General features: G+C 41.9%; 7 protein-coding genes and 6 long non-coding RNA genes across 35 annotated transcripts; 7 read left to right on the top strand and 6 right to left on the bottom strand.

Moving 5' to 3' along the window:
* Positions 1–10,545: 10,545 nt before the first annotated feature.
* On the bottom strand, positions 10,546–17,075 carry LOC114020488. Of its 3 annotated transcripts, none has more exons than XR_005225861.2 (4): positions 16,808–17,075; positions 15,019–15,970; positions 14,366–14,446; positions 10,546–11,440 (listed from the first exon to the last, which is right to left on the bottom strand). It is a non-coding gene; the product is annotated as an uncharacterized LOC114020488 (long non-coding RNA). The 3 variants fall into 3 exon arrangements; XR_005225859.2 differs by having other exon boundaries at positions 10,551–11,440; positions 15,019–15,160; positions 15,569–17,075; XR_005225858.2 differs by having other exon boundaries at positions 10,552–11,440; positions 15,019–17,075.
* DYNLT3 (dynein light chain Tctex-type 3) lies at positions 17,074–35,009 on the top strand. 4 transcript variants are annotated; one of them, XM_037902235.2, is made up of 5 exons: positions 17,074–17,212; positions 21,808–21,849; positions 27,015–27,138; positions 30,777–30,854; positions 32,460–35,009. In XM_037902235.2, exons 1-5 carry the CDS (start codon positions 17,183–17,185, stop codon positions 32,534–32,536), a joined length of 351 nt encoding a protein of 116 aa, XP_037758163.1. In that variant the 5' UTR covers positions 17,074–17,182; the 3' UTR covers positions 32,537–35,009. The 4 variants fall into 4 exon arrangements, with proteins under 4 accessions (XP_037758163.1, XP_027682489.1, XP_027682490.1 ...); XM_027826688.3 differs by lacking the exon at positions 17,074–17,212 and adding an exon at positions 17,242–17,938; XM_027826689.3 differs by lacking the exon at positions 17,074–17,212 and adding an exon at positions 17,248–17,879.
* Positions 35,010–79,360: 44,351 nt separating this feature from the next.
* LOC102945080 (cytochrome b-245 heavy chain) lies at positions 79,361–112,665 on the bottom strand. Its single transcript, XM_043538033.1, has 14 exons — positions 112,512–112,665; positions 109,364–109,459; positions 107,411–107,521; positions 97,425–97,509; positions 96,263–96,408; positions 94,721–94,911; positions 91,275–91,404; positions 88,796–88,888; positions 87,445–87,698; positions 86,589–86,751; positions 84,440–84,586; positions 82,509–82,633; positions 81,601–81,728; positions 79,361–81,376 (listed from the first exon to the last, which is right to left on the bottom strand). The coding sequence occupies exons 1-13, from the start codon at positions 112,554–112,556 to the stop codon at positions 81,602–81,604; spliced, it is 1,713 nt and encodes a 570-aa protein (XP_043393968.1). The 5' UTR covers positions 112,557–112,665; the 3' UTR covers positions 79,361–81,376; position 81,601.
* A 17,451-nt stretch (positions 112,666–130,116) lies between these two features.
* XK (X-linked Kx blood group) lies at positions 130,117–158,931 on the bottom strand. Of its 3 annotated transcripts, XM_037902202.2 has the most exons (4): positions 158,617–158,738; positions 156,746–156,837; positions 149,236–149,498; positions 130,117–137,546 (listed from the first exon to the last, which is right to left on the bottom strand). In XM_037902202.2, exons 2-4 carry the CDS (start codon positions 156,751–156,753, stop codon positions 136,717–136,719), a joined length of 1,101 nt encoding a protein of 366 aa, XP_037758130.1. In that variant the 5' UTR covers positions 156,754–156,837; positions 158,617–158,738; the 3' UTR covers positions 130,117–136,716. The 3 variants fall into 3 exon arrangements, with proteins under 3 accessions (XP_037758130.1, XP_037758122.1, XP_043393967.1); XM_037902194.2 differs by lacking the exon at positions 156,746–156,837 and having other exon boundaries at positions 158,617–158,931; XM_043538032.1 differs by lacking the exon at positions 158,617–158,738 and having other exon boundaries at positions 156,746–156,842.
* Positions 158,932–163,411: 4,480 nt separating this feature from the next.
* LANCL3 (LanC like 3) lies at positions 163,412–217,173 on the bottom strand. 2 transcript variants are annotated; one of them, XM_043538031.1, is made up of 6 exons: positions 216,479–217,173; positions 216,178–216,448; positions 177,738–177,861; positions 176,886–177,083; positions 173,887–174,094; positions 163,412–171,884 (listed from the first exon to the last, which is right to left on the bottom strand). In XM_043538031.1, the coding sequence occupies exons 1-6, from the start codon at positions 216,619–216,621 to the stop codon at positions 171,725–171,727; spliced, it is 1,104 nt and encodes a 367-aa protein (XP_043393966.1). In that variant the 5' UTR covers positions 216,622–217,173; the 3' UTR covers positions 163,412–171,724. The 2 variants fall into 2 exon arrangements, with proteins under 2 accessions (XP_043393966.1, XP_007071280.2); XM_007071218.3 differs by having other exon boundaries at positions 216,070–217,173.
* Positions 217,174–246,752: 29,579 nt separating this feature from the next.
* On the top strand, positions 246,753–255,060 carry LOC102930258 (zona pellucida sperm-binding protein 4). Its single transcript, XM_007055690.4, has 12 exons — positions 246,753–246,974; positions 247,374–247,495; positions 247,578–247,680; positions 248,994–249,149; positions 249,612–249,799; positions 251,403–251,500; positions 251,925–252,055; positions 252,608–252,797; positions 252,880–253,027; positions 253,920–253,998; positions 254,392–254,508; positions 254,900–255,060. The coding sequence occupies exons 1-12, from the start codon at positions 246,782–246,784 to the stop codon at positions 255,043–255,045; spliced, it is 1,671 nt and encodes a 556-aa protein (XP_007055752.4). The 5' UTR covers positions 246,753–246,781; the 3' UTR covers positions 255,046–255,060.
* A 26,644-nt stretch (positions 255,061–281,704) lies between these two features.
* On the bottom strand, positions 281,705–328,016 carry PRRG1 (proline rich and Gla domain 1). 10 transcript variants are annotated; one of them, XM_043538030.1, is made up of 6 exons: positions 327,798–327,942; positions 327,035–327,115; positions 306,314–306,363; positions 294,904–295,064; positions 284,802–284,863; positions 281,705–284,590 (listed from the first exon to the last, which is right to left on the bottom strand). In XM_043538030.1, exons 3-6 carry the CDS (start codon positions 306,321–306,323, stop codon positions 284,452–284,454), a joined length of 372 nt encoding a protein of 123 aa, XP_043393965.1. In that variant the 5' UTR covers positions 306,324–306,363; positions 327,035–327,115; positions 327,798–327,942; the 3' UTR covers positions 281,705–284,451. The 10 variants fall into 10 exon arrangements, with proteins under 10 accessions (XP_043393965.1, XP_037758088.1, XP_043393963.1 ...); XM_037902160.2 differs by lacking the exon at positions 327,035–327,115 and adding exons at positions 308,766–308,892; positions 313,770–313,890 and having other exon boundaries at positions 281,705–284,863; positions 327,798–327,933; XM_043538028.1 differs by lacking the exon at positions 327,798–327,942 and adding exons at positions 308,766–308,892; positions 313,770–313,890 and having other exon boundaries at positions 281,705–284,863; positions 327,035–327,091.
* A 48,844-nt stretch (positions 328,017–376,860) lies between these two features.
* On the top strand, positions 376,861–377,657 carry LOC122464054. The gene is made up of 2 exons (XR_006287901.1): positions 376,861–376,910; positions 377,512–377,657. It is a non-coding gene; the product is annotated as an uncharacterized LOC122464054 (long non-coding RNA).
* Positions 377,658–382,771: 5,114 nt separating this feature from the next.
* On the top strand, positions 382,772–1,025,217 carry CFAP47 (cilia and flagella associated protein 47). 3 transcript variants are annotated; one of them, XM_037902107.2, is made up of 64 exons: positions 382,857–383,015; positions 394,861–395,012; positions 405,768–405,883; positions 410,754–410,892; positions 412,339–412,567; positions 412,998–413,158; positions 414,368–414,501; positions 415,082–415,317; positions 416,059–416,251; positions 420,421–420,634; positions 421,033–421,185; positions 424,888–425,077; positions 425,162–425,258; positions 429,087–429,303; positions 430,846–431,090; positions 432,354–432,484; positions 434,114–434,236; positions 435,077–435,208; positions 440,499–440,576; positions 441,114–441,258; positions 452,599–452,693; positions 461,490–461,658; positions 468,878–468,972; positions 472,297–472,456; positions 484,069–484,264; positions 486,140–486,349; positions 500,680–500,780; positions 512,589–512,723; positions 517,191–517,407; positions 518,296–518,502; positions 530,561–530,654; positions 533,356–533,496; positions 539,325–539,520; positions 575,280–575,377; positions 575,708–575,824; positions 599,400–599,534; positions 600,192–600,304; positions 606,546–606,696; positions 612,624–612,712; positions 623,304–623,390; positions 639,687–639,769; positions 643,671–643,816; positions 655,224–655,332; positions 658,704–658,930; positions 669,268–669,451; positions 717,549–717,745; positions 722,171–722,314; positions 725,495–725,668; positions 764,334–764,445; positions 777,382–777,519; positions 837,257–837,354; positions 860,618–860,793; positions 862,989–863,096; positions 871,622–871,733; positions 894,045–894,149; positions 900,811–900,967; positions 922,262–922,357; positions 957,638–957,797; positions 958,782–958,876; positions 962,594–962,755; positions 995,389–995,560; positions 997,877–998,038; positions 1,007,474–1,007,642; positions 1,023,437–1,025,217. In XM_037902107.2, the coding sequence occupies exons 1-64, from the start codon at positions 382,857–382,859 to the stop codon at positions 1,023,644–1,023,646; spliced, it is 9,546 nt and encodes a 3,181-aa protein (XP_037758035.1). In that variant the 3' UTR covers positions 1,023,647–1,025,217. The 3 variants fall into 3 exon arrangements, with proteins under 3 accessions (XP_043393959.1, XP_043393960.1, XP_037758035.1); XM_043538024.1 differs by lacking the exons at positions 512,589–512,723; positions 517,191–517,407; positions 518,296–518,502; ... (32 more) ...; positions 1,007,474–1,007,642; positions 1,023,437–1,025,217 and adding an exon at positions 502,575–504,014 and having other exon boundaries at positions 382,772–383,015; XM_043538025.1 differs by lacking the exons at positions 452,599–452,693; positions 461,490–461,658; positions 468,878–468,972; ... (39 more) ...; positions 1,007,474–1,007,642; positions 1,023,437–1,025,217 and adding an exon at positions 443,471–444,037 and having other exon boundaries at positions 382,816–383,015.
* On the top strand, positions 849,566–855,829 carry LOC122464053. Its single transcript, XR_006287900.1, has 3 exons — positions 849,566–850,202; positions 851,125–851,184; positions 853,886–855,829. It is a non-coding gene; the product is annotated as an uncharacterized LOC122464053 (long non-coding RNA).
* A 4,864-nt stretch (positions 1,025,218–1,030,081) lies between the features above and the next one.
* Positions 1,030,082–1,042,407, top strand: LOC122462144. Its single transcript, XR_006284521.1, has 4 exons — positions 1,030,082–1,030,209; positions 1,036,528–1,036,534; positions 1,042,098–1,042,104; positions 1,042,398–1,042,407. It is a non-coding gene; the product is annotated as an uncharacterized LOC122462144 (long non-coding RNA).
* A 49,812-nt stretch (positions 1,042,408–1,092,219) lies between these two features.
* Positions 1,092,220–1,116,086, bottom strand: LOC122464052. Of its 2 annotated transcripts, XR_006287899.1 has the most exons (6): positions 1,115,814–1,116,086; positions 1,114,898–1,115,032; positions 1,113,862–1,113,943; positions 1,113,308–1,113,386; positions 1,095,698–1,095,789; positions 1,092,220–1,092,882 (listed from the first exon to the last, which is right to left on the bottom strand). It is a non-coding gene; the product is annotated as an uncharacterized LOC122464052 (long non-coding RNA). The 2 variants fall into 2 exon arrangements; XR_006287898.1 differs by lacking the exon at positions 1,114,898–1,115,032 and having other exon boundaries at positions 1,115,814–1,116,083.
* A 1,511-nt stretch (positions 1,116,087–1,117,597) lies between these two features.
* LOC122464051 lies at positions 1,117,598–1,145,867 on the top strand. 3 transcript variants are annotated; one of them, XR_006287897.1, is made up of 5 exons: positions 1,117,598–1,117,679; positions 1,138,286–1,138,337; positions 1,142,962–1,143,075; positions 1,144,223–1,144,295; positions 1,144,716–1,145,867. It is a non-coding gene; the product is annotated as an uncharacterized LOC122464051 (long non-coding RNA). The 3 variants fall into 3 exon arrangements; XR_006287895.1 differs by lacking the exon at positions 1,117,598–1,117,679 and adding an exon at positions 1,121,908–1,122,060; XR_006287896.1 differs by lacking the exon at positions 1,117,598–1,117,679 and adding an exon at positions 1,121,908–1,122,060 and having other exon boundaries at positions 1,144,713–1,145,867.
* The last annotated feature ends 7,210 nt before the right edge of the window (positions 1,145,868–1,153,077 follow it).

Genomic DNA, 1,153,077 nt, shown 5'->3' with positions numbered 1-1,153,077 from the left:
TCTCCTCACACCCCCTCTGTGAGGTAGAGCAGTGCTGTTATCCCCATTGTAAAGATAGGGCACTGAGGTGAACAGATTAAAGGCCAGATTTTCAAAGGTATTGAGGCACCTAGTGGGATTTTCAAAAGCACCCAGAAGTTTAGGTTCTTTGTAAACCCCACTAGCTGCCTCACTGCATCTTTGGGTGCCTAAAACGTTTGAAACTCTGTCCCTAAGGCAGGGGCCTGAAGTCATACAAGAAGTCCATGCGTGGAGTAGAACCCAGGTCTCACACCCTATTCCATGCACCAGCCTCTCTCTCTGCTGCATGCTGCAAAAAAAGACTCTGATAGATGAGAGCAAAACCAAGGTGGCCAGTTCTCTGAGACTCCAGCAAATGGTTCCAGGCGATTGGGAAGGATGTCACTTGACAGCATGAAAAGCAGGTCAGGAAGGATGAAGAGAGATAATCAGAGTCAGATGAGAGGAGATCACTTAACCCCCAGAGGGTGGCAGGTTCTACCCCATGGTGGACTGTAGAGCAACGGCTGCTGTGAAATGTTATATTTTAACTGAAAACCATTTTGTTCTGTCATTTTTTGTTCTGAGGTTGAGGAAAGGAAGGAATGAGAAAGTGTCGTACAAGTATCACATATGATTATATATCAAATCCTTAGGCTTTCAGCTGCATAGGCACTGACTCTGTGGGTGCTCCAGGCTGGAGCACCCACAGAAGAAAAAAAAACAACTAGCAGGTACTTAGCACCCTCCAGCAACCAATCTCACCCCCTCCCCCAGTGCCTCCTGCCTGGTGGTGGCCCCGCTAATCAATTCCTCCCCCTCCCTTCCACAGCCTTCTGCACACCACAGAATAGCTGTTCCATGGTGTGCAGGAGGCACTGGGTGGGAGGCGGAGGACTGAAGAAGGGTCAGGAAGGGGCAGAGCAGGAGCGGGAAGAAGTGGGGCAGGGGTGGAGTCTTGGGGGAGGGCTCGGGGGGTGTGACTTCCACCGTGCAGAGAGGAAGTCAGCACCTATGTTCAGCTGTATTCAGGCCAATTCCAGAACAAAGAACTGAAATTGCATCCAAAGAGTCCATAAAGTCGATGATTATTGTCATGATTTGTATTATTCATGATATCGTATCTCTAGCCCCTGTTTGCCAGAAGCTGGGAATGGGCGACAGGGGCTAGATCACTTGATGATTACTTGTTCTGTTCATTCCCTCTGAAGCACTGGGCATTGGCCACTGTCGGAAGACAGGACTCTCAGCTGGATGGACAATTGGTCTGATGCCGTAAGGCCATTCTTTTGTTCTTATTCACTGACACCATCGGTGTGCTCAACACTGTTCACAATGTGCCAGAAAATATAGTCCCTGAGCCAGTGCTTACAAAATGTGTAGCCCTGGATAAGATGGCTCAAGATATTTAAGTATTAAGTGTATAAGTATTGAACACATGTTAATATCTGTGAGTGGAGGCACTGACAGCAATAGAAGTTTTACCTGATTAAGGACTGGAATAGTTGACCCAACTTTTTTTTCCCCAAGAGAAATTGGTGCTCAGAGCCCCTGTGCCTGTTTATTTTCCTTTCCTATTTGCAGTGCCCTGATCTACCTCAGAAGACTCCATTTTTTCTCAGCTTTAAAATGTGGAATTTTCTTGGTGTTTGGTTCGGTCCTTTGAGAGCTGTAACTCGATCACTCTAATGTTTTTCTTAAAAGCCTTCCGGAAAGAAACAGTCTTTAAACAGAAGGAAAGCTGAGTTGCCAACTCTCATGATTTTGTCATGAGTCCAATGATAATTATTACTTTCCTTAAAGCCACAACTCTTGGAGTCAAGTGGATATATGATGATTTCAGCCTTCATTCTCAAAGAAAAAGTAAGTGTCTAACCTTTGTGGCTGTGGAGATAGCTTCAAAATGTAATACCAGTGCACCCTAAAGGCTCAAAAAGCAGGTGGCAAATAAAAAGAACACCAAATCTATTACTTTTACATAATCTCATGATTTCTGGACATTTGGGATTGGTAATACTGTGAAATTAACTTGAAAGTATCAGTTTCACTCCTGTTTAAAGTCAGTTTCTAGTCTATTATTTGTAGTATGGTAACACCCCTAGAGTCCCAGGCAGGTGCAGTATAAACTCATGAGATCTTGCCTTAGTAGGATGTTTCCAAAAGTTTAATGTTCTATTCCAAGCTTGATGAACTGCAAAAAGAAAGTAGCCTAAATGATGGAAAGTAATCTAGATTATTCTACAATTATTTCAATTGTTTTAAATTGCCTAAGCAGCCTCTGGAATCACGGTCAAAGTTGCCCTCCTTACCAAAATCTGAAAAGGCACCCCTAATAATGCTCTCATTTAAAAATTGCACAACAAATCTGACAACAGAAGAGTTGAAGAGCCCTGTCCCTCTTTCCTAAGCCACCCTTTGTGCCTCTTACTTTTCTTGTGTTCTCTTTTACCCAGCAACCTTTTTCCTTGTTTATTTTAATATATATGACATGAACAGTGTGCAGTTCAAGAGCTCAAGCATGAGAACTAGAAGTGAGCCCAATCCACAAAGTTCAGCTCCAAATTTCCCCAAAGTCTGGAAAACTCTGGAAACAGAATTTTCATTCACATCACTGATAGCGAGAGTGAAGAGGGTAGGGCCACTGCGACATGATCAAGGTCTATACAAAAGGGGATATGATAGAGGGCTATAAAATCTTGACTGGTGTGGAGAAAGTGAATAAGTAAGTGTTATTTTACTCTCATAACTCAAGAACCAGGGGGTCACCTAATGAAATTAATAGGCAGCAAGTTTAAAACAAACAAAAGGAAGTATTTCTTCACACAACACACCGTCAGCTTGCAGAACTCTTTGCCAGAGAGTGTTGTGAAGGCCAAGACTATAACAGGGTTCAAAAAAGAACTAGACATATATTTTAGTGATAAGATCAAGAAGAAATTGCTGCTGCTTCTTTGAAACAATACTAAAAAAACCTCAAGAGGTGTGTAATTTTACATCAGTAGGCATCTTGATCTCCCAAAGACCACAATTAGCCACTATCACCGGGCAGCTGAGGCAATAGCGAAAATCAACAACAGCCTCATAATTTGAGGCACAGTTTCATCAACCAGTGCCACAAAGGATGGCAGAGTTCCAGAGAGTTAGCAGATGCACCATTCTTTCGCTGTTGCTGGAGAACAGTGACCCCACCTGTCTCTTCCTGTACACTCTGGAATTCTCTAATATTTTAGCATCATGAATCTTGCCAGGCTTACATCCATTAAGGGACTTCTGTGATCCACGACAGGCCGTATGACTTATGGTGGTAGAACTCCATGACCTATTGAGGAGGGGCAAAGAATTGAGATGTGAGTTTCATCAATAGTTCCAGCATGTCTTAGGAAACCTCAAGATTATTCCAAGCCTTCCCTTATTTCAGAGACAGTAGTAACCTTGATTCCATAGGTCAGCAGCACCTGCTTCATTGCTGTCCATTGCTCCAGTAGCGCATCTCCTGCTTCTGTGATCTTTCTCACACCAGAGAGCTCTGTGAGGAGTAACACTCTGCATTCATGGCCACTTTCCAGAGTGCGAGGTGAGGGCAGTGCTCTTGTTCATAGGCTCAGCAGATTTTTTTCCAGGGTAGTTTTCCACTGAAAGGCTGCTGCCAGCTCTACACACCAGGAATCAACTGTAGATTTGGGCATCTACAACTGTAGTCATGGTCAGTCCAGACAGCCACAACATTAACCTGCTAGCAGCTGGAATGTGGCTTGATCCTCAATCCACCCTCCCCACAGTTCCATCCAGTAACATACATGGACACAAACCTCAACACCTGTCTTTGCTTTATTTTTAATTACCACCTCAAAGTGCTCTGTGTGCTCTTTTTTCTCCTTGTCCTGTCCTGCTTCCAGGATATCCAGCACTAAACTTCAGCAAGCTGGAGGATGCAGCAACCTGCAATGCCAGAAAGGGTCTCAGTGAGTAAGAAATCCTTGGCAAAAAGGTGGCATATCTAGAAAATGTCCACAGTCCTTGTCAGTAGGTGCTGCTATGGCTCCATGACCCAGGTTCAGAGCCAGAAGCTGACTCACTACCCTGTCACTCAGATCACCACCAATATAGGTTAATTGGCACCTAAATAGAGGATCAATTGACAAGTGTAGCCACAGCTGAAGGGCTAATTAGAGGCAAAGTAACCCCAGCTGCTGGGGGCTGATAAATAGAGAGGAAGCAAGCCCTGGGGTGAAGATCATAGAGGAAGGTGCTAGCACTGTGCCGTGCCTCCCAGGGTATGTCTATACTGCAGTTAAAATATGCTAGCTGACTTGGGCTCAGTCTAATGGTCTGTTTAATTGTGGTGGCGACATTTGCGCTCAGGCTAGAGCCTGGGCTCTAGGACTCTGCCAGGTGGGAGGGTCCTAGAGCCTGAGCCTGATGTCTCCACTACAGGTAAACAAGCCCCTTCGTCTGAGCCCCATGAGCCAGAGGCCTCTGGTGTAGGCCCACTGAGGGTGTCAAACTGTAGTGTAGACATACCCTCAGAAGAAAGAGGGGGAGCTGGCTGGGACTTGTAAATAGTACTACATGCAATGACCTGTGAGAATAGTATAATAAAGCTTGGTGGGGGTGAAGGTAGCCTGGAGTGAGTGTGGTCTGCACCTAAGGTGAGAGACTCACCTTTCCTGTCCCACAATTCACTCCTAAAAACAAGGTCAGCTGAACCGGCTACAAATTGAATGTTGCAGTTATCTCTTCACAGCCAACTTTTCTGCCCTTGCAACCACTTAGACAGAGTACTACGTGTGGATGCAAAACATGGTTGCAAGGGCAGAAAAGATGGCTGTGAAGAGATAACTGCAACATTCAATTTGTAGCTGGTTCAGCTGACCATTCCCCTAACCAGTTACACAAAGTCACAGTTCTATCAGTAACATGTACAGGGTCTTACATTTCTTAGCCATTTACATCACTATGAGTTTTGAGCTGTTGCCAGGAGGTGTTCTACATAAAAGTAAACATTTAACAGATTTCAAAATTATTGTAGGGATCAGAAAGTTAGGGAAACTTTTTCTAACATTTAATTGAAAAATATTTTGTGGCATTGGCTATTTTTTCCAACGGTTCAAGACCAGTTTGGGTCCACACTTTAAATGTAGGACTTATTGGTATATCTGGAGAATGGGTCCTTGCCCTAATTTATCACAGTTTAGAACAAGTGTTCTTTTCCACTGCTGGTGAAAGAAAATAGCCACACTAATTTACTGGTTTAGAAGAGGTGTAGCAATGCCTGTTGTGATGCACTGAGGAAAAAGGCAAAAATCACACTCTAGGAAAGAATACAGAAATACTCGCAGAACATGCACTGGAGATAGCCCATTCTTTAATCCATTTATTACTGCCTACAGTTCCTTGTGACAGCAAGTTAGTTTATTTGCTCAGTATTATTTTGTTAATTATTTTGTTAATCACTAAATTTTAATAAAGAGCAAAAATAATTTAAAAAATGCGATAGAGACATTATCCATTGACAGCTCCTATTTGTCCAGTGTTTAACATGGCTGGGTACAACTGTTTCTATTATACACCTAATTGCTACCAACTCATGAAGAGTAAGAGTGATGTTCCTGCTAGAATATAGTAATTTGATCTTGATACCTATTAACATAGTCAGACGTCACAGGGTGGATCAGGCCTGTGTTTCTATAATATATGCCGCCTCCCACTGACAAACTGACCCCAGGCTGGAGATCACTGATGCTAGGAACACTACCCCAAAGTTACACTTATTCCAGTGTTCCTTTGCCCCCTTTCTACTTATGCAATATGAAGAGAGGAGCAGGATTGATCTATTGAGATGTCCAGGAAACTTTATAACACATTTTATTTTCATTTTTCTCTCAGAAATGAATCTCTCTTTAGGCACCACTCTCCTGCTTTCCCTCTCTGCTTCCTCAAAAAAGAATGCCTAAAGAAGAGTAGAAGCAGGCATAGGCACCCGCAGAAAAAAAGTGGATGCTTTAGCACCGACCAGCAGCCAAACCCCCTCCCTGCCCCCCCCCCAGTGCCTTGAGTCCACTGGGAGCCCCACCAATCAACTCCTCCCCCTCCCTCCCAGCGCCTCCTGCATGCCATGGAACAGCTGATTGTGGTCGGCAGGAGGCGCTGGGAGGGAGGTGGGGAAGAACAGAGACAGGGCGTGCTTGGGGGAGGGCACAGAACTGGATAGGAAGAGGCGAGGGGGCAAGGGCGGGAAAAGGCGGGGCGGGGGGGGTTGAGGGAAGGGGTTGGGTGGGGACAGGGCCTGGGGCAGAGTGGGGAGAGAACTGAGCACCCCTGGAGCCTGGAGGAAGCAGGCATGGATTAACCAATGTGCACTCAGTGTACTTGCCCAGGGCCCTATGTCAGGGGCCCCCCCAACCTCTGGGGGAAAAAAAAAAACCTTGAGTGGTGCTGTGTACCTGTGCACCCAGTCGCAACTCAGATTTGGCCTGATTGGGTGGTGCTGTGACCTGGCTGGTGATTGGCCCTCCCATTTCTACCATAACCACTGAACCATCAGGTTTTCTGCACTTGCCCCAGAAAGTCCAACATCTCACACTCCAGCTGAGAGCCTCTGTTCTGGTGGTGGCACACTGAAGTTTTGCCTAGGGCAGCAAAATTCTTGCATTTCAAATGCTGTCTAGTTTAAGTAAGGGGGGGGGCGCAATTTCCACACTGTGTGGGGCTCTGCAATTCTTTATTCTGAGCCTGGCTTTGAGTCAGATGAAATCTAAAGTAAGAAGATACAGCCCTGCTCTCTTTTCTGTAACAGATTTGTATTTTTAAAAGTCAAATATCTAGGGTCCTATGTATACAATGTGATTGGGATATTATATGTCAAAACTAGAAATGAAAAGGAAGTTTGATGTGTAATTAATTCTGTCCGTCTGTGGCAAGAGCATTTTTCAGTCAGTGAATAGATTTAGATAACCAGATATTTATAAAAAGCTTTTAAATATCATTAGAATGTATCTTTTCTTTTTTAAGGGAAAGATAAATCTTACACAGGTAGATATTAATCTGAAACAGCAGTAGCACGTGTGTGCTCATCTTTTGTACAATTGACAGCCAGGGATCCACTTACTTTCTACTGGTTTCCATTTAGCCACATTTATAAACCGATTTAGGAAGGATCAAGTGGGCAAAAGGGGAAGAGAGTGGCATTACCTGTTTCTGAGTCACTGGCACCTGAGAAGAAAGTCATCTTGAATGCTTATAGATCAATGTCCTAACAAATAAAACACAAGATGAGGTACTAGCTGGTGTCTGTTACAAACCACCAGATCACACTAGAACAGTATGACCAGCTCCATAAGCACCTATCCATAATGGGGGATAAGGCTGGGGGAGAGCTGCATTATAATGTGGGATTTCAAGCTTAGTGACAGGCTGGAGGTCTCATGCTGCCAGTACTGAAACATCCTCAGGATTTCTAATTATAATAAATGACAATTTCCTAATTCAAAAATTGCTGCATTCAATATAGCAAAATTCTATTTCAGACCTCATCTTGACACAAAAAGAGGAACTGATTACAGAACTGAAAGTTAGTGGTATCTTAAGAACAAGTAATCATGACTCGATCACATTTGTTATATGCAATCAGAATATAGTCTGCACACATTTTTTTATTTTATATTACACACACACACACACTTTCATACTTTGTACAACTGGCACTCAAAACTGAAAACAACTATAAGCTAAGTCATTTTGGAGCAAATGGAAACAGAAAAATGTGAATGATCATTAGGAACTATCTAAGAGCATTTTACTAGATCCCCAAAAAACCACATCCCACAACTGAGGAAGATTCATTGATTCCAAGACCAGAAAGGACCACTGTGATCATCTACTCTAACCTCTTGTATAATAAAGGCCACAGAACTTCCCCAAAATAATTTCTAAAGAGTATTTTAGAAAAAAACATCAAATCTTGATTTAGAAATTGCCAGTGATGGAGAATCCACCCAACCCGCTAAACCAACACTGCTGCATCGATCGCAGCAGTGCCTACTTAGCCGGTAGCATAGACATGGCCATAGCTTCCACCTCTCAAGGAGGTGGATCACCACACCAACCGGAGAAGCCTTCCTGTCAGCATAGGTAGCGTCTTCACTAAAGCGTTACAGTGCCGCAGCTGCAGCAATGCAGACAAGCCCTTAGCATACAGCTCCCAAGCCTCTTTAGCCAACACCAGATGCAAAGTCTCTCTCTCTCTAGCATTTCCAGAGTCACACTGTACTTGCAGGCCCCTGCTTGGCTTTTACTTCTTTTCTTCTCACTCTCCTTGTTCTTGTCTGTGACTTTGTGCCTGTGCGTGTGTATGTGTTCTCTCCTACTCCCACACACCTACCCTAGCCCAAAAGCTCTGGGGTGGATTCTCACACACCTTTTTTCTGAGGTGGGAGTTTGTTTATAGTTGTTAATTGAAAGGTGAGTTAATACCGATCAACTTCAACAGGGTTTTAATCCAACCCATTACAAGGTTTCACCCAGCTCATAAAAGTATTTTTAAAAATCTGGCCCTTAAGCAATTTTGAAAGGTTTACCTGGGTGGGGAGGGGGAGAAAAGGGGGGTAATCAATGACACAGAATATACACACTATTAATGATGTGGACAGAGCAAGGCAGCTTTGGTAAAAGGCTTCATTTTAAAGAGAATTGTATTTAAATAAAGTTATCAAGTAAAAGCTTTTTCTAGAGTAATGTGGGGGTGGGGAGGACTGGGCTGCCTGCCAGCACTGGACCCAAAGAAAAAGCTAAACTACCACACCTGTTATTTGTGCTTGCATTTTCTAGCAAGATCTCTTAGAAAGCTACATTTCTGAAGTTTAGAAGATAAAGAGAAATGATGGAACTTGTGGTTAAGGAACTGGAATTGGACTTAAGAGATCTTATTACAATTTTTGATTTTGCTATATGCTGAGAATTAAGCAAATACAATCTGAGTTGCTTCTTTAAGTAACTAAATGAAAAAATTCTTTCAGTTACTAAATTTCATATGACTTACATTAGCAAGGCTGCCTGGCGAAGTGTCCTATAGGAAGCTGACTGAATTCTTATGGGAGGTTTAATATCTGTTGAAACTGCTCCTAAAGGAAAACAAAAGAAATTACTACTGAACAAACAGTGGAATTCTGGGACTTGGGGTCAAACTCCGCAAATCCCATGATTCTGTTCCCTCCATCCTGTGGTTCCTCTCTTCCAAGGTGGGCTAGAGCCATTTCTGAATTGCCGTGGGCCAGCATGGACACAACAACGCTCCATGCCAGCAATGACGAACATGCAAAGGCTATTTGGGCTTTATTTGAGCTCTCAGTGCTGGGGGGCTTTGGATTTGGATTTCAACCACCAAGCAATGGATGCAGCCACAACAGCAGCAGAGGGAGAAGGAAAGACACTGAGCAACTGCTACTACATGGGCTGTCCTTAGAGTAGCTGCACACAGCACAACACCATTTCTGGGCTTGGAAACCAGCATCGATGGGTTGGAAAGGACGGTTCTGCAGACCTGGGAGGATATGGAGTGGTGACAGGATTTCTGAATGGCAAAGACAGCTCTTTTTGAGATCTGTGCCGAACTCACCTCAAAGCTGCAGTGGCAGCATACTAACATGCTGTTTACCATCGTTAACAAACAGGTCACCATCTATCAGCAGTTCACCCCCAACTGTTACTGGTCTGCAGACAAACAATTCAGCGTTGGAAGATCAACTGTGGGGACATGGTCATGCAAGCATGTGCTGCTATCAGAAGGTACTGGTACACTGGGTTATAAAGCTTGACAGTGCTAATGCTTAGGACTCTATTGATGGCTTTGCACACATGGTTTTCTCAAAATTGTATTGCAGCAACTGATGGGACCCACATACCTATCATTTGCCTTCAACATCAGGCATCAGAGCTGAACTGAAAGGTGCTCCCTATGATGCTCTAAGGCCTGGCTGACGACTATGGCAGGTTCACAAACATACATGCAAGGTAGTCTGGAAAAGTCCACAATACTGGGATCTTTTGGAATTCGTGCCTGTTTATCTTAATGAATGGAGAGTTTGCCTCCAGGAGCACTATGGACATTAAGGGCATGCAGATTTCTCTGGGTACTGTGGAAGACCCAGTTTATCCTCTGTGACACCGGACAGTGAAGTCATTTATGGTGCACTTTGACAGAAGGAATAAACTGCTTAACTATCGTCTCAGCAGTTGCAGAATGGCAGTGGAGTGTGCATTCAGCCGTTTGAAATCAAGACGGCATTATCTTTTCATTAGGTTAGAAGCTGCACAATGATATTTACCTAGGATTATAGCTGCATGTTGTATTTTGCACAATATCTGTGAGAGTAAGAGAGAAAGTCTTAATGTGTGCGAGGCTGTGGTGAAGTCATGCAGAGACATGAGCAGCCCCAGGGCATTGTCAGGGACTGCTTTTGTTCTTACTTTGAGTTTGGTGCCTGAAAGAGTGCAGTTGTACATCCAGCTGTGGGGGTTTTGGGGGGAAAGGGAGAGAATTTTGAGTACTGAAGTTGATTTTATGGATGCTGGAAGTGGCACATTTGGGAACTCTATTTTATACCATCTGTGCTTTTATAAAAACTTACGACACTGCTGTTCAGTTGAAAATTTGTGGGTTGTGTGTACCATCCATTGCAGGTACTTTGGTACTTAATGTTTTTTATTGCACAAATTATTGCAATAAATAAAAACCAAAAATAAAACTTAGAAAATGTTACAATCTTTGATCATAGTGATTAAAACAACATCAAACACAGGTTTAAAGTGAAAAAATGTCTTTCACATACAGTGGGGTGAAGAGGGCAACACACAACAAGTCAGGGGAGGGGACTTCTGTTCACACGCACGTGAACATCTTGTCTTTGCTTCTTCTAGACCCTCTGCCTTCTAGGGTAGCATACTGGGGTCACAGTTGCCACATGCATTGGATAGTGCAGATGTGCTGGGCTCCCATGTGGTGTTCTTACTACTCAGTGCTGAAGCTGGGGAAGTGAATGGCCTCTGGAAGCAAGGCTGCAGGTCTAGAGCGGGGAACATAGGCTGGTGTTCCCAGTACCCTAGACCATACAGGGGCTGCAGAACATGGCTGGTTCTGGTTGAAGATGCTAGACTGTCTGCTGGCCTAATTTCACTATGCAACCCAACATAACGTTCTGCCTGATCATTGCCTCCAGGAGTCCCCATCTTCCTCCGCAGCGTCTTTCGTCATGGCAACACTGTCTCAGGCCAGTTCAATGCCGTCGCTGGATAGCTGCCTGTCTTTTTCTCTTTCAGACATCAAAAACACTTTCCAGTTATCAGTAGTTTTCCAGGGCTTTTTGGAAAGTCTGTAAGGAGGGCTTCAGACATCTCATCCTTAGACCTCTGTTTCTTCCTTTTCATATCAGTCAACTGCTCAGCTCTGGATAAAGGGGAGTACAGAAAACAACAAGTAGTTATTGTCCACATTAGTGCTGTTTCCATAGAAGCAATTACAGCATTCTTTTTGTTTTAGCCTCTATTTCTGAATTCCATTCCTTGAGATTCATTCCAGCCCTGGGAGGCCTCAGAGGTGATAAGTGGTGTGTACACAAGGGCTAGATTAGGATGTTGGGATTTCTGTTCCCGGTTTGGGATTTGCAGTTTATGCTGTGCCTTGGAGGAACTAATATGGTGCGGAAGTGAACTGGAAAGCGATCCACTCTGCATCCCCTTTAAGCAGTCCTGACTCTCGATGTTATACTGAGACAGGGGATTCGGAGGCAGAGAAGGCGCTTATTCAAAAAGGCTAAGGGAAGACCAATGAGATATGCTGCTGTGATGTAATTCACCAAGATGGTCCCCGCAGAAGTGCTGCAGGAGCGGAAGGGTGTCACAAACTATGCCAAGGGCAACAATCATGTTACGGTTCCACTGAATGTCTATACCAAATATCTAGCAATTTCTCAGTCTTAGATTCTGCTTTATCTCCCCTGCTGACATGAAGAAAGCGCAGAGAAAAACAAATAGGGTTCTGGACTGATTGTCAGAAACCTTAACAGTTCCCAGTCTTTTTTCTATGAAATGTGTAAGCCTGTGAAAAGTCATTATGCCACCTTTGTCTGCTTGACTGCTGTAATGGTTAAATGGTATTTGATGTACTTTGGCTAACTGCCTTAAGATCCTTATAGCTATGCTATCCCCAACCTAATCTTCTTTCCTATATGAATTCCTATTTGCAATGCTGTTACAGGGCATATATACCTCAACTGGGAGCATTAGCCTTACTACCTGTATGGGCATACAATACCTCATGAATATACCTAATGCAATACCTATGCCTACATATACCTCATGTAAACTGGTCCACCATATCATTCAACAGGTGTTCTAACATGATGCAATTTTCCAGTATAGATAAGACCCTACACATACAGGACACTCTTTAAAGGGATCATTTACAGCTATGGAGATACCAATACCTAGAATGACTCAACTAAGAACTCTCTTATTTAATATGTATTTAATTATCCAGGGTGTAATTAGCAAGCCACTAGTTTTCTTGCAATATTATTAAAATAGCTCTTGACAATACATATACATGATGGGCCAGATCCTGAACTCCTTATGCAGGCACAATTCTCATTAGACTTCTGGCTGAGTAAGAAGTACAGGATCTGCCCAAACATGGCGAAGAAAGCCAGGACAGACTAATGCCAGAATTTTATTGCTTTTGTCTCTGGCAGTTTAATAAACACTTTTTTTTAAAGTGATATAAAAATTATCCCTTGATACTTTAGCAGCATTAGCATTGACATTACATTGAATCCTCTCAAGCAGCATAGACTCTTCACAGATTACTACCGCTCCCATGTGTAAAATCATCATCCTTCCCCAACAAGTATTTACTTGATATCACCAGAATGATTTAATAGAATCATAGATTCAAGCTGCTCTGTTTATTCTCTGCATTTATATGCTCCTTTTCTGCATTTAAATGAAGAAAGTCTGCAGTGCATGAAAAAATAGTTCAGGGATCTACCTCTGCATCGTCTCTTTCAGCACAGTTCCAGTTCACAGAACTATACTGAACTAGCCATCTTCACTTGCCAGCGTATAGTTCCCTCTAGTGTAATAAAGCAATAAGTAGCATGATCAAGCAATACACCATGGAACAGGGGGTCAAAATATTTCTTTTCAATTTACAAGTGTTTTTGTGACATCAGTAACAGATTTAGTATTTTCCATGACAAGAGGAAGAATTTTGATTGTTGAAATTAGTTTAAAGATGAATCTCTCTGAGATAAATAAAATACGCAATGGAAAGCCAATAGCAATGGCTCAGTAGGTCGGGAAGAGATAAGCACAGATGAACTAGAAGCTATTTTAACTTTATATTTTCCTACATCCTGAAAAGACTCAAAAGTGAAAGAACTCTTCCAACCTTGGGGTAAATCCCCATTCCACACTGCTGATTTCTTCTTCGCAATGCAGCTCACTAGTGTATATTCTACACCTATATCTTACAGAAAACTTCTATTAGTTTACATTCAGCAAGATGGAATGTTACCATTAGCTGCCATAGTAACAATTTATTTAAAAAAAAAATCTAAAATTTTGATTTGCTGGAGATAGCTTCAAAGCATGGAGTCTTGAGAAAGCATTGCATGAAACATTAAGGAGGTACTGCGACACAATAGAAAAATGAAATGTGTTATGCTGAAAAACTATATAACCTTCATATATTTTTTCATTATTCGGTTTCCATTTGTGCTTGCTCATAATGATATCTGTTTTAAACAAGGGATTTCTCCCTCCTGATCAATCTTCTCCTACTCTGTTCTGCAGCACATGCCAAACCTGAAAGCTAGTTCCAGGGCAAGTGACTGAAGTCAAAAATAAAATAATAATTTGGTATGTGATTTTTATATTTTCAAAGTGCTGTGCAAAATTAATCCACAAAATACTCCTGTGAGGTAGGCAGGCATATATCAACCCTCTTAAGGAATCACACAGTCAAAACTAGGATTAGAACTCAGGAGTTCCTGACTCCCAGTCTTGAGTTTAGACCTAAATGTCTTTTTCAAATTAGAGTGAGTTAGGGGAAGAGAAGAATGATGTTACAGTGGCTAAGTCTTTCTATGTTGTGAACAAAATAAATCACAAAAGTTACAACACTGAGAAGTCTCAGTACTTCAGTACTCCAACTTGCAGTATTTTGTGCTGGTTGCCCAACCGGTCTCTCAAACAACAACAGATAGTGGTGACTTCCTATTTATTAGCTATTCATTGTTTTATTATGTGCAAGAATAAAAGCAAATGTCAGTATTAACCTTTTTAATTAAACACAGCAATTAGAGAACATTACCTTGCCATTCACTTTTAATACCAGTCTGTAAAATGGTGACTTTGCATCAGATGCATGACAAAGTCATGCAGAGAAATTAATCTAGAAGGAGAAGAAAAAAAAAGTTATTACTCCCATGAGGAAGTGTCTCATTTACAGAATTCAGGGCTCCCTAGCAGATATAAAAATAATTGGGCTTTGTTGTTTTTAAAGCAAGATTGTAAATGCCTCACTGAAACATCTTGGAAGATATCACCATGCCTCAGCGGGTCCCAGCTGAGAATACTAATTCAGGGCAGACTGCTGAGAAATAGAGCAGACTCACCCCAAACTGGTGGTTATTCTATCATTAGATTATACCCAGCCAGTAACAAAAGTGAACTTCTGTCTCACCACACTGGTTAACAAAGAAGCCAAAAATGCAGTCTCCTTAGGCATTCCAGCCCTCGGCTCACCACACAGACACTGAACTTTATGATGAGTGGTTACTGAAAACCAATTTAATCAAATATAGGGTCCTTCTAATCCCAAGGGACCAGCCACTTAGCCAGGTCAATATATCACTCAGATCTTATCCAATAATTATGTTGATGCCAATCCTTACTAACTAAAAACTAAAGGTTTAATAATAAAAGAAAATAGAGTTATAAATGATTAATAGATCATATACACACAAGTGATTTTTCAGTGTTCATAGATCAGGATCATAGAAATGATGGAATAAACTACTAGCTTGCAAAACTCTCTCCCTGGAATTACCCAAACAGGTTGGGGGTAATCAGTCCTTACTTAGAGCTTCCTTGTTAGAAATCCAGTCTAGAGAAAATGAAGACAAAAATGGAGATATGTCAGGGTCCTTTTATATCCTCCGCCATGTGCATGGAATTTTGCTGTCCCAACTAAACTCACAGCCCAGGTGCATGGAAAATTACTAGTCCAAGATGGAGTCCAGGGTCATGCTTTGATGACTCACAGGAGGTGGCCATTGGCCCCTTGGAAACTGATACATCGGCAAGAAGAGCTATCTGGGCAGGATGAGTTTCTTCTATGGCGCACTGTGAGAGTGAAGTGTCCTTGATGGACCATCACTACATAGCTGTCTGGTACCAGTGTAAATCCTGTCTGGTAGGTGTTACCCAGGACTATAACACATGTATAAAATACAAGTCCATGGCCAATATTCATAACTTCAGATATAAAGATGATACCTGGATTGACACTTACATGACATACTTTGTAAAAGATTTGTTGCAATTGTAGAACAGTGGTAATATCAGTAATGTAAATGGTCATATTCAATCATACAGCAGCACAGAAGAGTTTTTCAGAATTACTGAAACGTGCCAGTTATGGAGTAAAAAGGAAATGCCAATTCCAGGAAAAAAGAAAATCTCAGAGACAATTTCTCATTTACATTCTGCCTACCTACAGACAGCTGCAGTTTCTAAATGGTATTCTTCACTTCATTTATTATATTGTTGTGGAGAACTGCTATGCCCAGCTGAACAACGGATCAGTTTTTCTGCCTTCAAAGTACAGTCACCACCGGGAAAAATTATTCCTCTGGTTATCAGCTGAAATCTGTAAAATGCTCTGAGACCCTTCACGATTAAAGGTGCTCTATAACTGGAATATAAATACAAAAAGGCATTTTATTTAGCACAGGAAACTATCTTTGGGTTTTGTGCAGTATTGTGCACACTGTCAACATTTACTAATAATAAAAGCAAATTCTCTTTTCCAGTTGCAGGGGAGATTCCTGCCCCTACAACAGGGTCACTGCACAGAACACAGGGTGCTATTAGAGGTGAACTACAAAGGGAGAAGGGTTCTATAGACTTGTATGCTGCTTTATGACATATGAAGAAGACATGAAAAAGGATTTTTTTCCCACTTTCTTAAAGGCTAAAAATTCTAGTTTTGTCCACCTGGAAACCCTGTTTATGACTACTGAGGGGATTATGAAGTTACAAGGAAAAAAAACCCTGAAAACTGAGCAACTGAGGGTGAAAGATTTTTCCTGCAGTTTTTTTAAACTGTTTTAACTCCTATTTAACGCCAAGGTTTAACAGGGAAAGACCATCTGTAAAGATCCCACCACCCTAGCCCCTAATGAAGAGGCACAAACGCTCATACTTAGAATTTATACCGCATTTTTCATCCACAAGAGCTCAAGGTGATTTAACAAAGGTGCCTAAGCATCAGCTCCAGTTTTCAGCGGGGAAGATTTAAGCAGGAAGAGTTTAATAATTTGCCCCAAGCCACACAGCGCTGACAACTGCGGAGCCAGGAGAAGAGGCCAGACCTCCTGAGTGCCAGCCTGGTGCCTGAGCCAGGAGGCCACCGCCGGTCCGCAGTGCGGCACCGGAAACCTCAGAGGGCTCTCCAGCAAACCCAGGGGAGCCGGACTCGATATTTCTTGCGGTAAAAGCAGACGAGGAAACAACCCCCCTCCCCACACACCGATTTCACAAGCCCTGTCCAGCCTTTATTACGCCCGGGGGGGGGGCAGCACACAAGCCCATTTCTCCCCCCTTTGGACAGGTCACCCGCCGAGCTCGCAGCACCGGGCAGCCGCGGCCGAGGGGCGTTCGCCACAGGCATCAGCCCCCTGCCCATTGACTCCAGCGCAGCAGCGGGCGGTGCCGCCGCCGGCCTGTCCGACGGTCAGCAGCCTCCTCTCCCGCGCCCCCGCCCCGGCTGAGCCACGGGAGAGGGGGGCCGAGCGGGCGCTCTCCCCGCGGCGCCCGGCAGGGGTCGCTGCCGCCGGAGGCCCGCAGGCCGGGGCCGGGGAGGCGGAGCCGCGCCGGGCTCAGGAGTCGCCGCCGGAGCCGGGCCATGGAGGAGTTTCACCCCCACAGCGACGAGGTGGGGGCCGGGGACTCGGGGCGGGCGTTGAGCGAGCGGCCTCGGGGGGCTCCCAGGGCGGGGCCCAGGCCCGGGAAATCGGGCCGCGGGCGGGAGCCTCCCCGGGGCAGGGGAGCCGGGCCCGGGTCGCTGGCCTGTCCGTGTCCAGCAGCCCGGAGTCCGCCCGGGGCCGGGGCCGGGGCCGGGCGGCAGCGAGTGTTGTATTCCCCGCGGCCTGCCGCCTCCTCGCGGGCGGTCTCGGTGCCCGGGGCAGGCCGGAGCGGGCCCCGTGCGGCGGCCGGGGTCGTGTATTAAGCCGCCCTCCCCTAGGCCCGGAGCAGCGACTGATACGAAACGGCGGCTGTAGAAAACGGAAGGAGCCAGTGTGTGCACCCTCAGCAGCCCAGCCCCACGGGGGAGCCATTTAATCCCTTGCGCTTGGCGCTGCGCGTTGCCGCAGGACCCTGGTCCGGAAAGCCCCTTTCCCCCCCGCGGGCGGCTGCTGCTGCTGGGAAGAGAGTCACCCTGGGACAAGGCGGGGGTCTAGCAGGGGTGGGAGTTGCAGGTAGCCAGAGCTGTACCGGCAGCTGCTTCTTGCAGCTCTCTTGACACAGAGTAGGCAGTGGTTTGAAGCAGAGCGAGATGCATTACTGCACCAGAAGACATAAGCTCAGTTGCTGGGGAGAAGGTAGGAAAAAAATCATCCGCAAGAAGGCTTCAGCATCGCTGTGGAGAAGGGATGTGGAGGTGGGGTGAGCAAACAAGTGTAGAAGTTTGTTTATAAAGCTCACGCTGAATAAATCCACACACGTGGTTTTTTTTCCTTCCTGTCTTCTTGTGTAAAAAGAGAATATATTCTTAGCACAATTCTTGAGCTTTCAAAGAGTGCAGAGAAATTGAGAATAGCAAAATGGCTTTAGAGGGAATGATTTCATTTAGGGCTGGTTCCCGCAAGTGGATCTGCTTGCACAGCCTCCTGCACCATGCACAAAGCCCTATTGATATCACTAGCAGGGGTTCACCTGCACAACTTCAGTTTCAGGATGTGGCCTTTTAAGGATTAAGGGACAATCTTCCTAGAGCACAATGTTTATATTTCAAAAATAACCTTTGGAAACCCTACGGGTTTAGTTATCTATTGATATTTATGACAAGGTGTCAGAGTAACAGCCGTGTTAGTCTGTATTCGCAAAAAGAAAAGGTGTACTTGTGGCACCTTAGAGACTAACTGATTTATTTGAGCATAAGCTTTCGTGAGCTACAGCTCACTTCATCCGATGCATACTGTGGAAAGTGTAGAAGATCTTTTTATACACACATAGCATGAAAAAATGGGTGTTTACCACTACAAAAGGTTTTCTCTCCCCCCACCCCACTCTCCTGCTGGTAATAGCTTATCTAAAGTGATCACTCTCCTTACAATGTGTATGATAATCAAGGTGGGCCATTTCCAACACAAATCCAGGGTTTAACAAGAACGTCGGGGGGGGGGGGGGGGTAGGAAAAAACAAGGGGAAATAGGTTACCTTGCATAATGACTTAGTCACTCCCAGTCTCTATTCAAGCCTAAGTTAATTGTATCCAATCTGCAAATGAATTCCAATTCAACAATTTCTCGCTGGAGTCTGGATTTGAAGTTTTTTTTGTTGTAATATAGCAACTTTCATGTCTGTAATCGTGTGACCAGAGATATTGAAGCGTTCTCCGACTGGTTTATGAATGTTATAATTCTTGACATCTGATTTGTGTCCATTTATTCTTTTACGTAGAGACTGTCCAGTTTGACCAATGTACATGGCAGAGGGGCATTGCTGGCACATGATGGCATATATCACATTGGTGGATGTGCAGGTGAACGAGCCTCTGATAGTGTGGCTGATGTTATTAGGCCCTGTGATGGTGTCCCCTGAATAGATATGTGGGCACAGTTGGCAACGGGCTTTGTTGCAAGGATAGGTTCCTGGGTTAGTGGTTCTGTTGTGTGGTATGTGGTTGCTGGTGAGTATTTGCTTCAGGTTGGGGGGCTGTCTGTAGGCAAGGACTGGCCTGTCTCCCAAGATTTGTGAGAGTGTTGGGTCATCCTTCAGGATAGGTTGTAGATCCTTAATAATGCGTTGGAGAGGTTTTAGTTGGGGGCTGAAGGTGACGGCTAGTGGCGTTCTGTTATTTTCTTTGTTAGGCCTGTCCTGTAGTAGGTGACTTCTGGGAACTCTTCTGGCTCTATCAATCTGTTTCTTCACTTCCGCAGGTGGGTATTGTAGTTGTAAGAATGCTTGATAGAGATCTTGTAGGTGTTTGTCTCTGTCTGAGGGGTTGGAGCAAATGCGGTTGTATCGTAGAGCTTGGCTGTAGACGATGGATCGTGTGGTGTGGTCAGGGTGAAAGCTGGAGGCATGTAGGTAGGAATAGCGGTCAGTAGGTTTCCGGTATAGGGTGGTGTTTATGTGACCATCGTTTATTAGCACTGTAATATCCAGGAAGTGGATCTCTTGTGTGGACTGGACCAGGCTGAGGTTGATGGTGGGACGGAAATTGTTGAAATCATGGTGGAATTCCTCAAGGGCTTCTTTTCCATGGGTCCAGATGATGAAGATGTCATCAATATAGCGCAAGTGGAGTAGGGGCGTTAGGGGACGAGAGCTGAGGAAGCGTTGTTCTAAGTCAGCCATAAAAATGTTGGCATACTGTGGGGCCATGTGGGTACCCATAACAGTGCCGCTGATCTGAAGGTATACATTGTCCCCAAATGTGAAATAGTTATGGGTGAGGACAAAGTCACAAAGTTCAGCCACCAGGTTAGCCGTGACATTATCGGGGATAGTGTTCTTGACTGCTTGTAGTCCATCTTTGTGTGGAATGTTGGTGTAGAGGGCTTCTACATCCATAGTGGCCAGGATGGTGTTATCAGGAAGATCACCGATGGACTGTAGTTTCCTCAGGAAGTCAGTGGTGTCTTGAAGGTAGCTGGGAGTGCTGGTAGCGTAGTGCCTGAGGAGGGAGTCTACATAGCCAGACAATCCTGCTGTCAGGGTGCCAATGCCTGAGATGATGGGGCGCCCAGGATTTCCAGGTTTATGGATCTTGGGTAGTAGATAGAATATCCCAGGTCAGGGTTCCAGGGGTGTGTCTGTGCGGATTTGGTCTTGTGCTTTTTCAGGGAGTTTCTTGAGCAAATGCTGTAGTTTCTTTTGGTAACTCTCAGTGGGATCAGAGGGTAATGGCGTGTAGAAAGTGGTGTTGGAGAGCTGCCGAGCAGCCTCTTGTTCATATTCCGACCTATTCATGATGACAACAGCACCTCCTTTGTCAGCCTTTTTGATTATGATGTCAGAGTTGTTTCTGAGGCTGTGGATGGCATTGTGTTCTGCACGGCTGAGGTTGTGGGGCAAGTGATGCTGCTTTTCCACAATTTCAGCCCATGCACGTCGGCGGAAGCACTTTATGTAGAAGTCCAGTCTGCTGTCTCGACCTTCAGGAGGAGTCCACCTAGAATCCTTCTTTTTGTAGTGTTGGTAGGGAGGTCTCTGTGGATTAGTATGTTGTTCAGAAGTGTGTTGGAAATATTCCTTGAGTCGGAGACGTCGAAAATAGGATTCTAGGTCACCACAGAACTGTATCATGTTCGTGGGGGTGCCCCAAAGCACAAATCGCAGAGTTCTTTGACAAGAAATGCAAAAAAACTTCTGGGCCCACTCTAAGAACAGTAAAGTGAATGACAAGACCTTATTTATTTCATTTTGCCATGTTGTTCCCCAGCCAGAGTAGAAGAATTAAACTAACCAGATTTAGTCTATTCAACCGCACCTCTCCACTTCTAGGAACCACTAGAACAAAGCGAAAATTATGAGAATTAGTACTTTCTCATTGGGTAGACTACTATGCATCTTTCTGTCTGTAAAGACAGCACCCAACACCAAAGTGATATATGTTAGGTAAAGCATGTGGGGGAGTGGAGGAAGAAAGTAACGTGGAATAAACTAATGGAGGGAAGGCAACAGAGAAGAAAAATAACAAAGATGAGAAGGGAAAACCAGGAGACAAATGCAGAGAACACTGATGATTTAAATGGAAAAAAAAAATTTCTGAATAAGTGACTTGGCATTCTAGTGCCTATAAAACAGTCAGCAGTTTTAGTACTAGGATTGCAATCCCCTGTTTTATGGTTTTCTGTTAAAATTAGTCAGTAGGAATCCTCATTTCGGAGGGAGCGGGCTTGGGATCCCTAGGAAGGGAGTTCAGTTCAGTCTTTTGTTCTGGTGGATATTCATGATATGTAAGGCATGCCGAGACGCATGGTATAAGAATCTTTTAGGATAGGGAAAAATGAGCTTGGAGTCTGGTGTCCAGTCTCACCTTTTAAAACTTCTTTTTGAGGGGGTTGTAGGACAGGGATTAATGCCAGATGGCAGCTGTGTTGTGTTGGAGAATGTGGAGGTATTTTTAAAACTACTTTTGATCTAGTTTGGGTTTAAAATACAGTTTACCTGGGTATGGTGCTTGTTCTATGCCTTTTCTAGTTGGGGTAAGGAAAACTAGATCCAAGTATTTCTTTTCTCCCCAGAATAATATGAAATGCTATAAGTAACTGATTATACTTTTAACTTTTTAAATTATAGATGACCTTCAATGCTGAGGAAGCCCACAACATCGTTAAGGAGGTAGGCTATGTTTAACAATTTTAGTGACTTGAATGAAATACAATATCTAGAAAAAGCTGCAGGTCACTTTCAGTGATACTTCCACACTTTTAGCATACATGCATATTTATTTATTAAATATAATTTTGGAATTAGTTTTGAAGACAGATTTTAGTGCCTTTTTATACAAGGGAAAGTAGGCTATGATGAATAGTCTGTAATAGAATTTGTTAAATGTAACACCATGGCAACCAGCAACTGAAAAGTGCAGAGCCTATTGCTTACAGTCCTGTGGAGTTCTGTAGGAGATAGTGTATTAAAATGAGATTCCCTGAAGGAATTTGCAGCCTCTGCATGTCCTGTCAAACTGCACATTTCAAAAAACTGTTCCAGTATGCACAGCAAGCACAAAAACAATGTCAGATAAACCGTTCAGCGCTTTACACAGCCTTTCAAAGTAAGGACAAATACTGTACACTTTTTTGTTGGGGGGTGGGGGGGGATCTAATACAGTGAATTAAGCCAGGTATGCATCCCCCATTTCAAAAGTTATCTAAAGCTACCATACTGTTGTCTAGCATTAATGCAGCTCTAAAAAGACTAGAAATCTTGAGAAGATTTATTTTGAATAAACATTCATAAAACAGTATAAAGTAATAAATGGAAGTCAACAGCCCTGTCTTACTTCCTGTAAGTTGCACAGTATATAAAGGTTGATCAAAACTAGCTAAGGGGTTTGATCCTGCTTGTTCTCAGGGCATAGGCCTCCTAAATAACTTCATTGGGAGTTGAGTGCATGGGGTTTACATCACTGGCTCTAAAAATTGTACACAGTCTCATTTAATTATGTAGACCTTTTTCAGATGTTAATTTCTTTACAATTTAAGATTGGTCAATATTATATTTAGTCTCAACATGTGAATTCACATGACTTGATTCCTTTATGACAGAGGTTGCAATTTAATAAGAATTAGAAGGGATTAAATTTACAGAGAATGCTTTCAGTTTTTCACCATTTTAAGTTTACCCTGTTGGGTTAAACCAATGTGTATTGTTTCCATTGGATATGTTCCTTTACTGAAAGGTGTTTTTTTTACGTTCTAGTAGCATTTAGAAACCCATACTGCACTTCAAAACAAAAGCAGTGACACCTCAGCATTCCAGGCAGCCACAGTCTATCAGTAGGAGTAATGGGAAATTTTAGTTCCCTCACTGTGAAATAAACTCAGATGTTCACTTGACAAAATTGTTAGAACATATTTAATGGCAAAAAACCACGTTAAGGTTGCTGGGTGTATGTGATCCTCTTGTAGAACGCTGAGTTGAGCAAAACTCCAACTGTATTTCCTGGTTTTCAGAAGAGTTAAGGTTGCCCAGGCATTAGACCTTAACACTGCCCTCTTTCAGCAATGCCCCAATATACCCAAATAACTTACCTTTACTCTGCCAACCCCACAGTTGCTGAAATACCCATTCTTTGCCTCCTTTCACAACTCATTCATTCTCACCCACAGAACTCAATCTAACACTATTAAAGGACAAAAAGAAAAAAATGATTGCACACGCCACCTTCCCTACGTTCCCCTGGAGCTGGCAGTAGCCAATGGGAGTTATTTGTATACACTCCAGGTGCAGTCAGTGTGTTATGTGTATCTGTGCTAAATGGTGGAGGCACTCATTGGGCCTGTTTGGTAAAGGTGTGTTCGGGATATGATGATGTTTGGATTATTTTGAAGTGCGTAGTAAAGCTTTGATTGAAATTTGAGGAGATCTTTGTTTTTCAGCCTTTGTGCATGAGCTGCATGTATACTTGCAGAATACGGTATGCATTATTTCAGTGCAGGATTGCACATTATACACTTTACAGGGCACAGGCGTTTTATTACAAAGGGTATTATTGTCAGTAGTGAGCTGGGAGAGCAGTCTAAGCATTTATTATCTACATGCACTCTAGGAAAAGTGAATGTGGTCAGTGTCAGGTGTAGCTGTACTGAATGTTGGCGACCGGAATTAGCTCTGCTTGGTAGAGATGTATTTGGGAGATCTATGGATTACTTTGAGGTATATGACAGAGCTGTGATTGTGATAAGAAGAGATCTATGCTTTCCACTGTCTCATGAATGAGGAAGGGGAAGAGGTGTATGCGCACCTTCGGGATGCAGTATGCATCATTGTGTAGATTATGTTGGTAAAGGACTTTTATCCCAAAGGATATTGTCAGCAGAACATGACATGGTAGAATGAGAGGATTTTAATGCTTTAATGATGGTTAAGTGAAAGTATATTTGAGATGGTATCCTGTGAGTTGTAAAAGCCTGTGAAGTGGTTCTTATATACATGTGGTATTCTTTCTGGGGAATTGGCTAAGTGTATGAGTGTAGACCAGGATCTGGAACCTCCTGAATCTTACAGTGCCAAAGCCCAGTGTGAGTATTAGGGATGTAAAAGTTTAACCGGGTAACCGATAAGCATTATCTGTTTTATTGGTTTCGGTTAATGATTAAACTCACCCTCCCCCCCCCCCGGCCAGGATTCCAGCCCATGGCCGGGCCCTGTGTAAAACGTGGGGGTGCTGCAGCACCCCCTGCACCCCTAGTTCCCCGGTTAAACATTTAACTGTGTAACTGATACAATTTTAATCAGTCACATGATTACTTTTTTAACCGCTTTTACATTCCTAATGAGTATGTTATATGTGCATACTGGGGCATTGCTTGAAGAGGGTAGATGGAAAGTGGTATTGGACAACCTTTGTCCCCCTCCCCCACTTTGTCCTTTCATAATGTTAGCTGGATTCCTGGGGATTAGTCAGTGGATTGTAAAAGCTTGTACATTTCAACAATTCTTAGGGTGGCATAGTAAAAGTTACATGTGTTAATGAGGCATGTTGGATTATTTCTGAAAGAAGGCACAGTTAAGGTTGCATGGTCAACCTTAATTGTATTTCCTAGTTTTCAGATGTTTGAGTTTTGCTCCACTGAGTGTTCTGGAAGGGGACTATCTACCACAAAGTAAACAATACTGATACAGAGTTAAAGTTTTTTACTATTGAATTTCCTAGTCTTTTTAACGGGAAAAGATATGTTGGTGGTAGGGTTAGTAGTCATTTAGGCAGTTGTACACATATCCCACAATTTGCATACCAAGTCAGCCAGCCCACCACTATCCTACCGTTCCCATCCCCGAACACGCACACCCCAACTGGACCCCACTAGACCTGCTGTGGCACGCCTCCCTAGCCATATCCCTGACCTATTCACTACATTTCCCCCCTGTAACCAGGCCCCCTCCCCACTACTGTATCCAGTCTACCCTACTTGTGGTGATGGGAATGTCTCCCTGAAGTCTTCACACCCTGGTATACAAAAGTTTCTATTGTTGTTACTTTCCCCCCCACCCCCTCATAACCCAACTCATTTGCAGTGCCTGGAGTTAAAAACAAACTGTGTTACAGTGGAATGGTGTTTCTGTTCAGGTTTCAGAATGGTTGAAGGGTGGAGTTTGTAGCAGGGCCAGCAAGAGAAATGTTTTTCTATTCCAAAATACAGACAGTTTTATGTTTGGGAGAAAGATCCTCTGACCCCATCCAGTAAAAGTACCCAAGCTTCCAAAACAGTGAGGTTTCAGAGATCGTAATATTTCTGTGCAATACAGTAGACATTTTTTGGTCAGCCATGAACCATCCATTTTCCTGATTAATCTTCTTCCAACACTTATTCATAGCTTTCATCTTATTGCTGTAGCAATTATGCAGACACTCAGACAAATCAGAAAACTATCACAGTCCCTGGACACAAATCTCTGATGTGGTTCAAATCTGCTCTTATACATTGTATGAGATGAAAACCAGGAATAAGAGCCAGATCATTTCCATCCAAGTCAATTGCCACAGTGTCAGGTAAATCACAGCCTCAAATCACTGGTTACACACCACAAAGTGGGCAAAAGACAATGCCAGTGCAGGGCACCTGTCTCAACCCAAATCAGCCTTCTCATGGTGTACACCTTGCTGTCTGGGAAACTTCTGCAACCTTGTGATCCAGGAATTGTCCAGAATCCGCATGTTGATAACTCTGGCAACACGCATTCCTTTTCTCTCAGCAGTCAAGGTACCTGAACTGTTAGTTCCAAATGTCCATGCTGTGTCTTTGGAAACCACATTAACCTGCCCCCAAGATCAGGGAGTTACCTCTTGCTCCTTTGCTGCCCCCTCGGAGCTGCAACCCCTCCCCTGCCCCAAAGTTCTGTCTCCTCCCCACCTGATATAACAAAACTTTGGTTAGATTGCCTGCTGACCTAACAGCAAGCACAATAAAACCTCCCCATAAAATAAAAACACATAAAAGACATTTTGTAGCTAGCAACATGAGTTATTAAATCTTTATTGTATCGGTGTACAAGGGTTCAGACGAGAAACGTCTGGTTCAAAGGAACATGCGGACATAAATGCTCTGGGCAAGCATAAAGTAGCTGCATAATAACCCTCTCACTTTTCCCCCCTTTATTGGTGCATGTTAGCTGTAATCCTTTCAGGCAACACCTCTGCGCAAGGGTCTTGAACATGTTTTTAAATACCCTTTCTCAATTTGGGTTCCCATGCACCCTTTCTCACTTAGAGGGTGCCATGTACTACCTTGATAAAACAGATTGAAACCATTTTGACCCACATCACATCAATAGTTTGGTCCCTAGCTCTGTTTTTTAAAAAAAAAGCTAGAAACAAAAATGGCTATTTTTTCCTCAAATTACTTCAAATTATGGTCTGTGCTCTCCTGAGGCACACCAGCTTTCAAAAGAATCGGACTAAGCATGTCGATTTTAAGAAAGCTTGACTTTTAAACAGAAGTCATGTTGCAGTCTTAACTATTTAAAAGTCTTTTTCTGCAATACATTTCTGCTGACAGCTTCACTTTACCACATCAGTTGTACCTTTGAGCTAGACAGACGAATATATAGTAAATCTCCCAGCATCTATGGATTCTGAGTTGTATTTTATTTCCCAATTCAGCAACTGATATGCAGTGAGCTAAATTGATTTCAAATGGTTATTCTAAGATACTCAGTTGCCCTGCAAGTGTTCTGGGATTGTTTAGTAAATATTTGGAGTTACTCTATTAAACATGGTTTGTTTTGAGGTATTTCATATTGATGTATTACTAGTGCAATTGATTTTTCTCTATTTGTAGTGCATAGAAGGGATTTTGGGCAAGGTAGATTACAATCACAACAAAGTCAATCAGTGGACTGCAACTATAGTGGAGCAATCTTTAACACATCTGGTAAAACTAGGAAAAACATACAAATACATTGGTAAGTACCAGTATCCATACTTTCCCTTATATAATTCAGATGAGTAATTGCTGGGAAGAATTTGTTTTCAAGCTAGGGGGTACTTTGAAGTTTAAAAACATACCCTCTTAGTTTTCTCCTGTACTGTAACCCCCCTTCCCCTCCCCCTGTGATTAGGAACTGAGAAAATGTCCGTATTATTTCATTGTGTTTGCGCTTAATCACTTAGACATTTATGACAGGTTTCAGAGTAACAGCCGTGTTAGTCTGTATTCGCAAAAAGAAAAGGAGTACTTGTGGCACCTTAGAGACTAACCAATTTATTTGAGCATAAGCTTTCGTGAGCTACAGCTCACTTCATCGGATGCATACTGTGGAAAGTGTAGAAGATATTTTTATATACACACAAAGCATGAAAAAATACCTCCTCCCACCCCACTCTCCTGCTGGTAGTAGCTTATCTAAAGTGATCACTCTCCTTACAATGTGTATGATAATCAAGGTGGGCCATTTCCAGCACAAATCCAGGGTTTAACAAGAACGTGGGGGGGGGGGGGGGGGGGGGGGGGGGGAGGAAAAAACAAGGGGAAATAGGTTACCTTGCATAATGACTTAGCCACTCCCAGTCTCTATTCAAGCCTAAGTTAATTGTATCCAATCTGCAAATGAATTCCAATTCAACAGTCTCTCGCTCCAGTCTGGATTTGAAGTTTTTTTGTTGTAATATAGCAACTTTCGTGTCTGTAATCGCGTGACCAGAGATATTGAAGCGTTCTCCGACTGGTTTATGAATGTTATAATTCTTGACATCTGATTTGTGTCCATTTATTCTTTTACGTAGAGACTGTCCAGTTTGACCAATGTACATGGCAGAGGGGCATTGCTGGCACATGATGGCATATATCACATTGGTGGATGTGCAGGTGAATGAGCCTCTGATAGTGTGGCTGATGTTATTAGGCCCTGTGATGGTGTCCCCTGAATAGATATGTGGGCACAGTTGGCAACGGGCTTTGTTGCAAGGATAGGTTCCTGGGTTAGTGGTTCTGTTGTGTGGTATGTGGTTGTTGGTGAGAATTCGCTTCAGGTTGGGGGGCTGTCTGTAGGCAAGGACTGGCCTGTCTCCCAAGATTTGTGAGAGTGCTGGGTCATCCTTCAGGATAGGTTGTAGATCCTTAATAATGCGTTGGAGGGGTTTTAGTTGGGGGCTGAAGGTGACGGCTACTGGCGTTCTGTTATTTTCTTTGTTAGGCCTGTCCTGTAGTAGGTGACTTCTGGGAACTCTTCTGGCTCTATCAATCTGTTTCTTCACTTCCGCAGGTGGGTATTGTAGTTGTAAGAATGCTTGATAGAGATCTTGTAGATGTTTGTCTCTGTCTGAGGGGTTGGAGCAAATGCGGTTGTATCGCAGAGCTTGGCTGTAGACAATGGATCGTGTGGTGTGGTCAGGGTGAAAGCTGGAGGCATGTAGGTAGGAATAGCGGTCAGTAGGTTTCCGGTATAGGGTGGTGTTTATGTGACCATCGCTTATTAGCACTGTAGTGTCCAGGAAGCGGATCTCTTGTGTGGACTGGACCAGGCTGAGGTTGATGGTGGGACGGAAATTGTTGAAATCATGGTGGAATTCCTCAAGGGCTTCTTTTCCATGGGTCCAGATGATGAAGATGTCATCAATATAGCGCAAGTAGAGTAGGGGCGTTAGGGGACGAGAGCTGAGGAAGTGTTGTTCTAAGTCAGCCATAAAAATGTTGGCATACTGTGGGGCCATGCGGGTACCCATAGCAGTGCCGCTGATCTGAAGGTATACGTTGTCCCCAAATGTGAAATAGTTATGGGTGAGGACAAAGTCACAAAGTTCAGCCACCAGGTTAGCCGTGACATTATCGGGGATACTGTTCCTGACAGCTTGTAGTCCATCTTTGTGTGGAATGTTGGTGTAGAGGGCTTCTACATCCATAGTGGCCAGGATGGTTTTATCAGGAAGATCACTGATGGATTGTAGTTTCCTCAGGAAGTCAGTGGTGTCTCGAAGGTAGCTGGGAGTGCTGGTAGCGTAGGGCCTGAGGAGGGAGTCTACATAGCCAGACAATCCTGCTGTCTGGGTGCCAATGCCTGAGATGATGGGGCACCCAGGGATTCCAGGTTTATGGATCTTAAAAAAGATCTACACTTTCCACAGTATGCATCCGATGAAGTGAGCTGTAGCTCACGAAAGCTTATGCTCAAATAAATTGGTTAGTCTCTAAGGTGCCACAAGTACTCCTTTTCTTTAGACATTTATATGCAACAAAACTGTGGCAGTTTTTTCATTTTTACTTGATGCTAAATGCTGATAGTGTGCCTAGCCCTGTACAAGACATACAGTAGAGACGATCCCTTCCCAAAGGAGCTAAATCTGAGAATCGTCTTTCCTGTTTCTCTTTAAAAAAAAAAAAAAAAAAAAAAAAAAACCAAAGATGAGAAAGTAAACAACTCCAAATTTATTACATCTGTCAAAAAATTTCTCACAATTTCAGAAGGTAGGTTCTATTAATCTAAATCCTTACCAAAAGGATTTTAGAAATATTTGTACTTGAGTTTTACTGTACAGTACACACCCTTTTAGAGGATGTTCAATTGATTGAATCCTAAAGAGTAGATTGTGTCCACTGTTTTCAGGGATGCACATGTGGAGAAGTTAAAAGGGGAAAAAAGTACATTCTGTGCCCACTGTGCCCTGTATGTGTGGGCTGGACACAGTGGCAGGGCAGGTCTTCTCTTTGAGGGGGTGCAAGGACTCCTTCCAGCTCGTGCTGATGCTGGCACTTGCTTCTTCAAAGGCAGCTGGACCATGCTAGATGCTGCACCCACTTAAAAGATGGTGTAAGACTACATGCTGCTTCTGCTCAGAGGAGTTCCAAAAAGCACCATCTGTGTCAGGCACAATTCCTCCTGCAGCTCGCAGTGGGACATTGTGCCTTCACACCAGCTTGGTGAATGGCTGTGCCTTCAAGTGCAAATTAATTCTAAATATTTTAAAAGATAATTAGGGAATTTAGTCATACGAATGAGCTTTCTGGGAAAGGAGTTATTTACATACCACTAGGGTTATGTCTACACTGTGAGCTAGGGGTGTGATTCCTCTGCTTGTGTATACGTACTCATGCTAGCTCTCTGAGAGCTAGCATGAGTATAAATAGCAGTGTAGCCACGGTAGCAGCGGCATGGCTGAACCCGAAACCAGTGGCTATGTACTCAGCCATGTCTTCACTGCCACTATCTGTGCTACTGCCTAGCCTAGAAGATATCTAAACAATTGCTCCAAAAATGAGAGATCAGTATTTAGACACTTTCAGTAGACTTCATATTAAAAATCTTAGAATTAAGATTTTTAAAGGGGTGTTGCATAATAGCTTTCCTGGTTTTGAGACCTAGTTAGAAGGTAACTGAAGGCTTGCAGGACAGTAAAATGAGAGCTTGTATACAACAGTGTGATATAACAAATACATAAAGGGAAGAGGCTGCCATTCTTGTTTTGTTACTAAATGAATGTGTCTTGGCTGTGTTTTGAGGCTTCCAATTACAGTATATGTTTCATGATGGTAGTTTCACTTGGTCTGCAGATTCATCAGTCTTGTTTTATTAATGAAAAAAACTGATTTTATTACTCTGTCCTTCAGTAACCTGTGCAGTGATGCAGAAGAGTGGAGCTGGTCTCCACACAGCAAGCTCGTGCTTTTGGGACACCACAACTGATGGTAAGTTTCCCTCATTCAGATTCAAGTCAAATAAGACAGTGAATGTGCTACCTGTTGCTCAGCTGTGTTACAAATAGTATTTTTAGCAGTTTGAAGGGTTGATTACAAAAAGCCACCAAATCCAGAACTGGAAGCCTTGTATGCATTTTCAACAGATACACCCCGGATTGAATGAATAATAGATGGACGGAGAACACTGGGGTATGACAAAATTAGCAATACCAGTGGAGCTATCTTCAGTATGAAAGAAAGATTGTGCAAATTAGTCCCCATAGAAGATCTTCAATTGTAGGGACACTGACTTAATTAGTAGTGTGTGCTCTAAATGTAAATTTGCAATCCTGAATGTCTGCCTACTTATTATAAGTGGACTGCCCTACTCTAAGAGAAGCCGGCACGAATAAAGAATTGGCTTATTTTTTTAAGCTAAAGCAGAAATAGTTTGACTAATGTTATTATAGCTTTTATTTCTTTCTTGCAGTCAGTTGCCATGTTCCTTTATTTTATTAACTTCTGCATTTTTTCCAAGTGCCCCCCATTTCAGTTCACAATGTGGTGTGGTAAGATTATTAGAATGCTTTCAAGCCTGCCAAGACAGTTTCTTCAAGTACTGTAGAAAGGACTTAAAATGAGGCACCAGGATTCTGTTGTAAAAAAAGGTTAAAAGGCTGCATTTAAAACACAAGACTGAGTTGAGTCATTATTTAGAAAATAGGTTCTAATAAATAAGTACATTCAGGTCAGAGTTTGTATTGGGATATGTATATATTGGTGGCTTTAGAAATGTCAGAGAAGCAGCTTCTTTTGCTGATTTCCCATTATGTCCATGTAAATAAAACCACATATTCTTATCTATGTTCTTAATGTCATAAGTGTAGTATGAGTCTATTCTTATTTTGCCATGGAAGATTCTTTTACATACAAAAAAGCCTAAAAGGATTTGAAAGTATTGATTCATTGGCTGAACATGGAGGGAGGTGGAATTCCTTGTTGGCAGGGTGCCAAGGACTTTCTTAAATCAGTGTTTTTAAAAACTCATTCTGAACCAATCTTCTCTCCCTGTGACTGTGCCAGGTAAGCTTTGAGCTTAAGTAACTATCAAACGCTATATGTTGAGTGATAAGAACAAGAAATGATTCTCTGACATCAGGAAAATTATTAGTTCATGAGGACAGGAGGAAATCATTAATCAGAGCTTATCACTCCATTCTTACACCCCATAACTATTTACATTTCTCGGCTCTTTAGCTGCAGAATCAAAAGTTGAAGGAAAAGCTATTTTTCTCCAGGTTTATAGAGAGAACTTAATTTGTTATATTATATTGGAGTTTTTATCCTATGTAAAACTAAGTTTATTAGTAAATAGTAGTGTGTGTAAGTTTGATGCAGTTTTGATGGTATTAGTTTCTGTATTCCAAAGAGAAAAAGGTAAGAGTAAATTCATCTTTATGGAGAGGATTACAAATTCCTATTACATTTCCTCTGAGAAATGAGTGAGAGGTTTTTTTATTCTAAATTTCTGGTCTTTTGCAGTGAAATGTAATGGAATTTAACAGAGACGGTATGGGGAGCAAGTTTATTTTCTGATCTTTTTTTATCTTTTAGGTACCTGCACAGTGAGATGGGAAAACCGGACTATGAACTGCATTGTCAATGTTTTTGCCATTGCTGTTGTCCTGTAGCTGACTGGAGTACAAATATTAAGTTACACCAAAGCCTTTAAGATCAGAAAGTATCAAAATCTCAAAGCATATTGCCATTATATAATACTGTTTGTGCACTAAAGAAAAAGGTATGAACATGCTGTAAAGTCCACTACACAAAGTGTACATTCTGAGCAAATTCTTTCAATTTAACTTGTGACAGCTGGCTTTTCTTTAGCAAATTTTAGCAATTTAAATATTCCAGATTGATGATATGTTAAACTGGAAATGCCAGGATATTAGAGATCAAATGAAAATATGGATATTTGGGTCAAAAGATTACATCTGTAATTCAAGTGAAGGTGTGACTAGCACAGGTAGGCATACCCATGCTTGTCTTAATCTAGGCAGCACAATAGTATAGATGTGACTGCACTGGCTAGCTGCCTAAATACAAACCAATGAGTGAGCCCGGGTATGTGCTCAGGTTGCTAGCCGATACAGAAACCTGTGCCACCATGTCTACACTATTGTTATCCATACTAGCTAGATTAAAAAAAACAACACAGGCATGCCTTCCCACACTACAATCACGCCTTCACCTGCAGTGTAGACGTAGGCAAACTGACACTTTACTCACAGAGAGATGGAGTAATCTAATCAGCAGAAGGGAGATGAAAGGATACAAGTATTAAGAAATAGCAAGATTAAAATGCAGTTGGGAACAGACTAGGAATTTATTACATTTACAACATTCCTTGTGTTGAATGATAAGTATGAGTCCTCATATCTGATTAAACAAGGCGATTTCTATATTATGCATGGATGCTGTATGAACACCACAGTTACCTGATCAAGCGTAAAAAGCCCAAACAACTTATACGTTTATGCTTTTCTGCTTGGGGAACAAAATGACTTCATCATGCCAAAGCATTTATTTCTTCAGTGGACTCTTGTCCTTTTAAAGGGTATGATCTTTTTTCAAATACCATTTGGAACATTGTCATTGAATTAAGTGGAAACATGATTGGGTGCATTGTTCATATTAGCACTCAATGCATATGAATACATATTGCTTAAAAAGAATTCACCAAATTATAAAACTAGTTTAATCTGACCTAACCTGATTGGTTCAGTGACTAGAAGAATGTAGGAGAACTCATCACGTGAGCACCTTGCACATTCCTGATCCAGTTTAAGTAGGTGTCTTTCCTAACAAAGGACCCAATTCTACACCCGTTGACCTCAGTAGAATTAGAGTTGGGCCTTGCTTTAAATAACTTTGAGCAATCAATCCTGTAGAGCTAAATAAATGAGTTTGTGTAGGTACGAGATGCCCACGTTTTTAAAAGAGCCTTATTCTCTCTAAGCACAAATACATGATACAGAACATATCCTTATATTATATTTATAAAGTATTGCCTATACTCCAAGTCTAAAATTGTGTAATAACTATGGAGTAATAAGTATAAAATAGTTAAAAATTAGTGACATAGCTAAGGCCTCCATCTTGCAGACATTCACACACATGCTCAGTTCACTGATCTGAGCAATCCTATTGACTTACATGAGACATTCACAGGATTCATAAAATTATTTGTGAATGTAAGCAATTGCAGGATTGGGGCCTATATTTTAGTCAATGCATAAATTATGTAAATTTTCAAGTATTTGTACTGATTATAAAAAGATCTAAGTTGTTACTGCCACTGAGTGGCAGCCATTTTAAGTTCTGGCATATCTCAAACAACACTTAAAGATTTTTTTTCTTATTTACTACCTATTCTAAAGATATTCAGTAACTAATAGTTGCTGTAAATCTTCTTTGCATTTTAACATGGACTTTGAAAGCACTGCTTCAATTTTATGCAATTCTGATTTATTTATTTTTAATTATTTTTCACAGTCACTCTGATTTGGTCAAATGGCAAATACGTCCTAAAAAAAAAAAAAGTTATAACAACCCTGGTTCTTCAAACTGTATTGGAAATTGCTACAAGGCTCCAAAAGTTAGAACCCACATACATCTAGAATACACAATGCTAATTCAAAATCCAATGCTTGGCAGGCATAAATAAAATAGAATTCAGCCTTTATATGAGCACAAATAGAGTTAAGCGCTAGAATATTGCATTTGTCTAGGAGGCAGGTATAGTGTGAAAACATTTGCATGGTGCACTGAATTTCAGATATATAATAAAGTAAATTAAGAAAGATTATTTGGTTTAGGGCAAGATGTGGATGGGTAAAAATATTGGGATAGCTTCTATCCCATTAATGTTATAAGCTTTAGCTGCCATGACTGGAATAAATATTCCTAATAGCCATTAACTTTGTTAGTCTTTTTTGCTGTATTTGAAGATAAGATACGAAGTGTTATCTTATTCGGTGTAACTAGGTTTGGTGGAGTTCCACTATGGAAAAGCTCACTAAACAATTTTAAAATATTGATTGTTGTAAAGTTACTTCATTTTGTTTCTACCAAAAATAAAGATGGTTTGCCTTGGCTGCATTTACCTTTGGTAGGATGAGATCATCATAGATAGCAGCTTACTACTATACTTCTTCCTCCATCTTGTATTATTTTATAAGTGAAGCATGTTATTACAAGTGCAGAGATATTTTGGAAACTATGGATCTGTCCTGGCAAGTGTCCCAAAATTCAGGGACTAGTGCCGATTTCTCATATCCCTCCCCAACATTACATTCATCCTCTTACTGCCTTCCATACTATTTTACAAGATAACCTGTATTGGATCAAAAAATTACGTTCATTACAGAAACTTCAGGACCAGAGCACTTTATTCTACATTGTTTAATTGTTGACCTATTAGAAGACATTATCTACTTTGTACTTATTTTTCTTCTCAATGACGGCTTTAGCTACAAACTTTTCTTAACATTATAATTTATCCTAAAATACATTACTGCATTTCTTCAATATATAGGTATTTTTAAATGGTAAGTTCTGAATTTTTTAAATACCTTTTATCTCCAGCCATCTGAAAGCACTTCAAAAAACTTACCGTCAGACATGCAGTCTTATTAATGGGATGAAGATGAGTTTGCAGTGGGACCTATTATAAATCCCTAAAAAATATTATTTTAGAACATAAGTAATAACAAACTTAGCATGGTCAAAGATGGATAAGAACCTTGCGGATTCAGATGGAAAAAATACCAAAGCAGTTGGGGGGTGGAACGGGGGGGGGAGTATGGGGCAAAATGTCAATTTCTTTTACTTTTCTTCTAGTAACCGTGCAGATTCCCTTCCAAGGGGTTGGATTGTACCATTTGGCCAGTGCAACCTGCTTTCCCCTTTTCATACTATGGAAACATCTGAGCTGGGATTCTCTGGCAGCTGAAATCATGCAGTAGCAAAGGTGCTAACTGTAGAGAATCAGGGTCTTTGCATAGGTAGCCCTGGCCTTCACAGGTCACATTAGACTCACCCCCTCCTTTTTCAGGAAGCAAACTGAGTCCTCGAACCCTGATAGAGTTAATGGGAAACTGAGTAGAATCTTACAGAATTTCCAGTTTCCATTTGTGGGAGCGACCCATATAGATGGCAGAAGGGCCCAAAATTAGTCTTATGATTTCATACCACGACCAATTCCTGCAAACATAATTTTGTCTTTCCAAAATAAAACCTTAAAAGTGGTTCTCTTCTTATTATGCTTCTGTGATCAGAACAGGTGCAAAGCATGATACAATAGCCACCTCGTGTTTGTATCATAGCATCTTTCAGCAGAAGATCCTAAAGCACTTCACAAAATAAGTGAAGCCTCATTTCCATGTTAGTCTCTGTAAGTGTTAGGTATAATGGCACTGCAGTTTTAAAGAGTAATTAAAAAATATATTATTACTCTGTGAAAATGTATGTTAAACTTTAAACTGCCATATAGAATAAAGAGACAGGGTCAGATATTACCTCACCCACCTTGTCCCTCTAATCCTGGGACCAACATGGCCAGAACAAAACTGCAAACATATAGAATAAAAGCAGGTTTCAGAGTAGCAGCCGTGTTAGTCTGTATTCGCAAAAAGAAAAGGAGTACTTGTGGCACCTTAGAGACTAACAAATGTATTTGAGCAGTACATCTCTCAAATCCATTTTTTTCACAGTGGCCAATATCAGATGCTTCTGAGCCAGGTGCAAAAAAATCCTGTGATAGAAAATTCTGAAATAACATGCCCACAAAAAGTTTTTATTACTCTTGGTCAGTTAGGGCTTGTCTGCACAGTGGAGTAATGCAGATTACAAGGGTGTGATTTGTAAAACATGTAAAACATGTTGGTCCATGTAGACCCTGCTGGTGCACACTAAAGGTTCCCTCGTTCTCTTTACCATAGGACTGTTTGAAATCATACTATATAAACCACATGAGGGAACCTTTAGCATGCACCAGCAGGGTCTACAAAGACCAATTAATGTGCATCATATTCATGCACTTTAGAAATCACTCGCCTATAGTTCCTATTACAGTTCTGTGTAGACAAGCCCTTAGCTTTATGCCCTGAAGCACAAAGGTTTATATACACTGTTAAAAAAAAAAAATCAAAGTTTTAAAGTAATTGGGTCATAATCATGTCTTGTCCTTTTTTGAATCCTACATGACTCTTAACCTTTATCTTATCTTAACCTATCTGTAGGTTTATACATATAGTGTAAGAGGGCAACAAAACTAGGCTAAATAGACATTTTAAAAAACCAAATCCCTATGTCTCCTGTCCCAAAGAGTTTACGTGAACTAACTGTAAAAAAGTAATGATAAAGTGGGGAGGAGGGAGAAGTAATAGGCTTAAACATTTGCTGTGCTTAGTAATACACACAGTTTTAATTTTTATTTCCTTCTACTTACATTGAATGACTCCTCTTACATTATAAATAATAAGAGGATGCGTTACTAACCACAACCACCATAAGCCTGTTACTGTAACCAGTTTCCTCCTATCCTTCTGCCCACTCCCCTCTGTATCATCCCAGATCACATTAGTTCTGTGGGGAAGAGGCCAAGATTTTTGTTTTGTTCATTTATTTTTAACTGCCTGAGAGGCCTAACCAAAAGGAAAGTTTAGACAAAAAACAAAAACAAAAAACTTCAGGCATTTATTTACAGCTAGCATTTGACATTGCTTTGTGTAGTCAGTTTCACTTCCTACCATCACACACAGTCACAGTGAGCTTACACTCATGTTATATTCTGGGAGCACAAGACACTTCCATCCATTCAGTGAGTGTGTAGTACCCCAACATGCCTATCACCACTGGATCCCTCCATCTAGCCAGGAGAAGAAGTGGCCTAGCAAGACAGACCACTTACCCTTGATGGTTCTGGGGGACTCGGCTTGTGGGTCATCACTCCCCAGACTTCTACGGGGCGAGGTGCACTGGAGGCTGGTGGAGGGCTCATCTTGGTTCCTTAGTGGAGTGGGGAAAGCAGCCCTCTGGATTCTGGTCATCTCTTCCTAGGATCATCCACAAGCCCAAAAGCCTGGTAGCAAGTCTCCCGTACTTGTCCATGGCAGCTACTTTTGAATCTGCTTGAAAGCTGCATTTCAGTTTCCAATGCCTTTTGAACTTGTATTTAGGAAGTTTCATGGCTACTTCAGTGTGACATAAAATAGTTTAAAAATTCACAATGAACCCTGAAAGCTAACTGATCAACAGGCAGGGTATTAGCATAAGCTATGAAACAAGCCACAAACCTGCTGCTCTTGGCAAAGGACCATTAAGATGCATGCACGTGTGAGGAGGCAGGAATAATAATAAGAATTCAGACAGCGCAGTCCATTTGAGATGATCTTTTAACCATAGAGCATTAGGGTAGCTTAGAATCCATAGCTACTTGACCTCTTGGTGCAACATCCTACCCCCAGACAAACAAATGAGTCAAAACAATTAAAAAACTCTAACCTTAGTGGAAGCTGGTGAAACAGATCAACTGGTTTGTAGGAGCAAGGTTGCGGAAGATTGGCGAGGAGCTAAGTGGTGGATTGAGTATGTGACTGGATGTAAACGGAGGATGCAGGCAGTTTCAATTAACTTTGTCCGACAGACCCTGCCAAAAGACATTGTAGCATAGCTCAGCATATTTTTGCCTGTAAACGAGTCAGTTTATGTAATAAGCATAAATTATATATATAAGAATGTAACCAGCTGTTGACCCCATGTAACCCCAAGATAAGCGCGGAGAATATAGTGCTGCAGAGGACTCCCCTCCGGCGGAGTCCTGCCTGGTCAGCTGTCCCAAACGGCCAGAGTCCCCTGCAGCTCCTACGTGCGACCTAGGGGCTCCCCGTGCAGATTGGAGCGTAAGTTCTTCCTTCCTTCAATAAAGCATAGTTTACTATTCTTAGGCCTGAGTGTCCTCCTTTCGCTGGTATCTCCCCCCCCCCCCAGCTCTTGCGGGCACAATTGGTGTCACAAACAGGATACCAGCAGAGGGATGCCTCTTTGGGGAAGGAAGGATAAGGGGGAGGTAGAGAGCTGCATTCCCTGGTGGCCCTCCACGGGACGGTGGGCACTGGTGGCGCGCAAGCTGGTGGGGTTGATTGCCCCCGCCGCATGGCCGGAGCTAGAGCAGGAGCTGGGGTTACCCCAGTTAGGCTGGAGGAACTGATATCCAAGCTCCGGCTGGACAAAGTAGGACCCGCGGAGCGAAAAGCGGCGGGAGACCTGGGATGGGTCTTCCTGACCGCGCTCCACGCGGTGGACAAGGCACTGCTGATTCAGCGCCAGAGGATGGGAAGATTAGAGGCTGATTTGCAGCAAGCAAATGAGGCCTGTTCACTAACCCAAGAAGTCATTACTAGTACGGCCAAACGGGCTGATCGGTTAGAGCACCGCTGCGCGGTTATGGCGGCTCGCATTGCTAATCACTGGCGGTGAAAGGGAGGACAGCAAGACGTGCGTCCCCTTGCCGTACGCGTACTGGTACGCAAAAGCGACTGGGATCCAGAGACCTGGGATGGGGACATTTGGGAGACAAGCAAGGACAAGTCCCCCGGGGAGGGGGATGCCGGGAAGGCGGGACTGTACCCACAACTGCGACCCGTTGTCGAGACATGATACGAGGAACCGCATGGGGAGAACAATCAAATGGTAGGAAGGGATTTTATCCGGGAATATATATCCTCTGAGATACAGGATTTCGTGCAGCATTTCAAGCAGTGTCCCAAGCAGTCGCTGCTGGCCTGGCTGCTACGGTTGTGGGACGATGGAACGGATGCGATTACCCTTACCCCCGCTGAGCTAGGCAGGATGGGCTCGCTCACCACAGAACCCCCTCCTTCATTGGAGTCTCAAGATAGGGGCCAACTCGGAGGCGAATTGTCCATATCCCTCTCACATGGCATGGTTAACCATGGCTGTCAAAACCATCTGGAGCTTGCCCGCAGACATGGATGATGGGTTGGAACAGTGGGCCTCCATCCCAGAGGGGGGTAGCCAGCTCTGGCAGCAGGGCATGCTCACCGGCATCTTTGCTGAGCATTTCGAAGGGCCTGACGTTGTGGAACTGACCCGTACCATCCACACCTGGCTTCTGCGGAATGCCCCCCCCAACCTCAAGGCGATGATCCTGTCGATGGTTGGGAGGCCGTAGGGTTGGTGGGGGATGCGGCGCAGCTCATGATGCAATTAACGGAAATTGACAGTATGGCGAAAACCACAAAGTCGCGGCAGGTGAATGTGAAGCAAAAGGAGAGGGTTAGCTGTAATACTATGTTTAAAGACCTACTGAAAGCAGGGATTCCCCTGGGGGAAGTGGCTGGGAAAACCAATGCTGAGCTGTTAAAATGGTGGTTGCAGCTTACGCCAGAACAGTGTACCAAGGAGAGGGTAGGGGCCCCGACGACAGGGGGGGCCCCAAAACAAGGTAGATGGCACCCTGCAGCGGCCTCAACCATCTGCCCTGCCGGAAGACTATATTGAATGGAAGCTGCCTGCCCAGTATTCACGGGGTGGTGGGTCCCCCTCACCCCCTGCCCTAGAGGTAAGGCGCTATGTAGTGGGGGACCACTGCCCTTATGTGCCAGTAGAGATCTACTGGCCTAGCGGGGGGCGACAACGAGTAATGGCCCTTGTGGACACAGGAGCAGAGATGACTATATTGCATGGCACCCTGCCCCGTCGGGGCCAGTCGGTAATGGTGAGCGGCCTTCAAGGGGTGGACGTTCGGGCCACGCTGATGCAGTTACAGCTGGCCATCGGGAAGGCCCCCCCACACGAATCACCGTTTTAATCGCCCCCATTCATGAATATATATTGGGTATAGAACTCCTCCGAGGGCAGACCATAGATACCCAATGGGGATCCTTTTCCTTTGGGCGCCTGCTGTATGTCCGAGCGGTTGTAACCATGCTGCCGGGGTATCCGCAGTGGGACCCCATGGTGCTTCCAACCCCCACCACAGTGGTCAATACCAAACAGTATCGGATACCTGGTGGGCACAAGGAAATAACTGCTACTGTTAAAGGTCTACTCCAGGCGGACATCATTCGCCCTGCCATGAGCACATTTAACAGCCCAGTTTGGCCAGTCCATAAAAAGGACGGAACCTGGCCCATGACAGTAGACTATCGCAACCTGAATAGGGTCACCCCAATCCTGACAGTGGCAGTTCCCGACATGGTCTCCATCATGGAGTGCCTCGCGACGCGGGTAGGGCAGTGGCATGTCGTGGTGGACTTGGCAAATGCCTTCTTCTCCATTGCCATTGCCCCACAGATCCAGAATCAATTTGCCTTTACATGGGAGAATCAGCAGTACACATTCACTGTGCTGCCTCAGGGCTACAAGCATAGCCCTACCATCTGCCACCAGTTGGTTAGTCGAGACCTGGAGCAGGTGACTCTTCCAGAGGGAGTGGTACTAGAGCACTACATTGATGATGTCCTGCTGAGTGGGCCCCATGAGGTGGCACTCTCCGAGGCCAAGAACAATGTGTTGCAGGCTCTGGCAGCCAGGGGATGGGCTGTCAACCCTAGTAAAATCCAGAGGCCCAGCCAGGAGGTGAACTTCTTGGGAATACTTTGGTCGGGAGCTCAACGTAAGATCCCACAAAAAGCCATCGAAACAATTACCCATTTCCCAGAGCCCACTAGCGTAAGCCAAGCCCAAACTTTCCTGGGCCTCCTTGGGTATTGGCGCACATTTATTTCCCATCTAGGGTACATCTTGCAGCCCATACAAGCAGTAGTCCGGAAGAAAGCCACTTTTAGTTGGGGGGCCAAGCAGCATGCCGCAATCCAGCAGGCTAAAGAGGTGCTCAGCCAACACCCAGTGCTGAGCCAAGGCAGACGAGGCACCCCCTTCGAACTCGAGGTAACGACGGTTGACCACGTGGCCTCGTGGGGGCTGTGGCAGCAAGCTTCATCTTGAAAGGAGCCCAAAGGGTATTGGTCGCGATCCCTGCGAGGCTCGGCTGAGCGTTATACACCCCTTGAACAGCAGCTGCTTGCAGTAGTGTGGGCCCTGCAGCAAACTGAGCCCATAACGGGTGCAGAGCCTGTAAAAGTGTGTACCCCGCTTCCGATTATGGGTTGGGTCCGGGACGAAAGCCTGCTCACACGGACTGGGGTAGCCCAGACTCAGACCCTATGGAAGTGGAAACACTACTTGCAGCTGCGTATGCAGATGACCCAGGCAAGCATTACCGATGCGCACGCGCGGCTTTTGGGTGCTGTCACCTCCGAGGAACTGCCCTCCGGGGGCCAGCACACTTATGCCCCGCTGGTCGAAGTGCCTCAACACCCCTGTACGGAGGCCCCTCCCCATGCCTCCTTAACCAAACAACAATGAGAGGTTGCGTGGTTTACTGATGGATCGGCCTTGTACAGGGGGGGCAGAATGATGGTGGTGAGCGGCCGCATATAATCCCTGCCTTGAGAAAATACTGTTCGAAACCGGCCCTGGCCTGTCTAGCCAGTGGGCTGAGCTACGGGCAGCATTCATGACCATCACAGAGAACAAAGGGCCCCTTTATCTGCATACGGATAGCTGGGCAGTCTACAAAGGCATGACACAGTGGATGGCCGTCTGGAATGCGGCTGGCTGGAAGGTGCATGACAAACCCCTTTGGGGTTACGACATGTGGCCTGCCATTTGGGATGCCTGTAGCCAGAGGCCCATTGCTCTTCATCATGTAGAGGCCCACCTGACAGGGGAATCAGAGGAGTCCCGGTTCAACAGATAGGTAGATGACATAGTCACAGTATATGTAGTAGCTGCCCCCGGCCTGGCTGGGTGGAGCTGTAATCTCCGCCAGGCCATGGCTGCGCTCAATGACCTCCCTCTGTACAGCTCAACCCCGTACGCTAGATTCAAGGGGGAGGTCACTGAGCAGCCCCGTGTGTTGCGAGTGCAGCACCTGCACCCGCAAGCCCACTTCCCCATTCGGGCCACCCCGAGAAGTGCTGGTCTCGATCTGCGGGTCCCTCAAGAGGGCCTCACTCTACAGCCCAATAGCCGGAACCTTGTAAGTACTGGCTTAGCCATAGGGCTCCCGCAAGGCTATTATGGGCGCATTGCCCCACACAGCAGTCTGGCCCTTAAGGGAGTCCCTTTTCAAGGGAGCTTACTATACCAGGGAGGTTAAGGTGCTGCTGGTTCACAATGGCCCACGGGCAGTAACCCTCCCCCAAGGTGAACGTATTGCACAGTTGATTTGCGAGTGTATTGGGTTGCCTGATGTCCAGGAGGTGGATGCGCTTGCACCCACCACTTGAGTGGGAGGGTTCGGCTCGACTGGACGTGCAGTTTGGGTCCACAACCCCACCAAACATAACCCACTCGAAGGGGAAATCCTAGCTGATGGTCCTGGGGACACTCACCTCGTACTGCTAAAAGGGGAAGACGCCCCAATTTATGTGCCCTCTAAGCGTCTTTCTTCCAGGCAACCATAACCGCCGCACTACAGTTTGGGCGGGTCCGTGGAGCATCCTGGTTGCGCCACCCGAAGGCCGACACCAGCGATGGCCCTACGGCGTGTTCACTACGGAATAATCCTCGAACTGATTTTAGCTGCATAGGTGCCCAAGCCACACGGCACCACAGCTCGGCCATCCAGTGGATGCAGTTGGTGGCACTAGCAGGTAACAAGTCGGACTGTTGGTACTGCGCACATATCCCACAAATGGCAAGCGCTGACATTCCATGGGCCACAGTGCCGTGGAATGAATCCTGGGCCCTTAATGACACAACTTCTCTCAGTAAGTATAATGAAACGCCCCCTTACCGGCGCCAAGGGACGCCGGTAGTGATACTGGGGGACGTGTATTGGCGTGTTCAGTGGCCTTCAACGACAGGCACCGCTCGTCCCGCTTGTCCCCCCCATTCCTCGTGCGCGGTGATAGCAGAATACCTGCCAGACACTGGGCAGTTTAACATTACTCCTGGCCCACCGGAAATGCACAGCGAGTGGATGGCCGGAGAGGCGTGGGTCTCGAGTGACAATTGCTCTGGTTCCTCCAAAACCAATTTGACTTATACCAATGGCACCACCCTCTGCCATCGGTGGTGGCGTTGGGGCGAGTGGGGACTACATACCCGTGGTTTTCTGTAGTCCTACAATGCCAGTGCCCCCGTATGGAGAACGCCCCTCAGCACAATTAGGCACGGGCAAACCCCACGTGCACATTACTGGTCTCAGTGTGATCAAAGCTCCGATAGTTGGTGTCGCAATGCCTCAGCTAGCACATGGCTCCCCACGGCAGGATTGCCGGGGCTGTACTGGCTATGTGGCCACTGGGCATATAAAACCCTACCCAACCAATTCCAGCAGGCTAAAGAGGCGCTGTGCACACTGGGACAGCTCATCCCCTATACGTATGAAATGCAAACCATGCATGCTCAAGCAGTGCATAATTACATATAGGTGGCACGTCCACGACGGAGCCCAAATCCCACTGTGCAGAGACCCACGGGCTTCCATCAGTTTGTCCGCTCTTTCCTCCCCTGGCTTGGGGTGGCCGAACTGGAGTGGGCTATTGTAAATATTTCAGCCACATTAGAGATTATAGAGAATAATACCATGGATGCAATCCAGGCTCTGCAATTAGAAGTAGCTTCTTTGTCACAAGTTGTATTACAGAATTGTATGGCGCTGGACTACTTATTAGCTGCTCAAGGCAGCATTTGTGCCTTGATTAATAAAAGTTGTTGTTTTTACTCAAATCAGGATAAGCGCATCGAGACTGATGTTCATAATATGATGGTACACTTGAAGGTGTTACATGACATGGGCTCTGAGGCTTCTGTATGGGGTGACTCTTGGCAGTGGCTAACCTCCTGGCTTCCAGATCTCGGCGCCTGGGGGAGATGCATCAGGCTCCTGCTATTGATTGGACTACTGGGCTTTGTATGTGTGTTTGTCATTCTTCAATGCTGCGTGAATTGCTCCTCTGCCCTCCTGGCCCGACTGGCAACCCCCAAACCAGCGCGCACGCTCGCCGTGCGCTGGTGGCAGTAACTAATACACCTCAGTCTGCCAAGGGGTGGAATGTAGGGGTAAGGTTGCGGAAGATTGGCGAGGAGCTAAGTGGTGGACTGAGTATGTGACTGGATGTAAGCGGAGGATGCAGGCAGTTTCAATGAACCTTGTCCAACAGACCTTGCCAAAAGATATTGTAGCAAAGCTCAGCATATTTTTGCCTGTAAACGAGTCAGTTTATGTAATAAGCATAAATTATATGTGTAAGAATGTAACCAGCTGTTGACCCCATGTAACCCCGAGATAAGCGTGGAGAATATAGAGCCGCAGAGGACTGCCCCACCCTGCCGGTGAAGTCCTGCCTGGTCAGCTGTCCTGAACGGCCAGAGTCCCCTGCAGCCCCTCGGCGTGACGCAGGGGCTCCCCGCGCAGATTGGAGCGTAAGTTCTTCCTTCCTTCAATAAAGCATAGTTTACTATTCTTAGGCCTGAGTGTCCTCCTTTCGCTGGTATCTTCCCCCCACTCCCCTCAACCCCAGCCCTTGCGAGCACATGGTTCAATGACAGGAAACTCAGTCTTCCAATCAGCAAGTCTTCCTCTTCAAAGTTTTACACCGGGTACAGTAAGAATGATTTCTGCATGACTTTACATCACTAAAAAAGAAAAAGCACCCCATTAAAAATACCTATAGTATAAGCCAGCCCCTAGAATAACTTCATGTGAAATGCACCCTTCCTAAGGACCTACTTTCACCCAAGTAGCTGTTCTTATGGAGTTTGCTGAATTCCCCCAGTGGCCTGATTGGACTTTGTGTCTCCAGCCTTGCTTCATTACTTGCCCATGACTACCTGTGTGAGGGGCAGGCAGGAATTAACTCTTTGTTTGCTGGAAATCAGGGAGGCTCTGTGCACCCTGTCACACACAAAAGATTTTAAATGAATGGTATAGGAATCAGACAGGTTTCATTTTTCACTCTTTATATTCCCTACCCAATGCTATAGTTTTAAGTCAGACGTAAATAATATGTTTTCACTTACTATTTATCAATATTTATTTCTCTTGTAGTGGTGTCTAGAGACCCCAAACAGGTCCCCAGGGGCCCCATTTACAAGGTGTTCTGCAAACAAATGCCCTGTCCCGGGGGGGGGGAGTCTTAAAATGTAGGATATAGATTCACTATAAAACAAACGGCTGAAAGGACAAGGTAACATCAGAGATAGGTTTGATTACCTTTGCCAAAAGTCATGATGGCCTCAGTAGTCACTAGCCTAACCAAACCAATGCCAGACAGTAAATTTCGGGGCTTGTTTTATGTATCTTTTTTTTATTATTATTTCTTCTTTGTTGTTCCGTAACTTTAGAAAATAGACTGGCCAAAACACAGGAATCCACCCTAGGGTTTTTTGTGATTTCATTTGTTAATTTGCATTTGATGTCCATATTAAGGCCCCTGCAGATCAATGTTGTGGCATCTGCATAGGGTATGTGTTTGAACACATTCTTATAATATTCTTTAAACGGTGTGGATCTAAGGCAACGTGCTTGAGTTTTATTTATATGACAACTGTTGTTTCTAGAATGGTCTGTTAATGCTATGAACAAAAATAGAGTAGAATATTTGATGAATGTTAATGATGGTTAATTTGAACGATAGTTTACATGATTACTTATAATAAACTGTGATTTAGAAACATCAATACAACATTAAGAACAGTCTTGAAGTAGATAGAAATGGAGGAAGACAAAGTGGAGAGTTTTAATTTAGAGATAAATCATTTGTTCTGATCAAGGGCAGTTAGGGATTGGGGATAGCTCAGATTCAGTGGTGCTGAAATCTCCCAAGACCATCTTTTCACACAATAGTTATGCCATCTTTGGCAAACTCTTTTGAATTTGCCTTGTTTGTGTAGTATTTTGGGTTCATCTGAATTGGAACTGGAAAATACAAACTTTCCAGTTTGGGCTCCATCCTGGTATTTCTGGATCACCCAACAGGGCCAGATTTGGATCCCCTGAGTTGAATCCAAACCCGTCTGAAGTTTAGTTGTGAGATTCTGGGTTTGGGCCTTCTCTCATTAATCACCTGATAGGTCTTTTCAATCTCTAATGTCTGTGGTTTTGCAAAGTACTTTGGTGTGTGACTTCCGGGTAATATGAACAACTGCATATTTTAGTGTGCATACTGCAATATATTCACTCTGCCCATTGTATTTTCTGGGATACAGCTGCTAGAGATATCACTTAATAGCCCACTAGTGTGCTAAATATAGACCCTTTCTAAAGAGGAATATTCTGACTTCATTTTTAGATGTTTTTTGAATTTGACAATGAAGAGAACGTATTTATGGATGTTTTCCTTTAGCGGTCTTCTGACAAACCTTCATAATTGTATTCTGCCTTATTATGTGATAATATTATGTCATTTTCCTGGTCTCATCTCAGCAGCATGCAACTAAAGATACTTAGAATAATATAAAATATGATCATTTGAAAAGTTTAGCTCATATAATTTTGTGTACATGTTCAATTTCAATTAATGCAATGCAAATAAAACACATATAGGACTGCTCACTATAGAGTTGTACTACTACCTACATTCTCTGAGTTTTCTTTAGGTAATTTATTGTGAAAGACATTATTTGAAATTAGGTGTAAAAGTCTCCTGTCTGATTTCCAGACAACCATACAGTGGGTTGTACGGGGAAAAATTTGTCCTCATATTCTAATCTAGAAAGCCTCCTGGGCTATTTCTTTTCTCAACCAGCAGATGGAGTCATATCTTTGGCTAATAGAAATTATGCTTTTATAGTATACCTAATCCCTAGAAGATTTTAGCTAGTATCTGTATCTAGATTAATGTTCACCTGAAGCTTAATGAGAAATTCAGGGTTGAAATCACATTTATGTTTCTCTTCTGGTAAGAGAACGCATGGAGCCCCTACATGAAAAAAAAAATCTCTAAAAAAAATCTAAATTTCCCTAGTTTGCTCCAATTGTACTGTTTTGTTTGATCACTTCTCTTAGGACCCAATCTTGCCCGCACTGAAGTCAATAGAAAAACTCCCATTGTCTTCAGGGGGTCTAGGATCTGGCTCTTATGGCAGTGAGTAGAGAGAACCAAACAACAACAATAACTATTTGCATGTACTTTCCACAAATAGGGCCTCGCACAACACCAGCTGAAGTCAACCGTGGGTGTCGGATTTGATCCATAGTGAGAAACAATGGGTGTCCAGTCCACCAAATTCACTTTGCGCTGTTTCCTATGTCACTACATGTCAACTGTGGCGTAAGGGAGAGGAGTGGGCATGTCAGGGGAGGGCTGGGAGCTTATGGGGCAGAGTGTGGTGGAGCAGAGCTCTACTATACTGGAGCCGCACTGGTGGAAATTACAAAGCACCCCCATCTGCTCTAATTTCCACCAGGGCCTACTGATCAAGGATCCAAGGAGCTGCAGGTGGCTCCCGGCAGCCACCATTCTCCCCTCAGCCAAGTGCATCTCACACACAGTGGAAACATGGGGCATAAAATCATACCATAAACCAGGAGATACAGGCTGACTAGTCTGGATTATGTATGAAGAGCATATTGTTGTCATAGGAAAAACATTGATCCAGCATACAAATATCATCCCAGAGTTTATGCTTATCATACAGCCTTTCCCTTTAAAAGAGCCCCAGGTTTTTCTTTATTTCTTCAGTGTCATTCTTCCTGCATTTGAGCACTGCTGGACTTTAATGAGTAGCAGAAAGAAGGGGATCATTCTTTCAGCTAATCATAGTGACTTTCCTGAGAATGCAGCTTGACTCTTGTGTGCTGCTTCTAGAATACAGCTTCACAATTCTTCATACGACTTGTACTGTGCCTACTAACCACTTGATATAACCCATAAGATACTTCACTGAACGCTGGAGTCTTTTTTAGGGCCTACTCAGAGCCCTGGTGATTGCTGGAAGGGAATTAAACGCAGCCCATGTTTAGTCACTAATTGGATTCCCAATCGTCCTGCCCATGCCCACTTTTGGAGGACAGCCAAACTGGGTGTGTCTAGAACATAGTTAAGAAAAACACATAGGGTTAGAGCCACCAAGGGGACTTACGCTCAGCATTGCACTGCCCAACTTTAGGTAGCCTGCTGCCTAGTGGCATCCACAGCCCCCCGCCGTTTTGTGCCCAGGCTCCATATACAATGCAGTAGAGAATTAGGTGTCTCCGAATGATATCCACAAAATCCAGTAAGCTGAGTGGGGAGCCACTGACACTAGCCAATAGGGGAGATGATTTAAAGGAGAAGCAAATTCTACAATGTTGGCTCCACTACCAAAAAAACACAAAACCAGTCGCTCTGGAAGCCCATCTCAAGCACTGCACCAACTGCAGCAGCTGGAAAGCACTGGTCCAGTTCTCCAGTGCTTTGCATTTTGTGCGGTCACTTACACCTGTGCAAAGTGAGTGTAAAATGCTGCCCCCTCAGCACAGTAGCCTTTGACACCCACCTTGCATGGGAGTAAATGCCCACCCAGGTTGTAAGGCAGTTGGCAGGCAGGCCTGGGAGTTCAAACCAAATATGCTTTCTCTGCAGCCAGTATCCTTATGTAGCTTTCCTGTTGGGTTGCACAACACACAGCCCATATCATTGACAGTGGGAGAAGTGAAAGCCCAGTCTGATGGATTGTATCTTGAAACTAATGAAATAAGTGTGGATTTAGTCTGAGCAGCTAAACATGGAAACATCTGTTACTTCTGAAGGGGAAGCGGTTATCTCATTGGATTACATTTTACTCTTTGCATATGTTGATAAAATCAGGACAGCTTTAATCATTTTCTTGGTTTCGGCGTTAGTTTCTGCTCTTTAGATGGTCAGCCATTATAAATGGTCCCCTTCTTTTTTCTCTCTTGCTTTAGCCTAAGACATTACCCAGGGAAAGGGTTAAAGCATACAGGATGAAATTCATTCTTGTGGAGAGGGTCAGCATGCAGAAGGCTTATGTGGGACTGTCACCGGCTCCTGATGTAGTCTTATGAGGAGTCTCTGCTACCCCAGATTGGGCCTCTGTTAGTCCCTGGTCAGGCATTTCTTGAACCCTCACCTCTAAGACTAGAAGCATGTTTCAGTCTCTTGGCTGTGTTCAGGCAGCCTGCTGCAGCCTGCCCGGTGCAGGGGTGTTGCCCCTTTGCTATCACAGACCTTTCTGACTCTCTTTCCTTCTCTGTACTCTCCCCTTTATAGCAGGCCTTGTTTTTTCTATTGGCTGCAGCTGTGGGAGCCTGTCTCCATGACTGGCAGCTGTGTGCTAGTATGGTCAAGCTGCTTGCCTGCAAAGAAGAGAAGCTCTGTCTCCTCCCACTCTGTCTACTCTCAGCATTGGGTTTGTAGACCCCATTACATATCCTCCCCCACAAAGCTGAGGCCTAGCCTTGGCAGGTGTAGGCTGCTTCCCTGGACAGAAAATTTGCATTACAATGCAAACTTCCTACTTGGTGTTGTATCCAAAAGGCGTAGGGTTGTAGTGACAGGTACCGTCTCATGATCCTTGGGTTTGTCTCTTTCATCACATGTAGCCAGCGCAGGGACACGTGATCAGGAAGTACTGCAGGTTCTCTATTGCCCATTTGGCAGCCAAACACTCTTTTTCTATCTCTGAATATACTTTCTCAAGAGTTTCTGACTGATCAATACTCTCGGGTGTTCTTCTCCATGTACTTCTTGAGAAAGGACCGTCTAGTCCTACCTCCAATGCATTTGTTTGTAATAGGAATTCCTTTTCAAAGTTCAGGCTAAACTGCACTGGGTATCCTCAGAGTATGGTCTTGAGTTTTTGGAAGGCCCTTTGGTAGCTGGGAGTGCAGCATCCATCTTGGGGCAGCATCCTTAGTCAAGTCAGTTAGTGGGGGCCCTACGGTCGCAAAATGAGGTATTCTCGTCGACTGGCATTTCTGGCAGTCCCTCTAGGTCCTCGTTGCTGCAGAGGTAGGGTGACCAATGGTAGTAGCCAACTGAGCCTAGGAAAGCACGCACTTGCCTTTTGGTCGTGGAGGTCTTGTAGGCCTGCAAGGCATGAACCTTGTCCAGCAAGTGTCGGACTTGTCCTCCACCAACGCTATGTCCCAGGTAACAGGCTTCTTCCTTTTCTATTGCACATTTAGTGGGGTTTGCTATTAATCCAGCTTCTCTTAGTGACAGGAGAACAGCAGTTACTTTGTTGAGATAGGAGCCCCAATCCTCATTACAGATAACTATGTATTCCAAGTACGCTGCCGCATATTGACTGTGCTATTGGAGTTCTCAGTCCATCAGATGTTGAAAAGTGGCTGCTGCCGTGTGTAACCTGAAGGGCATGGTCTTAAAATGAAACAGGCTGAGCAACATAGAAAAAGCTGTCTTCTGGGAATCTGGTGTGAAGGGGATCTGCCAATACCCCTTTGTTAAATCCAAAGTGGTGATATATTGTGCTACTCCCAGTTGGTCTAAGAGTTCATCCACTCGCAGCAAGGAGTAGGTGTCAAATTTAGAAATTGTGTTCACTTTCCTGAAATCTATGCAAAAATATAGTGTGCCCACGGCTTTGGGACCAGCACGATAGGGCTCCTCCAGTCACTCTGGGACTTTTCTATCATCCCGAGTTCCAATATTGTCCTGATCTCTCTCTTGACAACCCCCCTCAACTTGTTGGAGATTGGTTGGAGCCCTTCCTGTATTACTTTACCAGGTTCTGTGTTAATGCAATGTTGTGCTAGGAACGTTTTCCCAGCCAAGAATACCCAGGGGAAAGCGGCCACTAGCTGGAGAACCTGTTTCTTTTGGTTATGATTTAAGTTCTTTCTGAGGGTTACTGAGCCTTTTGTTAGGCTCTCATTACCTTGGAGTCCTAGTTCTGGTTCCTCAGGATATGGAGTGATGAAAAGGTTTTTCTTGGCTTTCCCTGGCTTCAATAAATTTACGTGGTAAACCTACTGTTCTTTTCTCTTCCCTGGTTATCTGATCAAGTAATCTACAGTCACAACTTTCTTTATCACCTCGTAAGAGCCTTACCACTTGGCCATTAACTTTGACTACAAGCTTGGAACATGCAACAGGACTCGATTACACGGTTGAAAGATGTGTACAACCCTTCTGCCGGGTCAAGTCAGCAGCAACAAGGGCTGGTTTCACTATCTAGGAGTTCCTTCTAACATGACAAAACAGAACTGGCTCAAGCCACCCTCCCCACCCCCAAGTAATCTGGGAAAATGTAACACCGCCCTGAGCTCCTCTAAGAGGCAATACTTCCCCTTTCACAAGCACTGAATCTGTGTATATAAAGAACTTTTATTAAAAGGGAAAGGGAACCAAGCATTAATTTGGGAAAACATAACGATATTTGAAAAAACATGCGACCATAAGCAAAACACCCACCTCAGAGTATGCTGGGCAGTGTCCTTCGCCTCAAGTTCTCATGTTGCAGTGTGAAAGGTCGACAAACAAATGTTCCTTTAACACACCACTCCCCTCTCCCTCCACTGCACTCCACTCACAGTTGCTGTTCTTGGTCAGCGAAGACCCAGAGTTCAGAGGTGTGTTCACATGAGTTCATCTCCCCTCAGCCAAGAATTTGTCATCCCGGCAAATCACACTCCTTATTATACCAACTCCACTAGTTCTCCCCAAAGGATCTCAGGATTCCTGCTATGGCTGCCACAGGTCTGTGAGCTAAGTGTATCAGTTCTTCACTAATCACCCCAGGTGCATCATAAGTTAACCTGCTTACTGGTCTTATATAACCCTGTTGTGCCTATTGGAGACTAGACATTGCAGGGCGTGGGGGGACGGACTTCTTCTTGGGCTAGGGATGGTCAGGGTTCCCTTGAGGGTCCCTCAGCTACTGGTACAGGCCCCTGAACCTTTTGTTCTGGCACAGGAAGGTCCAGGGCACCAGAGACACCTTCCAGCTGTATGTGCTCACTGTTCAACAACCTAGTGTGTCATTACAGGCCTGTTTTTCTTCAAGGAGGTCTAGAAATTCTGGGGGGGCAGACTCATCATCTGAGGCTGGTCTCATGGGTGTCATGGGTATGCCAGCAATGGGCCTAAATGCTTCCACCATTATGTTTAGGGCCAAAGAAGTGCAGCTCTCACTGGAGTCAGCCAATCAAGGTCAGAATCTGGTCTCCATTCTAGGATATGCCATGGTAGTATCCTCCTTTTCAGACTCACCTTCAGATGTGCTGAGCAAGGGTGGGTTAGCCCCAGGAAACCCACTGTATGTGTTGAGCAGTGGCTTTGGTCCAGCACACTTTTGCCACTTTTTACATGTCATGGTACATTTCATACCAGTCACCTACCAATTCTCCCACAAGTAGTAAGAGGTTTCTATGTACTGTGTTTATTTGCCATGGCCCCATTTGAAGTTTAATCTTGTAAACCAGTAGATCTCCCAGTTTTTCCATCACCAGGTAAGGTATTGCCTTCCATCTGTTGGCTAGCCTGTGTTTGCCATCAACACCCAAATTTCACAACAGAACTCTGTTCCTTGGCTTGAGCTATTGCAAACGCACCCTTGCATCATACCAGTGCTTGTTACTGTCAGTTCTTGTGGGTTGGAGCTATAGCTATGCGATAAGTATCCCGCAACATTTCTCTTGCTCAGGAGACATACTGCTGGTGTGTCTCATAGTTATCCCCATCCTCTGGTATGCCGAAGCACAAGTCTATGGGTAATCTTGGTTCTTGCCCAAACCTCAAGAGATATGGGGTGATTCCTGTAGCATCATTCTTTGTGGCATTGTAGGCATGCACCAAAATGCAACATGCTGTCTTCAGGTTGCCTTCTGCTCTAGACATAAAGTCCCCAGTATATTCAACAGATTTAGATTAAGCTGATCTGGCTGTGGGTCACCTTGTGGGTGATAAGGTGTTGTCCTGGACTTCTTAATTCCTGCAATCCTCACCACCTCCCTCAGAAGGTGACTCCCTGATTGGTCTGGATCCATGCTGGGAATCCATACACTGAAAAATATTTCTCCTATAACAGTTGAGTGATGGTGGTGGCCTTCTGGCCATATGTGGGGTATGCCTACATATACCATGTAAAATGGCCAGACACTACTCAAATATTCCCAACATTCTTTCTGTCCACTTCTAAAGACAGTAAGTCAATACATACCAGCTCCAAGGGTTTGCTGCTGGTGATATTCTTCAGATATGCCACTCTAGGGGGCGGTTTTCCTTTGAACACACTGAGCAAATGTATCACATTTTCTGTGAATGTCCTCAGACATCCAGGGCCAATAGAACCTACTACAAATAAGTTCTAGGGTTCTCTCCATTCCCAAATGTCCAAAGTCATCATGCAGGGTCCTTATGTCCAGGACATGTATGTATGTATGTATGTATGTACGTACTCTGTACTCTTTTGGTAGCAGTAGTTATCTTAGTTGATTTTGTAAAGGATCTGTGGTGATTTGGTGCAGCACTCCTTGTATCTATTTTATCCAGATCGGTACTCACACCCTCTTGGGACACAAAATGTGACCCTTGCACTTCATCAGTATTCTGTAGAGCTGGCATTTATCAGTTGAAAGATTAAGTCCATAGGCTTGCAACTGGTCTAGAACTTTGGAAGAACATGAAGAAAGACTTCCTAATGTTCTTCCAAACACAGTCAGGTCATCCAAATAACTAAGACTTGCAGTAAATTCATGTCTCCGACAGCTTTCTCCATAAGACATTGAAACATGTCAGGTGTTCCAAAAATTCCTTGGGGCATGCGTTCAAACTGATGAAAGCCTAGCAGACAGATGAAGGCAATCTTCTGCTCCCAGAGCGATCTGATAGTATTCACTTCAAAGATCCAATACTGAGAACAGCAAACAGTGCAAGGCATCTTGTACTCGAGGCATGGTGTGCTGATTAATTACAGGGCACCTATTTAGGGTGTGGTAGTTGTTACAGATCTGGATTTTCCCATTCTTCTTATGGACCACCACAATGGGGCAGGTACACAGGCTGTGGGACACTGTAATGATGCCATTTGCAATCAGCTTCTGAAGATGATGCTGCCCATCTTCCATTTCTGAGAGAACAATCTTCCTAGATAGCTCCCTGAAGGGATGTGAGCCTTTTAGTCTGATGCTGTGTTTCACTCCTTTTACTCATCCCACTCTTGCAGTGAGAATACCTTGGATCTTCCATAAAGTGTCTTTGTAGCGAGGCGGGACTCACCGGCGCGGCGCCTCCCGCTGGTCGTCCTGGGAATTAGCTCTCCAGCCTCTGTCTCACCTATCACTGGCCCCCATGTCCCTCCTGGACTCCCGTGCCCCTTTATCTTGGTGCTGCCCCCTGGCAGTACACCCTCTCTCTGGGTCTCCCCACTCAGGGGATCCCCCAACCCTCTATCCCCACCTTGCCTCAGTCTATGGCTACTGCCAGTCACTATCTAGCCCCCACTCACTGGGGCAGACTGTAGTGTGCAAGCCATTCATCATTGGCAAAGCGGGGGTTTGGACCTGCTGCCTTTGCCTACCCTGGGCTGCACCTCTGCAACCCCAGTACCCTTCCCAGCCTTTAACAAGGCCTGCAGCCTGGGGGGTTTCCAGGCTGGAGCTCCCCCAGCTCCTCTAGCTTTCCCCCAGCCCTGCTCCACTCTGGGTACCTTACTCAGCTCCTGTCAAGGTTCCTTCCCCACTCTGAACGCTAGGGTACAGATGTGGGGACCTGCATGAAAACCTCCTAAGCTTATCTTTACCAGCTTAGGTCAAAAACTTCCCCAAGGTACAAAATATTCCACCCTTTGTCCTTGGATTGGCCGCTACCACCACCAAACAAATACTGGTTACTGGGGAAGAGCTGTTTGGAAACATCTTTCCCCCCAAAATACTTTCCAAAACTTTGTACCCCACTTCCTGGACAAGGTTTGGTAAAAAGCCTCACCAATTTGCATAGGTGACCACAGACCCAAACCCTTGGATCTGAGAACAATGAAAAAGCATTCAGTTTTCTTACAAGAAGACTTTTAATAGAAATAGAAGTAAATAGAAGTAAAGAAATCCCCTCTGTAAAATCAGGCTAGTAGATACCTTACAGGGTAATTAGATTCAAAACATAGAGAATCCCTCTAGGCAAAACCTTAAGTTACAAAAAAGATACACAGACAGAAATAGTTATTCTATTCAGCACAATTCTTTTCTCGGCCATTTAAAGAAATCATAATCTAACACATACCTAGCTAGATTACTTACAAAAAGTTCTAAGACTCCATTCCTGTTCTATCCCCGACAAAAGCAGCATATAGACAGACAGAGACCCTTTGTTTCTCTCCCTCCTCCCAGCTTTTGAAAGTATTTTGTCTCCTCATTGGTCATTTTGGCCAGGTGCCAGCGAGGTTACCTTTAGCTTCTTAACCCTTTACAGGTGAGAGGATTTTTCCTCTGGCCAGGAGGGATTTTAAAGGGGTTTACCCTTCCCTTTATATTTATGACAGCTCCCAAGCAGCCAGACCCGTCTCTCTCCACAGCTAGAGAGAGACCATCTGAGGTTCTGGCCCATAGACTTTTATAGGGCCAGCTGTGGCCCAATTGGGGTGTGGCCCCAGCTGAGGCTGCCTTCCCCATCAGCCTAGCCTTTTACTCACTGCCCCAGCCCTCTCCCAGGGCTGGCTGTAACCCTATCAGGCCCGGAGCAGGTGACCACCCCGCTACAGTCTTCCTCGGACAATTCTTCCACTCCTCAGGTGTGGCGGTTCAATGATGAGACAGAACACAGATTTATCCAAGCAAGCAAGCTGGTCAGCTGAAATGGGCTGCTGCCTGTCAGCTTTCCACCTTCCCTTTTATTATATTTCTCCCCCCTGTGCATTACCTACTTCCACCGCAAAGAGACACAACAAAGGAATACATGACTTTGATTAATATTCTTATTTTCCAGCCTCTATCTACTACAATCCTAATTCTCAGGCCTTGAGGCCAGGCCAAGGAAGCTTCCCACGATTACTGTCCTTTAATTAACTTCCCAGGGTTCATATCTGGTCCTCGTCCTTGGACGGAGCAATGTGTTGCTCCTACACAACGGTCAGGGTGTGCCCTGACTGTTTCCAGGTGGATGGACTAAACATGAACCCTTCATCCCCCCATTTTTTGTTTAATTATACTCGGCCATCTCATGGTAGCCGTCAATTTGCTTTTGCAAGCAATTTAACTCCCAGACAGACAAGGACATAACTCGGGGAGCTTGCCAGGGCGAATCTCTACAAAGCCTTAGCAAAGAGGGAATACATTGTACACAGCAGCAGCAAAAAATAAGCCCAATGATCACAAACACAGCATAACCGAAAAGTTGTCGCAGCCATCCTAGAGAGGGCAGCCAATCTGTAAGCCAATTCCAAAAGCCCTCAAACCCCACATCTTGACGTATGTGTGCCGTAAGATTGGCCAGTTCGGCCAGTCTAGTTTCTATGGAACGACTATTATCAGTTAAATTAAAACAACACATATGCCGAAACGTGGAACAGCCTAGGTGATGTTTCAAGAGCAGAAAATCAATGGCTGCTCTGTTATCTAAAATTGCATCCCTTAATTCGTGTTGCTCTGCATTAAGTAGGGCAATTGCCTTGGATGTTGTATTAATTGCCTTCGCTGCAAAGCACGCCAGGGCATTCAGGGTTCTGGCTGTGTAAGTGGCAAGCCCGGGGACCCCAACAATAGAGGCCGCTAAGGCGGTATACTCAGAGCGGCTGAGAAGATTGACATCTGCGACACAATCTTCTGAAAGGGGTGTATTTCTTTTACTGCGTTTTTGGCCGGCAAAAGGCAAAATAAGTGTCATTCTACTAAGACAGCAAAGGGTACCATCGCTTAAATTTGCAGGAATATAACTAAAGGTGCGTGAGCCGCAGGTAAAAAACCACCCTGATGGTAGAATGATATGGCCATAATTGTATGAAACATTCACAGCGTGGGAACAATTTAAAAGGGGTTGAGGAATTTGCCGACAGCCCAAGGGCACCTTTGTACTAGTGCAGTTAACCACACGCGCACAGGTGACATTGTTGGCCCCGGCCGGGTACGGTGTGTGGAGGGATATAGCCGTGTGAGGCAAGGTATAGTTGGTCGGGCCCCAATTAGCCATGCCAGAGTACTGGGAAGAGAGATTCACGTAAGCAGCGAGCATCGTCTCATTCCCTATCTCCTCAGGGTGATGACATACTGGAATAAGGCATGTACCTAACAATTCTCCGGCTGCTACAGAATCAGACAAACAAAAGTGGGTAACATTTGCTATTGAAGCCAATCTTTCCCATAGGTTATATGTCATTCGGGCCCGTAACGGGGGAAGCGCTCCCGAGCCAACCCCTACAGGAAATAGCAGGCACAAAAGGCATACAATCAGTACAGAATTAGCAGTGATTTGGGCGAGAATCGCCACAAACAAAGTCTCAGGAGTCTCTGGCTGTTGATTTGCTGCCAGTCTTCGTTGAGCCGCTGCGACCAATGCTTTTACTGCTCCCCATGTCACGGGCCGGCTTGGGACGCTACGCCTCTTCCGTTTCCGTCCCGCCGTTGTCGACCCGGGAGGCACCGCGTTCTCCTCCAAGGTCAGCTGAAACTCCGGTATGGGGTTCGACAGCCCCTGGCGCCATGCCATGCTGTTTCAGTGCCGGTCGCACACACCGGGCTGGAACCCACAACGGTCCTGTAGGGAGAGACACAGCAGCATATCCCCGACCCCAAGTGATTAGAGGTACTGGGCCCAGCCACTGCGGATCAGGCAGCTGACGGTAAAAGACACGCGGTCTTTCCAGTACCTCAGATTTGTGAAAATGGCGATCCGCGGGGGTCTGCTGATCTGCGTTCAGCGTTAAATTATTTAAAGTAAACAAAAGGATATGCATTTGTTGTTGAATGTCTCCTAAGGTTCAGAGACGCAGCTCCCCTTGTTTTAATTGTTTATCGAGCAAGGTTTTGAGCGTGCGATTGGCACGTTCAACAATGGCTTGGCCCGTGGAATTATAAGGGATCCCGTGTTTAAGACGGACGTCCCATTGGGCACAAAAGGTGGAGAGGGCTGTGGAGCAGTAGGCTGGGGCGTTATCCGTTTTAATCTGGCTTGGGCGACCCATAACAGCAAAACAGGCTAGCAAATGGTGAATTACTTTGGCAGTGGCTTCCCCACGCTGTGGGGTTGCCCAAAGGAGTCCCGAATAAGTATCAACGGAAACATGTAAAAACGAGTAGGGGCGGAATTGTGGCACGTGAGTGACATCCATTTGCCACAGCTGATTTGCAGCGGTACCTCTGGGGTTAACGGCATAAGAGAAAGTAGGAGCAGCAGCGGCACAGTGGGGGCAGGAACGAACAATGGAACGTGCATGATCAGCAGGAATGTGAAACTGCCGGGCCAAAACAGAGGCAGACTGATGAAAAAAGGCATGGCTTTCAATGGGGTCAGAAAAGAGGGAATTTACCTGACCACGTAATGCGCGATCGGAGCGCGCATTGCCCTCAGTGACTGACCGAGGCAAAGGGGTATGACTGCGAATATGAGCAACAAAATAAGGAAAATTACAAGTGGAGATAAGATATTGCAAAGACAAAAATAGGCGAAGGAGGTCCGCATCGACCTGAGGGGTAATGAGGGCAAGGGGTAAATGATCAATCACTTGATAAACATAATGGGCGTCCACAATTAAATTAAAGGGACAATCAGCAAAAAGTTGGAAGGCCAAAATAACAGCAGCCAGTTCTGAACGCTGTGCAGAACGCTGAGGCAGTGTAAAACGAGAATGCCAACGAGGGGGGTCACCAGATTGATAGGTGACTACACCTCGATGTGAAGACCATCAGTAAAAAGAGTAACAGCAGAAACAATGGGTTGAGAGTGGCTAAGACGATGAACAATTAGAGGCACCTTTTGGGTAATTACCAACCGAGGATCTTTTGGGGGATTATAAGAAATTTCTCCCACATAATCACAAAGAGCAACCTGCCAAGCCAAAGAGGTGTGACACAAGGAATCAAATTCACTACGGGACAAGGGGAACACAATATCAACTAAATCAGTGCCAGTGAGTTGCACTGCACGGTGGCGGGCTTTACGAACAAGATCAGACAGGGCATCTAGATATGGGTAAATATTCCGAGGAGGAGTGGAGGAGAGGTACAGCCACTCTATGATAGAGACGGCTGTATTCGTACGGGGTACAAACAGAGCCGCAGTGGGCGTATGAGGGGTGGCAAGAAGAATCAATCGTAGGGGACGGACCTCAGGGGGTCTGTCCACAAACTGCTGACTCAATGCTGCATTAATTTGTCGAATGCAGGCAATGTGCTCTTCAGTGATGGCAATAACTGCACCCGGTGCTCGGGCTCCACGTAGGAGCTCGAACAACGGCTGCAGCATTGAGGTGGGGAGACGAAAATAGGGCCGAATCCAATTTAAATGACCCAAAATCTGTTGTAATTTAACAAGGGTTAGGGGTTGAGGTAGAGTTAGTGCCGGACGAACCGGAGCAGCAAAGGTTTGTAAAACCTTATGGCCGAGGTAGTGGTAGGGATAAGAGCGTTGGATTTTTTCTGGTGCCATCAACAGGCCATTTTGGCCGAGAATTTGAGACAAAGATTCAATCTGTTGTTCTGTGACCTGGGGACCACTAAGCAAAATGTCATCCATATAATGGTAGACCTTTAGCGTAGGGTACCGGGCATGAAAAGGGGTGAGGGCCCGATCCACAAAAAGCTGACACAAGGTAGGACTATTTTGCATTCCCTGGGGTAAGACCTTCCACTGATACCTTTGAGAGGGTTGCTGATTATTATATTGTGGCACCGTAAACGCGAATTTTTCGCGATCTTGTGGGCAAAGGGGGATGGTGAAAAAACAATCTTTTAAATCTAACACACAGAGCTGATTGGTTTGAGGAATTAAATTTGGATTTGGTAATCCATATTGCAAGGGGCCCATAGGTTGGATGCGTTTGTTTATTTCCCTTAAATCATGTAACAGCCGCCAAGCACCAGATTTTTTCTTAATAACGAACACCGGGGTGTTCCAGGGACTAGTAGAGCTCTCCAAGCGCTGTGCCTGCAAATGCTGCTGCACAAGCGAATGAAGCGCTTTCAGCTTTTCTAGAGGGAGGGGCCACTGGTCAATCCAGACGGGCTCTAAGGATTGCCATACCAAGGGCAATGCGGAGGGCAATGTGGGTGAGGGAGGGTTTTGAGCCATCAGATATTAATATCGAGGGTGGTGTCCAGCTTTGTAAGTAAATCACGGCCCCAAATATTAAGGTGGACAGGGAGCACAAAAGGGCGAATAGTAGCAAGGGTACGGCCTCCCGGTTTAGAGACTGTGACCCAAGACAAACTCTGTCGCCCGGGTTTACTACCCCCGATCCCCCACAACTCTGTAGAAGGAACCCGTAGGCCAACTAACCGGCCACTCTGGATCACGAATCACCGTAACGTCAGCTCCAGTGTCCACCAGCCCTGTGAAAGGAACATCATTTAAGAGAAGTGTTAACTGAGGTTTTGAGGGGCGGACTGACATTGTCAGAGCAACAAGTGGAGAAGACGTGCTGTGAGACGGTGAGTGAGACAACGTTGATCCAAAGCCGCCTCTGCCCTGGGTTCGATCCTCTGCGGCTGGCACCTGATAGGGGACTAAAATCAATTGTGCAATTGATCGTCCACGCGGGAGCGACTGTGGAAGATGAGTCCACACCTGAACCTTAATAATGCCGGTGTAATCGGCATCAATGACCCCGGGGATGACAAAAAAGCCCTGTTTCCCAGCATGAGAGCGAGGGAGAACGAGACCCACAAAGCCAGCAGGGAGAGGTCCCGTCACCTGGGTAGGTATGGCGCAGACCTCCCCTGGCAGCCGAAAATCAGTGTCCTCCTGCATGATCAAATCAAGCCCTGCACTTCCAGCAGTCGCCGCCCTCATAGAGTCTATGGATTTTAAGGCAGAGGAACGGTTGTCTGAGTGGGAAACACCCCCGTTTGGCCGCTACGACACTGATTAGCCCAGTGATAGCCCTTCTGACACTTGGGGCACTTCTTTGAGGGTCGAGCGGGTGCCTTTGATGAGCGGCACTCCCGCTGAAAGTGACCCTCCTTACCACAGCGGTAACAACGCTTCCCCTCCCTCCCGGTTTTTCTCAGGGCGGCAGCCAGAACTCCAGCCTTATGGGCTTGTGTGCCGATGTTCTGGCACGCCCGTAGCATGTCCGAGAGCTCTAAAATGCCAGAGGCTTGCGCCGTCTGGAGAGCACGGCGGCAATCCTCGTTCGCATTCTCAACCGCCATTTTTAACAGAATCTCCTGAGCTGCCGCAGCGTTATCCACCTGTCGGAGAATAGCCTCCTGCAATCTGTTGGTAAAATCCAGAAAGGACTCTGATGCACCCTGACGGATACTGACAAAGCTTTTAGTAGGCTTGCCTGAATCCGGGACCTTCCGGAAAGCATGCTGGGCACAGGTGGAAATAAGGGGGAAGAGGGCCTGAGGGAGTTGAGTCTGCATCTCAACGGTAGCAAACTGTCCCTCCCCTGCCAAGTGCTCAAAAATAATACCTTCCGCTCTATGAATCTGGGCCTGGCATTCCGCCTCCTGCCGATACTCACTAATCCAAATAACATACTGACTGGGTGACAGCATCATGCGCAACAGCGCCTTCCAATCTTCAGGGATCAGGGAGTACCCCCTACCTAGCCCTTCAATGAGACCACGCACAAACGTGCTAGTCAGGCCGAACTCACGAATTGCCTTCTTTACCTCTCTAATCACCGAGTAAGGCAAACTGACACAGGTTCCAACCGGGTTGCCCTGGTCATCATTCTGCCAGGTCACCGGACAAACCGAGACCAGCTCAGCCAGCTCCTCTGCTGTAAGATCTGAGCGAGCCTTCGCTGCGTGAACCATTTGTTGCACCAGCGAAAGCCTCTGAGCAGATGCAGATGACCCCCCGGGGGGCCCCAAAGCATGGGGTCCCAGGGGGGGATGGTAATCACACACCGGCTCCGGTGGGGAAGGTAAGGGAGGCGGTGGTAATAAAGGCACTGGGGGCGAAGCAGGGAGAGGGATGGCTGCAGGAGCCGACGGCGGTGGCGAAATCGGCAGCCCCTCTGTTGGTGTGGGAGAGGGTTCTTCCGAGGTGACACACTGTGTTGCATCGGTAGGAGGGGGGGTCGCTGCAGGAGCCGACGGGCGTGGTGAGATCACCAGCCTCGTGAGGGAGGGCCTATCCGAGGCGACACGCTGTATCGCATCGCGGCAGAGGTGCCAGGCATGTAAAGCCTGCACGGGCGCCCGAGGCTCTTCATGCAATGTCTGGCCCAACTGCTCCCAGTCCGCTAGCTTAAGGGTTCCGGCTTCAGGGTACCACGGGCACTGGGCACTCACCTCCTGTAACAGGAGAGTGAGTTCTCGAGCGGGGCAGTCATGCTGAGCCTTACGCAGCAAATACTGTAGCTCATTGCGGTGTTGCACTTGCAAAGCAGAGAGGGAGCTTCCCATACTTACCACAACGAAAAATACTCACCGGGATCCACGAAGCGGATGAGTGACGCGTCTGAAACCCTTGCTGGGCGAGGTGAGTGCTGAAGGCCCCACGTTTGGGCGCCAGTTGTGGCGGTTCAATGATGAGACAGAACACAGATTTATCCAAGCAAGCAAGCTGGTCAGCTGAAATGGGCTGCTGCCTGTCAGCTTTCCACCTTCCCTTTTATTATATTTCTCCCCCCTGCACATTACCTACTTCCACCGCAAAGAGACACAACAAAGGAATACATGACTTTGATTAATATTCTTATTTTCCAGCCTCTATCTACTACAATCCTAATTCTCAGGCCTTGAGGCCAGGCCAAGGAAGCTTCCCACGATTACTGTCCTTTAATTAACTTCCCAGGGTTCATATCTGGTCCTCGTCCTTGGACGGAGCAATGTGTTGCTCCTACACAACGGTCAGGGTGTGCCCTGACTGTTTCCAGGTGGATGGACTAAACATGAACCCTTCACTCAGGCAATGGTGAATCTCCAAAGTCAACAGCTTCACACTGGGGGTCTCACAATGGTTTTGGGCTCAAAGCAGTCTGCTATCTTCTGCCCATGTTTCACAACAATGTCATGGCTTGTTTCATTTCCAGTCAATAAAATTATCTTTTCCTGGGCTTAGGCAGGTAAAGTTATGACTCTACTGGGGACCAGCACTCAGGGAGCTCTCCTTCAGCCAGCTGCTCTGCCATTGCTAATTCTCCTTTACTGCATTTTAGGCAGGGACTCATGACAAGCACATCTCTCTCAGTCATTGCAGGCACTACTAAAGGGGTCGCACCTGCATACCTCAGTGCTCCCATTGGTAGCTCAGACATCTCCTTTTTAGTGTTCTCGTTTTTTCCATAGGCTTCAGCGCGAAGCATATGGATCATTGGGGTGTTTCAGTATTGCTTCCCTGCTCGCTATCAGCAGTAATCAGCAAGTACAGTGACAATATGTATCACGCGCATATCCATAGTCCTTAGTGAAAGACCTCACTAGCTGGTTAAGATTGCTCTTATTCTAGTCCCTACCCACCTGTTGCTAGACACAACAGTGGTCGCACATTCAAATAATTAAAATAACCACAGCAGTGGCTTTATTTTCATGAGTGATCATTACACTTGCACGTTCAATTCAAATTTTGCTGTATGCCTCAAAGAGTGTGAAATTGGAAATAGACGGGGTGGGAGAACCCACAGAGTAAGAATGGTGTCAGCAATTATATGTTTAATGGGTTTCTAGGTTTGGCAAAGAAAATATGGGCCAACTGGTAGTCTGGTGAATATTGGTCCTACAACAAAAAGACTCCACATTGTTGTAATTTATAGATTAGCTCTATCATTTGCCTTGTGATTCAGTTCTTTACTATTGGAGGAATTCAGCTTCCCAGACATAACACAGGGAACAACTGTGGAAAATCATCTACATATTTACTTAATCATTTGCAGTACAAATACCGTGCAATCTGGATAGTATCTTATTTATTATTAACACATAACAGTAATAATCATAATTTTGGGACACAAAGACAGCCAACAAAAGCACAATGAAAGTTACTTGTGGCCCAAAGGGCTCTTGTTCTCCTTGGGGGATTGGCTATAGAAATTCCATTTCTCAAGGCTGGCTTGGACTAGGCATCTTAATTATTTCCTTGCCACTGGCTAGGAAGGATTCAGACCTTAGAAGGTTCATTTGGACTAATCAAGTGAAGACAGGTTGGTCTTTTCAGGTCCGGTCTATCACTGGTTACCAGGAGTGGAAGGGGGATAAATAGGTAGAAGGATAAGGGTGACAGTAGTGGGACAACAGTAACAATTGTCATTATCTGCCCATTAGAACTTTCACACCTGCTGGCGAGGGCCTCTGGCTCACTCCACGGAGTTGTGGGCACAGGGAGCTCACGCTCTCTCCCCACACACCAGGGGCGAGTCTTAGCATCATCCACTCCACTAGGCAATCGAAAGGGGGCATGGTACTGTCCCTGCCCCACTTCTGTACCTAGGGATTTTCAGAAGACTAGCAGGGATGGTGGAGCAGGGAAGCAGTGGGCGAGAAAAGGGCAGTCACTGGAGGAAGATGCATGGGGCTGACAAGGAGATATGGGCAACAGCCAAGTGGGAAGAGATCAGAGCTTGAGAGGGAGAGGCAGAAGAATACAAGCAGGAGCCACAGTAAAGTGGGAGGTGGGGATGAGGGGAACAGGACCTGAAAGTGCTTGCTAAAGAAAGATGCAGTCCAATCTGCACTAGAGCTGAGCCAGAGCACCTTCACCCCTGTTCTGTACAACCCCTGCTAGTCCAGGCCTGGACTATTTGTGACAAATCTCATGGTGGCTTTGTCATGTGGATATTAATCAAATATCTAAGCTCCTACTTCCCTCAATGCCAGGAATTATTTATGCTTTGAGGGAGAGAGGGGAATCACAAAGGGGAATTTTTAACTTCTCTTTCTTGCACTCAGGCCCACCAACAGCAATCCTGAGCCCCAGAGCAGAACAGTCAATGGGAGCTCTTCCGGCACGGCCAGGGCTTCCACATGCCCGCTTGGCTGCCTTTGCTGCCGGCAGTATCACCCCATGTGCGCCTAGGAGTCCTGCAGCCCGCCTGGGCGATTTAAAAGGGTCTGGGACTCCGGGGCTCTTTTAAATCGCCTGGGCCCATGGGCAATTGCCTCCTTTGCCCACCCTCACCCCCATTGACGGGCTTGCTTGCACTAGATTATGTTTTAATTTTTTTTTCAGTCTCTTAATTCTACTTCAGTCCCCACCATCTTTTTTTTTTTTTTTTTTTTTTTAAGTATGGGGAAAATAAAACTACCTTCTAAACATCCCTGTATTAGCTAGCCCAGAAGTATGGGGGTCAGATACCAGGGAAGAGGTTGAAAGAATGAAAGTGAGTTGTTCCTTTAAATGTTATTCTTTTTATGGGTCCTACAGCAATCAAATAGAACAAACAATAGTCTTGCTGCATTAGGTTCACACCTACTTTCTATCTGGTTGCTGTGAATATTTCCACTGTTATACAATAAGAACAGAGATTACTGCCATTGCGTAACGACCAATGGAAAGCAAAACAAAGTTTCTATTTATACAGACAACTGCCTCTTGAATGTTAGCAAACCGCACTCTACCCTAGCAACTAGTAGAAATTTGAATATTCATAATATCAGGTTATGCATTTCAGTGGGACTACCCACATGCTTACGTGTTTTGTTGACTAGACATGGGATTATTAGCATTCTTAAATCTAAGTACATGCATAATTGAATCAGGGCCTTAACTATGTGGATGTAAACATTTCACACAGGACTGAAGAGCTATGCAGCCTTAACGTACCCCTGTAGATGCAGCCTTAACTATACCCCTATAGATAACCTATATTCTGCCTTTCCCTATCCAAGCTCATTGAAATCAATGGGATTGTACAAAGTGTAAATAAGCACAGAACTTGTTTTACAACACAGCAAGAACTAAGAGAACTGAATATTTTACCCATCTAAATCTTCTGGAGTTTATCAAAAAAATGTTCATGAAAATTAACTCAGTGATCACTTGATTCTTTTTAGGGCTTCTACAGCCTAAATTAGCCATAACAAAACCTCTTGCCTCTTACCTACAGGGGTGGGATTATCACACCACCAGTCTTTTGACACTGTGGACCAGACTATGAGCCTGATCATTCACCACTGCATTGTAACAGGTTTAGACTGATGTAATTCCACTGAATTCAGTGGTGTGACATCAACCTAAATCTGGAGAAACACAGTGGTCAGTCAGGCCCTACAGCCTAAGTAACACTAGTGTAAAGCTGGAGTAACTCTGTCAATATAAAAAAATAAATAAAAAAAAAGGAATGCATCGGATGAAGTGAGCTGTAGCTCACGAAAGCTTATGCTCAAATAGATTGGTTAGTCTCTAAGGTGCCACAAGTCCTCCTTTTCTTTTTGCGAATATCAATGGAGTTAGTCCCAATTTACACTCACTGTAATTTAGGGCCAAATGTATGCCTGTTATTGCACCAGCAGACTTAGGCTATGTCTAAAATGCTCTAGCTGCAGAGCAGCAGCGGTGCTCCTGTAGCACCGTCAGTGCAGACTCTTGCTACCGTGATGGGAGGGATCTCCTGTCTCTGTAATAAATCCACTTTCCCAAGAGGCAGTAGCTAGGCTGACAGAAGAATCCTTTCATCAACCTAGCACTGTTTATATGGGGATTTAGGTTGGCTTAACTACATCGTTCAGGGAGATGGATTTTTTCACACCCCTGAGCGATGCAGATGGGTTGATATAATTTTCTAGTGTAGACCAGCCCTTAGATGAATGGTACCTTATGCAAATTTCAACAAATACAAAATAGGCCAATTGCGTAGCCATTCTGAAAGGACTATATGAAACAAAAGGCAAAAATAATGTATGGCATTTTAAAGCCAAACAATACTCCTCATACTCTATTGTATTTCCTAAGGGAGCTGAAAGATATTAAAGTCATCAAACAGGGAAAGATTAAGAATGAGCTCTCAAAACTGGATACTCTCATAAAAAAACAATCTTCCACACAAACTTCCTCATGGCTGGACTTGACAAAAACTAGACAAGCCATTTACAACACACACTTTACTTCTCTACAAAAGAAAAAGGACTCTAAACTGTCTAATCTACTACATGCCACAAGGGGCCACAACAGTGGTTCCCTTAACCCACCCAGCAATATTATTAATCTATCCAACTATACTCTTAGCCCAGCAGAAGAAGCTGTCCTATCTCGGGGCCTCTCCTTCTGCCCCTTCACCCCCACGAACATGGTACAGTTCTGTGGTGACCTAGAATCCTATTTTCGACGTCTCCGACTCAAGGAATATTTCCAACACAACTCTGAACAACATACTAACCCACAGAGACCTTCCTACCAACACTACAAAAAGAAGGATTCTGGGTGGTCTCCTCCTGAAGGTCGAAACAACAGACTGGACTTCTACACAGAGTGCTTCCGCCGATGTGCACGGGCTGAAATTGTGGAAAAGCAGCATCACTTGCCCCATAACCTCAGCCGTGCAGAACACAATCCCATCCACAGCCTCAGAAACAACTCTGACATCATAATCAAAAAGGCTGACAAAGAGGTGCTGTCGTCATCATGAATAGGTCGGCATATGAACAAGAGGCTGCTAGGCAGCTGTCCAACACCACTTTCTACGAGCCATTACCCTCTGATCCCACTGAGGGTTACCAAAAGAAACTACACCATTTACTCAAGAAACTCCCTGAAAAAGCACAGGAACAAATCCACACAGACACATCCCTGGAACCCCAACCTGGGGTATTCTATCTGCTACCCAAGATCCATAAACCTGGAAATCCAGGACACCCCATCATCTCAGGCATTGGCACCCTGACAGCAGGATTGTCTGGCTATGTAGACTCCCTCTTCAGGCCCTACGCTACCAGCACTCCCAGCTATCTTTGAGGCACCACTGACTTCCTGAGGAAACTACAATCCATCGGTGATCTTCCTGAAAACACCATCCTGGCCACCATGGATGTAGAAGCCCTCTACACCAACATTCCACACAAAGATGGACTACAAGCCGTCAGGAACAGTATCCCCGATAATGTCACGGCAAACCTGGTGGCTGAACTTTGTGACTTTGTCCTCACCCGTAACTATTTCACATTTGGGAACAATGTATACCTTCAAATCAGCGGCACTGCTATGGGTACCCAAATGGCCCCACAGTATGCCAACATTTTTATGGCTGATTTAGAACAACGCTTCCTCAGCTCTCGTCCCCTAATGCCCCTACTCTACTTGCGCTACATTGATGACATCTTCATTATCTGGACCCATGAAAAAGAAGCCCTTGAGGAATTCCACCATGATTTCAACAATTTCCATCCCACCATCAACCTCAGCCTGGACCAGTCCACACAAGAGATCCAATTCCTGGACACTATGGTGCTAATAAGCGATGGTCACATAAACACCACCCTATACCGGAAACCTACTGACCGCTATACTTACCTACATGCATCCAGCTTTCATCCAGACCACACCACACGATCCACTGTCTACAGCCAAGCTCTACAATACAACCACATTTGCTCCAACCCCTCAGAGAGAGGCAAACACCTACAAGATCTCTATCAAGCATTCTTACAACTACAATACCCGCCTGCTGAAGTGAAGAAACAGTTTGACAGAGCCAGAAGAGTACCCAGATGTCACCTACTACAGGACATGCCTAACAAAGAAAATAACAGAACGCCACTAGCCGTCACCTTCAGCTCCCAACTAAAACCTCTCCAACGCTTCATCAAGGATCTACAACCTATCCTGAAGGATGACCCATCACTCTCACAGATCTTGGGAGACAGACCAGTTCTTGCTTACAGACAGCCCCCTAACCTGAAGCAAATACTCACTAGCAACCACACACCACACAACAGACCCACTAACCCAGGAACCTATCCTTGCAACAAAGCCCGTTGCCAACTTTGTCCACATATCTATTCAGGGGACACCATCATAGGGCCTAATCACATCAGCCACAGTATCAGAGGCTCGTTCACCTGCACATCTACCAATGTGATATTCGCCATCATGTGCCAGCAATGCCCCTCTCCCATGTACATTGGCCAAACTGGACAGTCTCTACGTAAAAGAATAAATGGACACAAATCAGATGTCAAGAATTATAACATTCAAAAACCAGTCGGAGAACACTTCAATCTCTTTGGTCACTCGATTACAGACCTAAAAGTTGCAATTCTTCAACAAAAAAACTTCAAAAACAGACTCCAACAAGAGACTGCTGAATTGGAATTAATTTGCAACCTGGATACAATTAACTTAGGCTTCAATAGAGACTGGGAGTGGATGGGTCATTACACAAAGTAAAACTATTTCCCCTTGTTTATTCCCCCCACCCACCGCCCACTGTTCCTCAGACTTTCTTGTCAACTGCTGGAAATGGCCCACCTTGATTATCACTACAAAAGGTTCCCTCTTCCCCCCCCCCCCCCCGCTCTCCCGCTGTTAATAGCTCACCTTACCTGATCACTCTCATTACAGTGTGTATGGTAACACCCATTGTTTCATGTTCTCTATGTATATAAATCTCCCCACTGTATTTTCCACTGAATGCATCCGATGAAGTGAGCTGTAGCTCACGAAAGTTTATGCTCAAATAAATTGGTTAGTCTCTAAGGTGCCACAAGTACTCCTTTTCTTTTTGCGAATACAGACTAACACGGCTGCTAATCTGAAACCTGTCATAAAATCTTTGCAAGCTTTAGAGCAATTTCTGCTCTCAGACATGTAGCTAACAACTTCTTCAAATATGGCATTGGATTGACTCTATTCATAAAAACTAAATACACTAGCAGCTCAGGGGTTCTCAAACTTCATTGCACCGCAAACCCCCCTTCTGACAACAAAAATTATTACATGACCCCAGAAGGGGGGGACTGAGGCGTGAACCCGCCCAAGCCCTACTGCCCTTGGCGGGGGGGCCAAAGCCCAGGCTCCTCCACCCTGGGTGTGGGAAGATGTTGACTTCAGTCCCGGAAAATGGAGCTCGAGTGTTAGCTTCAGCCCCTGGCCCCAGCAAGTCTAACACCAGCCCCGACAACCCCATTAAAATGAGGTTGTGACCCACTTTGGGGTCCTGACCCACAGTTTGAGATCATTGCTAGCTTTTACCAGTGGAATTGAGTCCATTATGAACAGTCCAACATATCTCATTAAGGCCTAGTGCTGCAAACACTTAGGTCCATGAGCAACTCTAGGCACACGAGTAGTCCTTTTGAACATATGTGTGTAAGTGTTTGAGGGATCAGGGCTCGCATCTGTCACTCAGACTTACAAGGAAATAACAGTTGAAACCGATTTTTAAAAAAAATCACATCTTCTGAAAATACTGGGAATTAATATTTAAGAATATTCATTACAGAAGAAGAATCCTCTGAGGCAGTGTGAAGATGAGGCCATGACACTCTTTGTTATGTGATCAAAAAGACTCTTCATGTTATAGAAGAGAACCTTTGTGCTCTTAGTAAAGTAATTTAGTTTAACCATGTGGCAGTGGGCAGTCACATACAGTAAGTCTCTACCCGATTGGGAAAGAGTACCATGACTGAAAAGAGGAACAGATATTCTGCAACAAGTGTGGTTTCCTCTGTGCAATGGCAAACATTGCATGGCTAAGCCTGTTTCAGAGTTTATAAAAACCTTGCTGGCTCTTTGGTCTTGTATGATAATATAGGTACGTGGTCTTTTAGTCCTCTTTCGGTGCATGTGTGTATGCCACCATTATTTGGAACTATTAAGCCAGGCACTAACATAGCAGAAGTTTCTGGAGTTGTGTGGGGAAGATTCCAAATCTAGGCCCTTACTTTCATTAGCACTAAAATATACCAACAAATGTAAAAACCTGCTTCAAAGGTTAACACCATAATCTCTCGCTTTGCCTCACATGCTGATCCTGTAGATATTTGACAGCTGCATGAATTACAGAAGCAGTACAAGGATTTCTAAAAATAGGTTCTCCAGGCCATAAAGGATCCCAGAGACTAAAGGGATGTGCTTTCCTCTGAGATGCGCTGAATGCTCTTAACTCCCATTGAGGTCAATGATGAGTTGTAATCGCTCAGTATGTCTCAGGATCGTGCTCTCCAACGGTAAGACTAACTATAACGATATGGATTGAATTTGCACCAACTAGTTCAGAGTCATTATAAACCATTGTCACAAGGTCCTGCCCATGTTGTGCCATCTGGGGCTTTCACTATAGTCTGGGCCATGAAAGTGAACATCAGGGTTCCGGTTAGATTTCTTTTGGCAGCTGTGTAGCCGCTGAGCCTACCCTTCCATGCCCTTGGCGCCTAGAAGAGTGACTGCAGCCCAGGGACTGCTCCACAGCCTCATGCCTTGGAACTCAGAAGTACTGCAGGGTGGGCAGTGGGGAGCTCGCTAGCTTCCAGGCAGTCCGGTAACTCTCACCCAAAGAGCCGGTTAGCATTGTTTGGGGTTCCAGGAAACGCTTATTCGTCCTCCTGTTGCAGAGCCAGTTCTGTGCTTTCTTTGGTGGTTATGACTAAGAAAGTTGTGGCTATTTTCATCTTACACTTCTTAAATCAATGAGAACTCTGAACGCCAATGGTTAAAAATAGCCTGGCAGCTGCTCAGCCCAGACTTACTAGATGCATGCCCAGATGCACACAGAAAGCGGGGATATTATATACGGGGGGAGGGAAGTTGAGTTCAGTAGCTACATTCAGATTAAGCTGCTGGCAGGATAAAGAAGTCTTTAAAATAGTGGGACAATGCTCCTATTAATTAAAGTGTTTATCTTGTTAACATAGCATTAATTGATTTGATTCCCTGTAATCTTTTGCAAAGCATTTTCAAGTGAATTGTTTAGCCCTGTGGAACATATATGAGTAGCACCCTTGACGTCTGAAGCCGTCTTCTATAGCCTCCAAACAGGGATGGCACAGTTTTGATTTTAACATTGCATGTAACAAAAACATCCCCTATTTCTATTGACATTATTAAAGGTACTGAAAGCATTACTGAAGCTTTCAGCTATCTCCACCATAAGGATGAGACCTAGAACCAATACTGTATGTTACTGTAAAAGGCTTTCTTTACTGCGGTCATGAGAGCCTTAAAATCAACTTGCTTAAGGGCAAGAACCTGCCAGATGCTGCGTACCATAAAGCATTGAGGGCATTCAGCAGTCAGTAGGATCAGGCTGAAGTGTGGGAACCCTGCATTACTATCCATTTAGCACACAGCAAGTTTACGGGTGCTTAACAGTAGCCTGCAAAGCATTGCACTGTGCATATCTACTGAACGCAATTTATGACTTTTCTTAAAGAAGGGGTGTTTTGTAACTGTGGCAGGATGCTGCAGAAGATTTTTGGAATCAGCAATTTGCAAGTGAAAAGTTCTTTATCATGAAAATTTAAAAAACATTTAGGGGTAAATTATCCCTAGTAGGCACAGACTGTAGTAAGTAGGGGTGCAGAGTCACGCCACCACTGGGGGAACATCGAGTGGCAGTCTGCCTCAGAGAGGCACAATGCTGCCCAGATTTCCCAGAGCGTAGGACATAACTTGTGACACCCCCTTAAAGGGTTCAGGATATCCCTGCTGCATGGCCTGTCTGCTCTGCTGTCCAGAGTGTGTGTGGAGAATGTGGAGCCATGGCTTTGTCTATTTCCATCATTTCTCATGAGATAGTCTAGTGAGGAGCACCTTGAGACAAGCCAGCGTGCAGAGGCTGTGATTAGGATCCCTTACATGGGCCAGGCAAGTGAGGAGAGGGTGCCTTGCTTCTTCCCTGTCCCATAAGACAGGCCAACTCACAATAAACAGGTTTCAGAGTAGCAGCCGTGTTAATCTGTATCCGCAAAAAGAAAAGGAGTACTTGTGGCACCTTAGAGACTAACCAATTTATTTGAGCATAAGCTTTTGTGAGCTACAGCTCACTTCATCGGCTGCATTCAGTGGAAAATACAGTGGGGAGACTTATATACATAGAGAACATGAAACAATGGGTGTTCCCATACACACTGTAATGAGAGTGATCACTTAAGGTGAGCTATTACCAGCAGAAGAGTGGGGGGAGGAACCTTTTGTAGTGATAATCAAGGTGGGCCATTTCCAGCAGTTGACAAGAACGTCTGAGGAACAGCGGAGGGGGGGAGAGGGCGAGGACAAACATGGGGAAATAGTTTTACTTTGTGTAATGACCCATCCACTCCCAGTCTTTATTCAAGCCTAAGTTAATTGTATCCAGGTTGCAAATTAATTCCAATTCAGCAGTCTCTCATTGGAGTCTGTTTTTGAAGTTTTTTTGTTGAAGAATTGCGACTTTTCGGTCTGTAATCGAGTGACCAAAGAGATTGAAGTGTTCTCCGACTGATTTTTGAATGTTATAATTCTTGACATCTGATCTGTGTCCATTTATTCTTTTACGTAGAGACAGTCCAGTTTGGCCAATGTACATGGCAGAGGGGCATTGCTGGCATATGATGGCATATATCACATTGGTAGATGTGCAGATGAACGAGCCTCTGATACTGTGGCTGATGTGATTAGGCCCTATGATGATGTCCCCTGAATAGATATGTGGACACAACTGGCAACGGGCTTTGTTGCAAGGATAGGTTCCTGGGTTAGTGGGTCTGTTGTATGGTGTGTGGTTGCTGGTGAGTATTTGCTTCAGGTTGGGGGGTTGTCTGTAGGTAAGGACTGGCCTGTCTCCCAAGATCTGTGAGAGTGATGGGTCATCCTTCAGGATAGGTTGTAGATCCTTGATGAAGCGTTGGAGAGGTTTTAGTTGGGGGCTGAAGGTGATGGCTAGTGGCGTTCTGTTATTTTCTTTGTTAGGCCTGTCCTGTAGTAGGTGACATCTGGGTACTCTTCTGGCTCTGTCAAACTGTTTCTTCACTTCAGCAGGCGGGTATTGTAGTTGTAAGAATGCTTGATAGAGATCTTGTAGGTGTCTGTCTCTGTCTGAGGGGTTGGAGTCAATGCGGTTGTATCGTAGAGCTTGGCTGTAGACAATGGATCTTGTGGTGTGGTCTGGATGAAAGCTGGAGGCATGTAGGTAGGCATAGTGGTCAGTAGGTTTCCGGTATAGGGTAGTGTTTATGTGACCATCGCTTATTAGCTCTGTAGTGTCCAGGAAGTGGATCTCTTGTGTGGACTGGTCCAGGCTGAGGTTGATGGTGGGATGAAAATTGTTGAAATCATGGTGGAATTCCTCAAGGGCTTCTTTTCCATGGGTCCAGATGATGAAGATGTCATCAATGTAGCACAAGTAGAGTAGGGGCATTAGGGGACGAGAGCTGAGGAAGCGTTGTTCTAAGTCAGCCATAAAAATGTTGGCATACTGTGGGGCCATGTGGGTACCCATAGCAGTGCCGTTGATTTGAAGGTATACATTGTTCCCAAATGTGAAATAGTTATGGGTGAGGACAAAGTCACAAAGTTCAGCCACCAGGTGTGCTGTGACATTATCGGGGATACTGTTCCTGATGGCTTGTAGTCCATCTTTGTGTGGAATGTTGGTGTAGAGGGCTTCTACATCCATAGTGGCTAGGACAAGAATTATGACATTCAAAAACCAGTCGGAGAACACTTCAATCTCTTTGGTCACTCGATTACAGACTTAAAAGTGGCAGTTCTTCAACAAAAAAACTTCAGAAACAGACTCCAATGAGAGACTGCTGAATTGGAATTAATTTTAACCTGGATACAATTAACTTAGGCTTGAATAAAGACTGGGAGTGGATGGGTCATTACACAAAGTAAAACTATTTCCCCATATTTATCTCACCCCCCCCCGCCCCTCGCTGTTCCTCAGACATTCTTGTCTACTGCTGGAAATGGCCCACCTTGGTTATCACTACAAAATGTCCCCCTTCCCCCCCCCCCACTCTCCTGCTGGTAATGGCTCACCTTAAGTGATCACTCTCATTACAGTGTGTATGGTAACACCCATTGTTTCATGTTCTCTGTGTATATAAATCTCCCCACTGTATTTTCTACTGAATGCATCCGATGCAGTGAGCTGTAGCTCATGAAAGCTTATGCTCAAATAAATTTGTTAGTCTCTCAGGTGCCACAAGTCCTCCTTTTCTTTTCCCTTTAAACAGTACATCAGGCTTCCCTGCTCTGAGCTTGACTGACGAATGGGAGGAGAAGAGTGGGTTTGTTTCTTCTGGCTGTGTTTCAAGGTTGCCCATTTCAGTATCCCATACATAAATCTTTATACTCAGACCATGATTGATAAATGATGTCTAGTTATTTTATCCATGTTTGATGCATCAAACCTTTGAAAGAAACTGAAGGAAACATATCATTACGTGTACTATAAATCCCCCACCTCACTTTGGTTAAGATTTGCTAATTCTTCTATATGATTTTGGAAGGTGAGGTTTAGCAAGCAGTTTGGGAGGTTTTCTTCTGAATTAAAGATGACAAAGACCTTCTCATGCTACAGGTATGAAAAACAACAACAGGGAAACTTACTAAAACAGGAGGAAACAGAAAAGATTGTTGAAGCCTTGATAAAGAACAAATATAATGGCAACCTCTAGAAAAGTAACAGATGAAATCAAAACTACTGAATAAAAAAATCATGAAAAGGCAAGATTCTTAACGTACTAAAAACAACCTGCATTCATGAGTTGTCTTTCCTTTCACTACTCTTCTCATACACTTAAAGTCTGATCTTGCTCCCACTGAAATCAAAGACAAAACTCCACCCTTACTCTGTTTCAGTAAGATATTGTGACAAAGTTCCTGCTCTACCTTGGTGGGTCTTGCGTTTATTGGTGGATTTGCTCGCCTTGGTGCTTCACAGCAGCCCTCAGCTTGGCCATTTTTCTGAACCCATAGTCCAGGTCGACTCCTCCTGTGTCTGATCAGGAGTTGGGAGGATTTGGGGGGAACCCGAGCCCGCCCTCTATTCGGGGTTCCAGCCCAGGACCCTGTGGAATGCAGCTGTCTAGAGTGCCTCCTGGAACAGCTGTGCGACAGCTACAACTCCATGGGCTACTTCCCCATGGCCTCCTCCCAACACCTTCTTTATCCTCACCACAGGTCCTTCCTCCTGGTGTCTGATAACGTTTGTACACCTCAGTCCTCCAACAGTTTGCGTTCTCACCCTCAGCTCCTAGTGCCTCTTGCTCCCAGCTTCTCACATGCACAACACAAACTGAAGTGAGCTCCTTTTTAAAACCCAGGTGCCCTGATTAGCCTGCCTTAATTGATTCTAGCAGCTTCTTGATTGGATTCAGGTGTTCTAATCAGCCTGTCTTAATTGTCTCCAGAAGGTTCCTGATTGTTCTGGAATCTTCCCTGTTACCTTATCCAGGGAAAAGGGACCTACTTAGCCTGGGGCTAATATATCTGCCTTCTATTACTCTCCTATAGCCATCTGGCCCGACCCCATCACAATATTTACATTCCAGTAAAAGAAAACTCTTCTTTCATTCTAGCTAAACTTTATTCTGACCTCCAATCAGAACTGTGCAGACTTAAAATTTGTTCTTTGCAGTGTTGTTGTAGCTGTGTTTGCTTCTAGGATATTGGAGAGACAAGGTGGGAGAGGTAATCTCTCTTTTTGGACCAAATTTTGTTGGTAAAAGAGACACGCTTTCAAGCTACAAAGAGACCTGAAGAAGAGCTCTGTGTAGCTGGAAAGCTTGTCTCTCCCACCATCAGAAGTTTGTCCAGTGAAAGATATTATCTCACTCACCTTGTCTCTCAGACTTAAAAATGTCCTTGCAGAGAAGGAGCTTGAAAAATTTCCCACAAAAGCTGGGATTAACAAGCTCCATGCAAAATGGGACTTTTCCCCCCGCAATGTTGATATAATTTAAAACAACATTTAACAGCGCTGGGGAGGTGACATTAATAAATGAAAAACTGGGAAGCTTTGTTTCTGAAGTACCGACATATAGGGCTGGTTGCATGAAATAAAGCAGTGCGATGGGGCGATTGGTACCCCACCCTGCATCTGGCAAGGAGGGGTTTGAAAAACGCACTTTGTACAATCCGATGTCTCTACAAACGTGGCTGGAATTGAAGAAGTAGGTGGTCACTTGATAACATCACTACAAGAATCTGGCAGAAAGGTCTAATTAGTATGAAGGAGCTCCAGAGGACTGCTAATGAGCTGAAAAGTCAGCAAACAGGCAGGGCACGGGGGGAGTACAAACAAGAGCCAGGAAAAAGAACAGGAGGACTTGTGGCACCTTAGAGACTAACAAATTTATTTGAGCATAAGCTTTCGTGAGTTACGGCTCACTTCATCGGATGCATGCAGTGGAAAATACAGTGGGGAGATTTTATATACACAGAGAACATAAAACAATGGGTGTTACCATACACACTGTAACGAGAGTGATCACTTAAGGTGAGCTATTACCAGCAGGAGAGTGGGGGGGGGGAGAAGGGGAACCCTTTTGTAGTAATAATCAAGGTGGGCCCTTTCCAGCACTTTACAAGAACAGTAGGAGGGGAAATAAACAAGGGGAAGTAGTTTTACTTTGTGTAATGACACATCCACTCCCAGTCTTTATTCAAGCCTAAGTTAATTGTATCCAGTTTGCACTGAGGGAATCCATAGGACACTACGTTTGGGTGCTGGAAGCCTTTTTCCTTGTGTGGTTGCTTAGTGAATGCATGTGTCTCTCTACCATGCCTGCACTGAAAATCCATTTGTGTAAGGTCCTTTTTCTTGTTTTTGCCTCTGCAGGTGGCCCATAACAGTTACTTTAAAGTACTGTACCATGTGTGAGTGTATAGAGAGAACTTTATGCACACAAATCACAAACACAGCCCCCAGGACCTCCTCTTTCCAATACCTGTCTCTCTGTTGTCAAAGAGAAATAGCTCAGCAGTAGGATCAAAAAAGCATTATATGTATTTAAAAATTCCTAAGAATGGACCCATTTAATCATTTGGTGAGCACTTTCGTCATTTCAGAGCTATCCTTGAAAGAGGAGACTGAAAACATGAACTCTATTTTTGTTTATATTTCTGTGCCATGAATATAAAAGCATCAAGCTTTCAAAGATCTGTGAGTTGGGGAGGGGTGTTTTGTCTGAAGTTTGAAAGCTATCAGCTTCAGGCAAATTGTGACCTGATCACAGTGACCTGAGTTGAAATATACCAGAGAAACACCCAGAAAAATGTAGCACTTTACCAAGGAATTCCTTGGAATAAACTGGATATCAACAAATCTGAGGAATGAAGGGAGCAGACTAAACCACCTAATTTCTGCCCTAGATGTGTTTTATTCCTACTTGTTTTTAGTAATATTTCAGTAGTGCCAATAGAACCCATTAAAAATAAGGATCCCATTATGCTGGGAGCTGTATGAATAAACAGGTAGACAAGGTCTCTGCTTCAAAGAGCTTACAATTTAATTCAGTTCCTTTAAAACACAAGAAATATGTAGCGACAGCATAATCATCTGTACATTCCTTTTGCCTACTTGAGCAACAGAGAGTTGTTTTTCCGAGAATCTCTCTTTTGGGTAAGGCTATGTCTACACTACAGCTCTGATGCAGCTATGCCGCTGTAGTGCTTCTAGTGAAGATGCTCTAAGCTGATGGGAGAGAGTTTTCCCGTTGGCTTAGTAACTCCGACCTCCAGGAGAGGCAGTAGCTTTGTTGGCAGGAGGGAGAAGCTCTCCCACTGACATAGCGCTGTCCACACTTGCACTTACGTCAGTGTAACTTATGTCGCTTAGGCAATGTTTTTCAAACTGTGGGTCGCGACCCATTACTGGGTTGTGACATGTAAGGTGCTGGGTTGCCTTGCTCTGGTCAGCACCGCCGACCGGGACGTTAAAAGTCCCGTCATCAGTGCTGCCCAGCTAAGGCAAGCTAGTGCCTACCTTTTCTGACACTGCACTGTGCCCCAGAAGTGGCCAGCAGCGGTCTGGCTTCTAGGCAGGAAGACCATGGGGCTCCATGTGCTGCCCTAACCCCAAGCACTGACTCCGCACTCCCATTGGCTGGGAACTGGCCAATGGGAACGGCGGGGGCGGGGGCAGTGACCGCAGGCGAGAGTCGTGCAAAACCGCTTGTGTGCTTCCGCCTAGGAACCAGACCTGCTGCTGGCCGCTTCTGGGGCGCAGCGCAGTCCATGATGCCAGGAAGTCTGTCTCTGCACCCTAGCTGCGCTGCTGAGCCGCCGGAGGTAAGTTCACACCCCAACCCTGCCCTCCAATTCCCTGCCCCGGCCCTGAGCCCCCCCCAAACCTGGAACCTGTTCCTGCACCCCAAACCCCTCATCCCCATCCCCAGCCCCACCCTAGAGCCTGCACCCTCAGGCCAGAGCCCTGACCCCCTCCCGCATCCCAACCCCCTGCCCCAGCCCTGAGTCCCCTCCCACATCCTGAACCCATCATTCCCAGCCCCAATCCACAGCCCTCCCCCCAACACTGCAACCCTCTGCCCTAGCCCTGAGCCCCTCCCACACCCCAAACCCTTCATTCCCAGCTCTGTTGGGTTGTGGGCATCAACAATTTTCTTCAACTGGGTCCCCAGAAAAAAAGTTTGGAAACCACTGGTTTAGGGGTGTGAATAATCCACCATGAGCGATGTAAGTTATACCAAAGTAATTTGTAGTGTAGACATAGCCTAAGTCCCATTCATCCCTCCCCAAATTTGACTTTCTTCCAGAAAATTCCTGCAGCCAAAATAAACTGCATGTTAAGTAGCAAGCATTATGCTAAAACTCTTTTTTGTTTCATAGGATTAAGCTATCATCAGTGTAAACTGGCTCCCCAGGATGCAACCTCTATCGATACCCTGAGGAAGTCATTACAAATGACAGGAAGCTAAAGACAGTAATTGAGACAAACCCCACAAAGAACAGATTTCTGCTAAATTGCTCAGAATGTGGAGGCCCATGCAAACAGACCCAAGGTCAAACAGATTCTTAGGGCTTGTCTACACTGTGCAGCTTTTAGCGACAAGGCTGTGTTGACACAGCCTTGTCGCTAAAAGTCAGCGTGTGTGAACGCTCTTTTGCCGTATTTTGTCGGCACTTTTGCCGACAAAATAATTCCAGCCCCACAAGCGGCATAAGCTTTGTAGGCAGGAGAGCGCTCCTGCCAACAAAGCCATGCTCACACAGCCACTTGCGTCAGCAAAACTTTTGTCTTTCTTTGGGGGTGGGCTTTTTAAAGGACCCAAGAAAGACAAAAGTTTTGGCGACAACGGTGCAGTGTAGACATATCCATAGTTACACCAGTGTAAATCCAGGGCAATTCCACTGACGCAAAGGGCTTAACATTGGTGTAACTGAGATCAGAATCCGATCCATAATCTCCAAATTCCAACAGAAAAAGAAACAAGTTCTTAGTTTTTGGATTTAGCTATTCCTGTATCCTGTCAGAGCCAGTGAATTAAAAGGTTTCAGAGTAGCAGCCGCGTTAGCCTGTATTCGCAAAAAGAACAGGAGGACTTGTGGCACCTTAGAGACTAACAAATGTATTTGAGCATAAACTTTCGTGAGCTACATGATGAATATGATGCCTCTGATGAAGTGAGCTGTAGCTCATGAAAGCTTATGCTCAAATACATTTGTTAGTCTCTAAGGTGCCACAAGTCCTCCTTTTCTTTTAGTGAGTTAAAAGTTTTCCTTGTTAAAAATGAAGTGTACTCCTCGTGGATCAGCATCTGAGTTGTTGATACACTGCTTATTGAGTGTTTCAGCCAGGGCTTCCGGACCACAGAGGAAGACGCCTACTCTGGAACTGTTAAGAAAGAACATCACAGTGTGGTAAGTAACCAAGCAGGTATTCAATCCACAACAACATGAGTAGGGTGGGTGAGCAAATGGATCATTTGATCTGCAGCTGACAGCCATTAAAGGCACTAAAATAGAACCTTGTATTACAATATGAGCTACTTAATATTAATACATTTAACATCTCTTTAAATCTTCACAGTGCTCTTGAAACAGGAACTAATTTATCCTCCTAAAACCCGTGAGGTAGACAGGCAAGATTTATAACTGCTTTTAAAACAGATGACGGGCTAAATCCTGGTCGTCCAGAAGTCAATGGCAAAATTTCCACTGATTTCAATGGAGTCAGAATTTGGTCTAGGGAAATTGAGACAGAGAGGTTAAGGCTCAGATTCTCATAAACAGCCTCTAATTTTGCTGCTTCCAGTTTTGGGTTCCCAAATGCAGCCCATCCATCTTAAGGCCTGGTTTTCAGAAGCATTAATCATTGACTTCAATTGGAGTTACAGATGTTTCTAAAACCAGGCCATCCATGCATGAAGTTTAACACCCAAAATTAATGGACATTTTTCAAAATGTAGGTCTAAAGTGGTTTGGCCAAGGCTATCCAACATTTCAGTGGCAGAGCTGAGATTAGAATTTGGGAGTTCCTGGCTCTGAAGTCCATATTCAGTCTCTTGGATCACTTTGCCTCTCAAATATTACCAACATAAGGAGTAAGACAATTTTTTTATGGCAGCTAGTTTGAGGTAGTCCACAGAAACTATAGATCTGAACTCTGATTTACCTTGGGTGCTGACTTGCAATGGTTTTGAACTCATTTTCCCAGTTGGGTCTGCCATACAAGGTTTTCTGTTTCAGACCCGTAATCACATCTTTCTCTTCATCATGGTGTACTGTAAAATGAGTGGCCTATGGGAAAGGAGACAAAGACTTTAAGGAACAGTGTAAGGAGAAATTTAGAGATGGATACTTTAGCACAAGTTTAGAAAGTTAGCCCTATTAGCATGCAGTGGAATTATCTGCAGGCCAGAAGAGCTCCTCTTGGATGTAGAATTTATGTTTGATCTCAGGGCTTGAAAATATTAATCCTTAAAGCAAGTAATTAGCTTTCTGTTGTAGTGAACTGCCTGATTTAGGTTCTTTGATCGTACTGTAAGGACAAGATTTTCCCCCCCTTTATACTGGTGGGGTCCCATTCAGGTTGCACTGGTATGTCTGAAGGGAACGTGTGTCCCTGTGAAATCTTTTCTCTTCTCCCTATGTCATTTCCATCTACATCAACAGAGTTAAGTGCATGATTCAAAGTTCACAGAAGTCAATAGAAAGACTTATGTTTACTTCAGTAGGATATGGATTAGGCCCTAACAGAATTACTAGTTATATTCGGGGAAAGAATTAGAGAAGTGACTTATTCGGAACCAAGAGGTATACAACCTTACTTCTTCTCTTCCCCACGTCTAAAAGCGTGACAATTTCCCGCCCCCTCCACTCACAGAATTTTGTGTGGGTGGAATATAAGTAGAGTGAAATATAATCAAAAGAATTAAAATAAGCCTCTTTCCTGACTGACTCACCCATTTCTCAAGTATCCAATGGAAGGTTTGGGACCTTGGTCTCTCAAAACCAGTCTATATTGTCCTATCCCATAGGGAGATGCAAAAGAGCCAGGAAACTTCTGAAGGAAACGTGTTGCCACTGACTGAGTCCCGTTACTGTGCATTAGCTGGAGTTACTGCTCAGTTGCAGAGAGACAAGCTCTCTTAAGGGAGACCACAGATCCCAAGGAGGAGGGCTAAACAATCCCCGAGCCCAAGGAGAGAGACTTTATTTCAAGTGTATTTGTATTGAATAAATTAGAACCTGAGGAGGGGAATTTTATCTCACATTCTTTTAGACTGGGTGGAGTTCTTAAGCAACCCTGAGAGAAGGAGACAGGGAGAGCCTGCAGCACTACACTAGGTCAAGGGGGGGGGGGGCAGAGGGCAGGCAGGCCCTATGACAAGGCAGTGTTGGGTTTTAAGCACTATTACCAAGGCTAAGACTTTAGTCATGAGTATTTTTAGTTAAAGTCATGGACAGGTCACAGGCAGTAAACAAAAATTCATGCCTCGTGACGTGTCCATGACTTGTACTATATACCTCTGTCTAAATCTTGGATGCCCTGGATGGGGGAGATCCAGGGGCACCATGGGTGCTCTGGAGGGAGGGCTCCAGGGGCACATTGTGTACTCTGGGGCAGGGGACTCCGCGGGTGCTCTGGGGCAGAGGGTGGCCCGGGACTACCACTGGTGTTCCGGGGGCGGGGTGGTGGCACGCAGCCCGGCACCGCCACTGGTGCTGGGGGGGGGAAGGGGGCACAGCCCATGTCCCTGCAGTCAGTCGCATCAGCTGCTGCAGAAGTCATGGAGGTCCCGGAAAGTCACAGAATCTGTGACTTCAATGAGAGACTCACAGCTTTAACTATAACCAATAGAAATTCTATTTTTAGCATATGGAAACTTCTCAGTTGGCCATAGGTTTGTGCAACTTTTCTTTCTGACAATATCCTTCTAAAAATAAAATCCCTGACAGCCATACAAGGGCCAGGAGAATGGTACAGCTCCTTTTTGAATGTTTTTACCTTCACAGGAACAAACCAACCACCCCCAAATGATGTTAAAATAATAAAAAAAATCCATGACACTTAAGGGACTGACATTTCCCCTGAGTGGTTACCTGAGATTCATCCCAGCCTGTTAGGTAGATGTTGTAACTGAGAAATCCTGCATTGTCCCTCTCCTGCATTTGATTCTCCAGAGACTGCAAGAGGTCAGCAAACCATTCAAAGGCATGAGTGTCTCTGCAGAGCCAGTAAAAATAGATCTGAAAGAGACAGAATTAAACTCTTATCTTCTGTATGCACTTACGCATTTCCACATCCATCATGTTTGCTGATTCAAATGGGGATTTTTAGAGCACGGTTTACTGGTGGTTTAGGAATTCCCCTTGTGACTAGAGTTGATGGGAAGTTCATCTGGCATCATAACTGTTTGGAGGCTGGAAGAGCTGTGGGGCAGAGTTAATGATTATGTGAGAAGGGAAACAGTTCCCCCTTTTCCCTGCACCAGTGACCTATTTACAGTATCATGCTGCCTCTCCATCCCTGCTCCCTCAGAGTAGCAATTTGTTAAGCCATTCAAAAATGACTTGGAAGAAAACCTGTCTCCAACTGTGCAGCCAATGAGGGACCAGTAGGCAGCAGAACTGGTCCAGTTCCTCTACCCAAGGGGAGGGGGCAGAGGGGATGTGACCTCAGGTGCACAGAGGAACTGTGGGGGCTCCCTCTGCCCCAACACATAGGGCAATTTCAAGACCAAAGGCATGGCTGGTGGACCAGTGATTACTTAGTTCCATTGACCTAAAATCTCACCCTGCCCTGAGAGAGGAGTGCAGCACATGCCAACGCTATTGCAACCCGAAGCTGGCAACAGTTTAATAGAGGTGGTGAAGTGGCTTTATCCTTCCTCAGTTCAGTGGAAAGCTACTGGGTGTAGCCCACCTTCCCTGTGCTGAATTTGGCCCATAGGCTTGTCACTGCTTCTTCTGTCATCTCTTGAGCTGCGAACAGAGGAGAAGCAAACAGAGGAAGTTCGGCTGGGGGGGAGTTCCCACAGAATTTTTTTCCCTTCAGGCTTCTGGGAGCAAGAAATACAACATCTGAAGAGGCTCTTAGAAGGAAGACAATATGGATGGTGAGTGATCAGCTGTTGTGATCTGCAGAGGATATGCCATGTTTGTCTTTCTCCCAGAAGATAGAAGTGACTTTGTCTGTATGAAGTGCAAGCTAGTCTACATATTGGAAGAGAAGGGTAAAGGACTAGAGACCCAAATATCAACCGTACATTGCATCAGAGAAAATGAAGACTTTCTGGATAGAAGTCAGTGCATGAGCATGCTGAAGAATCATAGAGGGTAGTGCAGAATGGGGAAGAAAATTGGCAGCATGTGACCTCCAGAAGAAGAAAGAAGAGAACTCATGTACCCCGAATGCAGATAGAGGTAAGAATCCATTTTCAGGCTCTCTGCACAGGTACTATGGTGGAGAATGGTTTCGAAGAGTCATCTGAGGGAAGGGAGCAGAGGGAGACCCCATCGGCCGGAAGGCATGGAATGCATTGTCCTAGGGAAGGGGTTTCCACGACTACCACTCCCAAGAGGCGGGTTGTGGTGGTTGGGGACTCCCTCCTCACGGGAATGGAGTCATCTATTTGCCGTCCAGACCGGGAAATTCAAGAAGCGTGCTGCTTGCCCGGAGCTAGAATTCGGGATGTGATGGAGTGTCTGCCGAGACTGATCAAGTCCTCGGATCGCTACCCCTTTCTACTTCCCCACATGGACACCAATGATATTGCCAGGAAGGACCTTGAGCAGGTCACTGCAGACTATGTGGCTCTGGGAAGAAGGATAAAGGAGTTTGAGGCACAAGTCATGTTCTCGTCTGTCCTCCCTGTTGAAGGAAAAGGCCCAGGTAGGGAACATCGAATTGTGGAAGTAAATGTGTGGTTACGCAGGTGGTGTCGGAGAGAGGGCTTAGGATTCTTCAACCATGGGATGTTGTTCCAGGAAGAAGGATTGCTAGGAAGAGATGGGATCCACCTATCAAAGAGAGGGAAAAGCATCTTTGCAGGCAGGCTTTCTAACCTAGTGAGGAGGGCTTTAAACTAAGTTTGCTGTGGGATGGAGACCTAAGCCCTGAGATAAGTGAGGAAGTGGGATACCAGGAGGAAACACAAGGAGGAGGGTGCAACGGGGAGGCCTCCTGATTCATACTGAGAAAGCAGGGCAATCATTCATTGGGAAGGTTTTGAACACCCAGGGGACATACCTTTTTGAGTCTTAGATTGGTTGCATCATTGCAGTATTTGTACCAGACAGACTTGAGTACAGATGCAAATGGAGTGACCCCTATTCCAGCTCCAACAAGCAACACAGTTTCATAACTGAATACATCTTCACTAGCTGTGCCAAAGGGGCCATCCACAAGTATCCTAAAAGAAAGAGTACAATAAATAATATAAAAATATCATCTATATATCTATCACCACACACACAAAGTGTGGGCTCGAGTCTTCCCTATATCCAAGCACCACTTGGTAAAGTGTAGGGTGGGGCACTGTAAAACTAGTTACAGCTCCCTGATTCTGTGACACCCAGCCCCAGTCTGACATAGAGCAGTCTAGAGGCTGCTCTAATTTACACCAGTTAAGGGTTGGTATAATGGAGCTCTCCCCAGTTAAACCCTCTTGCTGGTGGTGGGAAAGACCAATGGCACAGAAGCTGTTTCTACTGATTTTATGTCAGTGGGGAGTTTTCCTCCACTAGTGGAATTCTGCACTGGTCACTTATAGCCAGAACCAGAGCCTGAGAATCTGGCCCATAAATTTAAGGTTAAGGTTGCTCAAGTGCATTTTCCATTGACAGAATGACTCCAAAATCTAGGCAATCACCAGATTCACCTCCTCAAAAACACTTGTCCCAGTTCAGCAAAATGTGCATTTTAAGAAAACTGATTTTTATGAGCAGGCATGGAATGAAAATTTAGAGGGTAGCCATCAGCCAGGATGGAGGGAGTCAAGGAATGTGTGACACATGCCTGCAAAGAGGGTAGGTCTAATTTTAGGCCTAGCAAACTTGATATAACGTTGTCCCTTTTCAGAGATTATCATGGAGCTTGCACATACTTTGGCAATTTCCATGCTTCTTGAAATTCTTTTTTGTCACATCCACAGGCACTGGACAAGCCCTCTGTCCAGTCTCCTACAATACGGATGTGAATGCTGAAGTAATCCTCTTCAGGAGCAGAAGTCAGTGTGAAAGGGTGCCACTCCAGATGAGACACTGTGGGACACTGGACAAAAATGTACTGCCCAACTTCCATCTTGAAGCCCTTTTTCATCATCTGGAGCTCAAATGTTTTGAAGGGATGATTGACCACCTAAGGGCACAAAATACAAAAGGCTGTCAACAGCTGCACTGTTAGCCCCATCCATTATCATCACATCCATCACCATCACACATCATATTTCACTGTGAGAGCAAATTAAACTGGTCAAACTGTCTTTCAAAGAACACAGGATAGTCTGAGGAACAGCATCTGACAGCCGGACAGGAGGCTGTAGAACGGTCTAAATTGTTGATAGAAACATTTTCATACCATTCTTGTGGCTATTATTTATCATTTAACACAAACTGTTATATGGCAGACAGATACATCTAGTACATTGCCAGGGTTGTGTATGTGTGTGATTAATTCCAGGTGCAGCGTGTCAGTACCACAGAATGGATCACATGTTCATGAAGGTGAGGGGTGGAGGTTAGCACACTGGCAGGACATTGGATTGACAGCACTGGAAACTGAAGCCTTCTGCGTATATCCACATGGGAGTTATGGCATGGGCATTTGCCTTGCCCCTATGGTTTTTTAAGCCTAGCCGGAAATGACCATCTTGAGGTGCAAGACAGTAATTCAGTCTCTATGACTATTTAACATTGACCTCTGCGCTGAGTCTGCCAGCAATTTTCAGGAGAGGTTTGGAGAAGGAGATCTAGTCTATTGGCTAACTTCAGAACTGGCTAGCTTTGTAATTATTTGTATTACTGTAACATCTAGAGGTCCAACTGAGAGAGGACCTCATTGTGCTTGGCACTGTACAGACACATAGCGAAAGACATTTCTTGCCCAGGAGAACCCACAGCATAAGCAGACAAGACAGATAAAGGATTGGAGAAAGGAAGTATCATTATTCCCATTTTGCAGGTGGGCAACTGAGGCACACAGAGATTCAGAGTAACATTTCTAAAAGCACTTAAATAAATAGAAGTGCAGCTGTGCTGCTGAAGGGACCCATTTTGGTTAACAGCATCCAGAACACTTCCCAAGGGTACTTTCTCTAATAAACGCATCCTGGTGTGGGGAAGTCCATGCCTTTTCCTGCAGACACTCACAATACTGTATTCTCGACTACTGATAGCAAGTAATGGGAAGACTGAGGAACATTTTGCCCAAGATAAACACATAACATTGATACACACCTTTGTGATTACCACCTTCTGCTGTGATCGCCAAAATCGCACCAACCTCTCAAAGAAGTACAAAATCATAGGAACCACTACCCACTTCCATGTCTGTTAGCAGAACAAAGATAAGAAGAAAATGAGAAGGGGAAGCAACATATATGTTGATAAGATACTTTACATAAAATACTGGAGGCTTTATACACACAGACATTCATTTCAGTGCATTAATGCTCTTCATCACTCAGTCTGGGGAACCTGATACATCACATCAAACCTTCAAAACAACTTCCTCCTTTGAGAGTAGATTTTCCCTCTCCTGTATGGATTTACAATCTGCTACCATACAGCTGGCTAGTTATAGAACAGGATTCTCCTGTGGGTGGTCCTTCCCCTTTGGCTAAAGTTCAGAGTGACTTTGAGCACAATATGGGTTAATAGGTATATATTTTTTTCTTTCAAAGTAGAGTCAGGGTGCAGGATAGAGATTCTTAAATCCCAACGTGAGGATCAGAAGACTGGACGAACAAGAGGCCTACATTTGGTGGATAGGATTTTCTGAAGCGAAGAGTTTAGAGTCATCAGGTGTACATTCCCTGGAAACTTCTGAGGTTAGTTTGAATTGGTCAATTCTAGTTTCAAAGCAGAGGGCTTGGATTTTTCAGGCTTTATATGAAGGAATAAGTATAAATAGTCTCAGGACTCAATCACTTTCTTAGTTCAGCATTTATTTTCTCTTGACTTTTGACTCTTCATGCACATACTGTATGTAAGACTAAGAGTACATTATACATTAAAAAGGTTAGTAAAAAAATCATAGAATAAATTAATCCCTGGTATAACCACACTGATTGAAATGGAGCTACACATGCAATCAGTTTGGCACATTTAAACTATGTGGGTTTGTAAACTGGTGGTTATGTGACCTCTGATGGGATCTGGGTGATGAGTTCCTTTCAAAAATATTTTCAAAGAAATGGGACTGTCAGGTCGAGTAGCAAGCCCTGGAATATTATGACATTTAAAAAAAATCCATTATGATCTAACTAGTTTGAAAAGCAATCAAGAACAAGCTGAGTTTAGATTTGCCCCTCATGAACATAATGGAGCATTTACACACATGCAACTCCATAGCTTTTACTCAGAAAATGAGTCTGCTTTTGTCACAAAAGTACTTTTAATAGTGACCCAAAACACTAGGAAATAAGAGTCACTCAGCACATTAGAACTATAATGCTGACCCTCTCCTGGTGATTATACTCTCAGTTGATTATGCTGAACAGTGCCTGGCAATTCTCTTCACATCTGGATCTAAATCTGTGGTAGTCTTCCTTCATCTTCACAAGACAGTGGTTCCTACTGATAGATTTGGATGGAACCTGAGATCTAGTCAAGGAATGCCACTGCACGGTTGGCGATCACGTGGGTGCCAGAAGCTTTGGTAGCACAATAAGATCGCCAATGACAGACATGAACTGAATACCCAACTGAACAGACAGACTACTTTAAGGATCTAGCCAGTAATCAGACCAGATGATGCTGGGTCTCTCTGGGGTTTGCCATCATGATGAGGTCTCAGTTGAAAACGCCCTTAAAATGAACATATTATTCTCAATGTTCCTTAAGCCATTGTTTTACATTAATGCACGGTACCTACCTTAATGATACGAAATATTCCCTCTCAATATTATTTCTTATTTGTATTTCACTAGCACCTAGAGACTCCAATCGTAGGCCAGGAACCCCATTGTGCTACACATTGTACAAACATAACAAAAAGACTATCCTTGCCCTAAGGAGTTTGCAATTTTCCCTTTCCTGAGCATGCTAATATATAATTTTGAATAAACCTTGCAAGGTCATGATAATATTCTAGTGAATGGTTCTCATATTTTTTTGGTATGTATATTTTTCCCTTTCCTTTTGCCCATCCTGTTAAATATGAACATTTTAGTTTAGAGATGGTCAGGACCAATACAGGAAACTTAAATGGTCTCTGAAGAAGAGGTATTTGGAGATCCACAGATGGGACCAATATCAGAATTACTGCAGATGGTAGTTCAACCAGCTTGGGAGGCTGGGTTGGTGTTATCATCTTGGATGTGGTCACTCAGTGCTGACTGGCCAGTGTTCTTACGTCAGATGTTTTCCCCGGAAGCTCTTCTTTCCCTGGGTAGCCCACCCAACAATGATATACAACTTGGTGATCTCCAATACCTGGGCCTCCAAGTATCAGCTCAAAAGAAAGACATTTAGGTGATACCCTCCACATGCAGTGGAGTTGGGGAGTCCTTCTTTAATCCTTCTTTACTTTGATTACAATCTGCCATTTCAAAATGTTAAAAAACAAGTGATTTCCCACTGAAGCTCGTGGTTTACTGCATATTTAGATTCAGATGAATCTTTCTATAGTATCTAAACATGTTGTTTCACACAAAAAGTGAAAGATTTTGAAGACTTTCATTACTGTATTTATACTTAAGACAATAGAACATACCATAGGAGGATTTCCAGCAAACTGGGGGATAGGACATGACGGTATTTTTCCCCACTGAGTGAAGTTCTTTTCACATATTTTTGGATCATGCTCTTTCAAGCTCTCAGCTGTCTGTCCGCGTACAATACGGCTTGAAGATAATACAAAATGTTAATGTAAATTAAATTATATCTAATACTTACAGTTATTATATTCAACAATTTATTTCTGCACTGTTAATATCCTTTTTTTCTGGTAAGATTCTACTACACTGCTCAATCTGCAGATTTGCTACTAAAATAAGGAGAAAGGGGAGGCAAATCTGTATTGATTTCCTAGGGGAAACCTCCCCACATAAAACATCAAGTGAAGAATTGAGAAATACTACAGTTACAATTTGTAATAACGTGGTTACAAAGGGAATATTTTATTTGTTTAAAAGAAAGCCTGAATTTTCCTTCTGCCTGTTCTATTTCTATCCCTTTGAAATAAAAAAGAGGTGGAAAGATCAGGATCCTCAGTTTATCAGTGACCATAACTAGAATTACTGCAAACAAACTTCAGCTGTACAAGTCATGTTTGACTTCTCCTGTCTCTTGGAAGCTGTGGACTAGATCTTCAGCTAGTCAGTCTCTCACATCCTAGCTGGTGCAAAAAAGTCAATCACTATAATGACTGACACCAGTTGAGGATCTCCCCCTGACTTCTAGCATCACTTTGGTTATTGCTTTTCCATACACAGATGACATGCAGCTATAAGTTATATATTTTCCATCACTCAGACTATACTGAGTCTGCCAGTACCTGGTTACTTGTGACATCTATCCATCACACATTAAAGACTAATCTTCCTTCTAGGTGAAAAGTCTTCTGTCCAATATTTCTGATTACCTTTTCATTCTCCTTATACTCAAAAACTTCAACTTTGCTCCTAAGGCCAAATACACTGGAATTATTTTAGTCTCAAGCTGATCCTTTCTTCTAACATCTCTCCTCTCTGTACAACTGCCTACTACCTTGAGATCATAGCTAGAACTTATCCTTTCCTCTACAGAAATCTTGTTCCTGCCTTCATCTCCTCCCATTTAGACTACTGAAGTTCTCTCTTGGCAATGGTTCTAATCATTGCTCTCAAAACTTCAAGGTTTTCATTATTGCAAGTTTAATCTATCAAGGTTGTAAGTAAAAAGACAACTTTGACTAATAGTTATTGCTCATTTACCTCCTATTGTAAATAGAGACAAAAAGATACCACTGTGTTGTAACTACTGACAAGTGTTGACTTTTTAATGACAGGTGTTACTTTTGCTCCAGGAAACATGAACCATTCTTATCTTCTCTTGCTTCATTAGCTTTCTATTCATCCCAGATATTAAAAAAGCAAAAATTTCCATCCTAGTTTTCAAAACACGTCCTGGACTTACATCTAACATGTTAACTTCATAGTCACCTTCTCATCTGTTTGCTATTTCTGCTCCTCCAGTTGTAATCTCTGTGACAGAGTGTACCAACCCACACTGGGCAAGCAGAGGTTAACCAGTCACTTTGGGCCCAAGAGGCCATGCCCCTGTGTCTCTGCTGTGCATGTCTCAGGTGGCGGGAGCAGATAAAAGGAAGCTGGCCAGCTCAGTCAGGGCTGACTGAGGAGGAGGATGACGACGTGTGCTGCTTGTTCCAGTAAGCCCTCCAGACTCCTGAGGCAGGTATCCCGGACTACGCTACGGAGAGCACACTGGCTGTGGAGACCAACTTGGATGCTGAACGTGGAAGACAGGCCCACAAATGGACTTAAGGGTACGAAGTGACCCAGGGAACATATTGGAGCCGATACTGGAGCCCTAAATAGGGAGGTTACCGGTTTCACAGGGCCCTGGGTCAGAACCCGGTGGAATAGGGTGGGCCTGGGTTCCCCTGCCATGGTGGCAGGTGGGCATTATTGCTGGAGACCCCAGCCACAGACTGTTCTTTTGTTCTGCCTCAGCCAGGGGGATGAAGCCCTGATTGCGATTGTTTGCCCCCAGCAGGAGGCCCAGAGCCTACAGACCGTTCATTTTTTCTGCCCCGCCTAGGGGCCCAAAACCTCTTTGTGGTTATTAACCCCAGCTAGGAGGCTGAAAAGCTACAGACTGTTCATTTGCTCTGCCCTGCCCAAAGGGCCGGAGTCCCTGACTGTGTTTATCTGGCCCAGCTGAGAGTTGTGACGACTTTGACAGGGTGTATCAACCCTGCACTGGGCAAGCGGAAGCACCCCTCCCTCCGATGGATGCACAGAGCCCCTGTAACAATCCCTTTTCTGACTTCTCCCTGGGGCCATTCACAGTTGAGGGAGGAAGTGTTTTTGCACAGTCATCGTTACTGACCATTTTAAAAGAACTCTTTCCCATCTTCTGGACCACTCAATCTCTCTTTTAAAAGATCACATCAAGAACTTCCTCTTAATTGTAGTTTAAGAGCATGAACTAAGAAATGCTGCTTGTGACTAAATGCTATTTAGCTTTCTGTCCTGCTTTATACATCTGTTCTATAATTTTAAACAGTAACTGGAGTTCATTTTTCCTAGTACTAAAGTTGCCTCACTTTCTCTTTATAACTTCTAAAGCTATTTTGCAAGGGGAAAAAAAGAGGAATGAAATGAACGATTCACAGGGAAAGAATACGCCTGTTTGGAATTTAGGAGCTGTCTCTAAGCCACAACAATTAATGTTTGTCTACAAATAAACCTGCAACCACTGAAATCCAATTTTGAAACATTAATGGACTGCTAATATTAACGATGTTTCGAAAGATAATTCCTTGTTAGATTTAGCACTAAGGCAATAAAAATGTGTTTGTTGTTGTGTTATTTCCTTTGGACAATTTCACGTGGTGTATTATGTAATTCCTTCTAGGAAATCAGGCTGAGCTAAGTTATAGGAAGAGAAACCCTACACAGGAAAGAACTTTCTAATTAGAAAATCAAAAAGTGAGTATCGGTGAATCTAAATATGACCAGCTTTTGTAAAGATTTATGCATGTGACAACTTGTCTCTGATATGCATAAGTGTTTGTAGGATTGGGCCAATAATCACTATCAAGATAACAGCATCCTAAATCACTAATCAGATACATTACATGTCTCTGTTTGTTGGGCTTCAATTTATAGTACATGAACTACCATTGACAGAATAAGGAGTAATGGTCTCAAGTTGCAGTGGGGGAGGTCTAGGTTGGATATTAGGAAACACTATTTCACTAGGAGGGTGTTGGAGCACTGAAATGGGTTACCTAGGGAGGTGGTGGAATCTCGTTCCTTAGAGGTTTTTAAGGTCAGGCTTGACAAAGCCCTGGCTGGGATGATTTAGTTAGGGATTGCTCCTGCTTTGAGCAGGGGGTTGGACTAGATGACCTCCGGAGGTCCCTTCCAACCCTCATATTCTATGATTCTGTGTATCTTGTAGTATATGCAGTGAATGTTTACAAATACTTACCCAGCTCCATGAATGACAAGTCCAATAAAGAAGATGACAAAGAGATGGTGGGTGTACCAAAATACTTCAAAATAGGACCTTCGAATGGTTTTAGTGGATGATGTGATGATTAATATAAGGGCCAATGTAATGATGACACCACTGAGACCTGCCAAATACGTGAAAGCTACATATAGGCCACCTTCGGGGTTCTGTGAAATAAAACACACATAGGGGTTTCAATGAAGACAATTTATCAAAATTGAATTGGGCACCATCAGTCTTTTTCATTTCAGAATCTTTAAGGAGATGGCATTCTGTAAGAAACAGCATGGGAATAGTTAAAGTGTCAGCAGTGATCAGAAGTTGATAGGAAAAAAGGGAGGGGGATAGAGGAAGTCATCTGGGGTCTTTGAGGACGAGAGTAATGCAATCACACTTATTTATACTATATTTGAAGTTTTTGGTGAGGGATACATCCAAACCCCATCCATGTCACCACAGCTGTAGGCATGTCTAGAAGGCTACTAGAATTGGGCTGGGTTACAAGATGATGTTCTGGGACACCGTGGTTACAGCATGTTAAAAAACAGTCAAAGTAGTAGAGTTGACTGACAATTGGAAGAAGCCTTTTGAGCATCAGAAGCTTCAACCTGAACCCACCATTCATCCACACCTGGGGTGAAATCCTGGTCCAACTGAATCAATGGGAATTTTGCCATTGACTTCAGTGGAGTCAGGACTTCACCTCGCAGGTGGGATTTTCAAATGCACCTAAGTAATTTAGGAGCACAAGTCCAATTGATTTTCAAAGGACTTGTGCTCCTAAGTCACTCCAGTGTTTATGCACACCCTATGTCTGCTACAGTGCACTTGTACTGAATCTGAGTAAACTAAATGGAAGAGGGAAAGAAAGTATTTTCTACTCATTGGCACATGGAAGTGGGAGTCAGAAATTCTGCGTTCTGTTTCTAGCTCTGCCACTGGCTAGTTGTGTGGGGAAAAATGTCACTGAAGTCCATTTTCACAGCTGTGTGTCCAAAGTTAGGAGCCTACATCCATATGTAGGTACCAATATGAACATTCTGCTTTTCAGTGGTGCTGAGCACCTGCAGCTATCAATAAAATCAATAGGAATTGTGGGTGCTCAGCAGATGTGTGTGTTTGTGTGTGTGAGAGAGGTGGGCGGGGGAGGCAACAAAAAACAGACCTTAATTGTAGGAATTCAAGTTTGAAGATTTTAATCTTCATATCTCTGTGACTTTCTTAGCCCATCTGTAAAATGGGGGTAATAGTGATGCTTATCTAGCTACCTCGCACAGGCGCAGTTTAATGAATTAATGTTTCTAAAGGACTCAGACCGTTAGAGGACAAATGTGAACTATTACTGAAGTTCAGCATCACTATTATTAATTATTGCCAAATATAGAGGAATACATTGTGCAGGGTTTGTTCCTGTAATGTGGTTTAAACACAGATTCAGCCTACTAACCATACCGAATAACAAAATGTCCTTGACATAGTTGCATAGGTGAACATTCCCCATGGCACAGGGTCACTTACCGGAATTTTTTTTCGGACAAAATTCAGATAGGTTTCTTCTGACTTGTCACCAAGATCAGAGAGAGCAGCTTGAATAGTTCCTTTCGCTTCAACACGTGCATCCACACACCTCTCTACGTTAAATAAGTGTGCAACGGTGTGTATGGCTGTGAGGGACAGAGAAAACAACATGACTTGTGTTAGGTAAGTGTTATACCATTTCCTGTACAGGTACCTCAGAAAAAGTTTCTGGCTTTTGACCACTAGGGCATTGTCCAAACTACAGAAGAGAACCTTTGCTTTCTGTCACCATGTATCTGGGAGACTCTCAATCATTAGTGGATTTTATCCCCACAACTACCCTGTCAGGAAGGAGAGTGTTATGCCCATTTTACAGATGGGGAACTGAGGCACAAGACAGACTGGGTGATTTGAGCAACACAGAAAGTCAAGTGGGGGTGCACGCTCAGCACTTTCTGAAATTCAGGCCCCTTTGAGATGTCTTTAGTCACATTTGAAAATTTGGGCTGAGGGGTCTGATCCTGTAATTGTACAAAACTCAGGTGGTCTGAGCTGTGTTCCCAGCTCTGGCACAGACTTCCTGCTTGACCTTGAGCAAGTCACTTAATCAGTTTGTGCCTCAGTTCCCTTTCTGTAAAATGCCAATAATAATACAACAGCCATACCTCAGGAAGGGACCACAGCGGTAGTGAGAAGCTCAATGTATTCTTGTTTGTGAGATGCTCAGATACTGTGATGATCAGCACCATAGAAAAGTCTATGGCGAGTCTACATAACAAGAAGGGGAGAAAGCCCATTTACCCAATCCTTCATATGCAGCTTGTCTTTCTTCACTCTCCTTATTTACTACAATTTACTACAGTTTGGAAACAAGCCTCAGAAAGCATTAAATGCTGGGTATCAATTTTTCTGAGGGCATGGCTGAATACCCTTTATTAAAGAGTAGCCTGCACTGGAATAACAGAGAGTTGTCTTTTGCCACTTCGCTTTCTGCTAGTTTCAGACTAGCATTTGGAAATGGATTTAACCCATGCCATGTGTCATTCTCTTAGTTTAGTGAAATGAGGTACCTGGTCATAAACTCCAAAGACACTGTTTCCATTTGGATTCTGTGCAAGGTGAAATGATAAAGCAATGATCAAGAAAACTCTTAAATACCTACCAGTATGAAGGGCAATCATCCAAGCCACCATTTTGTGAAACGTGAGGTTCCTGTCTAACTGTCTCCTGATACGGGTTGAGCAGCACTTTGGGTTAAAAAAAAATGAAAAGTCTTTGCAGATTATTTGTGGTGTGAAGGATATAGTTTGGTAACAGTTGTGACACTGGTTTGCATACGTGAGGACTGATCCAGAGCATATTGAAATCAGTGGAAGTCTTTGGATCAATTGGAGACTATACTTATCTGTGTTCTCCTTCTCTTCCTTGTATTCTTAAACATTCATTACATTGTCCTCTCTTTGCCAGCCATGAAAAGCAATCACCAGGAAACATGATACAAACAGTCTAAGATTAACAGTTAGACATGGAAACAGGACACACCAAATTATTTTTAAGACGTCTGGAGAAAATACAAGCATATTTTTGCAAGAAAGCACTGAAGTCCTGAGTGTTCATGTGTCAAGCACTTTTAGCATTCTGTGTTTTCAGTTTTTATTGATTTTCACTGATAAATTACCAGTTTTTTTTATTAAAGGAGTTCAGTTTTTACTGATTTATACCCGTTTATCAATCCACTCAGTATTTTTGGGGTACTTATTTTTGTTAAACACTAAAGCTTTACACAGTTGTTGTGTCCTGCAACTATGAGATTGAAGCAGTTCCACAATGTAAAACACAGAGCACACACGGTGGGTGTCGGAAAAACCAAACATCACTAATATTGCGCTATGATGTTTGATGTATGATGCGCTGTGCAAACTTAGTCATGTAGGAAGCAGACTCTGTGTTAGTTGTGGCCACATTTTCCCAAATTAGTTGGTACATCTGAAATAAGAAAAGGAGGACTTGTGGCACCTTAGAGACTAACCAATTTATTTGAGCATAAGCTTTCGTGAGCTACAATCACTGATACCTAGGTCTAATAAGCATTAAACCTACTTTGGGCTAGTGGTGCATCAGCACTGAGGCTCTTCTACTACCAGCTAAAAATCACTGAGTGCTGAAATCACTAAAGAGCTGAAGTTGCTGAGAGCTGTGTTAAGTGGGGGGGGGCTGAAGACAAGTTGGTGGGCGGCTGGCAAAGTGGAGCGGACAGCTGGAGTGGAGTGGAGCAGATAGCTGGGTGGTTGGTGGAGAGGTGCGGCTGGCGGTGAAGACTGCAGCAGAACCCCATGGAGAGGCATGGCACTCGGCTGTCGACCCAAGCAACAGAGCATATAAGATGCCCCCCATACCTCCCTTCACTTCCACCCAGGCTGGGAGGTAAACTCTGCAGATGAACTTCTGAACTCTGGGGGGGCTGCACTGACCAAGGACAGAAGCTGGGGGGGGGGGGGGAGTGACTATTGGGTTGCTGGACTTAAGACCCTGAGGGGAAAAGGACACTGCCAAACTTACTTGGGGGTGGATCTTTTGCTCATGGTTGGTGTTATGAATCCTGTTTTTGGTGTTTCCCCAACATAATGGTGCATTGTTTCCCTCCTTTATTAAAAGGCTTTTACTACACTCAGACTCTGTCCTTGCGAGAGGGGAAGTATTGCCTCTTAGAGGCGCCCAGGGGGGTGGGTATGTAATTGTCCCAGATCATTAGGTGGGGGCTCGAGCCGGTTTTGCATTGTGTTATCGAAATGGTACCCCTAGATACTGAACCCGGCCCTTGTTGCTGCCAACTCTGACAGGCAGAAGGGTTACACAAATAAGCCCACATTGTTTTGTGTTGCTGTGACATTCATCCCCTCTGCTGATAGCTGTTTTGCCGATCCACCAATAACTGACAGAAGAGTTCCCAGAAGTCACCTACTACAGGACAGGCCTAACAAAGAAAATAACAGAACGCCACTAGCCATCACCTTCAGCCCCCAACTAAAACCCCTCCAACGCATTATTAAGGATCTACAACCTATCCTGAAGGATGACCCAACACTCTCACAAATCTTGGGAGACAGGCCAGTCCTTGCCTACAGACAGCCCCCCAACCTGAAGCAAATACTCACCACCAACCACATACCACACAACAGAACCACTAACCCAGGAACCTATCCTTGCAACAAAGCCCGTTGCCAACTGTGCCCACATATCTATTCAGGGGACACCATCACAGGGCCTAATAACATCAGCCACACTATCAGAGGCTCGTTCACCTGCACATCCACCAATATGATATATGCCATCATGTGCCAGCAATGCCCCTCTGCCATGTACATTGGTCAAACTGGACAGTCTCTACGTAAAAGAATAAAGAATTATAACATTCATAAACCAGTCGGAGAACACTTCAGTCTCTCTGGTCACGTGATTACAGACATGAAAGTTGTGATATTACAAACAGAAAAACTTCAAAACCAGACTCCAGCGAGAGATTGTTGAATTGGAATTCATTTGCAAATTGGATACAATTAACTTAGGCTTGAATAGAGACTGGGAGTGGCTAAGTCATTATGCAAGGTAACCTATTTCCCCTTGTTTTTTCCTACCCCCCGCCAGACGTTCTTGTTAAACCCTGGATTTGTGCTGGCAATGGCCCACCTTGATTATCATATACATTGTAAGGAGAGTGATCACTTTAGATAAGCTATTACCAGCAGGAGAGTGGGTGTGTGGGGAGAGAAAACCTTTTGTAGTGGTAAACACCCATTTTTTCATTGTTTGTGTGTATAAAAAGATCTGCTGTACTTTCCACAGTATGCATCCGATGAAGTGAGCTGTAGCTCACGAAAGCTTATGCTCAAATAAATTGGTTAGTCTCTAAGGTGCCACAAGTCCTCCTTTTCTTATTTCAGATGTACCAACTAATTTGGGAAAATGTGGCCACAACTAACACAGAGTCTGCTTCCTACATGACTAAGTTTGCACAGGAGATTAAACTCAATCAGAAAGTGGAGCTGCTACGTATTACCTGTCCTGTTCATCTGATTAATGTTGCACTGTCAGTAGCTACTGCTACAGGAGAAATGGAAGATGTGACATCTTGCATCATTGGATTCGGGGCCATTTTCAAGCATGCAAACACGTTGAAGGCTTTGTTTGACACAGTGCGAGACGAGTGCAGTGTCGGGAGCTGATTACTACGCCTGTTGTGCCACATCAGTAGATGAGCTTGTATTTCACTGCCGGCCATGTGAATAACCGTGTGCACTGTGCTACTGCGTCTCCTAGATCAGCTTGAGTTTTGTTGGTTCTAAAGCAGAAACTCTGAAGCGACTGGCAAATAACCAAAATGATCACCAGATTCTGTGCACCAAGTTAACATTCATGGTTGAAAACTTGGAATCACTGTGCGACACACAGAAAACACTGGAATTTTCCTCGGACTACTGCCAACATGTTTGCCAGTACAGACAGACATTTACTGGATCCTGACAACTAAAATCTCAGCTGGAGCGAGCACAAAAGCTGCAGGAGAAATATACGATGACAAAAACCCAGCTGTTTCTAGAAATCCTTCACTCCCAGAATATGAGAACCAAACAAGCATTCAAAACCTTCCACACAATGCTCAGCCGGAAATGGGAGATGACTGTGTCCCATAATCTGAACCCCGAAGTGTTTGGTGCTGAAGATTCTTTTTGGAATGTCATCCTGTTGTTGCACCCCTTCCTCAAGGTAAATTTTGCAGCAGACTATGACCATTTTGCCAGAGTGTTTCAACCATTTGCCACTAAACATGAAATTTCAAAGTTGAAAGGGTAATTTGCTACTTTCATGTACTTGCCTAACCCTGACAATGTGAAACTCGATGTGCTGGTGTTTTGGAACAGTCATCAAGATGCCGTGTCACTTTGCTAAAGTTGGGAACTGTAAGCTTTGAGTGTACCCACTGGATCTGTTGATGCAGAGAGCTTATTTTCAAAGTTGGACTACCTCCAAGACAGCAAGAGGCTCAACATGAGTGAGGATACTTTGAAGAAAATTATACAAGCATATGCAAACAAGGATTTCTGGAAAAACTACTAGCTCTGAGAGAGACAAAATAAACCTTTGTACATAAAAACAAACCAAAAAATTATAACATTTTGCTACGGTATAATCAAAAAATTTTCTTCTTTTTTCCCCTGATTTTTAATTTTTTTTATTTTTAACCCGATTTCATTTCAGTTCCAATGTGTGGAAAATAAACACTGAAAAATTCTTGGATTTTTTTTTTAAACAAATAAAACTGAAAACGTGGACGAGGTACATTACAGCTAATTGGGAAGACACCTTACAATTCTGTACCAATAAAGCAGGGTTGATCTCATATACCTTCCAGGAATAAAACAAAGAGGGGTTGGGGACAGAAGGGATGTGGGAAAGGGAGAGGAAAAAAAATATCAGGGTAGGTTAATTTCTGATGCAACATCATTGACTTCAATGGAATTACACCAGTAATGAATTTGGCCCTCCACACCAGTCCATTTCTCGATCTATCATGGACATCCACTATACTAATAAAGGTAGTTTCAGACTAGCATCTGGAAAATGATTTAACCACAGTTCTCTTGTCTGACTATTTTCTAGCTGTTACAGTAACCTACATTAGGGGACGAATCCTCCTCACACACTATTGCTACCCTGCTGACTTCACCAGTCACACGGTGATAAACTGACGGGAGAGACTGGCCTTCCAATACTTTATTTTAAATACGTAATTGGAAACGTTGTTAAAAAAAAAACAGTGTAATAGAAAATTGTTGCTCCTGGATGCCTGTCTCTAGACTGTACAAAGAGGAACTTTGAACTCTTTAACTTCCTGTTTTAAAATACCAATCTGTGAAGCACAGCGATGGCTGTACAGTGTTTCCCTGTTTGATGGAATACATGTTGATTCAATAAAAGAAGCAGAATTCCTGCCACTTGATGTACATAGAGAACTCAATTATTCTTTCAATTATACATTAACATTTCTTTTGTGGGTTTAGGGAAAGGCTTCCGTCGCAGTGTCATTGAACTATCACCTTTTAAAAAAAACAAACAAATAAAACCACTCCTCCACCCCAAACCCATGTGAAGCTTTGGGTGGCAAGAAGCCCACTCTTTAGGAAATTTTTCAGTCACAAAATAGGATATAGTCATGCTTTCTGTAGTAATCGTTATGCTGCTGACATCTCCTGAATGCAATTAATTTAAAAAAAGACTGACAGCAGGTAAGCTGCGGGATTCCCCAGCCTGCTCCAACCTAGGACTGCACAAAATTTGCATAAGATAAAAAAACCCTTCTTCCTGTCATAACTTTCTTATGAATAAGTATCTCAAATTAAATAAATTCCAACTGCCCTAGGAGTCCTACTGTACAATCTCCCTCTGTAGGGCCCTAGCTCCCTCCTCAAGGCATCTAATCCAACCCAGTCATGGGGAAAATTCACAAGTCCCACATGCCTCACTGAGAAATGAATCTGCAGCTCTCTGCAGGGTCCCATCACTTGTTAACTGGGTGTGGCAGCAAGAAACTCCCACCACCTAGCTACAGATAGCCAGCAGACCAGCAGGATTTGCCCCAACCATTGAACAACAGAGGAGAGACAGCTTTACAGGGACACAAGACAAGATGAGCTGCACATCTCAAGGAGTGAGCAGTTTAGTGGTCAAAGCAGAAGGTCCAATTTACAACTAAACCCTTGTCTTATTGGTATTAATTTCATGACTTCTTTAACACCAGGAGTTGGCTTTTAATCTTGATTGATACTAGCTAATCTGTCACAGTTCAGGGAAAGAACTACCACAGGAAAATAATTTTACATTAGGACAATAATACTTACTGTTCAGTTTTTACATAAGTGATGGGGATGTAACCAGTCTCCACTCCATTTACACCATTCCAGTGATGGAAGGGTAAACCTGAATCATAGAATATCAGGGTTGGAAGGGACCTCAGGAGGTCATCTAGTCCAACCCCCTGCTCAAAGCAGGACAAATCCCCAATTAAATCATCCCAGCCAGGGCTTTGTCAAGCCTGACCTTAAAAACTTCTAAGGAAGGAGATTCCAATAGCGCAAACCAGAGAATCTGGCCCCATGAATTCAAATTCCACCTCTTTCACAGGCTGATTTTAATATTTCTATGTGCTTTGCAACAACTATTAAACAGAAGGGCACCTCTGGGAGAATTGGCAATAGAACCTAGAGCTCTAACATAGCAAACCAAAGTCCAGCCACTTAGCCACACTTTCTTTCAGGTAGAAATACTTGGTTATGGTACCTTTAACCACTTTATCACTAGACTACACTCTTCTCTGAGAGCCTGGAACAGTACCCAGGAATCCTGAAGTTCAAAATTTTACTCCTGGGGGAATTCTGCACCACTGCACCCATGCAGAAACATGTCCCCCCTGCAGATTCTCTTTGCTTCCCCACAGAAAAATGGTTTCTGCGGGGAAGCAAAGAAAAGCTGCACCAGTGCTCACTCTCCCCTTCCTGGCAGCATGGGCACATCTGTTCGGGCACCCGGAGCAGCCAGGAGAGAGGTAAGTCATTGTTGTGGGTGGGGTGGGAAGGTCTGGGGATGCCCCAGCCACCCAGAGACATTAGTCCCAGCTGGGCTGGAGGGGACAGGGGGAGGAGAATGACAGAGATAGTGTTCCCCCTCCCCCTCCTCCTTCCCTGCGTGGAGCAGCCAGGGCTGGGTCAGATCAACCCCCCAGAAACCTCCCCCAGCTGCAGGAAGCTCTGCATTGTGGGGAGGCTGTTAGTCGGGGAGTCTGGGTGCAGGGAGTGAGGCTCACTGGGGTGTGGGTTCTGGGTGTGGGAGGGGTGAGGCTCGGCTGGGGGGGGGTCCAGATGCATAGGGATTGGGCAGACAGGGGAACAGCTCCTTGTACAGTGACCTGTCCCCCCCACTTCCTGGCCCCTTTGCTTCTCAGCCATGGGGGGAGGAGTCATTGTCTGGGGAGCTGCTACCCCTGTCCGCCTGAATCCTATGCATCTGAACCCCCTGCCAATCCACATGCCCCCCCCCGTCAATCCCCCAAGAACCTCCACCTCACTGAGCTTCATCCCCTGCATCAGGAAACCCCTGCACCCAGACCTCCCTGCACCCAGAACCTCTCCACTGAGCCCCCTGCAGCCAACCCCCACCCCACCAAGCCTCACCCCCTGCATCGGGAGCCACCTATACCCAGAACCCCACTGAGCTCCAACCAGCTACACCCTAACCTCCACACCACCAAGTCCCACTCCCCCAGCACCCAGACCCCCACTGAGGCCCTCACACTCAGAACCCCATCCCCACTGAGCCCTAACCACCTTCACCTAGACTCCCCTGCAGAGTCCCATCCCCCCCTGCACCCAGAACCCCACAATGAACCCCTGTGCATCCAGATCCACCGTGCACCCGCCCCCCCCACACCAAGCTGCCACACCCAGATTGCACCACACAGCACCACCCTGGTACTCTTGAGGGAATTCTGCACCAAAAATAAAATATTCTGCACTAAAAACTTAAATATTTTTAAATTCTGAATAGTTTATTTGCCAAAATAACACAACAAATATAAAAATCACATCATTTTCAATTCTTTTGGTAATTTATTTCACAATGCTGGTCAGCAAATAATTGAAAATGAAAGGTATGATTATATTGTGTTATTTTGACAAATAAAACGTGCAGAATTTTGAGAATTTTAAAATATTGTGCATGGAATTTTTAATTTTTTGGTGCTGAATTCTCTCAGGAGTAATATTTTACTGCTGTCTAACAACCCATTGCCAAGGTGTGTATTATGGCCTTCTCTAGGGGTTATTCCACATAAAGGATAACCTGCTTCCACTCCTACCAGTTACTCCGTGAGCACAAGTGGTAGAAGTCTGTCCTGTGAATGTGAAAGTCTTGGGTTCATACCCTGCTGACAACACGTGGAGTATAACTAAGTTTCTGTGGGTAGATTTTTTTTTCCATTTCTCTTTTTTTAAAAGTCTAGGAAATGTAATAAAAAAAAAAAAAGAACATTCAGGTTGCAAAGTCAAGCAGTCTTAAGGTTTCCTGTGAATCCTTAAGTCACCTCCTAGTGCACATGCTTTATGATACAGTTTTAAATTACATGATTGCATAGTATTTTTCCACATGTTCCTAATGAAATCAGTGGAATTTTGGAATATGTAAATAATGCATCAGGTGCTATGTAGTTATAAAAGTCTATATAATGCTGGAATAAAATAGTATCTGACATAAGACCAGATAACCTTAGATGCTGTTAAATGACACTTCATCTGATAACCCGTAACAACTGTGCTGTTCAGTTTTTGGAAAAAGTATAGGAAAGAGATTGTGCAATCTTTTTAATTTTCTCAACTCTGAGCTCTTTTCCCCTTTTCTCAGTAAATAAGTGTTACTCGCCATTAGGAAAGAACAAATTATCTGAAAAATGAGAAGTGAAACTCGTAGCACATTGCTTATGAAGCAATGGCAGAGACATGGAGGCTGGACATTTACTCCAATTTTAACTCCTATAAGTTAAAAGCATTTTTTGTATTAAAGTTAGATTTTTAGCCTGGAAGACCCCGTCTTGTAGTTTCTAGATTTGCCCATAAACTGATGGGACTAACAGCAATAGCCTGAGCCAAGCATAATGTAACAGATGCCGAGGAAGTATTTGCCCACACAGCTCTGCCAAGTCAACGGAAGAATGACCAGCAAGCAGCACCTCTGCTATTTGAGTCCTGGGTCTCTCTCGACATGAAAACTAAAAGCTGTGCTGAAGTGTCCGACCTTTAGTAGTGACTTGGTGATGTGGGAAAATGTTCCATGTTCCAGGGCAGGATGAGGCCAAACTCCTCATTTATTTTTCGTTTTATTCACAAGACCTGTTGTAGCTGCATTTATTATAAATATCACTAAAACAAACAAATCCTTCAACTATAAAAGAACCCCTTCTAGCCTACAAACAACACTCAGCCCACCAGCCTCATGCAAAGGCCTGGATAAACCTTGCAACGCAGTCTTTAGGCTAACAGCCTTGGGCTGAGGGCCGCCTACCGAGAAAATCCTTGTAGGAGACCTGGAGAAACCTGGTGAGAAAGTCCCAGCTGATCTCAACCCTTGGGATGACCCCTAAGCAGGGAAGGCATCTCTAAGACATGAAATCTTACGAGGCTTTTACAGAGCTAAATCAAATCCTTGAACTGGAGCCACTGGGTATGTACGTGTTTGTGCTGAGGAGTACAGGAAGAAAGAAGAGGGATGATAAGATGTTTTGCGTGAAACAATGCTGTGAGATTCTCTTTCATTGGCCCATGATAGAGTAGCATCTTTAGTTTCCCAGTGCCTGCTGGTAGCTTTGGATGAGAACAAGGTGACCAAGTGCAATTCAGATAAATCTGAGGTGATAGGATAGGGTTGGGAGGGGAAGTAACTAGATGAGATGGTATCTCCTTTCTCATTTGAACATTTTGTGTTAGTAAGGTTTGCAAGCCCGGACTGTAGTAGCCAAGGGTAGGTTTGTGCTTGGATAGAATATTTTCCTCTCAGTTATCCATGTCTTGATTGCTAGATTGCTGCAGTGTGCATTGGTTAGGGCTACCATGGAAGACCACTCACAATTTCAGTTAGCATGGAACACCACTTAGTGGTGCTTCTCATGTGCAGCCTATTGCACCTGTGCTCCATACGCCGGAGAAGGTCAGAAGGCTGTTAAGCAATTTTAGGCTGAGTCTGGCATAAACCATGCAGAGCAGAGAAAGGAGAATATAATAGAAGGATCAAGTGTGAAAATCCAGCTCTAACAGCTTTTGAAAATATCTGTCTTTCTTTCAAAATTGCAGGCACAAAGTTAGAAGCCAGGGGCCAAATTCATCTCTGGCATAAATGGGTGAAACTCCATGGATGACATTTGAAAGTGAGGCCTTTGTGGTTTAGTTGTTCTCAATGTATAACCCTCACTTCTCTTCCACGGCAAAACTCTGGACTTCATTACTTCTGAAAAGGGGCACATAAAAAGGAAGATACTTTTGGGAAACTCAGGCTCAGTAATGTGGGCTTCTCGCTCTCAAGTATTCTGAAAGTCTTTCTTCATCTTACCGCACTGGATCCTCTGAGGAAGGAGAGCAGGTTTCGACAGACTGGCAGCAGAATCAGCAAGCAGTTGAAATTCAAACAGGCTGCAGGTGCTCGTGCCCAAGCCAAAGCAGACTGTAATGCAATGTAACATAGGGCAAAATCAGTACAGCACATGGAATAAAAAAACTAAGGGTATGTCTACACAGCAGCTGGGAAGGAGGGTACCTCCCAGCCTGGGCAGGCGGACACATGCTAGCTCTGCTTGAGTTAGCATGCTAAAAATAGCAGTACAGCCATCATGGCATGGATAGCAGCACAGGCTAGCTGCCAAGTACAAGCCTGCCTGACTGCCCCTGCCCAAAGTCCAACCTAGCCAATGCTGCAACAGCCACACTGCTATTTTTAGCACACTACTTCAAGCAGAGCTAGCACGTCTGTGTACCCAGGATGGGAGGCACACTCCCAGCGGCACTGTAGATGTACCCTTAGTCCTGATGCTCACCCACCCTAGAGCTTCTTTACACTTAGTCCGAGTACAAATGAGAATTAAGGATGTCTTTTAAATTTCACCCGAGCACTGGTCTGTACAGATCAGCTGAACACACATATAGCAGCACAGAGATGCCTTGCTTCTCTTTTCAGTGTTTAAATTATCTCATTATTTTAAAGGTTCACTGTTAGGTCTGACAGCTGAGGCCAAACACAGAGCAGATGTAACCAGTTAGCAGTCCCCAACCTGATGGCTTTTAGAATCTGGTCTTATTGAAGACTGGTAGGGAGTTAGATGAAGACGGGTACAGCATACTAGGAAACTGTATCTTATAATATGTATATTCAAGAAAGAAACCAGGACTAGATTTAGTCCAATGATTTTCTGTAAATACAGGTTTCTTTCTTTTTATGACCGGTGCCATTTTAAAAGAAAACTTTGTATTGATCATCATATTCCTCATGGTTTCAGATTTACAACTTCAGCTAAGAGCATTAAAAAAAAAAAAGATGAAGAAGCTTGCTTCTTTTTTTTTTTTTTATTAAGGATGGAGGAACAATTTGTAAATCTCCATTCAGACTGAAAAGGAGTACTTGTGGCACCTTAGAGACTAACAAATGAGCAATTTTGGAAAAATTCTCCTTTCAGTTACAGAAGCACCTTCAAAGGGCATTGTACCCTTATAAATAAGAGCAGAATTTGACCAATACGTTTGAGCAAGATTCCCAGCTTTGTTGAACTAAATCAGTAACTCTGTGGAAAATATCATATTGTTTTATGACTCAGAGCCAACAGTAATTTTTGCAATAATGAGGTTCTACCGTGATCACTTTTTTAAAAATATGAGCAATCCCCATCACTGACTTCTCTGTAGAATATAAAAATACTAATAGAAATCAGCTTGGTTTGAATCTCTTGCAGCATCTCACAAATTGGCTTTAGCAACAGTCTGTTTCATCGTGCCTAATGCGGTAATATGATCGGAAACCTTTGGAAACTAGTTTAATAGGTCACATGACCTATCTCAGCCAATTGATTACATTTGGTACTCCAGGGTCTTATATACAGCTATATTTTGATATAATCATAAATGACAACTAGTCTTGCAGGCAAACAGCTGTGTAAACTATTCATTTCAAGATAGAAAAATGATTCTATGAAAAAAATGATTAAGATAACTTTTTTTTTTAATATTCCAGGGCAATACTTTGCACCGCTTCTGCTTAATAAAGCAGTCACGATCTGTGTTCTATTTTTTAATTAAAAGGAGTGTGAATCTTCCTGGAAGACATCTCTAGAATGGGATTTGTCTGCTCTGCATTCCATTTTTCTGTTTGAAAGCACCATGTGTGTTCAATTATCTGTTTGTATGAGTTTTGAACTGCTACTCTCTCTGCCAAATAGAATTGAGGGCAAAAGAGGAAGGCTTAGTTAAAATTGTATCTGTTCACTATATGCCATGGTAACGCACGTGCTGTACTTACCCCAAGAAGCACTCTGCTATAGTGGTATTTGACTGGAACATCATATACTCTGTAGTACCACCAAAAGAGGAAGGCATTTAACCCCAGCCACACAAGCTGAATGAGAAAAATACGTGATTGGATGCAATCAAAAGATACGTTTTGGTCAGACACAAATTGGGCTCAATACAGGAGTTACTGGATGAAATTCTATGGCTTATGGTATTCAGGAGGTCACACTAGATGATCTAATAACTCTTTCTGGTCTTAAAATCTTCACCCCTATTTACCTCTTTGATAGAATGGAGGCTGCCATTTCCTCAGGGGTAGTGATTAAGGTGTTTTTTTATTATGATTATTTTGTGCTAAGTCCAGGCAGGAGTTCTTGTTAACTACCCCTTCATTCTATATTATAATTTCCCCACACTCCACCCCGGCTCCCATCCCCATTAAATCCCATTTCCTCTCCAGGCATATACACGAGTGAAATATCCCTAGAGCTTACTGTGCTACAAGTATCTTCCCTAAGACTACACGTACTGACTAACATATATTTATACCATTGCCCTGAATTGGATACAACATCAGATCTTCTTAAGTGTATGTGATTAGACCACCCTCTCAAAGGTTGTAGCCTATGGAGGCAATAAGCCACAGTACTACAGCAGCTTACTGAGTGTCCCCTTTAGCTCAGGTGGTTTTGTGAGGTAGTACATGTGACCCTGAGGCCATGTGTGCATGGTTGAGCTGATGACTATTATTAATGGCAGGTCTTCAGTCAGACTTCCCCTTGTAGGAGCCAGGGGTTGAAGCTGCATCAGGCCTGCCCTACCCAGTTTTAGAGATAGTTGTTTGGCTTCAAGTCCCACAGAGCAATAGCTGGGGGCTATGGGCAGCTTGCACCCCTGTGCCCTGCCCCAGGTGGATTTACCAGGTGGGAAAGAAACACATGAGAGGGATGGGGAGGAGGGAGCAGAGAGTTGGGGGTGAATCAAACCTTCTGTTGGGGGTTAGGGGTGGTAGAAATTATAGTGCCACACTCCCACCCTAAGGATTCAGGTGTTGCTTCTGCAATGGGCCCTGGCCCTCACTAGCATTGTGATAAAGCCTGGGGCCAACCTAGACCCTGAAGGCCTGTTTCTCCTCCCGCTTACATTAGGGTAAATCAGGAGTGACACCACTGAAGGGAATGGAATTCCACCAGTGTAAAACTGGAATGTGGGAGAGGAGAATCCGACCCCAGATCTCGATTATAGAGGAAGTGCAAAGCAGGAAGAAAAGTTCAGAAGAACTCCTAAGGCTGCATTACAAGTCTAGCCAGGGGAACAACACCCAAGTAGCATATAATACTGTAACAGTGAACAGTGCTGAACGCTGTTCCAATCAGACCCTCTAAAGAAGCTTTGCTTTGGCTTGTTTCTGTCTCTACAACTTCCCTTATTTTTCTTTCAATCTGTTTCAAATAACTCCTCGTTTTTCTTACTCTAGTGAAAATACACTTTTGTTTTAATTCAGCTAATATTCAGCTCTTGTGAGGGAGAGATGCCAGAGCTCAGCTCCTGTGAGCTTTTGCTTACTTGAAGCACTGACCATGACAGCACAATACATTGATTTGTCAAGCCATCGGGATGTTCAAACTGCATTTTTAAATGTGTCTTAGCTACTGATATCTTTACGAACAGTAAATGGCAGGCACAATCCATTTCTGACTACACAGGTTCACATTTCAGCAAGCACAAATGTTACATTTCTAAGTCTACTTTTTTCCTATTGGTATATAGGATATTAGCTTTAATAGCATCTGGCAACAAATTCCGTGACTAGTTATGGGTAACTTATTACAGAATTGAATATCTATATCTTTTGTATCACTAATATTTTCTTAAGACAAGCTCTTTAATGTGAAAAAAAAAAAGAGCAGCTGAGCTTTTAAATATGAAAGTATCATTTCTTTTGCCACAGGTAGATTAAAGCCCTGATCCTGCAAACACTTGCTCACATTCTTAATTTTAGGCACCTGAGCATTGATTTCAGTGGGACTGTTCAGGTCTATAAAATTAAGCATATTCAAAAGTATTTGCAAGATCAGGACCTATGATTTTCCAGACTAGTTTATCGCTATTCATTTAATAAACCTATTACACATCCTGAGGTCCCTTCCAATCCTGATATTCTATGATTCTATGATCATCAGTATTATTACGTTATTTTTAGATGTTTGGAAAGCAAATCTAAAAAATCAGTTCTAGTAACTCTTTTGAAGAAATAGAATCAATTAGCTATTTCTCATAATTGCGCTGTATATCAAGCCAGATTTTAAGGTATCTTTGGCTAGCAATCAACTGTTTAAAAGAAAAATACAGGAACACAACAGGAATCAAGGTTGAATTCACATCCTGCTTCTAGTACGTGTGTTGCTGCTTATATATACACCATGCTAACATACAGGCTCTGTAGTCTGAATCTAGTCTTTTGGGGGCATTTGGCTTTATTAATACATCAAATAAAACACTCACTTATTAAACCCCCATCTAAGTTTTCCTCTCCAAGGTTGGCTTTTCCAGGATGATCTCTCTGTCCCAGACCCTAGCTCCCCTACACATGAGAGGGATTCCAACCACTTTTATATCCTGGCTGGAGCTAATTGAACTCACTGGTAGAATGATATAGCATTGTTTTCACTGCATATTCATGCGAGAGTCAAGCACAGCAAATCTTAAAGGATCCCCACATGCAGAATCCCAGAATCTGCCACTCTGATATAAATAGCCTACACTGAGCACTGTACATTATATAAATTCAGTTTCATTAGCACTTATTTCTAGCTAGTCTGATAAAGTATTTCTTTACTTTCATTCAGAGTTTACATTGTAATGTAATGCTATTAGCTCTCTCTCATGCCATGATCACTCTCCCATCCAAACACTTACATACAGATAACTAATCCAATGAGACTTAAAATACAAAATGAAAACCTGGCCCCATTGAAGTCAATGGCACTTTATTACTAAGGACCTCTGGGATTTCACCCAGTAATTCTCTTCAGGTCCTATTGCTTACCCATAGCCACAATATCAGATACGTTAAAACTGACTCAAAGTGATCAGCATATTTCAACTCTCACAACACGTGTGGCCAAATGTGAATCACAATAAGGTGTTGTACTTACAATAACAAGGATGGAGAGTCCCTCGTTCACCACCCAGTTGCCCATCTTTGCTGGGACAGAGTGCACACTGGCTTTGTTCTTTTTCAGGCAATGTGTGTATCTCCCCACAGAAGGAAGTGAGAGCAGCAGCCTTGATGCAACCTGTTTCCTTTGTCATTCATCTAGAAATTAGCTAACCATCAGCCCATGCAATGGTTTAAATTTGCTGTATCTTTCCTGACATCTCTACAAACACAACATCTTAAAACCCCAGCCTTAAATAAGGAGAGCTTGAAATTGACATTTTTCTCTTGTGTATGAACTACTTTGGGTTAAACAAATGTCACTGGAGGGTGTTTCTGCCCGAAATCATGGTGTCACTTTGCACTAAAAGGTTTCAGTGTTGTAAAGTAATGAGAAACTACACATGATCAGACTCCTCCTCAGTTCGTCCTCCCCCCCCAGCACTACACCCTGTCCCTCCCACACCTGCTCCCTCACCTTCCTCTCCTCCACAATGTATTACTCTCCTGCAGCTCAGAATCCCACAAAGCTTCCAAAGTTGATTTACCATCCCCCTCCCTGATAGACATGCACTAGCAACTCTGGCCCGGATAGTCAGAAGTATCTATGCTCCTAGCTTCTATTGATTTCAATGGAGGTTAGGGAACCTACATATGTCTGAAGATCTGGGCCTCTTTGCCTCCCAGCTGCTTACTGCCTGGCTCTTCAGATCAGTGCTGTGGTGTGGACATGCCTTCCCAGCTAGCCCGGAAGCGTTGCCAACTCTCCGGAGACTTGCTGCTTTTTATAAACTCCCAGCTCCTGGAAGCATGTGATTATGAAAGAATCTCAACTTGAGTTTTTGTTAAAAAAATAGCAGGGTGTGTGTGTGTTGGTGGAAGACTCTAGCCTTTGTGCTTGCAGAGCGAAGAGTAGAAATGTGATCCAAACATATCCTAAAGGCTCAGACACCAGACAACCCCCACATGTGTTCCCTTTTGGAAGGCTTGTGGTTTAAGCCAAACCCCTGGACTTGACAATGATGTGACTCCCAGATGCTGTCCAAGGCTGGCAGTACATAGTAGCAAAAAGGTAGATTGGGGCAGTACTGGGGATCAGGGAAGAGGGTCTTGGGGCAAGGTCATGACTCTTGCCTGTGGTAACTTCCCACTTCCAAAAATGCCCCCACCTCTCGACTAGCATTTCCTGTGTGATCCACCTCCCATGCCCTTAGAAACAGAGAGTGCCCAAGTGTCTGTCAATTGACTTTGACAGAACTACACCAACTGATACCAGCTGAGGATCTGGCCTTGCATTTCTGGCTCTTGTGTCTGTGAAAAGAACATTCTGAAGGCAAAAAATTTGCAGTACTTAGGTGCTGACTTTGGTCTGCTCTCCAGCCCCTGTACACAATAAGAACCAATCAAATCTCCCCACCAGGGAAAACCAGTCCCCCAGTTTAAAGGGGGATTTGCTGGTGCCATAGAATGGCCCCAAGGGAGAAGGGAAGGTGTGTGGCCAGACTGCCCTAAATTCCAGCTGTTCTGGGCTGCCAGACATTCTCTTAAATATAACTTATGCCTTGGCTGCAGTGGTATGGATCAGGAATAGTTCCTGGCTCCCCAGGAATCCAAGAAGCACTGAGCACAGCACAGTCACGGCCCAGAACTGACGATTGCACTGGGGGGGAGGGGATGTTTGATCCATGGCATTTCCAATAATAAATCAGACATTTTGTTGTGGTTTTGAAATGTCCCGTTATCAAATGCATATGGACTGAAGAGAAATTTCTCCCCTGCCCCATAGTATGGTGCTGTGTAATTAGCTTCAGAATAAAAAAGGGTGGTACTGAGTGCAAGAAAAAAATGCCACTTAGACTATCTGATGTTTTTTCTTCTCTAACCAGAAGCTCCCTTAGGGTATGTCTACACTACGGAATAAGGTCGAATTTATAGAAGTCGGTTTTTTAGAAATCGGTTTTATATATTCGAGTGTGTGTGTCCCCACAGAAAATGCTCTAAGTGCATTAAGTGCATTAACTCGGCGGAGTGCTTCCACAGTACCGAGGCTAGAGTCGACTTCCGGAGCGTTGCACTGTGGGTAGCTATCCCACAGTTCCCGCAGTCTCCGCTGCCCATTGGAATTCTGGGTTGAGATCCCAATGCCTGATGGGGCTAAAACATTGTCGCGGGTGGTTCTGGGTACATATCGTCAGTCCCCCCTTCCCTCCCTCCCTCCGTGAAAGCAAGGGCAGACAATCGTTTCGCGCCTTTTTTCCTGAGTTACCTGTGCGGACGCCATACCACCGCAAGCATGGAGCCCGCTCAGGTAACCGTCACCCTATGTCTCCTGGGTGCTGGCAGACGCGGTACGGCATTGCTACACAGTAGCAGCAACCCATTGCCTTCTGGCAGCAGACGGTACAATACGACTGGTAGCCATCATTGTCATGTCCAAGGTGCTCCTGGCTGCGTCGGCTGGGAGCGCTTGGGCAGACATGGGCGCAGGGACTAAATTTTTAGTGACTTGACCAGGTCATTCTCTTTAGTCCTGCAGTCAGTCCTATTGAACCGTCTTATGGTGAGCAGGCAGGCAATATGGATTGCTAGCCGTCCTATTGTACCGTCTTCTGCCGAGCAGCCATGAGATGTGGATGGCATGCAGTCCTTCTGCACCGTCTGCTGCCAGCCAAAGATGTAAAAGATAGATGGAGTGGATCAAAACAAGAAATAGACCAGATTTGTTTTGTACTCATTTGCCTCCTCCCCCGTCTAGGGAACTCATTCCTCTAGGTCACACTGCAGTCACTCACAGAGAAGGTGCAGCGAGGTAAATCTAGCCATGTATCAATCAGAGGCCAGGCTAACCTGCTTGTTCCAATAAGAACAATAACTTAGGTGCACCATTTCTTATTGGAACCCTCCGTGAAGTCCTGCCTGAAATACTCCTTGATGTAAAGCCACCCCCTTTGTTGATTTTAGCTCCCTGAAGCCAACCCTGTAAGCCGTGTCGTCAGTCGCCCCTCCCTCCGTCAGAGCAACGGCAGACAAACCTTCCGCGCCTTTTTTCTGTGCGGACGCCATACCAAGGCAAGCATGGAGGCCGCTCAGCTCACTTTGGCAATTAGGAGCACATTAAACACCACACGCATTATCCAGCAGTATATGCAGCACCAGAACCTGGCAAAGCGATACCGGGCGAGGAGGCGACGTCAGCGCGGTCACGTGAGTGATCAGGACATGGACACAGATTTCTCTGAAAGCATGGGCCCTGCCAATGTAGGCATCATGGTGCTAATGGGGCAGGTTCATGCTGTGGAACGCCGATTCTGGGCTCGGGAAACAACCACAGACTGGTGGGACCGCATAGTGTTGCAGGTCTGGGACGATTCCCAGTGGCTGCAAAACTTTCGCATGCGTAAGGGCACTTTCATGGAACTTTGTGACTTGCTTTCCCCTGCCCTGAAGCGCATGAATACCAAGATGAGAGCAGCCCTCACAGTTGAGAAGCGAGTGGCGATAGCCCTGTGGAAGCTTGCAACGCCAGACAGCTACCGGTCAGTTGGGAATCAATTTGGAGTGGGCAAATCTACTGTTGGGGCTGCTGTGATGCAAGTAGCCCACGCAATCAAAGATCTGCTGATATCAAGGGTAGTGACCCTGGGAAATGTGCAGGTCATAGTGGATGGCTTTGCTGCAATGGGATTCCCTAACTGTGGTGGGGCCATAGACGGAACCCATATCCCTATCTTGGCACCGGAGCACCAAGCCGGCGAGTACATAAGCCACAAGGGGTACTTTTCAATCGTGCTGCAAGCTCTGGTGGATCACAAGGGACGTTTCACCAACATCAACGTGGGATGGCCGGGAAAGGTACATGACGCTCGCATCTTCAGGAACTCTGGTCTGTTTCAAAAGCTGCAAGAAGGGACTTTATTCCCAGACCAGAAAATAACTGTTGGGGATGTTGAAATGCCTATATGTATCCTTGGGGACCCAGCCTACCCCTTAATGCCATGGCTCATGAAGCCGTACACAGGCAGCCTGGACAGTAGTCAGGAGCTGTTCAACTACAGGCTGAGCAAGTGCAGAATGGTGGTAGAATGTGCATTTGGATGTTTAAAGGCGCGCTGGCGCAGTTTACTGACTCGCTTAGACCTCAGCGAAACCAATATTCCCACTGTTATTACTGCTTGCTGTGTGCTCCACAATATCTGTGAGAGTAAGGGGAAGACGTTTATGGCAGGGTGGGAGGTTGAGGCAAATCGCCTGGCTGCTGGTTACGTGCAGCCAGACACCAGGGTGGTTAGAAGAGCACAGGAGGGCACGGTACGCATCAGAGAAGCTTTGAAAACCAGTTTCATGATTGGCCAGGCTACGGTGTGAAAGTTCTGTTTGTTTCTCCTTGATGAAACCCCCCGCCCCTTGGTTCACTCTACTTCCCTGTAAGCTAACCACCCTCTCCTCCTCCCTTCGATCACCGCTTGCAGAGGCAATAAAGTCATTGTTGCTTCACATTCATGCATTCTTTATTCATTCATCACACAAATAGGGGGATGACTACCAAGGTAGCCCAGGAGGGGTGGTGGAGGAGGGAAGGAAAATGCCACACAGCACTTTTAAAGTTTACAACTTTAAAATTTATTGAATGACAGCCTTCTTTTTTTGGGCAATCCTCTGTGGCGGAGTGGCTGGTTGGCCGGTGGCCCCCCCACCGCGTTCTTGGGCGTCTGGGTGTGGAGGCTATGGAACTTGGGGATGAGGGCGGTTGGTTACACAGGGGCTGTAGTGGCAGTCTGTGCTCCAGCTGCCTTTGCTGCAGCTCAACCATACACTGGAGCATACTGGTTTGGTCCTCCAGCAGCCTCAGCATTGAATCCTGCCTCCTCTCATCACGCTGCCGCCACATTCGAGCTTCAGCCCTCTCTTCAGCCCGCCACTCACTCTCTTCAGCCCGCCACCTCTCCTCCCGGTCATTTTGTGCTTTCCTGCACTCTGACATTATTTGCCTCCACGCATTCGTCTGTGCTCTGCCAGTGTGGGAGGACAGCATGAGCTCGGAGAACATTTCATCTCGAGTGCGTTTTTTTTTCCTTTCTAATCTTCACTAGCCTCTGGGAAGGAGAAGATCCTGTGATCATTGAAACACATGCAGCTGGTGGAGAAAAAAAAAAAAGGGACAGCAGTATTTAAAAAGACACATTTTATAAAACACTGGCTACACTCTTTCAGGGTAAACCTTGCTGTTAACATTACATACATAGCACATGTGCTTTTGTTACAAGGTCGCATTTTGCCTCCCCCCACCGCGTGGCTACCCGCTCAACCCTCCCCCCTCCCTGTGGCTAACAGCGGGGAACATTTCTGTTCAGCCGCAGGCAAACAGCCCAGCAGGAATGGGCTCCTCTGAGTGTCCCCTGAAGAAAAGCACCCTATTTCAACCAGGTGACCATGGATTATATCTCACTCTCCTGAGGATAACACAGAGAGATAAAGAACGGGTGTTGTTTGAACGCCAGCAAACATACACTGCAATGCTTTGTTGTACAATGATTCCCGAGTACGTGTTACTGGCCTGGAGTGGTAAAGTGTCCTACCATGAAGGACGCAATAAGTCTGCCCTCCCCAGAAACCTTTTGCAAAGGCTTTGGGAGTATATCCAGGAGAGCCGCGAATGCCAGGGCAAAGTAATCCTTCACATGCTTGCTTTTAAACCATGTATAGTATTTTAAAAGGTACACTCACCGGAGGTCCCTTCTCCGCCTGCTGGGTCCAGGAGGCAGCCTTGGGTGGGTTCGGGGGGTACTGGCTCCAGGTCCAGGGTGAGAAACAGTTCCTGGCTGTCGGGAAAACCGGTTTCTCCGCTTGCTGTGAGCTATCTTCTTCGTCCCCAAAACCTGCTTCCGTATTGCCTCCATCTCCACTGAAGGAGTCAAACAACACGGCTGGGGTAGTGGTGGCTGAACCCCCTAAAATGGCATGCAGCTCATCATAGAAGCGGCATGTTTGGGGCTCTGACCCGGAGCGGCCGTTCGCCTCTCTGGTTTTCTGGTAGGCTTGCCTCAGCTCCTTCAGTTTCACGCAGCACTGCTTCGGGTCCCTGTTAGGGCCTCTGTCCTTCATGCCCTGGGAGATTTTGACAAAGGTTTTGGCATTTCGAAAACTGGAACGGAGTTCTGATAGCACGGATTCCTCTCCCCATACAGCGATCAGATCCCGTACCTCCCGTTCGGTCCATGCTGGAGCTCTTTTGCGATTCTGGAACTCCATCATGGTCACCTCTGCTGATGAGCTCTGCATGGTCACCTGCAGCTTGCCACGCTGGCCAAACAGGAAATGAGATTCAAAAGTTCGCGGTTCTTTTCCTGTCTACCTGGCCAGTGCATCTGAGTTGAGAGTGCTGTCCAGAGCGGTCAAAATGGAGCACTCTGGGATAGCTCCCGGAGGCCAATACCGTCGAATTGTGTCCACAGTATCCCAAATTCGACCCGGCAAGGCCGATTTAAGCGCTAATCCACTTGTCAGGGGTGGAGTAAGGAAATCAATTTTAAGAGCCCTTTAAGTCGAAATAAAGGGCTTCATCATGTGGACGGGTGCAGGTTTACATTGATTTAATGCTGCTAAATTCGACTTAAAGTCCTAGTGTAGACCAGGGCTTAGAAGAATAATATCAAATGTCTCATAGGAAGAGAAACGTAACCACTGAAAATATTATTCACTTCGATAAGCCAGTGAAACATACTTCTCTCCAGCAACCTGTAACCGCCACACCAGTGATTACCCAGCAGAATATGCTTTAACTGGCCACCTGATGTACAATACCTCCCTTGAACTGGGATAGCTGCTTGGAAACAGACTGGAGCATTACACTCAGTAAGTCGAAACAAAAGATGGATGTCAGCTACTCTCACAGCTGATGTGACCTGTGGGAGAAATCCTGGCCCCACTGAAGTCAATGACAGTTTTGCCATTGGCTTCAATGGGACTAGGATTTCACCATGGGTGACTAACTCACAGAAGGCACCTGTGCCCTATGTGGCCCTTGGTTCTCTTCATGGCACTTCCATGTTCTATTATAGTTGATGAACAAGTGAAACTTCCCTTCATCTGGTGTTTGTAAGTCTTTGAAAGCTTTATATTTACCGAACTCCATGAAGCACAAGACAAGGAAATATTGCCAGCAGACTGCATTGATAAAAATAGTTATTCTATAAGAGTGTGAGATTGTAGAACAAAGACATTCCCCTTGTTTTCATGCTCCAAAATTTCCTGTTTGTATAAGATGTTGCAAAATGGCCAGTTGGGATAGGGAAAGATTTCTGTACATGTGAAAGTTTTCACTGCAAAGATGTGCAATTTTCACTAGAAAAAAGGTCCTATTTTAGCACAAATGTTTTGCAAAAAATGTTCAAGGCTCAAGGATTTGGAATATCTTGTGACTATTTCACACACACACCTCTAATACAAATTCACCAAGTCCATCTCCCTGCCAGCACAGTGTTATTCCCTGTTACTATACATATGTCAAATTCTGTCCCCATGTAAAAGCCATGCAGTTGCACGAGACCCATGTGTTTAGCACCTGCCTGCATTAAAGAGTTGATCCTAAACAGTGCACAGCTGTGAAGTGTTGCAGGTATCAAACCAAGGAGAGCAAGCACAAAGGAACCTGACCCTGCCTTACTGAGCACATTGCTGAGCAGCTGCTATGTTGCCCCTACTTAGTAGTAGGGGTAAAGTCAAGTCGGGAGCCCATCACTATGCACCTCTTTTCCAAGCTGAGGTTACCCTGAACTACATGTCTCCGCTGATATACTCCTTTCTGCTAACTCCCTGCCCCTTTGTTACCTTGCACACTGAAGGGAAGAAAGTGGGCAGGCAAAGGGCTTGAGAATTATTTTTGCTCAGTACAGATGACTAAAGCTTCATGTTTCATCATACTAGCATTCACGGATAGCATCTGCTCACACTTGCACTGGAGTGCAACAGTTGTATGGTGCCTGCTGTGCCTCGCAGAGAAAAGGTCTGTGCTTATGCACTGGTGGAAATGGTCGGTGATCACTGATCCCGCAGAAATGACATATTCCGAGACTCCTTGGGTCCTGTTAGCAAAATTACTAAACAACCTCGTGACAGTGCCAGCGAGTGAAAAAGGGCACAATCGCATTTCATAATGAAATAATAATAAAAACAGCTCTCCAAAGCCTCATCATGCTGAGTGGACATGAATGGCAGAAGAATAGAGTGGACACAATGGATTCCACCTGAGACTGCTTATGACAGGCCAAAACTGCAACAGACCCCACCATTATCCCTTCAGCACTACAGCCTCATTAGAGAGAGATTCTAGTGGGCTTAGCAGGTCTGTCTAGGTCTCTTGGACTTTAAATTGTCCTTTTTCAATTCTCAGGGCAGGTGGCTCCTGATCATCTTCTTAATCATGACATTTCACAACATCTTATTCCAAGCAGGCAGGAGAGCCATGTGCAGGGCTCCAACAAGCTGCTGGCTCAGTATCACTGACGTTTATCAGAAAATATCCGTTGGTGATTTCAGCATCTCACAGCGGTTTAAATGGTACAGCAGGCCTATGCTATACAGAGAAATAGCACCCTCAAGTGGTGTATCCTGCATAAGTACTCTTGGAAATACAGTCCTGCATATATTCTCATGTAAAGTGGACTGGTTTCCAGGCAGATGTTCATTCAGACATTATTCTCATAATAGATGTAGAGCTGTAGATAACGCCTTAAAGGATACATTCACACACACCTCCTCCTCCTCCGCACAAAGTCAGAGGCCAAAGTAAACTGGGTTTGGGTAGGACTGGGGAATCCACCTCCATCAGCAAGCAGGACACAAGGCAGCTTCACAGCCCCTCTGCAGCTGGTATGCTGGCTCTTGGGCTAGAGTAGAAGCCACAACTCACCCGTTTCTCCTCATGGGAGAAATTGTGGTCACTGGATCCAGTTAATCTCAGATTCATTGGTTTGCCTTTACCCCTGTGTTAGGCTTTACAGGGCTGGTGTAAGGTCACCTTGCATCCCTATTCAGCCATTCTGCCCTGGTGCGGGGGAATGTCAGCCAAACCTGCTATGATGGACACATTTCTTGCCAAAAAAATATCCAAAGGTGAAAGGCAAGGTGTCCTTCCCCTTCAATCTCAGACCAATCTACCCACTTTTGAATGGAAGGTCTGCTAAATTGGCCGTAGGTATATTATTAAATATGTTTATAAAGTATGATTCCAGCTAATGTAAGCCACTTCCCATGCAGTAGGAACTGCCGAGAGGAATATCTGCTTTAGAGCAGGTTACCTAGGAAAGTTTCATCAACAAAAAGTCAACACACTGAAATTTCACTAAATGGAGTGAAATCAATGGTCACACATGGAAGATGAAGCAACATTTGAATGGATGAAGAAGGGCAGGAGAGGCAGGATTTTAGTAGAGTGAGAGTAGGTAGTGTAGCAACCTCCCTAGAACTTGGGAGGAGCAGATGTTGAAGGAGGGAAGAGTTTGGAGGAAGCATATCTGTGTGCACATGGCTAGAACGCTAGCTGCAGTTGTAGCATCTCTGTAAATGGTTCTCTTAATAAAGAGCCAGTTTAAAATTTTGCAAGCATGGAATCCTTTCATTTTACTACGCAGCCCAGGGTAGAAAAAACAGACTAGGTTGCTAGATTAGAGGTTACAGGAGTTAAAAGTTAGGAAGGACAACACAATCTGGAAAAAATGTCAGAGCCACCAATATGCAGTGTCATTGTTGCCATGTCAGTCCAAACATATTAGCGAGGTGGATGGTCCCTTTACAGTATGTGCTAAGTACTTATGCTAAACAATCTGTTCCACCTTGCACTTATCTGTGATGCTGGGAGTATTTTTCCCAGACCTGAAGAAGAACTCTGTGTGGCTTGAAAGCATGTCTGTCTCGCCAGCACAAGTTGGTCCAATAAATGATATCACCTCCTCTCTAAGATCCTACCAATGTATTCATACAAGGCAAATTAGACATACATAGTTTAGTCAGTTACCTCTACCCCTCCTTCCCTCCACCCACCAAGACACTAGCTCATTCACCTTCCTTTTCCACTTACTGTCCTTACTTTGTTTCTTCAATTTCCATGGTACCTTGCTGCCTCTATAGACGAGCCAAGTAAACACTGCACTATTGAGGCCTTCATTTTTAACCTGGCCAACAGGAAAAGAAGGTCAGAACAAAAAGCTGTGAGGGAAGTTCTGTTTCAAGAGAGAGATTTAAAAGTGTACAGGAGAGAAAGCAAGAGCAACAGAAGGTTGCCTGCAGGCTGCAGCCAGGGCCAAGCATGAGGAAGCAGGCAGCTAACATCCTGAGTGATTAGACAGTGCCATCTGGTGGACACCAGGCACTTACACAGGTAGCGCATTTGGGTGCTGTGCAGTCAGATATCTTAGTCTTTCAAATATGGCTCAGGGATGCTGGAGGAGATTTGCTTTTATCTACCCAGTAATTCCTACCCTGTTACAATTCCATGTTACAATACAATACAGCATGGTCCAAATAGAGTTCCTTCTTGTTGTGTAAACAGGAACAGACCATGGACTTCAGTGGGGCTGTTGTGCTGTTCGGGAATATTTGAAATGTGGTTTAGTCCCATCTATGCAGCAAAACCAAGCCATATCAGGAGGTTACCATATTGACTCTGGTCTTTCAACACAGCAGAATTTCAAGGTGCACCAGCCCTAACAGATGGGGTTCTGGAGTTCTCCAAAGCTGGCGAATGGTGGAAGGAGGATTTCTGGGATGAGGGGTTGGACATTGTCCATGTGAGGGTGCATAGCAAGGCAAGGCAGCCAATAGCCTGTCGATACAATACCATTTATGGGAATAAAGAATGATAATATACTAAATAATTTACTATCAGTGGCCCAAGTTCTCCTGTCTTCCTCCACAGGCAGATATGGATGAAAACCCATCAGAGCTATGCAAGGGGAGGGTATGGAAGAAGAGAGTCGTCCTCTGCCTCTGTACCCTTATTCTTCCTCTTCCATTAAACAGCGGTGTAACTCTCTGTTAGAAGAGTTGCAGAAACAGGGCCAGGAGTGAGAAAGCATTGGTGCTCCTGGCACTCAGACAGGTACCTAAACGGGGCAGTAACGTGTGCCTGAGTAATGGGAAACCAGGTATCCCTCATTCCCCCCTCCTCCACAACAATTACACCCCTAAGCCCCTTGGAGGGCATTAGAGCCTAGTCAGCATTAACTCAGGCACTTTCTCTTTGTGATTAGAGCCAAGGAGGCAAAGGGGCAATGGCCATAGAAGGAAACTCAGCAGCACAGCTCCACTGCTGTGTCAGGGGAGGGTCAGGATGCAGCGGAGTGCCACAGCGGCTCCAATGGGGAGGGTCCCTGCTTGCAGCGCTGCCTCCGAGATTCCAGCCAGACTGGAGTCACAAACACTGGCGTGGACGATCTGGTGATGATCCACTGACACCGGAGCTCTTCCGCACAAATGGAAAGGGTCAGGCAAGCATGTGTGCATCCATGCAGTGGTCTCCTGAATCCAAGGCCTGGTCTACACTTAAAAGTTGCATTGGTAAAACTATGTTGGGGGAATGTGTGTGTGTGTGTGTGGCGGGGTGTCTTTTTAACTGATACAGTTATATTGATAAAAGCCCTAGCATGGATGCAGTTATACTGATATAAAAGGTGCCTTATACTGTAGCATAAAGCTATATCTACACTAGAAGGCGGTTGTCGGCATAGCTTTGTTGGTTGGCAGCGTGAAGCACTGCGATTTTTTTTACCAACATAGCTGGACTAGCAAAAGCAAAAGCTATGCCAGCAAAACTGCACTCTTAACCATACAGTTTATGTCGCACAATGGAGATGGCAGTTTTGCCGGTATAGCTGTATCCACACAAGGAGTGCTTTGCCAGTAAAGCTATACCAATCTAACTATCCTGGCAAAGCCTTCTAGTGTACATATGGCCTTATTCCCCTTCTGCTATGGGAGTAGCTATATTGGCATAAATGCGTCCATGCTGGAGGGGTTGTACTGCTTTAACTATATCAGTATAATTTCACCTATCCTTATAAAGTAACTGCTCGATGGCATCTCACTTATTATCCCTTTGACAAATACCTCTGTGGGGCAGTGACCAGAAGACATAACTTACCCATCATGTACCTCTGGAAAGGCACTGTCAGTTCCACGTCTTGTAGATATGACTTCTGACTCATTCCTATTTGGAAGACAGTAATTTAGTTTGAATAATATCAATAGGGGAACCACTGTGGGATAATGTCCCATTTAATGGAGATGTCCAAGCAAGATACTGTAATATAATGAACCCTGCTGCCAGGGAGTAGGCTACGTAGCTTTCAACTGAAAATCATAATCTAGCTAGAATGCCAATACATGGCTGGTGAAATTTACCCGTGTACCAAGGAACAGCCCAAGGCCTATGTGCCATTTAAGTCCCACTTAAGCCCTCTCCTGATGTAGTATTTTACATCTCTTGCCACCAAATTTGCTAGTTTTACGTTTTTCCCTTTGGTCAGTTTCATTAGAAAGACACTAGCTAAAACTTCTCTTCCTCTGGGTTCCCCCCCCCCACATCAAGTCAAGAGACTTGTCTGAATTAGCATGCAAAGTCCTCAATGGCTTAAATGAGACACGGGGTGAATTTCAGCTGGCTGCAGTGGGCATGTGATAAATAAAGTGGGGGAATAGCTCCCTTTGATGGGCACCCACCCAGCCAGTTAGCTGTAAAATCCCTCTTGGTAGTGGTTCTTTACTTGCTTTACCTGAAAAGGGTTAAAAAGTCCCACAGGTAAAAGAAAAGGAGTGGGCATCTGACCAAAAGAGCCAATGGGAAGGTAGAACTTTTTAAAATTAGGAAAGAAACTTTCCCTTTGTCCCTTGTTCTCTGGGCTGCAGAGACAGAGCAACAATGCTATAAGCAACTTAAGCCAGGTATGATCCTAAATCATCAGATCATGCCTAGAACTACTTATCTGAACTCCAAATGTGTAAGTAGATCAGAATGTTTAGCTAGACGCGATTAGGATTATTTCTTTTATTTCTATTGTCTTGTGAACTCCTCTGTGCTAACCCCAGATGCTTTTGTTTGCTTGTTACCTTTAAGCTGAACCCCCAAGAAAGCTATTTTGGGTGCTTGATTTTTGGAATTGCTCTTTTAAAAATCTAGCAAAAGCCTAAGTTCCAGTTGTATTTTCTTTCTTTTTGTTTTTAATAAAATTTACCATTTTTAAGAACAGGATTGGATTTTTGGTGTCCTAATTGGTTTGTGCATGTTGTTTGATTTACTGGTAGCCACAGCTAATTTCCTTTGTTTTCTTTCTCAGATCTTCCCGCGGAGGGGGTGTGTGTGTGTGAAAGGGTTTGAGAGTACCCCATAGGGAATAATTCCCAAATGCTCCTTCCTGGGTTCAAAGGGTTTTTTTTGCATTTGGGTGGTGGTAGCATTTACCAAGCCAAGGTCAGAGAAAAGCTTTAACCTTGGGAGTTTAATACAAGCCTGGAGTAACAAGTATTAACTTTTAAAATCCTTGCGGGCCCCACTTCTGCACTTGGAGTGACAGAGTTGGGGTTCAGTCTTGACAGGGCATAATAAAGTTTCCAGGAAAAGCTCTGAGATTGCTCTCCCTATTTGCTTGAGTGTGTCTTCTGTGCTCAATAGGCCTTGCACTCGCCGTCTGCACAGAGGTTAATTTAATCCAGATAGAATTTCTATTGGGCTTTTAATATTGAACACTTACAGAAGCTTGCATCATTGTTTACAGAAGTTTATATCTAAAGCCTTGAAAAACAGATCTACCTTTTTCAGTGGAACTCTTGTCTAAAAATGATATTAAAAGGAGCAGGATGTGAAGGTCACATAGGTATTCTAAAGAGGTTACATCAAAGGAAGAAAAAAAAGAAAGGTTACTCTTTATTTGTTTTTAAATAAAAGCAGATTGATTTTGCAAACCTATTTCCAGGCTGCTTGAGATACTTGGGAGCAAAATTTCAAACCAGTCCTACTAAATCACACTCCAGAAATCTGCAGAAGTCCCCCATGTATGTGTAACAGCATATATCACACATGGAAGGTCTGCACAAAGAATTTAGCCAGAGAATTAGCACAGGAGAAGTTCTGATGAATAAGTGATGTGTCTAAGTCCACAGCAAAGTTATGTTTTGATTTAGATTTAGATGTCCCCTTAGTCAGATTTTTTCCCTTTCCTTGCAATGAACCTTTTGGACTTGAAGTTTCTCCTTTCTTTGTTGTTTCAGAGTACTGAGAAAAGAAAGGTTATTTCTGCTTTGCTTAGTTAAGACAACAGCTCAAAACACAGACCATGGCTTCATTTTGGGATGATTATAGGAAGAGTGATTTATAGGTGTTAGCTAATGGATTCTTGTTCAGGTCTCTGGGATTTTCCATTTCACTTTGTACCAAATGGCACGTCAAGCTGAACAGTTAAACGTACCTGGCAGGTGGGTCATTTGGTTAGTTAACCCTACAGAATGGCTTCCAACCTTCACTGGATTTGCCTTATATGCACAATAAGTCATTAAGACACAGTAATCCAACATCCCCAATAATCTGCTTCTCTATCCCCTTTCAGAATGTTTTTGCCTTCCTCTGACTCCAGATGGCTTTGGTCCATTTCTGGTTTTACACAAGCATGTAACTATGAAGCAGGGCTTGTCATTTGCAATGCCCTGGCCATTCCCACTCTAGCATCTGTCATCTGTACATGTAGAACACATTTCCTAATAGAGGACTCAAATGCTGACCTTTTGGGGAATCACTTTGTTAGTTTGGTAAAAGATTCCAGCAAGACAGTGACACTGATCCTTGATCACATTGTCCAGAGGGGCCCAAGATCTTTCCACACCCAATGGATGCAACAATCCCTATGACCTATCTTTGCTTTGTGGTTAGTTTTCTCTCTGCTCATTGCCTCTTTATACCATTAGCATATGCCTGAACACCACCCTGGGTAGAGGGAGTGGTAGAATTAAGTTCCTGTGTGTACTGCAACAAAACATAATTAAAGAAAACTGTAATCTTGAAATCTAGTCTACTATTAAAACAAAAACTAAGAGAAGAGGTATTAACAGTAGCTATGCATACTACATCTGCCACTATGTCACCCTCCTCGTTATTATGGTTTTACAATCAGTTTCCATTTTCTAAGGTGTTTCTCTCTCCTCTATTGCTGTGGGGGGGAAACTGATTGGCTATTTAGGAGGAAATAGTGAAATGGACTATATAAAATAAACTGAAAAAAAAAATCACTTTTTCCCCTCTGTAGTGGCCTGTGGCCATCCCTTCCCGTCAGGCTTGGAGGGAAGCCATGCTCCTCACTATGTTGTGCCTATAAATGCAATGCTCAACAGAGGAATTAGCAGTTTACAGGCTCTGGCCAGGGCAGAGCAACAAGCAAATGCAGGCCATCTGGCCTAAAGTGGGTAGGCTGCCATCCCAGGGGTGGGGCTGGCAGCAGGGGGTAGAGGGACCCAGGCCCACCCAACTCCACCAGGTCCCAGCCCCAGGGCCCTACCAGTGCTGGAGAATTCTGCTACTGGGTAAGCGGGGATCCCGCTCAAACATGCTGACCTAGACTCTGGCAACACAACTGGACTAATGTCTGTTGTCCCTGGGCTACTTCCTACTACCCCTTCTGAGCGTACCTCTGTCTCCTGGGGTACATGGCCAGCAAAAGTCCCAGTAGCTCCTCTAGGTACTGGTCAGTCGGCAGTCCCAGCACCTTCTCAGGGTCTGTGGTGCTGTAGAGCACAGTCTCTGATGCAGGGCTCAGCCATGGGCAAGGAACATCTGCTCCCTTCCCTGGCTCTTGCAAAACTGAGCTGTAGGGCCCACCTTTTAAACTTCCTGTCCTGCCCCGTTGCTTCTAGCATGGGGGTGTGTGGCTTGCCTGGCTCCACCCACCAAGGGGCGGAGAGTGGTACCTCCCTGTCAGGCTCAGAGGGAGGCCACACCACCTCACTACACCCTCTAATAATTTTCAGTGACAAATTAGAATAATAGGAAAAAACATTTCAGCTAGAAGGGTGATTCTTCACTTGACATTAACCCTTTAAATCAATCCTTTGCTTTTGTTATTAATACAGCCTGGGGTAGTGAGGCAGAGAGCAAAATAATGTGTACACACATTATAGTATATGTGTGATTAGTATTATCTGACAGTGCTTATTGTCTCTCTGTAGAGGGACTTACCTGTCTTGGTACTAGGTAAGGCCTCCCCCCATTACCACAGTATCTGAGCACCTCACCACCTTCAGTGTATTAGCTTCACTACACCCCAGTGAGGTAGGGAAGTGCTGTTATGCCCATTGTACAGATGGGGAACGGAGTTACAGAGAGATGAGGTGACCCATACTGGAAGTCTGTGGCAGAGTAGGGAATTGAGTGCAGGTCTCCCAGGCTAGCACCCTGCCCACTGGATCATCATTCATAGTGAGATATAAAATGATCTTAGGGGCTGGTCCTGCAAACATTATCCCAGACTATGGTGTTTACTGAAGTCACTGGGACTGCTCACAGTAGTGAGTACTACAGCTAAAACATTTTAAAGTGACTAGCACTTCTAACTTTTTTTAGTTCTGGAGTGCTTATCTTGAGACTCCTTAAAGGACCCTATCTGAAATCAGCCCCTCTGAAAATCAGGTCCCTCTGAAGAGTCTCAGGATGGGTGCTCAGGCACTCCAAATCACTAGTTGCTTTGGAAAATCTTGGCTGTATTTGGTAGTAAGGATTTGCAGGACTGGCACTTTAGTTGGCAATACTGTGTATCTGCTTTCAAAACACCATCAAATGTGATCAAAAGGTGTCTTAAAATTCCCAAGCATTAGAGTTGAAATGACTCAGCCATATAGCTTAGCATAAAGATGTAATGTATATACTTTTAACCCCTGGAATAGCATTATGTAGCTACACAGTTTAGGGCTGGTTTGGTTTTAACAGAGCACCATTATAAACATAGAATCATAGAAGATTAGGGTTGGAAGAGACCTCAGGAGGTCATCTAGTCCAATCCCCTGCTCAAAGAAGGACGAACACCAACTAAATCATCCCAGCCAGGGCTTTAGCCAAACAAAAATGCTTTGTTTGAACACTGAAGCACACTGTAGGTCTAGGTCTCCAATGGGGTTAACGTAATGTAAAGTCAGATTGTTCTAAATAGCTCTTTGGTGCTAGCATTGGTTTGTTAGATCAAAATTAGAGGAAATAGCATTACTACAGATGAAAGCAAGGCTGTATCCATTTGTAGTTCTAATAATTGTATTCTCTAAATGTAGTTCTGGTGTCTACTTTTCTTTTCCAGGAAAATCTCTTTTCCAGTCCCTTTGTAATGCCTTTTTTCAGCAGGTTCTGAACGCATCTGAGCGGAATCTTGCTAGCAGTCTGCATATAGTATCAACCATTTTCAAGGACATGGAAGCATCTGTACACTCCCATTTTCACAACAGTGACCCTTAAAAAAAGCAACCCTAGAAAAAATGATGTGAATGTTTTGTTGTTCCTTTCTATAATAACACCTATATTCCAATATTGCCTTCATAATGCAATAGACAACAAGGGGAAAAAAACAGGAAGAAATACAGCCTAAAGAACATAAACAAAATTTATTAGGGTCACCGACTGCAGAGCAGCAGATGCAAGCATATAGCTTTGTATTTGTTACAGTTACTGTATTTGGCACAACTCAGGATACAAAACGGACAGTCTGTTTACAAGCACAGCAATGCATACATAACCACGACATAAATATAGTTCAAGTGTCTTTCAGTGAGATGCTATAGTCCTCATTTAATGCTTAGAAGTTCAGAAGGCTGTAGAAGTCAAAGTGAATTAATCTGAAACCTGACTACCTCTGACTCTGTTTTCTGCTTATCAAAATATACCATGCATCATTTTGTTGGACACATCATTTATGGATGATTAAAGTTGTAGACTGACAGGAGAGGTTAGCCAGATGAAAAGATATTTGAAGAAAATTTTCAAAAGCTAATCTTTGAAACATATATTATGTATGGCTATTTTCTGCTAAAATGTGTATGTGGATATTAATTCTCATGAAAGTGAGGACCTAATAGCAGAGGTTTAAGGTAGATGTAGTGTGAGCATGCACTGTGCACTGTTTCCCCACAGAGGTCTTGAATACCCCTAAGGCGAATTCTATTCTTCAGTGAGCTAATCAGCTCTGTACCTGGTCTCAGGTCAAATGTCCTATTTTTGTCCTGAATGTCCTATTTGGAGAAAGTAAAGGCATTTTGCTCTTGGCCAAGATTTTCAAAAGTCACTAGTGATTTTAATTGCCTCAATTTTTGGATGCCCAACTCGGGACACCTTAGAGGAGCCTGTTTTTCAGAGGGTAGCTGCTAGCACTTTATGAAATTCAGGCCTGTCTGAAGGGTTTCAAGTTGGACACCCAAACAGTGGATTTACTTGTTACTTTTGAAAATCTTGGGATACTAAATACAGGCTACCTTGAGAATCGGGAATCTGTGCAGACACCTAGTGCACACCCATACATTAATATGTTTAGACATTATTTTCTATTTATATCTCAAATACATGCTATGCCTGTCTCCGTTTTTTCTGAGTTCACTTTAACCAGAAAGGCACAAAACTGCAATCGTAACTGTTGCTGTATTGCTTAGCTTGTTCATGCAACCATGTGTCCTTTCTAAAATCTCACCAGGCAACAATTGGCATCCTGCAATTGGCTCCCACTTCTAAATGTACTTAATCCTGGCCTGCAGTTAGAGCTCTGCAAGTATGCACTGCATTCATTTATAAATTGAAAATTTCACAAGACCTTGCTACTCAGTTAAGGGGAAATGATTGCCATTTCTGTCAGCAATAATGGGTTCCCACTATGGCCTGGGTCAAATTTTAGCAAAGAATAGAATTGACAATTTTTTCTCTGGTAAAATTTTGCTGTTTTTATAAGATTGGATCTCTCTCCCCCACCTCCACCCCCAGCAATATAGTAGGTTGTCTGGCTGAACAAACTGGAGGGTCCCGCTTCCCATAGTGGCCCGAGATCCCTGGGCAGCTCTTACCACAGCCCAGCTCCGGCTTCTGGCCTGGCCAGGGGGCAGGGCCTTGTGGGAAGAGGAGGAGCTTTTTTGCCTTTTGAAAATGTGGTCACCCTAACTTAGAATAGCACAGGGAATGAAAGAAAATTTCTGCTTTACGTGTTTGGATATTAGCAACTCTTGCAGAGAAAAGCTAGGAGCTGGTATGCTCATAAAAAACTGGTTTTCAGCTATTTTGTTTTAAAATATATATCAGTCTTGCCAACTCCAAGCATTCAGATATGTAGTGCTGGAAAGGACCTTGAGAAGCTACCAAGTTCAGCTCCCTGCACTGACTTTTTATGAGTCAGGTCCCCAAAATCATGAGATTGGCTAAAAACTATGAGATTTAAAATGTGAGTGAGAGAAAGTTATTTTCATTTGCCTTCTGGTTCTTGAGATTTTAGAGGGTCTCATTTTCAATCTTTTCTCTGCAACGATGAGGGCTAGGGTCTTACTTTAAAAAAAAAGGAAAAGCTGAGATTCTCACCCAATCACGTAATTCCATGATCTGGGGCTTGAAGGAAAACATCATGAGATTCGTGATAAAAATCAGAAGAACTGGCAACCCTACAGTCATTTGCCATATAATGTTAGGGTTTCCTTTCCTTATTTGAGTCAAGTCTCTTTATACTGGTAGCTCACTTACAAAGCAACTTTTCTGATTAATTAATATCTTTAGTAGTACATGCTGCCCACTAAGAACACTGATTCCTTTTTCCTTCCCAAGTATACTACCTAGATAACACAAACCCATGTTACATTCTGTCCACATGGACCTGGTGTGACATGAAACATGCCCATGTGGTGTAACCTTAAACTTGGGTTTCTAAAAAGTGAAGTTCTAAGAATTGGGACTGACACAAATATGTTTCATCATTTTAATCAACATTTCTTTGTTTTACAAATATGTGAGAATAGACAAGAACCAGGTCCTGCAAGCCTTCATCTGAAAAATCACACACACACACACACACACACACACAGACAATCATCGCTACCACTGTCCCTTTCTCAATATGAATAGCTAGGTAAAAGCTTTAATTCATGCTCCACACTGACCCACTAGAGTACAGATCTGACACCAGTGTTTCTGATCAGTGACAGTCAATGTTGAAGCAAGGTTTTTTGTGTGGACTCCTAGTCACTACATGCATAGGATCAATGTAACCATTAGTACCCCAGGACAGTCGTGCATCAGAGCCTGACCCATAGTACAATTAGGATGACGGGGAAAATGTGGCTCAACAGCTATCCTTTAAAATACAGAGTCCAACACTGCACAGGGCTTTTGCCTCCAGCCTTCCTTCATATACTCTTCCCACCAGCAGTAAGACAGCTTGATCAAAAATTTATATGGCAGCCGTGTTATCTGATGGGTTTATTTAACCTCCTCTCTTAGATGTAGTGACTGAATATTTGGAGCATGGCAGCCTTAAACAATAACACTTACATGGAAAAAGTATTTGACCTATTATCTCAGATATAATTGGCTACCTCTGCATAGCTAAGGCAAAGGCATCAGAACTGCAACAAAACCCATATATAGTCATCATTATAATTATTTAATATATTCAGTAGCCTCTACATGCATTTCAATAGACCAGTATAAAAATAGTAAACACAGAACATTCTCTAAAAATATGTATATACACAGAACTTCATTATTTGTATGTAAAAGAAAACACTACTCACTATGGCTATGTGTATACTAGACTCTCAGATGTCAACTTCTGCTATTTATTTTAGTGTGGTATAAGTATCTTATTGGCCTGAATTTGGGAAGATCACAGTTTCCCAAATGGCAAAATCACACCACCATTATTTATCCCACATAAACCATATGAATTACAGGGGAAAATGCTTTAGAAATATCTCAGAGAACTGCATTGGTATTATTCTTAATATCCTATTTGTGGGGGAATTCTGCACCACTGCACAATGCAGAATTTGCACAGAAATTCATGTTTTTGCGCAATTTCCTTCCCCCCACCCCAGAAATGGGCTGTAGAGTTGCTAGCTGCTACTAGGGAGCACTGGACCCAGCAGAGCCAGGGGGAGAGGGAGGAAGCTAGAGGGTGCCAGACAGCTGCAGTTCCCCGGACACCCTGAAGGAAGGAGGCACCATGCATGAAACTCTATACAAGCCCTGGAGCCAGCATCAGGCTGCTTCTCCCTCTGGATCCCTGCTCTCTGTGGCGGAGGGGTGCAAGTTTCCGGGCTGGAGGTGCAGCTGGGCTCTGGGGGCGCGTAGGGGATGCGGGTGTCTGGGCTGGGGGCAGGCCCGCAGCTCGGCTCTGGTGGGGAGGGGGTGCGTGTGAGTGTCTGGGCTGGAGGGGGGGGCCTGCAACTGGGCTCTGGAGAGGGAGGGGATGTGGATGTCTGGCCCCCCTGCTGGGCTCTGGCAGGAAGGGGCAGAGGAACTGGGTTGTTGTAGGGGCTTCCTTAACTCTACTCCCGCAGGAATTTTTGTGTGTCTGTATTGTTACAGACATTGGGCTGGTCTACATTGTATAGCTGCTGATAGGTATTTTGAAATGAAATACTAAAATAATTGAAATTGGTGTGATTGTATAGTGTTATTTTGACAAATAAAATATACAGATTTTTCAGAATTTTAAAATATTGTGCACAGAATTTTAACTTTTTTGGCACAGAATTTCCCCAGGAGTAATATCTTTTCTTCAAGGTGAGCTAAACTGCCTTAATTGCCAAGGGGCGAAATGTCAGACCTAGGTGCTAAATTAGCACCTACTTAGGTATTCAGGAACCTACTGATGATTTTCATAATCAATTGGGTGTTTAAATATGAAGTTAGACACCCAACTTCATCAAAGTACAGCAGAACCTCAGAGTTACGAACACCTTGGGAATGGAGGTGGTTTGTAACTCTGAAATGTTCGTAACTCTGAACAAAAACGTTACGGTTCTTTCAAAAGTTTACAACTGAACATTGACTTAATACAGTTTTGAAACTTTACTATGAGAAGAAAAATGCTGCTTTCCCTTAATTTTTTAGTAGTTTACGTTTAACCCAGTACTGTACTGTATTTATTTATTTTTTTTTGGTCTCTGCTGCCGCCTGATTGCTTACTTCCAGTTCCAAAGGAGGAGTGTGTTTAACTGATTACTTCTGGTGTTTGCAACTCTGAGGTTCTACTGTAAGTTGGAAAATACACCCCTGTGTGTCCAACTGTACAGGCTTGAACCGAGAAAAAAAATTCTGCACTATATTCTTAGCTGGTGTAAATCAGTGTAGCTCCATTGAAGACAATTACAGCTTCCACCATCTGTTCCTCTAACTCATTGTTTAAGAAACTTCTGCAAATGATCTAGAATGTTTCTTCTTTACACAGAAATATTGCAGTCTCCCCAAGAACTTATTCCAAACCTACCTGGGGAAGTGGACTAATTGACAGAGTAGGTGTCGACCCCACATGTGAGTCACATGCCCATGCCAAACTCATGCCAAGAAAGCCTTTACACTATCCCACCTCATAAAGTAATGAGGTATTCAATATATATATGCCACATGCACACACACAGACCAAAGTAAAAAAATAATAGCTACACTGTACAAGCGCAGCATGAAAACATTCATTTAGACTCCAGTAATAAAAAGAGCTCAGACTCTTGCAGCATTCTAGGAGCGAGTGCAACTTTCCATGTCTCTGTCCCTACTCCCATCTCATGCCAATTCTGATACAGGTGCATTGATATCATGGTTTCTTTCAAGGACGTCACGTTCTACTTTAAAGCAGAATAGAGACTTAGCCAATGAATGGTAAAGGGGATTCCAGCTAATGAATTCCTATCATTTATTTCCAGTAGCTCCCACAGAGTGTTAGGCTCAGGACAAACACAAGGCGCTGAATCAAACATGAAAGGCTGAATAAGTGAATACATTCTTCAGACTTGCAGTCAATATATTGCATTTTAAAACAAAACAAACCTCTTTTTAAAACGCTCCTAATAAATTGTCTTTCTGGGGTGCCCAGCTGCCAAAGCGTTCTCAGCACCTTATGAAGCACACAAATCATTTTGATTAATCAAGGTGATGTTGTGCCAAAAAGTCTTTAAGCTCCTCTTTTAAAAGGACTCAAATCTGTGGCACTTCTGAAGTCAACAGGGCAAGGTAGTCCAAAATACTGATGCTGTGATAACCAAAACATAACATTAAATGAAAAAGATGGGCTGAATTTCTTTTGCTGCTATACGACCCATTGATATGGAAGCCCCACTCTGCCTCTAGTTAGAGATGGTTCCAGACACACTGTGTCAGGCGTTTGGTAATGTACATGACACCCCGTCCATTCAAGGCTTTAAACATTACAATGTATACTTTAAACTCGATCTGCAAACTAAGAAGTGGCAAATGCAGACAGTGAAAGAGTGCATCAGCCTAATGCCCTCTGGCCATTCTCAGAAATAATCACACTCCAATGCTAGCAGTAGGGAACTGGCCTGCGTCTTAGGCAGCCTAGTACAGAATGCCTTGAAGCAGTCCAGTCCTGATGTCACAAAGGACTGTGGTATGGTATTGCACCAGTCAGGATGTAAAAGCTGGCAAAGAGTCCTGTGGCACCTTATAGACTAACTGACGTATTGGAGCACGAGCTTTCGTGGGTGAATACCCACTTCGTCGGATGCATGTGACGTAAGAGCTGATTATCTTAAAAGCAGAAAACCAGCTAGACCACAGCTAATCATCTACAATTACTAGGTAGTCCAGGACTATGCTCAGCTTCCATGCTGAAGTGGCCTGCTCTCATGATACTCTCTACAAATTGCATTTCCTAGGTCTTCTCATTCTCCTCAGACCTCCTGAAGGAACCAGACCAGGGTCAGGTCCATTTTGTTACTATTTAAAGACATCTCCTGTAGGGATTTCAGACTAAGCAGATGATAAACCTCTGTGTGGAATCACCATGTAATATAAATCCACAGACAGTGGTTGCTGTATGTGTACACACGTCAAGTGTGCCGTATGCGTGTGCATGTCAGAGTACCCATGCAGTACAGCTGGACTGGCAGAAAAATTAACAAGGCTCAGAGTCCAAGGTACACAACGCTTTGGGTAACTGCAGTAGCTTTCCGGTTCTGCCTGCTTGCCACTAGCCACTTTACGCATTGGAAGAAACACTCTGATGCGGATTCCCATTCTGAGACTCATTTGTCTTGTCACTGGCCTGTGAATCGTCACCAGTACCATCCGGTGATTTCAAGCTCGCCTTATCCACAGGCACGGTGGCCTTAGGCGGTTTGCAAGCAAAGCAGAGGTACTTGAAACATGACAGCAAACCTTCTGCAATAGTGGATGAGAAGAGCTTTTTGCAAGGGTGGCAGAACTGGTAGAACACCAGCATGAACAGGATGGCCATGCAATAGCCAATCAGCAGCTGCACGACTAATAAAGGGGCACACACGTACAGGTAGACGTCTGTTTTATAGACATACCACAGCAAGAGGAGGAAGGCATTCTCAGTGAACCGTAGCATATAATATACAGCCAGTCGGTACCAATTTTGGGATTTGTTAATTAAGTCAGGATCATTTAGCTTCAGCTGCACTGCTGACCAGCAGAACACGTTAATGCCAGCATACAAGAAGGTGAGGAGGCACAGTACAATGGTCGTGCCCACCCTGGTCAAAGCCTTCTCTATATTTTCAGGGAAAGGGGACTTGCTTTGCCAAAAGAGAATCCAGGGGTAAAAGAAAAAGCCAAAGAAATTCAGGAGCACCACAGGCAGGACCCAGATTTGAAGCACAGAACTGAAAAGGACCAAGACTACAACCCGGGTGGCAATCTCAAAGCTTCTCCAGAGGAATATGCAGAGGTAGGCTGCAGCTTTCACGCTGATGTCATAATCATCATACTTAATCTTAATAGCCAGGATATTGCAGCGTAATGCACCATATACAATCGACAGCAGAGAAAGGACCATGAAGATGCCTGGGAAAAGAAAAGATTGTCAGAACTTTCTGTTTTAGCAAATGTTAAATGCAACACATTCAGGTAGTACAAAGCAACTGGAAAGCTACTTTAACAGGCCAGCCGGGAACTTCCCTTCTCTAGTGCAGTGGTCCCCAAACTGTGGGGCATACCCCTTATAGGGCGTGGAGGAATGTTTGGGGAGGGGGCGTTCAGTGCGGCCCAGGCCAGCCCTCCCAAGGCGTGGGGAGCACCACCCAGCCCTGCTCTGCCCTCAGCCCAGCTACCCCCCCAGCCACAGCTCCACTCCATCCCCAGCCGCAGCTCCGGCCCCAGCCGCAGCTCCACTCTCCCTTCACTGTGTCTAGGGCTGCCAACTTTCTGACGGTAGAAAACCAAACACCCTTGCCCTGCCCCTGCCATTTTCACCTGGCTGGGGCAGGGGGTTGGGGTGTGGGAGGGGGCTCTGGGCTGGAAGGTAGAGCTGAGGGGTTTGGAATGTGGGAGGGGGATCGGGGCTGGGGCAGGGTGTTAGGGTGCAGGAAGGTGTTTGGGGTCTTGCTTACCTCAGGCGGCTCCCGGAAGCAGCTGGCATGTCCCTCTGGCTTCTAGGCACAGGGGCAGCCAAGGAATTCTATGCGCTGCCCCCATCTGCAGGTGACACCCCCACAGCTTCCACTGGCCACAGTTCCCAGCCAATGGGATCTGCGGAGCCAGCGCTCGGGGTGGGGTCAACACGCGGAGCCCCCTGGCCGTCCCTGCACCTAGGAGCCGGAAGACATGCTGGCTGCTTCTGGGAGCCTCATGGAGCCGGCAATGGCTGCGGCCAACCGGGCTTTTAGTGGCCTGGTCAGCTGTGCTGACCAGAGCCACCAGGGTCCTTTTTCGACTGGGCATTCCAGTTGAAAACCAGACACCTGGCAACACTAGCTCTGGCCCCAGCCCAGCTCCGCCCTCACTCCCTCTTCACCCCCAGCCCAGATCCGCCTCTAGCCACAGCTCCTCCCCTCTCCCCAGTTCTGCCCCCGGCTCCACCTTCAGCCTACGTTCCTCTGCTGAGCCAACTAGGGGGTGTGGACAGATGCCATTACTGGTAAGGGGGGGAGGGGGGCGACAAGAAAAGTTTGGGCACCACTGTTCTAGGGGAATCCCTAGGTAGTATGCAGCCATTCTACACCACCCACGTCCTTTCACTGATGTAGGAAGTGTGGTCACAGTGGGTGGGAGCATCACCAGACTGCACTGTGCTCCGGCAATCCAGGGCTGACAAAATGGCCCCTATGGAGTTGTTTATAGCCAGCACAAGTTAGAGCCTCTGAGGTTATTCTAGCTTCTGCCAAGGGCTAAACCAGCTCCTGGACGGCCCCAGGATTGCAGGATAAGGGGAGCAGAAAAGTAGGAGAAAGCAATGTCTGTCCCATTCTCTGCAAAAGGAAACAGTCTAGCAATTGTGATCAAAACATACTACCTCACTCTTACAGAGGGAGCCCTTCTCCCTACCAAACCTGCACACTAAAAACAAGGGTGAATTTGGTGGCAGCTAATACCTAGTTCATTTTTCCATGAATGGAAAAGATCTAATTAACTACACTGTGTGAATAGGAACAAGAGGCTGCTAGACAACTCTGACACCACATTCTACAGGCCATTACCCTCTGACCCCACTGAGGATTACCAAAAGAAACTACACCATCTGCTCAAGAAGCTCCCTAATGCAGCACAGGAACAAATCTATACTGACACACCCTTAGAGCCCCAACCAGGGGTATTCTATGTGCTATCCAAAATCTATAAACCTGGGAATCCTGGATGCCCCATCATCTCAGGCATTGGCACCCTGACAGCAGGATTATTTGGCTATGTAGACTCTCTCCTCAGGCCCTACGCTACCAGCACTCCCAGCTATCTTCGAGACACCACTGACTTCCTGAGGAAACTACAATCCTTTGGTGATCTTCCAGAAAAAAACATTTTAGCTACTCTGGATGTAGAAGCCCTCTACACCAACATTCCACACAAAGATGGACTACAAGCCATCGGGAATAGCATCCCCGATACCATCACGGCAAACCTGGTGGCTGAACTTTGTCCTCACTCACAACTATTTCAGATTTGGAGACAATTTATACCTTCAAGTCAGCGGGACTGCTATGGGTACAATCATAGAATATCACAGGGTTGGAAGGGACCTCAGGAGGTCATCTAGTCCAACCCCCTACTCAAAGCAGGACCAATCCCCAATATTTGCCCCAGATCCCTAAATGGCCCCCTCAAGGATTGAACTCACAAGCCTGGGTTTAGCAGGCCAATGCTCAAACCACTGAGCTATCCCTCCCCTGCATGGCCCCACAGTATGCCAACATTTTTATGGCTGACTTAGAACAACGCTTCCTCAGCTCTCGTCCCCTTATGCCCCTACTCTATTTGTGCTACACTGATGACATCTTCATCATCTGGACTCATGGGAAGGAGGCCCTTGAGGAATTCCACCAAGATTTCAACAATTTTCACCCAACCATCAGCCTCAGCCTGGACCAGTCCACACAAGAGGTCCACTTCCTAGACACTACAGTGCAAATAAGCGATGGTTACATAAACACCACCCTATACCGGAAACCTGCTGACCGCTATACTTACCTACATGCCTCCAGCTTTCATCCAGACCACATCACATGATCCATTGTCTACAGCCAAGCTCTAAGATACAACCGCATTTGCTCCGATCCCTCAGACAGAGACAAACACCTACAGCATCTCTATCAAGCGGGTGAAGTGAAGAAACAGATTGACAGAGCCAGAAGGGTACCCGGAAGTCACCTACTACAAGACAGGCCCAACAAAGAAAGTAACAGAACGCCACTAGCCGTCACCTTCAGCCCCCAACTAAAACCTCTCCAGCACATCATCAAAGATCTACAACCTATCCTGAAGGACAATCCCTCACTCTCACAGACCTTGGGGGACAGGACAGTCCTTGCTTACAGACAGCCCTCCAACCTGAAGCAAATACTCACCAGCAACTACACACCACACAACAGAACCACTAACCCAGGAACCAAACCCTGCAACAAACCCTGGTGCCAACTCTGTCTACATATCTATTCAAGGGGCACCATCGTAGGACCTAATCACATCAGCCACACCATCAGGGGCTCGTTCACCTGCACATCTACCAATGTGATATATGCTATCATGTGCGGGCAGTGCCCCTCTGCCAAGTTCATTGGCCAAACTGGACAGTCTCCACACAAAAGAATAAATGGACATAAATCTGACATCAGGAATCATAACATTCAAAAACCAGTAGGAAAACACTTCAGTCTCCCTGGTCACTAAATAACAGACCTAAAAGTTGCAATTCTTCAACAAAAAAACTTTAAAAACAGACTCCAGCGTGAAACTGCAGAACTGGAATTAATTTGTAAATTGGACACCATCAGATTAGGCCTGAATAAAGACTGGGAGTGGATGGGTCATTACAAAACCTAAACTTAATTTCCCCAATACTAATTTCCCCCTATTGTTACTCACACCTTCTTGTCAACTGTGTGAAATGGGCCACTCCCATTACCACTTCAAAAGTTATTTTTCCTCCCTTGGTATCCTGCTGTCAATTGAATTGCCTCGTTAGACTGACCTCACATTTGGTGAGGGAACTCCCATCTTTTCATGTATTTATACCTGCTCCTGTATTTTCCACTCCATGCATCTGATGAAGTAGGTTCTAGTGCACGAAAGCTTATGCCCAAATAAATCTGTTAGTCTCTAAGGTGCCACAAGGACTCCTCGTTGTTTTTACTGTGTGGTCAGTTGATCAGACACAGATCAGAGGCTGTCACTGGCACCCTATCCAGTGTGATCATAAAGGTTACTTGGGGGAGTTACCTTTGGGCATGGGATTTTGGCAATGATGCTCTACAGCTATGGAATCAACCACCCATCCATTAGTGGCTAGTGGTAGGCCAAGTTAGTTTTTTAAATCACAGCTCACAGTGCTTTATGTCTGATGCTACTTTTATCTGGCTGTAAATTAGGAAACACCTTGAGACATTTGTAAAAAAAAACAACAAAAAACAAAACCCCACAAACACAATATAAATGCTTCAATAAAATAATACTTTGCAATAGCATAGTGCTTTTCAACCTAGGATTTCAAAACGATTTACAAAGGTATTATTATCCCTATTTTCTAGATGGGGAATGCTGAGGAAACCAAAAGATTTAAAGTGTTTTTTCCAAACTCTGTTGTCTGTGCAATATCTGTCTGAGGTACTTATATCCTTCCCTTTCTCCCCCCACCCACACTGCAGTATCTGAGTGCCTCATAATGTCTAATGTATTTATCCCTCATAACACCCCTGTGAGGTAGGGAAGTTTTACCGAAGGGGAACTGAGGCACAGAGACTTGCTGAAGGTCACAGAGGAAGTGTGTGGTGGAGCTGAGAATTGAACCCACGTGTTCCAGGCCAGCACCCTAGCCAAAGAACCTCCTTTGTCTCCTTGTGGAAAAGATATACGTGGCATCAACTGAACATTTATTCACCTGACTACATTTTATGTTCTTTATTTTTCCGGCTCCCCCAAAATTATAGAACCTTCCAGACTGAATTTAGAGATGCTGACTTGTAGCTATGGAAATCCATCCTTCTGTATTTCCCCCACACCTACTTATGGTTCCCCAAGTGAAGGGGCTTCATTGTTATTTAAACGCAGCAAAGAGTGTTTGGTGTCTGGCACCTAGAGTGACAGCAGCTGGCACTACAGCAAGGCTTTGTGCTGCCAGGATGGGCATCTCCCAGGCACTTAAAGCAGCAAAGTGCGGCCTCTCGCCATGACAAGAAATGGAGACGGGAGTTCGGAACTGTCACGCAGCATCTGAACTCAGTGTCATGTGAAACCGTGACAGCAGCATTTTGATACTCCATAATATCAGCTGCTAAAGTGCTTTTTTAGCTGACTACTGGGATTTGAGCTGTGAATTAAGATACTGAAAAAATGCATCAGCAAACTCAAATAAATGAGAACAGAGTTCTCAGACCTGATGCCTAAAGTTAAGGCTCCTCAATCTATAATTAGACACCTAAAAATAGGTGGCTTGATTTTTCAGAAATGCTGAGCAGCCACAAAGCTGTTGGGCACTGCATACGTTCGGCCCCCATGAAAATCAGGCCACTTTTATTTTAGGTGTTGAATTATAGATTTAGGACTCAAGTTTTAGGCATCCATGTTTGAAATTTTTAGACTTCACCTTTGCATTTTCATACAAGGGAGTGTTTTAAATGCAAACAATTAAAGTAAAACCAATAAATTATACAGTCATTTCTTTTAGGGTTTAGGGGAAAATATTTGCTGAATATTAAACTAACTGGTGATGCTACAGCATATTCTATTTTATTAGATAAAATAAGATAAACAGATCAGGTAGATCTCAATTGCTATGCCAATTATTTTAATTTAGTACTTAGCAACCAATGCTGTCTGCAACCTTCAATTAGTTTATGCTTCGTTATCCTACAAAAGGACCAGATTCACTTCTTTATTACAGCTATTTAACCATGCTCATGAGGTTCTTCTATTTAAAGGAATTAATCTCTGAACATGACTCTGTAAGAAATGGAGCTATTTTAGGATCTTGGAGTAACTAGTGGGATTTTCCTTGTACATTTTTAACTACCAGTGTGTCCTGAAACATCTCTCAATTCATTCGGAATAGAACATCCGACAAGGAATTACCCATGAATCTAGACACCCAATATCAGTTTGTAAGGCTGAATAGCAACTACAATGGCAATATGCATGTTCCATTATGGGGAAGGATTTCTCCAGTAAAATGTATTTTGTTTTTGCTTGTTTCTCACTTGATTTTTCTGCAGTTTTTCCTTAAAAACAAATTCTTATGTTTTGTACATGGTATGAGGATTTTTTAAAACATTATCTCCTACAGAATACAGTACTGGCCAAAAGTAGAACAGCAAGTGAACACAGTTATGAATACCAATGAGAGCCTGTCCTTTCAGCACTCTTAGAAATCTTTTCTCAAGTTCAGAACTGGCTCTTATTTTTAAGAGCTAATTAAGCAAAAAATCATTTTTGCAATTTTTTTTTATAGAGTGAATGCTCTCACTAAAACTTTTTCCTGGCTCAGAAAGATTGTACTGAAAAGCTGCCTGCCACCTGTTTGATAAGCTGGCAAGCGTTCAGAACACTACCTGGTCCCCCTTTAGTGATTCAAAAAAAAAAAAAATCTCTTTAGCCCATTTGCCCTCACAGCTCCTGGAAGCTACTTCCTATTCTGAATGGGTATTTTCCCATTGGTAGCAATCATGTACAGCATCAGGTTGTAGCCCAAGCTTGCTCTATACCCGAAGACCCATGCTTGTAACAGCCTACCTGTCATCAATTCAAATGCCACAATCAAGCCAGTGGGAATGATACTGTGGGGCAGCCAGGGAGGAAAATGTAAAGGAGTAACATTGCCTGCAGTGGACATGTCCCTGGCTCAGCACCCACTATGAAGATCAGTGAGGAAATGAGGGGATGATGGAGTCAAAGATTTTTCCCCTGAAGCTGTCCTAAGTCCCTCGACTGCAGTGCTGTGTGATAAAGGATTCCACTCTCCTTGGAAGATTGGGGCAATATTCTTTTTAAGAACCAGTAGTTTGAGTGACATTCTACTTCTAGCACTCCTAAGTTTTTGATTTTTTAATGACTTATGGCTGACAAAACCTGTCCGTCCTCACCTCTTAGTAACATGAGGGTGACTGCTGCCTTACGTGAATCGTACCATGGTATGCTAATAATACTGACACCTGGTAGAACCTAGCCACTAAATCCAGAATTTTCCATCTTTGGTCTCTACAGTTAGTTACTTAAACCTGTGCTCAGGCCACTCTACAATTAAGGCCACTTATTTTGGTACCTAAGGTTTGGGACCGAGATGTGAAAATATGGTCTAAATCCATAATTTCCCTCTTTAAAAACACTTAATACTGAAACATATCCCACACCTCTTAAAAATGCTGTCCTAAATACTGACAAGGAAGAGTTCTGTGGTTGACAGCTTGCTGGGATAGCAGAATCTGCAGCAGCATCTTAATATATCTGGCATTGGCAAGGATGCCTAGAAATCACATAATGCTTCTCCGTCCTTGCCAAAAATCCCAGTTTATATTCACTAGGATTGTCATGTTGCAGAAACAAATGTGTTTCAAAGGCCACGTAAGCAGATACTGCATCTTTTCATAAGAGTTATAGTCACTACTGCCACCTTCTTTAACACAATCTTTTTCAAAAGAAGCTGCTATAACGGTAGGAAATCCATCCATTTCCTAGGGTAAGCGAGTTAAGAGATGATCCTGTCAAAATAAACAGTAATTGAAGGTTATTTTAACTCCGCTGATGACAGTCTAAGCAAGGAGACGAAGGATTGGCGCATGAAGAATTAGTGGAGTGATGTGGTGTGGAGAACCTTGATGCGCTACAGCCTGAGCAATGAGCTTTTCCGTGACTAATTCATGAAGCTTTGAGTTCCCAAAGCACTTTATACATTTGGATAAGTATTGTACAAGTGAGGAAGAAACTGAGATGCGAGACGTTCCATGATTTGCCCAAGGACACACAGCAAATCAGCAGCAGAGTGAAGCACAGAACTGAAGCCTCCGGATTCCTAACCCCCCTGTTCTAACCACTAGACCATGCTACCCCCATGTTCACACCATGGCCCAAGTCACTGTGATACCTTTCACAAGTACTACATTCATCCAAACAATCTCAACACAAATAAGCTGTGAGCAGATAAATAGCACCATGTTTAACTCTCAGTATAAGAAAGTCCTTCTGGTCCTTGATTTAGGTCCTCCTCAGTATTACAGCTTATGAGAAGAGGCACCCATGGCAACATGCATTAATTCACACATTAAACAAATGCACTCTCGCCAACTTTCAGCCTCCTGTTTAAAACAGGTTTAAGTCCAGTTTTCAAAGTTACAAAGACATTTTAATAAGACCCAAATGTCTGAAGGAAGGATCACTGTCTGTGAAGAAGCAGGTGCAATGCTTTCCAAATAATCAGTCGATCCCTTTCATTCAGTATTACATAGTGACACTTATCTGCTCTAGGCTGCTCCAAAGCCAGGAGTGTGGGGGAGAATGCGGCATGCATGGTAGTTGCTGTCTTTGCCTGAGTGGAGGAATTTGCTTATGAATTTGTGATTCAGAACTCTGTGAAGTTTTTTGACCATTCTAGTTTTGGTGAATGTACCAATTGCCATTGTATTTGTTATTCTGTATCAATCCTAATGACCCGAGACAGAGCCTTTCTTCTTGGTGACAGCGACTAGCAGCCAACAGTACTAGTGGGGGAAAAACAACCCAGATGACCTTTCTGAAGCAAATGCCATCTGCAGATCAGCACTTGGAGACCAAGTGCTAATTACGTTGCTCAATGCAGGATACTTCCATTCTGTTCTCATCCCCATGCCATGGTTCACCCTGAGCATGACTAATTCATCTTAGCTGTCAGGCACAATAAAGTAGCCAGAGCAATGCTTTGTCTTTCAATAATCTACAGCTATGTGCCTAAATAAGCACTTTGGGTGCCTTTAAAAAATAAAGCTGGCAGCTGCTTAAGCTGACATAATATCACTGTATGCTGATTAATTCCTTGGTGCCAGCTGCTTTAGATGCATTCATGCTGGTAATGGACATTGCACTGTGAAAATCCAGTTCCCTGTACAAGTAGATCCATTGCTTTTGAGAGGTCTGGAAAAGGAAACTTCGTTTTGGCTGTTTAAAAAGTACCATTGCCAAAGGCTAATTGACTAGCTTTGAATAAGTAATTTGTTCAGTGATCTTAGTCCAGTCTCTTGTGACCATTTCACTATGTCATAATGTCAAAAAAATTCAGTGTGTACTCCCAACATGGAAAAGAAGGCTGCTGCCAGTCAGCAGTGAGGTACTTTGACAGATGTGTGTGGAAAGCCTGTATGTGTGTGCTTGCACTACACGTGGGCATAAATTGATCAGTCTAAATTTCACTCTTTCAATCTCATAGATACTAAGGTCAGAAGGGACCATTATGATCATCTAGTCTGACCTCCTGCACAACGCAGGCCACAGAATCTCACCCACCCACTCCTGCAAAAAACCTCACCTACGTCTGAGCTATTGAAGTCCTCAAATCGTGATTTAAAGACTTCAAGGTGCAGAGAATCCTCCAGCAAGTGACCCATGCCTCATGCTACAGAAGAAGGCGAAAAACCTCCAGGGCCTCTTCCAATCTGCCCTGGAGGAAAATTCCTTCCCGACCCCAAATATGGCAATCAGCTAAGCCCTGAACATATGGGCAAGATTCAGTAGCCAGATACCGAGGAAAGAATGTTCTGTAGTAACTCAAATCCCACCCCATCTAACATCCCATCACAGGCCACTGGGTCTATTTACCATGAATATTTAAAGATCAATTAATTACCAAAATCATGTTATCCCATCATACCATCTCCTCGATAAAGTTATCGAGTTTAATCTTAAAGCCAGATAGCAATTTTGCCCCCACTGCTTCCCTTGGAAGGCTATTCCAAAACTTCACTCCTCTGATGGTTAGAAACCTTCATCTAATTTCAAGTCTAAACTTCCCAAAGACCAGTTTATATCCATTTGTTCTGGTGTCCACATTGGTACTGAGCTCAAATAATTCCTCTCCCTCTCTGGTATTTATCCCTCTGATATATTTATAGAGAGCAATCGTATCTCCCCTCAAGCTTCTTTTGGTTAGGCTAAACAAGCCAAGCTCCTTGAGTCTCCTTTCATAAGACAGGTTTTCCATTCCTCGGATCATCCTAGTAGCCCTTCTTTGTACCTGTTCCAGTTTGAATTCATCCTTCTTAAACATGGGAGACCAGAACTGCACACAGTATTCCAGGTGAGGTATCACCAGTGCCTTGTATAAAGGTACTAAAACCTCCTTATCTCTACTGGAAATACCCCGCCTGATGCATCCCAAGACTGCATTAACTTTTTTCACAGCCATATCACATTGGCAGCTCATAGTCATCCTATGATCAACCAATACTCCAAGATCCTTCTCCTCCTCCGTTACTCTTTGCATGCTGACCTGCACCTTGTAACTAGGGTGCATCACCTCTAAATCAGCACTGTTGTATTGCTATACAATGCAAAGGTATGTCCATGGGGTGGTAGAAACACAGCTTTGCTGGATACACAGACCATGAATTGTGGCACCTTAGAGACTAATACGTTTATTTGGGCATAAGCTTTCATGGGCTAAAACCCACTTCATTGGATGCATGCAGTGGAAAATACAGTAGAAAGATATATATAAATAAATAAAGAGAACATGAAAAGATGGGGGTTGCCATACCAACTCTAATGAGACAAATCAATTAAGATGAGCTATTATTAGCAGGAGAAAAACTTTTGTAGCGATAATCAGGATGGCCCATTTCAAACAGTTGACAAGAAGGTGTGAGTAACAGTAGGGGGAAAATTAGCATGGGGAAATAGTTTTTAGTTTGAAACCTGAGACCGTGACTTGATTTTTTTTAAAGCATCTTTTGTCAGCAGCAGCAGCACACCTGCCACATGGGAGGCCCTGGTCTACAGTCAGCTCTGCATACTTGTTTTCTGTGCAAGGTGATACAAAGAGCATACAGTGTGATGGGGGAAGTGCCCACTACATCCGCAATGAATACTTCACCTCTGTCGACATTTGTTGCATGCTGTCATGCTGCACAGCTGAGAAGTGTAATAAAAGCGACAAGGGGTCAGCTGATGGCCAGTGGGGCAAAATCACCTGCCTCTGTGACCATCATCTTAGACCTACGTTCATACTTCATGAGTCAGTGAGATGACAACTGCCACCATCACACGGTCCTCACTAGTGAGCCAGAACCTGCATGTGCCTACCTGCCCTATCCCCAACTTGCAGCTAACGTACAACATTTAGATAAGTTGTTACATGGGGCCCCTCTTGAGGCTTCCCCAGCTGCGAAACCAACAAAGGTGCATAGCCTGCCTGGCTTCCCAGCCAAAGGAGCCATGCAGTAATCTGGCAGGGAAGCACCTTTGCTGAGGCAGCCACCTAAAGCTCACCCAGCTGCCCAAATCCTTCCTCTTCTTACCTGATTGGTAATTGGGCCTTAGAGAATGTTAGCTGGGGAAGCACAGGCCCATGTCCTTCTGGTGCCATAGCAGAAGCAGAATCTACTTTGGCAACAGCTAAGGAAGAAGAAAGCCTTTCAGGTGTCTCTGTATGTATTTTATTTTATTTCTTAAAGTAGTAGTTCTTTGTTCCAGCATGGGGAAAATATGCTCTACCATATACCCAGGCCAAGTGTTTAATGGGGAACACAGGGCAATTTTTTTCTCCTTAAATATAGCTCAGTTCCTCTGTCTCCAAATAATTTGTCTCCTTATCATGCCATGAATGTGATCTACAATATTGCTTTTTATGCAGCACCCAGACGACGCCACAATAAGTGCTTTAATCCAAAATTTGATGGTGTAGAGGAGAACCTGGGTGCAGTACAAAGTAACAGCTCGCTGAAACCCACTGGAATGTGCCCAGCAAATGAAGTTGTTTCAAGCCCGTTCCTCCAGCTGAGGCAACGGCAGGCAGTTCAGCAGAGAGTAACCTCTGACCCTCCAACTCTCACTCCCACCAATATATGGATAGAACACAAACTGTACATACTTCTAGCTGCCATGATCTCCTGCTGCAGGACACATATATACAACTGAAGTGTCAGCTGAGGCGCAGAGCCAAGGAAAGCCTGGATCACAGATGCCCTGCTGAATGCAGATCTATGTGTAAACAGTTTGCCTTCAGCCTGGCCCACTTCCTTCTCAACTTCTTCTGAATGTCCATCTTTAGGCATCTGCCTCTTCTTGGTGATGCTGACATAAGGCTCTTCAAATCTCCCCGCATGAAAGTAAATGTAAAAAACTTCCACACACCTGGAAGTAAATCAACAGATAAAGAGTGATAGAAAAAAAATCAAGGGTTTTCCAATAGCCTTATTAACATTCTAAGCCCATTTTCACAATTGCTAATACTGTGCCCTGCTCTCTGATAATCAATTTATTTCCCAACTTTACTGTGCTATGATTAGGGCTCTACCAAATTCACAGCCATGAAAAATGCATCACAAATCGTGAAATCTGGTCTTGTGTGTGCTTTTACCCTATACTATACAGATTCAGAATCATAGAATATTAGGGCTGGAAGGAACCTCAGGATGTCATCTAGTCCAACCCCCTTGTCAAGGTTCCTCCCCCACTCTGAACTCTAGGGTACAGATGTAGGGACCTGCATGAAAAACCTCCTAAGCTTATCTTTACCAGCTTAGGTCAAAACTTCCCCAAGGTACAAAATATTCCACCCTTTGTCCTTGGATTGGCCCCTACCACCACCAAACAAATACTGGTTACTGGGGAAGAGCTGTTTGGACACGTCTTTCCCCCCAAAATACTTCCCAAAACCTTGCACCCCACTTTCTGGACAAGGTTTGGTAAAAAGCCTCACCAATCTGCCTAGGTGACTACAGACCCAGACCCTTGGCTCTTAAGAACAATGAACAATCCTCCCAACACTTGCACCCCCCCTTTCCAGGGAAATGTTGGATAAAAAGCCTCACCAATTTGCATAGGTGACCACAGACCCAAACCCTTGGATCTGAGAACAATGAAAAAAGCATTCAGTTTTCTTACAAGAAGACTTTTAATAGAAATAGAAGTAAAGAAATCCCCTCTGTAAAATCAGGATGGTAGATACCTTACAGGGTAATTAGATTCAAAACATAGAGAACCCCTCTAGGCAAAACCTTAAGTTACAAAAAAGATACACAGACAGAAATAGTTATTCTATTCAGCACAATTCTTTTTTCAGCCATTTAAAGAAATCATTATCTAACATGTACCTAGCTAGATTACTTACTAAAAGTTCTAAGACTCCATTCCTGGTCTATCCCCGGTAAAGACAGCATATAGACAGACACACACCCTTTGTTTCTCTCCCTCCTCCCAGCTTTTGAAAGTATCTTGTCTCCTCATTGGTCATTTTGGTCAGGTGCCAGCGAGGTTACCTTTAGCTTCTTAACCCTTTACAGGTGAGAGGATTTTTTTCTCTGGCCAGGAGGGATTTTAAAGGGGTTTACCCTTCCCTTTATATTTATGACACCCCTGCTCAAAGCAGGACCAATCCCCAATTTTTGCCCCAGATCCCCTAAATGGCCCCCTCAAGGATTGAACTCACAACCCTGGGTTTAGCAGGCCAATGCTCAAACCACTGAGCTATCCCTCTTCACGGGGGAGACCAGCATTTCTCCAATTGGAGGTCCTGACCCAAAAGGGAGTTGCAGGGGGTCGCAAGGTTATCTTAGGGGGCCACAGTATTGCTACCCTTACTTCTGTGCTACCTTCAGAACTGGGTTGCCAGAGAGTGGCTGCTGTTGGCCGGGCGTCCAGCTCTGAAGGCAGCGCCCCACCACCAGCAGTGCAGAAGTAAGGGTGGCAATACCATACCATGCCACCCTTACTTCTGTGCTGTTGCTGGCAGCAGCTCCACCTTCGGAGTTGGGCACCTGGCCAGCAGCCACCGCTCTCCAGCTGCCCAGCCATGAAGGCAGCACCCTGCCAGCAGCAGCTCAGAAGGGTGGCAGTACCATCCCATCGCATGCTTACTTGTGCCCTGCTGCTGGCAGTGGCTCTGCCTTCAGAGCTGGGCTCCTGGCCAGCAGCCGCTGCTCTCCAGCTGCCCAGCTCTGAAGGCAGTAAAAGTAGCAATACTGAAACCCACCCATACAATAACCTTGCAACACCCCGCTCCACAACTCCTTTTTGGATCAGGACCCTACAATTACAACTCTGTGAAATTTCAGATTTAAATAGCTGAAATCATGAAATTGATGATCTTTAAAGTCCTGTGACCATGAAATTGACCAAAATGGACCGTGAATTTGGTAGGGCCCCACTCATAATGGTGAGTTGTCCTCTTGATGTGACATTAATATCCATGAGTCTACTCACTGGGGTAAGCATTTTCAGGATTGAGCCTTTGATTTGTATTAATGACCCAAATTATAAGTAGCTGTCATCTGAGTTCTAGATTTGTGATGGGGAATTATATATCCCAACCTGAAAGCAAGGAGTCATAACAGCCAGCCAGGTGCATTATCTGACCAGTACATCCCACAGCCAATGGAGATTACTACTATTACAATTCAGTATCTATAATTAAGATTAAGATTTTGTCATGGTTATTTTTAGTAAAAGTCATGGGCAGGTCAAGGGCAATAAACAAAAATTCACGGAAGCCATGAACTGTCTGTGACTTTTGCTGCTGCGGCTCTATGGTTTCCCCCACAACCATGGTGGCTGGGAGCTGCAGGATTCCCCCTCTGCCCACGGTGGCTGGGAGCTGCAGTGTGACCATATTTCCCAAAGAGAAAATGGGACACTCCAGCCACTCGCCCAACCGGTCCCTCTCTTCCCGCGTGAGGCTGTTGCCTGTCACTGGAACCCTGAGCAGGGCCCCCTCAGGAGTCTGTCACCTATTGCTGGAACTTTGCAGGGGGTCGCTCGTTGCTGCGGTTGCCTGTCGCTGGAATCCTGCCAGGGCCTCACTGGCTGCCAGCTCCAGAGTCCCGCAGCCCCTAGGGCTGAAGCAGAGAATGTTATGAAGGTCTCTGGAAATCATGGATTCTGTGACTTCCATGACCTCCATGACGTAAATGTAGCCTTATCTATAATAAAATTCCAGGGTTGTCACTCTCTCTGCTTGTTACTCAGGCCTAGAATATCTGAGAGTCACTGTGAAGCAATAGAAACAGCTACATGCATAGTGGAGACCTCTTTTTGTTAAGAATATCACCAGCCTGAATCATCACTAGGGTTTGTGGTCTGTTAACATCTATTTTTTAAAGGTCTCAGCCATTTTGACTTAATGAATTATACCTATGCAACAGCATGGGTTTTCAGCTACAATAAGGCCTGTATCTATACCATTCCAAGAATCCTACACCATTGTGCAATCTCAGGTAACTCAACCAATCACCATCCTTACTCTACAGCTAATTTGCATGCAACAATTTCATTGGTTGTGTGAGGGAGACTGCATAGATAGTGGAATACCTGGCTCAACTGCCACCATTCTTCAAAATCACCCACATAACAACACAACCAGGACCCACAAAAACCCCCAAACACATATAGCCCCTCATTGCAGCATATACCCCACATTTGCCAAGCGCACAATGTAACACTACTTTCCCAGCACCACACACTCATTTGCCCACCCTCACTTATACTTCCCATAGAACTGTAGCCATGGGTCATCAACAGGTTGAATCATCACTGAATTTGTAGGCTGTTACCATCCAGTTTTTAAGTTCTCAGCCATTTTTAGCTTTTTTTAGACAAATGATTTTAAATGACCAATTAGAAAATACACTGAAGAGCTCAAATTATCCCAGTGATGAGGCCTCTCCTCCCTTGAGCCCTGTCAGCAGCAAGATAGGAAGGGGCTTCTGTTGGTAAGCAAACTATGACTATATTAATATTAATATTCCAGTGGACTACTCCAGAGAGTAATCTCTGTTAGAGCTAGAAGCTGACTGGAAAGTCTGTATGTTTTAAAAAAGCAACCCATGACTTAGAATGCACCATTGTCCCAAATAAAACATTTTAACAATAAACTGTAGAAAAGCTTAGGCTTTTGAAGAGTGCCTGCTGGTCAGGTAGACCAGGAATATTCAAAGAAGCAACATAAAACTGCTGCTATCTGGGTTGTGCTGGAATTCTCTCTAATTTGCAGGGACAGGGGTGGGGTTAGGAGTCTTGTTTTTAAATAAACTGATATGCTGTTTCCCTATCAGAACCACAACTAAGGCAACACATGACAGCAAATGCTCTGAACCCGACTGCCCATACCTGTGGAAGGGTGTGCTTCTGTGTACCACCACTAAAGCATTAATTGTACCTTTTCTCTAGTAAAATGCAATTAACCTCTAGCCCTCACCCCTGAGAGAACATTATTGCAATCCTTCCACTTGGAGACTGAGTCCCAGATTCTCAGACATATTTACGTGCTTAACTCCCATTGATTTCAATGGGAGATAGGTGTCTCAATACCTTTGAGGATCTGGGCCTGAGTTACTTTCTTCCTCCACACAGAACTAGCTCCTGTCCCAATCACAAGCAACCCATGAGGCAGAAAGTAAGCAGCATTTCTTCATTCCCCTTGCACAACTTCTAGTCTACCGACCCCAGTGTTAGTAGCAGGGGGCAGCAAATGCAGAAAAAAGTCACACACGAATGCTAAGTACACTATAAGCACAGTTAGACTAATCACTACAAAAAGCACAGCTAACTCTGCACTAAGCTTAGCTTTGGGTAATATTTTTAAAAGCACCCATTTGTAACTTAGGAGCCTAAATTCCAACACTTAATAAACGATTCAGGCTTATATTTTCAAAATCATCTGTGGGATATGGACACTCAGTTCCCATGAATTTTAGTGGGTATTGGGCTTCCAAATTGTCAGGAGCCTTTGGAAATTTCAGCCTATCTTTTGTTCTTGCAGTTCACCACATTTAAGTTTGGGTATAGCAGGCATTTCTCTGGTTGTAGTATGTGAATTTTACAGCCAAAGGGGAATTTTTCAGCAAAAAAATTTTTTGTTGGAAAATGCTGATTTGTTGATACCAAGACTATTTGCAGAAAAGGGTAGCTTTTGAACAATTTCCTCTTTGTTCGTTTTTTTAAGTTTCTAAATTGTTGAAATGGGATTAAAAAGGTTTCATTTTCGGTTCAAAATGACTTTTCGTTTTGAAATGAAAGTTAATTTAAGGTAAATATATATATATATAAACTAAAACGTCAAAATTGAAATGAAACGTTTCAGAATTATTGAAACAAAACATTCTGACTGACCTAATCCAAAAAATTTTTGGATTTTCAATAATGAAAATTAGACATTTTCACTTTTCATCTCAGCTCAGGAGCAGAAAAATTTTCAATATCTCGAAAATTCTCATGGAATGGGAAAACCACCCAACTGTAGTGAATTCCTTGTTTCTTTTCTGTCAGTGTTTATGTAGATACAGTTTTGCACATAACAAAATGTTTAATTTCTTTCTATTGTGTTCAGTACCAAAAACTTTGTACCCCTGACTTCAATGGACCAGGATTTGATCACCAGTGTTTTGCATAAAAGCCCTTTGTATTATCCTTTTTTGCCTCTTGCAAGAGCATAGTTTATTACTGTGTAAGTAGAGGCAGTCCCTGCTGCAGACAATTTGTAACCAAGCACCCACTTTAGAAGAGGTGTGGTAGCTGACTGGTTAAGATGCTCAGGTACACTCCTGAAAGTTGTGGGTTTGCTACTTGCTTGATCTCATGCTGAAAGGCCACCTTCCATTCACCTAGCTGCTCCATGGGGTTAGAGAAGCCAAAGGTGGTTGGATGTGATGCTGGCCCCATCACACCATTGTGAACTGTTGGCTAGGGAACTGATGTGCCTTAACCATGCCAACCTGATGAGCCAGTGACTTGTAAGAACTCTGACCCCCTTCTAGGCCCATGTTAGAACTTAATGAACAGTAGGGGTGGAGTGTACACTATATTGGCTTAATTTTACTCCCACTGAAGCTTGTAGTACTCTAATTGATTTCAATGGGAACACAGTTAAGCCATGCTGAGTGCTTTTGAAAATCCCATCCTACATATTGTACTTGCTGTAACAGATACAGTTCATATCAGACAGAAAGGAGCCAACTGTCACAGGACAATGACACACACAGACACTCAGATGGGAGACCTAAGTTCCAGTCCCTGAGCCAATGAATATTGAATTATTTATACAAAGTGGAACAGCTTTAAGAGGCAACCCTGAGAAAGCTCCATAACCCAGTGGTTCAGGCTGTCACCTAACATGTGGTAAACCCAGGCTCAAGTCTCTGTTCCCTATGAGGTAGATGGGAGACTTGAACCTATATCTCCCACAGACTGAGTAAATATTCTAACCACTGGGCTAAAAGTTATAAGGGAGGGGAGGAACTCCTTCCCACCCTCCAGGAGAAAAGGCTTAGGCACCTAACTTTAGGAAAATTGGCTGTGAATCCCTAGCAGACGGAGACACCTCCCTCCAGCCCAGACTTATGTGTCTAAGTCCCTTAAGGGGTGTGGCCTTAACACACACCACTCTCCTCTGCATTTCCTATTGGCTAGCTTAGGCAGCTTCCTGCTCAGCTTGCTAGCTTTTGTAGATCTCATTCTTAGGTGCTTAACACTCTTCTGATTGTCTTATATATAGAGAGCCTGAGCTCCTTACTTGGGGCTGTTGATTCCAGTAGGCAGTGTGCTGCCTAACATTTAGACATTGCAATGCTTGTGACCCCTTTGTGGATCTAGTCCCTTTTTTCTTGGGTGCCACCTGTGGCAATGTTTGGGAGAGCTGATCACTATGGTACAAATAATAAAGGGAGAATTTCATGAATCCCAGAGTGATAGCTCCGATTACTAATTATCTGTATTGCAATAGTACATAGGAGCCCTAGTCATGTACCATTATGCTGTGGTCTGTACAAACACAGAACAAAGAGACAATTGGATAATGGGATGAGATTTTACTTGGCCAAAGTGTAATTTGAGGTTTTCTCCAGAAAAGAACATTAAACCTTCCACTGAAATGCTTTTAAGTCACTTTGCTTTTATAGTCTCCTTCAGTTTAGGTGTTAAAGTGTCTCCATTTCAAAAAAGAAAATTCTAAATAAGTGTAACTACCCTTTCCAAGCCTTCAAAGGAATAACTGCATTCACAAAGCATGGCATCAACCTGAAGTGCCACAGAAATCCCAGACAGGGTCCTGCCGTCACTTCGTCCCAGCCAATTACATTGAAATGTCTCCTTTCTCAGACTTGCCTATATCTCAAAGACTGGAGTCAGGTCACTGTGTGATATTGGCAATATTACTCTACAAATCACTTTGAGTACTTATAGAGAAACTGTTCCTATTACAGAGGGGAAAAATAAAATTGGCAAAAGGCAAGTATATGCTCTTTCATAACACAAACATTCTCTCCCTGAACGGGAAGGCTACTAGCTGTATGATGTCCCTGTTGTAATTACTTTTGTGATAGCAAATGTCCAGCTATATAGGTGGTACTGAGGATGAGACAAGAAGCAGGTATATAAAGTATACTTACTCTGTCATGTTCAGGAACCAAACAAGGCTAGATCATTGTAGCTGGGCAAGGCAGTATTTTTTCCAGGTGGCTGCCATCTTGTGCTCCAGCATCTGAGCTTTCATTTAGAAATAAATAAATAAATAAATAAAAGGAGGAAAGTAAATCTCTAGCCTTTATGATTACAAAGAAAACCTTCAAAATGTGAACTGGGCAACAGCCAGTGAGCCAAACTGAAAGTGCCCAGCAGAGCACACATCATATGCTGTACGTCACCGTGAACTAGTGAGAGTGGCGTCTCATTCTGACTTCTCAAATGGGCAGAGCTTGGTACTGTAGCAGAACTTGGGGCAGGTCTCCACTACGAGGTTAAGTCGACCTAAGTTATGCAACTCCAGCTACGTGAATAATGTAGCTGGCGTCAACATACTTTAGGTTGACTTATTGCGGTGTCTAAACCGCCCTGGGTCGATGGGAGAAACTCAAATCTAAATATTCTTCTTTCTAATATTGTTTCAAAGGGCACTTTCAACTCAATATCTCAAGTGGAATTTTGGGCTCTCTTGTCAAACAGAACACCTTCTGGAAGAAGTGAAACCCTTGAGAATTATAAATACTACAATATGAATGGAATCATTACCATAAAACATTTAAATTAAGCCACACTAGGAGTTTCCCTTTCTTCCTGTGAAGTCAATCTGATCTATGTTACTATGTTGCAGAAATTTGCAGTAAGATATAACTTACCCAGTCACTATAACTATCAAACTGCTTATCTTCACAAAGAATCAAGCAACTTTAGAGAAATGGGCCTTGTCTATACAAAGAGAAAACAGCTTCTAGATTCCATCTAAACAAATAGCCTCAGTAAGGATCTCACTGTATAGGAGAGAAAACTGTTTGCTTGCCACCTGGCCTTCCTTTTTTATTTCCAGCCTCTGTGGGGGGACCTCACAACCTATTTTCTTCAGTGTTAAGTCTTAAGATTTGTGGATTCTGCAGGTTAGCAAATACCACACCCTTTCCCTGTGTTTGCTTTCAGGACAGCAACATGACTGTTCCTGAGAGACTGACAAAATAACTATTAAAGCATATTCTACAGCATTAGTGTTACTTTGATTAATGCAGGTGCATAAGCACAAAGGAGCCTCAGTCAGCTTCATACCAATAGAATACAGGGGGGATGGAATAATTTTTTATAGTGGGGGTGCCCAGAGCCATTGAACCAAACTGTAAACCCTGTATATAATGGAAACCTCCTGCAACTCCAGTTCGAGCACCTATGATAGAATAGCTATAGAAATACAACAGACTAACGTTTTGGCTGTTTTGGGGAGGGGGAGATTGTGCAAAGAAACACACAACAGGCACAGAGCTAGTTCATATGGATAAACATGGCTGTACCACACACACGCAGAATACAAAAATTCTATACACACACACACACGCATCTCTATATCCACACAACAGAGACGTGTAAAGAGAGCGAATGTTTCTAAATTGGTGTCTCTTATACACAAAGGCAACTGTGCTTCCATCTCAGGAACCTCAGCTGTATCTCAACCACCAAGCTGAAGACTACGCAAATGTAACACATGCCAATGTGTGCTGTACGTTGCAAACGTTCACACAGCTGGACACGAGTATACTATGCACAAACGCCGAGGGCTCGCTAAGAAAAGAAAAAGCTGCCGCAAACAAGATGCGCTCTCCAGAGCGCCAGAGGGACAGCTCCGCTCCAGCCACCCGCGCACTCGTCCGCTCTGCGAGCCCCAGGGGGAGCCGCTGGCGCGCAGCAGGGGAGGTGGCTGGAAGGGAGCGGCGATGCTTTTAAATGAAGTAAATCGGGAGGGCAGGACGCTGCCCACCCGGGCCAGCAGCCCGCCACCCACCTGACAAGGGGTCCCAGCTGCAGGATGTGCAGCAGCAGCACCAGGGGTCTGTCCCGGCTCAGCTCCCGGTGGATGAAGACCAGGTTGAACTGCACCAGCACGCAGGGCAGGAGGGCGAAGAGCAGGGTCAGCGCCTGCCAGATGCGGTCCCCCGCCGCGCGGTAGGTGCTGCTCAGGTACAGGGCGGTGCCCGTCTCGGCCACGAAGAGGAGCAGGGAGACGAGGACGGAGCCCGGGAATTTCATCTCCGCCCGTGCCGGCAGCCGGCGCGCCGGGCGCCTTATCTGTCTGCGGCAGCCGGCTGGGCAGGGCCCCCCGCTCCGCCCATCGGCCTCTCCCGCGGGGCTCGGGCCGGGTTCGCCGCGGGGGCAGCGCTGCCCGCTAGGGGGAGTCCCGCTTGCTGCGGCGGCCCGGCCACCTGCCCCCAGCCCCTGCGCACGCCGGGGCCTGCCTGGGGAGCGCCGCCGCCGCCGCCCCGGACGCGGGAGCGGGCTCGGGGCCCTGGCGCAGGCACCCGCGTGGGCAGCAGCCGCCGCCCGGTAGCGGCAGGGGCGCAGAGCGGAGACAGCTGCAGCGCTGGCAAAGGGGCTTGGGTCAGCCCCAGCGGAGAGGAAACCACCTCTTCCTCTGCGGCGCTGCTTGGGGGGGGGGGCGCTGGGGAATGAGGGGCAGGGGCAGCCCCCCCGCCTCCTAGGAGCTTTATTGTAGGTCCCTCCACAGCCCCCTACACCGCGTGCTGGGACAACCTGTGTCGTGGGGAGTGCTGAGAGCCACTGAACCCCGCTGTAAACCCGCTCAGGGGTTCTCAAATTCATTGCAGCGCCACCCCCTCCTGACAACAACGGGAGGGGGGGGACCGAAGCCTGCGCCTGCCCCAGGCAGCGGGGCCAAAGCCGAAGCCCAAGGGTTTCAGCCCTGGGCAGGGGGTCTGTAACCTGAGCCCCGCCACTCAGGGCTGAACCCTTGAGCTTTGTCCCCTGGCCCTGGGACTCAGACTTAGGCCCCGGGGCCCTAGCAAATCTAATGCCAGCCCTGGCGACCCCAGTGAAATGGGGTTGTGACCCACTTCGGGGTCCTGACCCACAGTTTGAGAACTGCTGCTGTATATGATGGAAACCACTTCAAGCCAGAGGGTGCAGCAGCATCCCCCACACAGCTAGTTCCAGCACCAGTGCCCTTATAGAGTTGGTTAAAGATCATTGGGTGATAGGGTTGTCAATTTTGGTTGGACTTTTCTTGGAGGTTTCATCACGACAATCTTTAATGAAAGATCAGTCTTTAATTTCTAGGGCTTGTTTACACTACTGCACGGGGTCAGTCTAAGATACGCAACTTCAGCTATGTGAATAGCGTAACTGAAGTGGACGTACTTAGATCTACTTACCGTGGTGTCTTTACTGCGGTAGGTCAACAGCTGGCGCTCTCCTGTCAACTCCGCTTGCACTTCTCGTTCTGGTAGAGTACCAGAGTCGAGAGGAGAGCACTCAGCAGTCGCATCTATGCTACGACCCCCGCTGGATCGATTGCTGCCCGCCGATCTGGCGCCTAGTGCAGACAAGCCCCTAGAGACTCCAGGACAATCCTGGAGGGTTGGGAACCCTAACTGTGTGAGAGTTTCTGAAGTTCAAAGCTGATCCTCATTCTGCATTTCCCACTGCACCATTTCCCATGTGGTTTGTCAGAGTGTAAGTAGGCAGGGACAAGGACAGGCTTCAGCTGGTGTCTCTCTGTGAACTTAACATAACGGTAACGCATTCCCCTGGGGGAAATGTGTTAGCTTTGACCACCCACTTCAGTCCTCACCGGCCTTCAGAGGGAAGGGGATTGGAGCCAGTTCCAAGAATCAATCTGCAAGGATTGCCTGGGTGAGATAAATCAGAGGTGGCAGGTTCATTTATGCTGACCTGGGCTGAACTGCTAGCAAACACCAGGAAATCAGTTTGATAGCCTAAGTGCAAGAACAAAAGCAGCCTCTGATTTTGTATGACAATTTTCAGGTGCCCAACTTGAGACACTTGAATTCAGTAGGTGGCGTGGGCACTCTGCTCTTCTGAAAAATCAGGCTCAAGGTATTTTAAATTGGCACTTGAAAGCTGTAGTCACTTTTGAAAGTTTTAACCAAGGTTTCCCTAGTTTAACCTCTCTCATAATGTAACACTGATCTCCCCATTCAGCCACTTTTCACTAGCTTGCCATGTGCATACAAGTTCCTGCAGTGCTTAATTTGTGGCAGGGCTGAGCACTGGCATCTCTAGGCTTGGCAGTTCATAGCCCTGGTACCTCGTTTGCTGCATCAGTTATGTCAAAAAATTGTTTGAGCCCTGGCACCTCTTTCATTACAAATTAAGCACTGAATTCCTGAATCCCTTACGGCGTGTCCATAGGGCTTCAAAAAAACACTGCAGAAATCTTAGCTATGGTTTATGGGTACTTGGGAACCTGGAGACCAGTTGCTGAGGAAATCTATTTTAGAAAAAGGTTAAGATGGAACGGGAGTAGATTTCTGACCTTTTGTCCTGCTTTTTACGCCTTTGTGGGCCACAACCTAGGCATCATCTCCTTTTGGAAAAATAAACAGACCAATAATTTATAGTTCAGCAATACTAGTGGTAGAAATGGTGAAAGTTGTAGACTGGACTGGGCTCAGGACTTTGCTGCTAAACCCTAAGATGGTGGATTACAGTTCTGAGTTTTCAGAGCAAGAAACACCAGCAGATGGGTAGAGAAGTGTAGCTTCCCAGTGTCAGAGCCTATGCCTCCTCAAATGACTATTTTTCCAACTGTAGGGACTCTGTCTGACGTGTTTGTACAGCACCTCGCATAATGGATCTCTGATCCTGACTGGAGCACTATTGGAAATTAACATAATAGCGGTCATCACTGATCATGTTCTCAGCAGGGATGGGCAAACTGCTTCAGAAAAGACCTCATCCATTTTCTCAAACCAAATGCCACCTTTCACAGATTATTAGATATATGTCTCATCACAACCCTCCTTTGCAGAAACCCCAGTAGGCCTGACACTTTGTTTGCTTTCATATGGTTAAAAAACCCCTCATCCTGAGAAGACTCCACAGATGTCTCCACCATCAAGGGAGCTGATGTCATTTAAATTAGTCCATAGCAATTATAAACTGTTATCTATGCTAGCAGAGACAATCATTAACAAAGTTCATGCTGAGAACGAAAAAGGGTATTTGTGGCTTTCGTTGTGCTCGCTGCCAACCTAATAATGTAACAGTTTAATGAACCCATCTAGTAATTCAAGTATTTCAAATGCCCAAAGTGAAATGCTGCTTCAAAAGTTAAGACCATTAATTCTTAGTTGGCCTCCTACGTGGCGGCGACACCCACTGCTATTGGATGGTGGCACACACTTTCTAACAGATGAATGAAGTTTGAAGGTTATAAAGGCAATGTGGACACCTCCTTATCAATATGGCAGCTTTAAAGAATATTAGCTAACAAACAGCGAGAGCAATTGGAATTGTCTCAGTTACTGGGCAAACTGCACCTCTGACTCTTCCTGGTCTGTCCACGCTCATCCCCTCTAGCTCTCAGACCTCGAGGCATCACCAGTCTTTCAGGGTGGCATCATGTGATTGTTGCACTCTCAGGCCCTGGGCTGCAACCATGATTTACCTCAGCAGGTCTGACTTATGTCCAAACCCTGCAATTCTTTCCTCTCCAGGGTGATGATGATAGAAATCAGTGACAAAACGACCTTCTTAAAGCAAAGTTTCATTTATTTAGAACCCAAGCACTTCAGAGAAAACATATCTTAAAAGCTCTAAAACACACTACACACGTCTAGCTTACCAGGTGTTTAACTGTCCTCTACACGGGGATCCTGGAAGGACTAGCTCCCTATAGACTCTTCCACAGAGCCTGTCTCTCAAAGCTCACAACACGCTCCGGACAGCCCCAAAGACTCATCACCCTTCACAGGGATCAAGACACTTTTTCATTGTTTAACACCCTTTGATCTCTCATCTCCTGCCACAAAACAGTGGTGTCACTTCAGTTTACACTCTCGAAGGATACCACTCTTTCAAGTGGGTGCTGGGGTGCTCTTATAGGAAAAGCTGTTGTCTCACCTGCCTGTACAGAGCCACTGAACTTGAGCCTTATTAGTGTATAATAAACATTCCAGTAACCCCAATGTCCAATAACTTACATTTCCTGACCGGTCACAGTGTTCTTAAAATTATTATATAGCAGTATTCATAACATTATTATGTATCAGCTCCAGATCTGCAACAAGTATTAGGTGAAAAAAGCGCTAGCTGCCTTTTGTTTGGGACCTTTCTAGATCTGCATCTGCAATGGCAAATCGTGAGCCCACAATTCACCACAGCTCCATAATCTATTACTCCATCGGTGGTAGCACAGATGGAAGCTATAGTGAAGAGAGGGCTCAGGTGTATTTTACTACTGTGCCATCTAAATGTTCTTCAGAGGCGAACTGAAGGTGCTCTGGAGATTGGGCCCTTCAAATGGGGAAGGGAGGACGTGTGTGTGTGAAATTTAGGTAGGCTGAAGATACTTGCCTGAATTGGAAACTGACCAACACACCAAGGGTAACATATCTCTACTATTATGAAAACTGCCATGGGATCTTTAATGATCACAGGTGGTCCAGACCTTAGTTTTACTTCTCACCCAAAAGACCTCTCCTCCAGCAGGACAGTGCCACCAAGAATAGTACTGGGACGTTGAGTCAGTACTGATTCGGAGGGAAAAGTGGTACCTAAAGCAAGTGTTCTCAAGAATAATCAATTAATACAAATATCCATAACATTTAAGATGAGGCTTTTATTGTAAGGCAAAAGATAATCATAGCTTTTATATTAACAATGTGGGTATACACAGATTTTCTCTATCACTGCTAAGCCAATATTATTAACACTGCTTTAAAATGCTATAACTCTAGCTTCTATTAGTGTATGTATCAATTACAATGCAAAACTAATATAATAAACACATCTTGAAAGATCACAGTGTTTCCAACATTATAACATCCGGGCATTTTAAACCAATAAGGTGCACGTCTACAAGGGTAAAATCAATCTGAGTTCTAAAGGAACTACACCACGCTATGGCTGTGTGCGGGTGTCACAGACAAAAAATGAAGCTAGGATACAGCACTTATTATACTAGAAATGAATACCGTGTATCATATGCTGGAATATAGCAAATGATCAGCGTATGGAATACAGTGTATGGAATATAGCAAACGATCACTCAATATGAAATAATATCTATGTTAGCAATGCAATCTACTTTCCCTGGTACACTTGCTGGTACTCATGTACATATGTTTTTATATAAATTGGGCCAAAGCAGGTGTAAAATGCTATCAAACTGGGCCTTGATCATGCAAACATGCATGTGCTTAATTGTTCTTACGTGAATGTTCTTGACTTCGGTGAGTCTTGATGTCAATGTTCAACTCATGTGAATAAACTTAAAATGCATGCATAAGGGTTTGCAGGCTTGGGGCCCAGAATGGTAGTATCACAGCTACTTCACATAGATGTAATGACCTTATCCTGCACCACTGACGTCAACAGGAGTTTTATCATTGATTTCAGTGAGTTGGATGAGGCCCTAAATGGCTACACAAAGTTGAACACTGTAGAAAAATCAGGCCCATTGTTAGTGCAAACCTTTCCCTCCCTCTAACAGACATATTTAAATGGTAATGAAGACTACATCACAACTTAATTTTAGTTCATATAGTACTCTTGCCTGATATGAAAAAGAAATATTTAAGATTTCCCATCTCCCTATATATAGTATACAATTGACCCCAGGATTTCTGTATAAAATGTTTTTTGGTACATGTTATGCAACATTGTTTAGGAATATCATTGTATTATAAAATATCTTTTATACAACTATCAACACATTGCTATGCAAAATATGTTTTAATTAAAAGTAGTTTTCTGCCATATTATTTGTATTGCTGTATTTGAACCTAATTGCCTTAGCTTTCTCTTTGAATCATCACATGAAAAACATCAGTGGGCTCTATATATTTGTTAGTAAGAGACTACAGCATTTCATCCGTTATGACAAATCCGTCTCTTATTGATGTATTGATTTCTCAGATCATGACTGGCAATGTTACAAAGAGAATACAGAACCAGTAATGACTATAACCATTGGATATAAATTAGGCAGGAATTTTATTAGTTCAAAAAGTTTGTGTACTTCAACCCTTTTTTTGGAATACTCACACATATTGAGCATTTCTTCACAATTCCATTTATTAATCTATATGAATGGATAGCAGTAGATACAATTACAGACAATTCCTATATGGACAGAATTTTTTCAGTGAGTATGCCTATGATGACTTTGCTATAATTGGCATTGATTCAAGGCAGCAGAAATCTGTTAAGTACAGCACATACTGTACAATATTTGTGCAATGAAGCAAACTCTGTGCTATTTTCTTGGAAAATGCCTATTCACATCCCAGAAATGCAGTATTGTTTTGTGGGCCCTGAGTTTTTCTGGCTTATGGCTTTGCAGTAGGTTGTTCCCTCGTAATGTGTTTTTTTGGACATTTGCTCATTTCTTTTCAGGTTAGCCTTAATGCTACTTACTACTCAATCCAGAACATTTAAATACAGACTCAAATTTCTTCTCACAGCAATGTAAACCAGTGGTGTTAGCCAATGGTTGTTCATCCATGTGGTTCTTGACAGCAAGATTCATCTCTTAAATCTGTATAGCAATTCTCATCTCCTCCTATACGAAGATCACAATATCAGAGAACACCCATTGATATTATGTCAACAGATGTTCAGGACAGGTAGGTGGAGTTGACCATCAGAGTTGAGATCTGCTCTATAGATCTCAGAGAGACGTTTTGTCCATAAACGTTTCTGATCTAATTTTAAAAAATGGGCAACTAAGATGTACCCTCAGTGATGCACGCATGGGTCAAAACAGATAACTACATGCATGAAACATGCAATGTTGTTTGCAAACCCTGTATCTACATGTGCAAATGGGTCTTTGCCTGAAGAATTATCCCATTTGCACCTGCAACTCTATATTTTGCACACACCTACAGTGGTCACACTTAAAACTTAACAATGTGACCTTTAAAAATAATCAATGTTCTCATGTTATCCATGGCGTTTCTATATATTTAGTATCAGTAATACGAAAGTGACATTACTTATTTACAAAGGTAACTGAAAAGTCTTTAAGGGTAACCAGTATCTTTGTTCATATTTCCAAGGATAATTTAGGTGTATATTTCAGAACATTAGTTCATTTTACCCACCTTCTTGTGACTGTCTTAGTAGAAATGAGTTACGGTAGAACTGGAAATATTATCTACAAATTCATTTTTTGTTATATTCATGGATTTGAAAAGTCAGTGACAATCAATATACAGTCCAATGATTATATTTAGCATCAGGGAAGTGGCAGAGCCAATGAGCAGAGGCCAGCAGGGAGTGAGAAAGTAACGTAATACTAATATGTGGACAACCTCCTTTCCCATTAAAATAGACAGTCCTACAGAAGTGTGCTTTGTTTTCAAAAACAAAGCAGTTGGGCTGCAATCTAGCCTTCTGAAGTGATTCATAACATAGGTGGAGGGGGAAAAAGAAAAGAAAAAAACCCACGTAGACAAAGCTGAGATTTAAAACAATGGCATAAAATAAGTATATTCCTGATGCTGAAAGCTTGAGTGCTAGGAAAAAAAACAATAAGTATCTGTTAGAACTCACATTTCTGTTGCTGAAAATTACACATTGTACCTGACTCTATGAATCCTAAAAATCACTAAATCTCAATATTTCAGATCTAGTTCTATCACCAAATAAAATAAATTATTCAACAGTAACAATTTGCAGATGATTTGCCAACAATCATAAATAGTATATAGCGCCGTAGGCTGATATCTGTTTTACCACTTTACACAACAACAGGATACACACACACCATAAATAAGCAACAATACACACAATGTATGGCAAAGCGTAATCCCTTTGCTTTAAAAAAGCATAACCAGAAACACTTTTATACCTCTTAAATTCCTATGGCTTATACTTCAGCAACCAAACACATGAAGAGATTTTACTTTAGTGTGTAAAAGATATTCTGCCATTTTGTGTTCTACTTTTGGTAAGTGGGTGAGGTTCTCCTAACATATACTATTATCACAGCAGGATGGCAGAATCTGTACAGGATTATGAGGTTTCAAATTGTGAGATTCTGGTTCTGGAGCAGGAAAAGGTAACTTCTGCTAGACCTTTTGTCTCAGCCTGGGGGTGACACAATTAGTCTCTGAAGGCAGTAAGGATGGAACATAGAAAAGCTTATCACTTTGTGGTATCTCATTCACAGAAGCACTGACATCTGCAGACAAGTTGTTTACTTGCCTACCTTTTAAAAGCTACAATAAAAAGTTTGCAACAGGGTAAGTATGAGGGGAATTTACAAGTGGATGTGAGTTAAGAGAAAGAAAGAGCTGAAAATCCAGATTTACATTATGGCTGGCATTTTCAGAAGTGCCTAAGTGAGTTAGGTACCCAACTCCTAGAGGAAACGAGGTGTCTAACTCCTTTATACAGTTTTGAAATTCCACCCTACATATCTAACTATACATTATTACTACCAATTCATGAATTGTTTTTCTACTAAAGAAACATTGAAAATATGTGCTAAGTTTTTTCAATCCTTGAGGCAGAGTCAAGTCTAAATTAAAGCAACTGCACCACAGGCATTTTATTAAGAACAAAATTGAATTGTTTTCCAGTATTTTTTTTTTTTGAAGCAGCAGCATGAGGACTTCACTGTTAAGGCAGCATAAAGCGGTTTTCTTAAAAGGTATTGCAGGATTAAAATGATAAAAAATTAAGGTCCAAGAGACTGCAATATATTTTTTATTTGTACTTTATAAATGCTGCAATAAACGAGAGTTCTCACCCTGCTCATACTGAAGTCAACAGCAAAACTCCTTTTGACTTCAAGAGAACAGGTTGGGCCTGAGGCTTTTGAAAACAGAGAGTGGTTAAATCTGTTTTCTTATAGCAGAATATTAAACACAGTGCAACCCTTACACAAGTAATTGCTACTCTCACAATTAGTCCCAGATGGCTAAAGATTACCTTCACTAGCAAGGGTTACAAGAAAAGACTATAAACTTGTTTTCGGTTGCTTTTAGAATATATGGTAAATTACAAGAGATTCCTTACTGAATGTAAATAAGAAAGAAGGAACTCTGTAAAAGGATAGAGACAGAAAGTCATCAGAGAACAGATGATGAATACTTAACACTTCCTATTCCTGCCATTTATAAGGAACAAGTTAAAAAGATCAATAAAACTATACCTATTGGAAATTAAACATAATAGAATAGCAAAATAAGAGTTATTTAATCCATTGCCTTTATAGAATATTTTTACTTTTTTCCAAATATTTGAAACTGTCACTGTGTTCCTATTTGAAAACTTAGAGTCTTGTATGTAACAATATCAACATACTTTTTGTTTAGGATCTGAATTTTTGCATTTATTCCCATATTCTAGATTTGTTTGGGGTTTTGACACAGAACTCCATCTGCAGTGAAAACTCCTGAGACATAGCTAGTTGGTTATAATTAGGTTTTGTGGTGCCAGAGATAATGAAGAAAAAAGTAAAATGTGATGATTACTGTGCTGCTGTATAAATAGATTTTAAGTTCTAGGTCTTTTGCTTTTGACTGAATTGGGTGCATTGTGCTTCTTAGGTTGTATATACCAAAAACATTGTTTTTTCAGTCTGCATCTGTAAATAAGGATGCAGGTAATAACTGCAGGATTAAAACAGCCCTGAGCCCAGATGGCAGAATCCAGTTCTCTGTTTTAATTTAAGAAACAAATATTTCCAAGATTGTTTTTTTCACAATAGAATAAAAAGCAATTAGAGCAGCTTTCTAAATACTGCAACATGGATATTGTTACTTTTATATTTTAACTGCGTGAATACTTTGTACAATATAAGTTTAGAATTAAATATCATCAGTAGGGCCCTACCAAATTCAAGGTAATGAAAAACGCATCACGGAACATGAAATCTGGTCTCCTGCAATGAAATCTGGTCTTTTGTGTGCTTTTACCCTGTATTATACAGATTTCCATTGGGGGGGGGGTGTTGGGGGAGGGGAGACCAGCGTTTCTCAAATTGGGGATACCGACCCAAAAGGGAGTCATTGGGGGGGGGGGGGAGGATCGCAAGTTTATTTTAGTGGGGCTGTGGTATTGCCACCCTTACTTCTGTGCTTCCTTCAGAGCTGGGCGGCTGGAGAGTGCTGGCTGCTGATTGAGGGCCCAGCTCTGCAGGCAGCAGCGCAGCAGTAAGGGGGGCAGTACCATGCCATGCCATCCTCACTTCTGCGCTGCTGCTGGTGGCGGCTCTGCCTTCAGAGCTGGGCTCCCGGCCAGCAGCCACCGCTCTCCAGCTGCCCAGCTCTGAAGGCAGCACTGCCACCACCAGCAGCAGAGCAGAAGTAAGGGCAGCAGTACCACAACCCCCCTACAATAACCTTATGACCCCCCCCAACTCCTTTTGGGGTCAGGACCCTACAATTACAACACAGTGGAATTTCAGATTTAAATAGCTGAAATAATGAAATTTATGATTTTTAAAATCCTATGACCATGACATTGACCAAAATGGACCGTGAATTGGGTAGGGCCCTAAATATCAGGTTACAAGGATAAAACTGACAGGTCAAAAATGTCACCTGTCCTAAACACGTTTAAAAAGGTCCAAATTCTGAAAAATCTGTTAGCCATCCAAAACACAGGGTGCAACCTAGGAAAAGATCCCAACTTCTCAGATGGGCGATTGACCAGCAACAGATCTGGGATGCTGGGGTGACCTCTAATCTTGGGCACACATCTGAACACCCTGGGACAAATCCCACTCATATTACTTATCCTTATTCTCCGACTGACTTCAGGTTTCAGCACGATAGGTACACATACATGTGAGATATATTGCCTCTGCACACAAGAATGAAGCAACTAATGACACACTTTGCATTTTGACAGTGCTGTGCATTCTGACATTCCCTTTCCTCCAAGGATCCCAACGCGCTTGACAAACTGATAAAAAAAAATAGATTGCTTTATCCACCACTGAAATGCATTACTCAAAATGCAGCTACTTCTGGGGTGAAATAACTACGTAACACTGTACCAAACCACCATACAGCAGGGGTCTGATTCTTCAGCCCTTACTCATCCAAGTCCTCCCATTAAATCAATTCATGTGAAAGGCCTTGTGGCAGTGAGTAAGGATTAACAACATATATAAGGGCTGCAGGGTCTGACTCCATTCTATCGCCTGATCCAAAGCCATAGAAGTCAATGGGAATCCTTAAAGGATCAGGCCCTAAGAAAAGCTGAATCTTTTCCAGCTAAAAACACAAGGGGAATGGCAGATCAGCAGGGTACTGGGATAGGGTTATGCATGTGTCAGCTTGTTCACGTGAAGCCATTGGGTGTAATTTTTGACCTATCAGCCTTCCTACTCTCCCCTTAAATTCAACCGTATTACTGTATTCCAGTATAAAGAAATATATTAGTCTGATATATTGTAAATACAGGAATTTGCTGCTACAGTATTTTAACAAATCTACATTTGCATTTTGTTTAGGTTTCAAATCTACCTACTTATCTATGCTAGTGCGGTGTTACTGGACTGACCATAGATCTCAACAGCCACAAATCACTTGGGCATGTACAATACCTTGCGTGGTACATTAGCAACATTACTTGGTTAACCAGAGAAATAAGTGGTTTTAGTTTTAAACTTTTTATCAGCCTTCTCCTAAGCCCAATACTCAGGGTTCCATCAAAGGTCTGCATACAATTTGTATCTCTAAAGTGTATCACCGCATTTCATCAGGAAATTATTTTGTCAGTCACTTTTTCAATCTCCATATATATGCTACAGTTCAAATAATGGACTAAAGGCAGTTTCTTCTATGACTGGCAATAAGCAATATTACCTAGTATCTGATACTGTGAGACTAGCACTTGACTTCTATACCCTGCCTATCTGCAGTTTTGTTGTAGCCATGTTGGCCCCAGGATGTTAGAGTGATGAGGTGGTTGAGGTAATATCTTGTATTGGACCAACTTCTGTTGGTGAGAGAGACACGCTTTTGAGCTTACACAGAGCTCTTCTTCAGGTCTGACTTGAAGTTGGTCCAATAAAAAACATTACCTCACCCACCTTGTCTATCTAAGACCTTTGCTACAGAATTTAGTGATCCAAGTCTTCTACATGGCTTCCGTTGATCTACTTCATGGAAGAGAAGATATTGATAAAAAGATGGAGTACTACTACCACCGTAAGGTGGTGATAGGGATTACCACACACCGTTTTGAAATGCATGGTCAGATTCAGCTGTCATTTACATATATGAAACCCCACTGATTGCAATAGTAATGTGGTACATGTGCAATTAAAGACAGAATGTAGCTGTACAACTGCTATTATATGCACATGACAATGAAAGGATTCCAACATATAGGTACTTCTAGGAAAGGTGGTATTAGTCCTAGGAAATGTTTATTAAGAAATCCCAGATATTGCCTTTTCACTCTTTAGTGACCTGTCTGATTCACCTACAAGAGCATAGCTGTGTAATGTCCTATTTTATGGGTCTCTTTTTAAACCCATTGGATTAATCATTTTATTTCCCTTGCATGTCCCTACTGTTCAGATTTCCATTTTGTTTTTCTGCATAACGATCACGTTAAAGATTGTTAATGCCTCTTTCATTCTCATTTGAATAATCAGAAGACGTTACTTCCCTTAGTACAGCTGAATTTCTATCCCTTCAATTGTGAAAAACCACTTCATTCTCCCCTTTTATTTTTAAACTTATTTTTTTTAAACCACATACTTCCCTCCCCAAACCCCAATATATTTAGGCTTCTTCCTGACCCCCCAGCACAATTAAGGCTAGCATTAGTGGTATCACTGAATGTGGCTTATTTTGTAAATAGCCTCCCTTTACAGATAAGTGAAACAACAGGTGCCCTGTACATGGCTGTTCCAGTGTGGCACTGGAGAACATCCTTCTCTAGACAAAGACACTGAAGAGAGGGAACTCGGCTTGGTTGGGCTGCAGCAAGTCAATCAGGAAACACACAGTCCCCGAGAAGCCTTCGTACAGACTATATATGTTTTCTAATGCCCGGGAACCAGCCTTAAATTCTTCTGTAAATAAGAACTCTGCAAACCTAAGAAACAGTAAAGACAAAAAATGAAGTCTTTATTACATCTCTCTTCATGCAACTGGCTTTGGTGCCATCCCTGTGTATCTGTTCATTTGTCATTAGAAAGCTTCACGTCAACACATTCAATAGGAAGAATATTAATAGTTTCACGTCTGCTAGTTATTGGACGTTATCTGCAAATCTGTTTACACCTTTTTCTCCCTCACCAAACTGAGGTCCATTTGATCACGAAGGACAGAAATGTTCCAATCTGTATTTATATATTTGACATGCTTGGTGCCCGTCTGAGATCTAAAAGATTTTTTGTGTCTCTGTATAACATTTATAAGTGTATAAATGGAAGGGTTTTTTTAAAAAGTGTTTTTATATTGGTCTTTGTTGCATCAGGACCCAGCAGGACACAGAACAGCAATGTTTTCTGGATGGATGTGAAAAGCCCTGTATTACAGACGTGATTAAGCAGATGAAATACTCTGAAAATACTATAAAATGAGCAGCACTGAAAATAAGTTATCGTGATTCCAGAACCATTTCCTGCTTGCTAAGGAAAATGGAAACAAACATATTATCATTTAAAAGAGCTACAATATGTCAGAAAAAAATCTGAACTAAAAATAACTGCTCCCTGCTATAATTCTACATAGGCCTCATCCCATTTAAACCAGTGTAAACAGGAAGTCGATGGAGTTACACTGATGTAAAACTGGTGTAAGAGAGAGCGGAATGAGGCCTGTGTGTGTGTAAAATATGTGAAGAAGCAAGATCCTGGCTTAGTTGCACTTCTGTGTACTTAGAGACAGTGTCACATATTGTGAAAACCAGAGAGAGAATCAATATAATGAAACCAGCGGTTCATTTCACTCAGCTGTGGAGCAAGAGCTAAAATTCTCTGGTATTTGTTCATAGGCTATGGAGGTCTTCACTGCTGTATTTCTGGACAAGCCCAACCAATGCTGGTAATGGCTAAAAGTCAATAACGTAACACCTACTCGATAGTCTATGTTAGATGAGTTATGATCTCAGTCCCATATGTATCCAAACCATATTTGGGCACTCTGAGTATTCAGAGCTTCAGTGCCATCTAGAGCCATTCCTCTAGCCCTCACCACCATGGCAACCATAGGGGGAGGTACAAAAAGTCAATAAGTAGCATGGACCCTTTTGAGTTTAATCCCAGTAAAGGATCGCAGAGTCCCACTAGAAGCACCTCATCAGTTAATATAATCAGTTGCTCATGACCCTATTTGGATGCAGACCCTAAAAAGAGGCTGGACTAGTCTGAGGAAGAAATAGGTTGTTAGAATGTAAAATCTGTTAGCATGTTCTGCTCTAGAGACAGAATTTCCATGTTTAAATTTGCTGGCTTTGGGCATTTTTAGTTCTTTTTTGAATGTTTAAAGATTTAAGCTACTTGAAGGAATTGTGGCCATAGACCAGGGGTCTCAAACACGCGGCCCGCAGAGTTATTTGCTGTGGCCCGCCAAGCTCCTCGTGCCCCTCACCCCAAGTTATTTCCTTTGGCCACCAAGCTCCCCTCACCCGCCGCGCCCCCCTTCCCTCCAGCGTGCTGCATCCCTGCTCCTCTGCCTACCTCCAGGCACTTCCTGCCGCCAAACAGCTGTTTGGTGGAACTTAGTGCTTTCCAGTAGGGAAGGGGGAGGTGCGGGGAGCCACGTGCTCAGGGGAGGAGGCGGAGAAGAGGCAGGGCGGGGATTTGGGGAAGGGGTTGGAATGGGGGCGGGGAAGGGGTGGGAAGAGGTGGGGCAGGGCCTCATGGAAGGGGTGGAGTGGGGGCAGGGCCGGGGGCAGCTGGGGGTGGGGTGTCAGTGATGCGGCCCTTGGGCCAATGTACTAGTCCTCATGTGGCCCTCGTGGTGATTTGAGTTTGAGATCCCTGCCATAGACTATGCAAGGTTCTGAGAGAGTGTTCTTTGTATTTCACCAAACTCTATAATAATAAACCCCAAAGCTAAGTGAGGTGTTGCTGAATGGTGAGAATACTAACCTTTGTGCTCTATAGATGTATTTAGAGTTTCCAGTAAGCCTATATAGGAGTAGGAACACATAGGCACTACCAGCCACTCCATGGCAAATTCCAGGTCCCTTCTTCAACAGGCCCTTCTGCCATGTCAGTTCCCCACAGCGGATACAAGTGTCAAGATACTGGGGCTTCTTGGAAATCAGATAAGCTTTAGCAAACAGGTATGCGATACCTAGGGAAACAGCAGAGAAATCAGTTTTCTTTTTATAAGTACAGTCAAGCTGGTAAAATGTTATATGATCAATACATAAGAATATGGAAATTCTCATCTATGATATATATTCACCCGAATGTACACGCCACATAGGTGAGGGTGGTAGCAGTCTGATAAATTGAGAGCCATGTGATACACTGCATTTATCATGCACCTTTAAAAGCCTCACATGCAGTCACCCCACTAGCTCACCTCATTCCAGGACTAACATTCCAAACCCCTGGGCAGCTTAAAACAGCAGCCACATGTTTGTGTTTAAATCAGCCAGCCACAAGACAAGACATTTCCTTCTCTCCCAAAAATGTGGAGTTCTCGCACTATATCACATTGACCCAAGATTGAGGATGGACAATAATTAGTCTTGCAACAGTGACAGGTTTAAGACCCAGTAGTTCTCATTTCAACAGAGCTAGAAATAGTAACTAACCCTCTTTCCAATGGGACTTATTGCACTTTATTCTAGCCCTGGCAGATCCTGAGATGCTGGCTGTCAGTCATGTCCTTTTTATGTATGAAAAAGCCATTTAAAGTAATTTTTAGAGGTGATTTGGTTTTATTAGTTATAATCTCCATGTGATCACTGTGCAGTTGGATTCACAGTAACTAAAAGACAGATGCTACATGAGAAGGGATACTAATGCAGCCTGAATTTTAAAAATTCAGGTTCTCAAAAAAACTGTTTAAAATAGCTCTCAGTGACGTATACAAAATATATAGTGGTGTGGCATTGAAATGGCTGCATTACTCATGATTGATGAAGGGCACAATATAGAGGACTCCCAGGGAAAGGAAAATCAGAACATTTAGAAGGCTCTAAAAATTACCTCAAATAATTTTCCATTAAACATCCCAATTTTAACCACTTGATATCTTGGTGCTCCAAGAGCTAAGAGTAAGTGCTGTATCCCACTGGAAAGCCCCTGTTTTCTAATGGTATAAATCATCCAGCTCTAGCCCTGCTGTGTTGTGAGGTAGCAGACTATCAATCAGTCCCTGGGACAGGACTAAATACTGCCCATCCTGCACCACAAACTCATATAATGTTGTGGGGAATATTCGCCTTTGAGGAGGAGGCAAGAAACTTTCATCCAGTCGGCTGTTCCATAATGAGAGACTGTGGCCGTTTGAAATTTCTTCAAGGTATGTAGTGTTAGAAGTACTGGCCGGGAGATGGATTAGTGGGCAGAGGGCAGATGAGACTGCCAAAGGGGCCTCTGCCACATGGATATCACCAGCACTCACACAGTGGACCAAACTCCAATTGGAGTCTAAATTTCTTTCTTTCCAAGAGAGAAATTAACTGAACAAAGCTGGTTTCACTTCTCTTCACCCACAGGGAAGGATCAGGAAAGAGGGACCTTCACTCCCTACATGTCAGGAAAAGATAAAGCTCCAGCAGAATTAAGGGCTCTAATTATGTTGCACTGTTTACAGTTTAGAAAGAACACATTTAAAATACATGGGTCTCTGCTCCTGAACTTTGTTTAACAAAGTGAATGGTCCTGGAGCACGGTGTCAATTTTTGCTGTTATCTCCCAGATTTAGGTTACAAAGCCAGTAAGAACAGTTAGCTGCTATATCCTGGTGGGAAGTAATTTCAATATGCAATAGCACAAGCAAACACTGCTAAAGCAAGAGTGAGAGCCTCAGCTGGGGTCAGCATGGAACTCAGACAGAAGCTTCTCCTCTTCCCCAGAGCTCTTAAATTTGGGGAAATTCCACAATTAACATTTTGCTAGTGCATACTCATAGATCATAGACTTTAAGGCCAGAAGGGACCATCATGATCATCTAATCTGTTCTCCTACCCATTGCAGGCCATAGAATCTCACCCACCTACTCCTGTAATAGACCCCTAACCTCTGGCTGAGTTAATGAAGTCCTAAAATCATGGTTCAAAGACTTCAAGTTACAGCAAATCCACCATTTACACTAGTTTAAACTGGCAAGTGACCCATGCTGCAGAGGAAGGCAAAACCCCACCTTTCCCCCCCTCACCCTCCGGTCTCTGCCAATTCTTTCCCAACCCCAAATATGGAGATCAGTTAGACCCTGAGCATGTGGGCAAGACCCACTAGGTAGATACCTGGGAAAGAATTCTCTAGAGCAACTCAGAGCCCTCCCCATCTAGGTGTTCCATCTCCAGCCATTGGACATATTTGTTACTTTCCTTCCCATAAAAAAATCCTTAGGTCAGATCTGTGCATAAGTGTACAATAGCAATACACAGAAATTGGCTATGTTTGAGGGGAAGAGGCAAAAACTTTTCCAGACCCACCCATAAATAGTAAGTCTGGCATTGGCTATGTCTCTTTCAGTACACTAAGGCCATCTTCACCCTCTAGTCAACCAGGACTTGCCTTGTAACTCATATATATCATGCACTGAAGTCCTTGCCACTCATGGGAGCAAGGGCTTGGAATACAGAGATCATACGTGGGCTTCTTAGAGTACAGGGCATTACAGCTAGGTCATTAGGTGACATATTGTACTATTGGATTTTAATGGCTTTTATAACAACATATTTGAAAGTATCTCAGAGTTTTCCTTCATTGCCTGATCTTCCACCCACTACAGTAATAAACAAAAAAACTAAACTGAAAAAAGCACGAACAATTTTCCTGCTTGACATAAACGGTAAAATCAGTAAAATTTGACCTGACGTTATTTTCTCAATGGAATCATTTAGTGTGAAAAGCATTGTAATTGGTAACATCTGGCTACTTCACAGCATCAATTTGAAAAGGACCTGGAGCTCCATGACACCAGTGCACAAGCTCATTCTCCCGCTCAATTGTCTCTCCCAGTTCAGGCGGCCAGTTGCTGTTTTGTTCTTGGTCCATAAGAAAGTCAATGCTCTGCCATACAAGCTCCTGATCTGCAGGCTGAAGGTATTCATAATAGGACAGCAACATCTGAAGGATGGATGAAAGGCCATGGGCTGCACCTGTAAAGAATAGAAATAGCTAAAAGAAGAATTATTTTTGCTCACAGATCCACCACACTGCATCTTTCTACGGGAAATAATTTCTGTGTGGTGCAGATGGGTGTTCTGTCTTGTTTTGACTGTTATAATATTGTGTTGAGCAAAGGTCTTATACATACAACTTAAAGATTTGTTACCACTTACATCTTTCAGATTCCTAAATTTAAAGAAAAACTCAGTATGAATTCACCCATTCTCTCTATAGAGTGGCAACATTTGAGAATAATGAAAATTAAAGTGCAGATAAAAGATTTCTCTACTGCATTTCACAAATACATAATAGCTGCAAACGCCTCGCTTCAGAGAGGCAAAGGCCCCCAACTCAGTGAGGAGTCTCACAAAGTTTATGGATTTTTCCCTTATTACAAGTTTTTCTGCAGAAGGGAAATATTGGAGCCTACTGGGAATATGCAGTGTGTAACTAGCACTAATCACTGCATTCATTTTAGGTGGTCCACATACAATATTTGTCCATTTACCGGTATGACCATTTGTTAGTTAGGAAAAGCAGACTGCACATATTGTTTGCCTGCCAATGTCTTATTTCTAAGTGTTCTATTACCTTGGTGTCAAAGCAATGCCTTGGTTTCTAAGTGGTTGGTGTGTTCTACTCACCAAGGTATTCTGTTCCATAATAAGAGTACATGAGTGGGCATGGTTTCCTCTTCTTCATGGCATACTGCTTCCCAGATTCTAATATAGCTTGGCAAATTGATCTGATCTGCACTGGGGTCAACATCTAAGCAGAAAACACCAAGAGAGACAGACTATTATAACAATTTTCCCTTTTAAAAGTTATACAGCTCCCTCTTTTTCATCCTGGCACATATATTAGATCATTGCCTCTGTGGGCATGTTATAATGTATATTGTAATGTTATTGACAATAATAATAATTTATATAGTATGGTAGGATTACACAACATGTCTCACACAGTGGCCTAAAATCCTGCTTCAACTAAGTCAGTGACAAAATTCCCATTGATTTCAATGGGATCAGAGTAAGGCCAATTTAAGAGACACGCTCTCTCTTCCAAAGATTTTACAGTCTAAGTGAGACGTGATAAACAAGCAGAAGATGAGATACAAGACAACAGCTCAGGGAATGGAGAGTGTTCAGTTACCTAATGACAAGGAGAAAGGAGAGATTCTTAGAAGAAGTGGATTGTAAGGAGAAGCAAGGGAGTTTGGTGGATGAACGCTGACAGGCTGTTCCGGACATAAGGAACAACATGTAAGGAGCTTTTTAAGCAACATAACACAAGAGGAAAGGGAGAAGGTATTAAATTGGAAGAAGGAACATTAAATGTTCTTGTTTGTTTCATTTGTAGTTGAGGATTAAGTATTGGTATAGGAGACACTTGGGTTAAGGAACATCCTATCACACTACATGTCTGAATGCATACCTCTTATCTCAAGGAAACATTACTGAAAATAAAGTGAAAAACAGCCTTGTACAGCTGGTTAGAGGGTAGCTGTTTGCAATGCTTTATCACCACAAACAGGTCAAAGCTGCCTTTGTGTTCATTGATTGGTAATAACTGGATGATGGCCAACCTTACAGGATTAGAAGGAAAAGGTGGCTACCTATTAATTTGTTTCATAGGATGTACTTTTTCAAGTAACAGACTTTGTATCTCAGTAGTCAATTAGGAATCTGTTTTACATTTTCTTAATTAGAGCTCTAATGATATGCACTTTCCTGTGTTCATTAGCAATTTCCTCTCTGCCATTCACATCTGTTACTGGCTGACCTTCACAAAGGAAGATGAGAGAGGTTCATTTCTAGGCATTTTAATTGCCTGAATCATTAATTCAGGCATACTCTGTAGGAAAAAAGCATTTCACTGATAATCCTTTTTCCCTTTTGTGAAGAAAGAAATAGAAGAGAAAAGTGACACCAATAAAAAAGGAATACAATGAATCCTGAGAGGACTAGTAACAGAAATAAAAAACTAACAATAACCTTACCACTGCTCCTTTCAAACAGTCCCAGATAAACTACTTGTGCTATAGGGCTTCTAATGAGCTCTTCATTTTAAAGAATGCTTTTTGAACTGTCAAGTGTGCAGGCAATGTTCTTGAAAAGCCATGCACCCTTATCGGATGAGCAAAATGAGGTGAATGTAGTTCGTATTATTTAGGTCTTGACAGGAAGAAAACGGTTGGAAAAAATCTTTTTCTGTTACCTCACTTGTACTGAAATAAAGTATTCTCTGCTACAAACTGCTCAAAGTGACTGTGATATTTATATACCCCCTTGCACAACAGAACCCTGATCAGAGTTTTTGAGTGTTACTGCAATACAAATGAATAAGGTTATTAATAATCATAGACTTCACTCATTTTTTGTTAGTGTTTAGAACTAGTCACCTTAGGTTCGCTGCATTTGCACCAATGGCTCTGAATTCTTTTCAGTTTTGTGATTATCATACAATCATAGAAATGTAGAGCTGGAAGAGACCTCAAGAGGTCATCTAGTCCAGCCCCCTGAAATGAGGCAGTACCAGATATACATAGACCATCCCTCACAAGTGTTTGTCTAACCTGTTCTTAAAAACCTTCAATGACAGCGATTCCACAAACTCCCTTGGAAGACCATTCCAGAGCTTAACTATGCTTATCGTTAGAAAGCTTTTTCTAATATCTCTAACCTAAATCACTCTTACTATAGATTAAGCAGATTTCCTCTTGTCCTACCTTCAGTAGACACAGAGTACTCTTTGTAACAGCCATTAACATATTTGAAGATTATCAGGTCCCCCTCTCAGTCTTTTCTCAAGACTAAATATGCCCAGTTTTTTTAAACTTTTCCTCAGAGGTCAGGTTTTCTAAACCTCTTATCATTTTTGTTGCTCTCCTCGGGACTCTCTCCAATTTGTCCACATCTTTCTTAAACTGTCGTGCCCAGAACTGTATACAATATTCCAGCTGAAGCCTCACCAGTGCTGGGCAGAGCAAGATAATTACCTCCCTGGTCTAATATATGACACCCTGGTTAAAACACCCCAAAAGTATATGAGTCTTTTCCACAACTGCATCACATTGTTGACTCATGTTCAATTTGTAATCCACTATAAGCCCCAGATGAGTAGTCAATAGGTGGACCGCAGGCCAAATCTGGACTGCCAGACTCTTTTGAATGGACCCCAAAATCTTTTAATTTACTTAGTATTATTGTTGCGTTGTTTTTTTAATTATTTTCTCTGGAGTCTGGGCCTTCACCAAGAAATCTGGACTTTGACAAAAACTAATTGGTTACTCCTGCCCCAGATCCTTTTCAGCAGTATTACTGCCTACCCATGTATTCCCCATTTTGTAGCTGCTCATTTGATTTTTTTTCTTCCTAAGTGAAGTACTTTGCACTTGGCTTCACTGAATTTCATCTTGTTTATTTCAGACCAATTCTCCAATTTGTCAAGGTTGTTTTGAATTCTAATCCTGTCCTCCAAAGTGTTTACAACCCCTCCCAGCTTGGCATCTGTAGGGGTAAGGTTGCGGAAGACTGGCAAGGAGCTAAGTGGTGGACTGAGTATGTGACTGGATGTAAGTGGAGGATGCAGGCAGTTTCAATTAACTTTGTCCAACAGACCCTGCCAAAAGACATTGTAGCAAAGCTCAGCATATTTTTGCCTGTAAATGAGTCAGTTTATGTAATAAGCATAAATCGTACATATAAATATGTAGCCAGCTGTGACCCCATGTAACCCCGAGATAAGCGTGGAGAATATAGTGCCGCAGAGGACTCCCCCCACCCCCCCGGCGGAGTCCTGCCTGGTCAGCTGTCCCGAATGGCCAGAGTCCCCTGCAGCCCCTCCGCACGTCTTAGGGGCTCCCCACGCAGATTGGAGCGTAAGTTCTTCCTTCCTTCAATAAAGCATAGTTTACTATTCTTAGGCCTGAGTGTCCTCCTTTCGCTGGTATCTCCCCCGCAGTCCTTGCGGGCACAGCATCCTCTGCAAATTTCATAAGCAACCATATGATCATTGTATGGTGTTATTACAGGACAAAATTAAGCATGCTTGGGTTACTTAATGTGCATTTCCATACCTTAACACACTTGGATTTCTTTTAAATTTAATCTCAGCTCACAATTGCCTGGGGGAAATGACAACATCTCTGTAATGTTTTTATCCTAAATCATTGATATATGCTCTCAACCTTAACTCCATCTTAATATAATTTTTTTCTGGGAATTATTATAGTATTGCATTTTATTTATGATTTTCCTTTGAGCCAGCAAAAAAATAGCCAGAAGCACCAACTGCAAATTGTTAGGAAGGATGAACTGTGTACCAACTCCAAACCATCTGTGAGATGCTTTGATGGTGAAAAAAATAAGGCCAGTAGGAAAACGCTCTCGTAATCCATACAAATCCTTGTCTTTGAGGTAGTTGTAATTCTGGTAAACTGTTTTTCCAAGGCCACTTCAAAGGTTGTCACATTTAATACCAGTTGGTCATTCAGTAGGTGGCATTATTCCCTTTAAGGCAATAGCTGAATGGCAGTAAGAGGCATTGCACTTCTCCACGTATTATTTTTCAGATTAAACTTATGTGGATATAAAAAGTTCTACTGGCCCTCTAATAACAGTAGAAGTGTAAATCTTAATATCCTCACTACATTTCAACGCAGATCATTACAAGCTGCCTGCCTAAGTTTTCCCTGCAATTACAGTTGAATAGGAAAGGCTTTTTTTCCTCTTCTGAAATGTTGAGTAACGTTGCTGTGTGCTGTTAAACTGTTTTTTGGTGAAGGATGAAGTGATCTCCTATAGCTCTTACTTTCTCAATCACCCTTAAATACACCATTTAAGGACTTAACTAGGCTCTGTCCACAGTCTCTCCATTTGTCTATTTTGTCAGTCCAGAGTACCTGTCTCATAGAATCATAGAATATCAGGGTTGGAAGGGACCTCAGGAGGTCATCTAGTCCAACCCCCTGCTCAAAGCAGGACCAATCCCCAACTAAATCATCCCAGCCAGGGCTTTGTCAAGCCTGACCTTAAAAACTTCTAAGGAAGGAGATTCCACCACCTCCCTAGGTAATGCATTCCAGTGTTTCACCACCCTCCTAGTGAAAAAGTTTTTCCTAATATCCAACCTAAACCTCCCCCACTGCAATTTGAGACCATTACTCCTTGTTCTGTCATCAGCTACCACTGAGAACAGTCTAGATCCATCCTCTTTGGAACCCCCTTTCAGGTAGTTGAAAGCAGCTATCAAATCCCCCCTCATTCTTCTCTTCCGCAGACTAAACAATCCCAGTTCCCTCAGCCTCTCCTCATAAGTCATGTATTCCAGTCCCCTAATCATTTTTGTTGCCCTCCACTGGACTCTTTCCAATTTTTCCACATCCTTCTTGTAGTGTGGGGCCCAAAACTGGACACAGTACTCCAGATGTAGCCTCACCAATGTCGAATAGAAGGGATCGATCACGTCCCTCGATCTGTTGGCAATGCCCCTACATATACATCCCAAAATGCCATTGGCCTTCTTGGCAACAAGGGCATACTGTTGACTCATATCCAGCTTCTCGTCCACTGTCACCCCTAGGTCCTTTTCTGCAGAACTGCTGCCGAGCCATTCGGTCCCTAGTCTGTAGCGGGTGCATGGGATTCTTCCGTCCTAAATGCAGGACTCTGCAGTTTGTCCTTGTTGAACCTCATCAGATTTCTTTTGGCCCAATCCTCTAATTTGTCTACGGCCCTCTGTATCCTACCCCTACCCTCCAGCGTATTTACCTCTCCTCCCAGTTTAGTGTCATCTGCAAACTTGCTGAGTGTGCAATCCACACCATCCTCCAGATCATTAATGACGATATTGAACAAAACCGGCCCGAGGACCAACCCTTGGGGCACTCCACTTGATACCGGCTGCCAACTAGACATGGAGCCATTGATCACTACCCATTGAGCCCGACAATCTAGCCAACTCTCTATCCACCTTATAGTCCGTTCATCCAGCCCATACTTCTTTAACTTGCTGGCAAGAATACTGTGGGAGACCGTGTCAAAAGCTTTGCTAAAGTCAAGGAACAACACGTCCACCGCTTTCCCCTCATCCACAGAGCCAGTTATCTCATCATAGAAGGCAATTAGATTAGTCAGGCATGACTTGCCCTTGGTGAATCCATGCTGACCGTTCCTGATCACTTTCCTCTCCTCTAAGTGCTTCAGAATTGATTCCTTGAGGACCTGCTCCATAATTTTTCCAGGAAGACACCCCCTGTGTTTAGCAACAGGTTCCCAACTAATTTAAGCCAAGCACCTCATTCAGTAAATAAATAAAACCCTACTAAAAAAACTCACCAGGAAGTTTTTGGTCTATAATGACCATTCAAACCTTCTGTCTGTTTGTTACCATATAGTAGAATTTCTCACCCTTTTCAGGTTGGACACTCTTTATTCAAAGTCAAACATTTTCATGATTCCCTTATAAATTTACCATAAGAGTAAAAAAAATAAAAATAAAAAATAAATGTATCAGTGAGGATAATGTTAACACTATCTCATTTGTGGGGGTGTGTGCGCGCATGCGCATAGAGGTTGACAGCGAACACTTACCTTGAAGGGTAGGGGTGTGTGGGGAGTGGGGGAGAGAGATTTGCTTTGCTTAAGATTGTAATAAACTTTTCAACAACTCATGACCTTTCTGATTGCATTTGGGGGTTATGCCTCCCCGCTTGAGAAACATTACTATATAGTATTGTGTACCATACCTGCTGCCTTTACATTGTAAGTACCTAGGAATGAGAACCTTATTTGTTTTGTTACAACTCTATTGTTGTACTGCATTGTGTACATCTATGACACAAAGCACTATGTAAGTGCCAAGTATTATTATTTAATAATTTGTGTGATCATAGTTCTAGAACAGTCATTTTCAACCTGTGGTTTGCAGGTCACTAGGTGTTTGCAGACTATATCTAAGATTTCCATAGGGGTTCGCACCTCATTCAAAATTTTTTAGGGGTCTGCAAATGAAAAAAGGTTAAAAACCACTGTTCTAGAATGTAACATTTGCATTTATCGCATTATACCGGAAGCCTTGTTTTATGCATGTAAAAGTTACTGGCTACAGACTTAACAGATTAAATCTCTCACTGATGTTACTCTAATAAAGGAATCTAAATGACTTCAACCATATATTTCTTGAAATATTTTATAACAATGTCAAAAATAGCAATTGAAATTTGTGCCGTACTATCAAAAGGCTTTGTTTTGAAATCTCATAATGAAGTATTCCGAACATCCAGCAGAGGGAGCTTTTGAAGCAGCTATTGTATGCACAATACCTGTAAAATGAAGAACATTTTTGTGTTAAGGAGGACAGCGGACTCCAGCATAAAGATGGGCTGGCAGTAGTTGAATGACAGTGTGCTGCATTGCAGAACACCAAAATTCAGTTCTCAACCCTCGTAAGCCCTGCCTCTTACCGCCAGGCCAGCAGGAGCTGTGAATGTTTCATGAACCTTTTCATGAAATGTACTGCTCACTCTTTTGTCTTGCAGGTGATCCCAAAACAGGAGCCATAACTGAATGGGTGTGAGATGTGGGCTCTCCAAGGAAACCAGAGGCCTCCTGTCTGGATTGGAAGGCTTCACAGTTATAAAGATGGCAAGGGCCTAATTCTCCACAATGTTACTTCTGGTTGATTGGTATACAACTGTTATAGTGCAGGAGAAGTATTTTGCTACCTGCATCCCTTCCAAAAAGTGGCGGGCACATCACGTTTTTGACACCATTCCAAAAAGTAGTGATTCTCAAGTGATACCGTTGAGAATGGCACTGCACGGTTGCTAACACAGATTGGCTGATGCTGTAACATCACTAAGAAGAGAAAGGCAGAACACTCAAACTGATAACAGACAAAGATAGAGAGAGGGAGAGGAAAAAAACAAGAAAGCCAAGTAATACCTGTGAGTACAGTAAGATCCTGGAAAAAGCTAGAGAGAGAGTTTCTGGGTCTGCTGGTTACAGAGGCTGAACGCTAAGATACTGCTCCTTCTGTTCTTGATTTCTCCTGTATTCAGAGAAGCAGAACTGTGTGCATTTCTTGTAAATAAACAAGACTGCATCAAAGAGAGTAACAGACTATCAATTTCTATTTCCAGCTGGAAATCCCCAGAGCCCCACTGTTTGACTAGCTGCTTAGGTTGAAAAGAGGCAACATTTAAAAAAAAAAAAGTCAGATCCCTTTTTTCTTTTCTTCTGACTCATGTCCCTTGCCTTGGCAACAATACAGTAACAAGCGGGCCACTCTCTTTTATGAGACACTAATCCTGATTCCAACCTGAAACCACAGGCTGCACTTTATCCCTGGCGAGGGAACCAGATAATTGGTGAGGAAGACAGTGCAACACTCTAACTGCTAGCGTGTTATAATAGCACATCTCACTTGCCTGGGGCAAAGAGCACCAAAGTCATCAACTTCGGCACTCAAACTTTCCTTTTAAAGAAAAACAAAAAGTAAACTTCTAGGACCTAGGGCTGCAAACAAAGCCTTAAAAACACAAAAGGAGCATAACTAATGCCATGGCTACCAGGCAGTGTGAGAGGAGTGAGTTGGGACAATAGGGATGGCCTCCATCCATCCACTCTGCCTCAGAGTCCAACACTTGAGCGAGTAAAGGAAAATTACAATCATCTTGCTACAAACTCCCCTTATCCTGGGTCATCCTAAGGGAGAAAGGACAAACATCAGTGGCTCCTCCAGCCTCCCCTCTTCTAGGCCATTTCCTGTTCCTCACACAGTCCTCCACTTAGACAAAGGCCAGACCCAGAGTACTCTTGTTCTACTGCCCCGCAACTTCTTCCTATGGCTGCCTGTAGCCACCCAGCTCTAACAGTGCACTCCCTAGGCCTAAAGAAGGGAACGGAAGGTCCCAGCAGCACCAGCTTCCCTTCCTAACCAAGGGAAGTGGCAAACCATAGCTCCTAGTTCTTCCACTGGGACTGGGAAACCATGCTGCAAATGGAGCAGCCCGGAGGAGGTATGAGGTGCCTCTGGGCTGTGGAGTTGGCTTCTATCCCTCTGTCACTCCCCATGCTATAGGTTTTAATTAATGGAGCTGTGTAGTCTCAGACTAACCATCTCCAAATACCATCCCACTTAGTGTTTTTCCCGCACTATCTCTGCTATCACAGAGCACTGATCAGCAATATAATCCAGAGCTTAATTTTAACTACATATGGTTGAGAATGCTCCCAAATTAAAATATTTTGGGATGAATGAAAGAGCATGTCTAAAAAAAGCATGTAAAATTTTCAAATTAACAGAGACACAGCTATAGCCTTGCTTAGCCTGATCAATCGTCTTGCAAAATTCTACCCATCCACACGGCAAAGCCAATTTTGCCTGGTGAGTTAAATATCTTTAGTTCTTTCATTATTACCCTAACAAAGGATGGTGGCTGATTTGGGGACGGATCATGGGATCTGGTCAAAATGCACATAGCAAGAGTCAGCTTTGTGCTCTCCCACTCTTGGAGTTGCTTTGTGTAGCACAAGCCCTCCCACATAAATTGGAACAATTCATGACATCTGCAAATGGTCCAGCAATTGATGCTATTTAGTGGTGTCCTGGCAATCCTGCTTTGGCTGCACTTATGTCCCCTCTACAAGAGCAGGGAGGGAAAAGGTGCAGGAGCCTCTTTACCATTGGAGGATCCCTCTGTACTGGGGTGATCCTTCAGGGTACCTCAGTGCTGCCAGCACTGCAGCACAAAATGGCCATATCACACAAGAGGATCTGGCCTTCTGTGTTTGGACTTGTAAATTTTCCAGGACAGTTTGGCAAGGCTGGATCACAAATATAAATATTTTTAAGGGTGGCACCGTGCAATTTTCTTTGAGTAATGGGCCATAGTTATGCTGCGCCAGGAGCACCCTATCCTATCCTTGTTTCCCCCATTACACCAGAAAGGGGAGGGGAATGTATGCTGTACCCGCTCTTTTTCTGCTTACTTCCTCCTCACAAGCAGATCGGGTGCATTTTCTGGTACATTTGGGGGTTGCAATCAAGTCTTCAGCCACTCCCTACCCACCTGCAGAGGAGAGGGAATAGCTGCCCTGTGTTGGCTCCTGCTCATTCCCTTCTCTGCATATGGACTGGTAATGCAAGTAGCCTGCACAGAAGTAAGGAGATGTCTTACTTCCTCACCCCTCTCCAGGGGAGCATAAGGTACCTCACTGCTGAGTCCCATCTTTGCACAAAATTAAAACGTGTAGCAGATTATTGAACCTGCCCAAAAAGTGCAGTAGCGGTGGCACTGCTTTTCATTTCTACTTCAACATGACCATGAGCCGAAATCATTAAAACACTATTGGTTGCTACAGCAACCTAGACAAACCTCTTCTCACTACCTCAGAAGAGATTAGCTTTTCAGCACTTGTATTCATTTGCATGTCACAGAAGAAAGTCAAGAGAAACTGGTCCTCAGTGAAGTGACACTTTATATACACACACATGTGGGCATTTAAACTCATAACATTATAAATAAAATTTTCAATAATACCTTGAAACCAGCGAAAGACACTTTACCTTGAGAAACACTGTCTCCTGGAAAGCACTGCGCTCCCACAGTTCTCCTTTAATTTACTTCTGCTGGAGTTAAGGGTACTCAGCATCTCACAGGACAAGGTCCAGTGAGATATAAATATATGGTGTTTGGTTCTGTAGAGTATAAATGTTTTCAGAGAAATGTTCATAGGAAGAAGAGTATAAGCTTCTGTAAAGGAACTGCCTTAGACTGCTGACTATTTCACAAACACACACTTAAATTCAAAAGGTACCACTAAATAAAGTATAAAAGTAAAATTAGGCACTGGAAAATTCTCTTGTCAAGGAAAAGAGGAAGTAGGATATATTTTATCATGTGTACATATATTTGATCTCTAAGGGATTTAACATGGAATTCTAGCCATCTATTAGACAAATGATAATGCTCTGAACATTCTTCCAAAAAGACATTTGGCTGGGAAAAGCAATGGGGCAAAATATTGTGCATCTTTTCACATGCCTGATTTGTAGCATATTTTTAATCTTTTCTGGACTCTGTCTTTTATTTCCCTGGAGACACAACGAGAAGAAAATGAGTGAACATATTAAACCAGGGGTGACCACATGGAGCCACATGCGGCTCTTCAGAAGTTAATATGCAGCTCCTTGGATAGGCACCGACTCCGGGGCTGGAGCTACAGGCGCCAACTTTCCAATGTGCCGGGGGTACTCACTGCTCAACCCCTGGCTCTGCCACGGGCCCTGTCCCCACTCCACCCCTTCCTGCCCCCTCCCCTAAGCCTACTGTGCCCTCGCTCCTCCTCCCTATTCCCCCAGAGCCTCCTGCAGGTCATGAAACAGCTGATTGGGAGGTGTGGGGAGGGCGCGGGAGGTGCTGATTGGCGGGGTTGCCGGTGAGTGGGAAGTGCTCGGAGCGGGGTAGGGGAGCTGATGGTGGGCTGCTGACGTATTACTGTGGCTCTCTGACAATGTTTACTGGTAAATTCTGGCTCCTTCTCAGGTTCAGGTTGGCCACCCCTGTATTAAACCTATAAGATAAGCAGCTCTTTAATTTTTTTGTCACACTCAAATACATAGGTGCTGGAACTAGGGATGCTGGGGGTGCTTCTTCACCCCCTGGCTTGAAGCGGTTTCTATTATATACAGGGTTTACAGTGTGGTTCAATGGCTTTCAGCACCCCCACTATAAAAATTGTTCCAGCACCTCTGCTAAAGTACACCTACATTTTCCAATAACAAACAGGATGCTATTGTTAACTGCAAATGTAAAGAAAACAGCAACAGACCAGATGCTAGCAGATGGTAAATTACTATGGTATAGTAAATGGCCAACTTAATGCAGAATAGGGGACGATGGCGGGGTTGTTTTATGATGTTATACAATGTGGTAGTCTTTTGTGCTCCAAGGAGTTACACTTAAGCAGGAAATTTTAAAAATTGCCACACATTTGGCAGGACTTCACCTTCAGCGTTTGTCAGCTTGTGAACTAAAGAGAACGCTTTATACAGACAACAGTAGGGTTGCGTTATAACTACTAAACAAAACCAAAGAAAAAGATAGTGTCTGAAGATAAAGCTCAGAAATAAAGAGCAGTAATAACACTCCATAAAGATAAAATTCCCAATATGGATCATTTTTAAATCAATGTAACTTTTAGGATTATTTGTTGTTAACAGATTAAATACTTGCTTTTTCAAATGTAATTGATGGAATCTGATTTACTCCATCTGCAGAGAAATATAGGGAAGAACTATTAAAGTCCTAGGAGTTTCACTATTTACCCAACAAAAAGTTTAATTTATACACAGACAATAATAATTCAAACATCTGTATTTCTCAGAGCATATATGTATATATGAATGTGTTTTTGTGCAGTACTGCATGAATCACTGTGGTATCTAAGTGCCTGGTGAAATACTATATAAAAATTATACCGTAATCCAATTTACTGAATATAGTTCCAACTTATTGTACCTATCAACTTTATACAGCAATTGTGTATGTCATGAAGCTTTGCCCATCATTTTTCCTCATAACAGCTATGGTAGTTAAAGGGACAAACAGAGGCACAATTTTAGAAAGTATTAAATTGGAAGAAAATAAAGTGACATAATGAATACGATACGCCGGGGTGAGGAGTGCGAAAGAATTTGTTCCTACTTCTTTGGGAATATCTCCTTAATACACTCATGGCTTAACTAATAGCATTATTTGGGGGAAGATATTGCACCCCATACAATCTCTATTCATAGGTTAATTTAGACTGCTAATACTGACCAAAATTAGGGATTTGGAGCCAACACCTGATTTCATTAGAGTCAATGTCAAAACACCCAGTGACTTTAATGGGATCAGGATTTGGTCGCTTAGTGCTGGCAAAAACTATGTAACCTACTTCAGCATTTATGTTAAAACATTCACATTGCAACTCTTCAGAGGAACACCTGCCACAAAAATATTTGAACTCCATAGGCCAGATTCTGACCTCGCAAACATGGATGTAAATCTGGACTAACTCCACTGGCTCCTATGAGTTGATTTAAATAATTTGCTTGGTGATCTCTAAAGTGAAACTTCTTTTACCAAATTAACAAGCTAGAGTTACTATTCAATTCAATCATTTGATCCTTCTAAATCTCTGCAGTTCTATGTCTTGCCATTGGGAATTTAGCCAAACAACTCTCCTTAATCTCAATGGAAGTTGTGGAGTTAAATCTCCCAATCAGCTCTGAAAGATCTCAACCCGAGGTTTTGGAATGAATGTAAACTCTTGTGCCTCAGGGCACAGAACAGTCTAAGTAATGGGCGTTAGGAAGAAGCTTTCCCTATGGGCAATGCATTCCAGGACAGCCTTCTGCAGTTTCTTGCACCTTCCTCTGAAGCATCTGGCCACACTATCAGAGACAGGATACTGGACTAGATGAACCAATGGTCTAATCTATTATGGCAATGTCATTGTTCCTATGCATCATATACAGTGTGATCATTATCTCTGTACTGCATGACATATCTATATATGTAGCCCAAAGTAGCATTGGCCTTCTTGATGCCATATTGCACTGCAAACCCATGCCTATTGGCCTGATTCTCCACAACTTTGCACCTACTATAATTATTCACTCCTACCCCGACTGAGTGCAAAGCACCTGTGAAACATCAGCACTGGTATAAGAGACCGTAGATTTCTGCAGACACATTTTTATACCTACTTTGCACAGGTGCAAGTGACTACACAAGGTATAAGGCACTGGCAAATGAGGTTCCAATATGTACTCAGACGGGCTTTTCCAGCATTACTTGGACATAGGTTTTGCCCTTAATCTGAACATAGATATTGTGTATTTTCCCCAGATATAATCAGCATGCACTTTTCAAAACTGAATCTTATTTTATCCCTTTTTCCACATGGAAAATTGCCATATAATGCTAAATGATCTGTTTTTGGTAAAATTCTTCTCTTGTTGACAAAACAAAAACTGTCAATTGAAAAATTTTGGTAAAAAACTAAAAAAATCCCACACACATACCCCAGAACATTTTCCACAAAGTTGCAAACCACATGAAATTATTTCTTTCAGTGTTTCTCAGAGAGAATATTTACCATTTTCTGATCAGTTGTGATGCTCAGCAATGTGGCCCCAGTCCAGCAAAGCATTTGAGCACAGCTGAACTTTTTTCAGAGTAGCAGCCGTGTTAGTCTGTATCCGTAAAAAGAAGAGGACTTGTGGCACCTTAGAGACTAACAAATTTATTAGAGCATAAGCTTTCGTGAGCTATAGCTCACTTCATCAGATGCATACAGTGGAAAATATAATGGGGAAATTTTATATACACAGAGAACATGAAACAATGGGTGTTACCATACAGACTGTAACAAGAGTGATCAGGAGAGGCGAGCTATTACCAACGGGAGAGCGGATTGGGAGGGGGGGGAAACCTTTTGTAGTGATAATCAAGGTGGGCCATTTCCAGCAGTTTACAAGGACAGTAGGAGGGGAAATAAACAAGGGGAAATAGTTTTACTTTGTGTAAAAAGAAAAGGAGTACTTGTGGCACCTTATAGACTAACCAATTTATTTGAGCATAAGCTTTCGTGAGCTACAGCTCACTTCATCGGATGCATTCCTTTGTGTAATGACACATCCACTCCCAGTCTTTATTGTATCCAGTTTGCAAACTAATTCCTATTCAGCAGTCTCTTGTTGGAGTCTGTTTTTGAAGTTTTTTTTGTTGAAGAATTGCCACTTTTAGGTCTGTAATCGAGTGACCAGGGAGATTGAAGTGTTCTCCGACTGGTTTTTAAATGTTATAATTCTTGATGTCTGATTTGCGTCCATTTATTCTTTTATGTAGAGACTGTCCAATCTGGCCAATGTACATGGCAGAGGGGCATTGCTGGCACATGATGGCATATATCACATTGGTAGATGTGCAGGTGAACGAGCCTCTGATAGTGTGGCTGATGTGATTAGGCCCTATGATGGTGTCCCCTGAATAGATATGTGGACACAGTTGGCAATGGGCTTTGTTGCAAGGATAGGTTCCTGGGTTAGTGGTTCTGTTGTGTGGTGTGTGGTTGATGGTGAGTATTTGCTTCAGGTTGGGGGGCTGTCTGTAAGCAAGGACTGGCCTGTCTCCCAAGATCTGTGAGAGTGATGGGTCATCCTTCAGGATAGGTTGTAGATCCTTGATGATGCGTTGGAGAGGTTTTAGTTGGGGATTGAAGGTGATGGCTAGTGGCATTCTGTTATTTTCTTTGTTGGGCCTGTCCTGTAGTAGGTGACTTCTGGGTACTCTTCTAAATCTCCCCACTATATTTTCCACTGTATGCGTCCGATGAAGTGAGCTGTAGTTCACGAAAGCTTATGCTCTAATAAATTTGTTAGTCTCTAAGGTACCACAAGTCCTCCTTTTCTCTTTATAGTTGAACTAGTGAGCAGTCCCATTTCTGTACCCCTGGCCTGCCATGTGAAATGTATAAAGCTCTTAGGTTTTCACTTTGCAGCACATGGTGCGCACACAGCACAAAGGGAAAGAAGCAAACCATCGCAAGCACTAGCATGGCTGCTCAGCAACACTGTTTTTTGCACACTGCCCTTTGCCAAGTGAAACTTACCGAAAAGTCTGGTCAATTTCAATTTGCAGGTCAGCACAGTGGACTGGAGCAATGCAAAGGAAAACCTTGACCAGGGAATGAGAAAGATTATCACAAATGGGAAGGAAGCAGAGGCTAGAGATTGATGAAGGGCAAAAACAGAGATACAGAAAAAAACAAATGAAAAATGCATGAGGCACCAGGCCAGGCATGGTGAGGAAATGCAGACAAGAGGAAAATGGATCAATCAGAACCAGGATGGAAATGCTGCTCCAGCCATACAAGAAAGATAGAAAGACTAACAAATCACACAGAGACAAAGAAAAATGTGTTCTTTTTTCCCCAGGACCACAAAGGAGAGGAAGAACAAGCAATTTATAAATAAATTAGAAAGAAGAGTATGTGTGTGTAAATATATGTCAGTGTGTCTTGGCAGCACCTGGTCTCCAGTTACTGTCACTGTTTCCCCCTTCCCTGCATTTGTCCTATGCAGTTGGAATGTTAGATAGTCATACAGTCTCCATAACCCTAGTTGTCCCTTTCTATCAATCATATGCAAGACTTAGAGCTCAGAAAGAAAAGAAAGAAAAAAAAAAAAAAGAGTCTCCTCACCTTGTTTATTTACAACTTAAAGTCCAACCCAAACACAAGTCTTGCAGCCCCCCACCCCCCAAGACTCCACAGTTCTAGTCCCTTTGGCCCTTCCAAGTGCACGGAGGGGGAAACCCTGGGATTTTCCTCTCCTCTCTTATATCAGAGGCTACAGCCCTGAAGCAGGGCCTGGGTCTGTTGTCCTTGTAGTTTTCTCTTCTTAGTTTCTCAGGTAAAGCCCTTCACAGACTCCATTCCCACCAGGCTGCTACCTAAGCTACTGTGGCAAGCTACCACTCAGGTCTCATCTCTCCCAAAGTGAGCAACAGCCTACCTCTTCGATATATATCCCCTGGCCCCCGGCTTGAATGTGGTTCACATGGTCAGTCACTTGGTCCTTCCCAGTCAAATCCCAAAGGACAAAACCCTGCACCTGCACTCCTCTTAAAGGCCCATCTCACCCTGTGACAATGCCCTTTTTATTGCAAATAATTCATGTGCTCATTTCTTATGTACTACAACTAATAAACAAAGAGGAGAAGATTTGAGGGAGGGAGGGAATAGACTGGGAGATTTGGAGAAAGGAGGATAAGGCTGCGATGCTGTAGTGCTTCAGTGTAGACAGCACCTATGTCAACGGGAGGGGTTCTCCCATTGGTGTAGTTAATCCACCTCCTCGAGAGGCGGTAGCTAGGAAGTCGACAAAAGAATTCTTCCATTGACCTAGCGCTGTCTACACTGGGAGTTAGGTCAGTACAGCTACATCTCTCAGGGGAGTGGATTTTTCACACCCCTAGGGGCAGGTCTACACTACAGCTTGGATCAATGCTCTGAGAGTGATCCACCAGCGATTGATTTAGCAAGTCTAGTGAAGACCTGCCAAATCGGACAGTAGATCGCTCTCCAGTCGATCCCTGTACTCTACCCCCAACGAGAAGAGTAAAGTAAGTCAATGGGAGAGTTTCTCCCGTTGACCCCCCACGGTGTAGACCCCGTGGTAACTCAACCTAGGGTATGTCGACTCCAGCAATGTTATTCACATAGCTGGAGTTGCGCAGCGTAGGTCGACTTACCACGGTAGTGTAGACATAGCCTAAGAGACGTAGCTATACAGATGTAAGTCCTTAGTGTAGACCAGGCCTAAGAGAATAAGATGTGTTTGGGAAGCTGGAGGAGGGGAAATTTGAGGCGAGAGAAAACGAACACTAGTGGCAGGAAAGGATTCTGGAAGGAGATATGAGAGACAGGGTTTGGGGAGAGGGAGAAAAGAAAAAAGCAAAGTACTATATGTTTGAAAAAGGAGAAGAGATTGGAGGAATTTTGAACGGGGCACCAGGAAAAGTGAGGAGAGAATGAAGAGCTCAGAGGTAAAAAGGAAAGAGTGAGATGGGTTTGGAGAAAGGGTTTGTAGACATGGGGAAGGGTGTGAGTGGGTCTTACAGAGTCTAATTTAGTGTAATCTACCCCTTCTTTTGGCCCACCTTGGAATTCAAGTCACACTAACTTAGAATCCCTTAGACTATGGGGAAGAAATTCAGAGGTCACATGTACTGGGTGTATGTCAAGAGTATAAATTGATCAGCCAAAAGGTGCAAGTTTCAGTATTTTAGATTCCCTTAGATTTAAATCTGAATTTGAACTTAACTATTTGGCTGTGTGTTTTTATTTTTTTTAACTCTACCACTAAATAGTAAATTTAAAAAAATAAATGACCACTTTTGTAACATTTATAGATCAAAAATACTACAAAGTCATCCCTATTATAACTCCATTTAGGTTGTGTCTTCTGGTTCTGTAGCAGTTAAACAAATATTATTCACAGAGATCTTTGATGACATCATCACCGTCACTGCTGTACAAACAGCTCTAGCTCAAAATTGCTATTGATTCAGCTCTCTAAGAACAGGGGAAAACAAAATCAATACCTACTTCACGAGGCAGAGGAAAGTCTTTTTTTTTTTTTTTTTTTTTTTGCTATTTTATCAGTTAAGAATTTTTCAGATGCTTTTGTACTTGAAGATTTTGCATCTGATTTGAATTTGCCATATGCGTATTAGGCCTCCATCAACACTACAAATGCAACTATACCAGTGATTAGCTCCTGAGACAAGAAAACAGTATAATCCCCATTTTATAGATAGGAAGCGTAAGCATACAAAGATTAAGGACTAGCCTCTCAAAGGTGCTGGGCACTGATGCTCCCATTAATTAAAACTGAAGCATAGAGGACTTGCTCAAGGTCACATGAGCCTGTAGCAAAGTCAATAATTAAACCCACATCTCCTGAGTCCCAGTCCAGTGCCTTTACTACAAGATCATCCTTGCTTCTATGAGACCACAGGTTTAATGACCCTAATGCTACTTCTGATTCTGCTGGACTATGCTGCTAGAAACTTTCAAAAAGATACAGAATTATTTCTGCTGACTCATGCTGGCAGGTGGGTCCTACTAGTTTACCCAGGATATACAGGGCATCCCTCTTTGCATCCCTAGAGGCAGGAATAGAAGGGTCCTCCAGAACAAACCATATGAACAACAGTTTAGGGGAGTGCTTACATTGAGGTTTACATGGTGGTGGTATTGTATTTTAAGTAAACAATAAAGGAAAACCACAGAAAAACAGTGAGTCTGGCCCATAAGCAGAGTGTATATACTTTGGTTAGAGCCTGGGAGGAACTCCACTTGTTTACCTCCCCTTTTAGTTTATAGTGGGGACAGGATGACATATCATGACTTAAACTCTTGTGATACATTACTCCAAACAAGTTTGATAAAATATGTTGTCCCATCTTGCTACAAAGAAAGTAAAACGTGTTACAACACAGATGCCCTGAATTGCGCCAGACAAACTTGGATTGGCACAGTTAGCGCTGTACCATAGACAGGCTCTTGTGGAAGTATAACATTGTATAAGTATAACGTTGTATAAGGGGACATGCTGGATACATTGTATATGAGAGGGCATGCCAAAATATGTTACAAAGTATCTGAGGGAGCACACGTAGGGACAGTTAGCTTTTGAATGGAGAAGCAATTAAGATAGAGCTAGCACGTCTAAGAAGCAGGCATCAGAATGGAAGGTGTGAAGGGCAATTAGTTAAGTTAACTGGAAGCTGTTAAAGGAGATTGTTAAGGGTGGCAGGTAATTGAAGATACGTGACTGGTCTCAGGGATCTCGAAGGGTGGTGACTAAAATCTTTTTCTTCTTTTGTCTGTAACTCCTCTGTAACTTGTTCTCCAAAAAACTGTATAAATTAAGAGACACAAGCCCCACTCGGGCGGCTCACTTCTAAATGTATTAGCAGAGCAGCTTTGCTAATAAAACAGAGTAGTCTGATAAATTGTGAGTCTGAGTCAAACTTTGACAATTTGGAGGTTCCACCAAGATGGCAAGCGGCTTCACTGAGGCTGTGTGATCCCTGACTGCCTTGCAGGACAATCGTGGCAGCCGGCGCCTGGACGCTTAGTCCAAGCGATCCTCCACAAGACAGAAAGGTACACAGCAGCAGCGCAGTCTACGCCATTGAACTTGTTGGTTCCCATTCTGTTCGGGTAGGGGTCTTTGGATCCAGCTTCTGGAATCAGACGTCTCAGGTAATTATTATTTTTGTGCTTTAACCGGTTTGAGGACTGTCTTGTCTTTGTGTCTATCCGTCTTCCCCGTGGTGTGTGTGTGAATCTGGGAGCCATCTCTGTCCGGAGACTGGCTGACCAAGGGGTCCCCATCCCCACGGTCTGAATAAGTGGAATCTGCACAGCTGCAGCCGCACCACGCCTTGGGTATAACCCCTGGTGTGAAAGCAAGGGCAGTTGAGGCAGTAGCTTGTGGGCTCCTTTCTGTGTGTTGCACCGGGTACCGCTCTGCTGAGCCCGAATTTCCTTCTTGTGTGAGTTCTGTGTGAAGTCCTCCTGGATGGGTAATCAGAAGTCTAAGGTAGAACAGTTCCCTAAGGGAACTCCAGCTTATTTTATGTATTTTAGGAGGGGTCCGGACTCTTGTAGGTTTCTTGAAAAATGGTCCAAATTAGCTCTAGAGAACCCCAAATTACAGTGGCCACTGTTAGGTTCTTGGGACAAGGATCGAGTGGACGCTTTAAAAAGCAAACTTGTCCTCCCAAAAACCAAATTGGAGAGAGGAGAAGTAGACTGCTTCATGCAGTGGTGGGAAGAGGCAAATCGTAGATGGACTGAGTCAAAACTCACCTCTCTTAAAAATTCTATCAAAAAACTAACAATTCAATTGGATGCAGTCTCTCCCACCACTAGTCCGAGCGCTCCCCTTTGCCCAGTCCTGTGCAATGATCTGGATCAAACCCGACCCCCACCATACTCCTGCGCAAATAAGAAATCAGAAAAGGAAAAATCTTCAGTGACTACAGATAATGAAAGTGAAGAAGACACCCTCATTGGCCTCGCAGCTCTGCAAAATATTATGAAGAAGAAATCCAAAGCAGACTGCAAAGATTCTCTTGACATCTCTTCTTGGAAAAGAGAACCTGATGGGAGGTTAATGAGAGACTCTGATCAAACTGTTGTGGCACCCTTACGAGTCCTTAAGATGGCAGAAAGTGAGTCCATATGGGATTATAAGCCCTGGACTCGTACGGAACTTTTATCTATAGTTAAAAGTTTTCCCAAACCACAGGAAAACTCTGTCAAATTTGCTGAGGAGTTTCTGTTAATCTGTGAAACCTATGAACCCTCTGAGACAGATCTCCTCCAACTGTGTAAATTGTTAGCTCCTGCCGGTTATTATGAAAAATGGTTGGCTGCTGCAGACTGGCCAGCTGAGGCATGCCACTCAACCATAAAAAGTACTGGCCCAGATTCGGCATACAGAGACTGGTGTATGGCTCTTTGGAAGCGCCTGCATCAAGCCATTCCCAAAGTGTGGTCTCCTAAAACAAACTGGACAGCAATACGTTGCTGTAAGCAAGGGCAAGGAGAAAGCCCAGGCGACTATAGGTCCCGGCTAACTGATATTTCCCTACAACATTCAGGAATACAAGAGCCCGATGTAAATGGGCAGGGGGCCTTAGCATATGCATTTGTTGATGGTCTTCTCCCTGCCACAGGCAGCATGTTAAAACGAATAAGTGTGGGATGGGAGACTGAAACCATGGACAAATTGCTGGCAGTAGCAGAGCATTACCACCACACTTTAAAAGGAAAGGAGGAACAGTCCTCCCAAAAGTTAATGGCTCTGCAGATACAGCATTATTCAGGACTAAGCAGACCACACCGGGGACAGGGACGGGGTTGCGGAAGGGGGCGGGGGGCTGGATTAACTGGGGTTTGTAACTACTGTAAACAGCCTGGACACTGGAAAAAAGAGTGTCCAAGACGACCTAATAATTGTATGGGAAATCAAGTGAACCCCCCGCTGGTTCCTCCAGCTGATCCCCAACCCTATTTTTCACCCCAAGAATGACGGGATGCTGGGGGACCTCACAAAGTTTTAGCTCCCTTATTACCTCTGTCCCCTACTGGAGAATGTGTCCTGACTGTAAATGATCTCTCTCTCCCTTTCCTTGTTGATACTGGAGCTTCTCTTTCTACAATCCGCACCACTGACTTGCCTGAGGTTCCCCAATCTGGAAAATCTGTGTCTGCTGTTGGCATTACAGGGATCTCTACCTCTTTTCCCCTCTCAAAACCTTTGTCTGTTCAGGTCGGTCTCCTCTCTGAGGAGCATGCATTCCTCCTCTCTGATTCCACCCCTGCAAACCTTCTGGGACGGGACTTGCTATGCAAACTTGGCTGTTCTATTTACTGCTCCCCAGATGGTGTCTATCTGCAAATCCCTCAGTCTTCCTTATGTGATTCTGTAGCCTCCCTGCTGTCTGAAACTTCCCTCTCCACTCCGGTCCCTTGCTGTCCCTTAACTCCGTCCCTAGAGCACCTAATCTCTCAGGTTCCTTCCTCCCTATGGCCATTTCACCCATCTGAAGTGGGCCGATTAAATACTGACCCAGTTCGGATTACTGTAGACAATTCCAAACCTCTGCCTCGCCTGTCTCAGTATCCTTTGAATCCTGAGGCAGAGGCTGGGATTGCTCCAGTTATATCTGCATTAAAAGAACAAGGAATTATTGTCCCTTGTTCCAGCCCCTGTAACACCCCTATCCTCCCAGTTCAAAAGGCTGATGGCAAATCGTGGCGATTTGTTCAAGACCTTCAAGCTATTAACCGTATTGTCATATCTTCTTTTCCAGTGGTTCCTAACCCTGCTACAATACTAGCGTCTATTCCTCCAAATGCAACCCACTTTACTGTTGTAGATTTGTGCTCCGCTTTCTTCTCTGTCCCAGTTCACTCTGAATCCCGGTATCTCTTTGCCTTCTCCTACAAGGGTCAGCAATATACATGGACTACCCTTCCCCAGGGGTATACAGAGAGTCCATCCTATTTTTCCTCAAGCCCTAGCCAGGGATCTCGCTGATCTGGTTTTCCCATCAGGATCCACACTGATCCAATATGTGGACGACTTACTCCTGTGCTCCCCCTCTCTGTCTGCCTCAGAAACTGATTCACTAACACTTCTCACAGCTTTAGCGAACAAGGGCCATAAGGCTTCTCGCACAAAATTGCAGCTCTGCCAAACCTCTGTCACATACCTAGGCTTCCCTCTCTCCCAGGGCTCCCGTACACTCTCTCCAGCCCGGGTACAAGCCATCCTTAGCTTTCCCCAGCCTTGCTCTCCAAGCCAGGTCAGAAAATTCTTAGGCATGACAGGGTTCTGTAGGCAATGGATTCCCCAATATGCTTCTCTGGCTAAACCACTCCAAGAACTCACTCGATCCTCTGTACCTAACCCCATGCCATGGCCACTTGAAGCAAATGCTGCTTTCATCTCCCTTAAGCAGAATTTAGCCTCTGCCCCTGCCTTAGGGTTACCTAACTATGATAAGCCTTTTACCCTTTTCTGTCACGAACAATCTGCTTGTGCCCTCGGGGTTCTTACTCAGGAGCACAGTGACAGAAATCGCCCGGTGGCTTATTTTTCTGCAACCTTGGACCCTGTAGCCCAGGGTTTACCCCCTTGCCTACGCGCTGTAGCTGCTGCAGCGCGCCTGGTCGAGATGTCTGAGTCCCTTGTCCTCCGCTCTCCTCTCACTCTCATGGTTCCCCATTCTGTGGAAACTCTCCTGCAACGCAACACTGCTCACCTCTCCTCTGCTCGCCTCACTATGTATGAACTTTTGCTGCTTTCAGCCTCACATATCACTATTAAGCGCTGCTCCCGGTTAAACCCTGCTACCCTCCTTCCCTTACCTAGTGATGGTGAACCCCATGACTGCCTTGCAACTGTCTCCGCTATCACTGTCCCGCGCCCCGACCTTTCAGATGTACCTCTCCCCATTTCAGCTCCTTTGCAACCCGCCACTGTGCTGCTTGTGTTACTTGTCAAAGCCACAATGTAGGCAAATCTGTAAAAGTAACACAAGGGTTCCGGGGTTTGCCTCAAGCACCTTTCCTACACTGGCAACTTGATTTTGTACAAATGCCAAAGTGTCAGAAATATGAATTCATTTTAGTTATAATATGTCTGTTTTCGGGTTGGATTGAAGCCTTTCCCTGTAGCAAAGCTGATTCACTGTCCGTTGCAGAATGTCTGTTAAACCACATTATCCCTACCAAGGGAATTCCTGCCACTTTGTCTAGTGACCGGGGAACACATTTTACTGGAAAAATTGTTCAACATCTAAACCAGGTATTACATGTCACCCACCTGTTGCACTGCCCTTACCATCCACAGAGTGCAGGGGCAGTTGAAAGGCGAAATGGTGTGCTTAAAAATAAGCTGGCAAAAATCTGTAGTTCCACAGGGTTAAACTGGCCAGCTGCTTTACCACTGGCCCTTATGGAAATTCGGTCTTCCCCATCCCAGAGACACAAATTGAGTCCATTTGAAATCATCATGGGACGCCCTATGCGAACAATGGCTACTATTACCCCAGCCCCAGACCTAAACCTAACTCACAGCACGCTCCTCCAGTACTGCAAAGGGTTAATGCAAGCTGTGAGCTCCTTCCATTCGCACGTGCGAGCAGCTTGGCCGACGGAGCCCACCTCTGCTGCCTGTCACACTCTTGAGCCTGGTGATTGGGTCTACCTGTGGCACCACCTTCGGAAGCACGCCTTGGAACCCCGGTGGAAGGGTCCATACCAGGTACTGCTCACCACCCAGACAGCAGTGAAATTATCCGGCATCGCTGCATGGAGCCACGCCTCACAGTGTAAGCCAGCGCCACCTCAAGGGTACCAAGCACCTCTGCAAGACCATGCAGAACCAGCTTCAACCCCAGAAGACAAAGAGGAACAGCCTGCAATACCTTACAATCTGCGCTCTCGTAAGGGTTGCCAGAAGCAGAGGGTAAGCAGACAGCAGGACCCAACAAACAAGAAGCAGTAGTGAGCCTAGCGCCTGCTGCCTGGTGGACGTAAAACCGTGACTGCGGTTCCCTCGAAAGGGGTTGTTGGAACCAGAAAGGGTCCTGCTTCCAACATGTGTCCTTTGAGACGCTTAATCCTCAGCTACTGTGTCCTGAGGGTCTGGGGAATCCAGAGTGACAGTGACAATTCTTTCATCCAACAACAGGTGCAGATAGCTCAGATCCTGAATATTTCTAATTGCTGCGTCTGCAGCCACATCCCAGTTCACTCACAAGCTAGTATCCCCACCATGGCAATCCCTTTGAATTCCTCAGAGCTTGCTGGAGAACGCTATCCACTTAAAAGGACATGGAAGGAAAATGACACTTGGGGGCTGGGAAAAACATATGTTCCTAAACTTATAAGTGTGGTGAAACGAAAGGGCCACTGGTGCTGGGTGTGTAATGGGACAGGGCTGAATCTAGGGAGGAGCAGCTGTCTCCAATATATCGTGTCCCATGGTGTATGGGACTATTCAAACAAGGTTGGAGAATGGCGAACTGGGTATGGAAAGATAAACTTCCTCTCAACCTGGGATCAAACCAAAGATTCAATCTCTTGCTCCCCCTACAGCCTCCCTGAGAAAAACAGCACCATCTACAAACGTCATGTGAATGCTACCTCTTCTCCCAGTGAAAATCATCCTGTGCCCTTTGGGGGATACTATTCCTCCTTCGTAAATTCTTACATGTCAAAGGGTTGCAGTCAACCCTTCCCAGCTTTAATGGGACATCATTGGGTTTGTGGGGAAAATGCTTACACTGTGTTACCAGCAAATTGGTCAGGTATCTGTTATCCTGCTCAGCTTTTCCCACAATTCCAGATGCTTCAATCCCTCCCACGAAATCACCTCCGTAATTTCAGGCGAAAAAGGAGGGACTTGCCAGATGCTAAATGGTATGTGGATAACATAAGCCCCCTAACTTGAGAAGAAGCTGTTGGCATTTCTTTAGTCCCAGTATGGGGGGTAATCCACCATGCAAAAAGGCTTTTAAGGTTACAAGCGGTGGTTGAGATCATGGCCAATGAAACAGGAGAGAGCTTAAAAGCTCTAGCCAAAGAAGCAGGAGTGGTCCGACAAGTGGCCCTCCAAAACCGTCGGGCATTGGATATAATACTGGCAGCCAAAGGAGGGACCTGTGCTCTAATTGGAACAGAATGCTGTGTATACATACCTGATAATACTAATGAGGTAATAAATCGTGCTAGCCATCTGGAGCAAATTGCATACCTTCCCCATGAAGAACCAAGTTCCTTGTGGAAATGGATAAGTAACTTATTCAATTTCTCTAGTCTGGGAAACTGGTTGTTTCAAGGAATCCTGACTATCCTATTTGGAATTCTAATAATCTTTGTGTGTTTTCAATTGATTTCTTGTTGTATCCAAAACTGCACAAGACACACCATCCATCAGGTTACCCCTAACCAGAGTGCTAATCTAATGTTGTTAAATGTCACCAGTGAAAGTAATGAAAAAGAACGATTGATGTATGGAATCCAGTAAGTCATTGGTCATGGGCGTAGCCTTGACCAAAAGGGGGGATTGTGGAAGTATAACATTGTATAAGTATAACGTTGTATAAGGGGACATGCTGGATACATTGTATATGAGAGGGCATGCCAAAACATGTTACAAAGTATCTGAGGGAGCACACGTAGGGACAGTTAGCTTTTGAATGGAGAAGCAATTAAGACAGAGCCAGCACGTCTAAGAAGCAGGCATCAGAATGGAAGGTGTGAAGGGCAATTAGTTAACTGGAAGCTGTTAAAGGAGATTGTTAAGGGTGGCAGGTAATTGAAGATACGTGACTGGTCTCAGGGATCTCGAAGGGTGGTGACTAAAATCTTTTTCTTCTTCTTCTCTGTAACTTGTTCTCCAAAAAACTGTATAAATTAAGAGACACAAGCCCCACTCGGGCGGCTCACTTCTAAATGTATTAGCAGAGCAGCTTTGCTAATAAAACAGAGTGGTCTGATAAATTGTGAGTCTGAGTCAAACTGACACTCTTAATCAATCAGTTTTGCCAAGTCAAGAAATAAAGATGCTTACATGAGCATTCAGGAAACAAAAGTAAGGAGACTGATTATTTGGCCTATTTGAAAAGAAGCTTCTTGAGTTGTAGAAGTTTGTAATTGTAATTTTGCATACCAGTCCATAAATCTTATGGTTATGATTCCCTTGTTATACTTCATATATTTGCCCAGCATCACTTACTTGTAAGCAAGGTACTTAGATGACACAATTTTAACTACTAGTATTAGGTAACTAAACTGCAGAATACCACCAGTGCAGAACACCCACAAGTTGCCACTAAATGATGCACTGACTAAATAGTGGAAGTCTGCTCAAATAAACTCCCTATTCTTTTTCTATCCCCAGGCCCAAATATTCTTAAGAATGGCTTCTACCTCCTGTGCATCAAAATCTAAGCATGACCATGCTTACATTTCCTGCAGTGCACCAGGGACTGAATCACTACCCTCAAGTGTACTAGTTACAATTAACCCCCTGACATGTAAAGCCACTGAGTTAGCGAGGGAAGAAGTGAAGAGATAAATCAGCCATAACAGATGGCTAAATGCCTTGAACAGCTAGAGGGTGTATTTAAAATTCACTGTCATGATTAAAATAACGTTATTTTTGTTGGCCAGCAATGCTATCTGACAGTCAGTTAATCTTGTTCAAAATGCATGGCTCTTCAGCAAGAGCTACTAAGCCATTAATATCAGGGATGATGAGTAACTGCAAGAAGAATGAATTTATAATTCTTCTCTCATACACCAGAGTATTCTGAACTGAGAAACAGCAAATGACCAAATAGCAACAGCTTGTATTGCTATTAAGATACTTTATATTTGTCTACACTGAAACAGCTATTCCAATTCTTTTGCCACTGCTACTCAGACAAAAAATAATCAGTTTAGTAATTACTACCTGAAAATAATCTTACACTACAGATATGAAATAACAGCCTTTGGGAGAATATTTTAGTTGTATTCCATCTTGCTGGACTGGACTTGAAGTTATGTCACACCACATAATGTTACATCCCATTCCCATCAACATTCGAAGTATCTCATGACAGATGCAGATGAAAAGGTAATTTGACATACAGCCTCATCAGAAATTGTCACCTGATTAAATACACCATTATTCTGATACAAAAAGTTATATGCAAATCAACTGGAAAACAAGCTCCCAGTTTTTGGTGAATGCCTTAAACAGTGTGTCTACATACCTCATCTGTTGCAATAACCCCACAACAGCAATGTAGGCCTATGGAATCAGGAGACTTAACTATTTTAAATCCCTCCCAGTTGCTTCCAGCACACCTCCTCCTCAACTTGCAGACAGTGCTAAACGCAGCAGCATCCCTATTGGATTGAGGAGCCGTGAGCACATTGCACCTGCTCTTACTTCTGGGGGAATTCTGGCCAAAAAATTAAAAATTCTACACACAGTATTTTAAAATTCTGCATATTTGGTCAGAATAACACAATATAATCACACCCGTTTCAATTATTTTGGTAATTTACTTCCAAATACCTGTCAGCAAGTACGTCTAACAATACAGACAACAAAAAAGATTTGGGAAATGTTTTTTTTAACAAATAGACTCCTTACTAGGTGTATTAATATAGAACTTTGAGTAATAATTTATTTAAACTACAATACAGAACCGTATTTCCCACGAAGGCTTGGTAGAATCCGGGTTAATGGAGGAGCTGAGGGACAGGGAAGTAATTGCTGGGAAGGAGCCTGGGAGTGAACCTGGAGGGTTGTTGGATGTGGGTGGGAGACGTATGGAACAGGGCTTTTTGGGGAAAGATGAGGGGAAGGGATTGTTAGGGAGTTGGGGAGCCTCCCCCATGTAGACCCTGTCCCCATATGTCCCTTCACCCCCTCTCCTCATCCCCATGTGTCCCTGTACTCCTACTCAGCCACCTCTCCTACCCCCTGTGGCCTTGCACCTCCCCACTCCCATATGGCCCTGCACCCCAATTCCCATTCAGTTCCTGCCCCTGTCTAACCCCCTACTAGCCCTTTTGACCCCCAGTCTATGTGACCCTCCAGCAGCCCATATGCCCCGCTCTATCTGTTTCCCCCATATCCTGTGCCTCCTCACCATGCCCTGAGGGCAGGGTGTTGTGAGGAACACAGCCTCTCCTCCTCCCTATCAGCAGTTGGCAGTTCCAGCCTGTGAGATGGCTGCCCTCTGTTTGGGTGCCACAGCATCCCCTGGTGGCCAAAAGGCATAACTGCAGTGCCTCTCTGGTAGAATGTATTTTCTACAGAGAAAACAAATCTGCTGGGAACATGAATTCTGCACATGTGCAGTGGCACAGAATTCCCCCAGAAGTAAATCTGCATTCTTTATACTAGCTGCCTATACAGTGGTGGATTGATTTTAAGCCGGCCCTGTTGAATTAAGAGAGAGGAGGCTGGCCCTGTTGGTTTAATAGGGAGGAATCTCTATATCTGAACCTCCTAGTCATGGTTAAGGCTACGATTTAGTCATGGGTATTGTTAGTACAAGTCATGGACAGGTCACGGGCAATAAACAAAAAGGTCACAGGCCATGAATTTTTGTTTATTGCCCGTGACCTGTCCATGACTTGTACTAAAAATACCTGTGATTAAATCTTGGCGGGGGGGGGGGGGGGGGAAGGTGGATGTCCTGGGAGCCACCTGAGCAGCTGGCCCTGGAGCCAGCTCCTTGGGCAGCTGTGGAATCAGCCACCCTGGCTCCTGCAGAAGTCATGGAAGTGACTTCCGTGACCTCCAAGACAGATACGGAACCCTAGTCATGGTGAATATCTGTGCTCAGATCTACCCACAGTTCAAGGGTTCTAACGTTGAATCTTAGATTCCTATAACAACTCTTAGTGTATAGCACTCAGTCCCCTGAAATACCTGCCTCAACTCATCTCTTCTTACTTTTAAAACATCTGAAAGTGTTACTTTAAGAAATTTTTTTCATTTGTATTCACTGTAGGCCCCTATGGTAGACCAGTCCCTTCCTGCTCCCTTTTTTACTGGCAGCACATCCTTTGGCTTTTTAACCCTCTTTTATATGGTTTGGTTTGTGATGGTTTTTAACTGCATTGTACTTTAAATTATTCATGCAACACCTTGAGTTCCTCGAGAGAGGTTAGTATATTATATATAGTGTAGCAGATATATAAAGTGAAAAATGTCAATGTTAGAAGGAGTATAGTGATCACCATTAAAAAGTCAGTATTTGCCAACTGACACCATGGTTATCAGTTATTTCCTGGAAGCAGAATCTGTGGCTGCTTAGATACCACTGTGTATAAATGCTGACAATAACAGTGACTTCTCCATGTATATCTGTGTACTTGTGTGAAGAGAAAATGGTGACAAGAGGGAAAACAAGGAAAGAGAAAAAAAGAACCATTGGAGACAATTGAAGAGGCAGTAAAACATAGACTGTAAATTGCCCTGGGGATCCACACGAACATTGTGTGTAAGGCAACCACTGAGGTTTTGGACCTGTGAGCTAGTAATTAGACCAAAAGATGAAGTTCAGCAACAATGACCTAGGGTGATCAGATTTGCAAAGTGAGAAAACAGGACACCTATTGCTGTGGGGGGCAGAAAAAAAAAAAAGAGAGAGAGAGAGCTTTGGTGGAGGTGGGTTCAGTGGAGGGATAGAAGGGTTTGGAGCTGGGGGGGAGGTGGGGGTGGGGAAAAAGAGAGAAAGACGTCTACTCCTTCTCCTCTTCTTCAAACAAGCAACCCTCCTTCCTACCCAACCATCGCCTCTTTCACAATAAAATCCTGGACAGATAAAGTTAAAACAAATGGTAGAGTTGGAGAAAACAGTGTTTGCTAGAGCTGACTGAAAATTGGGACATTTTTCATTAACATTTTCATTTAAAATGTGACCCTGTTTTTGTCAAAAAAAAATATTTTTCAAGCAGCTCTAGGATTTACCTCTCTAACTGTACCTCTGGGGTGGGAGGGGGTCTCACAGTCCCAGCCCTCATACTATTTTTCTACCCTCTGGGCTAGATTTTTAACTGGTGTGAATTAGCATAGCCCCTAACTGCCACCAATGCACCTATGCCAACTCACACCAGCTAAGAATCTTGCAAGAGGACCTGCTTTCATTTTTTTAAACTGTACCCTGCTCCAAGTTCTATTTTATTTCTTTCTCTTATTCTCTCTCTCTCTGAATTCTACTCCTTGTGGGATGTTGGTTCTTAAATATTTATCCTGTTTTGCGCTCTGTCTTTCTTTCTCACTTTTTCTCTGCTCTTTTCTTCTCCCCGCTCTATCCTTCCATCAACCCTCCCCTTCTTCTCACCTCCCAGTTCTCCCTCCCATCTCTCTCTCACACTCTCTCACTCACACACACACACTCTGCCATACTCATTTGCACTGTTTAATTTCCTAACCTTGGACCCGATTCTGTCCCCTGCAAGACAGGATGAAACTTCATGTAGTGAGGAAAATCAGGCCAAAACACTGCATTTACATAAGTATTTCAAAAGGAGGGGTACATAGGGGTACCAAATATAGCTATATAAAAAAGTATTATAATGGCAAAGGACTTTCTTACATTCTTACAAAAATTTGTCATAAGAATTTGGGAAATTGGAGACAGTTACTTTGTATGTTGCTCCCTGAGAAACTGCTTAAATTCCAGCAAACAGATCATAAGTTTCCAATAATCTGAACAACAATAGTATGCGCACCTCAGGCTAGCCTGAATCAAAGTTCCTTGGATTCAAATGTTTTCCTGGCTCTGGATGCATACAGGGACCACTTACCACTCAGGCACACATGTAACAGTCTCCAGTGCATGGGTTCAGACCCATCTTGACAAACACACCTGAGCCCTGACCCCACATGCCTGCAATGCATCTAAGTGTTTGCATAGTGGCTTACATGTCATCTTTGATGGCAATACTACAGGTAAAGCTTATTTAAAATGGACTTTTTAGCCTTGTCCACTGATTATTCCAGGACTAAGGTTTGCCTTTGTATCACATGTAACAATACAGCACATCTTCCTCCAACACTTTCGGATGCATTCTGTCAGATGGATCTCTGATCCGTCTGCACTGTTTCCCATGTGAGGGGGAGGGAGGCAGGAAAACTCACAGCCATTGTTGTTCCACTCCATCGCCTAGGCTGGGAACATAACACCCAACTATGCAGAGGAGAGGAATACTTCACATGCAACAGCCGCTCCTCTAGCACTTTAAGGTGTGACACTGGCTGATTTTGAAGAGAGACTGAACAGTTCTCCGTGATGATGTATTTGTTGAGTGACAGTGTGCTAGACTCAGAGGAATTGTATCCATAGCATAGGCCTCCAAGATGTGGAGTTAAAAGAAGAGGGATGGAAATGTAGGGCTCCACTCTGGACACAGGAGATGTCTTTTGGGGAAAAACGGTAAATATCTGTTAAATATAACTTTGTAATTTGGATTATTCATAAACTCAGTTGGTTCCTCAGCTAAGATAGTGAAGTACAGACACATTTTTTTCAACAGCATAAAGAAATGTATAGACACCTGACATCACTTTTGTGTGAGATTCTCCTTTTATAATACAAGAATGTATGCCCCAGGATATCAGACAGACAAGGTGGATAAGGTAATATTGGACCAACAGAAGTTGGTCCAATGAAAAACACTACCTCACCCACCTTGTCTCTGTAACAAACAAATGTCAGATTACTATCATTCTTCAGATATCAGCTATCAAAATCCTTATTACTACTGGATGTGACAAGTTTCAGAGTGGCAGCCGTGTATGTGATGTGATGTGATGTGATGTACTGGATGTGAGATTGTCTGTGTGCCTTACAACCTTGTGTGTCAATCAAATATCCAATCCTGAATGACTCTGCTGTGAGATCTGTGTATGACAAAGCATTTCACTGGTAGCAATAGATTTGAAGATCAACATTATCAGAACAAAATTCTGCCTTTTATATTTAAAGCAGATAATGAAGCTTTCACACATGCTGAGTTGCACCTGTGATACCACCATTTTTGAAGTTTATCTAATATTAGACATGTATCCCAACCTCAGAATTTGCATCCTGATTTTGAAGAAACGTGGCTTTGTTTTGGTCCATTATAGAGATAGGGATCAGTTCTGACATTCAGATCTGAACTGCATTCTGAGTCTGAACACCCACAATATTGATTTGTTTAGGCCTATTTGTAGGTTAGACCTCCCACTTTAAACTCTCAATTTAACTTCACTAATAAAAAACATTTAAATTTAAAATCTAGTCTAAATAGGTGCACTGGAAAATCGGGGGGGGGGGGGGGGGAGGGAACATATGTTTAAGGGGACTAGTGTGGGAGGGAAAGCCCTTCTCCTCTGTTGGTTCCTGCTTTAAAACCAGTTCTAGTCCATGTGACCAAAAATCTACAACAAAGGTGTGTAGTAGCCTGTCCGAAATAAACGATGATTGAAATATTGTTCCAACAGGTGTCCAGAAAACCACCACAATATTTTACAGTACTTGGCAGTCTAAGCAAAGAGTAAATATTGAATGAGCATGGAAACTGAATCAATCCTGACCTCAAAATTAGTTGGATCAGAATTGAGTTACATTAGAAGAGCAGTGTGGGGAAGTCTGCACAACAGGGGCCCATTCTGTATCTCTTATGAAGACAAATGGATGACGACAGACTCCAGAGTGAACCATCCAAGATCTTTCAAAATCCTTACATTCACTATAAACACATTTGTATTTAATGTTTAACAGTCATAGACCAGCCAGGAATGTTTAAGAGCAGAGCAAAAAGAGTGGGTGGCGGGGGGAGCGGGAGGGAAAGAATGAAAGATGTGAACAAAAGAGTGCAAACAGATTCTCTTAAATTCTGGGTACAGAAAGAGTACGTGGAAGGAGACAGACCAGCAAGAGATGTCTGGGGAATTGGAGAAGAGCAGCAAAAACAGCTTTTTCACTACACTGACCTCCTTTGTAAACCACTTCAAGGTCCACTGATGAAAAGTCCTATAGAAGAGTGAAGTATTATTATTTCAGATCATATAACATGCAGTTTGATTCATCCATGGAGTATACTGGCCTCTGCCCCAGCAGCAGAAAGTTCACCCCGATATGGGTTTGAGGAAGCAAAAAACTTCTGCAACCTCTGCACCACTGGCCAACCAAACCAGCCCCAGAAATGGATGGTTCAGACCAGGGAAGTGGTGTGGCCGTGATGCCCAGAGAAAATGCTGATTAAGTCTCTTCTCACGGGATTCCCGCGGTGCCTCAAAAGCAATTTAAAGCCACCATCCTCTTGTGGAAACCTCAGGGGAGGGCAGCAGCACAAACCCTGCTTGTTCTCTCTCATAACATACTGGTATGGGTCACTACGGTCACTTTTGGTACCCCCCACCACCAATGCAGGTTAATCAAGCCAGTAGATGTTACAAGTGTACAGGTTATTGAGAGAAAACCTCAACCCTATTTTAAAAGGCTGCAAAAATCTCAAGGGGTTGGTAACACAACAATTTTAATTTCTTTATCCTTGCCTCCATCTTCAGATAGTGACAATGACACCACTAAAAGAAGGTATAGGGGAATAAGCCAGATCAGCTAATGGCACGCTTCCTAAATGGACAGAAGCACCACCACAATAAAAGGAAAGGGAAGGGCGAAAACGTTATATCATTAATTGAAGGAATACAAACAGTTTAATTGACTTTTTATCATTGTGGAACATATGCATATCCATCCATGGGTATCTGTGGGGACATATGCATTCTGTGGGATATCTAACTACTGAAGAAGCATAAAAAATGTGCAGACTTGGGAAAACGGATGTATTTTTAGGAGAAAACATGTGACTCATTACCCCTTCTCACCTGGTATGTTACCTGCCAGATGGGAAGGGATTATTTTTTTCTTGAAACAAGACAAGCAATGCAATGACTAAGGGGAAGTCACTGATGATAAACTATCTAAAACTAACATCATTAATGGGAAATTAAAGTAAATCCCTAGACAGGCAAACAAGTCTGTAAAAGTACCACCCCAAGGGGGAAATTGCATATCCTGGTTTTCACCAGGTTCAAAAGGCCCAACAAACACAGAACTAAGACTTGTATAAAATGGGCAGCCTGCTACAGACACGGGGTCATTCTCACTCTACGCAAGTACTGATTTGACTCTGGAACCAAGAAAGACTGACCCTGCAAAAGGGGTTTGAAGGACTTTGAAACCTACCAGGGTTTTCATGTGGAAAATGACACCTGGAAAGGCACTTACATATAAGTTGTTTATTGTTTTCAAGATAGGTTTTCTTTGGAGTGCTTTTGTTCTAAATAAATACTTTGCTTTATGAAGGCTGGTTGGCTAACCCTGGCGTATTCCCTGGGAAAGAACAGGACAGCGAGTGCTGAACTAAACACAGTGAATGGCAGGAGCAATTGCAGCCTATATTCTATCTGGAGGGAGGGGACCGCTAGTTTCCATACCGAGAACAGTGATGGCTAAAGGCCTGAGACCTAAGTGGAGTGTCCTCAGGCAAGCCTTGAAGGGGCAATGCTTAATTTGTGCCAGGGCTTGCCAGGGCTGAGCCTCAGCACGTCTAGGCTTGGCAGTTCATAGCCCCAGCACCTCTGGCCTCGCTGCATCAGTTATGAATGTAAAAAAATTGCTTGATCCCTGGCAACTCTTTCATTACAAATTAAGTGCTGTGAAGGGGTCAGAGGCGCTGTTACCTTAGGAACTGTGACAGAAAGCATTACAAAAAGATGTATTCAAAAGAAGATATAACTGAAAAAAACTCCCTAGGTACACTGAAAATACTTGGATAAAGGACCATGTAGCATCTATATTTTATAAAAATGTAATGAGCACAAATGACACATTCTCTATCAGGACAATATTTCACCTTCCTCTATGTGTGAAGCTTCAGTTGCAATTTAATGGAACCTAATAAAGATCCAACAGAATATGTATCTTATTATTCCTAATGAACAGTATCATCACACAAAGGGCCAGATCCTGCAAAATCTCACTAACGTAAGCTATCTCTACTTGTGCAAGTAGTTCCACTGAAGTCACTGGGACAACTTGTGTACAGTCGTAAATCCCTCCTAACCAGCAGCAAGGAAGTGTCTCTTCTTTTCATGAGCTCAAGGGTAGCCAAGTGAATTCACCTCGTTGAGCAGGCAGTAAGCCCTCTGGAGGCCAATAGGAATTTTAAGGCTCCAGGACAGTAAGTGAGGCTGAGCAGAATTAGGGCTCAATATCTAAGCTAAATTTGTACCCACTAAAATAAAGGGGAAAAAACTTGATACACTGAAAAATGTAACCATAAAGCATTTCTTCAAGGGTGATCAATTTCTCAGAACCTAGATGATAGTTTAATTTAATCGGGGGAAGAGCAACAGCATAGCATCAAGAGCAATGGCCCTGATTCAATGTAAGGGACAAATTTCTCTTTGTGCTATCAATGTTTACTTGGCAGCCTCAGGAAAATAAACTTGGGAAATAAAAAACCTTCTGCAACAAGTCAACAGTGAGACTGTGCATAATCAAATTATGGGAGGTAGTGTTTTGTAGTGTTTAGAGCGAGTACATATTGTTTCTATTTCTGAACTCCACTGACACTGTGACCTTGGGTAACAAATGACACGTAACCGCTCTGTGCCTCAGTTTCCTCATTTGTAAAAGACTATAGGATGTGGCCCTAGGATGTGCTTGCTAAAATATTCCATAGCAGGATGGGAACTTTGATTAGCAGACAAATTATATCAGCATAGGTATATACACTGCAGGCTAAGGTTACTTTTCTTATTTTGAAGGGTGGCTTTAGTTATTTTACTTCTTTTTTTCCCCCCCTTTCAACATTAGTGAAAGGGATAAGTAAAATTAAATGTGGGAGGAAGCACAGTTTAGTGGTAAAAACACAGACAAGGAGTCATGAGATTTGGATTCTATTGCCAGTTCTGTCACACACTTGCTCCATGACCTTTGGCGTGTGACCTTCTCTGCGTCACCGTTAAACGGAGACCACAACATATACATACTTCACTGGGCTCTTGGGAGGCTTCACTCCTTAGGGCCAGGCAGACTGAGCTTGGACTTTCAGCAAGTGCTGTTGAGTAGGCAGTGCAAGGACCTTTCGTCTCCTTGCATTGCCCCATACAAGAGCCCAGCACAACTGCAGTCTGCAAACTCAAGAGAGGGTAGAGACTGCTCCATGCTTGCACTCTAAGAGCACAAGTCAGATCAAAGGGAACAATAACTGCAGGAGCCCCGTTCATTGCTCCACACCGTACAGAACAGCTGACCCATCGCAAAGATAGAAGCAACCCTATACCATCATAAGCATGTGTATCAGCAGCATGCACATTCCCATTGAGCACCCTGAAGATCCAGAATGGCCTGTACCTTTCTGAGGCACAATCCCTCCTGGGTTCCCCCAGAGTGGTACTGCCCTGTGCTGCACCCAATATTGTGCTGTGCCTACAAACCACCTTTTGGCTCTGTATATGACATCCTCAGATGGAAGGTGCTATCACTGTTCCCTCTAAGCTGTGCGCGTGTGCGCACGCACACAGATCCTAAACCCCGTGCACACAGCAAAACACCACACGCACAAAAATTTGCACAGAAGAAATTTTTGTGCACATGGCCTGTCAAAAATTAGAGGGAACATTGGGTGCTATAGAAGTGCACAATATTATTGTTAAATATCTTTGGTTAATAAGCTGAACAAGGACAAAAAATAACATTTAAACATGTACAGTAAGTGTCTCTTATTTAATTGGCTTAACATTCTTGTTGTCTTTAATGGCTGCTTAATTATGCTGATGTCCCCTAAATCCTCCATTGTATGAATTTCCTTGGACTGCCACTGCAGTGATTGGTATAGGATAAGGCAGAATTCCTCCCGTTTACATTTTATTTTGCAGTAGTTGTTTCATCTCCCAGGAGAAAAAAGCCAGAAGCATAAGAACTTGCAAATGAGTGATTCATAGAAAAAAACAAAAAAACAAAAATCAGACCTCACAAGAGGACCAGAAAAAGAATTTAACAAATATCTGTTTAGATACAACACTGACTACTCTCTGACAAACTTGACTGCAAATGAGAATTATTATTATTTATTCAGTGGCAGCTGTGAGTGGTCCAAGGCCCACCAAATTGTCATGACATTTTACACCAGCAGAGGATCTGCCCCAAGGTAAAATGCTATTTCTATTCAAGTCAATGGCAAAGACAACCACAATTTAACCCTAGATTTTCAAAAAAACTCACCTCCCATTTTGGCACCAAAATAAGTTGCCAGCAATTTGCAGAGCTGTTTTGAAAATGGATTCTGGGCTCTTTGGAAAATTCTCACAATTGGAGCGACTGAGCATTTCAAATTCTGAGTGTTTTTGAAAATCTTGCCCAGCCAATCCCCAGCATATCATTGCTAATTATCATAACTATTATTATTCCATATCAATCAACATACTGTTTTAATATCGGCTTCATAATACTTTCCCTGAGAAGCCCAAAGTAAGCCCTGCAGTTCATTCAACACCCAGGAATTGCCCTCCCCACCAAATGACCAGGACCTGCACTGTGAAGGCTGGTTTCAGAGTAACAGCCGTATTAGTCTGTATTCGCAAAAAGCAAAGGAGGACTTGTGGCACCTTAGAGACTTACCAATTTATTTGAGCATAAGCTTTCGTGAGCTACAGCTCACTTCATCGGATGCATACTGTGGAAAAAATATACTATACAAATACTCAAATAAATTGGTTAGTCTCTAAGGTGCCACAAGTACTCCTTTTCTTTTTACTGTGAAGGCTGTGAGGTTTATTTGTATCAGACTGCCTTATAAGGAGAAAGACCATATTCTACCTGCTTTTGGTCCTCAGCGGTCTCTCTTTCCATTCAGTTTTCCAGAACGCTGCATCCTTATTCTAGGCTGCCTTTCAACCAGGGACACAAAGGGCAAAGGCTGCGGAGATACAGCCCAAGCCCTCCCCCGCCCCACACACTTGGGAAAAGATTGGGATTCTTGGGTGACAGTCCAACAGCCATTCAGTAAAAACCAATTGACTCCGGCACCCTCGACAGCTACAGCCCCAGCCCTGGTGGGAGAGGGACCTGTCGGTAGCTACAGACCCTGCCTGTAAGGGACGCTGATTGACGTGGCTGCGGAGCAGGCTGACAGGCACCTTCTCCCGGGGACGGAGCAAGCCTGACGCCGGGGGGTCCCTGACTAGGAGGCCCCGGGCTAAGCCCAGCCCGCCGGGGAAGGCGACAGCGACGCGCGGCCCGGCTGCCTTTACCTCCATGCCCAGCTTCTGCTTGAGCACCAGGGCGGCGCACAGGTAGCCGGCCCGGCCCACGAAGAGCTCGTCGGAGCCGCACTCCAGGAAGGTGACGGGGGCGCAGACCTGGCTCAGCTCCCGGAACCGGCCCAGCAGCCGGCCGAAGTCGGGCAGCCCCAGGGCTTGGTAGACGAGCGCGGCCACGGCGTAGACCCCGGCCCCGCCGAGCAGGAAGGCGGCCCGCGTGTCGGCGTCCGGCTCGCCCCGCTCCTCCTCGTAGCGCACGCAGGCGTCGACCAGGCGCCGGGCCGCCCGCAGGTAGGTGTCCCGGGCCGGGGCCAGGAGCGGGCAGCGCGCGGCGTGGTGCAGCATGTAGGCCACCCCGGCCAGCCCGCCGTACAGCCCGCCGCCCCCCGCCGCCGCCCTGCCGCCCTCCAGCGGCGGCACCTGCTGCAGGATGCGCTCGATGGTGGAGGCGACCCAGGGCACCACCGCCTCGTGGCGCTGCCCGGCCGGCAGGCTGCCCGCGTAGTCACCGAAGCGGTTGGCGAAGCAGCGCTTGCTCTCCATGCCCCCCGCCGAGCCGGGCTGCAAAGCCTGACACCTGGGGAGGGGTCCCTGCTGTAGCGGGGGAGCTGGGCGAGCAGCCCGCGGCGGCTGCACCGAAATCGGAGCGGTGGGGCCCGGGAGGGAGGGAGGGGTTGATTCAGATTAAAAATCCGTCCCCGCAGCGTTGCTCCCTTCGCGAGCCGATTGCCAGGACTGGCTCCAGCCTTGGTTTCAATGGCTCGGAGAAACCCCCCAGCCGCCGCCTCCTGCGGCTGCTCCCACACAGAGACTCTGCGCCAGCAGGAGGCCGCCTCGCCCCGGCCCCGCCAACTCGCGGTCGTCCTCGGCTGCAGATGCGGCTGTCAAGCGGGGGGGGCGCATCACCTGCCCGAGCCGCTCCCCGGCCCCCCCGCACCCTTAGCGGAGGGCGGGCGAGGAGACAGGAGGGAAGCCAGTGGACCGCGGCAGCCCCTAGCTGGCCCCGATCGGCGCTTCCTCGCGACAGGCAGAGAAAGGGGAGCGTGGCTTGGATTGATCCAGCCCGACAGCCTGGCTAACACAAATCCAGGAGGATGGCGACCCCGACAGGCGTTCGGGTAATCCTGGCGGTTTTCCCTCGTGTCTCTGTCCGCAGAGACTAGGGTTGCCAACTCTGGTTTGGCCCTATTCCTGGAGGTTTCGTTAGATGACATGATCAGTAATTAAAGGTTAATCTTTAATTCCTGGAGACTCTAGGACAATCCTGGAGGGTTGGCAACGCTATCAGAGGCATGGTGGATCTCCCTCATGGTGGTACTGCAAGGGCAAGCAGGTTCCTGGGCCAGGCTCTGTTCTTTGTCCACTGCAGCTGCCTAAAGGGGCTGTAAACCAACAGAAACAGCTCCCAGGAAATTCCCCTAAGGGGGTTCCCTGCGCTCTCCCTTACCCCTCCTTATAACCTCTAGCCTTGGGGTGTGTGCCAAGGAAGAGGTGAGTGGTCAGAGTGCAACTGAGCTGCAGCTGTTCTTGGCTGTGGAATAGCCCTTAAGGGGCCATTGCAGCCAAACATAAATTAGAGCATATTGGAAGCCAAACAGGCATCCAGCAGAACAGAAGGTAGAGAGGAGATGCAAATGTGGCAAAAGTCCCCATTGACTCGCATTTCCTCATTCCTGTGCCATGCAGAGTTTGGGAGGAACAGAGATGTTGGCCTATTTTCAATGGAGTAACTCATCCTGATTTACACCAATACTGTGGAGATTCCGAGTTTTAAAAATATAGCTCTCAACAGCTGCAGTACCAAATACTTTATATGCTCAGGGCCATATCTTTCCCTTCCTATGTGAAGGTACACAACATGAATGCACTTACCTTCAGTGATGTGTGACTTCTGTCCTCCTGTTGATCTCCCATGCAGAAGGTGGGGCGAGTGATGGCATGGAATGGCCGTAGTTCATGGTCTCTGTTCCACACAGAAAGCTGAGCCTTTGTCTACAGTATGGGTGCCTCTACAGCAGCATAGTTATGTTGCTATAACCCTGTAGCATAGACACGGACTACAGCTGCAGAAGGGGTTTTTCCGTTGCTGTAGGAACTCCACCTACCCAAGCAATGATAGCTAGACATAGCTGTGGCACTCAGGGCTGGGGGGGGGGGTATGGATTTTTCACACCCCTGAGTGCTGTAGCTATATTGACTGAGGTTTTATGTGTAGACCAGGCCTGAGATAAGAGCAGCTGTAGAAGCAGCCAAAGGAAAGACTGTTGCATTAGGAAGACAGTATAAAATGGGACCTAGCTGAGGCCACCCCAGCCGTCCCTACTCTTGGACCCAGAACTGTGCAGGGGAAACTACAGCCTGGATGGCATCTCCCTTCCCTTCTACCATGGAGCCTGCCGAAGCAGGGACTTTCGCACATTCAGAGAACTTCCTACCGTTTTTATGGGAATTTCTCTACCCTGTGCTGACTGGCCATTTCCTACAACCCTCCCCATACTCCTCCCTCACAGTCTCCTCATCTGAGTTTCACTCCATATCTGCCCCTCTTCTCCCCTGCCCTGTCCCTCTTACCCTTCTCCTCTTACATGCCCCTCTTTCTTTCCCTTTTATTTCCATTTAGCTGATCTCCTACTAGCTAAAACAACCACCACCACCCCAAATCGTGGAATTAACATGTTGTTTGTTGCCATCACATTGTTGCAGTGGTGCCAGTTAGGGTGAAGGGCTGGCTGGGGAGGGACATTTGCCCCCCTCCCCACCTAGGTTTTTGCACTTGCTCAAAGCTCCATAAGCCAGTGAGGCTAGGGGGTGGGTCCTATACGAAATCAGTGTTGTGATTTGGCATCCCAGGTACAAAGCAGGGGAGTCTGCTGAGAATTCAACTCCTTCACTTTGTGGGTAAGAGAGAGACAGGAGATTCACCAGCTGAGGAAGATCTGGGGTTCCCGGGGGAGGAATGGGTTGGATGAGTGGGGACCAGAACAGGGTCTCTGCCCTGGGGGAGAATTTCCTCCCCCTGCCAAGAAAGTGGGGTTGATTAAGATTAAGTGGTTGATTAAGTGAATTGGCACCACTGCTCTAAGGGTTTCATTCCTGGCACTGGTAGCATGGCTGCCTCAGATGCTATCAGGTTGTCATTTGCTGAGTTCTGCAAAGTCCTTTTATGGAGTTGTCATAAAAATAAAGGGAAGGGTAACCACCTTTCTGTATAGAGTGCTATAAAATCCCTCCTGGCCAGAGGCAAAACCTTTTCACCTGTAAAGGGTTAAGAAGCTAAGATAACCTCGCTGGCACCTGACCAAAATGACGAATGAGGAGACAAGATACTTTCAAAGCTGGAGGGGGGGAAACAAAGGGTCTCTCTGTCTGTGATGCTTTTGCCGGGAACAGATCAGGGATGCAGTCTCAGAAACTCTGTTAAGTTAGTAAGTAATCTAGCTAGAAATGCGTTCGATTTCCTTTTGTTTAATGGCTGGTAAAATAGGCTGTGCTGAATGGAATGTATATTCCTGTTTTTGTGTCTTTTTGTAACTTAAGGTTTTGCCTAGAGGGATTCTCTATGTTTTGAATCTGATTACCCTGTAAGGTATTTTCCATCCTGATGTTACAGAGGTGATTATTTTATCTTTTCTTTCATTAAAATTCTTCTTTTAAGAATCTGATTGATTTTTCATTGTTCTTAAGATCCAAGGGTTTGGGTCTGTGTTCACCTGTACAAATTGGTGAGGATTTTTATCAAGCCTTCCCCAGGAAACGGGGTGTAGGGCTGGGGGGGGTATTTTGGGGGAAGACATCTCCAAGTTGGCTCTTTCCCTGTTCTTTGTTTAACACGCTTGGTGGTGGCAGCATATGGTTCAAGGACAAGGCAAAGTTTGTACCTTGAGGAAGTTTTTAACCTAAGCTGGTAAGAATAAGCTTAGGGGGTCTTTCATGCAGGTCCCCACATCTGTACCCTAGAGTTCAGGGTGGGGAAGGAACCTTGACAGGGGTTTATAGTATGTAACCTAAGTTATTAGTGATCAAAGCTATGTTAAACAATGCAGATTTTTCTAACATAATTTCCGCTGGCTGAAGAAGGGAACGTACAAGGTATGGTGAAGCAGAATCAGGCCCAGTGTCTTTTTTCCTTTTTTTAAAATATCCTATCAGGAAAGGACAATGCCAAGGTTATTTTACTTCAAACATTTATCAACAAGATTTTCTTTTAAATCTCACTAAGCTTTTTAAGATTTATTCATTCTCCAAAGTTCATGGACTTTTTCATAATTTAGATATCAACCAATAACATAAAATCAGAGTACATTTTGTAGTGGGTCATCTCTTTTAGATTCATTTTTGGTAAGTATGATGACAACAAAAGGTGACATCAATCACATACTAATATAAGCTAATAAAGACACTTGTTCTGAATGTCATTTCTGAAAACAGAACTCCTTATATTGTTCTGATAGTACATGGTTCATGCTGCTTTTAGCTTTACTAGACTTTTGTTTATATGTACTTACTGCAATTCATAAGTGTAAATATTAAATAGTCCCATTATTACCAACCTCAAGTATTAAAAAATCATGAGAGTGGCTTAAATATCATGAGTTCTTTTTTAAAAATAAAATGTGTAGGATTTTTTTTTTAATTTGTCTGAGACTTTCGGGTGTACTTGCTTCACGTTTTCAAGCTTTGTCCCCACAATTATGAGAGCTATAAACTTTTTCGACAGGAAGCTGAGATTCTCATGCAATGTCTTGGTTCCAGCAGCTGGGGCTTTAAGAAAAACACTAAATATTATGAGAAAAATCACAAGAGTTTGCAACACTGTAGTTTAAAGTACTTATTTAATTACTGTGACATTTTTATTGTCAGTCTAAAGCAGTGGTTCCCAAACTGGGGTTCGTGAAATGTATCAGGGGGTTCTCAGAAAAATATTCTGTAATGGCGGACAGAGCTGTCCGTAGGGACCCCAACCCCCGTGGGGGCTGGCAGCCTAAGCCCAGTGACCATGACTTCCTGGCAGAACAAGTTTAAGCTTTGTTGTAGTCATGCATTTTTTACCTGAACTGCTCAAGACCCGAATGCTTGTAGGAGGAACCCTTTATTTGAGTTGGCGTCTTCAATACCTTCATGCTGTTTCACGTCTGGTACTTCTTGATGAAACATGTAGGAGGCTTAATCGAAGTGATATGAGCTACAGAAGTGAAATCTTGGAAGAGTGTTGCCATTTTCATAATGTAATAAAATTAATAATGTAATGATAAATAATAATGTAATAATGAATAGTGTGTAATAAGCGTGTCATTAAAAAAAACAGATTATTTCCAAGATCACTGCTTCTATCATTTATGCTCAGGTAAGGGAGAAAATCCCTGGAAATATTCATTTTTAGAAGGGGGTTCACGAGATTTGATATTTTCATGAAAGGGATTTGCGGGTTGTTAAAGTTTGGGAACCAGTGGTCTGAAGCAGTCGTTTCCAAACTTGTTCCGCCACTTGTGCAGGGAAAGCCCCTGGTGGGCCGCGCCAGTTTGTTTACCTGCCACATCCGCAGGTTCGGCCGATCGCGGCTCCCAGTGGCCGCGGTTCGCTGTTCCAGTGCAAGGGCCTGCTGTCCAGCCATGTTGTCTCGGTAAACAAACTGGCCCGGCCCACCAGGGGCTTTCCCTGCTCAAGCGGCGGAACAAGTTTGGGAACCACTGGTCTAAAGAAACAGTTATTATGCACAGAAGAGGAGCTTGTTTAATGTAATGCTTTTGAAGGGTCTTCTATTCATAATGTAAGGAGGGCTTAAGAATAAGACTTCTAGTTAATAGATGGGAAATAGTAATGAAGATCTCTTGAATTGAGAAACCTTGCAGCAACAACAATTTTTCTTTTGTCATTTCTGCAAGGGCATTACAAAAAAGAGGAGAATTTTAAAAACATGCTTTGGAATGGTATAATTTAAAAACTAAATCAAATCTAAAGCTATATGTATATATTAATTTTAAACACTTTAACACTTTTAAATATATTTTCTTTATTCTCACTCTAACATCTATACTGGAGAAATGTTTAGACTGTATATTGAGGAGAATATGTGTTTCTTCATTTTGTTTTCAGACTTATTTGGGAAACTTCATTCAGATATTGTATACTGGAGCACTTCCATTCTTCCTCAGTTGTGGTACTGGAGGACTGGAAAAACTATTAACCGCATATATTCCCCCCATGTTTATTCTTGCACAACCTCACTAACCTGATAGTTTAGCATGTCTTCCAGATTTGCGGATTCATGCAGGACTGCCAGTATTGCTCCATGTTCATTGAGAATCCAAATGTCTCCAGAGATGTGGATGAAGAATCAGTCTTACACATATAGGCTGAGCTGCAGTAGCAGGTGAGCAGTTAGTGGTGTGAACTGCCTTGTGGGCATCAGGTTAGGCACAGGAGAAAAACTAATCACAAGCTGTTCCATAGCTGCAATGCAGCTACCGGTGTTGTGCCAAATCCACTGTATGTGCATTCCTGAAGAAATAAAAACAACTAACATTCTGAGCTTTGAAAGTCAAATGATGTGGCTGGCAGCCATAAGGCAGAGCTGTACAAAAGGTCTGGCCAGAAATTGTACAACCACGAGAGCTCCCAAGGGAAGATACAACCCTCCCCTCACCTGTTTGCAGCAGAAGGTTCACTGGCCCCAAGGATTTCTTAGAGTCTGGGCAGACTATATCTGCATCCTCCTCTTCCCAGACCATGCATTCACGTCTGGTTGGTTGGTGCATGCTGGTTTCTCGCTACTGGTGATTTTTTCAGTTCTCTCTCATTGGAATGCCCTGTATTATATGGACTTGATTTACAAACTGGGCTTTACGTTGGAGACTTTTTTTTATGCCAGTCAGTTGACAATGATGCAAGGGCCTGCTGTCCAGCCGTGTTGTCTCGGTCAACGCTTCATACTGGAATCTCTTTGTTCCCATGTTAACATTCTTTGTTACTTGTGCATAGTTATTAATGTAGATAATACAGTTTCAAAGATGTTAATGTTCAAAAGAACATTCTGCAAGGGGCAGGCAGACAACAGGACAGCGTGCTGTCTTCTCAGAGCACAGATACAAGAGGTCTTTCTAAGACTGGGATAGTTTTCTGAAGTTGATGGGCCAGGATCCATTGATGATGGTTCATATTGGTACTAATGACACTGCATCACGGGATAGTTCACAGATGGATTACCTCAGGAAACTCAGAAGCATGCTGAAGAAGAATCGAAGCAATTGCCTGAGATCCTTCCTGTCCCATGAACAAAGGAAGACAGAAGATTCTGGAAGTGATTGAGCTGGCTAGTAAGTGGTGTTGGTGTAGCATTTTGGTTTTGTGGAGCATTGGTCTACCTTCTATGGGGAGAGGAGGCTGTAGGGTTTGAATGGCCTCCCTCAGTGGCGAAGGGCAACCAGTCGCCTTGGGGGACAGGCTGGAGTAGACAGGGGGGAATTAAACTAATAAACAGAGGGGAGGGTAAGAAGAGGGAAGATATGAGCATTCATTTAACACAAAATCAAAATGTTGAGGAGAAAAAAAATCAAGGTACCAAAGGACATGAAGAGAAGAAAATCTGTAATTGTCTACACTCTAAATCTGAGTAACAAACAAGATTAATTGGAACTGCTCATTTATGAGCATAAATATGATCTAGTTGATATTAATGAAACCTGATGGGATGATGTAATTAATAAAGGGAAGGATAACCACCTTTCTGTATACAGTGCTATAAAATCCCTCCTGGCCAGAGGCAACATCCTGTTACCTGTAAAGGGTTAAGAAGCTCAGCTAACCTGGCTGGCACCTGACCCAAAGGACCAATAAGGGAACAAGATACTTTCAAATCTTGGGGGTGGGGAGGGGAAGGCTTTTGTTTGTGCTCTTTGTTTACGTGTTGTTCTCACTTGGGACTGAGAGAGGACAGACAGAAATCCATCTTCTCCAACCCATCCTAATCCAAGTCTCCAATATTGCAACCAGTATAGATAAGCCAGGCAAGGCGGATTAGTTTATCTTTTGTTTTATGTGAATTTTCCCTGTCTTAAGAGGGAGGTTTATTCCTGTTTTCTGTAACTTTAAGGTTTTCCCAGAGAGGGATCCTCTGTGTTTTGAATCTGAATACCCTGTAAAGTATTTTCCATCCTGATTTTACAGAGGTGATTCTTTTACCTTTTCTTTAATTAAAATTCTTCTTTCAAGAACCTGATTGCTTTTTCATTGTTCTTAAGATCCAAGGGTTTGGGTCTGTGTTCACCTGTACAAATTAGTGAGGGTTATTCTCAAGCCTTCCCCAGGAAAGGAGGTGTAGGGCTTGGGGGGATATTTTGGGGAAAGACGTCTCCAAATGGGCTCTTTCTCTGTTCTTTGTTTAACATGCTTGGTGGTGGCAGCATACTGTTCAAGGTCAAGGCAAAGTTTGTACCTTGGGGAAGTTTTTAACCTAAGCTGGTAAGAATAAGCTTAGGGGGTCTTTCATGCAGGTCCCCACATCTGTACTCTAGAGTTCAGAGTGGGGAAGGAATCCTGACAGATTATTTGCTTGACTGGGAAAAAAATCAGTGGTTATAACCTATTTAGGAAGGATTAAGAGGGCAAAAGTGGTGTGGCACTCTGTCAAAACTGGCATTACCTGTTTCTGAGTCACTGGTAACTCAAAATAAAATTATCTTGAATGCTTATGGATCACTGTCCTAACAGAGTACAGTAACTCCTCACTTAACATTGTCCCAGTTAACGATGTTACGTGGCTGATCTATTAGGGAACATGCTTGTTTAAAGTTGGGCAATGCTCCCTTATAATGTTGTTTGGCAGCCACCTGCTTTGTCCACTGCTTGCAGGAAGGCAGCCCGTTGGAGCTAGCTGGTGGGGGCATGGAACCAGGGTGGGCTGGCAGCCCCACTATCAGCTTCCCACTCCCCTAAGTTCCCTGTGCAGCAGCCACCCAGAAGGCTATCAATTGCTGGGCAGTTCAGCTGTCCCTCCCGCCACTGCCATGTGCTGCTCCTGCCTGTTAGAGAGCTTATTCCTTCACTCTCCCACTTCCCTGGTCCTTCTCGCATGAACAGAGAGCAACAATACCCGAAGTCCGAAGGTGCAAACAATTCGATGTTTATTGGGGTGAACTTCCAGCAAGCTTAAATACAAGTTCCTTTTTCCTTATTTTCGAATCCCAACTTACTTCCTGTTTGCCCCTAATTTATATAGTAATATTCTTAGCTATACCTTAACCAATCATTCTACTGAAATTTAACTAACCAATCCTAACATATTGTAACATGATTAGCTAACCAATTATATCCCACCACCTTAATTAGTTTACACCCAGCAAAATTAATTATACAGCAGACAGAAACAATCACAGAACCAGACAGAGACCATGCCAATAAACAATAGCAAAGTGGGAACTATAATGACAAAACAATACAGAAGTGAGGATTTCACAACTGCATCTATAAAGACATAAGAGTTTCCCCCTGTGTCTATTGATAAGTGAGTTCTTACCAGACAGGTTTCAGAGTAACAGCCGTGTTAGTCTGTATTTGCAAAAAGAAAAGGAGTACTTGTGGCACCTTAGAGACTAACCAATTTATTTGAGCATAAGCTTTCGTGAGCTACAGCTCACTTCATCGGATGCATGCTGTGGAAAGTACAGAAGATCTTTTTATACACACAAACCATGAAAAAATGGGTGTTTACCACTACAAAAGGTTTTCTCTCCCCCCACCCCACTCTCCTGCTGGTAATAGCTTATCTAAAGTGATCACTCTCCTTACAATGTGTATGTTAATCAAGTTGGTCCATTTCCAGCACAAATCCAGGGTTTAACAAGAACGTCGGGGGGGGACGACGACAAGGGGAAATAGGTTACCTTGCATAATGACTTAGCCACTCCCAGTCTCTATTCAAGCCTAAGTTAATTGTATCCAGTTTGCAAATGAATTCCAATTCAACAGTCTCTCACTGGAGTCTGGATTTGAAGTTTTTCTGTTGTAATATCGCAACTTTCATGTCTGTAATCGCGTGACCAGAGAGATTGAAGTGTTCTCCAACTGGTTTATGAATGTTATAATTCTTGACATCTGATTTGTGTCCATTTATTCTTTTACGTAGAAAACTATCAACCTAAATTTCCTTTTACATCTTTTAGGCACTTCCCTTTCTCTGGAGGTCATAGGCACTATCAGGACAGGATTGTATTCCTAACAGCCCAATAGCACCTTCTTTCAATGTGACTAGTTTGGAATGTGAGGATGTGACCGGTCGCTTCCCAGCTTATGGCTGCCTCTGTCGCTTAGCCAAAGGTCTTAGCCTAAGAACAGGGCCTCAGAGTGTCACAGTAAGAGAAGGCCCTTACGCTGGCAGACAGTGATTTTGATTCTTTCTTTTATACCTCTATAACTAGCCAAGTGATAAGAATACACCTAAATTCTTAGAGTACAGGCCTTTACCGACAGGCCTGAATATCTATATCCTAACACTGCCCTCTGCCTTGGAGCTGCTCCCGGGAGCCTCCTGCTTGCTGTGCAGGGAGTGGGGGCAAAGAGGGGTGCTGATGTCAGGGTGCCCCCCTCTCTCCGCTCCTTCTCCCCTCTCCTGTACCCCATCTCCACAGAGTGTGGGGGACACAACAGGGCTCAGGACCCTGGCAGCAGCTGCCGTCTCAACTTGCTGATATACTTAAAAAGGCCGTGTACTTACAGTGGGGTCAGCGTACTTAAAGGAGCAATGTGCATCTCTCTCATACACACACGGCGTGTGTGTGTGTCTCTCTCTTTCTCACTCACATGTGTACGCACACACACACACACACGGTGTGTGTCTCTGTCTCACACACACATGCACCCCCAAGCACTTTGGAAAGTGGAGGGAGTGGTGCGCTCCAGTGGGATAGCATGGGTTCATCATCACTTTCAGTTTCTGCAGGGAATGTTTGCAGCCACTGCCATGCGTCTATTGTGTCTCCTCCCTCCATTCGTGTTGCCTTGTAGAGTGTGAGGCTACATTAACAACAATGTGTTAACCCTTGAGGGCTCAGCCGAGTGGTAGTTCATCATTTAGCAGCAAGGCATTCCCTGGGAAATATCCCACCCTCTGACTCCACCAGCTCAACCAAGTTCACAATTATCATTACTATGTGCAGTATTAAATTGTTTGTTTAAAACAATACACACACACATATATATATATAAAATGTCATTTCTCTGGCAAAAAAAATTTCCCTGGAACCTAACCCCTCCCCCCATTTACATTAATTTTTATGGGGAAATTGGATTCAGTTAACATCATTTCGCTTAAAGTAGCATTTTTCAGGAACATAACTGTAACGTTAAAAGCGAGGAGTTACTGTAAGTCATGGAACACTGGGAAAGCTCCAGAAGTCTGGAAGAAAGTTATGTTGCACCAATATTTTAAAAGGATAAATGAGGTGAGCCGGCTAATTATAGGCCTGTCAGTCTGCCACTGATCCAGGCAAGATAATGGAGTGGATGATACAGAACTTAATTAATCATGAATTAAAAGGTAATGTAATTAATGCCAATCACCATGGGTTTGTGGAAACTAGATCCTGTCAAACTAACTCGATATGATTTTTTGAAGAGATTACAAGTTTGATTGATAAAAGTAATAGTGTTGCTGTAATATTCTTAGACTTTTGTAAGGCGTTCGACTTAGTGCAGCATGACATTTTGATTAAAACACTAGAATGGTAAAATTAACATGGGGCACATTAAATGGATTAAAAGCTGGCTCACTGACAGGTCTCAAAATGCAGTTGTAAATGGGGAATCATCACCGAGTGGGTGTGTTGCTAAGGGCATCCCACAGGGTTTGGTTCTTGGCCCTGTGCTATTTAACATTTTTATCAATGATGAGGAAGAAAATATGAATGCATCACTGAAAGTTGCAGACGACACAAAATTGGGGGAGTGACAAATAATAAAAAGTCTAGGTTCTTGATTTAGTCGTAGGTAGCCCACAGGATCTTGTCCAATAGGTGACTAGAACTGAACCGCTCGGTAATAGTGACCATAATGTAATTAAATTTGGTGTGAGGGAATAAGTGGTCAGTTTTCACAGTGGAGAGCGTTAATAGCAGGGTCCCCCAAAAATCTGTACTGGAACCAGTGCTGTTCAACATATTCATAAACGATTTGGAAAAAGGGGTGAGCAGTGAGGTGGCAATGATTGCAGGTGATTCAAGATAGTTAAATCCAAAGGTGACTGCAACAAGTTATAAAGGGATTTTACTAAACTGGATGACTGGGCAACAAAATGAAAGATCAAATTCAATGTTGATAAATGCAAGGAAATGCACATTGGAAGCATATTCCCAACTATACATACAAAATGATGGGGTCTAAATTAGCTGTTACAACTCAAGAAAGATCTTGGTGTCATCGTGAATAGTTCTCTAAAAACACCTGAATGTGCAGCAGCACGCAAAAAAACAAACAAACAAAAAAACCCCTAACAGAATGTTAGGAACCATTAGGAAACGATAGATAAGAAGACAGAAAATACCATAATGCCACTGTATAATCCATGGTACACCCACACCTTGAATACTATGTGTAGTTCTGGTCTCCCCATCAGAAAAAGATATATTAGAATTGGAAAAAGTACAGAGAAGGACAACAACAGTGATGAGGGGTATGGAACAGCTTCCCTATGAGGAGAGATTAAAAAGACTGGGAGTGTTCATCTTAGAAAAGAAATGACTACGGGGGGATATGACAGAGGTCTATAAAATCATGGACTGGTGTGGAGAAAGTGACTAAGGAAGTGTTATTTACCCCTACACATAACATAAGAACCAGGGATAACCCAATGAAATTAATAGGCAGCAGGTTTAAGACAAAGATAAGGAAGTACTTCTTCACACACCACATAGTCAACCTGTGGAACTCATGGACAGGGGATGTTGCAGGCCAAATGTATAACTGGCTTCAAAAAAGAATTAGATAAGTTCATGGAGGATAGGTCCATCAATGGCTATTAGCCAAGATGGTCCGGGATGCAACCCCATGCTCTGAATGTCCCTAAACTTCTGACTGCTAGAAGATGGACTGGACAACAGAGGATGGATCACTCAATAATTGCCCTGTTCTCTTCATTCCCTCTGAAGTATCTGGCACTAGCCACTGTCAGAGGACAGGATTCTGGGGTAGCTGGACCATTGGTCTGATCCAGTATGGCCAGTCGCATGTTCTTATAGAATCCCAGAAACCTGATCTGCATGTAGGAAAATCTTTTCTGGCCCATTGCTTTTCCTTCCTTAAAGGATGTTCTTGTTTCTTCTTAGTCTGCTGCAGTGAGTGATTTTTTTATATTAGATGCACCCCATGATCTTAAATTCTGTCTGCTTCAACACGCCATTTGAAGCACCACTACAGCCAGTGCAAAGGGCTCTGGAGTATATCTGCGAACTATAGATGCCCAAAGAAGATGTTTAAGTAGAAATACATGGAGCACTTGGTGGGTTGATGGAAAGAAGGGAATAGGCAGCAACAGGAGGAAGAACCTATTTTTGCATAAGGTAGCGGTGCACCTAGGACTATTCATAGAGCAACATTTGTCCTGTAACTCTTTTAAAAACAGTGCACTTACCCCTGAAATGCAACCACTTCTGCTGTAAAATGTGCCATCCATACAACAAAAGGTTGAAATGGGTATTGAAGAATATGCTGTTGAAGTACAGAGGCTTTAGATACAGAAGATATAATTACTCAAAGTGGGATTTGGTCATAACGCTGAGAGCAGTCTACTCTTAAGCTCCCATGGTACTTTAAGAACTACAACTAATCGTCAGCTTGGGTTTACATCTCAGCTGAAAGATGGCACCTCCAGCAGCACAGAGTGTCCTTTAATGATGTACTAGGAAACAATCTGTACTGATTTGGAGGAAAGAATGGCAAGTACTGAATCACCAGAACCAGAACAGTACTTGGGCTTTTCTTGGAGAACACCTAGGGACCAGGCCAAACCTTGGTTAGCTTGCAACATTTGACAAGATCACAGCACCAGGTGATATGGCTGTGAACAGGCAGAGTGCACTACAAAACACACACATATAGAAATAGGGTATTATCCAAAAATCAGACCCTCTTTCAGGTGTATATTTTCTCAAGTAACAAAAAACTTACAGCAAGGCTATACTTATAAAAATAGAAACCTTAGCTTGAGCTTGTTCCTGAACTGACTCTTCCTAGAGCTTTTTTCAGCAGGACTTTCTCTCACTCTCTCTCTAGTTAGTATTTTCTTCCTTAAAAGACACAAAAATTCATATCCTTGGGGCTAATGAGAGCCACTTGGTCTGGATGCTGGCCTGAGTCAGCAGAGTATTGTGGCTCCTCCCTACAGGGTCCTAAATTCTTTTATAACTGCAGACAACTCTAAGGGGAAATATAAATTGACTTGCTGTAGCACGTGTCACGGTTTCCTTTCAAATAATGATTCCTGTAGCCACAGTCTGGATGATCTTTAAAAAATAGTCTGTCGTGATCTAGCTATAGTGGGATGGGGCTTTGGAATCTTTGAGAATCGCTTCAGAAGTGTTACCAACTGCCACTTTTTCAAAGAGGATAATTCTAAGCGTTCTCTAGTTCCACTAAGTGTAAACAGATCTTAAAAGTTTTTAATTAGTGTCTGAAGGTGAATTGAAACTGGGTCTCAGAAGATAAAGTAATGCCACATCCACTAAGAAACTCGGGTTTCATGGCTGTTACACATTCACAAACAAAGAATGGAGCAAATTTCTCTTAGGTAAGCAGGATTGGTCTCTGGGTAGGTGCCAGAGCACTTCAAAATCAAATTTTGTTCACATTTGTTTACTGTTCTTGCACTTAACCCACTGTCTTCCTTTCATTGCTGCAGCTCACTCTGATGTGGAGCGCAGAAACTGTGGGAGTCGTCATCCATACCTATTGTATTCCATGCATTTTACTTGTTCAGCACAGAAGTGGTGTAACTACAGTGCCTGCACTGCATTTTGTATTTTTTAAAGAAAGATAGTAGTTTGAAATTTTAAAGCAAGAGAACATGAGATAGTGTTTTTTGGTGTTTTAGCAAATGGGTGTCATTTTATTTTTCTTTCTAATGCTTAAGGTAAGATCCAGCAAATACATATGCATGGCAATAACTGACCAAACAGGAAATGAAATTCAAAAGTTCCCGGGGCTTTTCCTATGTACCTGGCTAGTGCATCGGAGTTCAAAGTGCTGTCCAGAGCAGTCACATTGGAGCACTCTGGGATAGCTCCTGGAGCCTAATACTGTCGATTTGCATCCGCACTACCCCAAATTCGACCCAGCAAGGTCAATTTTAGCACTACTCCCCTCGCGGGGGAGGAGTACAGAAGTCAATTTTAAAGAGCCCTTTAAGTCAGCGGAACAGGGTTCATTGTGTGGACGCATCCATTTTAAAATCAACCTAACGCGGCTAAATTCGACTGAACCCATAGTGTCAACCAGGCCTAACACCCCTTCCTACAGCTTATCCATGCACCCTGCTGCCTCTTTCTCTCTGCAACTCAGGTGCTCTCTCTTCATGACTTCGTGGCTCCCTTTTTGTGGCTTGGCCCTCCAGCCATGTCACTGTAGTTTTCCCCTTCTGGGGGTCCTAAAGTCCGACTGGACAACCATTCTAGGCAGTCTTCTGTTCCACTGCCTGGTCTGTACTGTACCACTTCCCCAGTGGCTGGTAGGGGAACCCAAGCCCACCCTCTACTCCAGACTCCAGCCCAGAGACCCTACAACCAGCAGCCAAGGTCTGCTCTGACCCAACCTTGTTACCATTTCCCTGAATGCCTCCTACTTGCCTCTATCAGGCTCTTCCTCTACCCTCCCCTCAGGGCCAGGACTTGAGAGCTTCTATTTTCCTCCTCCTTTCCTTCTCTACAACTAGAGGGTAACTACAGGCCTCTACGCTACAACCTCTTTCTGCTTCCAACTTCCTGACTTTATCATAGCACCACCTGTTCCTTCTCAGCTGGGCTCTATTCCCAGTCAGGGGTTGCTTATCCAGCCTAATTCCCCTCAGGTGTAGCCTGTCAAGATAATGCCCCCGCCCCCCACCTCATTAACCCTTTCAAGTCTGGTATGGGACGAATACCCCATTATAGTCACTGCTGCCCATTTAAATTTGTTACAGTACTTGGATCCTAGAATATTTTAAAATATCAAACTTTTTACCAATTCAGAAATGTCAGATCGGCAAATTGCTCGTGTCATTAGGGCTGATGAGCTCTCAGGTAATCATCAGCAGGCTACCAACTTCCCTGGTTCCCAGAGTGTTATCTGCTCTCATTTTCATTAATGGCTACATACAAAGCACAGTAATGCTTCTATCTTCTGTAACTCTTCACTGCAGGCCCCAGCCTGCCCTCCCCTATATGGATCACTGAATGCAGATTCTCTGTCTCCTCAAGTTGTTACAGTTTCAGTTTCTACTGTTGTAGAGTTTGGTTTACTCCGAAATTACCGTCAACAACAAAATAAACATACACACACACCCAGCACTATCTAAATACCACTAATAATTAATAATATCCCCTCTCAACCTAGAGCCTGTTTCCTCACACACAATATGTTGCAGTCTTGTCCCCTGCTCCATATGCTCTGCACTGCTCTGGGAACTCCAAAAAGCTGGAAACCTCATACACTCATTCCACTGAAAATTCCACAGTGGTGCAAAGCTCTAGAGACCCCTCCACCACCACCCTCCCAGCTGCTGGCATAAAGGGAATGGCTGAGAGAAAAGGGGTATGTGCAGGACATCTCTATGGCCCAGTGATCACCTGCTCCCAAAACAGCCCTCTTGGGACCCTTGACAGCTGGCACAAAGAATGCTCTGCCCTGCCCAAACTCCCCACAAGGTTCTGTGTGAGGGTGGGTACCCTCATCTGACTGATAGAGAGCAAGTGGAAACATCAAAGGGGGTGATGTGGCCCTTAAATCACATTTTCTGCCAACAGTTATTAACCACCCTTCCTAACCTCGCTCAAATGTATTAATTCCACCCTCTTCTCTCCCCCACTTTCCCTCCAAATCCCAGCTGGTTCTGGATCCCACTCTTGTTCTCTGAAAAGGATTAGAGCAAGGATTTTTGCAGGGCTGCAGTAACCTCCTTATCTCCAGCAGGTGGCACAGGCAGAGCAACAAGATCCACAGAGAGCTCCTTGTTGGGATAGGGATTCTATCCCCTTCCCCAAAACAGTGCCACATCACCCTCCTATGGACTAGATGCCTTTCCCCTCTACCCTGTTTCTATCCACACCCTTCCACAGTTTCATTTAGCCCTGGTGCATGAAGAAGTTATGTGGGTGTGTCTGGGGCCAGTGCAGCCCTTGCCACTGCATAAGGTAGGCGGAAGACTTGGCTGTAATTCTGAAGATGCTTCCCTTCCTCTTGTAGGTTGAAGGTTTGTAGCATTAGGAATTAGGAAGAGTAGTATCCCTTAACTGAGATTCCATAAGAATTCATAAATGCATTTGGAGCAAATACCATATTACTGAAAATGAGATCAGGAATATGATTAAAATGAAGGCAATCCATGTTTTGCAGCTAAACAAACTGATATATCTAGTTATAGAAAATAATATTTCTTCTAAGGAATATATTATAATTTGAAATGGAAAGGTTGCTTTAAGAGCAGCTTCTCCAGTCATTGAATGATTGCGCAGCAACATTTAAAGAATCACGTACAAAATCTTTAAAATGGAAGCCCAGAGGAAGAATGACTTACTGTTTTTGCTCATTTAGTGAAATAAACTTTTCATTTAAGGATGTGATATTTCCCTAAGAAATACAAGGGAGACCTCTGGTGACAAGCTATGGTATTGCTACCCATCTGCACAATCAAATTTACACCGCTTGAAGCTGGAGTTTAGCTAGTTTGTTTTAAGTAAAGGTTTCCTGACATACACATATTAGGCACATGAACACACAAATCTGAACCCTGGCACCCCCCCCCCTCCCCCCGCGACTTGATTTATGTCTTTATTCTAAAATTTCCATGAAACTTCTATTGCATCAGACAGTCACTGGGGAGTTATGATACAGCAGTATGCTACTTCTCATAGCAGATGATACAGTAGATGTGCAGTTAGCTTTGAGGAAATGAAGATGAAATTGCAATACAAGTACAAAAACATCACATTGTAAATCCTGCACCAAAAAGAGGGGGAAAACAACAACTCTGGGGAATTTTTATGTGGTCCCTTCCATTCCCTCCTTTGAGATATTTTAATTAAAACAACAAAACTTATTATAGTGACGCATTAGCTCTCCTATAGTCAAGGTTGAACATTGCTTTCTGTTTAAAAGTCAACTCTTCTAAGTGCTCTAAAACCTATGTGCTTACTCAGATTAGCTTATCATTTGCTGTGCCTTGTGGGGAATGATACAATGATTGTGCACTGGTGTTTATCACATGTTACTGTGCAATGCACACAGTGTGGAAATGACAGTTTCAGCTTATGGAGCAAGGGTTCAGGTTGGAGCCTATTCATACCCTGCACCCTTCTCCAGATGCGTCATAGGGAGGTTTTCCACGCTTGGAGGCAATCTCACACTTCCAGGCACTGAGGAGTGTGACAATTGTGGCGAATTCTGTGATTCAGAATGGACAGAATTAACCAAACCCCAGAGTCTCTGCTCAGCTGAAGCCATCCGGGGGGAGGCGAGGGTGGGATACAATATACTCCCGGTTATCCCAAACCCTATTATCTGAATCCCTTCCTTGTCCCCCGCCTATCTCATGCTGGGGGAGGAGGAAGGGAGTAGGATAATACAGAAGTTCAGATAATAGAGCAGAGAGTCCCCCCCAGGAGGAGGAGCTGACCCTGGCCATGGGGGAGGCCTCCCTGCTATTGTATGGTTCCTGTGGCAGTGCAGGGAGCCCCAGTATCCCCACTGTCAGGAGACCAAATGGGTACGGTCATGACAGCAGAGCTGCAGAGGGCAACCTGTGCTGCAGCAGGGCAGGTAACACCATAGGTGCTGACTCCGTGGGTGCTCCGGGGCTGGATGCTGAGCACCCACTGGCAGCCCCCGATCAGCTCCCTACCTTCCACCCGCTGGCGGGCCCTGCGGATCAGAGCCTCCTCCTCCCTCCCGCCGCGATCAGCTGTTTCACGTCATGCAGGAGGCTCGGGGGCGGGGGGGAGGATCAAAGACGTGGCACGCTTGGGCGAGGAGGGTGGGAAGAGGCAGGGCGGGGGTGCTGCCTTGGGGGAAGGGGTGGAGTGAGTGTAGGGCCTGGGCGGAGCTGGGGGTCGAGCCCCCCTTCCCCCAGCACATTGGAGAGTTGGTGCCTGCGGGTGACGCCCAATTCCTGCAGGCGCAAGGCATGGGGAAGGCTGCAGTCCTGGCCTGGTGGGACAGTGCTGGCTGGGGGTCTCTGCTCTGCCTCACACCTTGCACCTGCAGGAATCGGGTGTCACTGGCCCGGCAGCAGTGCAGGGAGCCCTCTGCAGCCGAACTGTCATGGGAGGAGTGAGCAGGTCAGAGCAGAGACCCCTGGCCAAGACTGCAAGGAGGAGTATGAGACCCCAGCCATGGGGCAGGCCATTCTGCTGCTGAATGGCTGCTGCCCTCTCGAATATCCCGACTAAATCTGTGTCCCCCATGCAATATGGGCAATTGGGAGCATATTGTGTACTGCTTCTGGGAAAGGTGATTCTGCTGGTTAAAACCGGAATTCAGGAGATCTTGGTTCTGTTCCTAGCCCTTCTTCTCACTTGGGCAAGTCACTTCACTTCTCTGGGCCACAGTTTCCCGACCTGTAAAATGGGGATGATGGTAATTACCTACTTGTCAGGAGTGACATTCATTGATGTTTCTAAACCATTTTGAGGTGCACTGAGAAAAGGCAGTATATGCAAATACAAAAATATGAATAAAGAGAGGAAGAACTAATGCTTGAATATACATGGCGCTGTTTGTTTTGAATAAGCATTCATCTGGAATAGGAAGCCATATTTTTATGGCCTGTGTGTAACAAAGCTCACTCCCTGCTAGGCTCCCCCACATGGCCAGGCGTGGCATTACAGCTCTTTCTTATGGCTAGCACCCCTGCTGATAGTCATGCCGGTGTTGTGGAGATTTCTCAGCATGGTAACTTGGCTCTCCCTTCCAGGGGCCCAATTGTCCCTAAGAGCCCCAAAATGTCTTTAACAGAAACAAAAATCATAAGAACATAAGAACAGCCATACTGGCTCAAATCAATGGTGCATCTAGCCCAGTATCCTGTCTTCCAACAGTAGCCAATGCCAGGTGCCCCAGAGGGAATGAACAGAACAAGTAATCATCAAGTGATCCATCCCCTGTCGTCCATTCACAGCTTCTGCCCATCCTAGTTAATAGCCACTGATGGACCTATCCTCCATGAATTTATCTAGCTCTTTTTTGAACCCTGTTATAATCTTGGCCTTCACAACATCTTCTGGCACAGAGTTCCACAGGTTGATGGTGGGTTGGGTGAAGAAATACTTCCTTTTGTTTGTTTTAAACCTGCTGTTCATTAATTTCATTTGGTGACCCCTAGGACTTGTGTTCTGAGAAGGAGTATATAACACTATTATTTACCTTTTCCACACAGTCATGATTTTGTAGGCTTCTATCATATCCCCCCTTAGTCATCTCTTTTCCAAGCTGAAAAGTCCCAGTCTTATTAATCTCTTCTCATATGGAAGCTGTTCCATATCCCTAATACTTTTTGTTGCCCTTTTGTCATAAATATAAAGGGAAGGGTAAACACTTTTAAATCCCTCCTGGCCAGAGGAAAAACCCTTTCACCAGTAAAGGGTCAAGAAGCTAAGATAACCTCGCTGGCACCTGACCAAAATGACCAATGAGGAGACTAGATACTTTCAAAGCTGGGGGGGGGGGCGGGAACAAAGGGTTCTCGCTGTCTGTGTGTTGCTTTTGCCGGTCAGAACTCCTGTAAAGAGTTAATAAGCAATCTAGTTAGATATGTGTTAGATTCTGTTTTGTTTAAATGGCTGATAAAATAAGTTGTGCTGAATGGGATGTATATTCCTGTTTTTGTGTCTTTTTGTAACTTAAGGTTTTGCCTAGAGGGATTCTCTATGTTTTGAATCTGATTACCCTGTAAGGTATTTACCATCCTGATTTTACAGAGGTGATTCTTTTACTTTAATTAAAATTCTTCTTTTAAGAACCTGATTGCTTTTTCATTGTTCTTAAGATTCAAGGGTTTGGGTCTGTGTTCACCTACGCAAATTGGTGAGGATTTTTAGCAAGCCTTCCCCAGGAAAGGAGGTGTAGGGCTTGGGGGGATTTTGGAGGGGAAAGACATTTCCAAGTGGGCCCTTTCCCTGTTATTTTTGTTAGACGCTTGGTGGTGGCAGCAATAAGGTCCAGGGACAAAAGGTAAAATAGTTTGTACCTTGGGGAAGTTTTAACCTAAGCTGGTAAAAATAAGCTTAGGGGGTTTTTCATGCAGGTCCCCACATCTGTACCCTAGAGTTCAGAGTGGGGAAGGAACCTTGACACCTTTTCTGAACCTTTTCCAATTCCAATATATATTTTTTGAGATGGGGTGCCCAGATCTGCATGCAATATTCAAGATGTGGGCGTACAATGGATTCATATAGAGGCAATAGGACATTTTCTGTCTTATCATCTATCCCTTTTCTAATGATTCCCAACATTCTGTTCACTTTTTTGACTGCCGCTGCATACTGAGTGGATGTTAGCAGAGAACTATCCACAATGATTCCAAGATCTCTTTCTTGAGTGGTAACAGTTAATACTTCTATCTTAAGCTTAGCTTGCTGCCCCCTTGCATGGTTCAACAACCCCTACAATGAGCTACAATCCCCTACAATCCAGTCCCACCCTGTACTCTGGGTTCCAGCCCCGGACCCTGGACTCAACGTCTGTATCTGCTCTTTTACCTTTGCTGCAGTGTTCCCTTAGTCATGTCATGTCATAATAACTGGCATTTTAAAAGGATAAAAGGGTCTCAAATAATTTCCAAAATCCATGAACCATTGTCAGGGCACAATATGACTCTAGTAAAGTGCAATACAGGTTACGTTTTTTTGTCTTTCTCCTACCTTGTAGGAAGAAAATTTATGTAAAGATGATTCCTTCTATGGTTTTCACAGGCATTTATTCCTGATGCTATCAGCACAGAATGCAAAAATAATGCGATCCTTCCCTTGGCTGAAAAGAAAAGCCTCTATTTAGGCTATTCCACTAATCATAAATAGGGGCAGTTCCTTGAATTGGTGTAATAAGTGATATCTTTCAGCTGTAAGCTTTAATGTCATAACCTTAGGACCTGCCCCCCCCCACCTAAAACAAGATCCTGAAAGAGTTATGATAAGTGGTTTGAAATAAAGATAAGTCATTTTAATCATAAGGTGCTCAGCTTCTGTTACCAATAACAGAGTCACATTGTTACTATTGCAACTTCTTCCAAAATTGCCCATGCTACAATTCCTGATGGGCGGCATCTGTGCACAATGAGGTTTCTGTTAAAAAGTTTTGATAATGATAATAGAGCCTTCAGTACATTCTGAATAAAGGAACATAGAAAGTTTAAGAAATTCAACTGCCTGTTCATGATTATTGTATCTTTGCTCTATGCCACATTTTACATGTATATATTAACTATCCAAGTCTGTGAAATATGTGTCTTTGTTTTATTCGTTTAACTAAGAAATGTATTTGTATTTTAAATTGTTGCACTTAAGAGACCAGCCTTAAAACACAGGCATGGATCTAACTAATAACTTGTTGTCTCTTGTCTTATACGTAGATTGTAAGCTCATTAGAGGCAAGGACCTTTTTGTTCTGTGTTTGTATGGCACCTCGCACAATGCCTGGTCCGTGTCTAGACTCCTAGGTACTACTACAATACAAATAATAATGAGTATCTGCTTCTGGAACAGGAGGTTACAATAGGGTTGTCAGAGTTCCCTCCCCAATCTGAACTCTAGGGTACAGATGTGGGGACCCGCATGAAAGACCCCCTAAGCTTATTCTTACCAGCTTAGGTTAAAAACTCCCCAGGCACAAATTCTCCCTTGTACCTTGGGTTTAAGTAACACTGCCACCACTAAGTGATTTAACAAAGAACCAGGGAAAAGGACCACTTGGAGTTCCTCTTCCCCCAGCAATCCCCCCAAGCCCTTACACCCCCTTTCCTGGAGAGGCTTGAGAATAATATCCTAACCAATTGGTTACGAAATGATCAAAGACCCAAACCCCTGGGTCTTGGAACAATGGAAAAATTAGTCAGGTTCTTAAAAGAAGGATTTTATTTAAAAGAAAGAAAGAAAGAAAGAAAGAAAGAAAGAAAGAAAGAAAGAAAGAAAGAAAGAAAGAAAGAAAGAAAGAAAGAAAGAAAGAAAGAAAGAAAGAAAGAAAGAAGAAAGAAAGAAAGAAAGAAAGAAAGAAAGAAAGAAAGAAAGAAAGAAAGAAAGAAAGAAAGAAAGAAAGAAAGAAAGAAAGAAAGAAAGAAAGAAAGAAAGAAAGAAAGAAAGAAAGAAAGAAAGAAAGAAAGAAAGAAAGAAAGAAAGAAAGAAAGAAAGAAAGAAAGAAAGAAAGAAAGAAAGAAAGAAAGAAAGAAAGAAAGAAAGAAAGAAAGAAAGAAAGAAAGAAAGGTAAAAATCACCTCTGTAAAATCAGGATGGAAAATACTTTACAGGGTATTCAGATTCAAAACACAGAGGATTCCCCTCTGGACAAAACCTTGAAATTACAGAAAACAGGAATAAACCCCCCTCTTAGCACAGGGAAAATTCACAAACAAACCAAAAGATAAACTAATCCGCCTTGCCTGGCTTACCTATACTGGTTGCAATATTGGAGACTTGGATTTGGGATGGGTTGGAGAAGATGGATTTCTGTCTGGCCCCTCTCAGTCCCAAGAGAGAACCCCCACACAAAACAAAGAGCACAAACAAAACCTTTCCCCCTCCCAAGATTTGAAAATATCTTCTTTCCCCATTGGTTCTGTTGGTCAGGTGCCAACCAGGCTATTTGAGCTTCTTAACCCCTTACAAGTAAGGAGCAATTCTACGCTACCCTTAGCTGTATGTTTATGACAAGGGCACTAAACTAGGAATCAGAAGAATGAGATTCTGTTCTCAGCTCAGCCAGTGATTCATTGTGTGCTTCAGGTAAGTCGCTTTACCTCTCTTTGAAACAGTTTCCCACCTGTTAAATGGGGATGAGAGTATTTATCTTCCTCCGTAAAGAGAAGAGCTGGTCAGAATCATGCTGTGAAAATTTTTGAAAATGTTTGCAAAAGATCTTACCATTTTTCAACCAGCTATGGTAAAGAGCTTTGTGATCTAGACATGAAAAGTGTTTTATAAGAGTGAAATATTACTATTACATATGACAATCTAAGATAAAGACTTGTTCGAGAGTCACTGAATTTTCCCTTTGAACTTCCCCTATCCTTGAGTGAGTAATGAAATAAACACTATGGTCAGTGATGTACTATAGTTATAAGGACATCAAAAATAAAAAAAACACGTTTATTTTAAAAGATGCCTAGGTAACACTATAAATAAATAAAATTATATTTATGGCTGTTATATACATGTATGTATAATACATATGGGTGTAATTTTATATCTATATTACATATAGATGTAATTTTGGAGAGAGAGATCTTTTCAGTTTCTGGTATTCTGAACGATGACAAACAACAAATAGCAGTTTGGGACCTTAGCAAAAGATAAACATGAGAAATGAGGCCAATAAAAATTGTCATATTTTCTATTGCTATTTAGACCACTCTAGTGTAATTCCTCTAGACAGTGTGCTCATCACATCTGGGGAGAACAACACAGGAGTTTTTCTGCTTGTAGGCATAAAACCAGTCATCACTGTTTTTTTATTATGTACAAGGAGACAAGTTAATATTTCTTCCAGATGGAGACTTCTGCATCATATGGGGAAAACTGTCAAAATGATCAAATCAAACAGCTTTATAAGATGCAAAACATAAAATGCAAAGCTGAATCTTGAGTATACTGTATTTCTGTTTTCTCTTCATTAGAAACTCATTGGGAAACTATGGCCACTCTGAGGAATTTAAAATGTAAATGTTTGTTTAAAATGTTGATAGTACATCCCTTGTATTACATTATATATATGTAATACAAGGGATGTACTATATATATACATATATATATCTATTCTAGGTTTATCAATCCATCTATACACTTACATACAGATGGTGCTGATAGCCATGTTATAAATTGCATTTAGTGTACACATTTTGACTACCTCACCTGCATTCTGCCCAGTAATCCATCTCTGCTGGACTACTTCTAACATTCCAAACCTATGATCGACTTAAACAGCTGCCATATAAAAAAATCAACCTGCCATAAATTTTTTTCTGTCTACCTCAACCCTCCTCAAATGTGGAATTTCTATTTCATAACATTACCCAGTCCTAAAATACAGTATGCAGTCCTGGAACAGTGCCTGGTGTGAGGTTCAATACAGTACACTGCAGGGGTAAAGGATAAGATAAACTGTACTTGCTTCTAGCCCTGGTAGGTGCTGAGATATTGGACTTTAAACATAAGAAATCTTAATGTGTGTGTTCTGATGGATAGAAAAGGTATTTTAGGACACTTTAGAGGTATTTGATATGTATTAGCTTTCATTTTCCTCCCGCTCTGAACCTTATATAGTTGGACTTACAGTAAATAAGTTACCAGGCTTGCAAGTGGAAAGATTAAAAAAAAAAAAAAAAAAGATTGTCTCCAAGCACATTTTAATAAACACTCTAAAACTTTTGTGAAATAGTTTTTCAGTAAAATATGTGATATACAGAATACATAATGGTGTGATACTGTATAGTGGTTTATGGACAAGAATTGGGGAGGGGGCATATTAAAATAATGCAGGCCATCCCAACCTAGTATCAATATAATCCTTACACCACACTGTAATAAGGATGTGACACATAGGAGACTTGGTAAGAGATTATTTCCTGGCCCCAGTTCCATTATGTGGGCAAGGGTTACAAAATTGTACTCCCCTGTGATCTTATCAGAACTATGTTTCAGTTTTCAAAAGGAATGAACAATGTAAATGTTTTGCTGCACTATCTTTTTTGTATTGTCTTTGTTCACAAACTAATGTGAAAAATTAGGTTGTTTGTAATGGGTCTCCTATTCACTAGGGCAAATTAGTGAGGTTCTACAGGATGGTGATACCCGTGTGCTAATTTATTGTATTTAGTTTACACTTGGGCCATCTCACCTGCACACTACCTGCTTATCCATCTCTACTTTGACTGTGGGTGTGTCTACACTTCAAGTTGGGGGTGTTATTCCCAGCTCAAGGAGACATTCCTGCATTAGATCTGATCAACTTAGTGCACTAAAATTAAATGTAGCTGTGGCAGCATGAGTGGAAGACGTACATAGCTGTCTGAGACTCTACATACCTACTCAGGTGGCTAGCCCCTCCCAACGCTTGCACTGCTGCAGCTACACTTCTGTTTTTAGTGCATTAGTTCTATCAGAGCTAGCACGGGTATGTCTCCTGGAGCTAAAAATGACACTTCCAGCTCGACATGTAGACGTACCCTAAGAGAAACATTCAAAAGCGCTGAGCAGCTTTCAGCACTTGAAAATCCATGCAAAGGGACTCTGCTGCAGGGACTCTACACAGAAACTTAATCTGCCTTAATACTGCCAGTCTCCTAGACAAAGTATGCATCATTAGGTCCACATAGTTTTCATATCGGAAACAATAGGTCATGGCTTCACTCAAAGGTGGTGGTGTACATCACAAGCCCAATTCAACAAAACAGTTAACTTTGAAATCTGATTTCAAGAGGATTGAAGAATATGCTTAAGTGCCTTGCTGTATGGGATTAGATTTAAACATTTGTTTAAAGATAAGCATGTGCTAAGTGCCTGATCCCATTGAAGTCAGGGAGAGTCTTTCTACTGGCTTCAATGCATTGTGGATCAGGTCCTAAATGCTTTGCTGAATCAGGGTCCCAAAGAAGCTCTCTGTACATTACCCTGTGAACAAGATGAATCTGTAACTGATTGTGAAATCCTCTTTCAACTCTAAAGTGGAATGACAGCTACATATAAGGAAGTATAAATAGGCAAATACTTTAGTGGTATTCCCCATTATGTTTTTTCATTACATGTAAAATCTTTCAGAAAAAAAGAACATCTAAAGTGGATGGACAAGCTGTAAAGCTGAAAACTTCTGCAACTGAAATCATTAAGAACAAAAATTCTCTTTATTCCATTTGTGAAACTAACAGCACTTTGTATATAGTCAATTTTACTGTTTTCCCTAGATAGGCACTTCCCCCCTGTTGGATGGGTCTTTCACACAGAAAGGAGGAGAGAAAAGCCTGTTATAAAATATGGCTTAGATGTAATGATACTAGCCTGGAACGCAGAATACCAATTTCAATTCCCTGCTCTGCCAGAGACTTCCTGAGTGACTTTGGGCAAATTACTTAGTCTCTCTGCGCTTCAATTCCCCATCTGAGAAAGGGGGATAATAGTACTTTCCTATCTCACAGGGGAGCTGTGAAGCTAACTGCATAAGAGATGGTGAAGTGCTCAGAAACTTTGGTTACATGGGCCAAATAAGTATCATAGGTAGATAAGAAAATGCAATTGTAAACCCCCCAGATTTGGCAGGGGGTTCTCAAAAACAGATGTAATGCCTGAAAGTACTGGTTCTTAAATGTCAGGTTGACAGTGTCCCTTTAATAGTTCATAGTATTCACCATGTAACTATTTAATCCCTGTGTAATTTAACACACTTAGGAACTAATACTAATTACTGGATGTTAACAGAAAATTTTAGAAAGCCGGCTATTGTATTGAACTGTTTCAGAACAGTATGTGTGAGAACAGTGCAGAATGGAGATGACAAACAGCAGAAGGAGAGGCAATTGCAGCACCCTGTGATAGGTGACATCATTCGCAGTACAGTGAAAGGCATGAGTGACACAGTCTTCTCATTCATGGCATGCCATCTTTGGTTGTGGCATGCACTTCACCTGCATGCTACATGCCACAATATAATGTAAATCATACTGCTTCCTTTTGGAACTTTCTTTGCTGAGTATAATCATAACTGAATGGAGAGTCCAGGACAGGAGTTACATGATATTTGGTCTCTTTGTTATTTTGACATTTGGGGATGTTGTGTAGTCTAATCTATTGAAGAATAATATTTCAGATTAAGCATTGGTTTGTCAATTCCATTACACAAAGTAAAGGAGTACTTGTGGCACCTTAGAGACTAACCAGTTTATTTGAGCATGAGCTTTCGTGAGCTACAGCTCACTTCATCGGATGCATAGTGTTATGCCTTGAACCACTATTCCTAGCTAGCCAGATCACTGAGATTCCACGCCATGAACTGGCTTGAAAGCTGTTCTGTATTGGAAAGGTAGAAGTAAGAAGATTGCAAGAAAAAAATGATGCGGTCTGGGCCTAGATCTGGATAGTTATTTGCCTGAATATTCATCATGTGTTTCAAATCTGCAGAACTGTAAACTCTTACCACACCCAGATCTGAATTGAGAAATGTTGATTACTTAAAGGGCAATATCTAGTATAAATTAATCAAATGTAGGTAGGTCTGATATACTACAATTATTTTCTCCTACTCACTTTCTTCTTCAAAAGGGAAACATTTTGACTCTTAGTGTCCCAGCTCATGTCTGTATAAAATGTCAGATATTGGCTGAAGAAAGATCTTGTCAATCAGGAATCTGTAACTGTTTCCTAAAGGCTTTCACCACTAGAGGGCAATATGGTAGCACACGATTACATTACCCTTTTTAAAGAAATAAAATAAAATAACGGAGACTATTGAAATGAAAATTTAATTTTACAATGTATTACATGCACACACACACACACACACAAATTACATTAACAGAACATTATTGAGGCTGTAAAATCAAGCACTCAAGTTGGGATATGCCTGAATTAAGGTTGCCTGTGCAACCTTCATTTGCCCATCTTATACATGTGAATTATGACGTAGTCCTTAATTACACAATCACATACTATTTTGTTCCACAGAACTCCTGCCTCATTGAGTGCACCGGATGGACCTGCTGTAGGGATGAACATGGCTGAGTACTGAAAGAGACTGTTGTATGTAGGAAGCCTGCTTCATTTATTGCAGAAGTTAGAAGGTGTGTAGAGAAAAAGGCAGGGGACAGCAGAAACAGAAAGGTTCAGAGAGTGGAATGCTCTGCTGGAGAATTAGCATCTATCAACACCTCTGCCACAGAGTTCCTGTGTGATCCTGGGCAAGTCACTGAAACCAGACTTTTCACAGGTAGTCACTAACTGTGTGTTTCTCATTTTACTGGGTGCCTGATTTGAGACACTAGGGTCTGATTTGCTGCACTGCTGAGCACTCACAGTTGCTAATGGAGTCAATGGGAACTGGGCTTGAATATCTTAAGTGCTATAGAATGCTAAGTACTCTGAAAAATCATCTCAACATGGGCACTAATAATCAGCGGATACTTTTGACCTGAATCTATCTGGGCTAGATCCACAAAGGGATTTAGGCACCTAAATGCCACTTAGAGATTTCAGTTGCTCCAGTGGTAGAGGACTGTGCTGTGGATCTAAAGGTCCCATACTGCTAGTGACCCAAGATGGGGGTCAGTATGGTCTCACATGATGACATTTCTGTTTTTAAATATTTTTAAATAAACATTAGAAACACAAGAGTCCTAGACACATCACATATTCCATATGACCCCTCCCTCCCACCACGTGGCCACAGGGAGTTCAAGGGCTCCACGTTTGCTTAAAGGAGATAGAAGTGAGCTTAATGTCACCATAAACCTAATAGACTCTAGTAGACTAAGGGTTCCCCCCGGGGTGGAAGGTGACAAGGCAAAGAGTAACTAAAGCCAGTTCCCACTGGAACTGGGTTCTCTGGGCCTCATTCTCCATTGTCCTGTAGCCATGTACCCTAGTGGGTGTAACACACTTCTGTTATGATTTAGTAACTAGGGCAATGACAGATCAGACCCTCACTGTTCCAGCTGCACATACGTGATGCAGGTAACCTGGTCATGTTCTAGGAGCTGTTAGCCCACTGTGTGAACCAAGCAGTGACTAATTGTATCTGTCCCACAGGAGACTTCATGCTCTGTGGCGAACTTAGTGCTCATGACAGCCCTGGAGAATGAAGTCTAGTGTTGGCCTGGCAGATGGCCTAGCAGTGTGGGATGCTCCAATCACAGAGCAGGGGTAGGCTGATTCCACAGCAAGCAAGGCTCAGCAACACAGTTTGGAGCAGGAAGAAACAAACTCCAAGAAGGGAGAATGGTTCGCAGCCTCCCTGGGGCTCTAATAGCAAATAATAAAATAAGCTCATAAGTAAAGGGACATGAACACAGCTACAACACCTGCTTTCTTCTGAGAGGTGCCAGTCAGCTCAGTCCCGCCACCAAAGTTACAGCTTCAGAAGGAAAAGATTGTGATAAGTCTGAACACCCCCAGGTGCTGGCTCTGGGAGGGTGTTAATAGAACTTGGGGAGGGGTTAGGCTAGTTTCACCTGTTACTGCAGGTATTATCACTTGGGCTCTGCCCAATCATAGCTGCCTCTGGGATATAAATGTGCCAGGCTAAGAGTAAGTGCTTTATGGGTTGCTGCTAGGAAATCAGCATGGCTGGTGTAGGGCAGACTAGCTATCCTTTGGGAGCTGTGTTCTTGTGTATGTTGTATTGTTCCTTGGTATTGGGAACTTGGGATGTTTTTTTAGAGAACTCTAGCTTCTTAGTCTGTGGTGGGAAAAGCCTGCAGCTCACTCTACCTCCAAGCAAGGAGGGAAGGATGTCCTATGAACTGACTGCTTGGGGTAAGTGAGAGTAAGGCTGTAAGAACCTGGCAGTGTCTTCCCATACCAGCATGTGGTTACACTGAGAAGGAACAGAAGCTCTTTGGCTCCTCTGTGGCCTGATATCCAAGTCTTGTCTAATAGCTAGCTCATCCTTTAACGTAACTGCTTACATGAGTCAAGAGTTTCTGCTTATAACAGTGCTATTCAGAGGTATAGCCTCTGAGGGTTAGGTGCCTGTATGCTACTCTTTTACTAGTCTTTTTGTAGACCCTAAGACTAGCCCCAAACTCTATCCCCTATAGGAAGTTAGAGGGGAGTGGATGCAGAGCTATTAATAGCTAGTTAAATAACTCCTTCACCAACTTTCCTCTGTACTGTATACTGACCTCCTTGTTCTTGCCTCTTGGGGTTCCCTAGATACTGTTGGTCGGTCTCACACTCTGCAGAATGACTCCACCTGTGGGGTTTGGGTGTCTCAGACTCCAGATGGCTCCAGGAAAGTTGATGCTTCCTATGATGGTTGTTACATCTACAAATGGGTGAGTGAACTTGTGGTGCCTGCATAGGGTTCTTGTAATGCTGCTCTAACAGTCCTGACTCCTGTGGATTTCTCTTCTACAGAATGGCAATTACCTGATGGTGGTTAGGATTGAAGGGACAGATGCAGGTGGGCACAGGGCTCTCCATGAAGAGAAGGTGCTCAGATGCCCCACTACCCAGCCAGGTAAGAGTCTAGTGTCTTCTGTGAAACACACTTGGCTGTTTGACTACTGGTGAGTGAATGCTTTCTCTAAAGATGGCTGTTTTGCTCCAGTTACACTAAGGGAGGCCTACACAGAGAAGGCCCATCTGTTTTCCTTGTCTCTGCCTTGTGGCAAGGTAACCATTATGGGACCAGTGACACACACAATCATCATAGTTCCTGCTCATCCTCCTTTGCCAGTGTGTATCCCCACCATGCCTCTGGTTGGCGGCACTTCTCAGAGCCTGGATTTAATTGTATTTGTATTGCATTGGCACCTGGAGACCCAAGTCATGCACTGGGGAGTTCTAGGCCAGTTATACTCACTCCTCAGTGGTTCAGAAGCCAAATTAGCAATCCACATTACCCAAAAGATCCCTAGTAGTGTAAATTCATTTACTTACCTACCTTAAAGTCTTAGTATTTCCTGGAGCTGCTTTTCTTTCTTCTCCGCCACCCCCATGGTATAAACTCCAGGGGGGCTGAAAGTATTTACCAGAGCTCTGCTCTAGATGAATTTAAGGGTATGTGTATGTCCATCCAAATATTTTACTAACTACAATTGTTTAATAACATAGTACCAGCATCCTGATGATTAAATCAGCCTTTTAATACCATGCACTGCGAAGTCACAGGAGACTCATTAAAGAGCCATTTGCAGCTCTTGAGCATCAATCTGAGTATCACTGTTCTAGGCTGTAGTAGAACCTACAGCACCTGTCTCATTTTCCCCCTCTCCCCCAAACTCTCAGATCTATCAGGATGTCCTAGTTATAAAGAACTCAACCTTTTGTTAACACGCATGAATGTAGTCTGAGTCTAGAATTATGCAGACTGGGTCTTGGACTCAAGCCTCTCAGAGTATTTTTGAGCTGGATGCATCTGTCTTGCATAATAGCTACCCACACCACTGCATTTTAACTAGTCTGAAGTGCTGTGTAAACTGAATCCTCAAACATCCCTCTGAGGTAGACCATTTTAAGCATTGCCACTCCACAGATGGAGAAGACTGTGGCAGGGAGATAGAAAATCTATGCCAAAGCTAGGATTAGAATTTGGGGATAGGAGGGAGGCAGGCAGCCCCTCACCTGGTACTCAAGACCCTGGACCATGCTCCTCAGAGCAACTCAACTGAGCCTCTGTAAACTTGCATGGGTCCAGAGTGCAACCCTCAAGCCCCCAGCCCCAGCAGGAGGGCATATGCTCAGGGGCTCATCTTGCCCCACCTGTTTTTTTTGGTTTTTTCTTTCCCTCTTGCTCTGATCTCCTTATGAATTTCCAGCTGTCTCTTTCAGCCCTGGATGCTCCAAGCCCCAGTGTCTGTGCTGCCATCCAGAGCCAGGATAGACTGTCCTGCGTGCCTCCACCTATCACACAGGGAGACTGCGAAGAACGAGGCTGTTGCTACAATCCCACTGATAGGTTGAAGCCTTGTTACTATGGCAATACAGGTGAGTTTTTAGGCACATGAATAGCCAATACAGCTGACTGTAATCATTGTGGGAAGGGGGCATGGAATGGCTGGCCAGCCTAGCATGGAAGGCTAAATAGGGCTTGCAACATACCTTGTGCTGTGCTAGTTACTTTTAACCCTGATATTAGACTAACATTCCACACATCACAAGACTGTCTGTTTTTTGCCATGTATAGTAATAAACCCAGGCTCATGGCCCAGAATCCACCCCACATTCCCTGTTGGAGCTACAGTGGCCAATATGGAGTCCATTGTCAATGTACCTTTGAGCACCTAGTACTTGCCCCTTTGGGTCCCCTGGAGGGGTATAGTGGACCTTGGTGGGGTTCTGGCCTAGATCTAGGCCAAGCTATTGCCTTCCAATCCACTGTTTAAGACTCTCCCTGAGATGGGAGAGACTTCCCCAGCCTTGTCTTACCTGTCACTTGCTCACTTCCAGTGACAGCACAGTGCACTCCAGATGGCCAGTTCTCCATTGTGATTTCTCGGGATGTGACTCTGCCACCCCTGATCCTGGACTCTGTGCATCTGGCCAGTGGGAGCAGTGCTGGCTGTGTCCCCGTGGTGAAGAACAATGCCTTTGTCCTGTTCCAGTTTCCACTCTCTGCCTGTGGCACTACTTTCCAGGTAAAGGTTTGGGAGGCGAAGATGGGGTAACTAGACTGGAACAGCGGGGTTGTGTGCCTCAAGAACGAGGTGCACTGGCAGGTCCCTTCCTAAAACTGATCCATGCCAAACCCTACTGGAAAATTATCTGGCTTCTAATCTGTCCCCAACCTGGCTATATGAAAGGGGCAGAGCTGAGGGGTCATTGACTGATTTCCCAGACAACTGGAAAAAGGCTAATGTAGTGCCAATCTTTAAAGAAGGGTCCTGGGAACTACAGGCCAATCAGCCTCACCTCAGTCCCTGGAAAAATCATGGAGCAGGTCCTCAAGGAATCAATTCTGAAGCACTTAAAGGAGAGGCAAGTGATCGGAACAGTCAGCATGGATTCACCAAGGGCAAGTCATGCCTGACTAATCTAATTGCCTTCTATGACGAGAAATCCCTCTGTGGATAAGGGGAAAGCAGTGGATGTGGTGTTGACTTTAGCAAAGCTTTTGACAGTCTCCCACAGTATTCTTGCTCGTAAGTTAAAGTAGTATGAGCTGGATGAATGGATAAGGTGGATAGAAAGTTGGCTAGATTGTTAAGCCCAACAATTAGTGATCAATGGCTCCATGTCTAGTTGGCAGCTGGTAACAAGTAGAGTGCCCCAAGGGTCGGTCCTCAGGCCGGTTTTGTTCAAATCTTCATTCATGATCTGGAGGATGGTGTAGATTGCACCCTCAGCAAGTTCCCAGATGACCCCGAACTGGGAGGAGACGTAGATACACTGGAGGGTAGGGATAGGATACAGAGAGACCTAGACAAATTAGAGGATTGGGCCAAAAGAAATCTGATGGGGTTCAACGACAAGTGCAGAGTCCTGCACTTAGGAAGGAGGAAGAATCAATGCACTGCTACAGACTAGGGACCAAATAGCTAGGCAGCAGTTCGGCAGAAAAGGACCTAGGGTTTACAGTGGATGAGTCAACAGTGTGCCATTGTTGCCAAGAAGGCCAATGGCATTTTGGGATGAATAAGTAGGGGCATTGCCAGCAGATCAAGGGACGTGATCGTTCCCCCTCTATTTGACATTGGTGGGGCCTCATCTGGAGTACTGTGTCCAGTTTTGGGCCCCACACTACAAGAAGGATGTGGAAAAATTGGAAAGCATCCAGCAGAGGGCAACAAAAATGATTAGGGGACTATAACACATGACTTATGAAGAGAGGCTGAGGGAACTGGGATTGTTTAGTCTGCAGAAGAGAAGACTGAGGGGGGATTTGATAGCTGCTTTCAACTACCTGAAAGGGGGTTCCAAAGAGGATGGCTCTAGACTGTTCTCAGTGGTAGCTGACAGAACAAGGAGTAATGGTCTCAAGTTGCAGTGGGGGAGGCTTAGGTTGGATATTAGGAAAAGCTTTTTCACTAGGAGGGTGGTGAAACACTGGGATGCGTTACCTAGGGAGGTGGTGGAATCTCCTTCCTTAGAAGTTTTTAAGGTCAGGCTTGACAAAGCCCTGGCTGGGATGATTTAGTTGGGGATTGGTTCTGCTTTGAGCAGGGGGTTGGACTAGATGACCTCCTGAGGTCCTTTCCAACCCTGATATTCTATGATTCTGTGACTGATCTTCCATTCCAGATGGATGGGGCCATGGGTGTGTATGAAAATGAACTGGTGGCAGATCAGGATGTGAGAACCTGGAGTCTGGGATCCATCACCCGGGACAGCACCTTCAGGTAACCACATGAGGCTCACTCTAATCCCCTCTGCATTTGTAGAGCTGCTTCTCAAGTGAGCCCTGTTCAGATCATTTTACTAGTGTCAGAAGTTTAGGACCAGATATTCCTCCAGCCAACCCTTACATGGCAGTTACCAGGAGCTGCAGAGTGACTCCCCCACTATCCTGGATTCTCTTAACTCACTTCATGGCCTGTCTCCTCCAAGGCTCAAGGATGTGGGAGGATACTTATTCAGAATGGCTGGGTTTTTAAGGGGGCATTGGGCTGCAGCCTTTCCCTTCTGGGTGGGAGGGGTTCCTGAGAGCTTTCATGACCTCCCTCCTGGCTGGTGCCCATCTACACCCCCCCCAAACTAAATGTCCCCAGTGGCTGGCTAGTCCTGACTAGTTGTCACACTTGATGGCTTCTCTCACTCCCCCAGGTTGCATGTCCGCTGTAGTTACTCTGCCAGTGGTAACTTCCTCCCTGTGAGCATCCAAGTATTCACCCTGCCACCACCCCCTGCTGTGTCCCAGCCTGGCCCCTTCACACTGGAGCTGCGCATTGCCACAGGTAGTTAACTCTTCTTCAGCCCCTGGGCAGGTCTCATTCTTACTACTTGGTGCAGGATTGTGGTCTATGCCTGAGCTCTTGCCTTAATGGGAGGGGAGGCTAAATGTAGTATGGAGTGGGTCTGGGGAGGTGAGGGTGGGAGAGAAGACCGAGTACCCTTGGCATGGGGTTATGGCATCACACTGATGTATTTAGGGTTAAATGAACTTCCTGCTGTCTATAGGAGAAGTTCTTCTCTTGCCTCTGTCTAGTAAGAAAAGGCAGCTCTGCTAATGTACTCTGGGTAGGGTTGTCAATTTTGATTGGCTGTCATGTGATGAAACATCCAGAAATACAATCAAGATTAATCTTTAATTCCTGGAGACTACAGGACCACCCTAGAGGGTTGTCCTCTCTCATTCTGGGTTATAATTAAAGTAGTAGAAACACTTTTCTCCCTTCTACCCCTGCCACTGAGAAGTTGGGCCTCTTCTGTGTGGATGCAGGCCATACATGTTGGACTAAGCGTCTCTAATTCCATGGAGTGACTCCTGTCCATCTGGCTTATTCTAGAGCAGGGTTATGGATCCTACTATGCAGACAGAGACTACCCTGTGGTGAAGGTCCTGCGTGACCCCATCTATGTGGAGGTCCAGATGCTGCAGAGAACTGACCCAAACCTGGTTCTAGTTCTCCACCAGTGCTGGGCCACTCCCAGTGCCAATCCTCAGCAGCAGCCACAGTGGCCGATCTTGGTGGATGGGTGAGTGACTCCCTGGGAGTGTAGGGTCACAGGGGGCTGGGGAGTGTAGGACCCTTCTAAGTACTGCTTTCCTCATTCCTAGGTGCCCATATACAGGAGACAACTACCAAACCCAGCTGGTGCCTGTGGGTGCTGCCACAGGGCTGCAGTTCCCATCTCACTACCAGCGCTTCATCATCAGCACCTTCACCTTCATGGACTCTGCTTCCCAGCAGACAGTTACAGGCCCAGTATGACTTCTAATCAATAAGTGACCCTTCCATATCATGGTGTTGGCTGCCCCTCCCTGATGCAGGAGCCAGGAGGGGAAGCCAAGGGCTCTAAAACCATTACTACATGTATGGGAGACTGGTTCTTCTCTAGTTGCTGACAGTTAAACTAGGCTATCTGACCTTCCTAGGAAAGAGGGAAAACCACTCTCAATGCACAGGGCTGTATCTCTGCTCTAAGAGCTCAGGCACAGTGTTCCAAGTGAGTCCCATGTTATACCAAGCCATGGCCTCAGGGTAGGTGCTACACAAACATGGAGCTGAGCCCAGTCCAGGGGGAGGGCATCAGGCATCTGAACTACAACTCCCATGAGGCAATCCATTCCCATAGGAAAATGGAGTTTATTGTTGAACTGATGCATGACTACAGATTAAGGCTAACTTGAAGTGTTGGGTAAAATCTCCTGAGGGGGAGGAGGGCCTCCTAACCAGGTCTACTTGTGACATTCCTTGTCTAACCTGCTGTTCTATAGCTTACAACTCCCAGTGTTGGTCTCATCCAGACTCTCCCTTCCATTGAATGGGTTTAGGTAGAACATATCCATGCAGGATGAGACTTCTCAAGGTGTGCTTGAGCAAGCCTTGCAAAGGTGGGGGAGCAACTCCAGAGCCTCAGGATGTTGCCATCTTCCCCTGAATGGGAGGGTTGACCCTGAAATGCATTGACTATCACCAAGGCACTCAGTTGTAAAGAGGGCTCCCTCAATTTAAACATGTCCTCACACCCTTAAAAGCAGGGCATCATGACAAAGCATGCAAAGGCCGCCACTAAACCTATATGGAGCTTGCTGCCCCAGTACCCCTTCTGAACTGCAAGAGCAGCAGGGCCCTAACCACCTCACTTCTCTCCTAGGTGTACCTGCACTGCAGTGCCTCAGTGTGCCAGCCCTCCCTGCTAGCATCCTGCACCACCTCCTGCCCAGCTTCAGCCCGTGAGTATCCTCGCTTTTCTGCCTCCTTCTCCCTGTAGGATGGGATAACAGTGCCTGGCAGGCACAGGTTTCTCTAAACCTGTTCTGAGGAACTAGGCATGTCCTCCTCTTCACCTGCTCCTGTCATGAACTCTCCCTTCTGGGTACAAACCCCCTGTGATACAGAGGAGTAATTACATTTTCACTTCCCGTGGCAGTGGATGACAGGAGCTGATCTAAGAAAATCTGGCTCCCAAATGGGAAAGGATGTTGTACTCAATCCCTGAGCAATGACTTACCCTACTATGATATGAAGACCAGAGTAGGCAACTCTGGATTCCCTCCAGACACAGGATAACTCTGTGGTGTGGGAGTATGGTGGGTTTCACAGCTAACCTCTTGCTTGCCTTACAGGGGGCAGAAGGAGCTCTGAGCAGCACCTTCAGGATGGCCTTTCCCACATCACCAGCAGGGGACCTGTGATTCTCCTCCAGGACAGGCCAAAGAGAGAAGCTACTATGAACAAATTGGGTAAGTGTCCGAGTCATGGTATAGGTCTAGGTCTAAAACCTCTGGACTTAAGGGTAGGTGCTCCATAAGATGACCTGTCCAGTAGTACAAAGGTCAATTCAAGGGGACCTTCACCACAACTGGTGGCCCTGAACATAGGCACTGAGCCAGGGCAGAAACTCTGGCACTGTGACTCACCCTTATTGGCTGTATCCTATGGGTGTTCTGGCCAGATCTGAAATGGCATCTGACTCAGAGGCAACATTTATCCTTGTAGCTGAGGGTTGTGGTCTGTCCTGAGCAGTAAGAGGCTGGGGGCAAGAGGCCGGGGGCAAGAGGCCATGTCTGATCACATGAGTCCTGCCCAGAGCAGGCTGGGAGCATATCTAGTAACAAGTTTCTCTTCTGGCAGGCTTGCCTCTGAACACTAAAGCATCCTGGACTTTAGCCTGGGCCAGTGGAGCACTTCTTCTGGGGACTCTGTCCATGTCACTCCTGGCTGCTGCATGGTGGAGATGGAGGACAAATTCAGCTAGTAAAACTAGTATATCTCAATAAAAAAAGCATTCAAGACCTATGCTCTCGTTCTTCATTGACCACCCCAGCACCTCCTAAGGTGTGGAACGCGAACTTGATAAGTGGTGGAAAGGATAAGCAGTTTTTTTAATGGAAACTTTCACCCACTCCCCCTATTTTCTGCTAACATAAACATAGACTGCCTTGGTTTGATCATAGCTGGTATCTTGTGGCAATCAACTAATGCAGTTCAGCTTCAGTTTGAACTGATGCCTTATGGCTCTTGATGTCAAAAGCATGTGCCTATAATGCTTCTGTCTTTCTGAAAGCACTTAGCATGTGCATTGGTGGGGATGGCTTAATAGAAGGGAGCACTGAACACTCTCTCCAGGGAAGGAACTCGTTACCTGTCCTACCTGCCTTGGGCTAGGGGGACACAATCCTGACCACTGTGGTGCAAAAAATGGTATGAAAGGTCACTCTGCTATGACTACCCAACAAGTAGCAACATTGTCGAACTTAATGTTTGAGTTTTGGCTCTTGGAGCATTAAACATATTTCCATCTCTTACAGTGAACTCCAATGCAGTAGTGAGGTCATTCTGGTCATGCTCATTCAGGCCCCTCTTGTGAGAGGGCTTGAACAGGGTCAGTCAGACCATCTTGTCCTAGTACAAATTCCACTGAGTTGTCAGCTTATTCCTCATCTGGTTTTGCCCTTTGTTTGGCAGAACAGGCCAAGCATTCTACTAGTAGACCTCTCCTCTGGTATGAGGACACTACAAAGTTTAAATGCAGGAAGAAACTATACAAAAACCTACTGCCTGGGGATAAGTTAGTTTCCTCACCAAACGCGTTTCTCATTTGTCACTGGATCATAGTTGACTTGGGGGAAGATGGTGACATGACAAATAGGTGAGCATGGGCCAGGGGCGAGGCTGGGAAGAGAATGTATCCAATTTAAGTCATATAATATACCCAACAGGGCGCTAAAGTTGCACAGACAACTTTAATTGTAGGTTGGCAATTTTGTTTTTTAACATACCAACCTCCCCCCCACCCATGTCAGTCATCACTCTTGATTAGATTTAAATTTGGGGGGAGGGGAGGAGGAGAATTACCTGTGTGCATATTCTTAGTTTCAATAACTAGTGGTGGGGGGTGGAGTGGAAATGTGGTGCTGCTACTATCACTCAGTACAGCCCTTTATACTGAACAGAATAATGGTTCAGGTGTATGGCCCTCAGTCCATGCTGCATAACACACAAGGGCCAAGCGAGCACTTGCCCCATTTACATGCTGCAATGAGGCCTAAGATAGGTGACAAAAACCAAATGAAAAGGAGGAGTACATGTGGCACCTTAGCCTAGCACATTTATTTGAGCATAAGCTTTTGTGGGCTAAAACCCACTTCATGGGATGCATGCAGTAGAAAATACAGTAGGAAGATAGATATAGACACACAGAGAACATGAAAAAATGGGTGTTGCCATACACACTATAATGAGAGTGATCAGTTAAGGTGAGCTATTATCAGCAGGAGGGGAAAAAAACCTTTTTTGCACAGTTTGCAAATTAATTCCAATTCAGCAGTCTCTCGTTGGAGTCTGTTTTTGAAGTTTTTTGTCGTAGCATTGCTACTTTTAGCTCTGTAATTGAGTGACCAGGGAGATTGACGTGTTCTCCAACTGGTTTTTGAATGTTATAATTCTTGATGTCTGATTTGTGTCCATTTATTCTTTTACATAGAGACTGTCCAGTTTGGTCAATGTACCTGGCAGAGGGGCATTGCTGGCACATGATGGCATATATCACATTGGTGGATGTGCAGGTGAACGAGCCTCTAATAGTGTGGCTGATGTGATTAGGCCCCATGATGTCCTCTGAATAGATATGTGGACACAGTTGGCAACAGGCTTTGTTACAAGGATAGGTTCCTGTTGTGTGGTTGCTGGTGAGTATTTGCTTCAGGTTGGGGGGCTGTCTGTAAGCAAGGACTGGCCTGTCTCCCAAGATCTGTGAGAGTGATGGGTCATCCTTCAGGATAGGTTGTAGATCCTTGATGATGCACTGGAGAGGTTTTAGTTGGGGGCTGAAGATGACGGCTAGTGGCGTTCTGTTATTTTCTTTGTTGGGCCTGTCCTGTAGTAGGTGACATCTGGGTACTCTTCTAGCTCTGTCAATCTGTTTCTTCACTTCAGCAGGTGGGTGTTGTAGTTGTAAGAATGCTTGATAGAGATCTTGTAGGTGTTTGTCTCTGTCTGAGGGGTTGGAGCAAATGCGGTTGCAATACTACAACAAAAGAATGTCAAAAACAGACTCCAAGGAGAGACTGCTGAATTGGAATTAATCTGCAAACGACACCATTAAATTAGGCTTGAATAAAGACTGGGAGTGGGTGGGTCATTACACAAAGTAAAACTATTTCCCCATGCTTATTTTCCTGCCTTACTGTTACTCACACCTTCTTGTCTACTGTTGGAAATGGGTCATCCTGATTATCACTACAAAAAATTTTTTTTCTCCTGCTGATAATAGCTCACCTTAACTGATCACTCTCATTATAGTGGGTATGGCAACACTCATTTTTTCATGTTCTCTGTGTATCTATATCTATCTTCCTACTGTATTTTCCACTGCATGCATCCCATGAAGTGGGTTTTAGCCCACAAAAGCTTATGCTCAAATAACTTTGTTCGTCTCTAAGGTGCCACACGTACTCCTCGTTCTTTTTTTTGATAAAGACTAACACAGCTACCACTCTGAAACCAAAAACCAAATGGTGTATTACATCACAAAGGGTGCCACTCATGGCAGACAGACACTCTAGTGAAGAAAGCAATCTTACGCTATGGAAATTGTCAGCAAGTGAGAAGCAAACACCTTAGCGCTGATGAAGCCCAGAGCCTCATGAGATAGTGACTGTGCAGCCCATGTGTCACCCCCGCCCCCCAAAAAAACCTAGTTCATTTTGCTCTGCTCTGAGTTAGTAGTTGCATTACAATAATGAAGAATTAACCCACTGCCTTGTGCCCAAGAAGAGTTTCCACTGCTTCCAGATTTTCCCCCTGACACCCTGGCTGTTCAGAACATTGATGGAGAAAACTGTTTTTTGTTTATTTGGTCACAAAGTATATATGAAAGCTCAGCAGGATTGTTAATTATCTGGCAAACAGCTCCTTCCTGTGTCCTCCAGATGAGAATGTTGTTTATTTGGAGACCATTAGTAATTATAGCCTTTCAAAGCCTAATTCAGTTTTACTCCAGTGCACACATCAGCAAATTCTCTTAGATTCTACATTACTGAATATTTAACCTATGTAGCAGAAGTACAACAGGATGGTTAGAAAACACCCTGCCCCAACACTATTATTCATAAAGCACCATAAATGCATATAGAAAAGGAGTACTTGTGGCACCTTAGAGACTAACAAATTTAGTCTCTAAGGTGCCACAAGTCCTCCTTTTCTTTTTGCGAATACAGATTAACAGGGCTGCTACTCTGAAACAAATGCATATGAAGGTTTGAGCAGAAATAGTGTCACTCTGCCTGTAAAAGAGTCTGCAAGCAGAAACAGACTAAAACACAACAATGACAACATATTTACAAAAAAAAGGAGTACTTGTGGCACCTTAGAGACTAACAAATTTATTTGAGCATAAGCTTTCGTGAGCTACAGCTCCCTTCATCGGATGCTGAAGTGAGCTGTAGCTCACGAAAGCTTATGCTCAAATAAATTTGTTAGTCTCTAAGGTGCCACAAGTACTCCTTTTCTTTTTGTGGATACAGACTAACACGGCTGCTACTCTGAAACATATTTACAGGCTATCAGGAAGGAGGAGGAAGATAAGTGACACTACAAAGGGACTCCCACTGAGCAATGCAATGAAGTCAAGGCCTGTAGACAAATTAAATCCTGTTCAGATTGGTTTCTTCCCTTAGACTAGTGTCCTTGCTCAGCCTACTTTACCAACTTTTCACTTTATTCTAGCAACTGAAAACTGCTATCCTGAAGATTTTGCTTTACCTCAGTATGTTGCTTAATGGAAATGGATATAATTTGGGAAAGCTATTTTTCCAACTCAGAGGGTAGTATCAGCGAGCAACACACAAACAAATTGAATAGATATGAAAGTCTATGGTGTCTTAAAGTGAAGTTAATTTATCATGTATTTAACATTAAATCATAAACTTTTAAACAAAAATAAACTTCAGGGGAGGCTTGAAGAAAGGTTTTATTTATAAAAGACCTGTAAACAACCAAACAACTTTTGTGGTTTTTTTAAAGCACGACAAACAAGACAATACAAATTTGGTACAAGATTCAGTACATTACCAAATCAATTTTTAACTCTGCAAACTGTCACGGATGCATGTATAATGGTTTATGTCTGGGCAATTCTTTTTATTTAAACAAAGGAAATAGTTGGTCATAATAACTTTGTCAGATCAGTTACAATCAGTAGCTCATGTGGTTATTTGGGGCATCTGTCTATGGATGATTTACTAATTCTAGTTGATGTTAGAAACTGCTATATCATGGAATGCCCCAGTGGATGTGGAGTCAGCCATGTTCTGTCAGGGCTGTGTCACGTGTCCCCCAGACCTGGGACAACGGAGAGGCATTAACCTTCATGACTGGTCTGACTGAACAAGGAGTATACCAAAGAGGGTTGCCTGAGCAGGAAAACCAGGTCACCCAAGTTTGTTTGCCAAGCTAGGGTTTGATGAGAGGAAAAATCCCCCAAACATGAGAACAAAGAACCTAACACTGGATCTTAAAGCCATAGAGCCTGAGACGTTGAGGGGGAACACACAGGAAGCTTGCGCAGGAGAGAAGAGCATGCTTTTGTAGCAGGGGGATCCTATTTAACTGTGGTATCAGCTAAAGTCAAAGGAAGCTGAGCATTGTGGCGGGAGGAGAGGGGATTCCATGATTTGGAGGTGAAGCATGAGCTGCAGGAGAAGGATCCTAGACACCCCAGAGGATTCTGACCAAAACCCCAAAGAATGCTCCAGAGTGGAGAGGAAACACAGGTTCTGGATCTGTATATCTCTTGTACAGTCTAAGTAAAGAATAACTGTGTTTAGAAACCTTTGCAAAGCCTAATTGTGTCCGTTTGCTTCACTGGTCATATGGCCCTGAGGATTTAAACTGTGAACCAAGACACTCTGCGAGGTTTGAAGGGCACCCTTGCCCAGAGTTCCGTTACTGGGGAGTCAGCACCAGAGCCTAGGACAGCTGTGTGGTAGGGCCCCATTTCCATGAAGGGATAACAGAATCCATGCCTCAGAAATGTGCCAGAGAGGCCAAGGGAAAAGACAGTGCTGCAGCCTCCTGGGAACAAGGGAACATTAAGAGCACATGAACCCAGCATGGTTATTAGACAAGGCTGCTTGCTCTGTGTAAAAGAAAGCTACTGCTGAGACCAGACATGACTTCCTTAAGAATCAGAGATTTGATATAAGTCCATAACTGATAATCTTGCCTGTGTCATGTGCTTGTTTCTGGCCCACACCTGTCATCCCGTTAGGGCAGTGGTTCCTAAACTTTAACAACCTGTGAACCCCTTTCACTAAAATGTCAAGTCTCTCGAACCCCCTCCTAAAAAGGAATATTTCCAGGGATTTTCTCCTTTACCTGAGTATAAATTAGAAAAGCAGTGATCTTGGAAATACAAAATTTGTTTTATATCATGCTTACTACACACTATTTATTATTAATTATTATTTATTATTATAGTATTTTTATTACATTATTAAAACAGCAACACTGTTCCAAGATCTCACTTTCATAGCTTGTATCACTTTAAATAAGCCTGTTATAAGACAAGACTCCTATGTTTCATCAAGGAGTATCAGAGGTGAAACAGCGTGAAGGTATTTAAGAAGCTCAAAGAGTTCCTCCTACACAAGCATTCAGGTCTTGAGCAGTCCAGGCACACAACGCACGTTCCAACAAAGCTTAAACTTGTTCTTCCTAATAATTTTAGAAACAATACTAGCTGCCTATTTAATTTTTAAAACAGCAAAAAGATCCACCTCCCTTTCCATTTCTTATAAGGAGTCTTGAAGTTTAAATCTCCTCAGTGTAATAGATATCTTGCTTTGATCTGCTTAGATCTTGGAAGTCCAGGGGCTCTGGGCTGCTGGCCCCGTGCTGCCCGGGGTCCCTAGGGACAGCTCTGTCCGCCATTAGGGAATTTTTTCCCCCGAGAACCGTCAGTAACATTTTGCGAACCCCCCAAGGGTTAACAAACCCCAGTTTGGGAACCATTGTGTTAGTGGAATCAATGGCTCCTTGCTGGAGTTTGTTGGTAGGTATTCTCTCAAGCTTTTCTTTTTTGCATTCTGTTTGCTTGAGCTAAAGCCCCAGAATAGAAGCTAACTCTTTAATCATGGCTCATAGAACTCAGGAGGAAAAATGTTCTGGAGGTTCCCTCATCTGATTCCTTCAACTCTAATGCTTGCCATGACAAAAAGTCAAAATAGAAGACTCCGTTGAAATGTTCATTTCAACTTTGTACTGTTTCACCTGTGCTTCTCTTTTTCTGGAGGCACTTCAAGGAGCAGAAGGGAAAGGGAAGGATGACAAGGAGACTGGAATAAGCTTTGTATATGGTTAGGATAGCCCAAATCCTTCCAATGGCAGAAGTGGCTGAAGATATTAGGTATACTGCTGCGAAAAATTCTGAGACGAAGGTCCTGAAGTCAGTAAGGCAAGGAAACTGATGTCTATACCATCTGTCCCTCCTCTGTGCATCTGAGGTGGAAGAGTCAAAGGTCTGCTTTGAATGATTTGAATTTCACTAACTGAATCTGTTTATCTAGGCACTTACCAGGTGATGCTAATCATTATCTAGGTGCTGGTACAGAAAATTAAAAAGACAAGAAAATATCAAAGACCATCAAGGAAGGAGTTCTACACTCTAACAGAGTCTCTCGATTTTGTCTTTGAGGCAAGCACTTGGTAAAAAGATAGAACTTGTATTTCGACCTGAACACAGAGTAGGGCTCAGTCAGATCTCATCTGGTAGGATGTTCCACAGCATAGACACCTATAACCAGAACTCGCGGACTAGAGTTTTTCATAGTTTCACCCTGAGTCTTTATAGTTTCTTTGTTCTAGAAAGAGGCCTATCTAGCTAGGTACAGTATTTATATGTTGGGATACCCTTCAAGACTTTTTTGACTTGGCTTATCCAGAACACCTTGTTCTGTTCTCTGAGAATGCTCCATCCTGTTCTTTGGGATCCAAAAAATACTCAGTTCAACTCCAGAGTTAATCACTCAAGTTCCTTTATTTGGCATACACCCACAGTTACATAGAAAACCTCTTCCTTTATATACATTTACACAGTACATTGCATCACAGGTTTTGGGATTGGCTTGGTTATATTTCAGGAACCAATCCCTGTGCAGCATGCGCTGTCCAAGTATTGGCACACTCACCCTACTCTATCTCATCTCTACATTTCTGGTTTTTCTTGTCCATTGTTAGTAAATGGTTCCCTGGCTGTTCTCCCTCTTATCTTAGCTGGCTCAAACGTGTTTTTTTAGCCTATTAACCTATTTACTTACCTCATTTAGCACATTCTGTTTTCAGCTTAACGATCTGCTTACCTCACTAATTCTATCCTCCAAGTAATGAGGCCTCCCTCCACAGGTTAGTTATTCATTTCAGGCCAGGCCTCAGCTACGTCATACTGTGATCATCACAAAAGTATCTGAGGGCCTAGTACAGCTTCCAGCCTCAGAACAACTAGCACAGAGGTCACCCTGCTCTTATAGAAACTTAGCTTTACCTTTAATCTGTCTGGTTTATCTGCCATCTTGACTCTTAGAGCTGGTGAGGTATAGAAAACTGCTACCACACAGCTCTCTCTCTCAAAAAAAAATAGAATGGTTGGGGGGAAGTGGGGAGTAATGCTGACAAGAAAGGTGAAACACCCACTCTCAATTCAGGAGGATATTCATCATACCAAAGGGTTAAATTTTCAGCCCATAGCCCCCACTTCTGCAAATTTTTGCCTGCACTTGATAGGCACAAACTGCACAAGTGCCTGAATAAATGAGAGAAAGGGATGTTGTGGGAGTTAACTCTAACATGAGGGCAAGTATTAGAATGATTACAGTGTGTACACAGGTGCTTGGGCATCTATTTATTTGGGCAATTTTTCTCAGGCCTATAAGGACATTTGGACATAAGCCCAGCTGAAAAAAGCCCCTTAAACTTCCCCACTTTGCCTGGATGTTTATCTGTGCTCCTGCAGTTTCAGAACATCTGGTGGGGTGGGGGAGACACTAAATGATATTGGTACTTACCCTGCTTAAAATCCATAGACTGCTTCTAAGCTCTGAGTACACAGTCACCCATAGGTGTTGGAAGTAGGAGTGCTGGGGGTGCTGCTGCACCCCATGACTTGAAGTGGTTTCCATTATATAAAGGTCTACAGGTTGGTTCAATGGCTCTCAGCACCCCCACTATACAAATTGTTCCAGCATCACTGTAGTCACCCTGAGGGAGGGCTATGCCCAGGAACTTGTCTCCTGCTCTCCATTAGGTTTTCAAAAACTCCATCAGTTTGTTTTTTTTAATACGAAGGTATCATCAACAAAACAATTAAGGGTGTTTTTTTAAAATACATGAACTTTAGCATACCTGTCCCTTTAGACTTGCACTTTAAAAATAATTATTGTAAACACACTTGATCTAGAAACAAATAACATTGCAGACTGTCTATGAAAAACTCAAGAGTTTAACGTATACTTGAAGTGATAAACACAGGAATAGTAAGAAAACAGATTAGCAGAGATGCGCTTTTGTTGCAATCAGTTAGAAAAGGACATTGTGAACTTAAATAAAATTTCTGTTTAATTTTTTTTTACAACTAACATTACTATAACAGATATTAGAGGAAAAAGATCTTTTTTCAGTTTGTTTACTTTGATTCTTTGTGTATGGTCAGTCCGTTTTCCCTGTGCTCTGTCATCACAACAGAAACAAAAACCACATTTTAATAAACAGGAAAGGGGTAGGGCTCTAGTACCTCAAAGTATTTTTTACTCTTTCATAAAGTGACTTGATTTCAAGATGGTGTCTCTTTAAATAGCAGTGTCTGTCCTATAATTTGGGTACTTGGGTTAATATTCTTATTAGCCAAATATACATTCTGGTACCTGTGTCTTTTCTGTCCCCAACTCTGATATTTGTAAATATCCAATAGGGGTCTGCATGCAGAATTGGGGCCTCTGTCTGTACTAAGTGAAAGTAACTCAATCTTTTACATTTGGTCCTATTAAAACCACTTCATTACTTTAATATTAGTGGAGTTTGCATACCACTACAGCAGCTTTAAAATTATTTGTCATTTTCTTATTTTTGTTCTCCCCATTCCGAGCTGACTAGTTCCCAAGTTTCTTTATATGGTTTCTATCAGCCATTCAGTCACAATATTTTGCATAGAATGTTTACCTATCACACTGCAAAGACTGGTAATTTCTAGGAACTGAAGTTATGACAACAGATCAACAGTTAATCTCAATGGGAGCCTGACGTCAGGTCCCATAACCAATAGATTAGATAATGGAAATTTCTTTCTTTTCAGAAAGAATGAGGAAATTACGCATTAACAGACAGATTGACCTTCTTATAGGGTCAGTGTTCATCAGAGTTCCAACTGCTTTTGCAGTCTGAACCACTGCAGTCATTATTGGGTGAGTTAGCTCCAGTCTTTTAACACAAGGTAACAAAGAAACATTCTTCATGTTAATAGAGTGGATTTCTATTCCCATGGGTTACAGCACGGACGTACGGATTACTGATAAAGTCACTCATTTCTCAAGCTTCTCATCTTAACTTTAATAAGCATTATATAAACGATAACCATGGATTTCCATTGCTTACACACACACAAAAGCAGAACAAGTTGCTTTCATCCTTTTCTTTTTAAATGCCACTGGCATCAATTGCTGCCCAGCTGGCGGTTGCTGTAGTTAGGGCCCACACAGGGTGAAATCCTGCCCCCATGGAAGTCAACGGCAAAACTCTGATTGATTTCAACAAGGTCAAGGCTTCACCCATGATTTCTACAAGGAAATTTGCCAAGGTATCCAAATGCGTGAAGCAGCATTGATAGGGTTCCGAAGGAGCCCGTGCAGCCTTTTTTGGGTCAGTTAGGTGCAGGCCAGAGGATGGTAGTAGCAGAAAGAGAACAAGCAGGAAATAGTAACAGAGTCTCAGAGAAACACCCTCCCCTCCCCCACAAAGACCTCCTCTTTGCCTCCTCCCCACAAAGAGAATCTTCTGCTTTATTTTTTTAAGACATATCACAAAATGGTTCCATCTTATCAACATCTTATTGTCCGATATCAAAATCTCCTTCCTGACACAGATTCTATGGCTCCTCCCCTTGCTTCTATTTTTCTTTACTGGAAGGTTTTCTCTTAAGTTTCTGCCCTAGGGGTAGGCCACTCTTTTCTTATACGCTTCCTAAGAAAAAGAATAAGATTTGATGAAAAAGGGAGATGCCGTCACTGGGTTACATGCCTATATCTACAAAGACAGACGTCTATGGGCCTCATTAAGGAAGGACACGGGAGTTTTAGAACAACTAGGCCTACAATTTAGTACATTAGTACATATGAGAAGACAATCTTTCCTGGATTAGTTTGCAGCACAACTTTACTACGAAAAACACCAGTCTTGCCCCAGCACACACTGCCTGTTTTGTATCAATGTGATTGCTTCATTTTTGCAAAATCAGGTCTACTCTATTGTACATATTTTGAGAGAGGTCTCATCAAAAGAAAGCTTACGCCCCTAATGCTCAGGCATTGCCATTATGTTGCAATTTTTTTAAAAAGTCCTTTATTCCAGATCTGCAACTGAGAGAAGCAAATATCTCCAATGGCTGGTGATGGGGCACTAGATGGGGAGGGCTCTGATTTGCTACAGACAGTTCTTTCCCAGGTGTCTGGCTGGAGGGTCTTGCCAACATGCTCAGTGATTGCCATATTTGGGATCAGGAAGGAATTTTTCCCCGGTCAGACTGGCAGAGACTCTTGGGAGTTTTCGCCTTCCTCTGCAGCATGGGGGCCCGGGTCGCTTGCAGGTTTAAACTAGTGTAAATGGTGGATTCCTCTGTAACTTGAAGTCTTTAAATCATGATTTGAGGACTTCAGTAACTCAGCCAGGGGCTAGGGGTCTGTTACAGCAGTGGGTGGGTGAGGTTCTGTGGCCTGCAATGTGCATGCGGTCAAACCATCAGGGGTTCTCAGAACAAAATTTTTGGTGGCCTCAGAGTGCAGCCACCAACTCTTGAGGGTGACTGCTCTGACAAATATTCCTAAAATACCTAATTAACTCTAGGAAAAATAAGTAAATATGCACATATACATGTCCAGATCATTGTAATTCATTTATGTAAGGGTTTGGGATTTTTTTGCAGACTCAATAATAAAAACAATGTTCAGTTGTATTTTGATGCACCTGTCCCCTGCTGCCTCCCCCAGTCCGTCCCCCACCTCCGTCGCCTCTAGTCCTCGCTGCCTCCCACGGCCCCCACCATCTTGCCAGCTTCCCCATTGCCCCTCCAGGCCCTGCTGCTCCCTCTCCACTGCCCTGAGCTCCCTTCCACGATCTCACACCCCAGGCTCACCCCGCTCCTTGCCTCTTGACCATGGTGCCCAGTAAGGCCAGTCCTGCTGAAGCCCCACCACCCTGGGCTGAAGTCCAGAGCCCCATGGCTGGAATGGAGGGGGGGTGATTTTTGAAGCCCGAACCCCACAGATGAAGTTGGGAGAGTGGGGGCTGAAGCACAGAGCCCGCCGCCAGAGCCCCACAGCTAAAGCCAGGAAGAGGGGCTGCCTTGCCCCCTCCCCCATCTCCGCCCAGGATGCTATTGTGGTTGCAGGACAACCCCTGGTGGCTGCATGTAGCCCCCTCCAAAAACAGACAAGATAAAATGGAGCCATAGTCATCTAGTGAGTCCCTGATCCACAACTTAAAAGATATTCTCTATCGCAGTGGTTCTCAACCAGGGGTACATGTACCCCTGGGGATACACAGAGGTCTTTTAAGGGGTACAGCAACTCATCTAGATATTTGCCTAGTTTTATAACAGGCTACATAAAAAGCACTAGCAAACTAAACAAAACAGTACAAACTAAAATTTCATACAGAAAATGACTTGTTTATACTGTTCTACATACCATATACTGACGTAAGTACAATATTTATATTTCAATTGATGTATTTTATAATTATATGGTAAAAATGAGAACGAGCAATTTGTCAGTAGCAGTGCGCTGTGACACTTTTGTGTTTTTATGTCTGATTTTGTAAGCAAGTAGTTTTAAGTGAGGTGAAACTTGGGGGTACGCAAGACAAATCAGCCTCCTGAAAGGGTTACAGTAGTCTGGAAATATTGAGAGACGCAGCTCTATAGCCCTGATTCAGTAGATTTTAACAGCTAGGGATGTCTAAACCAAACAGATACTGGGGAGAACTTGGAGGACAGGGAAGGGTGGAGGGAAAGAAAGGCAAGCAACTTTCCCTTTTCTAACATTAATAATTCACTACAATTTAAAAAAATCCTCTAGATTTATTGTTTAGAACTATCATTGGCAAGTTCTTTGCCTTTGCATTATAAGACAGATGGCATAAATGTGCACTGCAAATTTATAGCTATAGAGATGTGGTAAAATTTCAACATCCCTTGCTCAAACTGATGGGCTTATTTACACCACAATAAAACCCTCCATTCGGCAGAGCTTGCAATGGATGAACTGAATATAACAACTTAAGAAGGTAAAAGTTGCTAAATCAATATTCCATTATTTGTCTCTTATTAGTTTTAGTAGTCATAAAAGTGAAGCTCAGGAAAGATAAAAGCTTATATGAGTTACTCAAAAGGATATAATGAGAATGAATTCATTGTATGCAACTACTATGTTTTTAATATTTCACTATGTTTCTTAATAGAAATATAATACATTTCTTCAAATGTGATTGGACAAAGTTGTTCAACTCTGTTCTTTGTGGGATTAGTCAACTATCAGCTGAAAGGATCTTTTTCAAGGTTAAGCATGAATAAAAGAATACTTCAATTCTAAATTCACCTTGACATAGGCTAGAATGAAAAAGTACTATTTCTGTGAACAACTATTCCTGGTATTTTAGTTCAAGAGGTAAGTGAATTGAACTACAGGGAAAAAACTTGAAATAAAGAAATGAATAAATTGTATCTTTCTTTATCAGTCATCTGCCAGTTTAGATTCATGCCAATGCTTTTTAACCAGAGCAAAAGTCATGGCGTTCAACACCTTCAATTTCTCAAGGCCAGAAGCAGACACAGGGGGAAGACTTCACTACTCTACACTCAGAGGTATTTACAGACCCAGTGCTGATTACAGATGATTCTTGAATATTCAAATGTCTGTACAAACATAAGTTCAGTCCCACTTGATTTCACAGGTTGAAAGCGTGTGATCGATTAAGCCAAACTCTTTCAATGTCACAACCCTAGTCTGTGAAAAGAAAGCAACAAGAGGGGGTATTAATAACAGGAGTTCCCTCTTCTACAAAGGATATTGTAAATCCCCTGGTTTTAGGCTAAGGTATCCAGGAACATTATTAAAATTAAAATGAATCAACCAGAACATATGTATTGACTAGGGCTGTCAAGAGATTAAAGAAATTAATTGCGATTAAAAAAATTAATTTAGATCCCACTGCACCATGACCTACAGAACCCACCAAAAACGAGATTAAAATCCCGCAACCCTCTATGGAACCATATCAAGATCCTTACACCCAACTTTGATGCTGAGGCTCAATGGAGAGTCACATGGAGCACTTCAACCACTCGAAAGAAACAGCTCGTCATTGATCCTGTTGCGGAACCACCAGGTTCTGATTTATTTTAGAAAGACTGGTGCAGATTGAATCACATCAGGACATCTCATGGGAGATGTGGACAAACCCTCTTTAAATGGAAAATGAGGCAAACACCTGTATGCAACTGTGGTCACCAGGCACAAATGATAGAGCACATCATATCTGAATGTCCCCTTCGTTCTTTTGGCGGGCGTCTGAAGGACATTCGCCAGCTCACTGCTGCGGCAATGTGCTGGGCTATCAAACTTAGATATAAATTTGTAGTTGTTGCTACCTACCCAAGCCATACAAAAGAAGAAGAAGAATCTCGATTAATCGCACTGTTAAACAATAGAATACCATTTATTTAAATATTTTTGGGTGTCTTCTATATTTTTAAATACATTGATTTCAATTACAACACAATACAAAGTGTACAGTTTTCACTTTATATTTATTTTTTATTACAAATATTTGCACTGTAAAAACAAAATAAATAGTATTTTTCAAATCACCTCATACAAGTACTGTAATGCAATTTCTTTATCATGAAAGTTGAACTTACAAATGTAGAATTATGTAAAAAAAACTGCATTAAAAAATAAAACAATGTGAAACTTTAGAGCCTACAAGTCCACTCAGTCCTACTTCTTGTTCAGCCAATCGCTCAGAGAAACAAGTTTGTTTACATTTGTAGGAAATAATGCTGCCTGCTTCGTGTTTATAATGTAACCTGAAAGTGAGAACAGGCGTTCACATGACACTGTTGTAGCCAGCGTTGCAAGATATTTACATGCCAGATGTGCTAAAGATTCATATATCCCTTCATGCTTCAAACACCATTCCAGAGGACATGTGTCCATGCTGATGATGGGTTCGGCTCAATAACCATCCAAAGCAGTGCAGACCGTCACATGTTCATATTCATCATCTGAGTCAGACTCCACCATCAGAAGGCTGATATTCTTTTTTGGTGGTTCGGATTCTGTAGTTTCCTCATTGGAATGTTGCTCTTTTAAGACTTCTGAAAGCATGCTCCATGCCTGAGCCCTCTCAGATTTTGGAAGGCAATTCAGATTCTTAAAACTTTGAGAGTTTGGGAGGTTGAGTGCTGTACCTATCTTTAGAAATCTCAAATTGGTACCTTCTTTGCGTTTTGTCAAATCTGCAGTGAAACTGTTCTTAAAACGAACAACATGTGCTGAGTCATCATTTTTAACATGCTATATATGGCATGCTATAATATGAAATATATGGCAAAATGCAGGTAAAATGGAGCAGGAGACATACAATTCTCCCCCAACGATTTCAGTCACAAATTTAATTAATGCATTATTTTTTTAATGAGTGTCATCAGCATGGAAGCATGTCCTCTGAAATGGTGGCTGAAGCATGAAGGAACACGTGAATGTTTAGCGTATCTGGCACATAAATACCTTGCAATGCCCGCTACAAAAGTGCCATACGAAAGCTTGTTCTGTTTCAGGTGACATTGTAAATAAGAAGTGGGCAGCATTATCTCTCATAAACTTGTTTGTCTTAGGCCTGATCTACACTACGAAATTAGGTCGATTTTATAGAAGTTGATTTTTAGAAATCGATTTTATACAGTCGATTGCATATGTCCACACTAAGCGCATTAGGTCGGCGGAGTGCGTCCTCACTACTGTGGCTAGCATCAACTTACAGAGAGGTGCACTGTGAGTAGCTATCCCACAGTTCCCGCAGTCTCCGCTGCCCATTGGAATTCTGGGTTCAGCTCCCAATGCCTGATGAGGCAAAAACATTGTCGTGGGTGGTTTTGGATACATGTTGTCAGCCCCCCCCCGTGAAAGCAATGGCAGACAATCATTTTGTGCCTTTTTTCCTGGGTTACCCGTGCAGACGCCATAACATGGCAAGCATGGAGCCCGCTCAGCTCACCATCACCGTACGTCTCCTGGGTGCTGCTGGCAGACGCAGTACTGCATTGCAACACAACAGCAGCTCCTTGCCTTCGCGGCGGATGGTGCAGTAGGACTGATAGCCGTCATACGTCTCCTGTGTGCTTCTGGCAGACCTTGGTGAGGTCAATCAGGGGCGCCTGGACAGACATGGCTGTTCTCCTTTCAGAGCACCGTATGGGAGCCGGAGACTCCAGGTCATTCTCTTCTTTAAAGTTTCATCTCAGGGAGATTCAGTCCTGCCTGGAATATCATGTGAGCTGGAGGCTTCTGCCTCAGGCTGCTCCCCCAGCTGGCAGCACTGCGCGGTCGCACCTACCCCAGCCTACCCCTTGCTCCCATGGCTCATGAAGCCTGGACAGTAGTAAGGAGAAGTTCAACTATAGGCTGAGCAAGTGGAGAATCGTGGTAAAATGTGTCTTTGGATATTTAAAAGCTCGCTGGTGCTGTTTGCTGACTAGGTCAGACCTCAGTGCAACCAACATTCCCACTGCTATTGCTGCTTGCTGTGTGCTCCATAATATCTGTGAGAGTAAGGGGGAGATGTTTATGGCGGAGTGGGAGGTTGAGGCAAATCGCCTGGTGTCTGATTTTGAGCAGCCAGACACCAGGGCAATTAGAAGAGCACAGCAAGGCGTGCTGCGCATCAGAGAGGCTTTGAAAACCATTTTCATGACTGGCCAGGCTTTGGTGTGACAGTTGTGTGTGTTTCTCCTTGATGCAAACCCACCCCCTTTGTTGATTTTAATTCCCTGTAAGCCAACCACCCTCCCCCCTTTGAAATAAAGTAACTATTGTTTTGAAAACATGCATTCTTTCTTTATTAATTAAAAAAAAAAAATGAGATAACGGACAAGGTAGCCCGGGTGGGGTGGGGGAGGAGGGAAGGACAAGGCCACATTGCTTATTGTAGCCACACTGAAAAGCAAACTGTTTGAATGATAGCTTTCTGTTGCTTGGGCCATCCTCTGAAGTGGAATGGCTGGGTGCCCGGAACCTTCCCCCCCCCGTGCCTGCGTTCTTGGGTGTCTGGGTGAGGAGGATATGGAACACAGGGAGGAGGCTAGGTGGTTATACAGTGGATGCAGCGGGGATCTGTGCTCTTGTTGGCTTTCCTGCAGCTCCAACAGATGCTTCATCATGTCCATTTGCTCCCCCAACAGACGCTTCATCATGTCTGTTTGCTCCCCCATTAGCCTCAGCATCGCGTCCTACCTCTGCTCTTCGCGTTCACTCAATTCTTTCCTGGCCTCTGCCACTGAATGCCTCCATGCATTAAGCTGTGCCCTATCAGGACAGAAGGACTGCATGAGCTCAGAAAACATGTCATCACAAGTGCACTTTTTTTGCTTTCTAATCTGCAATAACCTCAGGGACAGAGATGATAGAGGGAGTGTAGAAACATTCTTCGCTGTACGATTCTGGGGGGACTGCATGGTCACCTGTTCTGCTGAGTTCGCCCCGCTGACCAATCAGGAAATGAAATTCAAAAGTTCCCAGGGCTTTTTCTGGGTACCTGGCTAGTGCATCGGATTTCAAAGTGCTGTCCAGAGCGGTCACAATGGAGCACTCTGGGATAGCTCTTGGAGGCCAATACTGTTGATTTGCATCTGCACTACCCCAAATTCAACCCAGCAAGGTCGATTTTAGTGCTACTCCCCTTGTCGGGGAGGAGTACAGAAGTCGATTTTAAGAGCCCTTTAGGTCAACAGAAAGGGCTTGGTTGTTTGGATGCAGTCATTTTTAAATCGACATAACGCGTCTAAATTCGATCTATCCCTGTAGTGTAGACCAGGCCTCAGTGATTGGCTGAACAAGAAGTAGGACTGAGTGGACTTGTAAGCTCTAAAGTTTTACACTGTTTTGTTTTTGAGTGCAGTTATGTAACAAAAAATGATCTATATTTGTAAATTGCACTTTCATGATAAAGAGATTGCACTACAGTACTTGCATGAGGTGAATTGAAAAATACTATTTCTTTTGTTTATCATTTTAGAGTGCAAATATTTATAATAAAAAATAATAAAATAAAGTAAGCACAGTACACTTTGTATTCTGTATTGTAATTGAAATCAATATATTTGAAAATGTAGAAAAACATCCAAAAATATTTAATAAATTTCATTTGGTATTCTATTGTTTATCAGCGTGATTAATCATGGATTAATTTTTTTAATCGTGATTAACTTTTTTGAGTTAATCGTGCGAGTTAACTGCACTTAAATCGACAGCCCTAGTATTGACCAGTTTAAAAAGCCATCAACTTGAAAATCACATTTGTCTGAAAATTGTGTACTTTACTGTAGTAACAAACTGCTAAGATTTGTTAAACCTGAGAGTTAGCATGAAAAACGTGTATATTTTCTAGTTCTATTTGCTCTGTGCATTTGACAGTAATTGGTGTGTAATCAGTTTAGTTATTTCTCCTGCCAGTTAGCTTGTTTCTGACTGAAAAGATCCTTATACACATTAGCAAAGGAGCAGAAAATCATTTATTAAAAATGAAGGAATATCAAAATTAATCAGGATACAATATTTCAAGGGTGTACTATCTGAATATGAATTTTTAAAAAAATAACCAATTTTAAAAACTCAAGTTGATAGTGTCTTTTTAATTGGACACATCTACATAAACATAAGATCATTAACATTATGGGGGTAATCAATTAAGCTGCACTGCACAGTTTCAATTGCCTGAGTACCAAACTTCATGCCAAAAGAACATTACTTACCTGTCAAAATTCTTCTGAGGATAATAGCTGTGATAGAAGCTTAGTCCCTGTGATTCCAATATGAAGTGAATTGGGAACTCCCAAAGCTAAAACGTTTTGGGGGCTGCTGGTTTCATTGGCCAGCACAGTAGGGAAGGTCTGTTTAGTTATCTTAGCAGACCTCCAATAGCCAGTTGCTTTGGCCTTTTGCTCAAAAAGGATCACATTTTTTCTTCCTTCAGATTTCACATTTAAAATTATGTGGGGGGGAGAGGAATAGGGGGAGAAGGGCAAGGGAAACACCTGAGAGCCCTTCCAATACTTAGATTTAGAATAACAGCCCTGTAGCATTATATATAAATAAATTAACTCCACTCGCCAACAGCCTTAAATAATTAAATGAAGATAACAACTTACCTCAGGCAGCAGACAAAAATAGAAATGTACCAGAAAAGCCACTCACCTTCAAATCATACCCAGGAACCGACTCTACCCCTTCCCTCAAAACCTTGTCAAACATGTGGCTTTTGCCGCACGTCCAGGAGGTCATCAGATTTGGGAGGGGGATCGGGTTCTGGAGGCAACACAGAGAATGACTTGCCAACAGCTCTCTCTTTTATAATCCAGTTTGAATGCCCCTGACTGCAGCTGTGACAGTATGGCACAGGGAGAGACAGGATAACCCTCAGGTTGGCTGGCCCTTTATAGATCATAACCTTAAACTCTATTTGGAGACTAAAGGGGCAGCCCGTACAGAACTTGGAGCATGAGGGTCATGTGCTCCTAAAGAGAGGCCCTTTCTCAATAAATGCGCCACTGCATTCTGCGCCAGTCCTAGTCTCTGAGTGGTTTTAAAGTGTAGCCCCGTGTAGAGCGCATTGTAATAGTGTAATCTTGAGGTGAAAAAGGCCTGGATAACAGTGGCAAAATCCACATCTGAAAGGAAAGGGCACGGCCTCCTGGCCACAGTAAAAAGCTGACAGCGTTACTGCTGTAATAGGCTAATACAACCACAGCTAGGCATCTAGAATCATACCAAGCAGCAAACTCCGACGGCAGATGCACTCCCTCAGGAAGAGGCACTGACATCATCTCTGCCAGCTGGTTCTCCCAAACCATCGTTAGGTCAGTCTTGTTTGTGCTGAGCTTTAGCCAGCTCACTCTCATCCATGCCCCAAGCTGAATTAGACACTTCTTGAGGCACTGACCCACAGTATTGTTACAGGCGGATGAGATAGAGCCACACTGTTGGGTGTCATCAGTATATTGGAAACACTGCACCCCATGCTACCTTCCAAAGCCTCCCTAGCTGGCCCATATATGTACTGAAGAGGAAGGATGACAGGAGGGCACCCTGCAGCATCTCACACTTGGAGGCTCTTTGGGAAGAGGAGCAATTGCACTCTAAGAGAAAATAGTGAAGCCATTGAAAGGCAGCCCCATCCAGTACTATCAAGTGAGTCACCACCACCTCATGATCCACTGTACTGAACGCGGATGAAAGATCTACTCATGCCAGCATGGACAACGGGCATCAGAGCTACACCTTTCAGAGTAGCAGCTGCGTTAGTCTGTATCCACAAAAAGAACAGGAGTACTTGTGGCACCTAAGAGACTAACAAATTTATTTGAGCATAAGCTTTCGTGGGCTACAGCCCACTTCATCGGATGCATTCAGTGGAAAATACAGTAGGGAGATTTTATATACACAAGAGAACATGAAAAAATGGGTGTTACCATACACACTGTAACGACAGTGATGAGGTAAGGTGAGCTATTACCAGCAGGAGAGGAAAAAAAAACACCTTTTCTAGTGATAATCAAGATGGGCCGTTTCCAGCAGTTGACAAGAAGGTGTGAGGAACAGTAGGGGGAAAAAATAAACATGGGGAAATAGTTTTACTTTGTGTAATGACACATCCACTACTATTTCCCCATGTTTATTTCCCCCTCCCCCCCACCCACACACTGTTCCTCACATATTCTTGTCAACTGCTGGAAATGGCCCATCTTGATTATCACTACAAAAGGCGTATTTTTTCTCTCCGGCTGGTAATAGCTCATCTTACCTGATCACTCTCGTTACAGTGTGTATGGTAACACCCATTGTTTCATGTTCTCTGTGTATATAAATCTCCCCACTGTATTTTCCACTGAATGCATCCGATGAAGTGAGCTGTAGCTCACGAAAGCTTATGCTCAAATAAATTTGTTAGTCTCTAAGGTGCCACAAGGACTCCTGTTCTTAGAGCTACACCTATTGCTCTGGCCCCTATAGGCCAAACAAAAGGGCAAAAGTGGCATAAAAGAGCCATACAACCCTAGGTCCAGCTGTGGAAGGATCCCCCCTTGCAAGCCCTAGGGTAGGTAGCATGTGGGGAGCAGGGCTCATGGCAGAAGGGGCTTCTCAGAGCTGGGGCCATAGCACTGCGGAGTTTCTGGGCAGCACTGCAGCCCCAAGAGCAGCCTGAGGAGGCTGTCAGAGCTTAGATAGGCCCCCAAGGCTGCCTACAGAAGGGGGGTGCTCCACGGGCTGAATCAACCCAGCAGCAAGAGTGCAAAAGTAGCTTCAACCCACCTTAAACAGCCTGGGGGTCCAAGAGTTCTGTGCCGGTGCAGCACAAAATCCTACCTCTGGTATCCACTCCTCACCAGAAGGAGGTCAGTGCAGTTTCTGTGCAAAGGCAGGTCCATTCCCAGATTGATACAGGTGAAGTAGATCAAAGGCATCTAGGTTCCTGTAAAAGTTGTCTTGCTGCAGCCTTTTCTACCATCTTGCTCACTTAGCAGGATGAAAGGTACTACGCACGAGCCTGGGGCGAGCCAACAGCCATCAAAACTCTTTAGTGTTGGGAGTATCCTGGCCTGTCTTGTACTAGAACTGCACTGCCTAGGTGTGGGATTATGACACTTGATGCCTTTGGAGAAACATTTTTCCTCTTTAGTTTTGATTGTGTGATACTAACTTCCTGTGAGTTATACCCTAGCCTAGGGGAGAACCCTGGTGAAGTAAAACTGAACACAAGTGGTTTAATTATTCTCGTCAACATTCATGTATCTTCGTACAGCGAGATGGAGATCTATGTAGACGGGAGCAATGTGTGAATGGTTGTCGGTAGGTGTCCTAGTCAATCACGCACCTACAGCCAGATTTAGGCAACACTGCAGCATGTTGTTTGCTCTGGCAGGATTTTTAACTCAATGGTTAAAGCATGAATGGGGGGGGGGGGAGAAGAGAATGGATCCCTACAACACCACTTTTAAGCAAGAAAACAAAAAATAAATCAAGACACCTTCAAAATGTTGAAAAGAAGAGAAGGGAGGAGGTGGAAGTAAATGAGAGCTAAAATAGTATTTCTAAGTGCTTTTTTGGGGGGGGTGCAGGGTGTTGTATCCAAGCAACAGATAACAGCTATTATGCACATTTCTCTAAAAGCCTCCACAAGAGTTTAGGGAGCAACTGAACAAAAATGGATCATTTTTCAGTTATATTTTTATTTTCAAAAAGCATTGGAGAAGTTAGGAGAAAGGAGTAAAAGGAACACACAGTAGAGCAATGAAGTCAGTAGGCTTTTTGCTATTGAGTATGGGTTGTTCGTTAAGTATGTTAGAGATCTTTTCATTTTGTTTAGGAAAATTATTTAAAAATTGTTGGAAAGTAAATGGAGCTTGGGATGTCACTGAAACACAAAAATTCCCACCGCCATGTCATCAGGGCCAGACTCCCAGCACTACCACCAGCTGTTTCATGCTGCTCAGGGAGTACAAAGCAACCAAAAAGCTTCCCCAAAGGGGCACCTGGGGGCTCTTGGTAGAGCTGGCTTTATACTCCTCTCAACAGCATAGCTGGTGCATCAGGGTGGGTGAGAGAATTGGGGAATGGGGCCACAGCATACTGCAATGAATCTGGTCTTCCCTGGGGTAATGGCCCATCAGGGATATTAGAAAGGTGCATTGGCTGGAACAGTCAATTCATTCCCCAGCTGGCCCCAGGCTCACCCCACCTTCACCTCCTGCTCCACACACACCCACGTCATGGAGACCACAACTGAGGACTGAACCATAAACACTAAATCCTTCATATTGCATAAAACCCACTGAAGCATTAATATACATTTGTTTTTGTTTTTAAATTGGCCAGGTAGCATTGTTTGCCAGGGCTAACCTGTTTGCTGCCTCTCTCCGTCCTTGATAAACTCATTCACTGAAGTTCCAGTCATGCAAACAGATTTGCTCTCAGGAATTTCTGCACCTGTGCACAAACCTATTGATTTCAGTGGAGCTTTGCACAGAAACACGGGCCTACAGTAGCAGATCCAGTCAAAGGTTTGGGGCCAAAGTTGAGTTTCTAAGTTTAAATGTCTTTGCTTGCTGGAAACAGGAGTTCTTTGATCAACTCTAACCCTCTCATAAAACAAGCCATGAAGAGGCATTTCATTTCATCACATAACTTGTTGATTCAATAAACAGCAAGCTCAGCTAATCAATAAGAAGTGTTTTCTTGCACAGATCACAGCTGTTTTTACTGTGTAAGTAAATGTGAACAACTTTAATCTTCCCCACTTGTCAACTGGCTTCCAAAGAGGAATTAGGTTACTTCTTGTCTAATCCACCAGTATCTGAACATATACTTTGTCCAACCTTCATTTTATTTTTGTCAGTACTTGGCTAGCTTTAGAGACCCACCGTAGGATCACTATCACATTTACATTTTATTTCATTTGGAGCAACTGAATTCTGAAGTCACAGGAACATTCAGTGAAAGTAGGCATTTATGTACAGTGCCTTAACATTCACATGAAAAGACCTACAGTCTATGCCAGCAAGACGGTGGCTGAAGAGGCGATATATCTGAGGATACATTCTGGAAGAGGGTATGGATGGAAGAGCAGTTGTTCTTTGGTTTGTTTAATCTTCCCATGAGGCTAATTGAAATACTGCTCAGGACAGAGCTCAAGGTTAGGATAACCAAGATGTGTTTTGGGGAGAATGGGGGGAGGAGAGGGGGGATTATTTTGTTTTTTAAAACCCACGCGAAAGGACTCATAGCCACAACAAACACTGGAGAGAGCATTCCACAGGGGGAAAAGATGGCAGAATGAGTGTTTAAATATCGTCTACAAGTTAAATGTTGACAAAGTGGAAGGAATTCCTAAAAAAGTTTAATAGTGGGGGGAGGAAAACAGCTTTGATAAAACTGTTAAAGGGTGCTGGCTGATGGCAGCTTTTGTGTTAGAGCCCATATCTTTTTGCTGTTGGCCAAAAGTGTGGGGTGGGGTGGGGAAGGAGTCGTAGAGAATTCTGTCAGGGAACACTGCTGTCCTTTAATATTGGCAAGGATCAGGGTGGGAGGTGTCTACTTCAGCATTACAAGTGAAAGCCACAGATAGATTTTTGCATTAAGGATTGCAGTCTAACAGACAATCATCAGTCAACCACCCGCCTCTTCCCCCACTGCCCTCCCATAGGAAGGGACCCTTCCAGGGCATGATCCATTGTGCCTCCAAACCCAGTAAATAAGAAGGGCACTTTCTGGATACAACATGTGTGCAGAGAGGGGAGGTGGTGGTGACCAAGCAGGCAAGGCAAAGGGATATAGGGAATAGGTGACCGACCACACAATGCCTCATTTAGCCTAATGCTATATTATCTTTTTAATGGCACTTGTAGCTCCCCTTGACCCTAGAGCAGCTGTAACGAGTGGAAGGCTGTAGTAGCAGACTAACCCTGAAGAAATGATACCAGGAACAGGGGCACCAGGGGTGAAAGCGAGCCGGTACGGGCCAGTACTGCGTACCGGTAAGAACCCGCACCGGCCCACACCCAGCCCACATTAAAGCGTTGCCGTGGTAGCGCTTTAATGTCCCTGCCCCTTTTGCCTGCCCTGGCGGTGACCGTGCTGGTAGGGTCCGTACCGGCTGGGCCACCGACGGGGAGGGGGCAGCAACGTTAAAGCACTGCCGCGGCAAAGGACCCTGCAGCGCTTTAACGTTCCTGCCCCTTTTGGCCCCCCCCGGCTGCCGACGGGCGGGAGGGGCGCAAAGGGAGCAGCTGCCCTAGGGCCGGCGATTTGAAAGGGCCTGGGGCTCTGGACACCGCTGCGGCAGCAATGGCATCCGGAGCCCCCGGCCCTTTAAATCAACACAAGAGCCCTGAACAGCGCAGGCCAGCCAGACTGAAAGGGCTGGCTGGGGGATGCTGACCCCCCCCAGCCCCTCCCTTTCCACCCAAGGCCCCGCCCCTTCCAAGGGCCAGAGCCGTCCCGCCCCGGTAAGTGGCCTCAGTTACTTTGACCCCGGAGGGGTACCATGGATCAGAGCTGGTGCAGAGGCAAAAGGCCTCCATGCAAATGGCCCAGGAATCTGCTTATCCTGCAGGGGGCACATCGCAGTTCACAGAAATGGTCAGGGAGGTTTCATCGTACTTAGCTCACTGCCACAGATTCCCCCTCCCACAATGGGAAAGGATAATCCAGCCCAAGGTGATGGTGATGGTGCACAGTCCTTAGAGTTTTGTTTCCATCTGGCTATAAGAGATTTTTCTCACACCCAACTCAGATAAACTAACAAAAACTTATGAAGCTTCCAAAACATCTGTGATCAAGCAAAGGCCATTTTTACAAGGGATTTTGGGGGACGGACGGACAGCAGGTTATATAAAGGATAACTTAATTTTAATACACAATGTACCAAGACAGTATAGGGAGGGAAAATATCAAAAGTGTTCTGACATTAAAACAGACTTTTCCAGCTAATTGAAAGTTTCTTAAGCAGAGTTGAGACTCTATATAGATTACTTTAAGCAGGAAGACAAGATGTTTTTGGAGGGACTATCTTAAGCTCAAAATTGTTTCGTTAATTGTTACTCACCACTCCGTCAGCAACTTATCTCCACAGAAAAACAGGATCACTGAAGGTCAGAGCATTTGATTTCAGCACAGGAGGAAACAGATTTACATCTTTTGGCAAAGCTCAGTGCTCAGCTACACTAAGGCAAGTCAATCAAGTGGGCATGCAGCAGTGATAAGCAAGTAGTGAAATAGGATAGATGCTTCTGGATAAATCTGATTTTTTTAAAAAAATCAGAAAGCAGCACTTGAATATGTACAAGGTTCACATTATACATAAGAGTACAAAAAAATCATCCACCTTGACTTAGAACTGCAGAGAACAATGTTTGAACCAGAATGCATCAGTATAAGTAACTCAGTATGACTAGATGATTTTTTTTTATAGGCACTGAATTCATACTAGTTAAATCAGGTAACGTACAGTCTTAGGGTCTCAATTCCTACAAGTCAGTTGTGCAAACATAGCCAAATGTTTAACTGGTCATGTGCATGCACCATAGCTGAAGCTGATTTGTGTACATTAGTTATAAAACTGTTCAAATTGTAGGCCTATTAAAAAAACCAAAACACTCCCCCCCCCGGCAAAAAAAAACACCCACTGAATGTCCACAGGATCAAGACTAATTAGATATTATTTGCTTTAAATATAGGAAGGACTGGAGAACACAGTAACATTTCCTCCACTCAAATGGGTACAGAAACATGACAGAAAAATTCTGCTCCCATCTAGAACATGAGTCACCAAATACTCAGGGGCGGAATTTTGACATGCATACCTCCAACAATTCCATCATATCCAAACTTTTCCATCCTTTCCTCTCCGGTTTCAAAGATTTGACACAGCTCAAAGCAATGTTCATGCGGGGGGGAAGTGTTAAAATAAGTAACTGGCCCACATCCATGCAGTCACTTACACATTCTTTGTAGTTTCATGATTTACTGGTTTTCACCTTTGTCATGACCATTTATTGCAGGTCTGTATTGTGTTTTGATGTAGTTCTCAGATTTTGATAGATCTGCTCGGGCCTCCAAATAGTTTCCTTGCTTGTAAAATATGCCAGAGAGAAAAGTCTCCATTCTCTCTCTGATAATTGCTCCAGCTGGCCACTGTTATAAGATACTGTATGTTTTTACATTTCATATATATATATATATTAATTTAAAAATTCTAGTTCTTCTGTTTTAAAATTAATCATCTTAAAATTTGATATAAAACAATTTTCATCAAGACGAGAGACAATGGAAGTTAATACAGCACCTCTGTTATAGAAATCAATGTTATTTTATTCCAACTGCACAGAATTGATAGAGGCATTAAAAGAATTTAAGAATACCTTTATTTAGCATGCCAAAAACCATTAACAAAAATTCTATAAACATAAGCAAAATGTTTAAATACCATAATTTAATGTAAACCAGATCTTTAAAAAATATTTAATACTGTAATCAAATAGGTTATTTACACGCAGTGAAGATGGAACTACTCCCCACAGGTGTCCAAAATTAAACAATCTCTAAATCATCTGATTTCCATAATTTCTTAAAGAAGTCACCCATCTCCATGTTGGTCATTAGTAAACAAATCATTTTAGTTCTGTACAAGATTCACCTCTCAGTGTTACAGTCAAAGCAGGGAGTGCAATAACCTGAATTTTCTGGCAGTCAATCAAGACAGTACTGCATGTTCTTACTTGTAAAACATTCAGAGAGGTAAGGCTGTAAATCTTACCATCACATTTATTGCGGGACAATGTAATTACAATGGAAGAAAAAAGTAGAAGCTATATTTTGAAAAAATAAGCTTTATAAGAACCACTACAAGACAAACTGTCATTTTAATCAGATCAGAAAGGCCAAGCATAAAATAAAAGTTATATAACTTGTTACATTTAATCGAACCCTTAACTTCCAAAGCTAAAAAAATAATTTTTGTAATTTGGAATCATTCCAGTAAACGAGAAAAAGCACTTATTGTCTTAGTAGAGGAAAGAACATTTTAAATGACTGCTTTATGCAAAGTTTTTTTTGTTTAGCCATGTAAATTGCATTCACTGAGATTTTTGGCCAGTGAATTTAAAATTGTGCTTGTGTGGAGTCTTCAATCAAAGGCATAGTTCTCAAAGTTGTCATCATGGATCACTGCGAACATTTGATCTCTCTATTTCAAAGGACAAGCATTATTTCTTTATTGCAAATAATATCTGCATGATGTTGCAACATATTTTAGTTCAGGAACATTAGATAGTTAAAATAGGGGTTTGGCTGGCTCAAGAGACTGGTAGTGGAATACTGAACATTACAACTTTCAGTCACTGGCATAAATCCAGAGCAGACTGGAAATGACCAGAGGTTATCTGACAACTGCTTAATGGCCTATGTGAAATGAGTGATCACCATGCATTTCGTAGGGGAAAGAAAGCCACATAAAAGACACTATTGCAACTGGCAGCCTGTTGGCAGGCTCAGAAGAGACTTATTTCTGTTGGCATGAAGAGTAACTATGATCATCCCCTTCTAGGCGGTTTCTGCATGTCAGTGATGAGGCACATTGGTTTGGTACTGTGTGCCCAGAGGCAGTGCATTAATTGTTCTGCAGGGCAGAGGGAACTTTAATTTCTGGAGCTGACAATCTAGTACTTTTCACAAGAACTAAATTCACTTAAAGGAAAAAAAATGGATGTTCCGGAAACAAGATATCATCATAAACAGGACTAGCTGTTCCCCTCTATTCGACATTGGTGAGGCCTCATCTGGAGTTGTGTGTTCAGTTTTGGGCCCCACACTACAAGAAGGATGTGGAAAAACTGGAAAATGTCCAGCAGAGGGCAACAAAAATGATTATGGGACTGGAACACATGACTTATGAGGAGAGGCTGAGGGAACTGGGATTGTTTAGTCTGCGGAAGAGAAGACTGAGGGGGGATTTGATAGCTGCTTTCAACTACCTGAAAGGGGGTTCCAAAGAGGATGGATCTAGACTATTCTCAGTGGTAGCAGATGACAGAACAAGGAGTAATGGTCTCAAGTTGCAGTGGGGGAGGTTTAGGTTGGATATTAGGAAAAACTTTTTCACTAGGAGGAGGGTGATGAAACACTGGAATGCGTTACCCAGGGAGGTGGTGGAATCTCCTTCCTTAGAAGTTTTTAAGATCAGGCTTGACAAAGCCCTGGCTGGGATGATTTAGTTGGGGGTTGGTCCTGTTTTGAGCAAGGGGTTGGACTAGATGACCTCCTCCTGAGGTCCCTTCCATCCCTGATATTCTATGATTCTATGACTAGTTGGAGGGAAGGATGGAGAACAGAGGGGATAAGAACATTAGGCTATCGTTCTTCCAACTGCAAAATTCACTTAATTACTGCCCTCTGTACAAGTACAGCTGATGTGTTCCAAAATATCTTAGTCTCATTTACTGCAATCCCTTAAGTATCGTATTTAAACTGGGTGAATATGCTATGTTGATGTTTGTTCACACATAGAAATACTTTTCACAGCCTTCCAAGGCCCAAGTATAGGATACAATGTGTGACAAAGACCCAAAATGAAAGAAAATATTCATGCAAGAAACTTAAAATGCTGTAGGACATGGCCCTTTGGTTTAAATAACTTTCTCACTAGTGTTAGTTTCTGATGTAAATAATTTTCAACACTAAAAGCAAGGTGACATCAAATTTGTGTGGAACGTAGGCAACATTCAGACTAAAATAAATGACAACCCTCAAAACGGAGGGACATTTGAGAGGTATGCACAGAAGACCACATTTGTACCTGCTTCATGCTCTCAGTATGGATTCCCCATCTTTAAAACTGGCATGGGAACACATGCAGAGGGAACAAAACAGGGCAGAGGTACACAGTGAGAGTCCATTAAATTATATAAACGGTAGTAAGCTGCAATAAAGTGCTACAAAATTCTCTTATTAGTAATTTTTAAAAGTTGCTCATATTTTTCCTGCTTTACTTAATACTGGTGACAACAGGAGGTATTGCAAAAGCATTCGCTGAGCTGGAGTTTACAATCTCTTCATACTGTGGGGGTGGATCTAATTGAGGCTCCATTTCATTTCTTATGCTGGTTTCGGCAGTGGCTTCCTCGTATGAAGGAGGAGGGTCACCGTTTGACAGCCTTGTTGATATTGAGTCTGAACGTCCATCTGGAGAGCCCAAATATCCTGGAGACAGCCCACTGCCTTCATACATTTCTTCCTGTGGGGAATGAACAATGCTGAGCGGCTGGGGAAGAGGACTTCTACCATCAGCCACAGCATTATCACCAATGGCTTCACGGGCTCCCCTATGCATGTATACAGACTGTCTACGGATTTTCTTTTTAAACAGGCATCTCCATGTGAGAAATATGACAAGGAGGATAACAAAAAGGCCAATGATTAATGGAAATGCGAGGTAAAATGAATACCAATTATGTCCTGTGTTACTTTCTCCCTGGAGTCCATTTGGGTAGCCTTTCCAGAACTCCCTCTAAAACAGCAAGACAGAATAAATCAGAAGCTATTAAAAATAAAATATTTTAACTGGTCTATTTTCAACAACAAAATTGAAGCGAAGTGTTTTGGCTTTCAATAAATGACCACCTAGATCTTTCATTGGTGCAGATATTGTATAAAAAGTTTCCTGACTTCTTTCTGGAGTCATCTCTGAGTTTGAGTTTTTTTAAGCCACCTAACTCCTCACAACATTTCTGTATCAGCACTTAATAGTCACAAACCTAAATTAGAGATAGGAATGGATTAGAAAAATAATCTGAATTGATTTTAGATAATTTGTGAATGCAAAAACTCAAAGTCAGATCTATTTTTGGAATTAAAGATTATTATAATATTATAAAATTACTTTGACAGAGAAACATTGTCAGAATGATTGACTATTTTGACCCAGCATAACTATGCTGTACGATCATCCTAAAACTCAGACTTCTCCACCCTCTGGATTATAAAATAATAGCTGTCAGCTATTTATAGCTAAACACAGCTTTTGCAATATATGGATAACCATACGACATATACTCAAAATAGTCCAGAAAACTTGTTCTCAGGTAAAGATAGATGAATCAACACAGTCATGGAAATATGAATGAGGGGGAGAAATTAAAAATGAAATGACATCAGTACTTTAAGATAATTTTAAAATATTAACAACAACAAATTACAATAGCTATTGCAAAAGCATCAAGAAGCCCCGGTCGGGATCAGGGTCTCATTGTTTTAGGTGCTAAACAAGGATAATATAGGAAAATATGCCTCCTGTCCTAGAGAGCTTTTCCACTCCCTCTATCTTATGAAGTAGCACAGGTATTATGCTTAGTTAATATAGACCAAATGTAAAATACAGATAAAGTTATGTAAACCTCATCCCTTTGTTTCAGACAAATAAGGTTAGTAAACATCAATTATATTCTGTGCTTGGAGAAAACAAAATCCTCTAATAATAATAATAATAAAGGTATCTACATGTTACATAAAAAAGTCCTGGGCTCAGTATAAAATATGAAGTGATATTTTTAATATACATAACACTTCACATAAATTACATCACTCTATACATTCTTAAACCTAGCACTAAAAAAACCAAACACACAAGCAAGAGACTTAGGGTTTTATTTAGGCAAAGTATTAAAAGTGCAAAAAAAGCCATCTTAACTGATCTTTTCAAAGGTAAACTCTACACTTGGACATTTATCTTATTAGCACAATACAATTCCACCATTCTCACAAGGGAATAGTTTTATGACCACATGCATCAGTAACTAACAATGCAACAATCATTTCTGTCCTCAGGAAAAAGTCTATCATTCACATACATAAAACAAGCTAGGGTTCCCTCTAAATATAATCTCTGAAAATCTAGTTAAGACTAGATTACAAAATAAAGAGATTCTTGGACAGTTGTGGGGAGGGTGTTAAAAAAACCACAGATGTATCAAAGAGGCAACTACTAGCTTAGTCCACATTTTTAAGCAATAGGGTTATACACACCTCTTCCCCCAATATTTAATATGATCCAGAAGTGGGTTTTTTTTTAAATCATGTTCATTCCTTTGCCTTTTCAACACTGCAGAATTTGACACGTTCCCACAATTCCAAGATTTCAACATCTTAATTAGGTCTGTAAAGCATCTATATTTCATAAGATGTGGTCCAATATCATCTAAGTAAAGCCATATAGCATGGATTTCAAATGAGGGAAATAAATCTTAACATACCAAATGCATTTTTTAAAATTAAAGTTACTTGAAAAAAATCACATCTATACCACAGTAAAATGCAGACCCCATACAAAACAACTCTGTTGAAATCTCTGGAGATTCTGGAAGGCATTGTCAGTGGGACACTTGGGAAAGCGGAAGAGCATTACTGTAGGAAAGGGATAGGTTAGCTGGGTGGGATCATATCTGGAACAAAGCTGATGAGGAAGTAGACAGGGACTGCAAAGGGATAGCTGAACAAAGAGCCTCATTCTTGGCACACAATACCTTTTCTGACAAAAGTGCTGGTTTCAGAAAAGGTTTCTCCTCCTCCAACTCCTTCTCTTTGTTTTGTGTTCCTTAATCAGAAAGCCATTATCTTTAAAAAGCAAGTTAATAAGCATGAATACTTAAAGTACTATGCTGAAAGCAGATTATGAAAATGGCAAGGTAGAGCTCCATGTTTACTGCAATCCAGTGACTCCCACTTCATGCATGCTCAGTTTACAAAATTCTTCTAACTTCACTAGCGAAATCAACCTGTGCTCTGAAAGTCAAGCTGGGTTCTTTCCTTTCTTACACAGCACCACTAGGAATAAAATTTCTGCTGGCCAAATAACAATAACGCCGTTGTGTACTTCCCCCGTGCCCTCAATCTGTTTCAGGGGGGCATGGATCAGCATTCACATCACATTCCCAGTCAGTACCTGGCGCAGGCCGAAGAAGCTAATGATCCAACCAGCACGTTATGCATATGCTAAGAAGAATCTGGTTCAGATACAACTGACTAGAACTTTAGCTGGAACTAAGTCAATCATTCACTAGGAAGACCATCGTTGTTATTATTTATTTGTATTAGAACCCAGCTTTGTCTCTGATCATTCTGCTGCCTAAGTGGTAAAAGCCTATTTTGGCACTAGAGACAGGAAGTCTGACTCTGAAACCACAGAGCAGATGTGTTGAGTAAGAAGCTGCCATTTTTAGGTAACCACTTTGCAGAACACAGCAGCACTTTAGGTGAATATAAATTAGGTTTTTTGGAGTTATTTATTTTAAAATGTTAGATGCTGTAGAAACAGATGCTTTCCAGTATAAGGATATAGCGTTAATAGATCTTATTGCCACTTATAAGCATGTTAATAGTTTTCAAGTATTTTTTCACCTCTAAGATGTGCCTGCTACAGGAGCTGTTTTTGTGGCGCTCCAGAATGCTGGGAAGCCAATATATCTCCTGTTTATTCCCTCAAATGGAGAAGCAGCAGCAAAGCTAGTTCCTCTTCATCCTCCCCAGAGAGGCAGGCAGTTGGCTTGGGGTGCAAGAGGATGAGGATATCTATGGGGTTTCTGTCCAACTGGAGAGGTGTGTGGAGAGCTTCAGCTAACTTAAGAGTTTAAGCTGCTTTAAGGACATATGGTGATTTATCATCTGTTTTAGCCTATGGACACTCTAAATTATCTTAAAGCTTAAAAAGAGTCTGTCAAGGTTCCTTCCCCACTCTGAACTCTAGAGTACAGATGTGGGGACCCGCATGAAAGGCCCCCTAAGCTTATTCTTACCAGTTTAGGTTAAAAACTTCCCCAAAGTACAAACTTTGCCTTGTCCTTGAACCATATGCTGCCACCACCAAACAAAGAACGTTTTAAACAAAGAACAGGGGAAGAGCCCACTTGGAGACGCCTTCCCTCAAAATATCCCCCCAAGCCCTACACCCCCTTTCCTGGGGAAGGCTTGATAAGAATCCTCACCAATTTGTACAGGTGAACAAAAATCCAAACCCTTGGATCTTAAGAGCAATGAAAAAAATCAATCCGGTTCTTAAAAAGAAGAATTTTAATTAAAGAAAAGGTAAAAGAATCACCTCTGTAAAATCAGGATGGTAAATACCTTACAGGGTAATCAGATTCAAAACATAGAGAATCCCTCTAGGCAAAACCTTAAGTTACAAAAGACACAAAAACAGGAATATACATTCCCTCCAGCACAGCTTATTTTACCAGCCATTAAACAAAAGAAGATCTAACGCATTTTCTAGCTAGATTACTTATAGATTACTTACTAACTTTACAGAAGTTGTAAGGCTGCATTCCTGATCTGTTCCTGGCAAAAGCATCACACAGACAGACCAAACCCTTTGTTCCCCCCCCTCCAGATTTGAAAGAATCTTGTCCCCTTATTGGCCATTTTGGGTCAGGTGCCAGCGGGGTTACCTTAGCTTCTTAACTCTTTAAAGGTGAAAGGGTTTTGCCTCTGGCCAGGAGAGATTTTATAGCACTGTATACAGAAAGGTGGCTACCCTTCCCTTTATATTTATGACAGAGTCCCTCAAAGCTAAAGCTCTTCAGCTCTGTGAAACCGAAATTCTGTGCATAAATGAAATATTTCAAAACTCAAGAATACTTAAAATTTCCAATTTGTAAAAAAATTTCCTTAAGTAAATTATTTGTACCTTTCTTCCCTGGTATTGCCAATTCAATTGCTTGCCAGCAAAATTTTTTTTAGGTAGCCTACATCTCAGAGGGAAACGTCCATGTTTTTCCTTGGAGGTTTCCTTTCCAAAAACCATAGTGAGCAGGCTTGAACATCCTTAGTGCTAAGCTCCAAGAAGATTTCATCTCAACAAGATACAAGTTTAAGATTATGGGCTTCACACAGGGTGAAGTTATTTGGGCTTGTTAGATAAGAGGTCTGACTAGATCATCATAATAGTCCTTTCTGGCCTTAAATCTATTAATTGAGGTTTGTTATAGGGAGGATTTTACCAAAAATTTTAGAAACATCTGACTCCATTGCTGATGAGTTTCTTGCTATTCACCTCTTGAATAGCGATACAGAAGGATTGTACGTTACAGAAATTGAAGTCTTTAGATCTGCTTTTGTTTCACAAGACAGCAATGCTTTAACATACAAGTGGAGACAAGGATCACTAATCAAGAAGAAAAAAAAATTAAAAATACCACTAACTAGTTCTCATGCAGCACTTTTCATCTCTAGATCTCAAAGCAAAAAGAAGGTAAGTATCATTGTCCCCATTTTACTGATAGGGAAATGGTGGCACAGAGGGGTGGAATGACTTGCTCAAGTCAGAAGATCACTTCAATTGGAGGAAAATGCGAAAAGCCAAAAACAGGGAGGCATCTAAGTGATATTTTTAGAGCCCACGGGTTATCGTGAATTGCTAGAAAAGCAGGAGAAATAAAAACAAAATATTTGTAGACTTGGCACAGCTAAGAAAAAAGTTAAAAGAATAGTTTAAAAGCTGGAAAACATTAGTAATTGCTACTTGCAACACAAGCCCATCTTAAGAAATTTTCTTTTAATACACGTAATAATTTAATTGGTGTGATTTAGAAAGGATACATTCAGCAACCATTTGTTCTCAATCACTGCAGCATTCATGGCTCTGAAACACTAGGATTACTTTCACACTCCTAAAAGGATAGCAAATGTTATGCTAGTTAGGCCACAGAATCAGATAACTGTGATGGAAAAGACCAATTTTGGATACTTCTGCCAACGCAAGCTTGTTCTGTGCAATTCCTATTGCCTAGAAAAGTCTAATTTTAAGTGTCTCAAGGGATGGGAACTGCATAATTCATAGATAAAGTTGTGTCTAAGATTGGACGTTTGACTAGTCCAAAAATAATTGGTCAATTCACCAGTCAAATATTGTCAAAGATAGTCAAATATTTTAAAGCACTAATTTATTCACACAATAACAATGCTAACAAAAAAGAGTAAGACTTCATGGTCTCCAATAGGCTTAGTCTTAGACAGACACTTACGCCTAATTACAAAAATCAGGTTACTTAGCAATTATTTTAACTCAGAAAAATGGAAACACCAATGAAATGAAGTTCTAAAAATGAAAGAATTATCTTTTTTAGTAGTGTTAGGTTAGCATTGAAATGTGAATGTTAAAGTTACAAAAGAAAAAAAAAACAAAACAGAAATAAAACAAGCCCATAGCAACTATAAAAGAAAAAAATAAGTCATTTCTAAATGTACTTATGCTAGGCAGGCAGCAAGCCAACTCATCAACCAGCTTAATGGCTGTGCATCTTGTCTCTTTGTTTTGGGGGAGGAGGTTCAATGACTGTGAAGCTTCCTCCCCCTCCCCAACTCTCCTCTGAGTTAATTTCTGAATGTTTGTCTAGTCAGTGTAGACTGTAAACTCTTCAGGACAGGGACCATGTCTTAAACTTGTTTAGTGTCTTATGAAAACTGCCAAGTATATTGATGGCCTGGTATACAAAGACAGTTTATTCTAGAAGATTCCAGCCAACCAAGATGCTCAGCTTTCAATTAGTTCAATTTTTTTCCCCCAACAGGTTGCATTAGCATGCAGTAAAATGAGCGATCAAGACATTTAAGTAGGCTTGCTAACAGATGGCACCATAATGCATCAAAAATGAGGCTGGGGTCAAACAGGCAATCAACTGACATTATTTGACTGGTCAACCAACTGGCTTGTCCAGCCTACTTGTGACCAATTGGTAGATTTAAATTAGAAGTATCTGAAAGAATGAGGTTTTAATACTTCACTATCAATAAAACTGTCACTCACAGAGCAGGCCCTCTGTACATTAAATGGACGCTGACACAATGAGCTGTTGACTCTCCATGTCAATGTTAAAACCATTAATAAAGTAGTGCTGAGAACTTCCATCTTAAGGCGCTACTGCATTTTGGCAGCATACCAGCCACAAATCACTGCCAGTCAATGCTTTGATTTTTATAAAGGCAAAATCAGAAGATCCCAATCAGAAAAGCATTCTGTATTCAATACCTGGAGCACGTGAACAAAATGATAGCGTGAGTAAGCACTTCAGTCATTTGGTTTTTTTAAAAATTTTCCTCAATCTGCGATTATAGAAGAACTATATATTGAAGTTCAACATACTGTATTATACATAGATCTTTGTTGTCTTAGATATTTACACAGTGTTAATGATTAGTCTGAAAGCTAATATGAAAGGCCACATTTGATACTGAGAAATACTATTTTGGGTAGATGCTTTCAATCACTGATTATATAGAACTCAGCCATGCAGCTAACATTGCTTTCTGCAAAACTTAAAGAATTTAAATGTTCAAAGTTTTCCACAATTAAAGATTTTAAATCCTCGGGAATGTAGCAATTCAGCTGCATGCGACAAAATTTCAATCAAAATACCTGAAATTAATGGAAATAAAATGAATTACAATGCTGCAATCATGCCATGACATTGTGCATTATTCTGTAATTATGTCTCAAAATGTCCTTGAGCCTAAGAATTTTTAAGCCACACAAAGCTTTGATGTTTCTACAGGCCAGAGGTGTTGATAATCGATTATGCCTAAAATGGCCTGAGCAGTCTCATTCATAGATCAACTTTAAGTTTTGTCTGTACTTGCTTTTTCCTCCTAGTTACCAGAAAACATTTTCAGCATATCATAATGTAAACAGTCTCTTCTGTTCATTTATAACCCCATTAAAAGACTGAGGTACATCAATGTTAAAGCCCTCTCCGGCTATACATGTTTAAGATAAACGATAAAGCTGCTATTGTAAGATAGTGCAGATCAGCCTTTTAAATGCACCAGAAGTAGATCAAGGCACCACAACACTTGCATTATAGAACTCCACTGTGCACACAAGACCACAGCAGAAGGAACTCTAACAAGCCTATGCTGCGACTATAGTAGCCAAGAGATCCTACTTCTTCCCATCAAAGTAGGGACTGTAAATTGCTTTATCAGTATGGATTGCCACCACTCAACTCCAGGACAAAGTAACCATTCGCTGCATGGAACAGGCTTTCTTCAATTCAATAAGACAGGCTCAATCAGTTTATTAAGTCAAAAGGCAAGACAGAACACGAAAAGAAATCATACATTACTCTCTCTAGGAAGCAGTCTCACAGCGTTACACATCGCACCATAGAGCTGCTTCAATATATGCTTTCAAGCCCACTTATATTTACGCCAGACTTGTTTATGATTGATAGAAACACTCCACAAATTCCACTTTATCACCACAGACTTTACACTTCTTCTCTTATCTAGCTCCATAAGTTTTACAAGACATAAAGGAGTCTGTACAAACCAGACTCAGCACAGATAATCCATACCTAGTAGACTGTATATTTTGCAAGTCTCAGCAGGACATACACCTTGTTTTTCCTGACATACAAAGAATAGGGATTGCAACAGTTTAACTACAAATGAATTTCCACAATAAAGCTTAGTATGAGTAGAAACCATTTTGGGGAATACAGTTCATAGTTTTTCAACCTCTGAAGACAAAGCATTTGAGAATATAGGATATACCCTACTTGTTTACTACTAACTACTTGTCCACACTACTGCTTAAGTTGATGTAACTTACATCACTCAAGGGTAAGAAAAAGCCTGAGTGATGCAGGTTACATTGACCTAAGCACTGTCTACACCAGCAGTAAGTTGGCAGGAGATGCTCTCCTGCTGACATAGCTTCTGCCTCTAGTTGAAGTGGAGTAATTATGCTGATGGAGAGTGCTCTCTCGTCGGCATAGCACGTCTTCATCAGATGCGCTACAGCAGCGCCAATGAAGCGTGGTAGTGTAGACTAGCCCTTAGTTGCACACCATACCTTACCCACTCAAACACGTTGTTAGAGGAAAAAGTAATTTACATTTCTGGTTAATAAATCTGTTTGCAAGAGCCAATTTCACAATCCTTATTACAATTTCACCCCTTTACGGGAAAACTGCAGCATCAGCATTATATATAACTAGAGCTTCACAAGCATTAGTTTTCCACTTCATCTTTGGTACAGCCATAAAGCATTATGGGACTTGGGATCAGTTTGCTCAATACTGAGAAGATAACCTGACATTCCTCCCTCTCAAAATCTGGCCCAGACACAAGAGGTCCCGGAAGCACTGAAGGAAATTCCTACCTGTTTTGCCAAAAAGATTCTATGAGAGATTGAAAATACCACTAAAATGAAACCAGAGCAACTAGGAGGCAAAGTGCTTTTAATCAGACTGTATAAAACTGAATTATAAAGGTGTTTTTAAACACACACACACACACACACAAAAAAGAGAGTTAGAAAGAATTATTTTTGTTAAAGACGCAACCTCCTGCCCCTTCATTTAGTGGCTAAATAAGAAAATTCCCATTCCAGTCCTGCATTTTTCCAAGGAGACCACCAAGAATGGTATGTTTAAGATAAAATAAGTAGCTAGAAAAATGTGCAGAAAAAACTAAAACACAGTTAGGATTCCTTTATAAACTGCACAGACAAAAGGTGATCAGAAAAGGTGATGAGGAATTAAGGCCTTTAATACCGGGCTGTATGATTTCCTACAAATGCATATGACAGAAGGATAACGTTTTAAAATATGGGCCAGAAAACTAAATAGTGGTTGTTATCCACTCCACTATAAAATGTCAACTTCCCTGTTAACCTTATATTCTATCCCAAAAAATTCTTCCCACTTTCATCCATTTCTATAGGGAACTCAAGGGCTGTATCTTTCCTACCTTGATGTATTCCGAAAATACTGTACTTCAAACATTACAGTAGCCAACATACCATGGTCAGAGACTGCGCACACTGTTTTTGTTGCATGCATCTTATATTAAGATTCTGGGCCAACTGCTTTGTAAGTGACAGCTGCAAGTCATACTCCCTTCTAACAGGTTTTAATCAAAGATGTCATCTAATCATAGAAATGTAGGCTGGAAGGGACCTCCAGGTGGGTGTCTGTATGCCCTGAACAGTAACAGTCATTCTGGCATATACCAGACCTCTATTTACAGACTTTCACCCTGATCCTGCAAAGAATTATGCATGAGCAGCTCCTGCTCCAGCACAGAACCTCATTCAAATTAATGGGGCTCTGCCCATGTGCAAGGCACTGCAGGATCAGGGCCTTATTCTTTCAAGGTTTTACATAGGTGGTGCTTAACAAGTACTCTGTTGGTGTGCAGCTGCTAGTTTCAGGAAAGCTACTTCAATTCTGCTTGTTTTTAGAATAAGTTTGTCTTTACTGGGTACTCTGCATTTCAACTGCTCTCTCTCATGGCTTTAAATGCATGATTTAAATAAGATGTTTGTGGCATGCACACTCATTCTCTTCCCCTCCATAGGAGGATGTTCAATACCCTAAAGAGTGTGGAGCAGCTTACTAGTTTTGTCACAATGCATTTAGTAAAAATGAATAAGCTAAGAAATTTAGTGCAATGTAGGAAAGCTGGAGGCCACTAAGCACACACTTAAGCTTGCATTAAGTAATTCAATTTAAAAAAAAAAAAAAAAAAAAAAAAAAAAAAAGACACCCAACTTACTGTCTTCTCATCGTTTTCAAAAGCTTCTCTTGCTTCCTCATAGGTACAGATTTCTTCGCTGCACTCGCGCTCTATGTTCCCTTGCTTTATCTCTTCCAAAAATCCATTGGCTCTTGGGTATCTTTTTAACACAGAGTTGGCTTTGTTTTCTGTAAGGAACACTGAAAAGATGAAGAGAACACAAAGACCACCTCTAAAAATATTGTATGGATATATTCCCAAAAGTTCAGAATAAAACTGCCCAAAAGAAAATAATTTGTTGTCTGGAGAGAGATTTTTCAAAGCATTCTCTTTACTTAAAAATATATATATATATAGGCTTCTCCAAGTGTTACTGGCTATTAAAAATACTTTTGCATAGACTTCTGAGCATTATACGTATTATGCCAAAAGATTGTTTAAGTGCAACCACAGGCCCTCACTCAGCACAGCATCCCTATTCAGAACACTTAAGCTCATGTTTAACTTAAACTCTGAAGTCAGTGGGACTTAAGCACATGTATAAGCACCATCCTGATTAAAGATGAATTTAAGAACCCACTTAAATGCTTCCTTTCAGGGCTACAGGGAGAAAATGGTACATGGCTGTGAACTCCCCCTCCAAAAAGTACTTATGACTACGTGGGGGCATCATATCTGAAATTCTCACAGGCATTATAAATAATATGTTTCTGCATAATACCTAGTGAGAATCACACTCCAGAATGGCTGATCAAATTGAAGGTCTACACATTCTCTTATGCAACATTGAACTTCGCAAGCTACCATGGCATTAAAGAAACTCCAACCGTACCTATAACATTTAAGTTACATTTTAGTTTGTTCAACTTGAGCACTGTACTTCTTTCCTAGTAAATCTTTAGGTTCTGGGGTAGCAAAAAATGTGTGTAATTTCCTTTTAAAATAATTCAATATGTGAATATTAAACCCCAAGATACCAAAAAGACAGAATGAAATCGCACATGAATCAAATATTTACACACAAAAATAAACCAGTTAGATGCAAGATAGGAATTTACATGTGCAAATGCACAATTAGCAAGCAATCTCAGTAACCGTGTGCACAAGTTAAAATAAATTGGACATGAGATCCTGATTGATTTTAAGCACAAATACAAGATCCAGCTTTTTCTGCTGACTTTCCCTACTGTTCTACACCACATGCTAACAGCAAAATAGAGTTTACAAAAACCATTATCCAGCTGAAGTGTGTGACACTGCAAGTTTCACTTTTCTATCACTCCAAAAAAACAATAGTGTGGAAAACCAGAGAACAGGAAAGAAAAGACAACAATCATTCATTAGGAATTTGCCAAATGAAAATAAATGTTGCTTCCCTAAATTCCAGAAGGATCAAGATTTCTTAAAAGTTCAACTTACAGTCATTGGAAAAAGTTTACAGGGTCTTTATTGGAGGTCAAAATCCTTAAACATTTCTATCATGATTTTTTATCTTTCAGCTAGGGCTGTTGATTAATCACAATTAACTCATGATTAAAAAAAATTAATCACGATTAATCGCAGTTTTAATCACACTGTTAAACAATAGAATACCAATTGAAACGTATTGAGTATTTTTGGATGTTTTTCTACATTTTCAAATATATTGATTTCAATTACAACACAATACAAAGGGTACAGTGTTCACTTTATATTATTTTTTATTACCAATATGTGCACTGTAAAAATGAAAAGAAATAGTATTTTTCAATTCACCTTATACAAGTACTGTAGTGCAATCTCTTTATCGTGAAAATGCAACTTACAAATGTAGGGTTGTTTTTTTTGGTATATAACTGCACTCAAACACAAAATAATGTAAAACTTTAGAACAACAAGACCATTCATGTCTATGCTGATGACACTCATTAAAAAAAAAAATGCATTAATTAAATCTATGACTGAACTCCTTGGGAGAGAATTGTATGTCTCCTGCTCTGTGTTTTACCAGCATTCTGCCATATATTTTGTGTTATGGCTCTCTCGGATGACAACGCAGCACATGTTCATTTTAAGAACACTTTCACTGCAGATTTGACAAAATGCAAAGAAGGTACCAATGTGAGATTTCAAAAGATAGCTACAGCACTCGACCCAAGATTTAAGATTCTGAAATGCCTTCCAAAATCAGAGGGACGAGGTATGGAGCATTCTTTCAGAAGTCTTAAAAGAGCAACACTCTGATGTGGAAACTACAGAACCCGAACCACCAAAAAAGAAAATCAACCTTCTGTTGGTGGTATATGACTCAGATGATGAAAATGAAGGTGCACCAGTCCGCACTGCTTTGGATTGTTATCAAGCAGAAAAATCATCATCAGCATGGACTAGGGTGACCAGACAGCAAGTGTGAAAAATTGGGATGGGGGTGGGAGGTAATAGGAGCCTATATAAGAAAAAGACCCAAAAATAGGGACATCTGGTCACCCTAACATGGACGCAGGTCCTCTGGAATGGTGGGCGAAGCATGAAGAGACATATGAATCTTTACTGCAGCTGGCATGGAAATATCTTGCAATGCCGACTACAACAGTGCCATGTGAACGCCTGTTATCACTTTCAGGTGACATTGTAAACAGAAGCAGGCAGCATTATCTCCTGCAAATGTAAACAAAGTTGTTTGTTTGAGTGATTGGCTGAAAAGAAGTAGGACTGAATGGACTTGTTGGCTTTCTAAAGTTTTACATTTTATTTTTGAGTGCAGTTTTTTTTTAAACACAATTCTACATTTGTAAGTTTAATTTTCATGATAAAGAGATCGCACTACAGTACTTGTATTAGGTGAATTGAAAAATACTATTTATTTTGTTTTTTACAGTGCAAATATTTGTAATAAAAAATATAAACTGAACACTGTACCCTTTGTATTGTGTTGTAATTGAAATCAATATATTTGAAAATGTAGAAAACATCCAAAAATATTTAAATAAATGGTATTTTATTATTGTTTAATAGTGCAATTAGTTGCGATACATTTGCACGTTAATCGCAATTAATTATTTTAATCACTTGACAGCCTTGAAAGGCATTGTGCTTAAATAGTTTACCTATTTTAGCCATTCTTTTGGGTGCCCAATTCAAGATATCTTAAAAGACCATTTTGTAGAGTCTGAGTGCTCTGCGTATCAAGTCCATTTACAGAAGTCCAACACCCCAAACTGTTGCACTTAAAAATCAGTCTCTTGAAAATTTTGGGTCCATCAGAATGGTTACAGTATTAAACCAAGACTATGGAAAAAACAAACTGTTTTCTTCATTTGTATTGTTTGCTCCCCATTTTCGTATTCCATAAAAAAACGTTAGCTGTAGAAGATAACGAAGAAAAACAAACAAGAGGTAAATGGACACAGCCAACTAGTTTTCAACTTGTTTTTGGGTTCATAATAGAACAAGAGTCTAGGGGTTGGGAAGAGAGGAGTTAATGCTAGAAATCACTAAAACAAATATTTAAGTAAACAAACTCAGTCTGGAATGTATTATACCAAAAGTGTGTATTACCATCCAATAGGTCAACTACACTTAGTATAGTGAGCACATATTTAACTTTAATGGAACTTTCCAAATCCAGATTCCTAGGTAGAAGAACAACTTGCTTATTCAACTTTGGAGAAGGAAGGGGACAAAATAGGTGTCCCATACCCCCAGCTATCTCTCACTTATGTAGCCCAGTTCCTGGCTGAAGTCCCATGATGTGGAAGCTTGATCCGGTCTGTCAGAAAATGGGCACTGCCAGCTCTGAAGGGGATCAGCACCAGCTAGAGCGAATCTGCCATCCCTTGCCTGCTCCTCCAAAACGGAAATCCAGACCCTAGTAAAGCTGGAGTGTTGTTGGAGAAAGAGTGGGAAAGAAATCAGGGGCTACATAATTCAGTAAGGAAGGAACAGGAGCCAGCTGTCCCCTATTTATAAAGGAGGACAGGACAGAAGAGAGAAAGGACTGGAAGTGAAGCTGCTAAGTGGGTGCTAAGCAAGACACAGGAAAGGTAACTACTCAAAAGGGAGATGAAGCATGAAGACAATTTATTTGAAGGGACAGATTCCTGTTCCCTTCCTCCCTCATCTCCCTGAAGCGGTGCTATATTTAACCATTTAAAAAAAAATTTCACAGAATACAGGTGGAGTAAATATAACCTACACTACGTGAGCATGAATCTGTCTCATCTTCTAAGTGGCTAGTCCACGTAAGAGTTTAATAGCACACTACTTCTATCTGCTAATGGAGACACTATTTTCGATCCAGTGGTAGAAGCTTATGCTCATACAGTTATAGGTTCCCAATAAAAACCCCGCTGATGGCCTGAGCAAGTGGTGATTATGCAAACATCTGAAGAGGAGGTAAATTCTGGTTGTTGATTATACAACACATTTTAGTGCCTGTAATCCTGTGTGTCAATTACAGAATTCTCGGATTCTGTTTACTGACATACATGCTAGATGTCTCAAATCGTTCATTTACTCCTGTGGGAATTGTGAACCACTGCGCAATGGAGAATTTTGCAGAAATTAATGTTATGCCTGCAGAATTTCCTTTCCCCCACAGAAACGGGCTGCAATGCTGCTGGCTGCCACTAGGGGATGCTGGACCCAGCAGAGCCCAGCTCGCACACAGAAGACACTGCCGGGGGAAGGAGAGGGAGCTAGAAGGTTCCTGGCAGCTGCAGTTCCCTGCATGCCCTGAGAAAAGGGACAGTGGTGCACATGAAACCACACAAGCCTGGGACCCAGCATCAGGTTGTTTTTCCCTCTGGATCCCTGGGCTCTGAAGGGGAGAGGGGGTACGGGTATCTGGGCAAGGGGGGACCCCACGGCTGGGCTGGGGGTTGGTGGGAGAGGGTGTGGGTATCTGGGCCGGGGGGCCTGCGGCTAGGCTCTGGGGGTGCAGGTATTTTCCATGAAATACTAATCTGTTGATTAGGCCTAGTTTTTAAGTAGTGGTTTAATATTTCAGAATGAGCAACTTTCACTTAACTTGTAGCATAAAAATATATCACTTCTGTTTCAAGTGCACCAACAAGAACAGAGATATTAAAATAATTCAATATTCAAGAATGTTGGATTTATGTCTACTTGTAACATGTAGCTTAATTAAAATATTTTGGTTTCTCTTCCCTCCCACTTCACAAGAACCTGTATTTTAGTGATGTAGAAAAGCCCATTAAGAAGCATAAACCAGATGCTTTGTTGGCATGGTAGATATGTAATGATCAGTCCAGCTCACATATTGTCACAGACCATGGCAGGTGTGACAGAATGAAGCAGAGCTAGTCTGATGCAATACAGCCACTCATGTGTTTATTAAAGTCACACGGTTCTGTGACACACTTCAAATCCCTACTTAGAGATCAATATAAGCATAGAAAACACCACACAAAAAAGAAGTGTTCTTGTCAAAGCAATCTCGATGAAAGTTTATTTTTCTCCTGGAGATAGTGATAACTGAGACTCAGTCACCACCCCAAGGCTTGTACAAAGAGATAATGGCACTGTATTCTGGGACCAACTTGCCATATTAGTATTCTGTGGCCACTGTCATATAAACATACAGCTGTGATTTCATACTAGTTTGCAGATAATCTTTTGTGAGATGCCCCAGATATCTTAAGTGACAATGGAGCTGATTACTATTATTATTGCAGAGCTCAAGATAAAGAAAGAACTGTACACTCTAAGCATCACTGTCCAGCAAGTCCAGGATCTCCAACATGAAAAAAGGGGAGATAATTATGTTTGTAGCAGCATGGATGCGTAAAACCAAATATTTTTAACATGAGTGTCAGTCACTGCTCTTTTGGCATCAAGTTAACTGAATTTGGCAGTCTGTAGCTACCACTCAATCAAAATAATTACCATAAGCTGTTCTCTGGTTTACACAAAAATATGGCACTAATATCTCTACCACCAGAAGTCCTGGGAGAGATGCAGTATGAAGGCAACTTGTTTGCTATTCCAGCATCAACAGGTAATTGCAGTCTTGTAAACAACCATATCCTTGCCATGAAGCCTGTGAACACTAGTCATCTAGAAGTATCTCTCTTTTCTAAATAGTTAGAATTATCCCTCCAAGAAAAAAAAAAAAAGCAGAGGACTCTCTCTAGCATCAGGGTCTCATCAAGAACAAACAGAGAGGAAAAGGGAAATGAAAATAAATTGAAACAGTTGGTAGTAATGTAGGAAACAGTGTATCTGTATGCATTTTACTTGCAGACAGAGGACAAGGGAAAATTAAAGTTACATTCCTGGTGTTACTCAGAATATCCACAAAAATGAATAAATGTTATTAAATAAATACATTTATTTTGTTTGAAAAAGTGTTACTATTAAAACATTAGCGGGGTTTCATGTAAGAAGCTACAAAAACATTTTGAAGTCAGTTATTAATTCTCACTGCTATTATTAAATATATATATTTGTAATAAGAGCTCACTCTATAATACTACTGACTTTATTGTCAGTTTTATTTGTGGTCTTTCGACTGCCATGAAAATTAGTGTAATGCCATAAATTTGGCATTATGAATTTTACTCCTACATTCTTAAGTGAAAGTGGGCTGGGAAACAAATATCAAGAAACTGGCAAATGTGACATTCATGCATTATGAAAACCTGGACAGTAAGCAGGATTTGCTTTATGCCCTAATTGAAAGCTTCCCTGCACGTTAAGACCATAGAGCAAGCTCTAAAAGGTCACTACACATGCTAAAAGAATGAAGTTGCACCATAACCAGCATCAACATTCCATGAGTCACATAGCCCAAATTATATCAGTCCAATTTCAGCCCAAACAGATGGTATTACTTTCACCTCCTCACCACTCTGTATGTCTGTGCAGACTTGTCAACAGCAGTAGCACTCTCTGCACAGCATGCTAGGAAATAGTAACTGGAAATATTGATCCCAGTGAAAGGCAGAAATGAGCAGGCATCCAGTTGAATTCCTAGTGGACTTGAGAGGTTTTCATTATTTGCCATATGTTGGAACATTTTTAAATAATGCATATTTTTTACTTTTAATTGTATCAACTTTCACTACTGTATGGTTTCTGGGTTCTGCTCATTATGGAAGTCCCTGTTGTAAATTACAATGTTGTATACATCTAATAATCTCCACTGAAATGGACACTAACAAAAATCTGTTAGGCAGATGGAATTTTTCTAGATCCTCACAAAGCTATGTTTATAAACAAAAACAAGTCCATTTCTTTAATACCTGCTTCTTAAGATTTCTTAAGGCCTAATACCCACATACCCCCACATCTGCGAATGGTGGAAAGGCAGAACCTGTGATTCAAAAGCAGAATCGATGAGTGTAATATAGATGTGGGGAGAGAGTAACTGCTTTTTTTCTTGCTTTGCAGTTTTTTTATGGTCATCTGGAGAGCTGCATTCATATCCCCGGAGAGACCCCCACACCCGCAGCCTTTAAACTTATATACACATATGTTTTACATGTGGACTATGATAGGGAAGTAGGGTGCCACAGGAGTGGAGCTGTAAGAGAGAGGGAGTTTTGAGTGAAGGCATGGGGATGATCAGGGATAATGAGCAGGAGGATGTACGGTTGTGTGGGTGGGAGGAGGGGAACAAAGTGGGGCCTGAGCTACAGGGTTTCAGAGTTGAGGGAAAAAACTCCTCTAGCCATAAGAAGTTCATCAGAATACAGACTCTATCCCCTACACTTCTCTCCCTCTAGCCCACTGCACTCAAGAAGCCAAAGCAGCAATAACACTGGAATTCTTCAAGACAAGGGTCCCTTAGCACAGAGGAACTGAACTCCCCCTCGTCTCCTCTCTGAGCAATCACCTATTTTCTTCCCTTCTCCAGGACACACCCCTGCTGAACCCCACATATCCCAAAAACCAGGTCAATCTCTCCCTCCCACTGACGAATCAGACTGAAAACTGCCTGTGAAAAAATCAGAAATAAAAGCATTGCATTTTTAAATTGGAAACTGCAGCAGTTTACAGATTTGAGCCATTCAGTATGCTAAGCTTGGTGAAACTCAATTAGGTTCTTCTCATGACTTTTGTCTAACCCCACTCCGATTCATCAACATCCTTCTTGAACTGTGAACACGAGAAGGGGAAATAAGAGGAAATAACCCCCTATATGTTTAGTTTTAAAATTTCAGAAAGTGGCTGTGTTCTGAGATCTTACCGGAATACATATGTATGTAAAGTCTGAAGCTTGTGGGGGAATACGCTTGTTTAGCTAGATGAATTCAAGAAGGAGAAAAGGCAGGGCAAGATTTCAAAAAGGGAGGATAAGATGTTTCTCCTGCAAATTCATTTCTTTAGGAAAAACAAAGTTTAATGAAAATGTGATTGTTCCTAGAAGAGTTATTATGCCAAGTTTTGAAATTAAACTCAGCTAAAGTATGCCACAGAGGAAATTTAGCCCTGCTTTCAGTGGAAGTCGCAGTGCAATCTTAGCTATGGAGCCCATATTTCAAAACTCCAAAATTGAACTTGTATATTCAGTATTTATAACTATTACATGTATTCACAAAAAGAAAAGGAGTACTTGTGGCACCTTAGAGACTAACCAATTTATTTGAGCATAAGCTTTAATGAGCTACAGCTCACTTCATCGGATGCATACTGTGGAAAATACAGAAGTTTGTTTTTATACACACAAATCATGAAAAAATGGGTGTTTATCACTACAAAAGGTTTTCTCTCCCCTCACCCCACTCTCCTGTTGGTAATAGCTTATGTAAAGTGATCACTCTCCTTACAATGTGTATGATAATCAAGGTGGGCCATTTCCAGCACAAATCCAGGTTTTTTCTCCCCCCCCCCTCAAACCCACTCTCCTGTTGGTAATAGCTTATCTAAAGTGATCACTCTCCTACCAGCAGGAGAGTGGGGTGGGGGTAGAGAAAACCTTTTGTAGTGATAAATCATGAAAAAATGGGTGTGTGTGTGTGTATAACAAACATCTTCTGTATTCTCCACAGTATGCATCCGATGAAGTGAGCTGTAGCTCACGAAAGCTTAGGCTCAAATAAATTGGTTAGTCTCTAAGGTGCCACAAGTCCTCCTTTTCTTTTTGCGAATACAGACTCACACGGCTGCTGCTCTGATGCGTGTATTCGTATACCGCAAGGTTATACCGGACCACCGATCACCTAGTCTGACTTCCTGTCTAGCACAGGCTATAGAACTTCTCCAAAGTAACTCCTGGCACAGACCTTTTAGAAAAACACCCAGCTTTGTTTTTAAAATTGCCAGTGATAGAGAAGTCACTACAACCCTTGGTAAATTGTTCCAATGGTCAATTACCCTCATTGTTGTAAATTTACAATTTATTTCCAGGCTGAATTTGTCTAGCTACAATTTCCAGACACTGAGTTGAGTTATACCTTCCCCTGATAGGTTGAAGAGCCTATTAGCAAATATTTGTTCCCCATGTAGGTAATCAAATCACCCCTTAACCTTTTCTTTTTTCAGCTAAACAGTCTGTGTTTTTTGAGTCCATCACTATAAGGCATGTTTTCTACTCCTTATATCATTCTTGTGGCTCGTCTGAACCCTCTCCAATTCATCAACATCCTTGAATTGTGAACACCAGAACTGGACATGGTATTCCTGCAGCAGTCGCACCAGTGCCACGTACAGAGGTAAAATAGAGAGGCTATTTTTACTTGACATTCCCCCATTTATGCATCCAAGGGGATCGTATTAGCCCTTTTGGCCACAGTGTCACACTGAGAACTTACGTTCAGCTGATTATCTACCGCACCCACATTTTTTTTTCCCTTAAATCAGAGTCACTGGTTCCCCAGATCAGGTCCCCCCAATCCTGTAAATATGACCTTAATTCTAGATATACACGTTAACTATATTAAAATGCTTATTGTTTGCTTGCACCCAGGTTACCAATCTAGGTCAACCACACCCCCAACGTTTCTGTCATCTGCAAACTTTATCAGTGATGATTTTATGTTTTCCTCCAAGTCATTCTTAAAAAATGATAAATAATGTAGGGCCAAGAATCAGTCCCTGCAGAGCCCCACTAGAAACACATCCACTCGATTATGACTCCATATTTACAGTTATGTGTCATGCTAATTTTGTATCGAGGTTTGTTTTTGTTTTTTTTAAAGAAGTCAAGTCAAACGTCTTACAGAAGTATAGTATGACATCAAAACTATTACCTTTATCCACCAAATTTGTAATCTCATAAAAAAAGATCTCAAGCTGGTTTGACATTATTTATTTTCCACAAACCCACAGTGACTGGCATTAATTATATTACCGTCTTGGGTCCCATACGAGCCACTCCATTATCCTGCCCAGACTCAATGTCAGACTGACAGGCCTATAACTATCTTCCTAGTCACCCTTTTTAAATACTGGCACATTAGCTTTTTTCCAGTCTTCCGGAACTTCCCTGGTATTCCATGACTTATTGAAAACCAAAATTAACAGTCCAGCAAGTTCTAAGCGAGCACTTTAAAAAACTCTTGGATGCAAGTTATCTGGACCTACTGATTTTAAAATGTCGAACTTAGCAGCTGCTGTTTAACATTCTTCTGAGATAATATTGGAACACAGAGTGTCATACTGCAATGACTACATCTGTTTTCCCCCCCAAATACAGGACCGAAATATTTATTGAACACTTCTGCGTTTTCTGAATTACTGTTGATAATTGTACGATTTCCCATCTAGCAATAGACTAAATCCATTGTTGGGATTCTTTTGGATCCTAATATTCTTTTAAAAAAAAAAAAAACCACACACACCTGCTTATTGTCTTAACTGTTCTGGCCACAGATTTCTCCTTGTTTCCCTTTGCTTCTTTTATCAATTTTCTACAAATCCTAGCTTCTGATTTATATTCATTACTATTCACTCTCTTTCTTCCATTTCTTATATATAGTTGTTTATCTTTTATCTGGCTTATCAACCAGTATAGCCTTCCTTCGATTGTGATTTTTTGGGCATCAAGTAAAGTGTTCTTAAACTATTCCCTATTATTTCCTTTTTTCCTGTTTAATTCTTCCTCCCAGCTGATTTGGCTCATAATTGTTTTCAGTTTTGTGAAACTGGGCCTTTTAAAGCACCAGGTGTGGACTTTATTCCATTTGCACTTTTTAAATGTGATCAAGTCAAGATCACTATACCTCAGCTACCACAAATTTTTAGTTCTGTGACCAGTTCCTCTATCTGTCAGGATGAGTCTCTGGCAGAAATAGAATATGTTTATTATTTCTCTTCAGGACCAAGCAGAAGGGAAGCTTCCTTTGAACAAGAACAAATTTTATTAAGACAAAAATCAACATTCCAAAAAAGCTACTAGCTGAAGACTAGGTTTCTGTACTTTTTGTTTTGGAGTGTGGAAAAGTCCTCCTTTAAATGGAATAACTAGAGAAATATGCATACTCGCATTGCTTAAGCAAACACTTACCACTGCCCATGTTTATCACTGCCCAGGCAGGGAACTGGCAAATGGAGAGTCTGTAACAAAAAGGGAGGAAAAACTGCTGTCAATTTTGTAAAGAATGATTAACTGGGAAACACTCTTCCTAGCAGAAAAGAATACTATAAACATTCTCTCCTACCGGAGTTGGAAACATCCAAAGCTTGGTAACCAAGTCTAACCTCTGCTTTGATATTTTAGTGTCACCAAATAAAGCCTACTTTTAGTATTTCAAGAAGAACCTATCCCACTATTACACAATTCTTGTTAAATGGTGAATGCCTCGTGAAAAAACTTAAAAAAACCCCAAAACATATTAAGAAGCAGTTTTATTACTACTCAAAGATATTAACATAAAATAGAATCTGCTTATGAATTCCATCTATTCTGCATAACCATTCTCTATGTAGCTTAACTTGGCATTTGTTATGCTCTCTGATGAACTTATTTATACCGTATATTCAGTATGTTACATTCAGCATGGTGAATTAAATTATTATTTCTGGCCCATGGATAGGGGCTACAAAGTTAGGGGAATATACAATGCCTGATCCAGTGAGGATCTTCCAAAGATGACAAATTGTAGACAAACAAAAATCAAGAGTAGAATAAGACACGTAACAGACATTGGACCTTGGAGCAGATGTAAGCAACCTAATGTGCCGGTTATGGTCCTTGGGCCCTTTAAAATGAGAGATGTAGTTGTGTAGGGCACATGAGTAGGAGTAGGCATGTGATCTACCAAACTTGCATGTAATGGGTCATACCTCCCAGGCAGAGAAGCAGACAGGACACACCCAGGGTCAGGGAAGGACCAGGGAAAGGACTCTCTGCACTTGTCAGGCAGAAGACCTGAGAGACACCTGCTGGGAACAGAAGCCAGCTGGGGGAAAGCTTCAGCTGTGAAGGGAGGGCTGCGAAGCCCTGGATACAAGGGCAAAGGGACAGTGAGACTGTTTTGGGTTTCTTGGTGTCATTTTGAATCTTTGTTTCCATGTTTATGAAGAAAAAGCTTGAGTGAAAGAACTGGCAGTTGCTTAGACGAGGATTTCACCTTTTATGGTTGGTGTATCAGCCCACCAGCTAACAGACCATAAATAACAAACAGCTAAACTTTGAATTAATACAGATTACTGTTGCATTGAGCACTTTGAAAACAAATTATGCAGGGTAATTTTAGGCCTATCACAATCTGTTCATTTATACCAAATTGCACACATTTAACATATGTAATCAACTACCATCTTTTTTAAATGTCCTATAAGTGTTATACAACAGTTACTTACCTGTTCCTTAACTCTCTTTCTTTGAGATGTGGGTACAGATACATATTCCACTGAAGTAAACACATCTGCATAGAAGTGTATTTTGCTCAGGTGTGTTTGTGCTTAGTGCACTGGAGCCGGAGACTTTTCCCTCCCCAGCAATACCTGTTGGGGCAGCACACATGGCCTACACACCCGCATGGCCACCTCCAAGGCTAAATAGAGCTGTACATGACCTCCCCTCAGTTCCTTCACACCGGAGGAGATGGCCCAATGTTCCAGTAGAGGGGGATCGGAGAATGGGTCACAGAATACACATCTGCACCCACATCTCAAAGATCAATATTTACAGAACAGATAAGTAACCATGTTTTCTTCTTTGGGTGGTTCTAGATGTGTATTCCATGACTCACAAGCAGTAATGTACAGTGTAGGTTTCTGAGTCTATTTAAATAATGAACACAATACCAATTTGCCAACATTCACATCCATCCCGGATGCAGGTGGGAGGGTCTCAGAGGCTGGGCTTGAGCCCGGAAGTCTACACAGCAATGAAAGAGCCTCGCAGCATGAGCCCCGAAAGCCAGAGTCGGCTGGCATGGGCCAGCCGCAGGTGTTTCTTTGCTGTGTAGACATACCCTCACAAGCCAGGCCATAGCATAGAGGCTATTTGGGTCTGGATGTAGTATTCAACCTTCTTCTGTGACAGTAGGTCTTGAAGGAGAAGCAGAGTATGAGATGGTTAAACTGAAAGATTGTGAAGGTCACAAACAAAACAAACAAAACAAACAAAACAAACAAAACAAACAAAACAAACAAAACAAACAAAACAAACAAAACAAACAAAACAAACAAAACAAACAAAACAAACAAAACAAACAAAACAAACAAAACAAACAAAACAAACAAAACAAACAAAACAAACAAAACAAACAAAACAGTACTGTCTTGGCCAGGCCAGGGCTGTTAGGATTAACCTGATGTGGCCTAGTTTGTCTGTGAATGACCTGTGGAACCAGAGGGATTGGGGAAACTCATATATTCACCCCAGTCCCCACTCCAATATGAAGGCAACAGTGAACAAGCCCAGACTGTGGTCCACTTGAGAATAAAATTGGTGATGCTTCTTGCTGTCTTTTGTAAAAATACAAATTGACTTCAGGAATGCCACTCACCCGAATAATACACCTCAGGAGGCTGGTTTTGAGAGACCACGCATGATTGTTGGAGAATCCCCTCCAGAAGAAGTCAGCTAGCTGATTCTGTACACCAGTAAGTGTGCAGCGATAGGAGTGACGTCCTCTGTGATGCAAAATTCCCAAAAGCTCATTACCACTTGGCAAATCTGATCAGATATGGCATTAGTAGTCAACATTTGGACCGGCAAGCCCTTGATGTGAGAGAGAAAGGATCGGGGCAAGCTGTGTGAACTGCCCGCAACTCAAGGACATTGATATGAAGATTCAACTCCTGTTCTCTCTAGAGGAGATGGCCATGTATACTCTGTTACATAAGTACAAGAAGCCACGTGACCTACCAACTTAAGACAAGTCCAAGAAATGCCAGAGGGATGAAACCTGAGGAACGTGCATAAATTGTAAATCATTTGAAATTACTATTGGGGAACAGTAGTCAGACTCAGAATCAAATAGAGCCCAGTGAACTCAAGTCTCTAAGAAAGAGAGTGTTGACATTTTCCTGTTCAAAATGAGTCCCAGATGACTGAACAGCAGATGATGAACCTGACATGGCAATGAACCTCGTCCTGGGATGACTCCTGAACCAGCCAATCAAATTAAGGGAAGACACGGATGAGGCACTGATCACAGGCCAGGGGAAGTACCATATTCTGATAATGGCAGCTTCCGATCACAAATCTGAGAAATCTCCTGTGACTTAACACTGCCATGTGAAAGTATGCATCTCAAAGATCGAGGGCAGCATACCAACAGTTGCAATCTAGGGACAGAAGAATCAATGTGGAATCTTGTTTGCTGAACTTGTTGAGAGCCCGAAGATCCAATAGGGGCATCAGTCCTCTAAGACTAGAGGATCAGAAAATAGCAGGAGTAGAAAAACCTGCCTTTGAAACTGCAGGGGAATTTCCTCTACAGTCCTCAGGGAAAGCAGAGTCCAAACTTCTTGAAGTAGTACTTTGACCTCTTACTGCTAACCGGCAGAGGGCACAAGGGCTGCATAGGGTTTTACAGAGATCCCCTGGGTCAGATATATGCAGAATAATTCAAAGAGTGACATTTTAGGTCTCTAACCCACTGGTAGTCATAATCACTGTGAAATATATGTACATATAATATTTAAGATGTTATGTATCTATACTGAAAATTATGTTCTCAGGGTCTTGGATTTAAGGCAGGTCCACTAGGAAGTGATATGCCTTGCACATGTTCCTTTCAGGCAGGACGTAATAGACACTATCGAGTCATGTGTGGACTCACATTGAAGGCCTATTTGCGTAGTTAGCCCCACACACACGCACACACAATTGCAAAGTCTGAGAGAGGAAATTCACAGAATAAAAACAAACAGCACAGAACATCCTGTCTATGACTAAAAACAAAGGATTGTGAGGGAATATCTGGGGGTACAAGGAAACACACAGGAGGAAACACACTCCTCCCTCATCAAGGAGACAAGCTGACACAGTGTCAGTCTCGTGAAGGGAGATTACTGTCAAGCCGGGCTGTAAAACACTGCAAGGACTTTGGGTGACTATTACTCTAGGACATGAAAGTATCTAGTTAATTAAGTCTAGGCTCTAGAATGAGGGAAGTTCCCTTGAGTGAAGTGCTTGTCCTGCAGGTGAAGGGCAGGTGGCAGTGAGGTATCTCAGAATCCTGAGTTCCCCCAGGAAGCATTACAGTTAGACTCAAGAGATGGGTCCCTGAAAAGGGCTAGGGAAGGATGGTGGGCAGGAAGAATGGAGAAGAACTGGAATTAATATACCAGACCCACTGTACTTAGGACACACTTCTCTGAGGTTGTTGCCTCCCAACTTCTGAGGGATGTGACTCTGTCCCCAAAGGGGAAAAAGGGACAGAAAGACCACTGCTGATCGTATCACTGTCCTCAAAGAAGAAGTCAAAAGGTGTGTTTCCCTACAGCAGGGGGAGGGTGAGATGATTTGTTAAAACTGGAGTTAGATGACCTCCTCTTCTGAGGCTTATATCTCCTTGTTGAGATGTCATGTTGCCTCGGAGGATAGAAGAGCTGTCTCTTTGTTGACTATTGCAGTAGAGACTTAGTCGCATTGCTTGGTGGCTGGACAGACTCCCAGTGAAAGGAGGGTAGCAAGTGAATCTTTAAAGGAGTGCAACATCTCATCGGCCTTAACTGAAAACAAAAGACTGACCATCAAAAGATAGGTCTTCAATAGATGGTTGAATATCTGGCGTTAAACTGGAAATACATGACCAGGATGCCCATCTCATAACTGCAGAGGCCATTGCCCTGGAGCAAGCATCTGCAATGTCAAGAGTGGATTGGAGTGAGGTTTTTGCAACCAGCCAACCTTCTGCTAGGAAAGCCAGGAACTCCTCTTTTGTGTCATTTAGCGATCTAGATATTACCTCCCACTTGAGAAAAATCATGTTCTGCTAACAGAGCTTGTTAGTTCACTATTCCCATCTGGAGTGAGGCAGTAGAATAAATCTTTCTTCCTAAAGAGTCCAGTCTTTTATGTTCTTTTTCCCTTGGAGTCAACTTAAATCTTCCTTCCTGTGGTCTCATTAATGGCCACAACGATTAGGAAGTTTGACACTGGGTGAGAAGAAAAACACTCAGATCCCTGAGATGGAACATGGTATGGCTAGTCCATATGTTTAGCTATGGGGGGACGGGTATTTTGGTGTACACCAAAATACAATTACTCAGGTAGTTTACCCTTCCTGGAGCCATTGGCCAAAGGATGTCAAATAACTTGTAGATATTTTCCCATACCAACTCAGCTTGGATACCCAAAGCTGTAGTTGTCTCCTAAGTAGGTCTTGGTAGGATTTAAAATCCTCTGGGTGTGAAGATCCACCTGAACCTGAGACCACTGAGTCATCCAAAGAGGACAAGGACAGAATTCCTGGAACTGATGGTATCCCCTGAGGGAAAAGTTAATCTGCCAGCAAGGGCTCATCCAACAGAGGTGGTTCAGGAAGACAAGCGGCATCCTAAATCTGCAGAGGTCTTTCTGAAGGTTGCCACTTTTTGTAAGGTGGACCAATCTTCCCTTCAACTGGGGCAGAGAGCTAGATCTGTGGGAGCAAGGAACACCCCACAGAAGCCACTGTAAGAGTACAGTATGTGTAGCACGCCAAGACAGAATCAGCCAGGATGACCTATCCTTGCCATAAGAGCAGCTCCGCTTTCAGTACCAATGTTGTCCTTCAACTGCACATTTGGATGGCTTGTGCAATCTTTCAATGCGGTGACAGAGATGAGTTGCAGGACTCAGAATTGGAGTAGAAGGAAGCCTCTCAATAACCAGTGGGCATTGATGGTGTCCAATCCAGTGAAACCAGGGCAAGGTTAGTACAAGCATCAGAACCACAGTCAATACCATAAATGCGTCCCAAGAGGTTGAAATCCTGATAGAAGTATTTGGTACTGAGAAAAGGTCCATTACCAGTGCCAATGAATAAGACCTAGTAGGTCCCCACTCAATGAACCCCTCAGTACAGAAGTCAAAGGACTGAGTGGGGTACCAGTGCTAGGCCAGCAGGCATATATACTGAAGATGGCAGCTGGTTTTTCATCAGTACTGAAGCTGTCAGCACTAGTGATCTCTGTCCCAAAGCAGAAGAGGTCCGGGGGCCCAGAAACACAGGAGGTACCAATGCTATACCTATCTTGTGCCATTGGAGAGTCTGGTACAGACAGAGCAAGTCTGTTGCTGCCACACATGCTGGTGGGATTGTTGGTACCAAAAGTGGCATCATCACAGCAGCATGCACAGCTACCAGGCCAGACAGCCATCCCACAGGCAGTTCTGGAGTCAGTAGTATGGTAACAGAATCCTCCTGACTCCGTACTGGGGAGACATGGTTTGACAGCTTGGCTCTACCCTGAGTACTTAGGTCTTGACAACACTGAGATCCTTTCCTCAACAAAGAGGAGGATGGCTCTCTCTTCAGTTTCAGATGGCCCTGATCTGTTTTGTGCTTCCTCTTTCAAGGGCTCCCAGGAGATGATGAATGAAACCTTCCCCTTCTTGAGGAAGAATCAGAGTCTAGGGGGTCTGTCCGAAACTCCCATACAGGTAGAGGATTCCTGTGGGTGACAGACCGAGTAGTCCAAAGAAGGTCCCAGTGTGAAGTAGGCCTCAGACTGATCCACTATGCTGCTTCAGGCATATTCTTTATATTTAAAGGGACACTACACTTTTATTTAATATGTCTTTTACCAAGACACAATAAGCAGCACATGTGGGGGGTCACTACTGAAGACAGATCTCATACAGAGGGCAGTGTTTGAAACCAGGGGAACACTGCATAACGTGTGCTCAGTACCAGACACTAACTACAGAACTACCTAAACTGACAAAAAAAAACACCACACTAAACTATAAGTTCTAACTGCTATTTATGCTAATAGAGTCTCAATAATTAACTGCGATGCACAGGAAAAAAAAACAAGAGGAGAAAAGCCTGGATGGGGAGCTCCAACTCAGGCAACTAGCAGGAAGAAGGAAACGAGGGGAGGATCAGCATGGCACCACTCTGTATAGTCTTGGGAGAGGCCACAGGGAATCTGCGGATACATGCGCCATCCTGATAGGTACTGCTGCAGGAAAAAAAGTCTCTAGCTCTAGTGTGCTAGGTCCAAACACACCTGACTTAGAATACACGCCCACTCAGGGGTGTTCACTAACCTGGAACACACATCTGCCATTTGAAAAAGAACACCGTTTGAAGTTAATACTATACTGAGATAATGGATATCGTTACCCACTCAGAGCTCTTTTCAGTCTAAGACAACATTACATCATTGCTTATTAGGTAGGTTACCTTCAAAACCATAAGAAAGAAGCCTTGCATTCTACAGAATCTGAATCTACGACAGATAAATACCTTAAGATGAGAGTTTGAGGGCTCTGTTGCGTATCAATATACTTTCTATCTTGCATCCAATCAACAGAAAGGGCACTATATCCTGCAAGTCTCCCTACTTACCACTGGATGATTTTTCCTAGCGTACAGTCCAAGGCTCTGATCCTGCAGTTTCTTCTGTCTAGGTGGACGACAGCACTTGAGCACAGTCCACAAAAAGCAATTCCACTGCAAGGGAAGAAGTCTGTCCACACATAAGAAATCATAGGATCAAGACCCAAGACCTGTCCTATCTTAAAGTTAAAAAAGCTACACACAGCATAAAGAATATCCATTATTTCTGCATTGTTCTTTCCCTCTTGTAGCTCTTTTCATGTTCTCTCTCCTTCCCAGTCCCAACATAAAAAACAAAGCCACTTAGGGATTTTCCAGTTGAGGTGAAGGCATCCGTATACAAGCTTTCAGTCTCCAAATATGCCAGTCTGTATCTGATATTAGCCATTAAGTCATTTGGATTAAGGATAAATGTACAACTTTCATTTCATTGTTAGGAAACCGAGATCTGACTATTTGAAAGGCAAAAGATTATCCAAGGTACAAAATGATCTATATTACTTGCACATAGATTTTAATCACATAATAGGTATAGTAACTAATTTTTTGTATGTTTTTCAACTATTCAAATATAGATTTTATCACATTCCCTCAATAGTGCATTCTCTCTCCATAAATTACCAATGCAGATATTTATGTAGTTATGTTTTTGAGTTCAGAACAGGTACGTCTGTGTGTTAGGATTCCCTCCAAGACCTTTTTCCACTCGGCTTCCCAAGAACTCAGCTCAACTCCAGCCTTCGTCACTCAGTTATCTTTATTTGGCATGCTACACTGAGTTGATCAGACTCAGACGCGGAGTGGTGAATGCAGGATACACCACAGCTCCAAAGTTACACAAACTTCTCCCTCTATATACATTACATATCTCATTGCATTTACTAAGCATCGCATCATATATTTTAGGACTGGCTTGATTTCTTAGCAGGAACCAATCCCTGTACCACATGCTCCGTCCACGCACTGTGCAAGTTTTGACTTCCTCTTTACCTCATCTCTACATTCCTAATTTATTTTGTCCCTTGTTATCTAGTTCAAATAGTTCCCTGGTGTTCTTCCTCTTATCTTAGTTGGGTGATACATTTTTTCTCCTTAGCCTATTGACCTATTTGCTTATCTCATTTAGCACAAACTTTCTGTTTTCAGCCTGATAATTTAACTCCCTAACTCTATCATCCAAGAAATAAGGCCTCCCTCCAATTGTTAATCAATCATGTCATGCCAGGACTCAGCTACTCTCCCCCAATTCTGTCTTTTTATATTAGCATTCATTTCATTTGCTTATATTCCTGTTTTTGTGCTCTTTTTTGTTAAGTTTATTACCCAGCAGCATATTCCCAAAACCACAATGGTTTTAATCATTTGAACCACCATTAAAAGTAGGCTCCAAGTACAAACCAGGAGGTGCAAGCTCACCTCCTTTGGCACAGCCCACCAGGGTGTTTCCACTGCCTGTACACTATTATCTCCAATTGCTTGTTCCTCTGCTATTAAAGCAATTGATGCCCATTGCTCTATTTTCCTTTGTACCAAAAAAGCAGTGTTAATGGACCAGGGAGGTATGTGTGCAAAGAGATAGTTCATCAGTGATTCCCGTTTGGTGTTGGCTGTTGTGGACTGTTGCATTCTCCCAATCTGAGCCAGAGAGGGGATGTTCAGTCAAAATCCATCCAGGCTCCCCTGGCATGATGATGTCCCCACCAAACAGTTGTGGTATCCCAGAGAACATACTGTGTCCCCGAGCCGTACCATCTCCTTCTCTCTCTAATGACTAGACTGGTCCAACCTCCACAACTTGTGGTCAGGTTCATCTGTGCCAAATGGTCTCAGAACCATCTGTGCTTGATTCGTTTACAGCAGGCTGTGTTTATTTCACCTTGTCCTTGTGTAGCTATCTTCACAATGGGATAATGCTGTTTGTAGGTCCCATTCACTATTGTACCATACTGTTCACATTATCAGTTCTTTAGGATTCCCTGTCCATTTCAGAATAGCAATCAGAACCATAGATTTATTAATTTTGTGTGATGCCCAGAGTCCAGGATCTTGTAGCTTTGCAAATTTTCTTCCCCAATATTATCAATTCCTTTTTCCACTGGTGTGGTCTAGATAACTGTGCTATTTTAACATTGATCACTCCCCCTCCTTTCTCTTTTCTATTCCCTGCATTACATGCATAAGAAGTTTGATACTATATATGCTGCACGCAATTGCCTGAGAAAGGCTATTATTCAATTAATTACAGTATTTACAAATATATGAATTCATTTCAAAGTTTGCACAGTGGAGTTTGCTCATATTACTAATAATTAACAGTTCCTGCCGCAAGGTTAAAGAACTAATCCCTCCTCTTTTTTTTAAAATGGCTAAACCAAATTCATCAGTTACCAAGTTAATTTTAAGGTTTAATTCCTCGTGTCTTCAGAATTCCACAGGGACACCCCAACTCCTGTGCCACCCATTATGGTTGCCACAGCCTCTCTTCTGTACGGTTTCTGTAGAGCACCTTTTTCAAATGATTCTAGGGTAGAGATACTTACTTTGGGCTGGGGTGTTGGGTGTTATGTATTTTTCGCCACCAAAACAGCTGGGTTCTATTTGCATGCATGCCCACCATACATTCTGGGCCTACTAAAATACAATTGTTTTGACTTAGAAAAACCCCAGACTTGATTATATTCCACAACATTCCAGTCTCATTTAAAAATCCCAGACTCATTTATATGCCACCACCTTTAAAGGTGCTTTTCTATAATGTAAACCCATTCTATAATGTCGACTCAAACTTTTAAATCATACAGCCCCTTCCCCAGTTCTCCCATCGCTACCAATACTACCCCAGTGTTTGACAAGACAATTTTTTTAGAAAGATAAATCAGCTTTGTTTCGCTCCAGATGGTGGTTTGTAGTATCAGCTACAAATAGGTTCTCTTCCGCATGTGCTTGAGCCAGACTTCCAAGTTTAATGGCTTTTGTAAATTAATTTAACTGTAGTGTTAAGTTTATCAAGCGACTCCAATGGGTGTAAAATATTTTCCTGACTCAGATCTTTTAAAGCTAATCTAAAGTAGTTTATTAGGATTGTGTTTTTTTGTTTTTTTTGTTTGTTTTTTTTTTAATTATGACACTGTAGCAGCTTTGGCTTGGTTTCTTAGCAAGAACCAATCCCCGTACCGCATGCTCCATCCATGCGCTGCCCATGTTTTGACTTCCTCTTTACCTCATCTCTACAACCCTAGATTTTGTCCCTCGTTTCCTAGTTCATAACAGACAGTTGCCTGGATGTTCTTATCTCGGCTGGCTCACACATTCTGTCTTCTTAGCCTGCTAACCTATTTGCTGATCTCTTTTAGCACAAACTTTCCGTTTTCAGCCTGATAATTCATTTACCTCCCTAATATTATCTTCCAAGAAATAAGGTCTTCCTCCATGCATTAATTAGGGCTTGGCTACACTTGCAAGTTAGAGCGCATTAAATCAGCCCCGGGCACTCTAATTCCTGAGGTGTCCACACTGGCAAGGCACTTAGAGCACCCGGAATCTGCAGCTGGAGCGCCCCTGGTAATCCACCTCCATGAGAAGCATAAAGCTTGCTGCGCCCCGGCTGAAATGCCTGGGTGTCAGTGTGGACGACATGTTGCATTACTGCACTGTGATTGGCCTCTGGATACATCCCATAATCCCCTAAAGTCAAGCCACTCTTGTCATTGTTTTGAACTCAGCTGCAGGCATGCGGAGATCCCCTTTCAAAGCTCCGTGACTGACAGCCGGCATGCTTATCTGCTTCGGGACAAAGCAAACCATTACTGTGGAATGCTCCTGTTGCAGTGTGTGTGGGGGGGAGGGGGTCAGGGGGGTAGGGAGAGGTCTGCTGCTGTCTGAATTTACAAGACAACATGCTGACACACTCTGCCCCCAAAACACAGTCTCTCCCCGCACATACACACAACGCTCTCCACTCCCCCCCGACACACACCATTTAAAAAGCATGCCGCAGCCACTTGCACACTGGGATAGCTACCACAATGCACTGCTCTCTGTGGCGTTGCAAGAGCTGCTAATGTGGCCACATCAGTGCGCTTGCAGCTGAAAGTGTAAACACACGGTGGTGTTTTCCCTGCTGCGGTCTCCATCTGCAAGTATAGCCAAGCCCTTACTCATGTCAGGCTAGGTATCAGCTACACTGTGGCTGGAAACATCCTGGATAATCTCTCACTTGCCAGTATGACTTTTCATTAAAATTATAAATATGCAGAATGTGTTTGTGGTAACGATGTGAAAAAGAACCTTTGTGAAGAAACTACTCTATTTAGGAACAAGAAAAAAAGAAGATTTGATCTCAATCAGAATTACATGAAAGCTTATGCTCAAATAAATTTGTTAGTCTCTAAGGTGCCACAAGTCGTCCTCCTCTTTTTGAGTACATTTAGTGTTTCCTTGGTACACACAGAATGACTTACAGCTCGTTCAGTTTAGGGAAATTACCCAGGAAAGGGTAGGAAAGAAATTTATCTCGTTTTAAGTACCACACTGAAGAGAAATTTGAAAATGAATACTGTCTTAAGTGTTCTGCATTGTCAGCAAGTTTAGACTTGCCTATTTTCCTGCCTTGCCTATTTTCTCCCAGAAACAAAGCACATAGGATAAGATTACTAAGCAAAGTACTTACGGGATTTTTCCAGTCCACTGAAATTAGCAACTGTAAATATTTAAGTGCATGGAATAGCAGTCATGTAAAAGTTAGACATGGGCATTTTGTTTGCTCATCATATAATAAGTACAAAAAGCCTAAACATTCTTTTATGTTTTGTCATGTTTGAAAACTGAATTTAAAATAATGAAAGGATATGCAAAACTTAATAGTCAAAAAATAGTCACAACAGATGTTCACAGGGCTTTAAATTCTAAAATAAAACACAAAGAGGGATCAGCCATATGAAGAAAAAAAATCTGAAGCTTTCTAAACAGCTATTTTTCCCCCCAGATCTAAGTGATGTGGGAGTTTCCATGCATATGTATTTTTAAAATACATATTTTCCCTATCCACACTAGAGACATTTATTGTGCCAAGTATTGTTTGTTCCAGGTAGAATTTTAACAGACACAAAAGCACTCCAATTGATTTACACATGTGCTGAATACTGTTTTGAATAGACTATGCTGCAGACTGAAGTATTCTAGTGCCAATGTGGATGCCGTTTAGATAATATAATTCAACTAATCCTCCCGCTATAGTTCCATCATCAGCGATCGCTCGGAGTTCGAGGAGAATTGTCTTCCAAGAAATGATAGCTGGCTGTTGCTGGTGCATCTGCAGGTGGCTAATGAGACCAATTTGGGATCCATTCATCTCAGTCAGGGCAGATGTTTCCTGGTGGAAGGGGTGGATCAGGATTGTTGAGTTGGGCTATGGCATGTTCTTAACTCCTTCTCCATTTCTCGGTCTTCGTTGGGTCTCCAAGTGCTGGGATCCTTGCCACAAGGTACTTCTCCATTTTAATCAGTCAAGGGCTTAGTTCATAAGTTCATGTCAACGCTGCACTACATGTTGGCTTTGAGGGTGTCTCTGAAGTGCTTTTTCTGCCCTCCCTTCATCTGTTGGCCAGGGCTCAGTTGTGAGAACGTGACCTGCTTTGGGAGTCAATTGTCTGGCATTCAAAGAACATGACCAGCCCAACAGAGTTGGTGGCTGATGATCATCGCTTCAATGCTGGAAGCTTTGGCTTGGTACATAGTGCAGATGTTGGTGCGTCAGTTAACCCCCTTCACTTGGAAGATCTTGTGGAGGCACCATTGATGATATCTTTCAAGAGCCTTGAGATGCCTACTGTGTGTGACCCAGGTTTTGGTATGTACAGGAGAGCAGGGATGACAATGGCCTGGTACACAAGAAGTTTGGTTTTGTTCTTGATGTCATAATCAAAGACATTTTCTCAAATGTCCGAAAGCTGTACTGCCACATTGGAGGCAATGCTGAACGTCCTTCTCAATGTCAGCTTTCTATTACAGATAGCTACAGAGGCAGGGGAAGTGCTCAACGTTCACCAGGGTCCCTTTGTTTATCTTGATTGTGGGAGCAGGATCCTGGTAGTTCAGAGCCTGTTGGTGAAGCACTTTCGTTTTCTTGGTGTGGTGTGAGAGACTCAGTTGATTGTAGGCCTCAGAGAGGATGTCAACTGTTTTTTGAAAATCTTCTTCTGAGTGGGTGCACAAGGCACAATTGTCTGCATGCTGAAGTTCCATGACTGATTTAATAATAGTCTGTGTCTTGGATAGGAGGCAATTGAGGTTGAACAGCTTGCCCTCCATTCTGTATTGGATATTAAGTCTGGAGAGGAACTCAGTGACGAGGAGAATGACAGCAAGAAAGATGGAGAAGAGGTTTGGAGGGATGACACAACCTTGCTTGACTTCTGTCTTGACTATAAAGGAGTCTGTTTCAGATTCACGGCTGACAACCGTCATGGATATGTTCTTGTAGAGGGGTCGGAGGACAGCAACATATTTCGGTGGGCAGCCAAATTTGATGAGAGTTCTCCACAGAGCCTCATGGTTGATGGAATCAAATGTTTTCATGAAGTCAATGAGGTCAATATAGAGAGGCTGGTGTTGTTTATGGTACTTTTCCTGAAGTTAGTGAGCAGTGAAGATCATGTTGGCGATACCCTGAGTTGGTCTAAATCTGCATTGTGATTCTTTGAGGATTTCCTCAGCAAGAGGGAGCAGCCTGTTGAGGAGAATTCTGGTGAGGATCTTTCCATATGTGGACAACAGAGATTCCTTGATAGTTTCCACAATCTGATTTGTCTCCTTTCTTGAAGGTAGGAATGCCATGATTGTGACTAAGCTCGGCTGTGATTTCTTCTGAATTCCAGTTCTTGAGGATTAGGGCGTGAAGCTGGTGAGCCAGTTCTTCTCCTCCTTCTTTGAAGATTTCAGTGGAAATTCCATCAGGTCCAGATGCCTTATTGTTCTTCATCTGTTTGATGGTTTTTCTTACCTCAAGAAGTGTTGGTGGTTCTAGGATCGTCCTGGATGGTATATTGAGGGATTAAGTCAAAGATGCTTTCATCAACATCGAAGTCACGATTCAGTAGATCTTCAAAGTGTTCCTTCCATCATACAGTGACCGGATTTGTTATTCCACAGTAGCCTTCTGAAGTCTCCCAGAAGGCACTGCATCTAGTAGTTCTGCATTTAGCTGTGGGCTAAGCACCAGCTACTTACCTTATAAATTGAGTTTGGACTCACTGTACAAATATGTTACAAAAAGTGAATCCATGGTACACCCACACCTTGAATATTGCATGCAGATGTGGTCGCCCCATCTCAAAAAAGATATACTGGAATTGGAAAAAGTTCAGAAAAGGGCAACAAAAAGGATTAGGGGTATGGAACAGCTTCCGTATGAGATTAATAAGATTGGGACTTTTCAGCTTGGAAAAGAGATGACTAAAGGGGGATATGATTGAGGTCTATAAAATCATGACTGGTGTGGAGAAAATGAATAAGGAAGTGTTATTTACTCCTTTATAAACACAAGAATTAGGGGTCATCAAATGAAATTAATAGGCAGCAGGTTTAAAACAAATAAAAGGAAATAAATAAACAAACAAAACAAATAATTTCTTCACACAGCACAGAGTCAACCTGTGGAACTCTTTGCCAGAGGATGTTGTGAAGGCCAAGACTGTAACAGGGTTCAAAAAAGAACTAGATAAATTCATGGAGGATAGGTCCATCAACGGCTATTAGGTAGGATGGGCAGGGATGGTGTCCTTAGAGACACTGTTTGCCAAAAGCTGGGAATGGGTGACAGGAGATGGATCACTCGATGATTACCTGCTCTGTTCATTCCCTCTGGGGCATCTGGCATTGGCCACTGTTGGAAGACATACTAGGCTAGATGGACCTTTGGACTGACCCAGTATGGCCATTCTTATGTACTTAGCACAGTGGGGCCTGTAGGCACTACCACAATACAATCAACAACTGCCATTGTTTAGAAAAGAGATACCCCAAAAGAGGGGCAAATCTGCAAGAGTGGACTCTAAAACACTTGCGCTTGAACTGCTGAACTACAAGCAGTTCAATTACAGACTTCTGTCCTCTAGTATAGGGAAGCTCATTCATTTAAAAAGAGAAGGAAGCTTACTATGGGTTACTGGTATGATGTGTGAAGGTTAAAATGCTAAGAGCATCATCTCTATTTAGACTAATCACCCATTATCCAAAGTCTTCTAGCATTTTGAATTTTGAACTCATGTCTCAACCTGATAGGACTTGACCCCTTTCTTCCAACATGTGTAATAGCTTGGGTGGCTGTGCCAATGAGCCACTTCCATAGCCACAGTCATTATGGATGGAAAATAACTGACAGCACACCTTAGTCATTACCATTGTGTCCAAAGGGGTCAACAGTTCTAGCAGGGCTCTGAAAGTACAAAGGTGGGGGGGGGGGGGGAAAGGGCATTTAAATAACAACATCTTAAAAATATTTACCTGCCATAGCATGGAGGAAGACTGTACGTTAGGTACCCTCCCACACACACAGTGGACCCCTGCCATCCTCTCTTAGCCCTTAGTCAATAAAGAGAAATGACCCATTTTGGCTGAAGCTTAACTTGAAAATAAAGTGCCTAGTTGCATGAAGATATGTAATTTGTGTTTGTTTCCAATTTTAGACAGTCAAGTACAATGCTACAAAAAAAAAATCACTAGAACTGCAGCAATGGAATCATGTGGCATGGTTTTTAAATTATTATAGAGTGCCAAGGCAATTCTTCCCATTTTTGCATTAATGTATAGTTTAAATGATTTTTCCATACACCTCCAGCACTAGTGGATAAACCACTGCAGCTGCCAAGAAAAAACAGTATCCTCTTAACAGAAGAAGAGTCTCCATTTACATTTCACTTCCTTTTGTCTGAAATAATTGTTGAAGTTTAGTACAATACACGTTTTCTCTCTAAATATAAAACATGCAAAGAAACAGCCAATGTAAGACAAACCATTTACAGAGAACAATCCAGGCTGCTAGTGTGTCATGGAACTTTACAAAGAAAAAAATTTAATACTCTACTTAAAATTAACTTTAAAAGATCTGAGTCAGTAAAGTGTTTTACATTCACTGAAGTCACTTGATAAATGTAACCCTGCAGTGAAATTAATTTAATAAGTCATTAAATTGGAAAGTCTGTCTCAAGCATATGGGGAAGACACATTTGTGGATACTACTAAAATTATAGTCATGGTTTGAGAAAATTAAATCACAAGTGAAAAGCTGTACTTGTGGCACCTTAGAGACTAACAAATTTATTAGAGCATAAGCTTTCTCTAAGGTGCCACAAGTACTCCTGTTCTTTTTGCGGATACAGACTAACACGGCTGCTCCTCTGAAAAGTGAAAAGCTGTTCACAGTGTCTTTGTCACCTAACTTCAGTTTCTGCAAAATTTAAGTTTTCAGTTTAAAAAGTTACCTCTCTGCAAATCATAGGGCTAAAGAAAGTCTCCCAATTGGAAACGAAAAGTAGACTTGTAGCGTTGCCTTACTAAATCTCCAAACAGACTAACAGGGTTACCACCTGTCCACAGCCTCTGTTGTTGCTGCTCACAGTTTTGCCAAGCAACAGCACAGTGAAATTAGCAAGACTAGTCAGTTTCATGGCTGTTATTCAGTAAGGAATGAACAATAGTAAGAACCTCAAGAATTATGTCAATGTCAGCTGTAGCTAGGGAAGAGACAGAAGACAGGCACAAGAATTATCCACAAGGACCAAAAAAAAAAAAAGCCTGGGGCAATAGCTGTGACCTCTTTTCCCTATCACTCCTTGCAACAGCCCAGAGTCTTGAGGGTGAGGAATAGGGAAAGGAGAAACCAAAAGCTCCCTCTCCCCTTCGGCAAGTAGCTAGAAGCAGAGACATCTAGAATCCAAAGGTTGATATGAAAGCTAGAGACTAAGCAGAGTCCGTGAACAGCACCCTGGTAAAAATCCCAGCACCACCCCTTTACCAGCAAGCAGTTGGGGAGATGCAAGGAGGCTGAACTTCTCAGCAGGGCTTTCCCTCTAGATCATACTGGTACTTCCCCCCACAAGCCCCATCATATGCCTAGCAGCTAGTGGGTAAACATATATTTTTGAGCAGTGATAACAGTACTAAAGTTTTTCAGCCAAAGAAGATCCCTTCTTCAGGTGTTAAACTGTTTTACTGAGATATGGCTAAGACGATGAAGGTTACAAAAGAGGCAGTTGAAATTTTGCCTAAGTTATGGATTTAGAGACAGAATAAAGTAAACATAAGCTGAGACCTGAAATTAGACTATGGAACTCATTGCCACAACACAGAGTCCAAGGGCTTAGCAGGGTTTAAAAAAAGGATTAGGCGTTTCTATATAGAAAACAGGTATCCAGAGTTACAACAATAGGAAATAACATCCCACACCCTCCAAACGCATAAAAAATCCTAACAAACCAAGAGTTTGGAAGGGATATAGATCCTCATGCTATAGGGCACAAAGCCAAACTCTAATGGCTGGGGTTAAGAAACTTCCCCCATGACGGTTTATTCCCGGATTGCATGCAGCATGATTTTACTGACATGAGAAAGGTGCACTTGATTCTGACCACTGCTGGAGAAGCTATACTGAAATAGACTGATCACTAGCCTAAAAATGTTACAGGATTTCCGACTAAATAATTTATTGATCACTATTAAAATAGTGTCACTTTAACTAGCAATTAATACAGAAAGCTTAATTTGTTGATTCGGATCTTTTAGAACAATTCACCAAACAAATGTACAACACTTCACACAAATCTGTCTCAGGACATGGCTACACTGGAGCTCTCCCACGGCAGCACTTCAAAGTGCGAGTGTGGTCATGCACGAGCACTGTGAGAGAGCTCTCTCAGTGCTCCTGGTAATCCACCGCCACGAGGGGATTAGCTCTGAGCACTGGGAGCCTGTTTACACTAGCGCTTTAAAGCGCTCTGACTTGCTGCGCTCAGGGGGGTGATTTTTCACCCCCCTGAGCCAGCAAGTTAGAGCGCTATCAAATGTAAGTGTAGCCAAGCCAAAAAACTACCGCAAAACTGCATCATCCAAAAGCAAGTAACAGATTAACAAGACCTGTTTTCCCACCCAAACTGCAAACATGTACACTAGAGAAGTCTCATTTTATGCCAAAAGTATTTTTCCATAGTTTAGAAAGAGGCAGCATTATTATTATTTGTATAACCATAGTACCTGGAAACCCGAGTCACAGACCAGGTCCCCACTGGTTAGTGGATGTACAAACACAGAACAAAGTCAGTCTCTGCCTGATATTAAAGTGTATATCCAATCGTATTTATAGCTCCATCTAGAATTATAAATACTTTACAAGCTGCACAACAAAAATCATTCTCTACCCTTGAAACAGTCATCCCTACCATGAAATACCACAACTCAACACTACAATAGCTTAAGGCAGGACGTGAATGCTTTAAATAAACCAAAAATTCAGCAGGATTTTAGGCAGTTAGCATGCAGTTTTCTAAATTCCAATTTAAAAATATGACACATTTTGATTTTATGGGAGGAATTTACAATTTTGATTAGTAACTCAATATTGCTGATTGCTACAGCACTACAGAGAATTTGATTAACAGCAGCATCAACAATCAACTACAAAGGGGGAAGGACCAAGCACACCTCAGACATTGAAAAGAGTTTTGTTTAACAAGACCCATTAGCAGATAGTAAAGGGTAAACAAGGAAATGGCTGGGTATTGTTAGATTAGATTTGAAAAGGTTAAATAGTTACCAACATTTGAACTTGAACAAAAATAGCTGGCAGGGACAGCAAAGTTAGACATTAGGTCATTCAATCCACCTTTCACCAGTGCTTTATTGTTCTCTATACCATTTTTTCAAGTAGTTTATTTGGAATTTAAGGAGCAACACGGAAGAACGCGTAGAGATGGCTGTGGGAGGCCAAAGAAAGAGACTGCAGAAACACTAAGCTAGGAGCAGACAGCATCCTGGAAGCCTTGGTTGGATAATATTTCATTAAGGAGGATGTGATTACGAGCACGAAAAGCAGTAGAGAAGTCAAAAAGAACAGAGCAGAGAATCTCAGATTTAGCAAAGAAAAAGTCAAGTCCTTGACAAGTCATATATCAACAGAGTGAAGGAAGCAGAAGCCAGATTGCAGGGGGTCAAAACATTCATTACCACCCCCCCCAGACCTTTGTACATCTCAATTAATCAAAAGCACCATTTTCAACTGTTGCCTAATTTTCTTGCTTCAAATGCAAACTCCATCCTTATGGAGAGAACAAATTCGTAATGTTGCGCTCATGTAGTTCCTCTCTCTCAGCTGCTTGTCTCAATCCTTTTGCTCAGCCAGTCTCAATCCTCCAAATAGAGCGTTCAGATGCCAAGACCTAGACCCGGCATGGCCAGCAACAGCCCCGAGTTGCAATTACAGGAAAAGTTCTGCTCAGCCGCTGCCTGAAGCACGCCTAGCGTGGACAGAATCTTCAGGGAATTTACTAAAATCTTAGAAGTGTCTACCAAGCATATGTTAACTGCAATTTTTCAAAGGCTTATAATTTGGCCAAATTTGTGTGGTTAACAGGGATGGCTAGAGGCAGATTTCTAACATAAAGGCCAATTACAAGCCAAATGTCAAGTCCCTGATCCAAAGCATTAGAGTAGCTGAGCTTTCCAAACAAAACCATAGAATTTTTTAACATGGGCAGAACATATTCTTTCCTAGACTTGTTAAATTAAAAAACAAAACAAAGTTTTTTAAAAAAATACAACCTGAGGCTGGAACCCAGGATGGAAAATTTCCACCCAAACAGTTAAAGTTCAGCAAGGTTATAAGCAACTGAAAACTGGGTCTTATAATGGGAAGTGCCAGGCAACCTCTACAGCAGGATCCACCCACCATATGTATATCTATATCTACACACACATTACATATACACTTTGAACTTTCCTCATCAATCTCCAGCCACAGTCATTGGGTTTCACTCTTCCCTTAAATTCCCTCTATCTTCCTGATACCCAGCTACCTAAAACTGAATGTAGTTCCGAAACTACAGTGACAGACCCAAACACTGGGATCTCCCTTTTAAAAAAACAACAACCAATCCATAGTTATGTCAATCAATGGCAGGGCCACCATCCACAAAACAGCTCACAGTCACAAACACCCAACATCAGATGACTATGAGGGTGGGGGGGGGGGGGAGGGGAAGAGCTGAAAGGATCTTTTTTCTCACCTCCCAAAAGAGACAATTGCTGAACACAGAATGCGAGCAAGAGCAGCTCCCTCCCCCACATCTGTCACACCCTGCTGCTGCCTGCAAAACAGACACCCCCTTTGTTGATTTTCAGCAGCACAATGGGCCAGAACAGAAATCAGACAAGAAACCCCCGTTATCACTCCCCCGGACAGCCAGCACCGCAAGCTGCCTCCCCCAACACACCATACACAGGCTCTCTCAACTAAACGCAGTCCCACAGCAAACTTTTCCAACCACCTCAACCCCCAAAAGAAAAGAAGAAACACAGGCAGCGCCAACTCCGAACTTTCGGGGCGGCAGAGGAAGGACTTGGAAGAGTTGCTCTAAGCAAGAAACCACCCCTGGGCACCGCCTGCCAGTCCCCGTACCCTGCCCCCACCCACCCCTGGACACTGCCTGCCACTCCCCCTACCCTGCACCCCCCGGCGCCGCCTGCCACACCCCGTACTAGTCCCCGTACCCTGCCCCCACCCACGCACCCACCCCTGGACACTGCCTGCCGCTCCCCCTACCCTGCACCCCCCGGCGCCGCCTGCCACACCCCGTACCCTGCACCCCCACACCAGTCCCCGTACCCTGCCCCCACCCACGCCCAGGGACCACGTGCCTAAGCCCCCATCAGCCCAGCTCACCCCCCGCACACCCCCCGGTACCCCCCAAGTGCACCCGCCAGCCTCCCGCCCCGCCGCGGCGGCGCATCCCATCCCGCCCCGGCAGAGGGGCAGCCCCGGGCACAGACCTCGGCGCGCCGCGCTCCTCTCTCCGCTCCGGGAGCGGCGCACGATCCACTCCGCTCCCCCCGCCCGGCCGCAACCCAGCTCGCGGCTCCCGAGACTCCCGGGACGGCCCGCGCTGGCGCTGCCTCTGCGCAAGCGCCGCGGCTCCCCAGCTCCAGCCGGCAGGGGATGAGGCGGCCAGGGCGCTGTGGGCGGGAGCTTCACTGGGAGGGGGCGCCCTGCGCACTAAGGGGCTGGGCTGGGCTGGGCTGGGCTGACTGACTAGCCCTGCCCGCCCCTCGTCCACTGGAGCGCTGCTCCGCCCCCTGCGCACACTAAACCCTCTTATTCTGGGCCTCAGCCCCCATCTCACCCCTCTAGGGCAGTGGTTCCCAACCTTTAACAACCTGTGAACCCCTTTCAGTAAAATGTCAAGTCTCTCAAACCCCCTCCTAAAAAGGAATATTTCCAGGGATTTTCTCCTTTACCTGAGTATAAATGAGAAAAGCAATGAGCTTGGAAATATAAAATTTATTTTTATATCATGCTTATTACACACTATTTATTATTAATTATTGTTTATCATTATAGTATTTTTATTACATCATGAAAACGGCAACACTATTCCAAAGATCTCACTTTCGTAGCTTGTATCACTTTGAATAAGCCTGTTATAAGACAAGGCTCCTATGTTTCATCAAGGAGTATCAGATGTGAAACAGCGTGAAGGTATTTAAGAAGCCAGCTCAAAGAGTTCCTCCTACACAAGCATTCAGGTCTTGAGCAGTCCAGGCACACAACGCACGTTCCAACAAAGCTTAAACTTGTTCTTTCTAATAATTTTAGAAACAATACTAGCTGTCTATTTAATTTTAAAAACAGGGGAAAATATCCACCTCCCTTTCCATTTCTTATAAGGAGTCTTGAAGTTTAAATCTCCTCAGTGTGATAGATATGCTTGCTTTGATCTGCTTAGCTCTTGGAAATCCAGGGGCTCTGGGCTGCTGGCCCCGTGCTGCCCGGGGTCCCTAGGGACAGCTCTGTCCACCATTAGGGAATTTTTTCCTGAGAACCCCCCATAACATTTTGCGAACCCCCCGGGGTTCATGAACCCCAGTTTGGGAACCACTGCTCTAGGACCTCCCCTGTCTCTTCTCAGGGCAGTTTTTCCCTCAGACTAGAGCCAGCCCCCATCCTCCATTACAGAGAAGGAGTGATCGCTTTGTGAAAAAGAAAAGGAGTACTTGTGGCACCTTAGAGATTAACAAATTTTTTTGAGCATAAGCTTTCGTGAGCTATAGCTCACTTCATCCGATGCATTCAGTGGAAAATATAGTGGGGAGATTTATATACATAGAGAACAAGAAACAATGGGTGTTACCATACACACTGTAACGAGAGTGATCAGGTAAGGTGAGCTATTACCAGCAGGAGAGCGGGGGAGGGGGGAACCTTTTGTAGTGATAACCAAGGTGGGCCATTTCCAGCAGTTGACAAGAATGTCTGAAGAACAGTGGGGGGCGGAAGGGGGGGAATAAACATGGGGAAATAGTTTTCTTTGTGTAATGACCCATCCTCTCCCAGTCTTTATTCAAGCCTAAGTTAATTGTATCCAGTTTGCAAATTAATTCCAATTCAGCAGTCTCTCCTTGGAGTCTGTTTTTGAAGTTTTTTTGTTGAAGAATTGCTACTTTTAGGTCTGTAATCAAGCGACCAAAGAGATTGAAGTGTTCTCCGACTCGTTTTTGAATGTTATAATCTTGACATCTGATTTGTGTCCATTTCATAGAATCATAGAATATCAGGGTTGGAAGAGACCTCAGGAAGTCATCTAGTCCAACCCCCTGCTCAAAGCAGGACCAATCCCCAACTAAATCATCCCAGCCAGGGCTTTGTCAAGCCTGACCTTAAAAATTTCTAAGGAAGGAGATTCCACTACCTCCCTAGGTAACGCATTCCAGTGTTTCACCACCCTCCTAGCGAAAAAGTTTTTCCTTTTTATTCTTTTACGTAGAGACTGTGCAGTTTGGCCAATGTACATGGCAGAGGGGCATTGCTGGCACACGATGGCATATATTACATTGGTAGATGTGTCGGTGAACGAGCCTCTGATAGTGTGGCTGATGTGATTAGGCCCTATGATGGTGTCCCCTGAATAGATATGTGGACACAGTTGGCAACGGGCTTTGTTGCAAAGATAGGTTCCTGGGTTAGTGGTTCTGTTGTGTGGTGTTTGGTTGATGGTGAGTATTTGCTTCAGGTTGGGAGGCTGTCTGTAAGCAAGGACTGGACTGTCTCCCAAGATCTGTGAGAGTGATGGGTCATCCTTCAGGATAGGTTGTAGATCCTTGATGATGCATTGGAGAGGTTTTAGTTGGGGGCTGAAGGCGATGGCTAGTGGCGTTCTGTTATTTTCTTTTTTGGGCCTGTCCTGTAGTAGGTGACTTCTGGGTACTCTTCTGGCTCTGTCAATCTGTTTCTTCACTTCAGCAGGTGGGTGTTGTAGTTGTAAGAATGCTTGATAGAGATCTTGTAGGTGTTTGTCTCTGTCTGAGGGGTTGGAGCAAATGCGGTTGTATCGTAGAGCTTGGCTGTAGACAATGGATCGTGTGGTGTGATCTGGGTGAAAGCTGGAGGCATGTAGGTAGGAATAGCGGTCAGTAGGTTTCCGGTATAGGGTGGTGTTTATGTGAACATCGCTTATTAGCACCGTAGTATCCAGGAAGTGGATCTCTTGTGTAGACTGGTCCAGGCTGAGGTTGATGGTAGGATGGAAATTGTTGAAATCATGGTAGAATTCCTCAAGGGCTTCTTTTCCATGGGTCCAGATAATGAAGATGTCATCAATGTAGCGCAAGTAGAGTAGGGGCATTAGGGGACGACAGCTGAGGAAGCGTTGTTCTAAGTCAGCCATAAAAATGTTGGCATACTGTGGGGCCATGCGGGTACCCATAGCAATGCCGCTGATTTGAAGGTATATATTGTCCCCAAATGTGAAATAGTTATGGGTGAGGACAAAGTCACAAAGTTCAGCCACCAGGTTTGCCGTGACATTATCGGGGATACTGTTCCTGATGGCTTGTAGTCCATCTTTGTGTGGAATGTTGGTGTAGAGGGCTTCTACATCCATAGTGGCCAGGATGGTGTTTTCGGGAAGATCACCGATGGATTGTAGTTTCCTCAGGAAGTCAGTGGTGTCTCGAAGATAGCTGGGAGTGCTGGTAGCGTAGGGCCTGAGGAGGGAGTCTACATAGCCAGACAATCCTGCTGTCCGGGTGCCAATGCCTGAGATGATGGGGCATCCAGGATTTCCAGGTTTATGGATCTTGCATAGCAGATAGAATAACCCAGGTCGGGGTTCCAGGGGTGTGTCTGAGCAGATTTGTTCTTGTGCTTTTTCAGGGAGTTTCTTGAGCAAATGGTGTCGTTTCTTTTGGTAACCCTCAGTGGGAACAGAGGGTAATGGCTTGTAGAAAAAGGTTCATCCTGGCATAATAAGGTGGTTTTGTATTTTACCATCTTTCTGTATGAGTTCATGCAAGAGGGGGTCCAAAAAGATCTGCAGTCTAAAATTGTATGTAACTATAATTTTTAGTCCTTGAAACTTGCAAATGTACATTAGCTCAGTTTTGCTGAGCACTTCTAGCAGTCTTCATTTTTGATGCTATAATTTCGTAAGGGTTTGCAACAGAAGAACAGGCCAGCTCAAAGAGTTGGTTGTGGATAGAAAGTCTTTCACCGTTAGATACTTGTGATCCAAATGCACTGATGTGTGTTGTTCAGTGGTCTATTTGAAATGGATTGAGGGTCTTTGTCCATCTTCTAGTGCAGTGGTTTTCAACCTGTGGTCTGCTGACGCCTTGGGGTCCACAGACTATGTCTAAGATTTCCAAAGGGGCCCACACCTCCATTCGAAATTTTTTAGGTGAAAAAAGTTTGAAAACCACTGTCCTAGTGAATATGTTTTTTAAAAAATATATAACAAAGCAACTTTGCCATCAGACAGGTTGAGGCCTGAATGGTAGGGAGACTGAACTAAGACTGTGTCTACACTAGCACTTTTGTCGGTGAAACTTTTGTCGGCCAAAGGTGTGAAAAAACACACCCCGACTGACATACATTTCACTGACAAAAGCGCCAGTGTGGACAGTGCTATGTCAGCGGGAGATGCTTGCCCTCCAACATAGCTACTGCTGTTTATTTGGGGTGGTTTAATTATGCGGACAGGAGAGCTCTCTCCCATCAGCAGGCACAGAGCAGCTACATGGGAGACCTTATAGCTGCGCAGCTGCAGCAGTACAGCTGTGCCACTGTAAGGTATGTTGTGTAGACATAATTTTAACTTATCTCCCCCCAGACTTAATAAATGCTCTTAAACAGGGTTGAAGCACCCTGACAGAGTGCAGAGTGCTGGAAGTTTACATTGCTACTGCTTGTGCTACAATTTCAGTTGTTAAGTGGATTATGATTTTGGTTTCCAGAGCTGCTTATCCAGCACCTTTCGCCTTTACTATTGTAAACTAACAAATGAATGACAATTAGCACAAAAAGGAATTTGCTAATGGTACAATAGTAGAAGTACACTTACATTTATGGTAACAGAAGATTAAATATAGAATTAGCTATTATATAAATCTTCCTCAATCTCTTTATTGGAACTAGATTTAGAATTAAAAGGCAGATGAGATATTTTCAAATATATTTCACAGCTAATAAACATGGATATTACCATGTTTTAGCATAGTTATTACCAAATATAGGAAGACTGAATGAAAATATCTGAAACACGTTTTGACAGCCTTAATCAGTAAACAAGGAATTCTATATATGTTCAAAATCCCTTGAGCCATTGGAAGAAGCAATAAATTACTTTGTAAACTAAATAAATGCCCATGGCAATAAAGTGAACTACTAAGGCCTATATAGCCAACATAACCTATTTAGTGCTCTTTGCTTCATCAAGGTCACATTAATTTAAGGAGAGAAATGAAGATGATTTATTGTGTGGACAGTGATTTAGGTTCAAATGGGGTTATTTTAGATTTAAACATATGCAATATGCTCTTCCTAGTTAACCACTTTCCACAGCTTCTACATCTACAGCTTCATCTACAGCCTTCTAGCTGTAATGCTTCTTAATAAATGGGTCTCATTTCACAGAAAGCAATCATTTTCAGCAAGTAAATGAAATACTAGTCAAGAATGATTTCCTGCCAAATTAATTTTAAAAGGTCACATATTAACAACTTCTAAATAAGCACCTACTTTAAAAAAAAAACACAGTAATTTAAGCATGTGAATGACAGGATTAGTACTGAAACAGTAACCACTGACCCAAACAGGAAATTTAAAATAATTTATATAAGCAGATTTTTGCAAGCACAAATGTTTATACACACAAACTGCAGGTCCAAAATCACTGGTTGGGCTTGGGGAGTAGGGAGGGAGACTTTGAAATTTTCAATCTCAATTTGTATAATTAGAATCTTATTGACACTGTAATAAAATCCCCTTATGAAAGCTAGCTAAAATGCTGAGGATGTAGATATAGATACACTAAACAGGCAAAGGGCATTGATACCAAAGAGAAAGAATAACATAAATCAATATGATATGTCATTCTATACTATTTTTGGCACATTCACCTTTTTTCCATGTCACAGTAATTTAGCCCATGTGGCACAATCCTAGATTATGAATAGATGTATCATATTAGAGAGTTATACTCCACACTGTTCTGAAAAGGGTATGTTTGGCTCACGAAAAGCACGACAGGGAGTTTGAAAATTGAACTGAATATTATCAAATGCTGAACATCTACTTTATATATCAATGTCTGGGGCTAGACTAATAGAACTTTCTAAAATCTTAGCTTTTGCATATTTCCATGTGTCCTAGAATATCATGATTTCTTGACTTGAAAATGAGTGTGTTTTATTAATATAGATTCTGATATGCTTATGACAGCTCTGCACCATTCTCCTCTGGCAAAGCAACTTTAAACACAACAGATCCAGCCTCTTGAGAATCACTACTTCTGCAGGGGGATCCTCAGGTGACAAAGCTTCTAGCTCCTGGCAGAGGGCAAGGAGGGAGTGGTTGGTTACGAAACCCCATTACTAAACACCAACAATCCCTCCCTCCCCCACTGCCAAAATTAGGGTGACCAGATGTCCTGATTTTATAGGGACAGTCCCAATTTTGGGGTCTTTTTCTTATATAGGCTCCTATTACCCCACACCCCCCGTCCTGATTTTTCACACTTGCTGTCTGGTCACCCTAGCTGAAATAGCTTCTGGGCAGAGGTGCTGGAACAGTTTTTATAGCAGGGCTGCTGAGAGCCATCGAACCAAACTGTAAACCCTGTATATAACAGAAATCACTTCAAGCCAGGGGGTGCGGCAGCACCCCTAGTTCCAGCACCTATGCTTCTGGAGGCTGTCAGCAACTGGTGTAGGTTACAGCCAACTTCAGGCTGTTCTAATTTATGGAATCCATCATCAGGATTGAGTGAATGTAAAGGTGGCTTAAAGTCATCTTTGGGCCCCCTTCAGCTGTTCTAAGTACTCCTCATCTGTATCTGAGGATCTAAGGATCTGAGCTAAGATCTTTAGGAAAGCATATGACTCCTGGTCCTAGGGGCAAATTCAGGAACACATGAACAACAGGACACCGGCACTATGACTTCCATTATACTAAAAGGAGGTAAAATAAACCATTCAGTCTGATGTTTCAAGTGGCCTTAATTTGTTACCTGGGATTTTTCCTTGCCAATGTCACTTCAGAATTGAAGAAGGATTTTTGTTTGCAATTTTGACTATACCTTGTTTCAGTTTGTCCTCTATCAAGTAAAGTTTCCCTTTTCCATATGGTAACACTTACATCAGAGAAAGAAAGAAATGCTACTGCTGCTTATATTGATTATACTTTTTATAACATTACGCCTGATGAGTTTTGTGGTTCTTAAAACTACTGAAAGAATACATTTGTTCTGTCATATCTTTCTCCTTGTCTCATGCCCAAAGGACTATAAATCACATTATAAAGCATCTGAAAAGGTCTACCCAGTAATACCATTAAACATTCCAGTACTTTTTTGATTCTAGTGCTTCTCTAACTACAGAAGGATCATGAATGAATGAATGATTGTAAAAGTTGATGTGAAACTACATAATATTTTTATTGAAAATATTAGTGAATAGCTACTAAGACATTGTAATAGACTGATAGAAGTGGTAAACACATAGTAATATATGTAAAAATGTCTTCTACTATATAGATGTAGCATAAATCCATCCAATGCAACAAGAAGCTGATTCTCAGCAACTGTGTGTACCTGAATCCATCAGGAAGCTTGGGAACTAAGAAATTTGGCCTCAGTGAGATCAGGAGAAGATAGGAGAATCAGATCCATATAAAACAGTCACATTTTAAATGATGGGATTAGAATTCCATTTTGCAATTCAGATGACTACACAAGCCACTTGGACTTCGCTCTTACGGTTTGACATCATCAGAAACTTTTTTAGAATTATAGCCCCATAATTCACTATTTTTTCTTCCCAAAATGAAACAATGTAGTGCAGTGGCATGTAGAGAAACCCAAAGGATCCACAAACAACTGTAAAATAAGAAAGAAGAGGACATTTTACTACTCCGCGGTCTATTTCTGATAGTTACAGATATACGTATAGCGCATAGCCCCTAGAAACTAACTGCATCTCTGGCCAAACTACCCTGCAGAAGACAAGTTGGCTCCATGTTTGTAGTAGAGCAGAACAAATAAAAACTTCCATGCCAGGGATAAAAGTAACAAAACTACACAGGCATAAGGTTCTCCCCAATATCTGATCTCCCAATTGAGTTGTCTAGCCCTTCTTTCCATAGGCAGAAAATCATCCCCACTATTCCCCACAACCAAGGGGTCACTTCAATCTGGCTGCTCCTTACCTGATGGCTCCCTTCTCCACTCTGACAGGAAGGCTCTGGACTTTGCCAGTGAAGCCTGTGTAAGGGGTGAGAGCTCCAAAGTCCTCAGTGCCCCCTGAAGTGCTGCTGTGGGAGACACACCCATGTGCCTCTGACCTCTCCCCTTTATGCCTCTTAGCAGCCCCTGAAGACTGGAGATGAGAGGGCACCCCTTGAAGACAGGAGGGGAAACCGAGGCCATTGAGGACACTCCAAAAAGACACTTGAAGTAAGAATGGCAACCAGGGCCTGGGGATACAGTGTTGGAGGATCAGGGGTGAGAGGCACATGAGAAGGAGGTACAGAGCACATGGGGAGCTGCAGAGCCAGCTGACTTGAGGTCAAAGAATTTAGGCTCAGCCCTGTTTACACATCTGGAAGGCCGGGGGAGAAACTCTGCCTGCTACACAGGTGGAGGGACCAGAATGCTCATCAGACTATGTAGCAACTCAGATTGGCAGTTCTTCTTCAGGAGGCAGGTGAATAGGAAAGGGCTAAATTCACCTTTACATAGCTGTTAGTAAAGCATTCCCACAGACAAAGTCTGGATTCCAGGAATTTAGTAGTTTCCATTGAGTCTGGCAAGGAAGCTTAAGTGGCACATGAGTCGTGACTCATTAGCTTGCATCTAGCTTCCAAGTCCAAGTTATAGGTGTGAAGGAGAGGGAGCTGACTTTCAATAATTATGAAGATTGTATGTAGGGTGACCAGATAGCAAGTGTGAAAAATCAGGACGGGGGGTGGAAGGTAATAGCCCTCTATATAAGAAAAAGCCCCAAATATCAGGACTGTCCCTATAAAATCGGGACATCTGGTCACCCTAATTGTATGTGACCTGATTATTGGAATGTGTACTGTATACATATGTTTGGTTTACTTTATTAGCAGGCAGTTGGGGAAGTAAGCAGGAAGGCCAGACAATGGCTCCATATAAATCACCTCCTGGTAAACACATCAAGGGTTAAGAGACAATGCCTGAGCTAGTAACAATGAAGAACCTGCTTCCTTGGTTCCAGCCCAGTTACACAGCTTGTTTGTCCAGGCTGGGAGCCAAAAGTTCAAAAGCACATTAAAAATGCAAAGGGCCCTCTCTGACCTGAGGTCAGGCAGCTGTCAGGGAGCTATTTACAGGGACTAGACTGACACAGATGCCCATTTAGGGGTCTGAAGAATGTAGGCCTTCCTAAGCTTCCAGTGAGGGTAATGAATCTTAGGTCAGGGAAAGATGTGTAGATGTCTAATTGTTTTAAAATATTTTTTTGTTTTGTGTTATCCTTGCTCCTACTGTTAAAATTAAACAATACTTCGGCTCAACAAGGCTGTCTGGTTACTGTATTTACCACTGATCACAAGCTCCCCAATGGAAGACCCACAGGTACCTGAACCCAGTTGGACCTGTTGGGGTATGCATGGTCAATATTCAGGCATTGCAGTCAAAATCCTACTCTAAAAGAACACCAATGGGGGGAAATCCTCCCTAGGAGAGGAAAAGATATGAGGCAGGAGGCCTACGCCTGTTGGGGTGCACTCGGAGACTCGAGAGGGGTCAGTGGTGCAGCCAGCCCTGCAACTGTGATAATATGTATCTTTCTAGAAATGAAATCATTACTGCAAAATACGGTGTATACCTTAGGAATTCAAATATGCATATAAAGAAAATATGAAAACATCTGCCCATATGAATTTTCTTTTTTTTATGGAAGTAGGAAAGAGTAATGTGATCTTTCATCTAGATGCCTTTAGCACAGCAGTAGAACTTGCTCGAAACAGCTGGGCTAAACCCCCAAAAGAGAGGTGAATTATAACTTACTGTACGTAATAATCTTGGGGTTTATTCACAACAAACCAGTTAATGAGACAGGAATAAAACTTTTATTAAAAATAAACTATAAAGCTTCTGTGGTGAATTGCTGTACAGGTATACAATGGTAAGGGGGAGGTTATTTTTTAGCATCACATGGCATTTTTGCTGTGCATCCTACAATAATGTGAAGGAAATCTGAGCTGCTAAATTCCCTGTGCATTGCACTGAAAACATTCCCCTGGCTGTCACCGTTCCATATAAATGTAACAAATTGATCATCTCTTTGTCAGTAAACAAAACAAAACTATTGTATAGGACAGAAGTTCCTAAAATGTTGTATCAGACACCTGGCACATGTCCAGTGTTCACAATATTCAACATTTCCTGCTCCATTAATTTCTTTCATCTCTATGACTACCAACCAGTATCACACATTTTAGCTCTTTGCACTGAAAGCGCTGTATCTGAAATTTACGTTGGCAAAGCACAATGGCTGTTTTTCAATTAAGTCACTTAATTTTGAAATTACTTGAGGAGTTTTACTAGGACAAAGGAGAAGCAGTAATCACTACATAGAATTCTACAGTATTTTCCAGAGGATTCTCTCATTTCTCCCCTCCAGTCCTTCTGCTTCAAGATCTTGTGCTGCTGCAGCCTTCCTCAGAGCCAAGAAGGGCTAGGACAGATTAGCCACTCATTGGAGCCCATAAAAGCTGCTCCTTAATCAGCCAGAGGGGTTGCTGTAGACTAGGAGTGGGCAAAATTTTTGGCTCGAGGGCCACATCTGGGTGGGGAAATTGTATGTAGGGCCATGAATGTAGGGCTGGGGCAGGGGGTTGGGGTGCGGGAGGGAGTGCGGAGTGTGGGAGGGGGTTGCGGTGTGCTGGAAGGGACTCAGGGCAAGGGGTTGGAAGGCAGGAGAGGTGTGGGGTGAGGGCAGGGGGTTGGGATGCAGGAGGGGGTGTGGAGTGTGGGAGGGGGCTGAAGGGAGGGGGTTGCAGGGCAGGAGGGGTATGACAGGAGGCTCAGGGCAGGGGGTTGGGGTGCGGGGTGCAGGAGGGGTTCAGGGTGTGGGCTCCGGCCCGGCATCGCTTACCTCGAGCGGCTCCAGGGTGGCAGCGGTGCTAAGGCAGGCTCTCTGCCTGCCCTGGCCCCGCGCCGCTCCCAGAAGTGGTCAGCATGTCCGGCAGTGGCTCCTGGGGGTGGGGTGGATCAGGCAGCTCCGCCGCACACTGCCCTGGCCTGTGGGTACCACCCCTGAAGTGCCCATTGGCTGCCGTTCCCCGTTCCCAGCCAATGGGAGCTGCAGGGACATGCAGGCAAGGGCAGCGCACGGAGCCCTCTGCCCCCGTTCTCCCACAAGGGCTGCAGGGACATGGTGCTGACTGCTTCCAGGAGCGGCGCAGGCCAGGGCGGTCAGGGAGCCTGCCTTAGCCCTGCTGCGCCACAGGGCTGGCAATCCCACAGGCTGGATTGAAAGCCCTGATGGGCCAAATCTGGCCTGTGGGCCGTAGTTTGCCCTCCCCTGCTGTAGACTGATAGCAATGATGAAAAGCATTCCTAGGGGCTGAGTTTATTGCCTTTGCAGTGACTCCCAAACCCTGATGGATGCCACTATTCACAGCTGCTATTGCACTGGAGCAATGTCTATCAAAGGCTCCACATCAGAAGTCAAGTCTAACTAGACAGCTGCTTACTACATTAGGTGGATTTACATCACAGTCATGAATTATAAATTGCTGGATTATTTACACTGGTTGAAGTGTGTTTAAACATTACTGTCTGTATAGTACATTAGATAAACTCAAACGTATTCATTTTTTAAAATCATCCATTATTATTCCAGCACAGGGTCAATGGAATGTCTAGTGTTCTGAATGGCTTTGAACAGTCAGGTCTACATGGTTTCTGCACTTTGACAAATTAATTTGAGTTCCTGTGTTCCCTTTCCAAACACATACTCTGTCAGGCTTTTTGTTCTATCTCTTCAGACAAATAACATAATGAATTGTCATCCAGTTATGTGTAGAGCATTGTGTTTTATATCTAAAAAGATATTCACTTGTATCAATATAAATCACATCTCAGTGCTGTTGATCAGTGCCAAATACTTTCAAATAACTTGTACTTCAGGACATATACCGTTGTTTGTTTAGCATATACCTCAAATGGATTGGATCCCTCTACATGTCCCACAAAAGTGCTCTCCCTATCTTTCTAATCTGGTGCAGTGTTTGACTTTCTTAATGGCTTCTGGGATGTTGATGGGGAGCGATTAAAGAAACATTTTTAAGACAGGCTGACTAGTTTAGCACTGCAGTTCCTCTTCATACCGCAAATCCTAACACTGTAGGGTCTGACACTGTAACATGCTTAGATCAAAATTTTCAAACCTCATAACCTAAGAATGGGCACCTACATACAGACTGAGGCACCTAAGGGTATGCTTACACAGAAAAGAAAACCCTGTGGCTGGCCCATGCCAGCTGACCGAGGCTCACGGGGCTCAGGCAGCGGGGCTGTTACATTGCAGTACAGATTTCTGGGCTCAGGCTGGAGCTCGGTCGCTAGGACTCTGTGAGGTGGGAGGGTCCCAGAGCTTGGGCTCTAGCCCAAGCCTGGAAGTTTAAACAGCAATGAAACGGCCCGCAGCCTGAGCTAGGTGAGCCGAAGTCAGCCGGCACAGGCCAACTGTGGGTTTTAATTTGCTGTGTAGGCATATCCTAAGTGACCTGCTGCTGCGTAGCTTCATCTCTCACTTAAATGAAAGATACATAGCCAACAAAATAATCCTGCTCTTAAAATGTAATCTGCCAGCCATGGACAAAATTCTGGTTTCAGTAATATTTGTGAAGATCAGTGACTTCCAGGAAATTGCTTTGGATTCACAACTGCTGTAATGAAGAAGAGAATGTAGCACTGTGAGTTTAAGATATGCTTCCCAAAGTTGTGGGCAGAGCAGAAGGATAATAGAAAAGGAGAAGTAATTATTTTATTTTCTAATATTATATAAACCTTTTTAAAATCCATATGTTACAAAAAATAAATATACAACTATGTATAACAAGGCTGTGCTAGTCATCTCATTATCCTTGAGACATCACAAGCAACTTAGAGTTCTTTCCTGTGGTTTACAATGAATAAACATCCTTGTTAGACAATATTTTTAATCTATTATTCTGCTTATAATACATATTTGATACAGATAGTGAAACTGATCATGCTGCACGTTGTTGCTATACAAAAAGGCAAAATACTCCAAGTAAAAAGGCCAATATCAGTTTAAATTACTGGAAATTGACCTATTTGGCATTTTCTTATCATATACCCATCCGAATTACATTGAAGCAACATTTTATACTGACAAGTGCTGTTCTACATAACATCTGGCCTAAAATACTCATTTCTCAAAAGTTTCTATTATCAAAAATTCTACTGAAAATTGTCAGCATAAGAAAGCATAAACATTGTATTAGTTTTAAATTGATCGTTCTAGACTCAGTGTGAAATTCCTGACTTTTGCTCTTGGACAACATTCTCCATTGTCTTCCAGTTCATAAAGACTGGAATTTACCCATCACCACAGGGACCACAGGAAGTCAGCAATGCAGGTGACCTTCCATGGTTCCGCTGCATGAGGGGCCATGTTGGTGGACTCTTCACCTTATGTAGGGTTTTTGTGGGTAGGGAATATAGGATTGGGTCCAAAGGGAGCATATAAGGCTTGATTCAACTCCTGGTATATGAGCTCCAATCCAAGTGCCCTTGCATGTGTAAAAGAGACACCTGTGGGGAGTGGAGTGTGGATGGAATCCACTGGTGCAACATAATCTAGGTGTAGTACTGATGTGTTCACTGGTGGGTAGCTTGAGTAACATACTGTGCCCACACAGCACAGGCCACCCAGGACCAATTTCCCAGTGTGAGCTAGCCATTGTTTTGCAGCCATTCAAGAACGGCATCAGTTAGTAGGCTGAGCAGTACAAAGGAGTTTGGTAAGCCTAACACATGACTGTGCCTCTGGTCATCCCAGTAGACAGACATCACCCTGGTGGAATGATACATGTGCTTAATGAATGTGACAGACACAGAGACAAGTTTTAACTTCACAGTAGTCTAGCGTCTCCTTGGGCAGTTGTGAGTTAGGACTTGTCTACGTGGGGAAGTTTATTCGTATAATTATACTGGTATAGTTATATTGGTGTAACTCCCTGCGTGGACACTTTTATTCCAGAATCAGAGTTTCCACACATATAGTTATTCTGGTATAACTCCATAGGTAAAACTATACTGGTATAATTATGCTAGTGAAATAGACAAATCCTTAGAGTATGTCTTCACTGAAGAATTAACTCGAGTTAGTTACACTGGTGTGCAGCACTAAGATTTCTGAGGTCATATCTGTGATGGGTAGGATCACAGAAACCCCCTTGGGGCTGCCACCTGATGTGCCAAGACTACTTATACCCCTGCTTTCCCTGCCAGCTTGGAACTCCAGCACCCTGTCTTGCTGAGCCAGACATACCAGTCTGCTCCAACACAGATGCTGGGTCTGAACCACGTGCCCCAAAGCTGCAGACTTAACTGAAAGCAATTTAAGAAGTGTTCCCGTTTTTAACACTCAGATGCCCTACTCCCAATGGGGTCCAAACCCCAAATAAATCCATTTTACCCTGTATAAAGCTTATACAGGGTAAACTCATAAATTGTTCGCCCTCTATAACATTGATAGAGAGATATGCACAGCTGTTTGCCCCCCTCCCAGGTATTAATACATACTCTGGGTTAATTAATGAGTAAAAAGTGATTTTATTAAATACAGAAAATAGGATTTAAGTGGTTCCAAGTAATAACAGACAGAACAAAGTGAATTACCAGGCAAAATAAAATAGAACACGCAAGTCTATGTCTAATACAGTAAGAACTCTGAATACAGATAAAAACCTCACCCTTAGAGGAATTCCAGTAAGCTTCCTTTTACAGACTAGACTCCTTCTAGTCTGGGTCCAGCAATTGCTCACACCCCCTGTAGTTACTGTCCTTTGTTCCAGTTTCTTTCAAGTACCCTTGGGGGTGGAGAGGCTATCTCCTTAGCCAGCTGAAGACAAAATGGAGGGGTCTCCCACAGGCTTAAATAGACTTTCTCTTGTGTGTGGAGATCCCCTTCTCTCTCCTATGCAAAGTCCAGCTCCAAGATGGAGTTTTGGAGTCACATGGGCAAGTCACATGTCCATGCAGGACTCAGAATTTACAGGTAGCAGCCATGGTTCATATGCTTCCTTGAACATCCTCAGGTAGACTTGTTATGTGGATTGGAGCATTCCAAGATCCATTGTTCGCTAAGTGCTTCTTGACTGAGCACCTAATTTGCACATTCCTCTCTCAAGAAACTGACCAAATGCTTTACAAAGGTTACTTGAAAATCAATCCAGTACATAGCCAATATTCATAACTTCAAATACAAAAATGATACATGCATACAAATAGGATTAATATATTCAGTAGATCATAATCTTTACATAGATATGTTACATGGCAAATGTAGCATAAAACATATTCCAGTTATGTCATATATATATATATATTCATAAGCATATTTCCCTAAAGCCTTATGGGGGGGCACCATATCCCATGGTTCTTAACACTGCAGTAAACTGAGCTGCTCCTTTAATCCTTGTGTACTGTGTTATAGGCAGGGCCAGTTCTAGGGTTCCATTATTGGGGGAGGGGGATGGGAAGTAGGTATTTTGTGGCCAGCGGATGTCCGCTATGTAAAAACAACAAATCTTCCACGACTTCAGGGGCTAGCTGGACTCCTGGAAAATCTTGGATTTTAAGTTTTTAAAAAAGTAAAATTTGGTTCCTGAATCACTATTTTGCTGTGATTTATAATTTGGGCCTTTCTCACAATAATTTGGGGCCCCCTGAAGATCATTTAGGGTGGAGGCGAAGTTAGAAGTATGCCCACACTTAAATTCATGGTTTTTGGGTGTGGAGAGGACTCAAGTTAGGGGCAACACTCAAATTATAACTTGAGTTAACTATGCAGTGAAGACAAGCCCTCTGTCATCTCACATTAGCCTAACTCGACAGAGAGTAACCACACTGCAGAACAGCAATCAAGTTCCATGCTTCTGCTCTCATGCCCTATGTCCACCCTGGCACAGCATGCACGTCTGAGACATGCAAAGATTTGGCAGACGAAGGATAATAAATAATAAATAATGCCTAGCTCTTATATGGCAATTTTCATCAGTAAATCTCAAAGTGCTTTACAAAGAAGGTAAGCATCATTTCCCCCATTTTACAGATGGGTATATGTGTGCCATCAATAGCACCTGCACACTTTAGGAATCTCATACATTCAAACCCCACAATTATTTAGGGTTTCAGAGTAGCAGCCGTGTTAGTCTGTATTCACAAAAAGAAAAGGAGTACTTGTGGCACCTTAGAGACTAACCAATTTATTTGAGCATAAGCTTTCGTGAGCTACAGCTCACTTCATCGGATGCATTCAGTGGAAAATACAGTGAGGAGATTTATATACACACAGAACATGTTCTGTGTGTATATAAATCTCCTCACTGTATTTTCCATGTTCTGTGTGTATATAAATCGCCTCACTGTATTTTCCACTGAATGCATCCGATGAAGTGAGCTGTAGCTCACGAAAGCTTATGCAGTATTATTTAGGGGTATTTCCCAATTTAAACGGTCTAGGTTGTAGTAGAGCAATAATTGCCTTGCCACCCTCCATAACCACTGTGTCAGTCAAGGATTTGCCAACTCCAAAGTGACTGTTACAGATCTATTAGTAATCTGGGGTTACCAGCTTCCGCAGAACAATAGCAACAGATTTGTGGACAATTATTATCTCTCTCAACTGGCTGTTCTGGTGCTCAAGGATCCGGGTGAGCTCTTCCCACAGCTCCAGGAGCGTGGCTTTCCCCATACCAAAGTTCGGGGCCCTCTTCTGGTCATCCCATCTTTCCATCGTGGTGTAGTGTAGTCCCACTGCTGGAGGTGAAAGAAAGACGGTACAGTATGGCGTACCGATAAGAAAGCCGGTACACAGCCAACCGTACTGGCAGGACCGCTGATGGGGGGCGGGGCAAAAGGGGCAGCTGTCCCAGGGCCCAACAATTTAAAAGGGCCTGGGGCTCCAGCAGCGATTTATAGGCCCAGGGCTCCTGGCTGCTGCTACTGCTACCATGCCAGCGCCAGAGCCCCAGGCCCTTTAAATAGCCTCTGGAGCCCCGGGCAGCACAGGCTGAGCAGTGCTGAAGGGCTGGCTGGGGGAGTCTGGCCCCAGCCCCACCCCTTCTGCCCGAGGCCCCGCCCCTTCCGGGACCCAGAGCCACCCCCCCACATCTTGCCCAGGACGCTGGCAGCCTTGCATAGTGGTAAGTCCCTTAAGTTACTATCACCCCTACCCACTGCTCTATGCTTGTGGTCCTGGTCCAGAAGCAGTGGTCTGCATAGTGAAGTCTTCCATGAAAGATAGTATCAGCTGGGTTCATACCTCCAAGTCCACATGGTCTGACTTTTTCTCCTTGTGCTTGTAACAGCAGACCTTTGGCACTTTCTTCTTTGGACAAAATGTTGGCTCTTAACCAACATTGCTAAAACCCATTTCTCCATCATCTCAAAGTGAAGGTTACAACCCTTCACCAGTGTGGTCCTTTCACCACCATGTCACCTCTAAGCCTATCCTAGAAAGAAGACTCAACAGTGTTGAGAGATCAATACAGAGTGCAATACAGATGTCTTCTGCAGCAGCTCTCACTCAAATCTAACTGATTACTAACTGAACAGACAGTTATATACTGGAGTAATTTCATCAGTGTTACATTGATAGACTGTTCCCAGGCTTTTGTAGACAATAGAAATTATGCAGACACATAGGGACAAATTCAGGTCTGGTGGAAAGCAAACATTTTCATGCAATTATCCAAGTGAGTGTTCTATGATTCTTCATTACACAACCCTATATATTGTAAAAATCTACAGCTTCCTACTTTTGATATTAAAATAAGTGTAATGATACTGTATATGGTATTATTATATGTTGTTTCTCTTTATTTAATAACCAAAACATGCATGACTATTTAAAGGAGTCTAAAATATGTAGAAAGCAAAGTATTTACTTTGCATTTAAAAACTAAACATAAAGCCTATGGCTCTATTCTTAGTGATACAGAGCTCACCCTTTTACTGCTAGTATAATCTCTGTAAATATAAGAGGTTTGTAAGCACAATCATTAACTTATTAAAATCCATATAAATTGTCTTCTAATTTCAGAAACTGATGTCAGAGGATTTACACCACAGCTGAATTTGGCCCATGGATTCCAGTTCAAGCCATATGAATACATTCTGAGAACTAATTAAAAGGCACTGTTCTGGTTTAAAAAATCCTTTCATATATTGTAGAAGGCTTCTGAACTTATTAAAAACTGAAGACTTTTAAAATGTGATTTATTAATGCTTCTTTTACTTCATGTCTCAGTCTGGAGAAAGAAAATAGACTCGTGAATTTTTCTTTCAGCTTTTTATAACACTGATATCATTAGATTGTAAATACTGACGGGAAGGTTTTTAAAATCACATTTGTATAGGAATTTAAAAAAAAAAAGAAACTGTCTTGTTGGTTATAGGTTTTGTAAAGGTTTGTTTTCACAAAACTTAAAATTTGGGTCAAAAGTGAGTTGAGTATTTGTCTGATCCTCTAGGAAACAGGTTAAATATACCTTGAAAAGCACATCTAGCAATACATACTGTCATAAATATAAAGGGAAGGGTAACCACCTTTCTGTATACAGTGCTATAAAATCCCTCCTGACCAGAGGCAGAACCCTTTCACCTGTAAAGGGTTAAGAAGCTAAGATAACCTCGCTGGCACCTGACCAAAATGACCAATAAGGAGACAAGATACTTTCAAAACTGGGGCGGGGATAAAGGGTCTCTGTCTGTGTGATGCTTTTGCCGGGAACAGATCAGGAATGCAGTCTCAGAAACCCCATTAAGTTAGTAAGTAATCTAGCTAGAAAATGCATTAGATTTCCTTTTGTTTAATGGCTAGTAAAATAAGCTGTGCTGAATGGAATGTATATTCCTGTTTTTGTGTCTTTTTGTAACTTAAGGTTTTGTCTAGAGGGATTCTCTATGTTTTGAATCTGATTACCCTGTAAGGTATTTACCATGCTGATTTTACAGAGGAAATTCTTTTACCTTTTCTTTAATTAAAATTCTTCTTTTAAGAACCTGATTGCTTTTTCATTGTTCTTAAGATCCAAGAGTTTGGGTCTGTGTTCACCTGTACAAATTGGTGAGGATTTTTATCAAGCCTTCTCCAGGAAAGGGGGTGTAGGGCTCGGGGGAATATTTTTGGGGAAGACCTCTCCAAATGGGCTCTTTCTCCGTTCTTTGTTCAACACGCTTGGTGGTGGCAGCATAGGGTTCAAGGACAAGGCAAAGTTTGTGCCTTGGGGAAGTTTTTAACCTAAGCTGGTAAGAATAAGCTTAGGGGGCTTTTCATGCAGGTACCCTAGAGTTCAGAGTGGGGAAGGAACCTTGACACATACAGATAAAAGTTTCTAAAATTGGGGGCTTAAAGTTAGGAACCTAAATCTGTATGTAGACACCTAAACAATGGTGGCCTGATTTTCCAATGGTGCTGGGTATCTGTAGCTCCCATTAGAGATACGGGGGGATGTAGATGCTCAGCACCTCTTAGAAATCAGGCTACTTTTATTTAGGTACCCAGTTTTGAAAATGTTGCCCAGAGTGTTTAGGAGACAGGCAGGGAACAAACTGTTTTATCGATGTTTTGTCACTACTATTCAACCCTAGTGATTATAGTGAATAGTTTTTAAATCAGACTGCTGTGGTTTCTGGAGACAGACAATCCCTGAGTATTTTTCTGTGGTTCCAAGGAGTGAAATGTGGCTTCCTGAATATTATAATATATACAGAAAATGAATATTTAGGCTGCAGTTCTGCTTTTTCACTGACAGTTACAGCATGATAGATTCAAAGAAAGAAAATAATAAAGCTACTGTACATATCCACTAATGGCGATGAAATTCTTTTCTGCAGCAAGTGTTATTGTTATACTCCTTTGGCCTTTATGGCTGACTTGTTGCAAAACAAAAAAACACTATATTTTGTAGAAAATGTAACAAGTTGAGATAAGACAAGATTTTTTCCCCCCTCTTCACTACAACACAAACACTCTGCAATTTGAGACAGGACAGATTTGATTGGAACAACACACTCCTAATGACTTTGCCAGGATGCTCTTTCCATCATGTTGCTGCCTATGATGAGCCTTAGAGCGAGTGATTAGAGATAGTATCATAGTGACTGTGCATACATAACAACAGCAAACCTTCTGGGAGGATACTAATAAATACTAAAATACTAATTTCCCCCCCCTCTTTTAATACATAATGATCTGACCAGTAGTCTCACCCAGCACAACAGTTAAATTTTTTTACTTATTTATTTACAGGGCCAACTAAAAGACAAAACTCTTCCACCAAAAAACAATAGGCCAGATTCTCAGAGAGTGTCAGTCATTGCAGTTCACACTAACTGGCAATCTAGCCAAATGAACAACCAGCCATACTCCGTCGCCAAAAGACTATTGGCCTAATTTAAAAAATGCTGAACATCTGCAGCTCCCCAGTCACTGGGATTTGCGGGGAATCAACACCCCTGAAAAGCAGCCCACATGTAACTAAAGCCTTGCAGCATTCTCTGAAGGTCGCTGTATCAGACTAATGGGACTGAATCAAAATTCCAGAGTGATAGGATAGCTCATCCCTGTTCAAAACCAGGAGGTAGTTTGAACAGCTATCTGACCTCAATTCTGTAATATTCTATGAGAAGAAAGGTGGTCTCAAGCGTGGTCATGGCCAAAACAAATAGAGGTTTATAGGTCAAAACCAACAACTCAAAATGCACCCAGAAAAACAAAGTGGAAACTAGTACAGTTTATAAAGCACAGATATTAACTAGCCCCCATAAACACCACCACTACATCTCCAGGCAATCTTCAGCTGCAGTCATGTGTTAGCAGACCTGACAAAAAGTTGTCCTCATAAATATTCTCTCACCTGCTCTCCAGCATTCATTTTTGGATCTAGCTCTTTCAAATCTATTGAGTAAAACTGCTAAAAACTTCAATTTGCTATTTTGCACCTATTTGCAGAAAACAAAAAGGCTGATTTTCAGTTTTGGGGGGCTGCTCCAAAGCCCATTGAAATAAATTTGACTTCAGAGGGCTTTAGATCAGGCCCTTAATTTCTTGATTAGCTTTCCACCTAATTTTTTTTCACTTCACTGTTTACCCAAGAGAGAATCAGTTTATAAAATCATTTAACTAAGTAAAAAAGCTCCCTCTCATTTAATTAGAAGTACTGATTAGATCCAGCCACATTTCCACTTCCTCCTATGCAACTAGCAAGATGAACTAGTAGAGAATTAATCTGGCTCTAAAATTCATCCTGCTTCCTGCACAGAAGGAAGTGGGAATGTTGCTATATCTAATCAGTACTCTTGTATAAGAATGAGGTTTGTTTAAGATGATTGAGCCTTTTATTTTCTGTAAGAACTTTTGAAAGTCCATTTTACATTTGAATTTTGTAGTGAGAAAAATAAATTTAAGCAATTCGATGCTTCACACCCAGGTGCCAGCGGGATGGGTCACTGAGAGCACAAGAGAGACAGGGTCCCTTCTTCAGTTCTGGTGCCCCAGGAAAGTCCTTCTGATACTTACGTCCTTCTGAGCCCTAATGGTCCTCAGATGGAGCATGCACAGTCTGGGCAGCATTAGGAACTGTGCGAAACTCAAACATGTTTAGTGAGGACAGACTAGGAAGTCTCTACTGAGCATGTGCAAATGAAGATTTTTTTCAATGGGTAATAATTTGGTTAAATTTAGGTGGATTTTCCTGGTGATAGCAAAAGGCACATCCCTGACACAAAGGCCAACTTCCTGCCAAATCTCAAGACCCTGCACTAAACTATAGGGGCATTAGAGCATTTCAAAGAGACTGTCACTGGAATTTTTAAAGCTGGGACAAAACAATGTATTCTTCCCTAGCCTCATTTTCAGAAATGATTGAACTGTTTTGACTAACATTTCCCATAAGATTTCAGCCTGTAGCAGACAGCATGAAAAATTTCAGCATGGAAAATTTCAGCACAAACAGTTGGAGTTTTAAAAAGTTATAAGCAAGTGAAAAGAGGATTTTTATAATGGAAAGTGTTGGGCAAAACTTAATAACAGGCGGTGCTACCAGTCCTGCCTATCATAGAACCTTTCCAGCTCCTAACCTTCAGAATGATGCTAAAAATCTGTACAGAGCTGCCTGGCAGGCCTCATATTTTCAACATTCAAGCTATTTTGAGAAAGTTTCAAAATGCCAAGACCATCCCACGTACCCAGGCCAGAGACGCAGAAATCCAAAAATGAAGAGGTTGTGTAACAGGCAATGGGACAGCATAGGGTACCGTGTTAACTTACCGTAATGTGTTCCATGCTGTCATCACCAGGCACTGCAATGTACATTGCACAACAGTAATTGAATTAGCAGGAATAGCAAAAACCTGTCACAAGACAAAGCCATATCCAGTTAGATCTGGCAAATTAAATAGCTTGCAATGACTGAGCAAATAACTCAAACACTCTCTCTCAGTCATTTATTGGACAAGCAATGGATTTCTTCTTAAAAACCAGCCACCATGGAGCTAGTACATAGAAAAATTTCACTTCTTAAACACCATAGAAAGGGCTAAAGCTAAAGTGAAATCCAAATGGCAAAAATCCTACTGCACGTTCACAGAGCTCTCTGCAGTACCATGCCCTCACTTCCTTCCCTACTCTGGCATGGGTATCCTATTTCTTCCCTTTCCTGAACAAAATTGTTCATCTCTGCTCACATTACAACTTTTTGCCCCACAAAATCCTATTATCTAGATTGTTTACTACCCTCTAATGTGTGTTTTGTTTCTGCTTATTGTAATGTCAGTATGCTCCCTCTCTCCTTATTGTTGCCTAATAATAGTGTAATTAGTACACTGTGACAATGTGCCCTCCGGACAGTGGAAATCGTTATCGCAAGGAAAACATCAGTGTTCTACTCTGGACTGTGGACTCACAGGGATTAATCATCTCATTTTCCCCTTGGGAGTTATTTTGAATGGAAGGAGATCTCTTAGGGTAAATGTGCTAGGGATTGATTGAGGGCCAGATGAAGTCAGAAGTGTAACATAATTCAGGGACAGCATTACTCTGAGCTGTGAACTGGGATGAGATAGCTTGAATGGAGCAGAGGAGCAGCATAGATTGTGCAGAAAATTGTATCCAACGGATCCTTGTACTGGAAATGTTATGCATTCCACATAAAAATTGCTTCCCTGATATGTGGAAACAGTGCATAGCCTCCAGCTGGTACAAAATAGTGCTGCTCACTTCCTCCATGTTTGGGCTTCCATGAACATGTCAAGCCAATGTTCAAATCCCTCAGCTGATTCCCAGTCTACTTCCAATGTCACTTTAAGGCCTTAGGCCTATAATCTTTAAAGCTTTGAATGAATCAAACCCCAGCTACATTAAAGACTGAATTTTGATCTACATACCACTGAGGTACCTGCTCTCCTCTGGGACAAATACTGATCAGGCTGAAGCCTGTGGGAGCAAACCTTGCAGAGGAGATTAGCTGAAGCAGGAGTCAGACCATCTTTAGGAAACATTGCAAAAACTCTGAGGAAGCCTTTCCACCATAACAAGAATGATACTTATGGTAGTAACATCACCTCCAACTTATCTCAAATCAGATCAACCAATCAAACAAAAATAACACTATCCTAAGCAAAGTTTTTAAATCCTGAAAAGGGAAGAGACCTGGTGGAAAATGAAGCTCACTAAAAATGTTGCTATTACTAATTGATTTTCAAATACTAACACAATCGGCAGCAGTATACTACGTATGCTGACTAATTCCGGATAAATTTGTGACTTTTGTTGTAGTTATATGAAATAAGAATGAGACTATATTAATTTTTTTTATTTTAGTTGGTTATTAGTGTTGTGTGTAAGAATACATCTGAAATAAAACAGACTCAAATAACAGGATGACAATGACCCATTCAATTTTCATGTGTCTGTTGAACTAGGATACTTAAGTCATTATGGGGAGACTGAGTATAGGAAAAAATTCATTTTGAACTTCAGTGATTTTTGCAATCTTATTGGAATTCAGCTGTTCAAGTACCCTTTTGAGCTACAATCTTGAAGTTTTGTATATCCATTCATTGTGGACCTTTGACAAGGAAAAAAAAAACCCTGCAATATTTCCACAATAGATCTTCTAAAAGATATTAGTCAGACAAGTGACAAGTCCTATTAGTTTCTTTCTGGAGATGTTCAAGTTGGCCCTGAGCCCTACACTCTGACCTAATAAGTTATATTCTTTGTATTTTAGCTAAGGGCTTGTCTCCAGTTACCGGTGATTGACGCTGAGGCGATCAATCCACCGGGGGGGTTGGGTCAATATAGCGGTCTAGCGAAGACCCGCTAAATCAACCGGCGAGCACTCTCCCGTCAACTCCGGTACTCCACCAGAATGAGAAGCATAAGGTAAGTTCACAGTAGAGTTTCTCCCATCGACCCAGTGCAGTGTAGACACTGCAATAAGTCAACCTAAGGTACATCGACTCCAGCTACGTTATTCACGTAGCTGGAGTTGCGTAACTTAGGTCGACTTAACCCCGTAGTGTAGACCTGCCCGAAGAGTTGCCAGAGCAGCAAGCCTGCCACAAACATTGATAGTTAAATCCAGTCCATGAATGGACTCATGTCAACTCATATACACATACTGTGGTCACTATGAAAATGATTATCATAAGTGTACAGGTACAACACAACCACAATTATTTCCTATTGTAAGGCTTTGTCTGCACAGCAAGTTATAGTGGTATAATTGAACTGATATCGTTATACCAGTATAACTCCCCATAGGGCTGCTTTTATTCTGGAGAAAAAGTGACCAGAACGCGGGTGGTCTTGCATCGTGGTCACAGCAAGAGGAGGTCAGAGTCAGAGCCAGAGGGTCAGAGCCGGAGTCAGAAATTGGAGCTGAGGGTCAGGACCTGGTTATCTGGAGTGAAGTAAGGCTGGTTATCTGGAGTGAAGTAAGGCTTTCAAAGCTGGAACAAGGCAGACACAGGGGCTATCGCACCCAGAGAGAAATGCTTTGAGCAGCTCCTGAAGTGCTGCTGCTGCTGGTCGTAAGAGCCAGTCTCCAGACTCTTCCGACCGGCCAGGTGGTGTAGCCAGTCAGGCAGGCTACTACAGGCCAGCTGCATTTGGTAGGTTGCCTGGAGACTGGGTTTGTGCTGGCAGCGCTTCCTGAAGGTCTTTTTCCGTTTTTAGCTTAGGCTACCTCCAAAGCACCATAAACTAAAAGCACTCATACTGGAATAAGTGTGTCTACATGTGGGGTTGTACTGATATAACTATAGCATTTTCCATGGGAAGTTATACCAGCACAAGGTGTGAATTCAGGCCATAGTGTCAATAGCAGCAACAAGATCTGGGTTCAGTCAGTGTAGGGGTCCTTCTTTAAAATAAACTCCGATTCAAGCCCCACCCAGAACTCCACCCTTATTTCTGGCCCTGGAAAACTAAAATAAAACCTCACTGGTTACCTTTGCAGGCAGTTCCCCCTCCCCCACTGCGCTCCTTTGGGAACAGGAAACATGTGCACACCCAAACAAATACACACAGATACCTTTATATGAAAGGATTCTATTAACAACTGGTGGTTGTACTTCAGAAGGTTCACAGTTCATGTCTGGATAAACATCCAGATATTTCGATGCTTATCTGAATGTGTATGGACTAAAAAATGGGACTAGATATATTATGGCAGTACCTGTTTGCCCACTGAGGTGTTTCTCATTTTTGCTCGCCGTCTGTAGCACTGATCATAACTGATGGCTATTGTAAGATATGGTTCTGTTGACCTTTGGCGGGAGCAGAGCTGTTGATACTAGAATGAACCAGGGGCCATACTTTCCAAGTGCACAGCAGCTTCTGTGCAGGGGCATCAGGGGAAGCGAGGGGGTGACTTACTCACCCATGCAGAGCCTGCTGCAGTCTGGCCCCTTGTCACACTGCCTGGTATGGGTCACCACTGAGAATGCCAAATTCAGGACAGACTGTAAGAAACAGGGCAGACACACCCCAAAACTGGTGGTTTATTCTATAATTAGATTTCACCAAGCCAGTAACAAAAGTGAGTTCCTGTTTAATCTCGCTGGTTAACAAGAAGCCAAGAAAAAATCCCCTTAGGCATCCCAGCCTCTGGCTTACCACCCGGATCACTGGACTTCAGCGATAAAGGATTATTAAAATCAGAACTCACATATAATAGGTTCTTCCAACGCCAAGTAGCTGGCCACTCACCCCAGCTCAATATATGTTTTAGATCTTATCCAAAAACTACACTGCAGCCAGTTCTTTTAGCAACTAAATTAAAGGCTTATTAATAAAAAGAAAAGAAGAGAGTTATTAACTGGCTAAAGGAATCATATACATTACAATTGATTTCAGAGTCTGTAGGTTAGGATAATAGCAGTGATGGTAATTCTGCTAATTTAAAAAAAATCTATGGATCACCTAAAAGATTGGGGGTCATCAGTCCTTTGTTCAAAGCTTCCTTGTTGTTAGAAATCACAGTCCAGAGAAGTGGACAGAAGTGGCCGCAGCGCCAGTGTGGACGCCCTGGTTTGTCAATGTGCTCTGACTGGCCTCCAGAAGTGTCCCACAATGCCTGTTCTAGCCACTCTGGTCATCACTTTGAACTCTACTGCCCTGCTCTTAGGAGACCAACCATCAGACCCGCCCTTTAAATTCTCTGGGAATTTTGAAAATCCCCTTCCCGTTTGCTCAGCCAGGCATGGAGTGCTCTCAGCGAATCTTTCCAGGTGACCATGTCTCCACGCGCTAGGCAATCCCCAGTATGGAGCAATGGCGAGGTGCTGGACCTCATCAGTGTTTGCGGGTAGGAGGCTGTCCTGTCCCAGCTGTGCTCCAGCCGTAGGAATTACGATACCTTTGGGCAGATATCAAGGGACATGATGGAAAGGGGCCATGATCGGGACACTCTGCAGTGCAGGGTTAAAGTGAAGGAGCTGCGGAATGCCTACCGCAAAGCCCGCAAGGCAAACCACCACTCTGGTGCTGCCCCCGCAACCACCCATTTCTACAAAGAGCTGGACACAATATTGGGGGGTGACCCCACCTCCATTCTGAGTACCACCATGGACACTTCAGAGCCCAGTTCAACAAGGCAGGAGGAGGAGGAGGAGGAAAGCAGGAGCGAGGATGCTGAGGAGGAGGAAGACACCCCAGCATCCCTAGATGCATGCAGCCAGGAGCTATTCTCAAGCCAGGAGGATGGTAGCCAGTTGCAGCGGCCAGTGCTTGGGGAAGGACAAACACCAGAGGACATGCCCAATAAGCAGCTTTTATTTTGGGAAGGAAGTTCTTTGGTGTGGGCTCTTGGGGCGAGGAGGGTTAGGGCTGCATGCATACCTAGATGCAGAATAGGGCGTTGATGTGCTATCTCACATCATGGTAATTGGCCGCAGTGATCTCTTCAAAGGTCTCATCCAGAAGCTGGGCAATGCGCTTGCGCAGGTTTCTTGGGAGAGCCACTGTGGTCCTTGTCCCAGTCAGGCTAACATGTCAATGCCACTGTGCCATGAGGGGCGGGGGGACCATTGCTGCACACAGGCAAGGTGCATATGGGCCAGGCCAGAAGCCGGATTGTAGTACAAGACCCTCCCTTGCTTCCCAGGTCACCCTCAGCAGCGAGATATCTTCAAGGACGAACTCCTGGGGAAAATGTGGGGAGAGTGTTCAGTATAGCGGCCCCCTGCGGCTGTTGGCTTTCCCCAAGGCACAGAAACCCAGAGGACAGTACGGCCATGAAACAATCAGTCCCCCTTGACCTTGTGCTTACTCACCATTTGGGGGCTCCTGTGGGTTATGTGAGCTCGCTTTGGGACGGGCAAATTATGCTATTGTATAGACTGTGCTTACTCTTAAGTATGAGGGAATCATTGCTCTGTCTGGTGTGAACAATGCTGCCTCTGTTAAGTGTTGCATTTTGCCTTTACAGATGCAACCTTGAGATCTCAGCCGTCCGTGTTATCACTGGCCAATTATCCAACGAATTAGGAAGAGGCCACATAAAAACAAAGAAGACATGCTGCATGAAGTCATGCAGCAGTCCCTTAATGAAAATCAAAAAGCGCAGGAGTGGAGGGAGAGTGAAAGGAGGATCTGCCAGCAGAACGAGGAGCACCAGCACAAAAGCGGGGAGCTCCGGCAGCAAAGCACGGAGCAGCTGATAAGCATTATGGAGCGCCAAGCGGACTAGATCCAGGCGCTTGTAGCCATGCATGCAGAGCAGTACTGCACCCGCCCCCCCTCCAGCCCTTGTCCCTAAACTCTTTCCCTTGTGCCCCCATGTCCCCTCCAACCCACTTTCCCCAGCATCCAGGTTCTTATCGCCACCAGCTGCCTCCAACACCTATAGCTTCACCAGCCAGCCCTGCAAACTATGACCCTTACCCACTGGCACTCAACCCCCATCACCATGCATTTTAGCCAGCCTGAAGTGTAGCACTCATTGCACAGCACTCCAGATGGGAAGGCTGAGTATGATAACAGGACATATGCAAATCTGTGATTGTACCGTTCCCCACCCCTCTCCCTTGCCCTTTCTGTTTCCCAAGCAGTTGTGTTTCTTTTAAATAAATTAATTTTCTTTTCAATAAATTGATTTTTTGGCTTTGGATTTTTTTAAAACATTCTTTATTATTGCATAAAGTAAAAGTTACCTTAGCCCAGGAAAGAAACAGGCACTGCAAGTCAGTGTAGCAAACACAGATTCCTACTAACATTGGAACCACTGCACTTCACTCCTGTGCAGGGCACCAAACATTTCTGGTGGCTTTCAGCCTCAAATTGCTCCCTCAAGGCATCCCTAATCCTTGCAGCCCCACGCTGGGCCCCTCTAATAGCCCTGCTCTCTGGCAGTTCAAATTCAGCCTCCAGGTGTTGAACCTCCAAGTTCCATGCCTGAGTGAATCTTTCACCCTTCCCTTCACATATGTTATGGAGGGTACAGCACGCGGATATAACCGCGGGGATGTTGTCATCAGAGACCGCCAGCGGCCTTTTAAACGGCCAAAAGCACACTTCACTGTCATTATGCACTGGCTCAGCCTGTTGTTGAACTGCTCCTTGCTGCTGTCAAGGCTCCCTGTGTAGGGTTTCATGAGCCATGGCATTAAAGGGTAAGCAGGGTCTCCAAGCATCACAATGGGCATTTTGACTTCTCCTATGATGATATTCTGGTCTGGGAAAAAAGTCCCGGCTTGCAGGTTCATGAACAGGCCAGTGTTCCAAAAGATGTGTGTGTCATGCACCTTTCCGGGCCAGTCTGCGTTAATGTCAATGAAATGCCTGGTGATCCACAAGCGCCTGGAGAACCACAGAGAAATACCCCTTCCGATTAACGTACTTGGAGGTTAGGTGGACTATTGCCAGAATTGGAATATGCATCCCACCTATCACCCCTCCGCAGTTAGGGAAACCCATTTGTGCAAAGCCAGCCACAATGTCATGCATATTACCCAGAGTCACAGTTCTTCTGAGCAGGATGTGATTAATGGCCCTGCAAACTTCATCAACATGATTCCAACGGTCAATTTTCCAACTCCAAACTGGTTAGTGACCAATCGGTAGCTGTCTGGAGTTGCCAGCTTCCAGATTGCAATAGCCACCTGCTTCTCCACCAGCAGGGCAGCTCTCAATCTCGTGGGGTGATTGAGCTCATCTTGTGGGGTGATTGAGGGTGGGGGCGAGCTCATCACATAGTCCCTTGAAGGTGGCTTTTCTCATCTGAAAGTTCTGCAGCCATTGCTCGTCATCCCAGACTTGCATGACAATGTGATCCTACCACTCAGTGCTTGTTTCCCGAGCCCAAAAGTGGCGTTCCACAGTGGTGAGTATGTCCGTGAATGCCACAAGCAATCTCGTGTCATATGCGTTACTTGAGTCAATATCGTCGGAGTCCTCACTGTCAGTTTGGATCTTAAGGAGTAACTCGACTGCCAAACGTGACATGCTGGCGAGACTCATCAGCATATTCCTCAGCAGTTCAGGCTGCATTCCCACAGACCAAAAGGGAAGACAGAGTGCGCAGTACAAAAAACGTTGAAAGATGGCGCCAAATGTGGATGGAAGCACAGGGATTGCTGGAATGATGCATCACGGGGTGTTGAGACAGGACCCAGAATGCCCCGCACCCCCCCCACCCCATTCCCACAAGCCACAGCACCAGAATGGGAAGAGGTGCTCTGTGGGATAGCTGCCCATAATGCACCGCTCCCAATGCTGCTTCAAGTGCCGCAAATGTGGCCATGCCAGTGCGCTTGGAGCTATCAGTGTGGACAGACTGCAGCGCTTTCCCTACTGCACTCTCCGAAGGCTGGTTTAACTCAAAGCACTCTACATAGATTCATAGATTCATAGATATTTAGGTCAGAAGGGACCATTATGATCATCTAGTCTGACCTCCTGCACAACTCAGGCCACAGAATTTCACCCACCACTCCTGCAAAAAACTTCACACCTATATCTGTGCTATTGAAGTCCTCAAATCATAGTTTAAAGACTTCAAGGAGCAGAGAATCCTCCAGCAAGTGACCCGTGCCCCATGCTACAGAGGAAGGCGAAAAACCTCCAGGCCTCTTCCAATCTGCCCTGGAGGAAAATTCCTTCCCAACCCCAAATATGGCGATCAGCTAAACCCTGAGCATATAGGCAAGATTCATCAGCCAGATACTACAGAAAATTCTTTCCTGGGTAACTCGGATCCCACCCCGTCTAATATCCCATCACAGGCCATTGGGCCTATTTACCATGAATATTTAATTACCAAAACCATGTTATCCCATCATACCATCTCCTCCATAAACTTATCAAGTTTAATCTTAAAGCCAGATAGATCTTTTGCCCCCACTGCTTCCCTTGGAAAGCTATTCCAAAACTTCACTCCTCTGATGGTTAGAAACCTTCGTCTAATTTCTAGTCTAAATTTCCTGGTGGCCAGTTTATATCCATTTGCTCTTGTGTCCACACTGGTACTGAGCTTAAATAATTTCTCTCCCTCTCCGGTATTTATCCCTCTGATATATTTATAGAGAGCAATCATATCTCCGCTCAACCTTCTTTTAGTTAGGCTAAACAAGCCAAGCTCCTTGAGGCTCCTTTCATAAGACAAGTTTTCCATTCCTCGGATCATCCTAGTAGCCCTTCTCTGTACCTGTTCCAGTTTGAATTCATCCTTCTTAAACATTCATACTTCTGCACACAGTATTCCAGGTGAGGTCTCACCAGTGCCTTGTATAACGGTACGAAAACCTCCTTATCCCTACTGGAAATACCTCTCCTGATGCATCCCAAGACCGCATTAGCTTTTTTCACAGCCATATCACATTGGCAGCTCATAGTCATCCTATGATCAACCAATACTCCAAGGTCCTTCTCCTCCTCCCTTATTTCTAATTGATGCGTCCCTAGCTTATAACTAAAATTCTTGTTATTAATCCCTAAATGCATGACCTTACACTTCTCACTATTAAATTTCATCCTATTACTATTACTCCAGTTTACAAGGTCATCCAGATCCTCCTGTAGGATATCCCTGTCCCTCTCTAAATTGGCAATACCTCCCAGCTTTGTATCATCCGCAAACTTTATTAGCACACTCCCACTTTTTGTGCCAAGGTCAGTAATAAAAAGATTAAACAAGATTGGTCCCAAAACCGATCCTTGAGGAACTCCACTGGTAACCTCCCTCCAGCCTGACAGTTCACCTTTCAGTAGGACCCGTTGTAGTCTCCCCTTTAACGAATTCCTTAGCCACCTTTCAATTTTCCTATTGATCCCCATCTTATCCAATTTAACTAATAATTCCCCATGTGGCACGGTATCAAATGCCTTACTAAAATCTAGGTAAATTAGATCCACTGCGTTTCCTTTGTCTAAAAAATCTGTTACTGTCTCAAAGAAGGAGATCAGGTTGGTTTGGCATGATCTACCTTTTGTAAAACCATGTTGCATTTTGTCCCATTTACCATTGACTTCAATGTCCTTAACTACCTTCTCCTTCAAAATTTTTTCCAAGACCTTGCATACTAGAGATGTCGAACTAACAGGCCTATAATTACCCGGATCACGTTTTTTCCCTTTCTTAAAAATAGGAACTATGTTAGCAATTCTCCAATCATACGGTACAACCCCTGAGTTTACAGATTCATTAAAAATTCTTGCTAATGGGCTTGCAATTTCATGTGCCAGTTCCTTTAATATTCTTGGATGAAGATTATCTGGGCCCCCCGATTTAGTCCCATTAAGCTGTTTGAGTTTTGCTTCTACCTCAAATATGGTAATGTCTACCTCCATATCCTCATTCCCATTTGTCATGCTACCATTATCCCTAAGATCCTCTTTAGCCTTATTAAAGACTGAGGCAAAGTATTTGTTTAGATATCGGGCCATGCCTAGATTATCCTTAACCTCCACTCCATCCTCAGTGTTTAGCGGTCCCACTTCTTCTTTCTTTGTTTTCTTCTTATTTATATGACTATAGAACCTTTTACTATTGGTTTTAATTCCCTTTGCAAGGTCCAACTCTACTTGACTTTTAGCCTGTCTCACTTTATCCCTATTCTGACCTCAATAAGGTAACTTTACTTGCTGATCCCTCCCTTCTTCCACTCCCTGTATGCTTTCTGCTTTTTCTTAATCACCTCTCTGAGATGCTTGCTCCTCCAGCTTGGTCTACGACTCCTGCCTATGAATTTTTTCCCCTTTCTTGGGATGCAGGCTTCCGATAGCTTCTGCAGCTTTGATTTAAAATAATCCCAGGCCTCCTCTACCTTTAGATCTATAAATTCTTCAGTCCAATCCACTTCCCTCACTAATTTCTTTAATTTTTGAAAGTCAGCCCTTTTGAAATCAAAAACCCTAGTTGCAGATTTATTTTTGTTAATCCTTCCGTTCAGTTTGAACTGAATTAGCTCATGATCACTTGAGCCAAGACTATCCCCTACAACCATTTCTTCTATGACGTCCTCACTACTCACCAAAACCAAATCTAAAATGGCATCCCCTCTAGTCGGTTCAGCAACTACTTGATGAAGGAATCCATTAGCTATCGCATCTAGGAAAATCTGAGCCCTATTATTATTACTAGCACTCGTCCTCCAGTCTATATCTGGGAAGTTAAAGTCTCCCATGATCACACAGTTTCCATTAGTATTTACTTTATTAAAAACATTAAAAAGGGCTCTATCCATATCCAAATTAGATCCTGGCAGTCTATAGCACACCCCGAGCACTATCCCAGGGGAGGCTCTAATAGTTTTCTTCCCCAATGTAATTTTTGCCCAAACGGACTCCGTCGTATCCATTTCATTGCTTCTTATTTCTTTACATTCTACCTCATCATTAATATACAATGCTACTCCACCACCTTTACCTTTATTTCTGTCTTTCCTAAACAGCACATACCCCTCAATACCTGTAGTCCAGTCATGACTACTATTCCACCATGTTTCTGTTATCCCTATAATATCTGGTTTCACTTCCTGCACCAGTAGCTCTAGTTCCTCCATTTTGTTACCTAGGCTCCTCGCATTGGTGTACAAACATCTTAATTTTTGCTGTTTGGCCTCACTCACATTCTGTACCCTATTAGGCACGGTCATTCTACAGCCAGTATAACCTATTAGACTGGTATCTACACTGCCCTTCCTCCTACCCACAGCTGTATCCTTTCTTACTTTGTTTTCTTTCCTCTCAATGCTAAAATTCGGCATGGAGATTACCTGGACATCTCCCAACCATCTCCCCCAAATTCCTAGTTTAAAGCTCTCTTAATCAGTTGTGCCAGCCTCCATCCTAGAAGTCTATTTCATTCCCTACTCAGATGAAGTCCATCCCGAGAGAACTGTCCTCTATCCATGAATGCCTCCCAGTGGCCATACATCCCAAAGCCCTCCTCATAGCACCACTGCCTAAGCCATCTGTTGATAGTCATAATCTTGTCACACCTTTGTTGCCCTTCTCTCGGAACAGGCAGAATCCCACTAAAGATCACCTGATCCTCGATTTCCTTAAGCGTCTTCCCCAGCCTAGCATAGTCTCCCTTAATACTTTCCAGCGAGAATCTAGCCGTATCATTTGTTCCCACATGAAGGATAATTAGGGGATTCTTTCCTGCTCCCTTTAGGATCCTTTTCAACCTCAGGTCTACATCCCGTATCTTAGCACCTGGAAGACAGCACACCCTCCTATTCTCTGGATCAGCTCTGGTTACAGGCCTATCTATTCTTCTCAGTAAAGAGTCCCCAATCACATAGACCTGCCTTTTCCTAGTGATGGTGCTATTCTCCAGTCTATCCCCTGTTCCCTCTGGCTGCAAGTTCTTTCCATTCCTATTCTCCCTTGTAATCCTCTTTAACCCATCCTGTATCCTCCTGGGGCTCATATTTGGTGTAATCTTCATTAACTCTTCCCCTTTTCCTACAGGACTGGCCGCTCTTCTCTTCTTCCTTGCCCTTCCACCTTCAGTGACTACCTGCTGAGCCCCTTCTTCATTTTCCAACTCTGCAAACCTATTCTTGAGCTCTGTTTCTCCTTCACTAGCCCGTCTTTTCCTCTGCCTGGTTCTTTTACTCACATGCTTCCACTGACCACTTTCCTCACCCAGTCTCCCCTCAGAATTCCCCAGCCCTGATTCCACCTGCAAGTCTGAGCTTTTCCCTTCAGATACCTCATGTCTTTGCTCCACAATCTGCTCAAACCCCTTCCTAAACTCTACCAGACTTTCCACCTGCATCTCCAAACCTCGGATCTTTTCCTCCATCAGCTCTATCAGACGGCATTTCATACAGACAAAACTCTTACCAGGTGCCCCCTCCAGGATAATGTACATACCGCAGCTTCCACATCCAGTCATCCTCATTGTGTCTTCCGCTACATGGGTCACTCCCACTGCTGCCTCTGTATCTGTCATAGCCTTCCCATCTAAATCCTGTTAATCTGGGAAAAACAAACCATACCCAAAACACCACCACCCACAGGAAAAAAAAAAAACCCCACCAAACAAGCACCACAAGACAAACTCCCCTTCAGAACTCCCACTCAAACTCCCCTGTTTACAGCTCTGTTTGCTAGCTCCTGTGCCGTTGCAGCTGTCTGTCTACATCTGCAAGTGTAGCCATGTCCTAAGGGTTGTAATGGTATAATTATATTGGTTATAAAAATCACATCCCTAACCAAAATAGTTATACTGGTTTAAATAAAATAAATAAAATAATAATAATAATAAAATAATAATAATAATAATAATAAAATATGGAGATGACATATTAGCAAAGAAAGAAACAAGTGACTATTACTTCTGTGAAAAATGAAAGCAGTATTTAAAATAAAGGGGAAAAATAATAACTTCACATAGTGTTAAAGTGGTGGAGTTTCAAATAGCTGTGTAATGCCTTAGAGACATAAGCATAACTGTGATCGTTTCAAATAAATTATGCTTCCTTAATTTCATAATTTAGTAAAATTTATAACAAAGTGACAATGCTAATTTTATTTTTTACAGATAAAGCTGCAGAGGTTAAAGTAATTCTCAGTTACTGAAGTTAAAATTTAGGATCTATTTAGAGAAATAAATTGATTTAGATGCCATTGGAAAACTCAAGTGCAAAGTTGAAACACTATTCATGCTGTTTAATAATTTAGCCAGTCAATTCTGTCTCATTGGAGTGGATGTGACTTTTTTACAGTTCAGTCCCACCTTTCAGGGTTTAATTTTACAGGCCTTTGATCTCTCTGAGCTTTCGCTCTCTCATGAAATTCAAGGAAATAGGTCTGAAATGAACAAGTGTCTTTTTCTTTTTAAAAGGGTGTTCTTCAAAGTGCTCCCAGATCAGTTTCTCCTTCTCCTTCTTACTAACTTCACACACAAAAGGAGCAAGAGGGGGGGCTATTCAGAAGTGTAGAATATTGTTTCACTTCCAATAATTCATTCTGGGCGGCCCTTTCTCCTCCAGCAAAGTCATTGTTTCTCTTCAACAGGATTTCCCACACTGCACTGGAACTTTCACTGCAGGCCCGACATTATTGCCATCAAAGAAGATGACAAAAAGTGATTGTCTTATATTGGAATAGGAAAGGGCCCTAGATCTACCACCTAGTGCAAGTACAGTATCTCATTAATGCACATAAAACCCAGAAACTGGTCTAATCTAGTTAGAAGCAATTCCTTAAGCTCCTGTCTGTAATGTGTGAATAGAAAAATTGTATTATCTTTGTTGGGTGGAGGGGTTGCATAAAACTGTCAGGCCCTGCTTCCTGGTGCTCTCTGGGGGTTGCTGTCTCTATACTGGCCCAGTGCAGAGGGAAGGCCAGAAGAGAGGGCACTGGAGAGTGAGCCTCTGCTGCACTCATCCCAAAGCAGCAGCTCCTTTACTGAGAAGTTTCAGAGTAACAGCCGTGTTAGTCTGTATTCGTAAAAAGAAAAGGAGTACTTGTGGCACCTTAGAGACTAACCAGTTTATTTGAGCATGAGCTTTCGTGCCAGCGGGGGAGTGGGGTGGGAGGAAGTTTTGTTTCATGGTCTCTGTGTGTATATAATGTCTTCTGCAGTTTCCACGATATGCTATGCATCCGATGAAGTGAGCTGTAGCTCACGAAAGCTCATGCTCAAATAAACTGGTTAGTCTCTAAGGTGCCACAAGTACTCCTTTTCTTTTTACTGAGAAGCTGGGCCTGGCTCCACGCTCTGGCCTGTTGCCTCTCACTGTTTGCATATATGGAGGAGCCTACTACAGCAAATGAAGGGGGGCGGGGGGAGACTAGACATGTGAGGGTGAGCCATAGGGCACTGGAGAAATTGAAGAAGGGAGAGGGGGTGGTGCAGCCAGGAGTTGGGAACATTTGGGTTGATCTGTAGGCAGGGGTGAAAGTAAGTCTAGGGACGTACCGGTACAGGGCTGGACTGGGGCCGGCTCTGGCCCCCGGAAGGGGCGGGGCCTCAGGCGGAAGGGGCGGGGCTGGGGGAGGTCAGAGCCAGCCCCAGCCCACCCTATACCGGCAAGTGCCTCCTTCCCCCTCCCTGGGGTAACAGCAGCAGCCGGGGCCTCTGGCAGCCGTTTAAAGGGCCCTGGGCGGTAGCGGCGGCCGGAGCCCTGGGCCCTTTAAATCGTCCCCGGAGCTCCGCCACCACTTCCCCAGGGCTCCGGCAGCGGGGCTCTGGCAGCAATTTAAAGGGCCAGGGGCTCCAGCCGCTGCTGGGAGCCGCAGGCCCTTTAAATTGCACCTGGGGAAGCTGATCCACCCCGGCACGGCACACCGGCTCTTGCCGGTATGTCATACCGGGGCGTACCGGCTTACTTTCACCTCTGTCTGTAGGTCACATTGACATGGGTGCTGGGGTTAGCAGAAGGGCCCTAGAGGGAGAAAGGGGCTGTGGGGGCTCTCTCTGCTCGTCCTGCTGTTGGGTCGGGGTGAAGAGGGAGGGCAGTGTTTTGGGAATGATGGGGATGGGAGAGAGGGGAGGTTTTAAAAAGTAGGTTTATTGGGGCCTGAGGAATAGGACTTGGGGGGATGATCAGCGGCAGAGGAGGAATGTGGAGCTTTGGGCAAAGGAGAGGGTTTGGGGAAAGGTTCTGGCAGGGTGAAGTTTTATGGAGTGTTAATTTGTGGGGGTTGAGCAACGGGGGTGGGTTTATGTGAGGACATGGGGGTTGGAGCGGTGGGGAGGTGGGATGGGTGGCTGTTGCAGGAGGAGTCACATTGTAAGATGAGCTATTGCCAGCAGGAGAGTGAGTTTGTGTGTGTGGTTTTTGGAGGGGGGTGTGTGTGGGGGGGGTGAGAAAACCTGGATTAGTGCTGGAAATGACCCACCTTGATTATCATGCGCATTATAAAGAGAGGTTTCAAAGAGGGATGGGCTATTACCAGCAGGAGAGTGAGTTTGTATGTGTGGGGGGGGGGCGGGGGGGAAGGGTGAGAAAACCTGGATTTGTGCTGGAAATGGCCCTACTTGATGATCACTTTAGATAAGCTGTTACCAGCAGGAGAGTGGGGTGGGAGGAAGTTTTGTTTCATGGTCTCTGTGTGTATATAATGTCTTCTGCAGTTTCCACGATATGCTATGCATCCGATGAAGTGAGCTGTAGCTCACGAAAGCTCATGCTCAAATAAACTGGTTAGTCTCTAAGGTGCCACAAGTACTCCTTTTGATTTTACTTCAGAGAGTGTACATCATAAGTATAAGCGTCAACACAACATATTCTTTCTAACATCTGCTATCTTCTTGTAAAACACTTCTTGGGCATTAAGAGATACCATAAGGTGTTGGTATTTGCTAGTTGTTTTCAAAGCCGGTCTGCCGCTCGTTCAGGGAAAGCCCCTGGCAGGCCGGGCCAGTTTGTTTACCAGCCGCATCCACAGGTTCGGCCAATCGCAGCTCCCACTGGAAGTGGCGCGGGCCGAGGAATGTGCTGGCCGCCCTTCCTGCAGCCCCCATTGGTCTGGAGTGGCGAACCGTGGCCAGTGGGAGCCGCAATTGGCTGAACCTGCGGACGCGGCAGGTAAACAGACTGACCCGGCCCGCCAGGGGCTTTCCCTGAACATGCGGCGGCCCTAGTTTGAGAACCACTGTGCTAGAGGACATGGCAATATTGTGTGCTCGAAACCACCCTCAACCAGAAATATTTGTTTAAATCCAGTAGGTATTTTATTTAGCTGTGGTTTTATAAATAGTTTAGCCACCTTTGACTCTGTTTCTATTTCTTAGTTCGGTACAAAAATAATTGCAGCATTGCTGACAAAAATTTTAACGAATGTTTGAAAATTGAAAAAGTAACAATGAGGATACAGATCAAAGGTAGTCTATGTATGTCATAAATAGAAAGGGAAGGGCAAACACCTTTAAAATCCCTTCTGGCCAGAGGAAAAACCCTTTCACCTATAAAGGGTTAAGAAGCTAGGATAACCTCACTGGCACCTGACCACAATGACCAATGAAGAGACAAGATACTTTCAAAGCTGGAGGGGGGAAAAACAAAGGGTCTGTGTCTGTGTGTGTGATGCTTTTGCCAGGGACAGAACAGGAATGGAGTCTTAGAACTTAGTAAGTAATCTAGCTAGATATGCGTTAAATTATGATTTCTTTAAATGGCTGAGGAATTAAGCTGTGCTGAAAGGAATGGATATTCCTGCCTTTGTGTCTTTTTGTAACTTAAGGTTTTGCCTAGAGGGATTCTCTATGTTTTGAATCTAATTACCCTGTAAGGTATTTACCATCCCGATTTTACAGCAGTGATTCTTTTTACTTCTATTAAAATTCTTCTTTTCAGAAATTGAATCCTTCTTCATTGTTCTTAAGATTCAAGGGTTGGGTCTGTGGTCACCTATGCAAATTGGTGAGGATTTTTACCAAACCTTCGCCATGAAGTGGGGTGCAAGGGTTGGGAGGATTTTGGGGGGAAAGACGTTTCCAAACACCTCTTTCCCAGAAACCCGGTTAGACATTTGGTGGTGGCAGCAAAAGTCCAAGGGCAAAGGGTAAAATAGTTTGTACCTTGGGGAAGTTTTAACCTAAGCTGGTAAAAGTAAGCTTAGGAGGTTTTCATGCAGGTCCCCACATCTGTACCCTAGAGTTCAGAGTGGGGAAGGAACCTTGACAATGTAGAATATAGGAAAATATTTCGCTTCCAAGGGAACCAATGTTACACACAAAAGATGGTGGAAACACTCACATGGTCACTACACAGCAAACTTGACTTGGGGCTTGAGCATACATGCAGACTGACTGAAAATGTATTTATTCTATCTGTTGTCTACAGGCTGTCACTCATCAAGTTGTACAGAGTGATGGGGAATTGTGGAAGGGTTTTCCTACATCTACTAAGAAGGGAAGCAAAAGGACACCAGGAGTAATCTATGGCTAGCAGGGTTCAGGACAATAAGAAGTTTTTAAAGTATATGAGGAAAAGTAGGAGACCTAACAATGGCATTGGTCCCTTAATAGATGGAAATGGTAGAATTGTCAGTAATAATACAGAAAAGGCAAAAGAGTTCAATTGTTCTGTATTTGGGAAAAAGTCAGATGATGACTTCCCATTTCCAACAGTATGTCAGGAGGATGTTAAACAGCAGTTACTAAAGTCAGACATTTTAAAATCAGCAGCTCTGGATAACTTGCACCCAAGAGTTTTTTAAAAAGCTGTCTGAGGAGCATCCTAGACTGTTAATATTGATTTTCAATAAGTCTTGGAACACTGGGGACGTTACAGAAGAATGGAAGAAAGCAAATGTTGTGGCAGTATTTAGAAAGGAAAAACTGGATGATACAAGTAATTATAGGCCTGTCGGTCTGACATCGAGCTTGGGAAAGATAATGGAGCAGCTGAAACAAGACTCAATTAATAAAGAATTAAAGGAGAGTAATATAATTAATGCCAATCAGCATGGGTTTAAGGAAAACAGATCTTGTCAAACTAACTTGATAACATTTGTTGATGAAATTAAAAGTATATCAGCTCTTCTGCAAGGTGATTAATGGCAGCAATAAGGACTGGGTTCCATGTATCTGGGATCCCTCTTGACAAATAACTAACACCCAGAAACCTAGGGAAACTAAATACACCCTCTCTAGGTGCTCTAAATAAGCAGAACTTCCCCCTGCTCAAGCATTCTGGGACTGTGCAAACAAGGACATCTTTATTAGAGGAAAGGGAACACAGTCAATCTTGGGAAAACAAAGCAACAGACTATATATGCAAATAAAGAGTGAAATACAGACCCCCATTCCGATAACCTTGGCAGTGGTGTGTCTAACTCCCTTCCCACCTGCTCGTGAGAATGTTCCACAGGTGATAGTCCCTTCACTGCACCACCTCACTCATCCACCAAACCTCACTCACAGTTGGGATCACAAGTAGCCCAGGTGCTGCTTTGCATAAGTCTCTCTAGTCCCAAGGGAGCTGCTTGCCTACTCCTGTCTCAAGGTGCCATCACCTACTCTAGCTTTGTGATTTGGTTTTATTAAGGTTGCTGGATAGGCAGGGTCTCACCAGTGTCTACTCAGCTCTGCCAACGTTCCCCACCTCCTGTTTCACTGCAAAGCCTTTTGTGATGGCTCTTGCAGCAGAATCTCTCACTGCAGAGTCCTCTGCACAATTCCTTGCAGTGAAATCCCCCGTCTGCATCATCTCTCACTGTGAAGCTGCCATGGATGGGGAGCCAAGAATAGTTAGAACCCTGCAGCAGAGTCCTGACTGCTATTCTAATGGATGACCCGGGGCTTGTCTACCCTGCCAGTTAGCATGGAGCAAGCCAGGATGCACTAACTTGCCATGCACTAACGGGCCATGTGGACCCTGCTACCATGGACCAAAAATTCTATAGTGCGCTTTGACATACTCCTGTCATCCTCTGTTACCTCTAGCAGGGTCAAAACTCTACAAGATGAGCATGAGGATCCATGAACTAAAACCTGGGTCTGTGGGTCCCTGAGCAACTACTGTATCTACACTGACATCCAACAACTCTGTCAAGATGATGATTAATGGGCTGTGAGACTTGTGGGGCCAAGTACCACTGGATGTCCTACCCACAGAGGCCCTGACTCGTGGGGCCTATCGTGTTCCGTGATTGCTATTTAAGGCCTAGGGAAAACACCTGGAGGTTGTCTCTATAACAAGGTAGATCCTTGACTTGCTCCAGGCCTCAGCCCTGTCCCAACCTGGCTTCTGACTTCCCTGACTCCAGATAACCTGGTTCTGGCTCTTGGCTCTGATTCCTGGAACTGACTCTGGTTTGAACCTAGGCTCAGGCATTTGGCCTCTGACTCCAGTTCTGACCCTCCACTCTGATTCCTGACTCCTGCTCTGCCTCCTAGGCCTGACTGCCTATGGCCCAGTTCCTGACAGAGGCTGTTGAACTCATCCTTTATAGCAGAAGTTTTCTGATAAAATTTCCCACCCACAATAATCAAAATCGTCCTCCTCATTCAAAATAACCCCATTTAATTCTCATATGCTGTAAATAGACAAGATAACTCATTACCACCTTTATACAAAAATTCCCACAGTAAAACCACATTTTCTGATTTAACCAAGGACACCCAACAGATAAACTACATTTCCCAAAAGGCCAAATGCCTAAATTCATACTATCTTTCCAGGTATGAGATGCCCCAACTTGTGGCCATGCCTATATTACAGGGAGCTCTGGGCTGTAAGAAAGACAGTTGTGGTTAACTGGCAGCTTCCTGTCTAATGGCCACTGTTTGAAAATAACCATAAGCACAATAAGGCAACTTTAAGAATACTTTGCACTCTGAGGGCCCAACCATGCAAAGACTAACGCAAGTAGGTAACGACTCTTGAGTGGTTCCATTGAAGTAAATGGGAATATTCACTGTGATTAAGTCTTTGCAGGATAACCCCCATCTTTCTTTGAGTTCTGACTTTTATAATCAATATCTTACTTATTTACTCTGCCCCCAAAAGAACAAATCACTTCTAAGTTCAAAGTCCTTTCAGAGCTAAGTACATCTCTTAAGCAGCCCTTTTACCCAATATTTACCCTGTCAGGATAACATGTAAATACACCAAAATGAAAAGATCTGCTGGCAAGCAAAAGAGCAAACAAAGGCCATTCATATCTATTTGTCCACCACACCCAGACTGGCACCTTGTTGCCCTTCCTGATACATGCATTTCTACTCCCTTCTCCAGTCTGCTGTTGGACACAGTATTGAAGGCAAGCATTTCAAACACAAGTTACTTGGTTGGAGCCTCTGAGTGTTGGGACAAATCTCCTGCTGGTGTATATTGTCAGTTTACACCAACTGAGGATGTACTCCTCTGCCTTTTATTTTGTTGGCTTGTTTGTCTCTTGGCAATAGTCACTGTTGATCTTTGCTTTAGATATAGATCATATTGGCTCGTTTAGTAAATAGCTAATTATAGCTATTAAAACTAGCTCATATGAGAATTTTCCCCAATGGGCAAGCTTGGTTCAAAGTGGGAAACAGAGGGTGGGGAGAAAGCAATGAAAATCTGCTCACTTGAGAATACCTGGAAAAATAGGCGGGGGGTGGCGGGGAGGTGCGGAAATGAGAGAAAGTTTAACTTCTAGAAAAAAGTTATGAGTGGAGAAAAAAGGCTGGGATGGAGTTTAAATTTTTTTTTAAATGGGGGGGGAGAAAATCCCCCCTGAAAAAGTGAATGAAAAAATCTGAAACATTTTAATTTATTGATATTTTTGTTGAAATTATAGAAATTCCGGAAGAACATGAAGCAAAACGGACAAACATTTTTAAACAAAATTTCACACACAAAAATTTGACTTGATGTTACAGAGAGTGAAAAATGGGAAGCTTTTCTTAACTTAAAGAGTCTTTTCATTTCCCATTTCTGTTGTTTGGTTTACACCACCACCAGCAGTAGTTGTACCCATCAGTATGTTATTTAAGGAGAATGTGGAGTAAAAAGAAAAGGAGTACTTGTGGCACCTTAGAGACTAACAAATTTATTTGTGCATAAGCTTTTGTGAGCTACAGTAAAGGAAACTATTATCGTGTGTGTGTGTGTGTGTGTGTGTGTCCGCACCCATGCCAAGTTGCAAAGGGGTTTTTTCCCCACCCTTTGCTTGATTTTTACCTTAGAAATATCCAGTCTTCAGTTCCCTGATTTTGCTGGAGAATGTCTTTGAGGATTAGATGCTTGAATGGGAGTTTTGTCAGTTCTAAAGTGAAAAGGTAGCAAATCTTTAACAAAGTGATATTTGTATGCATTTAAATTAAATACAGTAAGTTACCAGAAACAAAGAGTTTTGAGCAGGCTCTCCAAAGAACATTTCCCCTTTCAATTGGTCAGGTTTCATTCTTGGCATTTGTGATGTCATCACTCCCACTCATTGTTCCATCATCTACAGATGGATAGATAAGACTTGAATTTTGAATGTTAATAAAATAAAACAAACGAATACCCCTCCTTCCAAAAAAACCAAAGGCTTTCTCCTCTTTTCCCACTTAAAAATAAAGTAAAAAACAAAATGAGCATCTGCCCCACACTTTAAAAAATATTCATGCCCTTTTTGTTTTATGAATTTACCTTTAAAGAAGATCTGTCAATCTCGGCTGTCAAATGTGCAACTCCTCACATTCCCCATAAAAATGTGAGGCCTCCAGTTTTGTGATTTCACATATTTCCAGAAGGTGAATAAGTCTGAGGCTCCACATTTCTGGTTAATTGCAATTGTGTTTAGCCTTAAAGTTTTTTATGCATGTAATGTAAGGTACTTTCTCCCATTCCCCGGTCTATGTTGAAGCAGTAAACTGAAATTGACCATAATCTTGTTAGAAATCTGGCTAGGAACAGGAATCTTGTCAACTTCATTTTACATATAGAGAAGGAAGGCAAAGCAAGTAGGAGCGCCTTGTCTTAGGAACACACCTGGCTTCCACCACTGAGTAAATACATACAACACATTAGTGTAGAGTTGTAGACCTTGTGGCCATTGGGCTTTTCAACAATAAATGCAGTCATCAGAGTCCTGGTTTGGTTTTCCCATTATTTGTATTAAATATGTACATGAATAATACACATTAAGAATACAAAAATATGATCAAACAATTCCATAATGTTCAGTTTTATTATGGTCCCAACAAGGTAGCATTGTGCCCACATTCATGAAATGAGGGCACAATTTTTCCAGCTGTGGTAAGAATGCACTTAATTTGCATAAAAAGGAGCATATCAGAACATCCCTCACCTTTAATATGAAGATGAAGTCTTGTATGGTGTGGCAACCAGACACTGGTGTGGGATACAGCACCTCTTTATTTAAAGGTAAGGGTGACTGTGAGCTATAGCCAAGGGAATTAGTCTGACCACTGTAGGCAGAAACAAACAAGGTTAATACATTGTTCTTAATGAATCTGTAGCCTTTTTTAATTTAAATTGAATTTAGTAATTTTGCATTACACGACCATGGGTTCAGCTCCTGTTGCTACAGTTTCAAGCTCAACAGAGTGAATATCACGTCTGGTGCTTTTCTCAAATTTGGAGGAACACACAAAGGCCAAGGATAGTGGCCACAGATACATTCCCAGGTACAAAGTCTTATCTGTACTACAAGTTTTATTAAAGCAATAAGTAAAGTTACAATTATCCAAAAATCCTACAAAAAAACATGCAATGACTAAGACTGTAGTCATACACCCATACTCAAAGATATTCTAGGCTCTGAAGGCAGAAGTGGTGGAAGCTTCCTAAAAGTGGAGGGGCCACTGGCACCCGAACCATGGCCCCGCCCCCATGCCATCCCTTCTCCCCAAGGCTCCACCCTCGCACCACCCATTCCCCGCGAAACCCTGCTCCTGTGCTGCCAATTTCCTTTGCGGCCCCTCCCCCACACTGCCCATTCTCCCGAAGCCCCGCCCTTGCACCATCCATTCTCCCTGAGCCCTCACCCTTGCACCACCCCTTCCCCAGAGGCCCCGCTCACATGCCTCCTCTTCCCCCCAAAACCCCACCCCCAGCACTCTACTTTCCAACTCCCCTCCATCATCGCTCACCCTTATGGCCAGTAAAAAGTGGTGGGGACATGGCCCCCTGCAACCTCTCCACCCGTTCCAGTGCCCCTGTCCGATGGACCTCGCAACAATTATCAATAGAGGGATGATTCCTGCTGGGGTTTCCCATGGGGTTGTCCCTTGGGGTCTTCCCACTTTTACCCAATCAGGCAACCTCCTTTATATTGTTGTTCTGACCACGCCAAACACCTTATGCATATACATGAGGGTTTCAATGTTGGATCATATTAAAGAAGTTCTGTATTAAAATCACAAATGAGTTTGATTCCCCATAGTTTAAATTCCAGGGTATTACTAATTAAGAGGTTTCTTGTTTTTTGGTACTGTTTCTCTCCCTCTATGTGTGAAACTTGCAAGCTGCTGATTGCGTTAGTACATTCTAAGACAGAGTCTGTTCTCAAAGCAATTCACACAGAGAGAGACTCAAAGCAATACTCTGTAACAACAGAAACAGCACCCAGAGACTCCCCGCCCTTTTGTTGTATTAACAATTGTGATTAAAATAGAGATAGAGGATGTATGTGGATGGATGCTTGGTGTGGATAATAACTGAATGATCAGGGAGGTGCCAGCCTAAGAATCCAGTGTCCATCGGCTGAAGAAGGCGTCAAGTGGAAAAAACCAGAGGACCCCCGGAGGGCAGACTGGAATCCACCCAACAGCCTCAAGAATGGGAGAACCAAAGAACAAGATAACATCTAGCAGCACGGAGCCGTCAGGAATGTGCCATCTGCTGATTGATTCAGCAACAGCATGATAAGCAATTCCCACAGACTGGCATAGGAAGAAATTCCTATAAAAATGGACTCTAGAAAGTGAGAACTTTGGGGGGTCTGATTCTGCAAACCAACTTCCAGGAGCATCAGATGAGCATCTGACAAGGCCCTGCTCCCTCCTCATGTCCAGGCCACCTGGCCAGTGGCTTGGCATGAGCAACTCTAAGGCTGGTAACTATGATAACAACCTTGCAGAACCTCTGTGTGTGTGTGTATGTATGAATGAATATAAGATTGAATGGAATGTTATAGCTATAACTAACTGCTTATTATGATTCTTTCTGTATTCACAATAAATGTGGTATTTTGCCTTTTTCCCTTTAATAAGATCCTGCTGGTTTTTATTTTATTGGTATAACATTTATGCTCTTTTCCTTATCCGTACTTTCACACCCAGTGAATATTGGGATGCCCCATTTTTCATAGGGGGTTTCTTAGTTTCTCTTATTGTTATTAGCATCTACATACAAAATGTAACATGCAGTCAGGACATTCCATGATGTTGCAATTAGGTATCTCATGGTCTTGGACAATACATTGCGGTTTTCCATAATATCACCTGTTGACACATCTTTCATAGTAATCTTGTGACGTTACTGGCACAGAGTTATTCCTAGGTCAGCCACTCTTGTCAAGAATTCTTAAACCTATGATGTAATATGGCTAAGTTAAAATCTAACAGGCCTCCTCCTCTAGGCCTTGCATTCCAGCCCTGCTTTACTTATATACCTAATACCGACTTATCACTCCTGAGTACGTCAGTCTTATACTTCTATAATCCTACAATTTAAATCTATTTAGCATACATTGATTATATATGAAATGGCATATAAATTGACCATAACACCAAATAACACATTCATAAATGGATGATAAAATGAACTAATTGGCTAAAAATAAAAAAGACAGGAAGAAAAATCCAAATAAGTATCATTTCACTAGTTCTCCGGTTGTAATATCCAAGACCTGGATTTTCAGTGTGAAAAAAAAACCAATCAGGAAAAAAGTTTCAGGCCTTTTTGTATATTGCAAAGAATCAAAACAGGGCACAAGCCCAATGTTATTTTCCTTTGCAAGTCCCTTTAAGAAATGTCACATTTGGGTACCTAACTAGACAGTCCTCTAGCACAGAGCTGCTATGTCACAACTGGGTCACTCAATGACAATGTAAATCTCTTGGGAATAAATGCAACAAATCATAGGCGCCGACTCCGTGGGTGCTCTGGGGCTGGAGCACCCGTGGGGAAAAAATGGTGGGTGCTGAGCTATCAGTCCCTCTATCGGCTCCCCTCCTGCCCTCCAGTGTTCGCCGCCTGCCAGCAGGCCCTGCTGATCAGCACCTCCCTCTCCCTCCCTGTGCCTCCTGCCCGTTGTGATCAGCTGTTTCATGGCATGCTGGAGGCTTTCGGAGGGAGGGGAAGGAGTGAGGACTCGGCGTGCTGGGGGGAGCGGGCGAAAAGGGTCAGGAAGAGGAGGGACGGGAGTGGAGCAGTGGTGGGAAGAAGCAGGGTGGGGCCTTGGAGGAAGGGGTTGAGGGGGGCGGGATGTGGGGCAGAGACGGAGATCAAGCATCCCCCGACACATTAGAAAGTCAGCGCCTGTGCAACAAATCCATCTCCAAACATTTTTTCTAGACTTGTATTGAAGAGTATGATATTAACACATGCTAATATCACATCCTTCAGTCTTAGTCTAGGGGAGGCCAAAGAGAGGAAGAGACTGTTCCATTCCATCTTTAAACTATGGTTTTAGTCTGAAAAAAGGATGCAAAAATGCCACTTCATTTCATAACAGGACGTGCTCCCTCTATGCCCTGGTCTACGCTAGGAGTTTAGGTCGAATTTAGCAGCGTTAAATCGATGTAAACCTGCACCCGTCCAAACGATGAAGCCCTTTTTTTCGACTTAAAGGGCTCTTAAAATCGATTTCCTTAATCCACCTCTGACAAGTGGATTAGCGCTTAAATCGGCCTTGCCGGCTTGAATTTGGGGTACTGTGGATGCAATTAGACGGTATTGGCCTCCGGGAGCTATCCCAGAGTGCTCTGTTGTGACCGCTCTGGACAGCGCTCCCAACTCAGATGCACTGGCCAGGTAGACAGGAAAAGGCCAGCAAACTTTTGAATTTTGATTTCCTGTTTGCATGCAGCTTGCCACGCTGCAGCTTGCCACGCTGCTTGCCACGCTGGCCAGAGCTTGCCTGCAGCTTGCCACGCTGCAGCTTGCCACGCTGGCCAGAGCTCATCAGCAGAGGTGACCATGATGGAGTCCCAGAATCGCAAATGAGCTCCAGCATGGACCGAACAGGAGGTACGGGATCTGATCGCTGTATGGGGAGAGGAATCCGTGCTATCAGAACTCCGTTCCAGTTTTCGAAATGCCAAAACATTTGTCAAAATCTCCCAGGGCATGAAGGACAGAGGCCATAACAGGGACCCGAAGCAATGCCACATGAAACTTAAGGAGCTGAGGCAAGCCTACCAGAAAACCAGAGAGGCAAACGGCCGCTCCGGGTCAGAGCCCCAAACATGCCGCTTCTATGAGGAGCTGCATGCCATTTTAGGGGGTTCAGCCACCACTACCCCAGCCGTGTTGTTTGACTCCTTCAATGGAGATGGAGGCAACACAGAAGCAGGTTTTGGGGACGAGGAAGATGATGATGATGAAGTTGTAGATAGCTCACAGGAAGCAAGCGGAGAAACCGGTTTTCCCGACAGCCAGGAATTGTTTCTCACCCTGGACCTGGAGGCAGTCCCCCCTGGACCCACCCAAGGCTGCCTCCCGGACCCGCCAGGCGGAGAAGGGACCTCTGGTGAGTGTACCTTTTAAAATACTATACATGGTTTAAAAGCAAGCATGTGAAAGGATTAATTTGCCCTGGCATTTGCGGCTCTCCTGGATGTACTCCCAAAGCCTTTGCAAAAGGTTTCTGGGGAGGGCAGCCTTATTGCGTCCTTCATGGTAGGACACTTTACCACACCAGGCCAGTAGCACGTACTCGGGAGTCATTGTAGAACAAAGCATTGCAGTGTATGTTTGCTGGCGTTCAAACAACATCCATTCTTTATCTCTCTGTGTTATCCTCAGGAGAGTGATATCATTCATGGTCACCTGGTTGAAATAGGGTGCTTTTCTTAAGGGGACATGCAGAGGCGCCCATTCCTGCTGGGCTGTTTGCCTGTGGCTGAACAGAAATATTCCCCGCTGTTAGCCGGGGGGAGAGGGGTGTGGGGATGGGGGGATGAGGGGCTAGCCACGTGTTGGGGGGAGGCAAAATGCGACCTTGGAACAAAAGCACATGTGCTGTGTATGTAATGTTAAACAGCAAGGTTTACCGTGAAAGAGTGTAGCCATTGTTCTAGAAAATGTGTCTTTTTAAATACCACTGCCTCTTTTTTTTTTTTCTCCACCAGCTGCATGTGTTTCAATGATCACAGGATCTTCTCCTTCTCAGAGGCTAATGAAGATTAGAAGGCCAAAAAAAACGCACTCGTGATGAAACGTTCTTTGAGCTCATGGTATCCTCCCACACTGACAGACCACAGACGAATGCGTGGAGGCAGACAATGTCAAAGTGCAGGAAAGCACAATATGACCGGGAGGAGAGGGGTGGGCTGAAGAGAGGGCTGAAGCTCAAATGTGGTGGCAGTGTGATGAGAGGAGGCAGTATTCAATGCTGAGGCTGCTGGAGGATCAAACCAATATGCTCCAGCGTATGGTTGAGCTGCAGGAAAGGCAGCAGGAGCACAGACCGCCGCTACAGCCCCTGTGTAACCAACCGCCCTCCTCCCCAAGTTCCATAGCCTCCTCACCCAGACGCCCAAGAACGCGGTGGGGGGGCCTCCGGCCACCCAGCCACTCCACCCCAGAGGATTGCCCAAACAACAGAAGGCTGGCATTCAATAAGTTTTAAAGTTTTAAACTTTTAAAGTGCTGTGTGGCCTTGTCCTTCCCTCCTCCACCACCCCTCCTGGGCTACATTGGTAGTTATCCCCCTATTTGTGTGATGAATGAATAAAGAATGCATGAATGTGAAACAACAATGACTTTATTGCCTCTGACAGCGGTGATCGAAGGGAGGAGGGGAGGGTGGTTAGCTTACAGGGATGTAGAGTGAACCAAGGGGCGGTGGGTTTCATCATGGAGAAACAAAGAGAACTTTCACACCGTAGCCTGTCCAGTCATGAAACTGGTTTTCAAAGCTTCTCTGATGCGCACCACGCCCTCCTGTGCTCTTCCAACCGCCCTGGTGTCTGGCTGTGCGAAACCAGCAGCCAGGCGATTTGCCTCAACCTCCCACCCCGCCATAAACGTCTCCCCCTTACTCTCACAGATATTATGGAGCTCACAGCAAGCAGTAATAACAGTGGGAATATTGGTTTCGCTGAGGTCTAACCGAGTCAGTAAACTGCACCAGCGCGTTTTTAAACGTCCAAATGCACATTCTACCACCATTCTGCACTTGCTCAGCCTGTAGTTGAACAGCTCCTGACTACTGTCGAAGCTGCCTGTGTATGGCTTCATGAGCCCTGGCATTAAGGGGTAGGCTGGGTCCCCAAAGATAACTATAGGCATTTCGACAGGTTTCAGAGTAACAGCCGTGTTAGTCTGTATTCGCAAAAAGAAAAGGAGGACTTGTGGCACCTTAGAGACTAACCAATTTATTTGAGCATGAGCTTTCGTGAGCTACAGCTCACTTCATCGGATGCATACTGTGGAAATCGCAAAAGACATTATATACACAGACACCATGAAACAATACCTCCTCCCACCCCACTCTCCTGCTGGTAATAGCTTATCTAAAGTGATCATCAAGTTGGGCCATTTCCAGCACAAATCCAGGTTTTCTCACCCTCCGCCCTCCCACAAACAAACTCACTCTCTTGCTGGTAATAGCCCATCCAAAGTGACCACTGTCTTTACAATGTGCATGATAATCAAGATGGGCCATTTCCAGCACAAATCCAGGTTTTCTCACCCCCTCACCCCCCTCCAAAAACCACACACACAAACTCACTCTCCTGCTGGTAATAGCCTATCCAAAGTGACCACTCTCCTTACAACCTGCATGAAAATCAAAGTGGGCCATTTCCAGCACAAATCCAGGTTTTCTCACTCCCCCACCCCCATACTCACACAAACTCACTCTCCTGCTGGTAATAGCTCATCCGAAGTGACCACTCCCCCTACAATGTGCATGATAATCAAGGTGGGCCATTTCCAGCACAAATCCAGGTTTTCTCACCCCCCCCACAAACTCACTCTCCTGCTGGTAATAGCCTATCCAAAGTGACCACTCTCCTTACAACCTGCGTGAAAATCAAAGTGGGCCATTTCCAGCACAAATCCAGGTTTTCTCATTCCCCCACCCCCATACTCACACAAACTCACTCTCCTGCTGGTAATAGCTCATCCAAAGTGGCCCACCTTGATTGTCATGCACAGTGTGGGGAGAGTGGTCACCTTGGATGAGCTATTACCAGCAGGAGAGTGAGTTTGTGTGAGTATGGGGGTGGGGGAGTGAGAAAACCTGGATTTGTGCTGGAAATGGCCCACTTTGATTTTCACGCAGGTTGTAAGGAGAGTGGTCACTTTGGATAGGCTATTACCAGCAGGAGAGTGAGTTTGTGTGTGTGGTTTTTGGAGGGGGGTGAGGGGGCGAGAGAACCTGGATTTCTGCAGGAAATGGCCCACCTTGATTATCATACGCATTGTGAAGACAGTGGTCACTTTGGATGGGCTATTACCAGCAAGAGAGTGAGTTTGTTTGTGGAAGGGCGGAGGGTGAGAAAACCTGGATTTGTGCTGGAAATGGCCCAACTTGATGATCACTTTAGATAAGCTATTACCAGCAGGAGAGTGGGGTGGGAGGAGGTATTGTTTCATGGTGTCTGTGTATATAATGTCTTTTGCGATTTCCACAGTATGCATCCGATGAAGTGAGCTGTAGCTCACGAAAGCTCATGCTCAAATAAATTGGTTAGTCTCTAAGGTGCCACAAGTCCTCCTTTTCTTATAGGCATTTCAACGTCCCCAATGGTTATTTTCTGGTCTGGGAATAAAGTCCCTTCTTGCAGCTTTTGAAACAGACCAGAGTTCCTGAAGATGCGAGCGTCATGCACCTTTCCCAGCCATCCCACGTTGATGTTGGTGAAACGTCCCTTGTGATCCACCAGTGCTTGCAGCACTATTGAAAAGTACTCCTTGCGGTTTATGTACTCGCCGGCTTGGTGCTCCGGTGCCCAGATAGGGATATGGGTTCCATCTATGGCCCCACCACAGTTAGGGAATCCCATTGCAGCAAAGCCATCCACTATGACCTGCACATTTCCCAGGGTCACTACCCTTGATAACAGAACGTCAATGATTGCATTGGCTACTTGGATCACAGCAGCCCCCACAGTAGATTTGCCCACTCCAAATTGATTCCCGACTGACCGGTAGCTGTCTGGCGTTGCAAGCTTCCACAGGGCTATTGCCACTCACTTCTCAACTGTGAGGGCTGCTCTCATCTTGGTATTCTTGTGCCTCAGGGCAGGGGAAAGCAAGTCACAAAGTTCCATGAAAGTGCCCTTACGCATGCGAAAGTTTCGCAGCCACTGGGAATCGTCCCAGACCTGCAACACTATGCGGTCCCACCAGTCTGTGCTTGTTTCCCGAGCCCAGAATCGGCATTCCACTGCATGAACCTGCCCCATTAGCACCATGATGCCCACACTGCCAGGGCCCCTGCTTTGAGAGAAGTCTGTGTCCATGTCCTGATCACTCACGTTACCGCGCTGACGTCGCCTACTCGCCCGGTATCGCTTTGCCAGGTTCCGGTGCTGCATATACTGCTGGATAATGCGCATGGTGTTTAATGTGCTCCTAATTGCCAAAGTGATCTGAGCGGGTTCCATGCTTGCCGTGGTATGGTGTCTGCACAGAAAAGAGGCGCGGAACGATTGTCTGCCATTGCCCTGACGGAGGGAGTGGCGACTGACGACATGGCTTACAGGGTTGGCTTACAGGGAATTAAAATCAACAAAGGGGGTGGCTTTGCGAGAACCTGAATGGCCCCCTCAAGGATAGAACTCAAAACCTCAAGGATAGAACTCAAAACTGGGTTTAGGAGGCCGTTGATTTCACAGAGGGAAGGAGGGAGGGAGGAGAAAATGAATACAAAACAAATCTGGTCTATTTCTTGTTTTGAGCCACTTCATCTATCTTTATACATTTTGCTGGCAGCAGACTGTGCAGTACGACCGCTAGCCGTCATCATCTCCTGGGTGCTCAGCAGAAGACGGTGCAGTACGACGACTAGCCATCATCTTCTGCTGGCTGGAGGTTAAAAGACAGCGCACTGCCGGTAAGACTGAATCACCACGAGATGAAACTTAAAAGGGAAATTACCTGGCTGAGTCACTCCCATGTTTGCCCAGGCGCCCGATTAAAAGAGCACCCAGGACTACGTCGATGACGGCTACCAGTCATACTGCGCTGTCTGCTGCCAAAAAGCAATTAACTGCTGCTGTATAGCAATGCAGTACCACGTCTGCCAGCACCCAGGAGACATACGGTGACGGTTAGCTGAGCAGGCTCCATGCTTGCCGTGGTATGGCGTCTGCACAGGTAACTTAAGAAAAAAGGCGCAAAACGATTGTCTGCCCTTGCTTTCACGGAGCGAGGGAGGGAACGGGGGCCTGACGATATGTACCCAGAACCACCCGCGACAATGTTTTAGCCCCATCAGGCACTAGGATTTCTACCCAGAATTCAAATGGGCGGCAGAGACTGTGGGAACTGTGGGATAGCCACCCACAGTGCAACGCTCCGGAAGTCGACGGTTGCCTCAGTACTGTGGACGCACTCCGCCGACTACATGCACTTAGAGCACTTGTGTGGGGACACACACAATCAACTGTATAAAACCGCTTTCTACAAAACCGACTTCTATAAATTCGACCTAATTTCGTAGCGTAGACATACCCTTGGTAATTCAGACAAGCTTTTTAACTTCGTCTGTTTTGCAGAGACAATCACACTAATTGCGTGAGCTGGCTTCTCCTCTGGTGTGCATGTCAACAGAGATCTTCACTGAATTCCACCTGCAGACTCTCTCTGACTGAGGCTGATATTGGAGATGTAAATAACCCAGCCCAGCTTCATTTTAAGATCCCAGGCTGGATCTGCAGGTCTAGATGTTAGAAAAACAAAATATTTTTTTCTTGTAAAGCAGGCACATTTGATAGGGATATATCCGTGAGAGACAATGAACACAGGACCCCTTAATGCTGTGTTGTAGAGGTATCATTCTGACTGGAGTCACATTTCAAACCCCATGTGCTGCCCCCAAGGAGGCGAACTAGGAATCAAATCTCATATAAAACTCCCCACAGGATCCATCACCCCTGAGAGGGAGAAATGATATAACTCGGGGGGAGGGAATCCTCCCCAGTTCCCAAAGCACTGAGAGGCGGGGGGGGGGTCACATGGGGGTGTGTGGGCCACACGCCCCCGGCCTGGGCACGGGGGGCTGGAGTTTTAAGGCTGTCACTTTCCCCTGAGCCCCTGGGACTCTGTGAGGTGGGGGCAACTGCGGCTCCGCCCTCAGCCCCGGAGCATCTCGTCCTATTGGTTGGATTGGAAGTTCCGCTCATCATCTCGTCCAATCAGGGTTCTGTTTTCGTTGCCCGGCGACCGTTTCCAAGCGGAGCCGGCTGCTTCAGTCGTGCCGGCGGCGGGCTGCGTTTCCAGGCGCCCGGCGCTGCGCGGGGCCATGGCGGGGCCGCGGGACGTGGCCGGGCTGCGCCTCTGCCCGGCCGAGCTGCGCTTCGTGGACGCGGTGCCCGGGGGCCGGTACCGGGCGCTGCTCAGCGTCCAGAACCTGCAGCCGGGGAGCCGCCGCCTCCAGCTGCTGCCGCCGCGCCGCGCCCAGGTGAGAGGCGGGGCCGGGCCGTCCCCCGAGGTGCCCCGCGGCGCTGGGCTGCCCCCGCTCAGGAGACCCTGGGACATGGGAGAGCCGGGGCCGGGGCTGCTCACGGCAGGTCCCCGCATTCGCTTCGGGCAGGCCGCCGGGACGGGCAGGGGCGGGCTCCGGGCCGGGGGGCCGGTGTCATGTTGCAAACTGCTGCCCTGATGCAACGTGCTCCCTTGGCCTGTCCCCGTCCTCTGGTCCAAGGGTAGCAAAGGGTGGTGGTGGTGGTGGGGGGAACGGGGTGCTACCTGGGTCACAGTTTGCTGGCTCTCGCCTTCTCCCATCTCCTGCGCCTGGGGGAGGGATGGGGTGGGAGGAGGTAGCAAGTTGTCATGGTTGTGGGGACTCTGTTTTAAATGTGGACACATACATTATATTTTTGTAATTTGAAAAAAAAAAACATTTTACAGCAGTAAACTGCAGGGCTATTGTATATTAAACCCTGAAGGTTTTGGATTTTCCTTTGTTTCTTTCCCTTGTAGATGAGAAAATACAGGGGCTATAATAAACATTTAATGTTCCCAAAACACTGAAACTAGTGTAAAGCATTGTAAACAGTCTTTGAAATATGTTTATTATTAATACATTTTAAACACAAGCTATTAGGCAGAAAATCTGTCTTATAAACACCTTCATTATAACCCCCCCCCCCCCCCCCAAATCCATTGTCACTGTTACGCAAATTGATCAGGTTTTCAAAACTAAATTTGTACTTACATAAGAACGACCGTACTGGGTCAGACCAAAGGTCCATCAAGCCCAGTATCCTGTCCTTTGACAGTGGCCAATGGCAGGTGCCCCAAAGGGAATGAACAGACAGGCTATCATCAAGTGATCCATGCCCTGTCATCCAATCCCAGCTTCTGGCAAACAGAGGCTAGGGACACCATTCCTGCCCATCCTGGCTAATAGCCATTGATGGACCTATCTTCCATGAATCTATCTAGCTCTTTTTTGAGCCCCGTTATAGTATTGGCCTTCACAACACCCACAGGCAAGGAGTTCCAGAGGTTGACCGTGCCTTGCGTGAAAAAATACTTTGTGTTTTGTTTTAAACCTGCTACCTATTAATTTCATTTGGTGGCCCCTTGTTCGTGTATTATGAGAAGGAGTAAATAACACTTCCTTATTTACTTTCTCTATACCACTCATGATTTTATAGACCTCTATCATCTCCTCCCTTAGTTGCCTCTTTTCCAAGCTGAAAAGTCCCAGTCTTATTAATCTCTCCTCATAAGGAAGCCATTCTATACACCTAATTATTTTTGTGGCCCTTTTCTGAACCTTTTCCAATTCCAATATATCTTTTTTGAGATGGGGCGACCACATCTGCATGCAGTATTCAAGGTGTGGGCGTACCATGGATTTATATAGAGGCAATAGGATATTTTCTGTCGTATTATCTATCCCTTTCTTGATGATTCCCAACATTGTTTGCTTTTTTGACTGCTGCTGCACATTGAGTGGATGATTTCAGAGAACTATCCACAATGACTCCAAGATCTCTTTCTTGAGTGGTAACAGCTAATTTATACCCCATCATTGGAAAACAATCCTAACTATACATATACAATGTGCATAACTTTGCATTTATCAACATTAAATTTTATTTGCCATTTTGTTGCCCAGTCACTCAGTTTTGTCAGATACTTTTGTAGCTCTTTGCAGTCTTCCTGGGACTTAATTATCTTGAGTAGTTTTGTATCATCTGCAAATTTTGCCACCTCACTGTTTACCCCCTTTTTCCAGATCATTTATGAATATGTTAAATAGAACTGGGCCCAGTACAATTCCCTGGGGGACACCACTATTGATCTCTCTCCATTCTGAAAACTGACTATTCGTACCCTTTGTTGCCTATCTTTTAACCAGTTACCAATTCATGAGAGCACCTTCCCTCTTATCCCATGACTGCTTATTTTGCTTAAGAGCCTTTGGTGGGGGACCTTATCAAGGGCTTTCTGAAAATCTAAATACCCTATATCCCAGGGGTAGGCAACCTATGGAAGGTGTGCCGAGGTGGCATGCGAGCTGATTTTTCAGTGGCACTCACGCTGCCTGGGTCCTGGCCCCTGGTCTGGGGGGGGCTCTGCATTTTAAATTTAATTTTAAATGAAGCTTCTTAAACATTAAAAACCTTATAACTAAACTATTGTATGTAAAGTAAATAGACTCTTAGAAAAAGACCTAAAAACGTTAATGTATTACTGGCACGTGAAACCTTAAATTAGAGTGAATAAATGAAGACTCAGCACACCACTTCTGAAAGGTTGCCGACTCCTGCTATATCCACTGGATCTCCTTTGTCCGCATGCTTGTTGACCCCCTCAAAGAATTCTAGTAGACTGGGGAGGCATGATTTCCCTTTGCAAAAACCATGTTGACTATTTCCCAACACTATGTGTCTGACAGTTTCAACCAATTTGCCCGGTACTAAAGTGAGGTTTACTGGCCTGTAGTTGCCAGGGTCACCTCTGGAGCTCTTTTTAAAAATTGGCGTCACATTAGCTATCCTCCAGTCATTTGGTACAGATTCGGATTTAAATGATAGGTTACAGATGACAGTTAGTAGTCCTGCAATTTCACATTTGAGTTCCTTCAGAACTCTTGGGTGAATACCATCAGGTCCTGGAGAATTATTACTGTTTAGTTTATCAGTTTGTTCCAAAACCTCCTCTAATGACACCTCAACTGGGGACAATTCCTCAGATCTGTCTCCCAAAAAGAATGGTTCAGGTTTGGGAATCTCGCTCACATCCTCAACAGTGAAGACTGATGCAAAGAATTCATTTAGTTTCTCCTCAATGGCCTTATAGTCTTTGAGAGCTCCTTTAGCATCTCGATCATCCAGTGGCCCCACTGGTTGTTTAGCAGGCTTTCTGCTTCTGATGTATTTAAAATTTTTTTTTGCTATTACTTTTGGAGTCTTTGGCTGGCTGTTCTTCAGATTCTTTTTTGGTCTTTCTAATTATATTTTTATATTTCATTTGCCAGAGTTTATGCTCTTTTCTATTTCCTCATTAGGATTTATCTTCCACTTTTTAAAGGATGCTTTTTTGTCTCTCACTGCTTCTTTTACTTTGTTGTTTAACCACGGTGGCTGTTTTTTGGTTCTCATGATTTTTAAATTGGGGTATACATTTAAGTTGAGCCTCTATTCTGGGGTCTTTAAAAAGTTTCCACACAGCTTGCAGAGATTTTACTTTTGGTACTGTACCTTTTAATTTCTGTTTCACTAACCTCCTCATTTTCATGTAGTTCCCCTTTCTGAAATTAAATGTTACAGTGTTGGGCCGCTGTGGAGTTTTCCCCGCCACAGGGATGTTAAATTTAATTATATTATGGTCCAACTATATTCACTTTTTGGACCTGATCCTGGGCTCCACTGAGGACTAAATCAAGAATTGTCTCTCCTCTTGTGGGTTCCAGGACCAGCTGCTCCAAGAAGCAGTCATTTAAGGTGTCAAGAAACTTTCTCTCAGCATCCCTTCCTGAGGTGATATGTACCCAGTCAATATGGGGATAGTTGAAATCCCCCATTATTATTATTATTATTATTGAGTTTTTTATTTTAATAGCCTCTTTAATGTCCCTGAGCATTTCAGAGTTACTAATACCATCCTGGTCAGGTGGTCGGTAATATAGTCCTACTGCTATATTCTTATTTTTTCAAGCATGGAATTACTATCCATAGAGATTCTCTATGGTACAATTTAGTTCATTTAAGACTTACTTCATTTGATTCTACGCTTTCTTTCACATATAGGTCCACTCCCCCACCAGCACAACCTGTTCTGTCCTTCCGATATATTTTGTACCCTGGTATTACTGTGTCCCATTGATTATCCTCATTCCATCAAGTTTCTGTGATGCCTATTATATCAATATCCTCATTTAATACTAGGCACTCTAGTTTACCCATCTTATTATTTAGACTTCTAGCATTGATATATAAGCATTTTAAAAACTTGTCGTTTTTAGGCTGTCCCCATTGCATGATGTAATTGAATGGGACTTTTTTTCATTTGACTGTTTCTCATGAGATCCTCCTTGTATTTTATCATTTTCCATCCTCTCCTCCTTATTAGGACATAGGGAATCTCCATTTATAGATCCTCCCCTAATGGATGTCCAAACCACATGCTCCTCCTGAACTTTGAACTTCTGAACTTTGGCACAAACGTATGCATATATTGCCCTCTGATCTTGAAGAGTTGTGTTTTCAGGCTTTCCTCACTGCTAAAGCCAAAGTGACCTCTCACTGTGGTTTTTTGTCAGAATAGCTCCCGCACCTGAGCTACCAAATAAAACAAAATGAAACAAAAATCACCTTTTTTATCAGTGAGGAAAAGACCTAAGTCCCACATTCAAAAAGGGACTTAAGCATTGCAGTGCTCCTGCCTAGACTTTAAGCACCAAGATACTCTCAGAGGAACATAGCTGCAATTCACAAATCCTGAGTTAGGTGATTAAGTTCCCCATATAATGAATGGGGGGAGGGGAGGGGAGAGGCACCACAGTTGCATCTACAAAAACTAGCTCACTAGACAGGCAGCTGCCAAAGACAGCTTCTGGGAGATGCCAATCAGAGGGATGTGTGCTAAATCCCATCCCCTCACAGAGTTCAGTGCCTAAATCCCCACTGCATGCAGGCACCTAGCTCTGCCTGGCGATCCACGAATGAGAACACCTCTCCTGGAGTCAGGTGGCTTAAGTGCCTAAACTGTTTCTTGACACACACACACAACAGCCAAAAGGCAAGGAGGTACCCACTTTGTAATACCATGATTAGAGTACTCACCTAGGATGAGGAGGACCCTTGTTCAAATCCTTTATCCCATTCTGCCGGAGTGGCATGGGTGGCAAGTTCCATTGGCCCGTGGTGCCTGGGCACCAGGAATATTCATCTGATTTGTCCCCTTTAACACTGGTGAACAGCAAGGAGTAGACTATAATCTGAAGTAAGGGCAGAGTCAGGGCAGCAGCTTCAGCAGATGTTACTGAACATGCATAGTATCAGCAAAGTGTCAAATTCTGATGGGGGAGAAGGGGGAAGGTCTAGTGCTACTGCAATACAAATAACTAGTGATAGTAACAAGTGGGGCCTCTCACCACAGGAGTTGGTGTTCTGCAGATGGATGCTGCTGTCTCCGCTTTCTGTAGGTGCTGCTCAGTGTTACACCCTTCCTGCCAGTAGGCAGGACTAGACCCCAGATACACAGGCACAGTGCCCACTGCAGCCCTGTGAGGAGATGCATGGGGGAAAAGTACCCGAAAGCAGCCTTTTGTTTTTCCAAACTGTTGAATGAATGGGAACTCCTGGCCAAAGCTGTTCCTAGCTGGATGGGTGCTGGTGCCCGGGAAGTCAAGAGTGGGATGCACTTCACATACATGAAGCCTGTGTGGTTGAATGCTGCAGGCATAAAGGAGGAGGCCTCCCAACTTGGGGGAGCATTGGAAACTCATGGAACTGAATAAAGTTGTCCATGGAGAAGGGAGACTCTTAGTGAAAATCCATGAGTCCTCAGTGGATGATTGTGGGAAGATGAACTAATTCTGAAAATATAGTGAGTTCTTGGGGGTCTTTATATGCTGCTCTTGAGAAAGTGCAGGTGGAGTCTATGGGACATTGGGAAAAGGGACTGTTTTCATTTGATTTTAAGTGACAGAGTCACAGTTAGCATTAGAAGTTCTTTTGCGGAAAAGAGGCCTCCGTGTATTTGAGACCCATATGGGAGTTGCATATCAAACTAATCTTTGATGGTGAATCCTGCTTATCCTCTCCTGGGTGAAATAACTCAAGTAGGGAGTTTGATTCCCCCCCGAACTGTTTCCTTTCAAGAACTCGGTGAATCCTCTTTCTTTGCCAAATGGTGTCATCCAGATGTGAATCCCTTTGCCACAGGTATGAACACCATGTAAGTGAGGTAGTGTTCCAGAGCAGGCAGGGACTCAAGTTCTGTTAGAATGCTTTCCTTTTTTAATGGGTGGTGGGGCTTATGTATACCGCTCTTTCCCCAGTTTTCAAGCTTTTTCCTTTGCTTCTCAAGGTCCTTGAAAAAAAATTGGCAGGACTCAGCTTGAATAGTCATACTTGCTTCAGTATGGACTTGAGAGATCTGTTGCTTCTTTCAAAGCAGCTCCCATTCTTTCTTCTTTATGTCCTGGATCTCTTTTCTTTGGAGAGAGGATGGGTACTGCATCAGTATATCAGTTGTTTACCCTTCCTCATCACCATTGTATCCAAACACCTCAATTACTAAGGTATTTATCCTTACAACACCACAGTGAGTCAGGGAAATGCTGTTATCGCCATTTTGCAGATGGGAAACTGAGTCACAGATTCAGTGACTTGGCCAAGATCACACAGTATGTTTGAATCAGAACAGGGATTGAGTTAGTTATCCAGTGTCCTGTTTCATAACCTTAACTACAAGCCTCCCCTCCAACTGCTAACATGGTTTCTCTAGTGTGTGACAAAGCTCTGTCCTTGCCTCCATGGGTCCTGCGTTTCCTGGCAGATTTCACTAGCCTCAGAGGCTCACTGTGGCCCTCCACATAACCCTTCTCTCTCTAGAGACAAGGGTCACAGTCTACTGGGCCATTTTCTTCATAAGACAGCAAGGGAGGTGAGGAGAAGTTATCCTTCCTTGCACAGTCTCTGTTGTCTCCCAGTCTCGGTGATTAATCAGGGGGCAAAGGAGGGGGGGGGAACCCAGGCCCACCCTCTACTCCAGGCTCCAGCCAGGGACCCTAATAGTATCAGCTATGGTAGCTGACCTTTTAGAAACATGACATGTACAATTCCCTGGGCTACTTCCCCCACAGCAGCCCTCACTTCCTCAACCTCCACTTCACCCTTACCTCAGGGCCTCCTCTCCTTGTGGCTGATGTGGCATGTACTACTTAGTCTCTCCAACAGCACAACTTCCTCCTACAGCTCCTGACATGAATACCCACCTGACTAACTGGGAGGCTTTTAACTAGTTTCAGTCAGCCCCTGATTGGCTTCAGGTGTCCTAATCAACCTAGCCTTCTCCCTGCCTTCTGGAAAGTTCTTACTTGGCCCCAGGTATCTTAATTGACCTGGAGCAGCTGCCATTTCACTTATCCTGATACCAGGGATTTGTTTAGCCTGGAGCTAATATGTCTATCTCCCACTACTTTTCTATAGCCATCTGGCCTTGCCCCATCACAAGTGTTGTTTGCTGGGGTGGGGGTGGAGGGTGTCTCTATTCAGTTCTTGAGTAATTGATCTTTTCATCATCATTCTGTGAGGTTACAGTTAACCTTGTCTATAGTGGATGCCTAAATTAAGCATCTAACTCCATGTTTAGGCATCTAAGGCACTTCAATAAGTGGCCTGATTTTTTCTGAGATTCTGAACACCTACCCCTCCATTTAAAATTAGTTACCATCACTTGAGCTAGGAGAATTGGTGACATCCATAATGCTGGATTTCCTTATATCATCTTTCACAACAGTACATTTGTTTTCCAACCGTAGTCTAAGTTTTTCCATACAGTATTCATACTATTCCACTTTCACCAATTTTATTTTGCTCCACGTCTTCACCGCTCTGACCTCTTGATTTACTGAGGAGGCCAGATTACATAGGCACTCAGTTATTACCTGACTGGAATCAAAGCTGATCCATAAATAAATTTAATTGATTTCTGCTTTTTTGGAGAGCAAAGCCCAAGACCATTCTGTTCAAAGACTGCTAAAATGGATAAAGTATATTACAATTTAGCTTTCTTAGAGTATTATATTCCCTCTCATAACTATAGTATCTGAGCGCCTTCCACATAAATCTATAGAATAGTGAAACCTCTAGTGGATTTCATGGAAACTTTGGCACTTCTCACTTTACAGGGTCAGAAACTCTGCTTGAGGTATCGGTAATTTGTTTTTGGGAGATGGGGTTGGGAATAAAAGTGATGTTCAAACTGTGAGTATCACCTATAGAGGAAAGCTTTTTAATGTTTCTCAAAGATGTTCAGACTTTGGATTTGCCTGATCTCTTCTAGAAAATTGTTCCATAGCCAATTCCCTTCAACAGAAAATGGTTTGTCCTTCGTTCTCATATGCTTTGTACTGTGCTTAGTGATCGGCATTGTCCTAGAGGAGCACAGCTGTTGCAGTGGTTCATATATCAAAGCGTGACCTATGATGTAGTCAAGGCTTGTGTGACGGGTTCCCCCTGGGGTGCCACCTGGAATTGGGGTACCACTGAGCCCCTGACCCACCAGCCTGGGCTCCCTTTCACACTGTACTGCTGTGACAAGCTGCAAAAACCTCCAGCCTGCACTTTCACTAGCATACATACAGGTAAGGACACACCCAGCTGCAGTTACATGCAAGCTGTCTGACCAGCCCCTGCATAGGAAGGCTACAACTAAGGCAACTCCCAGCTCCCCAGGCACACACCCCTTTTGGAGTATAAACCCAAAATTATACAGTCTTGTGCTATACAGGGAACTGTACAGCATAAGCTCATAAAGTTTGCCCCCTCCCTCAATGTGGAGAGGAATATTCAACAGCTTTTACCCCTTGAGCTAAGATTCCCATATGCTTTGCTCCAGCTCACTGGTTTAGATAAAGCAAAAACCAGTTTATTAACTACAGAAGATAGATTATAAGTGATAGCAAACAGATCTAAGCAGATTAGTTAGCAAATAAACAAAAACACAAACGAAGCTTAATATACTAAATAAATTGGATTTGAGTTAGCAGATTCTCACCCTAAGAGATGATGCAAGCAGGCTGCAGGTTCTTAAGGGGCAAGCTGCACTTGCTTTTTGGCTTGGAATCCCCATGTATTTCATTTACAGGCTAGACACTCCTTTAGCCTGGGTCCAGCACTTCCCCCAGTTCAGTCTTTGTTCCTCAGGTGTTTCCAGGAGTCGTCTTGTGTGGGGAGTGAAGAACACCAGATTATGTTACTCCCCGCCTTATATAGGTTTTGCATATGGTGGGAACCCTTTTTTTCAAAGCTTGGTTCACAGACCAGTCTGTGGAAAAATACTGACATCCCAAGATGGAGTCCAGCATCATGTGGTCTGATCATGTGTCCTTAGAGTCATAGGAGCCATTACTCACAGGCTGTTTGGAGTGTTCTCAGGAAGGCTCATCACCAGGTGGGAGATAAGCTTCTCCTCAGGCCTACTGTTTTTCCTAATGACCCATTGCTCTGAATAGGCCCTTCCCCACTCACTGTCTAGACCAAGGGTTCTCAAACTTCATTGTACCACAACCCCCTTCTGACAACAAAAATTACTACAGGACCCCAGAAGCGGGGACCGAAGCCTGAGCCCCACCACTCCAAAGCACAAGGGATTCAGCCCCAGGCAAGGGGCCTGTAGCCTACTCTGTCATCCAGGGGCTCAGGCTTTGGCTTTGGCTCCAGGCCCCAGCAACTCAAAGCCAGCCCTGGCGACCCCATTAAAATGGGGTCACAACCCACAGTTTGAGAACCACTTATCTAGACTGAATGCATCTTATCTAGTGGGCATTATCCAGGTGTAACTACATTTGAAATACATACACATAGTCAATATTCATCACTTCAGATACAAAAAGATATAACCATACAAATAGGGTAATCATTCAGCAAATCATAACTTTTCCAAAGACACCTCACATGACTTATCTTTCATAAAATTCATCATAATTACATCATAATCATATAATAATATCACTATGAAGAATATGGGGTGCAGTGTCACAGCGTGATCCATTCATTCCTTTGACAGGGCGTTAAATGGGCATCAGAAGTTGACTAGGAGTGAAGGGACTTGAGCCCAAGCCTGATCTGCTTACAGTGACCTGAGCCATGAAGAAGGCAGGCAGCTTCACTTTGTCCCAGCTGCAGCCTGTGCTTCATTTTTCACATTCAACCAGAGGCAGATTAAGATTTCCTGGGCCAGAGCAAGTGGGGGGCCCTCTTTGCCCCTTCCCTGGGGCCCTGCCACATTCCATCCAGGGTTCCTTCCTCACCCCTTCCGTCTCCCACTGCGGCCCTTGCGACCCATTCACTCCTTCTGTTCCCTCCCTCCATGGCCCTGTGACTGGAGGAGCTCTGTCCCCCACTACAGCCCTGGGCCTCATTGGGGAGTGAGAGCTCCGCAGGCCCTGAAGCTGCAGCAGGTAGTGAGAGCTCCTCCAGTCCTGGTGCTGCAGGGGGTCCTGGTGCTGGGGTTTCCCCCGCTACCCCCTACACGTCTGCAGGGGACCAGGGTTGGGGTGCTGGGGCTTCTCCTGCCCTACTTGCCTGATGCTTCTGCCGGAGAGCAGGGTCGGGTGTTGGGGGCTTCCCCTGCCGCCCCATGGCTTCTACCAGGGATGCGGTCATGGGGTGCTGGGGCATCCCCTGCTGCTGGGCGCTGCTGACGGGGAGTGGAGTTGGCCTGTGGGGGCTTCCCCCACACGGTGGCCAAGCATCTGGGCTTCTGAACTCCTGGTTGTGGATTTTTTATGGGACGCCTGTCAGTTGGCCAGGGTCCCTGGGCATGGGCCCCCTCAGCCCAGTGGCTAATCCGTGACTGCATTCATCTTAAGATTTATGATGATCTCGCTGACCAGAAAAGCCAAGACTCCATTCTATGAGAAGAAGAGTGGCCACCCTTGTTTGCATATGTAATATACTATTCCCTAAAATTGGCAAAGTTACTATGGGAGCTCAGTTCATACTTTCACTAGGAAATATTGGCTTGACTTGGAGGCTAATACCTTGGTCAAAATCCTAGGTCCCATCCCTACTCCCTGAGAATTCCTGCTGGGATTCCTACTAGGTTGCTCAACATGTCCCCTACTCAGGGGAGTATGTGTAGGGAGAGGGGAGGCAGGTGATGTCGTCTCAAACTTTTTATATTGGCTTCTGGTCAATACACATGTGACAAGTTTGCAACCCAAGAGAGATGTGCAAAAGAAAACTCCCTCAATATTGATTTTTTTTTTGGGTCCCTCTTCCTTCCAGGGTCTAATCCGACTCTCATTGAAGTCAGTGGGAGACTTTTTCCATTGAGCTGAGTCATCTCCTCATTGAATAACTAACTGTACTGTGTGCCTTTACAGTTGTGCATGTGTTTCCCAAGGAAAACTAGAATGAAACTGCTCTGATTCTTGGCACTTTAACGGCTACTCATAAGGTTTTGAATAATAACGAGGAAACTGACCAAAGTCTTCATAATTTTGCCTTTGTTGTTTGGGAAAGCTAATAGCAGCAGCAGAGGCAATGGAGCTCTCTGTCTGCAGAGTCAGGAAGATAGCAGTGCATTGGTTCACATTCGGTAGCTTATCTTCTCAACTATCAAGGCTAGAAATAATACAGTGTTAAAAGAAATTTAATTTTTGCAGAAATCAAAATTTCAGTATTCTAGCTTACTATATTATCAGGAAACATCTTCTACTTGCCAGTGGTGAATAGTGAGTAGAATTTTAAAGCTGTTGATCATAATGTTAATTAAATAAAAAGAAAAGGAGTACTTGTGGCACCTTAGAGACTAACCAATTTATTTGAGCATAAGCTTTCGTGAGCTACAGCTCACTTCATCGGATGCATACCATATGAAGTGAGCTGTAGCTCACGAAAGCTTATGCTCAAATAAATTGGTTAGTCTCTAAGGTGCCACAAGTACTCCTTTTCTTTTTGCGAATACAGACTAACACGGCTGTTAGTCTGAAACCTGTTAATTAAATAGGTGAACTCCAACATATTATGCTGAAATATACTGATATACAGAGGTTTCTCTAGAAATATTTAAAAATTGATTTAAATATTGCTGTTTTTTTTTTTTCATTGTAGTTTAAATTGATTGTGGAAAATCCAGATAAACCTGTTCCATCTGGTCTTCAAGTTACAGCTACTGTGGAATATCATCCTGACAGTGAGGAGGACCTTCAAGATAGACTACTCCTTTTGGTAGAAAAAGATGTAATTGAGATCCCGCTGATAGGGTATGGTATTTAAAAGTACATAAACTGCTGATTATATTTTCCTTTTACTCGAAAGGGAAGTATGCTAATACATATCACCATGTATAATGATGTAACTAATTTGTTATCTGAATTTTGAAAACAAATGGTGAATTTCTTTGGAAAGGTAAGTTTCTGATTTTTAAGAATGTCACATAGGTAGGATGTTCATTTTGGTGATGTCTCTTGATGTTGACAAAGGACTTAAATTTTGATCAAGTGTACTCAGTCTTCATAGTTAAGAAACTGGAGTGGTTTGGGCTCACCTCTGTGCTCTATATTTTTAGGCTATGATGGTTTTCATGATAAATGGCTTTCTCAGATACTTTCCAATTGTATAATTGGAATTGAATGGGATGGCCTTTTTCTTCCCTGAATATACTCACGATTTCAGTCAGTGATATGTAAGTCCTTATAATTACTGTGCATATAGTTATGACTGGATTATAGTGAAGCATTTCTTCCTCAATTTTTGTAAATATTTTAAAAATTTATAATGGGGTCTCAGAGTATAGGATAATCTATACCAAATTGGAACCTATGCTTTTGAAAAAAATAGCATCCACAGTCATAAACAACTGAAAACAATAGTCGTTGTAAAATGATTACTAACCTAAAAAATGACCTGAACAGGCAGTAATGGATTCCCTTTCAGAATAAGTGGTATTCAGACCATTAGATAAAAACCTCACTCTTTGAGAGTTCTGTCAAGAAGTAGGCAGGATATCTGGATGCTTCATCCAGGCTATGCTTATCCCATCACTTCTTCATCTTTGCTCATCTGTCACTTCTTTCTACTCTTCTCTCATTTGCTTCTCTCCCATTTAAAAATGTTTTCAATTTGATGTTATACGAGTATTAAAGCATGATAGAAACTGTCTTCCTTCAGGCTTCCAAATTCAGTGTAAATAAAGTTGTCACTTTTATCAAGATGGTAGCCACCAAGAGGAGACTCAGAAATGGCAATTTAAGTTAGGAATTATATTTTCATTTGTAGTTGTAAGTACTTTATGAGCAACGGTCCCAAAATTTAAAACAGTGCATTAAAGAAATGGCCGCAGTTTTTTCTGAACTTACTCATGCATTCTGTCTTTAAACATATGAAAGTCCGGCCATGTTTTTGTTTGTGAATAGGAAAAGCTTCAGCTAAAACATCCATACACTAAATGAGGGCAAAATTTTTGAGTATAGCACATCTCCCAGAATGGTCTCCAAATCTTACAATTCATTTATTCAGACTAAGCATGTAATTTTAGTTCCACATCTTCGTCTGAGCCAAAAATTGCTTTGCTGTTACAGAACAGACTAAGAGCTAAATTCTTGTTCTATTATCTGTTCCCAGACTCAGGAAGTCTACTACTTGTTCTGTAATCAAGAACTGTTCAATGTTGACCAAATTAAATGTGAAAGCCAAAAATGCCATTCTTTGGCTAATGTTTCTTGACTGTATATAAAACATAAACATTTGAAAGAGATGATAATTTCTGGTTGAGTCCTGTATTTTAAATCCTGTTTTTAAACTGTAGCAGTCTGAACTTTGAGTTGCAAGTCAAGGAGTGACTAAGACATTGTGTGGTAGATGCTGAAACTACTATTTTTATTTGTCCCATGTAAAATGAAGGAACATCTGGATATCTTTTAAGTCTGTGTGAACCATTCACTGTAGTGGTTGCAGAATGGTCTCTACAAACATTCTTCTAAAGTAGGAAATGGCAAATTGGGTGTCTAGGAAACAAATTGGATTTTGTCACCTGTCTGTTTTTCTTGCAGGTAAAACCTCCTCCTGCTTGAGGTTCTAGATAGCCTTTTGGAAGGCAATACTACTACAGTAAAAGCACTTTACCAACTGGAAAGCTCTAGAAACTGGCATTTCTGATATCTCCCAATACAAATCTTCAGTAGGGTTGCCACATGTCCAGTTTTTGACCAGAATGCACAGCAGGATCTCTACCTGGCTCTGTGTAGCTCCCCGGAAGCGGCGACATGTCTCTGCTGCTCCTAGGTCAAAGAATGGCCATGGGAGCTCTGTGCGCTGCCTCCACCTTGCCCTGAGTGCTGGCTCCACAGTTCTCATTGACTGGGAACAGCGGCCAATGGGAGCTGCGGGGGTGGCGCCTATGGACAGAGGCAGTGTGCAGAGCTGCCTGGCCACACCTTCTCCTAGGAGCAGCAGGGACATGTCACCGCTTCCGGGGAGCCGCCTGGATCCAGCACCCGAAACCCCTCCCACATCCCAAGTTTCTACCCCAAGCTCCCTCCTTCACCCAAACTCCCAGAGCCTGCACCCCCTCCTGTGCCCCAGCCCCGAGAACCCTCCCACCCCCAAACTTCCTCCCACCATTGGTAAGTATAACTCTTAGTTAACTGGAATTTTTGTCTCTGGCACCCACCCCACCTCCAACATGCCAGATAACAAAGCTTTTACTGTAGTAACTTCTGGAAAGGAATCTGAGTATCATACATAAAACCCAGAGAATTTCTGTAATTTTTTTTCATTGTGAAGTTCAAAATTTAACTGACTGTCTGCAGAAAAAATCTACAGAATAATGCATATTACTCAGTGAATGTGTCCCGGAAGAAGGAATAAACTTTGTGGTCTTTGTTTTTGAAAAAGTCTGTTTCTTCTCAAGGGTTATAATGTTGGTTGCGCTGGTGTCAGGTTTTTTTGTTGACAAGTAATTTTTTTTTAAATTGTTCCATTCAGCACTGCTGTATTCTTTGTAAACTTATTGATGCAAATCTAGTCTGTAGTTCGTCATAAATCAGAATGTGAGAGAATACTATATAGAGAGTTTATTTTCATTGTCCGCTTAGCGGAGCTAAAATTGTAAATATGAATGTGGCCCTGAGATTTTTCAGCATTTCAGAGCATTAAAAGAAACATTCTAATGGAATCTCAGGTAACTAGAATTTATATATTTTGCATAAGATCATGAAAAGGACCTGGCACTTGTTGGAGTACTTGATCTGTCAGAGTTAAATGCCTATTATCTGCCTTTAATATTTTATTTCCTTTTGTGGTTGTTGAGTGAGAAACACCTTCCCCATTGGTCTATCCCTGATCTGCTATATCAGAAGCAATTCTCTGTACAGATATATGAATTCAATTTTTGCTACTTATGGTGTGGTTTGAAGAAGATTGATACAAGCACCAAATCTAATCTGAGGGTTTTGGAGAAAAGTTCCAGTCTGGAACAACCTTTTAAAAATTAATTTATGAAGAGAGGATTTTATATAATAAAATGGGAAAAATATGGGCAGGTTCAGATCATCTCTCTGGAGCACTACTCATTATGGCTGGCTAAATTTCTTAATAAAACAGTTTTAGTAAAGACTAGAATCTTCTGAAATATCACTCCTGAAAGCTTTTTTATATACATTTATTTCAGGCAAACATTTAGTAAGGAAGATATACAGATGACTAAATCTTAAAATATTTTTTCTTACAACTGAAGTTAAATATGTATGAAGAGTGAATTTAGAAGGAATGGAGTGTATGGTTGTCTCCAAGAAACATCTAATTCAGAGATTTTACTGGCCCTTTGATAAGGACCTTAAAGTTGTATTTTCTAAATACCAGTCCTGCAAATGTGACCTGAGCTGTGCCAATCAAACCGGGTAATGTCCATCTCACATACTGTCATAGGGGTTTTGCAGGCCAAACTATGTGCTTGGCTACATATGTGCAGCACCATAATCTCCAGATTATGCCCTCCACGCCACATATATAATATTGCAAGCACTTGTCGGAGAGTGGGGTTGTTTTTGTTCTTTCAAAAGATTTATGTGAAAATATTTTTGGATTTTGTTGCAATTTTTTTATTAAGTTTTCAGTTTTTCTTAAAAACAAACAAACCATTTCCCCCTTCCCCCAAATTTTTTGGAAGAAAACAATCCCCTCCCCCTCCCCCAAGTTTTTGACCAAAAATGAAATCTTTTTTTAATGAAAACCTGAAAAAAATTATTGGAAATAGGATAGTTCCTATGGAAATGCCCAATTTGACAAAACAATTTTTGGGGGGAAAAAATGTTTTGAATGAAATATTTTGACCAGATCTGCAAGTTACCTTTAAGTGAGTTTTCTCAGGCGGCACTGGAAGCATTATCTGCAGCCTCATATGAACAAAGTTATAGACATGTTCTTAACTGCTTTGTAGAATCAAGGCCTAAATATTTCTCTTTCTATACCATATATATTATTATTTTAGCTTTTGGGATTTCCTCCTTGCCAGTTCCATGCAGATGACTTAAATTTTATTTAAATAAACTTAGATGTTAACCTTGCACTTTTGTCTAATACAATACATGTGTAAAGATAAATAAACATGAGATTGAAATTTACTTGATCTCCCTAGACCATTAACCTTCTCTTATTGAACTGTGTCCAACACTACCATTTCCCCCAACTCATTTGTTGTCTTTATACCACTGTAATATGGGACAATACATGTGCTTAAATGCATTACAGGATTGAGGGCTTCAGCTATAAGAGAGTACATAATTCTCAGGTAGTGTCACAGGCATAGAAAGAAACTTTCCTAAATTGGAATTAATTACATTGCCCTTTTGCTGTTACCCCAGTCATCAGCCTTAACTGTTGGTGATATAGTGCACTCAGTTTTTACAATGATAAAACATAAACAATTTATTCGATGGTGGTCTAAATTTATCCCTGGTGTAACTCCATTTTTTTTTTCTAATAGAGTTAAAGCAGGAGTGAATTCGGTCTAATAGGTTTTAATCAAATTTAAATGATAGTACTCTGTGTAAAATATGCAATTGGACTAGAAACCTCATGCCCTAAATCAGACAAAAATGAAGCAAATGAACAGAAATTTGATTTGTTGTAAAATATTAAGCACTTATTTGAATGGTACAGAGTCCTTTAGGAAATCAAAAAAACTATTCCTATCTTTTCAACAACTTGACCTTTCCATCATAAAACACACAGGAATTAATAGATAATCTTTTCCCTTAAAGAATCTCTTCAGTGTCACAAAATATCTTCTGATTCATATGCATTCCAGAAGAAGTGTAGCTGGTTCCTGAGTGGAATTAGACAAGATTCTAATGTCTTTCATATTTCTGAAGAAACTTCTTGGAAGAACTGTAGAATACTTAAAATGTATTATAGATGTACTTTAAAGTTGTAAACAAGTTAACTGTCTCCCTGTACTTATTTCATGTCCTAATAGTCCAGTTTATCGCCTCCTAGAATTTATTACTTTGACAGTTTATCATGTTGCAAGGGAGCAAGGTATTTAAAAATTAAAAAAAAATTGTTTTTGCAACATCCGTGAGAGCGTTTTCTCAGGATGGATTTCCTGTCTTTCTCCAATCTATACTAGCCTATATTTTTGTCTCTGTTTCCTTTAACTCAAAAAGTATAAGGTGCAGACCACACTAAATTTGCGACTTGATGTAGCATGAGACATAGCAAAGCAAAGTCCTTATTTCTTGGTATTGGCATGAAATTCTCTCTATGCTATGCTGAGAATAAAAACAGAGTTATTCCTAAAAATGGCTCTCTCACCTGCCAATAGGTGGAGAGAAACAGCGTGGTAACAGAAACTATGAAAGGTAGTATTGGGACATGAAAAAGGACTAATCTCTTTCAGTTGTGTTGAATACCTTACCAATTAAGAAGCTACTTGGGGATGAATCATCATTCTCATAACATCAGACCTCCAGATTCATGTCAGTAAACATAATTATTCTCCAAACAATAATAAAGCTGGTACCTCTCCTTACCACTGGTTAGAGCAGCTAAGAAATCGTGTTGGTGCAGAACTGGTATCTGTAAAACAAGTGACATCGCTGCTAGGATTTTGTTTGAGTAGTGGAATTATGAGAAATTTTACAGATATATGGTTCTTAGAGTAGAGGCATCCCTGTATTCCACTTAGGTATATGTGTGTTGGGACCAGAGAATTTTGCAGAGCAGTCCATGAGGAGGGGTGAGATTCACACCTTGTGGCCAGAGCCGCTCTCCGGGGCGGTGTTGACTCTTATAGCCAGATCTCCTTCAGTTCCTTTGTACTGCTTGTGGCTGGAGTTGGAGCTCTGTGTCGTCTTAACCTCGCATTCTCTCATTAGTTCAGGTGTTTTTTTACTAGTTATATATAGTTAACGGTACCCATAGTGTAGTTAGATTAGTGTTAGTTGTATTTAGTTAAGTGTTTCTGCATGATGCCCTCACTGAGTTTAAATATTATCCATCTTGTGGGGGAACAATCCCTAGCAACAATCTGCATGCACAGTTCTTGTTGTGTTTGGGCGAAGTCCACATCAAGGAGCTGTGATTGATCTGTAGATCATTCAAGAAACAGACATTTGGACACTTCAACCAGAGTTATGTCTTCTGTAGTGACCAGGAGAAGGACACCCTGGTTGCAGAATTTGGGCATTGCTCCCAGTGTGCAGCAGACCATATAGAATTTGCCCTTTGATGACCAGGTGCTCTTTTTAGGTAAGACGGATGAGATCTTGCATATCTTTGAGGATTCTAGGACCATTCTACGTTCCTTGGGGGTGCATACACCGTCAGTGCAGCTGTGCTACTTAGGTGACCAACAGCAACAATAATACTGTCCACAGTGCACCTTTGGGCAGCCTTTTCCTCCCTGGTGACAGAAGAATAGCCCCACAAAGGGGCATAGGTCCCAGAGGAGGCAGTCAGGTCTGGAGTTCAGCCAATTGACACAGCCTCCCCGGCACCTCCAAGTGACAACTTTGACTCTTTGGTCCAGAGTAGTGGTCTGGTCATCACTCCCCTTACTCTGCCTCCATCTGGGGACAGGTTAGCTCACTTCTACAATATCTGGGACTCGACGACAGCTGGGTCCTAAGCACCATCACATGAGGCTATACTATCTAGTTCCTCTCCACTCTTCTCCCCCTATCCCTCTTAAGGGACTCCTCTCATGAGATATTGCTCCTTGAGCAGGACTGCTCCTTGCTGGCCTTGGGAGTGGTGGAGCAAGTTCTTCTGGAACACCAGTGTCAGGGCTTCTATTCCCGGTACTCTCTCTTTGGTTTGGGAACCAGGAAGTAAGACTTGTTCTCGACCTCTACAGCCTCCTCAAATAAATCAGATACATGAGGTTGCGTATGGTCATCTTGTCAACTATTCTCCCTGTGTTGACTCAGAATGACTGCTCAGAACCTTCAGGATGCTTACTTCCATGTGGCAATTTTTCCCAAGCCATGGAAGATTTCTCTGGTTCATCACAGCAAACCACTGTTTTCAGTACACAGTTCTTCCCTTTGGTCTGTCTTCTGCCCCCAGGAGTTTTACCAAATGTATGGTCAGAGTTGACAGCATACTTCAGGAAGAAGGGAATTCATGTCTTCCTCTATCTGGATGCCTTGCTACTCAGGCGCGGGTCCAAGGGAAGAAGTCCTTTCTCACATACATATCACACTGCACTTACACAACTGTCTAGGCCTCATTCTAAACATAGGAAGGTCAACACTGGTCCCAACACAGAACTATATCACTGGTAAGTTACCTTTTTTGGAGGTGGGGATATAAAAACCGTAATAGTTAATTGATTTTAAAATATTGGCATTTACAGAACGTGTCCATTTCAGAAAATTCCCCTTCCATTCTTCACATAACTGTGACCACTGCTTATTATACTAATCATAATAGTTTCACTGATACCTTTGTGCTCTCTCCTGTCTGTTCATTGGATCCACTTGTTGTCTCTTGTAGTAAAGTTAAGCTCTGATCTGGTAATGGACTGTGCATTGGCAGACTGCTCTGCTCATGTGAAGCCCCATTCACTTTGGTTGGGGAGTCATAGAATCATAGAAAAGTAGGGTGGAAGGGACTTCAGGAAGTCATCAAGTCTAGCCCCCTGCACTGTTGCAGGACAAAGTAAACTAGCACCATCCCTGAGAGGTGTCTGTCCAACATATTCTTAAAAAACCTCCATTGGTGGAGATTCCATGTCTTAAAAAAAACCTCCCTTGGAAGTCTATTCCAGGGTTTAACTATGCTTATAGTTAGAAAGTTTTTCCTAATATGTAACCTTAATTTCCATGGCTGCAGATTAAGCCCATTATTTCTTAACCTACCTTCAGTGAATGTGGGAAAACAATTTTTCACAGTCCTCATTATAACAGCACTTAATGTATTTGGAGGCTATCAGTCTCCTCCTGCCCTTCTTTTCTCAGACTAAACATGACCAGTTTTTTTTAACCTTTTGTAGGTCAGGGTTTTCTAAATCTTTAATCATTTTTGTTGCTCTCCTTCGGCCTCTTTCCAATTTGTCCACATCTTTCCCAAAATGTGGCAGCTAAAATTGGACACAGTATTCCAACTGAGGCCTCACCAGTGCCAAGTAGAGTGGGACAGTTACCTCTCATGTCTTACAGCATTCCTGTTAACACAACCCAGAATGACATTAGCCTTTTTTGCAGCTGCATCATGTTGTTGACTCGTATTCAATTTGATAGCCACTAAAACACACAGCAGTACTACCACCTGCACAGTTATTTCTCATTTTGTGGTTGTGCATTTCATTTTTCCTTCCTAAGTGAAGTACTTTGCACTTGTCTTTATTGAATTTCATCTTGTTGAATTAAGACCAATTCTCCAATTTGTCAAGATGATTTTGAATTCTGATCATGTCCTCCAAAATGCTTGTACCAGCTCCCAGCATGGTGTCATCTGCAAATTTTATAAGTACTCTGTCCACTCAGTTATCCAAGTCATTAATGAAGATACTGAACAGCACAGGACCTAGGACTGACCCCTGTGGGACTTCATTAGGTATGCCCACCCAGTTTGACAGCAAACCATTTAAAACTACTCTTTGAAAGAAAGTACTCAATCAGTTTTGATCCCACCTTATAGTAATTTCATCTAGACCACATTTCCCTAGTTTGTTTATGAGAATGTCATGTGTGACTGTGTGAAAAGACTTCCTAAAATGAACATATATCAAGTCTATTAATTCCTCACTAGGCTGTAACCTTGTCAAAGAAGGATATTAGGTTGGTTTGGCATGATTTGTTTGACAAATCCACGCTGGCTGTTCCTTCTTAACGTGTTATCCTCCAGATTCTTACAAATGGATTGCTTAATAAATTGTTCCAGTATCTTTCCAGGTAGTTAAGTTAGGCTGACTGGTCTATAATTCCCCAGGTCCTCTTTGTTGTCCTTTTAAAAGAAAGGTACTGTGTTTGCCCTTTTCCATTCTTCTGGGACCTCACCTGTTCTCCAAGAGTTCTCAAAGATCGTTGCTAAGAGTTCTGAGATTGCTTCAGCTAGTTCTTTAAGTACCGTAGGATGAATTTCATTGAGCCCTGCCAACTTGAATACATCTAATTTATCTAAATATTCTTTAAACTGTTATTTTCCTATTGTGTCTTGCATTCCTTCTCCCTCGTTGTTAATATTAATTGTGTTAAGTATCTGGTTGCCATTAACTTTTTTAGTGAAGACTGAAGCAAAATAGACCTTTTAAACACCTCAGCTTTCTTGATGTCATAAGTTATTAGCTCTTCTCAGAGGTGAAAGTGGGCCGGGACAGTGTACTGGTAAGAAGTGGCTGCCGGTACCTGCCCATACCCAGCCCACGTTAAAGCGCTGCCACGGCAGCACTTTAACGTTGCTGCCCCTTTTGCTCCCCCCTCCCCAGGGCTGCCAACAGTGGGGGCAAAAGAGTCAGTTGCCCTGGGGCCTGGCAATTTAAAAGGACCCTGGGCTCCCAGCCGTTGCTACCATGGCAGCAAGCAGAGCCCTGGATGGTGTGGTCCGGGCAGTGTGGAAGGGCTGGCTGGGAGAGGCTGACCCCTCCAGCCTCACCCCTTCAAACTGAGGCCAGGCCTCCACACTGGTAAGTATTTTATCTTACTTTCACCCCTGGCTTTCCTTCATTAAGTAGAGGACCTAAGTTTTCCTTTGTCTTTCTCTTGTTCCTAATATATTTAAAGAACTTTTTCTTATTGCCTTTTATGTCCCTTGCTAGGTGTAACTTATTTTGTGCCTTAGCCTTTCTTATTTTGTTCCTTATTTTGTTGTTGAATGCAGCAGTCTGCCTGCACGGAATTCATTCAAGGATTTGGAACCTTAAACTGCAAGCTCTTTGGGTCAGGGCTGGTGCAGTGCCTAGTACAATGGAACCCTGATTTTGATTGAGGCCTCTTGGCAAAACAAATAGCTTAAACTTGATTTCACCAGCGTCTTTTATTACAACTAATGTCGCTGAAACTACATGATGCATGCTCATAAATAAAGAACACTGAGTGCCATAAGTTTTGTTGCACTAGGGTATGAACATCTGGATAAATATTAGTTTGGTCAGCCACTATTGAAATGTTTATGTGTATGTTTATCTTAGTCATTTTAGTCATTTTTTTATGCAGGAATTAACCCAAAATGAGTGAAAGCTTTTCTGAGAATTCATATTAGGGTCTTTGTGCCATAACACAGGAATTGAAACATAATATATAGTTGCATTCCATTTCAGCTCATTGACTGGAATTAAATTGTTTTAAAGTTACAGTAATTAAAAATAAACAGATTAGCAGTTTAATAAGTAGGCATTTTTATGTCTTCCATGTATTCATAATACTGCTGAAGTGAGTTGCATAAATAATTGTGTTAATGGAATTAGGAGGAAAGCAAATTTCTTTTCTATTGCATTGTTCAAATATATTTCTTTTAAAAACCACAAAATAGCTTGAAGTTCTGGGAAAAATAATTAAAATATCTTTTCTCTGCAGATTAATTCCGTGCTGTTGTCTGGAAATTGAGCCGGAGATTAATTTTGGCACAGTGATTGCAAACAGTAAAGTAATTAGTAAAGAGATTAGTATTACTAACCATGGATCATCTCCAGGTAAATGTCACTATTCAGTAAATTACCAAAAGGTTTTATTTTTCTTTGAAAAAATGTAGTTTTTGTTCAAGTTAACACGTCAACAATAAAAGAATTTAGGATCTTATACAGGAGAAAATAAGGCTTTGATTTGAACAGGACTGTGAGTGCACAATTGCTGGTTTTGTAAAAGTCTGCCCAGTGTCTTAAGCTCAGTTGTGAGGTGTTGTGGAACTGCTCGGAGAAGGAGAGCTCATGTAAAACTTCTGGCAGCTGTAAGACTTCTGAGTATCCAAAAATGCATTTGTAGTAGTGCACTATTCTTGAATCTAGGCTGAGGCCTGGTCTATTTTATACAGTTAGGTCGATGCAAGGCAGCTTACATCGACCTAATTATGTCAGTGTAGTCACTACAGCCTTGTCCCACCGATGTATGTGCCCTACCACACTGACATAATAACTCTACCTCCATGAGAGGTGTAGGGTTTATGTCATTGTAGTTAGGGCAACACACTGTCTGCGAGGACACTGTGTTACTTACAGGTTTCAGAGTAGCAGCCGTGTTAGTCTGTATTTGCAGAAAGAAAAGGAGTACTTGTGGCACCTTAGAGACTAACAAATTTATTTGAGCATAAGGTTTCGTGAGCTACAGCTCAAATACATTTGTTAGTCTCTAAGGTGCCACAAGTACTCCTTTTTCTTTTTGTGTTACTTACATTTGCTGTTGGCTGTCTTGTCAATTTCATGGAGCTGCAAAATTGACAAGAAAGCCCCAATTCCTCTGCTGGGTCTCTGCTCCATGCTGGACTGCCCCCTGGGCTCCCCACTCCCTGCTGGAAGCCTGGCTGCACCAAGACTCCCATCTCCTGGCTGGGAGGCTGGCTGCCCGCACAGGCTCTCGTCTCCATGCTTCCTGCTGGGAGCACGGCAGCTGACCAGAATCCGGGCATGGTAAGAGGTCTCAGATGGCTGCCTGCCGGCTGGGAGCAGTGAGGCAAGTAGCCTGGGGGCAGCTGGGCTCCCTGCGGGGATCTGTGCAGAGCTGAGAGTCGTGGCTCTCAACCCTCCACACTGCCCCTCTTCAGTCAGTGGAAGCACTCCTGGTGAGGATGTGCACCACTGTGCATTAGAAATCACTAGATGTCTTCTTCTTTCCTTAGGCAGAATAGCTCACATATAACTGCTTTTATTACCTTTACTGAAGTCTGCGATCCCAATATCTTCCCACTGGCAAGACATATTGCTCTAAAACTTGGTAGGAATTGCAGTGGCAAATCCATCAGGATGAGGAACAGGCCATGCCTGTTACCACAGAATAAGTAGGGCAACTGTCTGTTCCAACTAGAGAGCTTTCATCGGGTCAGCATAGCTTTTGAGATCACACAAATTGGTGTTTCTAAGCAGGTGTCTCAAGTCCCTCAGCTTCTTGGAAGGAACCTTCTTAAGTGTATATACCCTTCAGGAGAAAATTCTGATGATGTGGTATGAAAAGGCTTATGTGGAATCTTTTAAGCAATCCCATATAAATAGGCTTGGCAGAACTGAATTTTTATTTATTTATTTTTTTATAATTTGGACACATAATATAGATATTTATTTTTAAGCCTTTTTTTTTTTTTTCCAATTTTTATCCGTTTAAATTTTCACAGTTAAGGGAAAGTGCCTGGGGCTAAGTCTCGGGGTGTGTGTCAGATAATTATTTAATGACAGTAGTAGTTGAGATTCAAAAAGTTAAAGCTTTATAACCGTCAAAACAAATTTGTCAACATCACGTTAAAATATACAAAATAAATGTCCTTATATCAAACTCTAATAAGCAACATTTTTCTTACTTTGACTTTCTGTACATTTTTATTATTATTGATGGAAATATTTTTTTGTTAGTTTTTGTGTGCACAGTGAGATTGACATACACCAACGTTTACCAATACAAATCTACTCCTTCCAAGCCTACATATAAATTATTTGATGACATTTTTCACTTGTCTGGGTTATGAGCATTTTCTTCCAGAAATCGTTTGGCATCTATTCTGGGTTTCAGGGAACAAACTTAAAGCATATAATTTTTCTCTGGCCTTTGGTCATGTGCGACTTAATACTTTAGAAATGCTCACTAAAAACTCCCTGCTTAATTATATTAAGGTGGCCCTGACTAAGCTGATGGAATCTCCTTTTGAGCCATTTGATACCTGTGAGCTCAAGTTTCTTAGGTAGAAGGTCATTTTCTTATGGCAGTGACTTTAGCTCATAAAATTAATAACTTTTAGTCTCCAGGGAACGATCCACTTTTATATTTCCTTTTTTTTAAGGATAAGGTGATGATATGAGTACATATACTAAATTCCTTCAAAATTCAACTTTTAGTTAATCATCCTACCATCATTTTATCCCATGCATGTAAGCCCATCCTGGTGAAGCTGTTCTTTGTACCAGTGTCAAAGTTTCTATAGATGTTTATTTGATATGGATTAAAATCCACCTGTTTTACACAAAAATAACAGGGAATATTGTTGCCAAGAGAGCCATATGAGAATGGCTCTTTGATTGGAAGTCTCACTGTTTAAAATCTGGCAGGCCTACAACTCAAGGATCACATCAACAGCCTGTTTGGGATGAGGGAAGCTTGCTGTGGCTGAAAACTTCTGATACATCTACAGGAGATTTGTGAGGCAGCCATGGTCACATAAATGCAAACATCTACTAAGCACTAGTGCTCAGATTTTGTTTGTGTTATAAAAAAAAATCTCTTTTGCTATAAGGTATCAAAACTGTTGCACACTTCAGCAATTTTAGAATTTTTTGTCTTAACTTTTTATTCCAGATGTTAGTTAGTATGTGTGTATTATCTATATAAAGTATACAAGGAAAGGTATTAACAAAAAGAAGAAAAATATTTGTATATACTGTTTGCTTTGTGAAAAGTTTCAGTTATAATCTTCTGTTTTCCCTAGAATCTAATGCTCAACTCTATGGGGAGAAAAGTGAGTGGTGATCCATGGAACAGTATAAATTTTCTATTATACAAAGCAGTTTGTTATATTATATAACAAAAATGCTTGTGACAGGCATCTTCAACTTGTTCTAAGCGTCTACTGAAATTTGTATTTGGTTCTATGTTTTTGTAGAGATGTCTCTGCAGCAGTTCGGTCTTCTAAAGTGGGAAATCTACCACTGCTGTAAATTGCTTACCTGTTTTACATATCATTTTTTTTGGCTGAGGTAACTTCCACTTAGGGGTAAATAGCCTTTCCATTGTACTTCTCACTACAACTTTGACAAATGCTCTTTAGGGGAAGAAATATTGATGTTAGTGTCTTCCTTTCCTGTTAGCATCATTACTAAGTAGAATGTTTAGTGCTAGCAGCTGTTCACTGGACATTTTGAGTGTACACAGATTTCATATATTTTTTTTTTTCTCCTACGAGGTTGGAACTTGATGTGTAATGTCTGATTTTTTTTGAAATCCGCCATTACTAATAAATGATCATTTATCTCCTAGAACAGAAATAGTTATGTGAGAAGTACTGATCCTTTACCTGTTTAAAGCATATGTATAATTCACCTGGAGTGAAGTTGATCCTGGTGCAGAAGAACCATATATAGCCTTCTTCACCATTTAAGCCCTGTGATGAAGGATGGGCTGCTGATGCAGGATTGGGCATATGGAGGTGGCTTTGTATAGGCTGGTGCAAAGGATAGTATTGAGGGCAGACAAGTGATGGACCGCTGAATCTATGATTATGTGGGCCCAGTGGACCTAATACTCCCTGCAAGTAATGTTGAGGGGCAGTATCCAGACACATGAGTAATGTCAGCAGGGGAGGGGCTGCATCCTGGCCTCTGGCTGAGGGAGTAGCTTACATGTGTCCTGACTCCATGTTGTTAATCAACATAAAACTTGAGTACTCAAGCTTTATTTTGATTCTGCATCTTGTTAAAAATCATAGAATCGGAGGACTGGAAGGGATCTCGAGAGGTCATCTTGTCCAGTCCCCTGCACTCATGGCAGGAATATGTATTATCTAGACCATTTGACATGGAAACTCCTGGCTTTATATAACAGCAGTTTTAATAGTTTATTGATACCTCTTGGTTGTCAGCAGATAATATGCTGCCACATGTGGAATACATCCACTTATCGATTCTATTGTTCACATAGTTTGTTAATTTTTAAAAAATGTATCCTACGCTTGTGCTTAGATTTTTCTCATTTGTGGTATACTACACTGCATACATACGCAGTTGTCAGTTGCACAGAAAGAGACGATAGACTTCTCCTTGGTTAAGCTCTTAAACATTTGGCTACTACAGCTACATAAAGCTATGTCTCAAATTTGCCTGACATACAAAGTGTTACTAGCAACTGTTTTATGATAGGTTTCAGAGTAGCAGCCGTGTTAGTCTGTATTCGCAAAAAGAAAAGGAGGACTTGTGGCACCTTAGAGACTAACAAATTTATTTGAGCATAAGCTTTCATGAGCTACAGCATTCATGCATCCGATGAAATGAGCTGTAACTCACGAAAGCTTATCCTCAAATAGATTTGTTAGTCTCTAAGGTGCCACAAGTACTCCTTTTGTTTTATGATACAATCAGTTGGGTTCTGAATGTCATTACGTTGTCTATTACAACAATAACTTTGCACAATGGCATTGTATGTGGGCATCTGATATTTGAGGAAAGCCAGAAAAACACAAATCTTAAATGTTAGATTAGGATTTTGTTTTGCAATATATGTGTTACAATACCATAATTTTATTTTTATAAGTTACAGTAAAGTTTCATAAATAGTACATAAAATAAAGTGTTTTTAGTTTATTCTATGTGTTGAATGCTAGATAATCTTCCATTTAAATGTTATATGTAACATACAATACTATATTTGTCTTAGGTGCATTTAAAATAAACTACAACGGAAGTGTCCCTGTTAACATAGTACCTGCCAGTGGAATGGTAGAACCCAAAACATTACAGTTGGTTAAAGTGGATATCTGTACAGATATACCGAGAGTCATTAGGGAAATGGCAAAGTAAGTGCAGAATGTGACTGCATAGTCTGCTTGCTTTGGATGATTTTTTTTAATGTCCTGTCTTATTTCTAAACTCTCTTCAGTTCAGCTATATTTATCCAAATGCTGAATGACTGGAACCACAACGTGACAAGAAGTTAAGTTCCCAGGCATCAGTTGCTGCCCCCAGTTGTCCAGACCTTTGCTTCATTAAATAGTTTTGCTGATGATATTAGCTCCATAGAGCAATGTGTGCCTGGCAACACTAAAACAGTATTGACAGGCAGTGGATGTATGTCTCTTGAGCTCAACGTTCTTCTGACCAAGGGTGTACATACTCTTGCACTGTTGGTTCCTGGCTCTCTACCAGTTGATGTGATTTGGGGAACTTTATCCTTTCTCTTTTGGTGGAATAGTTACAGAGGGTGTATTTTAAAAAAACCTTTACAGATTTGAGAGCCATTACAGGTTCCACTGGTATTCCCACTTCAGGTACACTGAGTCTCTCTCAGATCAGTAGAATCTTTCAAAATATAAATATTTTTAAATGCAACCATAATAGCTCTTTCCTTCGTAAAGAGTTTTAAAAAGTTATTTAAAGTCAGGACTTGATTAGTACAAAGAAAGTTAGTTTAGCAAAAAAATCTTGTTTTTCTTGTTTCTGAGTTCAAGTTGTGGGTCTTACCTACCAGGGTGGACCTGAGGCAAATAGTGCTGCATTTATTCAGACAAATGTTATTGTTAATAGGCATGACATTTCTCCAGTGCTTTGAAGGGTTGTACAACACGCAAAAAACCTTTTCTCTTCAAGAACTTGAAGGACAGCAGCAATTAATTATAAATTCTTCTGTTAGTTCAAGAATCCAGGAAAAGCTCTCCTGAGGAGGCAGTTTTCTGGCCCAAGTAAATCAGGTTGTCACATTCCTTGGCACTGAAGCCAGGATCATCTGACAAGTCCTATCCTGTTAAAGAACATCACAAGCAGAGGACTCCTAGAGATGATCCATCTAAGATAGTTCAATTATTGAAGGGTTTAAAATCTTCAGATCCAGCAACAGGGGAGTCTGGCTTTTCTAGTTACCGGGGGATTGAGAGATTTTTAGACTGAGCTAGGTTTTTATATGCTCAGTGAGAAGAATGTAAGGCTCCAAGGGTATGGTTGCCACTCACCCACTAACTGCTGGTACTGCTCAAAACCCCCCCAATGCCCCGTGTGTGATTCTTCCACCATGACTCTGCAGTGACAACACACTCAGAGAACACAACTTATAATGGGTACATAATCTCTTCATACTGTAGAATGTGTTTATTTTTGTGCCACTGTGGTTAGTTTGTTTACTATAGGCCTTTGATTTAGTCAGCTATATCAGAGAATTTAAAGTAAAGTTCCAATAAAATTCATGCATTATTCTTGTATGAATTTTAGATGTGTACATCTCATTTTTTCTCTGTTACCCTTTCCAACAGAGTGCAATTGCAAGGTTGTGGTGTCACAAACTTAAGGATAGAAGCTCATGTAGTTGAACAAGTTCTTGAATTATTAGGTGTGTCTCATGAAAACACACTAGAATGTATTCATTTTGGATCTGTCTATTTTGGAACTTCAAATACTGAACAAGTGGTTCTGTACAATAAAAGCCCAGAGACCATCAACTGGGTGGCAGTGCTGGAGGACGATGCTATTGGGGGAGAGATGGTAAGGAAACAATGTTGAATTTTTAAAAATTTCAGTGCAAAGATGTTTTGATGGCTGCTTTTGATTCTCAGTGGTTTTTTAAAATTTGCATTCTCCCTCTATTAATGTCCCTTACCTCAATCTTCTTTCGGTCAGTTGCTGAAAGATCTGTCCAACAGCAGGACTATCATTACAGGTTTTCATTGAGAGTAAAATGTTCATACCAGCAAGAAATCAAGTAAACTTTTTTAAAAAGAGAGTCAATTCATTTCATAACCCCCGGCTAATGTTTGTGGGTTTTATAGTATAAATTGAGAGGTAGGTGGTAGTGTTATATTTTCCTACTTCTTAAATTTTTTTGCTTCTGTCTCTTGTTGCTGTGGAATTTTCCACACAAAAAGGGAAAATTGACTGACATAACTATATTTCATGTTTTGGTGTTGTTTTACAGGGCACACATCTTCAGAAGAGTACTGATGCTGTTTTACAAGAATTGAGCTTCATAAATAGAACCAAAGAACTAGATGTTTCAAGTTTGATCTCTTGCATTCCCAACCAAGGAACCTTGCTACCTTATCAGAAAACTGTGGTTACACTGTGCTTTAGTCCAAAGTAAGTACACAGTGCAACCTTAAGAGGCTGACACAATAAAAGATGTAATTAATACATGCAGGCAAATCTATTTGCAGTTGTGTTAGATGTATTAAATTAACCCTTATGTCTCAAATTCTTTCCTCTGAATGTGCACAGATCAATGCTAGTTTACTGCTGATGGACAGTTTAAAATACATTATAAACCTAATTTTGTATATACAGGGTTAAAAATAAATTAATTAAAATAATACATTTTTGTTTGATAAATAAAGATGTATACATTTTCTCCCAGATTAAATCTACAAATTTCCTTTTAGTTCATCCTCCAAAGTAATCACAGATCAATCCAGGCAAGGAGGTTTGATTTACTGTTCAAAAATAATTTATAAACTCTTCTTGCTGGCTAGAAATTTTGTTGAGAGGCTTTGACAGATGAGTTACATAAGTTATAAGAACAATTCCTCCCCCCTCCCCTCCCCCAATTTTTCATCCAGGAAATCTCTTGAATTAGGGTAGTTTGTCACCTTCAAGTTGGCAGTTCCTGCTATGTTCCCCATCACAAATGCAGTGCACTACAGCAGTTGATGATCTGGTGTTTTTACACACTTGGTCTGTGCATGCCAGCATGTATGTACATATTCCATAGTAACTTCTCATCCTGACACTAGTGACAAGAATAGAAAAAAATCTACCTAGCTGTAAATAATAATAATTCACTAAGATTTACTTCAGGAACCAGAAAGTTGGATAACATTTTTTTTTTCATGTTTCTGGGCAACAAAAAGGGTATTAAATTCTCCAGAGGAACTGATTTTCCCCACCCCCCACCCCCCGTTGAACATGCAGAAGTGCATGGGAGACTCCTATTGTTTTCAAGTTTGGTAACTTCCCTTAACTTGAATGTCACTAGAATAATGTCAGCTTGGTGGTCTGAAAGAACAGAAACATCACCACCAGGTTTATATAGGGCAGCTACAGGGATTCTTTGTATACTTGTGTACGTATGTCATTAGAGTTGATGTGGCTATACCCTCTGCAGCTTTTGGGACATGGGAGCTGCAGACTACTATATCTGAGTAGTCCCGTTGGTTTCAGTACTGTGTTCAATTTTAAAGTCTCATTTGTCTGAGCTGTAACAGGAGAATTGTAGAATTAAAATGAACTGATGAAAAATTACCTTTGATTAATAAGTGTATGTATGGTATTTAAAGATAGTGAATTTTACAGGCAATTTAAAAGAGACATTGGACTTACTGAATTTCCACCAAGACAAGATTATGCACTGTTTTTGAGGTTTGAGGCCGTAGGAAGTAAAGATGGCTTTCTGCAAGCTCTGAATGGTGACAACATACCAATCAAAGGTATGTTATCAGAAATATATAGCTTACGTATGGAAGACTTCGAAGTTTTTAAATTTTTCCACGTCTTCAGATTAGTAATTTTAAAAGGGACCTGTATATGTGTTGTGGGGACCTGCACATGTACATTAAGAGAACTGGTGCTGAATGCCTCAAATAGTGAGGAAAAGGGCAGCATTGAATTTAAGACTCTAATTTGGGGGTGGAGGGGAAGGGGAAAATAAATTTAGAATAATTTATGTCACAAATGCACCTTTTGGTTGCAAGCATTAGTATTTAATTGTAGGTTTAACTAATTTTTAAAAAATAGATTTGTAAATCACTGAAGGTTTATGGTTAGGTCAAAATGATTGTGTTTTTCCAATTTTAATAAACGAAGAAGGTTTTAGCCTATATAAATAAGCACGTACATCTTGCATTAAGTTTGTGGCCAATTATATTAAAATTCTGAAACACAGTATTAGAAAAGAAGCCATGTTACTTCATAATTTTATATACTCTGTGGCTGTAAGAGTCTAAAACTGTTTCATGTCTTTTTAATTCAATGTCGTATTTTATACTTGTTTCTTACTCTCTTGTGCAGAGACTCATCCTCATCATGTGGAGTTAGCTTTGACAGGTTCAGGGCTTCCTGTCATGTTAACTTTCAGTCCAGGACCAGTTGTTAATTTTATGGACTGTTTCATGGGTGAACACACAGAGATTATGTGCACTCTCAAAAATGAATCTGAGTCACTTCCAGTAACATACAGCTTCCACAAGATAGCGCATTTTAATATTTGTCCTGAAAAAGGGAAAGTAAAAGAAAAATGTACAAAGGTAATGTAAATGCTCATCTTTTCCCAGTAAATAGATACTTGGTTGGAAAGATGAGGACAACATTATCGTCTACAATTGTTCATGTTAGAACTGTAAATTGTTTTGTTTGCATATTTTCAGTGGTGAATACTAGATTCACTTAAGAAGAGGTTCCACATTTCCTTTTACATGAGCCAAGCTCATAATTTATTGTCAATATAGAACCATACAGTGGACTCTGTTACTCTATCAAGCACCAAATACTATCAATTTTCAAATGGGGAGGGAAGGGAAAGTACATTTTGTAGTGACTATGGCCTTGATTCTGCAAAGACATAGATACTTAAGTAAAATTACTCATGTACCTAAATATTTGCAGGATAAGGCCTTAGGTTTAATTGTTCCATTAAATCATATATTTTAGCTACTTTTCCTTTTATGTAGCATAAAGATATTTAAAGTTAGAACAAATATATAAGTATATCTTTTATGAACAGATAAATTGGGGGCACCGGGGAAGATGTGTAAGTATATTATTCTACAGAATTGAGCTTATAAAATTCTGTTAATGCCTAGCAGTTCTATACGTCTTAATTTGCTCAATTACATGTAATAATTAGTATTATGAAAAATCAAGTAGTACCCTTAAAATAAATTTGAATCAGTATGATATAACTAGTATTTAATAAAGAAGTCTACAAAATATCTCTCTGTTAGCTTTATTTTTAATAAAATGTTTCATAGCAATGTTCATTTTTTTAGGATGTGATGTTTTCATTTGCTCCACGTCAAGCAGGAACTTTTAAAGTGAAGCAAGTTGTAGAGATTTTTGGTTCAGTGGCAGAGGAAGATAACTTACAGTCTTTGAAGATCAAACCCTTCCATCAAATACATTTAAGTTTTACTGGTGTATGCAAACCTAAAACCAAGAAAATTATGTTTAAAATCAACCCTGGTATGTTACTAAACAAAAAATTCTGAGTGTTTTCATTTTTAGAAATATACTTCTTAACAGGTCTTAGAAATGGAGTCAGTTCATATTTTAGCCATTGTTTTAAAAAACATTTTTCTTTGAAAGCTTAAAGAATACTCACTTTATTAAAATATATCCATGGTAGTGTTTTTCTAATTTTTACATGATTAGATAAATCAGGGTTTAACTTTGTGCTGCTTTATATGATCCTGAGGATTTGCAGTCTTATGTTTTACATTAAGAATTATTGTACTGTACTTTTGTATTTAACTGTCTTAAACAATCCTGGTAATTTATTTTTCATTGTAATGTATCTGTTAATACCCTCCACCTAAGGCTTGAGAAAATATTTAGGAGCCTAACTCCCACTGAGTTAGGTGCCTTAAAAACCTTTGAGGATCTGGACCAAAGTCCCCGTTTTACCAGAATAAATACATGGAGATGGTCATTTCCTTCTAGTAAATGATCATCTCCATGTATTTATTCTGGTAAAACTGTCAGGTTTGAAAGTTTTATATTTATATATAAAATACACTTATCTGTGGTGAACTGATAATACCTTGGATTATTGAAAATGAAAAATTAAAAAAATTAATAGGGTTTATCATTTATACTGTCTTGTTCACTCTTTGCATTTCACTCACATCAAACATAATCATTGTCATTTTCTGGTGGTTGTGCACTTGCACAGTGCTGCTGTGTTTGGATTCCAAACAGTGACATGGACCATGCAGAATAAGTTAGGAGGGACAATATATACCACAGGTGTTAATGTTTTTTCAGGCTACTATTACCCCATGATTTCACCATCACACCTGGCTCTTTGATCTTTTCCCATATCACTGTCCTCCAGCTACCACAGTCCTATGAATCTATGATATCCATAGCATAAATGATATTCCAGAGCATAAAGCAACTCCCTCATATTCCCAGTTAGGTTATTTGTCCTTGTTTCTGATATCTTACAAGAGATCCTATGCAACAGTGTTGATTTGGCCAAGACTTTTGGTTTCAGAAACCCAGTTCTTGGCTAGTATCCAAGATGCTGTGACACCTAAATCCTGAAGTTTTGCTAGAGGGCTTGTCTTCGGTATGTGGCTGAATCGGTGCCCCTGCCGTAGATGCAGCGGCATCAGTTTAGTGCGTTTGGTGAAGACACCTCAGTTGATGGGAGAGTGCTCTCCTGTCGACTTCAGTACTCCACCTCAATGAGAGGCAGAAGCTATGTCGACGAGAGCGCGTCTCCCATTGACATAGCGCAATGTAGACTCAGCTTTAAGTTGATGTAAGTTAAATCGATTTAAGTAATGTAATTTACATAACTTGACTTGCGTAACTTAGCTCGATTTACAACATTAGTGTCGACAAAACCACAATGTTGACTTCCAGTTTCTATTCAGAATTTTGAGTTTTGTCTACCAAGTATTCCTCTACTTCACATCTTTTTCTTGGTGTTGCTGCTGGTCTCTGTGTATGAATGGTCAAGGAGAGGAAGGGAACTGAGTGCTCAGTAGCTGCCTCCTGCCCATTTGAAGAAACAGCTCACTGATGTAAGAGAGGAAGGCAACCTCCCTTCTCCCCAAACCTTCCAAGACATGGTGGGAAGGTGAAGACAGAGAATCAATTGATGGGCGATTAAGAGTTGTATCTCAGGGGTAAAATGAAGTGCTGCCCCCAGGCATGCTGTACTTTCTGGACACATCAGCATGGGGGAAGAGGCCCTGGTCCTCCCCTTCAGCCCACAAGGAAGTGCAGGGCAGTCTGGAGATGAGGAGAGGTCATAGGGCAGAGGTAATCAATTAATTATTTTTTGGCAAGGTCCAAAATTTTTGGTCAAGGTACAGTCAAGGTCCAGACACCAGACAAAATACAAAAATATTAACAATAATGACGATACATAAATAAATTTTTTTGCAGTCTGTTCAAAAGCACCTGCCAGTTAGGCAGACTGTGGGCCAAATCCAATTGACTATCCCTGTCATAGGATCTCATGGGGCCTCTTCTAGTTCAGATAGGCATCAGAACTTTGGGTATTTATCTGAAGCCCTAACCTGTTGCAGTTCTCCCATCTCTAACTTTTAGGTATTTTTTTTAAACAATATCTCAATAGGTGGAATAATGTGGAATATTAGTTTTGATTTGCTGATAATTAGAATTGGTATTCAAGATATCCAAAACCTCACCCTGATGATCAGTCCTCTGGTGGCAGGCAACCTGATTGCCCTAGATTGTAGTTTTTATATAGGAGGGTCATTGGAGAAGTTTTTCAGATGTTGACAACCGTTTCCAGTACATCTCTTCTGAACTCTATAGGCCAATTTTCAAGCACCTCCTATTTAACCTAATGGCTTCTCCCTGTCTCTCCCTTTCCCTTGATGACCATCCACCATTCTAAATGCTGTCTTCTTGCTCCCAACTTACTGACTTCTATGCAGTTTCTGAATGCAGGGTGGATTAGGGTATTAATGAGATATGTCTTGGTGGTTCCACGATGTCTCAGAGCAGAGAAGAGGAGGGATGTGTGTGAGATAACTATAACTCATCCACTGTGAGCTGCTTCTTCACCTGGCCAAATGAAGCACTGGCCACAGTGGGAGTATGAAGCTGGTTAGGTAGATGGAAGTGCTGATGGCTTAAAAGGGTCTTTCAGCTGGCCAGAGCCCAGAGTAACTTTTTTTAAGGCATTTTAGGCAGGAGTGGGTTAATGGTTAGATAGGTAAATCCAGCGTGCTTGTGGTTTGGAGGAATTGTTTTGTTCTGTGGGACATTCCAATAATTATTTTAAAGCCAATACACTTTATTGATTATTATGTTCTAAATTTACGTAAATTGAAAGGTGACAGATAATGAAAGAAAACACATGGGCTACAGATGTCTGTTTAAATAGTTATTCATTTTAGACGTGATTTGATGGTTGAAATGTATTTTATGTATGTGTAAAGACATCCATTTCTTTCATGTCCAGGGAACTTGCTTTGCTGCTCCTTTTAGCTCCTGTTTCTTACTACCTTCCCCAACCCTCAGGTTTCTGGTCAGTCATATAGCATAAGGACAGGACTTATGGAAAAACATTTCCATTTGGTCACCCAGGAAGTACTGCAATATGAGACTGGGTCAGTTTGAGAGTCATCTGACAAGTTAGAGTGGGAGACCGCCTAATAAGAAGCCGACCTTCTCAACAGAGACCTTTTTTTGGGCAGGGGAATATCCAGTAGGGTGACAAAGTTGGGATGGGGGAAAACATGTTCCTGTCTTCACTCCCTGTTTGTGCCTATGAATGCTGTTAGGAAATGGTTATATTCGGACAAACTATTTTAACTGGATTAATTTTATACATGATAAACTTCTGCATAACCTACATTAATAGAACTTTAAAAAAATATTTATCCGTTTTGGATTTAACTTCCTGGCTGTGTTTCTCTAATTTAAAAAATATAGGAAAGCAGACCGTGTGTATTAGTAATACATACATTTCAAACTATATACTAGTAAAATAGAGAGAAACTGGAATATATCAATTGTAGAGTCTGATTCTCTTCTCTTACACTAGCTTAAAATATACATTGTTGTTTGTATTATGGAAGCACCTAGAGGTCCCATCTGATATCAGAGCTACATTTTGCTTTTTGTTGCTCATACATAGTAAGAGACAATCATTGCCCCAAAATGTTTACAGTCTGAATATACAAGAGTGATAAAACATGAGAAAGAGGAAGTATTAGGAATTAAGTACTCTGAGGAATTGATACAAAGAGATTCAGTCCCCAATTCAGCAACACATTTTAAGTACATGTGTAGTCCCACCGATTTTAATGAGGCTATTCAAGTGCTTAAGTTTAAGTGGTTTGCTGAATCAAGGCCTAGATGACTTGCTCAGGATCGCGCAAGAAAGTTTGTGCCAGGAGCAGGAATTGAACAGATGTCTGATGAGTCTTTACACAACACCATCATTTCTTCTTGTGAATGAAGATAATGTAAATACACTTTTGTAAAACTGGTGTTAGAAAAGTCAGAACTCTCATTTTTAGATTGTGATTTCATTGTAATACCTTATGAAATATATATTTTTTCTGAATTGAGATATTCCTTTGTAACTCCCATTTGAAAATGGTAGTTTGATTGCATGTAACTTGTTTTATTTAAATCCTAAGGAATAACACCAATGATTACCAATGCAACTGGACAGTTGGTAGCTGATGAGATTGGGCGATTTATTGATTTTGCACCAGTAGCAATGCTTCAATCAGCTCAAACACAGATGCATACTCATCAGATAAATAGGGACTGTAAGAGTGATGCACTTATAGCCTTTCCTAATGATCGCTCAGCCAGCATTAGGCCCAGTGAACGACATAAAAAATACAGGTAATGTAGTATACAAATACTATAGTATTTAAATGAGAAGCTAGGATGTAGTATTAACAGTTATTACTTATTTCAAAAGTAGATCAAGATCAATCACTTATAATATTTGAGTATATTTTCAGACTGAATATTTTTATATATAGAAGTCTGTTTAGACTGAAGAATGTGTGTACTAGTAAATTTCTTCTTAGTTGCTTCTCAGGGAAAACTGCAGGTGTAACTACTAATTCTTGTATGTTTTATTGTCTTTGCAAAGTCAAATACTAATAATCACCTGTAACATAATGGGGGTTTGCAATAAATTATTTATAAACAAAATCAGTAATATTTTTCAAGTCTAATAAAATCCTAAATCATTAATATATATAACGAAGCTACATTTCTCTCTAAATATTTAGGACTATTTTTACGAAAGCTGACCGATATCATTATGTGGATCCAGATTTTGCTTATACTGATTATGAAGAACTGGAAAAGCAAGCACATAAGGAATACTATGCAGATTTTATTCAAAGTTTAAGACAGCGTCGCTTACAGAAAGAAGCTACTAGGTAAAATTTTATTTCTAAAATGAAGAAATACCTAAGGCATTGACACAATAAATACGTATTCATATTCAAATTAACTTCAGTGGTTCTACTCATGAACTTAAATTTAAGCCCATGCATAAGTGTTTGCAGTGCTGGGGATTTAGTTCTTAATGTATTCAGATTTTTTCCCCTAGTAATTATATATACGCTTAGGGCTGCTTCACTGGACAAAACTCACAGACAGAGGCATAACAAGAGCCAGTGGCTGAAAGCTGAAGCTAGACAAATCCAGAGTAGAAATAAGATGCATACTTTTAACAGTCAGGGTAATTTACCATTGGAACAATGGATTCTCTTTTACCTTGAAGTCTTTAAATCCAGATTGGATGGATTTCTAATAGATATACACTAGCCTAACTGGAAGGTCTGGGCTTGATGCAGGAATCGCATGGTAAAATTCTATGACCTGTGTTTATGCAAGAGGTCAGACTAGATGATCATAACGGCCCTTCCAACATTAAAATCTACAAATCTATTAAATGACCTCACTAGAATTGGCTGTATTTGATCCCGAAATTAGAGTTACCTGCAGGGAAATGAGGGAAGACCAGATTGGGCATTCCTGATATTTTTAAGTCTTTCCCACCCCTTCCCCTGCAAAAAAAAAAAAAAAAAAAAAAAAAAAAAAGGGGCGGGGGGGAGGCAGGGATATTTTATTATTTATCTTTTTAAAGTTCTCTTTGGACTTCTAGATTTGCTTACGAAATCACAAAAATGTATGTGGATAAAATTGCAAGTATGGGTTTATTACTTCATCTGTCTGTTTGTAACTGAATATTATAAATTTGTTAGAATAGCATTGGGAAAGTCTTATATATCTTTATAGAGTAGCCTGATCAGACGTACTGTCATGATTTAAAAATGACCATTTATTTAAAAAAAAAAATCTCAGATTTAACTTCTAGTTAAATCTTTAACCACAGTTTTTTATAAGTTGAAAATAAGGTTTATAATGTGAAATAAGTCACCAAGTACTAGTGATTATTTTCTGTAAGAAATACTGTAGATATTTATTTATTATGGGTGGCGGAGGTAGTGATGCCTTTTATTAAGGTTGCCTGACACTTTCCATTATAAGGCTCTGTTTTCACTAGCTTATAACTTTGCCAGATTTTACCCATTTGGGTTGAAAATTTTCATGCAACATGTCTGCTTCAGGCTATTTTATTTTATTAAAAATTTCAGCTAAAATGGTTCATCTGCTCCGAAGAACAAGGATAGGGAAAAATAGGTTGTTTCACACGTTAAAAAATTCTTAACTGTTTCATTGAGACACTCTTTCCATTTGTGCTTTGGAATAAGGGCTTGAAATTTGGCAGGAATATTACCCTGTGTCAGCCTTTTGCCTCCCCATGAAAATTCTTTCAAATTTTGGCCAGGGTTTAAGCCCCTGAAAAAAATCTCAGTTCACACATGTTCAGTAGAGACTTGCAGTTAAATTCTCTGAATATTCCATCTGGACTGGGTATGCTCCAGTTCTGGGCTGCATGGGATGAACAGGATTTTTCCTTGCAATTGCAACTGTAGTTGCTCATGCTAGCCACCAGGGGTTGCTGTGGCATTTATCAACTGAACTAAGAGCAGGGAGACTGCTTTTCCTTTGCTCTCAAAGCTCCCTCTGCTGGCATCCAGGACCTGACTTGACTGCAGAGCAGTGAGGAGTTGGTGGATAGGACATAGGGAGAGTGTATAGTAATCAGAGGATGGTGAGAAACCCATGGGGCAGGTTGCAAGAGGAGAGGGAGACAGGAAGTGGTGAGAGGGCTGCAAGGGACGGAGGGACAGGAGATGGTGCAGGAGAAGTGGCTTAGGAGCAGAGAGCAGGATATGGAAGATAGTGTGGGGTGGATAGGCACAGAGTGGGATAGGAGCTAGGTAGGTGGGGATGGATGGAGGAACAGGGAAGGTATAGGAGGGATGGAATAGGAGCAGAGGGGGAGAGTGAGGCAGGAACTGCAGTGTGAAGGGTTTGCGTATGAGCAGAGGAGGAAGGAGTCAAGAACTAGGGTGTGATGTTGGATAGGGGTAGGGGAGATGTGATGGTGGGGTAGGAGATGGGGTATGGGGGTACATAGGAGAAGAGAGGGGTAGGAGCCAGGGTTTGTGTGGGGTGCATAGAAAAAGTGAGGGAGGGGGGTAGGATCCAGTAGGTGAATAGGAGCAGAGTGGTAAGTGAACTATAACTGAGTGGAGAGCATACAGGAGTAGAGGGGGACACAGGCTTATGGAGGATTGGGTGGAAGGGTCTAGAACTACTAGGGTGCACTCCCTTCTAGAACCTGGAAATGAACATAGGAGTTTCTACATTCTTTGTCAGCAAATAGATATGAAACCCACTGGCAAAGTGTGATGTGATCATTCCCTGTGATGGCTTGTCCACATAGAGGATAACAGCTTACTATTGGTACCAGGTATTTGGTTAACACAGGTGAAAGAGGTCTGTGCTGTGAATCTAAAGGTTCAAACCCAATTTGGGGGCAGTATGTTTCCACATAATAGAATTTCTGGGGTTTTTTCAGTTAATTTCCTAAATTTTCTTTAGGAAACAATGTTAAAAAACAAACAAAAAATCTATTAAAAAGATATTAATGTTACAAAGTCAATCAGTAAAAAGTTAAGAAATGCAGAAGTTTGCTTCTGCAACTGTAATTCAGTCCCCTTATGTGTAGACACTGTGATACAGTATTTATTTACATGATCACCTACAATTCTTACTATAGGATTTCTGCCTCAGTCAGCGTTGTGTAATGGATGAGGCTGTTGTATGTAGAACCCCTGTCTCATTTGTTGCGGAAGTTGGAAGGTGTCTAGTGAATGAGTAGGGAATTGCAGAAAGAGAAACGATGGTCTGCTGGTTAAAGTTGAATGCTGCCCTGGAGAACTGGATTCATAGAATATCAGGGTTGGTAGGGACCTCAGGAGGTCATCTAGTCCAACCCCCTGCTCAAAGCAGGACCAATCCCCAATTTTTGCCCCAGATCCCTAAATGGCCCCCTCAAGGATTGAACTCACAACCCTGGGTTTAGCAGGCCAATGCTCAAATCACTGAGCTATCTTATGCACGGTTCCTATGTGATGCTGGGAAAATCACTTAAGCCAAAATGTTCATGGTCATGAGTTGCGTTGAACATTTTCTGGATGTCTAACATAAGACACCTGTGGCCAGATTTGAAGAAGTTCTGAGTTCTTGTGACTGCAACTGAAGTTGATTAGAGCTGTGTTTTGAACATATAAAGTGCAGTAAAAATGCTAAATACTCTGGAAAAATTAGGCCCTAGGTGGCAGAATTAGTGGACATTTCACCAGTTTGGCATTTCCTAACTTTTTGAGTGCTTGACTTTGCAACCTTAACATTCTTAGATTTTGGACGTAATTTAACATTTATATTGCAATAGTATCTAAAAGTTCGCAATCCAAGTTAGGCCCCATTGTTCTAGGCACTGTACAAACATACAGTAAATGTCAGTCTGTGACTCAAAGACACTACAGTAGGATTGCTCAAAGTATTTGACACAATTGAGGAATTTTTCTCTAGCGAAATATGCTAATCAAAATAACTACTTGAAATATTTTAAAATCTTAGTTAATTTTTTCATATGCATAACATGGAACATTTGTTAGGTTTCCAGAAATTTGGACTTTAACCTTTTTGTTTTTCTAAAGGAAATATAACAGTCTTAACAATCCTGTGAACATAGGCCTAAAACCAGCTTCAGGGCTCAGGTCACCAAAGATTACAATCACAGATTTACACAAGGAGAAACTGAAAGTAGAAACAACTCCTTTAAATGAGGATTGCCTGCTAAGTAGTCGAAAGCTGGCAGCAATTGAATCTAAATCCTTAACCAAAGAGGTAAGTTAGGCATACTTACATTAAATAAAAGAAAAACATAACACTGAGAATAATTGATAAAGCATTTGTTGGGGTTTTCCGCAGGTTTATGACGGGCTTAATGCTGTACCATCTTCTCCACAAGAGAAGGAAGATTGTAATATAACTTTGACACCAAAACAGCGTTATCAGATACTCATTGGTAAGATATCACCGAGGTTAGAACATTTCATTTGGCTGGCATAAAAGTATTTATTAATAGTAATGTAATCTATACAACTTAATTATTTGCCTTAAGTAGTATGTGCTTAATGAAAAGGTGGCTTTAATATGCGTGCTAGTGCTTGGTCATCAGTCCTACACCTCTGCAGACAGTATAGAGGTGCAGAACACTTAGATTTAGAAGAACTGGTGTATATCTCCCTTTGCAAACTAGCTAAAGTAAGTCATACCACATGTGTGATGGATATAGGTCACAGGATCAGGGCTGCTCATTCTCTGAAGCCCTAATGTTGCATACTATGTGGAGAAGCATTAATTTCAATAGGAGTACCCTGTCTATGGTTGTCTTCAAAGGAGAGGATTCTGGGAGGGCACCATAGTGATATCAGAATGGAGAAGGGTGGTGTCTTAAAAACTATTTTTAGACCAACTTTCAGTATGGTGTGGTGTGACAAGGAAGAACCCGTGTTTGGAAACCTGAATGGAACACCTCTACCAATGAGACTTGGTACCATAAATATTTCTCTGATTGCATTGTAAATATGTACAGGACATAAAATGTAGTTTTCCTCAAAACTAATAATACAGCCTCATAGATATTTTTTGTTGTTTTTTAAAAAAAAAAACATTGTTTGAGCTTGGAACAACTCAAACTGTGTCTGCACATTTATGTGCAAAGATGAAAGTAGTCTTTGGTTATGCAAACTTCCTTTGTGACTGCTTGACTTTCACTCTCTGCACCTGCAGCCCCTTGGGTTTAATTGTTGTTGAACATTGCAGAACACGCGGTTTTGGAAAATTCAGGACTGGGAGTATGTTGGGGTTATCTATCAAGTAGTAACCCAGACTGGTGGAAGCCAGAGTGGTGCTGTGAGGCTGTAGATAGGCTGCTGGAGTCAGAAATGCTGAACTCGGTCTGTCTAGCACACAGGCACTCAGGATGTGACCTGCATGCTTGTAGGCTGGTTGTGAACATCCCAAGTTGGAAGCTCCTACAGCAAAGCATTGTGAAGCACCTAAGGTTACAGGGCAAGTGGTGATACAACACCTTACTTTTCTGGATTGCAACCACAAACGCTGTCACACTTGCATCTTAATGCAACCAAATGCAAGATCATACATCTGGGTACAAAGAACAGAGGCCATACTTGTAGGTGTCGGGGATTGTATCCTCAAAAGCAGTGACTCTGAAAAGGACTTAGGAGTCATGGTGGATAACTAATTCAACAAGAGCTCCACTGAAAAGTGGTGACTAAAAGGGCTAATGTGATTCTTGGATGTATAGGCAAGAATATCAAGTAGGAGTCAGGAGATAGTATCACCTTAGCATTCAGCATTGGTGAAACACTTACTGTGTCCATTCCACTTCTGGACCGGTGTCCACACTTTTAAAAGGATGTTGAAAAATTGAGTAAGGTTCAGAAAGGGGCAACAAGTTAAGAAGCTAAATCTATTTAGTTTATCAAAGAGATGGTGTCAAGGTTCCTTCCTCACTCTGAACTCTAAGGTACAGATGTGGGGATCTTCATGAAAGATCCCCTAAGCTTATTCTTACCAGCTTAGGTTAAAAGCTGCCAGCACCAAAGTGTTACACAAAGAACAGGGAAAGAGCCCACTTGGAAACACCTTTTCCCCCCAAATCCCCCCAAGCCCTACACCGCCTTTCTTGGGGAAGGCTTGATTAAAAATCCTCACCAATTTGCATAGGTGAACACAGACCCTTGGATCTTAAGAACAATGAAAAAGCGTTCAGATTCTTAGAAGAAGAATTTTAATAGAAGAAAAAGTAAAAGAATCACCTCTGTAAAATCAGGATGGTAAATACCTTACAGGGTAATCAGATTCAAAACATAGAGAATCCCTCTAGGCTAAACCTAAAGTTACAAAAAGACACAAAAACAGGAATATACATTCCATTCAGCACAACTTATTTTATCAGCCATTTAAACAAAACAGAATCTAACGCATATCTAACTAGATTGCTTACTAACTCTTTACAGGAGTTCTGACCTGCATTCCTGCTCTGGTCCCGGCAAAAGCATCACACAGACAGACAGACCCTTTGTTTCCCGCCCCCGCCCCCAGCTTTGAAAGTATCTTGTCTCCTCATTGGTCATTTTGGTCAGGTGCCAGTGAGGTTATCTTAGCTTCTTAACCCTTTATAGATAAAAGGACTTTGCCTCTGACCAGGAGGGATTTTATAGCACTATATGCAGAAAGGTGGTTACCCTTCCCTTTATATTTATGACAGATGGTTAAGAGATGAGTTGATCACAGTATATTAATAGCTACATGGAGAGAAGAGATTTGGTACTAGAGGGCTCTTTAACCTAGCAGATAAAGGCAAAATAAGGTCTAGTGGCTGAAATTTGGCACGCGTTTTTAACAGCAAAGATAATTAACCATTGGAAAAACTTATCAAGTGATATGATGGATTCTCCATCACTTGAAGTCTTTAAATCAAGATTGACGTGTTTCTAAAATATATGCTCTAGTTCAATCCAAAGTCATTGGGCTTGACCTAGTAATTACTGGGTGACATTCTGTGGCCTGTGTTATGCAAGAGGTCGGATTAGGGGATTATTATGGCCCCTTTTAAAAAAACCTATGACTTGAGACTTAATAGGAAGGCTGGGAAGTGGGATGTAATCTGGAGATATTACATATATGTATAAGGTATGGAACTGAAAATAGTTAGGCCGTTGGTGGTCCTAGGTAGAGATGGAATTTGTTTAAACAGGTTGTTGTATCTGTAAGGATATGACAAGAGCCCAGGTGTTTGAGTTTGAGAGGGAAGCAGTTACTCACAGATGTATAAAGTGTTGTTAGTATATGAAGTACAAAGTGAGTGCATGTAAAATTAAAGCTGAAAAATACAGCTGAAAACTTTGTTTGCATCATTTTTTTTCACTCAATATTTTAAATTAATTTATTACCTAACAGCTTTTCTGTAAATATTCACAGATAAGGTGATGAAACCATTCAACAGTTAAGTACTGGAAAGTAAAAAGCACACATTGCCTTTGAGCATGGTTTATAAATGTGATCACACTCATGCATGTGAATGCTAAGAAAGCCAAATCATTAGTAACACTACCTCACACTCTATCAAATGATTGGTTTCATTAGGGAGTTGTGCCTAAAAGCCATGGCCCAATATTACCCTCCATTTCTGTAGTTTTGGACTGAGAAGTAACAAGTTGCATAAGTGGAGAAATAAACTCTTTTTGCTAATGCATTTGTTCTGTCATCATTAATTAAGATGAGTAAATGAACAAAGAGACTTCTTGAAATGTGATTTGAAAAGTGTACATTATCCATTTAATAAGGAGTCTGGATCAATATCTTGCCTAAAAAGCTGTGGTTCCTCAGGTATCATTTCTTAAAAAGATCATTGATATGTAGAAACTATTATTACATTTTTCATTGACTGTTATCATACATGTTTAATGCACACAATTACATTTTAATAAATTATCATTAGTGGTGCCTTCAGGCACAATAATGATATTTTACGTTTACCTTTACTTCTTGCAATATTTATCTTACTGTTATAGAGAGGTGGAATTAAGATGTCAAGTGTAGAACAGAATTTTGAACCACACCGCTGCCTGCATCCAGGGTGGATGGTATTTGAATCCTAGGTTTTGGTTTGAATCTGTCTCTACTATGGTGGATTTATTTATTTTTCACCCTTGTGTAATTTGATGAACCAAAATGTAGGATAGTGATGTAGATTAAATAGAACTAAACTACAAATTTTGATTATGCTTCCTTAGTGTTTTTGTTAACTTCATATATATTCTAGGTCCGTCCACCATAGACTTTGGTGAAGTTTGTGTGCACTCTTCATCTACGAGAAAAATGCATATCATCAATAATCTGCCTGTGCACATCTGGATACAAGTAGAAATTGAAAGTGAGGCTCTACAGCAGACTAGTCCATTGTCCCATGTGTTGCCACCTCTTTCGAAGACTTGCATTCCAGTAGTATTTCAGACTAATACCTTGGGGAAATTTCAGAAGTAAGGCTATTTATTTGCCTCTTGGTTTAGGTATTAACCTAGGTGGCAAAGGAAATATACACATTTTTCACATAGATAGTTTAAACTAAATATTATTATAACGGAAGTGCTGATGTTTTGCATGTTATGAGTTGTCGATAAGTAAACACAAAGCCTAGTTTTACACTTAAATCTTTTGCCACTGTAATTATGTTAATTAGGGATGAGATTTTTTTTTACTGGCAAAAGTGTAGACACAGTTATACTGGCAAAAAAGTGCTTTTGCCATTATAGCTTATTTCATTTGGGAATGTTGCCAGTATAAGCTGTCTACACTAGGAGGGATTGCTGATATAGCTGTACTGAAAACCTTTTCTAGGGTAGGCGATATCGCAAAATGAAACTCTAACAATACCCATACAGTTGCTGAGGAGGTTGAGTCAAATATTCATGTGCACGTATAGAAGGAAGGTAGAAACACAGGCCATCCTTTGAGGCAGTGTTGTTGTAGGTGAGCAGTTTTGGGGTAAAAGATTTCCAATGTTAAAAACCCAGGGCAAAGGTAGGAATAGTGAATAGTGGGTGAAATACTGGCTCCATTGACTTTGGTGGATCCAGATTTTTCCTCGGTGTGTTTTGTTGAGCTGTGAGATTCCAAGAGAGTCAGAGATACAGAGGTTCAAGACAAATGCTTCTTGGTGAAAAAGCAGTGATGCTTTAGCTGAGGTTTCTGCAAGAGGGCACTGTCTGTGTGCAGTTAGTAACCACCTCTGTTTAGGGAAACAAGTCTTGTGTACATTTTGTAAATTAACCAATTACAGTAGAACCTTAGAGTACGAACACCAGAATTATGAACTGACCAGTCAACCACATGCCTCAATTGGAACTGGAAGTATGCAGTCAGGCAGCAGCAGAAACACTAAGAAAAGCAAATACAGGACAGTGCTGTGTTAAATGTAAACTACTTAAAAAACAAAGGGAAAATTTAAAAAAAAAGATTTGGCAAGGAAAGGAAACTGTTTCTGTGCTTGTTTCATTTAAATTAAGGTGGTTAAAAGCAGTGTTTTTCTTCTGCGTAGTAAAGTTTCAAACTGTATTAAGTCGAGGTTCAGTTGTAAACTTTTGAAAGAACAACCGTAACGTTTTGTTCAGAGCTATGAACAACCTCCATTTCCGAGGTGTTTGTCACTCTGAGGTTCTACTGTACCCTAAGAAAATAACCTGAGTCTGGGTCACAGGTTTCTTCTCTAACATGAAGTTGACCTGCAAGGCCCTGGTATCTGATAACACTCAGCAAAGAAGTGACCATATATTTGACCATTAAATTGTAATGAATCAAAGCTGTAGAAATGCATTTTTGTTAATGTTATGGTCCCTAGTATACTGTAAAGAGGAAACAATTTCAAGTAGCAAATTTTTATAATCCTTTTAACTGAGTATGCCTAACGTGTACAATATTTTCACTGGGTATTTTGCTCCTAATGACTATATTTAATGTAACTATATTGCTGAATATTTTACTATATATAAAATTTATTGGCTCATATGTTTTCTATATTACAGATCTTTCACTTACACTATAAACAACAAACATACTGGGCATGTGCTGGTAGTTGCAAAAGCAGTCTCCGTTGCCCTTGAGCTGTCTGCAAGGGAGCTGATTCTAAATCCAACTCCTGGTTTCCTTGCGGAAACAAGCTTTAGAGCAACAGTCAGATTATGCAATCGCAGAAACTATCTTGCTGAATTCAACTGGAAACCTATAGTCACAGATAAAGGAATAGCATTTTCTATACGGCCAGCCAAAGGTATAGTATGTTTTTAAAGCTGTTTTAAGCAACATGCAAACAATAAAATGTGGTGTGTGAGCATTTATCTTAAAGATGGCTAACATCAAATGTAAATGTTTATTTGACACAGTAAAATGTTATGTTTAAGGTTTGCATTAATACTACTGGAAGTCAGAACTATGATCAGACCACAAAGACCATAAAAGCAGGTAAAACGCTGAATTTTGATGCCCAGACTAATTTGCTTGTATAAGCTCTGGAAGTGCACCACAGCCCCATCCTGCTGTTTCTGTACCACAGTAAACTGCTCTTCACAGCAGCTCTGCTCTGAGCTCAAGAGTTTAAGCTGCTGACTGCAAGAGTGGAATGAGGCAACTATTTAATAGTACACAGCAATACTATGCAACCATTTAGGATAGGAAGTGATAAAGAAAATCATGTACATCAAAACTGCTAAGGAATTTAGGTAGACAGAATATAATACCACAAAATTTAAAATCTGGCCAAAACATGAAGGTTAGCCAACTCTTACTTTTGTATAAAGTGCCATTGAATTAATAATTATTACATGTGTTTAGGACCTTAATTTTACATCTAATCTGAAAGATGAAATCTCCAATAGCAGAGTCCTCTTTAAAACGGTATTGGAGTTCAGTAATGAAAGGACCCAGTTTACACTGAGGTGCAGACGTTCAGATCCATTGATGCCCAGTTAGGCACCTAACTAACTCCAATTGATTTCCCAATCAAATCAAGGAGAGTTAGGTGTGCTAAATACCTTTGGCCTCCAACCAAATTAGCTGGTTTAGGGTAACTGTGTTTTAAACACTGCTTAGCTCGACAGGGAACTTGGAATGCCTCAGCATCTGGGAAGTAAGGCAAAGAGATTTTTTTTTTTTAATTTAAGGTGTGAATGAGTTCTGAGAGTGTTGAAATGTTGTTGTCTTTTTAATTAATACTCAGTTATTACCCACCAATCCAGGTTTGCCTGTACTTGCACTCATTTTTGTATTATTTAAGACTGAGTTAGTACATGAATGTGATTCACATGCTCAAAGACTGATAAATTGTGGATACATTCTGTTGAAGTATATTGATAAACTGGGTTATGCAGTTGTTATAAGAACTTTGAAGCAAGGTTTAATTTAAACTAAGTATATTGCTTGGCACCTTTGTAAATCAGGCCAGACATTTCTAGTAATGTGAACTGGTCACATAAAGTAAACTTCAAAAATTTTCCAAAATTGTGAATATTTACATATTTATACACATTTTATCTAGGTATTGTAGAAGCATACAAAGACCTGGAGTGTGAAGTGGTTTGGCATCCAGGTTTCTGCTCTCCAGAAACAGGAGAATTCAATCTGTGTGTACATCAGGGAAACACACTTAAGCTAAAATGCCTTGCAAAGGTAATATTTAACCCAAATGGTTTTGTACATTTTTGGTTTTTAATCAACATTTTCTTGATTTAAATTTTATTTTAACCTCACATGTTCTGTATCTTATACATTGATCAAAACAGTAGAAATTCTGTGACTCATTCTTCCACAGCACAGACCAGGGTTCCTGCTCCTCCCTGGTTCTGAAACCTAATCACAGTTCACAATTTTCTCGAAACCTAGTTCTGGGAAAGGAAAGGAAAGGTCTATTGTAGCTAAATACATCAGATCGTGTATCTGGGAGGTTTACAGAACTGCTAGTAATCCTTGCTGAATTAGAACTGGCGGCTGCTCCAGAAGGACAGTCTCTGCTTCCTGGGTCAATAAAGGGTCTATGAAAAGTGTAATTCAGATGAAATCTGCGCTGCTGGGTGAATTTTTAGAGGTGGTTTGATGTTGCCTTCACCAGTAGAGCTCTTAGATTCATGCTCAAATGAGGAATTCTTTCTTTAAGAATGATGGCCAATAAGACACGTCCTCCCATTACATTTCCCACAGGCTCCCTTTTTCTTAGTCAGCTTGGAATGTCTTATTCCTGCCACTGTTTGGGTGGATGAATTGGTACAGCTTGTTATAACATGGTCTGTGCTGTGGCATACTGAGGCCTAGAAAAACAATTCTTATCCCACTCATCTGCTGATTTCTTCTAAGGGTATGTCTACACAGCAACTGATACCTGCAGTTGCCTGTGCCAGCCAACTCGGGCTTGCAGAGTTCAGGCTGCGGGGGTGTTTCATTGCTGTGTAGGTGTCTGGGCTCCGGCTGGAGCCCGGGCTCCAGGACCCTGCGAGGTGAGAGAGTCCTAGAGCTCAGGCTCCAGCCCGGGTCCAGAAGTCTACACAGCAATGAAATAGCTCAGTAGTCTGAACCCTGCAAGTCTGAGTCAGCTGGCACAGGCCAGCTGTGGGTTTTTCCTTGCTGTGTAGACATACCCTAAGATGCTTCGTCAGTATAGCACAGACACCCACCACTTCAGACTTTCCAGATGAGGCGGTACCATAGGTTTACAGATTTCTGTCAGATCAGAGATCAACCTACAGAAACAGAGGTGTGGTGGAGGGTATCCAGGACTGTGATTAGATCGTGTCATCTTGCCTGTCAAACAAAATGAGGAGAGGAAATGCATGAGCTGTGTTGTTTTTGATCAAGCCACCATAAACAATTTAGCAGGTAAGTGGGGTCATAATTTATTTTTGTTCACATAATTATCTGTGCACTACATTAAAAAATCGCTCAAAATATTAGCTTTTGCAAAAACTTCATACCTGAATTTGATAGCCATGTGAAACTTAAACTGAAGTACAGTAATATAGCAAAAGTATTAATATTCAAAGGGAAATAAAACACATTTTATTATTTTGATAGAGGTTTACTTTTTGATCTAGGTGGTTTGGCAAAAAGTAGATAAATGTTAGTTCCCCTTTACATTCTACTTCACTGTTTAATTTATGCATCTCCACGACTGTCTGGCTTATTGTGAAAGAAAAAAAAATTTTAAGCTATGTTGAATTATTTATTTACATTCAGTGACATGTTATGTTTTCTTCCTTCCTTCCTTCCTTCCTTCCTTCCTTCCTTCCTTCCTTTCATTGTTGTTAGCTTGGACCCACCAGTATTCAGTTTATGGAACACAGGATACCTTTCAATCATGCTCCTCTAGGATTAACTACTTGCAAGACAGCCATTCTTCAAAACACAGGACAAAATCATGCATACTTCCAGGTGAACTGAATTATGTTGCTGTACAGTTTTTTTTCTTGTTTTGGACAGTTCTTCATATCTTATTAGAGTTTGTGTTCTCAGTTATTAGACATGTTCTCTGTGGTATACTAATTGATTTTTTTTTTCCCTTTAGGTAGTTTTAATGTTTATTGAACAAAATATAGTTACCCTTTTTAGAATCCTACACTCTTTAGGGGTTCATGGGACTACTTGACCTAGTTTCTCTTCCTTCAATAGTGATGTCTGTATTAGCGCAGGCCCTCCTGACCACATTTGAGTGTAGGATAATATGCTTGTTATTACAACACTGTGCTTATTAAAAATAAGGAAACTTCTTAGGCTTACATGGCCTCTGAGAAGTTAAGCAGAAATCACTGGATAGATAAACTTCCCCTTGCAGGAGTCTTGTCCACATTTCTGCTGTGAATAACTTGCAGATAATTTTCACTCAGCTTGTATCTGTCATTGGAGAAGATGCTGTATTGGATCTTTTTGGAGTTGTGTGAAATCATAATTTTCTAATGTTCAGGAGTGCTTGTAAGGAAAAAATCAAGGCCCAAATTTTCAAAGCTGGCTTGCAAAAGTTAGCTGCACAATAAGATCTGATACATGTTCCGCACCTCTGAAAATCAGATCATTTATTTAGGTGCCTACATATGGATTTAGTGCCTAACTGAAAATTTTGTCCTAAACTTTTAGTCCTAGATTAATGTCACAGAGTATGATGGTTACAGTAACTAATTGTAAACTCTTCTGGACAGAAAATGTCTTTCCTAAATTCTGTAAAAATGTACATTTACAGCACTATCAATGTTTTATAACTACTATTTGTATTTGAAGGTTCTTGATTCGAACCCCTTGCCTGGCATGACTATCACTCCTTCTGAGGGGGTAGTACCTGTTGGAGGCCATGCTGATCTCAAAATCTACTTCACCCCCAATGCAGTAATGAAATTTGATACCAGAGTGGAGGTATTACTCAAATTTTCAGATTTTTTTTTTATTATCTTGTTAAAAGTATGTGTGTACGTGCATGCCAATCTATTAATCTTGCTATCCATTGATCCAGTCCAACATAATGTATTTTTTCCTAAAAAAGTTGATGATTGGTACTGTGGTTTTTCAAAATGAATATCTGTATATTTTTCTTAAAGCAATTTTTAAACATTATCTTATTATTTTGTGGTCAAAAAAGTATACTGTACTTGAGGTGATGAGTTTGTTATGAATACATATGGATGTGAAGAGTGTTCCTTTTTGAAAGTTTTGTTGGAATAGAATCAAATGTTTTATCAAAGACAAACCATCCACCCTATAAATGGGTCTTTTGAAAGGATTCAAAATAATGACAATTAGAGGAAAGACTTAAAAGCTTCTAATCTGATTGATTTAGTCTAAGGGCATGGGTGTAAGATTGCCTTTGAGCATGAATTTATTTATCATCAATTTGTCTTTCCAAAGGGGTGTTTCAAGTTATTGTGTGCCAAGTCATTTTATCTGAAAAACTATCAGAATTTATAGTTTAGCAAAACAAGAAATGGTAGGCCAAATATTAATAATTGTCTCTCTTAATCCCAATTCTGGGATGTGAATTCCACTCTTTTAATAACATGGGGTTCTCTGCCTTTCTGTACAGCAGGGATCGGCAACCTTTGGCATGCGGCCTGCCAGGGTAAGCCCGCTGGTGGGCTGGGCTAGTTTGTTTACCTGCTGCGTCCGCAGGTTCGGCTGATCGCAGCTCTCACTGGCCGTGGTTTGCCGCTCCAGGCCAATGGGGGCTGCGGGAAGCGGCGCAGGCCAAGGGACATGCTGGCCGCTGCTTTCCGCAGCCCCCATTGGCCTGGAGCGGCAAACTGCGACCAGTGGGAGCTGCAATCGGCTGAACCTGCGAATGCAACACACAAACAAACTGGCCCGGCCGCCAGGGGCTTACCCTGGTGGGCTGCGTGCCAAAGTTTGCTGATCCCTGCTGTACAGGATGCTGTGATTAAAGACAAGCAAAATAATCCGTTATTAATTATAATTATGTTGTTAAAGAAAAAGAACAAAATGAAACAAATAACCATTGTTTATGGATTGTTAGTTACAATCTCTTCTGTATTTCTCTCTGTGGAGAGCTTTTAACAGAGATTACATTTTTGATAGCGGATCTACTCTTGGCGGGTACCTCACTACAAAAATTAAACTAAAACAGGAGTCACTGGTATCATAGATAACTGAAACAGTTTGTAGGTGGGCAGAAGAATTTAACTGAAGGTTTGTTCTTTCATGGATAACCCAAACAGTTTATAAATGAGGAAAAAAGAGTAATCTTAAGTCCTATGAAACCAAAGAGATTATATCAGTTACATAAAAGAAGCTATTCAAGGAGTTGTCTTGAGATAGGCAATTAATGAGTACCAAGAATCTTAAATCTGAATTAAATCCCACTATTTCTCTCTTTTTATCCAGGTGAGTTTGTTTCCTTTCCAGGTATACACAGTCCACCATCTTATGTTTAACAAGATCTGATTATCCGAGTAGTAGGTCATATTAATACAATCTATTAGTATCTTAAGTTGCAATAGTATTTCAATATTTCATAAAATCATTACAAGAGCAATTTAAATATCATTCCTTGGCAGAGCTTTGGCAAGTTTCATGTCACCCACAATGCTGACGAAACCGTGCTGAACTGGAAGGTTTCTTCTTCTTGATGCTGTTATATGTTCTTTTCTGTTCTCTGAATGTTACTGTTGTTAGTTGTTTGTTTGTATAGATGAACAGGATGAGCAGTGGTGAGTGCTGCAAAGCTAAAGGATGGGAGAAAATTTTGAACTGAGCAACCAGCAGCACAGTGTCTATAGTCTTTCCTTCCACAACCTTACTGGAGGAGGGAAGGATTCATAATATTAACTGTTGTGGGCCTTTCATTGGCTCAACAACTTAATGGGATTGCCTTGTTAGCAGTTTCAGCTCTACATATGCAATGTGCTACTACATAGGCAATATAGGGTTGTAATTTTTCCTCAACTTGATGGTTATACTGCCTTTATCTTTGTGGCAGGAAATTCTCATAACTTGAAAGTTAGGCCTGGTCTATACTACTCAGTTAGGTCGATGTAAGGAAGCTTACGTTGACCTAATTGTCAGTGTATGCACTATAGCCTTGTCACGCCAATATAAGTGCTCTACTACACTGACATAATAACTCCTCCTCCACGAGAGGCATAGGGCTTATGTCAGTGTAATTAGGGTGACAGTGTCTGTGTAGACACTGCTTTCCTTACATCAGCTGTTGGGTATCTTGTCAATTTCATGTCTGGAGCCATGAAATTGACAAGAAAGCCAGGAAGCTAGAGCTGATCTGCCCCCTGCTTCCCACTCCCAGCTGGGCTGGTGCCCGGAGGCTCCCCAGTCAGGGAGCTAAGAAGCCCAGGTGGCTGCTCCCAGCTGGGAGCAGGGATCCGAGAGCCCAGGGGGTGGGGGCAGCTGGCTTTCTGGCAGAGAACTCCACGCATCTGAGAGCCCTGGCTCTCAGCCCCCTACAGTGCCTCTGTTCAGTTGGTGGAAGCGCTCCTGGTGAGGTCACATACCACCAACTGTAGGAGGGTAGTATGGACATCAGCCCCTGCAGTAATGACTGCAGTATCTGTAAGTCGAATAGACATGCCCTTAGAGTTTTAATTCTTTTTATTTAGTCCATTTTCTGATATTTTCCTTCAGTGCTGTCCAGGTTTCATAGGAGATGAAATTTTGTTTTAAATGAATCTCAAAAGTTTTATATTTTATATAGTCTTTCAGCTCTCAAAGTAATCTTTTAACCTTAATTCTTAAAGACAGTGACTTTAAATTTAAATAGCCATCCGAGAAGGCACTGTCTCTTCTTAGCAGGCTTTGGAGAGGTACCTCATGTCTTTCTGAGTTTAGTAAATAAATTGCTTAAGCATAGCCAGATAACTAATTTTCTTATCAATATTTTTTACTTGGGTTACATTCTATTAGTAACTAGATATAACATCAAATGACCTTGCTATATTTGTACATAAAATATTGCCTATTCTTATTACAGTGACATTAGGAAGTTATTATGAGGCTTTCATTAAGATGCAAATTAACATCACAAAATAAACGTATTGATGCATTTAAGGAACTAAGGGGTTTCATCTTTAAGCAGCAACATGAATTTAGAAATTAGAAAGGCCTTGTACAAATCATTTCACAACCATAAATGTTCTCCTTTACATCTGAGGAATGAAGACTTTAGATTACCTCTAAAAGCAAATATTTTTAGTATTTCTGTAATTCTTTCTGAGGGTTTTAAAACTTAGGCATTGTCTTTGAAAAGGGAAGGAGGAAAGACTCACTTTCTTGGCTTTTGAGAACACAATGCATCTCAAAATATTCTGATAAAATATGTTGCTTGGGATAAAATTAATCTCTGTGCCAGATTCTGCTTCATACTAGGGGGATGTGCTTTGCACTTTGATCAGACAATCTTGCTGATATTCTGGCCATTTTGACCCAATGGTTCTTAGGTTTAAGATCTGCCATTTGCAGTACATTTACAACTTGCACTTAAAAGCTTCTATTATATATTTTATATAAAAGCATAATAACCAATACTTAATCTAAATCTTTAAAAACAATGCATACAGCATGATAGTCTAGAAAGTTAAAATGGAGATAGACATTATAAAAGTTGCATTTCAAAGTCTGTGTAAACACACATAGAGGTTTATTGACTCAGGGGTTATCTTCCTTTGACATTTTGGGAGCCTGTCACTATTTGAATGAACTTTTCATAGGAATCTCTATAGCATTAACATTTCATATAATTAAATAATCAACTGAAAACATAAACTTACGTTATTTCTCTAATAATTGTGTGTTTTTAAAAAAAATTGTTAGTATTTCTTAAATTCAGTAAAGGCACAGGCAAGTTTGTATTGAACCAACATCATAAGAATAAACTATGATAATTTTATTAATCAGTTTTGCATCAATATTGAGGTCTACCACTTACAGTGATCACTTGGTTTGATTACAGTTATTTTTAATGGTTTAGGTGAATAAACTCTTTGTAATAAAGAGACTTATAAAGGGTATATTGTAGGATAGAAACTTTCAGTCAGTAAATTAGTTTGCTCCATTTCATTTAGTGCAAAAAAATAGCCACTTAGGCTACACCTGTGGCCTGGAAATACTACTTTATATTTCAAGGCTCTGTTCTCCAAGCACAAGGTACAAGTAAGTCACACAGAAAACCGTGGAAGTTATTTGTATTCTGTGGTGGGAGAATGGAGCACTGGCCTCAGTTCTTAGATCTACTCTCACGTTCTCTAGAGTGACAGGGCTTAGACTACTGAAAAGTGTTTAGATTATTTGTCTCCTGTTTGTATGCATTGCAAGGAAACTGAGTTCTGAGAGTGCTTCGTTATAAAGGTTGATTTGAGATTAGGGATGCAATAAATACCTGATCTGGATTTGATTTGTACATGAGTCTGATAAGTTTCCTGGATTCATCTTGCATCAAGAAAAAAGGGGCAGATTTCAGATAATTTTTAATAGATGCTGTCATATGCCCAGACCTGGCCACATCTTCTGATCCCACTGCTGTTTTCTCCACTTGCTGTTGTTCCCTTACACCATACTATCTAAACCCAACGCCCACCCACTCCCTTCCACTTCCACTACTTCTTGGAAACCTGAGGCAGCTGCAGCACTTCTCCTGACCTAGCTGTAATACCTGTTTCTTTCCATTGTGGCTTGTCTCAAGAAACGTACCTGCCAGTTCCTTCTCACACTGAACAGATTTCCTCCACCCAGCTCCCGCCTGCCATAGAAAACAACTGTGTACTCCCTCCCATATTGCTCTCTGTCCTGGCTGCAAAGAGCTGCTCTTTTCTTCAATTTAGTTCCCTCCTTCGGTAGTGGCTATCATTGTCTTGCTTGGTATCCAACAGAACTGCTACTTTTACCCAATGACTCCATAACCCACTGGAAACATTGCATGTGTACATTATAGAAACCAATACAGCACTTTTAGACTTCATTATAATATTTTCATATCAAAATAACTTTAGAATGTGGGAAGTTCTCTTCATGGGAACCTATGCAGTAGAATTCCATGGCTGTGTCTTTCTGTTGTCTATTATTTAAAGCTGTCTTTTTTTTTTTTTAATTGTCATTCACTATAGAGTACATAATGTAATGGAACAGTTGTGATGGCAAAGTAATGTAGTAATTACAATGTTCACAGTTTTACTTTTCTTTCCACTAGGTAGCAGTCCGCCATGGAAAAGTATTGGAATTTAGGATTGGTGGCTCTGTAGAGGCCCCTGAAATAAGCATTAGTGTAGTAAGTATAAGCTATCTTTTATTACACTAATTATTAGTTCTAGGTAAGATTTGTAGTGTTTAATTTTATTTGATTATTACTTTTGCAGTCAGGTGTCAGAATTTTCCTTCCTTAGTTATTCACATTTTTTCAGGGACTGAGGAGAATGTGAAGAGAGATTTAAAAATTAAATATACCTGTGGCAGTTGAGGGATTTAACTGTCTGAACACAAAGTTTGTAAAGGTTACAATGATGAAGGAAGGAAAAGAGGAGAAATAGAATGAAATTAATTAATTGAAAAATGGTACTCAATTTGAAAAACTTCACTAGTGGTACAGTCAAAGGGATTATAGCAGTGGTTCCTAAGATGTGGTCTTTGGCACCCACGAAAGACCTAGGGCCAGTAAAGGAGCTGGATAGGCAGTTGATGAACTGAGACTTCCAGTTAATATAGGATAACTTATGGATCTCTGAACTGCAGTATTTTTAAAGTACTCTCCAGGTGTATATATATGACCTTATAACGCTCTTACATTGTTTTTTCTTAAACTTAACAGGAATCCTTCAACTTCCATGGTGTTTATGCTGGTTCCACCCAAGGAATTCCCTTTTTGCTTCAAAACAAAGGAGTAGCACATGCAAGGGTGGAGTTTGATTTATCCAAATATAAAGACTTTACACTGAACTTCAAAGACCAGTCAGGTACTTTCTTTTGTTATTTCAGAATTGTAATTAATAGAAAAATATGATATCAGTAAAAGAAATCCAACCTGCAGTTCTTCTCATATAAAAATCTTAATGATTCACTGTTGTATAGAAAGTTTAAAGGCATAGTATAAAGTAGTTGCTATTTCTTAGCCTTTAATATAAATTAAGATATTATACTATTCCTGTGAAATGACATTAGTTTTACCTTGCCTGGACTACTTTTTATATACAAAACAAGACTCTGTTCCACAGAAATAATACAAATGCATTGGAGATAATGCTAGAGAAGTGCCAAAAATCTAAGTTATAAGCCAAGTTTATTTTTTTAACAAGCATAAAATAAGGTTATGTTGTAGTCCTGTTCTTGATTCCCTCTTAATGTGAAGGTGGATTTCCAGCATTATGCTAACTTTTCAACCTTATACCTATCCAGTTGAGGTTTTTCCTCACAAAATGAACAATTAACGGTCTCAGTTTCTACATGGCTTAAATTAAAGACCTTAGAAATATCACACAACTGTTTTTTAAATACTAATTCCTATAGTAGTAATGTCATGCAAGAGACTGTGTTTTACTTTTAGTGGATGTCTGTTGTACCTGTCTTGGCTATGAGATGGCTGGCAAGTCTGCAGTTGTGCATTGTCTTTGCTTATGCTAGTTAGGGCTGAGCAACTTCTGTTGTTAGTGGCAGGGGAATTTCCGCTCAAGACAGCCACAGGATGGCTGTTCACATGGATGTTTACAAAGCATTAATGTTTGGGTTTGGCTTGTAGGGAGAAATCCAGCTTTGTTGTTTCAGTTCTGCAAAATCTATTTCTGAAGCAAGGAAGTCCATACTCATTTGTCTTCTAGATTTTTTATTTTCTCTTTTGGATGCCTTTCATTTAAGTTTGCCAGATTTTGAAAGTTTTAGCTTTTGATGATGTGTCTTTCGGTGTGCTTCCAAAAACTTAAGGTGTTATCTTATCCCTACTATATAGGTGGTTTTAGGAGGGAATATTCAATTACTTGTCAGTTTCTGACCCTGTTGTTGGTATGTTCTCTGTTGTGTACTGTCATGGCTCATTTTCTTTTGAGACATAGTGTTGCCCCTGAGTGCTAGTCAAGTTTCGGGTCCTGGGGATATTCCAAATGGGACTAGAAATTGACTATTTTCTGCTATTTTCTTTGATGGGTTCTTGTTGATTTGTAAGGAATGTACAAAGACGTGCTTCTCTGAATGCAGGATGAATAAAAAAACAGTGGATAGCATCTTTGTTTACAGCTCCAAGCCTCTTTAGCCGGCATCAGACCCAGAAGAATCTTCCTCTAGGATCACACAGTGCTTATAGGTTAATGATTGGCTTTCGTTCTGTCACCAATCTGTGTCTGTGTCTTGTCTGCCTCCCTTCTCCAGCTAGGCTTTTTCCACTCACCTGATCAGAACAATGCCCAGAACAATACACTCCACCCACATATTGCTAGTTTCTGGGCAGACTCCATTATGCCTTATTTTAGATGTGGCCCCCTTAACTGTCTCTTACAACTCTCTTAAAGGAAGGGCACACTGACACATAATTTTCAGTGACATTTTAACTCAACCATTAACAAGGTTTAACCCAGCTTATAACACTGTCTAGAAGTAACTCACTGTCCCAGAGTGAGAATCCTGGCAGATGGTACCTATGAAAGAAGGGAGAAATTACCTGAATTCTGCTTCTGGAAGATTTCATCACAGTGCAGTCTCACTCAGTCACCCACCCTTCACAGGCCCAGAGTCGCAGAGTTCTGTTCTTGAGGTGGCATACTCTCATGAGTTCTCTTTGAAAAGTTAAGTTGAAACCTGTGCTATTTAAGGCTTTAAAAGGGTCATCTTAACCCAAAACAGATAGATAGTTTTCATAGAACTGTTGTTGGAATAATGCACAGAATGGAGCCAAAGAAAAACATGTAAATTGAATCTTGTAGATTTTTTATGAAGGTGGTAATATAATATCTCAGGTTAAAAGTTGGCATACAAATAGATTAGCAGTTTCTTGAAAAGGAAGGGTTTGCCAGTGTTGGTAGTCCTGCAACTGTTTTGAGTTGGACCTTTGGGAAAATATTGATTAATTGTCTGTCTCTTCTGGACATGTTGGGGAAGAAGCACAGGGCTTTTCAGGACATCTTGTCACCAACAATGTAAACATGACTTTTGACCTTTGTGGTGACTTTTCTGTGCATCCAGGCCACAAATGGAGCATTGGGAAAGCAGAAAGACCCTTTCTAAGAACATCAAAGATGTCATGTCATTGCTGTGAGGACTACTGGGTCTCCTATAATGCCAGGTTTAGCATTCCTTCTACCCCTTTCGTAGTGTGTAATTTAACTCTGCTCTACTTTCTGTTCATTCTCCTATCTTTCTATCTTCTGTCTAATCGGTTCAAAACTTTGCCCTTTTTGGGGGATTGATTTAATTTCATTGTATTATTGCTATAAAGAGCATGGCAGGCTAAGGGAGAGTAAGCAAGTTTATTCCAGCATGAAGAAGAGCCAGTGGGAGGAGACCACAGCATGCAAGTCAGATCCCAGATGTTGTTTCCTCAGATGGGGGAAAAGTGCACCAGGATTCAGAGACTAATGCAACCTGTTTGTGACCAACCTGTTTATGTATCTTATCCACAGAATGTGAATGAAGTAACAGAAAGACAGCAGTTTCTTTCCTATCTATCTTTTCTCCTTCCTTCTTTATTGTGTGTTGTGTTTGTCTAGATAGCAGGATTATTCTTTAAAAAATGATTATTACAAAAGAGCCAAAATCTGTTTGATTGGTTTCCCTTCATTTTCTCCAAAGAAAGACATTTAGCATGAGCACGAAACGTTTGCACAAGATATTTTTTTCCTTTAGAAGACTTTTCTGTGAATACAAGAAAAGAATTTCCTCCCCCCAAATGAATGCTCACTTAAGTTTTGGTTTTCAAATATTTCAATCATTTGTATTTTGTTTGTTTTACATTTGGGCGTTGCGGAAATGCTAAATAGGATTTCTACTGGGTGGTTGCTGTGGTGAGGTAAGTCAGGCTATGTTTTCACTAGAAACGCTGCAGTGGCACAGCAGTAGCATTACAGCTGAGCCACTGTAGTGTTTCAGGGTATGTCTACACTGCAATGTAAGCCTGGGTTAGTAGGGCTTGAGTCATCTGACCCATGTTAGAAAACCCCAGTCTTGGATGTCTACATTGTATTTAAATCCTATGTTAAGACTTTTTCTTCCCCCCTCTCCTCTGCTCAAACCTAGGTGCTTTGTGTACAGACCCAAGTCAAAGTAACGTTATTCCAGAGTCCTTAATGTCCCCCCAGATTTTGGCCACTCTAGCTCTAGGACTGTGGTGCACTTTGGGAAAACTTTACTGCCCGCCCTGCATGTTGCAGGAAGTTTGAACAGCTCACCAATCCTGTTGCAAACCCAGGAGGCTCTCGGATAGTGTGCTTGCATATCGGTGATCAGAAGAGAATGGGTTAATGGGGACCTAAGTTCCCTATAAGCTGCTTGGCCAAGCAGCAGCCTATTTAGAGTTGTGCAGGCACTCAGGGAACTTTCCTGGCCGTGGCAGCCAGGGAAGGGTCAGCCTGAACGCAGCCCCGGCTGGACCTGCCGCGGTGGCTGGGGGGGGGCAGCCCCAACGTAGCCCCAGCCCAGCCCCGGCCTAGACCTGCCGCAGCTGGGGGAGTGCTGCCTATCCCGTGGCCTCAGCCCCGAGGTGCTGCAGCGGGGAGAGGCACCTCTCCCCCCCACAACCCCAGCCCAGGTGCTGCTGCAGGGACAGAGAGAGAGTCCTCTCTCCCTGCTGTAGCCCCAGAGCACCCTCCTCCACCCCAGACCCCGCATCCCTGGCTCCACCTCAGTGCCCTCACTGCCTGCCCCCAATTCTCTGCCTGAGCCCCTCATCTCTGGCCCCACTATCACCTCCATATTGGTGCACATAACAAAATACATTCCGCACATGTGTGGAAAAATTAGAGGGAATCCCTGATGATGACCTGAGCTGTGGAGCCCTGCCTGGATACAAAAATGTGGATCCACATCCAGAAGAATCAACTTGTATCTGACCCACGATCCGCACTTTCTTTTATCTGTATCCTCACCACGCCTGCAGCAACATGCTATCTCACAGTGCCTTTCAGGAGGAGTGTGTGTGTGTGTGTGCGCGTGTGTACTATATAAGAAAGTTATATTGTTTAATAAATGTGCACACTGTTGTTGTTGTTTTAAACATCAATCTTATTATTACAACAGGCATCAGAACAAATAGCCTTTTATATTAAAAATAATATAATAAATGTCTCAAGCCAATAATGCTCAAAATCACAAACTGAACTATAAAATAAAAAAGTCTGCTGCCTATTTAGCTTGTGATTTATAAAGTCACCATGCTTAGAGCTCAGAGATCTCAGTTTTTGCACCAACCACCAGCTCTTTGACTTAAGGTTAGTGTCCCCCTGTAGTGGCTCATGTGTTGAGGAAATTAGCAGTGTGTTTCCATCCAGATTCCTGCCTTTATCACTTGGGGTTTGCGGTCTTCTCCCAACAGCTGGGATGTCAGGCTGAGGAGGGAGCTTTTCCTGTTTGTCCTGTAACTGTCAGTCTCCAGGCTTCCTGCTCAACTCTTCTTGCTGTGGTCTGCAATATTCCATTGATTTAAAACCCCACTGAAGTCTCAATCAATAAAACTCTTTGCTGCATGTCGTGCAATGTTTTACCGGTAAGAAAAGAAAGCCATGAGCATTAGTTCCTCTGGTAGGATGCTTGGGTTTTTTAACTGATCACAGAGCCGCCCCCCAAAACTAGGTTGTGGGATTATCTGCATCACCCAGTGTGACTTGCAGATAAAGAGGTAACTAAAGCTGATGATACTCTCACTAGTCCAGATAATGCAAGGGACAAAGTGTCTGTTCTCCCTGTGGAAGCATGCAAGGGGAATACTATCGCAGGGCTACAGTGCTTAATTTTTGCTTGGGCTGAGCCCTGGCATGGCTTGGCAGGTCACCCTCTGCGCCACCGTAAGTGTATGTGTGGCAGGAGAGGAGCAACGGCAGCAGGTGCTCCATGATTTCATGTCAGTTTCCCCAAATGGGCATAGAAGGGGGGTCCAAGGGTTAGGGACGAGGAGGGAGTGCAGCCTTGAGGGGCATAGGAGGGCAGTGAAGGTGCTCTCTGGCTGCCCAGCCAATGCTTAATTTGTACCGGGCTTGCCAGGGCTGAGCCCTGACACCTTGTCCAATACAGATTAAGCACTGCGGGGCTATCTACCCACCCTGAATTGCGGGATTTCGTCTTAGAAGTCTTCCTTGGGACAGCTCATTTTCTTCGAAATGTTACCGTGTAAAAACATTAAATCATCCACAGTTTCTGGCTTGAGTGAACTACAATTTTCATTAATTGCGTGATCAGAGACTGAGAAGGCTCTCTTGGAGAGTGCACTGTGTGACCATCTGTGCCCGAAAGCAACACGCCATATTCATCACTGTCATAGAATTATGATAAGATGCCTTGTGAGGCATCATTCTGTATGTCTTGTTCTGTTAAACGTTAATACCCTGTTGGATTGTATGTGCTGTCATTCTAAATGAAGTTATGAAGTTTGGCTATTTATGTGCTACTGAAACATGTTGCGAGGTTGAGGACACCCACAAGCAGCCTTTCAGGTACAACAGTAAAAAGGCCAAACAATGTTGATGGCTTATTGAGGAAATGCACACAAGCATAAGGATTACCCCAGGAACTGTGTACAATAGATACCTCCCAGAGATAGCACTGGACAATGGGAACTGTTTGACCCAGGTCAGAGCAAAAGAGCTTTCCATCAAGCGGGAAGACAATATAAAAGGAGAAGTGATGACAAGACTGGATTTCACTCTCCCCCCAGCAACACACCTAAAAGTACTGGAGGAAAAAAGACTGAACTGGGGGCAGGGGAAGTTCTGGTCCCAGGCAGAAAAGAAGGAAGCCTGCCTGTGTGTATGCTAACCTGCTTGTACTGTCTAACTGGGTGAGATACTGCGTGATTCAAATCCTGACGAGTATATTAGGCTTAGATTGTGGTTTTGTTTTATTTCTTAGGATAATCTACTTTGATCTGTTTGTTTACTATTGCTTACCACTTACAAAATAAATTAACTACAGAAAAATAGATTTTATTTTACCTAAAACATTGTGTGGTGGTTGAAGTGCAAAGGGAAAAGTCTCGGCTCAGGAGCAAGTGTTAGTGCATGTCCACTTTCCTTTGTAGAAGTGGCAGACTGGGTAATAAATTTCATTCTGGTCAGGTTTTTGACCAGTGCAGGACAGTACAGGGGTCCTAGGCTGGGGAGCTGGGCATATTTTGGTTTTAGCCTTTCTATTATGGGTTCATGAATGGCTGGCCAGAACATTCATGAACACAGCTGGGTGTGGTCCCTGCATGTGGATGTTGGTGCCAGCTTGGAGGGCTTTGCAGCTTGTCACAGTGCAAGAGGGAACCCAGATTGATGAGACAGAGGGCTCGGCTATACCTCAGTTCCAGGTGGCACCCTGAGGGTGACCTGTCACACACTAGATGCAAGGATGGAATGCACAAATCATGCAACTCGACTGAGAAGGGGAAAGTTGCTTGTACAACTGTTGAAGTGGTGGAGACAACACATCTTCATTCTTTGTCATTTTCATCATTGTCAGTTCCACAATTGCTATTTGAATCCTCAAACTCTGTATGTGACCATTGTCATCCTTTGGTGATGGAGTCTGTGTAACTGACGAAAGAAGCATAAGATTCACTGCAGGAATATTTTTCTCCTGCAATAAGACAAGCTTCTTGGTCCCTTGATAAAATTCCTGTCCCTCCTGTTCACTGAAAACTTTCATCCCCTTCATTTGTGGGTGCAGGAAAACTGCTACTCTGTGCGTAGGCTTGATTTCAACGTTTTCAATGAGACGTTGCGAAGCTTGGGATTTGAGTTGACTTAGACTATATACATCAGTGTTAGAAGGATGGAGATGCTTTTTCAGCCTTTTGTACCAAATGGGCACCAAGAGGGGAGTGGGCTGTGACTGTTCTTGTGCATCTGATGCTTCCTTGAAGTGCTGCAGGAACTCTATTAGCATTGACCACTAGACCTTGAGCATTGCATCAGTGAGTTGAGTATCCCCCTTTTCTGTCAGAATTCCATATATTCTGTCCCACTGCTCCTCAGCTGTCTGAAACATGAGCAGTTTGCTGTTCCGTCATGTTTCTACATCTCCTTTCAGAGACGTTTTCAGTCTGTTTTGAAGTCCAGATCTCCTAAAGTAAGTAATGAGATTTTGGCATGCGTGGATCAGTTAGGTTACTGCTTCCTCTTCCTGGTTTCCCAGGTTGGTAGTATGATCAAGTGTAGTATTTATAATATGCACTGAGCAGCTTATTTGCACATAGGACTTAGGGATGCAACCACTTTCCATCCCCGGTCCATAATGAAAATCATCTGTTTGATAATACTGTTTATATCAAATATTCTGAGTGCCTGAATAGCAGCCAAAAGAAAGTTCTCTGCAGTTTTTGATTTCCCACTGTCATGCTGAGTCACACAAAGCACCTGCTCCACCATTCCGAACTGTTGTGGCTCTATGTAATGAACAGTTATTCCCCAATAGGCAACCTTTCTGTAATCTCCGTCCACAGATTGAGGGTAACCCCTCCACCCACTGTGCCAAGAATGTTTTTCAGCACCATGGAGATTTTTCTTTTTTCTTCTGCCACAAGTGGAGCATGCCAGGCTAATGTTGTGGAATGTGATATTAGTGCATGTGCATCCATTTGACCATATTTGGCACCTGTGTTAATCAAACATTGAGAATATGCAAGGAATCCCTGGCCACTGACTACCTCAAAGGGTCTTATGTCTGTTGCTACAAACTTCAGTAGTTCCTGAGTCTCATTTGTCTTCGTGTCTTGTGTGATAGTGACACATTTCTTAGTGAATATCTTCAGCAAACTGGATCCTGATTCTGGTCTACATTTATGTTTAAGTAAGTTTGAAGTACCAGTTTTAGGGCTAATAAAAGTACAGACTTTTTTGCATGTCACACATGCAACATACTCAGCCACAGTATCTCCCTTTTCATCAGTAAGAAATCTAAATGCATTCCAAATTGGTAATTTGCCTTTCTCATTTCCCTTCAAACTGTATGCACTAGCATTTAATTTCTTTCTCCATTGACTTTTCAAATACAAAGTTTGGAAGCTTTTCTGGTGGCAGTTGGCAAGGAAGTGCAGAGGGGTGACGCAGTGACAATTTCAGTTCTTGCTGATGAACTGACAGTGCAATTAAAAACAATGAATTTTTCACTGGTATTAGCTGAATCTGAATAAATGGGGTGCACGGTAGATCGGGTGCAAATTTCATGGTACAAGCCATAGGGTGCATGGTACAGAGTGCAGCATGCAAGATGAATTGCATAAAATGCATGATACCATGTGGGTAAGGTAGTAATATATGGTACAAGGCTGCCTTATGCAGTCATATAAACTCGTGGCTCTCGATACTTCTAGTTCTGCTGTTGCACCCAGTAAGCATCATTAAATGAGCCTATCCTGTTAACCTAAGGGTCAAGGATCAGCTCTTGCCCAAATTGTGCCTTCACAAATACATAGGGCAAGACACATAAGCGTGAGGGCTAAATTTGTCCCTGAATCTCTTCTGTACTATGGAGATCCCTCTCCAGTGGATTTCATTTCCCTTAGGCAGAAGTTGTGGTGTGGTTGCTGAATTTAAATGGGTTTCTAGGTTGTATGTTCTGAGTTTCAGTGCTCTGTCGAGGTACAGCGACCATGGCATAGTGAGAGGTTTGGACTTCCCCGCCTTTGAGATCCTACTTCCAGAGAAGATGGAAGAAGCTGTCTGCAGCTCATAACTTAAGAGGCTGCTTCCCCACTTTCAAGATCCAACATTTCCTCTCCCTCCGTATACAGAGTAAGGGGAGGTGATAGATCAGGACAGGGAGCAAAATTCCCCATGTTCCTATCACCATGTTTTAAGCAGCCAAGCAATTTAGGAAATCTCTCCTGAGTTCATTGCTGTATCAGGTCTGTTGGAGAGGGAGACAGCTGTTTCTGCAAAGTAAGTCAGCATGGGGGATTTTGCTGCTTGTCTTGATCTTTCACTTCCCCACTCCCCTGCCCTTTCTCTGTATATAGGGGGGGAGAGGGAATGTAGGATCTCGAAGGTGGGGAAGCAGCCTCATAGGCTATGAGCTGCAGATAGCTGCTTCCCTGACTGAGACCCTATATTTAGAGTCCTGCATGGATACAAAATTTGTATCTGCATCCTATTCATGATCTACAACAATGGTCCGCGAATGCAGATATCCACAGATTTGCAGGGCTGTGTGTCTTCCATTTTCACAAAGGGGTGTGTGTCTTCCATTTTCAGTAGAGTGGATTGCAGATTGTTGGGACAACTTCCTTAGTCCTCTGTAACCCCATGAAATTGTGGGATACTTCTGGATGACTCCGAGGACCTGCGTCAAGCGGGGCTGCATCTAAGCGGCAAAGAAATAGGTCTTGGACTCGGGATCCCAGCTTGAATCAAGCTTGGACCCTCCAGTCCTGCAGTGTCCTGGGACCCTGGGTCCAAGCCCTGGGTTAGTGCGATTGCAGTGTAGATGCAAGGGGGGTTAGACTTGAGCCTGGGCTCTCACACAGGCTTATGTTGCCGTGTAGAAATACCCTCAGTGTAGACACTTGCTACAGCAAATGGAGGGGTTCTCACGTTGCTGTAATTAATCTTCCTCCTGGAAAGGCGGTAGCTAGGTTGACTGAATTCTTCTGTCGACCTAGTGCTGTCTACACTAGGGGTTAGATTGGCTTAACTACATTGCTCCAGGGTTGAGTGATATAGCTGGGTTGATATAACTTTTTAGTGTGGGCCTGGTCTCAAAATCCTTCTGGAAAAAAAACAAGTGATTAATGTTATGATAATGAAAAAAGAGTTTAGAAGCACCAATGAGCCGTAAGAGCCCAATAACGTAACAGCAGTGGGATATTTATTTTTTCTTTTCTTTTTTAAATATAAATTTTAATAGGCTTTTTGGGGAGCTCTTCCTGCTTATGTAATCCAGGAACTAAATGGTGGAAGTTCTAGAGATTCAGGCATAAACAGCTGGTATGTGCATGGGGTAGGTCATGCATTGACTCTAGTACCACTGCTTTAGAGGGTAGACAGGAAACCCTTTGAGCTAAGGTACAGCTATGTGGTGGTATCTTCAGCAACACAGAATTACGCTAAATAGTCTTCTTCTGTGGTATTAGTTTTCATTATTTTTACTTAAGTATTTTTGTTGGAAGCATTTATTTTAAAAAGAAAAAACAATGATGAAAGGCTTGATCCTCAGAGGTACTGGCAACCCCAAATCCCATTGACTTTAATGGAAGCTATTGGTGATCTGCACTTCTCAGGATTAGACTATATCTTACAAGTAAAAAATAGTGAATTCAGCCATAATACATCATAAGTAAGGCTGTTGCGTGATTAAAAAATTAATTGTGATTAATTGTGCGATTTAAAAAAATTAATTGTGAGATTAATCACACGATTAAACAATAATAAAATAACATTTATATAAATATTTTAGGATATTTCACATTTTCAAATATATTGATTTCAATTACAACACAGAATACAAAGTGTGCAGTGCACACTTTATATTTTTTATTATAAATATTTCACTGTAAAAATAAAAGAAATAGTGTTTTTCAATTCACTTAGTACAAGTACTGTAGTGCAGCCTCTTTATGTTGAGAGTTGAACTTACAAATGTAATTATGTACCAAAAATAACTGCATTCAAAAATAAAACAATGTAAAACTTTAGAGCCTACAGGTCTACTCAGTCCTACTTCTTGTTCAGCCACTTGCTCAGATAAACAAGTTTGTTTACATTTGCAGGAGATAATGCTGCCCGCTTCTTGTTTACAATGTCACCTGAAAGTGAGAACAGGAGTTCACATGCTATTTTTTTTATCATTTTTATGGTGCAAATATTTGTAATAAAAATAATATAAAGTGAGCACTGTACACTTCGTATTCTGTGCTGTAATTGAAATCAATATATTTGAAAATGTAGAAGAACATCCAAAATTTTAAATAAATTTCAATTATTAACAGTGCGATTAAAAGTGTGATTAATCGCGATTAATTTTTTTAGTTAATTGCATGAGTTAACTGCGATTAATCGACAGCCCTAATTACAGAGGAAATTATGTCTACCCTCTATTGGGAATCAGTTTGTAGTATGGTAGCTTTTGCAAAGGTTTGAATATACTATTGTAACACATAACTATCTCTGTATTTTGTTTGACAGCGTTTGATTATTATCCTCCGAGGCCGTATTTGTATTCTGTGGAGTTAGAGGGGAAGTCGACTTTGCAATGTTCGTTGTACTTCACACCAAAAGAAGTAAGTTTATAAAGCAGTAGTAATGACAATAACTTTAAAGGATGCATTTAATACATTTTCTATGATTAGAGAAAATAGACATCCTACATATTTTGTGTAACAAAAGTACTAAGTAGTAAAAACCAGCAAATATTTAAACCATAGTGGCCTTGGAATAGTTTTGAGAAAATGTCATTAAGAAAATGAATTCTGAAGTCATGTCTGTGTAACTGTTACACACTTTTTACTTTGTTCTGCATAGTTATATGAAAAGTTTAAGTATATGGCTCCAAGTACTTTTTGAAAAAATGTAAACTATGCACAGTCAAAGCGGGGGTGGGGGGGGAGAGAAACATGTCTCAAAACGTCAGCCTCCTCCAACAAATTGCCCAACAAATTTGCTATCATCACAACTCTTACCTCCCTAAATGTCTATGAAAATACAGGATTTTTGCAACATGCCCTAATAGTTGAGAAATTTGGCCTCTGATGGACTCGTTTGAGGAAAGTGAATTGCAGATTTGAGTAGCCCTCATGGGCCTATTCTGCATTAGAAAAATGACCCATTAGGTGTGGATGATAAAGTAATATAACCCACATTCACCACTGTTTTGGAAACTGAGGACATTTCTACACAGCATCTAGACATCCGAGGCTGGCCTGTGCCAGGCCGATTTGGGATTGCAGGGCTCTGGCTGCGGGACTGTTTCATTGCTGCATAGAATTCCGGGCTTGGGCTGGAGCCTGGGCTCTAGGACCCTGTGAGGTAGGAGGGTCCCAAACTTGGGCTTCAGCCCGAGTCCAGAAGTTTACACAGCAGCGAAACAGCCCCGTAACCCAAGCTCTGGGAGCCCGAGCTGGCTGGCACAGGCCAGCCACAGGTTTTTCTTCACTGTCTAGACATACCCTAAGGATAGGGTTGTCAACTTCTAATCACACAAAACTGAACACCCTAGCCCTGCCACTTCCCCAAGCCCCCTGCCCCCACTCACTACATTCTCCTTCCCCTGGTGGCTCGCTCTCCCCCGCCCTCACTCACTTTCATTGGGCTGGGACAGGGGGTTGGGGTGCAGGAGGGGGCTCTGGGCTGGGGAGGTGAGTTGGGGTGCTGAAGGGGGTGAGGGCTCTGGCTGGGGGTGCGAGCTCTGGGGTGGGGCTGGGGATGAGGGGTTTGGGGTACAGGAGGTGGCTCTGGGGTGGGGCTAAGGGATTTGGAATGTGGGAGAGGGCTGGGGCTTGGGAGGGGGTACAGGCTCTGGACTGGGGGTGTGGGCTTTGTGCTAGGGCCAGGGATGAGGGGTTTGGAGTGCAGGAGGGGGCTCCAGGCTGGGGGGTTGAGGCCGAGGGATTCAGTGTGTGGGAGAGTGCTGTGGGTTGAGGCAGGGGGTTGGGATGTGGGAGGGGGTGAGGGCTGGCTCTGTGGTGGGGCTTGGGTTGAGGGGATCAGGGTGTGGGAGGGGGTTCTGGGCTGGGGCAGGAAGTTGGGGGCGGTGAGGGCTCCTGGATGGGGGTGCAGGCTCTGGGGTGGGGCCGGGGATGAGGGGTTTGGGGTACAGGAGGGGGCTCCAGGTTGGGGGGGCACTCAGGGTTGGGGCAGGGGGTTGGGGCGCGGACTTACCTCCAGCCGCTCCTGGTCAGTGGCACAGCCCGGGGGGCAGGGCGCGAGGGGGCTAAGGCAGGCTTCTTGCCTGTCCTGGCACTATGGACGAGGCTGTGCCCCAGAAGCAGCCAGCAGCAGGTCTGGCTCCTAGGCGGAGGCACGCAGGCAGCTCTGCGTGCTGCTCTCGTCCGCAGCACTGCCTCCCCAGCTCCCACTGGCTGTGAACCAGCCAATGGGAGTGCAGAGCTGGTGCTCGGGGTGGGGGCAGCGCATGGAGCCCCGTGACTCCCGCACCTAGGAGCCAGAGCTGCTGGCCGCTTCCGGGGCACAGCGTGGTGTCAGAACAGGTAGGGACTAGCCTGCCTTAGTCGGGCAGCACCACTGACCGGACTTTTAACGGCCCGGTTGGCAGTTCTGACTGGAGTTGCGAGGGTCCCTTTTCGACTGGGTGTTCCGGTCAAAAACCGGACACCTGGTCACCCTACCGAAGACCCTAGGAATTAACCAACCCCACATGTTTTGGAGAATAGTGAGCTGAAAGACATGTGCATGTTGGCAATTACAACCTCGTTTGGATTCAGTGCTGTAGCAGAGAAGCCTTGTGCATTGGCTGAATCCCCCCCTCCCATTTTTATTTGAAATAAGTCAAATAAGCTTGGAGGTGCAATGATTTTGGGGAGGAGGCAAAATATCACTCCTCCTAAGGCTTTAAGTAAAGGTCATCCATTGTTTCCAAAAGAGTCATTAGAAAATAACATTTACATAAATGACCACCTCTGCTTCCTCGGACTTGGCTGCTTGGTTCCTTTCCTTTAGGGCCACTCTGAGACCCTACCTTCCTTTCCCAGCGGGCTGTTTTCACCTCCCTTACATTCATGATAGAGTCTAATGAAACTCTCCTGCTTCAGTGAGTCAGCAGTAATTTACATGCAATTCCCTGTGGTGTTTTAAATGCTGCTAACAGGGTGGGACAACAAGAGAATCTTATTACCCCTATTATATTGTCCCTGCTAAATTTATCCCAAGTTTCTTTCAGAGTGGGTTTGTTAATTCATATGAGAAGTCTACAGATTTCACTTCTGTAACAAAGCTTAAATTTGTTTTGGTTTAATTTTGATAGAGCAAGATTTTCAAAATTGTTAAAATACTTTTCCAATCGGCTTCATATTCTCAATCTTTGGGAAATAGTGTCTTATACTTGCTGTAGCTCATGGATTTTAAATATCTAGCCCAAAGAGTTATAGATCTCAATCATATGGTCTGTGTGACATACTTGGTTTGTACAGAATTTAAGCTTTCATTTAAAAAATAAAAAAATCTAGTTCTCAGCGTTGCAGAGAACCTTCCGGATGTGAACGTAAACTGATAGTCTTATCCTGAATTTGCAGCCAGGCTGACACAAGGACAGGGGGGTGAATTCCCTTGCCCCCTATTAATCTTACAGAGGTATCAACTTTAAAGCCCAATGACGATATGTTAATGTCAACACTGATTATTTAATTAGTAATGATGTTAGTGGATAGAATAAAGGAGGGGTGGAAGTAGAGCCCATAGAGTTGAGAATTTGTTGCAGGGAAGAACAGAGGGAGTGATAAGACAAGGAAAAAGAAAAGAGAGAAGATGGAGAAGGAAGAGAAACAAAGGGCAGAAGTAGTTAGTCTTACAGGTGAGCATACTGATACTGAATGCCAAAATTAGGTGCTGAACACATGATATATAATAGCCACAAATTATAAAGGCCATATTCTACTCTGGATTTTTGTGCAAGCCTTCTGTTGATATTGGTGGATGTTTGCTGTGGATTGAGGAAGTAGTATATAATCTACATTTTATAAACTAGCCTACTAACCATAACTGGAAATGGAATTTGGCCCTCTCTACTGAATGAATTTGTTCTAGCCTTTACAAGTAAAACAGTGGTACATTCCTTATGCATATAACGTGTGTTTTCTATTGATGGGGTGAATAAGGCCTGGTCTACACTTAATAATGAGATCCTTCCTTAGAATTCTTCCGTCGACCTAGCTACTGCCTCCTGCTTATATGGATTAACTACATAGATGAAAAAACCCCTTCTGTCAATGTAGGAACCGTCTGTACTATGGTGCTACAGTGTCGACATCCCAAGATGCCAATATCTTGGAAAATCTCTCTGCTTTTACCAAGGACCTTTCTGAAGTTACCAAACCTCCTGTTGTGGAGCTAATTTGATTTTTTGCTATTTTGTGCAATTGGTCACATTCAGTTTATCCCCTGAGATTTAGTCTGACATCAGTCAACCCCCCTCAAGACTACCTTTTCAGTTACAGACCTGGTATGCCTCAGAGCTATATCCTACATCGAGTCAGTGTGAGATTTTCATTTCTGTATATCTATTTAAAGTTTTGTTCACTTATTTTTGCAAAAATCCCAAAGGGACTAGCATGCTTCAGTATGTCTATACTCTGTGGGTATGTCTACTCTGCAAAGAGACATCCCTGGCTGGCGTGTTTCAGCTGACTCGGGTTTTCGGGTCTTGGATTGTGGGGCTGTTTAATTGCAGTGTAGATTTCTGGGCTGGAGGCCAGGATCTAGGACCCTGTAAGGTGGGAGGGTCCCAGAGCTTGAGCTGAAGTCTATGCTGCAATTAAATAGCCCTGCAGCCTGAGCCCGGGGAGCGTGAGTCAGCTGGCATGGGCCAGCTGCAGGTTTTTATTTGCAGTGTAGACATACCCTGTGAGTGAAATCCTGGCCCCACTGAAATCAGTGGCAAAACTCCTGTTGACTTCAATACGGCCAGGATTTCACTCAGTATCTTCTAACTGCTGATTTATTTATTTATTTATTTATTTTTAAATGTGCCAGATGCAAATCAATGAAATTGCATCCCACATAAGTGAGCGCAGATTTAGGGTCAATTTTTAAAACTCGTTGTTTGTAGAAGGGGTAAAGCTCAATTTCTGAAAACTTGGGAAAGGATAAAATAGTATAGGCTATGTAAAACAAATCAGGAAAAGAGACTGACTGAACTTTCAGTGAGTAGGGGTATATTTTTAATTTTGTCATAGGCAAGCTTGACGATATGCTCTTTTTTATTTTACCAGTAAGATCCCTTGACATACCATTTCATTTACAAGGGCATCCTTTTGTAACTGCATTCTCTTGGAAACATTTTTCAGTTTAAAAATCACCATTAATGGTCAAAAACCTTTTTATATGCATTCTTCCTCCTACATAAAAAGCTGTCAGCATTAATAAGAAGCAACAAAGTAGTGTCCCATAATTGTTAATTTAGATTTTATTATAACTAAGTCTAAGATTTAGTCATGGACATTTTTAGTAAAAGTCATGGACAGGTCACGGGCAGTAAACAAAAATTCACGGCCCCATGACCTGTCCATGACTTGTACTATAAATACCTCTGACTAAATCTTTGGTGTTCTGGGGAGCTCCGGGGGGCGCAGCTGCTGTTCTGGAGGGGGGTTTCTGGGGTGCCTGCTGGTGCTGTGTGGGGGCACTCTGGGGTGCCTGCTGGTGCTTGGTGGGAGAGGGAAAGCCTGGGACCGCGGCAGCTGCTGCTGGCAGAGGGGTGTGTGGGTGGTGGCCCTGCTCGCCCGGGACTGCAGCGGGGGGGGCAGCCCAGGACTGCCTCTGTTGTGGTGGGGCAGTGTGGCTGGCCCTGGGGCTGCCTGAGACCCCAGGGCCACCCGGGCAAAGTCACACCTGCCAGCTGCAGAAGTCACAGAGGTCCCGGAAACTCACGGAATCCATACCCTCTGTGACAGACTCGCAACCTTAATTATAATGGATTATGGATGTAATAATAAAAAACAGAGTAAATAAACACTTTGCTAAAAGTGTGATGTGATTATATAATAAAATTCTGAGTTCCTTTTACATAATCTGAAATAAATCCATCCTTTTTATTTGGCCTCATTTTACAGTCTGAATTAGTGTACATAATAAACGCTTAACTCTTATATAGTGCTTCATAAAGGAGATAAGCATCCTTATCCACATTTTAGAGGTGGAGAATGTATAACACATCAAATGGACTCTAATTTTTTAAGTGTGGTGTGTTCCACACAATGTTATGGGTGAAAAACATATTAACTAGTATACATGTATTACTTCTAGGTTTCCCAAAAGTGCATAAAAATTGTGTGTTTTCATATAATTTAAATGCTTCCCAATTAAATATATTTAATAATATCAGTAATTTAAAGCTTGTTATTTACATTCTCAGTCTTAAATGCCATTTTAATTTTTATCACTTAAGATCAAATAAAATAGTATACAACATAATTTACATAGATTTAAGGCAAACGTACCTAATCTCCTCTAATTTTTTTATTGGGATTTTAATGTGAGACAATACAACTTTTTTCCCCAGCAACCTTGTCTCATGGTTCTTTTAATTACTTTATCCCCACAGACGGTTGCCAGTACAATAATATGCTGCTGTTAAAAGCGTTATGAGTTGTCTGAAGTCCTTTCTTTCTCACTACTAACAATGGGAATTAGCAGTTCTGTGTTTCTTGATCTGATCCTGCTTCTCATGCATCACATTACTAAAATACGTTGCTACAAAATTGAGTTGTATTTAATCAGCATTGATACGAAGAAGGAAACAGAGCTTAGTAACTGAAGTCAAACAAATGGAGGAATTCTTCTCAGAGAAAGATATGACACTGGTATGCAAGAAATACAGGCCTGGACCAATCCTGCATGTGGTAAAACTCAAAAGACAGGGCTGTGAGAGGGAATCTCAGTGAGGATCCCCTTGGAGATTTCCTCCCATGTTATTCCTTTCAGAGGATGAGATTTTCCCTCAGCAGAATGAACCATGAGATCTTTTTTTAAAGTGGGTGGATCCTCAGGGATCCATGGGAAGTCAGGGCATCTGTATGGAAGGCAGACACTTTTTGCAAAAGTTTTTATTTAGTTGAAAAGCCCAATTTTCTGTCAAAAAACCACTTACATGGAAAATTCTTGATCAGCTCTAATAAGTAAAGATTTACGAAATCAAGTGTTGAGTGAGGATCAGAAATACCAGCAGTAGATACAACTTTAGGTTTCACAAATTATGTATGTTTAAAAGTGTTTCCAGCCTTCTCACCTTTTAAACTATAGAGCTAAATGTTTGCAAAATTATGCTCAGGACTGGAATTAATATGGGTGTTGCAATGATTTTTACAGAAAAAAAACATAGAATGTTGAACATAATGAGTGTGTAATTTTTAATGATTTTATAGGGAAACTAGCCCAAGGGAACCTTACGTTTATAAACAATTACCAGGTGCTGCTTTCGTGAGTTGAGTTTTTATTTTAATGTATTCTTTTTCATTTTATCTTCATTTTATTTCTCTCCCCCTCGCCCCCCTTTCAGTCATTCTGTGTAATTGTGCTATACCATCAGAACAGCTATTTTGCAGTGAGTGTATTATTGCCTACCTGGCAGGGGGCAGATCACTCATTACAAGGCAAGGCATACTAGGATATACTTAAAATATATAACCCTCTGGTGGTTGCAGGCTGACAGTTAATGAAGTAGTTGGTAGCTGGCAGCAGTAGCACTGACTAATGTTAAATGGAGACAATTTTGAAAACTATGTGTGTTGCCCAGTATGGCAGAACTGAAGGCAGCATCTGGAAGTGTATGTACCCCCTAGCATTAGCTTTCCTTTAATTTAACTCATTTAAAGTAAAATACTAATAAAAAAGTACTTTGATGAAGAAGAAAAGGGATCCAAATCCAGCATCTCTTTCCAAACTGATTTTTTTCAGGCTCCAGATCCGCATTGACCCTTTAAACATTCAGGATGAATATATTCATTCTTGGCTCTGTTCTTTACTTTTTTAGAACCCTATTACCTCTCTCTCACGCACCCCCAGCATTCCCCTTTGCCCCCACACACTGTTTTTCTCCTCCTCTTTTTGCCCCATCTGGCTCTTCTGCAACTCTTCCACTCTAAGAGCTCTAATCTGCTCTCTCCTTCCAACTACCTCCCTGAGTTAGAACCAACTTTGATCTGCTTCCCAGCTGCCAGTTCCTTCCCCTACCTCTCTACCTGAATATCTGTTACCCTGACCTCATAGTCACTTGCGGATGTCTCCTCCCACCCAACTTGCCTCCCAGTTGCCAGAAATGTTCCTTCCCATTGGAGATGCCTCCTTCCATATTTGTCTGCTTCTGCCAGAACTGCATGAAACCCTTCCTGCTCTTGTGGTAGCAATCATTTCCTACAGCAATGACTTCTGAATATATTGAACACGCCTTGTAGTTTAATATTCACATTGCTCCTCAGAAACTAGACACTAGAAGTACCACACTTTTTCAACCAAAAAGCTGTGAATAATTCACTAGTTTTTTTTCTAGTTGAGTTGACTAAGGTTACAGTAATGCACACAGTAATGCATAATCCATTTATCCTGCATTTCAGTTCTTTTACTATGTGAATAAAAATTAAGCAAGATTTTATGCAGCTTTTAAAAACCTTGAATGCATTTAGGTGGTTGCCCTAACTAATAAACAGCCACTAACCAACAAACAAAGCAAAAAACAAAACAAAAACCAGCATTTGTCTCAACAAATCACATAACCATTTGCAGAACTTAGTACATATGATAGTATGAGAGTCAAAACACAGTCATTTGGCTTACTTGTTAAATATCACCCTAAACATTTTACAAAAAGTAAAACAATGTTAGTGCTTTGTGGCAAAGGCTTGCTAGAATGATGATCAGACAAGGAAAGGGGTTCTGATACATGGATTTCATGCTATTCCAACTTCTCATAGGGCTTTACAGTCACCAAGGCTCTCCACTTCATTGTTAATGTTCAGGGCATGCTAAAGCCTGTCTTTTCTCTTGGGCAATTGAGGAGAATTTTCTGAAACTCAATCTCCCCTACCCCCTTGCTGTATGCTACTGATTATAGCTTGAAATCCAACTCTTTTTTTTTTTGTCTGCAATAATACGTTAAACAGAACAAAATAAGGATGTGCCAAAAGCCTCATGCAGAGCTGAGCTTTTGGGTACTTAAAATGGCTGACACCATGTGGCAATAGACGAAGCTCCCATTAACTTCCCTGGTAGATGATCAGGCCATCATGTTAATTTGCTCAAAAATTGTTTGAATAATTCTGCTAAAATAGTAATATCACGACTATAGTATTGCATAAACTTGCTGTTTCCTTCCTTGAGAAAATGATCACAACTGTGTTTTTGTCCTTTAGGTGGCAGCATATGACTTCAGTCTTCCAGTAAACGTTAATTTCAGTGAGGTTCCATCTTCTCAGCAAAGCTCTACAGCTACAACACCTTCTGGGTCAGAAAAGCACATAATTGTTCCTCGTCCTCAAATGGTGTCTATGACTGCTCCATTATGTACAGTTCAAGCAACTGGTATGTAAACTAGGAATATTAAGTGCATGTGCGTGTGGTGTGCTCTGTATTGCCCTTTCAGGGGTTTATTGCTAGCATTAGCAAAGGAAAAATTAGAAGCTAAAGAACTGAGGGTAGAACTTACTAGGTTAATTTTGCATTTATTATACCAAATAATTAGAAAATGTAACAAATGTATCTTTGCATCTATTCACTCAATTTTAAATGTGTATTTTTTTATATCTTTGAAGCTGGAATTATATCGCTATCATTTATAAAAATTAAGTATCAGAGAATCATAGAAATGTACTGCTGGAAGGGACCTTGGGAGGTCATCAAGTACAGTCCCACACGCTGAGGCAGGACCAAGTAAACCTAGAGCATCCCTGACAGGTGTCTGTCCAGCCTGTTCTTAAGAACCTCCAGTGATGGGGATTCCACAACCTCTCTTGGAAGCTTATTCCTGTGCTTAGGTATCCTTATAGTTACAAAGTTTTTCCTGATATCACAGTCCTCTTCATAACAGTGCTTAACATAGCTGAAGACTGTTATCAGGATTTTTATAATTTTTGTTGCTCTCCTCTGGACTCTCTCCAATTTGTCTATAGATTTTCTGAAGTGTGGTCCCCGCATTGGGCACAGTATTCCAGGTGAGGCCTCACCAGTGCTAAGCAGAGCAGAGCAATTACCTCCATTGTCTTACATACAACACTCCTGTTAATGCACCCCAGAATGATATTAGCCTTTTTTTGCAACTGCATCAGATTGTTGACTCATATTCAATTTGTGATCCACTGTAACTCCGAGGTCCTTTTCAGCAATCCTACCACCTTGCCAGTTCTCCCCCATCTTGTAGTTGTGAATTTGGTTTTTTTCCTTCCTAAGGGTAGTAGTTTGCCCTTGTCTATATTAAATGTCACCTTGTTGCTTTGTTTATTGTTGGTATATTTGTTGTACCAATAAAATAAAAACCAGCAGGATCTTATTAAAGGGAAAAAGGCAAAATACCACATTTATTGTGAATACAGAAAGAATCATAGTAAGAAGTTAGTTACAGCTGTAACATTCCATTCAATCTCATCTTTATTCACACATTCATTCATACACACACACACACACACACAGGTTCTGCAAGGTTGTTATCATAGTAAGCAGTTAGTTATAGCTATAACATTCCATTCAATCTCATATTTATTCACACATTCATTCATACACACACACACACAGGTTCTGCAAAGTTGTTATCATAGTTACCAGCCTTGGAGTTGCTCATGCCAAGCCACTGGCCAGGTGGCCTGGACATGAGGAGGGAGCAGGGCCTTGTCAGATGCTCATCTGATGCTCCTGGAAGTTGGTTTGCAGAATCAGACCCCAAAGTTCTGACTTTTTAGAGTCTATTTTTATAGGAATTTCTTCCTATGCCAGTCTATGGGAATTGCTGCATCATGCTGTTGCTGAATCAATCAGCAGATAGCACATTCCTGACGGCTCCAAGATGTTATCTTGTTCTTTGGTTCTCCCATTCTTGAGGCTGTTGGGTGGATTCCAGTCTGCCCTCCGGGGGTCCTCTGGTTATTTCCACTTGACGCCTTCTTCAGCCGATGGACACTGGATTCTTAGGCTGGCACCTCCCTGATCATTTAGTTATTATCCACACCAAGCATCCATCCACATACATCCTCTATCTCTATTTTAATCACAATTGTTAATACAACAAAAGGGCGGGGAGTTTCTGGGTGCTGTTTCTGTTGTTAGAGTATTGCTTTGAGTCTCTCTCTCTCTGTGAATTGTTTTGAGAACAGACTCTGTCTTAGAATGTACTAACACAATTAGCAGCTTGCAAGTTTCACACATAGAGGGAGAGAAACAGTACCAAAAACCAAGAGACCTCTTAATTAGTAATACCCTGGAATTTAAACTATGGGGAATCAAACTCATTTGTGATTCTAATACAGAACTTCTTTAATATGATCCAACATATTCAGTATCTAAGCACTGGGGGAAAATATACTTCTGCCAGTCAGAAGTCTGTCTTCATTTTTTTTATTTCATTTTTAGTTAACCCACAACACAATTTGTTTTCTTCTTACTGACTGATAGTACCAAAGCTGGTACTAGCCCCACCACAACTGTAGTAGTTAGCAGGCAGTGTGGAGAAATAGCACATCTTTCACTCCGTATCTTTTCTCTGGGACTCTGTAAAAATTAGTACAATTAAAACATGGCTCTGACGCAGTGACTGTAATCCAGCCTGGAGAGAACTGCTGTTCTGTTCATATGCTTCTGTAAGGAAGAACAGGGAAATTTCTCTCTTCTGGCCCTTAAAAGGCAGGTGAGTGCCCAGATTCCCAGGTATGTTGCCGCTAGCAGCAAACTGGCATCTTGTGGAATTTTTTTTGTACCCTCCACTTTCTTTACTGACCCTCTCTTTCATGCTGGTCTGCATACACCTACTACTTGAGACCTCTAGTATGGCTCTCCTCAGTGTTCAATTTATGCATTGACTATCAGAAAATGAGGCTTTAGTGCATTTATCATCCTCTTACCCTTCTCCCCTTGGATGGTGTTCACATACTGCTATAATATTTTGAGTAGCAGAGAAGGCTGAGCCCTGAACTCCAATATGTAAGAACACTGGGAACAGGGTAGATTTCTAGGAAACAAAATAATGTTGGAGTTTTCTAACACTACAGGGCCCAAACCTAAGACCTGACCTTTGACATAATGTTTGCCCTCAACGGTTCTTCTCTGCAGCAGTGCAGTCCTTATGGATAAAGACAATTTCTGTTGAATATATCCACATATGTTCTCTTGAGCAAAATTGAAATCCCAGTACAGGTATGAATGTGAAATTATTAAAAAAAAAAAAAAAAAGTCTCTGTAAAAAGAATAAATACAGTGTAACAAAGTGACAAATGGATAGTGCAGAAGTGATTTTATGTAAGGCCCAAAATTAAAGGAAATGTTTATCTTTTGCTTTTGCTTTTTTGTTTTTCTGTGGAACAGTGAAATTATGTGCAATCATTAAATCTTGATAATGAATGGCAATCTTTCTTATAAAACCTTAAGGATCTATATGCCCCCTTTTCATATGCAGAAGAAGTGAAGTGTAGAATATAACCCTTGGAACAAAGTTTTTTTTTTTTTTTTTTTTTAATTCAAAGTTAAGATCCACTGTCAATGAGCATTTGTAATATTCTAATGAATAAAAGATACTTTAGGTACCTCATATATTATGCATTTCAGTAATCAATACAATCAATTAAAAACACATCAAAAAGTTAAAATTTACTTTCAACCAAGTAATTTTATATTTGGAAGACTTCTTATCTCTTACACACCTACAAATACAGATAACGTATATTTGACTGTAAAATATAATAGCTATCACACTCAATAAACTACTACTCTATTCAATATTACTAGATATAAACAAACACTCTGACTAGACTGATTTAAAAAATGGCAGTGGATGTGTACAGAATATATCTTAAATTGGTATCCCATTGCATAATAAATGCCACTAAAAAGTAGTCTGAAATAATTGTGGGTTGCCACAATCCAAATATTTTAAAAGCCAAAGGAACCTTCTCTAAAAGTAGCTGATAAATTAGGTTATAGTTTCTTCTATTCTGTGGCTATTTAATTATATTCTTACAGAAATCCTTTCTGGGGGACAAATACTACATAAGTGTTCTGAACACTCAGTATATTACTAAACCATGCTCAGATTCTGTAGGCAATAGAAAAACATGTTTTTGTGCTATGAGAGAAGGACTTAATAGTTTTACTCCATTACACCACCTTAGAAATGACATTTGTTATTGATGAGATATTTTCGGATGTCACATTGAAAAACAGAATGTGATAACACACGTGCTTTTTGAGATCTAAGGGCCTGGTTCTACAAATGCTGTCTCCCATGCTTAGTCACGAGTCATGCATTTCTTTTGGTGGGATGCTGTGTATTTTCCACACGTATGTAATCTTTATTAAAAAAAAAAAATCGATGTCTCTTACTTGGGCCATTGCCTGGGATTAAAAGTACCCAGGACAGGGTTTGAGAACCTGAGACAGTCCTGGAAGCAGAATTACTACAGTTGGCAGATACATCAGAAGTTGATGGCATCCTACTGTGTATGTGTGTGTTCTCAGAACTGCTCATACTGAGAGCAGAACCATTCTATCAGCAGTAAGGTTGCCAGGTGTCTGGGTTTTGACCAGAACTCCAGATCGAAAAGAGATCCTGGAGGCTCCCATCAGCACTGCTGACCGGGCTGTTAAAAGTTCAGTTGGCAGTTCAGCGGGGCTAAGGCGGGCTCCCTGTCTGCCCTGGCTCTGCGCGGCTCCCGGAAGCTGCCGATGTGTTCCTGCAGCCCCTAGGTGCAGGGGCGATCGGGGAAGCTCCGCATGCTTCCCCTACCCTGAGCGCCGGCTCTGCAGCACCCATTGGCTGGGAACCATGGCCAATGAGAGCTGTGGGGGGCGGTGCTTGTGGGCGTGGTGCCACCCCTGTGCCTAGGAGAAGGGCCGGACATGCTGGCCGTTTTTGAGAGCCGTGGGGAGCCAGGGCAGGCAGGGACCCTGCCTTAGCTCTGCTGTGCCGCCGACTGGGAACCGCCTGAGGTAAGTGCCACCTGGCTGGAGCCTGTACCCTGAACTCCCTCCCAGCCCCAGGTCAGAACCCTCTCCTGCACCCAAACTCCTTCCCAGAGCCTGCACCTTCTCCTTCACCCCAACCCCTGTCGCAGCCCTGAGCCGCCTCCTTCATCCAAACTCCTTCCTGGAGCCAGCACCCCCTCCTGCACACCCCCCTCCCCCGCATCCAAACTCCCTCCTGGAGCCCTCACCCCAACCCCTTCCCACAGCCAAACTCCTTCCTGGAACCCGCACGCCCTCCCACACCTCAACCCCCTGCCCCACCCAGATCCCCCTTCTGGACTGTGAACCCCTCATTTCTGGCCCCACCCCAAAGCCGGCCCACCCAGCCGGAGCCCTCACCCCCTCCTGCACCTCAACCCCCAGCCCACTGAAAGTGAGTGAGGGTGGGGGAGAGCAAGCGACTGAGGAAGGGGGGTGGAGTGAGGTGGGGGTGGAGCCTCAGGGAAGGGGCAGGGCAGAGGGTGGGGCACAGGTGTTTGGTTTTGTGCGATTAGAAAGTTGGCAGCCCTAATCTGCAGTCATGCAGTTTGCTGAACTTGAGGGTAGCAAGCACAGTTTCAGTGTCCTGCGGATGTTTTGTTACCAGAAATCATATGTAGGCTAGTGAGCTGTTTCATCGGGAAGGAAAGCAAACTGCACAGCCAAGGACTTTAAGGCCCTTTCTTCAGTGTACAGTTAGTTGTTTATATCAAAAGACATAATCAACACAAAATAAAATGACTCAACTGAAAAATAGTGGTCACAATCCCCAGAGGCTTTTCCGTGCCTCAACTAGCCGTGAGGAAAGAGAGGACGCACTCAGTGATTTCTGTTTTTTGGGGTTCCTTTTAGCAAGTTTCTAGCTCTCATAAGTGTGGAGAAAAGCTTGAAAGAAAAGTGAAGTGAGTGCACCCTAAAGGCTCAGAAACCAGAAGACAAATAAAAAGAACCCAGTATTTATTATGTCTTAAAAAAAAAAATCTTATTTTTGAGGTTTAAGAGTTGACTTCTCAATGCTTGGATTTGGCAATACTGTACCCTTTCTCTGTGATCCTTGTGGGCCCAGCAGGGATAGGCAGCGATCCCTTAACTCTTTCAGGACAGCTACTTTACCTTGTCACACCATGTTATGTACTAGCCACCCTCTGGACCAGTAGTTCTCCCACCTGTTTACCATTGTGGGCCACATACGCAGCTCTCTCTGTTTATGTGGGCCGCATCCGAACAATGTATGTATAGTACCCATGTGTCTTTTTTTTTTTTTTTTTAAAGGTTTTGTGTTTGTTTACACGACAGCGATATGATTCAAACCAATATAGTACCTTTCATTTGAACACTGGCAAATGTCTGCCATGGAGCATTTTAAATTGACATGGTTACCTGTCAAAATTAATTAATTTTATTTTAAGGGTGGCATGGCATTGTGTATTGCCACCCTCACTTCCACGCTGCTCCATGGGGTTGTGGCTGGGCTGAGCACCCAGAGAGCCTGGCTGTGGAGCCTGCCTGCAGAGATGGGGAGCCCTGCCCGGTGGGGGTGCCCCCCCCCCCCCAGCCAGGGACTGTCCCTCATACACTGAGCCCCCCCATGCATCCAGCCCACTAGCCAGGGACTGTCCCCCCTGCACTGAGCCACACATGCACCCCTTCCCCCAGCCAGGGACTGTCCCTCATGCACCCAGCTCCCCCACCCAGGGACTGCAGTTAATGCTTTGTCGTAAATCATACATCTTTTGCTTTCTTTACTGTGGCATTGGAGAAGAGAAATTACTGTATTAAATAAAAAGTAATGCCATAGTGATAAATATATACATCTTCTTTGGTGAATAGCAAAATCTGCATAAAGTAAGAACTACTAAAAAATAAAGAAGCTAATAATAGGTGTGTCAAACTTTTAGTAGCCAAAAAGTGAAGCAAATACTACTTGAATTCTCCATCATTACAGAAAATTAATATTTAGTGATTTAAAAATAATAGATGGGGCTCAAAGAAACGCCAGTTCACTATTTAAAAAATTTTTTTTAGTCATTGATTGGACTTCTAAAGTACTTCTCCTTGTCCACACAGGACCAAGTCTGACACCCTTCTGTGTTAATCTGAAATAGGAAGAGAGTATTGTTCTCTCTTTTTATAGCATTAGTGTTATAAAGTAAAGACATGAGTCTGATTTTTAGCCTGACCTAAACTTGACTTCCCTTTTGTCGACTGACGAGTTGATGGGTGCAAAATTAATGTCACATAAATTTGTATCCCTCTATGGGGGGAAGTCATAATCAAGTAAACATTTACATTATATTAATTGTGGTTGCAATTTGTAGACACTGAAAGGGAGGACAGGTTTTAAATGAAAGGGAGAATCTGTCAGTTTAAGAACGTTATTTATAGCTGTGTCGGTCCCAGGGTATTGGAGAGAGAGACAAGGTGGGTGAGGTAATATCTTTTATTGGACCAGCTTCTGTTGGTGAAAGAGACAAGCTTTTGAGCTTACACAGAGCCCTTTTTCAGGTGTTAAGAATGTGTAAAGTGGAAATAAAGTTTTAATGAAAAGTTTCAGAAATATTTTAAGATGCTCTCTAAATTTTTCGATTTTCTCCTACAGTACTGCAGCCACCACTTGAGTTCTCCACTTCAGAGCTGGTATTTCAGTCAAGAAGCATACATTTAGATATTGCTGATGAAAGTCTGAGCACTCAGGTAAATAAACACACATGTTTTTGACTATTCTCAGCCTAATCTTTTACTTTACTGTGACTGTAAAAGGGGTGTGTGTGTGTGTGTGTGTGTAAGAACACACAATGTAACTTAAACAACTACATAACATTTTTCTAGTGTGTGTGCTGATGGATTTCAAAGTGTTTTTATCATTGTTTTGTACTACTGTGAGTTTCATTTTGGACTCTAAAAATTATGACTTTTGCTCAGTTTCTGGGTTAGACTTGATTTTACCCTGATTCATGAACTAAATTCTGCACACCATGGGACACTGTCTACCACAATGCATGAGCAGTAGGTGACTTCCAAAGATGTCCAGTGATGGTGCGTAGTGTTATCATGTCTGAGCTTGTACTTGAAGATTTTGTGCAGTATATTTTATGCAGACAGTTGTTAATTCATGACATACTCTTAATTTTACAAGCATGAGTTTTTCTTCTTGAAAAAGCCTTTGCAGATCCCCAATCTGGCAATCACATTGTTGTGCTTCATGATTGTAGGAGTATGCTAGCACAGCTTAGCTTTTGGGTAGCATGCTCACATTGATTATTTTGTGGAAGTTCTCTGGCTTGTGATACACGGGAGATCAGACTAGATGATCACAACGGACACTGTGACCTTGGAATCTTCTGACCTTGGAATCTCTGAAGCTACAGATCCAAAGTACCAACAGTGGTTTAGAAAGGTTAACCTTTCCCCCTTTATTTTCTTCAGTTCCTTTCTTTCTGCTGGTGACAGTGGTGTTGGAATTATTTCCCTCATCCTTCATTGCATAGTTACTATTTTCCTTGACATTTTTGGTTAAATCAGTAGTTATTTTAGTTCTTGTTTTTATGTAACAATTTGTTAGTTTTTTGTAATGGTATTGTTAGGACCCTTTATTTTTGGATCCAGAGAAGCATTCATAGTTTAAAAGTTGTCCTTCATTCCATAATAAAATGTCTGACATGACTGTCACACCAGGTGCTTAAAATGTATAGGAGAAGAAATAATCTTTTCTAGTTGTTCAAGATCAATTCTTCACCTTTAAATTTTCCCTGCCATGGGGGGGAGGTGGGGAGGAAACAAGGATGCTAGATCAGAGCCCATATAGTCACTTTAATCTGCATAAGTATTGGAGGATATATACTATATAGCCTAAGTTAAAGTTTCCTCACGAAGCCTCTTGAAAGTGTCCTTCTGGAATCATGAAAGAGATGAGCTACATTCTCTTTAATGATCTGTTTAAGATACCTGGGAAGTCAGGAGATCCGCTAGAAGACCATGAACTTCTCTATGTGAAGGAAAGGAGTACTTGTGGCACCTTAGAGACTAACAAATGTATTTGAGCATAAGCTCTCATGAGCTACAGCTCACTAACACGGCTGCTACTCTGAAACCTGTCATCTATGTGAAGGGTGATATTTCTTGAATGAATAAGTTAGAGGAGCTCTGTCTTTTTCACCAGCTGTCTCCTTGATCGTCTCTCTCTCCTACTGGTGACAGCATGGCCTTCCAGGAGATAATAGTGTGGGATAGTTTTAATATATGGAGTAGGCTTATACAGTACTACTTATATAGTAGTACTCCTAATATATGGAGTAGGCTTATGCAGCTTATAATGCATGTCTGGCTAAATCTTGACCCTCATGAATGTTAGTTCTTATAGCTTGCCTGCAAGGTCACATTTACCCTGCAGCTGGCAGTGTGCTTCCGAGCTTGTGTAGACAGTTGAGCACTAGCTCTGCTCGAGCAAGCACACTAAAAATAGCATCATAGCTGGAGGTAGATTGGGCAGTTCGTGGGCTAGCCACCCAAATCATACCCAGTAGGTCTGAGCAGGTTTATACTCGGATGGCTCAGGTGGAGGAAACATGCGTCTGTCTACCCGAGCTGGAAGCGTGCTCCCAGCTGCAGTGTAGAGGTACCCTGACAGGCAGGCTAAGAGGACGAACATTCATGAGGGTTAAGACTTAGCCAGACATGCATTATGAGCTACCTATAATGTATCTGAAGTTTTGTCTCATTCTCTACGGTCTGCTGTGACCATTCAGAGATATTACTGGCTCAGGACTTCAGACAAAAGTGCTGGAATTGCCTTTTTGAAGGCATGCAGCCTTTCCACTGTTAAAACCAGTGATCACTTGAGCAGACTCAGAGACTAATTTTTTGGCACAGTCTTTTCAGGGTTTTAGTCTGTCTTTAGGGTAGACATGCTCCTTCAGGTATGGGTAGTACCAGAAGCACTCAGGTGACTAAATTAGATATCCAATCTCAGGGTAAGCAAAGGTAGTTTCCAAGTGCCTTTCATTTTAAAGAGAGTCGGCTTAGGGAGGGGGCTTATCTTCTGTTCCTTTATCACAGAGGCTACTCTATACTCGGATGCAATGATGTTGGGATCTCAGTGGGCAGCCAGATGCCAGTATGTTTCAACACTATTGCCTTTTTGCATCCATCTCCTTCTGGAGATAACTTATCCCAGTTTCTTCCAATAAGGTTTTGGCTAGGGACCTGGATGTGTGCTGAAATGTATATAAAAGAGCTACAATTTTCAGTTCAATGGCGTGCCTTATACCCCAGCTCTTTCCATATATTCTCATGAGAAATTTTTGAGGGGTGAAGTCACAACCCTGCACCTGGGGACAGTATAGCAGATGAATGATTCTCTTTACTAGGGCAAAGTTTTTTATTCTTGCTATTTTGTCATTCCAGCAAAAGCAGTTGTTGGGTTTTTAAAACTGGCTCTAAACTTTTGCAATCTCAACAAGTTTTTCAACAGAAGAGTCAATATATGTAGTATCTTTGAGAACTGCAATGTCAGGTCTCTCTGTTAGTGTATTCAGTTCTTGCAACATTTCACCGGTACCAGTAGAAGTTCTCCTATTTGCATTTGCCTTGCCACTACTGCCATCATAAATGCAGTTAATCTACTTATCAGCACACTAGCCCAAGATTGATAGCCAACTTGCTATTACTCCAGGTTATTCTTATTACGTTGAAGAAATCAGTGTCATATTTGAGAAAATGGTTTTCCTTCCTGGGTAGGAAACATTGTTCTTTGTGAATGGTGAGTGGCTGGTAAGTGTGCTATCTGTGAACCATAAGGCATGCCTGTTTTCTTACCTTACAGATATAAACTGCATACTCTATTGCTCTCTAGAGCACTCTGTTGAACTTTGTCAACTGTTCTTTGTAGATAAAAAGTACAGCATACAACAGTAACTTGTTTTCAACAGGAAAAGCTTAATATTTAGTGATGTGAAAAATAACATAATGCTTATTGTGTTCTGTCATCTTACATCCTTGTTTACCTACCACTATTTACAGAAGTTTGACCTGAAGAATACCTCAAGGCAACAGGTGACATGGCAATTAGATCTTGATGGTGCAGGAAAAGCCATAGAAGATGGAATTTTTAAATTTAGTCTGTGTGCTGGAGTTCTTGATCCAGGACAAAAAACTAGTATCACCGTAGGCTTCTGCCCATGTAAGTATTTTTCTGAATTTGTCAACTTTTATATAAATGTTTGTTTGTTCAATTCTCCATTTCCAGAGGTGTATTTAAATCCCCTTTCACTGTGAATCAGCACATTTTCTTTGCTGAAATACATTTGAGGAGCTAATGTGTTCAGATAGCCAACTTTGGTAAAAACTGAAATAAAACTATAAACAGCCCCTTTTTTGAACTGCTAAGTTACATAGGTTGAAGCCAAGAAGATGATAAAAGTAGCATTTCCTATCTTTAAACTACTGAGTGCGACAGGATCTGTGATTGTGCCAATGGGAAAAAAAACCAACCCTGTTGAAGCTCAGAGAATGAAGAGTGCTGCAGTCTGGACAGCTCAGGAAAGGGGAATTGTTTGAAGCGTTTCTTCTGTCTGTATAGGATAGGATACCTGAGACCTTTTCTTGGGGAAAGCTTAAGGGGATAAGAAAAGATTCAAATTAATGGGTTGCTCTGTGAATTTGAGGGACTCTGGTTTCAGGCATTCATCTCACTCTAGGGCACTGTCTGAACATTGGCCGAGCAAAATATTTAGCTGCTCCTTTCCATTAACATATGAAACATTTCTAGGCAAATGACCCTGGAAAGCATATATTTCTCAGAGAAGCCAACGAGCTTTTCTGTAAGGCATTCAGTATCCTTAATCCTCGGTCATTAGAAACTTCTGCTATCCACATATCTTTGGGTTATGTGAAATAAGTTTCTAGTCTCTGTCCAGTTCCCAATGAACAGATGTCCACATCACAATAACCTCCACTATTGGCGCAAATTGGAAATCTTGTTGGTAGTGTGGATTAGAGAGGCCGAGGGCTGAATGGACATGAAAACTACCCATCCAGGAGCAGAGGCAGTCCTTCCAGGTTGTGAATGAGGCTCATTAGGTGGGTGTAGAAGACACTTGCACAGTTGCTGCCTATATTGCACTTGTTCTGTGGATAAAATAATTCCTACGCTCTTCTGTGTTATCAGTCCTGCATCTTTAATGAGAGCTTATTTTAAGTGAAGTAAAAACTTAAAACTCTCTATGTGGACTAAGGGGAATTTGTTTTTTTTTTTTTTCTAACTAGCCAGAATATAGAAATAAAATGCAGTTTCTCTCTTCAGAAGACTTAAAGTTGGGACATTCATATATTTGTGAACAGTCCTAATTGATTTAGTAAAGTAGATTTTGTGTATAAAAGGTAAAACATATCCCTACCAAAATTCAGGAGGAGACTCTGAAGTTTATAGTCACCTGGAAACTCTAGAACAGGAAGTAATCACTGTGACAGAAATTGCAATCACATGTAATACTTTTGGGGATCATATTGTATTAAGTCAGGGGTTCCCAAACTTGGTTCATGGCTTGTTCAGGGTAAGCCCCTGGCGGGCCGTGAGACGCTTTGTTTACCTGAGCGTCCGCAGGTACGGCCGCTCGCAGCTCCCAGTAGCCGCGGTTTGCCGTTCCCGGCCAATGGGAGCTGCGGGAAGCGGTGCCCTGTAACTGTATTTATTTTACAGATTTTCTCCTTTCTGAGCCATCTACTTTATGTTATGTACCCTGTTCCTGTTGTCATTCAAATAACAGAAAAATCACAAAATAGAGGGCTGTAACTTTGCTTCCTAGAGAGGCAGTTTTAATACACACACACTGAGAGATTGTCTATGTCTACACTAATGAATGATGATGATAAAATAATCAGCCCAAGACTACAATACGAAACCATAAAATTTTTCATTTGTTTTTTATTCTGAGAAAAATGTTATTTTATGGTCTTATTCCATGGTCTTGTATTTCTAGACTGAGCGGGGAAAATAGATTAACAGAGGAAGAGAATTTGAATGACTGAACTGGCATGTGATTAAATCAGCAAGGTTTGATTTTAGGGATGATCAAGGCAGTATTATTCTTGCTAAGACAAGCTAAAATAAATTGAAGAGAAGAATATTTTTAATGATATTTACAAATATAAGGCCGTTCTTCCCAAGCTGTGACCTTTGAATGATTGGTGGACTGCAGAGGGGTGGGTGGACATACATTTCTTTCTTTCCTGTTAGTTTCCAGCTGCCACATTTCATTAAGGACTGTTATGTAATATTAGGAAAGCATTTAGATCACATAAGCAATTGTTGTAGAAGCTTCAAGGGTATCATGACTGTGAATGCAAGGAGTGGTCATTCACACGATAACCTCTCCATTAATATATGATCTATGCAATGAAAAAGCCACTTGTATAAAATAGTATTGTTATGAAGATTACTAAACCAACTAATAAAATACAAATACAAAACAATATTGTGAGTTAGTGAGTAAAGTGTGTGTGTGTGTGTGTGTGTGTGTGTGTAAAATATACTGTATCTGTATATATTCATGCATAGTCAGCAAGGATTATTGATCAACACTTTTTTTATTTAAAGTTGTTTACATTTTACTATGTGCAAGTCTTATGTTTACATGAGCAATAAGAGCATTCTAAAAATCAATTGACTTCATAATTCCATATTTTAAATATTATTCCACTGTTTGTAGTCTGCCTGTATATTGTGCATTCTGTGAAACAATATTTAATCTTTCTTAAAATAGAATAATAAATACAGCAAAACCCACATGGAAGACTTTAACTTAATAGCCTATTAAGGAGCATGCTTTGCCTTTTACCTACAGAGGTTTATTCTGTAGAATTGCAGCATGTTTGAGTGGACAAACTTGATTAACAAGCCCTAGTGTTTATTGTTAAAGTATACATTGCACTGGTTTGTTTCAACACACCACTGTGTTTGTAGTAGTAATAATAATACCTAGCTCGTAGAGCACTTTTCATTAGTAGATCTCAAGGTAATACAAAATGAAGAGTTTCTGCCTGTGACAGGATGTGGTGCTAAAGTATTTTTATGGCACTAAATTTAACTTAAAGCTAACAGATAAATGGCTCACACAAGGTGTGGTAATGTAACAGGTTTCCTTATTGTGATGGAAGTGGCTAAGTTCAACAGAAATGCTTAAGAACTGAATATATATTTACCTGAAATGATCCTATATTACTGTATAATCTATAAGGCATTAACTAATGCATGAAAGGGATAGAATATGTTACTGTATCATGTCATCCTGTATAATAATTGTAATTCTTTAAAGAAAAGTAAGTTTTAATAGATCCATGTCTTGGTTTTCATTACTGAGTCATAAAATTCACAATTGGATTAGCAACTTTTAAAAGAATTAAAAACACTAGGGAGGTTCGCTGATTATATGACTGAAGGGTGCAGATGGATGTCACAGCCTCTAACTTCTAGTTTCTTTTTTCTGCTACAGCAGGAAGTTGAATACTTGTACTCTATAACAGTTTTTATGGGGAAAATGATTGGTTTAGTATTGATTTTTCTTTTTCTAGGGCATAGCCTTGAGATAACTTGATACCTCCCCTCCCTGCCTCAGGAATCTGTGTATTTAATGGAGCATATTCTTTTTCTGTTGACATTCATTTCTGTTCAAGATCCATATGCTGCAATTATACAACATTTCATCAAAAATCTACATTCATAAAACATTTAAAGTTGCAAAGCTAAGCGCTCAGACATGATGAAACTACTTTTAGTGTTGCACATGAAACTTTAATTCTCCCTCCATTAGAATACACAGTATATGACCATCTTTTCATTCAGCGTGTACAGCACCTAGCATAGGGGTCCTGATCCATGACTAGGACTCCTAGATGCTGTGGTAATATAAATAACAAATAATAGAAATGAAAAAACAAATACTATGTAATCATGTAACTAAATATCGTATTGTAATATATACACACAAAAGGCAGAATTAAGGTTGCACATAACTGATCTCATTATTGCAGAATATTGTTATGCAATGTTTGTGTTGTCATTTTCAGATTTTGATTGCTTATCCGTGAAAACTTCATGTTTTCTGAGTATTGTGATGGAATATAATTGTTCAATTACTTCGTTTCCATTTAAAATAGAAATGTAATGTCAATAACAAAAAACAACCCCCTGCCCCTAAAACAAAAACCTGCTCTAGCTAAGGCACATGTCCTTCACTTAAACATCCAGTCATTTGCTGCAGCTGTGCAGTGCTCAGTGCTAGCCAGGAGAGTGCTTCGTGTTGGGCTGGTCCTCTGGTGCAGATTAGCTCAGCTGCTTTGAAAATGAGGCCACATCTACTTCGGGTCCTAAATACAGATTTAGGAGTGCAATTTTCAAATGGGCCTAAATTACCTGGGGGCACACATCCCTTTTGAAAAGCACATAGTAGGAGCCTAATTTTTAGGCTCAAAGATTGAAAATTTTGGCTATACTATGGAATGGATTATTGGAAGTCCATGCCTGATAGGCTGGAGGTGTTGGTTTGGGAGGAAAAGTCTGATGGTATATTGTGGGAGAAGGTGAATGACTGTATGGCTGTGCTTTGAATAGGGTAAGAGTGTGGATAGAGGAAAGGTTGGCTGCCTATTGTAGAAATGAAGGAGGTTGATAGGCTGGTTTAAAGTAGAAGGGAAGAGTTGTAGGGCATTGGGATAGCCTGGCTTTAGGTCAGCAGAGATTCAGAAGACATGGTGATTTGATTGTGTAAGAAGAGAGGGGATTGGGAGTAAAAAGCTTCTAATATGGCTTATTTTGCATTGATAGTTATGGCTTAAAGTGGTCTTGCTTTCTTCCCACCATTCTTTGGGGGCTAAAAATAGAAGATAGGAATAATAATTTAGGCAGGTTTGCCACACATCCTGAAATTTTCTTTCAACTGTTTGATCCTGTGCCATGATGATATATGTGAAGTTTTTGCATTTTTATGTGATGTTAAAGTACCATAAATTGATGCAATGATATGATATTGAAGATTCAGGTATTGAAACATTCTGTCCCAACATTATAACATGATACAGGTTTTTGAGTATTCCCCTCCCGCCCAAGTCACGTCTTACTGTAGACCCATAAAATCTGAAAGATGGCCCGATACAGTTGCACTGTTGTATGCACACACTTGAGGTGCTTTGTGAGGCCGCCAAACACATCAAATGCAGGTATTTCTGCATAACTTCACCTTAGAAACTGTTGCAACATTAATAGAACTTTATTTTTTTCTTTGTAGGTGGTATAATACTTAACCACCCATCTGGGTATTTGGACGCTCTGGGTAGTTGGACTGGGGAAATCCAGCTAGAGCCAAGGTCAAAATTCCTACTTCACCTATTGGATTTGCAATGTTTAAGAACCAGACAGCTAGGGGTTAAGTATCTGCATGAGTGGACACAGCTGGATCTTGTGGGGGGAAAAAAACATGGCCCAGCTAACAGATATAAAAGGAAGAAGCAGAAAGGAATAACTGGGGGGAGGAGGGAAGCATGTACTCAAGCTGATAAAAAATTGTGGTATTCTGCTAAAACCTCCCCAGAAATGGAAAGGCTTTTGATGGGGACCCAGCAAAGCAAAGACTTTGTATTTCCCCGGCTATAAATAGGTTCAGGGATGGTCTGTACTGCGACCTACTGCTGTTGTTGGTGAGGGAGTGCCTGGACTGTGACAACTTGCTTAACAGTGTTATCATAGAATCATAGAATCATAGAATATCAGGGTTGGAAGGGACCCCAGAAGGTCATCTAGTCCAACCCCCTGCTCGAAGCAGGACCAATTCCCAGTTAAATCATCCCAGCCAGGGCTTTGTCAAGCCTGACCTTAAAAACCTCTAAGGAAGGAGATTCTACCACCTCCCTAGGTAACGCATTCCAGTGTTTCACCACCCTCTTAGTGAAAAAGTTTTTCCTAATATCCAATCTAAACCTCCCCCATTGCAACTTGAGACCATTACTCCTCGTTCTGTCATCTGCTACCATTGAGAACAGTCTAGAGCCATCCTCTTTGGAACCCCCTTTCAGGTAGTTGAAAGCAGCTATCAAATCCCCCCTCATTCTTCTCTTCTGAAGACTAAACAATCCCAGTTCCCTCAGCCTCTCCTCATAAGTCATGTGCTCTAGACCCCTAATCATTTTTGTTGCCCTTCGCTGGACTCTCTCCAATTTATCCACATCCTTCTTGTAGTGTGGGGCCCAAAACTGGACACAGTACTCCAGATGAGGCCTCACCAGTGTCGAATAGAGGGGAACGATCACGTCCCTCGATCTGCTCGCTATGCCCCTACTTATACATCCCAAAATGCCATTGGCCTTCTTGGCAACAAGGGCACACTGCTGACTCATATCCAGCTTCTCGTCCACTGTCACCCCTAGGTCCTTTTCCGCAGAACTGCTGCTTAGCCATTCGGTCCCTAGTCTGTAGCGGTGCATGGGATTCTTCCATCCTAAGTGCAGGACCCTGCACTTATCCTTATTGAACCTCATCAGATTTCTTTTGGCCCAATCCTCCAATTTGTCTAGGTCCTTCTGTATCCTATCCCTCCCCTCCAGCTTATCTACCACTCCTCCCAGTTTAGTATCATCCGCAAATTTGCTGAGAGTGCAATCCACACCATCCTCCAGATCATTTATGAAGATATTGAACAAAACCGGCCCCAGGACCGACCCCTGGGGCACTCCACTTGACACCGGCTGCCAACTAGACATGGAGCCATTGATCACTACCCGTTGAGCCCGACAATCTAGCCAGCTTTCTACCCACCTTATAGTGCATTCATCCAGCCCATACTTCCTTAACTTGCTGACAAGAATACTGTGGGAGACCGTGTCAAAAGCTTTGCTAAAGTCAAGAAACAATACATCCACTGCTTTCCCTTCATCCACAGAACCAGTAATCTCATCATAAAAGGCGATTAGATTAGTCAGGCATGACCTTCCCTTGGTGAATCCATGCTGACTGTTCCTGATCACTTTCCTCTCCTCTAAGTGCTTCAGGATTGATTCTTTGAGGACCTGCTCCATGATTTTTCCAGGGACTGAGGTGAGGCTGACTGGCCTGTAGTTCCCAGGATCCTCCTTCTTCCCTTTTTTAAAGATTGGCACTACATTAGCCTTTTTCCAGTCATCCGGGACTTCCCCCGTTCGCCACGAGTTTTCAAAGATAATGGCCAAGGGCTCTGCAATCACAGCCGCCAATTCCTTCAGCACTCTCGGATGCAACTCGTCCGGCCCCATGGACTTGTGCACGTCCAGCTTTTCTAAATAGTCCCTAACCACCTCTATCTCCACAGAGGGCTGGCCATCTCTTCCCCCTTTTGTGATGCCCAGCGCAGCAGTCTGGGAGCTGACCTTGTTAGTGAAAACAGAGGCAAAAAAAGCATTGAGTACATTAGCTTTTTCCACATCCTCTGTCACTAGGTTGCCTCCCTCATTCAGTAAGGGGCCCACACTTTCCTTGGCTTTCTTCTTGTTGCCAACATACCTGAAGAAACCCTTCTTGTTACTCTTGACATCTCTTGCTAGCTGCAGCTCCAGGTGCGATTTGGCCCTCCTGATATCTTTCCTACATGCCCGAGCAATATTTTTATACTCTTCCCTGGTCATATGTCCAACCTTCCACTTCTTGTAAGCTTCTTTTTTATGTTTAAGATCCGCTAGGATTTCACCATTAAGCCAAGCTCATCGCCTGCCATATTTACTATTCTTTCGACTCATCGGGATGGTTTGTCGTTTGCACTCTGTTTAAATCATAACTTTGCTTTTTATTTTGGTACTGAAACCCTACAGACTTTCATCCTCAAGTCTGTAGCTGCTTTGCGGAAAGCAGCAGCTTGCACTGAAGTGCTTCTGACTGTACTAGCAGAGCCTTTGTAACTGGAAAGCTGCCTGCTGGGCTTGAGGTTGATATGACTTCAGCAAAAACAAGTGGAGCTGTGTTTAACTTTTATGCTTCTGGGGACTCATTTTTTTTTCTCGTTGGAGTTGTTACTTTGAGAAGTTGAAGTCGTCTTTTTGTTCCTAATAGTTTTATGAAAATTTTTGTTTCTGTTGAAGGTATGTCTTTTTCAAATCCAAAGGACACTTTTTCAGCCAGGCAGTTAAAAAGACACTTACAGTGCAGTTAAAGCTGGTTCAGTGCAGACAGATGTTTTATTTAAAGCCATTAGACTTTGGCTGGCATTTTCAAAGTGGCACAAGGGAGTTAATTTCAATGGGATTTGTGATCTGAAGTTCCTTAGGCCCCTTTGAAAATCCCAGCATATGATGTTCTACTGCAGTTAAGGTAGTGTTATAAATACTGTCAATGGGCACTGATTGTGCCTTGTTATAGTTAAAGCTGACTTCTTGTTAGAGTGAATTTGAAACTGAATTTATCTTTGAATTTAAACTACATAAGATTCAATGCAACTGAAACTTCACATACTTCACATTTTCGAGTTTATGGGAAGTTTGGGGCAATTAAGACCAACTGCTGCATTGAAATGAATTTTCCAGATTTTTTGTTCACTTTTCAAAGAATGTACTAGTGCTTTTTTTTTTTTTTTTAACTTCTCCTGAAATGTTCTTTTAAAAGTGCCTTGCTTTAAGTTTTCAGGGGGTTGTGAGTAGGATTGGAGAAAATACTTCAACGGATAAGCCTAAGAATACAAAACACCCAGGTGTATGTGTAAACACAGATATATTTAAAAATAACTCCTATTATATAAACATGTTTTGTTAAGTGTATATAATATCCACTTTGGGTTCATAATACATCTGTTTGTGTGGTTTATGTAAAAACACTAGTTTGCGTGCTTTGCAAAGTATGCATGGCCCCACAAGTGGTGGCTGGGATAGAATGGCTGGCAAGAAACCACAACGGTTTGATCTCAGAAATGTAGATGAGGGAAAGCCACTTGGGGCCACTTTTTTCCCATCCTTGTGTTAAGTAGACATATAAAAATCAATGGAACTATTTAAGGAATAAGGCTCTGGTTTAGGTAAACATCCTCTTCAGGAAAGTAAGGAGATCAATGCCAGTAGGCAGCTAAATTCTCCCGAACAACCTTAAGTTTGACACCATGATGCCCACATGGAGAACCATCAGAAACTCAGACACCTGCTTAAGGAGGGAACTTTATAAATGGGCTTTTCCTGAAACCGATGACTGAAATAAGTGTGTGGCTACATCTTTACAAAAGGATTTATCTTTGTTTGCATTGGTAGTATGCATTTGGAGTATTTTTCTTGGATAGTTTGTTTCCTGTTTTTGGTTCTGCAGGATCAGAAAGGAAACTCTTTCTCTTTAAAATTTCAGTGTTTCTGTGGTGCTGCCTCTTGGGTCTTTTCTTATAAACTAGGATAATTACTCTTCCCCCCCCCACCCCCCAAATATGTCCAGAATTAAAAAGAGGAGGAATTAGTTAGTTCCATGGATTCCAACAGCTCTGGCCAAAATTAAGTGGCCAAATTTGTAAACACTATGAAACATCCCCAAGGAAGACTCCCACATCAGCTGGCAACTTGACTATCGTATAGCAAATGCTGGTGGAGTATTAGGTGGTAGTGTAGCACAAGCTTTGGCTGTGGTCACTAGAGGTATAGTTAACAAAACAAATATTTCCCATAGTATGTTAGATATGTAGTTTTCTCTGGCTAACTGATTTGAAGAATTGACTGGAATCAGACTGGCATTCTGGCTTAGTATGATTATCTTATCCCTCCCCTCATCCAGTTTGCGTGGGTTAGTGCTATTGTGCAGTGGTAGCATTTTTTGGAATCCTGGTCAGTTGTGCTTTTAAGAAAGAAGCAGAATCTGGATGAGATGATTGTGCCCGGATGAGAGTCAGTGGGCGTGGCCAATTTTGTTCAGTTTTTGAGAAAGCAATGTCCTATTTAAAGGAGGAAAAATTGTGAGAATACAAAATCCGTGCAAACTCTAAAACGTTGGTTTGAATGATTGAGGTGACAATGCTGGACAGGAAAGTTTAAGTTATTGTTAGTATGTGATCATGTAATTAAGATATCTTTAAACAGAATGGAAATCAAGTGCACTTGGCAAACTATTGCTATTTTTTCCCACAGGACTCCTGCCTCATTAAGTACACAGGATGGAGCTGCTCTGGGAATGAATCAGGGCTGTGCAGTGAAAAGGCAGTTGAATGCTGCCCTAGAGAACTGTCTTCTATCACTGCCTTTGCCACAGAGTTGCTATATGTTGCTGAGCATGTCATATAAGCCATAAGTTTCACAGCTGGCCATTATGTGTTCCTCAGTTTCGGGGTACCCAACTGGAGTCACCTGGGGTCTGATTTGCAGAAGTGCTGAGTAGAATTGAGTAAATAATTGATTTATTGGTTTGGAAGCCAGATGGAAAAATCCCCTTCCAAATTGCTTAGTTTCAAACAGAAACTGATTTTTCCCCGCCCCCAAGTTCTTCTTGATGAAACAAACAAAAACAAACAAAAATGGAAAAATTTTGTTCAGGTCAAATTGTTTTCAATGTTGATCAAATCCACATTTTCAAAAATCTTGTTTTCATTTTGTTTGGTCAAAACTAGTTGCCAAATTAGACTTGAATTTGCAAATAGTTTTGGTGCCCTGAAAAATGCATATTTTGGTAAATGTAGTATTTGCCAACAAAATTTCACCCAGCTCTAATACTGAGCACTCACAGCTGTAGCTGAAGGCAATGGAAGCTGTGCTTGGAACATATAAAGTGCTATATAATGCTGAGTGCTCTGAAAAATTAAACCCTAAGCTTCTCAAATTGTCACCCAAAATTAATGGAGACTTGACAATTTTGGTCTTCATTTTCCTTACCTCTCTGGGGTGTTGTAAAATAAATTCATTAAAGAACTAGGATATTATGATGAGAGTATCATAGAAAAGGCTATGAGGAAATTAATAACTGTGTTGAGTACAAGGTTTGGATGATGTGCAGTAATGCATGGGGACACACACTGGGTAATTAAGGTAAAGAAAAACACTGAATAGTGTTTATTCAGTGAGCGCCGTCCAACCTGTGCACTGATTGATGCAGGGGTCATGTGGAAAATTAGTATCTGATCAGGTAATGAGGCCAAATTAAGGCAACCATAAATCTAACATTTCCTAAAGGAGTGTTTGACTTTGTGAACTTAATGGGGTTTTTAAATTTAATTATTTTGGATGCAATAGATATATAGGATGAAATCCTGGTCTCATTGACGTTAATGTAAGTTTTGGCATTTATTTCTGTTGGGTCGGAATCTCACCCTCGAAGTTTTTTTGTGTATTTGAAGATGAGATGTGAGAGGCATTTTTATGTTGGAAACAGTACAGGGCTTTGGAATCTGGCAGGTTGAATTTATATTTTAAGATATTGGAGCCCATTATTATGTTGACGTAGAGGTCACGTAGGACTTTGACTGCATGACAGTACAGGTAGAGATGCGTAGTTTCACATTTTGTGGTGTTTCATCAACTGCAACAAGTATTTCATTTTTCAATAATTTTGAAGAAATGCCAGAATTTCAAAAAGTTTCCTGCTAATAAACAATATTAAAAATGGGTTCCAAGTTTCCAGGACAAGTCACTTGTAACTATTTTTTTCTTCCTAACTTATCTAGTAGACAGTATATGTAGTACAGCAGCTTGTTTTCATGTTAGACTGTATTTTGAAAACAAAAGCAATATGCTTGATTAGAAAGTTCTTATCAGGTTTGTTACTTCAAATGATTTATTTTAATTATGTTCGTATATTTGTTTGATTGTTCCATTTTTCATTAGCTTATCCTGGGACATATGGAGCTGAAGTGCCAGTGTTTCTGAATGATAAGCCATCTCAGTGCAAACTATTAACTCTGTCTGGTACTGTCAAGTCACCTAAGATAAACTTTGATCCCCCATTTTTGATATTGATGCCTGTTCCTCTGGATATGAAAACTGAGACGTATGTCAATATTGTTCCAAAAGACTACTCAAGGTAAATCTTCACTTAAATTCCAGATTAATTTTCCATAAACACCATAATTATCATGCTTCCTCTGTTTTCCGCGGCAGGAGGTACTTGATAATTGCTGGGTGGGTTGGTGTTCATATCACTGACTGCTCAATGGAGGAAAATGCCATACTTAGCAGGAAATAGTGATAGTTAACAGCATTTTATCCTCATGATGTATCATTTCTCTACTAGCTCTGTGCTCCAGAAATGTGTCCATCCTCATTGCAGGTAAGATTGTCACACTTTTTTTGTACTGTTTTGAAAAGCACAGCAGAACTATGAAAAAAGCAGCAGCTATGAGAGCTTCTCAGTGACTTCAGCCTGAGATTCAGATCATAAGCTTGTTATTTTTTTTGGTGTCATGATTAGATGAAAACATTGTCGCTGTTGTTTTTCTCTGGCAAATTAATTAGAAATCCTCATAAACAGTTATGATTTTGTTATACACATCGTTGAGTTACACTGGATGTACTATGATTTAAATATCTATGCATAGCTGTATTATATTTCAACAAAACAAACTTGATAATTCATTAATCTAAAAGTGTCTATAAGTTAGATTTATTAATAATTGTGCCTTTTTATTCATTTTTTTTAGATCTCCAAATATCACTCTGTTAAATTGAAGATTTGAAAACAAACAAAATCTTTCCTTTAATCTCCATACTTTATAGCAAAATGTATTAGTCCAGAGTTGGTGCAATATTTGGTTAACAGATGCCCCCCTGAGTCCTTTATCATGGGTTTTGTACCATATAGCGTTGTACAGCTTAGTATTTTTGAATAATAGGGCTTGGTAATGGTATCCAGAGCTTTTAAATTTTAGGCACTAGTTCAAATACAGCTCAAAGCAATCGTGGTTAAAGTTACCATCTGATAGGTTTTTGTTACCTGTGTTAAATGATTGTATGTCTCACCATAGTTTCCAGTGGATAGATGCTAACATAACAAAAACTAATACCAGAGTTGGTGACATTGTTAGCATGTTAGGCACAACTTGAATTGCTCCCTTCCCTAGTAGTAGGCTCTCCAGGCAAGAGTTGAGGCGCACTGGTATGAGAAGCGTTAGGAAGCTTGTACTTCCTCTGCCTGTAATACATTTTTTTTCTGTAGTTAAATGGTAAATTTCATTTTCTAGTGCAGTTAGCGGCACATTTATAAGACTAAGTATTGCAGTATCAGAGACCTGAATGAACACCTTGCATCCATTTTCCTACAGCTGATGTAGGTGGGGTGAATTTCCTAGGATTTCTGTTGAGAAATAGTAATTTATTGGATGACTGTTGTCAATAATACCACAACTGGATCCAGCAGGACTCCATATGGGTCTGTGGATCCACTCACATAGATGTGATTGCAGGATGGGGCCTAAATTAGTGTGACCAGGGAAAGTATTTCAAAATGTCTCTATCCAGGAGATTCCATTTTGTGTAAATAGATATAGAGTAAAAGCTGTTTTGAACAGTAGAACAATTTGGTAAGCATTAATACAATTTAATCAATATCGAGGAAAGCTTTAACAATAGGTGATTTTTAAGGAAACAAATAAAAGTAATACTTAGGCCTTAGTTATAACAATGGTCTGTAAAAACTGTTCTTCCATAGAATGCTGAGTTACAATGGGTCACTACAGAAAACTAATTGCAGTACATTTGTAAAAGACAAAATGGCATGTTAAATGTTAAAGGACTTATAATTTTTCAGTTAGTTTCAGTTGACCAATAATTTAAAAAACAAATCTGTTATGATCATGGTTCATATATCGCGCTGCGAAAAGCAGTTTGATAGATGTGTGAATCAAGTTTGTTACTGTTGCCCTTTGGGAACAAACATCATTATTATTGATTTTTAACACAGGCCGTCAGCACTACAAGTTGAAATTCCAGAGCTTGAACTTGAAGATGGTGACAGGATTAATCCCCTTTCTGTGCAGTTTCCAAGTGGCCAAGTTATTGCAGTCTCACCAGAGGGGACAAATGTAGGACTTGCTTGTCATATCAGCTTCAGGTCATCTAGGCCAGTGTCATTTTTAAGGAACATATTCTTCATCGATGACGAAAAAAACAGGTAATGCATTTAAATTAAGTTCATTTGGGGGAAGGAAGGGTGCGCTCCATGTTGGGAAGAAGTGTGTAAGACACAAACCTCATGACATAAACTAGCTGGAAAAAAATTACAAGGAGTCCCTAATATAAACCAATACATTTGAAAGTAAACTGAAGAAATACATTCTGTTTTGAGCTGGATTCCAGTTCCAAACCACGCTGTTCAGCTTTGCCCTTAAGATTTAAATCATTTCAAAATCTTGTACTTTGCTCAGTTTTTCTCTGTTCCACTCCCTCATATTCACTTTGTTTACTCATTAGAACATGTTTCACATCCTACTATTTTTGGTCCTAATTGTTTTGTTGTTTTAAAAACATCTCCATTAGATTTTTTTGGTGTTGTATTTTAAATGATAGTGCAGTTGAATAGGAGGAAGTATCAGCATGAAATATGGTGCTCCTATCAATTCAGGTTTGTAAAGTGCTTTGCAGTCTTCCAGAATGAAAGTTCCTTATTAACCTAGTATATCATCATTTTAATGCATAATTCATACAATACAATGGAATAAACCTTTAGAGGTCTATTTAAAGAATGAAATGTTTCTGACTGTAGGGCTGCATGAACCTTGCAGCGCTTGTTTTGTGTGGCTAATGATCTGCAGCAGTTGGCAACAACCCAACCCTGGTTGGATTTTAAGGTGGCTTGAGTTTGCCTTGAACCTAAACCTCTATGAAATCATTTTTCTTTTGAACCCCCTCTCTACTATATAATGTTCCTGGGTGTGGGGCAGGACCTGTCTTTCCGTCCTGGTGCTAGGAAGTCCCTCCTCCCATTCCATGGCTCCTCATGGCATCAGAGAGAGCTGGTGGTCCTTCTTTCTGCTCTGCAGTTCTTTAGGAGGCTTTCAGGAAAGGACTACCACATTCACCAATCCTGCTGAGTTTCTAGATGCTGCTCCCACCCCTCCTCCATGCACACAGAAAAGGAAGTAGGAGACAGAATCTGTCTGAAGTTTCTATTCACATCTTTTGCATAAAGCTAGTTCACTAGGGTTCCTAGTAGTCCTATGCTAACTTACAGTGTAGGATGTGAAATCAGTCAGATCACAGTTAAGGTTCAGGATCAGGAAGCCGATGTGATAATTCTTCCCTTCCCCTTGCCCTCCCCCCCCACCCCCAAATGTTAGCATTGCTTTTTGTTTTAAATTTCTTGCAGTATAACTTGCCAATTTTTGTTAAATACTCCTTACATCCAGGTTCCATCACAGACACCTTCCTGCTCCCCTGGACAGGAAGCTTTATTATGTTTTTCCCCCAATCCCACTCCTACACAGAGTGCTTCTAAAGATCAAGTGGGATCACGCCTGGCCTATAATAGCCCAGAATGGCTCCACCAACACTGGTTCTCTACTCTACTGGACCTCTCAGTGGTGACTCCAGTCTCACTTTGGTTGCATCCGAATTTGATCACTCAAGACCATAGTCAGCTGCTCCATCCAAACCTGCGTTCCCTTCATTTAACAGCCCAGAAGCTTAATGGCTAAATCCCAGAAAAGAGGCTTGTTTGGAGCAAGTTTTCCAGGTCTTACTAAACAGTAGAAAGCCCTTCACCAGGGCCGCCTACCTGTCAAGATGTAAATGGTTTTCGGTCTGGGCTTGGCAAACAGGGGTTTCTCCTATGCATTCATTCATCCATCCGACATATACGCGACTATTTGCTGTACCTGAAACAGCAAAGCATAGCAGTTTCCTCTATCAAGGTTCACCTGGCAGCAATACTAGCTTGACACCCTCGTGGATAACAGTCTGTTTTTTCAAGTGACATGACAATCAGATTCCTTAAAGACCTGGAAATGTTGTACTCTCAATTAAGAGAACCTGTCTGCCCTTGGGACTTGAACCTGAGGTCTCATCTAAACTTATGGGACTACCATTTGAGCCTTTAGCAATGTGCTTCTGGAAGGTGGTTTTTCTAATAGCCATCATTTCTGCCAGAAGTCTCTGATACTTTGTATTGCAGTATAATATGTTGCACAAAAGACTGAATATATCTTAGAATTAGAATGGTGCAAAAAGCAGATAAGCACTACTTTAATTATTTGCCTGTCACTATTTCTACTGTGATCTCAATTTTCAGGGTTAAACATTTTGTCTTTTCAAATCTTATGAGGCTACAACATGGTATTAGGTTGCCCTAAATATAAAACTAAATATTTATAATATTTTTATGCAAGAATTGTATGAATACTTAAGGAATTAGAGAGGTAGTGGTTGGAATTTTTAAATTCTGTTTCTTGAGCTATATCAATGTAACTCCACTATGTCTCTTCCCTTTTTTTTGTAGACCCATTTTATTTACTTCTAAGATAAACTGTGATTTGGGATGTGGTTTTTTTGTAAACCTTTCAGTAATTAGTAGGAAAGGGTAATACAAAACAATAGAATTTTGAGGCTTGAAAAATAGTCGCTCGGCAGGCGCAGTAGTTAGTTTCAATAACTCTCTTTATATGATACAGTAGCAGCTTATCAAACCTTGTTATGGAGGGATAAACCATTTTAGTGCGCAATAAACTTTTATCTGTACTGCCATTAAAATGAAAGAAGGAATACCACCATTCACTTGAAGAGGAATTTAATTAAAAAAACAAATTCAATAAAAAGCTGGCATTAAAGTAATCTTCTTTGAGTAGGTGCAGATGTATATTGCACTTAGGTATTTGCACACCCAGTGCACTGGAGCTGGAGAAATTTGCCTAGCAGTACCTGTAGGGGGTGACGCTTGCACCTCGTGGTCATAGCCCCTCCCCTAGCTGTACGTGGCGGCACAACCCCGGCCTTTCTTCAGTTCCTTCCTACTGCCTATGGCTGAGTCGGAGCTCTGTGTGGTCTTAATCTCATAACCTCTCAACTAGTTTAGTTTTTTCCCCTGATTGTATATAGTTAGTAGTACCATTGGTGTTAGTTGTAGTAGTTTGTTTTCTCAGAGATGCCCTCACGGAGGTTTAAACGTTGTCCTTCGTGTGGCAGAGCAATCCCCCACAGTGACCCCCACACACGGTGCTTCGGGTTCCGGGAGTGCTGCTGCTGCACATACCAGAGCAGGTGCCTCTCTGAAGAAATGGAGGAGCCATTCCCTGTCAACTGTGCTGAAGAAGAGATTGCATAGGCTCAATTGAGACTGCTCTTGGTCTTGGGGTGATTCTTATGCTTCCCTGAGGAAAAGCATGAACTGGCATGGAGTTGGTAGCGGTGCGCAGGATGGTATGGGTACCTCTAACCCTTCCTTGGTACTGAGTAGGGAGGTTCAAAATCCTGTACCGTTGACTCTAGTTGCAGCCTCTGGGGATCTGTTGAGTGTGGCACCGATGAGGGAGATGCCAGTACCGATTGTTTCCACCTCAGCAGCGTATCAGGCAGGTACAGATCTCCTTTGCCTCTTGGTCCCAACCTCTCCTTTGGTTCAGGACTTTGCCAGGGCTGCATCATCTATAGCTCTATCGATTGAACAAGATGCTGAACCCTCGGGTCTCTTGGCACCGCACCCCAATATTGCCCTTCCACAGATTGTGAAAGCAGGGCTGGTACTGGGATCCATATGGGGAACCCTGGCACCGGGAATCTCCTTGGCACTGCTATAGTAGGCACCAAAAATGCTTCTGTGGCAACTTTCGCTGCACTTGATATCAGTACCCTCAGACACTCTGGTACCGCTGCTGACTTCAGGGCCAACACCATTTCTGGAATGGGCATGCTCAGTACTGATGGTACCACTTCCATTGGCAGTGCTGCCTCCTGCCTCATTCTGGTTGATGGACGAGCCAGACTGGTTACTTTCTCTCTCTGGTCTCATTCCACCCTTATCTCTGGGATCCTGAGGCTCCTTGGTACGGCCTTTTATTTTATTTAACATGAATTTTGTAATGTGGTGTTATGCCATCGTGGGTTCAGCTCTGGTGACTACAGTTTCAAGCTCAACAGAGTGAAAATCACCCCTGCTACTTGTTTCTGGGAACACATAAAGACCAAGGATAGTGACCACTCATACATTTACAAATACAATGTCTAATGTGTTTTACAAGTTTTATTAAAGTTACAATTAAAGTTAAGATTTCCCATGCCTACAGAATTTTTATAGAGACTAATGCACAAGTTACAAATGTAGTTATACTCACATCCTTAATGATATTCTTAAGGTCTGATGGCTGCCTTGCCAATTGATCATCAGTAGAGGGGTGGTTCCTGCTGGAGCTTCCAATAGGGCGCTAAACTTTCCCAGTCTGGGCACCCTCTTTTTATAATGTGATTCTGACTATACCTCATTAGCATTTATGCACATGGTGCACTCTGTGGCTATGGCATGTGTTAGAAAAATGTGACTACTGGATATCTTGTAAGCAAAAAATAACTCTTACAGTTAATTTTTTGCAAAACCACCCATTGGCACATTTTTTCCTATGATCCTGTGGGATAGGGACATTCTTTGGTTACTTACTTATGTCAAGCATTTTACGTCTATGGCCTAGTATGGCTAAGCTGACATCTTACAGGCATCAGCCTGTAGGTCTTGTGTTTCAGCCCTACTTACTTAGATATCTAATGTATACTTATTCCCTCTGATACTTTTAAAATTCTACAACTTAAATCTATTTAGCATACAATGATTATATATGAGATAGCATGTTAATCATAACATCACACAATAAATGAATGATAAAATGAAGTAATTGGCTACACTGATGTCAGAATTGGGCTCATCATCCCTCCACTCTTCATCGCCCAACCTGGATCGAGGGTTGCTGATGGACCATTACGGATACCTGGATTGATACTCGTCTTCTGGTTGGGATGGAGGCTCTGGACCCAGTGCCTACTGGCCACCAATGTCTTATCCAGGTCATTGGCCTCCAGGGAATCTGTGGGATGCTCCTCAGTTGTGGAGGTCCTCCTCTTCGTCTTGCTTGAAGGCGAGATCACTGGCCACGTCTGCAGTGGTGACCGTCAATCCTCCCCAAGCCTCCAGGCAGAGTCTTCAGAGTCCTATCTGGGTCCATCAGCCCTCCAACTGGATCTGGCTTCAGCTTAGTTAAGGTCCTCATTGTCATCTCTGGATAATTCTGTGATGCTTGGATCATCCCTTCAATACCAGAGGATTTTAAGGCATAGAATCATAGAATATTAGGAAGGGACCTCAGGAGGTCATCTAGTCCAACCCCCTGCTCAAAGCAGGACCAATCCCCAACTAAATCATCTCAGCCAGGGCTTTGTCAAGCCTGACCTTAAAAACTTCTAAGGAAGGAGATTCCACCACCTCCCTAGGTAACCCATTCCAGTGTTTCACCACCCTCCTAGTGAAAAAGTTTTTCCTAATATCCAACCTAAACCTCCCCCACTGCAACTTGAGACCATTACTCCTCGTTCTGTCATCTGCTACCACTGAGAACAGTCTAGATCCATCCTCTTTGGAACCCCCTTTCAGGTGGTTGAAAGCAGCTATTAAATCCCCCCTCATTCTTCTCTTCCGCAGGCTAAACAATCCCAGTTCCCTCAGCCTCTCCTCATAAGTCATGTGTTCCAGTCCCCTAGTCATTTTTTTTGCCCTCCGCTGGACGTTTTCCAATTTTTCCACATCCTTCTTGTAGTGTGGGGCCCAAAACTGGACACAGTACTCCAGATGAGGCCTCACCAATGTCGAATAGAGGGGAACGATCACGTCCCTTGATCTGCTGGCAATGCCCCTACTTATACATCCCAAAATGCCATTGGCCTTCTTGGCAACAAGGGCACACTGTTGACTCATATCCAGCTTCTCTTCCACTGTAACCCCTAGGTCCATTTCTGCAGAACTGCTGCCTAGCCATTTGGTCCCTAGTCTGTAGCGGTGCATGGGATTCTTCCGTCCTAAGTGCAGGGCTCTGCACTTGTCCTTGTTGAACCTCGTCAGATTTCTTTTGGCCCAATCCTCTAATTTGTCTAGGTCCCTCTGTATCCTATCCCTACCCTCCAGCGTATCTACCTCTCCTCCCAGTTTAGTGTCATCTGGGAACTTGCTGAGGGTGCAATCCACACCATCCTCCAGATCATTTATGAAGATATTGAACAAAACCGGCCCAAGGACTGACCCTTGGGGCACTCCACTTGATACTGGCTGCCAACTAGGCATAACGAGACCTTTTGCAGTGTGTAGCTGAATCTCTTGGTATCCAAGTGAAGTTCTTGCAAGAGAACACCTACAAATTAGTGGATATCCTGCAGCCATCTGCCCCGGGAGAGTCGCCCTCCCTACTTGCGGTGTGCTCCCTGAATCAGTTAAGGCTCTCTGGAGCACAGTCGTCTTGTTACTGCCTGCAGCTAAGCGCATGGAAAAATGTTCTTTTGTTCCTGTGCAGAGATTTGAGGGGTTTTACTCCCATCCAGGCCTAAATTCTGTAGTTGTAACTGCAATGAATGACAGAGTCTGGCAGGGCAGGTTTAAGTCCACACCCAAGAATAGGGACTTTAAATAATTGGAGCTCATGGGCAGGAAGATTTACACCTCCTCTACCTTACACATGTGAATTACTAATCAGCAAGCCTTCCTGCCCAAATACAATTTAATTAATTCTACCACTATATCAGAGTTTGCAGACCAGCTGCCCGAGGCCTCGTGAAAGGAATTTTGGGCATTTGTCACTGAGGGCTGCTTGGTGGCTAAGATGTCCTTGCAGTCCGCACTTGATGGCACAGACACCTCGGCCAGAGTGATGGCCTCTCCGGTCACCATGAGGCGGACTTCCTGGCTGCAGATTTTGGGCATTGCTTCCTATGTCCAGCAAGCCATTGAAGATTTGTCCTTTAATGGCCAAATGCTGTTTTTGGACAAAATTGATGAAATACTGTGCTCCTTCAAGGACTCTAGGGCTACCCTGCAGTCCTTGGGGCTGTAAACGCTGGTGGTGCAGAGGCGCCACTACACCATTTAACAGCAGCAGTAGTATTGTCCATAGTGCATCTTTGGCCAGCCTTTCCCTCTTTCGATGCAACAGGGCTACCCCAGAAAGACGGATAGATACCATAGGAGAAAGCTCGGGGTTTGACCAGTCCACACATGCTCCCCTGCATCATCCAAGAGCCCATTTTGACTCCTTGGACCAGAGCACTGTTCTAGTCATTGCTCCTTTATCCTCATGTCTCCCCTTTTGGGACAGACTGTCCCGCTATCATAATGCTCGGGGCTATCGCGACTGACAGCTGGGACCTAGGTACCATCAGACTGGGTTATGCCATGCAGTTCCTCTCCACACATCCTCCCCACCCCTCTTCAGGGACCCCGTCATGAGATACTGCTCAAGCAGGTCCAATTTCTATTGGCTTTGGAAGTGATGGAAGAGGTTCCACTGTAACATCGGGGTCACAGCTTCTATTCCTGGTACTTCTTGGTACCCAAATCCAAGGGAGGGGTAAGAAGCATCTCAATCTTTGCAGTCTCAACAAACATATCAGATATATGAGGTTCTGAACAGTCACTGTTGACTATTCTCCCTATGTTTTCTCGGAACAACTGGTTTGCTGCTCTGGATCTTAAGGATGCCTATTTTAATGTGATGGTTTTGTCAAGCCACAGAAAGTTCCTTCAATTCATCATGTCAGAATGCCACTTTTAGTATGTAGTGCTTCCATTCAGCCCCTCTTCTGCGCCCTGGGTTTTTACCAGATGTGTGGTCATTGTTATGGTGTATGTTAGGAAGAAGGAAATTCACATCTTCCCGTATCTAGATGACTGGTTTCTGAGGGGCAGCACTAGAGAGCAAGTTCTTGCCCACATCAGCAAACATGCTGCACTTGCTTGACTGTCTAGCTCTCATTCTAAACCCTAGGAAGTCAACTTTGGCTCCCACTGAAAAATAGAGTTCATTGGGGCCTCATTAGATTCTGTGATGTTGAAACCATTTTTGCCGACCAACCATTTTGAGATAATTTGCCACCTCAGTCTGCAGACTGAGCCTTCCACAACTGTTTGGAGTTGTTTGAAACTCTTGCATGCAGATGGTCCAGTTAGAAAGGTTGCGCCTACGTCCCCTCTAAAATGTGGCTCTAGACGATTTACCATCCTACCCTTCAATCTCTAGACAGACTGGTTCATCTTCTTCCACTGGTCCTGGACTCCTTGCTGTGATGGAAGCATCCAGAGATTGTTTAATAAGGCATTGCCTTTGGCAGCCTTTGCCAACCAGATCAGTTGTTACCCTCCGTGATGGGTAGAGGGGCATATCTGGGGTCACTGAAAGTGCAGGGACTGTGGTTGGCGCATGAGGTCTCGCTCCATATCAACATGCTGGAGCTTTGGGCCATCTACAATGCATGTCGCACTTTTTGGTACCGTATCAAAGACTCATTGGTTCACGTATTTATTGACAATACCACTGTGGTGTATTGTGTGACCAAACTAGGGGGCACACACTCCAGGTTGCTCTGCCTAGAGGTGATCAGGCTGTGGCAGTTCTGCATCAAGGAGAGCATTACCCTGATAGCTGTTCACTTACCCAGGGTTCAGAATCATCAGCAGGCATTTCCATGAGTCACGAGTGGTCTCTGAAGACAAATGTCCTACCGGTCATCTTCACAGCTTGGGTCATCCCGATGATTGACCTATTTGCTACAAGGGACAACAGGCAACGTCATCTGTTCTGCTTTCGAGGAGGGCCTCAGTCCAGGCTCCCTGTCCGACACTTTCCACCTCAGCTGGCAGTCAGCTGTCCTCAACACCTTTTCCCAGATCCTGATCATCCCTCAGGTCATCCTCCAGCTCAAGGCGGATCAGGCTAAGCTCATTCTCATTTCCCCAGCATGGCCAAGGCAGTGCTGGTTCTCCGACGTTCTCACACTGTCTATTCAGCCTCCCATACCGCTTTCTCCCCATTCCCAACTTACTCAGTCAGAACCAAGGTCTCACTTTGCACCTGCACTCAGTTCCCTGTATCTCATAGCATGACTGCTGAATGCCTGAATGAGGAGGAAGAGCAATGTTTGGTGGCTGTCCAGCAAGTCCAACAGTTAATTTGTCTTATGGTTAAAAATGTGTGCCTTATTTCCGGTCTGAATTTGTATAGCTTCACCTTGCAGCCATTGGATTGTGTTATACGTTTCTCTGCTAGATCGAAGAGTAAATATGTATTCCCCATGTAGGTACTTATAGACTATAATCAAGTCACCTCTTAACCTACTTAGCACAGTCATTGCTAGTTAGGCTCTCACAGTGAGGATGAATAGAAGCAATGTCATGAAGAGTTTTGTTAAATAACCTCTTTCTGTTCGAATGTATCTCTTCTGCACATTCACTCCGATCCAGCCTCTGCTTGGGAGATTTAGAGGATGTGCCCAGAGGTTCAACCTTGATCCAGCAAAGTAGTGAAGCATGTGAACAGTTCCACTGAAGTGGTGGGACTACTTGTGAACTCTAAATTGCTTTGCTGGAATGCGATCTTAGAAAGGAACTGAGGTACATGTGAGGTGTTGGGTTGTCTCTTGAGTCTTTAGTTCTAGAATGCTGAAACAGAGGGACCTGCTCCCCCAGCAGCTCACTGCTGTGAAATGGGTTCCATTGCATTCCCACAGCTTGGGTCAATGGAGGCAATACATTTGGAGAATAATTATTTGGTATGTAACCTCTTATACACCACATAAGGAATATTGTGTATTGTGAATATTTGTAACGATTGCTGTTGTAAAGATGTTAATTTGTTTGAATTGTACCACCAGAATTAAAAAGCCTCTCTGTTTTTCCACCTCCAAAGAGACAGTGTTTGTTGTAAAGGTTTGAATCACGAAGATCTTGAACTCCAGCTCTTGATCTAGTGTTTGGAATGCGATTAGAAGATAAGCAGCTGGAAATTCGATTCTTCTTGTGCATTTCCCTGTTGGGGCAAGGAACCTGTTTTGATGGTTTGTCAGTGTTAGGTTAATTGTATCTTCTGGGTACATGGCAAAGCCAGTCTATTGGGGTGAGCATTGGTGAAATGCTGAGGCAGTTGAGGATGGGATTTTTGTCTAGTGGGGATAGTACAACGGGACGTTTTAGGCTATAAGGTTTACATGACTGTGGATGAAATGGCGTGTGGAAAGGTGAGATGAAGTGCTGCTGCTTTGGTTAATTTTTACTTTGCATCTCCTATGTAGTTGTGTTTCTAAGTGCATGTCAAGGACACTCATGTTAAGGTTTGGATTGGTGTCTTTTGGTTTTGAGTTTGTATAAGACTGAAATCTGATTTAATAAATAATAAATCTTTGCGCCATAAGTAAGAGTAGGTCATGGTGGCTGGGCATTCTTGGACCTAGCTGCTTCACAGCGTGGATTTGGCACACAATGGCAAGCAGGTTTTGTAGTAAAATCAGACTATCCCTGACTATAAACCTGAATTCTAAAGTAAAGGAATATGGTTGTATTTTAAGAAGGCAATTTGCTATTTGTGTAGATTAAATTAAATGAACCATGAGAAGTTACACTAATAATATTTATCTAAGATTACCTTAATTTACAACCCATCTTTCCAGTTAATTTGTAGTTTTCTTTTTTACTGATAATCTGAATTTTTGCTTCTTTAACTACCCTTAACCAGATTGACAGACTTCTTATTCTGCAGGGCTGATGCAAGTAAAAGCAGGTAGAAAAGATGAGAATATCTTGCCCAAGTGTTCAGAAAATAGAAGGGGTGTCACACTTAGCTGCAAATCTAGATCCTTCACTTTGGAAAAATCACTACAATACTTGAAAAACAAATCAATGAGAATGTTGCATGTTGATGGTCTGGCTCTCCAATTTTAATACACATTACACTTTTTAAAATTTTATTTATTTGACTACACAAATGCTTTTTTAGGACTTATGTAACAGTAAATTTGGCCTCCCTCACCATGGAAGAGCCAGAAGATAGAACCCAATGCAGTTCTGCTATATATAGTGAGAGGGGAGAAATAGATGCCAGGATCTCACATAAAGGGTCTGAAGTAGAGCTGGGCAAAATTTCTTCAGCCAATAGTTCGTTCATCAAAAAGTGCAGTTTTGGGTTAGCTGAAACTGTTCGTGAATTTGGTCAAATTTGGCAAATAGCTTTGATTGAATAAAAATTGTGTGTGTGTGTATGAAATTCAGAAAAAGTTTATTTTGTTTTCACATTTTTGAGATGAAACACTTTTTGACTTTTCATTTTACAGTGTTTCATTTTGAAATGTAGTTAGATTTAACTACACCCCCCCATAAAAGAGGAGGAGGCCCCAAAACACCCCAAAGTGAAATGCAACATTTCGTTTTTGGTCAAACAAAATATTTCATTTGAGCCTAAACAACTTTTTTCCAGTTATTCTGTTTGGTGAGATACCAACAAATTTTCATTTCAGGTCAAACCAAAATAATTCTTTCTTCCAGACTTTTTCAATTTGGCCACCAAACAGAAAATATCAGTTATTTGCTCAGCTGTAGCCTGACATCTGTAGGTGCAATGCTGCTGTGCTCTGCTGGTGTTCATTCACTGCTCTGGGTGCAGGCACCTGACAGATCCACCTGCCTTACTTTTACAGAGGTGGAACATAGGAGCTGCCAGGGTTTACTGTAGACCTTGTGTTGCAGTAGTGGTTGCAGATTGACTCCACGGCTGGTCTCTGGGGAGCAGATTATAGAGGTTGGTGTGAGTAGTCCTTTCTTGTACCAAACCCGTAGTGTTCGGCTTGGTGTAGTTAATAGGATTTGATCTGTATTGTCTAGCTTTAAAACTTGCATTTTAATGATGGAATTATCAGCCACTGTGATGGCCTTGTTCTTGTTTTATTATCTAAGGGTACATATTTTCTACTCTGTTTACTTAACAGAATGCTTTTTATCCCACATTATCTATGGCTTTCCAGCTGTGTGTACTGCATAATATCTTACATGCTAGATCAGGTGAATGACTGGTCTGCTCTAGGATAGCAAAAGAATCTAACAAAAGCCTGCATGATGGGTAGCTGAATAAGTTTAATGAGAAAGAAGATCACAGCAGTTAAGTCCCTGCCTTCATGTCCTCAACTTCCAATTCTTTCTCCTTCCATCTGTCATGTCCTACCTGTTTCCACAGCAGGGCCTTTGGAGTCTCTGGGGGTTATGGACCAATCCTCTTTGACATTTTGCCTGCATGGATCCTTACTCTTGGGAAGTATGAATGAGCCCTGGAACCTTCTAGGCTACATCTCCACAGCAGGGAGCAATGAGTCTCAGAGCCTGGGTCAAGAGTCTAGAGCTCTATAGCCTAAGGAAGGGGGTGGGCATCAGAGCTTGAGCTTTAGCCAGAGCCACAACATCTACACGACAGTTCTTAAAACCGCAGTGGGAGCCTGAGATGTTTGACGTGGGCTCTGTGACTTGCCGCCATGGGCTGTGTAGATATATCCCTGGTCAATATCCATTGATTTTTAAGTGCACATACAGCACAAGCATTAAATCTTGCACATCATGTGAAAACATGATGTCTGTCATTGGACATTATTATTGTGTTGCAGTAATAGTAAAATGACCAAGTCCAATAAGGGCCTCACTTTACTTGGCACTGTGTGCCAATGAATTGAAAGGACAATTGTTATCCCACAGAGCTTCCATGGAACATCTTATTTCCCCCCCACTCCACGCCAATTACACAGGCTCTGGATCTAATCAGAGTTGTTCTGTTTGCTGCACTCTAGGATCCCTTTGGCCCTTCAGGATCTTTTAAAGCATCTGAACCTTTATGTTCCTTGCCCTTATTGATTTTGAAACAGTCTTGTTCTCATTACCCTAAACAGGTGATGCCATTTCTTCCTGTATTCTGTAAAATCCACCCCAGACCATGATGATAAAAAGCTTTCCGTCAGGAAGATCCTGATGTCTTTGGGCTATCTGTCCTTTTAGAAACCTTTCATGGCTGACAGTCTGCATCTGCTACTGAATGCTGTTGGAGACAGGATGCTTGATTGATGATCTACTGTGACATCTCCAATGTCCCTGTCGGTCACAATTCAGCTACTTTAATACAAAATATGTCACTCATGTATTTGTATTCACTGAAACAAATTGCCTGAAAGTCTTTAGGACAAAATAAAAAGGCATAGATATTTTTTCAGTTGGTGTTCTGTTTCCCTAAATAAAGTATTACAGAATCTCAGGACTGGTTTAATGAAAATGAGTGAACCACTAATGGTTCATTCAGATAACACATACGTTTTGATTTTGTTTTATTAAGCGTTTAAAAACTGATTCCACTGAGTGAGTGATATACCATATATAGTAATTCCACACTTGCTAGGAGGATGTTTACCTTATTTTCAAATAAAACACCTAGACTTTTTAATATAATTTGATTATGCTCCATTACAAACACAAACAATAAATTAGTTATGTTCACCTACTATTTATAACGTACCTTCATGGGAAAAAAAGTCATAAATTTACATGATCAGTGGTACCAAGTGTTTATAGCTTCAGACCTATAACTTGATCACTTTTTAGAAACTTTTACTTTTTGACAGTATAAGATCTGTTTGTGTAGTATATGTTCCCTGTGTGTTAACATACTGTAAAAGTGTTATCGGATGAAATTATTATCAATTTTACATAAAGTAGAAAAAGGTGCATGTAATAGTGCAGGAAAAGGGAAGTGAAACTATAGGCCTTCATATGCAACTTTCTCTAGCCCTCTGGCTTCATGGATTCAAGACAGTCGAGTAGATGACAGCTGAGTATTTGACACTGCTCTCCCATTTTTTTCTTTTGTTTATTTATTTTGTTTTTACTGAGTTCTTTGAGGTGTGATAAACTTTCTCCAGTGTCAAAAATTGCATAATCTATTTTGCAAGACAGCAACCTCCTTTAGTATGCTCAAAAATATCAACTCTAATTTTAATTATTTTTGTTTTCAGATGGATACAGTTCACTTATTTCAATAAATCCTTTCTACCCCTTAAACTTTCATGACACATTCATGTTCAGAGTGGAATGTACCAGATAAGAGAGAACCACTATTGTATCAGTCTTCACTGTTTGTGGGTTATTGATATACACAAACTTTCCAAATTGTGCTCTCACAGCAGTGCAACCCTACTGACTGCACCACAGTACAAGAGAGCAGAAATTGGCTGCATATCTTATTTTTAGTGTTGGTTACTGTTACCTTAATATCTGTGTTTACTTTATTGTTCACCATACAACAGCTAAATCGAAGGCAATCTTAAAAAATCAGGTGACCATAAAAAAAGCTTGACTGTGAAATATTTGAGAAATTTAACAGAAGAACAGCCATATTAATAGAAAATATTGAAAGATTATTTTTCATATATTAAAAAACATACTTCTCTCCTCCCCTCTGATCTCCCCAGGTTCTCGCTTCAGGTTGCTGCCACAGCAGAGAACTGCCTTCTTACCGTATATCCATACCTGGCATTCCACTGCACAGACCAGCAAATTATCTTGAGAAGTGGTAAGGGTAGTGAACATTTCCTCACTTAATCTTTTTAATTATGTTATTACATTGTAATTATATTAACTACAATAGTCTGTCTATAATTTTTATCATGATCAGAGCTACTTATTTAATTAAGGAAGTATTTTTATTTGGTACTTAGAAGTAACATAACTCATAATGAGATTTTTATAATACGTTGGGATTCATGCAGATTCAGGCTTGTTCTTACTGAAAGTAGGGGACAAAATAAGTTGGATATGTATTGAAAAATGTATGACAAGCCTACAACTTTTAGAATAATTGTGCTAATAGTGGAGTAAGAGTAGAAAAGATAACATAACTACATGGAGGAAAATAAATTAATTTAAATTAGGCTGACAGAGAGCTATGGTTGATAGGCAGTTTCTGTGCCACCTACAATTGGACTAGTTACGAAAAAACAGCACAGAAGAAAGCAGCATGATTGAATGGTAAAGTTATTACAGAGTAATTTATATAATAGTTGGAACTGGTGTTCAGTATTTTTGAGATTCTGGAAAAGGCATGAGATTTTTTTTGTAGCGTTTTGTTCAAATATATCTGGAATACTGTGAAAATACTGGAAGACATCAGATTGATTAGTGTAAAATAAGTCAAACTTACATGGATGGACCTTTCTTACTTAAAGGGGATGTCCATGCTTTAGAATCCGGTTACAACCATTGAAATTATCTTTGGAGAAGGGTCAAGATAAGGCAGGCAACTAGAATGTGTGCAGTGGCAAAATTACATTTGGAACCTGCTCCAAACAATTCATCAGCAGGTTTATGTTTGTAACGTGATAAAAATTAAGCTAAGATAAATTCTACTGTGACCACAGTGTGACTCTATTGTTCAGTTTATTACTTGGGTCCAATTCTGTAAATAACAATGGGGAAGCAGAGTGCTCTACCTGTGAGAACCCCATTGGATATCATTGGGGCTGTCTGTGAATGTACAGAGGCCAGGGCCGCATATTGTAATTTGCAGGATTGGGGTCCTTACATTCCTCAGATTAACAAGAGCAGGTTGCTAATTCTAGGAAAAACAAAACAACATGATCTGTGTCTGTGATTTTTTTGGGACCATTCAGCGCTATTCGTTTGTGTTAGGGCTGTCAAGTGATTAAAAAAATTAATCATGATTAGTTGTGCAATTAAAAAAGTTAATTGGGATTAATTGTGCTGTTAAACAACTATAGAATACCATTTATTTAAATATTTTTGGATGTTTTCTACATTTTCAAATATGTTGATTTTCAATTACAACACAGAATATATTGGCTGGGAATGGCGAACCGTGGCCAGTGGGAGCTGTGTGCGGCCGTGCAAATATAAATAAATGGTCTGGAGGCCAGTGGATTATCCTGACAGGCTGTAGGTCACCCACCACTGCTCTAAAGTTTTACATTATTTTGTTTTTGAGTGCAGTTATTTTACAAAAAGATAAATAAAATCAACATTTGTAAATTGCACTTTCATGATAGAGATTGCACTACAGTACTTGTATGAGATGAACTGAAAAATACTATTTCTTTTATCAGTTTTAGAGTGTAAATATTTGTAATAAAAATAATAGTATAAAGTGAGCACTGTACACTTTGTATTCTGTGTTGTAATTGAAATCAATATATTTGAAAATGTAGAAAACATTCAGAAATATTTAATACATTTCAATTGGTATTCCATTGTTTAACAGTGCAATTAAAACTGTGATTAATCACGATTAATTTTTTGAGTTAATTGCGTGAGTTAACTGCGATTAATTGACAACCCTAATTTGTATCTGTAGTTTTTCTTATCCCGATGGAAGTTTGAAGCTGAATCAGATAGAATTGAGTAAAACCTCAAAAATGATCCCAGTAAGGAGGATCCTCAGTTGCCCATAGGACTCAACTGATGTTCAGAATTTATTCAGATGCCTTTGAATCCTGCAAGAATCCGGAATAAGTAGCTGCATGGACCCTGCAGAGTCTTCAGTGACTGCAGATTTTGTTTTCCTTCATGAGACTAGAAGGGAGCTCTGTTAGATCTGAAAAGCTGTTTTCCCCTGGGCTTGAGGGGGGTTGAACTCGGGCTGCTGTATTCATTCCTTGTAGCCACTTTGTTCCCACCTAAGTAGCGGTGGCCTGTAGAACTTTTACAAAGGTGACTAGCTTAATGGGAAGAGAGATGAGGCCCTTTGCCAGGTCCTTAAACCCGTTTATGGGCTGCTGCTTATCTTTCCCAGTGATGACTGCTAATGCGTAAGCCCCAAGGCATAGCTCTGTCAAAAGAGATCACTTGCAGCGGCTCACCAGAGCCCAGCACTATCACTCCACAACAGCCATCCTTCAAACCTGCCTATTTCAACCAGGGAAATTGTGTGTGCCTAAATCTGGTCCCACATGATCGGGCCATCCAGTCAGGGACATAGCAAAATGTGTCCCTGTGAGAATGTGTAAAATGACATTATTTGAAGGCCTAATAAACACCTGCAACCACAGGCTAGTGACATTTTTAATCCACAGTGATAATTGCCATGTGTTACTCTGCCAGTTGATCCCCTGGACAGACAGTACTGAATGCCTTTTCACTGGACATTGTACACTGGTTTCCATACGGTTATCCTGTCTGTTAGACAATCATTGCACAGGAGTCCTCAGCATTTTTCTTTGGTAAGAGGAAACAAGGTGCAGGACTTCGAAGAGCTGTGTTCTAATGTTGCAGAATTTCACTACTGGCAATGTTATATCCCGGAGGTCCCATGTGACAACCACTTTATAATAGCTCTTCAATATAAAGTTTTTACATAATTAGTACGAAACTCTTCTTTCATACTTATTCACACTTGGAGTAAAAAAAATGCACAAAATATTGCTTATAAACAAATTACATGCGATAAAGATATCATTACAATGAAATTATACAATATATTAAAATGAATGCATTCAGTAGCATTTTAAAACTATTTATGAACAGGTTTTTTAACAGGTTTACAAAGCCTTGTCATGTAAATACCAGAAACTAAACAATAATTACAGCAGTGAGCTTGTGTTTAAAGAGACATTATACATAAATATGGTCATCAGATCTCTCTCTTTGAAAGGTATTAGCATATTACACAGTGAGCATACTTCTATGGCATTTAACTTCTTGTGATTTTTGTTAAATGGAATGAAATCTCTGATTATACATATTTAACAGATCTGGCATGTCTATCAAATGTTACTATTAAAAAAAATTGGACACGTGTGCTCGTGTTTTTGCAAGTGAATGTGCTTTGTTTGAGTACTGAGTAAAGGTTAGCCAAATATCTAAGTATCTTTTTGGCCTCTGTTTATTTTTCTGGGCTGTAAATGGGGTGTACATTTTACCATAACTACCCATGTTTTTTTTTAGCCATTCTTCTACAGTTGGACTATATTTTCTTTTTCCAATGAAAGGCTATCAATAGCCAAGCAGTTACTAACAGATGACAGATTAATTCTTCATTTCCTTTTCATAGAATCAGAGAAATAGAGGGCTAGAAGGGTCCTTGGGAAGTCATCAGGTCTAGTCCATGGTTCTGAGGCAGGACTGAGTAAACCTAGACCATCCTTGACAGATGTTTGTCCAATCCATTCTTAAAAAATATCAATGATGGGAATTTCACAGCCTCCCTTGGAAGCCTATTCCAGTGCTTAACTACCCTTATTGTTAAAAAGTTTTTCCTATTATCTAACCTAAATCTCCCTTGCTGTAGATGAAGCCCATTACTTCTTGTCCTGCCTTTAGTGGATATGAGACCACTGATGATCGTGGTCCTGTTTATAGTAGCCCTTACCATATCAGAAGACTGTTCTCGGGTCCCCCACTTCAATCTTCTTTTCTCAAGAATAACATACCCATTTTTTAACCTTTCCTCATATGTCAGGTTTTCTAAACATTTCATCATTTTTATTGCTGTTATCTGGGCTCTCTCCAGTTTGCCTACATCTTTCTTAAAATGTGGAACCCAGAAGTGGACACAGTACTCCAGCTGAGGCCTCACTAATGCCAAATAGAGCAGGACAATTACCTCCCATGTTTTACACATACCTCTGCTGTTAGTGCACCCCAGAATGATGCATCCAACTGCATCACATAGATGACTCGTACTCAGTTAGTGATCCACTATACCCCCAGACTCTTAGCAGCAGCACTACCAGCTAACCAGTTATTTCCCATTTTATAGTTCTGCATTTGATTTTATCTTCTGAAGTAAAGAACTTTTCACTTGTCTTTGTTGAATTTCATCTTGTTGATTTCAGACCAATACTTCAGTCTGTTAAGGCCATTTTGAATTCTAATCCTGTCCTCTGAAGTCCTCACAACCCCTCCCAGATCCTCAAATCTTATAAGTCTGGTCTCCACTCCATTATCCAAGTCATTATGAAAACATTGCATAGTACCGGACCCAGGACAGACCCCTGCGGGACCCCACTACATACTCTCACCGAGTCTGACAGCAAACCATTGATAACTACTCTTTGAGTATGGTCTTTCAACCAGTTGTACACCCATTTCATAATAATTTTATCTAGAGAACATTTCACTAATTTGCTTATGAAAATATAATGTGGGACTGTGTCAAAAACCTTACTAAAATCAATATATATAGTGTCTATTGCTTCCCCCCTCCATCCACTAGGCTGGTAACTTTGTCAAAGAAGGTTTGGCATGATATGTTCTTGAAAAATCTAGGCTGACTGTTCCTTATAACCCTATTATCCGCTAGATCCTTACAAATTGATTGTTTAATAATTTGTTCCTGTATCTTTCCAGGTATTGAAGTTAGGCTGACTGGTCTGTAATTCCCAGGGTCCTTTTTAAAGATAGCCACTATGTTTGCCCTACTCTTGTTGTCTGAGACCTCACCCATCCTCTGAGTTCTCAAAGATAATTGCTAATGATTCCAAGATTGCTTCAATTAGTTCCTTATATACTGTGGGATGAATTTCATCAAGCCCTGCCAACCAGAATACATCTAATTTATCTAAATATTCTTTAACCTGTTCTTTCCATATTTTGGCTTGTGTTCCTTCCCCTTTGTTGTTAGTATTTATATTAATACTGTATCTACTCACCATTAATCTTTTTAGTGAAGACTGAAGCAAAATAGACCTTAAACACCTCAGTCTTCTTGATGCCATCAGTTATTAGCTCTTCTGGATAAGTAGAGGACGTACACTTTCCTTTGGCTTTCTGTTGCTCCTAATGTATTTGTACAGCCTCCTCTTATTGCCTTTCATGTGCCTTGCTGGATGTAACTCCATTTTGTGCCTTAGCCTTTCTGATTTTGTTACTACATGCTTGTGCTATACTTTTATATTCATTCTCAGCAATTCGTCCATGTTTCCATTTCTTGTCGAATTCCTTTATGACTTTCAGGTCATTGCAGAGCTGTCTTTTGCCTTTAATGTTTTGTCTTTGAGAAGCTGCCATTCCTTTATCCCTTAGATTTTCTTTCCCTGAGTCCTAACCTACCACTTCTCTGCGTTTGTTAAAGTCTGCTTTTTTAAAGTATGCTCACTTGTGTGACTATTTCCACTAGGAAGCCCTAGAGGATTGTCAAAGGATAATTTGATAATAATATCCAATAATTTGTGATTTTTTTTTTTTTTTATTACTGACTGCATTCTAATACTCTCTGACTGGACACGTTCACCATAGATACATAAAATCTCCTATTTCACTATACTTTCTCCAACATTTATTCCTATACAATCTCTATATGTTTTTAACCTGACTGGTGCGAGGTACCATTGAAACAGTACCTTAAAGAAATTTTGTTTTACTGTGCTACAGAGAGAGATTGGTGGTCCTCTTTTACAATTTCATTGTAGTCAGTTGCAGGATTGATGCTGTGATTTTTTTTTTTTTTTTAAATGGAGTCTTCTATTTGAAACCTGTATTTTGTTCTGTAATAGAGCATGCTTGGAAAGACTATCTACCCTATTACTAGATAAATGCATTGTTGTACTATACTGTTCACACTGTATATTTGACCCTGTATATCTCCCTTAACTTGTTCTGATGTTTAAGATTGTTAAATGTTTTTCTCATAAATTGCAATTGTGTGACATATATAGTATGCACAATTCCAATGGGGTAAAAATACCTATTTATGTTTTTCAAAGGGCTGCAGGATTAATTGATTAAACTGGTGCTGACTCAGATGGCAGTCACTTCAAGAGTGATAAAACTGTTACAGGCATTAAACCAAAGAGAAACTACTATGTTGAGCCACTGTGCCCTGCCCAGCATAGTGTATTTTGCCTTCCAGTGGATATGACTGTACTCCTGCTCTTATCCATTGAGTATTTAATGTAATTTGAAATTTGTTCATTTTTTTTCTTCAAAGCTGTATAGAACAGTCAGTCATTCTTGAGTCCTACATATGTCTTCTGCTTTCCTTACTTGGTGTAAAACCTTTTAGTTCAGCTTAGCTTGTTTTATTTTTATCTTTTTTGGCAAACTACTAATTTGACTTACGGGGGTCATTTTACATTTTTTATGGAATTTTTAATATGTTAAGAAAGGAAAATAACTTTAAAAGAATGCTAGTCAAATCTTTAGGCCTTTTCAGAATGAGGTAACTATCAACAATGTAACAAAGCTAATATGGGTATTTTCATTGACTTTAATGGTAGCTAAATTGAGCTCTCAGGTTCAAATTCTTTTGTGATCAGCTCATGGTTCTTCTGATTGAGAACTGCAGTCCTTCATAGTTGAGGTAGCACTAGTGTCTCTTGACAAGGCTTATTTTTGATGCAAACCCCTTTACAAGTCCAAAACAACAAATCCTCATGGTTTTAATTTTTTTTTCAGCTAAAGTCTCAAAGGCCCACTATTACCTGTTCTGAAAGTCTTGAACAAATTTAATAATCACTGTTTCTGACTAAAGACTTAAATGACTCCAGTTTTTCCCAAGCACAGAATTTCACACAAGGGTAGATTTGGACATTAACTATTATAAACGTAGGAGCCAAAGAAATTAAAATTGTTAAACTGGGTATGATTTTCCATCTGGTCCCTGACTGAACACAGAGGACACTTATGGGGAATGTAACTGATAATGACCCAACATTAATAGCCCCAAACCAGCAAAGGACTTCTCACATGCTTAACATTAAGCAAGTGCTGAAGTCCCATTTTTTAGCTCCCTTTAAGTCTCAAAGAAAGTTTTATAAAAATTTTCAAGACATTCAGAACAGATACTAGTTGCCCTTAAGACTTAACTGTACAAAATATAAAGAATGAGACTGTTCACATTCTTAAAGTGAAACATGTGCTTTGGTGGGTTGGGGCCTAAAGCAGGAATTGTTGTGCAAGACTGAAGCTACATGCCCTAAATTTCCAGGCCTGACAAGTCAACAAACTCCCTCTGCAGTTCTACTTCATAGAATCATAGAACTGGAAGGAACCTGGAGAGGTCATCTAGTCCCCTGCACTCGTTGCAGGTCTAAGTATTATCTAGACCAGAGGTGGGCAAACTACGGACCATATCCGGCCCGCGGGACCCTCCTGCCTGGCCCCTGAGCTCCTTGCCTGGGAGGCTAGCCCCTGGCCCCTCCCTTGCTGCTCCCCCTCCCCCGCAGCCTCAGCTTACCGTGCTGCTGGTGCAATGCTCTGGGTGGCCGGGCAGCACAGCTGCAGAGCCGTGGCCTGACCCAGTGCTCTGGGGGGCGTGGCTGTAGTGCCGCCATCCAGCGGTGCTCCAGGCAGCGTGGTAAGGGAGCAGGGAGGGTTGGATAGAGGGCAGGGGAGTTCAAGGGGGTGGTCAGGGGGTGGGGCTGTGGATAGGGGTCAGGGCGGTCAGAGGGCAGGGAACAGGGGGGTTGAATGGGGGTAAGTTCCGGGGGGGGGGGGAGTTAGGAATGACAGGAGGGATTGGATGGGGTGGTGGGGGGGCAGTCAGGGGAGAGGAGCAGGGGGTGGTTGATGGGGCAGGAGTCCCGGGGGGGGCTGTCAGCGGGCGAGAAGCAGTGGGGGTTGGATAGGGGTCGGGGGCCGGCCCACGCCTGGCAGTTAGGGGAGGCACAGCCTCCCCTAATTTTGGAAACCCGATGTGGCCCTTGGGCCAAAAAAAATCCCCGCCCCGATCTAGACCATCCCTGACAAGTTTTTGTCTAACCTGCTCTTAAGAATCTCCAATGATGGAGATTCACAACCTCCCTAAGCAATTTATTCCTAACTTCCAGTTAGGAAGTTTTTTCTAATGTCCAATCTGAACCTCCTTTGCTGCAGTTTAAGCCCTTGCTTCTTGTCCTATCCTCAGAGGTTAAGAATTTTTTTTCTTCCTCCTCCTTGTAACAGCCTTTTACATACTTGAAAACTGTTATCATGTCCCCTCTCAGTCTTCTCTTTTCCAGACTAAACAAACCCATTTTTTTCAATCTTCCCTCATAGGTCATGTTTTCCAGACCTTTAATAATTTTTATCACTCTTCTCTGGACTCTCTCGAATTTGTCCCCATCCATCATGAAATGTGGCGTCCTGAACTGGACACAATACCCCAGTTGAGACCTAATCAGCGCAGAGTAGAGTGGAAGAATTACTTATCGTGTCTTGCTTACAACACTCCTCCTAATACATCCCAGAAGGATGTTTGCTTTTTTTGCAACAGCCTTACACTGTTGACTCATATTTAGCTTGTGATGCACTATGACCCCCAGATTCCTTTCTGTGGTACTCCTTCCTAGGCAGTCATTTCCCATTTTGTATGTGTGCAACTGATTGTTCTTTCCTAAATGGAATACTTTGCATTTGTCCTTATTGAATTTTATCCTATTTACTTCAGACTGTTCCTCCAGTTTGTCCAGATCATTTTGAATTTTAATCCTATCCTCCAAAGCACTTGCAACCCCTCCCAGCTTGGTATCGTCCGCAGACTTTGTAAGTGTGCTCTCTATGCCATTATCGAAATCATTGATGAAGATATTGACCAGAACCGGACCCAGAACCGATCCCTGCAGGACCCCACTTGTTATGCGCTTCCAGCATGACTGTGAACCACTGATAACTACCCTCTGGGAATGGTTTTCCAACCAGTTCTGCACCCACCTTATAGTAGCTGTATCTAGGTTGCATTTCCCTAGTTTGTTTATGAGAAGGTCACGTGAGACAGCATCAAAAGCTTTAGTAAAGTTTTTACCTTGAGACTATTCAAAGAGGCAGTAAAACATTTGTCTCCATGGATGCCCATGGATCTTTTACTCCAAAAATTCCAGTGGAATACAGCAGACCTCTGTCATACTTTGTCCAAAATAACCCAAAACATCTCACATAAGTATCCAAAGTACCCTCCATTAAAACTTCAGAAAAACAAAAGTGTGGAAAGGCAGGGGGAGAGGTGGAAAGAAACCAATTAAGCCTGTCAGGTCAGTTTAAAGTATAGGCTACCAGCAGCAAATTAAGTAAACTGAGGAAAAGAAGACGGAAAAGAAGAAAAGGATATAGTTCGTTCTGAGCCAAGAGTAGGCTCCCTGGGTTGAAACAGTTGGGAACCCTTATCCCCAGGTTCTCATTCTGGCTCTGGGAGAAGAGTGGGGGTTGTTACCTGCTCCTGCAAACCCTGCCATTTTGCACTTTGAAACTTTTTTTTTCTTCCCCTTCTTTCTCTCCACTCCCTCAGGACCAAGTCCCAGCTCCAGTCTCTAAAGGTAGTCTGTTAACTCTGCTTTTGACTTTAAACCCTGTTGTGCTAAATCATCTTTCACTATCCCTAACTAATTTACAACTCTTCAGCAGCCCTTGCTGAAGCAGCACCAAACTTGAAAGATTACTGGCAGCTTCCCATAATGCTGCCCTTACTTCAAACCTCTCACAAGCAGACTGAAGTGCCTCCTTTCCCTGGAAGGCATTCAGTCCCCATGGGCAGGGACCTTCTTCCACTACCCATATACCAAGGAGGGTGGGCTCCTCAGCCACCCCCCATCCCTCTGGGTCCCCTAACACTTCCTCCATTTCCTTTTTTATCTCATCCCAGGGTGACCCCTGCACCTGGTGTGGGTCCTGGTTCTTCCTTATCCATTTATCCAAAAAATCCTTTACCCTGGCTTGCCAGAACCCGCAACTACCATCAAGAGAGTTCGCTATACCCCTCCAAGCAGCTGCGCAGACTGTTGGGGAGGGGGACTTACAGGCTGCCACTCACCTATCCGATGCAATGCATCCAAGTCACCGGCACCAAGATGTTAGGGGGCTTATTCCTTCACCCACTTACTTCCCTGGTCCTTCTTTCATGAACAGAGAGCAACAATACCCGAAGTCCAAAGGTACAAACAATTCGATGTTTATTGGGGTAAACTTCCAGCAAGCATGATTCCAGTTTCCTTCCTTTGTGTCCCCCTTCCCGGCTCTGACACCACAGAGCCTTACACCTGTGTCCCTGTTCCCATTCCTGCCCTTAGCCAAAAATGATTCCAGTTTCCCCACCCCCATTCCCTGTTCCCATTTCCCACACCCAGCCACTTCCTGATTGACTGCAAACTATATAGTAAAACTTGAGTTCTGCTTAGCTATACCTTACCCAATCATTTTCCTGAAATTTAACTAACCAATCCTAACATATTGTAACATGATTATGTAACCAATTATATCCCACCACCTTAATTAGTTTACACCCATCAAAATTAATTATACAGCAGACAGAAACAATCACAGAACCAGACAGAGATTATACAGACAAACAATAGCAAAGTGGGAACTATAATGACGAAACAGTACAGAAGTGAGGATTTCACATCCCAGCTATTGATAAGTGAGTTCTTGCCAGACAGGATGCTATCAAACTAAGTTTCCTTTTATATCTTTTAGGCACTTCTCTTTCTCTGAAGGTGATAGGCACTATCAGGACAGGATTGTATTCCTAACAGCCCAATAGCACCTTATTTCAATGTGACTAGTTTGGAATGTGAGGAGGTGACCGGTCGCTTCCTAGCTTATGGCTGCCTCTGTTGCTTAGCCAAAGGCCTTAGCCTAAGAACAGGGCCTCAGACTGTCACAGTACGAGAAGGACCTTACACTGGCAGACAGTGATTTTGATTCTTTCTTTTCTACCTCTAACTAGCCAAGTGATAAGAATACACCTAAATTCTTAGAGTATAGGCCTTTACAGACAGGCCTGAATATCTGTATCCTAACACTTCATACGTTATCTCAACCTCACCTGCTGGTAATCTTTCACTACTTCCCAATTGCCTGTATCCCTGCTAGTAGCCTCTTTTCCCCCTGCAGCAGTGGAGAGTAAGACTGTACTGAGAAAGGGTATCTTTGGATTTTAAAAAAATACTATTTTCAGAAAACATGGATTACTTTTCAGTGTTGTTACTCCTGTGCTCATCTCAACAGATCTGAGGGGTCTGTAGATGCTGCTTTTTAATTTGTTTTGTGAAATGTCTGGGATTGGTAGTGCTTTGAAAAGGCTGACTATGAAACACTGAGACCTACTGAATGAGGAGCTGGAGTCAGACATGCCTTAAAAGAGGACTTGGTTCCTGGCTAAGAGCTTTAGAGTTGGGAATGCTCCTCTGGGGTTTCTTCAGCAGGTGCCTGGACCTGAGAAGTACTGATTATAGCTGGGGGGAAAATTGCACATATTTCTTTCTTCAGTTACTGTTTAGAGAAGTGCCATGTTATCATCAGCCAAACTATAAGTGTTACCCGATAAATTGAGCTGCAAAAGAAACCAAGATTTAATAGCAGATAACTATGTATGTGAACCATTAATACACAGCCAGTAAGATAATGTCTTTTATTGTGCATTTTAATCAAACTTCAGCTCAAAATCTGTATTTTATAGACCATAATGGGATAATCTGCAACAATGGAGAAGCTGTTTTGCATCCCTGTTACACTCCAGGATCACTGTCCCATAGTACTTCCTCCAGTTCCCTCTGTGTAGTCACTAACTCAGCCTATGAAGGCTCTTCTTCAGGTAAAACAGCAATTAATATTTAAAAATATAGATTTCTGTAACAGTATTTCTGCTTACTACTGCCGTGTTTAAATTTTTTAAAGAAAAATGTCTTATCTGCTATGCTGCCTGACAATGAGTGTAGCCTGTGAATGTCTGGGAAACTATCCCATCCCCTCTGAGCAGAGGATAGAATGTCTGGAGGACATGAACACAGAGGGGAAATACATATTGGAATTGGAATTAACCAAACTGGTTACACAGCGTGTCTAGGAGTCTCATTCATGCAGCAAACCCCCTTCCCTCCTGTACTGAACTGATTACAGGATAACAGCCTTGTGCCCGACTAGATTGCTGAGGGGGGCAAAAATTAGCTGCCATAGTCACTGAGTTTTAACCTTGTGGTGGGTGGACCCAACCTGTGCTTGGATTCTACTGTGCCAATAACTGTACCAATAACAAACTCTGGGCAAGATTATGCTATTCTTACTCATGTAGGGTAATATCATGTGACTGGAGCCATCCCACTAAAATGAGTGAGACTATTCCAGGAACAAATTAATACTCAGTATGCATAAGAGTGGTGGAATCTGGTCCTTTTTAAGGTGACCATGCTACCATTGTCTAAGGAAGAGAAATTCTGATAGAACTCCCCAATGGAAAGGGAATTTGCAATACAGTAGATCCTCATCACATAGCTAACACAAGGTTTTAAAAAGAGGAATCAGCTGACATGACTATTTCCCTTTTTAAACTGTAAGCAATTATAAAACCAGTTTAGATTGAAAATCAAAACAAAAACCACACACAATGAATATTAATATCCTGCACAGTGAAAATTTAAATGGGTTATTCGTAAAAATGTGAAGACCAAAATGATGATGATGATAAAATGCTTTTTAAGAAATGTAAACACTGTAGTAATTAGTGTAGCAAAGACAGTATCTACTGTAGTCTCACAGCAATTAAAGTTGAATCAAAATTTTCTTTTTTGCAAAGCCTGTAACTCAGGGTCTCACCTTTTTTTGGAACTCTTTTTTGTAAACATGCCATGGGAAATTTGAACCAGGTGTCAGACACAAATAAATGTGTGTGGAATGATCTCCAGTATGTATTTTGGGTTGGTATGCTGTTGGTTTCTTAGGAAATTTGGAAAGACTTAAAACATGGGAAAAGCCTGATTTCCCCTTCCCTTCACCCCCACAATGCATGGTTCCTTCCCCTGCTGCTGCCTGAAACATTGAAACGTCAGAGATATTTAACCACTCATCACTCCCTCCAGTTCATTTATGTACTTGGGAAGGGTCACTGTTGTCCTGGTTGTCATGGCAACACTTGCCTTTAATAATTGATTTCTCTTAGGCTCCCATGACATTGTTACAAAGAAGGGTCCCAGGAGGAGCTGTAATGAAAGCAGACAGGGTTTGGTTCAGCTCCTCCTGTGCTCCTTTGGGTTTGTACTGGGATAAGGCACACTGGTTCTTTTCAGAACGTTATTGTTTACTTTCCTCAAAAAGGATAACATGAAAATAAGCTACAAAATTCCAGCTCTTTTCCTTTAGATTGTTTGTTTATCTGATCCTTCCAAATTTGGGTCTGGTACTTTCTGAATATTCACCTTTAAAAGAAATAGGAAATTCTAGATCTCTGAGTCATAGTCTTGTGTTACACAATTTAAAAAAAAAAGACACTGAAGTTCCAGTAAAATGTTTTGTTTGAATAGTTAATTACTTTTCAGTTAACAGGGAGTGGTGTAGTATGGAGTTTCACAAAGACTACAATGACAACAAAATATACATAGGAGGCAACAAAATGTGTAAAGGCTTTATTATTTAAAAGTACATATATAAAATATTCTTTCTATTAAAAAAGCAGAGGAAATACATAAACAACTTCATTTAATGTTAGTTAAGATTGCTCTCATCCATAAACTAAACCATGAAAGAGTAGGAAATACAATGTTAAGGATTAAAATGTAGACGAATCAAGCACTCTCAAGTTAGGAAATGCCAGAATGAACATTGTCCATGCAATCTTACTTTGGTCCCTTCATATGTATGCATTAAGATATGGTCTTTAATTATGTGATCCCATACTATTTTTTTACACAGAGCACAGGATGGGTGGTACTCTGGGGATGAATTAGGCTGTGTAGTCGTGATGCTTTCTGGGGGTGCCTACGGTTGTGAGACACTTTGTTACCACCTACCCTTAACGTGGGGAAGCCTTGTCTGTGCCTGCTGGGGGACAGCTCCCTGGTCCTACAGGCAACACAAGCACTCCACTGTCCATGTGCAGATTAGTGCTAGATATGCTTCAACCCTTGAGCACTATGAGCATCTCCCTGGAGTGTCCTGCCTCTGTTCTGCTGTACACGCACAGTATTTACAGATTTGCTGCTCTCAACGAAGCAGTGCACTTCAGCTTACTAGCTTCACCTCAGGCCACTGCTCTATTTAACACACAGCAATTAGATGTGTTTATAGTGAAAACAAACAAAACTCTATTTAACAAAGAGAAGAGATTCAAATCATAGCAAGTAGGTAGAGAGAGAGAATATTGGGCAAAAGATCTATCTGGCTTTAAGATTAAACTTGATAAGTTTATGGAGGAGATGGTATGATGGGATAACATGGTTTTGGTAATTAAATATTCATGGTAAATAGGCCCAATGGCCTGTGATGGGATATTAGATGGGGTGGGATCTGAGTTACTCAGGAAAGAATTTTCTGTAGTATCTGGCTGGTGAATCTTGCCCATATGCTCAGGGTTTAGCTGATTGCCATATTTGGGGTCGGGAAGGAATTTCCCTCCAGGGCAGATTGGAAGAGGCCCTGGAGGTTTTTCGCCTTCCTCTGTAGCATGGGGCACGGGTCACTTGCTGGAGGATTCTCTGCTCCTTGAAGTCTTTACACCACGATTTGAGGACTTCAATAGCTCAGACATAGGTGAGAGGTTTTTCGCAGGAGTGGGTGGGTGAAATTCTGTGGCCTGCATTGTGCAGGAGGTCAGACTAGATGATCATAATGGTCAGTTCTGACCTAAATATCTATGGATCTATATATTGGAAACAAATATTTACATATACAATAAAATCATACACTCATTTTAAAACCTAGATGTTTTTAACTAAAGCTCTCCCCAAAGTCCTACTAGCGTTTTTCAGCCAGACCTGGCTGAAATCCATTTTTCATGAGACAAAACATGCTGCCAGCTTATCCCCTACTTAAAGGATACTGTGTGATTCTTTGCAAGCCCTGATATATCATGAGATGCACAATGAGCAGACAGAGAGATTAGTGTCTAACACCCTCTCCCTGAACAGAATCTGTACAAGGTATGTCACCTCCTGATAACCTGCGTTAATGTCAAGAACTTAATTTTCATTATAGGTACATAACTTCTTAAATATTATCTGTACGTACATTACACAATGATTATGATGACCAGTGGGCTATTGGCTCTCAGTAGAGAACTTACTTCGGTGAATTATTGTGCATATAATTGACCAAGAGGATTGCTGTAAAACTCTGTCCCCTCTGCCAGTGGGCACAAAGAGGTTCCTCAGTCACAGTAGTGAAGGAATCTGTTGTTAAGTAGGACCTCTGCCTCATTGTTGCAGAACTTGGAAGCTATGTAGTGAATGAGGTGGGGGTTTGCAGGAAAAGAAAGAATGGTCTCATGGTTAAGGTATTGGAGACTTTGTGGTACAGTCAGTGGTAGAATCAGAGTTCCTATGTGATGCTGAGCAAGTCACTTGCTCCAGATGTTTCACAGGTAATCACTTCTGCATGTAAGTTGAAGGCTGTATCACAATACATATGCACAAGGGGGCCAAATTAAGGTTGCATGAGCAATGCATTTTCTAACATCAGAGTGCTTGATTTGACAAACTTCTAATCCTTAACTTTGTATTCCCTAATTTTTTATAGTTTAGGCATGATAGTGATAATATGCAATATAGTATTCAACCATATCAGGTTTTTTTTGGGAGGTGGGGGCAATGATAATACACAATAAACTGATAGTACAAACAAGCCTCTTCCAATATCAGAGGCTTATACAGTACCTGATAATTTGGACAAAGGTAACTTAGCCAGTTGTGCATTTCTGTATCACTGGGGTATGGAACTTGCCTGAACAAGGTTTGTAATCAATCCTTATTGGAACCACTTCTAATAATATTTTGGCAGGATTACTGCCCATGATTTCATATGCCAAGTTTGAATGATCTGTATTTATCTTTTTCTGATTGTGTAATAACTATTTCTCCTTTTCTAAATAAAAATAGGACCCAGAAATGCAAGGTTTGCTGTTTCCAAAATTTATATCTTGTCACTTGTCAGGAATAATTAATATAAGTAACCGTTCATATGATCCCTGTATTTTATTTCTTTGCTGTCTCAATAAGATTAGTGTTTTAATAAGTGCTGTTTTTGTACTGGAAAATGGATAAGGAAAATTTGGAATACTTTTTGTATTATTCAGAATTGGAAAATATGCTTGAAAATGAAAGGTTGAAGGATGAAGCTGACAGCCAAAGTCAGGAGAGAGAGAATAAATTTCAACTATCGCTTTTTCCTGACGAAGACCGAGAGGAATACATCTTCTTTCAGAAAGTGATAACTGCGGTTCAGAACTGGTTCACTCTCTTTGGTTGGTCTAAGGGACCTAATCCTATTTCTATTCCCCACTCACTAAGACGGTAATTGTAATTTTTTTCTTAGATGTTTCCTAGGAAAATGCTGCATCGTACCAATGTGTGTTCCATCACTAGAAACATTCTTGGATGACCCATGTTTATGACCAAGTTACTTTTAATATGCAACTGACTAATTAAATGGAGAAACCCAAAGATATTTTTAATTAGTCAAACTTTTTATACATTGTAAAACATAAAGGTCTGTTTTTTGTTTTTTCCATTTATAAAATGTTCCCAAACAAGAGGCTCTGAGAGCAAGTACAACATTAAAACCATATACAGTGCTTATTACAGCTGAAATTGAGTCTGATCCCAAAATGAACCCAGTTTCTGACAGTCACCACTATCTCAAGGCAAAGCCATATAAATGAATAGTTTTGTGCCTTTCCTCCTGCCCACAAGGTCAACAAATTGATTGATGAGCAACAGGGGAAGCAAATTCCAGTATGTAGAGTCTTGTCACCAGTCCCTTGAACCTGATGTCTATCAGCAGTTATATGAATTAGCTGAGTTAGTCCTAGCTGTTTGATAGTACTGAAAGAAAAAGGCATTCTCTCATTTGGTTGGTTCCCAAATGTGTAGGTTTTTATATAGGGTGAAAATGAAATTGTATTTGAATTGTACTTGAATGGTAATGGTGACTAGAACAGACTCAGTTTTATTAAATAGTCTAACCAAATCAAAAATCTTATGTTGTCATAACATCTGTACAGAAATCAAGAAGTACTGTATTTTTCACAATCCATTCCTCAGACCTTTCCATAATAGTTTATTAATTAATTCACCACAGTTAATGGTACAATAGTTATTTTTAACTCAAGTCTGTTTTAATACATTTAAAACAATAAAGTGAAGTTTTTCTCTCCCCCCTCCCCCCCCCCCCGCATTTAGTGATGTGTGTAAAATCCAGATGACTTCATCTGATAAAGATTTTAAACAAAACCTTGGCAAAGATACGAAGACTGTTTATGACATGCTACTCCATCTGAGCGGACAGTTGCTACCTGGAATTACTTCGAGCCAGTCATTGCCCTCTGATCCTATTGAACGAGTAGTCCAGCTCCACTGGCAGCATTCTACAATGCTTACTTTCCTCAAGTAAGAGAAGGGTTTTTGTTTTGTTTTTTTGCTTATGTTTCCCTGGTTGTGTTTAAGTAGTTTAAATACCTTTCCCAAGGAATAATATGCTTTTTCTTACTTGTATTTTTACACTGTTTTTTGGTTCATGTGATTAAAAGTGTGATATTTATGATAAATTACAATGAACTTGGTAGTGATGTAATCTGTGAAGCTTGGTGATTGCATGTTATGAAATGTTAAATAACCACTCTAAAGGTGAGGAACTAATTTTGTTTCTGACATGACGGTGATATCTGTCATTTTTAAAAAAACTGATCCATCTTTAGAACATTGTCAGTTATTTCTCCTAGGATGCAGGCCACATCATATCACCCAATTGAAAAATCAATGGAAAGAGGACTGAGAACTTGAAGAGAGGAACTTCATGAAGCTTTCTTCTTATATTCGAGACAGCACAGATCCTGCGACTTTATGGATAACTTGACTCTCAATCTCATGAATCGCAGAACCAGTGCTACTACTTCATTATGTTGTTGTTTGATGCCTTAGATTAAAACATTTTTGTTAAGAGAATTTGAGGTCGTATCAAATTTTGACATCAGGATGATCTGAGACACATATACCACTATGTAGAGTTTGGACACAATGAATGCAAAACATTCTATGAATGCTTTGTGTTTCCTCTTGATTGTTAACAGAGCACAACTCTGCTGCAAGAAAAATAGGCAAGTTCATCCCTGATCCTAAACTAAGACCTATCAATTTACTCCTATAAAGTGAATTAAAGTTATACAGCACATTAATGAAAATGTATAGTGCTTTACTTTGCAATGAGAAGCAGGTTACATAATAAGATAACCTCAGCTGATTACTATTCACAATATTAGAGATGTTGAAACACACTGAAAGGAATTTAAAATGAAAAGCCCTGTGAAAATCTCTCTGAACAAGGAGTCAGGAGGCTTTAGTAAACTAGACTTAGAGTTTTTCATCCTCTTCCCAGTAATGCTTCTTTATATTCTAGCCTTTGAGCTAAAGCACAGATTTTTTTTTAAAACCAGCAATCAGCTGTTTATTAGCATAGAGCTACTATATTTACTTACCTTTCCTGTCTTCTTAATCTCTTGGCTCATGAGAGCTGATGAGAGCTAAGCTGCACAGTTGTCTAAGTGGTTGCAAAGTATCCAGGCCTGCACCCGTAAGTGAGATTTCCAATACTGTAACTGTCGGCAGACAGTAGCATCATTAAGTTTTAGTACTATCGATTCTTGTGATAGTTACAGCATTATTTTGGGCTTGGATTCTTCTGGCTCTGACACTGACATGGATGGTTTGTGTTTCGATGCTTCAAGTTAAAGAACAATTCTTGCACTGAAGGCAACTTGCCCAGATTTATACATACTACTCTTAGGATCAAACATAGGATTTTTAGGCCATATTGGTTGAAATGGAAGTTCCTCTCACATAGAAATTGCCCAATATAAGTTAATAGAATTGGCTCATTACCCCAAGGTGTGCGTGTGTGTGTGGCTTCAGTTGCTTTAATTAATTTATAGCAAACTTTCTTCCCTCTATATATCACAAAATATATATATAAAATATTTTGTGATACAGCATGGCCAGAGGGCAGCAAGAGAGTGTTAGAAGGGAGCCTTATTCTCTGTAGAGGGAAGAAAGTTTGCTATACATTAATTAAAGCACCTGAAGCCAGTCACATGATAAAAACTCCCTGCTTCAATCAGACAAGAGGAGGAGTTGAAACAGAGTGGATTGGTGTTGGAGCAGAGAGCAGTTTGGAGGGAAGCGGAGGAGAGTTTGGAGAAGTGCTGTGGTGGGCTAAGAAGACCAAGACCCTAGGTAAGGGGGCATCTGATTTGTGCAGGAAGCCTCACAAGCTGAAGGGCAGGAGAGGGAAGTAGCCCAGGGGAAGGAACCGCTAGTTCTAGTGGTTTACTGTTATCCCTAGGGCCCCTGGGCTGGGACCTGGAGTAGAGGGCAGGCCTCAGTCCCTCCCACTCCACTCCCCTCCTCTAGGACACTAATGGGGTAGTTAATACCCCAGTTCAGGGGCAAGAAACCGTGCCCTGAACTCCCCCCCCACCAAGAAGAGAAAGCACGAGACCCATCATAGTAGTGCTGGCAATTGGCCACTGTATGTGTGTGTGTATGTGTGTATATATATATATAACATATAAAAACCTTGAATCAGCCATAAAACTAGATTATAAAGTTACCCTGATTAGAAGTTTTGATAAAGCTGTTCAATTCCAAATGTGATAGCCTTCTGTTTTAGATGGAAGGAAAGGACTTTAAACAATTCTTCCTTTTAAAAGGAAAAGTGTGGGGCTTTGTTTTTAAGCAAAGCAGTTTGGAAACCAAAATGAGAAATGCTTCACTGTGGACAAACTGAAGTATCCTTGAACACTAGGCTGATAACGTAAAACCGGAATTTCTGAGGTGAGATGTGGCTTCCTTGTAAAAGTGTCAATATTCTTGGGATCAGTAGCATGGAAAAAAATCTGCTTTTACAGTAACATTTATCTCACTGTTATACTGAATTGTAAAAAATTCCAATCTGGTATAGGACACACCTTGTTCCCTGTGGGTCCCTTCTTTTCCCTGTTCCTCTTCTGGAATACTGGACCCTTGTTCCAGGAGTTAGATGTACTCCTGTGACTCTGCTCTCCAGCCACAGAAAGCCCTAAACTTCTGGGCTTTACCCTGCAGGAGAGTCTTGCCTCCTCTGCAGTTGCTCCCTCAGCCTGCTTGTAAGGCCGGGGTATCTAATGGACCATCATGTAGCTCAGACTTCTCTGGCCAGGAGGCAATCCATGAGTTATAGCACAGGTGTGATCATGTCTCTAATTGGGTCTTTTTCCCCCTGCTGGGAAATTTCATCACAGGCCGTAAAAACTGTCTCTGATCCTGCTGATATTTAGTCTTCTAATGTTATACCAAGATTCTGAAGTGACTCCTCAACTAAGTTCAGGAGAACTAAGCCAATGTTCTTCTCTTTATACTTCCTCCCATTCTCAACTGGTATAATGTCAGTATTGTTGGGATTTGGCCTCAGCTTGTTTAGAAGAATCCAGTTTTACAATGCAAGTGCAAAGCTGCCAGAAAGCTAACACAGAGAGGGGAGGGAAAAAGAGAGAAATAGTTACCCTGCAGTCACTAGTGTGATAGATTCAAAGGCCTAAAGGGACCATTGTGATCTTCTAGTCTGACCCCCGGTATAACACAGGCCATAGAACTTCCCAAACTAATTCCTAGAGCATATCTTTTAGAAAACCATCCAATCTTGATTTTAAAATTGCCAGTGCTGGAGAATCCTCCATGATCCTTGGTAAATTATTGCAATGGTTAATTACTCTCACCATTAAACATTTACACCTTGTTTCTGGTCTGAATTTGTCTAGCTTCAACTTCCAGCCACTGGATTGTGTTATACTCTTCTCTGCTAGATTGAAGAGCCCATTATTTAATATTTGTTCTCCATGTAGGTTCTTATGGATTGTATTCAAGTCACCCCTTAACCTCTCTTTGTTAAGCTAAATAGACTGGATGAGCTTAATCTATCACTGTACGGCATATTTTAAAATCCTTTAATCATTCTCCTGGCTCTTCTCTGAACTTTTTTCAGTTTATCAACATCCTTCTTGAATTGTGGACACTAGAACGGGACACAGTATTCCAACAAGTGTCATGCCAGTGCCGAATAGAGAGAGGTAAAATAACCTCCCTCCTCCTATTTGAAATTGTCTTGTTTATGCATCCAGGGATCCCACTAGTCCTTTTGACCATTGTATCACACGCTGAGCTCATGTTCAGCTAATTATCCCACATGACCCCCAACTCTTTTTCAGTCACTGCTTTGTAGGATAGAATCCTCCATCCTGTAAGTATGGCCTGTGTTCTCTATTCCTAGATGTATACATTTATATTTAGCCATATTAAAACACATTCTATTTACTTGGGCTCAGTTTACCAAGCAATTTAGAGCATTCTAAATCAGTGACCTGTTGTCTTCATTATTTACCACTTGCTCAGTTTTTTGTCATCTGCAAACTTTATCAGTGATGATTTTATGTTTTCTTCCCGGTTATTGATAAATATTTTAACTAGTGTAGGGCTAGGAACCAATCCCTGTGGGACCACACTGGAAACACATCCTCTTGATTACCATTCCCCGTTCACAATTTCATTTTGAGACTTATTAGTTAGCCAGTTTCTAATGCATTTAGTATGTTGCATGTTGATTTTATATCATTTTAGTTTTTTAATCAAAATGTCATGTTGTACTAGGTCAAGCGCTTTAGAAAAGCCTAAGTATATTATTGCTATTCCCTTTATCAACCAAACTTGTAATCTCATTTAAACAAAAATAAAGTTAGACAGGATCTATTTTCCATAAACCTATGTTGATTTGCATTAATTACATTACCTTCCTTTAATTCTTAATCTACCTATTGAGTTAGGTAATAATACCACCCAGAGAACTCAGTCTGCCAGTTGGATAGGCCCACCACCCATTTCTCCCATTTGGGTTTACAAAACAAAGTGTTTCATCTGTTTGGCATTTTGTTGTTGGAAACTTGTCTTCACTAGGAAACAGACAATACGGGTGATTGCTAGAGCCCAGATAACATTGGTTTGAGAGAAGAAGATGCATCTGGTTGCCTCCCTCACTACTATTATTTATTTAGTCTTGGCAAGAAAATATCACCTAGCTGAATGGAATATCCCATGTTGCAGAAGCACAAAAACACATTAGCACCCTTTTTACAGTTTTTTGCTTACCAAGCAAAATCACATAATACGTCTCAAAATGTGTTCACAGCCTTTGCCTTATACAGGAGAATCATCCTGTGGCAAGGCTAGAGCTTGAGTAGCTGGAGAGGAGGTGCACAGGAAGCTCAGGTTCTGCACAAGCCACCTGCCTCCCTTTTGGGATTTCTGGTTTGTTTTGGAAGTTCTTCTTTAACCAAAATGTTTTCATGCAGGATAAACAGCAAGTTTTGTAAACTTGCAAACAGACTACTATCAAGTTGAAACAATCTAGACCTCCAAATGTTGGGAGATGCTGCAAGGCATTCTTACTTCAGGAAGCCCAATTAAAGATCACTACTTAAACATGGCTACAACTTTTTGATGATAATTACTGCTCTCCTTGTCCCCTCCACTATATACTTCAACATCTGTGATTATGCTTTCAGTCCCCCTCCACTTTCTTTTCCTTTTTCCCCTCCCTTAAATCTCATGTCAAACAATGGGATAAGGTGCATTTTTCTGCTAATATGGTGGTTCTGTATCTGTTGAAATTGTAACTATCTGGTTTAAAAGCATATTTTTTATGTTCACGACTCTTTCTTTCTCTCATTTCAATTTGCATCTTTTGTATTGAAATTAAATAGGAAATGTTTGTACTAGTCAACAAGTTGCGGCAAGTTTAGTTCTTTGAGTGCTAATCTGTATGCCAACTGTGGAACATGTAAGTGCATATCCACACATCAGAGAATTTTGTAGTCAGCAGTATACACTAGGACTACATCCACTGAATCCTTGTGCATTCTAATGAGGGTTTAAAGGGTGGAGCTGCATTGTCATACCCCAGTTCCTTCTTTACCACCTGTGGTATGTGTCAGAGCAACTCTCTTTGGATTAACCTCCACTTAAGCATTTGTAATTAGTTAGCAGGGTTGATTTAGTTAAAGTAGGGCAGCTTTAGGGGACATTGTGAGGAGAAGTGGCTCTCTTCCCCTGTGGTCACTAGTGGTGCGGGCTGCCATGGCTAAGCATGGCACATCTGACTGTGAACAATGGACACATGAGCCATCTGTTCTGCCTTGATGAGGGGAAAGCCCCAGAGTGCTGTGAAATCTGCAGGTCCTCTTTGAAGTGGACCCAGGAGGGAGACCTGCCTGAGGGCTTTCCTAATGGAGCAGTCGACTGGAGCCAGACTCTGACCCTGGGTTCCAGGTGTCCAGCGGTTGTCAAAATCTGACCCTGCATTGACTTTGAAACTGGCTGAGGGATTGCTCAAGCCCGTGGCGTCTCTGTCAAGGAAAGCATAGGGATAGGTTGGACTCAGAGTGGAAGTCTTCCAAGGAGAAGAGGTGGTGACTGCCCTCTCCTGTCCTCACTCTGAGGTTGAATAAGACTACCAGGCTGCTGGACATTAAGGGTGCCTCAGAACTTAGGAAATGTTCCTTGAGCACTGGAGCTGGTACCAACTGAGTGGACCCAGCTGTGATAGAGGCCTTACCCGAAGTTGTCATGTCTGTGTTCACCTCTTTGGTACCAAGGCAGTTGGAATGATCACCAGCTGCTACAGGACCTGGTAGAAGACTGATTCTGGTACTCACCATCCTGGGATCTTCAGCACCAATACTTGCACGTTTACTGTCACACCTACCCACACGGGCTCTGTCACCCCAGATCATGGTCTGTATCTCTAGGGTGGATGCCCTCCTAGCTGTTGGAGCTGAATTTGCCCTGAGCTGTCTAGATTCCTGGACCTGGTGACATCAATGTTGCTGGCACCCTGTCAGGTTCCCCTTTCACCCAAGGGGTGGGCGCCACCGTTCCCAGATGACTTTTTTTTCATCTTCCAACTCCTGGGAAAGCCAACAGCCACCCCTATCTTGGTCCCGTGACTTGGCAGTTTTGATCTTGGCAGTTTTGAGGGGGATGAGGTGTATACATGTGGCTGAGGGTAGAGTGGGGTATCAACCTGGCCCAGCACATGTATCAGTGGTTTCAGAGAGTTTGGGCCCTTGCACCTTAAGACTATGGCATGTGGGCCTCTTGGGTTCTTCAGTATTAACCTGAGGTGGCCTCCTCAGCATGCTTAAGGCACAGACTGTCACTGTTGCACCTGAGATTGGATCTGTCCCTGCTGTGCCCCCAGAACCAGGGCCAGTGCAGCAGATTCATGGTGAAAGGCAGGAGGATACCAGCCACCACAACCTCACCATCCCTTGATGGTGCCCTGGCAACAGGTCAGTCGGCCACTGCTTCCAAGGACTACAAGATACTCCAAGATCTCATGAGACAGGAGATGGCAGTCTTGAAAATACACACTGACTAGGCCCAGGATGTGTCACACAAACTCCTCCTCTTACACTTGTCAGTCCTGGAATGTATAGCATTCCAAATTATTGGCACTTAAGATAAGCCAAGAAAGATTTCAAGACTGGCCTGGGAGCATTTAAGCATAAATAGATCTAATGAAGAATGGAATTTTACGGTGCCATTAAACTATTTGGAAGGCTGTTTGTAAGATATATTTTTACAGTGCACTAACTGCAAAATGTAAAACTGATGAAACTATTCCCAAAAAGGGCATAAATTACTGACTAACCAGGTGTTTAGAGAGTTGGAAAGTTGCAATGGAACAAGGAGCCTTGGAAATAACTTAAGATTAGGAGAAATATGTACCAGGAAGAGGAAATAGATAAGGACCAGAATGAGACACGATAAGGGCACCAAGGGTATAGTTGCCCCTAAATCATAGGGGAAGTGAGACCATTAGCAGAGTGCACACAGGCTGTCAGAAACTACAGGGAAGGTCTTTCACAGCTGTTGGTATTTTTAGGCCTCTGTGTATGTGCTGTTTGTTTGATTTAATAAATCCAATCAACCCTGAGTTGTTGGGGGTCTGGTATTATTAAACAAAAGAGCAAATCAAGAGGCCATAACTCATTAAATATATAATAGCAATTAAAATTCTTGTTGATTATTGGCTATTGATTATTGAGAAATTAATTCTTAATTATCAACACAATCAATAAAGGACTGTTGGAGCCTGCAAAAGCCTTATGGCAAATGCCAGCATCAAAGTGAGCAGAGGGATGGTATTAGGTCCTGGTTACTGGATATGAAAAGTTCTATTAATATCTGATACCTGGGTCCCTCGTAGTAATAGTGGCCAATGAAAGAACCGTCCAAAGACACCAGAATTCAATGCCCAAGGATAAGGAAGTGAAGACCCTCTCCCTGATGGTTCAGAAATCTTACTCCATCTTGAGCCTCTAAAAGAGGATCTTGAACTACCAGGCTGTCCTGGCAAAATATGGCCACATCAACTGGTGAGCCTTACAATGGCTTATTGACAAGTTGCTATAAGAATAGAGGGTTGATTTCCAGACTATCCTGGCTGAGGGATGTTTGGTTGCCAGAACTGTGTTGCAGGTGGCCTTGGATGCAGCAAACACAAGGTAATGGCGGCAGAGATCAGGATGTGCTGTTTCTTGTAGCTGGCCTTGGCATGTGTATCTAAGGAATTACACAACTATAGAGGATCTGCTGTTCATGGTCTGCTCACTGTTCCATGACAAGAAGGATGAGGCAATGAGATCCCTCAATGTCTCTAGGTCTACCCTCAGATCTCTGGGTGTCTATACCCAGCATCTAGGAGGAGGCACTTTAGGTCCCAACCTTATTAGCTACAGGTGCCCTACCAACATAAGCTGCCTGAGTGCTGGGGCTGTAGAAAGTTCTCAGTTGTACCATACTGTTTAGGAATTGGGCAGGCAGCAAATTTTACTTGGAGCCCAAGGACAATGTGTTCCACAATCTTTGCCTTCCCCTTCCTTTGGCAATTATCTGTCTCTTCTCTAACATGCTAGTCCAGCATTATCTCAGACTGCTAAGTATTGGAGGTAGTCCAGAGTTCCTCTTCCTTCCCCTCCCCCCCATACATCTTCCTTTTCAGTCCATCTTCAGGGACCCCTCCCATGAGAGCTATTTCGACAGGGGATTCAATTCATCCTTTTCTGGGTGCGATAGAGGAGGTTCTCCATCCGCAGAGTGGAAGGGGATTCTTTTCAAAGTACTTTCTCATCCCCAAGAAGACAGGGGCATCAGCTCATATTGGACTTCAGTTATTCCCTCCCTAGATCAGAAAGATTGGTGTGCTTCCCTCGACTTCCAAGATGCGTACTTTCACATTGGGATACACCTGGTGCACAAGCACTCCCTAAGGTTCGTGTTGGGCAACAATCACTACTTATACTGGGTTTTCCCTTTGGGTTCTATGCAGTGGTCTGCTTTAATCAGGAGGATGGGCATCCAGGTGTTCCTGAACTTGACTGGTTATGAGTTGTTTGGAACCTCAGGTCCAAACCAACATTAGGATCTTTCCCAAGCTGTTTGCATGCCTGGGCCTGCTAGCAAATGAGGAGAAATCCATGTTAGCCCCCATGTAGAAGATAGAGCTGCCAGGGTCATGTTCAACGTAGAGGCAACGAAAGCCTACCTACCACTCGACAAGTTTTAGTTGCACAATCTCTGCTCCCACCTGCAGTCCTACCCTGAAACACAAGTAGGATCCTGCCTCATGCTACTGGGTCTTGTGTCAGATTATACGTTCATCACTCCACATATGAGGCTCCAGTTCCAGTGGCTTCAGGCTTGGTTATACCGTCCAAGAAGACACTACCTGTGCAAGGTGGTATGTCTCCCTCCAGCAGTCCTCCAGTCGCTGGACTGGTAGAAGGACCCAGGCAACATACACAAATGGGTTCTGTACAGTCCCAGTTTGCCCTGAAGGACCACATTCAGGTGGGGGACTCACATGGGCAATCTCATAGCACAAGGCATATAGTCTCTTACAGAGGGTATCTTGCATGTTAGTGTTCTAGAGCTCAGAGCTGTATACAAGATATGCGTGGCCTTCCTACCAGACAATCTTGATCATGGGCAATACGGTGGCAGTCTTCTGTCTATGTAGGCGAGGTGGTGAGGGACAGGTGCTGGCACTATGTCAGGAGACCATCCTAATATGGGACTTTGCCATAGGTCATGGAATTGCACTGTCAATGGTCCATCTCCTCAGGGTGGATGACATGACAGCAGCTGGCTTTAGCAGGTACTTCTGTAACAATCACGAGTGGTTGATGTAGCAGAGGGCCTTCAGTGATATCTTCCAACAACGGGAGAGCCCAGCACATGGACCTTTTCATGACAGTGGAGAACAACAAAGGTCACCACTTCTGCTCAGGGAAGGTGGTGCAGTCTAGCATCTCTTTCTGCTGCCTTTCTCCTCCCACAGACAGAGGAACTATTGTATGTATTCCCTCCCGTCCTGCTGTTCCCTGAGGTATTTTGGAAGTTCGGGGGGAGAAGGACAGAGTAATCTTCATAGCCCCACTCTGGTCAAGACAGATGTGGTTCAGGGACCTCCATGCCCTCTCTATAGTGCAGCTGATCACTTTATCCCTTGTTACTGAACCCCTGGCTTGGAACCAGGGGCTTGACCTTGCATCTGAGCATGAGTTCACTCCACCGGATGGTGTGGATGCTCCCTCTTTAACACTGGTGGAGAGATTCTGTTTGTGAGACCTCCAGAAGGTGCTCTTTAGTAGTAGGGAAGATTCTAGTAGGTATAACTCTCTCTCTGAATGGACAAGGTTTGCAAATTGAGCATGACAACACCACCTGTCCCCCATGAATTCTGGGGACCAAGAGATTTTTGATTACTTGTTGCAACTGAAGCACTCCACTCTTTCGTTGGGCTCATTATGGGTTCATGTGGTGGCTTTTTCAGCTGTCCATCCACCAACTAGACCATCTTCAATTTTCTCACACCTATGGCAAAGAGGTTCCTGCAAGTCCTCTTGAGACTGTCTGCCAGTCAGGGATCCAGCCCTATCATGAGACCTTAACTTGGTCCTCTCAAAACTGATGGAGACTCCCTTTGAGCATGTGGCTATATGCTCCCTGTTCTATCTCTTGTTATTCACTTTGACCAGGAGAATTGGGGAGCTGTAAGTATTAAAGGCAGAGCCACCCTATACAGTCATCTATAAGGACAGTGTATCCATGAGGACACCTGCCAGATTTCTAAGATGGTGTCCGAATTCCATGGCATTGAGGTCATCTACATATCTGTATTCTTCTTAATGTCTCATGCTGGGAGAGTGGAGCAAAAGTTGAACATGCTGGAGATGTGCAGAGCTAGATTGTTCTGCTTTGACAGGATGAAATCCTTCAGGAAGTCTACCGGGCTGTTCCTATCTTACACAGAGACAATCGTAGGGTAGGCTGTGTCTACACAAATGCTATAGAACTGGATTGTCCAATGGGTCAAGACTTGCTATTGGCTAGGGGAGGCAGGTGTCAGGCAGGCTGATGACCCATTCCACCAGGGCTCAGTTTACACCAGTAGCCTTGCTAGCAAAACTGCTTATCCAGGACATTTGCAGCGCAGGAATTTGGCCGTTCATACAGATGTTTATGAAGCACTATGCATTGGTATAAGCAACCAGGAATGATGCTAGATTTGGAAGGTATATGCTGCAGTCCGTACTCACAGACATTCCTCATATCCACCTCCAATTAGGGCTCGGGAGTCACCAACTTTGGAATATGTGTGCAGAGTAGTACTGGGAGAAGAAATAGAGGTTACTTACCTTTACAGTAACTGATGGTCTTTGAGATGTGTAGGCCTTATACATATTCCACAACCCACCCTCCATCCCCACTACTTTTTGAGTCTTGACATCACAGGCTCCCATAGTGGTGAAGGTGTGACAAGGAGGCTCCACTGTTTATATTCTCACCGGAATGCACATACACTGCCCTAGTGGATATTGCTGACCAGAAAGTTGTCTGACATGTGCACACTGGATGTGCACTCACCAATTGTGGAATATGTATATGGACTACACATTTTGAAGAACATCTGTAAAAGTAACCTCCTTTCACAGGAACTAAAAAACCGTTATGCAAAGCCTATTGACAAAAAGACTTCTAAGGCTTGTTTGCCGTTTTTCCAGAAACAGGCTTTTTCAAAACTAGCAATGCTTTTTGGGTCTCAACCCCACCTCTGATTTAGTACTCTCACTCAATTGTAGTAGCAAATGATAGTTCAAAATCTGAATCTCTGATTTGTGTGTTCAGTCGCATACTTGGTCAGTTGTCTGCATTCTGTTGTTTGTGCCCTAAGTTGATTGTAGCTATTGGTTTTCACCTACAGTTAGATAGCCTGTACAAAACGGTGGGTATGAAATTAGGGGCTGTATTTAAAAATGATCTTTCCTGTCTACTTATTTTTGTTTTTGTATTATTTAAGAAGCCAAGGAGCATGCCTTCCACACGTTATGCCTGAATTTCTGCTTGAACCTGATGAGTATAAGAAATGGATTGGATTGCAAATCGCATTGAAGGTAATTGTTCTAAAATAGCCTACATACGTTTTCCTTTATCCTGCAAAGACTTATGTACATGCTTAACTTTTTGCAGTGTGAGCAGTCCCACTGAAATGAGTGAGTTTATTTGCAGTGTGTAAAATTAAGCATGTGCATAAGCCTTAGTAGGATCAGAGCTGTAGTTTGGTATTTGGTGTAGTCAGTCCCACACACACACAAGTGGAGCTATGTGTTTTTCTAAAAACTATTTAACAGTAGATATTTTTAAACATCTCCTTCGTAAAAAATAGGAACATAGTAATTCTTATATTGGATCAGACCAGTGGTCCTTCTAGTTTAATATCCTGTTACTCAGAGTGACCAGTTCCCAGTGTTTGAGAGGAATTTGCAAGAAACCATGCAATAGACAGTTATAGGATGATGATCTTCCCTTAGGAAAAGTTTCCTTCTAGTTCCCAATAATTAAAGGTGAACTTAAGACATGAAACACAATGGTTTATGTCTCTTCCAAAACTTATGTTTTTCAAAATTTACAGTTATAATTCTGGATATTCTTGTTAATCAATCTAACCTCCTTTTGGATCCTCCTTTTGGAACACCTCTGTGTTCCAATGAGTTCCACAGGGTAATTGTTGCAATTGTGTGAAAAAGTATTTCCTTTTATTAAGTTTTAATTTGCCACCTTAGTTTCATATATAACCCGTGCCAATCTGTGGGTTGGAAGACCTGATTGATCTGGAAAATTTTGCCAATCTCATGATGCCATCATCCTAATATTTTTGTAAAGAACATAGCCATGAAAACCCTTAAAACTGGAGACTTCGGTAGAGGTTGACAATCAAAAGTTGAGTTGTGTGTGGTAGGGAACAGTAGTAGAACAAAGTGAGTAAAATTTACGGAGCAGAAGAAAGATTTAAATATCCCTAGCAATGCTTCTTCCACTTCCTTTGAGAACCTCAACAGCAGAAAAAAAATCTCAGTGTTAGGAAGTGTTTTCTAGTATTTAGTCTAAATTTTCTTTTTCTCAATTTTATTCCATTGCTCCTAGTTAAATTTACATGTGTCACCCTAGCTAATTTGCTTCCTGACTTCATCTTTACACCTTTCTAAGCAGGGTTTAGAAACAGTCACTACATAACCATATGCAATTCAGGCACCTCTCTGAAGCTGTTGTCTTGCTCTCCCGATCTTAGCATTAATTTAAAAACAGTAAGTCTCTAGATATTATTGTTACAAAGGAAATTTCAAAAATATGAACAAAGTTTAATGATGCAGTGATGAATCTGCTGAGAGCCTGGAACAATGGCCCTGAGAGGTGTGACATACCCCATTCATCTCAGTGAGGTGATTACTCAGATATCCAATTATGATGACTTAAATGTCAGCATTGTTAGCTATTTGATCCATCATGTAGAAAGGAGAGAAAAGATCACAGATCTGCACAATTTACTGAGAGTGATGTTTCATTTTAGCACCTCAAATACCAGATTATGGGATATAGCTGTCTCCTTCCTCCCACCCGACCCCAGTCCAAAAGGAAATAAATCCAAGGAACCCAGCAGGGCTCATGGCCATATTTAAATCCCATTGAGGGGGTGTCAAGCTTAAGTAGCCTAGGGAGCCAAGTGATAATACAATATTTTTGAACATCTGCACAATCTACTGGGAGCAGTATCTTGTTCTGGCGATCCATATATTGATGGAGCCTATTTTGTAAGCAGAGTTTGGAAGAGAACCATCATGGTTTTTTTTCCCCAATGTGACCCTTGCTTCAAATATGTTGTAGTAGACTAGTATCTCTGTATCTTAGCCAAATAATATACATATTACATGTTTCTGTTCTTTCCCCATAAATCACTCTCTCATTCCCCAATACTTTCGTAATTTTTTTCCAGACGACGTCCAGTTTTGTCACTCATTCTCTTTCTGATGCCTAGGAATGAATTTGGTATTCCAAGGAGAGCCACACAAGAAACATGCAAGCAGAGCCCATTTACACACCCATCCATCCCAATTTATGGTGTAATGCCTGCGCATTTTCTGTCCAAACTTGTAGTCACTTTTTTTGCTGCTATATTCAAAATTAAACAGGCAATAACTATACTTCTAAGTCTCTGTCAGCATTGCTGCTTTTCAGGTTTCTCCCTCCCATTTTATATCTGTATGTGTGATTATTTTTCCCAAAATCTGTTTGTTTTTATTTTTTTCAGGTTAAATCATACGTTCATTTCTATCCATGTTTTTAATCCCTTTAGGTACCTTTGTATTACTTCCCTTTACTCACTGGTATTTGCCACTCCTATCAATTTAGTGCGATCTGTGCTGTTTACTCCCCCTTTAAGAACTTTAATAAAGATGTTTCACGGTCCTAACACTTATCACTGTGGAAGCACACTAGATGTGTGTTGCCGTTTATCATTACGCTTTGCTTATAGTTCTCCAGTGAGTTTTCACTCCATAGTGTTCTCATCCCAGGCAGCTAAAATTAATTTTGTGACTAAGATTCTGTGAGAAACAGCATTATATACTTTGGCAAATTTCTAATATACTATATGGACTGCTTTTTCTTTATCCACTAAGTATGTAATTATATTAGAAAAAGCAGTTGTTTACCCAACAAACTTTTAAAAGCCAGTAGTGGCTGTTGCTTATGATTATCGTACCCTATAGATGTCATAGTTTCAGATAAAATATAAATCTCATTGTCCTTTATCTTAAGGTTCAGATGACTGAGCTGCAAAAAACTAACATGAAGAACTCTGACATTTTTAACAATAAGAGTTTGTTTGTTTTGGATGACAATGTATTCGAGACCATGAGCAAACGTGTATGGACTGATGTGCTACTCCAGGTATACAAGGTACATTGCAGACATGTAATATCTTATAGTACTAAGCTTTTAAATGATCTTTGCAAATACTACAGGAAGATTTCAAACAAGGTGAGATTGAATAGAATAATTCTTTACTTCAGATAGCCCAACTGTTTTAACAAATGGCAAAAGAATTAATCTACTTAGCTAAAAACACACTTAATTTTTTTGCGCTGTATTGACATACCCTTAGGATCAGTGGTTTAAAGGACCCTTAGTTGCTTCAATTTTTGGAGTACAGTTAATTGTTAATGCAATTAAATGTGGGTGATAACAGACTTCAATACAGGGGGGAACTTAAACATGTAAATGTTACCCTCTCTGCTTGCAAAATAGGAGTCTGTTTATAATGTGGGCTTTAATTAAAAGTAGTGTATGCGTCAACAGATTATATAGTTAATTTTTTTGCACGTTAGTAGGGCCCTACCAAATTCACAGCTGTGAAAAATGCATCATGGATCGTGAAATGTGATCTCCCCTGTGAAATCTGGCATGCAGCCAGGGGCTCCTACCCTGTGTAGGGCTCCAGCTGCTAGTCCTGTCTGGGGATAAGGAAGGACAAGACTTCCTCTTCCCCTGCAGGGGCTGCTCCTGGCATGGGTCAGACCCACCTCCAGGATTTCCCCGGGCTTCAGGAAGCTTGGTAGCTGGAGCTGTTAACCCTCCTCCCCCCCCCACCCCATAGGGAGGCTGTGGCTGTGAGCCCCCAATTCGGGTGGGAGACTCATAGGAAAACCGGACATAATGTAACCACACCCCATGCCCTGCAACCCTCACTTTTGTACTGCGTCTGGTGGTGGTACTGGCTTTAGAGCTAGGCGCTGGGCCAGCAGCCTTCCTCTCTAGCTGTCCAGCTCTGAAGGCAGCACCCCTGCCAGCAGCAGGGCAGAAGTAAGTGTGGCAATTCCCCAATCTCCCTACAATAGTCTTGTGACCTTCCCACCCTGATGGCCTTTTGGGTTGGGACCCCCACCGTTACAACACTATGAAATTTCAGATGTAAACATCTGAAAACGTGAAATTTACTAATTTAAAAAACCCTGGACGTGAAATTGTCCAAAATGGACTGTGAATTTGGTAGAGCCCTATACATTAGTAATTGTAAAATGCTTTGTTGATTTTAAAAAAGGTAGAGTGGTTGGGGTTGGTTGACTTACTACTCTAGAAAATTCTTCATCTTGGATTCTGAAATGAAGAGTTCAGGTTTTTGAAGAAATGTTTGTCGGAAATGTCTGTCAAAAACCAGCAATCACTTGTGCCTACTATATCTGGGGCATAAACAGCCCTTGAAAGGCAGAGTTATTTCCATTCTGATCAAATGAAGCTGCTTTTCCTGGAGAGTGCTTTGGGGTCAAGCATTCCTCCCTCAATGCTACATCTACAAATGAATGGATTGTGTTCCTGTCAGCCCATTTACTCTCTATCAAGGAGCCTAAAGAAAGAAGAAAAAACACTGCATATCCAGAAGCACTTCAGTTTTCAGTCTTGAAGGGTTCTGAGTGTGTGATGCCATGTAAACACTACTCTGAAACATCAAGTACTCAAAAAAACAACAATGAGGAGTCCTTGTGGCACCTTAGAGACTAACAAATTTATTTGAGCTTTACTCACATCCTTAGGATAATCAGTGATAAAATTAACATGTGCTTTGACATCAATATCTCTTCACATTTATTTAACGCTCTTGTGTGTCATGATTATTGCCAACTCTTCTCTCAGCTCCAGGTTCATTGCTGACTAAATTTTTCCTCATCTGAGCAAGTATACTCCGCCCAGCATCATCCCCATTCTTATTACCATTATGGGTTCCTCTCATCAAAATTGGCAGCTAAAACAGTTATATACCCTGTTTTCTCTTTCAAGACCTTCTGAGGCCTTTGGTTGCTCCTGTGATGTTTGTTTCACTTAGGTCCAGTCCATCATGGCTGTCCCCTATGTTTGTCATGCTTTCTATCACGGTTAGGCAGCCAAGAGTGTCTTCCTTGTGCATATGCTGCAGCCTTTATACTTCAGGAACCTGGCATGAGACCAGGGATATAAAATTTAAACCACAGATCTTTTTATAAGTTATATGACAAGACCCCTCCTACAGACTGTGTAGATCCTGACTGTCTGCCAATGTAAAAGATCCCTACGGAACTTTTAATGCACTGTAGCATGTCCACACAGGATGTTGTTACCGCGTGGCAAGCTAGTGCACTGTAGATTCACACCCTGGCTTTCCATCCCATGTAGACATCTTTGTCTCTCTGTTCCCCAACTGTAAAAGGGGAACACCAGTGCTTTTCTACCGTACAGGGGTGTTTTGAAATAATACTTTAAAGATTGTGGGGCTCTGAGATACTATGATGTGGGTGCCATATAAGTACCTTATAACTAAGTGCAGGAAAAGGGCCTGTCACAGGGTCTACTTGCTGATAGGGCACCACCTCCTGGCTGCTCTGGGGATTTGCTCCTTCCAGGTGCTTGTGCCCTCTTCTGTCGTCTTCTCTCACCCTGCAGCCCCTCTCGCACCATGAGTTACAGCTTCCTCTTCATGACTTGGCCCTCTGGCCTGGTCACTATGCATGTTTCCCCCTTCTGGGATATCAAAGTCTATTGGGGAAAACAGTCCCGGACACTCTGCTCTCCACTGCATGGTCTGTGTCCCTTCTCCAGTGGCTGGTAGGGGAACCCAGGCCCACCCTCTACTCGGGGTTCTAGCTCAGCGGCCCTCTCTTCAGCAGGCAAGGTCTGCACTATCCCGTGCCTTGCTGCTCTTCCCCTAAGCCTTTCCTACCTCTCTGGCTCTCCCCCTTCTCTGGTTTGCCAGCCCAAGTTTCCTCGTCTCAGAGAGTAGCTGTAGGCTACCTACCTCTGTAGCTCCAAACACATCTCCCTTCTCCCAGGGTGTATAACTGCAGGCAACTACTCTGCAGCCCCCGCTGCTCTCAGCTTCTGAGCTTTATACAGTCCTTTCCTGTTCCCATCCAGCTGAGCTTTGTCTAATTAATCCATGTTCCCTGGCTCCTCCTCCAGGTGCAGCCTGGGGAGTTAATTGGCCCCATCACAGGCCCATAAATATTTTTGATTATTCCATAGCAAAAGAAGATCTTTGCATTCAAAGAAAGTCTTTAGATTCTAGAGAGATATTTCTCATCTCAAGCACCTTCAATTACATTATAGTTCGAAAGCCAGACTGCCTAGGTAAGACGTAACTAATATATAGGAAAAAAAACAGTTAAATTCCCACAATGAGGCACCACCCATTCTGCTTTTTCAGTTACTGTACAACATGTATTTCACATAGATGCATAAGACACCACCTCAAACAACCTGGATATTTTTGACATACAAGAGGATTAATAAAACAGATCTTGAGTGCTGAAGTGAAATAGCAATTTATGGAAATGATTGCTTGAAGGTCAGAATAATTCCTTTGATTGCTCATTAGTACTTACGCTGCAAGCAATATTGCACAATCCCAGGAACTATTTTTAGTCCTTATAATTTCCTACTTCTATTTTTATATAACCCAATCATTGTTTGAGAGTGGATTTGCTTTCTATAGTAGAATATAAAGATGAATTTGCTACCACCAAGGGCATGTAACCTGATTTCCTCTGGCTTGGGTTGATGGACCATGAGGGTGAATTAAACCTTTTCTGTGAAGAAATGTATGCTACTGACCTTTCCTCACTATCAAACATGCCCTGACCAGGGATATCAGAGGAAGACATAATTGAAGGAATCTGTTGCAGCATAGCTCCTCCATGTGCAGTCTGAAGGCTGATGGGAATGTGGAGGTGGTTCAGAATTTAGGGGGTTGAAGTCCTGGTCTCTTGTGTATTTTGTGGGAATGTGCAAACCCTGCAATGCAATCTCTGCAAACTCTGCAGTCTCACATCTCTACCTGTTTTGCTAGCATTTCCCTCTGGATGCCTTTTACTATTACCTCAAACTTAACAGGGCCAAAACTGAATTCCTGATCTTTTCCTTTGCACCATTTTCCCTCCCCTACATTTGCTTTCAGTATTGATTGTACTATTTTTTGTCTTTTCAGTCAGGCTCATAACCTGGGAGTCATCCCTCTTTCTTTCCCCACATTATATAGTCTCTCTGTCAACATTTTATCTCTGTCCAAATCTTGCCACTTCTTCATCTGACATTTCTAAAATCTGAGCTTTTTCTTTCCATCTAGACAGCTAAAGCTGTCCCTTCCAGGTCCTCATCTCCCTTCTTCAACGCTGTAACTTCCTCCTTATTGGACTTCAGGGCATCTGTATTGTCCCAGTCTCATTCATACATAACTCACCCAAGATCATCTTCTTTGCCCATGGGTCTGAACACATGAATCCTCTATTTTAACCCATTGCTACTCCTCTTCCATCATATCAGATTCAAACTTCTTCTCTTAACCTTCAGTGTTCTTCCCAGCTCGATTCAAACTTCTTCTCTTAACCTTCAGTGTTCTTCCCAGCTCTGACACTTGCTACTTATTTATTCTGGTCTCTTTCTACATTCTCTCTCATCCTGTTCACTCTGTCAATGGTACCAACCTCAGCAACCAACTTCTGTGCTCCTCTCAAAGTTGCCACTTATGCTTGGAAAGCACCCTCCCTCCCCAGGTGCTCTGTAACCAGTGTCTGATTGCAAGGCTGAGAGACAGTTGGGAAAAGCAGATAATTAACACAAAACAAAAAATAGTGTGTGTTTATGAAAAAATTTGATTGCCTCTTCCTCCGTTGTCTATAGCATGCTTGCTTTAGATTACAAACTCGTCAATCTCTGTGTGTATATGGGCCCTAACAAGGACTTTTGGGTACTATCATAATATAAATATTTAATAATGTCAATAGGAGAATTGTAAAGAAAAACTGGGAGGTGAATTTGGCTCCGAAAAAATGAAATGAGCTATGAAGGAGATGTTGCAAACACTAGATTAAATTGGCTTTGCATTTATAAACTTGGATTAAAAAATAATTCCAATATTTATTGGTAATTTAGCTGCTGTTGGATTCTGTTGGAGTCTACAGATTCATTCTGGGAATGCAAAAAGGTCAAATTATTTTTGATGAAGTCATCAAAAATAATTGAAAAATAATTGGAAACAAAATACGTTTAGAACCTTCCATTTGCATTTTATTTGATTCAGGAATTAAAGGCGTCCCTAAATCATAATCCAAACCAATCTCTGCTATGTTAATAACATAGGATAACTGTACAGAACTGAAAGAGTAGAGAAGGTTTATTTATATAACCAATGATCTCATAAAATAATGTTTTTTGGATAGAGGATAAATTGGATAATGTTGACAAGATTCTGAATCCATTTCTAAATGTCATAAGGAAAATACTGTAGATTTTAGGAAAAATAGTTTTTTCATTGCTGAATGTAAATTGCAAATGTACAAAGAAAATACATGTGAATATGTCATGTATTTGCTGTGCATTTGAGGATGGAAGGGAAGATTTAATCTTATATTTGCATAATTTTAGGAGCACATAGGGTTGAATTCATACGCAGGCTTTTATACAGCATGATTTTTTTGTTGGTATTAGAAGAGATGGTTAAATTTCATGCTGTTCACTGTTTGTAAATAATAATCTTGAAAGGAAAAAAAATAAAGAAATATTTTTTTAAAAAGGTGGAGACTGGAAGCCCTGCCCCATTAATGCAACGTGCCTTTATGCTAGTTTAGAATCTACCAAATAGCTTCAAATCTGAAAGTTTTTCTGTGTTTGAAAAATAATTGTATTTTTGTGTTTTGTTCTTTCTACTTGGAATTGTAATTATACTTTTTAGTAAAAAGATGAAATATTTTTTCTGATTTCAGGTGTTGGTCCTTGCACGTGTATTGTCACTTACTACCAGTAATCTGTTGAGCTCAGAAAGCCTGCAAAGCATGCCGAGAATAAATGCTGAGCCTTTATCCAGTAATATATATTCTCCATCTGAAAGACTCCTCCTTACCTGGCTGAATACACATTATGAGAAAACCAGAAAAATTGTGTGGAAAGACTGTCAAAAAGGTGAAGCAATGCTTTGACTATTCTTTCCCCCCTCACCCCCTTAGTACTTTTGCCCCAGTTTCTGTATACCTTAAGGATATTGTGACAGTTTGTCACTGAAAGTACCGTACTTTGAATACGTGTCCATAAATATTTCACTTATTATACACATACATTCCATTCGCTTGAATGGAATCTTTGGCCAGCAGTACTCATTGGAACCACTCCTGTGCCATTTGTGCCCTCATGCTCCTCAACCTAGGGCAAAAAGGGCAGAGTGGGGAAACTGTTTGCCTTTGGAACTGGTGTATCTGTATTCAGATCACCCTAGCAGTTCTGCACCTGCATGGATTGCCTAGCAGATCACCAGAGCAGACAGTTCTCATGCGATCAGGAATGAGCGATAAAGATTCCATCATTCAGACCTACTTTCCCAAGTGTGATCACAAAATCATAAATCTATTTGCCACAGAGACAAACACAAGATGTCACTGTTTCTGCTCCTGAGGGGCGTAAGTCCCAGTTCTCAATGAGAAACTTGCCTCATCTTGTGGACTCTGGGGACAACGTGTACCTACCTGCCAATCCTTCTTATATCGAGGGTGTTAAAGAAGCTCAGACAAGATGTGGAAGTGGTGATCATGGTAGCACCAGTTTGGCGTAGGCAATTCTAGTCCTCTGATCTGATGAAATCGGGGTTTTGGAGCTGTGCTCTGGCTCCGCTCCAGCTCCAGGCAAAAACCTGCAGCTCCACTGTTTCGGAGCTGCTCCGCGCTCCAGCTCCGGGCTCCACTCCAAAGCCCTGGATGAAATTGTCAGTTCAACCACTGGTAACATTACCTCTGTTTCCAGACATAATTTCTTTCAGTGTGTGTCAATGTGGATCCCACTCTAGGTGTGCATGCATTCAATGCATATGAGGCCAGGTTTTTTGTTTGTTTGTTTTTTTAAAGTTAGCAGTGTCTGTGGAACGTTGCTTGCACTCTGTGTCTCCTTGTGCTCCTATATAAGGGCATAAAGGGTGGAGTGACCCTCCTTTTGTGCCTTCTTACTGCCAATGGCAGCAAGTCATAATCTAGCCGTGTACTACCAGTGGCTAGAACCCTAGCAAGCTTTTTTTCTCAAAAAAGCCCCTCTGAAAGTCTTTAAAATTTCTTTCCATGCTTAACTTGCACCCCAAATCCTCAAACTGGACTGAAATACATCAAAAGACCCCCTGTACCCATGTGTCCACCCTTCCCCTCCAATACAGATCCCCTTGTACACCATGGTGGAATTCAGTACTGCAGATCATGACAGACAACATGTCAGAAATGCATTACATGAACAAACAGCGTGGCTTACGCTCATCCCAGTTATGTCAGGGAGCCATCAAACTCTGTGAATGGTGCCAACTGTATTCGGTTACCCTGCTGGCCCTTCACCTCCCAGGAATAAACAAGAGTATGTCAGACTTACTAAGCAAGAACCTGGTATCCAATCTTACATAGTCATTATGAGACACCATGTTGCACCCTATCTTCCAGATGTGGGGGATCCTGGCTATAGACCATTTGCATTAGCAGAGACTGCCAAATTCAAGATGTTCTGTTCCAGGGGAGGCATGAACATGAAATCCTAAATGATGCATTCCTCCTCCTGTGGTCTAAAAGCTTCCTCTGTGCATTCCCTCTGGTTCTGCTGATCCCCAGGATAATAAAGATCAGATGGGACACAGACACAGTGATCTTGATAACCCCATATTAGCTGAGACAGTTCTGTCTCTTGGACCTTCTCCAATTGTCCAGTGAACCTCCCATCTATCTCCCTGTCTGTATGGTCATAGTGTTTCAGAACCAAGGCCAGATACTGCCTCTAGAACCCTACTCGCTACCTCTGATGGCCTGAATGCAGTCTGGATGATCAATAACAACAGTGTTTAGGAAGGCCTCCACCGTAAAAACGTGTGCTGCAAAATTGAAATAATTTTCCGTGTGGGCCACCCAGGACAATGTGGACCCAGTCGAGGATCCAGTACCAAAGGTTCTAGACTACATATTATCTCTGAAGGAAAAAGGCCTTGCATTTAGTTTCCTGAAAGTCCATTTAGCTGCAATCACTGCATATCATGCTCTGATTTTCACAATCAGTCTTCTCATACTCCACAGTGACAAAATTTCTCACGGACTTTTGCGCTCATGACTCAATGTCAGAGACCCAGCTTCTTCTTGGGATCTCAACATCATCATCCTTCTGTGGCTCATGGAACCCTTATTTGAGCCTCTGTGGCTTATTCAAATGTACTGATCTCTGGAATTTGTAGGGCAGCTACTTGGGATTCATTATATACATTTGAAAGGCATTATTCCCTTGTCGAGGCATCTAAGTCAGATGCCCACTTTGGCAGAGCTGTCTTAAAGTAAACTCTGAGCCCTGGTGCTGAAATCTGGGATGCCCTCACTTTTTAACAAAAGAAATGTAAGTGCAAAATTCATATCCCCTGCAGGTTCCGCCCTGTCCTCCCCCCAAATAATAGATTCTGCTGGGGAGATGCTGCAATTACACCTTTCACCCACCAGAGGCTGCTGTGGCACCAGAAGAGAGGGCAGCTGGCTCACTGCTGGAGCAGCCAGCCTTGAAGAGGGAGGGGGCACTTTGCCCTCCCCCCCGACACTTCTACAAAGGTTCTGGCATCCTTGCCTAAGCATCCACCTCCAGGACTGCTTGAGAGTCACTAGAAGTAAAATACATGTGGACAAGCACTTGAAGACAAGAGAACAGTTACTTACCCTACAGTAACTGTAGTTCTTTGAGATGTGGTCTCCATATATAATCCTCAATCAACCCTCCTTTCTTGCTTCTACAGAATCTAATTAACACCTAGATTTCTTATTGGTGTAGGAACTGAGGGGCAGTTGGTCCCTACTTTGCTCTTTATGCCCTCAGTTGTGCGGGGTGTGAAGGCACTGAATCCGCCACGGTGGACACTGCTGGCCAAAAGATTCTGATCTCCAGCACATGGGGTGCATGCAAACCCGAAGCGGAATCCTTGTGAACAGCACATATCGAAGAACCACAGTTGCAGTAGGGTAAGTAACTATTCTTTTTGCCTCCTGGCAATACTTTGTAGCTTAGTATAATAAATTGTTGTAAAAATGAATTAGTACAGTTTATCTTCAATTCTAAAGCAGGCTTAAACAATTATTTAGTTTTAAAAGCTTTCTACAATAGGTTTGGAGTTGGCACTAAAAAATGATGGCAAGTTTAATTATGTAATTGGATACTCAGAAATAAAATGTTTGTATTAAATCATCAAAATGGGGCAGATGGCTCAGTAGGTTAATGTGCTCATTTGTGAAGACTTGGTTTCAGATTTGGCCAGAGATAACAAGTGACAATGAGTTTCCTCTCAACAATATCATAAAATTGGTTAATATAATGTATTACCTGTGCAACCTTAATTTGGCCCCTTATTTGTATGCAATATGATACAATCTTTAATTATATGATCACATACTGTTCTTTACATAGGACAGCTGCATTATTCAGTGCATGGGATGGAAGGTGCTCATTTCATGAGGCGCTTTTAAAATATTTTATGTTCAGTTTATTTTATTCAGTGTGTGGCTCTAGGCCTTACTTACGGCATTATTATTCACACCCTACTCTGAAGACAGAGGTATCGATTTCCTCATGGGCTTTTCTGTAGTGCTCATCATTGCAGTATCGGAGTGCTTCACAAATATTAATTAATTAATTTCCACAACACCTCTAAGATGAAGTGGCAGTGGTATTCTAATTTTACATATGGGGAACTGACACAGAGAGATTAAGGTCAAAAGTATCCACTAATTTTGGGTGCCCAGTTTGAGATGCCTTGGGCCTGATTTTTCAGAGTAGTATTACAATAGCCCTACCAAGTCCTGAGTTTTGGATGATTGTGTTAATTGTGTTTAAAAAAAAAAAAAAGTCTCATCCACCTCTCTTTTGTGAGCCGGTGGTCTACATTAGATCCTTACCACGATATCACCTTTGTTTTTTTACCGCTATTATCCTTACCCAGAGACTTTCAGCAGGTCTGTCTCCCACTTCTATCTCAACCTCAGTGCAATGGTATACATCTTTGATATCCATGGCAACACCTCCTTTTTTCCCTACCTGTCCTTCCGGTACAAGCTGTACCCTTCTCTACCAATATTCCAGTCATGTGAATTATCCCACTAAGTTTCTGTGATGCCATATGTCATATCTGTGATTTATTCACTAGTATTTCTTGTTCTTCTTGTTTATTCCCCATACTTCCTGCATTAGTACACAGACATCTAAGATGTTTATCAGATTTCCCCTCTATATTCCCTCTTGTCTCTCCTTTGTCCATGTTGCAATATCCCATGTACCCCCAAGATTCCAGCCATTCACCTGGGTGTTCATGTTTTGGTCTTACCTAGGGGCTTTTGTTTCCTGCCCCCCTTAAACCTAGTTTAAAGCCCACTTCACCAGGCTAGCCAGTCTGTATCCAAAGATACTCTTCCTCAAAAGGTTTATAAAGAGTAGGGTGATAAATTGTTCTCCTTAACCACTGAGGAGAGGATAAGAAATAATGGGCTTCAACTGAAGTAAAGGAAATTTAGGTTAGACATTAGGAAAACTAACCTGACTGTGGGGGTAGTTAAGCACTGGAATGAATTATCTAAGGAGGTTGTAGACTCTCCATCATTGGAGGTTTTAAAGAACAGGTTAGACAAACAGCTGTCAGGGATAGTCGAGATAACACTTAGTGCAAGGGACTGAACTAGATGACCTATTGAGGTCCCTTCCAGTCCTACATTTTTATGATTCTATGATCTGATGGCAGAATCCTCTGATTGGGTTTCACCAGATAGATCTGTATCTCAGACTGTGATACCTGATACTCTGTCTGAAGAAGATGAGGCGATAGCTCCATTTTTTGAACAAGACTGTTCTGACACAAACTACAATCTTGATTGTCACCAGGTCTCAACAACTTCTAAACAGGTATTTTGACTGCCTCTTTGAGGACACTGTACCTATCCCACCTTTTGGAAGACACCTATTGCTCTTTTATAGCGCTTGGAATGACAACATTGAATAAGGGATGCTCAGCACTATAAAAGAGGGATATGTTGTCAAGTTCACCTCCCTCCCTTTCTCCAGCCCACCTTCCCCATCTTTTTTTCAGGGAACCATAAGTAAAGTCTCTTCTGGAATTGGGAGCAATAGAAGAAGTGGCTTGTCATCACAGAGGGAAAGGATTCTATTCCTGTTACTTCCTAATCCCCCAAAAGTCAGATAGTTTGTCCCATTTTTGACCAAGTTGTACTGCTTTATCAAGAAAATCAAGTTCAAAATAGTTACCATTGCTTCCATTATCTCTTTCCTGGAGATTGGTATGCTGCCCTTGATTTGTAGAACTCATAGATCCGTGTGGCCATACTTCCATGCCACAGGAAGTACCTTCACTTCATAGCAGGAGACACCCTCTGCCAATTTACGGTGCTCCCCTTCGGCCTGTTGTCAGCTCCAAGGGTCTTAATAAAACACATGGTGGTGGTAGTGGACCACCTGTGCCACCTAGGTGTCCAAATTTTCCCTTGCCTTGACGATTGGCTGTTGCGCAGAGCCTCAAGCATCCAAATCCACATCATCATCCTCGTAATCAGACAGCTGTTCTTTCATCTGGCCCTGAAACTGAAGTTAGGCAAAACAAAGTTACAGTTGATGCAACATATAATATTCATAGGAGCAGACCTTGACACTGTAATTGTGATGTCCTATCATCCTTTGGACAGGTTTCAGTCCTTAGTTAATCTGTCCGAAAGCTTGATAACAGTGCCTTCCTGCCTACAACAACTGGGCCACCTGGCCTCATGCACATACGTAACTCCGCATGCCAGACGTCACCTTTGCTGTCTTCAGGCCTGGCTCCATTCAGTATATCGTCCCTCCAGGCATCTTCTGGACATGCTGGTTTGCATACCTGCATGAATGCTTCAGTCCCTGGACTTAGCCCTTCCAGAACCAACTATGACTCTCTGGTTACGGATGCATCTACCAAAGGCTTCGGGGCCTACCTTGCTCAACTTTGTGTGCAAGCACTGTGGTCACCCCAGGAGGTCTCTCTGCATGTAAATGTGCGGGAGCTCTGTGTTATTCATTGGGCCTGTGAGTCATTTATATCTACCATTAGGAGCCAGGAAGGTGCAAGTCCTTCCAGACAACACCCAGTGGTTTAGTCATAAGTCTCAAGGTACGGGAATGCCCTCCCCACCCCAAACACCTATCTTGAAAGTGGTGGGGGGCAGTCCTTGCTATCTGCCTTAGGCTATCATGGGACTCCCTGACCATCCATGGGGAGTGGCGAGTTCCAGCATGGTACTCCGCTACTGTGATTGTGTTTTTCAAAGTTTGTTAAAACATCTCAAAGTCTGCTTATCTTTATGACTTGTTGGTGGGATATACTCTCAGGGTAGAAATGCTTAATCAGCAGTAGGACATGACTCCCTGCGCCTCCAAAATACACACTAACTAATTTCTCAAAATAATCCCTAATGGGCTAAAACAATTGCCCTAGCAACAGCAAAATATCATAATTTCTATTTATCAGCAAAAGCAACTTCTAACAAGTAACTTACATAGACAGGCAGTAAGAAACTTGCAGAAACAATGTTAGTTTGTCCATACTCCTTTCCATTCCCATGAATCTATGATTTTACCAGCTTTTCACCTGAATCAATCTATTTAGCTTCTAGTATTTTTTCCGAAATCTCATTCTCCAAAGCTGAAGAAAGCCTTCTCACTTTGGATGTCTGCAGAACATTGGCGTTCTATCCTGTTCACCTTAAGTTGTTCAGAGACTCTCCCAGGCTCTTTGTAGCCTAATCTGAGAGAGTCAAATGATTCTCACCCAGTGACGGTTCAGCATCTCTCACACTGGTTCTCTGACTGTATTAACATTTATTATGATCTTGCAAAAGTCTCTCCTCCACTGAAAATAAAGGCTCACTCCACCAGGGCTCTGTCCACTTCCTCAGCCTTTCTGAGCAATGTTCCCATAACAGATGCCTGCAAAGCAGCAATGTGGCCATCTGTACATGCTTCTCCAGGCATTGTACCATCATTTAGGTCTCTTGGGACAATGCCAACTTGGGGAAGTTGGTATTGCAGTCTCTGTTCAGATAATCTAACATCCCACCACCTGAGAGGGAACTGCTACAGAATCACCAGCGGTGGAATGTATGTGTGTACAGTGTCTTAAAGGAGCAAAAAATGGTTACTTACCTACAGTAACTTGTTCTTTGAGATGTGTTGTGCACATATACATTCCATTGTCCTCTCACCTTCCCCTCTGCTTCAGTCAGTAGTTTTACAAGTGGCGAGAAGGATGTGATAACAACCACTTCTTTTATGGCTTTGGCTCAATGCATACAGAGAGCATGAGCATAAGTCTCTGACACCTGAGTGCATTGGGTGCATATACACCTACAGTGGACTATATATGTGCACAACACATCTCAAAGAACAACAGTTACTGTACGTAATTAAGTAACTGTTTCCACCCTGTTTCAAAAAAACAAACAAATCTTTTTTCCAAAAAGTACAGTTTGTGGCAGATACTGGGCATGGAAAATGTCAGCTCAAACTGATAAAGTTTTGTGAAGTTTATAAGCAACTGGAAAAAAAGACTTGTATAAAGGGAAGTGATAGACACTCTTAATAATAGGCAGTGCTATTATCCCCCTCTGTAATTAAAGTTTTGATTAAGTGTTCAAGATGATCAGACCTAAGAATCTATTGGGTATACAGTATACTCCCATTTATCTGAATGGCCTGGGGGACATCCCAGTGTTTTGGATAACTGGTTGTTCAGATAAATGGAAGTGCTATTAACTAACATTGATGTACCAGGGGACTCACTGTGGATTCGGATAACCAGGATTTTCAGATAAAGGGAATTTGGATAACTGTAATTTATACTGTACTAAGATGTTGGCTCAGTTTTTCTGTTTGAATAATTATGTGCTTATTTTCTTCAATAATCTGAGTTTATTCAGTAAAACTGGTAGATTCATTCTCCAGTTATGTGAGAGATTTATGATATTTTGGCAGTCATTGTTCAGAGAGAATGATTAGATAATCACAAAGTCTGGAATCAGGGTAAGGTTTAAGTTAGCCTTGCTTGTACTTATGCTAAACTTACAGTATTTAAATATTTGGAGACCTGTACTTGACTTGAAATCCGTGTTTATATGTAATTTGTTAGTTTTGGTTTTAATTCTGATGAAGCAGAAATGTTAGTTTCTGTATCTTAGTGTAAAATACTCCTTATCTTCATCCTGATTGTTCTGGAAACAGTTCTACACATTATCAAGCAGCAGACAAAAGCTGACTGCTCACTTCTGTTGTCTGTGACTACTGGAGAAGTCATGCAGATAATGTTCTGTCCTATAAAGAAGGAGTGCTTACTCACCTTTGTTCCCATGGCCTTATTGTAGAGGGAAACCTGAAATGTCAGATGTTTTATACTGTAAAAAATAAGTGTGCTCTATCTGTAGGGGGAACTTGAAATATATAATAGAGGAAAAAGTGATCATCTGAGGAACCGTTGCGTGAAAATCCTAATATTTTACTCATACCAGTTTATGTTCTGATGCATTGTCTTTAATGTAGTAAGGGTCAAACACTTGTTTTTATGTAAGCTAGCTAGATCAGTAAAAGTGAAGACACACATTAATGTATAGAAACACCTATTATAAAAATATGTTAGCAATTAAGTAAAATTATCTACAGTTATAAACCTCAGGAATGTTTGGGTGGACTGTTAGAACAGATATACCAAATCTAAAGAAAAACAGATCCTTGGTCCTAAATCTGAACTTGATATCTTTCAGTCATGCTGGCAGTCCATTTCTTTGACAGGCATTTCAAAGTAGGTTGGGGTTGTGTTCCAGGGAGGGCTTTTCTGATGCTTTGACTGAGTTATTTCTTTTTAACATATGATTATTATTATACTGGTAGGTAGTCTTATTGTTCTATTTGTTGGGATACCTAGAGCCCTTGAATGGGCACTACTTGTTGTTTAGTTTAAAGAAATATACTTGTAACCTTTGAAAACTCTTAGGTGGCATATTTTGGCCAGCCCTTCTCACAAGACTTCACCTTGTTCATCCACATCTGTTCCCTCTAGTTCAAACTACTGCACTGCACTGGACTTTCTTCTTAGAAGTAGCTATGTAGGCTGTTATAAACATACAGCTAAGGGTAGCATAAAATCCCTCCTTTACCTGTAAGGGGTTAAGAAGCTCAAATAACCCGGTTGGCACCTGACCAAAAGGACCAATAAAAAAAGAAGATACTTTCAAATCTGTGCTGGGGGGAGGTTTTGTTTGGGCTCTCTTTGTTGTGCTCTCTCGAGACAGAGAGAGGGACCAGGCAGGAAAAAAACCTCTCCTAAAACCCTACCTGAAATAAGCATCTAAGATTACAAAAATTGTAAGTAAAGCAAGGAAATGCGTTAGATTATCTTTTGTTTTAGCTTGTGAATTTTCACTGTGACAAGAGGGAGGTTTATTCCTGTTTTTGGAACTTTGAAGTTGAGCCTAGAGGGGAATCCTCTGTGTTTTTAAATCTTTTTATTACCCTGTAAAATTACCTTCCATCCTGATTTTACAGAGGTGCTTCTTTTACCTTGTTCTCTATAATAAAGTTCTTCTTTTAAGAACCTAATTGATTTTAGTGTCCTAAAAATAAAGGGTCTGGTCTGTACTTTTATTAAAGGCAATTGGTTAGTATATTATTCTCAAGCCTCCCCAGGAAAGAGGGTGAAGGGTCTTGGGGGAATATTTTGGGGAAACAGGGACTCCAAGTGGCCCTTTTCCCTGGATGTTTGTCTAAATCACTTGGTGGTGGCAGCAATACCGTCCAAGGACAAAGAAAGGATTTGTGTCTTGGGGAAGTTTTAACCTAAGCTGGTAGAAATAAGCTTTGGGGATCTTTAATGCGGGTCCCCACATTTGTACCCCAGAGTTCAGAGTGGGGAGGGAACCCTGATACAGACCATCCAGAAACTTAAGCTGAGAAGCAACATTTTTCACTAGCTGATGTGTTAAGCAAGTCATCAGGAACATCTTGTGCCCAGCATTGGCTTCAGCAAAATCTTGAAATATATTCAGATTCAGGTAAAAATCTTGGGGGTCTACGAAGCCCTAATGGCTTACAGCTCAGCTACCTCTAAGATAATTTTTCTTTCTCTCTTTTGGTGCTAAACCTCCACTCTTGTGCAATGTTTAAGGCATTCCATGATTTACTTAGTAGCAGGCCATTGCCTCCAGGATTTGCTTCTGTTAGAAATATAGCAAAACTGTCTATGTCCCGAGAGCTATTTGTCCTATCTTTTCCCTAAGTTTATGGTGATGTGCTATCACCAGAACAAATTAGGTTAACAAATTTTGTGAAAATCTTGCAAATTTAGAAGGATAATTGTTCAAGTGTAGTTTTTCACATTCTGAAAGAAAAACTCTTCAGCTGCTAGAAGGAGCACTGGGATATCAAATCAATTGCTCTATATTGTAGTCCTCTAAATGAAGTTTCAAGTCATGTTTCACACAGATCAAATCAAGTAAGATCTTATCACAGAAATTTCCAAACCAGAATTGCTTTCCATGAGCAGGAAATTGCCGTTTGGACTTCAATTTTCTACTGTAATATTTCTTATATCTTAAGGCCAGTTCAGAACACCATTAAATGAGTTTTAGTTTGCTTAACTATGAAAATATGAATCAATTTATCAAACTTCAATTTTCTCAAACTGCAGTAGCTCCCCTCACAAGAGTATAGTTAAGGCCATATGCATACCATTGGATTTTGATCTTTTTCTTCCAAAAGCAGGCTTAGTCTTTGCCAAAATAGATTTTTCTTAATACTTTCAGAATCTAGACAACCACTGAAATGGGAAGTTTTTGAAGTAACTCATTGTATGACTTTTTTACCCCAGTGTTAGCTTTGCATTCTTCCACATTTTAGAAGTTACCAAGTACACCAATGAAATGATAAAATCTTGGAATACTGGCACAGAACTTCATAAGGGCTTCATTGTAACTGTGATGTTGAATCTTTGTTTCTTAGCAATAAGATTACAGTAACCTGTGTTAGAAGAACATTAACATTTAAGCAAGACATGTAAATGTTCTTCTCCATATCCAGCTAGTATTAGAAGTAGGACAGAAATAGCTTTCTTATCTCAGATATTATGTTCCCCTATTGCTGGTGTTATAAATGTATGAATTTTCTGCAATATAATGGCTGCCAGTAAAAGAATTTTTTGAAATGTCAATTTTAATTAACCTCTTTGATATTGAACCTTTGCAGCAGATATTTAGCTTCCTTGTCCTCACCTTCAAGCCCCTACATAACCTTCCCCCTACATATCACTATTTCCCTTACAATTCTCCCAGTCCTTTCTCCTTTGTGTTCTCTTCATCCCTTGTCCCAGTCTTGGCTGCTTTTCTTAGTCCAAGCAGGGAACGGTAGCCTTGGCCACAAACCATCCTCAGCGTCATTTAAAGATAACAGAGTCCCTTTAGCTGCTTAATTAGTTTATAAACTTTTGATGACATTTCTACCCTTAGAAGACTGTATTTGGCACAAAATATATGTGGTAAATTATTATTTACCAAAGCAACCTCTAGAGAATGGAGTCTTACCATGGTGGGGTGGGGTCTAATCCTTCTCAAAAACTTGGTTAACTAAACCCTCTTCAATCATATAACAAGTTCTTCCTTTGAACATATACCAGATGACGAACTCAACAAAATAATCTTAGCAATGTAAAAGCCACAATTATGCTGAATGTTCGTTCTTTGGCCTTACAAAGGTTAATAATAATGAACAAATGGAATCATTACGGGAAGATGGCTCAGTACTTCCAGTAACACCAACTTTAAAATGAAACACCATCTTTAGAATGAAAAGTTTACATAGAATCATCCTAGGAACACTTTCGGGAGGTGTAAGGCAGAAAACTGCATTTGAGATTAGAGTAAAAATTCATCTAGCCCATACCAAACCACCAAAAACATTAAAAGAATGTGATCATTCAGATGTTCAACTGTCATATGTTCATTCTATAAGACTCAGCATAAGTCTACAGCAATGTCTCTTGATATTTCTCTGTGGCACTTAGTAAATATACTTTGGCCATCAAGTATATTTATATTTAATGTGATTAGTCACTCCTTTGAAGAATACTGTGTATTGGAACAGATGAAGCTTGAATGACATCTTCTATTTTTTTCGTATGCTGCCCTTCACTTTCATATGAACAACTGTATTGCTGTTTCTGGTTCAGGTTATGAGGACTGGCCCCTAGGAGTAGGCCTCAACCACCAAAGCATCCAGCTTTGCAAATGTGATTGCATCCATATATTGGAATACAGTTATTAAGTTGAGCAATGCTTCTGACTGTGCCACAATTCTGAGAGTCTAGTTGTGCCAGACACAATGGCTAGAATTTTTGTCCCATGTAAAGATTTTATGGTTATATGACATTGATGGGCAGCAGACTGGTGTGGCAAACCATAGCTTGGATTATTCTGATGGTTCTCCAACCAAAGTAAAAATCACACAGTGGGCACTGAAATGAGGTTAGGAAGAGAATGAACCCTCACTATTTACTATGTCTGTATACCTAATTTTTCCAGGATTGAAAAATGTTATGTATTTTAATACCTAAGAAGAAATATGTTGGTGCTTAAACATGCAAATAGGCTGGTGTTACTCTGTTTAGGGTTTCATTGTCCTCACAAACAGATATGCCTTTCCTTATGTATTGTAGAAACTGTCTACTTGTTTTTGCATGCAAATCCAGTAATTGATGTTTCAAGATATGTTGTAATGAGCCTCCGAGTACTGAGAAGAGACTAGAGTCCTTTGAGTACAATAAAGAAATTTATTGAACTGTTTTTACTTGGATTTTAATTGCACTCTGAGTCATCAAATCAACAAACTTCATTAAATTAGAATATTTACTCATGTGTACAAAACAGAGCAATGCAAAGAAGGATTAGATGCAAGAAAGGGATGCTTTTTAAAATTTTTTTTAATTCTTTTAGGAATCCAGATAATCTGTCCAAATTGGAGAGAGTTCCAGCACACTTGATTCTCAACAGACAGGGAGTTCACGTGTAACAATGATCAGTTCTGAGCACTTAGTCCTTAATAGAAAAGTGAAAAAGCCTACATTTTATTGAGTTTAAGGGGCATATTGTGGCATTGATAATTAAGCCGAATTCTACTTTAAATACAGCTTTTTAGTACATTTGGAGAAATATTTTTTAAAAATCCTTTTTCTTCTAGTCATTAGTAGTTTGTGCAAGTTGGTGTTATATAGCTTTAAAGAAAGAGTTGGTATGAAAAGGGTGGTACTTGAGGAGACCCACGTACATGAAAAGATTCCAGCTGTCCACATGTCATCCAAAATATGGAAAATCTGGAGGATTGGCAAAAGGAGTTTAAGGAAACAAATGAACTGTTCAGACCAATTTTCTTTTAATTTACAATTTAATTTTATTTCATGTATGTATTTTGTGAAGGCTACCTAAACACAGATCACTGAGAGATATTCAGAGACCAATCTGGTTTTCTGGCTTAAATGACACATGTTCAGATGTTTACACTGGTTCTGTATTCACATCAAAACAAGGTGCTTGTATTATGTAAACCTAGTTGCACTTGGTAAACCTTTTGAATGTTGCATGCTCCAGCTGCTTCTGAAAGATCTTTTAGATGTGGAATCCAAAAGGCACATTGGTAGGCACATAGGTTTAGTTTGTTCTAGTTATGTTCGTGAATTAGCTGTTTAGACATTTAATGTGGGGGATGCAGGGGGAGCACTGTTGGCTATGTGTGTCCAAAGCAGTTCATATAACCATTGCTATTTTCAGTAATATGGGTGAAGCAGTGCATTTTCATTATTTCATACTCTATGTGGTGGTATGAAACAGCATAGTGAAAGGTGAGAGGTATGTAATAATCCCTAGAAATCAACTGTCTTGTCTTATTTGAATGCTGAAATGGTACATGGTATTTAAATAACTTCAGGGTCTTTATGTATTGGCATATATTTATTCAAAGGTCCTGTATAATATTGGTCTAATCCAAAATAAGCTTTTAATTGGTTTTTTTTAGTTATTAAGCTTGAGAAACAGATATGAATGATGCGTGCTCTGTGGTCCAAATGCTTTCCAATGCAGATTAAGTTTTGGTTTTATTAATGAAAGAAAAATGAGTAGTAAACCTATTGCTCTTGAACTGTGGGAAAAACAGTATGTGATTATGTAGTAAAAGACTAGTGTATGAAGTATCTGGTTGTGGCTCCATAGTTAAAGTTGAGTTGTTTTGCATTGAAAGCAAGGATTCAAACCTGTACAGTATATCCGCCCCAAAATTACAGCACTACTCTTTGAGTGCAGAACGTTTTTTTCTGAGAATTTACAAGTACATTCATTAACTAGTTTAGGATTTCAAATTAAATAAAAATGAGTCTTATAAGAAATTTAGTGTCTGCTGCCAGACTTTTTTTTTCTTTTCTCTGGTTTTAACAGGATAACATTGAGGTGTCAAACTTGTCATATAGTTTAATCACTGAAATATGTATCTAGCCTAAATTTGAACTATTTTAAAATGTAAGATTAATGGTCATGTTCCCAATTGTTTTTCATGAATGAAAGTTTCTCCAGCAGGGACTAAAGAATAATATTATTCCACAGAGAATTTCTTGCAGGCCTGCTCTCTTTCAAAATAGCTCATACTGTTCTCACTGGGACTGAAACCATAGGCCATTCCGAACAGGGAATCCATCCCGCCTAGTTCTCTCTGGGATTGAGTGTCCTCTCTGTTTCCTGACAGAATAGGGGGCCAGCGTCTTCCTGGACTTCATTTTTATTGGGAACAATTGGAAGTACAGGCTTTTTTGAAAGAGGGCATCAAATTATGACCTCAGTACCACTGAGGTCAGTGGGAGATGGTGTCCAGTTTGGAAGAGGAAAATTTGCTTGTGAGTTTCTCTGAAGGAGATGATATTATTATGCAATAGATAGACTCTCATTGTAAAAAAAATGGCAAAGACAATAAATCTAAATATTTCTTCTCAAAATCTGTTACACTGGGTCTTCTCTTGATGGGGGCAGGAGGGAAGAGAAAGCTGGTGTGTATGCATTTGCGTGCATGCTGGGGGATGTAGGAGGGAGAAGGGGCTGTAGGTGCATGGGAATGTAGAGGACAGGAAAGAGGGGGAATTTAGTGAGGTGCAAAAGGCAGGAGGAATCAGGAGGAAAGGACTTTACTCCTTTGTGTTGCAAAATAGCTGTAAATCTAGCTTAACTGGATAAAGGGGCAAAGCAGCCATAGCATACTAGTGATTCTGACTGTAAAAGCTAAAGTAAAAAAAAACAAAAAACACAGAGAGTTTATATCTTCAAAGTAGGGCTGTCGATTAATCGCAGTTAACTCATGCAATTAACTCAAAAAATTTAATCGCGATTAATCGCAGTTTTAATCACACTGTTAAACAACAGAATACCCATTGAAATTTATTAAATGTTTTGGATGTTTTCCTACATTTTCATATATATTGTATTCCGTGTTGTAATTGAAATCAAAGTATATTATTTTTGATTATGAATATTTGCACTGTAAAAATGATAAACAAAAGAAATAGTATTTTTCAGTTCACCTCATACAAGTACTATAGTGCAATCTTTGTCATGAAAGTGCAATTTACAAATGTAGATTTTTATTATATTTGTTACATAACTGCACTCAGAAACAAAACAATTTAAAACTTCAGAGCCTACAAGTCCACTCAGTCCTACTTCTTGTTCAGGCAATCACTAAGATAAACAAGTTTGTTTACATTTACAGGAGATAATGCTTCCCTCTTCTTATTTACAATGTCACCTGAAAGTAAGAACAGGCATTTGTATGGCACTTTGGTAGCCAGCATTGCAAGATATTTACATGCCAGATATGCTAAACATTCGTATGCCCCTTGGTGCTTCGGCCACCATTCTAGAGGACATGCTTTCATGCTGATAACGCTCGTTAAAAAAAATGCATTGATTAGATTTGTGACTGAACTCCTTAGGGTAGAATTGTATGTCCCCTGCTCCATGTTTTACCTGCATTCTGCCATATATTTCATGTTATAGCAGTCTTGGATGATGACCCAGCACATGTTTTTCTTTTTAAGAACACTTTCACTGCAGAGTTGACAAAACGCAAAGAAGGTAACAATGTGAGATTTCTAAAGATAGCTACATCACTCGAACCAAGGTTTAAGAATCTGAAATGCATTCCAAAATCTGAGAGGGACGAGGTGTGGAGCATGCTTTCAGAAGTCTTAAAAGAGCAACATTCCGATGAGGAAACTACAGAATCCGAACCACCAAAAAAGAGTATCAGCCTTCTGATGGTGGCATCTGACTAAGATGATGAGAATGAACATGCAATGGTCTGCACTGCTTTGGATCGTTATTGAGCAGAACCTATCATCAGCATGGACGCATGTCCTCTGGAATGGTGGTTGAAGCATGAAGGGACATACGAATCTTTAGCGCATCTGGCACATAAATATCTTGCTATGCCAGTTACAACAGTACCATGAATACACCTATTCTCACTTTCAGGTGACATTGTAAATAAGAAGCGGCCAGCATTATCTCCTGCAAATGTAAACAAACTTGTTTGTCTGAGTGATTGGCTGAACAAGCAGTAGGACTGAATGGACTTGTAGGCTCTAAAATTTTACATTATTTTATTTTTGAACGCAGTTTTTTTTTTTTTACATAATTCTACATTTGTAAGTTCAACTTTCATGATAAAGATATTTCACTACAGTACTTGTCTTAGGTGAATTGAAAAATACTATTTCTTTTGTTTTTTTTACAGGGCAAATACTTGTAATAAAAAATAAATGTAAAGTGAGCATTGCACACTTTGTATTCTGTTTTGTAATTGAAATCAGTATATATGAAAATGTAGAAAACATCCCAAAATAGTTACATAAACGGTATTCTATTATTGTTTAACAGTGCGATTAATCATGATTAATTTTTTTAATCGTTTGACAACCGTACTTCAAAACATTGTTAGCATATGATACTTGTATTCGTTTTGAGTTTTTTGTTTAGGGTTCGTGTATGACATTTGAAATAAAAAAAAAAAGCCATTAAAAAAAAGGAAACTCCCAGACAAAAACCTGGTTTCACATCGATTTAAGATTGTAAGTATGTAACAGTAATTTAGGGTAAAATGCATTTCATTGATTTTTGTAATTATCACAAAAGCAAGTACAGTAACTCATCACTTAAAATCCCAGTTAATGTTGTTTCGTTACTACGTTGCTGATCAATTAGAGAACATGCTCGTTTAAAGTTGCACAATGCTCCCTTATAACGTTGTTTGACAGCTGCCTTCTTTGTCTGCTGCTTGCAGAAAGAGCAGCTCATTGGAACTAGCTGGTGGGGACTTGCAACCAGGGTGGACCGGCAGCCCCGCATCAGCTCCCCGCTCCCCTAAGTTCCCTGTGCAGCAGCCACCCAGCAGACTATCAATTGCTGGGCGGTTCAGCTGTCCCTCCCCCCACTGCCATGTGCTGCTCCTGCCCTCTGCCTTGGAGCTGCTCCCGGGAGCCTCCTTCTTGTTTGGGGGGGGGGGGGGAGGAGGAAGAATACAGGTGCTAATGTCAGTGTGTCCCCCTGCTCCCGTACCTTATCTCCACAGAGCAGGGGCAGGGACACAACAGGGCTCAGGACCGAGGGAACTTGCTGGCAGCAGCTGCTGCCACAACTTGCGGATCTACTTAAAAAGGCAGTGTACTTAGAGTGGGGTCAGCGTTCTTAAAGGGGCAGTGCTCTCTCTCAGACGCAGGGTGTGTGTCTCTGTGTCTCTCTGCCATGCTGTCTCCCCTCCCTCCATTCATGCTGCCTTGTAGAGTGTGAGGCTACATTAGCAACAATGTGCTCGTTCATCATTTAGCAGGAAGGCATTCCCTGGGAAATATCCCATCCTCTTCCACACTCTGACTTCATCACCTCAACCAAGCTTCACAATCATCATTGCTGTGTACAGTATTAAATTGTTTGTTTAAAACTTATACTCTGTGTGTGTGTGTGTGTGCGCGCGCGCGTATATGTATGTGTATATATAAAAATATAGTCTTTTGTCTGGTGAAAAAAATTTCCCTGGAACCTAACCCCCTCTATTTACATTAATTCTTATGGGGAAATTGGATTTGTTTCACATCGTTTCGCTTAAAGTTGCATTTTTCAGGAACATAACTACAGCGTTGAGCGAGGAGTTACTGTATTATAAATCCAGGAAATTCAGATTTAAGATTCAATTTAAAGAAATCAAAACATGTTAAGGAATGGCAATTCACAGTTAGGGCACCCCCCAAAAAATTACCCCTTCCTTTTAGCGGCACCATGAGGAAAACAAAATCCAATAGTTTTAAAAGCCATGTAATCTAATCTGGCACCGCGAACACTAAAACACCTTAATTATACTCGCAGTTCTTTTATGGTGTCACTATTGGACAAAATTTAAGGTTTATAATTGCAACATCCTTGCAATGCATTTTACCCCAAATTATTGATATGTACTTGCAACCTTAGTTGCATCCTAATTTAGTGTTTGACTGTTACATAAACACAAGGAGTCAGAATTAATTTTTGCATGGGCTACCTAAATTGGGTATTTCCAAGTATTTCTGAGTTGCTTCACTTTGGAATCTTAATATTTTTAGGGTTTTTTATCTTCAAATATTATCTAGGTAACTTTTTTTTCTTTTTTTAAAAAAAATAATGGGTGAGCTTTTATAAAAACTGAAGCTTCATTGTAATAAATTTCTGCTTTCCATCTTGCCAGAAAATTATCTAGAAATATGAATGTCATTTATCCCTATGATGAATGGATTAAGAAGTTCAAGGTTTGTTCAGTTTTGATATTTATTAATGACATTCTAAATTAATTACATGGGTGACTGCTAAAATTATTTTCCTCACCAGTCAATCTTATTGTGTCGCCTTGTCTCTTTGAATGGCTCCACAGGTTCTCCAGTGTCCACTACTTTAAGTTTAAATTTCTTGTCTGCTCTCAGGGCATTTCTGGAAGTGTTTCCATTGCTTTCAATGGGTTTAGGATCATTCCCACAACACTTTCCTCCCCTCTCCCTTCAAGTCCAATCTAAAGACATTTCTTCCTCAATAGCCACAAGAAGTGAATTATATCAAACATTCAAGGGATGGAAAACTCTACTCTTATTCCTTCTTCAGAGCCTCCTAGTGCATCCTGTCATCTTTTTCTGTCTATTGGACTATAAATTCTTCAAGGCAGATCTGTCTTAATTTTGTTTCTTGTATCTCACTGAGCATACTGTTGGTTCTTACCAAATATGAAGAAATAATCTGAGATTATCACAGACAAAAAGGCATTCCAGTTGTTACAGACTTATTTTTTATCTGAAGCCAAAGTTAAACTTGAATTTGACTGACAACATATTCTAAATAAAGTTTTTATTATATTTACACAAATGCTTGCCAAATGACAAAGACCCAGAATTGCATAAGAGGGGTACTATTTTTGCAAGCCATTTTGGAAGTAATTATTTGTGAGTGGAATTTTTAATTATAAATCTGAACAGACTCAAATCTGATTTCCATATAACATGATAACTTCAAAGATAATGTCACTCTGCTTTAAGAGAAGTAGCACGAATGTTCGTATTGACACAAGTAATACCAGTGTTTCTCGTAATATTCCTTCCACACAACTCTGAGTATATTTTGATATTCCATGTTTATGGTAAAGAATTGTGACTGTGTGCTTATCTATGATTAAGGCTATGAATCCGTGACTTCCATTGACCTCTGTGACATTTTCTGTCTTGGGTTGGAGCTCGCAGCCAGCCGTGGCGGGTGGCCGGTGGACTGTGCAGCTGCCTAGCCAGGGTGGGGACCACCCCGCAGCTGCCCAACTCTATAGGCAGGAGGACTCTGTAGCTCCCACTCCCCACTGCAGTGGGCGACCCTGGAGCTCCCACTGACCGCAGTGGTGAGGGACCTGGGAGCCCCAGTAGCAGTGGCTGCTGAGCCCATCTCCCCATTTGTCAAGGATATTTTTAGTGCAAGTCAAGGACAGGTCATGGGATTCCATGAATTTTTGTTTATTGCCAGGGCCGGCCCACAGCATTTTGGCACCTGAGGCGGGGAGCTCAAATGACACCCCCATGTCCCCTCATTTGGCCCAAAACTTTGAAAGGTGTCAATTCTGCCACCTTTCTGTTCTACTCCTCTCATGGTACTGCTCTGCTATCAACCCCAATAAAGGAGAACTAACCACTTAAAATGCCTTGTTCAAAAATGTTAAGTAACACTTAACTTTCAGACATCTGAACAGCAAATGTAACTTTTCTTGTCTGCATAGTAAACACTGGCATTTTTATCTATTTGAATAATCAAAGTGGTGCTTTCCGTGCCTTCTTGGTTGCAAAGATTTGAACTGCTTCCTGAAGGTCCACAGTCTGGGCCAGCTCATGTTCTATTGCAGGGGTGGGCAAACTTTTTGGCCCGAGGGCCACATCGGGGTTGTGAAACGGTATGGAGGGCCGGGTAGGGAAGGCTGTGTCTCCCCAAACAGCTTGGCCCCTACCCCCTCTCCGCCCCCTCCCACTTCCCGTCCCCTGACTGCCCCCCTCAGAACCCCTGACCCATCCAACCCCACCCCTGCTCCTTGTCCCCTGACCACCCCCTCCCGGGACCCCACTCCCTATCCAACTGCCCCTTCTCCCTGTCCCCTGACTGTCCCAACCCCTATCCACACCCCTGCCCCCTAACAGCGCCCTGGGACCTCACCCCCTATCCAACCTCCCCTGCTCCCCATTCCCTGACCGCCCCCCCAGAATCTCAGCCCCATCCAACCACCCCTGTCCCTTGACTGCCCCCTGACACTCCCTGCCCCCCGCCCCCTTACCATGCCGGAGCCAGCGACGCTGCCGTGATGTCCGGCAGGAGTGGCAGGCCGCTGCGCAGGAGGGAGACAGCACGGGAGGGATCGGGGACTAGCATCCCTGGCCGGAGCTCGGGGCCGGGTAAGACGGTCCTGCGGGCCGTAGTTTGCCCACCTCTGCTCTGTTGAGAAGGTTGCAAGGCCAACCAGCCTCTCCTGTGTCACTGTGGAGCATAGCTTCAGCTTGGTGAAGCTGCATTCTCCACTGGTAACTGTTACAGGAAGTGTTGGAAGTATGCGCAGAGCAACAAAAGCATTTGGAAAGAGGGTGGTCATCTTATTTGTCCACATATATTCCAGAACAGCCTTTGGAGTTGATCCAGCTGAAATGTATCTTGAAAGGACTTTCAGTTCATCACCTAAATCACTCGCATCAATATCGCGCATGTCATCATGTGTCAACACTGTCCCTAGTGCCCTGCATTGCTGGTGTAGGTCTTCTTCAGGTATAGTGCGGAGTTTTGGAATATCATACAACATCCCAAATATACTGCTGTGTTCCTTGAGCTGCATGAAACGTTCTTCAGCTGACTGTATTGCACGATCTAGCACCTGGTTAAAGAATTCAACTTTGAATTGTTGTTTGGGGTCTCTTATGGGATTGTCCCATGCCTTGTAATCAAAATGTCGTCTTCTTTGGTGACATTTGTATTCTTGAATGGGTGGGAAAATAGCTTCAGTGTGAAGTTCCTCTGCCAACTTCTGTGCACTCTTCAGAACGTTTTGAAATTCCTCATCTGACCGGTAAGACTGTAGGTATGACTTTGCTTTGTCCAGTTGTTCCATTGCTCCAGATATATCAAGGTCAACACCTTGGAGTCTCTTGCTTACAACATTTATTTCAAACATTATGTCATGCCACAACACTAAGCCACACAGAAATTTGAAGTTATGTTTTTTTCTGGTGATTCCATTTCCCTCTGCCACTGTTCTCCCATGAACAGTTCCTGTCATAGCATTATCCTCCATAATGGTAACTATAGCATCATCTATCTTCCCAATTTGGTGTTTGATCGGCTTTATCGCCTCCACTCGACTTTCCCATCGTGTGGCACTCAGTGGTTTCAGTGTCAGAGAGGATGTTCCCAGATGTTGCTTCAAAATTTGCCATCGATGAGTTGATGCAGAGAAAAATACATAGATGCTTTGAATTACATTAAAAAATCCAGCAGCCTCACTAGAAGCTGATGCTGCATCACTGAACACCAAGTTCAATGAATGAGAACTGCATGAAACAAAAAAAGCTCCAGGGTTTAACTCTCGGATCTGTGTCTGCACTCCTCTGTTCTTTCCTCTCATACTGGCACCATTATCGTAGCCCTACCCTCTCATGTCAACTATCGCAATTCCCGTATCTTCCAGCTTTTTAAGAAGCACATTTGTAATACCAGCTCCTGTAGTATCATCAATGTCAATAAATTCTAGAAAATGCTCTCTGACAGTCACCATTGCAGGGACATTTTTACTAGGTTCTGTTGTTGTTACAAAACGCACCATTAAAGTCATTTTTTCCGTATGGCTGATGTCAGGTGTGCAGTCCAGAATAACAAAGTAATATCTTGCTGCCTTCAGATCTGCCACAATCTTCTGTTTGATTTTGTTGCCAGTAACTGTATGATCTCATTTTGAATTGTTTTTCCAAGGTAGTGGTGTGTGTACATTTCTCGGGTGGTGACTCTTCTTAGATGCTCCTGGAGTACAGCATCAAACTCGGCCATCAGCTCCACAGTTTTAAGGAAGTTTCCATTGTTTGGCACATACAGCTAATCTGAAGTGCCACACAGTGCTAGGTTTTGGGTAGCAAGCATTCTCACAATGGCAACGAGCCTTTTCAGAACATTTTGCCAGTAAAGAGACTCTGATGCAGTCTTCTCTTGATGCTGATCATCTATGGTGACCTTTAACCTTAGTCTCATCTCAAGCTCTTTCCACCGATGGAATGCTCTCTGGTGATTTGCTGCCTTCTCATGGCATGCTAGATTTCTAGCCAGATTTTTCCAGTCCTTTGTTCCTATAGAACCCAATATGGCTGGAACATTAGACTGGAAGAGTTTGCAACAAAAACAGTTTACAGCATTCTGGGTTTTTGAGTACATAAGCCATGGCCTCTCCACTTTGTCACCATTGTGGATTTCACGCCAATAATGTGTTGGATGGAAACTTCTGTTTTCTTTGTCTTTGGGGAACATGAAGTTTTTCACTTGCTGTGGCTCATGCAGTACAAGGAAGTACCTCAGGCTACTGCTCAAGTGGGTCCACAGTCCTGGATCATCTAGACTTAAGGAACTAACCTCAGCATCAGCTGTTTCTTGCGCCTCCACCACATTCTTCTCTGATCTATGCTTTTCTTCAGGAATGTGCATGGTTACATCCATTTGAGATGGAGATATGGATGCTGCAGTGGCTGCCAGGTCACCTGCACTCTGACTAACTGGAAGATCAGGCATCTCCTCACCACTCACATCCTCACTGGGGCCGGAAGGCTCACCGTGAACATTTGTGTCTATGTATCTCAGGAGAGCTCCTTCCTGCTTAGATAGAAAAGCTTCCTTTGCTTTCTTTCTTTTTCTGAATGCTGCCCCAGAGGGGTGTTTTCTTCTTTCACTCATGACTACTGTTCTGTGCCAGCTACAGTGGCTCTAAACACTCAATTGAAGGGGACAAATAAGCAGGCTTGTAGCAGGGCCTGAGTGAGGGAAGATATCAGCGTCTTAAGTGCCTAACTGGCTCCTACTACTATGTCAGTTGACTGCCTGTTCTCCTCAAGTGGGTTCAGGGAAGCAGCAGGAAACAGGAAGCTCCCTGAGAAGCTGGTGTTAATCAGTGCAGGCTCCTGGGGGTGCTAGAGAGGTACATAAGAGGCTCCTCCTCCTCTCTGTCCCTGCAGCTCCTGCTGCTGTGTGTTATTCCCTCTCACCTTTTCTCCTGCCTGCCTAAGTCATGTCTTTTGTGCCCTCCTTCCTCCAGCACAGCACTCCACCATCTCTGTGCATGCATATGGAACAGCAGCAGACACAATTTTCTACCACAGTGGGTCCTAGTGGCGCTCCCCCACAGTCTGACACCTGAGGCGGACGCCTCAGTTCACCTCATGGTAAGGCCAGCCCTGTTTATTGCCCATGACTGGTCAATTACTTTAACTAAAAATATCCGTGACAAAAGCTTAGCCTTATCTATGATCAGATCTGATACATATCTGTGTGAAAAGTGGGTGTAGTTACTGGGCTCTTGTGGAGTTTCCAGAATGACCGCTGGTACTTGAAAGGTTGAGAATCTCTGCTTAAATACTCATTAGTATTTTAATTGAAAGACCCCCCTCGATGTAATCAACGTTTGAAAAGCTAAAATGTATGCTTGATCAAAAAAATAAATGTCCTGTTCGTGACTTCTGATTTCCATTGTTTATCAGCACTGAAACTGAGTAATTATGTTTAGAAAGTTTAATTATATCAGAGCAGCTAGCATGAGGCTTTAATGCCAGAGCTGTAATTACAATTAGAAAAGATAACTACTTTTACATTTTGTTCTGTGGCTAATTCGTTTATTCCCAAGTATTTTAGAGTAAGTAAATTGCTTGATATTAGAACTATTAACTGTTTCCAATACAAAAAGTGTACTTGTAAACGTTTTTAAATGGGAAAACATGATCAAATGTTTTAACTTACTTTATAATATTCTAATTTTAGAGTGGATTCCATGAAACTAAATGAGATGTACTGTTAATCTTAAAATATATTTATAAAATTTAAATAAAATTAACATATAGTGTAACTTTTAACCAGAGCATTCATGTTCATGGATTTCCTTAGCCTAGCCATGTATGTGAAGATGTTGTAGGTATAACAAAGCCAAGGGGTAATACACATGTGGGTATAACTAAAAACAGTAGAACTTGCAGAATTGATTAAAAAACATGGATGCAGGGGAGGGAGCACAGGCTGGGCTACAAATAGAAGCAGAATTGTTAGCTGTCTTCTAGGTCTATTAGTGATATAAAATTTGACAAAAAGAGAAAAAATTAATTGTAAAGGTCAGAGAGATAGTCTGGAATAAAGTGGATTGAAGGGAACACTATATCAAAATTACTTGATCATTGAAACATTAGATTTATTAAAAACCATGTGATGCAGTTGCTGTAAACAACTTGACAGTTGGTGCCTTCTCATGACCATATTGGACAGACTTCTTAAATGTTGTGAGTAGAACTGGTTCACATTTTTTGAGTGGAAGGTTTTCCTGCTGGAAAAATACAGTCTAATCAATCTTTTCTCTTTTTGGTAGGAAAAAGTTAACCCTGATAAAATTTAATTTTTTCCAATAAAAAGTGTCTAAAAGAAAGCTTTAATTTGGAGTCAACCATTCAAAATGAATAAAAGCTGAAACTACACTTCATGTCTACTCAGAATGACAATTTTCATTTAGTTACAACTTAATATTATTTTCATTGTTTTTTAAATTAAGGAAAAAAACTCAAAATTCCCTTTTAAGTCAAAATGAAAATATTTTTTTCATTTTGAATGGGTTTGATTTTTTCTTAAGAAAAAGATAATTTTGAATAAAAATTTCAAGCAAAGATTTTTCATTTGCAAGTTCTTGTGGGAGAAATTTTTGTTTTCTGACCAGCTCTAGTTCTAACTGTAAACTGTTGGGAGTTGACTGTTCAAACATGGAAGTGAGACAAAACCAAAACAACAAAAGTTTCATCCCATGCTTGAACTATAGTCATTCTCTGAGGGGAAAAAATAGAAGCATGGGATGCAAGAGTAAGATTTAACTTTTGGTCCTGACTTTTAGCCAGGCTTTGATCTCAAATTCAATGTTGTGGATACTGTTTGTGCCCACAGTTGCACTTATTTCGATCCCTAACTATCTGATTAGATCTGAATGTTGGGAAGCTGGACATGTAAATGAATTCAGTTGCAGACATAAACAATTAAAATATATGAAGGACAGAGACAGCATGCTCTGATCAAATACAGTAGTCGGTGGTGATGGCAGTAGGTTTTACAGCTTACTCCAATGGCCTTTCACTTCTTGAAACCTGGGTCTTAGTTATAGCTTAAATCACCTAAAAAATATTTTTGGATCTTCTCTTAACCTCAACTTGCTAGATATCCACATTGAAACAAAACCATAATACTGGAGAAGGCCCGTGCTAGAGTAGCTGTTGGTGTTACAGATTAGGACTTAGGTACATTTTCATAGCGCTATGGGTAAGCTTGCACAGCATCCACTCGCATTCTCTGTGCATATGTACTGAAATATCTGCAAATAACTTGTATACAGTGATAAACAAAATAAATATTCCAGCCACCCGAAGTGTTCCTGCTCTATATATGCACAAAAGATATATGAAATGTAAACATTTTTTGTTCTAGTGTGTAGTAGGATAGTTTGTCATATTTTGAATTTTTTTATAATGTGGTTAATTATTAATAGGCTAATTACTTTCCTACTGTCCTTTTTTCCCTTTTCCATGGATTTTGGGTTTTTGTTTTTCTATACAGCAGACTGTTGTAGCGATTTAAAAAAAAATCACAGGACAATCTGTGTCTTATGCTGCACATAGTAGTGCAACGACTTTAGTATCAAATACATTAGACTAAACTGCATCTTTATTCTCACATTGGTGAACATGATCATAAAATTAAAAGGGAAGCTTTTGAACTGACTGTCACTGAGAAGCATGCCAAAGTGGCAGGTCATAAGTTTGATCTTACATGTACAGTATTTCTGTCCTTTATAGCACCCTGAATCATACCCTTAGGCTTTTTCTTGCTGCATGAACATTAAGTAAGTACTTTTTTCTACAGAGCACTTTTTCTCTACACAGTGACAACCTCTTAAGACATGACACTTATCCAGCAGATAAGAATGTCTGTACAAAATTGTCTTCTAAATAATTATTTTTGACCTGTGCCTCAAAAGCAGTTTTGGATCATTAATGGAAGGCTAGATTGTTCCCTGGTAATCTTGTACTTCTGAAGTTAGCAAAACATAATCTTGAAATTCTAACTGACATTTCTGTAATGAACGAAGTATTTCTTTCACTGTCGTGAAAATGTATAGGTAAAATGTTTTTATGTAAATCTGTCTGGAAAGGGCACCTGTTCTCCAGAAATAAAACTGTATAGTTTACAATCAAGTTACTTAACTGTTTTGATGGAAGCAATTTCCAAATATTATAAATGCATGCAGGCTATTATAATTTAACATGAAGAGTCTAATTCTGGGTGTGTATTAATAATGTTTGAAGTAACTGCAGAATTCTTCCTTGACACACACACATTTAGTTTGAGATAATTTTATCAGTGTGTTTTGTAGATTGCTTTATGAGAGCAAAGTATTTTAAATAACTGTCCCTAGGTCATTGCTTTTTATTTGAAATGGCTTGTTAATATATTTACTTTGCATTACTACAAGGCTTGATGTGGACTTTTAACATCTAAATAATTAGCTCTTGGTGAAATCTTCTTTGTTTCTTGAATCTGAAACATATTACAGTAATTGTAATATCTGCAGAATTACTGTTCCATCTGAGCTTTTGAATGGGAGTCAGTACATCCATTCAGTGTAAAAGTGATGATTCTCAATTAAATTTGTCTGAAATTTTTGGAAGGGGTTTCTTTGCAAATGTGATAATGATGTATGCTATCCTTCCTGGAAAAATAATCCCCAGATCTTCTCCTAGTGAAGCCACTGGGGAAAATCATGACATATCATGGTTCACATATTATCAGCTCCATAATGTGCTCATCCTCAGTGCTGATGGTTCTGTAACTGACTGTCCCTGTGGCTGCCTGAGATAAGCGAGTGGATGAAGCATCTGATTGAATCTAAAGTCAAGCAAGGCAGATGTTGATGAAAAGAAAACATTTTGAAGATTCAGAGCTTCTCATGGTACTGGGGAAGTGTTCCACCCTTAAATAAATGTTCTTCTCAGTTCTATTGCTTCTGGACTCTTATGCCCTTTGCTTCTGGGCAATGACTTGACTAAAATGATCTGTGCCCGCTGACTTCCAGGCTATATTACTGAAACTGGCTGTACTGGGAAATGAGTGCATAAACACAGCATATTCAAAACACAGCGACTTTCGTCTCACTCTGGTGCTCTGCTCATTATGCTGGCTGTTCATAGATTATCAGATATATTTCAAGATACTGTTTTTCATCTTTAAAACGCTTAGTGTCACTGAGCCAAGCTACCAAATGGAATGCATTTTTCTGGGGAAGATTGAATTCCCTTGATAGTTGTGTTCCACAGTAACATCAAACTTGTGAGAGCAGAAGACCGACCTTTCTTGACTACTGGCTGAAGACCATGGCAATATATGTGCTCGATAATGTGAGAGCTGGGGCATAGGCAGCCTGGTCTGGGGGTTAGCATTGGGAACAGGCTGAGAGTCTAGGGGCTAGGAGTCAATTACTAGGAATCAGGCCGGGTTGGAATGCCAGGAAATCAGGCTTGAGAGACAAACCAGAGGGCAGGGATCGAGAGTCATGCTGAGTCAGGATACCAGGAGGTCAGGTTCAGGTGACAGGACCAGAAGGCAGTTACCAAGAGTTAGGTCAAGTTATGATACCATATGGTCAGGAGATCACATTCGGGTGACAGAACCAGAGGACAGGAACCAGGAGGCAGTACCAAGAGTCAGGCTCAGTCTATAGATACCCATAAACTTCCTGGGAAGTCAGGATCAGGTGATGGAACAGGAGGGCAGGAATCAGGAGGCAGTTAGCAAGGATCAGGCCGAGTTGAGGATACGAGGAGGTCAGCACTAGAAGGCAGGAGCAAGTAATCACCAGACCAGCAGTCTGTGGCAGGGTGAAGCCCAGTTGTATGGACAGCTTCCTGTTTCCTCTTCTGTCTTAAATAAGGGCTGCAGCCCAATCAGAGCATTAGGGTGGGACTTGTGCCCCAGTTGGGCTTCATGGAGCCTGGTCCCTGCTGCTGTCTATGAGCTTCTAGATGGAGGATTGGAGTGTGATGACTCCCAAAACCCCCTCTGACCTGGGTTCAAGACTCACGGGACCTGACCTCACTCTTCCGGGTGCCTTCCAGGCTCTGTGGGTCCAGGCTTCTGAGGTTGGTTCTTATGGAAAGCTTGTATTAGAGCGAGTGTGTGAATGTTTTCCACTGGCTCCCATGTACATTCCTCAGGGCCATAGCCTTCCCAGTCGACCAAATATAAAAGTTTATCCTACTGGTGTTTAGAATCCAAGATCTCACGCATGACACATTTCTTGTGGCCTTGTATGCACGCTGATGGGGGAGGTGGTTGGGTCCTGTGTGGAAATTAATCCTTGGCATAGGGTTTCAGGAGGGATTTGTGGAATACCAGGTGGATCTTGAAAGATCGGGATAGGTGTAGTTCAACAATGACCAGAATAACTTGGCGACAAATTTGAAAAGGGCCAAGGAACTGGAAGTCCAAGTTATGTGACAGTCTTTTTGTGTAGAGGTGCTCTTTTGAGAGCCACACTGTTTGTCCCACTGGATAGGGGGAGTCTGAATGAAGATGTTGGGTCTGCATGTCGTTTGTAGTTGACTTTTTTGCTTTTTCCAAGTGGCCCTTTGTTTCCTCCTGGATATGATGAATCCTCTGCACAAGTCTGAGGTGTTTGGGTTAGGAGAGGTCATAGATAGATGTGAGTGGAATCCGGGGTGATACCCATAGTTGTCAAAGAAGGGGATTTCCCCTTCTTTGTGTGATCTGCATTGTTGTATGCAAACTCCATATCGGGTAATAGTGAGGAACAATCATCTTAATGAATGTTAATATAACGTTATAGGTATTGCTCTAAAATTTGATGGATCCTTTCCATCGGGCCATTGGACAGAGGGTAGTAGAAGGTGGAGAGGTGCGGCTAGAACCTCAGAAGGGCCTCATGCCAGAATTAGGCTGTCAAGTATCATCCACAATCAGCAGTGATGTCTTTTCTCATGGCCCTGAACGTGCCACATAATACAGGCCTTCATGCGATCCTGCAACGTGTGTGCTCAAGCTAAGATGCTATACCACAAACCCTGTGATATACTCCATTCTGAAGACACTCCAACCTGAACCTGGGTCATTAAAGCATTGAATTTTATTGTGAAGCTGTCAGAGTCCTGTGGACTCACAACAGTCTTGACGGTGGTAGACCACTTCACCAAAATGGCCCAGAGGTAAGTTATGTCATAGCTGTAAGGCCACCACTCTTGCCTGACTTGAGGGAACGTTAATGCGGTTATTCTCTAATGTAACCCCCTTCCAAGTGTTGTCTGCTTCCCTGTCGATGGCAGCTTTTTTGTCTGGCAGAATTTCTGAGGCAGAGGCAGAACGAATCAGTGTGACTAGGTCCTGGCACAGAGCGCTATTCAGGAAGTTGAGGGGCTTGAGGATGTGAGCCAGTTCCTGGCTAGGTCCATGTGGTTCAGTTGCAAAGCTCCAGGACAAGGCGTTGGCTGTGCTGTTATTGGTTGTAGAGTGATATGTGATGGTGAAGTTGAACCATAAAAAAAACAATTGATCCCACTAGAGGTGCCATTAGTTTAATACCTTTGCATTGTGCAGATACTCCAATTGTTTGTGTATATTTGGACTGGATAGTGAGTCCCTTCAAAATAATGTTGCCATTCCTCAAAGGCCATCTTAGTTGCTTGGAGCTCTTTATCCATGATCTCCTAGTTCTGTTTGGGAGTAAGCTTCCACGAATAATAGGCATGTGGGTGTAGTGTTTTGTTCGGATCCATATTGTTGGGAGAGTCTGACCCTGATTGTCAGACTAGAAGCATCAGCTTCTACTAGAAAGGTTCAGGAGGCATCAGGATGGCCAGTATGGGTGCAGTGGTAAAGGCGAGATTCAGCTGATCAAATCCATGTTAGGTGTGGGGGACCACTGGCACAGGCCATTTTTCCAGAGCAGAGCATAAAGGATCAAATGCACACTTCTCAAGCTTAGCATAGAGTCCATGCGGCCGTAAACTCTCAAGAACCGCTCAAGCATGACCAATGTTTGTATTTTGTAGGATTGTCTGAGAAGACCGGGATGTTGTCTAGATAAAATACTATATATTGGTCCAGAATGTCCTGGAACACTTTGTTTATAAACTGCTGGAAGGTAGTGGGGGCTTTGGTCAGACGGAACTGCAACACCAGGTATTCAGAATGACCACAGTGCATTCAGAAGGTGGTCTTCCATTCATCATCTTCCCTAATGCGCATGAGGTTATAGTCTCCTGGGAGGGCCACTTTAGTAAATATATGGGGAGTCCCCATGTGATCCAGTAACTAAGGAATCTGGGGCAGAGGGTACTGATTCCTTACCCTTGATTCAGGGCACGGTAGTTAACAGAGTCGGAGACGACTATCTCCTTTCCTAACAAAGAGGAATGGAGCACTGGCCAGTGATGTTGATTTGTGGATAAATCCTTGGACCAGATTCTCCTGAAGGTATTGACAGAGCACAGCCAGTTCAGGTTTGGACATGGTGTAAATCTGCCCAAACGGCACTTTTGCCCCCAGCTGTAATTCTGTGGGACAGTTGTAGGCCTGATGTGTTGGGAGACTTTCTGCATTCTTTTTTTCAAACACATCGGCACAATTCTAGTATTTTGGGAGAAGTTCCAATGTAGCTTCAGGGAGTGCCCATCCTGTGCCAGTGCCTCTGACAGTGCTGTGGACAAAATGCAGAAGGGAAGCTGATTTCTTATTCTGTCTAGTGGATGAGAGGATCATGATGGGTCAGCCAGGGAATTCAAATGATCAGAGGGAAGTACTGGGAATAAATCACACTGAATTATATTGTCTTACAGTGCCCTGGGATGACCGCTTCCGGAGGGGTGGTTTCTTCAGTCAGGGGGCCTGAAGAAAGAGGGGACCCATCAACAGTGTCTCTCAAGTCTGGAGCAACCCTGTGTTGCAAAGGGATTCACAGAGCCCAAGCTGTTGTGGCATCTCTACATGGGCCATCTTTTCTTTTATTTCTTCCCATAGATTCCACTGAAACATATACAGTTGTGCCACCTCATTCCATTCAGTTTCTGCTGTTATATGGCAGAAGGATACCATGTAGATAGCCACTATATCCTGCCCCTGCTGGAGTTTCCTCAGAGCAGCCTTGGCTGTTCGAGCTCAGTGCAGATCATTAAATATTACTGACATGGATTGGAAGAAAGCATTCCAATTCAACAGTACTGGACTGTCATTTTCCAGAAGTGAGGAGGCCCAGTGCAGTGATTTAGCAGGCTAACTACCAGGCTTATGGACTGATCAAAGGCATAGGCCTGGGGTTATATTGGGAACAGGAATTGACATTGGTTAATGAAACCCTGGAACCACTGGTGGGGCCCATCAAAACATTCTGGCAGGGGAACCTTATGACCTTGTTCAGGGCAGGATGCTTCAAGTCATGCCCAAAGTTTGGTGTTTTCTGTCCACAGCTCATCTACTTTTTTCTGGAGTAGGTGGTTCACCGTGGGCGGTTGCACAATCTGATCCTACAAGGCTTGATTAGCTGCCTGAAAGTGGGTGGCCCAGGCGGGTGAGTCTGGTGCTTCCAGAGGTAGTGGCTGGACTGCTGGATCTGTTCCCCTCATACTCAGCCCACTCCTTTGGGTTACAGTGGTCTATACAAGCTGTCAGGGCTGGGGTGTGGGCAACCTGGCATAGGGCTTAGTGTTGGGTACGGGCTATGGGTCCAGAGGCCAGGAGCTACTTACCATGGATCAGGCTGGGTTGGAACACCAGGAGATCAGAATTGAGAGAAAAAAATGGAAGGCAGAGATTGAGTCAATTACCAAGAGTCTGGCTGAGTCAGGATACTAGGAGGTCAGATTCAGGCAACAAAACCAGACAGCAGGATCAGGCAACAGAACTGGGAAGCAGCAGGTGAGGCTGAGTGAGGATATCAGGAGGTCAGGATTAGAAGGCAGGAAAACACCATACCAGCAGTCCAGGGCAGGGTGAAGCCCAGCTGTATGGACAACTTCTTATTCCCTCCTCTGGCTTCCTCCTCTAGGGTCTGCGGGCCAGTTAGGAGCCTTGGAGCTCTCCCAATCAGGGGCGGGGCTTGTGCCTCAGTTGGGCTTCATTGACCCTTGTCCCAGCTGCTGTTTGTGAGCTTCCAGGTGGAGTATTGGTGGCTCCCAGGCCCCCCACGGACTTGGATTTGAGATCTGCAGGGCCTGATAGATAAGAAGGTAGAAATCCTAACATTCACTGCTCATTTTTTTTAGTACTGTAATTTCAAAAAGAAAGTATGACATGTCCAAACTGTGTTCATTCCATACAATCTGCCTGAGAAAAATCCTCCGTATCTTTTGGCCCAGAACAATCTCAAACCAAGATCTATTGACACAGTGCAGCCAAGAGGATATGAGCACCATCATTGCCCAGGAGGCGTTGGAGATGGATCGGTCATGTGCTTCGGATGGAAACTGATTCCATCACCAGAGTAGCAATAAGATGGACACTCGAAGGCAAGCGAAAACGAGGCCACCCGAAAACAACATAGCGAAGAGCTGTGGAAGCTGAGCTAAAAAATCTGGGGCTCCCTGAGGAACCATTGAAAGACTTGCCAGAAACAGACAGGAGTGGAGGAACTCCGTCACTGCCCTAAACACCAGAGGCGTAATAGGAACATGATGATGAATTTCAGTCATCTTCTGCTGAAGGTTGCAGTCTGACTATTTTAGTGAGTAAGGATATATAGGAATTCTTTCATGATATATTCCTCCTTCTGAGTCACTGGATAACTAGATGTTTCAGACAGGCAATATTAAGCCTCTTATGTAGCCTGAATTCCTGAGATGGACGAAGTATTTTTTTTCCTGCTCTGATGCTTACTTTTTGGAGCATGTACCATTTATAACAGATCTCCTCCTCTCCTGGGTCTGTGCTTCTAGTAGGAAGCTTCTTGGAAGGGCAGTCCTATAGCAAAAGTTCTAAAGTATTTGACTTCAGCAGGAAGGATAGTGTGCTTCCCTTGTGTGAAACCATTTCCGTCCCTACTGCCTGTATATACGAGTTCTTCTCTTCCTGCTGGTGGTAGTAGAGCTCCCTAGAGATCACTTTGCTGTTCTCAGCAATTTGCTTTTATAAACTTATTTATTTCATAGCATGCCTTTCTTCAAAAAGTCACTATAATCTCTCTATTGCCTCTTACTTCTAAAACATCTGAACAGGATCTGTTTATTATATGTTGTTTCTGAATATTTGGTCATATAACAGCCTGGAAAAGGCATGTTACAACCTGACAGGCCTCAGTAGGTGGGAGTGAAGTGACAGCCAGAGACATTGTGCCCAGTGGAAGATGGGATGAGCCCAATCTGTGATAGCCAAGCCAGGGGCCATACCCACAGTGCTCTCTAGATTTAGGAACCTAGAACCAGACTTGTTTAAAGGATTTGTGTTAGGGAAGCAAAACAAAGGCTTTCGTGATGAGGAGGCAGGATTCTGAGCCCACTGTAACTGATGAAAAAATGACACAATTAAAATGACTGTAAGCCGGCACATGTACTGTACTTCATAAATTATGAAAATTGGATAGCAAAGTAGCAGTAATTTAACAAAATACAAGTGGTTTTCTAAACACTTGAAAGGCTCTCTGTTTTAAATTAATGATATATATATATATATAGACACTGACCAAAATCCTTTTGTTTAAGTATAAGTTAATAATTACTTTAAAGATTTTAAAGAGTATGTCAGGTTAAGATTTTATGTCATTAAACTGTTCCCTTAGTTTGTTAAAGTTTTGCTTTTTAAGAGTGGGGGATAAATATTTTAAGCACTGATGTGTTAAATATTAAAGCTGGAAAACATAATTGCCAATTATGAAATATGGGCAACTTAACTGAGTGATTACTTTTCACAAAAGTACCAGGAAAACAAAGATGATTCAATTATGTGAGGAATCAGAGTGCATATGTGAAGCAAAGGTAGAACTAGTTGTCTGCTTAATTGTGCATCCGTAAATGGAAACTGTTCAGTTTCATTTACATAACACTTGTTGATTAATTAGTGCCAAATAATTTAATGGTTTAAACAAAATAACAAAAAAACAAAACACGTTGCACTGGCATGGTCTACATGGTTTGTCTTTAAAGTATTCAAGTGTTTTCTTGCATTTCAGGGGCTTTGTATAAATATCAGTGCCCCTGTGAATGGAAGGAAGCTGTGTGTGTGTGTGTGTGTGTGTGTGTTGTGCGCGCACTCAAACATCTATAACCCAAGCACTTAAACAAATAGAGTTTAGGACTTCATAAATCTTAAACATCCCACATAATGAACGAGATGCCAATCTACCTGCCTTTCTTCCTGTTTTTTGAATCCCTTTAATTGTATTTCAAGTGGCTGAAAAGAACTGGGGATGGTTACACTGGAAATCCCTTTGTGGTGAATATTCAGCTGCATCATAGTATGCAAGTCATCATTTCTGTACTCTGAATGGTTCTGGCACACTCCCAATATGTTCCCAACAACATTAATTTACAGAAGAGATATACTTGGAGCACATTAGTACAGATGAGTAACTTGTCTTTAGTAGTTATTTCATAAGTCATCCTTTCTGTGAAAAGTTAAGGTAGAACCTCTCAAGGGAGAAGAAAAGGAGTACTTGTGGCAAGTGCCACAAGTACTCCTTTTCTTTTTGCAGATACAGACTAACACGCCTGCTACTCTGAAACCTGTCAAGGGAGAAGATAATTCTAACCTGTGCTATATTGTTTCAAACAGGTGAAGTACCACCTATGAGATGGATAGTAAATTTTGACAGAGATCTTCTCGATGGTCTGGTGTTGGCAGCACAGGTGGCAGCTTATTGCCCATATTTGGTAAGAACTTTTTTCATATCTTTTTATTTTAAAAAAACGTTGTCAGTTTTATAACTGGACGAGCATTAATCTAAGTATTTATTACTACTGTGGTTATCCACTTTCACTTTGGAACTTTCAGATTTCAGGAACTTTAAAAGATGAAGCCATATATAGTAAGTCTTGAATTATTATTTCAGTGATACTCTTTTCTTGAGTATGCACTTAAGATGGAATATTTAGTTCAGGGTGTATATGAACATTCATGTAATAATGAGAAGATGAAAAAATATATATATACTTAGTTTTCTCCAGTGCAATACAATGAGTTTGATTTTATCATCCATACAGATTTCAACTCACTTTGTGAATATGTATACTAATCCGGGAACTCCTGAACAATGTTTGCACAATTGCTTGATACTCGTGAATGCTTTTCATGCTGTAAGCCTTGATATAGGTGTACAGGTAAATGGTTTTCTATCCCATTCACATTTTGAATACTTTTTGTTATTTTACTATTAATAATATCTTGCATATCATTTGGGTGAGAATGAGATGAAGTGAACTTTTTGTGATGCACTGTTAAAATGTAGAAACTGAAATATTGCTTCATATAAAACTACTGCATTTTCCACACACACACACACACACACACACACACACACACACACACACAATTAGACTATAATTCCATTGAGGGAGCTGACCTCATAAACCACAAAATTTGAAGTTTGAGTGGTTTATTAATATTATTGAAGTTCCAAGAATAAATTATAGAAAAAATTGTTTGCATCCAGGAACATTGGTCATAGAATCATAGACTTTAAGGTCAGAAGGGACCATTATGATCGTCTAGTCTGACCTCCTGCACAACACAGGCACCAACTCCTGTAAAACCCCTAACTTATGTCTGAGCTATGAAGTCCTCAAATCATGGTTTAAAGACTTCAAGGTGCAGAGAATCCTCCAGAAAGTGATCCGTGCCCCACACTGCAGAGGAAGGCGAAAACCCCCCAGGGCCTCTGCCAATCTGCCTTGGGGGAAAATTCCTTCCCGACCCCAAATATGGCGGTCAGCTAAATCCTGAGCATATGGGCAAGATTCACCAGTCAGACACCCAGGAAAGAATTCTCTGTAGTAACTCAGATCCCACCCCATCTAACATCCCATCACAGGCCATTGGGCATATCTACCGCTAATAGTCGAAGATCAATTAATTGCTAAAATTAGGCTATCCCATCATATCATCTCCTCCATAAACTTATCAAGCTTTGTCTTGAAGCCCGATATGTCTTTTGCCCCCACTGCTTCCCTTGGAAGGCTGTTCCAGAACTTCACTTCTCTGATGGTTAGAAACCTTCATCTAATTTCAAGTCTAAACTTCCCCATGGCCAGTTTATATCCATTTGTTCTTGTGTCCACATTGGTACTGAGCTTAAATAATTCTTCTCCTTCCGTGGTATTTATCCCTCTGATATATTTATAGAGAGCAATCATATCTCCTCTCAGCCTTCTTTTAGTTAGGCTAAACAAGCCAAGCTCCTTGAGTCTCCTTTCATAAGATAGGTTTTCCATTCCTCGGATCATCCTAGTAGCCCTTCTCTGTATTTGTTCCAGTTTGAATTCATCCTTCTTAAAAGTGGGAGACCAGAACTGCACACAATATTCCAGATGAGGTCTCACCAGTGCCTTGTATAACGGTACTAACACCTCCTTATCTCTACTTGAAATACCATTCCTGTTGCATCCCAAGACTGCATTAGCTTTTTTCACAGCCATATCACGATGGCGGCTCATAGTCATCCTGTGATCAACCAATACTCCGAGGTCCTCCTCCTCCTCTGTTACTTCCAAGTAAGGTGTCCCCAGTTTATAACTGAAATTCTTGTTATTAATCCCTAAATGCATGACCTTGCACTTTTTACTATTAAATTTCATCCTATTACTATCACTCCAGTTTACAAGGTCATTCACATCTTCCTGTATGATATTCCGGTCCTTCTCTGTATTGGCAATACCTCCCAGCTTTGTGTCATCTGAAAACTTTATTAGCACATTCCTGCTTTTTATACTGTAAAATTTTCAGACATGCTAAAATTTACTTTTTCAATGGGGCTTTGACTTCTAAATCACTTAGTAACTTTTGAAAACGTTGCATGTAGACCATATTTACAGGTTGGGGGACTGTATCCTGTAAAGCAATGACTCTGAAATGGATTTAGAAGTCATTATAAATAGCTAGCTGAATATGAGCTCCCATTACAATTTTCTAGCTGCTTGTTTCTCATCTAGTGGGTTACACAGCCCTTTGGGGGTCACACAAGGCAAGCAGGGGGGCGTCCGTGGCACTGGACATTTTTTTACAATCTAAAGCAATTAAAATCTTGCTCCCTTACTCCCCACACGTCCTTATTCTTTGTTAGTCTTTCAAAAAACGTGCACGAATAACACACAGATTTATCATTGTTATCCTGGATACATTTTTACTTTTACAGTAAATAGAAAAGGATAATGAAAATTATTGACTTTGTATAAGAGGCCATTGACCTGAAAAGTTTATGTAACGCTTCTCTAGTTGAAAGGGGTAATGTGGTTATTAGGTGTATAAATAAAGGCGTATCAAGTAGGGGTAGGATTTATGGGATGAAATTCTAAGGTTGACATTAAACAGGAGGGCAAACTATGATTGTAATGGTCCCTTCCAGCTTCAAAATCTGGGAATCTATTCTGTGCTTGGGTTGGGATATTGTGTGTGCAAAACTTCTTTCAGTTTGAAAGATTTTAGGGGTTTTTAGGGCGATTTCTTGTTACTGCTGGGAGTGGTAAAATTTTCAATCTGGAAAAAATTGAAGTGTGACGTGTGTGTACGCACGTTTGCATCTACACGTACAACTTTGGACTATACTTTTGGATTCAGAAATTATTCCTAAGACTTCACCATCCTATGGTTTGAGACTACATACATCTTGTAAAACAAGTGACTTTACCACCATTAACTTCCCATCATCAGCTTTAAAAAAAAAACAGCCTGAAGATGTCCATAATCATGGGCTGCAGCTAGCTAAAATTTGGGGAAAATACTGTATTTGTACCTTTTGGTGGTGGGGTATTAGTTTTATAACTGATCTCATACAGCATATCTCTGGTGTGAAATGTGAAATTCACCACAGTAACATTTGCTCTTTTCATATTTCAAATATTGCCACCCCATGTACAATTTAAAAGATATTTTGGATTTGGGGACAGTGGGGAGGTGGACCTGTTCTGATTCCATTTTTGAAAAAGTTCTTAATTCTTGCTTTACTGAGTGAAGTTTGCATTTCCTTTCTCCTCCCTACTAAGCATTAAAGTTCATTGTCCTGAACACATGGGAAGAAAGACAAGATACCAGGGATGTGTTTTAACTAGGTTACAACTTTATTAACTCATCTGGAAACTATCTGGCAATAATTGGTATAGTGCAGATCATCTTTCCTTCTGTAATCTGTTCAACCTTGTGGAGGGCTGCTGTCAGCCCCCACCTTTGCATAGCTGGTCACACCCCGTTGCTGGGACCCCACTGCCCTCTCCTCATATCAAGGTTAAGGGGTTGCAGAAAGGGGGTTGTCTTCGAGCTGTACCTGATATCAGGAGCCACAGCCCCATTCCCAGGTTCTTAGGGGATGCCTTTCCCTAAATCCACTGCCAGTTACAATTTACCAGGAAACCAGAACTCTATCAAATGAATACCTGCGCTGGACACCTGCCAGCAAGAGGTGCCAGCCATTAACTTGGCTGTCTTGGCTGCCCAGCTGGGTTCCCAGATGGTTAACAATTCCCTTCCTGACATGAGACAAAAATATATATGCTCCCTCATGTGGGTAATCGCCAATCCACCCCACTAGCACGCAAATTTAACCACCTCCTGAATCATGCACCTTCTGACCTTGTCCACCCTTGGAGGCCCAGTGGCTGCTCACTGCAACATTTCAGACCAATTTCCATTACCCCTGGGATCTGCTTTAAATCTCCATGCTGTCATGATTAAATCAACCACTTTATGAAATTTCAAATTATTCTCACCCAGGTGTATATTAATCATTTCAGATGGCTGCTTCCTGGCTGCCAGAGTGTAAGAGGGACATCAGCTGTTCCCCTAGCATGCCCCTTTCCTTGTCAACTCAGAATCACCTCACCTCTGAAGCCTTGCTGTGAACTACCAGCGAAACTGGTTGCCTGCCTATGGGGCCAGTACATAATACTGTGCCCATTCATCCAAATACTTGCTCTTATGCCCTGTTGCCTTGCTCCTGAAAAATGTCAAAAACAAAAAAAAAATTGGCACATTCACATTGTTGGTCTCTAGTTTCAACCAGGGGGCCTCACATATGTCCTGTATTCATTCAAATGCCATCGAACAATTGTCTGTGTCCCTTGAGCCCCCATTCCTAGTTGTGCTGCAGATGTCACCACCTAAATCCTGAAAGGAATGTTTTGAAAGAATGGGATCCAATTTTGCTAGAAGGGAAGCCTGGCAGTATAAGCCCTTTTAAAAGACTGCCACAAACTTGAATTTTTGAGGTAGTTCCTATCAACATGAAGAAAGAGTGGCCATCACCAGTCAGCCTCAGCCCTATATAAGTTCTTAAAGGTACAAATGAGCATGTCCCTGCCTCCCCACCCTCATGCAGTACTGTGGACTCACCATGCCATCCCTGGTCTGTCTTTGGCATTCTCAGGGTCAAGATGACTGTTTGCTCACCCAAGCTGTAAATCCCTAAACTCCAAATCCCTGTTTGAGGTATCCATTGCTGACCCAGACACCAAATCGCTGACTTTGAATGCTCCAAAAATGCAAATGGGAAAACTGCCTTGAACAAAGATGTCTCCTGGCCGCATCAACGTACGCAGTGAAGAACTCCCTCCAGTTTCCGAAGAATCTCAATAGTGATGCTTCATTGGGGATCTTCCCTGGGGTTTGTGGAATATGACCACTCATTTAATAGCCTCCTAATTAAAAACCCACCACAAAGATCTGGATAACATGACAGTTTGCTACAAAATATGGTGCCTGATGATGCCAACCGGTAGTGTACCAGTGACACGACACGCTGATGTGGTCTTCAGGAATTGGCTAAATCTTACACAGGCCCACTCTAGCCTGAATTTAAGTAAATTCTGTAAAACACGCAGCATTAGCCCTAAATGTTCATAGTGCTACTAATCACTGCACTAATCCAAGAGAAGTCATGAGGCAAAGTTCCAAAGAGCCTGCAGTATTTGTTTGGGTTCCTTGTTGGCACCTGGTGCCAAGTTTTGAAATCTCTCCACTTGTAATAGAGACAAAGCATCCACTATGTCGTTATTAATCCCAGGGACACTTTTAGCAACAAAATAGATATATAAATTAAAACACTGCAATGAAAATGTCCTAACCAACCTCATAACCCTGAGTGATTTGCAGGGCTGGCTATTAACATGTATCATTGCCAGGTTGTCACTCTAGATCTCACTCTTTTTTTCAGTTCATAAACTCCATCCCCCAAATTGTCACTGGTATGAAAATAGGGGGAAAAAATCCAAGAATGTGATTTCATTAACTATCCCACTTTGTATCCAGTCAGTGGACCATATCCCTGAGCACACCACCTGTGATGGTGGAAATCCTGAAATCCAGTGCCCCCTGTTGCATCTGACTGAACTTTGAGGACTGCCTTTAGCAATGAATCCTGTTTCCAAAAATAAGCTCCATTAAAGTGAGTTAGAAAACGATGCCATGCCCAGGAATCCTCCTGTATTTCTTTGGTCACTCTTATAAAATGATTCGGCCTTGTTATCTCTAAGCATGCAGAACTTATGTGATTGATCGAGAGGGCCAGCATAACCAAGAAGGTTACTTTGCAAAACTGCAGGCTGTTATTGTTCATCTTAATTTAGCCATGACTCAGTGTGCAAAATTAAGATAACCAAGTTTATTCACATGGAGTCTGGAGATACCACTCTCTGTATCTAACTCTATTCCTAAACAGGTCAGCTTGGTGTAGGACCCTCTGTTTTTCTTCTGTCGGGAGTAATCCCAGGTCAAGGTAATGTGTACCACCTATTGCAAGCCTGACTCCTGTACCAAAGCCCAGTCCATCACCATGCTGAACTTTTTAAATGCTGAGCATGACATTGAGTGTCCCATTGGCATGGCCTTGTCAAAATGAAATTGACTTTAAGAAGGAAAAAATCCCTGAGGATATAGTGGTAGCAGCCAAAATTCCTACTTAGAGTCATTTCACTAACGTTGCTCTGGAGCCACAAGCCCTCACAATGTTCACAGCAGTGTCAAAGGGAGAGTAGGAAAAAATGGTCAAGAGTCTAAAATATGGGATACCTAAAGATTAGGTTGGCTGGAAAACAAGAATTGTATTTTGCAAGAAAAGGTTTTGTCATTTGTTTTCATTCCACATCAGACCCAAACTAACACCTTTCAAAAATATTTTGCAAAAAGACATCCATCCCAGCATAATGGATAGGCCACCGATTAGGGCACTTACCTTGGATGTGAGATACCTAAATTCAAGCAGGAGTTGCTTGGCAGAGAGCTGAGTTTGGAAGAAGAGCAGCAACTACGATCTGCTGAGGAGCTTGGAGGAAAGCTGTTGGTGAAAGCTGACCAAAGCTGGGGACCCCTGGTGAGTGGAAGGCTTTGGTAGTGGCCCCTAGGAAAAGGGAAAGAACCATTTTGGTCAGGGGCAGCTGAGCCCCAAAGCAAGAGGCTTGTGGCACAAGGGTGGATCCTTTGAGCAGGGGTAGGACTCTCAGGCAGGGAAATGTGGAGGAGTAGATACTGAAAGAAGGGGAAACCTTCGGGACAAAGTCATGAGTGAAGGGCTGTGGGAAGAATTGTCACGGTCAGGCAGAGAGGCCTAGAGAGTGGGGCCCTGGATTAGGGGCCAAAGGAACTGAGAACACAGTGTTGATGTTGACCCTGGAGAGTGTGACTTGGTGGTGGTGTCCCAGGAGAGGGGAATCGGAAAAACTCACTGTATGTTTGTTTATTATGGATATTAGAAAATGATTTTATTACAAGGCTGTGTACTGGTGGTCATCATCGTAATCTTTGTCCTTGCCACTTCCCTGTTCAGGGTTGGCATCTTTTATGGCCATCTTCCAAACCTCATGATCATACACCAGAGGCCCTTTACCACCTCATTTTGTTTCCTATCATGGCTTGTTCAACCATTTGACCATCTCAATGTCTTCATTCCCGTGGTGGAGAGCATACTGATTTTCTTTCGTGTGGCTGGCCAAGTCTCAGTTCTGACCATTAAGATGGGTCCAATTACAGTTAAACTCTACTGTTTAACTTGATGGGCATCTTTTTGTCACAGAAAACTGGGGTAATCTCTGACCATTTTCACCATGCAGCCTTATCACAATGCTGTTCCTCATGCAGGAGGGCACCATTGATCCTAGGTATATAAATTCTTTCGCTCTTCTAAGCTGTCTGTTGTGATATTCTTTAGTCTGGATCCTCCTCCCTCAGTTATTATAGCCTCAGTCTGATCAACGTTCTGCTAAGCCCCGCCTACACAAAACTATGTTGCAACTGTACAGAGTTGGTTTACAGGGTCTCTCAATCTTCTGCACATATCACTAACTATAACACTGCTATATGTGAATAAAATATGCCCAGATGTGGGCTTTGTATCAGTCACTGAGACGCTATAGGCTTGTCTTAACAAACATTTAGTTGGCAGGAGACTGAGGTTTGAATCTACCCCTCCCTCACTAGCCTGCCACAGACTCACTGTCCATGTGGACCCTGCTGACATGCATTAACAGTTTCTTAAAGTGCTTTGATCTAGTCCCATTTAAGGACTAGGTTAACTAGCTGTTAATGCACGTGAGCAGGGTCCACATAGACAGACTGCAGCAGTGTGGGGGTCGACTCACATCCCAGCATCCCGTGAACTAAATGTTTGTGTAGACAAGCCCTATGTCACTTTGTGTGGTCCATAAAAAGGGGAAACTGAGGCAGAGACACTTGTTATGCCATGGCCTGCTGCATGAAGGTGCACAAGGTGGGGCTCAGTTTATGACAGTCAGTCTTTCTGTCAATCTCTCCTGTTGTAACTGTATCACTTTGTATAAATAATTAAATATCCATTGGGCCAGAGAGACACTGACCCCACAGTCTGCTGGCTAGGGCCCTTGCCTGGGATGTGAGATTCTATCCTGGACCTGAGAGATGTTCTTACAAAAGTTTTGTACAAACTGATACATTTCCATGAAAAGTTTAGATTCTGACAAATTGGCATTCTCCAGCAAAAAGATATTAAGTGGCCTGCCTGATTTTCAAGAGTACTGAGCACCCAGCAACTGTTCCAATGACTTACTAAAATAAGGCCATTTATTTTTGCACCTAAATATGAATTTAGGAGCCTATTTTTGAGTGCCTGTATTTTTAAATCTTGATCATTTATATTTTACAAAAGTGTACTTGGTCAGTCACATTTTATTTTCCCTTAAGGCTGCGTGCTTAAGCACCCAAAAGTAAGGAAATTCTTAGTAAGCTTTGAAAATGCTATCTTAACTGTTCTTCCTGTTTTTTCTGAAAATTGATATTACATATGCTTTTATCCAATGCTTGAGTACCTCTTTAGTTGGCCCTAATTAAGCTAATTTCCAGCTCCTGGTTCCAAGTTTCCTGCTTACTTTCTAATAGTTTTCCTCTTTTTAGAATGTTATAGTTCCAAGATGGCTATTCTGCTTGGTGTGTCTATTTTTGGGGGGAATCATAGTTGTCTTCTGTGTAATTTAGGAAGCAATTTGGTGCACGCTTGACTTAATTTTGTTATTTAACTCGTAACTAAACATTCCAATAAGTATGGATTACTGTGGTTTCAAATACCATCAGAAGTGGTACAAGAACTTCCCATTCTCGATTGACTTTCAGGCCTGTAGTTTGTAAAGGTTACCAACCTGCCATCTCTGCTCTGTTTTTGATTCCTTAGATCCTTTCCTAAAATTTTTCTCCACCTCATTTTTCATTGTAGTTCTTGGGCATTGGTAATCACTTATCTTCCCCTCCACATTTTCCCTTTCTAGCTCACCTATATAGATTAATGCTTATGTATATCAACATTAGGAATGAAAATTGTTCCAACTTTCTGATATGCCTAATTAATCATAGTTGCCATTTTTTTCTGAAGTCTCCCAAAATTACCCAGTGGAAGTTAATGCTATTTAACTCCTCATGTTATTTAATTTCTAATCCGATATTCACAAAATCCATGCTGGATAACTATGGTGTGATGAAGTATTGTGCTAGTTGGCCTATTTTAGTAATATTCAGGAGATGTAAAATGGGCAGAGTTGTGCCCAGGGATTAGAACAGAGGAGAAAATGAGGAAAAGGCTGATGAAAATGAGAGGGTGCTGAAGAAAGCAGTCATTAGACCATCTGGGAAATTAATATATAGGTGACTTCTCAATTTGTTTTTCTTAGATCACCAAGTTGTTAGTGCTGCTTGCTTTCCTATCTAGTTTTGATATATTCTTCACTAAAACTATTTAAAATTAGGAGGATATTAATTTGTCAACTTATGTCAAGTCCTCTTGCTTTTACCAGGAACTCTGTCAGAATAAATCAAAAACCTCTAAAGGAGATTTTCCTCATATTTAAAGAAACTTTGCAAAGTATACAATTTAAAACATAAATCCATTTGACTTTCATAATAATTATTGTGACATTTGCTAATTACTGAAGAGATTTTTTTTTTAAGTAAGGGTTTGCTCATGTACAGTTGATCTTATTTTTCTGCTGGATGCTGTAGTGAAGTCATAATGATAAATTTGATTTATATTAATTCCCATAGCAACACTTATTGATATTACAAACTTAAGTGTATCATTTTAATGCAAGAAACAAAGATAAAGTTAATCTCCAAAGGAACAAGTTTGTATCCAAGTAAAAGAACTAGAATTAGCTTGTAGCCCATCTTGATCACTTGGGAAGACAAAAGATGATAAGGTTGCCACAAGTAATCTCCTCAGAGATCTTTCCTGTATTAAATGCAAATGAAGGAAGGATAGATGTGTGGAATCATGGGACACTGGATGACTTCGTTGATGCAAACCTGTTTGACAGTTGCCACTCTATCTGTTTGAGTGGAGACCAGCAGATAGAGTGCCGTCAGACTTCAAAATGGCTATTAAAGGGGAGGGAAAAGAAACCTTTCAACTTGCTTAAATACTGCAGTGTGAACTTCCAGCGTATAAGTAAGGCAGATAATGGAATTGGCCTGAAACAAAAGATTACAAATATGCTAAAATGTCTGTACACAAATACGGGGAATGTGTACAATTATCAATAAGAACTAGAAGTACAATTAAAATATTGAAATGATAGGAAATGATTGAGAATAACAGAGAAGCTTCAAACCAGTGACTATGAACCACGTCTTCTGTCTTGGGTCTCCATAGAAGATTCTATGCCAGAGCTGCAGAATGGTGGGAAACCATGATTTTTTTTGAGGCATCTCAGGGTAGGTCAACAGCTGCTCTTTGTGGTATTGTCACCAGTTGATCCTATAGATTTCTTGCTCAGTGTATGCCAGTTGTATCTTACACTAAGGAGTCTATCACACATGTGCCCAACCTGGAAGAAATAGATAAAAATTGAAGCTCACTCAGTGTGAAGTAGTAGAATAATTTACATAGCCTAGTGTGTGTACAGAAAAAATTGCTCTGAGTCCTTTTGAGGAAGTCTTTTACATTTCCACCTTCTTCTCTTCATCTCTGTGTGTGCAGTTGATCTGCCATTTTAACTTGTATGCTTCTGAGGAACACACTAAAAAGAATTATGTTAATGTTTTCACCCAGACACCACAGTAAGAGAGAGAAGAAATATTTAGGAAATAAGTTGTCCAGTGCTGGTCTTCCTTCTGCAATTTGTACCACCTAGGGAAGGGTGCTGACAGCACACCACCACTCCATACCTTTAAACTGGTCCCAGCACCTTTGCTCCCCACCACCCATATAAGGGTTGAGAGTATTTGGAAGAAGAGGTTATCTCTCTGGTGTACCAAACATTAGGAGCCCCATGCTCACCTTTTTTGAGTTGCTGTCTCCTAATCTGCTTCCAGTTTATTAGGAAGCCAGAGCCTCTATTGATCAGTTACATACACTGGGCACCTGTCAAGTTGGGACAATATGAATTTCACAACCTATCCTAATCTCACTGGGTTCCTGGGCTGTTGAGGTGAAGGCAAAAAATCTTCGAGGAAACCGTTCCTTCCCAAGGCCCTATAAGGTGCCAAATGGTGCCCCAGGCAGAGGGAATGTGTATTAGCCCTCCCGTTCAGTGTGTGGGAGCCAGTAGGCTTCCACTGTGCTCTTCTGTTCAGCCAATCATCCACAGAGCCATTCCCACTCCCTTCCTCAAGCCCACAAGGAGGGAAAAGAGAAAAAGTGGTGATGGGGGGAAAGGAGGGCAATCCTTATGGGGCCCAAGAGTTCTCTTCCCCTGTTGCCCCGGACAAAGTCTCCCCACCCCTGAAGCTGTGGGGTGAGGGGCTTTGAGGATATTAAGTAGCATTTGTAACATAAGAATACTGCAAAAAGAAAAGGAGTATTTGTGGCACCTTAGAGACTAACAAATTTATTTGAGCATAAGGTTTTGTGAGCTACTGCTCACTTCATCGGATGTAGCTCACGAAAGCTTATGCTCAAATAAATTTGTTAGTCTCTAAGGTGCCACAAGTACTCCTTTTCTTTTTGCGGATACAGACTAATACGGCTGCTACTCTGAAACCTATAAGAATACTGGTTAACTAGTAACCTCGAAGCAAAGATGAGATTTATTGTAAAATAGATTTGGTTAGTACCCATCACCAAGTGAGTACTTTCTTTGAGTGAGTAATTCTTACTAGAAAAATATCTAAACCCTTAAGTTGAAGTTGGGCAACATATATTTTAAAAGTAGGCTTAAAATAATGTAGGTTCTAAAATTTTTTTTTACCATTGCCTTAGTTTTTTTCCATACCTCAAGGAAATCCCATGCTGTGTTAAATTGGAGAAGGTACAGAATCATTAATAATTAGAATATGAAATAATTTTCAGTACCTGAGTGAAGTTGCTCTGAAGGGCACATGATAAACACCGATAGTCTGTCTACTGAAAATCATATTTTGGTGTCATGCTACTTCAAAGTATTCCATGTATTAGTTTTTGGTGGGTAGCTACTGTGAAAATTTGTCATTTCCCTTTTGGGAACATGTTGATCCACAGCAGAAATAGCCCACATGTCAAACAGGAACTGGAATTTTTTACTCAGAGTTAGCTTTTAATTGTTCTTGCAAAGAACCTCACTCAGAGTTTGAAGTGGAGGCATGTAGAATGTAGGCTACAAGTCTCTTTTTACCTACTATTACTTGTGTAGATGAGGAATCAATTTCAAGAAGTCTTCATTATCATTTTTTACCTGCTTGGATTCAGAATCTTTTAATGATTACTTGGCTGGTTTTTTAAAAATATGTTTAAAAGATATAGGATATAAAATGGCTGAAGCTCTTCATTCAATAGTTTTGGAGGAAATTAACTGAAATAGCAGATATGCTGATGAGATAATGTAATATATAACTTACTGTGAGAGCAGCAATTGTTCCTTTGGGGTAGTGAGTCATTCAGATGGTGACAGATTTCAATAAAGGAGCCACTGTTGATCTTTGTTTATTTGGAATTGTAATAAATATATACATGTGAGAAACCTATCCTGGGCAAAAAGTGAATATTAATTGGCATTTCTAAATGTAACAGATAACAATTTCCTAACTCAGAAAGTGTTGCATCAACATGGGGAATTCCATATTAGGTATTGTTCTAACACATAAAGAAGAATTGATCACAGAACGGAAAATTAATGGTAACTTTGGCACTGGTGATCATGACTTGATCACATTTATAGTGTGCCAACAAACTAAAGCCGAGAGGGATGATATATGTATACTTGATGTTTAAACGGGCTAGTTTCACAAAGCTTAAAACTATGATGAGCCAGATCAACTGTGAAAAAGAATTTAATAAGAAAAAAGTGATAATTGAGAATTGTTTGACCACTTTATTAGATGCCCAGAAACTACAATCGAGAAAGTAGGCCACATGGGTTAAAAAAAGACCTGGGTTAGTGGGGAAGTGGAGGCAGCTATAAAAATATACAACAAATGGAAGAAAGGCAAAGTTGATAGTAATGACTATAAATCAGAAGTTAGAAAATTGATAAGGGAAGCAAAAGAACACAAGAAAAAATCTGTAGCCAGAAGTGTTAAGAACAATAAGGTGTTTAAAAATGATAATAGGAATAATAATACAGAAAAGGCAGACATGTTCAGTAAATATTTCTGTTCTGTGTTGTGGAAAAAACAGATTATGTAGTCATGTCGTATGACAGCACTCTTTCCATATGAATTCCCAAGCAAGACGTATTGCCTAAGCGGGTCTGCTTTGCATTCTCAGAAGCTATCAACCACGTAATTGCCCACAGTTAAGTTACCACACTGCTCCTTCTAAGCAAGCACACTTATTCTTAAGGTAAAAGCATTACAGAAAAAACATATTAAAAAATAAAAGAACCTACATGCATGCTAATAAGCTTACCAGAGATCATCCCAACTCTAAGAAGTGCTCTGGCAGCTGAACAGTCCTTCAGACCCTAGCAAGGGTTTGTTCTGTGGTTACCAATTCATAACCTCCTTGGTTCAGAACAAGCACACTCATGAAAAGTTTTGGTCCGTCCTTTATATAGCCAGAGTCTTTGATCTGGGAATAGGTAATTCAGAGACAAAGGGTTTCTTCTCAGGCTATAGCTTCAAAAAAGGCTGGGTTTTTGCATAAATGGAGGAGCTACACTGGGATATACCCTGCCCTAGAGATTTCCTAGGAAACCTACTTTAAATAGTCCTTAGACGCTCATAACACTTCCCAGGGTTTACTTTAGTCAGGTCTCCCTCCTAGGGACATTACACACAATCTCTCAATAATATATAAACATATGCATTTTTAATGCAATGAACTCCTAAGATACATACACTTAATTTAATAAAAAACAAGGAGTCCGGTGGCACCTTAAAGACTAACAGATTTATTTTGGCATAAGCTTTCATGGGTAAAAAACCCACTTTGTGGATACAGACTAACATGGCTACCCGCTGATACTTAATTTAATAAAGTTAATCCAGGATATTGCAGAAAATAGCCACATCTGTCAAGCATGGGTTTATGAAAAATAGATACTGTTAAAATATATATATTAAGTTAGCTGAGATTACAAGTTTGGTTGATAAATGTACTATCAAACTTCTACAAGGTCTTTGAGTTGGTACACATGACATTTTGATAAAAAACCTAGAAAGATTTAAAATTAACAGAGTACATATTAAATGGATTAAAAGTGGCTAACTGATAGGTCTCAAAATGTAGTTGTAAAAGAGGAATCATCATCGAACAGGTGTGCTTATAGTGGGCTTCTGCAGTGATTGGTTTTTGACCCTATGTTGTTTAACATTTTTTATTAATGACCTGGAAGGAAACATAAAATCATCACTGATAAAGTATGTAGATGACAGGAAAATGAAGGGGGTGGTAAATAAGAGGACAGGCCACTGATTCAGAGGAGTCTGGATTGCCTGGTAAGCTAGACATTAGCAGACAGTATGTATTTTAGTATGGTTAAATGTAAATTTATGTATCTAGCAACAAAGAATGTAGGCCATACTTAACAGAATGGCAGACTCTATCCTGGGAAGCAGTGACTCTGAAAAAGATTTTGGGGTCATGGTGGATAATCAGGTGAACATGATCTGCCAGTGCAACATTTTGGCCAAAATAGCTAAAGCAATCTCTGTATGCGTAAACAGGGGAATCTGCAGCAAGATTAAAGAGGTGGTTTCACCTCTGTATTTGGCATAGATGTAACCACTATTGGAATACTGTGCCCACAATTCAAGAAGGATGTTGATAAATTGGGTTGGGAAAAGAGCCACAAAAATGATTAAAGGATTATACAACAGGCCTTATATAGACTCAAGCAAGTCAATCCGTTTAGCTTAACAAAGAAAAGGTTAAAGGGTGACTCGATTACAGTCTGTACATATTTAAATGGGGAGCAGATATGTAATAGTAGCCTCTTCAGTGTAGCAGAGAAAGTTATAACAGATCCAATAGCTAGAAGTTGAAGCTAGACAAATTCAGACTGGAAATAAGGTGCACATTTTAAAAAGTGAGAATAATTAACCATTGGAACAATTTACTATGGGTTGTGATGGATTCTCCATCACTGACAATTTTAAAGTCAAGATTGAATGTTTTTCTAAAAGATATGCTCTAGGAATTATTTCAGGGAAGCTCTATGGTGTGTGTTACAGAGGAGTTCGACTAGATGATCACAGTGTTTACAACTGCACTGCAGCATGAGCCCAAGTCAGTTGCCCTGAGCTCTGAGACTCACTGCCTGGTGCCCTCCCCCACACTTTTTTTTTTTTTTTTTGCAATGTAGATATACCTAATGGTTCCGCCTGGCTTTGGAATCTGTACATTGAGTTATTTCAATTTTCTGATGACACGAAACTGTTTAGGTTAGTAAACGAGAGCTCTGAAAGACTCTGCAGATGCATCTAAGCAAATTAAAAGAAAATTGTTAACTTAGAAACTAGACAATTTAAAATAGGAGATGAAAATACCTTCTGGTCCCTGAATCCCCCTGCAAATTTTGGAGGATTTGCAATCACATTTTCCTATATTTTAATATTTTTCTCTGCCCTGTTGCTGTATGAAAGAGCCACACAAACCAAAGGGAAAACTGCGTATGCAGTGGAGGCCATGAAACCGTGACTGTACATGCTGTGCTAATGAATCAAGTAGAGAAAAATAGAAATATTTTTCCTCTAACTTTTTCTAGTTATAGTAATCCTAGTTGTTACTTGGAATGTTCATAGCTAAAAACTATCACTCAGAAGTGTGTTTTGTGTAAGGTATGTCCCTTCTCAACTTGGCTTGTTGAACACTGGAGACAATGATCCCAACTTCTCATATATGCTGATGATGTATGAACTTGAGTAAAAGAACCTGTAACAGACTGACAATATCCTGAAGAAACTTTATTGTATTAGGTTAAATCCTATTAAATTAGGGTTAATACCTTAGGGGCCCATTGTGTTAAAAATGTACTAGTATATGTGTTGTTGTGGAATTAGAGATACCTTCTCTTGTAGGAGAGATGTGCTAATATACTTTCTCTGTTATCAGCCCTTTGAGCCCCCCTTATGCCAAAGAGATACCTATGTACTAGTTCTGACTGGATTCTCCAGGGACCAACTGACATTGTATAAATAGCTTGGTTTTAAACTGGCTGAGGGCCTTCTTTCTGGCTCAGCAAATGGGACAGGACCTTTGATCGATGGAGGGCACCAGGCCTTAGGGTAGGGTTGGAAGGAATGGGTCAACTACGGCCCCATAAGACTGCTTGCTAGTTCTGAGTTGAAACTGTGATGAACTTGTGATCACAAGGGAAGGTCTTAGGTTAGGTGTTGAAGGACTGCTCCTGTGAGAGCTCATGTTAGAGGTGGGATGATGTCTGGTAAACACAATGTCTGGCATGTTTTTAGATTTCTTTATTGTGTCTTTACACCAACCCCAATCATGGTACAAAAGTGGTTGAGAAAACTTATTTTCCTTGATAGGCATTGCTACATCATGAGGTCCTCAAGCCAACCCATCAAGATGGTGTGAATCACCTCACTGATATCAGTCTGTGGTGAAAAAGGATCAAAACTTGCAAATATTTCACAGATATGAAAAGTTACTACTAAGCACTGCTAAAAACCTCGGTTTCCCTGTTCAGCTAGTGATTTGATTATAATGAGTCCCAAATTTTATTTTAGAGTTGGGCTGGCACTTTGGATGAAATTCAACATTAATGCTTTATTTAGAAAGCAATGTGGAATAAAACTCAGTGTATAAAACTGTGCACAAGCTGTCAAAATCAGTGTGGGTACAGAGTAATGCACTTTGATATTTATTTTAATGGAGTTTGAGTACTACTGGAAATGAAAATCAATCATATGGTGGATGTGAATCAGAAGACAGTTTAGTATGAACCAAACACATCGCTAACTTGAAGAAATCAGTTTGGCTATTGTCAAGAAAAACGTATCTTTGCACTATAATGTGGTGGTTTGCCCAAATGTTTCTCAAAATATATCCATCTGTGCTCCATTCTTCTCTGCTTTTTCATTTTCTGGAGTACAGCTGTTCAACAGTGTTCATTTTCAGTCTCCTGAAATATACTTGGCTCTTTTAAGGATCAATTCAAATACTTGTGACTGTATATTAAGCAACCATACTATGTGGGTCCTCCTGATTAAAAATTTCACTGTGCTGACCAAAGCCCAGGGGTGTTCCTAAGTGATGAAAATTTAGTTCCATTGCAAAAACTAGATCCAACTTAAGGATTTTTGTACTCTTGTAGCTAACTAGTAAAATATATGAGCATCATGGTGACAAAAAACAAAACAAAATAAGCCCTTCTGATAAATAAATGAAAGGAATCTCCTATTTCATATTCATTTTTAAGACCTATGTGGAGTGTTGTTTATTTCTATTTTTAAATACTTGGGAACCAAGTTAGCATCTAGCTAGAGTAACTAGATGCATTTTTAAAATGCAGTCTTCCCCAAAATAAATATGGCCGCTGCTTATTGTTTTCTTGTTGTATTCAGAAAAGATAACTAAATCTCACTTTGTGAATGACTCTGTCTCCATGCTCTAATACCATAATTTTATGCATTATTCTGGGTGAAACCAGACAATTACTACGCTTTCGAATGAACTCACACAGGAAACCGATAAAAGACAAAAACTCTGTATCACCCGTGGGTGAACACTTCTCACAACCTTTAGGGGTGACCTATCAATCCTGATCCTTAAAGGAAATCTGCACAACACATTCAAAAGTGCCTGGGAGGTTAAATTCATTACTCAACTAGACATCAGAAATCATGGACTGAACAGATACAGTGGACTTATGGTTTATTGCAACAATCTGTAACTCACTAACCCTCTCTTTTTGTTTTATGACTGCAGAGGTGTAATAGGCCACTCTACCTTGAATGGTCCTTTAGAATATGTGCTCACTAGTTTTGCTAAACAATCTGGTCCATCTTGTATTTAGCCTTTCCCAGACCTGAGGAAGAGCTCTGTGCAAACTCGAAAGCTTGTCTCTGTCACCAACTGAAGTTGATCCAGTAAAAGATATTACCTCACCCACCTAATAGTACCACAAGTAGGATCAGCAAAGGGACTAGAGTTAGGGTCCCCTTAATCTACGAGGAACTTTTCTGTGAGGGACCTTCAGTTTAGGAACCTGTCCCCTGTTCTTACTCTGAAATATACCAAGTTAGTGACATTCAGGGTATGTTGAAAGGCTTATCTATTAATTTAGATTTGGCGAAAGTAGGAATTTGTGGGAGTGATTATTTTATCATGGGGAGAAGTTGTCTTTTGGAGGTCGGGGGCTGTGTTGACTTGGGTTTGCCAGTGGATTAGCTGCTGGCATATACCATTATTTATGTTGCCATATGATTTGTTGCCATTAAAGTCATGGCAAAAATGCCTACAGTGTGACCGAGGCATCTTCTTTGTACATATTTAGGTATCAAAATACTTAGAGTATGATTAAGAATAACAGAGATTGATTGTTAGTTCCATGCAACTCCTGTTTTCCCTTCAATACACAAAGCAAGGAGAATTTTTTCATTATTTTAAACTGAATTTTATTTCATTAATTTAACATTTTTCTCTTAAAGCTGAGTAGACACATTCAAGTCTCCCTTGATGTATGTATTTTTAAATAAGGATGTAATGGAGTGTTATCGGCCCACCTTTTCCCCTTTTCCGCAGGTAATGTTTGTTTTTGTTTAAATGAATAAAAAATAATTAATTTTTAAAAAATATATTGCCAGGGCAAGCTTACTTTTTCTTCTTGTTGAGTCATTTACACATTTAGGACTCAGCAAAAAAACAAAACAAAGCTGTTTTATAATACTCTTCTGTGTTCTCAGTAAAAATATCCTACCAAGGAAAAGTTGTTTTATTAAATACTTGTTTGCATATTCCCTGGAAAAGGTGAGCTGCACAGTTTGATGAACACTTGCTTTGGTGCATAGAATTTTTTTTCTTTTTGTAATACAAATGCACTTAAATACCACTTGTAATACCTCTGGCAGGTGAGCAGTCTTCTACCAAAGTCTTCCGACAGCAGTTTCATCATAATATAGAGAACATGGAACCTGCAGGTCATTCATAACCATCTTTAAGCTCTACAATCTGCCCTTAATGGAACTACAATGACATATACTACATTCAGTTAAAATATTGTCTGAATAATGTACAGATCAGGATTATAATAATGTCTCCTGTTGCTCATCCATTCTACTCTGGCTTACAGTTCCAAATTCACCAGCAAAACGGATACAATTACATCACTCGGAGGAGGAGGCTGGATGCGGGAGGTACGGTGTCTGGGGGCAGGCTAGACAAAGTGTGTGCATCCTTTGAGTAGCTTGGAGCAGGGATTCCCTTTGTGACAGTTGCAGTGGCAGGATCAGAGGATCTGCTGCTGTGTCATTCCTCTGTTCTTCCGCCCCTAGTGGGGTAGACATTAGAGGCATACAGGGCTTTTTCTGCCATGGAAGAGCGCTGCTTCTGGGTCTTGGTGAGAGAATGACCTTTTAATACCACTAAGACTCTTCTCAGTACCTAATCAAGCCACTCAGGATGGGCCTTGAGCTGAAGCGTTAGTATATCTGTTGGGAACAGAGTAATTCAGAACTTGCTTAAATAGCTAAAAAGTTAAGTTTTCTTAGGAAAATGATTCCTTTTACTGTAGAATCACTTAAATACCCCTTTCCTTCAAGCAGTTAGGACTGACTGAATTAATATCTTTCTTGGAACTTGGCTGAAGCCAGGTAATTCCTGTAACCAAGTGGCCATCCATGGTTATTAACTTTTTTTAAGGTTTGCTAAGCATATTCTCTGTTAACATCAGACTCTTTGCCTCAAGGTTGTAAGTAACTTTCAGAAGAATTTTGTGATAATATTGGAAATGGGCCCTTTAAGGTTTTTTATCTGAAAAATGACAGATTACACTGTCTTGCAGATCTGAAAAGAGTATATTTGAGAATTCAATCCTTTGGAAAATCAGGCACATGTTTTGAATCTTTCAAGGAGATCAGACTTAATATGAAGGTGGTGGAACATGCCACGTGTAGATGAATATTTTCCTTTTGATAAACGCCCAGCGTAAATGACTCTAACTGCATTTTGTCTTAGATTAGTGTTACAGTGAAACCAATGGTATATTAGGCCCACATTATGTTTAGTGATCATATCAAACAAGCGATCTTAAACATTATCTTAGTTTGGACCTCATCTTAATAGAGAGATTGTCTAGTAGATCACTTTCCATTCTTTCTTTATGCAATTATTCCCATAACAATTGCTTATATGGGAAAATATTAGGAAATCCTATAATGTGTTTTGTCTTATTTTAATACATTTTGGTAGGAAGTGAGCTAGCACAAAGTTACTAGCCTGAGCTCAGTGGACTACTAGTAAGTGCTCTGCAGGCCACAGTTTGAGAATTGCTGATATAGAAGATAGTGTGATTTTACTTGCAGCTAGTGGCAGAATTGTATATTCAGGTTCAGACTATAATTGGGCAAAGGAGGGATTAGATGCACAAGAGTCACTCACAATATAGTTATGGAATAGTGGTGTTCCATGACTTTCATCTGATGGCACCAGGCTTCCTAAAGGAGGTGGGGTGGTTCACTTCTACAATGGCCTGAGCGCTGTAGGAAGAATTTTGGCTTAGTCAGAATCCTTTGTGGAGTTCTGGCATCAGTGCAACCTCTCTCAGTACCTTCCAAGGCCCCTTCCTTGTACAGGGAAGTGCCTAAAAGGCATAATACATCCCACAGCGTAAGCATTAATTTATTTCCCTAGAAAACTAACTTGTTATGACCTTACAACAATTAATTAAAGGCAAATGCTTACTTAAATTGAGGTGGCAATACAACAGTACAATCATTGTCAGTTCAGTGTATGTAAACAGGCCAGTTTCCAATTTGACTGGAGGGTAAAACTCTTGATCTTGATGCAGGGTGTTCAAGGTCCCCTATAAATCTGTTTGGGGATCTGCTAGTTTCTGAGTTACTTAAATAAAATAAGGCCATTGACATCTGTGTTTCTTCTTCTACAGACAAAGTGATATGGTTAAGGGCCTGATCCTAAACACTGTTACTCGCATAAATAATGGCTCTGATTTTAATGGACTAGTCTTCTGAGCAAATATTTGCAAGATTAAATCCTAGTAGTATAAATGTAGAGGGACATGGTACAAGGGTGGGTAGATATACTCAAATATCTCAACACTGAAGGGCATCAGTGTGTAATCAGTGTTCATGCTGTGCACTTGGAAAAGCAATTGCTGGGCTAATGACTCCACGTTTTGGTGTATTCTTTTAATAGATGGGCTTTAAAGGTTTATGCAGGAAAATAATAGTATTTCTGTAGTACTGTATTTGTATTTCTGTGAGAGAGCTGTTCTTGTAAGATCCAGACTTTGATTTTATTGTTGCTTAAAAAATTCAGTATATATTCTTAACTTTTGGATAGCATATAACATTTAATTAAAAATACAATAACCAGTGAGGGAAAATGTTTAACTTGCCATAGGAATGCCCCTGTGCCTTCCCCATCTCTGGGATGGGGGCAGAGGGTGGGAGAGATTTGATCAGACCAGCAGGAGGATGACCAGCTCCTTGTTGGAGGCAGAGGGGGAGAGCCTATGCTGTAGCCTAATTTCTTCCCCTTGCACCTCGGAGTGTATATGGGAGTGTGCCTAGGGGAGGGTCTTATCTGTTTCCCATTGGCCAATTGTGGGAGGAGGAGATCTGATTGTTTCTCACAGCCCTCCCTCTCAATTTAAAGCCTTCCCAGTTGCTATTATTGTTGCCCTGCCTCTCTTGCCCTGCCATAGAATTATATTGAGTTACATTTTCAGCATGCTGTGGGTCTGACCAATTGCCAGCTTTTGGGATCAGGAAGGAATTACTTCCCTTCAAGACAAATTGGCAAGGAGGGGTTTTTACCTTCCTTGCAGCATTGTGGAGGCAGAGTTAAGGTTAAAAGACTAAAAGGGCCAGTTCTCAAAGGAGATGCACCCTGGATTTGGCTGGTGGATCTTTCACCTGTCAGGAGCAGGGGAGACCTGAAGTCTTCACAGATAGCGGGGAGGACAAGAGGATTCAGAAGTGAGCTGAGTCCTTGCAGGTAGTCTGAGGAGGGTCTACTTTGAACTATAGATAGTGCTAGTAGCATGGTTTATTATTAAGATTGCCCAGTGCTTCCCATAAGACCCTTTTAAACAGTTGCTTATAACTTTGCCAGACCATTTGGGCTGAAATTTTCCATTCCCATCTTGCTTTTTTTTAAAAAAAAAAAAAAAAAAATTTCAGCCCAAACTGTTCAGCTGTTTCTGAGAATGAGGCTAAGAAAACATTTTGGTTTTGAATGTTAAAAATATTTTGGCAACCTTTTCTTTGGAAAGCTCTAAGGCTCCCATGCTTTGGAGCAGGGACTTGAAATTGATAGAGGGGGGCCTTTGTGTCAGGGATATGCCTTTTGCCATAACCATGAAAATGTGCCAAATGTGGCCAAGTTATAAGCCTTTAAAAATTGCAGTTTGCACATGCACAGTAGAGACGATTTAGAGTAGCAGCGGAATTCTCCAAGGATTTTGTCCTGAGCATGCTCAAGCTTTTCACATATCCTAGTGCCAACCATACTGCACATGCACCATCCCCACAAAGCAACTGAGCATGAGCCATCCCTTCACATATGGATATGGGCCATCCTCCCAGAGTAAATGAGCATGCTCTATCACTTCACAGGTCTGACATGTGACAGGACTGTGCGTGCAACATCCCTACAGAACAGTAAAGCTCAGGAAAGGACTGCAGAGGCTTAGATGGATTTTCCTTGTAATGGCTGCACCCAGCTGCCTGGGGCTGTGGTGTGTCCGGGCACTAGAGCAGAGAGGAGGGAGCTTCTCTCTCCTGTGCTCTCTGTGACACCCCTGCCCCCCAGCTGACCCATGGGAAGTACAAAGGAGGAAGCCTTTTCCCTCAGCAAAGATTATTTTGCTTTTAATGTTATTTTCCCCACCCTGTAGTCATACCTTTCATGAACACATGATGTATATGGGAATGCACTTCCATAATATTGGAGGAATCTATCATGGGAAGCAGTGACTCTGAAAAAGAGCCAGGGTCATGGTGGGTAATCAGCTGAAAATGAGTTCCCAGTGTAGTGATGTGGCCAAAAGGGCTAATGCAATCCTTGGATGCATAAACAGGAATATTGAATGTATAAATGGGAATACAAAGTAGGTGTTATTGTATTGTCATGTAGTAACTTTAATTTTACAGAAAATTGTAACTTTAAAAATGTTTATGTAGAAATAATAAGTATGAGTTTGGTTAGGAAATTTTAAAAGGTAAATGTTAAATAAAAGTTGATTTATTAGAAAACTGCTTAAGAAATGTATTTCTCCAATCACTGAGTTTTATTTACTTTTTCTGTTATATTCCCTTTCTAGTCAAATAATGCTTGTTTCCCCCCAAAATATGGAAGAAAGGTGCACAGTAACTTTCTTCATTTCATTGTATAGTTCATGAGTTTTCTTACTAGACTATGTCATTGATCCTCTTGACATTTTCATATGCTGAGAAAAGATTCATAGTCAAGATGGTAATACAATTGCTCATATCAGTTATGCAATGAACTCAAAACTTTTTTTTTTTAAAAAAAGAGCAATTTGAAAACAAGTGTGCATATTAATGAGGTATTTTACATTTTGAATTCTGTATCTTAATAAATCACTATCAATTATACACATGAGATTAGACTAAATATCCGGTGGTCATTGTTCTTTTTTTCCTTTTTAAAATTAGGCCACCGACATCTGTGATCCAAACCCAGTCATGATGCTTATGCTCTGCGTCTATTTGTATGAAAGGCTCCCTCAATATTTACCCATGAAGACTGTTGAGTTTACTGGAGCTCTCCATGCTACTGTTGTTAGACAGGTATTGATATGTCTGGATTTCGGTCTGAGTCACTCCCAGCACTAAAGTTTACCATTTATGGGGAATATATATTACACATACATAAAGCACACATTTTTGTATTAATGGATCACATGTTCTGCTCTGCTACTCAATACAGAGACTATAGAATGAGGAAGAGTGGCCCCTCTTTTCTTTTCTTCAGATTTGAGGTCCTGACTTCCACAGCTGTTTCACCACAGCTTTCAATCAGTGCAGGAGCTTCTCCACAAGTCTAGTTGTGGCTTTCTGGGATCAGAGAGAGAGGAACTAGAGAGTAACTGCTGAAGTGGGGTTACAATGCTTGCAGGATCCAATGGGAGCGATACTGCAAGGAGAAACAGCGGCTGAAAGATCTGAGGGAAGAGAATCTGCTCTCCTGGTGGAAATATGTGATCTGCTTAGTTCTATATGGATTTCGTAGCAGATCCACAAGAATGGCACAAAACACTGCACTATATTGATATATGTTTAAAGGTTTTATTCCATGATGAGAGTCTGATTACTTTATTTGTAGCTAAATGGTATATTCTGTTATACTTAACATGTGTGCCCCCAAAGACTGAGCAATGGATGCTTGTTTCAATTCTAAAAGTACATAAGTAAAAATAGAATAACTTTTATCGATTGTTGTGATAGGTGCGTCTGAAAAACCCAAGCCTTAAACCTTTGCTGTACAATGCTACAATTGTAGGAAGAGAGTCTGCTGATTTCTTATTGCCTAAAGGAAACACTGTCATCATTGCCCCCAAGTAAGTAGCCATCTGTCTAGTTTTATTGAATGTGACGTCCTGATAGATTTAGCAATGTGTAAGTATAAAAGAAATCTGTAAGCTTGGTTTATAGAGGAACAATAGAATGTGTTCACTTATAAACACAGACAAAGAATAAACAGTATAAGGATCAAATTCTGTTCCTTGTGAAATTGGTGTGAATCCAGAGTAACTCATCAATGGCACATTTGCAGATTAGCTTAACAGAACTCAGAGTACATATCTTCAGTCATAGCAGGGAGGTCCTCTCTCCTGGTAAATGTTTTTGTGCCCATCATGATGAAAGCTTTAAGCTTGAGCTGGATCTACTGTTCTAAAGCTTTTTTTTTTTCCCAACTAGAGCTAATCATGTCCCTTAGCAAGTCCATCCAACTTTTTGACATTAACACATTAGATGAGATTGTGCAGCTAAGAATAATTTCTCATAGGCTGTTTTGTTTTGATTTCTCACTGTTATACTCTAGCAGGATTGAAAGGTTAAGAGGGCATGTCAAGGCTTTAATAGTGTTGTTAACTAACCTCTTCCCAGTTCCACAAGATGAGAATTGTAAAGCTACAATATGTCATTCTTTTTATACCTTTAATTTCTGAAACTTAACTGATGTAAGGATTACAAAGGGATGTAAAATGTTTAGAAACTGTTGTTGCAATGGATATTTACTAGCTGAAAACCCAACTTCTATGTCTAGCATGTGTCCTGCTTCCTCTGTGTTTGATTGTTGAATATTCCACACTTTGTTTGTGATTGGTCATATATCTGGGTACAGGTCTTTCAGTATATGTAGTTTAACTGCAAAATACCAGATGTGTTGAGTAGTCCCACTAGAAGTAAGCGATGCTGGATCGTCTGGACAATTGAAGTGCAAATGAAATGAATCCATGTATGGAAAGCGAAGGTCACAGTTTGTAGGAAAATAAACTATTCAAGCTGGTAGAAGGAGTAAATATAAAAAGTATTGTCAGTGAAGACAGTTTCCTTTTAAAAATTCAAAGAAGGGTCAGCATAAATACATTTTTCTATTAAGATGATCAAAAAGTGTATATTAAATAACACCCCTATTATAAATATATACAGAAAGTATAAATCGGTAATGCTATGTTATCATTGACCTTTGCCGCTAATTTGATTGTTTTCCTTACAATTGCTTTAGATAAAAATTAAAAAGGTAATCTTTGAAAATAGAATGTATTTTTTATTGAAATTCAATACCATGGTTGTTTTTCACTTTACCTTTTGAAGTACATAAAAAGACACAACTAAATATATACAAGTTTTTCTTGAAGACTGGCATTAAATACTGTAGCAGACATCTTGGATAAATGCATGGAAATGAAAGCTGACTCAAAAGTTAATCATTCATTGGTGACTCCTATGTACAGCCCTGAACACGGTTTATGGTAACATAATCTTCTTTATACTCACGGGCCACTAAGCTAAACATTTTGTAAGATATAATTAATAGCTTTGTTAATATGGGGTGGAATATAAAATGTAATAACCTAAAGCAGGGAAATACAGATGAGGTAGATTCTTTATATTAGAATACAATCTCTTAACTTTGTTTTTAATTTCTAGAGAAATATTAGTAAAGTGATGAATAAGCTACAATCTCTATTTAATTGATTATGTCCGGGCTCTGTGCTTTTCTTCAAGGTATCACTGCAGGAGCATTACTCAAAGAGAACTTTCTGATGTCTACTATAGAAAGACTTAGGGTCTGTAAGGAAGTAAAGGAGAGAGAGTGGCTTCTAACTGAGTTCTGCATAGGAAGACCAATGCAAAGAGTCTGGGTTAGAAGCAAATGAGAATTTCCAATGCCTCTGATGAGAACAAAAATGATATAATTTGCATTACTGAAACCTGGTGGGATTATTTCCGTGACTGGAATGTTAAAATCACTGGTAATAACCTATTCAGGGAGGATAGAGGGCATAAAAGAGGTGGGGAATGGCATTCTATATTAAAGACACCATTACCTGCTTCAGGGTTATTGATAACTCAAAACCACAGGATCTTGACTATGTATGAATCAGTGTGCTAACTATTAAAGCCCAGGAAAGGGGACTGGCAGGATTCTGCTACAGACCTCAGGATCTGTTACTCCTCAGTTACCTGTCTGTAATGTGTGGAAAGAAAAATTGTGTTGTTATGGGGGACTTCAGTTTGAGAGAGACATGCAGTCAATAGTAAAAAATTATTAGAATTTCTAAAAGTTATGAATGATGGAGTAGTGAGTAGGAATAGGGAGGTGATTTATTTCTTCTGTGTAAAGCATTGATAAGACCAATGCTGGAATACTGCATACAGTTTTGATGTCCATGTTCTAAAAAGGGATGTTTAATAAGTGGGAAGAATGAAGAAAAAAGCCACAAAAATGATGTAAAGGCTGAAGAAAATGTCTTTTACTTGGAACTTGACTTGGAGCTCAATCTGTTTAGTTCATCAAAAAGAACAGGTGGCTTGTTTGCAATGTACAAATACTCAGGCGAGAAAATAGTGAGTACTAAAGGGGTCTTTAACAGAAAAAGGCCTGATCTAGAACCCATGGCTAGAAGCTGAAGCTAGATTAATTCAAACTAAAAATTAGGCACAAATTTTTAACAGTGAGGGTGATTAATTGCTGGAACACATGTCTTCAAATCAAGATCAGATGTCTTTCTGGAAGATATGCTTTAGCTAAACCAAGTTATTGGGCTCAGTACAGGGATATGAGTTAAATGTAATGACATGATATCCAGGAAGTCAGACTAGATCATTTAAGGGTCCTTTCAGATTTGAAATTCTATGAACCTATGTCACTCCCAATAAAAAACAACTTTTTTCTGACTTTTCCTATGCAGAAAACTAAATCTGCTTAATTAAATTAAAAATATAGAGGTTTAAAGCTGGGTTGTTTGTTTGTTCTATGATGATGGGCTGTACAAGATTGAGCTAATAATGATTTTCAGACCTCAATGAACACTTTATAACAAACATGCCCACAGCAGTGAGTTTGGAATGGAGTTCACTACTTCAGTAGTGAGAGAATAAATAGGGTTATCTGAAGTTGTTCCATGAGAAGACAAAAGGCTAGTTTTGTCTGAGTTTACATTTGACACTGAGCATGGGAGAAGATGTGACTTTAAACCTCCTTTGTGCTCCCTTGATCCTGTGTTGGTCTGGTGATGAAACAGATCACAGCATAAATTGGAGCATAGTTCCACTGAAGTCAAGCTACACTGATTTTATACCAGCCTAAAAACCTGGACCTCTTTATCTGAAAGCAGTTAAGCACGTTTCTCATAAACTCAACTTTTCTGAGCACCACTGGAGTGGAGTTTTCAATTGATGAAGGCTAGAGAATATCTGGTAACCCCTAGATTTGCTTTTCTGTCTTCCATATTTCTCAGCCTTGCTCTTATGATTCTGCACAGCTCTGCCCCATATAGATCTGCCATCATTCACTAATCATATATTGTGTTCTGACCACTCTTCTCTTGTTGCTCCCTTCATTTTCTCTTATTCTCAATTCTGTATCTTTTTTTTTGTGGTGCTCTCCAGGCTTGACACAACATCCCTCTTCCTGCTCCAAACATTCTTTCTCTCCCCCTTTAAAAACCACAATTTTTGCTTTCCATGCTGCCACTGACTTACACACCTGTACTATTAACTCTTCCTTTACATTGTTTCCATTCCTGATCCGTTGTTTCCATTTTGTTTTAACTCTCCTTTACCTACCACTTTCCTCTGTCCGTTTTGTTTGCTCTCTCTGTTTGTCAAATTTAGATTGCAGGCTGTCCAGGACAAGGGCCATGCCTCCCTTCAGTCTCTGTAAAGCACTATGCAAAGTGATTATCATATACAAATATTGAATGATTAATGTTTATTTTACAGTTAGTAGTAGTTAATATTAATAGTTAATTAGCAGTATTCATATATTCCTCAACCCCCCACTTAATAAGTTAAATTTTTTATATGTATGTCACCCCGGTTCAGAACTACCAATACAAGCTTCCCCCACATTTTGGACTGACCACAGCATTACACATATTGCCTCTAAACTACTGTGGCTTAGGACAACCTTACATCAATTGCCTCTGAATCTTTTCTGACTTTGAGCAACCTTACATCAGGATGAGCTAAATGTATATCTTCTATTTTGATCAGCTTTACTGTGTTCTTGACTTTGTGGACATTTATAATACATATAGTTCTCAAGTACCAAAAACATCTCCGACTAGTAGTCTTTTGCCTTTTGGGAGGGAGTGGCTGCTATATATTTTAACAAAATGCTTAGCAGTATCTGTAGGTACTGGGTAGGCTGGGACTCAATGCATTTTACTAGCTAGACGGCTGTTTAAGAAGAAAAGGGAATTACTTATCCTGTAATTCTACTTCAGTGAAAAATATCATTCTGGCAGGATTCTCACTCACCTCTGAGAGTGTGAATGGGAAGTTGTTTTTGAGATGCTGTTTTTTCTCGTATTTCTATTGCTCTATGTTTTTAAGGCACTCCTTCAATCACTATTTTATGAATGATTTACCATGTTGGGGAGCCTTCATTTCCTGCTCAATTAGGACCTGACCAGAATGTTCCAGTGGTGACAGTTCAAATCGCAGATGGCGTACAACTGTCAGTGGGAAAGGGGGGAAATTTTGGACACCAACCCACAACTGCTGCCACCAATGGCCAAAAACTTTAAAGCATGTGGAATTCCGCTTGTCGTTTACTAGAGAGCTCCAGATCGAGGAATGAGAATTTGCCAGAATGATACTTTGTGGTTCTGCTTCTCTAAAGATAAGTTGTCCCCTGTATTCACTTAATTTAGATACAATACATTGTTTGAAGGTGTAAAATCACAATTATTAAAAGTAGCTAACTGGTTGGTTTTCTTTGGTAATTGTTTTAACATGCATCCCATCTCTTCCTCTGGCTGTCATTGAATTCCTCTGTTGTTTTTTCTTGATTTTAATACCAGATATATTTCTGCTCCAGAAATAACACTATCACGTGTGTAACTTTAAAATTGTCTTCCATAATTAATAACTTTCTAGTAATCTTGAGCTAAGATAAACTTCAAGAACATTGTTGTACAGAAGTCTTCTACCATCTGTTGCATTCAGTCTGCTGTTTTCTAGAGCTTCTTCTATGAATCTGCATGGTATTAGTATTAACCGGATTAACCAAAAGTATTAACCAGATGACCTCATAGTTTAAGTTTTCACTTCCTTCTACTTACATTGTAAGTGATTCCAATTCAAACAGCCCACAAAATCTGGGAGCCTCTCCTTTCTGAGTAGCTATATTACCACCATATTTCAGACCTTATAGAGAATGTCTTTTTTTTCTGAAATACTGTGTCTTTTTAGCTTCTGTAATTCCCTTGCTTTAAAACAGCCTTCTGTTTTTCACCCATGCACTGTTATTTTTCTGACCTCAGTACCATTTTAAGATGTTTGTTGGCACAAAGTCCTAAGAACCCAAGCTTATTCTTCTATAATTATATAACGATAATTAATCTCTCATTGTCCCAGGGCTAGGGCAAATCATACTTTTTTCCCACCTCTTTTAGAATCTCATTAACGCCCCCTTGTTTTTAGGGCCCCCTTGTTAAAATATGCTTTCTGGTTTTGTGGCTTCATCAGCTACACAGTCTTCATTTACACAAAAGCACTTTTTCCGTCCTCTCTAATTATACGCTAAATCCTGAAACCCTTATTTGTTTTTACTCAGCCCTCACCCAATAGGACTTGACTGAGAGTTTGCGTAAGGACTTCTGGATTTGACCCACAATATTTGTAGTAAAGTATCTTATTGTTTAACTTCTCAACTTCTCTTGGATGAAAGGGAACACAAAATAAACTTAATTGTTATCCTAGAACAAAAAATACAAGGAAAGGGTGGCACTTTTTGCACCACAAGAGTATAAATATTAAATGTTATTGTTTTTACACTTTACAGTGATAGTACAAGTAAACAAACACATTTTTCTATATTATTATTATTATTATTTCTCGCTCTCTCCCCCCCCCCTTTTTAACAAACAAAAAACAGCTTTTGGACACAGCATTGCATATTGGCAAATTCAAAAGTAATTCTCCTTTTCTCCACCCTCTCTTCAAAAATCTTTTTAAAATGTTTTGGTACTGAAATGACCCTCCAGGTTTCTTTGGTATTAATTTGTGAGTTTAATTTGGTTAATTCTAAAGAAAGTGATTCCTTTTTTTTTTTTTAACTAGGAGCCAAATAAATATAAATGTGGAATTCACTAGTCGCTTTCTACATCCTGCTGAAGCAATGTTATTGTTGGTTTCGAAGACTGCAAGTGAAGTAAGAGGTACAACAATGACTTTCTCTCTGAAATCTAAAGTCAACCATATTGACCCTGCTGTAAGTACCGTGTATGTCATTTGAAAAAATGTGAATGTTCCTGTAAGTCACTCTCAAAAATTCTTGGCCTTAAATGATATGTAGGGTTGGCAGTAAAACCAAAATCTAATTTTGTGAAAAATTTCATTGTTTCAGCATTTATTTTAGTTCCTTATCAAAATGAAAACTAGACCTTTTGAAATAAGAATGAGAGACAAACCAATAGATACCAACATATCCCCACTGCAGAAAAGCCAAAAACTCAATGGTTAGGGCACTCACTTGGGATGTAGGAGACTCAGAATGAAGTTCCCATGCCAAATCAGGCTGGTAGGGGACTTGAACCCAGGTCACCCACATTTCAGGTGAGTGACCACTGGGCTAACGGCTATTCTGGGGAGTCTTTCTGTTTGCCTTTTTCTCTCCCCTGCACCATATTGCACCCTGGAGTATGGAGACAGTTGAACTTAAAGATGTCTGCACTGCATGTCCCTGCATGGCTTGGTTGCACAGATTAAAATGTACTGAAGGTGCCCATCGGCTAGAATAAGGGATTCCAGGATCACAGGAAAGAGACTTCCTCCTGCGAATAGATCCAGATTATAAAATGTAAATGGGCTATTGTCTGTTTTTAGGAAAGCAAACATCACTTTTTTTTTTTTTTTTTGCTGGGGGAGGGGAAATTAGGAAATTCCAGACAATAGACTGTTAAGGTAGGTACTCAAAGGCCAGGAAATGCCAGAGTTAATGTTGCTGCCTTGTTTGTATGCATTATGATACAGATTGTACTTAGATCTTGTCTCTATGAATAGTTAGTGTGCAGCAAACGGGGGTATAAATCTACCTTGCTCTAGCCTGGCATGCACTAAGTCCATGTGGACCCTACTAATGTGCATTAAAAGTTGCCTAGTGCGCTTTGATCTATCCTGCTTGGAAATGGGAGTAGCTCAAAGAACACTGCAAAAGTTTTAATGCACAGCAGCAGGGTCCATGCAAACTATTTATGCACAGCTGGCTAGTGCGAGGTAGATTTACACCACAGCTTGCCATGCGCTAACAGTTTGCGTTGATTCTCACAACTTTTCCCACTGACTTGCACCACAGGATGTCTGCTCCACAAATGTGCACATGAAATTAGCTCCTTAGTTAACTGCCTCGTTCCCTGCCTTGGGCCTAAGGAAGGTTGTGCTGCTGGTTGACAAGGAGATATGTTGTATATGGCTGTTGACAAAATTATTGTAATGCATACCTTAGAGAGAGAATAAATTATATCTAAAGTCAAACGGTAAAGAAAACTTGGCCCATTAGTACAGTGAAATGAAAAGTACTGTAATTAAGAAAAAATGAGACCCACTCCAAGACAGAACACATGTATCTAATGGTTATGGTAAAATTGTATGAGAAATAGTAGTGATCATGTAATTAAAGGCATGTAAGCAGGTCAGAGTTAGGTTGTTGAGAAGCCTTAATTTGGCTTTTTCTGACTGAATGCTCAGCTTTGGACCCTTAATGTTTGCTAAGGGTGAAATTCTGGCTACTTGCATGGAATTTCGGTATTAGGACTCTGTGTGGGGAGCGGAGGATAAAGGAGGCGTGGCAGGTGACATCCACTTTCCGCAACCCAGGGGCAAGGGGCAGGCCTGGTGTGCAGCTGATCTATAGCTCTTCTTTTAACCTACCCTCAGATCACCCCATTTGTAGCCTAGGTTTGAAGGATTTGTGCAGGCATGTTGTGTGGCCACTGCGCCTGCAGAGACTGCACAATCCCTACTTGGGGCTCAAGTGCTGCAAGGGACCATGCAATGTCCCATTGCACCATGGGTAGAGTCATTTTATGTTTTGAATTTAATATACAGATCTTCATTGTAAAGCAGCTTTAAATATATATTTAAATGTGCCTCAGCAACTCTTCCTCTATGTGCTGAGAGAACAGCTCCTTTTGAAAATATCTCATAGATACATAGATTCCAAGGCCTGAAGGGATCATTATGATCACCTACTCTAAGCTCCTGTGTAACACGGGCCATAGAACTTCCCCCCCAAAATTCTTTCAGTAGATCTTTTAGAAAGACATCCAATGTTAATTTAAAAATTGTCAGTGATGGAGAATCCCCCAGGACCCTTGGTAAATTGTTCCAGTCGTTAATTACTCTCATCATTAAAAATGTACGCCTTGTTTCCAGTCTTAATTTGTCCTGCTTCCAGCCATTGGATCATTTTATACCTTTCTCTGCTAGATTGAAGAACCAATTATAAAATATTTGTTCCCTGTATAGATGCTTTTAAAGATTATAATCAAGTCACCCCTTAACTTTCTCTTTGTAAAGCTAAGTAATTTGAGCTCCTTGAGTCTATCACTATAAGGCATGTTTTTTTAATCCTTTAATCATTCTTATGGGTCTTTTCTGACCCCTCTCCAATGTATCAACATCCTTCTTGAATTGTGGCCACCAGAACTGGACGTCGTATTCCAGCAGCAGTCATACCAGTGCCAAATACAGAGGTTCAATAACCTCTCTACTTTTACTCGAGATTCCCCTGTTTATGCATCCCAGGATCACATTAGCTGTTTTGGCCACAGTGTCACATTGGTAGCTGATTATCCACCACCACCCACAAATCTCTTTTCAGAATAACTGCTTCCCAGGGTTGAGTCCCCTAGCCTGTAAGTATGGTCTACATTCTTTTTCTATTTACATCTTTGCAGCTTTCCTTTTACATACCACAGAACAGCTTTCGTTTCAACATAAGCATCCTCACAGTCTCCTTATTCACTGGAGTAACATCATGCTTCTGAATTACAAATCCAGTTGTTTGTACATGTTGTCAGTGTGTTTAACATGGTTATTCATTTTTTACTATATGCTAATGGCCATCCATACCTTAGAAATATTCATCTGAAAAAAGTGAAACAATTTCCCATTTATCACCACTAGTGATAGGTTAATCCACCATTATTGCTGTCACATGAAATGGATTACTTCACAGAGGAATGATTGGACTTTTCAGGAACTTAACAGTTTTATTGGCCAAAAGTCATTCTGCACTAGTGTAAAACACACTAAAACACATTCCACCAATCACTGCAAAGGATGCACGCTGACTTCGTTGGACCAGTTTGTTTCCTTAAGAGATGTAACTCAGGCTACATCATCATATGGAAATTACAAATTACAGCTGTACCAATAACAGAAGGATAAGGAAGCTTCCCATCCTCAGTGCTAGTGGGCATGGAGTAGCCATAAAGACTTCAAGCTGTCAAGAGCACAAGGATACAGGGACAGCTAATACTACTGGGAGCACTTACTGTCCTTGAGATGGCATGGCAGGGACTGGTTACAACCTTGTTCTCTTGCACACTAGCTGGCATCTATAATTTTGGAGATGGTTCCTTGTTCACCACGAGCAGCTGCATCCTCTGCTTGTGTTGCCCGATTATCAATATAATGCCATTTGTCTGATCTCACAAGGCGTTTGACCTCCCAGTATGCTGTTCTGTACTGCTCTTGGTATTTGTCTTTAGCTTCTGGGATTTTGTGTCTAAAACTTTTTTCTTCAGGGCTCGTCTGGTTTCTGTGGTGTTCCATGTGCTGGGTGTAATCCACTCCTTCCTTCTCTTCTGCCTGTAGCCTAGACAGGCTTCACTGCTCTGTTTATAAATTGCTGTTACTTTATCCCATCTCTTGTTGATCTCCTCATCTGCATTCCTCTCGTCTTCATCAAGGTCTGCAAGTGCTTGAAACCTGTTCTTTAACCAACACTCTCATCAGGAACAAACAAGGACACCTACTAACCAAAAAAGAACAAGAAATGCGCTGGACGGTGCATTTCAAAGAATTGCTGAACAGGGAGCCACCTAAAGGGGAAGCAAACATCCAGGAAGCAGAAGATGATCTTGGTATCAGCACAGACACCCCAACTAAGGAAAAGATCGTTCAAGCCATCAAATCCTTAAAAAATGGGAAAACTCCTGGCAAGGATAACTTGAGCAGAATTAAATCAGCAACATCTATCCTGGCCCCTCTATTTACATCAGTTTAGGAAAGGGAAAAAGTGCCAGATGAGTGGACCAATGGGGTTATAGTGAAGATACCAAAGAAAGGAACTCTGTGATTGTAATAACTGGCATGGTATCACACTTTTATCTGTGCCAAGGAAAGTATTGTGTAAGACCATAGTCCAACGTATATCAGAGGCAGTTGATAGCGTTCTCAGAAAAGAGCAAGTTGGTTTTAGGAAAGGGCGTGGATGCACAGACTAGATCTTCACTCTACGAAACATAATAGAACAGTGCTTAGAATGGGAATGGCAACTCTACATAAATTTCATAAGCTTTGAGAAGGCTTTTGATAACATTCACAGGTCCAGCCTGTGGCGCATTCCGCGGCATATGGAATTCCTTTCCATATAATCAGTGTCATCAAAAGCTTCTATTTCAAGCTCACAAGTAGTGTTGATCACAGTGAGCTGTTTTGAAAGTCAAAACAGGAGTATGTCAAGCGTGTGTCATGTCTGCAATCCTCTTCAGCATTGCCATTGACTGGGTAATGCAGCATACAACAGAAGACACGCCAAGAGGCATTAAATAGACACTCTTCTCATCCCCTGAAGACCTGGACTTTGCAAATAATCTTGCTCTCCTATCTCATACTCAACACCATATACAAGAAAAAACAACTCAACTCAATGCATTCAGCCAGCAAATTGGACTGAAAATCAACCGCAATAAGACAGATATCATGAGCTTTAATGTTGCCTCACCATCACCAGTATGGATAGAGGATTATGTTCTCACCAGTATAGAAACATTCACATACTTGGGCAGCCAGTTTGGTGGAACAAGCCAGGATATCCGGAACAGAATCAATAAAGCCAGGAACACCTTCAGGAGCTTAAATACAGTCTGGAAATCATCAAAATACAACACCAAAACTAAACTCAAGATTTATCAGAACTGCGTATTTTCAACACTACTTTATAGTGCAGAATGCTGGGGAATGAGAAAGTATGACATGTCCAAACTGTCTTCATTCCATACAACCTGCCTCAGAAAAATCCTCTGTATCTTTTGGCCCAGAACAATCTCAAACCAAGATCTATTGACGCAGTTCAGCCAAGAGAATCTGAGCACCATCATTGCCATCATTGGAGGTGGATCGGTCATGTGCTTCGGATGGAAACTGATTCCATCACCAGAGTAGCAAAAAGATGGGCACCCAAAGGCAAGCAAAAACGAGGCTGCCCAAAAACAACATGGCGAAGAGTTGTGGAAGCTGAGCTGAAAAACCTGGGGCACAGCTGGGGAGCCATTGAAAGACTTGCCAGAAACAGACAGGAGTGGAGGAGCTTCACCATGGCCTTGAATGCCAGAGGCGTAATAGGAACATGATGATGATGATGATGACATCCACTAGCTTAATTTTAAATAAAATATACAAATATATATATATCCAGCTACTCCTCAAACTTACCTTCATGAATTGGCTGACTTTTTTGTAGGCATCAGGGAAGCAGTAAGCTTTGAGGAGGAGCAATGTGGAGAGGTTTGGGGGGAGCATTTATACACAAGAGCTAGTGAGTAAGAAGAATTTGGTGGAGGAGAGGGTTGTGATAGGGAGAAGGATAGACGTGATATGAAAAAAAGAAGAAAAATAGCTTTTCCTCCCCTCAATCCTTAGTCGTATATGAGAATTCTGAAAAGCGGGGTTGGAGGAGGGTGGGGGTTGAGCATGTATGTTTAAAAGGAATTGGGCCCTAAATCATCTTTTATATGTTGGCAACAAAACCTTACATGTTAATTATACTAGTGATATTAATATCAGTGTACAGGGAATTAACTATACCATGTATTTGGAATATTTTTTGCCTAGTTACTAGTTTATTTTTGATTAAGTATGGAGTGCTTTTTTTATTTTCCCACACTGATATAACTTTTTATTCTCTTTTAGGATGTATTAAAATGCAAATCCCCATGTTATGAACTGAAGAAAGTTAGTCTGAATGTTACTAGTCCCTTCAGAACTGATGGAACATTCAGGTAGGCAATGTTGTAAAGACAAAAATCATAACTATAATAATATGTATATCTAGTTTTTTTCATAATTTTCTCCTCTTTAAAAATGTAGGAAAAATTGAAGTTAAATTATAGGAATTTGCATTTCCAAAATTGTTACAAGCACTATGATAATGAATAAAGTAGATAAATAAACCTTAATTGGAATCCATCTTGGTGTAAGCAATGAAACTACAGCTTTCATCAAATGGAGTTCATGAACCTTGCTTGTATTTTTGTGTATGGCTGAGATCCAGCAGAATTCCAAAGAGAAACAAACCATGTTAATTAATAGGGTTCCCCCCCGCCCCAATCTGCTTTGTCCTGCTGGTTGAATTACTAAACTGAAATATTCATGCAAAAGAGAATATACGCATTTGCCAAGGGACTCACATCACCATCAATTAATCTATTTTTTCTTTTGTATTCACAATATATGGAACATCTCCAGAGATGCAAACATTTTTTTTTCTACTATGTAAGTAGAAGAAAGTTATGTTGCTGTAGTATCTCAGTGCTGTGTGATCTGGCTCCAGATTTTGTCTTTAATCTGCAGACCCAAATACAGGACTATAAACTTAATTTGTATTTAAGAGCACAGAACACAAAACAGTTTTCTGTATTATTTCTAGCTTCTCTTAATGATACCCTCTTTAATACGCACGTTGCCTCCTTGTAATTTCATATATGATAGGATAAAATGGGATATGCCAAAAAAATCTCAGGAATTACAAAGTACTCTCATGATGAAGTATGAAAGATTGATGGAAATTTGTCAGTGTGCTTTTTTGTTACGTGACTGGTACTCATTCATGTTAATTCATCACAGTTTTATTTTCGTTGTATTGTGAAGTGAATTTAATGTTTGTTAATGTTTGCTAGTTTGACAGTTCTGAGGATGGAAGTCCTCTGTTTATCTACAAAATAGAATCATAGAATCATAGGACTGGAAGGGACCTGGAGAGGTCATCTAGTCCAGTACCCAGCACTCATGGCAGGACTGAGTATTATCTAGACCATTTCTAACAGGTGTTTGTCTAACCTACTCTTAAAAATCTCCAGTGACGGAGATTCCACAACTTCCCTAGGCAATTTATTCCAGCGCTTAACCACCCTGACAGTTAGGAAGTTTTTCCTAATGTCCAACCTAAACCTCCCTTGCTGCAAATTAAGCCCATTGCTTCTTGTCTTATCCTCAGAGGTCAAGAAAAATATTTTTTCTTCCTCCTCCTTGTAACAAACTTCTACATACTTGAAAAATAGGTTCAGCATGGGCAGCAGCTAGTGAAGTTGCTTTCACTGCCCCACCATTGTGCTTTGACCTGAACTACCTTGGGGGGGGGTCAGATGAATTAGTTTAGTTTCCATGTTTGTTCATTCCTTAAGACAATCAGCATGGGTACCTCTTGTGGTTTTTATGATGTGGATACCTGTCCACCAGAAAGTAGATTAGGGCCACCAAGTAAACTAATTTCATCTGGATGACTCTGCAGCTATTGGATCACAATTATTTTAAATAACTGCAAGCTACAGGTGAAAGGTTCCATATCACATTGCCAGTCTTCTGAACCATTCGGGCCTTCCCTGGGAATTCATTTGCTTAACTATGTATAGGGCCCTACCAATTTCACAGCAATGAAAAACGTGTCACAGGCCATAAAATTAGCCTTTCCCCATGAAATCTGATCTCCCCCTTGCTGCTGGGAGCACCCCAGCCAGGAACCCCTAGCTGCAAGTCCCTGCACGGCTGCCCTCAGGGGGAGATCAGACTCCCCTCCGAGGGCCTCCCCCTGCTGCAGGAAGCTCCCATGCTGGACAACAGCCCTCGAGGTTCCTGCAGCTGGAGGCTTGTGGAGGTGGGTTCGATCTCCCCTGCTGCTGGGAGCGCCCCAGCCAGGGGGCTCCTAGCTATGAGTCCCCACCAGGATGGGGAGGGACAGGATTTCTCTTTCCCCTGCAGGGCTGCTGGCAGAGGAATGTGTGGGATCAGACCCGCCTCCGGGTACCTTGTGGGTTGAGACCCTCACTGTCAGGACACTGAAATTTCAGTTGTAAACACATGAAAACGTGAAATTGACTAATTTTAAACCCTGTGCCCCCCAGCCATGAAATTGATCAAAATGGACTGTGAATTTGGTAGGGCCCTATGTACAGTACTGGAAAGAAGTCTGAAGGACTCCAATAATACATTTTGAAACATTTTAAATACACTGTACAGAGTGGACACTTGAAAAGGATACGTTGAAAAGTGGAGTGACAGGTTTCAGAGTAGCAGCCATGTTAGTCTGTATCCGCAAAAAGAAAAGGGGTACTTGTAGCACCTTAGAGACTAAAAAAATTTATTTGAGCATAAGCTTTCGTGAGCTACAGCTCACTTCATCGGATGCATGCAGTGGAAAATACAGTGGGGAGATTTTATATACACAGAGAACATGAAACAATGGGTGTTACCATACACACTGTAACAAGAGTGATCAGGTAAGGTGAGCTATTACCAGCAGGAGAGAAAAAAAACCTTTTGTAGTGATAATCAAGGTGGACCATTTCCAGCAGTTGACAAGAAGGTGTGAGGGACAGTGGAGGGGGGGGGTAGATAAACATGGGGAAATAGTTTTACTTTGTTTAATGACACATCCACTCTCAGTCTTTATTGAAGCCTAATGTAATGGTGTCCAGTTTGCAAATTAATTCCAATTCAGCAGTCTCTCGTTGGAGTCTGTTTTTGAAGTTTTTTTGTTGAAGAATTGGGACTTTTAGGTCTGAAATCAAGTGACCAGAGAGATTGAAGTGTTATCTGAATGGTCTTTGAATGTTATAATTCTTGACGTCTGATTTGTGTTCATTTATTCTTTTACGTAGAGACTGTCAGGTTTGGCCAATGTACATGGCAGAGGGGCATTGCTGGCACATGATGGCATATATCACATTGGCAGATGCGCAGGTGAATGAGCCTCTGATAGTGTGGCTGATGTGATTAGGCCCTATGATGGTGTCCCCTGAATAGGTATGTGGACACAGTTGGCAACGGGCTTTGTTGCAAGGATAGGTTCCTGGGTTAGTGGTTCTGTTGTGTGGTGTGTGGTTGCTGGTGAGTATTTCCTTCAGGTTGGGGGGCTGTCTGTAAGCAAGGACTCTACGTAAAAGAATAAATGGACACAAATCAGACGTCAAGAATTATAACATTCAAAACCAGTCGGAGAACACTTCAGTCTCTCTGGTCACTTCAAAAACAGACTCCAATGAGAGACTGCTGAATTGGAATTAATTTGCAAACTGGACACTGTTACATTAGTCTTGAATAAAGACTGGGAATGGATGTGTCATTACACAAAGTAAAACTATTTCCCCATGTTTGTTTCCCCCCATGCTGTTCCTCACATGTTCTTGTCAACTGCTGGAAATGGCCCACCTTGATTATCACTACAAAAGGTTCCCCCCTCCCCCACTCTCCTGCTGGTAATAGCTCACCTTACCTGGTCACTCTCATTATAGTGTGTATGATAACAGCCATTGTTTCATGTTGTCTGTGTATATAAAATCTCCACACTGTATTTTCCACTGCATGCAACCGATGAAGTGAGCTGTAGCTTACGAAAGCTTATGCTCAAATAAATTTGTTAGTCTCTAAGGTGCCACAAGTTCTCCTTTTCTTTCTATTGAAAAGCAGAGGTATTTCAACTCTTTGTAAATATAGGGAAAACGCCTGATATTTACATAGCAGAAAAATTTTCTTGCTAAATAACTCCACTGGTAGTTCTCTGTTTTATTAGATGTAGCATTGTTTCTTTTTCCTTTTTTAAAAAAAACAAATACTTTCTATACTTACACTTGTTATATGTTTGTTAAATTCTTATTGAATATTTGTATTTAATTTTTAAAAAGTAAATGCTCTTAACAGTTTCAAAACGTTTCTCTCTAAAGTACTGCAACTGTTTCATCTTCTAATATGGGGAAATATTTCCATATATTAAATATCATAGAATGGTAACTGCTGGTTAGTTTTGACTTTTTAATTGTGAAAACTGTGAGTCAGAACCTCAGATGATGTAAATTGGCATAACACCATTGAAAGCTAAGAGCACAGATCCTCAGCTGGAACTATGCCAGTTTACATCAGCTGAGAATCAGGTCACTCTATTTTTATACTGTACAGATATTATCTTCCTTCTGCTACTGCTTTCTTAGTATGGTTCAGAAAAAATATAGACATTTGGTTTGACCAGGCTGAGTGAGTTCTGTCTACTGGTTGTTGAGATCAGTTTATACTTGATTGTTCCATAGCAAGTATGGTAAAATAGAAATTCTACAACAGCATTATCAAAATTGTAGTGCTTGGCCAATGACTTACTGTTTTCTCTCCCTCCCCGCTTTCTGTTTTTGATCAGCTAAATTATTCTTAGTGTTGCACAAATCAAAACGGAAGTAGATAGGATCCAAATGTGGAAAACCACTCAGTGTCAGAATGAGTAGACAAGAGTTTTCTAGGGAAAAAAAGAAGAGAAGCTGCTAAAGGTTTTTTAGGGGTGAAGTCACAGATATTTTCCTATATTTTCATAGAATTCATACATGAATTAATTAATTAGTAAATTAGAGAGCCTCTCCAATATTTCAGAGAAAAACTAAACAAATAAGGGAGAAAAAGGGTATAAAAGCATAAAAATTGAGTGATACACTAAAATCATCACCCCATTTGGCTATCTGAGCTTATTCTGGTATTTTTATTTTTCATTTGACAAAAATGGGAAAGGGATTTATCACAACAGGAAAACCAGAAGTTTAATGCACCAGATGAATATATTGTGGAAATGGATATTATTTAATGTGATTTGTACTAGGGCTGTCAAGCATTTAAAAAAATTCATCACGATTAATCGGGCAATTAAAAAACTTGATCGCGATTTAATTGCCCAGTTAAAGAATAATAGAATACCATTTATTTAAATATTTTTTGATGTTTTCTACATTTTCAAATATACTGATTTAAATTACAAAACAGAACACAAAGTGTACAGTGCTCACGTTATATTTATTTTTGATTACAAATATTTGCACTGTAAAAACCGAAAGAAATAGTATTTTTCAATTCACCACATGCAAGTACTGTCGTGCAATCTCTTTATCATGAAAATGAAACTTACAAATGTAGATTTTTTTTTGGTTACATAACTGCACTCAAAAATAAAACAATGTAAAAGTTTAGAGACTACAAGTCCACTCAGTCCTACTTCTTGTTCAGCCAATCTCTAAGACAGACAAGTTTGTTTACATTTACAGGAAATAATGCTACCCACTTCTTAATTACAATGTCATTTGAAACAGAGAACAGGCATTCACGTGCCACTGTTGAAGCCAGCGTCGCAAGATATTTACGTGCCAGATGCGCTAAAGATTCATATGCCTCTTTGTGCTTCAGCCGCCGTTCCAGAGGACATGCTTTCATGCTGATGATGCTTGTTAAAAAAATGTGCTAATTAAATTTGTGACTGAACTCCTTGAGGGAGAATTGTGTGTCTCCTGCTCTGTTTTACCCACATTCTGGCATATATTTCATGTTCTAGCAGTCTCAGATGATGACCCAGCACATGTTGTTCATTTTAAGAACACTTTCACTGCAGATTTGACAAAACGCAAAGAAGGTACCAATGTGAGATTTCTAAAGATAGTTACAGCACCCAACCAAAAGTTTAAAAATCTGAAGTGCCTTCCAAAATCTGAGAGGGACGAGGTGTGGAGCATGCTTTCAGAAGTCTTATAAAAGCAACACTCTTACGCGGAAGCGACAGAACCTGAACCACCAAAAAAGAAAATCAACCTTCTGCTGGTGGCATCTGACTCAGATGATGAGAATGAACATGCGTCGGTCCGCACTGCTTTGGATCATTATCGAGCAGAACCTGTCATCAGCATGGACACATGTCCTCTGGAATGCTGGTTGAAGCATGAAGAGACATATGAATCTTTAGCGCATCTGGCACGTAAATATCTTGCGACACCGGCTACAACAGTACTATGTGTACACCTGTTCTCACTTTCAGGTGACATTGTAAACAAGAAGTGGGCAACATTATCTTCTGCAAATATAAACAAGCTTGTTTGTCTGAGTGATTGGCGGAACAAGAAGTAGGACTGATTAGACTTGTAGGCTCTAAAGTTTTACTTTGTTTTATTTTTGAATGCAGGCTTTTTTGTACCTAATTCTACATTTGTAAGTTCAACTGTCATGGTAAAGAAATTGCACTACAGTACTTGCATTAGGTGAATTGAAAAATACTATTTTTCAATTCACCTATTTTCAATACTATTTTATACATCCGATGAAGTGAGCTGTAGCTCACGAAAGCTTATGCTCAAATAAATTGGTTAGTCTCTAAGGTGCCACAAGTACTCCTTTTCTTTTTGAGAATACAGACTAACACGGCTGCTACTCTGAAAACTATTTCTTTTATCATTTTTACAGTGCAAATATTTGTAATAAAAATAATATAAAGTGAGCACTGTACACTTTGTATTCTGTGTTGTAATTGAAATGAATATATTTGAAAATGTAGAAAACATCCAAAATATGTAATAAATTTCAATTGATATTCTATTGTTTAACAGTGTGATTAAAACTACAATTAATTGCAATTAATTTTTTTAATTGTGATTAATTTTTTTTAGTTAATCGCGTGAGTTAACTGTGATTAATCAACATCCCTAATTGGTATCAAATATATGGGTATGACTTCATTTAAAAACACTACTTTAAAAAGTCACCAGAGGCACCTGACTTCTATCCATTGGTGGGAGGAGATCATCAGATTGCAAGATCCATGTGTAATCTCTGTACCATTCCCATGTTAGAAATCTGAGCAACAGAAAACAAGGAAAGGTGAGGACAACAGCTGGTGTTCTAGTTGCTTTCCCACCCCCATTGAATAACTTGGCCCAAAAAAGGCAACAGTTAGTGCAAATCATCAATGTCCATAGATGATTTAGTGAGCAAATGCCTGACAACCTGTTGTCTCTCTGCCTTCTCTCAGGGAGGCATTACAGTTCAAATAGCAGTGTACCCAGTACCTTCCCAATTGAGTTGACCATCCAGGAGAGCTGTAGATCTCTCTTCTACCCTGGAGATGGCCATATACTTGGTGAGGGGAAACCTGAGTTGACCGTCATGTCAATCCTCTTCCTTTCATAACATTGTCTTGAGAGTGTGCTGTGATGCCTCAAGAAGACAGAATATCTGTACCTACTCCCAGAGATTTGGTCAGACTGTCTTTTTCCAATAGGTTTCAGAGTGGTAGCCGTGTTAGTCTGTATCAGCAAAAACAATGAGGAGTCCTTGTGGCCAAACCTTGCAACAAACCCCGGTGCCAACTCTGTCCGCATATCTATTCAAGGGACACTATCATAGGGCCTAACCACATCAGCCAGACCATCAGGGGGCTCGTTCACCTGCACATCTACCAATGTGATATGTGCCAGCAGTGCCCCTCTGCCATGTACATTGGCCAAACTGGACAATCTCTACGCAAAAGAATAAATGGGCACAAATCTGACATCAAGAATTATAACATTCAAGAACCAGTAGGAGAACACTTCAGTCTCCCTAGACACTCAATAACAGACTTAAAAGTCCCAATTCTCCAACAAAAAAACTTCAAACACAGACTCCAATGAGAAATTGCAGAACTGGAATTAATTTGCAAACTGGACACCATCAAATTAGACCTGAATAAAGACTGGGAGAGGATGGATCACTACAAAAACTAATATTCCCCTGCTGATACTCACTCCTTCTTGTCAACTGTTTGAAATGGGCCACTTTGTTTACATTGGCCTCATTAGCTCTACAAAAGTGATTTCCACCCCTTCTTGTCAACTGTTGAGAATAGACCACTTCCACCTTAATTGAATTGTCTCGTTAGCACTGACCCCCCACTTGGTAAGGCAATGCCCATCTTTTCATATGCTTTGTATTTATACCTCCCTACTGTATTTTCCACTCCATGCATCTGATGGAGTGGGTTTTAGCCCATGAAAGCTTATGCCCAAATAAATCTTAGTCTCTAAGGTGCCACAAGGACTCCTTGTTGTTTTTCCAACAGGGGCATTTGAACTTTGCATCATTAGCAAATGCAGGGTGCATTAGCTTCTTAAACAAGCAAGAACAGTTTAAGCACCTCACCCAAAGGTAGGGTGCCTAAAATTAGGTGTCTAAATCCTTTTTAGGCATGTAGATAAACATGGCCTGATTTTCAGAGGGGCTGATCGTTCACCACTGTCTTTGGCTTCACTGAGAGCCATGAACACATAAGGACTCTTTACTTAGGTACCTAACTCCGTCTCTAATTTTACACATCCAAGTTTAAAACATTATCAAACATGCTTTGCATGGATAGGGGTCATATTAGCTCATCAAAGACGAACAGTGAAAGTTTGATCAGGACAAAACTCCCGAAGGCCAGTGAAATGATGATTTGAGACCACAACGTGGAGTATTGTTTAAATTGGCACTCAAGTTATATAAGTGCCTATGCTGAGGGCTTGTCTACATCGCCCCACAGTTTGGACTTTGATGGTGTGAATTGCTGTTTAAAGAGAACTACATAAATGTAAACTATGTACCTTTTAGTTCACACCCACATGGTCCACATGGAGGAGTTAAGTGTGTGCTGCAATTCACATCCCCCTAGTCTGAACCGCAGGGCTCTGTAGACATAGCCTTAGGGAGAGCTGGAGCTGCATCAATATATTTAGTCCAGGTTCTGCTACCCTCACGCACTTGGAGTATTATGTGTCATGGTCAGTGTGACTACTTAGGGGAATTCTGGTTGATATTGGAGGCTCTGTGTATCTGTGTCAGATTCCAAATCCTAGTTTGAATGTGGAGCTTGTTTGCCTTCTCTGCTGTCTGTTGCCTCCGTACTGAGAGCTAAAACTCATTGGAAGTGACAAGAGAAATTCTTGTACCTGGCACAGGGCTAACAATAGAGGGTCATTAAACTTTGATAATCATCCATTCAAATGGTGTACCTTTGAACAAAGAGCTTCTCTACCCAGGGCATACCAATTTTTCAGTTTGAACTCCAGGGAAAAAGTAACTAAGCAACCGATTACCTGGTAAGGGACTTCAATCTCTTAACTAAACTGATCAGAGGGTCACCTCATCAAAGAGGAAGTTGTAAAAGAGAGGTTCTTTTGCTGGCCACTTTATAGGGAGAGCAGATAGGAAACTGGCTGCAGAGGAAAGAGACAGATTCATGATTCAGAGAAGTCATGTTCAGGAAGGGGGATCCTGAACACCCCAGAAAGCCCAAATAACATCTGAGTAGTGAGGAAATTGAAGCAGGGAAATGAGAATAGGTATTTTTAGTTTTGTCTAGGTCTGCATAATTCTTGTCTCACTAAAGTAAAGAGTGTTTTTTGAAGCTCTTACAAACTCATGAGACAGTCTGCATTCACTATCATGTGTGCCTGAAGAGCTAAACTGTAAATTCAGAGTACCCACAAGGTTGGATTTCTGGGAAAGGGTTTACTTAAAGTACTGGAGAGACTGGGGGTGGAACCGCAGCCAGTGGGACATGTGCAGTCACTCAAACAAAAACCTACTTATGCCCTTCCGCAGCCTAGGAGCTGTAGGACCATGCCAGTGGGAGCCCCCATACCCCGAGGTAAGAGCCCTCCTGCCTCTAGGCATGAGCCCCCTCCCACACACCAAACTGCTGCTGGCCCAGGGGCTGCCAGGCTTGGACAGCCCCTGAACCAGCACCAGCCTCTGCAGAAGTCACAGAGGTCACAGAAAGTCACGGAATCCATGACCAACTCACCGCCTTACTCATAGTTACTGGAAAGTTACATTGATGAGCAGAGACAGTTGGATGTTTCATTTTGTTCAGTATGGAATTAGTCTCTGGATATGTAAATTTTTTGGAAAAAATAGTTCCTATTTTAATGTTAATACCTGAGTTCTATTAAGCTGTGGGACGTTGCCGAATGTTCAGATTTTTATTTTCTTTACTATGGCTGAGGATGTGTTGAAGGTTATGCCATATGTCATTTGAAAAGTGTTTCTTCATCGATTTGCAGTAAGGACTCCAAATTGACCTATGATCTAGCTAAAGTAATAGTTTTGGTTTTTCATAATATACTTGCTCCTTGAATAGGTGGCTCCAAGTAGGTTCTTGTCTGAGTGACTGCACATGTCCATTCCACTCTAGGTGAGTGTGTGTGTCCAGTGCACGCACCTACAGTGGAATGGAAACGCACAACACCTCTTGAAGAATAACAGTTACAGAAAGGTTAGTAACCATTTTTTTCCATTATTAAATTACAAAGAAGTTAATTGAGGCTTATGTTTTGAGAAGTGTCTTGGAATTTTTGTGAATTTGAAACTTGGGTCATAATTTTGAAAAAAAGTAAACTTCTTGTCCCTTATATTTTTGCACATTTTAGTGTACTTTTTAAGTTTTCCAATGTGAGGACCATAATACTTTTCTTTACCAGGACTTCGTTTCAGATTTTTAGATAAAGTAATAAACTTCCATTTTGTAAATAATATGTACAGTAAGAATGCATGTTTGCTTTTTTTCAGAGTCATTTTAGTGGAATCTACAACTTACTTAACTATGCCTGAGCAATTGCATCAAGCCAGCCAGGTAAAGCAGGATGAAAAACCCAGGTAGGTTTTAAAATTCAGTTACTGATTGTGTACTGTGGTGTAATACAACTTTATTGGCATAACATCTTGTATAAATCTGTATCCCTAAACTTTCAAGAATTGCAAAATGTGATTTTGGCATAAGATAGAAATTACATAACATTTATGAAAAGATATTTTATAAATGAAAGAATATCATCATAAGCATTGGAAAAAAAAATATATATATATTTTAAGTTAAGATCTGAAGAGACGGAAATTTGTTGAGTATGGGAGATGAGGGAAAAAGTCGACTTCAGTGGTAGGAAGAAACAGCAGAACAGTAAATATTAGAGCTAATGTGGTGATGTGTGAAAAGACAGAGAGCACAATGGTGCTAAATGAGTGGAGGAAGTGGAGAGAGGAACCAGTCTGCCTTAGTGACTCTTTAAGTTCATTTGGAGGCTTAAAAACAAGGAAAAGTTCTTTTGGATTGAACTGGGTCCTGAACCGAATAGGCTGGAGATGTTTCAGGAGGGGGTGAGATCTTCACATTTTTTTTAGCATGTGGGGAGGCAGGTGACAAAATTCTGCACATGCTAGAGTTCTAAATCCTATACCTTTAGGAGGCCATAGACTATGGATTTTCAAAAATGAAGATGAAAAAAGATGAATGCAAATGCAGAGATCTAAGGTGAGGCAGTTATGTGCACAGCCATTGTTACTTAGGTGACTGTAGACAGATTTTCTGATGTACAAGGTATGGAAAGAGGAGCAGAGTTCAAGGTCAGGTTGACAGTGGTGGTAAAAATGGCTTAGAGTAGATGGTAGAGGCAAGTTACAATCTGAGTGAAGGAGGAATGTTGAAGAAAGAAAGTGCTATGTTTAAGGATACTCATCGTGCCCAAAAGAAGTACTTCTGTCTTCACCATCTGTAGCTGACAGGAGGTGAAACAAATATCCACAAGTTTATTTGTTAAGACAAAAGAGGTGGAACAGGAAGAAGTTATTGTATGTGTGAGGGAGACTGATGAGTATCACCAAGATTGATAATTACGAATACAAGTAAGGAGACGATAGAAAAGAGGTTTGAGAACTGAAACTTTTGGACTCTGTACAAATAACTGTCTTAGCACAACAGAGGAGCTACCACAGACCTATGAAGCAATACCCTTAACTTGCCAAGAGATTTAGAATTATTTATGGTTTAATAATCACTTGAATTGAAGACCATTACTTTTAAAATCATAGAATGAAATATATTTTGAATTATTCAATTTGCTTTCTAAGTATTCGTGGCAGTAAGATGTCCCATTCACACATAATGGAAGCTAGCTATACAGAAGGCCTACCATTATTTAACTTCCTGTCAGTACATGGTTCATTTAATTTATTCATAAGACATATTAATGATTCTAGGTTTCTCTGTGATAATAAAATGTAAACTACAAACAATGGGCTTTGGTGAACCAAGGCAATAACAAGTTCCACAGTTGAAAACACTTCAAGAAAAGTGCCCTACTAGCAGCTGTGTCCCACTTAAAATGGGTGTGTAAGAGGATCCAGCTCAAGTGCCTCTGCTGATCACAACTGCAGCAGTATTGCATGAGAAGGGTAACCTTATAGGTAGCCAGATCCCAAACAGTTTAAGCTTCCTAGGTAAACACTTAGAATAATGCCCTGATTCTAACTGGTACTTTGTGATCTGCACTTGTTGCCAGTGTACTGTCTAATGTTTCCTTAATAAGCAAGGTGCAGCAATTGGTACTAACTTCAGCTTCTAAATGATTCCAAGGTTCAGCCCTGTGTAAAGCCAATTGCAGCAGTTTGGTGTTGGTAACAAAAGTATGTATAAAGTGTAGCAAGGTCAACATCCAGGGAAAGCAATCAGATCATAGTAGTTTCACCAACTGTAGATTAGAAGAATAGTCTTGATCATAATTACTACTTTAGCTACTTGGGTCTAGTAAGGCCTCCAGACTGTGAGCCTGTGGGACAAATGCTGGACTAGTTGGCTCACCTGTACTTTGGGATGATTACTCCATTTTATTAACATTAGCTCCATCTTGTCTGAATTATCTTAATCCATCTCTCAATTGTCTTTGAACCAGTCTTAGATTCAAAGTTTTATAGAGTCTAAGGCCAGAAGGGACAGTTGTGATCATTTAGTCCAGTGTTCTTTAAAGTTCGGGTCGCGGCACGTAAGGCACTGGGTCGCCTTGCGCAGCACCCAGAGACCCTAGCGGCTCTGGTCAGCACCACCTACCAGGACTCTAAAAGTCCCATCAGCAGTTCTGCCCAGGTAAGGCAGGCTAGTGCCTACCTGTTTGACACCGTGCTGCGCCTCGGAAGCAGCCAGCAGCAGGTCTGGCTTCTAGGCAGGGGGGGCCACGGGGCTCCGCGTGCTGCCCCTGCCCCGGGCATTGGCTCTGCACTCCCATTGACCAGAAATTGGCCAATGGGAGCGGGGGGAGGGGAGGCAGTGCCTGTGGGTGAGAGCCATGCAGAGTCACTTACGCGCCTCTGCCTAGGAGCTGGACCTGCTGCTGGCCGCTTCCGGGGCGCAGCACAGTCCATGGTGCCAGGACAGGTGGGAAGCCTGCCTCTGCACCCTGGCTGTGTTGCTGACCGGGAGCCGCCGGAGGTAAGTCTGCGCCCCAATCCCCTGCCCCAGCCCTGAGCCCCTTAAACCCAGAACCCCTTCCTGCACCCCCAGCCCAGAGCCCTGAGCCCCTCCTGCACCCCAACCCTCTGCCCCAGCGCTAAGCCCCCCGCAAACCCAGAGCCCCTCCTGTACCCCAGCTCCTCATCCCGGGCCCCACCCCAGAGCCTTCCCCCCCCAGCCCAGAGCCCTGACCCACCCCCAATTCCCTGCCCCAATCCAGAGCCCCCTCCCACACCCTGAAACCTTCATTCCCAGTCCCACCCCGCAGTCCTCACCTGGCACCCCAACACTATGCCCTAGTCCTGAGCCCCTCCCACACCCCAAACCTCTCATCCTGAGCTCCGTTGGGTTGCGGGCGTCAACAGTTTTCTTCAACTGGGTCCCCAGAAAAAAAGTTTGAAAACCACTTATATACAGAGGTGAAATAACCTCTCCACTTCTATTTGAGATTCCTTTGTTTATACATCCAAGGATCGCATTAGCTCTTTTGACCACAGCATCACACTGGCAGCATATGTTCACCTGATTATCCACCTCCCACAAATCTCTTTCAGGGCCACTGCTTCCCAGGATAGATGCCCCTATTCTATAACTATGGCCTACATTTTTGTTCCTAAATGTATACATTTACATATAACCACATTAAAACACCAAGTTTACAAAGTGATCCGGATCATTCTGAATCAGTGACCTGTGCTTTTCATTATTTACTACTGCCCTACTTTTTGTGTCATCTGCAAACTTCATCAGTGATAACTGTTTGTTTCTAGAACATTGATAAAATAGTTAAATATCATAATGCCAAAATCGATTCCTGCAAGACCCCAGTGGAAACCCATCTAGTTGATGATGATTTCCTGATTACACTTACATTTTGAGATCTATCAGTTAGCCAGTTTTCAATCCCTTTAATGTTAACTTTGTTACATTCTAGTTTTTTAATCAAAATGTCATGTAGTATCAAGTCAAAGTATATTAAGTCAATACTATTACCGTTGTCAGTCAAATCTGTAGTCTCATTAAAAAAGATATGAAGTTAATATGACAGGATCTATTTTCAATAAACCCATGCTAATTTGCAGTAATTACACTACCCTCCTTTAGTGCATTATTAATTGAGTCCTGTATTTGCCACTCCATTATGTTGCCTGGGATCAGTATCAGACTGACAGGTCTGTAATTACCTGGGTCATTCAATTTACCCTTTTTAAAAATTGGCACAACTTCAGCTTTCTTCCAGTCTTCTGGAACTTCCCCACTGTTCCAAGACTTACTGAAAATCAATATTAATGGTCCAGTGAGTTCCTCAGCTAGCTCTTTTACAAATCTTGGATACAAGTTATCTGGACGTGCTGATTTAAAAATGTCTGACTGTACTAGCTTTTATTTAGCATCCTCCAAAGATACCAAAGGAATGACAAGTCTGTTATCTTCATCATCTGTTTTTCTCCAATATAGAACAGAAATATTTATTGAATGCCTCGCTCTTTTCTGCACTATTAATGATAATTCTACCATTTCCATCTAGTAATAGTCTAATACCATTGTCAAAATTCTTTTTGTTCCTAATATATTTAAGAAACTTCTTATTGCCCCTAATTTTGCTGGCCATAGATTTCTCCTTGTGTCCTTTGGCTTCCCTTATCAGTTTTTTTACAATTCCTAAATACTGATTTATATTTCTTACTATCAACTTCTCCTTTCTTCCATTTGTATATTTTTAATTTTTTTTTTTTTTTACAACTGCCTCCTCTTCTCCTTCTAAACCAGGTTGGGTTTTTTTAACCATCATGACTTTCTTTCTCAGTTGTGGGATTGTGGCTTTTGGGCATCTAATAAAGTGGCCTTAAATGATTCCCAATTATCATTCAAATTTTTGTGATTAAATTCTTCCTAGCTGGCATAGCTCATCATTATTTTCAGCTTTGTGAAATTGACCCTATTAAAGCACCAAATATATAGATTACTGGTCTGGACTTTATTCTGTTTGCACATTATAAATCTGATCATGTCACGATCACTTGTACCTAAGCTACTATTAACTTTTTTAGGTCTCTGATCAGTTCCTCTTTATGTGTTAGGGCAAAGTCTAATATAGAATTTCCCTTTTGCTGCAACACTTTTTGAACGAGGAAATTGTCATATACAAAGTTTAGAAATTCAAAGGTTTTTATGTAGATGATGTGCATCAGATTCTCCCTTCTCTTACACTGGCATGTAATTGGTGTGGAGAATCAATCCCTTTTTCTAGTTGGGCCAGGTATGGTGGAACTATAAGGCTGAGTGTCTTCAGCTTACACCACAGTGGATATTCCCTCATTGGCCCACTCCATCCCAGCTTTAAACAGGATAAAGTAATGAAATAGGAGACAGCGCACGCCCAGTTGAGAGCAGAAGATGGATTGCTCCAGACTACCCTCTGAAACCTTTTATAGAAAAAGGAACGGAGCCACTGAAGCAATTCCATTGACATTTGCAGATGTCAACAAAAATGTGTGGTCAGAAATATCAGAAACTGCTAAGACAGATGAAAAAAATCAGCACGAGCACTTTATCTCCTGACGATGGATTAGCTAATCAACCAATTTAACAAATGCAATTTCTTTCCCATGTCGAGGCCTAAACATGATTGAAATGGGATTGAGGAACCCGTAACACATCAGAGATCACTAACTAATTGTAGGAAATGCCACAACTTTCCCAAGGTTTTTACACTGACGAATCCTCCGTGTATGTTCTTAACAATGAACATTTCTGGAACTGAAAATAAATAACTCGCAGACTTTGAAACAGTAAAGAAAAAACTGTACGTGCAATATACACTCCTGTATAATAAAAATACTCTGTGTTCAATAGTTTTATTTTGATCAGACCAGAAATAATAAGTTATTTGTACTGTAGTTGTGCCCAGAGATGCCAATCAAGATGGGGGCCCATTGTGCTGAGCACTGTATAAACAAACTATAAGACAATACTTTCCCCTCTTAAACAACTTACTTCTTGTCCCTATTTAGAATTTAACAGGTAGCTATAAAAAACAATGGAAGGGGGAAGGGAGAGAATGGGGGAGGGGAATGATGGGTTACACTAATAGGAACAAAGTTACATCTATTAGCTAAGCTTAGACTTCATAGTTTGATTTAAAATAGGTAATTGGACAGTATATATTAGAGAGTTGCTAACCATCCTTTTGCCTTACCATTATCATTAGGCAGTTCATCATGGGTGTCGCTGTACAGGTAGGTCATTAGAAGGGTTTTATGACTTTGCAAACTGATTGGAGAATAAAAAAAATCCTTTACTTGGTGAAATATTTTCAGAACGGCTCATTTAAAAAAGAAACGAAAAATTGTCATTTTTTCTCAAGGCTAGTCCTGTCAGCATATAGTATATGCCAAATTATTGTTAGTTTGTTTACTTCCTCGTTGGCAAAATTTAAAAAAAAAATTCAGAATACCAAGAAATATTCTTACATTTCTCAGTTTGGTTCTCATGCAGGTTACATCTCCAGGCAGATTGATGAGTGAAGGAAGGGGTCGTGCTAAACAAAAAGGAACAACCAGTATTTCTTATTGTCATAAGACAAACAATAGATATAAATGTCATGCGTTATTCCAGTGTATAAATGTAGAAGATTGTGAGAGTTGTCAGTCCAACATTAATATCTTTATTCTATTAGTTCCACAAGTGCATTTTAGAAAGATACTACTAGGAGACATTACAATTCTGCTCAATAATTGATATAATGTAAATTGGTTTATGCTAACTTAAGACATTCCACCTGATTTTAGCTGTTTCTAAAACATCAGTTACTATCCTGAGTTTTGTGGGAGCATCGTAGACTATATCCTGCAAGGACATGGGATTTTAGTGAATATTTTGTACTGAGGTCTTTGCCAGTACATGGTTCAGTATTTCTAAGTATGTTAGTAAACTGTTCCCTTGGATTCCTTATCTCTCTGATTAATAATACATTCCCTTGCTTCTGTCTTCCTAAGTTTACTGATGAAGTAGCTGCTATGTAGCTTTAGATATGCCTATGTTACCGGCCACTCTTCAACTTTACTGTATATCACAGTGATGCATATAAAGAGCAAAATAATTCTGGCTTCGTGCGTGGGTGTACGCGAAAGAAAGTGGAGTCAGAATGTTTCTTTCAACTTTTCTTCCCCCTGCCAACACACCTCTGTCCAACTAAAACAGGGTTCAGACATGATCTTGGAACTAGCTATCATGTCTGTTGGTTCTCTGTGGCCCTAAAGGAATATGGTCAGCTAGCATGGGTGTATAGTCAGGCCCTTCACCTCCTCCCACACATACACATGTTGTTGACAGTGGGCAGTAGGTGGGAGTGTACAATTCTTTGTTTTGGAGCAGCAGTAAGGCACTGTGCACACATCTTACTTGCCCCATCCTTGCATTTGCAGGCAAGAAGGGTCAAGAACCTATCACTTTTTGGCAACTCCTTTGCTCAACCATGTCACATCATAGTCGTAAAGAAAGAATTTTGTAGCCCTTCAAATCAGTGCAATGAATATCTGTGGTATTTGTATCTTAGGAAAGTTGAATAAATCCTATTGAGTAACAATTTGTAATTTGCTCTTACTAGTGAAAAAAGACCTGGTATGGTTTAAGTTTTCACAGTGTTTCCTTTTAATATCTCCATTTTAACAGCCATTTCCTCTCATAACATTTAGGCGGCTTATTGTCTTTACAGTGATTCTGCTGCAGTTTTGCCATGGTTTAGGAAGTTATAAGTTCTGCTTTCTGTATCAAAGATGTGATGCTGAAAGATGTGAAATTTTGTATATCAAAAACATAGGTTTCTGTATTTTTTATATAAAAGGAAATCTGTATTCATAAGTATAGAATAAAAAGTATTTTATTTTCAGGTAGTCCACAGGGTAGTTTCCTTTTATTTTTTAATGGCTTGCAAGTACATCTGTTAAAATGGATCTCAAGGGCAATACACTGAGAGGATTTTACATGCCTATTTTGATACAAGTTTGGGATGCTTTTTTAACCAAGCAAGACTAACAACTTATTTTAAGCCAGAGCCTATAACTACCAAATTCAGTATGTAATAATTGTATGGTATGAGCTCGCTCTTCAAAATTTATTGCTAGGAGAGAAAGATTTTGTATATGGATACTATTAAATTTGAGACTAGAGCTAAAAATGTATTCACAGTAATTCCTTGAGATACATTACCACATCCTTTTCCAGTATCAGTACACTCTTACTTGTGCTTGCTATAAAATAAAAAAAAGTCCATTCAATAAACTTAACTCTGCAAGTTTAACTCCCCTTACCAACAATGGGTATTATTTGTGAACAACAGAAGGAGAGGATAAAGTAGTACAAAGCAGATAAGATGACAAGAAATGTAATTATTTCTCAGGGGTTACAGGAAGAATATATAGAATTTGCTGGAAGGGTTGTCTTTATATGTCAGTAAATGTAGACATGTGTGCACAACATCTGATTTTACCAAATAAGCTGTGATTAATGACTGTGGGTGAAATCTTGGTTCTGTTAAAGTCAGTGGGAGTTTTGGCACTGACATCACTGGGGCTGAATTTCCTCTCATGTACCTAAGATCAAAATAGGACTTAAACCAAAAAGGAATCCTAGAAAGTGGAAACACAGATTGCTAAGAAGGAGTGCAAAAGAATAGCATGAGCATATGGAAGTGGAATCAGAAAGGTTAAACCACAAAATGAGTTGTACCTTGCAAGGGATTTATAAGACAACAAGAAGAAGTTCTATAAATACTTTAGGAGCAAGAGAAAGATGAAGAAAAGTGTAGGTCCTTTACCTTGTGGGGAAGGAGAGCTAATAAGTGATGACATCAAAAATGCCTATTCTGCTTCAGTCTTCACTAGAAAAATTACTGGTGCCCAGATACTCAATACAATTAATATTAACAACAAGAAGGAAGGAATGCAAGCCAAAACAGGGAAAGAACAGATTAAAGAATACTTAGATAAATTATATGTAATCAAGTTGGCGGGGCCTGATGAAATTCATCCTGTGAGACTTAAGGAACTAGCTTAAGCAATCTCAGAACCATTAGCGATTATCTTCAAGAACTAATGGAGGATGGGTGATATCCCAGAGAACTGGAGAAGGGCAAGCATAGTACCTATCTTTAAAAAGGAAAACAAAGAGGACCCTGGGAATTATAGACCAATCAGTCTAACTTTGATACCTGGGAGGATATTGGAAAAGATTATTAAACAATCAGTTTGTAGGCACCTGGAGTATAATAGGGCTGTAAGGAATAGCCAGCATGGATTTGTCAAGAACAAATGTCAAAACAACTTAATTTCCTTCTTTGACAGAGTTACTTGCCTAGTGGATGGGGGGGATGCCATAGATGTGATATATCTTGGTTTTTAGTAAGGCTTTTGACACAGTTCTACATAATATTCTCATAAGCAAACTGGAGAAATGTGGCTTAGATGAAATTACCATAAGGTGGGTGCACAACTCATTGAAAGACCATACTAAAAGAGTAGTTATCAATGGTTCGCTGTCAAACTGGGAGTATGTATTTAGTGGGGTTTGCTCAGGGGTTAGTCCTGGATCTGGTACTAAGCAATATTTTCATTAATGACTTGTATAATGGAGTGGAGAGTATGCTTACAAAGTTTACAGATGACATCATTGTTAGGAGCACACACTTTGGAGGACAGGATTAGAATTCAAAATAACCTTGACAAATTAGAGACTTGGTCTGAAATCAACAAGATGAAATTCAATAAAGACAAGAGCAAAGTACTTCACTAAGGAAGGAAAAAATCAAATGCACAACTCCAAGATGGGGAATAACTCGCTAGATGACAGTACTGCTGAGAAGGATCTGGAGGTTATAGTGGATCACAAATTGAATATGAGTCAACAGTGTGATGCAGTTGCAAAAAAGGCCAATATCATTATGGGGTATATTAACAGGGGTGTTGCGTGTAAGACATGGGAGGTGATTGTCCTTGTGTACTAGGCACTGGTGAGGCCTAAACTGGAATACTGTGTCCAGTTCTGGGCACCACACTTTAAGAAAGATGTAGACAAACTGGGGAGAGTCCAGAGGAGAGCAACAAAAATGATCAAAGGTTTAGAAAACCTGACCTATGAGGAAATGTTAAAAAAAACAAAACAAAACAAAACCTGGGCATATTTAGTCTTGAGAAAAGAAGACTGAGAGGGGACCTGATAAGTCTTCAGATATGTTAAGGGCTGTTATAAAGAGGACCAAGATCAATTATTCTCCATGTCCACTGAAGGTAGGAAAAGAATTATTGGGCTTAATCTGCAGCAAGGGAGATTTAGGTTAGATATTTGGAAAAGCTGTCCAACTATAAGCATAGTTGAACTCTGGAATATGCTTCCTAGGGAGATTGTGGAATTGGAGGTTTTAAGAACAGGTTAGACAAACAACTGTCAGGGATAGTCTCGGTTTATTTGGTTCTGCTTTGGTGCAGGGAACTGGACTTGATGACTTCTTGAGGTCCTTTCCAGCCTTGCATTTCTATGATTGCGTGATTAGCTCTCCTCCTTCACTAGGTTGAAGGCCTACATCTTTTCCTTCATTTTTGTCTTGCGCCTAATATATTTAAAGAACCTCGTCTTATTATCTTGTTAGGAGTAACTTATTTTGTGCCTTAGCCTTTCTGATTTTGTCCTTACATGCTTATGCTGTTGTTTTGTACATCTCCCTAGGAATTTGTCCATATTTCCACCTTTTGTGGGATTCATTTTTCATTTTCAGGTCATTAAAGAGCTCCTGATGTCATATTGGCCTCTTACTGTTCTATCTTTACTTTGCCTTGGGTTAGTTTATAGTTGTGACTTTAATATTGTCTTCTTGATAAACTGCTAGGTCTCCTGATTATTGATTATTTGTTAAGGAAGCCATTTAATACTATACTGGATCCAAGTAAATATCTAGGATTTTTTTTGGTGTGTTTGTGGGGGGAGAGGGGTCAGGGTGGATTAACACCCCTGTCCCCATTAAACATTATTAAAGTTGCAACCATCCGATTAAAAAGCATTCTCCCAACAGATGTTTTGGCTGAGTAACGTGCAGAATACTTCCTTATAGTCACCTGTGCCTCTATTATAGATAGAATTTGCACTGTTAAGAACACCTATGTTGAGCACTATAGAACCGGGTATAACATTAGTGGTTATATGGAATTGCAGATGCTTGTCTAGTAAAGTGTGAACATTCAGAAATGTATCTTTTTGCCCATTTAATTGCAGACTACAAGTGCACAGATCAGCTTTTTTCAGTTAATTGGTATAGTACATTTGTGTACACTTTTGTAGTAGGTCAGGTACAGAAATCAGAAACATATATAAGATCCATTCTAGTCATATTTTCCAACTATAGTGTAAGTAAGTAATCCTTTTAAATTTGAAAACTTGTGTGTGTGTGTGTTGGGGCTTATGGCTCCTACTCACAGTCATGCATCGTAAAGTTGATTCCCAATGGGAATATTCTAGATGGTAGTTGTCAGAAGAAGAAACTAAGTAGGCAGAACCTAGAGTGCTAAGGGAATCCCTATCCAATGTATATTAAAGGCGAAAATATTCTGGTGCAAAAAACAAAATATTATTAGTTTTCCATGGAAACCATTGTCTCTATCTGCATGGACAGTTTTCATGTGGGGAAAAAAATGGACAGAAATCAGAACTGGGAACAAAAACTAGCACAAGAGTGCTGGCTCATTTTGTGATCCTAAGATTGTAAGGGAAATGTGTCCCACAAAGAAAACACTGTAATTGTAATAAGGAGTACCAGAGTAGTTATGGCAGATAACAGCCAGAGCGGGACAGGATGGCAGAGAATAAATGGAGAGGAGACATATTCAGACTGTCTAATCCTGAACCACTGAATAATGGTTTAGTGTAAAAGAGGTCTGAGAATTCAGATGTTGTAGTTGGAAGAGCTCCTTCAGTGGCAAGAACTCATGGGGCCAGTGTGATGGGATGGTCTGCCCTCTTAAGGGTTGTGATGCCTAGTGTTCAGACAATCCTATCGTGGCTTAGCCCTTTAAAGTTATGTATATACACACACATACATGCTTGGGAGAAGATCCTGTATCTTTAAGGGTTGGGGCCAGGAGCATTAAAGAAAGGGCAGGGTATTACTCCCCTCTTTCCAAACCAATTCGGGATTAACTGAGAGAAAGGGACCAGCATAAATGCTGCCTCCTCCCTCATAGCAAGGCAGACACTAGCAGGAGAAAACTGTTTGCTGTATCCTCCTGGTTTGAGGATTAATTGAGAAAATAAGGGGCTAGCTGAAGGAAAAGCTAGGTAAGGAGTTAGCTGGCTAAATTACAACCCAGACCAAGGAATGTTCTGTCTTTTGTAGTTTCAAAATGTCAGTCTTAATATTGTTAAGCAATACATGCATTGCAGCCTTCCCATTTCTCTTGTGGCTTGGTCAGTGGAATTGTATAAAGTTAGATCCATTTTACAACAGTAATTTCTGTATTTCCTATGTAATATATAATGTATATAACTAAATGTAATACCCTACAACATTACTTTATAATACAGGTGCATATAAGGGGTATATGAGCATATAATATCGTTTAAATTCAAATTTGCAAACTGAGAATTGTGTAACTAGAGAAAGAGGGAAAGAAAGGATATGCAGTGAGTTATCTTTGCATTCATTGTTTGATGCAAATAATTGATGAAAACATTTTATCTGCCACTTATGAGTCATGATGGTTCATCGATAATGAATGAGAAAAAGTGTGCAAAGCCAGTCCATTGTATGTTCTATTTTATGCATCACCAATTTTAGGGACAGATTTTAAGCCCAGACACAGTGAGCATATCTAAGCATATTGAAAATGTATGACAATGCATGCATGTTCGAAGTAAAAAAAACATCTTGAAGTATGCATGAATGTGCTTCAAATACTTCAGATTAGAAGATGCCATTTATTCTGTATTGATGAATTTATCTAATTTGTGTGTAGAGCAACGCAAGTCTTTTATTGTTCACATTAATTAATATTGACAGGAAACATGGTTTTTTGACTAGTTTATGTTCAAGTGAGAGATTCTGAGATAATTTCTAAGGTACTAGTATGTCAGATTAAATAGCAATTATTCAAATGATTGAATAGCACATTACGCATCTTGCAGATTGCAATTTTCATAATGTGTGATGCAGCCACCAAAAACTCCTCATTCAATAGTGGCGTTATACAATTGATACTTAAATATCATGGTCAAATTCTGCCTGGGTCACACCCTGTTGACTGACTGACTATGAAGTGTAAAACATAAAGCTTTATTATTGGATGCTGATCTTTCCATAACAACCAGTGCAGCAAATAAGAGGACAAACTGCTGAATATGTGCTCCTTAGCTACTTGTGCATCCACTGTAATGGCCTCTAATGTTTAATTTGGCTTAACATTAGTAATACAATTTTATAAATGTTGCACACGGAAAAGATGAAGAACGGATTTTGTTGTCATTGTAGAATAATGTTTCCCATTGGTAAAATTTCCAAGTTCTCTAGGATGTAGAAGAAAAGGTTATTAATAATACTATGTAGCACTTGTCATCTGTACATTCCAAAGCATGTTAGAGACAAAGGGTGAAAACCAGGGTGTGAAATCCTGGCTCCATTGAATTCAGTGACAAAAATGCCATTGACATCAATGAGGCCAAGACTGAATCCATGATGTTTTGGGTTTAGAAAAGGGTCACATCTTTTCCTTTTCCCTGGAACATAAAGTTGCCAATAAACAGGTTTTGGGTTGGTTTTCATTCAGATGAATAATGTGTATTGTTTTGCTGGTTGAAAGGCACTGAAGGGACTCTGGGGTATGACATCTTATAAAAACTTGGGTCTAAACGCTCATTCCTTTGAAGGAGCGTGCATAGTGAGTGGTGGCACTGCAATACAGAGGGTTCTGTCTGGTGCACAGGGCACAGGCACACCCAAGGGTGTGAATCTGTATCTACAATCTACTATAAAAACTACAGTTACTCGTAGAAACTCTCTTTCTTCCTGAAACAACAAAATTGGCAAGAAACATATTTTACCTCCATACATCCTATGAATTGTGATATATTTATTGTTCAACATGGATTAAAAAAATCCATGAGAAAATGACAAAATGCATGCAGTTCAACTTGTGATGTCGAATTCTATAATTAAATAACAAGCATTAAAAACAATAGACACTGTGGAGGGGAGGGAGCCTAACAAGAATAAATGAGACAAGATGAAATTTCAGGTGTGTTGAAGTTTAAAATGTGAGAAGTAACTAAGGCCCCAATCATTGGTATCCACTAGCATAGGCTCCTGCACATATGCAGACTCCCCCTGAAATCAATGGAACTTTGCACAGGTGGTACATTCTACGGTAGAAGATACCGTGCAGAATCTGGGCCTAAATAAGTAAAAATCCAAATGACACATTAATTGTATTTGAAATTTCTTCAACTGCAAGGAGTGCTGTCTCTGATACCAGGAACCTTTGAAATTTAAAACTTTAGTTCCACATGTTGAACTAAAGGAGACTCTCCAGTCATATAATCCCAACATCTCTTACAGTTCTGGACGTTATAAAGGAGAGTCAATTTTATCCTTCAGTTGTGAATTACCATAAGCCCTGCTATTGGAAATTATTTATCCCATAGGGTCATTCCGGGAGTCGTTATTCAGACATGTCTCCCATTGACTGAAGTCAGGTCACCCAAAACCCGGGATTGGTATTGCTTAGTACTGTATGTTAAAGTAAATTTGAAAAAAGGTGGATTTCAGGACAAATCCTTCAGTCCTTACTCAGGGGAGATTTGGGTGCCCAAGAATGGCAGGATTTGGCCTCAAATTCACTCATTTCTATTCACTTCGATTTAACACTCTAAATAGTACCAATCCCAGGTTATAAGCATCCTGACAACTATCGAAACCAAATCCTTACCAATGATCATGAACATAAAAAATCTTATACATCTACTGTATAATTTGGTGTGGTTTATTACCTTATTATTATTCAACCCAAGTGCTCAAGTAAAACACAAAAAAGCAGGATTTATTATGATTGGGTAGGGGTTTCAGCAATGCTCAACATTAATAACATTTTTAAGTTCTCTAGTGAATATAAAAACAATTTGATGAAGAACCTTAAAAATGCCTTAAAAGATTTTCCAATTTTCTTCCTTCTCCCTCAAACATAAAAGTCCCCGAAACATGGTTCATGTCAATACACCTCTATTTGACTAGTGAAGCACTTACATTGGTTGGTAAACAAACTGAAAAGTCCATTTGATTAAAGAAAGATCCGGATCATAATCTCAAATTGTGCAGTCTGCATTGTTACAAGTCATGCTTCTGTTGGTATGCTTGCAGATGCATGTAGGGTGACCAGATGTCCCGATTTCATAGGGACAGTCCAGATATTTGGGGCTTTGTCTTATATAGGCGCTTATAATCCCCCACCCACTGTCCTGATTTTTCACACTTGCTGTCTGGTCACCCTAGATGCATGGAAGTAAACTTTTCAGGGAATGTTCTATCTTTGGTAGTTATATGGTTTCCATACCTGTAGTATTTGAGAGCTTCACTTTCATTTAATGTATTTATCCTCTGATTACTGCTGTGAGGTAGGGAAGGTAAGTAGCTTACCAAAGATCACACAGCAGTAAGTCTGTCAGAACAAAAAAGGAAAGGAGTACTTGTGGCACCTTAGAGATTAACCAATTTATTTGAGCATAAGCTTTCGTGAGCTACAGCTCACTTCATCGGATGCTGATGAAGTGAGCTGTAGCTCACCAAAGCTTATACTCAAATAAATGTGTCAGTCTCTAAGGTGCCACAAGTACTCCTTTTCTTTTTGCGAATACAGACTAACACGGCTGCTACTCTGAAATCTGTCAGAACAGGAAACTGAACCCAGCTCTCCTGAGTCTGAGGCTAGTGCCTGAAATATCTCTCCCATATGTGTCTGATCCCTTTATATACTATAGTTAACCCAATATCTGTGAAATGTTTGCCTAATAAATTATTTTCGTTACACATACTATCATGCCATAATGTATATGCACAAAATATAAAATTATTGTGAAAGTGGAAACTGTAACCCTGAATGTCCTGGTCTTTTGTAGTTTCAAAATATCAGTCTTAATGTTACATTAAGGTACTTTTTGGATTAAATGTTGTTTAATCCCCCCTGGAAGAAAGTCCCTGGTGAATTTATAATTAAATGAATTCGTATAGGTTTGTACTAATATGAAGATTGAGGGGAAAAGAGAACTAGGACTACATTTATTCATATGATCTCAAAATTGTTACCGGGCATACACTCTCGGGGCTGATTTGCCAATAACTTGTAACCTGCTTTTTTATATGTGGAGTTTGCTTATCTGTTTAGTTTGAAAAAGAACATGCAGATGAATTGAAGAAGGAATGTAACTGTTTTTGGAGGTAGAAGTAACAATAAATTCAGAACAAAATAAAATTCAGTATCTTCTACGGGTAGATTATGCCAAATAACTTTTTTTTAAAACCATATTTGTTGGATTTTGGCAGTCATTTGCATTCCTATATGTCTGAAATGTGAAGAGACCATTTTATTTAATATTATAAATTACAGCTCAGTTAGCATATTGCTTTTTCTCTCTTTCACTAGTTCTGAAAGTAATGTACTGAATAGTACAACTGATGTGGTAAGTGAAGATGTACTGTATCACAAAGAGAACAACTCAAATAGCTGTAAGTACTTCTAAAATGGACGCCTTTCATTTTTCTGCAACAGTTTGTTTTAGCTAATGACTTTTGGAGTACATGGGGAACAAATGTGAATTAACAGACTCTTTAAATGTTAAAATATATACAATAATAGATATTCATATTACAGATTTATTGTCTGCAGATGTTTTACATTTAGATAGTGCAGGTTTAGTAATACATTTTACCGCTAAAGAATTTATTAAAAAAAGAAAGAAAGCTGAGATTCTCCTTTACAGGGCTCAAAGACTGACTTTTCTAACCAGGGGCTCCTTTGAGACCCCTCCAGTTTATCAGTGTTGGATGTGAAAGAATTATTTAAGAATGATTGTCCATAGATTTTTCACTTTCATTCCCTAATAGTTTTCAGTCAAGAGTTATGTCAAGATTTATTCATTGGGAGTTATGGCGCTGGCATAGGTAGATACCTTCAAGAAAGTTCAGTTGCACAAAATCTGCAGGGCAGTTCCTTGAAGTTCGCTGCATACTTGAGCAAAATATTATTGCGTTTACACGTGGCCCTATGAAAAACTGAGACTTGCTATATCAGTACTACTAGTACCAGAATACCTAGGTTGTCTTTATAGCCACTGTATGTTACACTACATTTTGGGATATGGCTTCTGTATAGTAATGTTCTCTGTATTATATGGAAATGTTTATATTTGGTCTTTGAAAGCTATACTGAGTATATTGATAATATAGCACTGTGGTCAGTTCATATAATTGGAAGGGAGGGATTACAGCAATGGTTCTTAACATTTTTCTGCCCCTTACAATTTGATATAGTCTCTCTCATCTCAGACTCCCTATCCATTTAGGAATACGGTAAGGAAGAGGGAGTTGCAATCTCCTTATGCCTGATTGCAACCTTCAGATTGAAAACCCATGGGTTAAAGGGTAAAGACCTTGTATTGAGTAGCTAGGTGTATCCTCTGCAGAATTTTCTGAAAATACCTGCTAATTGATGCAAAATATGTTTTGTGCGTGCATGTGTGTAATTGCTCTTCAGAAATATTTCTATGAGCCCCCAAGGTTAAGTAACTTATATCAAGCATAATTTTGCAGTATCCTGACAGAAAGAGGGCGCTATCAGAATCTGGGAAATCAGCCTAACCTTCCTCTCAGTATAATCCTTGAGAGCTCCCTCCAGCACATCACTGAGCATTCTCCTTTCAAGATGCACTGCTGTCTCAGAGTCATCTAAAAAGCAGTAGCTATTAGGACTGTAAAGTGCCCACTCAACTATTGGAGTGTTTGGTATAAGTGCAAAAAAGGACTTTGGAAGTGACAGGTCTTCATTTGCAGCACTACATTGGTTGTTGGGCCTAACTTTAGGATAGTGAGATTGTTTTATTTGCATTGTTATTATGGGGAAAAAAAGATGCGTGTGTGGTTTCTGTTTTGATTTTGGGTTCTTGTATCAGCCACTTTTTTCTAGAGGTCAGCTTTCAATACTGATTTGTTTCTAAATGAGCTGTCACCATGTGTATCAATGCTATCTCTGAGCCATTTATTTTAGCTCAATTTTCACATCTGGCCTCTAATCAGTTCATTGCCCTGGAGGGTTGAGGTGGCTAAGCTTGAATGAAAATTGGACTTTACAGCATTCTTTATGTCCAGAATGTGTGCATCAGATTAGCATGTTAAATGTTTAAATTTTCTGGGCTAAAGAGACTTTAAGGGTGCTTGGCTGGGTCTGATTCACTCCTCACATCCAACATATAAGGGAGTGTCTCATGGAGGAGATGATTAAGTTCAGTCTTTTGTAGTTGTTGAGGCTGAGATGCCACCGAGTCTGAAATATGACAGGTATCCAAAGCAGTCTTGTTGACATCCTTGTCTGAATTGTTCAACATTCTTTTCAGGTAGTCTTTTAAAACACTTGAACCACCTGAAGAGCACTGAATATACGATAAAATGCCTGACTAATCTAATCGCCTTTTATGATGAGATTACTGGTTCTGTGGATGAAGGGAAAGCAGTGGATGTATTGTTTCTTGACTTTAGCAAAGCTTTTGACACGGTCTCCCACAGCATTCTTGTCAGCAAGTTAAGGAAGTATGGGCTGGATGAATGCACTATAAGGTGGGTAGAAAGCTGGCTAGATTGTCGGGCTCAACAGGTAGTGATCAATGGCTCCATGTCTAGCTGGCAGCCGGTGTCAAGTGGAGTGCCCCAGGGGTCGGTCCTGGGGCCGGTTTTGTTCAATATCTTCATAAATGATCTGGAGGATGGTGTGGATTGCACTCTCAGCAAATTTGCGGATGATACTAAACTGGGAGGAGTGGTAGATACGCTGGAGGGGAGGGATAGGATACAGAAGGACCTAGACAAATTGGAGGATTGGGCCAAAAGAAATCTGATGAGGTTCAATAAGGATAAGTGCAGGGTCCTGCACTTAGGATGGAAGAATCCAATGCACCGCTACAGACTAGGGACCGAATGGCTAGGCAGCAGTTCTGCGGAAAAGGACCTAGGGGTGACAGTGGACGAGAAGCTGGATATGAGTCAGCAGTGTGCCCTTGTTGCCAAGAAGGCCAATGGCATTTTGGGATGTATAAGTAGGGGCATAGCGAGCAGATCGAGGGACGTGATCGTTCCCCTCTATTCGACACTGGTGAGGCCTCATCTGGAGTACTGTGTCCAGTTTTGGGCCCCACACTACAAGAAGGATGTGGATAAATTGGAAAGAGTCCAGCGAAGGGCAACAAAAATGATTAGGGGTCTAGAGCACATGACTTATGAGGAGAGGCTGAGGGAGCTGGGATTGTTTAGTCTGCAGAAGAGAAGAATGAGGGGGGATTTGATAGCTGCTTTCAACTACCTGAAAGGGGGTTCCAAAGAGGATGGCTCTAGACTGTTCTCAATGGTAGCAGATGACAGAACGAGGAGTAATGGTCTCAAGTTGCAATGGGGGAGGTTTAGATTGGATATTAGGAAAAACTTTTTCACTAAGAGGGTGGTGAAACACTGGAATGCGTTACCTAGGGAGGTGGTAGAATCTCCTTCCTTACAGGTTTTTAAGGTCAGGCTTGACAAAGCCCTGGCTGGGATGATTTAACTGGGACTTGGTCCTGCTTTGAGCAGGGGGTTGGACTAGATGACCTTCTGGGGTCCCTTCCAACCCTGATATTCTATGATTCTATGATTCTATGATTCTAAATATTGCCATTATGAAACAGGAATAAGGAAAACACTCAGAACGGAGCATTAATTGAGTGTTATAGACCTGCTTAATGAAATCACTGCTAGCTGGGGAAAAAACTTAATTTGTGTCAAGTATTGAAAGACCATCTAATCATTTGTGTTAATTTTGAAAATGCAAAAATTACGATACACAATGTAATGTGTAATATGTTGTCGTACTTAAGTACTTCAACGTACTTAAAATGCTGTCCATCAAAAGCAAACATGCAAATTTTAATTTTTGTGCATGCTTGAGGATTTCCCAGTTTAATATTCTCATGCAGTTAATCTCGGTGAGGGAGCAATCTTATTAGTTTAAAAAAGTATAAAGCAGTACTCTTTCCTCTAGCAGGAGTAATTTACATATCTACTGTACATCTCTGAAGATTTTTTTTTGTGACTATAGACTGGTAGTTTATCCAACGTAGTCTTGCTCTTTCTGAGCTGTGCAGCTAAAAGCTGTGTATGCATTTGTATGCATAGGCTTGGCAAGTATGAAAGGAATGAATTAGCATAATTTGTTTATGCCTTTTGTATAGCATGCAGTTTTACTGTTTTTGTGATTTGAGAGCGCCTTAAATACTAGTTCCTAGGGCATGCCATTGTAGCTTGCTAGGTTTTTATATTGGAACAGCTACTTTAGCCTTTACCAGCTTTGTTACTAGGTATAAACAACCCTTAAATCATATTTTGGCAGTTAATCGATTCAATCACCTACGAGAGTTCTTCAGTCCAGTGTGCACACTGTATTTGGAAGAGAGAAATTCTGCAAACCTGGATCTTTACTTCCTTCCTTTTAATCTGGGAAAGCGCTACTGCACCATCATTCTGGTCAGTGACCTGGTAAGAACAGGAAGTGTGCGCGGTCAGTGTCTGGAGCATGTTCCTGTTGTTAATGATATATACAACAGGTATGACAACATTTGTAAAACTTTGCCGCTAAGCTGTGCCTGCCAAGTGCATGCCTCAGTTTGTTTGTGCAAAATGGGTAACTACGTGTACAAAATTGGGAGTTGTACATATGCTGTTGTGGGTAATAATTACAAGTTATATCCATGAATATGAGTTTGCTTATGTACATAATACTTTGCTGCTGCAGTTTAGGCATTGAGATTTGAATATTTAGCTATTTATTTTGACGTTAATGGTAGCATTTTTTTCAGTATATTAACATTTTATTTCTGAGTGGAGTGGATAGCTATGGGAGTTGGACATTGACAGGATATGCTTCATGTCACCTGTAGGTCATTGGTTTAAGTTTGTTAGATGAGTAGCGACACAAAATTTATTACCAGCTGATGTCTGTTTGGCTTATGATAAATAGGGTGACCAGACGTCCCTTTTTTAAGGGACAGTCCCGTATTTAAGCCCTCATGCAGGTGTCCTGACTTTTTCTTGAAAAACAGGCAAATTGTCCCATATTATCTGTCTACCCCCCGCCATCAGTACTGGTGGTCAGATCCCTGCTCGCCAGCCGCCCGCCCACCAATGGTGAGTAGGGGGTCCAGTGACCGATGATGGGGATGGATGTTCAAGGCTGGTGGCGGGGCAAAGCTGCAGCACGGCCGCTCCCCCTGCTGCTCCATCAGTGCAGCCCTCGCTGCATGCCTGCTCTCAGCCAGCAGGGCCCCGGCCCCCCATTCCGTTTCCAGACGGCACTGGCTGCATGCTGTGAGCTGCGGTGGCTGGTGAGTGCGGGCAGGTGCCAGGCGGCGGCCGGTTACGCGTCGCCTGTGCTGCCCACCCACGGGCCCTTTACGTGCTCCTCCTCTCGCTCTCCTCTCCCTGCTTTGCTCCTTCGCCCCCTCCAGCCCCGCTGCCCTTCCATATCCTCCCCACTGGCAGGTTGCGTCCTGCTCCCAGTGCTGTGCAGAGAACAGCCTGGCCAGCAGGCTCCTTCCTTCCCCCACTGCCTGTGGCTGGGCTGGTTCCCCGGGAAAGCCCAAGACCCTCCGGTCTGGGAAACTGGCCAGGAGCCGAGCCCTGCATGTGCCAAAGCCCCACATAGTGCTGGCACGAGGGAGCCTCTCCGCCCCTCAGCTAAACTCGGAGCGGAGTGGTGGGGGGAGGGACAGTTTCCATCATGTTCCTGCCCCAAACCTGCAGACTGCACAGCAGCCCCCTTTGCCTCCCTCCCTCACTGTCCTGGGTCCTACCCCCAGGAGCGCGGGCTGCTCTGTTCCCTAGGCACCCTCCCCTGCTGAACCACCTCTCTGGCCAGGGTCTGAGGCAGCTGAAGCCCCTGCAGTCAGGTTTCCTGGTGCACAGTGTCATCCTTAGGGCTTAACCCCTTCGTGCCTGTGCCCCGTACCCTGTGTGGCCCTACCACATGTTGTCTCAGGAAGACGCAGTGCCAGGTTGTAGGAGAGCTGGGTCTGTCATGGGGGCCCAGCCAGGAACAGAGTGTGCCAGTTGGGTCAGTTGATCACACCCTCTGTGTCAGAGAGGTGTACAGGAATGTGTGTGTGATCTCTCCCCAGGTGAACCCTAAAGCCTAAAAGATAAGAAGAAAAATAAAAAGAAACCAACTATGCAGTATTTCTTTTTAACAGGGGCTCAGTCAACTTGATATTAATTTGAATATTTGTACTGCATAGTTCTGACTGATTGCCATTGAACTCGCTTGAATACGAGTAATTTTATCATGTGTCCTGTATTCAGCATGGGGAAATATGGTCACCATACAGAGGGCTGATTTTATTTTTTGATGGTTCAGATTCTGTAGTTTCCGCATCGGAGTGTTGCTTTTTTAAAACTTCTGAAAGCATGCTCCACACCTTGTCCCTCTCAGATTTTGGAAGTCATTTCAGATTCTTAAATCTTGGATTGAGTGCTGTAGCTCACATTGGTACCTTCTTTGCGTTCTGTCAAATCTGCAGTGAGAGTGTTCTTAAAACGAACAACATGTGTTGAGTCATCATTCGAGACTGCTATAATATGAAATACATGGCAGAATGCGGATAAAACAGAGAAGGAGACATACTGTTCTCCCGCAAGGAGTTCAGTAAAAATTTAATTGACACATTATTTTTTTAACGAGCTTCATCAGCATGGAAGCCTGTTCTCTGGAATGGTAGCCAAAGCATGAAAGGGCATACGGATGTTTGGCACGTAAGTGCCATGCGAACACCTGTTCTCACTTTCAGTTGGCATTGTAAATAAGAAGCCGGCAGCATTATCTCCCATAAATATAAACAAACTTGTTTGTCTTAGCGATTGGCTGAATAAGAAGTAGGACTGAGTGGACTTGTAGGCTCTAAAGTTTTACATTGTTTTGTTTTTGAATGCAGTTATGTAACAAAAAAATCTACATTTGTAAGTTGCACTTTCATGATAAAGAGATTGCACTACCGTACTTGTATGAGGTGAATTGAAAAATACTTATTTTTACAGTGCAAATATTTGTAATAAAATAATAATATAAAGTGAGCACTGTACACTTTGCATTCTGTGTTGTAGTTTATATCAATATATTTGAAAATGTAGAAAAAATCCAAAAATAGTTAATAAATTTCAATTGCTATTCTATCGCTTAACAGTGCGATTAAAACTGTGATTAATCACTATTAATTTTTTAAATCGTGATTAATTTTTTTGAGTTAATTGCATGAGTTAACTGCAATTAATTGATAGCCCTACTTATTATTTAAACCATTAACAATCAGTACCACAGTTGACACTGCTTGGGAGCCTTATCAGATCAGTCAAATTTTGAATGACCATGGAAACTAAACTAGTCTCCTCCCCTATGGGGGGCATTCCTTTACATTAAGTGTGTGAGACGTTGGTGGGGTAGTAGATGGAAGCTTAACTGTCCTGAAATTCTATGTTGAACATGTACTGTTACCCTGTCACGCTGTCTGGAGTGGCTCACGACCCAGAGTGCCAACTTCAGGGCAGATTGCAGATTGTCGAAAAGCTGGGCAGGAACTCTAAACTGGTTGTATGTTCTGTAATTATATTTCACCAACCCAGTAGCAGGTGTGAACTCCTAAAGCACTACAACAGTCTTACCGTGGAGTCACAGATAGTCCCTTTGGGCATTCCAGTGTATCTTGCCACCCAGGCAGGCTGAACTATGAGATAGATGGTCACTTTACATCAAAAATCACAACAATGTTCAGGTTCATCTCAGTCCCAAAGGATCTATCACTTATCCCTCGTCAATTGTACTCAGATCTCAAACCAAAGACAAGACCTAATAGCCAGTCCTGAAATAAAGTAACTAAACATTTATTAACTAAGAAATGAAATGAGAGAGACATTTACAAGGTTAAAACCGGAAACATACACACAAAAATGAATGGCAGTCTTAGATTTAAAAAGGTAATGTACACTTCTATAATAAGCAGCTCTATATGCCCTTTAGGGCTGACCCATGCCAAGCAGCATGAGGATCTCTTGCTTATGTTTAGGAATATTTGCCCCTCAGAGTCCAGACAGCATAAAGAGACCAAGTTCCTCCTTGTCAGGGATTTTTATCCCCCTTCACCCCAGAGTAAAAGATGATGGGATGAGTTCATAAGTAGGCTTCTCCTTCCTGGAGGCAGCAAGGAATGCAGTCAACAAGGTCTCTGTACTTTGGTGCTACACAATGCCTCAGTTGCCTTCAATGGGCTGTCTTGTATTGAAGGATTAGCACTTTACCTTAATTATTGCTTCTTTTCCTGTTTGGTGAGTTACACAATTACAAAGGTTTCAGAGTAGCAGCCGTGTTAGTCTGTATCTGCAAAAAGAAAAGGAGGACTTGTGGCACCTTAGAGACTAACACATTTATTTGAGCATGAGCTTTCGTGAGCTACATCCGATGAAGTGAGCTGTAGCTCACAAAACCTTATGCTAAAATAAATTTGTTAGTCTCTAAGATGCCACAAGTCCTCCTTTTCTTTTTACAATTACAAAGTGCAATTTACAATTTACAGTGCAACACTCAGTATAACTTTATACCATGACATGCAGGTATTAGAAGTAGATTAATACATGCAGCATCCTACAAGCATTCCTTTAAGTCTAAATACTAAACACATTCTTATGGCACTAATATCTATTTTAACTGTGCTAACCCATAGGGAAGCCAGATTGGTTTCCAGCTATGCATCTGTTGGTGTTCAGTGAGGCCCTGGGCCTTTGGCATGAGCTAGCACCTGTTCTACAGGCGTCACAATCTCCATCGTCAGATAACAGATTCTTGACCTTATGTTTCTGTCCAGCTTTTGCTCAGTCATCCTTCTAACATACGTATCTAAGATCATTGAATGGGTGGTTTATAAAAGCTGCTTTTACTTCCTCTGCTGTTACTTTCTCTTGATTTGCCTAATCTGGTTTTTGCCTTCAGCACTTTACTGAATCTGCTTTAACCAGAATACCCAACCAATTCTTAACAGATAACTTTCATGGCTTTTCCTCTGTGTTCCATCTTCCTTGATCTCCCTGCAGCTTTTTATGTCATTGGTCACTTCCTTCGCCTTGATGCCATGTCCTCCCTTGGGATTTGTGGTCTTGTCCTCTGTTTTTTCTCCTACCTTCCAACCATTTTTTCAGCATCTTCTTTGCTGAATTTCGCTCCCTGTCTGTCAGTGTCCATCCGCACTCCGTCTTTGTTTCTCCCCTCTTCTCCCTTCACACCCGATGTCCCTGGATGACTTCAGTTGCTCACATAGATTCAGCATCCAGCTCTGTGCTCATGACACTCACAAATCTCTCCACATTTGACCTGGCTCACTCAGTCCAGTCATGCATACCTAATAGTTTGTCCAGCACATCCTTTTGAACTATGACTAGCTCAAACTCGACATTGCTGAAACCAAGGTACTTTTCATCCCATATCTTCTCCACTTCCACCCTACTCCATTGCTGTAAATAACACCACAGTCTTCCCCATTACTCAAGCTGTATCGTGAAGATTGTTTTCAATGTCTGTCCCTTCTCCCCACATACCCAGACTGTTTACAACCCTTGTCACTCTTTTTTCTCTACATCTGTAAAATCCAAACATTTCTGTTCTAATAGCTAACGGTCTTGTCCACCACGTGGTCATTTCTCAGTTTTATTACTTTTCCTTTTCTCTGCCCTTCCGGGTACCTACCTCTTTATTTTCCTTCAATCCATCCAAAATGCAGCTGCTAAAATTGTCTCCATCCTCCCTCTAATATCTACCTAATATCAACGAGTATCCATAATTCCTCACCTATTGTTAATACATACATTTCACAATGCTATTAATCTCCAGTGTGTCACTAGCTTTCAGAAAAGACCTCACTGTGTACACTCTTATAATACAGTAATACTGTATACAATCAGTTGATTCAATTGCTTATCACTCCAGGTTCAGATCCTCTGTCTTTATAGACCAATAAACCTTTGAAATGCTTTACGCCTCAAAGCAAAGTTTATTCAAGCTGCGAGGAGACTCAACATGGAGTCTGTTGGTGAAGGAAGCTGCATGCTCTTTCTTCCCCCACTTGTGTTTGCCATTGCATCCCCCTGCTGTCTTGTTAGTCCTGTTTCTACTTATATGTAAATATGCACCTTTATTGTCTTTGCCTGAATATTGGGCTGGTCAGAGAATCAAATACACTTTCCTTTGTCTAAGATAGACTTGTTTAACAACTCCCCCAACATACCTGGTTTACATAGACTATCATAATTCCAGCATATATTCATAACTCTTAATACACACTACGTACATACATCACACTAGAATATTAATGATCAATGAATTATTAGTTTTCAAATGATACTTCAAAAGGCATATTTTGTACAAAGATTATTACAGCAGCTTGTAGGGTGTGAACATAGGGGTGCGTATTGACACAGGCTTGCAATATTATAATTGTCATTTCATCATTAATAAACCATAATTTAAAGAGAAGTCATGTAAAGCTCAAGTCTCTTCATTTAGGTGATGTATACCTAGGTATACAATATGAACTCTGCTGCACCTAGTCTTACTCAGTCACCTCATTCACGGCCATTCTATTACTTACCTTATACTCATCTCCATAACAGGCATCAGCTATTACAGTGGTGACTATTCTCTAGAGCAGGGATCGGCAACCTTTGGCACGTGGCCCGCCAGGGTAAGCCCCCGGGCGGGCTGGGCTGGTTTGTTTACCTGCCTCATCCACAGGTTCGACCGATCACAGCTCCCACTGGCTGCGGTTTGCCGCTCCATGCCAATGGGGGCTGCGGGAAGTGGTGCGGGCCGAGGGATGTGCCAAAGGTTGCCGATCCCTGCTCTAGAGCAAGAATGACAGTCAGTTAACATCAGTTAGATTGCAGAATGGTGTGAGGACCCCATTCTCACCAAATTCTGCCTGCAGTTGCTGTCTGTCATCACATCTTTGATGCTGTCATGTTGAACAAGACCCAGTAGCAAGTGTCTATCTTGTTTCAGAATCATTCTTTCCTCTCATATGCTAGCACAACCACAGCTAGACATGCTGCTTTTTAAACTGTGAAAATACCTCTTTGTTTACCTCTCTATTGGCACTGTAGTGGTCTTTTGAAATGACAATGGAAGTTTAACTTACTTATAACAACACTTTTTAAAAACGTAAGTGATTAATTTTTAATAAACCTCTTGCTATTTAGAAGAAAAATTGAGGCTCTGACATGTCCTTCAGATATTAATGTAGATTTTTTTTCACATGAGGCGTTGTGGAAAAAATATGTATTGCCTGACACAGTGAATTAATGAGGCGGCCTTTAGTACTAGATCTTCATTTCTGGGGGTTGGTTCACATGCCAACTCTTTATTTAAGTGACTAATAATCATTATAAAGTTGTAGTTTTAAAAGTGTAGTGATTTAGAAAGTCCAGGCCTTCTCCACCTAAATATCTTGTGGAGGGAGAAGGTTCACTATCTTTTCCCCTTCCTGTGCAATTTAAAGACTTCTTTTAGAGCTTTAAATTTTCTTGGAAATCATCAAATGGTATTTCCAGAAGGTTGTGAATGGAATTAGATTGTCTTGATGAAACACAGAAAATTTTCTTTAACTGTACTCCCTTTAGAGTTCTTTCAGGGGTCCTCACTTCAGGTATGCAGGCTCAGAATTTAGGAATACTAATGTTCATTGGGGTTGTGTGTATAACCTGCCTACATCTTGCATCTCAGGGCCAAGTATATATGAATCTCAGTCCCAACTGCCACTCATTTCCTTCTAGCTACCACAGGAAATGAATAGGAACTCAGTGATATCCATTGTTTCCTCCATCAGTCACCTTCCATCTACTATTTTTCTTTGAGAAGCTGTAGCACTTAAAGACACAGCGGGTTGTGCTACCAAATGTACCATTATAAACCCCTGTTCCCAGTTGCTTTATAACAGCCACATTTTAACCATTTGGGTTGAAGTTTTCATGCTTTCTCTCTACCTTGTGCTATTTTCTGGTAAAGTTTGAGCAAAATACATACAACCATTTCTGAGTATGAAGCTAGAGAGAAACAGTTTTTTGAGAATTATTTTTTCCCAACCATTTTTTTAAAGGTTTCAGAGTAACAGCCGTGTTAGTCTGTATTCGTAAAAAGAAAAGGAGTACTTGTGGCACCTTAGAGACTAACCAGTTTATTTGAGCATGAGCTTTCGTGAGCTACAGCTCACTTCATCGGATGCATAGCATATCGTGGAAACTGCAGAAGACATTATATACACACAGAGACCATGAAACAAAACTTCCTCCCACCCCACTCTCCTGCTGGTAACAGCTTATCTAAAGTGATCATCAAGTAGGGCCATTTCCAGCACAAATCCAGGTTTTCTCACCCTTCCCCCCCCCCCCCCACACATACAAACTCACTCTCCTGCTGGTAATAGCCCATCCCTCTTTGAAACCTCTCTTTATAATGCGCATGATAATCAAGGTGGGTCATTTCCAGCACTAATCCAGGTTTTCTCACCCCCCCACACACACCCCCCTCCAAAAACCACACACACAAACTCACTCTCCTGCTGGCAATAGCTCATCTTACAATGTGCACAGCAATCAAGGTGGGCCATTTCCAGCATAAATCCAAGTTTAACCAGAACGTCTTGGGGGGGGGTTTGTAGGAAAAAAAAAAAAAAAAAGGGGGGGGAGATAGGCTACTGTGCTGGAAATGGCCCTACTTGATGATCACTTTAGATAAGCTGTTACCAGCAGGAGAGTGGGGTGGGAGGAAGTTTTGTTTCATGGTCTCTGTGTGTATATAATGTCTTCTGCAGTTTCCACGATATGCTATGCATCCGATGAAGTGAGCTGTAGCTCACGAAAGCTCATGCTCAAATAAACTGGTTAGTCTCTAAGGTGCCACAAGTACTCCTTTTCATTTTTTTAAAGAACTTTAGAATCTCTGTGCTTCGGAGCAAGGACTTGAGATTTGATGAGAGGATTAAATATGCCAAATCTATATGCATGGCAACGCTGACTGTGATCGCTAGATCACATTCCTGTCCAGAATCAGGAAAAGACATCAGTATTCTTGATTTCCAGCTGTCAATATTGTTCCACACTTTTAAAAAATAATATTAAGGCTGCAAAATTAAGCACTCAAACATTAAGAATATTCACAAACCTCCCAAAACACCATAAACACGATTCCTCCTTCCCATTCTGCAATGTCAGGAAAAGTCTGAGCAAAAAGAAAATTGGCCTTACGGCCCTTGGAAATCAACACATTCAGATCTTGTCAAACCAAGTTTTGAATTGAGAGAGCTTCTTTTTACACATAAGTACGTTGGTATAATTAATGACAGAGAAAAAATAATGATAGTAGAATAGAGTGTTAGCAACTGGTACTTTTATAAAAGTAGTTGTATATGCCAAGAGCTTTTACAGGGGCCTTATGGAGCCATAACATTCTCTCAAAAGGGAATAATTTCCTTTTAAATTGGTTCCCCAGGGTGGTAATTAGTTTGTGGGTGGTACACAAGTTTTGCCATGGGTTTTAGTCCCCTCAAGAAAGATGTGTTTGAGCTCTTAAACCAAGGAAAGGGAGATAAATGCCATGGAATTTGAATAATTATCTTTTTACTAAGTTAGAAAACTTATAAACACTGTGTTTTTAGCTCTAGTGTGAAAAAAATCCTTACAAAGTGGTGAGTAAAGGTAAAATGAAAAACAGACTTATTTTAGGTCACTTAGCCCATTCCACAGGGAGCATTGGCAGCGGAGGGATGGACTAAATGACCTAAATAAGTCTTTTTTTCATTGCTGCCTGAACCATACCATTCCTAAGAAGGTTCACACAGATTTTACTTGTATAAACCTTGGTGGAGGCATGTAGTGGCAAATAGTTTGTTAGCGGTTAAAGCTGCGGCCATATGAGATGATTACATATTCCTTTTGCTGGCATGCAGGGCCACTAAAGGCCAGGGGTAGTCCAAAAAAGTGGGTGGTGTTAGCTTAAGGGGTGGGGGAGGAGTAAGGGGAGGTCACTAAAGCAGTGGGAATGGGTTTATAGATTCCTGCTGTATGGAACTTTGGGGGAACCAAGCTACCCCCAAAGCAGAAACCCTGAGGATAACATTGCCTGCTCTCTGCTGATGTGAATTCCCCTCAGCAACATGGAACTTATTGTTGCTTGGAGGTGTAATTTACACCACGTTGAACCTTTTCTTTTTTTTTTTTTTTTTTGGTGTCTAGTCCCTGTAGACTAGGATACTGCATACAAGTTGTTTAACATGCATTTTTATTATATTTGTTCTTTGTGTATTATTCCTTCTCAACAGTTTGAAATGCCATTTGTTCATCAGTGGATTTGTCCTTTCCATTTTGGTAAAACTTTTATTGTCCCTTTGTTTTCCCCTAGGTAACATTTCTGTTTATTTTCTTGGTTGTACAGTGTTGTCATCAGTGATTTTGGCATAACTCTAGAAATCAGATTAGTTCGTTAACTTAACTCCCTCAATTAGTGACAGTTTGAATTTAAAAGAAAGTAAGTGGAAAATGTTCAGTAACATTAAAGGACAGTCAGAACATGTAACTAGCTCACTCTCATCCCCACTCATTTTTTACTAGAGACTTATGAATTGGTTAACAAAATATTACTGGTTCAAATTTTTTTTTTTTTACCAAATAGCTGAGCTGCTTTAAACTTTACAAAACTTCAAAATATTAAAAATTATGTAGTTTGAAATAATTTAAACTGTTTCATCCTTAAATGTGAACTATGCAGGCTGTTATTCTATTTGTTTAAAACAACTGATTAGAGAGGTTTTAAAAATGGCTACTGCATATGATCAGTATATACTTTTTTGTCTATTATCTCATTTGTGGCTCATGATATCCTAGCTCAGGCGTTTAACTGTAGCGGGATGAGTTAAAAAGAACTGAACTATTGTTATGAAATGCCCATCTCCCAGAGCAATGCAGTCAAATTTGAGAGAAACCAGGTGGTTTTAACAATTTATTGAAAGCTACAACAGCATCTAAATATGTGATCCTAGGCTAGAATTACAGCAAGTAAGTAAAATCTCACTCCTTGCTGGGTGGTCCCGTAAGGTATACTGGCTGCAGAGAGATTGAACCTTTTCTTGTCTAGAGTCTGTCACCACTCCACCACACAGAGAAGCTGTTAACACACACATATATACTCTAGGCTAGCAGTAGTTAATAGGCAGACCGCAGGCCAAATCCAGATCACCAGACACTTTGAAAGGACACTGAAACCTTTTTATTTACATATTATTATTATCATTATTGTTGTTGTTTTTTATTATTTTCTCCTGAGTCTGGACCTTGGCTAGTCCTTGACTAAGAAATTTGGACCTTGACAAATAATTGATACTTCTGCTCTAGGCTGCACATGCACCCTGTGACATGGACTTGTACAGAATGTCCAGACATGCCCAACCATGGCTCCCTTTGCTGGAAAATGCAAAACATGTACTAAAAAGATAAACATTAAAAACAAGAAGCGTAAAGGTGCCTCGCGTGGGAACACAGGAGCGTCTAAGGGTGTGGCCCGTATGGGGGCTCTCCAGTCCCCTAGCACTATAAAAACTTTGATTCTAAAATTATTTGATTTCGCAAGTTTAATTTTCACCATTACACTTACTTATCATGGGGTTTTTTTTGTAATATACTCATTTTCTTCTTTATTTAAAAGCAATTTTAAAATAAAGGCTCTTCAAAATATATGAACCACTCTTATAAGTCAGATCTTCTGTATTACTAGAATAGTTTGTTTCTTTTGTTTGTTTTAATGGTTTATAATTTGTTCTGCATGAATTGCTCCCTGAATTGAAATGCATATGCTCCTGTGTTTCAGGTTGGAGAATTTGTTTACGTGGTGGAAGGAACATGTGGCATACCTTTGCCTTCAGGCTTGCTTCCTATGGATAGTCCAAATGTTCTGCGCATTAGCAGTACTTTAAAAGGTAAAGTAAATGAAAGGGGGAAAAATGAAACAGGGAAAACATCATCCTTTATAATGCATTGAGCTCTCTGGCACGTAGGGTAAGGAAAATAAATACAGTAGGAAAGATGAGCCATTTTACAATGGAAGGAGCCTTAGAAAGACGTTGCAAAACAAACATGATCTAAAATTGTTCCTTTAGTCAGATGGTTTAGATTTTTTTTTTTTTTGCTGCCCGACCTTTTTCAAATTAGAGGCTGCTTGCGAGCCTGCTGACCGGGTATGTGTCTGCAAGTAAACTAGAGTAAGTTTTCAGCTTGGCCGTATCAATATTTTTCTATAGCTACTTTCCAAGATGCTTCAATCTTGTAGTACTGCAGCAGTAATTTGACACTACTTGAACCAGTACAAGCATCTCTTGCTTGTCTTAGAACTTTCCTAGATATGAAATACTGACACTTTGTATACACATTTGTTATGTCCTGGTATGTAATCTGACACCTGTATTTCTTGGAGCACAATGAACTACAGCCCAAATGTCTCAGCATGTCTGAGAAATATCTCAATCAAAGAAATATGTAAGGATCCTACTTTGAGTTCCTTATGGCTTGTCTACATGGTGTGGTGTTGTGTATCAGCTGCAATGCAAATTCTAGTGTGCACCAGTGGGTTACTCACTAACTGACCTCTGAGGACCCTGTTGGTGTGCACTAAAAGTTCCCTAGTGCATGTTAACATCGTCCTGTTTCAAACAATACTATGTCAGCTAGCACTAAGGAACTTCAGTGAGCACCAGCAGGGTCTTCGTGGACAGTTAGTTTAATGACATGCTGGTGTACATTGGAATTTACACTCCAGCTGTTGCGCACTTGTGCACCGTCTAGACAAGTCTTTACTTACATTTATACAGCATTACATCCTTGATATTTCATTACACCCTTAATTTAGCTTCTGGATCTCAAGGTGAGTTCTGGAGAACAATCCTGAAACTTTGTTCAATTAGTATTGTCCAAATCCACCTCCTTCAGGAGTTGTTTCTGTTTGTTAATGGGCTGGGAATCTATGGAGGCAAAAGTCAGAGGGAAAGGTTATTTACCTAGAATCTGTAATTCTTTGAGTAATTGTCTCTCTAGCTCTTTGTTCACTGAATATAGATCCACACAGCAAATTATTTGAAAAGTGACAGTTACTTGGGAAGTGACCTTTCTTTCATGGGTTGTGATTCAGACACACTCTTGCATGGCCATTTAATGAGGTCTGACCAGCTCTGTCGGTATGGGACTATTTCTCATGTGGATAATGTGCCTCCAAGAGACTCTGGGAGACAGGGACACCTTTAAATGCAATACAATCAAAGAGAAATATAGCATTTATTACACCAGTTTAAGAAAGATGAAATGTAACCATCTGTATTTAACCATCTCTAAACCATTGCTTTGGGCCCATCTCTCTTTAAAATACATAATTTTTTAAACATACTCAATTTTTTGTGAGGAAAAATCAGCAGCTTGGACTGTAAACTCCTGAGATGATGCCCTCTAATTATAGCGAGGAGTATATTTATCTGCTGCTTTTGGAAGTGTGTTAATCATCGCCCGCTTCTTGTTCTACAACACATACAGCCATAGGTAATTCAAGACCTTTTTACACTATATGAACTTGGTGGCTTACATGAGCTATACAGAGACCTTCTTTCCTCTGGGCAAGTTATCTAAAGAATTTGCTCTTTAACTCACTGTCTCTAAATAAATGCCAGTTAGATTCGTTACTATAATATATAAAAATTGAAACCAAAGGGGAAAAATAAGGGGAAAGTCATGTCATGTGTTACAGTACCAATGACTGTGTTCCAATTAGGTACCTTTTAAAAGATTTAGCACATTGTAGCCCCTCAGACTGAGCCATCTGTAGCCAGGGAGTGCTGAGTTTCAGAATAATGTTGTCATTATGATAGCAGTAAAGTACAACATTTATAGTGAGCTCTAGGCTTTTACTGGTATTTTCTGCCCAGTGCCAGTTCCTGCCATGTTAATAACCTGTGAGTTCTTCAAATGCATCATTCTGAATTGAATAGTTCATGCCTCAGCCATTTTAAACCACATCAGGCTGAAACTTGAAGTACAGATTCACAGGTGGCATGTAAATGCTAAAACACTTTAATCTGCGCACTCTAATGCATGACTCTCTGATATGCTTTTTTGTGAGACTACAAGACTTTCCTTCATTCTTCTTCCCAGTAGCTTGTCTCTCATTCCTCTCAATATGGTTATTGACCATGCATTATCGAAACCCTGCTGTCTGGGTTAAGTATTCCATCAGGAGCTGTTCCTGCCTCTGCTGTTCATTGTGGTGATGGAACTTAGGTGAAGCCTGGAACAGCAGTGAAGAGGCACATGTCAACCATAAAACCTACTTTTCTATGGGGCCTGGAGCCAACCAGCACAGCCCATGAGTGATCTTGTGTTTAAAACCTGGAATGGGTTGCTAGAAATCTGGGTTCCATTCCCATCTCTAGCACAGATTTCCTCTGTGACCTTGCACAAGTTATTTAATCTTGCTGTGTCTCACTTCCTCTGTCATATGAGGATAAAACTCCCTTTCCGGTTGTCTTACCTAGTTAGATTGTAAACCCTTTGGGGTAAGGGGATTGTCCCTTATTATGTGTTTGTACTGTGCTACCACAGAAAGGCCCCAATTTTAGCTGGGGGCTTTGGGTTCCAGGGTAGTATAAATAGATGTATTGCCTTACTCTATAGTGGGGAGACATTTTGGAGATATGTTCCACAGTAGGTAGTGAGGGAGGTGTGTGTGTGTGTGAGAGAGAGATCTCAGTAACTAACAGACAGCTGTGGAATTCACCTTCAGAAGACACTGAAACCACCACAAATTTTACTCCGTTCTTATCAGAATCCTATCACTTTGACGTAGCCTTCCCATCAGAACAACACTTACGAACAAATGGGAGGAGGGTGGTAGGAACAATATTGATTGGGGAGGACAGTTAGAAAGATATATATATTCAGTGTGGTTTACTTTATAATTTGTAAGGACCTCTGACACCCCAGTGATGAGGGCCATATGAAAGCTTCAGTAGATTGTTGATAATTATTCCTCCCATAAATTTCATTAGATGAAAAGAAAATTAGTAAAAATATACCTTTTTGTTGATTATGAATAGGACCTTTGCATTTTGATTTCAATCTGTGTTTTCAGTCCTTTTTCCTGGTTGAAAGTTACAATTAGTCTAAAACTCAAAATATTATAGCAAAGCTTACATTGTTACATTAAACTATAAAGGAATTGAATTTGATATTTTTGCCTGTGTTCTGAGCTACTGAATAAAAAAGGCATACAGTTGTAATAGCAGCTGACAAATGGCTTTTTTTATTGCAGGTCACAATGCAGTACAGCCAGTTCTGTGCTTGAAATGCAGTCTCACTGATATTCTTGAAGAAAAGCTGAAGATCCCATTGATTAATGAAGCTAGGGAGAAGGCTCTGGCCATTGCAGCACAGCAGCAGATGTCAGCTCTCGAACATGAGCGAAGAAAGGTCACAGGAACACTGGAGAGCAGCAGTGTTCGAGTTGCAGTTGCAGCCTTAGGGCTGTCCAAAATTGAGGTAAAATACACAGTAAATCTAGCAGAATATTACATAGCTTCTCTTTATTTGTGAGACTGGGTTTGTTAAATTTCAGAAAGTACCATCAAATACATAAAGAAGTTATGGCGCGCGCGCGCTCTCTCTCTCTCTCTCTCTCTCTCTCACACACACTCACACACACACACACACACACACACACACACACACACACACACACACACACACACACACAGAGAGAGAGAGAGAAATTATTTTGTTTGCTCTCTAGGACATCACAGTATTGTTTTTGAAAAAACAAAAACCCAAACTCCTCAAAAATAAGTGACATCAGTTCAGTTAGTCTGTGCTGTGTGATTCTTCTCTGAAAACGTGACTGTAAAAGTTTCCATACTCCTTGTAACAGATCTAATTATTGGTATCCTCTTTTCTGTGAATTTGTAATGGTTTCCTTTTCTTTACTCCGTTACCATGAGCTACTGTTTAACCATAAGCGTATTCAAACAGGATTCATAAGAAACAAGGAACATATGCTAAGCAGGTAGTACAGATATGCTGTCAAGAGACTCTGTGACCTCCTTGTACCCTAAATGTTACTAAATTGCATTTATCCATTAATAACTTAGACATGCACAGTGTGTTTGTCACATTTGTGTACTGATATCTTAGCAACAGCATCATAGCATTTTTGAAAAAGTAAAATCTTATAAGCAGTGAAGTGTAGTTTAGATCTTCTAGCTTTATTGTGGTAGACTTAAGGAGTTCAATCCTACTTAGCTTAACAAAGAGAAGGCTAAGGGATGACTTGATTACAGTCTATAAGTACCTACACAGGGAACTAATATTTATAATGGGCTCTTAATTTTAGCAGAAAAAGGTATAACAGGATCCAATGGCTGGAAGCTGAAGCTAAACAAATTAATACTGGAACTCGGTCATAAATTTCGCAAAAAGAAAAGGAGTACTTGTGGCACCTTAGAGACTAACCAATTTATTTGAGCATAAGCTTTTGTGAGCTACAGCTCACTTCATCGGATGCGTACTGTGGAAAATACAGAAGATGTTTTTATACACACAAATCATGAAAAAATGGGTGTTTACCACTACAAAGGTTTTCTCTCCCCCCACCCCACTCTCCTGCTGGTAATAGCTTATGTAAAGTGATCACTCTCCTTACAATGTGTATGATAATCAAGGTGGGCCATTTCCAGCACAAATCCAGGTTTTCTTCCCCCCCAGCAAACCCACTCTCCTGTTGGTAATAGCTTATCTAAAGTGATCACTGTCCTTACAATGTGTATGATAATCAAGGTGGGCCATTTCCAGCACAAATCCAGGGTTTAACAAGAATATCTGAGGAACCGGGGGGGTGAGGGGGCGGGTAGGAAAACAAGGGGAAATAGGTTACCTTGCATAATGACTTAGCCACTCCCAGTCTCTATTCAAGCCTAAGTTAATTGTATCCAATTTGCAAATGAATTCCAATTCAGCAGTCTCTCTCTGGAGTCTGGTTTTGAAGTTTTTCTGTTGTAATATCGCAACTTTCATGTCTGTAATCGCGTGACCAGAGAGATTGAAGTGTTCTCCGACTGGTTTATGAATGTTATAATTCTTGACATCTGATTTGTGTCCATTTATTCTTTTACGTACAGACTGTCCAGTTTGACCAATGTACATGGCAGAGGGGCATTGCTGGCACAAGATCTCTATCAAGCATTCTTACAACTACAGTACCCACCTGCGGAAGTGAAGAAACAGATTGATAGAGCCAGAAGAGTTCCCAGAAGTCACCTACTACAGGACAGGCCTAACAAAGAAAAGAACAGAACGCCACTAGCCGTCACCTTCAGCCCCCAACTAAAACCCCTCCAACGCATTATTAAGGATCTACAACCTATCCTGAAGGATGACCCAACACTCTCACAAATCTTGGGAGACAGGCCAGTCCTTGCCTACAGACAGCCCCACAACCTGAAGCGAATACTCACCAGCAACCACATACCACACAACAGAACCACTAACCCAGGAACCTATCCTTGCAACAAAGCCCGTTGCCAACTGTGCCCACATATCTATTCAGGGGACACCATCACAGGGCCTAATAACATCAGCCACATTATCAGAGGCTCGTTCACCTGCACATCTACCAATGTGATATATGCCATCATGTGTCAGCAATGCCCCTCTGCCTTGTACATTGGTCAAACTGGACAGTCTGTACGTAAAAGAATAAATGGACACAAATCAGATGTCAAGAATTATAACATTCATAAACCAGTCAGAGAACACTTCAGTCTCTCTGGTCACACGATTACAGACATGAAAGTTGCGATATTACAACAGAAAAACTTCAAAACCAGACTCCGGCGAGAGACTGCTGAATTGGAATTCATTTGCAAATTGGATACAATTAACTTAGGCTTGAATAGAGACTGGGAGTGGCTAAGTCATTATGCAAGGTAACCTATTTCCCCTTGTTTTTTCCTAACCCCTCCCCCCCCCACTGTTCCTCAGGCGTTCTTGTTAAACCCTGGATTTGTGCTGGAAATGGCCCACCTTGATTATCATACACATTGTAAGGAGAGTGATCACTTTACATAAGCTATTACCAGCAGGAGAGTGGGGTGGGGGGAGAGAAAACCTTTTGTAGTGATAAACACCCATTTTTTCATGATTTGTGTGTATAAAAACATCTTCTGTATTTTCCACAGTATGCATCCGATGAAGTGAGCTGTAGCTCACGAAAGCTTATGCTCAAATAAATTGGTTAGTCTCTAAGGTGCCACAAGTACTCCTTTTCTTTTTGCGAATACAGACTAACACGGCTGTTACTCTGAAACCAGTCATAAATTTGTAACAGTGAGAACAATTAATCGTTGGAACAATTTAGCAAGGGCTGTCAAGACTAGATGTTTTTCTAAAAGGTTTGCTCTAGGAATTATTTCAAGGAAGCTCCGTGGCGTGTGTTATACAGGAGGTTAAACTAGATGATCACAATGGTCCCTTCTGGCCTTGGAATCTATCAATCTATTGTTTAGAGACATTCCATCAGGAATTGGATCATTTCTATTGTAGTAGTGTTACTAAACTTGTAAAGACCTAGAGAATGATATGTTAATTTTTTTAAAAGTCAAATTTTAGTATCTGAGTAAATCCAGAATATCTGCAATGTCACTGAACATACAAGCACAGTTCCATTATGAAAATAAAATGTAACTGTATATCAGTGATGATCCAGGTCCTGGGCTGTATAATTTAGCTCCCTCTGGATCTTGGAGCCATCTGACCATCAGGTAGATCCCTGGACAGCTCTCTGTTATGCCAGCCTTGTAGCCATACCCTGTTTTCCCTGGATGTGTCCCCAATGCTCTGCGGTAGAGGGTAGCACTGACGTTGCTAAAGCAGCCTTCTGCCACTAGAGGATTCCCCTATACAAGGGAAATCCTTTACTGAGCAGTTAAATTGGCTGTAATATTCCTTTGTGCTGCCAGAGCTATACAAGGTAGTCTTAATGGGCCTAAGAGCCTGCCTTTTACATAATATCTAATTCAATAGGTTAAACATTGGTATGGGAATTGTGGTCTTCTCCCCTGTGTTCGAGAGCATTAAGGTACAGTATACATTAGTGCAAATAGTCTTACGAATAGTAACTGTGGTTACTGAAAGAAAAAGAAGCGAGAAAAATAGCATATAATAGTAATGCAAATGAAGCTGTTAAGCTGTTATGTGTGTGTGAATGTACGGATTGTTGTGAGGAGTGGGGTACAAAGACAACTCCCACTCCTAGGTCCCCAAGGAAATTACCCAATCTCTGTGTCTCTCACTTTATGAAGTTTTCTTTTAAACACTAATATTGCAAATTAGTATGTATAAAATAAGAATAATCTACACTTTATCCATCCATTTACAGTGTGTTCCTCACCATGGGGTGAAATCCTGACTCCGTAGGACTCCGATTTATGTTAGGGGGGCATGATATATATCCATGGTATCTAGCCTTAAATTTCTTCCTCTAGGATGCTAGCTAATCACTTGCTGTTTCACTCATTTTTTGAGTGTTTCACACATAATGCTTCTGTACCTTTTAATTCATACTGCACAAAGAATCTGCTGTACTGGAGCATTAGCTCTGGATTTAGTCAGGCCTGGGAAGATAGTGGGAGTAAGTTTAGTGTCTTGTACCAGTAGTCATGCTAAAACCTAATGAGAGTCCTAATATGATCTGAAGCTTAGGGTGGTTGATGAGAATCAAGATTAGGTGAGATGTCAAAATATTTGAAATGTCATATTTGAGAATCAATAATAAAAAAGTATGAGGTGAATATAATATGCAGAGAGAGCCCTTTTCCTTGCACCGGAAATATTCTTTTGGCAAATATTACTCCAAGAGAAATATCATGGAGCTTAGTTTTGATGCAGAAGAGATTTATTTAATAGATTAAAACCAATATATTTCTCCATTTGGTAAACCACTGTAAGGTTTAAACTCCGAAAAGCGATCATAATAAAGTCTGTCATAAATTCACATTTATTGGTCACATAAAAACAGTTTATAGTGTAGAAATTATGAAAGAGTTTATTGAAGAAGCTTGTGAGTAGAGTTATGTTTTACAATTTAGTCTGAAGCTCAAGGGCTACATTCTGGTTTGATGTCTGAATTGCCTAAAAAATCTGTAGTTTGGCAAAATTTATATAGATTTGTGAAGTCATTTAGAAAGGATTTTATAAATTAGTGCATAAGTAAAGAAGCTTTTGCTACAGATCCAATTACATGTATGAACAGAAGGCGAGTGCTATCTACATTATTATTGCTTGCCATCCCTACTTTGGTACCTCTAAAACCAAAATGATGTAGATCTTTATTCTTAGTAACGGTTGTGTTTGCCTTTTATTTTGTAATTCTGTTAAGGAGCACTTGTCCTTGGAAGTCAAAGTAAAAATGCAGGTTCATGTCTGTACAGTATGTGACCTTCACCCTTACACATAGATGGCTGAATGTCCCCTCTATTTTTGGATCACTTTGCTAAAAATTTTGCTTGTAATTATTTCTTCTTATCATACAAAGAGTAGTTTATGCTGAGTCCCTGGCAATTGTGTTTATTAGATGAATAATGCATCTTTTCCTCTCTCCAGTGAAACCCTGATTATTTTCTTATGCTATTGTGTTCTTGGCCAAAGGCTCTAAATCAGGATTGGCACAACATTGTACAGGCAGTGCACAAACAAAGTATAGGAAGAGACAGTCCCTAACCCTTGAGAGCTGGGGATCTAATGAACACAGAAACAAAAAATGGGTGAGAGGAAAGAGATATACAGATAAATGATCGAGGTGATGATCATTATGTGAATGTGTTTTTATTAATGGCGAGTGATGGAAAATGGTAGGGGGGAATTTATATAAACAAAGATAATAGGAGGAAAGGGAAGGTGAACACTGAAGAGAGGAAAGAATGGAATGGAGCAGGGCAGGCTGGGAGGGCTGCTAGAGAAGGGAGTGTGATGAGTGGAGGAAGCAAGAGGGCGGGGGAGGGTCAGAAAATCAACAAACACTAAGAAATGTCCAGAATCCATAGTGTAAAATGTACTCTGCTGTCATCACTAGTTCTGAGAGCTGTGTAGGTCTGGAAATGCAGGTGGGGCCCCAACACAGTCCCTTCCCTGTTTTGGATCTGCATTGCTGCCCTCTGTCCCCAGTGACTGGCTCAGCCTTAAGAAGCGCCTACCTGTCCTCCTCTTACCCCATATAACTGTGTGGAAAGGGTTCTTGGGACCCAATGCCTTATTAAGTCCTAGCTGAGTGAAGTAATGTTAGGGATCCAGCTGAGGCTCTCCCATCCTCCAGCTTTTGTGCTGGAGTCTCTGTTCCTGGGGGCTTTCAGCTCTTTCTCTTGGGGATGCTGGATTTTTGTGACCCGGTGCCTTGGGATGGTGCGAGTAAGCATTTACACTCTGCTGGAGTTCTGGTCTAGGGGAGGTGAACAAGGGGTTCTATCTTGGTCTTTATCCAGCCTCACCACTGCTCTGCTGCCCTGACTCAGACCATTGTGGGAGTCCTCTGTTACAGATGCTTGGCTCTGACCATGGCTCTTCTCTCACCTTCCCCCTCAGTCATGTGACTCTAAGAGGGAAGTACCTAGGATTTGGTGCATTTTAAACAGTACATTTTAAACAACAATAACAAAAGAGATCTTGGTTCTCAAATTCTGGTCTCAGTTGCCTTTTTAGAAATGAGATCATAATTGGGCCCATAATCTTTTTTGTCCCACTGTTCAGTGTTTGTCTTCTATCAAAGTGAAAGGATGGGGGGTGTGTGTGTGTGTGTGTGTGTGTGTGTGTGTGTGTGTGTGTATATACACACATATATACACACACAGTCTTTTATAGAAAAGGATCCTAGATTTTTTCATAGTTAATTGCAGGCTATACACAAAACCACAAATAAACTATATAGATTTTACTCCATCATTCAGGCAGCATCTGTTGATGTACAGGGAAAGAGGGTACAATGTCCTCATTTCGGAGAACCTTTGAGCACAAAAAAACTGAGAGTCAGGGTATAAAGTCGTTTTATTAGAGAGGGGTTAGAAGTCATAGGCCAGAAGGAACAAACAGAGTTAAAATGAGATTTGAAAATCGTCAGAGAGACCATTAGGTCCAGGGAAGCTCCCACACTGCCTCAGTCACCTGTAGCAGAAGAATCTACAATGCACAGAAAAGGGGGATGGGATACTTGGGGAGCAAACAGGATGGGCTGCAAAACAGAAAAAGTCAGAAAGACAAGGGTGGCTACTCTTCAGAGAATATTAATAAGTTAATGAAGTCTGATGCTTGTAACAAAGCCTATTTTTCTATCTGCTCATACTGCAAACTCACCCGGGAACTGAAAGTCAATTATGTTCTTCACCAGTAATAAAAATTTCACATTTTGGAACATCATTAGCAGTTACTTTGATGCATGTGCCAGAATAAAATGTGCCTTGCTCTCTTACAGTTGTATTGGCTGTACAGTGATAACTGGAGTAAAAATTAGTAAACATTTGTGTTTATCGCTAAATAAGCAGATATGATTTGGAATACATACAAAGAGAACAGATCCATTGAATAACAAGGTACATTTTGTCACCCTTTCAGTGTTAACTACTCCTTATCTCCCCCCCCCACTCCTCCTTACATAAAAGTTTCAGGCTTCCTAGCTGTCACCTCTCTCGGGCTGAGATTTGCATCAGTCTGTTTCTCGAGACTGGGGGCTTAGGCTTGCAGTCCATCTGTGTTTCACTGTGATTTCCCCAACAGGTCTGACTGGGTCCAACATCTGTGGCTAACCTTTCTCCAGGGGCTACACCCAGTTACCAACAAGCCATCACAAAGGCCCTAGCAAAATATATTTATACTTAGGATAAAAACATTACATAGTAAACATATAAAAAATAATGTTCCTGTGTGTATCCTAAAAGCTTATCAGAGATCACCCGTCGGTCTTATGGGGCCCAAGTAAGTCAAGGTCTTTTCAACCCTGCCACAAGGATTGGGGCCCCCTCTTGGGCAGGCAGAAGGTCCTGTCTGTTTGCTGAATCAAAAGAAAGCCTTAGGTTTGCTTAAACTCAGTCTTTTATATTAAAAGCATCTTCTTTGTCCCTTGGTCTCTGATACTTTTCCGGAGTTGTTTACAGTTTCAGTAACTAGCCTTAATCAGCCCCCACAGTTTTTAGTTCCTGGAGGAGTTGTGGTATGCTTCCCCCTCCTGCAGTTGCATATAGTCATTGGCTAACAATGGTACATAAACCATTCACAAACTTAATACAATATGTTCACACAAAGATATTGCATGCTCTTGCAATATCTGTCCCACCTTTTACATAGGGTTTTTTTTCCTGAATATGACTGTACTTTGAATCAACAAGTATTAGCCTTAAAAAAAAAAAAATGATGATATTGATCTAGGTATGACAGTCAAAATGTTTACCACCTTTTAATAAAGTTTGACAATTTCATATCTCATGTCAGAGATGTTTTTCTCATATTTTAAAAATAGGGGAGAAAAGTGAGCATGGACCCCCCCAAAATACTTAAATGCCTATGAAAATCATAATTTCTTCAAGATCAGCACAATATATCTCTATATGTTCAGTGTTTCCACTGAAAAAATTGCTACCAAATAATTACATTATTACTAAATTTATCAGGGTTTCTCCAATTATATTGAATTTCTGACTTCAGTAAAATGTTGGACAATCATCTGATACCACTAGCATCCAAGCTATGGCTGCCAATTTGTTATCCAAATGCCGCATAGATTTGGAGACTGAATAAACAGAGGGATTTATTTGTTCAGTTCTGTGACTCCTGTCATAAACAATAAAGATGAGCACTCTTATTCCAAGCCGCCTCACTGATTTAAAAATAATACCACTTCTGCCCTGGGACAGGCTAATTGGAATAGGTTATTGCTACTGTCAGATAAATGATTTGTTTCAACTGTTGAATTTTGCGGGTATTGTCAGTGTATTTCCAGCCTCAAGTAAAAGAAAGTAGATAATGAAGTCATCCAATTTGTTACCTCAAGAAGCAACTCTGCTTGTCCCATTTGTAAATATGTCCTGAAAAAATATAGTTACAAAAAATATTGAATTTTCTGTTTAAGTAAGTAATGCCTCAGTCATACATGACTATCCAGTTATGTTTCATGGAGAAGGGATTTTGAACATACTCGTACATTTTTATATATTGTTGTTTGAGTAATCGTATATTAGCAATTGAAGTTTAACAAAGGGCCCCACATCTGCTTTAAGGTTTCATAGAAGTTTAATCTCTCCCTCAAAAAAATGCAGAATAAAGCATATAGGCTGTGTTCTGCCTTGTCCTGCTTGAATTATTGATTCAAACAGTACTTGACAGTATCCCTTTTAATAATAATAATCCTATTTAGCATCTAACTTTTTGGATTTTTCTCCTTCACAAATCCATTCCATAATTAAAAAATGCAATGCAATGCATTTCTTCCGTCAGCAATTGTGCACATTTTCTACTGTCTTTAGTAAGAGTTGTAACATTAGCACAGGGAGAGGATAGATCTTAAAGTATGAATAATATTGTGTCTGACTTCACTAATAAAAGGATCAATTTTAAATTCAGATTCACTTTTATGAATTCCCTCCACAGTGTCCCACTGTTGGGAAGCATGTGCCTTGGCACAATGGGACATAGCATTATTTAAAAGCAGTAGCAAGTGCGGATAGACACATCTCCTTCCCACCCAGCTGAGTATTTGAAGCAGTAGAAAAAACAGGCTGGATGCCTCTCACCACATATAGCTTAACAACGGTTTCCCTATACCATAAACTTGTGTAATTTAGAGAATGGAGAGAGAGGGAGCTGTAAAAGCTGTATTGAGAAAACTGGCAAAAATGACCAATGATGATGAACAAATTTTTAAGCTTAGGTACATAACAAGGACTAGTTTTGAAGTATGGTTACTTTCTGACATTATTTGCTGAACTAGCTGGTAACTGCTGACCATGGCAGTATGGTAGAGATACCGTAATATTTGATAGGCCATGCTACTTTTGAGTAATTTAATGTATTAAACCATTAAAGTAATACTGTGATGCCGCCATAGTTTAAGTCAAGTTTAGTTTTTTGGTATGATGGTTGAATGCATACACTGAATTCAAGCTAGTCACCCATTAATATTGTGTTGATCAGAAATCCAAAAATGCTTTTTACCAAAAGTAAGAATGTTTTTGTCCTGAAAATTCCTTGTACTCCCTCTGATTCATAAACCTCAGTAAAGTATCTTGGAAATATCACTTTATCTCAGTTTTAATTGATTACTTATAAAGCAGTATGCAAACTCCTCCACTCCCCACAAGAAATGTTTGTCATTTTATTGGACTTCCCTTGTTCTTATCGTTGTTCAGCAATTCTGAAGACTTGGTGAAAAAATTCCATAAGTTTCCAGTTCGGAGTAGCAAGTTAAAAAAATTCATTATTGTATTAGTATATTTTCTTTTTCCTTTCTTGAAAAGCTGTAAAGAGTTACAATTTGTTTCTGAGCAGTGTGAGAACACTTTCAGGCACATGTAAGGAGGCTTGTAGATCACAAAATTTGTTCATATCTGTAAGAGAAAGAGTTTCCAGATTCATTTTATCCATTTGATTCACTATTTTGCAACTTAGAATTAATTGTATGGGGAACCCATCTGTAGTAATATTTGCAAAAGTTAATAATCAGCTATTCTACCTGTTTAATTATACACCCTTATTTTGTTTCAGTCTGAGTCTCTAAAACAGAATTTACTTTTAAAGTCTTTATTATGGTTGCACTTATTCAAACTTACATATTGTTCCTTTATTTGCAGAGAGATGCACTGTATAGGCCTACTAAATACCCCCCAAAGTTAAAATCTGTGGACTACAGTATTGAAGTGAGCATGCCAGAATATTTTGAAATCCCTGAAAAACTCTCTATTCCCATGTCAGCAACAAGCAGAGTTAATTTTAAAGCCTTTTCAGAGGAAGACCATCAGGCTGTGAAAGCAACAGGTAATAAGCAATTTATTATTTGAACGGCAACTGATAACTTTGCATCCTTAAATTGTCTCCCTCTCCCAATTCTTTCCCACTATATCCACAAAAGGTATATCTACACAGCATTTTGGAGCGAGTAGCAGCAAGCCTCTCAACCCAGGTGTTCCACAATGGCCCATCTGATTTTAATAGTTTTTTTGGATGGGTGGGGGTTCATAAGTTCAGAACAAACATTTCAAAGTCATAAAGCAAAGCTTACTTATTTTCTTATAGCGTGGAATATGGACATTTTCAAGTGAGATTAGCCATATTCAGCAGCTTACAAGTATTTCAGAAAGTCTAAACACTAAATACTTTCTCAGAAGACTAATACCTATTTTGAGCAAAACTAACATACAGGTGAACAGGTTTGGTCTCCAGCTTTGAGTTTGTTAGTTCTTAGCTAATGCCTGCAGCCTGGGCAAGAACTGGCATCTGGCCTGCCAGCCTCACACTCTCTGCCTTATTGCTTTCTAACTCTTACCTTTTCCACTGAGATTTTAAATATTTTCTCTATTGCGCAGAACCTTTTGAATTTCAGTCTCCCTCTGCTATTAATTTTTTACAACTTTCAAAATGTGTTAATTACTTTTATAAAACATTTTGAGCAGTTGGTATAGAAATCTTATTTTTCAGTTTGCTGTAATTTATGTGTCATGATATCTAGGCACAGGTATAGTCATGTGTAATAGTAACAGGAAACCAGTGCTGATGTAGCTTTTTGATTGAAGTTTCAGTATATTTCTTGTCATCAGCTCGTGCTAGTGAAAGGCAGTTGGGAGCCTTCGAAGGGTTACGTTCGCATTGTCCTGGAACCTTAAAACTCTCTCTGTCCTGTGAGAAGTGAATATTGTCCAAGACCATTGATTGAGAACTGCTGGCCTGACTAGTCATTAAGATATTACATATGTGCAGCATAGCTCTGACAATTAAATTTCCCTTTTGTCTTTCTTTTCTTAAGAAAACAAAAAGCATAAAACAACAACTACCCATTCACATTAATATTTACAATATGGTCCCAACTAGGGTTTGAATTTCATGCTTCATTGAGATGTAGCGAGTTTTGCAAGTTTAGTTCACTCACTGATGAAGTGAAAAGGATGGGAAAGGAGCGAGTGGCATTATTGCTGCTGTCATTTTTCTCCAAGGCTGTGTTATCTGAATTGCGACGCATACAAAAAACAACAGCTGAGGATAGCAGGAACAGGGGGAAAAAACCCATGGAAAGTTAATTTTTAATCTCCTGTATGACTGTCTTCTGTGTGTTTCAATGAGAGATTTATACCCTCTCCTACCCAGATTTATCCCAGCAGTAATTCCTGGACCAGACAGGCCAGCCAGAGACAGGCCAGGCTGTGTATTGTGAGGTTACAAAAGAGGAGGGTCCTTGCAAGGCTCTGCTAAAATCTAAGGGCCTGATCTGGTGAACAGACCCTTGAAATCATTGAGACTCTATGCATGAGTAATGAGTGGTGAATGTTGGTCTGTTTACAGAAAAAACCCTTAGGCATGATGAACACCTAGTCACCTGATAAATATGCTGATAAATTATTTCTGATAGCTTATTTCTTCTATTTTTAATTTTTACACCAAACCTAGTGAAGGGCCTTAGCACTCAATAAGGACTGTTTACATGCAAAGTTTGAAGACTTATTTGCTCAGCCATTTTCAAATTATTGATCAGCAAAGAAAGTCTTCAGATGTTATATTAGGAACATAGTAATTGCCATTCTGGATCAGCCCAGTGGTCCACCAAGTCCAGGGTCGTGTCTCTGAGAGTGTCCATTACCAGATGATTCACAAGAAGGTGCAAGAAACTCCAGGGTGATAAATTTAAGAGCAACCTTCCTATAGGGAAAGTTTCTTCCTAACCCTTTGCTTAGAAGTTGGCTTATGTCCTGAAGCAGGGGAGTTCATATCCCATCCAAAGTATAGGCATAGTCGTTCCCCCCTGCCAAACCTTTCATTCTTCAGTAGCTTTGAAATGTTGAACTTGGCCTTTAAAATTTCATTCTTTTTAGAGTTCTTTGAGGGTAGTGCTAAAACACAAATACTATCAACAATCTTCATCTGTATCTCAAGCTACAATAATACAAATAATAATAATAACAACAACAACAACAACAATAACAATAAAACTTCTATTCTGCCACTGCAGTTATAATCTTGTACTGAATAGACTGGTTTATACTTCTATTGTATCCTCTGGAATGGGGAACTTTATATTTCCTGTGCCAAGGTGGCCTTTTTGTTATTTCTTTTGGTTTCTGGAACAGTGAGCAAGAGTATGTCCTATCTTCTCTTCTTGAACTTTTATAAAAACAAAGTAGCCTTTTGTCCAGGTCATATGTATTTACCTATAGTGATTTTACAGCTGTTTTTAAACTGGTCAATCTTATTGTTATTGTTTTTCCTTTCGTAAGCATTAATCTGAAACCTAGGGTATGTCTTCACTACCCACCGGATTGGCGGGCAGCGATAGATCCAGCGGGGATCGATTTATCGTGTCTAGTCTAGATGCGATAAATCGACCCCCGAGCATTCTCCCGTTCACTCCTGTACTCCAGCACTGCGAGAGGCGCGGGCAGAGTCGATGGGGGAGCGGCAGCAGTCGGCTCACTGTGGTGAAGACACCACGGTAAGTCGATCTAAGTATGTCAACTTCAGCTATGTTATTCACGTAGCTGAAGTTGCGTAACTTAGATTGATTCCCCCCCCAGTGTAGACCAGGGCCTAAATTCACCCTGTATAAATGTGATGTGAAATAATTATCAAGGCATAATAATTCTTGTGGAAGTTCACATAACTTTGTAATTTATGAAGATAAGTGCAAAGGGTGAACAATTGTCATATAATTGGTATGATCTGTATGTGTCCTGTCTCTCTTGTCAGCTGCTTGTGTTATGTTTTAAATGGGAAGTAATCAACAATTGTTTGTCTATATGAGGAAACTGAATGGAATAGCTACTGAGGAATAAGTTATTACACAACAGCTATTCCAGAATATTTTCCTATGTGGACATTCTATGCCAAAATAAAAGTCACTTCATTCCAGAATAATTATTGTGCTTTGGAAGTTCACTAATTATTCCAAAATAAATGTGATTTTATTCTGGAATAGAGTGTCTACGTGGGTAGCCGTTCCAAAATAGCTGTTCCAGTCAATTTCCTCCTATAGACAAGCCCTAAGAAATGAGGTAGTAACATGATCCATAATACCTGCAAGAGTACACCATCAAGCTATCAGACAAGGAAAATGGCCTAAATGTCACAACAAATACCTGACTAAAGTGAAAGTAAATAGGTAGTCTATGTTTATTTCTCATACTACTGCTATTTAAATACCTCTGCATTTACTTGGTTGACTTCCATTTTTTTCAGTACTTGGTGAAGGTTATTTTTTCCTGAATTAGCAAAAATGAAAACAGATTCTGATTGATCTTTGGCAGTTCAAAAATAACCATAAATTAAAAGCCACTTGCATTGTAGGCTAGAAACTTGGTACTTTACATATTATGCTTTTGACAGTCATTATTAAGAGGTTGGAATCTATTCAGATATTTAAAATGTTGGTTTCCAGTACTGGCACTAAGCTAAGCCGGGGTGGAGGGACAACTGACTACATAAAGTTAAGATAGTGTTGAATACTCAAAGTTATTTCTTAGAATTTTACCTTGAATTAGAGATTAATGAAAATGTACTGGGTTTAGTCTTATTTTGTTTAAACTTATGGATACGGTATATATGGCGGAATGTCTTACATGGGACACATGGCCAATTTCTTTACCCAAAAAGTTATGAATTGTCAATATGATTACTGAAAATCTTTGTGATGGGTGCAGAAAATCTTGAAAGATAACAAAATGGAAATCAAATGTCTCAGGGAATCCCTTGCAAGCCTCTTGACAAAATAATTTTTATATATATAATATTCACTGTGTCTGAAAAGAGCCCGTAGCTTTTATGTGAAGCAGACAACACCTTTTATATAAACCAATTCATCTTGACATCAGTTTGACTCTCCATGTTTTTTACATACTTTTATGTGTAAATATTTTTACATACTTGTCTTCATGTATTTCACATTGTTATTCATTCATTGGTATCATTGTGACTTGAGGGTGAAATGAAAAATCATTGAACCAGAGCTGTGGCAATGACAAGAGTAAAGTCCAAGTCCATTCAGCCTCTTGAATTTTCAAAGCACCCACTTGGAATTCATTGCATTGTATTATAGAATATTGCTGTTCCAGCACTGTGGCATGTAGGGAATACAAAACTGGCTTTACTATATTGCATGAAAACCCTTCTTTCTTTTATCTTTTCTGAGAATTTTCTATCTCCTTTGTGTTAAATGTGTTTTTATGTGTAAGTATATATTACTTAATTTAATAAGTAGCATTAACTGCTTACATTTTTGTATCTGTGCTACTGGTATTTATTCTTAAAAAAGAAAAGTTGTTTAATTATTTATTTGATTTTTTGTAATTAAGCTGCTACCTGATTATGTGACAATTGATAATTTATTTGATGACATATTTTGAGGTATCCTAAATTACCTGGTTGTTTTGTCTGGTAGAAGTATCTGTCTATATAGAAGTGTCTATAGAAAATGGTCAACTTTGCTGAATGACAAATGCAATTACTTACAAAATATTAAAAAATAGTTTGTATAAGTAGTTACTATAAACACATATTACAACTCTTCTGGAGTAATTTTCTAATTTTTTAGTTAAAATACACTAAATTTAGGGACTATCATGCAATAAAAATATCAAAAAATTTCCATGAAAAAATAGTTAATATTGAGTAACACTGAAATAATCTAGATTTACTTCACCGAGAAAAACACTGAAGAGGAGGTTATACTTTTCTTAGAAAACACAAATGTTAATCTGAAAATTCTAAGTTAAGTTTGGTATTTGCAAAAATACCAAAAATACTCCTGTCATAAATATAAAGGGAAGGGTAGCCACCTTTCTGTATACAGTGCTATAAAATCCCTCCTGGCCAGAGGCAAAATCCTTTTACCTGTAAAGGATTAAGAAGCTAATGTAACGTCGCTGGCACCTGACCCAAAATGACCAATGAGGGGACAAGATACTTTCAAATCTGGACGGGGGGAAAAAAGGACTTTTGTTTGTCTGTCTGTCTGATATCTTTGTCGGGAACGATCAAGGATGCAAGCCCTCCAACTCCTGTAAAGTTAGTAAGTAATCTAGCTAGAAAATGCATTAGGTTTTCTTTCGTTTGGTATGTAAATTTGCTGTGCTGGAGGGAATGTGTATTCCTGTTTTTGTGTCTTTTTGTAACTTAAGGTTTTTCCTAGAGGGATTCTCTATGTTTTGAATCTGATTACCCTGTAAAGTATTTACCATCCTGATTTTACAGAGGTGATTCTTTTACTTTTCTTTAAATAAAATTCTTCTTTTAAGAACCTGATTGATTTTTCATTGTTCTTAAGATCCAAGGGTTTGGGTCTGTGATCACCTGTACCAATTGGTGAGGATATTATTATCAAGCCTTCCCCAGGAAAGGGGGTGTAGGGCTTGGGGGGATTTGGAGGGAAGACATCTCCAAATGGTCTCTTTCCCTGTTTTTTGTTTAACATGCTTGGTGGTGGCAGCGTATCAGGTTTTTAACCCAAGGGAAGAAAGAATTTTGTACCTTGGGTAAATTTTTAACCTAAGCTGGTAAAAATAAGCTTAGGTGGTGTTTCATGCAGGTCCCCACATCTGTACCCTAGAGTTCAGAGTGGGGAAGGAACCTTGACAACTCCAATGTATAAAAAGTCACCCAAACAACCTTAACTCTACCCCATTTATGGGATCTTGAGAGAAACCAGAAATTGAGAAAACAGTGTCTCTCCATTACACATGTTCTTCTTATTAATGACCGCAAAAATTCAGGACATTCATGGTCTCCAAGAGAACAGGAACAGACTCCTAGACTTCTTTTTCAGCCATCCTCCTGGCTTCCAAATATGGCTTCTTCCTTTCCCCTGCCATCTAGTCCAGTATTCTGTTTTCCAGACTACTGCACGTACATCCCAAGTATTTCTTCTCACACAGTCCCTCCCATTGTGATTGTCTGCATCTGACAACCATGCACATTACTGCCCATGAGGCAATGCTCACGTCAACAAGTTTTGATAATGCAGTCATCCAGCTGATGCATGTATGATCAGTCTTGTACATGTATATTAGGCCGAATCTTGTAGACCCTTATGCTCTTGAGTAACTTTAATTCAGTGGAACAACTCCTATGCATAAATGATTGTAGGATAATGACCTTAAATTTGTATGCTCATTGGGGATGTACCATATCTTTGTGTGACTTTATAGCACCTACCACAATAGGACCAAAATTCTGATTGGGGCATCTGGTTGGTTTAGAAATATAAATATTTAATGTTAAATGCATGTAAATTGTGTATATACTTAAATATATTTGTACACACCTAAAAAGATACTTTATATATGATATACTTTATATATTACAAATGTTAAGTGAATTTATACCAATATTTATGTATTCTCTCAATAACAGTTTTAAGTATCTGTTAAATATTCTTCAAACACCTTACGATATCTCCATAATTTCTGCATGCCCCTCCCCCCCCCCATCTATGAAAGTCACTTTTGATGAGTACTTTTGGAAAAGTTTGAAGTTTTTATATGAATCTGTTTCAGGGGTATGGTGACCGCCAAAAGCATTAGGCAGATTTCTGAAAAATGACTATTTAAGACCCCTTTTCTCCAAAAATGTGAATTTCTGTAGATTTTCAAGGAAATTCTATCCTGGGATGAGATATAATGTGTGAAACTTCAGGTGGATTTGTTACTTTTTCTGAGGAAGAGAAGCAGGGCAGAAATCAAGCTTATAAACCACCTTCAACCTTAGCTGGGTATGGACGTATTCTGTTCATGAAGTGAGTGTGTAAAACTGCTAGACCTAGCTAACTCATTTCTAAAGCTGTGTGCTTGTGGACCGAAAAGCTACAATTATGTATGTAATGGTGTACACCTTAAAAATATTCCAATAACAGATAAACAGTTTTTTTTTAAAAAAGAAGGACTTGTGGCACCTTAGAGACTAACAAATTTATTTGAGCATAAGCTTTCGTGAGCTACAGCTCACTTCATCGGATGCATTCAGTGGAAAAGTGGCTGATGCACTCTCCCGTGAAAGTTTCCCAGAATCAACTGGTTAAAATCGTCCTTGAGATGTGGAAAATATTGTTAGTCTTTATATACTTGGTAGTATATTTAGAGGTGCGTGAGTCTTATTAACTCTGTTTTTTCCTAGAGCTCCAGGAAGAAATCACAGCCAGCGTTTCACCCTATCTGTGATTTGGGGGGCGTCATAAATATAAAGGGAAGGCTAACCACCTTTAAATCCCTCTTGTCCAGACGAAAAAACCCTTTCACCTGTAAAGGGTTAAGAAGCTAAAGATAACCTCGCAGGCACCTGACCAAAATGACCAAGGAGGAGACAAGATACTTTCAAAGCTGGAGGTGGGGGGGAAACAAAGCGTTCTCTCTGTCTTTGTGTTGCTTTTGCCGGGACCAGAGCAGGAATGCAGGTCAGAACTCCTGTAAAGGGTTAATAAGCAATCTAGTTAGATGTGCGTTAGATTCTGTTTTGTTTAAATGGCTGATAAAATAGGTTGTGCTGAATGGAATGTATATTCTGTTTTTTGTGTCTTTTTTAACTTAAGGTTTTGCCTAGAGGGATTCTCTATGTTTTGAATCTGATTACCCTGTAAGGTATTTACCATCCTGATTTTACAGAGGTAATTCTTTTACTTTTTCTTCAATTAAAATTCTTCTTTTAAGAACCTGATTGCTTTTTCCTTGTTCTTAAGATTCAAGGGTTTGGGTCTGTGTTCACCTATGCAAATTGGTGAGGATTTTTATCAAGCCTTCCCCAGGAAAGGGGGTGTAGGGCTTGGGGGATTTTGGGGGGAAAGACGTTTCCAAGTGGGCTTTTTCCCGGTTATATTTTGTTAGACACTTGGTGGTAGCAGCAATAAAGTCCAGGGACAAAAGGTAAAATACTTTGTACCTTGGGGAAGTTTTAACCTAAGCCGGTAAAAATAAGCTTAGGGGGTTTTTCTTACAGGTCCCCACATCTGTACTTCAGAGTTCCACTGAATGCATCCAATGAAGTGAGCTGTAGCTCATGAAAGCTTATACTCAAATAAATTTGTTAGTCTCTAAGGTGCCACAAGTACTCCTTTTCTTTTTGCGGATACAGACTAACACGGCTGCTACTCTGAAACCTGTTAGTTTGTTTTTAGTTAGTGCTTATGAATGCTTTTGCTCTTTTGTGGTGTTAAAGATTTTATTTTTTAACATGCTCCATTTTTCAAAGCTTGTGCATGAATAACTTCATGAATCTTTCTTATAATTATTTTTTCTTTGTGTTTGACATTAAAATCAATAGTAGTTCAGTACTGTGGAATGAGAACAAGGTCAGGGTTTAACAGCAGGTTAAATTGTGTTCTTTATTTCTTTTTAGGTTTTTGCTATTTTTGTTAATTTGTAGTGTCAGTTTTTTAGTTGGAAGATTGTTTCGATAGTTCTGGATTTTAGAAAAAATGTGAAGACAGTAGTTTGCTTTTTAAAAATCTGTCTTCCTAGACGCACTTTGAATCTATCATAAATAAATAAATACATAATAAACTAGCTAGGGCTTGATCCTGCTGTTTTGCACAAAGAACTCCAAGTCAACAGAAGTTCTGAGTACAGATAGATAGCAGAAGAGTACCCAGAAGTCACCTACTCCAGGACAGACCCAACAAAGAAAGTAACAAAACGCCACTAGCCGTCATCTTCAGCCCCCAACTAAAAGCTCTCTAACGCATCATCAAGGATCTACAACCTATCCTGAAAGATGATTCCTCATTCTCACAGATCTTCGGAGACAGGCCAGTCCTTGCTTACAGACAGCCCCCCAGCCTGAAGCAAATACTCACCAGCAACCACATACCACACAACAGAACCACTAACCCAGGAACCTATCCTTGCAACAAAGCCCGTTGCCAACTGTGCCCACATATCTATTCAGGGGACACCATCACAGGGCCTAATAACATCAGCCACACTATCAGAGGCTCGTTCACCTGCACATCTACCAATGTGATATATGCCATCATGTGCCAGCAATGCCCCTCTGCCATGTACATTGGTCAAACTGGACAGTCTCTATGTAAAAGAATAAATGGACACAAATCAGATGTCAAGAATTATAACATTCATAAACCAGTTGGAGAACACTTCAATCTCTCTGGTCACTTGATTTCAGACCTAAAAGTCCCAATTCAACAAAAAAACTTCAAAAACAGACTCCAACGAGAGACTGCAGAATTGGAATTAATTTGCAAACTGGATACAATTAACTTAGGCTTTAATAGAGACTGGGAGTGGATGGGTCATTACACAAAGTAAAAACTATTTCCCCATGCTAATTTTTCCCCTACTGTAACTCACAACTTCTTGTCAACTGTTTGAAATGGGCCATCCTCATTACCACTACAAAAGCTTTTTTTCCTCCCGCTGCTAATAGCCCACATTAATTGATTAGTCTCATTACAGTTGGTATGGCAACACCCATTTTTCATGTTCTCTGTGTATATTGTGGCAAAATACCTTGTTCGCCTCAGTAGGCTCAGTCCTTTTTAGCCTTGGAGACTCAGGTTTGGGGCAAGGCAAATCCTTATAGGTGGCACAGGGTCCTGTTACTCCTCTCCTCAGTCAGTCAGATTTATAAGCTTGTGCTTGTTTTCCTTCCCTTCTGGGGAGCGAGTGCAGCCTCCCTACTGGGAAGGTCTGGTGTCTTGCTGCAAACAGCCTACTGGCAACTTACCTGTTCCTCTCACTCCCTCACTCTTCCCCTCCTACCACACATGGGAGGGTTTAAAAAGGTCCCAAGTAGTTGGAGTCAGCTGAACCTAATTGGTTCCCTTGCAACCCCTTTTCCAGCTGAACCTTATTGCCCTGTGGTTCTCTCTCCTCAGTGGATAGGGAGGGGCCTTTTAATCCCCTGGGACTAATTACTACCCCTTTTTGTAGCTGTTTGTCCTGGGTTTACCACATATCCCCTCTCCCCCGCTCAACACTACGGGGTTGGGCTACTTGGGTCAGCAAACAGTACACTCTCGACAGGCCATCTGCATTGCCATGTTGGATTCCAGACCTATGTTGTACTCTGAAGTGGAAGGGTTGAAGCGACAGGAACCATCTTGTCACTCTGGCATTTTTGTCTTTATTTTGGTGCTTCCACTGCAGAGGGGCATGGTCCGTGACAAGGGTAAACCTCCTTCCCAGTAGATGGTAGCGGAGGCTTTCTATGGCCCATTTTACCGCCAGGCATTCTTTTTCGACAACGGCGTATTTCCGTTCCCTAGGCAGGAGCTTCCTACCGAGGAAGAGGATGGGGTGTTTGACATCCGACCATTTGTGAAAGTACCGCCCCCAACCCCTACATCAGAGGTGTTGGTTTGTAGGATAAACTCCTTCCCCCAGTCTGGGGCCACGAGTATGGGGTCAGTGCAGAGGGTCGTCTTTAGATCTGAAAAAGCGTCTTTAGTGGCGGTCGTCCATCTGACTATGTCTGGGCCGAGCTTTCGTTAGGTCCGTTAATGGGCATGCCCTGGTGGCAAAGTGGGGAATGAACCGTCTGTAGTACCCCACTAGTCCCAGGAATGCCCTGACCTGTTTTTTTCCGAGTGGTCAGGGCTACTTCTGTATAGCTTCTAACTTGTTGAGTTGGGGCCTCCCCACGCCCCTCCCCACTATATACCCGAGTTATTTGGCTTCAGCTAGCCCAAGCGAACACTTGGAGGGGTTTGCCGTCAGCCCCGCCTTCCTCAGGGTATCCAGCACTGCCTCCACCTTCTCCAGGTGTGTCTCCCATTCGGGGCTATATATGATAACGTCATCGAGATAGGCTGCCGCGTACTTGCAATGTGGTCGCAACAGCTTGTCCATGAGCCTTTGGAAAGTAGTGGGCACCCCACGCAACCCAAAGGGGAGGACGGTGTACTGATATAGTCCCTCTGGAGTTGCAAAGGCCGTCTTCTCTTTGTCGACCTTGGCCAGGGGGATCTGCCAATAGCCCTTGGTCAGGTCAAGGGTAGACATAAACCGTGCTTTTCCCAATCTGTCAATTAGCTCATCTATCCGGGGTATAGGGTACACATCAAACTGGGACACCTCATTCAGCTTTCGGAAGTCATTGCAGAACCTCACGCTGCCATCCGGCTTAGGCACTAAAACCACTGGACTTGACCATTGGCTATGAGATTCTTCAGTGACTCCTAAGGCCATCATTTTCCTGACCTCTGTCTTGGTCTCCTCTCTTTTGGCCTCCGGGATCCGGTATGGCTTGACGTTCACCTTCACTCCAGGCTCTGTGAGGATGTGATGGTGAACCTCAGTAGTCCTGCCTGGCTTTTCTGAGAACACATCCTGGTTGTGTTTAATCAGGCTGATCACTTCAGATCGTTGCTCCAGAGTCAACTCCAGGGATATTCCCACTTGGTCGGGCTGGTTGCTTTTAGGGGATGGTGCCCCTAGTGCAACCACATGCGCTTCTCTATCCTGCTATGGTTTCAGCAGGTTTATATGGTAGATCTGCTCCAGCTTCCGGCGACCCGGTTGTCGGACCTTATAGTCGACTTCTCCTATGGCTTCTATTATCTCATATGGCCCCTGTCACCTGGCCAGGAACTTGCTCTCTGCCGTGGGTATGAGCACCATTACCCAGTCTCCCACCTGGAACATCCGAGTCATTGCTTGGCGATTATAGTATGTCCATTGGGCCCCTTGGGCCTTCTCCAGGTGTTCGCGCACAAGGGGGGCGACTTGGGCTATCCTGTCTTTCATTTGCAATACATGTTCAACGATATTTCTCCTGGTGTTCGGCTGTTCTTCCCAGCCCCCTTTGGCCATGTCCAGTATGCCCCTGGGGTGGCAACCATATAATAGCTCGAATGGGGAGAATCCAGTGGAAGCTTGGGGAACCTCCCATACAGCAAACAGCAAGTAAGGCAGCAGGGCGTCCCAGTGTTTCCTGTCGCAACTAACCACTTTCCGTAGCATGTTCTTCAATGTCTTATTGAAGCGTTTGACAAGACCGTCAGTGTAGGGATGATTGACGTCCTGAGGGTCCGTATATGGAGCATTGTACATAAGTCCTTCATTAATTTAGACACAAATGGGGTCCCTTGGTCTGTCAGGATCTCTTTAGGTATCCCTACTCTGGAAAAAATCCGGACTAATTCTTTGGCTATGGTCTTTGGACATGGTGTTCTGTAGGGGTATGGCTCAGGATATCGGGTGGCATAATCTAGTACTACCAGAATGTACTGATGAGCCTGGGCTGGCTTCTCCAGTGGCCCTACTAGATCCATAGCTATGTGCTCGAATGGGATTTCAATAATTGGTAGAGGTACCAAAGGGGCCCTTAGGTGTGGTTGGGGCCCATGTAACTGACATTCTGGACAGGAGGTACAATATCGCTGGACAGCCGCATAAATGCTGGGCTGAAAAAACCTCTGCAGAATCCGATCAAGGGTCTTATCTACCCCTAGATGGCCCCCAAACAGATGGCTGTGGGCCAGATCCATCACGCCCCTCTGATGCTTCTGTGGGACCAAGAGTTGTTCTACAACTTGCTGTTGGACCTGGACTACTCTATATAGCAGATCACCCTTAATCACATAATAATGGCCCTGGGCCCTTGACTCTCCCCTCCACGGGGACCCCATTTACCTTGACTACTACTTTACGAATATTGCTGTATATTGAATCACTGGCCTGATCCTGACCAAAATTCCCAAGTGAGGTCCCCATTTGTCCAAACTCTGGGGGATCTACCTCTGTCTCCCCCTCGGGGAACAAGGTCCGGCTATTGGGTCATTGATCTCCTGCCCCGCCCCGCTGTCTGTTGAGCCACCTCTTTCCCCTACAAGCGTAGATTTCTGGTACTGGGTCAAGATCCTTGTTCTCCTCCTTTTATCCGCCCTCCGAGTCTTCCGGGGCTTTCCCGGTGGGGAGAACAAATCCTGGCCAAATTCGTGGAAAGCCGGGGGGCGTTATCTATCTGGGCCACCCCCTGGGTCCCGTGTTCATTATTTTCTTCCACCTTCTCCCCAGGGAGTAGGCTATCAAACCCCAGGAAGTCTCGTCCGATAAGGACTGGGTAAGGGAGTTTCGGAACTACTCCCACCGTCACCTTAGTGGGGTTTCCGAGAACTTCTGTTTTTACGGGGATGGTCGGGTAGTAACTGATATCCCCATGCACATAGTATATTTTACCTGAGCGTTTGTCCTGGTGCTAGGTCAAACCAGGGCCTCGGCGCAGAGACTTGTCTCTGATTCTGGCGCCTTCCTTCCCCGTGGTCCGCGAAAGTTCTTGGGCTGCTAGGTGTCTCTCTACGAGGGCAACTAGTTCATCATAGGAGGAGGGATCATTTCGGCGGACCCACCCCCGTATTGTCTGGCGGCAACCCCCTCATGTACCTGTCCAACACGAGGATTTCCACTATCTTCTCCAGCCCATGGGTCTCGGTGCGGAGCCACTTCCGGGCAAGGTGGATTAAATCAAATAGCTGGGGCCTCAGCGGTTTGCTGTCCCGGTATTTCCACTCATGGAAGCGCTGGGCCCTTATGGCTGACATCACACCTGACCTTGCCAGGATTTCCGCCTTCAGCTGGGGGTAATCCATAGCTGTCTCTGTGGTCATATTGAAATAGGCCTTCTGGGGCTCCCCACACAGAAATGGAGCCAGGATACCTGCCCACTGGTCTTGGGGCCAGGCCTCCCGCAGTGCCGTCCTCTCGAAGGCGAGGAAATATGCCTCTATATCGTCATCCGTAGTCATCTTCTGTAAATAGTTGCTTGCCCACAGCGGCTGGATCCCCTGGGGCCCGTGCGTCAGCGTGGTCAGGGCTTTTAACTGGTTCACTACTTCATTCAGGGTGGCTCGATCTTGGGCCGCCTGGTTCATCAGTAATTGGTTCGTCTCCTGTTGGACGCGTACTGACTCTTGCTGGGCAGCCATCTGCACCCTGGTAGTCTCTTGTTGGGCCGCAGTGGCCTGTGCCAATGCCTTCACTACATCCTCCATTTTTATTTTTATTTTTTTTTGGTGATTTACCCTGCCCTGAGATGGCTTGCCACAGAGCCTTACACACTCACCACATCCCACTTCTCACACCACGTGTGGCAAAATACATTGTTCGCCACAGTAGGCTCAGTCCTTTTTAGCCTTGGAGACTCAGGTTTGGGGCAAGGCGAATCCTTATAGGTGGCACAGAGTCCTGTTACTCCTCTCCTCAGTCAGTCCCTTGTGCTTGTTTTCCTTCCCTTCTGGGGAGCGAATGCAGCCCCCCTACTGGAAAGGTCTGGTGTCTTGCTGCAAACAGCCTACTGGCAACTTCCCTGCTCCTCTCACTCCCTCACTCTTCCCCTCCTATCACACATGGGAGGGTTTAAAAAGGTCCCAAGTAGTTGGAGTCAGCTGAACCTAATTGGTTCCCTAGCAACCCGTTTTCCAGCTGAACCTCATTGCCTGATGGTTCTCTCTCCTCAGTGGATAGGGAGGGGCCTTTTAATCCCCTGGGACTAATTACTACCCCCCTTTTGTAGCTGTTTGTCCTGGGTTTACCACAATATATATCTTCCTACTGTATTTTCCACTGTATGCATCCGATGAAGTGGGTTTTAGCCCATGAAAGCTTATGCCTAAGTAAATTTGTTAGTCTCTAAGGTGCCACAAGTACTCCTCGTTTTTTGTTTTTTTTTTGCTGATACAGACTAACATGGCTACCACTCTGAAACATAGCAGGATTGGGCATTCATGAATTGGGCATTCACTGTTATCAGTATGAAGTAGTCAGTCAGTTTTATAAATGGCTAAAGCCCACAAATGGGCTCACTGGTCTTGAGTGGGCCTACAAAACATTTATTTTTGTCATCCCTACTGCAAACTGAATTGATACAGTCTTTTCAACCACTATGCCCAGAGCTAGCCTGAGGACTTAGGACAAGATTAGTACACATCCCAAATGTAACAGGAGGGAGAGGGGAGAAATCTTTAGCCCATCCCCTCTTTGCTGCAAACTCCTTATGGAGCAGTTCAGAAGATCTGTTTGTTCCTTTTAATGCTAGCAATCAGTTCACATGTGTTCCTGTTTTCTAGACTCTCTTCACAAAAAAAAAATGGCTAGACACATATTCTTTATTCAAATGAAAGCTGGAAAATCTCCTTTACATTTCAAAGCCTCCACAAACTAGGGAGAACTGTGGCTTTCCTGGGACTTAAAGGCCTACTCTGGAATAAGTCAGGGATATATATTTCTCGGAAATATTCTGTAATTAGGATATAAGGTGTAGGTATGTGTGTGTATGTGTATTTATATATAGTTATTATAATGAAGCCCTTGAGAGACCATATATATATATACACACACACACACCTTATATTCCTAATTACAGAATATTTCCAGGAAAGTACAGCATGCTATGGAGCAATTAAAAGAAAAGCTCTATATTATACAAAATAATGTTATGATAATACATATTTGTAAGGCACCAATTTCCATAAAATCTAGGTGCCAAATTATTGCCCTCTTTGCTTTTGCCTTGTAAATATGCAAAATATAATGCTGCAAAATCAGCATTATTTTGCACCCATATTCTGATTTATTATTAATTATTTGTATTACAGTAGCTCCTAGAGGCCACAACTGACCTGTTCAAAGAGCAGGAGTAATCTGAGCAGAGGAAGATGTGTAAGGGCTATGTGCAAATCAGGGAAGTATCCACTAAAAAACGCTTACTGTGACACCTGAGCTCCATCTGGGAATGCTCCTTACACAGCCAGCAGTTCAGAGATCCTGCAGAGTAAGAACGGTGTGGGTTTTATGGAAGCTAAAGTCAGTTTGCAACAGTTGTGCTCTGGAATTCCCATGCTGGCCACTGTTACTCTTTGTTGTACGTACTGCATGTGTCAACAGGAGCCAGAGCTTGAGCTGAAATGTTCATTTTTTCATCTTAATGGCCAGTTGTGGCCGATGCCTGTAAATGTTCATAAAGTCGCAGGAAGCCTCCTCCATTGTTCTGGGGCTGGCCACAGTTGCAGATCTTGCATGCTATGTCTTGGTCCCTCCCTCCGACACTGCCACTATTTGATGATCCGAAAGTAGCTTGGAGTCTCCAGGGACCCTTGAGTTGCAGATCTCAGTCACAAATGTCAGATATACACCCTCAGTCAGAGGGCGTCAGACAACCTCAGCTTTTTCCCCAGTCAGTCTTCCTAATAGTAAAATGTAGGCAACTTGTTCTTGTCCAGGACTCAATTTCTGGGAAATACACTCAGCTGTAGTCTGAATTAATTAGATGGCATAAACCCACTGAGAGGTACATACTGTGATAAGTGTCAGGCTACATCTACACTCCAAGCTAAGGGTGTGATTCCCCAGCTTGTGTTCACATACTTGCAGTAGTCTGATGAGAGCAAGCATGAGTGTATATAGCCGCAATAATGCGGGCAGCAGCAGCATAGCTTAGCCGTGCCGCATACAAATCTACCTGAAACCAGTGAGTATGTACTCGCTGCTCCCCATGCTACCATAGCTATCCTATTATGTATACTTTTGGGAGCTCTCATTGAGCTATTGTGAGTATGTGTACTTCAGCACGGGAATCACACCCCTGGCTTGTAGTGTAGATATAGCCTTAGAAATACTTAAAAATAGTGGATACAGTGGGCCAGATTCAGCTCTCAGTCCACAGTGATGTAAATCCAGACTGAGTCCAGAGAGTGTCACATTCCAGCAACATGGCCACTGCCCATTATATTTTTGTGAGAAGCCAATCCAATACACTCAGCTCCTTGTGTGAAGGAATCCATTGTCACATTCAAAAAGACAAAAGAAACACAAAATACTGTCTCAGTTTTTAAAGCACAAAGCAGAATGTTTTTCCAGAAAACCTGTTCAGAACCATGCTGCCCTATCACTTAGGAAGTAACCTGGGAGCCCAGGAGAGATAGCAGTTCAGTGCTATAGCAGCAATTAATTTCTCCTACTGAGAGTGAAGAATGTCTCCCTGTTTGGAAGTATGTGACCTTTGCATGAAGTAGGGGGCAGGATGTCAGAAAGGTGGGGATGGAGATGGTGAGTCAAGGCTGCAAAGTACAACGCTAAGGCTTCTATGTTTTCTGCTTCTTGGTCTGGAGTCCTGCCCACTACAGCATTAGCTACTGACCATGAAATGTAGGGTTTTTTTTTAAAGGAGAAAGACTAATGAACTGTACAAAGCAATTGAAACACATGGCAATTTTTTTTTATGTACAGGCTTTCATTAGTGATGTTCAAGTTATCAGCAGGAGGTAAACCTGGCTTCCTCCTGTGCCGTTCATAGCAGGACCCAGATGCAGCGGAATCAGTGTGTTTCTGCTGCATTGTGGAGGAAGTGCAGGATTTGGGTTCAAGCTTCCTACGTGCTGAAGGGCCAGTGTGCTTATCTTAGTGGAGAACATAATAATTTCCAGTATTTGATCAGGCCAGTGGTTCATCTAGTGCAGCATCCTATCTCTGAGAGGCCAGAACCAGCCTTAAATAGATCTTTGTGGGATAAACTGCGCCCAGAGAAAGGTTCCTCTTAACTTCCAGTCATTAGACATTGATTCGTGCCCTGGTAATTAATAATCCTTCAAAAATGATTATTTTTTAATGTTTACTATTATAAATTTGGACATTCTTATCTGTATAAATGCTCATTCATTTTTTCAATCCTGCTAAACTCTTCATCTCAATTATGTCTTGTGGCTATGAGTTACACAGTCTAATTGTGCATTGTGTGAAAAGTATATTATGGGACGTCACCAGGTGGCACTGTAACATATAATTCCCCAAGTTCATGATGCTTGGTCTTGGGAAAACATTCTTTGTAGGTAGTTTTTGATATGGAAGGTTCAGAGGAGAGGGAGCTATGCAAGCAGAGGAGAATTTGCTTTCTGCTTTTGGTCTCTGATTAGAGAGAAGTAGTCAAGAGGCAGTTGCTTCCTGGGATCTGAGCATTGGTTTTGGGCTGAGAATGCTGGAAGAAGGGGTTGTCCTGCATGTGCTATTTGACTATCATGATTCAGAAGTGGTGTATGCATGTACAATTAAATAAAAGTAAGTTACACTTAGAGCAGGGGTGGGCAAACTTTTTGGCCTGAGGGCCACATCTTGGAATAGAAATTGTATGGCGGGCCATGAATGCTCACAAAATTGGGATTGGGGTGCGGGAGGGGGTGAGGGCTCTGGTTGGGAGTGCGGGCTTGGGGTGGGGCTGGGGATGAGGAGTTTGGGGTGTAGGAGGGTGCTCTGCGCTGGGACTGAGGGATTTGGAGGGTAGAAGGGGGATCATGGCTGGGGCAGAGGATTGGGGTGCGGGAAGGGGTATAGATTCAGGATGGGGGTGCGGGCTCTGGGGTGAAGCTGGGAGGTTTGGGGTGCAGCAGGGTGCTTCAGGCTGGGATCAAGGGGTTTGGAGAGCGGGATGGGGATCAGGGCTGGGGCGTGGAGAGAGGCTTAGGGGTGCAGACTCCGAGCGGCGCTTACCTCAAGCGGCTCCCAGAAGCAGTGGCATGTCTCTTCTCCGGCTCCTACGCGGAGGCGTGGTCAGGCAGCTCTGCACGCTGCCCTATCCACAGGCACTGCCCCTGCAGCTCCCATTGGAGCACTGGAGGGGGTCAGTGGAGTGCGTAGGAGCCAGAGTGGGGCCATGCCACAGCTTCCAGGAGCCGTGTGGCGCGGCCCCCAATGCAGTGCCCTGGCTGGAACGCCAGAGCGGGGCAAGCCCCAGACCCCACTCCCCAGCAGAAGCTCGCGGGCCGTAGTTTGCCCACCCTTGACTTAGAGTATATCCATTGGAAACCCGCCTGCAAGCAGCCAGACATCTGCTACCATGTGGCAGAGGAATGACACTGGTGTCATAACAAAGGAACAAGTATTCCTTTTAGTCAGTTTTGAGCTTGCCACCTTTCAATTTCATTGAATGTTCCCATGCACTTGTATCAAGACAGGGTGAATAGAATTTACCAATGGGCCTTGTCTCTGCCATTCGTTATTTACCATACTTATGTCATATCTCCATTTATTAATGTCCTCTTTAGGGTAAATAATCCCAATCCTTTCAATCTCACTTTGAGAAGTTTTCCATCCCGCTAATCATTCTCATCACTGCCTCTGACAACCTTCTAGTTCTGTAATACTAATTTTGAGACAGGGTGACCAGAACTGCACACAGTATTCCATATGAAGTTGTACCCTAGAGTCACATAATAGCATTATAATATTTTCTACATTTTCCATCCCATTCCATATGCATTTTAATATTTAGTTATTTGTTTTGATCGCTATCTCACATTGAACCGAGATCTACACTGGGCTGCGCCTATTGTTTTTGTTGTTTTATTTTTCCTAAATTGATGCAGTTAATTTAAAACCCAGTAAGGTTTATGGATAGTTCAAATAATGCCTTCCAATGTGCACTACTTGGCAATTATCAACATATAATTTCATTAGCCATTGTGTTGCCCACCCACCCAGATTAGTTAGGCTGAGAGTGAGGGAGGGTCTGGAGGAGAGGCCTTTGTGAAGCAGACACTTGAGGTGGTAGCTGAAACTTTGGACCAAAAAAAAAAAAATCATGACAGTGACCCAAAGCTTCCATCTGGCCTTCTGCTTGCAGCAGTCTTCGTATGTATGGAGAGGATTTCAGGTAAATTCACAATGTGTGTGAAGAAGGTAGAGAGCTTAGAAAATATGAATTCCACCGTTGAAACTATTTTGCCAAATAGATACAATGTCATTACTAGGTCGTGGGCAGTCAAACCTAGTAGTCAGAGTGGGAGTCAGGTGTCAGGCCTCGTCAGGTACCAGAGAGTCAGAGTCCGAGACAGGCCAGAGGGCAAACCAGGGGCCAGGTGTCAGGAGACAAACAGGGTCAGAAGCCAGAGTCTGGGATCTCTCATGCACACAGCATCTGAAGCAAGACAGGCAAGCAGTCTGTATTGTTGCTCAGCCCCCTTCCTGTCATGGCTTCCTGGTTACATACCAGTGCTAGTCAATCAGTGGGCTGTGAGGAGTTGCTCCTGCTGGGCAGTACTTCCTGCTGGTCCCAGCCACACAGGGTCCCCCCGCGGGAGCCCAGCCTAAGCTTCCTATGATAATATGGAGGCGTCGGTGGCCAAGAACTCCGATGGTCCCAGTTCTAGCCCTGCAGGTTCTTACATACAAGTCTGGTCCAGATAGAGCAGGGGTGTCGAGCATTTCAGCTGGAGCAATAGCGTCAATGTAAGCCTACTTTGGAAATTGGCTGTCATATGTCCCTATACATCCATTTGAAGAATAGCCAGAGAATGATGGACCCTCCTGACTCTGAGACTACTGCCAGGAAAGAGCTAAAAAGAAAAATAATTGTACAAATGCACAGTTCCAAAGGCAAAGAGTCTGGAGACAGTTCAGTGGCAGGAGAGATTGGAAGTTGAAAGAGGTCTGGGAACTGCACTAACATGGATCATTTGGTCCAGCTTCAAGTAGAAAGAAAAGAAAATGTGAAGACAAAGCATCTGAAATAAATAAATATGAAATATGTATTGTTGTGATTAGCCACACGGAAGGTATTTCAGGGTACATCAGATCAGATCCCACTTTCAGGAAGCTGGGAGAAGTTACTGCATTCATCTGTCACCTAGGAGAAGAGAAACCAGCATGGTGAGCAGCCAGATGGCTCACGCAACCAGGAGGTATAAAGGTTGAAAGATTTCCTGACAGAAGCTTCTATTTAAGCATAAGATCTCTCTGTGTTTACATACTATTTGTTGTCAAGTTAAAAATAAGTGTTTGTGTTTGCAGTAATGAGAAACGTCTGGAGGTGAATTAGAAAAGTTACAAATGACTGTTCAGAGAGATTAATGTAGGTGATATGCAAAGAAATAGTCTAGGAGAGATGACTTCAGAAATCCATCTCCACAACTCTAACAAAGACACAATATTACCAGCATTTTATCCACATAACAAAATGTCATTATCTGGCCAGTGATCCTGAGTGCAGGTCACTGTTGCTTAGCAACATCTCAGACATGACTTCTACAGTTTAACCACCTGTGGATACACACACATCAAAGTTTTAAAATGTTAATTATGCGAAATTACTAACCTGTGTTAAACTGCTTTGGAGAAACTATAGCAAGTCAAGAAATATGTTATTTTTGTGTTTTTTATTTGTTGCTGAGAAAAGGGAGGGACAAGAACCTGCCTTGGGGAGATGTATGGGGCAAGGAGTTCCCAAAGGGATCAGTTAGTACCCCAAAAACCCCAAAATGTATTTGTAGAGAAGACCATCTTTTGGACATCTGGAAAAGTGGGTTTAAGTATGTACTTGCAGAAAGAGAAATAGAGGAAGTAGTTCTCTGACAACACAAGTCCCATTCCCAGCTTCTGGCAAACAGAGGCTAGAGGCACCATCCCTAGGAAAAAGAAATACAAGTTATTTACAGGTTCAAGCAAACAAGCATATACACACAAATGAGTTACCACCGACGATTCCTAAAGACAGAGATGTAGTAATCTGTCAATCTAAAATGTCTTTCAGGGCGGATCCCGGGATAGCCCCTCGGGATCTCTGCCTTAGTTTAGTGTCTCTGGCCCTGTGAGAATTCAAACAGCAAAGAGATGAAAAATTTTCTTGTGACCTGTTTTATCTTCTACATTTGGCTTTCCAGTCTATGAAAGGGACTCCTTTACACATAGCATTTCCAAGATGTGATAAAGCCATTCACTAATCCTTTGTATTGTGAGTTCCCCAATGGCCTGTTTAATCTTGATAGACCTCTTTAATGTCAAGTTGAGGTGGGAGGGGGGGAGTGGGAAGATGATTCTCCTGCCAGTGATTCCCAATCCTTGTTCACAAGTTCAGAGCAAACATTTTTAAAGTTACAAAGCAAAACTTACTTATTCCTTATAGCACGGAATACAGGCATTATAAGTGAGATTAATGAATGCTGCAATTTAACAAGTATTTCACAGAGTCTAAACACTAAATACATTCTTATAAGACTAATACCTGTTTTGAATAAATCTAATATATTGGTGAACTGGCTTGGTTTCCAGCTATGAGTTTGTCAGTTCTAGCTAATGCCTTCGACCTTGGCCAGAGCTGTCACTTGGCATACCACTGTCACAGTTAGTAGAATAATTGTCATAAATAGAGCTCTTGCCTGATATGAAATCATCTTTTTGTCCCAGCGGAGACAGCAAAAGGTTATTTTAGCAACTGTTGTGATATTTGTCTATATCCTTCTCCCTCACCTATTGTGTGTTGCCTGTCTTTAAGGACGGTAGGGAGGGAAGGAAAGGGGAGGGGGAGAAGTAAACATGGAAATAACAAAATGTGTTCATATTTCCATTGTAATCACAATGCTTGTGTGTTTATATCATTTCCCTACTCTTCACTGGTTTTTGCCCTTTTGTATTTTAAGGTCTTCTGGAAGGGACAGTCTCTTACTGTGTTTGTACAGCACCTAGCCTAATAAGATCCTGATCCTGACTTGGGAGGTACCCTAATGCTGCCCCTAATAATAAATAAGATAATAGATAGAGGAGGACATTGTCTTTGGGCTTCTTTGTAATCTAAACTGGCCATGTGGTCACTGAATGTTTGTATTATGGTAGCTTCCAGAGGCCCCCAAATGTATTCACATTGAAATTTGTCAAAAGCACCAAGTTTACACCCCCCATTGTTTCAGAAAATATGGTGGTATCTTTAATACCCCAAAAGTACACGGGATCACAGTTTTACATTGAATCCAAAAAGCAGGACTCAGTTTTACAAGTGATCCAAAAAGTAATATCTTCAACAGCAACAAAATGCCCTCGACATCGTACTGGGATGCTGGTTCTGTGTTAACTTAAAGAAACGTGTTACTGTAATGGGGTGGCACTTACCTCTTGTGAGTACCCCCTTGGGTCAAGTGTGTGCATGCCTGCAATTTTTCCTTGATTTCTTGGCTCCTGTTGCCCCCCATCAGCTGCTGCACTTGTATGGCAAGTCTTTAGTGACTCATCTCTCCGGCTGAGTCACATTCTGTCCATGTGTGGAAACTAAACAAAATAAACCCCTTCTGAGGTATGCTGTTCAACTAGGCCTATCTCAAAGCCCTCAGTAATGTCCTGTAGCCCTCTCCGCGCTCAGTCCCTTCTAGTCCAATAGTGTCTACCACAGCATTCCTCCATTGGCAACATCTCTCTAGCCCTCCCTGGGCTCCAGTCCTCAGTCTGACCAACAGGGTGTATCTCAATACCCTAGTTGGCTAGCTTACGTGCAGAGATTCTTGCTCTGGTGTGGAGCAGCATCCCCAGGGGCTCCTCCCTGGAGGCTCTTCGCCTGTCCTTTAGACCTCTGAGCCTGGCTGTCTAGCTGGGTCAGTCTCAGGGGTAACAGTTCTGTGTACAGTCTCTTCCCATGCCTGTCTACACTCCCTTCTCTCAGGGCACACTCACTTCCCCAATGGCTGTTGGGGAGGGGACCCGGGCCCACCCGCTACTCTGGGTCCCAACCCAGGGACACTCTCTAAGTAGCAGCCACGTGCCATGTCCCTTAACTAGCTGCATTTCCCTGGGCCACTTCCCCGTAGCCTGTCTTAATTGAGTCCTGGCAGCCAGCCAGAAGCTATTCCCTCACTTCTCTGGTCCCTGCCAGCAACTACCTGCCTTAGCTCTTGTAGCCAGCCAGGAGCACCTCTTGCTCCTCTGGTCCCTGCAAGCAGACTGAACTCACGTTGGACCTGCAGCTCCTGTTATATGAGCCTGCTGGGCTCTGTTTGGCTGCTCCCTGCAGCTGGTTCTAGGCATCTTGGTGGAGCTATCTACTGCTCCTTTTCTGGGATGGGTGTGGCTGGACCCTGAGGCCTCCAGTAGTGGGTCTTTGGGTCTTGTCCACCCTGTCACAGTTACCGACTGAATTGCCAAGCCTAAAATATCAGTCTTGTCAGAATATTTTCATGTACTGTAATAGACTAAAATTTTAGTTAGAAATACAAGACATTTTTATTGTTTCATTGCCATGGTTTGCAATAAAGTGCAAAACAACCAGCCAAACGAGAATTGCATTTTAAATCATTATTTGGCAGTATTAAAAAGGATGCTACATCATGCCATACATTTATCACTGAGGGTAGAAAATACTTCATAATTTTTAAAAATTCTTTTACCCTCACCACATCAATCAGTTATGCTAAGGAGAAACTATTTTTATCTACAGCATTCTGTTACACAGGTTTTACATATTTTAATAACACTTTCAAGTAATTATATTTTGACTGAATAAATATGTATATGTTTTAAAATATGCATTCATATTTTTTCAAGAACTGGGCTCAGCCTTATCTTTTTCTCAGTATGCCTTCCAAATGTTGTCTCAGATTGTTGCTCGCTGTTGGGTTTAATCAGAGCAATCTTTTATTTCAAAGTAATTTCCTGGGGCTTTAAATCTATTTTTCAGTACGCTGTTATCAGTGATCCTGTTGGTTTCCTGGTAATGTTCCATGGTCTATGGGCTGTATATGTGCTCTAGCATTCTGTTGTTTTACATTAAAAAAAGAAAGATACTTCCTTGTGTAAGATTAACCAGCAACCTCCCCATGTTTATCACCTTTTACTTACTCTTAAGAGCTCCACTTACTATATACATTCTTAAATTGCAAATTAATTCTCATGTCTCCTTATCATATTAGGAACCCATCACAAGTGAGCTTTATGATTACTTAATTTCCATTACTATACTCGTAATTGAGCTACATTTTACTGCCTTACTTATCCAGAATATTGGACAACAGAGGTAATTAAGAAGTACTTGGTTAGGGCTCTTCCACATTTCTCCTGTCAAATAAAGCTTTATTGAAAGCGTGAGTCTACTTTGAAAAGTGACTGTATGGAAGTATTTTAGGTCTCTGTCTTTAGGTCTTAATTTGTATGTCAAATGTGTTCAGTTAATAAGTAAAAAGATATTAACTGCCAGCCTTGCAAACTCAACAGAATGTTAAATTCAAGGTTGGTTCTTTCCTTCTTGTGTATTAACATCAATAAGAATGGCATCAGTGTCATTTACTCCTCATGACACAAGAACTAGGGGTCACCCAATGAAATTAAAAGGCAGCAGGTTTAAAACAAACAAAAGGAAGTATTTCTTCGCACAACGCATAGTCAACCTGTGGAACTCTTTGCCAGAGGATGTTGTGAAAATCAAGAGTATAACAGGGTTCAGAAAAGAACTAGATAAGTTCAAGGATGATAGGTCCATCAATGGCTATTAGCCAAGATGGGCAAGGATGCCATCCCTAGCCTTTGTTTGCCAGAATCTGGGAATGGCTGACAGGGGATGGATCACTTGATGATTACTTGTTCATTCCCTCTGAAGCCCCTGGCATTGTCCACTGTCAGTAGACAGGATAATGGGCTAGTTGGACCTTTGGTCTGACCCAATATGGCTGTTTTTATGTTCTTATCAAGAAAACAACACTTGTTCGGCCCTTTATTCAGAAACCAGTGTACAGGTCTGCAGGTCAGTATATCTAGGAGAAGCTCACACACCTTGACTGTATGCTGCTTGTTAGGCATTCGCACCAGAACACATCAGGATAGACAGTTAAGGTTTCAGGCCTGCTTCACCAGTAAGGACTTCAAGGCATGGGCCTTAGCATGGGTGTTTCAGATCGTTGACCTACTTTGGCACTAAAATTATCAGCCACTAAGTGAGTGAAACCTTTAACACTGTCTTTTGCTTTGGCCCTGCCATTGGCACCATCCTGTGGGAGAGACTCGGACACCAGGACTTTGATGCTGGTGACTCAGTTGGTACTGGTGATGTCCACTCCTTGTTATAGATCACCTTTGGCACCATGTGCTCTGAGCCTTCAGCTTCCTTTGGTTCAGGAATCATCCTTTGGAATGCTGTCAAGGACATTTTGCATTCTGTGGTCTCAATGGACACTGTATAATCAAGGTGGTACTACTCACTTCTCTCTCACAAATACCAAAGCACAGAGATCCTTGAAGAAGAACAAAAGGACAATTACTGGTGACTGTTCTAATTTGAAAGTCACCTTTGTGCAGTCACACTTCCTGCCCACCCTTCCCTCTACCTTGGTGTTCTTATCCCACTGTTTTGTGACTTCAGTTCCAGGGAGTGCTAGTCCTTCATGGGTGAATGCACAGAGGCCAACTCTCAATGGCCAGCAGTTACCATTAAGGAACCCTTAGGGGTTTTTTGGTTTTTTTTTTAAACCAAATATGGCATTGTTGACACCAGTGTATCCCCACTGCCTTGTCTTGAAGCTGACAGTGTCACCTGGGCAATGAGGTAGACAGATGTAACTAACTGGAATTTAGTAAACAATTCTGTTGATGATACACACAAGAAGGAATTGAGTTTGACGTATATTCCTAGCAGTGTTGGTCTTGCAGGGCAGATGCAAAAAGCAGTAAAAACTTATCTTGGCTGCTATCGTAAATAGATGCGACTCCACATGTCATAAATAGATCCACGGAGTGGGAAGTTACTATTTTTATAGTTACTTTTCAGGGTAGTATCACCATTTAAAACTTGAACTATTAGCCACATTGTATAGACATAATATTTTTGTATCTTTTTAATATAATTATCAGAATATTGCTTTTGATTGGAAATATAATTTTTCAGAGTGTATTTGTGATACTTTTTATGTGTGCAGTCCTGATTCTTTCAAATATCTCTTATCCAGAAGAAGATTTCCTGCTCTGCGGGGTAAATTCTATTCTCTAGCACAGAGTTCCTATAAAAAGGACATTCTTTTTGTACAGGTCAGTAGGATTTTTAAAGGGCCAAGACTGAATTAATGATTTTAGCCAATTTTAATAGTGGGCCTGTAAGCTATAGTTTAACTTCAGTATACTTGCTGTTCATCTCTAGCAATACAATGTTAATTATGGAGCGGGGCAGATAGAATTACTATCTGGCATTTTAAAACAATTTAAAACCTGTTATCTATCTTTGAGGCAATGAAGGACTCACTCGGTATTATAGATACGATCAATAAATATCAAATGGAGGATTTCTAGATCAATTATGCAAAGCAGAAGTGTTGCAGAAGAGCTGCAAGGTTTTAGGGTTCACATATTTGTTAAAACTTTAATTTTTATATTTTCGTGAGATTACAGAACATTTTTTGCAATTTTTAAGCTTTTCCTTAAAACTGTGCTTTAAAGAAAATTGTGCCAGACTAAACTCTGGTATGGGTGAGTCTGATGGGTGGACTAGGCTCTGAGGCTCCTGCTCGAGGCCTTATGGCCCTGCCACACCCTGCCCCAGAAAAGGACAGTAGAGAGGTCCTCCAAGCTGCCTAGAGCAGTTGTGTGGGAAGTAGTCAGTCAGGGCCCAGCAGGTCAGTATAAGAAGCGCTGCAGGGCCAGAGTGAGTTTAGTTCCTTGCTAGAGCTGGGGGGAGTGGACAGTGCTCCAGGCTGGCTGCTGGTACTCCACAAGGACAAGGCCCTGAGCTAAGGGTGAAGAATGTGTGGGAGCCACGGGGAAGTGGCCCAGGGAATTAGAGCAGCAGCACAACTTAGATAAAGGGACACAGCGACAGCTGCTATCTGCGGGGTCCCTGGGCTGGGATCTGGAGTAGTGGGCTGGCCAGGGTCCTCTCCAATCCCCACGTTAGTTGCTGGGGGAAGTGGCCTGGACTTTGAGGCATCCCAGAAGGGGGCTGAACTGTAGGGGCCCAGCTGAGGAGGTGGGACCAGAGAGGCCCTGAGAGGGGGAAGACACTGACTCTAGGGAAGGAGCACTGCCCTATTCTGGAGCAGGGACAAACTGAAAGAGGCCCCTGTTGGACTTGCACCCCAGAAGGGGTTTGCTTTGCTTTTAACACAGACAGATGGTGTGTGACTTGGCCGGAGGGCTGAGTCAGCGAAGACCACCAGAAACAGATAGAGAGTGCAGGCACACACACTCGGCCGGGGGTGCTCGCCAGAGGTGAGTGCAACCCCTTACAGTGAGCAACATCCTACAGTTAACCAAAAATATTTAACCAAAGCCTTCCTCTTCATCCTCTCTGCTCTATTTTTTAGAATTTCTTTTGAAAACAAGTTAGATCCAAATACCAGATTAGGTCTTGCAGATCTATCTATTAGGCAAAAAAAAACAACAACCGCAATAAATTGAGGCATTTCTAAGTAAAAGTCACATAACAGAACTTCAACTAAGAGGAATAGGAGGAGGTAAGGAGAATCTAGGTAGGGACATCTCTGAGAATCTGGGTTTCCTGCAGTCAGCGGTTGAGGACCAAGTCTGAAGAGCCCAAGATTTATTGTGTGACCTTATCTCACTTCTTTCCCCAAACTCCTACACTATGTAAATGAGACTCAAGTGGGGGTGGGTCAGAGAATAAATAGTGGCTGAAATAATCTGATTTTGAGATACCTTCTTTTTTGGATGCCTAGCTTTAGACTAAGTTTGGGCATAATTTTCAGAGGTGTAGCACACCAACAACTTCAGTGTAAGTTAGTGGGAACTATTTTTGCTCAGCACCTCTGCAAAGCAAAAGATGGGCACCCACAATCATGAGGTATCTTCATCCAATGAAGATGTTTCTAGTGGCATCCCCCAGTAATCTATTTTTGGCCCAGTGTTATTCAATATCTTCACCAGTGGTCTAAAAGAAAATATAAAAACATTGCTGGTGAATTTTGAAGTTGACAAAAATTAATGAAGTAATAAGGATGGGTCAGTTCGACAGAGTAACTTGGATTGATTGGTCAGTTGGGATCCCTTGAACAATATGCATTTTAATATAGCTAATGCAAGGTCATGTCTCTAGGAACAAAGAATATAGGTCATACTTACTGGAGGGGTCTGTATTTTGTAAAGCAATATCTCTGAAAGGAACTTAATGGTCATGGTGGATAATCAACTGCTATAGCTTGAAGTATGATGTGATAGCTAAGAAAGAAAATGCAATCCTTGGATGTATAAATGGGAATATTGAGTAGAAATAGGAAGGTGATATTACCACTGTTTATGTCATTACTGAAACCATTACTAGAACACTGTGTTCAGTTCTGTTGTCCACACTTCAAAAAGGTTGATGAAAAGAGTTATAAGAATGATTTGACGTCTGACAAACCTGCCTTACAGTGAGAGACTAAAGAAGGAGAGAACATGGAAATAAGTAGAAACTCTGTAATCCTGTGCAGAGATTTATTATAAGAGAATTTAAAAAAAAATACAGTGCAGTTGAGGTGAAGTCAATGCAGAATTTAAAAAGAAAGAATAGAATGAATAATGTGCATGGGTAGAAAAAAGAACGTAGCTCATCTGTTCGATGGAAATTGGTGTCCCTACATCTGATGGGGCAGCCTATGCAGCTCGTGATCTTGCCCAGGATTACCAAAAACTCAAAGCTGCTATTCCAGTTGACTAGGGAAATCTGACACCCACTTTTCCCCCAAATAAAATAAAATCTGTGTGTTTCCGAGAGGAGCATCGTTAGTCCAGAGACCAATTTGTGCGGTAGCCTAGATGCTACAGAACCTATGCTAGTTCTGTCTGATACCTGAATACTAAATGAGTCCTCAGAATGCGGATCTAATAGTATCTGGGCAATTCACCAAGGTACTCCTTCAAGTGGAAGGGACAGGGTCTGTAGGTACTGGAACATAATACTGGAGTGGCTTCAAGCAATTGAAGTAGATATGTCCTCAAAAGCTTGATAGGTAGAGATGGATATATTTTGATATTTAATGGATCACAGGTACTTTAGCATACTAAACAAATGCTGCACAGAGCATGTTTTTGTTCCATTTTGGTCCAAACTCTCTTGAACACAGTCACTTACCTTCAAAGAACTTGAACGTGCAATCCTAGCACAGACAAGATCCTTTTGCATTCCATGGAATAGGTGCCACATTTAAAGTACAGGGTCACGTGAAATAAGCAAAGGATAGCAACGGGGTAAGGTTAGATACTGTTTGGTAGTATCTATATAAAACTCGGAGAATATCAATTGGTATGTCACGCTGAAGCCTAAGTCAGTATGAGTGTCAGTATGAGTCAGGGTATGTCTACACTACGGAATAAGGTCGAATTTATAGAAGTCAGTTTTTTAGAAATTGGTTTTATATATTCGAGTGTGTGTGTCCCCACAGAAAATGCGAAGTGCATTAACTCGGCGGAGTGCTTCCACAGTATCGAGGCTAGAGTCGACTTCCAGAGCGTTGCACTGTGGGTAGCTATCCCACAGTTCCCGCAGTCTCCGCTGCCCATTGGAATTCTGAGTTGAGATCCCAATGACTGATGGGGCTAAAACATTGCCGCGGGTGGTTCTGGGTACATATCGTCAGGCCCCCCTTCCCTCCCTCCCTCCGTGAAAGCAAGGGCAGACAATCGTTTTTGCCATACCACAGCAAGCATGGAGCCCGCTCAGGTAACCATCACCGTATGTCTCCTGGGTGCTGGCAGACATGGTACGGCATTGCTACACAGTAGCAACAACCCATTGCCTTCTGGCAGCAGACGGTGCAATACGACTGGTAGCCGTCATCGTCGTGTCCGAGGTGCTCCTGGCCACGTCGGCTGGGAGCGCCTGGGCAGACATGGGCACAGGGACTAAATTTGGAGTGACTTGACCAGGTCATTCTCTTTAGTCCTGCAGTCAGTCCTATTGAACCGTCTTATGGTGAGCAGGCAGGCGATACGGATTGCTAGCAGTCGTACAGTACCATCTTCTGCCAGGCAGGCAAGAGATGAGGATGGCTAGCAGTCGTATTGTACCATCTTCTGCCGGGCAGGCAAGAGGTGAGGATGGCTAGCAGTCGTACTGTACTATCTTCTGCCGAGCAGCCATGAGATGTGGATGGCATGCAGTCCTTCTGCACCGTCTGCTGCCAGCCAAAGATGTAAAAGATAGATGGAGTGGATCAAAACAAGAAATAGACCAGATTTGTTTTGTACTCATTTGCTTCCCCCCCTCCCCTGTCTAGGGGACTCATTCCTCTAGGTCACACTGTAGTCACTCACAGAGAAGGTGCAGCGAGGTAAATCTAGCCATGTATCAATCAGAGGCCAGGCTAACCTCCTTGTTCCAATAAGAACAATAACTTAGGTGCACCATTTCTTATTGGAACCCTCCGTGAAGTCCTGCCTGAAATACTCCTTGATGTAAAGCCACCCCCTTTGTTGATTTTAGCTCCCTGAAGGCAACCCTGTAAGCCGTGTCCTCAGTTGCCCCTCCCTGCGTCAGAACAACGGCAAACAATCGTGCATCTGAGTTGAGAGTGCTGTCCAGAGCAGTCACAATGGAGCACTCTGATTGGGCTAAAACATTGTCGCGGGTGGTTCTGGGTACATATTGTCAGGCCCCTGTTCCCTCCCTCCCTCCGTGAAAGCAAGGGCAGACAATCGTTTTGCGCCTTTTTTCCTGAGTTACCTGCGCAGACACCATACCACGGCAAGTATGGAGCCCGCTCAGGTAACCATCACCGTATGTCTCCTGGGTGCTGGCAGACGTGGTATGGCATTGCTACACAGTAGCAGCAACCCATTGCCTTCTGGCAGCGGACAGTACAGTACGACTGGTAGCCGTCATCGTCATGTCCGAGGTGCTCCTGGCCACGTCGGCCACGAGCGCCTGGGCAGACATGGGCACAGGGACTAAATTTGGAGTGACTTGACCAGGTCATTCTCTTTAGTCCTGCAGTCAGTCCTATTGAACCGTCTTATGGTGAGCAGGCAGGCGATACAGATTGCTAGCAGTCCTATTGCATCATCTTCTGCCGAGCAGCCATGAGATGTGGATGGCATGCAGTCCTTCTGCACCGTCTGCTGCCAGCCAAAGATGTAAAAGATAGATGGAGTGGATCAAAACAAGAAATAGACCAGATTTGTTTTGTACTCATTTGCTTCCCCCCCCTCCCCCATCTAGGGGACTCATTCCTCTAGGTCACACTGCAGTCACTCACAGAGAAGGTGCAGCGAGGTAAATCTAGCCATGTATCAATCAGAGGCCAGGCTAACCTCCTTGTTCCAATAAGAACAATAACTTAGGTGCACCATTTCTTATTGGAACCCTCCGTGAAGTCCTGCCTGAAATACTCCTTGATGTAAAGCCACCCCCTTTGTTGATTTTAGCTCCCTGAAGGCAACCCTGTAAGCCATGTCCTCAGTCGCCCCTCCCTCCGTCAGAGCAACGGCAGACAATTGTTCCACGCCTTTTTTCTGTGCGGATGCCATACCAAGGCAAGCATGGAGGCCGCTCAGCTCACTTTGGCAATTAGGAGCACATTAAACACCACACGCATTATCCAGCAGTATATGCAGCACCAGAACCTGGCAAAGCGATACCGGGCGAGGAGGCGACGTCAGCGCGGTCACGTGAGTGATCAGGACATGGACACAGATTTCTCTGAAAGCAGGGCCCTGCCAATGCATGCATGGTGCTAATGGGGCAGGTTCATGCTGTGGAACGCCGATTCTGGGCTCGGGAAATAAGCACAGACTGGTGGGACCGCATAGTGTTGCAGGTCTGGGACGATTCCCAGTGGCTGCGAAACTTTTGCATGTGTAAGGGCACTTTCATGGAACTTTGTGACTTGCTTTCCCCTGCCCTGAGGCGCATGAATACCAAGATGAGAGCAGCCCTCACAGTTGAGAAGCGAGTGGCGATAGCCCTGTGGAAGCTTGCAACGCCAGACAGCTACCGGTCAGTTGGGAATCAATTTGGAGTAGGCAAATCTACTGTTGGGGCTGCTGTGATGCAAGTAGCCCACGCAATCAAAGATCTGCTGATATCAAGGGTAGTGACCCTGGGAAATGTGCAGGTCATAGTGGATGGCTTTGCTGCAATGGGATTCCCTAACTGTGGTGGGGCCATAGACGGAACCCATATCCCTATCTTGGCACCGGAGCACCAAGCCGGCGAGTACATAAACCGCAAGGGGTACTTTTCAATAGTGCTGCAAGCTCTGGTGGATCACAAGGGACGTTTCACCAACATCAACGTGGGATGGCCGGGAAAGGTACATGACACTTGCATCTTCAGGAACTCTGGTCTGTTTCAAAAGCTGCAGGAAGAGACTTTATTCCCAGACCAGAAAATAACTGTTGGGGATGTTGAAATGCCTATATGTATCCTTGGGGACCCAGCCTACCCCTTAATGCCATGGCTCATGAAGCCATACGCAGGCAGCCTGGACAGTAGTCAGGAGCTGTTCAACTATAGGCTGAGCAAGTGCAGAATGGTGGTAGAATGTGCATTTGGATGTTTAAAGGCGCGCTGGTGCAGTTTACTGACTCGCTTAGACCTCAGCGAAACCAATATTCCCACTGTTATTACTGCTTGCTGTGTGCTCCACAATATCTGTGAGAGTAAGGGGGAGACGTTTATGGCAGGGTGGGAGGTTGAGGCAAATCGCCTGGCTGCTGGTTACGCGCAGCCAGACACCAGGGCGGTTGGAAGAGCACAGGAGGGCGCGGTACGCATCAGAGAAGCTTTGAAAACCAGTTTCATGACTGGCCAGGCTACAGTGTGAAAGTTCTGTTTGTTTCTCCTTGATGAAACCTCCCGCCCCTTGGTTCACTCTACTTCCCTGTAAGCTAACCACCCTCCCCTCCTCCCTTAGATCACCGCTTGCAGAGGCAATAAAGTCATTGTTGCTTCACATTCATGCATTCTTTATTCATTCATCACACAAATAGGGGGATGACTACCAAGGTAGCCCAGGAGGGGTGGTGGAGGAGGGAAGGAAGATGCCACACAGCACTTTAAAAGTTTACAACTTTAAAATTTATTGAATGCCAGCCTTCTGTTTTTTGGACAATCCTCTGTGGCGGAGTGGCTGGTTGGCTGGTGGCCCCCCCACCGCGTTCTTGGGCGTCTGGGTGTGGAGGCTATGGAACTTGGGGAGGAGGGCGGTTGGTTACACAGGGGCTGTAGTGGCAGTCTGTGCTCCAGCTGCCTGTGCTGCAGCTCAACCATACACTGGAGCATACTGGTTTGGTCCTCCAGCAGCCTCAGCATTGAATCCTGCCTCCTCTCATCACGCTGCCGCCACATTTGAGCTTCAGCCCTGTCTTCAGACCGCCACTTACTCTCTTCAGCCCGCCACCTCTCCTCCCGGTCATTTTGTGCTTTCCTGCACTCTGACATTATTTGCCTCCACGCATTCGTCTGTGCTCTGTCAGTGTGGGAGGACAGCATGAGCTCGGAGAACATTTCATCTCGAGTGCGTTTTTTTTTCTTTCTAATTTTCACTAGCCTCTGGGAAGGAGAAGATCCTGTGATCATTGAAACACATGCAGCTGGTGGAGAAAAAAAAAGGGACAGCGGTATTTAAAAAGACACATTTTATAAAACAGTGGCTACACTCTTTCAGGGCAAACCTTGCTGTTAACATTACATACATAGCACGTGTGCTTTCGTTACAAGGTCGCATTTTGCCTCCCCCCACCGCGTGGCTACCCCCTCAACCCTCCTCCCTCCCCGTGGCTAACAGCGGGGAACATTTCTGTTTAGCCACAGGCAAACAGCCCAGCAGGAACGGGCTCCTCTGAGTGTCCCCTGAAGAAAAGCACTCTATTTCAACCAGGTGACCATGAATTATATTTCACTCTCCTGAGGATAACACAGAGAGATAAAGAACGGATGTTGTTTGAACGCCAGCAAGCATACACTGCAATGCTTTGTTGTACAATGATTCCCGAGTACGTGTTACTGGCCTGGAGTGGTAAAGTGTCCTACCATGAAGGACGCAATAAGGCTGCCCTCCCCAGAAACCTTTTGCAAAGGCTTTGGGAGTACATCCAGGGGAGCCGCGAATGCCAGGACAAAGTAATCCTTTCACATGCTTGCTTTTAAACCATGTATAGTATTTTAAAAGGTACACTCACCAGAGGTCCCTTCTCCGCCTGCCGGGTCCAGGAAGCAGCCTTGGGTGGGTTCGGGGGATACTGGCTCCAGGTCCAGGGTGAGAAACAGTTCCTGGCTGTCGGGAAAACCGGTTTCTCCGCTTGCTTGCTGTGAGCTATCTTCTTCGTCCCCAAAACCTGCTTCCATGTTGCCTCCATCTCCATTGAAGGAGTCAAACAACATGGCTGGGGTAGTGGTGGCTGAACCCCCTAAAATGGCATGCAGCCCATCATAGAAGCGGCATGTTTGGGGCTCTGACCCGGAGCGGCCGTTCGCCTCTCTGGTTTTCTGGTAGGCTTGCCTCAGCTCCTTAAGTTTCACGTGGCACTGCTTCAGGTCCCTGTTATGGCCTCTGTCCTTCATGCCCTGGGAGATTTTGACAAAGGTTTTGGCATTTCGAAAACTGGAACAGAGTTCTGATAGCACAGATTCCTCTCCCCATACAGCGATCAGATCCCGTACCTCCCGTTCGGTCCATGCTGGAGCTCTTTTGCGATTCTGGGACTCCATCATGGTCACCTCTGCTGATGAGCTCTGCATGGTCACCTGCAGCTTGCCACGCTGGCCAAACAGGAAATGAGATTCAAAAGTTCGCGGTTCTTTTCCTGTCTACCTGGCCAGTGCATCTGAGTAGAGAGTGCAGTCCAGAGCGGTCACAATGGAGCACTCTGGGATAGCTCCCGGAGGCCAATACCGTCGAATTGTGTCCACAGTACCCCAAATTCGACCCGGCAAGGCCGATTTAAGCGCTAATCCACTTGTCAGGGGTGGAGTAAGGAAATCGATTTTAAGAGCCCTTTAAGTCGAAATAAAGGGCTTCATCGTGTGGACGGGTGCAGGTTTACATCGATTTAACGCTGCTAAATTCGACCTAAAGTCCTAGTGTAGACCAGGGCTCAGTATGAAGTGATGGAAACAGCTGCAAGCATGATTGAGAGCTCTTTTTGTTCAGAATATCACCAGGTTGAGTCATCATCGGGATTTGTAGTCTGTTACCATCCAGTTTGTAAGTTCTCAACCATTTTGTCTTTACCAATTACAGCTAGCGGTATACAATTACAGTTACATGTCTGTCTGTGTCACGCCAAGAGTCCAAGACCATTGTGACATCAGAGGTAACTCAGCCAATGATCACCCTTACACTACAGATAACGGGGATGCAACCATTTCACTGAGTGTATGGGAGAGACATAGCTCTACATAGACATAGCTCTACAGTTTTTGCCGCCTCAAGCAGTTAAAAAAACTGCTGCTGCGGACAGCAAAAGGGAAAAACTGCCGCCATGGCCAACGGGACAGAGGAGCTGCTGCTGAATTGCCACCGCTGCGGAAACGCTGCCACCCCTTTCTAACTGCCGCCCCGAGCACCTGCTTGGAACGCTGGTGCCTGGAGCCGGCCCTGGAGAGACAGCACAGATGGTGGATTACTTGGCCCAGTTGCCACCTCCACAAATCAGCACAATTCTCCCAGCAAAACCCCCCTGACACTAATCTATACAACTATCCCCAGAACATAACCAGCCAGGAGTGTGGAGTGCCACTTAAAGTGGATGGATCATAGATTTGCTCCCCTTTTTTTGCCTGACCTTCGACTTTCCCTCTAGGGCCCCTCCATGCCCCGAGCAGCCTGACCCCTGGCCCATGATTCCCTAAACCCCCTCCCTCCAAATTTGAGTGTTTGGGGTTATTGTGTGCATTGGTCACATAGTCTGTAGAACTGGAGGGGCACCCAGGCCATGGCTGGATAACCTTTTGGCCGGGAACCTGAGTGGCGTTGGAATCTGGTGCACTAGGGTTTCATGTCACTCACTCAGATTTGGCCCTGTCACCTCTCCATGCAGCCAGGCCAAATCTGAGTGTGTGACATTGAAACCTGACACATGGGTTTGCAGTGCCACTTAGGTTTGTCCTGGCCAAAAAGCGGTGAGGCTATGGTCCAGGTGTCCCTCTTGGCTCTGTGGCCTGTGACCAGCACACACAGTAATTGCAAACACCCATAGCCCCTCACCCTCATAGCTGCCCTCGTTCATCACCTGCATAAATCAACGCAAATCTCCGAGTGCAACTCCATGTAATAGGGCAGTCTGTCTCTTTAAGAGCTAGGTGGGCCAGAGAGCAGCTGGTCCTGTGCTGGAGGGAAGCCCAGCAGGCAGGTACTGGGAATCAGCTGACCCTGCTCAACAGCTGATATTGACTGGGTCTGACTCTCAGCTGGAGTATATAAATGAGCGCACCAGTTCCATGAGGAATACACTCTCCTGTGGCTGCAGCAGAAGGCTGCGAGAGGGCAAGCAGGCCCCACAGACGCCACTAGGCTGGGGAAGGTCCAGCCCCCATACCTTCCAGAGGGCCCCACAGTTTCAGTTAAGAACTGAGTTTTGGTGATGGTTGTTTCATATTTCCCTTTGTGTGTGTTTTAAAGAATAAACTGAGCTCTGGGGAAAAGAGTACAAATGGAACCAGACATGGATTTTTGTCCCAGGCTGGTGATTAGATCCATCCGCCTACAACCCCTACATCCAAATCAACACAACCACCACACACAACACAATCAGCATGCAGAATAACCCCCAAAACACAATAGCCTCACACCACAGCACACATCTCTCATTCGCTGCCTACACTGTGGTGGACTTGCTTACCTAAGTCAGATGTGCTCCAAGTCCTCTGCACTTCTACTCACGCATCTGATTGAATGTTTTGTCTCTTTATCTAGAGTCTTTTGTAAAATTGGAAATAAAAACCCAACTAGGCAAATGGAAGAAAAAGCATTTTACATTTTGAACTACAGAGATATAAAAAAAAATTTTTGTGTGAACTATTTCAGCATTAAAATTGTCCAGCAGGAGATGGAAGTGCATCTGTGCACTGAAATATAGTGCACTGAAAAGGTGTTCTTAAAATGAAAGGCATTGTATTACATCTTGATACCTAATTTAGGTTCTGTATCAAAAACTAATAAAAGAGTTCTATAGCTTCTCCTGACAAGATTTGACAATATAGGATGCCTGCTGTTATATTTTTAAAGAATGTCCAATAAAAGAGGTTTGATTTTATTTTTCCAGTGAATGGATTAAAAAGTTTTCTGTAGAAATATTGTGAAAAGTATTTGGAGTTATCACCTCTCTTCTGATAAATGTTTTTTACAGTTAATATACTCAGTTTTCTCTGTCTTTGTGTAAAAATCTTAAACTGATGCTAAAACAGCTGTTAGGGGTTTTTTGTGTGTGTGTTGAGAGAGCACTTCAGTCCCTCAGTCATAAGTTCCAAAGCTGTGGAAGATGAAGAAAGCTGTGACCTTGTTTACTACCGAAATTACTAGCTGGCATTTGTCTAGTCTTTTGGCACTGTCTGCTTTTAAACTATCATCAGTAACATTACATTCATTTGTTTCAATGCAATAAATGATAGACTGAACACTCTTATTTGGTTCCGTCAGTACTGATATCTACTCAAGTGTTTACTGCATTCTTTAGTATTGGTTCTGAACTCTTTTCCTTGACCTGATTATTCGAAGAGCCTCTATTAAGAACATCAGTGACACATTTGGAGGACTGTATTTTCTGTATTAATTCTCTACTCTTCCTTCTTATATTTCAGGGGCCTTGTGTCAACTCCCTGGTTCCTCTTGTCACTCTATTAGGACCAATAACTCAAGAACCCACTTTTTCACTTTGTTGTGATGTTCTAATTCTGTGCACATATTTTCAAAGTATTATTAACTTCTACCCACCAATGTAAAATACATAGTTTGTGAGATTGCCACTCCAATATCACTTTCTCCAGTCCACAGCTCTTTCCTTTGCAGATTCATGTTTTTCCCATTTCCTAAAAGTGGAAATCTGTGTTGGAGGACTTATGAAGAGAAAATCAGCTTATTCACATGTAAGTGGAGAAATCCCAGTTAGTGTCTTGGATATATTGAGAATGTTACCCACTTATTTTCAAATTTCTTTGTAGGCAGAATTACAAATACTGAATAGAAATGTAATTTTAGGGAGAACCATTGCGCTGTACTATCTTAGTGCTGTAGCTCCTGGCTTCCATTTGAATTTATAATACCTAAGTGGCTCCTAAGTTTCTGAGGTATGGTGCTCACACACCACAAATATGGACATTGTGGAAAAGGCTAATTTTGAAAAGCTCTGATTACAAGTTAGTAACGTAGTTATCATCTGAACAGTTTCAGTACCACTTAGAATTTTAAATCAGTTTAGAAAAAAAAGTACTTTCTTTCCAAAACTTTTGTCAAGTGATCTCTTGGTTCTGATTAAACAATTACATTTTATCAATGATTTTATAAGATAAATACAGTAACAAATACATTTTATTTAAGAAAGGAAAATAATTTGCAAACAGCATAGGTTTTCTGAAGACTTTCCCATTACTTTGTTTTAAAATTAGATTTGCACTTGAGCAAGATAAAGATAATATTTTGATTAGATGGATATATAATTGCTGTTCTCAGCCCAGCTCAGCAGGATTTCTGTAAGAGTCCATGCAGATCTTGAGTGTTTTAATGCTAAACTGTTTAATTTAGTCCCTGGTTTCTGAGTGCATAAGTGCTTTTTTTAAAAGGTTGGGGGGGGGGTTGTTTTTTTAAAGAGATACTTTCTATTGGGTATAACCTCAGAAAAGCTTAAAGCATTATTCATTCTGTTTGCCCTTTTTCATTTAGCAATTTTTTTAACTACGTGAGCACTAATCATCATAATTCTACTTTGTTCAATTCTTTATTTGTATACCACCAGCATCAGTGCTGTCAGTGGAACTTTGAAAATGGTTTGTTCATTAATTCATACCTGATGGTTGATTCTGCTGCATTAGGGCAAACATTTATACGGTCAGTCATAAAACAATGTAAGATCATTTTGAATTATAATTTGAAGAAAAATAAATCAAACTTTGGACCTAAATTACTGAACAGTGATTTTTAAAGCTGGCCACTAAGGAAAACTATAGTTTCGGTTTTTTTGCTCTGATACTAACAAAGTTGACAGTTTACTTAGATAATAATGCTGATTTCCATGCAATTAGTTCTATGGTGCACCAGATTCAGCATATCATGACACTGGCTGTACATATAAAGAAGTGTTCAGAATGTTCTTTTATACTGTCAGTTTCAAAGGATTAAGAAGGATATAGAACTAATGGATTGTATTGCTCACTAATTAATCTTTATTATTAAGGTTCTGTCAATATTCAGTTTGAGAAACAAAGAGTGTACCCTGCTACTAGTGTAATTAGATTGGGTAAAACTCATGCTGGGTGGAAAATTTGCAAAATTCTCAGAATATTTTTGATATATAATGTAATATTTTTATTGTAGTACCAGTATAATGGGGTGTATTGCCCCTCTAATGGACAGTCTGGAGCTTACAACTAAAGCTATGTCTACACTTACTGTACCGTAACTGCAGCATTGTAAGGCTCCTGTGTAGCCATTGTATGCTAACGGAAGAGAGCTGAGGCTTGTGGGGCTTGGGTTTTGAACCTATAAAATTCCAATGTAGACATCTGGGCTTGATGCCTGACTTGCTGCACAGACCTCAGAACCAATTAAAGCAATATATAGCTATTAGGGATGAGAGTTGATTTTCTTTAGTCCCAACATTCTGGAAATAATTGTAAAAGACTCTGCTTCTCATAACCTTTGAAGGAAAATGAGAGGACCTCAAAGCAGTTTTATCTGCTGCCTTCTCTTTTTCTTTCTCTTGTCCTAGAAATTGTAGAATGGAAGTTGTCTTACAGATTGAAACCCTGCTAAAGCTCATACCCACTTCCCCCTGGTTTTTGAGAGATTGTTTCAAAAAGAAGTTTCTGCATGATGAAGCCATGCTTGCTAGTCTTCTGCCATAGGGTTTGGCAGAGGTAATGCCATGAAAGACAGAAGGCTACTCATTGGTTACTGTTGGTCTCTGACCAGTAGCAGGTGTAAGAAGAAAAAGCATGGCTAAAATCCTCATGTATGTGATAAGGATTGCTCTTAAGCACATCTCCTTAGAAATATCCATCTTGACCCACTGCCCCATCTCATTTTTACCCTTCTCACTTGAAAATAAGAGATCAAAAGTGCAAGAGACTTGAGACTTAATTCTGCTTAGTGCCAAAGGACTATACCTAGCATCAGATTTTCAACAGAGCTGAGTACAGTTGTGGCCAGAGTTTCAAAAGGACTTAGCTCCCATTTAAGCACGTAAATGAAGTGGCCAGCTTTTCAAAAGCTCTCAGCGCCCAGCAGCTCCAATTGAAATGAGAACTTCTGAAAATCTGACTGCTTTTGTAGGTTTATAAGTGTAAGCTGTTGGGTGTTGAGCTCTTGAAACTATGGGCACTAATGTTCTTAAGCTTATTTAAGCCCACACTAGGAAGTCCATTACTATACTTGAGCACAACAACCATTTGCACCACAGTGTGCACTATGTAAGAGCTTGCAGAATCCAGGACTGAAACCTCTCCCATTCTTCTCTCTCACCTCGACCACCAAACTGATGTCTATTTGGTCTCTTTTATTAAATGAATTGATGGTCTTCTAATTCCTAGTGGAGAGAGAACCACATCACATTGATATCGTTGTTCGTAGTACAGAAGGGATTGACTGAACCTGGAGACTGCTACCTTTAGAGGTGATCCCACTAGATCACAGTGTGGCATAAGTGCAGCAGTGAAGAGAAGCTGTTATTGCTCCTGTTTGTCTATCCTTGTCATGGGACTAAGCAGAGATTATTCCAGCAATGTTTCATAAGTACTAAATTTAAACACTTTTAAAAACATCAGAATGACCATACTGGGTCAGACCACAGGGGTCTTCCAACAGTGGCAAATGCCAGGTGCATCAGAGGGAATGAACAGAACAAGTAATTATCAAGTGGTCCATTCCCCCTCACCCATTCCCAGCTTCTGGCAAACAAAGGCTAGGGATACCATCCCCGCCCATCCTGGCTAATAGCCATTGATGGACCTATCCTCCATGAACTTGTCTAGTTCTTTTTTGAACTCTGTTATAGTCTTGGCCTTCACAACATCCTCTGGCAAAGAGTTCCACAGGTTGACTGTGCATTGTGTGATGAAATATTTCCTTTTGTTTGTTTTAAACCTGCTGCCTATTCATTTCATTGGATGACCCCTAGTTCTTGTGTTATGAGAAGGAGTAAATAACACTTCCTTATTTACTTTCTCTTCACCAGTCATGATTTTACAGACTTCAATCATATCCCCACTTAGTCGTCTCTTTTCCAAGCTGAAAAGTCCCAGTCTTATTAGGGGTATGGAACAGTTTCCATTGAGTAGAGGTTAATAATTTTTGTTACCCTTTTCTGTAACTTTTCCAATTCCATTATATCTTTTATTTGAGATGGAGCGACCAGATCTGCGTGCCGTTTTCAAGATGTGGGTATACCATGGATTTATATAGAGGCAATAGATAATAAGACAGAAAATATTCTATCCCTTTCCAAACGATTCCCAACGTTCTGTTAGCTTTTTTTTTTATTAGTGCTGAACATTGAGTGGATGTTTTCAGAGAACTATCCATTGTGCATCTTGTAAAATTATATCTAGATAAAATGAAAATACCCTTTGTCCATGTTTTATGGCTATAAAACATGATGTTGAAATAAGCTATTTTATTTCTTTTAGAAATTACTATATATATACACACACACACACACACACATACAGAATGACAAGCAGAGAACATATTTAAAGTAAATTTGCCATAATGAAATCAATATATGATGAAATCCATGTGTAATTATACACATGTTAAAGGAGAGTCCTTACTTTGACTTTTTCAAGAAATTGGTGAAGGCCATTTGACTTGATTTACAAAAGCATCTATAATTCTCAGAGTCACTAGTGCAGAATACCACACCCCCCCTCCCCCATAAAATCGCTCTGGGGAGTTAGTCCCTTCATAAAAATGTGTTAAACCTTTTCTGTGTGGGGAGAGTGCCACAAATTTCAAATTTAGTCAGGGTTTTCCATTTGGGCCTCCAAACTACAGGGGAAAATCCCCATCTCCTCTACCCTGTTCTCTTCTGTCTTCTCACAGCCATCAGGGATTGGGGAGCCCTCAGAGCATCCTGCTGTCCTGTCCTCCACAACCCATGCACACAATCCCTGCAAAGGAAAAATCCCCATCTGGAGAAATCACACCCACTATTGCTGGTGTTTTCTGCTTCTCATTGGGTCCCGGGAGAAGCTTGGGGCCATCATTCACCTCCAGGGAATCATGGTGCAGGTCCTGATGTGAGGAGTTGGACTGGCTGTTGGCCACCATCCCCACTTTCCTCCATGTGCTCTCAACTGCTGCCCTGGTTGCCACTGTTGCGACCCTGTCGATGATTTTCAGCAAATCGGTGAAATTCATTCCTAATCTAATCTTTGCAAAAGCCTTTGTGCTTACTGTAGTGTGAGAGACAGGAAAAGAAGAAAAACATTTTGGTTTGAGAAAATCTTAAGTCCTGATTACCTTACTGCATGCATTAAAAGTGGCATTCTGAAGAAGGGAACAACCTTCATTTATCTCGGAAGATTTTTAGAAAGTATTTGTTGTAATTGATTTGACTTGACAATTCAGTCTCACTTAAATCATTTTCTAGGGAGTAAAGTACTTGACCATATGAAATAAACATTACACATTTCCTTGCTTTCCCTTTCATTGATCACAGTTATTCAGATTACCTATTCCTGAACTTAAATATTTGCTTTATGCATGTGAAATGAATATTTTATAAAAGCACTGCCCAAACCAAATATTGTAAATATTGGGAAGAGATTCTTTTTTTATAAAAAATAAATGTAATATCTATAAGGCATGCATTTCACCTTTAGGGTATACAAAATGCAACAACCATAGATGGGTCTAGTGCAGTGGTCCCCAAACTATGGGGCACGCCCCCCTAGGAGGGTGCGGAGGAACATTCGAGGTGGGGCAGGCCAGCCCCCATGGGGGACAGAGGGAACATCACCCAACCCTGCTCTGCCCCCATCTCCACTCTGACCTCAGCCCTAGCCCTGGCCCCAGCCTCGGCCACCGGCTCCCATCCTCACTCCCGGACACAGCTCTGCTCCCAAACGTGGCTCCTGGCCCTGATTGCAGGCCCACACCCTGCCACAGCCCCTGGCCCTGACCGCAGCCTCGCTCCTGGCTGAGGCCCCAGTGGCAGCGCTGGCCCTGCTCCCAGCCCCAGCTCCCGACTGTGGTTCCTGGAGGGGAGCAGACCAGGTAAGGGAGGGATGTGGACAAAAATTTTGGGGAACGATTGGTTTAGTGATTCGCTACTCATGCACCTCTATATTAAATTAACATTTAAAAAGAAGAATTTTAGTTGTTAATTTACTAGATTTTATCCTAATATTATTGAGCTTGAGTGTCTTGTGAAACACTTGAATGTCCTGACTAAAAATAATATAGGAAATAATCTTCCCAGCTCACAGCCTGTGTTAGCAGAATGCATTTCCATAGGGCTTATGAAGGGAGGAATTTATCCCCAGTTGCAATTGCAGCACATATAAGTGGCACATGGGGGCTATAGAACCTTATGGAGGATGTGATAAACTGCCCTCCCCACTGTAATAGAACTGAATCTGTTCTGGTTAATCAGGAGTGGACTCTAAATGATCATAGGGGTAGAATAGGGGGAGCAGTATTTACCCCAATAATAAGCTTCTATAGTACATAACATTTTAAAATTCCTCTTATTACTACAAAACATTTTGGAGCTTTCACATCATGCAAAATATACTACAGTATATTGACAATAACTGGACTATGTGAGGACAGACATTCCTGTGACGAGTTCGGTCACAGAGACCCGCTTGGGACTGTCACCTGTCGTGCTGAGATTACCTCTGAGCCTGTTTTCCCTGCCAAAGCTTGGGACTCCAGAGCCCTGCCTTGTTGAGCCAGACATGCAAGCCTGATGCAACACAGACCCAGGTCTGGTCCGTGCCCCCAAAGCTGCAGATTTTAACCAAAAACTGCTCAGCAGGTCACCTATCCCCAGCATCCAGACACCCAGTTCCCAATGGGATCCAAACCCCAAATAAATCTGCTTTACTCTGTATAAAGCTTATACAGGGTAAACTCATACATTGTCCACCCTCTATAACACTGATAGAAAGATATGCACGGCTGTTTGCTCCCCCAGGTATTAATCACTTACTCTGGGTTAATTAATAAACAAAAGTAATTTTATTAAGTACAAAAAGTAGGATATAAGTGGTTTCAAGTAATAACAGACAGAAAAAAGTAAGTCACCAAGCAAAATAAAGCAAAAACACGCAAGTCTAAGTCTAATACATTAAGAAACTAATTACAGGTAAAATCTTACCCTCAGAGATGTTCCAATAAGCTTCTTTCACAGACTAGACTCCAAATCCTTTCCTCTGGTACAGTCCTTGTTAGTTCCAGCAGACATCTTAGGTGGAAACTGGGGGTTTTCTCATGACTGGCACCCCTCTTTGTTCTATTCCACCCCCTTTTATAGTTTTGGCACCAGGTGGGACTCTTTTGTCTCTCTGGGTCCCCACTCCTCCTTCTAAATGGGAAAGTACCAGATTTAAGATGGATTCCAGTATCATGTGATGTAGTCACATGTCCTGTGAGACCCCAGCCTCCATTCTTCTGCGCCTGACTCACAGGAAGGCTTGCAAGTAAACAAAGCCATCTACAGTTAATTGTTCTCGTTAATGGGAGTCATCAAGATTCTAAACCACCATTAATGGCCCACACTTTGCATAATTACAATAGGACCTCAGAGTTATACTTTATATTTCTAGCTTCAGATACAAGAATGTTGTATGCATACAAATAGGATGAACACACTCAGTAGATTATAAGCTTTGTGATGATACCTTACAAGAGACCTTTTGCATAAAGCATATTTCAGTTACATTATATTCACATCCAAAGCATATTTTCATAAAACATTTGGAGTGCAATGTCACAATTCCATCTTACCTTGAAGTACTGCAAGTACTTAAAATATATCACTAATGATTTAGATATGTATATTGGTTTGGATATCCTCTATGTACTCCTACAAATTGACTGATCAGATAGGGTTACAGTAAAATTTGCAGGAAATATATTTATGAATCAGGTATAAGAAAGGGAGTTTTATTACTTGCATGACTGACAAACCTGGGACATTTTTGTGGAAGATAGCCTTTGGGAATAATAACTTAGTGACAAAACAGAAAAAGGGTAATAATTCATAAATTAGTAGGTCATTAATCTTGTCTTTATGAGAGAACAAGCTAATTTATTTCAGAGAAGGTTGAACCTGAGGTACAATTTATAATCTTTTTGATAGCCTAGTAATGTTGAAAGGCTCATAATGTAATGCTATATTATTCATCCTTTGAACTTGAGCTATTTTTATGAAATAATGGAGGGAACAGACAAGAGAAGTATCAACTTTTTGGAACACAGTAAAGCAACAGGGAAGTATTGGTTTGCTGTTCAATTTTCAGAGAGGTGAGAACTGAATAAGTGGGCAATATCATTTGTGAAATAGAGCAGCATTGTAAATGAAGATTGATTGCATTTTTAAAACACAATAGTTGCCATTAAAATATCATTTGAAAATAACGTCACACATTAAGCCTGATTGCCTCCTTTCTACAAAATAACCCAGTGGAGGGGAGAGTGGAGGAGGAAAACATTGTATGAGTTCTTTTCCAAGCTCTTAGCTGAGGTAGGTGGGATATGTCCTCCCTTGTGGAACAAACTGGGTGGTGGTGTCTTCAAACCCTGTGGATCTCAGTTCCAGCTGTATTAAAGTTCTGTGCCTCTGCACTGCTCTATATTCCATTTAGGTCTTTCTGCATTGGTAGCTACCCTTGGAAGTCCTCATAAAGGTGGGTTCTTCAGCATAAAGGGAACCACAGAGAAGCTATTGTTGCTGCAAGCTGCATTCACTTTTTGCGAATTCCCTGAAGGGCTTGTGGGGGGATGCTCCTGGGAATAACAATACCTCTTTCTGCTCACAGCCACTATCTTACCTCACATGTCTTCCCCTCCTTTTCTGCACTGGGCCCTCTGCAGAGTTCATGGGGAGGCTGACCCTTTGCCCTGGATCACAGAAAGAGAGATGTGTAGATCACAGGGGGAGTGTTATGGTCAATGGTATCTGCAATATTATAGTTATTTTCTATACTGAGTTATGTCCTGACTGGCTTTAAAAATCGTCTTAATAAGTTTATGGAGGGAATGATATGATGAAACTGCTTACAATGGCATGTAGCCACCTGCGACTGCTGGTAGTAAATATCTCCAAGAGCCGCTGATGGGACACTAGATGGGGAGAGCTCTGAGTTACTCCAGAGAATTCTTTCCCAGGTGTCTGGCTGGTGGGTCTTGCCCACATGCTCACGGTCTAACTGATCACCATATTTGGGATCAGGAAGGAATTTTCCCCAGGTTCAGATTGCTAGAGACTGTAGGATTTTTTTGCCTTCCTCTGCAGCATGGGGCGCGGGTCACTTGAAGGTTTAAACTAGTGTAAATGGTGGATTCTCTGTAACTTGAAGTCTTTAAACATGATTTGAGGACTTCAGTAACTCAGACAGAAGTGATGGGTCTATTACAGGAGTGGGTGGGCGAGGTTCTGTGGCCTGCAGTGTCAGATTAGATTATCATGATGGTCACTTATGGGTTTAAAGTCTGAGTCTGTGTCAGATACCAGTGCATAATAATTGTTGACAAATGTTTTTAAGTGGTAGTCACTACGTATATGGTGTCTGGAAAAAGATTCATACACAATAAACTTTTCTAAATATAATAAGTAAATAGATCTTTTAATATATTTTCTCTACGCAGAACAAGAAATTATACAAAATAATGTTATTTGGAAGCTTAAATATATTCAAAAGTTTCTCTCTAGCAAAATTAATTTTGACTATGTATAAGTGAAAAGACTTCTGTGATTCCAGAGTTACTTGTGTGATGTGTGTACTGTAGAAAGAATCTCCTTATACAAACTGCATATGTCTCTCCAGATGTTTGTGTGTGAAATATTTTTGGAATGCTTTACATAATTATACTTTTTTTTTTTTTAAGATAAAGATACAGCAGTTGAACTTCCTATAAAATTTACTCCACAATATCCTGGTCGCTATCCCTGCCAGATTCTGCTGCAATCTTCCTATGATATCCGGGTCTACTTGATTGAGTGTGTGGTGAATACAGACAGTACTGAGGCTGAGCTTGAATTTGTAACACCAGCCTATCAGGCCGTGATTCAGGACCTACCGATAGTAAGTCTATTTCATAATTAGAAGGTTAAATCAAGATTCAGGATTATTGGATTCAGCCTTTTAAATTAAAATGAACATCTATGTATCATAGAACCCACAAAAGTACTGAAATACTGACTTTATCTTGTTGCCCAAAGTCTAAATGGTATGTAAACATAAAACTTGTTTAGGGAAAAGAGTTATTGATTGTTTTCGGTCCACCTAAATAACTATTTAGTCTGTTATTCCTAATGATTTTTCTTCTGTGACTGACACTTATTAATATATAGGATATTGCAAGTAGTGGGGAAAAGATTGGTATGAGTAGTATGAATACTACATGTAAGATTTCTGGCAATGGAAGGAAAGCAGAAATCTGAATTAAGGAGCATGATAGCAGAATTAAATATTGTACATTAATATGATCTGTATTTTTCCCCACAAAAAAGAAATTGTTTTTAAAAATAATTATTTAAGAGAAATGTGAGGTTGTAAATAATATGTAAGGCTACGATTTAGTCATGGGTATTTTTAGTAAAAGTTATGGACAGGTCATGGGAAATAAACAAAAATTCACAGCCCATGACCTGTCCATGACTTATACTATAAATACCCCTGACTAAATTTTGGGGGGTAAGGGGTGGCGCTACTGGTGCGGGCATCCCGGGGGGCCACTGCTGGGAGGGCGGCCATGGCCAGTGGCACCAGCTGCAGGGAGCTGCCGGAGCAGTGGCTGCTTCTGCTGCCCTGGGACTGCTGCCTGGGCCGCTGAGCAGCAGCTGCTCTGGCCACCCCAGGGACCGCGGCTCAGGAAGTCCCTGGGGCCAGACACACTGGCCACTGCTCAGGCGGTTCCCGGGGCCAGCTGCCTGGGGCCACCTGAGCAGCGGCCAGTGAGGCTGGCTGCGAGGCTGCCTGAGTGGCTGGCTGCAGAGCTGCTCCAGCAGTGGCCATTGTGGCTGGCCCTCGGGCCACTGGACAGCTGGCCTCAGAGCCATCTGCTTGGGTGGCCCAGTGTTATCCCCACTTGCCACTGCAGAAATCATGGAGATCGCAGAAAGTCACAGAATCCGTGACTTCCGCAACCTCCGTGACAGACACAGAGCACTAATAATATGTAATATAGATACATTAGAAAAGTGTATTCAAAAGTTAAATATTTGAAGCATTCAATACTAAGAAGCTATGGTGTAAGAGAGGGGTTCAGTAATTAACATATTAGATTAATGACTATTCTGATCTACTCTAATAATTTATCTCCAGCAATGACCAGGACGTGATGCTCCAGAAACTGATGCAAGAAATCCCATAGTGCACAATTATGGTGTAAGCCAACAGACCAAAAAGATAGATTAGAGAGAGAAAGAGTCAAAGTGTGAATTTTGAGCTGTAGGGTTGGGTATCTTCTTCAGAGAAGACATTTTCAAGCTTTTGAGGCCATCAGCAGACTGTCTCAAATTGAAAGATAAAGAGAGAAAACGATGTGGCATAAAACAACAAGAGGAAGACTTAAAGGTTCTGTTAGAAGTGAAAATGTTACCTAAGGTTTGCACCAGGAGTTGAGTGTGCTGCACATACAATATTTTGGGTGAGGTGGTCAGGAAGAATAGAGAGTGATAGTCACACTGAGATCTGATGGGACAAGAAGAGGGGAGGGATCCATGATCAGACATGAGATCAGTAGCTAGTCTGGAGAAGGACAGTATTGTGAAAGCACAGTGAAACACTGAAAATAACCAAGGAGGTTGTTCTGAAAGTAGTTAACAAAGAAACACTGAAAGTGAAACATTTCCTAATGCAATCTTTTCACTCTCTTTTCCTTGCAATATCTTTTTATTATTAAGACAAAAGAAAAGTAGGGAAAAATCATGGGGTTGTATTAAATGTACATTTAGAAAACACACATACACGCGCGCGCGCGCACACACACACACACACAGATCCCAGCCTATTTTAAAATGTTATTAAATTTGCAAGTAAAGCACTAAAAAGTTGGGAAATGTCCGAATTAAGGTTATCTGGGCAACATTAGTTTCTACTCTCTTGTGTATATGCATAATGACACAGTCTTTAATTGAAGGACTGCATACTTTATTTACATTTTCCACAGAACCCCTGTTACCTTCAGTGTGCAGGATAGATGGTGTGCAAGGAATGAAGTGGTGGTTCAATATTTTTGTCGTCCTCATTTTATGTGTGCCGCAGGTCTTATTTACTGCAGGCCACTATACCCTGCTCTGAATAGAGAAGGAATAATTTCTTCATGGGCTTTTCTATGGCACTCATCACAGGAGTGATGCTTGACATTAATGAGTTTATCTTTGCAACACCCCTGTATGGAAGGGAGTGTTTTAACAGATGATGAAATTGGTGTATTAAGGATGAAATTTCCCCAACTTGACACTTGAGGCCTGATGATTTTGGATGCTGTTTAGCATTTTATAGCACTTTCTGTTCAAAGTACTGTAGAGACATTAACAAATTAATCCTCACAACACTCTGGTGTGGCAGGTGGGCAAATTATTATTCGCAGTTTTACAAGTGGGGGAATGGAAACTGAAAGGCAAGGTGACTTGCCCAGGCTACACAGTGAGCTAGTGGCAGAGTGAGGATAAGATGTCAGAGTCTTTTGAATCCCAATCCTGTGCTCATTTCTTCAGAGCACGCTGCCTTAATGGGTGTGGAGCTCAGCTTCCACAGCACACACTGACTTCAGCTGCTGTTGTGAATGCTCAGAACTCCTACAAATCAGACCCCAGGTGTTTTCTGTTGGACAACCAGAAAATGAGGCATCCACAGTTAGTGGCCACCTCTGAAAACTTTGGTTTACCTGGCTTGCCTAGCATCACGTCGGAACTCCATGGCAGATGTAGGGCTAGAACCCACCTCTCCTGTGTGATATTCAACTTCTTTAATCACATCACACTCCTTTCACTTCCTGAACTTGCTTTTCTCATTCACCACTATCTTGCAGTTTCTTGAAGGAATGAGGCAGAGGTTCTACAGTCAACAGCCTCATCTGTTCCATAATCTTGCATGATTTCCTGGGCACTGATCATCCTGTATACTCACAAGCTGATCCAAAGCCAAAGGAAATCAATGGAAAGACTCCCAATTACTTCTATGGGCTTTGGATCAAGCCCTGAACAAAGCAGGGGTCAGAAAATTAAAAAATGTATGACAATGCATATGTCCAAGGGATTAGAATTAAGATTGCCCAGGCAATCTTGGAATTTCCAAGATTCCTAAATTTTGGAATTTCCTAACATTTTAGTGTTTGACTTTGATAGTGTTGTTTTATGCAATTTTCAAGTTGTTTTTTAAAAGTAAAATTAAACTCTATTATTTGAAGCTATGTATTGATACAGTTTTTTCTGTTCTATGTATAAGGAAATTCTGCAGTATCTCGGGCATAATAGTGTGATTACTACAGATTAATACTGTGACACTGTACTTCCATGTGTGGGCAGGTCCTTCTTTAACTAATGAACAGCATTCAGCTATGGAAGAATTTCGAAGGTGATACAGTTGCTTTTCTCTGGCTGACAGATTTTTTCCTGTTTGAGGCCAGAGAGAGCAGTTTACATCATGTATTGGTCTCTGTCTCTGTACTGATAGGGGAATCAAAGGCCTATGGCTATTTTAAGCCATATTTCCTGGCTGACATCATGAGTAGATCTGTCAGCCATAGGGAAAAAAATAATAAAGGAGCCATATTCTGCACCAAAATTTCATCTTTGCTCCTTTTTACCATGCCAATAACCAATCAAAATGATGGGATATTTATTTCTCCTAATTTTATTTTCCTTTTTAAATAATAAGTAAGATAATGGATATTGATCTGCTCAGCCTGTCTATGGGGCCTGCTCCTAGAACTGGAGTTTCTTTTGTATGTTGCTGGATAAAGGGTGTGCTGGTTTTAAAGAGGATGAGATTCTGATGTTGTGGAGCATGAGAGAAAAACATATTTGCATGAACTCTTCATCTCCCATTGAGCCTCCAACTTGTCAACACATAACTGTTGGTTTTTCTTTCATGCTTTGGGTTCTGCCACAGGACAGTCTGTCTGCTAAACAGTTTAGTGTTTAGCAGAGTCAGTATCTGAGTGCATATGGTTAGATTGAGCCCATAATTATAAGTACAATCAAACTTATTTTATAGTATGAGTACGTAATACATGAATTTTAAGAGCATTCCTACTAGTATCTATAGTGCCAGCATTTTTGAACTTATGGTTGAATACATTTAAACTTTTAAAAATATAATCTTTATTTTCCTAAAATCTGCTCTGAGTTGGCACTTTTGAAAAAATAAAGATTGTGATCTGATTTGGTGTCCATTCTAAGAATTAATGGCAAGAAAGTTAAATGTAGCTGCAATTGCAGGTAAATGTATGTTGTAACTTTAAAAGTACCATTTGGATGACATCTGTTTTTTTCCCCCCAGAGTAATATGTCTAATCAGGACTGGAAACTTCAAGCAATCCTAGAGGGACATTGTTTTTATGGCCCTCCTCTCATATATGTGGGTCCAGGTGAAACAACACAGTATCCTCTCATGTTTAAGCCCATTGCTGAGTGTGTAACTCTGGTAAGAGAAAAGAGACTTTCAGCCTTTATAAGAAGTGCTGCTACGCATAAAACTGTGCCTACCCTCCAGGAAACCGATTAAGCAGGTGTTTAATATTAAGCATCTGCTTACAAGGTTTTCTGAATCAGGGTTATTCAGGGCAAGACTTTTTCCTGGGGACGTACATGAAATAAGCTGCCTTCAGGGGAGCTTAGGCTAATATTTGTATGGTCAATTTTTCTTTTCTCGTGGTCCTACCCTCTCTCTCTGCCCACCCAATTTTATTAAAATTATTAGGTATTCTATACAAATTGCAAACACTCTAATTACAAATATGTACAGTGCATTCCAGCCTTTATTTAATCAGTAAATTCAGGAAATGTCAATTTTAAGGTTCTTTAATAACATTGAGTATCCCTCATTGCACATATATGTCATGGGGATTCTATAGGAATGGATGTTATATTAGTTTATTCATTAATTTCCATTGATAGGTATGTCATTGCTCACATTGGGGTGGATTCCCAGGCACTCTGTGCCAATGGTAGTTGCCATTCTGGATATTATGAGGTACATACCAGGGCAAGGGCTGTTTCAGCTTTTAACAGGAAGTAGTTTGTACTGAGCTACTCTGGTGTTTGGCATGTCATACAAAAACACAAATTTACAGTACCACTCTTTTGCCTAACACAAAATAATTACTTTCTACAAACTACAATAACCTATTCAGATTCCTTACTAACATCAGTATAATGTAGTTCACAAATCCAGTAACAAAAATACAAACCCTCCTAAAAGAGTTAACAGTCCTAAAGACAAACCTCATCTAAACTAAAACAACCCAAGCTAGGGAATATGGAATTATTCCCTGGGAACACTGTCATTACACAGGTTTCAGAGTTGCAGGCGTGTTAGTCTGTATTCGCAAAAAGAAAAGGAGTACTTGTGGCTACAGCTCACAAAAGCTTATGCTCAAATAAATTTGTTAGTCTCTAAGGTGCCACAAGTACTCCTTTTCTTTTTGTCATTACACAGACAACAGAGTTAAGATCATTGTGTGGTTGTACTCTATATTTTCTGCTTCATGGGAGTTGGAGTTGGATATATTTTATTCTTAGCAATTATTAATTATTTTCAATAAGCTTTTTGTATGTTTGAATTATATATTATATTTGAAAAATAATATAGGATGTAAGGAGAAGCCACATTTTAAAGGATATGCATGAAGGGTTAGATTTAAGGGTTGAGTATTCGTGTTTAACTCTATATTTTCTAACTTCTGAGTGTTTGGTTTCTCATTCTTAATGTTACACTAATATTATTAATAATTTTTTATTTATTTGTTAGGCACAGATACTGTACAATATTTTTGTTTGGAGTATATAATCTATGTGTGTGGATAGCCATAGCTCACTCTGTTAGACTGTTGCAACTTCACTAGCTTCAGAGGAGTTACTTCAGTGTACATGAGAATAGAATTTGGATATGTGATATTGCATCACATATATTGCATCACATATATATATATATATATGTGTGTGTGTGTGTGTATATATATATATATATATATATATATATATATATATATATATAATATCATCACATATCCAAATTCTATTTATGTAGGTATAAAGCATTTAGTGTGTTTGCACATACTCAGCAGACATGTATCACCTGTAGATCCCTACACACAACCGGTCCGGCATGAAAAACCAGTTCTTTGGAATCTCAGTCTCACAGCAGAATATCAAGAGGTAGGTCACCCACACAAAACCTATGTACTCCCACCCAGAGGGCAGATTCTGTCAGTTTTTAGTGCGGTCCTTTCTCTCCATCCTGGACTAGTTTAATACCCTTGTCTGTACTCTAGTGGTGAAATCCTGGCTCCACTGAAGTCAATGGGAACTGTGTCATTGATTTGAATGGGGCCAGGATTTCCTCCCAGGTCCTCATTATTATGGAGACTTCCCCAGCAGGTCCCTGCTCTCTCAATACTCTTAAAATTCTCATTCTCTGTTAGTGTAGTATTGATGCATCTGCTCTTTATCTTTCCTACCAGAATGAGGATCCCCAAAATGGAGTTAGCTTATGAAAGAAAGCTGTGGATGCTGGAGTTCAGTAGATAGTTCAGATGCTGATTGCATTTTCTTCATCTTTCTTTTAAAATTATAATCCACAGGAATTCGTCCCAAACCTTCCAGACTGTATCATTAAATAAGTTGATGGTTTTCAGAAGGGTCTTCATTTTTTTTTCAACAGTCTGACAGAATCATTCCCTTTGGGGCCAAATTCCACCAACAGTCAATTTTAGCAAGATGCAAAGTTTCTTCCTCCTAGGCCATTGATTTAAATCTGATCAGAATTTAAATAGCCAAACAATAGTGAGTTGCAAACAGGTCAGCTTCAGCCTTGTTACTTAATGGTTTTAAGATTTCACTGTTTTAGTTTCATCCATAAATGTGTTGCTGCAGTTATCATTCAAAGACAGAATAAAATTCATAGGTTTTGAGGGTGGATATTAATGATCTGAGTTCTCATTTTGTAGTTTCCCAAAATGTTAATAGAATTCTATTATTCTGATCAATGCAGTGGGCAAAGCTACTAGGCAAAGTTATTCTGTGAAAACCAGCAATAATGTTAAAGTCCAAGATACAAAAACAACATAGGCAAATTTTATTTGTAATTTATTGTGTATGAGGATTCATATAACAGATAAAAGAAAGAGTTACTGTTGTCTCTTTCTTGTGTATAGTAAATAAAATTGATTCAGAAAAGTTTAGTACCAAGAGCTACCTCCTGCACAGGATTCTGTTGGATGGGTACTGCTGGAACAAAGAAGTACCTTTCTCTTCCAGTTTTTCATGTTAATTAGGAATAGTGATGGTTCAGAAAATATTTTCTTGGAAGGTATATTTGTTTGATGAGTAGAAGTAAACAAGCGTATAATCAATATACGCGAGGCACTATACTGCTAACTCTGTAATATAGGAAAATTAGAAATAAAAGTCATTCTTCCTGAAGTTTGTCTTCATTAATTCAGCAGAAGTGTTTACATATATGCTGGAGAGTAAACAGACAACACCTCCCTGAAAGCTTGTTTCACTACCTGGACTCAAGATTAATTAGGTTAAGGGAGTTTGTCTGGCAGCCATGCAAGACTCACGCAGTGCTGAAATGTCCTCATTTTTTTCTTTGTCACAGGGCAAGCTTATTCTGCAAAATGAAACAGATGGCACTGAACACATCTTTGGCCTTAAGGGAATAGGGAGGAAACCTCTTGCACTGGATCATATCGTGATAGACTGTCAAGTGAGACAAATTACTCAGAAGGTCCTAATGGTGCCCAATTATACCAAGAACAAGTTGACATACAAGGTAAAGTTGTGGAATGTTAGGATACATGTATCTTTGTCAAAGAGGATGCAAATGATGGTGTGAAAATAACATAGTAAGAATATTGTCATAGTTCCTACTTACTAACTTTCATTTAGCAGTAAGAAATTGTTTCTATATCTAATAGGATTTAGCTTGTTATTACTATAGTTGACGTTTCCATAGGAAGGAATTCTTTTTACTTTAGTGAATGATTTATTATACATTTCATGAAGAAAGATTTAATTATTTCTTACTATTAAATAATTTAATACTTTTGTTTTTCACTCTTTTCACACAGTATATTTTACAAGTGGATTGAGATAAGCCTGTTTCCGTATGTAAAATTAATTATTGCAATTTTTGTAAATCTTGCTAACATGAGTATCTTGTAAAGGAGTTCTGTGTCTGGAGCTTAGAAATCTCAGTATTCCAAACCTGTGAATACTCAAAGAAAGTTAGGTTTTAGCCAAAATGACATTTTAACCCTGGCTTTAATTAGGCGTATATGTATTATTTAATATAAATTTTCTATTAATATACAAATATTGTATTTGTTAAAAGAAAGCTATTTAGGTTGCATCATCAAGTGCTTGTAAGTAAGGAAATGCCAGATTTACAGTTGCCTGTGGAACCCTGATTCTGCCCTCATGCTCTAAACAATGGAGGTCTAAGATCTCCTTTAGAAAGTCACAAGAATTTTTCATAATGCAAAGTGTTAAGCAATGTACATAAGCATAGGTAGCTTCTCCCCATATAATGTGTTTTCAATGGTAAATTGTCTGTACTCTATTAGAGGCAAGTCCTGTACCCTTTGTGGATACATAGGACTCCCAGGTAGCAGAACCAGTGGCTTCCTGCATGCCAATAGGCAGGAGATGGCTGAGGATTGGGGCAGGACCAGAGGACCACCTCTTTCCTTCCCAGCCACAGAGAAGGTTTTCTAATACTATTCAGGGAAGATTTGGACTTAGTGAATAAAAACCACCAAGAGATCTTTTGTGGCTTTTAAAGCTGAGCAGAAAGGGTTGTGGAACTGGGGACAGAGGGAGCAGAGATGCGGGGAGGGTATTGTAGCGCAGCACCTGTGCAACACTCGCCATGTGGAATGTTGAGGCAGGAAAATGGACTCTCAGAATGAATAGGATACTTCACCTGGGAGCTTCTATTACAGTTTTTTGGAAATCTAGCATGTGCTTCACTAGTGCTGGCCTCAGGCAACTGCTCGTATACAGTTGAGTGAGACCCCAAATAGTCCCCTGCCTCATTAACCCTTTCCCTCTGCCTTGATGTACATATCATCATGGGCTGTGTTGTCATTGCTGTTGTGGTCAAGAGTTGCTGAAGCACTGAGATTCTGTCTGCCCTATGTGCATATGTGCAAGAGGGAGAAAAAGCTCCTTGAACTCTCTTCCACTGTTGTGGTGTAAGGTAGCTGGAATTGGACCCTAAGTATATGGTAGTGTTACCATTGTGTAGGTGGATCTTGCTATACTGCATACATGAAAGAGGATTTCATTTCTGCACAGACAGAATCTGTTTCCCACTCTAGACTGTACATTTATACTATCATAATCAACAAAGATAATACCTGGACCAATGGATGAGCAAGTTTATTTCATTCTACAGTGCAGGAGAAATACTTCAACACTAGTTATTTACTCTTCCACTTCTGCTTTGACATCCACTGTTGATGGGATTTCTTCAGGTTGAAACCATTAGACACAATGGAGCAGAACAAACCAAAGCTTGTAATGCAGGTGAAAATGTTTTACCATTGCTGGGGTAGAATTATGTTAATAGCATTATGGGATCATGCTCCAAAAATTATACATCCCTGGAAAAAGTGTCCTGTACCATTTTGGGTAGCTACTTTACATCAGCATGACACTACTTCTAAGTAGTAGGATACATTTATTTTTCTTAAGTCCATGTTTTATCTGTGTATTTTTTAATTATTAAAGGAATATTTGCATTTATTAAATATAATATACATTAGAATGGGATTTGCCTTATACTCAGGTTTCATTTGACTCACTGTTCAAGACACAATACAATGTAAGAAATAAAATCTTTGGGCTTTAGGAGCTTCCACATTTTTCTTTTCAGCCTCTTCATGCAAAGGTCTTACCTACACACAAGTTTTGTAACAGATATAGCATTTTCCTACAATATTCTTGAAAAAACTTACTAAATTAAATTTAAATATTTTGGGGGTCCATTGTATTATTGTGGACAGATATTGTATGTAACCTCTTTAGGGGGGAGATGTGATGTAAGTACTATATTGAACAATGCGTTAGTCAAGAATGAACTTTTGGGACAACACATATGAAGTGGAATCCTGGGTAATATCTAAGGGGAGGTGAATGCAAATTCCCCACCTACAATTATGCAACACCCCAGCCCTTTAAAGCTACTTCCTGAGGAGTGGGCCTTTGTCTGTTGCATCACCTGTTACATGAAACCATGATCAAAGGCAAAGCTGTATAAAAGAAAGAATGAACTATTCAATGTTGTTCTGAATCTGGGACAGCTATGAATTTATAGCCTGGGGAAAAACCCATTGTGGGTTTTGAAGGACTGACACCTACTAGAGCCCGAGATGGGAGCTGGGGTGATCTTTGGTAGGTTTTAGCATGCACATAGGTTCTTCTATTGTTTTTAATATATTTTCTCTGCAGTTCATTCACCTTAAGAATAAATGTGCTTCTTTATAAAGGGCTGTGTGGTAAATTGTAATTGCTGGCAATTACAGCTGTTCATAACCTTTAGAAAGAAAGATAACCACAGATGTTGGCCTATTTAGGCAGTCTGCCTTATTGGGGATATCACAGTGTAGAACTGTGCAGTCTGGAAAAATGACAGTCCAGAGGGAGAGAGACATGGGTCTCTGCCCAAGAGAGGTGATGGCTGAGAAGCCGGGAACCTAGAGTGTGTGCTCTTGGGGGACCACATACAGAAGAACCTCAGAGTTACAAACACCAGAGTTACGAACTGACCAGTTAACAACACACCTCATTTGGAACTGGAAGTATACAATCAGGCAGCAGCCGAGCCAAAAAAAAAAAAAGGCAAATACAGTACTTCGTTAAATGTCAACTACTAAAAAATAAACCGAAAGCAGCATTTTTCTTTTGCATAGTAAAGTTTCAAAGCTGTATTAAGCCAATGTTCAGTTCTTCTTCGAGAGGTGTCCCTGTGGGTGCTCCACTCCAGGTGGGTGCTCCAGCCCAGGGGTAGGTGCGCACCTGTGCCTCCGCTCATAGTGTCCTACAGCAGTGCCCGCAGGCCATTGTCTGTTGAAGTGTCATGTGCGCAACCTGGACTCTTCAGTTCCTTTTCATTGGTCTCCGGCCTGAGATGGAGCTCTGCAGTCCCACTCAGACCTAGTTTTCAGTCAGATTAATAAATAGTTATTTAGTGTTAGCCAGTTTATACCATTAGTATTTTAGTACTAAGTTTCATTTCTTTCTTTATTTAAAAAAATATTCTTTCAACTTGTAGTTAGATACTAACCCCTGTTATGCCGGGCTCACCAGGTTTCAAATGATGCACCTCATGTAGAGAGGCAATGCCAGTGTCAGACGGACACTCACAATGTGTCCACTGTCTGGGTGAATCCCATGTTCCCCAGAAGTGTGCCCGTTGCAGCAAACTTAAAGCTAGGGCACGAAGAGACAGGGACTTGAGGCTGAAACTCAAACTCATGGAGAAGTCCCTGAGACCAGTCTCTGACTCAGGACAGCAGCCCCCTGGGTCAGCGGCTCCTTCGCCACATAGGTTCCCAAAATCAACGGGACCAGGGACTTAAATCTCCTGCTAACAGTCCTAACTCGTCAACTGTTTGAATCTTGGCATCTTGCTCCTTGTTACACCTGTCCATGAAAGTATCCTTTCTGGGTGCCATCACATCCACGAGATGTGGGGGAGATGGGGCACTTATGGCTGACCCCCCCTTATGCTATCTTTCTTAAGGAGAAAGTTACATTACGCACCCATCCCAAATTCTTACCCAAGGTGCACTCGTCCTTCCACATTAACGAATCACTGCATCTCCCCACTTTCTTCCCCAAGCCACATGGTTCAAGGCGACCAGGCACACGCTGAACATTAGAACGGCTTTGGCTTTTTATCTGGACAGAACGAAATCATTTTTGGCTACTCCTAAACTCTTTGTATCCATAGCATAATGGTCCAAGAGAGCACCCATATCCACACAGAGGCTCTCTAAATGGATATCTGACTGTAATTGACTATGCTACCCGCTAAAGGGCATTCAGCCTCCAACAACCATCAGGGCACATTCCACGAGGTCCATCTTGACTTCCATGGCATTTCTAAACAATATCCCATTAGACATTTGCAAGGCTGCCACCTGGGCATCCGAACACACTTTTGCCAAACATTACGCTATCATGCAAGGTCCTAAAACCAGATACTCAGCTTGGCTGAGCGGTACTTTCTGCTGCTTTATTTCCTACTCCAAACCCCAACCATCCTAAAGGGCACTGCTTTACAGTCACCTGGCATGGAGCACCCACAGGGACACCTCTCAAAGAAGAAGAGAAGGTTACTCACCTTGTGCAGTAACTGAGGCTCTTCGTGATGAGTGTCCCTGTGGGTGCTCCACTACCCACCCTCCTCCCCTCTACTTCGGAGTTAGATACAGGCTCTGAGGTAAAGAAGGAACTGAGGAGTCCGAGTCACTCACGCGACACTTCAACAGGCAATGGTGCATGAGGCAGGCATCACGCGTGCGTGAGCCATACGAGCACTGATGTAGGATTCTCTGAGCGGAGGCACAGTGGCGTGCCTAGACCTGGAGAGGGCACCAATGGGGGACATTCATCTCGAAGAACCTCAGCTACTGCACAAGGTGAGTAACGTTCTCTTGTAAACTTTTGAAAGAACAACCATAAAGTTTTGTTCAGAGTTACGAACAACCGCCATTCCCGAAGTATTTGTAACAGTGAGGTTCTACTGTAGAAGGAATACTGGTGCAGTTGCTCTGAACTGGGACACCCCTTGGCCCAATTACCTCCGTCTCTGTGTTTGGAGAAGCAGACTGCCCTGATCTGTAGCATGTTATCTGTGACTCTGTGTGTATTCCCTCTTGGGCAGCTGCTGACAGCCCATTCAGCCCTCATCCCCATCCCACCCCTTCTTACATAGACCAGCATCTTTAAGATTGTAATATCCCCTTTATCCTAGGCCCAGGATGGGGAAGGGTAAACTTTGGAAGTCTAGTTGGAGCCAGGCCAGGGGTATTACCCAGTTAATGGCTTCCCCATTTTCCCCAAAGAAACTTGATATTCTCTGATAGTACTTTATCTTTGCCATGGTTTCATTTCCTGTTGATTTCCGCCTTTGATTTAACTCTATGTAGCTAGGCAAGATAATATCACATAGGGAAACTGAGGTGCACATGATATTTGTAAAAAAATATATAGTTAATTCTCCACAATGATGAAGTGCAGGTTAGGTGTGAGGTTCTTAATACTGAAATGTACCAGTAATTGGGAAGCCATAATAATTTACAGCTATGTTCATAAAGGTTTTACTGCCCAATTAGCACTTAGAAATTAGATAATTTTATCTTGAGGAGTGTAAATCAGCATCAGTGTTCCATTTTTCATAATTAGATATATTAAATCATTAATTTAATAAAAATGTAATTTAATTAAAAAGTTAATTACATTGTTCATATGTTCTGCAGCTTCTGAATAATCACTGTGTATCTCTGAGTTGTGCAGCCCAAACATAGGTGATAGAATAAGGGTTAAAGAGAATGAGATCAATAAAAGTTCCTTTTTCCCCCCTAAGTCAAGCAAACAAATCCTCTTCCTTCTGAAACTTGAATAACAGAGTGCTTTTCCTTCACTTGACAGGTGAGAATATTATTCATATCTGGAGCAGGAATACATATTTTAGTCTACATCTATGATATAAATGCCTATGTACGCACCATTCCAAATCAAGGCTGTGATTTTCAAAGCCACCTAACTGAATTAGGTGCCCAGATCCTATTGAAATTCAGTGAGAGTTGCATGCCTGACTCCCTCAAGCACCTTTGAAAATCCCACCTTAAGTAAAGGTGTGTATTTTAACTGCATACTCTGACAGGGTCAGGCCAGATGGCTACAAAAGAGTGGTTGAAGGTAGATACATTAGTTCCAGGATAAGAAGGTCCCTTTTGCCTGGGTAAAATAACAGGGACTATTCCAGAACACTCAGGAACTTCCTAGAACTAATTAAGTCAGGCAGGCTAATTAGGACATCTGTAGCCAATTGGAAAGCTGCTAGAATTAATTAAGGCTAATCAGGCCACCTGGTTTAAAAAGGCTCTCACTCCAGTTAGTGAGAGTGTGCGAGGAGCTGGGAGCAAGAGGCGCAAGAGCTGAGAGTGAGAAGGCGTACTACTGGAAGACTGAGAAGTACAAGCATTATCAGACATCAGGAGGAAGGTCCTGTGGTGAGAATAAAGAAGGTGTTGGGAGGAGGCCATGGGGAAGTAGCCCAGGGAGTTGTAGGTGTCACACAGCTGGAGTGGAGCACCCACTGTCTCCTGTTACAGGAGCCACTGTAGACAGCTGCAATCCACAGAGCCCTGGGCTGGAACCCATAGTAGAATGCGGGCCCGGGTTCCCTCCATCCCCTCAACTCACTACTTGATACCAGAGAAGTTGATCTGGACTGTGGGTTCCACCACAGGGAAAGGTCTCTGGCCTGTTCCCCGATCCACTAGGTGGATCAGCAGAGACTGCAGGGATTGTTCTTCTTCCTTTTCCCCATGCTGGCCAGTTGTGAGGCTAACTGAGTGAATGGTAGATTTGAGCCACGAAAGTAGCCAAACTGAGGGCTGCCGTGAACCTCTGAGGCAAGCAAATCCACCAATAAGTGCAGGACCCACCAAGGCAGAGGAGGAACTTTGTCACAATACCTACCTACAAAGCTTTCAATGACAAAGGAGACAATGCAAAAACTCTTATTTAAAGTTATTTTAAGCTTGAATACAGTGTGTGAAGTATTTTCCACTGCTAAAAGTACTGATGTATCTTAGGCAGGGCTTTGTCTTATGCAGCACATTAGATCAAAATTGTGCAGCAGGGAGTCCAGAAGTATGTGATGACCCCCGCCCCCCTCGCTTCCACACAAACTTCTATCTGCCACTCTAATCAGTATAGTCGTCTTTCCATCATTTATTTACTTTGATATTCAGTTTGTTTGATCCTGCTCCATATTTTATACTTTCAGCATGACGTGGATTTTTGTATTGGTGAGTAACTACATTGTAGAAGTTGTCAGGACAATGATTTTGGCATTTGGGTAGGAGTCATTTGGGACTTTAGGCATTCAAGAAGGCCTGGTATTTAGTTTCTTGAAGAAGATTAAGGCGTTTGGTACTGAGCTCTTATTTAACCTTTTGCTAACTTGGGCAGGGGCAGAAGTCACTTCAGATTTGGAGAAGGGAAGTTTGAATTCCTCATTCCCTACCCACTAGCTCTTCACAGCCCATCAAGGACCTTCACAATTCTGTTCTTTTGTATCCACACTATTCTCTTTTATCCCTTCTACTCTGCCAGGATTGACAATCTACTACTACTACTTCTTGCTTGCCCCTCCTACAGATCTCTTTTTATGTTTTTCATAGATTCATAGATATTTAGGTCAGAAGGGACCATTATGATCATCTAGTCTGACCTCCTGCACAACGCAGGCCACAGAATTTCACCCACCACTCCTGCAAAAAACTTCTCATAGAATATCAGGGTTGAAAGGGACCTCAGGAGGTCATCTAGTCCAACCCCCTGCTCAAAGCAGGACCGATCCCCAATTAAATCATCCCAGCCAGGGCTTTGTCAAGCCTGACCTTAAAAACTTCTAAGGAAGGAGATTCCACCACCTCCCTAGGTAACGCATTCCAGTGTTTCACCACCCTCCTAGTGAAAAAGTTTTTCCTAATATCCAACCTAAATCTCCCCCACTGCAACTTGAGACGATTACTCCTTGTTCTGTCATCTGCTACCACTGAGAACAGTGTAGATCCATCCTCTTTGGAACCCCCTTTCAGGTAGTTGAAAGCAGCTATCAAATCCCCCCTCATTTTTCTCTTCCATAGACTAAACATCCCCAGTTCCCTCAGCCTCTCCTCATAACTCATGTTCCAGTCCCCTAATCATTTTTGTTGCCCTCCTCTGGACACCTATGTCTGAGCTATTGAAGTCCTCAAATCGTGGTTTAAAGACTTCAAGGAGCAGAGAATCCTCCAGCAAGTGACCATGCTACAGAGGAAGGCGAAAAACCTCCAGGGCCTCTTCCAATCTGCCCTGGAGGAAAATTCCTTCCCGACCCCAAATATGGCGATCAGCTAAACCCTGAGCATATGGGCAAGATTCACCAGCCAGATACTACACAAAATTCTTTCCTGGGTATCTCAGATCCCACCCCATCTAATATCCCATCACAGGCCAGTGGGCTTATTTACCATGAAAATTTAATTACCAAAACCATGTTATCCCATCATACCATCTCCTCCATAAAGTTATCGAGTTTAATCTTAAAGCCAGATAGCAATTTTGCCCCCACTGCTTCCCTTGGAAGGCTATTCCAAAACTTCACTCCTCTGATGGTTAGAAACCTTCGTCTAATTTCAAGTCTAAACTTCCCAATGACCAGTTTATATCCATTTGTTCTTGTGTCCACATTGGTACTGAGCTTAAATAATTCCTCTCCCTCTCCGGTATTTATCCCTCTGATATATTTATAGAGAGCAATCATATCTCCCCTCAACCTTCTTTTAGTTAGGCTAAACAAGCCAAGCTCCTTGAGTCTCCTTTCATAAGACAAGTTTTCCATTCCTCGGATCATCCTAGTAGCCCTTCTCTGTACCTGTTCCAGTATGAATTCATCCTTCTTAAACATGGGAGACCAGAACTGCACACAGTATTCCAGGTGAGGTCTCACCTGTGCCTTGTATAACAGTACTAAAACCTCCTTATCCCTACTGGAAATACCTCTCCTGATGCATCCCAAGACCGCATTAGCTTTTTTCATGGCCACATCACATTGGCGGCTAATAGTCATCCTATGATCAACCAATACTCCAAGGTCCTTCTCCTCCTCCGTTACTTCTAATTGATGCGTCCTCAGCTTATAACTAAAATTCTTGTTATTAATCCCTAAATGCATGACCTTACACTTCTCACTATAAATTTCATCCTATTACTACTCCTCCAGTTTACAAGGTCATCCAGATCCTCCTGTAGGATATCCCTGTCCTTCTCTAAATTGGCAATACCTCCCAGCTTTGTATCATCTGCAAACTTTATTACCACACTCCCACTTTTTGTGCCGAGGTCAGTAATAAAAAGATTAAATAAGATTGGTCCCAAAACTGATCCTTGAGGAACTCCACTGATAACCTCCCTCCAGCCTGACAGTTCACCTTTCAGTAGGACCCGTTGTAGTCTCCCCTTTAACCAATTCCTGATCCACCTTTCAATTTTCCTATTGATCCCCATCTTCTTCATTACCCCTTATGAATAGAATGCCCTCCCTTAACTGATTTGCAAAGTTAATACCTTTATCCTGTTCATGGCCCCTGGTGCTACTGTATTATGTATATTTAATAATTCTGCACAGAGCCCAGACCATAGGGTTTAACATCCAATTAACATATTTATATTGACTTTGAAGGACACTAAGCACTAGATTGTAGCTTTAAAAGTCCACAGTGAAGAGGGCTGTAGGGAGCCAGGGTGGTTTCCCTCCGAACCAGAGGGTAAAGAGCCACTCTCTCAGCCTGAGTGGGTGGGGCCAGACCAAGCTTACTCCAACCCCCAGAAGGCAGCACCAGGGTGGGAGACAAACACAGGCTGCTGGCTGTTCCCTCCAGACCCTTCTGCTGAGCGGGGGAGGCCCTGGGCCAGGAGAAACCTGACCTGGAGGAAGGACTGGGGCTACCAAGACTGCCAGCCGTCGAGTACCCGGAGGAACTGGAGGAGCCAGGTAGTAACCCGGGCCAGCGTGAGCCTGACACGGAGTGGGATCTGGAGCTGGAGCTGCCAGCAGCGGAATACCCTGACGAGCTGGAGGGACCAGAGGGACCAACTCGAGAGACCTGGTAGGAAGTAGCCAAGGGGCAGAACTGCACAGTGCAGTGGGTCTATTTGGTCAGCATGTTGTGGATGGCTCCCCGCTGACCCAGTGGCGGGAGCCGCTCCTCCAGTCACTGTCAGGGCCCTGGGCTGGAATGCAGTGGAGTTGGGTGGGCCTGCGTTACCCTACCCCGGCCAACCCGCCTCGGGTAGCCGAATCCCAACAACAGTCCAGACTCTTGCCAGCACTCCCCCTGCCTGAGGGGCACGCCACTGACTCTGGCCAGCATACCTCCCTCTGCTAATTCCCAAGTGACAGAAAGGTGTGACCAAGGCCTGCCAGTGAGGCAGTAGCTCCCCATCGCCCCCCAGCGGCTCGATGGACCAACTGAAACCAGTCACAAGGGCAAAAATCTTAATTAATTTGAAGAGAGACAAAATTATGAGTGCAAGTGTGTCATGGAATAATTTATGATGGTAGGGGGTAGGGCTGAACAGCTGTGGGGCTCACTTGCAGTTTGTCTTATGCTCCCAAAGCTCATGGATCAGGGTTTCAGCTGGCCACCTGCAGGGGTCAGGAAAGGATTTTTCCCCCCAGTGTATTCTGGGACTGTTTTTTTTTTTTTATCCCTTTCCTCTGAAGCATCAGGGATGGCCATGGCTAGAGATGAGGCATTGGATGGGAAGAGCCAGGGCGCTTGAGTTGGCACCAAGCAGTCTCTCTCTGAGGTGCTTGGTTGTCTGGTTCTTGCTCACTGCTCAGGGTCTAACTGATCACCATATGTGGGGTTGAAATGGAAATTTCCCCCAGGTCAGAATGGCAGTGACCTTTGGGATTGGGAGGGCAGAAGTTGCCTTCCTTTGCAGCGTTGTGTGTGCAGGTCACCTGCCAGGATTATCCTGCTTAAAGGCGGAACCCACAATTCAGCCACTCCTAGACTGGACTGCTGGATGGCTGAACAAGAAAATAGTTTACAGTGAGAAGTGGTCTCCTCTTCAAAGGTGTAGGCTTCACAGACCTCAGTTTCTTACCTCAGTCCAAACCGAAGATTGAATGTATTACTATGTAATAGAATGTGCAGGTCCTTTGAGATTCCAGGGTATGCTTCTGTGAAGGTGGTAGTTCCTATCCCAGTTTTATCACTAGAGATAAGCCCTGTCCACCTTGTTGGATTTGACTAGTCTCAGGGAGGGAAGGTCCTAAAGTGTGCGTGAACAGGAGTCACCCCTTCATCTATGTAAAGCTGAGACTATGTCTACACTACAAAGTGGGGCCAAAAGATCTATCTGGCTTTAAGATTAAACTCGATAAGTTTATGGAGGAGATGGTATGATGGGATAACATGATTTTGGTAATTAAATATTCATGGTAAATAGGCCTAATGGCCTGTGATGGCATGTTAGATGGGGTGGGATCTGAGTTACCCAGGAAAGAATTTTCTGTAGTATCTGGCTGGTGAATCTTGCCCATATGCTCAGGGTTTAGCTGATTGCCATATTTGGGGTCGGGAAGGAATTTTCCTCCAGGGCAGATTGGAAGAGGCCCTGGAGGTTTTTCGCCTTCCTCTGCAGCATGGGGCACGGGTCACTTGCTGGAGGATTCTCTGCTCCTTGAAGTCTTTAGACCACGATTTGAGGACTTCAATAGCTCAGACATAGGTGAGAGGTTTTTCGCAGGAGTGGGTGGGTGAAATTCTGTGGCCTGCGTTGTGCAGGAGGTCAGACTAGATGATCATAATGGTCCCTTCTGACCTTAGTATCTGTGAATCTATAAGATAAACCAAACTATGTTAAATCGACTTCCAGACTCTGCATTAATTACTGTAGTGGCTGATGTCCACACTACCCTGCTTGGGTTGGTGGCGTATGTACTCACCAGTAGTGCTTCCACCGACTAAGAGGGGCAGCGTGGAGAGCTGAGAGCCTGGTCTCTGAGCTTTACTGGCAGTTCCCTACCAGGAGCCCACCTGCCCCACAGGCTCCCGGGCTCCTGCTGGGCTGCCCCCGGCTCCCTGTTGCCCATCAGGAGTAGGGACGAAGCCACCTGGGGCTTTTCACCTCCCCATTCCCCACTGGGAGTAGGGTGGAAGGTGCCCGGGGCTTCTTGTCTCCTCATTCCCTGCTGGGAAAGGGGGGAAGCCGCCCAGGCTTCTCGCCCCAGGGAGCAGGGTTCAGCTGCCCTAGCTTTTTGGTCCCGCCGGCTCCCTGCTGGGAACCGTACAGCCTTAACATAAGAATGGCCATACTGGGTCAGACCAAAGGTTCATCTAGCCCAGTATCCTGTCTTCTGACAGACACTAATTTGTCTACACAGACACTACGTTACCCTAGCAACACCAGGATAAGCCCTGCTCCTCTTGTTGAGATGGTTTTATTATGTTGGCGTAGCAGGGGTGTTACATTGGCAGGAGCATTTCAATGTGTATACCTCCACTTTTTAGTCAACAAAAACTACTTTTGTCCAGACAACTGTAGTGTAGACAAGACTTGAGGAGAACTAGCTGGTTCTTTGCTGAACCTGAATTAATAACAGCAAGATGAGATTTGTCACTTAATCAAAAAGTCATAAAGTTTTCTGGTTTGGGGGGTGGGGATGACAAGGCGTGGAGAGAGAGTGTGTGTCTGAAAGTGAACCTCTGCAGGGAAATTCTGCTAAGGGAATCTCTCTGAAGCCTTTACTAGGAAATACTGCAATAAAAGGATTTCCTGTTATCATCCCATATATAACACTTCTCCACAACAAAATTCATAAAGCATTGTGTGCACGTGTAGTGCTGGGCACAGAGCAGTTTCTTATCTGATACTGAATTAATACAAGGTTAGAGACTTCAACATAAGTAGATTGTAGTGGCTGTAAAATTAGATTCATATAATCAGATTGTAATAGAAGTGTAAAGTAGTATTAAATAATTTTTCTCATTGTCTCATGACAACAATCTCTACCATTTTTTAAATGTTTACATAAAACCATGTCTGTATGGTAAAAATACACTAATGTGTGAATAGTTGTTTCGAAAGGCACCTTTAATAGTAAATTTAGCTTCAATTTTCTGGCTTGCTCTTGTAGTAAAAATAAGATGCTAAACTAATTTTTCAGTACCATTCAGATCAGATGTCATTAAAATAAACACTCAAAAGGAAGATAAAGGAACATGTAAATCAGTACAGATAAGTAGTCAGTTATCAGATCACACATGCAAAATCTTAGTCATTTCAGAAAACACTCTAAAATGAATACATAACCAGCAATGGAAAAAAAAAAAACTTTACATTTCCAGTACTCAGTTCATTTTCTCTTTCACATATACATATATATTCGTAGTGTCTAAGGCCAAAAGAGACCACTGTGATCATCTAATCTGACCTGCTGTTTGACACAGGCCACAAAAGTTCCCCAAAATAATTCTTAAAAAGAAAAGGAGTACTTGTGGCACCTTAGAGACTAACCAATTTATTTGAGCATAAGCTTTCGTGAGCTACAGCTCACTTCATCCGATGCATAAAGTGGAAAATGCAGTGAGGCTGTTTTATACACACAGACCATGAAAAAATGGGTGTTTATCACTTCAAAAGGTTTTCTTTCCCCCCACCCCACTCTCCTGCTGGTAATAGCTTATCTAAAGTGATCACTCTCCTTACAATGTGTCTGATAATCAAGGTGGGCCATTTCCAGCACAAATCCAGGGTTTAACAAGAACGCCTGAGGAACAGTGGGGGGAGGGCGAGTAGGAAAAAACAAGGGGAAATAGGTTACCTTGCATAATGACTTAGCCACTCCCAGTCTCTATTCAAGCCTAAGTTAATTGTATCCAATTTGCAAATGAATTCCAATTCAGCAGTCTCTCTCTGGAGTCTGGTTTTGAAGTTTTTCTGTTGTAATATCGCAACTTTCATGTCTGTAATCGTGTGACCAGAGAGATTGAAGTGTTCTCCAACTGGTTTATGAATGTTATAATTCTTGACATCTGATTTGTGTCCATTTATTCTTTTACGTAGAGACTGTCCAGTTTGACCAATGTACATGGCAGACGGGCATTGCTGGCACATGATGGCATATATCACATTGGTAGATGTGCAGGTGAACGAGCCTCTGATAATGTGGCTGATGTTATTAGGCCCTGTGATGGTGTCCCCTGAATAGATATGTGGGCACAGTTGGCAACGGGCCTTGTTGCAAGGATAGGTTCCTGGGTTAGTGGTTCTGTTGTGTGATATGTAGTTGCTGGTGAGTATTTGCTTCAGGTTGGGGGGCTGTCTGTAGGCAAGGACTGGCCTGTCTCCCAAGATTTGTGAGAGTGATGGGTCGTCCTGCAGGATAGGTTGTAGACCCTTGATAATGCGTTGGAGAGGTTTTAGTTGGGGGCTGAAGGTGACGGCTAGTGGTGTTCTGTTATTTTCTTTGTTAGGCCTGTCCTGTAGTAGGTGACTTCTGGGTACTCTTCTGGCTCCGTCAATCTGTTTCTTCACTTCCGCAGGTGGGTATTGTAGTTGTAAGAATGCTTGATAGAGATCTTGTAGGTGTTTGTCTCTGTCTGAGGGGTTGGAGCAAATGCAGTTGTATCATAGAGCTTGGCTGTAGAGAATGGACCGTGTGGTGTGGTCTGGGTGAAAGCTGGAGGCATATAGGTAGGAATAGCGGTCAGTAGGTTTCCGGTATAGGGTGGTGTTTATGTGACCATCGCTTATTAGCACTGTAGTATCCAGGAAGTGGATCTCTTGTGTGGACTGGTCCAGGCTGAGGTTGATGGTGGGATGGAAATTGTTGAAATCATGGTGGAATTCCTCAAGGGCTTCTTTTCCATGGGTCCAGATGATGAAGATGTCATCAATGTAGCACAAGTAGAGTAGGGGTATTAGGGGACGAGAGCTGAGGAAGTGTTGTTCTAAGTCAGCCATAAAAATGTTGGACTAAACTTTCTAAACTACTACATGCCACAAGGGGCCACAGCTATGGTTCCCTCAACCCACCCAGCAATATTGTTAATCTATCCAACTATACTCTTAGCCCAGCAGAAGAAGCTGTCCTATCTCGGGGCCTCTTCTTCTGCCCCTCCACCCCCACGAACATGATACAGTTCTGTGGTGACCTAGAATCCTGGACACTACGGTGCTAATAAGCGATGGTCACATAAACACCACCCTATACTGGAAACCTGCTGACCTCTATTCCTACCTACATGCCTCCAGCTTTCACCCAGATCACACCACACGGTCCATTGTCTATAGCCAAGCTCTACAATACAACCGCATTTGCTCCAACCCCTCAGACAGAGACAAACACCTACAAGATCTCTATCAAGCATTCTTACAACTACAATACCCACCTGCGGAAGTGAAGAAACAGATTGACGGAGCCAAAAGAGTACCCAGAAGTCACCTACTACAGGACAGGCCTAACAAAGAAAATAACAGAACACCACTAGCCGTCACCTTCAGCCCCCAACTAAAACCTCTCCAACGCATTATCAAGGGTCTACAACCTATCCTGCAGGACGACCCATCACTCTCACAAATCTTGGGAGACAGGCCAGTCCTTGCCTACAGACAGCCCCCCAACCTGAAGCAAATACTCACCAGCAACTACATATCACACAACAGAACCACTAACCCAGGAACCTATCCTTGCAACAAGGCCCGTTGCCAACTGTGCCCACATATCTATTCAGGGGACACTATCACCGGGCCTAATAACATCAGCCACATTATCAGAGGCTCGTTCACCTGCACATCTACCAATGTGATATATGCCATCATGTGCCAGCAATGCCCCTCTGCCATGTATATTGGTCAAACTGGACAGTCTCTACATAAAAGAATAAATGGACACAAATCAGATGTCAAGAATTATAACATTCATAAACCAGTCAGAGAACACTTCAATCTCTCTGGTCACACGATTACAGACATGAAAGTTGCGATATTACAACAGAAAAACTTCAAAACCAGACTCCAGAGAGAGACTGCTGAATTGGAATTCATTTGCAAATTGGATACAATTAACTTAGGCTTGAATAGAGACTGGGAGTGGCTAAGTCATTATGCAAGGTAACCTATTTCCCCTTGTTTTTTCCTACTCGCCCTCCCCCCACTGTTCCTCAGGCGTTCTTGTTAAACCCTGGATTTGTGCTGGAAATGGCCCACCTTGATTATCAGACACATTGTAAGGAGAGTGATCACTTTAGATAAGCTATTACCAGCAGGAGAGTGGGATGGGGGGAGAGAAAACCTTTTGAAGTGATAAACACCCATTTTTTCATGGTCTGTGTGTATAAAACATCCTCACTGCATTTTCCACTCTATGCATCGGATGAAGTGAGCTGTAGCTCACTAAAGCTTATGCTCAAATAAATTAGTTAGTCTCTAAGGTGCCACAAGTACTCCTTTTCTTTTTGCAAATACAGACTAACACGGCTACTACTCTGAAAATAATTCTTGGAACATATCTTTTAGAAAAACATCCAATCTTGATTTAAAAATTGTTAGTGATGGAGAATCCACCACAACCCATGGTAAATGCGCCAATGGTCAATTACTCTCACTGTTAAAAATGTATGCTTTATTTTCAGTCTGAATTTGTCTAGCTTCAACTTTTAGCCTTTGGATCGTGTTACTCTTTTCTCTACTAGTTTGAAGAGCCCATTATTAAATATTTGTTCCTCATGTAGGTACTTAGAGACTGTAATCAAGTCGCACCTTAACCTTCTCTTTGTTAAGCTAGATTGAGCTCCTGGAGTCTCACTATAAGGCTTGTTTTCAAATCCTTTAATCAATCTCATTGCTCTTCTATGAACCCCCTCCAATTTATCAATATCCTTCTTAAATTGTGGGCACCAGAACTGGACCCAGTATTCCAGCAGCAGTCACACCAGTGCCAAATACAGATAACTTCTCTACTCCTACATGAGAGTCCCCTGTTTATTCATGCCAGGATTACGGTATCTTTTTTTTGGCCACAACATCACATTGGGAGCTCATATTCAGCTGAATATCAGCTGACCCCAAAAAAATTTTCAGAGTCACTGCTTCCCAGAATAGAGTCCCTCATCCTATAAGTATGGCCTGCGTTCTTTGTTCCTAGATTTATACATTTACATTTACCCATATTAAAATTCGTACTGTTTGCTTTCACCCAGTTTACCAAAGGATCTAGATCACTCTTAAGTCAGTGACCTGTCATCTCCATTATTTACCACTGTCCCAATTTTTTTCTCATCTGCAAACTTTATCAGTGCTGATTTTATGTTTTCTTACAGGTAATTGATAAACATTTTAAATAGCGTTGACCCAAGAACTTATCTGTGCAGGACCCCACTGGAAATATCCATGTGATGATTTGTTGCTTACAGTTACAGTTTGAGACCTATTAGTTAACAAGGCCTACATTAAATAGATTAAATATTGGTTAATTGGATAGTCTAGTTTTTTAGTCAAATTTTCATATGATATCAAGTCAAATGCCTTATAGAATTCTAAGTATATTACATCAACCCTATTACATTTGTAAGCCAACCTTGTAATTTCATTAAAAAATATCAAGGTAACTTGACAGGATCTATTTTCCATAAATCAATTTTGATTTGCATTAATTATATTACCTTTCTTTAGTTCATTATCAGCCACTCTATTATCTTGCTCAGAATCAATGTCAGGCATATAATTCCCCAGGTCATCCCACTTACTCTTTTAAAAAATTGGCACAACATGAGCTTTCTTACAGTCTTCTGGAACTTCCCCACTGTTTCAAGACTTACTGGAAAATCAATTTAATGGTCTAATGAGTTCCTCCGCCAGCTCTTTTAAAATTCTTGAATGCAAGCTATCTGGACCTGCTGATTTAAAAATGTCTAACTATAGTAGATTCTATTTAACATCTGTGATGTTGCACCCCATAATGCTTTATAGAAATATGCTTATGAATGTAAATATGACATAAATGGAATATGTTTTATGCTACATATGCCATGTAACCTATCTTTGCAAAAGTTATGTTCTACTGAATGTATTCATCCTATTCGAATGCATGTATCATTTTTATATCTGAAGTTATAAGCGTTGGCTCTATGCTTGTATTTAAAGTGTTTGCTGTAGGAAGTACCTAAGGCAAATCTGGTCAACACAGTGTGAAGGGGTTATTCAAGTAATTGGAAGTAGTTGGCTAACAATGGACCTTGATAGATGCCAGTACATCTGAGCTTTCCTGGGAACATTCAAACTAGCATGTGGACAATGGCGTCGGCCTGTAAAGAACTGAGTCATGCACGGACATGTGACTTGCCCGTGTGACTCCAAAACTCCCTCTTGTAGCTGTAATTCTACACGGGGAGAGAGGGGTTTCCACCCACAAAAGAGAGACTATATAAGCCCCTGGGAAACCCCTCCATTTTGTCTTCAGCTGGCTCAAGAAATAACTTCTCCACCCCAGGGGATGCCTGAAAGAAACTGGAACAAAGACTAGTGACTATAGGGGTGTGAGTGGTTGCTGGACCCAGACTGGAAGGAGGCCAGTCTGTCAAAGAAGCTTATTGGAACATCTCTGAGGGTGAGATTTGCCTGCATTTAGTTTTCTACTGTATTAGGCTTAGACTTGCGTGTTGTGTTTCATTTTGTTTGGTAATTTACTTTGTTCTGTCTGTTATTACTTGGAACCACTTAAATCCTACTTTTTATATTTAATAAAATCACTTTTTTATTTAATTATTAACCCAGAGTATGTATTAGTACCTGTGGGGGGCAAACAGCTATGCATATCTCTCTATCAGTGTTATAGAGGGCTGACAATGTATGTGTTTACCCTATATACATTTTATACAGGGTAAAACGGATTAATTTGGGGTTTGGACCTCATTGGGAGCTGGGTATCTGAGTGCTGTAGACAGGAGCACTTCTTAAGGTGTTTTCAGTTAAGCCTGCAGCTTGTGGGGGACGTGGTTCAGACTTGCATCTGTGTTTGCAGCAGGCAAGCGTGTCTGGCTCAAACAAGGCGAGGTACTGAAGTCCCAAGCTGGCAGGGAAAACGGGCTCAGAGGTAGTCTAGGCACATCAGGTGGCAGTCCCAAAGGGGTTTCTGTGACCTAACCTGTCACAACATCCTCCAAAGATACTACTGGAATGGAAGGAGTATCATCGTCACCATATGATGCGATTATATCATCTGTTTTCCCCCAAATATAGAAGAGAAATATTTATGGCTAACTTTTGCTTTATCTGAATCGTTATTGATAATTTCATAATTTCCATCTCATAGTGGATCAATACCATTGTAAGGATTCTTTTTGTTTCTAATATATATATTTTTAAACTACTTATTGTCCATAACTCTGCTGGCCATAGAGTGTGCCGTATGTCCCTTGGATTCCCTTATCAATTTTCTACAATACTTAACTCATTACTGTCAACTTCCCCTTTCTTCCATTTCTTGTATTTTGTTTTTTACAACAACCTTCAGTTCCCCTCTAAGCCAGGTTGTTTTTTTTAACCAGCATGGCCTTCTTCCTCAATGGTGGAATCATGACTTTTTCGGCATCAAATAAGGTGTTCTTAAATGATTCCCAATTATCATTCACATTTGTTCTGTGATCAGTTCCTCTTTATCTATTAAGACAAGGTCTAATATAGAATTCCCCTGTGTTGAATGCAACACTTTTTGAGTTAGGAAATTGTCATCTGTAATGTTTAAAAATTTCAAGTTTCTTTTACTGCTGGTAGCATGAGACCGCCAATATGTGTCACTCAAATTGAAGCCCCCATGATCTCACAGGTTTTTCCCTAAATTTTATGTAGATAGGTGTGTAAGGAGGCAGTCATCCTGTTTCCTAGTGTGATTTGTTGTTCTGTAGCAGACGCCAGCTAGTACCATCTTAAGCTTTATCTGTTACGACATTTATCCATAAACACTCAAGATCATATTCTTTTGAGTTATCAGTGACTTGGGAACAGGTAATGCCATTTTTTTTTTTTACATAGAGTGCCACTCCTCCTCCCCTTTTGCCCACTTGATCTTTCCTAAATAGTTTATAACCATTAATTTTTAATATTTCAATCATGCAAATCATCCCACCAGATTTCAGTAATATTAGCTAGATTTAATTTATGCTCATAAATTAGCAATTCCAGTTCCTCTTGTTTGTTACCCAGGCTCCTAGCATTAGTGTAATGGCAATTAAGGAATTTCTTCTTTTCATGTCCTTTGGTTTCTTCATTAATTTTGTTCTCAACATCTTGATTTTGTGCTGAGTGCTCATCTTTTTCTTTTTACCCTCCCCTTTCACTATTAATTTAACCCTCTCCTGACTACTCTATTCAGCCTGTCCCCAAGGAAATGGGTTCCCCTTCTACTGAGGTGGAGGCCATCCAAACTATATAGCCCCTTCTTCCTGTCTGTCTGTTTTATCACAATGGACCCTCCAGTACCAGTGAAAGAATGGCACTGCTGTTGGGTACCCTAACAGATGTGTCATGGTAATCCAATTATGTGCAATCAGAAGTTTAACAAGGGACTCCCTTAAACAATTTGTTTTAGCAGAAAGTATGTGAGACATTCCTTGGGTATAAATTCCATGCCCTTTCCCCAACCCCTGAAATCCCAAACCCTATCAATTTCATGTTCTTCAACCATTGTGCCCAAAAATCCATCTGCTCAATACTCTCCCCTTGTATTCTTCCCCATCCATTAGTCCTTCCTAACTCATTCAAGCCGTAGTACCCTCAGATTCCCCATCACTTAATGGAACTTCTCTAGTAGGCTCTTTATCACACAGCTGTTCTTCACAACAGTAGTGATGGTGGAAGATGGGTGTTCTGCAGTCTCTGCTGGCAGCTGTTGTGGCAGGTAGTTTCTCCTGTGTCCTCTGGCTGTGGAGTGGTTGGCAAAGTAGGGAGTGAATCAGTTTTGTGCATGAACTGCATGGATTGTTCGGGCAACGAGGGTCCAATTTGATTCCTGAGATACATTAGTCTGTCTGGATGCTGGTTTCTCCTAGCTGAGGTAGGGGTAGGTAATCAGGTCTCCCCAAGAGGGGGAAGTATGGAAGGACAGAGGGATATTGCTCCAAACTCTCCTCCCATATTTAGATCTTTAAACTCTGGGCTGCAGCTGGACAGGTGGGCATCAGCCGGGAAAGAGGTGATCCTCAGCTTTGATCACATTTCTGTCTTTATAAGAAAATTCCAGGATTGTCACTCTGAAGCCTAGAATGTCTGTTGAGTCATTGTGAAGCGATTGAGACTGCTACAAGCAGAGTTAAGTTCTCAATCACAGGGATTTGCTGTCTGTTACCATCCAATTTTTAAGTTCCCATTCATTTTTTATTTTGAATTACACTGGTGCTTTTAGCTACTGCAAGGTGTGTATGTATGCCATAGCCAAGAGTCCTAGATCATTGTGATAACAGAGGTAACTCAGCCAATCACTGCGTGCAACAGTTTTATTGGTTTTATGTGGGAGGTTGCACAGATGGTGGATAACTTGTCTCAGCTGCCACAGTTCTTCAGAACTACCCAGATAACACAATCAGTGCCCACAATAACCCCAAACACCCAGCCGCCCATTCACCGCCCGCATAAATCAACACAATCTAGTATTGTCACCATAGGCGCCGACTCCATGGGTGCTCCGGGGCATCAGTCAACTGTTTACGGGGCCTGCGGGCCCCATCAGCTGTTCAGCGGGGCTGTCAGGGGGCCGATCAGCAGTGTTTTGCAGAGCTGGGAGCCCCCGCTGATCAGCTGTTTCCAGCTCTAAGCTGCTGTACTGATCAGTGTGGCCAAAACAGCTCTTCCCAGCAGGGCTGTTTAGCTTTTTTTTGGCCACCAGCCAATCAGTGATGGGGACTCTGCTCCTGGGGCAGGGGCTGAGTGATACCACTGCCCCGCCTCCTTCTCCTACCTGCTTCTTGTGGGCAGCAGGCTTCTTTCTGTGGCTCTGCAGCTGAGCAGCTCCCAGCCTCCCTTCAACCTCTTAGCCAACTAAAGGCAGTAGCAGCAGCAGCAGCAGCAGCTGCTGATAAGTGTATTTCAAAGGGGTTCTTGGGGTGAGGGTGGCTGGGGGGAGAACTGAAACCCCTTCCCAGGTGGCTGTGCTGAGAGCCAGCACCTGGCTGCTGGCGGGGTGGCCATCTGCATGGGGGGGGGGGCACTGGCTGCTGCCCAGCTCTCTGCATCTGGCAGGGGGCTCAGTCAGAGGCATCTCCAAAAACATCCCCTGGACCCCTGTAGCACAGAGAGACTGAGAGTACCAGCCCCCGCTGGGCAGCTGGAAGAAGATGGGCATGGGGGAGGGGGGAGGAAGTCTCCTGGGCTGCTGCAGGGTGCGGTGCCCCCTGCTTGCCCTCCCTGCCCAGGCAGAGACGCCTGCGTCTCGGGGACAGTGGCCATGTCCATGCAGTGCGCTTGGTCCCCCTCCCTGGCATCTGGGTGACTGCCTCTTATGGGGGTAGGGGGGCGGAAGGGAAGAAGCAGTGGGGAAGGGATGGGGCAGGGGAGAGGGAAACTCAGGCTATCAGGGGAAACCTTCCTAGCAGTGCAATCTCTGCCTTGGGGTGTGGATGGAATAGTCTCCCAAGGGAAGGGCTAGTGTGTGACCCCTGGGGTAGAACCTGGACTGGAACTATCTCCTGTTTAGTCCATGTGCTCTGGCAAACGCAAGTCCAAGCATCATGTTGGGGGGAGGGGGGCATTGCTGAGTCCTAGAGTTGAATAATTCTCTGGTCATTGAATTGCTAATTGTCATTCAGTTGCTGCACAATGGCTGGTGATGGTTGTGTAACACCACTCAGCCATTTGGTCAAGTGCCTTGTTGTTTCTGGGGAGTTGCCTTCTGGGTTACTCCCAGATTTGCAGTATATTTCATTAACACCATACAGCACAATCTCATAATTTTATACACTTTATTGATGTACATATTTTAACAGAACAGTGGGTTTCAGCAAATCATAACCTTTCCCATGATACCTTACATGGCATGCTTTATATGAAATATAAAGAATATATACAAATGATGAATATGGGGCTTAAAGAGCAAAGCACGTCACTCCCCCGAGGTGTAGAGCAGTGGCTCTCAAACTTTTTTACTGGTGACCCTTTTCACATAGCAAGCCTCTGACTGCAACACTCCCCCCTATAAATTAAAAACAGTTTTTATATATTTAACACCATTATAAATCCTGGAGGCAAAGCGGGGCTTGGGGTGGAGATTGACAGCTTGCAACCCCCCATGTAATAACCTTGTGACTCCCTGAGGGGTCCTGACCCCCAGTTTGAGAACTCCTGGTATAGAGTGTCACAGCTAGAAACCCCAAGGCTTGGGACTTTTAAAAGGAGACTGGACAAAACTTGCTGTAAGGATCAGCCCTGCATTGGCAGGGAGATGGACTGAGCCAGGATGATCACAGAGGGCTTTTTCCCCTGTAACTTGTATAATTCTGTCCCACTCTCCTGGGAGTACAGATTCTGGTACTAAAGACCTGGTGCCTGGATCCCATATTGCCTTGCACTGGGATTAGGAATTAGTGCCCTGACATGCAACTCCTCCTATTGGGCCAGTGTAGATCCTGCTGTTAGTACAGCTATTTGCAGGTGCCCTTGTGTTTAGCTGAACCCTTGGACTCAGTCCCTGAGTGTATCCCCACTAAACTGAGAGCTAGACTGACACTACTATCCTGCTGTGTGGATCCCATTGTGCTTGTGTGGTAAATTTTTGGCATGCACACTTGGCTATATTTATCTCATTGTGCTGGTAGTGCTACTTCCTTGGTGTAATGATGACGTTATGCTAAGATGAATCCTGAAAATAGTGCCCTGGTGTGATGGTCACTCTGTGCTGTTCAAGTGAATCCTGCATTTTTGTATGCTGTATGTTGTTGTAGCCCTGTTGTTCCCAGGAAATTAGAGAGAGAAGGTGAGTCAGGTAATATCTTTTATTGGAGCAACTTTTGTTGGTGAGAGAGAGACAAGCTTTGGAACTTTCAGAGTTCTTTTTCCTGAAGAAGAGGTCAATGAAAGCTCAAAAGCTTGTCTCTCTCACCAACAGAAGCTGGTCCAATAAAAGATATTCTCTCACCCACCTTTTTTGTCTAATGTGAATAGCCTCCCTCCAAAACTGGCAGAGGTGCTCGGAGGAGGGGGCGGAGAGGAGCGAGCAGCGGGCAGGCGGGAGAAGGGGCGGAGTGGGGGTGGGGTCTAGGGAGGGGGCGGAGCAGTGGAGGGGCCTCGGGAGGGCACCCACCGGCAAAACCAAAAGTCAGCACCTATGATTGTCACTTGTCCACGTGTGACTCTGAAGACTAGAATGTCTGTGAGTCATTGTGAGGTGATGGAACTACCTGTGAGTATGACTGAGAATAACACCAGGTTCAGCCACTGGGCCCTGTGAGAGCCGGATGGAATGTTAGAGGCCAAAGGTTCTGTGGCGGTTGGAATGTGACAGTTGATCAGAGGAGGTGGAGTAACAGCTATGTGGGGTGACCGCGCTGCTTCCAGCCAGGGGGCAGCTCTGTGCACAGGCTTTGGGGACCATGTACAAACAGCAACATGGCTCACTACAGTGCACTGCACGGAAAGAAGAAACTCCATTTTCGGCTTTTTTACAGACATGACTTTACAAATTACCTTGCAGCTGCTAGTGCATAGATAAGTGTCTGTGTGGGATGGAGTCAGGGTCCCCTCCAGCTGCACAAGTGGAATCCAGCTGCTTGTTCCAATTGATTTGCACTAGTTTGGTTTTTTAAGGCTATCTCTGCCAGGGAAAGGGCGGGAGGCCTTTTTTAACAAAAGTTAAGTCACCTTCATGAGACCCAAAATCAGCTCTGTTAACAGTGGCCTTGCCTGAGTTTATCAGTGTGGCTATCCTGTTTCCTTCTCCTTTCTCCTCCCCATATTCAGCTAGTTCATGCAGCGTTCTCTCCTCAGCTGGGCATGCCGACATCAAAAAATGAGTTGGAATCTGCAGCAAGTGTTGATTTGGAAGTGTTATATGTAGCCATTAGTACTGAATACTCCAAATATTAAAAATCTAAATGGTGAGGGAAGGGAAGATCTAGAATATTAATAAACCTTGAATATTATCTGCATAAAATTGAACAATAAAATGGCATGTATAAACCACATAAAATGTGCTATTTTACTTGTTGCTTCAGAATCTCAAACTAAGTTGCAATAAAAGGACCTTTTCAAAAGAAGGGTGTCACACAAAACTGATACTTTTTCTAAAACAGAAAAACACAGTTTATAATACAAATATACACAGACATTTTACCTTCAGCTATCTTGAATTCTGGTGAAATGAACATAAATAATCCCAAAAGCCATTTGGAACAGCCAATTTATGGATGCATTTATATTTAATTTAGTATCCCTATGTGGGCATTAAACTATATACTGGAATCCACTTTTAATGTGAGAAAAAGGACTGCAGTTTTGAGTAAATGGAGCTTTGATGAATGATCATATAAATTGTAGACTTTTTTTAAAATTCCTAATGAACAATTGAAATGATTGATTTATTTCATGTTCTTTTTATTAAAATATACCTTAGCTCTAACCAGTAAATTAGTTAGATATTTAGCCCTTATTCACTATAAATTGAATTGTTTTCTTTTCCAAAAGAACAGTTAATGTGTTCTCTTATTTTATTAAATACCAAGTGAGATAAGTGGCTATAATCTATCTCTGATGTTTAAGGAAAAACTTGCTAAGAGAATGACAGCTGTTACGTGGTAATATTTCAGAAAAATTAGGATTGAATATTTGTAAATAACAATTTTACAATAAAGGTAACTGCAAGTATACTGTTACTTGAATGGTTTAGATATACCTGAAATTAAATAAAATAGCATTTTGGACAATTGGGGTTAGGATATTTGGTTTAACAGTGTTCATATAAATGCCATTCTATGCATTCATTTACCTGTCTGGCTTTAATAACTTTCAGATATCATGTTTTAAATAAGTCACTTATTTGAGGGTGACTCAGCTCTGTAAATAATTTAATTTCTTCATACTATTTTGGGGCCTGGCTCTCTACTGCTTTTCACCCTGGGTGGTCATCTGCACCTTTGCAAAGGGAGTGTAAAATGTTGCTACTGCTAAAAGTGAATGGAAAATTTGGATATTGTAGTCTTTTATATCTACTTTGTACTCAGTTTGTACAGGTAGGTAAAATGATGAATCAAGGTGCTGGGCACTTGGAAAATCAGGCCCCTTTTCCCTCTCATTTAAAAAAAATCCTTAATTATATATTACTCTGGACTGTCAAAAGTCTTCCACAGGGATATCATGATAACTGTGTTAGAATAGTCTTTCAATTTTTGTTTAACTCTGGTATTTCATAGTTCTTATTTTATGAACAATCATGAGGATATTGAACATAAATTTTGTGGGCAAGGAAAAAAACAGGGATACAGTATTTTTTGCAGATACTGTAAGACAGCACTGTTTCATTGATCTAATTGTAATGATTACACGCTAAATATTAGGGCAACATGAACAGCCTTGCTGTTTCTTAATTATAGGATAGATGGTCTTTCTAAAACAACTTATGTAAGTAAAGCATGTAGTTATGTTAATGAACGTGAAGGGCTAGTAACACTGTATGTAGTCAGGCTATAATAAAAGAAGCGTTCTTGAAGCTTTTCTACACAGCTCTACCATTGCACCATAGTCCCACACCCTGTTCATTTGTGGGCCTTTCTTGAGGAAAAAAACCCAATCTTACTAAACTACTTCAGATTGTATTTTGTGTAATGACCATGTGTGCTTCATGCAACAAAATAAGAATTCATCTTATTTTCATTTAAAACATAAGTTAGAATTTGAACACTGATACTGAAAAGTAAAAGGCAACTCCATGATTTAGTTGGGGATTGGTCCTGCTTTGAGCAGGGGGTTGGACTAGATGATCTCCTGAGGTCCCTTCCAACCCTGATATTCTATGATTAGCCCAAAGTACCATCAATTCCCATTTTACTGATTTTTGTCTACTAATGTTATATATGCCATCATGTGCCAGCAATGTCCCTCTGCCATGTGCATTGGCCAAACCGGACAGTTCCCTACGTAAAAGAATAAATGGACACAAATCGGACATCAGGAATGATAACACACAAAAGCCAGTGGGAGAACACTTCAATCTTCCTGGACATTCTGTAACAGATTTCAAAGTAGCTATACTTGACAAAAAAACTTCAGAAACAGACTTCAAAGAGAAACAGCAGAACTAAAATTCATTTTCAAATTTAACACCATTAATTTGGGCTTGAATAGGGACTGGGAGAGGCTGGCTCATTACAGAAGCAACTTTGCTTCTCCTGGAATTGACACTTCCTCATCTGTTGTTGGGAGTGGACTACATCCACCCTGATCAAATTGGCCCTGTCAACACTGATTCTCCACTTGTGAGGTAACTCCCTTCTCTTCATGTGTCAGTATATTTGTCTGCATCTATAACTTTCACTCCATGCATCTGAAGAAGTGAGGTTTTTATCTATGAAAGCTTATGCTCAAATAAATCTGTTAGTCTTTAAAGTGCCAGCGGACTCCTTGTTGTTTTTGTGGATACAGACTAACATGGCTACCCCCTGATAATTAATTAAATAAAATCACCTATTAAATGCTCTGGGTGCTCTTGACAATCTCCTAAAATAAAATTCATATATAAAAAGAATCTAGGAAAAGTGAATGTGGTATTATTTAAATGTGGGTCGACTGACTAACAGAGAGTGACTAAAATGAAAGTGACAATTTTCTGCTTCTAATCCCCAAATGACTGCATAGTTCAAAACGGGCCTTACCTACTAGGCTACCTATTATCCTCTCTCAAGGTTATGGCCTGGAATGTGAGAGAGACTTGAAAATCTGCAGTTTAGTTCTCCTTCCATTAATGGTTAAGACAACCGTGGACTGACGTATCAGATGATGCATCTTTTTCCCACAAGATGCAGAGTCATTGTCTTTGAGTAATTTCCTAACTTATTCTCCCTGTATGAAATGTTGCTACATAGATACCAAGCATTTCAGATTGATAGACCAAATATTTCAGAAATTATTATAATGACCCTTCCTGATATTAATAGTATTTTGGATATGTTTATTTTTATTGCACTCAGTCCTTTCTGGTTTTGAACAATATGCAAGCTTCAGCTGAGGAATTTGATAGAGACAGGATGGGACACCAAACTAAAAGAGGCTTTGTGGTGTAGCAATAGATGGAACTAGGAGTTGGGACGCTTGGGTTTTATACTCATTTCTGCTACATGCTTGCTTTGTGAGCCTGAACAAACATCTTAATGTGTACAATCCTTATTTTCCTTATATGTAAAATGGGTGTAATAATATCTACCTTTCTAAAACACTGGCATCTTTGTAAACTCTTTGGGGGCACAGGGACCATTCTTGTGTGTGTGTGTATACGAGTGCCTAGCACAGTGAGGCCCTGATCCTTGATTGGTGGCTTCTAGGTGCTACTTCAATATCAATAATTTAAGACATCTTTGGATAAAAATCCTCATATAGGGAAAAAATATTATTAGGCTGAAACTTTGGGTACAAGACAACTGATGTTTCTACCTGACAGTGATGAAAGCAACTGGCCCAAAGCATTCCCAGCTGGTGTACCTAACATGTACAGTTACAAATTTTAACTTTCTCATCAAGTTACTGTCCAAAGTAATAGCAAGAAATTATTCTTATCAAAATCTTATATAACTGAATTTTGTTCTAAACTAACACTATAATTCTGTTCACATCCTGTTTGCTCTTGGATACAAGAAAACAAGATTTTTTTTAAATGCTAACTGAAGCTGTGAAAGTCCAGCAGAGAGTAAGATACTAAGTGAATCAAGTGCTTTAAAAACTTTATTCTGAATGCGTGTCATGATTGTAGTAGCTGAGTCAGTGGGGCATCTGAGCAGCACAAACAATTTACTGAATAAAGCAAAAAAAAATAAGTGTGTAAGTGATGGCTGCGGTATGTTTATGGTTGTCAAGGTTTCTGATAAAGGAGATAATTTGGTTGTGAGCATTGTTTGGAAATTAGGCCTCTGAAGGAGTGAATAGCTGAAAGAGACAGACGTGCTTACAACGATAAATGAGTAGGAGTGGTTCATTGATGATAGATGGCTGATATTTGAATCTGTAGGAGATATAGCAGAAGTTGATGAGCATATTAGTGAGTTCAATCGTAATTGTATTGGGGCATGTAAACGTGTGGCTTCTGGGCAGCCCTGAAAGTGGTCCCTTGCCTCAGTTTCCCTTTTGATTCATCAATAAACTCAGAACAGCCTTTCAAGCATATACATTGCCTTTTTTGCAGGGTTAATTTATTACCAAAGGCCTCACTATCATAAACCAGAATCCCCCCAGCACAATCCAAACAGTACATTTGTCTCAACAGTCCAACACCAAGTACGGCTCTGGTGTCTCTCGCTACGTGTCTGCTCAGCTCTCAGATACGGCTCTGGTGTCTCTCACCATGCTTTAGTTCAGCCCGTCTAGCTGGGGTGCTACTCTGCCCAGTTTCATTCACAGGAATGGTTCCAGCTCTTGCCTAGAGACTGCCTTCTGCTTTCACCAGTCTGACCTGGCTCCCACTGTTCAAACAAGGAATTTTCACTACTCCTGTCTTCTGGGGTACCCCATTCCTGAAGCTCTCAGCTGAGCTCTGCTCTTCCTCTGAGCTCTCTTTACTCTCAGGTGTCTGGGTTCTCTTCCTTTCTAAACTCTGGGCCCTAACCTCTCACTCTAAGCCCTCTCTCAGGATGCTGGACTCTGGGTTCTGAACTCCCCTCTCAGACTTCTGAATTCTCCTTTATATCTCATGGGCAGCCCCAGCTTCCTCATTACACCAAATTGGGGTGCACCTGAACTGGAACGGGACAGCTGAGCTCAGTTTTATTTAAGGGGTCAGCTACACTGTTACAGGGTGTTATAGATGAGGCTGATGGAAGATTGAGGAAATACCAATTTCAGATGGCATGTGGCCTCTGAAGCCAGTGGCAAATACTAAGTGGTTTATCTGGATACTCAGGTGAATGAAAGACAGACACAGGAATGGAGCTAAGCAGTAGGACACAACTTTATTAATTTAGTGCTGCCACTCCATTTTATCTGCTCACCCTCTCTCACATACTAGCATTTAATTGGGTTCTGTGCAGGGATACAGGACTTACACCATGTAACCAATAACTCAGGGTGAGCCCTCTTCAGCCAGGCCTCTAGGACTCAGCATACTTCTGAACTTCTTCCCTTATCCTCTCTGAGAGGTGTGGAGTGTACCATAGTGGACCTCAGACTGAAAGACTTAAGTTTTCCCTTTCTCCTTACAGTTAATCAGTCTACCAGCCACACCCTAGGTCTCATTTATTTCTGGGAGCTGGCTCTTTAGCCTTTATTCATACTGGACACCGGCCATTAAACATTCCTATACTGCCTCCTAACTGTAAAATTCCTGTTTTCACGGTTTTAACCTAAATTGTACATACACGATGCTGCACAGTATGTAAAAAATCATCTGGATCCCTGCCAATTTGGCTCAATGGGAAAAAAATCCTTCCTAATACCAAAACAGGCAATTGATCAGACCCCTGGCATCCTGAAAAAACAGGTCAATATACCTCAAATACAGAGAGGGAGAGCAGGACATCAGTAATGGCAAGATTGGCCCCCAGACATCGGCAAAGACTTTAATTTGAGGGGTATTGTGAGAGCCAATCAGGTCCTCTCCAGCTATCCAAGCTACGCTCCTATGTGCACTCTGAAGCACAAATTGGGGCACAGTTCTAGCATGTCTGAGTGTGAGCTTTTCCTGTTCATCTCTCCTCCCAGGAGCTGGCCATTTTTCTTCGGGTCCAACCAGATTCCCATCCTTACCCCTCAAGACAGGGAGGCGCATTTGTGAAGGACTCTGATGTAACTATGTAGTATTAAAAAGGGTTGCAATAGGCTAAAGGCAAAAAGGGAGCATGTGATATGAGAAAAACGAAAGGGAGTACATGATTCGCTGAATGGGTTTATGAACAGTCCATTTTGGCAAGAATATGAAGCCAGTAGAGTTTTTATTTTTACCTCTGTGGTACAAAAGATTTGGATACTAAGATGAAGAAGGTTCATTACCTGGTGCAAAGATATAGAAGATGAACCAATATTTATATAAAATACAAAAAAAAAAAGAATTTATTCAACTTTGAGGTTATACAGTTGAAACCACAAATCAATAAGGAAATCTAAAAAGATTCAGTTAGTAATCAGAGTGGTAGCCGTGTTAGTCTGTATCAGCAAAAACAATGAGGAGTCCTTGTGGCCCCTTAGAGCCTGCCCATGGTTCACATCCATTGGGTTTTATAGTATGTATTTTACAACATAAATAGTACTAAATGAAACTGCACCTTTAATCAGAAAACAAGAATAGAAACTACTACACTCCTTTTAGAACCTTTACTTTTGCATGTTTTACAGTTTGTTTTCCATTTTAACTGTGCAATTCTTTTGTATTTAATTTCCTATTTTGTTTTGTTTTAATGGGTAGAAAAAGCTCAAATTATTTGACTTGCAGAACTTAAAAAAAAAAACAGTCACCTTGTAAGTTCCTTGATTCACATCTAGAAGAAGTAAGAGACAACAAGAGTCCTTTGGGGAAAATGTGGGAAAGAGGATCAAGAAAAGGCAGACAAAGAAGAAAATTGAAAATGAAATGTTATGTGGATTTTAACATTCCAGGAGTATATTTTATGTAACAAATTAGATGTATGTATGCCCAAGGAGAAGTGTGATTATAATTGAATTAGCAGGAAGTTGGTTAAACCAGAGCATTAAAGGGACAATTACATTGTAGAGGGAGGGAGAATAAAGAAGAATATCAGAGACATGAGTGTGGTGGTTTGTTTTTGTTTTGTAAGTCAAGCAACTGGTAAGAACATACAGAAGAAACAGAAAATGCAACAGAAAGAAGAAAGAACAATTAGAGGAGCATAAATAGAAATGACAAATTGTAGAATATCTTGCATAACAATAAAGGGATTTACAAAGATAAGGAAGCTACAGGATTCAATAGATAAAATAAACCAATGACTACTTCGAAATGCCTGTGAAGAGCTTCTATTTAGAGATAATGAAATTTCAGGGTGATTCTTATTTTGCCACCCTTTCTACAGAGACATCACATGGTAATCTCCAAGTTGAAGATTACTCAGTTTACCAGTAGTAAAGGAGCAACATTATGTAATGTACAAATAACACAGTTGTTTATAAGAATTGTTCATAAGATGCACAATTATTTATAAGATGCCCTTAAAGAAAGTAACGGCCCAGGTTCCGGTACTTCTGTAAATTTTAATGAAAATGAATGAGCTTTTCACTGATGTTTTAAATGGTTCTTTAGATTCAGGAGAAATTCATAAACTTTGAACAGGAGAAAATATATTTCAATTATTTTAAGAGAGTCAGAAGAAAAATCAGAAAACTATAGATAAATTATTTTAATATAAATTGTGGGGAAAGTTATTGAACCTGTCTTAATTGATATGACCTACAAGTCCCTGAAAAAGGATAATTCAATTAAGCACAGATTCAAGCAGGGAAGACTTTAAAGGTAAACTGATGTGTTTTTAAAGGTGCATATGTATGTATATACACATGTATAATATATATATATATATATGCACATTTTATTATATATTACTATCTACATATTTATAAAGAAACAAACCCCTGCCTAAATTTCTAAATCATCAAGAGCCATGTTGTCCATGGACCTAGCACAGGTAACAATGGGAAGGAACCAAAGTGGTTCCTTTTTCCTTGTGTAAGGAGAGGATGCTAATTGTACTTGTCATAAAAATAAAAGGAAGGGTAACCACCTGTCTGTATACAGTACTATAAAATCCCTCCTGGCCAGAGACACAAAAACCTCTTACCTGTAAAGCGTTAAGAAGCTCAAGTAACCTGACTGGCACCTGACCCAAAGGACCAATAAGGGGACAAGATACTTTCAAATCTGGGGTGGGGGGGAGAAAGGCTTTGTCTGTTCCGTGTGGCTTTTGCCGGAGACAGAACAAGAAAGCAAGCACTCCAACTCCTTAGTAAGTATTTAACAAGGAAATGTGTTAGATTATTTTTTCTTTTGACTTGTGATTTTCTCTGTGCTGAGAGGAAGGTATATGCCTGTTTTTTCTTTTTGTAACTTTAAGGTTTTGCCTACAGGGAAATTCTCTGTGTTTTGAATCTAATTGCCCTCTGAGATTATCTCCCATTCTAATTTCACAGAGGTGCTTCTTTTACCATTTTTCTTTCTAATAAAGTTCTGTTTTGTTTTTTTTTAAAAAAAGGAGTACTAGTGGCACCTTAGAGACTAACCAATTTATTTGAGCATAAGCTTTCGTGAGCTACAGCTCACTTCATCGGAAGTGAGCTGTAGTTCACAAAAGCTTATGCTCAAATAAATTGGTTAGTCTCTAAGATGCCACTCGTATTCCTTTTCTTTTTGCGAATACAGACTAACATGGCTGCTACTCTGAAACCTGGTTTTTTTAAGAATCTGATTGGTTTTTTTAGTGTCCTAAAAAAATCAAGGCTTGTCTATGCTCATCTTGTTTATTCTCAAGCTTCCCCAGGAAAGGGGTGTGTAGGGGTTGGGGGGATATTTTGGGGGAATAGGACTCCAAGTGGTCCTTTCCCTAATTCTTTGTTAAATCACTTGGTGGTGGCAGCATTTACCTAATCCAAGGTACAAGGGAGAATTTGTGCCTTGGAGAAGTTTTAACCTAAGCTGGTAGAAATAAGCTTAGGGAGTCTTTCATGTGGGTCCCCACATCTGTACCCTAAAGTTCAGAGTGGGGAGGGAACCTGACAGTCCTGCACAACGGTTGCACAGTTCTAGTGCCCCTTGGGAGTAAAAGTTACTCTGAAAGTAATGGGGCAGGAAAAGAATGTAGGGCTACCCATAAACCCCTCCTCATTGGCCAAGAATGCCAGAGGACTAGGCTGCACCATCCTAAATGATAGTGCAGTGTGCATACTTGCCTTGTGCACTGTGGGACTTGGGAAGGAATTGTGTCTATTGAAGTATATTCTTGAAAATAATCAATAATAGAGTATTGGAAATCATACATAGTTCCTTAACAAAAAAATTATTTAAATGTGTAAGCCTCAGTTTTCAAAACCTGGTGTCTAAAGTTAGGCTCCTAAATCCATTGTTTAGAAATCTAAATAAAGTAGCCTTACTTTTCAAGGTGCTGAATATCTGCTCGTCCTATGGCTTCAGTGGGACAGCGCCAGGTACACTGAATACATAAATAATGTTTGCAATGTCCAATTCAATATTTGCACAATACAAGAGGAAAAGTTAGCCTTCAGTTTCTTTGCATTTGTCACTTTGTCGCACAACCTAAACATTATTTAAATAATGTGTATGTTGATAGAGTAAAAAGGTAAAACATCTCAGAGGAAAAACACATAATTCATATTTTCATGGCTTTCAAACTTTTATTCTCAGTGGCTTTTCAAATTTTAATAACTACTGATCACCTGAATTATGTTGCTTGCTTTTCTATCTGTCCTTATTGTAAATAGTATCACATTCTTACAGTGATCTGACCAGGATTATATTAACACAAATGATATACAGAAGAATAATGGTAAGACCAATCAATGGCTCTAGTGCCAAAAGCAAGATAACCCTAGGCTTGTTGTTTTCTTCAGAAAATATAAATAAAGCTTATTGACTAGAAAGAAGATGCTAACAATTGGGAAGAAAAAATGGATCCAAGCAGCTAATGCTTTTACTATTGAAACAATAATCTTTGCTGAATTTGGAAAGTCTTCCACCGGAGTGTTTGACAAGCTGGGTACAGTCAGCACTGAAATAATTAACAGAGCTGGAAAAAGTACCATCGAGCCTTTCTGACTGGAATAATGATTTAGCTCAAAACTCAATTATATTATCATTTTACTATTTAATGTATTAAGTATTTATACAGTGTCATAATTCTGCAGGACCTTTTACAGAGATTTTAAAAGAGGCTCTGCCGCCCCCTTCAAAATCTTAGTCTACATCAAACAAACATAAAAAACCAGATAGAGGAAAGGATGAGGGGTAAAAATAATTCAAGCTCAAGGGTAAAAATCGTGGCCCCATTGAAGTCAACATCAAAACTCCCATTGATTTAAATGCAGCCAGGATTTGACCCAATGTGAGCTACTTATATTCCTCTTATAAGTCTTAATATTTTTTGATATTTTTAAAGTCGAGAATGAGGTGCTACAGTATCGAAGCATTCAAAATTATGAGTCAGGCCTCCAAAATATAATGAGATTGGCTTAAAATCATGACATGTTAAAATAATAAATTGGGGATCTTTTTTATTTGCCTTTGAGTTCACATTGTCAAGCTTTTTATCTTCAGCTTTGAGGGCAAAAAGCTTTTGTTTTTTTAACGTGGAACCTCAGATTCTGACATAATTGTTGTTTCAGTTTTCACCGAAAAGGTTAGTAATGATTGGACGTCTAACATAGTGAATGCCAGTGAAAATGAGGTTGGATCAGATGCTAAAATAGGGAAAGAACAAGTTAAAAATTACATAGACAAGTTAGATGCCTTCAAGTTACCAGAGCCTGATGAAATACATCCTACAATACTCAAGGAGCTGACTGAGGAGATATTTGATCCATTAGCGATTATCTTGAAAAGTCATGGAAGATGGGAGAGATTCCAGAGGTCTGGAAAAGGGCAAATATAGTGCCCATCTATAAAAAGGTTAAATAAGGACAACCCAGAGAATTACAGACCAGACAGCTTAACTTCAGTACCCGGAAAGATAACGGAGCAAATAATTAAGAAATCAATTTGCAAATCAGTTAGTATTCTTTGAGTGGGTCAACAGCAGTGGTGCAAGTAAGACTGTATGGGCAGGTATGCCATACCATATATCGGTATCCGCTGACAGGGCCGGCTCTAGGCACCAGCAAACCAAGCACATGCTTGGGGAGGCACTTTTCAAGGGGCGCCATTCCGCCCCCCCCCCCCCCCCCTTTTTTTTTGCTTCAGCGACACTCCGGCCCTTTTTTTGCTTCGGTGGCATTCCGCTTGGGGTGGCAAAAAACCTAGAGCCGGCCCTGTCCGCTGAACCGCAGGGCTCCCCCGGGAACCGCAGTGGCGAAAGGAGCAGAATGTGGGGCCGCCACTTCTAGGGGCCAGTGCCCCGCGCCGGCAGCTCTTCTAGCATGACTGTACTGCCCCCAGCTCCACCCCACTGCTGTCCTCCAGCGGGGCTGTACAGACCCCAGGCAGGAGATGCAGCTGCGTGGAAGGGCTGGGGGCGGGGCTGGAGGCAGTACAGCCGCGCCAGAGGAGCTGCCGGGGCAGAGCGTTGGCCCATGGGAGTGGTACCCTACGTTCTGCTCCTTTTGCCGCTGAGGTCCCCGTGAGAGCGGATACCAATTTCTATCCATGGATATCCGCATCCATGGGTATAAATTTGTATCTGCACAGGGCTCTAGTCACAGAACAAACATTTTTTGTGAGCGGGGGTGGGGTCGAGGGGTTGGTACCGTACCGGTAAGAGTTAAAATCTACTTGCACCACTGGTCAACAGACAGATGGACAAGGACTATTCAGTTGATATAGTGCATTTAGACTTTCAGAAAGCCTTTGACAAGGTCCCTCGCCAAAGGCTTTAAGCAAAGTAGGCAGTCATGGGATAAGAGGGAAGGTCCTCCCGTGGATCAGTAACTGGTTAAAAGATAGGAAACAAGGGGCAGAAATAAATGGTCAGTTTTTACGGTGCAGAGAGGTAAATAGCGGGGTCCCCCAAGGACCTGTACTGGTACCAGTGCTGTTAAATATATGCAATAAATAATCTGGAAAAAGGAGTTAATAGTGTCAAAATTTGCAGAGGGTACAAAATCACTCAAGATAGTTAAGTCCAAAGCTGACTGTGAAGAGTTACAAAATATCACACAAAGCTGGGAGACTGTGCAACAAAATGGCAGCTGAAATTCAATGTTGATCAACCTAAGGTAGTGTACATTGGAAAACATAATCCCAAATATACATATAAGTGATGAGGTCTAAATTAGCAGTTACCACTCAAGAAAGAGATCTTGAAGTCATTGTGGATAGTTCTGTGAAAACATCCGGTCAATGCACAGCAGCAGTCAAAAAAAAGCTAACAATGTTAGGAACCATTAGGAAATGGATAGATAAGAAGATAGAAAATATCATAATGCCACCATATAAATACATGGTATGCCCACCTCATTGTTCTGGTTCTGGGGGCTGATTTGGCCCCAGTCTGCTGGTCTGGCGGCCCTAGTTACTGCTCCAGCAGCCCCCGGGGCTGCTCCAGCAGCCCGGGAGCTGACCTGGCCCTGGCCACTGCGCCAGCAGCGGCAGCTGCTCCTCCAGTGACTCCGGGCCACTGCTCCAGCCCTGAGGGCTGACCGCCGGCTGCTGCTCTGGCCTGGAGCTGCTGCTCCTGGGCAGGGGCTGACAGCTACTTCAGCTCCACCCGCTGCCACAGGCTGAAGCCAAAGTCATGGATGTCCACTGGCGTCACGGAGTCTGTGACCTCCATGACAGAATTGGATCCTTACTTATGAAATGGTGATTGGATTGGAGAGGGAAGAGTCAGGGAGCCTAGAGAGAAAATTTACAAAAGTTAAGGTAAGAGAAACCATGGCATGTGGCACCCCACTTTATGCAGTCTGTCTACCATATCTAGGTATTTCTAACATTCTAACCACCAAGGTGTCTCGGTGCCTATGATTACATTGGCAATCTGGCTTCCAGCAAACATGCCATGGAAAGCAAGGGGCAGATTTTAGAAAAGTTAGAGGGAAGATCAAGGAGTTTTGGAAAATTCAAATAAAAGTTTGTATTTCCAAATCCATTATGAACACTAGACTTAATTTTTCAGTGACTCTTGGCTGTGAGCAGACTTTGCAGTATGGTCTCTGTGAGCTTGTACTTTTGTAAAAATAATTATGGTCTGCAAAGTTAATATCTATCTAAAGTAATCTTTTGCTATTTCAGTTCTTATTCAATTAATTGCCTTTCCACCTAAGTTATAGACGTATAACATCAAAAACATACTACTGGTTATTTTTTACATAATGCATAAGTTTCCAGAATGAATATTAACAAACACTATTTTAAGTATTCCTTAGTAAATTTAGTATTTGATGTTATTTACACCTATTTTTGTTCTCAGGGAAATGTATGCAAAAGACTGAAAGTCTGATTCCTTCCTTACACTTAAGTAGTCCCATTGACTGACTTAATGATTTCATGCTATATAACTTGAGTGGTGACTCCAGAATTTATACCTGATACTTTCTGTATGTGATGCTAGTTCTTGTATTGTGCATATTCCTTCCACTTTATAGTCAACCAAAGACTGTGTGGAAGGACTAGGATTTATACCTCCTTTGTAAAGCACTTTGAGATCTAATAATTAAAAGTGCTATATAAGAACAGATATTATTATAATTATTATTACTTACAGTATTGTTTGTACCTCATGTTACTTTTCAAAGCTGTTTGAAAGGATGTATTTGATTTTTTTGTGTGCAATCTGTCTTCCTAGGTTACTTCAGATCTTCCAATGGTGGCTGGTACTCCAAACCTCACTGTAGAAGCTGATGACACAGCCGCTTACACTCTGAATGTATATGCATGGAAACGAGGAATATTTAAAGGTAAAAAAAAGTTCAGTTTTTATACTGTCGTTTTTATTAATAATAATAATAAACAAGTACAAATCTATAAACCATTCCTCTCTTCATAAACCCCACTTAGGTTAGTTTGAATAGCAGAATCTAAATACGTCTATATCCTGTGTCTTTCCTGCTTTATTGTGTTCTGAGCAAGAGAATACACTTTCCTCAGCTTGTGTACCTTGCTGAATGAGACAAGGATTTCTACAGAGCCCTGTCTCATTGTATATTTGCCACTGACTATTTTATGTGCAGGTTTTCAATGTAATAGAAAAATTTTTGCCTCAGGAGTCTGATATTTCACCATGTAAAGCTAATTCATTCCTTAGTATTGCATTTTTGGGCTAAACTAGTCACTTGCGTTCCAGTGGCATAGTCCTTCTGAACGTTCAGCTGTAATTATTAAAAATAATGATGTTATTCAACTCTTGTGCATATGTAATGTGTGGTTTGAAAGGCCTATTACTTGGCCATATTAAAGAAACCTTTAAGGAGGTGTGGAGATATTCCTGCCATTGGGAAGGGCCCTACCTTTGCCAACTTCTGTTAAAACATTTTCCATTGAGGATTGTACAAGAGCCATCTTGTGGCGCTAAATGTTCAGCACCACAAGTTACATAAGGGAGGAGGGGCTTGACCACCTCTATTTCTTCTTCTCTACAGTTACAAGTGAAGGAACTTCAGCTGCTTGTCTGGCTAGTCAGGCTCCTAGTTAGCATGTTTTATTAATCAAATATGTTAATATGTAGTTAAGTTTCTTGTAATTTTTAAGAGAACTATTTGCCTGCTAAATTTAAACTCATTGCTCCCATCTGTGTCAACGCGAGTACTGTTCAATAAAAGTTGGAAAATGGCTGAACCTTTTTTTGCTCTCATTTTCCAGAAATACTCACTTCAGGCAGGAACCATATCTAGAAAATTTAAGTCCAATATTTGGCATTTTCAGAAAGCAAATGGTGACTGAAATCAAGGGATTGCAATGGAATTGCTTTTGTGCAATTTTAACTGTAATTGTTGCTAGTTCTTCAGCTATAATTGATTTTTTGGGATTGGTCATTTTAATATTATTAATATTATAATTAATTTGACTGTCAAATGATTTAGCATCAGTATGTACTGAATACTAGTATTTTATTATAAGACATCAATACTGACTATTGTTTACTTTAACTGCAGGAGAACAGAAGGGAAAATTCCCATTTTTTCCTTTGGGCGGGGAATTTTTCTTTAGAAGAATAAATGACAATTTAAAAAAAACGTGGATCTGACTTCAGTGTTAACCATCTTCGTAGCAGCAATTGTAGATAATATTAGAATGCCGTAGTAATGATCAGTTCTCTACTGAATACAATCTGAAATGTGTAGTAACAGAAGTGAGATTGTAAATAGAAATTTCTCTTTCCAGTATTGGCAACACAGAGTCACTCCTCCCTCAGGCTGTGCGTACCCCTATGGCGCCATTTCACAACTCATTGTGAAGTAATGACTTTTGTAGCTTTATGCATGATCCTAGCAGATCTGAATGTTTGATATGAGTTACTTAATGAGCTGTGGACCCAACTCCACCTAAGTTCTTTTATGACTATCTCAGCAGTGAGTACAGAGCCATGAGTTCTTTCTCTCTGCTTTGTGTAGAGGAGAAAGAGGTGTTTAGTAGTGTTTATTTTTTGAAATTTATTTAATTTTATTTTAAAAGTCTGCCTATTTAGACGGGCATGAGAAAGGATGGTATTTTGGTTAAGGTAGTAGAATACTTCCCTGGAGAACTGGATTCTATCCCTGCCTCAGTGACAGAGTTCCTATGTGATGGTGGGCAAGTCATGCAAACGAAAATTTTCACAGGTAGCCACAGTATGCTCCTTATTTTCTGAGTACCGAACTTGAAACACTTTGCAGAGGGGCTGACTGCTCGTAACTGCAACCAAGGTCAATGGGAGATCTGCTCTGAACATATAAAGTGCTATAAAATACTAAGTACTCCAAAAATCAGGAATTAGGCATCTCAAATTGGGCACCCAGAATTATTTGACACTTATGACAATTTTGGCTTTAATCTCTGTGTCTCAGTTCTTTATGTGTAAAATGGACATAATACTACTCACAGGGGTGTTATGAAGATAAATTCATTAACTTTTGTAAAGAACTAAGATACTACAATGAAAGCACCATTAAAAAGTCTATCAGGAAATTAATAATTCTCGGTGCAGTGCAGCGTTTGGATAATGTGTTGAAAATAATGCGTGGGGCCACACATTGAATGATGAGGAAAAAATAAATATTGAACTCATTGAGTGGCACTGTTGATCCTCTGGAAAAAAATACTGTGTAATTAAAAGTTGTATCATAATGCAGCTGCACAAGCAACCTTAATTCTAGTATTTTATAACCTAAAGGTGCCTGACTTTGCAACCTCAGTATTCTTTTAGTGTAATTTTTTTATGTACTTTTAAAATACATTTTGCAGTTTATACTTGATATGAAGTGCTGCTTATGATATAAACTGCTGTTCTGAGCAAAAGCAGTTCAGTTTTTTTTTACATTTAAACATCCTTTTTTCTGGGTGTATTGTGTTACACATGAAATTGCAATGGTAAAATTACATTTCTTGTGTTTTCCAGGTTCCTATTTTAATATAATTGTGCTGAAAAGGGACACAGTTTTAAAGTCAGTCCTTTCAGGCTTTGCTCGTTCTTAAAAGATCTCTTTGGAAATATTCTAAGATTGAGCTAAGATTATATACTCTAATTAATTGTAGTCATAGACTTGCCTTAATGTAGAAATAAGACTTAATAACCAGTTCGTACAATGTTCTGGCTCCAGAGAGAAGTCCCCTGTGATCCATTCCTAAGTAATAGATTAATTTCATTTAGATTTTATAAAGTGATTTCCAAATATTCTTTTCTAAAGTATTAAATAGTTATAGTTGGGTTGCACAGAATGAGTAATGGTGTTTTTGTTGAAGTTCCCCTTTAAAGTGTGTCCAAAAAAAAAAGGGCCCAGAAGAGCCAAGAATACTATTAGGAACACACCCAGCCCTAATGTTTGAAGATTCCTTGTGCAAAGATGCTGGCATTTGATCTGCTCATCTTTTCTCAGGAGTAGGCCTTCCAGAAACAGAGAGCGGCTATTGCTACTCCAGAGTGGCTGCGGACTAACATTTTTTCCTCACTGGAATGGCTGTGCCAAGCAGTATAGATTGTAGTTCATCACACCCTAAAGCAGTGATTCCCAAACTTGTTCCGCTGCTTGTTCAGGGAAAGCCCCTGGCGGGTCGGGCCGGTTTGTTTACCTGCCGCGTCCGCAGGTTCGGCCGATCGCAGCTCCCACTGGCCACGGTTCGCCACTGCAGGCCAATGGGGGCGGGAAGTGGCGCGGGCCGAAGGACATACTGAGGGGGTCTGGGCACTGTGCTCAGGGCTTCCTCCGCCTGTGGCTCCTGCCATAGCTTTGGGTGCTGAGCTCAGGACTTCCACCCCCCGCAGCTCCACCCCTCGAGCTTCTGCCCGAAACCCTCAGCCTGGGCTCAGGGCTTCTACTCCACAGCTGCAGCCAGAGATTGGGGTTCAGGGCTTCAGCTTCTGTGGCTGCAGACAGGCTTAATACACCCAGGCTTGGGGCTTCTTCCTCCACAGCTCCTGGTGGGGCTTTGGGTGACCAGGTTAGGGCTTTCACCCCTGGGGCTTCTTCCAGGGCTGGGGCACCCATTTTTTGCGGGAGGGGGAGGGAAGGTAAATTTGCTGGGGCCCCTGCCTTAATCTGTCACTGGTCTGGACTAGTAGCTAGGAGCCCCCGGTTTGGGTGCTCCCAGCAGCATAGGGGAGATCTTATTCACTTCCAGGAACCTCCTGTAACTGCAGAAGCTCCGAGGCTGCTGCCCAGCTCTGAAGGCAGCACAGAAGTAAGGGTGGCAATCTTGGGCCCCTCCGCCGCCCCCCCCCCCCCCCCGCACAACAACTTTGCAAACCCTTCCACCATCAATCCTATTTTGGGTTGGGATCCCCATGGTTACAACACAATGAAATTTCAGAGGTAAACATCTGAAATCATGAAATTGATCAATTTTAAAATCCTCTGGCCAAGAAATTGACCAGAATGGACCATGAATTTGGTAGGGCTCCTACACATTAGCCTGGCAACAGGTATCAACACACTCTCAATTTCCTTGTTTGCCTGTGTTGGAAGTCTGAGAGCTTCTGTTCTGAACAAGCGACCGAGGTTTACAGAAGCAATATGGAACTTTCACTCGCTTTTATTTAAGTCAAGATTCTCTGTATACAAATTCATTGTAAATTGGTTTCACAGCATCCTTCAGAAAACCGGTCGGATTTGTCCCTCTCTCCCACACTGACCAAAGACATAGCTATATATATCAGAGCTATGATTAATTTAAAACCAGACTAGAACTCCTAAGAATATAAGAATGGCCATACTGGGTCAGACCAATGGTCCATCTAGCTCAGCATCCTGGCTTCCAACAGTGGCCAATGCCAGGTACTTCAGAGGGAATGAACAGAACAGGGCAATTATCAAGTGATCCCCATGAACTTATCTTCCATGAATTTCTCATTCTTTTTGAACCCACTTATAATTTTGACCTTCACAACATCCCCTGGCAATGAGTTCCACAGGTTGACTGTGCATTGTGTGAGTAGTACTTCATTTGTTTTAAACCTGCTGCCTATTAATTTAATTGAGTCTCCCCTGGTTCTTGTGTTACGTGAAGGTGGTAAATAACATTTCCCTATTCACTTTCTCCACATGATTTTATAGACCTCTATTATATCCCCTCCTCCGCCCCCCCTTAGTGATCTCTTTTCCAATCTGAAAAGTCTGTCTTTTTATTATTTCCTGCTATGGAAGCTCTTCCATACCCCCAATCACTTTGTTGCCCTTCTCTGTACATTTTCTAATTCTAATATATCTTTTTTGAGATGGGATGACCGGAACTGCACACAGTATTCAAGGTGTGGGCATATCATGGATTTATATAGTGGCATTATGATATTTTCTGTCTTCTTATCTATCCCTTTAAGAATGGTTCCCAGCAGTCTGTTTGCTTTTTTGACTGCTGCTGCACATTGAGCAGATGTTCTCAGAGAACTATCCACAATGACTCCAAGATCTCTTTCTTGAGTGGTAACAGCTAATTTACTGAAAGAGTGCTCTAATGCACATTGAATATTTGTTTCAAGGCTATTGTACTATATCTTTAAGAAGACAGTCACACTCATTAAGAACATGTCTGTAGTATTTAAACCACTAGCTAAACATTCCACATATTTTCAGATTAATGTGATAAATTCCAGCACAAAATAGCTTTCTTTCGTTGTCTTCAGACAATATATTGGAACATTGTGAATAGAGTAATGGATTTTACTATCTGTTTAAAACTAGAAAATAATCATGCTCAGAGAATTTCTTTTTTGCCCATAAATCCTTCAGCTAGTGTAGTCCATTTTATAGAAAAGGAAAAAAGTTGAATATTTTCCACTTCACTAAAGTGTACGGTATTACTGTATATGGCCAATGAATCTCATATTGTGAGATATGATGCTGCCAATGCAGTTTTAATGGGAAATAAAACCGTCTTTGTCTGTTTAAAGAGAGATTGCTTCTTTTGCAATAATATAAAACTAAATTGCTGCATCAGTATGTGGGCTGCTGTTGAACAAAAGGTTTATATTGCATCCTAAAACTAAAAAAATAGCAATGATATTTTTACCAAGAGACCATCTTAAAGAATGATCTGACAAGGAAAAGAGCCATCTCATTGTGCTCTTTCCTTCCATTTTAATGTGTATTTAAGAACTATTTTTTCCAGTTGCTACTCGTAGTGCAGTATTTAGTATTTTTGTTTTGAAATGCACATACGCTGAAGAACAGCTGAGAAATAGTGGTATTTTCAAAAACACTCAGTATTGGCCTAACTCTGCACCTACTCAATTGGAGTCTTACTGTTGACTTTCATGGGTGCAGAGTTAATCCAACAATGAAAGCTCTTGAAAATCCCAGCCATTATATTTTGAAAACCCAGTTCATATCTTAATAGATATATGGCATAAAAGTCAAGAAAAATACTTAGAAAACAGGGATAAAGGGTCCAAGGTTAACAAATCCTTATGAGTAAAATGAAAACATGGTTACACCTGAAGGTGAGTTTGGATAATAAATAAAAACTGAGACACTGAGCTTTTTTGGTATAGCATTTGTACACTTTTTCTATAGCTTTTCCTACTCTTTTTTGTTGTTATTTTGTTCAGAGTCATTGTGGATAGTTCTTTGAAAACATCCACTCAGTGTGCAGCAGCAGTCAAAAAAGCAAACAGAATGTTGGGAATCATTAAGAAAGCGATAGATAATAAGACAGAAAATATCATACTGCCTCTATATAAATCCATGGTACGCTCACATCTTGAATACTGTGTGCAGATCAGGGCGCCCCATATCAAAAAAGATATATTGGAATTGGAAAAGGTTCAGAAAAGGGCAACAAAAATGATTAGGGGTATGGAATTACTTCGATATGAGGACAGATTAATAAAACTGGAACTTTTCAGCTTAGAAAAGAGATGACTAAGGGGGGATATGATAGAGGTCTATAAAATTATGACTGGTGTGGAGAAAGTAAATAAGCTTCTGCAAGAAGCTGGGAATGGGCGACAGGGGATGGATCACTTGATGATTGCCTGTTCTGTTCATTCCCTCTGGGGTACCTGGCATTGGCAGCTGTCGGAAGACAGGATACTGGGCTAAATGGACCTTTGGTCTGACCCAATATGGCCATTCGTATGGTCTTATGTTCTAACTATACAGATATTATTTAGTGTTTTAAAATATGTTTTCATACAATGACACTGTTCCTCCTGTCCTTTAATATTTTGTTATATTTCTCTTAATTCCCAGCAGCTTTCATAGATTCATAGATTTTAAGGCCAGAAAGGACCATTATGATCAGTTAGTCTGACCTCCTGCATAACACAGAGCATAGAAGCTCACCCAATAATTTCTGAATCAAACATGTAACTTCTGTTTTGAAATAGAGATATCTTTTTTTAGAAAGACATCCAGTCTTGATTTAAATACTGCGCGTGCTGGAGAATCAACCACATGCCTGTGAAAGTTGTCCAATAGTTAATTACGCTCACTGTTTAAAAAAGCACATTTTATCTCCACTCCAGTCTGTATTTCTCTAGCTTCAGCTTCCAACCACTGGATCTCATTGTGTCTTTGTCTGCTAGATTAAAGAGCTGTCTATTCTCAGAAATCTCTTCCACATATAGGTACTTTTAGATCATGATCAACTCAACCTTTTCTTCAATAAGCTAAATAGACTGATCTTTTTAAGTCTTTCATGTTTTTGAGTCCTTGAATCATTCTTGTAGCTCTTTTCTGAACCCTTTCAATTTGTCAACATTCTTTTTGATTTATGTTCACCAGAACTTTATGCTGTATTCCAGTAATGGTTCTATTAATGCGGTATATTGAAGTGATACTACCTGTCTGTTCCTGCTCCACATTGCTCTGATTGTGCCTCCAAGGTTTGCATTGACCATCTTAGCTACAGCATCTTGCTGATAGCTCCCATTAACTTGGTTATCTACCTTGCCCCTAATTGCCTTTTCAGTGTCACCCATTCCAGGACCCTGTCCCCATCCTGTAAGCCTGACTTAAAATCTTTGTCCTTAGATGTATGAGCTTGCATTTGGCTGTATTAAACACATGTTTTTCAAATCACTCCAACTTAACAGGCAATCCAGATCAGTTTGTGTAATTGACTTGTTCTGATCATTATTTAACACTCCACCAATTATAGTATCATCTGCAATTTTACAGCAATGATTTTATGTTTTCTTCCAGATCATTGATAAAGATACTGAACAGCATTAGATCTTTGTGGGACTCAACTAGAAACACCTTCACAGGAGGGTGATTTTTCCCATGTAAAATTATTATTAGATTGATTAGATAACCAGTTTTAATTAATTTAATATGGGATGCATTGATTTGTTTAGTGCTGTTTTTTGTCAAAATGTCACATGGGACTGAAGCAAATGTTTGAGAGGAGGTTAAATATATTGTATCAACATAGTTACCTTTATCAACCAAACTGTTAGTCTCATCAAAGAAAATATCAAGCTTGTTTGATAAGACGACAAGCAGGCGCCCAGCTTGGCTTAACAGTGAAATCTTCAGTGAGTTTAAACTCAAAATGGAAGCTTACAAGAAGTGGAAATCCGGACAGATGACTAGGAAGGAGTATAAAAATATTGCACAAGCATGCAAAGGTGTAATCAGGAAGGCCAAGGCACAACTGGAGTTGCAGCTAGCAAGGGATGTGAAGGATAATAAGAAGGGTTTCCATAGAAGGTCAGGGAAAGTGTGGGACCCTTACTGAATGGGCGAGGCAACCTAGTGACAGATGATATGGAAAAAGCTGAAGTACTCACTGCTTTTTTTGCCTCGTCTTCACAGACAAGGTCAGCTCCCAGACTGCTGCACTGGGCAACACAGTATGGGGAGGAGGTGAGCAACCCTCAGTGGTGAAAGAACAGATTAAAGACTATTTAGAAAAGCAGGACGTGCACAAGTCCATGGGTCCAGGTCTAATGCATTCAAGGGTGCTGACGGAGTTGGCTGATGTGATTGCAGATCCACTGGCCATTATCTTTCAAAACTCATGGCGATCGGGGGAGGTCCCGGACAATTGGAGAAAGGCAAATATATTACCCATATTTTAAAAAGGGAAGAAAGAGAACCCGGGGAACTATAGACTGGTCAGCCTCACTTCAGTCCCCGGCAAAATCATGGAGCAGGTCCTCAAGGAATCCATTTTGAAACACTTGGAGGAGAGGAAGGTGATCAGGAACAGTCAGTATGGATTCACCAAGGGCAAGTCATTCCTGGCCAACCTGATTGCCTTCTATGGCTCTGTGGATATGGAGAAAGCGGCGGATGTGATATATCTTGACTTTAGCAAAGCTTTTGATATGGTCTCCTACGGTATTCTTGCCAGCAAGTTAAAGAAGTATGGGCTGGATAAATGGACTATAAGGTGGATAGAAAGCTGGCTAGATCGTCGGGCTCAGTGGGTAGTGATCAACGGCTCGATATATAATTGGCAGCCAGTATCAAGCGGAGTGCCTCATGGGTTGGTCCTGGGGCTGGTTTTGTTCAACATCTTTACCAATGATCTGGATGAGGGGATTAACTGCACCCTCAGCAAGTTTGCAGATGACACTAAACTGGGGGGAGAGGTTGATACACTGAAGGGTAGGGATAGGGTTCAGAGGGACCTAGACAAATTGGAGGATTGGGCCAAAAGAAATAAACAAGAACAAGTGCAGAGTCCTGCACTTAGGAAGGAAGAATCCCATGCACCACAACAGGTTGGGGACCTACTGGCTAAGAACTGGATAAATTCATGAAGGTTAAGTCCATTAATGGCTACTAGCCAGGATGGGTGAGAAATGGTGTCCCTAGCCTCTGTTTTTCAGAGGGTGGAGATGGATGGTAGGAGAGAGATCACTTGATCATTAGCTGTTAGGTTCACTCTCTCTGGGACACCTGGCATTGGCCACTGTCGGTAGACAGGATACTGGGCCGGTTGGACCTTTGGTCTGACCCAATATGGCCATTCTTATGTTCTTAAGCGGCAGTTCTGCAGAAAGGGACCTCGGGATTACAGTGGACGAGAAGCTGGATATGAGTCAGCAGTGTGTCCTCGTTGCCAAGAAGGCCAACGGCATATTGGGCTGTATTAGTAGGAGCATTGCCAGCAGATCGAGGGAAGTGATTCTTCCCCTCTATTCGGCACTGGTGAGGCCACACCTGTAGTATTGCATCCAGTTTTGTTCCCCTCACTGCAGAAGGGATGTTGGCAAATTGGAGGGAGTCCAGTGGAGGGCAACAAAAATGTTTAGGGGGCTGGGGCACATGGCTTACGAGGAAAGGCTGAGGGAATTGGGGTTATTTAGTCTGCAGAAGAGAAGAGTGAGGGGGGATTTGATAGCAGCCTTCAACTACCTGAAGGGGGGTTCTGAAGAGGATGGAGCTAGGCTGTTCTCAGTGGTGGCAGATAACTGAATAAGAAGCAATGGTCTCAAGTTGCAGCAAGGGAGGTCTAGGTTGGATATTAGGAAACACTATATTTCACTAGGAGTGTGGTGGAGCACTGGAATGGGTTACCTAAGAAGGTGGTGGAATCTCCATTGTTAGAGGTTTTTAAGGACTGGGTTGACAAAGCCTTGGATCGGATGATTTAGTTGGTGTTGGTCCTGCTTTGAGCAGGGGATTGGACTAAATGACCTCCTGAGGTCTTTTCCAACCCTAATATTCTTTGATTCTAAGACTTATTTTCCTTAAAATAGTGTTGTGACATTAGTTATGCCTCCATTGTTTAATTCCTTACTGATAAAGTAACTATATCAATCTTTCCATGATTTTGCCTGGTGTCAGAGTCAAGTCTAATGGGCCTGTAGTTACTGTGCTAATCCCATTTACTTTTTAAATATTGCACATTAGCGTCATTTCAATGCTCAGGAACTTTCTAAGTGTTCCAAGATTTGTTAAAAATTAACACTAATGATTCAGAGAGCTCCTCTGCCAATTATTTTAATACTTTTAGGTGCAAGTTATCCATTCCTGCTAATTTTAAAATGTTTAATAGTTGCTGTTTAACATCCTAGCTAGTTGCTGATGGAATAGAAAGTATTTTACTATCATTGCAACACATGGAAAATGATCCTGCTACTTTCCAAATACAGAACAGAAATATATATTGAATACTTCTGCCTTTTCTACATCAGGATTGTCAATTGTACCATCTTTATCTAGTATTGGACCTATCCCATTGTTAAGATTTCATTTGTTCCTTATTATATTTCAAGATCTTCTTCTTATTGTCATTAATCTTACTGGCTATAGATTTTTAACTAGCTGCTGGTTTGTACTCATTGCTGTCAATCTCCCATTTTTCCATTTGTTATAGATAGTAATTTATTTATTTATTTTATTATGTAATAGCTACTTGCACATCCCTTGTTAACCAGGATGATTGTTTAATGAAGAATTGCTTTGGTGACTGAGGAACTGTCACTGTATTTGGCATCTAATAAATCATAAATAAATCACAATAAAGAATCCTAAACAACACCCAGTTATCATTTACATTATGTTTACGTTTTTCTCCCACTGAATTTTGCTCAGAATTCTTGACATCTTTCAGGAATAGAGACTTCCACATTTGTACTTACAGTAGGATGGTCTGTCTTTCACTGTTTGTGCTCTGTAACATGATGCCTCCTCAGATTTAACGTACACTGGCATTTTGACCTCTGGAGACCAAATATCAAATTCACACTCCAGTGTTTAGCTCACTCAATCAGGGAACCAGACCAATATCACCTGGCTGATGTGATCCATTACAACCAACCAACTCAGCTCAAAATTTGAGGGGAAAAAAAGAAAAGTGTAAAATGCAGAATTGTGCCACAGAATAGTGTTAGGCATCAGAATAGTCAACAATCTTTTTCATGAAATTTCTTTGGAAATTTTATAAAGCTGCCCCAATTTCCCAAATGTTTCATGAACTCTATGAAAAGAACTCAATAAAAATAAATTTTACTATGAATATTTTGCCCAGCTATGTAATGCACCAGACACTTAATAAGATACAATTTAAAAAGTTCCCTGTGGAACATATTTCAAATGAACACTAAGAATATTAAAGAGTATAATGTCTCATTATAGAGTATGGTAAAATAAGCCTAAATGCAACAAAATAAACAGTTTTTATGGAAAGTACAAGAGGCAAACATTAAATCTATTTTAAAACCTTATGCTATATGCTGATTGATATACCAAGTTAAAAGTTGAAAAATTGGTGCATAACCTAAAAGTGCAACTAGTAGACCTGTTTCAGCTTTAAGTGTCTCTAGAATCTAATAAAATACTGCGTGTGACAAAAGTCAACTAGTAGGGAATATATAGTCCTTTCAAGAAGATGTGTTGATTAAAGTGCATATTTAGACGCACATAATGCAAGTGACAAAGCCTATGTCTTTCCAAGCTGCTCTTTCAAATGTTTGGGCAACCATGTACGTATTGGAGCTTGTACTTTCTTTAAGATTAAATAAAATTCTTTATTTTTAACTGAACGGGTCATTTGCCAGTGCAGAAAACAAAGCCTAATTTTGCAGTCTCTGGATATTTAATGGTCACTAAATATTCTATTACAAAACAAGGTAAATCCCAAAAATGTATGATAGTCATACAAAATTGCTCAGGAAAATCAAAGCAATTATGTGTATTGGATGGCAACAGCAAAACCAGATTACTGTGATCAGTGATTTAAAAAAAAATCAGAGTCCATCTAAGCTAGTGGTGGGCAACCTGCGGCCCACGGGCTGCATGCGGCCCGTCAGGGTAATCCACTGGCAGGCTGCGAGACAGTTTGTTCACTCTGAGTGTCTGCAGGCACGGCTGCCTGAAGCTCCCAGTGGCCATGGTTCGCCGTTCCCGCGGGCCGTTCCGAGTAGGCTGCAGGTTGCCCACCACTGCTCTAAGCTATACATAAAAATGAAATTGGAAAGAAAGTTATTAAAAGCTCTTATCCATATTTGATAACTTACCTACATTCTTTATTACTGGCCTTTAATTATTTTGTGTAAGCTGCTAAAATAATTATCCTTTTGAAGAAAGAAAAAAAAAGAATTTGGAAGCAGGGTTCGTTTCCTTGAACTCGTCAAAGATGTATTCTTTATCACAATCAATTATAATTGGATAGCTGACTCCTGGAATTTAGGTTTTGCCTCATATTTTATTAGTTCAGAGCTGCAGCAACATTAATATAAGTCTGGCAGACAATCTTATAAAACTAATGTCCTGGTTAATATAACATCTGGTACCTATTTGTTTTAGGTATAATTTCATTTATTGTCGAAGTTGAAGAACAACAGCAGTCTCAACATAACAGCTCACCGGAGGAGACAGATGGTGAACAGGCCCTTCAGAAATTGTCAACAGAGACATCACAAACTGTTGATGCAGCAAACACCGGTATGTTTATTATTATGGATAATTTCATTATCAATCTGTATAAACCTCTATCATCATTCATTTTTAAATGAAATGCATATTTGATGTGCCAAGCCACGTGCCTGTGAATAATGCATAGCCAAATGTTTATTGTATACGTGTACAAGAGCTTGTCCTTTGGTTGATTCTCAAAAGATTTTTATGTAGCTTCAAGCTTTGTTTGATTGTTGTTTTTCTCTCTTTTTGCAACACTGTTAGCAGTCAAGTGTCTCCTATTTTTCAAAACCAAAAATAACATTGATAGCTTAAACATAGAAGAAATTATTTAACACATTTTGCCTTACTTTTAAAGTTATTCTTCTTTGATGGCAGACCAAATAGTATTGATGTGATTACATTGTTTCAGAACAGGAAAGAAGGGGATCCCTGAAAATTGCTGAGAATACTGTCTCAGAATATCAAACCAACCCGTTTTATAGGAAATCACAGGCTCTTTGAATATTGTCAGTATAAATCCCATTCTTGGGATCTGTAAGTGCCGTTGGTACCAAATCAGAGAAAACAGATTTTGTAGGAGTTGTGAGCACACTCGCTTTTGGTACCATATATTTGGGGCTGATATTATTTATGGGACCCTGTAGCGGGGTGGTCACCTGCTCCGGTTAGAAAGGGATTAAAAGCAGCCAAGGGAGGCTGCTTGGGTAGTTAGCCACAGGTTAGGTTGTGCCCAATTAGGTCACAGCTGGCCCTGATAAAAGGACAGGCTAAGAGAGTGGGAGAAGGGACTCTTGCTCCAGCTGGGAAGCAGAGAGGGGCAGGCTGCCTGGGAGAGCAAGCAGGGTACCTAGGGCTGGGCTGGGCTGGGCTGGGCTGAGGAACTCTGGCCTGGTGAGTCCCCAGGCTGAGGTCCTCCCAAGGCCAGGGGAGGTATTAGGGCTTCAGGGAGGCAGCTGGGGTTAGAAAGGCAGCATGTCCAACCCCCTTGCCAGTGATGAGTGTTCATTACAGACTGCAGTTTACCCCTGAGAGAAAGGGCTAGAGATGAATGGCAGTAGTCACTGAGGCAAGGTGGGTATATGGGGTTGGGGTTCCCATGGGAGGGGAGACCCAGGAAGTGGGGGCACTGCTGTGGGGCAGCACCCCAAGATAAGGGGCACCGGGGTCGGGAAGGAACGCGGCGCCTGAAGTGCTACAGGTAGTGGGGATTCACAGGAAGCAGGTACCGGTAGGGAGACACTGGCCAGCAGGGGTGGGCTCCAAGACTGGAATCGAGCTAATTCCTGGACAACCAGCAGGAGATGCCATGCTGGTGAGTTGGCGCTCTGTTACAGACCCCTTCTCCAGCCCCAGCTGACCCAGTGTTTACTAGCTCCTGTTGGTTCTCAGATTTCCTGGTTCTAGCAGTGGAATTTTCAGATCTTATATTCCAGGTAAATCATATGGAGATAAGTTAAAAGGAGAATCAATATCAGAACACGTAGCAGTACCTGATGTTTTAAAAATATATTTTGCCACATCTAAAGCAGCCTCTTTTGCGTATTTCAGAAATGTCTGTCAACAAGATAAGCATTTCTACAAACTATAATTAAATTAATATGTTTATGCAGCATTTTTCTCTTGACTTGGCAGTCAGATCTAATGCCTAATTTGGGAGAGCAGACCCACCTCTCCATTACTGCTAGTTAACCTCCCAAAACTGAGGGTCTGTATTGACAAATGGGAAATCGTGTTGCAAAAAAAAGGAGTGTTTTAAGGTGTTAAGCACCAACTAATTATATTCTGCAAATTACTAAAATGTTATAATGTAGAGAAACAAGTAATGGTAGGCCATATTGTAGAAATGGGTTCTCTCAATACCGAGTCAAGGATATGAACTCCACTATTTGAATGTGGCCTTTTTATGTGTTAGGGACACCAGAGCTAAAGGCAAGCAAATTATGACTAATAAAGGGGAAAATGAAAGAGAAAAAGTAAAAGAAACATAAACAAGCAATTACCAATGGTTATTTCAGTTAGTCTCTTTTTTTATGTCTCTCTTTTGGAGAGCTTCCAGCAGAGATTACAATTTTAAGCATCTGCTATGCTATGGGGGGTTAGGAGAACACATTTCCCAGGTGAATTAAGGCTGAAATAAACTATTACCCCAAATCAGTAGCAAATCCCGCCTTAGTATACCGGACAACAAAAACATTTCATAATGGACAAAGGAAAAGTCAGTGAATTGTGTTGGCTATATCAAAGTAATCTAAACTGTTAAGATCACTTATTTCATTCCCATTTATAAACTAAGTCCAAAGAATCTGAACAAAAACTATTTAATTCAGTTTCTTAATAGAAGCCAATCAATAAATTATTCATTTAAAATAACAATGTTTCTTATAAGCCCATCAGCTGATTTTTTAAGGAGTGGCCTTGAGACAATCAATTTAATGAAGATGCTTAATTTTCAGACCTAATTCCACTATTCCTCTCTCTTGTACCAATGTTAGAGTATGTCTCCTCACAACTGCCATTGACTTCAGTGGGGCCAGGATTTCACCTCAGGAGTGCATGTTCGGTCTAACCTTTCTGGTATTTAACAAAAGTTGTTGATATCTTAAATCTAGAATGCCATTTCAAGAACAATTTTTATCTAACTCCTTGACAATATTTTGGGAAACATGATCTCACCAATAGTGTTGAAGTTTTGGTAAAGACATATGGCAGAAGTGTTGGGCTGGAAGGCTGCTTCATCTTGATGTTGTAGCTTCCTTTGTTGTCTGCTTTATTGCTGCTGCATTTGGTTGCTTGTGGGTGCTGATTTGAAGGTGTGAAATGAGGCAACCTGAGTATGTGGAAGTTGAGAGATGGGAACTGAGATCACCAGGTTCCAAAGCTTTTATTTCTTCTATTTACATAGCTTCAATGACTGTGGAAGACACATCACTTTCAGGATTTTCCATATCAGTATCAGCCACTGTCATCTTTTATTGACTCAACATCTTCATGAGATGGCCTTGGTAATCTCTTTAGCTTAGTTTACATTCAAACTGCTAATTGAAATGTAACAAGGTTGTAAATACTTCATAACTTTATTGTTTTGCCTGTGTAGCAGGAAATTCTCAAAAGATCTCTACAATTAAAATTCTAACTTTCTTTTATTCAGTTCATTTTCTGAGATATCCCTTTAGTTCCATATTTGTTTAATAGGACTTAAAATTCTATTTCAGATTAATCTAAACACTCCTATTTTCTATATAAATCTTTTAGCCTCTAAAACAATAATTGAAACTTAGTCAGAGTTATTATTTTGTTTTAACAGTCTTTGGAGAGCTTCTCCTTGTCTTGAAGTTTGTCAGATGGTTTGCTCAAGCGTGCAAGACAACAAATTTATTCCCCAATTAATATAAATATAACTATATTCAAATGGATTCTTATTTTAGTTACCAGTTAAGGTAAAGTTTTTTGTTTCTATATTAATACATAAAATATTCAGATATTCTTATAGCAATGTTGTCAGAGTCATTGTATGAAATGCTTGCATTTAGATACAAAACAGTGCAAATAAACAACTCATACAAGGCTAAAACAATGTTAAGCAGTTGAGGAATAAATAAATAACTTTACTTTAAGTGGAACTGTGATTTAAGAAGATAACTTCTATAAAACATTTCCCAAATGTAATAAGATAAGGACTATATTAATGCCACACTGGGTGCCTTGAAACAAAGAAGATGTACCCCGTATACTTGGAGATGGCTACTGTTGTTTGTCTTCTGACAAAATAGTTCTTTCGTTTACAACCCACTACAGTAATCATGTTTACGACTTGCTATGAAAAAGTCCTACCAAATACACTATGCAAGGCAGAAATCACTATAGCATTTATTTAAATATTTCTAATAGTATATAAAGGGAAATAATATGAAATTTTTAGAAGCAAAATACAAGTTTATAAAGGATCTGTGCAAACAGACAACGTAGGAAATAAATATGATTTTATAGATAAGTAGGTGTCATCTTCTCTGAGAATCTTGGTGACTGTCAACTGTGGACAGAAAACAGAGTTTTCCTATGAATTTCTTTGTCTAGTTTATATGCTTATTTAATGTCTGCATGCAAAAATAGAAGCATGTAAGCTACCAGAATCTATAAGCGTCATATACATGAACACTGTTGTAAATATCTCCTTACATTCAGAAAAGAAAAAGGCAACTTTGTATTAACCTAAATTATAATAATGAACTGTTATATTTCTATTAATAATATCATTTTTCCTCAAAAGTGGTGTCTTTCTCTAAAAAAGGTTGCTTAGCAGTGAATGTAGTTCTTTAAATACATCAGAAATACAGATCCGTGCTCCCTGCCTTTCATACCCATCACTTTTTAGAGGCTTTTTTTTGGAAATTGTGCATAAGCAGAAAGAAGTTGAGAGACAGAGCTGCAGTCCCTCATATACTTGCAGACCCAAACTTCAAACACGATGAGGAAGCAGTCGTGCAGTCCGATAACCCCTGCCTTTGTAGAGCTTTGGATGTAAAATGCACTCTTCCTAGACTTCTTGACTAGAAGACTCTTCAAATATCAGTTGAAAATAGAGAAGCGGTCCTATCGTCTCTTGATATATTGCAAATGTTCCCCCCTCATTTTTCTGCTGCTAAGCATTTAGGGTTTGATTTTGCATTTTAAAAACATTGTTGGCTTTTCTTCTTCGTAGTGGGGGAAAATAATCACAGCTCAGAATAGTAATTACTAACCCTAATCCACACCCTATGTATTAGTGCAATAATATGTGTACAAAATGTGCCTTGTGAGGTATCATATGAAAGCTAATAAGACACTGTTTATTAATATTACTGTAAAATGCATGTATTAACATGATATGTGAAGTTACAAATTCCTTCTGTATGATGTTACTAGAACATGTTTAAGACCAGACAGCCTAGCCTTCGTAAAGGTGATAAACAGGTTTGTCCTAGACAAAGGAATATTAGTTTACCCCAGTTTACATATTAGCAGTAAACAAAGCTCTCAAGCTAAACCAGTGGGGGTTATTCTGTTCCTGAATTCAAGAGAAAGAGAATTAACATGGCTCCTGCACACCAGAGACCCAGGATACTGAGTCTCCAGAAGGTCTTCCTGACTTGTAAGACAAAGAAATCCTTTTGGGGATATAAGGAACAGAGGAAGACTCCATTTTTATCCTTAAGGAGACAAAGAAACCAAGCAATTTGATCTGTGATTGGTCCTGGCCAGACTGGCCTGTGTAAAGCTGGAAAGGAGACTGTATGCGAGAGAAGTCATCTTGAACAAAGACTATCTTGATTGAGTTGTAGACTTTTAGACAGGTTTATACTTTTTATTTGCTTGTAACCATCTCTACCTTTATTTCTTTGACTTGGTATCACTTATCCATACTCTTTTGTTAATAAACTTGTTTTACTTTTACTATAAACCAATTCAGTGTTGTGCTTGAAGGGAAGGGTGTATTTACCCCTGTTAAGTTAATAAGTTGTGATGTCTTGAAGAGAGCAGAAAAGTTAATATTTTTTGTGAATGCACAGTGGTAAAGGCTGCGCATTGCAGAGAAACATCTCTGAGGAGCTTAGGGGCTGGAGTTCACTGATTGTTGCCTTCTCAGTGAGACTGTGAGAGCCTTGAGGAGTTTGCAGATGAGGAAGGCAGACTGGTGTGGCAGTCTAATCTCCAGCAAAACTCACTCTCGCTGAGGCAGAGAGGTAACACAGTGGGCCACAGCTCTGGGTATCCCCAGAAGTGTGTTACATATGGACTGAACAATGAAAGTGTCTGGGTGTGGACAAGCTGCAGATTGGTTTGCCAGTAAGCAGAGATTGGCTAGTAAGGACTACAGGCATTCATCAGTGGTGCAGTAGCAATTCTACAGAATCCTCTCCAAACATCTTGCTACTCAGCACCAAATATAGGACTTAGGCCTTGATCCTGCAAACAGTTAAGCACTTGTATAACTTGAGCACCTGAGTAGTACCACTAAAGTGAATGAGACTACTCACATGCTTAAAGTTAAGTTAGGGCACAAGCATTTGCAGGATAGGGTCTCTGGTGCATAAGGCACAGGAATGAGCTTTTAAAGTAAACATTTTTAAAAATAATTTGAAAAGATGCCAGCATTTGTTACTGATGTAAAAGTATGGTTCATTTTTATCTTCATTTATCATATATCCATGCTGCAAGCCTCTCTAGTTTAAAGAAGAAATGAAAATAGCTTTTTCAGGAAATTCTACTAATGCTCTTATCTAGTTGGTTTTGTAGATGTGAGTCTTTGAAGTGTTGATTTCAAGCTTCGTTGCAAAGAGTTTGAAGAAAATTGTGTGCATTAAACTTTCCACTAATGTCTCCTATTGCTCTCAAACTGCAGTTTTTTTCTGTTGCTGCTGGTGGTCATATAACAAGAAACATTACTGATAATAATCCACATAAGTTTGTTTACAATATTAGGGTACTTTCAGGTGATTTTACCTGCTACCTTAATTCATTATCAGTAGTTTCTGGAAAATCTTTTGAGATTGTGAAGTCCTAGAAGAATAGTCTATTGAAAATCAGTTACCATTACAAATGCCAACAGTAGGTATAAAAATTAAGATAAGTTTTTACTTCTAATTGAAGTTCTTTGTTCTCTATAATTGCAAGGATAGCTTTGTACTTAAGATTTTGTTTCTTATGGTGTTTTAGATTTTAATAAACATAAATTAAGATTTGCTTAAAATAAAATAATTGATCTTAGATAATTTTAGTCTGTTTCTGGGGGGAAATTACTTGGAAAGTGACAGATACTTTATCACTGATAGCAGTTATGTTTTAGTTAAGGTTAGCTAGAATAAAGTTTAGTTTACAAGATGATTGGAAGATTCTGCAGTCTGAGAAGATTTATTTCCTTTTTTTTATACTTTTTTCATTTTAGATCTATTCAGCTATTAAAAATAAGTAAATTAAAGGTCTGGATTGACCTCAGATAAATCACTGAAAGTGTACGTTGGCAGCTTATTACTATTATTTATACTTCTGTAGCACCTACATGCCTCAGCAGAGATCAGGGCCCATTCTGGTAGGCTAGGCTCTATACATACACATAATGAGAGACAGTCCCTGTCCCAAAGAGTTTACAAACTTAAACTAACAGGACAGACAAAGGATGGGAAGGGAAACAGAGACTCAGAGAAGTGAAGTGACGTGCCAAAGTCTTCATACAGTAAGTCAGAGCTGGGAACAAAACCCAGGTTTCCTTTCTCCCAGTCCAGTACCCTATTGACCAGACCACAGTGCCTCTCCAACAGCAGGCTTCAGAGCAAGGGAAAACTAGAGGTCAAGTGGTTGTTTTAAATACACTTTTAAAAACCTTTGTTTATACAACTCAGTCTGCTACTTTACTTAACTTTGCCTATTGTAATACTTTTCTTTGTTAATGGTATTATTTAAAGTAAGAAAAAGTGAGCTAAGTATAAATTAAAACACAGTCTACATTTACATGGACTGTACACAGTACTACAAAAGTAACTTTTATAATGGTGTAGTTCATGCAAATGAATGGAAAATGCATCTTCTAGAATTAAATAATACAATTACAAAGTTAAAATGAAAAATAATAGTGGAGGAAAAGCAAAAATAAGAGTTTCACGCAAGGCAGAAAAGATATGTTCAGATGGGATTTGAAAATATATGGAGAGACCGTAACACTGATAAAAGAAAGTTGTTCAAGAATGCAAGTGATGTAGATAAGACTCAGGATTAATGATGAGATTATATGAAGGAACTGAGAGGAAGTCATTGCTTGATGAGAAGAGGCAGAGGAGTAGATAGATAAATGAATGGAGAGGTAGGCTAGAACAGATCCATGGACAAAGGCAAAGAGAATGGTTTTGAACTGGATCCAAAATGAATGATCTGTTTGAGGATAGTGAAGATGTGGTCCTATTTCTTTGTACAAGTGAGGGAGCAAGCAGTAGTGTACTTCACATGCTGGTCTCTGGAGAACTGGAACTTGGGAAAGCGCAAAATAAGGGGGTTCCAAGAGAAGATTGTAATTATATTTAGGATTTAAAAAGCAGTTTTGCATGTTCAAAGACTTTTAGAAACATCATTTATCCTCACAGAACTCCTGTGAGGACAGTAAATATTAACCCTATTTTTCAGATGGAGAAGCAGAAACACAAAGTGAGGTGCTTTCACACAATGAGGTAACAGAAGAAGGAATAGATGGAGAATTTTAGCAGAGGGAGAGTTAAGTTAGTTGTATACAGAGGCAATGTTGTGTTGGTGACAACAGGCAAATTTGTCAACATTGGAATGGGATGGTAAAAAACCCTTCTGGGTTGAATCCAAATTTTTGGAGAATAATGGATACAAATTCAAAGTTGCTGCTGAAAAGAGAAATTGAAGGAATGATCACAGATTTACTTGCTCAAAGTTGACAGGGAGAAGTCCTCACAGGTGTTGTAAACTGCAGTTGAATGTCATTACCATGACAATGGTAGCCAACATAAAAGGTAACTTAAGAGGGAAATCAGGGTTCAGGGTAGCAGCCGTGTTAGTCTCTATTCGCAAAAAGAAAAGGAGTACTTGTGGCACCTTAGAGACTAACCAATTTATTTGAGCATAAGCATCCGATGAAGTGAGCTGTAGCTCACGAAAGCTTATGCTCAAATTTTAAGAGGGAAATGTTAGTTAGATGACTATCCCTTTCCTGTCCATGCCTGTGACAAAAAGTTCAGAAAGACAATAAAATTGATGTTGTAGATACAGTTCAAAATAAAATCTTCATGTCTTTAATTATTATTATGGTGGCGCTTGATAGGGACTGTATAGTTGGGACTGCTTTCTAACATGGGCCAAAAATAGGGCACAGATTTTTTTTATTTTATTTTTTTTTCTGTAAAAGGAGGTGGCCAATTATTGTGAAATTTCACAAAGGATTCCACAACCACAATCTTAAACCTATCCTAGCTTTCCATTACATCGTTTAACTAGCCTTCTGCACAGAACCCTTTACCAAATGCCCTCTTCCAACACAGCCAGCTACTGCGCTACAAATCTACAACTTCTAGTACTTGGGAAAATATTTGCTAAAGAGATATCTGCAGAGTGAAGGTTGTGGTGCCTGGTCTCAGGTGTATAGTGTTTGCGATAATGGTAAGGTAGATGGAGGAGTAGAGGGTATGGTACATACTATTAAGTGGCTTAACTTTTCATTTCCCTGCTTTTATGACTTTGGCTCTGAAAAGTTCTGTGTGTAGCAACTCTAACCATTTTGTAATGACTTTTTTATTATTTTGATTTATTTTAAACATTTATGTGATGTGGGCACCATGGTTCTGGACACCTTATAACACTTACTTAAGAAGATCCATAAGAGATCAAAGTTTAATGCCATGCTCCCTTGATCACTCGTTGGGGTCAGAAAGAATGTATTCTGTTTACCGCACCCTTATCACACACTTTGTTTCTCCTCTTTTGTCCTTTATTAGCTAATAATTAAAAATCTGTTTTTCATTTGATTTTCCAGTAATAATGTTAATTTAATTAATTGCCTTTTACAGTACAACTTGTTCTGGGATTTCTGCTCTATCTAGTTACCTTAGCTGTTTTCCTGTCATTTTAGCTTCTCCTGTTTCTCTGAAATGTGTCTTCTCTTTTTTGCCTAAGGGACTTTTATACGGGGCAGGGAAGGACTCATAAGAATTATCAGCAACCCTGTCACAGGTTGACTGATCCCTTTAGGACAGCGCAGGATCCAGTGCACTGGTGACTCATCAGTTGGCTTCCAACTGGGGTTAAAAGAAGACATCTGGGCCATATAAATGGGGAGAGATAGAGACAGTGGAGAGTCCTCAAGAGAGGGTAGATAAGAGTAGCTTGGGAGTGAGATTGGCAGGTGAGAGCTGCCAGAGACCAGGAGAGGGCAGGATGTCCCTGAAGGAAACTGTTGGTGGTTCCTAGAGAAAGGCTAAAGGAGCAGAGCAGCAAGAGGAGTTAGCTGATTGGCCTACTAAGCCAAAGAGCCAAATCCAGAGGGCTAGAGAGAGCTAAAGTCCAGAGCCCTGCAGAGAGAGTTGCCTTCTGACATCTAAGCTGGAGGGCCGAACCTGAGGGCCAGAGAAGTTTGAAGGCAATAGAGTGTTTACCCACTGACATCTCCATTCTGGAGAGTTGGAGCCAGATGGCTGGAGAAAGCTGAGGGGCTAAGGGATGATCCCCTGGTGATGATGAACTCCCAGTGCAGGGATGGGGGCAGGGATTCCAATGGGAAGAAGCGAGTTGCACTCCAGCAGGAAGGGCTGGGCTGCCTGCCCTAGTAAAAAGACAGGAGAGGACCAAAGAAGAGCCTAGGGTGTGGCAATACTGGAATGTGGTATATGCTATGTAGATGGACAGGAGGATTTGGTGGTTTGTTTTTTTTATGGACTATATACACTGGGCATGAGAAATGGACTATGTTTTGCAACTTTTTGCTATGGGATATTTACACTATATTTCTGTAACAAAATAGCCCCAAGGAGGGCATTCCTGAAGCAAGAGGGCCTGAAAAGGATTTACTATGGGTCCTGAAGGAGGGAAACTGATGCAGGTGTGCCTGTTCTGTTGCAGCATGCCTCGGGGGTGCTGCAGGCAGGACCAGCCTATGACAATCCCTTATCGATCCACATATCTCTTTCTAACTCTCTTCCTTCTTAAAAAGCCTGAGAAAACATATGGACTTTGCAACATGCCTGAAGATAACTAGACTTGTTTTTTGTTGGACAAGACTGGAATCAAGTTCCAGAGTTGAAGGTGTTTCACTAAGGACTCCTTGCCAGTTGTTCCCTCATGGTTAAAGCACCTCTGCTGCACTGATCTGCTGCGATTTCACATAGGAAGAGGGGTGCACTTGCTGATAGCCAGAGTCCAAATCTATTAGGGCTTTATAGGCCAAAATATAATTGTTACTCGTTTTGATGTGATTGGTGAGTCAAAAGTCAGAGTCTTGTGGGTTGTTTCCTTTAGGAAGAGAAATTGATGATGGAGCCAGGTATTTCTTAGCTGCAATTGTGTTTTATTTACAAAGACAATAGGCAAAATCCTGCTTCCTTGAATCAATAGGAGTCCAACAGTAGGCAGTTTCATATCTCACAGTTCCAAACCTCTTTCCATTCAGCATGCTTCCCAAAAAAGTCCATCTGTTTGCTTTCTGTCATGGCCATGTTTGCTGTCTGCTTGGCTTTCTTCTGTCTGCCTCTGGGTACTTCTGCTGACAGACACACTTCCCATGGGAAGCAGTATCCAGCCTCTTGCGTTTGCATTTAGTCTGCAGAAAAAACCCTCCACCCACAAAACTCAGTTTCCGGCTGATCTTGCATGTGGTTCATGTTTTGGATGGAGGAGGCTTGTAATGATTAGAATCATAGAAGATTAGGGTTGGAAGAGACCTCAGGAGGTCATCTAGTCCAACCCCCTGCTCAAAGCAGGACCAACCCCAATTAAATCATCCCAGCCAGGGCTTTGTCAAACTCGGGCCTTGAAAACCTCTAAGGATGGAGATTCCACCACCTCCTTAGGTAACCCATTCCAGTGTTTCACCACCCTCCTAGTAAGTATTTCCTAATATCCAACTGTCAAGGTTCCTCCCCAACTCTGAACTCTAGGGTACAGATGTGGGGACCTGCATGAAAACCTCCTAAGCTTACTTTCACCAGCTTAAGTTAAAACTTCCCCAAGGTACAAATTAATTTTATCCTTTGTCCCTGGATCTCCACTGCCACCACCAAACTCTAACTGGGTTTACTGGGAAACGTAGTTTGGACACGTCTTTCTCCCCAAAATCCTCCCAACCCTTGCACCCCACTTCCTGGGAAAGGTTTGGTAAAAATCCTCACCAATTTGCATAGGTGACCACAGACCCAAACCCTTGGATCTGAGAACAATGAAAAAGCATTCAGTTTTCTTACAAGAAGACTTTTTTAATAGAAGTAGAAGTAAATAGAAATAAAGGAATCACCTCTGTAAAATCAGGATGGTAGATACCTTACAGGGTAATTAGATTCAAAACATAGAGAATCCCTCTAGGCAAAACCTTAAGTTACAAAAAAAGACACAAAGACAGGAATAGTCATTCTATTCAGCACAATTCTTTTCTCAGCCATTTAAAGAAATCATAATCTAACACATACCTAGCTAGATTACTTACTAAAGTTCTAAGACTCCATTCCTGGTCTATCCCCGGCAAAAGCAGCATATAGACAGACGCTTTGTTTCTCTCCCTCCTCCCAGCTTTTGAAAGTATCTTGTCTCCTCATTGGTCATTTTGGTTAGGTGCCAGCGAGGTTACCTTTAGCTTCTTAACCCTTTACAGGTGAGAGGATTTTTCCTCTGGCCAGGAGGGATTTTAAAGGGGTTTACCCTTCCCTTTATATTTATGACACCAACCTAGACCTCCTCCACTGCAACTTGAGACCATTGTCCTTGTTCTGTCATCTGCCACCACTGAGAACAGCTTATCTCCATCCTCTTTGGAACCCCACTTCAGGTAGTTGAAGGCTGCTATCAAATCCCCACTCACTCTTCTCTTCCGCAAACTAAATAAGACCAGTTCCCTCAGCCTTTTCTCGTAAGCCATGTGCCCCAGCCCCCTAATCATTTTCATTGCCCTCCGCTGGACTCTCTCCAATTTGTGCACATGCTTTCTGTAGCGGGGGGCCCAAAATTGGATGCAGTACTTCAGATGTGGCCTCACCAGTGCTGAATAGAGGGGAATAATCACTTCCCTCGATCTGCTGCAATGCTTCTACTAATGCAGCCCAATATGCCGTTAGCCTTCTTGGCAACAAGGGCACACTGTTGACTCATATCCAGCTTCTCATCCACTGTAATCCCCAGGTCCTTTTCTGCAGAACTGCCGCTTAGCCAATCGGTCCCCAGCCTGTAGCAGTGCATGGGATTCTTCTGTCCTAAGTGCAGGACTCTGCACTTGTCCTTGTTTTGGCCCAATCCTCCAATTTGTCTAGGTCACTCCGAACCCTATCCCTACCCTCCAGCTTATCTACCTCTCCCCGCAGCTTAGTGTCATTCGCCAACTTGCTGAGGGTGCAATCCACACCATCCTCCAGATCATTAATGAAGATGTTGAACAAAACCAGCCTCAGGACTGACCCCTGGGGCACTCCACTTGATACAGGCTGCCAACTAGATATCGAACTTTTGATCACTACCCATTGAGTCCAATGATCCAGCCAGCATTCTATCCACCTTATAGTCTATTCATCCAATACATACTTTTTATCTTGCTGGCAAGAATACTGAGGGAGACCATATCAAAAGCTTTGCTAAAGTCAAGATATATCATGTCCACCGCTTTCCCCATATCCAAGGAGCCAGTTATCTCATCTTAGAAGGCAATCAGGTTGGCCAGGCATGACTTGCCCTTGGTGAATCCATGTTGACTGTTCCTGATCACCTTCCTCTCCTCCAAGTGCTTCAAAATGGATTCCTTGAGGACCTGCTCCATGATTTTCCCAGGGACTGAGGTGAGGCTGACCAGTCTGTAGTTCCCCAGATTCTCCTTCTTTCCTTTTTAAAATATGGGCACTATATTTGCCTTTTTCCAATCGTCTGGGACCTCCCCCGATCACCGAGTTTTCAAAGATAATGGCCAGTGGCTCTGCAATCACATCAGCTAACTCCGTCAGCACCTCGGGTGTATTAGATCTGGCCACATGTACTTGCGCATGAGCAGTTTTTCTAAACTTCTTAACCTGTTCTTTCACCACTGAGGGTTGCTTACCTCCTCCCCATACTGTGTTGCCCAGTGCAGCAGTCTGGGAGCTGACCTTGTCTGTGAAGACGAGGCAAAAAAAGCAGTGAGTACTTCAGCTTTTTTCACATCATCTATCACTAGGTTGCCTCCCCCATTCAGTAAGGGTCCCACACTTTCCCTGACCACCTTATTTACCTGTAGAAACCCTTCTTGTTACCCTTCACATCCCTTGCTAGCTGCAACTCCAATTGTGCTTTGCCCTTCCTGATTACACCTCTGCACACTTGAGCAATATTTTTATACTCCTACCTAGTCATCTGTCCAAGTTTCCCCTTCTTGTAAGCTTCCTTTTTGAGTTTAAGCTCACCGAAGATTTCTCTGTTAAGCCAAGCTGGTCACCTGCCATATTTACTATTCTTTGTGGACATCAGGATGGTTTGTTCCTGCACCCTCAATAACTCTTCTTTAAAATACAGCAAGCTCTCCTGGACTCCTTTCCCCCTCATATTAGCCTCCCAGGGGATCCTGCCTATCAGTTCCCTGAGGGAGTCAAAGTCTGCTTTTCTGAAGTCCAGAGTCCATATTGTGTTGCTCTCGTTTCTTCCGTTTGTCAGGATCCTGAACTCGACCATCTCATGGTCACTGCTGCCCAGGTTGCCACCCATTTCTACTTCCCTTACCAATTCTGCCCTGTTTGTGAGCAACAGGTCAAGAGGAGCACGGCCCCTAGTTGGTTCCTCCAGCACTTGCACCAGGAAGTTATCCCCAACACACTCCAAAAACTTCTGAGATTGTCTGTGCACTGCTGTATCGTTCTCCCAGCAGATGTCAGGGTGATTGAAGTCTGCTATCTCACTCTAAAAACGTGTTTAACTGCTTACATTTATCCTGACAGAAGGGATCCTTTATATATGTATTTACCTGGTCACATTCTATAAATTACATCATAGCTATCACGACAGGACAAAGAGAAGCGGTTTCAGAAATAAAGATTTGCTTCATATTTATGCTGGGTCAACCCTACCAACTACCATTCAGCATCCATTCTAGTCTAGAACAAGCTGATTGATCTTTCTCTTTAACCTTGTCATTATTTTTTTCCTTCATCTGTTTGTTCAAAAAGCAGTTTTAACAACTGTCACCTCTGTAGAGAAAGCCAGTTACTAGAACTCTTAAGCCAGATCCTCTCTTCTCTGATTTGATGTGCAGGTGTGGGTTGGTGCAGGCTCCTTGTTAACAGAGCCAGCTTTTGATCTGTTTTAAAAAAAAATCTCAACTTTCGTTATTTTTAAAAATTAGTCTCTAGCTCTTTTCTCTGTGTGAGAGCCTGGAAAATGTGAACCAATGCAGAATGATTGCTAAGACTGAAAGCAACATGCAGCTAGGCTTCCCTTCTTTAACAGGAGACTAGGAGGACTTCAAGATGTCACTTGCAAACATACACAGACACTTTTTCAATATAAAGTGAATCAGTGACTCTTTGGGAGTAACCCAAAGAATCATCTCACTAGTCTGCCCAACAATCTTTAAGGCTTTGAGGCTGACCCTGTACACTGTGGTGTCGTCATAATACCTAATAATACATAACTCTTACATAGTGCTTTTCATCAGTAGATCTCAAAGTGCTTTGCAAAGTAGGTAACTATCATTATCCCATTTTATCAATGGAGATACTGAGGCACAGTGAAGGGAGATGACTTGCTGTAGGCAGTAAACATTTGTTTCATAACCTGGCCAAAAATTGCTACTACTTCCAGGCCTCTTTAAATGTGGCCATTACCACGGCAACCTCAGCAGCTGTTTCAAGGGGGACTCCCATCTTGCATCCAATACCTCTAGGTGTAGATGGAGGAAATGCCTAGTTTAGTCCTTGCAACCCACCTTGACCTTTTTGAAGCTATCCAATCTGGCAGCAGAGGGGGAGAGGAGAGAAGATGGGGTCAAGCTGTTGCTGCCATACTGAGCGAAAGTTGTGTGCCATTGCAAGCCTGCCTCTCTCCTTGGAGCCCCTCTCTCCACAAGCCAGCCATAGCACAGAATCTGAAGAGCTGGTATGTTAAAAGAGGGCCTAATGTTCATGCCCAAAGTAGAATTTGACATCTTGGAAGGAATCAGATTCAAAATGTTTATTTTGATAGGACAGAATAATTTTGCACATATTCTTGGCTCATTTTGACTTACATCAAGGAGTAGTCTGTTTCAAAATATCTTCTGTCCAGCTACAGTCATTATTTAGAATGCATTATATTCTGTTATCATTTTGCCAAGTGTTTAACTTCTGAGAGCTTGTAAGGTGTACCCTCAAAAAGACAGATCCCATTGGAGCTTGCCTACACTTATTATAAGCAATATTGTCTCAACTCAGCAATTAGGCCAGACATACACTTTGGCAAAGCTTTTCTTCACTCTTTTTTAAAATTAATGTTTCTCTCAGCCACCCCTCCTTCAATGACAGGTACTACTCTTTAGTCTCAGTAGGATAAAAGTACGTTTATTATGTGAAATTGGAATTCTTGCAATTTATGTTCTTCACAGATTCACACACCCTTTTCCGCACTGTCTTTAGAAAAAGCAGGTTTCTGGATTGGTGGATTAATGAATTGAGGTGTTTGGAAATGTTCCATATTTAAAGATGGTTTCCTGCCAGAATTTATGTATCAACACACCCCTGCTTTTCAGACCTTAGACTAGAGGCTTCCAGGTTCTTATATCTAAACACCGTATATTTGGGGTAGAAAATTTCTAAGAATTCTAATTTCAGGTAAAATACCTTTAATTTTTCCTCAACTTTAGGGCGTGACTGTGATGAGGATACAATGACAATTTTTAAGCACAAAGATGATTTAGAATGAAATTCTACACTGCATCCTGTTATATTCTAAATGAATCATACAGGAACTTATACACAAGTGGAAACTAAAATGTACGCATTGGCTGCAGATGTATGATTATTAACTTGCCCTCTAATATTGAAAGAAAGCATTCATGCGTTTATTAGTTGTCAGAGTCTTTAAAACTAATTGATATAAGCAAATACATTAACCACTGATACTGTCCAGATCATCATCTTGATTTATCTGCATCATAAATTTAGATTGTGTAGTCAAGATTACATGTATGTGAGTCTAACCTCACACCGAATTTTCAGAAATATTGTGTTCTAAGTCCATAAGCACAATTAATTTCTTTTCACTGTCTCTCTTCCCTCCCACACCCACCAGATTGTTTAGAGGAAGATGTAGCCTGGGTAAGCAATTACAAGTAATCTTTGTGTAAACTCTGCATACATTTTTGAATAACGTAACCAGCCAACTGGTTTCCATTTGTTAGCATTTTGTAACTATGTTTATGGCTTCTAATACAAGATACTCAGTGCAGATATGGTTTTGGGGTGGTTCAGATGTATAACATAAATGATTGAAAATGATTCCTTTGTGTTGAAAATAGTGTTCAATTACTGTGTGCTTCAGTACAGCATTCAAATTCTTTTTAAAGTGTTTTGAATTTTCTTGTGCCCTTTGTGATTCATTATACAATTCATTTGAACAGTTTTATTCTGGTATTAAACCAACATAATGTACAGAAGCAATTCAGACCCAGTGATGTTTTATGGACCTGCAATCCATGTAGAATTTTGTTGGGCATAGACTGTGTGCAGTGAGAATCTATGCAAACTGAGTGTAATTGTCCATGTTAAATTATTAATTAAAAAGACTGTAACTGTTAGCAATGTAAACCTCCCATGTGCTGCTTCTGAGCTCTAGGTTGAATCTTTTCTGCAGCAGGTGTTTATGTATTGGTATGCTCTTGAAATTGGTAATGTTATGTCTGCCATAACCATAAATCAGTCACTCCATTTGTAAACCTGTATATCTGCATGCTTTTGGCAGTCATACCATATAGGATTTCATTTGCATATAAACACATTAGGGAATTTTCTTATCTGATTAAAATGCCTGGGATATGCATTTTGCTTGCTCAGGTGGCCTGTAGCTGAAACAACAAATAAACTATATAAGCCAAACTCTTGTGAAACACAGTCATCCTAGCAAGTCCCATAGATCTCAAATATTTGCGTGTGTGTGAAAATTCTTTGTATTTGACACTGAGCTGATTTGTAGCCAGTTTAACAAGGGAATATGCAAACCATTTTTTTCTTTTTTCAAGCAACCTTAATTTGTAGTTTGTTAGGGGGTGAGCTGCACTTTCAGGTGACAGGCCTTGTTGTGTGCACCTTCCACTCTTGGACTGCTTTTCTGGGCTGCAGCTCCTCTGGTTACCTACCGTGTTAACATGACAGACCCAACTGGGTTGGGCACCTATAAGCCCTTTTCCTCTAGGAACCTGTAATGGATTGAATTTGCTGTGACACAGAAACAGCTTTTTCAAAACAAAGTAGTATTTATTTGCCAATGGGGAACACTGCACTGAGGAAAGTGAGTTAAAACCATAGAATCCTGTATTCCATTTGTCTTACATAAGCTTAACCCCTCTATCCATAGCATAGGTAGGTCCAACTTATTCCAGACCGCTTCTTTTGACTCTAAGGGTTAGTTTGCATCCTCAGACCATCTCTCTGTATCTCTGTCAAGCTGTGTGTCAGCCTCAGGCAGTGTATGTCCTTTTCTTCCATTTCTGCAGGGCAAATCCCTTAACTGGTCAGTGTCTTTTGATCTCTCTCTCCTCATCCTTGGCAAAACAGCTATGTAACTTTGCTGGCACCAGGCAGATAGCTTCTTCGCAGATAAAAACCTGGCTCTTGTGTTTGAGTTGTTTGCTGGGATGTTCCTTATCTATGTCAATTTTTTCCCTTTCTCTTAAACAGCTTCTCTGTTCATTCATTACCAATGGGCTAATCTCCTCACCTGGAATTCTGAATAGTCCAGTGCTGTTGCTGGAGGCTTCAGGACTAAGTTCCGCCCTTCAGCTCAAGCCACTAGATTTTCTGCTTCCAGCAGTGGGACAAGTTGGTGGTTTGGTTTCTCCTGACCATTTTGATTCAAAACTTTTTTTTATTTGTTTTTGTGCAGTTGTGGCTTTTAACCGTCCTCCTCCTCCTCCTCCTCTCCTGGACTGGATAAAGAGCAGCATGCTGGTTTCTGTATTTGCTGCTGCAGTGCCTCCATGCAGACTCCTCTGCCCCCACTCAGGCATGGCAGAACTGTCCTGCAAATACCCAGCTTCAGTCTAACTAAGCAGTGTTCCCTAAATAAGGCAGCATTTATCGAGGGTGAATTATGCCCTGCCTGTTGCCAGCTAGAAAACCTTGTACAGGGCTCAAATTTGGATTGGTATTTCGGCTCCCCACCCTGCCCTGAGTAGCTATGACTCCAACCCAGAAAAGCCCAATTAGGAGCATCTGTGTTTTCAGGGAGACCGTCTAAGGACAAGGAGGAAGCTATCCACTAGTTCAGGGCGTAAGTCCCGCAACAGAACTGAGCTGGAGTGGAGAAAAACTCCTGAAAGGCAGCATCTTCTGCCAGATACTGAAGTGGGTCCTCAGCTGTCTCGGGAAAGAAGCAAGGCTCCTACACAGCTCCCTTTCTTCCTGCTCTGAATTGGCGGATTCTCACGATACTCAAGGACAAGTTCTGCAAACCCCAGGGACTCGGAGTCCCAAAAAGGCAAAAGCAAGTGTGTCCTTTGTAAGGCAGCAATTAGGATTGTTAATGAGCAAGTAGGGTGAAAATCAGGGGTAAAAAAAACCTCCTCTCCTTTCTCCCTTTGAGGGGAGTGTTTGCTGCTGAGTTATTCTCCTTTACAGAGACTCTCTCACAGTGCTCTAGTCTATACCATGCTTACTGCCCCTCACCCACCTTGTAGCAGTCTGGGCATACAGAAAAGCCTGTGCCTCCTGTGCAGCCCTGCCTCAGGCTGCAGCCTAATGGAAATTGAGTCTATCTGGCTTTCAGCCCAAGGACCTTCACTGTGCCAGGGAAAGGAGCTCAGATTTCAGGCAGCAGTGGAATGGGAATTGTGCCTTCTGATCATCAGCCCTTGCTCTGCCAGGGAACGGGCCTCAGACTCTGAAAGGCAGGAAAGGATCTCTCTCTCTTTCCCCTTCTCCCCATCTTTTGTTCCACAGGCTGGCTCCATATTAAAATCTTAGGAGCATTAGGTAGCCTGTGCCCAAAGCAGAGGCCCATGTGGTTTCCACTCCCCAGGAAACTGCACTTTCCTGAGATGACAGAAGGGTAAGTGAGAAATCCCTTCCCATGTTCAAAATTATCCTGATTTACTAAGTAAAGCCCAGACTGGTACAGTACTTATTTGGGAGCTAGACAGTCTGGAGGAGCAGTCAGGCAGCCTTTCAGGCTCCCAGGGACATCTAGCAAGCTACTTCCCAATTAAACTGCGTGCACCAGTATCCATCCTCTGTTGGGTGGTCCCCGTGACAGGATGAATATTGTGCTAGTTCCCTGCTGTAAACAGTCAGAGAAAGAAGTACCTCACATGCATAAATAAAAGAATAATTTTAAAAATCTTTAACCCCTCCCTTAACAAGCTTACAGGACCTTTCCAGGATAAGATGCTTTGTCAGTGGCCTGCAAGAAACTCATAAATATTAATAAACATAACTTCCCTTTCAAGCATTATTAGATGTATGTTTTCCTGTCAATGTTTTCTTTGAGGGCATCGTTAGATCTAAATGAGGATGTCTGATTAGACCAAATGTTAAACTAAAATATATGTTTATATATAAACAAAGGGATTTAATGATCTTTGGCAACCTAACTCCACCAGTGAAAGGCGTAGTCACACTTTCAAAAAGGGGATTCCTTCTAAAAGACCCCCAAGACCCTAACAGTGATGAGACACTGCGCAGCAATTTCAGTCTCTGAGCTATAGCCATTCAGACCAGAGGTTTTTCATATGTTGTTTAGAAAGGAAAGGTTGCTTCATGGCAAACAAGTGGCTCATCATCTACAAGTATCATCTTTGCTTGGAATGAGACCTCTTGGGTCCTGTCTTGGTCAAATCCTTGATGTGATTTGTGACAAGCAATGGATTCTAACTTGGTGGCTACAAGGAAGCCATGTTACACCCATGAATAACCTGTGCTCATTGTTAATCAATATCTTGTGCATCCCAACTATGAGTGACCAGTACCAGCTGTATCAGTAGAAAGTGCAAGAAACTGCACAGGGAGAATTTTGGTACTCTCAGAGGAAGTCTCCTCCTAACTCCCACTGAAGATTGGCTTATGATTGAGACATAAGTATTTCCCTTCCAAAACCAGGGACTAATAAGAGGTCAAAATTTCTCTGTGGCAATGAAAATAATGTCCTAGGTAGAGAAGAATCTGCTACCTTTCAAGACAGTTCACATAAAGGATACAGAAAAGAGGAAAAGGGAGAGTTGTAGTTTTCCTCCTAGTGCTTCACTGGCCCAGGGGGCACTTGGGACTTGCTAGAAGGACAAGGACTCTATATTGTACCAGCAGAAGACACTAGACATCTTGAATTAGGGACTCCTTCATTCAGACCAGCAACAACTACAGTTAACAGCCTGGGCATTGGAAGAGAAGTGTGATTCAGCATGGATTCTCCATTAGCTTCTGTTAGGGGGCTTATTCCTTCACCCACTTACTTCCCTGGTCCTTCTCGCATGAACAGAGAGCAACAATACCCAAAGTCCAAAGGTGCAAACAATTAGATGTTTATTGGGGTGAACTTCCAGCAAGCATGATTCCAGTTTCCTTCCTTAGGGTCCCCCTTCCCAGCTCTGACACCACAGAGCCTTACACCTGTGTGCCTGTTCCCATTCCTGCCCTTAGCCAAACATGATTCCAATTTCCCCACCCCCATTCCCTGTTCCCATTTCCCACACCCAGCCACTTCCTGATTGACTGCAAACTATATAGTAAAACTTGAGTTCTGCTTAGCTATACCTTACCCAATCATTTTCCTGAAATTTAACTAACCAATCCTAACATATTGTAGCATGATTATGTAACCAATTATATCCCACCACCTTAATTAGTTTACACCCATCAAAATTAATTATACAGCAGACAGAAACAATCACAGAACCAGACAGAGATTATACAGACAAACAATAGCAAAGTGGGAACTATAATGACAAAACAATACAGAAGTGAGGATTTCACATCCCAGCTATTGATAAGTGAGTTCTTGCCAGACAGGATGCTATCAAACTAAGTTTCCTTTTACATCTTCTAGGCACTTCCCTTTCTCTGGAGGTGATAGGCATTATCAGGACAGGAGTATATTCCTAGCAGCCCAATAGCACCTTCTTTCAATGTGACTAGTTTGGAATGTGAGGATGTGACTGGTCGTTTTCCAGTTTATGGCTGCCTCTGTTGCTTAGCCAAAGATCTTAGCCTAAGAACAGGGCCTCAGACTGTCACAGTAAGAGAAGGACCTTACACTGGCAGACAGTGATTTTGATTCTTTTATACCCCTAACTAGCCAAGTGATGATAATACACCTAAATTCTTAGAGTATAGGCCTTTACAGACAGGCCTGAATATCTATATCCTAACAGCTTCTGATACAGTTTGGTATCCAAACAGAACTCAACCAGGGTATTTCATTCCCTGATCTTACAAAATTTGCATTTCTGGTGCAAAGAGAAAAAGAAATCTCTTTGTGGCAGAGGTTGCCTCTTTGTTTATGCAGTGCCCAGGACAAAGGGGCCCTGACTTGTAAAGGGCCCTACTGTGGTACAAATATTGTTATAATCTCAAAGTTCTGGTAATCTCAGAGATTCATCTACACAGCTACTCCAGGAGGTTTGGACGGAGACCTACAATCAAGCACCATAGAAACATGGGTACCAGCCATAGCAACATTTTGTAGTTAAGCACATTGGATCCTCCATTTGAGTTCCAGGGGCCAAGCTGAACCACAATGACACATTAGAAAAGCCTTTGGCTTGCCTGTTAGTGGCCATTACCTCCAAAAGTTTTCTCATCATTTAATTGTAATCCTTGGAGGGTTGTAAAATAAGTGGGCATTCCTTGAGCTCTAAAGAGATATCTCAAGAACATGGAGTATGTGACATTTCACTCCATATCCTTTATGAAAATATGCCTATAATATGGATCTGACATAACTGAGATATACTCTATGCAAGATGGCTCATGTTAGATACCATTGGAAAGGTTATGATATACTGAATGTGATTTGTATGCCTGAATCATGTATGTATCTGAAGTTAGGAATATTAACTATGTATCTGTATTTCAAATGTGTTACTTTGGGTATCACCCCCAACCGGCCCTTCAGTTACAACAATGGAAAAGCCAGACAGGACTAATGGGCCATTAGCAGAGACAATGGACTGTGAAATAGCTTAGTGGATGCTTCCAGTGGATGCTCCAGACATCCAGACTATGAGTCGTGGCTGCCACAGCCCTGCAGAGACATGACTCTGAGTCACCTGGTCCTGGACCCACCCCTTGGAATGCTAGTGTTCTTCCGCTGTGAGACAAAGGGTTCCTGCCTTACACAAGAGCTTTATAAGGCAGGGGAATGGCATCATCAGGGTTCTCTCCTCTGCCTCCCCACCCAAAGAGACACTGAGAAATACCTGGAAGCAAGAACTGAACTGGGTGGAGAAGGGTTGAGCCCAATCTGGAAGGGCATCTAGCTTGTGAGTAATAATACCTTGAGGTCTCAAGCTGGAGACTAGTGCAACTGCCTTTTCAAGACTTTCTGTAATCTTCCTGCAAGAACATCTAGGGTGAAACATTACTATTTGTAACCAATTTCTTTAGTGAAACAAGCTTAGTTTGCATGTTTGGTTTTATTTTCTTAGTAATCCGCTTTGTTCTGTTTGCTGTCTCTTTAACCACTTAAAATCCACCTTTTGTAGTTAATAAACTTATTTATTGTTTATAATATAACCCAGTTTATGTAATTTCTAACTGGGGGTGGAGAAGTTGTGCACATCTCTCTTCACATTGAGGAAGAGGGCGGATTGTTATGATCTTGCACTGTGCAGATTTTTCTATACAGCGCAAGACAGAATTATTTTGGGTTTATCTCCCAAAAGAGGTGTGCACGTGAGTACTGGGGGAGTCCTCTCACACAGAGCTGACTTCAGTCTGTGTCTGCAGCGGGGTGTGGCCCTACCTATTTGTCCATGCTGCAAGAGACCGGAGAGCCTAATTCAGCAAAACAGGGAGGGGGAACCCAGCTTGGTTGTGCAGGAGAGGCTCAGTGAAATCCCAGCACATCAGGTGGCATCCCAAAAGGGGGTCCAACCAGTCACAAAGTACATATGCCATTTTTACCCTGTTCATCTCATTGTATCCCAAATGCCAAAGCCTTAGGGCCTCAAAGTTGCTGCAGGCAAGATGTAAAAGTCCTGCAAATGGTGGCCCGCTAGGCATCTGAGAAACTATTCACAGAAGCCTCTAGAGGTACGGTGGAAAAGTGTGAACCTCATCTGGGGAAGTGTTGCAAAGTATGTTTCCATTCTTTTTCAGAAGCATCCTTTGGTAGGAAAGTCCTACTGGGTTGGCTCCCACATAACTCTTTAGTTTAGACAGCTCTTGCTTTCTATGGGAGGAACTTCCATTCCTGCCTATTATTCTTCTGTAATAATTAAACTCTGTTCATCTTCTCTCCCTACTGCTGGGATACACTGCTCGCTACTTCCCATGAGTAATACGTGAGAAGAGAAGCTGTGCAACAGAACGAAAAATTTCTTTCCTGATAATTTTCTGTCTGTTAGCACCTCCTCTCCCAGTTGAACCCACCTTGATAAGCTGGTAAATGACCAGAACATACATTGAATTTTTTCTCTAAAGGGAGGCCTAATATATTGTCTTCAGGTTAATTTAATACGTTATATCAGGTGTCTTAATGCTAATAATTGGTTGCTGGAGTGTTTCTACAGCTGTGGAAGAACTGTTCTGGTGGCCTGAGTTTAAGGATGGACCTTAGTCCTGGAGCCTCCAGCAAAAACACTGCATTGCCTCTGAATTCCACAGGTAAAGGGCATCAGCCCGTTAATAATGAATTTGGTCAGAAGCTGTTAACAGAAAATGATCAGGTAAAAATTCTCTCATTCCTGCTTGGTTCTTCTAACAGCCCCTCTTTGATCTCACGCCTAGCAAGTAAGCCATCATAAACATATACAGGTATGCACAGCAGTCAAACCCCCCCGCCCTCCCCCCATAATACAGATATTTCCCAGTTTGTCACAGTAATATACATCTGGCTAGACGTAGGTAAAAATAACCAGTAGTTTTTCTAAAATATATTCTATTCAGTCAATATGAACATTTCTTGAAACTCAAATTCTTAAATGACAGCATTAAATGGGATCAGCATGAAATTTTGTCAGTAAAACTTACTCAGTTTTTGGGTCTACACCTGCTTCTGAATCCTTTGCAAGTTGTTTGGCTTTGCTATCACATTTTTCTGTTTTTATATTTTTTTCTTCCCTGTTGCCACGTGAAAGACTCATTCAAACAACAGAAAGATGCATTCAAATTGACCAATTATTTTAGGAAAACACTGAAACTTACTATAGACAAAGGACTGCCAAATATGCAAAGTAAATAAACTGAGAGAATAATATACTTTTCTAATCTTTTAGTTATCCTACATTTAGGTGTTGTTTGTAACAACATTAGGTAAATATTTTCAGCCAGAAGTTTTGATTTTTTTTTTTAAGCTCACAGAGTGTCATTAAACTGAAAAGCAATCTCTCACTTCAAAATAGGAGACCAGTGTGACTATATGAGCAGCTACCATTGGCATGGAATATTGGAAAATTTCTTGTGATCTGATCAAAAGTACAGTTCTTTGCATTGCTCTGGTGTGATTGAGTTTATTGTAATATACTAACACCAGTGCAAAACCACTAATATAAAATTTGATTTGTGTTTGTATTGTATATCTCACTTTTAGTTATGAAAAACTTCAGGGTTTTTCTTCCTTCATTTCCTTCTTTCTTTTGAAACAGCAGTTGAAAATCACTTACCAGTTGAAAGTACACTATCACAATGCTTCTGTATTTTGGATAAGCAAGATACATTCACATAACACAGTATGTACTCAAGAGTGTCTAAGTTGGTCCTAAAGGTTGCAACTGGTGATTCAGCAATATCTTTTAGTGGTGTATGTCATGTTTCACATGAAAATCAGGCCACAGCATGTCCATCTGGTGCTGTAGGCAAAGAAATCTCTGGCATTCCTATTGCTGCCTAGATATATCACAGTATAGCAGGCAGCAGCTTCATATGCCCCTCTCTCACTGTGTGTACATCTTGGCCTAATGTGCGCTACCCTCTAGTGGTAGTAAATGAACTATTGAACTTTAAAGGTGAGTAAAGCATAATATCCTACACTGGAGGAGACAGAGGCATGCATGACCAACCAAGGTCCAAATTAGTGGGGAATGGTCATGCCCTCCAGGCAAGTTCTAGATCATAAAAGCAACTAAGGGCCACAGCTGCTACCTGCGATAATAGGTGCATTGAGGATATCCCAAAGTTGAATGATCTTTCTGATCATGTGAAGTAGGTGCAGACCATCATGGAAACAAGAGAATACCATGTACTAGCCCCAGGTGACCTGTAAAGTACAAACCAGGCTTGAGTTCTAAAGGCTTTCTTATAACTCTAAACATTGAAAAGATTTATTAATATTACAAACCAGAAGTGGTAAAATAATTCACAAAATGTTTCTACAGACACACACAAACCACTGCTGGTTCACCTACATAGTTCAAGTATGAAGCAAAGCCAAGAATAAAAACGTTGGTGGTTTGAGTTGAAGCATCTGAACTGCTCTAAGAATATTCTCTGTTGTACAGTCAGTCGTACTCTGGTTGCCTTTCTAATTTCCTTTCTAGCCACAGAAGGCAAAATTCTTAATCCATGCCCTTCTTATTTCCTACCTTACTTCTTTCTAGGCTGCCCAACACCCACACTTCCACCCCCTCTCCCTACTTCGTGTAATTTAAAATGCAGAGGTTGAGATTATCTTCTTTGTCTGTCATCCTGACCATGATATGCCCTCTTTTAAGCCTGCCCCTAGCTTTTCATTCTTTACTGAATCAAGTTTAAGCTTACTCTCCTTACCTCCTAGACCTTTGTCAAGTTTCCTTCCCCATTCTGAACTCTAGGGTACAGATGTGGGGACCTGCATGAAAGACCCCCTAAGCTTATTCTTACCAGCTTAGGTTAAAAACTTCCCCAAGGTACAAACTTTGCCTTGTCCTTGAACCCTATGCTGCCATCACCAAGCGTGTTAAACAAAGAACAGGGAAAGAGCCCACTTGGAGATGTCTTCCCCTAAGCTCTACACCCCCTTTCTTGGGAAACGCTTGATTAAAAATCCTCACCAATTTGTACAGGTGAACACAGACCCAAACCCTTGGATCTTAAAAACAATGAAAAATCAATCAGGTTCTTAAAAGAAGAATTTTAATTAAAGAAAAGGTAAAAGAATCACCTCTGTAACATCAGGATGGTAAATACCTTACAGGATAATCAGATTCAAAACGTAGAGAATCCCTCTAGGCAAAACCTTAAGTTACAAAAAGACACAAAAACAGGAAAATACATTCCATTCAGCACAACTTATTTTATCAGCCATTTAAACAAAACAGAATCTAACGCATTTCTAGCTAGATTGCTTACAAACTTTTTACAGGAGTTCTGACCGCATTCCTGATCTGTTCCCGGCAAAAGCATCACACAGACAGACAGACCCTTTGTTCCCCACCCTCCCGATTTGAAAGTATCTTGTCTCCTCATTGGTCATTTTGGTCAGGTGCCAGTGAGGTTACCTTAGCTTCTTAACCCTTTACAGGTGAAAGGGTTTTGCCTCTGGTCAGGAGGGATTTTATAGCACTGTATACAGAAAGGTGGTTACCCTTCCCTTTATTTTTATGACACCCTTCAAAGTATTTCCACTCCCTGAATATTTGCTCTTGTTTCTTGTTCATGTCATTCTCGTTTGCAGTGCTTCCCCCACAGCTGTCTCTGTACCTCTGCATCACTATCCCTATGCATAGGATATTCTTCCTGAACTGATCCATATGGTCCCTACGCTATTCATTCAAATTCCTTTCCAAAGCCTACTTTTTTTTTTATGCCTACAAGAAATTGTGCAGGTAATAATGAATAGGTCGAGCAGCTGTCAGATATAGTTGATTCATCTTAATTTAATCTTTGTAAATATATATAGTTTATTAGATAAAAAAAATTACAAGTATATTGAAGTTGGAAGGTCAAAGCACTCAAAAGTTAGGAAATGCCATAATTAAGGTTGACTGCAGAAGAGACATATTTTGCCCCAGCTATTTGCTGACACTCAGGAATTCTGGTTTTAATTCCAAGTTCTGGAGCTGACTGTGCTCTAGTAGTTATAGATGCCAACTTTCAAAGCTCTGTACCAAAATATGAAGGTGCAAGAGCTTCTTAACAAAACGATTGTAAGAAATTTTTAACATGGGCAAAACCATCTAATTTTCCCTAGCTTCATTTTTGGAAATGGCTTACTGTTTTGTTGAAACTTTCAAAAAGAAATAATAAATGAAAACAAAACAAAAAACCACTTGAGGCAGACCCCAGGCATGGAGAGTTTCAGTCCATACAATTTGTTTACTTAAATTATAAGCAACTAACAACACAGTCTTACAATGGAAAGGGCAGGGCAACTTTCAGTAGAGGTGGTGCTGATGTAGATAGAAAAAATCAACTTGTGTACAGTTTTTATCACTCTCTTCCAAAATTTGTATGTTGCTTGTCGTCTTAGATTTTTAAACTACACTTGCAAGAACTGTTCCTTTTTAGTCTTTTTAGAACAATGCCTTCTGCTGGAATACAAATAATAAATAGCACAGTCAAAGAAGGATGGTCTCATAATGTAATTCAAAATGTGCATGTCATATGAAAAATTGTTGCAATGTGAAATGTGCTGATGTTAGTTTAATATACATTAACGAAATCACAGAACCATAACCACAATTGACAATCTTGTTAGCAATCTTAGCATGTGACGAAGTGGGAGTTTTGCACTGCCTCTATCCAGGACTGTACCTTTACTGTGGATGAATAAATGATTCCAGTTTAGAACTCTGTTAATCCATTACCTATCATGAGTGCAAACAGTGTTAACTAAATGACAGAATCATAGGCTACATGTATCAGAAAAAGGATTAAATTACAGATTTAGGAAGATATGTAACCTTTATGTAGACTGTGTGCAGAATATGCACCAGAGCAGTCAATAGATTAATGAAATGTTGGCTCCTCGAGTGTACTCAGCTAGCAGTTAGTTTGCCTTCATGTTAGCTGGGTACATGCTTCGGATATTATACTGCAGTGACATTATCTGTCTTTTAAATATCACACTTCAGTTCACATCCAAAATTTGTACTGATTTACAATGAAAGTTCTGGCAGATCTTTTTTTTCTCTACCTTGAAGTATCTGTCAGGCTTCATATAATGTTTGCAAAACATTAGTTTGAGTTGTGATGGGGTGTACCAACCCCACACTTGGTCAATGGGGCTTGATCAATCACTGTGGGCCCAGAAGACCATGCCCCCTCACCCCTGCTACTCATGCACCAGGTGGAAGGGACAGATAAAAGGAAGCAGCCCAGCTCAGTCTGGGCTGGCTGTGGAGGAGGAAGGACATGTGCTACAGGCTCCTGCAGAGGTGCCTGTGACTTTCCAAGCAGTAGGAACTCTGCAGATGACCAGCCGACCACGGAGCCGACCATGGAGACTGACTGGGATGCCAAGCTGCTGCCAGCTGAGGAGATGCTCAAGATGCACCTTGTGGAGGAAATGACTCAGGGAATGTATTAGAAGCCCAATACTTAACCCCTTAACTGGGAATTTCCCAGCTTCATAGGGCCCTGGGTTAGAACCTGGTGGAGTAGGGTGGGCCTGGGTTCCCCTACCACTCCCACCCCCACTTGCCACAAGAGGTAGCTACTGTTTGCTTGCTCTGCCCCACCCAGGGGCTACAGACTGATTGTTTGTTCTGCCCTACCCAGGGGGTCAGAACCCCAACTGCTATTGCCTGCCCCAGCCAGGAGGCTCAGGGGTAATAGACAGTTTATTTTGCTCTGCCCTGCCCAGGGGCTGCGGAATGATTGTTTGCTCGGCCTTGCCAGGGTACCGGAGCCCTCCTTATTGCAATTGTCTGATCTCACAGGGAGACCCAACACTTGTGTGATGGGGTGTACCAATCCTACACTGGGCCAACAGGGGCAGCCCTGCTCAACATGCATGGCCCTCCGGGACACAAGTGTCTAGCGAAACCTATACAGATGACTACTGGTTTCTCCCAGGGAAGTGTTTTTGACTTAATCATAATTTCCAGAGTTGCATTTTGGTGCCTGAATATGTCCTTTGCCTTTAAGCATCTTTGAACAAGGTTCTATATGTATTTGTTTATACATAAAGGTCTATTTCTCAGCTTTGGAATAAACTATTTATTATGCTCCTTTGAACTTTTTGCCTACATTTTGCCCCATAATCTACCTCCAAAATGACTATAAGGGAACTGAATCTCCTACAAAAGTTTTAACTGGCCTGCCATTTGCCACTGCCCATCATCTACTGGTACAGCACAAAGGGGTTTTCTTTAATGCCTGATTGTTTTGGTCCCACACTGTAGGTGTGATCACAAGGACCTTCCAACTGGATAGGAAAGAAGTTCCAGCTTTCTCTAATCAGACTGAAGAGGAGGGCTCAGGCAAATGGGAAACAAATATTAAAGGGATTCTTGCATCATATCAATGTAACAGACAACTTCCTGCCTCTCTAGGCTGGTGGTAGTCTAGGGACAATCTACAATTAGAAATGGACTTCAAAAATACCTTCCGTCCAAATTATAGTGATGACAATTATGCACTCCTGGGATAGAGAGCCCATACAGAACAGCTCCACACCCAGGTAACTTGGTATCTCCAGGAACACCAGCTGAAAGGATAGAAAGTTCTAAGTTTTCCAGGAAGCCCCGACACTGTCTGGACCAGAGCCCTTTGTGCAAGACTCATAGATATTAAGGTCAGAAGGGACCATTATGATCATCTAGTCTGACCTCCTCCACAATGCAGGCCACAGAATCTCACCCACCCACTCCTGCAATAAACCTTACCTATGTCTGAGCTATTGAAGACCTCAAATCATGGTTTAAAGACTTCAAGGTGCAGAGAATCCTCCAGCAAGTGACCCGTGCCCCATGCTACAGAGGAAGACGAAAAACCCCCAGGGCCTCTTCCAATCTGCCCTGGAGAAAAATTCCTTCCCGACCCCAAATATGGCAATCAGCTGAACCCTGAGCATGTGGGCAAGATTCACCAGCCAGATACCCAGGAAAGAATTCTCTGTAGTAACTCAGATCCCACCCCATCTAACATTCCATCACAGGCCATTGGGCCTATTTACCATGAATAGTTAAAGATCAATTAAATGCCACAATCATGATATCCCATCATACCATCTCGTCCATAAACTTATCGAGTTTAATCTTGAAGCCAGATAGGTCTTTTGCCCCCACTGCTTTCCTTGGAAGGCTGTTCCAGAACAAGAGAAGCCAGAGCTGAAGCCAGACCTATATATTATACGGAGGTGCTATTTTTGAATAGGGACTCTCCATGGTGTAGAGTTGGTTTCAAAGGTTGGTATCACATCTTTCCCCTCTCCAAATATGTTTTTATTTATTTGAGGAAATCCCTTATTTCCTGTGAACCATTTTTTTGGCAGGGGAGGGGTGGATGTCATTTATGCTTTTTACTGTCTACAAGGGAAGATCCTAATGATTATCTGCAGGGAAGGGAAAATTATCTACTTTATAATTCTTACAGAGGCGTCACTCCACCCATCCAGCTCACCTCATCTTGCCCTAGGTTTAGAAGGTTACATTTTCTGAGATGGTATTTTTTTCCTTACATTTTTTTTTTTCATTTTTTAAAAGAGTTATTTTCCCTCTCTTTTCTTTATATGTCGGAAACACTATACATGAATTCCCTCAGACTTTGAAAATTAAAATTCTATCCTAGTGTGAGCTTTTGGATGTGAAATGTTAATATGGATAGTGTAATTTTGGCAATGTTAAAGGAAAGATGGTGTCAGCATTCAGTTTATAATGGGAAACTAGCTTGAAAATAAACTATGGAGAGCTAGTGTATCCATATTCTTTATAATTTAAAAAATGCCTTGTGGTTTTCATTTTGTATCCTCTGGGGATTCTGCATAGGATTTATTTTCTTTTTCAGGAAGAGATACTTTGGGTTTTCAACAGAAAGATATCTGTCCCTTTAGGAAAAGCTTATTTACAGTTTCTTTCCTGGAAAACATGTATATACTGAACTGCTCATTGAAGGTGGTCATGACATTGCAATCAAATTGGTATTATTTGTTCTCTGATACAGCAATTACCAGTATTCCCTTGATTTGAAGTTTTGTTTGCACATTTAAAGATTTATGATACTGTGTTCTTGTTCCTCACACAGCAAGTGCAATAAAATCTTCGTAAACTGTGTGACAGGCAGTGCAGGTTTTATATTTCATTAACATGGCTGAAAAAACTTCTCGCACATACTTGCTGCAGCTCAATAACAAAGGAAAAATTCCAGATTCATGCGGCGTAAAATAAATTATTTGCATGATTTCAAAAACAGATTCTTCAACAGTTCTGTAATAGTTGTTACTAAAATCTAGTAAAAATTTCTAAATACTTTATTTCTTTGATTCAGGATTCCTTTTCAGTGTTTTCTATTTGTGTGAATATATATAAAACTATTCCCATTCCCAGATATATAGGAATGGGAATAGTTTTTCAAAAGTGGCTAGTGATTTTGTGTGCCAGACTGGGAATATCATAAAGGGGTCTGAATGTCAGAAAATGTTGAGCGCACTCATCCTCTGAAAATGGGCCCCTTCAGACTGCCTCCAATTAGACAATGAAAATCACAAGTCACTTCAGAGGATCTTGGCCATCCTATAATAAATTGATACCATGTTTTGATGTTTAGCTTTTTGTAACTTTATCTTTTTCTCTTCTATGACAGCTGTGATTAACTGTTTATCTTGGTCTGGAAATGTATTTATTGCCATTATTGCACTAGCTCCGTAGCAATAATTTTTTTCTTGTAACCTTCTATCATCTTTCCCTAGTAGTTTCCTAAATTTGGACATTTCCAGAAATTGTGTACAGTGGAGCGCCTCACCATTTCTCAACTCTAACTCCCACATAGAATCATAGAAATGGAGGACTGGAAGGGACATCGATAGGTCATCTAGTCCAGTCCCCGACACTGAGGCAGGACTAAATATTATCTAGACCAGGGGTTCTCAACCTTTTTCTTTCTGAGGCCCTCTCAGCATGCTATAAAAACTCCACAGCCTACCTGTGCCATCACAACTAGTTTTCTGCATATAAAAGCCAGGTACATGTTAGGAGATAGCAAGCAGGGCAGTTCCCTGGGGCCACATGCCACAGAAGCCCCCGCGAAGCTAAGTTCAGCTTCAGCCCTGGGTGGCAGGGCTCAGGACCTCAGAGTCCAGCCCCATGTGGTGGGCCTTTGGCTGTCTTCCTTGGGCCCCAGCACATCTAACACTGGCCCTGCTTGTCTGACCCCCCCGAAACCTGCTCACGGCCCCCCAGATCCCTGGTTGAGAACCACTGATCTAGATCAACTGTCACAGGTGTTTGTCTAAACTTTTCTTAAAAACCTTCAAGGGCCGAGATTCCACAGCCTCCCTAGGTAATTTGTTCCAGTGCTTAACTACCCTGATAGTTAGGAAGATTTTCCTAATGTCTAATCTAAATCTCCCTTTCTGTAATTAAATCTCATTACTTTTTGTCCTGTCCTCCATGGCTAAACAGAACAATATATCACCCTCCTCTTTAGAACTATCTTTTATGTACTTGAAAACTGTTATTTCCCCCCTCAGTCTTTTCTTCTCCAGACTAAACAAACACAGTTTTTTCAATCTTTCCTGATGGGTCATGTTTTCTAGAGCTTTAATCATTTTTGTTGCTCTCCTTCAGAATTTCTCCAGTTTGTCCACATCTTTCCTGAAGTGAGGTGCCCAGAACTGAACACAATATTCCAACTGAGGCTTTATCAGTGCTGAGAAGAGTGGAAAAATTACTACTTGTATGTTACTTACAACACTTCTGCTAATACATCCCAGAATGAAGTTCACTTTTGTTGCAACATTATTACATTGTTGACCTATATTTAGTTTGTGATCCGCTATAACCCCCAGATCCTTTTCAGCAGTACTCTTTCCTAGGCGGTCATTTCCTGTTTTGTATTTGTGCAATTGATCGTTACTTCCTGAGTGAAGTCCTTTGCATATGTCCTTACTGAATTTCATCCTATTTGCTTCAGATTGTTTCTCCAGTTTGTCAAGATCATTTTGAATTTTAATATTGTCCTCCAAAGCACTTACAACCCCCTCTCAGCTGAGTATCATCCGCAAACTTATAAGTGTATTCTCTATGCCATTATCTAAATCATTTATGAAGATATTGAATGGAGCCAAACCCAGGACAGATCCCTGTGGGAACCCATTCAATATGCCCTTCTGGTATAATTGTGAGCCATTGAAAACTACTCTCTGAGTATGGTTTTCCAGCCATTTGTGCAGCACCTTACAGTGGGTTCATCTAGGCTATGTTTCTCTAGTTTGTTTATGTAACCCAGTATCAAAAGCCTTACTAAAGTTGAGAAATATCACATCTACTGCTTCCCACATCCACAAGGCTTGTTACCCTGTCAAAGAAGCCTATTTGGTTGGTTTCACGTGATTTGTTCTTGACAAAACCATGTTGACCGTTACTTATTACCTAATTTTCTTCTACGTACTTACAAATTGTTTGATTATTTGCTCTGTTATCTTTCTGGGTACCGAAGTTAAGATGACTGGTCTATAAGTCTCTGGGTTGTCCTTACTCTCTTTATAGATATAGATATTTTATAGATACAGATATTTGCACTTTTCTAGTCCTCAGGTATCTCTCGTCCATGAGTTCTCAAAGATAATTTCTAATGGCTCAGAGATCTCTTCACCCAGTTCCTTAAGTATTCTAGAATATATTTCACCAAACCTTGATGACTTGAAGACATCTAACTTTTCTAAGTAATTCTTAACTTGTTCTTTTTGTATTTTAGTCTTAGATCCTACCCAGTTTACACTGATGTTCTTTGTTAGTCATCCAATCACTGTTAAATTTTTGGTGAAAACTGGAACAAAAAGGGCATTTAACACTTTAGCCATTGCTGTGTTTTCTGTTCTTCTCCATCTCTCCTCGTTTAGTGGGCCTACCCTGTCCCTTGCTTCCCATGTATTTGTAAAATTCTTTCTTGTTACCCTTTATATCCCTAGAAATATTGTTTCCACTTGTAGGAATCTTTTTTGAGTTTGAGGTCATTGAAGATCTCTTGGTTATGCACTTTTAGGGTATGTCTACACTACGACATTAGGTTGATTTTATAGAAGTCGATGTTTAGAAATCGATTTTATACAGTTGATTCCGTATGTCCACACTAAGCGCATTAAGTTGGCTGAGTGTGTCCTCACTACCGTGGCTAGCATCGAGTTACGGAGTGGTGCACTGTGGGTAGCTATCCCACAGTGCCTACAGTCTCCGCCGCCCATTGGAATTCTGGGTTAAGCTCCAAATGCCTGATGGGGCAAAAACATTGTTGTGGGTGGTTTTTCGTCAGTCGCCCCTGACGAAAACCCGTCAGTCGCTCCTCCCTCTGTGAAAGGCAATGGCAGACAATCGTTTTGCACCTTTTTTCTGTGCAGACACCATACCACAGCAAGCATGGAGCCCACTCAGCTCACCGTCACCGCTGCTGTTGTGTCCTGGGTGCTGCCGTCAGCAGACGGTGCAGTACGACTGCTAACAGTCATCAGCCACCGCTTCCACTGCAACTCTGCTCTCCTGCTCTTGTAAATGAGCTCAGTCTCAATAGCAAATTTCTCCATGTTGTCATCATCCACCGCTTCCGCTGCAACTCTGCTCTCCTGCTTTCCTGGTGCCATGAATCAACCTCACAGGTCCTCTCGTCATTTTGTATAAATATCTATTCTCATGGCATCCGTCGTCATCCACCGCTTTTGCTGCAACTCTGCTCTCCTGCAGACACAATACCATGGCAAGCATGGAGCCCGCTCAGCTCACTGCTGCTGTTGTGAGCATTGTAAACACCTCACGCATTATCCTAGAGTATATGCAGAACCGGGCTAAGAGACGACAGCACGAGGACAATTTTGATGAGGACATAGACACAGACCTTCCTGAAAGCATGGGCTGTGGCAATTGGGACATCATGGTGGCAGTGGGGCTGGTTGATACAGTGGAACGCTGATTCTGGGCCGTGCAAACAAGCACAGACTGGTGGGACTGCATAGTGTTGCAGGTATGGGATGATTCACAGTGGCTGTAAAACTTTTGCATGCGTAAGGCCACATTCCTGGAACTCTGTGAGTTGCTTTCCCCCGCGCTGAAGCGCAAGAATACCAAGATGAGAGCCACCCTAACAGTTGAGAAGCGAGAGGCGATAGCCCTGTAGAAGCTTGCTACACCTGACTGCTACCGGTCAGTCGGGAAACAACTTGGAGTGGGCAAATCTACTGTGGGGGTTGCTGTGATCCAAGTAGCTAATGCAATCATTGACGTTTTGTTATCAAGGGTAGTGACTCTGGGAAATGTGCAGGTCATATGGATGGCTTTGCTGCAATGGGTTTCCCTAACTGTGGTGGGGCGATAGACGGAACACATATCCCTATCTTGGCACCGGACCACCTTGCCAACCAGTATGTAAACCGCAAGGGGTACTTCTCAATGGTGCTGCAAGCACTGGTGGATCACAAAGGACGTTTCACCGACATCAATGTGGGATGGTCAGGAAAGGTGCATGATACTCGCATCTTTAGGAACTCTGGGCTGTTCGAGCAGCTGCAAGAAGGGACTAAATTCCCAGACCATAAAATTACCATTGGGGATGTTGAAATGCCAATAATTATCCTTGGGGACCCAGCCTACCCCTTGTTCCCAGGGCTCATGAAGCCATACCCAGGCAGCCTGGACAGTAGTAAGGAGCAGTTCAACTATAGGCTGAGCAAGTGCAGAATGGTGGTAGAATGTGCCTTTGGATGTTTAAAAGCTTGCTGGCGCTGTTTGCTGACTAGGTCAGACCTCAGCACAACCATCATTCCCATTGTTATTGCTGCTTGCTGTGTGCTCCATAATATCTGTGAGAGTAACGGGGGGACGTTTATGGCGGGGTGGGAGGTGAGGCAAATTTCCTGGCATCCGATTTTGAGCAGCCAGACACCAGGGCAATTAGAAGAGCACAGCAAGGCGCGCAACACATCAGAGAGCTTTGAAAACCAGTTTCATGACTGGCCAGGCTTCGGTGTGACAGCTGTGTGTATTTCTCCTTGATGCAAACCTGCCCCCTTTGTTGATTTTAATTCCCTGTAAGCCAACCACCCTCCCCGCTTTGAAATAAAGTAACTATTGTTTTGAAACCATGCATTATTTCTTTATTAATTAAAAAAAAAAGGGAGATAACTGTTAAGGTAGCCCGGGTGGGATGGGGTGTGGTGGGGGAGGAGGGAAGGACAAAGTCACATTGCTTGTTGTAGCCACACTACAAATCAAACAGTTTCAATGACAGCTTTCTATTGCTTGGGCCATCCTCTGGAGGGGAGTGGCTTGGTGCCCGGAGCCTCACCCCCTTCCCCCCCCGTGTTCTTGGGTGTCTGGGTGAGGAGGATATGGAACTTGGAGAGGAGGTCAGGCGGTTGTACAATGGATGCAGCGGGGGTCTGTGCTCTTGTTGGCTTTCCTGCAGCTGTACCAGACGCTTCATCATGTCCGTTTGCTCCTCCATTAGCCTTAGTATCGCCTCCTGCCTCCACTCTTCACACTCTTGCCTCTGCTCTTTGCGCTCACTTAATGCTTTCCTAGCTTCTAACACTGAATGCCTCCATGCATTCAGCTGTGCCCTATCAGTGCAGGAGGACTGCATGAGCTCGGAAAACATGTCATCGCAAGTGGGTTTTTTTCACCTTCTAATCTGCGAGAACCTCAGGGATGGAGATGATAGGGGGAGCCTAGAAACATTTGCACCTTGGGGGAGATAAAAAGGAAGAGTAAAATTTAAGATGATACATTTCTGAGAACAAAAGGGAGACTCTTTCACAGTGAATCAAGCAATTCACAGCAGACAGCACATGTGCTTTAGGTACAAGGTCGCATTTTGCCTTTTATATTGAGCGCCTGCTGGTATGGGTGACACATCACACAAGGCTGGGAAACAGAATTCGGTTTCCATGCAGCCATGGTAAGGCAAAGGGTATGCGGGGTTGGCTTCTTACGCATAACATATGGGAATGGTTTCAAACTGCAGCGCCATCCTTTTCCATAGCAAGCAATGGGTTGGGTTTCACATTTAAAAGAAGGGGCTGCAGTTTTCAGGTGGATGTGCAGCATACACCTCCCCCCACCGTGCGGCTATTCTCTGGGATCATCCCTTTTAGCCAAGCACAAACAGCCCAGCATGAACGGGGTCCTTTTACTGTTCTGTCCTTCTGATATATAAGGCAACCCTTTTTTCCCTGTCTGTCCTTCCTGTACAAGCTGTACCCTTCTGTACCAATATTCCTGTCATGTGAATTATCCCACCAAGTTTCTGTGATGTCAGCTGTCATATATGTGATTATTCAATAGTATTTCTAGTTCTTCCTATTTATTCCGCATGTTTCTTGCATTAGTATACAGACATCTAAGATGTTTGTTAGATTTCCTTTCTATATTCCCTCTTGTCTCTCCTTTGTCCATGCTGTAATTTCCCATTGTGACCATTGTTGCCTCAGTCAAGGCAAACCACAAAGAATGGGGCAGATGATCCCCAAAACTGGTGGTTATCTAATAATTAGATTCACCAAGCCAGCAACAAAACAGCTTCTACAATTCCTTACTGATTACCCCAAAGCCAGAAACACAGCTCCCTTAAAGCAACCGAGCCTTGGGCTCCCACCCAGACAGCTAAGTCAAGTATGATGAGGATGACGGAAAATCTTGTTCATCATATATAAAGTTCTACCAACCCCAAGAGATCGGACACATTACCCACCAGGTCAATGAGTATTTCAGATCTTATCCAAATACAAACTTCCAGCTAATTCTTATTAATTAAACTAAGAGTTATGTAAAAAGAAAAGAGAAAGGATTGTGGATAAAAGATCATTATACATATAGATTTGAATAAGGCTCTTAGGTCAGTTTCATAGTAGAGATGGTGAGCTTCTGAGTTGCAATAGTTCTTTCCAGAATCAGTTCATGAGGTTCTGTTCCAAATATGCCGTCCATGTATAGAGTTTCCTCTAATTCTTCCATGAGAAGTAGCAGGGTAATCCAGACTGGAGCTGGAGACCTCAGTCTTGCGACTCAAGCTTCCCCTGACGAAGCTTAAGCAGATCTGAGATACAGAATTGTGGCCCTAGAGTTCTTTTATAGATCTCTGGCAGACTATCGATAATGTATTGACAGCAGGTATACCCTGGGTGAAGAATAGTGGCTTTGAAGTAAAATCTATTTTATATGTATACACAGGTACTTGGTTGCATTCATCAGCATAAAGTGCTATCCATTAATCAGTTCATAGAGTTTACTAAACTTCAAAGAGAAATATAGACAATGATGTTATTACACCCAAGTTTAATCTAAATGTTAATATTCCCTTTTGATCTCTGAATCAATAGAATATAGTAATAGGAACATTCTGGTTACATGATCCATCCCCTTTGCCTCTCCTCTTGTGGGTTCTAGGACTAGCTGCTCCAAGAAGCAGTCATATAAGATGTCAAAAAACTTTATCTCTGCATCCTGTCCTGAAGTGCCATGTACCCAGTCAATATGAGGATTGGGGTGGGGGTGTTATACTAATAAAATAAAAACCAGCAGGATCTTATTAAAGGGGAAAAGGCAAAATACCACATTTATTGTGAATACAGAAAGAATCATAGTAAGCAGTTAGTTATAGCTATAACATTCCATTCAATCTCATATTTATTCATACATTCATTCATACACACACACACAGGCTCTGCAAGGTTGTTATCATAGTTACCAGCCTTAGAGTTGCTCATGCCAAGCCACTGGCCAGGTGGCCTGGACATGAGGAGGGAGCAGGGCCTTGTCAGATGCTCATCTGATGCTCCTGGAAGTTGGTTTGCAGAATCAGACCCCAAAGTTCTCACTTTCTAGAGTCCATTTTTATAGGAATTTCTTCCTATGCCAGTCTATGGGAATTGCTTCATCATGCTGTTGCTGAATCAGTCAGCAGATAGTACATTTCTGATGGCTCCGTGCTGCCAGATGTTATCTTGTTCTTTGGCTCTCCCATCCTTGAGGCTGTTGGGTGGATTCCAGTCTGCCCTCTGGGAGTCCTCTGGTTATTTCCACTTGACGCCTTCTTCAGCCGATGGACACTGGATTCTTAAGCTGGCACCTCCCTGATCATTCAGTTATTATCCACACCAAGCATTCATCCACATACATCCTCTATCTCTATTTTAATCACAATTGTTAACAAAGTGAGATGAATACAACAAAAGGGCGGGGAGTCTCTGGGTGCTGTTTCTGTTGTTACAGAGTATTGCTTTGAGTCTCTCTCTGTGTGAGTAGTTGTTGTTACAAAGAATTGCTTTGAAAACAGACTCTGTCTTAGAATGTACTAACACAATTAGCAGCTTGCAAGTTTCACACATAGAGGGAGAGAAACAGTACCAAAAACCAAGAGACCTCTTAATTAGTAATACCCTGGAATTTAAACTATGGGGAATCAAACTCATTTGTGATTTTAATACAGAACTTCTTTAATATGATCCAACAGGGGGTGAAATCCCCCATTATTATAGTGTTTTTTATTTTATATTTTCTAATCTCCCTGAGTATTTCACAGTGACTATCACCATCCTGGTCAAGTGGTCTGTAGTATATCCCTACTGCTATATTCTTATTATTCGAGCATAGAATTACTATCCATAGAGATTCTATGGTACAGTTTGGTTCATTTAAGATTTTTACTTCATTTGACTCTATATGTGAAAGACAATGTAGTGCCACTCCCCTACCAGCATGACCTGTTCTGTCCTTCCGATATATTTTGTACCCTGATATTACTGTGTCCCATTGATTATCCTCATTCCACCACGTTTCTGTGATGCCTATTATATCAATATCCTCATTTAATACGAAGCACTTTATTTCACCCATCTTATTATTTAGACTTCTAGGATTTGTATATAAGCACTTTAAAACAATTGTCACTTTTTAGCTGTCTGCCATTGCATAATGTAATTGAATGGGACTGTTTTTCATTTGACTCTCTCTCATCAGCTCTTACCCATATTTTATCTTCCATCCTCTCCTCCTTACTATGACATGGAGAATCTCCATTAATAGATTCCCCCTTAAGGGATGTCTCTGTCTGAACTATCTGCTCCTCCACACCTATCAGCTTTCCCCCAGCCCTTAGTTTAAAAACTGCTCTATGACCTTTTTAATGTTAAGTACCAGCAATCTGGTTCCATTTTGGTTTAAGTGGAGGCCATTCTTCCTGTACAGGTTCCCCCTTCCCCAAAAGGTTCCACAGATAAATACAACATAAGAACGGCCATACTGGGTCAGACCAAAGGTCCATCTAGCCCAGTATCCTGTCTTCCAACAGTGGCCAATGCCAAGTACCCTAGAGGGAATGAACAGGTAACCAACAAGTGATCCATTCCCTGTCACTCATTGCCAGCTTCTGGCAAACAGAGGCTAGGGATACCATCCCCGCCCATCCTGGCTAATAGCCACTGATGGACCTATCTTCCATGAATCTATCTAGCTCCCTTTTGAACCCCGTTATAGTCTTGGCCTTCACAACATAGTCTGGCAAAGAGTTCCACAGGCTGACGGTGTGTTGTGTAAAGAAATACTTCCTTTTGTTTGTTTTAAACCTGCTGCCTTTTAATTTCATTTGGTGACCCCTAGTTCTTGTGTTATGAGAAGGAGCAAATAGCACTTCCTTATTTACTTTCTCCACACCAGTCATGATTTTATAGACCTCAACCATATCCCCCCTTAGTCATCTCTTTTCCAAGATGAAAAGTCCAGTCTTATTAGCAATTACAATCCCTATCTTCTTCTAATACTCTAGCAATACAAGTCTACATTTTTCTAGTCTATCTAACATGGCTTCATTAACCATTTACAAGGAATAGCCCTAATATGTCTTTAAATGTAGAATTTGGGTAATTTAGCCTGCAAGTTGCTTAACCTTTTCTGGCTCAGTGTCACAACTATGTCCCCCCAAGATTCCAATCCTTTGCCCATGTCTCCATATTTTGGATTTACCTGTGGTCTTTTGTCTCCCCCTCCACCCCCACCCCCTGCAATAAACCTAGTTTAAAGTCCATTTCACTAGGTTAGCTAATCTGTGTCCAAAGATACTCTTCCCCTTCTTTGACAGGTGGATCTCATCTCTGCCCAGCAAACCTTCTTCTCGGAACAGGATCCCATGGTCAAAGAAGCTGAAGCCCTCTGGGTGACACCATCTGTGCAGCCATGTATTTTCCTCCAGGATTTGTCTAGCTCTTCCCAGATCCCAACTCTTGAGTAGAGGGATCAATGAGAACAACCACTTGCGCCCCCAACTCCTTCACCCTCACTCCCAGAGCCCTTTAATCACTTCTGATTGGCTCAGGGTCAGACCTTGCAGTATCATTAGTGCCCATATCAATGGAGCAGCATGGGGTAGTAATCAGAGAGCTGGATGATCCTCAGCAATCCTTCTGTAATGTCTTGGATACAGGATTCAGTTAATCACATTTTTGCCATTTTTAGTGCTATAGAATAGAGATTAGCGCAGAAAAAGAAATGTACAGTAGTAATATTTCACTATTACATACTGTAGCACATTTCATCTGAGGCTCTGAAAATAATTAAAATAATAATTAAGCCTTAACATTGCTGTGTGATAAATAGTATTATCAGAGTTTCACAAAGGGGAAAATTCAGGTAGAGCTTTAGCAAATTGCGCAAGGTCACACGGCTGGTCAGTGGTAGAATTGAGAATAGTAGAACTTGAATGTCCTGATCCTAATCCCCCTGAAATCAATAGAAAGGTTCCCTTTGAAGGAAAAGTGATTATTCAAAAACAGATTTTCATTTGTTTTGTTATGTTTCTGTGAAATATTATAGTAAGAATATACAGGTTGATAATATGGATGCTTCTAATCCTGCTTGGTAATGTTAATTTTACATTTTCTGTAACTTCTGTTGTGTTGCTGAATGATAGACCCATATTGTGGTCTGTTTTTGTAAGCAGAGTTTAGGCATTTTTCTCTTAAACTGTAGCTGGTCAATAGATGGCAAAGTTTTTTTTTTCTGTGGAATGTGCCAGTTTGATATTTATAGTTCTGGCTTGTTTGCAATTAATAAAGAAGGTAATATATATGGATTCAAGCCTCTCTAAAAGAAACTGGATAGTATTGCATTGCTAGAGCTTTGTTACAAGGTTTACAGTCTGTACTAGAGCACACTTAAGGTGTCAACTCCCTACTCTTGCCTCCTGCAGCCTAGAGAATGGGATTATAAGAGAAGGCTGGTGGCTAAAGGCCTGATTAGAAGTTCAGGAGTACACCAGGGAATGCTATAAAAACTGGTAGTTGGACAGAGTGAAGCCTCTGAACTGATACAGTAGTGCATTAAATGAAGTGGTGCCTACGTTATACCTGTTCGTTATTTTTGAAAAGCCTTTGAACTTTGAAAGATGGAAAATACAGCCTTTGGAGAAAAGACTTCTGGGAAAATCTAGTACAGTATAATGTTTTCTGTTGGGCCATGCGATTTGATTCTTCTAGGTTACATATAAAACGTTTACATTTTATTTAAAATTTGAAGGAAATAGAATACACTTAAAGAGCCTGTGTTCTCATTTACAGTAGTATGAATTGTGAGAGTACTTCATTGTCTTCAGTAGACTTCCCTTTTTTTTTCTTCTTCTTCAAAATTCTGGTGTAATTGAATTGAATCTGACCCAGAATTTCATTGGAAAATGCATTATATGGTTTATGACCTTTTGTAGTTTTACAGTTGTCTATTGTATTTAAACACATAGCAGTTGAGATTTTTAATTTAATTCTATACAGGTTTAGTTTTGGTAGGGCTTTAAAATTAGAAAGCACTGAAAAACGTTTGTGAGAGGGAAGTCAATTATCAGGTTTGTGAGGGAGATATTCAGACTCGTAAGAACTTTCAATGCTCAAAAATACACCATTTATAGTCTGGTTTTTGACATAAGGAGTTTTGAGACTCCAAAATTGTATTAGGACTTTTCATGTACTGTGCATGTATCTTTAAAGACTTGTGACATGTTACAAATGGGCATCTATTTTAATAGTTCTGTTCAGAGTTCTGTGTGTTTCATAGATTGTAAGGCCAGAAGTAATCTGATCTCCTGTATATCACAGGCAATTAAATTTCATCCAGTTACCCCTGTATTGAGCTCACTAACTTATGTTTGACTAAACTATATCTTCTAGACAGGCATCCAGTCTTGGTTTCATGACATCAAGAGAGGGAGAATCCACTACTTCCCTTCGTAGTTTGTTTCCCATGGGTAATCACCATCGCTGTTAAAAATGTGTCTCATTTCTAATTAAAATTTATCTTCCTAAGAACACAAAAAGGGCGGTACTGGGTCAGATCACTGGTCTTTCTAGCCTAGTATTTGTATTCCAACAGTGGCCAGTGCCAGATATTTCAGAGGGAATGTACAGGACTGGGCAATTTATCGAGTGGTCCCTCTCCTTTGGTCCAGTCCTATCTTCTGGCAGTCAGAAGTTTAGGGACACCTAGAGTAGGGGGTTGCGTCCCTGACCATCTTAGGTAATCACCGTTGGACCTATCCTCCATGACTTACTAATTTTTTAACATGTTGTGAAGGCCAAAAGTATAACCATCACCTAGCAATGAGTTTCACAGGAAGACTGTGCATCGTGCGAAGAAATACTTCCTTTTGTTTATTTTTAAATCTGCTGCCTATTAATTTCATTGGGTGACGCCTGGTTCTTGTGTTATCTGAATGGATAAATAACACTTCCTTATTTACTTTCTCCATACCAGTCATAATTTTATAGACCTCTATCATATCCCTCCTTAGTCGTCTCCTTTAGAAGTTGAACACCCCCAGTCTTTTGAATCTGATATGGAAGCTGTTCCATACCCCTAACCATTTTTGTTGCCCTTCTCTGTACTTTTGGCAAAGTAACATATCTAATATATCTTTTTTGAGATGGAGCAACTGAAACTGCATGCAGTATTCAAGGTGTGGGCATAGCATGGATTTATATAGAGGCATTATTATTTTCTTTCTTATTATCTATCCCTTTTCTAATGGTTCCCTAACATTCAGTTAGCTTTTTTTTGATTGCCACTGCACACTGAGCAGATATTTTCAGAGACCTGTCCCCAATGACATCAAAATCTCTTTCTTGAGTGGTAACAGCAAATTTTGAGCCCATCACTTTGTATTTATAGTTGGCATTACGTTTTCCAATGTACGTTACTTAGTATATATTAACGTTGAATTTCATCTGCCATTTTGTCGCTTAGTCACCCAGGTTCATGAGATCCCTTTGTAACTGTTCAGTCAGCTTTGGACTTTGGTCTGCAAACTTTGGCACCTCACTGTTTACTCCTTCTTTCAGATCATTTATGAGTATGTTGAACAGCACTGGTCCCAGTATAGATCCTTGGGGGACCCTGCTATTTACCTCTCTCCACAGTGAAAACTGAATATTTATTCCTATCCTTCATTTCCTATCTTTTAACCAGTTAAGAGAGTACCTTCTCTCTTACCCCAAAACAGCTTAGTTTGCTTAAGAGCCTTTGATGAGGGACCTTATCAAAGGCTTTCTGAAGGTCCAAGTACACTATATCCACTGAATCACCCTTGTCCACATGTTTGTTGGACCTCTCAATTCTAATAAATTGGTGAGACATGATTTCCCTTTACAGAAGCTGTGTTGTCTCTTCCCCAACATATGATGTCCACATATGTGTCTGTTAATTCTGTTCCTTATTATAGTTTCAACCAGTTTGCCTGCTACTGAGGTTAGTCTTCAGCAGCCTGTAATTGCCAGGATAGCCTCTGGTGCCTTTTTTATAAATTGGTGTTATATTAGCTATCCTCCAGTCATGTGGTACAGAGGCTGATTTAAGTGTTAGGTTAAATACCATGGTTAGTGATTCTGCAATTTCATATTTGAGTTCCTGCAGAACCTTGGGTGAATATCATCTGGTCGTGGTGACTTCTTGTTACTGTTTAATTTATCAATTTGTTCCCAAACCTCCTCTACTGATACTTCAATCTGGGACAGTTCCTCAGATTTGACATTAAAAGAATGGCTCAGGTGTTGGAATCTCGTCCTATCCTCTGCAGTGAAGACCAATGCAAAGAATTCATTTAGCTTGTCTGCAACAGCCTTGTCTTCCTAGTGTACTCCTTTAGCATCTCGATCATCCAGTGGTCCCACTGATTGTGTGGCATGCTTCCTGTTTCTGATGTCCTTAAAAAAACTGCTTTGCTTTTTATGCCTTTTGCTAGTTGATCTTCAAATTCTTTTGGCCTGCCTACTTATACTTTTCCACTTGACTTGCCAGAGTTTGTTCTTTTCTATTTTCCTCAGTAGAATTTGACTTCCAAATTTTTAAAAGATGTCTTTTTTTGTCTCTGACCACCTCTTTTACTATGTTGTTTAGCCATGGTGGCATTTTTTGGTCCTCTTATGTTTGTTTGTTTTTAATTTAGGGTATACATATATTTGGAGACTATCAAGGTGTTTTTAAAAAGCTTCTATGCAGCTTGCAAGCATTTCACTCTTCTAACCGTTTGTTGTAATTTTCACCTAACTAGTTGTCTCATTTTTGTGTAGTTCTTCTTTTTGAAATGAAATGGTGTGGTGGTGGGTTTCTTTGATACTTTCCCCTGCAAGGATGTTAAAGATAATTACATTATGATCACTATTACTAAGCAGTTCAGCTAGATTCACCTTTTGGACAAGATCCTATGCACCCTTTTAGTGCTTAGACTTCTAGCTTTTAAATGCAAGCACTTACAAAATTTGTCAATTAGTTGTTTAGTATTCCCTTTAACAAATCCTCCTCTAAGGGATGTGTCCCATTTTGGTTTATGTCAGGGTCAGCCAACCTGAGCCTGAGAAGGAGCCAGAATTTGCCAAACAGCCACACTAATATGTCAGCAGCCCCCAATCAGCTCGCCCCACTCCAACCTGCAGCGCCTCCTGCCCGCTGGCAGCCTGACCAATCAGTGCCTCCCACTCCCTCCCCACGCCTCCCGCCTGCTGCAATCAGCTGTTACGCAGTGCGCTGGAGGCTCTGGTGGGGTGGGGGAAGTGTGAGGGCATGGCAGGCTCGGGGGAAGGGGTGGAGTGGGGGCAGGGCCTGGGGCAGAGCAGGGGTTTGAGCACTGAGCACTCCCCGGTATATTGGAAAGTTGGCACCTGTAGATCCAGCCCCTGAGTCAGTGCCTGTGCAAGGAGCCACATGCGGCTCCGGAGCCACGGGTTGGCCACCCCTGGTTGAAGTGGGAGCCCATCCTTCCTGTGTAGGCTCCTCCTTTCCCTAATGGCTCCCCAGTTCCTAATAAACCTAAATCCCTCCTCCGAACACCATCATTTAATCCAAGCATTGAGACCCTGCAGTTCTGCTTGTCTAACTGATCCTGCTCATGGAACTGGCAGCATTTCAGAGAATGCTGTCATAGAAATCCTGGACTTTAATCTCTTAGCAGCCTAAATTTGGCTGCTGGGACGTCTCTCCTACCATTCCCTGTGTGACTGGTAACTACTTGTACCACAATCACCGGCTCCTATCCAGCATTGCACATACATCTGTCTTGATGTCTCGAGAGAGGTTTGTAACCTGTGCACCTGGCAGGCATTTGACTGTGCAGTTCTCCTGGTCATCAAAACCCTGCTATCTATATTTCTAATGATTGAATCCCCCAGTACTATTACCTGTTTCTTCCTAATAGCAGAAGTATCCTCAGTGTGAGAGGATACTATGACCTCATCTGGAATGAGGGTTCCAAGTATGAAATCATTTCCCTCTGCTCCAATTTGAAGTTCTCTTTTCCTGAGACTTTCATCCCCCTCAACAAAGTCCTGGCTTCTGTGATTGCACCACTATATGTGGGAGCTGCTTAAGCATTTTGAAGAACATGAACGAGGAGATATTTTTGAGTGCACCCAAACGTATATGGCTACTTCTGTAGAGAAAATGTGGTGAGGAGAGAGGAAGGAATCTTCTGGGGACCCAGGCCTCATCTACACTGACCGTGCTGTAGCAGCATAGCTGCATCGTTGTAGCACTTAGTGAAGATGCTACCTATGCTGACAGGAGAGCTTCTCCCATTGGCGTAGGGTACTCCATGTCCCTGAGAGGTGGTGGCTATGTTGACAGGAGAATCCCTCCCATCGACATAGCACTGTCTAAACAAGGGGTTAGGTCAGTATAACTACATTGCTCAGGGACATGGATTTTGCACATTCCTGAGTGACCTAGTTATACAGACAGGTCCTAGTGTAGACCAAGCCCCAGTTTCCCACTAACTGCACGAGTGGATCCATGAGATTACACTGACATGCTTTCCCTGTGATCAACAAACTGCTTTCAGACACTTCCAAAATGCATGGGAATGACTGCAGAATGGTTCTTTCTTACTGTAAATTACATCACTAAGTGAAATCATCTACCCCTCATCGATTGGAATGCATTTATTTTTATACATACATTTCCATCATCCACATTTTCTGAGTTAAGATTATCTTGCTCAGGAAATTTGCATTCTTTTTATGCATTCCTGGAAATAGCTTATTTAATTCTGGACCAGTCACATCTACCGATGTAGGTTCTTATACTGGTGCCCAGCACTACAGCATCTGAACAAAAAGTTGTTCAGCCCATGATGTTACTTTGTTCTCACTGAGGGTAATTTGATTCTGGGGTACTGTTTGTAAGGCTACCTTGGGTTTACTCACTGAATTTTATATTATGCTTTGTTTTAGTTGATAAATTTATAAAGACTCAGAAAATGAATAAATATAACATTAAATAAGAATAACTAAAATATGTTATCTTAATAACTGAAATAACACTTGTGTAAGTAGAGTTGCACCATAAATATTCATTTTGTACTGAATAGCAGAGAGAGTACCTACCCTCTACAAAACTATGTATGGTGTCTCAAGATGGGCTCTCAAAATTACCAATCACTTTTGAAAATCTTGGTCATTGTTTTTGGGTGATAAAAATCCCTTGGTCTAGATCATCAGCTTGTGTAAATCACCATAACTTTACTGAAGTCTGTGGAGCTATGACAGATTACGGTAGCTGAGGATCTGGCCCCTTGAGTGTATCTCTTGAGACTTTTTAATAGGCAGTGAATGTTGTAGCGGTTTCTTTAATGAGACCCTGACTCCATGTGTAAATTTAACTGGAATGGTGTTTAAATATAGTTGAAATTTTTATATTTATGACACCTTATAATGGAGATGTACTAAACATTTTTTTCAAATTAATCTTTAGAAACTAAACACATTTTTTACTTCTTATAATGGCCTTGATTTTAAAGGTTGAGATATATTCGTGTTGTCCTTCAAATTGAAGGAATTTATGTTCTTAGGATTTCATGCAACTTCCATTTCTTTTTCTGAGCTATAGCAGACAAGTTCAGAATCAAAGAAAAGTGCTTGTTAGTGTGGCAGTGTGTGCACACCCCATCTCCCTTTGGTTTTGCTGACACCACAGTTACAGTCTACCCAACTGTCTTGGGCCTCACCATGATGAGGTCCAAGGGTCAGAGTAAAAGCAGCAGCCCCTGGGTTCTGGGCTGCATGGCCTAATGGCCAGAGTCAATACAGCAGCCCTTAAATTCTGGGCAATGGGGCTTAGTGGCCAGAGTCAATACAACAGCCCTCAGATACAGGGCAGCGTGGCCTAGCGGCCAGAGTCAATATAGCAGCCTGCAGGTACAGGGCAGCGTGGCCTAGTAGTCAAGAGTCAATACAGTGGTCCTTGTGTACAGGGCTGTGTGGCCTAGTGAACAGATCTGGGGGTTGCCACCAGAGGGGGTAGTGGCTGGAGTAGGGTGTCCACCGGGTCCTGACCCAGGGCCCTAACAGTGGCAGAGTGGTCCTCCACTGGGTCAGCAGGGAATCCAACTGCAACACTCTGACCTTACACAGGTGGGAGAAACTACTCCCTCCCTCCCTGGGTTACTTGCTACCAGGCTTCCTAACTCTGCAGTCCACAGGGCATCTGGGTCTCCAGACTCCTTAGCGCAGGTGACTCCGATGGCAACAGGTCTCCAGTCTGGGTCTCCGGATCTCCGGCTCTCACAGGCAAGGGCTGTAACCACTCCTGGGCTGGAGCCTCCACCAAACATCCTTCCTCCTTGGTGGTCAGCCCAGACTGAGCTGGGCTGCTATCCTTTATACTAGCTCAGCAGTTGGAGCATGCCCAGCACAGTCTGAGGGGCAGAACTTTCTTCGCTCATAGTGTGGGATTAACCCTTTCCTGGCTTGTGGGGGGTATGCACACCCTGTCACAGTTAGTATTACAGACCTCTTGTGGAAATATAATATGAAACTTGCCAGGTGATTTCTGCCACACATGGGATGTGAGTTTGTTGTAGAAAAGCATACAGCTTTTTGTATTCTGAAAATAACCCTTAGCTTTACAGAAAGTAAGATCTCTTGAAGTGATGGAGTTACATTTGCTACTGTTGGTGAATAAATGAAGCTGAGCTGGCATGTGCACCAGTTGCCTTGAACACCTAATATTAATGTCAAATCCCTGACCCCATGAACAAGTGCCAAACCCTATTGATTATGAAGAATGAAAAGTTGTAACCGGGACAAAAAGAAGGTATGTAGGAGATTAAATACTAACATTGATGCACACCTATGCTCAAAAGATGTGCATTCATTTTCTTACCCTTTGCAGTCTCCCATCCAAGTATTGACCAAGCTTAATCTTGCTTATGTTATGAGATCTGACAAGATCATAGCCCTGTGGTTGTATGCAGGCAAGTTAGGGATTTTTTGAAGCCCCAGAGAGTGAGACAATAGAGAATGAGACTAAAATCAAACCCAGGTTTATTTCATAATACTTCAAAGTACTATCACTAAGTCATGAGGAAAGATATCAAATATATTTAAAATGTCAAAAGTTTATAAATGAGCACACACACACAGATGTATGTCTGTATTATTGCAGAATGCTTTCTATTATGAACCCCTGTTTTGATTTGCTCATAGATGTCTGAAAATGTCACCTTTTGGACTGAAACTTTCCATGTCTGGGGAAAGGTGAATGTTTTGATAAGTTTTTTGTACTAAGGATGGTGAATAAAAAATGTCTTTAGCAGTGGAGGGAACTGCTAACGCTATATATATATATATATATATATGTAAAAACACCTACATCACAAAACCAGACAAACTGTAAAACTTAGTGTGTAAGTAGTTCTTGCTGAGTTGTCATAGTATTTGCAAAGTGTATTTAAAAATTATAAAGTCAAAAAGGGTATGAACATGTACAAATTCACAGTAAAAAAAAAATCACTACTTCTTAGAGCGTATAGTTCTAGAAAGATGGACTGCAGAGATCTGGAATTGAGCACTTCTAAAAACTCTTTTCTTCCCATGCTATTCCTTTCTACCTGGCCACTGCACCTTATTCTTTCTGAGGCTGAATATTTTGCCCATATTGTTCAAAAGAACATGGTTATCCCAGGACAGGGAATCTGCTTGACAGGAAAGGAAAAGTGTCTGATGTGTCATACAAATCACATAGTTGGTCGTTCTCAGTTAGGATTGGTATGTGACACACTTTCATGATAGACAGAATATAGAATTTGAGTTACATTTTAATAAACACTTTTCTTCAAAAAAGTCATGAACATAAAAGTTACAACATATTTTTATTGATTTCATCCTAGTCATAGGTGGTATTAGATGAATGGAAAGAGGCGGTGAATTTAATCTTCACTCAATTTTACTGCTTATGGAGGGGTGAGGATAGAAGTTGTTTGATTCACACTTCATTTTTCATGTCCTCCAACCATTGAATTCAAATGATAGTTGCACACCCAACCTTAATTTTGGAATTTCCTGACTTTTGAGTACTTAACCATGAAATTTAATGTTCAATTAATGTATTTTTTCTATGGAATGAAATCATTAAGTGTAGATATTTCTGTTACCAATAAAAAAAAACCTAAAACAAAAACCAAAAAAACAAAAACAAAAAAAGAAAAACTTAGAATTCAAGGCAAGTGCTAACCAAGGCTAAACCTGTGTTCTGTAGAAAATTAGAAAAGATGAGGTCTAGTGACACAAAAATCATCTTATCAGCATCCAGTTGCTGCTCCTTAAATTGTAAGTGACAGTTTAGTAACTCCTGCAATTCATTTTTCTTAGGATGCAGTTATATATCTATAATATCATTACTTGTTTGTTATACAATTATGTTTAAAATTTTACAAATGGCTGTGCAGAAGACACAGAAAATCTTAAGAAGTTATTCTTGCAGGAAAAGGCTACTCAACTTTGTTCTCCCTGAGTACAGGCCAGCCTGCAAAAAACACAACAAAAAATACCTTTTCAACAGGAAGTTACTGAATTGTTCATGTTAAATGTAGTTAAAACTCTCCACTTCCCACACAGTGTAATTCCCCATGCTGGGTCTTGTGCTTTCACACCCACCCAGCTGGAATGTGTAGTGCCAGTGTAGGCACTGGGAGTTAGTACATTCATAGGGCTGTTATAGTTACATTTTATAGACTCCATTCAGTGGGAAAGATGGGGTGGGGGCACTAATGTAGATTGTTTGCAACACACGGGTGAGAGAATGAAGAAGGCAGAAAATAGTGGAGGTGAACTTTTGGCTTTGTGAATGGTGTAAAGCTAAAGGCCTGAATTTTTTGGTGCATTGTCCACTTTCCAATGCGGGACAGAGCTGTATGAATGGGAAGTCCCACATTTCATAGACAAAAAGAAAAGGAGTACTTGTGGCACCTTAGAGACTAACCAGTTTATTTGAGCATGAGCTTTCGTGAGCTACAGCTCACTTCATCGGATGCATAGCATATCGTGGAAACTGCAGAAGACATTATATACACACAGAGACCATGAAACAAAACTTCCTCCCACCTCACTCCCCCGCTGGCAACAGCTTATCTAAAGTGATCCTCAAGTAGAGCCATTTCCAGCACAAATCCAGGTTTTCTCACCCTTCCCCCCCCCCACACATACAAACTCACTCTCCTGCTGGCAACAGCCCATCTCCCTTTGAAGCCCCTCTTTATAATGCGCATGATAATCAAGGAGGTGCTGTTGTCATCATGAATAGGTCGGAATATGAACAAGAGGCTGCTCGGCAGCTCTCCAACACCACTTTCTACAAGCCATTACCCTCTGATCCCACTGAGAGTTACCAAAAGCATCTACAGCATTTGCTCAAGAAACTTCCTGAAAAAGCACAAGATCAAATCCGCACAGACACACCCCTGGAACCCCGACCTGGGATATTCTATCTACTACCCAAGATCCATAAACCTGGAAATCCTGGGCGCCCCATCATCTCAGGCATTGGCACCCTGACAGCAGGATTGTCCGGCTATGTAGACTCACTCCTCAGGCCCTACGCTACCAGCACTCCCAGCTACCTTCGAGACAACACTGACTTCCTGAGGAAACTACAGTCCATTGGTGATCTTCCTGATAACACCATCCTGGCCACTATGGATGTAGAAGCCCTCTACACCAACATTCCACACAAAGATGGACTACAAGCCATCAAGAACACTATCCCCGATAATGTCACGGCTAACCTGGTGGCTGAACTTTGTGACTTTGTCCTTACCCATAACTATTTTACATTTGGGGACAATGTATACCTTCAGATCAGCGGCACTGCTATGGGTACCCGCATGGCCCCACAGTATGCCAACATTTTTATGGCTGATTTAGAACAACGCTTCCTCAGCTCTCGTCCCCTAACGCCCCTACTTTACTTGCGCTATATTGATGACATCTTCATCATCTGGACCCATGGAAAAGAAGCCCTTGAGGAATTCCACCATGATTTCAACAATTTCCATCCCACCATCAACCTCAGCCTGGTCCAGTCCACACAAGAGATCCACTTCCTGGACACTACAGTGCTAATAAACGATGGTCACATCAACACCACCCTATACCGGAAACCTACTGACCGCTATTCCTACCTACATGCCTCCAGCTTTCACCCTGACCACACCACACGATCCATCGTCTACAGCCAAGCTCTGCGATACAACCGCATTTGCTCCAACCCCTCAGACAGAGACAAACACCTACAAGATCTCTATCAAGCATTCTTACAACTACAATACCCACCTGCGGAAGTGAAGAAACAGATTGATAGAGCCAGAAGAGTTCCCAGAAGTCACCTACTACAGGACAGGCCTAACAAAGAAAATAACAGAACGCCACTAGCCGTCACCTTCAGCCCCCAACTAAAACCCCTCCAACGCATTATTAAGGATCTACAACCTATCCTGAAGGATGACCCAACACTCTCACAAATCTTGGGAGAAAGGCCAGTCCTTGCCTACAGACAGCCCCCCAACCTGAAGCGAATACTCACCAACAACCACATACCACACAACAGAACCACTAGCCCAGGAACCTATCCTTGCAACAAAGCCCGTTGCCAACTGTGCCCACATATCTATTCAGGGGACACCATCACAGGGCCTAACAACATCAGCCACACTATCACAGGCTCGTTCACCTGCACATCCACCAATGTGATATATGCCATCATGTGCCAGCAATGCCCCTCTGCCATGTACATTGGTCAAACTGGACAGTCTCTACATAAAAGAATAAATGGACACAAATCAGATGTCAAGAATTATAACATTCATAAACCAGTTGGAGAACACTTCAATCTCTCTGGTCACGCAATTACAGACATGAAAGTTGAAATATTACAACAAAAAAACTTCAAATCCAGACTCCAGCGAGAAACTGCTGAATTGGAATTCATTTGCAAATTGGATACTATTAATTTGGGCTTGAATAGAGACTGGGAGTGGCTAAGTCATTATGCAAGGTAGCCTGTCTCCCCTTGTTTTTTTCCTGCAAACCCCCCCCCAAGACGTTCTGGTTAAACTTGGATTATTGCTGTGCACATTGTAAGATGAGCTGTTGCCAGCAGGAGAATGAGTTTGTGTGTGTGGTTTTTGGAAAAGGGGGGGGGTGGGGGGGGTGAGAAAACCTGGATTAGTGCTGGAGGTGACCCACCTTGATTATCATGCGCATTATAAAGAGGGGCTTCAAAGGGAGATGGGCTGTTGCCAGCAGGAGAGTGAGTTTGTATGTGTGTGTGGGGGGGGGGAAGGGTGAGAAAACCTGGATTTGTGCTGGAAATGGCTCTACTTGAGGATCACTTTAGATAAGCTGTTGCCAGCGGGGGAGTGAGGTGGGAGGAAGTTTTGTTTCATGGTCTCTGTGTGTATATAATGTCTTCTGCAGTTTCCACGATATGCTATGCATCCGATGAAGTGAGCTGTAGCTCACGAAAGCTCATGCTCAAATAAACTGGTTAGTCTCTAAGGTGCCACAAGTACTCCTTTTCTTTTTACGAATACAGACTAACACGGCTGTTACTCTGAAACATTTCATAGACAGAGAGACTAATCTCGGTTGGAGAATTGTTGGAGCAGCCAGGATGGCATTAAACTAATAATGTAAAGGTGGGGTGATAAGGAGGTAATTGCATTACAAACTCAAATTCATTGTGTCACCAACAAATTGGACAGATGGGACAAATAAAGTGAAGAGAAGAAAATTTTCAGTTGCTTAAATATCAGTGCTGGGAATCTGACAAGCAAGAGGAACAAGCAAGAGGAAGTGGATATTCTCACTGATGAGAAGAAGTTTAGTGTTAAGCCCTTGGCATAAACAGTATGAACCAAAGGCTGTGAACCATAGTAGGCCTGGCCTTGGCAAAATAACCAAATACTAGGTATTAGCTAACCAAGTAAGCACATTCCTGACCTGAGAGGATGGTTCTAGAACACCCAGAGTTATCAAGTAACTACGTCAACAAATTCCCAAGAGATGGTACAAGAGCACACTGACCACTTGTAAGACAGGAATGGGATGACTGGATAATGGATGAGGATGTTTTGTTCAAACTAGTAGGTACAAGGGTAGTAACTAGCAACATATGGAATGTAATATGTAACTTGTATCTGTCAATGTATAAAAGGAGAAGTCATAGGAGGGGCATCTTTATGCTAGCCTAGGGGACAACTTAATGTTTTGCTGATTGAGCTGGTACTATTGTTGTGAGCATACATGTATTAGTGTACCTGTAACGATTGAGCTGTGGTGCTAGTACCATGCTTCATCAACAATAAACCTTCACCACTGAACCAAGCCTATGGTTTTTCTTTGTGAACAACATCGAGGTCTGGGGAATCAACACGCTACACTCTCTTCTAATACGCCTAACACCAGAGCTCCAAGAACAGAAGCACTAGCAACAGACAGCAGTAATCACACCACAATCATGTCAGGGTCACCAGTGTTGTGAAATGCAGATAATTGATAAGGGAAGCTAAAGACAGCATGGAACAAATCTGTGGCTTCAGGCCTAAGAAAAATAAGAAGGATCTTAAATATATTAGGACCTAAAGAATTCCTAGCAATGGTATAAGACCATCCCTACATGGAGGTGATAAAATGGTTAATAATAAAGCAGAAAAGCCACAATTGTTCACTCAATGTTGTTGTTATGCATTTGGAAAGAAGAAGGATGCTGAAATACTTTGCAGTACATTAATAACCAAAGAGGGTATTAAATCTAATCTACTAGGCAACATTTTTAAATCAGCAGGCTAAGGTAACTTGCACCAAAGAGTCCTAAAGCATTTGGCTGAGAAGATTTCTGTCCCACTGATGTTAATTTGTAATATATATTGGAATACCAGGGAAATTCCAGAAGACTGGAAAAGTGTTAATGTTATACAAATATTCAGAAAGGCAGGTGGGATGACCTGGGTAAATATAGGCCAGTTAGCCAATCCCAGGCAAAACAATGGAAAAGCTAAACAGGATTCAACTGTAAAGGATAGAAAAATAATTAATGACAGCAAGAGTTTATGAAAAAATAGGTCTTGTCAAACCTTATTTTATTAGTTGAGATGACAAGTTTGGTTGGTAAAAGTAACTACATACATTTAATATATTTACACTTTTAGGAAGTGTTTGACTGTTATTCTGATTTTTAAAAATTATCCCTATGCAGTATTAATAGAGCACATATTAAATGTATGAAGAACTTGCTCACTGAAATATCTCAAAAAGTAGTCAGAGGGGAATCATAATAGAATAGGGATGTTTCTAATGGAGTTCCACAGGGATCAGTTCTAGACCCAGCATCATTCCACATTTTCTCAGTAATCTCAGCATAAATATAAAGTCACTACTGATTAAATTTGTGATTGACATGAAGATAGATGGAGTCCCTATCCCAAATTAATCATGTGTAGTGTTTAGATGCTGCTTGTAATTATTAGAACTGGGAGCACTGGCTGTTGGGAGTCTGAAAGGACAGGAAACAGGAAGGTGCGGGGGGAGTTGAGAAGGCAGAGTGAGAGGTACCGAGGGTGCAGCAGCAGCTTGGTAAAGAGGTTTCCACTTTAAAAATAAAGTCCTGTTGAAGTTTGTTAGTACCTTGCCTGATTGCTACAACATCATGAGAACGAGGAGACATACAGACCTATCTGGACTGCTTGGAAGCTGGGTCCCTTCAAACAAAACATGTGTTAGTACATCCAAGTGCAAACTTATATATCAAGGAACAAGACATACATACAGAATGGGGAACAGTATTGTAGAAAGCAATGACTCTGAAAAGGATCTAGGGGTTGGAGTGGACAGGCAACTCAACATGAGCTCCTACTGCAATGCTCTGGTAAAAAAGGCTAATGTGATCCTTTGATGTATATACAGAGGAGTAGTGAGTAGGATTAGGACATTGATTTTGCCTATGCATATAGCATTGGTGAGACTGATACTGGATTGCTGCGTACTGTTCTGGTATCAACATTTTAAAAAGGCTATCAAAAACTTGGAGAGTGCAGGAAAAGGCCATGAAAATGATGCAAGTGCTGAAGAAAATGCCTGATAGTGAGAGATTTAAAGAGCTCAATATGTTTCATTTACAAAAAAGAAGATTGGGTGATGACTTAGTTACAGTGTATAAGTACCTTCACAGGATGAAAATACCAGTTATTAGAGAGCACTTTAAGCTCTCAGAGAAAGGCATAACAAGATCCAATGTCTGGAATCTGAAGGAAGAGACATTTCTATTAGAAATGAGGCACAAATTGTTAACAGTCAATGTGATTAACCATTGGGACAAATTACCAAGATAAGTGGTGGATTCTCCATCTCTTGAAGGCTTCAGATTGAGACTGGATGCCTTTCTAGAAGATATCCTATAGACAAACACAAGCTAATGAGCTCAATATAGGGATGATTAGGTGAAATTTAATGGCCTGAGATATACAGATTGGGTTAGCTTATCTATGGGTCACTTCTGGCCTTAAACTCCATGCATTTATAAAAAACATCTTCAGTGGGGAGTGTGGGCCTTTCTACTGCCAATCACTTCAGATGCAGAGTTGGGGCAGTGCTTGACCTTGCTTGCAATAGTTGATGGAAGGATCCACTCTCCTGTTGCTGGCCTTAGCAGCATAGTACACGCCAAGCAGGATTTAACAAATCACTTGTCCACTTAACAGTGGTGAGCATCAAGCTGTCCTTGTAAATGTGTTGTCCTTTTAACCCATCAATTTCTGCAGAATTTGTTCCTATTTTTTAAATCAAGTTTCTAATATTTATAGTTGCTAAGTGATCTCTAATATGGGAACCAAGAGATAATCAATAGTTTTTTTCCTCCTCCTGATTGTGCAGGAAGACCGCTTCCAAGACTCTGGTGCTGTTTGTTTCTCTTCTAGATAGCAGCAGAACGCCTAATTCTCTCTCTTTGCTCCCTTCTGGACTATGTAGGAGGAGAGATACAAAAGATTTAGATGTGATATAAACCATCATATTTCAGAAAATAGGCCAAACTCTATTTAACGGGGTTTCGGAAGAATATTTTCCTATGGCCATTTTTTTCCATAACTGCCTACTGCAGAGTTCCGTGCATCTTTCTCTGCAAAACGTGGTACTGGCCAATGTCAGAGAAAGAAAACTGTCTAGATGATTGGTCTGACCCAATATGGCAATTCCTATAGTGGAATGTTTTGATGCATACATTTGACAGGTGCTAATGTCTCTGATTTAAACCTTGTCACAAGACTTAAAACTAAGGTCACCTTGTTTGAAAACTTGAGGCAAAATCTGATGCAACAGTGAAACAAAATATGCTGTGTAGACTTTGCAAGGGAGGACTGTCCCTGCTAAGGTAAAAATTTTATTCTAGGTGTTTTTTGTTCTTTAATACTTTTGTTTAATACAGTAGAACAGCCTTTTAATGCAAAGATTATTCTAATTATTCTTGGATTGTGTTTAAGCAATGCACATAGTCTGACACTTTTTAGCTATTTTCTGCATAAGTTAATTTTTAAAAGTGATATTTCAGTTCAGATTACATCTGTTAATCATATTACCAAATTGAATCAAGATACAGTAACAAGGAATGCAATGGATTGGCAATACTTATACTGGTTTGTGATTTTCTTGGAATGATGCCTCAGTTTAATTACAAATATTAATAGGTGAAATCCTGGCCACACTTAATTCAAAACTTCCATTGAGTTGAATGGGGCTAAGATTTCACACATTGTCTCCAGAACAGATGTGTAAAAAACACTCTTTTCTATTTTGTTTGACGCAGGAGGAAATGCTTCATGTTGCAAAGTGTGGTTTTCCTTGGAGATTAATAGTGTACCTTGTGCACCTGAAAGAACCCTGGATGTGAAATGTGCAGCTCTGGTAAGATAGTTTTCAAGGTTTAGTTTTGTGGCATTGCATTAACAGTATATATAACTTCCACTGTATGGAATATTGTACAAATTTATAAAGAGACCACACAAGTTCACCTTTTGGGCTAAAAATACCCAATATTCTGGGGCTTCATTTAAATTCAGTAATGTAAACTAAAAATAAGCCCTCGTTTGCTAACTTTAAACATTTATTTATAACCATTCATTAACTACCATCTTTCACACACTTTCTCATGTGGTTTTTATTCTGCTGTAATCTGTTTCCCACATTGGCACTCAGATAGAGCTGGATTCAATACAAAACTTCAACCAGCTTTTGTACTAGAGCTATGCAGAACAGGACAAATCTATTTTCATTGCCTTCCACCCTTGCACAATGCACACTATTAGTAAGCTTAGGCTTTCATGAATTTTTTTTAAATTGCTTAATCAATTTTTGGATTATTAGGTAAATATTTCCTTTAACCATCAAAAACATAATAAAATGTTATTAATCAGCTTGGAAGAATTATTACACTGTTTCATTGAATAAAATGGCTTGTATTTTATAAACCATTTAAATATGTAAAGCTTGAATAGTTCATTATTTAGCATTTCTGATATAATGATACTGAGATTAGCCTGCATAGATTTATTTTTGTCTGCATTTTTTGCCTTTGAATTAAATATTTTAGTGATGTGCTTTTGTTTTTCCGTGGCTAATGTTTTTCTCAACTTCTTTAGAAGAATATTCATTTTATCATCTAGAAGAGCTACTTTCTGTGTGGTTTGTAAGCAAATGAGAAAAATTGGCTTTTGTAATGGATGCTGATGAGTTCTATGAATAGAATAACAGTTGCACTGCTTTGCTGCAGGAAGCTTTCCCTAGAAAAATATAGAACTGATACTGTGGTTTGGCTTCATACAATTAGAATTCAGGTCCCCCTCCCTCCCAGCCATACTCCCTTCTCCTGACTTGTTCGTTAAATAATTAGTATTTAGTAATTTCATTTCTGGGTATATGGTGACTTGCATCATGAATTCAGCACTTTAAAAATAAGCAAAAAGAACAGTTTCATATCATTGCCTAAGACAGTCTTGAATGCATCGTGATTATAGGCAATGCAGAGGTACACAAAATAGCCTGAAAAATGAAATGAATATTGGATGAGACTAGAAACTGTACTATTGCTGGGTGGACTTAGCGTTACCGACTGTGTAGCTCTGTGCAGGTTGCAACTTAAAGCAAGAGTTTTATAGTGACAATGAAGTCAACCATTTGCTTTAATGAAGGAGTTGAAAAATAGGGCTACATGTGTCTTGCCTATGTATATTTTGTAAAATATTTAAAATGGCTTTAATCATTTATCACTTTTAGTGTTTGTCATTCTCCCTCTGAAACACTCCATTATCAATGTGAACTTGTATATTGTTCAGTGGCAGAAAATGATTTTCAGAAAATCTTGGAGAAGAGGGAGGACGGTTGTACTAAGGGTTGCTAGTGACTGAGTTGTGACGTCTGAGCATCTCACCTTTTAAATTCAGACCTGTTTATTTAAAATGTTTACAGACCTTTCAGGCAGATTTAAGATTTTGGATCAAATCATGTGATATTTGCAGTTTCACACTGTTGATACAGTAAAACAGACATCTTTTAGCTGAATGTCACTTTCAGATTTAAGATGCATCTGAACCCAAAATTCTAAGTGTAACTCAAGGTTTGTGTAGCCATATGGATCAAAACCAGTGAATCCCTGCAAAGTGAAGCCAGTGAGTTTCATACAGTTCTAAAGTGTTGTTCTTTTTCAGTTCTATTGGCTTGTCACTGCTGACAATAGTAAAATCCTGGTTTTGTCAATAAACCAGGGGTAACTTGGATAACTTAATGGAAGCAGACAAACTCAATAACAACCTGCCATTTTTCCAGTAATTTTTCCAACCATAATCTCACTTCAGTGGGTTTAGTCATTCTTTATTTAAATAGGATGCTTAACAGATATTCTGCAGCTGGGAGAAAAAGTTATTGTTTTAATATGCAAAACTTTGCACTCCGTTGGCAACTAGGAAAAAAAACTGTTTAGGGAGAAGTGGGCAAAAAATCCATTTTCTTTTGATGTGATTTCCATATGCATTTCTTATGCAATTTTGAAAATGTTCTGTTAAAATATTAAAAGCCAGTGAGCTGCTATAAGGGAAAAAAGAAAACTTTGACTATGTTGAGGGAGTTTAAAAGCTACACGATACATTTAACAATGCAGCAGCAGGATAATAGTTCTAAATAAAAGAAGCTGCCTTTCTCTTAATTCTTCATTATTTTGTAAAAACAATACAAACTTGCAACCAGCAGCTTCACTATAGAATAAGAGGAGAGGCTGTCTTTCAGCACAAGTTGTCCAACTGCAGAAAATAAATCTGGCTTCCACTCTGTACTAAACGTAATTTTTATTAAAAAAACAAAAACAAAACCACCCCGCTGCCAAATCCTGAGGTTGCTACTTAGTATTTTTTCAGTAAAATTCTCCTTTACTTAAGTGGGAGTTTGCCTGAATAAGGATTCAGTAAAACCTAAATAAACACCTCAGAATTTGGCTCAAAGTAAATGAAAGAAATTGTGAAGTGAAAGCTTGCTCTCTTTGTATCCTAACGTTTACATACAGTGCCCTCCCCTTAATTCATCCTAGTCCATCCCCACTACTTAAGCAGAAATAAGTAGGGTGACCATATTTCCCTATGCTGAATATGGGACACCTGGTAAAATTACTCGTATTCAAGAGGGTTCAACAGCAATCAATTAGAACTATGCAGTACAAATGTTCAAAGTAACATCAAGCTGACTGCGCCCCTGTTAAAAAGAAACAGTGCATAGTTCGATTCTTTTTATTTACTTTCTTATCTTTAAGGCTTTAAAGGGGAGAGGTCACACACACACACAAACCCCCATATACCTCTCTTACACGGGGGGGTGTCTGACTGACCCAACCCTTCCTGCCCGGCGCTCTCCACCCTCTATTCCTGGCTGGGCCCCTGGGACAGACCTGCCTCTCCTGGTACCTGGCGCCATGTCTTCCTGAGGCAACATGTGAGCGGTGGAGGTATGCAGGTCACATGTTCTCCCTCCCCAGATTTCTGCCAGTGTTCACACCAGAATGCGGCCAGCAGCAGCCTTTCGGTACTGTGCGGGATGGAAGGGACAGGAGCTGCTTCCAGTCGCAGAGGAGGGGGAGCAGGGATGACCTGGCCCATGTCTTTGCAGAGCTCATCTCTTCACCCCTTCCTCCCCCCATCCCTGCTCCCCTGTGGCTGGGAGCAGCTTGTTCCTTCCTGCCTGCACAGTGTCGAAAGGCAGCTAACACCTCCATAACCCAGGCGCCTCCGGTCCCCCAGTTACAGCACAAGCAGGAAGGGGTTAAGCCCTAAGGATGCGTTGTGCACCAGATCCCAGGGAACCTGACTTCAGGGGCTTCAGCACACTGAGCCAGAGAGGTGGCTCAGCAGGGGAAGGAAGAACCCCCTCGCTCCCTGGGGGCAGAGGTATGTCTGAAGAGGGTGCTAAGTCCCCGCCCCAGGGGGCTGCTCTGGAGCCCACTTTCCCCCCACCCCCACGCCACTCCAGAGCTTAGCTGGGGGGTGAAGAGGCTTTCCCATGCCAGTGCTATGCGGGGCTTTGGCAAATGCAGGGCTCAGCTCGTCCTGGCCAGTGCCCTGGGCCCGGAGGGTCTTGGGCTTTTCTGGGATGCCAGCCCAGCTGGGACAATGCCAGCCCAGCTGGGAAGGAAGGAGCCTGCTGGCAAGCTGAGCACTCTGACTGAGGACTGGTTCTCCACACAGCGCAAGGAGGGGGACTCGCCCCACTGGAGGGGCTATGAAGGAGCAGTGGGGTTGGAGGGGGTGAAGGGGCAAAACAGGGAGAGGACAGCTAGAAGGGGCACATGTAAAGGGCCAATGGGTGGGCAGCAGAGGCGACACAATCAGGCACCTGCCCGCACTCACCAGCCACCGCCAGTGCTAGCTCGCAGCCAGTGCCAGCTGGAAACAGTAGGGGGAATGGGGCCCTGCTAGCCGGGAGCCAGCACACAGCAGGGACTGCGCTAATGGACCAGCAGGGGGAGCGGCTGGCCCCACACACCGTAGCTTTGCTCCGCCACCAGACTTGCACACCCACCCCCGTCTTCGGACACTGGATACCCCCCGACTCACCGCTGGTGGGTGGGCAGCCGCCGGTACTGATGTGGCAGAGACAGAAAATATGGAACAATTTGCTATTTTTAAAGAAAAAGTCAGGACACCAACAGGAGGGCTTAAATAGGGGACTGTCCCTTTAAAAATGGGATGTCTGGTCACTCTAGAAATAAGTGGCTGAGGTTATCTATATGACAACCATAAGACCTCAGCTTACATAGTATACAGAATTACTTACAAGGTAAATAACTGTCTGATTAATATAACATTTACCTGTAATCATCTTTCATTATTACCAACAAAAAATCAAGTCCAATTTTTGTGGGAGGTGTAGTATGCTACACCTCTCTAGCATCCCTTTAGGGAGAAGGGTGGGCAATGCTTCCTGTTTGAGTGCAGAGCACAGCCCTTAGTGCTGCTCAAGGTGTCGCCTGTTAGGGCAGGTGGGCAGGCAGAGAATTAAAGCAGTCCAAACAAAGTCAGTATGCTCCTTCAGCCTTCAGGAACCCAAAGAGAGGAAAAAGAAAATGGAAACGTACTGATCTTTCTCCATTCTGAGAGGGCCTGGGCAGCCAAAGCTCTCAAGTCTTTTCCCTGTATGACAGCCAGAGGCTGGGGAGTCCTGCTCCTTCAGAGTGCTGCCCTGCACTGAGAGAGACCCTCCCTTTTAAAGATCTGCCTATCTCCAGGCTTGACAAGCCTCACAGGTGCACCAGGTTGAGGCTTATTGTGCCCAGAGGATCTCTTTAACCTCTTCCAGACTGGGGTTAGAATCTGCCCCACCACAGAGGGAACTGTCTGACAATAAATAGTTAGGAACAATTTTTTAAATACTAGATATGATATATGTGTTGTTAAGACACATTTTATATGGAAAAAGTTAATTAACTATTTCAAGAAATTATTCTCATAATTTTCCCTAGTAATAATTTTAGACCAGTGCAGTATATTTAATATAATGAAAATTTGCAAAAATTACAAAATCCAAATTAGTATGTATGGTAATTGCTTAATAGATATTTTTCACTACTAAATACACATATGTATATGCATTTCTTAAAGGTTTATTTAAAGCTACTTTAGAAATTGTTTTACCAGTTGAAAATAAGTACTAGAAAATAAAACCATTGGTAGTATCTGAAATCAACTGAGAACATATGTTACAGAAACAGAAACCTGACATCTTCAGTAGCCAGTGACATGTATTATGCAGTCTAGTTGTAGCCATGTTGGTCCCATGATATTAGAGAGGCAAGGCGGGTGAGGTAATATCTTTTGTTGAACTGACTCCTGTTGGTGAGAGAGACAAGCTTTTGAGCCACACAGAGTTCTTCAGGTCTGGGACAGGTATTCCGAGCACCACAGCAAAATGCTAGGTCAAGGTCATAATGCAAGGACCTGGCATTTTGCTGGGGTGCTGGGAGTACTTTTCCCAGACCTGAAGAAGAGCTCTGTGTGGCTTCAAAAGCTTGTCTCTCTCACTAAGTTGGTCCAATAAAAGATGTTACCTCACCCACCTTGTCTCCCCAGTGACTTGTATTGTCAGACATCACAACAACAGACAAAGAACATGTCAGATAATGTATAGTGGTGGATGAACTTTCAATGAATGACTTAGCCACACGTATAATATGTAGAAATCTAGTAGCATCATATTTCCATCACTTGGTGAAGTCTCAGGTATGTTGAAGTATAGTGCCACTGTTCTGTAGGTAACAGCATTTAAGGTTGATTTTAAATCTTTTCTCAGTAGCTCCACATCCCTGAAGTTTCCAAGTAGGTATTCTTTATGAGGGATTGGATCAGAGTATCTTTCCTCAGTATTTATTTTGTCTTCTTCAATGTCGGTTTCATTTTGTTCAGGTATTCCTCAGTTAACCTAGAATATATGTGGCAGGTGGTTTCAGAATTGTCCTGGTGAGATTCTAAGTTGGATGGGGGATATCATGATGCAGGATTTGGTACAAAAGCCACACCATAGTCTTCCTATAGAGGATAATACTTCATTCAAAGGACTGACAACAGTTCAAATGACAACAACTCTTCTGAGCTCTCATCATCAGCTAATACCTCAAAGGGTTTAAAATTTTGCATGGGCTCTGCCTCATCTTTTGGTTCCTGTGAGCCCAAAGAATCAGAGACCATTTGTTTTCCTTCAGGATTTACAGCACATAAGCTAGGATTTTCATAGTAGTCTTGGGGAATTAGGCACCCAGTCCCATTAAAAATTTCAGTGTGATTTAGAGACCTAACTCCTGTAGGCTTCTTTGAAAATCCCAATCATAGTAAGTAGATGTGGAGTTCAACCTGGTTAAGATACCTTGATCGTAATAGTATAATTAATCTTATCTATCACCATCTCTCAAAGCATTCATACCTCTATATTTATCCAAAAGTGTTTGGGAGATGTTGATCAAGTAACCATGGATAGATTGAGTAGCTTTTGATGTTTGGGTTTTTTAACGCTGTAGCAGATCAGTCAGATCCTTAGCTGCTTTGCCACCACAGTGCACTAAACCACCACCCCGACCAACAGATTTAGTGCTACAGTCTACAGACCCACAGCAGCCATGCCCCAGGCCCCTTATTGGCTGGGTAGACAGCATTCTCATTGAGTACCAGCACTATATAAAGACCCCAACAGGAAGAGGAAACTGCCTGAGCAACAGACCATTGCCTTGCCTTGCCGCCTCGCCCAACCCTACTTTGCCTCCCTGATGCCTCGCCCGGCCCTGCCTTGCCATCTTGCCCAACCTAGCCTCCTAACCTGCTGACCTAGTCCCTGGATTTGGATCTTCCAGTTACTGATCCCTGAAAGAACTCCAACTATTGCTCCAGCCTGCCTCTTATACTGATTGACATCCCAGGTACCTGACATCTGTTCACACTTGACTACTGCTCTAGCTTACCTTTTAGCTCACGTTGGCCACCAGGCATTACACACTCCTTATTCTGAATCTATTTTTCTCAAGATTGAGCTTTGAAATACAGGTATCAAAAGCATTGTTCTACTAGTTAACCTTTTCCTGTTCCTTAACAGATGTCATAAAAAAGTCAAAATGGCGATGAAATAATTGAGCAGTTTTCGGACGATTAGAAATTCAATTTCATTAAAAATTCCCATATGACATTCAAAAAATTAGTTTTCTGTCTGACATTTAAAAATGTTAGGTGACTATTAACGAGAGTTGGTAAATCCCATTAACTTTTCAAAGTGATTCACAGCACAACACACTCCTATATCAAAAACTATGATATAGCATGTCTCCTTGAGGCTAATGCCTGGCCAGACCAACCCATTTCACTGACCCAATCTAGGAAGTGTCATTAAGGAACTTTCATTGTTTTTTGTTCCCCTTTCAGAAATGAAACAAGATTTCTCATTCATACCATGAAATACTATAATTCCTATTACAAATTGTGGCAATGTATATTGAATTGCTAGACAATGTGTAATTTGTGATTGTAAAAGCTACGGTTAAGAGAGGAGATTGCCCCTTTCCATTTTATCAGGGAAGGCATGGGGTGTTTGATCAGTCTGGCAGAGGAATGGCTACTCCTTGGGTCCTGATTGAAGATGAGGCTGTGTATTCTGGCACCAGGGCTGCCCACTACCTTTCCTCTTCTCCTGCTTGGAACGTGCATGGGGATTATGTACAGGCAGGGGCTGGTGCTGGGGAGAGCAGATTTGAATCTCTACCTGTGTGTGTCAACCACTGGCCAATTCAGGGAGTGTGAGGGAACTGGTAGGCTCCAGTTATTTCCCTCCTCACGTGCATAAGCATTTCTGGGTACACAGCAGCCTCTCTTGCTAGTGACTGCTGCCTTGCCAGCCCAGCCCTGGTGTAGTTATAAAGAGCTGGGTTTCCTCTAACCTGATCGCTATGTGGGGCCAGAAAGGAATTTTTTTCTTTTTCCAAGATAGGCAGCGTGTCTGAGTTTTTTCACTTTCTTCACACCAGGCTGGAATCAGAGTGGGTGAAGATAGTATTCACCCCTCAAAAATGGGGATGAAGAAGGTAATAAATGTCAGTAAATACTGTTGCAGCTTGCAGCCAATGTCCAGCATAGGTAAGAGGTTTCAAGGGGCCAGCTGCTTGACCTTAGTGTGGGATCCAGGAAGGAGTGGTAAACCCCATTAGTCTCTGTGGCATTACAGGTCTCAAGTCTTTGCAGACAGAGCTTTTCCTTGTCTGTACCCTCATTCCTCCTCATCAGGTAAGGGTGGTGGGATTCAGTAATGTGTTGAATCATGAACTGAGTAGTGGGGATGTTGGCTAAGGAAGCCAGCTCTCATTCCTTGGTTGTATAGCATGAGGCCATTTTAGCTAACTAAGGACCCAGTTAGTGTCTGGTAGTTTGTGAGAGGGTAAGTCAACTCACCTCCTCCTCTGCCTCACTAATCTTAAAATTAGTAAAGTTGCAGCCTGTAGCTGTAAATTTATTTATCTGTCTGCAGCTTCATTTTTGGCCATGATCATCATGAAGGCAGTAGATTCAAGTTCCAGGAGTCTTTTGTCAATCGTCTGGATCCGTCACAATCTGGCTTGGGAATAAACAGCTGACACTGTTGGCCTTAGAGAGCATGTAGGGGGTGGGAGTCATCCTCCCAGAAGGGCAGCTCTGTTGTTTTCATCACAATCCTCCACTGGGGATACTTGTAATGGAAAGAGGCTTTAATTTATAAGCCAGGTTTCTATAACAGCTTCACCAGCAGAGGTTGCCCAAGAGATGCACTGAATTGGCTCATTGAGGTACTCAGACAATGCTCCCCTTTTCTCACCAACACTGCTCACTGCTGGGTGTGTGCGCTGGCTGTGGGCCATTTGTGGCACCATGTGCCATCACAATCACAGCCCAAGAGGACGGTTAGCCTCTTTGCTTCAGGAAAAGCTTGCATAACCTGGAACTGAAATATACCACTAGATATGGAGAATGTGGAGGCTTTCTATAATCATAGCAATTTTAAAGCAGATCAAACATCAGTTTGAACTCTTGACATTGTTTTTGAATAATTTTCCTTCATATAATTATATTATTGTTGTTCTCTGATTATAGGTATAATGCATATAATTATGGATGTATTTTATACTAATGCTTATAATTATATACTTTGTAAATCAGAAACATAACTTCATACCTGTGTCATATTATTTTCCCATAAATCCTAAAGTAAATGAGAATGTGAAAGCTGTTCTTGAAAACTGAGTAACTTGAAGTTATGAACCATATCCTCAGCTTGATTTTTAAAAGAATGGCTTTCATAACAATTGGTAGCATAAAAAGTAATGTTCTGTGAAAGAACTATGGCGGAATTCTTCCTGGAAGAAAATAAAATTTGGGAAGACTATAATTATTAATCACTTGAACTAAAAGCAGTTTGGCAAATAAATCAGACCAGAACATCTTTACAGATCTCATAAAATGGTAGTTATCAAAAAGGAGGATAAATTACTAGAGTTTGAATTAAATTTGTTGTTAAATACATACAAGCTGCAAAAAAACAAAAAACCCCAGCAACCCATATTAATCAATTATGTGGTTCAACACAAAGGGGGCTAATGTAGATCATGTTATGCCAGTGAAACGACAGCTGAATTTGGCAACAGACTGTTAAACAATAATCAGAAGGTGGTTTCATATTTTGCTACATGAGTGGTCCTATTTGTGAAAAATGGTTGTCAGATGTGTGGAGAAAGAGAGCAAATATATTACTATACTAGTTTGTCACTTAATCTGTAGCTGGTATTCCTAGATCTCTGCTTTTAGTAAGTTCAAAGCATCAGAGCAACAGTATTATTGCTAAGCCTCTACATTTGAGTCCAAAGCCAAAAATTTAAATGTGAGGAGAAAGAGAATGAAAATTTTATAAGGTTTTCTCACATCTGCTAATTAGTTATATGGAATTTAGAATTAAGTGTAAAAACAACAACTGTCGAAATGAAGGGCTAAATTCTCATATCAATTACACTGATGTAAATCCAGAGTAATTCAATTTTAATTAGTAGAGTTACTCTGGATATGTCTGTTTGAGAGCAAATTTGGATGTAGTATATATTATTATATTTAATGTAATGAGAATGAGGTTAATTTATTTTTTCTTCATAGTCTCCCTGTTACTATTTCTCTTCATCTTAATAACTATGCTGAGCAAGCAGTTTTGGAAATTTGATATTCAGCAAAATTGTGGATAGAGAGCCAGATTTTATATACTGTCTTACAAAAAGTCACTTGTGTTTTGTTTTATTTTATTTTCTATACTTCACAGTAAGTGTCAAATAAATTACTATACTATATAAGTTACTCAGAATATGTACAGTGGTATGTTGTGATAGTTCTGGTTAGGGTGGGGTTTTTTGGGGGGGCGGGAGTTACACTGAAGTACTTACCCTTTAAGACTGTAGCATAGGACTTGATCCTGCAAATTGGTGTGTTCTGTGGTCCCACCCAGTTATGTATGTAAGCACATTTTCAAAGTCAATGGACTACTCTTCTGCTTTGGGCCACAATGCTCAGTAGCTTGCAGGATCAAGTCTCTACAGCACGTGTAAATGAAGTAAAATTTAAGTGTAGTGACTCAGTATAATTGTCCAGGTCAAAATGCTTTATTTTGTTTTACTAATTTTTTACAATTACAGCAATATCTTTCAAGGCCAACACGAATGTAATTCTGTGAACTAAATTACATGGGGAATGCAGTGGACTTGTGGTCTCAGACTTTGACATGGAAATCAAATGCATGTGTATAATGTATAGAATGTAGTCCAGTTTAGGCACCAAGAGCTCTTACTTTATTTCATACTTTGTCCAGTAGAAGTGTGAAAATTAAAATATATCTGATATTAATTGCAAACCATTCACATGTAGTGCATTTCCAGTTTTCACTGAGGGGGAAGAATGTGGGCGATGACTGGGTATTTGGATGGGCAAGACAGTGGCAATAGGGAAAGAATTGAATAACAGAGTTAGTCATAAACCACACCAAAATCTGCAAATATTGGCACCAAAAATGTGTCTGTTTTTCATCAAAATTCTCCAGCTATCTCTGCTGGCTAAAAACTCGACAATGGATCATTTTAAAGCAGGTTATTCATCTGGTTTTTAGCCAGACAGTTCTGTTTTTGTAAGGTTTGTACCTCTCCAGTACCAATATAAAACCACAGAGAGGGTTTTGTCTGGTATCCTGGAGGATGCCATTTTTCAGTGTGTTGCTCTGCCCTCACGGGAGTGACCCACACATACCATGCAGGTGAGGTTGCCGGCAGGGGTGGGACAGGGCACTCAGCAGAATGGTGTCCACTATGCAGAGTGACAGGTCACACTGGCGAGTAAGATCAGGCACCATTCCAGAAGTTCATGCAGCTGAGGGGATGCCCTATATTCTAGGGATACATCAGTGGCCACCCTATTTTAAAGGGACTGTCAATTTATATTTACTTTTTAAAATAATGTGTTAAAAATTCCTGTGCCATGAGGAGTCTATCTATATTATTAATTTCTTATAGAATTTTGTTCCAAAATATGTGGTTATGACAAGTAAATATCTCAGACTGGTGTTCTGAAGTCCCTAGTATGGGTTTATCTACCCTGAAATCTAAGGTGTTATTGCAGCTTGGGTAGACATACTCACGCTAGTTTTACCCACACTAGCTTTCCTAAAAATAGTAGATAAGATGCGCCAGCATACATTCAGCATAGACTCACAACTTGAGTACATACCCAGGGTCCCCGGCTGAGTATTGTGACAGACTCAGACCAGAAGGATATAAGACACTAGTAAAAGGCAGGTATATCAGCTTCAGAATGAGCAGGTCCCTGTTCCCTGGATAGCCAAACAAAGGCTACTCCAGGCTAATCAAGACACCCGATGCCAATTAACCAGTTAAGGTTGTTTGGCTAATGCCGGCACCTGGCCCCAATTAACTGGCAAAGGGTAAGTTAAGGCTGTTAGGCTAATGGAGACAGCTGGAACCAATCAAGGTCTCACTCATACTGCTTAAAAGCTTTCCTTTCCAGACCCCTTGGTGGGAAGCCCAGGTGAAAGGAGCTGGAGGAGAGGAAGCATTGCTGAATCCTGAGGGAAGGGTGAAGCTAAGAAAAGGGGACCACAGGGAAGTGGCCCAGGGAATCAAAGTAGTGTCAGTGGTGAGGGGAAAACCGCCAACAGCTGCTACCATTAGGATCCCTGGGCTGGAACCCAGCATAGGGGGTGGGCCCAGGTTCCCCCCTCCCCGCCATGCTTTACAGAGATCCCCTTGAGAGGGGAAGCAGACTTTCCTCCAAACAGGAGCCCAAACTGCACCTACTGAGCTCTAAGGAGCAACAGAGACTGAGTATTCCACCTTCCCACCTCCCATACTGGCCTGTGATGAAAGAAGCTCAATAAGCTGTGACCTTTGCTGCTATACTGAAAAAGGGAGGTCATATTGAGGTCATTAGCAAGCTTCTGAGGCCACTGAATCCGCCTGGAAGTGTGGGATCCACCAATACAGGCTTGGTAGCTTTGTCATAGTATGTACAGTCCGTGCTGTTGCAGCTACACTGCTATTTTTAGCAATGCTGGAGTGAGCAGAGTAGGGGACAGCCTGAGAACATGTACATGGAGTATAGTCTTGAAGCCTTGGCTGATGCCATCTGCGTGGGTTCCCAGAAACAAAAGGGGAGCTGCTCCTGGGGAAGGTATGAACAATGAGATCTTCAGGCCTAAAGCATCTCCTGCTGCGGGAAGGGAAAGTAGGGGAACCAAGAGCCACCTCTCTTGTGGGGTGGGGCTGGGGAAGAAGAGAAAGAAAAGCTGTTTTGATTATTATTAAAGCTGTTGTTGGGGAGAGGCTTCATCTGCCAAAATACTCTTTAGGAGTGGAGGTCCCACTTCTCAAAGCAATAGTTCAAGAGAGGACATATCTTTTCCCCAAATAATGTCATTGCAGAAAGGGCACCTACTCTGCCAAATGGGATGGGTACACCCTCATGTTTCCCAAAATGATATTAGAGGGCTGTCCAGTCCCAAAATACCATTTAACGACATGAGAATAAAATTAAAATACCTTCACACTCCAGTCTCTACCATGTGGACTGGAGAAGCTGCTTTACTTGCACACTCTGCCTATATGTAGGAGAGTGTATGCAGCTTCCTGAAGCAGTGTTTCATTATTTCATGGGGAAAAGCTTAAGTGATCAGAGGGTTTATTAACCTAGCCTGATATACAAGAGATGGGAGTAGCTCTATAGAGAGGAAGGATTCATGCGTCAACCCTAACAGGGAGAGGGAAGATGAGAGAGAGCAGAACTAGCCAGGTGCATGTAGAGAGCCAGAGAAATAACTTTCCTCTGGGTCTCCACCCTGAGATTACTCCTAACTTTAATCAGAGATCTTTCAGAACCAAAGGCATTGATAATAGTGTTAGTATTAATTTATTATTTATGACTTCTGAATCAGTGAATTGCATGGATGTTCTTGACAGTTATTCTAGAGAAGTTTTTTTGGTGGATGAACACACGGGACAAGTTTGTTAAGTTTGTTTCTGTGAATCTCTAGTATACTATGGCTGAAACCTAAAGTTGATGATACAATTTATTTTTCTGTATATGAAACTTTAAGAAGTGAGAAGCAAACCTCAAAAGTTCAGCAGTTAGCTGTTGTCCCACCCAAAGTTATCAGGTAACATGTTTTTTTTTAAAAATCTTACCTAAACTTTTCAACATTGTTGGGCTTGTAGAAATAGGCTGAAAAAATTTAAAAGCAGAATTTGTTTCTTGATATTTCTCACTTTTCCTGCTTCCAGTTAGGCTACAAAGATCTCAAGAACTGCTTTTGCATTTTATACTTCCTGAATCCGAGAACTGCATCAGTGGGCAAAAATGGAAAATTTTGAAATTCACAAAACATTTGAGTTTAGTTGATTGCAAAATTTGGAAGAGGAAGTTCTTTAATATTAGGGATGGGCAAAGAGGTTTGGATAAAGTCAAAGGAATGCAATAGTCTTGAGGTGTAATTTGTGGTGAGTTTTATAAATTAAAAAATCCCACAATTTTAGTTTTAGTCCTAGATGATTTCTGATTGTATATCTATACATAGCAATGCCAGTAATGACTGTATAGTAGTTCTTCTAACCTGTGATAGTTGCAAAGAGGCATGCTAGCATAATGATTTTAAGTTTTATTTATGGAGCTACAAAGTTGTGGAATCTGAGTTAGCTACAAGATCACACTCAACCAAATTAATTAATGTTTAAGCTCCACTGTTTTGAGTACCTCAGTGCTGGGTGGACTACCACTAAGATTAATATCCATGTAAGTATTTCATCAATAAGTTCATAAAAACAAAGCAAAAATTGAATTTTTTATTAGAATTGGAAGATAATTTTCAAAGGTAAAGGAACATTTTCAGTTCACCCATAGCTACCTGGAAGAGAAGTAGGAGTTTATAACAGAGTAAAAACAAGAGGCCTTTGCATGTATGGGAGGAGCCACTAAGTATGCACATTATCATTTGATTTTTTGGCCAAGTGGTCGCCTAAAGCTAACTTGTCTTGGGAGTAATCACAATGGGCAAAGTAACAGCCATTCCCTTTCTCATAGATTCATGTTGATAGATTCCAAGGCCAGAAGGGACCATTGTGATCATCTAGACTGACCTCCTGTGTAAGAAAGGCCATAGACCTTCCCCAAAATAATTCCTAGAGCATATCTTTTAGAAAAAATATCCAATCTTGATTTTAAAATTGTCAGTGAAGGAGAATCCAACATGTTTATTGGTAAATTGTTCCAATGGCCTATGTACACCTTACTGCCAATATGAGTTAGTCTAGCTTCAACTTCCAGCCTTTGGATTGTGTTACATCTTTCTCTGCCAGATTGAAGAGCCCATTATTAAATATTTATTCCCCATGTAGACACTTATAGACTGCAACTGAGTTGCCCCTCATCCTTCTCTTTGCTAAGCTGACTAGATTTAGCTCTTTGAGTCTATCACTACAAGGTATATTTCCTAATTCTCTATTCATTCTTGTGGATGTTCTCTGAACCTTCTCCAATATATCAACATTCTTCTTGAATTGTGGGCACTAGAAGTGGACACAGTATTCCAGCAGCGGTCACATGAGTGCCAAATACAGAGATAAATTAACCTCTCTACTCCGACTCAAGATTCCCCTGTTTATGCATCCCAGGATCATATTAGCCTTTTTGGCTAATAATGTGGCAGCTACGTTGAGCTGATTATCCACCAGGACCCCCAAATCATTTTAGAGTCACTGCTTTCCAAAAGAGTCCCCCATTCTGAAGTATAGACTACAATCTTTATTCCTAGATGTACATATTTACATTTAAATATATTAAGAAGCATATTGTTTGCCTGAGCCCAGTTTCCCAAGTGATCTAGATCGCTCTGAATCCGTGACCTGTCCTCTTCATTATTTACCACATCTCCAATTTTGCATCATCTGTAGACTTCATCAGTGATGATTTTATGTTTTCTTCTAGGTCGCTGATAAAAATATTCCCTCAAAACATAAAAACAAATTGAACAACCACCTGTAAGTCTAACTAAAGTATTGTAAATCTGGCTGAGAATTGCTGCTGCTTTAGCTCTTTTGTTTCTGCTCCAGTAGGTATTGCCCTGGGCCTGTTTGAGAAACACCTGTTTCAAAGTGTAGATGGAAATCTTATAGTTCTTCCTGGTACTGTGCCTCCACATAAAGGGCTAAGTGCAAAAGTAATGCATTTCAAGAATCACTCTAGAAATTTATAATATACACACCTACTAAAGATGCCAGTGGAACTGCTCTCATGACCGTTCCTGCAATAACAAGCCTGTGAGTGTGTGAGTTGTCCATGAACACAGTGGAGGGAGAGGTGTTTGGTATGGAATAGGTTTCTTTTGTAAGTTTCTAAGGAGATACTATAAATTCTTCTTCTAGTGATTGCTCAGGTGTATTCCACAGTAGGTGTGCGTGCTCGCCACGTGCACCGGTGCCAGAAGTTTTTCCCTTAGCAGTACCCGTATGGGGGTGGGGGAGCACCGCTGTGACCCCTGGAGTGGCACCTCTATAATGCGCTAAAAGGGGAGCTGTGCACTCCCCCCACCCTCAGGTCCTTCTTGCCACCAGTGAAGGTAGTCAGAACTTCTTGCTCCAGTTCTGCTGCAGCCTTTTCCAATGTTCTTAGTAGTACCTCTAGTTAGTGTTAGCAGTTAGTAGTTAGTAGTTTTAGTTGTTAGAGTGGGCTCGGGGTAAGCCCCGTGCCCCTGGCTTCAAATCGGGTGGCTCCTGTCACCATTCCATGCCAAGGAGCGATCCACATGCTGAGTGTCTTCGCTGCTTGGGTGAAACTCACTTGAGAGAACGCTGCAAGATCTGCAGGTCATTCAAGCCGCGGACTAAGAAGGAGTGGGACATCAGGCTCCGCACTCTCCTTATGGAATCGGCACTGGCCCTAACTCCAGCACGCCGAGTGGACTCGGCGCCCGGTATCGCGTTTTTGGTGCGCGGTGAAGTCCCCTCCTCCAGCCGGCACCGCTCCCCCTCCAAGAAGCAGGGGAAGAGCTCCGCCTTGCAGTGGCGCCGAGGGAAGGAAAAGGAAGAGGCTGGTCCCGTGTCGGGCAGCCCTTGATTTCCCCGCCCCGCCCCCCGGGCCCGAGGCCTCCAACTTGTGATGAGTGGAGCAGCCCAGCACCGTTTGCGCGTGCGTCTCCAGCAGTCAGGATGCCATCGACACCAGAGGCTCTCCAGGCTGCGCGAGACATTTTGAGTTTGCTGGTACCAGGGGCGCCACTGATGACAGGCCCTCGGTCCCGCGGCAAGCCGCCACTGGGTGCTCACCAGACCTCCCCAGCGCGGCGCAGCTTCCACTCTGAGGACCGCTCCTTGCCTTGTTCGACGTGCAGTGGCCAGTCATCTCACAGCCCACGCCCGCCCTTGACGCCAGTCAGGCTAACCGGTTCGCCGCCTGGGCAGGAGTCTCGAGGTCCCTCCATGTTGCGCAGTAGTGGACACAGGTGCTGTAGACGCTCCTCCTCGCATCGCAGCTGTCGCATCCAGTCCTGACACCATCGATGTCGACGCTTCCGTTTGAGTTCCTGCTCTGCCAGACATCACAGTCGGGACTCTCCTTGCGATTCACCGGCACCAGAGCATCGCAGCCCCAGGCTCCGGGGCGAGTACCGGAGCAGCACTTTCGACGGGTACCAATCCTGGACGTCGAGGTCCCGGTTCCGCGGAAGATGACATCGCAGGCACCATCACTCCTGCCGCTCCTATGGGACCGTGCGTTCGACGGTGACCTCAGCCTCGGCACCCAACCGCCCATCACCGGGTCGTGGGGCTCAGCCGGACCAGCTGGCACCGCCAGGGCCCCAACTTGGACAGTGGCAAGGGGCCCCGTGGCAGGGGCAGTAGTGCCAATGGGCATTGTGGCCACAGATGCTCACCCAGACGGGAACCTGTTCGGTGGCTGGGGCATCCCAGGCCCCATTGGCCTCTCCATCTCAGCCGAGGGACAAGTCAACAAGTCACGAGTCGGCGGCCCCTCGCCCGGACTCCGACCTGGGGGTTGATTCCTCAGTACTGCCAGAGGCCCATGTTTCCAGGCCAGCCCTCTCTCCGGCACTGGACGACGCCATAGCAGCACCTCTGCCCGTTATGCCACAGGAGGATTTCAAGGTGCATCAAGACCTGTTAAAGGGGGTGGCGTCCAACCTCCAGCTGCAGGCTGAGGAGACAGAGGGCCCATCTGACACACTCTTTAATGTGCTGTTGTCCTCGGCACTGGGCCGTATGGCCCTACTCCTCCACCAGGGAATAGCCAACATTTCCAACACCTTGTGTCAAACTCCCTCTTCCTTGGCCCCTATTTCCAAGAAGGCTGAGAGGAAGTACTTTGTGCTGGCTAAGGACCACAAGTACCTCTATTCCCACCCAGCACCTAATTCTCTTGTGTTGGAATCGGTTAACCACCTGGAACGACAGGGCCAGCCCGCACCCACCCCCAAAAACAAAGACTCCAGGAGACTGGACTCCTTTGGTAGAAAGGTTTATTCCTCTGCAAGTTTCCAGCTCAGGGTGGCCAATCATCAGGCCCTACTGAGCTGATATGACTTTAGCTTATGAGGGTCTCTGCCAAAGTTTGAACCACTCCTCCCGGAGCAGCAGAGGAAGGACTTCAAGGGTCTGGTGGAGGAAGGGGTGGTGGTGGCCAAAGCATCCCTCCAAGCAGCGGCCGATACGGCAGCCCGTTCAATGGTTTCCGCCATATCCATGCTCAGGGCATCATGGCTGCTCCTGTCCGGGCTGTCGGCGGAGGCCCAGGGAAAGGGTTTTTACTCCCAGTATTTCCTGATCCCCAAGGCAAAAGGGGGTCTCAGGCCCATCCTGAACCTGCAGGATCTCAACCTCTTCCTGGTCCATTCCAAGTTCCGCATCGTGTCCCTGACCTCTATTATCCCCTTCCTGGACCTGGGGGACTGGTACGTGGCCCTGGACCTTCAGGACGCATATTTTCACATTCACATTTTCGAGGGGAACAGGTACTTCCTCCGCTTCCTAGTTGGGTCAGACCACTACCAGTTTACAGTCCTTCTGTTTGGCCTATCCACGGCACCTAGGGTTTTCACAAAGTGCATGTCCGTGGTGGTGGCCTGCCTCAGACAGCAAGGGGTACAGATCTTCCCATACCTGGACGATTGGCTTCTCAAGGGCAACTCTCGGGCCCAGGTAAAGGCCCATGTGGAGCTGCTCAGGTCCACATGTGAAGCTCTTGGCCTAGTGGTAAACGAGAGCAAATCAACGTTAGTTCCAGTACAGCGCATAGAGTTCATCGGGGCACTGCTGGACTCCTCCAGGGCCGCAGCATTGCTCCCACTGGGCAGGTTTGAGGCCCTACGAGATCTCATTGCCTCGGTCACGCTGTTTCCGGTGACAACGGCAAGAGCATGCCTTCAGATCCTGGAACACATGGCGGCATGCACGTATGTGGTCTGCCACACCAGGCTACTTATGAGGCCCCTCCAGCTGTGACTAGTCTCTCAGTTCTGCCAGGCCCGCGATGGGCTGGACAAGGTTCTCATGGTCCCGTCCCCGATACTTACCTCCCTGCAATGGTGGTCTTACCCAAACAATATGCTGCAAAGGGTTCCCTTTCGGGAAGTGACCCCATCATTAGACCTGGTGTCCAATACATCGGACTTGTGCCGGGGAGCTCACACAGGGAGTATACAAACCCAAGGGAGGTGGTCGGCCTTGGAATTGTCCCTCCACATAAATGTCAAGGAACTCAGGGCAATTCGTTTGGAGTGTAGCTTTCAGCACTCACCTTCGTGGCAAGGTGGTCAGGGTTCTTACGGACAACACTGCTGCAGTGTACTACATCAACAGACAGGGCGGGACTCGTTCCTTGGCCCTCTGTCTGGAAGCCCTGAGCTTATGGGAGTTCTGTATAGGCCACGATATCTCCCTGCGAGCTTTTCACCTGCCCGGCGTCCGCAATGCATGAGCTGATCGCCTCAGCAAGATTTTCTCCCACCAATACGAGTGGTCGCTCCACTCGGAGGTCACTCACCTGCTCTTCCGAGAGTGGGGAGTTCCCCAGGTCGACCTCTTTGTGACCTGCCAGAAGCGGCGTTGCTCCAGGGGAGGAGTGGGGAGGGGGGCGATCTCGGACGCCTTCCTCCTACAGTGGTCAGGCCAGCTGTTGTATGCCTTCCCACCATTTCCCCTCATCGGCAAAGTCCTGCAAAAGGTAAAAACAGACAGGACGCGTGTCAACCTCATAGCCACCAGCGTGAGCCTGCCAGCACTGGTATGGGACCCTCCTACACCTCCTAGCAGCACCCCCCCCCCCCGAGGAAGTTGCCACTTTGCCCGGACCTCCTCTCACAGGACAGAGGCCATCTCCTCCATCCCAATCTAGCCACGCTCCACTTGAAAGGGTGGCTGCTCAGTGGCTAGGTGAAGAGGAGAGGAGGTGCTCGGAGGAAGTCAGGCTAGTCCTCCTAGAAAGCAGGAAGCCATCCACAAGCCGGGCATACCTGGTGAAGTGGTCCAGATTTTCCAGATGGGCAGGAGAGTGGGGAGCCTCCCCGTCATCCTCATCACTCCAGCTTATCCTTGAGTACCTCCTGTCCCTTAGGACCCAAGGGCTGGCACCCGCCACTGTCAGGGTACACTTGGCGGCTATATCAGCCTTCCACCCGCCGGTGCAAGGCCACTCGGTCTTTTCCCACTCTATGACCTTTCGTTTTCTGAGAGGCCTAGACCGTTCATTCCAGTATGCTAGATCCCCCGTACCGCAATGGGACCTAAATCTGGTGTTGTCCCGTCTCACAGGGCCCCTCTTTGAACCCCTGGCCACATGTTCCTGGTCTTACCTCTCATGGAAAGTCGCATTGCTTGTAGCAATCATGTCAGCCCGACGTGTCTCAGAGCTCAGGGCCTTGACCTCGAAACCCCAATATATGGTCTTCCACAGGGATAAAGTCCAGCTTTGCCCACATTCCTCCCAAAGGTGGTCTCCGCCTTCCATATGGAGCAGGACACTTTTCTTCCAGAGCTCTGTCCTAAGCCCCATTCCTCCAACGAGGAGCGCTGCCATCACGCGCTCGATGTGCGTGGGCGCTGGCCTTTTATCTGGATCGGACCAAGCCCTTCCGGAAATCCTCACAACTGTTCATTGCCTTGGCCAAGCATATGAAGGGGCAACCCACTTCCACCCAGTGCCTTTCTCGCTGGATCACCTCATGCATACGCACGTATTATGATCTGGCAGGGGTTTCCCCGCCACCGATTGTCAGGGTGCACTCTACGAGGGCTCAGGCCTCATCGGCAGCCTATGTAGCTCATGTCCCTGTCCAAGACCTATGTAGGGCTGCTACTTGGTCCTCAGTCCACACGTTTACTTCGCATTATGCGATCGTCTCCCAAACTAGAGATGATGCTGGGTTGGGCAGGGCAGTATTGCGTCCCGGAAACTCATAAACTCATACCCACCTCCAACAGATATAGCTTGGAGTCACCTACTGTGGAATACACAAGCAATAACTCGAAGAAGAAAGGACAGTTACCTATTCCGTAACTGGCATTCTTCGAGATGTGTTGCTCAGGTGTATTCCACATCCCGCCCTCCTTCCCCTCTGTCGGAGTTGTCCGGCAAAAAGGAACTGAGGTTAGGGGGAGTGCGCAGCTCTCCTTATAGCGCAATATAGAAGCGCCACTCCAGGGGTCGCAGCGGTGCACCCCCTGTACGGGTACTGCTAAGGGAAAAACTTCCAGCACCGGTGCACCTGGCGAGCACGCACACCTACTGTGGAATACACCTGAGCAACACATCTCGAAGAATGCCAGTTATGGAACAGTTAACTGTCCTTTATTTTGAATAAAATGATTTTTAAAAAATTGATAGTTTCTTTTTAGACAGACATTCAAGTATTTCCCTTTTGCTATAAAGATATTTCTTAAACACAAACATACACATGCCTTTATAGTCCTTCATTTTGAAGCCCTTAGCAATAAAATAGTAAGTACATTTAGAAATTTGTTTAAACCAGTAAAAACTATTAATCTGAGCTTTAAAATATTTTATTGCAAATTTAATTTGCATCTTCCTGATGCAAGGCACTTGAATGATTTAAACTGTTGGTGTAATACTACCATCTGTAGAACATTAAATTCATTTTATGTGTGTTCAACTCCAGCAGCCATTTTCTGTAAATGTAAAGGAATGCATTAAATTGTAGGCAAGTGCAATGTAGGGCTAAGCAGCTGAGAGTGGGATGTAAAATATTTCATGCTAAAATTTTACTATCTTTTCATTTTCTCAGATATTTTGTTCTGTTTTTGTCTTATTTCATATTAAGGTAGGATTCCAATTTTTGTACTTCAAGCTGTGGGCCATATTCGGTTCTGAGTAGGCCGACCAGATAGCAACTGTGGAAAAAATGGGACAGGGGTAATAGGTGCTTATATAAGAAAAAGTCCCCAAAACAGGACTGTCACTATAAAAACGGGACATCTGGCCACCCTAGTTCTGAGAATCACATTGTCTTATGCACAAAAAAGAGAATGTGCTGCACGTTGACAGCCTTTGGTTGGAGAATGGCTGAAAATAGGAATGCACGTTAACATGTTTTTCATGAGCGAGTGCAGTACTAGAAAAAGGAACATGGTTTGGAGAAAGTGTGTGTGATACATGTAAAAACCAGCAAAGGGTGGGCCTCCTTCAGTAAAATACTCCATCCCTACCTGGATGAAATATTTCATCTCTGATGTGGAATAAAGCTTGGGTATAAAGTACATAGGGCCAAACTTACATTGCACTCATTTGTGGCTTAACCATGACCCCTGAAATAAGATGAAGTGCATTGTTGCAGTGCTCCAAAAGCAGCCCAAGAGGGAAACATAACAGTTCTGTGGAATCTGCTTCCTCTCCCGCAGTTCTAGCCATGTTGTAGGTATCCAATAAAGGGGTGTAAATGTGTATCTATCCAGGCCACAGTTTTGTCTCCATCTTGTTTTTGATACCATTATGTATTATTTAGTTTTGGTAGTTCCCATGATATGCTATGTGCTTTCTGGACATTTGAGAAAGGATGCTTTTTGCCCAAAGAGTTCATAGTTGAAAAACGGACAAGAAAATAGGATTTAAAAAGAGAGTTAGCAAAATGGGGTTGGACTTTTAGTTTTTTACCATGTAAAGCATTATGATGGGATTTAAAAATGAAGAGGGGGGAGCCTTTCAGAAAACTTGCCAGTGACCTTGAGAGGTCACTTGGGGCTGCACTAGCTCTCTCTGCAATGATAGGATGCTGGCTAGCTTTATGATGTAAGCCGGGGCTTTGGTAGTCTGCATGGCATATTGGTGGGGAGGGTTGGCTGGAGAGCTTGATAACCCCTGATTACCAGTTGGAACAAGAAGTGACTTATGATTGGGCAATTGGCTGCTGCTGCCTCTTGGTGCATTTACTTTATATTAATTTGTTATCAAATTAAATATGGCCTATGTGCTATTAAATTCAATTAATGTAGAAGCATCTTCCTTACATCATCTTTGACGAACTTCTTTGACAGTGAAAGTCCTATAATTCATTCATTTTGTGTTCCTAGGATACCATTGGCATTGAAATTCCCGTCACTAATCCTACACATGAAACTCTACGGTTAGATGTATTGTTAATGGGTGCTGCACTTAGTGGAGAAACAATTCTTGTTCTTCAGCCAAAAGAAACTCTTTCCTATGAAGTAAAGTATTCCCCAGCTGGTACTGGCACTTCAGAAGGAAGGTAAGATTCAGAGTGTAAACACGTGTATGTGCTTTATGATATTAAGTAAAAATATTGTCTCTAGACCCTACGATAATTCCTTGACCCAAGAATGTTACTTAGAAATATTTTGTGTTCTCTGTATTACTTTTTTAACATTAGATATATCAACACAAACCTGCCACTTTTTTTGAATAAATCTGATGGCTGATAGGCAGATGACAATTCTTTGATGGATATCACTTGAGTTATGTGTACATTTTCTTAGATTTTCTGATATTAAAGTAATATCTATTCCAAATTATGGACTTCAAATTAATTGTTAATTTTGTCACTTGCCATAAAGGGAGTGACCTGGAGCCATCTTTCTGCAGAAAGGGAACTAAACTAAAATGACTTCACTAAAAACAGGTGAAGAACCCTTTATCAGTCTTCATGGAAATCTATTTAGCTTGAGAATTCCCCATTAATTAGAAATGATCTTCTTAATGAATATGGAGAAGATTTAAATTAAAGATGTTTCACCACATTGGAAACTCAGTCTGTGCAGTATGATGATTACCAGTGATGAGACTGATGACCTTTTGGTCTTGGTTTCAGAGTTGCTGCCACTGATCATAATTCTCAGCTGAACTAGTAACGGCAGGCTGCTGAACGCTGCAGAATTGTAAGAGTTTTTCTGAGGGCATTGTTAATTAAACATTAGTTGGCTGAAGTTCACCAAAATAAGCAGTCCCGAAAGCAATTGTTCAAATTGTTCTTATTGATTTTCCCAAGAAAAAGAATACTGCCAAGTATTATTGCACTACAGCTTTCAGAGGCTATAGTTTTATAGAAATGACCACTGTTAACATTCTAGTAAAATTTTCAGAGACAAGATACAGAACTGATCATTTCTGAAAGCTGAGAATGAAAATATATTTTATTTTGCTGTGTCAGAATATTCTGGTGGAGTATTTTTTTCAAGTTCATAATTTTCAGATAACAAGATATGTGCTTTTAACTTGACAGATCTATGGGGCAGTTCTTGGTTTCAGCTGATCTGCAGCGTGCAGGTCAAGGGGGCATGTGCAAAGGTGGTGTAAATTTTGCACTACCCTGATCCTGTTATAGCTCTGTGCAAAGCTGGTCTCCCTGTGTCATGCTAGAGCAACCTGAGGTCTGCCCTAAATTAAATCAGGGACAAACAGTTCTGAGGGTCTGAAAATGCAGTCAGGAATTGGCCTGGCAAGTGCAGCCAGGCTACTACCTCTTTACCGTGTTTATGCCAGCAACTGGGAGGAAGAGTGCTGAAAAATCCCTTATGGTTGCTCTGCTATCATCTTTACACTTGAGTGATCTTCCCTGCTAGCATAATGCTGACTTCAAAGCCAGTTTATGCTAGGGGTGCAGTGTAAAGTGGTCACAGTGAATAGTCTTCAGAACTCATGTCTCTTTGTTTAAAACAGGAGCTGATCCGTCATGCAGCTCAGGTTTGCACATTGTATTTTTAGCTGTTAGAGTGGTTTAACGTGTTCACTGTAATTTTATTTCACTTATTTTTGTGATTCTCCTGGCCACAAAATGAGAGAGCGAGAAAAACAAAACTGTAACAAGAAAGGAATGTGTTGAAATGCCTGCCACAAAAATACACTACTCTAAGTAATCACATAGCAACAGAAAACTTTCAATCCTGACAAGATTTGATTGTAGAATAATGAATATGCCATTCAAACATATCCATTTGTCATGTTCTTATATATATTTCAGTTTTGATCTCTTAGGTTTTTAAAAGTATTTTCCTTTTAAAATGGACTAATGATGTCTCCCTATTTTATTTTTAGATAATGTAGCAGGTCTCCAAACGTCAAGTAGCAAACTGCTGTGATATTTGAATTAAATTAAAATTTGCTGCTATAAGTTAAAGTTGGAGATGTATTCTAGTTTTTCTGCTTTTAATATAAAAACTGCCATTTTTCAACTGAAAAGTTAAGAAAGATGAAGCCTGTTGATTGCCCATGGATCTCCATAAAGATCACTGTTCATTTGTGATGGGTGTATCCAGATATTCTCTGGAGCCATATAGAACTCTTAGTAGAAAATTCGACAAGCTAACAAAGGGGTCATTGTGTTGAACTCCATTATTTTTTCTGAAATTCTAATTTGTGCTTTTATCAATCTGGACATTATAGAAAAAGACATCTCAGACAGAACTTTGTTTATATCTCTGTCTTCAGTGTCATATTCCTGTCGGAGATGGTTGGGGAGTTTTGGTATGCACTGAAGCTGACTTCAGAGAAACCATTGCCAACTACATTACCTGAAATAGAATGTGAGCTTGGAAAGTAAGTACAGCATCATACTTCAATTTAATTTGTTCCTTGGTATCAATATCTAATATAAAACATACAAACAAGTACGCATTCTGGAACTATAGCTGATTACATCTAGATGTACCATATTATTATTTGTGTTACCATAGCACCTAGCTTCCCTAGTAATAATGGTCAAACTTGTACAGTCAGGATCTTCACAGATTGTGTCTTTAATATATTATGATACGTATTGAATTCTGCTTGTGGAAGGGTAATTTAATTGGAATTAAACTAATTATACGACTCTATATAAATTTCTCTTAAACAGCTGCAGAATTTAGTAGCAAATTATCCATATGGTAGCCTTTTTCTTACTTAATTTGAATTTAGTAATTTTGAATTAAATTACTTTGTGTTCAGCTCCTGTTGCTGCAGTTTCAAGCTCAAGAGAGTGAATATCACCTCTGGTGCTTTTCTCAATTTTGCAGACTCCAGGAACACACAGAGACCAAGGATAGTGACCGCAGACACAACCACAAGTAAAAAGTCTTATCTGTACTACAAGTTTTATGGAAGCAACAAGTAAAGTTAAAATTACCCATGCATATATAAATCCTACAAAAACCCATGCAATGCCTAAGATTAGTCATACTCACATCCTCAAAGATATTCTAGGGTCTGATGGATATCTCAACAGATGATCGATAGAGGGACGGTTCCTCCTCGGGTTTCCCTTGGGTCTTCCCACTTTTGCCCAACCAGGGTACTTCTTTTACATTGTTATTCTGACCATGCCACACACTTTATGCATATGCATGAGTGTTTCAACTCTTTTCCTTATGTGTACTTCCACATCCCATAAATATTGCCCTATTTTTCATAGCTTGTTTCTTAGTTCCCTTTATCCTCATTAGCATCTACTCACAACATGCATCCATGGTAACCTGCGGTCAAAGCAGGGCATTCCATAATGTTACAGTTAGGTGTCTTGTGGTCTTGCACATTACTTTGTGGTATGCCACAGTCTTTTCTTCCCACAAAATCATCTTTTACAGTAATCTTGCAGCCTTACTGTCATAGGGTTATTTCTAGGTCACCCTCTCATGTCAAGCATTATTAAGCTACAGCCTAGTATGGTTAAGTTAAAATCTTTGAGGCCTCAGCCTGTAGGCCTTGCATTCCAGCCATGCTTTACTTACAAATCTAATACACACATCACTCCTAAACACTTGTCAATCTTATACTCCTATAATCCTACAATTTAAATCTATTTAGCATACATTGACCTAGAGTATGACCTAGCATATGAGCTGACCATAACACTGAATAATGCAATGATAAATGGATAATAAAATGAACTAATTGGCTACTATACTATAGAATTCTGCAGGTTGTCTTAAACACTCTCTATGAAAAGGTACCATTCTCTATTAAGTTATATAGGACTTTCCTTTCCTAATCATGGACCTTCCCCGGTGGCCTATTTTATAAATTGTGAACACTGCTTACCACCTCCTCACCCTCCAGAGATGTGAAGTACTGAAGTTTCTTTCCTGCAGACCTTACAGGTGTACATGAACTCTGCTTCTGTTCAGGAGGTGCATCTCCAGAGGCTGTATGCAGTAGTGATCCTCTTGTCTTTTTCCTCCTATAAAATTTCACCTTACATTCCCACAACATAATTTACTCTCAAAACATACTTGCAGCTTTTAGGGTCAGGTTTTCAAAAGCTTTCAGCATCCACAACTGGGGCCAAGTTTTCAAAAGTGCTCAGCAACTAGAAGCTCTCCAACAATGGGAGCTGCTAGATGTTGTACACTTTTTTGAAAACCTGGACTCATGTTTTGGTGTTATCTTTAGCTATGTCAGCTATGTGATCAGTGGCACTGAGAGACTTTTTTTACGGTGGGGGTGGTGAAAGCCAGTATTCCCCAATTACCTCGTGCCCCCCCTTACCCCCCCCCCACCCAGGTTGGGGCCAGGAGTGGGGCTGTGGCTCCAGGAGGGGCGGAGAGCATGGCAGGAGTAAGGGGGGACTGGCGTAGACCATAGCTGGGGTAGGTACGGAGCCCTGGGCACGGGGCTGGCTGCAGCCAGGACCCTGGGTGCCGGGACCAGGACTGGATCCCCGAGCGTGGGGCCAGTGGCAGCTGGGACCCCAGGTGTGGGGCTTGGATCGGAGCCAGTAGCAGAGCTGGGTGGAGCTCCCCCCGGGGGCTGACCCAAACCTCAGCCACGCCCCCCAAAACGTTCCTCAGCAATCCCTTGGAGGGGGGCATGCCGCACAGATTGGGGACCTCTGCTGTAAAGCAAGTATATGCTTTTGGCAGCACCGGGCAACTTTTCACAATGAAACCTGGGAGTGCTGCAGCACCCCCCCACTCCTAGTTTCCACACCTGTGTATATGATTAGTGATGTGTGTGTTGAAAGAGTTTATAATAACTTAAGGATAAAGTGACATTTTGTCTGTCTAAATTATTGGTAAATGGATAGATGAACTGAAAGGAAATATGTGTAAAATACCATAGCTGCTCCTTTCCATATCTTTTAATACATAAATGTTTTTAATGTTTTTGCATAATGTTTAAAACAGTAGCTTTAAAAACCTTTCAGGTAACAAACTGTGTATGACCTGCGACAGGTGGGATTAATATGACTGAGAATAGCCTTTGCAGTTATGCTTTGATAGGATAAAATTGCAAATGCTGTGCATCCTCGGGTTTCAGATCTAAAGCTTACCACCAGTTGTGATCAAATATAAATCTTCTCTCTTGGTATAGACTTGCACAATTAGGTATATGATAAGGAGTTTATGCTCTTTCACATGAAGCATCTGGCATTGACAACTGTTTCACACAAGCCTAAATGGACAATTGGTCTGCTCCACTATGGCAATTCCTACTTTAGTATGCATAATGAAAGTATGCATTGGAGAGGATTAGCGCTGTTAAATACAACACTTGCCCGTCAGAAATATTATTTGACATTCATTGACTTTCAGGATTCTACTTTCAAATGAAATTTTGTGTTACTTTACAAGTAAGTGTATGCGATTCTAGTCCCTTCACACTGATAGATGAACACATCTGCATAGGACACCCGTGCATCATAGAAGAAAAACATAAGAGGAATGGTGAAGGAGCAGATTTTTTTTTAAATAAAGTAAAAGCAAACAAATAAACAGTAGTAGACATTATATGTGAGAGAAACTCTAACAAAATGGATTAAAATAGCTTGCAGTACACTTCTCAACCCTCTTTCCTTGCTTTAACTTTTATCTCTTTTTCATACTCCTGGCTTCATGCTGCCCCCTACTTTCTGTCCAGCAAAGGCCCTCCTCAGTTCTCTCCTCAAATTTACTTATTCCAGAAATCCTGTCCTATCTTCTCTTCATGAATAATCTGTCCATACTCACCACTTCCTGAACTGCTATCCCATGTTTTGTCCCATACCCTGCAAAGCCATATTCATGGGAATAGCCACTTTAACCATAATAGAATTCCTTATATTAGTAAGGAGCCAGATGAGTAGCTTAAACTCTTAGCTGAATCAAGGCCTTTAAATTAGGCAGCATATCTGTTTGTAAAGTTCCATGTAAATTTAATAATAAAAGAACATATTTAGTTTTTTATGGATCTGCGTATGATAAATGATCTTCAACAGTAATTAAATTTTTAAAAAGTTTAAAATTATTTGTCATTGCCACTTTTTGGAGAAAGTGTTAAACCACATCCTCAGAGTTTGGGTGACATTTTGTACAACCTTGTATTAATCTTTGAGATAATTTAGGGCCTTACGAACAAAATGAGCAACTTGAACATGATTTATACATCCATAAATGGGGGGAGGGATAGCTCAGTGGTTTGAGCATTGGCCTGCTAAACCTAGGGTTGTGAGCTCAATCCTTGAGGGGGACATTTAGGGATCTGGGGCAAAAATTGAGGATTGGTCCTGCTTTGAGCAGGGGGTTGGACAAGATGATCTCCTGAGGTCCCTTCCAACCCTGATATTCTATGATTCTATATACATGTAGTTAATACAATTTAATATGCCTAACATTCGCTTTAAGGGAATATTAATGTTATAACTTGTTTTAATATGATATTCTTAAAAGTAGCAAAAACTCTGTGACAGAGGAGCAGAACATGGAGATGCTTTAAAAGGAAATACTTAAATAAAGAAGGACGTTCAAATAAACTCTAAACATTTCTAACAATTATTGTGAGATGTATTAACTACAGTTCACAAATGGTACATTAAAATTAGGGCTGTCAACTGCAGTTAACTCAAGCAATTAATGCAAAGCAAATTAATTAGATTAAAGTGATTAATTGCAGATTTAATCGCACTGTTAAACAGTAATAGAATACCAATTTAAATTTCTTATAAATATTTTGGGAAGTTTTTCTACATTTTCAAATATATTGATTTCAATGACAACACATAATACAAAGTGTACAGTGCCCACTTTATATTATTTTTATTACAAATATTTGCACTATAAAAAAGATAAAAGAAATAATATTTTTCAATTTACCTCATACAAGTACTGTAGTGCAGTGGTTCTCAAACTGTGGGTTGGGACCCCAAAATGGGTTGGGACCCCATTTTAATGGGGTCGCCAAGACTGGCATTAGACTTGCTGGGGCCCAGGGTCCAAGGCCAAGCCCCACTGCCTGGGGTAGAAGTCCAAGGGCTTTGGCTCTGGGCGACAGGGCTCAGACTTCGGTTTCAGCTGTGAGCAGCGGGGCTCAGGTTCAGCCCTGGGCAGTGGGGTTCAGGTTACAGGCCTCCTACCTGGAGCTGAACCCTCAGGGTTTGGCTTTGGGGCCCCCCTGCCTGGTGCATGGAGGCTTGGGCTTCAGCACAGGGCAGCGGGGCTTGGATGGGCTCTCCCCTTTTGGGGTCATATAGTAATTTTTGTTGTCAGAAGGGGATCCACAGTGCAATGAAGTTTGAGAACCCCTGTTGTAGTGCAATCTCTTTAGAGAAAGAGCAACTTACAACTGTGGATTTTTTTTTCTCATAACTGCACTCAAAAACAAAGCACTCTAAAATTTTAGAGCCCACAAGTCCATTCAGTCCTAGTTCTTGTTCAGCCAATTGCTAAGACAAATAAGTTTGTTTACATTAACAGGAGAAAATGCTGCCTGCTTCTTATTTACAGTGTCACCTGAAAGTGAGAACAGGCATTTGCATAGCACTGTTGTAGGTATATACGTGCCAGATATGCAAAGCATTCGTATGACCCTTCATGCTTCAACTTGTAGATTTTTATCTTTTTTACAGTGCAAATATTTGTAATAAAAATAATATAAAGTGAGCACTGTACACTTGGTTTTCTGTGCTATAATTGAAATCAAGCTATTTGAAAATGTAGAAAAACATCCAAAATATTTACAATAAATTTAAATTGGTTTTCTATTATTATTTAACAGTGCGAATAAAACTGCGATTAATCATGACTATATTTTTAAGTCCCCCGATTAATTGTGATTACTTTTTAAAATCATTTGACAGGCCTAATTAAAATGCATAATTTTTCTCATTGATCTACTAAGAAGGAATTCTTTTTTAGGCAGGAAAAAAGATACTATAATATTTTAAAAGATCCAGCATGCATAATAAATTATTTTATAATGGCTATAGAGGAAAAATGAGATAAATTTAAAATAATATTGGTCATTAAAAATAGATCAAAAGCTAAAGCAATTAACTGTTAAAATTTAATTATCTCCATTAGTTAAATGGACATAATATTTTTTTTATTTTAAATAGCAATTATAAAATGCCTTTTTACATTGAGCCCCTTTACAAGTGCATACACACACATCTTGAAGCTGTTTATAAAACTGTCAGAGCACCTGTGCAAGTTACAACCATTAATGTGAAAGAATATTCCAGATACCCTTCATTTAATGAACTATTGTATTGTTTAAATGGAAATCATGCATATTTTGTTTTGCCACTGAAATTTGAAGTAGTTTTATTTATAAAATAAAATGCATTCTAATAAATGTCGTTGAAATATTTCAAATAGCAGTTGCCCTTATATTTTAAACTCAACACTATGAAGTTGTAAATGAAGCTGATTTATTATGAATTGATGTACCATGCTATTTTAAATATACACCTGCTTTGTAATATTTGCAAAGCGTATTTTGGTACACTGTACTGTATAATAGGAGTGCTCCCTTTGTCTGTCCCCCAAATAGTTTCTTTGTTACAAAAAGCAAAAAGTAGAGATGAGTGTTACATCCTTTTTGAAATTCTGCGGATAGTTTGGAAAATAACACTTTTTTTCTTTCGTAAAACTGTTGGTTGTTTGTGTTTTTTGTTTTGTTTTCTTCTTCAGATTGGCTTCTTTGGAATGTTTTTGGTTGTCTCTCATAAAATTTTGTTCCCCTCATGAGTCCGTTCCTTATCAATATAATTAAATTGTATGATATATCTCCATTTTCATTTTGAGGAAATCAAAGAATGTGGGTCTTTTGTCTCATGGTAACACTACTCTATTGAAAAGCAGTAGTCTGAAGGAATATCTAAGTCTCCCATGTATTCTTGATTATCCCTGAGACTGAGAAATCCACTAGTAGAGTTCTTGGTAAGTGTTAGGCATGAGAGAACTGCTTCTCGACTGTTGGGAGTTTAGGCCCTAACAATGTAACCTGCTGTACTCAGGTAGAGTGCTAGACCTGTGTGGAACCCCACTGAAATCAACATATTATTAACATACGGGGGGGGGGGGCATCTACAGCACTGAGAAAGATGCAGGATTGGGACCTCAGGTCACAATCCTAAAATTTGATTGAAATGTCTTTCCTTTTATGGACTATTGCTTTTTACAAAAAAGTTGTGTAGTTTGGATGTGGTTAACTTGCTCTACCAAGGGAAAAATATATGGAGCAATCAGGCAGTTGACCTGTCATAGCTTTGGATTGATGGGTATCTCTGTATTGGAGATACCTGAATGAATGCAAAACCAAGGTGTGCATCATATTATTCAAACTTTTCCTTAATTACTATTTCCACTGATCCACCTTGAATCTATTTTATATGTCCCTTGTCGTTATAACCAGCATGTGATTTATGGTCAACATTCCCATAAATGGGATTATTATATTATAGTAGTATGGGCAAAATAATAGGAATCTTAGAATAACTAGTGATCTCTTCCTTTGAAAATAATATATCCTACAGAACACATCCTATCTCCATGTATTTGCTTATAAGAGGATAAGAAAAAAATGCAGATTGCAAGGTATAGTGCTGGCTGATTTAAAGCACACCACTCCCACAACCCCTGTAATGCAAGTTTTGCTCTGACTGTCACTGTACTCATTAAAATCCATACTCTACATTTTAAATATAATTAGTCATTATATTGTAATGAGCAATGTCACTGTTGTGTAAAGTGAAATGGTTTCATAGATTCATAGATATTAAGGTCAGAAGGGACCATTATGATCATCTAGTCTGACCTCCTGCATAATGCAGGCTACAGAATCTCACCCACCCACTCCTGCAATAAACCTCTACCTATGTCTGAGCTATTGAAGTCCTCAAATCATGGTTTAAAGACTTCAAGGTGCAGAGAATCCTCCAGCCAGTGACCCATACCCTGTGCTACAGAGGAAGGCGAAAAAACCCCAGGGCCTCTTCCAATCTGCTTTGGAGGAAAATTCCTTCCCGATCCCAAATATGGCGATCAGCTGAACCCTGAGCATGTAGGCAAGATTCACCAGCCAGATACCCAGGAAAGAATTCTCTGTAGTAACTCAGATCCCACCCCATCTAACATCCCATCACAGGCCATTGGGCCTATTTACCATGAATAGTTAAAATGGTCTTTCAGTTCATGTGGGAGCAGTGAGGGGAGTGAATAGGAGGGAGTGGGAGAACCTGCTTTTAAATGGGCAGGCATAGTACAGAAGTCTTGTTCAAATGTTCAAAGACACAAAGTGATCAAGAAGAATTACTGCTTAGTGGCAGTAAATCTAAAGCTATTGGAGATATCATTTAATTACTAGCTTATTTTGACCATTACTTAGAGGAAAAAGAAATGCAGGTATCCTCATTTATCATCTGATTATCATTAATTTCTATGCAGTTATTTTCTCTGAGGGCAGACACTGCAGTCTGGTTATGGACTATAAATGTGTGGTATAGTATAAATGTAATCATTTTACTTTCTGTTATCAAATCCTTCTGGTGGCTTTGAAAGTTGTGAAATAACCACATGGCTAAAATGAGTGACACTAAAATTAGTCCTAGTCCTAGTGAGTGAGTTCATAAATCAAAGAGAATAGAGTGCAGAAGTAAAACTGAAGTGGTGGTCACTTAATGTAATCACAAGCAGGTATTGTAGGGCATAAAGTTAATATATTTTATCACTATTCTTAATACTATTAAGTACTTGTTACTGCTATTGAACACTTTGAAACTTAATTCTTGTTTTTCAAGTCAGCAAAAGCCATAAAAGTTTAACATTAGGCAATAATGGAACAAGTTTAGTAATTTATAATACCTTACTCAGATTTTATTTTCCTTTAAGATGGGTCCGTATGTATATCCCTCTGCTTAATCCTACGTATGAAACCCTAGAACTGGAAATTGTCAACAGCAATCCTGGAAATTTTTCAATAGAGACTGACCCAAGGAAACCTGTAAGTACTTAAAAAAACACCTGAAAAGATCCTTTTGCCTTCATGCAATAGGGACATAGTAGAGCTGTCCCTTCAAATTTTATTGATGAAACGAGTTAATTATGTAGTGCATTAAGAATATACAGCATTGTACAAGGGGTTAAATGTGCCATATAAATACATGCATCTGTCCTACAGAGGTTTACAGCCTAAAGGCAAGAGGAGACGTGAAACAATGCAATATGATCAGAAAATGAGCACAGTGTGGACATTTCTGGAGCACTTTGTGGAGTAGTTTTGTGAAGGAGCAGAGAGAGTGTGCTTGGCAAACACTGATTTGGGAAGGCATGAAGTCAGGTGGTGTGGGAGGCAAATGGAACAGTCAAGCAGTGGTGCTGGAACAGTTTGTATAGTGGGGGTACTGAGAGCCATTGAACCAAACTATAAACCCTGTATATGATGGAAACCACTTCAAGTCAGGGGGTGCTGCTGCACCTCCAGCACCCCTAGTTGCAGCCCCTATGCAATCAAGACAGAAGCTTGAGAAGATCATGGGAGTTAGAATGGGGAAAGAAAATGATGAGAAGAGATGTAGGTTAGGGCAGATTTGTGCAGGGAGTTGAGACCTGGGAGTGAACTCAGTGTGGAAAGAAAGAAGTTAGTGGAGGGGATCTGAGAAGAGCAGAGATGTGAGACTATCTTGGTAGCAGTGTATTGTATTGAATAGAGTAGAAAGAGAGGTGAGGCGCAGGGAAGCCAGAGAGCAGGGAGTTACTGTAGTGGAGATAAAAGATTACCAAAGCCTCAACCAAGATGCTAACAGCAGGGATGGAGAAAAAAGGATGCACTGTTAGAGATACTTTAGAGAAAGTAGTGACAAGAGCTGGTAAGAGTTTGGATATGGGGCAGGGGAGAGGGAATTTTTTATAGCTAAACTGGAAGTGTCTAGTCTCAAAAATAAAAGGTAGCAATACAAATAGAAAAAAAAATACAGTGGAGAACTGGAGACCTAATTGAAAACCTAATGAGTTCTGAGAGCTTTAAAGTCTTGCTCCATCAGGCAGTTAGTGATGAGCTCAGGATTCATTGGAAAATTTAAAAGTTTGGTAAATCCATACATGATAGTATTCAGAGTGTGCCTCTCTGAACAGTAGCACATATGTACACAGTATACATGCGCAGATACATCAGAACAGACAGGTTTCCAGTGTGAACATAAAGAGATCATGTAAATACAGTGCCTCCAAAACCACCATCTGCCTGAAACCTGGTTTGGATGCCTGCTACATTTTCCCTGGGGTAAAGAGGTTGGTTGAAATGATGACTGGGGTTGCACTGAAATTTTAGAACAGTCATTCAGTCAAGGGATTTCGGGGAAACAGGGAAATCAGTCAGTCCTCAGAAGGAACAGAATTCGTCTTACCCCAGTCAGCAAGAGAGAAACCGTGGATCAGTTAATTCCACAAATTGATGTTCACCTGGAGAACGTTTTCTTCCCCAAAAAGTCTTTAGCCTGTTACTATTATATACATCCTCTTTCCTTCCCCATCACTGGAGTCATTTACCTGCGGCCCCACAATCTGTAAGCTGGCCAACTTTTGTGTACTTTTAAGAACTGATTGATTGGTTTATGGATCTGCTGAGCACCTTCTGCTCCCATTGAAATGATTTGGCGCTACAGGTAGTCATCCTTCATGAAAATCAAGGCATTATTTTTAGAAATTTATGACTCCAAATAAACATTGTAGCTAACCCATAGTGTTTATTGTGTCTTGGGAGTTAGTGTTTGTGTAAGGGGCTAAGAATGAGTGGGTATTCTGAGGAAGGTGAGATTGTGAGTTTTATAGGGTACCTTGCATTAAATTTGTTTATCCAGCTTTTTGTTTTTAGTTTTCTTATCCCTCATTTAAACCATTCAGAGTTAACTATGCATCTGCTTTGTTTTCACCATCCAAGTTTGTGTATTTTCTCATACTTTAGACTGCAAGTATAGTTTCCATTACTGTAATTGGATAATTCCTGGTTTCCCTGTTAAGTGTCATGAAAGAGCGAAAACCTTGCATTCAGAGTGTGAATTCTCTTCCGCCAAGTGAAGGCACCCTGTGTTCTTAAATCTAGTAGGAAACTTTTCCTCTAGGAGACTCCTACAAGATTTCAGTAGTCTATTATCTCTTGCCTATAGTCTGAGCACTGCTTCCCAGAAGATAATGTACATGCCCAGGGACAATGGGTGGAGTGCTTATGGTGGAAGCATTACATAAAGAATACATAAAACAATGAAATTCACAGTTAAGACTAAAATTCTAATATAAACATGATTCCCCTTATCATTCGACATTGCTATAAACAGTGTTAAATGATTCAAAGACCCTGAAATAGTGCTGTGGCCAAGAAACTCTCTGTGCAGCTCAGGAATGGGCCTTCAAAATCATTTAAAGCCAGTTTTGCACTTCTCTGATTCTGATGCCATTCTGGTTTCCAAAGTAAATTGGAGCAGCCTGATAGCTACCTTAATTTTATACTATCTTCCAGTAGTTGAGGATCAATTTGGCAGTAGAGCCTGGGCCACACCACCCATCTTCCCACTCAGAGGAGGGTATAAGAGCTGCTGTGGCATTTCTGTGCCACCCTAGAATTTCCCATTCATCAGGGAATCTACAGGTGACCATTTAAAGTGGCTTTTGGGGCAGCGTGCATCATCAGAGTAGCACTAAGCTACCCTGATTTACAGGAAAACCAGACTTGAGAAATTAGGCTGAGAGTAAAAATTCAAACATACCTGTAACTTTTCTTGATGTTGCTGCCTACTGCCAAAAAAACCTTTAAAATTATTTTAATGTGGGTTTTGTTTTATTAATGTATTACAGTAAAAAACCCACTTAGGATCAAAATACTGTAAATTCAAGTTTAAAAAAAATCAGCATTACTTCTTGACTTGCTCCGTATTTTAGGTATCATATTACTTCAAGCTGAGCAAATAAGATGAAGAGTTACAGACTAACACGGTCACCACTCTGTATCAGCAAAAACAATGAGAAATCCTTGTGGCACCTTAGAGACTAACAAATTTATTTGGGAATAAACTTTCGTGGGCTAAACCCACTTCATCAGATGCATGGAGTGGAAAATACAGTGGCAGGTATATTTATACATAGTACATGAAAAGATGGGTGTTGCCTTCCCAGATTGGGGGTCAGTGCTAACGAGACAATTCAATTAACAGTAGAATACCAAGGGAGGAAAAATCACTTCTGTAGTGGTAATGAGGGTGGCTCATTTCAGACAGTTGACAAGAAGGTGTGAGTAACAGTAGGGGGAAATTAGTATGGTAAAATTAGGTTTTGTAGTGACTCATCCACTCCCAGTTTTTCTTCAGGCCTAATTTGATGGTGTCCAGTCTGCAAATTAATTCCGGTTCTGCAGTTTCATGTTGGAGCCTGTTTTTTGAAGTTTTTTTTGTTGAAGAATTGCCACTTTTAAGTCTGATATTGAGTGGCCAGAGAGGTTGAAGTGTTCTCCTACTGGGTTTTGAATGCTGTAATTCCTGATGTCAGATTTATGTCCATTTATTCTTTTGTGTAGAGACTGTTCGGTTTGGCCAATCTACATGGCAGAGGGGCGTTGCTGGCACATGATGGCATATATCACATTGGTAGATGTGCAGGTGAACAAGCCCCTGATGGTGTGGCTGATGTGGTTAGGTCCTATGATGGTGTCCCTTGAACAGATACACAGACAGAGTTGGAACCGGGGTTTGTTGCAGGGTTTGGTTCCTGGGTTAGTGTTTTTGTTGTGATGTGTGTAGTTGCTGGTGAGTATTTGCCCCAGGTTGGGAGGCTGCCTGTAAGCGAGGACTGGCCTGTCTCCCAAGGTCTGTGAGAGTAAGGGATCGTCCTTCAGGATAGGTTGTAGATCCTTGATGCACTGGAGAGGTTTTAGTTGGGGGCTGTAGGTGACGGTTAGTGGCATTCTGTTACTTTCTTTGTTGGGCCTGTCTTGTAGTAGGTGACTTCTGGGTACCCTTCTGGCTCTGTCAATCTGTTTCTTAACTTCACCAGGTGGGTATTGTAGTTTAGTCACTTTATTATCTGGAGTATATTATCACTTCATCATAAAATAATAGCAGAACACAACCAGCTTCTGGTTAATCATTTCACAAATCAGTATTTGAACTTATAGCCAAGTAGCATAATCTTGATTCATTATATTATTAGCTTGCTATATAGATAGATTTTGGAAGAACTCTGGAAGTTTCATATGTATTATGTTCAGATCATTAGCACAGAAATGGATTAGAGTTAATTATCTTGACTTCTGATTCCAGCAGATTGCATGTGATCAGTCCAGGCAGTTTAAAAATATCCTTTGTGCTTGCAGCCTAATTCATTACCTGGGGCTTAAGGGCAGGGGTGAAAGTAATTTAAAGGATTTACCAGTACTCCAGAGTCCTTGGGAGGGGGAGGGGCCTCAACTGGAAGAGATGTGGCCTCTACTGGAAGAGCCAGGACCTTTACATCCCCGGGCCCTTTAAATCAAGATTTAAAGGTCCCCAGGCTGGGACTGTGGTAGCAGCAGCTGGGAGCCCCAGACTCTTTAAATCACCCCGGAGCTACCAGCTGCAGAGTCAGCTGGGAGTCCCGGGGCTTGGGGGGTGATTTAAAGGGCCCAGTGCTCCAACTGCCGCTACCGCAGCAGAGCCCCAGGCCCTTTAAATAACCATCGGAGCCCCGGGGGCTCCCGGCTCCCACTGCTGCCCCGGGCTCTGGTGGAGCTTTAAAGGGCCCGGGGCTCCGCTGCAGTAGCAGCAGCCGGGAGCCAGCTCTGGTCCTTTAAATCACCACCGGAGCCCTGCTGCCGCTACCGCAGGGCTCCAGCAGCAGGCTTGCATGGCGATTTAAAGGGCTCTGGAGGGTAGGAACAGTGGGAGCCCCGGGTCCTTTAAATTGCCACCCGAGCCCTGGGGCTCCAGCAGCAGGGCTCAGGCGGCGATTTAAAGAGTCCGGGGCTCCATTTGCCGCTACCAACCCGGGTCCTTTAAATCATCCCCAGAGCCCTGCTGCCGGAGCCCGGGGGAGGCGACGGTGGGGCTCCAGCGGCGATATAAAGGGCCAGGGGCAGTAATGGTGGCCGGAGCCCCAGACCCTTTCAGTAGCCGTCAGAGCCCCACCACTGCTACCCCAGGGCTCCGGCAGGCTCCGGGGACGATTTAAAGGCCCCGAGGCGGTAGCGGCTACCGGAGCCCTGGACCCTAAATCGTCCCCAGAGCCCTGCTGCCGCTCCGGCAGCTATTTAAAGGGCCCAGGTCGGTAGTTGCCACAGGAGCCCTGGGCCCTTTAAATCACCATCTGAGACCCCTCCCACTGCTTCCCCAGGGATCTGGCAGCAGGGCTCTGGCGGCAGTTTAAAGGGCCCGGGGCACTGCCGGGAGCCCCAGGCCCTTTAAATTGCCACTTGGGGAAGCTGATCCGCCACGGCACAGCTCACAGGCTCTTGCCGGTACGCCATACCAGGGCTTACTGGCTTACTTTCACCTCAGCTTAAGGGTCACCAGTAGCCCTAGTACATTGTTTAGGAAAGATCCATTCAAAATTAAGTTATATAACTTTAAGAGCATTCAGTCCCAAATACAGTATAAGCACTGAACTTTGAAGTGGATTTTGAGTTACAATATCTACCTTTTTTTTTTCTTTCTTTCTTTTAAGTACAGTTTTAGAGCATTTGCTATAATCATCTTGCTGCTATTTTTTTACCTGGGGAATCTTCAGAGCCTTGAATATTCCACTTTCTCCCATTTTCCCCTTTTGTACTCAACCTTCCTCACGGCAGCCCTCCCTTTAGCACAGATAGCTGAGACCCCCCCTCTAGAGTTTATAAATAATATAATTTTTTAATGGCAAAGGGTGGTTGTTGGAAAGCAGTGTTAGATTTCCTCTTCTCCTTAGAGTATGGGCACATTGCAAGGAGAGTGATCACTTTAGATAAGCTATTACCAGCAGGAGAGTGGGGTGGGGGGAGGTATTTTTTCATGCTTTGTGTGTATATAAAAAGATCTGCTACACTTTCCACAGTAGGCATCCGATGAAGTGAGCTGTAGCTCACGAAAGCTTATGCTCAAATAAATTGGTTAGTCTCTAAGGTGCCACAAGTACTCCTCTTCTTTTTGCCCCCTTAGAATTTCAAGTTCTACACATTGTACAAGGGAGCACATTGTACTGGCAGTAGACCACTGTTATGACCCCTTTGCCTGGTTTTGTGAACTATAACCTGATACTTCAGGCAACAGTTTAGAATTATGCATCATGGCATGACAGTGGTCAGTACTGTCTGTTTCTGGCCCAGCCTTAGACTTTCTGTGAAATCTTCAGCAAATTAATTAACCTAAATGTTCCTGTTTTTCTCTACCTTTAAAAAAGGGATAATAGTGCTTACCAGCCAACATGGCAGTTCTGAGGCTACATGATTTTGTAAAGTATTTTGAGATAGTCTCAGATGAAAGGCACTGTTAAATATAAAATATTATTTTTATTTAAACAACAACTCAGAGATGGTGTTGTCCAGTTAAGGATGAGCAAAGTTTGAACAAAACTACTGTAGTAATTTTAAAATTATAAATATTTACAGTCAGGAAGTTTAGATATTCTCTATAGCTTTATTGTTACATCAGTTCAAATCTGGTCTGGCTGAGAATATTGGGCTGTCTCAACCTTTGGACCACCTTAATTTGGATCTCTCCAGTCATAGGATCATCTCATATGAACAAAATTGGAAGAAACATCTGTTCCTCACAGCTTTTTACAGCCTTAATGTCCCCTGCAGCACAGCTGTAGGAACTCGTGTAGTTCCCCACATAGACAACTGGTGTGTAAGAGGACAGTTTCCTCTGTCGACAGAATTTAGCACTCATACTGAATGTTTTAGTATATTTTGGACTAATCGGCCTTATTTGCTAGTGCTGATAGTTTAGAGAAACAGATCTGCATAGTCATATTATGGACAGAGAAGATAAACATCATAGAGGTAGAGACAGGCCTCTTTTAAAATACTCCCAGTATTCTTCCTTTGAGTGTTCTCTGTATATTCCCATGCATGGGATGCTCTGACCATTAGGAAGGGGGGAGGGATAGCTCAGTGGTTTGAGCATTGGCCTGCTAAACCCAGGGTTGTGAGTTCAATCCTTGAGGGGGCCATTTTGGGATCTGGGGCAAAAATTGGGGATTGGTCCTGCTTTGAGCAGGGGGTTGGACTAGATGACCTCCTGAGGTCCCTTCCAACCCTGATATTCTATGATTCTATGATTACAGCCTGAATGGTAAAATATACTAGTGGCTGTTGGAGCATCCATTTGCCTCCCTTACCCACTCCACTCTGCCAAACTCCAGACGTAGGGCTAGGGTTTAAAAGTAGCTTGGTGCTCCACTGCCTTAGTTACTTCAGTCAGGACCTGCTGGACAGTTACACTGTTGCTGTATGAGCCTTTTGGATCAGTAGTAGATAGCTTATATCAGTTACATAAGTACATAGGGTTACATAGCTTTATTTAGAGACAGTTAAAGGGATAACATGATGGATCAGAAGACTAAGAGCCTGGATTCTCATGTCCAGTGATATTCCCAGCATCAGATGCACATGCTAGATGCTTGGCATGTCTGAGGGAAGGGCATTCTCCCTCTAACTGACCGATCTGCTCAGTGTTTGCCACATGGGGAAAAGCAGTGAGACAAAACAGGCTCCAGGCAATTTTATTTCAGGATGCCCTGACAGCGGCGGTCCCTTCTCAGAGACCAGCTTTGTCAATGCCCCCATCTCCAGACTCTTCATCAGGCAAGAAGTGAGATTCAGCTCCTATGTCAGGTGCAGGATGCAAGAGAGCGAAGGATCTGAAAAAGAAGAAAAGGTCAGGATCAGTAAGTGACAGACTCTGTTTCCAGAGCTGTCTCATTTCAGAAAAACTTATTTGCAGTACCAAGGAAAAATTTGCAGCCATCCTCAGTGTTGGCCTCATTACCTAGAGCCAGTCTGAGAGAGAAGGACCTACAGGGACAGGATCTCATTATAGAATCAGTCTCTGATTCTCAGCATAGGTAGGAGCCATTCCTCTGTGGATTCAACAATATCAGATCTGGAGGTGCCTGTCCTGAGGGTGAGATCTAAGCACCCAATTAAGAGAAATGATGAGGGTTCAACCACTAATATGGCTTCAAATAGTGTTACTGTTAAAGCAGTAGTTCATCAGGTGGATCCGTCCATGGCTCTGTAGACAGCTGAGCCAGGTACTACATCTCGGAACATGTCAGGTGTGTTATTACAACCAGTCAGGCTGACTGCTTCTCCAAGAGTCAGCAAAGAACAGGAAAGGGTCAGGGGCTCTCTGCTGCTGCCTCTTCCAAAGACCCCTTTGGGGTCCCCAGAGAAGAACTTCTCTCTTTTCTCCTTTTCAAGAAGGTTATTGTCTCTAGTCCCATCTGAGCTACAAATGGATTGGGACTAGAAGAGGGATGTGGCTTACAGATGAGAACCAGGGAAAATGTATTATAATCAGTTCAAAGAAGCCCTGCTGGGTCCGCAGGCACAGAGATATTTCCAGCCAGATCCATTAGTGGGGTTTTTGCCTGAGTAGCATGTCACTCCTGGGGTAAGGAGGTCCCAGTGGCCATTTCTGGCACCTTACCAAGAAGGATCAATCTGTGGGGATAGACCTTCAGCAAGACAGTATCAGGAGGACATTCAATTGTCAGATCCAATGGATAAGGACCAGCCAATGACACTTACTCAGAACAAGTCACCTATGGAAATAAGTGAAATATTATCCAACAAGGAGGAACTAGAGGTGGCAGAGTCCAATTGAGAATTAAGACGTGCCTTCTCCAGATGAAAATGAGGGGAACGTCTCTGTATCATCATCATCCGAAGAGGCATTAGCCTTTCATGAGTTACTATCTCAAATGTGGAAGGTGTTAGATATTCCTTCTGTTTTTGTGGAGAAATCATCACAACCTAGCTTTGATATTTTCATGGCAGCAGCTAGTCAACAAGTCATTCTTCCCTGGTTAGAGGGATGGTTTCAGCCAGCAAAGTCAGCCTGAAATACTCCCTCAACTAGTCAGCCTCTATGTAAGAAGGAAGACAAATTATATAAAATATATGAGGACTTGCTGTGTTTCATACTCATCTGCCTCCTAAGTCATTGGTGGTCAAAGCAGCACTTCACAGATCAAAAAGTGCCCAAACTCACTCTACTCCATCATCTAAGGAAGGAAAGAGGCTAGATGTGTTAGGAAGAAAAATTATTTTCTTAAGCTACATTTTTAAACATGTGCAAATCCAACTATGAAGCTATCATGGCTAGGTACCAATACCATCTCTGGAGCAAAATGTCCTTTCTCCTTAATGCACTTCCAGAGGAACACAAAATTATCAAGTGCTATTTTGACTGAAAGATTGACTGTTGCTGAGAAACAGTTGCTAATGACTTTTGACTTCTCAGATACTTCAGCAAATCACTTTGGTTGTCTCAGTAAGGAGACATGCATGGTTAAGATCAATGTGACTCTGTCATGAGACAAACATGAGGCTTGAGGACCTTCCATATGAAGGAGAAAGTTTCTGTTTTAGTATTCAGACTTATGAAGTACTAGAGAAGATGAAAAACGTAAGATCTAGTGCCAGATTTTTAGGTTTCTTTAATACAAGGAAGAGGCCATATTCAATTCCATTACACAAGTATCAGAGGCATTACTCTCCTTCATCTCTTTTACTTCATTATGATTACCAGACGGGCATATCATTTCCAGCCTCAGCATAATTATAACTCACAACGCCAGTTATAATAGAGAAGAAATTTAAAACTCACAATAATAAATGGAAAGTTTTATCTTCTTCGTTCTCTATAGTTCCTCCAAGACATTAGATTTGACATGAGGACACGGAGTTTAAGCTAGTTCACTTAGACATTGTTTATTTGGGGACCGGTTAGAGGGTACACTTTTTTTTTCAATCCTCCTAGAACATCAGTAATGCTGACCATGGATACATGAACCCTAGGATGGGGAGCCCATATGAACAATGAATTGTTGGTCAGAGATCGTTGCTTATCAAAGGAAAGGAATATACACATCAATATTTTAGTACTGAGAGAAATCAGACTAGCTCTAAGGTCTTTTCTACCTCAATTCAAAAACAAACTAGTTCAGATAGTAACAGACAATAAGGCCAGGTTATATTATCTAAACAAGCAAAGGAGGATTCACTCTGTGAAATTATGCAGGGAGGTCAAGAGTTTTTAGGAGTACTGGGTAGTACACAATATTAAATCAGTAACCATTCGCATAGCAGGGGAATAGAACACCTTTGCAGGTCATATGAGCAGGTCATCAGGTCAGATGCACTAATAGTCCTTGAAGGATGAAGTAGTGAATCACTTCTTCAGTTTATAGTGGAACCCAATAATAGACGTGCTTGCATCAAGCAAAAACAAGAAATGTGAGAGATTGTTCCAGGGCAGGTAGAGACAAAGAATCAATATCTGATGCTTTTCTAATACACTTGGGTCAGTGTTTAATATATGCCTCCTCCGCATTTCCACTTATTCAGAGAATGATAAGATAAGACGGGACAAAGTCAGGATGATTTTAATAGCACCAGCTGGCCCAGACACCAGTGGTATCTGGATTTGATACATCTGTCAAGGATTAGTGGAACCTTTACTGCTGACACTGGACTTGTTGGCACAACAAACAGGGAAAGTCTACCATCTGAACCTTCAGTCCCTTCACTTGATTGCACGGGGATTAATGGGCTAGAATAAAGTCTTTAGATGGGCTAGAATAAAGTCTTTCATTAGAAGTACAAAATGTACTGTCCAATTCTAGAAAATAATACACATGAAAATGTGCTATAGTCTTAAATGGAAAAATTTTTTATTGTGGATTTCCATATATAATGTGGATCCTTATATGACACCAATTAATTATATATTAGAGTATTTATTGTATCTTAAGAAGACACCTCCTTTCATTATCTTCAGTTAAGGTTCATCTCTCAGCTATATCAGCATATCATGTACCTCCAGAAGGAAAATCAATTTTTACTGATGGTACAATTAAGAGGTTTTTAAAAGGCCTTAATTTGTATCCTCCAATAAGAACTCCTATGCCCTCCTGTGATCTGAATGTAGTACTAGCACAAATAATGAGACTTCCCTTTTAACAGCAGTGGGGAGCGGTTCTTTATTTCATCTATCTGTAAAAACATTGTTTTTTGTGGCAATCACTTCCATCAGACACAAAAGTGAATTGCCTGCATTAGTGACTGATTCATCATTGACTGTTTTCAGAGTAACAGCCGTGTTAGTCTGTATTCGCAAAAAGAAAAGGAGTACTTGTGGCACCTTAGAGACTAACCAATTTATTTGAGCATAAGCTTTCGTGAGCTACAGCTCACTTCATCGGATGCCTACTGTGGAAAGTGTAGAAGATCTTTTATACACACAAAACATGAAAAAATACCTCCCCCCACCCTACTCTCCTGCTGGTAATAGCTTATCTAAAGTGACCACTCTCCTTACAATGTGTATGATAATCAAGGTGGGCCATTTCCAGCACAAATCCAGGGTTTAACAAGAACGTCTGAGGAATGGGGGAGGGGGGAGGAAAAAACCAGGGGAAATAGGTTACCTTGCATAATGACGTAGCCACTCCCAGTCTCTATTCAAGCCTAAGTTAATTGTATCCAATTTGCAAATGAATTCCAATTCAACAGTTTCTCGCTGGAGTCTGGATTTGAAGTTTTTTTGTTGTAATATTTCAACTTTCATGTCTGTAATTGCGTGACCAGAGAGATTGAAGTGTTCTCCAACTGGTTTATGAATGTTATAATTCTTGACATCTGATTTGTGTCCATTTATTCTTTTACGTAGAGACTGTCCAGTTTGACCAATGTACATGGCAGAGGGGCATTGCTGACACATGATGGCATATATCACATTGGTGGATGTGCAGGTGAACGAGCCTGTGATAGTGTGGCTGATGTTATTAGGCCCTGTGATGGTGTCCCCTGAATAGATATGTGGGCACAGTTGGCAACGGGCTTTGTTGCAAGGATAGGTTCCTGGATTAGTGGTTCTGTTGTGTGGTATGTGGTTGCTGGTGAGTAACTGCTTCAGGTTGGGGGGCTGTCTGTAGGCAAGGACTGGCCTGTCTCCCAAGATTTGTGAGAGTGTTGGGTCATCCTTCAGGATAGGTTGTAGATCCTTAATAATGCGTTGGAGGGGTTTTAGTTGGGGGCTGAAGGTGATGGCTAGTGGCGTTCGGTTATTTTCTTTGTTAGGCCTGTCCTGTAGTAGGTGACTTCTGGGAACTCATCTGGCTCTATCAATCTGTTTCTTCACTTCCGCAGGTGGGTATTGTAGTTGTAAGAATGCTTGTCAGAGATCTTGTAGGTGTTTGTCTCTGTCTGAGGGGTTGGAGCTTAGGGGACGAGAGCTGAGGAAGCGTTGTTCTAAGTCAGCCATAAAAATGTGGGGCCATGCGGGTACCCATAGCAGTGCCGCTGATTTGAAGGTATACATTGTCCCCAAATGTAAAATAGTTATGGGTAAGGACAAAGTCGCAAAGTTCAGCCACCAGGTTAGCAGTGACATTATCGGGGATAGTGTTCTTGTAGTCCATCTTTGTGTGGAATGTTGGTGTAGAGGGCTTTTACATCCATAGTGGCCAGGATGGTGTTATCAGGAAGATCACCGATGGATTGTAGTTTCCTCAGGAAGTCAATGGTGTCTCGAAGGTAGCTGGGAGTGCTGGTAGCGTAGGGCCTGAGGAGGGAGTCTACATAGCCAGACAGTCCTGCTGTCAGGGTGCCAATGCCTGAGATGATGGGGCGTCCAGGATTTCCGGGTTTATGGATCTTGGGTAGTAGATAGAATATCCCAGGTCGGGATTCCAGGGGTGTGTCTGTGCGGATTTGATCTTGTGCTTTTTCAGGGAGTTTCTTGAGCATTTGCTGTAGTTTCTTTTGATAACTCTCAGTGGGATCAGAGGGTAATGGCTTGTAGAAAGTGGTGTTGGAGAGCTGCCGAGCAGCCTCTTGTTCATATTCCGACCTATTCATGATGACAACAGCACCTCCTTTGTCAGCCTTTTTGACTATGATGTCAGAGTTGTTTCTGAGGCTGTGGATGGCATTGTGTTCTGCACGGCTGAGGTTATGGGGCAAGTGATGCTGCTTTTCCACAATTTCAGCCCGTGCACGTCGGCGGAAGCACTCTATGTAGAAGTCCAGTCTGCTGTTTCGACCTTCAGGAGGAGTCCACCTAGAATCCTTCTTTTTGTAGTGTTGGTAGGGAGGTCTCTGTGGATTAGTATGTTGTTCAGAGGTATGTTGGAAATATTCCTTGAGTCGGAGACGTCGAAAATAGGATTCTAGGTCACCACAGAACTGTGTCATGTTCGTGGGGGTGGAGGGGCAGAAGGAGAGGCCCTGAGATAGGACAGCTGCTTCTGCTGGGCTGAGAGTATAGTTGGATAGGTTAACAATATTGCTGGGTGGGTTGAGGGAACCATTGCTGTGGCCCCTTGTGGCATGTAGTAGTTTAGAAAGTTTAGTGTCCTTTTTCTTTTGTAGAGAAGCAAAGTGTGTGTTGTAAATGGCTTGTCTAGTTTTAGTAAAGTCCAGCCACGAGGAAGTTTGTGTGGAAGGTTGGTTTTTTATGAGAGTATCCATTTTTGAGAGCTCATTCTTAATCTTTCCCTGTTTGCTGTAGAGGATGTTGATCAGGTGATTCCGCAGTTTCTTTGAGAGCGTGTGGCACAAGCTGTCAGCATAGTCTGTGTGGTATGTAGATTGTAATGGATTTTTTACCTTCAGTCCTTTTGGTACGATGTCCATCTCTTTGCATTTGAAAGGAAGATGATGTCAACCTACTGACCGCTATTCCTACCTACATGCCTCCAGCTTTCACCCTGACCACACCACACGATCCATCGTCTAAAGCCAAGCTCTGCGATACAACCGCATTTGCTCCAACCCCTCAGACAGAGACAAACACCTACAAGATCTCTATCAAGCATTCTTACAACTACAGTACCCACCTGCGAAAGTGAAGAAACAGATTGATAGAGCCAGAAGAGTTCCCAGAAGTCACCTACTACAGGACAGGCCTAACAAAGAAAATAACCGAACGCCACTAGCCGTCATCTTCAGCCCCCAACTAAAACCCCTCCAACGCATTATTAAGGATCTACAACCTATCCTGAAGGATGACCCAACACTCTCACAAATCTTGGGAGACAGGCCAGTCCTTGCCTACAGACAGCCCCCCAACCTGAAGCAGTTACTCACCAGCAACCACATACCACACAACAGAACCACTAATCCAGGAACCTATCCTTGCAACAAAGCCCGTTGCCAACTGAGCCCACATATCTATTCAGGGGACACCATCACAGGGCCTAATAACATCAGCCACACTATCACAGGCTCGTTCACCTGCACATCCACCAATGTGATATATGCCATCATGTGTCAGCAATGCCCCTCTGCCATGTACATTGGTCAAACTGGACAGTCTCTACGTAAAAGAATAAATGGACACAAATCAGATGTCAAGAATTATAACATTCATAAACCAGTTGGAGAACACTTCAATCTCTCTGGTCATGCAATTACAGACATGAAAGTTGAAATATTACAAGAAAAAAACTTCAAATCCAGACTCCAGCGAGAAACTGTTGAATTGGAATTCATTTGCAAATTGGATACTATTAACTTAGGCTTGAATAGAGACTGGGAGTGGCTAAGTCATTATGCAAGGTAACCTATTTCCCCTTGTTTTTTCCTCCCCCCTCCCCCATTCCTCAGACGTTCTTGTTAAACCCTGGATTTGTGCTGGAAATGGCCCACCTTGATCATCATACACATTGTAAGGAGAGTGATCACTTTAGATAAGCTATTACCAACAAGAGAGTAGGTTTGTGGGGGAGGGGGGTGAGAAAATCTGGATTTGTGCTGGAAATGGCCCAGCTTGATTATCATACACATTGTAAGGACAGTGATCACTTTAGAGAAGCTATTACCAGCAGGAGAGTGGAGTGGGGGGAAAGAAAACCTTTTGTAGTGGTAAACACCCATTTTTTTCCATGGTTTGTGTGTATAAAAAGATCTTCTGTACTTTCCACAGTATGCATCCGATGAAGTGAGCTGTAGCTCACGAAAGCTTATGCTCAGATAAATTGGTTAGTCTCTAAGGTGCCACAAGTACTCCTTTTCTTTTTATCATTGACTGTGTTTCATAAGGATAAAGAGGTTTTTTGCACTCATCCCAAGTTGTTACCAAAAATAGTCTCTGATTTTCCCATAAATCAATCTGTAATTTTACCATCTTTTTTTCTCCAAACCCTGTACTCATGATGGGGAAGCTAAATTATACCCATTAGATCTGAGGAGAACATTTATCTTTTTATTTAGACATAACTAACCAATTTAGACAGTCTTCAAGGCTATGTATTTTTGAAGCTCATAAATCCATTCCTTGAGGCATCAGAACGTATGCAGCTAGATCCAAGTCAGCTTGCATGGCTTTCTCTAGTCATATTCCTCTGATAGAGATATGTAGAGCAGCAACCTGGTATTCTGTTCACACTTTTACTAAACATTATTCTTTAGACTTGGCATCTAGACCAGATGCATAGATTGGCAGGAGAGTCCTGCATTCCTTGTTTAACTAGAACACCAGGTCCCACCATCCTGGGTCAGAGACTGCCTATTAATCTACCCCATGTGTGGGTATATGTAGAGGACACCTGAAGGAAGAAATGAGTTTCTTGCTTGTAACTGAGGTTCTTTGAGATGGATTCTGCATATTCCTACTCCCTATCCATCTTTCCCCTCTACTATGGAGTCCTATCTACCAAAGGGCTTGGATCATGGGGGAAAGAATCAAGGCAGTGGTGCATCACGCTTCTTTTAAACCCTTGTGCTAGAACAGAGTTGGGCAAACTATGGGCCACATCCGGCCCGAGGGACCCTCCTGCCCGGCCCTTGAGCTCCTGGCTGGGGGGGCTAGCCCCCGGCCCCTCCCCTGCTGTCCCCTCTCCCCCACAGCCTCAGCTCGCTGTGCCGCCAGCGCGGGAGGGGGCTGCACTGCAGGGGCAGGGGAGAGCAGGGAGGGAGGCTCACCTGTAGCCTCAGGGGAGCAGGCAGGAGGTGCGCGTGGCGGGAGCGTGGCGAACATGGGCGGAGGACTCAGGAGAAGCGCTGGGCGGACGCGCAGCTGGCCAGAGAGAAGCGGCGCTTTGAAGGGGAAACCGCCGCTTCTCTCCGGCTGCACAGCTGCCCCTGCCTCCTCCTGAGTCCTCCGCCCATATTCGCAGGGCCGTATTCTGAAAGGGGCTTTGGGGGGGGGATTGGATAGGGGTGGGGTCCCAGGGTGCCTGTGAGGGGGCGGGGGTGTGGATAGGGGTCAGGGCAGTCAGGGAGCAAGGGGAGTTGGATGGGGGTGGAGTCCCGGGGGGCAGGAAGTCCCAGGAGGGGGTGGTCAGGGGACAAGGAGTTGGGCGTGGGGGGTTGGATGGGTCGGCTGTTCTGAGGGCGGCAGTCGGGGCGGGAAGTGGGACGGGGCTGATAGGGTTAGGGATTGAGGAGGCACAGCCCTCCCTACCCAGCCCTCCATACAGTTTTGGGGTAACTTGATTACAGCCTCTAAGTATAGACATGGGGAAGGAATGTTTAATAATGGGCCCTTTATTCTGGCAGAGAAAAGTATAACACGATCCAGTGGCTTGAAGTTGAAGTTAGACAAATTTAGGCTGGAAATAAGGTGTGCATTTTTAACAATGAGGGTAATTAACTGTTAAAACAATTCACCAAAGGTTGTGGTGGATTCCCCATCACTGATCATTTTAAAATCAAGATTGGATGTTTTTCTAAAAGATCTGGTCTAGAAATTATTTTGGGATGTTTGATGGCCTGTGTTATACAGGGGGTCAGACTAGATCAGGAGTGGGCAAACTTTTTGGCCTGAGGGCCACATTGCGGTTCCAAAACTCTATGGAGGGCCAGGTAGGGAAGGATGTGCCTCCCCAAACCCAAACCCTATCGTCCCCGTCCCACTTCCCGCCCACTGAGTGGCCCCCTCAGAACCTCCGACCCCCCCCCTACTCCTTGTCCCCTGACCACCACCCCCCCGGGATCCCACCCCCTATCCAACTCCCCCTGCTCCCTGAATGCCCTGACCCCTATCCACACCCCCGCCCCCTGACAGGCACCCCGGGACCCCACCCCCATCCAACCCCCCTAAAGCCCCTTTCAGAATGTGGCCTTGCGAATATGGGCGGAGGACTCAGGAGGAGGCAGGGGCAGCTATGCAGCTGGAGAGAAGCGGCGGTTTCCCCTTCAAAGCAGTGCTTCTCTCCGGCCAGCTGCGCAGCCACCCAGTTACAACCAATTACTACCTCAAACATTCTCAAGTGCTAGTAAAGAGAAAAAAATTATTGGATAAGGGGTGTGTTCAGAAAAGGGAGGTAGAGTTAAAGGTGTAGACCGGGGTCTCAAACTCAAATGACGACAAGGGCCACATGAGGACCAGTACATTGGCCCGAGGGCCGCACCACTGCCCCCTTGCCCCCTGCTGCCCCGGCCCTGCCCCTGCCCTGCCTCTTCTCACCCCTTCCCTGAAATCTCCACCCCAACTCCGCCCCCTCCCTGCCCCCAGGGGGTGCAGGAGGGGCACGGCGTGCGTCAGGGGGCTCAGGGCAGGGGTCAGGGTGCGGGGTGCAGCAGGGGGCTCAGGGCAGGGAGTTGGGGTGCAGGGTGCAGCAGGGGGCTTAGGGCAGGGGGTCGGGGTGCAGGAGGGGTGTGGGGTGCAGCAGGGGGCTCAGGGCAGGGGGTTCGGCTGCAGGAGGGGTTCAGAGGGTGGGTCTGGCCTGGTGCACACCGGGGGCAGGGCAGGCTCCCTCCCCGCCCCCCCCCCATGTTGCTCCTGGAAGGGGCCGGGACCTGGGGCGGGGGGGGGGGGGGGGGACGGACAGAGGTCTGTGTGTTGCCCTGGCCGCTCCTCCAGGTACCTCCCCTGAAGCTCACATTGGCCACGGTTTCCCCCACCCAGGTCCCGGCCACTTCCTGAAGCAGCACAGGGGCAGGACAGGGTAGGTGGGCGGGCAGGCAGGCAGGGAGGGAGCCTGCCCTGCCCACGGCGTGTGCCGGACCGGAGCCGCTCTAGGTAAATGCTGGGGGGGGCCGCAGGGACCTGGCGGCCCACAGAAAATAACCCTGCTGGCCACGTGTTTGAGACCCCTGGTGTAGACTATGGTGTACTGTAGTTATGGTAATGGTATGGTGTGTGCTTGTGGGTAGAGGAGTAGTGAGTATGTACTGCTAGGTGGCTTAACTTTTAATTCCTTTGCTTTTCTGGATATGTTTCAGAGTAGCAGCTGTGTTAGTCTGTATTCGCAAAAAGAAAAGGAGTACTTGTGGTACCTTAGAGACTAACAGATTTATTTGAGCATAAGCTTTCGTGAGCTACATGGCAGAGGGGCATTGCTGGCACATAATGACATATATCACATTGGTAGATGTGCAGGTGAATGAGCCTCTGATAGTGTGGCTGATGTGATTAGGTCCTATGATGGTGTCCCCTGAATAGATATGTGGACACAGTTGGCAACGTGCTTTGTTGCAAGGATAGGATCATGGGTTAGTGGTTCTGTTGTGTGGTGTGTGGTTGCTAGTGAGTATTTGCTTCAGGTTGGGGGGCTGTCTGTAAGCAAGGACTGACCTGTCTCCCAGGATCTGTGAGAGTGATGGGTCGTCCTTCAGGATAGGTTGTAGATCCTTGATGATGCGTTGGAGAGGTTTTAGTTGGGGGCTGAAGGTGATGGCCCCTCTGCCATGTACATTGGTCAAACTGGACAATCTCTATGTAAAAGAATAAATGGACACAAATCAACGTCAAGAATTATAACATTCAAAAACCAGTCGGAGAACACTTCAATCTCTCTGGTCACTCGATTACAGACCTAAAAGTGGCAATTCTTCAACAAAAAAACTTCAAAAACAGACTCCAACGAGAGACTGCTGAATTGGAATTAATTTGCAAACTGGATACAATTAACTTAGGCTTGAATAGAGACTGGGAGTGGATGGGTCATTACACAAAGTAAAACTTATTCCCTCCCCCACCCCACTGTTCCTCACACGTTCTTGTCAACTGCTGGAAATGGCCCACCTTGATTATCACTACAAAAGGTTTTCTCCCCACCCCCACTCTCCTGCTGGTAATAGCTCACCTTAAGTGATCACTCTGGTTACAGTGTGTATGGTAACACCCATTGTTTCATGTTCTCTATGTATATAAATCTCCCCACTGTATTTTCCACTGAATGCTTCCGATGAAGTGAGCCGTAGCTCACGAAAGCTTATACTCAAATAAATTTGTTAGTCTCTAAGGTGCCACAAGTACTCCTTTTCTTTTTTCTGGATATGTCTCTCATATGCAGTGTATGTAGCAATTCTAACTGCTTCATAATAAAGTTTTGTGTTTTCATAGAAGCAGTCTTCAGATTTTTTGAGGCTCTTTCCCACTAGTTTCTCTTGTGAAGACCTCCAGAAGCCACTTGTTATCACTGTAGCTTTTATGTGAATGAAATGAAAGAGTATCTTCAGCACATCTTACTATCTGAAGTGAGCAAAATTTAGTCCTTTTTAAAGCATTTCCTGTGGCAACTACTCTCCATAGTAGTCCCTTGCTCTGTCTCTTCATGGCCTCCTGGTTGCACTATGGGGAATACCACCTGTCTCAGGCTCTTCAGACTGAAGTTCTAGCCTTCATGTCTACACCTTATGCCCTCCTGTTATTTATTTTTCCCTTCTGCAATCCTCTCTTTTGGCCTCAAGGCCCTGGCTTTCTCACTGAGTAACTTACATCTTGCTGCATCTTAAAGGGCTGCATCCGATGAAGTGAGCTGTAGCTCACGAAAGCTCATGCTCAAATAAATTGGTTAGTCTCTAAGGTGCCACAAGTCCTCCTTTTCTTTTTAGAAAAAAATAGTGTGCTATATTTTTGGGAAATAATATATGACCATATAATTAATAATAATACCAAGCTTTTATATAGCACTTTTCATCAGTAAATCTCAAAGTGCTTTGCAAAGGAAGTCAGCATCATTATCCCTCTTTTACAAAGGGGGAAACTGAGGTGCAGAGATAAAGTGATTTGCCCAATGGCAACCAGTAGTTGAGCTGGAAATAGAATCATGGTCTCCTGAGTCCCAGTCCAGTGCTCTGTCCACCAGACAACACTGCATAATACATACAAAAGGAAAAGTTGTACATACAAGTCCTCGTTAGTTTGGGACTTGACTGGTTTTTTTAAATGATTAATTCTTCAACTTCAGTGGTCTGATAAGGTAGATTTTTTTTTAAATGGACTGTCCTAATTTGTTTTAAAAAACTGTTTGACACCATCACTAACAACTCTTTCCAGGCCAGGTTCCACTTTTTTACCACCAGCCATTTTGTTGTTTGTTCTTTTCAGAAATGGTTCCAAGATTATTTTTTTTTCCATAATGGAAGAATGTGTTTTTCACTCTCCTCTCATTCAAAAATGGCTGAAGCATTTTTACTCAAATTGTCCAGATAATTTTGTCTTTGAGTAGAAACTAGTCCTGGAAAATTTCAACCTAATATGTGAAAATTTCAGAATGCTTTTAGTGACTGAAAACGGGATTGTATTCTACCGTGACCTTTGCAGTTTCTAGTTTTGGAAATATAATGCAAATGTTTGCCAGTTAATTCTTGAAGTCAGAAGACCCAGAACTGTGGATCTCTGTAATAGCTTAGAGCAGTGCTTCTCAAGCTATCTGATGTGGGGGACCGGCAATTTTTTTTTCCAATGTGCGCGCAGACCGGCAGCCGATGGCTGGCGGACGGGCACCAGTCCACGGACCACCACTTTGAGTAGCACTGCCTTAGAGAACTGTAATTGCAGAACATTCCCTTTTATTAATCCAATTCTGTAAGTATCTATTTACATGTTACTGGTCTATACACCAACTTAGTTTTCAACAATTTTTTTTAATATAATAGAGATGGCAAAATAACACTTAAAAAATAAAATATTTCCTCTAAAATATAGGATTAGAATTAATGTATCCAGAACAATAAACTTCTTTTGTTACTTGTAAAAAGAAAAAAAAGTTATCAAACACAGCATGTCAAGTTTCAACCCTTTGTCAATTATATCTGGGCCTAATCCTTCATTGCTCACTTAAATCAAGCTCCCACTTACATCATTTGGAGATTTGGACGTGCAAGGAATACAGAACCCCAAGCCCTATTTGGTTATAAACTTCCAAAAATTGGGGTCTGCCATGGACACGGTGACAAGACCATTAACTATAGTGCACAAAAACTGACGGTCTAGTAATTCTTGTTTACTGCCTGTTACTAATCTTGCAGGGTTGACAGCTACTTTGGAACAGGCGTTTGTCAGTGCCAGCTGTTGTAATATAATGTTTTGATCTCTGTTAGTTTTAAATAGCATCACTGAATAAAATGTAATACTAACTTGAATGGGATCTATCAATTTTGTTCTGTATTACCACAGAGTAAAATGCATTAAAACTGTTTAGATATGAACAAACTACAAATATTATCATTTTTTTAAAATGAAATAAAATGTAGCATTTGTGAAATCAGTGATTTTGCCCAACTGATTTATATTGGCAAAAGCACTGATACTGTGTTCTGTTTGCATTGAGCTTCAGAACACTTGTATGATCACAATGTAGCTGGGCACCTGGCTTTTCCCTGTGCAATTGTGAATCACACTAATGTAGTTCAGAAGCAGATGAACCGTAGCAACCTCATTTACTGTGTGAGTGTATGTGAGCAGAAGAGGAGAGGCACGTATAAGCATACTATATATTCCTCTTAAAGTCTGTTTGTTTCTTTTGATTTCAGTGTACTAGCATTTTTAGTATCACATTGATGTGAAAAAAATAAAATAAAATAAAGAGTAGAAAAGTGATCAGAAATAAAAAACATTTTCCTTCCACTGGTATTTTAAGAAACCAAACTTAGCTTCCTTTTGAGCAGTCAGTAATACCACATTGTTAGTATTTGTGGAATAAACGTGCTGTGACTGCCACTAAATACTGTTTACTGCAGTACATTTTATCAGTCTTACCAGACCATGTGTGCTGAGTCGAGAATGTGTACAGTGGAACACATTAATCAAATAAACATCAACAGTGTTGATAAAAAGCACAACAAAGGAACTAACTCAAAAAAAGTATTGATTTTTTTTCCTCTCTCTTTTGCTTGCTTTGTGTGTTTGCACAGCTGATGGTGGCTCCTCATTCCACTACTGAAGTACCTGTTCAGTTCTGTCCTTCTGCCCTGGGAAGAGTCAATCACACGGCATCAATCACCTTCACATGCCCACAGGTATGATGCTATGTTTAGTGTCCAAAGCACTATGAAATCAGATAATACAATATTTTCAAATATAGTTATAAATAAAAGTTTCAGTCAAAAGGACAATTTAAAATCAGATTTTTTGATCCTTAATCATACAGCCAGTGCAAAAATAATCGACTTAGATGCACATGATGAACAATTTGCTTTAGCCTTAGCCTTAACTTTGCTCAGCTTTCAGCACATCTACAATCTTAGATAGAATTAATGCTGTTGGTTGATGTGCAGAGAACTAGAATATGCATTAGTATTTCTAATTTGCTTAGTAATTACCAGGTTATCCCAAATTATTCATTACTGAAATAGTCTTCCTGCTCTGAAATTAATTTAATAGTTCCTTTTGTAAAGTATTATCATAAATAAGCCCCACTTATTAATGTTTATCTTCTTTAGAAATACTCCTGGACTTGAAAGAATTATCATCCTTTGATTTAACTTGAAACTAATCTTCTTTACATTTAATGTGTTAAAATTTTGAGCATTTTTCCTGTGTGTTTCCTGAATCTTTAAAGAGAAGCAACTAAATGGAGAAGCATGAGTCATCTCCTTGACCTACTAGCTTACTAAAAATTGCAGCTGGAAACAAAGAGCAGAACTGATATTATGACACGAGTGCCATAATGTCAGCACATGAGTTGTGCTTGAGTGACATGTTTGCTTTCCAAATGTATGTAATTTCCTCTTTGTTCTTGTTGGGCTGTCAAATATCCTAATGGGCTGTTGACTTGAAAATTACCTCAGTTGAATGCTAGGCAAATGTCTCTAGTAAGATTCTCGGTAATACTGCAAAAGCAGAACTTGTCTCTTCTACAAGAAAAAAGGAGTAAGAAAGTGATATAGCCCTTCCCCCCGACCCCACCCCCTCCGATATCAGAATGCCTAACAGACGGATTACCTGTAGGGAATGGTTGCAAAGCATGCATTTTTAGAGTCCATCTCCTCTTTAATATTTATTAAGAATAAAAGCAAGGAGCCAGCATTTCTGGTATAAGTGGTATATAAGCAAGGGCAGTTCAAGAGGACAAAATGCCATTATCTTTTCTGAATCCTAATAGCTCTCAGAACTCTGGTCTATACATTAAAAGTTTAATTCTTCATCAGATACAGAAGCAATAAAGAAAGTAAATAATTCACTTAAACCTTTCAGGAACAAATTGAGCCCTGACACTTGATTTTTCTCATCCAGTGCATCTCCTTTCAAATAATGGCAAATCTCCAAGTTTTGATCTGCGGCTGAACTTTAATCAATATCTCATCCTTTCAGTTGCTTTGTCCATGCTCTCTCAACCTTTTCAATCTGTTGCTCTTACCTTTGTAATTTTTTTCAATGTCCTTTTCATCCCTGAACCATATGGATCTTTCTTTTTTTATTCTGTTCACTTTCACTGCCTAAGTCCTTACCAAATTGATGCCAGATGATTCCAGGGTGCTAATTATTTATTACATTTTAAAAGATATAATGTATTTGCACAAATCTAAGGTGGTTGTTTTCTAATATCTGAATCCTAGAACAACTTTTTAACCTAAAAAAATGTGCATTGATTTTCCTTTCTTGATTTCACTGATTAAATGCATCTGAACTGACCCTGTAAACCATGTCATAGCTGTGTAACTGACTAATCTAAAATCAGCTAATGACAGTACTTATAGGATAAACCTTAACTTTTTTGATTCTGCCTCTTTGCTGAATTGAGAGAAACTGCTAAGGGCTGTTATCTTCTTCATTTGTTTCTGGTTTAGAGCTGTGTGAAGAGCTCTTCAGAATAAAAATCCAAGTTTAGGTTCTAATCATTTTACTATAGGTTTTTGAAACCTAAAATTAGCTTTGTTGGGATAGCACAACTGAATTGCCAGCTTGAATATAATGCATGCCCAGAGTGTTAATATATTTCTATCATCTTGTTCTCCTAGCACACCAGCAACATCCATATGTAATGGAGCGAGGCTAATAGTACTAAGCAGCATAGGAGAGAAGCGGAGCTTTGCAATAGATCTTGTCAAATATTCTTTGCTTAGGGTTATTTTTTTTAGTTCTTTCCTCCTGATATGTTGCAGTGGGCAGTGCATATTCTTCCTCTGCATCCTGTTAGGTTTCCATTTCAGATGCAAGCTAAACCTTTTCTTTTAACTGTAGATTGGGGGCGGGGGGTGTCTAATTTTTTTTTTTTTTTTACAAAATTTGGCCTTTAATTTTGGATGCCTCATTTTTTTGGCTGCCCAACTTGAGACACCTTGAGGATGTTTTTTTCCGAGGGTGCTCAGCACTTCAGAGCATCAGGTTCAGAACATCCAAAGTGTCCCCAGCTGGAAACACAAAAATACAGGCAATCAAAAATCCGGGAAAATTTAGCCCCTTTCCTTCTAAGACAGCATGGTTTATCTTTAAACATTTCAATTTCAGTGAGGAGAAATAGAAAATAAATCAGTTTCTTGTGTTAGTCCTATCAGATAAATCTTTATTAACAGCTAACTTTATAGGCTACACCCTCTATGCAGCTGAATGAAAAGTGTACCTTCTCCTTTACTGATAGTTTAAGTAAACTTGTGTGTGTGTGTGTGTGTGTGTGTATGTATAACACACACACACACACACACACACACACACACACACACACACACACACACACACACACACACACACACACACACACACACACACCATGGTAGCTAGTTTACCAGGTCTGTATTCACAGTAGATCAGGGCATCAATTACAATATCTAGGTTACCAGGCATGGGTTCACATTAGAGCTGGGCTAAACCAGTTGAGAAACAGTTTAATTAATAGATTTTAAGGCCAAAAGGTACCATTAGATAGTCTGACCTCCTCCAGAATATAGGCCACAGAATTTCATCCAGTTACCCCAGTGCTGAGCCCAGTAAGTTGTTTGACTAAAGCATACCTTCTAGAAAGGCATCCGGTCCTGATTTGAAGATGTCAGGTTTATGAAGAATCCACTCTTTCCCTTAGTAGTTTGTTCCAGTGTTTAATCATCCTCACTGTTAAAGATCTGTGTCTTATTTTTAGTTTGAATTCATGTGCTTCTAACTTCTAGCCATTGGTTTTTGTTATGCCTTTCTCCACTAGATTAAAGTGCCCTTTAGTACTTTGCTTGGTATTTCCTCCCTGGGAAGGTACTTTTAGTCACAGTTCAGGGTAACTGCACCTGTATTTCTCCTCAGTGATCTGGCAAGGGCACCCACTCTCAAGCTTCCAGCTCTCCGGCTGTTGCTTCTCTTGGGTGAAGACCCCTGTGTCTCACTTCCTTCTCATCAGGGTTATGACCATGCTGAGCAGTTCCCTTCCTTCACTGCATTGTTCCTAGCAAAGACAGTCTGCCTAAAGAGAGGTCTGGAAGAAGTTTAATTTAAGATTTCTTCTTGCCTTGGGCAGGGATGGTGTCCCTACTCTCTGTTTGCTGGAAGCTGGGAATGGGCAACAGGGGATGGATCACTTGATGATTACCTGTTGTGTTCATTTCCTCTGGGGCACCTGGCATTGGCCACTGTCAGAAGACAGGATACTGGGCTAGATGGACCTTTGGTCTGACCCAGTATGGCTGTTCTTATGTTCTTGCCATATGAATGAGGATGAGCAAACTTAAGGTTTAATTGGACTCAAATTCTGGGTTTTATGTTTTGTTTTGCTGTTAGTTGTGGACTGGCACAAGACTCCAGTAAGGATCATGCATTTGTACCAATCATAACAAGTAGTTACAGAACCATCTTAACGATGTATAGCACATATGCTTCTCTAAATACGTCATCTGCCAAATTCAGGCTGTTGTGTCTCAGCTCCTTAGTGTGCGACTGACAATACTCCTTCAAGCTGTTGAAGATTTTTGGCTCCTTGAGGCAGTGATGGAGCATGACCCCCTAAAGGATGTTGCATGTCACATGTTCATTATAACTGCTGCCTTTGGAACCTTCCAGTCAGTTTCTTTTGTGATTGCAAAGAAGCTTCCCAAAGAGCTGCTCTGGGTACTCTCCCAAATTGCAACAAAATATTTTTAATGATAACCCCTGCCTTCTTGTCAGAGGCTGAGAATGGTGTCCACAGATGTATAACTGAAACACAGCTACATTATATTTAAGTCAGCAATATCTAAATAAATTTTGATTTCATAATCATCACTTCCAGACAGTCCAATCTGATTCCACACCTGAGTTACCCAAGATATTAAAGTTTTTCTACCTTATAATTTATTCTAAACTTGGCAGGAAGGAATATTTTTATTTGCCATTTCCTCCACCCTCATGTGGATATTTTGGCTTATGATGTGGGGATAAAGGGAAGTAGTTTACTAAATTCAAAGGAAATAGACTATATTCATTCTTGGTAGTGGAATTACACCAGGGGTGAACTTGACCCAATGTGTATTTATCTTTTAGGAGTAGGAATACAGGAACTTCTGTACTGGATTAGACCAGTGGTCCATCTAATCCATTATGCTGTCTCTGAGAGCCACCTGTATGAGGTGCACAATTGTGAAATAACCTGACCATATAGGGGATTTTCTCCCTAACTTTTGTTAGAATAATGGAAATTATGCCTTAGATTGGAAAGGGGATTTATATCCCTTACTAAAGTGAAAACAAAAATCAATTTTTTATATTCTGATTTATGTAACTATGGATGTTCTTCACATCTATTTAAAGATCTAATCCTTTTTTGAATCCTACTAAATTCTTGGCCCCAATGATTATCTGTGACATTGGGTTCCACAGGTTAATTATGTCTTGTACAAAAAAACCTTTCCTTTAATAAGCTTTAATTTTCTTTTTCTTTTCAATTTAATTGAATATCCCATTGCTTATAAAACATAAGTAAGGGCAACCAATGTACCATCTTTCTATATTGTGTGTAACTCCCATGTCCCCTTTTATTCATCTCCTCTCTAAACAGACCCAATCTTTTCAATTCCACTTTATATAAAATATTTTCATGTATTTGTTACCCTATTCCCCACTCTTTCTGTTATATCTTTATTCTGATAGTGTCCAGAACTAACCACAGTACTCCAGATCATGGTGTACCAGTGGTTTATATTAGTGTGATATTTTCATTCTTTATTTTCTATTCCATATCTTGTACATCCTTTACAATATTTTGTTTTTGTCCACCACTGCACATTAAGCAGTTCTCATTGAGCTGTCCACAGTGAGGCCCATGTGTTTTTCCTGAGTGGTTATTGTATATTTTAAACCCCATAAGGTATACGTACAAATAACTCAAACAATTCTTTGCAATAATTATGAGAATTATTGCATTTGTCAACAGTGAATTTCATCTGTCATCATGCTTACCCATTCATCTAGCTTGGTTAGGTACTTAAGAAGTTCATGAATGTCTTCTACAGTCTTGACTAATGTAAATAATTTTTTTGTCATCTGCAAATGTTGCCATCTTGCTATTCATCCCCTTTTCTAGCTCACTAATAAATATATTAAACAGTACAGTTTCTAATACAAAAATAGAAAGCATCCTGATGTTAGCATTTTTTCCTGTGGAAAGTTGATCATTTACTCCTACTCTTTCTTTTTTTATCTCATAACTACTAAGTTGCATTAATAGGCTCAGGTGAGGGACTTTGCAAAGGCTTTTAAAAAATACAGGTACATTATTTCATCTGCTTCTTTTTTTTATCCACTTATTTTGTTCACATACTTAAAGAATTTTCCTTTACAGAAGCAATGGTGGTTTGTTTCTCTCTCTCATCTCATATTAATCTAGGCATTTTATAATTCTGTTTTAAATTATTTTTAACCATTTACATGTTGCTGAAGTATTGTGGTCTGTAACTCCCATTTTCACCCAGTACCTTTAAAAAAAAAAAGAAGAAGAAGAAAAGTTAGGTACAACTATTGCCCTCAAGTCCCATTTACATGAAATAGTGTATAATTTTGTTAACTCAGCCATTTCATTCTTAAGTTCCTTCAGAACTCTTGGACTATCCAGTCCTTTTTCTATTTCATTTCTCATTTTGTCTGAGGGTCTTCTTTTTGTACACCTTGATCATTATCAGTGCTCAATCTTATTACTTGCAAAGAATAGGTCTGGGACAGGTATCTCCCATAACATCCTATGTAATGAAGACTGATGCAAATAAATTATTTATCTGCAATGTCTTAATCCTCCTTAATTGCTCCTTTGACTCCCTGTTCTCTTAGTCTGCATGCTGTTGATGTATAAACACAAATATGAAATGTATTAAATACATGTATCTCTTTGTTCTTTAAAATCCTTTCTGGCGTTTACTGTCATGGTGTTAGTTTTTTTATGTGGTTCTTCTGTTATCCCTTATATATCAGTGATCTGTATTCTTCCTCTGGACTTCTTGCGACTATATTCACAATGTGTCCTTCTTTATATTAAGGTTTTAGACCATTGGATCTATTTCTTCCAAGAGATCAATGATTAGAATAGATAAAATCTAATCGTAAAGGGAGAAAAAATAAAATAATAAATAATAATAATAAAATAATAAAATAAAAATAAAGAAAAAGTTGGACAACATTTCTTCCACAAGTATACAACCAGAACAACAGAAAATGATCTTCAGTGAGCTTCAGTAAGATGTGCAATGTGGAGGCTGCTTTTTTCTAATATCAATGTTTTTCTTTCCCCTACAGCTTAATGAGTGGATATTTCATCTGTCTGGGGTTGGCCTTATCCCTCAGCCAATGGAACCAGCTAGCATAAGTACTTGTATTGGTCGTCATTCTTCCGTCATCATATCCTTCAAAAATCCTACCACTGAAGATATACTGGTAGATGTGCTGTTAGCAGGTACAGATTCTTGCTTTAATAATTTCTGTTTGATTGCATTAAAAATATCTGTGGTATAGAGAAATGGTTACTAGTCTGGAAATTGCATATGATACAATAGAGATATACATGGTGAGGAACAGTTCCTTGGTACCTCCATGCCTGTGCTTTGGTAATATGGCTTGGTTATAGTCTGTCTTAATATTCTTCTTAAAGGTTTTCTCATCAGATATAGATACAGGCCCATGGTGTGCGTGTATGCGCGTGTTCACACACACAAATCTTTATCTCAGGCTAAATCAGGTGTGTACAGATTTTGTAATACTGAAGGCTCCAAGCAAGATGTCTATGCAGCCTGAATTTCATCTTAATATGGCTAAATGTAAATGTATAGATCTAGGAACAAAGAATGTAGGCCATACTTACAGAATGGGGACCTGTATCCTGGGAAACAGTGACTCTGAAAAAGATTTGGGGGTTGTGATGGATAATCAACTGAACGTTAGCTCCCAGTGTGAAGTTGTGGCTAATATGATTCTGGAATGCATAAACAGGGGAATCTTGAGTAGGTGTAGAAAGGTAATTTTATTTCTATATTTGACAGTGGTGTGACCACTGCTGAAATACTGTGTCCAGTTCTGGTGCCCACAATTCAAGAGGATGTTGATAAATTGAAGCGGGCTCAGAGAGGAGCCAAGAGAATGATTAAAGGATTAGAGCGATAGACTCAAACAGCTCAGTTTGTTTAGATTAGCAAATAGAAGGTTAAGGGATGACTTCCACAGACTGTAAGTATATACATGGGGAACAAACATTTAATCAGGGACTCTTGAGTCTCACACAGAAAGGTATAACATGATCCAATGGCTGGAAGTTGAAGCTAGACAATTCAGACTGTAAATAAGATGTACATTTTTAACAGCGAGGGTAATAAACCATTGAAAAAGTTTACCGAGGGTCGTGGTGGATTAAGAACATAAGAACGGCCATACTGAGTCAGATCAAAGGTCCATCTAGCCCAGTATCCTGTCTTCCAACAGTAATCAATGCCAGGTGCCCCATAGGGAATGGACAGAATAGGTAATCATCAAATGATCCATGCCCAGTCGCCCATTCCCAACTTCTGACAAACAGAGTTTAGGGACACCATCCCTGCTCATCTTGACTAATCGCCACTGATGGACCTATCCTTCATGAACTTATATAGTTCTTTTTTGAAGATTCTCCATCAATCGCAATTTTTAGATCAAGATCGGATGTTTTTCTAAAAGACATGCTCTAGGAATTATTTTGGGCATGTTTATGGCCTATGTTATACGGGAGGTCAGACTAGATGATCACAATGGCCCCTTTTGGCCTTGAAATCTATGAATTCAGCCATAATACTGTCCAGGCAAGAACATTGGTGGAGATTTATTGAGATTAGTCATTAACTATCTCATCTTGAAATTTATTGTTCACATAAATGACATTTTAACATATTTGATGGCTTAAGTCATTTAGCAAATGGAAATTTTAAAGACAGGTTGTAGCTAACTCAATAAATAGGGGAGTAATCCAAACTAAATCTCTGTAATGGCTGGTTTCTTGTCATAATGATAGCAGACATCTGACCCTTTCAGTTTCAGATGTGAAATTCAGCTCAATCAGCTACAAATAAATCATTTAGCTATCAGAGAAAACAAGATAGCTGTTTTTTAATACATCCCACAGTGGAACGTCTCAACATATCAGCACTGAAAAGCAAATTGGGATGGGACAAATAGAGACCTTGGAAAAACCCATAATTTGCATACCACTGCTAGATTTGAAATCTTTATTTTGGCTAAAGCTGAATTCTTCTGTGTTAATTTAAGAAGCTGAGAAATGGTATACAAAACTAAGTCTTCTGGTTCTGTGACCATGCTGAACAACGAACTCAGAACTCTATTGGATTAAATAACAGTTGAGGTATATCCAAGCAATACATGTGTGACAGGGTGTAGGTACCCCACCCCAGCAATAATGTTGTAATAGTAATTTGCAAGGGGAGGATGGCATTGGCCTCCCTGGAAGGGAGGAAAAATCCTGGCCTACCCTATGAGCTGTGGGTCCTGGCGGGAGCAGCTGACAGCTGGACCTCATTAGGTCCTCTTTGGACCCAGATGGGGGCTCTAACCACCAGTCTAACAGAGTGGTATTCTGTGTCTCTCCCCTGAGTCCAGTCCGTTTGCTCCAATCACTCATTCTTTATCTGCAGTGGAACAGCTTAAACAGGAGAGATTGAGGGAGCCCCACATCAGAAAAGCCCAGAGCCCAGTGGTTAGAGTACGCTCCCAAGAGGAGGGAGAACCCTGTTCAAATAATTTGTCCCTCTCAGGCCCACATCCCAGGTGAGCACTCTAAGTACTGGGCTAAAAGTTAGAAGGTCAGCGCTTCCTGCTTCAGCTGTTTTGTGCAGAACGAGGCAGGTGTCTAAGTCATTCGTGCAAGAAGCTACTTAGGCATCTAAGCTGCTTGACTTCAGGAGATGAGGTTCCATTCGCAGATAGCTAACAGAGAGATGCTTCCTTGCAGCCTGGACATAGGCATTACTCTCCATTAGAGTGGCAGGGTTTAGGACACACGGTTGACATCTCCCATTGGCTATTTTAAGTAGCTCCCCACCTAGCATTTCTGGCTGTTGTGATCCCATTCTTAGGTGCTTGTCTCACCCTATTCATTGCATAGGAGTCTAGGTGTTTAACTCAGGTTTTGTAGTTCCTGTTGTTTTTTCTAGGTGCCTAAAAGTTAGGTGCCATAACGTTCAGCAATTACAGTGCCTAAGTGCCTTTGTGGATTCAGGCCTTGATTCCTAGGAGAAATGAACTCTAGCCAGACCTTGCTCCAAAAGGTCCTCAACCATTAGGGACTAAGGTCCAGGACCAAACTATAATAGAGGGGTAATTTCCCCCTTCTCTAATCTGCAAATCTCCCCTCTACATTCCTACTAACCTCTCCCCCCCACAACCCACTGTCCAACTCCCACCCCACCTCAGGCTCAGATTCGCCCTCAGTCTCTTGATTTCCCACCTCACACACCAACACACACACCCCCTACCTCCACCTACTTTCCCCACAGGGAGCTTCCAGTCAAACTTGTTCTATCCCATTCCTACTCTTCAGAATTTTGTCTTCAATCCTTCCCACCCCATGATCTAGCTGGGATCTTGCCATTTTATAGCAGGGCTCTTCAATTCTGTTAGCACCTTCCATCTGGGTAAAAATTGTGCTGTGTCTGGTAAAAAGAAGAATTTTGTCTTGATTGAATGTTTTTCATTCTGGACCTCAAAGCACTTGGACTCAGCTGAACAAAGTTTCCAATCACTGAAGTGTATTCATTCACTACTGAGGTGAAATGCAGCTCCATTTTTGAGACAGCACCAGTGTTCCCTCTATTTCTTCCCACCCATGTGTGGAATGAATTTTGTTATGTGCACCAATATGGAGGTGATGTGTGACACATGACCTTCATATTGGTGCACATAACAAAATTCATGTGGTGGGGGTGGGGGTGAGGGCGAGGGGTTCGGAGTGTGGGAGGGGCTCAGGCTGGAGGTGGGGGCTCTGAGGTAGAGCCGGGAATGAGAGATTTGGGGTGGAGTAGGGTGCTCACGGGGAGAGAGGACTCTTTCCCCTCACCCCCACCCCCGGAGCACCTTGGCTGCGGGGAAAGGCGCTTGTCCCCACTGCAGCACCTCCGGGGCTGGGGCTGCAGGATAGGCACCCCTTCTCCAGCCCTGGCAGATCCAGCCAGGACTGGGTTTGAGCCGGGGGAGGGGCGCTGTGGAAGGTCTGGGCTGGGTCGCCCCGGCTGGGTCAAGGCCACGCCAGCTGTGGCTGGGTCCAGACCGGACCACTTGGGTCGGGTCTGGGCCATGCCGACTGCGGCTGGGTTCCAGCCAGGCAGCTTGGGTTTGGGTTGCGCTGCCCCAGCCGTGGCTGGGTTCGGGCCGTGTAGGGGCGCCCTGTCAGCGGGCAGGACCAAGCCATAGGATGAGCTCTCCAGCCATGGCAGGTTGGGGGCTGGGAGAGGGGAGCCCCTCCGCTGGCCGGTCCCTGGGCAGGTTCCCTAAGTGCCTGGGTGGCACTAAATAGGCTGCTGCATGGCCATGTGGCTTACAGGGAATTTAGGACAGCACACCATCTGACTACTTCCTTTCTTTGTTTTCCCCGCCCCCTTTTAACCTGGAAGTGAAAGCCTGAGGACTAGGTCATCAACTTATGATGAAACCATATGAAACCATGGGGCTTCATTTCAATTGTATGCTCCAAACTGCTTAGAAGCATTATGTACCTTGACCCCATTTCCTAGAGAAAGGGTTTTAAAACTTTATCATGGTGTTTTCTTAAAGTTTCTTGTGGAACATCTCCCTTTCCAATCAGTCTCATTCATGAACCTACCATCTTTGGTGTAACTGTAGTACTTGGTGAACTCTGTGTGTACATTTAACATTAAATCAAATTACCACAGAACCTCAGAGTTATGAACACCTTGGGAATGGAGGTAGTTCGTAACTCTGACATGTTAACTCTGAACAAAATGTTATGGTTGTTCTTTCAGAAGTTTACAACTGAACATTAATTTAATACAACTTTGAAATTGTACTAAGAAGAAGAAAAATGATGCTTTTAGCCATCTTAATTTAAATGAAACAAGCACAGAAACACTTTCCTTACCTTGACAATTTTTTTAAACTTTCCTTTTATTTAGTAGCTTACATTTAACACAGCATTGTACTGTATTTGCTTTTTTTTTTTTTTTTGTCTTTGCTGCTGTCTGATTCATACTTCTGGTTCCAAACAAGGTCTGTTTGACTGGTCAGTTCATAACTCTGAGGTTCTATTTTAAATTCCTTTCCCAATAGTTAACCAATCCCTTTGTCTCCTTTTTCTCTTCATTCCCTTGCCACATTACATATGTTTGTTTCAATCTCATCAACACTTATCCTGTGCCTAGTCTCATGCTTCCTTAACCTGTCCAATCCCTCTTTTACCCTCTTTTCCTACTAGTCTCCAGCTCCCTTTTTCCACCCTGGTGTCACTTGTCTTCTGGGTCTCCTGCTTTTACACTATCTGCCCTGCTCCCAAACACCTCTTCACTTCTCTGAACTCTCTCATTGAGGAAGCACCTAGTTCTGTCCCCAAGTTTTGGTACCACTTGCAAATCTTTTCCTCTTGGAGATACAAGCATCCACTTTGTAACAGGTCCCCCCCGGGGTGCCACCTGGAACTGGGGTACCACTGACCCACCAGCCCCAGCTGCCTCTCACACTGTGCTGCTCTGACAAGCTGCAAAGCCCTCCAGCCTGCACTTTCACCAGCATACATACAGGTAGGGACACACCCAACTGCAGTTACATGCAGGGTCTCTGACCAGCCCCTGCATAGGAAGGCTACAGCTAAGGCAACTCCCAGCTCCCCAGGCGCACACCCCCTCTGGAGTATAAACCCAAAATTATACCATTTTACGCTGCACAGGGAACTGTGCAGCATAAGCTCAAAGTTTGCCCCCATCCCTCATTGTGGAGAGGAATATGCAAGAGCCTTTGCCCCTGAGCTATGATTCCCACATACTTCACTCCAACTCACTGGTTTAGATAAAGCAAAACCAAGTTTATTAACTACAAAAGATAGATTTTAAGTGATTATAAGTGATAGCGAACAGATCAAAGCAGGTTACCTAGCAAATAAAAAAAAATGCCAACTAAGCTTGATACATGAAATAGATTGGATATGAATTAGCAGATTCTCACACTAAGATGATATAAGCAGGCTGCATATTCTTAAGGGGCAAGCTGCACTCACTTTATAGCTTGGAATCCCCACGTGTTTCATTTACAGACTAAAAATCCCTTTAGCCTGGGTCCAGCACTTCCCCCAGTTCAGTCTTTGTTCCTCAGGTGTTTCCAGGAGTCGTCTTTTGTGGGGAGTGAAGAACACCAGATGATGTCACTACCTGCCTTATATAGCTTTTGTATATAGTGAGAACCCTTTGTTTCAAAGCTTTGGTTTTCAGACCTGTTTGTGGAAAAAATACTGACATCCCAAGATGGAGTCCAGAATCATGTGGTCTGATCACATGTCCTTGTAGAGTCATAGCAGCCATTACTCACAGAATGTTTGGCGTGTTCTTAGGAAGTCTCATCACCAAGTGGGAGATAAGCTTCTCTTCAGGCCTATTGTTTTTTCCTAATGGCCCATTGCCCTGGATAGGCTCTTCCCCACCCATCATCTAGACTGAAAGCATCTTGTCTTGTGGGCATTACCTAGGTTTAACTACATTTGGAATACAGATGCACAGTCAATATTCAGAACTTCAGATACAAAAATGATATATGCATACAAATAGGATAATCATATTCAGCAAATAACTTTTCCAATGACTTATCTTGCATAAAATACATCATAATTATGTCCTAATCATATGATAATAATATCACTATGAAGAATATGGGGTGCAGCGCCACACACTCCTCCTTCTCTTGTAGTTGCAATGGCCCAAGGCTTGCTCCTTCTCCTTTATAGCTGTCTCCCTCAGGCATTGAGGCTCTTCATTGACCCTGGAGTGCCTGAAGAAGCACCTGTAAAAGAGGAGCACAGCCAATGTACATGATCAACCAATGATTTGTGAATTACAGGCAGTAAGCTGGCCACAGTTTGAAAATCCTACTTCTTGAGTTAGAGGATGTGTGTGGCAACCATGATACTATGTGTTTCTATTTCACTTCATAGAATAGAGCATGTTTTACACTACTGTAAAATGCAGGTCACTATTTCTTCTGATTTGCACAGCAACAGAACAATTATAAGAAGCAAGCTGCAAGTCTTGTTAAGCATACAGTGCCAAATGGCATATTTAATACTACTAGAGCACCAAGCTATTATTTGTAAAATGCTAATCTATTACACTCTTCACAAAACTAATATGAGAACAAGCATTCGTCTCCACAATAGAGTCCCATCAGAAATCATTTACATAGCTTAAAATGGATACTAAAGACTACTGAACTGCGACATTCTGACATACTTGAGTTGTGCCTTGAGTTCACAAAAACCTTCCTTGTTTAAATAGGATGCAATTATAGAGCATTAACTTATTCCAAAGAGGTTCTCCAAAGAGGTTCTTTTACTGGTGTAGAAGTAAACTGTCCTAGGAAAAACTCTAATCTTTACTTTTGCACCTTAGATTCAGTTTTTGCTCTCCATTTTGCCTTGGATTAATTACACATTAGTGGACCTGAAATAATGAACTAATATTCCTGTAGTATTTTACAGTAAAACCGTAAGGCCTTTTCTTTGAGGGGATTAACACTGTAGAGCCCATCATACAAAATAAAACAATATAAACAACTCTAAAATCTGTCTTGAATTTGTAAAACCTGGTTAATTTCCTCAATGTATTACTACTGATGACCTGGAAATAATAATAATAAATAATAATTTTAAAAAAGTCACAGTAGGATAACTGAGCTATGTATCCAAGCCTTCTTCAAAACAGCATTGTGCAGGCTTTGGCTTGCTTTTTGCAGAAACAGTAACAATTCCTTTTGTTCTTTTTGGTAAAAAGTGGCATTCTTTCTTCTGTATGCAAGCCTACTTCTAATATATTTTCAAAGGAAGTAATTCCTAGCTGCATAAGCAGAGTCATGACTATAAAACTTCAGTTTTTAATAATTTAGTAATTATGGCTCAGATCCTCAAAAGTAACTAGGTGCCTCCTTCAATTGAAATCAATGGAAGCTAGGTGCCTAAAGATCTTTGAGGAGTTGGGCATACATGTTCAGTAAAATATAATTTCCAGCATGGTGTATAAATGTTTATGAACTGTAATGTTGCTAAAATGTATGTTTCACAGGATGGCAAGTCCCTTTAAGGATAGTGGGTTCAGTTCTCCTCTGACAGAACAGCTGGACCTGATTAGTAGAGCAGGGCAGCATCTGGGAGAGTTCTAAATTGAGGTCCAAGAAAGAGCCAAAGACCTGGGCTGGAGAAGGCTGAAGGACCAGGGTGCAGAAGATGGGTTTGCTTTCCTATCCTGACCAGAGAATAGATGGCCCCAGGAGAATTTTGGGGATCCTCTTCTAGGGAGAAAAGGACTCCATGTAGACAGACTGGGGAGTTCCTGCTGAAAAACCAGGGATCACTCCAGCTAGAAAGGACTGCAGTGACTACTTGGGAGAAAGAAAGCTAGGACAGAAGAAAGGCCCCAGGACTGACACCAGAGGTGAATATGGTTTGTGTGGCTGGACTGTATTTTGGGATTTTGAAGACTGTTTGAATTTGGGTGAACATATTTCCCTATGCTGAATATGGGACACCTGGTAAAATTATTCATCTTCAAGCGAGATCAACAGCAATCAATCAGAACTATGCAGTACAAACGTTTAAATTAACATCAAGTTGACTGATCCCCTGTTAAAAAGAAATACTGTGTAGTTGGATTTTTTTAATTTACCTTCTTATCTTTAAGGCTTTAGGGTTCACACAGGAGAGGTCACACACACACACACACTCTCCCTCCCTCACACACCTCTCACACGGGGGCGTGACTGACCGATCCGATCCTCCTGCCCAGCGCTCTCCACCCTCCATTCCTGACTGGGCCCGCAGGACAGACCGGCCTCTCCTGGTAGCTGGTGCCATGTCTTCCTGAGGCAACATGTGGGAGGGGCCACACAGGTTCACATGCTCCCCTCTCCAGATTTCTGCCAGGGTTCACACCAGAATGTGGCCAGCAGCAGCCTTTTGGTACTGTGTGGGAGGGAAGGGACAGGAGCTGCTTCCAGTCGCAGAGGAGGCGGGGCGGGGATGACCTGGCCCGTGTCTTTGCAGAGCTCATCTCTTCACCCCTTCCCCCCCACTCCACACCCCTGTGGCTGGAAGCAGCTTGTCCCTTCCTACCTGCACAGTGTCTAAAGGCAGCTAACACCTCCAGGCTGCTGCTGGCCACTGACATAACCGAGCCGCCTCCTGTCCCCTGGTTACAGCGCGTGCAGGAAGAGGTTAAGCCCTAAGGATGCATTGTGCACCAGGGCCCAGGGAATCTGACTACAGGGGCTTCAGTGTACCCAGACAGAGAGGTGGCTCAGCAGGGGAGGGTGCCCAGGGGAAGGAAGAACCCTCTCACTCCCTGGGGTCGGGGCTTGTACAGGCTGGAAATTGCTTTACCCCCACGCCACTCCAGAGCTTAGCTGAGGGGTGGAGAGGCTTCCCTGTGCCAGTGCGGTGCTTTGGCACATGCAGGACTAGGCTCCTTCTGGCCAATGCCCTCGGGCGGAGGGTCTTGGGCTTTTCTGGGGTACTATAATAGCCGGAACAGTGGGGGAAGGAAGGAGCCTGCTGGCCAAGCTGCTGGTGAACTGAGCACTCCGACTGGGGGCTGGTTCTCAGCACAGCGTAAGGAGGGGGACTCGCCCCACCAGAGGGGATATGGAGGAGCAGCGAGGTTGGGGGAGGGAGGGTGAAAGAGCAAAGTACCCCCACATCCTCTGCAATGAAGACCAATGCAAAGAATAAATTTAACTTCTCTGCAATGGCCTTGTCTTCCTTGAGTGCTCCTTTGTCATCTAGTGGCCCTACTGCCTGTTTGACTGGCTTCCTGCATCTGATGTACTTACAAATGTTCTTTCTTTTAGTTTTTGTATCTTTAGCAAGTTGTTTCTCAAATTGTTTCTTGACCTGCCTTATTATACTTTTACACTTAACATCCTAGAGCTTGTGCTCTTTCTTATTATTCTTACTATCATTTGACTTCCAAGTTTTAACGAATGCCTTTTTGCCTCTACCAGCCTCCGTTATTCTGCTGTTTAGCCACTGCGGTTCTCTTGCATCCGATGAAGTGAGCTGTAGCTCACGAAAGCTTATGCTCAAATAAATTGGTTAGTCTCTAAGGTGCCACAAGTACTCCTTTTCTTTCTGTGGTTCTTTTGGTCCTCTTATTGTCTTTTCTGATATGAGGTATACATTTAGTCTGAGCCTCTATTAGGGTGTGTCAGCGAGTTCAGCCAGGGCTCATCACTCTCTGGGGCAGCGAGGAACCAAACCGCCTCGCTATTTCTGTCAGGTGTGTCGGGGAATTAGCCTGCCTGAGCAAAGAGTTCAATAGCAAGGCCCAGGAACCTGGGTCAGGGCGGGGCAACAAACAGTCAGTAGCTCAGGCTCTCAGGCAGGGGCTGAGCAAACAGTTCACTAGCAAACCCAGGCTCCTGGCTCCGAGCAGCCTGGGAGAGGGGGAGACTGCCACCCGCGAGATGGGTGGCAGGGGGGACTCAGGCCGACCCACTCCACTGTGTCCCAGCCCAGGGCCCTAGCAGCGGCAGAAGACCCGCTGCTGTGTCAGTGGGGATCCTGGCCGCGATACACTGACATTGGCTCTGGCAGTGCTACAGCCAGACTAGGGTCGGCTGCCCCCGGGCTACTTCCTACCTCCCTCTCTAGAGGTACCTGGGTCCAGCCGACATCCTCCAAGGGATCACACACCATGAGCTCCTCGGGGTAACTGGTGCACGGTTGGCTTGGCAGCTCCTCGGGGTAACTGGCGAACGGCAAGCTTGGCAGCGTCTCTGGGCTCGGGCTAGCATCAGGCATTGGCTGGTCTGGCCAGTCCTTGGGTCGGACGCCGATCGCTGTGGTCTCCCAGCTGGGAGTTCTGCCACATGTGTCTGGCCTCTCCGGTGGCTGTCTTTCAACTGAGCTCTGGGATTGGGCTTTTATACTTCCTGTCCTGCGCCTTGACCTCTGAGGGGCGGGCTCAGGGTTCGCTGGCTCCGCCTACTTTGGCGTCCAGAGAGGCTCGTCACTCTCCGGGGTGGCCGGGAACCAGACCGCCTCGCTACAAGGTGTTTTTAAATAGTCCCAGTGCTGCTTGCTACTTTTAATTTTAATTTGTGACAGCTCCCTTTAATTTCCATCTAATGAGCATCCTCATTTTTGTGTAGTTCCCCTTTTAGAAGTTAAATGTTATCCTAGCTGTTCCAGGAAGCAGCCATCTTATGGTGTCTAGAAATTTTATCTCTGCATCATGCCCTAAGGTGACATTTACCCAGTTAATATGGGGATAGTTGAAGTCACCCATTATTATTGCACTTTCTGCTTTTGTAGCCTCTCCAACCTCCCTTAGTGTTTCACAATCACTGTCACCATCCTGGTTCAAGTGGTCAGTAGGATATTCCTACTGCTCTACTCTTTGTATTCAAGCATGGAAATTATGTCCATAAAGATTCTATGGTGCAGTTTGTTTCATTTGAGTTTTTTACCTTATTTGACTCTATGCTTCCTTTAACATATAATGCCACTCCCCTGCCAGCATAACCTACTTTCATTACTATATATTTTATACCCAGATATTACTGTGTCCCATTGATTATCCTCATTCCATCAAGTTTCTGTGATGCCTATTATATCAATATCCTCATTGAATGCTAGGCACTCTAGTTCATCTATCTTAGTATTTAGTATAAATACCATTGCCATAGCAACAAAAGTTCCCATAAAGATCTTATTCTGAAATGACATTAGGCTTGCTAGTCAGCTTTTTGTTCCCTGGCTAGCTTGACTCTTCTGAGGTTCCTGTTTTTTATCTGTCTTCTTGAGTCTCAGGTGATATTTAGTGATTTGCTGCACCTGTGCATGGAGTCTGTTAATCTATCTCATTTATAGAGATAGATCACCTTGTCACAATTCCCCCTACCCCCTGAATCCCCCAAATACTGTAATGTTAACCTTTTCCCTTCATTTAAGTATTATACTCCTTATGAGGCTGAATTGTTTTATTATTCAGAATTACTTTAGGATAATGAAAATTAAAGCATTAAAATAGAAAGATATTTATCTTCTAATTCAAAATATTTCTTTACTCATAATGGCCCTGATCCTGCAAACACTTAAGTATGTTTAATTTTACTCAGGGGAGTAGTCCCATTGACCTCATTGTGTCTACTTATGTAAGTGTATTTACACACATGTAAGTGTTTTCAAGACTGAGACCAATATTGTTATATACTGAACGCGCAGTGTGGTACCAAGTTCAGCACTCAGAAATGCACGTGCAACTAACTTTTGATTTCATTGGGAGCTGTTCATGCATAACTGAAGATAGAACTCAGTCAATGATATACTGAACATTAGGGTCACTTGGTGTAGATGCAATATATGTAAGTGCAGAGAGAATGGTACTTCAAAACTATTTGAAGTATGATCATAGGCTCAGAGATCCAAATCTTAATGCAGAATCAGGTATCTTTGAGTTGCTAATTTCAGGTAGTGTGTGCACTTATAACAAAAGCATCGTCCTTAAACAGAAAGTAGAGGCTTTAGTCTCATAACAGATTTTCTAAATTTCTCTTTAAATAGTTTTTATTCTCAAATATATTTCTTCAAACCTCTCATAAAAGATTTAGAGAATGTGCAGTGGTGTAACTAGGTTGTTGATGATGATCATGTCACTGATTGTGGTGATACATACAGCAGTCTTAGAACTATAAAAGAAAATTGACCACAGACATAATACAAAAATGCAAATTCACACTCAATATTTTTACTAACACAGAATACAGTGCTTCACGGTGAATAAGCTGCTCCTTTACTTGTCACAAAAGCTTTGATGGGCCCAGGCAAGAATAAAATAATAAATCACTAATCAGAGCCTGTACTGTCTTCTGGTTTTGGAGGCCCCTGAAATCTCTTCTGAGCTCTGAGTGTATTGAGACATCCTTTTAGGCAGTCAACTGGTCAAGGAATGGCATGCCAGTACCACTCCGCTAACTGCAGCCACACTAACCTTAAAAAAGTAGATGTAGCCATCATAGGTGAGTTCCTGCACACAAAGGTCCAGTTTCTGAGCAGTGGCGGAGCAGTACTCTTCACAGCTAAGGAAAAGAGGAAGCACATAATTCTGTGCCCATCTAATCTCTTGGTGCAATTTAAGTGCTTACATTGTGCTGGCTGCCTATGACCCCAACACCCAAGTGCTAATGGGTGTTGCCAGGTCATAGAGATAGTGTAGCCAAACCTCTCTCGCTTGGCTGTGTCCCCTACACTAGCTGGAGGGAAGATCATAGAATCATAGAATATCAGGGTTGGAAGGGACCCCAGAAGGTCATCTAGTCCAACCCCCTGCTCGAAGCAGGACCAAGTCCCAGTTAAATCATCCCAGCCAGGGCTTTGTCAAGCCTGACCTTAAAAACCTCTAAGGAAGGAGATTCTACCACCTCCCTAGGTAACGCATTCCAGTGTTTCACCACCCTCTTAGTGAAAAAGTTTTTCCTAATATTCAATCTAAACCTCCCCCATTGCAACTTGAGACCATTACTCTTCGTTCTGTCATCTGCTACCATTGAGAACAGTCTAGAGCCATCCTCTTTGGAACCCCCTTTCAGGTAGTTGAAAGCAGCTATCAAATCCCCCCTCATTCTTCTCTTCTGCAGACTAAACAATCCCAGCTCCCTCAGCCTCTCCTCATAAGTCATGTGCTCTAGACCCCTAATCATTTTTGTTGCCCTTCGCTGGCCTCTCTCCAATTTATCCACATCCTTCTTGTAGTGTGGGGCCCAAAACTGGACACAGTACTCCAGATGAGGCCTCACCAGTGTCGAATAGAGGGGCACGATCACGTCCCTCGATCTGCTCGCTATGCCCCTACTTATACATCCCAAAATGCCATTGGCCTTCTTGGCAACAAGGGCACACTGCTGACTCATATCCAGCTTCTCGTCCACTGTCACCCCTAGGTCCTTTTCCGCAGAACTGCTGCCTAGCCATTCGGTCCCTAGTCTGTAGCGGTGCATTGGATTCTTCCATCCTAAGTGTAGGACCCTGCACTTATCCTTATTGAACCTCATCAGATTTCTTTTGGCCCAATCCTCCAATTTGTCTAGGTCCTTCTGTATCCTATCCCTCCCCTCCAGCGTATCTACCACTCCTCCCAGTTTAGTATCATCCGCAAATTTGCTGAGAGTGCAATCCACACCATCCTCCAGATCATTTATGAAGATATTGAACAAAACCGGCCCCAGGACCGACCCCTGGGGCACTCCACTTGACACCGGCTGCCAACTAGACATGGAGCCATTGATCACTACCCGTTGAGCCCGACAATCTAGCCAGCTTTCTACCCTCCTTATAGTGCATTCATCCAGCCCATACTTCCTTAACTTGCTGACAAGAATACTGTGGGAGACCGTGTCAAAAGCTTTGCTAAAGTCAAGAAACAATAATTTCACTGCTTTCCCTTCATCCACAGAACCAGTAATCTCATCATAAAAGGTGATTAGATTAGTCAGGCATGACCTTCCCTTGGTGAATCCATGCTGACTGTTCCTGATCACTTTCCTCTCATGTAAGTGCTTCAGGATTGATTCTTTGAGGACCTGCTCCATGATTTTTCCAGGGACTGAGGTGAGGCTGACTGGCCTGTAGTTCCCAGGATCCTCCTTCTTCCCTTTTTTAAAGATTGGCACTACATTAGCCTTTTTCCAGTCATCCGGGGCTTCCCCCGTTCGCCACGAGTTTTCAAAGATAATGGCCAAGGGCTCTGCAATCACAGCCGCCAATTCCTTCAGCACTCTCGGATGCAACTCGTCCGGCCCCATGGACTTGTGCACGTCCAGCTTTTCTAAATAGTCCCTAACCACCTCTATCTCCACAGAGGGCTGGCCATCTCTTCCCCATTTTGTGATGCCCAGCGCAGCAGTCTGGGAGCTGACCTTGTTAGTGAAGACAGAGGCAAAAAAAGCATTGAGTACATTAGCTTTTTCCACATCCTCTGTCACTAGGTTGCCTCCCTCATTCAGTAAGGGGCCCACACTTTCCTTGGCTTTCTTCTTGTTGCCAACATACCTGAAGAAACCCTTCTTGTTACTCTTGACATCTCTTGCTAGCTGCAGCTCCAGGTGCGATTTGGCCCTCCTGATATCTTTCCTACATGCCCGAGCAGTATTTTTATACTCTTCCCTGGTCATATGTCCAACCTTCCACTTCTTGTAAGCTTCTTTTTTATGTTTAAGATAGGTGACACATGAGCTGATAGAGTGGTGTTCTCTCATTCAAGGGTAGGATTTACTGGAACTTAGTGTGTGAGTAAGGATATGTGCACACACCCTAATAAGTGTTTGCATGCATGTGCCCATAATCAACATGTAGCAAAACTACCCCATACAATTAATTTTTCATTGCAGTTCAAGTCAGGTAGTCCCCCCAACCATTTTTATTGCTCTTGTATGAATGCCATCTTGTCTGTATTGTTCTGATAAGGTGCCCAGAACTGAGCACTATTCCAATATAGTCACTGACTTTCCTATCCCATGATGTGATGGGTCTACATTTTATTTTAATTGGATTAACCTGAAGTGCCTGTCCTGGCTGTTGGAGCTCCTACAACAATGACTATATACAATTAGAAAAATAGAAATGAATCAGAAATGTCCATACAAAACTGCCATAGTATTCACCATTAATAATAATCCTGCCTCTGGGGTTAGTTAAATACAAATATTTTAACTACAAAGTCTGGGTTTGAGAGGGAGCATTGTTTTGGGTTGGGGTTTTTTTGGTACATAGACAAATTTATGCATTAAAATGAATGGTCTCATTGGCTTTTAGTATCATATCAAGTAATAAAACCACCTGAATGATCACTGAGACTTAAGCCCTTATTATCGTAGCCCTGAGAGTGATGGCCACTAATTCCAAGTGATTCTTGAAACATTTTATTTTCTTGAAAAATATTAATCCTAAGAAATGACTGTGCTATCTGACAACCAAAAACAAATAGATCTACCCAGGTCTGTAAATAAATCTGTCTTATTGAACAGGAATAAATTGTAGTTTACAGTAGTAGGCTTAGTCATGTAGGAGCGCACATTTTTAACACCCTGAAGTCTTTCAGGTAATATATTAGCTTTAAAGTATATTATTGGAATTCATACCTTTATTTAGTGGATATACTCCTGCATTGGCCTCACCATACTCTTTGTCAAGGTTATTAGGAAAGCAATATCGGGGCAGAACTCAACTACATGGGAAACTTACAGAAAGTAGCAAGTCGGCCGGCAGAATGAATTGTTTGATTGTGATCTTTACAAATTGTGTTTCAGACCATGTAACACTTCTTAAGAGAATTAAACATGGCAACAGAGGGAATAGAGGATCTAAGTTAGAGATGTATGAGCCTTAAACATCAAAACTTACAGAATTTATTTTTGTAACTATTTTAGATAGCGTGTTAGAGGAATTTGTTTTCATAATAAGGTGGCTTTATCATGATTTTCAAAACATGAAAAAAACTGTGAAGCAATAATTATTGTATGAGGAGTTCTTCCCTAGATGTATGAAAAAACTGTCTAAAAAGTCTTGTAAATGGCAAATTACAATATGCATTGGTTGACAAACATCATAGATGATTCAGTGCCGCATTTCTTCTGGTTCAATCTATAGCCCTAGTTTATATAGATCAGACTGACAAGGGATAGAAGACTGATCATTTTCATTCTCAAGTTTTACCAAACCAAGAACACACATAAGCACTATTTATGTACTTGTGAATTTTAAATGACACCACCACTCTAGCACTTCTCTATTTTTTATATCTGTACAGAAAGTGAAACCACAAAACTTCTATATGTACCAGGGATGAAATCCTGGCTCCACTGAAGTTAATGGGAATTTTGTGTTGAATTCAGTGGGCCCAACATTCCACCTCAATTGTTTATACGTAACAAGGGCCTGACTGTACAATTTTTAATCACATAAATGCTCCCATTAATGTACTAGGTGATATGAGCCATTGGTGGCCGGTCACTGTTGTAGCTACAGACCAGTGGAAAACCACTAGCATAGACAGACTTATCTGCCATTTGCACTGATTCAGCTGTTTCACGCTGGGTAAACTGCACCTGTGCAAATAGTAATACCAGTACCAGACCACCAGTGACTGAAATCTCCAGTGTAGACAAGGCCTAAGTGCTCACCAGTGTAAGGGTTGTATAATCTGCCCCCAAATACGGGCAATTGACACCAATATTTTTATTGTAACCAAAACAGATAATATTAATGAATGCAGCTTCATGGGTAAAATATTTCCAAGTTTCAGGAAAAAATGAACTACAGTAGAACTTCAGAGTTATGAACACCAGAGTTATGAACTGACCAGCCAACCACACAACTCATTTGGAACTGGAAGTACACAATCAGGCAGCAGCAGAGGGAAAAAAAAAAAAGCAAATACAGTACAGTAAAGTGTTAAATGTAAACTACTAAAAAATAAAGGGAAAGCAGTATTTTTCTTCTGCATAGTAAAGTTTTAAAGCTGTATTAAGTTGTAAACTTTTGAAAGAACAATCATAACATTTTGTTCAGAGTTACAAACATTTCAGAGTTACAAACAACCTCTATTCCAAAGTGTTTGTAACTCTGAGGTTCTACTGTAGTGTTTTCAAGCAATCTACCCAAATGACTAAAGATCTGTGCTCAAATAAGATTCAAGTCTCTGTGCTAGTTAATAATCATCGGAGGATGGTAATTGGTTCATCTTTGGGATCTAGCATTATCTACTTGTATATTTATCTTAAGCAAAACTGATCTCCTGTACCAATATTTGAGATGGCATTTAGCTAGTGCTTGTTCAGGGTGACATTAAAATAGTTGGCTCATGCTGTGCATTACTAAAGCTAATAGTATTTTCAAGATAGAATTGTACACACACTAGCTCAATCAATTCATTTCCATGCAGAAATTGCCACTTGTTTTAGACATGTTTTCAGACTGCTCTCTTATTACTTACGTGCCCCCTTTATTAATTTATTTAACTGAATGAAATGCTGAACTCAAAGAGGAAATCTGACCTAAAGAATTGTTTGTTTATGGTAAAAATATCACTTCAGTTCACCTCTTCACTCCTTTTCCTGTTTACATAGGGGTGGAGGTGACTATGATTCTTTGCGTCTCTTTTCTGGTTCATCGGACAGGTCTTTGAGGTCCAGTCCTTTTCTCTTAAAACTTCTCTTGACAGAGTCTGTCCATTGAAACTGTGGTCTTGCACATCTTTTCTTGCCGTCCTCTTCTTCCCAGGATTTCTTTGCTGGTTGTTTTCTCTGATTTTTATCACGTGTCCAGCCTACCTCAAATGTGCACATTCCAACTTATCACTATTATATTTCTTACAGTAAAAATATATTGGAAATAAATATCACAGCATATTTGTATACCAGTGTTGGCCTAAATTAACACAGATATAAAGAAATTCACTTTTTTTTTTTCAGGTCAACTTAGAGAGTGATTAATTAATTTAAAATGAAAGTGCTGAGATTAGTTGTGGTGTTTTTGGCATAATTGCGACCATCATGTTAACCACTAATAAGTATGGTTATGATAACATATGCACATTTCTAGGACATCATGAGGTATCACCCAGTGCTTTTAATTTCACATGGTGTAATTAGTTTACAGTAACCATATCTCCGGAGGTTAGTTGAACAGTTTTGTGAAAAATAACTTCAGTGTTGAATAAATATTTATGTGAAAGTTATTGTGATCATTGCAAAATCCTGATCACAGCAAGAAGGCTTCAAATGAGAGAAACTTGCTGTAATGAATTTAGCGCATTACAGACTTGGGGAAATAATTAGGAAGTTCCTTCAGTTTTACAGAGTAAGTTTACAAAACATTTAGCTCCTTCCGCTGCAGTATATGGATATAATAAAAATGGCTTGTCATACCATTAACTTGACATTGTATTTAAGAAAAGCATGTAAATTTTTCCCATCCATCCTGCTTTGGGTTTCCTTAAAATAGCCTCACAGTCACCCATTCTATGTGCAGTCAGACAGATTTTACCTGTATGGCCCCCTATCAGGTAAAACAGGCTGAAGTTCAGTGGGATGTTTTAAAATACCCTGTTTCACAGGAGAGTTGTAGATATACTAACTATCTTTGTTTTATGCATGTTTTGTTTTCTCCAGTTCTGAGGTGAAATCCGTGTCCTTTAATGACTGGATAATGAAGGCACATTCCTGTTAATTTTGTTGTTTAGAGAGAGCATTCATCCATATATCTGTAGTTAATAGTCTCACTTCTCAGTACAATAGAGGTACTGTAAAATGTATTTGCCTGATTTAAACTCTGTTACTTTCCTACAAGTTTGGAAAATCAATCCATCCACATGCAAATGCATGGATACACTCTCAAAAGCTAGGTCTCCTTCCCTCAAGTAATCCTCACTACAGTCAGTCAGTCTTATTTAAATTAGTGAAATTGGACATCTTTGCACAGTCCTCATTGCGATACACTGCAGTGACCTTCCTTCATGTCAGTTTTTCCTAGATGTCTTCCTGAATGGCTGTCAGTTTCTCTCTCCCTCTCTTAATCTGAATACTTAGAATTAGTTTTGAAAACTCAGTAATGTCCACAAAAATAGTATATTTACACTTCAAAAAAACAAAAAAAATTCAGTAGCTAATAAAATGTATTCCTGTTCTCCCCCACATCTCTTTGTTTGTGTCATGTTTCCCTGCCCCCACCCTTTGTCTATTTTGTGTCGGCAAACTCAGGTCTTTGAGGTGGGAACTGCTTCTTCCTCTGTGTTTGCACAGTACCTAGGACATTTTGGGTCTTATGGTAATATAAACAATAAATAAAATTAATTCAGAATGTAAAGTAAGTCACATAGCTTTTCAGTTTTTCATTAAGTAATAGTGCTCAGGCTTGGCTTCTGATTCCGCAGTGACCACATCACACTCCAGAGTAACCTTCAAGGAAACTTAAGACAGTGTCTGTATAACATCGTCTTGTCCTTGGCAAGTCATTTCATCCTTCTCAATGTGAGTGTCCACACACGTCACATTCACTTAGCACAATCAATCCATTTGGCTCAGGTTCTTAGAATTACCTCCCTACCCCCAGGTTTTCCTGCTACTTCCTTTTAAGTATCACCTCTGTTAACTAGGTACCAATTTGCTGATGCTGTGTCTTCTTGCAGAGACTTAGATCCCAGGCACATGATTAGAATTACAAGTCTTCAGTGCATGCCTCAGAAATAGTTTTAACAATAATAATACCTAGCTCTTATATAGCACTCTTCATCTGTAGCTCCCAAAGTACATTACAAAGGAGGTGAGCATCATTATCCACGTTAGGAAACTAAGGTACAGAGTGGGGAAGTGATTTGCCTGAGGTCACTCAGCAGGCCGGTAGCAGAGCTGGGATGAGAACCCAGGTCCCCTGAGTCGCAGTCCAGTGCTCTAGCCACTAGACTGCACTGCCTACAATATGATTGTTCATTTATCCAAAATACCCTCTCTCTCAGTAATTTAGCTACCTAAATCAGATCATGACTCTGCACCATGTCCAGGCCTGTAAATGCACCACAGGCCTTCCTGGTCAGGTAAGTTGATTCTATTAGTTACATGCCGTAAATTGTCCAGCTACCGTGCCTGGGTATAAATGTTTTCAGGATTAAATGTAAATAGAAATCTGTCACTGCATCTGAAAATAGTAACAATGATTTAAATATGCAGGATCTTTATGAACTAGTAACTGATGAGAGCCTGTACAATTGATCCAGTTACTACTTGTTACAGCAACAGCATCTTCTCATTGTCTAACCTCTACAGCATCTCTTCCTCATGTTGCAGTTTTGCTAGCTCCAACTCACTTGCTCTTGTCAGGGCTTACATGTTTTACACTATTACCTGTTTTGTTTCTTTATCCACCTACTTGCCTTGGTCTTCAAATATTTATATCCAGGATATGGTAGCATGCAATAAGGAGTGTGATATTGTGAGTCATATGAGTAGTAGATTAATGTTTGGATCATAGGCAATTTCTTTTGTGCATTGAGTACCTTTCTAACTGAGAAGATTTTCACTTTTAACCTTTGATTTAAAAAAATGGAAATATGTATCTTATTGTAAGTGCAGCGTTGTTGTAGCCATATTGGTCACAGGATATTATAGACACAAGATGGGTGAGGTAATATCTTATCTTCTATTGGACCAACTTCTGTAGTTGGCCCAATAAAAAATATTACCTCATCCATCTTGTCTCTCTTATTGTAAAGATATTTAACAGGCTTTCCATGTTTAAATCTACAATTACATTCAGCATATTAAGGAAAGTGATTAAAACACTGGGAGACCCTTCAAAAATGTCACCTCCTGTTTCAAAGTACACTTTGAAGAACATTCATTTGTGAAGCTCTTTCATTAGAGAACTCATTTGATCACTTTTCAATTCCAGTGAATTTCACTCCCTGAATGTGACATTGAAGTGTAAGAATTTTTTTCTCCCTTTTTTCCCCATTAGATCAGGAACAAACCATACGTCCTCTCCGTGAATCTGTCCTGCATCGCTCCAGCAGTAAGGAGTTTGCTTTCTATCTTCCACTGAAGCAGACACAAGGTATGTGGCTTCCTGTTTATATGCTATGTGGTTCTACAAGGTGTCATCTTTTACAGACCTTGAAATATATAGGAAGTTACATTGTGTATATAAACAAAATTTTAAAAGTTTGAGAAGTTTGCACTACGATATATTGAGTTTGACTTCACTGGGACTAGGAATTCATCCTAAATCAGTGAGCCAGTGGCCAACACCTTATACTTCATAGGAAAGAATTACACCTATCCCTGAAACTGTGGCTTGCCAGTTGTGCAGTGCTGTATGTGGCAGAAACAGACATTCCTTCCTTACCCTGTAATAATCGTATTACACCATGAATCATGACATTTGATTATCCCATTTTAGGAAGGAAAACTACAAATGTTGTTGTTGATATGTAAAAGAAACAAGAGGTCACTGCATTTTTTTCTAGAATGTGGCTAACTAACCAAAAAAATGAGTGTAAGACCCCTTGAAAAATAGTGTCATATTGTTTACATGAAGCAAGTGCTTTTAATGGAGGAGGATAAATTCATTTAAGGTAAACCAGGCTATCCTATGTTTGAGCCAAATGGGCAGGGTTACACTTTAAGTCTGTGAAGATTAGTAATAGCATTATACAAAGATATGTGACCTAGTAGGTGGAAAAAGCATCTAGCTGGTAGATCTCCTATTAAAATGTAAACTGAAGGTATAAAAAAACCAACAAAAACAAAAAAAAAACTGAACCCAAACAACCTGTTTAGATTCCCAAATTAGTAACATAATATGTGTGTGGAATAAATACAGATCTGTATATCTGAAAAGCAGTTCCTTCTTCATGTGCATGAAAAGTTATTAGTTTAATGTATTTCTCTTGCAACAACACATGGTTTCCCTAACACAGTGTAATGGAGAAGACGAAGAAATTTCAATGAAAAAAGGCACTTTTTAGACAGGGCCAGCATTAGCGGTGGGCCACCCAGGCGACTGCCCAAGGGTGCCATGATCAAGTGGGCACCATGTGGCAGTGCAGAGGTGCACACTGCTGGTATAGGCAGAAGCTTCTCCTGGCTGGCAGGGGAGCGCCACATTGCGGGGCACCCAGATTTCTCCCTGCTTTCTCCTGGCAGAGGAGAAAGGGGAGGGGGAGCAGTGACTCACAGATATTGCTGCCCCCTCACTGATGTTCCTCCGCGCCTCCCTAGGGGCTGTGAGGGGGGAAGTGAGGAGAAATAATAAGAGCTCTGTTCATCCAGGTGACTTTCCACACCAGGGCTGATGCTCACCTGTCCTCCCCTTATGCAGCCCAGGTGGGGAAAGTGACCTGGATTCAGGCAGCCCTGACATGGCTCCTTGCTCCCTCCCACCCCACAACCCCCTAGGGGTGCGCAGAGGAGCAGTGTTCAAGGGAGGGAGAGAGCAGCAATGCTAGCTGCTCTGCATCAAGGTCAGTTTAACCCACATGGGTGCAGGAGGTGGGGTGCAGGGGTTGAGCTGAAGGAGGCCCAGTGTAGGGGTTGGGGCAAAGGGGAGGTGGGGAGCTCACAGGGCAATGGGGGGCACCCATGGGGGCCAGGGGTGCCAAAATACAAGTTTGCCCAGGGTGCCATTTTCCCTTAAGACTGGCTCTGTTTTTGATAAATTATCCATTTAAAGGGATCAGTTAAGGAGAAAGTAGGAGAAAAGAATTTCCTGAAGTAAAATAATTTAACAATTGAAAGTTCCCCTTATATTAGTTCATATAACACTAAAGAAGCAAGAAATAGCCTTTACAATCACTCAGCTGTATTTAAGCATGTATATTCCTTCATCCCTTCTTTTTTCCCAAGGCACTTTGTCCATTGAAAGCTATTATTTTCCTTATTTTCCTACACTGTTTGATATTTTCAGCTATTTCAGAGAAATCTGGAAACTAGAACTTAGACTTGCCAGGAAATAACTGAAATATTTACTTTTAAGTCTTTATGTGCAATGTTTTAATTTATACTTATGCCTTCTAACTGATATAGGATCTGAAAGTAATTTATTACCTTTACTTTTGTAAATTTTACAAACATTTATATACGAGTTGTACATTAATAGTAACTTGTTTCCTGAAGTTATCCTGCAATACGGAGCAATCTTGTGGTTAGTTCAGGATGAATTCATAATTTAGGGGATTTCAGTAATAATTGCAGGTCTTTCATAATGTGATAGTGTCATCTTTTGCTTTAATGTTAATATAAAAACAATGGCCTATCCCACATCCCAGAAATGATGGAAAGATTTCTGTATTTATTCAAGCCATTTAAATGCTTTTTCAAAACAGGGTCTTTGTGTAGGTCACGTTGTAAATTATGCTTTTCAATTTCAAATTGTACAAGGTATTTTATTAGATTATGAACCTTAAACTTTTGCTCTGACTCGTGTTTCATACAGATGTGTATGTGTATGTGTTTATCTCTATCATTATATAACCATACACATTCACATAAATGCTCTATATCAGGGGTGGCCAAACCTTTTGGCCCAAGGACCACATCTGGGTGGGGAAATTGTATGCAGGGCCATGAATGTAGGGCTGGGACAAGGGGTTGGAGTGTAGGAGGGGGCTCAGGGCAGGGGGTTGGGGTGCGGTGCAGCAGGGGGATCAAGGCAGGGGGCTAGGGGGCTCCAGGGCAGGGAGTTGGGGTGCAGGAGGCGTTCGGGGTGCAGGCTCTGGCCTGATGCCGCTTACCTTGAGCAGGTCCGGGGTGGCAGTGGCACTCAGCGGGGCTAAGGCAAGCTCGCTGCCTGCCCTGGCCCCACGCCGCTCCCGGAAGAGGCCAGCATGTCCGGCAGTGGCTTCTGGGTGTGGGGTGGGGCAGGTGGCTCCGCTGCGCGTGGCCCTCGCCTGTGGGTACCACCCCCGAAGCTCCTATTGGCTGCGGTTCCCCATTCCTGGCCAATGGGAGCTGTGGTGGGGGGGGTGATACCCGCAGGCTAGGGCAGTGCATGGAGCCCTCTGCCCCCCCGTCCCCCCCAGGGGCTGCAGGGATGTAATGCTGGCTGCTTCCGGGAGTGGCGCGGAGCCAGGGCAGGCAGGGAGCCTGCCTCAGCCCCCACTGCTACACGGGGCTGGCAATCCTGCGGGCCACATTGAAAGCCCTGATTGGCCAGATCCAGCCTGCGGGCCATAGTTTGCCCTCCCCTGCTCTATATGGAATTAAACCAAATAAATTAGCCTTTGGAGAAATACAAACTAAAGCCTGTATCAGCTTCTCCTGGAAATAGCCATAGTGGGTCCTATGGAAAAAGGAAATGTGAGATTAACCACTCAGTTTCCTCCAAATTTTGTCACAGTTTGGGTATTTCTTGACATATATTTTGCTTCCCCTTCTAGCTAACAGCTATTGAGAAGGAGGTTGCAAGTTGCTGTTCTCTTATTTTATTTATTTTCCTCTGCTTGGAGGTCTCTGTCATATACTTCTGTACCAGGTATAGACTGGCTTGACATCAGAAATGTCACCCTTCTTGCAGTCCCATGCAAAGCCATATAAAACTTCTCATGTGAATTTATCATGGGAAACAGATATTCAAGATATAATTGCCTCACAGATTGAAGTTAGGCCATGCAGTAGGTTTCATCACTGTTTCATCACTTCTTACTAACCACCCCAGGTACAGTACTTCAGAGCAATTAAACTATACAAATCCTCCTCAGGGGAGGCTATTATTTCACATAACTTAGTCTCCTTTCTCTAGTTTCTAACACAGAGAAACCAGGTATTCAGTTATTTCAGTATGTTTTGGCTCTTGATAAAAAATTAGATTTCCTGATTTCAATAGGGCTAGAAACTGAAAAGACCATTAATCATAAATTAGAATAACCTGCTGATGGTGATCCATGTATTAACTGCTGTGGATGGACAGACTGACTCAGAGCATGTCCTTGCATAGGTAGAAATACCCTGTTCCTTATTTAGTGATATTTTAATAACCAAAACTCAGTTGAAATAGGGTGCTTTTGCCCTATAATGAATCAAAGCTCTATATCTAGACCTAAATTAGCCATGGCAAATTATCTGCACACTCATTCTTTGGATATAGCCAAAAAATTCAGAAACTATCCCCAATATCAAAAAATCAAATTTTTATAAAATATTTTTAGGTGGAAGGACAATTGGAACAGAATTTACATGCAGTCTCCAAAGCTGTATCTACATTGTTGCATTTGTTTCATGGAGCCTCATTTTATGTATTTTAAATCCTCCATTCTTAAAAGTTTTCTGTCTGGATCCCTCATTGAGTTTTGAGTAGAACAGTTTGCAGGAAGCAATATTGGACACTTCCATCTACTTTAATATTTTACTATAGCTGTTTAAAATAACAATCCCCATGATTTAGGGGGAAAGAAATACAAAGACAAACTTTATTTACGGAGTCCAAAGATACAATTTTCAAAAGCACCCCAATAACTTTGAAACCAAGATCCCATTTTCAAATATGACTTATGTTCCTAGGCTGCTAAATCTTACTGAAAGTCAATTTTCCCTTTTGAGTATGGTACTTAAGCACCAAAGTCACTTAGCTATATTTGAAAATTACCCTAGCACTACAAAAATAGAAAAGAAGACGGAACGTCTTTGCAAGACTTTGGAGACAGAGGGCCACAATAAGATCCAGCACTTGTTTTAAGTGTGGCTATATATTAGATTTTTATTTAATCTCTGGTTTATTTTCTGGTTTTAGCTGAGCAGTAGCTGTTATAAGATTAAATTATGTGACTATATCGCTAATGGGGGAGGAGAGAGAGACACACACACACACATACCATATCTTAAGGCACAGGCACCAGAGGCAGTATTGAAACTGAGCTTCCTACTTTAACGCTGCACTAAATGACTTCTGAGGGCTTGATTTCTCAACTATTGTTTTGAATTAATGTTCAATTTTTTTGCATTGAGTTGTTCTGAAGCTTTTTTTTTTTACATAAAACATTGTATTGACTTTTTTTAATAAGCAAAGAAAGTGTAACCTATTACAATGAGATTAAGAATGCTGTAGCAAATACAAGCACAAAAGTCAAGCAAAAGTCAAATCTCTATACGTAGGCGTACAGTAACTAATTTAAAGATTCTTGTCCAGAACAAACATTTTTGTACAATAGAGTGGCTCAAATGTTGAATTAAACTAGAAAAACTTGAAGGTTTGTCTTAAATGGGCCCCCAGAAGGTCTCCTAATCATATCACTTTGAGCCCTAAATGGCATACAAGAATACAGCATACTCTGACATCCGCTCATGCTGCCACTTTGTGTTCCAGAATTTAAGCTTTGATTTTTTTTTTAGTGAAGGGTGAGGTCTTCTCCCCTGATCCAGACCTTTTACGCAGGGTAAAAGGGCCTGAGTGGTATAAAAGAGCCCTAAAAGCCCTTATCCCAGCTCGGAGAGGATTCCCCTAGCGCAGGCATTGCAGGGGACAACCATAAGACTATCCTCTGAGCTTTGACAAGCCTTGACATGAGGGAGCAGAGCTGGAGCATACCGTGCTAAGGAGATTCTGCGCAGTGCCATGGCCTCAGCGCAGCCCATGAGGCTGCTGTAAATTAGACAGGCCCCCAAGGCTAAAGATATGCTGGGGGCCTCTACTGCCCTTGGAGCAGCCCAGGATAGGAAGGGCACACAAGTAGCTTAAAGCGATTTGTCACGGGCTCCGGGGTGAAAGCCAGACCAGAGAGGTGTTGTCTCACCTCTTACCCTGTAACCCTGGTGGCCTTACAATGCTTTGCTACTGGAGCTCTCTGCCTGGGATGCTCATAGTCAGTATTACAGCATGCAGGTCACACCCTAAGTGTCTGTGTGCTAGACAGCCCTGGTTCAGCACCTCTAGCCCAGCAGCCTGTTCACAGCCCCACTCTGGTTTCCACCAGCCTCGGTAACAACCAGCAAGGTAACCCCGACACATTCCAAGTCCCAGATTTTCCCAATACCATGTGTTCTGCAATGTCTAGCCCTCTTCTGGACAGTTCAGAAAAATAATAAGATCCGTTTGTTCCTGTAAAGAGACAAAAGTACATTAGCACTTATTAATTTAACTGGGTAAATCTACCCTTCCCTGCAAACAGAGCTCTGATTTGGTTTATAGTAAAAAATAAAAAAAATATTGAGGCCACATTTGAAGTGATGCCAAGTAAAAGAAATAAAAAGTTAGAAATGGTTACAACAAATAAAAGTGAAAACACATATGTAAAAGGTCTAAAATAAATCTAGTAAGGTATAGGCTTTGTTCAAGTTTCTTTCACCAGTCATTTTTCTTCCCAGCGATTTTCCCTTGGTCAGGACCTTCCACAGAAGTACAAGATGCTGGCTTTTCTTATCTGCCTGGGTGAGAAATTTTTGTGTAAGTGGGTTTCTCACCTATATTCATTTTCCAGAGACTTCAACTTCCCCCTTGGTAGAAGGACCCATCTTTCTCAGCTTGTAAAAGCTCTGTTCTCTTGTGTCTGTCTAGTGATGGATGCCACAGATGGCTTCTGTCTCTGCTTATGTCTTCAGAAGTTCAACTACTTTGTTTCAAGAGGCAGGATGACCTCAACCTGTTTTTCTCTTCCTGTGGCCTTCCCTTCCCTCTGTATATAAATGGGGCTTCCATCCTTTTGATTCCATAATGCTTAACTTACATATGAGACAGGTAAATAAATACCTGCCTTTTCTCCTGTCTAGGAGGAAACCTGTTTCTCCCTGATTGGCCAGACTTTAAAGCACAGTATCATGAAGTATCCATATTTCCTCATATTGTGTTAATACATAAATTTCACAATGGTGTTAATCATCAGCGTGGCATTAGCTTTATGAAAAGACTTCACTCTGTACACTTTTGTACTACAGTAATATTGACATACAGTCAGTTGATTCAATTGTTTATCACTTGAGGTTCAGCCCCTCTTGTCTTTATAGACCAGTAAACTTTTGCAACATATTCTGTGGAAAGTAAACACTTTGATAAATAAAAGCTTCCCTTACTTGCTGGGACAGACGCCATGCTGTCTCCTCCCCCACTTGTTGGCTTGATAGGTTTCTTTACCTAATATGTAAAAATAGACCTTCATTTTCTTTGCCTGAAGACGGGGTTGTCAGAGCATCAAATACACTATCCTTTGTCTGAGGCACACTGTGCTTCTGCATTATTTGCCAAACACATTTTAAGAATATAATACTAGCACATATTCATAATTTTTGTGCACACCCTGTGCATATATCATGAAAGAACATTAATGATCAGAGAGTTAGTTTTCCAATATCTTACATACCTTTTATATACAGATTATAACAATATTGAGTACACTGAATTGGTCAGGCCAGATGAAACTCATTACCTGATACGAGTGAGCCCCTTGCCCTCTGGCATTGGGATGCACTTATGGTCATACTATTCTCCCCCCCTTACAAAGCTGCAGGAAGGTTAGCCGCTGGCTGACCTGGAGGCAGGAGGTCAGAACCCTGTTTCCTGGGCAGGTCATCTGCCTCCATATTTTCTTTCCCCTTCCTTTATATAGAAGAAACCTGTTTTGTCACCTTTGTCTGTTTACAGTCTCCAGGACATAATATCAGAGAGTAGCTATAATTTTCACCTACCAAGGTGTTACAGACATTTCACAGTGACATTAATGACCAGTGTGGTGGTAGATTTCAAATGATATATCACCTTTTAAATAAATATCATGACACCAATGTGTGAGGTGTAATGAATATGTCACGCCAGACAAGAGTTTCTGACAAAGTAGTGAACCACAGATAGGTTTCTGTGTCACATCACTACAGTCGTCCTACCTTCCCTTCCCACACCACTACAGTCCTCCTTCCCTCTATGGTGCAATACAGAAGCTCACCCAACATCTATATCCCTTAAAGGTGTGGAAAAAGCTTCAAAATACGAACTGAGTGTAACTGATGCAGTGATGTTTTACCTAAAACATCTCAGTGCTAAAAAATAGCACAGAGGTTTGAAATACCTCTGCTCATGTCAGTAAGGTGTTAACTCAGATATCTAGTGATGATGATTTAAATATCCATATTGTTAACTATTTTAATGCTGATCAAATTCTATAAGAAAGGAGAACAGGAATCATATTTTGAAGATCTACACAATCTATGGTGAGTGGCATCTAATTTTGGCCCCACAAGTGGGTAATTCTTCAGAGTGTACAACCATTTTTTCTCCCAGTCAAGAAGGAGCCAAGCCAATGAAGCTCAGCAGGGTATTTGAGCCCTGTTGAAGGCTGTTTCAAATGCCACACTATTCTGTCTGTGATGTCTCAAGTATTTATGCTATGGCACAAGATTTTACAACTGTGTGAGGGTATGTCTACACTGCAATTAAAAACCCAATTCAGGATCATGGGGTTCAGTCTAAGGGGATGTTTAATTGTGATGCAGACATTCAGGCTCAGGCTGAAGCCTGGGCTCTATGACCCTGCGAGGTGGAAGGGTCCCAGAGCTCAGGCTGCAGCCTGAGCCCAAAGTCTACACCGCAGTTCAATAGCCCATGAGCCCAAGTCAGCTGTCATGGTCCAGCTGCGGATATGTACTTGCAGTGTAGACATACCCTGAGAGACTTCCTTAGCAGACCAGAGACTGACTGAGAGTGGTGGCTTCAAAAGGCCATTCATGGTGAAGATAGCTCTGCAAGTCTCGTTGGTTGCCTCTCACACTGCAGCCAGGTCTATGCCCACTGTGGTGATTATGAGACTAACATCATGGCTGCAGTCATCAGGTATCCCAAAAGAGGTTCAGGAAACTATTGAGGACCTGCCTTTTGAAGGCTATGACATATTAAATTCCAGAACTGATTAAGTGCCTCAATGTCCGAAGACTTGTCAGTGACGCTTCAGCCTCTGGGTCTCTATACACCGTCACAAAAGAGGAACCCAAACTGATCCAAATCATTTTCCAGACAGGGGCCTCCATCTTCCTTATATCAGTACCAATGAAGAGCTTTTGAGTTTTCTAGGAAAAGGCCTTGTTTCCAGAAGAAGAGTCCTTTTTTCTTCTACGTAATAGTGTTCTCCAGTCATTAATTAGGTAGGAACTCAATCACCCACTTCCTTGAGGGGTAGCTGCTAGTCACTCACCTACAGTAGGATCTGTGTGGACAAATGATTGAAGAAGAAAGAGAGGTTACTTACCTTACAGTAACTAGAGCTCTTCAAGATGCTTTTGTTCACATAGATCCCATGACCCACCATCTTTGCCCACTGATATGGTGCTCCTATGTGAATTTCTGTTTTAGTGAAGGACCTGAGTAGTAGTTGAAGAGCCGAACTGGGCTTTCTTTTTCCCATATCATAGAGATTGTTGGCTTTACTTTTAGTTCATGTATGCAATTATCACAGGCTAATCGGGAGGCATAAATGGCCTCATTGCAAAAACTTTCAACTCGAACAGGGTCATGTATTGAGTATAGATCTATTTTCTATATTACCTTTTGATATACCATCATTTTGAACTACTTGTTAACATTTATCCTTTGTCAAGACCATATTTTCAGGAATAAGAGTGGAGAAACAATTAATTCAAAATGTTATTACATAATATTGAACAGACATACACAAAATCCCAACTATGTTAAAAGAACAGTATTCAGGTTGCTAACTGGAGCACTCAGAAGTATAGAAAATGATAGATTTAAAGATGCCCATGCAATCTTAATTTGGCCCTCCTTGTGAATATGCATTATGATACTGTCTTTAATTACATGATTGCATATTCTTTTTAACACTAGTAGCTGAAAGCCCATGCTGTCACATAAGTGTAATTTGTAAAGGCATGTGGGTTTTTTTTTTTGTTTTTTTTGTTTTTTTTTTAAACATGCACATATGGGCATAGGCGACTAGTAACTGCTGATATTAAGGGGGCACAATTTAAAGGTTTTGGTGGTATGCAGCAGGGTTCAAGGCAGGAACTCATGAGACAAAGGAGTTTTGTTTTCTAGTGCTACTTTTGATGTCATGTTTTACGATACTATGTAATAGCAGATGGAGACTGTTCTAAAAAAGAGCTACACATGAAGAAAACTGTGATTGTATGTTTCATACGTGAATTAAAAATCTTAAGAAAGGTGTCCTAACATATGCCTAGCATTTAGGCCGATTTGTACATTGCTGGCTCTGACACTTCAGATTCTTAAAAAAGGAGCAGTCACAGAACTGCTTATGCATTCTGTCATTTGCTTCTTTGGTATGCTCACTGTTACCTTAGAATAAACAGCAAGAATCAGTCTTATGAATAAATATAACCCCAACACAACGCCAGCACAACTGCATACAGCTTTATAATTACAGCCAAACCAAGTGAGGTTTTGATAGAAAAATAATCCATCTTTATTTTAATAAAAAATACTGTTTGGAGTGAAGTCCTATCCCTTGTTCACATTCCCAAGCACTAAGATAACAAATTATTTATATTAGCACACTAGATGCATATTAATTTCATAGGCAGTGTCAAGGAATTATCCTGATTCTAGTGACAAAGATGCAAACACGTTAAACCAGTAAACAGCACAGAATGCAAGCGTTGCCATTAGGGTGAAAGCTCTGAATAATAGTAGCAGCTTAGCCCTCCAACAAGTTTGCATTTCCCAGAAAAATTTCTGCAGCTGTTCAGAGAGACAGTCGTTCTACCTGCACTTTGTGGTTTAGAGAAATTCAATGGAAGATAGCTGCCAAGAGAAATACACTGTCTCGCAGCATGCAAGCAGGCAGTGAAGTACACTGCTAGGTAGAGTTTGTCTGGGGAGAGTGCCCAGCAAATTGGACAATAGAATGGGGACTTAGAAGCAAATTAGCAAGGTCTTGCTCAGACAGTGCACAAAAATGTGTCATTTATTTGCTATCTAGCTGGCTTTGAACCCTGCTAAAGTGAATGATAATATTATGCCCTTGAGCTGCTATATCTCCATCAAACCAATGAGACAGCTGATCCATCTTTACTTATATATTACTTATTTAAAAAGACCAGCCAGGGGCTAAAAATGTAAGAGAGCGTTTTCCTGTAACAACAGCTATATAAATGGGGATACCAGGCCAAGACGCTTATTTCAGTGATCCAGAACTCTGGTCTATTTCATAGATTTGGGCTTCATTCTCCACTGTGCCCAAGTGGAAAGATCCCCCAAGGACCTTAAGCCAGTTGAGAACTGGGTATATCAGAGCCTAGCTCTGCCTCCTCCCCTTCCCTCACATGCTCTGTCTCCTCCTTGCCTCTGAGAAGCCTTTGCTTTCCCTTATGCCACACAGTGGGTTCCGGCACAGTAGATGGCAGATGCAGAAGGCAGCAGAACCATCACTGCCACTGGGGAGAGTCCTCTGGCTGTTTCAAGTTCACTCTGTGCTGCATAAGCAGAGAGCTGTCCCTTAGGTCAGTAGTACTAGGGACGGATAATGGTGTGATCATCTTAGGCCAGGTTTACCTGCTCTGTCACCACTGACCTGCTACTTTCTGTTTTGCTTTGGGAGCAGAGGAGATCTATTGCATCTCTCCACCAAGACACCAGGTTTTCCTTAGCATCCCAGCTTTTGGACACCTATTGCGTTGCTCAGTCACTTCAATTATACATTTGACCTGCTTGCTTTATGGCTTAAGCCTTAAATTCCTCTTTTCATTTTAGTTTCTGTTACACTAAAGTGCAGGGAACAAACAATAACTAACTGTATGTTTGCTGAGGATTTCTGGAACAATGTAAGCCATAAGGTATTTTTGCAGCGGTACAGAAAAAGAATTCAATCTACTAAGCCAGTTTGACCCTGATGTAATTTCACTGACACCAGTGAAATTACAACTGTCAAGGTTCCTTCCCCACTCTGAACTCTAGGGTACAGATGTGGGGACCTGCATGAAAACCTCCTAAGCTTACTTTTACCAGCTTAGGTTAAAACTTCCCCAAGGTACAAACTATTTTACCCTTTGCCCTTGGACTTCCACTGCCACCACCACACTTTATCTGGGTTCCTGAGAAAATGGTGTTTGGAAACGTCTTTCCCCCCAAAATCCTCCCAACCCTTGCACCCCACTTCCTGGGGAAGGTTTGGTAAAAATCCTCACCAATTTGCATAGGTGACCACAGACCCAAACCCTTGGATCTTAGAACAATGAAAAAGCATTCAGTTTCCTTACAAGAAGACTTTTAATAGAAGTAGAAAAGAATCACCTCTGTAAAATCAGGATGGTAAATACCTTACAGGGTAATTAGATTCAAAACATAGAGAATCCCTTTAGGCAAAACCTTAAGTTACAAAAAAGACACACAGACAGGAATATTCATTCTATTCAGCACAGCTATTTTCTCAGCCATTTAAAGAAATCATAATCTAACACATACCTAGCTAGATTACTTACTAAGTTGTAAGACTCCATTCCTGTTCTGTCCCCGGCAAAAGCATCACACAGACAGACCCAGACCCTTTGTTTTTCTCCCTCCTCCAAGCTTTTGAAAGTATCTTGTCTCCTCATTGGTCATTTTGGTCAGGTGCCAGCGAGGTTACCTTTAGCTTCTTAACCCTTTACAGGTGAAAGAATTTTTCCTCTGGCCAGGAGGGATTTTAAAGGTGATTACCCTTCCCTTTATATTTATGACAACAACAGATTAATTATACCCCTAGCTTTCAAAGTGCAACAGAATGCGATACCTTTAAGTACATCAAAGTATACAATACAGTAGTGTACCTTCCAATATCCCACTGTACACAATATGCCATACCTTCCAACCCACCACTGTGTACAATACAGCATACCTTCTAATACCAATTATGTATAGAGTGGATGAAGTGAGCTGTAGCTCACAAAAGCTTATGCTCAAATAAATTGGTTAGTCTCTAAGGTACCACAAATACTCCTTTTCTTTTTGCGAATACAGACTAACACGGCTGCTACTCTGAAATCTGTATACAGTATTTTCAGAGCTTGTAATTTGTAAGCCCCTATTAGGTATTGATGTATTGTAATAGAAATAATATTGAAGTATGTATCCAGGTAACACTCAGCGACTGCAGGGATGGGTGCAGTAAGGTGATACTCAGGATCGGTGCACACCTGTTGTGTACTTTGCACCTTGTGGGAGAGAGCAGCTGACAACACTTTGTCCTTATCCTTTCTTGGGAAACTCTTTGCAGAGAAAACATTGCCATGAATGCTACTTTTTGTATTGCCAATGTGAGCTGGAAGTGGCTCTCTTGTTACATAGCAAGACCACCAAAATGCTACTATGGGAATAGGGCGCATATGCTGTAGACCTACCGAAACCAGAGTGCTAATGCAAACAAACCACCTGACCTGTCCAAACTGCTTCAATCAAAAGACTTTACATATGAAATGAGGTACCACCTCAGAATGTGCTGCTAAGGGCATAGTGTGAAAGGAGTCCATCAGCTAAACATGCTTTACAGCTCTTCCAGCATAAGATACAAATCACACTCCCAGCAAAAACAGGAGAGAGGTTTGTGGCTCTCAGAGGAGCCTACAGTCAGCAACTGCTTCTGTCTCAAGACTACGAGAGAGGGTGAATAATGAAAACCAAAAGACACATTGCTGGAAAACACACCCACAGCCCTGCTTACTACACGATAGAGCAATTTCCCTCTTTAAAGCCTATACCTGAGGGAAGTATGGAATGTGGGGATATGGCATTGACCCACCCTGTCTAGACTAGGAAATAGGTTGTATTGAAAAACGTGATAGTTCAAGCATGTTAGCAAACATGTTTTTAAACACTGCCTATTGTCCCAGTTTAGACCTGCCCATTCAGAAGAGGGGCAAGGAAACAAGGAAGGGGCACTGGGCATGTTAGACAGTCCCAGTTCAAACCATTTGAGCATCCAACCAGAGCGCTCAAGCAGTTATATTCCAGCCTAAAGATTCAGCTGGCCCATGTCCTTGAGCTGCTCTTTTCAACCCCAGTAGTGGCCTTAGCAAGGTGAAGTTCACTTGTCTGCAGACATGATGGCATGAACAGAAAATCTGTGGGAATTGTGGTCCTATCATAATTAATCCTAAGGGATTCATCATGCGAGGGAGGAAATCCAGGGTATTTTAATTCTGACCTGGGGTTCTGAGAGGGTAATGGAGTGAGCAAGCATTCACCCCTGGACTACCACTACATACACAGACTCTACCCCACTCTTTTCTTACAAGCCAGAGAGGTGCTCAGTGCTTCTCTTTGTTTCAATCTTTAAAAACAAAAACAAAAAACAGATGCCCATCCATCCAGGCCACATGGCTGTTTCCTTACTACAGCCACCCTCCACCCACCAGACTCCCAGCCGTGGTCTATGCTGTGCCCCGTCCTCCCCCCACGATCATCCCCAGTGTCCACGGCACCCCCCCCTCCTCCCTCCCTGAGCCCTCCCATCCCCCATGGATTTATTTCTCCCCCAAACACCCCCCCACACACACACACACACTGCTAGCCCCTGGCCCTGCTACCCTCCCAGATGCCCATCTATTCAGGCCACATGGCTGTTGCCTTGCTGCAGCCACCCCGCCCCACCAGACTCCCAGCCCTGGCATATGCTGTCCCCGTTTCCCCCCACGATCCCCACAATCATCCCCAGCAGCTCCCCCTTCCTCCCTCCCCCCACCCCCGAGCCTCTTGCCCTGAGGCAGGGCAGGGCAAGCAGCCACAGAGCACAAGCAAGATACTCTCCTTCTGACCTGAGGCATGTACCTGAGCACAGCTGTATCTCCCCACCCCCTCTGGAATGTGCCCCCCCAGGTGTCTGGGGAGGGGCATGTGACCATTCCTGCCCCTCCCTAGCATCGCCTCTGTATATGGGCTGTTGTTTGCATACTTGTAGTGAGCCATGTTGCTGTTTGTACATGGTCCCCAAAGCCTGTGCACAGAGCTGCCCCTTGGCTGGAGGCACAACCAGCTCTGTCACCCCACATAGCTGTTACTCCCACCTCCTCTGATCAACTGTCACATTCCAACCGCCACAGAACCTTTGGCCTCTAACATTCCATCCTGTTCTCATAGGGCCCAGTGATTGAACCTGGTGCTACTTTAAACAAAAAGAGCTCTCAGCTGTACTTGTAGCTGTTTCCATTGCTTCACACTGAGTCAGAGACATTGTAGACTTCAGAGTCACACACAGAATGAATGGCAATCCTGGAAGATTAATGCTGATTGGTGCAGGTGCAAATGAGGAAGTATGCTACAGTGAGGGGCTGTGTGTGTTTGGGGTTATTGTTAGTGCTGGTCGTAGTGTTGTATGGGTAATGTTAAAGAACTGTGGCAGATGGGCCAAATAATCCATTATCTGTTCAGTCTCCTTCAGACAACCAATGTAATTGTTGGATGCAAATTAGCTGATTGGGCTGCAAGTGGCCCATGGACTGCAGGTTGAGAACCACTGTTGTAGATGTTTTCACTGCTTCACATTGACTCAACAGACATTCTAGGCTTCAGAGTGACTATCCTGGGATCTTATGATGTAGATTACATATATGCTTTCAATGCTCTGCTGAATAGGAATGGGATTAATCACATGCTTAAAGTTAAGAATGTACTTAATTGCTTCAGTGAATCAGGACCTAACTAGTCACCAAAACATTTATTTATATTATATATAATATAATTTCACCATGCCCACAAGATATTAAACTTATCCTAAACCCAATAATACCATAACTCTAGCTTTTAACAAATGGAATCATTTAAATTGTTCACTGTAGGGAAGGATTAATTTAATTAAAATGAACATCGTATCCACATTATTCTACCACTTTAATTCTCTTCCCTGGATATTCAATCATACTACTAATAGAATTAACCAACTATTCAAAACATTTTTATGGGGGAGATAAATTATTCAAATTCTCATTAAAAATTTGTATCTTTTAGTTACAAAAGAGAATTTAGATTCCCCAATTTACTTTTCTGTCATAAAGCCTTTATGATTAGACAAGTCCTATTTTGGTTTGATGAAATTTCTGGTGTTGAACCTGTCCGGATGCATTTAGGGAAGAGGCTGCTTCTGCTGCTACCTCTCACCATGCCTTTAGGTTTTAGACTGCTAGAATAATAATTTTTCCATTCTATCCATGGTAACTCATGCCCATGATATATGGTTCTCAGTGTTTAAAATATTTATGCTAAAACCTTATACACTTAAAAAGAGACCAATCTGAAATCCTCCATCATTAGAAATAATTGATGATGGCATTTTGGCCTGGTTGGATTTGAAAAAATAAATATAGGTTTAAGCAATATTTTCCTTCCTTTGAAGAGTCACATCATTATCAGTCTGAGGAAAAAATCAGTTTAGGCAATAATGGTGAACGTGTGGTGCTTCAAATAGAAAAAGATGCTTTAATGACAAGTATAACTAAGGCATTGTCACTATTAAAATGTATAGTATATATACGGCTTGGAAATTATGGTATATAGTAAATAGGATTTTAACCTCATGTATAGGCTAGAATTAGGATAGCCTTAGAGAAATATGGAGGAGAGATTTAGAGTTACAATTAGATCAGAAACATTCAACTCAATATGTTAATATTAAAAGGTCATCAACTCCTGCAACAGAAAATCATTAACTGGACACAGAGGTGTTTATGTTAGCAACATTTATAAAATCCTCTAATACAGTTGTGGTCACTTGTTATTATTACTGTCTTGTGGGGAAGGGGAGAAACTGAAGGTATTTCTTCTACGGAGCACTAACCCATTTAGAGTATCATGACTGCAAATGTTGGAGATAGGTTCAACTTTCTAGAACTCTCCCAAATTCTAATTTCTGGAATGAGAAAGGAAATTTGCTCTGTAGTGGTCTAGGCGTAAGCATCTAACACTGCTTAGTTTATTATTAAAACAATTTTGATGAATTTAGAAGATGATGCCTGCTCTCCATGGGTGGAACCTTTATTTGCACAACCTATTGTAACTCTCAGAAAATAATTCTAGGTAATGGAAATGAATTAATGGTAGTACTTTAGACTTACGTAACATTATCCAGTTGAGGAGGATTTACTATTATACTAATTTTACAAGTAGGGAAACTGAGACTGTGACTGCACTAAGATTTCACAGTAAATCAGTTGCAAAACTGGTAATAAAATTGAGAGGTCCATGACTGCAAGCAAATCCATTGTTCTGTCAGAAACCTGCGTAGTTTCTGGTCAGCTTATCTGGTGTGCTGCTATGGACCCCAGGCTTCCATAGAGCCACTAGCCTAGCCTAGACTCTAAGACCCCTGGCCTGAGGCAGCGTTTCCTGGCTTTCAACTCTGTGGCCAGGAGCCTGGAAGCTCTCAGGGTTTGCAGACTCTTGGTTTCACAGCAGGAAGCCCTGGCATGGCAGGACAGCTATGGAGCCACAGACCCTGAAAACCTGAGGTTCTTGGTCCTGGGCAGGCCACATGGCGTTTCCATGGTCTGCAGCTCCTTAGCAGCCACACCATGTGGATTGGGAGCTTCAGTTCTAATAGAAGCTTAGTTTCCACCAGCTTATCACAAGGAGCCTGGAAGTTCTCAAAGATTGAGCTGCAGCTGGTGCTTTTAGGTCTAGGCTCCCACATCCACATCAAGGAAACTGGTAGTACTTCTTCTTAGTGTATGTGCAACGTGCCTCAGGTGGCATGTGACCAGGATTCATCACCGAATTTGTTCCGCTGGTTGGATCCTTAGCTTCCCTGTCCTGGGCCGGGTGCTGATGGGGAGTGCGATGTGAACACGGATCCATGCTCCCCACTGGCAGTACTGAGAACTCCAGTTTGAGCTGGGATTCAGCTCCTGAGTCTGCTGCAGGCAACCATGCAGCCCAGATTGCTGCAAGACTTTTAAGTTTCACGCAGCATCCTGGTCCTGGGAAGCATATTTTGTTTCAGAAACATCATGTGTTGGTGCTTCTGAAACCAAAATTTCAGAATTGCCAGTTTGTGAAAATTAAAAAAAAAAAAAAAATTGGTTTCTGTCTGAGTCAAAATGAACCCAAAATATAAAAAACTGAAATTTCTTATGAACCAGAAATCACAAGGCTTGGCAAGTTCTACTTAGAAAACAAATGTAATTTAGAGGTCAGAGCACCGGTTTAAGAGTCTGGGGACCAACTATGCTGATGACTCACTATGTGACCTTGGGCAAATCACTTTAACTTCTCTGCTGTGGCTCAGTTTCTTTTGTTCATATGTAAATTGTTAATATTACTTCCCTCACAAAGGTATTGTGAGAATTAATATTCAGAGACCTAACAGATTCAAGCTCTGATTTAATTGAGATATGAGCAGTTCCCATAATTTAAGTATATTTATTAAATACATAAAATTTGCTTAATCGTATGGTGCACTGTGCAGTGTTTCATGATTGTGACGTGGGGAATTTCATGTTCTTTTGAGAATCTTAATGCTAAATGTCTTTGCTTTTTTAAGTTTAAATGAACATGGATTGCACTGACTTTTTTTTTACATTGACTACTATAACCTTTCTCTGCTTGTTTTACAAGCACTAAAATCCTATATACTTTAAATCTTATTCCCCTGCATAATAGATTTTAAGATAAAACAAAGGGTAATAGCCTATAAAATTTTATTTCTATTAATTATAAGTATCAGTGCCTGTTCCACATTGAATCCTAATGCAATCCATGTGTTTTCCTGCTATTTATATTACCTCAGCTACACTCAATCTGCAGACCTCATTGACTGCTGTTGGGGCCATGTTTTCATTCTATCTTATATCTAAAGTTTTTCCTCAGCAACATTTTGCTGGTTGAATTGGTGGCTATTTATTTGTAGAGCTGGTTTCATGCTATTAGATGACATCACAGAGCAGGTATGAAGTACTAATTAGTGTAATACTGTATTTCAATGAATGAAGCTCATTCAGTTACATCTGGAAAGCCTTTAAAGAGTCTCACTTCCTTTTAGTTCCTTGTTAAAAGGAAGTGAAACTCTTTAAAGGCTTTCCAAACTTAACTGGCACTGTCAGAATACCTGCATTTATGTATCATGATTTGTGTATCCCCCATTATAACATGTACATAGAATTTAAAATAATGCATTGTAAGCTTTTTTGTGTGTCTGTTCATTCATGGTAAACTAAGTGTTGGTACCAAGAGTATGATTGAGACTAAAATTGCTATTGTGAAGCCCAGGGAACTTATCCAAAGGACTTCTCCCTTCGTTTGAGACTTCACAAGGAAGAAGGGATGTTGTAAGCTCAGTGATCCGGTGGCCCCTCTGAGATGCGATGCAGGGTGAATTCCAAGAACAGCATCAAACTTAAAGCAGCAAGTTCTACATCTTAAAACTGAAGAACCTGTATCTGTAATAAGAGGAGATACGTGTCATTTTCAAGGGGAAGGGCCTATCTAACCATAAAAGAGAGTTGAGGTTGGGTAAAGGTTCAGGCTGAAAAAAACACATTGGTTTCATTGTTGGATTTGGTGAATCACTTACAGTATAGTGTTTTTTTTTTTTTCAAATAAGCCCATTTTGGAAACAATTATTTTCTGCTCTGCTGCATAGTACAAAGCAAGTTGAAAGGGGGAAAAAGAGGGCACTGATAGTTTTTATAGACAATACTTTTTTTCCTAAAGAGTAATGGGTATGCCTCAAACCATTGCTTTCACAGAGTTGACTAGAATGTATAGAACAGACATAGTCGGGTGAATAGGTATGCTTTCTAAAGCTGCTTGGTTTTCCCGCAGAAACCTTGCTGCTTCTAAATGAATTATTTGGAAGAGCTGTATTTTTAAAAGAAGGCTACAGTCTCGTTTAATCAGCCAACATCCCGAAAAGCAATTCCCAGCATTTAATAAGCTGCAAATTCTAATTGAAATTAGGGGGTGTTATTTGCGTTTGACATTTCTGAACCTTCTGAAGGACGTAGTCATGTTGATGAAAAGTCATATTGGCAGTATGAAACCCCAGTGCTAAGAGACCCATTTTTAAGCCAGATACAATACTAGTTTAATAATCAGAAAAAGAACTCAACAGTTTAATTTTTTTAATGTTACATATTTATAAAATAAAATAGTTCTGATTTCTCAAACCAGTATTTAAGCAGAAGAGGAATAGATTTACTATCATTGACCAAAAAAAAGAAATCCTGCATTTAACCATTTTGCTCACAACCCAGCATTCAGAGCATTAACAAATTGAGCAGAACCACTCACTCTCTATAAACTAATTATCAAATGTAAACTCCAATTCAGCATTTTTTAACTACCTGATAGTAGAAACCACATTGCTAGTCTCACAAAAGATGTTACTTTTCAACAACATAGTTGCTGCTCCATTTATAGTAAAATGTAAGCTATAAAATGTAAGCAATTAAATTGCTTTTTTTTGTTTATTTTACTACAGTTCTTTGAAATTTTCTTTTAAAGTAATTGCAGTTGTAGAAAATACCCCATATAACTTCCATTTACTATCCCTTCTCAAGTTTTGTACTGTATTTTTCTCTTTTAAAAATACCTCATATTAAATGTTTTTAGAGAAAGGAATGGAGGAGAAGGTCCTGCAGTCAGTATACTACTGTAGGCTATTACAGTACTGACTTCACTTCAAGGCACAACCGATTTTGGGTAGTTAAGTATTTACCTCCCCTTTTTTCTGTAGTGGGACAAAGTACACTCACTGTTCACTTGGAAAGTAACTAACAGCTGTTATAAACAATGATACACTGAGATTTGTGTCTTCTAATAGGGCCTATTGTCCCTATGCTAGGAGCTAAGACTGATAGTGTCTGTAGGAATTAAGATGACTGTGTTCTTTTAATACTGCTTGTAATCAGTACACTTTCTGAGGGAAGTCTATTAGAATTGTGTATTAGACCTCTAGATCTGAATTTTATATTACACCTAATCTTGACACACAAAGAATTAATCACAAAAATAAAAATTACTGGTTGCTTCGGTGCCAGTGATCATGGCTTGATTATATTTCTTAGATGTAAATAGAATAAAGCCTCAACCAACAACATATATGCTTGTTGCTATGAGCTGAGTGAAATTTAGAATTTCCATCCCACAGGGAATTCCAGCATTTCAACATTTGTTTTGTCTTGAAACAGAAGGAAAAGGTGAATTTTGAAATTTTCAGATTGTTAATTCAGAAAAATTCTATTTGGAAATGTCAAAACACTACCGTTAGACATTTTCAGTTGAAACAATACATTTTTACATTCTTGAAATCAAAATGTTTAATTTCATTTAGTTTTGTTGAATTGACCCAAAAGGTTTCCTTCCAAGTCAGAACAACATTAAACTGTGTTTCTCTAATGCATTGCCTTATGGGAGTTATAATTTGGGCCCATTGTCTCCTATGAGCCTGCCTTCCTGGAGGACTGTATCTCCCACAATACAGTGCAGACCCATCTGATCAGTCATGGAGATAATGGTAGATAATCAGCTGAACATGAGCTCCCAGGGCAATATTGTGGCTAAAAGGGCTTATGCAATTGTTGGACATGAAGGCTATCAATTAGAAGTAGGGAGGATGTATTACCTCTGTATTTGGAATTGATGTGGTTGCTACTGGAATTCTGTGTGCAGTCTTGGTGTCTAACTAGGATATTGAAAAAGTGAAGAGGGGTTTCAGAGAATTGCCAAAAGAATGATTAAAGGATCGGAAAACACACCTTATAGTGAGAGACTCAAAGAGCTCAGTTGGTACAGTTTAACAACCAAAAGGGATGACTTTATCACAATCTATAAGTACCAACATAGGAAAAGAAAATTTAATAGAGGGTTCTTCAATCCATTAAGCCAAAGTATCATAAGATCCAGTGCCTAGAAGCTGAAGCTCAGCAAATGCAGACTAGAAGTAATGTGCAGACATAACAGTAAAGGCAATGAACTATTTGAAAAACTTACCAAGAGATATGGTGGATTTTAAATCACTGAAAATTTGGGCACCAAGATTACATGTTTTTCAAAAAGATGTGCTCTAGATATGGGTCTACAGCTACTGGACATGAAGCAGAAGTTTATTCAGGGAAAACCCCCTGGCCTTTGTTATGCAGGAGGTGAGACTAGATGATCAGAATGGCCTCAAAATCTAGGAATTAATGGAATGCAGTAAGAAGGGCTGTTCACTACAGATTTACTCATTTAACTGTATCCCTATGTTTGGAATCACTCTTGTCTTTCCTAATCCTGCCTTCATACACCATCTCCTATATATTAAAGAAAAAGGCAATTTAATTCTGCACTTGTTCACCCTGCCTTTCAAATAACACCAAGTGAGGACTGGTGAAGAGATTTCCATTAAGTACCTAAGTAAACTATAGACAGATAATTCTGGAAAGTTACCTGCCTTCCATGCTGCAGGGGAAGGTGAAAAGTCCCCAAGGTCACTGCCAATCTAACCTCGGGGAAAATTCCTTTCAGACCCCACACAGTGATCAGTTAGATCCTAAGCAGGGTCCAGCCAGTGGAGCACATGAGAGAAAGACTGCTTGGTGCCACCTGAGAGCACTGGCCCACTCAGTCCAGTGTCCCATGTTCAGCCACAGCCATCTCTGATGCTTCAGAGGAAGGAAACCAAAAAACCCCAGAATACACTGTGGGGTAAAAATTCCTTCCTGACCTCTGTGGGTGGCGGGCTTAAGCCCTGAAGCATGAGATTTAGGAGCATAAGACATAAACTGGAAGGGACCATCAGGGCTGCCAAAACCTCCCACCCTAACAAGCAATCCCATCATACAATCCCACTCATAAATTTCTCCAGGTCTCCCAGATTTGAATTTAATCTGAAAATGGTAAAGTCATTTTATCTCTTGTACAAGTGGATTTCATTTGTTCCTACTGGATTCCCATCCCAGAGCTCCCACATCTGGACATGATCTTGAACACATGAATATCAGTTGCTCCAACATTCTCCAAATTTTGGCTGTTGAGTTAGCCTTTTCTGACCTGCGATTGACAACCTATATTGATATATCTTTGCCTGCTACGACAACTGGGCAGCAGTGGAATGAATAAATAGCCAGAGCAGATGGTTCAAAATCAGATTGAGCCTTTCCTCAACGAAAGTAGATGCGGTGTGGGACTCTGTCAGAGTATATTCAGAACAGAACATCTTGCAACCTGGAGAGCTGTGGATACAAGACACACCCACCACGTACAGGTACTCTCGGAAAACATCTTTTTTCTCTCTTGACAGAACTAACAGGGAGCATGTCAGAGTGAATGACAAGTTTGAAACCAAAGATTTTTCTGAGGAAGAGATAGAGCTTGCCACCCCACCATAATTTCTTGATGCAGAATGTTTTTGCCAATGTCTTGTCTGGGAACAAACTTCTGTTCCTCAGTTGTGTTACTGTTAAGGAAATCCACAGTAGGTTATCAGTACCACCTGTCACAATCACAGATCATCAGATTTATTTTTCAGATTGCCATGCAAACGTAAGGCCCTGAGGGTCTAGAACCCAGGCCTGCAGAGCTGCCAGCACCTCTACACTGCCACATAGCAGCAGCTATAACCAGATAGTGCCACTGTCCAAGACCTGCTGTGAAGACAGACCCTGGGAAGTCCTTGTCTCAAGGGGTCTGAGAGGCAGCAAACCCATGGCTCTCAATAGGTTTATAGAGGGCAGGAAGCCAAAGGGGTATTCCAGGAGGTGTCCAGGCAACAGTGCAGATGTCCTGTAGCTGCCATGACCACTCCTTGCTCCTGAACTTCTGGCTTTGACCTTGGGTTGATTTGGACTTCGCCTCCTGACTTGGATCCTGAAACCTGACTCAGACTCTGATTCTGAGTATCGACCTTGGCTTGGAATCTGACTACACACTCCTCCTCTACTCCCTAGCTCAGGTTTGCCCCTGCTCTGACCCAGGGTCCTGACTGACTGTGTTGGAATCCTGACACCAGTAACACATTGGAGAGAGACTCAATCCCAGTCCTCTGCACAGGTGCAGAGTTTATGAACCTGTTTCCAATTTCCATTTCTAGTATTCCTGCTGAAAATTATGACAGGCCACACGGATATCTGCTGATTCTACTCCATTCGCCATCCAGATCATTGGCGTTCATGCAATACTGTAATTTCTGAAAAACTTCTGTAGACCAAAGGAGTTGATCAAACGATCCACATGCAAAGTTAGTCGAGGAGAAGCTGTGATAGCATCTTTGAAGGTCATCTCAGGGAATCCTTTCAAAACACACATTTTCAGAAATAGATTATTGAATTCCTGCTTTCAGAGAAAAAAACCCATACAACATCATGGTCAGAGATAGTTCTGTGGGGTAAATAAGAATCAAGAGTCAAAAAATCCCTTGCAGGAGAGAGGGGTTTCTTTTTTTTTTTATCTTCAATTATCTAGTCAGAAAGGTAGCAAAAAAGTTTACTGTCATCATTAAGACACGTACATCAGCCTTAGATTTTGGTTTCTGTGGAGTACTGAGACACCATGGAATATGATATGCAAACCAACCCTACTGCAGAAGCATGTTTGCCCAAGTGTGGGAACTGACTAGTCAACAATGAGCAATGATGAAACTCAGGGAAATAGTACAGGAGATTCACAGAAGAGACTAAAAGCTACACTTTTTTTTTTCTTGACTCTATCAAGAGGTTATGAACTATGTTGAGGAATAAACTTTGGAAAGGATAAAAGTGCTGAGTAATCTTTGCATCCCTCACCATTCACATGCCAAGAATAAATCAGAGAAGATTTGCTTTTATACAGTTGATTTCTTTGAAAATTAACATGTAATACAATTTCTGGCTACTTGTCATAAATTGTGTAATGTTTGGCTGAATACAAAACGTAAAAAGATGCAGCTGTACCAATGTCATTTCTGATTTTGTCATACTTATATTTTGATTAAAATCTTCTATAGCTTCAGAATTTCACTGTGTAGTCAGTGATAACAACAGTTACCGATGATTAAGAAAAGTTTAAAATGAAAATAAAAATATCTATCAAAAATAAGCAAAGATATATGACATATGTCAAAAATTCAATTACACCTGAACTGAAAGTTATAGTTTTTTTTTAAACCACAAATTCAAGATATTTTAGTGTGTGTTTTGGTTTAAAAATGAGATTAAATGGATAAAACTAGTCATGGTTTTACTGTATAGGAGAGATGGAAAAGTGGAACTTCCTGCTAGTGTCATCTCGCAGGGGAAGGTGAACTTTTAACCTTCATTGACAAATTGGGTAGGACTGAAGTCTTTTTATAGTTGTCTGCCAAAAGGGACATGCCATCTTTCCTACATAATGAATGTGATGCTTCCAGTGTTGTTCCCATAGGGCTTGTCTACATGGTAACTAAGTGTGCAGCAAGCCAAGGTGTTAATCTACAGTGTGCCAGCTTGCCAGGCATTATCTTACTGTCTTGAAGTTTCTTACACAGTGACGTTTGGGAGCAAGAGCAGGCCAGGGGAATAGCAGGGCTGGGCAAGAGACTCCAGTGTTATGTGGATCCATAGTTGCCTAGTTTTCAGGTTATGCCAAGTGATTTTACTCACAGCTGTGAGTAAAGCAAGTTATTTTTTGCATACGCTCCAGAGAGAGAGAGCTCCCTCATTTCCCAGTGCTCTTAGGCATCAAGCCAAAGCTTGTTGAAGTCAATGGGCAGTTCTTCCATAGAGTTCAATGGCTTATGACTCAGGCCCACACTTGGGTACACACAGGAGGAAGATGGACCCTTTGAAGTCAGCCAACATGGTTGTCAGTAGGTAAATGAAGGTTTTATACAGTGTTCCAAAGTTTTGTCTACACCACATCCAGATGCTTGGGGAAAATTGGAACTGGAAAAAAAAAGTGAAAAATACTCAACCTACTGTTAAATCATAGATAGAAAATGTATCCCCACTGTAAGTATCTCTCACACTTTGCTTTCTAAGTACCATCCGCAATCCTGTGTCCACCCATCTTTTCCTTTGACTCCCCTCCCACACCTTCCTCCATTTTATTGTCTTTGCCTCCCATCCTTCCCCCATTTTTTCCTCTGCTTCTTAAGTCTTGCTGCCCATTGTTCTTTGTGCTCCCATTCCATTTTTCCATCCTAACCTGTGCCCTATGTACAGCTGCTGCATTGTACTCTGACCCCTTTTCTCTACCCCACCATCTGGACAAGTCATCTTCCACCTCTTCCCTTCTCAGCTTTTAGCTCCAAGTCCTCAGACTGAAATCCGGTAAAATCTACCATAGCAGCTTTGAGGAGAAACTGCAGGGAATCTCTGCAGTCTGTCAGCAGCCTAGTTATACATATGCAATAGCAGTTGGCATGAGGGCGGCCTTGAAGCAAGGCCATGAGTGTCTTGCAAGGTGTGTGATGCTTGGCAACCCTGTGACACCCACACAGAGCATGGATGCCATACCAGCAAGGGAAGACAGTGGCTACAAGGGGCTGCCACAGAGTGGTTCAACTGAGGTTGCATAGCCTTCCCCTCACCACCACAGAACATTCCTGCACCAAACTTGGCTACTCAATATGGCATGGGAGTGTGGTGGTGGTGGGGATTTTCTCCTAAAATGTATCAGGCAGAAACCTTGTGTTAGGAATGAAAAATACCATCACTATGATACTATGCATGTATCCTAAACAAGAGTATGCTCATCATTATTTAACTTCTATTACTGGTATATTTAATCTAAAAGTTAAACTATTAAAAATGTAATTTTTCTTGTTATGGTTATTACCAGAGCAATGAACTACTGTATTTGGCAATATGTTTTAAAATGAGTTTCAATCTTATGTATTGTAGCATTAGTTATTACTACACTTTTATGATAAATAAAGGCTATAGATGTTGCTGTCATATGTTAAGTAGTTTTTTATTTCAGCAGCAACTGTACTGTAGGCTATTAGTTAGAGAAGGATAATTTTATAAATGAACAGGAAAGTTCATGCCTGGCCTTTTAGACAGGCTTCATTTAAAAACCAAACAAATTGCATTAAAGAAAAGTACATATTTAATTACTGAGCTCTGTTCTTGATCCATTTGTTTTCATCTAAATAGCAGTTGTTTAACTTTAGTACCACAAAGAAATCCTTCTAATTTAAAGCTCTAAACAAAAAAAGTCACAAAGTATCTGTCAGAGTTATACAAAATTTTATAAAATGCAAGAGTCATGAAATGGCAAACAAACACTCTGTCTCTACTACATTGTCCTTTGTGTGCTTCTAATAGTGATGGTGTGAAACCATTCAAATAAAGGGTAAAGACTTGACACAGCTATTCTTCCTCTCATGCCACTCACTTTTTTTAAACAAACCCCAACACTTCTCAAATCAATTTCAATTATTTTGCAAGTTTGAAATAGACATTTGTGTATCCCTGGTTAAGGTCTAATTTCCATATAATAAGGTCTGATTTCCTAATAAGGGAAGGAACATCCTCAAAAGCAATCAGGTAAATATGGCCTCGAATTCTAGATTGAAACACTGACATCAGAGCCCCATCAATAGGCATCCACAGTGGGAATGGACTGATCTAAGCTCTCATAATTCAGGAAGCAAACAGCCACTAAGTGCGGGTGGGATAGGGGCAGGGGGAGGAGATACTCTGGCCCAAACTCAAGAAGGTTGACATGCAAAGTTGTGTACATTAGATTCCTTTATGCACAATTAAACACCGTTATGCCTACTTATACACACAATGTTTAAGGGAATATAAGATGCTTTGGTTACATGCTGAGGAGCCAGGAGATAATATAAAAATCTTTAAGTTAATGTAGGATGAGGGCTAATTTAGCTTTCAGCCTTCTACACCCTCCTGGGATTAGCTATTTTCCTTTCTTTGTTACGTATGATTTGCACCAACATAGACTTCTTTGCACTCAGATTCAGTGAGCCAGACTATAATGTCTGTGGAAGGGGTTGGAAGATAGTGTAAATTACACCAACTTAAATTCCCTCTGGAGACTCCTCTCTGAAGTTGGTTCCATGAATACATTGGTGACAAGTGAGGTAAAGTGACCATCATCTTCCCAGCTACCCTGAGGTGTAGCGAGACTCCTGAAAACCTAACTGCTGAAATGCACCTGACTGACATGTGAGTCAGACACATGTTCAGCGCTGAAATTCTAATTATATACAGACCACCCAAAAATTCATTTCAGAGCAGACAAATCTTGTTTCATGCCTAACCCTGCAGGCACCTAGTCTTATCCTGGGAGACTTCTGCATACAAGCAGATGTCACCTGTGACCCACTGACCCAGGAATGAAAAAGTGTCATGACGACAAAGGGATTTCCCCAAGCAATCTCCCAGCAAGACACAGGGCCAGCCATAATGACCCACCTTGAATCCTCATGGATGGATCCAGGGAAGTGTTCTTTCCATTTACATAAACTACCCAGCTGTGCAAGACCAGTGTAAAACAGGCAAGTCACACTGCTATACTTACCCACCCATGTCCCCAGGCAAAGCTCACTGCCAAGTGGAGGGGAGGGTCTGAAGCAGCCTCACCAGAGTAACAGAGTCAGTAAAAATCAGCCTAAAGCACTGATATATATCCACTCCCAGTGGAAGTGCCCAGAGAAGTCTTACCCTCCACACGTGAGCCAGAATTTTGCCTCTTCTAGCTGGTGAAGGCAAGCAAAGATCACCTGGGCCTTCTGCACACTAGTGTGATCAATGCATCCCTCAGGGACAGTAACCAACCAGAGCCCTGGCAATATCTCACTAACTACCTGATCTTAAACCCTCCCCTTCTGAGTGAATTCACTGAGGAGGTATTAGCAAATCATCTCCAGCAGCATCTATCCTCTTCCCATGCAGATTCTGACTGTGACACAAAGAGAGTGCCAATCATATTGACTTCCTAGCGATGGACAGTGACAAGACAATCATGACTGATTGTAGCAGACCTATCTACTGCTTTCAGCACAGATGATCCTGAGGTCATTATAGCCTTTTTGGGGAACCTAGCAAGAAGAGAGAGACTTGCTGCCAGATGGTTCTGCTTATTTCACTTAGTTCTCAGAGGGTTGTGATAGGCAGCTGCTCCTCCCCACCCAGAGTGTTCACCTGTGGAATCCCACAAGGCTCCAGTTCATCATCTGTGATAAAGCTCTGGAAGACGACCTGAGATGCTGCCAGCTCAATTGCCAGTAATAAATCAATGATATAGTCCTTTCTAAAGCTGACCACACCATAACCTGCCTACATCAATGCTGTGAAGAAACGTATGTCCAGGTGATTAACAGCTGGCTGAAACTCAACTTGGGTAAGACAAAGGTGCAGTCAGTAAGCAAGAGGAAGCCTTTCAGAGATCTTGAGGAATCCATGGCCCACTCCACTGAGGGTGTTCATCCCTAAATTAGCAGAGTTTTGCATAGTCTTACCTCGTATGTCTGAATTTCCAAGCTGCAGGATAGCTATAAATATCTTTTTCCACTCCACCTGGAAAGAAAAATGGATCCAGTCTTCACACAGATGAAAACTTGGGCATAGTTATCCACACCTTCATTTCTTCAATAAAGGCTATTTCTTGAAGTGCACCCTACCTAGGGCTGACACGGTAGACACAAATATTACAAATGGCTAAGAATGCAGCAACCCAACTTCTAAGTGGAACAGGTAAATTAGAACATGTGACACTAGCTTTTCATTCAATATCTAATCCAATTCAAGGTTATGTTCCCAATTTTCAAAGCCCTCAATGGACTACAGTCTGCTTACAAAAGACCATCTGTTTCCTCACTAATAAAAAAAATAGCATGTAACTGTCATTACCTAGATCAAAGGTCATTAGAAATTGTGACAATGCATTTTTAATTAAAGGTATACTGCCTCTGAACTCTCTGGAGAGAGAGTTATGGATATTTCATGTCTATGTGCTACAGGGATTACTACAATATAAATACTTAGAGAGAAGTAGAAACAAGTCCTTAATATGCAGTGTTTGCTGGCAGATACATACCAAGTAAAAATGACAGAAGAGAAACATAAAGCAGTGTATGGTTTTTGCCATTATACCTATTTCATATCTATTTTATTAATTAGGGAAAATCATAAGGAAATCAATCTTTACTAGCAGGTAATGACCAGTTGGTTACTTGACAATCATAAGCAAGCCTAATAATGTAAGAATTACTGTCATTATAAATAGTTTATAATAATAAGCTGTTTATTGAGCTGTATCATGAGTTAGCAGTGGTATTACAAAATTAGTGTGGTGTTTAATGATCAGTTTTCCACTAACCGGAGATCAGGATAGATTCATCATTACAATATTTATTTTAAGAAGCACTTGTGTTCTTTAACAAGCAGAATTAGCTACTGTATACACAGTTGGACACAGAATAATTCTCCAAACTCTCAGATTTTTTCATACATTACAATAACTGAAAATAAAAATAAACTCGTCTAATTTGTAGCTTTTGAAAAAAAACACAACTTACTTTATTAATGTCGTTTTATCAGCGAGCTAGAGGACCAGATCTTCAGCCCAGCTGCTACTCCAGTGCTGCTCTGACAATGCAAAGGGGCCACAAAGATAGCTTGACTGGCTAGCTGGAGATTTTCCAGGTAGTATAGTCTGGTGTAGCAACAGTATGCCATACTGTCCTTGTAGCCGTCAGCCTAGATGTCATAGTCAGGGGAAGGAAATATCATCAGAGCACCACTGCACTCCAGCTATCCCGAACTACCAGTACAGACAACATGAGACCACAGGCAGTCCGTTGCAATGGGGTCTGTGATGCTGAGGTGTACTGAAATCGCCCCCCACTATATGCTGAGATGTAGTTCTGGTGCTTGCAGCAGCTGACCAGCTAGCTGCTTTTCTAAAGATCCAATCCGAAGTGGAAAGTAGTGGCTTTAAAGACCAGGGAGAGCTAAATTGGTGTCCAGAGCTGTTTTCCAACAAGAGGAAACTGGGGGACAGGGCTTTACCACTCTTATCCTTCTCTCCAAATCCCTTTGCTGAGCAGTTAACCCTGAAGAGAGAGGAGGGAAAATGAGTCAAAATGAGAGGATAGTGGTTTTTTGTTGTAGCTTCCTAGGTTTTTAAAAAATGAAATCTGAAAAAACAAATTCTATCATGTGGAACTACATTGGTTCCCACATGGTTCACCGGCAGGGTTGGAACTTGTAAGCCACTGCACAGACCTCTGTCACTTGAGCCAAAGAGAAACAGATAGCAGTAGTAGGCTGTGATCATCTGTGGGTAAGCCACTAGGACTTAAGGAACACATTTATCATTGGGTTTCACAGCCATTTGCTGCCCACAGAAGAATACTGAGGCTCAGAAATCCTGGTTTCTTGTTCAAGGAGAGTCCATATGGGTGATCCCCTTCAGGTGTGCTTACACCCCTGTGCATTTGCTTGGAGATTTTTGTTAGCAGAGCCTGTTTGGTCCACACATGCACCCTACGTGTCCTTGTGCCCCATTCCAAGGACATATAGGTCTGCATGGGAGAACCGCCCTCAGTTCCTTGTCAGCCACCTTTGACCTGAGACAGTGTAGAGCTGCTCCTGCTCTCCTCAGTTTAGTAGCGTAGCATTAATTAGTTTAGTTTGGTAGTAGTTGTTGGGACTACAGTCCCCTCCTTTTTCCTTTCCTTTTTTCCTCATTAAGGGGGTTATTCTGAACTTTTGTTCTGGGGTATGCTAGGATCTGTGGATTTTACAAAAACTCTTTCCTGCCTGGAATCTATCTCAGTCAGTTATGGGCATGCTCGGTGTCTTTGCTGTTTGGGAGTCCATCATATCCCCAGTAAGTGCAAAATCTACACCTTCAAAATGAGATCTCAGAAAAACAGGGAGATCAAGTTTAAATTACTGATGACAGAGAAAATTAGTGTGGTGAACCTTAAGATCAGCTTCTGGCCTCGGTTCTAACCACCCATACCCAAGTTTTCAAGTAGTTAGTTCCCCATCTACCTCAGGATCCCAGTCACTGAGAGCCTTGAGGGATAGAAGCACTGCTTCTATGTCCACCTCATGGTCTCCGTCATCAAATGCCTCAGGCCACGTAGCATCTGCATTGGTGTTGACAGTACAGAGAACTTTACATTCTAACTCTCTGGGTCATCAACGCACAAGAAAGCTCCAGAGACCTCAGGTCCCAGATGAAATCCCATAAAGGCTCCGATTGGCTTCAGTACGGTGAGGGCATCTAAAGTGTCATACTACAAAACAGGATTTGGCACTGAAGACCTCTTCAATTGTGGACCACTGTACCAGGGCTGATACAGATTCTTCCTCAAAGAGATCTGCATCGCCAGATCTTGATGTACCCCTAGTACCTATACATCATTAAGTACCTCTGCATTGGTATCAGTGGAGTCTGACCTGGGACATTCTTACACCAAGGGTTTGGCATCCGTATCATCGGTACTGAAGCCAACCTCCACAGGATCTTATCTATCTTCCACTTATATACCAACAGTACCACAGCAGCTGAGATTCTCGAAGGACCTCCTTGTCTCCAATGAGCTGGACTCACCATCACTTACCAGTACTGGACAACTACTCGAATCGAGATTTGCTGGGTCACCGACTCTGCATCTTTCATTTATACCACCTTACTCAGGACTTCCTATATCCAGGATGAGCAGTTGCCATCCTCTTTGGATTATGTTGAGGACGACTCTTCTGACTCTAAGATTTCTGTACAGAGTTCTCCTGTTTATTATGTTTGACATCATTGTACTACCCACACTGACATGGACAGAGGACAGAAGACTTCAACCCCAATAAACCTGGTAAGATCAATAGTGGATGCCTCCTCCTATGTCCTATGAGCCCCTCGGTAGCCTGATTGGGACCCCTTGTGTCCTGTGTCGTCACCAGTTCATGAGATCTTCTAGTCACTCCAGTAGGGAGCAAAATCAAGCACATTCACTCCAGCCTCCACTCCCTCTATCTCAACCGGAAGAGTTGACCAGGGCCACCTTTAACCTGGGCAATTGGAGCGAAAGCACAGGGCAATGAGCTAAAGGGGTCATGGTTTGAAACCTCCCATGTGACCTGACCTGCCAATTGAGAGCCAGTTGGGCTTACAGAGGCAGCCAGCCAGCCAGCCAGGGAAGAGACAGGCAGCACTGGAGAGGGTGGGCCCAAGCTGCACCTTGACTAGGCACTCAGCCAGATAACTCCTTCGGTGGGAGCAGGGGGTGCCCCGGGCACATTTCCACAGTTGAACAAAATAATGGGGGGGGTATCAGACAATAATTATTTAATGACAGCAGATATTGAGATTCAAAAGTTAAAGCTTTATAATCTTTAAAACACAACATCATATGTCAAAATATACAAAATAAATATCCTTAAATCAAACTAATAACTTCTCAAGCAGCATTTTTACTTTGTCTATCTACAAATTTCAGTTATCAATGGAAATATTTTCTCATCAGTTTCAGCATGTACAATGAAATCTACATTTACAATAAAAATCTAATCCTTCCAAGCCTAGCTATTACGGATAAAAACAAATCTGTTTTTTAAAAGCGCTAAGTGCAATTGAAAAGTGACAGAAAGATGGTACAGAATGGTCACAGCTACCAATGTGTTTCAACCCTGGTGCACTGTAAAATAGTTCAATCTCCAGGCCCATTTAGCCTCGGTTGAAACTGCTGGCTAGGGTGCCATTTGTGATGACGATTTCTGTAATGTAGACTTTTGTCTATGATGTCAACCAAAACAACACTTCATATCGCATGCAGCATTTGAGTGCCTTAGGGGCTGACCATATATTGAGCAGGGATGACCAAAATGCGGCTCATGAGCTACATGCGGCTCTTTTACGGTTAAAATGTAGCTCATGGAGCCCCCTATTTCCCCTCATTCTCCACCTACCAGACGGGGGGGAAGGGTAGCTTGGGGCTTCTTCCCTGCGGCAGGTTGGTGGGGCTAGGGACTTCTGCCCCACAGAGAGGGGGGTTTCAGGGCATCAGCCCCATGGGGCTCACCTGCCAGGGCTCAGGGCTTCAGCAGGAGGGGACAGAAGCCCTGAACCCTGGCAGGCGCGTCCCGTCTCTCAGACTTCTGAAGATTGTCGTTTGCAGCTCAGAGGGTCAGTAAGTTTGGCCACCCCTGCACTGTAGTATTTAGTGCTTTGTGTTACAGTGCAGTGTCTATTGCAGCCTGATCAAGTTAGAGCAGGTCTTAGTCTGCTTTCAACATAGTGCAGGGGTTCCAGCATGCACAGAGCTGCAGCAGGAGCGAGCAGAGGTGAGCGATATGTGTGCATGCATGTACACACACATGTCCCTGACTTCACTCTGAAATCTGGCTACCCTCCAGAATCTAGCCCATAGTATATCCATTCATTTCTGCAGTAATAGTCTGAGCAATGTACAAATTTATATTTTAACTTGTTTAACAGAAATTAAGATCTTGATGACTTGATCTTTAAAAAACAGAAAATCTGACACAAAATACAGTAATTAGAAAACGAGTTAGCAGAGGTTCAAACCTAGTATTTAATTGAGTACTAGGAAAGAGAACGCATATTGCTACTTCATTTCCAAGTACTTATTTCACTACTAACTACTAGCTTTGCTACAGACCAAAAATCAAGCTGCATGAAGAAATGTACTACCACTGAAGTGATTAAACATGAATCTCCCAGGATAAAATAATACCATTACTAAAATGAAGGTCATGCTCAGAGGACCCTCTTTAGAAGATTTTCTTCTGGGAAAGCTGGAAACTTATACCAGGTTTTACAGTTTATATATTTCAAATAAAACTTTGGTAGGTAAACATTTCTGTGAAATCAAAAGATCATTCAAAATAGTGGTTTAAAGCACCCAGTACAGAATTTGAATGTTCCACTTGAGGTTGCAGTTACCTGCCCAAATGTACTAATTATTTCCTCTCATACAAAATATTTATCATTAAATAAAGGCAAATCAGAAAAAACAATTTAGCCATGTGTAGCTGTGACAGTTATAAAGGATTGTTTTTGATAGTATTAAATCCAAACATTCACAATTCATGAGTCAGACCCCAAAAGATCATGGGATCACCTTAAAATTATGACTTAAAATACATATTTTGCATATTTAATTCACCTCTAGGTTTTTGAGCCTGCAGGGTGCCTTCTGGTCACATTTGCAAGCTTTTCTCCACGACTATGAAGGTTAGAAACTTTTTTTTTAAAATGAGAGCTTGGATTTTCAAGTAAGCACTTGTCTCCAGGAGCTGGGGTTTTAAGTAAAGCATGCATTTGTACATCTCATTGTGAGCAACAATATATTATTTGACTACTTGCAATAAAAGATTAAAGTAATTTTGTTCCAATTGAGAAAATAGTCCTTTATGATAAAGGCCAAACTAAATATTCTGTGGGATAGACAAAGATAAATGTATAAATAGAAAGTGACTAAATGACTCAAAGCTTTCAAAATATGCCTTTACCACCTTAGTGACAAACTGTTGTATTATTTTACAGCAATCCCACTACCTCCAAAAGGTAAACTGGACATCCCGGTATTGTTTGTGCCTGACACAATGAAATTGTATGAAGCTGTGGTGATTGTTCATGTAGTGAAGGAGAATGGTGAAAAGTGGCCCTATGATGATCCTGCTGAATTAAACAAAGAACTGAAAAGGTAATTATGGTGATAGGAAAAAATCACTGTTGAACATATTCAGCCAATGGTCAACTTTTTCCCTCAGACATATGCATACAACTCCTATTGCCTTCAGATGAAATTGCATGTGTATTTTTTAAGGGCAGAAATTTGTCCAGTCTGTGAGATGTTTCAATGTAAGTGTTTAAATATCCAGACAAAGAACTGCAATGGTAGCTAGCACTCCGTCAGCTTGAATACCTGCCTTTTATTTTCTTAAATTTGGAAATTCAAGAGAATTCCTTGTCACTGCTTTTAGGTATATTAGATGAACAACAGTTGGATTCTTCCGTTATTCTTTGAACTAATTTGAATTAGTTCCAAATTTGAACTAATAATAAATCAGTAAATATCCTTTTGATATATTTGTGTAAGCAATTATCAGAGATATATTTGGCTTTATTCTGATTCCATTTTTGTTGATTTTCCACTAATATAACTACCAAATTCAATGAACTTGCTCCATATTTGCACTGACATAAGTAAGAGCAGATCAGACCAAGTGTTCTCATATCCTGAATACACAGCTCAATTCTCAATTCTCTTGTGTGGTGAATTCACATCTTTGCAAAGTGGGTGTAAAACACTACCATTCTGATTTGGTTCCATTTTACATCCACTTTGCAGTTGCTGTGCATAGCTGTTAATGATTGCATAAGATGCAAGGGAATGGAAAATAATCAGGCACATTGAGAACTTTGGAGTCCAGGATAATTTAAGTAGAAAAGGGAGTGAGCCCCATGAAAGAACTCAAGAAATATGACCACAAACCAAAATAACAAACATATCTGAAAGGATTATTTCCATGTTTTTTCAGCCTTTAGACTAAATAAGGCTTTCATAGTGTCTCAAGTTGGGCACCCAAAGTTCCTAGTCTTGGCCACAGTTTTAAGTTAGCATCAATAACATCAGTTTCTCAGCTATTCTAAGTTAATTACATATTTTACTTGAATTTCCAAACAGCATCACCATGTCAGAGAATGGGGAAATCCATGGAATATGCTGGATTTACCCCATTCATGGAATCCCTGAAGCACAACCGTATAAATCAGCACCAGGTATGTAATAGCTGAAAAGCCACAAACATAAGAACTGTAATAAAATCAAAACAGTTGCTTGCCTTTTGACATCTAACACTTGGAACTTGCATCATACAGAAGGCTGACACAGGTAGATTTCAGCTTGTATATGCAGAACACCTTTGCAAATATGTGAGGAGAGCAGAATATTGAATCAGCATCCACTGAGTAAATCTGACAGAAGAATTTTGCTACTTATCCTAAAGCAAACTCTGAAGGAAGATTGCAAATCATTTTAATTTTTCCATAACACTCTTGGGAAAACTAATTTGCACTAAATGATATAGACTAATATTTATGGGATTTTTGTTTTAGCTCACTTTGGAAATAAATAGGGCATCATTCGCTACTAAATTAAATACATCTATTTCTTAATCACAGTATAACTTCAGAATTGGTTTACTTTAAATTCTGTTAAATAACATGGACATTGTGAACTGGTTTAGACACTAATAGCCTTCATAAAAGCACTGCCTGTGAGTAGATAAAGGCATTTGAAAATTTTCTGGTCAATTTTATACTGAATCTCCCTTTGGCAAATAACAACAACCTATGTTAGTATGGGAAGATAATGAGAGATGTCTTGAGGATTAAAATTATTGAATTTAATAGGAATAGATATTATTTGTACTGTCATTGTTCTAATTTGTTTAAGGACCTTTAACTTGCAGTCAGATGCCAATGTGATATTAATTAGAGCTTTCATCTCACTAATTTCCACTTTATTCATTAAAGGAGGGAAGCGGAATATTATCAAATATTCCACTTGTGCCCAGTATGACACCATTATAACTTTTCTCATTAGCATGAAAACTATGTGTACAAAAGGTGAATGCTTTTGTTCTTATTTTAAAACTTTAGTGTACTATGAAACCAGCAAGAATTGAGATCAACATCTCTTTTCTTTAGGCCATTGTTTTCACTAGGTATGGTAACTATACATTAAAAACGTTAGCATTAATAAATTGCTTAAGTGACATACTACTGTATATAATTGGAAGCTGTCACATCTTAAATTTTAAATTTCTAAAAGCTGTTATGAAAACTCAGAATATTTACAACTGGTTCTGTTGCCATGTAAATTATGCACAATACATATGTGTAGTTCACACCAACATCTTTTCATTTATTCTGAATATCAATAGCCTTTAATGGCAATTTAGTAACAATTATTTATATACTGTGAGTTCTCTTTCCATCGCACAATCCAGAGTTATAAATGGACTGTACTTTATCCTTCTAAATATAGGCCCCAATTCAGCAAAGCACTTAAGCACTTTACATATGTACTTACGTCCCATTATAGATGTGCCGTTGACCAATTGTAGGATCGTGGCCCATAGCAAGTAATCGTCTAGAAATCCATTTTTTTCATTAACTTGTTATCCTAAATAGAAGGATTATCTTGTTTTTTCTTTGGAAATAGTATGATTAAAATTGCCTACAAACTACAGGCTGTGATGTCAAAACTTCAGACTGTTGCTCTGGTTGATTAGAGAGAGCCTCGTCCTTCTTTGCATCCCAAGAGAGTTCTGTAAAATGTTTGACTTAGTACCACACAACATGACTATAAAAAGTTGCATTGTACAAAATTAATGTAGTACATATTAGATTAAAAAGTAGCTAATAGATAGTTCTCCAGTGGTAACTGTAAATGGGGAATCATTATCCAAAGGCAGTGTCCAGAGACTGAGTCCAGGGGACAGGCTGTGGATAAACCCAACAGGGTCAGGATTATGCACTGGGATCTCTGAATTTTTAGTTGGACTTTTGTAACCCTGGAAGGAGGTTGAATGTAAGTGTTCCCTGGCCAGAGGGGTAATTCACCAAGAAAAGATCATGGTAGAACCAGATCAACTGACTAGAGGGCGCACTAGAGTAAAAGATCCCCTGAAACTCCGTGACCTGACACCAGGAGGCAAGAAAGCAGTGATTGAACCATATACAGGGACTGTATCCTGGAAAGCAGTGACTCTGAAAAGGGTTTAGAGTTCTGGTAAATAACCAACTTATCAGAAGCTTCTAGTGCAATGCTGTGGCAAAAAGGACTGGTGTGATTCTTGAATATGTAAACAGGGAAATACGAAGTAGGAATAGGGAAGTGATATTACCTGTGTCTACAGTATTGATGAAACCATTATGGGAACACTGTCCCGTTCTGATTTCCAGACTTCATAAAGTACTGTATGTTGAAAAATTGGAAAGTGGTCAGAAAGGAGTTACAAGAATGATATAAGTTCTGGAAATCCTGCCTTTTCGTGAGAAATGTGGGAATCTAAGTCTATTTATCTTATCAAAGAGAAGGTTAAGAGGTGACTTGATCATGCTCTGTAGGTACCTATGTGGGAAGAATATAGTAGAGGGATTTGTAATCTATCAAACAAAGGAATAACAAGAGCCAATGGCTGGAAGCTGAAGCTAGGTAAATTCAGGCTAGAATTAAGGTCTACATTTTAAACAGTGAAGGTAATTAGCCATTGAAATAACTTATCAAGGGATGTGGTGGATTCTCCATCACTTGAAGACTTTAAATCCAGTTTGGATGTCTTTCTAAAAGATATGCTGTAGCCCAAACAGAAGTTATGGTCTTGGTGCAGGCAGTACTAGGTAAAATTCTATGGACTGTATTATGATGGAAGTTAAACTAGATGATCATAATTGTTCCTTCTAACCTAAAAATCTGTGACTATATAAGTCACTGCTAATCATCTGTGTGGATAAAAAAAATCTTTAGCTTTTTCATAATCACAGAATAAATAATTCTTTTGATATTCACTTGGGCATAATTTTGAAGGAAAGAACATTGATATTTTAAAACTGAGAAACAGATAATCAGCTCTTTGTCCAAGTCTGTGTGGATTTTGAGACATCTGGAAATTTCTGAATCATTTTATCTGGGAACATAATACTGCCCTTCAATTTCTAGATCTAATTTACTAATCTTTCATGGTGTTGAAAGAATTATAATGAAGAAGGTTTTACAGACTATAATACGCTGGATAAAACACCCTTGTATTTAAAATTGAAACATTTTTCAGGGGAGGATTATAATAATTTACAGAATTTAAGGAAGTCATATTGAATATTAAAATTCCTTTACTTCAGATATTTAAGGGAAACTAAAGTTGCAAAATTTTAAATCTTAGTATGTTTCTTTAAAACTGTTTTAAATGTTCTCTAAAACTTCAACTCTGAGCAACAGCATGTTGTCTTAAATTAAGATATAAAAAAAATCCATTTTCAGTTTCCACAACTATTAACTTTCTTTTGAATTTCTTTTTTTCTGCAGCACCTATTTTTACTTCCAATTAAAATATTTTAAATGATACTATACCATTTTATTTTCAAATGAATTTAAATTAAATTTCTAAATTTCATAATTGCAAAGAAATTGCAGAGATTTTTTTTCAAGTGTTATTTGAGAAGCAGCTATGGAAATTAATTACTTAGTCCAGAATGTTTTTTCAATAAATTGAGCAACATCTTACCATGCGTTTTTATCAGACAGAATACGAAGGGAACAGTAAGGCTGGCTCCTCTTCACAATCTCAGTCCTAATTGGGGTAATTGAATACCTGGTATTAGCATCTTTCTAAAGATATCCCACCCTTATATTTTTAGTTATTTTGTTAAAATCAAAAACCAATTTTTCAGGAAAGTAACATTTTACAAAAATCGATCCCTTCTTTCCTGTAGCTGTTGTATGCTGTCAAGCCAGAAACAGAGTGGAGGAGCGAGTGGAAGTTCTGTTAACTGGTGTGGTTTCTGGAACAACTGCTATGCCAGCAGAAAGAAATGTTGCAATCACCACTAAAAATAAGACACCCAGTGTCCAGGATGAAGTTCAGGTTACTGCTGGTAAGAAAGCACAGTACAGCAGATACTTCAAGTTATAGTGCACTCTGCAAATAATATACTATCTAGAGCCTGGTCCTGTCTTTGAAAAGAGATGGGGTCTTGCTTCCAAAAGCAAGAAAATCCCTACTACATACTGGACCTAACAAATACCCCAATAGGCATATAACAGTAAGCATATGTCTGGGGGTGCGTATTGGTGGACTTGTAAACCAGGCGGAGATGCTTATTCTTTTTGCACCAATCACCAGTCTCAGATCTGAGGCTGGCTTTCCATTTACTATCCAGTGAATAATTACCTAACTTAGGCTTTGTTTGTATTCATGAGCATGTGCAGTACAGCATTACCTGACTAAAAAGGTGTGGCTTGCATAAACCCTGAGATGAGCAGTAAATGCATATATGCTGGATATGGAGGGAGACATCTGTGTGTGGGTTGTCCTGTTTATATGCCACATTCCCCACCACTGGGCCTGTTACCTGCAATAATATGAGCTGAGTAGGGGCAGTAAAGTTAAACAAAAGATGACTGCTGCTCAATTGTTTCATCAGCCCAGGATATGATATAAGTTAATTTCCTCTGGGATCTTTTTGTACTCCTCTCATAGTAACAATTTCAGAGAGAGAAGGGGCGGGGAGGATGTTGTAAGTACCTGGAGAGACAGAGAGAGAGAGTCTGCACAGGCTACAGTACTTGTTTTCTGTACCTAGTGAGACCCTGCACCAGAGCAAATTTCCCTTACACTTAACAATATTTCCTAAATCCTTAAGCTCTGTGTGAATAGCCTGACAAACAGGGCCAAATCCAACCTCTCTGCAAGTGGATGCAATTTCAACTGAAATCAATGGGAGTTGTGCTTGCTTGTGCCAGGGCTGAATTTGACCCACTGCATTGATGCTCAGCTCTTCAAATATCACCTGTAGCAATTCCCAAATTGTAGTCACAGTGGATGAAATTGTATGGTTTTACCCAGTTCTTTATCTTTTTACAATAGTAGTATATCCCTTACACATCAGACAGAAATTCTGCTTTTAGATAAACTCACACTACTCCCATGAAAGTTAGAGTGAGAGTGTGGGATCAGAATTTGATCTTAAGGAGCTGAATTTTCTATGGGAGCTCAATCTGACTTCTCAGTTTGCACCGACAGTGTTATACTTGCAATCAGTTGAAGATGCAAATGTTAGAATTTAGACATCTCCCCAACGTTACAGATGTAAAAGCATGTAGCACCACAAATCAGGGGGTGTTATCTTTGAATCCACAAATGAGTGTGCCCTGAAAATTGCATCTAGACTTGATTGTGGATACAAAATTATAGAGGCCTTTTATGAAACATTCATCCTAAAAATGTTCTCTGAATAAGTAAACAAGGTCTGCTCAGGAGAGGAGTGGGGTTGTAAAGTGGCTTTAATCTATCTTTACACTGGGAGGAGGGACAACTCAACCACCACCCACCCCACACACAAAACCCTGCCCTCCACAGCCCCTGCACTGGGGAAGCCAAGATGGGTGGCAGTGTGAGAGTTGCCATTGCAGTTTTACACCACCCCAGGATCCACTCTAAGGGCCAGTTAAGTTAGCTTTGTGGTTGATTTGTACCACTTGAGCCAGGCCTGTGAATTTTTCTGTTGTACATTAACACTGTTTTACAGAAAGTCCTGTGCTAGGTAACTTTATTACAATTCATTGTGAAATCTGCAAGAGTTTGCCCTAAAATTGTCTAATTTCTTCTTTCTGGGTTGGTTTATTGTGTGAATATTGGACAGCAGAACTGAATATCTGAGGTCACTGACTCCAGACTTTTTAATAGTCTGTCTTTTGTGTAATGTCTATGAAACCAGGAGGGGAGTGGAGGGTGAATAACAGATACTTAATCTAGTACTGCACAATTCAGGATAACCAACACTGTGTGGACAGTAGGCTCTGCAGATTAGCTTCCTTGTATTCACATTTTACAAAACAATAGAATTAAGTCTAGAAAAATATGCTCTGTAATTCCCAGCATATAATCTTGTCTCTCTTTAGTTGTAAATATTATCACATGACCTTATTTGGCCCTGAAAGAGCTGTTGTATATCAAAGTATAAAGGTATATTTCTTAAAAATAGAATAACATGGCCGTAGTCTTTATAATTGTATCATATATGAACAGTAGTCATTTTAAACATTACTATATCTAATTCCCCAATACTATGGCATTTAAATTGAAATGAATAATGTGACTTCAGCAAATAAGAGACAACATTCTGAAACACTAGCAGATGCCTGATGTGCATGTTTTTTGCATGGCAATAATATTTCATATTTAACACTAGCTTCTGCATGTATTGCAAGACACTGATTTGGGACATTACTCTTTTCAGACAAGGAGTATGGTGATGAAATGCTTTGGCAACAAAGGTACGAAGATCATTTATGGCTCTGGCAGTTTCCAGAATGCTGTCAATGACATTATAATGTCATTATTCCTAGATGAATTTGATACCTGTCGAGGAATCAAATTTAATAGTACTATTATATGTTCTGCAGACTACCAGTAATAGCATAAATAAAAGTGTAAAGCTCTAAGATAACAGCTTGGCAAGCTGTTTTTCATTTTTTTCCCTTCTGAAACAGTGATCCATCAGAGTATGTATGTGATGTGTAGTAAGCAATTTTTATATCCAAAGATAGATGATGATAATTACAGGCAGAGCAGATTTGAACAGCTACTACTGTGTTTCAGTATTTAAATAATTTGGACAAGAATAAACCCTTGAGATGTGAAAATTTCAAGCAGCTCACAGACCTTCAAAGAATTATTAGTCTAGCCCACTCAGCATGATTTTGATTTAAATAGAAAATTATTTTAATTCATTTTAAAAAGAGGGGATATCTTAACACTATACAGTTGTAATGACATTACACGGCATTTAAAAGTCCCACAGATTCAATGCCATAATGATCCTACAGTTAAAAGGTTACTATTTACAGTACAGTATCAGATATAGGATTTCAGTCAGATAAGCCTTGTTGAATATATTGACAACTAAAATACAGATAGTTGGTGTTGTCAGATGTTTTTAAATCCACTGTAAATAAAATACAGCTTATTTTAAGGAACCACTACTGTATAGGCCCTTAGGGCCAGATTTTTAAAGAATTAAAGATGCCTTTAAAAGCCGAGCTCTTAGTCCTTTATGGGGATTGTTTTATAATGTGCTTTGTTATTTTAATAAGTAACCATCAAAATAGTTTAATTCTGAAAAACAGAGATGGTATGTGCCCAGTAGCTACTTCTCTTCAGTGTTTTTGCCTATGCAATGAATGTTAAGATAGTGTAATTGTTGCAATGAATGAGACACCCATGACAGATCAGTGATCTGATGTGGTGTTAACAGCCTAACTCCTACAGTATATAGACTTCCCATAATATTGTGTTATACTAAAAAAAAACCAAAAACCTGCTACTGAAGCTAAGTATCCTATACTATAAGATCTTCTAAAGTTCCTTAGGAGTATCATCTTAGCTAACCCTGCTCCAATTTAGGAAGTCATGGGTTGTGGAATATCAGATATGGGAACTTTGAAGCAAAGCAGTGTGCTTGGTGTGGTCATTGGCACCCAAATACCCACAAAGATGTTTCAGTTCACACTATTTTAATTGAGGTGCAGGATCTGGGAACAAATCAGAAATATTGGTTGTAATTTGGCATGGCCTTTCATTTTTCCTGGGTGCTTCATAACTGTCTTCATGACAATTATAAAATTAAATCAACACTATTCTTTGCTTAGTTGGTGTGCTCCTCATTTTCTGCCCCAAAAAAATAAATTTGTTGCAGCTGATAGATCTTGGACTGACAGTACTGGAAGGAGTTGCAGACTCTTGTTAATCCTTGGGAGTGGTGGGGGGGAGAGCACAAACAACGTCAGTGCAAGTTTTACAGTGATCGGTCCTTGACCTTTCTACTAAGTCTGTCAACTTTGGGTGTTATTTTCTGTGAAACACACTCTTCTCCACTAGGTATTGTTAGGGACCCAGCCTTAGGTGGTCTTGCCTAGTGGTCAGAGCAGGAGTCAGGTCTAGTAGGTACAGCAGGTGTCCAGCTTGGGGAAATAAGTCGGGGTTGAGCCATAGTCGGGTAGTGATCAATGGCTCCATGTCTAGTTGGCAGCCAGTATCAAGCGGAGTGCCCCAAGGGTCGGTCCCGGGGCCGGTTTTGTTCAATACCTTCATAAATGATCTGGAGGATGGTGTGGATTGCATCCTCAGCAAGTTTGCAAATGACACTAAACTGGGAGGAGTGGTAGATACGCTGGAGGGTAGGAATAGGATACAGAGGGACCTAGACAAATTGGAGGATTCGGCCAAAAGAAATCTGATGAGGTTCAACAAGGACAAGTGCAGAGTCCTGCACTTAGGACGGAAGAATCCCATGCACCGCTACAGACTAGGGACCGAATGGCTAGGCAGCAGTTCTGCAGAAAAGGACCTAGGGGTTACAGTGGACGAGAAGCTAGATATGAGTCAACAGTGTGCCCTTGTTGCCAAGAAGGCCAATGGCATTTTGGGATGTATAAGTAGGGGCATTGCCAGCAGATCGAGGGATGTGATTGTTCCCCTCTATTCGACACTGGTGAGGCCTCATCTGGAGTAGTGTGTCCAGTTTTGGGCCCCACACTAAAAGAAGGATGTGGAAAAATTGGAGAGAGTCCAGCGGAGGGCAACAAAAATGATTAGGGGACTGGAACACATGAGTTATGAGGAGAGGCTGAGGGAACTGGGATTGTTTAGTCTACAGAAGAGAAGAATGAGGGGGGATTTGATAGCTGCTTTCAACTACCTGAAAGGGGGTTCCAAAGAGGATGGATCTAGACTGTTCTCAGTGGTAGCGGATGACAGGACAAGGAGTAATGGTCTCAAGTTGCAGTGGGGCAGATTTAGGTTGGATATCAGGAAAAACTTTTTCACTAGGAGGGTGGTGAAACACTGGAATGCGTTACCTAGGGAGGTGGTGGAATCTCCTTCCTTAGAAGTTTTTAAGGTCAGGCTTGACAAAGCCCTGGCTGGGATAATTTAATTGGGGATCGGTCCTGCGTTGAACAAGGGGTTGGACTAGATGACCTCCTGAGGTCCCTTCCAACCCTGATATTCTATGATTCTATGAAATGCCAGAGCTGAGGGTCAAGCCAGAGTCAGTCAGAAGTCAGAGCCAGGGTTCATAGCCAACGCTGGTAACTGATGGTTGGAGGTGAGGCACAGAGCAGGAGTACAGGGGGAATCAGGAGCATAGGCAAGATTGAGGAAGGAGCTAGGAGTGGAGCAGGAAAAAGGAACAGAGTTGGGTGCAGGGTACAGAATGCAGGCAAAATCAGAGTCCAATGTAGCAGCAAGTGGGAATGACCTAGTTGCCTGGAAAACTTCTTGTGCCTCCCTCTGCTTGCAAACACAGTCTTGGAATTATAGGATAACTTGTCATGGGGGTTGAAAGTTTGTAACTGACTTTGCTAAACATCATGGGTTATTCATAACTCCCCCTATAACTGCCAAGAACTGGCCTTTGTGTCTCTTGCAAACCAGGGCCACAGGCCCCTCAATTTTGGGAAGGACCCCCAGTGACTTCTATAGCCATGGGGAGCAGTGCTGTTCAGATTGCTGCTGATGGCACAGATAACAAGGTCCCATTTTCACTGCATCAGAGCTGCCTACTTTGCTGAGCAACCAGGTGACCTCTGGGTAAATGGAGAGACACTAATAGCATCTAGTTAACTAAATATGATTTTTCTGGTTGTCTTAATCCAGGTTATATCGCTGACTCACTCTGTGGCCTTCATCAAGGCACTTACTCTGTGTTTTTCTGTTTATAAAACAGGCATAAAGGTACTTACATTTTATAAAGAGGTATTATGGCAATTAGTTAGTTAATGTTTGAAAAGAACTAAGTACTACAATTCACTAGGATGCTCCAGTGACTGAGGGAGCATGATAGTAATCAGTCCACCAGTTTAGACAATTGCCAATGCCATTAATAAAAATAGTAATAAAGTACAGGTACAAATGAGCATTAGGGTCCCACATGTGCTGGGCACTCTAAAACATAGAATAAAGGACAGTCCTTGCCCCAAGGAACTTACATGCTGGCAACTATGCACTGACTCTACCAAAAGCAACTGGGTGCTTTGCTTCTCACACAGGAGACTGGTGGGATCATGAAGATCCCCACCCACAAACACACACCATTAAAAAATAAAATTACTTCACTAAGACTAGGAGTACTTGTGGCACCTTAGAGACTAACCAATTTATTTGAGCATAAGCTTTCGTGAGCTACAGCTCACTTCATCGGATGCATACTGTGGAAAGTACAGAAGATCTTTTTATACACACAAACCATGAAAAAAATGGGTGTTTACCACTACAAAAGGTTTTCTCTCCCCCCACCCCACTCTCCTGCTGGTAATAGCTTATCTAAAGTGATCACTCTCCTTACAATGTGTATGATAATCAAGTTGGGCCATTTCCAGCACAAATCCAGGTTTTCTCCCCCCCACCCCCCCACAAACCCACTCTCCTGTTGGTAATAGCTTATCTAAAGTGATCACTCTCCTTACAATGTGTATGATGATCAAGGTGGGCCATCTCCAGCACAAATCCAGGGTTTAACAAGAACGTCTGAGGGGGGGTTAGGAAAAAACAAGGAGAAATAGGTTACTTTGCATAATGATTTAACCACTCCCAGTCTCTATTCAAGCCTAAGTTAATAGTATCCAATTTGCAAATGAATTCCAATTCAACAGTTTCTCGCTGGAGTCTGGTTTTGAAGTTTTCCTGTTGTAATATCGCAACTTTCATGTCTGTAATCGCGTGACCAGAGAGATTGAAGTGTTCTCCGACTGGTTTATGAATGTTATAATTCTTGACATCTGATTTGTGTCCATTTATTCTTTTACATAGAGACTGTCCAGTTTGACCAATGTACATGGCAGATGGGCATTGCTGGCACATGATGGCATATATCACATTGGTGGATGTGCAGGTGAACGAGCCTCTGATAGTGTGGCTGATGTTATTAGGCCCAGTGATGGTGTCCCCTGAATAGATAATTGGGCACAGTTGGCAACGGGCTTTGTTGCAAGGATAGGTTGGTTCCTGGGGTAGTGGTTCTGTTGTGTGGTATGTGGTTGCTGGTGAGTATTTGCTTCAGGTTGGGGGGCTGTCTGTAGGCAAGGACTGGCCTGTCTCCCAAAATTTTTGAGAGTGTTGGGTCATCCTTCAGGATAGGTTGTAGATCCTTAATAATGCATTGGAGGGGTTTTAGTTGGGGGCTGAAGGTGATGGCTAGTGGCGTTCTGTTATTTTCTTTGTTAGGTCTGTCCTGTAGTAGGTGACTTCTGGGAACTCTTCTGGCTCTATCAATCTGTTTCTTCACTTCCGCAGGTGGGTATTGTAGTTGTAAGAATGCTTGATAGAGATCTTGTAGGTGTTTGTCTCTGTCTGAGGGGTTGGAGCAAATGCGGTTGTATCACAGAGCTTGGCTGTAGACAATGGATCGTGTGTTGTGGTCAGGGTGAAAGCTGGAGGCATGTAGGTAGGAATAGCGGTCAGTAGGTTTCCGGTATAGGGTGGTGTTTATGTGACCATCGTTTATTAGCACTGTAACGTCCAGGAAGTGGATCTCTTGTGCTGGAAATGGCCCAACTTGGTTATCATACACATTGTAAGGAGAGTGATCACTTTAGATAAGCTATTATCAGCAGGAGAGTGGGGTGGGGGGAAGAGATAACCTTTTGTAGTGGTAAACACCCATTTTTTTCCATGGTTTGTGTGTATAAAAAGATCTTCTGTACTTTCCACAGTATGCATCCGATGAAGTGAGCTGTAGCTCACGAAAGCTTATGCTCAAATAAATTGGTTAGTCTCTAAGGTGCCACAAGGACTCCTTTTCTTTTTGCGAATACAGACTAACACGGCTGTTACTCTGAAACCGTTCACTAAGACTGTGTATTCTAACCAATCATCTTGTTGGTCTTTTCATGGTATACAAGACACAGTTACATTGGGGAGTAAAAAAAAAAATATGTCAGTGTTACCCCAAAATGTGGTCCCAAGGCACTCCAATACTGGTCTCCTATAATTATAAATTGATTGTTAATTTATTCTGCCCAAATGGGCAGAAAGTTGGTGACCCACTCTAAAGGAATTGCCAGGGTTTTACCAGGAGGTTTGACTCTGACCCGCAAAGGAGTCTCCAGAGCAGGCTAATCCTGCTACACCTTGAAAGGACACGGATACAGCGCTCCGCTCAAAGGATTGTCATACAAGTAGTAGTTCTTCAAAAACAAAGTCTTATTTATTGAGAGAAAATTAGGTGGTTACAGTTTATTCAGTAAAGCAAGAAAGAAAGCAGTACAGTATATAACAGGCAGTAAAGCACAGTTACATTATACTTAGAGATTATACATTCAATTGACACAAAACTACACAGACTATAAGACAAATACAATGTTGCAGTATTAGTACACACTTTTCATACATATGCATAAGGCCTCCTATATAATAACATTAGACTTATTAAATGTAACATACAAATACCCAGTGCATATGTATAAAACAGCACTATACTATAGCATTAAAGAAACACTGAACAATTAAAAATTACCATTCTGTGAGAGGTAGCGGGGCACTCACAGGATAGGGTGGGTTAGATCATACTCAAAAGCAGACATCCAGCTTTACGGACAGACACACAAACAGTCCTTTAAAATAGACAAGATTTGCACTCCTTCACCAATTCCTCTGTTTCATCTCAGGTCCTTCTGCTCTGATCTTTCCCTTCTATCATTGCTGCCTGGTTGCCTTCTCTGCTGTTCTCCATCTTCACTTACTGTTCTTCTCCTGATCTTCTCCTTCCTCTCACTATATAAAACAGACACACACACACACCAAGCCTGTGTCTGGCCAGCCTTATATTCTATTTCTGGTCTTCTCTGATTGGTTGACCTTTCAAGCTGAGTGCTCTCTGCATGGGTGGCAACTATTCAGCCAATCAGCTCTGCCCTGCCATCCTAGCTAATCCTCCTCCTGACCCCTCCCCTGCAGGTGTTTTGGAGTGAGCTGAGTCACATTTTCTGAAGTTTGTTTGACCTTTGTTTCTTACTTGTTATTGGTCGATTTAGTCTGTGTCCTCCATTTTGAGAATTTCTAATAGGAAATCAGTGTGTCCACCATTTTGTATTTATAGGTCCAAACTATCATTATTTATAATTTATCTAAAGCATCTAGCCCAGTGGTGAGCTGGAGCCGGTTCACACTGATTCGCTGGAACCGGCCAAAAGTGGCGCCTTAGGCGCTGACTCCGTGGGTGCTCTGGGGCTGGAGCACCCATGGGGAAAATTTGGTGGGTGCAGACCACCCACCCCAGCTCACCTCCACTCTGCTTCCGCCCCTGAGTTAAGCTCCGTCCCACTCTGCTTCTCCACTCCCTCCCCCGGCTTCCTGCGAATCAGCTGTTCGTGCGGGAAGCCTGGGAGGGCTGAGATGCAAGCGGCAGCTTCGCGCTCAGACCCAGGGATGCGGAGGCGGAGCAGAGGGAAGCTGGGGCAGGGGGGGCGCGAGGAGGGCCATCCGCGCCGCAGCAGGTAACCAGGGGGGCGCACAGGGGAACCGCTCCCAACCCCAGATCGCCTCCGCCTCCCTGGGCCTGAGCGCAAAGCTGTCGCTTGCTTCTCAGCCCTTCCCCCGGCTTCCCACGCGAACAGCTGGTTCACGGGAAGCCGGGGGGGGGGGGGAGCGGAGAAGCAGAGCGGGGCGGCGCATGCAGGGGAGGAGGCGGAGGTGGAGAGGAGGTGAGCTGGGGCCGGGCGTGGGGTGGTGAGCTGCCCGTGGTGCTCTGCACCCACCAAATTTTCACCGTGGGTGCTCTAGCCCTGGAGCACCCACAGAGTCGGTGCCTAAGGCACCACTTTTGATGTGATCAGTGGGGAGAGCGACTGCTCCCCCTGCTCCACCCGTAGCTTCGCTACCCCGCCCCTAGGAGCCAGAGGGACCTGTCGGATGCTTTCCGGGAGCCGCCCCAGGTAAGCACCGCCGGGACTCCCCACCTTGTCCCCCAGCAGGTTCCTCTGGCTCTTTGGGGCAGGGCGCGGTGGGCACCCACTACGGTGGCCCACGAGACCATCCTGCCCGGTTCCGGGGGCAGAGGACAGGGGAGGGGGGTGGATGGGGCAAGGGTCCCAGGGGTGGGGGCGCGTCAAGGAACGCAGGAGGTTGGATGGGGCAGGGGTCCTGGGGGGCAGGTGCGGGCGCGGACCACGACCCCCTCGTGGTGTGAGGAGGGAACCAGTTGTTAAGATTTTGGCAGCTCATCACTGATCTAGCCTAAAACTAACTACTAAATTATGCTAATGGAAGTATCATGATACTGCCACCATTTTTGTTAAGCTGTTCGAAGGAAGTGAATTTTATGGCAATTTAAACCCCATCCCGAGGCTTTTCTTTGTAGGTAGATGCAGTCATAAGGCTCTGTCCTTGTTGTTGCCAGTTGTGACATAGAACAGTTTAAAAAAACCTTTTGTATCAATTCCCCTCTCTACTGGTATGATAAATTCATTTATATATCCAGCATTTAGTTGTTTTGTGAGTTCAGTGAGTGTGTGGTCTTGTCCATTGTTGGTTCAAGGCTCTCATAGTCGTGAGACTGAGCAGACATGTCCTCATACTGGCACAATTCCTCACCACTCTTGATTCCCACCTTGGTCACACTTGCCTGTGTACCATAGTAGTTTTGTTTTTCTTTTGATTCAGTACACCAAAATAATAAACATAATTGCCATTACAATTTGAAATATCAAGACTAGCACTCGGATGCAAAATTACATTAAAGAATCCTGTTGCTATGGGTGACCATCCCCAAAACACTTCCCACCATCTATGTTTGGTATCACTTTTTATACATTCTATTACTAGTTCAATTTTCTTAGTAGAATGGTGCACAGTAATCAAAAGCTTTTGTGCATTTTTCTCAGCCTTTTGTAATTGTCTTTGTAATTCAGGATTATCACTCAATTGCTTAACTAAATTTATGTTTAATCCTAAAGGTATTGGGTTAATTCTTTTATATACATGGTATTGATCTTTAATTTCTTCATTCTCAATTTTGGGTAGTGTACACTTGAAATCGCAATCAATCACCGAGGTAATATTGCACAAGCATTTGTTTTTATAAGGGTTATTAGTTACATAGTATATGTGATTCGCTTTAAACAGTGTACACCAACTTCTAATACATACAGATTTTCTTCCAGCATATACAACAATGGATCCATTAAATGGAAAAGGATCTTACTGATAATGGCATTTTCCTCTTTCTTCATTTAAATATATATCATATGGTTGAATCGCACCATTATTACAAATATACCCAATTCCACATTCTTCTATACAAGCCTCAAGTTCCACAGTTTTCCATGTCTGATTCTGTTTTATTACACGGAGTTTGTGTTCTATTGGTTGCATCACACTAAGGTTAACATTTAACCCAAGTGCTATAATAGGAGATATCCATTCAATTTTGGCATTAGGATTATAATTATATATGTAGTAGCTTGGTTCAATTGAGGATTGCATGTGAAGTTTACCATTTTCCACCAAGAATAGAGTCTTTTCTCAGACTGAGTGGCATATTTCCACATTATGCTTCTTATTTCTAGAGGCAAAATTCCACTCATTCCATCTCATATATCTTTCACCACATCATGAATCCAAGTCTGTGCTTGTATACATGCTGTTGGTAGCGATACATTGCTTTGCAACACCTCTCCTGTATTTAAGATGGCGAAATGATCGGCTCTTTGTAACTTTTCCCAACCCGGAAGTAAAGTTGCTACGGTGATGGCTAGCACTTATATCTTTTAAAGAGGTTATTTAGAGTTTAGACACAACTTCCAAATGTTGTCCTACTGAATTTAACTTATTAGCCAATACCTCGTCATCTATACTGTTCAGTATTCCAAGCCCGATACCTGTTGCTCCTAGTACTGTATCCATCAAACGTCTTTTCTTTCTATCAGTAGGAACTTTTATTAAAAGTTTTTTTAAAGTTGCTACAGTGATGGCTAGCACCTATGTCTTTTAAAGAGGTTATTTAGAGTTTAGTCACAGATTCCAAATGTTGTCCTACTGAATTTAACTTATTAGCCAATACCTCTTCATCTATACTGTTCAGTATTCCCTGTTCCTCCTAGTACTGTATCCATCAAACTTCTTTTCTTTCTATCAGTAGGAACTTTTATTAAAAGTTTTTCCATCAATTTCTTCCATCCTTCCACAATGTAAAAAGTATATTAGACCTTTAGTGGGTTTTGCCTCAAAACATCCATAGGATCTAAATCTACCATTACTTTCTTTAGGGACTACCTAATTAAACCTTCTGTATCGTATACTTCATTTCTCTTGCTTCTTACTGTTTTATTCAGCATTCCACAGTACCTTTGCTTTTATATCCATCATATAATTCAATCTTTTCACAATATCTATAACAATGAGTCCCCTACTACCGACTCCCATATTTGCTAAACCGAATTACATGTTATCTATTAATCTTATATGTATGTTGATGGATAGAGGAACACTTAAGGAAATAGATATCTGTTCTCCCGATAGTCCCGTAAGCATATACATGTCTCATGACATATATCGTATAATATCCCCATCTACAGCATCAATGATCCAGTATCAATATAGCAGACTGTTTCAATTTCTGCTGCAATAATTTGGATTGGAACTATCAGTCTCATATACTGAGCTAAATATATCTGGGACACAATTAGTGGGCAAGTTCCCTCCTCTTCTTCTTTAATCCCACTTTCTTCATCCGTATCTCTTTCATCCTTTACTGCATTTAGTCTTATAAGTTCATCTATTGGCATATCTATATTTAATAAATCTCTTAATTCTTCATCATCCATTAAATCTCCCGTTTCCTCCTCCTCCATATTTGGAATTTCCTCAAACCAAGCAGCCATTTTATTTATCTATTCTACTCTTCCCTTTTCTTTCTCTATCAAAATAAAAATAAAATAAAGACAAGTCACTACTTTACTCATACATACATATATTTTATAGATTAATTTTTTCCTTTATTTTGCCTATAAGATACTTCTGTCTCAATCTATTGAATATCTTAGTGCAATAAGGATGTCCATCCCTATTATTCAGAGTCCATTTTGCCCGAAATTCATGACTTTGAAATGTACATTACATATTTTCTTATTCCCTATGTTAACTCTCAATGGGATTGTTACAGGAATCTCACTTTTTATCCCTAATACTCCTCGTACTTCAGCTATATCTGAGGAGATATAGGATAAAAAAATCTGAGGGTTTATATATGTTGTTTAACACAGAATATGGAGATCCCATGTCTAGATAACCTGACTGACATATTTTCCCCCCATTTATGTTAATTGTACCTACTAGTCTTCCACATTGATCCCCCCATAAGGGAGTTATGACTTGAAGGGGTTGTTCTTCCATTTGGTAAACTACAGCTTCCATTTAGGATGATTGGTCCACCCTCGAACTCTGACTAGTCGGTTCCAGAACAGGTAAACTTTCCAGGAACTCCTCTAAATCTTGCTCTGTCTAGGTAGAGGGAACGGAAGGTAGATACCAATCTTTCTCATCCCATATCTCATTCAACACTCCTCTCTGCATTTTTCCTATCTCTCCCTGTCATGGCTTTAAACAGAGTTACGCCATGTGATGCTACCGTTCCCCTGATAGCCATTAATATTAGAGGTAGTTTCTGATTCCAATCTTTACCCTGTTGATTTACTACATTCCTCAGGGCAGTTTTTATTGTTCTATTAGTTCTTTACGCTTGCCCTGAACTTTGAGGATGTCCAGCTATTTGCAGTCTTTGCTTAATGCCAAAAGCTTGACACAATCCTTTTGTAATTTCTCCTATAAAGTGAGGTCCCTGATCTGAATCTATTTCTTTGGGGATACCCCACCTTGTAATAAATTGATCCACCAAAACCTGAGCTGTGGTTAATGCAGTATTATTTCTTGTAGGAATTGCTTCTACCTATTTAGTAAAAGGATCCACTATCACCAAACATTATTGATTTCCTTTTGCAGTTTTTGCCAATGGGCCAATAAAATCTATTTGCAACCTAGCCCACAGACCCCCATTTTCTGGTGTCCTAATGATCCTTTTATTATTTTAGTATGTGCATTATTTGTTGCACAGGGTAAACAATTGTTCACAGATTGCTCTATATCTGCCCTCGTGTTTGGCCACCATCCACGATTTGTAACCTACTGAGAGTCTTATCTATTTCTAAATGCCTATTATCGTGAACTAGAGAGATAATTTCAGATCTAATTTCCATTGGAACCACACACACAGACATATTATCCTCTGTTTTAGTAGTTAGTACCAATCCTGTTTCATGCTGCCAAATTTTCCATCCCTTTTTCTTTCGACACCAATTTTTTTATTTCAGGATTTTTTTTTGAAAACCTACTAAATCAATCTGTTCTATTCTTTCTTTTTCTAGTTTAGCTATTGGGATCAGTTGGAATTGTGGCTGCCATACTGTCCCCTCCTTGGCTTCTTCTTTAGCTTGTTCATCTGCCTTCTTATTCGACTGAGCTCTTTCAACATTTTTCTTATGGGCTTTTACTTTTCCCATTAATACTGGTTGTGTCCTTCGTTGTGCTAACTCCCACAAATACATTAACTTTTCAGCATGAGCAGCGTATTTACCATCTGCTGATTTTGTGCCCTTCTTTTGCCACAGAGGCATCCAATCCACTGTAGTTCTCAGCACCGATTCAGAATCTGTGAAAATAGCCACAGTTTTATACATTCACGTATTTTCAAATGCTTCTGCTACAGCTACAATTTCAGCAGCTTGTGCTTAATAAGGTAAGCACTGTCCCTTAAAAACATTTTCATTGGATATTCTTACGGCTGCATACCCCGTATGTGCCACAGCTAAGGCTCATAAAAGCTATAACCATCCACAAACCAAATTACATCAGTTGTGTCTATAATCTCGCTTAAGATTGCTCCGCCTTGGAATAATGTAGGTCCTTCAGGAGAAATTTCTGGTGGGGACATTCATGCTGTTCCCCTTCAATTACAAGACCATAAAGAACTGGTGATAAACTCGGGACGTTTTTCACTGTTATATTTTTATTCAGCAAGGCTAACATCCATTTTGCTAATCTAGGACTAGAAATATGTCCATCATTAATTTTCCCTGTTAATATATATTTCACGGGTGAATGGGATGTTTTCAGAAAAGCAAAAAGATTCTGTGACATACCAAGGGGAACGATGCCACCCCCAAAAGCAACGCCTAAAAGGGTGTCAGTAATAACTTTTTTCCAGTAATTGTCCAAGCGGACAGGGAAACCAGCAAAATAGACAGAAAAAAAGGAGAATTAAATAGAGGAGAAAATAATAGGAGAATGGTCCTGTATGAACAAAGGGCAGGTGATCCAGGAAGGAATTGGCCATGGAAAAAATTATTACAGTTTGAACCTAAAGACCGAATTGATGGTTTGCCTACTGATGAATTCCTCCAGAGATGAGCTAATCATGAGAGGAATATGCCTACAGCTCCATCTAGTCCCAAAATTCAGGTCTAGGGAGGCCAAGTGCCCCCTATCTCCCTGATATTAGCAGAAGATCATGCTGATTTAGTGGCACATTTACAAACAGATGACCCACTGTATATGTGAATTTAATAAGGGAGCATTCACACAAAATATGTTGATAGATACAGGTGCCACATTTTCTTTAATAAGCACAAAGAATAAGAAATTATTTGGACCCCCTGTAACTAGAAGAAAATTGCAAAGATTTAATGAAACAAAGAGTAGAGTGCCATTTATTTCTCCATTTAACTCTAAATTAGGTATAAAGCAAGGAAAAGAACAGTTTGGTTTAATGGATCTTGATTGTGAAGGAATAATAGGAATTGGTATATTGAAAAATCTTTACAATAAGCAACCAACAGTAGATAATTGCATCAGAGTCCTAATGGGATTCGATAATTTCATGTTGACCAAACTGTACCTTTAATTGGCCTTAATGATTAACTGAATTTCAGCGTGTTAAACTGGCAGAGTTTAAATTTGAGAACTTTAATTTGTTCTTCACAAAAATGTTTCATTTTTTGAAGAGCAAATATTGTTCTCTGTTAGCAACACAGTTTATAGAAGACTGGGATAACATTAAATTCTTTGAACGGGAATATGTGGTTGCACTGTGGAAAAAAAGCTTCAGACGTGACCAAGGTAATCACTGTTGGTAGCGTGTACCTGGATAGCACATGCTGTATCTTGGGTACCTAAAGCAAAACTACAGGTACTACTTGAAAAAGAAACTACTACTTTTCTTTTTCAAAAGAATGGCAAATCCCAGGAGGGAACTGATGAATTATGGGGAGATATGGATTTTAAATAACAAGCATGCTTCCATCTGATTTTACACATCACTCTATGTTTCTGCTATTTCCTTGCTCTTATGAAGAATCAGACTTTTGTCATTCTTAAAAATTAGTCACAGTTATGCAAATTAGAACTACTTTCTAGCACCCAAGTGAATTCATACTCAGATAATATATTTTAAACTTTCAGGAAACAAATTACTCATCTAAATTCATCTGAAGTGATTGATTCAACTTCACATAAGTATAAGAAGTCAACTCAGATACACAATCAGAAATTGTATCAATCCTTCCTGCAATTACTTTTTAGAAAGTAAAATAAAAAGTAGCTGAGTAACTAACACAAACATATCATTTACCTCTGAAGCCAGGAATGGTTTCTGAGTTACCTTCCAATGTGGTTCAAATCTTTTCAAAAAAGGAAACAGATGGTGCTAGAATTGATAAAACTAATGAGCATCAGGTAGGGAAAGTAGTCAAGAATATAAAAAAAGGACCAAGTAATAAACTAGCTAGAGAAATACACAGCAAATCTTCATGGCATCTATAATATAAGATAATGTCACTCTAAACTGTTAACTCTGAAAATAAACACTAATGGATAAAGAAGAACTAGTAGATATCATTTACTTGGGGGGCATGGTATTTTCCTACAGCTTAATACCATTGCCAAATAGGGTTTGGGAAACTCCCAAGTTCTCACTGGTAGAGTTTCCTCCAATATCTTTTGCTCAGGAGAATGAGGTTTTTCATCTGAATGGAAGTAGTAAGAGATTCAGCCTCTCCCCCTGCCCTGCCCAAAAAAAAAAAATCCATATTTCTTCAGATATCTGCCTAGATTTTGGGAGAGCCACCTCACACTGATACTGTTAATAAACATAAATGTATACCTAGAACCAGCAAGACCAAAATCCATTCGCATTTTATTTTGCAGAACTCTTCCTATCATCCTTTCTTTTATCATATCTGGTTCTTGAATATCCACTGATAGTTCCTAAACCACCTCCCCTGACAGTTTATTACACACTCCAATTGCTCTTGAAGTTAAGTACATTTTCCTAATGTTTGCCCTATCTTCAGGTCAGTCCACCTTGTCATCTCTTCTGCAACTGTGCTTGAAGACAGACTCACTGGATCTATACTCCCTTCTTTCATTTACAATTTTAATTCTGTGCCCTTCCCCCGCCATTTCTCGGTAGCAAAATATGCTCCCAGTAACAGTCATGTTAAACTTTTGAACCTGCATTGTTCAGCTGGTTTTGCAGTTAGATAAAATGAAGTTGCCTACCTCTAATTAATTTATTCCAATTCCACAATTCCAATCCGAGTAAAAATGGCAAAACAAAAAAACCAACCACTAAGACCAATGTGTTTTATGAAAAATGCAAACAAAGTTGCATTGTGCAAACATAAGCTGATGTGAAGCTTTCCACATGTGGCTAATAATTAAAATGGTTCAGATAAGCAGCTGGGTATAATAGTTTAATAGAATCACCATAAGGCATTGGATGAAATTGCTATGCTGAAGCATTGCTCTTGCTTAAGATAATTTGGAAAAAAACAGTGGATCAATGACTTGTATTTAGCAAAATTCTATTAATCCAAATCATTTATATTAAGAGCTTTATTTGTGGCAAAAATAACACATGTCAATTGCCTTTCTTGTTCTTAAAAGTATAATTGTTTTCCCACAAGAAGTAACTAGACACTTAAAAGATTAATCAGGCTTTTTTCAGTTTCTATCTTTGGCCTTCTTTGTAAACTTGTCAATTATCAGTCTAGTTTAGTGAATTATTTTCCAATTACTGGCAATAGCCAAATCAAGAATGCATCACAAAAAACAAAAACAATAAAACAACCCTTAAAGTGCAGCTCAACTCTGAAAAGATTTTATGTAAAAATGGCTCACCTTACTTGAAAGATACGCTTCCTGTGTGTATTCAGAGTCATTTTACTTCTTTTTGACCAGAGCTAATACAGTTATGGGTGAGTGAGTGGGATTATTTTCTGGTTTTAGAGTAGCAGCTGTGTTAGTCTGTATTCGCAAAAAGAAAAGGAGTACTTGTGGCACCTTAGAGACTAACAAATTTATTTGAGCATAAGTTTTCGTGAGCTACAGCTCACTTCATTGGATGTATTTTCTGACTCTCAGATCATAAACAGAATTGTTACTGAGTTCCAGTCACATGGTGATATGTAAGCTAGGAACAAAACAGGCTGATTTTCAGATGTCAAGGTGAGTTTATAGGCCTGACACTTGTACATTTACTTCTAAAGTGAGAAGATTTGAGAGACTAACCTGAAACCGCGCAATACCATTTTTAGAGTCAACTTGCACTTTGAAGTTTGAATGTGCTTTCTAGTCTGTTTCTGTTTTAAAAAACATATGTGGCACTAAATAAATACTCTCAAGTCTTGATGATCCTAAAAGTACTGGAATAAATTGCCTAGGGAGGTTGTAGAATCTCCATCATTGGAGATTTTTAAAAGCAGGTTAGACAAATACCTGTCAGGAATGGTCTAGATGATACTTGGTCCTGCCACGAGTGCAGGGGACTGGACTAAATAACCTCTCGAGATCCCTTCCAGTTCTGTGATTCTATGAGTCTATGAAAATCAGACCTCCATCACCTTTGTTGTAATTTTCAAGCATGTGTATACATATTGGATGATTCCTTGACTCTGACTGTGTTCCTGGGAATTTTACCACGCTGTTACATGACAACAGAGCAGACAGGCAGAGTGGAAGAAGAACACAACATGTCTACCCTGCACTCTGAGTGAAAGCCTGGGCCTGTTGAAATCAATGGGAGTTTTGCCATTATGTTCAGTGGGGCCAGGATTTCACCTTCTATCTTCTGATGTATCCATCACCATAGTATTTAAGTAGTCATGCAAGGTGTACACTTGAGCCAACGTGAAGAAAGCCAGCACCCTGGTTCTCTCACCAGTGGATCACACGGCAGAGAAGGTAAAATTTAATAGAATTTCAAGCTTGATTTTGGGGAGGCTGATTGAATTTTCATACTCAGGAATCTGCTTCTTCTTTTTAAAGGATGTTTCAATTTATGCCGATCAATCTTAACAATGTCTTTTTAATATTTTAACATTTATATGACAAATTCTGATAGATCTGTTTTAAATTTAAGATTTTAATGTCTCTTTAATGTTCAAGTGCTTGCATATGTCCATTACACTAGAGGTGTGTGAGTGTCTCGTGGACCAGTGCCAAAGAGTTTTCTAGCAGTACCCATAGAGGCAACCCCAACCACATCTTGGCTCCTAGTGCTCCAAATGCAGCATATAAAGGGCAGAGATGCCCCACTTTGCCCCTCCTTCAGTTCCTTCTTTCCACTGGTGGTTGAAGTATTCTGTGTTCCTTGAGAACAAAGTTCTTGCTACTCATTTTACCTAGTGGTACTGTTTTTCTTTTGTTATTTTTGATGTTATTTTCTTATTTTTATTATAATTTTTCTGGTTTGGTTCTTTTTTTCACTCAGGCAGGACTCCCTGCCTTGCCCAGTACCAGGGGAGCCTATGCCACATAAAAAACAGCTTGATACACAAGCTCGATTTGCCAGGCTTCAAGACCAGGACAAAAAAGCTGTGAGGAGAACACCTTCAAAACATTCTTATAAAGGCAACCCTTACACTAGCATCAGAACTCCTCAGTTGTCCAAGGGAAGCCCTTCAATGACTCCTTCCCAGAGCCAGCTTTACTGGCGGATGGGGTCGCAGGAGATTCTTATCACCGGGACTGTCTTCTTCAAGGTCAAAGACTTTGGAGTAATCATGTTCTCACAAATATAAGAAGTCAGTGTCAGGCTCTTTGAAGACCAGAATGTGGGTTTCCTCCACAGATGGTCATGCTGGTATCCATGATAGAGCATGCCCTTCAGCTCACCACTGTCTTGTAGTGACTCATACTGATAGACCTGAGTCGTTGACTCTGGTATTCTCCCAGGGGCCATGACAACTGCTACTTCACCATCTCTGACAGATGAGACATCTCTGATCACAGTAGGACAGCCACTAGTACAGGTACCAATAATGCCAGAGGCTGATGCAGTGGACAGAGACTTATTATGCTTTTCGATGCCACGGTCTCCATTGATCCAGGGCGAAGACCCATGGTCGGTGTGAGTGCAGGTACCACACTACTCAGCTCTGGTACACTCTGCTGTGAGCCCACCAACCATAGGGGCCTGGTAGCCCTTTCTTTGTCATCCTACACTTTGGTGCTGACTCCACCTTGTTGCATGGTACCACCAGCTAGGAAGGCATCCGTACTTCTGCCGGTGCTGTGTTCCTGAAATAGATTCTGGTCACAGTCTCTCAGGAACAGACACAAACCCTGTTAATACACCACCTTGGCTGTCAGAATATTCCTATTCTTTGTTGGAATCAGAGGTGTCTTCTCAAATCTCATGCTACCAAGAGTCCAGGGCTTCCTCCAGGTCACGTTCTCATACACATGGATGGAGATTTGAGAAGAGTGGAACCTGGGATTGGAACATGTGGGCAGCATAACTGGGGCCCGCTACTGTTCCAGTCTCCTCATTAGTCATACTGCGGACAGAGTCTTCACCTGCCAGTACCAAGAGACCTGTGATGGTGGGTACTGATCAACCTATGATCTCAGTATACTGCACTTACCTCAACCTCCTTTGGAGCAGCAGCCTATGCCAGTATCATGGCACCAAACCTCAGGAGGTTTCTCCCTTGCCTCCCCTTAATGTATCATCCTTATTAATGGATGACGCTCTTGTATTGGCATCCTCCTTGGCACTGAATGACTTTAAGGTATACCAGGAGCTCCTCAAAAGAATGGCTGCTTTTCTTGGTACACAAGTGGAGCTAGTGGAGGAGAATACCCAAGGCCATCATGCAGCCTACCAAGACTCTGTGACAAACCACTTCTTCCTTTCCACCTGTGGCCCAATGAACAGAAAGTGAATACCATGTTCCATCCCAGGGTTTAAGCAGTTCTCTTACACCCTATGCCAGGCTCATTAGTATTGGTTGCGGTGAATGAGAGGAGTCATCAATGCTGGGCTAAAGCTAACCCCAAGGAAAAGACACAAAAAAGCTTGATCTCTTTAGGAGAAAGATGTACTTTAAGTTTATAGCTCCACATGGCCAATAACCAGTCTTAATGCCCAGATATGACTATTTTAATTGGGAGGCAATCTCTCAGTTCATGAATAAACTGCCAGAAAGTTCTAGGGAGCAGTTTCAGTCCCTTGTTGCAAAATGTCATTTGGTCTCTCAATCAACTCTTCATTCTTCCTTGGACATGGTATTGCTGCAGTCAGGGCCATGGCTAGGGGAGTAACTACAGGCTGTTATTCCTGGATGTAGTCTGTGGAGATTCCTAGCGGCTTGCCTCTGCCAGAGAGATGTCCACATGTCCCATTACCTGGATGATCGGTTATTTCAGGGTCACTTCAGACACCTAGTAGAGACCGCTATCCATCACATGCTCTATCTGTTCAGCATTCTGAGCTTGAAAATGAACCAAGAAAAGTAGGCATTATTGCCTCTAACAAAGAATAGAGTTTATTGGAGCACTCCCGGACTCGACCTCTGACAGGTCTTTTCGGCCTCTTTCCAGATTCCAGACAATATACGACTTGCGTGTGTCACTCAAGGATCACCCATGAACCAAAGTAAGGAATTGCCTTACGTTCCTAGTTCACATGGCGGCATATACACGCGTGACCCCTCATGCCAGGCTTCTCCTCAAAGCACTGCAGGCATGGATCAAGTCAGCATATTTCCCTCAGAATCAGCACCTAGGTAAGCATCCTCGACAGGGTGTTGTCATCTTGGAGATGGTGGAAGACAAAAGATGTGTGCAGGGGTGTTCCCTTCTCTCCCCTTATCCTTTCTGTGATTTCAGTAACAGACTTCAGCCATGGCGTGGGAGAACATCTGGGCAATCATCAGGTTCAGGGTTTGTGGATTGCCCACAAGGCCAGGTTACTCATCAGTGTCCTTGAGTTGTGCGCGATATACTGTGCATGTCAACAGCTCCTGCCTCATATTGAGGCCAAAACTGTTCAGGTGCCCACTGACAACACCACAGTGGTACTTTATGTGAACAGGTCAGGCAGCCTCTGCCAGGAGGCAGTCAAGCTGTGGAATCTATGCATACGGAGCTCAGTTACTTTCTGGACATCTCACTCACTGGGTGTTCAAAATGTGCTGGTAGATTGCCTGAGCAGATTCTTCACCTTAGACCACAAACGGTTTCACAACACAGCCATTCTTGCTTCGGTGTTTCATATACGGGGTTTTGGGATGGTGGATCTTTTTGCAACTTGGCAAAACAAAAAGTGCACCCAGTTCTGTTCCAAGGCAAGTCACAGCCCTGTTTCCATGATTCCCAAGGTTATTCTCAAGCTGAAACAGGATTGAGGCAGAATGTTCCTTATAGCACCAGCCTGGCCAAGGCAGCTGTGGTATTCCAACACAAGCTACCTACTGGAGAACCCTTGCTGTTGCTGCCAGCCAGAAGTCTCGTAACTTAGAACCATCTGTGGGTTCTGCACACAAATTCTGCACCTCACAGCATGGGCCATCAGTGGTTAAATACAAAGGATGCTCACTTCTCCGTGGCACTTCAGAATGTCCTCCTCAATAGCAGATAGCATTCCACAAGAGCTGCTTACCTGAGTAAGTGGAAGTGCTTCTCCATCTGGAGGGTGTTCCATAATGTGTTGCATCTGGGTTTGCGATCTCAGTGTTTTACTCTCAAATCTATGGTAGAACTATTTTGGAAATCTGCCAGGTTCCTCAAAGACTGTTCCTAGAAAGACTGTTCCCACCTGTCATAAATATAAAGGGAAGGCTAACCACCTTTAAATCCCTCCTGGCCAGAGGAAAAACCCTTTCACTTGTAAAGGGTTAAGAAGCTAAAGATAACCTTGCTGGCACCTGACCAAAATGACCAATGAGGAGACAAGATACTTTCAAAGCTGCAGGGGGTGAGCGGGAACAAAGGGTTCTCTCTGTGTGCGTCTTTTGCCGGGACCAGAGCAGGAATGCAGGTCAGAATTCCTGTAAAGGGTTAATAAGCAATCTAATTAGATATGCGTTAGATTCTGTTTTGTTTAAATGGCTGATAAAATAAGTTGTGCTGAATGGAATGTATATTCCTGTTTTTGTGTCTTTTTGTAACTTAAGGTTTTGCCTAGAGGGATTCTCTGTGTTTTGAATCTGATTACCCTGTAAGGTATTTACCATCCTGATTTTACAGAGGTGATTCTTTTACTTTTTCTTCAGTTAAAATTCTTCTTTTAAGAACCTGATTGCTTTTTCATTGTTCTTAAGATCCAAGGGTTTGGGTCTGTGTTCACCTATGCAAATTGGTGAGGATTTTTATCAAGCCTTCCCCAGGAAAGGGGGTGTAGGGCTTGGGGGGATTCCAAGACGTTTCCAAGTGGGCTCTTTCCCGGTTGTATTTGTTAGACGCTTGGTGGTGGCAGCAATAAAGCAATAAATAAATAAAAATAGTTTGTACCTTGGGGAAGTTTTAACCTAAGCTGGTAAGAATAAGCTTAGGGGGTTTTTCATGCAGGTCCCCTCATCTGTACCCTAGAGTTCCGAGTGGGGAAGGAACCTTGACACCACCTATTTGGGATCCAACACTGCCTTGAAATTTGAATTTAGTGTCATCTGCCCTTATAGACCTTCCATTCAAGCCTTTAGCTTCCTGCTCACTTCAACCAAATTTAAATTCACTCCCCTACCAAATTTAAAGTCTTTGCTCTAAAGAAGCAGTGGTTGAAAGAATATTTTTAACATTGGCATAACATTGTTTTTCCTAATCTCATCCTTTGAAATGTCTTGAACTGTTTTAGCTGAAACTTTAAAAGAATATGGCAAAGGAAGCTTTCTTAGTGGCTGAGTTGGAGAGTTAAATGCACTTATCACTGACCCATCACACATCATTTTCTACAAAGACAACATCCTGCTTAGGCCACACCCTAATTTCCTCTCATAGGTGGAACCTGATTTTCACCTGAATCAGTCTGTATACTTACTTTTCTTCCAAAACCAACAAGCTCACACAAGGGAACAAACCAGGCACATTCTGGATGTGCACTGAACTTTGGCCTTTCACCTGGCTGGGGACAAAGCCCCATTGGGTTTATACTCAACTCTTTGTTTCCTATGTAGAACATCTGAGAGGAAAACCTATTACAGGACAGCGACTCCCAAAATGGAATATCACATGTGCTACGCTGCCAAAGATATTCTCAGTAGAGATTTGTTAGAGTTTGGCAAATATATTATCTGATAATGTAATTAAAGGATGTACGATAATTCAGCTTCTTTGTGTATATGCATTAAGGTTACACAGGCAACCTTAATTCTGGAATTTCTTAGCATTTTCAGGGCTTGACATTGCATCCTTAAGGTTCTTTTAATGTAGCTTTTTTTTTATGGAACATTATATATTCCATTCAAAAAAACCAGAAGTTTTATAAAACCACAAAATCATCAAGTAAGCCCTGAAATTACCCCTACCCCTACCAGACACCATGGTTCTCCACTGAACTGCAGAAAATAAAGCATGAAAACTGGAACACTTCTCGCCAAAGACAGCCAATCTAAGTATTTTTGTCACAATCTGCTAACAGCACATGGCCTACCTGCAAACATAGTGCATCCATAAAGGAAGCTGAAAAAGCCTTCCTCTGAGACAAAGCTGGATCAGCCAAAGCATGACCACCAAAACTCTTTGTCAGTAATCTAGCTAGTAAATGCATTAATATTTGTGAAACACTGTGATGGGTGTCATAGAAAAGCCCATGAAGAAATTAATAATTCTGTATTCAGTGCGGGGTTTGGATGGTGTGTCTGGCCCACACATTGAATGATGAGGATAAAACAAAATATTGAATAGTTCCCCTTTCTGCACCATCCAGCCTGGGTACTGAATGAAGCTGGGTGTCCTATGAAAAAATAGTATGTGATCATGTAATTAAAGACCGTATGTACAAGGGGCTGATTAAAGTTGTCTGTGCATATTTTCACATGTATGCACATCCAAACTATACGAAAGAAACCCAGCTTTCCTTTTACTGGCTTGCCAGATTAATCTGTAACCTTAAATCACCAGGTCTCCAGGAGATAAGGAATTGAGGCTCATATGATGAAAACATAACATTCTAGTGTGCATGCTCAAGGACAAAAATTTCTCAAACTCTGAAAAATGGGAAGGTTATCCTTCCTATAAACAATGGAGTCCTGCAGCCCACAGCTGTCTCAGTCACTGGTGTAATAAATAAATAAATAAATAAAACCAGCAGCACTGGTCCTTTCCATTGTGAAGAGGTTGACTTTGAATGGGACTTAGGTTCCTAAATGCTTTTGCAAATGCAGTTTAACTCATTTAGGACCAGATATAGGAATATTAACATTTGAAATCAATGGGAGCTAGGTGCCTAGGTGTCTTTAAAAATCCTACTAGGCACCTGTCTGCATCTTCCATGTGCTTGAATATCTTAAGTGCCTCTGGGCCAGATTTTCAAAATTTTACCCTGGGACATGGACTGTTTTTAGAAGTCTTTAGTGTAATGCTCCCATTACAACCTACATATCCATTAGATTATATCAGCTAGGCGTTAAAGTTGAATTCCTTTGGATCTGTGTGAGACTGAATAAGATTCAGGTACTTGAGGCTGAGCCTGATCTCACAATGCTTCATAAAGTGGTACTGAATCCACACTTGAAACTTCTCCCCAAGGTGATTTCTGAATTCCATCACGATCAGTACAACTGTCTCCCATTCTTTTGCTCCACATCCCGCAAATTGTTCAGGAAAGCTGAACTGTGTAAGAAGGCACTGAGTTATTACTAGAAGAGAAAAGCTGTTGCAAGCCTCCAGGGTTATTTGTGGTATTTGGGAGCTAGTCCAAGTGGAAATCAATCTCTTTTTAGAGATGTTCTAAATAGATCAGACCCTGTAATATTATGACTCAGCAGTACCAGATGTCCTGTGGACTCAATAAATTAGGGCTAAGGTAACATCTCCAGCATACTGGAGGAATGTGTCTAACTCTGAAACCTGTTAAACTGCTGCATGGAGTTCCATTCACACTTCTAACCAACAGTCATTTCTTATCTTAAGAGAGAAATCAGCAATTCTCTAATTTACGAAGGAATGCTCAGCCTTCTTCCTGGGACTTGTACCTTTGGGTCACTCTACCAAGAATAAAAGGAGTACTTGTGGCACCTTAGAGACTAACCAATTTATTTGAGCATGAGCTTTCATGAGCTACAGCTTCCACAGTATGCATCCGATGAAGTGAGCTGTAGCTCACGAAAGCTCATGCTCAAATAAATTGGTTAGTCTCTAAGGTGCCACAAGTACTCCTTTTCTTTTTGCGAATACAGACTAACACGGCTGTTACTCTGAAATCTAGCAAGAATGAGGATCTACTAAGATAATTCCAAAAGGAAAGGAAAGTTCTCTGAGTACTTTGCTTCTCACACCTCCTCTTCTGTTTTGTCCGAGTCTTCCAAAGGCATTCTGAATTGATGGAAAGGCCCAACAATTACTTTTCTGCCAGAGAGTTCAGAATGTCTGATGACAATATATTCTCTTAAGAGTATGGCTCTATTGAGGGAGTATACTCTGAGAACTCTAAATAGAGGAGAGTTCCTTTACCCTGTATTGATCTACAGCTCTTATAAATTAAATAAAAGGTACTGGTTCAGATATCTTGGGCCAGATCTGGCCTTTTAATCATTTGAGTTGTTAGTTCAAGATAGTGTCTCATATTGATAGATATAACAGTTACAAAAGTGCACATTTCAATCAGACATTCTCACAAAAATTGTAAGGTTTGAGAAGTCACTCCCATACAGAACTCATCCATTTGGCATCTCTTCAGCTCCCAGGGTTTTTGCTGAAATATTAATAGATGAAGTAGCTTCTGACAGATCCAAGAGAATTCAACTTTATCCTTTTTAAAATGACATTCTAATCAAAACAAATGCAAGATAGTAAGCGGAACAAGCAATGCATTACGTAACTTTCATCTCTTCAGAATCCAGGTTTTATGATCCATTTCAGAAAATACAACTTTTTAACATCACAAATAATTCTGTGTGCAGGATTGCAAGTAAACCCGACATAAGAAAGGAACTTTCTTTTAAAAAACAAAGATTTCAAAACCTACATAGAACAAAATCAATTAAGATGAACTGTAAACTATATTTACGAATAATGTTTCAACAGCAATTCTATTTTTTTCTAAATTGTCACCAGACTCAGAAGCCTTAAAAATCCTTGTCCATTCAATACAAAAGCAGTACTCTGGGCAGTGATTTGTGTTTATCAAATAAGAGAAAAGATTATAGGTAAGTACTTTATTAATAAAGTCAAAAGTCACAAAATAAAGAGAAAGAGACTACTTCATTCTATTAAATTCCTAGCTATTTTAAGAACATTAGAGGTAAACAAAAAGGATGTTGTTGAATTATCAGTGGGATATGTTTTGAAAGAATTGCAATTATTAAAAACTTAATAGTTACTGAAAAATGTTATTTTTTAGATTATATAAATCTTAACATAACAAAAAGACCAATTTAATTGGTTCAGACAAAGACATTTAGTGCTTATGAGAATCCAATTCCCTTATCTGAGCTTTCTATTTCAAAATACTATATGAAATTGTGTGACGGAAAAGAAAGGAGGGGAGCAGAGAGAGAAAGGGGATGTGGAGAGAGGGTGAGGGAGAGAATGTGGGGGAAACTACTGAAGGAGGGGACTGGGGGGAAGAGAGGAGAACTCTAAACAAGAGGCTGATAGCTGAAAGTTTTCCAAAAGATCAGCGACGGCTAGAAAAAGTGGTAGAGCTGGGAGTGAACTGAGGGAAGGATCATGGGGAGAAAAATAATCTGAAAAACGGAGAGCAAAATTGAAAATAATGCCTGGGGAACAGGAGAAACAGAAAGGGAGGAAGAAGGAAGGGGAAGACAGAAAATCCATATTTAGTCATTTTAAAAGTGATTTTCAAATGTGCTGAGAACATTGAAGCTCCTGAGCTTCCCAGGTACATTGTGCTGTCCTGTGGGCTCTGACACAAAAGATAGAACAAGCCATGCGCAAGGAGCTCTTCATCCTCTTGGCTGCATTACCCAAAATGCAGCAGTGTGAATCTGTAGGATTTGGATCCAACAGGAGTGGCACACTGGCCAAGTCCAAGAGGCAGGCCTATTAAATATTCAAAGAACTTTATTGTCCAATACCATGCTTCTTACTCAGAGCCAAGGAAGAAGCAACAGCAGCAGGGCCATATGGAGAGCTGAGCACCTTGCAATACCTCCGTTTTTAGAGGAAGAAACTGAGGCACAGAGAGGTGAAGTGGCCTTTCCAAGGTGATACAGTGGACCAGTGTCCGAGTTAGGGATAGAAAACAGGCCAGGCTCTGTCCACCAGGCTGCCTTTCAAATCAGGGATGGATTACTTAAGCTGCATTTCATGTCGGCTGCACTGCGTTACAATTTGAACCAGCTAAAATGGCAGTTGTATTAGGCAGTAAATAGAGAATAGTGGTTTTCAAAAGAAAAATAATTGTGAATGATTATAGTTAATATGACCCTTCTACACCAGGTGTAAAATTTTGACAGGTAAAAGCTGTAGAATTGCCCGCATGCGTTTGACATGGCAGTTCTCTCTCCTGATGCTTTATTCATTTTACTCAAAACTGGAACCTTTAAGAGCGCAAAGAACTTGGATCATGTGATTTAGTCACACAAGGTGGACACTCTTCTGGTGATTCTATACAACCTTTTTTGCCTCTAGCAGCTGCCACTTCATTTAGGCAGCATGTGTGTCACGGAACTGTCTAGAAACAAATATTAACATAGTCACGGAGGGTTTCCATAGTATGATAATACGGTCTTTAGGGTTTGCAGCTCTGATGAAAATCTAATTACATTTTTCTGTTTTGAACAGCGGTAAATTAGATTTGCAGTGCAGATTCACAACCAGCTAGGGGACTGGCATAAAGATGCTTTCAAATACTTTCATTTGGCACATATAAATACAGTGTTTTTCCTCTAGTGTTGTAAATATTAAAATATTTTAACAGAATACCTAATATGAACATAGAACAGGTTATAAAACAGATAGCCCTGAGCAGATAAATATTTATTTATCACTTGTGAATAAAAAGACAAACATCATCTACAAATGTGGAAAGGAAAACAAATAAAAATGTTTTCAGAAACTGAAAGCAGAACGTAATAATAAATTTACCAGACACAGCATTTTCTTCCTAGCATCTGAACTGTTTGAACTATAAAACAGGCATCCTTTGTGCAGTATTGTGTGATTTGACTGCCGAAAGAAACATCTGTTCACAGTTGCAATTTTGCCTCTGTGGTAGGCTCCAAATGATATCCTGGTTTCTCTCCCCTCCTAAGTTAATTTTTATGTCTGAATCTCCATGTTTTGGCATTTGTGTAGAGGAATGACAACAAGCCTTGCACTGTCTCTCAATCTGAGTGCATCACCTCGACACCATACTTATCAAGGGATCAGTTTGAAAAGGAACAGGAAATTATATGCATACTTTAATGTCCAAGTGTGAATTACATGGGGAGAAGGAAAAAATGATGCCAAGAATTTTCTCATCTATAGCAAAATCTATATATGTGTTACTTGGGAGACCATATATTTATATGACAGCACATTTATAATTGAAGTATAGAGTTTGGAACTACTGTATTATAATCCTGTACAAGCATTCTGTATTTAGCATATGAAAGTTGCTGGTAACGGATGCATTGCTTAGCAACATAAAATCAGTTAAGCATATATATGATAATCAAATAACAAACTGATTTATTTTGCAGGCATAGGGGAATTGTGGAATTAAAAATGCTTACTTAAAGAATAAATTTTTATTGACGTGACTACCCTTAAGAAGTTTCAGCACACTATTCTGTCTTTTGTATTTGTGATTAAATAAAACAGCAGAGATATTGAGCAGGACACGTAGGTGACTGATTGACAGAAATGTATGGTGGGTTTAAACAACAGGCTGCAACTTCATTAATTACACTTTGAGGAGGGGCACTTTGTCCACCCCAGCTCTCATGAAGCAGGCATATAATTGGTTACAGGGTGGGTTACAGTGCTTTTACCACCAACCAAAGAACAACTTAGGGTAGACCCTTCCCAGTGTACCCTATGGACTCAGTTCAGTTGTGAAACTTTTTTGCCACCCGCATAAGGGATGTGGAATGACAGAGGCCACAAGGATGAATGCGGGGAACCCCACTTCTCAAAGACTTCAAGCTCTTTTCTCTCATGAGCACAAAGTCCAACTGCACAATCTTGGGTCTCATTTAGCTCTGGAAGCTGGCCCTTTTAGCTTTTACTCACACTGGTCACTAGGCTCGGCAGTGATTAGCATGGACACACCCCACACCTAATGTGCCTGATACCCATCTCCTGCCTGACCCAATCCCTAATATCACAGAACCAAATGTCAGCTCCAGCATCTGACTGATGCACTCTGACTTCCCAAAGAGTTCAGGGCCATTGTATCTGATATCCCCGTGTGTTACCACCACCCCTGCCCCTCCCAAAATTATCCTGGCTACCTCACGGTTCATATTTTTCCATATACTGTCAATGCAGGCTGGCTCAATGGCCACCCGCAAAACTCGTCTTTCAAGCATCTCCGACTAAACCAATCGAGTGTGAGGCCATAAATGCATAGTCAGCTCACATCCCTCTAATCCTTAAATTTAAGCTAGTGCAACTTGCAAGACCATTTTTGTCCAGGTGAGTAATCAGGACATGTGGCTACAGCTCAGCCCTCAGAGCGTAGCAGGGGCGTGTGCTGATTCCAGCGCATACCCATGGCTGCCCTCATGTGGACCCAATGCATAATAGAATGTCCGTGGATCCAGACCCCAACCTTCTTCCCAATGTCTCGTACAATCGTAAACAACAAGGTCTGTGCAAACTTCTCGAAATCTGAACAAGAGCTGGAACAGCCCATTGGCAAACATCAATCCAAATAGTAGTAACCTTCAAACTGGAAACAAAATCCTTGGGATGAAATGCAGACTTAATGTCACACTTTTCTAACTGTGCGCCTTGGCCACATCTCTTTATCATGGCTACTGCTGTATCAAGTGAGGAATAGCAAACTGAACATAGATTAAGATCAATTTTGTTATTAATAGAGGAGCAGCAGGAGTAAGGCACATGGTGTACCACTCTCTGTACTTGCTCTTCGTTTTTTTCAGAATCAAAGCCAGAGGCAAAAGCCACAGGTCCAGCATTGGTGAACTCCCGGAGAGACCAGGTCCCCTTTTTGGCTGCTACTTCCTCCTGAATTTTTCTTTGCTTACACATCTCTTTCCTTCATTTAGGATCTAAAAGCCAAATAAAAATCCACTCCCAATATAATTCACATCTTTTTTACTAGGATAGCCCAGAAACATGGCCCTTAATACTTCTAATTTAAGTGGATCAGCAACATACTTCCCCATTATTCAATTATTTTCCCCCTCAATAGAGCCCAGGGTACGCAGTGGATTCTCACAAAGACAGGCTGCTGTTTTTACTGGCTCTAATACTTGCTTCAGGATGTTCAGATGGTTAATCTTACATCATTGCTTCATGGCTCTTTTAATAGGTTCTACAGTGGTTGAGAGAAAACAGGCTGCGAGTGACATCTTTGCTTTTTCAGTACAGCAACTGTTTCTCTGGTTGGCAGCCAGCACTAACACTGATGTTCCAAATGAGGGATTTTTGGATAGTACCCTAGTGGCTTTAGCAGCAAACAGCATCATGCTCTTCTAACTTACTTTTGTCTCATGAATTAGAAATACCCCTCTTGCCTGTGAAAGTGGTAACCAGCGCATTGATCATCAGAGCAGAAGTATAAGCATTAAGCTTCTCCTGAGTGATTTTCCCTTTTTTTCCTCTCTCTTTTTGTCTGAGATTCTCCACCCCACCAATGGAAAGTAGTGAAATTCCCTGTTCAACCAGAAGGCAGATGTCTCCACTTTTACATACCTATCTGTTTCTTAATTGGTATATGTCATGCCCAGTACCAAAACACATCTTTACAATTATAATCCTGTTAAAAAGAATGCTTGCATTTAGAACATTCACAAATTGATTTTCTGTGCTTGTTTCATTTAGGTTTTTCTACAACAGATGAATTTCTGTATGAAATTCAATATGAATCTAATAAAGTTAAATCTCAGCTAGAGTCTTCAGTTGCTATAAATCTGGTAAAAAAAGATCGGGATGCAGAGTCTGGGATTATAACACTGACCTTCAATATCGTATTTGCACCTAACAAACCAATGAGGTAAGTCTCTGTTCCTGAACCTCTAAAGAATCCATATCTGCTATGAGACTTACTGGCAGTAGTGGGCGCAATATATTCCTTTGTCTTTCCATTCCTGCCCATATGTCCCTCTCTCTGCTCTGCCTCTCTCTGTTTTTCTTCTAACAACAAATATTTGGGGTATACTTGCCCTTTTCCATTGTGATGCTTTGATATTAAAGCTGCCAGTGGTTCATCTTAGATGAGGTTTGGGAAGGTTCTGTGAAGTTGTTACTGTGGTTATGTGTGTATCATTGTACTAAGTAGAGTGGAGCATTGGCAATGGTATAGCCCCAGCAACATCAACTAAGAACTTACACCAATATCAAAATCCAAGTCTCATGGCATCCAGAGGAGCCAGGAGAGACCACCTCTCTTGGAAAAGTGTCCCTATGTGTTTGTGTATTATTTTTTAACATTTGTTTTAGGACTGTCAAGCGATTAAAAAAATTAATCACAATTAATCACACTGTTAATTATAGAATACCATTTATTTAAATATTTTTGGATTTTTTCTACATTTTCATATATATTGATTTCAATTACAACACAGTGTACAGTGCTCACTTTATATTTATTTTTGATTACAAGTATTTGCACAGTAAAAAACAAAAGAAATAGTATTTCAATTCACCTAATACAAGTACTGTAGTGCAATCTCTTTATCATGAAAGTTGAACTTACAAATGTAGAATTATGTATAAAAAATAACTGCATTCAAAAATAAAACAATGTAAAGCTTTAGCGCCTATATGTCCACTCAGTCGTACTTCTTGTTCAGCCAATCACTCAGACAAACAAGTTTGTTTACATTTAGGGGAGATAATGCTGCATGCTTCTTGTTTACAGTGTCACCTGAAAGTGCACTTTGTATTCTGTGTTGTAACTGAAATCAATATATATGAAAATGTAGAAAAACATCCAAAAATATTTAATAGATTTCAATTGGTATTCTTTTATTGTTTAACCATGTGATTAAAACTGCTATTAATCACAATTTATTTTTCAAAAAATTTTGAGTTAATCGCGTTAGTTAACTGTGATTAATTGACAGCCCTAATTTGTTTTAATTGGGGTGAATCTGGAGCCCTGTGACAAAGGGAAATCCAAGAAACCATTTGTATCTACCTGTTCCTTGGTGGCCATACCTAGTGTAGGGTGCAGGACTCTGCAGTACCCGCTCACCCCGGAATCCTGACCCCAACACTTGCTAACATACCCTATTCCATCCACAGTCCCCACAACTCACCCCTCCACTCCTCAATATGCCCCACTTGCCCCAACCCCTCAGAGTCCATAGCCCTCAACATTCCCTGCTCACCCCATAGCCCACCAGCAACTCACACCCAGCCCCTCACTCCCTGACCCAGGACCTTTCTGGCCACTTATCAACACCCCCATCCCCCAGCTCAGTGTTCTGCTCCTGGATTAGGGTGGTTCCTCTCGATCCTAGCCGTCCAGCAGCTCCATTTGCTCCTATCACCTTTTCCCACATTCACACGGCACAGACCAAATTAGAGCAATGAGTGGCGTTGCAAACTGGTGCCTATCACGAAGGCAGGGTGGCCAGGCCAAACCTGAGTCATGCTGCAACCTCGTGTGCCAACTTGCAATGTCACTCACTCAAATTTACCCCAGTTACCCTTCCATCTGACGGAGGGGCACAAAGGCCAAATGTGAGTGAATGCCATTGTGACCCTGTGCTCCAGGTGAAATGCCGTGCTCCAGCTGGTTGGGTACCCATAATCTTGTAGGCCCTGATGGGACTGAACCATTTTCACTGTTCTAGCTAGCCACTGCAGGGAGCCTAGGTGCCTAGCTCAAGGATTTGTGAATTCCACTGGCTGGCTAGGCACCCAAAAGTTAAGCATTGTGACACTCAGTGTTGTGACTCTGCATTTAAAGTCCCTCTGTGGATTGGGGCCCATATTCTTGTCACACGAGTGTAAATCTGGGGTAACTCCATTGCAATATATGGAGTCATACCATATAAGTAAAAGAATCACGCCTCACAGCCGCACCAATTGTTTTGCCTCTGCATTAGGTCATTTCTTCGTAAAACTAACATACAGCAAACAAGATGGGCTGTTTAGCTGACATTCCATTCCAAAGTAAGACTGATAATATGGTATACAGCATAAAAAAATTACATTCCAATTTAGAGCCAACTGAATTTTCATTATGATACACTGCAATTTTGCAGAAACACAGGCTTACTTTGCACTTTGGACATTGATTTATTGACCTTATATTTCATTATGCCTTCCTTGTAATGATATTTTTAACTTAATTTTGAAGGAATTCAGCAACATTGGTGATACGGTGCACTACAGGTGGTGTCTGGAAGTTTCCAATACTGTTACTTGCCACTGAGCCAGAAGTAGACGATGTCATCAATATTGAAGCAGCCGGCTTAAACAAAGAATCAGTGATTGGCTTTCGGCTTACAAGTCAGACAAGGTAATGCTCTCAAAGATAAAGCATATATCCAGGTTTTGAGGATGGGATTCATGCTCAGAAGAGAAATACATCAAACAGGATGGGTTTGGACAAGAGGAGCAGAGTGAAAGGGGTGAATCTTGTGACATCAGTCACCATCCATTACCTCCAGTGCCCCTGTATGCAAGTGATGCAGTACACAAGTGCTGTCCTGAAGGTGTGATAGTGGAAGTTGAGGCATTCTACAACCCTGGGGTAGGTTGCTGACTCTGAAAGATAATCATGTGTGGGCTTGTTCCATGAGTTAGGATTTCTCCAGGGTTTGGCCCTAAAATGCTTATGTGCATTAGAACGTATAGGGGTAAAATTTGCACGATACACCACTAAGGCATTTACAGAATAAAGATAGAACTGTGACCAAATATCTTTACTAAGATGCAGCTGTTTTAAAAAGCTGTATTATTTCCCTCAATTTGCACTGTTTGCGTTCCTTTTGGTTTTGTTATGTAAACAGTCAATAGCCCAATTCTAATATACTTTTTAATCTGATAAAGGAAATGAACTTTGACAATGATTTTTTTCATCTACAGCAACATTTTTCATAATGGTACACATATAGTGATGTCTCCTTATTAGTCCTGCAGAAAATTATCAGTAGTCATCTGGTTTTAAAGTAATTAATTTCTGTGTGTTTATTACAATTGTATAACAGTATAGTATTAAAACACATATTAGTCCCTAATACGGCAAGAAGGTGATATTCAACTATATGGCTCCCCTATGAATAATTTAAAGCTACTGGGAAAAAATGAGCTTGAAGCAAAAGTATGAGGCTTACCATTTAAATCAATATGTGAATGTTTTTGAGGTTGCTTTTTTCCCTTTTTAATTTGCTTTTTTTATTGCATGTCTAGTAAGTGTACTCAGTACACTGGCAGATAAGCAGATAGTTAACATATATAACAAATTTGTCATTGTAAGATCCCCAACAGAAAAAGATGTCCTTGGCCCTTATTGATTTTTTTTAAAGAGCTTATTTCCAAGAGCAGTACATCTGAGATGGACAGTTGTTCCAGCTTTTAGATGGCTGTCAGTGGTGATGATTCCTCAAGACACTGCAAAAGCCTTCTATCACAAAGCTCAGGTTATCAGCTGCAGGAGAATAGGTTGTTTTGGGAACAAAAGTGAAGCAATTGCTCTGGCAATGTTATAATCTGCTGGTAGGTGTATGATAGTAGTGAAGAGACCTAATGTTCTTGAAAAAGGTATAATAAAGTCTGAATCATTACAGTTATATAAATGAAGGTGCCATGATGCAATGCAGACTCTTTCCCTGTCAGAGAAACTATAATCGTGTTTAAAATGGAAAAGGATACCCGCCTCCACACCCCCATGTTCAGTGAATGTTCCCAGTACTGTACTGCAAGCTATGTCAGAAATTGTTTTGCAAACCTCCAGCTTTGGGGGGGGGGTTCCCAATACCTACCCACAAAAGAAAAAGAGGAGTTTATAATTTAGGAATAAAAAAAAAAGTGTCCAACTAAAATTTAGAATATAGCAAGTTTCTTATTCAATATAAAATTAAAAAACACTCAAGAAACTTATATGCTACAGATGTAATTTAATGCTTGTATAACTCAAATGACTTAGGTTTAAAAAACATAAAATATAAGAAAAGGAATTAAAAATTTTGTTTGAAAATCTTTCAGACCTTAACAGAGGAAATCACCCAGTGACTTAATTAGAGTTTTGCCTGAATTAGGATTTGCTAGCCCCAGCCCATGAAGTAAACATTTTTAGTATCTTTTTAAAATCAAAAAGCTTCTCTTAGGACCAGATTTTGTCACCCTTACTAACATTGACTAGTACCTTACTACATAAGTAGTACCACAGTGTTCAGTGGAATTACTCATGTAGTAAAATACTACTCATCATGAGTAAGGGAATCACATTGTATGTCGAAGAAAATAGGGCTTCTGATGGAGTAAGGCACTACTCAGTATGAGGAAGGGAGGATAAATCTGGCAACCACAAGGCAATAAATTCAGAATTTAAGTGGATCTGTTCAACTTGTTCGGGCTCAAATATATACACTTCTTAAAAGATGAAAATCCCACGCAATATCGCCCAAAGATAAGTGTGTATAATATGTTCAGTTAGTACTGAAGTGGGTAAGTGATTTTCCAACTGTGGAAAAGAGGTAGAGTTGAATTTAGGGTAAAACTGGGAGATAGAGCTGGCTGAAATGTCAGATTTCTGGTTCATTTTGTTTTGACTCACAACATGATGATTTTTTTTCAAAATTTCATGACTGCTGAGTGGGCAGCTGGCCTGGGAGTCTGGAAACCCTGGGATCCCACCCGGGGGCAGTGCACATACTAGGGCTGCCCTGGAACAACAGACCCTGGTTCCACAGCAAGGAAACTAGAACTCCTGACATTGTGGGCTTTGCCCTGCTGTCCCTGGCCTCAGAGCAGTCCAAATGGCATTACACTCCGCCTCAGTGACTCCTGGAGCTTCAGGAGAGGTAGGGAGGCAGAGCGCCAGGGCTTTCTGCTTCAGCAGCACTTCAGGAAAGCTTCCGTCACTTTCAAGCAGCCCAGGAACCATCATTCCAATTTTCCTGATGGAAAATCCAAATTTTTCAGCAATACTGAAATTTTCTCAGAGAAAATCTTGGTTTTATAAAAAGGGCATTTTTTGACAGAATATCATTTCAGCAAGAAAATGTTCTACGAGCTCTCCTGGGAAAGGATTCCTTAATGAGCAGGAAAGTAGGACAGGACTGGATGTCGCAGAGTTAGCTATATGAATCTAATTCTCAGAGCTTTGCATGATTGTAGGTTCAAGCTGCTTCTTACTTTACCTGTCAGTTCACCCACCCACCCCTGTTATGCAGCGTTAATTTGTTATAAAGGAGTTTCTTGGTCACAAAGGTTAATTTCAATTCTGCCTAAAGAATGGTACACAGGACATTTTGTCTTTATGTTTGTGTCTGTAATTTGTTTCTAATTTTAAAAACTATACATTTGTCAAAGCTTTTAACACCTCTGAAGGAAAAAATGAAGCCTGTTTTACATTGCCACCTTTGAAAAAATAATTCTGACTCTAAACTGCTGTATTTTAGTAGAATTAGCAGCATGCCAGAATTATTTAATTATGTATGCTGCAAGCAAATTCATTTATTAAGTGTTCTCTCTCTCTCTCTCTCTCTCTCTGTGTATATATATATAAACACAAAAATGAGTTCTGGATTTTGATGTCATTCAATCTAATCATAGAATATCAGGGCTGGATGGGACCTCAGGAGGTCATCTAGTCCAACTCCCTGCTCAAAGCAGGACCAATCCCCAACTAAATCATCCCAGCCACGGCTTTCTCAAGCCTGACCTTAAAAACGGCTAAGGAAGGAGATTCCACCACCTCCCAACGGAACACATTCCAGTGCTTCATCACCCTCCTAGTGAAAAAGTTTTTCCTAATATCCAACCTAAACCTCCCCCACTGCAACTTCAGACCATTACTCCTCGTTCTGTCATGTGCTACCACTGAGAACAGTCTAGATCCATCCTCTTTGGAACCCCCTTTCAGGTAGTTGAAAGCAGCTATCAAATCCCCCCTCATTCTTCTCTTCTGCAGACTAAACAATCCCAGTTGCCTCAGCCTCTCCTCATAAGTCATGTGTTCCTGTCTCCTAATCATTTGTTGCCTTCTGCTGGATGCTTTCCAATTTTTTCACATCCTTCTTGTAGTGTGGGGCCCAAAACTGAACACAGTACTCCAGATGAGGTCTCACCAATGTTGAATAGAGGGGAACGATCACGCCCCTCGATCTGCTGGCAATGCCCCTATTTATACAGTCCAAAATGCCATTAGTCTTCTTGGCAACAAGGGCACACTGTTGACTCATATCCAGCTTCTCATCCACTGTAACCCCTAGGTCCTTTTCTGCAGAACTGCTGCCGAGCCATTCGGTCCCTAGTCTGTAGCGGTGCATGGGATTCTTCCGTTCTAAGTGCAGGATTCTTTAAAATACAGCCAGCTCTCCTGGACTCCTTTCGCCCTCATGACAATTCTATGAAATTCTCCCAACAATCCAGAGATGTAATTAGAATATTTTAACTTGGTATCTCTCATGTAGTGTAGTTATAAAGGACAAATAGTGACTGAGCTCTTAATTTTTCTTGAGGCTGTAGTTGACACAGTGTAAATATCGATACTGGAACATTAAAAGCAGGGTCACCAAAAAAAGTTCCAAGCTTCAAGCTGTGTTAGTCTGGATCTGTAAAAGCAGCAAAGAGTCCTGTGGCACCTTATAGACTAACAGACGTACTGGAGCATGAGCTTTCGTGGGTGAATATCCACTTCGTTGGATGCATGTGACGTCCACATGCATTCGACGAAGTGGGTATTCACCCACTAAATCTCATGTTCCAATACGTCTATTACTCTATAAGGTGCCACAGGACTCTTTGCCGCTTTTACAAAAAAAGTTTATAATCATATATTTTTTAGTAATGTGGTGTTTAGCATATTTAAAATGTCAGTTCGTAAAGGAGTTGGAATAGGAGGAAGTAACTCACCAGTTTGCATATCTAGCTATCCTTACAAAGAAAAATAAAAAGGAAATCTTACTTTAGCAAAGAAGGTGTGAAAAATCCCAGATCTGCTTCTATTTTCATAACATGGAGGCACCAAAGTCCTTTCCTCCCCTGACTCAGGTACTTCACCATGTAACCAGGCTTCTGTCACTCTGCTTTTAGAGTTTTAAAGATTCTATATTTCCAAGGGTGCAGGGTCATCAGTGAAGTTAAAATCTCTTTTGGTGTCTAAGGCACATGCCATAGAGTGATTGATTAAACCTAAGTTGCTTTCAGACAGGTACAAAATGTAATCGATGATAAATGATGGAGACGTTATTATTCTCTAATGTCATCATTTTGTTGAAAAGTGCCCATCATCTAACTTGTGCTTTTCAAATAAAACTTAGCTTTGTAGAATTTTATAATAGCTAATAAAGCTTCTGAGAAATGTGAATTTGGTAGTCTATTAGACCTCTGTTCAGAGTACCCATCAGTCACAATGTCATTATGAGCTTTACTTGCAGTAATTCAACAATTGTTGAAACTACACCGTAGCATTCACAAATTGCAAGCACTATTTTCCCGTGGAGTTAAATGTCTTTAAATTAGTAATATAGGTTACTCTTCTCTTACTCGAAAAAAAAGAATATTTGGAGCATAACTCCTATGACTTTCCCTGAAGACTTGGGTTTTCAAACACAGCTTTCAGCCCCTGTAAATTATGAGGAGAAACCTGCTGTAAATCAAAGGGCAGCAATCAATATGGAATGCATCTCCTAAACTGAAGTGAGAAAGCGTTACCTTACTGACAGGTTTAAGGAAGACTAGTGTAAATTTCATTGATATTTTGCAAAGGCCATAATATAATGAAGACTATGTTATACATTCAGGGCTGTAAAACAGATCGGGTGGGCCTAAAAAAGATTTTTATAGACATTGCAGAAGGATCTTTTCTTTCTTTGTATCTAGAACATAGATTTCTAGAATTCATTAAAACATCTAGGTTTAGCAATATCCAACATCAAGAATGATTTGAATACAAATTAGCATAAACTGCTACTTACAGAATAATCTAAGGAGTAAACCAAAAGGTGAAAAATGCACAATAAAAACTGGATCTCACTCTTGCTGGTACCATGGATTTATTTTCTAGTTGCTATTCCGTATTTGTTAAGAAGGGTGTTAACATTGGCTTGGTCATTAATATCCAACCTTGATTACTGTAGCCTGTGACCGTAATTATAAAACTCAAAGGCTGGAAGATACATTTACATCTCTTTGTTCATAACGGGTTCTGACCTTGCACAGAAATCTACAAGCTGTCTTATGTCGACCTAACTGTATAGTGTAGACCAGCCCTTAGTCTCTGCTGGCCTGGGAAGTGGGAGGATGGTACTGAACCTGGGGCTCTTCTATGGTAACATGTTTCACTAATAACAGAGCTGCTGGGCAAGTCCATCTTAAAATATTTAACATAGTAGCTATGTTAAAGTTGATTATTAGTTATATTGTAGGCCTTTGAGGGAAAGGATTGTGTCTTTTCATGTCCTAAGTTAGTTGCCTGGCACAGTTTTGGGTACTATAAAATCAACAACTATTTGCTTCTTTATAACTTATTAGAAGAAAAATACTATGTTCATTACCAAGAAAATCATTCACAAACTTTCTCATGAAAGGAGAACTATTCTTCAACAGCAGCATAATATAGCCCAACGTAAATTCTACATGGATTCCTTAACATGGAGCATGCCAGCAAATGTGGGACATTTCCACAGAGGAAGGATCCACCATAAAATATTAAGTAGCTGAATTATGAATGAGAGATTTTCTTTTTAAAAGCTAGTTATGCAAGTCAAAGTTGTTCCTGGGAATGAGAACCCATGAGTACACCGAGGTTGACAACGTCTCAAAGAAGAATTGTTCATCGACTGTTTCTTCAGTTTCACAAACTAAGATGTAGTCTCCTTAATCATGGCACTTATAGTACTGTACTACGGGGGATAGAAGGAAGAGGAGACAATAATGATATTCCCATTCTCCAGTTGTGTAATTGTTTCCTCTTCCTTCTTTAGCTATTCATAGGTAAGCCAATTTTTATTTAGAAAAAAGCCAAAAGCTATTTTATGTTTTATCCCTCTTTCTCCCCTCTCTTCACGTGTTATTTTTTTCACTTTGCCCCTGGGCATAGAATACATTCCCTTTGTGGTCTGCCAGACACCACCATCGCTTCACTTAAATCCCATCTTAATGCTCTCACTTTCCCAGAGATAGTTGTGGGAGAAATGGAATATGGGACATCAAGACTGGCATATTTGGAAGAATGGACAGGGCAGGGGCAGCCAGTGTGATAAGAGACTAGTTCAGGTAAGGGTGGGGAATGTTTATGCAGCACCTTAAAGGCTAGTTCAGGTAGGGTGGGGAATGTTTATGCAGCACCTTAAAGGCAAGGACAACAAATTTAAATTTCCTGATGGAAAAACAACATGAGAACAGCCACACTGGGTCAGACCAATGGTCCATCTAGCTCAGCATCCTGTCTTCCAACAGTGGCCAATGACAGATGCTTCAGAGGGAATGAACAGACCAGGCAATCATCAAAAGGGAGCCAGCAAAGGTGGAAGATGCTATGAGACTGAAGGACACCAAAATGTTTACAGCCACAGTTGGGATGGACTGGAGGAGGCGATGAGGTTGTCATCGAAACCTGTATCTGGAGGAGGAGGAGATAGCAGTAATCAAGGTACAGAAGAAAGCTGTGGCTGTCATGACATAGGAAGGGTCAGATCTTTTAAGCATTGTGGAAGAAGAAACTGCAAGATTTGGACACAAACAGGATGGAAGAAGAGAAGGAGGAGCAGATGATGACCCCCCAGGTTATGAGCCTAGATGACAGGGAGGATAGTGAAGTTGTCATCAGTAACAAAAAGGAAGGAAGGAGAATTTTTGGGTGGGAAAAAGGAATCAAATTTCTACTATGTTAACACCAAGTTAATGATGAGATGTCCCTAAAGAGATGTGAGAGAGAGTCTGCAATTTGGAACTGGAGAGAGGGAAACTATTACTTGTCTTTTGTACTGCCCAACCATTATCCTTGTTGAAAATCAGACAGGATTTCCACAAGAGTGTCTGTACTATCCTGAAACTTGTTAGACACCAAATCCAACAATAGCTGTAATAGAAAAAAAATCTCTCATATAAAGCCCCATCGCCATACTGTCAGTGGAATAAGACTCACTCTATCCAGGCATTGTTTATTTAACAAAATTTTTAAAATGCTGGATTTAACGTATAAAACATTTGTGTACAAAAGTATGGAAGTAATTTGGGAAGGGGAGATAGGAAGGAGCAATTTTTCTCTGTCTTCCTTTCAAGGCACTTAGGATCCCTTCCCTCTTTAACAATATCTGAACAGGTGGGAAGTTGCTTCACAGAAAACATGGAAAGCCTTGATCCCTACCCTCCAGTTTGTAGGAACAGAATTGTATAATTGTACTATAAGAATGAAGGTATCAATGTATGTCTTGATTTCATTCTACCAGCCACCCCATTTTGAATAGCAGAAAGGAATGACCCTCTGGAACTATGAGAGATTCTGTTTCCCATGCATCACAAATTAGGCCCTTTTAGTTTTTGTTTTAAGGTTTAGTTAGTAAGAGATAGGATCTTATATCGTGTCTGTGTTAAGCAGACTAGAGGAATGTTGAAGGCCTGGGCCCCAATGTGAAGTGTTTTGGTTATAAGATGTAGTAAGCTTTAATTTACAGCGTCATTTCCCTTGATATAAAATACTGCTGTTTCTATTCTTAAAGGTCTCTGTGAAAGACTGTTTGTGTGAATGAGGAATGTATGCATCTGGAAAAGATAAGGTGTGAAGGCCATTGTTATAGCCAGATGGTCAAGGAAGGAGTGAGGAGACTTAACAACATCAGAGAACCGTCAATGTACATCCATAATGAAGGAAGGGCAGATTGATGACCCTGAGATGGAGGCTGGCACCCTGAAAGACAAGACAATTGATTAAATCAAAACCAGGACAGGATGACCCTCTCAGAGATGTTTTGGAATGTTAACATCAAAAGATACATCAATTAAGGAGTAACCGGTCACAAACTGACACAGCAAAATCCATAGACTTCAACAGAGAAAAAAGACTACAAGAACAGGGTACTTGGCCATGGGACTTTGGGTTCATCTTGTCACACTCCAGGACCATCAGATCGCGACCAACAGAGCCCTGCTTCCCTCTGCGACCAATCTGGCTGGCCACTAGATAGTTACCAGTGCAGAGTCTGGATCAATAAACATCAACTGGTGTGTGTGTGTGTGATTAAAAAGCATATGCTCACTGTTGTATTCTCAATAAATGCGGCGTGCTGCCTTCTCCCCTATAAAGATCCCATGTGCTTCTTATAAGTATAACAAGTGTACACACTAAATTTTACTTATTAAACAAGGTACTCTTGTGGTCTTCATAGGGCATTGCTTTTGATAAAATGGGTTGATTGAAATCCTGCTTGCCATTCACGCAACTCCAACTGAAATCAGTGGGAGTTTTACATAAGTCAGCCAAGCAGCTTTTGCTCCAACATGGTAAACTATTGTTACTGGTACCTGGTAAAATGGGTTATTTTCTTATTACTAGGTTGAGCTGTCTTTACATATCAGTTGTGTTTCCTTTTTCATTAAAGGGGCAACAGTCCCATTATTATTCAGTATGCATCCCATAAGCTATCAAGTATCATGACTCACAGCTGCATGGTAGCATTCATGTATATTTCCATGTCTACTGCAACAGGATACCTGCTATTTTTAAAATAGAATTGCATAATGGTCATATGTAAGAGGCACAATATACTTTTACACTCTTCTTTAGGTATCCAGAACCATTCACTGCATACTTCCTGCCAGGCAGCGACCCAGACTTTGTTGTATTGCCTCAAGCTGGGGAACTTCTTCCACTTGACACTGTTGGAACCCGTATAACTGTTGGATTCAAGCCAAGTATGTACAGCAAGAAGCATAAAGCAACTTTAGTAATTCAGGTGAGTCCTCTAAGAGCGTGTGTTAACAGTGGGCTTGCTGCATTATATTAATTGACCAAAGAAGTTTCTTTGTGAAGAAGTTGTTTTAAAACAAGTCTGGCTCTATTACTAAAGTTACTACTAGGGTCGCCAAATTTCTGATTGCAGAAAACCAAACATCCTTGGCCCCACCCCTTCTCCAAGGCCCTGCCCCCACCCATTCCATCCTCCCTCCCTCCCTCCCTCATTTTCACTGGGCTGGGGTAAGGTGTTGGGGTGCGGAAGGAGATGAGGGCTCTGGCTGGGGGTCGGGCTTTGGGTGGGGCCAGGGATGAAGGGTGTGGAGTGAGGAGGGGGCTCCAGGCTGGGGCCGAAGGGTTTGGAGTGTGGGAGGGGGCTTTAGGCTGGGGCAGGGGGTGAGGGGACTCAGGGCTGGGGCGTGGGAGAGAGGTGAGGGCTCCGGCTGGGGTTGTGTGCTCTGGGATGGGGCCAGGGGTTTGTGGTTCAGAAGGGGCTCTAGGCCACGGTTGAGGGGTTTGGGGTACAGGAGAGGGCTCCGGGCTGGGGCAGCGGGTTGGGGTGCAGGAGGGGTTGCAGAGAGCAGGCTCTGGAAGGGAGTTAGGGTGCGGGAGGGGGCTCAGGGATGGGGTGTGGAAGGGGATGAGGGTTCTGGCTGAGGGTACGGGCTCTGGAGTGGGGCCAGGGATGGGGGGTGCAGCAGGGGACTCTGGGATGGAGCAGGGGGTTGAGGTGCAGCAGGAGGTTCAGGGTGCAGGCTCTGAGCGGCACTTATCTTAGGCGGCTCCTGGAAGCAGCCAGCATGTCCCTGCGCCCCCTAGGCAGAGGCTGGGCCAGGCAGCTCTACACGCTGCCCGTGCCCACATGCCCCACCCGGCCAATGGAAGCTATGGAGCCGGTGTGCAAGGCAGGGTCAGTGCACGAAGCCTCTCTGGCCGCCCCTCTGCCTAGGGGCCAGACATGCCAGCTGCTTGCAGGAGCCACACAGAGCCAGGGCCGGCAGAGAGTCTGCCTTACCCCACTGCACTGCCGACTGGACTTTTAATGGCCCGGTCAACAGTGCTGACCGGCGCCACCAGGGTCCCTTTTCCACTGGGCATTCTGGCCAAAAACCAGGCACCTGGGAACCCTATAGTTACCACTGTTAGAGAAATGACAAACATAAATCTAGAAAATTAACTTGTGGAAGCTTTATAAAATGGTTTCGATTTTAGCTGCTTTGCATTTGTGCTGTCTTCGTAGTAACATTCCTAGAAGTCCATTCCGATCTAGATCCACCTACCCCAACCTCACTCAGGTGACAAATTTCTTTGCTCATGCAGTCTAACAGCACATCAAAAGGAAGAGTCATCAGAAAGAAAGCAAATGATCAAGTTAATTTTTAAACTAGGTGAAAGCATGTGCTGTCATACAAGTGTAACATGTAAATTGTAAAAAAACTGAAAATGGTTGAGAACTTGAAAATTGGATGATTGAACCTGGTGATATTCTAAACAAAAAGAGTTCACAACCATGCTTCTCGCTGTTTCCATTACTTCACAATGACTCAGACAGAAGTGACAATCTTGGTATTTTATTATATAGATAGAGGGTGTGTGAGCAAGGGATAAAAAGGGCCCAAGTTTATGTATTCATACATAGAAGCAAGCATCTGAAGGTTTCTCCTCTTCCCAGAAATGGTTTTGAAACTCCTTACCAAATGCTGGCACTACTAGGCTACTAAATCACAAACTAATTAAACAGTTCTATAGCTAGAAAATAAGATGCTTAAAACAAAACAAACTGAGAGGCAAATTGCTGGATAAAAAATGTATGATATATTGGCTAAGATAATTACTACAGTTCACCTTAATTTAATCTTTCTTTCTGAGACAACTTGGAAAATGTTGAATAAAAATATGAAATCCAGGAAAGGTCCTAAATCCGTTATCCTAGTTTCCTTTTACCTGATTAGAGGTTTGATTCACTCATTCCTTTCACGTAAACAGAGTGGTGAGATTTCTCTCTCTTGTTCTTTTGTAAAGAGAAAAGAATTTTGACTGAATTCTAGATTCTTTTATATTTAATAAGGTTTAAATAATGTTAATGTTATGTGATACAAAGTGACAGAGGTCAGAAAATTCAAATATAATGTCAGAACTCAATGCTTAACTCACATTTTTAGTCATTTTTGCATTAAAAAGCGCCAGGCCAAATCCATCTTTGGTTTAACTTCTTTCACTGCAGTGGAGTTACACCAGGGATGAATTTGGCTCTTAATATTAGCTTCCTAACCCACCAGTCTCCTTTCCAAAAGTTCCTTATTTGGAACCCTGATTTTATACATGATCTCCACATGATCAGTCTACTTTGTAACCAACTGTGGAGGGCATGCATGAATGGCTAATTACTACTATTCTTTGGCTAATTACTTTTTTTTTAAGTGCATTAAAGAGAGTTAAAAATGTATCTCTTACTTTTTACTTCAAAAATATGAGTGATAACTACTTTAAATAAAATTCCACAGTGATCCACTGACAATTTTAACACCCTCTAAATTACCAAAGCAAACCCTCTAACATCTTTACATAGCTCATTAAGGTCCCACTCTTTTGTAGTACGATCCACACAGGTGGACTGTAACCCTTGGAGCCCGGTGTAGGGGTCTGCTCACACAGATCAGGTTACAGGATCAGGACCTAAAGGTCCACCCAGCTTGGTGAGCTCAACAAGTGTGTTGAGGGCTATTAATGCTTACAGGCTCAAGCATTTTCGGGCCTAGTTTTGCACCACTGAAATCAATGAGCTCTCTGACTTTTATGATCTGTCTGTACAGCGTCTAGTACAATGGACCCCTGCCTAATTTGGCCTTTAAGCATCAGGATATAGATGTTAAAATATGGAGGTGCTGGCGGCAACTCTGTAGATAAGGTTAAATTCCATTTTGCACCTGAAGATGGGATTCAGTCATTTTGATTTATAGGAAAAATACAGTGTATTGTTCTCAAACCTACAGCACTTACTCTTTGAGTACAGAAATATTTTTGAGATTTTACAAGTAAATCTCTGAATTAGTTCATGAAGTTAAAATTAATTAACAACTGGGTCCTTAACAGCCTGCTTCAGGCTCTTCTTTGTCCCAAACCATCTTAACACAGACTCAAATTTCCCATACAGTTAAAGTTAAGGCTGCGAGTCTGTCACGGAGTTACCATGACTTTCCGTGACTTCTGCAGTGGCTGGTGCTGGCTCAGGGGCTGCCTGAGCCGGGCAGCCCCTGGGCCAGCAGCAGCAGTTTGGTTGTGTGGGATGGGGCTCAGGGCTCGGGGCAGGGGGTTGAGGGTGCGGGGGTGCTTACTTTGGGGTGGGGGGCTCCCTGGCTCTCACTGGCATGGGCCTGCAGCTCTTCCTAGGCGGAGGAGCCAGAGGGCTCCACGCACTGCATGTGCGTGCAGGTCGTGCCCCCGCAGGTCCCATTGGCTGCAGCTCCCGGCCAATGGGAGCTGCGCAGCCAGCACTTGTGGCAGGAGCAACGTGCGGAGCCCCCTGGCTTCTCTGTCACCTAGGAGCTGCAGGGACACGCGGAGCCAGGTAGGGTTTCTTGTTTAGAATTAGTGTTGATGTTTTAAATAATTTGTTAAAATGAAGGAAATTCCGTGATGAAAATCTACATTCAGATGTACAGTCCGTATAGTGACCTGTCGTGACACCATGAGGAGAAATAAAATATGAAGAAAAGTGTTTTTAAAAGTCAGTTTAATCTAATTTGGGACCAATGCCATAATTGCAATCATCTGCTTATTGCAGGGCACCGTGACAGAGCAGCGTTAAGGTTGTTTGCATGCCTGAACTGGGTACTTTTTTTTTTTTTTTAAACTTAAAATGTTTTTCAAGTGTACCCTTAACTCTGAATTTCTTGGATTTATAATACTTGGTTTGGGGATAATTGCAACATCCTTGTATTTTTATTTATTTATTTTATATGTACTTTCAGACTTAAATCCATGTTAACTTTTTTTTGTGTCTGGGATTAATTAATAATAGCGAGATCTTTGACACTGACTTCAACGGGAGCAAGTTCAGCATCTACATGACAAGTTCCTTTGCCATTGATAATAATTCCAAAATAAAGCATATTTCTGTGATCCCTATTTCCCTATTAATCAAGCTGCACCTCAACAAAGTAGCATCAAACTTTTTACCGCAATATACACACACACAGAATTTCAAGAATTTGAGCAGTGACTGCCTCAACATTGTCCCACTTCATTTCTCCAAAATTATTTCCTTTATATGTGAACCTGGCCTTGAACTCTTCACCCCTGGACAAAAATGGTCCGGGCCATGTAGTAATTTAAAATAAACTATGATCTTCGAATTGATGAAAGGCTAGCATAGACAAAGTATATTTGCCGGAGTTGCCATTAATTTTAGCTGGATGTATCTGTACATTCAGAATCAGAGAGGTTATTAATGGATTATGGTTATTCTGGTATCCTGTAAATCCTCTTCATCCTGGCTCTAATAAACAGGTCTAACCCCCAGGCTACTGGCTATTCTGGGGTCGGTGTCTCTCTCAAGCTCCTTGCTTGGAGCTGTTGCATTGTGTATAAATAATTAAATATTCACTGGGACAGAGAGAGAGAGAGAGAAAACTGACTCTCTAGCCCAATAGATGTAGGTTACCCAGATTCAAGTCCCTGGACTGACTGAGGCAGATAGGAGACTTGAAGCTGAGCCTCCAGCAGCTCTGGTGAGTGCCCTAACCACTGCATATTGGCTAGTCAAGGACACCCACAGGACCTGAGAAACTTTCCTGTAAAGAAAGTTTTGGTTTTGATACATTCACATTTAAAAAAAAAAAATGGTTTGTTGAAAAATTCCTAACAAGCTCAAGGCAGCAGCTCTCATGTTCACTTGTGGCTGGTTTTGCCACTTTGGGTATGTCTACAGTGCAATTAAAAATCTGAAGCTGGCACATGCCAGCTGCCTTGGGCTTGCAGGACTCAGGCTGCAGGACAGTTTAACTACAGTGTAGACTTCCGGGCTTGGGCTGCAAGCAAAGTCCTAGAGCCCAGGCTCCAGCCTCAGCCCAGAAGTCTAAACTGCAGTTAAACAGCCTGCAGTCCCATGAGTCCGAGTCAGCTGGAAAAAGGCCAGCAAGCAGTGTCTAATTGCAGCGTTAGATGTATATACCTGTGCTACCTAGATGTACTCTGGACAGGGTTAAGCAGCAAGGGGTATGTCGATTCTGCAATCATGAGGTGTGACGGCAGCATGTGTAGACCTACCCCTGCTAGCTTTGATCAAGCTAGCTTGCTAAAAGTAGCCGTTTTGCAACGGTAACACAGTCTAGCCTCCCCAGTGTCCCCAGTACTGTTTCTTTCAGGACTGTGGGCATGGACTCGAGCAGCTAGCCTGTCCCACCATGGCTACACTACTACTTTTAGCACGCTAGCTTGGGTTCGCCTACATATGCTGCAGTGCACTTCCCAAGTGCAGTTTCGACAGACCCGTAGAGAGAGAGAGAGAGAGAGAGAGAGAGTGTGTGTGTGTGTGTGTGTGTGTGTGTGTGTGTGCGTGCGTACGTACACACACACCCCACCCCCTTCGGGGAAATAGCTATGAGTGTAGTGAACTAATATTTGTGTCATATCTAGTTACATAAACCTCTCTTGCATAGATTTTTTTCCTAGTCTGATACATTGACTTTCGGTGTGGTTTTGGACTATTTTTAGAAAGAGTGAGGAAATGCCTTCTACGTTCATTCTTTTTCAGTATCACCTCCATTGTGATGCTACTGTAGTCGAGGATTACTGCATCTTCACTGTAAAACTCCCCTGTTTTTGTGGGTGTATAGTCAGACTCTTAACCCTAACTTTTTTTTTATTAAATTCTATAACTAGTTGACTAGCAAGACTGCTATATTTTGTGCGCTTCAATGAGCTGTGATAATTAGGCTGTAAAGCAGCAGAGATGACAGTATAAGCTCATGCTTTATTTTATGGTGGCCATTACAACTGTATTGCAAAATGAAATGGAAGGTTGGAGGGGAGAGAGAGAAATCCTATAGTCATCTTTTTCTCATTTGCTGAAGACATTAAAGCCAAGCTTTGTACACGCAAATTTGTTGTTTTAGCTGCCCTGCTGAGAAACTCAATCCAGAGCAAGTTATTAGTGTAAGAGATTCAGGCTTGTCTTTACTAGAGTTTAGCATGTACGTTGTATTAACAACAATATACTGAAATAATGAAACTTCATTGACTTGTTGTGCAAATCAGGTCCTTAGTCTTAAAGGATGCAAAAAATCTAAAGAAAATTACTGGTTATTTGTTTCATTTACTTGTAGCAAGATACTAACTGCTTGCTGAAGCACTGAAAAAGTCTTTAACTTTCATTTCCACATTGTTAATCTGAAGTGCTGTTTGGAGTAAAATATATTAAAACAGTGCTTTAAGAGCGACTAGGAATTTTTTTAAAAAATCAGTAAAACTGATGTGGAAAATATGGGCTTTTATACTGTTCTGTAGATCAAAGAATGAAGAGGGAAAAAAAGACAGATAACAACATGCCCAGTGAAAAAACCAATCATGGTTGCTTCAGTAGCCCTGAAAGAGAACTTCTTAATCAAATTCAGCTAGAAATGAGAAATACACTGACATAGTCCATAAAGAATATTTTAAATAATTGCTCCACTGTGAATCTTCAATACATCTAGGAGCTTTTATAAACAAGATAGTTCTTATTAGAAACCTTGGTGGACCTGCCCTAATGGAAATTTACCAAAGAGAATTGGGTTTTTTCCATGAGCATCAGCAGAAATGTTGGAGAATTTGACAGTTCTCGATTTGTTAGGTTTAAACAGTTCAGAGCCAGATTCTGGCCACACTGTGGCTGCTCTGTGTCAGCTGCAAAGCCATCTTAGCATTGTACCAACCGGATGCCCTCAGTGTAGGGAAATCATAGCTCATGTAGGCAACATGGCTGGAGCGTCCTTGTACACTGGCAGTCCTTGGCTGCCAGAATGGCTTTGTGAGGTATTTCTACATTGCACTTGTAAACCTGTGTCTGTGGGACCCAAGCATGTGGGATCAGTATTGTGAAGCCTGTGCTTGAGGGACCATACTGCATTGTACACCTGGGTTTACAATTGCTGGACCCAGGTCGTACAGCCATGTGAACGCGTCCATACGGTACTACTCAGACCTTCTGATTCAGGTCTGCGGCTTGAGCTGTGTGCACACAGTAAAGTGACAGGGCTTGGACACAACTCACAGCAGAACTTGGCCTATGACCCATCCCCTCTAGGATGGTCCTTCAACCCAGGTGCTGAGGTGCTTGCTGCCACTAATCAGGTTGATTTGTGCATGCACAGAAGGGGGGCTTGGACTTAAAGCTGAGTCAGATCCTGGGCTTCGTGTGCAGTGCAGACATACCCATGGAGGGCAGTTGCTGCCCAGCACAAGTTAAGGCAGCCACGGGGTGTGTAAAGCTGGCATACAGCTACTTTTGCTCTCCTCTCTCTCAGCCACGCCCTGCTCTGTGCCAAGCTTAGCTAGAGATCCAAAGGCTTGTTTTGGAATTCATGGATGAGTACATCAGAGATATTCTAAAATAGAGGCCAAATGAAATAAACCTTGGATGATAAAATGTATGTCAGTGTAAACCAGATTGCAGGTACTGTTATCAAACTCTCAAGAATTCAGGCTTCTGTACTGTTATTCCTGCATAATCACTAGCTTAGCCTGTGAAAGATAGCACATCAAAGCCATTAGTCATGCCATGCTGGAAATGGATGATGCAACGTGGAAGTCATGGTGACCAGGTGGGGCTCTGCAACAATGGTAGTTCACCTGGTGTAAAATTCCTGCCATTAACCAAGGATTGAAGTAAATATTTCGTACTGTGAAATGATGTGTTTAAAAGGGAGGCCCCTTCCTTTGATGCAGAATTTGCAGAAGGGGCAACTGCTGTTACTTCTAAGACTGCCAATTATACAGTGTAACTACCATCATCATTTGTTTAGTATTGTACAGCAAACAACACACTATTTACTCATTATGAATACTCATTATGATCATCATGACACCTGCAGATTGGCCCACGCTGCCAAATTCAGATCCAAAGCTGAATGGTTAAACACATTGAAGCTCTGGATCCTTGATCAGACTTGTTTCAGTGAGAGAGACTTGAGCGTGGAATGTTTGGGGAGTGAGGTTCAGACAAAGCATTTTTTTTATTAAGTCTCAATTTATCTTACAGTATTCGATTTATTCTTTGTTAGTGAAGGAATATCTGAAATTTGTTAGGTTCTTCAACCAGGAAAATATGTAAAGGCGTTGATATTGTGGTGTGGAAGAGAGACACTGCTTCTTTGACCTTGAAAGGTTTGCGCCATATAATCCTACATCCCTTACTTGCACACGTATTCCCATTGACTTGTATAAAAGCCCATATTTTCCACATCAGTTTTACTGATTTTAAAAAATTCCTAGTTTGTGTGCACAGACATGCATTTTGAAAGAGAAAAATCACAGTTTCATGTTAGCTAGCTGCTCAAAAACATATGTATATGCATTGTTCTCAGTACCTAGGTGCTTTTCCTTCCACATTGGTCAGTTACCATAATTTAGCAGATTTCATATTAATTTAGAATAGTATAAAAACAAAATCAGTGTCTATTTTGATCAGTGGCTTATTCCAAGACCTTTCTTCCTCCCTTTGTGCATACCAGCTGGGATGTTTGTATGCTCAGGTACCCATTCCCACACTTAGATACTTTTCTTCACGTACTGACATTTTCCACCACAGTTTAGTAGTTTGTGACAGGTTTTTAACTGCAAGTCATACACATACAGTACTGTACATTAGTAAAGGACATTATATGGTATATCTACTGTAACAATTAATTCTGTTTTTAGGACAAAAGTCAGCTCTCCATTGCAATGGTGTAAATCCAGAGTAATTCCTCTGACTTTTAATGGAGTCACTCTGCCAATTCTACCTCACCGAGAGATTTCTACCTGTATCAGAGTAAGCTCTATATCATAGTAAGGGCCAGCATCTAGTCCATTTTCATTAATCTAATTTCAGCACTTCATAGTAACACCAGATTTTAAATATTACACTGTGTGTGTATGAATCTCCTCCTCAAAAGTTCTCATCCCCACCTCACACATATATACCCTCATATTTAAAAAACAGAATGGGACAGGTTATGTGCTGTTGTGGGGAGTTCAGATGTTAACTTTCTATAAAAAGAAAATTGGAGTCATTAATAGGATTTGTAAATTTGTCGTTCCTGTTGTCTGCCTATGTTTAAAACTGTCACTTTTCTTCATGCTTTTCACAGAATCTGAGGGAAGGGGGAAATACTTAAATTGCAGTGTGGCCATGTCTGCAGCACTTTCAACTGCCTGGCTGAGCTTTTCCATTAAGTAATTAGTATTCTTCCAAATTTCTAGACTGAGCTTTTCCCTCCTTGATTTCAGGCTATAACTGCTTGTGCTACTTATCCAGTTCGTTTGAAGTTTACCTTTCATTAATGTTAATATTGGGTGAAAATGTTGATTTGTCCTTAGTCCTGGTAAGATCAAAATAAAAACATCAAGTTTTTAATCCACCTGATTTTGAGTCATATGGCAAGGTATTAAGTGTGTTTGAGCTTATTCCTGTTCTCAGATTTGTGGCTTGTGCTGTCACAGATCTTCAAAAATCTACTGCTGGATTCTGACTTGCTGCATTTTACCCACATCATAGCACAGCATGAACATCCAAAGTAGACATTATACTACAGGACCCTCAGGTGTGAGAGTTTACTTAAGCCCAGTTGCTTTCTACTCTATGAACAGGGCTAAAAATAATTCTGGAAATACAGGAAAGCTACATCATCAAATTGCTCTTGATAGGACAATAAGTTGCTCCTGCAAGGGTTCGTTGATTAAAAACATGCCATCTTTCAACTCTTATCATAAATTTGCAAAGCTCATAAAAATCTATTTGATAGCTTAGTAGCTGTATGGATCTACAGTATGGAATAAGTCTACTTATAGGCCTGTTATTTAATAAATCCAAAGTTTGGTAAGAACCTCACAGAACCCAAGAAACATTCTCAGCCATGATGAACTTACAATTTCAGAAGTCAAAGAAAAAAATTGGGGAAAAGGGCAGCAATATATGAGCAAAGTGACATTAGGCTCGCGGTGGTTCTAGAATTTGTTTTTCTTGTGTTTTTAAAATAAGATACACCTCTCCTCCATGCCTTCTTTCCTGCTGACCTTTCTCCTCATTGCTACCTAAAGAGTTTCACTATCAACATCCATCCCACCCCCACAAAAGGCTGAGTGTCTGATAACAGAAAAACACGCAGCCAATCAAAATAGTTCAGCTACTCCAGTAAACAGTTCCAAACTTCAGGTGGTGCTGTAGTCAAAACTGACATATTGATATGCACGGTGTCCCATGAAAACGGCAAGCAGTAAAAGGTCATAGTGCTTCAAACCATGTAATCAAATGTAATAAAGATAATATGGAGCAGACAATACAAACATTGCATTGACCACAGGCTTTTTAAAAAGATACCCTTCTCATTACTAGACAATTATTATTTTCAGGAACACATTCCTTTGTATCTATAATACAATACCCTAGTCTAATCCATGTGCTTTCTTAAGAATTCCATTAGGGACTCTCAATGTCAGTGTTCCATTTTCTATACAGTCTATTCATCATAATACTAAGTAAAGAGAGAAGGTGCAAGTTTCTGTGTTTGGAAATACGTACCTGACACAGTAACTTTTACACCTGAGTCAATGGAACCATGTGTGCAAGTAAGGGATGTAGGATTATATGGCGCAAACCTTTCAAGGTCAAAGAAGCAGTGTCTCTCTTCCGCACCACAATATCAACACCTTTACATATTTTCCTGGTTGAAGAACCTAACAAGTTTCAGATATTCCTTCACTAACAAAGAATAAATCGAATACTGTAAGATAAATTGAGACTTAATAAAAAAAATGCTTTGTCTGAACCTCACTCCCCAAACATTCCACGCTCAAGTCTCTCTCACTGAAACGAGTCTGATCAAGGATCCAGAGCTTCAGTGTGGTTAACCATTCAGATTTGGGTCTGAATTTGGCAGCGTGGGCCAATCTGCAGGGGTCATGATGATCAGAATATTCATAATGAGTAAAACTGTAGTAAATAGTGTGTTGTTTGCTGTACAATACTAAACAAATGATGATGGTAGTTACACTGTATAATTGGCAGTCTTAGAAGTAACAGCAGTTGCCCCTTCTGCAAATTCTGCATCAAAGGAAGGGGCCTCCCTTTTAAGCACATCATTTCACAGTACGAAATATTTACTTCAATCCTTGGTTAATGGCAGGAATTTTACACCAGATGAACTACCATTGTTGCAGATTATAAATTAGCTACAACTAAAGGGACACTTCATCATGACAGTCCATTAAGAAAGGAATTGGGTTTGGTCACCTTATAATTCATAATCCTAAATCATAATTTTTTAAATTCATGATGGACTACAGCAATCTTTAAAGAATACTTAGCCTCAGTACATTACAGTAGATCCATCCCAAATCCCTCTTCAGATCATAAATTTCTTCCCATCTTAAATAAGAGGAGGAAACTCAGAATGAACATGATTCAATGGTATTTTATTGACTTCAAGTCTACTATAGCCAAGTAACTGCCATTTCGTTAACAATGCACATTAGTAGAGAGCACTGGTGAAAAGGCAGCACAATGGATGATGTCCTTCATTACAAATACAGCAGAAATGAACATAAACACGCATATGTAGTGATCAAATATCAAAAAACACAAGGCAATAGAGTTTATGTTTAAAACCTTCTGAGTAATATAACTGATTGCTGACAGAACCCGCCAGCTTGACTTAAATCCCTGCCCAAAACCATATAAGAATACTACAGATTGTAAAATTACATCACATATGGGTTTTATGAGCAGGAATGATTTCTTAGCAACCCTATACCTCAGTGTAAATTTTAGTTGCTCCAGCCTATCCGATCTTTTCTCTGGCCTTGAAGTGTTCAATGAATCATGCACACAATGAGTATGATCCTGAGGTTAAATTTTCTTCAAACTAAACTGTTAATCTGACATAATGAAGAAAGATAAACCATTTCACCTTCTGCCAGAGTTAATAAGGCAATTAGCTAACCACAGAGGAAAATTTATGTTTAAAAATGACAGTTATCTTTGGACATAACGTCCTGGTGCTGGCTTTGTCAGCAACTGCTCTTGACTGCATTCATCTTCTCAGAAAATGAAGGCAGGTCCATCAATGTAGAGTATTAGATTAGGATAAGGATTAACTAATCAGTTTGTTATACATAACACCACAATATGAAATTAGATTTTGATTCAGATTTTAGAGGCATGGTAATGAGCGTTTTTAAAAAAAATTATACGTGCATGATGAAAGATCTAATAAGATCTTATGCTTTATTTTGGTGTTTGTATATCTCAGAAATATCATGGCTTTTGCAGAGTAATTCTGTTTGGCATAGGTAATTAATTTAACACGTCATGTAAAGTCAAGAGTGCTAATTTTAAAGTCAACCGTTTTCAAAAAATATTCCCTGTAAATGGAAAGGTGTTCTGATATTAAAGACTCAGCAGGAGAGGAACAACTTCTGTTGGTGAGAAAGACATGCTTTTGAGCATAGATAAAACACATTCACATTTTAACCTTCTTGTTTAATTTTGGAGATTAGTTTCATAAAAAGGAGCATTAACATTAAATATTTTATATTATAGTAGCATCTAGAAGTCACAACCGGGTTGAGGTGTACAACCATATTATAAATGACAGCTCCTGCCCCAAAAAGCATACAATCGAATGCCCGGGAACCTGTGCACACGAGTTGTCTGTGATATGAACACAAGCAAATGATTGCAAGTCACATCTAATATATACTTTAGCAGTGGCAGGATAGCAGTTAATGTCATGGGGAAGCATTATTGCATTGACTCTAGAGCTAAAAATTATTGATGTTTGAAATCTGTTATGAACAGCAAGCCATCAGACTGATGATAAACTAGAAATAGATAAGTATCTTTTTGGGTGACCCACCTCCCACATCCCTCTAATTGTCTTCATATGTATCGACTCTTGTAGTGGAAATTAGAGATGGAGAAGACCCACTAGTCCTTTTAGTTTATTTTGTAGTGCTTTATCCAGGCCATATTCATTCAATAATTATAGAAATTAACATTGCATACTCTGGGAATGTTTGATCACATATGTATTGGATAATCCATGTTTGTCTGAGGGTTTTATTTATATTTTGGGTCAACACTGAGGCTGGGGAATCCTACTCGGATCTAAGGCGAGAAAGCATGCCCAATCCTGGAGCACAGACATTATACAGCTGTCCAAAGACCTCCAACAACGCCCATGATAGGAAGACTGACTAGGCTACACAGCTGATGAAGCAGGCTGTCCTACAAGCAGCATAGTGTAGTGGAATCTGCATAAAACTGGGAGTAACACTTGAGTTCTAAGTCAGATTCTGACACTGAGTTCCTTAGGGAATTCAGTCTACCTAATCCTCAGTTTGCCCATCTGCAACTGAGGGATAAGACTATTTATAATTATCTTGACAGAATTCAATTTTTATTTTTTAATAATTTCAGTGGGGGATATTGATATTTATTTTTAAAGATCCCCCCCCCATTTTTAATGTTCACAGTTCCATGAAATTACAAGTTTTAAGCATTTTTTTGATTGATTTGAATGTTCAGTTGTGGGAAATTAAGGGAGGTGTCAGACAATTAAAGACAGCAGACAGATTCAAAAAAGTTAAAACTTTAAAACACAAATTGTCAGCATCACCTCTAAATACACAAAATACATATTCTTAAATCAAAAGATCATAAAAGATATTCCCTCCCCCACGTTATCCTTAAATCAAAGTCTAGTAAGTTCTCAAGCAGCATTTTTCTTAGCTTGCCACTCTGTAAATTCTGTTTTTTATCAATGGACATTTCTTTTTTCATTGGTTTGTGTTCGTTGGGTGAAATCAACATTTACAGATAAAAATCTAATCCTTCCAAGCCTATTTATAACATCTAAATGGGGTGGTGAGGATCATTTAATGCTTGTTCAGCACAGTAAATGCATAAAGTACTATATAAATGCTAATTACGTTTAGTAATAAAACCCTTGTTACTGGAAGTGGGAGAGAGGAGAGGAGTCTATATCTTGTTTTTTTCTTTTTTGGGGTGTAGGGGAGAGGGGAGACATCTTAGGATCCCTGGTTATTGCCCCTCTTCCCCCTTTTTCTCCTTACCCCAAAGCAGCTATGTAGATGTTACTGCAGCCATAGATCACAAAGCAGAGAGAAAGGGGGACTATCATCTGCACCGGGCTATTCTTTTAGCCTGGTCCAGAGCCTGGTCATGCTATTCCAACCGCATTAGAAGACCTCACAATTAGCACATTTTGTAGTAATCCAGGCCCGAGTTTAAGGGCAAAAGACAACAGAAACCTATAGATCAATGAATTGACAATTAGTTGCAGAGAAAATAACTGAAAGATACTTACTGCATGGACACACACACACACACACGTACATAATGACAGGAAGGATAGTACTAAAGTGACTCAGAGAGAGGAAATGCCTCTAAAAATTAAGGCACTTTAGGCTCAGATATTGAAGAATTGACTGCAAGATCCTGCCTAGCCTTCCCCCCCCCACACACATATACAGGAAATGACTGCAATCATAATTCTGCCTTGACAATCACAGACAGGTATAGGAGATAAGAGAGCACTGAAGCTTTGACATGCACATAAGAATTAACTAACTACATGATCAGTGTCTATAAGAAGTAATTAAGTACATGATCAATGCTGTTTGAGCATACATATATGGGGTGACAGCGAGAACCATGCTGTCTTAACACACAGAGGCAATACAGGAGATGACTGCTGATTGGACACCAAAATATATACTGCACAACTAGATGATGCCCAGCTGGGTCACTCTTGCATACATACAAATAGCCATAAAGGAGGTAAAGAATGTCATGTTCAGTTCATGTAAAGATTCCTAAACTAGAGTTTGCAATGCGAGTCCATAGTTCCACTTTCCATAACACAACTACAAAAGTAGGACTCAAGGTATTAACTATTTTGACCCAACTAAAGTCACCAAAACTTAGAATATCATTTATTACAAGAGCCACAATTAAATTCTAGTGTATAAATAAACCTAGCAACCCATTCATTTCCATCATGCTGTGAAATAACTCTTTCAGAACAACATACATGACAGTTATTCACTATAAAAAGAAATGTGTAGCTCACCTAGAGGGGTAGGCTGTGTGTCTTTTTTAGTGCACTGCCCTTAGCTCATAAAATAAAATGCTCTTCCTAGTTTTGCATGATCATGTTTTTTCTCTGTGAGTGCAGTTCTGGTTTTGTGACTTCCAGGCACCCTACATGGAGAACAACAAATGGCTTTCTAATTCAAAGGAAAAAGAAAAGGAGTACTTGTGGGACCTTAGAGACTAACAAATTTATTAGAGCATGAGCTTTCGTGAGCTACAGCTCATTTCATCGGATGCTGTAGCTCACGAAAGCTTATGCTCTAATAAATTTGTTAGTCTCTAAGGTGCCACAAGCCCTCCTTTTCTTTTTATGGATACAGACTAACATGGCTGCTACTCTGAAACCTGTAATTAAAAGCATTGTGTTAAATAGCTATTACATATTTCAAGTTATTAGGCCATGATTGCTTTATATCAGATCTCTCCTCTTTGGTTTTCAGACAGCATCAATGCAATGGACATATGAGATCAATGGGCTGCCTCCACAGACCACACCGCTTACTGCGTCAGCAAAAGTAGTTTCTACTAGTGGTTACATGAGGTCAGCCACAGTTCGACAACGCAACTTTTTACGTGAAAATCTGAAGCTAATTACCACTGGCGTATCCTCCCCTGTCAAAGGTGCACCGCTGGTCTTAAGAACAAAATAAAAATATATTTGTCTTAATTTACCATCTGTGCAAAAGTAATCTTTTGTGAAATAAATGATAAAGACTGAAGGAGGACTTCTTGTAAAATTATACATAATGTCTTGATATTTTAAAACAAATCCTGCTTTGATGGTGGCAGTGGGGAACTAAATTTATTTTTTTCTGTCTTGAAGAAAGCTCTGTCTGGTGAAAAAGGGCCCCTGAACCTCAAGGTTAGTTCAATATTATTTGTTTGGTAGCAAACAAATAGTAAAAAATTAGAGCGTTTCTGGTGAAAACGCTCTCACATTTCTGGAGCTTTAAATGTTCATTTCTCAAACAGATATAGGATTTGAAGTTTCTTACTTTTACTAATAAAATTAATATGTCTTGGGTTAGGTTTTAAGGGTTTTTCTATTATAAGAATTTATCTTAAGTTTACCTGAAGTTTTGGGTTTTTATGAACGTTAAAATAGATGCATATTATATTTTTTCAGTGGAAAATACAAAAGGATTTTAGATTTGTACCAGGAGGTTCTTAAATATAAATGTATCATACACATTGCTTTATAGCATAGCGGTGAGTTCCTTTCATTTGGGCAAAACAGATTTGGAAAAAAAAAAGTTAAGATTTCGGGGCTTTGGGCTAATGCTGGGCTTACTAAAGTACTTCACAGTTTTAGTAAGGGGACACTACATTTTTGCACATCGTGCTGGGTCACTCACTCAGCACTATATCCACGCAAAAGTAAACAAGTCAGCCTCTGATTTCTTTCAAGATAAAGCACTTACACAGAGTTTGCAGCACTCTGATAAAGTTAAAGTGGTTCACACAGCATATGATCATAGCCTGAATAGTTTTCCAATTCCAATGCTTTGGAAAATGTGGAGTATTTCACTGAATTTAAATCTCCCTGCACTATACAAGCTGAGAATCCTGATTGTCATCCATTCTGAAACATTTCAAAAACTTAGATTACTATACACAAAAACAAGGGTGGGGAGGGGGAGGAAGAGAGGAAAAAAGGGGAAGAGTGGTAAACAGGGAAGTAAAACTTACCTCACGGTGTTAAGCAAACTTTCTACACGTCCATTCAAAACATACTGTACTAATTCCAAAATCAAAACTACATGAAAAATTAGTGAGGATGGCTGTTCAGATTTTATTTCCTTTATAAAACAGTAAGTATTAAACTAGAACAGTCAGTCACGCTGTACTTCCATGTTTAGTCAAGAATGATTAGTTAAAGAGAGTTTGGTGTTGCAGTGTGTAGATTGTCTTTGCGCCTGGATGTAATGTGGGAGATGATGTCCATGTAATCTTTGTTTGAAAGGAACAATTTGGCAAGTGACCTCGATTCTTCAAGGGCTTTTTCTTTATTCATGTGCACTATCGAGACTTTTTATTCTTAATAGACTGCTAATTGTAACTATTCCCTTGTTGTCAATGATTTAGATACAGAATAAAAAACGATGTGGCAATTGTAAGTGTTTTACCGGCACATGTATGGAATGACCATCATTACTCAGGACTGGTGAAACTATGAATGACTTATGTAGGTCAGTGCAAAAAAGCACCAATAAAATCCTTTTACCACAATGTGCTAAATGTGTTTTGTTTATGCCACATATTTTACAGAAATGCGATCATGAAAAAGTTTTAGACTGTTATATAATAGTTATTACTACTTTTTAATCCCTCAGTCTTAAATACAATGGGCCTGATTCTGACATGATACCAGTATAAAATCAAGAGTAACTCCACTGAAGACCAGGAATGTACATACACATAGACTAGAATCTGGCCCTGTGAATTCAAATGTAGAGGTAGAAGAAGATAAATTAGTGCTGCTAAAATGTATTTAACATAGTTTTTCCATTTATAAAAGATGTTGCAGTTGTGAGGTACAATATCTCATGGGCTCCCAGGCCTAGAGATGCTGCTATGGGCTTGTCTCCACTTACCAGTGGATCCACGCTGCAGCGATCAATCCACCACGGGGGAAGGGTCGATTTAGCGGGTCTAGTGAAGACCCGCTAAATCAACCGCCGATCACTCTCCCATCGTCTCCGGTACTCCACCGGAATGAGAAGCATAAGGTAAGTCGACGGGAGAGTTTCTCCTGTTGACCCAGCACGTTTAGACACCGCAATAAGTTGACCGAAGGTACATCGATACCAGCTACATTATTCACGTAGCTGGAGTTGTGTACCTTAGGTTGACTTCACCCCGTTGTGTAGACCTGCCCTATATCTCATTTGGAAAGCTCTGTCTCTGTAGTAAAATGAAACAACTGTGTGTTGGGAAGGGAGAGATTGTAATTTAAATTTGCCATTGATTCAGGACTGATTATTGGTCGTTTTCAAGGCCTGCTTTTACCTGAACAAAACATTATTTTTTTTTAAATGACAGCTGTTTGCAAGATATTCAAAGTGTGTGAAAATGTAATTCTGGCAGAGATGGATTAGTGGGCAAAGTACAGATGAGGTAATCAAAAGGTGAAAATAAATGCAGTTCACTCCAGGATTACAGAAATAAAGGAATTTATTCCATGATTATTTTGTAAACATGTGGTGTTTATCTAACAGGTCTAACCTGTACATATGGCATAAGCACCATCATACGCACACACATACCATAAAGATGACCTCACAACTATGTTCTATACAGTGTTTCAGTTTAATACATTTTGTACTAACATTAAAATTTCCTTCCTGGGAATCCTGAACTCGTTTATAGATTTTCCACATATTCAGATTCACTCATGGGTTACCACAATCAGCCATTTGCCTTGCTTGATGTTACTTGTCATAGTATCTAACAGAGTGAAAGAGCTGAGGCCAACTTTTTTGCAACAGATAGAACATTTGTATTGTGGTAGCATCCACAATATGATAGATAGATTAGGTAGACAGTTGCTATATTAATAATGAGTTTCCTTACACTTCCCAGCTTAATGTTTTCTATATCAGGGTGGTGTGATAAAAATTAGCTCTTAGTAATAAAAAGGGACTACTTTCCGCTGTATATAATCAAGAAGCTTGAAGCCAATAGTGTTTACAATAGGGCTGTCAAGCGATTAAAAAAATTAGTCACAATTAATCGCACTGTTAAAACAATAACAGAATACAATTTATTTAAATAGTTTTGAATGTTTTCTACTTTTTCAAATATATTGATTTCAATTACAACACAGAATACAAAGTGTACAATGCTCACTTTCTATTTATTTTTGAATTCAAATATTTGCACTCTAAAAAGACAAAAGAAATAGTATATTTCAATTCACCTAATACAAGTACTGTAGTGCAATCTCTTTATCACGAAAGTTGAACTTACAAATATCAAACTATGTACAAAAAAATTACTGCATTCAAAAATAAAACAATGTAAAACTTTAGAGAAGGGATCAGCAACCTTTGGCACGTGGCCTCAGGGAAATCTGCTGGCGGGCCAAGACGGTTTGTTTACCTGCAGCATCTGCAGGTTCGGCCAATCGCAGCTCCCACTGGCGCGGTTCCACGCTGAAGGGGGCTGTGGGAAGCAGCGCAGGCCAAGGGATGTGCTGGCTGCTGCTTCCCACAGCTTCCATTGGCTTGCTACGGCGAACCGCGGCCAGTGGGAGCTGCGAACGGCCGAAACTGTGGATGCTGCAGGTAAACAAGCTGGCTCGGCCCACCAGTGGATTTCCCTGAAGGACTGTGTGCCAAAGGTAGCCGATCCCTGCTTTAGAGCTTACAAGTCCACTTTGTCCAACTTCACCCAATCGCTCACACAAGCAAGTTTGTTTACATTTGCAGGAGATAATGGTACCCATTTCTTGTTTACGTCACCTGAAAGTGAGAACAGGTGTTCGCATGGCACTGTTGTAACCGGTGTCACATGCCAGGTGTGCTAAAGATTCATATGTCTCTTCATGCTTTAATCACCATTCCAGAGGACATGCAACTATGCTGATGACGGGTTCTGCTCGATAACAATCCAAAGCAGTGCGGACCGACGCATTAGGGTTTACAGCCCTTATCAGGGCAAATAAAATATTGACTCAAATAGCTTTGGACCACCACCCACAAAGCGTGTCTGTGCATGCAGCAGTTAGCCCTTTCAAGACACTAAAAAATCCCTTTCAGTGTGTCCAGGTAAAGGAATTGGCACCACATTTTCCCCCCTGATTCATACATATGTGTGATACCCCACGCTCAACATCTGGCCATTTCAGGACACAACAAATAGATAGCAACAGAAAATATCAATTCACTTACACAAATTCTTTGAGATTACAGATCTAAAAACCATTTGAACAGACGACCCAACTGTACAAACTAGAGAGGTTGTATTTTCATAACTATCTGTGGCCCTGCAAGATGCAGCAACAGACCAATCACTGCATAAGAGAAAGAGAGGATTAGAATGCCAAAAAACACAATAAAGATGACACTTCATATCCACCAGCTTCCTACTGGTCTCAGGGGGGCTCAATCCCCTACTCCACCCCAGGCCCTGTCCCCACCTGTTCCCTTCCCCCCAGCCCTGCCTCTTCCCATCCCCACTCCACCCCCCAACCCTGCCCACTCCTTCTCCCAAACCCCCACCCTGCCTCCTTCCACCCAGTTCTGCCCCCTCCCCTGAGTGCACCCCTTTCCCGTGCCTCCTACATGCAGCAGAATAGCTGATTGCAGTAGGTGGGAGGGAGAGGGAGGAGTTGATCGGCAGGGCCACCAGCAGACAGGAGGTCCTGGGGCAAAGGAGGAGCTGACTGCCAATGGGTGCTCAGCACCCATTAAATTTTTTCCGTGGGTGCTCCAGCCCTGGAATGGCACCTATGCAACACTTAGATGCCACACCTTCTGAATGGCTCACAGGCATACCACTTTCTGGGAGAAAATTCCAGTGGCAAATAAATCCCATCTCTCTTCTACGGCCCAGTTATCATTAACAAAATTAATCCAAGCATCCCTGCTTTTTGCTGCAGTGGTCTCTCTCTCACACACTCACCCCATTTTCCACAACTGGCCTGATATTTAACACATCTGGCCACACATATCCAATAGTCTGCAAAATGCCTGCAATACACTGTTTGATAAAAATCTAATCTATTGGATTCTGGGAACTACCTCTCACTCTACTCCCTTTAAAGCATTTTATAATCCCAGTTATTTAAAAATGTAACAGCAGCTGCTTGGAAATCAGTGTAGATAGAAAATCAATTTTAAAATAAAAATAAAAACATTTATTTTAATTGGATTTTTAAGATTTAATTTGAAATAGGTTTCATTTTTAAAAGAAAAATATATTTCAAATTAAATTTGACATTACAACATCTATATTAAGGCCTAACCTTACTGTAATTTTTAAAATCATTTAAATAAAAATTAGTATGCAGGACAAAGATTTAAAATAAATCAAACCACTGAACTGGGGGAAGTCACTGGCTAAGCACTGGGAAACAGAGTTTGGTGAAGCGCTAAACCAGCTTTTGACAGCAATACCCTCTTCTGCAAAGGTAGAGTGAATTTCTTCTTCATATCAGTTTATTCAATTAGTTCAATATAATGAGTAGCTCACTGAAAATTAAGAAACTGATTGGGAGTTGAAAAAGCAGGAGAGCCTGTTTTCCTCTATCACTCTATAAATAAAGATGAAGTGTGATGATGAGATCTACTAGTTCTGAAATCTGGAAGGACATGATGACCAAAAACAATCAATTCAGTTCACTTACTACAGGTAATATTTCCTTTGTTTAATAAGTCAACTGATTGTAATGAAAAAATGTGATAAGAAAAAAATATGAATCTAGCACATTTAAGGTAATTTTATTTAACTAATACATATAATTTTGGTAACACTGATTTTGTTTTATTTTAACTGAATTCCATTTTCTATCCAAATACAGCTTGACCCATATCATGAGTAAAATAATAATCTAGTCAAAGAGAAACACAGTTTTTTACATAATAAAATGGTGAGTAATGTATAAATTAAGACTGAATAAATGTATGTTAAGCTAAATTTCTTAAGTGTATAGATACAGTATGTCTATACACTTAAGAGTGGGAGTTCTGTTGGAAGAGACGGTATTTGTATTGGTATTTAGAGAGGCTTGTAGGGGCAGTGTGCTGGGAGAGAAGCTGAGCCCTGATTAGGGGACGGGGCTTCTCTGACTAGGGGTCCTTAAAGGTAGCCAGCCAGTCAGGCAGCGGCACAGACAGCTGCAGCGGCACAGGAGCCAGCAAACAAGGGAGTTTGAAAGGGGAGTTTGGGGGGAAGACTAAGAGCCAGGCAAAGGAAGTGTGTGGTGTTCTGGTTGTGTTTTCGTGCTCGTTGGGGGTTCATTTTGCTGTGGCTGGGTGTTTTGGTTTGGTTTGTGTTTCCCAGACTAACAGGACTTAGGTGGGAAGGCTATGACAGACACAGAGGCAGCAGTGGTAGTGACCCAAGTGGTGGAAGACACAATGAAGATGACTGGATGTAGAAGCTGTGGTATGTACATGATCCTGGAGGGGGTACCTGTAAAGAATTTCGTCTGCATGAAGTGCCGCCTGATAGAGCTGATGGAAGAGAAGAGCCTAGGACTGGAGATGCAGTTGGAGACTCTGATGATGGAGCAAAGACAGGAGGAGGCTGAAGGGAAAAGCTCAGACTTGCAGACGGAAGCAGGACCGAAGAACTCTGAGGGGATACTGCTGGGTGAGGAAAGTGGACAGTGGAAGCATGTGACTAGGAGAACCAGGCAGAGGAAAAGGAGAAATAGAGCTTAGGAACAGGTTTGCAGAGTTGGAAAATGAAGAAGGGGCACAGAAGGTGGTCACTGAATGTGAGAGGGCAAGGAAAAAGAGAAAAGCAGATAGTCCTATTGGAAGAGGGTAAGAGTCAATGGAGATAAAACCAAATATGGGCCCCGGAAGGATATGGATAGATCCTAAAATAGATTGTGTTTCAGAGGATTGCAAGGGACAACAGGAATCGAGAGGACTTGCGGCCAGATGGAAGAGGGGATAGACTGGAGAATCGCACCATCGCAGGAAAAGGCAGGTCTACGTGATTGGGGACTCATTACTGAGAAGAATAGACAGGCCTTTAACAAGACCTGATCCAGAGAACAGAAGGGTGTGCTGTTTGCCGGGTGCTCAGATACGAGATGTGGACCTGAGGCTGAAGAGGATCCTAACGGGAGCGGGAAAGAATCCATTGATTATCCTTCATCTGGGAACAAATGATATGGCTAGATTCTCACTGGAATGAATCAAGGGAGACTATGCCAGGCTGGGGAAAGATGCTAAAGGAAATCGAGACTCAGGTGATCTTCAATGGGATTCTGCCTGTTCCTAGAGAAGGGCAACAAAGGTGTGACAAGATTATGATGCTCAACAGATGGCTCAGGCAGTGGTGCTATAAGGAGGGCTTTGAGATGTATGGCCACTGGGAAGCATTCATGGACAGAGGACTGTTCTCTCGGGATGGACTTCACCTGAGTAGGGAAGGAAATAGACTTCTAGGATGGAGGCTGGCACAACAGATTAAGAGAGCTTTAAACTAGGCATTTGGGGGAGATGGTTGGGAGATGTCCCAGGTAATCTCCATGCCAGTTATTCTCTTTGAGAGGGAAGAAAACGAAGTAAGAATGGATACAGCCATGGGTAGGAGAATGGACATAAGGCAGAAGGGCAGTGTACATACCAATCTAGTAGGTAATATTGGCGGTAGAATGTCCGTGCCCAATTGGGTAAAGAATGTGAGCAAAGCCAAATGGCAAATATTAAGATGTTTGTACACTAATGTGAGGAGCCTAGATAATAAAATGAAGGAGCTAGAGCTCCTGGTGCAGGAAGTGAAACCAGATATTATAGGGATAACAGAAATATGGTGGAATAGTAGTCATGACTGGAGTACAGGTATTGAAGGGTATGTGCTGTTTAGGAAAGACAGAAATAAAGGCAAAGGTGGTGGAGTAGCATTGTATATCAATGATGAGGTAGAATGTAAAAAAATAAGAATTGATGGAACGGATAAGACAGAGTCTGTTTGGGCAAAAATCACATTGGGGAAGAAAGCTACTAGAGCGTGCCCTGGGATAGTGCTTGGGGTGTGCTATAGACAGCTGGGATCCGATGTGGAATGGATAGAGACCTCTTTAATGTTTTTAAAGAAGTAAATACTAATGGGAATTGTGTGATCATGGGAGACTAACTTCCCAGATATAGACTGGAGAACAAGTGCTAGTAATAATAATAGGGCTCAGATTTTCCTGGATACGATAGCTGATGGATTCCTTCACCAAGTAGTTGCTGAACCGACAAGAGAAGATGCCATTTTAGATTTGGTTTTGGTGAGCAGTGAGGACCTCATAGAAGAAATGGTTGTAGTGGACAACCTTGGTTCGAGCAATCATGAGCTAATTCAGTTCAAACTAAATGGAAGGATAAACAAAAATAGATCTGTGACTAGGGTTTTTGATTTCAAAAAGGCTAACTTTAAAAAATTAAGGAAATTAGTTAGGGAAATGGATTGGATTGAAAAACTTGTGGATCTAAAGGCAGAGGAGGCCTAGAATTACTTCAAGTCAAAGCTGCAGAAACTATCAGAAGCCTACATCCCAAGAAAGGGGGGAAAATTCATAGGCAGGAGTTGTAGACCTAGCTGGATGAGCAAGCATCTCAGAGAAGTGATTAAGAAAAAGCAGAACGCCTATAAGGAGTGGAAGATGGGAGAGATTAGCAAGGACAGCTACCTTACTGAGGTCAAAACATGTAGGGATAAAGTGAGAAAGGCCAAAAGCCATGTAGAGTTGGACCTTGCAAAGGGAATTAAAAGCAACAGTAAAAGGTTCTATAGCCATATAAATAAGAAGAAAACGAAGAAAGAAGAAATGGGACTGCTTAACACTGAGGATGGAATGGAGGTAAAGGATAATCTAGGTATGGCCCAATATCTAAACAAATACTTTGCCTCAGTCTTTAACGAGGCTAATGAGGAGCTTAGGGATAATGGCAGGACGACAAATGGGAATGAGGATATGGAGGTAGATATTACCATATCCGAGGTAGAAGCCAAACTTGAACAGCTTAATGGGACTAAATCGGGGGGCCCGGATAATCTTCATCCAAGAATATTAAAGGAACTGGCAGATGAAATTGCAAGCCCGTTAGCAAGAATTTTTAATGAATCTGTAAACTCAGGGGTTCTACCATATGACTGGAGAATTGCTAACATAGTTACCCGGATCGCTTTTTTTTAAACCTTTCTTAAAAATAGGAACTACAGGTCTGTTAGTTTGACATCTGTAGTATGCAAGGTCTTGGAAAAAATTTTGAAGGAGAAAGTAGTTAAGGACATTGAGGTCAATGGTAAATGGGACAAAATACAACATGGATTTACAAAAGGTAGATCGTGTCAAACCAACCTGATCTCCTTCTTTGAGAGGGTAACAGATTTTTTAAACAAAGGGAATGCAGTAGATCTAATTTACCTCGATTTCAGTAAGGCATTTGATACGGTTCCACATGGAGAATTATTAGCTAAATTGGAAAAGATGGTGGTCAATATGAAAATTGAAAGGTGGATAAGGAACTGGTTAAAGGGGAGACTACAGCAGGTCACACTGAGGGTGAACTTTCAGACTGGAAGGAGGTTACTAGTGGAGTTCCTCAGGGATCGGTTTTGGGACCGGGATGCCGGGATGTTGCTCTGATGATAGCACAGGTGGATACAGCCAGAAATCCATTTAGAGAGTCTTTGTTTAGAGTTGGCCTCACCCTTCGATCGCTCAGTGACTGACAGAAAGAGACCTGACAATTTTCCAAATGTCTTTGTTCTTTCTAGGTAGAAGGCCAGAGCTCTACGGATGTCGAGACTGTGAAGGAATGCCTCCCTGGCATCAGCGTGGGGTTTCATAAAAAATACAGGTAAGTAAATGGGTTGGTTTAAATGAAATGAGGAGGCTACTTTAGGTATAGATGAAGGGTGGGCTCTTAGGATCACTGTGTCTTTCTGGAATGTGGTATAGGGCGGGTGTGCCATTAATGCCCCTAGCTCTTCCCTACTCTTCTTCCTGAAGTGATCGCAATAAAGAAGGAAACCTTCATCAATAGATGTAGCAAAGAGCAAGTCACAAGGGGTTCAAACGGTTTCCCCATAAAGGTGCGTAGCAGGAGGTTAAGGTCCCATATATGAGTAGGGTGTTTTAGGGAGGGTAGATGTTGGTCATGCCCTTTAAGAATCGTTTAGTTGTTGGATGAGAAAAGATCCTGGTTCGATCTACCTTATCATGTAGTGAGGTGATTGTGGCTAAGTGCACCTTTATGGAACTGTTGGAGACACCCATTTTTTAAGGCTTAGGACCCTAGGTAGAGGAGCGGAATAAGCAGACGTGGTTAACCTCACAGCAGGTGCAGAATTTGAGTGTACGTTTTCTGTGTGGTCAGCCTACAGCTATTCACAAGGATGTCTTTAACTTCTTTGGAATAGTCATTATCCAGCCCCTTTAGCCATGGAGTAACCAGGCCCTGAGGAGAACCGCTAGGTTGGGGTGAGTCACTTGGCTGTCATCCTGTGTCAGGATGTGAGGAAGTAGTGGAAGAGTTAGAGGCAGTTTCACTGCCATCTGTCTCAGGTATGGTAACCACGTCTGTCTAGGCCATGTGGGTGCGATGAGTATGACCCTGGCCTTGTCCTGTCTGATTTTGTGCAACACCCGGCCCAGTAGAGGAATTGGGGGCAACGCGTACATTAGCGATGCTTCCCATTTTCTGAGGAGAGCATTGCCCAGTTAGTGTTGCCTAAGCCCTATGCTTGAAAGCAATATTGAGGGCATTTCGTATTATGAGCTGTTGCAAATAATTCTATAGTAGGGAACCACTACTAGTTGAATATGGTCACAAGGGTAGGTAGTGCATCTCTCTCTCATGGGTTTGTGAGAAGCATCTGCTCAGCTGGTCTGCCGTGGTATTCTGAAGTCCTGGCAGGTAAGCTGCAGAAATGTCTGTCTTGTTGGATATGCACCATTGCCATAGTTGTAGTGCCTCGATGCAGAGAGGGTATGAACAAGCTCTGCCCTGTCAGTTTATATAAAACATGCAGGCTGTGTTGTCCGTGAGAACTTTGATGGTATTGTTGCAGATGAGCAGAAGAAAATGTTTGCATGCTTTCCTGAGTGCTTGGAGTTCTAGCATGTTTATATGTAGGTTGGTCTCCGCTGGGGAACAGCATCCCTGGACAGTGTTGCTGTCCAGATGTGCTCTCCATCCCACGAGGGAGGCATCTGTGGTGATTGTTATACTGGGAACTTTTTGTTGAAATGGGATACCCGAGCAGATGTTTTAAGGTTGCATCCACCATTTGAGGGAGTCCTTCACTCTGTGGGGCATAGTGAGCTGTTTGTGGAGGGAATGCTTGTGTGGAGGTCATTTTATAATCCAGCATGGGAGAAGGTAGAGGTCTCAAGCCCTCAACCAATACTTCAAAACAATTGACAGGATGTTGAAGATTGAGATGTGACAGGTTGATCCTGGTTCTGCCTGTGTCTCACTTTTTTTTGCTTGCGGCACTGATCGAATTGTCTCTGGGGTTGGGAGTACTGGGCAGGACAGAATCTTTGGATATAGAATCTGCCCTGTTTTTTCTTGTTTGGGGGAATGTAAATACCCAAGGTCTTCAAGGTCCTGTAAGGTATGAAGAGATGCATCTGTGCTCTCAGCAAATGGTTTTTGGCCCTCAAAGGGAAAGTTCTCAACTGTGGCTTGTACTTCCCTAGGGAATCCGGAGAGGTGGAGCCATGATGCTCGATGCATGACAACTGATGTGGCTATGGATCAGGCTGCCGTATCGGCAGAGTCGAGGGAGGCCTGCAGGGCTATTTTGGTGATTAAGGAGCCCTCTGCAATGTTGGCTTTGTATTGTTCCTTTGCTTCCTCTGGCAGTTGATCAGTAAAGGATTTCAATTTGTTGAACAGGTTGTAGATGTACTTTGCTAAGAGAGATTAATAATTTGCTATACGGAATTGCAATGGAGGCAGAGGAGTAAGATTTGCATCCACAGAGGTCAAGCCTTTTCCAGTCCTTATCATAAGGTGTAATTTTTGACTGGGGTTGTTTTCCCCCTTTGGTGCACTGCCTCTACGACCAGTGAATTAGGAGCTGATGAGTGAATAGGAACTCAGTGCCTTTTCACTGGTACATAGTATTTTCTGTCTAAGTGTTTACAGGACGGTGGGACAGTGGCAGGTTTCTCCCATATTGTCTTTGTAGAGTCTATTATTGCTGAGTTAATGGGCAGAGCTATCTTTGCTGATGGGGATGCCTGCAAAATGTCAGTAAGTTTGTGCTAGGTCTCTGGAAGCTCCGCTAAAGAGATGTCCAGGGATTCTACAACTCTTCTGAATAAGTCCTGGAAGGACTTGAAGTGATCTCCTGTGGTCGGAGGTAGTGGCATAATTGTTTCATCCGGGGATGAGGACAAAATATGGGTGGATGTCAGCGTATCACCTTCAGGAGCCTCTTCTAGCTCCTCCCCCTCTTTCTTCTGGGCCTCCGATGGTGGTGGGTTCGTGGGTGAAGGGGACCCAGTGGCCCCTGTTGCCAGTGGGTTGGGGGGTTTAAGGTTCTGGGCTCTGTAGATTGCCCATGGTCCCAGTATGGCCAGTTGAGTGGCATGACAATGGGTGGTGGCATCCACAGCTGTGCCTGCCAGCTTTGCTCTTGCTAAGGCAGTTGTTGGTGAAAGGGTCCCGGGGAGGAATGATAAGGGGTGTAAAGGCTTGAGTCATCCTCATCATTGGATAGTGGGGGTGCATATCTAACAGGAGTGTCTAGTTGGCTCGGTCCTGGCCTGACTGGGGTGCCGTCAGGGCCAAACAGAGGGGTTTCCGGCGTGGAGGAGATTGCCAAGTCCACCTGTGTGGTGAAGGGTTGCAGTACCAGGAAGCTCGGTGCCGTGGATGGCAGCGTAGCATGCACTGACGGTGCCGAGGTCTTGTTAGGCTGTGTATAATCAGCAGGTGGCGCCATTATACTAGCTGGTGCCCAGGACTTCTTCGGCACTGTCGGTGCCGAGCTAGGGAGCTTAGCTTTAGCTCATGCAGCTGCCTGAGAGCCTGGCCGTGTTGGTGCCTTGGCGCCTCGGGACGTCTCAGTACCGGACATTCCTGGTGCCTCTCTGTCCGAGGTTCTCGGTGCCATCGATACCAAGGCAGATTTTTTGCCAGGAGACCGTGCCTTTTTAGGGGGATCTCTCTGTGGTGATGACTGCGACTGATGTTTGGTTGCTTTCCTGGGTGCAGGGTCCTTAGCCATGGTTTGGGTGGCGCCCTTGTCTGAGGCTGTTGCTGGAGACCGTTGGCCAGGAGGAGTCCTGGACTCTGGTTCGGAGGCTGGACGGAGGGATTTCTCCATCATTAATAATTTTAGTTGAGGGTCCCTGGCTTTCAGTGTCCTGGCAGATAATTTCTTGCAGTGTGGACACTTCTGTGGTATGTGGGTTTCCCTGAGACAGCGGACGCACTGAGCATGACCATCCAATACAGGAATTGATAGCTTGTAGGTCAGGCAGCGTTTAAGGCCGGGGGAGCCACGCATGCCTGAGGAGGTTCAGGGCTATAGAGAAAGTCGTAGTCAGTCACCATCGGCGGAGACCTGCAGGTGGCGGGGGGAAGGGAACAAAATAATTTTTTAAGTGGGTAAATCAGGACAAGGAATGGAGGAAAACCAATGAAAGGGATAAATAAAAGTGGGAATATAAGCAATTTACGAAATATACAGGGGCGCTGCTGTTGCTCTGACTCAAGCCAAAGGCGGTAGAGAAGGAACGGAGATGCACAGCCAACTGTCCCTAAGTAGCCGCTCAATTACAAATGCTCAATTACAAGCTCAGGGCACCAAGACACCTAAAGTGGAGCACCCACAGGGACACTCCTCAAAGAAGAACATTCAGATCCAAATTCAGCAACCCTTACTGAGACAAAACTGCCACCCATTTCAGTGCAGATTTTGAAGAGATAAAGCCTGCCGAATGGGGTGGAGATCAGGGAAAGAGCACATCAGTGCACGGGTCCACAAAGTGCTCTCTTTCAAGGCAGCCAGGGAAGGTATTATTCTGAGAAAGGTCTTTGCGATCCAAGGCGGGTTTGCAGAGGATATAATGCTGAGCCAACAATGTTCCAGCTTGAGTGAAATGACACTGCAGCAGCCAAATCTGTATATTTAAAAAAAAACTTTAATCACAAACCTGAACTATCTTTAAAATGGTAACTTTGCTTTTTCACTTGCATAGACTAAGCAACTAAAAAAAAAAAACATATGTAAATAAGACCTTAAGAGGCAGGCCTACATTTAGAGTCAAAAAGATAAATACCAAGGTAAAACCAGGGAGTTTATCTGCCTGCAAGAGAGATTTAATACTTGCATTTCTCCCTGCAGAGACATCTCACCCCTAAAATAAATGACTGAACAATGTCTTACTGCTGACACAGATCACAGTTTGTTGCTAATGGAATGTTAACTGCTTTTTAAATAACTTTGAATAAATCTGCTGATCCATAAAAGATTCATCTAAAAGGAATCCAATTCATCTCCTTCCTCTGCCGCTTCCACTGACGTGAAACATATTCTTCCATATTTTACCTTCTTTCAGTCATTGTACCCCTGATGGGACACCTGGCTTGTAACAGGATATTTTAATTGGGAGACCATGGCACATTAATAACTCAGCAAGGTCACGGTGTGAAAGGCAGAGGCTATCCAGAAAGAGTGGAGGACAGGTAGGGGACAATCTTTCAAGCACATTCTCTGGTGCAAGATTTCTCTGCATCCTGCAAAGCATCCAGACTCCGGGATCAGAAAAGAAAGATGGAGAGAGAAATGAAACAGTAAGGTCAACAGAAAAGGCAATATTTCTGAGTGCATGTCCTCCTCTGTTGTCCAGAATATACAGATAAGGCTAGGCTCACATAGATACGTAGGCATGGGGATGATGAGCATTGCCACATCTAATGTTTAGGTGCCTCGAAAAATCACTGGGATTCACAAAGCCTGGGTTAGGTGCCCTATAGTATACAATGCATGTGACAGGTGCCTCAGAATGGAATTCACAAAAAATGGTATGCTTGCCTAAGATATGGAGCCACCTTCCCTAAGATAGCCATGGGAGATGCCAAACTCAGAGGCGTGTGTAAAGCCTGGCCCCTCTCTCAGAGGTGGGTGCCTCAGCCCAGGCTGCAGGGATGTGCCTCCCTCCACTTGGGGTGCTCAGATGCAAACCCTCTCTCGGCGTTAGGTACCTATGCTGTTTGGTGGGGTTTTGTTGGTGGGGTTTTTTAAGAATCACAGACAGACAGACAGAGAGAATGACTCTGTAGCATGGGAGTTAGAACACTCACGCAGGAGACCCAGGATCCAGTCCCCCTGCTCCAAATAATTTTTTTTAAGTTATCTATCTACAGTAAAATAGCTTCAACAAGAGAGACCAAGAGAGCCCGCAAATCAGAAGAGCCCCTAGCCCAGCGGCCAGGGCCCATACCTGAGAGGTCACATATCACTGTTCAAATCCTTTCCTCCCCTGAGGTGGAGGGCGGGGGGACTTGAATAAGGGGTCTCCCACATCCCAGATAAGTACTCTCCCCACTAGGCTAAAAGTTATGAGGAAGGTGGTCAAACTCCTCCTCTCCCACTCCCCTTAGAGTAAGCTTCTCTATAGGAACCCGGTCCGGTAGACCAGCTCTAACTCCACCCTTACTGGATTGGGTCCCACTGGCGAGTTAGGTGAAGGAATATCTATTCCTCCAGGTTCGTGAATTGTTCCGAGGCATAGGCACCTGGATGCCTGGTGTGGGGCTTATGCAGAGTCAGAAACGTAAGCATCTGATGAACTTGTATTGCAAAAATATCGGTGCTGAGGGAAACTTGTATTGCAAAAATTGGGGGTGCCGAGTGAGTTTAGGTGCTTACAGGGTTTGACAGCTGCTGAGCATAGTTTTGTGACTAGCAGTGGGGTCTGATTCTGGGATTTAGATGCCAAAATAGGTAGTTAGGTGCCTTTTGCGAATCCAGCCCATAGAGCACAGTTCGCCACTGCTGCCTTACCCTGTGGTAGTTATTTTAACGCAGTGAGTGCTAAAATGCTACCAGAATGGCACAAGTGTGACTACAATGTAGTCAAGGAGAATCAGGCACCATGAAGTGAAATTCTGCCATTCTTCAAATCAGTGTTGCCACCTGCATTAGGAGAACAAAAACCTGTACAAGAATCAAACTGTTCAATCTTTCAATTAAATAGGATTCTGGTTTAGGGAATGACATTGCTGTGAGCTGTGCATATATAGTGCACTTACTTTGTTATGAAGCAGGCATACCCAGCAAACAATAGCCATGACCATTTTAAATCCTGAATAAAAGTAAATATGCCAGTTTCTCAACTCCACTTGTACTCAATCTTAATAGTGCCCAGGTACCACATGTGGTACTAAAACAGAAGATTGACCACTGCACTTGGTAGTTCCCATAGAAGAAACAGAAAACCTTCTGAGGGGCACACTGGATGTACATTTCAAATGGGCTTTTTAATTCTGGAGAATGTTCCATGTGAAGAAAAATTACTGTCAGTACATAGGCTTTAAGACAATAAATGTTACATACAAGTGCTCTGGTATATATAGGCCAATTTTTTCAAGTGTCAACTCATTTTAGGTGCCTCGGTTGTTTGGCTACATAACTTGAGACAACTGGGGCCTGATTTTCAGAGATACTGAGCACTTATAACTTCAACTGGAATCAAAAGGAGTTTTGGCTGCATAACACCTTTGGAAAACAAGACCATGAGGTGTACATTTTTGAGCACCCAAAATTAGTAGCCACTTTTGAGGACTGTGGCCGTAATAACTCGTACGTCTGCCTGTATCCTGCACACATAGCTGGGATTGATATGCACATACCTGCAGCAGAGACTAAGGAAAGAACTGATTTGTGGACCAACAAATGTAAAATAAATACATAGTTGCTGAGCTGTGCACTTGAAAATTCAAGATGAATGTGTGGGTGGTCAGATCGGTGCTTAGAAATTCAAAGCGACTCTGTGGGTGGCAAGAAGAATATATAGACGTATTAATTATTAATATGTGAATTTTGTAATGCATATGGGAGCACACTGACTCAGCATTCTTACATTGCTCATGGCAAAAACTATTAGTTCTGTTAAAATGCCAAACTTCTAATTGTATGAGGATTCTCTGAGTCATTGAGCTAGATGTCAATTTTATGTTCACGGATACTTGCAGATTCAATCTATGTTCTGCATTATTTTCTTGCTTAATGCTAAAATGCTTGTCCTTTAAAAAAAAAAATGAAACCTATACCCTTCTTAAACTCAACTGCCTAATTACCCATTATCTTGAAGCCGGCAGTGCCAGTGGGCCACAGAGAGAGAAAATTATTTATAGGGACCAAGTATTAGGACACTGGAGTGGGCTAACTTCAGAACTGGAAAGTTGATCACGCAGTTGAGGAAGCTGGTCTTATGATGAGAGGAGTTCAAGTTGGAATGGAAGGGCAAATAGCCCCAGGAGAAACCATAATTCAATAGACGAGACTAATGATTCCTTCTACATTGAGGAGGTCACTCCATGTCACAGGGTTACCATAGAGACATATACAGGTTAACCGAGCACTAAATCATTAAAAATATCAATAATCCGGGGTGCGGTGACTCAAAATTGTTTGGTGACTTGGGTGTGAAGGTGGCAGAACTCACAAGACAAACCCACGAAGTGCCATAGAGGAGTCAGTGGCGGCTGAGGTACTTATTGGTGCCAATGACGTAGGCAGGTGTAAGAGAGGTCCTGGAAACTAAATGTAACCTACTCTCTCCACATGCCATATTGCCATCGTTGCGATCAACAGGGCCATTCAAGCCACAGACCTGTTGGTGTGGTGAGGGCTGCTGGTAGACCTTTTCCAATAGGGTCCCACGACTGTGGAATTTGATCCTCCTGGGTCCAAAATAGCCAGAATCTGATGGCCTTCAGACCACATTGCAAAGGTTGTCTTCTCCCCCCCCGCCACAGCATTTGTAAATAGGGGGCAAATTGTAAAGGGGATAGTTGAGTTTCAGTTGCTAGGCCTACTGGTAGCAGATTAGTGTAAATTATTCTGCTGCCCTTAGGATGTATTTAAGTAATAAGGGTGCATAGAGCGTATGGATAGATGCCATATATTTAGTAGATTTAAAAAAATCCCAAGAAGGGCACCTATCCATACACTTTAAGCACCCTTGAAAGAGGCTTACTCCCAGGGTCAGCTTGACAGGGGGAGGTTCACGGTTTCAATACACGAATGAAAAGAAGGCATGAAGATGTGAGATTTAAATTTTAAAAGTACTGGGGATTTTTGAGGTTAAGGAAGAGAGCCTGTACAGAAGGGACGGGCTACACCTGAACTAAAAACCAACAAGGTGATAGGGGATTATTTAAACTAGGAGCAGAAGGAAAGCTGGCAGGTGCTAAGGAACACTCAGGTCAGACACAGACCTCTACTAGGGATGCAAGTAATAAAAGTATCTCATAGTAAAGGATGAGACAGAAATTAAAGTGGAACTGGAGGAGGGACAGATGGAGATCACAGAGGTACATTCAGGGAAAGTAACAGTGTCAGCCAAAAAGGTAAAATAATAATAGCCGCAGACCCTGAACCATAAAAATCTTCATATGCCAATGCAAAAAGATTAAGATCAAAAATAGGTGCACCAGAATGCCTAGCAAAAGAGAATAGTACCTTGAGACTGGAATACAGTAATACCTGGCTGGAAACTACTCAGGAAAGAGAGAATAGGCCTTAGAAATAATGGAATAGCAATGTGTCCTAAAATGATTCCATATTCTCTAGCAAGTAACATTTCGAGTGGAGAGGAGCACAAGAGTCCAATTTCTATGGACATAAATCCAATTCCCAAGAATACAAGCATATTAATAAGGTATACTACCAGCTGCTGGATCAGGAAAAGGATATTGAGTGCACAGTGTTGAGGAACATCAAGAGGCAACTAAGTCTAATAAAGCAGTAATAATGAGTAACTTCAACTAGCCACATATAAACTAATCAGTCTTTTTTCAAACTTCTGGTAGTACCCAGAGGCCCCAATAATCAAGATTCCATTATGCTGGGTGTATATTGTGCTGGGTGTGTATTTTATATATACATATACATACATACATACGCACACACTCACACACACACCCTATATTAAAAAGCAAATCCTTGCCCCGAGGAGTTTATAATCTAAGTAATGCCACATCAGGACAATGTTCAGAGAGGCAATTTCTTGACATTTTAAATAACTGGTTCCAGGAAAAGTAGATCAGGAGCACAGAAAAGGGGAGGCTATTGTAAGTGCTAGTCTTAAGTGACATACAGAAGTAAATATTGTTGAACTACTAAGTAAATAATGACCACAATATAAGATAAACCATGATGTCTCAATCTTGTCTACAAATAAGAGCAGTATTGCAGGTTAGGAGGAACAGCAACGCTATCTAGATCCATTTGTAAAGGTTACCCATATGAAATGACACCAAATAGTGCTATTCATCTCAGTAATACCTAGCCATTTTGTAGCACTTTTCATCAGTAGATCTCCAAGCACTTTACCAAGAAGATCAGCATCATTATCCCCATTTTACAGATGGGAAACTGAGGCACAGAGAGACATGACTTGCCCAAGGTCAGAGCCAGGACTAGAACCCTGGTATCCTGAGTCCCAGTCCAGAGCTCTAGTCACAAGGCCACACAGCCTCCCTCCCAAAGCATCCAAAAACTTTATGAAAAATGTTAGCCGTACCTAAACATTTTGGGTGTCACTCCATTTAACTCATCTACATCTATTTTTCTCTTTCCATGAAACTACACTTTATGGAAAACGGTATAGATGAGTAAAACGAATAATCATTAAATATTTCTAGTTTAGCCCCTAGACCAAGGGTGCCCAACCTGTAGCTCCGGAGCCACATGCTGCTCTTCACAAGTTAATATGCGGCTTGTATAGGCACCGACTCCAGGGCTGGAGCTACAGGCGCCAACTTTCCAATGTGCTGGGGAGCGGGGGAATGCTCACTGCTCAACCCCTGGCTCTGCCACAGGCCCTGCCCCCACTCCACCCCTTCCAGCACCCTCCCCGACCCTACTATGCCCTTGCTCCTCCCATCCCCTCCCCCCCGCTGAACCTCCTACATGCCATGAAACAGCTAATCAGGAGGTGCGGGGAGGGAGGAGGAGGTGCTGACCGGCGGGGCAGCCGGTGGGTGGGAGGCGCTGGGGGATGGAGCTGATGTGGGGCTGCTGATGTATTACTGTGGCTGTTTGGCAATGTACATTGGTAAATTCTGGCTCCTTCTCAGGCTCAGGTTGGCCACCCCTGCCTTAGACCATCAGGTAATCAATGACAGGTGACAGGGAGCATGTTCAGTCCAGACAGGCACACTTTGGGGCTGAAAGAATACAAGGGAACATCAGAGAACTGGTGGACTGATGGAAGAATGAGGGGGGATTTATTTATTTATTTATTTACTCCTGATTTTTGTCAAGCTCTATTTAGATGGTAATTCAAATGAAATTTGAAAATGCAGGAACATCTGTAACTGAAAAACCAGCCCCTAGATAGTGGGCATGGATTAGCTGCTGCTTCAAATATATAACTCAAGCAACCCATTAGAGCACGTAGAGAATAGAAACATCCACTATGGATGCCAGAGGAGTCAGCTTGCCTATAGACATGTTCCAATGCCTTCAATCTGAGTTTAATTATGAACAGTGGCTACTCTTCAATTCAGAAAAAATAATCAATATTCGTCAACAGTTCCCTCATCACAGTATCTGAGATACCTACATTCCATGGCAAGTGGGTGATTTATAAATATCTAGGTATATTTAGAATAGGAAATAACTGCACTATCTCAAATCCCACACAGAGATAACTGACAGGGAATGCTGAGATTACAATAGTAACCACTTTAACTTTGCCCATTGGTCTTGCTCTCAGGCACCAATGGATGTTTGAAACTTTCACCTGCTGTTTCTGGCAGCTCCAAAATAAGTCACTGTAAGAACTGCCAAAGTAAAGCAGTTTGCTAAAAAGTATGAGGGGAACTAGAGCCAACACAAAGTGTAGCCTTGGGTAAAAGTGCCTAGCAAGCCACTTGCCCACACCTTCCCAACTACAAAGGCGTATTCTGGATGTGATCACAGAATGTTTTCAGTTTGAAAATGTTGAGGGAATATTGAAAATAATGAAAGTAAAACTTTCTAAACAGGATGGTGCTTGAGAAACAAAGTGTACAAGATAAACCTATGAAAAGGAGACCAATTTATCCCTCATACGTGGTGAAACAATAAAACCCCAATTAAATATCTGGCATGAGATCACCGATTTTCTGCTGTAGCTGTTGACCGCACTTGCATAGCAAAGTGATGAATGGGGCCTGGCTCCGAACGCAAGCCTATCGCTGTCAGGGGCCCTTCATTGCCACCGGTTCAGGTTCTCCCAGGATAGTCTCTTTTTCGAGTTAGCTGGTCCTAGGAAATCTGTAAAGGTGTTCAGTACACACGGCCACCAGTCCAGTGTTATGGGCTCAAGATCATCCCAGATGTCCTGTGGTGCTGATGGTGGGGGTTGTACCACAGAGGTGGCAACCATACCTCTGGGTGTTGACACTGACTTGCACAAAGCTGGTGAAAATGACACAACCCCTATGACTTCACCGTCGGATCCAACTTAAGGACTTAGAGCTGTTTACTGATTGAAGATTTAGAGAGTCGCGAGAAGCAAGCAAAAGCATCCTTTGCCCTGAGCAGCAGTTTGACAGCAACCAGCTCCAATGGGACTCTAGAGGAATCAACATGTTTATAACCACTGGCATGAAGATCTTTAACAGAGACACAATGAATTACACAGACATGGCCAGAAAAAATATGTTTTGCAATTGAATTTGAGTGGCTCTACAAGGTGAGAAACAGCACCCGTGTCTTGGAGCACCAGAGAGTCATATTTCAGCTGCGGATGAGGCACGCTGCATTAACAGGTTCCCACCACCTGTACCTCAGCCTTTTCTGGAATCCTTTCACCTGTGCATTTACATGCCGTTGAACAGTGGTTATCACGTAGGCTGAGATTTCTCAAAAGAGCCTAAGGGAATTAAATCCAAAATCCTCATGGGATTTAGGCACCTAACTCCTTTGCAAGTTCCAACTGTAGTGTTTGCATAGCCATATATCACAGTCATAGCACTGCCACCGCCATGAATCGTGGTGCATTAATGACAGGAATGCATTACTGACAGCAATCCGTCCGCATTAATGATAGGAGTTTTTGCAAAAAAGATCCAACTGTACATCAGACAGATATCTGGGAACAAAACTGGCTGTCACTGAAGTCAATGGTACCAAGATCAGGCCCCAGTGGCCTATTTCCATGATTCTGCAATGCAGCCTTAATTCTGTGATTGTTACATCTGAGGCGTGGTCTCTACTACACGGCTAGGTTAATGCAAGGCAGTGTACGTTGACCTAGCTGTGGATGCATCTTCACTTAAAATCGGCTTCTGCCAACGTAAGTTCCCTGCTACGCCAACTTACTAATACCACCTACCCGAGTGGCATAGAATTACAGTCGATATAGTTAGGTTGACACAATGATAGTGTAGATACTGCATAATTTACATCAACCTGTTACTGGCCTCCAGCAGCTGTCCCACAATGCCCCACACTGACTGCTCTGGTTACTGTTGTGATCTTCATTGCCCGGTGGACAGGAAGCCACCTCTCCCTTTTAAAGTCCTGTGAATTATTGAAATTCCTTTTTTCGGCTTAGCAAGCACACCTAGCAGCTCTCCATTGTTGTGTGCAAATGCCCAGCTGACCATGCCAACTACAGGTTATGGACATAGTTGTGCCTGGAGTAGACAGGAGGTGTTGGATCTCCTGGGTCTGTGGGGAGGAGCCTCCAATTTAGCCATAAAAAGGTGGACATCTATGAGCAGATTGCGTGGGGGATGCAGGAGAAGGGCTACAACAGGGACTATCAGCAATGCCATGTTAAAGCAAAGGAGCTGCGGCAGACATACCAGAAGGCCAAGGAGGTGAACAATTGATCCAGGGCAGAGCTGCAGACCTGTCGCTTTCACAAAGAGCTGCATGCTATCCTTGGCAGAGACCTCACCACCACCCCCAAGAGGACCATGGATACTTCTTCCCAGGAATCTGAGTCACAGGCCCCTGCCACGGACAGCGTGGAGTATGAGGTGGACAAGGAAGGAGTAGTAGGAGGGAGGAGTAAGAGGAGGAGTAGTATGAGGGACAGGTGACCAGGGGATCCAGCTGTGTAGCGAGCCAGAAGACATTTTTCTCTCCACTGCAGTCCAGGTAGTCGAGCATGGGCAAGCCTGGTGCAGGGGAAGGAACCTCGGGTAAGTATGCTGTTTGCTTTGAAGTTACAGAGATGGAACCACCAAAGTAACAAGACATCTTTAGTTTGCTCTTTTTCACTTGTGCTGGTAGTGGAACAACCCAAGATGGGGAGAGTTGATATCTGCTTTTCATTCAACTCTAGAGTTAGGCAGAAGGGGCCATGCAAGCAGTTTTTTTTTATTTGCACGGGGATGTCCTGTGAATCCTCCGTAGAGCTCTCAATGAAACTTTCATTTCTGCAATCCTCTGACAAAGATTTCTGGGGAGAGCTGCCTTATTTCTTCATACATGGTAGGATGCTTTCCTGCGCCACTCAGCAATTACTCAGCAGGCACCACTGCAGTACACAGGCTCGCAGCCTATGGGCCCAAGAGGTATCAGGATGCCGGCAGCAGTTGTGCGCTCTCTGACTCTGTTACCCTAAGGAGAGATCAGTTAAAATCACCACTGCCCATAGATAATGGTGCCAGTATACAATTCCACTGTCCTATACCACTAGAATCATGCAAGCAAGCTATTCCCCCCTCATTTCCCCAACACCCCCTGCAGGCCACACTTACCATGGCTGTGCAGTGATTGGCACCGGGCTCTATCCATCCCAAGCAGAAGTGAGAATGTAGTGCATAAAACTTTTGCGGCGCAAGGGGAGTGAGTTCAGTATCTTCAGTTTCAATTTACATCATGAATACATTAACAATGGCACCTCTATGTGTTGTATTTGCAGCTGCTGCCATTGCAGCCTTCAGGGTCTCCCTTGCCATACCCATGGACTGCCTGAGCCAGATAAAGAGAGAAAAAAAGAGAACTCCGGATGACATATTCCAGGAGATCTGGCAAGTCAGTGCTGCATCAGAAAACAAGCACAAGGCCTGGAGGGTTACCTTTGCAGACAGCATGGACAAGGATAGAATGGAGAGGGGCATGCAGCAGGAGATGTTTGTGCTTCTCTGACAGTCGCTGCAGTTATTACATTGCTTGTGCGTGTGCACACTTTGCTCCTTGTGTTGACAGTGCCAAAGTAACTTAGGGTCCACATAATTTTGTAGTGTAGATATAGCCTCAGTGTTGACCAAAAGCCAATATGCCTCAAATTCAGCACTGTGACTTGTCCATAAAATCAAGCCAGAAGAGATGAAGAATTAGGAAGAATACAGTATTTTATGGCAAGGGAAAAAATGATGAAAAGGTTTGGAAGGTATTTTTACTTTAGTTATTTGGAATGATTTCCTAGTGTGACTGTCCCTTTTTAAAAGTTCTGTCAGCAAATAAAACCTAATTTGTTATTGTTTTTATTTACCACTTTGACCCTCCTAACTAACATTTAAGTCCTTTCTTTTTCATCCACTCTAGCAACCCCCCTAGTGATACATGTGATAAGGCGGCCAACTCATTTTGTGAAGTTCCTCAAGTACATGTCTCAACTGAAGTCTAAGGGCTCTTCTGCTGGGCCAGGTGTACCAAACACCAGTGGATGAAAGCACATGGCTCAGGCAGCTCGTTAAATGAAAGATGAAGAAGAGAGTAAGTATAATAATAGGTACATGGGAGTGGCTATGCAGATAAGATTAGGTTATCAGTAATAGGGGGTGCTCCTGCTAAAGCTTCTGAGCATGCCTAACTAGATGCTTCCGGAAGCCTGAGCAGAGTCAGAGAGAGCTAAATGCTACAGTGGTAGGCGAGAGAGCTGTGTCTTCTCTCTCGGCCACAGGAACAGCTCACGTACAGGGCTGCAGGCAGGGTGGATGGATTTAAATCAAAGAGATTTAAATCACTGATTGTAATCATGATTTAAATTAGCAAGGAGGAAATGCTGATTTAAATATTTAATTTTCTTTTGCATTGGTACTTTTTAGTTATTTTCCTAAAGAAAGGCTGATTCTCAGTGGTTGGCAACCATCAAAACATGTTGATTTGCAACTAAATATAGCTTTAACACTAAATGCGGTACTTCTTTTTGCAAACCAGGAGGAAAAGCTTTACCTATACACATTTACTGAAGCAATTATATAGCTTAATTTGGATTTATTCTGATTCTTAATTTATACCTGTTTATTACACTAGAAAATGGTGAATGATGCATATTTACTAGATTTTTTTGTGTGATTTTTGTCAAGTTCTATTTAGATGGTAATTCAAATGCAATTAAAAGAGTACAAAACAGTATTTTAAAATTGTTTTTAATTAGTTAAACAAAACTACCTTAAAATGTGCTGAATACATAAGAAAAAAGTTATATCAAAACATGTTCCGTATTTAAAGCTAACTGATTTATTAAACAGAGGCAGTATTATCTGAAATTAATTAATTAAACTAGTTGTTTCTGGTCACTATGTTCAGGATTTTGGGACAAGTAGATTTCATTTTCTCACATCTCATTTTTATTCCTAGATGGGTAGGGGAAAACAAGCTTTCCTGCTTTTTCAACTCCCAATCTGTTTCTCAACTTTGAATTAACTACTCTTTGAACAGAACTAGATGAATAAACTGAAACAAAAAAAAAATACTTTCTGTATTTGCAGAAGGGGCTTTTGCTGGCAAAAGTTGGTTTAGCACTGTACCAAACTCTGTTTTCCATTGCTTAGCCAGTGACTTTCACCAGGTCAGTGGTTTAACTTTCTTTACAACTTTGTAGCAAACCTGCACTGCTTAATATTGTTTTTTATTTAATTTCAGTTATTTTAATAACTATAGTAAGTTTAGGTATTAACATAGTTGGTCAACATCAAATTTAATTTTAAATAGGTTTAGTTTTAAAAATAAAACTGCATCTAATTTAAATTTTAAAAGTCCAGTTTTTTTAAGTCATCAATTTTTAGCTACCCTGGCTGCAGACTCAGGCAACAACCTATCAGCTCAAGCTTCATATCTCTGTTCTCGCAATAGTGAGCTCAACTGCAACAGCAGATGTACCAATTGACCTCTTCACCCCGAAAATAAGGGGACAGAAGGAGAAGGGAGAAAGTTCCAGCAAAAAGTCATTTGAAATACAATGTAAATAATCTTGGCATTTTAACAGCGCTTTTCATCCAAACATATGGGCTGCTAAATTCAGATCCCCATATTTCAAACACAGACACTCCTTCACTGAAGCCACCACTGGAGTTAGTCAAAACTGGCACCTTTGTTGATAGTTCCGTGGCTTCTCTGCTGAGAATAACTACCTTCCCTTGTAGTGGTTGGTTTGAAGCATATTGCTAATACACCATTTATTCCCATTCTGTAAATAAATAAAGGACTTTGATCTCCAGAGCTGTCAATCTGGAATCCTTTACTAATTATTCCATTTTTTTAAGTGAATGTTAATGACCTCAGTCCCTGGCCATCAACCCTCCCCACAGGTCACTTATCAGGCTAGTCATCACACCTCAATCATTATTGAATGAGTAAAGACGTTTACAGAAAATCAATGACACCCAGCCTTATCCCACAAAAAATAACCAAGAGGGTTTTACGACTTAACACCTTGCATGCCACACCCCTCTCTTTTAAAAGTAGGGGGGCTGTTTTAAACACTACACCCAGAAAAAGTGGCTGTACCTCCATACAGTTAAGCCAAACTGAAACAGGGTTATATTGTGCTACTCCTGGTAGATATGCTGTACACCAGGGATCGGCAACTTTTGGCACATGGCCCGTCAGTGTAAGCCCCTTGGCGGGCCAGGCATGTTTGTTTACCTGCCGCGTCTGCAGGTTCAGCCGATTGCGGCTCCCACTGGCCGCGGTTTGCCGTCCCAGCCAATGGGGGCTGCGGGAAGCGGCGGCCAGCACATCCCTCAGCCTGCGCCGCCAGTGGGAGCCGTGATTGGCCGAACCTGCTGACATGGCAGGTACACAAACCGGCCCGGCCCGCCAGGGGGCTTACCCTAGCGGGCCACATGCCAAACGTTGCCGATTCCTGCTGTACACCAATGGAAACTTCAGAGGATGTTCATGTGAAGGCCATGTGATTAAACGAAAGCCATGTGATTAAAAGGACTTTTGTTCACAGAAACACACAATTTAAAGTTGTTGTCATCAATGAGATTTTATATCTCTTCCTAGCCTACTAGTCAGAAGCCATCTCCAAAGAATTGTACATGGGTGTATAAAATGAGACTCTTAGAAATTCACATGGTTTCCAGCAATTTGGCTCTTTAAGCAGCTGGATGCCATTCCCCCAGCAGCATCCCTGGGTAGACTTCTCCATAACCAAATGCTGTTTTCTCACTAGTGTCCTACATAGGGCAGATTATTTGACAGCCTTCTGTTATTTTCTCCCTGCCGCTTCTTTATTCAGGCTGTCTCACTCAGCTGCTGCTCACATAGCAGACCAAGGACTTGCTTACATCCTGCTCTTATTCCTGCAGCTGCTTTCCCTGAATGATCTTAGGCTAGACTTCCATAGAGTCAGCTGTTTGTTGTTTTCTTCTCCCCACCCCTACCCTGCAGCATCCCATCTCATCCCACAGCACGACATTCTCTCTCACTCCATCTCTCTCTTCCAACCTCACTGTGATAGAAATTGCCAGTTTGTGATGTTCACACACACCCTGGATAAACAGAGAAAGGCAAACAGACATTTCCCAGGATGCTGGCTAAGACCCTCAAATGAACTGAGGGGAGAAAATGATTCACTATTGACAGGACGTCTCGGTAACAGATGGTACAGAAGACAGGTTCTGTTATATTTGCTCACGCAGTGAGGCCTTTATGTGAGGAGTTTGTTTCACGTGTGTAGTAATTTACTGTCTAGCAGGAGAACATTGCAATGAGAGCAGGTCCTTTGTGCACAGACCTTTACAATGCATACCACTGCCTGTGAATGGTTTTCACCCTGGTAACTTAGATTTCCAGAAAATAAACATGTTATTACTAGAATTTTTTCATGTCAGGAAAAACAAATTTAGTTGGTTCCCCAGTGGGGCTCTTCAGTATTTAGCTCCTTAAAGGACCTTTTCTCAAACCCGCTTAATCTAAGTTCGGTTTCAAAGCAGAACACTTCTGTGCTCCTATTTGGAGAATCTGAAGGTAGTAATTAAACCAACAGGCACATCTGTCTAATAGGATTCGGAAGCTACTACCCTCCACCTTATTTTCCATTATTAAAAAAACATTTTGCACAGATTAAAGGTAATAAATAAAGGCTAACGTGGGTTTCAACAATGAAATGCTACTTGTGTGGTGTAGTGATTAGAGTGCAGGGCTGGCTGCCAGTAACCTGGGGTTCCATTCCCCACTTTTTCTCTCTCGATGAAACTGCTGGCAAGTCACTTAGGCGTGTGACACATACCAGGGCACAATCCAGACTAGTGGGGGGCTGTGTCACCCCTGCCCTAAAGCCTTGGGTGCCTTACAATGCCTTGTAGTAGCTCCCACCTGGGCTGTTCACAAATAACCTACCAGCATGCAAGCCACACCCTGAGTGTTTGTGTGCCAGCTACACCCTGGCTCTCACCAGCCTTGGTTATACTGCAGGGTGACCCTAACATACCCCCAGTCCCAGATCTTCCCCCAGAAATGTATTCCCTGCCCAGCCCTCTCGTAGTCTGTACAAAAATATTATTCCCTTCAAGGAAAAATGGATTTACGCACCATCTTATTACCTTAAATAATTACCCAGACACTTCAATTTAAACACACCAGATTAAATAAAACAGTAAAACAAGGTAGGCTTTTTTAACTACAAAACAGATAGATTCTAAGTGAGTATTAGTAATGAGGCATAAAAGATAAAATGCTTACTAGAATCTACTTAAAAAACTATCTTAGTTGCAAAGCAAACTTTCTCACCACGTATTTCCAGCAAGGTTGCTGAAACTCTTTAGGTCAGGACCCTGGCCCCAGAGTCCAACAGCTGTTTCCTTTTGTCTTCTCAGGTGTGGAGAATGAGTTGGGTAGGGAGAAAGAGAAGGGTGTGTTGGGGTGGTTTTTCAAGAGGGGGACTGAAACCACAAGGAGGGACAAACATTTGCCGCTGAGATTCAGCATACAAAGAGTCTATGTGGAAGACTCTTTTTTTCACCTGTTTGACCTTCCTTTGTTTTTCCTCCCTGCTTGATGACTGTTTACTGATTAAATGCAAATTAAGGCAAGCATACAGTCCTTCCTTTGTTTAGGACAGACCTGACTGTGGGATTTGGAACATGTGTTAACATCATCACACATGGAGATCTTATAATGTCACATACAATGTCATCACACGTGTGTTATCAGGACAATACTGACCAGCAAATTATGAGTTTTCAAATACCTTACAAGGCATACTTTGCACAAAGAATATTACAATAGGTGTGTAGGACATGAATGTAGGGGTGTATTCTGTCACAGCAGATGCTTAAATGCTTTGTTTAACCAGGGCTTTAATCTCTGTTCCACACCTTACCTGATTATGGGAGTTCTTGAGGAATCAAGAAATTCTGCAAATAATCAGGTGTTTAGAAAATTATCAGTGGAGGTGATCCCCAAACTCTAACATGCAGATTCCAAGCCTGCTGGACTAGGTCCTATTATTTTCCCTCAAGATTGAAGGATGATCAGGGTTGCATTCCATTACTTTATGGGAGTGGGGGTGGGAAGGTAAATGGAGGAACAAATGAGCTAGATGCCCTGATGTCCTCTAAGGTGAGGCGCATTGCAGCCCCACAAAAAGCCAATGTGAATTGTGTGTGCACAATTCGTCTGAAAATCAGTCCATAAGTGACTTGCTGAAGAGTACACCGCAAATCAGTCCAAACACAATCAGAAATAGACCCCAGAAATCCTATTTAAAGTCTTGATTTTTGATTCTTAGGTTCTAAAGCCAGTGGAAACAACTGTGATCATGTAGTCTGACCTCCTGCATGACAGGCCTTATAACTTCCCCAAAGTAATTCCTGTTTTAACAATAGCACATATTTTAGAAAAACATCCCATTTTGATTTTAAAAATGCCCAGTGATGGAGAATCTACCATAACCGTTGGTAAGTTGTTCCAGTGGTTAATTACCCATCCTGGCTATCTTCCACAGGTCTATGGTACAGCAACTGCACTGTCAGTCACCCGTGTCCAGTACCAACACTAGCGAAAGCCAGCTCTCAGTTTTGGATACTTGGAACCCACTGATGAAGTCCCATCTGGCCTGGAATGTGGCCAGCTCTGCTGCAGAAACTTGAAAAAAAGGACAGTAAAACCTATGAAAACATAGCTGACCTTCATTTAACTGGGCTTAGGCTAACCATGTTTGTACTGTACTTGTGAATGCCTCAGTAGAGGTGCTGCAAAAAAGTTTAAATAAAACCCTTTTAAATCATTGCTTTCATACTCTCTTTCATGCAAAGTGTAATCTTAAAAAAGCAAAGCGACCACCTTTCACTCAGATCCACTATAAATTAGTGATGCTCACCAGAGCTGGAGGGACTAAACCACTTGTATGATTTTAGATATTTTCTATTCTGGGAGTCTTTAGAAGCCCACACAAAGTTCTGTTTTCCATACAGTAGTGACTGATAAATGATATAATTTTTCTACTGTAAGAACATAAATATTACCAAGTTCAGTGCATAGGAATACAATTCATTAAATCATCTCTTAAAATAATATTTTTATAACAGTATTCTCTTTCCAGCAGCACTGCACAATCCAGCAGCACTGACTGGACATCATGGAAGCATTACTGGGAGGTGGTGGTATCTCTATCATTGGAGGATTTTAAGAACAGGTTAGACAACCACTTGTCAGGAATGGTCTAGTTATTACTTAGTCCTGCCTTGAGTGCAGAGGACTGAAGTAGATGACCTATTAAGGTCCTTTCCACTCCTACATTTCTATGATTCTATCATTGCCATTTAATTTTCTTTAGCTATATGAAAGGATACAAAGAGGTATAGTTTATTCTGGAAGGACCAGGAGGAAAAAAAAAGGAGGAGGGGTTACATTATACATCAAGAATGTGTTCTGAAATACAGAAGGAGATGAGAGGCAGACGAGCTGAAAGAGTCTGGGTAATGGTAAAAAGGGGAAAAGACAAGGTCAATGTCATGGTAGAGGTCTATAGACCATCAAATCAGGAAGAGGAGGCGGCAGATGCAGTAATTCTAGAACAAATAGAAATATCCAAAACAGAAAACTTGGTAATAATGGGAGATGTTAACTACCCAGACATCAGTAGGAAAAGCAATATGGCAAAACACAAAATGTCCAGTAAGTTTTTGGAAGGTACTGGGAACAACTTCTTGTTTCAGAAGCTGAAAGAAGTAGCCCAGGGGACAATCACTGTACACTTTATTCTGACTACGATAGAGGAATTGGTTGAGACCTGAAAGTGGAAGGCAATTTGAGTGAAAATGATAATGACATAATAGATTTCATTACTCTAAGGCAAGAAAGGAGTGAGAGCAGCAGAATAAGGATAACGGACTTCAAAAAGCAGACTTTAACAAACTCAGAGAAAGGTAAGGTCCCATGGGGAAAAAAGGAGGAGCTGGCCATTTCTCAGAGACAGTATTTAAGGCACGACAGCAAACTATCCTGATGAGAAGGAAAAATAGGAAGAACAGTAACCGGCCAATATGGCTCCATCAGCAGCTCTTTAATGACCTGAAAATCAAAACAGAATCATACAAAAAGTGGAAACATGGACAGATTGCTAAGGGGGAACACAAAGAGTAGCACAACCATGTAGGGACAAAATCAGAAAGGCTAAGGCACAAAGTGAGTTACACATTGAAAGGGACCTAAAAAGCAATGAAAAATTTTCTATAAATATTTTAGGAGCAAGAGAACAAAAAAGGGAAGTGTAGGTCCTCTACTTAGTGGGGAAGGACAGCGAACAAGGGATGGCAGCAAGAAGGCTCAGATGTTACTAACTATTTTGCTTCAGTCTTAACTTAGAAGGTTAATTGTGACCAGATACTTAACACAATTAAAAGTAACAACAATGGGGAAGGAACACAAGCCAGAATAGGACAAGAAGAGGTTCAAGAATGTTTAGATAAGTTAGATATATTCAAGTCAGCAGGGCCTGACAAAATTCAGCCTACGGTACTTAAGGAACTAGCTGAAGCAAGCTTGGGACCATTAGTGCTTATCTTTGAGAACTCATGTAGGACAGATGAGGTCTCAGAGGACTAAAGAATGGCAAGCAGAGTGTAGAAGTGCCAAATACACAGGGAAACTAAGGTGTACATATGGATCAAAAATATGACCACCTTTGTCACAAGGGGTGAGGGGGCCTTGCTGTTTTCAGGGGTAAGAGCCTGGTGGTTTGTACAGCTCAGCCTACATAAGCAACAAAATGTGTGACCCTCTAGGTTATTATTTCTTTCACAATTATTTTTCTTCTCACAACTCTAAAATGGCTGAATGGAGTTTGTTCACTTTCCAAACAAATACACATTTGAGCATAATCTGGAAATGGAAAACTTGAGCACGAAAAGGAGACTGCTGTGGAAAATTAAAAATATGTGAAAACAGAATGTTGTAATGGAAAGTGTTTGTAACCTAAACTATAGCGGCTGCTACTGGTGACAGCTGCAATAATTAAGAAACACAAAACCAAAACTTTCCAGGAGGTGGCATGCGGCATAAAGCTGAGAAGTGAAATAATCCTCTAGGAATCCAGTCCCTGTAGAATTATGAATCAGACTGCATCAATACAATTAAAGGAAAAAGTCAGACCTCTTCATTTTCAAGGCAATATATTGATAGGACTTTGACTTCACTAAGAGCCAACCCAAAAATCTCTATTTTTGTTCAGAGACATTTCCTAATGATGAATAATAAACCCATTTATCCTGGCTATATCCAAACTAGAAACGAACTTAACCATCAGAATTACATGACCACTTCAATTAAAGACCTTCAGCAAATCAACAAGAGGGTTCAGTGGAACTAAACATCCTGTCGCGGCAGATAAGCTATTTTTCACAAAGCACAAGTTGCTGAATATTTAATATCTAAAACCAAACTGCAGAATGAATGCGATAAAGAAACAATCAGAATACAATACACATCTCATGATTTAACTTCATTTTTATCTGCAGCAGACCAGCCACCAGGGTTTGCTAGAGACAGAACCATTCAGCCCATTGCCCTCCCCATGGTTCTAAGTCTGACAATGTAACCTTTGCAGTGCTCCCTGTTTCCAACAGCCTGAAGATCTGCAGTGCTTAGTTCTCCTATATGGCATCCAGTAATACAATTACTTAAGCTTTTGACTCAGGCAATGTCTACACTAGAGACCTTACGGTAGCACAGCTATTCCAATGCAGCAGCACCACTGTAAGATCTCTCGTGTAGCCGCTCTATGCCGATGGGAGAGAGAGCTTTCCCGTTGACATAATTAAACCACCCCCAATGAGCGGCGGTAGCTATATCGGTGGGAGGAGCTCTCCAACCAACATAACGCTGTGCACACTACCACTTATGCCAACAAAACTTATGTCGCTCAGAGGTGTGTTTTTTTCACACCCCTGAGCAACATAAATTTTGCCGACGTAAGTGGTAGTGTAGACATGGCCTCAAACTTTGCTACCATGATCCTTCAAGCAGCCTTTCCCATAAAAAGAGCATACAGATCAGGTCAAATTCTGCTTTGGTCATGCTGATGGAACTGTGGAGCATGGCATGGAGGGTCTGAGCCTTAGTCAAGCTGGGACCCAGGGTTCAAGCCCTATTGCTTTGCAGTGTAGATTCACACTCAAGGAGTCCGCCAAAAGTGTCCCACAGTCCCGTGGGCCAGCTTTGTCCCCAGGACAGTGAAGTTTGGTTGACAGTCAAGTTTTCCCACATTGCACCACAAACAAATGGCTAGAGCGGCCACATTTTGGGAGGGTGCTAGGAAGTCTGGGATATGATTGGCTGGACTGAGGCCCACATAATGCAGTGTAGATGCTGGAGCCCCAGGTTAGGACCCAAGTTTCAACAATTTCTGACCTGGGGTTACAAATGAGTGTAGACACTCGAGCCTTAGGTTAATAAACCCAGGGTCTGCTCACTTGAGTTCTAATAATCCTGGGCTTAAATTGCAGCGTAGACTTTCCCTATGCGTGCCGAGGCCCATCCATCACCACCCTACCACGGTTTTGCTGAGGTAGTGTATGTAAGGGCTTCCACACACAAAATTATTTGCTTAACATGGGTGAGAGCAGAGTCCTCCCTCCTCTGCAACAGATCCAAGCCTGCCTAAATACCCTGAAGTGAAGGTCAACAGAGACCTTATCCTGCCTGAAGAGTGGTGGTGGGACCCCGCCCACACAGTGGGCAAGGAGAAGGGACCCTGCCATTACCAACCCAATGAGGGTCAAGTCCATGGTTCAGTGGTGGGGCCACATGGAGCTCTCATCTGGGGGTATGCCTGGCGATTCAGACTGCCATACCCAGGTTGTGACACAATGGGAAGGGGTAACAAATAGTAGTCAGGGGATAGGGTAAAGCAGCACAAGGGTTTCAGTAATAGGAGCAATCCATTACTCAATATATGTTTGTGTGTCCCATAGTGGGTTAGTTAGAGGTTGCGTTTTTAATAAGTATTAAATCTTAAGAAGATTATTAAATCTAGTTCCAAAATAGCATGTGTGCGCGTTGGATGAAAGACTATGCGAATACTAGGTGCAATTAAAGTGACACTATCTTAGATTTTTAGATCCCCAAATTAGCGTAGCTTTAAAGTTCGTTATTATTGCTGCAAATGCAGTTTCTTCTTCTAAGTAGTTTTCTTCAAAATCAATGACTCTCTTGTAGAGTTAGTTCATTTAATTTTAAACAAACAATGGCAGCACTTCATATTAGTCTAACAACAAATATAAACCTTCTGTCTGCAGACAAGGGGACGCAGGTGCAAACATGTGCCATCGACTATGGTAGATCAATCTCAAACTTTCATAAAAGCTTTAAAAAAAACATCCTGGATTTTCATTAGTTTCTCTCCAAGTCAAAACAATAAATGCCACTTATTTTAAGAACAGGAGTTCCCCAAGAAACAAGTGAACAAGTTGAAAAAATACAGGGAGAAAAGATACAATCAGTAAAGACACATGTAAGCTTTGACTTGCCAAAGGTTACTAGAAACAATAATGTGTAAAAAAAACTACAGCTATCATTGATGTCAGGGAAGTTGGACTCCTTTTTCCCCAAATCCTTTGGACGTATGCCAAAGTGGCCAAATTTTGGTTGCATATCCTGGATACATTTTTCGTAATTACCAGATACAGACTGCTCCCATAATCTTTAGCGATATTGCTGGGTGTTCATATTAAACAATAACAGTACCACCCACCTCTTATATAGAGCTGTCAAGGTTCCTTCCCCACTCTGAACGCGAGGGTACAGATGTGGGGACCTGCATGAAAACCTCCTAAGCTTACTTTTACCAGCTTAGGTTAAAACTTCCAAGGTACAAACTATTTTACCTTTTGCCCTTGGACTTTCGCTGCCACCACTAAACGTCTAACACCGGTTACTGAGAAAGAGTTCGTTTGGAAACGTCTTTCCCCCCAGAATCCTTCCAAATCTTACCCCCTTTTTTTCCTGGGGAAGGTTTGATAAAAATCCTCACCAATTTGCATAGGTGACCACAGACCCAAACCCTTGGATCTTAAGAACAATGAAAAAGCATTCCGTTTCTTAAAAGAAGAATTTTAATAGAAGAAAAAGTAAAAAGAATCACCTCTGTAAAATCAGGGTGGTAAATACCTTACAGGGTAATTAGATTCAAAACAGAGAATCCCTCTAGACAAAACCTTAAGTTACAAAAAGACACAAAAACAGGAATATCCATTCCATTCAGCACAGCTTATTTTCTCAGCCATTTAAAGAAAACAGAATCTAATGCATATCTAGCTAGATTACTTACTAAGTTCTAAGACTCCATTCCTGTTCTGTCCCCAGCCAAAGCATCACACAGACAGACCCAGACCCTTTGTTTCTCCCCCTCTCCAGCTTTGAAAGTATCTTGTCTCCTCATTGGTCATTGTGGTCAGGTGCCAGTGAGGTTATCCTAGCTTCTTAATCCTTTATAGGTGAAAGGGTTTTTCCTCTGGCCAGGAGGGATTTAACCCTTCCCTTTATATTTATGAGAAGAGCTTTTCATCCATATGTCTCAGAACACTTTACCAAGCATGTAAAATATTACAGATCGGTGAACTAGGCACCAAGAGGGGAAAGGTTATCTTTGGTACCATATTTAATTAAATCTATGAATGGCTTACATATGAATGTGTTCTACTCCATTGGGAAGTGTTACCACAGCTTCTACAGGGACTAAAAACAGTGTTGGGGGGAAGGTAGCTGATTAAGGTCAATCACTGAAACTAAAAAACTTTAGAGAGGTACCATTCCCTGGAGGGGTTTGCATATACTGGTTCTGGCTTGGTTTTCCAGGGACTAAGAGACAAAGAAACCACTTTTAGAATAAAGGGATGAGCATAAACCAAGAAAGGGCCCCTCTTTCTGATCCAGCAAATGGACTGGATCTTCTCTCTTAAGTGGGGGCTCAACCTTTGGTGGAAGGGTTGGCAGGACTTTGACCTACTAGGGCCCACTGTGATCTCTGGTAAGCTTTTAGGATACATATAGGAACTTTTTGGTTTTTCATTATACATGTTTTCTCTATAATGCTTTTACCTTAAGAATAAATGTAGTTGCATAAAAAGAGCTGTGGGGTAACTTGTAACTACTGGCAACACTCTCTCAGAGAAAGAAAAGCACAGGTGCTGGCCTTTAGGCAGACTGGCTTGCTGAGGATATCATAGTGTAAGTCAGGAAGCTATGCAGCCTCAAAGACTCCAGTCAGAAGGGAGTCGGACAAGAGTTCCTGTCAAGAGACAACTGAGGCTGGGGACCTGAGACATGTCTGGGGACACCTGGAGTGGACCACGGAGGTGGGGATATAAGTACTGTTATCCTGACACTGTGACAAGTGTCACACAGCAGACCAAAAACAGAGCTAGGAATAGAACCTAGGTCTCCTGAGTCCTGCAGTTATTTACTGAAAAAAAAATCTACATTTAGGTCCCATCCTGACTCCAGGGGGTTCTACACATGCACAAGCATGCTGGGGATATCATAGTGTATGTCAGGAAACTATGCAGCCTTAAAACCCCCATTCAAAACGGAGTTGGACAAGGGTTCTTGCCCAGAAACAGGTGACACTAGAGATCACATCCCCTGATTGCAGCACAATGCTCCCGAGTTATGTGTAGAAAAAAGAAAGGCTCAAGAAACCATTACTTGACCTAAAATAGTTGAAGTACATTCCCAAAGGAAAGCTCTGACCTTACAAAAACAGTCATTTCAGTCCATCATCCTTCCTGGAATTTGAGGAAAATAATTCTTAAGAACCAACCATGACACCAGATATAGCTTCAGGGCCAGATCCTTGGCTCTGGTATGTCCCCTTTGTGCCACTCTAGCAGTGAAAAGGAAACTTACATCTGCCCCATGTGGGCAGCCTGGGAATCCCCAGGTGGCATGCAGCCAGTATAGCTCATTCTACATCACACCCTTCTGGTCTTCCTGCACAGGGAGTATGTTGGGGCACTCTGGAGCAGTAGAATGAGTAGTTGCCACTCTGGTGAACCCTGCCACCACAGTGACCTCCACTAGGGCTGTTACAAACCAGTGCAACTTAAAGCAGCCCTGAAGCTATATTGATCCTTTTTTGTCTTTGGCCTCAGCCCAGCCCTGCCCCACACCCCCATTATGCTTGACACATCTTTACACACATTTGCTGTAATCTTATGGTTATGCTCTTATCCAGGCTCTTTTATCCTTGTTTTGTTTTCTGTCTTACTCACTTACTTTGCTGAATAGTAAAATGTATAACAACATTATTCCTGGGAAACAGTATGTATTCATCTCATTGAAGACTGTGGGCAAATTCAAGTCAATGGAGCCATGCAGATTTACACCTGGCCTTATATCATTCTTATGAACAATTATAAAGGAACAGAGATAACACTGGGTTTTCCAATGCTTAACCATGCAATGTTAATGTTCTTTTTCTCCAAAGTGGAAATAGAATATCCTACTTTCGAGAAAAAAAACAAAAACAAAAAGTGCTTCATTTGTAACAAGTTGGCTCGACGCTACAGGAATGCCCTGTCATGAGCTCCCAGTGATCCAGTGGCTTCACAGAAGTCTTTGCTTCAATCACTGCAAGCGTGGCTCAATAAAGCAGGCCTCTTGTGAAGACCCATCAGATGCAACTCACAAAATCACTTTAAATGAGGCAGGGCTTTTGTGAAGACCTAACTTACTTAATATTCACCAAGGGACATGCCTCATGCCCATGCTAAAGTGCATACTACCTTCCTTGTGAATGCTCTTTAAGCTATTACCGTGTTTGATCAAAAAGATTTACTACACATTCAAGTGCAATTTTTAAAGCCTCCTGACTAGACCAAATCTTAAGTCATTTTTCACAAGAAAACTCAGACAGTTCTCCATGATTCTAGTCTCCCAGACAAATTTCTACCTCTAACCATTTCTACCAGGAAGCTGGTAAAAAAAAAAAAAGTTACATATATATATATAAGTGGGGGAAGTTCACTCAAGAACTGTTGAACTTTTGCACAAAAATAATTTATCTTCAAACTAAAGCCATGTATGAAAAATGTCAGTCTGACAGGTGGATTATCAGAATTTACAAGCAACTCAACAGGGGGTTGTGATAGGCATTGACGATTGAGATTCCACTGAGCTAGGAGCTGCAAGCGCTTACCTACACATGGTCCCTGTCCTAAGGATCCTACAATTCAAGTAAAATGAAGATGCAACAAGACACTGTGACCACACAGGAAAAGTGACCCTGGGCTCACTTTCTATTGTGTTTGTATTATTTTATTGTTTTTTGTCTTTCCATACAGACTATAACAAGTTGCCTCTTAAACTATTAGATCATTAAAAAAAGTATTTGTATTATAGTAGTGCCAAGAGGCCCTAACCAAGATCAGGGCCCCATTGTGCTAGGTGCTGTACACACACAGTATGGGACAATCCCTGCCCCACATAGCTACAATCTAAATAAACAAGACAGATAAAAGTGGAGAGATAGGTGAAGTGACTTGCCTAAGGTCACACAGCAGGTTAATGCCATGGCTGGGACTCAATCAGGTGCCCTGTCCACTAGACCTTACCACCTCTCTTGCTATCTTCACAGCTCCCTTAGATGATGGGCTCTCTCTTTGGTGCCTCTCTCATTTTTGGGCCGGGACGGCTCTTCTTGCTCTCTCTGCTGCCTAGAGGTCATACTCCAGAGGACCAGGAGCAAGAGGAAAGGAAGTCCACTGATCAATATGGGTCATATGTGCTGATGTCATATGTGCAAGTCCAGGGCTGTTAGGATGCCACTGGGGTCTGCCAGTTACCAAATCCCCCTCTCAGTTACCTTCTCCCCACAAAAAATGGATATTAGGCCTTATAGTGTTGCCAGGGGTCTCCTGCAGCCATGTATCCTCAAAGCCTTTGCTCCACAGGGGAGCGTGGATGAGGAAGGATTTGGTTAGTCCCCTCCCACTACCCCCAGAATTGCTGGTAGTCCTTGCTGCTGCCGAAATTTTTATATCTGCAAATACGAGTGTGGGAAGACAGTACATGCAAGACTATTACCCAGAGAGACTATGGACTAGAACTTTTTTGCTTCCTGTCAAATAAGTGATCCCATGAGAGAAACATGCTTGTTGTCCATTTCCTCCAAAAATAATATATTTGTTGAAGAAAAAAATGGACCAAGGTAGGATGCATGGCTGATGCTAAAGAAAAGCACATTAGCTCACTTTTGGGTGTTGACTGGTCCTGTAATAGTGCTAAGGTAAGTGTAAAAATTGTTGGTCTCCTAGGTTAGAGGTGACACAGCAGTATTTCCTAAAAATAAGTAATTGCATTGTATGACACAGCAGAACCACCATCAGAACACTGATAGACATATGGCAAACCTGGACAGTTTAGGGGCTCATTTCTTCTCCCAACAAAGTTAATAGAAAAATTGCCACTGACCTCAATGGGAGCAACAACAGAGGTCAGCCTTTAATTTACACATGCTGTACTTTTCCCCTCCCACTGTTTCTGCACATTACAATGGATTCCCCACTGCTTTGCACCTTGTATAACTATGTAAATCTGAGGGTGTAAAATAGCATACAGTCCACTTCCTAAACGTCAGGCCATGCTAGTGGCTGTGTTTCCCTGGAGAATGTGAATACATCCACAATGATATGAGTATAGTTAAAATTGTATTAATTTACCTGCAGAGAACCATGAAGAAAAAGCTCAACAAGAAAGGCATGTGAAGAGCATTTAAACCCTTGCTAAATAGCACTTTGTGTTACATTTAAACATGCATGTACAACAATTGTAAAGTAACATGAACTAACAGCACACAAATAGCAGGAGCGCAACTAACTAATTTTAAAAAGCTGTGTTTCCTTAAAATTTAGTCCAAATATCCTATCAAATTTCTGTTCTGAATAATACAAGCCAGGAGCTGTTTGGTATTTGTTTTGTTTAATAGCTGCTTTTCAAGGTACTCAACTCAGGATGTTTCCTTGTTGCAGTAACCACGTTTCAGTTTGCAACCACGTGCTGTTGCTTTTTGCAAAGACTAGCAAACGTCTACCCAGTTTACAAAAATCACGGGACCAAACATGGATCAGTGCTACATAGATGTAAATCTGGGAATAATTCCCTTGAACTCATAGTAAGTGATGGCAGATTTTGGCCCATAAGTTGTGAATGTTACTTCTATACTTTCAAACTAAATTAAAGTTGATAATGCTATAAATTATCTCACCATGCAATCACAGGAGGAAAAGAGGCTACAAATTTCTGCAAAAATCAAGGAGATGGCACAAGCACAGCACTTTTGGATTCTCCACAGCTGAGTTGAAATGGAAGCAGACTACAAAATGTAAAGAAAGAGAGATGCAGAATTCTAGAGGCCTGGCATACTATAGCTATCCAGCTTTTGTAGACTGCTCTCTTGAAGTCTCTGCTACTGGGAACAGCTGCTACTCAATATCCACTAAAGACACAGGGGAGGATACAAGTTTTGCAAAGGGACTGTTCAGTGCAACGAAAATAACACTTTACTCACAGAACTGCAGGCAGGGAGTTTGCTGCTGTATTCAACTGCATCACAACAAACTGAGAGTGTGTGTGTGTGTGTGTGTGTGGTGATGGGTTAACTCCCACGGACAAACAGGAAGTAGAAAATGAGAGAAGCATGATTCCATCCCCTTATATTCTGGGTAATCCAGTTAACCCAATGATGATCATGTATTATTACAAGAAAGGCTACTAAGTGTAAGCCCCCAAGAACACAACAAAAGGTAAGGAACTGGGAGGCATACAGATTTAAGGGAACTGGGGATGATGAGGAAAGTGGTTCCTTAGTTATGTAATCCCTGGTTGAATTTGGGGTACATATTTGCAAATGCAATAAACCCAGAACCCAGTCTGCATTGGGGGGGATTTAGGACTCTGTTCTGTGGGTGAGATTCAAATCAAATTGATTTTTATGTGCCTTGGGTCAGGGCCTAAGTGAATAGTTCAAACAGCATAATATAAAACCAACATCCTGTCCACTCATGAGTGTAAAAAACGTATGGCTCTTATCGAAGAAATGGGCTGTAGCAGTCCAGAAAATCTGGCCCAGGTAGTGTAACCATCTAAAGCACAGGAGTTGGAGTTGTCAGTTTCTTCTGTATTTATTATGCATGAGTTGAGGAAGGAGGAATTCATTTACTTAGTTATAGACCTTTGATACAGCTACATTGCAGCACTCATCCTTTGAGTTCTGAATTAATTTTCTGAGAATGTACAAGTAAATGTTTTAATTAGTTAAAATTCATCCTTTAGGAGACTTCGCACCCCTTGTCAGATCATTTCATTCTCCTAAAAAATGCTAATAACAGAATAACACAGATGCTTCAAACTTCCCATATAGTTAAAATCACTGGAATCTTATGCATAGGCTACTGTTGAGGACATATCTGAGGATTAATGGTCATTTTTTTTTTTGCCATTCTTCCTCATAGCTGAAAGTTTCTTCGACAGGGCTAGACAATTCTGCTGCAGAGAATTCCACAGAGAAGTGCCCTCTTTCAAAATGGCTGAAATCTCCCATTGTTCCCAATGGGAGTGAGCTCATAAGTTGCCCATAGGTAGGTGGCCATTTTGAGAAGGGCATTTATCTGACATTGTTTATGGGGTTGAGGTTCCATTTTGTTTTTAACAAAGGTGGCCTTTGGCTTCATTCTCAACCTATAAGAGGTTGTGGGCATTTTGAAAACTTTAATGGAGGGAAGCATTGACCACAATAAGGACCCATAAGGAACAATGAGAAATGGCAGCTGTCTTGGTTTTCTCTGAATATTTTTTTTTAAACGAACCAGCTTCTGCCAGATCTTTTTTTGGGGGCGGGTGTGTGTGGTCGGGTCGGGAAGAAGGGTTTCAGTGACGTTGATTGGGAAGGTGGGCTTTAATATAATTCCTGTGCTCCTACCTGCAATGAAGTTGGTTGGTTGGTGGGGTGATGTTGTCTTGAAGAATTTTGTGTTTGTTTTGCAATGGAGTTGGTTGTGACATTTGGAATATATTTGTTTTCCACGCTGTAGTTGGTTGGCAGCGAGTGTTGGAATTACTGATGTTAGGATGGGGGAAATGAATGAAAAGCCTTGATGGGGAAACTAATAGGGAAAGCATGAAATGCTGGAGTCTGTCACTTCCCTTTTTCACTTCTTCCCCCTTTCTTTGTAGCTCTAGTCATTTAGATTTATGCAAAGCTGTAATCTGTTGGTTTATCTCTGAAGCTGTGAGCAGATATGGCTTCAGTTGTTATGTAGGGGCCATTGTTTTACTAACTTGAAATTTCAAGTTATCCTTAAAAGTGAAATCTTACCCAGAAACAATGGGGCTTGAGGATGAGTATCTTGAAATCTGATGCAACCCTGCAAGTAGGACAGATGTTTTCTCAGAAGCACTATTTTCTTCTGCCATGAAGAAGCAGAAAAGCAGCTGTCAAAAAAGGATTAAAGCATGGACTACAAATCAGATTTGGGTTCTGTTCCTGCCTCTGCCATAGACTTCCTCTTTGACCTTGGGCAAGTCACTTAGTTTCTCTGTGCCACAGTTCATTAAGCTGTAAAATGGGGATGATCATGCTTTCTTTCACCCTTTGCCTCTCTTGTCTATTTAATTACTACATTCTTTGTGGTAGTGACTGTGGCTTACTATGTGTATGTATATATAGAGGTGAGATATCAGTATTGATGCAAAAAGGATATTAATAAAATTACTATAACTTATAAAGTTCAGTCATTACAAACTTGCCTGTACCTTTACTGAATCTTAGCAGATATTTATTATTACTTTCTTACATATGGTGTTGGAGAAAAGTACCCAACATGCATATATTTTTGTTTATTTAGTTATATGAAATGTCCATGCTAAGGAGATTCCTAAGAATGCTGTTAGTTTGTCAATGTGACAAACTTGTGAAGTGTCAAGGGAGATAAATACCATGTTTTGACCCTTGAAATGCAGTTTTGAAATTCCATGTGAAAGTTCCTTCTGTTCTGCAAGCTGAATAAGTGTTAATGATGGTGATTCATATATAAGATTGCAACCGTTGCAACATGGTCAAAAAGATACACCTCCCTCTTATTTAATATACCAGTTTGGTTTAGATATAATCCTTATCTCAAAAAAATGAACTATGTAAAGAACATGTTTTAGGAAAGAGCTGGTCATATGAAGGCATGTGAGGATGTTCCTTCAGGATATTCCAAAAAATATCCTAAACTGTAAAGTGAGCCCTTCCTTCCCCCTCTTTGCAAGGAAAAGTCTCTGGGGGGGCAATGTGTATTTGGAAGTGTGTAAAACCTTTTGGTTATTTTTAAATGTTGAAATGGCACACCTTTGTGATATGCATGCTTATAAATATGCGAGCTAAATGCAAAGTTCCTAATATAACTTCCTAGCATCTTTACTATATAAATGGTAAAATGCTTTATGTAACAACCTGAAATCTAATGACATTGCTAATTTGCTTACTAAACCAAGAAGCCATCTAAATATAGATTATTTATATTAATGGGCAATTAGGTAGTTAGCTACCTGACAATTTCAAGCAACTCACCCAGTTCAGGAAGACAGATATCAGCATCTCTCCAGAACGTAAGAATCAACAATTTCTTTAACTATTTAAGCTAAACACTCCAAGAATCATTCTAATTTTTAAAGACTTGCAAAGTAAAAATTTCTGTATAAAGAACATGAGTGTATGGATTTTCTAAAAATCCGAATTTCACTTCCTCTTGAACTCTAATAAAGCTGAAAAAAACCTCAAAAATGGACTGACTAAAAAGAGTTAAAACTAACTTTTTAAAAGTTATGGGAGAATTTTCTGCTACAAGAGAACAAAGACAATTAGAAGTGTTTCATATTCATCAAGCAGAATGCATATTTCAGGAACTGATGGCATCACTGAAATCAAACCCTGAAGGCACAGAGCTTATGAAAGGATGACAGCAACTTTGAATCTAAGCAAGCCTGAAAGAGTTGTGTTTTCCTATAATTTTATCAAAATACAAAGGCGAGAAGTATAAAAACTCTGAACTGAGCACCGAGCATAACTTTGCTGCCCTATTCCAAAACACAGCAATCAATACATCCTATCCATCTCTACACGGAACCTACTACAGACAGCTAAGAAGAAGCCAACCCAAGGACAAACTGACCAAAACTTCAGCATGGATTGGTGAGAGGAAGTTAACTAACACTGCTAAAGGAGTAGGTTTAAAAACTCTTGTCATGACTATTGAGATATGCAAATGTTTCTGTAGCTTAAGGTGTTAACAGTTTCTCCTGTTAATGACCAAATGGTTAGACCATGTATTCTTGGAGAGGAGACACAAGCTAAAGATTTAATTGGATATATGATTATTAATATTCAATAATTGGCCTGTCTTAAAATAGTACCTTAAATGGCATCTGCTAAATAACTAATTTAAATGGTTTCTTTTATTTTATGGATTTAGTTAAATTGTGTGCCTTGCCCATGTATAAACTGATTATTAATAACCAACAGGATCTACCTGTCCTTAAACAAAATTCTTTTCTCTTTTTAAGTCTTAATTTTCTTATGATACACTAAGACTGCACTCAGAATAATTTTGGGAAATAAGATCTGTTCTCATCTTATCACAAGACAAAGTCAAGTTCACTCTCAAACGTATAATCTCTACTGAAAGCTCTCCATAGAGAGGTATACAGAAGAGATTGTAATGGAAGTACCCAGTTTATTATTTGTGTTGTCTGTATTGTTTTGTTTAATGCTGTTTTTCTTCTTATTCCTTTCTAATAAAATAGCCTAAATTAATAATTTTGATTATTTTGTTTGGTCCTAATCTAGGGTTGCCAGGTGTCAGGTTTTCGACTGGAATGCCCAGTCAAAAAGGGACCCTGGGTGCTCTAGTCGGCAGGGCCGACTGGGCCGTTAAAGGTCCAGTCAGCAGTGCAGCAGGGGCCTGGGGCTAAGGCAGGCTCCCTGCCTGCCCTGGCTCCATGTGGGTCCTGGAAGTGGCCGCCAGGTTCCTGCGGCCCCTAGGTGCATGGGCATCCAGGGAGGCTCCGCCCCCAGCACCAGCTCCACAGCTCCCTTGGCCGGGAACTGTGCCCAATGGGAGCTGCGGAGGCGGCGCCTGTGCGTGTGAGGGAAGGACATGGAGCCTCCCTGGCCACCTAGGGTCCGCAGGGTCCTGGCGGCCACTTCCTGGGAGCCATGGGAAGCGCCACCAGGATCCCACACCCTGATCCCCCTCCCACAGCCCAACCCCCTACCCCATCCCAGAGTCCCCTCCTGCACCCAAACTCCCTCCCAGAGCCCACACACCCCCACATGCCCCAGCCCTGAGCCCCCTCTTACACTCCAAACCTAGCATCCCTGGCCCCACTCCAGAGCCCACACCCCCAGCTGGAGCCCTCACCCAACCCCCTACTCCAGCCCAGTGAAAGTGAGTGAGGGTGGGGAAAAGTGAGCGACGGAGGGAGGGGGGATGGAGCAAGCAGGGGGCAGGGCCTCAGGTAAGGGGCAGGGCAGTGGTGTTTGGTTTGGTGTGATTAGAAAGTTGGCAACCGTATCCTAATTGTGAAGTCCCCTAAGCTGTGTGAAAGATCCCCTGTGGCTGAAATAGTGGGTGTCACATCCATGAAATGCGATTGAGAGAAACAGTAAGAGCTGGCCTACCCGTTCTTGTGTCTCTAGACTATATATTTTAGTAACTTTAAGAATAAAATTACTTGGTGTCCAACAATTACGAATTTACCCCTTTTCACCCTGTCCGAGGGTATCTGGCCCTCTGAAGTCAGGGTCCTAGTCTACCTCTCACAGGCTACAGAAGGGGAAATGAGACCGCTCATGTTTACCTGGGAGTAGTTAACACACTGGGTAACCGGGAGGCAGTTAATTAGGCAGGGAAGCACTTGGGGCCTGATAAAAGGTTAAGGACCTCAGTAAAAGGAGGGGAACGGCAGCAGTTAGATTGTAGAGTAAGGATCTGTCCAGCAGACTGGTGAGAAGCTGTCTGAGAAGCTAATATTACAAAGTGGGAGGAGGAGAGCAAGAGGTTGGCAAAGCCTTCAGAGGAGGAGAGAGAAGAGAGAGTTCAGAGAGCAGCGAGGGACTGAGAAAGACTGATTGTGGCTGTTCCGAACAAGGGCCCAGCTCTGGGCCCCAGTGAAGTGGCTGGGCCTGGGCCCAGTCCACTTCAGTCAATTCCTTTGGCAAAGAAATCTAGGGCTGCCAAGCATGCACTAGAGCCATGCAACTTGTGACTGCCTGTTGTGCTGAAGGGGACAGAAATTATTACGGGCTGGGGTATATATAACAAGGACTTGACAAACACGTCTGCATAAAGGAGGATGGAGTCAGGTAGTGCAGCTCCCCATGGTGCCATGAGGGTTTGATAATAGATAAAAGGCCGCATATTATACCCCCACATACAGTACCTAGCACACTGGGGCCTCTAGGTGCTGTTGTAATACAATTATAAAGAGTAATAACTGCAACATACGTGGGTGAATCACTTCTATCATGCCATAATTTTAGGACATCTATAAGTTACTATAGGGGCCTAGCGTCACATACCATAACGCAATTGTGACTGAAAGCCGAATTTGAGTACTTCTTCTCTCCTGAAATTATGAAGGGTCCCACAGTGGCAGCATGCCTTCAAGTGGATGTAGTTTTCAGCCTCAGGTTTTCAGGTGCTTCTGTTTCCATGTTTGCAGGAAGCTCTGTATGACCTTTGGCCCCAGCCTGTAAATAGAGTACAACATTTTTAATTGTAAACTGACTCATAACAACAACATACGCCCTTCTGCTTCTTGTTGGATACAGTTAGTCACTACGCTGTCAAGTAAGAAATTATGTAAAATTTGAATAACTGCAGGTTCAGTATGACCCAGGGGCATATACAGGAATTTAAATTTGACCGCTTTTGTTGTGGCACGTTCTGTACCTCCCCCCTGCCCCCCGCAGCTCTGGGGCTGGAGGAGCTTTGTGCCCCCTCCGATTATTGGCGGGAAGGCTGTGCCCCTGCTTGCCCCCTCCCCGCCCCGTGCACATCGCTGGAATGACCCATCATTTGATTGGAAGCACTAATAGCAGAAAAGGAAGGAGAGTGTGAATCTAAATTTATGTTGAGTCTGTATTCAGTAAAATCAGATTGAGAGAAAAGACTCTGATAAAGGAAACAGATATGAAATGAATGCTGTATTTATGTAAAGGTCCCTGGACAATACAGAACATTTATATAGAGCAGACCCTTTTTACATCAAACAACAACTTAATAAAGCGCTGAACGAATTAATGTAGTACTACATATGGATTGCAAATTCAGTTTCAGTGAATTGTTTATAATGAAGTTATTCTGTGACTAGGAGGATTCTGCTATTTGTAGGTTCTGTGCTATCGCACATCAATACATTCTGCATCTCTTATTCAGTTCCTAATGTTTGGATTATATGCTTATCCTCTTTGTCCAAAAATAAATACTTTAAAATGAGCAATTCTTTCCCCCCACCATATCTTCTTCCCATCTCACTTCCCAGTCTCTCTGAGGCTTTGTGTTGCTTAGATATTTTAGGTATCAAATATTTTTTATCTCATTTTCTTTTGTTAAATATTTGGTGAAAAACTGTGTATGTGTATGTATAAAATGACCAGTCTGTGTGGATCAGGTTATCTGGGGTCTTGGGAGACTTAGTTCATAGCTACTTGTCATCAGAAGTGAAACATTAACATTCCAAAAAATGAAATGAACACTTTTTGCTTTATGGTTTTCTCATTTGGTTGTGTCATCTCCATAACCTCTTGCCAGAGGCTAATTTCCATGTGGTCTAGCTGAGCAATTCTCTTACACACACAGCTGCAATGACAAACAAAAAATAAAAATCAGCCCCCAGTGCCTCATTTGTACATTCAAACAAAAAATCCCAGAGTTCTTTGCCTTCTTCTTCTTCTTCCAGGCCCCAGTTCAGGAAAGCACTCAAGCATGTGCTGAAATTACATTGACTGCAATGGGACTAAAGCAGTCCTTAAGTGCTTTGATGCTTCAGGACCTTTATTTATAATCCTGAGTGAATGGCAAAATGCTTGCTGAGTAGGGCAGAGTTCTTAATCCTTTAAAAAAATTACAGAAATGGCCCAAAACACTATAGTAAATTATTCCAAGTTATATTTTTGACCATTTACCAAGAGCCCAAGGGCAACACCTAATTTGTATAATAGTTTGCATTTATTCTTGTAACAACCATACCTTTACTGAATATTTGTTTTCTAATTTTTTCCCCAGGCTATTGCAAATGGGGGCTCACTGCTGCAAAGCACGAACCTTTACAACCTGCAGTCTCCTACTGACCTAGTGCTTGAGCCAAAGCCCAGTGAAGTCATTGGAAAGGCTCCCATCAGGATTGAGCCCAAGCTTTGTACAACAGTGTTTTTAAAAAAGCAGGAGAAAGCTAAGATCCAGTCCTGAAAAGATTTACACATGTGCTTAACTTTACATGCTTGGACCAGTACCATTCCAATCAGTGCCGAAAGTTCTGCTGTACATATGCAAGTCTGTGCAGGATTGGGCCATAACTGGGACACATTTTAAGGGTACATAGGCTTACTATAAACACATGTCAAATTAAGTGTTCCTTTTTTCAAGATGTACTTAACTTGAGGCGAGAAAGAGAAGATACTTCACATAAAAAGCTTCATTGACAAAGCCCAAGTAAAATGAAGACTGGAAGAAAGGCTTGCTGGCTTCAAATCAATGCATTCTGTGAGGCCAGCAAAACCCTGGCTCCTGAAATCCTTAGCACCTCTACGGTACTAAACACACTTCTGGTGCTTAACAAGTAGCTGTTAGTAAGAGTTACAGCTCATGAATGAAGGTGGCATCTCAGAATTAGTTCTGAGGACAGAGAAGCTTTTGTGTTTTGAGGCCCTTCTCCTCACTTCCCCTGGTACTGTGATCAGAAAGTCAACTGGCATGGCCTTGAAAAGTTGTTTTGAAAACTCAGATGAATTCGGGGTATTTACTTGTCTGGGCTTACAAAAGAAACTTGTCTTAACTGTTCATGTCTTGATCCTGAAGTAAGAAGTTGATTCAGGTACCTTTTTCCAGATATTCCTGAGTTGGGCCAGATGTTTTTAATATGTTCCTTCTTAGATGGGTATGCTGTAGCTTTAGGCAGCAGCAAGGACTTATGTGATAGAGGATAAGAAAACTAATAAGCAAATTCACTACCTTCCACTCGCCCTACCAAAGAAGTGTCATGTTCTTATCACTGTACCACAGTTATGAAATAGACTGTCTCTTGAGCCAATTTCCCTATCTGATTTTTGCACCATATTCATAGCTAAAAATATAAGACAGCACAAGTAACATTCAATACTTTCATTGCTTTGATAGGCAGCACCTTAAGGAAACAGGGTGAGCATTGCTAACCCTGATTTGAATCTGATACTGCAGTCTTTACATACTGCCTTTTAATTGGCTTTTAGTGTACCTTTGTCAGTTTTGCCTACCTGCTTTCAGATCTCACCATCCTTTACTTCCACTGCATGAAGGTCCAAATTAAACATGGTACCGAATGCCTGCAGGTCTCATTGATACAGAATTGCAGAAGCAATGGCTTTCTTCAAACGCCAAAGAAGACTCTTTGTTAGAAAAGAGTTAAAGCTACTCTTCTTTCTCCATCCTCTTCACTTTAATGCTTCTCCATAGAACCTTCCTTACATCCACCTGGAGTGGCTTCCTACTACACATTTAAAGAAACAATACATACATACATACCTACCGACCCCAGAGCAATCTGTTTACTGCAAGTAATGTAGGTCATTCACAAGTCTCTGAGCATCTGTCTGGTTTCGGAAAACTAGGCCAAGGTAGCATAATCCTTCTATAGTTTGCACCATGGATGATGTTATTCAAAGGTGCTCCTGACTGACACGTTATGCTTGTTGGCAAGCACCAAATAATGCTCTCATCTTCTCTGATAATCATTTTTGTTAATATCCCTCAGAAGATCATTCAGGAAGTCAGCATAGATAATCAACTGCCTAAAGCAGGTGCTGCCACTTTATAAGATACCACATATGCTAATCTTTCCTGAACAAATACAAGAGCACAAACATATTTAAAACAAAGGAAATATTATGTCAGTAACATTAACAAAAGATGTTTGACTCAGGCTGTCTGTAGAATGCAGCATCAGTGAATTGTCTGAAAGGAACCGTGTTGACAATATACCTTGATGAAAGTTTCCAGAGGAAAATTGAAGCTGTACCTTCACAGAGAACAGAACTGGATCAATGTGAGGTGATTTTGAAAAGCAACTACTGGTATTACTAGTGACTACAATTCTCTCTCATGTTTCTGGTGGAGGGTACATTTAGACTACTGGATATCTGGGCAAGCTCTGGCAATACCAGTAGCAATTTGCATAATCTGGAGGAGGACCATTCCTAGCCAAAGTGACACCTGCAATAGGTCCAGCACCAAAAAATGCCAAACCCTAAATGTTCCATTTTGGGAGCATTTGAACATAAAGGAACAGATTCTGTACTCTTATCCCCCACTTGGTAAGGCAAGTCCCATCTTTTCATATGCTGTGTATTTATACCTCCCTACTGTATGTTCCACTCCATGCATCTGATGAAGTGGGTTTTAGCCCATGAAAGCTTATGCCCAAATAAATTTGTTAATCTCTAAAGTGCCACAAGGACTCCTTGTTTTTTGTGCTCTTTTTGCACCACTCAGGTGCAACAAAGAGAACATCAGCCTCTCACAAGTCTTCTGCCGGGTATAACCACGTGTGGAGGAGTGCTTAGTGGTAGTAGAGGTAGTTCTAGTAGCTCCATTTCTACATTGCCTGGCACTGGGACAGGGAGCAGTGTGCTGAGGAAATGGCCATAGTGCCCTGTGCTCTGGTTATCACTAGCTGGCATATGGCCCTTAGGGTATCCACATGGTGCAAATTAGAGCAGACTAACCTGTGGCAAAACTGGAGCTGAGGCAGAGAACTGGGGATCCCTAAACAGGGCCATGTCTCCTCCCCGCCCCCTTGCTGGATGCAGCAGAGAATCTTCCCCATACAATCAAAGTTTCCTTTAAAGAAATTCCTGGCTTGCAGAGGAAATTCTTTGAGAACAAAAATGGGTTGATGCCACAATTTAATATCATTGTTTATTTTCAGTGTTTGTTTCAGCATCATCATTCAGCTGCCAGAGAAGTGTAAATCAATGGAAATATTTGCAATAATAAATACAAAGGGGAAAATAATGTAACACAAGGCTTCAGTGGACTCTTGTTTTCATTGATCCTTGTTCAAGGCTTAATCTCAATTTATCCTGAATGTGGGATAGCATTATTAAGAGGTGTCCCTGTCTCATTTTAGCAGTAAATGAACACTTTGATAAGAACAAGGGCCTAGTCCTGCAAACTCTGCCCATGAGTTTCCATTAAACTCAGTGAAAGCTATGTGCCCAAAAGTTTAGGAACCCATTGATTACATCCTTCTCTCAGAAGGGATTGCTTTAAGCAAGGCACATGGTGTTTCATCACCGGGATGCTCCCACTCAATGTGCTTCCTGTGCAGGTCTTCCAGCCCAATCTGGGACCTGAATGTAATCAATGCTGCTACTACTATACTGTCAGGATGTACCTTATACACATATACAGTGTGGTAAGCCCTTTCTGGTTCCTCAGGTGTATACTTTGGACTGTGAGTTATATGAGGCACGTATCTCATACCAGTGGAATCTCTGGCTGCACCTTCTTTGCTACAAATGCAGTTTGTTTAGCTTTCATTATTTATTAGCACAGGCTCTAAATGGCAGGTGCTACAGAATTCACTATTGCATTCATTTGATTTATAACTTGCATATTATATTTTAGATCTAATTTACAGCCTGGAACATGCAATCGCTGCCCAGAGAGTAAAATCTGGAGATGGTGCAGGGAGCCCCATCTTCTGCTAGTACACTGTTGTAGGAGGTAGCCATTATTTGTCTATAAAGCACTGGACAGGAAACTGGCTAGCAGTGCGTGCAGCACCACTCCAGTCCCTAGAGGGGTTATAATGACCCTGTTGCTGTGCGCTAGCTGGCAAATGCAAAATAGTGCTGTTGCGTATGTCTAGCAAATGTCACAGGTAAGCCTGCTTCCACCATCAGCAATGAAGACACTCTGCTTGCTCCTGCTCTAGCGGCAAAATGCTTTCAGGCACCTCTACGTGATCAGAGTTCCTGCTCTCACCCATTATTTCTGAGGATAAAAAGTCACACATCCCCCTCACAGTATGAAGTCTGGGGACACTTAAAATCAGTTCATCTTTGTACTCTTCTTCTTCTTCACTGTTTTGTCAGATTACGCAGCACAGTTCTGTAGCTTCTCATTGACAGCCTCAGCTTAACAGTAGCTACCTTTGCCTAGTAATTAATTTGGGTTGTGAACACACTATTATTTGAGTTAATTAGTAATCCTCCAGAAGACTACCTTTTCAGTACCCGTATAGGGAATGTTTATAATCCGACACATTGCTACATGAAACTGTATGACATCTTTATAGATGAGTTGGTAAAACAGAGATCACTTCCATGTTACATATTGTCTTGTGTGCAAAGAATGTCTGTATTAATGTCAGATTCCTAGGAAGAGATTTTATCCATTGCGTTAAGAGAAACAACGCTTTGAAATATGGTACCTAGTGCTACATACAATATGATAAAGGTTTATATGCAGGCTCAGCACCCTGACTGTTTGTTCAGCTGTCATTCTTGCCCTGCACTTATAAGCTTTGGGGGAGATTTTTCAAAGGCACAAAGGAGCAGGTAAGTGCCAAACTCCCATTGAAAATTAATAAGAGTTAGGTACCTAACTGTCTCATCTACACCACGGGCATAACTGCATCAATGCACAGACCTAGAGAAGACAGACAAAACCACTAGAACCCATGATTTGCACCAGTGCCATTTACCACTACCTGAAATCAGTGTAAATTGAATCTGGTGCAAATTGGAGCTTACAGAAGCTTTGCCTGACTGTAGTAGAGATCTGCACCAGTGCAGACAAGGCTTTACAATAAAGCTATAGCTGCAGCTGCCACTTATCCTATATTCTAGGTGAGTTTGTCCTTTTGGCTTTGTATTTATCTTGAGCCTCTTGAATCAAAATTTCTAATATTCAGCCTACCTTTTCTTCTGTCAACTTCAAACAAACATGCCCTCATTGAGGATTTAGGCATATGTCACCAGTTATGATTTTATCCCACCAGTTAATGTTTTCCATGGCTCTAGTCATTCATGGTCCTTTTTGTGTCTTTGTGCATCTCCTTACGGTCTTGCAGAGAAATCACTGTTAGTATAAGATGATCAAATCCATCAGATTGAAAGATACCATTTTAGTTTTTAATGTAATGTCTTCAAATCTCATCAAGATCACTTTTATGTGCATGTTTCCTTTGTGGTATGATATGGAGCAGTAATAGCCCAAAGTCAGTCCGCCAAAATATTTTCATGTCACTTGCTAATAAGGTATGTAATAACTGTAATTGCAAACATTATTATCCCAGAATCATTATAGGCTATAATATACTATGTCCCACAATATTCATTGCTCAATAAAACATTTAATAAAACCAAATTCACTTTAAATAGTCTGCTCTTGTAAATCATTGTGTTAGTAATCTGACCAGTGTTTACCTGTTGGTGTTGTCGGATTCAGTTAAAGTAGGCCCTAATTCTACAAAGTGAAATGTGATTGATTGTTCTGCCAACTTCTTCAGAGCAGTAAGACTATGTTAGGAGGTGTCCATTTAGGAGCACACTGAAAAGGCAAAGGACACTAGTGGATAGGGCACTCCACTGTAACTCAAGAAATCTAGGTTCTGTCTGAGCTCTGCCACTGATCTGCTGTGTCCTTGAGCAAATCACTTCACCTCTCAGTGCTTCCATTTTCCCCTCCCCACCTTTTGTCTGTTTTACAGCAAATCCAGAAAAAGGCAAGGAGAATGATTAGGGGCATGGGACTGATTACTTGAGAAAGGAGATGAATGTGAGGGGACATGATAAAAATAATAAATAGTATAGAGAAGGTAGATTAGGAGCATTGGTTCTCCTATTTCATAACACAAGAATAAGATAGGTTAATTGGCGGCTGTGATTAATAACAAGAATAAGATAGGTTAAAAGGAATTGGCGGCTGTGATTGCAGAGCCCTTGGCCATTATCTTTGAAAACTCGTGGCGAACGGGGGAAGTCCCGGATGACTGGAAAAAGGCTAATGTAGTGCCCATCTTTAAAAAAGGGAAGAAGGAGGATCCTGGGAACTACAGGCCAGTCAGCCTCACCTCAGTCCCTGGAAAAATCATGGAGCAGGTCCTCAAAGAATCAATCCTGAAGCACTTAGAGGAGAGGAAAGTGATCAGGAACAGTCAGCATGGATTCACCAAGGGAAGGTCATGCCTGACTAATCTAATCGCCTTTTATGATGAGATTACTGGTTCTGTGGATGAAGGGAAAGCAGTGGATGTATTGTTTCTCGACTTTAGCAAAGCTTTTGACACGGTCTCCCACAGCATTCTTGTCAGCAAGTTAAGGAAGTATGGGCTGGATGAATGGACTATAAGGTGGGTAGAAAGCTGGCTAGATTGTCGGGCTCAACGGGTAGTGATCAATGGCTCCATGTCTAGTTGGCAGCCGGTGTCAAGTGGAGTGCCCCAGGGGTCAGTCCTGGGGCCGGTTTTGTTCAATATCTTCATAAATGATCTGGAGGATGGTGTGGATTGCACTCTCAGCAAATTTGCGGATGATACTAAACTGGGAGGAGTGGTAGATACGCTGGAGGGGAGGGATAGGATACAGAAGGACCTAGACAAATTGGAGGATTGGGCCAAAAGAAATCTGATGAGGTTCAATAAGGATAAGTGCAGGGTCCTGCACTTAGGATGGAAGAATCCAATGCACCGCTACAGACTAGGGACCGAATGGCTAGGCAGCAGTTCTGCGGAAAAGGACCTAGGGGTGACAGTGGACGAGAAGCTGGATATGAGTCAGCAGTGTGCCCTTGTTGCCAAGAAGGCCAATGGCATTTTGGGATGTATAAGTAGGGGCATAGCGAGCAGATCGAGGGACGTGATCGTTCCCCTCTATTCGACACTGGTGAGGCCTCATCTGGAGTACTGTGTCCAGTTTTGGGCCCCACACTACAAGAAGGATGTGGATAAATTGGAAAGAGTCCAGCGAAGGGCAACAAAAATGATTAGGGGTCTAGAGCACATGACTTATGAGGAGAGGCTGAGGGAGCTGGGATTGTTTAGTCTGCAGAAGAGAAGAACGAGGGGGGATTTGATAGCTGCTTTCAACTACCTGAAAGGGGGTTCCAAAGAGGATGGCTCTAGACTGTTCTCAATGGTAGCAGATGACAGAACGAGGAGTAATGGTCTCAAGTTGCAATGGGGGAGGTTTAGATTGGATATTAGGAAAAACTTTTTCACTAAGAGGGTGGTGAAACACTGGAATGCGTTACCTAGGGAGGTGGTAGAATCTCCTTCCTTAGCGGTTTTTAAGGTCAGGCTTGACAAAGCCCTGGCTGGGATGATTTAACTGGGACTTGGTCCTGCTTTGAGCAGGGGGTTGGACTAGATGACCTTCTGGGGTCCCTTCCAACCCTGATATTCTATGATTCTATGATTCTAATTTAAATTTAAAAGTTGGTAAATCCAGAACTGATGAAAGGAGATTAATTTTCATACAGTGTGTAATTAAACTGTGGAACTCATTGCCACAGGAAGTCATTGGGGCCAAGAACTTGACAAAACTGAGAGAGGGACTGTGCATTTATATGGATGTCAAGAATATGATATACATTTTTTTGGAAGAGAGATTAAATCTGAGACAAGCACGAGAGCTAGCATAGGGGCAGATTATCTCACATCTGCCTGCTGCACGGTTCATACACATTCCTTTGAAGCACCTAGTGCCGGCCATTGTTAGAGACAGGATACTGGATTTGATGGAGGTCCAATCTGACCCAGAATGGTAACTCTTATGTTCCTAATGCAGGGGGAAATAATCCTTTGACAACTGAACTTCTATACAGAATGGGCAGAGGAGGAAGCCCAATGCCAGATTAAAGAAATTTGGGGACATGTGCATTATGGAATTTGTTTAAGGAAGGGGGGCACCTTCCTTAAACTAGACGGAGTATGTGGTAGTGGAGGGGCCTCAAAATCCACTAAAACCTTTCGGGGGGCCATACTGTTTTTGTTCTTGTTGTTAGGCGGCTACATACCATCCCCCAGGGCAACAGCAAGCAGCACCAGTTTCCAGAGCAGTTAAGGCAGCATCAGTAGCCCGTGCACGCTTTGCTCTTAAGCAAATGGTTTGTGGGCAAAAGGGTGCTCTCACAGCAGCATGCTTTCTATGGCCCCTCCAGCCTCAGGTTATAGGCTCCATGTGGAGGATGCAGGAGCAATGCTGTGAGATTGGGGGGAGGAGGCGGCTTCCTCTTTTTCAGCATATGGGTTGATGGCCAAATAAAATGATCGAGTGGCTGGATGTGGCTGCGGGGCTGCCAGTTGTCCATTTTTTCTTCTGGTGGTCAGGGCCTTCTTGTTCCCTGCCCCAACATGGGGGCCCTGTGCATGTATATGTTGGTTAATCTGGGTCTGAGAAATCCCTCACTATCTCTATAGCTCGATAATATTTGGATGGGGCCACACTTGTGGAAATATTTGTCTGTCTATTGTTGTGTGAAAATGTCCGAAGATAAAAATGTTGCTCCTCTTGAAACGTGTATAAATCATGTGAATGTAAATTTAGGTAATGGTTCTGAGTAGGAATAAAATCAATTACATCTCAGCAGTAGCTGGAAGCCTGTGCTGTTACGTGGATGTAACTCGTAAAGTTTTGTGTGTGGTTTGTTTGCTTTTTTTAAAAACAAATGCTGAAAATGGCTGAGAATTTAAAAACAAGCCAGTAACAGAACACCAATCACTATCCTAAACAAAAAGAGCTCTCAGCCATGCTTGTAGCTGCTTCCATCTCTTCACACTGACTCAGCAGATATCTTAGGCTTCAGAGTGACACACAGGATGACATTCCTCTAATCTTCCATCACCCTCAGCCTGGACCAGTCGACACAAGAGATCCACTTCCTGGACACTAAGGTGCTAATAAGCGATGGTCACATAAACACCACCCTATACCGGAAACCTACTGACCGCAATTCCTACCTACATGCCTCCAGCTTTCATCCAGACCACACCACATGATCCATTGTCTACAGCCAAGCTCTACGGTACAACCGCATCTGCTCCAACCCCTCAGACAGAGACAAACACCTACAAGATCTCTATCAAGCATTCTTACAACTACAATACCCACCTGCTGAAATGAAGAAACAGATTGACAGAGCCAGAAGAGTACCCAGAAGTCACCTACTACAGGACAGGCCCAACAAAGAAAATAACAGAACGCCACTAGCCATCACCTTCAGCCCCCAACTAAAACCTCTCCAACGCATCATCAAGGATCTACAACCTATCCTGAAGGATGACCCATCACTCTCACAGATCTTGGGAGACAGGCCAGTCCTTGCCCAGCCCCCCAACCTGAAACAAATACTCACCAGCAACCACACACCCCACAACAGAACCACTCACCCAGGGTATCCTTGCAACAAAGCCCGTTGCCAACTGTGTCCACATATCTATTCAGGGGACACCATCATAGGGCTTAATCACATCAGCCACACCATCAGAGGCTCGTTCATCTGCACATCTATCAATGTGATATATGCCATCATGTGCCAGCAATGCCCCTCTGCCATGTACATTGGGCAAACTGGACAGTCTCTACGTAAAAGAATAAATGGACACAAATCAGACGTCAAGAATTATAACATTCAAAAACCAGTCGGAGAACACTTCAATCTCTTTGGTCACTCGATTACAGACCTAAAAGTGGCAATACTTCAACAAAAAAACTTCAAAAACAGATTCCAACGAGAGACTGCTGAATTGGAATTAATTTGCAAACTGGATACAATTAACTTAGGCTTTAATAGAGACTGGGAGTGGATGGGTCATTACACGAAGTAAAACTATCTCCCCCCCCCCCACTGTTCCTCAGACATTCTTGTCAACTGCTGGAAATGGCCCACCTTCATTATCACTACAAAAGGTCCCCCCCACCCCCAGCTCTCCTGCTGGTAATAGCTCACCTTAAGTGATCACTCTGCTTACAGTGTGTATGGTAACAGCCATTGTTTCATGTTCTCTATGTATATAAATCTCCCCACTGTATTTTCCACTGCATGCATCCGATGAAGTGAGCTGTAGCTCACGAAAGCTTATGTTCAGATAAATTTGTTAATCTCTAAGGTGCCACAAGTACTCCTTTTCTCTCTAGTGAGCTTCCTCTATATCCAGGTGGAGTAATAAGACACCTGCCTCAGTGAGTCAGCAGAACCCGCTAATTCTTTTCCCAGGAGCATCACCACCTGCTAGTAAGATGGGGTATTCAGGCAAACACTGTAAACCTATTAGAGCACTATTTTAAGTCCTTGTCATTAATAAAAATGAGGCATATTTTCAGTATCAGATGCCACAATAGTATTTACTTTTCATAGTCTTTTCTTCTTGAATCTCTGTATATTCTCTGAGTAATCCTGTTCAGTCCCTCTTCTCTTCTGTGAAATACTTTATCCACATTGTACATCACTTGAAACGTATGCTGTGAGTGCAATGTACTATACTCACCAATGTATCTAGTTTAGGAATATGTAGTACGGGTGTGTGGCATGATGCTGTCATAGCTGCTGTTGCCGGCTGATGGTTCCCATAAATTCACAGCTACAGGAGAAATATCACATTGCTTTCCCTGCTGAAGATGGATTGCCAAGAAAAATGTTTCATAGCCACATGAAACTTTCCATCTGACAATCAATTATGATGCAAAAAGAGCACATACAATGGCTTCACATGTGTAGAGTGGTGATATATCATTGATAATAATGACAATAACAGCCTAATGGCAGCTTTGCATTCAGAAGACTTTTCTGCCAGTGCTAGGTCATAAATAAACTACCGTATTAGGAAACAAGAAGCATATCATATAGATGGGTCTGAAAAAAACAATCTCTACAGAATCACAGAAGCAGTTTGGTATGTGATGGCTATGCTGTGACCATTTGCTCATCTATGAGTTCCTGTGCTTTTAACTGCAGCATGAAAAATGTACTGGGAAATGGCATGTAAAATGCATCAATGTTAGACTAATCTTTACTATGCTATATCAATACTGTACCAAAAAAACATATTAAGATTACATTGAGAGTGAAGAGCAGTGTTTCAGCCCCTGAAAACCTGTCTACAATGCACGTGAAACAGTGAAATGCTACACCAGAATAGGTAAATGACCACAAGGCAACCTCCTTAGAGGACTGAAATACAGTCAATGAATAGTATCAGGCTTCTGCTTTTCTTGCCTTTTCTCCTCTCTTTTCAGATGGCCCTGTCAGCCACAGTCAGACGTGTTCAGATCCTTGAGATAAAGCTTATTCCAGAAAAATAAAAACAAAAAAGACCCTGCTGTAGTCGCTCTGTCAGACTACACAGAGTCCCTTTGAAGCTGACTATGGAACACCGACTCCTTGACAAAGAGGGACGCCTGTGCTGGCGTGTACTATCAATGTATAAACATGCTGAAGATGGGGAGTTCCTCATATCTAAAGAGAGAGGAAAAGCAGTTCGTATTCTGCCTTTATGCCACTGAATGGATGTTGCAGAAGAAAGTTACAGCTAGGAGAGAGAGTCTATCTGGTGAGGGCAGGGGTGTGGGGCTAGCAGAAAGAGCAAGTTACTATGTGTGGCCCACTGCTAAGAATTCACCCAGAGTGCAAATCTAATACTGTAACTTTAATGTTACCAAATTAAAGATTCTCCATAATCTAAAAAATCTTGATGATCTCACACTCCTCACAATAAACCTCAAATACTAAATTGTGCATCATCTCCCTCTGATTTTGAATTTCAAAGAATATTCTTCTTTTATTACATTATTTTTGTATTTATTCTGTTGCACAGTGCCTTCCTCCCCCCTTCCCTGAGTGCTTTGACAAGTGTGCTATAAAATCAACTATTTACTATTATTAGGATAATCATAATAAAAATTAAATGCTGTGGCAGGAAATGAGTGGCAGCTAAGAGCAATATCTGTCTAAATTCTTACACTGGTACTCATCACCGTGATGTCGGAGTGCCAATTCTCAGTGACTTGCTGACAGTGTGGTTGTATGTTGCAATCCTTAACAAAAATATATGTGATGTGATAGTGACGGAGTTGTTGAACTGTTGAAGCAAAATACTTATAGTTTTTTTCTATTCCAGTGTTTTGCTATGTCTGTAACCTCTCACTGTACCTTCTGAGCTCACAAACATGCGAACGGCAAAGCCTAAAATCTTTTTAAGATCAAAGACTTTGAGTTGATGCATTCAGACTTTATTAATGTTTATTGATGTGTTCTGTCTCAGTTCCTGCTTTCCTGTCAAAAAATCTGCTAAAACCATTCTTTGGTCTGTATGGTCTAAAATGTTATGAATAAAAGATATCTCGTTCACATTATTTTTCAAGTAACTTTATTCACTAATTTAGGTGAAACTGAATTTTTTTTTAAATTCAGTTAATGGATAGTAAATATTTCTGTCCATTTGTGTTTAGCGTGTAAGGCAAATGGTGCTTTAAAATTTATGATGTCAGCAGACTATCTGGGAGTCCCTTAGGTTACTTTATAATGATGAAATGTGAAGAACCAAGACTTACATTTTCAAAAGTGACTAGTGATTTTGCATACCTCAATTTTTGGGTGCCCAATTTGACACCTTTAAAAAGGGCCTAATTTTCAGAGGGCAAAATCTTTTCAGGTTTTTCAAACTGCACATCCAAAAAGGGAAGAACCCAAAATCATTAATACCTCTTGAAAATATATGTCCCCAAAATAACCAAACAAACGTTGACTAGATCACCTATGATACTCAAGGCATCACGTTCTCCAAAGCATGCTTTCCTTAAATTCTTCCACAAGGCCCTTACGGTGGCAGAATAGAGATTCTGTAGTCGCTTCAGATTGATCTAAGAAGGTAGAAGGGAAGTATTGATTGTACTAAATATAAATAATACAATCGGTCCAATGTTCCTTGTGTTATTTATATTCTACTGCCTCTAGGTGTTTAATTTTCAGTGTGCTGAATTTTTTTATATTGAAAATGGATAACTGCATTATCAGGGGAAAGTCAGACCCTTTGACAACTGCGGGGTGGGGGGGGGGCTGCTGGGACTTTTCCCACAAAGGAAGGTGTGGGAAAGAATTTGGGACTCTGAGATCAACTACATGTTTCTGCTAAAATGAGAAGTAGTGAAATAGTTAACAGTGTTGACATTTAAACTGTCATCACTTGGTTTTGAAATTAACATCCTTTTAAAGAGGGAAACTTAGTTGATCTTCTTGAAGACATGCATACCCATTGTAAAGCATGAACGAAGAAAGGAGAAGACTGGGAATTTGCCCAAGTACAGCCTGATTAAAATCTGAGGGCCAAATTCTGCCATCAGCTACTCTGGATTCACATTGGTGTGGCTTAAGAATGTGGCTAAATAAAGTGGGTGATAAGCCTCATAGTGCCTCTGACTGCTCCCATGAGGCATAGCTAATACATAAGCCTCTTCGAGAGGAAACTCTAAGCACTCTAGGTCAGGTCCTCAGCTGATGTAAACTGGATCAGTGAAGGTAAAAAGTAGTTTACACCATGCTTAATTTCATGCCTGGTGTTCTGTTCAGTACAGTACTGTGTTTGAGGAGAAGGAAAGATTCAGACTGCAATATCTGTTTGTCATGCTGTCTGGAGTGGCTCACGACCATGAGTGCCAACCTCAGGGCAGACTGTTAAGAAGCAGAGCAAAACCCTAAACTGGTTCTGTGTGGTATAATTAGATTTCACCAACCCAGTAAAAAGTGTGAACGCCTAAAGCACTATGATAGTCTTACCATGGAGTCACAGGCACTCCCCTCAAGCATTCAGTCTGTCTTGTTACCCAGGCAAGCTTGTTACCCAGGTATTCTGTCTTGTTACCCAGGTTGCTCCCAGTCCCCAGGGACCAGTCACTCACCCCATATCAATAATATCTTAGATTGCAAACCAAAGACAGCACCTTTAGCCAATCCAGTAATTACCTAAAGATTTATGAACTAGGAAAAAGAAATAGAGAGTTATTTACAATGTTAAAGCAGGTAACATAGACACACACACAAATTAGTATGAGTCTTGAGTTTCAAAAGGTAATATAAACTTATATCATAAGCTGACTGTATATGTCCTTTGGGGCTAATCCAGGCAAAATAGCTGAGGGTCTTCTGCTTCTGCTTAATTATTCTTGCCCCTTTAGAGTCCATGCACCAAAAGGAACCACATTTCTTCTTGTCAGGTATTTTTATCCTCTTCATCTCTGAGTCCAAGCTGATGGGATGAGTTCATGCACAGGTCTCCCCTTCCTAGACGGGGTGAGGAATGCACGCAACAAGGTCTCTGTCCTTTGATGCTTCACAATGGCTTATTTGCTTTCATTAGGCCTTTTTGTTCAGGACAAGCACTTTATTTTAATTATTTCCTGTTTGGTGAGTTATACAATTATAGAGGTTTGCAATGCAAACATTTGCTATCACTCGGCCCGCACTGACTCCCGCAGCCCCCGTTGGCCCGGAGCAGTGAACCAGTGGGAGCCACCATCGGCCAAACTTGCAGATGTGGCAGGTAAACAAACTGGCCTGGCCTGCCAAGGGGCTTACCCTAGTGGGCTGCATGCCAAAGGTGGCCAATCCCTGCTTTATAACATGGGGCAGTGGTTTTCAGCCAGGGGTACGCATACCCATAGGGGTATGCAGAGGTCTTCCAGGGAGTACATCAGCTCATCTAGAACAGTGTTTCTCAACCTGGGGGTTGTGAGCCCAGGGAAGGTCACGGGGTTTCGGGGGGAGGGAGCAAGTGGAAGGCTGGTGTTAGGGGTTGGCAAGCAGGGTAATTGGCTGGGGACCTACACCACAGAGGCCTCTGTGAAACTAAGTTACATGCCTCAGCCCTGGGTTGTGGGGCTTGGGCTTCAGACTCTGGAAAGGGATACAATAGTCTGAAAAGGTTGAGAACCACTGACATAGGGTACAGATACATGAGATGAATACATGCAGCATCCTACAAGCCATTCATAAGTACTAAACACATTTTTATCAATTTAACATTTATTTTAACAATGCTAACACACAGGTGTACCCTACTGGTTTCCAGCTATGCATTTATCAGTTTTCAGTGAGGCACTTGGTATGATCTGGCACCTGGTCTGCCAGCCTTACACTGTTTTTTGGGATTTAGATCTTCTGGGTTTATTGCACTTAAGTAAGAACATTTTGAGGGTCAGAATAAATAGTGTGATATGGCTGAAAAATTTCTGGATGTTGTTATTCATTAATATTATTATTACTGATGGGACTGTCAAGTAACCATGGTCACCACAAGCAGTTTATCAGAAAGCTATTTTTGACACTTGATATTTCCTTGTTTTAATTAAAATAAATACATATAGCCTTTTATAACATTACTGATGTCTTTGCATTGATTTGTCTCCTCCCCCCCGCCCGCCCGCCCGCCCGCCCACACACACACACACACCCCCCTAATATGCTCAGTTAATCTAATCTACAAGCAGAAATATTCCTCTTTCTGCATTTTGTTATCCCAGGTCTTTGTTTAGCAGGAAGCAAAAAGTAAAGCAATAAAAAAATAAAATCTACATATAGTTTTGAAAGAATTTGCTGTAATTCTGTTGATTATTGCATACTTATTTAGGCGCAGCCTGAAGAGTCTTGCTTTGATGTATGAAAGTATCTTGGCCTGAGGAATCTATCAAAGAGGATGTGAAAGAGTAAATAAAATAACCTGTGGGGTGAAAATGAAACATGAAAGAGGGAAATAACATCCATTTCTCCCCTATGTGTTTCTAAATAGTAACAAGGAACTTGTATGAACTAGGGTACCTAATAAACAGAAGAGGTGCAGCAGTTCTAATTGATTTCTTGATCATAATGAGCATAAGAGTGCAGGAAGAAATCCATGAGATGGTCATTCAGGGAGCCCTCATTAAAATGGTACAATATTGTTGTTTGTAAAAGTATTCTACAGTAATGCCCTCAAATGCTCAGAAATGAAGGGGCAAATTTTAGAGATGCTGTGGAGGATGGAGTAACAGAATGTAGAAAGAATACCAAGTTGAAAGAGGCAAATACCTGGAGGTTTTTGTGAGCCTGGGTAAGAGGGAGGACAATGCAGTTGTCAAGAGCAATGGAGGAATGGGCCAGAAAGAACTCTGGAGGAAAGATTAAAAGGGGTGTGTGCGTGTGTGTGACATTTGACAATAAACACCTAGTGGTCCTATTCAATTGGTGGGCCGCAGGGAAACAGTCATGGTTGTATTTTTGACTCTCATCTAATATCAGTGATCATATGTTTCTTTGGCTATTGTGTTACAGCTTTTCTGGTTTGTTTGTTTGTATTCATCAGGATCCCCCTTAAAACTGAGGCATGAGAGTTTCTTGGGTCTTTACGTTTTTGGAAATTAATTTTCTGTAAACTTCTTAAAAATCTTTCTCCTTTGACTGTTGAATTACCACCATTTACTTGAAGGAGGCAGGGGTCTTATGGGAAAAACAGTATGTTGTCCTGCCATTTAAAGACTTTATCATATCATCTTGTATATGTAGAAAGTTACATGGGCAACCGTAACTCTGGCATTTCCTAACTCTTAACTGCTTGATTTTGAACTTTACTGTTCTTTTAATGTTGGATGGGTGGGTGACAGGTTTTAATCTATGCTAGATGTCACCATATCCAGATTTTTTTCCAGGGTTTGCTGGTCCTGTTTGGTCACATGGTGCTGCTGGGCCCCTTCCTGCAAGGCAGCTGCTGGAGCCGGCAAGCTGGGCACTGCACCTTGGATAGAGGCAGCGGCAAACAGCTGGGAGCTGCAGGGAGAGCTGCTGCTTTTGCTGCTCCCTCTCCCCAAGGAGCTAAAGCAGAGGCCCCTGCCTGCAGCTCCCAGCTCTTTGGTGCTGCCTCTCCACACAGAGTCAACACCTGGGAGTTAAAGGGAGAGGCTGCAGAGGGTAAGAGGGAAGGTGTGCCATGGGAGGGATGGACTCTCCCACTCTCAGCAGGCACCAGTTGTCTCTGGCAGAAGCCCCTAGCCCCTGCTGCAGGACAGAAGCCCTGAGCTCCCCCACGCAATCTAGTAGGTGGAGAATGGGGAGGTATGGGGGGCTTTGGGAGCCGCACTTTAACTGTAAAAGAGCCACATGCAGCTCATGAGCTGTGGTTTGGCCACCCCTGGTATATTTGAAAATCTTACCTTCCCCAGATTTTCCTGTTTGCCTTGCTCCCATCCAGCTTTATTACTAATGGATTGTTCATGTTGTGCAAATTTTCCCTCCCATCCCACTGTTGCCACATGGTTTTTGGGTGCCTTTTTAAAAGAGAGGTTCCCATGTGCAGACCTTCTTTCTGTTTAAACATTTCAAACAACAAAGAATCATACGACTGGAAGGGACCTTGAGAGGTCATCTAGTCCAGTCGTCTGCTAACTGTCACGCTGCTGTCCTATTTTCCCCCTGTGGAGCGAGAGAGAATTAGAATGGAAAGCCATGGATGATTATTCACTTTTTAGGCTCTTTGGTCCTTGGGTGTCAGTGATCATGTGACGCTTTAGAACAGCACTCGTGGGGACAATCTGCCTGTAGAGCGTTTTTTCTATCCTAATTCTCTAGGACTCTTACTGTCACTGGATATTATTCCTCTGGACTCACATTTTCCTTTGTCTTCTTAGCTTATGTGGTATGGTATCTTCCTTATTTCCTTACCCTTTCTTCTCTTGATTGCTTCTACTATTAGACCTACATTTAATGCAGGAAAGGAACATGTTCTTCCATAAAATGCTTTCTATTTTCCTACCCCACTGGCTTGTTTCACCCTTTAAATTCCTTGAAAGAATAATTTGTTTATTGCTGCTTGTCTATCACTACTGTTCTTTTATGCCTCTCTAATTATGTAAAAAAACCCTACATTGTAAGAATGTTAAGGTTGCAAATTCAAACTCTCAAAAGTTAGGAAATGCTAGAATTAAGTCTCTGTAGCCACTGAATGAGAGAGAGGTCCTGTGGAAAAAATAGTATGTGATCATGTAATTAAAGGCTGTATGATAATGCATACACACAGGGGGGCCGAGGTAAGGTTGCACAAACAATCCTAATTCTGGCACTTCTTAACTTTTGAATGCTTGATTTTGAAACCTAAACATTCCTTTAGGTTACTTATAATGTAATTTTCTTAATTTTTATATTATATATAAAATTCTGGAAAAAACAAATATGTCAGACCTTACTGATTTCCATTAACAGCAGGGTTCAGATATTTAGTTCTACAATGAAGACTTCTGCTACTTGAATTAATGGAGTAACTGGTAGCAGTAGTAAGCTGTTATCCTGTATGTAGACCATTTACAGGTGGGGAGCAGGATGAGAGACACTTTGCCAGTGGGTTTCACAGCTATTTTAGGGTGTAGAGACTGAGGACTCTTAGGTTCAAATCCACATTCACTAGAGGACACTCCTCTAGAGGTTTTAGACATTTCTACTCCTGTGTTCCTAGTGTGGTTCTGTCCCCTCTTTTCCCATCCATCCATCAGCTGATCCCCCTTCTCCCTCATCTCTTATCTGCTCCCCCCCCATGGCTCCCACTCCTCATCTCTGCTTTTATCCACCCCTCAGCTCCTTCTCCTCTCCCCCTCTGTACCTATCCATCCCCCCCACCCCAACTTCTTCCCAACTGTGGCTCCTATCCACCCTTCCCCTGTACTCCTTATCCTCTCTCTGCCTCCTGCAACTCCCACTCTGGCTGTTTACTCCCCCCGGCTCCTGCTTTTCTCCCCTTTGCATTCCCATGTGAATGCTTCTACCTTCTCAGCCTTGCTGTATGGGCTCAAGCAGGGGGAACATGGAGAGCACAGGTGAGACCATCTCATCTTCCTGGTCTCAGTTCTGGTGCCTTGTAGCCAGGAGAAGCGATTGCCAGGAAAATCCGGTTCAGCCATTGAAGCCCCATGTGCTCAGCATGCTCAGTGCTGATGGAATTTTTGGAGAATTTATCTGCCAAATGCTAACCAGTCTCTACAGAGCATGTGCAAACAGATTATTTTTTTTGAGAGCTCATAACTTGGGCAAACTTTGGCATTTTTTCCATGGAAAGAGTAAAAGGCACATCCGTGGCACACAGGCCATCCTCCCCTGCCAAATTTCAAGTCACTGCTCCAAAGCAGTGGAGTGCTACAGCTGCTCTACAAAACTGCTGTGAGCATTTTTTTTAAACAGGGGCGTGTTTTTTCCCCCCTAATCTTCTATTTAGAAATGGCTGAACTGTCTTAACTGAAACTTTAAAAAAAATGGCCCACGGCAGACACCTGGCATGGAAAATGCCAAACTGAACCATTAAAGTTTGACAAAGTTATAGGTAACTGAAAACAGGACCCTATAATGAAAAGTGTTGGACTATCAGCTCCATCGATAATGCCATATTCCGTTTAGGCTTCACTTCATTTAATGCTTGTGAACATACCATAGCAAAGGTCCTGAAGACTGAAAACTTCGGTTTCCTGCAGAACAGTCAAAACAATCCATCAACATGTCTCAAGCTTGACCTGGAGCGACTGTCTCCAGAGATACAAGCGTATTTTGATTTCCATGCTCCTTTGGTATTTGGCCTTTTTGTTGATGATATAGAGAGAGCATGCCATTTGTGATCTGTACTGTGCATTAGGGTCCTGATTCAGCAAGGTGCTGAAGCACGTGTCTAACTTCCAGCATGTGAAATAAATTAGACTCGTCCATGTGTCTAAAGTTAGGCTTGTAGTTTGCTGGACTGAGACCTACAGCACAGTTCAGAATGGGCAGGGAACAATCATTGCAGATTATGATCTTGTGCTGTATTTGAACAAATGACTTCCATGTCTTATTACCAATACTGATCCCCTGAAGAATCCAGTCTTCTCTCCCATCTTCTTCCTACTTACCTTAACAAAGCAACAACAATACACAAGGAAAATCCCCACAACAAGCAGCCTACTCTAATTTCTTTGAGATTTGTGCATTCAAGCAGAAGTTGGGAAACAAGTGCAGATTATTTTGCCAAATGTTTTTGATCATATTTTCCTCTCTGGCCCCTGCAACAAACACACACACAGTTGAGTTGCATTGTAAATGATAGATTTAAGCAGGTGACAATTTTCCTCTGACCTGTTTGCCTCTGCTGTGATGTATAATCTGGTGAAAATGCCTACATCGCAAATATAAAACAGCTTTCGCTAGCAACTTTGTGGTGAAGAAAATTGCTACTTTTTGCCATTTTTTAAAAAATGCTTAAAAATTAACTTAGCCAGTTTTCTTCCAAATTTTCCACTCATCTCTTGTCCATTTCCCATTTGCTGTTAAAACGGAGGGTTCTTATGGCTTCTAAATGTGGATGGGCTGTTGCAAAAATATCTCCCCTCTAAATCATGTTTCTGGATTAAGAGTAAATTACTATCGTCACTTTTTCAAGTTGCTTACTTCGCAGTTTTGTGGATAAACCAATTTCTTGACCTCATCCTAGAAATCTCTCTCACTCCTGAAAAAATGGCAGTACAGATCTCCATACCTTATCTGTCAATCTGCGCAGAATTTCCTTTGTCAAGCCGAACTGTAGCAACATTATCCCAGAAAATAGTCACTCTGAAGAGAGACAATGTAAAAGTTGTATCTTCTTTCTCAAGAATGGATTCAGTCACCTGCTTGGGGTGACATATATATATATATATGTATATATATATATATATATATATAAGACAAAACTATATTTTTGTCTTAGATGGACCTACAGAGCCATCACAGATGAGAGGGACTGAGTTGGATGCTGTTCCTCCTTGTGCATAATCAAGGAGATTGCAGAGGTGTCACTAGACCCTACCAAACCTCAAAGTGTTAATTTGTCAGTTGGGGATTTTAAAGTAATCAATATAATTAATACACAGTCAACAGATTAGGCAACAATTTGATGACAAACACCACCTATGCTGAGCAAGGAAAATACATTCTTGCACTGCCTCTGGAGCAGCCAAAGGGGAATACCTCTGACTGTATCCCTTCTCGGAGTTACAATCTCCTTTCCATTTTTTTCCTGCTGCTCCAGGAGGAAATAAACTTCGCCAAGTGTAGACCCAGTACAAATGTGCATTCTCTAGTGGCCCGGTAACACACCTACACTAGCTGGTGTGCTGGGGAGTAGAGCCAAGAATACAGTATTCCGATTCCCTACTACTTCTCACATCCACCCACCCTACTACACAGATGGGCTCTCTAGAGCAGTGGTTCTTAACCTGCAGCCCAGCTGTGTGCTAAAAAAATTCAAAATTTGCCGCTCTGGTCTGAAAGGAAGTGGGGCAGGCTGAGGGGGAGACAGTGTCTGGCAGCCTGTTGGAGCGCTCCTGCCAGCAGGGGGCTAGTGAGTGCCACAGTGGGGCAAAGTGCAGGAGAGTGGGCTCTGGGCAGGTTTGTGGGGAGCGGAGGCATTCTGGGCAGTGAGGTGGTGGGGGTGCTGGGAACTAGAGGTTTGTGGAGGTGCTGCAGCACCCCCAGGTTTTAGGCTGCCTGGCCCTACCCGGCTCTGCGCATGTGAAAGACCATGAATGGCGGGATTCAGGTCCTGGTTGCTGGCTGCCTGGCCCCTGCGCGGCGGCAGCCAGTTGCCCAGCCCCGCACGGCGGGGTTCAAGGTCCTGCCGCCCAGCCCTGCACCCAGGGCTCCACTCCTGGTCCTGCTCTGTGGAGGTGTCTCTGGGTGAGGGGCGCTGGGCATGGGGGACTGTGGGGAGCACTGTGGTTCTCAATCTGCGGCTCAGGTAACATATTGTGGGCTGCATGTGCGGCCCACAGTGATAAATAGGTTGAGGACCGCTGCTCTGGAGCCTTCTTCCCTTCCTGCGCTGCCACCTGTGTTATGGGTAGTTTGCACAAGGGAACATGTTTGCTGTGCAAACTGGCCAAGTATTTAGCCCATAGTGAGCACACACACAGAAGCTCTTGAATCAAAGAAGCTCTGGAAAATTTTGTGAAGAAAAGAGGTTTTTTAGAGTGTATGTTCTTTTTCCTGTGCTTATTCTATAGCTGATTGTGTTTGATTCCCCACCTTCACCTCCATGATTTCTGAAACAATTTTTAAAGCCATCATTGATTCGAGCAAGTAATTTGTGCACAGTATGGGTCATATCTTCAGCTGGTGTAAATCAGTATAGCTCTAATGAAAACCAACTGAGGATCCGGCCCCAACACTTTAAGGCGGATTGCTTCACAGAAAAGCCTTTACTCTTATCCAGGACACTGAGTGGAAATGCAGATGACAGCTTCATTAATGCCAAATAAATTAATTATGATCATTAGTGAATTAATAATGAAGTGAAGGATTAATGTCATTTGCAATGGAGCTGGTCTCTCCCCTTCCCCCTTTCATTCCATTTCCATGTTTCCCGCTGTGATCAAAACTCCATTGCAGCTTCTGAGTGACCAGCCCTCCCTAGACCTAGTGTGAAGTCTGAGATTTAGATAAAATCTTAATCTAACAAAATGTTAGTTTGTTTGGTATTTTTTAAAGCACAGTTCACTTTGCCAAGACTCATAAAAAAAGATTAGTATTGTACAGTATAACGATATCTGTTGGGAATACTTCACAGTAGACATAAGTTTTCCCCCAGGGTCTTAAATGTTCAGTTTTGTTTTTTCCCCTGACATGTTACTTATTTCATTGCATGCAGTATGTCAAATTATTCCTTCTGCAGAATAAAGACAATCCACCCTCAAGTCACCTGACAAGAAAATGAGGGAGGGAGGAAAGAAGTCAATTTATGTAATAATCAAAAGTGAAAGAAAAATGAGGTGAGAAGGAGGTGTAAAACCCATGAGGAAATACAGATTTTCCCATATTGGTTGTTTAATGCAAAGCAGTTACCAGTCATTCAGGAAGCAGCCTGCGTGAATGTGTACAGTTCAGTGGTGCTCCTTTGCCGTCTGTGAACTTGCTTGTTAGAATTCTTGTGACGTCTGAAAAAGCAAAAGAATGAACAGCTATTGAGAATACTAAAGACCTTCAGAGTTACAGAAACAGATGTCTAACGCCTTGCTTCTCAAGTTCAAGTCCACTAAATCAGATTTAGTTAAACCCCAATGCTCAGGTTACCACAGCATTTGTAAACAGAGGAGACATGCTATTCTCACCATCAGTAGATAGCCCTGTTAATAATTTATCAAGATGGATAGGTAATTCTGCAAAATGGTTCCCATTATGTGTGCTTAGATGGACTCTTTTTGGTCTAGACACATCAACACTCTGACAATGATCCCATTGTTTAGAAATGTCAATCCCATCCATTATGCTCTGCACTCAGTTGTAGTCAGTATGCCATTTTCTAACTGGGTAAGTTACAATTTTTATTGTATTTTATTTTTTTAAGTGTGTGCTGAGTTTCTAAATTATATAATGGTCCAAGACAGCTGCTGGAATCATAAAAGTTAACAACCATGCTAAGCAATCAATCTGTCAGTTTTCAATGAAGTAAATTAAAGGAAAATGGAAATCAGCAGTCATTATAACATTTTTTCAGCGGTGCAATATTCTAATGTAATGGGCATGCTCCTGGCTGTCATTCAGAAACTAGCATAGCTTCTCTGTTTCCTCCAGCAAGCAGTCTTTCCCCTCTTCTGGCTTCTCAAATACATGAGGTTCAAGCAAGACAGTCTGCTCATTAGGGCAGATGACACATGCATCTGAAGTCCAGTTCCATCTTCCTCCTCCTTTCCAGTTTCCTCATCGATACAAGCTACTTGCTTCCAGTCCTCCTGGATTTTTTGTGTATTTCAGAAAACATCATCAGACTGAAAATGTGTGACAAATTGTATCTGTTGCAAGAAAAACAGATTATCTGCTAAGAAAATCTTGTGGGCCTGCAGGAAGCTTTAATAGCCTGTCTTTAAGAAGTCGTTTTTAAATGCTTTATCCAGATTCCTACATTGCTTTTAGTTCTGATTGCTAGATGAGAAATTTGAGCCTGCAGGCAAAAAGTATTAGAGAAAACTCCACATATTTTAGCAGACATTTGGTAGTGGTATAAAAATTTAATTTAAAAAGAAAATGGATGACAGGTCACTCCATTTTAATTCAGCTTGTTTAAGTTAGAGAAAATGGCCAGATAAATGTGGTGCTTCATTAAAAACCATCAGGTTCTGACCTGAAGAATTTTACCTGTCATTCCTCCAGAAATGATTCTTTGTATGGCTAATCTCCCTTGGACCTCCAAAGAATATTAGAGTTTATTCTTACCATATGTTTCACTGTGGCATTGTTGTTGCCTAGGGTGACCCCAGTCACCCTATTGTTGCCTCCCCCGTGCCATTTGAAAATGGATTCTTCCACCCTGGGTCTCTGCTGAAACCTGTTGTTAACTTGGGACGATATAATACCATCAGTTGGATGAAAAAGAGACCAAAACCACTGGAGAATTCTATTTAAAAATTAACCCACTCTTTGGTTTTTTAGGTTCTTCCCACACCTTCATTCTCAGAATTGCCATTTCTTCTGTCCTTCACAAAGCTTTCCCTCTACAAAGATACATGAGGCATCTCTGTCAGAAGAGCATACGCAAGCAGGTGCCTCCAACCATGACCTCAGTGGCTCTTTATAGAGTGGCTACTAGGAGAAAGTTGTGTATCCAGTGTTTGCCAACCTCCCTCGAGGACCCCAGGACATCAATTACCTACACTCCTCCTGCCCAAAAATAAGAGCCAAATTCACAACAAAACGTTTCCCCGCATACATCAGTGCCACTAATTTTGTGTTTAATATATAGAATTGTCGGCCAAATTCTGAGATTATTGAAGACAATGCAGATACACAGATCTATCCTAGCTGAGGATCTGGCCTTCTGCTTTAAAAAAAAAAATTGTATGTTTATTTCTTCCCGTGGTAGGACATAGTCTGTTCCTGTATTTGTCTACTTCCCTTACCAGAGACAGGAGAGTCCAGAAAAGAGGAAACATTTTGCAGTAAATAAAATAATGCTGTGATGTCATTTAAACTTTGTCCTCTTGCCCAGGAGCTTCTCATATCTCCTATCATTTCTCTTTTGTTTTTCAGACAGATAGCTATGTTTAATTCTTTATTGGGTGTTACAGCTGTGTTAAATGAATCTGTATGATTGTCACATGATATTTTGAGCTGTCACATTACAGATACTAAAGCAGATTTATGATAATTTAAGACAGTTCCTGAAACTCCAGGAGTGTTAAGTGTCCTGTTTTTGTGTGTGGGGTGGAGGAAACCCCCGCTTCCTACTTTTAGTGATCAAGGAAGCTCAAGGAAAGTGAAGGGTGGTTTTTCTTAGACAATGTGCCCCAGCTTCTGCCTTCCCTACTCTGCATGCCACTCCTTGTTATTTTGATGTATAAATATGAGTTTACTGGTTTCACATGCTGAGCCTGTTAACTTATAGAATCTCTCTCTTTATGCAGACAAGTTCCATCTGTGTAAAGAACATGATGCATAAAATAGCTACATTGCAATATGAGGAGTCTAATGTATATCGTGAAATATCTAACAAATGGACAGGAATTATTTTGTTGCCAGAGCAATGAACACTGTAGTCTAACATTAATTCAGCATGATCAGCGGAGTTCAAAAGCATTATTTAAGTGGTGTGACTGTTGATAGGGTTGTGGTGTAAGACATGTTTTAGGTGCCCAAGTGGGAATTCTATGAAAGGATGCAAAGATTAGTGAAGGGGAACAGAAGATTGCAAGAAAGAGAATGAGAGTTGGAATGCTCTGGAGGGAAAGTGCAGAACTCTGTTTGCATTGAGGAAGTTTGTGCTTGCTGATATAGCAGCAAACAGAGCAATGTATAGATTTCTGTTAGATTTGCCGCTCTCTTTCCTTGCTGAAGTGCTCACTTTATCTTTTCGTTGTTAATTCAATAATAGCCCAATAAAGCATTTTGTTTTGCTCTCATTGTCTTTATCATGTCATTTGAACCCTGAATTACTTTTTTTCAAATGGATTTTCAAGCTGCAATTAGCACTACAGATCAGCTCTATGGATTTTCAGTATCATCAGAATCAGGGAACGCATGTTAGAAACCCATTTAGGAAAAAGCATCAATAATGATGCCTGTTCCCCCACACCAAATAGAATTACACAGTATAAGGATGAAAGATTCACAGATGTGAAAATACAAACAGGCCCCTCATTTTTAAAGACGTCGTTCAAAAGTCAACCATCAAGTTGACAAGGACTGGGGTTCCAATTTACCGAAAACAGTGAGGTTTATCTTTGGAGCTGTGCTTTTAATATGTCATCCTGGGTATTATAAGTTCCACTGAGATCTGTGGAGGATTAGTAATAGGAAAAAGGAGCTTTGTATGTGAAGATGATTGCAGAATAAGCTGGAAAGGAAGTAATTAGAGCCAAGGATGACAGGTTGACAAGCACAACTCAGACACAGCAAACATACAGATAAGCAACTGAAGCATCTCTGCAACAGGACATGGCACTAGTGCACTGGGGACTTGTCCCAAATCTACTGAAGCTATTAAAGGGAAGACTGGAAAAGAAGGGGGGGGGAACAACCTAGTCCCCTCCCTTAAGAAAAACCAATGCTTTTCCTGAAGTATTTTCACTTGAATAAAATTTCTCCTAGTGTAGAAGGAGGGTGTCTGTAGGGTTGTCTTACCATTGAGATGCTGATTTTATTTATGACTACCTTAATAAGTCTTCTTCCCCTAGGCTTTAATGCAATGGTCCCCAAACTTTTCAGGGTTGGCCCCCTTTACCCCTGTTTGCTTGTCGTTCCTCCCCCCCGAGCCAGGACTGGGAGAGGGGTCATGGCTCCCAGGGGGTGACGCAGATAGAGATAAGGGGGCCAAGGCTGGGGCTGAAGCTGGGGGTGAGGTTAGGGCTGGGAACAGGCTGCAGCAAGGGAAAGAAAGAGAGTGGAAGGGCGGGGCCTTGGGTAGAAGGGACGGGATAGGAGCTAACCTCCCTGAGCCGGCGGTTCACCAACCGCCCATGGGATGCGCCCCACAGTTTGGGGACCACTGCTTGAATGGATTAGAGTCTATAGGAAAGCATGGGAGGGGAAGGGAAACAGAGACTAGACCTAACCCTATATACAATAGGCAGCATCTATAAATATCCTGTGCATTTTCAGTGGTATACTTTAAAAAGTCCAAAGGGTGTTTAGCTTGAATATACAAACAAAAAAGTAACTTTAAATCAATCATACAGAAAGCAACTAGGGCAAGGAATTTCAGAGTAAAGAATGTCCTTAATTCACCCTGTTGAGATGAGGTAGGCTGTGGCTGATCTAGCATGTAATATCACTTTCTGTTCTGCAGCACCCTGAGTGTCTTTCATTTGCTCCAATATCTCACACAATACAGGGCGAATCAAGGACAGACTCTTACCCTTAACTCTAAGTTTTAGTTTTTGGACAGGCCTTTAGTATTGTTACACAATAGCTGAAGAGACCTCTTGGAACCTTTGAGAAATTCCAGTCAGTCAGCAACACCCAAAAATACCCCCAATGATTTTTCTTCAAAGGTTTTTATTAAAAGTAAATTCAGGTAAACACAAGCAAATAAGGCTAAAATACCATAGAAACACAAGTCTGGAATATTTGGGGCTCCAGATTCTAGCAGTAGCCTCAGAGCACTGACTGTACTGCATGAATGCACTGTGCTTTGGAATTTAACTTAGCTCCTGCTACTGTTTTTCCCCACAGGTGGCTCAAGCCATTAAACTATAGATTTGAATATGTGAAATTCTTTAAAAAAAAAAAAACAAACAAAACAAAAAAAACCCATTTTCAGTTTTATGGTGATGCATACTTTAAATGTGACCTGCAAAAATAAACTAATATTGAGTTAATCCCACACTTCTGGTATTCTTAAATTTTTAAGGCCAGAAGCGGACATTATAATCATCCAGTCTGCCCTAAGAAATCTGCTCGAGCCTAGGATAGAACCCAACGTTCCAGTCCATTCCCTTAATCACAGGAACATCCTCTCCTTTCGACAAGCTATCTGCTGACTGGCCCACTAACCAGGATGCACGTGAGTGAGGGTAGGGGGGATAACAAGGTGCAGAGAGTCAGGAGAAAAGTACATTTTTAAACAAAACCCAAGACACAAACACTCCTCCATGAAATCCCACCAGCATTTCCTCCTTCACTGATGCTATGGGTTGAAATAAGACGTCCAGTATTTTTGATGTCTCAGAAGCATGCATTCTGCGATACCGTCAATGAACCAGGTAGTGCAAGGAGAATCTTACAGAAGGGGGAAATATTTTTTTTTTAAATATAACACCTTGTGTTTGTACTGAGTCCCCACAGCATAGTTGGCAGGGAATTTCTCACAACAATTCGTATTTGCTCAGTTTTCTTTTTAGAGTAGTAAACTTTATACTCCAGGTACTATGGATGAGTTACTATTGTGCGAAGAGGCATGTAACGGTGCTTTGGATATGTACCGCCCTTCAAGAATGTTCGAATTTATTTTTTTTGTAAAACTCAAAAGTGAGTCAAACAACAGTCAGCAATTTAACTTTGCTCCATTACAATTACAGGCATGTTCATCTTGATTTTTGGATCCTGCCAATCTGTCTTCAGTACAGGACCTGGGGATAGGCATAGTGGTGTCAAGCTATCTTTGTGCTGTCCTGGTCCCCAAGGCTGCTGGGGGTGGGTTCAGCCCACAGTGTAACTTGGAGCAGCTCCAGGACCATAAAGTAACCTAGCTAGTAACTGGACCCGAGGAGCTATTCTGCCAGGTAGGGGTCAGCCAGAGCACAGCAATGCTCTGGCTACATGCCCTCCACTAACATGTCCCAGTATGCCTCCTGTGCCAGAGGAATCCTCAGACGCTCTGTTGTGCTGCTTAGAGGGCCAGTATCTGGCCGCTAGTATTCTTTTCTATAGCTGGGATAAAAGTAGACGCCCTGTTCATTTGGATAATTTTCAGAAAGAGAAGTACGTTAATAGAGGAATAGCATAGTCTGCCATAGGGATGATTTGATTTATGGATTGATTCCTCTTCATAAATGTCTGGCCTTGGTGGGAGTTTTTTGGTATGGTGGGTTATTTTTTTTTTTTTTGGGGGGGGGGGGGTACATACAAGCTTACAGGCATCCATGGGCTACAGCTATGGATATCTTTCATTATGAAAAATGTAACAGAAAGACAAATTGAACCTTAATCCATTGCTTTCTTGATGTGTGACAGTCACACAATTATATATGCTGACATTGCGGTTGGAACAGGGGTGCAGAAAAAATGTGTGTATTGCGGGTGCTGAGAGCCATTGAACCAAACTGTAAACCCTGTATATTATGGAATCCACTTCAAGACTGTGGGTGTGGAAAGTAGTTTTTATAAACAAAAGATGAATTTTTTAAAGTGTGTGTGTGTGTGTGGAGTTATTTAATTTTAGCAGTATCTGTATTTTTAAGGGTATGGAATTAATTAAAATCCTCAGTGGTTTTGTCTTTTAACATCTAACTCTCGAAAGAAACAGGGTCATGTCTCTTTTTTTGAGGAAGGCATGTTTCGAGGTCCACAATGGCAGAATGAAATCTTGGGGTCAGATTGTGAGGAACCCTAACATAGTCATACAGGGGTTTAGACTCCCCCACTCCTGTATGCTTCTGAGTCAGGGCTACTGGGACCCTGAGGCTGGGTCCTGCGCAGAGCACTGGAGCTAAACAAGGAGGATGAGAGGGATGGTGAGAGCCCAGGTTCCACCCTCTGTTTACTGGCCAGTGGATCTGGATAGGCAGGCTAGGGGAAGTAAGTTGCACCCTTTTGAGGGCTGCTATAAGTTACTTCCATCCTCCCTCCCCTTCATCTGTGCCTCAGTTTCACTTACCAGCCTCTCTCTTCTCTAGTTAGATTATAAGATATTCAAGGTTGTTGCTGTCTTTTACTCTGGGTCCATGTGTATGTTCAGTATGATGGGTCCCCAATCTTGGTGGAGGCCTCTTATCATTGCTGTATGGTAAATTATAATAACGATCGCGTATTGGGGAGCTGCTGAGTAAGCTGGCTGAGCATCTGAATTTCTTTATTTCCTTTGGTAGGGTTTGATTATTCAATCAGCATTTTCCTCCATATATCTTCTGATGATACCACACAAAAAACAACCACCCACATGATTAAACAACTGCGGTAGGACGGTGTGTGTGGAAGCTTGATCTTGTATGGACTTTGCTGTAGCATGAAGATAGTCATATTTGCATTAGAGGTCTCAACTCTTTTACTACTCACTAGATGCTCTAGAATATTTTTGAAGGAACTGACATGATTACTTAAGATTTGTTACCATATCTGACTGTCAGAGATACTTCAGAGATACTCCAGAGCTTTCAGGTTAGTAGATTCATCACACACTGTGGAATAAAGAAATCCCAAGGTGTATTATTCTCTTGTGAGAGTAATCCTACAGAATTGCTTTTTAACTGTAACGCATTAGGTAGGACTGGCAATGAAGTCATTGTTTCCTTGTGGGAGCTCCTTTTGCAGCAAGGGTGTATATATTTTTTTCATATATTGGATGCAGGAGGAGATGAATGGTAATTTATGTGGCTAGAGCACAGGACTTTGAGATTGCAGATCTGGGTTCTGTTACCAGTTCTGTCTCAGAGTAGCTGTGTGACCTAGGGCAAGTCATAAGCTCTTTGTGCTTCAGCTCCACCATCTGTACAATGGGAATGATCACTTGTATTTTTGTTGTTGCAAGGCTAAATTCATTAAACTTTTGTAAAGTACTTCCAGATTCTTGGATGAAAGGCGCTATAGAAGTGCAAAGTATTGCTATTAATACATAGAAACCAGAAAAAAAGGTATTTGCTGCCAGGTGGTCAAGGAGAGAGAAAAAGATTGGAAATAGCTGTGTGCTGCAGTAGATACATGTACAGAAGATACATCTGAAAAATGTCAGCAGCTGCTTATGGCTGAAGACCAGTGGAAATACATACATATTAGTGAGCTAGTGACTGCAGGGCATGGTACTGTACTAATCATTTGAAAACAACAGTGATACATTAATTAGCATTTGATGTATGCAGTAGCTTGCAGCAGAGGAGGTATCAAGGGAAAATGATCACTGGATACGCCTTAGTTTTAGCAGGTATGTTAAATTAAGAGCTGAGAACCAAAATGGCAGAGGTGGTTAGATCCCAGAGGGGAAGGAAGAAGAATAAGATTGCAGCCCACCAGTTCAGCAAGATTCTAATGTGCTTGCTTTGACTGTGCTTAGCCTGCTTGTGGCTTGCTTTGCACCATTCACAGGTGAAGAAAAGACTTCTTTGTTTCTTAATTAGTATTATGATCAGAGATGCACAGATGTGATGGAGCATGAAATGACAGTCACAAGCGATATTCCCGAAATCCTTGTGTACCAGTGTGATCAGGCTGTTCCTCGTTGTCAATATCAGCAGATAAAAAGTCCCAGAAGAAAAATACTGTATCAGGTGAAAAGGGGGTAATTTAATAGGGGGCAGTTAAAGGGAGTGATAGTACTAATTACACATGCAGTGAACTGCAAGCACAGAAACTAGCTAGGGAAGATTTTTAGTGCTGTGGTGACAAGAGTTATAGTCTGCATTAGTTCTGACTGTGAAGCATGCTGAAAGGAAAACCTGTTAAGTCAGAGCATAGAATCCTAGAAAATCCCAGTTGGTCAATGGTCCTGATGATAACCTCACATGACACCGCAAACAAGACCTACTTTTGTTTACAGAACTGCATTATGGAAAATATCAGTGTAGCGCCAATGAAAATATTTGAAACTATCAGAATGGAGAAGATATAAATGTCCTCTGACCACTTCCCAATACACACGGTGACCCAATAAACACATTGGGGAGGTGTTGTGCAAGGATGCATGCCATAGGTGTGGTATTAAGCATTGGTTTACTGTTTGGTGAGTCACAGTGTGGTCCCTGTTCCAGGACTGGTTACTTGAGGCTAGAACTTTGAGAAACCTTTTGGGATGATGCTAGGTAGCACAGACTGTGTTAGTCTGGGAGCTTACAGAGCTAGAGAGGAGACGAGGGTTTCTATATCCATAGTCCTCAATAAAGAATATCCTTTATATTCATTACAGCTCTTTTACACAAATTTATCCTTGGATATTCATTCCTGTCTGTGCTCTGCCACTAGAGAAACTACAAGCACAACAGTGGGAAAGCCAAATGCATCTTCTAGGTATTCCCTTTTGTAATAGACGTCCGCCCGAGTTCCTTAGAAATGTCTCTCTATACACATTCCTGTTCTTGAATGGGGACTCATAGATTTTAAGGTCAGAAGGGACCATCATCTAGTCTGACCTCCTACACATTGCAGGCCACAGAACCTCACCCACCCACTCATGTAATAGACCCCTAACCTCTGGCTAAGTTACTGAAGTCCTCAAATCATGGTTTAAATACTGCCAGTTACAGAAAATCCACCATTTACACTAGTTTAAACCTGCAAGTGACTCATGCTCCATGCTGCAGAGGAAGCAAAAAAAAAACAAAACAAAAAAAAAAACCCCACAGTCTCTGCCAATCTAACGGAGGGAAAATTCCTTCTTGACCCCAAATACAGTGATCAGTTAGACCCTGTGCATGTGGGCCAGACCCACCAGGCAGATACCTGGGAAAGAATTCTCTGTAGTAACTCAGAGCCGTCCCCATCTAGTGTCCCATCTTTGGTCATTGGGGATTTTTGCTACTGGCAGTTGCCAGTGGGCCACGTGCCACTGTAGGCATTCCAGTCATGCTGCCCCCTCCATAAACGTATTAAACTCAGTCTTGAAGACAGTTAGATTTTTTTCCCCCACTGCTCTCCTTGGAAGGCTGTTCCAGAACTTCACTGCTCTGATGGTTAGAATTCAAGCCTAAACTTGTTAATGGCCAATTTATATCCATTTGTTCTTGTGTCCACATTGGCACTTAAATTAACTCCTTTCCCTCCTGGTATTTATCCCTCTGATGTGTTTATAGAGAGCAATATCTCCCCTCAGCCTTCTTTTTGTTAGGCTAAACAAGCGAAGCTCTTTTAGTCTCCTCTTATAAGGTAGTTTTCCATTCCCCAGATCATCCTAGTAGCTCTTCTCTGCACCTTTTCTAGTTTGAATTCATCTTAAACATGGGAGACCCGAATTGCACACAGTATTCCAGATGGTCTCCCCTTGTACAATGGTGCTAACGCTTCCCTGTCTCTACTGGAAATACCTTGCCTGATGCATCCTGGGACTGCATTAGCCTTTTTCACAGCCGCATCACATTGACGGCTCATAATCATCCTGTGATCAATCAAGACACCCAGGTCTTTCTCTTCCTCTGTCACTTCCAACTGATAAGTCCCATGTTTATTGCAAAAATTCTTGTTGTTAGTCCCTAGAAGGATGGCCTTGCATTTTGCACTTTTAAGTCTCATCCCATTTCTATTATTCCACTTTATAGGATCATCCAGATCTTCTCATATGATATTCCGGTCCTCCTACATATTCAAAATACCTCCCAACTTTGTGTCATCTGCAAATTTTATTCACACACTCCCACTTTTTATGCCAAGGTCAGTAATAAAAAATGTTAAATAAGATTTCGTCCCAAGACCAATCCCTGAGGAACTCCACTAGTAACCTCCCTCCAGCCTGAGAGTTCACCTTTCAGTGTGACCCATTCTGATCTCCCCTTTAACCAGTTCCTTATCCACCTTTCAATTCTCATATTAATACGCATCTCCTCCAATTTAACTAATAATTTCCCAGGTGGAATTCTATCAAATGCCTTACTAAAAATCAGTTAAATTAGATCTGCTGCATTTCCTTTGTGCCAAACCAACCTGATCTCCTTCTTTGGAGAAGATAACTGATTTTTTTGCACAATCTTTTGTAAAACCAGGTTGTATTCTGTCCCAATTACTGTTCACCTCTATGGCTTGACTACTTTTTCTTTCAAAATTTTTTCCAAGACCTTGCATACAACTGAGGTGAAACTAACAGACAAAAGTGATCCAGGAAACTACAGACCTGTCTTAAGAATAGGAACTATAGTAGCAATTCTCCAGTCATAGGGTACGACCGAGTTTACAGATTCATTAAAAATCCTTGCTGTTGGAATTGCAATTTCATGTGCCAGTTCCTTTAATATTCTAGGATGGAGATTATCCAAGCACTCCAATTTAGTCCCATTAAGATGTTTAAATTTGATTTCCACCTTGGATGCGGTAATTTCTACCTCCATATTCTCATTGCTATTAGCCAACCTGCCACTACTTCTAAGCTTGTCATTAGCCTCATTAAAAACTGAGGCAAAATATTTGTTTAGATGTTGGGCCATACATAGATAATATTTAATCTCCACCCCATCCTCAGAGCTTAGAGGTCCCACTTTTTCTTTTTAGAGAACCTTTTACTATTGGTTTTAGTTCCCTCTGCAAGGTCTAACTCTGCTTGGCTTTTGGCAATTCTCACTTTATCCCTATGCTTTCTGATCTCCAAGAGGTAGCTTTCCTTGCTGATCCCTGCCATCTTCCATTACTTGTAGGCCTTCTGCTTTCTTGTAATCTGTTTGGATTATTTCTGTTTGAGATGCTCACTCATCCAGCTCGGTCTGCAACCCTTCCCTAGGATTTTTTCCCCTTGCTTGGTACGCAGGCTTTACATAGCTTCTGCAACTTTGACTTAAAGTAATTCCAAGCCTCCTCCAGATTCAGATCCTTGAGTTCTTCAGTCCAATCCACTTCCCTAACTAATTCCCTTAATTTTTTTTAAGTTAACTCTTTAGAAAGCAATGACCCTTGTTGCAGATCTATTTTTGTTTATCCTTCCATTTAGTTTAAACTGAATTAAATCATGATCACTCAAACCAAGGTTGTCCTCTACAACCAGTTCCTTTATGAGGTCCTCAGTACTCACAAATAACATTTAAAATGGCATCACCTCTTGTTGGTTCACCAACTATTTGGTGAAGAAATCTGTCAACTATCACATCCAGGAAAATCTGGGTCTTACTATTATTAGTAGCACTTGTCCTCCAATCTATATCTGGAAAGTTAAAGTCTCCCATAATCACACAGTTCCCAGTAGTACATATTTTATTAAAAAAGGTCTCTGTCCATATCCAGATCAGATCCTGATGGTCTGTCGCACACCCCAAGCACTATATCAGGGAAACCTCTAGCAGCTTTCTTCATCAAAGAGATTTTGGTCCAAACACGCTCGGTCTTATCCATTCCATCACTTCTAATTTTTGTACAGTCTACCTCATTATTAATATACAGTGCTACTCCACCACCTTTGCCTTTATTTTTGTCTTTTCTGAACAGCACATACCCCTCAATACCTGTACTCTAGTCAGGACTAGTATTCCACCATGTTTCAGTTATTCCTATAATATCTGGTTTCACTTCCTGCACCAGTAGTTCTAGTTCTTCCATTTTGTTACCCAGTCTCCTTGTACTGGTGTACAAACATCTTAACTGTTGCCGCTTGTCTTCGTCCACATTCCTCCCCTGATTGAGTACAGTCATTCTACTGCCAGTATCACCTATCTGACTGGTATCAGCCCTATCCTTCCTCTTAATGTCCATTCTCCTACCCACTGCTATTCCTTTCTCCATTGCTGTATCCTTTCTTACTTCATTTTCCTCCCTCTCAATGTTAAAATCAGGTGTGGAGATTACATGAGCATCTCCCAACAATCTCCCCCGAGATCCTAAATTAAAGCTCTTTTAATGAGTTGTGCCAGTTTCCCTCCCTACTCAGGTGGAGTCCATCCCATGAGAACTGTCCTCTGTCCATGAATGCCTCCCAGTGGTCAAACATCCCAAAGACCTCCTTATAGTCCCATTGCCTGAGCCATCTATTGATCATCTTATCTCTCCTTCATTCACCTCCTCTAGAAACAAGCAGAATCCTGCAGAAGATCACTTGAGCTTCCATTTCCTTAAGCGTCTTCCCCAGCCTGGCATAGTCTCCGGTGATATGTTCCAGTGAGAATCTAGCTGTGTCATTTGTTCCCACATGATAGACAACCAATGGTAGTTCTTCAAGGAAAGTCCCTGTGGGTGCTCCAATTTAGGTGTCCTGGCACCCTACGCTTCTAATCAGAGATTTGTAGTAGCAGTGCACTGGTTGGCCACGCATGCACGGCAGCCATCTCACACCGCTCCAAGTGGTTACCCCGTGTGTGTAGCCAACCGTCCCCCAGTTCCTTCTCTACCACCTTTGGCTTCGGTTGCAATGACAGCAGCGCTCTCATGGCTATAGCTATTTCTATTATTTGAGGTTCTTTCCCAGCTAGTTCCTCTCTCCCTTAATTTCTCCTTTACTTTTACCATTTAAATTTTTTTTTTCCATTTTCCTAGTCCTCCCCTTTCTCCTGCCTCAGGTGAGTAACTCCCAATGACAGAAGAGGCATAAGAACAGGATTATTCCCATTCTTCCTTTCAACATAGCCTCTCAGAGATGCCTGGTTCTCGAGGCTTCAAATGCTGTCTCACTTGCAGACTGTCTATACCAGTCTCTAATGGCCATGCGCAGTGTGCCTGTTGCCTGGAGGGGAGACATATATCTCAAAAGTGTCCCCACTGCAAAAAAACTGACAGCTAGGACAAGGAAGGCTAAGGATCTCCAGTTGAAACTCCTGATGATGGAGGACTCCCTCAGACCAGCCTCCGAGCTGGAGTCCACGACACCTCCTAGCCAACAGCCACCTCGGACATGGGATCCTTTTCTAAAATGGCTACTAAGGATTCTGTTCCTAAAAAAAAGCCACAAAAAAAAGTGGTCTCACTCTTCACAACAGCAAGATTTACCTCATAAAAAGCGATCTCTGACCAGAGTCTGCCCTGGTATCGACCACAAGGCACCGGGAACATCTAGTACCACGATGTCCCAGTGCAGTCTAGCTCTCATGGAGGTGCACGTACCAAAGCCAAGCCTCCTAGCTTGGCACCAGTGGAGCCGAAGAAAACCCAGACAATGGTGCCTCCCACCTACCCATATCTCTTCATCACCAGATGACACAATAATGCCGCCACCCCCCACATTTGGAGAGGACTTTAAATCCTTACAGGATCTGTTTAAACAGGTAGCTGACTCCCTTGACATATCACTGGCAGAGACACAGCATAAACTGACAGATATACTCCAAGCTTCTCGATTAGCTAAGGTTGCACTACCCATTAATGCAGCCATTATAGACCTGACAAAAATTGTCTGGCACTAGCCACAGCTCCGTCTTCTTGTAAGAGATGTGACAAAAAGTACTATGCACCATCTAAGGGGGCTGAGTTTTTTGTTCACCCACCCTACCCCAAACTCATGGTGGTAGAAGCGGTTAATCAAAAGGGAGAAGCAACATCAGTCGAGAACCACCCATTATGATAAGGACTAGAAAAGGCTAGATCTTTTCGGAAGGAAAGCTTACTCATCAGCTACCCTCCAATTCCGCATAGGCAACTATTCTGCCTTACCAGACAAATACACGCACAACATGTTTTCTCAGCAACCTTTATTGAACAACTTTCAGAAGTCAAAAAGGAGCAATACAAGGCCAATATTGCAGAAGGTTTCCTCACTGCCAGAACAGCCCTGCAGGCTTCTCTTGATTTTGCTGACGTAGTGGCACAATCCATTGCTACATCTGTAGTCATGCGTAGGGCTTCCTGGCTCCATCTTTCTGGGTTTCCCAGTGAAGTTCAAGCAACCGTAAACGATCTACCTTTTGAAGGCCAAAAATTGTTTGCATAGAGCACAGATGTGTCCATGCACACCTTGAAGGACTCCTGAGCAACATTAGAGACACTCAAAATCTATGCCCCTTCAAACAAAAAGAAGCAGGACAGATTCTATAATCAATTATTCCAAATTGCCCCAGACTCCCAACCTCAAAGACGGTATGACCAGCGCCGCAAACAGAGGCAGACGAGACACCGACAACCACAAGATCAGTCGTCTACGTCTCAACCATTCACTTTGAGGCAAACGTTTTGAAGTGTTGGTCGAGGACATGAGAACCCCACATTCTCCAATCCCAGAGTTACATCCACTCTCCAGCCCATTTGGAGACTGCCTGTCACCATTCTACCCAGTCTGGAAAACAATCACCGCAGACAAATAGGTTCTGGAAATTATCTAGAAGGGCTACTCCATCCCTTTTATCTCTATTCCACCTACCCATGCCCCTTCCCATACCTCTTCAGGGACCCCTCTCACATGCATCTGCTAGAGCAGGAAATATAACCATCTCCTAAAATTAGGTGCCGTGGAACCCGTGCCAGCTCAACACAGGGGCAGAGGGTTTTATTCACATTACTTTCTCAGTCAGAAGAAAACAGGTGGATGGAGGCCCAGTCTCGTCTTGCGAAAACTAAACAAGTTTGTGAGGACACAATGTTTCAAGATGGTGACTCTAGCAACTGTAATTCCAGCATTGGAGAAAGAAGATTGGCTTTCGGCCCTGGACCTACAGGATGCTTACTTTCATGTTACCATTCACCCGGCACACAGGCGGTTCCTACAATTCACTCTAGGGAACCTGCAATACCACTACAGAGTGCTCCCCTTTGGCCTGTCTTCCGTCCCAAGGGTGTTTTCCAAGGTTCTCGCCGTCACAGCAGCACACCTTTGCAAGCAGGGTATGATCATCTTTTCCTACCTAGATGTCTGCCTCCTAAAAGCACCAACACAGCAGGCAGCAATCAACGCCAATCACACCATTATAACCCTGTTTATGGAGCTAGGGTTACAAATCAACCTTCAAAAATCCACTCTGATAAAGTCCAACAGTTGGACTTTATCGGGGCACACCTCGATTGACTCACAGCAACAGCACGACTACCCCAACAATGCTTTTTTACTTAACAAATTGAATTACAACAGTAAGAGACAGCCCACAAACGTACGCCAGATTGTGCCTACAACTACTGGGGCACATGGCGGCTACGACATTTGTCATGAAACATGCCAGGCTCCATATGAGATGCCTACAGACCTGGCTCCACTCTGTCTGTATTCCACACAGACACTCGCTCAACAGATGTATTACAATGCCCAGCAGGGTAAAAGACTCGCTCACAGGGTGGACACAACATACAAACGTTTGCTCAGATGTCCCCTTCCAACAAAACCCTCCAACTGTAACAATCAACACAGATGCCTCTCTGTTGGGATGGGGGCACACTTGGGTGACAATACCATCCAAGGTTGCTGGTCCCCAACGGAATCCAAATCTCCGCATAAATCTACTGGAGCTAAGGGCAGTCTGAAATGTCTGCCAGCACTTTCTCCCTCTGATCCACAAGAGGACTGTCCAGTTTCTTACGGACAACTTGGTGACTGTGTTTTACGTAAATCACCGATCTTATCCCCTCTGTGCAGAAGCAGTCTGGCTCTGGCAGTGATGCATCTCCAACAACATAGACATCATAGCATCCTACCTGCCTGGACGCCAGAATGCAACAGCGGACCACCTAAGCAGGAACTTTTCAGAATCCCACAAGTGGGAGATGGATCCCGGAATAATAAAAACTATATTCAAACAATGGGAATTCCCCTCAATAGATCTCTTCACAAGGGCACACAATGCCAAGTGCCCTCAATACTGCTCTTGGGCCAGACTTGGGCACGACTCTCTGGGAGATGCCTTCCTTGTGAAATGGGAGGCTCCACTGCTGTATGCCTTCCCCCAGATCCCTCTATTGAGCCGTGTACTCCACAAGATCAAACAAGACAAATCCAGGGTCATCCTCATTGCACCAACATGGCCCAGACAAACATGGTTTCTGTACCTGAAACAGATGGTGGTGATACCACCACGAACCCTTCCCCTTGTGCCTCATCTGCTGACAGAGGATGCAGGCCACCTCCGTCACCCCAACATTTCAGTACTCCATGTCAAGACCTGGCTAATCCATGGATGACGGGACTTGAGACACTGTTCTAAGGAAGTTCAAAATAAACTACTGAACAGTCAGTGGCTGACCACACGAAAGACATACACAAACAAATACTTGGGGCCAGGACAAGCAGATTATTCCACTGTCGGCCCTGCTGCCCATAATCCTCGACTACATATCGACACTAAAAAAAAAAAAAAAAAAAAAGGGCCTATCTACTATCTCACTCAGAGTGCATCTAGCAGCCATCTCCTCTTTCCACTCTAAGGTGGATGGAGTAACTGTCTTCGCTCACCCGCTGACTAAATGCTTCCTTAAAGGCATAGAGAGCACTTATCCCACACTATGGCACCTGACCCCCATGTGGGATCTGAATCTCGTTCTCCATGCCCTCTTGGGTAAACCCTTTGAACCACTAGCAACCTGCTGGTTGTTGCACCTATCCATGAAGGTCGCCTTCTTAGTAGCTATCACGTCAGCAAAAGGGTGGAGAGCTTGGTGCCGTCATGGCACACCCACCTTATAACACATTCCTCAAAGACAAAGTAATCCAATGACCACATCCTAAATTCATACCCAAAGTCGCCTCCCTCTTCCATCTCAAACAACCCATTTACTTACCTGTATTTTTCCCCAAACAGCATGCAGACAACCGAGAGGCTTCCCTCCACATGCTGGATGTCTGTAGAGCACTAGCATTCTATATAGAAAGAACAAAAACATTTAGAAAATCATCCAGACTGTTTGTATCCACAACAGAACGTTCCCAGGGTCAAACCATCTCCAAGCAGAAACTATCTAAATAGGTATTTACATGTATTCAATTATGTTACCAAAACTATAATCGGCAAGCTCCCTCTGGACTTTGCACACACTCCACCAGAGTGCTAGTCACATCTGTAGCCTTTTTCAATAATGTACCCATCACAGACATTTGTAAAGCAGCTACCTGGGCATCAGCCCATACCTTTACCAAACACGATGCATTAGAACAACAATCAGCTGCAGATGCTCAGTTTGGACTCTTGGTGCTTTCCACCGCACATAAATCAACACCAAAGCTCCTCCCCTCCACTGAGGGGCACTGCTCTACAGTTACCTAAAGTGAAGCACCCACAGGGACACTCTTCGAAAAAGAAGAAGAAGAAGAAGAAGAAGAGGAGAAGGTTACTCACCTTGTGCAGTCACTGAGGTTCTTCGAGGGCCCTGTGGGTGCCCCACTGCCCCCCTTCCACTTCGGAGTTTCACGTCGATCCTCTGGGGTAGAAAAGGAAGTGGGGGACGGTTGGCTGTGCATGCGGGGTAACTCTTTGGAGTGGTGCGAGACAGCTGCCACTGGGAGCTGCAGGCGGCCGTGCATGTGGACAGTCAATGTAAACAGTCTTGCAGCCCGCCAGGTTGCCCACTACTGCCCTAGACTGTGTGGGCGCTCACTCCTACCTGAGCCCCGAGACTGTTTGTGTGTTTGCTGGCTGCCTGAGCCCCAAGCTTAGGCTGAAGCCTGCTCCCTGCTCTGCCCCGCCCAAAGGGCTAGAGCTTATTGACTCGGGGATCTGCTGGCTGCCTGTGCCAGGAGGCGTAGGCTACAGCCTGCTACCAGCCCAGCCCTGCTGAAGGGCTAGGGCCCTAAATTGTTAATTGTTAGCCCTATTGCGGGGCTGCGAGCTAGAGACTATGCAGGGCGCTGCCCTGGCCAGGGGCAGGGACAAGGGCCCCAGACTGTTGTTGCGTGTTTGCCTCTGCCAGACAGGCCCAGAGCTCTAGGCTGCTTACGGCTCGGTCCCACCAGTGCGACCCGAGGCCAAGGACTAAACCCCAAGACAACAAGGCAGAGTAGCCTTCCTCCGCAACGGAGGGCAAGGGAGCACTACAGGGGCCCAAACTTAAACATGATACTAAAGGCTTGTCTTCATGTACAGCGCTACAGTGCCGCAGCTGCACCACTGTAGCACTAGACTGAAGACACTCTTATGCCAACGGGAGAGCGTCTCATGTTGGCGTAGCTAATCCACCTCCCCAGGAGGTGGTAGGTATGGGAGAAGCTCTCCTGCTGACATAGCACTGTCTACATGTGGGGGTTAGTTTGATATAACTGTGTTGCTCAGGGGTGTGGATTTTTCATGCCCCTGAATGATGTAGTTATACCGATATAGGTCTGTAGTGTAAACCTGGCCAAAGTCTCACCAGACCCTTGTATATTGGTAAAATAACCTTTGTTCTGCTTAGAATAGTCCTTTTGTGGCAATATGGGTTCTTAAGGGCTTTCTTTGCTGAATGGTGAGTTCTGTTCTTTGCTAGTAGTAACTTGAATCCCCAAGGTCATGGCATTCCAGCACATTACTTGAGCTGCAGAATAAGTTGCCAAACATAAAAACAAAGTTAGCGCATGTTAATTGGGTGAATGCCTCTATTTTGATGTAACTGAAAGCTTTAGAGAGATTTCCCAGTTATGACAGTGGGTGTGTTTGGAAGGGATCTAGCTCAGTGACTGTCTACTGTTGCTGCAGCACACCATTATTGATAGGACAGTCCAACAATCTGGCAGCACTTTGTACCCACATTGCACTACTAAATATAGATACACACGACGCAGGGCAATGGAAAATCAGGCCACTTGTGTTTTGTTATGTCCTGGTCTTGGAGCATAAGCAAAGGCTGATAGTCAGTGATATTCTGTGAAAGTCCATGTAAGCGGGCAGGGCCAACCCTCCACATCCACAGTCTAGAGTACTTTTCAAACAAAGAAAGGGGGAATTAATGGTACTTGGTGGGCCCCAGCCCTCAAGCAGGGCGGAGCAGAAAACAGTCAGGGCTCTGGCCTGCAATCAGGCATAGTTGTAGCACCAACCACAGTCTATGGGGCTCCAGCAGGGACGATCACCAAGCAGTCTATGGGGCTCTGGGCGGGGTGAGCACCAAGCACAACCTACGGCACCCGGGCAGGGGTGCCTGAGGAGTGCAGGCCTCCTGGCCTAAGGGGGGGGAAGTACTGCCACACCAGAAGTGGGGTGGCAGGGGTAAGGGGAGACAGGCCTGCCCAACTCCACTGTGTCCTAGCCCAGGGCCCGAACAGTGGCAGAGTGGTCTGCCACTAGGTCAGTGGGGACTCCACCTGCAACACACTGACCGTGTTTCCGGTGGCACCACAGCAAGACAGTAGTCTGGTTCCCCTGGAAGCAGCCCAGCAGTTGTCCTCCGTCTCCTCAGGATGCGCCACCAGGGGTAGCAGTAACAACTCCTCTGTGTTGAGAGGGGCAGGACTCTTTGGAAGCTCATGCAAGTCTTTGGAGCAGCAGCTGTTCTCCTTGGCATCCTACTTCAGCAGTGGGGAAGCAGCTCCCTTCCACTTGAGCCGCTGGGCTGGCCTTTTACACTTCCCCTTCATGTCCCACCCCTCTGCTTCTGGCGTGCAGGGCATGGCCCTCCTAGTTCCGCCCATGAGGTAGTTTGCCGCGTTTCCTCCGAGTCCGCCTCCGATGGAGGCCACACCTCCTCATTAGAGTCCAACTGAAAACAGCAACAACACAGAACTGCTGTTTCATGAAAGAGGATCTTGGTAGCACTGAAATGAATTGAAATATGAGAATTAAGAGATATTTCTGTGGTAGCAACCAACAGAGTTTTATATCCGTCTGAAGCTAATTGCATAAGAATAAATAGGGTCAGGTTCTAGTACCTTTACTTGTGTTGAGGTGCACCTTTATTGCACAAGTGGTCATGCTGATCCCAGTGAGACCCCTTGGGAAGAGTGGCACTCTTCAACATGACTGAACTGATCCAAGGGTCTGTCTACACTGCACTTGGGAGCGAGCTTCCCAGCCCAGGTAGAGACTCACACTAGTGGAGCTTGCACTCATGCACTAACAATAGCAGTGTGAACACTATGGCTTGGACTGGAGCTTAGGCTCTCAAGCCCACCCGACCCCTTAAGCTTCAGAGCCTGGGCTCCAACCTGGGTCTGTCTACCTAGGTTGGGAGGCTTGCTCCCAGCTACAGTGTAGACATACCCAAAAAGTCTGGCTGGCCCTAGTTAATGGTTGGATTCTGTCATCCTCACTCATAGAGATTAATAGTATCTTACTCGGAGAGTAGGCCTGTGATCGAGGGTGACACAATCTGCCCCCTTAAGAAACTCTTAATCATAATAAAAGTTTGATTTCTGTATTTCCCAGCACATGGAAAATGGCAATAACAGTCAGATCACTGGATGAGATAAAAGCTATAATGCGCAGGACTGACTAATCGGCTATCAGCTGTCTGCTTGCCAAAAGGAGAAGTAAAGGTTTTCCTGATAGGGATACCTTCTGCACAAATTGATGACTTCACCTCTGGAATGTATGCAAAACTGAAGTTATTGGATGCGGATATTGTGACAAAATAGACTGACACCGTCTCTCTAAAGTTAATCTATCTGATATACAACAGAAGAACTTTTTGATACAGCAACAGGCAGCCCTAGTCATAAGAGTCCTGTTTCACTGCAAGCTTGGCAGAAATCCCACCTATAAAAGAGCAAAAGAGAATAATAAAAGATAGTTAAAGTATTTAGTGTGGGAGAGAAAATGACACAGCTCCCAAAGTAATTTTTTAAGTTTTGGTTTAACTAATTATTAAAAATTCTGTTGCTTTGGGAGATTTGTTTCTGTTGCTGTGGAGGTTTCTTAGTAACTACAATGAGTGTATTCCTGCAGACGAATAGAACCAAAGAAATACTGTTCTGTAGAATAATGTTTTAGGTCCAATACCTTTTCAGTGTTTCATTTCTGAATGTGCTATGCTCTTAAGAGTAGAGGTTTTACCCGTCGTGTCCCAGACTAATGAAGTCAGATAACATTCTGCCTAGAGTTTAAATGGGATAGGTTTTTGCCTGTAAAGTCCCCATCAGTTTCAAGTAAGCCGCTGGAATTGTCTTCACCTCTAATCCTTAAATATGGCTTGTTATGCTGTTAAAGAGGTGCTGCATTCTACCCCCAGAGATGGCTGCATTTCAGTGGTTGGTAAAGTATCCCTTATAGATCCCTTACTATACCGGGCTGTTGTGGGGTTTTTAATTAGTTAATGCCTATAACACATTTTGAGATCCAGAAGTGCAAAGTATTAGTTATTATTTTTATTTATAAAGTGGCTAAATATGATCAATATCATGGATAGGTCAGCATTTTCAGTATGGAGGGAGCGTTCTAACATTGTGTGAAGGTACAGAGCAGCAGAAAGAAGCTGTGAAAGCGTAGAAAGCTGCAAGACCCTAGAAATGCTCCAACTATCACTCTAAATGTGTGCCAGCAGCTGTGGGCAAAGCAATTAGTGGCTCCCTGAACCTCACCTGTCGTACTCCTGATTCCACAGTAACCCCTGATACAGTCAATTGCTGAAGCGGTTCACATGTTGCAACCTCAGCCACTATCTCACGACCCCAAGCTTCCATTCTTTAGTCCTGTAGGCAACTGGTTCAGCAGCAAAAGTATATGCAGCCCCCCTTCAAATCCCCACTCCCAATGAAGCCACCTGTGGACACCCTGACTCCAGGCAGCATGTTGCTTTTTGGTAAGCAGAGAACTTGGAAGGGAGATCACAAAATAAGGGAGCAACAAAAAATGGGCAAAACTGAAAGAAGGAAAAAAGAACAGAGAGAAAAACAGAAATAAAATGAAGGGGTGGGGGTGTTTGTGTGTGTGTGTGGTGGTGGTGGGGGTTAAGGTAGCAGCAGTTATTCCAGGGCCTGGTGTAAGGAGACAGGGAAGGGGTCACTCTTCTGCTAGTGCAGCAAAAAAGCTGGGTGTGGGGTGGGACCTGCCAGAAAAATGCACTGATCTAAGTATTAATTGGTGGGGACTGGGCTGGGTGAGACACTTGCATTGCTCCTTCTTCTCACTCTAAAATACTTATGCTTAGCAGAGTAAGAACAGCTGAAAGGCATTTCATCCTAACTGAAGCTGGCATCTCAAAATAGCCTGCAGTGTATCTGTGCACCAACCTAAGGAACCATTTGTTTAAGTCCCTGCCATCCTGTTAACATCATCCCTCTTGTTCCCTCCACCCCTCCAGTAAGTAAGTAAAGATAGGCAGGGTTGTCAGGATACTGACTGGAACAAACTTGAGACTTCTGGTGGAGTGGGGTGACCTTGAAGTCTAACCATCACTAGCGATGATTGGAGCTTGACAGATAAATAGTTTCATGTGTTGGAACAGCATATACATGCACCCTGGAGGGATTCTCTTTTGAAAATATGTGATTTGTTTAGATCTTAATTTTTTTTTTCTGATGTGCCACAAAAAGTTGGTGAAACCTCACATACTGGATAGATAAAATAAATATTCAGTAAGACTGAAAAGCTGGATAAGTTAAAGGCCCATAGTAATATCTGATGCCCAGTCCTGCAAGCCTTCCATACAGGGAACTCCCACGGAAGTCACTGGGACTTCTACTTACGGAGGGCTTACAGGATTGGGTTCTTAGTAACACATGTTAAGATAAAGGAAATCAAATCACATGCATTAGGTAAATCACAGTTTCCCCTTTGAGTACAATAATGCACATTTGGCCAGGTGCATTTTGAAGGGTTTTCACCTTTTTCTGAAGTATTATATATTGTCATTGTAGAAGACAACTTGCCAGATATGGTGTACAAATAGCCTGATAACATAGGGCAAGTCCTTTGCATACGGTATCATGACCAAATACTGCTATCAAATGTTTCTAAGTCATGGACATTTGTTTACATCTTCAGTATTCTTTGGCAGATGTACATTTTCTGTAGTAACTGAAACAAATATTGATACATTCCAGCTTTTGGTGTTGGGAACAGAAAGCACACAAGATTCAGCTCCCTGTTTTTACCAGAATACACAACTCAGAGGAGACCATTCCTGGCAAATATGTGATGTTAAAGTTTCATAGCTAATGTTAAGAATATGTTGGTTATGTGCACACAGTGCAGGATGGAAGAGCATGGGGCAAAGGGATGTAAGCTGTACAACCTCCATGATCTTGGGGTCAGCTGGGCACTCAATGCAAACTATTCCTCTGTGTGGAGGAACCTTAAGTTAGTGAGCTAAGGTGGTTTTGTGCCAGCAGACTAGTGCGAAGCAGCCACAGAAAGGACTAGGATCTGGCCTGCTGTGTCAAGAAAACTTATGAAGAATATTCATTAGCTGAAGCAGTTTTAATGTGAAAAGAAAGATTTGGGGCTCTTCTACTAAGGAAAGATATTTGTTACTACCAACATTATTGCTGTATAATTTGTTCTATATTAAAATAGCAAACCAGTTCACCAGAGAGAAGGGAATGGGGATACAATGATGCAACTGCTGGATCACGTTGTATTTGTTGGGGGCCTAATTCATACTGACCCCTAAACTAAGATTTTGATACCTAACATTAGGCATGCTACTATATCTTTTCTATAGTGCGATGCCCTTCAACGAGCTTAGGTATGTGTCGGTAACAACAGATGCATTGGTAGAGGTGGAGGCAAATGCTCACGCTACAGAGATTCTTTCTCTCTAATGGGAATGCTGCAAATACTTTAGTTATACAGGGCATGACTCCACCTTGTTTGGGAGATTCAAGTTCAATGAACTCCATTCATGCTCTGAAAGGAGCACGGCCCTTTCCCTACCACATGAAAATGGCATTAAATACAGTACATTCCCCTGTAAAGTGCTATGCAAATATAAACTAATTAAATGAAGCTTTAACATACTTTTAATTATTTCTTCAGGGATAGTTTAGTTAAGGGAAAGAAGTAAGGGGGGTGGGAAAAGCTCTGTGTCTTCAGAGAGAAATAGCCAGCTGTGGGGAGAAGGAAACCTCAAAGGGGAGAAGGCAGTTCATGGATTTTGCGGTTGTGTGAACACCCTTCACTCTTGTTAGTGTAATGTAGGCTAAAGTGAGTTTGAGATGGAAATTCAGAGGTCTCACACGGCTATAATTGTCATGTGATTTGAAGCTGTTCCCACTGAAACCTGTCTTGCTGCTAGTGGATAACTCTACTTCTGGTCGGGTGTATTGAGAATCATTTGAAAAGACTTGTAGGTTCACCAAGTCTACCCCCTGTCCCATAGCAAGAACATCTGCTTTTCAGCTGATATATCTGCAAAATGGTAGCTCGTCCATCCTAGACTTATATTGGTAAACACCAAAGGCCCCCACTGTGTGGTTCTTGACAGACTTTTCCAGACAATTGTGGAAGGCGGGAGGTCTATTGAAGCAATTGTTCCTGCAAGATAGTAGAAATCTGGGTGATGAAGCCCTTTCTTATACACCACCCAAATTTGCCATTATACAATTTCAGTGTATGGTTCCACATTTTGTCCTTGTTTTATAACTTGAATACAGTCTTATTTAAATCCTTGTAGGACCTCTTTGGCTAGATACTGTGCTGAGATATTATACTGGCATGGCGGGCACCAGCATAAGACCTGATAGATAGATTAGATAGCTATGTGGGATCCGTTAACACACACATAACAATTTGATATGTGTGTTACCCTATCTATCTGTCTGTAGTTTTTCTATCATTACTTGCTGAATGATCATTGTCAGTAAAATCTTCTTCTGTTTGGGAAGCATCCTGGATCTTTTATTCAGAATAGGAGAGAGACAAATAACTTGAAATGGCATGGTGATGTTCTTTCCTGTCATATTTTATGACCCCAGATTATGGTGGTCAAGAAATTTCCCATCCTGAAGTGAATTATAGAGAGAGGTTTATGCAAATATTTTGGAACATGCATTCTGGTTAGAGTGTGAAATGATTGATTTCCTGTTTGATGGCCTCTAAGATTGCAAGTTACAAAGCCAAGCTGTGAGAGCCGATAGGACTTCATTTGTGCTTACAGCTGATGTTTGACCTTTGTTTACTGGAGTTGGAGTCTAACTGCTCTCCCCCAGGTCTGAGTCCGTTAGTACTCTCTAGTAATATGAAATTATTGCATGAGAAGTTGGTGGTGAAGTGACATCTTTAAAATGCAGTGCTGCCAGACAGCTTCTTGCCTTGAAACTGGATCTGAGAAGAGCACAAGTATACAAAAGTGAACTGTCATCTTTTCCACAGAGCGCATGTGTGACAGGGTGTATCAACCCCACACTGGGGAGGCGGGGGTTAATAAACTCCTTTGGGCCCAAGAGGCCACGCTTTCTCACCCTTGTTGGACTGCTCCCATTGGAGGGAGCATTCAAAAGGGAGCAGCTCAGCTCAGTCTGGGAGAGCTGAGGAGGAGAGTGGTTGTGCACAGCAGCCTCCTGCTGCGACTCCAAGCTGCTGGGGCAGAGGATCGATCCAAGCTGCACTGGAGGAAGCCAGTTGACCATGGGGACTGAAGGAGACCACTCGCTGCGACCAGCAAAGGAGCTGCCAGAGACAGAGGAAAGGGTAGGAAGCAACTAAGGGGGCGCACTTGAGGATGTGGAGACCTGAACCCTGTAACAGGGAACCTGGTTTTGAAGGATCCTGGGTCAGAACCTAGTGGAGTAGGGTGGGCCCAGGTTCCCCTATCCTCCTCACACTCGCCATTGCGCAATACAGCTGCAAGGGAAAGCAGCCCACTTGGACTCTCACTGTGGGGTGATACTGCTGCTAAGAAAAGCAGCCCCCTGAACTCTCGCCACTGGATGATACTACCACTAATTAAAGTGGCCCTCTTGGACTCTTGCTACTGGGCGATACCGCTGCTAAGCGGACCAGCACCTTGGACTCCTGCTGACCCCTTGACAGCATGAAAGAAATGTTTAATAGCAGAGAGAAGGGTAACAAGGCTGGGTTGGCAGCACAGCTTGACTCATTAAGGGAAGCCGGAGCACCCATTATTCACCTAGTAACAAACTATTGCAAACAAGCTAAAAAGGACTGCAATTCTCCCTTCTCTGCTTTTCCCCTGTAAATAGACCAAACACAAGCCCACCAAAAGGAAAAGAATTCCTTGGAGTTTTTTAGTTCACAAGTTTTAGTCATTATTATTGATTAGCTTCCAACTCATCATTAGCTTCTTTCTATTCTTCTGCAGAAGAACTCCTCATAGTTAAATCACTCAAGGAAAAATTGCCCCCGCTGCTTTCAGGGATGGGTTAAAATGATGTGAACAGTGTGAGCAGTGACAGTTCAATTAGGAACACTAGCAACTTGTTTGGAATGGCAGCATTTGCTTGAAGCAAAGAGTTTGCTGGCCCTGGAAACCCTCTCACAAGTGAGAAATGTCGGGCCTTTGGCACATTTTTGTAGAACATGAAAAGAAAGTAAAGGGAAAATGGGTAACCAAGCTGGAAAGCTGGGAGCACAGTACAAAGCTTTGTCTGTACTATAGCACCATGTGCTGACAGGTTTTCCCAATATGAATAGCAAAAGGTTTCTAAGCAATATATGCACCATTTCCAGTTGTGTCAGTTTAATATTTTAGAGAATGTCATCTTGTTTGTTTTCATTTCATTATTCTTTGGAACTGTATGTTCCTGCTGAAGTATTTCTTTTCTTTTCTTTTTTTTTTTTTGGAAGAGTAGCCTAATTTCTTGCATCTTGGATGTAGTTGCCTTCCCTAGTGCATACCTAGAGGCATTGTATTACTGAAGTAACTGGTCAGTAGTGCACTTGGAGCCATGATGCTCTCATGTTGCAATTCAGAGCAGGTAAACTTCCAGGGTACCTTTTCACAGGGAAATATGGTCATGGACACTGGTCTTTTGAAATAGCATTTATGTGCAGTATCTTCTGTATACACTTTATAACTCACATATATACTGATACATTTTTCAAAGAGTGTCTCAAGGCTCTAGTAGGAGAGGATGAAGGAAGAATGGTCTTGTGGTTAAGGCACTAAGCAGGGAAATCAGGGAGATTCAATTTCTGTTCTCAGGGTCTACTGCAGGCTCCCTCTCTGATGTTAGGAAAGTCAGTTAAGTTAATCTCCATACCTCAGTTTCTCCATCTGCTCAAATGAGTTAATAACGCTTCCCTACCTCACAGGGGGTCTGTTCAGTTTACAGCCCGAGTTTCCTTCCAGTCGTATGCAACTAGTTCCCTATGGCTGGCCCAATGAAACTTAGCAGATGAGGATATCACTGCATTAAAGGCAAACAGCTATAGTTCTCTTTATTACCAGAGAGATTGATGGAACCCATTCCTTAATGCCTTCTGGGTGGAATCTATAAACCATGTCTCAGCAGTCTCTACAAAATTTTATTTAATACACTACTAGTTTTAGACACTCAGTCCTGTTTGATCTTATTGTATATCTTTATGTTCAACAAAAGCTCAATATTTTGGAATAGGCTCAATCTACCCTTAGTTCTAGGAATGTCACACACACTTGTACATTAACTGACACTCAAAATGTATTACGATTAGGACACATTTTAACAGCATTTCTCAAACTGGGGTCTGTGGACCCTTGGGGGGGTCCCTGAGGGAACTCCAGGGGGGTCTGTGGACCCCGCTGATCAACTGCTCCCCCTCTCTCTATTTCCTGGAGGCTACTGAAGCCAAACTGGGAGATTTTAGGTCATAAAAGTTTGGTCAGTGGTGCGGCTAAGTGGGGCTAAGTCAGGCTCCCTGCCTGCCCTGGCTCCACGCCGCTCCTGGAAGCAGCCGGCATGTCCCTGCGGCCCCTGGGGTGGGGCAGGGGGTCTCTGCGCACTGCCCCCACTCCAAGCACTGACTCTGCAGCCCCATTCGTCAGGCACTGCGGCCAATGGGCACTGTGGGGGCAGTGCCTGTGGGCAGGGGCAGTGCACGGAGACCCTCTCTCTCCCCCACTGAGGAGCCGCTCCCAGAGAGATGTGCCGGTCATAGTTAGGAGCTGCCCGAGGTAAGTGCCACCTGGCCAGAGCCTGCCCCCCTCACCCCCTCCTAAACCCCAAACCCTGCCCCAGCCCAGAGCCCGCACCCAAACTCCCTCCCAGAGCCTGCACCCCGTGCCCCGTCCTGCACCCAAACTCACTCCCAGAGCCTGCACCCCCTCCTGTGCCCCAACCCCCTGCCCCAGCCTGGTGAAAGTGAGTGAGGTGGGGGACAGCGAGCGATGGAGGAGGGGGGATGGGTGGGGGAGGCGTAGGGGAAGAAGTGGAGTTGGGGGCAGGTCCTGGGTCTTAGGGGTCCCTGAAAATTTTTTAAATCAAAATGGGAGTCCTCAGGTTGCTAAAGTTTGAGAACCGCTGCACTATAAGACTAAAACATGATGAAAAATTGGCTCTTTCAATTAGGCATAAAGATGAAGGTCAGATTAGTGCAATAAGTAATACTTTAAAACCATGATATAGACTTATATTAAAATTCCATTTCTAAATTAGCAAAACATGGCACCACTCATGCATAATCTCTTTGCTAGATGAGCAACCTAGGAAGCTGTGTAAACTATACAAATTTATTATAATTGTTTCTTGGTAGATATACACAAAAGGATTGTAATTAACCAAAATTGTATAGTCTAGTTAAAGTATCTGCAACACCAAAAGCAGGTTTCTTAGCTGTTAAGACCATGGCTACCATTAAAAAATCAGCATTTGCCAACAGTTATCAAGGAGTGAAATCTGAGGTACCACGATGTCCCCATGTACTAAGAACAAGAAATAACTACGGTGACTCAGATTCCACTCTGTGGTAACTGTTGGCAAATGCTGCCCTTTTTAATGTTGACCACTGTATCTTTCCGAATATGATGTGGGTGTAAAGCAGGTATATGAGAAATCTATCAGCAGGAAAAATGAGAAGATCAAGAAAGCATTTCCATTGCCCTGTGGGAGTCTGTGTTCGTTCCCTCTGATTATGGGGCTGTTGCGCATGGAGTTTTTGAAAAGATCAATACTTTGAAAACTCAGACAGATTTTTTTTATCATCTGTGCTGAGACTCATAAAAGATTCATTTTTTGCCAGCATCAGAGACAAATCAATGGTTAAGATAATGAGATCTTGCTGTTTGACAGATCATGTTATTACAAGGGTGAAATGGGGGGGTTTTCATGGGCTGTAAGAACTTATTCCTATTGAATTGAGAATTGTAGGTAATGAAATATTTGTGTGAGAGAGAAGAGGGGGTGATCAGAGTATTCACATATTCCTGATGAATGCAGCAGAGATGTTAAAATTAGTATATGACCTTCATAGCAGCCCTTTGTGACTTGATTCAGATCTCACTTTGTGGTATAGTGAAGCCGATGATGTCTCAACTGCATCTCTCTTTATTACAGAGACATAATTTTAACAAAATACAGTTATTTGAAACACAAGCCTCTAACTTTGAAACACTGGGGCTAATTGAGAGGAAAGATCTTGTTAAAACACTGGACAAGGAATCTGGGGATCTTGGTTTAAGAGACATCTCCTTAATCTCTCTGTGCTTCGGCACCCCCTCTATAAAATGGGGATAATAATCCTATTTAGATAGTCCAGATCCCCCCAAAATGTACAGTCTCACTATGTTTGTACAGCTCCTAGTACAAAGTGTAGCTTTGACTTTGGTTGGGCATCTTAGGTGCTACTAGAATCATAGTATTTTTCAGCTAGATCCCTTGCCCTCAAAAAACATGAAACTGTGTTCCAAGTTACATGTCACAAAATGCTGTGTAACGATACACTGTATTGTCCAGAGTACAGCATCTGTAATTGACTTCTTGCAGCTGAGCATGACACAGATAATCAGAGAAAAAAATAGTTTTTTCACTTTTCACTGCTTTCACTCCAAAATGTTCTTGGAGGAATTTTTTATAAACTTAGCTAACATGGGTGCTCAGGCCCAAGTGAAATGTGCAGTATAGGTATAGACCCAGGCTCCAAAGTGCCTGAGTCACTTTTGAGAATCACTTAGTGGCATTTGAAAATTTTATTCAGACTGCTTTTGAAAAAAGTCCTCAGACCTGGACCACAAGATTGCATGCCCAAATTGGGCAATTTATTGGACTAGTTCATGTACACACTTCACCTTCTAGCAGCAGAATACCAAAATTGCAGTTAAATATATCTTATAATGCAGTCACCACTTGAATTAGCATCACTTTGGCAATCTTTTGCATCTCTTGTTGATTAGGTCTGTTGAATAAAAGACTAGAAAGCTTGTTTGTTTGTTTGTTTTTTATGTCTTCTAGCACCAGAAAAAAGTGAAGAAATGATAGTGCCGCCTTTACCATTGTTCTCAATAGTGTGATCTGAAAAAAAAACAACAGGATTTTGATTCTTTGACTAGAAAAATAATATTGAACGCACTAGAAGGTAGAATAAATTAGAGCTTTTTGTCAGTGAAAGGGCAACCCATGCAAGAAGTAGTGAAGAAGTGTCAAAGCCAGGGACTTAATTCTCAAGCAAGATTTGTGGATTGACTTCAGAAAACTGACAAGAATTAACTCAATAGATTTCCTGAATCTAAATGGTGCTTTATGGAATTGAGGTGGCAAAGACGTTTCATTCACAGGTATGAACTAAAGAAAGATCAGTTACATGCTGTATGGTCATATATCTTTGCCGCTTATGGTCATTTGAGGTCCAGTTTCCACTGTCCTTGAAACACATTGCCTAATTTTGACTTAATAATTTGTTGTAAGCACATAGAAGACAGTCCTCTGATGTGACATTTTATGGCAAAATCATGATAATTCATATTCAAGACATAAATACTGTCTAGTCGCAAATGAGATAAATGGCACCTTTCCCTCATGGAAAGTTGAGCATCCCTTGTAGATGTGCTCTGTGCACATGAAAAGTTTCAGAGTAACAGCCGTGTTAGTCTGTATTCGCAAAAAGAAAAGGAATACTTGTGGCATCTTAGAGACTAACCAATTTATCTGAGCATAAGCTTTCGTGAGCTACAGCTCACTTCATCGGATGCATACTGTGGGAAATACAGAAGATGTTTGTTTTTTCATGATTTGTGTGTATAAAAATGGGTATTTATCACTACAAAATGTTTTCTTCCCCCACCCCACTCGCCTGCTGGTAATCGCTTATGTAAAGTGATCACTCTCTTTACAATGTGTATGATAATCAAGGTGGGCCATTTCCAGCACAAATCCAGGGTTTAACAAGAACGTCTGAGGAAGGGGGGGGGGTGGGGGAGGTTAGGAAAACAAGGGGAAATAGGTTACCTTGCATAATGACTTAGGCTTGAATAGAGACTGGGAGTGGCTAAGTCATTATGCAAGGTAACCTATTTCCCCTTGTTTTCCTAACCTCCCCCACCCCCCCCCCTTCCTCAGACGTTCTTGTTAAACCCTGGATTTGTGCTGGAAATGGCCCACCTTGATTATCATACACATTGTAAAGAGAGTGATCACTTTACATAAGCGATTACCAGCAGGCGAGTGGGGTGGGGGAAGAAAACATTTTGTAGTGATACATACCCATTTTTATACACACAAATCATGAAAAAACAAACATCTTCTGTATTTCCCACAGTATGCATCCGATGAAGTGAGCTGTAGCTCACAAAAGCTTATGCTCAGATAAATTGGTAGTCTCTAAGATGCCACAAGTACTCCTTTTCTTCATATGAAAAGTGAATCCTCAGCAGTAACTCCCTCAGGCCAGGTCAGTCTCCTGCTTTAGCAGCTGATTTGACTACCAGCCATGTAAATAAGTTGACTCGAGACATGGCTATAGCAATGATGCTAACATACATTAGCAAACTGGCTACCACAATAATGGAAGGATCTGTAGTGACTGTCCAAGCTTTTATTTACTTTGCCAGGTTAACTTTTCAAACATGACAAAGAATGGTGCCTTTTTAGTCATTTGGCAAATCCAATAGGTTGGATGGCTGAACACTATAACTGCTGAATGCTCTGGAACAAGTTTTTTTGCAAAATATGAATTATGTATTAAAATGAGATCAGTGCTAATGACTGCAGAAGGTGAGAAATTAGTCACTGTTCAAAGTAATCTTTTGGAAGGTCAAAGCTAGCTTCTGCACTCTGCTGTTTTGTAAGCAATGAAGTATCTTTACAAGGGAGAAAGAATCTATGTATAAATGACAATGAAGAGATCATATATTAAATGGGAAATAAGTGTGAAAAAGAACCCAGTTTCAGCATGTGGTAAATCTCAATCTGAGTTTAGTACTTCTCAGAAGGTCACAGTACGGGTGATAAGAACATAGTATTTTGTTTACCATTGGCCTCAAAATCCTATAGATGGACATTCATCTTTATTGATGCATGCCATTATTTTTCACTGCTATGTAATTTCTTGCTGAAATTTCCATTTTCCCTAATCATTAAAAATGTCTTTTGTTTTATGGAACTAAAACAATCAGTATTTGCTAGTATCTGAGTCAGTATTGAGTTGTACACAGTGTTATTGTAGCCGTGTTGGTCCCAGGATATTAGAGAGACAAGGTGGGTGAGGTAATAAGTTTATTGGACCAACTTCTGGTGGTGAGAGAGACAAGATTTTGAGCTACACAGAGCTCTTCTTCAGGTCTGGGAAAAGTACTCAGGGCTTGTCTACACTGGCAATTTACAGCACTGCAACTTTCTCGCTCAGGGGTATAAAAAACAGTGTACACTCCTCGTGGAGGTGGGTTTTTTTTAGAGTGCTGAGAGAGTGTCCGCGACTACAGAAACTCTGCCAGTGAGTTGCCAGTGTAGACTAGCCCTCAGAGTGTCACAGTTAAACACAAGGTTGAACAGATAGTTATGCTGACTACTAATGCAAGTATTCTAAGGGACCATTCAAGGTGAAATGGCCTGTTAACACTCCTATGGTCACAGGACAAAAAGGGGAGTTAGTGGGTTACAAATTGTTGTAATCCATAAATCCAGGGTCTTTATTAAGACGATGATTTATAGTGTCTACTAGCAAAGTTATGACTTTAAGCTCCCAGGCTTATCTTTTGAAGGTGTTGTGCAGGTTTCCTTTGAGGATGAGGACTGATAGGTCAGATATAGAGTGATCACTTTGTGAGAAGTGCTCATCCACAAGTGGTGATGTGTTTTTTTTTTTTTTTTTTGTGTTGTATCATGTTCCTGTGTGAGTTCATTTGACAGTATAGTGATTATTTGGTTTAGCCCACATGCAACTGAAAGGACAGCTATACTAATTTTAATTTATTTAGCTGCCATGTGGCCGGATACTCTTTTTCTGTGGGAAAAGTAGGGATGGAGTGAAAATCCTCTGAATAGTACATGGAAAAAAATGAAAGGGAAGATGCACTGTAGCATTCCCTTTGATCCACTCACAAACAAGTGTATCTGATGTCAGTATGAACATGTTAACTATTAATGGAATGATGTTGGATTGGAGGGAGGTCTCAAGTGGGGTTCCACAGGGATGTGTTCTGTGTCCATTGTTGCTAAATATCTTTATTAATGACTTGGATGTAGGACTCTAGAGAGCATACTGATCACATTTGCAGAAGACAGAGGTAGGGGGCTTACCAATACTTTAGAGGATCAAGCTAAAATTCAGCGGGATCTTGATAAATTGGACAACTGGGCAATTGACGACAAAATGAAATTCAGCAAAAACAAATGTAAGGTGCTACCCTTGTGCAAGAAAAAACAAATGCACAAATACAGAATGAGGGAAAACTGGCTTCGCAGCACTGTTGAGAAGGATCTTGGGAGTTATGGTGGATCACAACCTCAACATGAGTCAGCAGTGTGATGCTGTTGCAAAAAATGCAAATGCAATTTTAGGTTACATTAATAGTCATGGGAGGTGATATAACCATGCTCCTCTGCTCTGGTTAAGCCTCAGCTGGAGTACTGTGTCCAATTTTGGTCACCAATCTACAGAAAGGATGTAGAGAAACTGGAAAGGATCCAGAGGCAAGCGACGAAGATGGAACGCAAGCCATATGAGCAAAGGCTGAAGGTACTAGGTATGCTTAGTTTGGAAAAGAGGAGATTAAGGGGGGACATGGTAGTGGTCTTCAGATACTTGAAAGACTGCCATAAAAAAGATGGAGAAAAGTTGTTCTCTTTTGCCACAGAGGACAGGACAAGAGGCAGTGGGTTCAAACTACAGTATAGCAGATTTAGATTAAATCTCAGGAAAAAACTTCCTAGCTGTCAGAACAGTAGGACAATGGAACAGACTGCCCAGGGAGCTTGTGGAAGCTTCTTCACTGGAGGTTTTCAAAAGGAGACTGGATCGCCATCTATCTTGGATGGTTTAGACACAACAAATCCTGCATGTTGGCAGGGGGTTAGACTAGATGACCCTTGCATTCCCTTTTAATCCTATGGCTTCAAAAGACAACAGTTGAGAGTCATAAACCATGGATGTCATGTTAGGAAGCAGTATATCTGATACAGACACCATTCGTGCAACAGGTGGTGGGTAAGTCATACATGAGCTTACAGATAACAATATTTAAAGCAACTCAATACACAGCTGTCACTCAACATCTTTACAATACATGCTAAATTGTGTCACTGGGTCCTCCTACAGTCATTAGTAATGTCTCTATGTTGAAATAAAAATGTGTGTAGAAAGTTGGTAAAGAGGGGCAGAACCCCCTCTCTTTGCATCAGCTTATTGATAGACTTTTGTTGTAGGTTACAATGCATTGTGTTTAAAGCATGCAATACAAGATACTATCTTCCTGCTTCTTGCCCCTCCAGCTCACCAATTTTCATTGCATTCTGGAACCTGGAACCATTTTCATAATCTTAGGCAGCATAATTGCCTCTTAGTCTTGGTAATATGCACTAAAGACTTCCACTATCTAGCTTCACTATGTGCTACACATGCATAGGTTTCAGGCCAAGATTTTTAAAAGAGCCAAGTGAGGCCAGGTGTTTCAATTGTTGCATTCCCAACTTAAAAGGGCCTGACATTCAGAGTGTAATATGGAGCAAAATCAGGCCTTTTTTAAGGTGTCAAGGTGGACACCAAAAAATGGAGGCATCCAAGATCACTGGTCACTTTTATTGGAAATCTTGGCCACAATTGTTACATATCTCATTAGCCTGAAGAACCTCTGTTATATCTGGCCATGGATTTTGACGCAAACCTATCTAAAAGTGCCTGATTATTAGTAATCACCTAGTAGCCTCTAGCTCTTCCTCTCCTGCCCCCATTCCATCTGTCATTTCTTAGCACTATTCATAGCTGGATCCCAACAATTAAGAAAAGTGCTACATATTTATTTAAATACCAGCCACTAAAAGGTGCTGCAGTAATAGAGAGTTTAAGAAGGAGCTTCATTAAATGCTCTAGTGAGAGCTTGCTCACTGATCTTAGCACAAAAAGAATGTGCCCATCATAGGTATCTTTCTGACTAAGCTGAGCTTTAATGTAAAAATAATACAAACCTGTAGCTGAATGGCAGGTTATATTAGACACAATTTTATTACCTTTTTTTTCTTAGTCTTTATTTTTAGAAACCACAAAGCATTCTTTAATGTGAGTGGCAGAACAGGGAAAAGGAAAACCCGCCAGTAGACAGGATTCTTCTGAGCAGGACTTGCATAAGGACTAGTGCTTATGGAAAACAAAAACAGCCCCCTGAATGGTAAGGATAGGATTAAGCAAGGATGGCACAAAACATTTGTGTTCACTTGTACAAATCAGGTCAGTTTATATGTATTTGAATTTTTTTAATAGTGATTTATGAACAAGCCCTAATTCTAAATAGCAGCGTAACATGGCGTTTATGCAGATCACCATCAGTCACCATAGTGTTAGCCACCGGCACGTTGCTGAACAGAGGTTCTGGCCAGTCATGCCATATTTGAGAGGCTGCAGATTTTTGTATGGATGATGCAAAAGGAAGAGATACTTTCCTTCTGAAAATCCCAAATCCTATTAAAACTCCGTGGGGATTGGTCCTGCTTTGAGCAGGGGGTTGGACTAGATGAACATTGTATGCTGAGTGCCATGATTTTGCATGACACTGTGGCCTCATGCTACTCCTCAGTAGCCACAATGAAGTTCCATAGTTCTCAGGCCTGCTGCTAGGAAGTCATCTGGGGAGCAATCCTAGATGAATCCTTCTCCTGCAGCAGACCCCAAGACCTTGGCAGAGTGCCAGTAAAGCATCACATCATGAGAGGAGGGGAAAACAAACGAAAGAGAGGTTTCAGAGTAGCAGCCACAAAAAGAAAAGGAGTACTTGTGGCACCTTAGAGACTAACAAATTTATTTGAGCATAAGCTTTCATGAGCTACAGCTCACTTCATCAGATGCATGCAGTGGAAAATACAGTGGGGAGATTTTATATACACAGAGAACATGAAACAATGGGTATTACCATACACACTGTAACAACAGTGATCAGGAAAAGTGAGCTATTACCAGCAGGAGAGCGGGGGGGGGAGGAGGACCCTTTTGTAGTGATAATCAAGGTGGGCCATTTCCAGCAGTTGACAAGAAGGTGTGAGGAACAGTAGGGGGGGAAATAAACAAGGGGAAATAGTTTTACTTTGTGTAATGACACATCCACTCCCAGTCTCTATTAAAGCCTAAGTTAATTGTATCCAGTTTGCAAATTAATTCCAATTCAGCAGTCTCTCGTTGGAGTCTGTTTTTTGAAGTTTTTTTGTTGTTGAAGAATTGCCACTACTAGGTCTGTAATCGAGTGACCAAAGAGATTGAAGTGTTCTCCGACTGGTTTTTGAATGTTATAATTCTTGACATCTGATTTGTGTCCATTTATTCTCTTACATAGAGACTGTCCAGTTTGACCAATGTACACGGCAGACGGGCATTGCTGGCACATGATGGCATATATCACATTGGTAGATGCGCAGGTGAATGAGCCTCTGATAGTGTGGCTGATGTGATTAGACCCTATGATGATGTCCCCTGAATAGATATGTGGACACAGTTGGCAACAGGCTTTGTTGCAAGGATAGGTTCCTGGGTTAGTGTTTTTGTTGTGTGGGGTGTGGTTGCTGGTGAGTATTTGCTTCAGGTTGGGGGGCTGTCTGTAAGCAAGGACTGGCCTGTCTCCCAAGATCTCCTGAGAGTGATGGGTCGTCCTTCAGGATAGGTAGTAGGTCCTTGATGATGCGTTGGAGAGGTTTTAGTTGGGGGCTGAAGGTGATGGCTTTGGTGTTCTGTTATTTTCTTTGTTGGGCCTGTCCTGTAGTAGGTAACTTCTGGGTACTCTTCTGGCTCTGTCAATCTGTTCCTTCACTTCAGCAGGTGGGTATTGTAGTTGTAAGAATGCTGGATAGAGATCTTGTAGGTGTTTGTCTCTGTCTGAGGGGTTGGAGCAAATGCAGTTGTATCGCAGAGGTTGGCTGTAGACAGTGGATCGTGTGGTGTGGTCAGGGTGAAAGCTGGAGGCATGTAGGTAGGAATAGCGGTCAGTAGGTTTCCAGTATAGGGTGGTGTTTATGTGACCATCGCTTATTAGCATCGTAGTGTCCAGGAAGTGGATCTCTTGTGTGGACTGGTCCAGGCTGAGGTTGATGGTGGGATGGAAATTGTTGAAATAATTGTGGAACTCCTCAAGGGCTTCTTTTCCATGGGTCCAGATGATGATGTCATCAATATAGCGCAAGTAGAGTAGGGGCGTTAGGGGACGGGAGCTGAGGAAGCATTGTTCTAAGCCAGCCATAAAAATGTTGGCATACTGTGGGGCCATGCGAGTACCCATAGCAGTGCCGCTGATTTGAAGGTATACATTCTCCCCAAATGTAAAATAGTTATGGGTAAGGACAAAGTCACAAAGTTCAGCCACCAGGTTAGCCGTGACATTATCAGGGGTAGTGTTCTTGATGGCTTGTTGTCCATCTTTGTGTGGAATGTTGGTGTAGTGGGCTTCTACATCCATAGTGGCCAGGATGGTGTTTTCGGTAAGATCACCGATGGATTGTAGTTTCCTCAGGAAGTTAGTGGTGTCTTGAAGCTTAGCTGGGAGTGCTGGTAGCGTAGGGCCTGAGGAGGGAGTCTGGCACCCGACAACAGGATTGTCTGGCTATGTAATGCCTGAGATGATGGGGCACCCAGGATTTCCAGGTTTATGGCTCTTGGGTAGCAGATAGAATACCCCTGGTCGGGGCTCTGGGCAAATTTGTTCTTGTGCTTTTTCAGGGAGTTTCTTGAGCAGATGGTGTAGTTTCTTTTGGTAACCCTCAGTGGGATCAGAGGGTAATGGCTTGTAGAAAGTGGTATTGGAGAGCTACCGAGCAGCCTTTTGTTCATATTCTGACCTATTCATGATGACGACAGCAACTCCTTTGTCAACCTTTTTGATTATGATGTCAGAGTTGTTTCTAAGGCTGTGGATGGCATTGTGTTCTGCACTGCTGAGGTTATGGGGCAAGTGATGCTGCTTTTCCACAATTTCAGCCCATGCACGTCGGTGGAAGCACTCTATGTAGGAGTCCAGTCTGTTTCGACCTTCAGGAGCAGTCCACCCAGAATCCTTCTTTTTGTAGTGTTGGTAAGAAGGTCTCTGTTCAGAGGTGTGTTGGAAATATTCCTTGAGTCGGAGACGTCGAAAATAGGATTCTAGGTCACCACAGAACTGTGTCATGTTCGTGGGGGTGGAGGGGCAGAAGGAGAGGCCCCGAGATAGCTGCTGGTAATAGCTCACCTTTCCTGATCACTCTTGTTACAGTGTGTCTGGTAACACCCATTGTTTCATGTTCTCTGTGTGTGTATATAAACTCCCCTGTGTATTTTCTACTGTATGCATCCAATGAAGTGAGCTGTAGCTTACAAAAGCTTGTGCTCAAATAAATTTTAGTCTCTAAGGTGCCACAAGTACTCCTTTTCTTTTTGAAACAAAGTAAAATCCATTTCTCTAGTTTGATCAAGTCAGAGAGTTGGTTGCTATATCTGGAAGGCATCACAAACTTATTGACCCTTGGCAGAGTTTCCAGTTAGGAGAAGCAAGTGAAAGCCTGGGTATAAAAATATTTATTTTTTTCTGGTAATTAAATCTATAATTCAGGGCATAGGGATTCTGCAGCTTCAAAGACTAAATATTATAGCAAGTTTCGTATTATTCTGCAGTATTGAGGACTGATTCTGCAGCAGTTTATGTCCAGCAAATTGCAACCCCCCTTTTTTTGCTTCCAAATGCAATGCTCTGAATAAACCTGTAATGGTCAGTACAGTGGGTGAGACCCATAATGTGCTCGTGCAGTAATACATTTACAACCCAACTAGATAAGTATACAGTATAAGCTAATGGACAGCTGTATACACAATTCACCTTATTAAAAAAGCCCATATCTTGTATTTTGCATTGCCCACCCATTAGGCAGTCTTTGAAACTTTGAAGTTTAATGTTTCCCTTCTTTTAATCAAAAAAGCATGATAGTTACTCTTAAGAAAATTTTGATTTCTCAAAACACAGGAGTAGACTTATTTGTTTGAGAATTTTGGAAACATTTTCAAACCTGGGTAACTAGAGTAAGCTCCTAAATCCATACTTCGGCACCTCAATAAAAGTTGCTTGATTTGTTTAGAAGTGCTGAGCACATACAAATCCAACTGACTTGACTGTGGTTTGTGAGTGCTCAGCTGTTCTGAAAAATTAGGCAATTGTTATTTAAGAGCTTACAGGTGGATTAAGGAGCCTAAATACAGGCCAGGTTTCTAGTGTTGTTTTTTTTTAAAGCGTGTAAATATTGTGACAGTGACTATATTATACTAGTACCCAGCCAAAAAAAAAAAGCACCAGACACTCAACCCTCCGTGAAATCCATCAGACAGGCGAAAGAAAGAAAAATTTAAAATATCGAAATAATAAGTTCCATACAAAATCCAGCATAATTAGCAACCAGTTATTTAAGTACAATTAGGTAAGCATCCTGAAGAGATTGCTGTGGGAATAGCAAGTAAAAGAAGGTCAAGAGCAAACTTCATATGGGAAGAGCATATGTGAGGGTCTGGGAGTGTACAAAGACTAGGAATGGACAATTAGGGCCTGATTTGTCATTCGGCCTGGTTACATAGGCATATACTGATTTAATTGAGGAGAGAAAGAGGCCCCGAATTTCCATTTTCCTAAATGGAACTTAAACCTTAGAGTTCTATGGTACAGGTGAAGTTCAAATGTATGAACAAGCTTGAAACTTTACAAAACAAACCTTCCATCTAGTCAGAATGCTACACATTCAGGCTGGAGAAAGAGCATCACAATGCAGCGAAACTGTGCTATGGATTTCTTCCTTCTATGATTATTTAACACTCATATTTGTGGCCGAGGACTAATGGGCCTAAGAGTCTGTTCTGAAACAGACTGCGTTAAGGCAGACATTCAAAATAGGGTTTTCTTTTTCTTACCATAGACGCGAGTTTAGTGTTTGAGACGGGTGCTGGATTGAAACCTCTGAAGAGAACCTGTTCATTTACAAAACATATTGCTGGGGTAGTGGCATTCCAAGCTCCCCACACAGACCTGTCAGTGTGCATCCACCCTGACTTGGAGGAACCAGCTCTAGTGGTGTGACAGGACTGAAGTCCTCAACTTCTCTGCTGAAATTGCCAACAAGGATGGGTGCTAGTTAGTGTCCACATTTATTTTAAAACACCAAGACCCCTGAACAATGAGACACTTTATGTTCCGGAGTAGGGGAGAAGAGGTCACTGTCCACTAACAGGATGAAACCTTGAGATCTTTACTTAGGCCCTGTTCTTGCAACTTGGCCCATGTAGGCAGAGCCCTCTGAGAAACCACATTGAATTCAGTGGTGCTCTGCATAGGTGCAAGGCTGTTGCAGGAACTCAAGCCTAAACTTACTCCTGTTGACTTTAGTAGAAGCTGATAAAGCTCCTTTGAGTTTAGGTGCTTCATTTTGGGAATCTAGGGGAGAAAATGTTGGCCATGTCACATTTTCCTTTTATGTTTAAAGTAAAATGCTGTACAAGAGATGTCCTCAGATACTTCTGAAAATATAGAACCATTCAATAAGCAGATGAAACTACAAAATAGCCAAGGCTGAGGTGTTTAAAGGGCATTAACAGAGGTAGTCACCCTAAATTATTCCAGCCTAAAACACAAGGGATGCTTTTTTCCAAAGCTCCTAAATCCCATTTTCAAAAGTGAGTTAGCCACTTAGTAGTTTAAACCCCAATGAATCTAAATCAATTTTGATAACTTGAGGCTCCTCAATCACTTAGGCTATGTCTACAGTGCAGTTGGGAGGTGTGATTCTCAGTCCAGGTAGAGAGACTCATGCTAAAAATAGTAGCATGGATGTTGCAGCATAGGCTAGCCACCAGAGTCCTAGCCATTCAACTCTCTGGATCTGAGCTCTGGCGGCCTGCCCAAGCCTCCCCCGTGCCACAACATCCACCTTGCAACTTTGAATTCTAGCTCAAGCTGAGCTACTGCAAGTCTGTCTCTCATATGGAGAGAACCACACCTCCTAGCTGCATTGTAGAAATACCCTTTGACACATTTGAAAATGTTCCCCGAAGAGGATTTATAGAGCCTTTTAGGGATGAGATGAGATCTTGGTATTTGTGAAATGTGGGATTCTATAAATAACAAAACAGACTTTGTTTAAAAAAAGTGCCAAAATCTGGGTTTTCATATTATGCCTCAAAACTGAATAAATGACTGAATTTTATTTCAAGGTAATAATGTTAGCATTTCAAAAGTACAATATAGTTATCAAAGTTCTTATAAATGTTCCCCTGGTGCTACGGTATAACAAGTATTTTCTGCAAGTTTTGTAAGCTAAACTATTGTCGTTTATTTGTGTTTCAGTAACATCTAAAGCTCACAATGGAGACTCGAGCCCTGCTGTGCTTCGTACTGTGTATGTATATGTAGTAAAAGAGAGTCCCTAGCTTGAAGGGATTACATTCTAAATAGACTAGAGAAACAAAAGGTAGGGGAAATAAAGCATTATTATGTCCATTTTGCAGACCTAAAGATATGAAGTGACTTGTCCAAGGTCACGCAGGAGGTCTGTGCCAGAATCAAACCCAGATCTCATGGGTCCCAATCCAGTGCCTTAAATACAAGGCACTCATTCCTCTGCATTTCTGACTGTTCTTTTCCCAAGTAAGGGTTTTCCCCAGTGCATGACTTCCTCCTGTCCAAGAAATCATGTGATGAGAGGAAACATACTCCATCTGCATTCAGCAGCAGTTTTGTGGTAATGTTGATGTCAAGGGTTTACCTACTCCTTGATATTCTTCATATTTTTCATTTTATAAGGAGCTTTTTTTTAACTGGTTGTCAAACATCAATATTGATGTCAACGTTATCATGAATATGATATTCACTCCGTTCATTTTCTAAGGGTGTCATCATGAATGGCATTGTTCCCATTGACAAATGCACAAATCCATATGACGATGGCTTTCACTGTGTCACACAACAATATGGCTGTTGACTTTAATGCTGACATTAACAAAGAATGAAATTAATAGTGATATTTGCATGAGTTAATTTCAGAGTGTTTAATAGTCATCATTCCCTTTGACATCAGCAGTGGAATAGCAAAGGAACGAGTCAGACATTAGAGGATAAAAGAGATTGCTTTTAGATAGTGTTAGCATTAATGCCACCTCCCTCCAGCAGAACAAACTGCATTGCTGTATAATCAGTTTATAAAGATACAGCAGTCTTTTTAATCACACCAAGTGTCAGTGCTGGCATTTGACTTGATCATGTAGATCCCCAAAAGATTACAGCTTATTTTGTTCCATGGCAGAATTTCAGCATTCAGACCGTGCTATAAATACTCCCCCAAAGCTAGACTGTCTAAACAAATTGCTCGGTGCTTTCAGGTGGTGCAGCATGATGTCATGGTACTTAAACAGGATGCCAAGACTAGGGATTGTAAGGGAGAAAAAGTGAATAATTCTAGGCAAAAATTCATGACAGCAAGTTCTAAAGCAATGTATCTTTTGGTAAACCGGAGGGAAGGGGAGAAAGAGAAGAACATTTATCTTTTTAAAAGGAGAGAAATGAACCAGCCCATATTGAGAGAGTTGATTACTATATACTCTGCTATTTTGAGCCAAATCTTGAGGTTTGTATGCAATTTTTACAAATTCAACCTCCTGCCAGCATTCTGTAATTCTATCAGGACAGAAGTCTACTAGATGAGAGGTTGAAATGAAAGTGTGCTGCCTTAATTCTGGTCATATGAATTCCACCACCTTTTGAATGACACCAAAAACATGCTTAAAAGGGGATGGTGAATAGCAAAAGACTTGCAGTAAATGTAGATTTCTCTAGATTCCAGTTTTTGATGAAATCCATATTTTACCAAACTTTGTCAAAGACCTTAATGTACAAAACTTTCATAGGTTATTTAAGTAGCATCTGTAAAATACAAGAATACAAATGCAGACAGGTGATCATACCTGCCACAGATACATATGCATGTGCAATTACCACTTTCTATGGTCCGTTACCTGTGACAAGCACATCTATTGTGTGAGCATCAGAGGCTCCTATGTTTGAAAATTTGTCTTACAGTGACTAGAGTGAAATCCCTGCAAGCTGAGTGGACACTTTTCAAAGACACCATAATAGGGGCCCAACTTAAACATATACCCCACAGTAAAAACTAAAAAAGAGCCACCGTGGCTTAAAAACCATGTAAAAGAAGCAGTGAGAGATAAAAAGGAATCTTTTAAAAAGTGGAAGTCAAATCCTAGTGACGTAAATAGAAAGGAGCATAAACACTGCCAAATTAAGTGTAAAAATGTAATAAGAACAGCCAAAAAGGAGTTTGAAGAACAGCTAGTCAAAAACTCAAAAGGTAATAATGTTTTTTTAAGTACGTCAGAAGTAGGAAGCCTGCTAAACAACCAGTGGGGCCCCTGGACGATCGAGGTACAAAAGGAGCACTTAAAGATGACACAGTCATTGCGGAGAAACTAAATGAATTCTTTGCTTCAGTCTTCACGGCTGAGGATGTTAAGGAGATTCCCAAACCTGAGCTGTCCTTTGTAGGTGACAAATCTGAGGAATTGTCACAGATTGAAGTGTCACTAGAGGAGGTTTTGGAATTAATTGATAGACTTAACAGTAACAAGTCACCAGGACCAGATGGCATTCAGCCAAAAGTTCTGAAAGAACTCAAATGTGAAATTGTGGAACTATTAACTATGATTTGTAACCTGTCCTTTAAATCAGCTTCTGTAACCAATGACTGGAAGATAGCTAATGTAACGCCAATATTTTAAAAGGGCTCTAGAGGTGATCCTGGCAATTACAGACTGGTAAGTCTAACGTCAGTACAGGACAAATTAGTTGAAACAATAGTAAAGAATAAAATTGTCAGACACCTAGAAGAACATAAATTGTTGGGCAAAAGTCAACATGGTTTCTGTAAAGGGAGATCATGTCTTACTAATCTATTAGAGTTCTTTGAAGGGGTCAACAAACATGTGGAGAAGGGGGATTCAGTGGACATAGTGTACTTAGATTTCCAGAAAGCCTTTGACAAGGTCCCTCACCAAAGGCTCTTATGTAAAATAAGTTGTCATGGGATAAGAGGGAAGATCCTTTCATGGACTGAGAACTGGTTAAAAGACAGGGAACAAAGAGTAGGAATAAATGGTAAATTTTCAGAGTGGAGAGGGGTAACTAGTGGTGTTCCCCAAGGGTCAGTCCTAGGACCAATCCTATTCAACTTATCCATAAATGATCTGGAGAAAGGGGTAAACAGTGAGGTGGCAAAGTTTGCAGATGATGCTATACTGCTCAAGATAGTTAAGACCAAAGCAGACTGTGAAGAACTTCAAAAAGATCTCACAAAGCTAAGTGATTGAGCAACAAAATGGCAAATGAAATTTCATGTGGATAAATGTAAAGTAATGCCCATTGAAAAAAATAACCGCAACTATACATACAATATGATGGGGGCTAATTTAGCTACAACTAATCAGGAGAAAGATCTTGGAGTCATCATGGATAGTTCTTTGAAGACGTCCATGCAGTGTGCAGCGGCAGTCAAAAAAGCAAACAGGATGTTAGGAATAATTAAAAAAGGGAGAGAGAATAAGACGAAGAATATCTTATTGCCCTTATATAAATCCATGGTATGCCCACATCTTGAATACTGTGTACAGTTGTGGTCCCCTCATCTCAAAAAAGATATACTGGCATTAGAAAAGGTTCAGAAAAGGGCAACTAAAAGATTAGGGGGTTGGAACGGGTACCATATGAGGAGAGATTAAAGAGGCTAGGACTTTTCAGCTTGGAAAAGAGGAGACTAAGGGGGGATATGATAGAGGTATATAAAATCATGAGTGGTGTGGAGAAAGTGAATAAGGAAAAGTTATTTACTTGTTCCCATAATATAAGAACTATGGGCCACCAAATGAAATTAATGGGCATCAGGTTTAAAACAAATAGAAGGAAGAAGTTCTGCGCACCGTCAACCTGTTGAACTCCTGGCCTGAGAAGGTTGTGAAGGCTAGGACTATAACAGGGTTTAAAAGAGAACTGGATAAATTCATGGAGGTTAAGTCCATTAATGGCTATTAGCCAGGATGGGTAAGGAATGGTGTCCCTAGCCTCTGTTTGTCAGAGGGTGGAGACGGATGGCAGGAGAGAGATCATTTGATCATTACCTGTTAGGTTCACTCCCTCTAGGGCACCTGGCATTGGCCACTGTTGGCAGACAGGATACTGGGCTAGATGGACCTTTGAACTGGCCCAGTATGGCTGTTCTTATGTACTTATGGTCTTAATGTTTTTCATCCATTTCTATTTTCCCCTTAAGTCTCAGTAAAACCTGTTCCTGAGTTAATAAAGATCCAATGTGAAATGACTTTGGAGATAAGAGAGACTCAATTTGCAAGAAAAATAGAAATAGCAAGAGCCAAAAATATAAATGAGAACTGTGGCTGGGGATCAAGTGATTTTCATTTATTAATAATGTGGTGTTACTAATGTCAGCTCTTTATTTTTCAAATGTCCATGATGCTGGTGTGGCAGTTCAGATCTGAAGGACAAGAAGATGCAAGTTTCATAAAGATGCCAGTGAAGGACAATTGTATCCTACGGTTACACTGAAGCTGTAGTCTGAGATTTAAGATTGATGTTGCCTGTGAGGGAGAACTTGTACAATAACACCCTTTGCAGTAAACTGCAGATGCCTATCCTGCTATTTGGTGCCTTATCAATGTTCTCGTTAATTTTTCCTTGGTTGCTTGCACTTCAATCTTCCCCTGAACTACGTGATTCTTCAGTTTAAGAGTAGCCATTGTTTAGAAGGAAAAAACATAGAACAGGAACAGAAAATATTTATATGGCTCAGGGAAAGCAGAATTTTTATAAGCAATATATCCTTTTTAAAGCACACTTAGGAGGATTCTTTTATTCGGATAAACACAATAAATATTGGCATGAACTGTTGCTGAGAGACCTCCCCAAGTCCCAGATCTCTTTTGTCTTTGTTCTGTTTCTCCTAGGCTTTGCTTGTCTTTCTGTACATGGTGAGAGTGTATATTGATATTTCTGTCTTGACAAGAGGAAGTTGCATGGCTACAGCAGGGAGCACAGCTCAAACAGCTTAAGACTTTCTCGTGAGTAAAAAGAAAAAACACTATTACTTTGGGGGTTTATTAATTTTATTTTTTGAAATTTTACATCCAAGGAGGAATAATTCCAAGAGGGTATCTGGAACACAAAAAAGTCATGTAGAATTGCTGGATGGCACCAATGGATTTGACTCAGTTCAAGGGCCCCAAGAACACTTGTTCCATAGCTCCTTTCAGCTTCTAACACACCACAGCCTCCTGGCTTCAGTTTGAACTTCACACATGAAATATCTATTGACGCAGCTGGTTTTGACCAATTGATCAATAGCAGGTTGAATCTGCTACTCTAAGTTTGATGAAGATTTTTAATTTTCATTGAGACTAAGCTACTTTTCCCCTGAACATGCAACAAGAAGGAAAACCACACATATTCATATCATTGTTCTTGGAAAGATCTCAGATTATTTGCTTTGGATTTGTTTTGAGTAGGAAAAGTAAAGACAATGGGCCTGATGTCACTTTCATCCGTTCAACATCAGTGTAGCTACACTGGCATCAGCTGAGTTACTCTACATTTACACCAGGGTAACAGAGGTCAGAATCATTAAACTCAAACATGCCTTCAAGGCACAGCCCGTTGTGTTGGTGGTGAAGAGGCCTGCATGGCCTCACTGCAAAGCTCCCGTCAGGGCAGTGAGAGTGTGAGTAGCATGACCATTGTGCTGCCCTTTCCAAGGGTTCAGTATGCATCTTCTTCTTTGCCTGGCCAATGGTGGGGGGAGCTGGGTCCTGACTTCCCTCCTTCAGCCTCGCTCCTGTAACACTTCAGTGCCTGTAGAGGCACAGACCTCACACAGTCCTTGTACGTAGGTTTGCTAAAAAATTGTACTGCTCCTTCTGTGGAGGTGCAGGGTAAAGGAAAGTTTCTTGTGCCCTCTGCACTTGTCATGCATGCCTGCATAGGACCAGGTACAATCTGACCTATCATTTTTGACACTGTGACCAAAAATTTGCAGGGTGAATGAAGTGAAGCTTATAACTGAGATCTTCCACCTCTCCCATCAATAGATTTATGTCCATGGTATAAAGAGATGTGTGAGATCCCCACTATCACTGAGAATGTAATACACTAGGGATGGGTGAACTGGGTGAGTTCAGACTGTTCTGCAACTGTGGATTTCTTTTGTATTAGCTCAAATCCAATTTTACAAGCTAGGCATGACTTAAAACTCTGATGGTGAACACATCGGGCTCTCTCTTAGGAGGTAAGAGTTTTGTTTTGTTTTTAATCCACCTAAATGTAAGTTAGTTAGTACTCTTAACTTTCTGCATTAAAATGTTGAGTAGAGTTGCTACTGCCTTTTGCAAATAAGAGGTGGCTACATTTTAATGTGAGGTGAAGTTTCCTGTCTGCATACACTATAGAATTTTGTAAAGTTGATAAAGAATGTGGGGACCTTTTGGCTGAAAGACAAATATCAGTAAGTTGTTATAGCAAAAGAGAATAAATCAAAAGGGCAGTTTTCTGAAAACCATAGTTTATTTACCATATTCTGTTTGGTTTTGTTTATAAAAGTGAGATTTGTTTTTGTTTTTTGGGGGTGGTTTTTTTTAAACATTCCCTTCTGACTCTGTAATATATCATGCTGAGCTGTGTCTTTCCCCTATATTATGTCACCCAGCAGGACTTCTGCAACATGGTGTTATACATCACAACTTGACATATGAGCCAGCAGCCCTCATTCCTCCTCACTAGCACATGGATTCAGACTACCTAAAAGCACTTTGAAGTCTGCAAGCATTTTGTATAATTTATGGCTATTGGTGTATGGATGGGTATAAACTTGCGTTGCTTGACAGTGATGTTCTTCCACTACATAAAGAAGAAATAGCTCTTTTAAAGCATTATTATTGTGTAATTCGAAGGCCAGATTCTCAGTTGGTGTAAACTGGCATCGATTTCAATGGAGTGACGTCAATTTAGACAAGCTAAGCATCTGGCCCAGAGTCTAAGTTTGGATTTTATGAGTAAGGCTATGATTTAGTCACAGGTATTTTTAGTAAAAGTCATGGACAATAAGCAAATATTCACGGCCGGTGACCTGTCCATGACTTTTACTAAAAATACCTGTGACTAAATCTTTGGGGGTGGAGAGGGTGCTGGCAAGGCATGGGGGAGCTGCTGCTGGCTGTGGGGAGGCGCTCCAGTCGGCCGCCCAGAGACTACTGCTGGAGCTGCCGGAGCAGTAGCTGGTGTGGCTGCCTCCAGGGTCACTCCAGCAGCGGTTGGTGTGGCTGTCCCGGGGGCCACCTAAGCAACTGGCCCTGGAGCCATCTGCGTGAGCAGCCCTGGGTTCAGCTACACTGGTCCTTACAGAAGTCACGGAGGTTGTGGGAAGTCACGGAGCCCTAGTTATAAGCTAGAACTAGCAGTATACAGTGGTGTGTGCATAAAAAGGATTAACTGGGATTTTAAGAACTGGTCATTTTGTTTATTTGAATAAACAACTAATTCCACATTATTCTGACTTCCACGTAAGCCTGTAAATTCTCGCCCCAAAGTAGGACTGTAACACCTTGACATCAAAAACCTCATGTTCTCTTCTAGTATACAGAAGGTTTATTTGATGAAGACATCTGGATATGTACAAAATATAAAGGTACAATATAGAATAGGCTCATCTATGCTAGGAAAATGGCCATTTGTTGACAATAGTTGTCAACAACAGTTCATCCCATGACAAAATCTGGTGATTAAAAATGATACAGAGGGATCCATTGCTGAGAACCATTATCAGCAATAGTCAGTTTCCTAATGTAACAGATCCTGCAGAACCTAACACACTTTCACTCTATTAATACGAACATTATCTCTGATACACCACCATTCTGCAGTGCTTGGGTCATCACTTGGGCATCTGGCAGAAACCTTGAACAAACTGTGCCAAAAGGATTCTTGGTCCCTTCCCAACTCTCCTGAATTGTGTGTTCTGATCTTGTTCTGCCTTTCTCAGAGTGAGCTGCATAAGTATACGCCTAATCCTTCCTGAGTGGGGGGGGGAAAAATACAGAGGAAAAAGTTGCTCCATATGAGTCCACTGGCAGATTACGTGAGCAATGGGAAATGTGTATGTTCTGGTGCACCATGGCAATCTGCATCTACTGGTTCTATTTCTGTCCCTCTCAAAACTCCAAACTGTCAAGTGAGACTGCTCCAGAGCCTCTTGTTATACAAACGTTGACCTCAAGATCAGCCGTCAGCACTGAGAGACTGCTTCAGTGTCACAAAAACTTACAAAGGAGGTGGAAAACCACACTCATTATAATACTGTTTGCTCGATAGCAACCAAAATGCTATCTCCATCTTCCTGTGTGGTTTAACTTCTGTCATTAGGTAAGAAAAACGTAGAAGTGAAAGTGCCAATCTGCCCCTGCACCCAGTGTCCTCCTCATACTGTAATCCGAGCACAACTCCGAAGATTGCTGCTCATATTAGTACACTGGGAAACCCAAGGTCAGGCCGCCTTTAGCACTGAGACTAATAATAAAAATATCCCTAGGGAAGACTATAAAGAGTTACCTGCCATTCGCAACAGCCCTTCTTTCTTTCTCCCCATTCTGTGAGGTGACCGCGCAATCTTTGACTCTGCAGAAGCTCGGGCCACCGCATTCTTCAGACCTTATGTACCAGAGGGGAAAAAAGAGACGCTTCCTGACATTCTGCCAGAGGACTGTGTACATATGAACTGCTTAGAAATAAGTATGCCACATCTTCTATTACTTCAGGGGAGCTTCCCTTACCCTCATGAGGCAATTCCCCTTTAGCCATTCATAAATTTTCTTATTAATTCCTGCACATTAAACTTACTAAACTAAGTTAAAAGTTGCTAAGCTGTATAACCCAGAAACTGAAAAATAAAAAAAGCAAGGAACAAAGCAGTTTGGTCATTCAGCATCCCACTTATACTCCCCATCCAATGCTTAGGCCCAGATCCACAAAGGGACGTAGGCATTGCAACACCTAACTTTGAGGTGCCTAGAAAAAATCAGAGGAACACTACTGCAATCCACAAAGCCTGCGTTCAGCACCTGGCTTCCTGTGAAATGAATGGGAAGAGATAAGTGCCTTAGAACAAGCCTGCATGCTAGGCAGGGAGCCCCTAAATTAGCCAATAGGAGATGCTGATGGGAGGAGTTTGTCCTAAGACCCTCCCCACATGAGCTTTGAGATATTTTGATCTTGAATCACTTTACAAAGGAGGTCAGCATCATCCCCATTTTCTAGATGGAGAAACTGAGGCACAAACTGGTGAAGTGACTTGCCCAAGGTAACCCAGCAAAGCTAGTGACAGAACTCATGTCTCCTGAGTACCAGTCACTCTATCCATTAGGCCACACTTATTCTGTTATACTATGTTATGTCCTATTATGACATGTCAGTAGTACTGCATAACATAGCTTTTACTGTATATATCTGGTCCTGTACCAACCAGGAAGCTCTGTAAACCGGCTTTTCTAATCTTCATAGAAAGTACGGTTTATAGTCTGGTTGGTGCGGGGCCAGCAGTCTCCCTACCTGGCTCCCCATGGCTTCCCAGAAATGGTGAAGGAACAGCCACGAGGGGTTCGGAGTGTGAGAGGAGGTGTGGGGCTGAAGGTTCCCGGCCAATGGGAGCTGTGGAGCCAGCGCTTGGGGCAGCATGCAGAGCAGCCTAGCCGCACCTTCGCCTAGGAGCAGCAGGGACTGGTCGCTGCTTGTGGTGAGCTGCCCGAAGTGAGCACCCACCGGATCGAGGATCCCGAAACTGCTCCTGCGCACCAACCCTCTGCCCCGAGACCCCTCACTCACTCAAACTCCCTCCCAGAGCCTGCATCCCACACCACCTCCCATGCCTCAAGCCCCAGCCCCACACCGCTTCCCACACCCAAACTCCCTCCCTCTTAGTTAACTGGAATTTTTCACTTACCAGCACCCCCCATTCCTCCAACAGCCCAGATAAAAAAGCTTTTACTGTTGTTACGTATGGCAGGACATGTCATATTATGCACATATCATGAAGTAATGTAAAAAAAATAATGTAATATGAAAATGAAAAAATTAATTTCAGAATGAAAATTTTGTTTTGAAATAATATTTTGAAAAATCTCCATTTTGCAGGAAATTTCAAAAATATTTGTTCTGATTTGAAAGCAAACTTTGAAACTTCCCATGGAATGGAAAGTCCAAGTTTTGACCAATTCTACAAAAGAGAAGATTATATAAATCTCATTGCCAAAATTGGTATTTGTCAAGGTTCCTTCCCCACTCTGAACTCTAGGGTACAGATGTGGGAACCTGCATGAAAGAACCCCTAAGCTTATTCTTACCAGCTTAGGTTAAAAACTTCCCCAAGGTACAAACTTTTACCTTTTGTCTTTGAACCTTTATGCTGCCACCACCAAGCGTCTAACAAAAATAACTGGGGAAGTGCCCACTTGGAAATGTCTCTCGCCCCAAAAAATATCCCCCCAAGCCCTACACCCCCTTTCCTGGGGAAGGCTTGATAAAAATCCTCACCAATTTGCATAGGTGAGCACAGACCCAAACCCTTGGATCTTAAGAACAATGAAAAGCAATCAGGATCTTAAAAAGAAGAATTTTAATTAAAGTAAAAGAAAAACCTCTGTAAAATCAGGATGGTAAATACCTTACAGGGTAATCAGACTCAAAACATAGAGAATCCCTCTAGGCAAAACCTTAAGTTACAAAAAGACACAAAAGCAGGAATATACGTTCCATTCAGCACAACTTATTTCATCAGCCATTTTAAACAAAACAGAATCTAACGCATATCTAACTAGATTGCTTACTAACTCTTTACAGGAGTTCTGACCTGTATTCCTGCTCTGGTCCTGGCAAAAGCATCACGCAGACAGAGAGGACCCTTTGTTTCCCACCCCACCCCCCTCCAGTTTTGAAAGTATCTTGTCTCCTCATTAGTCATTTTGGTCAGGTGCCAGCGAGGTTATCTTAGCTTCTTAACCCTTTACAGGTGAAAGGGTTTTTCCTCTGGCCAGGAGGGATTTAAAGGTGGCTAACCTTCCCTTTATATTTATGACCGTATCAATAGCTGTTAGCTATGCAGAGCACACCCTTGTGAATAGAGCAACTTAAATAGGCCATTTTTACATGCACAAGACAATATGGTACAGAAAAATGTGATAACATCAAAGCAGTTTCCCCCACTTCATAGTTTTTGGTACTTTTGAACAGGAGGCAGCATGCCATTGCAAATGGAATTGTTATGCTATAACCAGTTACAACTAGCTTGGACACTGTGACAGCTAAAGTAAATCTCTCTCTGGAAGTGGCCATTGCATAGCCTTCTCCATAGGGATTGTATTTCTGCTTTTAAAGAGCTTTTTATTAATTTGGGTTATTTGGAATTAACTTACACCTATCATTATGCCAAAAGTAATTATAGTACGCTGTTCTCTGCAGGAGAATTCTTTAGATCAAATCAGTAATACAGGTGCACACTGCAGATAAAAAAGTGACTATTAGAAATGTAGCTCACACACTATACTTGCAATTCTGAAGATGATGCATGTCAGTATCACCTCTAACTGGTATCTGCTGATTCTTGCAGAGAGAATGGTGATCAAAAGATGAAGTGAACCATGGAGTAACAATGGTTAAAATGAGAAGGAGGAATGGGTTACGTTCATGCTATTTTCCATACTGGTCTCAGGCATTGTCATGGAAAGATTCAGACTATTATTTTCTGTTACAGGCTTTGTCATGGAAATGAAGCATCAAGATTTTCATTTTAATCAGTAGAGTTTGTGAAAAGTAGTAGTTGGAAATCCAGAACCCTGACCTTTTCCAGTGTTTTTGAGAGAAACACACATTATATTAAAAATAACCCCCCGTTATTAGAAGTATTTAAGGAACGTGTGTAAAGAATGCCCATTTTTGATATCTTATATAAAAAACATAAGGTAGGATTTTCAAAAGTGCCTCAGTGATGTAGGAGCATAAATCCAATTGAATTTCAATGGCACTTATGTTTCTAAGTCAGTTAAGTGCTTCTGAAAATCCTACTTGAGATTGTATTGCACAAAGGAAAAAAGGACTTAGGCATTGCAACACTCAGCACTTTGTAAGTGCCTTGAAAATCATTGGAATCCACAAACCCTAGGTTAGGCACCTAGATTCTGTACACAGTGCATGGTGGGGAGAGAGTCATCTGGAAATGGGATCCACAAAAGCCAGCACAGGGCGTGAGGAGCCTCCTAAATGAGCCAATGGGAAATGCTGATGAGACGGTGTGTCCTAAGATTACCCCTGTCATGTAGTTAGGTGCCTAAGTCTGAGCTGAAGGGAGGTGACTATCTCCTTTTGGGCTACTAGACCCATGAACCCATGTATAGGAGCAATACGAGGAAAAACACTGGGGAAATCTGCTCAGCATCTTAGATGTCTATTCTCCATACTCCTTGTATTTCTGTATAAACAGGAAGGACTGGAAATATTAGTCCATAAGCTCAGTTATGATTTAATTGGCATCGGAGAGACTTGGTGGGATAAGTCTTATGACTGGAATATTGGCATGCAGGGAGCAAGGGTATAGCTTGTTCAGGAGGGACAGGTAGGATAAAAAGGGAGGAGGTGTTGCATTATACATTAAGAATATACTCACTTGTTCTGAGGTCCAGAAGTAGCTGAGAGACAGACCCACTGAACGTCTCTGGGTAAAGATAAAATGTGTAAAATTAGGGGTGATGCCATAGTAGATATAGACCACCAAATCAGGAAGAGGTGGATGAGACATTTCTAGAAGAAACAGAAATATCCAAAACACAAGCCATGGCAGTAATGTGGGCTTTAACTAACCAGATATCTGTCAGAAAAATAATATGGCAAAACACAAAGTTTCCAACAAATTCTTGTGGGCAACTTTTTGTTTCAGAAAGTGGATGACGTAACCACGGGGACAGCCATTTTAGATTTGATTCTCACCAACAGGGAGGAATTGGTAGCAAATCTAAAGTTGATGGCAATTTGAGTGAAAGCGGTTATAAAATGACAGGTTTCATGATTCTTAAAGAAAGGAAAGAGTGAGCTCAGGAGAATAAGGTCAATGGGCTTGGGGAAAAAAAGGAGACTTTACCTACCAGTTCCCTGAGTCTGATAAGGTTCCCATAGGAAGAAAATCTAAGGGATAAAGAGTGCAGGAGAGCTGGCAATTTCTCAAGGGAGACAGTATTAAATGCACAACTGCAAACTATCCCGATGTGAAGGAAAGATAGGAAGAAGAGTAAGAGGCCTCTGTGGCTGCATCAGGAGCTCTTTAATGACCAGAAAATCAAAAAGGAATCCTACAAAAAGTGGAAACGTGGATAAATTTCTAAGGAGGAGTACAAAAACAATAGTACAACCACTGTAGGAACAAAATCAGAAAGACTATGGCTCACAATGAGCAAGGGTCACTAAAGACAATAAAAAGAGGTTCCTTAAATATATTAGAATAAAGAGAAAGCTGAAGGAAACTGTAAGTCATCTACTTAGTGGGGAAGGAGAACTGATAACATCAAGAAGGCCTGAAGCATGTAATGCCTGTTTTGCTTCAGTCTTCACTAGCAGGGTTAACGGTGACCAGATACTCAACACAATTAATATTAACAATAAGAAGGAAGGAATGCAAGCCAAAATAGGGGAAGAACAGATTAAAGAAATGTTTAGATAAGTGAGGTCTATTCAAGTTGGCAGGTACTGATAAAATTCATCCTAAAATACTTAAGGATCTAGCTGAAGCAATCTCGGAACCATTAGCTTTATCTTTAAGAACTCATGGAGGCTGGGTGTGGTCCCAGAAAACTGGAGAAGGGCAAACATAGTACCTTTGTTTAAAAAGTGGGGATGGGAGGGGAGACCTGGGTAATTTTATACCTGGAAAAATATTGGGACAAATTAGTAATCTGTTTATAAGCAAACTAGAGGATAGTAGGTTGATATGGAATAGGCTGCATGAATTTGTCAAGAACAAATCATACCAAAACAACCTAATTTCCTTCTTTGAAGGGGTTATTGGCCTAGTGGATGGGGAAAAGCTGTAGACGTACTAGCTCTTGATTTTTAGTAAGGCTTTTGATGCTGTCCAACATGGCATTCTCCTAAGCAAACTAGGGAAATGCAGTCTAGATGAAATTATTATAAGTTGGGTGCATAACTGGTTGAAAGACTATACTCAAACAGTGGTTATTAATGGTTTGCTGTCAAACTGCAAGGGCATATATGGTACTGTTTAGTGTTTTCATTAAAGACTTGGATAATGGAGTGAAGAGTAGACTTATGAAATTTGCAGAGGACACCAAGCTCAGAGGGACTGAAAGCACTTTGGAGGACAGGCTTAGAATTCAAAATAACCTTGACAAATTGAAGAATTGGTCTGAAATCAACAAAATGAAATTCAATAAAGATAAATGTGCAAAGTACTTCACTTAGGAAGGAAAAATCAAATGCACAACTACCAAATGGGGAATAACTGGCTAGATTGTAGTAAAGCTGAAAAGGATGTGGGGGGTTGTAGTGGATCACAAATTGAGTATGAACTAACAATGTGATGCAGTTGCAAAAGTGGTTAGTATCAATAATTCTGGATATATTAACAGGGGTGTCATATGTAAGACGTGATAGGTAATTGTCCCATTCTATTCAGTGCTAGTGTGGCCCCAGGTGGAGTACTGTGTCCAATTCCGGGTACCACACTTCAGCAAAGATGTGGAAAATTGGAGAGAGTCCAGAAGAAAACCACTAAAATGATGAAAGGTTTTAAAAGCATGATTTATGAGGAAAGGTTAAAAAAACTGGGCATGTTTAGTTTTGGGAAAAGAAGATTGAGTGGGGACCTGATATTAGTCTTCCAGTATGTTAAGGGCTATTATACAAAGGAAGATGATCAATTGTTCTCCATGTCCACTGAAGGTAGACCAAGAGGTAATGGGCTTAATCTGCAGCATGGGAGATTTAGGTTAGATATTAGAAAAAACTTTCTAACTATACCG

The sequence above is a fragment of the Chelonia mydas genome, chromosome 1 (genome assembly GCF_015237465.2).
Source record: "Chelonia mydas isolate rCheMyd1 chromosome 1, rCheMyd1.pri.v2, whole genome shotgun sequence".
Taxonomy (NCBI): domain Eukaryota; kingdom Metazoa; phylum Chordata; order Testudines; family Cheloniidae; genus Chelonia; species Chelonia mydas.
The sequence above is the reverse complement of the archived record's forward strand: the minus strand, read 5'-3'. Positions and strand labels throughout refer to the sequence as shown.

Excerpts from the sequence above, each read along its gene's own strand:
- DYNLT3 (XM_027826688.3), top strand. The coding sequence starts at position 17,834 with ATGCATTACTGCACCAGAAGACATAAGCTCAGTTGCTGGGGAGAAGGT. Across the intron at positions 21,850-27,014 it reads CCCACAACATCGTTAAGGAG|TGCATAGAAGGGATTTTGGG; the intron begins GTAGGCTATGTT and ends CTCTATTTGTAG. Across the intron at positions 30,855-32,459 it reads TTGGGACACCACAACTGATG|GTACCTGCACAGTGAGATGG; the intron begins GTAAGTTTCCCT and ends TTTATCTTTTAG.
- LOC102945080 (XM_043538033.1), bottom strand. The coding sequence starts at position 112,556 with ATGGGCAACTGGGTGGTGAACGAGGGACTCTCCATCCTTGTTATT. Across the intron at positions 97,510-107,410 it reads TCCTCAGAGGATCCAGTGCG|TGCTGCTCAACCCGTATCAG; the intron begins GTAAGATGAAGA and ends TTTAACCCAAAG. Across the intron at positions 84,587-86,588 it reads CCAATCTAAGACTCAAAAAG|ATCTATTTTTACTGGCTCTG; the intron begins GTATGTCCCCTG and ends TGTCTCTTTCAG.
- XK (XM_037902194.2), bottom strand. The coding sequence starts at position 158,861 with ATGAAATTCCCGGGCTCCGTCCTCGTCTCCCTGCTCCTCTTCGTGGCC. Across the intron at positions 149,499-158,616 it reads CAGCTGGGACCCCTTGTCAG|GTGTGTGGAAGTTTTTTACA; the intron begins GTGGGTGGCGGG and ends ATTTACTTCCAG. Across the intron at positions 137,547-149,235 it reads GGAGATCATGGCAGCTAGAA|GCATCTTCATGGTCCTTTCT; the intron begins GTATGTACAGTT and ends TTCTTTTCCCAG.
- LANCL3 (XM_007071218.3), bottom strand. The coding sequence starts at position 216,621 with ATGGAGAGCAAGCGCTGCTTCGCCAACCGCTTCGGTGACTACGCGGGC. Across the intron at positions 177,862-216,069 it reads AGCAGAAGCTGGGCATGGAG|ATGTTGACCCCAGTGCAGAT; the intron begins GTAAAGGCAGCC and ends TTTTCTGCTTAG. Across the intron at positions 174,095-176,885 it reads CTGGTGTCATGGAGCTCCAG|GTATCGCATACCTGTTTGCT; the intron begins GTCCTTTTCAAA and ends CTGTTTCCCTAG.
- LOC102930258 (XM_007055690.4), top strand. The coding sequence starts at position 246,782 with ATGGCTGGTGTAGGGCAGACTAGCTATCCTTTGGGAGCTGTGTTCTTG. Across the intron at positions 246,975-247,373 it reads CTATGAACTGACTGCTTGGG|ATACTGTTGGTCGGTCTCAC; the intron begins GTAAGTGAGAGT and ends GGGGTTCCCTAG. Across the intron at positions 253,999-254,391 it reads CTCCTGCCCAGCTTCAGCCC|GGGGCAGAAGGAGCTCTGAG; the intron begins GTGAGTATCCTC and ends CTTGCCTTACAG.
- PRRG1 (XM_037902165.2), bottom strand. Across the intron at positions 284,864-294,903 it reads TTGAAAACGATGAGAAGACA|AGGGAGTTCTGGAAAGGCTA; the intron begins GTAAGTTGGGTG and ends TTGCTGTTTTAG.
- CFAP47 (XM_037902107.2), top strand. The coding sequence starts at position 382,857 with ATGGCGGGGCCGCGGGACGTGGCCGGGCTGCGCCTCTGCCCGGCCGAG. Across the intron at positions 410,893-412,338 it reads GTCATTAGGGAAATGGCAAA|AGTGCAATTGCAAGGTTGTG; the intron begins GTAAGTGCAGAA and ends CCTTTCCAACAG. Across the intron at positions 612,713-623,303 it reads AGAACTGATGGAACATTCAG|AGTCATTTTAGTGGAATCTA; the intron begins GTAGGCAATGTT and ends GCTTTTTTTCAG.